At 33.8% G+C, this 1,153,433-nt stretch overlaps 80 protein-coding genes and 4 long non-coding RNA genes across 193 annotated transcripts in view; 42 read left to right on the top strand and 42 right to left on the bottom strand.

Annotated features, from left to right (window-relative positions):
* LOC140665960 (MOXD1 homolog 1-like) overlaps positions 1-382 on the top strand; it is an 18,101-nt gene extending 17,719 nt beyond the window's left edge. For both annotated transcript variants that reach the window (XM_072892596.1, XM_072892595.1), the window contains exon 11: positions 1-382. This exon is cut by the window's left edge and continues 206 nt beyond it. The gene's annotated coding sequence lies outside the window, so the exon portion shown is untranslated.
* A 740-nt stretch (positions 383-1,122) lies between these two features.
* On the top strand, positions 1,123-4,916 carry LOC140666070 (uncharacterized). 4 transcript variants are annotated; one of them, XM_072892837.1, is made up of 4 exons: positions 1,123-1,248; positions 1,584-1,748; positions 1,991-4,354; positions 4,612-4,916. In XM_072892837.1, the coding sequence occupies exons 2-4, from the start codon at positions 1,585-1,587 to the stop codon at positions 4,652-4,654; spliced, it is 2,571 nt and encodes an 856-aa protein (XP_072748938.1). In that variant the 5' UTR covers positions 1,123-1,248; position 1,584; the 3' UTR covers positions 4,655-4,916. The 4 variants fall into 4 exon arrangements, with proteins under 4 accessions (XP_072748938.1, XP_072748937.1, XP_072748935.1 ...); XM_072892836.1 differs by having other exon boundaries at positions 1,976-4,354; positions 4,615-4,916; XM_072892834.1 differs by having other exon boundaries at positions 1,976-4,354.
* A 525-nt stretch (positions 4,917-5,441) lies between these two features.
* Positions 5,442-11,974, bottom strand: LOC140665851 (uncharacterized). Of its 3 annotated transcripts, none has more exons than XM_072892430.1 (6): positions 11,720-11,974; positions 11,275-11,553; positions 11,061-11,160; positions 7,393-10,952; positions 7,031-7,192; positions 5,442-6,947 (listed from the first exon to the last, which is right to left on the bottom strand). In XM_072892430.1, the coding sequence occupies exons 1-6, from the start codon at positions 11,756-11,758 to the stop codon at positions 6,723-6,725; spliced, it is 4,365 nt and encodes a 1,454-aa protein (XP_072748531.1). In that variant the 5' UTR covers positions 11,759-11,974; the 3' UTR covers positions 5,442-6,722. The 3 variants fall into 3 exon arrangements, with proteins under 3 accessions (XP_072748531.1, XP_072748530.1, XP_072748532.1); XM_072892429.1 differs by having other exon boundaries at positions 7,381-10,952; positions 11,720-11,972; XM_072892431.1 differs by having other exon boundaries at positions 7,381-10,952; positions 11,643-11,971.
* Positions 11,975-13,211: 1,237 nt separating this feature from the next.
* Positions 13,212-18,453, bottom strand: LOC140665568 (uncharacterized). Of its 2 annotated transcripts, none has more exons than XM_072891825.1 (2): positions 18,008-18,453; positions 13,212-15,560 (listed from the first exon to the last, which is right to left on the bottom strand). In XM_072891825.1, the coding sequence occupies exon 2, from the start codon at positions 15,549-15,551 to the stop codon at positions 13,929-13,931; it is 1,623 nt and encodes a 540-aa protein (XP_072747926.1). In that variant the 5' UTR covers positions 15,552-15,560; positions 18,008-18,453; the 3' UTR covers positions 13,212-13,928. The 2 variants fall into 2 exon arrangements, with proteins under 2 accessions (XP_072747926.1, XP_072747925.1); XM_072891824.1 differs by having other exon boundaries at positions 17,808-18,452.
* A 173-nt stretch (positions 18,454-18,626) lies between these two features.
* On the top strand, positions 18,627-20,039 carry LOC140665574 (pre-mRNA-splicing factor Syf2). The gene is made up of 4 exons (XM_072891835.1): positions 18,627-18,860; positions 19,127-19,267; positions 19,342-19,637; positions 19,723-20,039. Exons 1-4 carry the CDS (start codon positions 18,765-18,767, stop codon positions 19,886-19,888), a joined length of 699 nt encoding a protein of 232 aa, XP_072747936.1. The 5' UTR covers positions 18,627-18,764; the 3' UTR covers positions 19,889-20,039.
* Positions 20,040-20,197: 158 nt separating this feature from the next.
* Tab2 (TAK1-associated binding protein 2) lies at positions 20,198-32,394 on the bottom strand. 5 transcript variants are annotated; one of them, XM_072891819.1, is made up of 11 exons: positions 32,156-32,394; positions 25,615-25,755; positions 23,993-24,509; positions 22,904-23,275; positions 22,427-22,651; positions 21,648-21,799; positions 21,484-21,577; positions 21,142-21,408; positions 20,587-20,653; positions 20,434-20,490; positions 20,198-20,331 (listed from the first exon to the last, which is right to left on the bottom strand). In XM_072891819.1, exons 2-11 carry the CDS (start codon positions 25,720-25,722, stop codon positions 20,301-20,303), a joined length of 1,890 nt encoding a protein of 629 aa, XP_072747920.1. In that variant the 5' UTR covers positions 25,723-25,755; positions 32,156-32,394; the 3' UTR covers positions 20,198-20,300. The 5 variants fall into 5 exon arrangements, with proteins under 5 accessions (XP_072747920.1, XP_072747923.1, XP_072747924.1 ...); XM_072891822.1 differs by lacking the exon at positions 20,587-20,653; XM_072891823.1 differs by lacking the exon at positions 25,615-25,755.
* Positions 32,395-33,410: 1,016 nt separating this feature from the next.
* Clic (chloride intracellular channel protein 5) lies at positions 33,411-44,214 on the bottom strand. Of its 2 annotated transcripts, none has more exons than XM_072891833.1 (4): positions 43,954-44,214; positions 35,518-35,823; positions 35,074-35,400; positions 33,411-34,883 (listed from the first exon to the last, which is right to left on the bottom strand). In XM_072891833.1, exons 1-4 carry the CDS (start codon positions 44,020-44,022, stop codon positions 34,803-34,805), a joined length of 783 nt encoding a protein of 260 aa, XP_072747934.1. In that variant the 5' UTR covers positions 44,023-44,214; the 3' UTR covers positions 33,411-34,802. The 2 variants fall into 2 exon arrangements, with proteins under 2 accessions (XP_072747934.1, XP_072747935.1); XM_072891834.1 differs by lacking the exon at positions 43,954-44,214 and adding an exon at positions 43,231-43,373.
* A 1,062-nt stretch (positions 44,215-45,276) lies between these two features.
* LOC140665571 (PTB domain-containing adapter protein ced-6) lies at positions 45,277-73,336 on the bottom strand. Of its 2 annotated transcripts, none has more exons than XM_072891830.1 (9): positions 73,181-73,336; positions 50,997-51,106; positions 50,822-50,889; positions 47,865-48,047; positions 47,436-47,762; positions 47,101-47,315; positions 46,818-47,029; positions 46,530-46,756; positions 45,277-46,441 (listed from the first exon to the last, which is right to left on the bottom strand). In XM_072891830.1, the coding sequence occupies exons 2-9, from the start codon at positions 51,067-51,069 to the stop codon at positions 46,367-46,369; spliced, it is 1,380 nt and encodes a 459-aa protein (XP_072747931.1). In that variant the 5' UTR covers positions 51,070-51,106; positions 73,181-73,336; the 3' UTR covers positions 45,277-46,366. The 2 variants fall into 2 exon arrangements, with proteins under 2 accessions (XP_072747931.1, XP_072747932.1); XM_072891831.1 differs by lacking the exon at positions 73,181-73,336 and adding an exon at positions 63,232-63,440.
* Positions 73,337-73,880: 544 nt separating this feature from the next.
* Positions 73,881-80,822, top strand: LOC140665566 (uncharacterized). 2 transcript variants are annotated; one of them, XM_072891816.1, is made up of 11 exons: positions 73,882-74,078; positions 74,658-74,720; positions 75,077-75,205; positions 75,321-75,455; positions 75,545-75,702; positions 76,030-76,095; positions 76,543-76,693; positions 76,778-76,978; positions 77,057-77,684; positions 77,810-78,086; positions 78,171-80,822. In XM_072891816.1, the coding sequence occupies exons 1-11, from the start codon at positions 74,004-74,006 to the stop codon at positions 78,304-78,306; spliced, it is 2,019 nt and encodes a 672-aa protein (XP_072747917.1). In that variant the 5' UTR covers positions 73,882-74,003; the 3' UTR covers positions 78,307-80,822. The 2 variants fall into 2 exon arrangements, with proteins under 2 accessions (XP_072747918.1, XP_072747917.1); XM_072891817.1 differs by lacking the exon at positions 76,030-76,095 and having other exon boundaries at positions 73,881-74,078.
* Positions 80,823-81,407: 585 nt separating this feature from the next.
* Positions 81,408-117,149, top strand: Chb (CLIP-associating protein). 10 transcript variants are annotated; one of them, XM_072891805.1, is made up of 27 exons: positions 81,408-82,192; positions 92,290-92,395; positions 92,948-93,119; positions 93,199-93,375; positions 94,183-94,259; positions 108,350-108,381; positions 108,477-108,561; positions 109,262-109,336; positions 109,896-110,053; positions 110,132-110,368; positions 110,578-110,831; positions 110,938-111,128; positions 111,299-111,421; positions 111,622-111,741; positions 111,827-111,919; positions 112,004-112,184; positions 112,265-112,493; positions 113,118-113,183; positions 113,404-113,735; positions 113,878-114,181; positions 114,263-114,444; positions 114,529-114,679; positions 114,757-114,886; positions 114,972-115,131; positions 115,210-115,423; positions 115,505-115,711; positions 115,787-117,149. In XM_072891805.1, the coding sequence occupies exons 1-27, from the start codon at positions 82,004-82,006 to the stop codon at positions 115,991-115,993; spliced, it is 4,452 nt and encodes a 1,483-aa protein (XP_072747906.1). In that variant the 5' UTR covers positions 81,408-82,003; the 3' UTR covers positions 115,994-117,149. The 10 variants fall into 10 exon arrangements, with proteins under 10 accessions (XP_072747906.1, XP_072747905.1, XP_072747904.1 ...); XM_072891804.1 differs by having other exon boundaries at positions 108,459-108,561; positions 114,541-114,679; XM_072891803.1 differs by having other exon boundaries at positions 108,459-108,561.
* Positions 117,150-121,551: 4,402 nt separating this feature from the next.
* On the bottom strand, positions 121,552-154,385 carry LOC140665569 (facilitated trehalose transporter Tret1). 2 transcript variants are annotated; one of them, XM_072891828.1, is made up of 9 exons: positions 154,219-154,385; positions 137,460-137,627; positions 127,600-127,729; positions 127,099-127,234; positions 125,848-126,304; positions 125,163-125,412; positions 124,268-124,474; positions 123,938-124,130; positions 121,552-123,557 (listed from the first exon to the last, which is right to left on the bottom strand). In XM_072891828.1, exons 2-9 carry the CDS (start codon positions 137,477-137,479, stop codon positions 123,313-123,315), a joined length of 1,638 nt encoding a protein of 545 aa, XP_072747929.1. In that variant the 5' UTR covers positions 137,480-137,627; positions 154,219-154,385; the 3' UTR covers positions 121,552-123,312. The 2 variants fall into 2 exon arrangements, with proteins under 2 accessions (XP_072747929.1, XP_072747927.1); XM_072891826.1 differs by lacking the exon at positions 154,219-154,385 and adding an exon at positions 141,450-141,771.
* On the top strand, positions 144,433-145,942 carry Nd-sgdh (NADH dehydrogenase (ubiquinone) SGDH subunit). Its single transcript, XM_072892340.1, has 3 exons — positions 144,433-144,578; positions 145,160-145,371; positions 145,464-145,942. The coding sequence occupies exons 1-3, from the start codon at positions 144,494-144,496 to the stop codon at positions 145,707-145,709; spliced, it is 543 nt and encodes a 180-aa protein (XP_072748441.1). The 5' UTR covers positions 144,433-144,493; the 3' UTR covers positions 145,710-145,942.
* Positions 154,386-154,834: 449 nt separating the features above from the next.
* On the top strand, positions 154,835-163,950 carry LOC140665570 (trehalose transporter 1-like protein). Its single transcript, XM_072891829.1, has 6 exons — positions 154,835-155,451; positions 159,064-159,139; positions 161,475-161,822; positions 162,098-162,255; positions 162,473-162,925; positions 163,090-163,950. Exons 1-6 carry the CDS (start codon positions 155,441-155,443, stop codon positions 163,676-163,678), a joined length of 1,635 nt encoding a protein of 544 aa, XP_072747930.1. The 5' UTR covers positions 154,835-155,440; the 3' UTR covers positions 163,679-163,950.
* A 1,530-nt stretch (positions 163,951-165,480) lies between these two features.
* On the bottom strand, positions 165,481-173,954 carry LOC140665565 (uncharacterized). The gene is made up of 17 exons (XM_072891815.1): positions 173,555-173,954; positions 172,818-172,942; positions 172,435-172,695; positions 172,098-172,290; positions 171,808-171,997; positions 171,479-171,725; positions 171,257-171,371; positions 171,077-171,166; positions 170,720-170,934; positions 170,411-170,651; positions 170,158-170,322; positions 169,728-170,086; positions 169,494-169,648; positions 169,133-169,405; positions 168,803-169,047; positions 168,587-168,716; positions 165,481-168,503 (listed from the first exon to the last, which is right to left on the bottom strand). The coding sequence occupies exons 1-17, from the start codon at positions 173,600-173,602 to the stop codon at positions 168,391-168,393; spliced, it is 3,165 nt and encodes a 1,054-aa protein (XP_072747916.1). The 5' UTR covers positions 173,603-173,954; the 3' UTR covers positions 165,481-168,390.
* A 448-nt stretch (positions 173,955-174,402) lies between these two features.
* On the top strand, positions 174,403-180,962 carry LOC140665563 (protein MMS22-like). Of its 2 annotated transcripts, XM_072891813.1 has the most exons (21): positions 174,403-174,560; positions 174,662-174,878; positions 174,981-175,203; positions 175,322-175,462; positions 175,537-175,690; positions 175,767-175,952; positions 176,035-176,157; positions 176,230-176,433; positions 176,512-176,759; positions 176,838-176,938; positions 177,005-177,177; positions 177,327-177,485; positions 177,572-177,818; positions 177,942-178,170; positions 178,263-178,359; positions 178,428-178,622; positions 178,707-178,880; positions 178,958-179,320; positions 179,390-179,592; positions 179,657-179,845; positions 179,933-180,962. In XM_072891813.1, exons 3-21 carry the CDS (start codon positions 174,989-174,991, stop codon positions 179,985-179,987), a joined length of 3,456 nt encoding a protein of 1,151 aa, XP_072747914.1. In that variant the 5' UTR covers positions 174,403-174,560; positions 174,662-174,878; positions 174,981-174,988; the 3' UTR covers positions 179,988-180,962. The 2 variants fall into 2 exon arrangements, with proteins under 2 accessions (XP_072747914.1, XP_072747915.1); XM_072891814.1 differs by having other exon boundaries at positions 174,403-174,878; positions 174,989-175,203.
* Hmg-2 (High mobility group protein 2) lies at positions 179,352-182,561 on the bottom strand. The gene is made up of 8 exons (XM_072891832.1): positions 182,164-182,561; positions 181,825-182,029; positions 181,566-181,737; positions 181,376-181,490; positions 181,143-181,304; positions 180,985-181,066; positions 180,676-180,891; positions 179,352-180,590 (listed from the first exon to the last, which is right to left on the bottom strand). Exons 2-8 carry the CDS (start codon positions 181,910-181,912, stop codon positions 180,454-180,456), a joined length of 972 nt encoding a protein of 323 aa, XP_072747933.1. The 5' UTR covers positions 181,913-182,029; positions 182,164-182,561; the 3' UTR covers positions 179,352-180,453.
* Positions 182,562-182,779: 218 nt separating this feature from the next.
* On the top strand, positions 182,780-183,813 carry LOC140665576 (oligosaccharyltransferase complex subunit ostc-B). Its single transcript, XM_072891838.1, has 4 exons — positions 182,780-183,068; positions 183,187-183,260; positions 183,333-183,550; positions 183,655-183,813. The coding sequence occupies exons 1-4, from the start codon at positions 182,930-182,932 to the stop codon at positions 183,671-183,673; spliced, it is 450 nt and encodes a 149-aa protein (XP_072747939.1). The 5' UTR covers positions 182,780-182,929; the 3' UTR covers positions 183,674-183,813.
* Positions 183,814-183,956: 143 nt separating this feature from the next.
* On the bottom strand, positions 183,957-185,852 carry LOC140665575 (calcium and integrin-binding protein 1). The gene is made up of 5 exons (XM_072891837.1): positions 185,412-185,852; positions 185,264-185,298; positions 184,870-185,117; positions 184,590-184,788; positions 183,957-184,518 (listed from the first exon to the last, which is right to left on the bottom strand). The coding sequence occupies exons 1-5, from the start codon at positions 185,460-185,462 to the stop codon at positions 184,497-184,499; spliced, it is 555 nt and encodes a 184-aa protein (XP_072747938.1). The 5' UTR covers positions 185,463-185,852; the 3' UTR covers positions 183,957-184,496.
* Positions 185,853-185,909: 57 nt separating this feature from the next.
* On the top strand, positions 185,910-187,050 carry LOC140666046 (uncharacterized). Its single transcript, XR_012046694.1, has 2 exons — positions 185,910-186,303; positions 186,775-187,050. It is a non-coding gene; the product is annotated as an uncharacterized lncRNA (long non-coding RNA).
* Positions 187,051-187,829: 779 nt separating this feature from the next.
* LOC140666397 (maestro heat-like repeat-containing protein family member 1) lies at positions 187,830-195,811 on the top strand. Of its 2 annotated transcripts, XM_072893549.1 has the most exons (23): positions 187,830-187,929; positions 188,021-188,244; positions 188,351-188,496; positions 188,570-188,778; positions 188,898-189,064; positions 189,182-189,473; positions 189,615-189,824; positions 189,916-190,006; positions 190,072-190,224; positions 190,307-190,450; positions 190,521-190,822; positions 190,902-191,418; positions 191,527-191,684; positions 192,248-192,332; positions 192,410-192,597; positions 192,675-192,930; positions 193,042-193,219; positions 193,324-193,517; positions 193,604-193,975; positions 194,052-194,369; positions 194,442-194,792; positions 194,884-195,053; positions 195,151-195,811. In XM_072893549.1, the coding sequence occupies exons 2-23, from the start codon at positions 188,187-188,189 to the stop codon at positions 195,338-195,340; spliced, it is 4,749 nt and encodes a 1,582-aa protein (XP_072749650.1). In that variant the 5' UTR covers positions 187,830-187,929; positions 188,021-188,186; the 3' UTR covers positions 195,341-195,811. The 2 variants fall into 2 exon arrangements, with proteins under 2 accessions (XP_072749650.1, XP_072749649.1); XM_072893548.1 differs by having other exon boundaries at positions 187,832-188,244.
* Positions 195,812-196,708: 897 nt separating this feature from the next.
* LOC140666401 (uncharacterized) lies at positions 196,709-199,235 on the bottom strand. Of its 2 annotated transcripts, none has more exons than XM_072893554.1 (4): positions 198,766-199,235; positions 198,428-198,641; positions 198,059-198,139; positions 196,709-197,992 (listed from the first exon to the last, which is right to left on the bottom strand). In XM_072893554.1, the coding sequence occupies exons 1-4, from the start codon at positions 198,919-198,921 to the stop codon at positions 197,793-197,795; spliced, it is 651 nt and encodes a 216-aa protein (XP_072749655.1). In that variant the 5' UTR covers positions 198,922-199,235; the 3' UTR covers positions 196,709-197,792. The 2 variants fall into 2 exon arrangements, with proteins under 2 accessions (XP_072749655.1, XP_072749654.1); XM_072893553.1 differs by having other exon boundaries at positions 198,059-198,175; positions 198,766-199,233.
* A 198-nt stretch (positions 199,236-199,433) lies between these two features.
* Atg12 (Autophagy-related 12) lies at positions 199,434-201,033 on the top strand. 2 transcript variants are annotated; one of them, XM_072893557.1, is made up of 4 exons: positions 199,434-199,798; positions 199,915-200,051; positions 200,140-200,253; positions 200,884-201,033. In XM_072893557.1, exons 1-3 carry the CDS (start codon positions 199,639-199,641, stop codon positions 200,242-200,244), a joined length of 402 nt encoding a protein of 133 aa, XP_072749658.1. In that variant the 5' UTR covers positions 199,434-199,638; the 3' UTR covers positions 200,245-200,253; positions 200,884-201,033. The 2 variants fall into 2 exon arrangements, with proteins under 2 accessions (XP_072749658.1, XP_072749657.1); XM_072893556.1 differs by having other exon boundaries at positions 199,439-199,798; positions 200,122-200,253.
* LOC140666399 (cilia- and flagella-associated protein 52) lies at positions 200,576-205,271 on the bottom strand. Its single transcript, XM_072893551.1, is given in 12 exon segments — positions 200,576-200,862; positions 200,864-200,931; positions 201,041-201,591; positions 201,879-202,030; positions 202,361-202,506; positions 202,807-202,955; positions 203,037-203,209; positions 203,301-203,577; positions 203,756-204,005; positions 204,368-204,545; positions 204,643-204,842; positions 205,224-205,271. Coding segments are annotated over 12 exon segments (2,388 nt in total). The 5' UTR covers positions 205,270-205,271; the 3' UTR covers positions 200,576-200,664.
* Positions 205,272-207,095: 1,824 nt separating this feature from the next.
* LOC140666400 (putative inorganic phosphate cotransporter) lies at positions 207,096-218,088 on the top strand. The gene is made up of 4 exons (XM_072893552.1): positions 207,096-207,389; positions 215,987-216,207; positions 216,345-217,236; positions 217,306-218,088. Exons 1-4 carry the CDS (start codon positions 207,365-207,367, stop codon positions 217,635-217,637), a joined length of 1,470 nt encoding a protein of 489 aa, XP_072749653.1. The 5' UTR covers positions 207,096-207,364; the 3' UTR covers positions 217,638-218,088.
* A 2,850-nt stretch (positions 218,089-220,938) lies between these two features.
* Positions 220,939-224,728, top strand: LOC140666398 (ankyrin repeat domain-containing protein 27-like). The gene is made up of 2 exons (XM_072893550.1): positions 220,939-221,637; positions 221,704-224,728. The coding sequence occupies exons 1-2, from the start codon at positions 221,285-221,287 to the stop codon at positions 224,018-224,020; spliced, it is 2,670 nt and encodes an 889-aa protein (XP_072749651.1). The 5' UTR covers positions 220,939-221,284; the 3' UTR covers positions 224,021-224,728.
* Positions 224,729-225,521: 793 nt separating this feature from the next.
* On the top strand, positions 225,522-229,526 carry LOC140665557 (presequence protease, mitochondrial). The gene is made up of 2 exons (XM_072891799.1): positions 225,522-225,726; positions 226,220-229,526. The coding sequence occupies exon 2, from the start codon at positions 226,240-226,242 to the stop codon at positions 229,348-229,350; it is 3,111 nt and encodes a 1,036-aa protein (XP_072747900.1). The 5' UTR covers positions 225,522-225,726; positions 226,220-226,239; the 3' UTR covers positions 229,351-229,526.
* Positions 229,527-229,760: 234 nt separating this feature from the next.
* LOC140665863 (uncharacterized) lies at positions 229,761-231,421 on the top strand. The gene is made up of 5 exons (XM_072892441.1): positions 229,761-229,901; positions 229,988-230,209; positions 230,630-230,858; positions 230,942-231,070; positions 231,201-231,421. The coding sequence occupies exons 1-5, from the start codon at positions 229,761-229,763 to the stop codon at positions 231,419-231,421; spliced, it is 942 nt and encodes a 313-aa protein (XP_072748542.1).
* Positions 230,227-233,752, bottom strand: Med8 (mediator complex subunit 8). Its single transcript, XM_072891802.1, has 6 exons — positions 233,699-233,752; positions 233,230-233,508; positions 232,850-233,095; positions 232,167-232,337; positions 231,912-232,029; positions 230,227-231,825 (listed from the first exon to the last, which is right to left on the bottom strand). The coding sequence occupies exons 2-6, from the start codon at positions 233,392-233,394 to the stop codon at positions 231,749-231,751; spliced, it is 777 nt and encodes a 258-aa protein (XP_072747903.1). The 5' UTR covers positions 233,395-233,508; positions 233,699-233,752; the 3' UTR covers positions 230,227-231,748.
* A 175-nt stretch (positions 233,753-233,927) lies between these two features.
* Positions 233,928-236,108, top strand: LOC140665559 (NAD-dependent protein deacylase sirtuin-5, mitochondrial). Its single transcript, XM_072891801.1, has 5 exons — positions 233,928-234,282; positions 234,467-234,681; positions 235,158-235,300; positions 235,433-235,583; positions 235,968-236,108. The coding sequence occupies exons 1-5, from the start codon at positions 234,040-234,042 to the stop codon at positions 236,020-236,022; spliced, it is 807 nt and encodes a 268-aa protein (XP_072747902.1). The 5' UTR covers positions 233,928-234,039; the 3' UTR covers positions 236,023-236,108.
* LOC140665558 (fanconi-associated nuclease 1) lies at positions 235,299-240,413 on the bottom strand. The gene is made up of 9 exons (XM_072891800.1): positions 239,821-240,413; positions 239,193-239,436; positions 237,909-239,104; positions 237,666-237,797; positions 237,122-237,571; positions 236,625-237,036; positions 236,436-236,558; positions 236,098-236,208; positions 235,299-235,863 (listed from the first exon to the last, which is right to left on the bottom strand). The coding sequence occupies exons 2-9, from the start codon at positions 239,304-239,306 to the stop codon at positions 235,810-235,812; spliced, it is 2,592 nt and encodes an 863-aa protein (XP_072747901.1). The 5' UTR covers positions 239,307-239,436; positions 239,821-240,413; the 3' UTR covers positions 235,299-235,809.
* Positions 240,414-245,223: 4,810 nt separating this feature from the next.
* On the bottom strand, positions 245,224-252,229 carry E(pc) (Enhancer of Polycomb). Its single transcript, XM_072893108.1, has 10 exons — positions 251,680-252,229; positions 250,628-250,766; positions 250,293-250,534; positions 249,813-250,069; positions 249,585-249,720; positions 249,194-249,493; positions 248,582-248,733; positions 248,367-248,501; positions 246,882-248,000; positions 245,224-246,674 (listed from the first exon to the last, which is right to left on the bottom strand). Exons 1-10 carry the CDS (start codon positions 251,830-251,832, stop codon positions 246,557-246,559), a joined length of 2,751 nt encoding a protein of 916 aa, XP_072749209.1. The 5' UTR covers positions 251,833-252,229; the 3' UTR covers positions 245,224-246,556.
* Positions 252,230-252,350: 121 nt separating this feature from the next.
* On the top strand, positions 252,351-255,508 carry LOC140666197 (glyoxylate/hydroxypyruvate reductase A). Its single transcript, XM_072893117.1, has 4 exons — positions 252,351-253,383; positions 254,333-254,707; positions 254,786-255,150; positions 255,226-255,508. Exons 1-4 carry the CDS (start codon positions 253,287-253,289, stop codon positions 255,355-255,357), a joined length of 969 nt encoding a protein of 322 aa, XP_072749218.1. The 5' UTR covers positions 252,351-253,286; the 3' UTR covers positions 255,358-255,508.
* Positions 255,185-257,658, bottom strand: Trsn (translin). 2 transcript variants are annotated; one of them, XM_072893118.1, is made up of 6 exons: positions 257,482-257,658; positions 256,921-257,026; positions 256,600-256,815; positions 256,430-256,509; positions 256,037-256,368; positions 255,185-255,321 (listed from the first exon to the last, which is right to left on the bottom strand). In XM_072893118.1, exons 1-5 carry the CDS (start codon positions 257,551-257,553, stop codon positions 256,129-256,131), a joined length of 714 nt encoding a protein of 237 aa, XP_072749219.1. In that variant the 5' UTR covers positions 257,554-257,658; the 3' UTR covers positions 255,185-255,321; positions 256,037-256,128. The 2 variants fall into 2 exon arrangements, with proteins under 2 accessions (XP_072749219.1, XP_072749220.1); XM_072893119.1 differs by having other exon boundaries at positions 257,450-257,566.
* Positions 257,659-271,138: 13,480 nt separating this feature from the next.
* On the bottom strand, positions 271,139-283,244 carry LOC140666192 (synaptic vesicle glycoprotein 2B). Of its 4 annotated transcripts, XM_072893109.1 has the most exons (12): positions 282,124-283,244; positions 279,273-279,558; positions 278,037-278,184; positions 277,792-277,972; positions 277,346-277,667; positions 277,085-277,243; positions 276,902-276,990; positions 276,651-276,815; positions 276,428-276,547; positions 276,116-276,336; positions 275,879-276,041; positions 271,139-275,790 (listed from the first exon to the last, which is right to left on the bottom strand). In XM_072893109.1, exons 1-12 carry the CDS (start codon positions 282,324-282,326, stop codon positions 275,610-275,612), a joined length of 2,238 nt encoding a protein of 745 aa, XP_072749210.1. In that variant the 5' UTR covers positions 282,327-283,244; the 3' UTR covers positions 271,139-275,609. The 4 variants fall into 4 exon arrangements, with proteins under 4 accessions (XP_072749210.1, XP_072749211.1, XP_072749212.1 ...); XM_072893110.1 differs by lacking the exon at positions 276,428-276,547; XM_072893111.1 differs by lacking the exon at positions 282,124-283,244 and having other exon boundaries at positions 279,273-279,542.
* Positions 278,942-283,369, top strand: LOC140666201 (uncharacterized). Of its 4 annotated transcripts, XR_012046729.1 has the most exons (6): positions 278,942-279,080; positions 279,247-279,663; positions 280,793-281,233; positions 281,330-281,495; positions 281,579-281,950; positions 283,243-283,366. It is a non-coding gene; the product is annotated as an uncharacterized lncRNA (long non-coding RNA). The 4 variants fall into 4 exon arrangements; XR_012046730.1 differs by lacking the exon at positions 281,579-281,950 and having other exon boundaries at positions 283,243-283,369; XR_012046728.1 differs by having other exon boundaries at positions 281,330-281,950.
* A 1,373-nt stretch (positions 283,370-284,742) lies between these two features.
* Positions 284,743-286,612, bottom strand: Mdlc (RING finger protein mdlc). Of its 2 annotated transcripts, XR_012046727.1 has the most exons (7): positions 286,479-286,612; positions 286,257-286,330; positions 285,895-286,092; positions 285,579-285,795; positions 285,302-285,494; positions 284,951-285,214; positions 284,743-284,884 (listed from the first exon to the last, which is right to left on the bottom strand). XR_012046727.1 is itself a non-coding variant. In XM_072893116.1 (6 exons), the coding sequence occupies exons 1-6, from the start codon at positions 286,588-286,590 to the stop codon at positions 285,034-285,036; spliced, it is 975 nt and encodes a 324-aa protein (XP_072749217.1). In that variant the 5' UTR covers positions 286,591-286,612; the 3' UTR covers positions 284,817-285,033. The 2 variants fall into 2 exon arrangements, 1 of the variants encoding a protein (XP_072749217.1); XM_072893116.1 differs by having other exon boundaries at positions 284,817-285,214.
* On the top strand, positions 286,484-289,589 carry Orc4 (origin recognition complex subunit 4). 2 transcript variants are annotated; one of them, XM_072893114.1, is made up of 7 exons: positions 286,484-286,595; positions 286,769-286,866; positions 287,090-287,346; positions 287,434-287,760; positions 287,839-288,336; positions 288,419-288,571; positions 288,658-289,589. In XM_072893114.1, the coding sequence occupies exons 3-7, from the start codon at positions 287,131-287,133 to the stop codon at positions 288,817-288,819; spliced, it is 1,356 nt and encodes a 451-aa protein (XP_072749215.1). In that variant the 5' UTR covers positions 286,484-286,595; positions 286,769-286,866; positions 287,090-287,130; the 3' UTR covers positions 288,820-289,589. The 2 variants fall into 2 exon arrangements, 1 of the variants encoding a protein (XP_072749215.1); XR_012046726.1 differs by lacking the exon at positions 286,484-286,595 and having other exon boundaries at positions 286,728-286,866; positions 288,658-288,898; positions 288,976-289,589.
* Positions 289,590-289,689: 100 nt separating this feature from the next.
* On the bottom strand, positions 289,690-292,574 carry Amt (Ammonium transporter). Its single transcript, XM_072893113.1, has 11 exons — positions 292,328-292,574; positions 291,893-292,178; positions 291,667-291,824; positions 291,488-291,599; positions 291,208-291,413; positions 290,999-291,130; positions 290,807-290,902; positions 290,644-290,732; positions 290,480-290,569; positions 290,290-290,377; positions 289,690-290,218 (listed from the first exon to the last, which is right to left on the bottom strand). Exons 1-11 carry the CDS (start codon positions 292,455-292,457, stop codon positions 289,959-289,961), a joined length of 1,647 nt encoding a protein of 548 aa, XP_072749214.1. The 5' UTR covers positions 292,458-292,574; the 3' UTR covers positions 289,690-289,958.
* A 134-nt stretch (positions 292,575-292,708) lies between these two features.
* Atg8a (GABA type A receptor-associated protein autophagy-related 8a) lies at positions 292,709-295,664 on the bottom strand. The gene is made up of 3 exons (XM_072893121.1): positions 295,380-295,664; positions 293,533-293,730; positions 292,709-293,438 (listed from the first exon to the last, which is right to left on the bottom strand). The coding sequence occupies exons 1-3, from the start codon at positions 295,467-295,469 to the stop codon at positions 293,373-293,375; spliced, it is 354 nt and encodes a 117-aa protein (XP_072749222.1). The 5' UTR covers positions 295,470-295,664; the 3' UTR covers positions 292,709-293,372.
* A 1,306-nt stretch (positions 295,665-296,970) lies between these two features.
* LOC140666199 (large ribosomal subunit protein eL22) lies at positions 296,971-298,154 on the bottom strand. Its single transcript, XM_072893120.1, has 4 exons — positions 298,091-298,154; positions 297,716-297,850; positions 297,344-297,465; positions 296,971-297,191 (listed from the first exon to the last, which is right to left on the bottom strand). The coding sequence occupies exons 1-4, from the start codon at positions 298,097-298,099 to the stop codon at positions 297,044-297,046; spliced, it is 414 nt and encodes a 137-aa protein (XP_072749221.1). The 5' UTR covers positions 298,100-298,154; the 3' UTR covers positions 296,971-297,043.
* A 463-nt stretch (positions 298,155-298,617) lies between these two features.
* Nsyb (neuronal Synaptobrevin) lies at positions 298,618-316,320 on the bottom strand. Of its 3 annotated transcripts, XM_072892044.1 has the most exons (6): positions 315,950-316,315; positions 310,845-311,062; positions 309,916-309,995; positions 309,771-309,822; positions 308,803-308,861; positions 304,241-305,848 (listed from the first exon to the last, which is right to left on the bottom strand). In XM_072892044.1, coding segments are annotated over exons 1-5 (366 nt in total). In that variant the 5' UTR covers positions 315,952-316,315; the 3' UTR covers positions 304,241-305,848; positions 308,803-308,847. The 3 variants fall into 3 exon arrangements, with proteins under 3 accessions (XP_072748143.1, XP_072748145.1, XP_072748144.1); XM_072892042.1 differs by lacking the exons at positions 304,241-305,848; positions 308,803-308,861 and adding an exon at positions 298,618-300,769 and having other exon boundaries at positions 315,950-316,307; XM_072892043.1 differs by lacking the exon at positions 308,803-308,861 and having other exon boundaries at positions 315,950-316,320.
* Positions 316,321-317,557: 1,237 nt separating this feature from the next.
* Syb (Vesicle-associated membrane protein synaptobrevin) lies at positions 317,558-319,932 on the top strand. Of its 3 annotated transcripts, none has more exons than XM_072892852.1 (3): positions 317,558-317,660; positions 319,081-319,400; positions 319,479-319,932. In XM_072892852.1, the coding sequence occupies exons 2-3, from the start codon at positions 319,085-319,087 to the stop codon at positions 319,529-319,531; spliced, it is 369 nt and encodes a 122-aa protein (XP_072748953.1). In that variant the 5' UTR covers positions 317,558-317,660; positions 319,081-319,084; the 3' UTR covers positions 319,532-319,932. The 3 variants fall into 3 exon arrangements, with proteins under 3 accessions (XP_072748953.1, XP_072748951.1, XP_072748950.1); XM_072892850.1 differs by lacking the exon at positions 317,558-317,660 and adding an exon at positions 318,315-318,472; XM_072892849.1 differs by lacking the exon at positions 317,558-317,660 and adding an exon at positions 318,501-318,658.
* Positions 319,933-323,356: 3,424 nt separating this feature from the next.
* Positions 323,357-373,005, top strand: Clc-a (chloride channel protein 2). Of its 12 annotated transcripts, XM_072891739.1 has the most exons (19): positions 336,854-337,785; positions 337,882-338,116; positions 339,668-339,922; positions 340,254-340,341; positions 346,499-346,784; positions 347,135-347,346; positions 347,538-348,058; positions 348,170-348,404; positions 348,521-348,683; positions 348,981-349,211; positions 349,489-349,712; positions 349,806-349,997; positions 350,160-350,302; positions 350,548-350,719; positions 350,786-351,013; positions 351,130-356,665; positions 357,732-361,411; positions 362,666-362,900; positions 372,625-373,005. In XM_072891739.1, exons 3-16 carry the CDS (start codon positions 339,774-339,776, stop codon positions 351,304-351,306), a joined length of 3,021 nt encoding a protein of 1,006 aa, XP_072747840.1. In that variant the 5' UTR covers positions 336,854-337,785; positions 337,882-338,116; positions 339,668-339,773; the 3' UTR covers positions 351,307-356,665; positions 357,732-361,411; positions 362,666-362,900; positions 372,625-373,005. The 12 variants fall into 12 exon arrangements, with proteins under 12 accessions (XP_072747846.1, XP_072747840.1, XP_072747848.1 ...); XM_072891740.1 differs by lacking the exons at positions 336,854-337,785; positions 337,882-338,116 and having other exon boundaries at positions 339,136-339,922; positions 357,732-357,885; positions 358,623-361,411; XM_072891747.1 differs by lacking the exons at positions 339,668-339,922; positions 340,254-340,341 and having other exon boundaries at positions 336,858-337,785; positions 337,882-338,237.
* On the top strand, positions 330,630-333,590 carry LOC140665545 (uncharacterized oxidoreductase YjmC). Its single transcript, XM_072891786.1, has 2 exons — positions 330,630-331,625; positions 332,703-333,590. The coding sequence occupies exons 1-2, from the start codon at positions 331,275-331,277 to the stop codon at positions 333,549-333,551; spliced, it is 1,200 nt and encodes a 399-aa protein (XP_072747887.1). The 5' UTR covers positions 330,630-331,274; the 3' UTR covers positions 333,552-333,590.
* Ninab (neither inactivation nor afterpotential B) lies at positions 353,129-359,057 on the bottom strand. The gene is made up of 10 exons (XM_072891765.1): positions 358,936-359,057; positions 358,564-358,829; positions 358,337-358,483; positions 358,029-358,173; positions 357,773-357,923; positions 357,298-357,527; positions 357,022-357,204; positions 356,513-356,941; positions 356,282-356,380; positions 353,129-356,210 (listed from the first exon to the last, which is right to left on the bottom strand). The coding sequence occupies exons 1-10, from the start codon at positions 359,050-359,052 to the stop codon at positions 356,040-356,042; spliced, it is 1,938 nt and encodes a 645-aa protein (XP_072747866.1). The 5' UTR covers positions 359,053-359,057; the 3' UTR covers positions 353,129-356,039.
* Positions 372,858-386,926, top strand: LOC140665542 (facilitated trehalose transporter Tret1). Of its 2 annotated transcripts, none has more exons than XM_072891768.1 (3): positions 372,858-373,005; positions 384,451-384,749; positions 384,901-386,926. In XM_072891768.1, exons 1-3 carry the CDS (start codon positions 372,932-372,934, stop codon positions 386,187-386,189), a joined length of 1,662 nt encoding a protein of 553 aa, XP_072747869.1. In that variant the 5' UTR covers positions 372,858-372,931; the 3' UTR covers positions 386,190-386,926. The 2 variants fall into 2 exon arrangements, with proteins under 2 accessions (XP_072747869.1, XP_072747871.1); XM_072891770.1 differs by lacking the exon at positions 372,858-373,005 and adding an exon at positions 377,056-377,592.
* A 329-nt stretch (positions 386,927-387,255) lies between these two features.
* LOC140665549 (uncharacterized) lies at positions 387,256-389,262 on the bottom strand. The gene is made up of 2 exons (XM_072891791.1): positions 389,092-389,262; positions 387,256-388,955 (listed from the first exon to the last, which is right to left on the bottom strand). Exons 1-2 carry the CDS (start codon positions 389,144-389,146, stop codon positions 388,303-388,305), a joined length of 708 nt encoding a protein of 235 aa, XP_072747892.1. The 5' UTR covers positions 389,147-389,262; the 3' UTR covers positions 387,256-388,302.
* Positions 389,263-389,521: 259 nt separating this feature from the next.
* Positions 389,522-390,753, bottom strand: Prosbeta3 (proteasome subunit beta type-3). Its single transcript, XM_072891792.1, has 3 exons — positions 390,609-390,753; positions 389,774-390,339; positions 389,522-389,661 (listed from the first exon to the last, which is right to left on the bottom strand). Exons 1-3 carry the CDS (start codon positions 390,609-390,611, stop codon positions 389,613-389,615), a joined length of 618 nt encoding a protein of 205 aa, XP_072747893.1. The 5' UTR covers positions 390,612-390,753; the 3' UTR covers positions 389,522-389,612.
* Positions 390,754-390,910: 157 nt separating this feature from the next.
* On the top strand, positions 390,911-395,267 carry Cul2 (cullin 2). 8 transcript variants are annotated; one of them, XM_072891761.1, is made up of 8 exons: positions 390,911-390,987; positions 392,072-392,272; positions 392,365-392,863; positions 392,964-393,143; positions 393,222-393,440; positions 393,543-393,713; positions 393,794-394,735; positions 394,826-395,267. In XM_072891761.1, the coding sequence occupies exons 2-8, from the start codon at positions 392,154-392,156 to the stop codon at positions 394,955-394,957; spliced, it is 2,262 nt and encodes a 753-aa protein (XP_072747862.1). In that variant the 5' UTR covers positions 390,911-390,987; positions 392,072-392,153; the 3' UTR covers positions 394,958-395,267. The 8 variants fall into 8 exon arrangements, with proteins under 8 accessions (XP_072747862.1, XP_072747865.1, XP_072747860.1 ...); XM_072891764.1 differs by having other exon boundaries at positions 390,952-390,970; XM_072891759.1 differs by lacking the exon at positions 390,911-390,987 and adding an exon at positions 391,025-391,472.
* A 513-nt stretch (positions 395,268-395,780) lies between these two features.
* LOC140665548 (uncharacterized) lies at positions 395,781-397,716 on the bottom strand. 2 transcript variants are annotated; one of them, XM_072891789.1, is made up of 3 exons: positions 396,902-397,716; positions 396,308-396,510; positions 395,781-396,164 (listed from the first exon to the last, which is right to left on the bottom strand). In XM_072891789.1, exons 1-3 carry the CDS (start codon positions 397,119-397,121, stop codon positions 395,841-395,843), a joined length of 747 nt encoding a protein of 248 aa, XP_072747890.1. In that variant the 5' UTR covers positions 397,122-397,716; the 3' UTR covers positions 395,781-395,840. The 2 variants fall into 2 exon arrangements, with proteins under 2 accessions (XP_072747890.1, XP_072747891.1); XM_072891790.1 differs by having other exon boundaries at positions 396,341-396,510.
* A 54-nt stretch (positions 397,717-397,770) lies between these two features.
* Prbp (Prenyl-binding protein) lies at positions 397,771-399,127 on the bottom strand. The gene is made up of 4 exons (XM_072891795.1): positions 398,933-399,127; positions 398,683-398,745; positions 398,352-398,609; positions 397,771-398,274 (listed from the first exon to the last, which is right to left on the bottom strand). The coding sequence occupies exons 1-4, from the start codon at positions 398,971-398,973 to the stop codon at positions 398,193-398,195; spliced, it is 444 nt and encodes a 147-aa protein (XP_072747896.1). The 5' UTR covers positions 398,974-399,127; the 3' UTR covers positions 397,771-398,192.
* A 2,687-nt stretch (positions 399,128-401,814) lies between these two features.
* LOC140665536 (RING finger protein 207) lies at positions 401,815-408,513 on the top strand. 8 transcript variants are annotated; one of them, XM_072891754.1, is made up of 8 exons: positions 401,821-402,028; positions 402,201-402,529; positions 402,979-403,127; positions 403,218-404,035; positions 404,457-404,804; positions 404,881-405,157; positions 405,276-405,665; positions 406,031-408,513. In XM_072891754.1, exons 2-8 carry the CDS (start codon positions 402,321-402,323, stop codon positions 406,633-406,635), a joined length of 2,796 nt encoding a protein of 931 aa, XP_072747855.1. In that variant the 5' UTR covers positions 401,821-402,028; positions 402,201-402,320; the 3' UTR covers positions 406,636-408,513. The 8 variants fall into 8 exon arrangements, 6 of the variants coding, with proteins under 6 accessions (XP_072747851.1, XP_072747855.1, XP_072747854.1 ...); XM_072891753.1 differs by having other exon boundaries at positions 401,821-402,051; XM_072891752.1 differs by having other exon boundaries at positions 401,823-402,529; positions 406,031-406,320; positions 406,411-408,513.
* Positions 408,384-411,701, bottom strand: Mtpap (mitochondrial poly(A) polymerase). Of its 2 annotated transcripts, none has more exons than XM_072891766.1 (7): positions 411,042-411,701; positions 410,383-410,813; positions 410,076-410,309; positions 409,788-410,002; positions 409,331-409,551; positions 408,743-409,260; positions 408,384-408,588 (listed from the first exon to the last, which is right to left on the bottom strand). In XM_072891766.1, exons 1-7 carry the CDS (start codon positions 411,184-411,186, stop codon positions 408,577-408,579), a joined length of 1,776 nt encoding a protein of 591 aa, XP_072747867.1. In that variant the 5' UTR covers positions 411,187-411,701; the 3' UTR covers positions 408,384-408,576. The 2 variants fall into 2 exon arrangements, with proteins under 2 accessions (XP_072747867.1, XP_072747868.1); XM_072891767.1 differs by having other exon boundaries at positions 410,100-410,309.
* Positions 411,702-411,889: 188 nt separating this feature from the next.
* Positions 411,890-414,260, top strand: LOC140665553 (uncharacterized). The gene is made up of 4 exons (XM_072891794.1): positions 411,890-412,099; positions 412,529-412,689; positions 412,782-412,980; positions 413,148-414,260. Exons 1-4 carry the CDS (start codon positions 412,022-412,024, stop codon positions 413,187-413,189), a joined length of 480 nt encoding a protein of 159 aa, XP_072747895.1. The 5' UTR covers positions 411,890-412,021; the 3' UTR covers positions 413,190-414,260.
* Positions 414,261-415,466: 1,206 nt separating this feature from the next.
* LOC140665556 (cuticular protein 4) lies at positions 415,467-416,635 on the top strand. Its single transcript, XM_072891798.1, has 2 exons — positions 415,467-415,815; positions 416,216-416,635. Exons 1-2 carry the CDS (start codon positions 415,804-415,806, stop codon positions 416,603-416,605), a joined length of 402 nt encoding a protein of 133 aa, XP_072747899.1. The 5' UTR covers positions 415,467-415,803; the 3' UTR covers positions 416,606-416,635.
* A 2,031-nt stretch (positions 416,636-418,666) lies between these two features.
* On the top strand, positions 418,667-420,394 carry LOC140665547 (cuticular protein 3). Its single transcript, XM_072891788.1, has 2 exons — positions 418,667-418,719; positions 419,166-420,394. Exons 1-2 carry the CDS (start codon positions 418,708-418,710, stop codon positions 420,000-420,002), a joined length of 849 nt encoding a protein of 282 aa, XP_072747889.1. The 5' UTR covers positions 418,667-418,707; the 3' UTR covers positions 420,003-420,394.
* Positions 420,395-426,310: 5,916 nt separating this feature from the next.
* LOC140665546 (uncharacterized) lies at positions 426,311-428,206 on the bottom strand. The gene is made up of 2 exons (XM_072891787.1): positions 428,074-428,206; positions 426,311-427,667 (listed from the first exon to the last, which is right to left on the bottom strand). The coding sequence occupies exons 1-2, from the start codon at positions 428,083-428,085 to the stop codon at positions 426,735-426,737; spliced, it is 945 nt and encodes a 314-aa protein (XP_072747888.1). The 5' UTR covers positions 428,086-428,206; the 3' UTR covers positions 426,311-426,734.
* Positions 428,207-433,419: 5,213 nt separating this feature from the next.
* Positions 433,420-434,915, top strand: LOC140665552 (cuticular protein 1). The gene is made up of 2 exons (XM_072891793.1): positions 433,420-433,494; positions 434,118-434,915. The coding sequence occupies exons 1-2, from the start codon at positions 433,483-433,485 to the stop codon at positions 434,688-434,690; spliced, it is 585 nt and encodes a 194-aa protein (XP_072747894.1). The 5' UTR covers positions 433,420-433,482; the 3' UTR covers positions 434,691-434,915.
* Positions 434,916-436,068: 1,153 nt separating this feature from the next.
* On the bottom strand, positions 436,069-441,337 carry Smc6 (Structural maintenance of chromosomes 6). Its single transcript, XM_072891756.1, has 12 exons — positions 441,221-441,337; positions 440,829-441,021; positions 440,319-440,471; positions 438,698-440,234; positions 438,362-438,581; positions 438,098-438,268; positions 437,833-438,020; positions 437,553-437,718; positions 437,354-437,467; positions 437,080-437,274; positions 436,867-437,000; positions 436,069-436,678 (listed from the first exon to the last, which is right to left on the bottom strand). The coding sequence occupies exons 1-12, from the start codon at positions 441,326-441,328 to the stop codon at positions 436,642-436,644; spliced, it is 3,216 nt and encodes a 1,071-aa protein (XP_072747857.1). The 5' UTR covers positions 441,329-441,337; the 3' UTR covers positions 436,069-436,641.
* A 1,187-nt stretch (positions 441,338-442,524) lies between these two features.
* On the top strand, positions 442,525-447,381 carry LOC140665533 (uncharacterized). Of its 2 annotated transcripts, none has more exons than XM_072891736.1 (5): positions 442,525-442,761; positions 442,857-443,222; positions 443,417-443,554; positions 443,623-444,578; positions 444,856-447,381. In XM_072891736.1, the coding sequence occupies exons 2-5, from the start codon at positions 442,880-442,882 to the stop codon at positions 446,548-446,550; spliced, it is 3,132 nt and encodes a 1,043-aa protein (XP_072747837.1). In that variant the 5' UTR covers positions 442,525-442,761; positions 442,857-442,879; the 3' UTR covers positions 446,551-447,381. The 2 variants fall into 2 exon arrangements, with proteins under 2 accessions (XP_072747837.1, XP_072747836.1); XM_072891735.1 differs by having other exon boundaries at positions 442,525-442,771.
* Positions 447,382-447,973: 592 nt separating this feature from the next.
* LOC140665543 (serine protease inhibitor 3/4) lies at positions 447,974-484,697 on the bottom strand. Of its 13 annotated transcripts, none has more exons than XM_072891772.1 (8): positions 477,329-477,539; positions 470,588-470,709; positions 470,047-470,235; positions 469,585-469,795; positions 468,862-469,076; positions 468,513-468,707; positions 468,270-468,405; positions 447,974-448,413 (listed from the first exon to the last, which is right to left on the bottom strand). In XM_072891772.1, exons 1-8 carry the CDS (start codon positions 477,408-477,410, stop codon positions 448,253-448,255), a joined length of 1,311 nt encoding a protein of 436 aa, XP_072747873.1. In that variant the 5' UTR covers positions 477,411-477,539; the 3' UTR covers positions 447,974-448,252. The 13 variants fall into 13 exon arrangements, with proteins under 13 accessions (XP_072747873.1, XP_072747874.1, XP_072747878.1 ...); XM_072891773.1 differs by lacking the exon at positions 447,974-448,413 and adding an exon at positions 449,376-449,738 and having other exon boundaries at positions 477,329-477,543; XM_072891777.1 differs by lacking the exon at positions 447,974-448,413 and adding an exon at positions 451,768-451,931 and having other exon boundaries at positions 477,329-477,545.
* Positions 479,942-483,904, bottom strand: LOC140665555 (uncharacterized). The gene is made up of 5 exons (XM_072891797.1): positions 483,649-483,904; positions 483,226-483,434; positions 482,600-482,740; positions 481,309-481,442; positions 479,942-480,314 (listed from the first exon to the last, which is right to left on the bottom strand). Exons 1-4 carry the CDS (start codon positions 483,698-483,700, stop codon positions 481,416-481,418), a joined length of 429 nt encoding a protein of 142 aa, XP_072747898.1. The 5' UTR covers positions 483,701-483,904; the 3' UTR covers positions 479,942-480,314; positions 481,309-481,415.
* A 650-nt stretch (positions 484,698-485,347) lies between the features above and the next one.
* LOC140666154 (EKC/KEOPS complex subunit TPRKB) lies at positions 485,348-486,154 on the top strand. Its single transcript, XM_072893038.1, has one exon. The coding sequence runs from the start codon at positions 485,568-485,570 to the stop codon at positions 486,102-486,104; it is 537 nt and encodes a 178-aa protein (XP_072749139.1). The 5' UTR covers positions 485,348-485,567; the 3' UTR covers positions 486,105-486,154.
* A 273-nt stretch (positions 486,155-486,427) lies between these two features.
* On the bottom strand, positions 486,428-501,709 carry Npl4 (nuclear protein localization 4). 2 transcript variants are annotated; one of them, XM_072893025.1, is made up of 13 exons: positions 501,569-501,709; positions 500,930-501,010; positions 500,638-500,839; positions 499,981-500,125; positions 499,774-499,911; positions 499,391-499,694; positions 499,161-499,298; positions 498,921-499,068; positions 498,527-498,687; positions 487,594-487,745; positions 487,371-487,509; positions 486,963-487,288; positions 486,428-486,554 (listed from the first exon to the last, which is right to left on the bottom strand). In XM_072893025.1, exons 1-13 carry the CDS (start codon positions 501,587-501,589, stop codon positions 486,506-486,508), a joined length of 2,004 nt encoding a protein of 667 aa, XP_072749126.1. In that variant the 5' UTR covers positions 501,590-501,709; the 3' UTR covers positions 486,428-486,505. The 2 variants fall into 2 exon arrangements, with proteins under 2 accessions (XP_072749126.1, XP_072749127.1); XM_072893026.1 differs by lacking the exon at positions 501,569-501,709 and adding an exon at positions 501,316-501,334.
* On the top strand, positions 488,720-498,302 carry LOC140666150 (uncharacterized). Of its 2 annotated transcripts, XM_072893029.1 has the most exons (5): positions 488,720-489,072; positions 492,312-492,372; positions 492,785-493,102; positions 493,973-494,122; positions 494,236-498,302. In XM_072893029.1, the coding sequence occupies exons 2-5, from the start codon at positions 492,358-492,360 to the stop codon at positions 495,601-495,603; spliced, it is 1,851 nt and encodes a 616-aa protein (XP_072749130.1). In that variant the 5' UTR covers positions 488,720-489,072; positions 492,312-492,357; the 3' UTR covers positions 495,604-498,302. The 2 variants fall into 2 exon arrangements, with proteins under 2 accessions (XP_072749130.1, XP_072749131.1); XM_072893030.1 differs by lacking the exon at positions 492,312-492,372 and having other exon boundaries at positions 488,721-489,072.
* Positions 501,710-502,010: 301 nt separating the features above from the next.
* LOC140666151 (uncharacterized) lies at positions 502,011-518,730 on the top strand. Of its 6 annotated transcripts, none has more exons than XM_072893032.1 (12): positions 502,011-502,150; positions 506,658-506,757; positions 509,536-509,627; positions 514,705-514,814; positions 515,197-515,319; positions 515,455-515,607; positions 515,682-515,863; positions 516,033-516,332; positions 516,550-516,740; positions 516,916-517,104; positions 517,734-517,790; positions 518,311-518,730. In XM_072893032.1, exons 2-12 carry the CDS (start codon positions 506,664-506,666, stop codon positions 518,542-518,544), a joined length of 1,725 nt encoding a protein of 574 aa, XP_072749133.1. In that variant the 5' UTR covers positions 502,011-502,150; positions 506,658-506,663; the 3' UTR covers positions 518,545-518,730. The 6 variants fall into 6 exon arrangements, with proteins under 6 accessions (XP_072749133.1, XP_072749134.1, XP_072749132.1 ...); XM_072893033.1 differs by lacking the exon at positions 502,011-502,150 and adding an exon at positions 504,027-504,256; XM_072893031.1 differs by lacking the exon at positions 502,011-502,150 and adding an exon at positions 506,044-506,082.
* A 297-nt stretch (positions 518,731-519,027) lies between these two features.
* LOC140666149 (sodium-independent sulfate anion transporter) lies at positions 519,028-523,415 on the top strand. Its single transcript, XM_072893027.1, has 11 exons — positions 519,028-519,768; positions 520,018-520,213; positions 520,320-520,540; positions 520,607-520,784; positions 521,081-521,245; positions 521,556-521,717; positions 521,813-521,953; positions 522,020-522,165; positions 522,301-522,471; positions 522,572-522,728; positions 522,948-523,415. Exons 1-11 carry the CDS (start codon positions 519,553-519,555, stop codon positions 523,118-523,120), a joined length of 1,926 nt encoding a protein of 641 aa, XP_072749128.1. The 5' UTR covers positions 519,028-519,552; the 3' UTR covers positions 523,121-523,415.
* A 10,089-nt stretch (positions 523,416-533,504) lies between these two features.
* On the top strand, positions 533,505-535,382 carry LOC140666152 (probable RNA-binding protein CG14230). Its single transcript, XM_072893037.1, has 6 exons — positions 533,505-533,883; positions 533,967-534,134; positions 534,212-534,408; positions 534,487-534,740; positions 534,821-535,048; positions 535,114-535,382. Exons 1-6 carry the CDS (start codon positions 533,782-533,784, stop codon positions 535,269-535,271), a joined length of 1,107 nt encoding a protein of 368 aa, XP_072749138.1. The 5' UTR covers positions 533,505-533,781; the 3' UTR covers positions 535,272-535,382.
* A 257-nt stretch (positions 535,383-535,639) lies between these two features.
* Positions 535,640-538,368, bottom strand: LOC140665862 (farnesyl pyrophosphate synthase-like). The gene is made up of 6 exons (XM_072892440.1): positions 538,145-538,368; positions 537,834-537,999; positions 537,397-537,537; positions 536,555-536,785; positions 536,018-536,236; positions 535,640-535,936 (listed from the first exon to the last, which is right to left on the bottom strand). Exons 1-6 carry the CDS (start codon positions 538,237-538,239, stop codon positions 535,736-535,738), a joined length of 1,053 nt encoding a protein of 350 aa, XP_072748541.1. The 5' UTR covers positions 538,240-538,368; the 3' UTR covers positions 535,640-535,735.
* A 393-nt stretch (positions 538,369-538,761) lies between these two features.
* Positions 538,762-554,318, bottom strand: Ndufv3 (NADH:ubiquinone oxidoreductase subunit V3). Its single transcript, XM_072892439.1, has 16 exons — positions 554,181-554,318; positions 553,956-554,070; positions 553,732-553,873; positions 547,164-547,326; positions 546,755-546,895; positions 546,125-546,328; positions 545,856-546,020; positions 545,551-545,763; positions 545,272-545,469; positions 541,406-541,512; positions 540,881-541,043; positions 540,421-540,561; positions 539,732-539,935; positions 539,463-539,627; positions 539,139-539,351; positions 538,762-539,057 (listed from the first exon to the last, which is right to left on the bottom strand). Exons 1-16 carry the CDS (start codon positions 554,211-554,213, stop codon positions 538,860-538,862), a joined length of 2,565 nt encoding a protein of 854 aa, XP_072748540.1. The 5' UTR covers positions 554,214-554,318; the 3' UTR covers positions 538,762-538,859.
* Positions 554,319-554,667: 349 nt separating this feature from the next.
* LOC140666259 (uncharacterized) lies at positions 554,668-556,011 on the top strand. The gene is made up of 3 exons (XM_072893251.1): positions 554,668-554,943; positions 555,246-555,545; positions 555,609-556,011. The coding sequence occupies exons 2-3, from the start codon at positions 555,254-555,256 to the stop codon at positions 555,827-555,829; spliced, it is 513 nt and encodes a 170-aa protein (XP_072749352.1). The 5' UTR covers positions 554,668-554,943; positions 555,246-555,253; the 3' UTR covers positions 555,830-556,011.
* Positions 555,934-556,773, bottom strand: Hspc300 (haematopoietic stem/progenitor cell protein 300). Its single transcript, XM_072893252.1, has 3 exons — positions 556,441-556,773; positions 556,161-556,243; positions 555,934-556,050 (listed from the first exon to the last, which is right to left on the bottom strand). The coding sequence occupies exons 1-3, from the start codon at positions 556,559-556,561 to the stop codon at positions 556,024-556,026; spliced, it is 231 nt and encodes a 76-aa protein (XP_072749353.1). The 5' UTR covers positions 556,562-556,773; the 3' UTR covers positions 555,934-556,023.
* A 78-nt stretch (positions 556,774-556,851) lies between these two features.
* On the top strand, positions 556,852-564,193 carry LOC140666257 (spermatogenesis-associated protein 20). 8 transcript variants are annotated; one of them, XM_072893245.1, is made up of 14 exons: positions 556,852-557,019; positions 557,941-558,034; positions 559,105-559,168; positions 560,144-560,486; positions 560,707-560,850; positions 560,986-561,075; positions 561,150-561,410; positions 561,480-561,659; positions 561,773-561,982; positions 562,058-562,250; positions 562,354-562,522; positions 562,593-562,798; positions 563,237-563,433; positions 563,545-564,193. In XM_072893245.1, exons 1-14 carry the CDS (start codon positions 556,867-556,869, stop codon positions 563,815-563,817), a joined length of 2,577 nt encoding a protein of 858 aa, XP_072749346.1. In that variant the 5' UTR covers positions 556,852-556,866; the 3' UTR covers positions 563,818-564,193. The 8 variants fall into 8 exon arrangements, with proteins under 8 accessions (XP_072749346.1, XP_072749345.1, XP_072749344.1 ...); XM_072893244.1 differs by having other exon boundaries at positions 559,105-559,282; XM_072893243.1 differs by having other exon boundaries at positions 559,105-559,282; positions 560,102-560,486.
* Positions 564,194-564,936: 743 nt separating this feature from the next.
* Positions 564,937-614,183, top strand: Ca-alpha1t (Ca[2+]-channel protein alpha[[1]] subunit T). Of its 6 annotated transcripts, none has more exons than XM_072893237.1 (35): positions 564,937-567,148; positions 578,023-578,134; positions 578,693-578,826; positions 579,253-579,350; positions 580,204-580,375; positions 582,585-582,623; positions 586,752-586,855; positions 587,182-587,357; positions 587,857-587,949; positions 588,220-588,398; positions 588,558-588,721; positions 588,869-589,227; positions 589,909-590,130; positions 590,219-590,342; positions 590,650-590,945; positions 591,206-591,357; positions 591,698-591,901; positions 600,727-600,883; positions 602,670-602,825; positions 603,100-603,228; positions 603,653-603,937; positions 604,176-604,324; positions 604,419-604,565; positions 604,831-604,999; positions 605,131-605,480; positions 605,745-605,937; positions 606,145-606,294; positions 606,501-606,881; positions 607,094-607,286; positions 607,412-607,673; positions 607,767-608,047; positions 608,386-608,678; positions 608,769-609,027; positions 609,146-609,411; positions 610,063-614,183. In XM_072893237.1, exons 1-35 carry the CDS (start codon positions 566,778-566,780, stop codon positions 611,014-611,016), a joined length of 7,773 nt encoding a protein of 2,590 aa, XP_072749338.1. In that variant the 5' UTR covers positions 564,937-566,777; the 3' UTR covers positions 611,017-614,183. The 6 variants fall into 6 exon arrangements, with proteins under 6 accessions (XP_072749338.1, XP_072749342.1, XP_072749337.1 ...); XM_072893241.1 differs by having other exon boundaries at positions 564,938-567,148; positions 590,023-590,130; positions 590,213-590,342; XM_072893236.1 differs by having other exon boundaries at positions 564,938-567,148; positions 590,213-590,342.
* Positions 614,184-614,497: 314 nt separating this feature from the next.
* LOC140665859 (tetratricopeptide repeat protein 39C) lies at positions 614,498-622,934 on the bottom strand. The gene is made up of 18 exons (XM_072892437.1): positions 621,678-622,934; positions 621,204-621,341; positions 620,764-620,965; positions 620,280-620,484; positions 619,761-619,961; positions 619,283-619,451; positions 618,853-619,051; positions 618,531-618,782; positions 618,156-618,364; positions 617,947-618,056; positions 616,732-616,943; positions 616,485-616,588; positions 616,230-616,359; positions 615,765-615,896; positions 615,259-615,374; positions 615,037-615,204; positions 614,816-614,908; positions 614,498-614,716 (listed from the first exon to the last, which is right to left on the bottom strand). The coding sequence occupies exons 1-18, from the start codon at positions 621,831-621,833 to the stop codon at positions 614,600-614,602; spliced, it is 2,913 nt and encodes a 970-aa protein (XP_072748538.1). The 5' UTR covers positions 621,834-622,934; the 3' UTR covers positions 614,498-614,599.
* Positions 622,935-623,141: 207 nt separating this feature from the next.
* Positions 623,142-625,085, bottom strand: LOC140666081 (soluble calcium-activated nucleotidase 1). Its single transcript, XM_072892853.1, has 4 exons — positions 624,327-625,085; positions 624,006-624,209; positions 623,785-623,942; positions 623,142-623,701 (listed from the first exon to the last, which is right to left on the bottom strand). The coding sequence occupies exons 1-4, from the start codon at positions 624,931-624,933 to the stop codon at positions 623,489-623,491; spliced, it is 1,182 nt and encodes a 393-aa protein (XP_072748954.1). The 5' UTR covers positions 624,934-625,085; the 3' UTR covers positions 623,142-623,488.
* Positions 625,086-626,764: 1,679 nt separating this feature from the next.
* On the top strand, positions 626,765-1,000,175 carry Stet (stem cell tumor). Of its 2 annotated transcripts, XM_072891883.1 has the most exons (10): positions 626,765-627,458; positions 630,812-631,056; positions 631,448-631,471; positions 631,547-631,711; positions 846,487-846,599; positions 886,393-886,510; positions 966,523-966,665; positions 975,374-975,486; positions 988,445-988,600; positions 992,182-1,000,175. In XM_072891883.1, exons 2-10 carry the CDS (start codon positions 630,874-630,876, stop codon positions 992,421-992,423), a joined length of 1,257 nt encoding a protein of 418 aa, XP_072747984.1. In that variant the 5' UTR covers positions 626,765-627,458; positions 630,812-630,873; the 3' UTR covers positions 992,424-1,000,175. The 2 variants fall into 2 exon arrangements, with proteins under 2 accessions (XP_072747984.1, XP_072747985.1); XM_072891884.1 differs by lacking the exons at positions 626,765-627,458; positions 630,812-631,056; positions 631,448-631,471; positions 631,547-631,711 and adding an exon at positions 769,809-769,835.
* LOC140665595 (uncharacterized) lies at positions 658,223-841,502 on the bottom strand. 3 transcript variants are annotated; one of them, XR_012046636.1, is made up of 5 exons: positions 841,286-841,502; positions 839,524-839,606; positions 830,820-831,287; positions 742,607-742,644; positions 658,223-660,311 (listed from the first exon to the last, which is right to left on the bottom strand). It is a non-coding gene; the product is annotated as an uncharacterized lncRNA (long non-coding RNA). The 3 variants fall into 3 exon arrangements; XR_012046635.1 differs by lacking the exon at positions 742,607-742,644; XR_012046637.1 differs by lacking the exons at positions 742,607-742,644; positions 841,286-841,502 and adding an exon at positions 840,604-840,844.
* On the top strand, positions 892,414-920,382 carry LOC140665596 (uncharacterized). Of its 2 annotated transcripts, XR_012046638.1 has the most exons (4): positions 892,414-892,868; positions 911,264-911,402; positions 915,404-915,485; positions 917,068-920,382. It is a non-coding gene; the product is annotated as an uncharacterized lncRNA (long non-coding RNA). The 2 variants fall into 2 exon arrangements; XR_012046639.1 differs by lacking the exon at positions 911,264-911,402.
* Positions 1,000,176-1,002,094: 1,919 nt separating the features above from the next.
* Slf (C-type lectin domain-containing protein slf) lies at positions 1,002,095-1,016,133 on the bottom strand. The gene is made up of 4 exons (XM_072892520.1): positions 1,016,061-1,016,133; positions 1,014,654-1,014,789; positions 1,005,202-1,005,381; positions 1,002,095-1,003,574 (listed from the first exon to the last, which is right to left on the bottom strand). Exons 2-4 carry the CDS (start codon positions 1,014,787-1,014,789, stop codon positions 1,003,192-1,003,194), a joined length of 699 nt encoding a protein of 232 aa, XP_072748621.1. The 5' UTR covers positions 1,016,061-1,016,133; the 3' UTR covers positions 1,002,095-1,003,191.
* Positions 1,016,134-1,031,369: 15,236 nt separating this feature from the next.
* On the bottom strand, positions 1,031,370-1,035,228 carry Stam (signal transducing adaptor molecule). Of its 2 annotated transcripts, none has more exons than XM_072892647.1 (10): positions 1,035,022-1,035,228; positions 1,034,282-1,034,442; positions 1,033,955-1,034,200; positions 1,033,574-1,033,649; positions 1,033,215-1,033,424; positions 1,033,012-1,033,131; positions 1,032,716-1,032,904; positions 1,032,392-1,032,618; positions 1,032,042-1,032,301; positions 1,031,370-1,031,823 (listed from the first exon to the last, which is right to left on the bottom strand). In XM_072892647.1, the coding sequence occupies exons 1-10, from the start codon at positions 1,035,062-1,035,064 to the stop codon at positions 1,031,706-1,031,708; spliced, it is 1,650 nt and encodes a 549-aa protein (XP_072748748.1). In that variant the 5' UTR covers positions 1,035,065-1,035,228; the 3' UTR covers positions 1,031,370-1,031,705. The 2 variants fall into 2 exon arrangements, with proteins under 2 accessions (XP_072748748.1, XP_072748749.1); XM_072892648.1 differs by having other exon boundaries at positions 1,031,371-1,031,820; positions 1,035,022-1,035,227.
* Positions 1,035,229-1,035,585: 357 nt separating this feature from the next.
* Positions 1,035,586-1,037,554, top strand: Zuc (Mitochondrial cardiolipin hydrolase zuc). Its single transcript, XM_072892436.1, has 4 exons — positions 1,035,586-1,035,748; positions 1,036,055-1,036,377; positions 1,036,479-1,036,663; positions 1,036,861-1,037,554. Exons 2-4 carry the CDS (start codon positions 1,036,118-1,036,120, stop codon positions 1,037,085-1,037,087), a joined length of 672 nt encoding a protein of 223 aa, XP_072748537.1. The 5' UTR covers positions 1,035,586-1,035,748; positions 1,036,055-1,036,117; the 3' UTR covers positions 1,037,088-1,037,554.
* A 10,925-nt stretch (positions 1,037,555-1,048,479) lies between these two features.
* On the bottom strand, positions 1,048,480-1,055,522 carry Meng (serine/threonine-protein kinase meng-po). The gene is made up of 2 exons (XM_072892744.1): positions 1,055,157-1,055,522; positions 1,048,480-1,051,932 (listed from the first exon to the last, which is right to left on the bottom strand). Exon 2 carries the CDS (start codon positions 1,051,930-1,051,932, stop codon positions 1,050,766-1,050,768), a length of 1,167 nt encoding a protein of 388 aa, XP_072748845.1. The 5' UTR covers positions 1,055,157-1,055,522; the 3' UTR covers positions 1,048,480-1,050,765.
* A 5,554-nt stretch (positions 1,055,523-1,061,076) lies between these two features.
* On the bottom strand, positions 1,061,077-1,065,150 carry LOC140666164 (uncharacterized). Of its 4 annotated transcripts, none has more exons than XM_072893048.1 (8): positions 1,064,885-1,065,150; positions 1,064,431-1,064,822; positions 1,063,619-1,064,164; positions 1,063,407-1,063,529; positions 1,062,958-1,063,071; positions 1,062,765-1,062,803; positions 1,062,409-1,062,582; positions 1,061,077-1,061,876 (listed from the first exon to the last, which is right to left on the bottom strand). In XM_072893048.1, exons 2-8 carry the CDS (start codon positions 1,064,642-1,064,644, stop codon positions 1,061,698-1,061,700), a joined length of 1,389 nt encoding a protein of 462 aa, XP_072749149.1. In that variant the 5' UTR covers positions 1,064,645-1,064,822; positions 1,064,885-1,065,150; the 3' UTR covers positions 1,061,077-1,061,697. The 4 variants fall into 4 exon arrangements, with proteins under 4 accessions (XP_072749149.1, XP_072749150.1, XP_072749148.1 ...); XM_072893049.1 differs by having other exon boundaries at positions 1,064,431-1,064,788; positions 1,064,944-1,065,150; XM_072893047.1 differs by having other exon boundaries at positions 1,064,431-1,064,788; positions 1,064,885-1,065,149.
* Positions 1,065,151-1,153,433: the final 88,283 nt, after the last annotated feature.

The raw sequence follows: 1,153,433 nt of genomic DNA, 5'->3' as shown, positions 1-1,153,433 counted from the left end.
ATGACTGCGATTCTCACTATCGATTACGCGAGTATGTAAACGGCTTTCTACGTCACGAACATTTCCTGTACATTCCCAAATTTAAACAAAGCCGATTAATTTATTAATTTAAGCGATCATACCTTGCACAACGAGCGATTTCCTCGCACGCTTTTCGAAACAGATCGACAAGTTCCTAAAATACTATGCCACTGGTCGATTCCTCTTCATAAGGGGACGACAAAATTTTTCGTCGATCTAGTGCACATGATAAACATATATATATATATATGTGTGTGTAGAAATATAATATAATATAATATAATATGTAAATATGATTTTATATATATATATATATATATATATTAATAATGAGTATTTATAAGACATACATAAGCTTCTCTTTTTATAATGCCAGTTTTGTATAAAAATAAATGTGTTTGTAAACATTGTATATTCCTCTTGATACCAGAGTGAGATACCCCTATTTTTTATGTTTATAAATTATGAAGGATTTTGATAGATTTTATTTATATTTATAAAATTTGTATTAAGCTCGTACTTTATCATTTTAAAGTTCAAAAGAGAAACTATAGATTAATTAAATAGTTTCAATATAGAATGATTTGACTGCTTAAAGTATTAAAGTATTAGAAGATATCAAGTATTAAAAATATTAAAAATACATATTAAATCGAGGTCGAAATTAAAAGAAAAATTTTGACTCGGGTATTTTTATTTAATTTCTCTTTAAAAGAATTATTCAAATTTATAACGCATTATGTATAAATTTATGATCTATATCTGTATTTAACATCTCTATTTAATTAAATTTATTATTTTGAAATGAATTCGATCAATCAATTCGAAAGCGATTTAAATCCTTTGGAATTAAGCTTCAATGAGTTTTAAAGAACACCCACGTGCGACCATCGTCCTGATTCGCAATTCTCCGGCTGGTTAACCCGAAAACGCATTGCAGTTTTCCAATCTTTTTGTTCGCAACATTGCCCGTTCGCACTTTGTTCATGGTGATCTTGTCGCGCTGACGTATGGGGCACCATGTGGTTGCTGCTGATAAGCGGTGAATTGCGTTTCAATCGAATTACGTCGTGGGTCCAGCTAGTATAAAACTCGCTCCCTCGGGAGATTCAACGTCAGCAGCTTCCCGGAGCACCGAGGAAGAGCACTTCTCGCGAAAACGTGAAGAGCCCTCTCTTCAAGCCCTTCGGAATACCTACTTGGCAACAACTCTCTTGAATTTCTCAGGTATGGCTTTTTACGTTGAGATTCTCTGAGATATTCTAAAGCCGCGAGAAACTTAATACGAAAGATTTTACTTTTAAATTTTATAGCCAATCTTTTTTTATTAAAAAAAATAAAAGAATAAAAATTTTTTCGCATTTAAAAAAACATTTTTTTAAATGCATTGTTTTCGTTTTCGAAACTAAAACATTTTTGCGTGTATTATTATTTTTTGTTCTGGCAATTTTTAAATGTGATTTGAGATTTAAAATGATATTTAAAACACAAGTACGTATATGTATATAGAATTGCATTCTACTCAATTATAGATTACGTGAATTTGGATAATATTTTGACAGGATGCGACGTACACGTCACGTAGTGTTGCCCGTACGATCTTGGCAATACATTGGACTCTTAATAGTATCGCTCGCATGTCTGACGCTGGGACTAGTGTCTAGGGATAGGGAAGGACATTCCGGTAGTCTCGCAGGACCTGAACTCACGCATCAAGCTCCCCATGAGTACGAACCAAATTAATATTTCTTATAAAAAAAAGTTTTTATATAATTCTAATTTTATATTAATATTTCCAAAGTCCTAAATCTATTTTGTATAATAAGATTTCTAAACGAAAAAGTATTTATATATCAATTTTTATATTTTTTATATTATTACTTTTTTAATTTAAAAAAAGATTATTCATACTCATATATCTCTTTTTTTTAATTATTTATAATAAAAATTACAGAAGCATAATTTCCAGGGTGGACGCCTGCCCAAACTTGAATCCTCTCGTCAAATTGCCTGCACATCTGATTACCAAGCCGGAAGAAGCTCCCAAGCCTATTAATGATCATGAAATAAAAGTATCCAAATCACCTATATCTCAAAGATTCGTGCTTTCTCGATCGTTGAGTCTCGATCGCTTGTCTACGATCGGTGCGCGAAAGATTGAAGAACGCTCGAAAAATTTAAGAATGATGGAGAGGCTCTCAAGATCCAGGACTCGCGTATCTGACGAATCCAACCGACTTCGAGAATCTCGATTTAGGACAATCAAGGAATCCCGCAACGCCAGGAACTCGTTCGATCCCGCTCGGCTCTCTCGGTCGCAGGATTTATCCAACCGAGCGACCGATCGCCGTTCTATCGCGCGAGATTTCGAACGTCGTGTGGCCGATCGTACGAATTCCCGATCGCGATCTACAGAAAGACGCGAGCTCAACGAAATCGCGCATCGGCAAAATCGCGTCGATCGATCAGCTGGCCGACGAAATTCTCTTGAGTCTCGTACGAACGATCGAAGATCACTCTCGATGGAACGACGAGGCCCGAGTGAAATCAATCGGCAAGAATATTCGCGTGATATTCTAGCTGGTCGTCGCGATTTCCGAGATCTGACGCGAACTCGCGTGGATCACCGATCTGAGATACGCGAGCGTAGGTTGCAATCTATCGAACGTCGAGACTCGGAACGATTGAATCGTCGCGAGAATCGCAGAATTCTCCTGAAGACTCGTTCGGAAAATGTCGCACGAGAAGACATCGATCGTAACAACAATCTGAATCGTCGTAATCGGGAACAATTCCTTGAAAACCGTCGCGCTCTTGTCGATCGCGTTGCTAATCAAGAACGTAGATCACGTGTTTCGATTGTCGCCAGGAATTCTCGTGGAGATCTTGTTAGATCCAACGATCGTCGATTGCAGTCGCGATCGATGGAACGTGTCAACGATTTTGACCGCGAGACACTTAGACGAGTCAGATCGATTGAATCAAATATTGAACGATCTAACGAACGCAGATTGTCCTCCGAACGTAGGTCTTTGGCTCGATCTGTGGAAATAAATCGCATCGAGCACCGAAGGGTTGAGAATCGTCTTACTGGTCCAAGATCTCTCGATCGTACGATGCCGCGAGTTTCCGAGGACGTACGTCGAGAAAGAATAAATCGTTCGCAGAGGATCGTAAGCCAACGTGATTCGCGCGGAAACGCTGCAAGAGAGAATTCCAGGACTATTCCAGCACGTTCACTTTACGGTTTCGGAGACATTTCCAGTCGGGAACGAAGAGAGAGACAAATTCGATCTTCCCGTTCGGTCGATCGTCGTGAACTTGCGAAAATCAAAGAGTCCAGAGATCGCAAATCGCACGATTCCTCAACAGTGCAACGAGATTTGACTCTGGAACGACGAGAAAGGACGAACCGCGTATATCGATCTCGCGAGGAACGAAGGATTGTCCCGCAACAATCTCGCGAACAAATTGAACAACGAGTGTCTAGGAGAGCTTCGGAAAGACGAGTCTTAGAGCGACGCGATTCACGAAGATCGACTGACAATGAGCGAAGAATCGACGAAAACGCGAGATCGCGCGAAGCGTCCAGGATGACAGATCGACGTCTAGAACGAAATTCGGAATTGCGAATGTCTCATGGAAGAATTCTAGAAAAACGATCTACTGTCAACTCACGAAAATCGTTCGAGCGAAGGATCGACGACAGCTCGATATCACTCGAAAGATACAGGACGCAAAATCGACGCGTGGAGCGTAACTCCGAACTGCGCAATACAATCCCCATGCGAGTGATGGATCGTAGAGTTAATAGAGCAGCAACTTACGAAAGGAGAGTCCTTCATTCGTTGGAAAAGAGATCAGATGCGCGACGAGGTCAACAGGCCAGAAGTCTGGAGGAGCGCCGACTAGCTCGATCAGTCGAGAATCGACTTGCCGAGTCTCCTGAAAAAGATTCTATTAGACAATTGCGTCAGAGATCATCGAATCTGAATGTCAAGGATTCATCTCGACTCGCTTCTCTTCGTCGAGACATCAGAGCTTCTCATAATGTTCCTCAACAAAATCGCGAACAGCGAACATTGTTTGCTGAGAGAACGATTTCTTCTATACGAAGGATCGCATCTAATAATCGATTGTCTACAAAATGGGAACGAAATTCGCAGGACGCAAGTATCGAGAAAATTGGAATTGCAAAAATCATTCCCAAGTCAATGGACTACGAATTTTTCAAGTATCCTACAACATATGACTTTATGAGACAAGCTTTCGTCGTGGCACTTTGTACTGTTTACGGACTTTCTCTCTATAACGGCAAAAAAACTTTTATTGGGTAAGACACATTATAATTATTATAAAATATTTTAGAGTATATTTTAGAGAATAAAATAAAATAATAAAATACTTGTTAATTTTTAGAAGTTTTAGAAAATACGACAGAATAAAATTATTAAAACTTTTAAATGTGGCTATCAACATAATAAAACGCATAATAGTAATAATAATATGAAAGATACAACAAAATGAAAATACAAAATATATATATTTAAGAATTCTTGATATATACTATAAAATATAATATTCTTTCAGTAGTAATATGGCACAGCAAATGCAACGTTTCATACTCTGGTGAAAGAAAGAGATATAGTTGGCTACCAAAACGGCACTGAAAAATGCTACTTCTTGGACCTGCTTCTGTCGATTTTATTATTTCATGAATTAAAATATTATGTTGCAATGTATGTATGTAATGTTCCCGAAAATACTTAGAAATATTAATGTATATTAATGTACAGCTCGTGTATGTATCCCACAAAAATGTCGTATATATATATACATATATATATATCTCTAAGAAGATATATTTTGTCCGAAAATAAAAAAATAGTTGCGTAGTTGAACTCGCTCTCATTATTTAAATATAATTCCCTTTCTCTTTTTTCTCAATATTAAAATTTTACAACCATGCGCTATTTCTTTTATCCATATTATTTAATAAACTGCAATTTAAAAAATCCTAAACTCAAAAAAAGAAATGTCTTCTTGAAATATGAACAAATTTAACGTATTATGATAATTTTAATTTACACAAATAGTTTTTTGAACTATTTCTTTAACTATAAATAACTCAAAATAAATTATATTTAATTAATAATTAAATTATATTTTCATGTAAACATTAGATTTTATATGCGATATTAACTAAATCATCAATTAATTTAAACTGCAAAAAGAGACAAATATTCAGCTTCTTTTATTACAAAATGTAAAATATTTTAAAGTAGTAACAAATTAATTGTTACACGGTACTTCAGCATATTAATTATTTTGGTTAACAAATTATTTAATATTATAAAAAAATATAAATCAAAACAGTTTTTCAACTTTTGCTATACAGCTATTATCAAAAAAGGTATCGATTAATCGACGAAAAGATTAAATTTATTAAAGTTATAATTTTGGATTTTGTACATTATGTGTGTATCTGTAACGAGCTTAAATCTATTTAGAAAAAGAGTGTGATTGTGTGATTTGACGTAACCGAGTTTCAGGAAGATGATTGCTTTGAAAACGCTTTAGAAAGCGTTACAGAAAAATAGGCATTCCACTTTATCGATTGTTCATTTATAAGCCTCGGTCACGTCGATTTGTGCGACGTGCTCGCGTTTATTATGTACGCGTACAGACATGACTATATTTCATGAGATCGTTAAACCACCAGCTAGACTTGGCAACAGTAATAATAATAAACTAGAGTACTTATAATATATACGATAATACACATGATATAGTCGAGCGCGCTGACTCGATTTCGTTGATCGCGAATAAACCGACGCAGAGTTTTATTCGAAATAAATACAGCGGTTTATCTTATAACGCTCTATGTACATAGCAAAGTTTTCAAAAATTATCCGTAAAAAACTAGAGATATATTGTTTACCTTTGGAAGAAAACTTGTAGAAGATACTTTTATTATTCGCCTACTTTCTTTTTTTTCTCCTCCCTCCCCAAGTAGTATGTCATAAAATTTATTATAAGAATAAATTGTAATAACATCAATAAAAAAAAATTTCTATAAACGGTGCAATTTTTTATTTAATACTCAATAAATAAATAAATAAGTAAAAAAGACCTAATTAAAAGAAAGTATGCACGAGTTATATTATACTAAAAATTAATTTGTAATTTAATAAAAATAGATTAATTAATAAAGCGGGCAGTACTTCGAGATATTGCATGCGCAGCAAGAAAATTGACGACGTACAGAATTCTGAAAAAATTAAATTACAGTTATACGTTCGTCGTTGGATTACGCTAGTTCGCGATAGCGTTCCTCTGTTTGGCAGTGATCCGAGCCTATCGAATAATTTGCAAATTCCATGCTGATAGGCACGAACTCGCAGAACGAACGATGTATCATGGACGCGAGAAAGAAGATTGTGCATTAATAACGATAATAATCCTCACAAATCCTGGAAGAATCGACGGAAAGATATCGACTAAATATTTTGGCTGAATATAACGCGAACAAATGCGTTTATCTATATACCTTCGATATCTATGTATCTAATGCCTCTCTCGGGAATTATTTAAGATTACATCGCAAGTCTTAATTCTGTAAAAATTATCACAATATTCGATGACGAACCGAGAACCATCCGATTGTACGATAACAGAAACGATTTCTCGATTCAGCGATATCAATGGACGTTAGCGATTTCTTGTAGCATCCCTAAAATATGATCGAGCTCTTGTCGAAAATAGCAAAGTTGTCGATTCTTGCCTTTCCCGTTTTTGCAGTCCTTGCACTGCGTTCGGTTTCTCAATAAGTCACGAATCAAGGTCTGCAAGGTCATTTCTCTACTTTCGTGTCGTTGCTGGAGAATCGTAATTTTATCCTGTAATAACTGCAATTGTTCTGTTCCCTGAAATGACAAAACATTATCTCGAAAGATTTTAAGAGAGGAGAGAGAGGCTATCTTAAAAGTTAAGAATATTTTTCACATACCGGCGTTGATAAGTACTTGACTTTCTCGGTCAGCGTTTTTACTTTATTCTCCAAATGCTCTCTTTCGGCCTTCAGCACGACTACCTGCTCCTTGTAGTCCCGAAACGTTTCGATTTGCTCTTTTAAGTGCGATATGATCGCTCCCTGAGTATTAATCTGGCCCTTAATAATAAAAATTATGAAATAATAGATTCTCTCAGTGCCATAATAGATGAATATATTATGAGCGAAGCAAAGATTTCTTCTACTCTACATAGGCAAAATAAAGATCTACTCTAAATTTTGTGCGATCAGATGATAAAAAGTAAATACAATACAAGGAAGCCAAGTGCTTGCTAAGCATTACAAACCTGTAACTTTACCACTTTAGAGTCTCCGAATTTGATGCTGTATTCTTTCACAAGAGTAGCCATTTCCCGTTCGTGTTCCTCCTGCAGGAGATTCAAATCATGCAGCCTCTTGCTCTTTAAAGTCATAAAGTCCTTGTTCATCTTGTTCAGCTCTTCTTTCAAAATGTCATTTTCGTTAGTTAACTTTTTGATAACTCCGTTCTTGCCGTTTTCCGTGTACTGCATCGGATCATACAACTTTGGTGTCGACGACGACAGTCTTTGCGAGTCGGAAACATGTCCGTTCTGATAAACATTTGAATTCTGATCGTTTCCTTCACCGTTTTTCATTCCTCGAAACACTCTGTCGAAATCCATGCTTCTAAAGCTCCTCCGATCATTCAATAATTTCTCTCGTTCTTTCTGCAATCTTCGGTTCGTCTTCTGTAACTCTTGATATTCCTTGGTTATTTTCGAGACTGCTTTATCTTTATTCGCGATTTCCAATTTTAAGCCTCTTATAGTAGCAATAAGATGTGCGTCTTCTTTTGGATTTTGAGATTTTGGTCCAACCTTTACCGCTTTTTGATCCTTCTTCTCTTCCATCGCTAAAGTTTTATCGTCTTTTTTGTTAGTCTCCATACTTTTGCTCTCAACATACCTGACTGTCGTCTGCGTGAACATGTCATTATACAACTTGTGCTCCTTTGCGGTAGCTTCCAACAGGTTCGCTTCCAACTCCGTTATCTGCATCACGTATTTTTCTTTCATGTCAGAGAACTTTCTCTGCAAGTCAACTAAATTTTGTTGCGCGATATCCTCCTTGTCTTTAATCTCGTTCTCGAGACTCGCTATTCTTTCCTCCAGGAGTTTTACTTTCTCAGAACCAATCTTTTCCTGTTCCGAATTGGCGGTCAATATGAGAGCCGAGACCGAATCCGGATTCTTCCTCTTGAGTATACGTTCTAATTCACGCACTTGTCTGTTTAGGTCTATGATTCTCTTATTGTCCAAAATAACTTGATCCTTGAGCTTCTGCGTCAGCTGCTTCTCGCGCTCGATGTGACTCTTGCTTACTTGCAATTTATCCTGAAGGTGCCCCTCCTTAATTCTGAGTTCCATCACTTCCTTTTCCAAAGGCAATAACTCTTGCTGAAACTTGTCCAACTCCTGCTTCGTTACTCGCAGTTGCTCCGACTTTGAACTCAATTTGATACTCATATCTTCTATCTGTTTTTTCAGTTCTAACTCTGCGGTGCTCATCACTTGCAACCGATCCGTGATAAAGTTGTTCTTCGCTCTCAGCTGATCCTTAAACATTTCTAATTCGTCCATGAGTAAACTGTTCTGTTGCGACAAATCATCATTTTTCAACAGACAATTGACGTTTTTCTCTTTCAATTCCGACACCTCGAGATTCAGCTTCAACGTCTCCTCCTGAAGATCTTTCACCCGATCAGTGAGCTGTTGCATTTCGTTCACTTCTGATACCGTGGTCTTCTGTTTAGACTGCAAATTCTTCAACTCTTCTTGCATGCGTTTCGTGTCTTGCATCAACTTTTTGTTTTCGGTCTCGTAAGCACGAATTAAGTTCTCTTGCTTTTCCAATTCTTGTTCTAGAAGAACAATCTTTGTATCGTTTTTAGCTGGAATTTCTACAAGCCTTTCGTTCAGAGAAAGTTCGTCGACTCGCGCTTTCAAAATTATATTCTGTTTCTTCAAGGCAAATAGTTCACTCTCGAAGGACGTACGCATTTCTTCGATTTGATTTTTGTACAACTTCGCCTCGGCTTCCAGTTGTTGTTTTAAAAGCGTGTTCTTATGTCTCTCCTCACAACATAACATCTCCCAATCACGTTTCATTGTAATCTGCTTCGAATCTCCGGCAGCCATCAAATTTTTCCTGTAACTGTCAGGTGATTTCAACTGAGATCCTTTACACGCAGCTGGTAAACTAGATGTAGATCCAGTTTTAACAGAATCCATTTTTGGTTTTGAAAATGCATTAGGTTTCGATATAGTTTTAGGAATTGATCTGGGTTGCACTTTTGGTTTTATCATTGGTGATTTTCTAGAGACCAGATTCGTAGATTTCTTGGGCACATCCGATGCTTTGTTAGTTCTGATATTTTCGAGCGAAGATCTTAGAGGAGGTTGGCATATTTGATCATAGCTCTTGGATTTGCAAAATCTTATTTCTTTTTTCAATTGCTTATTACTCGGTGCACTAACCACACGATCACTTTTACATACATCTATTGTTTTTTTCAGATCAGATCCTTCTTGATGATCCATCTTAGAAGTCTTGAATGCTTTGGCAACATGCAAATTTTCCATTTTTGTATCAATCTTTGCTTCTGCGCACACAGATTTGTTAGGCACCAAATCTATTTTTTCCGTATCCTCCTTCACATTTTCATTTAACTTTTCAGCCATGAGTTTGGGTATTGCATCTGCAAACAATTCTAATCTTGGAGTTAATCCCACTGTATAGAATTCACCTTCAGAATTAACTATTTTTTTATTGTCTTCTATTACATTTTTATTACTTTTCTTTTCTACATCTGTTGAAACAGATTTTTTAGATTCTTTGCTAGAATTTTTCAAGAATGTTGCCGCAATTGATGGAGAATTAGGTGCTCGTTTAGATTGTTTTTCACTAACACTGGAATCACTTTCATTAATTTCATGTTCAATATGTGCACTGTTCGTATCTGATAATTCCTTTTCTAATATTTCGGAAAATTCTTTTTCTGGAAACTCCGGGGTTTTGCCACTAATTAATTGATCCTCTACAGTCGATAGCTGGCCACTGGTAGATTTCAAGAAAAGATCATAAACTATATTAGGCTCTTTTGATTCTAGCTCCTTTTTGTCCACACTTTGCCCTTGAAGCAGCTTTAAGAAGTGTGAGAAATCTTCCTGCCCGAAACTAGAACTCCCAGACATTCCACCTTCCGCCTTTTCCTTAGATTTTCTCAAGAAATCTTCAAAAAAGTTTTTGTCTACATCGGTGATTTCTTTTTGCAGATTTTCCTTTTCTATTTCTATTTTCTTCGTGCTCTTTAATTCCTCGGACTTGGAATGCCTCTCAATTGGATCATCCAAATCAGAACTGCTTGATATCTCAACTTTCTGTTCTTCAAATTTTTTTCTTTGAAGTTCCAGTGTCTTTGGTGGTTTCAAACTATTTAGGCTTTCGTAAACACTCTCGAATCCGGGACTATTTTCTCGTCTTTTCTCATTTTTCGGACTTCTCTTTATTTTTTCTGTTTCTTTATGAACTTCCTCTTCTATTAATTGAAAAATATCAGCTTCTAATTGCCTTACTCTACTCAGGCTTTCATCCTGATTATTTTCTGGTACTAGAGTATCAGATTTGGATATACTTTTTGACAGAGTACTACTATTTTTCCTCACTAGTTTCTCGGCTTCCTCTAATAATTCCTCTACTGACTTCTCTTCTTGCGATTCGATGGGATTCTTACTGGAATCACCAGATTTGGTACGTTCAGGACCTGAATTAGGACTTAATGCACCAGCAATTTTGCTCATTTCTTCCAATATACTACCAATATCTTCATCAGTAGCATCTATATCAAACGTAAGCACATCAATATTGTTAATCAAATATTGTTTTGTATATATATTTTGTATATATGTAATAAGCTTTAATTTGACATATTATATAAAAAACTTACTTTCAAAATCTGATGGATATTTATCAAAAGCTGTAGATGCAAGTATATCGCATAAGGTATCATCTTTGTCTTTCAGTTCTCCTTCGCTTTTTGACACCACCTAAAAAAACATGTAATATTTTAGAAATAGTAAAGATAAAAGTATTCGCAACTATATTCTTAAATTAAATTATAAAAAAATTTTACTATATTATTACATGATTTAATCAATTACTTTGCACATTCTCTCCTTCTCGAGAAACTCTTTCATAGAAGAGCTGACATCCGTAGGAGTAGGAGACTGCTTCATTTTTGCGTCTGCATTCTTGGCACTTGAAACATCTAAACGTGTTTCAGGTCTTTTCAACCACCATTTATCTTGTATATCTTTCTTATCAATCGATAATTGTTCAGTTTCTTTGGTAGGTTTAGCCTTTTTCTTGATGCGAACCGAATTCTCCCCAATACTCAGACTTACGGAGGATCCCAAAGTATCATCTTCTGAGGAGATTAACTAAAAAAATAATTTTAACACACATATAAAACACTGTTATCAATTTATTTCGCCTAATGAAAAAGCTTTGGAAATATCGCTCGACGCACCTCCAGTGATATACATTTAAGGTTAAACGAGCGTCCATAGGGTTTGCGGGTATATAAAGCACTAAAATGAACCTTACATCTTCGATTCGCGGCGATTTTCCAGTATCCGAAGACATTTCACTGTTTGGTCTCAGGTGAAATTAACTCAAAACACTGTTTGTAATCGGTCATCTTCCTCGAACTTTTTGACACCTGCCATACTTTTTGTTTGTTTGTTACCTGTAATTCGTTTGGTTGCCGCTACGCTACGGGCTACGGGCTACGGGCTACGGTTCACGCAATGGTGGATACACACAATGCATACAAAATAAAATAACTCCCATGTAAAAAAAAAAAAAAAAAATATATCATTACCAAAATAAAATAAATGATTAGTAATGGCAATAGAGAGCAAGGGAATATAGTGTATAACAATCGATATAATTGTGGATATAATGAACTAATTATTTTTATTTATAATTTTATTTTATTTTTGAATCTGTATTATCTTTATCATATCAATTGTTATACACTATATTCCTTTGCTCTCAATTTTGCCATTACTAATCATTTATTTTATTATCTAAAAGAGAGCCTCGATTTTATTTACATATCATTGCCAAAATAGTTATAAAAAATTGTATTACTTGTGACAAAAATTTAATTTTCTCTAAATTGACCACAAATTATAAAATCGCATTTTATGCAAAACGTTTATATGACACACAAATGTTTTTTCAAAACAATTTTTGATTATCAATTATAATCATCATTGTAGTATAGATTAAATTTTTTTTTGTCGAAGCATTTTACCGCCACTTAATTTGTTATATATGTAATAAATAATATTGTTTTAATATTATCACATTTAATAGTGTTATATAAAAATATATGAATTAGAAATAGAATTTTGTTTTAATAAAAAGTTAAGAAATGGTATAAGATCAGGATACGGGATCAGGTTATTTTTTATAGACATTATAATAATTTATGCAGTTGTATAACATTTATTAATCAGTTTTCATTGATATGAGAAAGATATATTTTTAGGGAATAACAATATCTATCTATTTGTATATTAACAACGGACAGATGATTCAGAGAAGCACTTTGTAACAATAAGAGATTGCATCAAAATGTATGCAGTTAATATCAATATGATTATTGTGGATAAATTTTAATGATATAATAATATTATTTAATTTTTATATTTGATATAATGATGAAATTAAAGTATAATTAATTATTTAAAGAATCTATATTTTTATCATAATCGTAATGTTGATAAATTTCAATGTTTAATAATTCTAAAAAAAATTAATTTTTTAAATAAAATATAATTTTTTTAATAGAACAATATTATCAAAATATATCGATCGTATTAATATATAAAATTTCAAAGTAGCGTAAAAAGAGCAATTTTTCGATTATTATATACGTTAATCTTCGTAACATTGAGTTCTCCAAAAAATTGATCGTTATTTTCATATACATATATCACATATTCTCATGAAATATATATCGACATATATTTATATCTCTTTTCATAAAATAGATCTCTATCTATCTATTTATCTATCTATCTATCTATTCGTATATTTATTTTTTAATCTTTGAAGGCGACTTGTGAATTTCTTACATACAATCTTAAGCATATGCAACAATTGTTATTGTTTAATGTGTATACATACGTAAGTCGATGAACAAGGTGTAAGTATGCACATATATTCTCGTTTATAAAATAAATGGTATAGTAAAGATAATAACAGATAATATTATATCTAAACAAAGTACAATTATGTACACACTCTATTATTTCCCGTTTATTGTCCCTGCGTATGTATCGTAATCGATAATCTTAATATACATGCAACAAAAATTCCAATAAAAGAAAAATTAAAAAATCAATGATTATATAACTAATGTTGGTATTGCAAAAAATAAAAAAAAATTTTAAATTTAAATTTAAAATTTTTACAAGCAGGTACATTATATAAACAAGAATTTCGTTTTGTTATCGTTATATAGAATAGATTAAATTTAAATAAAGTGCGTGTCATTTCACCAGCGATATATCCGCAAATCAGAAAAAAAAATCAAAACAATTTGCAAATAGAAATTTATAGGTACAATTGCACTTTCATGTAATAAAAAAAATGAAGGATTTCTTAATTATTTTCTTTTACATATCTTCGAGATAAGAAGATATCCTAAAGACTCTTTCACACTCCTTCCTATTCTTTTAAATATCTTTTAGATAGCTCGTAAATTTTGTATTTCTCGGGAATTCGACCACGTGAGAAAAAATCAATCGTAGTAGCATCTATGTAATCTGAATAATTCCTTATTCTTGAAGCTAATATTGCACGTCTCGCAATAGTGTTTAATGGTCTCAGCTAGTTTCACTATCGCTGGCTTCGTCTTCTCATTTTTATTGACCATGTCCATCAGTTTTTTCGTTTGTAACTTCTTCATCGACCATTCCATATAATCGTTCTTTCTTGCCTTACCGTTTCTCAGGTAGGCATCCTGACTCCTCAGACATTTTGGCGAATAATTCGCCGCTGGTAATCGATAGATCTTCTTCGTCTTCGCTAGTCTGTTCTTCATGATGTTGGACAACGATTTTCGCTTGGCTAGTTGGAATTTATTTCGTAATTGTGGATGATTCGACTTGAAGTAATTTGACATGTCATCTCGTAAACTGACATCGTTATCACTCGTTACTTCGACCTTCGCAGGTAAATCGGCGTGCGAGTTATTCGGTAATCGAGGTATCGCGTTAGTCGTTTCACTGAGCACCATATCTTCCAGGTCATCTAAAACTTCTTGTTTTATCTTAAGCTTCAGAGTAAATTCACTCGAAGATGTATTTTCGTTTATCGAATGCAGCTTCGAATTCTGCTCCTCCACCTTGCGTCTCTTTATGCGATAATCCGATACCTTCCTCATTTTCGGTTCCTGATAATCAATGATGTTTTTTCTCGGTCTTAAACTGCGTCCTTCCAACTCGTCTATTTGTTCCACTTTAATCTGTCGAGTCAGCTTAAAGTTCGACATAAACGTCGTTTTTGGATTAGAAACATCCGAATTATTCGTTACAGACGGTCCCGGATCAACACCAATCGACAATCTCCTCTTATTCGACGCATAGTTTATCAGATTTGTCCTGGGTTTCAAATTTTGCACTATTGTTCTCTTATTCGACGCATAGTTCACCAGATTTTTCCTAGGTCTCAAATTCCGCACTATCGTACTTTTCGAAGCTGCTTGATTTTTAGGAATCGCTTCGAATCCATCGTAAGAACGGTTTCGCGTATCCAGGGAAGATACATCATCTTTGGTGTTCGTATCTGCGGTCAAACGATTTCGTGCATTCTCGATAGCGTCGACGCACGGCAAACGATTCTGCGGACAATCTGGAAACACCGCTTGCATAAAAGTGTTTTTCTTGATCGGTCTTAATCTGGCGGCAGCGTTCTCGAAAGTTCTCTTACGTGAGTCACCCGCGATCTCGCCGCACTTGGACATGGATTCTCTATAATTCTGACAGAATTCCGTAGTCCTTTTTGTTCTGCTTTGGTCCTTCTTATCACAGCAACATCGGTAACGCGAGAGCGTCGCAAATGTCAATCCATTGTGAATTCCGCCGGCAGGAAGTGCCATCGAATTCATCGAGTTGATGTACTCCATGTTCTCTATCAGCGGCTCCAACTCGTACGCGTCGTAATCGAGCGACTCTGCCTTGATCTTCACGTTCTCAATATGCACCATTGGCACGCCGATCTTCTCCTTGCCCCGGTCCTTTCGCATCCACGACAACTGGCTTTTGAGCGCCGCATCCGTTTTCAAGCAGTCCACGTAGAACTTATGGAACTCCTCTAGCTTGTAGCTACACCGATGGCACATCTGCTTTGGAAGTAGATCCATCTCGTGCACCTAAAGAATGCACAGTGGATACGAATCAAAAGAACGTGATCCCGCGAGTAGTAAATTTTTAAGGATCAATCAATGTGTTCGATACAATGTTCATTTAACTCGTTCTTTTCTTTTTTCCGACCACAAGAAATTAATTTTAAGCCCGAGAAAAAGTTAATATCTTTAGTTAAATTTTGATCAAAGATTAATTTTCGCAAACTTTATTTTCTCGACAGATATGTTTTCTATAAAAGAAAAGAAAGATTCTGCAAAAAAAAAAAAAAGAAATAAAGTTATTACGTTATATAAAATCTTTCGATTGTTGTGCAATTAATTATAATCTGTTGTTCTCAATTGTTGATTGGACAATTTTTATGAAATTCTCAGGAAAGCGACAGGATCAATTGTCGAATTGTAGGAAATAAATAAGGAATAATTGAATGCATACCACATTCGTGTTTGTAATGAATGTGCGTATGTAATAGATATACATATGTAAATGGCGTGGTATACAAACTTGGAAACTTCCGTTCATTAACATTATTGCGGTATTCTTACAACTTCGCTAATAACAAAATAGTCCAAACAGGCATAAGTAGACACAGATTTAATTGCTTATTTTTAATTGCTTATTTTTAATTAACTCATAATTAATTTAATGAATCTATATTTCTGTCTATGCTTTTATTCTATATATGTATATTCATTATATATTAATAAAATATCATTCTGTATTTTTGTGTCTATTTAAATCCGTTAATCATATCATCTACATTTTAGAATTTAAAAACAGAAAAATATATACTTGATATAATACATTAATATTTATAAAAACGGAATGATTAAGCAATTTAATTTGATATCTATTTTCATAAAGTGTGATATATTAATCTTTTTTATTTACAGATATATATTATATATGTATATATATATATATATATATATATAAGATGTACATAATGCAAATAATCTGGATGATTCGAAGATATCTCAAAATTGTTTTGATTATTTCGAGAATAATATTAGGGGAAAACATTAAATCATGAAAATAAATTGATTTATTAAGTCGAAAGAGAAAAAAAATAATTATTGGAAATTACAAAACGTACAAAGTTAATATAAAAACTTCTAAAACACCTTACACATTCGAAAGATAAATAAATTTGAATCTTATATTTATTATAAAATTTTTGTTTTTATAAACATAAATATAATAAATGCATTAAATTAAATCGGTATTTTAAACAATAGTTTTATAAAAAAAATATATATTTATATATTAATACATATATATATTTGAAGTCTTTAAAATATATTTAAAAAATATATAAATATAATAAATATTTATAAATTTTATATTTCAATCTCTAATATTAATAAAATTAAAAGAATAGATTGAACTTGTGTTAAAAGAAACTAAAAAAAATATGCGAAGAAAAACGTAAAAAAATAATATCAAGAACTCTTAGGAAACATAATTAAACGGAATAAATCCAAAAAATCGTAACGCCGATGCAAAAAATCTGCGCTTTGACGATGTAATAAAATCCCTCGAGTTTCGAATTACGCAATAGAAATCTACATTCCTGATATTTCGGAACGCGTTGGCGCGCAAAACTGATGATAACCTCACTTTTGCAAATCAATAATTTAATCAAAAACAGATAATTCCGTCCTCGAGAAGTTTTCATCATCTCGCGCAAAGTTCTTGCACGTAGGCAGTGACACGTGCCACGTTCGTACAAAAAGCCACGTGCGAGCTACCCCCCTGGAATTCATTAATGCTCTCTCTCCTCGTTCGTCGATTTCACGTGTCAATGACAAACACAAATTCTCTCATTATCTCGCTAATATATTACAATACCCTTTTCTCACATCGGAGCTACGTAAGCATTCAAGAGAAGGGAGGAGAAGGGAAGAGAAGGGGTAAAATGAAAAGGGAAAGAATTGAAAGAAACCACATAAAGCGCAGCGCTAATAATAACGGAGCTCGCCTTTCACAATGAGACGAGAATAGCAGGGTGAACATCGACATCACAGTCCTCGCTCGCGAGGGCGAAAACTGTACACACGCGAGCGAAAGCGCGTACCCTCCGCCCTCCGATTAGTAGGGAGCATCGCGAACGGAAAAAAAAACGGATGCGGAGAAGAGAGAGGGGGAGTTAGAGAGAGAGAGAAAGAGAGAGAGAGAGAGAGAGAGAGAGAGAGAGAGAGAGAGAGAGAGCGCGCAAGAACGCCCGAACGAGAGAAGAAACGTGAGCAACATACCATGATCGGCAGCACGGCGTTGATCTTCCTGACGTGGTTCTCACTCTCGTCGAAGATGTTGATGGAGATGCCCGACTGCTGGCCGCACAGGCGGCACACGCGACTCGACTCCAAAGTTTCCATGCCCGCGCTCTCTCTCTCTCTCTCTCTCTCTCTCTCTCTCTCTCGGCCCCTCGACACTCTCGGGTCGCACCTCGCACCTTGCACCACGCTCGGCCTTCGGCTCAGCCCTCGCGTACGCGCGCGCCTCCGCTTTAACTGTCTCGTGCTCCACTACTCCGTCACCTCTGTTCCTTCGCGCTCGTGCTTGTGCTCGTATGCGTTATGCGTTCCCGCTCGTCTGTCCGTTCCGTCCGCGCCCTACCCGCGGGAATCTCGAAAAGTCCGTAAAAAGTGGAGTCGGATAGAGCAAGGGAGAGGAGGGCATGGGAAGGAGCGAGAGGAAAGGATAAATAGCGCGAGAAAGAGAGAGAGAGAGAGAGAGAGAGAGAGAGAGAGAGAGAGAGAGAGAGAGAGAGAGAGAGAGAGAGCCGGAGGGGTAAAGGGATTTATGGTAAAGATCACTTAACCAGCGTCGATCGGTACGTGGATCAACTGGATGACAAACGAAGCTTGGAAAACCTTTTGAATATAGATCTATATCACGTTGCGCACTGTAAAGCACTGAGCTTTCGACGATAATGGCTCCTTTCGTGGAACTCGAGTTCAGTGAGATCTGACAACGAAGAGTGGTAATAGAGATATAAGGAGATCGATTATACCGACAGTTGATCGATCAGAAATTTACCACTCTCGGATATGATCACGTAGTTCTACGTCTGCATTTTGTCAGACATAGTTGGCGCGCCCTGCTTCTTTATGATCTTGAGAAATTGATGTTACTTTACTTGCGTTTTGACGTTCCACCAAGTTTGTGTGAAAATCGTCTTGAAAATCAATATTCAATTCAATTTGAAGATGGATGATGCCGCATCGAGTACATCGTCGACGCAATCCGCGACAGAAAAATATAAAGAAAGGATGAAACGACTCAGGGAACTTCATGGTAAAAGGGTGAGTTTGCAATCAATCAAAACTAGCCTGTGTGAAAGATGTTTTACAAGAGTTTTACAATTCAATCTTTTGAAATCGGAATAATCAATATCACTGTGTTACTTTGAAGCTAATTGTGAAAAGCTAAATATTTCTGAACATCCCTTTCTCTCTTTATATTTTTATTGGTTATTCTAGCTCCGCATTATCAAATGTGTGAATGTATATATTAGTTTATTAGAATATATTATTGTAGTTTGTCTACATTATCTTTATTGATTCAATAGAATGAAGCCAGAATGCAGAATCACAAAGAAGTTGTAGAGGAGGATAAGAGGAACAAGCTACCTGCTAATTGGGAATCTCGCAAGAGACAAGCTGAATGGATAATACAGGACGAAGCTGCTAGGAAAGAAGCAGAGTCTAAAGTAATATGGCATATATCAAAAATTTTACATTTTTAGATATAAACTTACTTACTTAACTTGTACTTTCTTTACAGGGTGAAGATTACGAACGGATGAAATTGTTGAACATCGAAGCTACAGAAGCAGAGAGAATAGCTAGGAAAAAGAAGAGCAAACAAAATCCAGACCCAGGTTTCTCAGATTACGAACAAGCAGCAATACGATCATATAACAGATTGGTGAAGAATATCAAACCAAACATGGAGGCATATGAAGATGCAAAGGAAAAACTAGGTCCTGCCTTTTATGGGGATCGAAATACGATATTGCATGGCTTACATGAAGATAAAAAAGAAGCGATAGACAAAATGGTCACCAATCTGGAAAAACAGTAAGTAAAATTAATGATTTTACAGTGAAATTGCATCATATTGCATCAACATATTTCTCATATTTTACACTTTTTTTTTTTACAGGATTGCAAAGAGAGAGAAGTATAGCAGGCGTAGAATGCATAATGATGACGCGGATATCGATTACATTAATGAACGTAATGCAAAGTTCAATCAGAAACTGGAAAGATTCTACGGCGAGTATACTCGAGAGACAAAGTTGAACTTGGAGAGGGGTACGGCTATATAATGACAATATTGTTATAATTATCATATACAAATATACTTTGTATTTTATATATGCAATAATTTTTATACAAGTAAGAATCTGAAGAGAATTTTGTAGTTAAATATATCTTGCGTTATTATACACCGGCTTAGTACACGTTGATACGTGAAAATCTAAATGTTCTAGAAATTTCTCCGAAAAGCGAGAAATATATGTCAGAAAATCCAATTAGTTACTTGTCAACTTGAAAACAGAGACTTTACAGCGAACTACTTAACTAATAACGCGTAATATATACACACTAATTGCAAATAAAAAATTATTACATTAGTCACATATTCTATTATAATCACTTAGAGCCCCTACAATTTTTATTTAATATAAATAATATAATTATATATATGTACAGTTCTTTAAAAATTTCTAATTCAGTTCACGTCATACCACCCAACTGTGCACTGTACCTGAAAATATAACATGTAAAAATAATTATTTTTACTAGTAGTGTAAATATTATAAATAGTATAAATATTATGTGTGCAAACAAAAATAGCGAGTATACTTACGTCTTGGCGAAAAATTGTGATGATGTGTTACTCGTATATGAATATCTTGCGTCTCCCCTGAAAGTTAGAGATTCATTTTATAGCATTGCTGTAAAATTTGATGAAATAATATCATGTAATTATCAAAATAACATAAAAAATGTCTTTCCTTACCTTAAATTAGAGTCATAATACTTTTTGCTTGAAAATATCAATGCTATTTCAACGTTCAATGTTAGTGCTTAAAAGAATCATATAAAAAATACATAATTTGTAAATAAAATATTAATTAATCATGCGCTATCGAAATCAACAAATACACACACATCTCTCACAAATAAAACTGCGCTTTGTTCTTTATTATAAAAACAGGATCAATTAATCATAATTAAGTACACAATTAATTTTTATAACACAGTTTAATAATAGCTCATTTGTTAAGTTTCCTAAAAATACAGTGATGATAAAATATATCACTTTTATATAAATGTTTCATCATGTCAACTTCAAAGTTCAATCGATTAGTGTTTAATCGGCCAAACGAAATAACTTTAGCAAGTTTCCGCGGAAATTATATCACAAATCAAACGACATGCTGTTAGGCAACGAACTATTCTATTCTGGGTGACTGGAGTGATATTGAAGGACGTTCACAACGAGTCGTTGCCGACGGGGACGACAAAAACAAGGTCGATAGTATCGGTCCTGGCGATTTGCCGTGCACTGTACCTGCACTACCGCTGGGGGTTAACAGTCTCGGCATATCGCACTCCTCGCACTTGTTCATTAGCGGATGATTGTCGAAAGTACACATGGTGCAGACCCACGATGGTTCATCCCGTTCATTGTCGCTTTCCATTATCGTCGGCTGTTCCGATCGCCACACTGGAGGTTGACTCGGTAAAGGTGGCGGTTGTAGATTCAGTGGTCTTGTCGGCAACGGCTGGCCAGTATAAATGCTCTGATAAAACTCCTCGTTGGTTTCGCCCAGTGGTACTAAAAACACAATTATTCGAGCTGTTTAAAAACTGCTTATAATCTTATGTGACAATATAATAGGAAGTAAGATACCTCGTCTGTCTGACCATTGATCCACCTGAACGGCCAACCTGTCACACTCGACCTGAAGCATATATATTTCGCTTTTCAGCCGTCTTTTCAGCTCCTGCAAGAATTTCACATTAAAATACACATAAAAAAAGAATCATATCGCGCATTTTTCGCTTTGTACATACTTGAGGGGATACCAAAGGATCTACTGGTTTAGCAAGAGCTTGTACTTCCTTCTTCATGGCTTCGAGTCGTCCTTTCTCGGCCCTTAATTCTCTGGCGAGTCTTTCTTTTCTAGCCAGTTGCTCCGCGATTAACTTCTTTTGGTGCTTCGTCACTAAAAAATTCCAATAACAATTTTAACTGACGAGCACACACAGATAAGACGAGTCGAACCGCCTCAACGCTTACTTTAACTTAATCCACGACGGCTTTCTAATTCTATCTCGCCGCGAGAGAGAACACTCTCGCAATTAATGACATAGCGGCCGCGATTCGTTAATTTTATCACATTATCCGTCATTTTATTACAATTTTACTGATCGCTATGATAATATAAATAAGATAACTTTTCATTAGCTTTCGTATCTGCGTAAATTAAAAAATGTACTTGATGCGTTGTAAACAACATTATAATATTATCGCATTTCTTCGTTGAAGTTTCGCGAAAAAAAAGAGCGAAGGCCACGGGTGCGTTTAACGTAGCGAGGTCCAGGAAACGCGCGGACTCTCGCGGTCAGAAAAACCGGATCAGGTGGTCCGTGTAGCTGTAACCGCGGCGTGCGGCTATGTATAGCCCGGAGCGTGGGGTCAGGAATGCGTAAATAACGTTCCCGGTGTTGCGTGCGTGGGTGTAGTACGTGCGACCGACTGACTTCCAGGTAAATATACACGTGCGCGCGCTTCTGCAACGCTATAGCTGCAGAAGTTGGAGTAGGAAATCTTGTCATCGTTCTGGCATTACTTTGATTCAACGACGATTGGTTCTGATCGGAAGTGGACTGTGTGTGTTCCCCAACACTGACACTGGAGGGAGGTGCGATGCTGATCGTCGTGGGTACGGAAGGCGTCGTCGGCAGACTGCAAATTGGGACGATATTCGTTGTCGGTGGTACGGAGGGTGTAGTCGGCGCGCTCATCGTCGTTGTCGTCGGTCTTGGCAGCTGGCTCGGCGGTCCTGGCGGAAGTCCTGGGAGTGTTGCAAAAAAGAAGAAAAATTCCGTGTTAATTTTAGTAATAGATTCTTTGACAAATCTAGACGAAATTTTTTTTATTAAAAATAACAATCAATTGTATTTTATATATTTTATGTTAATAAATTCTCTTTTTATATTTTCTCTTATTAAATTTCCTTCTGGATAAATATATATTTTTTTTCTAAAAAGCATTATAAACTGTTCAAAGCTACTATTTGCAAATTTGTTTGAAACTAAGAACGTACCAGGCGGCCGCTGTGGACTCGTCTGAGTCGACGATAATAGGCTGCTGGCCATCGGCGGTCTTATCCTCGCCGTCGCCACGCTGCCGACGTTTCCGGGACCGATGCTGATCTGGAGGCGACTTTGAAAGCCACGTGGATCCAGGGACGAGGTCGAATAAGTCAGGCTCGATCCTTCCGATCTGATATCGATCGGGGGTTGCGGCTCGGAAGAAGGCGGCCTGAGAGTCAAGCTGACCGAGGTATAACTTCGCGTATGATCGATCTGCGCCCCGGACTTCCCGACGGCTAACAGAGGTTCAGCGTAATGAGGTCGTGGCACGACGACGAGGTCGCTTCGTTTACAGGCACCGATTGTCGGTACCGTTCGAAAATCTGTCGGTGTAAAATTACAATTCAATTTAATTTGTCTTCAATTTTTTTTTCAATAATTTTTGCGACCAATTTTAGAGCCGATGGCGCAAATCAAAAGAAGTCGACGGTGTATGTCTGCATCGAAATTAACTTGCGAACTGGTCCGTCCGAATTGCTAAATGATGATTGTGAGAGCATATATGAAAGTGCGATTAATAAAAATAATATCTATCCGCAATACTAACGATAAGATAACAATTAGAATAAGAGTAATTATTCGATCTCTCGAGAAGAAAACGCTTAGCATGATACGATCCGCTTTATTCTTGATAAAGTCCATAGATATTCTATTTATCTTTATCATTATCTGGAGCGAGATAAAGCCTTCATTATACGTGCTGCGATCACTTTTGATTCGATACCATCGTATTTAATTTTCAAACCTTCGCTTAATCGTATCACATATTTAACGCTTGGTATTGATACTCAGCTACTCTGCAATATGTCGTTAAAATCTACTAAAAATATTTCGTCTGAGAAAAAATAATTTATATTGTTTCCAAAAATGTGTCCTGTTTATACATTTTTTATATCCAATATATATATATATATATATATATATATATATATATATATATATATTGTATATATAAATTCGACGGAAGTAAACACGCTGCAACTCCTTCCGCTCGACGTTAAATATTGCGAATACGATTTCAGCAACGACAGCATCCGTACCGCGATTGCCCGCGGGGCTGCAGGCGACGTTGACGTTGAGCTCGAAGCCGGACGGCGCGTTGCTGCCGTTGCTATTGACAATGTAACCGTCGTCGAAGAAGCCGCGCGACGTGCAGGCGGCCGGGGCGGACGAGGGGGTGACGACGATGGGATTCGACGCTGTGGAGGTCGTGACGGCGGGGGTGCGAATGCAACCTACGACGGCGGGGGGAATGCAACGACGTGTCATACCGATGTCCAACGACGCCGGTCGATGGGGACGCCTGACACCGACCGGGATGCCGCGTTGCTGCTGCTGCTGTTGCTGCTGCTGAACCTGATTCATCGCGCAGCAACGTTGCTGTTCTCGTTGTTGCGACGGAGATGGCAGCTGTTGTTGTTGTGGTGGTGGTTGTTGTTGTTGTTGTTGTTGTTGCACCCCGATGCAAGGAGCCGGTGGTGGAAACGCGCCCGGCGATGGACGGGACTCCTGGGTGGCCCGGAGGCTCCTCGCGCATATCTCCCGATCGTGACTGTTCTGCAACGCACACGTACCTACGGTCAGCGGGTTCATCTGGCGTTCATCTCCCCGACGAAACGTCGATTTTTTTTTTCCCAGATATGTTTTCGGAGATGTATGTATCATATATTGCGGAACGCACGTCTGAGCTTGCGTTCCTTGTCTTCGGATTCCTCGCCGAAATCACTGCGTTCCGAAATTGAACACGTCGCGAGATTGTTTACAATTATCCTCGGACATCACACGTACACGTATGTGTGATGCTGAGAAAGATTTACATACAATATTCTAGAAGCATCGGGTATCCTGTAATTTCCTCGGCCAATTTGGATGCAATCTTTCATCGGTGATGTTGAAGAAAACAGAAATAAAGTTTATTTCCAAGTTTTTATTATATTATTAACCCTTATTCCGTACTGATGGATCATTTTTGTCTGTGATTTTTCTAACAACACGTCAATTTCTCGAAAACAAATAATCATAAAATAATATATTTAAGTAAATTATTTTTCAAATTTATTATTTTAGTCTTTATTTAGAATATTCAAAGAAGGTATATACATTTTTTCACATTTTTTAAAACACTTTTACATATTAATAAACTTATCGAAAATACGCTGACCCACATCCACCTGTACAGTTAGAAGGTGCCAAAAATAACAATACGAAGTAAGGGTTAATTTTGACTAATTAAAATTCGATTAAACTTGAAATTAATTTTTTTATGCTTTTGTCGTCCATTTTCCTAAAATTTAATTTGCAAGAATTCGTTATTCTTGAGAAAAATTTATTTCCAAATCGACTAAAGAATCTAAATGTATAAGCAAGAAATATGTCCAGTAATTCTGTGGAGAACGGCTTATATACTTAAATAAGATACACACAGGTTCCACGCTCGTGCAAATGGATTAAACGATGCATGACAGGCGAGGAAAGGGAGACATGATTACCAATTAAATTGTAAATCGTGTTAAGCGCCGGCGGTTAGTCGTTATTGCGACAATTAGGGAGACGACGAGTTAGTTTTAGTAATTCTCTCTCGGGTGCTTCGGAGAGACGCGGGAGCCGAGGATGTTTTGTTTAATAGGGTCACACTCCTGACGGACAAAGGCCACCTGTATACCTGGGCGATGCACTGGGAGACGACGTGATCAGGGAGCGCGGGGAACTGCTGCTTCAGCTCGTGGAACAGCTGCATGATAGTGATGTTAGAGCAGTGGCACTCCCCCATCGTGGGCCCCCATCCTCCTGGCAGGGCCTCTACCTGCAGGTGCCACGTATTATCGTTACATTTGGACGTCTCGTCGTGTCGGACCGATATACAAAGCAATCGGTCTCAGGTTCCCGTAAATTTTACGCTATATTCATGGCCGACGCGAGCCAAGAGGATTCTCTCGTCTTTTGTAATGATCGTTGCGATAACGAAAGACGAGCCAAGAGTTCTCTCGTAATAACGCGATCCGGAAGCTTTCCCAGAAACTTGGATATTTTGTAATTTATTGTATAAGCGAGTTGGGCCGTATCCAGATCGAACGCTCTTGTAGACTTGTCGGGGCGATCTCGACGATCTGCTGCTCGAACGATGCGCTGATAAAAAGTTGAATGAGAGCGTGAAAAACGGTGACCGGTGTTGGACTTTCTATGACTCGATCACGTGCGATAATGACGGGAAAAAGATCAAAAGAAAAAGACCGTGGAACCTGGCAACCGCGTCAAAAGTGTACACGTGCGCGCACACTCTCTTTCTCTCTGTTTCTTTATTTTCGGGAGGAGATTCGGCAGGTGCGATGCGTTACTCTTGGAACTTCCCTTCAAGAGAGGCGGAAGTTTTCTCATCATTTTCATATCTTGTCGTATTTATAAACTCGGCTGGCTAACACTTTTTTCAGGAGTAACGCACAAGTCGAACAATGGTTTGTTTTCCTACAATTAATCAAATGAAAGTCCACATTATCCCCTGGAAAGAATTTCTTCTATACTTCTACGTCTACAAGCTTACATTGTTCTCTTACAAGATTATAAATTGAAATACAATAGATCAATATAATAGATCTATACTCAAGTAGCGAGATCGAATTCAGATCTGAATTACAAAAAAATCTTTTATTTATACTCTAGAATATTTATATGTATGTTATTACAATACTTTTATTATTATATATCTTTCTTAGAAGTAGTAGTAAATAATAGTATAGTAGTTAAAAAAATAGCAACTATATAAACTTATACGATTCAGAAGAAATCTAAATATGTATGCTTACGCACGAGATGAATCATCGCAGAATTTTTTTGTCAAAAACTGCCAAAATTCGCGCAGGCTAATTTGAAATTCTGATCTATTCCAACGCGACTGATCGCTCTACGACACCCGTTACATTGAGGAATTGACAGTTACGTAGGAAGACGATAGACACCTGTGCGGTAAGCCACGTAATAGAGTCGCGTAATTAGCCAGTACTAAAGACTGTGATGTAATTTTGCGGATAAATTTATTTGCAAAAAAAGACGTTTTATTTACGCGAGACTATAGACAGTCATAATAAAGTAAAAATTAAAAACAGCATTATATTAGTAATAAAAATAAATTAATATTATCTCATAAAGAGATAAAAATAATTATAAATAATTTTAAAAATATTACAAGAGACAAAAATGAGAGAAAAAAATGCAATAACAATGATAAAGCAAAAACATGCGCACGAGACCAGTGTGAATGATTTTTTAATGAAAAAAAAAAAGAGAAAAAATATATTTTCCTCTATAATTACCGTCGACTTCCTTTTTAAATTAACTGAAAAAATGCTTTCAGGCTGCAATAATTTGCATTTAACTGCTCTCCCAAGAGCTCAGTCTGGCGAACGTCGCGCGCGACGCCAATTCGATTGGAAAAGACTTCGGGGGAGACGAAAAAGCTTCGGTCGCATTCGGAATTCGCATTTGGCACATGGCCACGCGGTGAAATAAAGTGCTAGAGAGAATTAATAATCTCCGCCGCTTCCATTTCTTCCATCTCGCACCTGGCGAGATGGTAGGTCAGGTGAGTGAGACATCAATCAGAGAGAAAAGTGGCGCGTGGCCCGTATTATTTCGTATACAATTTTGCAATCGTACCCCTCTGTCATTTCTGTTCTTAAATTAATTATACAATTAATTTGATTAAATTGTCAACATAATTATATTTTATTATACATGCATCTATCGGGAAACTACATCTTTTTTATTGTACTTCTCTATAAGCATATATATAGCTTTTAATTATTAAAAGAATAGAGATAGTTAATAAGAAAATATTGATGAGAAATGAAATAGTGCTCCCCTTTTGCATGATAGAAATTTTTTATATGTATATGAGCTTTTATTTCTCTCTCTCTCTCTCTCTCTCTCTTACTCTCATTCACTCTCTCCAGACATTATTTTAAATTCATTTACTCTTTCGTTACTTTGACGATTTTTGGCAAGTAATTCACTCTTTTTCTCGAGATTTTCGAAATCAAGTCTATACGTAAATGAGCGAAATGCAAATAAATGCGAGTGGGCAGCACTCGAAGATGGCCGCGCAAATTCGTTCCGGTCCCTGTTCTCGAATCTCGTGCACAACCAGTCGAATAAATCAACCTGTTCGTGCCAAAGGTACTTTTTCAATGGCGTAGAATGTGATCGAATGCTACTGTCGTGTGTACTGCGATAGATTAAATAGAGTAATTATCGCAAGAAGCATGGATTGAAAATTAAACAAGTCACGACAGAGTAGACCAAACACGACGAATCTTTGTTAGCCGTAAAAATTACTTAAATAAAAGTTAGTTTAGACTCTTTAATAAAATTAATTTAATTTTATAGTTAAAATATATGAAATGTATGTGTATGTTATATATAATAAAAAATAAGCTTTTATTGCGATCACATTTCGGAAAAGAGCTCTTGAAGTAATTGAAAGAATTCAGCAATATAGGCAAATATGTTAACAGTTGAATTTCGCATTTTCGACACTTCCGATAAGAAGATAAAATTGCGACTGACAGAGAAGTTTCTCAGAGAAGCTTATTGACAGAAAAACAGGTACTCTATCGCGGAAAGTCGGAACGCTTGTCGACGACAGGGACGTTTTAAGAGGAGAAACGAAGCGTCGTTCGCGTCGGGACAAGCGAAAAAGGAAAAGCGGAATTCCAGGCTGCCGAGAAGATATTTGTGTCATGAAATACCGAGGAGACACGCGCAACGCGGCTGTTTTCGTCTGGCTCCGTGTAGAAACACGAGGAAAAGCGGTGGATTCCGCCCGGTATTTCCACACCGCATCTTTCCTTTTCTTTTATTCCGCGTGGAATTATTTTTAAGCGCCGCGGAAATCCGCCTCTTCGATGAAATCCGAAGCCGAGGGTCCCTACGATCGACCGAAAGCGCGACTATCGAGGATTATTTTGCGCAGGTGTCGCGAAAAGAGACAATTCCCGCGTCACGACCGCGGGAATAATAATAATTTTCTGTAGAGAGAAGAGCAAAAAGTCTGTCTCTCCGTGAATTCGGCAGAGCGGTAGCGATTACGGTTGCTTTTTATCGTGTCGCAAATTACATAATGAATTGCACGATGAGTCTTTAAAATTACAAAGTACACGACTGTCTGGCACCTGTTGCCTCGCAACAGTCCCGGCAGCTAATTGTAAACGTAATAACGTTTCATTAGCATAGTGACGTACGAACGTAATGAACCGTGAATAGCAACTTGAGTCGTGGCCGTGCTTCGTGAATCTATTCTAAGACTCTATGAAGTGTGTCTTCAAATATATTTTTTTTTTTTTTTTTTCAAATATATCGAATGTGCATTTTATAAATGTAATATATCTAATATTCATCGATTCCATTTTTCGAAATTGTGTCGCGATTGAAAGGGTATTGAAAGACTGAAGATTAGATGTACAATTTGACATTGCGACACTATTTCGACAACCGATAAATCCGACATGACAAAAGCTAATCCGGAGTTTAACGTATGTCGGGGGCGTCGAGTCGGTCGGCCACCAGACAAAAATAAGGAACCAGGAATAATAATTGACGGGTGAGACGCACCGTTAACGTTAACCAGAACCGTACGATAAGTCGCGTGGCAAAAATAAACGCCACCCATACTGAAAACAATATCACACTTTTTTCTCTCTCTCGTGAGAATCCGCAAACCCAACCATCATCTTACATTTGTAAATGTTGTCGGTTACAATTCTCTGGATATCTCTGTGATATATGTATGCAATTATTAAGTTATTTAAATATTATTGTATCTAATGTGATTCAGTTCCATTAATTTAATTAATTAAAAGTTTTAATTTTTAATCTGTCAAAATAAAAAAGAGATGATTTAATTATTTTAAAGTGAAAGTTGTACGAATTCCAATTACTTTCATAATTATAACTATAATTCGTCAATCATCCTAAAAATCGATATCGATTCTTTGAGCGACTCTTTCATTTAAATATAAACATTGCTGGCTTTTAAATCCAAATTCCATACACAACGTACAATCACGTCTCGATGAAAACTTTCATTGTCGCGAGTATTTGCCACGTATTTTAATTGAACCATTAAGCGAAATTATCCAATGAGCCTAATTCATTTGCAACTGCATAAGCATGGATCATTTGGCGGAAAAAATGATAAATATTTCTTTCTCGAGGCTATATCAAGAATAAGAGTTTCTGCAAAAAAAATTATACTTTGTTAAATTATTTTATTAAGTTTATATTAAACCTATGTAATTCAAAATCAAGCGTATTGAATTTATTAGGTTTTGAATTGTTGAAATTTTAATGGATTTTTTATCACAACGATGAAAATAAAAACAATAATATAAAATAAATTAAAATGTAGATGATATCGCTAGCGATGAAGTAATTCAAGAGATGCAATGGTTAGGCGACCAAACTGACATAATTAAGCTTTTATTCGTCTCAAGTCTATTTTCTGCCGTGTGTTTGTGATGTGTAACAGACAACCATGAAATAATTACTGCTCATCATTTGAATAGACTTGATAAGGACCTAAACCAAAGGTCGAAACGTTGTGGCTGTAATGATAAGCTCGTTTAACACCGAATAACTGAATAAAAGCTTAATTATGCCAGTTTGGTCGCCTAACCATTGCATCTCTTGAATAATATAAAAGACTGAGATGAATAATGGTACCGACAAAATGACAATGTTTTCGATATTTCATATTAATATCGATAATGTTAGAAGGTGTATTTATTTATTATTATTATGTATAAACGAGAAAAAAATATAAGATACCGATAAAAAGATGAAATCGTGACTGAGTGAAAAAAATTGAAACGATCCACTCTACAAGTAAATTCTTTTTTTTTTTTAGTATTGTTTAGAAATTTAGAAAATTCTAAGCTGTTTTTTTGGTCAAAGCTCTTTCATGATATATGTACGTATTAGATTTTTATACGATTGAGATTTAATTTTTCAATTAGATTCGTTCCAAGTTCAACACGCCACGACGCATCAATCGGCACCCCAGGACGTCTCAATCGCAGGAGACGAGCACCTGGCCTCGTTGGCCAATCGTCGCTAGTATGTACTCTGACTTTAAATAAACCGACGCAGCGAGAGATGTAACGCTTCACCGCGAGCTTGTTATGACAGGCACGCGATACATTTGTTTTATGGCAGAACATTAAATTGATGCAGTGATACAGGCCGACCGCGCTGTTGTACAACTAATACACTTCGTCTCCTCTTTTCCATTTCCTAGTCGAATAGAGAGCGCATCCATATTATTTCGTGCTTTACACTCCAAATTTATGTGACATCTCAAAGATAAAAAAATCCTACTTTTATTGAAAATCTTATCTGTCATTCTTGTCTAGGCATACGAAATGATAAAGTATATGTAATTTATTTGTCAATTCCATTTGTTTCAGTAAATATTCATTTCCAATGAAAAAAATAAGAAAACTTGCAATGCTCAGTCAAGAATCGTTAATCGATCGATTGGCGTATTAAATGAAGCCTGTGGGCTTTTTTAGGTCTCGCCATTGTTGTTTTCATAAGAACGCGCATACAATCTTTAATCATGCGCGGAAACTTGCAACGCAAGTATCGGCCTTCGAGTTCGTGATAGATTATCTCCATAAACTGTTTACGCAACGATTGAAACTAGTATGACTTCGATGAACATTTTTCCGCGTCTACAATGCAAGACATCGGCGTAGAAGCGTTAAAGATAGCCCTACCGGTTTCACGATAAACCTATTTCTGCGCTACGCTATGCTTTTTATAAATACATTCAGAATGTGAAATAAATATATATATATATATATATACATACATACACACACATATATTTCCAATACATCGGAGAGGAAAGGAAAACAGGAGAGACGCAACCGCGTAACCGAAACGAACGATGGTCGAATCTCTCGGACGCATGCACCGGGAGCGCATTGTTGTTACGGCGTGTATCCATCCGATGCATTCTATCGCAGGTGTATTTTCGTGCCGCGCGGGGTAACCGTAAAAGTCAGAGTGCGCTCCGCACCGCGCACCTCTTTCTCACGAGCGACGCCGTCGTCGTCCACGTCGTCGATGATGACGACGGCGACGAGCGCCCTAGAGCGCCGAATTTTCAGACCTCGAAATTCCGATGGACAAACTCGGCACACACTTACCGGACGGCAACCATCGGAAACGTCCGACGAGCGAGCTGCGATGTTTTTGTGCACCACCTCCTTTCCTCGTCACCGCGAACACCTACGCTTCGGTAGAAGTAACGGACCTGGATCGCCCGAGAGATCCGCGCGCGCTTTATCGGACCTCTATCCTTCCTCGTCTTCCGGAGGCTTTCACCTGTCACCGCTGTACACGACCGCGGCCGTTCCGCACCGGCCTCTCTTTTTTCTTTCGCACTTCTTCACGTTTTTCCTTCGCGTCGGACAGACTCGCGCACGAGCCGAACGGCTACCGTCCGTCGGAGCCACTGATCAGCTGTGCACTGCGTACCGACACCGACCACCGCGCTGCTCGCCGCGACTTCCGCTCGGAGTCGAGGCCGCGTGACGAGTGACGATTGGGCGCGCGATTTGACGTGACGCGCGGCGTTCCACGTGCGAATAATGTCTCGCTAATTTTTTTGCGAACGAAACGATCGCGGACAACGGCGACGGGATAAATCTGATGATGGAAACTCACGCGATCGCGTAGTCAAGATGGCTGTCGCGCCGATAAGCCGTCCCTATTTATGAATGGGAGACGCGTCATAATAGCTCGCCACATGAAGGGAAGGGAAAGGAAGGGACGGGACGGGACGGCGATACGTGCTATTTTAAAGCGTGTACGAGACGGTGGACACCGACGTCGCGACGGATACGGTTCCTCTTCCTTTTTTTGTCCTCGGTCATATTTCTCTCGTATCTCTAGCTCTGCTTGCAGAATGTTCTCTCGGCTTCAAGTCGGTCGAGTTCTCTTTCGTGGAAAAAATTATGTTGATAATCTCATCTGAATCAGTAAAATTAAGATTGTCGAAAAAATAGAATTTGTACAAAAAAAAAATAAAAGGTATTTTATACTAGTAAAATAATGCTTGATCTTTATATAATTTTACATAATTATGAAGATGGCACAATTTTGCAATTTTTAAAATTTACCTTACATTTGTTGCATAATGTTGATTTTAACTTTTTCTTCGTATCATCTTTTAGAACATGCGATACTTGCTTGTAAACAACGTACTAAAATAAAAAGATTCTGCATGATTAATTACTCTCTATCTACTCTGTATCGTCACAAAATATAAAATATTAATATCATACATATATATTTAACAGGAAAAAATATAATGCCCAGATATCATATAAAAACAACATATTATGGATGTAAGAACTTACATCGTATATTATTGCGTAATAAATGATGGGATATTAGGCGTTAAATGTAAACACTGGTATATTGATTTTTATGGATATATAAACCAAATTAATAATACAATAGTAATAATAGCAATAATAATAATAATAATAATAATAATAATAATAGAATCACTAATGCGGGAATAGACAGTTGCTTACGAGTATAAAACCGCAATTTTGTTTTCTGGAACAGTGGATTGTGTATTAGTGCGGAAATAAGCAGAGTCGATGCTTCTGGATGCCGTTATTTTAAATGCTTTCGACTCGAGAAACGTTGGAGTTACGCTTGGGTGATACTCGTTCTTTGTTTGTAAAAGTCAGTAAAAGTGCTAACAATGAAACAGGAATATAACAAGATACCTATACTGTGGAATCCAGAAGAAACGTACGCACTCTGGTTTACATATCTCGTGAGAGACATAGCGAGACACGTTTATTTCTTCTACGTATATTAATAATATGTGTTCATCGTGCAATTGCGTTTAAGAATATGAGGTCGCATTAAACAAATTTATGATTCTGAATTCGGTATAATTTTCATTAAATGCAAATGTTTCGATCATGTTTAAATATCATCTTATAATAACTCACGATATAATAGGAATAGCGATGATAATGAGAAATATTTAACATATTTATAAAAACAATAGTTACGCATAAACTCGAATATTGAAACGTTTTATCTCTCAAACATTTTCTATATCTTACTAACTTTACTTACGTTTTACCTTACGTAAGATTAATGCCTAAGAATAATGGTTGGAATAATTACTCAAAGGGATAACTTTTATTAAAATTGCAAAATTATAATGGCACCCAATTTAATTCCCTCTAACGCATACGTTTCTTTTGCATTCTTGGTATTAGTTTTCATGATTGTTGCTGTCACAATGGCAACATCATGACAGCTTCTCCTCATCAATTTAATCTTGAATCAATAATAGCAAATTAAAATCTTGCTAATACTACTCAGGTCAAAACTACGTATGCATATCATACATAGTAGGAAGAAAAGAAAGAAAAAAATGAAGAAAATCGATCGAAAATCTATCGATACTAAGACTCCAAAGTCTTAATGCACTTATGTATGTTGTCGCGTCGTTTGCGGTAAAAAAAGCTAATCTGTTTACACCTGACTTGATCCCAAAGAAGGGATTAGGCCCAGTAATAATTGCTTAGCAAAAATATGAATCGACCAATGATGCGGCGACGACACGAATTGGCAGCTGAAAAGACACGAGTTCCAATGGAAAAATTCCCGTTTGTTTTTGAGATACTAATAATGGATATTAAATTACAAAATGGCGCGTGCCATTGAAACTCTGTCAAGATGATTCGCCGTTTCGCTATAAAGTCTCGATCTCGATGTCTAATCAAAGTCACGCGATCGCAGACTCGAGGAAGGTCCAGCCTAATCATCATTGACCTCGATCGGGATACTCGTGGTGAAGGTCGGTGTCTCCAGCTCCTCGTGTTTCTTCATTTTCATACTCTGCAATGATTATCGGAAGTTTTAATTATATCGGTGGACGTGAGAAAATCACAGTTTACCGCGCACAGTGAATATAATTGCGTCATTGCGAGAAGTGTGGGTGCAAATTAAAGGCATTCGTCGAAGAGTACTAATTATTCAATTCAGTCTACAACTCGTATGCAATTAGAGGTCGACCCGTGCGCCTCACCTGTTGCAGTTTGTAGTGGTTAATAATATCCTGATCAGCCGGACAGCTCTGTAGAAAAGCGTCGAGCCTGTACATGTGATGCATATACCGCCACAAGTGCACCAGGGTCTCCGGTATCTCAAAGTCGGCGAAATACTTGCCAGCGACCCTGATGTGCTGCAGTCGCGGCATCAGCTCGCAATCGAAGCAGCACATAGTGTCGCCGGTGAGGAAGCGCGTGCCCTTGCGACCCAGATGCTCATCAATCTTACGTAGATGCGCCATCAGCGACGAGGACTTGGGATCCTTATCCTTGTCCTTTGCATTCAACAGCAGCAGCTTGAGTTTCTGCAATTAATGAAACCAATTGACATGTAATTTCTCGTCTCGCCAGAGAAAAAGAGATACAATTCAACAGTTTGTACAAATCGATTTCACTTTTGATTCTTATTAATTGACACTCACGCTAAACAAGTTTTCCACGAGAGTGGCTACTTCCTTATCCTGTACGAACAGATTGTGCCCGCCGGGGATATTCTTCATGATGTGTCGCTCGATCTTCTCATTCTCCAATATCGCGTCGCCATTGTCAATCAAGATGGGCGGTGGGGTGGCTTGGAAATTGGTGCGGAAATCGGGCGGCGGCTTTTGCATGTCTACCGTGGTCACCTTCAGAGAAATTGTCTTCAGCTCCGCCAGAAGGTACAAATCCATAAAATACTCCTGACAGAAGAGACAAGCACCCTTTCGACGGCCATCGATCGTCGATGCCTAAAAACAATATTTTACGTTAGACGAATACATTATATAGAATCAGGATAAAACTTAAAAAAAAATTTAAATATATAAATTTTAAATCAGAAAAATTATATTCCTCCTTTTTCTTTTTTTTTTCCCCTTATGTATGAAATACAATTTACATTATAAAAATATGTGTTTGACCAAAGATATGTTTTAAATTTAATATATATTTTTGTGATCTAAAATATTTTATTACTATATGTTTTCACGACTATTGACAAGCTAGCATGTAAATTCCACGGTATCTCATGGATTTGATTATCCTGTCTGTATCTCCAGGCGATAAGAGACTGACGTCATCGTGCAACTAGCGCGCATATCTAACAACGATGAAATGCTTGAATCTCTGTGTCTGTGTACGATGAGTAAACCCAGCCATTAGTGAAACTGGGAGAAGTTCTATCACATTTTCTCCCGCTCGATCAGCCAAATCGAGAGAGTACGTAGCAAAGTTACTAGACTGCTCTCGTTTCCTCGATGTCACGGTTTATTTACTCGCTCGCTGACGCGTCCTACTCTCAGTGCTCATGGCTATTCCAAAAAACTTTACGCAATCTGCCGATTTAAAATATCTTTTTATTTTCACTCCTTTTGTTTTTTTTTTTTCCAGACGTGTTATTTCGGAATTCTGATATTTTTAAAAATGCATGCTTTTAGACTATCAATCCTTGAATAATCTTTCACTTTAATCCAAAAAAAACTTTCTATATTTCAACAGACATCTTTGATTTAAGTTTAATAATTTAGTTTTATTTCTCCCTGGCGTTTAATCCAATTATGCATCCTTCAGGCATTCATAATTTTCAAATATTACGAGAATTGTTATATGAAATACTGTATCTAATACCGTATGTAATGGACAATTGTGTGAACGAATATTTTTCGCTATGACATTCCGTTCTGATCATTATCCCGGTACCATGATCCTTCACTCAAGCGGTGGTAGCTGAACAACCCACACATTGTGTAACGTAATCGCTCTCCTTCGTAAGGCTAGACCTACTGATTGCCCGCGGTATTGCCGTAATTTGAGCAAATCGAATCTCGGCAGTTCGCCAATTCTCTTTCTCTTTCTCTCGGACGCCGATTCTATTTTCATCCGGCGTTAACAACAATCAACCGCTCTTCCAGGATCTAATGAGCCGTGTATATAGTTAAGAGAATAAAGAGATCGCGATATCATAGCCTTTGTATCGCCGCTGTTACAATCGTTTACTACTACCAATGTTATCCTTGTTTTACTTTCCAGTCTCATATGCGTCACGCAGCTGGTCCTCGCAGACGCGCGCGCACGCATCTCTGTATTCTTTCTCAGCGATGACGCACGGTCTGTTTTCGGACGTTACACAACGTGAGAAAGTCAAGGCTTTATTTAACACACATGATCCTCGGAGAAAAAATCCTGTCAACGAGCGACTCTGTACATCCCGCACAAATCAAAGCGTTATCGAATTTTTATAGATGAATTTTTGCATCTCAAATAATACGCGTCGAAAAAAATGCCTTGTATTCAGAAGCAAGTCTTTTTTAGGCTTGACGGCAAATTGTCAAGTAGAAGTCAGAATTTAAAAAGAAAATTACTCTAAAATCATATCTAAACAATTACAATTTGTCCTTTAATTTATGCTTCTAAATTTTAATCTTTTGTTTTACATAAAGAGATTCAGATATTTATCGTAAAATGTGATGTATACAAGTATATACATCATTTTATGATAAGAATCTGAATCTCATTTATCATATATAAGGCAAAAGGCTAGAATTTAGAAGCATAAATTAAATAACAGATATATATATATATATATATATGTATATATAAATGTATCATGATGATTCTTTAGACATTCATAGACATCTGTTACACGTCTTTCAGAATCGATGTAATATTGAAACTAATATTCTTTGTTATATCCAAAGTATCATTACGCAATGTCGACGAAACGCTATTATTTCCAGAATGTACGAGAATGTAAAATAGGATAATAATTCGGGATGAGTACGAGTGAAGCCCCTATTTGACCATCAAGCTCGACTTTGCGCGCGGCAGTTATGTTAATCGAGAATTCCAAGGAGTATATCCCAAGAGTTATATCCTTCCCCATCGTACACGATTGTGCAAGATTACTTTATGATGACTCATTTATTCCGAATAAAACGCAATATAAGCATCAGGTAACGGAAAGGAAAATAATTCGCACTTTAAATAACACATCTTTATCAATTTTAATTTTAATTTTAGCTGATACTGTATTGTATTGTACTTACTGTATTGTATTACTTTAATTATCTCTAACATAAATTTTTTAACAATTTTAATTTCAGTTAGAATTTTTCTGAATTGCTATTTTGTTACTTTGATTATTTTTAACATTAATTTATCTTTTCGTTTATTTTGAAAACTACAACTGAAAGGAGAGCATGAGCGAAGAACAACAGTAATCCACGATTAAAGCTCGACATTACCAAAACTGAAAGACAAAGTGGATAGCACAAACGAATATAGTAACAGTTTATAGTTAAATAATATTTCGAAACTATGCGGAAATCCAATGTATTTGGTATTCATGTCGAAGGTGCGAGTCACGTGTGGAGAACGCTCATGGTGGATCAAATGTCAAGAAGACACTAAACATCTTTCATCTCTTCGAACGTTGCAATCTCTTTTACCTCGCCTCCTTTCTCTATTACGAAAGCTTGAAAATTCGTACATCAGGTGTGCCTATTATCGATATGCATCGATATATCCATTCAATTCGGAATAAGAACCGATTATGTCAGAATTTTATTACACCTGACGTAATACAGGATGTGCAGCTCCTCAAAGTCTCGCGCTGTTTTTCTCTTCTCTCTCTCTCTCTTTCTCTCTCTAAAATACAACATATTTATCCAGGCCATTTCAATTTGAACATCACGGTTTAATTTCCCGTGAAACAGATACGACACGCGCATACGCACGCAGGCGAAATTCCATTCCTCGAAAAGTCGCGTAAGCATCAGGAGATATGACGTTTAATCGAATTCAGCATATTTATGGGTGCGATATATACGACTTAAGGGGAAACAGGAACCTTCACCGAGGAATCCCGGATTATGTGCGTGTGTGCGTGTGTGCGTGCGAAGCAGAAGAGTTATAATGTCTTTTACGCGAGCGCATGCGATTTGCGTTACTACGACCTCGCGACGTTATTAAACGCGGTTCTATATGTTGAAGCTATGGAGTACTAGCGGAAAAAAAGACTGGAGAAAGAAATCGAGCGGAAAAAGAAAGACCGGCTAAGAACGATGTATGCATCGGTGATATCGTTAATGATAATATATCGTCAACAATCTTGTTCCACATGCCCGGAAGAAATTAATAGCGTACCCACGGCATTTGTCGAAGAAATTCTTTCTAGAGCGATACAAATGTTAATATTTAAAAGTAAACTATCTCTCGAACAATTTGACAAGATTGCCGATGATGCAGTGACTTAAAAAATAATATAATTGCCATCTCAAACCACGCAAGAAATATTTTTAAATAATTAAGTCTAACAAATATATTGCACTGATAAAATGTGATGTATATTAATCAGCTGGGTGTATCTTTTTAATCTGACTTTTTAAAACTTAATCTGCTTACTAAATAATTAATTCATGTAATAATATAATAATGCTCCTCCTATTTCCCTTTTTACAATATTTATCATCGCACATATGTACAAGATTCTTACCATTCTGTTGTATAGTACACCGTTACGAATAGAAATAGGTAGTGCATGCACGTGTATATGCACGTGTGCGAATACGACTTCTGGGAATATATGCGGCGAGAGCCATAGTTTCACAACACATTCGCCGCGTGCTCGCCATCTTTTCTGAATGAAATTAACGATGAGCGAGTAAAAAAATATCAGGACGTTGTTCGCGAAGAAATATTACACGCTTGTAAGCGGCTATTATTAGAGGAACGACGTTTTTCCAGACTGGATTTCCCGCTGGACATCAATATCTTTCAATCTCGTGTCACGCGACGTTTTCTTTTTATACGTCTCCTTTATACCTCCTTTTCGCACACGCATTTTTCTCCATGCTTCGTTGAAGCGACGATGTTACGTGTTTATAAAACGACTGTGCGAACCATCAGAGTGTCTTCCATATACAGGCACGCTTGTAATGACCTTAGAGAAGATTAAAGTCTGATCGATCGCTGCAGGTGTGGTTATGTGATACTCTTTTATTTTAATGCGAGTAACTGCGGTCGGAAAAATAGTTCTAGCGAGACGAAACATCGTAAAAGGAGGCGATAGTCAAAACATAATAATTAAATCATAATAGGATAAACGGTTTAAAAGGAATATGAAATTAATGTACGTATAAAGAAGAAGTTAAAAAAAAGAACGATCTTTTCCCCGTTTTTCTGCATATATCTAGCAATTTTTTTATTTTTCAATCTTTTTTGACTTAAAAAATGTTTCTCTTCCCTTGCGACAGCAAGCTTATTATACAGGGTGTATACTCAAATTCTTGTAAAAAAATTCCCTGAGAATTCCAGAATCTTCCAGGTATTTTTGTTCAAAATTCCAGGTAAAATTAAAATATTTTTAGATGCAATTTTAAAATAAGTTTATTTATTTTAGCGTATCATTTTCTAACATAAACAAAAAATATATATTTTGAGCAGATTTTAAACTTAAAATATTTTAAATTTTTATAAAAAAATTTTGAAATAAGTAGGTACTTTTTTGACATTTTTTTTAAGTCCCTGAATCCTAACGAAATTCCATAATTTTTCAAGATATAATAAAATTTCCTGAAAATACCAGGTTTTCCAGATTTTTCCCGGGAGTATACACCCTGTTATAGGAATTTTTCCTTCTACCCTAATTCGCACTCTTTTATTTTCAATAAACAAGTTTTCATAGATATAATAGAAAAGATCCGAGGAATGAAGTCATATCGAAGTCGGCGGGGAAAGCCAGAAGAGCGAGGAAAGCGGAAGGTAAAGGAGTCCATCGTTTAACGGTAGAATCTCGGAGGAGGACCTCGTGGTAGCCGCTCGTCGTTTCGTCCCGTTTGACACACTTATTTGAAAGACCTCGCATGATCGCTTCCCGAGAGTGCAAGGTCGGTCGGCTTAGCATTAAGTCTTCTCGCGCGCGCAATTTTGACGATCGGATACAAAATTACATCTATATTGTATACCTGCCATTCAATCGTCTTTTTGATTTACAACAACGGTATAGCCGGCTCGGCACGCCGACTGTACGGTCTGACCTCCTTAATTGAATAAATTAAACGGTCACCGTTTAATAATCGTCTCCTTATAGTATTCCGTTACGAAAAAAATATAGATGATGCGCGATTTTAACTAATTTGAATATTCACGCTTATTTATTAATATATTTACGATTCCGAAATATATGTATGTTATTTTGAAGACAGTGAAATATCAGGTTGACATACTTTGAGGAAGTTGTTGACGATATTCTTATGATATTCTCAAATTCTATAATGGTATAAATACGTTGTAATAAATTAAATTATTACAATTGTATACCTATAATTATCACTATAATTATTTAATTAATTATAAAATATGTGTAATTATGGAACGTTAATTGTAAAACGTAATAAAAAATATACCGATACACAGAATTTCCACAAGATCGAAATTTTCATATAAATTACAATGCATTAATTTTATCGTAATTTTGTATCTCGCGTTAAAGGAGGCTGATAATTTATTATCAATTTCTGTGTTTTATCATGTTTACTTATAACATGCGCTGAAGAGCGCATTTTTAACAAATATCTGGTTTGCATGAACTACTTGAATATTTAAGTATCTAATACTGCAATCGAGATGATAAGTCAGTTATCTGAAAGGCCTTTGCGTAAACTTTTCATTGACACACTTGAGGACAGGTTGCACCGATATGGCAATCGCCTTCACAATAGGATCGACAAACGATGAGTAAAGTGCAAACGCTTTCGACAAAATTCAATATTTAATCGTATCGTTGTAATGCAATTGTTCTCATTTCTTTTTGTACTGTAAATTATACATATATTTGTGTTACGAAAATATTCTGTAGCAAAAATTTCAAAAATTTGTTCCGCAATTTATTATAGAATTAGAAACACTACGGTTCTTTTACGAGAAAGTCATACAATTCAATGAAGCATGTTGAAATCGTAGTCTACCACCGCGTAAGGATGATAATTTTCCTCGAAAGAAATCCGATCAATTCGCGCGTTCCGGCGAAAGTTTAATCAGGAGCTCTTTAATGGTCACTTGTCAAAGGTAGCCTGTTTCCGCTTATAAGGAGTCATTCCCCCTCGGAAACTCGGTGAAAAGAAAGTTTCAAGAACTCACGCCGAGTTCACGCCCTCGATCGAATCGATAATACGAACAATAGCGATCGCAAATAATCCAATGTTGTTAATCTAATCGAAATCAAAATGTAGTATAGCGATATCGCGAAATTACGATATCATGTAAGATCAACGAATTGTGTCTGCGATATATCATATTTTTCTTTAGAATACATCTTAACGCATATAATCTTGCCACTGACTCATCCTATTTTTTTTATTTCGAGGCCAAAAAATAATATATAAAATAATATATTCTTTAATATTAGAATGAGATATTAATTAATAATATATTTAATATTGATATTAATATATAATAGATATAATATTGAGATATTCTAATTTATATAATTATAAAATGACATTTTTAATTGTCTAGTAGTCTAATGATGTAGAAGAACGATGTAATTTTTCAATAACATCTTACTCGATTAAAAGAAATGACAAGGAATTTTTTTAGAAATGCGTTGGTCGCGATAGATGGAATTTGTACCGCGCGTATAGATCGATCACTCCGAATCGACATCGCGATCTCCGTCCGGATTCTAAGGCAGGCCCCGGGAAAAGCTAGTTGAGTCGTGGGGGGACCTTTCATTTTCCCGTCGCGATCACTTTCCGGGTCGCGCGTCGCGCGCGGGGCAACTTCTTGTCCTCGGTCGCTTTTCCCGTCGCGAGAGGGACGCGAGGGCGGGCGTCTTTTCGTCGTGTTCCATCTGCCGTGTATAATGCCCGCTGAATACACAAACGATCGACAGAAGGAGAGTGTGTAGTAGTAGAAAACGGCACGGCGCCCTCGATGACTCCATGCGTAAAGAAATGTGTAACGTATGACGCACTATACCGAGACACTCGCGTGATTCTGCTTATGGTGTCGAATCTAAATATTCTGCTTTTTAGTATGTGGTATAAATATATAATAGCGCGTAAAAGGTTCGTATTTCATTCTAGAGATGTAGCGGCTTCTATTTATTCAAGATCAACGTAAAGGTCGGTATAACCTCGACGAATTATTATACATACCGTAGACACGCGAAAATGATGTCTACTCTTACTCGCGGCAACGGTTAGCGGCGTCAGAAATTGAATTGAGCCACGGTAAACCGGTCTTGACCCCTGATGTAACGTTAGATACGAGGCTCGTGACACATGTGTGTGCGGCCGCTAAAGTAAACCTTACTCGTCGCGTATTTCGGCCAAGATTCGATATTACGAAAAGGCGAGCAACAGCGACATACGCACGTACTGTCCGCGTGCACCGCGTCCGTTCGCTCCTTCATTCGTCAATAGATTCCGATTCCGATTCCAACGATAAAAGAATGAAAATTCTCCCCCACACGGGAACAGAGAGCATCGATCACGGCCGAACGTGACGTGAAGTAGAAAACAATAAGTACTCGAGCCGCGCGAGCGTCAGAAACGTCCGGTCGGGGAAAAAAACGGTCATCGCGCCGATTATTTCCGCGCCGGCCGTTTTCCGTCAAGCGGTCGATTTTCACGGTCGCGGCATCTTTAATAAAGAGAAAAGAAAGAGGCGAGACTCCCGACTCCCTATCTGTCTTTAGATTTCCTGCAGGAACGACACAAACAGGGAATCGGTGTAGCTCCACGCCCATAGCGCACGGGACGATTGCCTCCTTTTTTTCTGCGTCTTCCCCTGCCCTTCCCCTGCTCCCCCTCCCCCCCTCGCTCCTAACCATCTATCTCACTCGTGCCGCGATCCACAACCGCGCATGGCACACTCACCTTGATGATCAGCTCGATCTCGGGCACGTCGCCGTTACTGGTGCCGTTCTCGTGGTTGTCGTCCGCCATCCTGAGAGGGTCTTCGTTTCGCGACGAAGAAGGAAGAAGGCACTTTTGTCTCTGTGGCGTTTCTCGCGTCTAGAAGCGACGACGACGGCAGCGGCGGCGGCGATTCCCTCCCACTCTGGTGACTCTCGAAATGGAGACCGGCCGAAGCAGAAACGAACAAAACACGACGGAAGCTCGCGGAATACTGACGCAGCGCGCGTCGCGCCACGTTCACGCCGCTGGCGCCGCCTACAGCGCATCACGTGACATTTCGTCGCCGGCGACGAAAAACACGCGCCAAGTTCAAAAGCACTCTGAAATCATACTTGGTTTTAAGCGATGTACAAATTGTAACGCGAGACATTTAAACGGTACATATATATAAAAGGTGACATTTTTTTCAGATATCCGCAAGACCTTTTTTAAATCTTTGTATTTATCTATAAATTAGATTAGATTTTGCAATTTCAGGATCAATTACTCGATACGATAAATAATTAACAACGTATAAAAATATAAATCTATCAAACACGTTTGTCATGTCTCATGTAATTAAATAATTGGATATATCCAAATATTATATTATAATTGATTATATTAATTGAATTATTATATAAATTTTTCTCAAAGCTGTTTTTTTCTTCATTAGGTGCACAAGTAGACGAAAATATTTTCTTTAATAATTCGCTATTTTGGGGTTCTGTATAAATTTTCATGTCACTTGTTTATGCCAATTTTTAAAGTATCTTTTAAGAACAATTCTATTGACATTTTCTGTATAACAAATAGTAATATATATATTTCAAGTTATTTAATATTTTTTAAATTTGCATCTGTAATTCTTCCGAAAAATTTATATCTTCTTCAGCAAGCAACTATATATATTTTTGAAATCATATATATATATTTGCTTCCATAAATATATTTCTATATATTTGATTGATATTTTATATTTAATTCACATTGTGTATTTTCTTACCATGCAATTATCTGCATCTCAATATATGATATTGTTGATCAAAATAACGGAGAAAAGGAAGACTGGTCTTAGAAATGCCATTTATAATTTTACAAGAGGTAATATATAGTGGAATTTCATGAACACTGAGAATCTAAATTAATCAAAATTAAATGTGATAATTGTTTATGAATGACATTTTAGTTGTATAAACAAAAAGATAGTGTCATGATCACAATTACTTTTTTCAGAGATTGCTCTGAAATTTAATATATTGATTATAAGGGTAACATCAAATAATCAATATTCATCAAATATCAGTTGTAATCATATGCTATATTCTTAACTATGATTCTTAAACAATATAGCAACAATAATAAGAGATATAGAATTCCATATGTACATAATTACTAATCCTCTTTGTATAACATAAACTCATTTAACACTCCATGTTACATTGGTCGGTTCAGTTATTATCATGATACATAGAGATTACTGTAAATTTACAACTAGAATCTCTCACATTATTAGAGTTAAGCCTCCCTTTCCGATTATGTTGTCCTTAAAAGAAAGGTGTAGAGAATAAAAGTACGGCAGACCAAAGAAAGAGGATATGCGGAGTGTACAAATTCAATCGATGGACTATGAAAGATATACATTCATATTTAGTGTGATCTCTAACGCTATGGATAGTTAGTGTTCCATTTTTGTCGCTACTAGCTCATTTTTCAACAGATGATTGAATGACATGAAGATATTAATTTATAAACTAAGAGCCGAGTATAAATATATTGTAAATTTTTTTAATTGATCTCTTAGAATTTAAGAGATTACTCGGTCTTTACCATTATCCGACTTGGACTACAGAATTACAATATTTATTAGTTTTTTTTAATACCTCATTAAAAAATATAAAAGGTGCAAGCATACCATCGTCGATATGAGATTCGCGATAAGATTTGTTTCAGTGTATGTATGTATGTATATGTGTATGCGCATGCCGCGCGTGTAAAACAAATTCTTGTCTAAAATTACGTGACCTCGATTAGAATAATATCTTACTTCACTCTAGCGGTCAACTTGAGATCTAGTCTCACTGACTCATTATTAATAACGATAACGCGTTTCTAGTGCGTCATTCAAATTGGACCCCAATTCTAAAGTGAACAAAATAGTACAGATTATATCAGCGAGCATAGAAGAATGCACACCTTATAAAATTATTTCATGTACCATAAATATCGAGCATGATCATAAATATACGAGCAGGGTAATAGTAATAATTGACTAATTTTGGTTTTACACGGACATAATTCCTAATTACTTTATCCTTTCGTACTCTGCTATTCAAGAGTACTAATGAAGTTCTTGTTCGAGCGCTCCTAGCTTCCGGTTTGCTCGACGAATTTAATTTCGCAGCGGATCCAAGCTCTCCAAAGAAAAGTCGTCAGTTCCAATACACAGCCCTCTACTAAAACCATCCTAAGGATTTTACATAACACGTTTTACAATTTGTTTGGAGTAAAAACTAAAAAAAAACTCAAGAACTGAAAGAAATTGTGTGTTTCACCTTCATCTCCAATAGCCTCTTGTCTAGTAAACCAATAGCATTTTCCAATTCCTGTTGGCTAGGATTTGACGTCATAGTTGAAGCTCCGAATTCTCCCATTTCGAATGGATCCTTAAATTCATTCTTCATATTTAAGGTCGGCGTGGGATTAAAAGGAATACTACCAAACAAATCTTCTTTGACTCCGTTTTGACGTCTCGAATCTTTCGTCTTTGGTGGTGGCGCCACTGAAGATAAAATATGTTTTTAGCGATAACATAATAAAAGATTTATAAATTAAATACTTACACAAAGGCGGAGGACTGGTTGTGCCATTAGATTGCGAGAAGAAGTTTGATCCGGAAGATTGACCATTAAGAAGCGGATTGTTATTTAACTGATGATTAGCAAGTCCATTAGCTGCGGTTTCATAAGCCCTTGGATTGAAATCTTCCTCAAATTCGTCCATCAGCAACCCTTCCAATTTCGTACCAACTGACGGTGTTGGCACCGGCTCATTTCTATAAAATAAAAAAATGTAAAATCAAAGAAAAAAAAAATTAATAAAATTTGCAACGTTGAATATACATACACCATGAAATCATCGTCGAAACTTTTCTCGAAACTTCTCGGCGGAACTGGTGGCGGTTGCTGAGGTCCATTTGATGTATTTCCGTTACTATCGCTGCTCGTATTTACCAATGTTTTGCTAATTGTGCCATTAACTTGGGACGAATCCGTCGAAGCTCCTGGTACATGAAGAATGTCGGGCAGATTATGCTGTGATAGATACGCCGACACATCCGCCTAAAATAGAATTAGCAACAATCCTATATTGCATATACATAATTTTAATTAACATTAAATCCATTTATACATTATAAAAATATTTTACCAAACATTCTTTATTTATATTTGCACACTAACCGAGCCTTTAATAGCTGCGATATCTTGCAGCCGTTGCCGATAAACATTATTTTCGTGTTCAAGTCGTTTTATTTTTTGTTGTAGCACCATGCAACGTCGTTGCGCCTCTAGATCTTTACCAGATGTTTCTAGAAACCGCCTGTAAGCCAAATCGAAGGCTTGACCGATAGTGAGTGTGATTTCTTCGGCTAACTTGTCGCTCACAAAAACGAAGCACGTATGCCTCTCTGCATCCTCTTCCTTTGCGATGAAACTGAAAAATTTCTTCTCTCCTTTGTCGTCGGCACAATATGAAATTCTATGTAACGGGTATTGATGCATAATTCGCTGTAAAAATAATCTTCGATCAAATCACAGTAAAGTAATTGAACCATGAAAAGTAAATAAGAAAAGAATTCTAGGAAAAAAATTATTTTTATGCGGACAAACCTTGGGCGTCGTTTTTGTTTTTGGTTCCTGTATCGCTACGCCATCGATGCTTATAGTAAGCTCAACCTTCGGTGTTTTCGTGCCTTCGCTCTTCTTGAGTTGCTGATTAAATTTCAGCTTGCAAATCGCCTCCTTGACTACATCGATGCCTTTAGGTTGATCTACCTCTGTGCTGCCCAAATACTAAAATATATTAAATCATTTTTAAATCATAAAAAGATTTAGAAAAGAAAAGAAGAAAAAATGAAAGATGGAATTCCTTCGTATACATATACAATATGCAAAAAAATAAACAGTAAATACGTTTTCAAGAAAAATATATGCTTAGAATGTGACACGAATATACTTCTTTATTAAACATGTTTTTCTTTTTTAGCGCATTCTTTCACGACGTACATATTTTTGCATTATAATCGTCAGAAATCTTTTGCATATATATGTTTAGTAGTGCGCAACATCTTTCATCAAGGCAATATTTCTGACAGAAAAGTTGTTAAACTGCTTACAGATATAAGTCAAAATATACAAGACCTAAATTGAGTATTCGGAAATCATATCTAAATTTTATTTATCAAACAAAAAAATGAATCGTAAGCATTATAGAAAATACTGAAAAAAAAAAGAAAATATTGAAATGTGGTCATATATCAATATATATCATTTTCTTTTTTATCAATAGAATCAAGTAAAATATAAATATTAATAAAAAACAAGAGAAATTAGACGTACAGCAACAGAAAGTTAGCCTTCAAGTACACACATTCAAGATGCACGCTAATCAATAATTAATAGAACTACTCGCGGTCATCGGAAACTGGAACAAATGAAAAGAAGCGGAAATATTTCGCAATAACATTTGAGAATACGGTGCACATCTAACGGCATTTCTCGTGCTCGATAAAATATTTCTGTACTTTAATCCAATGCATGAACGATGCGATAAACGCAACACATATAAATTGCGTATTATCACTCTACAATGACGTTTTACTGCGTAGTTTAATGATCTTTGGATATTTTTATATTTTCAAATATAAGACATTTCTTTGGATGACGAAATCGTATCTCGTTTGCTTACGCAAATCTGATCAGATTTAATGCGTAATTATGGTACACAAATTGTTTTCGACAATTTAATTAATACATATCCCGTATGATATTGCATTTCATTTCTAATTTTCATACAAGGCAAAGATTTTGCTTAAATTACAAGAAAATATTGCAGAAAAATATAAAAGTACATTTGGATTATTTACAGAATCGCAAAAGAATGTAAAAGTTCATAGAGTACTTTCCAAAATTATTATTAAAGATTTAAAAAAGATATAAAAAAAATATTTATAATTTTTTGATAATTTTAATGTAATAAGCAATTATAAATTGACGTTGCGGTCAATCAAAGTATGAAATATGTATGAATATTTTTTTATGTCACGCGGAGAAACTCTTTCTCTTCGGCGAAATATCTCCTAAAAAGAAACGCATAGATTTGAAACGGGGAAATCAAATCCAACGAAAAAAGGCAAATCGGAATAAAATTCCGCTATTTCGCGTTCAGTGCTGACGACATACATAGTTTCGTTCGTGAGATAGTGAAATCTGGCCGCTCGCAAAGTTTCGAAGTTCAATGAACTCGCGCGACACGTCGACTCGGTCCCAGCGTCTCGAACAATTCATCCGCGATAAGCTTGGTATTCACATTCATGGTGAAACTTACGTACGTGCCGGTAACAATTCGAAACGAAAGGCAGACGGGTGCACGGTTACGAATTGCGCAACTTTTCCGGGTGACATGAAATGAATGAACGCGCCTCGAGTGTAGAATAGTTCAATCATGAAGAGTGTTTTTTTTTTCCTATCTCTGTGCAAGTCATTCTCCACAAATAATGAAATTCGTAATCTAACCGGCTAGAAAGTGTAAATCGTTCAGATCACTTTCGTCTTACATCAGTTTCGTTTTTTTGACCGGATATTGAACTCCTCCCATCATTAAATCCAATTTAAGCAATTCCGTCTGATATGTCAATTCCTTTTTTTGCCAATGTTGCTCAGTTTTTTGCTGAATTAATTTATCACAAATTATATTTTATAAAGTTGTTTTTTGATAAAGCTACATTTTTTGTAAAAAAAAAAAAAAAAATAAAATAATTTACAAGTAAAATATATTACAAGTGCTGAATATAAATATAATTTAAAAAAATATGAATAATAATTTTATTCTTAAACATGCTTTTTATTTTTATCCTTCCGCTTATTATTACTTAATAGTTGCTAGCAATTTCTCTGGTCTTTCTCACAGTGCGCACAAATTCACGCGATCCGCCCGACAAAGTAGTCGCCTTAGCTTAATTACGTTCGTTAGCAGTGTTAGATAATTAGACGTACGCGCATCGACAAATTCCACGAACGCATAATGGAGATATCTCGCACTCGGCAAATTTCGACTCAATTATAACTACCGGAGATGAAATAAAGGCGGGAATAGTGGCCGCAAAGATCGACGACATGCGTCGCGATGACCTCGACCTTTCATTCGTGTTAGTTTCGAGATATCGGGAAACGGTGCCAGGCTGGTACTTGTCACTTTGTCGTTGTTTATCCCACGGTTTCACAATCGCGTGCTACAACCTTGCCCAACGTGCACACGCTAACATTATATATCATTAATCAAGAATTCTTTTGCATTCCATTGAAAAATGTAATCCTGGGAAAAATATATAAATAAAAATAGGAATTTTATTCGATGCTTTATATACATATAATTATCACTGTGTTATTTGCAATTTGTTTTTTTTTTTTTTTTTTTTTTTTTTTTAATTATTATATCTAAGATATAATTAGATATCATTTTAAAATTGCAGTAATAAAAATATTTGGATGCGTTAAAAATTCCAAATATAAATTACACCTCCCTGCCTCAACATGAAAAAATTTTTATGATATTATAGGAACAGTACCTTGACTAGGTAGGCGATGTGTCCTTTTTGAAGCGCGTCCGGTGGGTGTATCCAGTTCCTGTTCGTTCCTACAAAACAAGCAAGTCATGGTTTTCAATCTTTACCATAACAGCGGCGAGCTGAGATTTGCTAATACTAGTCGCACTAGTACTTTAACACATCCGTTCTTACTCACCTCCATTTTTATTCGGCTGATTTTTATTGTTTGCCGAATTCTGCGCCCATTTCAGTAACGTCGAGTTCCTCATGTTGTCGGCTTTTGGCTACTACCGACTTTTTAAACTCCTGCAACAAATGTGACCTCTCGATTAGCATATAAAAAAACTAATTTTCCAATGTGGCGGAATATTTATTTATTTATTTATTAAACGAGAATACAAATTTTGGTATATACGAGAAAAATAAAGACAACAGGACATAAAAGAGAGATAGCTAATTGATTAACATACAATATTCCGTAAATTAGGTGTAAAAATGTTAAGACATGGGCAAACAAATTTAATACAAGTTTTAACTTTAAATTTACGATTAATATTAGATAGAACAAATTTCCTAAAAGCTTATTATACATTGGTCAGAAAAACATAAGTGCACCGCTGATAAAAAGCGACCAGTCTCTATGGTTTTTCCTTTCCCTCGACATTTGACGAGGTTTAGAACACGAGTTTTGGATACTATCCAGGTTGCCGTTCTCTCTTCCTATTTCCATAATCTCGCGTAAGTCACCTCCCTCGCTTTTATATCTCTATGCCCCGATAATCACTTTCTAGCCACCGCAATCCGCGTATTAAAACTTCTTGCGCGATGCAACGTGCGATGCAACAGCTATGCATGTTATCGCGGTCAACGAGAGCTCGCGACTAGAAGACGTTCTCGTTATGTTTTAGAAAAGGATAGCACTACGTCGAGTTATAATCCAATTTGTAAATATCTATATAAATTCTATAATATATATCTTATAATTTCAATACAAATACAAATCATTAATTTCTAACTGAATTTTATTTAAATTCATTCAAGACTTTGTTGAAATTAAAGTGTTTTAAGCGTACAAAGCTATAATTATTTTAACTCTCCTCTATTATACTGGACAATCAATTGCTATCAATGCTATGAATTGCAGCTCTGTATTGACGCGGCCCTGGAGGAGAATGCAACGAGGGCGTGCATTCTGTCCTCTCCTTCATTGGAAACGATTGCAGTCGCGAAATCTTTGTTCGACGTCTCTCACAATCAGTCGCTCCTTCCTCCTCCTAGATCCAGTTCTCTTTATCATTCCTATTCAAGAAATGCGACTGAGCTTTTCGACGCAATAAAGTCTATGTATATTTACCGAGAGAAGCAGGTCAATTACATATACATTAACACTTATGCGTACTATGCATCAAGTTTTCTTTACGTTCGCAGTGTTCAATTGACATTTTCAAATGTCTTATTTAAATTATTCGTTTTTTTTACTTTCTTTAAAAATAATATTAATATAATAATTTTAAATTAAATGAAAGATCTCGTTGAGAGTTTATTGTTTCTCGAAGAAGCTTCGAATCATGTGTAAATCGACTTAAACCGCGGACGATTATTCACAGTGTATTAGCGGTCAGCCTTGAAGGACGAAGGCTAAATCCTTTCGCGTTTCATCATCTCGCGCATGGCACTACTTCATACTTTGATACATTGAGCTTCCAATTGGATCACACATGTGCAGATAGAAACGTCAGATGGAGCGTGATCGACGTATTGCGTAGCACGTCTCGTCACGCATATTCTAACTTTAAAGCGATCCCATATCTACACATATCTATTCCGCAACTCCCACATAACAGAACGATGACGTAAAGTATCTATATTCTGATCATTGTTCGCAACAATCTGACTTGTACGACGCGCATCAATCATATTGTGAATTGTCCCGTTAGAGTAAAAAAAATCTTCTTTATGAATTAACTTTACTTTAAGAATTGAAAATTTCTCTAAAAATAATAACTTAGAGTTAAGATTTGAAGAAAAAGACACGCTATAGTAGGTTGGTAGGGATTGTAATTTTGAAAGTGACAGTGAATTGCTAACTGACGTTTGTTTAATTAAGCTAATTATATCTAGCAATGAGGAGGAATTTTAAATTTACCTTGGGGGGCGACACCAAAAATACCAGTTGCCGAAATATTTGAATATCTTTTCGCGTGCAATTGCAAATTTGATTATGCAACACATGGCGAAGAATATTTTCGCAAGATTAACTACGTGTTCTTCTCGCGTTAAAAAAAAAAAAAAAAAAAAAAAAAAAAAAAAAAACGAAACAAAAAAGAAGAGAAATGCAACTTCCACCGGAATTTTGATGTCATCTACCGTTGCTCTCAGTCGAGCATGAAGAACCTCAGAATTTTTCCACTCGTGCGAACGGGAACGTCTGACGTTCGTAGTTAATTCGGCAATGAGCGCAATCACGAGTGAGCGGCCGAGACTGGAATCTTTCCGCTCGATACGCGCGAGCGAGAAAGTCTAAGACTTTGTTGAGGGGTTCTCAGATACGTCCGTTAAGTTGGTAGCATACAGCTATTTTAGAATGAATAAAATTTAGGTCGGATGAAATACAAACAGGAAATTAATTAATTAATCTTATTCTCTATAGTCTAATTGTGTTATATAATATTTATGCCGTTTCGTTAACACCAGCCGTGTTGCGTCAACTCGAGCTTATAACTAGCATAGTTATGCAAAAAATTTAACTGACTATAAAAGTTCAAACATAAAAAAAATGAAATTCCTAATTTAATGCGACGAAAAATACAATAATTTTTGCATTGTCAATTAATATTCATATGATGCAATATATCTTAATAAATAAATAAGGAGTGCCTTATCAAGATGTAGGATATTTTATTGCGAAAGCTGAATGTCAGCGGATGATGGAACAGGTCATGCAGGATTGACGTCGTACGTACATTTATATACATATATATATATATATATATATATATATATATATATATATATATATATATGGCGTGCCAACGTATGATATTCAAGGATAAGCAATTTATAGATCAACGCTGGATATGAAACATCTTGGAAGAGAAACCTGTGTAGCTTTTGAGATCGAGGGGGATTAATTCGGAAATGGGCACAATTACTTTTTTCTATATATATATGTGGCCGTGCCGTTTGAGAGGCGTTAAGCACTGAAAGGTGGAGAGGTTCGGATTTAATGCACGACTTCCTCTATTCCTCCCACGTAAGCGCAAAGAGGTCGAGAGCGGCGAAGCCGCGTGTTGTGTCGGCCGTCGCCACAACACGCCGTGCAAGATCTGTGCCGCTCTCTTTCTCCGTCGTGCGATACATCAAACTGTCCGCCCTCGTTCCTACTCTCCTTGCGTGTTTGCCGAGCGCGTCGTGATTACGATTCGTGGCGGACAATAGTGATTACACGAAGCAATTAAACTGATATTTCGCCAATCCTGCCGATAATCACACGAGTCTTTGACAATTAAAAGCGCATCCATACGACACAGACAGATTGTATTGCAATTATAAAATATATTGATCGATACGACACGAAAAAAGAATCTGAGCAAATTTTATAAAAATTGGTACATTTGTCAAATAATTGATAGACAGACTTTTAATTCACTATTTGCATATTTAAATTGGCGTGCTCGCTAAAAATAAATTTAAAAAAATGAAAAATAGTTTTTTAATTTAATTGCATAATATGGTAATAAATTTTTGAGCATTCGCCTATTTAGAACGGAAAAGAGTCAAAGATATGCTACATGTATATTCGCATAATTATAGAAACATAGGCTTGCATATATAATTTTCATTATAAACACACATATACACACGCGTGTGTTTGCGTTACACATGTCTGCCTCTCTAATAATACGATAGATAATAGACGGTTGTGTTCTTTTCTCTATTTCTATTTTATCTGGATCCCACATAGATAATTATCTTCTTGCATCTATATTTCTTTTAACATTACATGATTACAGATCACGGATTATCCCTCTAATTGACACGGTTGTTAATTTTTTTTTCTGCGTTACGATTGATTGAGGTTCCCTTATGGGAATCGTGAAAGTTGCTTGCAAAGTTTTCATAACGAAGAGGGAGAGATGCACCGTTAAGATTTAGCTCGCAGTAGTAAAAGTTGCCGTACAATTTATTACGCGAAAGCGAGAACTCGGCTACGTTTATTATTAAATACATAAGTCCACAGGCAGAATGTATGACGCGTGTGTTATCCGCGTGCGTCGCTTACGTACGCTGTGTCCGCAAGGCAGGACCGATTCTAGAGAGGCCATCGAAGAAAGTAGAACCTTCGTCAGGTCATGCACGACCGCGCATAGGCGCGATAGACACTTTGCGAAGGCAAGATCGCATGCGAGAAACGCCTGCATCCGCCGAGTAGATTATCTGTGATCCATTTCGCGATAAGAAGGATGGAAAGTATCGGTATTTTTCTATTAAACGTTTCAAGGTATCACAGGATTTTCCTCAATTAAGCAATACTCGACATTAACGTGTTTTCCCGATACGTTAGCTATTAATAGCTAATAATCGCGTTATAAATTACAGTTAGCTATTAATAATAATGATCGCGTTATAAGTGAATTCTGTTTTTCTGATCGCCGATTAAACGTCAATAAACTCTTTATTAGCAAAAAATATTCCATTTTCCATCGCGATATAACGCTCATTTATACCCGGAAGAGCTCGAAATTTAACGTTTATTTGCCACGAGAAATTATTCGCCAACGATATTACGACCTGCACGTGTCACGCATGCATGACACGTGCAACCGAGGAAAATAGATAGAGGGCCTGTCTTTCACATATGTAACGGGATGACATTTACGATGGCCGAATCAAGAGTCGAAATTCCACGTGTCAGAAACGTGAACACGAAGCGATCGTGTCTTGACGTACAAATGAAAGGATCCTCTATTCGACGCCACTCTCCGGAAACACAAAGAAAAATCGTGGCTGCATGAGGGACCCTACGTTTGCGGCCAGCGTTTTCACATAAACGTCACTGTTGGGTAACCAACATTACAACAACGCGATCGTAACTATTGTTCAACCACGTATACGTCGAGATTATTTTTTTAATCTGATATTCGTGACGATATAAAAACTTTATATTTTACAGACAGAATTAAATATGCAAAAATATACATTTTATGAGAAAAAAAGAGAATAATTTACAAGTATTAATAAAGAGACACGAAAAATATTCGTAGGTATGTCATTCAATATATATGTTGAACCTTATAAAATGATAATAACTGAATCGTATGCGGTTCTTTACTGGATTGTTTATCTTTCATCAGGATTAATTAAGCATCATTGGTTTACAAGTTAAGACGTAGTTACTCTATACACACATTTTATTGCTTAATTACTTTAATATTTATTGATGAAAGACGCACGACGGTTTTACAAACGGAATTTCCAAACAAACGATTATTAAAATAGAATCGTATTTACATACACATACATGTTGTGTACGAGTGTGTGTGTGTGTCTGTGTGTGTGTGTGTGTGTGTGTGTGTGTGTGTGTGTGTCACATTATAAATAATAATAATCACTTGAGACAATCTATTCAGCGTTCGATCAAAGATGCAAAAACGTATGCTAATAACTACTCGTTGTTAGCACGAAACATATGCGTGCACAGCTGCACGTGGCATTAAAAGACGCACTGCATTCAAGGATAGCGATATATGCGTTAATGACGCTTCGGCTATTATTTGAGACATGAAAAATAGCCAAATGATGAACGATGATAGCGTGAAAATTGATTATCGCGCATGAGAGCATAATTAAAAATCACAGATGTATAAAAAGATTCACACGCAGCTATCTTAATTTATGACATTAAACTTGAATTTCCTCTTCTAATGAATATAATCAATCGTGAGATATACAACATATGATTGTATGTGAAAAATTTATATATAAAAAATATCATTTCTCAAGTATATATACGTATATATATACAATATATAACGAGTAAACACGAGTGAGAAAAAAAAGAGAAGAAAAAAAAGTTGAAAACCTTCTGTTATGATTTAAACGTCGAAGCTGTTATTAAGTTTCATTTTATTAACCGGATTGTTATCCTCGATTCGTCAGACAAACTTAAGGTTACACGTGCTGCCGAGAGTATAACAATATTAAATTACCAAGAGCAATTCCAGGTCATTGGTACTCGATATAGATACTAATTAAGGAAATGCGATCTGCTAGGTTTAGAAAGCAATTCAATCAACATACAACGTTCAATCTTGTAACATAAATTATATTAAAAAGTTAATTCAGGCAATTTCAAAGATTACTAAAAAAGATTTGCATTCGAGTAATTAGGAAGTACAACACGTAAAAGGCTTGTAAGTGTGCCGTCTTTGTGGCGTCTCGTCGATGCGACTTTGACATTACTTAAATCGCCGGCCCATTTGCAAATCATTAAAATGTATAGTTACCGTGAACAATCGCGTCATGAATAATGAATAATCATACGTTATTTCTCCTGGCCGCTCAGTCACAAATATACACGCTCCCGCCGCGTCAAATGTCAACAACTTTCGCCGCCAATTTTGTCATTCAATGAAAGCTTTCGACGTGAGAAGCTTGCCTACATTATCGTATTCATCATCCTAATATTATATTTTTCCTACTATCCTATATTATTAAAAAAAAAATAAAAAAAAAAAAAAAAATTCAAGTTATATAAAGGATAAAAGGCTAGCGATTACAGCGAAAATTATTATTTGTGTAATTAACTGGACCATTTCGGTCCCAGCCAACTTTTCCCTCGTAAAATGACAAATGCAATTGTCTTTCATCTAATCGCTTCATCGAGAGACACCGTTACGTCGTGGAAAAACAGCGGATGCTCGCGTCACGAGAAAACGCTTTCATGGAATTTGTGTAATTGCTCGACGACACTGGCACCATTAGACGACCGTTAAACACACAGGTCAACCATAAGTCTAACGCGTCTCTAACCCCGGCTGTGCATACAGCTGTGCGTTGAAGCGACGAGTTGCGTAACGTTCAAGGTGAAACTCCCCCACCGTCAACGAGACAATCGCTGCCGCTGCAAGCTGCAGCTGCAGCTGCTGGTCACCATTGGCGGTGCTGGTGGCCAATTAGTATCGCTGTTAATTCAATCTTTGCCTCGCCTAGATGCCTCGTAGATCCGGTCGGTGAATTGATGAAGCACCCGACGTCCTATACTGTGCGTATCAAAAGTCGCGCTCAACTCTATGGCATCCTCCTTTCGTCTATCGACGAAAATCGAGTGAAGCCGATTTTAGCGAAGATTTAGCTGCTCTCTCTTTCATAATTTGTTAGTTTTTTTAAAATTATACGTTAAAATCACCGTGAAAGTCCGCTTGAAGTGAAGATTCTACGTAATAACCATTAAATGTAACATACTATCGCATATTTCTTTTTAATTACGGGAATATAATAATTGGAAAGATTTGCGATTCCTAGGATTTGAGTACGTTTTTGGATACGTCTTAGAATGAAACCGAGAGGTTAGTCACTGAGGTAATTTTTGTACAAGGGCTAGGTAGTTCAGCGGCAATCCCAGCAAAATTTTGGGTAATCCAAGGTTATTTTTGGTAAATCTAAATAATCTTTAGCGTTAAAATAATTTAAAGTAAAATAAATTTCTTTTTCAAAATTTATTTTTAATACTATTAGGTAATCTTAAGTAATCCGAGGTATAATTTAAAGGTAATCTGTATCAAAGGGTAATTTTTGTACATTATAACTGTGTAGTGACCAACCCCTCGAATGAAACGTATTCAGCTTCGCGTAAAGAATCAATTTCTTAAAGCGATAGACGCGAAAATATATCGGGAGAGAGTCGCGTGAGATTATTATTAGAAACATTCTTTCATAGTAGAGACTTTCATTCGAAAAATAAAAGGAAATCTTGAGCGTGATCCGCGGCGAGCGGAACGCAAAAAGGTAACGTGTTCGTGAACGTGAGTGAACATTCGATTTACATAGAAAGGATGACGTGGAAAAGCGCATTAAGATCGCGCAAATTTCTTTAAAAATCATTAGCCGAGAATCTATGGACCATATTAATCGCCAATGAATGACTATAAGTTTGATGAGGTAAACTATTTTTCCGGCGGATGCGGTCAATTAGAAATGCCCCCGGTCGCACTTTCTCTCCAGTTCCTGTGACGCCTTCTCGGTGCAATGCTATTTAAAAGAAAAAAAAAAAATCTTGTGGGTCGTGACCCACATGATCAGCCATCTCAACATCTTTAATTTTCCGTCGTAAAGAATTTTCGCTTGAAATAGAAAAAAAAATCAAATGCGCATTTTTTCTCATGTTATCTTTTTATCTATCATCTAGTTTTCTTTCAACTTTAACAGCAAGAAGACTAATAACATTATTGTCTCGTAAAAAATGTATATTTCCTAACGTTTAGCTATTTTTGCGGATAAAAATGCGTTTGATCTATTTCAGACTCATTAATATTATTCGATATTTGTATTCATTAAAATTCTCAGTTAATTTTGACACGCAACAACGCTCTCTTGTTTTTTTCGCTCTATATCTGCCTTTAAATATAAGCGCGTTATCCGACAGCACTTATACCAACGATATGTTGTGTATGAGTACAATGCCCAGATAACAAGCGAAAAGAAACTAGCGTCTAATATTCCCACACCAAACATAAAATGTGCTATTGTATACATTACGTGTGCAGGATGTACCGACGGAAAATTTTCCGCTTCCGGACAATTACATATCGCGTCAAGCATGATAAAAGAAATACGTATAAATCGTACAAATCGATTGTAGTATTGTTAATAGCGGAGAAACAAGATTTGTGTGAAAATATTTTCTTCTTCTAGGAAACTTTGATATACAACCTTGTATACGCTTATGTCTGTTTGCGTGTCGTTTTAATGCAAATCCTGGTTTTCATCACATGATAATGCACCATGTAGCTATACATGTGTTAATTGATAAATGTGATTTCCTCATAGGATCTTACGTTTTGATTTAGATCTAGCATAAATTTAATCCTAAAATTTATAATTGTCATATAATCGAAACATATGCTATTGCATAAGAATTACATAACAAATATTCCTTGCATACAACCACCTACATATATGTATATACGGCTATATTTCATTAAAATATTTCGTTTTAAAAGAGATAAACAGTAGTATCTTTTGAAGATAAACGCGACACATTACTGCCTTTTGATAATTCACGTATTTTAGATAAAACGGTGCGTGGAAAAATGTGCCTCAACAACTTAAAGAACTTTTCCAAAGTTGAACATTGTTTATTTTGTACTATGAGTGTGTTGTACAGACAACATATATTTACAGTAAAACATAGACAAATCCTAATAGTTTCGACTTTGACAAAAGCACATTAAGATAAGTTTTAAGATTTCAAGAAAATGTTAAAATGCGCATTTTTCACTCATTTGACACGTACTCGATATATATTCTTTTTTTTTGTCCTCTCAGAGCAACGAGACACGATAAGGCACGAATTTATGAAAAAAAAAAAGTCACGGCGCCCGTCGCTCTTTATCAGTTTCGACGTGATTTTTGACAAACGCTTAATGTTTGTATTGATTGATGACCTTTGACATGAATTTTTCAGCGGTCTTTCAGCTACCGATAACCCCCGTTGACTTCACGAGGCACTAATGGTGCCTGGTGGCGCTTAATAATATTTTTTAGTCTACTTATCGCGAAACTTATCTTACGACGGCAAATCGATAGCCTTTGCTCAAAACAGCATCTTCATTGCGGCAAAAATTACACTCTCGACACTGTTTTAAAAAACCAAACAATGTTTTGACAAGATTATACGTTGTTCTCGATTCGGTTTTATCGAGTTGCGTTTCTCAATAATTCCACGAATAAAAAAAAAAAAAAAAAAGTGCTCGTGCTCGCGAGTTATATCGTTATTTTTGTGCAAACATATGCTGAATCGCGTCGCGATTTATTGAAATGCAATGCAGAAATGCATACGCCGCAAACAACGAATTTAAAACAGATTTAAAACGATGAGATGGAATTTATTTGGAACATAGAAGTTTAAAAGGTCATCACTTAAGCATTCAGTCATCATTATTATTATTATTATTATTATTATTATTATTATTATTATTGTTGTTTTAATAAGATTTCTTTAGACATATCATTGTGCGTATCGTATTTCTATTCCTAGTTTATTTCAAAATGAAACGAATCCGTGATTGACTACCTTTGGGACACGCTATAGGGAACGGCGTAGCCTTTGGTGCCCCTAGAGGGCAACCGGCAAACGAGACGGCCTTGTAAAAACTAATACTGTTACTTCCTGAGATGTTCGCGAGACTCTCCCAGTAGCTGCTGTTTAATTGCACTTGCGAGGAAACAGGATGAGACCCGCGTCATTATCTTTTATCCAGAGAGGCGCGCTGTTTAACGTCGCGACTGGCTAATTGTCGCGAGATTTATTGTCACCATTATCAACCGTTGGGCGGTTACGAGCACATAATTAAGCGGTGATAAATTTATCCCCGTTCAAATCGGTCCACTTAGAGCGAATGGAATTAATGGCGTGGATAGCGCGCGCGGGTGGAACGCATAAAGCAGAGAAAGAGAGAGGGTCAAAGTCACTTTTATAGCATAATATGTATTAGAATTGTCAATATATTCGTCTATCGTTATATAACAAAGTCTTTTTAATAAATACATGATTTAAAGAGATGCCTAAGAATATTTACAAGTGTATACTTAACCCTTACTCCGTACTGACGAGTCATTTTTGTCTGTGATTTTTTTCTAACAACGTCAATTTCTGGAAAACAAATAATCATAAAATAATATATTTAAGTAAATTATTTTTCAAATTTATTATTTTAGTCCTGATTTAGAATGTTCAAAGAAGGTATATACAGTTTTTTCAGATTTTTTAAAACACTTTTACATATTAATCAACTTATCGAAAATACGCTGACCCACCTGTACAGTTAGAAAGTGCCAAAAATAACAATACGGAGTAAGGGTTAAAAAAAAGTGTATGCAATAAAATTCAAAATTTTAATAGTAAAATTTCAGAGTTAAATAGATTACAATTATCCGTCGACTGAATGTTTATACTTTACACACTTAATCAAAATTGTCAGTGATACTTTATAGCTAATACAAATAGATAAATAATGAAAACAATCATATAAATATAATAATATGTAATTTACTATCACATAATATATATGCTTCTAAAAAGAGAGCCTTAAGTTTGCCATCTCTTAGATTATCATTGCTAATAGAGACTCGACTTATTTTCCGAGTAAAGCGATAGTTTCTATAGGCATATTATATCGCGTTTAATATTTACGTCTCTTAGAGAAGAAGAACTCTAAGAAACAAGCAAGGGGAATAGAAGCTTTAATGGCACGGCGAAAAAACTCGCAACCAGTTGCTGTCGAGAATCGAAGATCGATCCCGGTTGAGAGGCGGAGGCCTTCTTATTATCCGAAGTAAGAAAGTAATCGACGAAACGGCGACGCTTAAGGAAAAGTGGAGCGTCCGCCCGTAATTTACGGATTTCACTGAAAAGCCTACACTAACACGTGAAGTCACTCGTTATGATTTCATCTTTTTCTTCGCTCGTCGCTCGCGCGATCAGATTCGCGATCTCGACGTAAGAAAGTGATTCTATTCGCGTCTGAGCGATTCTACTGCGCGCGGTTTCACTCGCGCGAAGAGAGAACGGAATGACCCATTTTATTATTCGCGCATCCCTAAAATCAACGGCGGTTTCCCGATGCAAATTCCGTAAAAACCGACAAACAATCAGCCGCTAATTACATAAAGCTTTTATCGTGAGATTAAGCCTGCCATTAAGTTACAACGTTACGGATGAAGGGATCATCTTCGCGTGTTCCGCACGCTCGCTTCCGTGCGATGACTTTCGAATCGCGCGATGGGAACGCTGTTGCGTTGGTAATTAAACCTAATCAAGGAGATTTCGCACGTGCGAATGACGTCTATCTGACTATCTCGCGTTGTAGTGCGAACGTTGGCCGGATGTCGATAACTCCGGAGTCGACATAATGACAGCGGTAAAACAATGATCTTTTAATAACAGGGTTTTGCACACAATATATTTATATATTATATAAAATAACAATCTTATGTAAAAACAAAGAGAAAAAAAAATAATATAAATTGACATCTGCATTCTTATCATCTTCATATAGGTCCAATTAAAAACACAAAATTATAATAATTGTAAACAATATAAATTCCTATAATTTTTATCCATGAAATTTTCAATATATATTGAATCTCTATTAAATAATAAATAAGTATATTAGCTACCGAGTCGCGGCTCTCGAGTAAAAATCACTCACCTACTGTCCTTGCTCGTACAAACGACTCACTGACATTCAACGAGGTCGCGCGGGAGGCATTCCCAAACTTCGCTCGTAGGGAATGGAATAAATAAATATATCTCTCGATAAGCGTATAAAATTCGAAGACGTGACAACGATAGATTCCACCCGACTGATGGCTCGCGGCGGACTGGAGTCAGTGCGCGCACCGCGCACGTTGCCCGTCGTCGAACGTCCAACGGACACGGCGCGGAGCAAGAGCGGAGAGCGACGAGAAGAACCGGACGCGGACGAGCACGACCGATTCTGAGCGACCGGTCGTGGGAGTCGAATCGCTCGCCGCCTAGGTAGATTATTCGGTGAAACGGCGGCTGATACAAGTGGTGGTACCACCAGCCACGGTCGAGTCTCGACCCGTCCTCATCATCTATCTATTCCGCGACCGTTCGTTATCTGCCTTTGTTATTAATGAGGAAAACGAACTGGATACAAACATTAAATTAACCGGTTATTTGTGGGAAACGTTCCGCGCGCTCCTCCCATGCCGCTAATGGAATTTTCGACTTTGATGAGATGAAAGAAAGAAAGGTGTGTTCGAGGAGAGAGAAAAAAAAAAAAAAAAAAGGCGGAGAGAGCAGAGCGCGCAATAAGTTGCAGAAATTCGTATCTCCGGGATACGTACTTGGAAGTGAGAACAAAAAAAAAAAGAGATAGAGAGAGGGACTGGTCGGTCGAGAGTTGTCGCGCCGGCTCTTCGGAGAATAGAGTAGCGAGCGCGATCGTTGATGGTAGATGATCCGATAGAATGAGAAGGGATACGAGAGGATGGCGGTACCAGCCACGGCCGAGACCGCCGAGCCTGTCCGTCCTCCATCGCGGGTCGTTACAGAGAGGAGGCGAAGACGAGGGAGGCAAAGAAAAAGAGAGAGAGAGAGAGAGAGAGAGAGAAATAAAGAAAGAGACCAAGTCGTATATTCTTACGATCAAGAGATCCATCTCTGTCCCTTCGTGTTAAATAGATAAGAGGATAACCGGCGCCGCAACCGAGATCGTCTCGGAACAATCGACCGATGATGGTTACATGGTCCATTTTCTATTCATAGCTCGTCGGCGAATGTTAACGTGCGACGAGGCCGTGCGCGGACTGGAACCTTTAAACCCGCGTAATCACCCGACGAATTCAATTCACTCGACCCGCTATAGATATAACGGGAGAATGAACCGTGTGCCAATTGTCACGAATAAACATAGCTGTCATTTTCGCGCGACATGCAACACCGAAGTGTCTAGACTCGCCCGAAATTACGTTGTTTGCGTTCATTCGCCGCGAATGAGACTGCGATTTCGCAGCCGGAGAGATTTTCACCGTCGTGTGGGCATCGCAGCAATTATAAAATCCTTTCGCCCGTTGAAATATCTCTCTCTCTCTTTATAAAATCGAAGCTACGCAAAAATTCACAAATTTCCTCCCTAAGAATTTTATAAAGGCATTCACACATACACACACATACACACACAAAAGTGAAATTCAGGGCGAGGCTTCGCGACAGGATGCACGTGCACTTCTACGCATTTGCCGCGGTATAAATGTGAAACATTCGCAGCAAGTGACCCCGTGTACACACGTACACATACGCACACTATCGTCTCTCTTTTATGAGTACTCACCATCAGCGAGAACGTGCATTCAACTACCGTTTGTGAGAAAATAATGCCGAATTGCGAAATCACGAGGGCCGTTCCGCAAGCGCGACATAAGAGGTGCGTGACTACGAGAGATCGTAAATCGTATTTTTCCACGTTTTTCTATCTCTTTTTTTTTCCTTTGCTATCGGAAAAACCACTATCACAAATCATCAAGTCATTACGCTTAGAGAAATTAACCATATTTGTTCGTGAATAGTTTATTTGCTATTAAATCTCTTTTTTAATTATTTTTTTGTTCGATAATATAAAATTAACGATAAAAAATTTTTAATATTTGAATTATATAAATTTTAAAACGGGAAGGGAAAATCATTCACGATTCTTGGAATGTTCTCATTTTTGTAATAAAATAATCTTTTGTAGATATAAACTATTAAATGTGCCACACATGTCGGTGTCAGCAATAAAATACGACCGTAAAATTCTGAATCGAAGCAATTCCCTCTTCGGCGATCGATTAAAAATTTTACTTCGTCAAAATCGTACCGCTATAAAAACAGAAAGTGATTTTATCTCCGAGCCGAAACCGGCTTTGGCGAAAAGAAGTTTGGGATTTCCGTGTGTCAGTCGCGCGGTGCAACGAAATGCAGTATATATTTCCAAACAAAACACCCTATTAAATGTTATGGCGCGTTCGCGTCAGGGCGAGTGCGTCGAATCGACGTGAATGTTAAATGCAGAAAAAGATTTAGGTGTGATTCAGCGTTCAGGCAGAAAAACCGGTTTTTTTTTTCTCTCGCGCCGCCACTCTCGTCGCCCCATTCATTATACAATCAAAATGCCGAAAGGTTAACTCCGGTTGCACAATTTTTGTTTTGGTTCCTCCTTCCCGTCGTGATTTCCATGAATAGACTTTCGCCCAGGCTAAATCACGATCCCAGACCGTGTCTACAAATTTTCACGTGCCTCGTCTATATTTTTAGAACTTTCTCAAATTCCGGTTTCACTTGCGCCGATGGTCAAATCCGGACAATATTCGATCGCTACTAGAAGTCGTCTCCGGACAGTGGCCGTACGCGAAAGTAGGGAAAGTATCTCTCGGTTCGCTCGCGTGTTCAACATACATATCGCTGGTGAAACAAAATGAACTCGAATATCATCGCGATCGATCGTAATTATCCACGAGTATCGCTAATAAAATTTAATTTGCGAATTGCTTCTACGACGCGAGAAGAGTATTTTATACAATACAATCGTAACATTGCACTTAATTGTCACATCGTACGTAAATTGATCTTTGCGAAGAAATACGATCAGGCAAAAATTCCCCGCGTAACTTTCCGCGAAATCGCTTCTTTTGCAGGTATTGTGAGCGTGGTAACGGGACAAGAATTTATCTGTGTACACCTTGCGCCTTCACTTTACATAATAACGGCCGACCTGGTGCTTATTATAAAAATGAACGCGCGTCGGTGTGACTCGTCGACTCCTGTTTTCTATTACGTGAGAAATAATTACTGCGGTGCGTAATTCGACTGGAATTCGCGATTGATGGAAACGATCTCGCGATACGCGTGCGATATACGTCTTTGAAAATGTAAAAAGCATGTAAAAAGCTTCGCTGGAAAACGCATTTGCGTATATACGCACATATTGTACGCCCACTTGATAAACGTCGAGAGAGTAAGATTAACCTAAATCCTGATCTATTTCCTGAAATTCCCGGTAATAAAAAACACGCCGCAAATATCGTGAGTATCGTGATGCATTGCATTTATTTATTGGTAATGTTACTTTTCTACCCGACTTCTCGTTTCTTCTTCTCTCTCTTTCTGTTTCTCGCGCGCGCTCTTCGATTTACACTTTCATTTTTCGTAATGACGTTCGCGCAAAACGCACGGATCACGCGCACGGGCGTGAAATCGCAATCTCTAGCCGCGTAATCATCACGAGCGCGTCAAGCATGGAACGGGATCGTAAGCACTCAAGTAATTATATCACATAAAATTTTCATGAATCACAAAATTGGTATAAATATAGTAGCAAAATTTCTCTTAGAATAATTCAGAGTATTAGAAAAATATTTAATCTTGATTTTTTATAACATTAAATGTCAAAATTCGCGCGCGTCGATTCCAGAGGACACGTTTGATCTAATTAATTTTTTTTTCTAACATTCGAAATTTTACTTCATCAACAACAAAAAATTTAAATTTCTAAAGTATTCAGTATTGTAGTATAAATATTGAGAAAGCTCGAGAGATTGTTTGCAATGCATTAACACCATGATAATGCACTGTTGTGATATAAACAACATAGGTATTATGTAACGTAGGATTGTAAGTAGATAATATAGCACGACGCGATCGACGAAACACGTGGCAGACAATTTTTTAATTCGTGTATAAAATAATATGGCTTCAGCGGAAATAATAAGAGAAACTACAGCGGTATCTTTAAGCATTTCCATTCGTTGAACTTGAATGTTTCTCGGAAAATTCTTTAGTCAATTAAACAGGAATTTAATAACTCGAAATTAATAGTGCGATACGCGAAGCGCGGACTATTATATCATCGAATTGACGTCGATGATGATGGAAACGGCGGGTATTAGGAAGAAGTCTTGAGTAGAATAGAATTGATGGATTCAGGACGTATAATTTCCGCGTTGACAATGCGCGAACGAAGGTTATTGGGAAGAAATAACCGCTTCCGCGATGACGGTTTTTCAACTTTAATCGCGTTTTTAATAGCCAACATACGGCCTTGAAATTGGATGAACGTAAAAGACTTATTTAGAAATGTTCCGTACGAAAAATTCATGTATAAAATCAAGAATCAAAAACATAGTTACAAAGACACATATATTTTTGAGTTTTTTTTAACATATTTTATTATCTTCAATTTTGTTTCTCTTTTTTTTTTTTAGCTACTGTCAACGAAAGATTTCTATTTTACAGAAGTGTAAAGCGTTTTATTTCTCTCAGTCAAATTAAAAGTTTGATCGCCAAGTATCGAAGCAAACTCAGATGACAAGAGTAGGTATATAAAAATTATCGTGGAATGCAGTTTACGTGCGTGCGAACGAACGCTTCACGAACAAGCATGTGCGTACACGTATCCTCCATATATAGGATGTACATATATACGTAGATACGGATTCGTTTCGTTTCAAGAATACAAGTAAAGAAGTCGATAGTCACGTTGTAACTGTCGACTTCCTACTTGGCCTTCCTCTTACATCTCATTCTTTAAATCCTTTTCTCGTAATGCAATGGACATAAAGAGGCATCGAACAGCGTCTATTCCCTTTATCAGTTATCTCACCAATGCAGCTCTTATCAGAATCAATTTGTTATATTCAATTAGTTGACAAGAGTGCACCTCTTTATACTTGCAAATCTCGCTCGCTTTTACACTATATAACGAGTCTATTAAAATTCCACATATTTGTATGAACACTGCATGTGTAAAATGTGTATAATAAACGTAAATACGTATGTACACATTTTGAAAGATTGATAAGCAATACTTTTTATGTCATATTATGTTTTTTTTCATAATACGTTCGATGAACGAGCGTACATGCAATTTCGCAAATGAAAAATGCAAGTCGAGCATTAATCACCGGAATAAACGTGATTCACGAGCGACGTCGATTGCCGATCTCCGCATTACGTAGCGTTTTACGGACATTTTTACGATTACTAGGTACAAAAGCGTCTACCTCTCGATCACGCGGCACACCCGTGCCGTATTTCCATAGATTTGTAAACAATATAAAAAACGATGATAAAACCACATTGTTTGGTTTGACATTCAAACTTGTTCCCGATTAATTTGATTCATAAATAATTCATACGACAGACCAATAATTTATCGATCAAAATCTGTTTCACGTGAAATGGTATACTGCAATAAATCGTGCACTTTGCTTAGATTAATTAAAAATGGCAAATTAAAAAAATTATATAAACATTAAAATTAATAACAAGAATTGAAGAATAATTATACTTATTATAATAATATTTTTATGTTTAAAATTTTGAAAAACCTAACTATTTAAAATATAATAAAAAACTATTTATTCTTCTTGCAGAGATGGCACAGTATTTTTTGTAATCTCGCGAAGCCCCTAAGAGTGCATTTGTTAATTTATGTGACCGACGCTTATTATGACCATAGAATATTCTCGTATTTAAATCACAAAACCATTCTAAGAAACCAGCTGGTCCTTTCGACCATGCTCTTGACCGCCATGGATCTTTCCGCCCGCATTTTCGTGCGCCAACATTGTGTCGTTGCACGATAGAAGGTCGACGTTTCTCTCTCTCTCTCTCTCTCTCTCTCTCTCTCTCTCTCTCTCTCTCTCTTTCTCTTTATGTACCGGGTGACCCATCGGGGCCGTCTGCACCGTTACGTGCACGCACAGCGACAACGTTCGAGATAGAATTATCTGAAAGTTAAGTTGCGATACCGTTTTCTACATGTATTATATATCGAGACTAATTATACGCATTATTTTTATGTACGTCACAGAAGAAAAGACTAAAGAACTAAAGAAAAATAGAATACGGCTCTAATGTTGACTGGTAAAATAGCTCTGTTTCTAAAAAATGAATTCTTAAGATAAGCATCTTGGAAAAAATTTAAATGTTCCAGTTGGAATGCAAAAAAATGTCATGTTAAGACAACATAAATTTCACATTTATAAACACAGAGTATTACCTGCTAATACAATTAACATACAAATGTAAATTTTGTTGAAGTTACTGTATGTAAAACTATTTGCAAGGATGAGTAAAGATACGAATAATATTATACAAACTGAATTATATATTGAGAATTATCAGCGTGAAACATTTTACGTTAAATCTGAAAAATGTAAGTTTACGCCAACATCTGTCTCGCAGGTGCGAGATTCTAACAGGTGTGAGTCGTTTCCAAGAGCAAAGGAAAGTAAAACCGAAATTTCATTGTATAATAATAAATCGAGCAATTTCAACTTTATTACAACGATAGAAAACATATTAAATATTCCCCTCTCGTATTAAATATTTAAATTTAAATAACTCAGCTTTTAAATCTCTTTTCGCATAGATAAGGAGACTATTATTAACCATTTGATATCGCGTTTAAAAATCTGTGAGTTAATATTGGGGTCTGTTACGCTTCGTGTCACTCGTGTCCAGGTCTAATGACATTTCACAGTGGCTCGCGTATGTAGGCAGCACCGGAATATGGAGACAAAGCGAAACGAAAACAACAGTCGACCGTTCCTTTGCGGTATTACAGCTTTCCTGCTGTTCTCTCGCAGTGTCGTAACTAGGCGAACCTTCCTTCAGCGTTGGATGCGTGCCGTCAAAAAGCGTATCCCGACGCGCCGCCGTCTCCGGCGGTTATCGTGCACCACGATAATGCTTAAAATGCAAATTATTTCGCCATCTAGAAAGCAAATTGCCTCCGTCTGACGACCGACGTTTCCGCGGTTCCTTTTTTTACCGATAAATTGCTACCTTCGTCTATACCGGGTGACCAAGTGCACGCATATCCGATCACAAGATGCACGCATTCGCGGTTTCTTTACGTAAATTCGATTAGTTTTGAAATCCATATCGTTTTAATATATCGTAAAATAAATTGAATAATCAAATATAATTTAGTTCTGAAAAGCAAAAGTTTGTGTAATAGATCAATCTTAATTCTAATTACAAGATTAAAAATATGAAAATTAGCAATAATTTATGTAAAATTTAATAAAATAATTTTTTATCTCCAAACATCTCTTTACAGCTCTATATTAAACTCAGATTTTTCCGAAGAGCGAAACAAACAAAATTTAATTTCAATTATAAATCGATCATAGATAAAATTATTTCCGATGAAAAAAGCTTATATATCGCCTTAAAATATCAAAAAATTTTGTCGTTGGTTTTTTCAAGAAGATTTTTGTGTCTTTCACTTTTATCCGAACTCGGTCGTTTAACATCATGTTTGCCCGAACCGGAACGCTCACGCGCGCGCGCGCGCGCGTTTGACAGATTATTTGAGAAAAGCGATAAGATACGCAAAAGGACGTCACGGTATGAGAGAACGGCCTGCGGAGCAACTCGTGCAGACATAGTTTGCCGTGACGTGACGCCATCAAGTCCTGTCGGAAGGTTCGAATGCCTGGCTGGTTTGCCTGCGAGCAACGCGCACACGCACCGGCTGTTCCTCTCAATGTGTCTTCCGCCGTGCGGTTTGTGCACCGGGTGACTCTTTAAAAAGCCGATTCGCTTAGCTCTATCTTGTCTAGCCATTAAACCGGTCGCTTTTGTCAGCCTACGTCGGTCGGCAACATCGGATCTGCAACCAGCTGCACGCACGCACACACAAGCAATCGTCAAGCTATATGAGATCGAGTGTTGCTCATTTCCACACACTGGGTGACGGTTTAATCCTCGTTCTAATTGAAAGCTGTTTCGATTAATCAATCATTTTGACGACTCACGCGGCGATGATTAGCGGGCGATTAAAGTGCGAGAAACATCAATACTGTACTTCCAAGAACTCCGTTATTGTCCTAGAATGTGTTTATTTGTGTAAAGAGAAAAAATTATGACGTCATATTACAATAATCTTACATTTTTTTCACTCGTAGACAATGATGGTTTACGAGATCGACGAAAAGAAATTCCCAATAAGCCCGAATTTATATATATTTTTATATTTTATACCTGTATATAGTGTATTCGATATTATATTTAATACATATATGAATAAATTCTCTTCTTTTGCCTTTTTAAATCACTGTATTATGTCTTTAGATTTAATTATTTAATTTAGTGCTTAATTTTTATAATAGCTTGAATACAATTCTCACAAACAGTTGATTGCAAATGAATCACGTAATAAATAATTGCAAAAAATATATTCCATGTGTAGTATATATATATGTTACATTTTCGACAACTTTACATTTAAGGATAGGAACGCGTGATACAGGACGAAAAGTGGGCGTTCATATGATACGAACAGTTATCTGTACAGCTGGCGACATTAATATTTTCCACTCAAGAAGAGAAATGTGCGCGATATACTACGCACGATAATAATAATATATAACAAATAATAAAATGATATCAGAAAATACATAGAGAAATAAAGAGATAATTTGACAAAGAATATTTTTTGAAATTGTCAAATGTTTACATGCGTCAATCGCCTGGCGAGATTTGTAAAGTTTTGTCACTTCGATTGACTGAAAGGAGATAAGTCACGCGTGGAAACAGTTATTATTCGTATGGTAAAAGTGCTTTTGACATTTGACGGCACTTGTGCGCGTGCGAAGATTTTCACGGCGTCCTTGAGTCGATTCACCATGCGCAACGTCAGAAATTTAACCTGCTCGTGCGAGATTATTTACATTATTATTTACAATTAAGCCGCATTTAAGTCTTCTGTTGGATCAATCGGAGATAACATGTTTTCAATTCTCTCTCGTTCTCCCTTTCTCGGAATCATTTTCAGACTTTCCGAATTTCTTATTCGCGTACAAATCAAAACACGAATGAAAATACACACACAACACGCGCACGCGCGCGATGTAAATAATGGTACAAACGAAGATTCAAACCAACATAATTTTGGAAAGATAAAATTTCGATAATACGGAAAATAATCTATTCACTTTTATATTCGCGGGCAAAAAAATTTTACGTCTCTACATAATCAACAATAGATGATTGAAGTCGTAAAAATTGTAACACTTTATAGATTCTTCAGGGGAAAAAAAAAAAAAAAAAAAAAAAAAAAAAAACGCAAAGAAACTCGTCTGCTTTGATCGCGCGAAAAAACAAGCATGAAAATTAAACTTGATGAGAGATTCAATTTTTTGGATAAACTGGTAAATAAATAAAGCTGGAAGGCGAGCTGCTTTCAAGACATCGCGCACAAGGAGTGACCGGATCGCAAGGACACACGCGAACGCAGGATGCGACCCCGATCGCGTTATTATACTTTTTTTCGAGAATTGAAACGAAGAAGACGTAGAATAGTCAACTCGCCGCGATTTGTGACCTTTGCGACGCGTTTCTCTCCTTCCAAACGTAACGTTCTTTCATCGCACGCTCGATCGTTCGTAATAAAAATGCCGAAATAGAAAGTCTAAGTTGTGCGCGCACGATACGCTTTGAAAGATACTTTCCTTGTATTTGTTGGGCGCGCGCTCGTTCCAAGAAAATTTCAAGACAGAGTGTATTTGTGTGACACACTCACCTTTTTTTTTTTCGGAAAACTCGAAAGCGTGCAGCGCAATGTGTGTAAAGTTTTCACTTACCGGCCGATTATTATGCTGTCCGGTGATTGTGACGTTCCTCGCACGGGCCGTCGCTTTCCCCGAGAATGTAATCCACCTGTTCCGTCAGGCACACGATTCACCAATGCGAGTGGGGAAAGATACGAAGCAAAGTTCAGGCGGACTCGGCGCGCGCGACGCCATCTAACGACGTGCTCCGTGCTCCTCCGCCATCTTGAACTGTCATCGCGACGTCACGTTGGCGGGCAAATCGAACGGTGATCAAGACCTCTAGAAAATTTTAATTCAAGATAATTATTAACAGAGTCAATAATTGTCAATAATGTTCTGTTAAATAAGTATTAAAATAACTGTCTTGTTTGGTTTAAGCTTTAAAACTTTTGAGAGATCTTGAAAGAAAAAAAAATAAGAATATATTATAATAAAATGGAAGATTATTTATAAAAAATATATTTGCAGAGAAATATGTCCGTTTAATATAAATATGTACAATATCAAAGTCTTGTTGAGGAAATCTTTAACGTCACTTTATGCTACAACTACGCAAATTCAGCGACACAATTTTAACAAACCCGATAGATCTGCCTTTTAGTTTCGTTATCACACGACCTCTGAGAGATAACATTTCCAACTCTGCAAAAACTCTTGGGGATAGCAAAAAAAAAAAAAAAAAAAAAAAAAAGACGTATCAAATCTTATGTCCCCGGCAGCGTGACGACGGCCCTGCTATGACCAGCTTTTATATACGCTTTGACAACCAACATGGCCACCTGATATGTAGCAGACGATACGCGCACAGGTGGCATGAAGAGCTGTAAATAAAATCCACCCTCTAGATTTAATTATGAGTGGACGTGTGCAGAAAGAGTGTGCCGATGATCCAGACCGCATCGACGATGCAGTGGACCCGCGAGTGCAGGTGAGATTTATTTCCCGACGCGCATCCCAATGACATCCTCGCGACGACTCCCGTGATATTGATATTTCGCCGTCGGGGGAAAAAAAACGACTACGATTAATTGCACGTGAACGGAGTAGGAGGAATTTTACAAACGACGGATCTCACATGGAACAGCAGTCCCATTCTCTTTTAAACATTCGTCTATTATTTTTTTTCTCTTTTCTCCACCCTATATATACATACTTGTCAGTCGAGTTGTAAAACGTCCCCGATTCTTATTTCCCCCTCTCTATCGCCCGGCCCGGACTCTACGTCTATTATATATCACGACAGCGCGTGTTAAATTACCCTCGTTGCCCGGTAACTTCGTTTCGATGCCAGAAATTGGAGCATAATACACATTACAGACTTCTGTAATTTATACGTTAATGTTGATAGAATGAATATATAAATTATTATATATTTTCGATTAAAAATTTTGTACGTATGTTGAAAAATACTTCTATGTTATAAAAAATTACTTTATTTTAGTATTATTTTAAAAAATTATATGCAGCTTATATATGTACTTTTATCAAATGCATGACATTATTTCAGATTGAACTTGAAAGATTAAACACAGCTACGGATGACATTAATAAACTAGAAGTTGATTTAGATGTAAGTATTCTTTTTTAAAACAGGATTTTACATTTGCAAAGTCTCTTGTCTATATGATTTCACATTGCGATACCTAATGATGATTCTTGAAGAACAAAATTGCTGACAAGTTTTGAAACTGGTTACGATTAGATTTTATTGAGATGATTGCGGTGTAAGATATATGCAAATGGATAACGACTTGAAAAGCCAATCTTAACAACAATCAGTCGCAGCAGTTTCAACTAAAGAAATAACTTATAATTTCAGATTAAAGTTTTTTATTTAAAAAATCATAACACTTGTGTTCTATCTCTTACATATATTTACTTTAATATAATTAATCTTTTTATATCATGTATTTTATAATTTTTTAGGAAGCAAGAGCAACCTTTAGAGAATTATTGTGCGAATCAACAATCAAGATTGACACTTTAGCTAAGAAACTTGGAGCTTGCATTGAAAAATCCAGACCATATTATGATGCTAGATTTAAAGCAAAAGAGGTAAGAATCTTTTTCTCTGTATAACTAGATAACTAAAATTATATTCTTAATTAAATATAGAAATAATTTAGAAAACATTACTTATATATATAAATTTATATATGTGTGTGTACAGGCATTACAAGAAACACATAAGGCTGCAATTAGATTTGAAAGGGCTAATAGTCAACATTCAGCGGCTAAAGAAATGGTTTACTTAGCAGAAGAAGGATTACGAACTGAAGGAAGATGCTTTGATCATGCTTGGCAGGTAAAGTTTAAAGTTACAATAAAAAATATATAATGTGCAATGTAGTAAACTGTAAGAGAAACAAATATTTACAACATATAATAAAATAGGAAATGTTGAATCATGCAACGTCGCGAGTTAACGAATCGGAGCACGAGAGAGCTCTCTCTGAAGCAGAACATAGGCATACAACAGCACTATATCACAAAGCGGAACACGAAGTTCAAAGATTGCAACGCGATTTAAAACGTACTATTGCCAAATCTAGGTATGTTAGAAATTTGCAACCTTCTCGTTAATGAAGTTTGAGAATATCCCTATTCTCTCAATAATTTTGTTAATGCATGAAGTTATTTATTGTATTGCATATAATTGTCATTTAATACGAACCACTTTGAAAAATCCTTGTATACAACCAAGTTAATGTATCAGAGTTATTTACATATAAAACCTCTTATTTTTTTCTCATTGCTATCAACATATTTTACCCCCATTCAAATAATCATCGAGCTATTTTTGAATGATTATGTTATATTATTTTTTTATAGACCTCTTATGGTATTTATGTGTTTTGGTTGTATGTTCATGTTGGCAGTATGGGTGCACGTCGCAGCTTGCTTCTGATAAACAGTATCGCCTACAGGCACAACTTGCTCATGTTGTAAGTAGGATAGATATTCTTTTTATTTATTTTTTAATACACGATATTTATTTTGTATGTATGCTATCAACAGTCCAACTCTTTTTATTCATTTATTTTTCAAACCATTATTCTGATTGTGTGTGCATGAACTATATTTTTATATATAAGAATATTTCAAATCAATAACCTGCTACTCTTTTTGATTGAGCTTTTCACAATAAGTACACTGCACACAAGATTTGTCAAGTTGCTCTTTTCCTCCCCTAATCAGAATACAATATAATAAATAAAAGTAAATTGTTGTGCATATATATATATATATATATATATATATATATATATATATATATATATATATATAAAATGCTGCGATAAAAAAAATATATATTCAAAATATCAATAAAATTATGATTATAAATTTTTCTGTATAATATAGTCCTGACTTAATAAAATAATTACATACAGGCCTTACTACGAGATGAAAGCGCACTTTAATCAAATGTTGGAGGAACAAAAGATGAAAGTCAGTGTGCTGGAAAGATCAGTTAGTGAAGCAAAAGCTTCATATGCAGAAGCATTACGAAATCTAGAAAAGATTAGTGACGAGATTCACAGGGTATAAATATATATCAGTATCAGTTATGTGCGAGTAGCAATAATTCGAACTATGTATAAAACTTTTATTATATTTTGCCAATAGACAAGAAGATACGACGGTACAGATGACTACGATAAACATGCACGAGACGCGCCCGATCGCTCCAGCGCGCAAACCAACACGGCGACTCCAACAGATTCTAGTGTAACTGGATCTCCGGACAGTACGGATTACATTAGCGACGAATATTTACGCCTTCCCGACAAGATGAGTCCGAATGTGCAATGTCCTATGCCTACAAGAGTAAATATAGATATATCTTTTCGGCAAATCATATATACTTTTCAGTTATTAAATAATAATGCTGTTCTCTTTTCCCAGGTTGAAAGAGATTCCTCGTCGGAATACCTGGGCCTAAATAATCTGAATCTTTCGTCTACCGAACCTCGTAAATACATAAAACGAGATCGCCCTCGAAGCATCGCGACCACCGATTCGAAACATATCGTACCGACTCTAAATCACATGAGTTCTTCTGCACCAGGCTTGGCGAATTTGTCGGGCATTACATCTCCTATTGAGAAGAGAGTGAAAATTCAGACACCTGTGAATGATAACAAGAATAATGCTGCTACTCACAATGGAGATGAATGGACGGAAATTAGCTTAAACAATTCGCCGGATGAAATATATTACAACAATGACGTGTATTCCGATGAGGAAGATCAAATTCCCTACAAACCACTACCGATGGATCTAAGTCCAGAAACTGCTCAGCAAATTAATGCAATTGCCGAGCCACTAAAAGAGCAAACCAATCGAAAAAGATTAGTAACACAAAAGTCTTTACCTACAATGTCGAAAGTAAACGAAATTACTTTAAGTGAAGAGAAAAAAGCCGAAGTTACGAGAAGCCCTTCGATAAAAAATAAGGGCAAACTCGATAGCAGCTTAGCCAATTGGATAACTAGGAGTTCAGCCGGTGGCGAGGCTAGTGGTGGTAGTTCCGGTAAGTGAATAAATGTATTTCTTTGAGAATTTTTATACTTTATTACTTAAAATTACACACACACATATATATATATATATATATATATATATATATATATATATATACACATATTATCATTTCAGCAAACTCAAGCAGAAGACAATCTCTCGATATGTTGTGGAGTGGCGGTACTGGGGAGCGTGTCAAGGAATTACTCAATCACGGTATGATGATGCTAAACATATCTAGTTTAACGGAACGACGTTCTAGTGAACCAAAGACAGCGGAGAGAGATAAGGATAAGTCTGAAAAGTCTGAAAAATTGGAAGTTAAAGGAAAAAAAGTCCCTAGTCCACTAGAGAAGACAATGAGTTATCTTAATGCAGATGAAGAGACGTCGGACAGCGAAAGTTTAGCTAGGTAAGTTCTTGCTGATTTATTCTTCTCAATTAAATATGATGTATTAGTTTTTTTTTTTTTTTTTATTAATAAACTTTCCATTAGTGTGGAGATGTTAACGGAGGATCAGATCTCTTCACTCATGATGGAGCCAGACATGAACCAAGTATGCCAAGAAATTCTGGGAACTCCCTTGGTCGAAGTATGTCCATTATTACAACAACTACAGCAACAGCAATAGCCTTATCAAGGAAGGATTTGTGCAATCGAATGACAAAGATTCAACAATAGAAAGTGTTCAAGATCATTATAAATGGTAATATAATTAAGGCACAGCCTTTTTTCTGTTTAGATTACTGAGCATATATTATGTTTCTTTCCTTATTGTTACAATTTTATAATTTTTTATCATGTGATATAGGTATAGTAAAAATTTTCCAAGGTAATCTTTAGATTGGTTGTATAAAAATATTGTTTACGGGTTTAGCTGACATTGTGTGAGAAATTAGTCTCTCTCTGTATTGATTTGTAAAAATAATATTTAGTAAGGATATATAATATTGATTGAGGCTTTTTTAGTCAATTCAAAATTTGCATTAAAAGTGTCTTGTTAGCTCTTTGGACACTAAAAAGTCTAACAATGTCTTTTATGAATACGCTTACACGATGTTTTAGATTGTCACTTGCTGACATTTTCAAACCTATTCTATAAAATCTTTCTAACGTTTAGCATTTGGTAAATTCTATGAAACATTATTCGCTAAGAAAGCAATACGTAGTTAATTTTTTAGGAAATTGCGTAGTTTAATCTAGATACTCGTACACAAATTTATTCCGAGTCGCATTGACTATTTTTTGCTTACATGCGACTGCTATCATGTTAAGCTCTCGGAGTATCTAACAGATGTATTAGAATATCGTGGTATTCCACAGCGAGATATCAAACAATCTAGAGATTTTAGGTGAATTATGACAAGATTGCGTTCACTATACACTATGTTTAAAGGTACCCGATTATGATAAGCACTTCCTGTCTTTTTCATCGTAATGCGATTATTCGGTCCATTAAGTTATCCGTGAAGCGTGAAGCGTACAGTAAAAAAAAAGAATCCTATAGAAAGTTACAAGATGCCAATTATGACTTTGACAGTCAGATTCTTTCTAAAACGCGGAACGCGTGCGTGCGAATTATACATTAAGCGTAGCATAATACAATTCTAAACGTATATAAGTCAAAATGTACAAATTGTACTGTTAACATCAGACATATTCTCCAACTCCGAGTCATTTTAATTTATTAATTATTCGTTAATTCGTTATGTGAACGCGAAAACGAATTGTTCGTACGATCGATAATGTGTTTTGGATACGGATCGAGAATCTCGCTTGTCTTCGGCAAGCATGCTGTTTCATATACAAAGCTTTATGACATAAGTAAGTAAAATAGACCAGGTTCAGCAAGATATTTTTCAATATTTTTCGCTCAGACGCGGTACAGGATGATATATATTTACAGGATGATATATATATATATATATATATATTTATCAATTAAGCATCTCACAGGGCTGTCGATTGTATGCGATAAGAGTGAGGAGTGTGATTCGCAAATATACAAATTATCGTAAGCAGAATAGTCTGGACGTAATGATCGTGATAATAATAGATCAGAAACGCGTACTCGAATGGATTCACTCAAAGACAAGTAAGAGTTAACTATTAGCTCCATCATTTTTATTGCCACATATTGTGATATAGCTCTTAGCCATTTTAGAACTTTAGTTGGATTGTTCAATCGTCAAACGAAAATATTAGTGCAAAAGAGAGAGAGAGAGAGAGAGAGAGAGAGAGATGTATGCAATACGCTATTTATAAAGAGTAATATATATACATATATATACATAATATATAAATTGTATAAGTTATATATAGTAATATATACAGATCTTATTTATTTTGAACATAATTTTCTGTAATCGACGTTAATTGATATTTTTCATACAGCGTTTGTCAATTTTATAAGGATGGTGGCAATTATATCTTTTAACGTAAATTGTATTTTACAATTTTGCATCGCGTGAAATAAATATTGAACCTATTCAGAAGATATCACGTATCCTAAAAATATATTACATGTAAATCTATTATATTGCCATCTTTTTATAATAGCAATTCATTCTAAGATCATTAATGCATTTAATGCTAAATGCAAGACTTATCAACTGAATCTGAATATATTTACATGTACAAAACATGTACGCAACAAAGCATGTAATTCGCTAATTTGAATCATTATTTAAGTATTGTTGCTCAAGAATGCTGTATAAAAAAAGGATAGATCAGGATTGTTAAATGTTATTACATAATGTAATCGACGGACTCTACTGATTTTAACAAATTGTTTTCGTGAGAAAAATTTCGTTGCCATCCTTATATATTGCAATATATTAATCCATTTGAAAGTATACATTTTTGACGCTGCGATTCTTTCATTCGCGATTATTACGGAAGCCATGGGACTTTAGAGCTTGAGAATTGTTCGTCGAAATTCCACATAATCATAACTTTATCGCGACTCGCGATTGCATTCAAGATATATATATTTTCGAGGATGGATTTCAAAAGAAAGAAATAATAAAAAATTTAAGCGATAACAAATTATATTGTACATACCTAATATTGTATATGTGAATGTAACTATGTATATATTATATATATCATTATCTTCATTAAAATCTCATTATGATAAATACAAAATGCGCGTATATTCACCCGTTATTCATACGAGTTCAAATTTTGCGATGATATATATTGAACTCGCGAATAACTTTGGAAAATTTGATAAATAATAAACGTTAGATTTTCGCGGTAAATTTGCAACTATTATAATCAACATCGTATCAAAAATACGTTTTTCCACTCACCTCTTCCATTCAAATTTAAATAATTGACTCTGGACATTGGCCGCGATAATTTAACATGAAACGATTAATATGTAAAAGACAAGTAATTTCGCATAATTCAAATCGCCAAGTCACCAAACGCGTTTATGGAAGAACAAAATAAATAACGCGAAACTATTACTTATTCAACAACGGCGAGCACAATTCAAATATATCTTTGATCGGACGTGCGGTGGTAACGGATGGAGAGACTTGCGTTCGTAAATCTAGTCGGACAGTGCCGTTTCACTTTGACCAATCGCGACAAAGAGGTTTGTGCTGCTTGATTGGTCGAGCGCACATCACGGTACTCGCACTAGTGTGTTTTCCAACGTTCGCTTGGGAGATAGTTGCCTCGGCGGCCGCGAGTGGCGCTGCGGTCGGCGGCGTGGCGCGACACGAACGGCGAAGTTGCTGATCGTGAAACGAAAATGGCGTCGCGTACACGGTGCGGATGATTTCGTTTATCCGCGTCTCTCCATCCAGATAACTGCGGTTTACGGCGTGTGCGACGGAACGACGAGCGGACGTCCGCTGGCGATCGTGCGTAACACCTACAACTGGGGTATCGCTCGTATACCCGGAATACGAGCTTGTTTATAACGGTCGCGCCGCACGTTACGGACGTTGGGAGCGAGCGGCGGCGACGGCGACGGCGGTTACAGTGACTACGGTGACGGAGGTTGTAAGTCGGTGCCGGACGATATATATCGCATTGACAGTCTCCTCGTATTACAAAGTTCCGTGTGTTTCTTTCTGTGTGTTTGCGCGAAGACAGTTGTTCGTCTGCCTGGCATGATGAAGGACACGAGATATCTCTTCCCCGCGTAAGTATCGTGAGCACCGTCGCGACGGCGGCTTTAATGTGTGTTGACGTGCGCGAGTGAGCCATTCTCCTCCACGTATCGTCCTTGTTCCGACGGACTCGCGGAGGAGGCAGTGATCGACGTGGTGCACGGTGACGGGGAACGCGCGACGTCTAGCATCTCGCTGACGATGGCGGTTAATCCGCGTGATATGGACGGCTTTATGCCGCTCCTGTCAACGACGGATATCAAGAAGAAGCTGAATGTCGGCAGCGGACTGTTAAATTATCTCGGCGACCCGACAAACAGCATTGAATGCCAGGACATTGGCATGTTTATCGATAATGTTATACCATGGCTTGGCAACGGCAATCCCAAGGTAAGCATGCCCGACGATCGTCCCTTAGCATCGCAATGTTGTTCGTACTTAACCTTTACTCGTGTTTTTCTAGTTAGTCTGTTTGCAAGATCCTATTGTTTACGAATATTTTTTGTGTTTACTTGTTTCTTATTAAGAAATACCGGAATAAGAAAAACCGGAGACTTTCTTCATTTTAAAATAAGACTTTCGATTTTGTTTTCTCGACCTATACACAGTGACGTATAAAACCAGTAGCGCCGCTTTTAGTACCAATGTCAATAAGGGACATTACAATGACATATAAAAAAAGAAAGATTATTCTATTATTTTATTATTATTAAACAATGTTATTCTTCCTACTTTAAAAGTCGCGCGTATTAAGAATGTCCATTATACTAGCAAATATAATATTTATTTTTTTATATTATTATGCTATTTTTTTAACAAGATAATGTTTGTTGTTACTAGACTCTTATGAACACCAACTATCTTTTCTCGCGTAATTCTATATTACAAGATGGATTGTTATTGAAGCAGGGACATAGGGTGTAGGGTTAATCGAGGGTTAATCTAGATACAGTTTGCCCTTAACGCTTTACTGACATCGAGCACGTCGTCGGTTTGCGACTTAATCTCCTCATCAAGCGCATATGACGCGCGCGGTCCATAAATGGAGAAAGGAGACGATTGATCAGTCACCGCGCGCTCCGTAAAACGTCGCTTTTCGCACTCGCACGTGAGAACGTGACCGCCCTTATACTTGCCTCTGCCTAGAAACGACAACTATCACAAAGTGAAGTAATACTGGATAGCAACGCGAAAGAATAACCCGCTTTTTTCATGTCTAAGAGTTTTCTAGTGTATGTGTGAAATTATTGCCAGTTACATACGTGTTTATAGTTTAACTTGAAATAGAATTACATTCAGCTTCAAATATGTATAATGTTAAATAATAAAACCGGTTATATTGATAAAATAAGTATCAATAATATAATGTGCTTATGCGAGCAAAGACCGGTTGTTTTATTTTAGAGAATAAAACATTTTTTTAGATAATTATCAAAAATATTTTTAATAATTATATAAATTTTTTATCTAAAATAAAACAATCTGTTTTTACTCGCTATTATATTATTTATATGTATTTTTTCACTGTTTTTTTTTATGACTCATTGTCAGACAAGAGCCAAATGTTTTTTTGCCAGCTTCTTTTCGCGATATTGGCCGCTCTCGCTGCGAGATATTTAATACTACATATACAGTGTATGTGTTTATTCGAAACACACGATCATTAAGAAACGATCATAAAGGCACGGTGTTATTTAAAGATTTAAAGATACACCGCGATCTGATACACTATTCATTCAGGGCTGGATGCAGCTCTGTTTCTTCGAGAGAATTATAATAGTTGTCTGCTTATTCAATGTGTACAAGAGATCAATGTCGTGTCGTCACGTTTGGAGTTAAGTACACGACGCGAATTAACGTGTAAACAATTCGAGAGTCGCGAACATATCGCTGATTTGTGATTATGGCAGCTCACAGTTTCATCATAACAATTAATATTGCGCAATGCATAATTAGAAGGACAATAAAATTTAATGCATTGTAGATGATAACGAAAGTATTATTCCGAAATGTGAGTAATCTATATTAATTAACGCGCCATTTTTTTATATATTGCGCAATAGAAGCGCGTAGTTTCGCAAAAATACTGATGGAGAAACGAAACAGAATATTTAGCACATGGCGAGTCTTTGTTTACCTTGATTCCATGCGTATAAATATATCGATTTTAATTGAACTTATTTTACCTGTAATATATTAATAAATACAGGAGAACTGACAAATAAATTCGAATAGTATCTACAAGAATAAAATATAAAATAAATAAGTAGATGGTTTTACATTTTATATCATTTATTTAAAAGGCACGTTTAATTTTAATTAAAGAAATAAATGTAAAGAATATATCAACACCAATAACTTTCTAGTTATATACGATATATAGATATAATATGTGTTTTATGACTCTTTTATCTTTGTTATGTATATATTTTTTCGTAGATCTTTATTTCATCTCTTCCTCTTCTAAATATATATACATATATATATATATATATATATATATATATATATATATATATATACACTGTAACAAATTGTTACATTACATCTTATTTCTCAATCCTAATTTTGTACGTGAGGTGGATTGTCGGGGCGTGTCGAGTTTGTCAATCTGTTACCTTGTGTGCGTGCGTGCAGCAGAGGTTCTCATGCCATTTATTTGAATGTGTTTATACGCATCATATCTAACTTTTAATACTCGAAGGATCGTGATAAGATCTCCCCGATTATTTTAGATATCGCACTTCAAAATGATGGTATGCTTTACATTACTTTAAATTTAATTTATTTTAGTCATAAAAATAATCCTCATTGTTATTGTTAGACTTTCTCTCTCTCTCTCCCTCTCGTCTATATATAACTGTGTTGAATTTTTTATAACCTTGCTTTCTCTCTCTCTCTCTCTCTCTCTCTCTCTCTCTCTCTCTCTTTTTCTCTCAAGTACGTTGTACTTTGTAGAATCGTGATATATTAAGAGAAGATATTTCAAGATCCAAAGATATACAGTTCGGAGTTCGCTGGTGCAACCTTTAAATTGCTCAATCTGCATCAAGAGCAATCGAGTTTATGACATGTTATTGTTGCTGATTGAGATATACTCTTACATCCTCGATATTTTTGTCGAATTAAGTAATACGTCATATCATTTATTTCTTCCGTTTTCTTGCCAAATTTTCAAAGGCAAAATTTACGATTGTAAGATACAATCCAGTTAAGAATACAATATACATATGTTTACACATTTTATAGTTTTTGTTTATATATTTTGCAATCAGTTTGCAAAATTTTCTCCATGTTTCTCTCGTTTCTTAATCCTATTGTTAACAATCAAATGAATGACAATATTGTAACGATATTCCTGAACAAAAATCGGAAATTCGACATTTTCTCTGCATCTTTCGCGATGCTTTTCGCTCGACGAAGAATCACGGAGTTCAACTTGCGAATAAGGGAAAAAACTTTCACGCCATGTACGTAACGCGTCTTTTGCTAGCAAGATCGATGCAGGGATGTCGTTTTAGTCAGAACCATTAAGTCGCTAAATGTCCTCCGGTAATGGCCGAGCCAGTACGGCCGACGCGAGTTTTTGAGCCCTTCCAGAGAAATGCATAACAGCTCGAGTGACAGTTTAATGGAGTATCGAGAGCGATTCGAAACTTTGATGCGGGATTTAAACCATCAGGTAAAGCCAACAGATTTGATCTTGTTTCATATATACAATTCTATTTGATCGCATCAAAATTTCCACATATTTTTATTTGAAGAATAAAATAAAATAAAATTTTATGTTAAAATTGAAATGCAATTAGTATCAAAATATTCCAAAATTATCCGCAATATTATAAAACAGCTTAATGGTTGATTGGATAATGCTAGAGTCGCGATTGCCGCGTTCAACGAGATATAGTTACATGGACGCGTTGATTTGTTTACGAGCTACACAGTTGGAAAATTTGTGTTAAATTTAACACAAATCGCATGTCCCAAACGGTCTACAGAAATTTTTCTGTTAATTTAACGTATTAGGCATATGTTAAATAGTAAGATTAATATTATGTTATATTTTAACATAAAAATAAATGTAAATTTTATAGTTTGACATAATTTTTGTGTGAAAATTTAATGAGAAAATAATGTTAAAGTAACATGTAATATATGTTACATTAAGATTATAATTATGTTAATATAACACGTTATATATGTTACATTAACATTGCAAAAATCTGTTTTGTTTTAAAAAGTATGTATATTATTATTAATTATTGCTATATTTTAACGAAGTACTGAACATGTTTACGCGTACACAAAATTAAAAAAAGAAACTATTATATACATACGCAGAATAAAATTGTAATTTATATGTAGAACATTGCTATAAAACTTAATTTTTATATTTGATTTGTAGTGTTATATAGTATCTAATATTTGATTTTATGGCTAAAATTAAATATTATATAGATATTATATAATACTACAAATCAAATATAAAAATTAAGTTTTATAGCAATGTTCTACATATAAATTACAATTTTATTCTGCGTATGTATATAATAGTTTAATTCTTTTTTTAATTTTGTGTACGTGTAAATATGTTCAGTACTTCGTTAAAATATAACAATAATTAATAATAATATACATACTTTTTAAAACAAAGCAGATTTTTGCAATAATTTTCGATACACTAGCATTATGCGAAGTACACGTCCAGACACGTCGAGATCACGTTGAAAAGTGACAGTCACTCTTATATTATAGAATAAACTCAACATTTTTTTCTGTAAATTTTAACAAATAAATTCTGTTACTAATAATTCGAAACATATTTATAATGTAAAATTGCACATTACGTTATTTTTGCTCTTTTTTAGTTATTTTAATACAATAATTTAACAATTGACTTGAATTAACAGAACAGCTTTAAATTAATAAATAAATGTGTTAAATTTTAACATAAAAATGTTTAACGAGAAAACACATTTTTTCCAACTGTGTATTATTGTCTGAAAGGTGTATTAATGTTGAAAGGTCTACTATATCGTGCGGTAAAATCTGTTTGAAGAAGGGTAGAAATAAGAAATTATTCTCGTCATTTGAGCGGTAACGAATGATTCATCGCTCAATGTTACACTTGTAGATCTAAGTGCCGAGTTGTCTTGATAAAGTGTTCTTTGTAAAGTAGATTAATCAAAAACAAATCGATATCTAATAAAAAATACTCGATAATGTACTGCATTGTTTGATTATTTTATTGGAATTCTCGTAATAATATATTTTCCTGTTTCTGATAATCATTATACTTTCTGTTTCAAGATTGCACAATACGTATTCAGGAATTTTACTCGTGTTTCATTCGATTATCAAATTACCACGGCTCTGTATAATCGATATTCACATTTAATTTTTCTTAAATAACTGTCACTAGCCGAAGCACGTCGGATAGATCATCTTACGTCACTCTCTCTCTTTCCGGTTATGTTGATTATAGGAATGTATACGAAAGTACTTCTGTGACATAATAAATAATTAACCGAATTGAGAGTTTCAGAGAGCCAAAAAATTTAGAGACTTTTACATGATATCTAATATTTGTTATTTTATATACGTACATATACACGCGCGAACGAAATCACACACACAGATTTGTACATACATATTGATACACTCGACATTCATTGCTATTTTTAGCGTGACTTTTCATTATCGTACGAGTCATCTCTTTATTTCCTTTCTGTATATATCTACAATTATTTTCTACATTTTTGGAATAACTCAGCAACTATTTACATTTGGAGGTCAAAAATCTCTCGTTAATCAATTCTAATGTATAAAAATCTACAATTCTTAGATGTTGCCACACTTGCTTCCTTTGAAGATTGATTTTTTTTCAATTTTTTTTAGTTTATGCTAATTTAAACATTTTGACAAATATTGCAAATTTTTTACACATTTTTTTTATATGTAAAAATATGTAAAATATTTTTACAATCATAAAACTCACATGTGTGTGCAGTTTCCACTCAATTCGCGAATGGCTTTCGTTCGTCACTCTTAACAATGCGTCATTCAGTCCACACTGAACACACGTGGCGAACGTCAATAAAACGAATGCAATATGGACAGCGGAAGCGCGTGTCACTTAATTGCAACGCTTGAAATTCGTACGAAAATCATCCCGAATACATAATTATTCGAAACCACTTGTTGAAGCCGATATTGAACCGCAAGTATCACGCGTTTTCACCTTCTGGGCAGAATAACACCAAGAAATGAGAACGAAGATTCATAATGGTATACCCGCGAATGCGTTAAAAGCGGCCTTTCAGCTGTCTGCTACTTACGATCCATTGTATTAGTTAAAAGAATAGGAAATGTTTTGCTAAAAAGAGCGTCTTTTCGGTCTTTCTCGGTCCGTCGTTTCTTGATGAATATACGCTGTTTGTCAAAATACAGGATGTCCTTAATCTTCGACGAACGCTCTGATTTGTGTTTTTGGCAAGCGATCCAAGAAAGGAAACATTTCGTTCCCTTTACTCGAATTATTCTCGAATCAATTAACACGAGATTTTTTTCTATTTCGATTTTTTAAAGCGATATGAAAAAAAATTGATTACGTAACTTTATTACCAAACTTTTATTGTGTTTTTATAATGTCAAAACACAATTCTATATCTTTTATTATCACATTTCGTATAAAATGCTTGATAAAATATTTTTCTTCCTGTCATAAAAATATTCAACGTAGTTTCATTTTTAAGAAATATCCTATTTCTCGTTCATTTCGTTTGATGAACGAACAACAAATGAGATCAGATCGCGTTGCTTTTATGTCGCGACACTTTACGTAGAAGCGTAAAAATATGGATAAATAGAGGTATGACACACACGCGGAGTACTCTTTGTCATTGAATTACAGTCGCCAAGCTGTGAATCGTCGCGTGTAATTAGACTTAACAATATTTCTTCTTACGGTACGATAGCTGTACCATTTTTGCAAGGCACGAATGCACCGTATCGATGTCAAGGACATGGGACAAAACGCGAATCGAATCTCCACGATCTTCGTCGTCGCGTTCCATTCGCTTTTTTTTCCACGCCATAGATGTTTCCTTTTCAGGATTTAAAGTATGACATCACTCTCACCTCGAAGCTTTTTACATTCGTATCATACGGTGCGCTCGAGCACATTTCATATCTCTTATATAACATTACTCTTACACTTACGTATGTAAAATATACTTCTTCGATGCTGCATGCGACAATTAGAAAAAAAAATGCTAATATCGAGCATTTTCATACATGCGTGACTGATTGACAAATGGAAAATCGCGATATGTTCACGAAGTATATGTATATGTCACGGTCGAGATTTTATCGTAAGTGGTTCTCAATCGATTCGTTAATTTTCAAGAGTCGAGATCTACATGATTACGAGATAACTTTCCGCTTATCTCAATCGTTTTCATATCACATACTGTATAATTCAATTCGCCTCGCGAATTCAAAAATTGGTATACTAATATTTCTTAGAATTTTCTAAATATTGTTTACGTTCGGGGATTAGAAACATATACTTATCTTTCAGGATAACTTTTGTGAAATTACTTAGTACTTACTGAATGCTCTTTGTCTCATAAAAATTGTTGCAACAAAACAAGAACGAATATGCTCCGAGACTATCGAGTCACGTTTTATCTCACGCATTAAGGCTTGTTTGTCTCACAAGGGGGGAAGAGATAACTGAGGAATATGGAGGCTGCCAAATATAGTCCGTCGCAAATCGACGACGACCGACTCTCGACGCGGTGAAATTGTGCATTTCTCCCTTTCTCGCCTTGTAAGAAACTTTTAAAAAAATCAGATGAAACGGGAGGAGTACGATTTTATAAAGCAAAGAACAATTTCCTAACTGACACAGACGTGATCACAATCAACCGCATGATTCTTCTAATCGTAGCGACTACGAAAGTAATTTAATTAATAACCTTCGTCTGGAAATAGATTCTCTTATGTTTTTTTTTTTTTTTTTTTGTTTTAAAAATATTATTTTAACAAACGTTAACTAGATTTTACGAAGCTTGTGTAACTCGAGTCGCTTTCATAATCGTCGGCAAATTTGTCGTCTCGCTTCCTGCCGCGTCTCTGTTAAATTGCCAAGAAGTTCAGCGACATATTTGATACCCGATATATCTGACGTACCCGAAAATACATGTATCCCAAATTTTCAACGGCCCGTTTAATAACGTTCCTTAGACTCATTTCCGCCGATTACGTATAGTGCCTCGCGGATGTGAATCTGCACGCGATGCACTTCTGCGTATAGAAGAGACCTGCAACCTCCCACGTAGCTCTAACAACAGTTTTAACGGACTGTGCACCCAAGTTTGACAAGTAAAGTCAGAGCTCTCTCGCCCACGCGTGCGTGCGTGTCGTGTCGTGCACGTTACGCTTGACCCTTTCTTGCGCGTTACTTCTGTGTAATCTTTTTGCCACTATTGTGGCTTTCATTGTATCTTTACGATACAAAGCGAAGCGCGCGATAAGAAATAATAAATTTACAAAAATTTTGATGATATAATTAGGCAAAAAAATTGAATTGTTTTTTAGAGATAGCTTTTTCGAATATATATTTTTTCTATATAAAACGTAAAAACATCTACGTGAGAATTTTAAAAGCAATAAATTCTCTTATGTAGACGTTTTTACGTTTTACATAGAAAAAAAAATATATATGTATAATTATATTAGTACGCAGTTCACATTAAGACAAATATAGTGAGATTAAAACATTCAATGTTAATTAAGGCCATAGATAGTGGAAAGGCGGTTACAATGTCAAGTTCTTTCTATATCTTGACATAGAAAAAAGAAAATATGTTTAAGAAGTATATCTTAATAAAATACAATTTTACCAACCATCTTTAAAATCAATATCTTTTAAAACTTGTCACTTATTTTTTAATCTTGTCTAAGAATTACAAAAAAATCATAATGCCTTGATGAAAATTTTCTCTGTATCTACATTTAAAGCTGTAGAGAAAATTTGGAAACCAGATTTTTTTTTTTTCTTCGAATTTTCATTATCCAATTTATATAATGCATTTTTTCTTCACAATATTTTTATCACAGTACAAATTTTTTTAAGTCTTACATAATTATGTTCTTACTTTACTAAATGAATAATACAATTGTGATGCAGTTGCGTCCAAAAATAAATTTTGTCGAGATATTCACGTTTTGCGATGCAATGTAGAAATACGACTTATTTATATAATATCTTGATACGATTGTGGCTAACTTTTAGAAGCGTATATATTTCTGAGAGAGAGAAGATAATGACATAAAGGACAGCTAAAGAGGAAGGCAAAAACTCTCGGTACTGAGCAATGATGTCACAACTAGACGATAGCCCTGAGAGAACGTTTACCCCGCGGCTCGAAAATAGGTTTTATACATCTATGTATAGCACTTCGTTAACTGTATTTAACGTTGCACTATATTGAGACGCTTTTGCAGCTCGCGGCGATAACATATATATCGCCAAATTGAATATTAAAATTGTCAATATTAAATAGTCTTTCTAAACACAAATTAACGTATTTTAATACGTTAAATATTATAGCATATCTTAATTAATTGCTGTTATCGCTAATCTTAATAGTTTGTGCATTATTTAATTACAACTTCCACAACATAATTACTATGCAATTCCATGCGCGCGTTTAGCAGTCGCTAAAATGTGAACTGAAGCAAATGTAATTAGAGATTTGTTGGTTAGTTAATTGCACATTTCCTTAATTAAAAAAAAACATTCTATTCGTCTATATCGTAATTATGAGGATTTTACATCTGACATCTTGTAGGGCTCACAGGTGCGTAATAACGAATAAGAAGCAACGAAGCATGTAAGAGTGCGCAATTTTTTGACTTCAAAAAAAGCTCCGGATCGATATGCATCAACCTAGTTTGAGATGTCAACATCGCGCGACATTTTTGCAATCCCTTGCTCTTACTCCCTATTTTTCATTTTTTCGATTATATAATTAAAATTATTTTACGAAAAATAATATTTAATATGTACGAAATAAAATGTTTAAATAGAATAGATATAATATGGAATAAATAAAATTATAATAACATAAAAATATATTGAAAATAATTTTAATTATATAATCGACATGCGAAGAATGTACTGCGAGATATCGGTGGCAGAAGTTAATTGCATCAAGGCGCTTCTATTATTAGCCAACCTTTTTCACCGTAGTTGGAAGTGTTAATTAATATAGCTCGTAATGGAGCCCCCTCATATGAACACCTTCTCTGTATTCGCTAAATTATCCGGTAGACCTCGATCGCCTTGATGCACATTAGCGAAAGCGCGATGCGATTGCCGAAGGAGGACAATCATTGCCACCGCTATAATCGTCGCCGATATGCCATAAATTCAAACACATTTATTTATGCACATGTGTGTTTCTCTCTTTTTACAGGTTGTTCAAAACGGCTTAGAGATCCTGACGTATCTCGCGGATCGGATGGGTCAAGACTTTAAGCCTTACATCTCTACCATCATACAACCAACAATAGATAGGCTAGGTGAGTCCAGAATATTATTATAGCAATATTTGTTCCACTCATTTGTCTTGTAAATTATCTTCGGGAAAGAATCGATATCAGCGCTGAGAAAATTTCTATTATTATTTATGACAACCGATAATTTATCAGCTTATGATAATTGACGGAAGCTTATATTTTTCCTTATGAGTGTTTTTAAAGTACTTGTGATACGAAAACATAGATGATTTAACGTCATTTAAGTTTTTAATTAGAAAACTATACTATTTGTAGACTTTTTTTATCTGAGAAGCGAGTTTCTCGCTGCGTATATTGAATGAATCATCAGTTAATCGCTAAATGAGTTTCAAATAGAACGGAGTGAAGTTTAAATGTCTTTAATGAGGTTGAAGTCTATGACAGATGTACACCATATTTGTCGAGAACCGGTCCGCCGATCGCTTTCAGCTCTCCCGCGAAGAGAATAAGTTGACACATCCGTGCGATTCGACAATGTATCTCCTTTCCCGACTTTCATATCTCAAATTATCCTCATGCATAGAGAACTAATGATTAAATTTACATTTATTGCAGGTGACAGTAAAGATATTACCAGAGAAAAGGCGCAGTTGGTACTCTTAAAGATCATGGAGAAGGGGTGTATGTCGCCTCAAAATCTTCTCGATAGACTTCGTCCGGCTTTCAGTCACAAAAATGCGAAATTACGAGAGGAGGCTCTCATTTTGTTAACAACAACCTTGAATGAGTAAGTCGCAAGTTTGCATTTATTTAAAATGAAATAATTATATATAGAATAATAAAATATATGAAACGTTTTTTTCCAGACACGGAGCAGACGAGATGGCCCTATCGGGCGTGATCCCGAGCATTGTCAAATTGTTGTCGGATCCATCGGAAAAGGTCCGAGAGACCTCGTTGAATACACTGGCGGATATCTATCGGCATGTAGGGGAGAGATTACGCGTCGATTTGCAGCGAAAGCACAATGTGCCGCAAGCCAAGTAAGTGAAATAGCCAGCAGTGAAAGCGGATTCTCTTTTCGGCTTTCAGTCTGCGAGATTGGCATATTTTCTAATCGTGATTCAATCGTTTGTGAAAGGCTTCTTCTCGCTATATATTAAGTAGTCTAACGTATTATAATAAATTCAGCTTATATGACGATAAATCGGAGGTCACGGATGCAAAAGTGTGTCTCGTGAACTCGCTTATCTTTCCGGGCCCTAAAAGTTAGGAACTTGCCGAGACCGAAGAGAGAGCGAGCAAGATAAGTTATTAGTCGCTAGAGTACCGAAATTTTTTATTTCGGACTTATATAGTAGTTTACAAATATAAATCATGATAAAAATTTAAATTAATATTTTTATTTTTTGGAAAATAACGTTTTTAAGATTTATATAGATTAATTAATTAATTTTTGCAGTTGAAGTAACTTCAAAAACGCAATATTATTTGAGAATAATTTTTAGTTAAATGTATAACAATATATGTATTTTTGTATTATGTATCTAATTAAAAATAATCTGACAATGAATAATATGATATATAATATTATTTTAACAGCAAAAATTTTATTAATTTAATTAAGGAAAAAAATTACTTTTACAAAAAGATAAAAAAAATTTTAATTTGCATAAGATTGGCTATCAGATAAGTATAACAATAGACAATCGACATCGAGGTTTGTACGCTTACTCGAGAGACAGGGTGATCATAGGGGGACTTTTTTTTTGTCAAAAATAAGCGGAATTTATTGTAATAAAATCAATCAATTGTAACATGTCAATAATTCGCTCTTCTTTTGCTTACAGAATGCTCCTGTTAACAGAGAAGTTTGATCAATTGAAGGCTGCCGGGGATCTACTACCTTTAGCAATGTCATCTGACGGTGAGTAAACCGATTAAATTTTTTGACGCCACGGGATATCGCTTAATGTAAAAACTCGGTAATGATGAAAAACTGCGTGAGTGTGCCACTCGCGTGTCATTCCCGGGTCTATATCGTTATTCAATGCACGCGAGAGCAGCTTGTATCGTGCTGCCATCGCGCAGCCATGGAGTCTATCATGTAGCGCGATTTTTACTTTGCATGCCAGGAAGATTCCTCTTACCCCTCTCGCTCTACCTCGCCTCATCTCCCTCGCAACTTAAACGTTACATGTATACATCATGAATATTTACCAAGGATCGTATGTTCTACGATGAGACAAGAATACTCGTCAGTATTTCACATCGGTATACCACGTGGAACACCGTTGACTTGGATTTAACGATACGTCAATATCTCCGTTCAGATCAGAATTTTTTATCTCCTCGTTTCCGGCAAAAAGAAATCAAATTAACAATATTAAAAATAAGGTTTAAGATGTATATTAATATACATCTTAAACCTTATTTTTAATATTATTAATTTGATTTCTTTTTGCCGGAAACGAGGAGGTTAAAAATATATTAATATACATCTTAAACATTATTTTTAATATTATTAATATACATATACATCTTTGAGGTAAAAAATTCCGATCTGAACGGAGATATTGACGTATCGTTAAATCAAAGTTAACGGTGTTCCACGTAGTATACCAATGTGAAATGACGAGTATTGTTGTCTTATCGTATTTTATTTTTAATATTGTTAATTTTATTTCTTTTATATAGGTTCTTGGAAAACATAGGTATCCTTGGTAAATATTCATGATGTAAAAAGCTTTATTTCCTTGAACGGACGATACAATGAGGTCGCTAATTTGCGCTATCTGCACTGTCGTGGACATTACATAATATTGCATACGGAATAGAATCGCGTCGCCGTGATAGGCACCACGTGCAATACATATCGACGGTATATTGTTTCAGACGCCGCGCCTGTAATTCATACCGAAGCTAGGACCGTCCTGCTTGAAAATGGACGGCCTTGTAACTGCCCGGTTCGCCGGTTGTTCAAATTTTGGTCGCAAATATTACATGTCGCGTCGGCAATCGTATACTTGACTTCCTTCGCTTCTCGATTGATAGAAAAGTCCGTATCGACCAAAAGCAAAAGTTCATCCATACCGTAGCGTATTCTGTTTACGTAATCGATCGGAGCATAAAATGTTAAGACCGCAAAAAAAAAAAAAAAAAAAAAAAAAATAGCACTCCGCAATTCATCTTCGTGTCTGTTTTATCTTTTCGGAGGTCTATCTGAGGTCTGCGATTTATTTGAGCATGGCGATGCGATTATTGGTTGCAGTAATTAATTACTATGTTACGTGCGATACCTTCTCGAAAGGCCAGATAGTTCTCATCGTTGGACAAGAGTACCCTCTCTATTGTTTATTATTAGTTATTCTTATAAATTTTGATTTATAATCTTTGGATTACTGTTGTGACATAAATGTCACAGGAGGTAAAGAAGCTCGTTAAATATTTACAGTCAACTAACGTGAAGCAATAAGCCATCTCTGGCGAAAGTAGCGGTTAGAAGTTAATAGAATTTTAAATAGATTTATAGTAGGAAAGTTTTTTTTCGCTCTATACTCTCTCTTTTTTTTTCCCCCTTATTGTCAGATCTGGAATCGAAGATGCGCGCAACTTTGAGTCCATTTCCTTTGCTACACCCTGTGAATACACAACGATCACGATTAGATCATACATGGGCTTGGCAGAAGAAGCCACGGCGCTTCGCTTGATTTCAGAGATATTAATAGAACTCAAAATAGCCGTGAAGCGCTAATAGCAATCTTCCGCGAAGCGTCGTGCATCCCCTTCATGGACATTCAAACTTCCGGTCATAGCAAAGTCCGGGGGATCAATCTCAGGCGTTATTAGAGCGGTTCCGCATGTTTTACATGCTAATTATACACCCATGAATATTCTAAAGCTTATTCTCTCGCAAGTAACACTCTATATATCTTTAAAATTATATAAAATCCCAAAATATTAATTGAAATTGGAGTCTAATATTCATCTTGCATATTAATTAAAAACTCAATTAAAATTACTCGATACAAGTAAAGTTCAAGAATTACTCTCGTAATGAGAAAATAATACACCGATTGCGAGAAATTAATCTACAATCAACACGTGTTTTACATCGATATATATCTTCATTCATGCATAACATATATTCATTCATGCATAAACGTTTACTTAACATTTTGCATAAATTCAATTTTCTATTTTTTAAAAATATAATTTACACATACTTTGCAATCGTGACGTAATTATGCCTGACGACCATTCGCCATGTTTCGACGATGAAAATCGCATTCTACGAATGCGAATGAGAATCGCGGAATGAATATTTTTTCATAGCCCACCTTATAGTGGAATTGTGACATGAATAACGACGATTAAAACTTGCCGATCAAAATACGCCGACTAAAATCGTCATCGTGACGATGGTATCCTCGCACGACGAAGTTATGCGACACGGAAAGGTTACGCTGACGAGCGAGCAAAAATTTGCATAAGTCTCGTTTTCGCTCTCTCTTTCCCCGTGACCCCGCATGCAGCGGGGATTGTATTAGAGGTTCACAGGCACATACTACGCGATTTCTCCGGAACGCGCCAGCGTTGCTTTGATTTGAATCTTGCAATTAGAAAAGTAAAAAGCTCTCCATTCTTGTGAATAAAATTGACGCACGACGATTAATAAATGTCGCCTCACCTCACCAAATATACGACATATTTCACAATATAAATTGCTAACTATTTGGCAATCTTCCATATATATATATATAATATATATTTAAATTCTATACATATTTATGATCCGGATATGAATATATAAATCGCGAAACTTTATCTTTTTTAAATTTAAATTATTATATTATCTCTTAGACTATTTGTATGTAATAAAAGACTTTAATTGGCATCTTGTCTCTCAATTGTCACGTGCGGGGATGATTCGCGTCGCGTACTTGTAGGAACTACCCTCTCTACCGTGAATTCACGCTATCGTCCACCCGCGCTCGCTCTTAAACTCACGCCTTATTACGCGACCTTACCCCGAGGGCAGCAAGATGCATACTCACGTGCTCAAGTGAAAGGTAGGGTGGCAACATGCAGATTTATCTCCGCGGCGCGGCGCACGATTCCAGGCTGCGCGCACCGATCAGATATGGAAAACACAGAATAACGCCCGGCTGCTGCCCTTTCGTCGCACCGCGTTCTTTGACCGCTGCCCCGTTAACCTTTCCTAGCCACAGGTCAATAAAATGAACTGTTCTAGAGATGTATTTTTCTTCATTAGAAATAATTATAGATCGCTTCACATACAATTACACGCGATTAAGGCTCCAATATTCAAATGTCTTTATTCTGTGCGTATCATAAAAAAATTACGATTAGATAGATTTTGTACTGTAATATTAAGATAAATATTTAGAAGATTATTACTTCTAACAATTTGCGTTAATACATAAATTTATAATTTATTTGATCATTCTTCGTAGAGTCGATAATGCAATAAATCAAGCATATTAAATAACCAGGCGATCAAAAATTGAGGGCGTTCGGAAAATCCTTATTCTATCTCTCTCTTTCTCTCTCTCTCTCTCTCTTTCTCTCTCTCTCTCTCTCTCTCTCTCGAACGAACGAACGAACGAAAAGTCACAAATTACTCTATGATGACATAATAATTGTTTGCTTAATCTGACACATGGCGCGTCGCGCTCGATAAACGTGTGTACGCTATTATGTAACGGCGAGGCCTGTTATCGCCTGCCTTCTCGATGCCGACCAAGCAAAAGCCATGTGTAGGCGATTCTTCTTAGCGTTGTCTCTCTAACGGCAAGAGATATCGACGTTCATATTTTTCGATGTCGATGATGTCATGGCATGTGACGCCACACAGAAAATCTATCGTCGATCGCCAGTTTCTCCCTCGTGTTTGTTTTTCATTTATTTTTCTGAAGCAAACTGCGTCTTGTTTTTCTCAAAGTTCTTATTTATCTGTATCTTAATAAAGCATCTGCTCTATATATACAATATGTATAAAATTTTTATCTTACTTAAAAATATCTTTATAAAATTAACTGTGTAAATTATTCTTTACGCAAAATTTTAAAAATATCTTCTTCAGTGATCGCATATTTCAAGATATTTATTTTAAGCTGATATATATAAAAGATAGGGAGTTTAATTCGCGAACGAGTTACGAACTTTCACCAAGATTATAACCATCGTAAATCGATGACAGGTTTAATTTGAGCATAATTTGCTTTTATGAATAAAAATCGGGAAAAAGAAGCAAAGCGAAGATCCATACACTCGACGATGGAATAAGACGTTAAATTTATCTCTTTTTGCGAAATGAATTAATCAACGAAGGTCTACCGCGAATTTCTGACTAAATTCATTTTTATTTATTAACTGACAATAATTTTTCAACCTACCGCCCCACTTTGATGTACGATGAATGCTGCAAATTTTCTTCGTATTTTCGAGCATCATTATTTCTTTGCTCGACAAGAAGGCTGGGAGATTACCTAGTTTAGCGACCAATTATATGTCTCGTTCTTTTTGCAATGCGAAGCAAAAAGTGGAATTCAAGCGCCGGCTTATTTTCGCCGATAATGGTGTCCGTAATGATCCTGTTTTGCGAGTAGCCGGTAACGTTTGATTGCTCGTCTTAAATTGACCTTCGAGCATGATGTTTCAAAAGTCAATCCCAAGAATCGCTCTGAATCCCGTTCAGAGGACATTATAATTTCAATTGTGTGTCAGATTTGCTCTTTCACGAGAAATTTATATAAATTCTTCAAAAACAAAATCTCTCGAAAAATCATTATTTAAATATTTTTGAAGAAATGGAACGTTAATTTTTTTTTTTTCCCAAAGAAAATAGCTTAAAAATCTATTGTATCATGTTTTCTAAAGAGATTGGAGATTTTTTACTTCCGGCGTAATGTTCCACAGTTAATTCTTATATCGTAAACTTTATCTCTCTCGCGTCTCGAAATTGCGAATTCGCGGGCGCGCGTTAGCGTTAATTAACAACGAATTAAATTACTAACTCGCTTTCACTAGGACACCGACCGTTGATTCTTGATGCTCGGGAAATACGAGAACTGCCCGCTATATGGAAACCTCTCGCTGTATTTTCCAACTCCTTCCCCGTTCTTCCGTAATACTCCATTCCGTAACACACGTCCGTTGAATTTCTAAAGGAGGTGAGCATTTTATCGGCAGCGAGCCTTGCAAAAGAAAAGAAGACATAAGACACATCCTTCAGCCCACGCTACCGCACGTTAATTATACCGTCGGGTGTAATTATCGATACCGCTTCCATCGCGTATGTGAATGCAAGCATAATTGCAGAGACAGAAATAGAAAGGGAGAAAAAAGATGATACCTGCGGTCGCTGGGAAACTGCGTACGATTCTGTTGACCTGGTTTTTACCTACTTTGTCCGCCGACATTCAGAATAATTTATCGCGAAATATCGCGAAGCATAAAATATTGCATCGTGGAAATCTACATAGTCACGGCGAATCGAGGCCGATCATATGCACTTCCGGTATTTTAGATCGCACCAAGTGGCCGGACTGTTCAGCGTCGCCTGACCCTAAAACTATACAACCGGGATCCGGCAGATTTCCTTTTCCGAAACAGTTATATTGCATTACGGTATTTCATACGCACTTGAGCTATTATTTTATATATTTTAAAAATCGAAAATATAATAAAACTTTTATTCGAGTTAAATTTTAATTTAAATACAAACTCGTAAATTGACTTTTATTTCTTTAAAGTGAATAATTAAACATGCACGTAATATATTTTTGAAATGCGATGAGATACAGATGTATAAGTTATATTTCTCGTAAAATTTTATCGAACGTTAGAATCGAACATTATAATCACGTATCAATCCGTTCAATCCGGTCGTCACAAACGATATCATACGATTAATTATGCCTTAATGCATCGCGTCGCGCGTTAATTAAGAGTTGCGCGATACCTCCCCGATAATTTATTACTCGCTTCCCGCGGAAACACGTTTAGATTGCAACTTAACTCGGATCGATCCTTTCGAGCTACTGGAATTGATCATGGCTCGAATCAAAATTAATTCGCTAAACTCTTAGTCTTACCTATTAATCTTTGATCTTTAGATATTTCTGTTACTTTGTATAATAAAAATTCTTGCAAAAATAAGTTGATTGCGAATTCACCCGAGGATCCGTCCCCGAAATTTTGTATAAATCTACGAAATATAGTCACGTGTTTTTGGTCTAAAACACGAAAATGAACTTAACGACAAATTTTCGAAGACAGTATTATTTCAACACGCACTCCCGGTCTTTTTTTCTTTATTACGAGCGACATAACCGATCCTTTTATTTCGCGGTGCACATTAATCTTTCCTCCTTCTCTTTCTCTTCTGTTCTTTCTCGATCGCTTCTGCCGCGACTGTATCGCCAGTCTTAAAACTGGCGCAAATTGAATCGGACCGCATCAATCACCTACCTGTTTTCATCGCGGCCGACAATTTGTCGTCCTTTCGCAATCGGTCGGTCTTGTGCGGCGGTGTTCCTTTATACGTAGGATCGGTTAAAGAAATTCGCACGTTAGACAGGTTCTAAAAATAAAATTTAAAATTTGGGAAGCTGAATTAATTAGTAAAAAAGCACATGTATACAAATATATTAGATATATTATATATTTATTTTTACTTTTTATTTATTATGTCATCATATTATTATCATATTAATTTTTAATATAATTGAATAAATTATAATTTTTGCAAAAGTAAACAAAAGACGTAAAGGAAAGATTTTTTTCACGACATCTGTCACTGTATTTGCGTGTAATTCATCTGGAATCACTCCTATGGTCACATGGAAATCAGTAAATGACATTTTCGGGTCTTCGGGACGACTGAATAAAATCGATTAGTCAATGCCCGATCTCGATTGCACGACGTCTTTTATGTTCTCGACGGTGAAACTCGGCCGATCTCATCTCGGGCGTTAATACACGATGGAAAGCACCGACATTCTGCAGATGCAGCTCTCACACCTTCGCACGCATGAATGCAAAGCGACGAAGACAGAAAGCTTAACTTATCTCGCGTATGCATTTCTCGAGCGATTGCGACATCGCCGACTTTCAGCCTTTCTTGTCGGGAAGGTGTTAATTATTCCGGTGCACCAATTAACTCGTAATTATTAACGGGACAATTCGGCTGTTCGATCTCTTTTGTTGATTAAACTTGAGTTCCTTTTAAGCGATATAAAAAACGTAACAATGTTTTACTTTGTGTAAAACGTAACGAGATAGCCATCTTACATTAACATTCGAGATGTAATCAAAGTTTCCTGCAGCGGGAAAAAATTAAAAATGTACATAATTGACAATCTTTAATTATGATTTGAATGCGACCAATAGATTTAAGATAAAGTGCATTTTTTCCGTTATACACACGGAAATAGGGATATCGAATAAAAAGAAAAAAAAAAAAAAAAACAAATTAGAAAAAAACCAATAACAAAATAAAAATAATTAAAAAAATAATAAAATATACAATGAGAGATGTACAAATTAAAATACGTAGTAAAAAATAGAAAAATTAATTGTGAAAAATATTTATAAATTAGATATAACTTGAAATGTAAAATTACGCAAAAATTTACAATGTGACATACGATGCGACTTTCGTGTGTATCATATTCGTCGATGGAAGAATAACTAAAATCATACAAACTGACCTCGCTAAGAGTGCATTTTCACGACTGTACCATTGTCCTCGATGACACACTTGACAATAGCACCACTGGCATTGATTTTCCGGAATCGGTGGCGGTAAGGCAGGCCCCGCGCCTCCTCGCTCGTCCCTACGGCCTTTGGCCCCTTCCAACAGCGGGGCACCAACGATAGGGGAGGGTCCGTTGTGGGACCCCCTCCTTCGGCTCGGTTGCTTTACTCGCGTTCCGCGCATAAGCGCTTACTCTCGGGAGCCCGACTGAGAATAAACGAGTCGGCGTTTAGCAACGTGAGAGACGCGTTGTATTATCGGTAGTCCCACAGCGAGTGTTGTCGCGATCATCGATCGTGTGCTTTTCTCCCGCGTTTTTTTTTTTCCTTTGCTTCGTGTCACGTGCGAGGATCGATTTCCCTCGTCTGTAATCTCGGTGAGATCGGTGGTTTCGATATGCTGTTAGAAACACGCGACAGCCTGTGTCGCTCTTCGTGACGACGAAAACGCGGTGATCTTCGTAAAGTGTTGCCCTCCTGTGATGGTGAAATCCAAAATTATCAAAGAGATATATCGCTTCATTTTTTTCTTTCTCTCGCCAGGATTGTCATTATTTACCATCCGACTTCCTTATTCGATCATCTCACGAAGCGAAGTCGCAATGTGTTTACCTCGCGACGTTACGCAGGACTTTTAACGATAAGTGCATGCGAGAGATGCATTAACGTTACCGTGTCGTGTATTCACGCAATCGATGCCTCTTGACACGCGATACTTCCTGACAGTGCGACGATTTTGATCGTCATCGGGGTGGTCCCGGTTCGCCTGAGGAATTCTCGCAGTGCGCGACAAAGGCGATGTGAGATAAACGACGAACGCTCGGCGTCGTAATCGTATAGCTGCATAGACTAGTATGTATGCAAGTCCGATTGTTCCGCGCCCGCGGCTACGTACGGCGAGAAATAGTGTTGTTAGACAAGGATGTAAGCGGAGAGTCGTGTTATTTCGAAAAGAATCGCCGTCGCAATATCCAGTTTCGAAGTGAACGCCGGGATAACTCGTGTTTCTTTTACAACGCAATAATGTAGTGGAATCGTACAAATAAATTTCTGTTTTCTAGACAGAGCAAAATTGTCAGGACTAAAGTTTAAAACCTCTATCTTTCTCTCTCTCTCTCTCTCTTTAGAAATTTAAAATTTTTTCGAAACATCGAGATACTGAATTTTTTTTAGAGACATTTAGAATCAACGTTCTTGTCCACTCGAATACGATTTTACGCATCGTCTGTGTCACGAATCTCTTCATTTGTGTCACGTTTCGGGCCGTCTTTGTGAGAGATAAGGAGTTTACCGCACACACGCGTGTGTCGAGGGACTCGACAAAAGTGCGTTGCGTCGACGACATGCAAAAAGGCCGAGCAGCCCGTTGGTCGGAATTATTAATGCACTTTCTCGGTCGTGATGAACTAGATGATTCGCTGTCAAGTATTTTCGCTAACAAAGTAATGTAAATGCAAAATTCATGTCTCTCTTTGTTATATGATTATAATAGAGAATTGCTTTAATTATGCAACACAATGCGCGAACGTTATTTTCTCGTTCCATAGAAAATATGACTTCACTTTAAATTCCTCGAAGGTAATACCGCGATTTGAATTAATAGATAGCCAAGCGTGCCTGTCGGTATATTCCATTAATTATTCCGCTTACCTCAGTCATAAAAGCGAGATGTGATTGTGAACAAGGCAAACAATCTTAAATACTGTTAACTTCTTTTTTATATTATAACGTTTTTACGTAATGAGTGAAGAACAGGATTTCGCGCTTTCGAAAGGAAAAAATATATAATAATCGCGATCAGCTGATCGAACAGTGCCGGTTTCGACGTCGCAAGAAAATTTCACAGAATGCCCTTATATTGTTTCGTAAATTACTTTATAACGAGGCGTGAAACGAAGATCGAGATAAATCACTTGTTATGCCTTATTCGGGATAATAAGGCCCATTTTAATCAAGATTTTCGAGCGATCGCATAATTAACATCAGAACCGCGCACGTTAATCAATCGCAGTCGACGCGGTTTCAATGTACGGGGAATTTGTTCGGTTTTTGCGCGATTTAATACACGGCTCGATGTCCCTTTTTATATGCGAATGACGGCGGTCTAACCGCTAGACGATGTTAATCTACACGTCGACGATAAATGCCCGCGCACGTGTGCGGTAATAGGCTGTGCGTAATAGAGGCTGATCGGCGCGTTTGTGACGCAACCGATTCCGGGAAGTAGGATAAATTTTTTTCTTTTTCTTAAAACTACGCGATCCGTCCGCATCGCGATGGTTTAAGGCCCAAATTAATGTAAATCAAACGCTTGTTCTTTATGTTTCCCGACGAAAAATTATTTATATAATGTGTTTACCTTTTCGAGAAATAAATTGAATAGTGTGGCTGTATTTAGCCAAGATAAAACGTCTTGCGTAACGTACGTAAAAATTCCTTTGGTTGATACAATTTTATATATAATTATTTTTAAAAATACAATATGATTCAAATACATTAAAATGAATAATTTTGTGCGCGTATAGAATCGTTTTCAACCAAAAAAAAACTCTGTGACATTGTACATTTTTTCTTTAGTTTCGAAACTACATTACTTGAATATACAATATATCTGTGCGTCAAAGAACTTCGTCATCGCACATGAACGGCGCGTGGAAATCTGAATGAACGCTAGAACGTTCGAGGAGAAGGTGCGCGAGACGATACTATCTGTAACATGAGAAAATGAGGTTTCTCATTAAACGTTCTCGTTACGAGTTACACGTGTGTGTGCGTGTGTGTCTGTATTCATTGTTGAAAGAACACTGGAGAGAACACCGAACACCGGTATCGAAGGATATTAATAAATGGGTCGCGATCGCCGACCGAGAAATAGCTAAGAAAATCGCGCCTATCGCATTCTTAATTCGGAACGGTATTATTATTATTAGTGATAGTATCTTTAATAATGGTTTGTTTTATTATTGGATTATTGATTGGTGCATACATAGCAAGTATGTCAAGTAACATTCATAACATCGGAGAACATTGAACTGGTATTCGTCGAGAAAATCAATGGTTCATATAGTCGCGTAATGAATCGTTATCGTCTCTGTTTTTCTGCAATTATTTACACATCACGTGTCATTTCTTTGTTTCAAAGAAACATAATGCCCAAATTCTAAATAATTATACAGCAATATATTATACATGGCATGTTTTACAATATTTTATATAATATTTGTATTTCATTAGAATATATTAAACTGTCGTGAATGTGCATAATAATTACGTTATTGATTTTTATCTATAGTGAGGAAGCGATTAAAGCTCATTAACGATTTAGATCTGTATAAAGCTCGAGTGACATGACAAATATCGATAGCTTCGGAGAAAAAGAAAGAGTCTTTAGTGTACCGCTATAAACAGCCTTACGCAGCTGGATATTACAGAACCTCTTAATGCGAAAGAGAGCGCGTGCATGCGCTCAATACGACCGCAAAGAATGCTCGGAAGGTAGATAATAAGGTGCTTGCGAGAGAGGCAAGAGTAAACATTAGGAACTGTTACGCTGGCAATCTTGAAATCCAACAGAAAGAAAGAGAGAGAGAGAGAGAGAGAGAGAGAGAGAGAGAGAGAGAGAGAGAAGTATATATATAACTGTCGTTTACTGTCATTTGCTACAAATTACCAGTTTACGTCATGATTCCAGATAATTTTCCCTTAATGATTTATTAAGCGGTTCCATTCGCTGCTGATTGTGACTTTTGCAAATTTCATCGATTGAGTTTGTTTCTTGAAAAATATCGAGAAGATTACAAAGGATTGAAAACAGGAGAAGTTGCAATATCTCTTTAAATAATAATTTTTACCTATTCGGATAATGAACTTGTTAAGAAAATAAATAATCGCTTTTTATAAACTGTTGTAGTAGTAACTAAAATGTTCTCTGATTTAATACATGCTGTACGAATGTATATAGGTTTATTCGAAGCGAAATCCGGTAGCCAATTAATTTTACTTGTTAAGTCCGGCGAGATTAACCGATCTAATGAATCGCTTACAGCAACAAATTAATAAAGCACGTTCGTGAGAAGCCAATTAGGATTTAGAAATTAATTCTACGACGAAACAGTTCGCGGGAAAAGACGAATGAAGATTACTTTCACTGTGTGTGCACCGCTCGCATTTACGAGTTTCGCCGCGACGTTTCGAGATTTTACACTTTCGTGAGCTCACATAATATACATTAGCGAGAATCTCTCAAGGAATCCGGCAAGAATTATAAACTTAAACGCTAAATTGTTGAAACGTAACTGTTGACATATAGCAGTTTAGATAACTGTACTCCTTTGCATGCGATAAACGGTCTCTTTATCGCATCCCGAGAACGGTATTGTCGTAACTCTTAAGAATTCAATTTGTCGCGAGTATAACTATTTATTTTCTACTTTTGTCGATTAAAAGATTTTATCGAATCTTCTCTAAAAGAAGATATGTAATGATAAAAAGATAATTCTTATAAAATCTCAAATTTCTAAATGTGTTTAGCATATTTTTTTTTTTTTTTTTTTTCAATCGATAATTCGGCAACATATCATTTTCATTGTCAGATTGCTTATAATATCTGCTGAAAAATATTTACAACAGGAATCGAAAAAGATTCACTCGCAACTGGTTTATTAAGATGTTAATGACGTTGGCGAAATGTCAATGTCGTTATAATTCTGTTGCGACCTGCGAAGAAGTTTATCCTTGCTTGCGCTAAAGTATATACATTCGCGATGAGTGACACTGCTGGCATGTTAATACCAAACGGACACTGTTGCTTGCATCGGGGATTAAAGAAATATCCCAGTATCGATAAGAAATTGTGGGATGCGAGCAGTAGGTGGATATTGCAATGGGATAATATAGTCAAACATCCTGGTGCAAGAGCGCGGGGATGTCACTGTGACATCCACAAGCCTCCTTGGCTGTATCCAGACTTAGGTATATGAATTAATTTTGCCGTACAAAAAGAAACAGCGATATTTTGCGACAAATATATAAAATAATTATACAGGGTGTATACTTCCAGGAAAAACCTGGAAAACCTGGTATTCTCAGGGAATTTTATTACACCTTGAAAAATCATGGAATTCTCATGGAATTTCGTTAAGATTCAGGGAATTTAAAAAAATGTTAAAGAAATACTTATTTTAAAATTTTTTTATAAAAGTTTAAAATCTGCTTAAAATATATATATATATATATTTTGTTTATGTCTATATAAAATTGTTTAAAATATATGTTTTTCGTTTATGTCAAAAAATGATACGCTAAAATAAATAAGCTTATTTTAAAATTGCATCTAAAAATATTTTAATTTTACCTGAAGTTTTGAACAAACATACCTGGAAGAGCCTGGAATTCTCAGGGAATTTTTTTACAGAATTTGAGTATACACCCTGTTATAATATTAATATATAAATTAAAATAATTATGAGATATATATTCTTATTTAAATGATATATCTTTTACTACGATGCACATTTTACGTATATAATAATATATTAATCTAATTTATCTAACATATTAATATTAATTAAAAGTGAATGATATATCGCCAGCGATGAAATAATTCAGAAGGTTTATTAGTTAGGCGACTAAACTGGCAGAATTAAGCTTTATTTATTTATTAGATGTTAAACAAGACAACGTTTCAACCTTTGGTTTAGGTTCTTATCAAGTCTAAAAAGTAAAAATTGACAATTTGCGTAAGAATTTAACGTCAAACAGTATTACAAACTTATGTACTTATCGAGTTATTTGTTGTCAATTATTTTAATCCAAACGAAAGATCGCAAATGCACATACCTTTCAAGAAGATGGGCATTAATTATTGCATAGTTGTCTATTAAACGATACAAGCACACGTCAAAAAGCAGACTGAAATCACATTCAAAAATAGTGACAAACAAAACAAGCAGAGGTCAAAGATCGTTATGTCATGAGAAGCTTGTTTAACATCTGGAATATTAATATTAAATCAATATCGAGAGATTATAACTAAAACTTGAAGAGTATAATAAAGTGTTATATATATATATATGTATGTATTTTTTTCTTAATTATCATACTTTTAAATATTTGAACTTTTTATTAATTTTTTATTATTTTTTGAGACATCTGCAATTTTTAAATCTTTTAACTGGCAAAGAGGATGCAAAGTCCTGATCTCACACTGACAATAATTTTTCTCTTTTGTTTCAGTTGGCAAAGACAGCGACGAAACCGACAGAGCGGTAAGTGTAGAGTTCAAAGGTGTGCATTAAGAGCACCTGATTTGCAAGTTTATAAATAGATATGACGTTTTGTGAAGAAAAAGTTTGTGTTGCAGATCAAATCGGCTCCTGTGAAGAGGCTGAATATGCCTCCGAAACGAGGTCAATTTGGACCTGCTAGGACACCGTCCTCTGCCTTAGGTATGTCCGAATATTGTCAAATTATCTCATACACTTTATAATCTTAATTATTATTGTGATTTATATTGTCAATTTAATATTATTATTGACTTTTTTTTAATTGAGAGCATGATATATTGCAAGAGTAGGAACAATGAAGCAAGTTTCTTTAAAATCTGTTTAATTAGTAGCTTATTATTAATTAATATAAAAATTGCAAGAGTCAACGTTAAACATATATAATAGTGTGGATTTAATTATTTTTTTTAATTTATAAAATTAGTGGTTATATATTAAATGTACTTTATGTTCTATTTGGCTAGAATATCAATATTGAATATCAATATTTTAATTATATCAGAACGATAACAGCAGTGTTAGTTTGTGTCGTATAAATCAACGAGCTTTTGTGTATAAGCAGTTGTTTCTGTATATTTTATTTGAAATGTTTCTCTTCATGTTTCACCTAAAAAATGTATGTGAGTATCGTGACTCAGTGTTGACTAATGTCACAAACGCACCCAACTCTCATTGGCAAACGAAGCGCACATATGGAAAATACGCCATAATACTTTATTTGTGCTTGTATGTTTTAACCGCAATGCGGCTTTAGTTTGGTATTGTTAACAATACGTAGAGAAACTCGTCAACGAAATGTCAACGTAGTTTTATGTTGACGTTTCGATGACGAGAATACGCTAACTCTTCACTTGCATGACAGCTGCTCCTGGTTCATCCTTCACGGTCCCAAGGTCAACGACTGTCAAAAGAACTCTGTCAGTAAGATCAGCATCAGGTATATAATTTCTAAATTTTACTATTAGCAATTGCTATTCTAACGTGTATAATTCGTTCTTTTGGAAAATCACATCACGACTTTCGATTGCAAGAAAATAATTGCTCTATCAAGATATTTAGAGAGCTTTCATGATTAAAAAAAATTCTATAATATAACAAAATTGATTACGTTAATTAATTATGATAAATTGTATCAACACTCCTAATTAGGACAATGTAGTATACTATGTGAATGAATGTCTATGTGTTGCTCTGTTATCAACTCTACAGCTTCTCATTGTAACGTGATATAATAATGCTTATTATCATTTGCAATCATCATTTATATTAATTTGTACATTTTGTATCATTTTGTATGACAACCGCTTACATAGCAATTTATAGCAAGTCATAAAACTTTTTGTATCGTAATCATTGATAATTTTTTCTGAAAATGTAAAGCATGAAGAATATTGTTCTCGGAAATAATTATATTATTTAACACACACATACAATGTACAATATTTTCACATTGAAGCAAATATAAATAAAAAATTATCACTCTTTATGATCTCCAGCGCAAGCCGGAGCCGTCGACGAAGAATATTTCATCACTTCGTTTGAAGCCGTACCTCCTGTTACTGTATTTTCGGCGAAAGACCTCGAAGAACAGATGAAGATTATCAAAGATACAGTGGGCGATGACAAGAAAGATTGGAAACTGAGAACGGATAGCGTATGTGTCGAAAAATGCAAATCTTCTCCTCCCTTAGGAGACTACGATTATTTTTTATTTACCTTTTTGTTTTTGCAGATGAAAAAATTAAGGGCCATTGTACTCGCAGGTGGCACTATGTACGAAAATTTTCACGAATGCCTAAAGAACGTACAGCGACCATTCGAACAAGCCTGCACAGACCTTAGATCCCAAGTAGCGCGAGAGGCGTGTGTAACTCTAGCCTTTCTGAGTCAGAGCCTGAAGACCAAATTTGCCAGTTTTGGCGAGGCGGTTTTGCTCACGTTAATGAACCTCATACAGAACAGTGCCAAGGTAAATCTCGCGAAATAATACTAGATTTCTGTCATTAAAATCCAATTATTATTCAATTCGTCATATTTATTTTAATTATCTATTCTTGTTATAAATGTTTATATTTCGTAGAATTTTACGATGATCGTGTATATCCGTTAATTTTCATCTTCATTTTAGTTTCGTAAAAGGTAAGAGTTTTAATTACTTGTCATTTTCACACTAACTAGGTCGTGGCGACAGCCGGTGCAGTAGCAGTTCGGTTTATCCTTCAAAATACTCACTGTAGTCGATATGTGCCTATCATTATATCGTGCGTGAGTAACAAGAGCAAAGACATTCGCAAAGCATCCTGGGAATATCTGGCTCTAATTCTGCAGACGTGGCCTACGCAGATATTGCAAAAGCACATAACAGTATTGCCAGATGCACTTAAAAAGGGCATCGCGGATTCTGATGCGGAAGCGCGAGTTTTCGCCAGAAAGTGAGTGTCTTTTGGACAACGATTATTTATTATGCTAACAATATTATATATACCTTTGTTTACGAGGAAATTGATTTAATAACTATATTTTTATCGCTTTTTACAGATCATTCTGGGCATTTAAAAATCACTTTCCGGAACAAGCGGAAATATTACTGAATAACCTGGACGCGTCATACAAACGTTCTTTGATGTCACTCAGCAATAGCGGTAGCAGTAACAGCTTAAATGTTGTGGCTAATGCGAGATCGTCAAGCGTTAGTCCCCGAACAGCCAGACCTGCGATGAGCGCGGCAGGTAAAGATTTTCTGCTTATTTATATCTATCATAAAAACGCTCCATTACAGATTACGTTGCACTGAAATATATTGATGTGTACTCTAGTGTTTGCGATTTTAATATAAAGAATTTGTCATTCTCTTTTCATGCTGCTATCTTTGTGACTTCTTTACATTAAACGTATGAAGGTAGTACGGAAAATTTGCATCAGACCATTGGTCAACCGCACGGTCTCAGACGTACTCCGTCTTTGCCTCGATCTTATCGTCAGTCTGGTATCCCGATACTACAAAGACCAACAGACAGTCATTGTAATTTTTTTATTATTACTTCAGAAATAGAGGTCACATTTACATACATTATGTTATATCACACTGCAATTATAAAAGATGGTGCACAAATGGAGCCGTTGTCTTATGTTATTTTTTTAAATTTTTTATTTTGCACATAGTTGTAAAGTACAAATTCATGAAACTAATCTTGTAAATTAATCTATTCTATATTTTTACAGACCGAGGTACACCGGGAAGTGTTAGATCTACTAGCGCGATCGATTTACAAGCTGCTCAAAGGGCAAAAGCCAGAACAATGTATGCAAATATAAGTAGACAAAAAGCGGCAGCAGCACTTCGTAAGTAATATATATTGATATATCAAGATATTAAGATAAGTTAATTATTAATCAATGTAATTGTACTTATTTTATGTTGCGTCAGCTCGCCCTAGTAAATCTCCAGATCCTAATGTTGCTAGTCCAGAAAGAATTGCAAGAACGAGAACAAGAATGTCGGGAGTTTCGCAATCTCAACGTATGTTTTATAATTTTTTGCGAAAGAAGATATGTAACGATGGAAAAAGATCTTAACGAAATTGTTTTATCTTTTCTCTAACAGCTAGCAGCAGATCAGGTTCCCCATCGTCTAGATTGAACTACGCGACGTACAATCGCGAAGGCGAATCACTGATAGGCAGACCAAGACGATTATCTGGACATGGTGTCAATAGCACAAGCAACAGTCGCGAACCTAGTCCACAGAGGTTTGGAATGGATAGGAGTTTTGCGAGCAAAATACGGTACATATAATTTTTCATTATCGCAAGTGCTATAAAAATAAGTTGAAGCAATTTTTGACGTGAATTCTTTGAATTGATAGAGGGAGAAATCTACATATGTCACCGACGGACAGCACCAGGCCACCAGTCATGGCGCAGAAAATGCTGTTGAAATCGCGCGAAGCGGAGTCCGCTTTGGCGGACGCTCTAACTCTCGACAGTATCGAAAATTACGGCAGAATACCTGGCAAAGGAGATCATAGTGATGACAGTGAAAATAGTAGTATATGTTCGGAACGAAGCATAGATGGTTACAGACGAGCTAGTGATGTAAGTAAAAATTTTATCGATTAAAATAAAAATTAGAAATAACAGTGCATTTATCGGCTGTGATATCTATTTTTGTTACTTTGATCAAAAAATGGATATATGTCGCATTTGATACAGAATCAAAGTTAATATATTTTTGTCTCGTTATATAAATTTATATTCATAAACTAACACACTAGCGTTCACAAAAAATTAAATTGAATTACATCTTTATGCATATTATCTTCATACATCATGCTGCATTATTATAAAGAATTTACGCACGTTTTCATATGATAATTAATAGATTGGCCGCTTTTTATGATTAATTAATTAATGCTTATAAAATATTTTTTATTTCAGTAGCATGCAAATATACAGAATACGAAAATATTGTTTTACAATATAATTTTTGTTTAAGAATTTAATATTAATTTTTATATGATTCAATTTTTATTTTATTAAATAAAAAGAATAAAAACACCAAAATACACCAAAAATTCCAAAAAGCTAGTTTTCAGCACTGTATGAAGATGTAGCTAATGCATGTGTTTTTTACTTTTGGTTTTGTTGCGGCGTATTTGTTGACTAACGCAACACGCCGTTCTGTTCTCCATATCTCTCCATCGTCCATCTACCCATTAGTCGTACTCATGGAGTGGCTCTCAACCGAGACTATACCGTGATCTATGGGATCAGTCTATCCCAAAGGTTTGTTAAATTCTTTTTATTTCTGCACACATTGAAATGAAAACATACTGTAACTCAGATATTTTTAAATCAATCAGTGCAGCAATTGTATTTTAATGTTAAAAAATTATTATTTTGTACATAAACACTTTTACACATTACATCAAAGCTCTCTGAAAATTATGTATATCGAAACTAAAAGTTTGAAAGAAACATACAACAGTCCGTTCTTATTTTACAGGATATCAAAGAAATTATTGAAAACTGTGGTCATAAACATTGGGGAGATCGGAAAGAAGGCTTGGTGGGCTTGCAGCATTATTTGAACAGTGGGAACACATTGACAACATCAGATTTGCGTAGAGTAACAGACATTTTTACGAAAATGTTCATGGATTCCCATACCAAAGTCTTCAGTTTGTTTCTGGACACATTGAATGAACTAGTGATAACTCACAGCGAAGGTCTTGGTGATTGGCTTTATGTTTTGTGTGCAAGACTGCTCAATAAATTGGGCACTGATCTATTGGGATCTATACAAACAAAAATTCAGAGAACACTTGATATTGTAAGGTGAGGCTTTGTATCAACTTTGCACACGATACTTTATATTAGATTGATATTATTAAATATATAAATTTATTAACGTAATATATATATATATATATATATATATTACGTTAATAAATTTATATATATTTTTTTTGTGATCCAGAGACTATTTTCCGGGACAACAGCTTCTACCAGCTGTAATGAGATATCTAACAGATCCAACACAAACACCAAATTCTCGCGTAAAAGTAGCAGCGTTGAAATTTATCACACAGATCGCTGAGACGGCAGAACCGTCCGCGTTAACTAGTTCTGCAGGGACAGCACTTGCGCGACTGCTCGACTGGTCAAATGATGGCAAAAGCCAAGACGTTAAGAGGCACGCACAGAACGCTGTGATATCGCTTTATAATCTCAATCCACCTCAAGTTACTATGATACTATCCGAGTTACCGAAATACTATCAAGTACGTTAAGTTAGCTATTCGTCAGCGTTATTTCTTTACCGTTGATTTTCCGTTGTTACTTCTCATTTTTTTTTTCTGTAGGAAACAGCCTGGCCTCTAGTACAAAATCATCTAAGGAAATCTGCTTCGAGTAATCCGGCTTCACCCGGCACACCACCGCCTAGAGCGCAAAGCTCGCCAGCTCGAACGAAAGCGAAGAACGACGTTAAAGATTCGAGAACCGAAATCGATGGAGGAGATGAGAACATGGAAGAAGTATACAAGTACGTGAACGATCGTTTTGTCGCATCGATCGTATATAGTATGTTATAAACATATTATAATTTTGAGACATTTTAATTTTAAAGTTCTTCTCATAGATCACTACGACGCACAACCGCTGAAATCCAAAATTACGGTTTCGAGCGTCTGGAGAGAGCTACTACCAGCAAAGACAGTGGAATCAGCAACATGGCCGATGTAGAAGAAAGAATGGAAGGTCTCACTTTATCCAATTCGGTAAGCTAAGAAATGCACGTAATAAATAAGAACGAATCACAAAAATATATAATAATCTTGATTGTTAATGTTTTTAGGGTCGATCTTCGTCGGTTTCTTCACCAACACAACGAGGACGATCTGTTAGTAATATAACGGTAAATGGATCCGATACGATTGCTGGTGATTTGATTTTACCTCAAGAGAATAATGGTTACAAAACGCACGGTATTTTATCTTTTTTTTTTTTTTCAATGAAAACATGATTCTTTATAAGAATATTGAAGTATTTCATCGTATCTTTTATACACAGGATCATCGCCTGATCTAATGAATAGACCAGAAATCGTGGATAATATGGTTAAAACCCTACAATCTAAAGTGGCACAAACTACGGAGAAAGTATCAGTGTTACAAGAATTTCAATTATATGTTCGCGAAGGGGATGCGTTGTATGTCAAACGAAATTTTAAGTAGGTCTTGATTTGTAATTTTGTGTATTTTATTCGAAAGTTTAATTCAAACAATTTAATAAATTTTTGGTATTTCAGAAAAGTGCTCAAAGTTTTATTAGATAGTTTATCCAATGATGGTAAAGTGATACAGGTAGAGGTGCTTCAAACGCTAATTGATATGCTTAAATGTCAAGAATTGATAGAGAGTTTTTCCTCTTATAATGAATTGCTGGTATTGAAAGTTATTTATGCCTACAAATCCGATGATCAGAAGGTCGATGCTTCTAGCGGTAGCGGCGGTAGATCACCAGTGAGTATCGATTTGGCTATTTTAAGTGACAAGAATCAACACAACATGATTTATATTCATAACGCCGTATCTTTGTAATAGGTACATTGGAACGCGGAGAAGTGTGCAGCGACGATGGCTATGGTTTTAAAACCTGAACAGATTATACATTTAGTTTCTACCATAATCGCTACAGAATCGTATCCATTAAATATGGGCGCAATAAAGATGTTACACAAGGTCGTGGAGCATTGGGGACGCGATGCTATCGAACCTCATCTTGCCAAAGTTATGCCAGGCCTTATCAAGGTAGAGCATTTAAGAAAATTTTTTTAAATATCGATTTATATATAATACTGAATTACTTATTTCTACGTTGCGTAGGCTTACGATGATGCTGAAAGCGCAGTTCGCAAGAGTGCAGTCTTTTGTATGGTTGCGATTCATGTCGCGGTCGGTGAGGAGGCGCTGAAACCGCATCTGAGCAGTCTATATTCCAGCAAACTGAAATTGTTAAATATTTATATACAACGTGCGCAGCAACAAGCGAACAGTACACCCGCCAGTCCGCGTAGCAACAATAAGAATTAACTAACATCCAATACCACGACTCTCAGGGTCGCGATACTTAAGAGATTCGCACGTTTCGGCGCGCGGCATGAGCGAATGCTTATGAGCTTCCTCAGTAAGTCCAGTCCGTGATGGTCGACGATGATTTTACTAATATGACTCGGAAGTTTTGATACAATAGAGACTGATGATGTGTGTATGTGTGTATGCGTCACTTCGCGATATGCGTGCTTGTGTGAATCGGTGCTCGAGACGACAGTGATGTTGCATATGGAATCAGATGATCATCCTGGTGTTACGTTCGTCGCGTTTATATTTGATTATAGAAAAATAAGCGATTATTAATATTGATTAATTATAGATGAATGAGAAGCTTTTTTTAGCGTTACATAGTAACTTTGATTGGCAGAAATTATTTTCTGATACAATCTCGCTTATTCTCTGTAAAAAGATTGTAGAATTATTTGTGTAATATTACATGTTTATTTGCGAAGTAAACAACTTACATTTACTTCTTTGATTCATTTAATTCTTTTAATCGGTGTTTCTTTTTTATTTTTCTTACTATGATACATGTATTTTATACCTATGAAAATTTATATATGCTAGCTACACGGTTTTATGATGAATAGTCATAATATTCAGGAAGTTCAGTATTTTTGTTGGTCAAGCTTTCATTCGGATTTTTGCAAGCCACATAGAAGCGTCGGAATATTTTTTTCATAGTGCTTTAATTCTTCTATTATTCAGTAAATCACGTAACTAAGAAAAGTAAGGCAATATCACTGTCTACGAATTCGATATCTCTCAGTGCGCAGCCGAATATTAATCATGCGAGCTATCAATGAGCGTTACGTTAAATGTACTATATGCTTGTTACCGAGTGCTGAGCGTAATCACGTGTTCGGCAATACGTCGTAGTGCATCTCATAGCAACGACACGTGATAAAGAAAATGTGTGTATAATTTATTCGTTTGAAATCTATGTGCTAGTCAGATACCCAAGGACGCACAATGACGTAAAAGACACAAACGGAATAGTCTTTCTTGACAAATCACGCATGGACACATAAATAATACATATATATATACAAGAGAAAATATGTGTGTGAGAGAGATAGAGAAAAAAAAAGAGAGCGACTTTAATGAGAGAATGAGAGAATATGTGGCTGAGGGATTAGCGCATGTTTAAAAAATAAGCATAAATATAGTAACAGTGATTAGCAGATCGATCCGCTCGAGACTAACGTTAATACTTAAACTATTCATCACGTTGCCAATAATTGAATGAACGCTAAATCAAACGCTAACATAACGAGTTTAGTAACACTTTGTGCCATTGTCGTTTCTGTTTACTGTAAGAAAAAAATTATATATATATATATATATATATATATATATATATATATATATATATATATATATATATATATATATTAAATGTAGATCTTTTTTGTCCTTTTCTTACTATAATATATTTAGTCGAGAGATACGATATATATATATATAAGGATAATAAAATTTTATTATAAATTCTGCAAGATGAATTATTGAAGAATATTACGAGATATTAGAAATTTGTTTTAGAAACGTTTGGGTTGTCTGACGTAAGTATTACAAATATACCGAGTATAGAATCGTACGTCACTTGGTATCAAACGCCTTCTAATACAAATCTCTAATAGTACCTCGATAATTCACTTTAGCGTGATGACGTAGTAATTCAAACATTTCGAACACACAATACGGCCAAATAGTGCCAAAAAAAAGATATTGAATATAGAATAAGAAGCAATTCGAATAAACGTGAGAAAGAAAAAAAAAGAAAAATATGACAGACTGTATTACTTTTACTTGGTGCCTTCGGCGTCGAAGCGACGGGATTTGATTGTCTTTCATCATCACTTATAGGAGCAATTTCGCAGATAGTACAGACAAGATTAAAGAAAAGAGAAGATACAAAGTCTAACTCTCTGTTGCCGACGTCGTATAAAGTGGAATACTTGAAGAATAAAAACATATTGATTAATCTCGTATAGCAGTTAGCGTATTACGATGCGGACTCGATATTTTTCCCATTCTGCGCTCCGGATAGAATCTCGAAAGTTTCGCGAATAAATATTTATTCTACGCGCCTCTGCACGCGTGTGTTGCTTGTGTGACACTTTATTCGAAAGCTGAATTATTGTCAAGGCAAATACGATTTAGTAGCCTTTGGAGAAAGAGAAAGAGAGAGAGAGAGAGAGAGAAAAAGAAAGAATGAAAAAGAAGCGAGAAAAGAAGCTTCGTTGTGAGAGCATTTAATAAACGATATTACACGTGGCATTTTCACGGAGTAATCGCACCTTTAAATCCGCTGAAAGTCCATAATGCGTTAATTAAGGAGCAGGCCATCCGAAAAATTGTCGCGTATAGAATTGGAGAATTCAATGCAAGAATCACATTGCATCCCGATATGTCGGATCCATTTTAAATACGATATATTTGAAATATAAATCTTGCAGAACGGGGGAGAGATTCGTCACTCTTTCTAGCATTGAACTCTCCAATTTTCGATATTTAGAGTTGATCGGCATAAATTTGATTTCACGCCGACTCAGAGCCTGATGTGTATTACGCGCGATTATGTATATACATATACATATTATACAATATATATATATATATATAATATGTAGAACCTAATATATAATAATGGATATACAGATTATATTAGGTAGCTCATCGTCACTGCCTGCAGCGTTGTGGTCGTGCTGAGGATACGAGAGGCTCTCTGACACAGCCAGACTCTGCGTGGTGATCGTGTTTATCGATTCGCTTGTTCTGTTAAGTTTTACGAGCGTTATTATTATTATTATATACCGATATATTCGAAACTTGTGTTATAACTGTCAATTGCGTGTGTGATATACGTAAGGATTTACTTATGTAACGAGTGTTACGGACGATCCTCGGCGATCCCCTTTTTCTCTTTTTTCATGCGAACGCAAACCGAGATCGTTCAATCGATGAAGAAGCTAGAACGTAAGCTTTATGCATTATCATTTTAATGTTTGTTGATACGTGTTAACTTTCTCTCACGCGCATAATGAATTTCATCCTTGAGCGTTTCATCAACTCACCCTATGCACCGCTACGGTTTTTTTTTTTTTTTTTTTTTTTTTTTTTTTTTCGTCCGACACATGTACATGTCGCAATTTTTTACTCAAAGCCCGCTTTGTGCATAGCACGAATTATCCTAGTATATTTATTATCCCGAGATACGAAGAGAATTTAATTATTATTGATAAAAAATTCACGTGTATACATGATAATTGATTGGCAGCGTGACTCGTACGATCTGCTATGCCATATACGCTTCTGAAATTTGAAAAATCATTACATAATGCAGGGGAGACCTGAATATTTTTTTGATAGTTTATAGGAGAGCTCGACTACATGATATCGGCGAATTAATTTTTTTTCTATTTATATCATTTTTATGAAAAGCAATTTTTTTTTTAGTGAATGCCTTTTTGTCTTGACAATCGCTTCTGGGTTACGTTCTAAAATTTACTCCTTGGAGTAAAGTCGCGTTTGATGGACCAATCAGAAACAAAACAAAAATTTGCCCTGATTGGTCCATCAAACGCTACTTTATTCCAATGAGTAAATTTTAGAACGCTACCATGAAATATGACGTTGCCGCTGATGTAAACGTCATCATTTGAAATTCGAAGTCAGTTCTCGCGCGTTCATTTACCTTGCAACAGCTCCGAGCTTTTGAAATTTCATGCTTTCGTTAACGCGATTTTTAATGGGCGCAAGAGTTTCTCTTCCTAGTCACGGCGACGCAGATGTGAGTAATATTGCTATTCACCCAATTAATTACATTAACGCGCCTGTGCGCGAGTAATTTTCCGATAAATATATTCCGATTAAAATATAACTCAACACGCCCCGATAGATCGAGAGACCTAATTAAGGTTAATGTGTCTCCGCGAAAGTCTCCCGTGAATTAATCAACTAAATTGTTGGAAAAGAGATGGCGACTTTCTATTAATTATTCTATATTATGATTCACATTTATTAAACTGCGTGGCACAGTTTATCCCGATTGTCTTCGTCAACGAGCGCGATTATGACTTCGCCATCTCCTTACGGCGGACCCTTGAGATCGCGCTTTCCTTATCATCGTGTTTGTATCATACAAGGCGTCCTGAAAGCACCTATTAAAGAGATATCCGATGATTATGAAACATTTTATAATTAGCGATTTCGCTCACCAAGTATTTGTTGCACTTTCCCGTCTTCGCTCCCCTCGCAAAAAATAAGATATACACGGTGTCTTATCTTCACCGCGTTCAATCCTTCCCTCTGATTCCTGAAAAAAATAACGCGCGTAGCGAGTTTGAGACGAGACAGAGAGGAAAATATAATAATAAAAAAAGAAAAAAAAATAAAAGAACTCTATTGAGATTTTTTCACGCCGATAAATCGTAAACTATTGCGAGAGATGATATATTACTGTATTGTTATTGTAATTGCCAACTTGTGACATATAATAAAGTATTGCTACAAAATAGCAGCCATTTCTACTTCCCGTATTTTCGTTGGCTAATGTGAATTGCATTTTTTGTTTTAGATATAAATAACAATTTTGTACGAAATTGTCACAACAAAGCTTGGCAATTACAATAGCGATTTCTATCTTTGTTCGCTCACTAATTCAAAGTCAAAACTTATCAGGAATATTGCGAGAATCTTCCAAGGAAATAAACGTTTAGTCCCAATTCGGTCTTTTTTAATTAACCCTGCATTTTTATTGAAAAATAATTTAAAATACGCATGTAATCGTAATATTTAAGCGACTAATTTTTGTTTTATTAATAGTTGATGCACATTAATAATTTTTAAGCAACTCTTATGATATTATTCATCTGGTTATAATGAAACAAATTAAGAAAATATTTAATATTGTAATAACTTTATTTAATTTAACTTTACAATGGCATCGTACACTGTAGTAAAGACTTATATAACAATAATATCGATATAAATATTATTTTGATTGAAGAAAAGCGACAAAAAACGTGTAAAATTTGCACTTTTTTATAACAATAGCACCCATTGACCTTTCATAAACTTCTGTAATCGATCCATGCTCTTATATTGATAAGAATAATTTATTCGCCATTTGTAAAGAATTTTTTCTATTCGCAAAAATACAATATTCTTCAAGTCGTTCTTCTCACGCGCTAACAATTATACAAGAAAATGTTTTACTACATTCTTAGCTTTAGATAAATTAAAAATTTTAAAATTGTCAACTTTCGTGAAAAACAAAGAAATAAGAAAAAACAGTATCACATATGATAAAAGTATATTTGTTGATGACCAACTGCATTGAACTATTGTTAACTGATTTTTTTTATCAATTAAATGATTAATTGAATATAATCAAAGATTTGATCACAACTTTGACGAAACTGGTCATTAATAGAGGATAAAATGGCGTGTCTTGCACAAAATCGCGACAAACCACGTCGAATTATCAACCCAAGCCGAGAATCGGAAGGTTTATTTATTATAATAATCTATTAATTACAAAATATATTTTGATATAAAAAATATAAAGTTCGCCCGATCTTTGTACGATTGATGAGTAAGCGTTTGTCACAAATTTGCGTAATCCGATGATGCATTCTCAAATCTATTTAGCCGAAACAAGCAAAATTATGTATAAAAGACTAAATACAGTAATAGAGTTTTAATTATTATCTAGTTGATGTCCACATAATATTTTTTAAATTATTTATTGATTGACAATTTATAATCGATAATTTTTAATTAGATATCTAATTTCAATCTAAATAAAAGATTATATACATTCTTTTTCATTCAAATATCTCTGCACAATATTATAATGAATAAAACATGAACATTTTGTTTCCATAATGTCTTTATGATGAGTTCTGTTATGATGTGTTTTTTTTTCAAATACACAATCTGTCTGAAACAAATAGTTTCTAATAACGCTAAATTAAGTATCCCCATACATAACTCAAATATCTGCTCTAATAAACAATGTCACGTGTGGACTCGATCGAAGTCGAACGAATCAATTAGCTAATTGATTAATTTATTATCATTCACGTAATTTTCCATTGGATTTTGCAGACACAGCAAATATGTGAAACTCAATTTCGCAAAAAAATAACTTGATTCGCGTGAAAAATTTATTACAAGTTCGTCACTATGCATTCTTGATTTTTTGCGGTACAAGAGTTCAGCGGTAAAATCGCAATTATTGCGAGTCTTCGACATTTGTATGCACTTATGTATTTAATACACATATTATCTATATTATCTAGTTTGTTTTTCGAGCGCAGAGTTATGCTACTGGCTACTGGTAGAAAAATGGTATGCGACCGTAGCGATAATATCATTTAAAAAAAATAGAGAATCCTTATCGCGCGATCTATAATCATTTTATGACAATAATCTACCTATCCATTTATGCGACATCAGATCAATACTATAATACTGTAACAATGATTTTCTCGCGCAAAATCTTTATAGAAAAAAAATGGAAGTACTCTGCATGGACATTCTTTCTGTAGAACATATATATTTTCGTAAATTGCAAGATTCTCTCTCTCTCTCTCTCTCTCTCTCTCTCTCTCTCTCTCTCTCTCTCTCTCTCTCCCTTTTTTTATTATATAATAACATTTATGTATTTCGACGTGTGTTATCAGCTTCTGTCTGGCGAGAAACGGTCATCGGAGAAATATTCGCTTTTGTTTTTTTTTTGTCATTACGATAATGACAATGCATGTTGACAGTTCGGATAAAATATGAAATATAATATTAATAATTTATAATTTAAATTTATAAATTTATAATTTAAATTTAAATAATTAAACATTAAATTCAGATCAACTATCTAAAATGTTTAATGAAATATTAAATGAACAATACGATGCGAGAAAAAAATATAAAATTAATGTTTATTACTTTGCATTTCACGTTGTATTTATTTTTTCTTCCAGGAAATTGTACAATTTTCCGAATATTCTCGTCAGATATTTTTCGCTAAATGCAGTTCACATCGAATATTAAATTCTATTATTATTAGTATAGGAAATTATTATTGACCAGCATTTTATGCGGATAAATATATTTTGTCGCTCGCAATTCAATGCACGGTAACGTAATTAAAATGAAAATTGGTCGTGTAAGAATCAGCTAATTGCGTGGTCCAGATATCTTTTATAATACTTTGGTCACTTTCTCTGAGACTGCTCGAACTCTGTATTCATACAAAATTCGTAAATTGTGATAAAAAAAAAAAAAAGATCTTAAACATTTTGCACAGTTTTCGGGTTGAGCGGCTCAGTCGCCGATGATTTCGTCTTTTGCTCAGTTCTTCTCTTAGCTCGCCGTTTTTTATTGTTCGCCTCCGCTCCCAAGGCCAGGAAATTATTGTGAAAGTATTCCTCGATCTCTGACAGTTTCTTCCCGTGCGTCTCCGGCAACATTAACCACACAAAGAGAGCTGCGCCCACGGAAACCCCGGCGAAAAACCATTGTACCGCGTATGATCCTTAACAAAATACAATTTCTTTAATCGCAGCTTACTTTATCGCTTTAAGATATGAAAGAGATTTTTTAGCTAATTTTTATCATTGATAATTAAAAGTATTTAGACTGTAAATATAAATAAAGGATAAAGTATAAAGATATTATACTAAAATAAAAATATTTGAATAAAAACTCAAAAGACGCATAATTATCTAATCGGGATATGGGAGTTGTCACAGATAAGATTTAATATAATCATAAAGGATAAAGTATAAAGATATTATACTAAAATATAAATATTTGAATAAAAACTCAAAAGACGCATAATTATCTAATCGGGATATGGGAGTCGTCACAGATAAGATTTAATATAATCATAAGAGTATATTGAGTATCGCATACCTCCTAAGAAAGTTTGCAAACTTCGATAGCTCTGCAACGCGGCGAACATGAGCACATTCGCCATGGAATAACTGATGGAGTGAGCGATCCCGCGAATTTCGGTCGGAAATAATTCCGCCGTCATGGTCCAAGGAATAGTCAACATCCCGACCATCGAGGTGCATACGTAAAGTAACAAACAGAACACCGGCACCTGCAAACATTAAAAAAAACATTGACTCTTTTTCGTGTCGTGTTTAAAAATTGTATGTAAAATAAAAGCGCCCACACACATACACAGCCACAAACATACTAACAATAAGTGTGCAATATTTTCATTCTGAAACTTACCCAATAGCCGCTGTGATCGCCATTTTTTATGTTCAGTGAGAAATAACCGGAGATGGTCATACACGTGGCCATCCCAAAAGATGAAATTATACATAACGCTCTTCTCTTATATCGTCTCAGTAGCCAAGTGTTTACCATGGAACATAGAAATCGTGTCAAACCCACTAAAATCGAGGCCAAATATTCGTCCACGCCCGCGCCCGTTTCCTATAAATCACAGACTTAATAGTATTTCTCCTACTATCAATTGTGATACTATTATCAGTCATCGATAATAATTAAATATTTCTACGTATAAAAATTACTATGATTAAATTGAATGCATCTTTAGAAAATATGGAAGAGAGAAAGCAATCACGTGTCTACATTTATTATATGTGTACATAAAAGATTACTATACAGGGTGTCCTGGTGGGCAATCTCTCGTGGGCATGTAGAGCAGGTAAAAATAACCCCATAAGTTTTTATAAAATTTTTTCTATAATGCATTTCTACCGAGATATTTGTCTCTAAAGTTGAAATCACTTTTTTTAAATTACTTTTATATTACTTTGTAGATCTTAATTATGTATAAGAACTTTTTCATTATTAAGTGAAGATCTTTAAAATAGTGTGATAGATTTTTTTATGTCATCTCGGAGAGCCAGTCGGCGGGCTTTTTTATTTTTAAATTATGTTTTTAGACTCTTCACATTTTTCTCTGAGAAAAAGATATTCTTGTTTCATTTCGTTTTCATTAAAAATTGTATAGAAACTTATGGGATTATTTTTACCTGCTCTCTCTCTCTCTCTCTCTCTCTCTCTCTCTCTCTCTCTCTCTCTTTCTCTCTCTCTCTCTACATGGCCACGAGAGATTGCCCACCTTTACCAGAACATCTGTATATTATTTGATTACCTGAAACCAAGTTACTGCGTAAAATAACGTAATGTAAATTCCGGAGAACTGCTGAAACGAAAAGAAGAAGAAGAGTATCGTCATGGGTTTCCATCCGGTCGGTTTTAAGAATCCTCGCCATTTGTTGAACGCATTGCCGTGTTTGCTCCGTCGTTGCTCATTCAATTTAATTTCGTTTTCTTTCATAATGGTAGTAAATTGCGCCTCGATCACTGGCGTTTTGCCTTGCGATTTCTCGTTTTTGTAAAGCCTGGACCAACAGACTAGAGTTGCTAATCATTCATACGCACGGGCGCGTAAAACAGGAAAATTACACAAAGCTCTTAAAATCTTGGAAAATCTTGAAAATTTATCACAGAGAATATTTTTTTATGCGAATATTAACACGTTGCCAAGACTTTTACATATAAAATTTGTCATTATGTCGAATTGCAATAATTAATTACAAGGTTTCATTGATACTAATTTGTCTTTTATTAATTAATAATTAATTACTTTAAATTATACTATAATTAATTATATAATATATATAGTAATTAATTATCACAATTAATATAATATTTAATATGTAATTAATTATTATCAAGGGAGAAGCTAAAACATCTTGTTAATAATTAGCCTTATTATTTAAAATCTGTAAAAAGAAATTCCATTAATTTGTTTAATAAATAAATTTGAAATTTACCATTCTAGGGACTTCTTGGCATCGTCGATACGACCTTTCGAGACAAGCCAAATGGGCGATTCCGGCACCCAAAACTGCACCATAATAACGGGCACAATGGAATAGATGATGTTGATCCAGGCGACTAATCGCCAATCCAGGTAAGCGCCCTTTAAATAAGATAATAACATTCCGAACGACGCCAGCGTCGGTCCAAACGAGATCAATGAGCCACGCAGTTCCGGTCTGGCCACTTCGGTGATATAGACAATCGCCGGTGAGGTCGCCAGGGCGGTCGACAGTCCGGATAACAAACGGCCGACCAGCAACATCGGTATATTGCTTGAACAGGCAATAAGCACCCAGCCAATCACGCTGGGAATCGCGCCGATTTGTAAAGTTCTCAATCGACCCATCGTTTCCATCAGGAAGCCTCCCAAAAGAGATCCAAACGGCGCGCATATGACGACCAGGCTGGCTAAAAATCGAATATATTTTATTTACCTTTCGCTTCTCCTTATGCGATTTTTCATGCGTTTATTTCTTATTTTACACTTTATTTTATTTTATAAATTTTCTAAGACGTACGCACACATTTCTATTATTTCAAAAATATTTTTCCCTGCAATTTTAATCGTAGCTTTTAAATTTACAATTTTTATGCGTGTTATAACACCTGGTTTTAAAATAAACTTTTACACACCTATTATCGATAATGTAAAAATTCAATTAGAATTGTCAACATTCGATTGTTGACATTCTAGATTAAAAGTATGCTAACATGAAGACAGTAAACGTCCATTGTTGAAGATTGCAATGGGGATGGACGCAAATTAAATTGCGTAACGCGAATTTAATCAGAGTACAAAATTTGATTAAGCATTGTCGTTCGAACAGCAGATACGCACGTGATGATTCTCTTCTGATAATTACAATCGCTTTTACGTAATACGTCAGTCCTCGTGATAATACTTTATCGATGAAAAAGACGACTACTTGTCAATTTTATCAATAATGACTACGTAAAATCTGACTGTATTTACACAACATTTTTTGATAAACATTTCCGTTATCGTAATTATTGCCTCATATTATTTGAAAAGAACGATTATTCACGGAACTAATTAAAAGTATTTATTGCAATTAATTAATACAATATTATAAATATCTCTAATTAATGATAATGATTAATGATAATGAAAAGACTAATAAAATATAGAATAATGCATATCCTTATTGCTACTCGTACGCTACGTATTCCCGCAATCTCACCTATCCAGGAAGTCTCCTCTTTCGTGGCATGTAACTCCGCGTCTTTCTTCTCGAGATGAGGAATGAGAGTTGCTGAGTATGCCATAGTGAGGCCTACTGCTATGTGGAAAGACGCCGCGACGATGCACGCGACAATCTACAAAGGTACAAAGCCAACACGTATAGCTTCCGCATGATAGAGATCTCATCTCGCGAGTCTCGCTATTTTCTTACGAGACTCCCGATCACCGCTTTTTTTATCTGCACATTTTTTTCTCTCCCACATATAATGATTTATCTTACATATATTGATAAATTGCTTATATATTTTGTTTTAAATTGTTAATTAAAACGTAAAAGAATCTTATTTTTAAATTTAATTCGTTAACAGAGAGAGAAAAAGAGAGAGTAAATGTCATTCGGTGAAAGGATAGTCTTAGAAAGATTTTATGTTTGCGTAAAAAAACGGATTATCGTTATAAAATAAAAACGAGCAGTTATCTCTCGCTGAATAATTGATACCTCTCGAATGGCATTTCTGAGGTTCGTCGGCTCGACAAAACCTTTGTTGAGACTTCTGCTGGAGACGATCGCATCTTTGAAACACTCTCGCTCATTTTCCTCGATGTTCTTCGAAGCTTCTCGTTCCACGCTGAAACACAATCAACGTCATCAATTAAGTGTCAAATAAATCGAACGATAAATAACATCGTCGTTAATATCGTCTTGTATCGGTGCAAAATTTACTGTTATTTTTTTACGATCTGCGACTTCTTTTCGAACTCGTTGCAATTTACAGCGATTGTTTGTAACGTGCGTCTGTATAACATGTCTGCATACCATTAAAGTGACTATGCGATGAACATATCACTTCGTCTGTTATCACGCGTTGTTTTTTACATTTACATAATGGTTTATAAATATTTATCGCGTCAGTCGTAAACTTTAATTTCAAAAGTGTTTCAAAATGTGAGCCAGTATCAATAACGATGCATAAACTTTCAAGTTGAATTTCAATTCGGGCATATTATTATGCGTACCCGTCATAGCAATTAAAATATTTATGATAAATAACATTTGAACATAAACTTTTTTTCTTGTCGTCATAAGATAACGTGCAACATTATATGATATTAATGATTTATTGCAAAAAAATATTATATATATGTACGCAAGACAATTTTATTCTGTTTGAAATAAGATTTGGGTAAATGTCTAATTAGCGAAAAACTCGTCGACAATCTTGACCTTGAGATATGTTGCAGAAGATATATATCTAACAATAAGTAATATACGCTTTGAATTTTGCGAATCTCTTTTGGTTCCTGGCGATTTTAAAACGTTGTAAAAATAATAGATAAAAGTTGATTAAAACTTACGCAACAGATCTTTTTTTTACATATATTGTAGAAAGTACATTCACGTATCTCAGGAACCAAAAAAAAACCGTTGCAAAATTCAAAACGTGTATTACTTAGAAATGTATCTCCTATAAAATATGTCAAGATCAAGATCATCGTAAATGTATCTCCTATAAAATATGTCAAGATCAAGATCATCATGAGATGTCCGCTGTAAATGTAAACATATACCCGAAATTCTTATATCGAGTTTCGATCGATAAATATTTTCTTAATCAATAGATTAAAAATGTAGGAGTCGACATAAAATTGTCCAATATAATTTGAACGTTATATTTTTATTGTCAATTTTATTACAGTTTGATAAAAGCCACATAACTTCTAAAAGAGGTATATTACATACAACTATATTAATAACATACATATTTATCGAATCCCTGATTATTTCATATAAATTTTCAAATCTCTTCGAACACTTTAATATTATACGAGTTACGAAAATTGGCTTCTCCGGAATATGAGTTTAATAATTTAAATACAATTACGAATACAAATATCATCGATGTCAATTTGTTTGCATTTTTTTCTATTTATTATGGTAATGATCTTGTCAAACATCTTGTCAAATATGTACTTTTTTATATATTTAAAAAAAATATTAAAAGAATTATTATAATGTAAAATACACGTGACACACATGTATTATGAAATAAATAAGTCGCTATCGATTATAATTTGATTTTATTTATAAAAAACGAGTATTTAGAATTTTTAATCTATTATATAATATTGTTTAAATGTTGCGTATTAGTTTAAAGAAGATAATCAGTAATCAAATAATTATCGTGCAAAAAACGCAAGTAGTTGGTCGCGCTGTCTGCTAAACGCGAGCAATATCAAAATATGATAATGTCCAGACGATATTGTCTTGCATAACAATGACATCACGCGGATCGATTATGGAACGTGTGCACTGTACTTCATTTAGCGTCTGAAGTCTGATTTATTGCAATAAATCAATATTGTTTATATTAACAATTTTAAAAGAAAATATAAAAATTTTAAAAATATTATTTTTTGTTCTCAATATATCACTGGACATTTCTTGTAAAAAATTCAGTCTTTTAAAAATAATTCTGTTATTTTATTATAAATAATTAAATATTTCGCACATACAATTTACATAATTCACAAGATTTTTTATGATAAATTTTGTAATATATATAATTTGTAAAAATAAATATCGGTAAATATGAGTTTTCCGATTGTGATAACTCTCTTCATACAGATTCTTGACTAACGACTAATTAACGTGATATAACAAAGCGTTTAAAATGTTTTTGTTGAACAGATGATTGCTTTTATTCGTCGTTAAAAATAAACCGACGATCTTGGTTAGATATACTGTATTGTGCTATTTATATGATTGCGTGCTTAATGAATTAACACGCGTAGTAGACATGTAATACATGTAATTAAACACGAACCATTGAAAGCAATTTCTTATAATAACTCTAATAGAACAGACAAATTATAGTTTAACAAATTTATGTGCAATATGATACTATTATCTCCTTTTCAGATATACTTCTTGGATACACTTCTTTTCATTAAATTCAACTAATCATTATTACTATTATTATTATTACTAATTATTATATTAACTAATATTGTATTATATTTGACAATTCACAATCGATTTTATAATATTACTGTGCTTTTTATATAGTTTAATATTATTGTGCTTTTTATAGTTTAAGCTTATAACAACCATGCATCAGATTAAATCATGTACTTTGTACTTTCTGCATTGTGCATAATTCATGATATCTCAAAATAGTCTAGTCCACGCGAACTTATTTTTTTAAATTGTGTTGTTAACGTCATAAACACACGTGAACAAATTATGCAATCATTACCATTACAAGATGTTTGCTACAGCTAATTGAAATATAAAAAGGATTATAATAACATCTTGGATTTTTTTGAATTTATTCATAGTGCATTTTTATGATCGTTTCTTTCACTTATCTGAGGAAAATATAATTATTATATTCTTATGAAATCCGATGCGCGATTATATATTGATTATATTATGAAATTCGAACAGATTCAATGATGATTGACTCTTCAATCATTATTTGCAATCGCTATGCGGTTATATCAGAGAATGCGATAATTTTCGAAATGAATTTAGTTTTCATGTACTTTTTCGAAACGAATACAAGGTTATTACTTAATCCTTTGCCAAAAATCTATTTTTGCTGAGGTCACACGTTTATAATTTCTTTGAACATTATACAAAAAGCACTATAAGAATATTAAGTAAAAGCATTCTAAAATTCAATATTTAACTTTCTCTCATTTATATAAAGATATTTATATAAATTATTTAATAAAAATACATAAATAAATATCTGATAAATCTAATATATTTTATTTAAAATTTCAATTAAAAATTCAAAATATTATGTTATTATGTACTATTCGAAATGAGAAAAGCTTTAGTCGAATCTAATCCGCAAAATAAATTCCTTGCACAGATTTATATTCCTTGAATCATGAGTTTTTTCACAAACAATATATTAGAAATTCATGCTATTACACTAGTCCTTCATTTTCCCAGTTTTATTTGCATAACCAGAATCAAGGAAAGGAGGAGACATACAAGATTTTATTATTTACGGTCGTATGCATATTTTTTTATTATTCCGTCTACATATCCCGATTTGTTATACTAAATTAAGACGAACAATACGAGATCTTAGCGAGACATACAAGTCACACGTGGCATAGATAGATAAATTATTTAAATCACCGTCTCTTGGAATAACGATTCTGTCTAATAGTTTGCTATAAGGGGTGTATTCTTTGTTCTTTTATGTCAGTCTTTACTTATCGGGCATACATACTTAAATTTTTTATCCCATTTTTTTAACAGCTACATTTGAACGATTACGCGCGGTGGTTTAGCATTTCGCATAAATGATAGGCAAAGAGTAGTTGTTTCACTTTTCGACACGTCGTCAGGGAGTTAATTACTGTAGCGGACTACACGTACTTTGCGCGTTGTTGAGACTACATCCACTCGAGACTAATTAGAATGTTCCGTACTCTTATCTGTTCAAATCTTCAACGATAACCGACATATTGACTCTATTTTTTCTTTTATTATTACTATTATTATTAGCGGGTAGATAAGACGCGATTACTATTCCGTGCAGGTTTCGAATCGCAAATCACAACTACTACCGAAGGATTCTTCGTGAGCTCGTCCTAAGGCTATGTTGCTAAAAGTAGACACGTCAAACTCGTAACCACTGATGACGTTAACCTTGGCCCTGATTCAACAAAGCACAATACTAGAGTGACACAATAGTGGGCAATAAATCTACCGATGTGAACCTGGCGCCCGACTTTATGAAAAAAAAAAATTAATAATATAGTTCGTTTGTACGTCGTTTGTACCTGTTTGTACCACACTTTTTTTCGTTTGTACCTCAACCGGTTCGGAAATAAAAAATAATCAAAAAATGGCCAGCGCTCGACTTTAAGATATTTTAATTTCATTAATGCCATTCGATAGAGAATCGTTTGTACCTGTTTGTACCTTTTTTCAAATCGTTTGTACCTCAACCGGTTCGGAAATACGACCATTTTTAGTTTTAGAGTAACGCTATACCGATATTTCCGCTATTTTTTTAGATATCGCAAAACGGCCAACGGGGTTCGATAGAGAATCGTTTGTACCTGTTTGTACCTTTTTTCAAATCGTTTGTACCTCAACCGGTTCGGAAATACGGCCATTTTTAGTTTTAGAGTAACGCTATACTGGTATTTCCGCTATTTTTTTAGATATCGCGAAACGGCCAACGGGGTTCGAAAGAGAATCGTTTGTACCTGTTTGTACCTCTTTTCAAATCGTTTGTACCTCAACCGGTTCGGAAATACAGCGATTTTCGAGTTTTGAAATTAACGCTAAACTCGTATTTCCGCTATTTTTTTAGATATCGCGAAACGGCCAACGGGGTTCGAAAGAGAATCGTTTGTACCTGTTTGTACCTTTTTTCAAATCGTTTGTACCTCAACCGGTTCGGAAATACGACCATTTTTAGTTTTAGAGTAACGCTATACCGATATTTCCGCTATTTTTTTAGATATCGCAAAACGGCCAACGGGGTTCGATAGAGAATCGTTTGTACCTGTTTGTACCTTTTTTCAAATCGTTTGTACCTCAACCGGTTCGGAAATACGGCCATTTTTAGTTTTAGAGTAACGCTATACCGGTATTTCCGCTATTTTTTTAGATATCGCGAAACGGCCAACGGGGTTCGATAGAGAATCGTTTGTACCTGTTTGTACCTCTTTTCATTTTGTTTGTACCTCAACCGGTTTGGAAATACAGCGATTTTCGAGTTTTGAAATTAACGCTAAACTCGTATTTCCGCTATTTTTTTAGATATCGCGAAATGGCCAACGGGGTTTGATAGAGAATCGTTTGTACCTGTTTGTACCTTTTTTCAAATCGTTTGTACCTCAACCGGTTCGGAAATACGGCCATTTTTAGTTTTAGAGTAACGCTATACCGGTATTTCCGCTATTTTTTTAGATATCGCGAAACGGCCAACGGGGTTCGATAGAGAATCGTTTGTACCTGTTTGTACCTCTTTTCATTTCGTTTGTACCTCAACCGGTTCGGAAATACAGCGATTTTCGAGTTTTGAAATTAACGCTAAACTCGTATTTCCGCTATTTTTTTAGATATCGCGAAACGGCCAACGGGGTTCGAAAGAGAATCGTTTGTACCTGTTTGTACCTTTTTTCAAATCGTTTGTACCTCAACCGGTTCGGAAATACGACCATTTTTAGTTTTAGAGTAACGCTATACCGATATTTCCGCTATTTTTTTAGATATCGCAAAACGGCCAACGGGGTTCGATAGAGAATCGTTTGTACCTGTTTGTACCTTTTTTCAAATCGTTTGTACCTCAACCGGTTCGGAAATACGACCATTTTTAGTTTTAGAGTAACGCTATACCGATATTTCCGCTATTTTTTTAGATATCGCAAAACGGCCAACGGGGTTTGATAGAGAATCGTTTGTACCTGTTTGTACCTTTTTTCAAATCGTTTGTACCTCAACCGGTTCGGAAATACGGCCATTTTTAGTTTTAGAGTAACGCTATACCGGTATTTCCGCTATTTTTTTAGATATCGCGAAACGGCCAACGGGATTCATTTTTTTATAATAAAGATATATAATTTATAATGAATTATAAATGTAATTATATATATATATATATATAAAATAACGTTAACTCTAAAACTAAAAATAGTGGTATTTCCGAACCGGTTGAGGTACAAACGAAATGAAAAGAGGTACAAACAGGTACAAACGATTCTCTATCGAACCCCGTTGGCCGTTTCGCGATATCTAAAAAAATAGCGGAAATACCGGTATAGCGTTACTCTAAAACTAAAAATGGTCGTATTTCCGAACCGGTTGAGGTACAAACGATTTGAAAAAAGGTACAAACAGGTACAAACGATTCTCTATCAAACCCCGTTGGCCGTTTCGCGATATCTAAAAAAATAGCGGAAATACGAGTTTAGCGTTAATTTCAAAACTCGAAAATCGCTGTATTTCCAAACCGGTTGAGGTACAAACGAAATGAAAAGAGGTACAAACAGGTACAAACGATTCTCTATCGAACCCCGTTGGCCGTTTCGCGATATCTAAAAAAATAGCGAAAATACCGGTATAGCGTTACTCTAAAACTAAAAATGGTCGTATTTCCGAACCGGTTGAGGTACAAACGATTTGAAAAGAGGTACAAACAGGTACAAACGATTCTCTTTCGAACCCCGTTGGCCGTTTCGCGATATCTAAAAAAATAGCGGAAATACCGGTATAGCGTTACTCTAAAACTAAAAATGGCCGTATTTCCGAACCGGTTGAGGTACAAACGATTTGAAAAAAGGTACAAACAGGTACAAACGATTCTCTATCGAACCCCGTTGGCCGTTTTGCGATATCTAAAAAAATAGCGGAAATATCGGTATAGCGTTACTCTAAAACTAAAAATGGTCGTATTTCCGAACCGGTTGAGGTACAAACGATTTGAAAAAAGGTACAAACAGGTACAAACGATTCTCTTTCGAACCCCGTTGGCCGTTTCGCGATATCTAAAAAAATAGCGGAAATACGAGTTTAGCGTTAATTTCAAAACTCGAAAATCGCTGTATTTCCGAACCGGTTGAGGTACAAACGATTTGAAAAGAGGTACAAACAGGTACAAACGATTCTCTTTCGAACCCCGTTGGCCGTTTCGCGATATCTAAAAAAATAGCGGAAATACCGGTATAGCGTTACTCTAAAACTAAAAATGGCCGTATTTCCGAACCGGTTGAGGTACAAACGATTTGAAAAAAGGTACAAACAGGTACAAACGATTCTCTATCGAACCCCGTTGGCCGTTTTGCGATATCTAAAAAAATAGCGGAAATATCGGTATAGCGTTACTCTAAAACTAAAAATGGTCGTATTTCCGAACCGGTTGAGGTACAAACGATTTGAAAAAAGGTACAAACAGGTACAAACGATTCTCTATCGAATGGCATTAATGAAATTAAAATATCTTAAAGTCGAGCGCTGGCCATTTTTTGATTATTTTTTATTTCCGAACCGGTTGAGGTACAAACGAAAAAAAGTGTGGTACAAACAGGTACAAACGACGTACAAACGAACTATATTATTAATTTTTTTTTTTCATAAAGTCGGGCGCCAGGTTCACATCGGTAATAAATCTCCGATATATTCGCGAAACAATTTTTTTCACCAATAAATTTTACTCGTTGTTAATATTGTAAAAATCAAAGTACCATGGTAAAAGGATGTATATAAACGAATAACAAAGTATACTTACGAATGATGAAAGATTCTATAAATATCTGATAATATTAATAATATTAAGCATCGAAATTTTAAAATCGTTTCAAATGAATCCAATTTGATAAAATACTATAAGATACTAAAGATATTTTAATATATATGGAGTAATAAAATTGTTTGTCAAGCATTTTCTTGATAAGATTCAAGTTATTTTTTTCCTTTTTTCCTTATCATATTATTTTACTCTATTATATTTATTTCCTGTTGATAAACTTTGCATATAATTCGATGCATACACAATTTAAAAAAAAAATAAATTGTCAAATCCGTTCTTTGCGATGAAAAATGTTCATGTAAAAATAGACTTTATAATGCAACTTCTTTTCATTTCGATTCAGGGTAATCATTTTCCGTGAGACGATCACGTGCAACTTACATCATCGCAAGCGATTTCGTGTCGCGTGTACATTTTCCTTATGCGAAGCACGGCGATCTTAAAATTACTCGTAGCAATCTTCTTTTTCCACGACAAATATGTAAATAATTAAAATAAATGTTAGAAATCATTATTGATTTACTTAAAAATGATTATTTCTCTTCGTCGATTGTACTTTACTGGAGATAAGTCAAACAAATACGTGTGAGTATGTACATACTACAGCACGTAGGTGTGCTGACATGAAAGAAATATCTGCAAACTCTTACGCCTGTCGAGTCCCACAAACATCCTTACGACATTCGAGAGACAATTTGTCACGAGCTTCATTAACGTCACATACATAACTCGGGGTCAAAGGTTAATTGGAGAGCGATCAAATGTTCGTTCGTGAGCCCTCCTTTCGAGTCTGACCTCAAAAACCTGTTGCCGATATAATTGAAAACGTTATCATAGATATCATATATATCAATGTTGATATATGTCGAAATTTAATCGTTCAATTTTTATTTATTAAATTATCTCGACCGGATTATAGAAAGGTAATATTTTGATATTCGTGAGTTGGAAGATTGTTTCTAATTTTAAAATATAAGATAAAATAGCGTCCAATAATCTAAATTGCCATAATTATTAATAATAACTTATCGTTAGCAATCGAATTTGAACATGCTCTTATCGATACTTTTATATGTTTACATTAGCAAAATAATTAGCAAAATTTTACTAAGAAACTCACTTTTACTTGTGAAAATTTTTTATATCGTACAATGTTATCATGGAGACTTTAATAATTTTAAATTAACATTATAAATGTATGATGTATATACTGCCAAATCAAAGGTAGTTCAACTTTATGTTTGCGAAACTGGTTCCTCGAGTAAGTCTTCCTGTTAAAATTGCCGCGGGCATAAAGTCCCTCGTCTGCATTTTTAAAACGTCTATTATCTTTTATCTTGATTCAGAATCATATTTTGACAATTATATAATTTCAGAGATTGTTTAGCGATATCGAAGTTCTCTTATACATATATTTGAAATATAAAAGTTTTACATTGGCAAGAAAAGAAAATAAATCGTCGAATTTCAAAAAAGAAAATAAATAGACGATGATATTCTTTAGTTAAACCTTTGCTATGTGTACTATATGTATTATTCATATTTTCTATGTGTATCAGTCATAGCAGGAAGGGATCGCCTCAACAAAGAGTAGGAAAAAAACTCTGCATGAAAGCTATTCGAAGATTTGATGGATCATCTTTTGTAGAAACGGCCTTATGTTTACCTTTGTTCAATAAATACATGCGTATCTTAGACATTTCGAGAAGAAAATCTTTCCTATTTATTTAGCTATACATTGTGTCGAAATCTGCAGGATTACTTCTCGAGTATAATTGAATTTAAACAAATCTAGTTATCAAAATAGAAAATTTATTCGATTCATTAGTTCGATTTTATTTTGCATGAATTTTTCTTTCAAATATTTATATTAAAATTATATAAATCGACAAAAATAATTTAAAATAATTTGAAATAACTTGTTTTATACAGAGTTTTCCGTATCGTTTTCTTTCATTTTAACTCTTTATCAAACACGAAAAGCAACATTATATCGTCACTCGTTAATCGCAAATTTTCGTATAGAGTTTACGATTTCTTTGACGTAATTAATAAGTTTATCGGTAATATTTACCTTAATGAGTAAGGATCCATTGTGTTTCTCGCTTCACGCTCGAATCGCTATTGATCAACAAGCAATGTTTCTTCTCCTTCTTCTTGTAGTCAAGTAGGTGTCTCTCTTTAGAAAGAGGCCTTCATCAACTTTGTTCGATATTGCTCTGACTAGCCAACATTTTATAGCCTGAAATTAATTTCATTTGAATTATTATCAATATGTTAATAACATTTTAATAACATTTAAATAAAATTTTTATTGCCTCTAAAATTCTCTATTATATAGTATAACATAAAATTTATTATTTTTCGGCCTAAGGTCTCTCTCTCCGTCGAATATTAATTATTTAAATGGATCAAATTAATAACAACTTTGTCCACGAATTAACCACGGTTGCCTTATATTCATCCTGTATATGCACAGTATTTTCAATGAAACTATCTAATATTTTATTGCAGTAATTTTGCGGTTAGTGTATTGCGTGCATAACTTTCTCTGTCGGACACATAACCGATTTTTCTCCTTGAGCTTCACGATCAAAACATCATGATACGTGTTTTTTGTCAAATTTTTTTAAAAATAAAACTTTCCTTTTTCTTGCACGCGCTTTACCGCTTCCATTATACCTTCAATTTTAAATAGAGATAGAGATAAAATAAAGTAATACAGAAAATTTATATAAAATTTTTTATGATTAACATTAGCCGTCAATTTTCTCCGTTTTACGAATCTTTATAAAATATATACTTATATCCGCGAGAAAACTTGTATTGATGCAACACGTGTCAAGTAAACTACGTGATCGCGTGAGCGTGGATTGCTATAAAATGTTTCTCCTGCTCCGATAGTAGCTAACAATCACCAGAGGTTCTAGAAGACTCGAGCTCATCGTCGTCGTAGCCGGCGATTTCATCTAAATTACTCGCATGCGCGCACGCTTTGCCCGACTTTCATCCCGCATGACTTTTCCCCCAATGACCCGTGAGCATCAAGAAACCGAGAAATCATTGAATCAATGAAGTTTATAACAGAATCCGACAGCGTGAGAAATAAAGTTGCCCACGAATATAAAACAAAGAAAAAAGCAAAAGAGAAATGATTTCATAAATTTTTTCAATTAATGAAATTTATTATTCACTAAAATTAATGATAATTTTTAATTAAATTAGAATTTTTGAATTATATTAAATTGGATGTTGATATACATAGATTTCGTCTGTTGATAAACAAAAATGAATTTTATTTGCGATAAGATATAGTATGAGTTTAAGTAAAAAATTATCGATAATTTTTGTGTCGTAATTTTTTTGTTCTTATCGATATACGTCATGAAAAGGAGAAAAAACTTAGTCAGCATTCATAGGTATGTAAATGTTATACACGATACTACGTTGCGATACAAAACTGCTTACAATTTACAACAGGTACCACAATTGTCACAAAGAACGATCTTCGTTTTGTTACAATGTATAGACGCTGAAAACATGAGAAAATTATGCAAAGTCTTAGGGCAAATATCGGTGTATACGTTAATATACAATTTTCTTCCGCGATTTAAAAAGCCTTCTAAAACGTGGTTACTTAGCTTGTGAAAGTGACACTTTTAAAGCGTCTTTCACCGGAAGCGAAACACATGAATAACTCAAGAATTTATAGAAAAATTAACAGTAATATTATTAAAAAATTCAGATTAATTTTATTTAATCAATAATCTCTCTTCGGTATATAAATATTCTATATATAATAGTCTATACATATATATATTTTAATCTATATATACATTTTATTTTAAAATATTATCTTAATTTTATAACATATTTTTTCACATTTATGTTCTGATTATTTTTTATATAATCTCTAGTATAAGTATATGTATGATAGCTTGTTAAGTATATATTTAAAATGTTTTTATTTATAGATTTAAATATTTTAAGCTATATAGCTTAAATTAAAAATTATATAGCTATTAACAATTGCACAATTTAATTACAGATTAAACATTAGCTGCTAATTAATCATATGGATGTGACTCACAAATTAATTAAAATTACTTCGTTATTTTAAATTAAAAGTTTACTTGTAATATACAGATAAACAAAGAAAGCTTAGTTAGCGCTAAGCTTCATCTTGTTTTTATACAGAATTAATTAAGAAAGCGAGAGTCAAGCAATGTGAATAATACCTTTGCTATAATAAAACGTAATAGAGAAATTAAGAATCTAGTAAGCCTGTGTTTGCCTCTCCAGCGACTTTGTACACACCTGGTATAAGCAGCGATGGTGCAATCGATTTTAAAGTTATTTTACAAGTGATATCGTCGCATCGTGAAGAGACACGTTGCTTTACAAGGTAAAGGTTGTAAAAATCGTCTATTGCAACGCGAAAGTAATTGCACAACATCAATAATACGTATGAAGTTCGTGATGTGTGTACAGCTTAATTTCAATAATTTACAACAAGGGTTGAAACCAATGTATTTACAATGGATTTTATATTACTATCTTATTGTTAGATATAGCATATAAATATAGAAAAATGATTACGAGATGATCATTTTTATCGTCGCAAGAAACTCCTCTTGTTATCGGAATTCATTAAAAAAATTATATAAACATTATTTAAACATCTGCTTGACATGTAGATCTTACAGAACTATCAATATGTCTCGATGAATCAGTATTACATTGAATTACATATATTATATATATTACACGTAATTAATTGGTCTAGTCTTTTACTCTATAATGCATTACATAAGTTTATATCCAAATAGAACAGAAAGTCACAGTAATGTCAAAATGATTAATAAAGTGATCGAAAAATAAGTTTTTGTAATCATATTCTCGTCATTTTAACGTCATTTGATATCACTTTGACACTATCGTGACTTTCTTTTCTACTTGATAAAGATATACAAATGCTTTGTAACGCTGTATATCTTTATCAAGTAGAAAAGAAAGTCACGATAGTGTCAAAGTGATATCAAATGACGTTAAAATGACGAGAATATGATTACAAAAACTTATTTTTTCGATCATTTTATTAATCATTTTGACATTACTGTGACTTTCTGTTCTATTTGGATATAAACTTATGTAATGCATTATAGAGTAAAAGAAAAAGAATAAGACGCACAAAAAACAAGAGTTAAAAGTTGTAGAAAAAAAATTTTTTATAGAATACAGAGCTAAATTTTTTTCTGTAATCTCCCGATAAGTTGCACTGGCTTGATAACATTCTTTGTTTTCTACTTCCGGTGATTACAAAACATGTCCATCGATCTCATTTCACTCTTACAGTATTTGTGAAAGGGTCTTTTTATTTTTTTTATTTTTTTTTTCTTTACTAAATCAGAATTCTGATAATGATCTTTATAAGAAATTTTTAAATTATGATAAAAATACTTGGTTTTTGCAAGCCTTTATTGTAACAATTTGACGAAAGTTTCTTTCCAAACTTGATTTTTTCAAACATAACAAAGAATTGCATCAACAACGAATTAACTTTCAAATACAAAGCTCGGAATTTTAGTAGATTCTCGAAAAATTGATCTAATCGATCTAATCGATATTTTGATGATTCGGCTTGTTTTTTTCTATTTTATCAATGTTTACAAGACTTCGGAAGGATCGATCGATTCGAAACGGATCAACGCCCTGACACAGCATTGTGAACGACTGGCAGTAAATAAACCAACAGGTATACGCGCTGACAAGTTTTCTTCTCTTTAAACGCACTTGTTATCATTTAATAAAATAAAAATAAAAATGCAAATACTAAGTAAGTAAAAAAAATAAAAATAAAATAAATTTGAAACATAAAATAAAAAATTTAAATATATTAACATAAATAAATTTAAAATATTTAAATTAGAAATAACACACATTTTTTTATACACGTCCTAAAATTGAAACTCGCGAGATTTTGAAGTTCTGTTATGTTTCTATGGTTTTTTTTTTCGCGTATTACACATAAATCTCCACGATTTCTATCTAGTAGAGCACTCACCTCTCCAAGCTGCCTCCTGCTCCGAGAATCGATCTTCCGCCGGGCGTCGTGAACGTTAGCGAAGGGCAAAATACGCGAATAAGAGTAGCTTGACTGGAACACCCGGAAGGATTCCTTTTTCTCACTTCCGGCTATTCTCGGAGTTGAAAGAGGAGTTGATGTGACGCAACACTACGACTCGACGACGCGATTCGAGAATCGATCAGCCAACAAACCCGCTTCTCTGTTCGACGCCGCGGTCGGTAGGCGACTGAACCTCTAACAACCTCGTCGCCTCGTTCCCCTACATACGGCCCCGATCCTCTCAGCCTGCGTTCACGCACCGTTACCACATTTTACCAATAGGATCGTTCTATAAGGGTTGCTAAGCTCTTTTTATCACGCTGCAGACCAATCTCGAGCTTGTCCTGCTTCTTGATGCGTCCTATGCATTGGTCTTGACAGTGTGATATTTATTTGGGAAGACAAAGAACTTTTGGTAACCAGATAATATCAAGATATTCGGTTACCAAAACATGTTATGTTAAACATCTTAGTCTACTATTAATAAGTTATTTATGATTATATTATTGTAAAATTCGAGATTCTTCGAAAAAGAAAGAATATAAATATTTTATATTACAAAGGCTGTATATAGAAAAGCCAGATGGTTTTCTGATTTTGATGTGTATTTAATATAAAATTGTGAAATTTAGGAAGATTAAAGACTATGATTTATATTTTTTTACTCTCATGCTTTCGTTATTTTCTCAATTTTTGTATAATAAATGGATTTAGTTTTTGTTAACGTACAAAAGAATAGAAAAAGAAACTCAACGGCAACTCGTAATCTATACTTTTGCTTAAAATCGACTCGACGGTTGGAAAAAATTGTTTTGTAAGAAATTATTGATATTGAAAACGTATTGGAAAATTTGCGCGTAACAAATTACAATTTTTGTTTTAGTCACAAATTTTTTTGAGGCAAAAGCTGAAAGGTGCTAATATTTAGCTTTTTCAATTTTTTAAATATTTTTAAAGATTTTTGTAATTAAAATTTAAAATTAAAATTCTTAAGAAGTTAGATTAAAATTTACTTTAATTTTTAGACAGATTTTGTTATTTGTTTGTAGAATTTTATTTACGATTACATTTATTATCATAATTTAGTAAATAAAAATAATTTGAAAGTTAAAAAATAAAAGGAATAGAATAAAAAGTTTTTTAAAAATTTAAATTAATAAGATTAATTAATTTTTCACAATCATCGGTTTTCAAAGTTTTATAAATGAAATGATAAAAATACATTTACCTGAAAAAAAAACATAAATGGTAATCTATCAAGATATTAGACAAGGTTATGCATTTCTCCGTTATCATACCGATTATATCGATCTGTATAAAATTAGTGACTCATACTTCAACCTGCTATCCTTCTATGCCGTTATCTTTAATCTATCACTTTGCACAATTAACGAAAGAGTTAGGAAATGTTTGTACGACAATGCAACTTGTCAGAGACGCACACTTGAAATTCTTGTGATTGTGAATCAGCTGTACTCGAGTAAATAGATATGATGTTGGATTCTCTGTTTCGTAATTCATAAATATGGGGAAGAACTTTGTGACCCTGAATAGCGTTTCTTATTATATAAGAATGCAAAATTTCTATTCACAAAGAAATACTCTACGCTATGCAAATTTACCATTTTTTTTTACATCGAGTTTGATTAAAGATCTTATTTTAGCTTCAATAATGCAAATACATTGGTGTTTGACGTCACAAAATTCGAGTAGACACAACGACATTGAAAATTTATAATGTATCCAATATATCACGTGATATAATATCAATATCACAGAAATATTGCAATATTGTGAGAATATTATGTATTCTCACTATATTGCAATATTTCTGTGATAATGATATTATATTACGTGCTATGTGAGATACTTTGGGGACAATAGATCTTTCTCGAAATGTTCCAAGGCATTTATCACTTACCGTATCGCGTGATCATTATATATGTAATTATACGCTTTATTATTATGCTTTGGACTTTGTCGCAAATAGAAACAAAAATACTTATTGTTAGAGGAAAAAGAAACACCCGTGATGAAAAACGATATCATTTAATATCCAGAATTTTCTTGAATTCTGCCAGGAAGATTACCGAGTGTTCATAATTTACAATCGCTTCTCAAGTTCAATTGTTCACTTAACCCGACTTAATTGACGGTATCGCTGTCTGCTATTGCAGATCGCGTTGATATGAACGTATTAAAACATATTTATAACAAAACAACGATTTAATAGACGCTTTTATTGTTCCTTTATCTAAAGCATGAATCTGAACGAGAAAGCCATAGGTACTTTATTGTTAATGTTAATGGTGGCAATCTTTTCTATAATATAATAATATAATAAATTATTAGAATTAAAATTAAAGAAAAATTTTGATTGCAAAAAAAAATTATTACCCGATTATTAAAATAATTTTGTTTATATTAATATCTTTTTTAAGTATTTTTTTATTTTTACATAATTTAAATTAACTTCTCTATATAAAGTTTATCATTTTTATTAATTAAGTATTTTTTATTTAATATAAAATTATTTATTTACCTATAATAATGTTAAATATCAATTATATTAATTAGATAGTATATTAACATTTTATCATTTGATAAAAATAAAAATTCTAATATATTATTAATATATATTAATTATAGCAAGAATTAAATGAAATGGTAACATTGTAATAATTTAATGTACATTATAATAATTTAATAATAATAGCACATTTAATATACAAGTAACTAATTAAAAAGTATATTGTTATAATTAATAGTTATAATATTAATAGTATTGAATTTATCTGTACATTGAATTAAATTTAATCTAATTGTAATAATAAAATGTTAATAGTGCCATCTAGTCCAGTTTATCGATAAAAACTAGTCTACTTTGCGACTCTTCTTTCTCTGTAGTCGGCAAGTAAGCGCACTCTATTTCGATTTAATCTCGAATCTCGTCATATGTATTTCGTTCATATCGGAGAAAAATGGCGGCGTGGAGTAACATTTTGCGTACTGCGAGTCAAAAATTGCTGCAAAACGGTGGATTTAGAACGGCATTGTTGAAGAACGGTGATTATTTATGTGCGATTGTTTACAATTATATCGTTAAATGAATGTTTCTTTACCTTATCGATGCATTTTTGCAAAAACCGGTGTTTCGTTACGCAACGACCATGCACAGTGTTTTGCAATACATATGATTTCGTGGATATTCTTCGTGTCGTAAAATAGAAGAATAAATAAGTTCGAATATAAAGATATAGCTATAGGAAATAATAAGACACTGAATACTTTTTATTTTTAATTTTGATTATTAATTTTTATTTATTAATTATTTCTAAAGTTTCTGACACACTTTTTTATATTTTACACATTAATAATATAACGACTATCATGATCAAGAGTCTTTATCATATGTTATTTATTAGTGTGGTTTTATTTTATTGTTTCTTATAACAGATTTTCTCTGTCTTTCTATATTTTATAATTACATAAATTATACAAGTTTGTTCATAAAAATTATAATTGATTATATGGCTATTGATTGAGTTTTAGGATGTTATTGACATGATTTCTCTTAATCTCTGAGACTATTAATCTATTCGTTTTAGTAAACTTTAAATATTTCTGAGCTTCCTTTATGTTTTTAGAACAAGTAAGATGTATGTCCGAACATCGTACATTTGCCATACAGCCAAGCCGCTTTCAATGGCACAAAACAAAAGATTTTATTCACTTTTACTTTTTACTCGGTGCTATTCCTGTTGGGATTGCAATCACTTTAGTTAACGTCTTTGTTGGTCCTGCTACGCTTGAGGAGATCCCCGAGGGTTACGTCCCAAAAGAATGGGAGTATCTTCAGGTAAGATATACATGCAATGATATTTTTTGCAAGATATTTAAGTTTTTCGATGCACTAGATATATCAACTAATATTTTCCATATTTGTTTCAGCATCCCATTAAAAGATTCTTCCAACGCTACTTGTTTCCATCGCAGCAACAAGAATATGAAAAGTTTCTGCATTACCTATATCATCAGGAGCAAGTCAGAAGAGTTAGGCGTCTTGAACAACAGGTGCATAATGCGATGGGTGAGAACCGTGATTACAGGAGTTCTTACTTTAAAGAATTTTATGGTTCTAAATATCTGTACTCATACAGAGAATCTTTAGACAAAACACTCAATGTGCGTGATTAAAATTTATTTTGCTTGTATCAATTATTTCTGATTGGAAAGTATTGAGGGAGCTAAAAACATTACTCTATCAGGTATATATATATATATAAATATGTAGCATATATTCTAGGATTTAATCAATTGATGATGCAGAGTGAATGTTTGCAATGTCAAATCTCTGCCAATAAATATATCCCATTGTACAAATATAGTTAATAAAATAAAGGGTTAATTAAAAATTTCTCTGGAGAAAAGTATAATGCGATACATTTTCCTGTAATATCATCATCAGTACATAAGTACAATTTTTTATTATTAATAGTATTATTTATAGTATTGATTGATGTTTCTGATTATTATTTTATTAATTTATTCTCGATTTTCTGATAATTATTTCGAGATTAAATTGCTTAATGTATATTAATTGATTACATATTGACTATTTATTTGTAATACTTATCAAATGCTAAATGATAATATGTTATAAACAGTTTAGTTAGTTATTTAATGTTTTGTGTTTACAAGTAAAATCATGCAATTTTTTGGAATAAACATGTAAATTTATCTATTCAGATTAATATGATAACTATAAATCAAATATTGTTTAATTAAATATCAAATAGATTAGTGGAAATAGTTTAAATGCACATTTTATGCAGTCTTATTATGTTGATTTATTATCTTAACATTTCTAACTTTATATATAGTTCATGTATGTTACATTTTTTGTCATATACTGATACATTTTGAGAAACGACTCTAATTTGTGGTAAGTACTGATCTTGTTTTATAGATGTATATATATTTTTTTGCTCAATGCTTTATTTCTTGAATGGCAGTATTTATGCTTCACTTGTTTTCAGAAAAGACACTCGGATATACAAACATTATTTTAAAAGAATTTTACGCGCGATATGTTATTTATTATTTTATCAAAATAATTTTTTTCCTCTTTCGAAAGAAACGTATCAATTTAAGAAAAGAAACATTTTGATTTTGAAAGTTGAAAGAAATTGAATCATTTTCAGTTCTTGTTTTAATTCTCATGCATTTTGTCTGAAATATAGTAAATCTTTGGGGACGCTAAGAAAAGTAGGACTAGTCACGCACGTCATTGAATTAAAGTGTACTATAAGAAATAAATGTCTCGATAATTATCTCAACAATCATTTCATCTGATTACTTTCAAGTTCGTTGAGTAATTAAGAATCTTATCTATATAAATCAAGAAGGTAAACGACTTTTTTTTTTAATACAACTTCAATTTTTTTTTTTTTCTGTCTGTTAGAAAACTAATTGCTGTCGCGAATATTAAGGATGTTTCTACTTTTTCCTGTTTTCTTTAATTACATTTTTACAATATATTGTCCGCCGCATCGTAAAATGTTTTTGATCTCAATCGACGATTTTAACGTCGATTCATGTAATAATATATTACATCATTATATACATGATGTTCTTGTAACGAGATGTAAATTGTAAGCATTACGTATTATTCTTTCGCATATTGGAATTTTACTGTTGCATTAGAGGAACTTTGCGTCAATATAATGAAAAATAAGCTTAAAATTCATTGATTTGGAGTCGATATTTTTTTCACAAAAGTGCTTATTTCCCCAAATTATCTTTGGAAATAATAGAATCATGTACCTCTCTCCCAACTAATTTCACATATGAGAATGTTATTTACATAAAAAATTTTAATACTTTAATCCTTAAAATTTTAAAACTTTAATATTTAAATACATAAAAATTTGTTAACAACTATTAAAAAAAAAAAATAAGAAAGACTAGTGTTAAATTATAAAAATTGTTGAGAAAACATCGACTTTATAGTTAGTTGAAAGATTGAAAAAGCATGAAAAATATGCATGAACTTACGCGATTTGCAATTATATTACCATAAACACATTGCATAAAAATGGTAAAAAGAAAAAAAAATGTTCTTATGCGAGAGATACGCATATACTTTTATTGCTTCTTACAGTGTCCGATTATCTTGTCAACATTATTTAAAACATACACAGTGATAGCAGATGGTATGTCGGTTACCAACGTTACCCGTACAGCGGCAGTGGTCATTGTCAAGGCCGCTTTGCGTATCTTGCATAATGTGTGTCCCGTACTTTGCATACAAATACAAATCGCCTCGTCGAGCACGCAAACAGCATGACAATCATCAGGCAAAATTCGCTTACAATACAATTTATCATTTGATTTTCATCTGCGTTTTAATTCACATAATACGCATGTAATCTATAAATCTTCATAATTTATCATATAATAATACAACACAACAATCTTCGCGTAATTTGACATGTACATAATTCATCAACTGTGACGTTGACTATTCACACGTTTTCTCATTGCAATGTAACATAGTAATACAATTCAAAGAATAAAGGAAATGATAAATAATAATATCTCACGAATAATATACGTTATTTGTCATTTCCTTTACTCTTTCTTGTTTTATTTAAAGTTTGTTTTTAATTATATTTAAAATTATTTATTTATGTCAAACAACAGCAAAAGACCGCTGTTGTATACTATTATGGTTTTAATTGAGAATTTATGTTTGAATTGTTATTTAAAAGTATTTGTCTACATCAGACAATGGCGAAAAACGTATGGCCAACGTCACAGTCAGCAGTCACAGCTGAATTACACGGATGTCAAATTATATATTTTGAATATTATGACACATGTGCAACATTTCTTTTTTATATTAAAATATTAAAATATATAATCGCACAATAAAACCGCTCACGTAAGATTGGCATTATAATATAATAATTGAAGTTTTACGTAGTCATATAAGTATTCTTGCTAAACAAATTGAAGCGACACCGCAATTACAGGAGGAGCGATTACAAACGACGCCGTTTGCGTCATTACGTCGTGAATGCCATTATTGCGTGAGAGATTGTTGTTTTTCTCATTTTAACGCTTTAATTCATTTGACTTTGACGATTCTGTTAAATAGAAAATGATATAAACGCAAATAATTAAAAAAATTGCAATCTTAAAGACATAATATCATCGAAATACGTAAAGAGTTCATGATATAATGTCGATAGTATTTTCTTCGCGAACTTTCCTGATATTCTTGTCTCTATTATAAATCAATGTTTTTATTTAATGATTTTACTAGATGCTTAACTGATTTTTAGCGAAAGTTTGCAGAAATTTGGAGAACTTAACAATTCTCTCAATTTGTCGCATCTGCACTAAATTTTGCAAATCTTATTTAAAAGTTAATTGACGTTTAGCGCGAAAAAAGATATTTGTAAATTTATTGCCAAATATATATTTAATATAAGTATCTCAATAATAGCAAAAGATAATAATTGTATTATATTATATTATTATATTTAATTTTTACATATTGCTATATAAAAATTGCTACCGCCAACAATTGTAATTATATTATTTGTATAATTGAGAATCGATTTTTTAAAATAATTCTCAATGTTAATGAAAAATTATTTGTCATTTATATTACAAGTCAAATCATTATAGGTTTTTTTTTCTTTTAATCGTATATGTACGCGAATTCGAAATTGAGTACAATAAACCTATTACCTGTTACAACACACGTGTGAATAGCGATTTAACAATCACACTCAATAATTATAATGTCGTTATACGTAATTGCGCGGTCATAAACACCGTGTTTCGAGAAATTTCTAAAACCCTTCATTAAGCGAGATTACATCTATAAAATAATAGTTTTCACGTTTTGGTGTCTTCTTATAATTAAAGCTCATCTTAAATAAATTGCTCGCGGGAATTTGCAATTGTTGCGCGGAACGTTCAGGAGCAATTATGCACAACGTTACGTATTTTATTATCCGACTATGTAGGCATTTGCCCTGTTATTATATCATAGTTACACAACGATACAACGTACAAACATGATTCATGAATCATGATCGAGTCGTTTTATCTTCGATCGACCATGCAATGTTCCCGTCTTCTTTTGCACGAATATTTTCTTTGATGGACGGAAACATTTTCATAAGACTCGACATCGTTGGGAGCTTTCCAGCAAGACACAGTGTAACATAGTGTCTTGCTGGTAAACTCCCATTATGATCGAATATATACGTGTGTGTGTATGCGAGATAAAATTTTTCTATATACCGATTGTTCCTTATACAATCGCGACAGTTTGAAGGCAAATGACTTAATTTCGTGCAAATTTTTTTTCCGTCATATTTACCCTTTTGTTATCCATTCATTTATTTTCTCGCGAGTTGCACGCACGCAATCAATTGATGACAAAAATGGTAGTATTCAAAATTATTATAATAATAAATTATATTATAATATTACAATAATCGTGCCGATTTATACATCACGCGAATTGATATACGTAATTTTATAAATTACGTATATCAATTCGATTATTACAATTATTAAATAAATCGTACGTATATCTCGTTATTATTTGTTACATGTCATCCAATTTGTTCGCTCGTGATCTCTTAATCTTCACTTTAATAAAAGAAGTATACTACTACTAAGTATCTGATTTATATAAATCTTTTTACCGGGATAAAATAAGATGAAGATTTATTGTTTTCCAAGAGATGTAGAAGATGCATTCGATAATGAGAGTTGACATGCATGTTAGTAATAAAGTCTGTAATGAACTTATGTCGGGTCGTTGTGTTTACATCCGTAACGATACGATATAGCGATTTTCCGTATGCAGTTTCAAATATGTGATGTGTCATTATCAGGAAGTCAAAATTGTAGATCACGTCGATTGTCGTCGTCGTAATACTTAATTTAACAAGAATTATGCGACATAAGATGCATCTCGAATAAATTGCCGAGCTTTTTTATATCAGTTATTATCGTTCTATTTAATTATGATCTAACACGTTTGTATAATTAGTCGTTATTCTCACGCATTCCGTATACATAAAGATTGTAAAAAGTATCACAAGAAATGTAGGTATTACAACATCGAAAGCGCGAATGCGCTGCAAATTATAGAGGAATTATTGAAGTCCTGTCAATGGTCACAACAATCTAATATATCACAATTGATAACGGGAGTGATGCTTTGTCATAATGAATGTGTTTATTTCAAGAGACACGTGCTATATTAGAAAACAATACGAATGTAAAATATATATTAAGTATAAATAAACAGATCATCTCAAAGTAAAAGATGAGAAAAATAATAACTGTAAATGATAGAATATTAATCGAAGATTTTAATTAAGATAATATTTATATAGCAAAATAACAATTGGAAAATCCTTTAATTAGTATATTTGCATCGATGTTTTTGAAACATGTACGCAGAATTTAACGTACGTGAACTTTTTCTCAATCTGGAAATATTTGAAATTATCGTCGACGACGAGAAGGAAACGTAATCGGAAATGGAAGTAGTCGTGAGGGTTGCGGCTCCTTCTGTAATTTGCATAAGTCATTTGTCACGAAAATAGTTACTTCCCGGCCTAAACTGATCCTTGGGCGTGTTTCCTGCTCAAAACTTTCGTTCGTTTATATCATCGCTGAAATACGAGCTGAGACCTTCGAGTGAAACATTGGTTCGCGGAAGCTTTTCTAACAATCTTTCACAATCGCAATATGCAATAATTTTATTTGAGATTTATTTGTGAAGTATAATGGAATTTGAAAATTAAAAAATCGTAAGAAAAATAATTTAAAATTAGTGACAGAATTTCTTATCATCATACTTTTGTATGCATCGTCTTTTAATCACATGTTTTATCGAACACGATATACATATAACGATACGATTATGTTATCTAGTACTTTCGTAAAACACTCACTAATGTTGCTGTACAATGACACGATGCTATTTAATGTCTACGACAAACTAACGTAAGCAAATTAAAACATGTTAATCATGCTCTGCAAACAGGAGGTGAATAAAAATTAATCTGGCAGCTCGATCTACGAATACGAATCTACGGATATTATGGTAATCAAATTCTAGTTGCTTTTGAAGCGAGAATTAGAATAACCCACCCACGAATTATTCTCAATCATATGCGCCTTATGCAATATTACAAATCGTGATTGTGATCGATACATAATTTTTGAAACAATAACTGTTAAAAAATAATCATTAATTACCCTAAATTAATTGTTAATAGACTGCTTTTCTTTTTTTTTAATTATAAGTACGCCAAAACACGGATTGAATAAAAAATGTTTTTTTTTTATAGTAATGAATATTAATTTGATCTCTCGTGAAGCACTGATGATGACAAGGTTTATGGGCTCAATCTACGTATCATAGTAAATGCATTTGTATATATTTTGTGTAAATTTGACAAATAAGACAATTTAATGCAATACCGTTGACAATGAGATTGTAATAGATATACACAACGAATACGCGGATGTATTTATAATTTCCGTCTCGTCTATTTCCATGTTGTAAGCTTCTGAAGAGACATGCGTAAGAGGGATTTTCAGGTCAGTCAAGAGAGAGATCTCCTTGGATCGGAAATTGATTTCGAAGGCCTCGGCGATCGTATAATTCCCGCCGGTGATCTCGAAAGAAATTTAAACCGTAAAGGCACATCAAGGAAATCCGTGCAAAAAGAATGTGGACGCCAATTAAGCAAGTAAGTTCTCGTGATCCACGGATTGTTAAAGATGGATACTGGCACGTTGAATTAAATTAAGATACGCGATCAAATCGACCGCGCAAGTTGTTCGCGATTCTACAAGCAAACATAAAATACTTACTTTCTCCTCAACAATAATAATCTAGACAAATAAGTGTAAATTATGCATTTTAATATAATTAATTGCATTAATTAATTGAAATAAGTTTTTAGCAGATTTTTGTTTAAAAAATTTCTTTCTTCAGATCCTTTCAGAATCACTCAACTACAATTTATAAACGAAAGTATTATTTCTCCTTTTTTACAGCCGAAATTTTAGCTCTGATATTAATTCGAAAAGAAGCGATTTTAGTGACACGATAAAGTATGTATTATATATCGAACTTTTGCAAGAAGAGCTGAAAGGAGGCGATCACATGGAATTCAAATACAAATATGACGTTTTCGCAGTCATTGTCGCGGGTCAGGGACACACGCCGATATCGCAATTGCCCCTATTGTCGTATATAACATTGACTTTTTATTGCCAGCGTAGGACTTTGCAATCGTTAAGGAGGACATGCCTCCCGCCGCGAATGGATGTAGATCGTTACCGTGTTTAAACTTGCATCGATATGTGTATACGGTGAGTCGATCATAATCGCGCCTACTACTTGTGGTGATCGTGAGATATATCGAATAGGAGTAACAAGCTCTTGAAAAAAAGAGAGCTCGAAGTCACATTGACCGCCAACGACGCCGTTTACTAAAATGCAACTCTAGGTTTCCTTGCAAAACGCTGATAAGAACGATATGTTATAACGAATTTAAAAGTTATTTTCTTTCTTTGCATTTTTATTTATATTTATATTTCTAATTTTTTTATATTATATTTTAAGGTAATTTTTATTTTTTACTTATACAGTTGAAATTGGAAAGAGTTTGCTTTTTAATTTATGAATTAAAATTAACAAGTCTTGCCGAGGTACTAGCCTTATTTCCTCGTAATTTCTTCATTTTATTTTTACATGTTACACATTTTCGTCAACAATAACTCACGATGATATCATCCTTCTAAAACGTCTGCTGTGTTATTATTATAAATATCTTTATCATTTCAGAGACGGAACTACAATGAAGTAATTAAACATCTGTCGTGATGCATAAAGAAAACATTGGAGATCGTTATACGGGTGCGAGGATACGATGCAACATATAATTTATCTTCCGACAACAATGACGCTATCTCTTTTTATTAGCCCATTTTTTTTAAGAAAAAATGGGCCATTGTCAAAGCTAAACTCTCGCGTCATTTAGAATTTTTTTTATGTTCTCTCGTGTTTCTCGCATTGCATAGGTCATGGATGCATAAGATCGAGATATTGATTTGCAAATATACACGTACGTTATTTGTTCGCTTTATTAGTAACCATATAATCGTCGTACATTTTTTACCGTGAAAACGCATGAACTTACAATCACTCTGAAGGCCATACCTTCCATCATGAATGATAATGAAATATAATAACACACCTTTTAACGATAAAGAACGCGTCCGCAAATTAACGCTACAGGAAATGTCGTTATCATTTATGAAAACCTACTTTCGATTCGATGTCTCATGGTAATATATGTGACTCATATTTTTCGAAAAAAAAATTCAGTATGCTGTTTACATTATTCATTTATAAGTTAGAGATTAAAGTCGCTAGTATTTAATTGTAAACAACGGGTTAATTAAAACGACCTGGCTAGCCAAAATCATTCAATTTATTCACACCACGTTTCGACCATATGGTTGTGGTCCTTTTCAAGTGTAACTATAAAGAAAATATATAACGGATCAAAAATTATATGGATACAATTTATACCGAATTAAACGCAAACAATACAATATAATGTCGGTAAAAAACTAGTTTACTCACATGTAAATTAAGAAAGAGAAGAAAGAATCCAATGGGACATGTTTAAAAGTAGAACTTAATTATGGAACAATTAAATATGTCACTTAGTTAAAATCAACGGTTATTAAATTTGAGATAAACACAAACAACGAGACACGTCATGTCAACATGAGTTTTTAAACGAAACTGTCGTATTTAGAAAGAAAAACAGTTCAAACGACCTTTATAATTTTGTCATAAATATTATTGATATACATGACATATGGTCGAAACGTGGTGTGAATAAATTGAATGATTTTGGCTAGTCAGGTCGTTTTAATTAATCCGTTGTTCATTATTCATTTACATGAAAATTAATTCAAACTTCCACTCTATCCAGAATATCCATTATTTTCGTTTGTTTCCCGCGATAGCTTCCGCAATTTTATCCTTTCTCTTTCCTTAAATCGATATATAAATTAATTATAATATATATATAAAATCTATATATAAAATATATATATATAAAAAATAATATTAATTATAATATATATATAAAATCAAATAAATTTAGAATTTAATTGAATAATATTCATTGAATAGTCTCTGCTCGTTGATTGCGAAGATACCCCCCGGAGAGACCCCTCGGAAGAGACGGCGCTTGGAAGGGCACTTCGCAAACTGAGCGACAAACGCGTTTCAACAGCGCCGACTGCCTTTGCCGCTATAAATGCGAAGACGCGGACGAAAATGATCTCAGTGTCAAGCGCGAAAAAAGCCGCGACGGTGCGTCAGTAGTTGCGCCTTCCCGATCCATCACGGTGCACGCAACATGATTCTTCTATGGAACGAACACGTGCTCGGTACACACACATATTCCTCGGTAGCGTGAAGAGCACCACGACGAGGGACGTCGCGAAAATTCGTGATCCGGAAACAGCTCTGAATAACGGACTTACTAATAACCGATGCTACATTCCGTCACAAGATTTAGATTTACTTCCGGTATTTTTTTCCTTTCTCTTGTCGACTTGACCTGTGATTGTTGTCAGACAGACTCGACTGTTTTTCGACCCTTTAATTCATGATTCGCATCTAAAGCGTTCACGATTATCGCGAATAACGGAGTTTACGTTGGTGACAGATCTTCTAATTCGAAGAGAGATGTGGATTTAATTTTTGCACGCGCATCGATAAGAGAGACCGCACGAAGATTGTATAAGATATTAGAGAGGAATATTCATTATTGATCTAGTCGCAGTTGATGATTACGAGGTATTTATATTCTGCATATATTTATCTTCTGATTGTAATATATTTAAACTAATTAGATAGATATTAAAAAAAAACAAAATTAATTTTCTATTAAATTAAATATAAATTTAATTATATATGTATATATAAAATGATTTAAATGTCTAATATTTAGTTTAGTTTAATATTTTAATGCTAATAAGTTTAATAAAAAAATAAGGATTTTGAAAGAATATTGTATATGTACATATATAGTAAAGATTAATTAATATATATATTATATATATACATATATGCATGATGTCAATTGTGATAACATTGTATATTTTTTCTCATATCTAATTATATAAATTATATATTGTTGATATATCTTTCGATGTATTGAAACGACATAATATTATATATAAATTGCGGACTCGAAAAATAACTTTGACAAAAAATCTATCGAGACGCGTCAAAACGAGGTTTGCCAAAGTTCCGAGTCTCGCCTGGTTGGCAAAAATAGCAATTGGAGCTTGTAAACAAATATCGTATTAATACATTATGACGTACAACATGCGTTGTATTATCAATGCAATTGGAAAGTTGCAATTTGACATAAGGAAAACATACATTTGACTCGCATATCAAAACGAATTTTTCTTGATTTCTGCAATGATTATCATGAAAATAATATGAATGATTTTTTAATCTCTGTCCTAATCGATTTAAAAAGAGCTCTCTTTTGATATGCAATTTTGATGCGCAGCGTAATGCTCGTGTTAAATTTTTCGGTACGATAATACCACTATATTTTGTTTTCTCTTTCGTTCTTTCTCTCTCTCTCTCTCTCTCTCTCTTTCTATCGAGCAATAAACAGAACTATAACTTATATCTTTCCATTTTTCTCTCTAAAATAATAAACGCTTGCATATAGATTAATTGTCAATGTCAAAATCGGTGTACATAATACGTTTTATTATGTAAAGTCTTATAGTTCAAAGTGGACAATAAGGAAGATTACTTTGTTGGCTGTTTTCTATACAATATGTAAGCAATTCTCTACAAAAAAATATCAAATAAAAGTAAATTGAGACACTCGGTAATAAATGAACTTCTACACAAATTCAAATAAGTGAGGCATCCCTTTGCTCACTATTTTTCGAGATAGACGGTCCTTCGCTAGCTCGCACGTTATATTTTTTTGTAATATCGTGTGTTAAATATATATATATCTGTTTTGTGTTCAACGAACATCTCATTTATATTTAAAAACCAGCCTCATAGAGAATTGCTTACATATTGTATAGAAAACAGCCAACAAAGTAATCTTCCCTATTGTCCACTTCGAACTATAAGACTTTGTATAATAAAACGTATTATGTACACTCTTAGACGGTCCTTTGCCAACTGCCTCGTCTTCTCTCAATTTTTGAATCTCGAGGTTTTGGTTATCGGCGTTGACAGATGTGGGATCTATCGCGATTATATCGATACAATTTTTGTTGCGCTTACAAATATTTTTACAAACCAAATAACTTCATTTTCTATATGCTAATTTTATAATACTTTTAGAGTTCAAATGTCAAGAATCAAGGGCTCTGTGTTAAAGATATGTTTCTGTTTCAATGTCCAATTGAGTCCTTCAAACGCTTCTTCAAATTCTGTGCTAACATAAACTGTAGAATAATTTCTTACAATTATACGTACTGCACAAACATCGGCTTAATTTAAACGTAGATTCTACGCGCATTTGATTGTTATGACCAGCTAATATCGCTACTGACCGCTTTAAAAGATTGGATTTATTTCTGATCTATCTTTCATTTCTCTCATTTTTAAACCTCTTATTTTTTATGCCTACTGTCTTTATTGTTATTGCAAATTCTTATATTTTTGCACACTGAAAGATATGTTTAAAAGTATTATTTAATAAGCAATTCTCGCTCTCTTTTATTTATTTATTTATTGAAATAAAAATAGAGAAATTATGAATTGTATTTGCTCGCAAATAATTCGTGTTTGCGTTCATTAACGAATTAACGCAGATCTACATAATAGATATAGAGTTTGTCTAATATTCTTCGTCCAATGGTCTCAAGTTTTAATTGTGTTATTTCATGTCACGTGATTCTGCTATATCGAACAAATGTAATAGTACATACATTCCGTTACAACGCAAACTGGATATCGAAGTGAATCTAGCGTGCAATGTAATTTCAATCCATAATTTTGTGACAATTTCGTTTAGTTACATCTTATTTGTTACGCAATAATTTTTGGACGTAGAAATTTCTCTAGAATTGTAGATTGAGAACCTCTTATACTAATATAAACATACTATACTTAACTCTTATCTATAACTCTTATAATATAAATTTTTCTAGATGAATTACAAAAATTGAATTTGTGACATGAAAATAATGATTGCTCTAATTTGAATATATCACTCACGCGATTAGCCTTAAACGTTTGACAGATAGGAAGAAAGAACGGGTATCTTGCGCAAGGCCCTTAAATCCACTTATGATCACATTAATAAAACGATTTCCCGTTGAGACACATCTTTCATCGCATGGGAATCTATACACTGACATTTGCAAACACATTTATGATTACCATCGTTAATCGACATCGATTTAATCGAATAAATACAAGCGAAATAAGCGATGATAAAATTGCATAAAGTACTTATGATGAATGGGCACGCGAGATAGAACAGAAATGATAAGGTTGATCCTTCTCACATCGTGTTAAATCGCGTTAAGCATATGAAAACCGATTGAAAATTTAGCAGCAGTAATAAATTGGTCTCATGAGTCATAAAGTAAAATATTATTGTCCCTAAATATTTCGATTGTCAAACTGCGACGAACAAACGTATAATCGCGCGACTGTTATTCAATTCATGCGTCGCGCTGCACAAACTTGCAAGCGATAAACAGAATTCAATAAAGCCTTCTAGATCACTGTTTTGAAATTTTATATACATTTCTGTACAAAATATTTCTATACTAAATATTTCGATACAAATTTAAATTATAGATTTAATTGAAAGCAGAAGTTTAACTGAAAATGATTATTAATAATATATTAACAAATTTTATGCATATAGATATGTGATAGAATGTGACGAATGAATTGCAAAGATCAATGAATCATAATTGAATGGATGACATCAATTAATTCGAGAGATGAATTTATCAAATATCTCTTTACTTTTTTATTGCGGGAAATTCTCTTTGTGATAATTATATAACGTAGTCGACACTCGAGGTAGATTAATGTTTTTCATCACACATCAATTATACGGTTATTGCAAGATTATTATCAAACGTGGGAATTCGCGTAGAATGTTCTCGAACAAGCCTGATCATTTATTTACGTGGCCACGTAATTACTGTTACTCATGTTAATAAGAGACGAGTTTTGCACTGAAAGCGCGAGTTCACCGAACAGCTCGTCGAACTCACGAGAGCTACTGCAATTTTTTTTATCGATAAAGAGATATAAATATAATAATGTAAACAGGGTCAATTCTTGACAATCGATATATTGTTGAAAATAGTCTGTAATTACATTAGTAATTATAGACGTTTCTTTTTTCGATATGACATAATATGACACATGATAAAATTAATCATCATTTTACAGTTGCCGTATTCTAACGTGTACGATGATGACAAAAACGAGACTATGGTCGATCCTTCACTCTGACAACAAAAAAGACGTAAGTCACTGAATTCCGTATTACGATTATTCCGGCGATTAGCGATACTCTAATTAAGCACGTCCGTGATAATACCGCATTCTTTGTGGCTGGAATTGCGCATTATGAAGTTTTGGTATTTTGTTGCAAAAGTAGCAAATGTCAAATAGCATATAAATAAGAAAAAAATTGACATGTTTAATAATAGATATTTATTTAATCGAACAAACGGAACAAAGCAATACACACATACAACTTTTTCGCTAAAATTTTTCTTCTTGAAGAAAATGTCAATGAAATGTAAGGTATTGCTGGCACGAAATAATTACTTTGTCAGATGAAGATGGTATGTCGAGCTTTTTACACTGATTATTATACAATTATGAACGCGATATAAATAATTACTTTGTCAGATGAAGATGGTATGTCGAGCTTTTTACACTGATTATTATACAATTATGAACGCGATATAAATAATATTATTTTTTTTATATATATATTTGTCGTCTCTCGGCTCTAAGCATTGCAATCGGTGCAATTAATTATTGCGAGAACGTACATGATGAATAATAGACTTATATTGAACGAGACCAATGAAGAGGAGAGGATTTACAAATAAATGAATGGATATAAACTTACAGCGAAGGCGATCGATAAACCGGCCTTCTCGATCCTCGTCCTTCACTCGCGCACGATATCACAGAATTTTTTAAGCTAACGTGCGACTGAACAACATATTTTATTTCCTTTCGTTTTGCGACTTTAACAATCCTCCTTGATAACGCAGGATAATTAACGAGTAATATGAACATATTGATATAATTTTTTAAATCTATCAACAGATTTATATATAATATATAATTATTTTGTTTATTATTTTTTTCTCTATATATTTATTTTAATAAGAAGAAACTTGAGTTCTTATAATTATATCACAATCCTAAACGCGTAACATTTATGTAGACATCTATAAAATCAAATGTCAAAATCGAATATAAAATTTCTTTTGGAGTGAGAGGAGATATCATTCATATTCCATTATTCTGTTCGAAAATGAATTTCTATGTAAAATCGTACGACAATACATAAGTATCATAGTTTGAGTGCACGTGAATCTTGATCCAACCTTCGGGAAGTATATGTGCCTCTTTCTGATGAGTGATAATGACTAACAGCGGAGACACATCATTATATAAATGATTTATTCGTTTGCCGGCAATTGTCGTATGAATTTTGTGTCTGGACAAATTCTGTATCTTATGTATTCATCTTTTGCTTAAAAGCACCGGATGAGAAATGATAATGCACGTCATCCGCGTCATCGCATCGCTATTGATTGTTATTCTTGTGTCAAACTTGTGGAAGATACTTGCGGATTATTCAACACATACCGATTTATATCGAAACAATGAAAAATTCATTGTCTCTCTTTTAATAAAAATGAAAATTTGTTTTTGTTAAAAGTAAAGAATAATTTTTTGGTTTACTTTACATAGATGTTGTAATATTTTATATTATAAAAATACATGTAGAATTTGCGGAGTGTAAATGTAAGCGAAATTATTTTAAAAAGTTGAACTGACTATATATCTTATTTGTATATGATAAAAATCAGTTAACGCTAATCATCACTGCTTCGCGATATGATCTGCATTAATATACATATAATTTGTTTTAACTTTAATTGCACTTTTATAATTTCAAGTTAATTGTTTGAATTATATAACAATGACGTTCATGTAACGTAACGATAGTAACGTAAGTATTTATATATTACATAATGTTTATGCATTGCGTAAGAAGAAATATATTGATAAGAATAATCTACATAGGTTCTAACATGTGCTTGTTAGCTTCGAAATTTAATGTCTCATCGATTAGTATCAATTAGTATTATAATACAATACGTTCGCGGAAATTTTATTAACATTTCAAACATGTAATATTCTGAAAGAAAAATGTACATCATTAATCGCTTTATTGCCGAGATCAAATTGTAAGAAGAATATATATATATATCTTCAAATTTTACGTATTATCGTGTATATGTGTATGTCTACAAAAACATTAATAATTATAATCTTTAATTTATCCTTCTGACAATTTGAAATTTTTAATTGAATATTTTAAATATTTCAATTATAACAAATATAGCAAAATAAATTTTGATTTATTAAAATTTATTATTACTGAATTAATTTATTCTCTTTACATGCATTAAAGTATGATAATGGCGATTAATATAATTAATTAAATCTATTATATTACCGTATTAGTTAATCATAACGTTATCATTAACAAAAATATCTACGCATACAGTAAATATTTTATTAGATAATCTAACATTATTTTCCAGATCCTCGCAGGCCTGGCCGCACATTGTGGCCAGATTTCTGTGGGGTTGGCGCAGGGATACAGCGCGATCCTGATCCCGAGGCTCTTCGAGTCAAATTTCGCGAACCAGTCACAGGCATCGTGGATTGCCTCCCTCAGTGTTGTTTCGAATCCCCTTGGTGCCCTCGTTGCTGGATTCTTTGCCGAACTCTTCGGCCGCAGATCCGCGATCGCCCTGGCTTCGCTACCGCACGTAGCTGGCTGGCTACTGATTGCGTTATCGACGAGCGTGCCGATGTTGTATGTCGGTAGATTTATTAGCGGTATCGGCTGCGGCATGGCCAACGGTCTTTATCTCTATGTCAGCGAGGTATGTAATATATAATATACTAATATATAATATACTACCAAATGCATCCTTATAATTTAAGCATTTTTAATAATTTAATAATATTAATCATTTTAATAATTTATTTGTTTATAATGGGATATGAGATTTTTGAATATAAATTTGAGTGATAATTTTATTAATCTTTAATTAGCCGTGGTAATTAATTATGCGTAACAGTCAATGCATTTCTTTTTTGCATTTATTTTATTTCTGCAAAGATTAAATATATCAAGAACAAATATATTTTATTGCAGACAGCAGCACCAGATCAAAGAGCCTGGCTTTCGAGTTGCGGACCAGTTCTCGTCTCCCTGGGCGTTTTGATAGTGTATACCTTGGGTACTATCACAACGTGGCAAAAGACGGCAGCTATCAGCATCGGACCAGCGATTCTATCGCTCGCATTAACACGGTAATTATTCTTATCTATATCTTTACAATGTATATCAAGTTTTTCTTTAAAAATTACAAAATAAAAAATCATATACGTTTACATATAGATAAAAATTCACACGTGCATACATATATAAAGTCAAAATATTTTAAATTGTTATTTCCATCAAGAATTAACAATTAATAACACTTTTTTATTTGCAAGCGATAGTTAATTATGACATTTATTTCTTCAGAATGCTACCGGAAACTCCCGCCTGGTTAGCTTCGAGGGGTCGAACGGACGAGGCTAAAGAGGCCCTTCTGTGGTTACGTGGACCCGGGTTCAACATCGATAAAGAATACCAGGAGCTTTGTGATGCGAACGCGAAACGGAAGGAAAAACAGGAGAGTCTACTACGGGCGTTGCATATGCCCAACGTGTGGAAACCATTCCTGATTTTGCTCATCTTCTTCACGCTTCAACAGCTGTCCGGCATTTATGTGATTCTGTTTTACGCCGTGAACGTACTCTTGGACATCGGCGTAAACGTAAACGAATATGTGACCAGCGTCGGCATCGGTGTCATCAGGCTTTTTGCATCGATCCTCGGCGCCGGACTGGCCAACATCTTCGGCAGGAAGAGCTTGAGCTTCATTAGCGGTATCGGAATGGCTATCACGGCTATAGGAATCGCTCTTTCCTTCAGGTTCGTATTTTTTATCTTTTTTAACAATCAACTTTCACTTTTTTTGTCTCTTATGCTTTTTTGTAATTTTACTTTTAATATTTTTCGTTTTATTTAATCATTATTTTCGCTCTTCGAAAGTTCTAGTTATCCTTGGAAATAATATTTTCCTTGTGATTTTCCAGGTTCAATCTTCCATCGTGGATACCATTATTCTGTATCGGGACCCATGTGGCCGCATCTATGATCGGCTTCCTCACGTTACCGTGGGTCATGACTTCGGAGTTGTACCCGTTAAGATTCAGGGGTAGTTTGGGCGGTCTTACGACTAGTATCGTGCAAGTATTGATGTTCGCTACGATAAAAATGTATCCGGATCTGAATGCCATTGTCGGTCTGGAAATTACGATGTGGATATTCAGCGCAGCTAGTTTGTTAGGTGCGATTTTTGCCTTAACGATATTGCCGGAGACTCAAGGATGCAGTCTCGATGATATCGAAATGAAGTTTTCTTGCAAGTCAAACGACAGCTCAACAAACAGCAAGATTTTCTCCGATATATGGTCGCAGCCAAAGAACATTACCCTTAAGCGATTCGTGTCGATCTCGAAGGAGAAGCAGTCGAATATCGTGACAAACGCATATACTTACGACAATTTCTGTTTGGAATTGTCGCCGAAAAACCTGGAAAAAAATAATAAAATCTCCGAGAAAGAACTAACTCGGGATCAACAAGTTCTAACCAGTATCGCAATCGAACACGCGTATATTTAATAAGAAACTTTTTTACTCAGAGAAATAATTTGTATGTGAATTTAAAAAAACGCGACATATTAAGTTATACCTTCGAAGGGAGTGTATATATTTACAATATTTATTTTATACTAGTGCCTTATAAGCCGAGAATTACGTTGGCTTATGTGATTTAATTAGTATAAAATTTATTATTGTTTTGTATTTCTTGTCGATGCAAATGTTCCTTTAGTACTATTATAAACATTCCTAAAAGTGCGGTAATCAAAGAGAAATTACATAAGTTTTTATAATACTAATATTATAATTATATAAACACAAAATACACACGTGTTTTCTGTAAATTTATGTAAATGTGTGTATGTTTTAGAAAGACATATCTTTCGTATAATTTTCTTAATTTGCCATTATTTTATTTCTGTAATAATGCATTTTTTGTACAAATGTTTGTATATATATATATATATATATATATATTTATATAAATTTCGTTTTAAATGATAATTGTAAATATTGATTAGATAATTTTATCGTGTATTTTAATGAATAATACACGCTATTTGTATTATATTTCTCACATAATAGAGTAATAAGAGACTTTATTAGAAAATCATCATTGTATTCTCTCGCTATCGATTCTTCAAGCGCAATCTTATAGCCAAACATGTTTGCCTAATACCAATGCACGTTGCCGACGCCCGATCTTTAAAAATTAACTAATTTATACATGAGATATTCATCAGCTCCCGCCACGCCTCGCACCTCCCTGTCGCGCTGTCACCGCAGCGTTCACCTCCTGCAAAATCATAGTATTCTATTACCGGGACACGAATTTCCGTGCCTTTTCATTCTCCGTTGCATACTGCGGCGAATACAATCGTCAATTGTATCAGCTGATCGTCTACTCACTCGCGTGCTCTCCGGATACCCGTTCGTCGAACCTCGTGAATTTCCGTCGTTACGACCGAGCGGCCGCGTCACCAACTCGCTCGTGTGCTCTCCCTGATACTCGATCGTCGAAACTTGTAAATTTCCGTCGTTTCGGGACCGGCCGGCCCGCCATCCCTCTACTCGTGCGTGTGCTGCCTTGATACCCGTTCGTTAACTCTCGGGAATTTCCGTCGTTTCCACCGACGAGTAGTCGCGTGACCCTACGTCGGTTTCTGCTATCCTGGCCACGAAATACAAATAATTTCTTCATTCCCGTGGCGCGCGCCATGACAATCACCTCGCTGCGCGCGTGCTGTCCTGGTAGCCGGTCGTCATTTCTCGTGAATTTCCGTCGTTTCGAGACCGAATCGAGACCCGAGACCGACGCTCGCCGACGCGGCTCCTTGCCGTTTCTGCTCCTTTAATCGCAAAACACGAAATTCGACCCTTTCCGTTACCGGTCCAAAGTTAGAGGAATTCCGTTCCACGACTCCCACCGGTCGAGACTCTTCGACCCTTTCGCGCGACCGATCATCAAGAGGGGAGGGGGTCATCGCAACGGGCGAAGGCCTCCCGCTCGATATCCTCGCCTAATAACAAGCCGTCAATTTCGACTCTTTTCGATCGCGATGGCGTAGACGTTCACTTTTCTCTTTCGCGCTCCGATAGAATGTCGGAGTGAATAATTGTCCGACTCTCTTGTCTCGATATTTTTTTCTCAAATTTAATTTAAAAATCAATTTATGATCTCTGAATAAATTAAAAACCTACGATATATGTATATATTCTTGAAATAAATGTTTACTCAATTCACACAATATATTCGATTGAAATTAGGCTTCGAAAGGGATAATTCAGAGGCGTAAGTCGGGTAAATCACTGTGAGCCACGTGTGAAAATAAAACGCAATGACGTATATTGATTATTACAAATGTTCGCGATACAGATGCATGATATCCGCGGCGTGGAATCTCTTAAATTCCTATGATATAATTTTCATGTAATATACGATATTACACATTTCGCAAAACGTATGTATGCGAAAAAGAAGGGCATATAGAAAAAATAATTTTTTCGGTATATATAATATGTATATATGCACATGACAGCGATTAAGCATGTCTCTGAGAGAGTGATAACGCGCGATGTATTCAGCTCTTTTCTCGCTTTCCTGTTTTATACAACAGTCACAAGTACAAAATCATCATGTACAAATCGGAGATCGTCATTTCCCAGTATCAACAATTTTATCAATTACATAATTATTACGTTTAAGCAATATATACATAGAGAAAATCGTACAATTCATTGCGCGAAAACGATACAATTTCATTGCACTATATATAATTAATTGATATTAATATGTACAATGAAACTGCTTAATATCTTCGTTCGATAAATTTTACAATTTTCTTTGATATTAATCACATTAGCCTTTTTAAAAATTGTCAATACCCTCTCATCTAAGGATCACGCTTATAATCTATTAAATGCAAAAATTATGGGAAAATTTATAAGTACAAGAATAATAAAAAAAATTGTCACGTTGAACTTTCATCATAACATTTTGATCACATATATCACATCATCACACATAAATGGATGACGTTTACTTCCGTAGAAATTGATATTCAGGCGATTTTATTTTTCATTTATTCATATTTCACGTATTAATGTAAAAAATTAAATATAAGAGCCTTTTCAGCATATAATTGAATACTAATCTGATGATTTTCAACAAAATGCAGACAAGTATGATTTGTGTGATTTGTGATATTGCTATGGTAATCAAAGTGTTAATGGAAAAACACGGCGAATACAAAACACACTTAAAAATTAAGCACGGTTCCCACATATTCATCCAATTCAATTTCATTACATACTTCTTTTACAAGGTCTACTTTCTCTTTCGACGTACAATTACAATCAGGCAGTTTAGGCTTTACTACAAATGTCTAAGAAAATAGCTTAGATATTCGTTCCTCTTCCTCTCGCGTCGCACCTGCTTTATTTGTATACAGAGTCCTCCCAGAGAGAGGAGAGATAAATTCGCGGTTCGATTCGATATATTTACAATGGGACGTTATTAAATATTCATACTTTCGCATTTTCTTTACTAGAATTCGTAATCCTACGCACTTTTCTATAGAGCAAACCAAATCACAAAATCTTTGTGAATACACTTAATCTCTAAATATTATTTTAATGTGTAAGTATACCTAAAAATGGGCGAAAAAGTAAATCTGAAATCATTCGACAAAAGATCGTGAAAACGCAAATTACATTAAATACAATTAATGTCCTAGTACACATCATGCACCGATTTTCAACTGTGAAAATACTGCTCTGAAAATGGAAGACGTCTGTTTAAATAATTAAAATCAATCTATAGATTAGTAAATGCAATTGATTGAGCATTATCTATATATCTGTCGATATTTGCATTGACATCTAATTGCCGTAAAGGGCAAATTGCGCTTTTTTTGATTTGTTACATTACATCTATTTGACCGCAAAATTAACAATACGCAGCTATTCTATCGCTCTTGAATCTACAAATGCATTCGTAGATCTAACTTAACATTATTATTATTATTTATTACTTATGTCCGTTAGTAATATTATTATTTATCATTTATGCTTGTTAGCGATTATTATCATTATCATTATTATTATTATTATTATTATTATTATTATTATTATTATTATTATTATTATTATTATTATTATTATTATTCTCTGTGGTCCAATCGCGATTAATCGATCGTGAGAGAATTCTATTATGTATACGCGTTATATTACTGATAAAAATTACTTAGAAAATTATGCGGAAACATATCGCTCGAAATATATAGAGAAAGTCTATTACATGTATTAATTATACTAATTTAGAAGTTATAGGCTACGAGATGGAAACTGCACAAGGTGCATATACGCGGCAAAATTATAATATCTCACGTTTTCAACTATATATAAGATACATATACGCATATAAAAGAGGGAAAAATAGATCTCACACGTATTTCTTCGCTTTTGCTAGAGTCAAAAATAAATAAATCTCAATGTATGTGAATATCGTATGATAATGACCAAGAGGAATACAGCTGAGCACTAATTGCAAAATTTTGTATTCATCCTAATTAAAGATCCTTTTCGCAATAGTGTTAGCTTTCAAGGCTATTTTTAGAAAACATAAATAGCATGCGATTAAAACTAAAGTGTCAACTATTCTATTATATACGGATAATCGTTACACGATTCCAAATGACAATTAAACATCTTCTAAACGTTAGTCTCTAGTTTTACACGATAGATTTTTAAAAACAAAATTATAATATTTATATTATATGTATGTAGTCTTTACATAAAATATCGTTTCGCGTGATGTAAAACAATTTTATCTCAGTACAATTTTTGTGCGTATTACGAACAGAAAGCTGGAATTTTGAATATTGTACATCTCGTGTACAACAAATCTATTAATTATTATTAAGTTATTCTAGTTACAGACTTATTAACGCATCCGTACCCCTCTTGGCAGTCGATTAGTAACTCTATTGAGTTACATACATAGGTATTGTCACGATTGCTACTTACAGTGGCTAGTCATCAAGAGAGATTTGTTGATTTTTCAACGATTTCTCACACGGCTCGTCTGAGTTAGAGGTTTTAATTATACTAAAATGGAAAAAAGCCAACAGCTCGTCCAAATTAATTTAGCGGTCACGATATTGCCGTGCAATCGATTCCATGTTCAGATTCGCTTGAAACGCAAGACGATCCGAGCACGTTGATGCTCGCTGTCAGTAAAATTCCGAATCGGAACTGTGTTGCGAGTCTACGCCATTTCGGTTTAGATATATCTCCGACGTTTGCTGAATAGATGATGAATACTGCGTGTTTTCTCCATTTTGATCTGTGTGACCAAAATGAGATTTCATATCATTTGAATGTTTACAAAAACAATATAAGAAACACAAAATAAAATATTACACGTACCGTGAGCGGCGAGAATAGTAGCTAAGCACTCGGCCACTGCAGGATTCGGGGCGCATGCTAATGCGGGTGTTAGTCCTACAGCATCAACGGCCACGACACTCGCGCCTAATTGTAATAATCGACGAGTAATCTGTACAAAATAATATATTTTTCACAAGATATCTGTATGTCACATTTATTATATTTGAGTAATATTTAAATACGAATTTAGCTTACTGCTACGAGGCCATTTCTCGCTGCCAGATGTAGCGGCGTTCTTTGTTGTTTGTTGGTCATATTGATAATAGCCACTCGTTGCTGTTGCAATACGTTTTTGTCGACGTCGGGGCCACCAAGCGATTCGACCCAGTTTAGAAGCAGCGACGCCGCAGCGGAATGTCGTCTCTGACATGCTAAGTGTAACGCCGTATTCTTACTGGAATCGACAGCACGTACATTGGCCTTCCACTCGAGTAGCAATTCTATTGAATCAGGATGCAACTCTTATTAATATGAAAGCGAAAGTGCATGTAAACTTTATTGAAAAAAAGTGCGATTAGTAATTACCAATGGCGTTGCATTGTCCATTGACGGCCGCGCACAGAAGCGGCGTCCGTCCGAAGTAATCGGTCATTTCGAGCCCTGCTAGTTCCGCTCCGACAGAGTTTAAAATTAATCGCGCACACTCAACGGATCCGGCGCTGGCCGCGACGTGCAACAGGCCGCACGATGATTCTGTTGTAGCGACGACCGCTTGTCCGCCAAATTTGCTGATCAGTAAATCTAAACAATGCGCGGATCCTTGATACACGGCGCAATGTACCGCGGAGAATAAATTTTCTGTAATCAAAAAATGCGATATCCATTATTAGATAGTTATTATATTAAATAATTTTCTTTATAATTTAGCTACGGAGAAACCGCTAACCTTTCAAGGAATCGTACACGTTATGATTCAAAAGATACTCGACGCAGTTGGAATTGCCGTTGTAACAGGCCCAGTGAAGTACCGTGCATCCCTGATCGTCCTTCAAAGCAGCCGCAGTCGGGTCGGCTTGAACAAGCGCTGCTAAAGCGTATAGTCTGGAAATAAATATTTGCAACATAAGACAATTCTGTAAAATATGACGAAAATATTTCGTACAAACGTAATTTCTCCAACCTGCCACAAGCAGCTGCCAAATGTAACGGCGTTTTACCGTTTGCGTCTTGCACAGCCACTCGCGCGCCGTGTTTTAATAGCAATTTCACCAGCTGATTATCCCGCTCGTTAATCACTGCCCGAAACAGCGGCGTGTGCTTGTTGATATCTGGCAAATTGCAGTCGGCCTTGTACTTCAGCAACAACATCGCGCATTCCGCATGATTATTCGCTACAGCCAGAGTCAGAGCCGTCCGTAACTTGGAATCATAACGATTTACCACGTTAGGATCATCAGCGTTTTGCAGAAGAAGAGAAAGACAATCGGCGTGACCTGCCGCGGCGGCACAATGTACAGGCGTACGTTTCATAACGGAATCCTAGAAACACAATGCATATTAATAGAAGTATAACGTACGATCGTTTAGCGAGTAAAAAATTCAAACCTTACCTGCACTGACACCAAAGCACCGAACCGTAACAAGAGTTCGACGCATTGTTTGTGTCCTTTGTAAGCGGCCAAATCTAATGGTGTTTTCCCGCTATCTTCCTTGATATTCACATCGGGGAACAGAGGCAGAAGCAATTGTAAGATTTCGTCGTGTCCGTGATACGCCTGATAACACACATTTTACAAATTAAGGAAGGCTTCGTATTTTGTTAATGTCAAATGTTGTCAATTCCAATTTTCTGTGTATCTATACCGCGAGATGAATCGGAGTGAGAGCAGGCAGAGACGGCGGTTCCTGTTGTCCAGTTGTAGAACCTGAGCTTGAGTTGAACGAAGAAGCAGCCACATTTGCCGGTGATGGCGCGTTTAAAAGTGCCTCCAGTGCCGCTTGATTGCCGCCCGCCACTGCATAGTGGATCGCGGTGAAACCTCGTTTGTCGCGTAAATGCGGATTCGCTCGATGCTGCAGCAAGTACTGTACGCACTTGTAGGATCTACGAAATTACGATAAATCGTATACTTAGTTAATGTGAGAGATAAAGCGAAAAGAACAATTACTAACTGGGCATTCGAATTCGACGCCGCTGCGGCAAGATGCAACGGCGTGGCGCCATTCACATCTTGAGCGTTCGAGTCGCTCCCGAAGCCGACCAGAGTGAAGACGCAAGGATAGTGTCCTTGGCTCGCGGCATGATGAAGAGCCAGTCGATTGTCGTTATCGACGAGGCGGAAGTTGGCACCGCTAGATAACAGCAAATCCAAGCAATCTACGGAACCCTATTCGGAACGTTCGCAATTTGTATTCTCCCATGTGTGGTATGGTAATGGTAAATAATGCTTTTAAATAAAAAGAAGATATTAAATATATTATCATTATTAAAAAGAAATAGATGTAACAGCGCGTGCACGCGCTTGTTACCTTAAATGCTGCCAAATGTAAAGCTGTCCTACCACCGATGTCTCGCGCATCGATTCGCCTACTATCGAGCTGCAATAGTTTTCTACAGACCTATCGGATAAAAACAATTCAGATATTGAATCGAAAAAAAAAACATAACGTAGACTACATTAGAATACTACATAGAAATTTATGGCTCACTTCTATATGTCCGCCTAGACAACTCAGATGCAAAGGCGTCCGTTGTTGCGCGTTACGCGTAGCCGGAGATGCAGCGCTTTCCATTAAAGATGTTGTCAGACACTCGAAACCGAACCTGTAATTTGTCCTTTATATTCTTACGCGCGCATCTTACTTGGCAGTAATGATATGTGACATCTAAGAAAAGTATTAATATATGTATTTTTTTCACAAACGATTTACCAGGCAGCGATATGTAAAGCGGTATTTCCATTCTTGTCTCTCGCATCTGGAAAAGCTCCTGCATCAAGCAGCATTTTTGATCGTGTAAATCTTCCATGGATCGCGGTCATGTGCAACGGTGTGCGGCCGTCTTCTGATTGAACGTTTACCTTCAATCCCTCGCGTATAAGCATCTTGAAACATTGAACACCATGTACGCTGGTGGCAGCGATGTGCATCGCGGTTTGTCCGCGATAATTCACGGCCTCTGTGCGTATAAAAAAAAAAACAGTTATTTACGGTCAGGATGACTCAGGGTATCCTAAAAAATCTCGACGTAAATGACTTACCTAAATTCACGTGATTAGCCATGAGCGCCTTGATCACGAGGGGACATCCATTCAAACACGCAATATGCAGTGGGGTGTTTCCATATACATTCTTGGCTTCGATATCCGCACCAGCGGTGATTAAAATATGCACGCATTCTACGTTACCAGAAGCAGCTGCTGCATGTAACGGGGTATATAAATCTCGATCCTTAACATACAAATACAACATATATACAACATAATAATAACGTACACCACCCCCTCCCCCTCTACAAAAATGTTCTATCGAAAATTTCGTATGTGCGTACTTTAACATCCACGTCGGCGCCTTTGTCTATTAGCGCTTTTAGAATCTCGTTGTGACCCTGGTACGCCGCGAAATGTAAAGCCCTCCGGTCTTTCTTGTCAGAAGCATTTATCACGCAGTCAAATTGCATCAGGTATTCGACCATTTCGAGATGTCCATTATATGCCGCGTGATGAAGACACGTTCTTCCGCCCCTGTAGATTAATAATATAGTAACTATATTTATCACGAATATAAAATATTAGTTACAAAATATAAATATAAATATAAATAATATTAATATAAAATATTCATTATACAAAATTATATGCGATAAATAATACAAAATAAATACAAACCTATCAGTGATATTAATATTTATTAAGTGTGGTATTAAAAGTTCTACGCATTGCACAGCGTTATTTGCCGCCGCTACGTGAAGAGGCGTCTGCCAACTACGATCTCGAGCATTCACATCTGCTTTATATCTCAGTAAAATGTCTACCACATTGTAATTGCCCAAACAACAAGCTCTGTGCAAAGGGGTTAACCATTTCTTATCTTTACTATTAGCTGCTGCGCCATTTAATAAAAGAAGTTCTACAATAGCGGTATCTCCCCTGTAATACATAAATATAACAAACAGTTTATATAGTATAAATAATATATATATAATATATAATAATAAAACAATCAAAAGGTTTCATAATTATTTTACTATTTTAGTAATTAAGATAGTAACCTATATGCTGCTGCATGTAAGAGAGAACGTTGCTCCTTGTCTTGCCAATTGACATCCTCGTTTTGCGATAGCAACATACGAACTGTTTCCACATGCCCGCGGAATATGGCTCGTAATAAAGGAGACTGAAAAAATATACAATTAAAAAATTTTTTGTAGATTTATATATATAATTAATGTTTATAATATATATTTAATTTTTTAATATAAATTTTATATATATGTATAAAGAAAGAAAGAGAAATTGTATATTTTTATTAAAGATGTTAAGTAATTCTAATCAAAGTACTTTATTAAAGACATTGTTGTCTCAATTAAAAAAAATATACATATATATACATAATAAAATATAGATTATAAAATTTATTATAGTTTACAAATATATATTATATATAAACATAAAAGATATTTAATTAAATATATATATATTAAATTTAAAAAAATATATAATATATATAGAACAAGAGCAAGCAGATATAAACCTATTCATTCTAACTGTATTTTTATGCAAATTTCCTTTTTCTTTTTTTTTTTTTAAATAAATTCTTATTTATATTAAACTAAATTTACGGTAAAATTTAGACAGAAAAATAGAAGATAGCAAATGACAAAAAGTGTGCCCGACTGATACATACAAAGCCTACAAATTTGACATAAAACAGTCTAACCTAAGCGAACCTCTCTCGCGTGAGATCTTGAAGGAGTCGTTTTGATTTAGTAAAAGGAACGCGACGTACCTCGCCGTGAAAATCTTTAAGGACAGATTCATGTTGGTCAAGATTCATGTTGGCGTGTACCCTCGAGTTTTTCTTCGTGTTATAATGGTTTTCTTTTCTACAGCATCGTCACCTGATTACAACAAACAAACGACACCGATGGCTGAGTGAGTCATCGGATCTTCGTTCTCCGGAATGACTCTCGCGGTTTTCGGCGAACGTTATTAGGTGTACCGGGATCGAGCACGAGAGAGTCGCACAACTCGATCTCGCTCCTGGACGAGTTCAACGGCGAGCGACGCGCCGGGAATGCATTTTATCGTTATGTTATTTATTACGCGCACGTGGTTGGGCTATCTCTTTGATGCGCTCCTCGCTTCCGCCGCCATCTTCGATTCCCGAATCCCGAACAAGCTTGTAAACAACGGCGACGAACGCGAAATTCGCGTAATCTCGAGAGCTTGGAAGGAGAAACGAAAAAAATATGAAAAATTTATAAAGCTACCAACAAAACTATAAGAGAAAATTGTATTATTATAATTTTTTCAGCATTTAATCTTAAATTTACTTATTTAAAAATTGAGATGAATCTTTTGTATTTTAAAATTATTATTTGATTTTTTAAACAAGACGGCAATAATAATATATATATATATATATATATATATATATATATATATATATATATATATATATAACATTTCAGTAAAAATATAATTCAGTATAAAATATAATTATTACAAAGTATAAAATACTGATAAATATAATAAAAGAATATATTTTAATAATATAACATGATTTCAAATTATATATTAATTTTATAAATTTCAAACAATCTTATTAAATATTACGTTATTTTTAAGTGTGTCATGTATTTGCGATTATCTATAATATCAAAAAAAGTTTCTTATTGTTAGAAAAAAAATTTTGTCACTTATTATTTATAAAAGCGTTTTCATTATCGACATTTATTTCAAACATATTATCTCCCATAATATCAAACGCGACCTTGTTTCACTATAATTCTGTAAGTAACACAATTGAATTTTATAAAGATAATTATATTTTGTAAAAAACAATGAGATATATCAATATTGTGAATATTTTACCGCTAATCTCTTTTGTCAGTCACATGTGGTTCTGCCGCCATAATCGAGGTCACGTGAATCAGCGCCAACTAGAAATGCCGCCAAAACGCATAAAAGTTCGATGCAGGTCGATGAAAGTCGTCTTCTGAAAGAGGTTGCACATGTTTCTATAAAACGTTGCAGCAGCCCAAAATTTCAGGTCGCCTAAATGCAATTAACATCATAAGAACGATTAAGACGTGAACGTTTTATTGCAAGTATGTAAAAAGTTTTTATTATTTATCATGAGATACATTTCTACAATAACATTGTATTATATAAACTTAATAAATATATAGATAAATAATCTGACATAACAGTTTTACAGATGGATTTTGATGTTATCTTCGACTGCAGTGGTAAAGTGAATGTCAATGATTGGCAGTTAAACAAGGGTGGTCTGTTACGTCACAATGAAGTAGACAATGTGCTTTTTCCACAAACCGATTACCCCTTTGCCCATACAGAAATAAAACTCTTTGACTGTGTCACGCCTGGAGCTGTGGCTGTGATGAATCTTGGACATTTTACTGATTGCATGGAGTAAGTAGATATTTTTCAATGAAACATTGTTGCTATTTCTTTATCGTGTTTATCCAAAGCTATTAAATGAAATTATAATAATTCTATATCAGATATATATAAGCTTTTTATATTGCAGGATGCAATTAAAAATATTGAATAGGATTGAAAGACCAGCTACAATATCTAGATTACAAAATAATGATAATGATAAAAATTACCTTTCTATTAGGAGAATGATTTGTGAATTTATTTTGTATATTCGTACATATATGAACAGGTAAATGGAAAATCTTTACTTTTGTAATATTTAAGATTGTAATAAATGGCTCATGTATATTTGTAATATTGCAGCATAAAATGGGATCTCAGCACGTTAGAAACAGTAATACCTGAAATAAACAAAGATGTAGACACTTTGTTTGTCTCCATAAAACGCTTTCTTAATACATTACATGATATGCCAGATTCAATTCTGCACTGTGCTGCTTCTAATATAGGCAATAAGGTAATTAATATATGTATTATTATTTTAAGTAAGCAAAAGCAATAATTTGTACAAAATTAACAACTTTACATTTCAGTGTAATCAAATAGAATTTCACTTATATCATATGCATATAGAGTTAAGATGGTTTTTTGTGACATTGGTACATTCAAGAACTACATGGTATCAATATCAAACACATACATTACTGGAAGAATTTGAGAATACTACTGAAATGGTCATCAATGATCTTGTGCACTTTGCCTTAAAAGTATTTGAAAGGGTAATAAAAATAATATGTGAATTTGACTCATTTTTGTAATAATATTGATATATTGTATCTAATGTTTATTTATTTTGTTTAGTTACCCTTAAACTGTACTATGAATCTTACACAAAAAACGCCATACTGTTGCACATGTACACGAGAATTGTGGCTAATGCTTCAAATATTCATTGATAGTTTAAAAGAAAGGATGAAAACCAAGGTGAGCTACTTTAATACACAATCTTGTACATATACATGTTCCTCTATCATAATTGTAATGAAATATTTTTAGACATTTTGGGATTATGTAAATAGTTGTATCAATAGAGTATTAACTAAAGATCGAACCCAAACAATATTTTGGCATGCAGGCACGGACTCCTTCCTGCCAGATTGTAAGAATCCCGAACTGTTTTGTATTTGGATAATACATCATTTGTCTTTGTTATATGGATACAGTACAGATGGTGTATATTTGCAATATAATTCATCGAGGGTAATATATAACATGCACTAATAAAGATTTAATTTTATAAAAAAGAAATTTATAAGTAATATATGTCATCATTTACAGATTAGATCCAACTGTGAACAAGTTGAAAAGATTCTAAAAACATACGTATATAAAGGTGGGAAGGATGGTGAAAGGGATGAGTTTGATACTGAACTCAAAATTATAATATTACTGCTGTACGATCTTATTATTAATTGGTGGCAACCACGAGTGTCAATAATATCTTTTCTTTGGGACTGTTTCCATAAAAGATTGAACCAATCATTCTTATTACAGACTTCTGGTCCTTGGGCCTTCTCTCTTGAAAAGTATATATATAATTGACTTGTGTAAATTTATAATTGCAACTGTATAATTAGATATATAAATGCAGAATTGTTTTGTAGAAAGACCACTGCGGATATTCTCAAGCAAATTAACGATAGAATTTACAGCAAATTTGAATATTCTAGAGAATCTAGTTACAGCATATTCTTACATTTAGTAGGTGAGTTTAGTCGGAATTTTGTCTGTGTATTGATTGTACAGTTGAAAATTGATCAATCTTTCATAGGCACGTTTTTAAAGAAATATGGCAAAACAGATCCGAAATATTGGAATCAATTTAAGGGGCGTGTGTACACAAAATTTTCAAAAAACAAAATTGCAGAATTGTCTGAGAATGGCCTCTACAATTTTATATCCTTATTCATCACTTTAGCAATTACTGCAGATGTTACAAATGTTGTAAGTTTAAATGCAAAGGCTATTTGAAAAGCTGATGAGATTGATTTCCAAATAGTCTTTGTTTATACACATATATTTGCTATCACACAGATTGCTATCAATTAGATATACATTAGCAATATCTGTATTAATACTTGTTTTTTTTTCAGTGTACAACAATGCTAGATCTTTTGCCCTCTACAGATGAATTAAACAATGAATACAATAAAAAGTGTAATTTAATCTGGAAAGGAAAACTTGTGTGTCTCCTATTGTTTAGCGAAAGAAGATTATCTCTTGCCTCTATAGCCGACCACTTTACAGAAACCGTGTGTGCTCCAGTTCCTATAACATATTTATACACATGTAGATTATATAAATTTAGTAAAAGAGAAATATCTTTCTTGGATTTTAGATCAACTTGATAAGTTGTCGAAAAGATGAAACATCTCGTTCTATGATGACCAGTTTTGTTGATGTTTTAAATACAATTTTATCCAACAATGACAAAATGGATTTAGGAGAGCACAATTTTATTGGTGGTTGGATCGATCGTTATCTCTTGGAGTGTCCAAAAAATAGGATTGGATTTTTACTGGAAATGCTAGCCACTGTTTTTGACAAATGTATCATTTTGCAAGTTTCTTGTAACAATTCGGTTGGTATGTCTATATTATTTTTATTTTAAATAAAATATTGTAATTTCTTTTTTTTCAAATATATTTTATAATTAGAGAGAGAAATAGAGAAGGTATGAAAATATGAACACTAAAATTTGCTTATAGATGGTGTCAGGAAAATGTTAGATGCCCTATGGTGTTTTGTTGCTTGTAGAATTCGCCAACTTGTCTTTGATCCCGTCCTTATCGGTGACAATTATAAGATTATTTCCAAACTAGCTGTTATATTTACATTAGAAGCAGTTAGAGAGCCAGCTACTGCTAAAAAATATAAGCACTCAGCTATATCTTTATTTCAACATTTTGCAGCATCAATATTTTTGAAAGATATAAGGTAAAAATGTATTTGAAAATTAATATCTCTAAATAAATATATATATATATATGTATATTTACATAGAAAATATAATAATATTATCTTTTCAGAATTACCAAATATTATTTAATATCTATTCTTCAGAATGAACAAGCTGTACAAAACTTAAAGAAAGAAATTCCAAATTTTGATATTATTCTTATCCAAGTTCGTATATATGTTTATTATATATGCATTTTAAAACAATCAATGTGTAAAATATATATGTATTGTAGGCTTGGATAAAATGTTCGATCATTGGTTATAGCACAGACGAGGAGGAAATAAAGATTTTGCGTAATTATATTGCCGAACTTAATGACATCAAAGAAATATTCCTGTCGGATTATGATCTGCACGAATTTAAAAACAGCAATGAACCTATTTTGATATTTATAATATCATTCATGAAGAAGCAGGATGCTTTAAAAGTATTATTTTTATGGATAATATTTTATATCGGTATATTTTATTTCTTTAATCAGAAGCAAATTAATAATTGAAGAATTCTGTAGTCTGTACAGGAAAAATTTCAATGTAGTACAAAATGTAAGACATACTTCAAAAATATAGAGAAATGGGCCTTGCTACCTATAACAGAGGAAACGAAAGATTCGGAACTTGCACTTTGGATTTACAGATGCCTCGGAACATTGATTCTCTGCATTTCTCCAATGTTGTATACTAAAGTATGTAATAATTACTAAAGTATCTAATAATTACTAAGAGAGAGATTCATATCTTTTAAAACATCTTATTTTTACAGAATCAACCAAACGATATGTTAAGAATGCTTATCAACAAAATTATCTTAGTACCCGAAAACTCTATGCAATCTTACATAAAGCAATTAGGAAAAAAAATATTCTCGATGATAATACTCGGTTTGGAAAAATTAAATGTCAAGGGTGACATATTACTGCAAGCAATGATCAGAGATATCTTTGATCAATATTTGCCAATTTTGATAACTGAGATTAATAGTGGTTGCAGTTTTAAAGTTTCTGATACATTATTAAAATGCTTTAAAGAAGCAAAACCTGAATTTCTGCGTTCGATTTTCGAAACACTAATGTCGAATTGTTATAACATATCATCTGACAGTGTCATGCACAAATATTCTAACTTGGTAGGCAGAGATAATTAATTTTATATCAGTATGTGGTTGCAAATATATTTATTATACATTCACACATAGATAACGTGGCTTATAAAAACATTGCTTAAAGAAGGAAGAAGATATCCTAAATATATCGCAGAACACATTATCCAAGTTTGTTCTCCAAACATCTTTGGGTGTTACATGAAGATTCAAGATCATCATCCACATAAACTGTATACAATTGACTTTATTAATGATGTAATTAAAAATCCTTACTATGAGGAAGATAAATTTATCAGGTGAGCAAATCTCGAAGTATATTAAATTTTGAATCATGTTTATAATTATTCTTTATATTTTCAGAGAAAAATTTCAGGTTGTCATTTCTGCTGCAGTACAAAAGTATTTGATACTAAATACACAATTTACGTTTGAGTTTATGCGATCTGTCCTGTCGATAAAAAAAAATATTATAATCAGTTTGTTCCCGCAAATTGAAGCTATTATTTTCAATGCTGAACAGTTTAATCGGCCTAATGCAGCATCCTTGAGGTTAGAATAATAAGTTTCTAAACTAAATATTAATAATTCTTAAGTCTTTATAGCATGATAGAGATAAAAAAATTATTATAATTTTAGATTCAAATGGAATCAACTGAAAAAACACACATTGAATATGGACGATAATTCGTGATAAGATTACAAAAATTTATTAATAAGCGCTAAATCGCTAAGTAATGATGATTTAGATCCTCTAGATTTCCATATCAATTAACTGCGATATCTAAACTTAATAGGTCCAGCTATTCCAGTGTACATAAAAACGCATTAGTCATTCGAATTGCATAACTTTATCGAAATATGAAACAGAAAATTTAAATTATATTACTATATCATATTTAAAATAAAACTTACATCAAAGTATAAATATAATAAAATAAAATGTAAATTATTGTCACGCATATTATAGAAATACCACAAATAATAATCAACTGCAATACACATGTAATCATTTACTTAAATAACTGGTAATATTGATTCTACCACAAAGTAGAAAAAGGTAAAATTTACAAATCGCGGAGAACAAAATTTTTTCGCTATTTTCGATGTGAATGCCTCGAACGATGATGTTTCAATGATGTACTGCCCGGAGGCGATTGTCATCCAATTAATTCTAGGCGAGACACAGCATTACGTACAGCATTACGTAAACTTTGTTCGACATTACCACTCAATAACGACTCCAGTCTTTCGAAGTAACCGTCGATATTTTGTAATGTAGCACCGTCATGCGTACCTGTGTACGAAAACAAAATTATACAAATAAAACAGTGAATTTTTAAATAAAATCACTGCTTGAATTTTACCCTGAAGAAACTCGCCTGGAAGCGGTATGGTAGCAAAGCAACCTGCCAATTGAGAACGAAGAGAATCCAAACTACGCTGTAGAATTTGATTGCCCGTCCGTTGTTGATTAGTTTCGGTTTCCAAGCGATTCACAGCCGCTTGTAAACTGTCAACGTGTCGCTGGAGAACTGCATTCTGAGATTCATAGTCGGATGTAGCTTTTCGCAATTGCCTCAATTCAGCTTCACAAGCTATATATTTTTGTATAAGAGATATTTTTTAATTCATTAATTTTATTATTAAATCTATTTTATTTATCATACATTATGTCAGCAACATTTTACCTTTATTATGATCCAGAAATTCTTCTGTAAAAATAGGGATATCAAAACCTGTGAAATCATTGTCCTTATCTTGCTGGATGTCCTAAATAAAGTTTCCATTAGTATTCTTTTTTTGTACTAGAAATTATCTTAAGTATAATGTAACAATATTATCGTACATTTTGCTCAACGTTTACGTCAGTGCCATTTCTTTCCTTTTTATTTTCATTTTGTCTCTCTGATTGTTTTTCATTAAACAACCGGTATGCTTCTGTTTGCTTATAGTTGCTAAATTCGCGATTGTAACGCTCCTTATCTTGTTCAGCTGCATCCAAATATTGCTGCAAATATTATTATTTTATTAGTATATTATAGAGACACAATAAAATAGATATAACAAAGAAATACAAACCTGTTTCTGATCACTCGGCAATTTACTCCACTCTGAAGCCAGAAGCTTTGTAATGTCTGTGAACGTTAAATTCGGATTTTCGCTTCGGACTTTTTCTCTCCGATCGTTTAGAAACCTAAGTATTATATATTCCATTAAAAACAAAATAATTTAACATATAATATAGATATTTTTCGAGCTTAGTCATTACAGGAAATAACCACTCAGAGGTTGTTTCGGTGCAGTGGCATCTCGTGGAGTCTTCTTGCGTTTTTTTGTTCTATTTGGTGCATTACTGTTACCAGTGGCAATGGCATTTCTTTTTATACCATTATCACATACAGAATCTGCTGCCTTCTCTTCTGTACTTACTGGAGACTTAGCTAATAGAAGAGTGCACAAAAATTATTTAATTGCACATATTGACATTTTATTATCATTAAACACAAGTTACAGCAAACTGTTCTTACCAGCATGTTCTTCTGCCTCCCCATTGTAAGTAGACTGCTCCATTGCACCGTTGCTCTCAGGTATATCATTTGTTGGAATCTCACTCATTTTCTATGATATAATACTTTTTGTACGTGTAATGTTGGTTTAATAATAAAAATTGTTTTATTGATCTTAGACAATGTCCATTATAAATGTAAAGTACAAATGAAATTTGTATACGTCCTGCAATGTATAAAAAAATTATTTGTGCAAAATTATATAATAAATATTAGAAATCTTAAAGATATAACATGCATATCACTCATTGGAAAATTGTTGAAAAATAATACATTAAATGGCAAACTGTGTATATTAACCTTTAGCAGATGTATTACGAGATTAAGCTGTAGAACTAATTAATTAGTATTTTATTAACAATAAGGACAACGTTGTACTGGATATAAGGTTCGTTATCAATTGTAATCACGCCAAATCACACTTTTCTTGAAAATGACGACTGCTAAATAGGTTAGGGTTAGGTTAGGTATTCATTAATGAATATTCGTTTTTCAGAGATAGTGCGCTTTTTTTACAATTCTCACTACAGTATTTCTTTATATTGTTTGTATTAACAGGTTTATTTTTATCACTGTGGAATAATTACAGTTGAATATATTTGCACTAATGACAGATGAATTATAAGCCTCGAAAAATATACGAAAAACAGAGATATACAGCATGCAGTTCGTAAAAATACTAAAGCCAGTTTCTATGTCAATACGTCAGCCGACCAATTAAATTGCGCTCTAAACGAGGCTTTAAATTGACACAAATTAAGGCTAAATTGATTGATTTATATTAAAGAAAAAGATGTAAATTGAGATTAAATATAGAATTCCGAGTTATTTACATTCCTATAAAATACGTCAATTTTTTTACAATGAATATGTATTGAAAGGTCGATGCCAACCAATGAAAGACGAAGCTTGCCGGTCAGTTGCCGGTGTGTACAGTTCGGAGCAAAATGTCATTTTGTACACGTGTGTGATCAGTTGAAAGTTGAAAGGAGTTGTCAGTGGATGTGTTTACAGAGAAAATCCTTTATTTTTCCATCGTATAGTTTTTAGATTTTATTCCAACAGAATGGAGTACATTTACCGAATACCGTTCACAGTCCTGGAAGTGCCTAATTTAAAGTTAAAAAAACCGTCCTGGTTCGTGAAACCTAGTGCTATGATAGTCTTCTCCTTTATTCTTCTATCATATTTCTTAGTGACAGGAGGTTAGTTACTTAAACATCTTAATTTTTTTTTAATCACATTGTTTTTCCACAGCTCATTCTTTATTATTTAAATTCTATAATTTTCAAGTTTTTAAATTGTTGAACATATGTTTCGAAGGAATCATATACGATGTAATTGTTGAGCCACCAAGTGTTGGATCTACAACAGATGAACATGGTCACACAAGACCCGTAAGTTGAAAGAATTTTTATTTTCTAATAATTACGTTTTTTAATATTATATGACCAATGTGATCTTTGCAGGTAGCATTTATGCCATATCGTGTAAATGGACAATATATCATGGAAGGCTTAGCTTCCAGTTTTCTATTTACAGTGGGAGGATTAGGCTTTATTATATTGGATCAGACTCATGGTCCATCAACGCCAAAACTTAATAGAGTTCTTCTGATATGTGTTGGATTTCTCAGTATACTTGTGTCATTTGTTGCATGCTGGATATTTATGAAAATGAAACTTCCGTAAGATATCATATTTATATTTTAAGACATCTATATAAATAATCTTTATATCTATATTATATGAATTGTTGTACAATTAATAATTTTTCTTTATATATTTTTAGCGGGTATTTGCAATCCTAAATAAATCATGTGTGAATTCCATGAATATTACAAACATCATTTTTATATCATATTATATGGATATCATTACAAGATATTGTAACAATTATTGATTGGTGATTTTTGTAATAAAGTGTAATAAGTATATAAAACAAAAGATAATTTTAATATCATTAATTATTAATATATATAAGATAAGAGATAATACAACTCTTTTAAATATACATATAGATAACATTATCAATATAACATTGTGGAATTAAATTTGTGAATATCATTAAATACAGATATATATGTGTATTTTCTAAATATATATTAAATATATATATAAATATCTTCAGAAATTTATATATGCTAATATAAAAAATGAATTTTTCTAATCTGGATATCCCTAAGTTGACATAATAATTTCATAATGTTAATCTAATTACATATTCATTTATGTTTGTTGTATAAGATATTAAAAACAAATTTTATGCAGAAAATTGTTTACTGATCAAGAAGAGATGATTTGATTTCTCTTCATTCATTAGAGCATCATATGTCTATAAGATCATTATATAGTGTATGGCAGTTTTAATTAGACCATTATATTTGTATAGTTTTGTTCCTGTTATTATATAATCTTAAATAAACTCAATAAAAAATAAAAAAGATTATTATTAGTACTATTTGGTTTAGGTCTAATTGTAGAGCCTTGGCACATTCTGCAAATGTTACGATCATGTTTTTCTTTTTCCTAAAGTATGTTTCAGGCCTATGTCTACATTGTTACAATTAATAATCAATATATTCAGTCTTTTACTGATTAAGTTAACCTTGTTAACAGTATTTATTCATATTTTTATAAACGAATACGAAAGCTCCTGTAAAAAAAATTTGATATTATTGTTAAATTGTGAGAATGAAATTATACAACTTAGTAATAAAGTCTTACTTGGAAAAATCGCTACTCTTTTCTATAATATGTTCAAATTCTGCAAAGCTTAGAGCACCGTCATCATCTAAGTCAGCTTCATCAAGAATATATTGAAGAAGTTGCTGCATATCATTGTCGTTCAATCTTTGAGGCGCAGTTAATCTATCTATCACTTGCCTCAGATCTCCTACACCAAGCATGTCATCGCCATCAAAATCTACATAAATGAAACATTTTTAGTAAAATATACAATTTTACTTGCATTGCAAATAAAACCATTTGAAAGTATCAGACTTACCAAATATTCTAAATGCATGTTCAGCTTTCACAGCTTTTGGAGCAGCATCACTAAATACAGACATCATGTCCAGGAAATCTTCAAAGGTACAGTCACCATCTTGACTAGAACTGAAAACCTTACAGATTCTATCTCCAAAAGGATTTACTCTCAATTCTGGATATTGCAAAATTTTAGACATTGGAAGTTTTGCATTTCTATTATGTCCAACTTTTTCTGGTGCAAGTGCTTTAAATTTATGATGTGCGCTATAACAAGGAAAGAAAATATAAATTTTATATATGTGATATTTTAATTAAATATAAAATAGTGAATAATATAAGAAATATGTTTATAATAAACATGAATGTTTAAACAAACATTTAAATCAAAGCTTCATTGATAATATACTCACTATAAGACTTCCTTTTTTGTAAAGTATGTTAAATCCTGTTAATATAAACAGAAAGTAGAGTTATTATTTAATTATATACATTTAAGAAAAAATAAAGAACTGTTAATAAAAGAAAAGATGACCAATATAAATAATAGGAAAGAAGTACTTGATAATCCTGCAATTCCTCTTCAGTAAATTGACTCTTTCCTGCACCCATTCTCACACACTGAATTTTACACAATTTCAACCGTAAACGCTTCAATTATCTTTATTATGAAATTCGATCATCATCAATTAGCATTACACGCTGTTGGCGACTAATATGTGAAATATGTTTCGTTTGACACCTGTCACAATAAGCAGGTGACATAAAAAAGATTTTGTCAAAAAATTTAATGAAAATTTATTGTTTTCTCTAAATTGACATAATGTTTAATTTCCTGTCAATTGATTAATTTCACGCTCGTCAAGCGAATTAAAAGTCGCTTCTGCAATTACAATAGAGTTGTATGACACATGTACTTTTAAAGTATGCTATTATTGATCAACGCGACGTCGATCAAATTTTATACCAGAGAGAAGCCTCTGGTATCTGGTACATATCTGGTATACAATATGAATAAAGGTCACTACACAAGCTATTCCATAACGCGTTATGCCCGAATCATACCAATGCGTGATGCGTTTCTTTGTTCTGATTGGCCAATCAAACGCTACTTTACTCCAAAAGGAGTAAATTTGGAAACACAACCCTGTATGGAATATGTATTTAGATATTGGACGAAGAAAGAAGGGCAGAAAGGAGAGAGAAAGAGATTAAAGTGCGAAAAACTACGCACGTGGGTGCATATTATATATATATATATATATATATATATATGTAAAGTGATAAGAGCAGAAACTGGTAGTTTTTGCTGGAAATCGAAGGATTTTGAACAATTTTAAACGATTCCGAACGGATTTTGCGACAAAAGACAAACAATGGTAACAGGAAAATTCAGTAAGCCTTTCAACATTCGAAAGATGATCAAAGACGTGTACCACGATGAGTTTAAATGGTAGGTTAACATAGAGAATACTTGTCGTTTGTTGATAGATGTTGAAATAAATCATGAGTTGCCAATGAGATATAACTTTTATAATGGATTCAGAACCGAATTTATTGTACTTCTATAATTTCTGAAATATGAAGTATATGAAAATAAGAAATATAAGAATTTAATTATTATTACTACTGTATTATTATATTATACTATATATTATTAGTACTAAAATAAAAAATATAACAATTTAATTATTACTCTAAAATGAAATCAATGTCAGATTTTTTAAATTGAAATCAACATACAATACATATAATACAATTTAAATTATGACTACCTAGATTGTAATTGTTTTGTCAATTATTTCTTTTTATATTTGTATTGTTTAAATGTATCTATTTTTATTACATATAATTTATTAAATTATGCAGTTTTTATAACATATATAAATAATGTTTTATACTAATGTAAATTTTATGTTAACAGGTCAATAGTGAAAAATGTCGTCTTTTTTGCAATTGGTGTCAAGATTGCTATTGAATGCAATGGGATAATTCTTATGCCACCAGTCTCTGTTTAAGTAGTCTATCTTATGTAGGATCCGAAAAAAATTCTTTACAATATCATGTTTCTACACCTCATAGATCCATCACAGTTTCATTGCAACATGATTTAACTTTATTTGCATATAAAAATGTAATTTAGAATATGAAGTATTTTTGTTAAAGAATTTTTTAATAAATACTATTTTATTATTATCAATTTATTGACTTTCAGTTATAATATACATTATTTTCTTACACATTTAACTTCTTTAGTAGTAATTAAAAATGTCAGCAATCTGATTGTTAGCAGAAGGAATTTTATTTGTACTTATATAATTTATTCAAGATTTTCTATATTAAAAACTAAATAAAAAATAAATTAATTTAAGAGACACAAGAAAACCTTATTGTTGAAAATATTACATATATTAATTTCTTCTAATATGATTACATTTATTTTTTATTTGCACTTAATAACCCTTTTCCCGGAGAGAGAGAGGAAAGATATAATTAATATTATCTCTTTACAAAATTTTTAATACATTTTCTCCAATTTAATCTTGATAAGCTTCATTTCCCATGTGAAAAAAATTAGCTGTACTGTTTTTTTAATATCAATAATCAATTCATGTACTATGTGATATATGTGACAATTATGAACACAAATGCTCTCTCGCGCAAGTTTATCAAAAGAAGTTGAATTATATACGAATACAGACATATTGAAATTCATTTTTCTCTAGTCCTAAAATTTATTAGATTTTATTAATTATTCTATTTTCTTGCTGAAATTTCCTTTTGACATTATGTAATTCATGATCAATCAATCTCGTTGCGTTTTAACCAATCAGCATGATTGTCTCTTCTACAGCTAAGTTTATTCTAAAATTTACTCGTAACTTTCGATTGTCAAATCAACATGAAGAAGTCTTTTGCTCCTGATTGGATAACCAAAAGCTATTCTTTTCCAACGAGCAGATTTTTGAACACAATCCTATATGATAAGGCAAAGTCCTTGAAATATCTTGTAGTATATAAACACTTCTAAAAACTAAATTGTAAATTCATATATATAAGTAGATATAATAATGCATAGGTAACACACTGTGGATAACATTTGTTTAGTTATTACAAGTTAATTAAAACATAATAATATTAGTACAACGCATGTTTCTCAATTTATTCAGTCAGTGACTGCAGAAGATTGTACCATAGGATGATAGTAACTTTAATAAATAAATAATCTATTGTGCGTGGGTGACAAGTTGTTTTTCACAAATTAGAAGTCGATAATGATATAAGGTCTTACATACATAAATATAACATTCCTCGTTTAAACGTACACATGGTGACATGAAGGACGTCAACATGAAGGAAGAATTTGAAAGCAATGATAACTCCGAATTGCCAGGTAAACATACATTATTATAAGCAACAATTATTAATAGTTAAAACTATTTTGCTTTTAAAAATAACATTTTTAAAGATATTTGCAATGTGAGAATTTTTATTTTTAGCTGTAATCGGAGCATTGTTGGACTCTTTGGATGATAAAAATCAAGATGTTAAGCAATCTGTAATTGAATCGATTGAGAGATTAAGCATGAAGAATCCAGAGACTGTCATTCATGCTACTATATACTTTTGGGAAATGCATAAAAAGGTTAATATTTATAATAATTACACATTGTTATTGCACAATTCAATTATTGTATAATTCTTACTGTTTCAAAAAGATATCCACGGAACATACGGCATCTCTGTTGAATATAATGTCCAATATCTGCAAACATTCAGCTACAAGTTTAAACACAAATATAGCAACATCGCTTGCTGAAATAGCGGCGAATGAATTAATAGGAGAGATTGAGAATGAGGCAGCTGAGTTGTTAACTGAACTTTGTAAAAAGTATTGCATGCAAGCCATGGGTGAACTTTTGTCTAAGTATGTACTTTAACATCATCTCTCATAGCTATAATAAAATCTATTTGAGAGAGGAAGAAAACAATAAGTTATAAAAATTATGCAGTATTATGTAATCTCAGAACATGATATATTTATAGATTAAAACCTGGGATAATTCCTAATGCTGCAATAGTTTTCACAATAGGAAAGCTTGCAGCAACTAATCCATATGGAATGTTATCCTTTATTAAAGTAATATTGACTATTATATTACCAATGTTAAATCAAATACGTGAAGAAGTTCTTAAACAAGCAGTTTGTCTCAGTAAGTAATCACATATATATATATATATATATATATATATATATATATATATATATATATTATAATACTTTTGCTAGTATTAATAAAGCTGTATGCAATTAAGTTCTTTATTTTCAGTGATCAGTAAGTTTTGTGAGGCTATAAATGATTATATGATGAATGAAGAACTCTTAGTTCCTGAAATTAACAAACACTCATTTGAAGAAGAAATTTGCTCTGCCTGCGACTTTTTAATGCACAACTGGTTGAAAACATCTCGCGATTTCAAATCAACGGAAGCTATTTTAAATGCATTAGCTTCTATAATATCTCTATTATCCGAACAACAAAATAACGAAAGAATTATAAAATTGATACCTATATGTTTAAACCTTTCTAAGAAATCCAATATACGCTTAGCTTCAGTAAAGTAAGTTTCATATTCTGTGATAAATTTATTATTGATTGACTAGATAGTTCTTTCTTTCTTTTCTTACTTTAAATAGCTTCTCTGTATTCTACATTAAGTTTAAAACAATTTTTTCCTTATTCAAGTATTATTATTTAATAGAGTTTTAGCTGTACTTTTAAATTGCATCAAGACTGAAAGTGACAAAGAGGCAATTCGTCCGTCTATAGAGTACATACATCAAACTTTATTCGAATATGTCAGTATTAGCCCTTTTGACGAGACCACTCGAAACACGCTTCTTACGCATTTCGAGGTATTGCAATGTTCCAAATCATTGGTCACTTTATATCCTGAAGAAGGTCTTGACAGGTAATGAATGCAAGATTCTCGTATTTAATTAATAAGTACAAAAATACCAGATTATGAAAATTATAATCACTCATTGCACGTCTTTTTGCAGAACCTTGCAACAGTTGAAATCACCATCTGCCAATCAACGCGCTCGTGCTTTGGTAGTCCTGAAATATCTCATAAATACTCTTCCATCAGAGGTACAGAAGTATATAGTTTTGTTATCAAATGCAACCGTTTTCTGATATATATATTGTTATTTTAGGACGATGGAACATTGCAAAGAATTGCACTGAGCCTGCAGGAGTCTCTTGGAGAGGATAATTCACTGCAAATGGTTAGTGCTATAGCAGCACTCGCAGCACGACCAACATTTCCTCTTCTACCGTCACAGAGAGCTAAATTTATTCGTTATATGGTAAATAATGTTCAAAAAAGAAAATATAAAGTTATAGAAAAAAATAATAAAGAAATTAATTTTGTCTTGTTATGATAAATAGGTGTTGCACTGTGAAACGAAAAACGACAACATGAAGGAATGTTCCACAGCTTTACATTTGCTCGCGACGACAGTCGACGGTGTCGAGTCTTGGTTGTGGCCGTGTTTGATAGAGGCATTGCTGGATCCATCTTGCGTAGCATCTGTAAATAACGTAATTCAAGATATTCATCATGTGTTAATTTCCAAATCTAATTGCTCTTTTCCATACATAGGTTACATCCGTGTTACGTTCACTGACTCCGTTAGCGATAAAAATAATAAATAATGAAAATTCTTCAATAGACGAGAGGGATTTTCCAGGCACAAAAGTTTTAGGCAGATGTCTAGAATTATTAAGCGATCCAGCTAATCGATTCGCAGTAATGACCTTTTTGAGAACAGTAGCACCTTTAGTAGGACATCGAATAAAGCCTTACTGGGACAAAAAGTTGTTCGAACTTTCGCAGATATGTTTGCAAAACGAACAAACAAATTCTCAAAAAAATTCCAAAGAAGAAAAAGATTCTATGCTACGGTAACAATGTTACAGATTAATTTTTTAATTGTATATATTATTAAGAGAGTTTTCTTTAATCCTTTTTTTTATCATTCAGAGATTTAATTTGGGAAAAGAAGGTAGTAGAATGGTTGGAAGAGAGCATAAAACTGGAAGGAGAATCGTGGGGCAGCAAGATTGCTGAGGAACTCGTTTCGAAAGCAAACGTACCGAATGTAGCGTTGCTTTTAGCATGTACGTGCAACAACAATGCTCACATTACTCTTCTCGTCGAACTCGCGCGTTCTCACGGTACCACCAAAGAATTCGCGCGAGCAGTCGGCATCTGCGCCAAACGACACTTGAATATTGTGTTGAAATTAATGGAGGAGTTTTGCGCCGCCGAGGACGCCAGAAAAGTCCGCGTGAGGTTATTAGGTTTAATGAAAGCTGCCACTACTGCTGAAACTGCAAAAGCGGGTTTATTACAATCCTATGCCGAAATCGCTCAGAGGGGAGATCCACAGAAACTCTTCCCAGCGTTTGAAAAGCACGTATTACCGTGGAACATTAAACAGTTGAACGAATGCAAGGAATTATCTATAAAAGAAGCAGGACTGTCAGTTTTGGAACAAGTAATTTATAATTTTAATAAATTATTAATAATTTAATTTTGTGAATATGAAATCCATATTTAAGTGTAAAATATATACTCATATATTGACAGGATTGTTGATTTGTAGGTGGGCAATGCTGTTCATCCCACCAAATTTCCCGAATTTAAAGGCTTACATATAAAAACTACTGCTTTAGCGTCTTTATTGGGAATTTTGCAATCATCAACTGGTTATAGACCGTTGCAACTTTACCCGGCAGTACTGAAAGCAATAAATTCTTTAATGTAACACATTTAATAACATTTATTTTTTAAAAAATATAATAAATTAAAGATATAAATTCTTATAAATACAATCATAAGTTAAATATAAAATGGCAAATGATTAAAGCAAAGGGTATAACAAAATAATTAAATCATAATATTATCAAAAAGAATAGCTTACAAAAAATATAAATTAAATAAAAATTGCTAGATAAAATGATTACATTGCCAAATAAGAAGTGATTATATAATTGTCAAATAGAAGAATATATTGTCAGATAAACAGATGCAATTGAAAAAGTTCTGTATTTATAATATTTAATGGTCAAATAAACCTGTGAATCTATAAGACAATTTATTTTAAATATATTTAAAGTGGCTCAAAAAGGGACTGAAACGTTGTTTTATATCTATTAAATTGTTCTGTAATAAAGTATGCATTCCATTTATTACATTAGCTCTTGTTTGCCGTTTTTTATTTAACTTTTAATAATATTTAATATTATGTATCTCATACATATAAAAGGAAAAATATATAATATATTTAAATATATAATAATATATTTTTAAATATTTCCATATAGACGTATACCGCCAATGCTAAATAATGAAGAAAGAGAAATTTTTCTCAGTGCAATATTGGATAAGACGATTTGTGCCAGTTCAGAGGTATCAAAATTAAGATTACGATACTCGTATAATTGCAATTGCCATCGATGAGCTTGATCAATATTTCTGTTTGTTAGATTGATCGTCATTTAAATTCAGAAATAATGCAACAAGTCATGGATGAATTGGGAGCCATATCCAGTGAAATTGTATCTGATTCAGCAAATGCGTTAGCTGAGCTGGTCGATATATTGTTACCATGGGTACAGTCCAAGTCAAATATAGAAAGAAAAATGACTCTATTGGTGTTACATACAGTACTTCAGTAAATATTACAATATATCTTTTTGTCTTACGTCTATATATAAACTAGAATTGCAAATAGTTGTTTCTTTCATACAGGTCTTATTATAACTCTTTAAAGTATACATATCCAGGCGGCAAGTTGGACGCCGGACAACTAATAGGGAGAATTTTCTGCTGGTGCGCGGATGATGATTGCGAGTTGAGACCATTGGTGATCGATTGTTTACTTCTTTCTCTGGATATTGCAGCCCGTCATCGTCATAAATTACCTGAGAGCGCCTCGATCGAAAATATACAAAAAATAAAGAAAGAAATGACTGAAGATCTTGCATTAACTTATGGAACCATAAAAGTTAGTTTGTGTAATTGAATTAATTGATAACTAATCGCTTTTATTATATATCTAAAATATTGTTAACGAAAACTCGAGACTGTAAGATACAATTTTTTTTATTGCAAACAGAATTTGGCTGATGCAGTATCAAATAAAATTCCTAGTGGTGAGATAGTTGGCTTTGCAGAAGGATTGATAGAAGGTTTACTTTTTTATGGAGACACAAGCCTGGCAGCAGGAGTAGGTCTTACACGACATTTTGAAATGAGAGGATCGGAGATATCTAGAACAGATGTTTGTTTAGTCGGTATGTAAAGCACAAATTACCTGTTATTAATTGCTATTATTTCATCAAAAAAGTCGCTTTGTTCAATTTATATTACTGACGAAAATATTTTCTCTATGTTCTAGACAGTATTATTGTGCAAATGAGACAAATTGAAAATAGATCCTGCAGGTTCGTTGCAATAACAGCTATTGTATCGCTGATGAAATACCATCCAGAAGAAGTGAACGAGCATCTTTTATCACAACCATTACCGTTGGATCCAGGTACCAGATTGTGTTGGAAAGAAATCGGAAATGACGAACAGCTGGGAAACCGAGTAGGTGTCGAATATTCCAATATATATACGTATACAGTTTAATATTATATGTAACAAAGATATAGATCAATACAATTTTTTTCCAGGCTTTAGAATTGTTACTGGTAAAACTCGAATTCGGTAATCTATTCAGTGAAGTTACGACACATTCTGGAAAAAATAATACTGTGTCTCTCCCGTCCTTGGCGGCTATTATGGGGTTGAAATATCTTCTCGAATCGCCGAATATGGAACATTTCGTTGAACTACACTTATCAGAATTGTTATCGGTTCTTCTTAAGTACCTTTCAGGCTGGTTGTACGTTGAAGCTCCCATGTCGCTGATAAACACGAAATACGGATATGTACCGAATCGAGCCGCACAAAAGATAAATCCATACGCGGAAGTGTATTCCGTAATAACTAACATATTGATGATTATCCAGCCAAATGTCGCGCAAAGTTTGGTGGCAGAAGCCGTACGTATTAGAAAATACCATTTAGATAGTTTATATGTGATTATCTTGATTTTACTGTGTGAATGCGAAATTTTAGGCTACCTGTTGTGAGACACAAACCGAGGAGAACGTGATATCAATCGTAGAAACTTTAGTTAAATGCATATCAAAAAAAAATGAGAACATGTTAACCATGGCACAAAAGCTGAGTAAACTGGTGACCAGTACCATAGCCATACAACGGGCGGTTGTCGCGACGTTTTACACGGAACTGATCGACACAGTGAATTGCGGAGTTATATGGCTTGAAACCATGATTAATACCCTATACGAATGCAAGACCGATTCGTCGTCCTTGGTGCGAAAACACGCCATCATCGGGCTTGCTAGAATATGTCATTTGGATCAGAAACTGGTAAAATATCAATATTTTTCAATCTTTATCCTTACATACGTACATCTTTTATGGACGACCGTCGTCTTTCAGTTTGACGAATATTTTGATAATTGTATGGATGCCTTTCTCGATGGACTGGAAGAGACCGCTGGCGGGGAAGGCGGCACTGAAGTGGTGGTCGAATCGTTGCGGAGTCTCTCGATGCTGTTGCAGTTTCAATACAAGAAACCTGTAAGTCCGCGAGTGGTGTTAGCTTTGAAACCGTTCATTGAGAAAGAATATTGGGAAATGAAACTCTACGCTATAGAGGCTCTAGGCGCGGTAGTTGCAAATTGGCACAGATCAATCGCATTGCCGACCGATGATTTGATCGATCATCTTTTGGGCTGTTTGCCGTCTCTAATAATAAGATTGGAAGACACGAATAGAACGATAGTTATGGTAAGATTTATATCGTATTGTACTGTAAAATTAATAAATATTATATACCTTCAGATATTTGATATATTTATTTGTGTCGTTTATGTGACAGGCATCACAGATCACATTATGTAATATTACGGATTTTCTAAGAAATGAGAAATTAGCGCATGTGATGTTTAGCCACTTGGGACCAGAGGTCAAGTTTGATTTTGAGACTTCTGCAAAGGTTTTGATAAATTGTTTAAAAGAGGAATTTCCACAGAGAGCAGAAGAACTCAGGTAAATAGTAAATATAACGCGTATGTAAAATATTTTCGTAAAATATACATTTCATAAAATACATATATATTCTGTAAATCTTACCATTTTGTTGCAGAAACGCTGTTGTTCGAGGCTATTCTAAATCAGAGAATGATAATATTAGAGCTACATCTGCACTGCTCTTAGGATTATTTAGCTCTCCGAGGCCCGAGGATATACAAAGACTGTTGCAACTCTTGCGTGATAGAAAAAGTGTTGTAAGAATACGCGCTTCGCAAGCTCTTTCGTTCTGTTATACGTCTTAACGTGAATAATGTTTTGATAATTTGTCGCACTAGTTAAGAATTGCATATTACTTTTAAATTGCAAGATTTTTGTGGGGGTATATTTTTATTCTTTTGTGATATTGTTTAGTGTAAAAAAATATATATGTTTATATAAAAGTAAATTTATTTTTACAATGCATATATGTAGTGTACATGTGTGTCTGTGTGTGTATATATACACACATATACATAATATATGCATATATATATATATATATATATATCATTATAATATATTTGCTGAACCACGTGTTCCTCAATTATAATTATGTAATTATAATTTAGAATCATGTAAAGAGACTCGCAAATTAATTGAAGAAAATTATTAATTGGTTGATCAATAAGTTTTTTTTTCTAAAGGCACTCGAGTCTTTACAAGAGTAAGGTAAGATTTACAAGAGTAAGATGTAAGATTATGTCCTGTATACGATAAAGCAATTTGTCATAAGATATTTAATTTATTTTTATCGATTAATTTCCTTATAACATACTGTTTTTTCTGATATTTCTTTGTCTGTTCCTGGTTGATTATAAAAAAATATTTTTATTTAACCACATAAAATCCTCTTTCTTTCTTGAAAAGACAATATTGAATATTATAGATACATTTCATTTATGTATTTGACTTTTTATTTAGTCTTCTTATCATAGCAAATATCGCTCATAAAAGGAGAACGACTCTGCATGCTATCCCATTTTCTAGCAGCTCTTCGAAATCTTGTCGGTAAATGGGCTATTATTACTCGTTTATCAGTTAACTATAAATTATATCGAGACCTATTAATTGTTATATAATACTTATGTGAAAATTTTACAATGATTACTGTGATAAAATAATACAGGTTTTTCTCGCTCTTCTATGTGTGGTAAACAGTTTCGGACTTTAAAATCATTCCAAACTTCTTCTGCCACTTGATTTGTTGTTGTTTTATATATAAAGTCAATCAGTAATTTTCTTTTATCCTTATCTCGCACATCATCTAAACTTACACTTGGCGTCATACATATCCTTGGTCTTTCTCTAATTCATCGATTGATACGAATTCCAGATAAGATCAGACTCCCGTAATTTATATATGAATATGAATATACACAGAATCAGATATATATGCGTAACAATTATCAGATTAATTTTAATTTCAAATTATTACTTGATTATGCTTTCCAGATATTCGTCTCCAAGAATGCGTCTTTTCTCTGTTGCCTTTACATCGATACTAACTATATCCTTTGGTTCCCACAGTGCATCAAATGCAGGCCATTTCGTATAACTCACTCGTTGCAAAGTATCGTGAATCGTAATCACACGTTGTGGTGAAACTGCTGATTCCATCCTTTTTGCAAAACTTCTGCAGTAATCCTCTTAAATATTTAGTATCTCGTAGAAAGAACAGAAAAATTAGAAAGCTTGATTAATCTAAAACTAAATGTTTTAGATATAAATCTTGTAAACACACTTATATAGTTAATATTTTTATATAAATTATGAGAATATCTGATTCGCATAGTCGGTAAATGATAAGAATTCAATATTTAAAACATTGTGGTTGTAGAACATAATATCATATAGTTGTGAGAGAGAGAAAATAGCAATTGTTTTAATTTTTATTATTAAAACTAGGATTGTACTACGAATACTTCAAAGCATTATTCTATCTTTGTTCTATATTCTATCTATGAGAATAAAGATAGAATAATGTTTTAAAGCATTTGTAGCCTAAAAAATAGTCTTTACAAATACTCTGAATGTTGATACATATGTAGATATTTTATACATAGTAATAAGTATAGGCGAGTTTTTTAATTCATCAATTGATCAATCGCATGATGCGCAAATGCAGCACGTGTTGTATTTACGTATCATGCGATTCATCAATCGATGAATTAAAAAACTCGCCCTTTATGTATATATTTTCGGCATATACATTCAGCAACAGAAATGCCTATTCATGTGAGAGCATATAAACATTTTTCATATATGTATATGCCTTGACATGTGTTTAACTTCTTCTGTTGCAGAGTGTAATTATAGTAATTATATAATTATATACAATGACATGCAATTAGTATATATATATATATTATAGAAATACAACTGAAAAATGTTCACAAATATATAATATTATGAAACTATTTACACTTTTCTCTCTGTATTATATCACTATTTTTTCTATCTTTTTTTCACAAATATATACATGATACATTTGTACAAAACTTATACTCTCTCTTTTTCTAAAGATTACGATTTCTCTAAAGTGTATCGATATAAAATATTTTATATATGTACATATATATATATATATATATATATTTAAATTATTATTACCCAACAATGTATTTTTCATAAAAATTGTATTCAACAGTATAAGTCTATGTATCTCAAATATAAGAATTTTTATAACAACAGTATATTGTATTGTGATGATGATAATTATTTACTGTGTAACTTTTCTATACAAATACTCAATTGTTGTAGACGATGAAGCAAATGTCGCATATTCGCGCTCGATTGACGAAGGCCCGACTGTTCTCCACCCACTTCTTGTCGTTGGCCAAGCTCAAAATGTAGCCTGGCTAAACGTTCTTGTTGTTCTCGTATTTCTGTCATCTGCTCCATACTACAATCTTTTCCTAAAAAGCATTTAATGATCCTATTAATTATTTTGCTGTTTGCTAGATAAGATTAGATATACCAACCAAATGCTCGTAAATTCCCACTGTGAAAGTCTTCCAGTAATTGTAGCAAAGCTTGTTCCATATGGCGAACATCAGGAACCTCTGACAAAAAGCAATGGTGTTTGCATGGCACCATAGCTTTATATAAAACGCCAAAACAGAATCGAAAAGAAGTGCACTTAATATAAAACTTAAAGAACTCAAATATACATGAATGTTTGTGCAACAAAAATGTAAAGTTTTAACTAAAATTTAAAATATATATGTAAATATATTTATAAAATATGAAGAGTATACAAAAAATAAAAAAACAAACAAGAAATTAAGACAATTAAACAAATATATATAAAATATATAAAAAATATTTTGTTAATCTGGAACAATAATTACCTTTGTGCTGCCTCACAATTCTTGGAGGATCTGGTCGAGTAGGTCTTTGTTTCTCCTTTTCATTGAAATATGTTAATCGAGATTGATTACCAGTATAACTCGAAGTATTAGCAAGTCGACCAGAAACCATAGAACCTTGACTTGTTCCTTGACCAGAGCTTCCTTTGCTAATAATAGGTGATGTTTGTGTGTTATTTTCCCATAATATTTGTTGCTGCAAAAATGTCATTTAAAAAAATAATTTTATATATATATATATTTTAATACACCATTGCTATATCAGTTTATAAATTATGTTGGATAATTATACAACTGTGTGTTAACATGAGATACTGTACCGATACATTGGAGTTGTGCGCTTCAGTTTTGCTTGGACGTTGAGATCTTGCTGGTGTTGACGGAGGGGTAGCTTCTCCTCCATGACTGAGCGGTTCCTCGCATTCCTCTTCTTGGACCAATTGTTGCAATTCACCGCATCCAGCTTCTTCCACCATAGTGGAAGATAAGGTGCAATATTCTTAATTAAAAAATATCTTTTGAATTATTTATCTTTTTGTTGAGAATGATTACATATAAATACACAATAGATCTCTTATTTATCTTGGAATATTATCATATTTTTATTTCATACAACTTTTTTTTTCCTTTTTCAGACTATATATGTTGTACGTAACTAAATCAAGAGTAAAATAATTTATTCAATAATGAGAATATGTATATATAAATTAATAAGAAATATTATTTGATTATTTTATAAAATTTTTGTCAATATTTATCTCTCGATCACAATGCGTTATATGTCAACCTGTCACTAACCTGTAATTGTAAGTTGTAAGACCGGATCTACAATAGGTATATTAAGTCTTAAGGCATCTTTACAATTTCGCCTTTTGGTCAATCAAACAGTCTCTCATCTGTCATTTATAAATGTTTGTAACGTCAGTTAACCATCTAGATATTCATGATTCGGAACAAAGTTGGATGAAGTTGGACATCTATTTAAATATATGCATTCGAAGACAATCAGCTGATTATTGTGCAGCTGTAATTGTGCGGTGTAGAATTGTATAAAACATAAAATAGTATTTTCTTAATTTTTCTTATCGGTCTTTTAAATATCGTTTATTTTATCTTACAAATGCATTGAAAATGCAATGTAATAAGATAATTTTATAATATTCTCTGAATATATAATGTAAATTTATTTTATTATGGCTGCTAAAGAAGAGGTAAACAATTCAACATCTGAGACAAAGGTTGAAGAAACACCGGATTCAACGACCGAAGATGCACCGACTAGCTTAGAAACCATCCCTGAAGGAACTGCAGTACGAAATGGCCTTCAGACAGCACAGAAGGATAAAACAAAGAGTATATAAAGCATTACATCTCTGATTTCATTTGATTATACATATTTACAAATGCATGTAATTTATGCATGCAATGTTATATTTAAACTGACATATCATAGTTGATACATTTCACAGTTGATATACTCCTGAAGGCTACTGCCAATGCTCCGATTATGAAACAGAAAAAATGGTCTGTCTGCCAAGATAATCCCATTGGACGAATTTCTGAATTTATCAAGAAGTACCTTAAGTTGGATCCCAATGAAAGATTGGTAGGTGGCAAAAGATTCTTTCTTTTTTTCACAATATGATAAGATATTAAAAATAATAATGTATTTACAGTTTCTTTATGTTAATCAGACGTTTGCACCTGCTCCTGATCAGACAGTTAAGAATTTGTACGATTGCTATGGTGCAGATGGAAAACTAGTCATCCATTATTGTAAAAGTCAAGCCTGGGGTTGAATTGTCAAGGTTAATTTTAAAAGGATAATATAAGTATACATACAGGATCTCCAGTAATTCATAAAAAAAACCTCTTGTGTTTTTTTTGTATATTTACTGCATATATATATACTGTATATATATATATATATATATATATATATATATATATATATATATATATATAAAACATAGAACGATCAAATTGATATAGAATTTTTTTGCTTAGTTTTTTTATCCATTCTACCTATATACAAGATTTTTTTATGAATTATTCTGTATATGTAGAATTTAACACAACTTATTGTGATATAATTTTTTTTCTGTATTTGTGATATAATTGTATTGTACCAAGATATTAATTTTTATGTCAATAGATTAATTTTTTAAATAGATTAAAATCTCTGATAAATTAATCAGTTTAATGGATTGTTTATTGTTTTATGCATTATCTGATGTAGTGGATTTTCTGCTCCACACATCTGAAGATTCTTTCAATTGTTCCATTTCCTTTATTTTGCTAGAGCTAGATGATTCATCCTTTTTTGTGTCTTTACATCGACATTTGTTCGGTGTGCCTGTACTTGATTTAGAGTTTGCTGATCTTAATGATGTACATTTACAAATGGGGGACTTTTCTGTCATGAGTTTCCTTTTTAGATCCTTTACTTTGATTGGAACCAACTGATAGCTGCTTTCGATCACCACCTGACGAACATGATTATTAAATAAACATATATAAATTACATAATACTGTAAAATCTGTATCATTATCAATTTATTTTAAATATATTCGATAATATAATATAATTTTTACTTGTACATGATGAAGTAGATTTTTTGGAAGATCGTACAGTTTGATCCGCTGCGATGTCCTTATCACACACATCTGTTTTTTGCAGAGATAATTTCTCATCATTTCGCAAGCTATGTATGGAGCTAACTGTTCTTGTTTCTCCTATAGACTTTGAATCTTCCAAGGTTTCAGATGGATATTTCCAAATTATAATCGCTCCCTCGGCGCTAATTGTCACTATATACTTGCCGTCTGCGCTGATTTTACACCCAGTGATTATTGCCGCGTGGGAATCACCGACGTGAAGGAGATCCGCGCTATCGTATTTCCAGATTTTCACAGTACAGTCGTTGGATCCGGTGACAAAACACCGACCGTCGGGACTGATGTCCAAGCAGTTTAACGTTCCGACGTTGGAACCTTCAATTTCTCGCACTAACGAGCCATCCAGAGTTTCCCAGTAAGCGATCTTTCGATCCGTGCCGCATGTCAAAATTTGGATACCGTCAGGTGTGAATTGCGCCATCATGAACATCGTGTTTCCCATGAGGGTATGTTTCCTAGTGCGACGTCTATATTGCGAGAAAATCATTTTTATTCCTTTCTAAAAACTTAATATTTACCTGATAAAATAAATTTTAAATTTATACTTGATGTTAAATTTTTATATTTCATAATCAATTAGATTAATGTGAGTATAAGAAAGAGAGAGAGAGAGGGAGAGACACGTTTATTTTCTGTGTTAAATAAAATTGTTGAATACATGTAAGAAACTTTTCTACATGAAAAATATTTATCAACAGATTAATGGTAGCTTTCATATTCTGATTTTTATTAATATTTTAGAGAAAACACTTACGTTACATCCCAGACGACGCATGTGCCGTCTGTGCTTGAACTAATTAAGTTTTCATTGTTGCTAGAGATGTTCAAAGACGTTATCGGTCCCCGATGTTCTTTCAGTATGCTAATCAATCGCTGCACGTCGGCTTTAACCTCCCATATTCGTACCTGAAAATTGAATAAATTTTATATATTATATACTAATTACATATGAATAAAGTCGAACAAATAATACTTTTGAAAAATGCGATTAATTTTGTTATGATTTTAAAATGCAAATGAATAATTTAATTTATAGGAATGCACAATAGATATAATATAATATATTAATTAATATAATATATAATAATATATTAATTTTCTCATAAAGGAATAATAGATCACAATTATAAACACAAATATATATAGAAAATGTCTCATATAAATTATCAAAGGTTGGATCAATCGGCTAACTAAAATAAAAAAGGCATTTTCCAGAGAAAGTATAATAATAATCACCTGACCGTCGCAACCACCACTAATGAGTGTCATACCGTCGCTCGTGACCGCGATCGTAGATACGGCTTTTGTATGAGCATTGTGAATGGCGAAATGAAGCTGTCCGTTGTGCGACACAAATGCTCTTATTGTGCCGTCATTCCAAGCTAAAAAACAAAATGTAAAAATTCTTTTACCGTATAGTATAGTATAGATACACGGCGACACGCATGCTATATGCTGCATTATTGTACGTAAATTATAAACTATTTTTTTTAGATATATGCAGAGAATATACTTTTGATGAATGAAAAAGATTATGTACATTATAATATTATAATTTAAGCTGCTTGATGATTAATATGAGCAATTAATATAAACAAATATAAGTAATTCTTCAACAATTATATATCATCTTCGAAATTATATTCAAAACTTATATACATGTATGTACAAGTTATGCATACCAGAAAACAAGATTTGATCGTCGCATGCAAACTGTAGACTGGAACAAATGAAATTTGCCACAGTGATACGAAGTGTCTCTTTTTGCTTTTCCAGCTGCCATAGTCTGATGTCGTTTTTCCCGCCTGTCGCGAATATCTCCGAACGGATGCTGCGACATCAAATAAGTATCATTAATTGATCACTTTTTGTCAGCTGATAACATATATATGTGTGGTTGCAAAATTCTTACCGCGGAAAAGCGATGCTATATATGCAACTAGTATGAGAAGTGACAAGTAGACGCATGTGAAAATTTGACAGCTGAATCTGATAGATTTCGCACCAGGCTGTCCCGACCAGCACAAATTCGTTTAGATATAAAACCATGGACGTCACGGCACTGCATACGTTTTCCGCTTGATGCTGATAAAAAAAGAATAATCTCATGCGCGCGCGCGTTTTATTTCTTTTTTGTAATATATTTCTCTTCTGTAAAAATTTATAAAAAATTTACAGTGAGTATCTGCGGCGTATTTGGGAACTTTGACGGCTTATGCGTTCGGCTTTCCTTCCTGCTTATTATTTGGATCAATTCGATGGTACCGTCACCAGTACCAACTAGCAGTTTTCCATCTTTTAGAAGCAACATACTTCTCACCCCGCCTGCGTACAAATCACCCTCACCCGTCTTCATTTTTCTTAGATCGCGCGTTATCTTTGAATAGCAGCCGATTATCACCGGCGCACGCGCTAGTGATTCTCCGCATTCCAGATCATTACGTAAGTTCAATCTGCAAAAAAAGGAAAAATTAAGAATGACAAAACAATAAATAGCAAAGATAAATAGCAAAAGATAATGCTGAAAAAAAGACAAAATATATATAAAAAAGCAATTAAGAGATAATAAAGTATTATGAATGGAATGATAAGCACAAATTTTTGTTCTCGAATAGTATTTCTCTATATGACCTTGCATTAATGATATCACCGGAAGAAGTGCCGCAGTAAACGATCTCATCCCTCTCGTCCACGACGATGCAGTTGATGAGACGCTTCAATCTGCCTACTTCCACGTCGATTCCATGCACCCTTCGCTTCTCTGCCTCGATGCGCCAAATCTTCAGAGTCCTGTCACCCGCGGTGACAAAGCATTCACCGTGAAGATGCATCCTTGCGATATTATATGCATCGCCACTTGTATCGTTACTGGCGAATGATCCTGCAAAAATCATACGTCAAACTTGTACATACAGGGTGTAATAGAGCGCCTGTATCAGGCGTTTTTTTTAAACGATTTCCCAGCTTTTCCGGGAAACGCCGAATGTCACCATTCGAGTCATCACTGGGGCTTTTGTCATAAAAATTTTTTCCTCAACTTGTTACGACAAATCGTTAAAAAAAACGCCTAATACGGGCGCTCTTACACCCTGTATAATTGAGATTTTACAGATTGCGAAAGATTGGAAAATTTACAAGAATCAATCTGTCTTTTTAAATCGAATATATCTTCGACTTTGCATAAATGGAGATCTGTGTTAATTTCATAAAGAAAAGAAATCTCAATCACTGCAGAGAGGATACCACATATAAGAGAATTCTTCTGGACGTCCCAGACGATTACGTTGCCGTCATCCCTGCCGCCGAGGCTTACGAGAAAGTCGCTATTACACGTGAAACACAGATCTTCGACGCCGACTTTGTGCGTCTCGTAGCTGCCTATCATCATGCCTTCTTCGTAATTCCACACGATCACCATAGCCTGCGACAAACGTAAAGTACTGGTAAGATTGCGTAAAATGCAATTGAATATGCTCATATAAGAAATAAGAATGCTGATAAGAACCTTGTATACATACCTTGAAACCGAGATGATTATTTTGGCCGGAAGCGACGTATTTTCCGCACGGAGAAATGCACAATGCAGAGACATTGTTCGTGTGACCGCTGAGGAATCGTTGCTTGCTGGTTTTGATGTTCCTTATGACCACCTTATGGCCCATCGGATATAGAAGATGCGTCTCATCCGGATGTAATCGCAGAGCATTTTTCGTTATACCTTAAAGTAAAAAAGTGTAATTATATAACAATATATTTAAATGCATAATAAATTATAAATGCATATAAAATTGAAAAAAAAACAATAAAACGATAATATAGTACGATATATTAAAAAATAAGTATGTATATGTAAAACGTATGCTGTATAAAATTTGTTAGAATATTATTTCTAGATTAAATTTTATAATAAATCACATTCCCAAAGATTCAGATTTCTCAGTTCTAAATTCCATTTATCTCGTTCGATTAATTTCAAATTCGCGATAACAAATCTCTAGTAGCTGATTTATAAAATTGTTTGTGGAGCTTGGAGTTTCGTTTCGTAATTTATAAAAATCTAGAGTGATAAAATTTAAGTGCTGATGCTTTTTGCACAAACCATCGAACGCGATTATTCCGATCGTTTCGAGAACCCGAGGCTCCATTGTTGATGAGTTACGTGAACCAACTTTGTGGTAACATAAAGTGTATTATTCTGCGAGATACACACGTAGAGAGGTTGTGTAATTATGGAAACGATATAAACCGGCGTTACCGTGGCGATACGAGTAAATTGATTGTACGGTATCTATGCACCCTCCTTATTCGCCCTCATCGACTTTCCGCAGTAATGTATTTTGTGTACGATTACTTTTAAATTACACTTGTAAATATATAACAAAAAAATAACGAATATTTCTTATCGATGATATTGTATGTATTTTTGAAAAAAAATAAAAATAGTTTATTTTATTATTTAATATATCGTAATATATTTTTGTGTATCTTGTATCAAAGTATTAAAAAAAAAATATATATAAAAATATATATTAAATCTTTAAATATATTGTTATATAATTTGTCTAATCATTCTGAATCACATTGGTAAAAAATATCGTTAAAGTTTTATTTTAACTAAAATATAATATTTGTCGAAAGAGTACAGTATTAATAATTGTTTTCAAATTACGTAACTATCAGTAATATATATATTAACATTGTCTTTAATTCCTTTAGCTTTAATTAAGTAATAAAATATTGATGAAAAAATAAACTATCTTATCAATTTTACTATTAAATCTTCACAGTAACGTTTTTCATAGAATATTTATTAATTTGTTATAACTTAAATTAATTTTAAAAAATAAGTTAATAATATTACGTTCTTATTTTAATGTAATTTTAGCAGATTAATAAAAAAATAAACTTTCGTTATATCTATATAGAATTTTATAGAAATCATATATAAAAATATGTTGCATCGGACGCTTGCAAAACTTTACGGAAACATATACACAAAACATATGTTATCTTAAAATCACTTTTTACAAAAAAAAACAACGCGAGAGCATGTTGGATTTAGCAGCCTTGCGTTGTGCTTGAAAGATAATTAACATCAATATCGCATATCGATATCGAACACTTGACTAACACGTATACAAGATTGCGTGAATCAGAATTCATACACGCGCATGCAAAGATCTAACAAAAAATCGGCGTTCGCCATGAAAGTATACGTGAAAAGAATTCATCAAATAAAATAATTATAGAGGACACAAACGGATGAATAACTTTTATCCTGAAGGTAAACCGATTAAAGGTGAATGTCTCGTTTCAAGTGCACGAAGTGAAGAAGCTGATGATGACACTACATTATATATCGCAATAAATATTTAGTTTCGCGCGCGAAAAATAAAAATTGCTAAAGTTTACTACGAAATTACTTTAGATATCGAATTTATATTTCTTAATTTTGTTTTTAATCATAATACGCATTACGTGATACATACATATAATTCTCTTACGTAACCTTCATTATTATCGCAGAATAAAACAGATTTTTAAAATTTCTTTCGAAAGTTATTTCTCCAGCTATCTAAGATCCAGCGATAACAAATACGATTGACGTGCTTGGAAATTTTCTAGCCGCGCAAAAATCGGAAGCGGAAAGAACGCTGCTGTATTCAAAATTTGTTTCGAAACACGTTGGAAAAAATGGTTTTTCATAAGAGAAGATTTAATTCGACGACAATTCGGTTTTCCCATGGATGATTGTCGCAGACGACGTCATCTTCGCATAAGACCGGAAGGTCCAGCTAGAAAAAAACCGGGAAGATGATCGCGCATCCCAATATTTCTCTTGAAAACATCGATATGCACACGCGCTGATTCCACGATCCGAGCTTATCGCTCTTTTCCACTCTTACCTGCGTTCCCCACCCTTGAATAATACGCTACGAGCAGTACATAAAGCAGATATAAAGAGCACTTATCGAGGGTGCCGGATTCAGTCGCTCGCGACACGTGTGTGCGGCTTGTCGAAGGATTTGACAGAAAGAGGAGAAAGTCTGGAGCGGGTCAGATTTGTGCGGTGACTTGTATCCGAAAATTATCGTAAAAAACAAAAGGGGCAACCTCGATAAGGAAAAACGAAGTGCGAATACTATCACTTCGGTTTCAACAAAATAATAAAAAAAATTAATTAAAAAAACAGAGACATATATCATCGACATATCTCGCGTGCCTAGTTAATCTTCAAGGATGATCTCTACATGGAAAACGTGTTGTAAGTACGATCTCGATCTTGCATTTGAATCATTCATGTATCCCCGCTCTTCTTAATATATCGCGTTTTGTTGGATAAATGCCCTTTTCTTATCGATTTGCGATTTATCGTTGCAAATTTCAAACAAATCGAGTGGGATTTGCTGATTAATAATTTCATCGATCACGGCGGATCTTTGTTGCGATATGATTGATTAATCGATATCAGAATCTATGGATGTCGAATACCATGAAACTGGATTGTAATAAAAAAAGTGCTTATGCGATTTTTTTGCACTGGCTGAAAAGCATAATTGATATCTAGGACGCAAAAAAAAACCAGCTGATTGGTGTTAAACATTGCGAATGTTCCGCAGTCTTTGAGAATGACTGATACAATTAATAATTATAAAACACTGATAATGATAGACTAAGTTTCATTGATGTGATTTCAATGATTAAAAAAAACTAATTAATATGAGAAAGTACTTGAAATCATTTTTATTTTTCCTCACAATAAATAAAGATATATGTAAAATAATGTAATTTTTAAATTATCAAGTATTTCATAGTCACAAGTATAAAAATATCATTTACAACATGACATAAAAATCAAAATCAAATGTCAGAAAGATTATTTACAATTTTACAACATGACAAAAAATTTTATTATAACATAATAAAAAAACCAGTTTCTATGGCAATAAATGTTTTGTGTATATGATACAGATAACTTTTAATATAATATGCAATTTAAGTACATGGTAAATTTTTAAAATGTTAAAAAAAAAAAAACTTTCACGAATATAAAGTTAAAAGTGGTAGAGAGTGTGATAATCGTGCAATCAGTTCGTATCAAATTGTCTTTATCATTTGCGTATTTACTCATTTCAAAACGTGGCTGCCATTGCTTAACAAAATGGTCGAAGGATCGAGGATCATTGATTGATTAGAAATCTTGATTTGTTAAAATTGCAGCTTTAAATCTATCATAACTTTCGCGTTCGTGTAGGCGGGAATACCTTGACATTAATTGCAACTCGTTCGTTTACACAGCACTTCCTGACATTCACGTAATCGCGCGAGGTAGCCGCATAGAGTATATGCATAGACCGTCAAAATTCATATCTCTTTTTTCGTACTTGGAACGGATTGAATCATGACAGAATCGATCAGGGTCACCTCTCGACCAGAAGCGTGAAAAGTTAATAATAACGCTGGGAGAAGGAGATCCGTGATAAAGTGTCCAACACACTATTTATCGATTATAGTCAGACATCTGATTTTTCTGTCATATTTTTTCCTTTTTCTTACTTTCTTTCTCTTTCTCGCAAACCTTGGATGGATACAATCCAACCGCGACAATTGGTTACCGGAAATCAGTACACATATCACGTCTCTCGGTCAAGGCTGCTTTTTCTTTCAGATTTTTCGCATAAATAAGTACGTAAAGCCCGAACGTTTGCTTTGTTTATGTATAAAGAAACCGCGTATACGTTCGCGGATCATGTGCTCGTTACAAATTTTTTTGGCAATCGAAGCACGATTGCAAGTATCTTGCTGTATATATTAAAGAAGAATAGTCTGCCATGAAGAGCGCATGGAATTTAGCATGGAAAATGGATTTCACGGAAGAAGTCTTTGGAATTCTTAAGAAAGTCATTGTATCTCTTAAAATCCAACTGAATAACGATTGAATCCATTAAAAAAACTTTACACGTATGATGAATCATACATGCATATTAGATTGTATATTTTCGCTTATATATCTTCAAAGATAATTCAAAAGATATTTTGAGGATTAAAATTATCAGATTTATTTTAATTATTTTCAAAGCATAGACTTTTTATCTACATACTCAATTTGATATTTTACTGCAGCTCAATACGAATGCGCGAGTTTAAAAATTTAAGTTTAAAAATTTACATTTACAAAGTTAATTTTTAGATTATTCACTTTCGCGCTTCTGACATGAATAGTTCTGATATAGTCGCTATTTTTGTGCAACAATGGACACAACTTTCCGCAAATTTTTCTCTGATTCTACACGAATTATCCAAAAATTTTTATTCAAAAAATCGTAATAAATAAATTAAATATTATTATGTAAATCAAAGCAATGTAGTTTCAGTTATTTCACAAAAGATCTTTCTACTCTTCAGTTTTTATCTCTCAGAGGAAAATTACATCTAGTCGATGGTATCTTTCCTTAGTCATATATACGTATAAATCAATTAACAGTCGTATATCACAATTTCGGCACAATACATGTAAAAGAACATTTTGTGCCTTTCGATATTTTCCTTGCTCCCGAGAGAAGATTATGTCATCCATCATCTTTAATGTCGACGATCTCGCGATTAGCGAAATACGTCGCGTCGCTTCATCTTAATGAGATACGGCGTAAATTTAATTTAATTTCGCGTTACGTTCCATTCGTGTGTCGTGTTTGTTCGATCGCTTGCTCGTTTATTTGCAAATATAATCACTGTCGTTTACCGAAAATAGCAGAGATCGTGGGATTGATTACACAGAAATTAAATCGTGAGCGCGTATTGACCTGCTTCAACACGGAAAGAGACATTCTTATTACCATCTTTCTTGACGGATCAACATCCAAACAGATATAGAAAACGACGATGAAAAAAAAAAGATAATTATTGTTGATAAAATTATTGTTAGTGTTAAAGCTTTTTGAAGTATGTACTTCCCTCATATCGCGAGATAAGATAACGCTCCCGCTTACTGTATAGTAAGCGACAGTATAACTTTAAAAAGTAATTGTTATGCAATACTATGCGTATATCAATTGCGGTGCGTTGTTTAAAGTTTATCGTGTCTAGTTTTGTAAGATGTTGAAAAATGTGTTAGTTAATGGCAATTTAAGATATATAAAATAGATATACATATACAAGGTATCCTGTAATTAGTGAAAAACCTGTGACTGGCAGATTCTTGAGATCATTTGGAGTCGATTTTTCCTCAACGAAAATATCGAGGGACGTCATCATTTTTTTGCAAGTTTCCAATTTTTGTCATTATATATCTTTGTAATTAAGCCTTATATTAAAATTCGATTACAGTAAACTCTATCTGAAATTAACTAAAAAATGTAATTTTCGTAATTTTTTAATTCCAAAAAGTTTAAGTTTTTGTGAAAAGCCCCTTTTTTCAATCGCTTATAACTCGAAAATTATTGGTGCCTCATTTTCGTTGAAGAAAACTCGTCTTCAAATAATCTCAAGAATCTACTATTAGCAAGTTTTTTACCAATTACAAAACCTCATATATAATATAATCGCATTGTAAAACCATTCATATACTTCAAATCGGAGGTTTCGATTTCAAAACAATCATTTATTAAGAAAAAAATAATTTTTTAATTGATTACCTTATATTATATATGTTTTGACTTCTACGTATCAATTAGTCATTAGTATTATTGATAAACGTTTTGAAAGACTTGATAAAGACTTTTACAGAAAATACTGGAGATTCAACTTGATTGTTGATTAAAAATGACCGTATCAATTATCTGAGCAATAAACTTAGCACTCGATCAATCGTAAAATCGCATCCTTTTTTCAAAAGCCATTTCTCGTCGGAGACTTCTGTATTTGTCCGAACTGCGAGACTAATTGTAAGCAAAATTGTCTCGACGTCTCCTCAAGTAGCGGTACTCAATGATATCGCAGACTATTGCTATTGTTATTTTCAAACAATATATCTTCAAGAAACTTTCGGAAAATAAATGGATCTCGCATCCGATGGACACGAGACCCATTCTTTATTCGTTGAACGTATCTACTGCGATATCAATCATTCGAATCAACTGATGCAGATGTATGTTCTGCTTATTTAGATGTGTATGATTACACTTTATATCTTCGACGCGTGCATTATTCTTTCTTAATTTGTAAAAACATCGAAAAGAGGACGAATTTTGCAGCACACGCTTATATATTGTATTAATTTTTGTGCATACATCCACATAAATATATATATACATGTACGTATATATACGTCAATGCTTATGCAAATATACGTGTAATGCGTACGCGCATGCATAACACATATTACACGTATATTTGCATAAGCATTGACGTATATATACGTACATGTGTATATATATATATATATATATATATATATATATATATATATTTATGTGGATGTATGCACAAAAATTAATACAATATATAAGCGTGTGCTGCAAAATTCGTCCTCTTTTCGATGTTTTTACAAATTAAGAAAGAATAATGCACGCGTCGAAGATATAAAGTATTGTATTATTTTTAAAGATATTCCCCTCTTCATTCTTTATACGACTTAATTATATATCGACTACTTCCGGAAATATCAACGCTATACAAAGTTCGAATAGTTGCATATTATGCACAAAAGATACAAAACGATAAAATCAAGTTTCGAATTCAAATCAAAAAATCAATTTCTATAATTTGACCTTATTTCTCGTCTGCCTGTCCGACTTTTAACTATAAAAATAATTATTTGCAAAATGAATATACCTATCAGTGATTTAGGCATCTCATATAAATTGTATATAAAAGAAGTTGTCGCGTTATATTTTTAATACAAACACACTCTTATATAAATCAAATTTCGTGTGCTTATTTTTTACGTTATTGAAATGTCAATGTTTACGCGACATATCTTATAACAATGAATCAAATAATCGGCACAATTAAACTGTAAGCTCGTTTGCTTGTGACACGTTCATGTTATATCTTTGTGGAACACGTGTTTTATCGTGAAATTTTATATCGATATTTATTAATACGTAAACAGAAGATAAGCACAGACAAATGAAGTAATTTGCAATACATAAGAAATAATTTTAATATGTCGATTCATAATCGAAAAAAGCTAGATTGCACGATTATCGAGAATTTTATTAACGCATTTTCGACACGCGACGGTGACATGAATTTCACCTAATTAATGATAAAAAAATGTTTCCGCATCTACGGATTAATAATGATAATTTACGTTATCATCGAGCAGACTCTTTTGACAATCTTATCTGCAATATTATAAATGAGTAATAATAATAATATAACATTAATAATATATATTTATAATAATATAAATATATACATATTACACACACACACACACACACATATATATATTATATATATATATTATGTATTTATATTATATTTATTATTATATTTATAAATATCTTATAAAAAAATTTTTTTTCTCATGCACGATAGGAAAGTTCTAATGTTGAAATTAATTTAAAATTCCGTGTAATTTGCGGCATAAAAATGAGATGTATAATCGCAATTGATTTATATTCGTTATTAAAGCGTCATTAAATCTTCCGTCAAGATGTTAAATATAATTTCGCAAATGTCTGACAGCTTTTTCAGTATCTATTTCGTGATTGCATTCTATATATAACATGTTGGTTATAGTATGACAGAATATCTCGTGGATTTGTGCTTCTTACGTAGCAATTCCTAAAGCCCTTGCGATTACGCACCGTAATAAATCATATTTGTTGTGCGCGTCGCAAATTATTTTCTGCTAATTCATACTCGAAGTAACTCGACACAAGCGACAAGAGATAATACACACCGAGATATGTCAGAGATTCGACGATAGTAATAATCCATTTTAATTACTCCGTTCATTTCGAACGATAGAAAAAAATAGAACAAAAATTCACATTAATACCCGGAAAATCCAACCGATGATCTACTGCACAAAAACAATTATTATCATTTATCTACTAAGTACATTCAGCGATCTTCATTAGTTCGAATACTCGAAGTGCACAACAACATACTAAATCCACAACCGTGGTAAAGTCCGATTGATGACGTTGTCTTTATTGAATTATCTAAATTATCACTTGTTGACACACATTAGAGTACCAACAAATGTAGGTCTGATGTACCTTTCGATTTTATCGAGATTTTATGATAACAGGTTTTAAAAAAAATAACTTTCTATCTGTCGAATATTTTTTTGTTTCCCTCGTTTTCCGTCATCTATACATGGGACTTGCGATGTAACGCAGATCAAATATTAAAAAAGTAACAATGGGTTATATGTATCAATAAAACAAGAAATATTATACAAAGTTCGTATACAATGTTTGTGTACAATGTGTGTGAAAACGTAATAATTATCCCTATATTTCTGTCACTAAAAAAGTTGTGTTCTAGAAATGTATACTTTATAAATGTTCTTAATAGAATTTTAATAATAAATAAGAATATTTTCTTTTTTATATGTTGAGTGATATTTTTTGAATATCTTAGATATTTAGAAATTAAATAAAAACTATATTTAATTTGTTAAAGTTTTAAAATAGTCTATTTTTATAAAATTGTTTTTTATTATTATTAGAATTAGTAATTTCAAATATTAAGTCATATAATGGTGAAAAAAATATCTCATTTAATATATATTCTTATATATTAAGAATATCTGAGACGAATATCTTAAAATAGGAGGATCTTTTTGGCGTTTATTTTAGAGAAAGATATAAAGTAAAATATTTTCAAGACTTTAATTATTTTTGATGATGAATTAATTTCAACATAATTGTTGAAATTAATTCATCATCAAAAATATAATTGCAACATAAAACGCGTATGAAGTTAATTACATAATAAATTTAATTATTTGAAATCAGCAAATTTATCAAATATTTAACAAATTTGTAATGTGAAGCAAACAAAATCGCTATCTCGCAACACAATAATCGCTACGATAATCAACCTAACCATAAGATGCGTCTGATTACAGAAATCAATAACTGCATGTTTCTTTTTTTAAGTGAATACCAAGTTTCTTGGAAAAAGTTTCTTGTTCTTAAAACCTTTCTCTCTCTCCTTTTTCTCGATTCCTATTATTGGGTTACTTCGCACAAAAAAAGCCTGTAATTATCAATCAGGTCTCATACGTCAATGGTTTTTGCAAGAGTATTTACGCACGTAAGAGTTTGCGCTATGTGTACAACAAAATTTTCGCAAGACGCGTGAAAAGTATAATATTTCCATGACCGCTTTTTGCAAGGAAAGAAAAAGATATTCGCGGTTTTTCCCTGATTTGCGGCTTTCTACGAGGAAAATTGTTGAATTTTACGAAACTCGTCACGAGATTGATGACGGAATGGCTCAATCATGAATATTTAGAATTCTTGCTTATTTAATAACGAAACGAACAAGAAATAAGAAAATCATCTTGAGCGGTCCTTCTGTTGAAATGTTTAATTTCACGAAGACAAGACTTGTCTTTCCTCAAGTTACGTATGACTTGCGTATGCATATATATATGTATAAACTAAATCTTTTGATCTTACTTTTACTTCTACCACACGTTCTCACGCACTCACGCATATCAAGCGTTCTCCACGTTCAAATAGCGACTAACGGTATACGGAAATGAATTTTCACGCTGGTGTCGTTGCACAACGCATGTACCCTCCGTGACTTTAAATTGTCGAAGAAAGTTCGAGGTCGTGCACGAGGAAGGAATAACGATCGACTTGGTTGTTGACTCAGCGAATGAATAGACTTGACAGATAATGACAGGTCGTCGAATTATTTTTATATACATAAAGATCAAGCAAAGATATTCGTTCTAGCGTGATTAGATAGACTCTTAGGGGAGGACTCTAATTGAAAAATCCTCGAAAAGATTTCCTTTCCTCTCGTCACGCGATCAATTGTACGGGTGCCGTTTCGCACCGAAAATACGGGGGCACTCTTCGTGATGAGATACATATTATGTATGTCGAAGCACGTGCGTACGTACGTGATTGCATGTGGGCGCACCAACCGCGGAATAGAAAATGTGCGATCGAAGGTTCATTCACCAAAACGGGAAGGGAAACTGCTACTGCGTGTAAGACTGAACGGAATGTCCTTCACTTACAGAAATCTTTGTCACACAATGAGAATTGAAAGTTGTAGACATTTCTCTTGTAATATATGTAACATATTGTTCTTATAATGTTAGAAAACGTGATTCTTGTGAGATCTCGTACATATATGTATAGTATCGTATTACATATTTAATATCTCGCATGTCCCGTTATATCTAATATTTAATATCCTGTAATATCTAACATCTAGCATGTCCCGTTATAAATAAAGAAAGTCTTGTTTCGTGAGTCACAAAATGTCATTGCACATGCAAAGTGATCAGTAGTAAAACGCAGTGAAAGTAAAATCGTGTAAAAATTTTCTTGAGCGATTTATGGACAAAAGAATCGTAAAGAAACGCGATAATGGTGAAACAGACAAGTAACGGGGGTAACAAAGTCTACATAGACGAGATAAGTAGGCTGTAATGCGATCCAAGTCCAACAAAAAATGAATCTCCGCGGAAAGTGCACAAACAATTTCTGTGTAAATAAGTGGATTAATTCGTTATAATCTGTCTGAGGTGTTTTCGTTGTAGATTGCATTCTATCCCTTTTAATCATATTTAAAAAAATATAATATAAATATAATTTTTTTTTAAATAAACTGTTTAGATATATTTTTATGTGTATAATAAATTCGCGCTTTTTGCGTTCGTAATTAATTATGGACTGATAACATAAATTTTACAAAAATTGTTGGCAATTACAGGTAGTCGATTACCGCAACGATGGGTGTTTGCTATTATGGGATTTCTGGCAATTCTGAACGCATATACCATGAGAGTCTGTCTTTCGATTACTATTACAGAAATGGCACATCCAATACATAACGAGTACAAGGACGATAGCTGTCCGTATAATCAATCGAATGTTGAAAACGAAAATAATGTTAAAGATAGCAATCGCTACGACTGGAATGAATATACGCAGGTAACTGAAAAACACTTTGCTCAAGAATCATACTTTCGTTGATACTATCAAATGTGTATGATTTTATTTTTCATAGAGCTACTTTTATATCTCACTGTTATATTTTTCTATATCTTACCTTCATCTCCTCGTTTTAGGGCCTCATTCTCTCGTCCTTCTACTGGGGCTACGTTATCACCCATCTGCCAGGTGGGATGCTGGCCGAGAAGTTCGGTGGTAAATACTCCCTCAGTCTCGGTATTCTCTCAACAGCAATCTTCACCCTGCTGACACCAGTGGTAGTCGAGTGGGGCGAATCGGTCGGCCTGATAGTGTTGCGGATCTTGATGGGCCTGGGCGAAGGCACGACCTTCCCGGCGTTGAACGCCATGTTGGCGCAATGGACACCACCGGAGGAGAGATCGATGATCGGCTCGTTGGTATTTGCCGGTGCTCAGATAGGCACGGTACTGGCCAATCTGTTATCCGGCCTGATCCTACATTCTTACAGCTGGCCCGCGGTTTTCTACGTGTTCGGCGGAATCGGCATGTTGTGGTTCCTCGTGTTCGTGCTGATCTGCTACAACAATCCGTATGAACATCCGTTTATCTCTGAGCGCGAGCTCAAGTACTTACACGAACGTATGAACGAGCACACCCATACAAAACCGCCGCCCGTACCCTGGCGTCACATGTTGCTCTCCACGCCGCTCTGGGCGCTGATCGCCGCACAGATCGGCCACGACTGGGGTTTCTTCACCTTGGTCACCGATCTCCCCAAGTACATGAGTAGTGTGCTTCACTATTCCATCAAGAGCAACGGCTTGGTCTCATCATTACCCTACCTCATCATGTGGTTCTGCAGTGTAGGGTCGTCCTGGCTGGCTGACCGGATAATCACCAAGGGCATCATGTCGCGCACCAATGTGCGAAAACTTGGTACTACTATCGCTTCCCTGGGACCAGGCGTTTTCATCATCGCCGCCTCCTACGCTTCATGTGACAGAACATTGGTGGTAACTCTCTTTACCATCGGAATGGCTATGATGGGTACGTAATTCTGTTCGGTATATTACGACTTAGATGCGAATCCTTTTTGATTCTCTTTTTCTCTCACAGGTACCTTCTATCCTGGGATGAAAGTCAATGGATTGGATCTTAGCCCCAATTACTCTGGTACTTTGATGGCGATAGTGAATGGGATGGGTGCCTTCACCGGTATAATCACGCCGTATATCGTCGGCGTGTTGGCGCCCGAACAAACACTCACTCAATGGCGAATCGTCTTCTGGATCGTCCTGGGTTTCTTCATCGTGACGAATCTGATCTTCCTCATGTATGCAAGCGGCGAGGTTCAATACTGGAACGACCCCGAATTCGTTAGACAAGATCGAGAAGAAAGGCGGGTGGATAAGGAGGTGGGCAGGCAGACACCTCCGAAGAAATCATGAAAGCGTTGTTCTCGGCGCGGTGCTCCACAAAGTTAAACACTTAACAAAATAGTCCAGCTCTTCTTCCGGAAAAAAAAGATCTCGTGTAGATATCTTAGATATCGTTTTTTTTTTATTCGACAAGCGCAAGTTCCATCTGTCGATTCTCCACATTCTTCGAGAATTTCACATTGCATCCGCATGACGATGAGATGATAAATGAAAAAGACGTGCGTTGTATTCACTCTCGCACATAATCCTTGAATAATAATTCAAGCGTTAAGTTCGCACGGCTCTGGACGCCGCGAATTGCGAATGTGCGTTAATCAGCATCGCAATGCGACTTTTACGCAAGTAAGCAGTTTTTGTCCTGAAAGGAGGAATTGTAAATTAGAGACGATGGGCAAATAATGAATTGTACATATATGTATTTTACATAAGATAAATAGAGATTATAAGTAAATTTAGTAAAGTTTAATTTTTTTTTGTAAGTATAAAATGGTATGTGAATTATATACATAAATCGCTAATATATCACAATTTCGTCATTATCGCAAAGAAAAATGGAAATATAGTCCAACTCATCCTTAGAAATCTCTGGAGATTCATAAGCAAATCTTATTACGAAAAAACGATTAATAATAGAAATTAAAACATTGACGAATTTAATCATATCAAACACGGCTATTCTAATGGTCTCATATCCAACTCAGAGGGAAAGTCTCAGAAATAAACACATATTAATTAACTTATTAATTTTCCAACAGTTCTATGTTTTATAAATTTTATTTGATATATATAATGTACATAATAAACCGATTTTATTTTACCGCGATCATGTAAAATACATTGTAAAATATTGTTCCATTATCGATTAAACAATGAAAGCTGTGGCAAGGTTTACCGCAGACTCGTTGAAAATCGCAAACTTTACGTAATACGCGTTTTTTTCTTCCTTCGTAATCACGTCGTTAGATGTAATTATAGATGCTCGAATTCCTTTTGTCGCATCATTATAATTCAAAATTGCTAACTCCGTGCAAAAATGCTTTATAAAAACTCGCGATAATTCGCGTGTTTCTTTTTATTCCAAGTTTAAGTTTATCATAAATTAAAGGAAAATGCATGCAAACTATCCACGCTAATTGTTAAGAATAGATAAATAAGGTTTATAGTTCTGAGACTAATTCTGAGAAGTTTTTCTCACTGTTTAATTATTCACAGATTGCGTTCGCAGAAGGGATATCTCGAAATATATAGATAAGGTCTATATCTCATTGCAAGCCTCGCAAAGTTATAATAACAAGCATACATCTTTTAAAAAATATGCAACAAGATTTATTAATTCACCGGTGATCAGCGCATTTTAAGAACCCGTTCTATGAAATCCATATCGATCCAGTTACACTCTCTACTATCTCCCTTTCACTCTTCTACATTAACATAGCATTTTAACAAGATTTAGGAAATGTGTCGAAGATTTTTTTAAATAAAAAATAATTAAAAAACAAAGAATGTATATATAAAAATATAAATCCAAATAAAAATTTTACTTTGATAAAATTATGACAAATTTATATGTACGAAATTGTTAAAATTTTTTACTTTAAGAGACAAAATGTGTTTGACATTTCACGTAACTGAGAAACGAGATTGTAAAGGGAAAAAGACAATAAAGACAACGTGTCGGTATTGAAGAAGAACAGCCAAGATATCTCCATGTAAATATAAATCGGAAACCAATTAATTATATAGATGTTTAATTTTCATATAACTCAATGAGCAGAAGAAATCATTCTACTTGATTAGTATCCAGTGATTAATCTCGAATACGATTAATCTCATCATCAAGTATTTGAATCCAAATTAAACACATATTAAAACTTAATTAGACATGATAATTATAATACTACGAATATAATATAAACAAAAAGGTGTGTCTTTATAATCTGTTTCATTAAATTTGCATATAAAATGGTATCAAATTTTGTGAAAAATTAAATAATTTTGTTTTTTTTTCTTGTGTGTCGCATTCAAGTTTCTATATCATTCTCAATATTCGATTTCGTGATACTTGCATGATATAATTGAAACTTACAGAACGTATCGCGTGCATTGTTACGTTAATGATGACCAGATAGTACAACAGTCATTCGCTATAATTACGCGCTGCCCGATTTTTAACAAGCTTTATGCAGATGGCATTTTACAAAATAAGCGTCAATTAATCGACGTATCTATGGAGCAATATTTTCCTACGAGAAATACGACGTGTTGATATTCGAAGTGCGTTTTCCTGCAATTGTAAAAATCGTGCAATGCGTGAACTTTATGGATAATTAAATACATAATGCTCTTGAAAGTCATACATTTTACGTTAGCTAAACGTAATTTTTACGCAGATTGCGTATATGCGCAAGAAATGCAATCAGAAACAATTATTGCGTAACTGCATAAAATTAATACATACAAATATATATATATATATATATATATATATATATATATATATCTTTGCATGCTGCAGTTGTCCTTTCCTCTGCCTTCCTCTCTCTCCCCCCCTCCTTTCTCTCTCTTTCCACAATCTGAAAAATATAAATATTCATATAGAGGAAAAAAAGGAAAAAAGAGAAGGAAAGCTATATTTATTTAAATTATTTTTTAATTAAAAAATTTGATTTTTCTTTATCTCTCTTTCCTTTCTCTCTTCTTCAAATAAAAAAAGTCTCTAAATTAATACAAAAATGAAGCTTCAGAAATATTTCTGTAATATTTTTGTATAAAAATCATTCAATAATATTTCTTCTCGTTCGCTTGAGTAACATAATGGTCTATAAATATGCAAATAACTACAAGAAAAATATTGTATTTTAATTCGCATGCCATTTTGCAAGGTTTATGTATATAAGTATTTGATCACTCCATGAAGAATTTAAGCGATATAAAAACATGAATATCTTAAAAGAGATATATATAGTTTAAAAATGTAGAAATTAATTTCGAAATTATTAAAATTAAACTTACAATCTATGTATTACGCCTCAATTATGTCTCCTAACAATTACTTTTTACGGGAACTCTACACACAAACGTAAAAAAAAGCGGTTCTTTATTTAATAACTACTTGTATATAGCTACTGACGAAGTCAAGCATCCTCAATTTTTCTCTAACCCAACCTGACATAGAGTGCGTTCGGAAATCCTACTCGTAGGGTAGAGTATCTTTTGGTTGACCAATCAAGATGTAGGAATCTTTGCTCCTTTTGTCCTTGATTTTTGGACGCATTCTTAATATAACTGAACCTCAAAAAAAACATTAATTAGCACTTAGTACTATGAACTGTCATATGTTGTCATATTAAGATTTTAAAGTTGAAAAATTGAAAAAGAGGAATAGAAAAATAGTCTGTGATAAGATACCTCAAGTAATTTGAATAATCTTAAAACATCTAATTTAATATATATAGAAAAAAAAACAATTATAAATATCGTGCACACGATGCCAATTCCCAAGAAGACAGCCGGAATTCCGCATCATTATTACAGTTTCGCCCCAGCAATTTTTACTTGACATTCAATTCTATCGCACACATCCGATTTCGACAACACTCCAGGAAATAATAAATTTAAATAGTATCGAGACAAGATCAATTGATGACTATTTAATCATGAACACGGAATACGATGAGGATTTGTCGGAGAATCAATTCCTACAGCAACTAAGGAATGAATATGAAACTATATTTCAACGGGTTATCCAGGAAGGCTGGATTATCTGCGTTCCACGGACTGGAAGCTTTTCGACTCGCGAATTGCGAGAGGACGAAATTAACGCTCATATCCTGATTCCCAAGCAGGACTTCTCTGCCGGTCGATTTGACAGTCTGAACGGCAGGGAAGTGTTGCTCGTGGACAGAGTCCTGATTGTCAAGTATGATTATATGTACGGCGAACGATATTCTACTCGCTTGCTTTTCGAGGAAATTTTTTACAATCAGAAATTGCATAAATATTGTGTATGGTAAGTATACATTTAAATTACAGTGCCAAAGTGTTAATTTGATTAACACAATATTGTGTTCTGTAGGTGCATAGAACAACCTTTGGATGCTAATATGTGTGTCTCGGACAACTGTGTGAATGTAATCACAAGTCTCCAGGAAGCTGTAAACTTTCTCCAAGTGGAACTGCTTGATGGACAACTCCACGATAACTTGGAAACCAAAATCAAAGACTTCTTATGTGTTAATAAAAGCTTAGAGCGCAAACCAATGCAAATGCAAACAGATTTAGTGCATGAATTGTATGCAGATTGTCTCAAAATGCTACTGGAAAATGCAGCATTGAAAAAAAAGTTCTCAGGTAGTAAGCAATATTGTTGGAATATTAGAGTATCGCTAGAAACATATATTCTTTACGCTTTAAAAGAGGTACTGCTAAGATCATTATCCACTTGTACCGCTGTAGAAGATGCGTGCTTGAACAAAATTATTAGGAATCTAGATGGGATTCTATTGAGCGACCTTCGAGTACGATCAGACTTGGAATCTTGCGTCCATGGAGGAAAAATGGAACTCTCACGGTTAGATTGCTATGTGACTGTGTTAGGTAAAATCGAATGTCTCAGGAGAACTGTGAATTACGTTTCGCGTGGAAAGTTTACCGTCTCATCCGATGATCTTCTACCGATACTTATGTTTCTCGTTGTTAATGTCGGTTTATCGAACTGGATGGCGCAATTATTCTTTATGAGACAATTCCGTCTTTCCACAAGTTCCGCTTACGAAGCGGACGAAACCTGTTTTCTGATAACATCGCTGGAGGCTGCAATTGAGTGCATCAAGTCCGGAGTAATCTGTGAGGGAAACAAGTGCGCAATTAATCCAGATAGATATAGTCAATTGATAGACAAATCGGATCGCTCATCTGTCAATTATTTATTTGCATGTGTCAAGAACGGCAATCTATCCGAAGTAGAGAGGATATTGACTTATGAAAGATCCAACCAGGATGATGAGATTCCGTTTTGTCATCCTTTATGTACCTGTGTGTCCTGCGAGCGAAATTGGATGAAACACCGAGAGCTAAATTCATGTCCCAAGGACGACAAAGGTCTAACTTTGTTGCACATCGCAGTTATGTACGATCAAATAGTGATCGTGGATTTTCTTCTCGACCGTGATACAGATATAAATGCCACCGATTCGGATGGTCTAACGCCTCTTCATTACGCTTGCATCAAGGGCCACCAGAATATTTTGTTGCTGATGTTGCACGCCAACGCGGATCCCACGATGATGGACTTGCAAGGAAATACACCGCTGCATCTCGCCGTGGACCGCGGTCACGAGAGCTGCGTGAAGGCGTTACTATACCTATCAGAACATATGAAGATATCAGTTAATGTAAATGCTACCAATGATAACGGTGATACACCGTTGCATTTCGCGGCGAGATGGGGTTACTGCGCGATTGTTGGCATCCTCTTAGAGTACGGTGCAAACGGCAGATTGACCAATAAGAAGGGTCAAACATCACTAAATATTACGTACAGTGAGAGCATCGCCGAGTTGCTCAGGCGCTACTCAACATCTGCGAACGACATCCTCAAGAACGTTGCTTTGTCCCAGAAGAACCGCAAAACTCTCGTGCAATCCCATCAGTCGATGCCGTTTCAGCAGCATTGGGCTACATTAGACAACCTGGAGAGCCTGCCAAAACAACCAAAGAATTATATTAACGCGCAGCATCGTCTAATGGACAAATTGCTTGCCGCCATAGTCGACGGTGATGTATGCTTAGCGTGCTATTATCTGGGATTAGAGGTTTATCGGAATGAGCGACTGCCAGGCTCTCGCGCGAATCTGTGCCATCATCCACTGTGCGACTGCGAGCGTTGTTCGGCGCTTGGTGAGCGAAAATGCGAGCGTAAATTTGAGCGTGAGCGGAGGCAACGGGTGCTCGCGATCAACGCTTGCAATGATCTCGGCGAGACGGCGTTGCATGTGGCGAGTGCGATCGGTCGTGTCGAGATGGTGCAGCTACTCCTGGATGCTGGTGCGAACGTGAATGCGATGACCAAGTCGGAGGGTCGAACTCCGCTACACCTGGCGTGTCGCAACAATCGCATCGATGCGGCGAAGCTACTGCTCAACTGCGGAACTTGCGACATAGATGCCAAGGACCACAACAATGACACGTCGTTGCACCTAGCGACCGCAGCCGGCAACGTGAAGCTTGTGGGTCTGTTGGTGAGATACGGTGCAAACATCAATGTTTACAATGCCCAAAACAAGTCGCCGCTACGGCAAGCGGAGGAGCTAAAGCTATCTGTTGCCTTCACAATTGCTGGTATGAAGATTTTGAAAATTCTGAAACAAAACACTCAATCAGCTGGCGATTAGTATAAGTCATCATATTTTTCTCTTGTCTCTCTATATTTTATTTACCTTACAAATAATTTAATGAATAGTATAATTTGTAATATATTTAACTAAAAGTATAATATAAACTATAGTATAATATAAACTAAGTACTTTATGTGATACTCGATTGCGACAAAGAAAGAAATGTTCATTCTCTCTACTAGATTACTTTAAAAAGTTCTGAAGCAAAATTACGATTTTTATACTATGAGTGATTGTATTTTTATCTATTTTTTTACTTTTTTTCACTGCTTTTCTCTTTTCTGTTTTTTCTTTCTTTTTAAGGATAGTTTATTTAACAGTCAGAAAAATATCTTTGTTGATATATTTTTAATATAATTTCATCCAAATGTGATTTAATTCTAATTGAATATAATTCTAATTATAATTTTGAAATTAAATCTCAGAAAGAGAGAGAGAGAGAGAGAGGGAGGGAGGGAGAAAAATGTCTCATATATGTATTAGTGTGTATATGTATATGAGCTTTGTGAATTTTTTTTTAATATTGTACAAATTAGATATACAGCACAAACTGTTATATTATATAATGAGAGTCATACTGTGCAATATATATATATATTTATATTTATATAAATATAATATATAATATATTTATATAAAATGATTTAATAAATAAGAATATATTTATAAGATAAATTTATATATAGCAATATTAATAAATTAATGAGTGCAATTTTGTATTAAACATATATATATATATGTTTAATACAATATATATATATATATATATATATATATATATATATATATATATATATATACCCACAAAGTTTTTATAAATACATAGTTTTATAATATTTTATATTATAATTTAAAAATGTAAAAAAAATTGTAAAATATATATAACTCTATATATTTATATAAATTGTAAAATATAAATACCTATATACATTTTACAATAAGAAAAATTTATAAATATCTGTTTTGTATGAAATAAAATGTATACGCATATATGAATTCATATATATATTTATTTTAATTATGTAATCTAGATTTCTCAAAAAACGAAAAAAATATTGATTAGCATTTGTATTTTGTATTGCTAGTGAATACCATGATGTAAAAAAATATTTAAAAAAATATCAAAAGTTAAAAAATATAAATATTTATTACATTATAGTGGATATTATTGGATAAATAGAAAATAAAACCAAAATAGAACTATATCATAGTTCTCTAGAAAATAAATGTGGTATAATCAATGTATTATTGACAAAAAAGTATGTTTGTTTTTATAAATTATTATTATTAAGGTGCCTTTTCATGCTGACGCTCAACGCTCATTTTTGGCGTCAAAACAGATCACGTGATCAAAATTGACGAATTGGTATTTTTATTTTTGGTCACGTGATGTCTTTTGACGCTGAAAATGAGCGTCGAGCGTCAGCATGAAAAGGCACCTTTATTCATTGATTGTTACATGCTTGTGATAAGAAATTTCTCTCCTGCCAGTAAACGATTGATTATAAGTAAAGGTTAGGTAACAATATATGTTACCTAACCCTTTAAACACGTTCAAGACTATCAAATAAGAATCTGAATGCAATTCAATTTTTTGTTGCGAGAAATGTACAAAAGATATTTGACAAGTTTCGCAACAAATTGATAAAAAAATATTTCAATCGTTATTGTTGTAGTATCAATAAACTTTGGCAAAACGACAGGTAAGATTATTTATATTCGCTTTTGACATGGTTATGTCTCTTTGTTATTCCGGCAACATCGATATTTGATTACGAATTATTGCGAGTATTGCATCACTAAAGACTATCTCATAATCATCCTGCTTCACTAACTGACATTTCTAATTTGTCAAAGTATTCTTAATATTCTTACAATTTTTAATTTTTTAATTAATATCTTTATTTATAATATGACTCCTTTTTTGTTTTAAAAAATATGTTAATATTAGTATCCAATTAAAAAGATTTATTACAAAATTAAAAAATTAAAGTAGAATGTAAGTGAAATTGTGTTTAGTTGTAATCAAAAGCTTTACATATAATTTAAATCAACTTGGAATTATTCAAGAGAAATTAGTAAGTATCGTTATACTTAATATATCATTTATAAAATATATAATAATTTTTATATTAACGTATAAGATCTCTATAATCTTGTATAGCACTCTGACATATCACTGTATTTTATTTTCAGATACAATTCTTATTCCAAAAATGTTGAGGTTATTAAATTTATCAAGAAACTCCTCTTTAAGAAGTACAGCTTTACAACAACACTTTACTTATCGTGCCCTTCATTCATCAACAAATGTTAAATCAAGTGCTCTGCATTCGAAAAGAGAGCTGGCACAAGATAAACTGGATAAATTTAAAAAGGGCGAAGTTATTCACGGATTTATTGTAGACGAGGTATCAAAAATAAACGAGCTATTTCTCACTGCAGTGAGATTGACGCACCTTAGCACAGGTGCGCAATATCTGCATTTGGACAGGGACGATACCAATAATGTATTCTCCATTGGATTTCGTACAACTCCCATGAATTCCACTGGTTTACCTCACATATTGGAACATACTACTCTGTGTGGTAGTGAGAGGTATCCCTGCAGAGATCCGTTCTTCAAAATGCTGAGGAGATCTCTGGCTACGTTCATGAACGCCATGACTGGACCAGACTATACCATATATCCATTCTCGACGCAAAACCTGAAGGATTATCGCAATCTACAATCAGTTTATTTGGATTCAGTCTTCAAGCCAAATCTGCGAGAGTTAGATTTCCGACAAGAGGGCTGGAGGCTAGAACACACGGATGTCAATAACAAAAATTCTCCTATTATATTCAAAGGCGTAGTGTTTAACGAAATGAAAGGTGTTTTCAACGACAATCAAGCTATCCTAGCGGAACGTCTATTGAATTCTATTCTACCGAGTCATACATATTCGGTAATTTCCGGCGGCGATCCTCTCGTCATACCTAATCTGCAATACGTCGATCTCTTAAATTTCCATATGAAGTATTATCATCCTTCCAATTCACGCTTCTATTCGTACGGAAATTTCCCATTAGAAGATCATTTGAAATTTGTCAACGACCGATATCTCTTCCTATCTGACCGGATAAACGCTTCTATGTCGGAAGTGCCATCGGAGAAGCGGTGGAACAAAGCTAAAAAGGAACATGTTACGTGCAGACCTGATCCACTACTTGCAGATCCTAGCAGACACGGCTCTATCGCGATATCGCATTTGTGTAACGATATAACCGACATACAGACGACCTTCGAGATGTATGTGCTGTCGCAACTGTTGCTTAGAGGTCCGAATTCGGCGTTTTACAAATCTTTAGTCGAATCAGACATAAGCACCGGTTTCGGTCCGGTCACGGGTTTCGATTCGCAATGTAAAGACACGATGTTCGTTGTAAGTCTGCAAGGTGTAAAGCCCGAAAATTTCAAGAGGGTCGAGAGTATTTTCAACAACACCGTGGAAAAAGTTATTGACGAAGGATTTGAAAAGGATCACATTGAAGCTGTTCTGCATGGCATTGAACTTCAAGTGAAGCATCAAACGTCGAATTTCGGGCTAAATCTACTCTTTAATCTGACGTCCTTGTGGAATCACAACGGCGACTTGATACAGTTATTGAGAATCAATGACGCGGTCAAGAAACTCACGTCGCGAATGAAAGAAGATCCCAAGTATCTGCAAAGTTTAATCAAAACTTATCTCAGGGACAATAATCACAGATTAACGTTGACTATGTCGCCTGACGAGAATTATGAACAGAAAAAAGCGCTTGCTGAGCAAGAATTGCTAAAAGAGAAGCTGGAGGAGCTTTCCACGGAGGAGAAGGAACTAATATACGTCAACGGAAAAATCTTGCTTGCAGAGCAACAGAAGAAAGAGAACGTTGAAGTCTTACCGACATTGAAGATAGAAGACTTGAAGGCTGATGTGGAGAGGTACAATACGTCTAATCTAGATATATCCGGAGTGCCTCTTCAACTATCCGTACAACCAACAAACGGTATCTCCTATTATCGAGGAATACTCAACACGCAGGAACTACCGACTGAATTGAAGCAACTGATACCGCTTTTCAATTACGTTATCTCCAAGATGGGCACACAGAACTACGATTATAGAAGCTTCGATCAAATGATGCAGCTGAAGACCGGTGGCTTGAATTTCGCGAATCACATTGCTGAGAATAAAAACAGCGAATTGAAGTACGAGGAAGGGATTCTCGTAGAATCGTATTGCTTGGATCGCAATTTGAGCTACATGTGGGAATTATGGACGGAATTGTTCAACAATGTTAAACTGACCGATCTTCAACGATTCGAAACGCTCGTAAAGATGAATGCGGCTGAATTGATCAACAGCATCTCGCACTCCGGACATATGTATGCGATGAGTAGCGCCGCTAGTCTGGTCTCTCCGATAGCTCGGGCCAAAGAAAGCCTTTCGGGATTGCAGTACGTGGCGAGAATGAAGAGAATAGCTCAGATACGCGATCTGTCCTTCCTGATACAAAACATGCAAGATATAGCCGAACGCGTCTTGAACAAGGAACACTTGCGGTCGGCCATTAATTTGTCCGAAGAACACAAGGACAATGCTCTCGATGGTATTCGCACGTTCTATGAGTCGCTGAAGGGTCTTCCGAAGAATTCATATGCCATCACCAACGATCAGAGCACTGAAATGATCGAGAGCGGTAATCATCATGTACTCCCATACACAGTGAATTATTGCTCCAAGGCCATTCTGACAGTTCCTTATACGAATCCGGACTATGCTCCGTTACGTGTGCTTTCCAAGTTGATCACCTCGATATATCTACATCCGGAGATTCGAGAAAAGGGCGGCGCTTACGGTGGAGGCGCGAAATTGACGTCGGAAGGAATCTTCTCCTTTTACTCTTACAGAGACCCGAATTCTACTCGTACCTTCGACCTATTTGACGAGACGTACGATTTTCTAGCCGGGTACTCGTTACCCCAGAGCGACGTGGACGAGGCGAAGCTAGGAGTTTTTCAGCAAATCGACGTTCCTATTCCTCCCAGTAATCGTGGCATGACTAAATTCACCCACGGTATTACAGATGATGATCTTCAAAGGCAGAGGGAACAGTTGAAAGCTGTGACGAAGGAGCAGCTTTTGCATGTAGCTGAAAAGTACCTGAAACCCGGTCAAAACGGTATCAAAGTCGGTCGTTCACTTATCGGACCTACGAATACTGATATTTCGGATAGGCGCGCGCAAAATTGGATGGTATTAAATCAGGAAGAAGCAGATCAAGCACGAGTCACTGAATAAAAATTAAGATGTTATCTTATATTTTATTTACTTTATGGTATTTTTATAATAAAACGTGTTTTGTTTTATGTTAAACTGTCAACACAACTTAGCTGTTTCTTGATATGCATTTGATGTTAAATATTAGAATCTGAAAAGACTAGCACACACTTTAATAGTACATAACATTCGTTAAATAATTGTAATTTATGCTATATTTTGTATATTAAAAATATATCTTATTGTAAAAAAATGAAAAAAAAATTAATTTTTACTCATTTAATTTCTAATTTTCACAATCCTTGTGCTCATCAAAATAATGTATTTATCATAAAGTATAATTTTCCTTTTTTATTGTCCTCAGACGCGTACTTATGGATACCAATGCTGCAAGAAAATATTTTTTCGAAGCGCTATCTTTATTTTATGAAATGCAATGGCTTCATAATACAGTAGTAACCGAGATCTTGACTAAAGCTTCTTTAGATGCAATCCCTAAAGAATGGATTGAACATTTACGAATTTTGAAAAATGATGAATTCAATGATCTCATAGCGAGAAGAGAAATGAAGGTTAATCAAAAGAAATCAAGAATATTATATAATAGATTCTTAAAATTTTTTAAATGGATTATTTTAACATATTTTTGTTGTTCCAGTCCGTATGGCCCGATTCGTTAAAAACATATGTTAAGAAATGTCAAAATATCAACAGACTGCCACCCATACAGATATTACCCTCTAAAATAGAATTGCCACAGAAATTTAAAATTGGTCTCAGTCAAAAGAAACAACATGAAATCATACATTTAGCTTTTTTAGTGCACACGCAATGCAAGGTGCATGATATACAAACAATCATCGATTTGGGTGCAGGTTTGGTAAGAAAATAACAATATAAAAGAGATATAAATTTTAAAATTTTGTGCGTTACAACAATAATTTTTCAGGGATATGTATGCCAAATGTTACATTATTTATATGGCTATCGAGTCCTGGGTTTGGAAAGAGATAAAGAAAACGTGAATAGAGCGTGTATTAGACAAAAAAAGTTGTATCCTGAGTCTTTAACTAAAGTTAAATACATTCATTGTGATGTAACTCATGATTCTGCTGATATGATAGAATCCATTTTACAGCAAGAATTTCCTAGCTTTACAAATGCATGTCTAATCGGTTTACATGCCTGTGGAGATCTGAGTGCGAGCGCATCAAGAATTTTCTGCAAAATAAAATCCATTAAGCTCTTTATTCTAATCTCTTGCTGTTATCACAAACTTTCCATTTCTAAAAATATACAGACTTTGTTGCAAGAGAAACAATACTTTCACAATTTTCCTACATCGAATTGTCTACGAGAAACGATCGCGATGCACAATTTTGACATAGGCCAGTTCTTAAGAATACCTTTTCTGCGATTAGCGTGTCAAGAATCGACGGATAAATGGCATGGCATGTCTAAAGAAAAACACGACGAACATTCCTTTCACGTTCTCGCTCGAGCTGTACTAGAATTATACTCGCAACAAAGTAAGCATCTGTGATCTATATTATATGATATATGTATATGTATACATTTCGTAGATCAATTGCTTATGAAGGATGTATTCTAGATAATCTCGTCCTCAAGAAAAAAGTACGGAAAGGTACGAGGAAATCTCAATGTTCGAATTTCCAAACTTATATTAAGGACTCGTTATTAAGATATGATCTAGTACCGAATACGAACGTAAAGTTAACAGGTAACATTGATAATATATTATTTGATAATATAATAATATTTATTTAAGATTAATAATTTTTAAATCTAATATATAATATTTATACTTTCACATATCTATAAAGATAATGTACTCGTACATGATGAATTAGAAAAAGAAATAACACAATTATGGGAGGAACAGAGTAAACGATTAGAAATTGTAGAAATCTACTCTGGTCTGCAAATGATGTTACAACTCCCGGCAGAATCATTAATTCTACAGGATCGATTATCTTGGTTACACGAACAAGACCTACAAGCTGTAATTATACCTGTGATGAACAAGTGTATATCTCCTCGTTCATATGCAATAGTGTCTTATAAAAATTGAAAAAAATTATTTATCATGCTTTGATAAATAATGTAATAAAAGCTAAAATTTATTTATACAGATGATTAAACAATACAATTGAATAGCTCAATTACGTTAATAAAAAATTACTGAAGATATTTAAAATATTATTTTAATAAAAATATATCGTGGAATATATATCTCTTTTTCTTTTATTACACCCTATATTAAAACCATGGATTATATATAATTAAATTATATCGAAATTACTTTATATAAAAATTAGAAAGTTATAAGAAGATAGCTTAAAGTTCAAAATGTATTTTCAATCACTGTATAATATATTTTACATATATAGTTATATTCTTATCTATAAGGATGAATTTGTGATGCTGCTTTGATATTTGTCTTAATCGCACTCGGCGCCTTATTCATTTGTCCCACTGTAAAATATTAAAAATTAAAAGGTAATTAAAATTATAAACAACGTAATTGCACGAGAAAAACGGAAATCTTCAGAGACACTTACTTTGTGGATTACCCATTGGCCCTTGTCCTGGTGTCTGTTGCTGATTGCCAGGCCTGCCCACCATCATGTTGTTATTTACTGGATTTACGCCAGATTGAACCATTTGTATGGAATCAGACTGTGAAATGAAGTGCAAATAACATATTAATTCTTTGAGATATATAAAATAACAATATTATAAAAAGATAATTTTTTTCTTTACAAATTCAGGATTTTTATACTGTCAGAAAGTTTGAAAATAAGATTATAATGTACCTTTAAACCTTTACCCATTCCCACAGCAGCCAGAAGAGCATGAGTGTCCGCAGCACTGCTGGTCTGCGCTTGTGTCGCTCTCGCTCCAGCTTCGCTCTCCCATTCCTCGCGTGCTTTATTTGCTATATCCCACACGTGACTAATCACCTTTGTATATTGCGCCAGTTGTTTCTGAAACCCAACGAAGCACACGGAAGTTTGATAAGTGACGGAATTTCTGTGTTCCACTCGCTAAATGGACCATACAAAAATTTCTGATTGCACATAGCGAATGTAATTTCTAACATTAAACATCTATAACTATTTATGTAGCTACAAATAGGCTTGCCACATAACATCAATCTCAGCCCAAAGCGAATGGAACAAAGCTGAAGCTATTGATTAATAGCTTACATTGTAGTCCTAGTTGTGGTTTAGTTAGCACGTTAACAGAAAAATAAAACACATTTTCAGTTAGCTTCGATGTATTGATCTTAACAAATACTATATATACATACTTGTATGAGAGATGAAAGTGAACAGATACAATTTTAAAAAATATTAGTTTAGTTATATCATGTTTAGTTGTATATATACTTTAATATTGAAATATATTTAATAAAATAATTTTTTACTGTCTTAAAAAAAAATATAAGGATATATTAAATGAGAAAAAAATAAATACATAAAGAATTATGTCTTACATGTGATGTATCGATGTTAACACTCGCGGCTTTAGCTTCCAATTGCATCATTTTCTGTTCAGCTTGAGGTTCCAACTTTGTTCTCAAATAGTCAGGAACCAAATCATGTGCAAATGTGGGGATTCTACCTTCAGTCAGTCGTAGTAACTCTTCATCTTTCTCAGGGCTCAAGCGTAGCGGTAGAACTGTTAAGTTTCTGAGATTGGGTGCTTTATCGTGCGCAAGAATCTTTGAAAGGCTAGTCAGCTGTATAAATGTGATATAAATATAATAAATGTTATAAATATAATTTAAGAAAGAGGCAAAGCAATGTATCTATCACATATATATATTTATGCTATCTTATCATTTCTCCTCGATAAATAAAATAAAATACTTACATGGCCTGAAATAAGGGCGAAATTATCAAGAAAATTTGGCCAATTCAAGGTCTCGTATTCATGCTCTATTTTAAATATCATTGCAGCAATTGCGGTTTTTAAATCGTTTACTCGCATTATGATGGCTTCTAAGGCCGAATCCAATTGTTTCTCTTCCCTTTGCATTGTGTTTAGAGTTTAGATTCAGTTTTAGGTTAGTTTTATGTTAACACGGCTGTGTTAGCAGTAATTATCAACAACACACCGATTATATGTAGAATATTCACTATATTTTGGACCCTACGTTGAAAATATTATTTTTTAAGTAAATTTTTTCATTAAAATGTTTAGAATTAGATTACAATAAGAAGAGTTGAAGTAGGAGTGAGGAAATAAAAATATTTTATTCGCTCACGTCCTTACTCCAGCGACATTAAACTAGAAATATATTTTAGATATTGTAGATAGACTTATTTCATATTAATTATACCCATAAATAATCGTCGAATTTTATCAGAACTGCACTGATATATATATATATATATATATATATATATATATATATATATATATATATATATATATATATATATATACACACACACAAAATAATACAAAATAATCAGAGATGATTGATCAAAGCGTCTTCCTTCGACCTTCGATTTGCGACAGCTATCGTGATGACATCTCGTGGCTATACGTCAGCTGTTGACATCAGCTGATCGTCTTAGACACGTGATTACTTGCAAGAATTATTATGTATGTTCATGATTACTTGCAAGAATTGTTGATTATTTTACAGCGAGAAAACACACGAACGAACACGCATACATGCATAACGTTATGAAATCCTTTCGCGAGATCCTCTCGAATGCGAGCAACATTCTGATCTTAACCGGCAGCGGTATCTCCGCGGAATCCGGGGTGCCAACTTTCAGGGGTGCCGGCGGATTTTGGCGTAAATATCAAGCGCAAAGTCTCGCGACACCAGAGGCCTTTGCGGCGAACCCTTCTTTAGTCTGGGAATTTTACGAATATCGCAGACAATTAGTGAGCAAAGTCAAGCCGAATAAGGTAATTCAATGCTTGAAAAGCTTAATATTTTTAAACAATATTTCTTAACAATGTGTCATAAAGTTTTCTACATCACACATGCATATTTCCAAATCTCTTTCTTAGACAGTTTTAAAACAATTCCTATAAAATATTTAAAATTAATAATAAAGTACAATTTAGTCTGACTTGTCTTTTTTTTCAGGCGCACGAAGCTGTTGCTGAATTTCAAAAACGCAAAAGAGCAGAGGGGAAAAATGTGACAATTGTCACACAGAATATAGACGGCCTACATCAAAAAGCAGGAGCGCAGAATGTAGTGGAGTTACATGGTTCACTTTATAAAACACGCTGTACCAAATGTCATAATATTGCCATTAATGAGAATATTCCCATCTGCCCAGCATTGGCAGGAAAAGGGTATGCTATTAAAAATTCTACAAGCATAATTTAGACAGTGGAATGTGAGATATTAGTAGCTTTTCATTTACAACCAACTCAAGTTCTTGTAACATCATAACTCAGTTGAATGTGTGTTCCTTTTCATTCTGATAAGTGAAATTCAACTGAGTTTTTACCTATAATTTGCACAAACTCGAAACCATGTGCTTTACTGATTCTTGTAAACTCGCTTAAAAGTGAGATTATAGATCTATGTTGTTATGCGATAATTTTGTCACCTAAATAAGCAAATAATGACATCAAGACTTAATAAAGCATACAGTCTCGAGCTTGTGCAGATTGTAAGTAAAAATTCAATTGAATCTCATTACCGAGTATAAAATACATAATTTTAGACTCAATACCACTTGTATTAAAATGGAAAGCAACTATTAATATCTAGTATATATGACTAGTGTATTTTTCATCAATCTAATGATAATGAATCTAAACAGATCTCCTGACCCGAGCATTATGTCCTCTGATATTCCAAGAGAAGAATTACCACGTTGTGAAATCAAAGATTGTGGAGCTTTGCTGCGACCCAATATCATATGGTTTGGTGAACAATTAGACGAGAATGTACTGCAAAAGGCTTGTACGTATGAAATTTTCTTTAATAAGTATAAATTTTATCTTGCTTATATATAAAACATGATAATCTAAAATATGAAATAACAGTTTTAACATTTAATTAACTAACTTAAAACACTTAATTAAACTGTTGCAGTTGACATTGTTGAAAGTTGCGACGCTTGCTTAGTCATTGGAACCTCAGCAATCGTATATCCAGCCGCAATGTTTGCTCCGCAGGTAGCGCGACGTAATGTACCGGTAGCAGAGTTCAATATAGAAGAAACGCCAGCCACGAGTCAAATGAAGTAAGTACATATTATTAACTCTTCTATTTTTAATTTATAGATTATAAGATACTCTCTCTCGCTAAAGTTGCACTAAAGTTATTAAGTTTTTACATTCTTCAGAATTATGGTACAAAAAAAATTTATAAATATATAGAATAAAAATATAGAATATCACGCAATAACATAAAATTTGTTTTTTTTTATACATGCATAGTTATAAACACTTTGTGGAAACTTTATGACGTTATGTCATAATTTCTTCATGCTTTCGCTTACGTCCGCCACTACTCGTGTTTGACTGTAACAAAAAAAAAAAAAAAAGATATATAATACACTATATTTAAAATTTGCATGTTGATTAAATAATTTGCAGGATTTTTAAAGACAAATTATTTTTCATAGATATCACTTTCAAGGCCCCTGTACTATCACTGTGACAGAAGCGTTGGCGCCTTAAAAGAGTTGAAATAAATAATACACATAACATAATTTAATAATTGATCTGTTTTTCATAGCATAAAAAATTGATTACCTTACAATAGCATACTTCTGTATTCAATCCAAGATGATTCAAATAGTCCAACCATAATTGTTGTTTGGTTGACAATGAATCTTTCGGACCTTTTACTTCTACAATTTTGTACTGCAAAATAAGATATATTGAATTGTATTTTAATGCAATTTACATTTTGTTTTAAAATATAAGACTTCGTCAAATATATGCATATATGATATATATATATATATATATATATATATATATATATATATATATATATATATATATATATATATATATATATATATATATATATAAGCTCTTATAAAAATTATGTATCTAAAATTATGTACATAGAAAAATAAACTTACTTGTTTTGTATGTGCGTTCCATACAATTAAATCTGGAAAGCCAGCTCTCCAGAGTCGGTAGTTATGAATGAGTCGTTCACAAATACCAACAATACCTTCCACTCCTAAACAAAACGCTATCTCCTGAAAGCAAACGTATACATAATGTAAACATAATTGCTCTTTTTAAAAATTTTATTGCTTGTTTACCTGAAAGTTGTTACTGTCATCAAAAAGAGTGCCGTGATAGAGAGATGTATATTCGCGGTGCAAATCAAATTTGGTTTTCAAATGTCTGCTCAATGTTTCCGAATCCAATTTTCGAATAATTTGAAGCTTCATGTCTATCTGCTCTTTCCTATTTTCGTAAAATTCCGATGAATATAAATCTAACGGTGCGTCTTGATATAATGAGACGTAAGTGCCGGGAATGTTCATATTGTAAATCTCGTCCCAAAATAATGTGACAAATAGAGTGACCGGAAAGGCACCCTCGCAATGCACTCCCTTGGGATATCCGTCGCACTTGTAGCGATACAGTGCAAAGCTTTCGACCGAACCATACATTTGTTGATCTATGTTGTTGCTGATACACCAAGTGCTTTTCCTTTGCGAAGTATTTCTGGAAACACATATTTATCTCTTTTCTAAATTCTCTTAAACTCGCTAAATATTTTATTTAAAAAAATTTATTTCATATGAATTACCCGCATAACATTCCTTCCATTATGATAGAACACGTCTGGGATGTTGGTCGCGCTTTGTCGAGCCCGTTTTTTAATATATGTCTAACAATAACTTTTGTACATTTGCTGATGGTAGTTTTTCTGTTTACGAGTCTCTCTGCTTTGTCCAACAAGTCTAATCTATCGACTTCTGTCAGGCTCTCATGCGACACTGCATCCGATAATAGCGCGACACTAGCATCGAGATTCTTCATATGAAACATCTCTATCTTGATCAATTCATTGAACCATGATCCTTTTCTACTCTTCATATGACAATCCTGATCTATTAATATTCGCAAAAATTCCATCGCTTGTGGCATTGTTTCTTTAGTCTTTTTAAATGCATCAACGCTTTTAGACAAAACCTTGAGCCATAAGTAACCTGGCATAAAGCGTCTGATGTGACGAGGTAGTGTGGAGTCTTGAAGACTGTAAAAAAACAACGTAACATAAAACATAAATTTACATCAGCATGATTTTATTTATCAAATAATTAAGCATGACTAAGTTAGATTTTCATTACCTTTGTGTTTCTACTTCCAAGAAGAGCGGCAAACGTTGTGCGGCCAAAGATCCAAGATTTCGTACAGCATCCCATTGTTTTTTCTCAATTGCAATCAATATATCAGATAATGTATTTTTAGCTTCGATATAACTAAAAAAAGATAAAATAAGATTCAAATTAAAAAAAAAAATAAAATTCTTTCTTAATGTAAAATAGAAAAATATATAATAAATCATATAAGACAAATAATATGTTACTTACTCTAACAGGTGTCCTTTGCTAGAAAAGATAGGAAATTCACTTATTGTTACTTTTGGAAACTTTATCTGATTTGTTTCAACTCTTAATATCATTAGGAATACATCCACCAAAGTCTCAGTGGGATCTCGATTCGGTATCAGCAGTGTAACTATTCTGTCAACCATTTGTATCGTTCTTGTGTTTAATAATACACAAGGTCCTAAGCGTTTGTTGACGGACGAGCGTAGTTTAGTGGCGGGACTCGGCATTCCAGAAAATAATGATCTTGTCTCGTTGCAAAACTTTAGGATTGATTGTACATAATCTTCTTTTTTTTTACTACAATTCATTTTCAATTCTTGACAGATCTTGCGGATTTCATCAACTTGTAACAAGTTCAGCAAAACAGATATATTTTCTTCTTTTGTATTACTTTTGAAGATAGATCGTGATACAAGTTCGTCGAAAATTGGCTTTAAATCGTTGGATATCTCGTCGTATTTAATGTTACTTATCCTGTGCCAGGAATGCTTTCTTTTTAACATACGTATCAGTAATGCTTGCGCGTGGCTTGAAAGAGTAAGTAATGAAAATATAAAATCTAATTCTTCTTCATCAAAGTATCCGCAATTAACTGGATTGGAAAATACGGTAACAATGATTAAAAAGAAATGTAGCGAATAAGTGTCTGTAGGTACGATTACGTCGTTAATTTCGTATCTCGTTGAAGCTGAAGTATTTATAGGATTGTACTTGTAGCTGAATTTTCTGCTTGAGTAAACTTTTTCCAGATTAATATCATTATTAGTAATGGCTCCTTCTTTAGCTAAATTCAAATTATCTATTGTTGCAGAAAGTAACTCCTCAGTTCTATCTTTGAACAATTTTCTTCGTACTAGATTTGTACTCCTTTGTGACCCCTCTAATGCATTTTTGATCGGAGATGATGTCTTTGGGCTAAATTTTGAATTGGTGTTTGATACAGGAATATGTTTTCGATTGATGATAGGAGAGGCGTATTTAGTTGGTGATATTGATTTCATTGCCATGATTTTAGTTGGGCTATTTTTCACATCAGTCTTTGATGAACAATTCATTTCATTATTTAATGAAATATTATTTTGCACTCCTTGTTTCCTATTCAATTTGCATGGGCTTTGCTTGGTGTTTTCATGTACAGGAAAGGATTTTGATTTGCTTAACAAATTTCTCCCTTTCTTTAACAGAAAAAATGAATATTTATAATTAATATTTATAACATTATTAATATGATTAAATTGTTGTTATATTCATTAAACAACTTACTTTCTTCTCAATTATTGGACTTCTGTGATTAGTTAATTTCTTGATATTTTCTATACTTGCTTTCTTATTGCTACTTGTAACTTTATAGAACTGATCTATTTTAGTTTGTACCATCTTAAATCGTTTTTACTTCATCATAGATTCACAATACTTTTATAATGGCATGCATATAGCTAAATTAAATACATAACTGCAAAGATACGCAAAGCAGATTCAATGGTAAACGCATTCCTTTCCTTGGTATCTGGAGGAATAAACGGATCATATATTCTACATTATGTTGTGCTCTCAATCTTTGTTTATTTTGTTCGTACATTAGCCTATTCTTAAGTAAAACTTAATTTAGACTATAGCGAATCGACGAAAGAAATTACAATATTTACATAGTTCATACAAATTACCGACGAATACAAATGTTCTTTTATCTAAACGACATAGAGTCAAAATATAAATCTCGTACCACACAATAGAACGGTAAGTATCAACGGCATAATACTTTATTTTTTTATTTTTTAATCTTTTCCGTAATTTTAAAACTATACACGAATGATGTGAAGATAATATTTAGGAGATGAAGCCTTAGAGTGAAACAAAATCTTGTCAATTATGTCATATATTTGCGCTTTACCTCTAAAAATCCGGAAGTCGCATCTAAACGCATAGAGGAAAGAGAAATAAAAAGTAAGAAATTACTTAAATCAACATCGTCGGAAATCACTGTATAAAATAAACTCGACGATCTAATGCGTTATAGGTATCCTGATCTCTGATAATTCACACACATCCACCATATTATCAAATAAGGTTGGATAAGGTTAAGATCAACTTTCTGCGCAGAAGCGTAGAATATCATATGGCGGGAAATTTGTATAATCATCACACACAATAAACTTAATAAGAAAAATCTTTTTGTGATCACGCGCGAATAAGGATTGACCACTTAATTCAATTCAATGTTTTTACCGGTATAATAATTTATGTCGCACCCGATGCTACATAAAAGTGATATCTCGTCTACGAATAAAATATTGATCTATAAGGACATAAGTTTTGGAAAAATTTCCTCTTATAATTATTATATAAAACAAAAATTCAATCCTTGTAAAAAAAAAAAAAATAATAATTACGTTTAAATTAGAAACAAAATGTTGAAAGTATAAATCGTAACAAAATTTTTCGTAAAATTATTTCCGATTTATATAGTAGGCTTAAAAAAAAAAAAAAAAAAAAAAACTAATCAGAATTTACTTTTTATAAGTCCACTTTTATCAAATTTTATCGTTTGATATCCCAGTGTAATTTTTTGCGTTATATTAATATAATATATATTAATATAATTGAAAAATAGAGCAGCAAGAGCTCTTTTCGTTCCAAAAAAAAAAAAAAAAAAAAAAAACAAGAGAGAGAGCTTTGCTCTCTGCCTGAGAAACGAAGAATATTTCTGATATATTTAAAATATGTATAATGTATGATTGCACGAGAGCAGCATACATAAAATATATAATTATATAAACAAACGATAGTATAACAAATGAATTTTGAAATTGTTTTAAAGACTTGACATGCTCGGAGATATTGTATACAGTGAGTTCGTGACCTAAAACGCGCCGCACACACTCTCTCTCTCTCTCTCTCTCTTCCTCTCTCATTTTATATTTTTATATTTGTATTTATATATGTATATATATATGTATGTCGTTTGCATGTACAGGCTCACGAGCTGTGTTACGTGTATACGTACATATGTATATGAATATGTACAATAAGTCGTTCAGAGTTTAGAGTTTGCCGATTTTTTGTCCCTCTCCTCATCCTCGGAGTTACATAGTAATTAGAATATATTTAATAGCCAAAATGCAACCCGTAAATTGACTTACTTATATACACTCAATTAGTTACATCGTCTGCTATCAGTGTGTTGTTAATCGCAATAATCACGAATATTAATACTTAGGTCTCTATACATAAGTCGTAGGAAATGTTGACTCATCTACCTGGTAACACCTCTATTCACTACATTTCAGTAAAATACAAAGATCAATGAAATATCTCGCTTGAATGGAAAAAAACGTTTCCTTAAAAGAGATTGAAGGAATCGTCGCATATTCCATAATTAACTCTGCTGTAACTCTTGACGCAAAGTAAGAAAGTTTAAGGAAACGTATTATATATTATACAGCGTATAATAGTTAATTCAGGAATGTAAATCATTTGTCGGATGGTACTTGTTTCAATAAATAAGACATGTATTTCAGTATTTTTGACAATTACATCTGACAAATCCGCCGGATTTTCGGACAGTTGGACGAGCCATAATGCACGTTTTTCAAGTAAAAGGTGTTATCAGGTGACAAAAGATTAAATAATCGTATCGTATCGAAGAACAAGTCGAAGGGTTGTGCCTCTCTAGAGAGAGCGAATATTCTATATATGTAATTATATAGAACTCTCTACGTCACTTTCCCTCCTCCGCGAGTTCTCCGACTCTCAATTACAAGTTATTCTTTCGAGAAAAATTCTTTATTACTCGCGTCCAAAGTTTCGTTCAAATCGGAGCTTTGGTTGAGAAACGTTTTATTTCGTCTCTTCTCTTTGTTTTTTTTTTTTTTTTCCGATTACATCTTCCTGTCGCACAGCGACGCAGAAGCCCTACTGTATTCACAGAATAAAATACATGTATAAGTAGATACACATCGTGTGTCTCGACGCGTCAGTCGATATTATCAGTAAATCTGTTTTTAACACGCAGAAAAATGTCGTGGAGCTTTTTTTTTCGTCTAGATACCTATTAACCGTAAGCTCATTCTTCTTCTCGATAATCTCTTTGTTTTTTTTTTCTTCGCGCATTAGTAGTTTCTTTCTTCCTTTCTCATCGTCTCGATCATTCTCAGAGAATATTTGCATTGATCTGTCTTACTTCTACTTACATGATATACTATTGTTTCTCGCGAATGCAACGAATTGGGTAAACACGAAATCTCACCATCTGATACGACCGATCATTATTTTACTTTCTTGATCATAGTTCTCGGAAACGAGATATCTCCAATTATTATTAATAATAATTACAACTCGCACGGGAGTTTAATTGAAAAAAAAAAAAAAAAAAAAAAAAAAAAAAAAATTCCGCGAAACGAGCGGTCTTAACTGCAGTGAAATTTCGTATTTGCCAAATCAGAAATGTAAAGCGAACTCAGTCTTTGGTTGGAGCGATCAAATCTTGATGATTTTCGACGTTTTATTTAATTTTAAAATGGCTATTTTGGGTCATTATATTTTTAACATTAATAAATTTTATATAAAAATTCATATACACCACTATACTTCGTTTTTTTTTTAAGCGTCCCAACTAAAATAAACAAATTACTTTTCTTCTTTACAAATACATATTCTCGAATTCCTTTTTTTTCATTCACATAAAATCGCTCGTTCTTCTCAAAATCATTTGGCGGAAGAGTTATCGCTTCTTTCTTTTTAAGGCGTCGCTAAAAATCTCGATAGCAGCATATATACGCCATATATACTGTATGTGTATGTGTGTGTTTATATATGTCTGTGTGTGCGCGTGCGTGTATGTGTATACGTATGCGTTTTTTACGAGCAAATAACATTTATAAAAGCCAAACGCTATACAAATACGAGCGAATAAAGTGGAGAGAATGGAGGATACGGCTTCGCGCGCAACAGTGAATCTGAGAAAAACGAGAGAAATAATGAAATATCTAAAGAGTATATACAAATATGTGTCAGAAAACGGATTTCACAAAAAATGTTAGATAATATACAGGCGAAAGTGTGTGAAGATCTTAACAAAATAATAAGTCCTATCCAGGATAAAATTTCTTTATTACTCCTCCCTTCTAAAATCGTCTTGAATTCATAAATTTTCGTACACGGTTCGCTGTGCGCCTACCACAACAACATTTTTTTTATTACAATTATTTAGTTAATTACCTAAAAATAAGAGATACAATAAGCGTAATTATTTTTATATGTACAATATATCCTTTTTTTTTGTTTTATTTTATTACGATTTCGAGAAGTCTGCCTTCTTTTTTTTTTTTTTTTATACAATTTGTAACACATCGCACCATAATCTTATATCCCCCGTTCTCGCGTTACGGCTGGCGACAAATAGGTTTCATTGCTCACTAATGTAAGAGGTTCTTTGAGATAGGCATTCACGAATAAATCAGGAATTCATTTTATACTGGCGATTACTCAATGATCAGTGCCTGCGTTTCTTTTTAACTTTTAACAAATAACAATCACACACAAGAGCTCTCTTTCTCTCTCTCTGCGCAATCTTGAAACTCATATTTAACTCTTGCACACGGTTATTCTGGTTGCAGTAACAAGAAAAATACAACTATCCATATGTTAAAGAAAAATATGAATTAAATGTGATTGTAGAAGGTACAAAAGAGATCTGTTCCCCGCAAAATATTTCGACAAAATAAAAAACAGTTTTCTCCAATCTTTCGATATATCCTGAAAAAATATCGTTAATTCAGAAAGATTGCCTCGTTTAGGGCATAGCGTATATTCAGAAATAAAATGTACAGTCGATATATTGTCAATTTAATCGTAAAGATATTCTCTCGTTTCTTCTACATGTTTTTTTCTTTTTACATATTTTCTTACAACTTATGCATTCCGATGAAGTGGCAGAAAGGGAGATAGTATGGTATATAGAAAGACTAAGGGAGGAAGAGAGCGTCACGCATATATTACATGCGTGGAAATCCAAGAGATACTATAACATATTGGTTATTGGTCTTTTTCAGCTAATGAATCAAGATTTGTCTTCCCGAAAACATTTTATATACTCTGTTTATCTAAAAGGACAGTGTGTATCGATTAAATGTGAAACGACAAGATGTTTTGATCGAATTAATTGTAAATATTTGATTTTAGATATATCCAAGATAATTTGTTCAGTTGTATCAATAAACTCTAAATCGCTTTGCAGTCAATTATATATGCCAGTGAAAGAACAAATGTCACTCGTATATAATTTGACGTTGCCTTCTCGGCAAAATAACCGTTGAAATATCTGTTCAAACAGAGATTTAATAATGACACGCCTGAATTTTATCATGCTCAAATTTTTCAAGTCTGTAAAGCACGACAAGACTTACGGTCTTGAATTTCGATATATTCACACATCCAAGCTATAAAGATTCTATTCTATAAATAAGAATGAATATCGAACAGCTTTCGAGCAGTTTACATTTATCTACGGTAAAATGTTATCAAGTTTATGAGAGGGCAAGTAAAAATGTGGTAAAATGAAGTGCAGCAAATACTATCGTATGATAGAGCTTTTGCTTCGATCTGATTTCATTTAAATTCACACACATTTGAGAAATAAAAAGAAAAAATTATATGAAATAAATTAACTCGCGCGAGATATATAAAGAACAGATTTATGAAGTTCTTAAGAAATCTGTCTTTTTAAAGACAATGAAATTTAATCATTCATATATTTAATTTGCCAAAGACCTTTACTTGAAGTATTTCAATATTTCAGTATCTCTAATATCGATAGTGGTAGAGTTTCAGTCACTAGTGTGAAAGACATAAGTGTTTTATACATTGCTCCTGTGTGAGCTTTGTAGATTCTAACACAGTATTATATAATGACCTCTCCGCAAATCCTGTGATACAAGCTTTTCCAAACGCAACATTATAAAATTACCCTAATAATCACATATCAGTCGCATATAATACGTAGGCGACGGATATGCACGTATCAAAATGTACGTTTTGGCGATTATTGGAGAAAGAGAAAAAAAGAAAGTCCTTTTACGATTATAATGACTTAATGCTATCAAAGATTCATTGATAACAATAGCTTCGATATTTCACAGCCTGGAAGCCTTTAACATAGTATTATATATGTATTTATATATATAATATATGTGTATATATATATAATATATATGTATATATATATATATAATATATATATAATATATATATATATATATATATATATATATATATATATATATATATATGTATGTATGTATGTATGTATAAGGAAATAGCATTACTCTATATAAAGTCATATAATATTCGAACCAAATCTATGTATGTACAGTATTGAGAAAAATCGTACACTTTCTTAAGAAATTAATTAATCTATTTTTCGTTTTCTGTATAGTGTCATTTATCTGGAAAGCGATGAAAAGTAATTCGAGCAATAATTCAATATACTATTATACTTACAAGAGCTGATTACTATAAAATCCCCGTCATTGTTAAATATAGCATTTTGAATTTTCTTTACACGGTGTTATAAAGAAATTTATAGCGTAAATCATTTCTAAATCATTCTCCGAAATATTTCGATTACCTGATTTTTTTGGGAAATTAAAATAATTATCGATCGATTATCATAATAAAACAAAATAATATTAAAATCATTATCGATCAATATCCATAATAAAACGCAAAACCTTTATATTCTTAAGCACATATTTTAAATGACGGATGTTATACGAGATGTACAAAGTTAAAAAGGGTTTTATTGTAGAATTTCGATAATCCATTAATTAATGCTGTGTCTGAGAAAGCTTGCTGTACGCGTCTAGAATTATTTTGTGTCATTGAAGCTGATAAATAAGGGATTTTGATAATCTAAACATGTAATAACTTGCATTTTAGATTTCTGATTACAGTTTTCCTTGCATTGAACGAATGAGACTATTGCAGACTAAAAACAACAAAACAGTATTGCACACTATATTTTGAAGAGAAACTTAATTATATACATAATTTTAAAACTTTTTCTACAATTAATATGTATCCTTCGTGAACCAGGATGCAATTAATTCTCTGACTACATGTATATTGCCCTCTATTTTTATACGATATAAAGAAAACGAGCACTATTATTAAAAATATTAAGTGCTAATTTTGGGCAATTGGATACATTAACTTCGGAATCTTGTATCTATACAGGAACAATGGCAACATTTTTTTTACATGGCTAGCATGGTCATATTTAGCAATAGTAAATGGCTATAGTCGTTCAATGAGCAAGGAAAAAGAAAATTTAAAGAACACGGATCGATTACAATCCCCCTTCAATGAAGATAGGAGAAAAAGAAATTTGATACTTGCATCAGAATCCACGCTATCGCTGATTTGCATCGTCGTACAATAAAGCAACTGATCGAAGGAGCAGTTTTGCAATTGTACCTAGCCGTATCGCTCTTTCACGTCAACATGTAGCGCAGTATATCATCAGTACGCATCTGATCTCCCGCCCGAGGCAGACATCATAGGCAAGGTAAGAGAATTTAACGAAGCCCCCAGTGACGTATTGGCGGCAACAGGGGTGCCGATAGCAGGCATCATGTCACTTCCATCGCCAGTGAGTTTGTTTTGTTCGCCCGAACGAGCTGCTGCTGCTGCGGCTTGCTGTCGCATGGCGAATTGTCCACTCCATCCACCTCCACATCCAAACTTTCACTAAAAACAAACAAACGATTAATCAAGATATCATTAAAGTCGAAATATACTGCATATACGATAGTATAATCGTGTTTCCGTTGTCAAACACTTTGCTGTTTCTGTCAATTCTTTTGTATTTCTAAAGAAAAGTTTATTGTTTTCATTTGAAATTTCTAATTAGAAGTTATCGGAAAGAAATATTAAATTATAGAAATATTGAATTACCTATTACTATTAAGCGTAATTTCCCCGGACGTTGGGACTTGTTGCGCCTGATTCTGCGTCTGTTGCTGCTGCTGCCTCGCGAGACTCGCCAATTTATTTTGCGCTATCAGGCCAGGTAGCAAATTGGACGGCGGATGCTTCTGTGGCAGAACTAACGTACACTGTTGGTTGTTCACGACGTGGGTGCTATTTGTCAGATTGTTAGAGTTGTTTATATGTGGCAGCGGACCGTTCTGATGGCTGTTGCCAAAGTTTGTAATATTACCAGCACTATTACCACCACTGCCGCCGCCGCCACTGCACGCAGTGTTCCCACTGAACACTCTAATGTTTGCACTACCACTGCTACTACCACTACTACCACCACCACCACCACCACCATTACCACTACCACTGCCAACGCCACAATTGCTGCCATTCCTATTATTTGTCGGACTAGTCAAGGATTTCGAGAGAATGGAGGCAGCATTACTGTTATTGGGCAATTGTCTGTGTTGCTGCTTGTTAGGTTGATGATGATTCGACTGCGTATCAATCGTGGAACCCATGCCGATATTGGTGCACTGAGTGGACACTGTACTTGATGCTACGGTGGCTTGATTAGTCGTACACGTGACAACGGAGGATAATGAAGGAATCGACGAAGAACTCGTAGAAGTATGTACAACACTAGAACCACCACTAAAACTGCCACCACTGCACTGAGGAGGCCGGGTTTGCTGCGTCGTTGCGGGCGGTGCAAACAGATTATTCAAGAGCGGTGTCACCACAAAGTGCGAGCTGCCCAGCTCGTCGTCTGTCCGCGATTCTTTCATGCCACTATTGTCCGACAGACCGCTGGTGCTACCCGTACTATTGAGGCTCGCTACCGCAAATTCAAAGTCCGACACGGTATCCGTCGGGAAGTAATCTGCGATATTAAACTCCGACGTAAACGGTGACTCGTCACCCGCGCGTTCTGGTTCCACCTCGATGCATATGGACGTTGCCTCGGGCGGGAACGGGTATGGAAGCTTGGATCGAGATATCGTTGGCTCTACATCCAAATCCGTGTCATCGCTACTTTCCTCGCTTGGACTATGTACCGACACAGGCGGAGTCTTTGGTCGAAAATGTAACCTGCCAAACACATGAATATAAATGTAATACATGATACACTATACAAAGTTTCTTTCTCGTCAATTAAATCAATAAAATTAAAAATATATTTTCAAGTTAAATTAAATTAAACATATATTTAATATTTATATATATTTAAATTAAATTAAAAGCATGTAATTATAAACAGATCATTTATTATTATAAATGATAATAAAATATACGTAAAGATATATACCAACAGATGGAATTAGTTTTAAGATGTAAAGAAGATATGGTGTGGAAGAATAAGTGTGTTTTTTGTAAACAAAGTCCCTTCTTGGCTGTATTATAAAAGCAAAAGTAAATAAATACTACTATTACTACTACTATTACGTAAAGATATACCATTCTTTTTTAACGGTAGTCGTCGCTGTGGCAGTTGCGTTTGAATCCACTGGACGTTTCGTGGAATCGTGTATCGTGAAGTCTAATGAAGACCACATATCGTCTATATCGGCCGTACAGCGATCTAATATGACTCTGAAAATCATTAACAGTAATAAATAAACAATCGAGCAAACACAGTTAAACGTTCTCTCATGTAACATTCGCACATGTACCTGCCACCTCGACCAATCCTCCGTCGTGCAAGGCCGATACACCTTGGCACTGGTTTGCTAATACTAGTTAGCGCAAACCTATATTTCTTATCAGCCAAACCGCCCTCGCTTTTATCACACCAAGGCCAATTTCCCAAACCACCTGATACAGGCTATAAAAAGAAAAAATCTATACCTACAATTCTAAAAAAAAAACTTTATTTTTTTCACAGTATTTTAAGAATCTGATTAATTATAGTAATACACCCGGAAAGAAAGCGGGACGTCTAAAATGCATCATCAATGAGTTGATTAATTTTAAAAAAGATCAACCAATTTAATAATTTAATATCTCAAAATATTTCCAATATAAATATTGTATGTATATACATGATAAAACAAACAGTGCATTAATTAAATATTTAACTGATTAAATACTCTGAACTTGGTTAAAGAATAAACCAGGATAAAATATTAAAATATATATAATTCAAACTCATACGTTTTAACATTTTGTATCAATATTCTTTCTGCGATTTAAATAATTAATAAAATAAATTATGCCAATATTAAAATAAATTTATATTTTGATAAATTAATATTTTAAGAAAAAAGGCAAATAAAGTGACTTACCGGTAAATAAGAACTATTCCTATTTCGACGAAACGCAAATTGACCTTCATCTACCGTGTCTTCATCGTCGCGGTCGGAGGATAACGAGGGTTGGGAGTGTGAATGAGATGGAAGCGGGCTATCTTCATCCGAGCTGATGAGCGGGTCCAGCCCGCCTCCGAGAACTGGACGATTTCCTCGACCGCTACTGCTACCCGTACCGCTACGGACACTAGTGTCCTCTAAATTTCCTGTCCTGCTGTCTGTTTTATGTTTCCGTTTTTTGTACTGTCTCTTTTCTTTCCTGGGCACTACCTCGTCCTAGATTAAATATAAAGCAGCGTTAAACCATATAGCAGATTATATAACAGATAGTACATAAAGATAATGATTCTTTAATGTTGATACATACTTTACTACAAACTTTGTTTGTCCAATTTTGATGGACACCAAACTGATTAGTAAAGAGCGGAGCAAACGCTGGTCTCGGTGCCTTTAACGCCGACACCTCTGCCAATATTTGTCCATTGAAATCTTGCGCTTGATACCTGTCAAATTAGAGATGTTTTCATTTAGCAAAAACAAAATACATATAGCAACATCTATTACAATATGTGTATTATTATAATTTTATATTGACCGTTTCTCATAAATCTCAATTGTGAGATGCAGGTGTTCTCGTTTCGTCTTTTCTCTGCGTTTCACCATTTCCAAAAGCGTGACTGCTCTGCTAAGATCCCTACGAAGCTTTAGCATTTTCTCATAACTCGTCTCATCGTTCTTACGATTTTTACGAGTTTGCATCTTTTCTGTGCGTCGTCTAAACGCAAGATATGGGTTGTTGGCAGCCAAGCCAAATCGATTTTCCGTTTTAACCGTTAATAACAGTGGATGTTGCTGTAGAAAAAATAGATAAGTATAATTAACATATTCGAGACAATATTCGAGAAATTAAGTTACAAACACTACAAGTTTAATTAATTTTGCAGAGAAAACTAAGGAACAAACTAATAGAACACAATTTGTACACATTTCTACATTTCTGATAGATAATGTAAGCATATACATACAAGACAAAACAACATAACCTCAAAATCACATTGGACAACATGAAACTTACAGTTTTAAGACGTTTGTTGAGCCAATAGTCAAAAACCGCGATAATTAAATCATCATCCTCTTTCAAAAGTGCCTTGGCTTCACTGAGGGTAACTACAGTTTGTCCTGAACTCTTCTCCAGACGATCCATCATCTCTTCAAATTGGAGAGGAGTCAAGTCCATTTTGCGACTTTGTACTGCAACCCATTTTTCGTCTTCGGAATCCATATCATAATCAGGTATATCTTGTTCCATAGCAAAGGCTGTTAACAAAGAAGAAGTTCATCCATTAATTATTTATCACAAATAATCAGTTGTAAAATACATTATAAAATGACATCTTAATAGCTCCTTACGTTGCATGTGTATTAATTGGCGAGGCAGCTTATAATTAGCAGGATATATCTTGTCATAAGCTTCCACATCTGCCAGATCGGTTACTTCAGGAGTAGGAATAATTAGACCTGTGCATATTGCTCTTTGAAGGTGATGTTCCTGCATAACAAATAGATTTACTTTATTAAACTAGTAGTAAAGCATTTGTGAATAACAATTATATATAAATATGTGTAAATAATATTTTCAAAATGTATTTATAAAAATCTGTTTTAAACATTTAATAATAAACTTCAATTTCTTAGTACATTATAATGTATTATTTTGAAAAACTTAATATTTTAACTACTATTAATCTAATAAATTTTATTTATATGTCAAAGTTGTATACATATTACTAACATGGAAGACAATAATCATATTTGATATACTTTCTGATAATGAATATTTCAAGTAGTCATTTTTTTTCACAAAAATTATCATCATCATACATTGATATATATTGTTATTGAAACATAAAGATTTAAAAGATCATGAATATCTATATTGTTTTGATATTATGAATGCAAATGTATCTATGACTCGCTGCAAATAGTGTAACAAATATATATATATAGTAAAGTGAAGAAAATCAGGATAAGGATGCATCCATTTTAGAGTTTCTTAATAAAAATAGATTCCAGAGTATTGTTGAGTACAAGTTAAAAACTTATGTATATAAAAGACATTGCAAGAGCATTGTCAAAACGTCAAGTAGAAAAACATTTGACATTTTGACGTAGGAAACCAGTACAATAATGTAACGCAGGGTAATAGTTTAAGATTGCTGGTAAATCAAATATTGACAACTGTCGTGGCAAGTCATATCAGGAACGGAAGTGGATATGGAAGAGGATCGCGAATCGCGAACGGATTGGCAATTACGTTAAAAACAGGAAAATTGAAGAATTTTCCAGGGTGCACGATGACGGGGGATTCGCCATCTGCCGGTTGTTTACGAAATCGCACGCCGTGGGTAAGATGGCGGATGGGGAAAACATGCTGGAACGAGAGGCTGGACGTTCCGACTTACGCATTCCTCCTCCTTTTCCATGCCGCTGGGCATTTGGGGCACCGCGCGGTTAATGGCCGAATAATCTGGCAGATCCGGCAACTCCTCGGCCATGTAGATCGGCATGGGCTTGGAGGTGTCCAGGGCGCGCGCCCTGAACGACAGCTTGCTCATCCTGAGGGCGGCTGGCTCGCGCGTGTTGACAACCAACAAGGATGGCTGGCCGCAAACCGTGAGGCCAGTCGGGTCGGCTGGGGGGGCTCGCGGAACGCCGTGGACCTGCTTTTGAGGCCTGGCTGGGGGCCCTGGGGCCGAATTACCCGGCACAGAGAGCGCTCAGGGCCTCATCGTTCCCCGGCCATCGCGCTGGAACACGGTCACTCAGTCACCAAACGAGATATATCACTTCGAAAACATGTTTGCGTGACACGGTCCCTGCTCAAAGCCATCATGGCCGACGCACAGCCATTTAACACGTTCGGCCGCCGCCGTGCAGTTCCGTGAGCCGACGTGCGCCGCGCGGGAATCGGCGCGTCGCCGTCAGTCGCCGTCGCCCGTCGCCGCCACTGGCGCGAGCGTGAGCGCGAGCGCGAACTCTGAGCCACTCCGAAAGCGCCCAATAGGCGTCGCCTATTGGTCGCCGACCGCCGACCGCCGATGTCGCTGCTCGCTGGTCGCTGGTCGCTGTGTTGGCCCGTTGGCTTGCGCGTTGCGCTTGCGATGACTGTAGCTCTCGTTCGTTGCCCGCTTGTCGTTTCCTCGCTCACCCGTCGTCTTCGACGTGACTCGCCGAGAGTCCGAGTACACACACCGCGGTCAACTTCAAGCCGATCCCAAAGGTCCAATTTAGACGCGCAACAAACATTTGTCTTGGACAAATTACACGATTACCGGAAGTTTCTTCGTTTCGTTTCGTTTTACACAAGTCGTACTCCACTTGTAAAATCACGTTGATGAAAAGTACACGTCTGCATACATATGTCAAAAGTTGGATTTTAAATCTTCTCTCACGCTCTCTTTCTCTCTGTCTTTCGTTCGTACACTTACTTAAAAGTGTAAATCGTGTGCGTAGAGTCCTCGACATCTAATCCTGAAACGTACAAAACAGCTTACATAAAGTTACAAATATAGCGCGTAATCTCTCTTTGTCCAATGTACATAAATTCTTTCGTGCTGCGCACATTACTGCAGTATCATTTCCCTTGATATTATATTCTGATTATTGCGATATTAATATCGAGGAATGAGAATTGACATTTTTATTATTACATACAGAGTAATTGGATGAAAAAGTTGACGTTCGCCAGTGTGTTAAACGAGAAATATCGTTATATAAATAGAAAGTTCATTCGCTCTAGCTGCACTTTCTGCATCTAAACTAAAATAGGTAGATACTTTAAACGTTGGAGGAAGAGAGATGCGAGAAACAGGTGTAGAGAGTGCGCGTTTGAAATCACCCACGTGTAGTATCCGTTGTCGAAGCGTGGTAAAAATGTGAGGCCACGTTATCAGTTTCATTGATAGTGGAAGAAAAAAAGCGGAGATATTTAAGATACACATGAGCAAGTCACGCACTTGACTCACGTAGCTCTAATCGCATACATGGTGGATTAAAACAGGCGTGTAACATGACGCAGATTGTCGCAGTTCTGTCCACGATTCCTAGGTTATCTCACCATCTGCGACTGCGGTTGCCGAATTTGTCTGTTTCCGACGTTTCGTCAGGTATTTCATATTTCGTTTCGTATCATACGCACAACGCGACACATCGGTATGCGTCTTTAAATTTCCTAAACTCACTTAATTCTCCCCTCGTACCCCCTCGCGTCGAGCACGTGTCAATTCCCGCTGCCATTACGGCCCCTCCCACCACTTTCGCGTGGGCGCGTGCACGTAGAAAAAAAATGCGCCAAGGCGGGAATTTTGACACATTCGAATTTTGGCGCGTATTTTTCCGAGCGGTGACTATGACGATGGAATCTAATAATCGAAAGAGAAACTGATTGGAAATAATATCGCAGAAAAATCTTTTTGTTGCTTTTATCACTTTCAGAATTTCATGTATGTAACGGTAATTTTTAAATATAATAATTGGAATAATTTAATTATAATAATTAAAAATATAGTGGAGTTGCGTCAATATCTGAAATAGTGTAATAAAATAATATAGAAAGTTAAAAATTAAAAAAATATATATGTATGTTAAATTTATTTTAATTTAAAATTATATATTTAAGTTTTTTAAATTTACCCATTCAGTCAATCTGTTCAAAACAGATTTTACTAAGTATCTACTGTTGTCAGTAAAAAGGCTACAAATTCTTTAATACAAATTCTATTGATTTTGATTATATAGACTGATATAGATTATATAGATTATTAACAGAATTATAACAGAGATTGCTTAATATAATCTGACAGTAGATTGGTGATAGAAATTGAACAGAATCTGCAGTTTTATTTACAACTGTTGTTTCATTTTTATCAATCTACTTTCAGATTTTGTGAGCAGACTCTGCTAGCAGATCATAAGCTAAATGTGGATGCAGTTGCTGTCAGCCTGCTGACATATTGCTAACATTTTGCTTATGGGATAATTTATTCTATAAATCATATTTAACATATACATCATGGTTTGCAAGATATACTTACATGTATATACTTTCTAATACAGGGCAAGCAGATACTTTGTCTAAACTTAATGCAGCAGAAATATTAGTGGCTGATTGTGATTTATTAATACCTTACATAAACAAATTAACATCAGTCAAATGGATACAATCAACATGGGCTGGCTTGGACAAATTGGCTCCACATATACAAAGTACGCAAAAAAATTATGTACTCACTCGTTTCTCTGGTGAATTCTTTGGGCTGGCCATGTCTGAATACGTGATAGCGCAAATTGTCAACTTTGAACGAGATCAAAGACAACAGTATGAGAATCAAAAGCTTTCTGTGTGGAAAGAAGAAGGCAAAGTGAAATACCATAGGCATATATGTGATTTGACTATTGGAATCTTAGGACTAGGAACAATAGGAAAGAGTGGTAAATTATAAATATCAAAATTTAAACATACTTAGGTTGAGCAGTTTGTAAAAATTTATTTCTTATTGTTTTCCACAGTGGCAGAAAAATTAAAGTTATTTGGTGCGACTATCTGGGGAATGACACGCAGTACTCCCAAGGAAAGATTATCATATGTTGATGAATATAGAACTGTAGATGACTTGCAAGATCTTTTACAGAATTGCGATTATATTATTAATATATTGCCGTCGACTCAAAACACAGATGGGCTTTTAAACGGGACTGTCTTGCAGCATTGTAAAGCCAAGAATACCATTTTTATTAACATAGGACGTGGCTCTATTATTAGAGAAGGAGACCTAATAAATGCTCTTGAACAAAAATGGATTTCAGCTGCTATCTTAGATGTGTTTGAAAAAGAACCATTGCCAAAGGAGAGCAAGCTATGGAATTTTTCACAAGTAATTATAATTTTTGTTTTTGCTAATAAAAGGGCTTTAATTTAAATTTTATTAATGATATTAATTTGTGTTTAGGTAACTATCTCGCCACACAATTCTGGTGTGACAGCTTTGCATGAACTTGTAGAAGAATTTGCTACAAACTATGCTAAGTATGTAAAAGGAGAAAATCTGAAAAATATATTTGATTTTAATAAAGGCTATTAATTTTGTATTAAATCTGTATAATAAAATAGTTATATATAACATAATTATATATAAAATAATAAACATCGTAAAATAAATAGTTTATTAAAATTTAAAATATGTACAAAGTAAAATAAAAACAAAAGTTAAGGCATTTCAAATTTCAAACTATACATGAATTTTGAAATATTAGAGTTTTAGTTACACATAATTTAATTTTATATCATATATATTCTCAAAAGAATTATAAAAAAATATTACAATATCTATTATATTTGCATTACATTTTTAAAATTAAATTTTTATTTAAGTTTTTAAAATTAAATTAAAATTTTGTATCAAATATAATATTACATATGGTAAATATTTTATAAAACAAAAAAACTTCACAAAAATATAAATTACGTAGATTACGTATATTACGTGTATTACATATGTTATATTGTTATATTATGTTATGTTGTTATATATATAAATATATAAATTTATCTATGTACGTGTGAGCAATAAAAAAATATTAAACTTTAAGTAATAGTTTTACTTATTATTAAATATAAAAAGAAAAACTATATTTTTGTACTTTTTATCAATATTTTAAATAATTCGATAGCAATAATTTGTCAAATATTGAGAATCTAAAGTGGAAAAATTTACTAAACAAAGAATACATTGTTCTTTACTGTATTATACATAAACTCACCATATCTTGCACGACTCGCACACATTATGCTTATTGTACTTTTTAAGCATGTAGAGGTTTATTAATGTGAAAGATTGCTAATAGAAAAAGATTTATACAGTAGGGGTTTCTTCAGTAGGCCGAGGAGAGGGTTTTAAACCTCGAATACACAAGTCGTATACCACTTCTTCAATCTTTTTTACGTCATATTTAAGGGCGTCAAAACGTTTTCTCAACATGTCGTTTTTTAAGTTTAATAGTCGAAAACCAGCATTTAATTCATTGACGAATCTTGCAATTTCTATTGGCCGATCATAATCACCATTGGTGACACTGTTTACAGCAAATCGACTCTAAAAGTATGAGGCATTATAAAGTTTATTATCATATAAGAAAAATATAGAAAATACATACCAATTCGGAAGATAATTGAAGTAGGCCCAACAAGAAATCTTCTAGATCTAGATGAAAACCTTCTTCTCTGTTATCCTTTACTGCAAATACAATGAGAATGATTCTTGAGTATCTTAATTATATGTAATATGTAAAAATAAATATTATTTTATTTATATATTATACTATACCTCCTAATATTTCTGCGACAGTGTCTTTGGTGACCAAAACTTTAACTTCTAAATATATAACTAGAGCAACTAGAAAACATAGCCTTTGGGTGACAAAACGCCATTGATCGTGATAACGATAATACTGATTACTTGGTACGACTTCAGCCAGATTTGCATATTGTATCCTTACTTCGCCAAATATTTCTCTCGCTTTTGTACAATATTCTGCTACAACTGCAAATTTAAATAAATATTATTTAATATATGTAATGATTGTTATATGTAAGAGAAAAAAAAAAGTTTCCTTATATTAAAAGAATATATCAATAGAAAACATACTTATATTCTCATCTACTGCATCATTTACTGTATTGTGAATATTTTGTAATATCATCAAAATGTCTCTGGCGCTCTTCTCGATATTCTTGACAATAACGCGGATTTGCTGCAACGAGAAACAATTTATAAATCTTTGTCTGTACTTTTCTGTGCTTCAAAGTTCAGTTTGGTTTGAAACAAATCAATAATAAAGACAGTAATAAATTTCGTATTTTTTCCCTGGTGAGGAGATTTTCAAATCTTTGCAAATCTGCAAGAATCTACTCTGAAGAGAATTTGACTCTGAGCATTGTCGAAAAGGTCAATGACATTTTTCATATGTAAACACAGACTAATCCGCATACTCACGTAAGAATAATCTGTGAGATTCTCAATGCAAAGAACGCTACGTAATGTTCCATATTCATAATTTTATTCGCATTTGTATGACATTTTTACGACTTTTTTAGATTCTGTTAGAAATTAAAACGGCGAGTCGCAAAAAGTTCAACGACACGAGTGAATTTTAACATAACCTATCAAAACTCACGGTCGCTTTGGAGAAAAATCGTTAATACGCACCTCGCGTATTTCTTGTTCGTTGTTCAGATAATCTTGAAAGGAATTAAAGATTTCCGTTATTCTTGTAGACATTGTGTCTCTTTCGTTTCGTTCCCGGTGAATAATTATTACTACGTGATGCTGGATTGCGTGCAAATCACGCACTGATCAATTCTACCGGTAAAGTCAATGCCGTTTTTACAGCTCGAGTACGTAGTCGCATAGTAGTTCGCTAAATGTATCATAGATGGCAGTGCTGTATAGTTGAGAGCCGTGTGTTGACAGATAATCTTCCTTTCACCTCTTCCTTAAAAAAAAAAAAAAAAAAAAAAAAAAAAAAAACGAGTGATAAATATCTCCAAAGGCATCCGGGAGAAAAATATTTTTTATATAACTGCACATAAATACATCATATTTACTTGCTATATTTAAAAAAAATTACGCATAAATTTATTATAATAAGATTAAAATAAATTTAAATCATAATTTACATAATTAGGTGCGAAATTATAAGGATACCAAATTCAACAATTAACGTGTCTTACATTTCAGCGAATTATTATTCAAGTATGAAATATGGAATAAATAAATATTGTAGCGATTTTTATATGCGCTCTCCATATCATATCAGAAATCTTTAAATCACATTTTTAATTATACAGATTAATATTCCGTGCAACGTATAATCTGCTCTGACAGCTTATTGCGTGCGCGCATATTATTTGTTCGTAATATTTGAAAATGATAACTCCTTTTTTTATACACATTTATTTTACTCTTAATATATATATGTCATTTATATTTATTAAAATAATTTGATAAAAAGTATAAGCGCAATATAATATACGAATAAAAAAGCTATACAATATATATTATACCTTTTTTATTCGTATATTATATTATGTTTATACTTTCCTTGAATTTTTTAAATATCTTTTTTTTAATTTTATAGTATCGCGAGCGCATCTTTTGATACTTTATTACAAGATGCGACATATAATATATAGTAAATTTGAATTCTTGAAAAATTTATATTATAGCTTTTTTATTCATACATTATGCTACCTACTTTTTATCTCGTTATTTTAATATGTATAAATGATTAAATTTTAAATCTCTTTTATCCAGCTTTGTGGCATCTCTCGATACTTATTAGAAAATGCGACATAATATATAGCAAATTTGAGTTTGCGTGAGAGGCGCGTTCGCTCGCAAGGTCTCGCGACGCGCTCAAGGTGTATATAAATAGAAACCAGTAGGTCCTGCTGCGTGCGCGCGCGAAGTCGAAGGAAGGCGGCGACGACACAGCGGCGGCTTGGAATTCTGCATACACACGCCACCCGGCGCAGCTTCACGCACAGGTCGCGGAGGATACATCCTCCCTAAAGGGGGAGAGAATCTGCGGGCGTGTCATTGATCCCGATACACCGCGCTCGAGCAACATCCGAGGGCGAGGGGGACTCGTTTTATGGAAAAATCTCCGCGCCCACGTTCAACCAACGTGCGTTTGTACCCGAGTAGGATATCGTAAGGAATTCACCGATTGATCGATAACGATGTAGGAAGTATGAGAAACCCGACGTCTCTATCCATGAGAAGAGAGAAAGAGATAGAATTTTTATCAGAAAATTTTTATCAATAAACGAGCCGAGATTTCCACACGAAGATATTTTTTTGAATAAGTATATTCTCGATAGAATCGAAAATCATCAGGCTCGATGAAATTACATTGGAATTTAATGAACACTGTTAACCTTCTCTTTGCTGAATTAACTAATAATATAGTTATAATTTCGGAGTTTAATGAGAATATTCTTGCGAAATTATACCGTGTAACGATGCTTTCATTACGCACTCCGGGGATTTCGCTTTATAACTACCCGACGACGATAGAAACGACGAAGAGACACTCGGCCTTGCGACGACCTTGTACGGAGGATCTTTTTATGCCATACTTCATTTTCGATAACTTCAATGCGCGAATCTTCGCACATTTTACACCGCATATATATATATACACATAGTCCTGTTAATAAAAATGGCATCATTCGTCCAGCAGTGAAAAAAATTTACGTAGCGCGATATAATGATGCCGATAACATTCGTGAAAGCTTGCGGTATCTTTTCTCGTTATGTAAAGCGGTCAACAGCCCGCATACATATATATATACATATATATATATATGTATGTATGTATGTATGTATGTATGTATGTATGTATGTACGCAAACGAAGCTCGTCATGATGCAGGAGGAGGAGGAAGAGAAGGAGAAGAAGGCGATAGGGCCACAGCGGGGCCCCGTTAAACTTCGCATTCCTTTTCCTTGGAAGACGTCAATCTCAATAAAATCCTGCTAGGACAGGTTATCATAAATTTTTGGTAACCTCGGGAATGGATCTTACTCGCTGGTATCGTCGATGGTGTGCGTGCGCTATTTTTAGCGGCGCCGATCTTATCTCGACGAGAAAATAACGCGGCCGTACATACGCGAATCCCACCGACGACGTAAAGGGACCTCTCGTCCTCTGTGGCCCCTGAGGCGTTCCCGCAGTTAACAACGACTCGCGCGATTCGCATGAGGAACATCTCGCGTGTAACAATTGCGAAATTGCAATTCCCTGGAAAAGAGAAAATCTCATTTGAAAAAAAAAAAAAGTAACATTTCCAGGGAACGAATTCGGTTGATTGCATCGAGAAAGAATGATGTTTGTCTGTTAATTTCACGTTGTAATCACTGTAATATTATATAACAATATATAATTACAATATAAAGATTTGCTTGTTCTCTGTATTGTATATTTTTTTTATTTTACCACGAAAACATACGGAATTGAATAATAATTAAATAAAAATTAAGAATGTATTATTAAATAATTAAAATGATTTTATTTATAATTTTATGATTACAGGAATTATATTGAAAAAATATAAGAAAATATATTGAAAAATAAGAAAATTATAGAAATGATAAAAACATTTTAGATAACCAGCAGGATTGAAATTCTCGCGTGCCAAACAATCTATAAATAAATTCGATATTTTGTAATCACTTTCGCCGCATTGCTTTCGAATCACGGACAAACAAGCGAAATGCGTACATCGAGATAGTAGCAATGGCAACGCAATAGCGGAAGTGTTTTACAATTCAATGTTTGCGCTTTAAACAAGTTTGCACAAATTAACATAAGCTCAACGCGTGTAAAGCAATACATCATATATACTCGTATAAATATGGAAACGAATATATTCAAGCTGATAAGCTGGAAAATAAGAGGCTCGGTTCTTTTTGAGAACCCAGTTGAGTAATACGCATACAAAATTTCATTGTTATCATTCAAGCATATGGTCATTATCATTTAGTTTTTAGTTATTAATTTTATCTGATTTAAGATAGAAATAATTATATTTTATTTTCTCTACATAATTATAAAAATTTACACGTTTTTTTTGCGTCTTAATTTTACGTGTCTTAATTATATTCTGAGAAAATATTATAAATTGAGAAAATGGGGAGGGAAGTTTATACGTATCTCGATAATCTAGCAAAATCTCGAAATGCGTCTACGTGCATCGACTCTTAAGGTGATTCACATCCGTGTGATCCGTGATGTGAACGGTGCTTAACGTGAACGAGTATATGCGTAACACATGCAAAATGCAGCGACGTAAATGTCAGGGTCATCAGCATACGTAGTAGACTCGAGTAAATACCAATTAAATGCCAATGGCTCTGTCGGATTTATACTTACAGAAACAAATATTTTCTCACTAACAATCTCTCTCTCTCTCTCTCTCTCTCTCTCTCTCTCTCTCTCTCTCTTTCTTTCTCAATAAAAAGCCGTGGAATGTGACGAGATTAAATATTGGATTGGATAATTGTTACTTATTATAATATGTTTACATCAGATATTACATCAGACACAGAATAAGTTCTTCCACGAATGCATTTTCGATCATTTATATCGACATCCCAATGTATCTATTTTATTCTATTTTTTTTTTACATTTTTCTTTATAGCCTTTTCTACCGTTTTTCGAGATGTGATGTGAAAAATATATAATTTGTTTTTTTTTTTTTTATGGAAATGTAGAAATAGAATCATATAACGAAACTTCCACGTGGAAAAATATCTCGATATTAATCGCGCGTATTTTAATCGCTTGGTACATGCTTGTTTCGATTTTATTTGAATACCACGCGTTTTCAAGTCGAAGGAAGGGCTTAAGAACGAGACTCACGGGATGCTTGTCTATCGTGAAAAAGTAAACGGGTAACACAGATAAACGAGGCTCGCTACGTCGTTAACGCGTCGCGCGCGCGTCTATTAATTTCCATCATCGGAAAACATATACCGTGAAAACGCCGATAGATCTTGTCCGGTAGCTCGCAGACAGCTCAAAGCTGGTTACATGGCAAGCTGATGCCAGGCGTTTGTTCAACGGTGCGTTTTAGATTGCTGCGATTACTCACAAGTACGGTTTAACTAACGGGGTATCCATTATATTCGCGCAAATTTGCTCGCCAATTTGCCCTCGCCTAGATCCGCGTCACTTTAATCAAGATTTAATCGCTCGACTCGCTTCTAAAAGAAACAATGTAAATCGAGACAAAATGGTAATTGTGCTCGCGCACCGGAGGCTTTGGAAGTTCACTAGCGAGAAGTTCTCTCTCTCCTAGAGAAGAGAACCGTGCTTGTAATTAAAATTGTAGACAGCCGAGAATGAAGGTATGCTCATCCTAAGACTGAATCCACACCGGAAACCACAAGCGTTACTCATTTAAATGCAAAAATACATTTAAAAAACTGTATGATCTCATTCACGTGAAACTGTAACAACTTCAAACTCAACTCAATTTGCTTGTTGAATAGATTAAGTCGCATATTTTTTTATATTATATATTATTATTTTATATTCTGTAAATATTATATTTTTACAATGTAAGAGCATAACATAAAACGTTACTATATATTGATATTAAATATATTAAATATATACAGGTCATTGTGCTTCATATAAATTATATATCATAGAAATTTAATTTCCAGACTCGATGTACAAGGTTCGTTCGCTCCTCTTGCCGATGTGAACTCGATGTAAGAGATTGAAATAGGAGGAAGAGAGAGGATGGGACGCGTTCGTTCCGCAACTAAACTCGCAGTCCTGTATTGGTGGCGCCGTGTTGAAGAAACGCCCTCGGGCGCTATGTCTTTTTTTACGTCATGACTCGAGAATTTCCTACCCGCCGATTGCGAATCGTTGCCGGCATGATATCGGACCGTTAAGGGCCGCGAGCGCGATTTGCGGAGGAATTCGCGATGGTATCCGAATAAATCGACTCCAAAATCACGCTCATTATTGCTCAATATGTTCTTCTTATATATATATATATATATATATATATATATATATATATAAAATTACACCCAATATACTTGTATTCTACAGGAAATAGATACCAAATTGTTAATTAAAATAAACAGTTAATCGATTAAATCAAAGATTCAGATTTCCTAACTTTACGACGTACGTATTTTTGTCAAAAAATGAGTAACATGTTTTTTCTTTTTTTTTAATTCGTTCCTCCTTTTTTTTTTTTTTTTTAAAGAGATGTAATTATGGATCAAAATGTTTTTGCATTGTACCACGCGACGCACGTGGGTCTCGACTGATTGTTAAAGTCCACATCAGGCGCACATAGTTATATAAAAGCTTAAGTATAGTGTATAAATGTCCAGGCTACGTAATTATGAATTTTATGCATTCCATTACACGAGATTATGCTCGATGTACCGCTTGTCAACGAAATATATATGTTTGTCAAGTAACGCGTGGCCGCAATTTTCTCGCCGCGCATCCTTCTCCTGCACCAGCTGAATTCGTCGCGTATGCAAAACGCACTACGAGATACGAATCTCAGAGAATGAATGATAAAAACTTGTTGATGCATTATGGATATTGTACGCTAGATTGCCTTGCGCGGAAACCTTGTTGGCTGTTGTTTAATGATATACGTATATATATTAAGTAGTAGAAGAGAGTAAATTCTTTTGAAAAATAATTCTCTCTCAAAATGAACAACAGCCACTTGTGACGCGCGTGTATTATTTTTTTCTTCCTCTTTTCGAATCACATTTTAATGAGATAAATGAGTTAATTTTTATGTGCTGAGTGGCATGCTTTTCGTAGACGAAAAGATCGGCATGCATATTCATAACTTTTCAAGCTATTCGCAAGAGATCGCCGCTTCGAGAAGTACGAACGGCAGAGGAACGCTGAACTTTGCTCTTTACCGTACGGACCGTATATACGCTGTCGTTGGCGAGACGTTATTACGATCATTACTACTTGTCGTTTCCCCTCTGGCAACGCGCACGAAGTCGCGTTGAATTCGAATTCCGGTGAGAGACCTCCGTGGTTCTCGTGTAAGGCCTCGTCGCATTTGCATATGTAAAACGTCTCGTGCGAGATGAGCGAATGATATCGGTTATCAACCTCGATTAGGTAAATTAAGTCGCTCACGAATGTTTGCCGGGCAAAATACACCGGGAAAAAGACGGACGACGTTTTTTTTGCTCCAGACGCTTTCGCATTTCGTTGCGATTTCGTCTGGCGCGAAACCAGCCGACGCGACGTGTCGACTCTACCAACAGGTCCGAGGAACCGACTCGCCGGACTAGTTAATAAATTATATCGTAGTATCCGCCATCTTCGTCCGCGTTCGGACTCGCGTCGACGGCAAAATAAAAACCCGCGGAAAGTATAAGAGAAAAAAAAAGAAGGAGAGATAAATATATCTGGCTTCGGGATGTTTTTCTCTCTGACTTACGTTTTAACGAATCCCGAACGTAGGGAGTCGCGTCGTTGTGGATTGGTCTGCCCGTTAATGGAGTCGTTGCGTATTGCCGTAGCCGGACTCTGTCGTATTCTAAGCCGTAATGGCCGACGATAAAATCTGTCTATATATTCCTGCGAGCTCGACCGACGTTAATTAACGCCGCCGGTTCTCGCGTCTGGTCGATCCACGAACGTTTCGCGCGGACAAAATCGTCCGATTCTCGGAAGAACATACGCCTACATTCGACAAGACAGGAGAAAGAAAAAAAAAAATAAATTTGAGTGGCCTTGGTGGCCTCCAACCTTGGTGCTTCAACTCATTTCCGATCAGATCGGAAATGTAGACCTTAATAAATGGAACAGATGCGCGGCGCGTCTGACAAGTGTTTTTATTAAAACGATGTTCATTGATGTTGCGTCGCAAGTTTAAGAAGATAATTAACTAGAAACCTTTATCAAATTTTCTCGCTTGAAATGCCCTGTTGTATGAATAATACCTACATTTTCTGAGAAAATGTCACGACTTTATTTTACGCACTCGCGCTGTCAAGTAAATAATAAAAAAATAATTTATAATAATTAAATAATAATTGAGTACAAAAAAAAGAGAGACTAATACCCGTGTTCATAGTCCTTCCTTGAGAAATAAGGATTTCTTGTTCCTCATTTCACGTTTCATAAACCTTTCTTGACCAAACAAGAAACCTTATTGGCTCCCTTATTTCAAGGAAGGTTACGAGCTTTCTTAAAGAAGAGATTCAACTTTCTTTAGCAGATGATGCGCAAAATATAACTAAATATATAACTTTAAAAGTTAGCTGTCATTTGTAGCTGTCACATTCAATTGTGTTTTATTAAAATTAAAAATTTTCAATCCTTCTATTCATATGATGGACAACGAATTAATGTAGATTAATATTAAATTATTAAATTAAATTAATTATTAATTAATTAATTAATATTCATAAATTATTATAAATTATTATTATTAACATTATTATATCTATACTATATTATATAACATATTATTATAAATATTATTAATTATTATTTAATTAATCATTAAATTCAAGAAAGTTTGCATATATTTGAAATTAGTTACGGGTACCATAAAACGGTGCTGTTAAAAATCATTAATAAAAATCCCTAAAATATTCCTTCTTTTTAGAAGGAAGGCTCGAGGTTTATCTATAAAATAAGGAGGCCTTGGATATTCAAGGAATCCTTCAGGAATCCCTAAAGGTTTCCCTAAAGGGCCCTTAAGATAAGGAAAGATACGAATACGAGTATAAGATCTCTCCTAAATATCACAACTTTCAAGAAAATGCAATTATGATTTATATACAACGTGACTGTCAAAGTATGAAATTATTATGGTTACTTATTCGTTTAATAAATAATGAGAATTCCACGATATCGGATAGTCGTACCGACAGATTGATCTGATCGCAGAATTAATTTAAGAAGAGCTGTTTGTAAAAATAAAGATATAAAAAGTATACATACATATTGCACAGTAGTTTCTCAGTTATAAACCAGGTATAAAAACGTGAGTGTACACCGATTCGCAAAAAAGGCGACGAACGGAATTCGAGCCGGCGCCGAAAACGCATACCGTACCTGCGTACATACTTCCTCCTGCGAGGAAGGTCGCGCTTATTTGCTCGGGACTGCCTTAACCATAAATGGGCCGCAGCCTCCGGGCAGTAGCTTTTTACGATCGCTGCCGTTGAATATTATCGATATCTGTAAACAATACATAGTGAATAATTTTAACAATCAGTTGATACTTTTAAAAAATTCACGACGTCAGTATTTGTTCAAATAACACACTGTTTATTTCATTTAAAGCCACCGACTAATGCGCTTATTAGCGAAACAATGCTCGCGAGAAGCGAGTCCCATAAATCCCGAGCTCCGTAAAATTCGTTCGTTTAAATGAGCATTTAAAGCCGTACCTGTGTGTATAAATTATCTGGCGCTATATTTTCAAATTACGATGTGCCCATAATTTACAGGGTCCCGGCGGTCTTTAATCGCGCACGTACGGTCTCGTCTAAGGTTAAACCTCACAAATTACGGACTTGGCGCGCTCTCGTGAATTCTGAAAGCACGCGTGCACCGTGAATGGCATAAGCGTATGCATTTAACTATACCCCGGTTTCGGGCAGGAGAGCTGTTTTTTCGCGTTAGTTCGTGCGACCTTCATCGGACCTCGTCGATGAGAGATATGCCACGCGAGTGAGAACGCGGCGTGGCTCTACAGGGTGGCGAATAAAAAAAGTCGACCACATTAATTATCTCGGAAGTAAAACCAAAGTAGACGAGGAATAAGCGATGATCGAGAAAAGGAAATCTCAATTGTCATCGCGGAGGAAATCGCAATGAAATGGAGTAATCCTTTTTTTACTATCTTACCTCTCGCTACAAAGAGAAAATAAAGACTTTATTTTTTAGAGTAAAAAAAGAGATAAAAACAAGACCCGTATAAAAAGATTATGTACTGCTTGTACGGACAAAATTTATCAAATGTAAATTATTATTATTAATAGATTAGATTGAATAAGTGCAAAATAGATATGACTATCAAATTTTTTTTTATATCTACGAAGCTAATCGAATAGAATTTTGGTCCATTATCCATATCTATTTATTAATAAATAGTATTAATAATAGTGTCAAAATTATTCGCGCTGATATCGCTCCAGCTTATGTCTATATTTTGAAAAGAAAAAAAAAGAGAGCTTTTCAAAAGCGATCGCCTGATATATTAAAGTCGTTCGATATACTCGCGTTTCTTGCCTTGGCTTCTTGTCTTCTCTCATGACACGTTACAACGGCTCGAACAATTTGTAAAGGAAAAAGAGTTGCGGTTACGCGTCGAGTTATTCCGCTTCGTGCCATCTTTCTCGCTATAACGTGCATGTACATGTACGTTTGTGTGCGTTTCGATTAATTCCGCGAGAGAAGTCGGCCAAAAGAGCGACCGAAAGCCACGAAGAGGGTCCGATCTCTCCACGAATCCGTGACGAGACTTGAGGGACGAGATGTGTGCGTGTATGTGTGTTTATGTGTGTATGTATGCGTGTGCATAACGAAAGAAAGAGAAGGAGAGAGAAAGAGAAAGAAAGAGACCGGCTCTCTCTTATGGGCGAAGTATACGACTTCCCCTCTCTCGCTCGTTCCCTCTCTTCATTCTCTCGACGAACGACCGTCGAAAGATGCTGCCCGCCGTTCTCTCACGTGGCTTACGCACATAGATACATACATTATCATCGTGAGCGAGCGAGCGAGCCGCACACCTTAGTCACCCGCGGTTAGTTCACCGGTTAGCGGTTAGTGGGTGCCAGGCTCGCCGATGGGCCACGCATACCGTGCGTATCATCGTCGTCGTCTCATCGTCGAGGCATTCCGCTTAGTCGTCCGTATATGCATGCCACGTACTACGATAGGGAAAACCTCGCGCGCGGTACACGTGACAATTCGAAAGTTTTGCGCGTGCGGTGTCCGTCACGTTAACGCCCGACAAAGTGCAATTAAATTGGAGTGCGCAGAATTAATCGCGCGCGGTGGCCATCGGGAAGGCGCCGTCAATTATAATCGATGCTGTAGAAAAAAAAAAAAAAAAAAAGTAACGCGAGCGAAGTCGCCGCTTCGAAGAGGCGGATCATCACGACGAATTTTACAAGGACGTCTGCGAGACCACATTTGCGGTGGGGGATCGATCGCGAGCGATCGGCTGGTAATCGCGCGTCGTCGTCACCGTCGTCGTCCGATAATTTTTCCGAATCATCATCGCGCTGTGAGTGTTAATCAAGACAGGAAGTATCCTCTCCGTCGTAACGGTTCCTTTCTCTCTCTTGTAATTCGTCTCTCCTCGCCGTTGTTCAGTTTTTCACGCGTTTCTCAATCAGTCCAGAGAGTGCTTCCGTTTACGTAATCATACCCGTCACCGCCAATACCGGAGGCGGATAGAGAGATATCGCACGTGCGGGCATCGAAATCTCTCGGAGTCGAGTCTCCGAGAAGGCTCGAGCATGCGTTCGCGCAATTCTCATCTTTAACATCTTTCACACTGCGTTTTCTACAAAGAAAGAGAGGGAGAGAGAGAGAGAGAGAGAGAGAAAGTGTGTATATATGTATGTGTGTGTTTACAAGAAATTACCACACAAGTGCAGCACGGGACAGACTTTCGTCATCAACGAATGCACCGGTGATCATAAACCGCAGTGTCCTGATAACGAAATGGTGAAATCACGCTTGAGGAACTGAATGGTCTGTCTGTAACGGCTCGCGACGATCTTAAGAGTGATATTGTTATCGTCGCGTGTGTTTGCGCGGATTTCGCTCTTCGATTTGTATTGCTTCCGATTTATACAGATTATATTTGGTAATGGAATGTAAAGAGTTAAACAGAATGAGAAGCTTCGGTGTGCGTATAACACGATTTCTTTTTTTTTCTACTTTCAAGTTATAAATTAGCGTTTCGATATACATACATCATACATCGCACACATACCGATTCACAATCACGCAGTCATCGTATAGCAGAGAAGAGACCTTGCACGTACTTATAACCGAGGATACATCGAACGTTTATATAACGACAGCTTTCGAAAGTGTGCAAGAGAATCTGAAAGATTTTTTTCAAGAACCTGACATGAATGAAGAAGGATTACAAGAGAAAAAAAAAGACTGAAGAAAGAATAAAAGGGAGATTAATAAAAAATAAAATAGTTTTGCGTCTATTAGTGGACATATTTTGTTTTCGATTGTCAAAAAATTAAATCAGTTCCTTGCGTCTTATTTGTATATATATATATATATATATATATATTTTATTGCATCCAGGAAGATATCAAGAGAGACGACGAGAGAAAGAGAGGGAAAGAGAAGAAGAGAGACGGGCGCGCGCCTGCTCGGCGATTTGAATACCAAATCACCGCCTCTTGTACAATTCCCTCTTGCCTTGTTTCTCTCTTTTTTTCTTTTCGTATTCCGTCCCAGTACCTACGACCTTTTCACGTCTACCTGCGTGCTCTGCGTATTTTTAGGCATGACACGCTTTCATTGTATCGGTCGGCTGGACCACCTCCGCAAAAATAACTCCTCGCAAAAAATACCTCACGCGATAAAACTGTTAAAGTGTGACGCTTTATCTATCTCTCTCTTTCTCCCTCATTTAGAATTTATTTTACCGTTTCTCAAATTCCTCAATTCTTTTTATTTAATAACATAAGTTATACACACACTATCTATAATCATAAAGTAATATGCAAAAGATAAAATAGAAAACATCACACGCATACATATATAATAATTTAAGCATTCTAGCAATTATCATATTTTTAAATAAAGATTTTTTCAACTTTACTTTTATGCTTGTTAAGAATTAAATGTAACTATATCTCTCACCTTATTTGTTATCAAGGTTACTGTTAATATATGTACATAATTTTAATAATCTGAATATTGAAAAAATAATATGTATGTGCGTGAAAGAGAGAAAAAAATTACATAATAAATTTTTAGGACAGGTTCTTCCCGCAGACTTTCTCCAAAATTCTAATATATTTTAGTATTTAAAATAAAAAACTTCAAATTTCGATCTATCACGTGACTCAAAGTCAGATTTTTAATATCGAAATTAATCATAATGTTAAATAGTCGTATAATAATATCATATAGATTGAGATATAAAACTACATAAGAAAGCCCCGCATTTACGTTAAAAACTTGCGCAATTAGCTCTCAATTAAGATTATCGTTATACTCGAGCAACATTTTAATGAATCCAGATACCACATCACGGCGATATCGTGAAGGCGAGTGGGAATTGCCGTGGGAAGAAGGCAGTAAAAAGGACGGACCAGACAAAGACGACAAAAAAAAGATCAGAAGGAGAATCGAGTAACTTGATTTAGCCTCTCCTAGGCTTTGTCTGTATGAGAGGACAGAGACATAGCCTAGAATAGGTTAGGTCAGGACTCGTCCGGCATGGATCATCTCTGGGTACATGATCCACGGCGCCAGCCGCAAAGAGGGGAAAGAACAGGACACGCCCAAGGTCAAGCTCAAGGTTAACAATCTGTGAGAACAATCTAAAGGACGTTGGGCGCGCCGGGATACATAATATATTCGCCAGGAATTTTGATTGACGTTCTTTTTTTTTTTTTATATGTTCGAGAAATTCACGCATATATGACATAACGAATAATATCACATGATTATCGAAAATCTGTATGTATTTATATTTCTAAAAACTAAGAGTCATAAATATATGTGCGTATCAATAGGTGAACAACTGTGTCAAATAATTGTTGTAGAAATATTCTCTAGAACAAGGTAAAATATTATTGTAGAATCAACATGAATCCTCTAAACTAATATATAAGTAGTTCATCTCTTTGAATGAATGGTCGAAAAGAAAGATCGCTTTTTTATCGATAATTGATAAGTTAACCTTCTATATTAACTACCGCAGAACAAAATAATCCGATTTTGTTATTATATATTCATAATAAATAAGCAAATATATAGAAAACTTTAATCAGCGAATTTCCTTACTAATAAAAATACTGATAAGCTGTTTGAATTTTTCACAATGTTTCTAATGATTTTACAATTTCCGTCATTTTTACAAACGAATGCAATCTTCAGTTTTCCATTCATCATTAAGATTCATTAATTATTATTCATTCTAGTTCCTTAATTAAAAAATTATTGATTATTATAACAAGTTTTTCATTAACAGAGCCTATTAAAATAAAATATATATTTTAAGTTTGGATATGAAGGATTACTCGTGGAACATTGCATGGAGTAGAATAAAGACGTCTATAGACTCAATAAAATTCTCATTAATTCAATACGTACATTTCGCAGCTTAATTTTACTTAAATACCGTCACAACTCGCGACTCTTATCGTAAGAAAATTATACGTCGAGATCAGAATGTAAACGGACTCCCGAAACTGTTCGCGGTTCTCAAATTGCCGCTGTTTTAATGTTCGGGAAAATCAAAATTTACTCGCAAATACACATTATACAAATTTCTTGAAACGCTTCTCTATCCTTATCCCTCGTCTCGCATATTCTTTTCTCTACTAAACAATTTTTAAAGAATGTATAAAATGATCGCTATGGCGCATTTATGAACTTGATTCTAACAGCATAGAAACGTATACAGCTTAAAGATACAATGTAAGCATATAAAATATATCGTTCTCGCCTACATATATAATTGCACTCTCGTCCGATCCACTTGTAAATCGTATCACGTTCGAAATAAAAATGAAATTATTTCTTTTTTTTTTTTTCAGAAATATATCTTATAAAAAATCATGAAGAAGGACACTGACCTCGCTTGCGAAATTACAATATTACTTAAGGAATTACGTTCTGTAATCTTATTTTTGTTCAATTTTCTAGGTACAATGAGCAAAACAATAACACATGTCGATACGCGACTTCTTTTCCGGTCGACAGCGGAGATATTGGCTACATATTATTTCGATCGGCACGAAATTACGCTATCACTATAAAGACTATATACAAATATGAGTTAATCGAAAGATAAATAGAACAATATTATAAACTTTATCTAGTCGATCTGTGATGTAAATAAATTAATTGTTGCTTTCTCTACCACGTATAGTGTAACGATGCTATGCGCAGTTCTTTCGAAATATGTATTCTAAAGATGATATAGCCTCTCTTAGATTAAGTATTTTCTGATAATGGAATAGCTTGTCGCTTTGTAAAATTTAATAACGAATCTCTCATTATAACAAAAAGTTTTTCAAAATTAAAAATCCTAATAAGATCTTTTGAGACAATAATTTTTTTTCAACAGGCAAAAACTAATCTCAATTAAATAAATAAAATTTATGTCTCCTAAATTGCTAATGGCTTTGACAAATGTTTATTTCATGATTGCATGATGTTTATTTCATGATTGAAAAGATGCAATTTTCGTGAAATTAAATTTTATCAAGCTATACATAATTGTGCAAAACTATTTAAATAAAAAAATTCGAGAGGAAAAGTGCAAAATTGATTTTCCTATCTTAACACTATCGATATATGATAAAGTAATATTAATATTAAAATGTCTTTTCTTAACATTGTTAAAATTCGTCGAACATAATATAATTGCATTTGACTCTGATAGTATTGTAATATATATAGTATTGCTGTATAATTTCATATTTGTAAAAAATAATTATATAAGTCTTTTTATATAATTAATTTCGAGATAGATATAAAAATTTTGCAATAACAATTTTCAAATACATTATCTTTTATGTACCCTCACGTTTTTTATTCCTACAATCTCACGTAAAAATCTCGCTTTGAAATATCATTTTTATCCTTGTATGACAAAGATTAAAAATTGTTATCAGTCAAATGTGTTTGTGACCAAATGTTTTTAAAACTTTAGAAAAAAATTAAATATTTTAAAACTTACATTTCTGTAATCATTTCATATAATCGCGTCAACTATGTAAAAGATCTTAACTTAAAAATAATTAAATATTTTTTAACAATTAAGAACCAGTCTCTTCTATAACACAATGATTATCCCCTGATCCAGAAAATTTCAATTTTTCTAAATAGTACAATTTTTGTATATATGTATAATATTCTCGATTCACGAAAATAAATAATTATATTTCATATTACTTATAATATTTGCGAAATGCGCGCGTTTGATCAAATTATACGGATGCTGTATCTCAATAAGACGCTTCTGATCAGTTGATAATCTCCTCCCTCTCTCTCTCTCTCTCTTTCTTTCATTGTGTAAAACAAAAAAAATATACGTACACTATATATTTATCGGTTAAACTTAACTCTCGTTAAAGAAACATAAGTTCGGGAAATAGTACCTCGGCAGATTTTCTATTCTCTATTCTTGCGGTCAGTCTACTTTTTTGAAAGTCATCTCGCACGCGGTTGCCTTTTATGTATTCCTCTCTGTACGTGTATTTCTAGTCAATAATTTGACTAAGGCCTACGAATCTAGAGTGCTTGCTCATAAATATGATATGTGTAATCGAGTAAAATGTAATATGTATATGTATATATATGTGTATATTCTACGCGATGATAAACTTGAATATTGTAGCAGGATTAATTACGTGGAGCTGCGTTATTTGCCGGCATCGGTGTTGTCTCTATATCATTACACATTTTAATTCTAATTTCCGATATGAAAAAAAAAGCTGATAAAAGCTGGTCGTCACATGGTCCCGACAATGAACATGCTTAATTTTATCGTAACTTCATATTTCCATTGGAATACGTTGCTCGCAAATGTATACTTGTATTCCAATATGTTTGATATAAATGGATATAATCGCAATAGCGATACCGACACAGCTCGCGCTCCACGACCAAGTTTACGAAGAATTGTGATTTTCCTTAAGCAGAAACGAACGATTTCCGTTACAATTACATATCATCGGAAATAAACGAAATTACTTCTAGAATAATCATTGGAATGTGCTAATGGCGCTCGCGTGTCGGTCAATTCAATGGTCTCTTTCGTTTCTACTTCTATCCTTATTCGGATTGAACATTCGTAAACTTCGGTCTGGATATTAATCTTTCTGTATATTGTGATCAACAGTATGAAAAAATTCACTAACCGTGATGGGACGTAAACATTTATCCTATTAAGTCTGCCAACAGTAGCTCTTCTCTGATAAACTTTTCGAAGATTTCGACAAAGTTGCATTTTCCGACTTCTGGTACGAGATATCGACACAATTGTCCGTCAATTTTTTTTCATTCTTATTGCCTAGAAATAGGTTGTCTTGCAAGGAACTCTCTTTAAGTTCTTTCAATTTGCCAGTGTCACTCATTGTCTGTTATTAACGACGATAAAACTTTAGCAAATAGTCTTTTCAAGTAGATTACAGATATCATATCTCATACATATACGTTAAGACTGGGGTGTAATTCTGGTTCTTGTAGAAAATAAGATTCTACATGTGTTTTAATATACGTGTCACTAGAAAGTCAGATGCACGTTAATAATTGATCGTACTATAAGCTTAAAGACGATTAACGTTGACTAGAGGCGATAATCTCCTGGATTTTCACGCTATAAAGCTGAATCTTCTCTATTTTTCCGTTTAAAAATCTTCATATAGGAATTGAGGTTTCATACGGCAGCGTTTACATGATGTGAATAATGCCTCTCTCTTTCTCATTTATCGAATTAGCAATATTCTAGCGTATAGTTAATAAATCTAATGCATGCTAATAAATCGGTAAAAAGCGGAAGTATACTGAATTATTGTTATTTTCTCTCATAGAGAAATGTTTTCCACATGTGTAAAGTGAGTTTTTTTCATTTTCATTTTCGCAAAAACATATAAAATCTGATCTGTGTTGTACGCATCATTGTAGTTTGTCTATATATGCGGTTTAAATATTCATGTAGAGTCCTACGTGATCACATCTGAGTGAATCTAGGTACTTTCTGCAAACTATATCAGAGTATATCGAAAAGTTCCATGTCGTGCATCAATATTATTATCAATCGAAAGTAAGAATAGCTATGTATTCTATGAGCATTGAGTCTCTGGAATAATAATTGAGATATCAAACAACACTGCCGATTTCTAATTAATATTTGCCGTAATCTAATATTTCTTAATATTTATATATATATATATATATATATATATATATATATATTATATTATATGGATGGCTGTGCATCCTCTATTAAAATTGACACGTTTCGTGGCATATGCCTTATTAAAATAGTTGCACATATGCACGTATCCATTGCTCATTTGCAGAACGGTTTATACATGTCGTGTCAGTTAATCTTCAAATTTCTCGTCTTGTTTTTGCGAAACATTATCATCATTCTCGTATATTATTCGTTCACGTTTCATAAGCAATAGGATACAAGAATACTTTGATCCAACTCTGAACTGTTCTGTGTCAAGCAAAATCATTATGAATGTTCTGTGTGCGTTTCAAATATGCAAGTGTCTCCAAAGACAACAGTGCTTATCGTCATTATTACTTAGGATATGTCACTTTGTACAAAGTCTTGTCTTCTAAAAAATTTTTTCCTTTTGATCAACAAATTATTGATATGTCTTAAACATCATTTTTCGTGAACAAATTTTAAGACTAAATAAAGAGTATTCTCTGTCTCCAAAGTATCAAAGTTATTTTTTGAGAGTCTAATTCTTCAGTTCGCAAAGCGTCATTTAAGTTCACTTCATATGTAACAAATTTTCAATTTTGAATATGCATTATTGACATTTTACTGATAGAAAGCTTATAAGAAGACAGTATGAGTATGAGGCAATTTAAAAGTTGCAGCACTGGCAATCAATAATGCCAATGCTGTCAATAGTGCAGGTGCGATTAATGATGCACCCACTAATGTCTGATATGTTGTAGTTCCTATCAGACCACATATTCTTATAGCTGCTGCTATTAGTCCAAAACCAGTGCACCTAAAGAAGAAGAAAAAGAAAAAATGCGTAAATGTGGTATTTCGTAAAATATGCGAATTAAATCCTTGTAAGATTTTTACTTCCTTACCGCAAATGTGTGGGGAAGCTCTCGACTGTCACCAAAGTTAACGATGTCCATGCAACAGCAAACAAGGCTGTAAAGCCACCTTCAAAGCCCAGAACTGCAGAACTGTTTCTATGAATTAACATCAGACACAACGCAACAACGGAAGAGAAAAAAAGTGAAAGACCTAAAAAAACATGTTTATTGGTTAAAGTTATGCTCAAAGTCTATTCGCTATCTTCAACCAGACTATCAACTAACCAATTAATTTTGGTCGCTGAAGAACAGTAAGCGCTAAACCTGCGAGCGCGGCAGCAGGCACAAAAGCCAATTGAGCAACGAGGTGAGCATGCAATGCCTCTTCAATATAAATATTATAATCCAAATCGAGAGTCGGACAAGGTCCGCTTAAACTTAATTTTGTGTTATTCTCCAATTTACATCTAGTGAAAACTTGTGCAGATAAATCTGTGTCAACAAATCTGTAACAAAGTATGTATATAAATATTATGTCCAATTATACATTGAGATAAATAAAAAGAATTTTGATATTATATAAATTATTATACTTGCTTTGAAAATATAATAACACTGTCTCTAAAATGAGTTTTGCTAGACTTAATGCTACTGAACTCCACTGATTGGAACGTACAATTGTCAAAATCAACATGACTAAATACCATTTTATTGAATCTGCAAATATACATAAATTATATATATATATATATATAAATTATATAATTTAGAGATACTGTCTACTATATAGTAATATAGTTTCGAAACAATGTTTTTGTACCTGCAATTCGTAAATGTAGAATCTTTGTACTGACGATTTTCCCAAGAACCAGTAAACGATGTACCATTATGTTCCTCTTTTTGAAAGTGTTCGGTATGAGCTTCGTATTCCATTGCACGCAAAAGTTTCAGATATTCAGGACACCATATCATAAGACCATAAAGACTAAATATAATGCATAAACAGAATAAATTTATATAATTTTTAACTAATGATAATTACCTAATAATAATGTGTGCAGAAAAATTTACCTGAATGATGCAGCAGACCAGATAATCAACAGGATTAAAGTCACGCGTAAATGTGGTGCGGTAAATAATTCCAAGAAAGAGTTCCAGAACTACATGTGTGCAAAGAATAAATTAAATCTTATATTCAATGTATCTGTATATAATTATAGGATTATTAAAAAAATCTTTCTTTGAGATATTTACCATTTCGATCGAATATATTATGTCAGCTAAAACGCTAGTATGATTACTTGGAGATGGCGGTGCCAAACCGCGAGGTCGTTTAGTCGGAAGTTCCAATTCGGAGAGTTGATACTGAGTACCTGTTGCATTTTTCCGGGCGTTATTTTTTTTATATATCCTCTGAGACAGAAGAAATAAAAAATTGTATTACAAGAGATACAGATTTTATATAAAAAAAAGATCTTAATTTTATAATGTTGTTTATATTATGTACATATATACCTGATAAACCATCATTGCTTCTACATCTCGACCAGCCTCTACAAGATATCTCGGACTTTCCGGTAGAAAGATAAGACCAAATGTGGAGCACAACGCCGGCAAACAACATAATAACAAGAAACGATGCCAAGCGCTAAAGTGTTCCTTGTTTTCCAGAACGACCATTTCTCCCGTCGTGGGTACCACCGCCCAAGCCAGAAGTGCGGCATAAACACCTCCGAGCGCACACGCCGCCACGAGTATTCCCGTCCAACGACCTCTGCTTAATCGTGGACAACATTCCGCAACGTATGCAAATGCTAGCGGTACAGCTCCTCCTACTCTGTAACAGAATAAATTGAAATGTTAAATAATAATAATAATAATCACTAATTGTATAATCACTTTGAGGTTTAATTTAATTTGGACAATACTAAAGCATATAAGATGCCAAAAAAATGGCTTACCCAAGAGCTGAACAGAACCTAGCTGTCATAAAAGTGCCATAAGTTGGCATAAATGTTGCGACACCGCTGAACAGAGCATGTACAGACATGGCTGATAGAAGAGATCTGCGTCTTCCCAATCTGTCCCCGAGGCCACCCCAGAATAAACCACCCAATGCAAGACCAATAAGAGTAATGTTGCCTGAAAAATTATGATATTTAGCAACACAAGTTTACTTATTGTTGAAGATACAGCGACAACTTACCGAGCCATCCTTTCTCATTATCTTCGATGCATAACTCAACTTCTGCACTTGGCAGTATGTAAGGAACAACAAAAAATTCAACAGTGTCTGCTGCAAGACTCAAGCCTGTACAGAAAGCGGCAAATATTTGGAAGTAACCGACACCAGCCTGCAACATTACATTACATTATTACACATTTTATATATAACATTATGTATTTTATTTATATTTATCAGATATTTTTAATATATAAGAAAAATAAATTATTAAATTGCTGTAACAATGTGATATTAAATCATAGGACAGTTTTGTCAAACGTCAATATCTGTCACAATTAAAAAGTACAGAAAAAGTGCACATATAACTTCTCAAAATTATAACTTAACAAAAGGTATTTTAATTTTGTCGACTAAAAAGTTGACGTGCATTATCATATAAGCAATTTTAACAATATTTATACAGTTATATATATTTCTTTGTTTAAATAAAAATTGACGCAGCTGAAACGAAAAGTTTTCAATGTAACCTCCAATGTCAATAAAAAGAATATTTACTGGAAAATCCTTCAAATAACCCGGTACTTCGCGGGGTACGTATTTTGCCTTGACGATCGACTCGTCCAGGACTTCATCCATTTTCCTAGGCTAACAAAAAAGGATTCGAGCTCACGAGTAGAGAAGAATAAAATCATTCACTTTGAGCATTCACAACTCAGTGCAGAAAAAAAAACGACGCCGTTTTACCTAGGTTATGTTTTTATTGCATCCCGCATATTTTTATACAACACCGCACGACTGCACTCGATGCATCGATAAGCCAATAAAGCGCCGGCTTTCGAATCCAAGTTCTCTATCATTGGTACATATGATCGATTAGCGTAATCGATAATGCATCTCGATAATCGATTAATAATGGTAATCGATCAGATTTAAAATGACTCATCTTATATATTGCTATCGCGCAAATAAACAATAAATTTCGGAGCGTGTGCATTGTGCATGGGAGGAAAAGTAAATAATATACTGCAGTTGCAATAAGTGAGAGACATTACGAGATATTATTAGGTAATTTGCAGTCGACAATTTTATACTTTACCAATTTAAATTTAATTATATATCATTGACATTTGACATTAAAAGTAAAAGCTTTGTCCTTTGTCACACACAGATAAGGTTATAATAATTTCAAGGAGTCGAAGATGCCTCTGTTTAATCCCAATAATTTTTCAAGCTCTTCGAACAACCTCTGAAAATCACCTGTTTAATGGCGTCTTCGTGAAACTGTGCCAGAAGGGTCGCATCCGCCGTGGAGTCGATGAGGTCGTGCTCCGCGGAATCAGCCGAGGCCGAATTGACACCGGCCGTGGTGACGCTCGTCGGTTGGGTCGTCATTTCCTCGGTGTAAAGACTGGTCCTAGTGTTCAGGCCGCGTTCGCCCGCGCTCGCTTTCGTCGCGCTGCCGCCGGAGGGTGCGAGGCCGCCCCCGCTGCCAACGAGCCACTGGCTTTCCTCCTCCGATGAGGGCATCACTGCCAGAAACCATCTGGCGAGGCGAATAATAAGATAATGTATATGCAATATATATATAAGCGAATACATCTCATCAATTATATCCTCTGACGTATCTCCTCTTCGCCAGTATCGTTCGGTAATTATATATTTTTTAATAGATAACAAGTATATTATAATATGGTTTATAATTTAACCCTATAAATATTTGTGAAATTGAAAACGTGAAGTCGCAATGTCCGTAATGGCAGATAGGTCGTTCCTCGTGCTACAGATTAAAGCAGATAAGATAAAATGAATTCGAGCCGAGAGATAAAGGCGGGAATCGGTTACGAAAATATTGACACTTGAGAGACAAACGCAAAACCGGAAGCCGAATAGAAGGAAGAATCGGGAGCGAGGGAGGCGAAAATAAACTAAGCCTTTTTTCGATAAAAGTACTTGTTCTATGTAGAGGACGTCGTTCATGTGCGATCTATTTTACGATTTTATTTGCCTTCACGAGAGACGCGCTTCGTTTCACTGACGCTATCGATGAAATATTAAACGGTAGATTGCTCCGCGCGACAGCGGAGCGTAAAGAATCCGCGCAATCTTCGAAAAAAATGTGTCTTCTAATTTTATTATATTATAAAATTTTAAAATATTTTCATTGTATTTTATTGTATATTCAATTATATTTTATTGTTATTTAATTATCTATTATTTTATTATATTATAAAATCTGTCTTTCTCGCGGATCAAGGATCGTTAATAAAATTCGTCGTATATTAAACGTAATATTAAACGATGATTCTCTCTCTTTCTCTCTTGTGCTATGACGCAGCACGTAGAAAAACAACGTAGACTATGCACGAGTGTGTGTTAACAATACACGGAATGGCTTTTGTACTTCGCAATTGTAAAATTTATCACGCGGTGCACGTGGAAAGGCATGCGTCACGTCTATAAGCGCGGTTCACTGACCACGTTTCTCAATGTGTAAGATATTCGTCACGGTGACAAGTGAATTATTCAACATTTATCGCGAAGGCCTTAAATTTAGCGATAAAGATGAAGCATTTGCTAACTAATAATAAAGACGGAACGTTATTGAATTCGTGCTGCGTTTACATTTATCGCAATCGATATACTTGCATGAGTCAATGTACAAGGAAAATTATACCATTTTATCAAAGTTTATCAAAGTCTTTGGCTAACACAATTTTAATAATAATATCTTTTTTTATATTTATATAATATAATACAAATATTGTAATTTTTTGCAGCTTTCGATTTCGTGCATCTTATGATGGATATTCTTTGGTCTTGCTTATCGTTGACCTTACTCAAAGTAACCGGAGCCGCTTTCGCGTGCACTTATATTTCACAGCGGTAATTCAACGTTTATGAACCCGCATTGAACGCGGAGGTCACGCGTTCTACCAAGGCTGATTAACTCCCAGAATTAATGCAAGACCTGCTAGAGTAACGCGCGTATACATATAAGCTCTTTCGCGTGTTCATACATACTAATTCATCGATCTACATATGTAGTAACACAAAACTTTCCGTACAGCGTATGTATATATATATATATATATAGGAAAATTCTGCGATTATTTATAAAAGGTTTGAGGAAGAGTTGCAGAAAAAGTAGACATAAAATTCGCAAAATTTGTATAAGAATTAATAGCAGAGAGTTCTTAACACGTAACAGGACATAAAATGTACGTAAAATGTCAAAAATATTACATCATAGAAATATTTTATCTGAATTTTAAGTTTTCAATTTTATTAACGCTCTGTCATGTTGTTGTTTACAGCTGTCCCTGTCAACATCTCATTGCACGAAAAGGTGCAATTTTACGTCAGCAGTTCTCGACTCTTAAAAAACAAACTACGTCATCAAGTTACAAAAAAGAAAGAAGCGTTAAAATTATACTCTTCTGATTCTGCGGCGATAGAGAATTAATCTTCCCGGATAGACAGGTGTGCACAGGCATCAACATTGCGTGCAATTCGATTTCCGTGATTTTTATGTCATATATTTCACAATTAATTGCATTTTTCAGACGCTGAACGTCGGCATTTTGTTATCGCGAGCGCGACCATATACGTATGCGATTTATCGATCCGAAACCGATTACGCGGCTCCGTAGCTTCCGTATATATACATTTTCCGAACACCAAAGTATATATATGTAAACTTGAGTTGAGAGTGTGTAAATACCGTGTGTATATATACACGTGCGCGTGTCAACCTCGTATCCGCTAATGTCGCCGACAATCACGTTCGCGTCGCGGCTCGCGTTTTCGCAGTACTCTATTTTCTCGTCGTTAGTTATTTTTGAAACACGACCGAACATCTACAGTAGCGACCGTCGACGACAGACATTAGCGTTTTGTTTCATACTTGTGTCTTTACACGTGCACGAAACCGTCTTGTAAGACAAATATATACATTCGAATTATTAAATTGAAAAACACTTGTAAAGCGTATTTTTTTGCGTCGAGTCAATTTTCCTTTAGAAAAATTCTATACAAAACTTTGTATCTGTATTGATCTCGAAGTGAGAAAGAGAGAAACAGAGAGATTACGTTTTAGACTTACACTTACTTGCCAAAGAGATTGCAAATTAGTCGCGACAAATGACGGATGACATTCCGGGACGTTTCGTTAAGAAAATATTGACTCCGAATCGTGCCAGAAATTTGTCTCCGGGATGCTTGATTACAACAATTAAATGAATATGTACATATGCATATACAAAAATGTTTGCTTCGAGGATAAACACAACAGTAGCTTTTAGAAAATGTCATGGTAAAAAACAATGTGTCAATTTACATACGCGACAAAATGGATTTATCTCAATGTCAATGAGACAAAAAAATTATTTGACGATTAATTATTGTTTGAACTTGCGTATCTGCCAACGCAATCATCTTCGTAATTACATGCTCATTATCACCGTATTTGGCTGCCGTGCTGTCAACACGTCACACGTATGCACCGCACGTGGGGCCAACACGATATCCATAGATAAGCGTGACCAACGAACATGAGCCAAACGACGAAGCGTCGTGTAACACATAGGAACCGCGCGCGCGCGCGCGCGATTTATAGAGATTATTCTCGGACGCATGAGTTTGATTGTTAGACGCAAAACTGGTCGTCAAGGCAATACTTGTCTGTATACATTTGCGTAAATTAACAATAATTCAATCTTGTAAAGTATAATTAAAAACAACGTAAACGAGAAACAAAGTTCTGTTGAAAAAGAAAATATGTTTTCTGATTATAACTGCAGCTTAAGAAAATTGCATAAGATTGATACATGCAAATATTAAAATCAACGTTGAGTTTTGATGAAAAAACAATCTTTGAGAACATTATTTAATATATAATAATGTGTTAAAAATATTTTGTTAATATAATGTGTTAAAAATAATTTGTTAAATATTTCGTTATATTCTCTTTCTATTAATCATATTCATATTGCTAGCCTATCTATTAGCAAGCTATTTGGATATCAAAAATAGAAAGAGAAAAAATGTAGGCAAGCATAATTGAGAGGAACAGACGTGTTCACAAGATTGCATGAGAATTGATATCATTAGAGCCGCTTATCACATCGGTGTCCTTATCACGCCATGTATAAATCACTTACCTGGTTGATAGGAAGTCGCCGTGAAATACCGCACCTTCCCAATGATACTGCCGTTTTTCTATTTACAGATTTCTCGCACCGGAATGATAAAAATCGGTTGGATGCGTCGATTAATTTTCGCGGATCGTCGAGCTATCGATGGAAAATCAATCACTGCGACGACGAAGATTTCCAACACTTTGAGCACTTTGATTCTAGGATGAAACTATTCTCAAGAAACTGTTGTTTTATTCATCATTGTACGATGCGGCGCACTTCTTCGCCAACAGCTGCAGTCGATCATTCGTCACAAAGTCACCCTCGCGTCCTTACACGCGGCACACGTCAGCGACAAGAGTGCGAATATAATCGAACGCGCGAATAAATTTACGTAACAATACCGACGATCAACAATGCCGACAACTAGCAATTTCGTGGTTTAATGTCAAGGTTTAATTTGAATATTTTCATAACGGATAATATACAGATAGAAGAGAGTATACATTAATAAACATGAGAATATCTTAATCACATTATAATTTTTTGTAAAGTTGATCTTAGATATGTTTCATTAGAATCTTCCCATCTCTCTTTCTCTCTCCCTTAATTCGTCACGACGCCAAGACCTACCTCAACGCGGAACAATCACTGCGTTAAATCTTTCGCGAAGCGAATCAACGTCACGCTCGAGTGTGCAAATCTTCTCGTTATAAATGTGGATGCAACAAACTTTCGGCGGATAACAACGTTTCTCGCTTTGTCGGAAGATGCGACGCAGTCCAGGACCACACCAGAGTTCGTAGAGAGTTCGCGTCCTTTTACGCGCCGTGTCCTTTCGTCGAGGATCGATTCTCGGCGGAACAGGAGGTGATCTCGCCGCGGAACACGGTGATCGGTTGCAACACGTCTTTGCGAATGAGATCGCTGCCGTCAAATTTGTCTCCACGCGATTCCTATATCGTGATCGCGCGCTGCGAGCAAGGCGGGGACACCGGGACTCGGTCCCGGCCCGTGAAAAGCGATCGTGACATTTTCACGGTACGAGGGAAACAACACTACCGCTCTGCATACACACTGCCGTCGACACGCCGCCTGCGCCGTGTATCGATTTGCGACGCGATGCCCCAACACGTAGCGCCTTCGCCCCAAATAGAGTTCTCCCTGCGAATTATTAGCCCGATAATTATTAGCGGTTTTTAAGCTCGAAGAGACTATAATTCCAGGCATATACATATATATATCATATTTTAAATGCAATAAAAATATCAAGAAGCATATTTTTAAAATTTTATATTTTACTATGTAATAAAGTAATATCTTAAATTATATATATATATATATATATATATATATATATATATATATTATATATATTTTTTAAATATTTTTTTGAGAAAATATGAATGGTATTTTATGAATTTTATACTTCTGTTGATATATGTAAATCATATGTGTATATATCAGAGTACTCATTTAAAATTATAGATATATATATGTACTATATATAGTCCTATATGTGTGAATGCATAATGCATTCTGTGATTGAATAATATACGTAATTTCTTCTTGTTATGTATATGACATTATTATAAAGTATATTATGTACATATCTTTATTAGTTCAAAATATTCGTAACAGATTTGATACATTTTCGAAAGTTATATTTATTGTTTAAAGAATAAGCCCCAAGAAAAAAAATTGATAACTTATCCAAAGGATTGTTTAAATGACCTACAAAATATAATACATTATATATATTTATGCTGTTGATATATACTAAAACATTCTAACACTTACAATTCTTAAAAATTATCACTCCATCTATCCATTCATCTCCTACATTAGTCATTACAAAATTATACATTTGGAAATACGAGATTTTATTTTTTTAAATTTTCATCAGAGTCTTCGCTTGCTACAGTTCTTTCCTTTTCCTCTATTCGTGCAATGAGTTCTTTTGCAGGATTAAAAAGACCATTAGTTTGAGTGTTACAGACATAGCATCGTGTACTTTTCTTATACTGTTCCAAAGCACATTTCTCACAAAAATAATGTTTGCATCTAAAACAAAACAAATAGATTAGCCCTTTTTAAGTATTCAAGTATTTATATAACAATGATATTGATTTATAATTATTGAATATATACTTTGTAACAACTGGATCTGTAAAACTGTTTCTGCAAATAAAGCATTTAAATGGCAAGTTATCCTCGTCGCTATCAATCTCGTACTTTTTATCATCTTCATCTCCACTATTATCATTTTCTCCTGTAGCAGCCCCTCTTTCTAATTGCCATCCTAATTTATAATCTGACCGATCGTGAAGAAACTTACAACTATCTAAAGTAAAATTTAAAAGAAACAAATTTTTACTATAACATTTGTTTAAAAAAACCTACTAAAATAAATTATAATCATATATACCTCCAAAACCACAGAAACCAGTTTCTTTATAATCTTTGCATATATCAGGTTGATAGTCCCATCTCACTGTTGCTCTAAGATTAGATGGCGCTCTAATTGGTCCTTTACGTACCATTCCACTGGATGCATTTCCAGCTGCGGTATCTTTCTTTTTATAATATTGTACATAATTGTTCAAGCCCCTATAAATTTTATCATCCTCTTTGCCTTCTAATTCCTAATAATTGAAATAAAAGCAACATTATTCATTTTATTTCTTCAGATAAGTCAATTTAAATTTAATTAATATATCTAATGGATAATTTATTCAAAATACCTCATTGATTTTTTGAGCTTTTTCAAATAATGCCTGCGCATCTTTGTCTTTTTCTGTTTCTGTCTCAAGAATAGCTGTCGCTCCTTGATCACTTGGGCCAGCTAGCAAAGTGCTTCTACTACTTTTATACGAGATAGTTATATCATCGTCGTCACTATCATGATTGTAATTGGTTTTTTTTTGCTTCTTTACATTTGTCTAAAATAACAAAGATTATGATCAAGCTGTACGAGACTTATAAAACGTCGCATATCCTAGATTAACTTAAAATTCAACTACATTTATTGTAATGGTATAATTTAAAGAAGAAAGAGGAATAAAAGATTTTGAATTACAATTTTATCACATTGCAAAATACTTACACTTTGTATCAGAGGATTATGATCGTCTTGCTTCTTCTCCTTTTTAACAACCGTTGTCTCATCCTCACTGCTGTCTATGTACAAAGTAATGCAAACATTTATTTACGATATGTTTATTTCGACATAACCTAAAATTCTTTCCTTTAACCAAACTTATCCAATAGATATGCGATATCTATAATTAGTCTACATTGAAATCGATTATTTATTGTAACGACTCACCGTCACCGCCATCCGCTTCTCTTCGCCTTCTCGCGGCGTTGTTACGAATTTTACGTTTTTTAAATAAAAAGGTACAATTTTTCTTCTCCGGTTGTTGCACTGCATCATCCATGTTTGGTTAGTAAATATTATTTCCTTTCAGCGTCCAACCGGATTATTTTTTTGCTATTCGTACAGCGTTATTTGTTGCATTAAAAATACCGTGACATATCACGACGTGATATAATCAACCGAAAAAAATTTAGTTCATAAAACTGGCGTAAGTTTATACAAAAAAAATACGTTTCTAGAGTCGTTGAACTTGGTTCGTAAAGGATTGGGTTATGTCTTCTGACGCGCATCCCTAATACGTGTTATATTTATAAACATTGCATCCTAAGGTGTAAAGGTAAAGTACAATTGTAATAATTTCATTTATATATATATATATCAATATAATTGTAATATATCAATATAATTGTAATATATCTATAACGATAAAATATATAATGACTGATGTTGGATTATTGATTATTTTTGAAAAAATAAATTTATTGAAATTTCTAGAGATTCATCAGTTTGCATCCAAAGAATGATATTTTAAAAACCTTAATAAACTTTATTAATTACAGGTCTTCCATTTCTATTAAATAGCTTGAGTTTGAAAATAACAATGAGTAAGAAGAAAAATATGGCAATTGACTTTCAAGACAATATGATATTGCTTACACGAAAATACTTGAAACGTAGGATAATGTGTCCTGAAACCAAGTTCAGACATCATGTTAAAGAGCGACTACATGTATTGGATTTAGTGAAACGTACTGTTGAAATGGGTGAAAGCAATTCTGCTTTGTTAATTGGACCCAGAGGCAGTGGAAAAACAACGGTATAGTTATCTTTCACAATTATGTGTAAAAAAAAATATATATATATATTAGAATTAATGTATAATTGTAAACAACTTGTATTTCAGCTTATTAATAGCGTTTTAAAGGAATTGTCAGCTTTAAAAAGCTTTAAAGATAATGTATTGATAGTGAATCTTCATGGACTAGTTCATACTGATGATCGTTTAGCACTAAAAGATTTAACTCGTCAGATGCAATTGGAAAATGTAGTTGGTGATAAGGTTTTTGGGACATTTGCAGAAAATCTAAGTTTCCTTTTAGATTGCCTAAAATCTGGTGATAAAAAACGTTCGAAACCAGTCATCTTTATACTTGATGAATTTGATTTGTTCTGTGGACATCACAATCAGACATTATTGTATAATCTATTTGATATTGCTCAATCTGCACAGGTAAGTATTCAAATATATTAAAGTATCGATTAAAAAGGATTTTATGTAAAAATTTGATATGAATGAAAAATTTTGCAGGTGCCAATATGTGTATTAGGAATAACTTGTAGATTAGATGTTGTGGAGTTATTGGAAAAGAGAGTTAAATCGAGATTTTCACATCGTCAAATATTCTTGTTTCCTGGCGATACATCATCCTCAGAACAGCCTATGTCCGCGTTTGATGATCGTCTGGAACTCTTTCAAAATCTTCTCAGTTTACCTGATGATGAGAACGTAAATAAAGTTGAACAACAATATGATGATTGTACAATAGATCCACAATTTGGTTCTATGTGGAATGACTACATTAAAAGTTTAACTAGCAATGTTACAATGGTAAACTTACTTAAGAGAATGTATCATATCGATGTAAGCGAGAAGAGCTTCAGAAATTTTCTCGCAGTCGCCGTTTCAACGTTATCCGAGAAGCATCAGAAATTGGAAGTGAATGATTTTGTGGAAGCGAGTAAAATCTTTTCAGAGGATGATAAATTGTTGATGCTTGAAGGATTATCCATTTTGGAAATGTGTTTAGTATGTTTCTTACAATTATTTTCTGTGAAATTAATTAATTTGTAATATAATCAATATTTTAGAGTCGCAATGTTTATTATAGGTCATAGCAATGAAACACGAGACAGAGATTTACGATGGTGAGCCATTGAATTTTGAGGCGGTCTACAATCGCTATATTAAATTTGTAAATCAGAATTCCTCTATACAGTCGGTCATGAAACCAGTTGTCATGAAAGCTTTCGAGCATATCAAGGTAAGGTTTTGCTATTAAAACTATTTTTTCTTATTAAGAATTAAAAGAGAAGTTAATAGATAAATATAGATATTAAAATTTTGTAGAACTTAGAAATTTTGGTACCAGTTGGAAACACAAATACAAAATTTGAAAAGGAATATCAGTATTACAAATTTACATTAACATCGCAACAAGTTATGGATGCTGTGAAAAATTATTCAGGCCTCCCTACAGAAGTATCTCAGTGGGCGTTAACCAGTATATAATAATGATAAAGTTGCAACGATCATATACACACATCCAACCTATTGTGTTCCATAACATTACACATATTACATGTAATTGGTAAGTCTCCTACTTTAGTAAAATCTTTGTAGAACAAATTTAGATATTACAATATTTTATATCGCACTCTTATATAGACAGTATACCACACATACTACATATACATGGAGTAGTATAGAAAACAACAGTTAATTTTTTAGACACACATATTTTATATATTGAACTTAATTAATTAACTACTTTTAAATAATAATTGCCATAAAAACGACATCATACGAAAAAATCATAGGAAAATACGTGGAATTTTATTTATACATTATATAAATCTGAAAAAGGTGTGATATTCTAGTCTAACACTTTCAAAATATTTACAAAACCTTCCAAGTATACACATATATATCCATTATTAAACTTTTAAAAATCAATTTAGAAAATTTTAAAGTATTACTTGGAATAGAAAATCAAGAGGAATATTGTGAAAGCATAATAAAATTGTAAATATTAACATACATCAGTACAATATTTGAAAAAGAAAAAGGAATAGTGTTTTACGAATATGCTGAATATGGTTTTCAGTAACAATTCCTGCCAATATATAAACGAAGTAGAATAATCTGATGTGTAATCGTCTTCGATATATATGAAACTATGAAGACAAATATTTATGGAAATATTTTATTTCCTATAATAATGATTAATATAATAATATAAATATCGAGAATAATAACGATTATAAATATTATCTTATCAAGATGATCTTAATATCATGGATAATTTGTTAAAGTTATTAAACTGAAAAGATATCCGTGCCATAGGCTACATGTTAAAATTCGGTTTGCCTGTGATTTGTTTGTCATATCCATTTATCTTTGTACCGCGTATGCGTGCGTGTGTATGCACGATCAATATTTATTATATTTGCGTGTGAATGTGTAAGAACTTAAAAATATTTATTAAGGAATATGTGTCTTCCGCACACACATATTTTTCGGACATTAGGGAATGTGCGAGGAAATTAGAAATTAGTGCACGTGTATATGTTTATACATTTGTAATAAATTTACATCCGATGAAGTATCGATATAAGTCTCGTGTTGTACGAGTTCTTTCTTTTTATCTCTTAATCTATCCAAGCAAAGTGCGACTTTGTTTCCTTAGATATCGCGGAGTCCGTGATCGTTCTGATTTGAGAATTTTTCGTCGCCAATTTTTTTGGCCGCTGTTGCTTTTCAGCCTTTGAAAAAGTTTCCAATTTTTTTGGCGGCAGTTGTTTTTCAGCATTTGAAAAATTTTCTAATTTTTTTGGCGGCTGTTGCTTTTCAGCATTCGAAAAATTTTCCAATTTTTTATTCTTATGCTGAACGAGAAACGAATCATGACCTGCATCAAAGACATGAGTAATGTTACTATATTGCATTTCAATGTAGATTATACAAATAATTTTGTCTTACCAGGATTAATGCCCACAGGAGGTACACATTTTAATTCCTTTTCCATAGTAAATGGTCGAAGCGCCGACATAGCACGACTCACACCTATCTGTACAAACACATCTCGCGTAAGTTAAGTGGCTTATATAAAAATATAAATTAAGAGATTAAATATAGACAACAGAAATTAAAGTCGTAATGAAATTTGTACCTTTGAATGACGTATTCTGTGCTCCACAAGATCTGCTCCGAGTACTTCTTCGTAAACCGACATTCTAATCGGTATTATCTTGTCTATCGCCTGCAAAAAAAAATAAATGTCTATTACATCTTATATCTAATATTTTTTAAGAAATGAAATCTCATGTGATATACCCAGAGCAGTATAACAGAGCTAACGAAACTCCAAACCATTAAGCAAAGGGCGGATAAACTTTGTACTCCTAATAGATACCAGCCGCCTCCTACAAAAGTTTACATACTATAAGATGATAATTTGGAACAAAAAATACGTGTAAAATCATCATTGTATGCAAACCTTTGAATAAACCTTTCCTTCCACTCGTGGTATCTAAGGGATACGGATTATCAGCAAATAAACCGATAGCGATAACTCCCCAGATACCACTTGCACCTATGTATTAAATAGACATGAATGTTTTTATACTGTCATAATAAATATAAAAATTATTATGAGATTATAAAAATTTAAGTTATAGGATTAACACACCATGAGTGGCGGCAGCTCCAACAGGATCGTCTATGTGAATTTTATCTAACGCTGGCATTGCGATACACGTGATAAAAGCACCTATCATCCCGACTATTATCGATTCCCATGCTTTATACAAGAAACATCCACCTGGCATAATAATTATGATGAAAAATCGGTTCGAGTTGATCTTTTTTATTATATTTCTACATCACTCAAGCATGTACCGGTAATCGCCACAAGTGCACCGAGAATACCATTTATTTGACTAAGGATATCTATTCCATTCGGATTAGTCAAGCTGAATCCCAAACCGATTAAACCACCACCCATACTGCCCATCATCGTAGAAACGGCTGCTCGAGCGGCATATTGCCATCGGTCACCGGTTACCCCGTATGTACTACCACTGTTAAATGCTAACCAGCCCCACCTACGTAATATGCAATCATTTTATGTATTTATTATGCGTTTTCTCGATACGGTAATCTGCTGTCATTGTTTTACCATAATACGAATAATCCCATTATCGCATTAACGGGGCATCCAAGCGGCAGAGGATCGATGCCGTTGTCGTATCTGCCTACCCTGGGACCGAGCATGATGGCGCAAGCAAGTGCTGTACGAATATTTATCTTCTATTAAAATTTATCACTAAATACACGTGCTTGTCATTGTGATTATACCTGAAACACCGCCAACAAGATGTACTGGCCCTGAACCAGCAATATCAACAACTCCCATGTTCTTCAAAAAGCCATGATCGCCCCATACCCATCCAGCCGGCATGCAGTACACGATAGTGTTTAGAAAGGAAAAGAGACAGTATGCTTTAAAATTACATCTAAAAATATAAAATGTAAAATTTATATACTGCAATTATTGTCTTCGAGATTTATGAAATATAAATACCGTTCAGCCATAGCACCACTAACGATGGTCGTGGAGGTGGTGGCGAAGCTTAATTGAAATAAAAACGCGGCACAGATGGAACCCATGTATTCATCATCAATGGGAGGATCTATGAGTAAACCTCCCATACCGATAAAAGGGTTGTTAGGCTCGTGCAAACCAAAACTGATTCCAAATCCGAAAATCCAATAAGTTAGTCCACCAAGGACTATATCGACTACATTCTTCATCATAATATTGACCTCATTTTTTAAAGAGACGCAACCAGACTCTAACATTCCAAATCCTATAAAGTTTGCATGTAAAATTGTTAATATCTGCATACATAATCACACAATATGTGATAAAGATGATTATAAGAAACAATTTATTATATATTTTAATCAATTAGAAAGAAAATAGATTTTTTTTAGAACTTGCTATTTTTCACAATACCTGTTTGCATTGTAAAAATCATAAAAGAACTTGTGACGATCCAATTGCTGTCTTCTTGACTAAGATTATATAATTGGCTAACATATCTATTAAAGGTAACGTTTGTATCGTTTTTTTCATAACTTGCCATTTCTATGATATTCAAACTGTTTCTTCGTTGCTAGAAGGAAGTTGACTGATGTCTTCGTTCTTCAAGTATACATTGAGCGCAAAGTGTGTTCGAGGGACAAACAAATTAAAAATTTAGAATGTTCGGGCAAAACAAGTCTGGTATTGGTATATTGAAAGGAATGTCACTTCTGTCAGCAACTGATCAAGCTACTAAAAGAAGGAGATTGGTATATTAGACTTAAAAAAAAATCTAATAAAATAGAAAAAATGGATGTTTCCGTCGCGTTTTAATTTTTTTATTGGCCGTACATCTTTCAGCCGTTACAGAAAATTTTTATTCTCACGTCTAACAATTTCTCTTTATCCTTTCCATGATCATAACGTTAAAATCATGTACAATACAATAACACTAATCTAGGTTGATGAAAATAATATCACGTATAGAATCCTATACCATACTTTAAATTTATAATGGTAATGATATCTATTATTTTAAAGAATAATATGGTCGTAATGTGCAATAAAACGTAATATGTGACAGTAAGTAGTAATAATCGACAATATAAAGACTTTTTTTTGTTTCTTTTTCTTTTTCGTTTTTTTTATGGCTAGGCTACACGTTGTACATAATCACATAATTCTGCACAAATTAATTGTTCTTAAATTATACAATGAACTAAGCCCTTTTAGATGGTAGAATGGAACCGACAAGAAGCATCTTTATCATTACAAGACAGTTATGTAGTTCTTTGGAGGAAGCAAACGTGCAGTGTCAAGACATAAAATTTCATGTAAAGTATTGACATATAATTTCACATAAACGTAATTTTGTATGCTCAGTTTTTGAAAGCGTCTATGAAGACTACATTGATAGATGGTAGATTTTGGTTGTTGAATCCTTTGTCGGTTTGGCAATTTGCTCATCCCAGGAAGTTTAATGACCATACACATTCTCATCGCTGTATGCTATGTATAGGAAGAAATCCTCTTCATGATGTTCCTGATTTAAAAAATTTAAATAAGATTAGTACAAAAATTAAAGTCAAGATATCTTATCTAGTATTCATTGTATAAACAAGGCTCATTCTAGTTACCGCATAAAGAGAACCCATGGTAGCACTTGTTGGAGGAATGATGTTGTTGACAAAGAAGAATAGAGCATCTTCAGGACGTAAATGAATTCTCTTACGAATTAAAAAGTAAAATTGGCCGACAGTTAAATCAGAAGGTACTAAATACTTCTGCTTGTCCAAGTCACTAATCTTTGCCTTAGGTGCCTTCTCAACTATTACCTTCAACAACATTAACATTGTTTACTTTATTATTTGTTTCTCAAATATTTTTTAAATATAGAAAGATATAAATTATATAGTTGATAATATTTTAGAAGAATATATTAATTAGCTCTCTATCGTTACAAAAACCTTATCAATTTTTATATATTTAATACCGTTAAAGTTGTTATTTTGTTCGATAAATTGAACTTTAACCTTAGCTAATAAAATTTTTAGATAGACTTAATTTCTGGCTTTATGCCTCAATCAAAGACAAGTTTCAAATATGCATTTAACATCATATGTTTGAACCTTATCCAACTATTGAATAACAAGATTCAGGTTTAACACCTGTAATATTGACCTTGATGGATGTATGTATTTTGTAGAATAAGAATTTTGCCACAATAATAATGATACCCCTATGAAATTGCTGTGATGATTCATATTCACATGAGTGATAAACTCAAATAATCTTTTTTTTTTAACATATAATTACGCTGTCATGTGACAGAGAAAGAGAGAAAAAGAAAGAGCAAGAGGTTAGATTTGTAGAGTTGGCTGAAGAAATACTTTGTCATGATTCAATTAATATGCTAACAATTTTATAGCGATAGTTAAAGTACTATAAATAGTTACGAAAAAAAAAAAAAATTAACAAATCAGACTCTTGTTTCATGAAACATGTGTCGAACAATAAAAATATGCGATTCGATTTATGAATATTAAAACATATTTGATTTTTGGATTTTTTTCTTAATTTATTTACTAAACTAAAGATTGAAATTTACTATAAAAAGGGATATTAAATTATGTATATGCAATTTAAATTTCGAAATAAAAATCTAGACAACTCGTACTGTGTAAAAAAAAATCAGTAATATACTTTGTCATGTTATGTTGCGCGATCTTAGCAAATAATCGTAAAACTAATGGAAAAATGATGCTTAATAAAGATAGACGTTCTACGTGCCTATAAATCTAAGAGGAAACTTTAGCCCAATCTAACAATAAGCAGCAAGGTGTGGGAACTATCTTTTTGTCAAGGAGAAACAAAGGTCTACAATGTTTCTCTCTCCCCTTCTTTTTCAAAGTCTACTATAAAATCTATTCTAAAATGGAGTTAAAAGTATGTCTTCGTTCAGACGAGCATGGAACACGTGTAGACCGAGAAAACGAATGATTTTATTCGGTTGAAGAGTCGAAATAAATAGAAAAAAAAAAAAAAAAATAAATAATCTCGATGCTCAGGTAACAGCGCATATTTGGAGAGGCCTGAAAGAACCTCGTCGATTACATACATACGTAAAACAGATCAATACGCGTGGGGGGGAGGATGCACGAAAAAGGAAGGCGAAAATAGCGTGAATCACGTAATTTCGCGGCACGAATAAAGAAAAAGGAAAGAATTCTCGGACCCCGAGATGACGTTTCGTCAACGAAACACGGGCAGCTGATATGACGCAGAATAAAAACGCGACCTTGGGCTCCCTTCGGATCAGGAAACGCACATTGCGAAAACACGATTGGCTCGTCCGAGAGATCGTTTTACTGACGTGTCGCTTCGTTCTCGAACTTTCGAAATAACAGCAATTAAGATGCACGTGGTAGACTTTTGTCACCGCCAGCGCGAGGTCGAGACGCAAAAGCGAGTTTCTCGTACTCACAGGCACTCGGTCCGGGTATTTCCGTCGGATCTTCTCGCCCTCGGCCTTCCTCTTCTCGAACGGATGCTCCTCCTTGTATTGGAACTTCATTGTCCCCGTTTACGCGTGGGGATCGCGACACAAACGGCGCTCGCGAGCCTCGGTCTTGTTTTTCCCACGTTCTCTTCCCGCTCTACCCGACAATTGCGCTGACTCGACGAAAGCAGCGACGACGACGCTCGAGGGACTCTCTCTCTCTCGGGAACGCAAATTCTGCACACTTCTGTCACAACAATAGCCGTGTGTCACCTCGATCGCGCTACGTAAGCGCCCTCCGCCGTGAGAAAATAGATCCACCGTTCGTTCCAATGCAACGAGATAATATCAGGAGACAGCTGGTCAGCTGATCTCGTTAAAGTCTACGTAACTTGAGAAATTCGCCCTGCGTCATTTGCTTTATCATCCGAATATCGGGTAAGAAGCAGTTAACGAAAGCTGCGAATATATAACGCGAAGAACAACTGCACGGAAAGGTGAGAATGTCACCGCGCATATATTTCGAGAATCGACATTTTAGGAATGAACTACTTCGATAGTATCGACAGCGATATTGCGATTTTCGAACGAAGAATAATAAGTGACGAGAAAGGCGTCGCGATCGCATTCGAATCTCGTTCCGTGTGTGTGTGTGTGTGTGTGTGTGTGAATAGTTTTCGCGAGTGCGATGTCTAAAAATGAATTTTGCGCGCGGGAGATTATCGTGAGTGTAAAGTGTGTACGTCATAATGTAAATTGAACGCAAAATTGTGTCTAATCGACATAAACCGATATTCGTAATTTCGGTGTATCGACGAACCCTGCTTGCTCGACGATATCGATTTGCCTATCATCTTCGCATATTTCACAAGATTTTTCTCTAGCAAAAGTGCATAATTATCACCAGGTATGCATATTTTGTAATTGATCATAGTGATTATACTTTTTTTTTTTTTTTTCTATTATTGGAGTGTAGATGAATATAAACGGATTCCCGCCAAATTTACTAGACCAAAAAAATATTTACTGTACATTAACGCCATCTTAGCGGCTAGAATAGAAAACTGCTAGTCAATAACCTGTGATAACAGAAAATATACTTATTATAGTTTTACCACGTTTTACCAGTTTCGTTCCTTTGCGAATAAATTTTGATTGTGCGTGAAAAGTACCGGAAAATAACGTCGTATATGATATGAATCTATATCTAAATCAAATAAATTGTTGTAGCAATTTATGGCAGGTTAAAATATTTTTTAAAACCTCTTACATGTATTTTACTAAAATATTTATGCATGTTTGCCACCTAATTCTATAAATTCAGTGCAGTATCATTTTTTTCACTTGGCTGTATAATACACAATCAATAGATTATGCAATAATCAATATTAATTTAACTAGAACGCTAGCTCGAAAATTAAAGATATAAAAGTTAAGAAAATTATCGCAATGTTTTTTTACATAATATATAAAAATATATAATCTGAATTCCACAATGTGTAATAATAATTCATTATCAGAAATAAAATTATAAATATTTTCTATTAATAACTGTTTGATATTTAAATAAGAATGATGGATTTTATCATTTATTAAAAGAAATATATACAGATACATTTCTGTAATTGAATACGGAAAGAATTAAAAATTTACTCGGCATCTTCTTCATCATCATCTTCCTGGCTATTGATCTGGAAGTACCGTAATTCATATGTCTCTTTATCTTTCGAGACCACTCGCAACCAATCACGTAACTTGTTTTTCTTCAAGTATTTCTTTGTCAAATACTTGAGATACCTATAGAAACAAAGTTTTCTACATCAGTGCAAATATCGCTCTTCCTGTAGCTTATAATAACTAAGGGGTTACGCCTAATATTATTTAATATTTATAAAGATCTGCTGATTTTTTTATTTCAATCAATCATAAAGAAATATGACGTTACTCACCGCTTAGAGAAATCAACATCACTGTTAATGGTGAGTTTCATCTTATTACGCTCCAAAACGACATTATTGCTAAAGTTGTTGGTCTTACCACCAACCTTAATCTTCTCTTGTAAATACTTTTCCTGAAAATTATTATAACGCTTTTAATTTAAATGGTACTATATAATGCTAAAACTTAAGCAGACATTGCGATTTAATACAGAGATTCACTTGAAAAGTTCTCGATATAGAGGTTAGCAATTAAACAAAATATAGGTTATGAATAGTTAGTAGATTAAATAAATATCCCGATATAGAAATTCTATTATCGGAAAAAGAAACTATTACGACAGTTATATACGATATATGCTACGATAATTTCATTTAACTTACAAAATTGCCAACATCCATGATGTTATCTTCCACGGGATGAGTGCAATCAATCGTGAACCTCAGGGACACTTTTTTCTTTTGTCCTTTGCCCCGAAGGACCTGCTTCTTGGCCGGGCCTTTAGTTTTCTTCGCCGTCTGAAAATTCGTAGATAAAATTTCTTTTTGACTATCATCGCTGCACAAAACACGTGTAAGATTATCCAACGTGGACGGTACACAAATCCGACTCGATTGAATCAATCCCGGAATAAAACGAAAACCCGATATAAAGCACTTGACAAGTCAAACGCGCTCTTCCTGTCTGTGATATTATTTCGAGGGAATTCGGCCGTAATTACGAATTATCGCCGTATCTTGACGGGAGCAAGAACTTACCGGAGCCATGTCGTCTAAGGTTAAAGAACGAAAGAACCAAAAGTGACAGAACTGGCCGCTAAATGATATAGCGCCACCATCGCTTGTACTAACACTGTGTGCGTGTATATTAAATTCCGAAATTGACACGTAAGAGAATACAAATTGTTTCGAATATTTGTTACACATGAAAACAATTGCTTTATATTCAATTTAATAAAAATAACTTAATATATATAGTGGCAATAAAAATGATAAAAGAAAAACTTACAACATTCATAATTATTATTTTATGAGAGAAAATAATTATATATATAATAATATATAATATATAATAATATATAATAACATATACACATACATACATATATGTTATTATATGAAATGTGCATATACATAATTTTTTATAAGATAAAAGAGCACATGAGATTATTTTTCACAACTTTATTTAAGCCTAATATGCAATAATAATTCTATATTGTATAATATTTCTATTATATAATAATAATCTGTTGTCCTTTTCAGTGAGATATATAGTACAAGAAATATTGCAATTAATAATTTATTTGTTATTCGTACACAATAATATCAACAGACTAATTGTAAGTGTTAAAGCATTTTCCTACAATAGCTATACTTACAAATCTGTCGTGTAGTTCTTTATCATTATTTTAATATAGACAGCTTATATCGAATCTATTATGATTATTGAGTGAAAATAGCAACATAGTATTCAATTTGATAGAGGAAACGATTAATACATTAAATTCTTTTTAAATGACAGGCAATTAATTTTTTATATTTTTGTTAGAGCACATTATCGGCTGAAAATTTTACTTATTATTACAGGCAAAAGCAGTACGACAATGATGTGCATATGAACATTGTAATAAAAAATAACTATATGCCAATATTTATTAGTTAATGCAGAAAAAGGTCTCTCTCTCTTCTTTTTCATTTGAATAACATTGCTAAATTACACGTAAATATTTTCAGAGACTTCGTTACGTTAATGCTTGAAAATACGTGGGAGTCAATAATTATTTTTTTCTATAATTCGATTACTTATTTGATACTATAATACATTTATAAGCTAATATTTTTGTCAGTTTAAAGGAGCAAATTTTCCTACAAATCTATATGAATAGTTTTTAGATAATACTTACATTTTTCAAAAATAACAATTATATTTTTTAAATGGAAAGAAAAATATATATCTCAAATACATATAATATATAAAGTAGTATTAATAATAATTAAATTGTGTAAAGAAGTGTTTAGGGAATTACTCGTTTTCATCGATATTGCATCGAGTCTAATTTTTGCAATTACGATTGATATAAAAATCATATAATTACATCAATCGCGAATAGAGACTAGTAAAATTTGGAAAACTTGACGTAAAAAGAAGTGAAATAAGTCCGTGTTCCATACATGTCTCAAAATTATATTATTTGAAACATTAAATGCATAGCTAAGCATAAAAAAATCACTTGTAACTTGGAACATTCTGTACATGACGTGTACACTCGAATATTTTCACATCTTTTTGGGTCAAGATTGAACTCGAATGATACTTCTATTAGTTTCTTCACAATTTTTAATTTATGATTTTCTCTGTTATATTATCTCCATTTTAAAATTTGATATTTGATATATGAATAATTTATATATTTATATTTATACGCGTACATATAGATTTAATTTTACATTGACCATTCGTAATAATGTATGTATATATACATGTCTATATACGTCGATACACGTACTTGTGTATTTTCTCGTCAACGATCTCTTCAACTTTGTTCGTTGCCTATTTTTCATAGCGATCAGCTGATTGTGAGCAGAAAGAGATTCAAAAGGCCTTCCGTGCGTTCTTATCGAATAAAATTTCGGCGGATTTCCTAACAACTCAGACTCTAGAATCTACAACGTTTCTGTCTTCTTAAAAAGATCGATATAAAAAGGTCGCTTTTATTTAAACGACCATTTAACTAAAAATCACGAAATCAATAAAATGCAATACAATCAAATAAATATACGTGGAAACCACTTGCACCTAATAAATGCTACATATATTCGAAGAAAGTTGCGCTCTATACAATATAACTGCATATAAAATAATGAAATTAATAATTATGACATCGTCGATAAGAAGAATAATAATTCAATAATAAAATAATCATGGCCGATGATTGAAGGGTTTCAAAGGAAAAAGAAAAAATACCTACAAGTCTATGACTTTTAAGACCAATTTCAAACAACATCTGATAAATCTGAAATAAAAAAAAAAAAAAAAAAAGATTTGAATAAATGATGAAGTTACTTCTTCCGCCGAACCCTTCATATCATGTGCCGATGATAATCCGAATAAATTGATCTTCGAAGCAAATATGTCGACCAGTTTCCACGGATTAAGACGTTACTTCAAAGTCGGTTTTTTTTTCACTCTTTTTTCCCTCCATTTTTTAATCACTTCTCTTTTTCTCCGTTCAAGTGCATCATCGTTATGTCGTATCGTTTACACGACACTGCGTATACCGGCGTCCAGATTGCTGACGGCCTGTGAGCCGCTGCCCAACGGCTTTGCGCTACCAGGTGCAGTATCTGGTACAGGCTGTGCATTAGGCGGCGGCGCTATTAAACCTGGCGGATAGTTAAAAGCAGGCGGAGTCGGCGGCGTTTCCGGCATGAATTTCACTGAAACGTTTAAGTGTTAATATTAGTTTCTAATATTGATAAAGTGATATCAGGTTGAGAGGTAACATAAAATGACAACGGAAAAAAAGAAGGGAAGACGGAAACTTTCATGGTGTTATTATTTCTAAAATAGTCTTTTCCCTGCTGAAAAAAAATGATTTATATTTTTTATCAGTCCGCGGATAAATATGTTAATTTCTGTAGTTGCTATCTATCATCATTAATAAAGTTAGTCATTGATTATTCGCGCTACTATCGTATTATTCGCAGAAAAGGATTAAATTCCAGGGAAAAATATTATTAAATGTATTAATAAAAGCGTATATACTTTAGAATAAAAAAGTTCTTTCACGCTGGTAAGAAAAAAAGTTCTCACCATAAATTTCAACGAAAGTACACATAAAGCATGAGAGAATTATAATTGACACAGGAATAGGGAAAGTTATAATTGAATTGATGAAAAAATAATTTCGGTTTCTCGGCCAGAAGCATTCGTATCTGTGAATCACACAGGATCTATCTTTTATCTACGGCATAAAAATAATGTCGTACTTGGTATCTTTTATTCCCACACTTTTATAACGTTTAACACACAGAAACACATAATTTGGACAAATGAAAAATGTACAGGATATACAACGCTAGGACGCACAAGTTGTATTGATATCTTCATTTCTTTCTTTTTAACAGCTGTGTTTTATATTACAGAGTATTCTTTCTTCTTTCTTAATCTTTCTCTCTCTCTCTCTCTCTCTCTCTCTCTCTCTCTCTCTCTCTCTCTCTCTCTCTTCCTCTCTCGGTTTCTTCCTCTCCTCTCTTTCTCTCTCTTTCTCTCGAAATAATTTCATTCCGTTAGATAATAGTGTGTAGGTATTGTCGCGTTTTACTTTAAATCTTGACACACCCGGCACCATTTATACACTAACGATAAATTGGAACAGTTATACGAATGGACAGCGAATCAAATAATCTCGAAGCGACGATAATTGGACACACACGCACAGACACACATACACACATACATCACTGATGTGTCTTCTATTTTCGACACAATCACAGGGAATCTAAACTTATACGTACAATATAATGTATCTTGCTAACTCAATGATATTTAATCGCAGTGTAATGATTTGATGGCGGTATGGATTAATGAAAATTATAAATTGAATGAGATGGATTATATTGATAAAAGCACATATTTTACATCAATTGTCACATACAAGAGAAGAGAAATTATGAGAGAACATAAATAACATTCTGAAAGATAAAAGTTATGAAAAATTCAAACGTAAGAAAAATCTAAAAATATGATCTTTATCTTTTCAGTACGATTCTTTTAAACTATCGATCATAAATTGTGAGATTGTTGTATTATTAATTCATAATAGATTTAAAAATTTAGAAGATAGAGGTATTTTAATTATGAAGAAAGGTCGACATTATATTTAAATTAAATCATATATTTAATTAAAACTAAAAAAAATTAATAGTTAAAAAAATAAAGGAAACATACATATATAATCTAGAAATTAATTTTTTATCAAATATATACACGCATATATACTTGGTTTAAATTTAATATATTACGATTTCGTGTAAAATATATTATAAAATCATCAAATTGTTAGATTTAAAAAATTATAGAAGAAATATTGAAAATTATAGAAGAAGAAAATTAATTTAAAAAAACACTTAAATAAAACTTTTATGGAAAACCACAGGTAAATGAGCATATCGGCATGTAATAGCAAGTTTATTATTCTTACCTCCTGTTTGGATTTAACAGACACTAGGCTCTTTAATGATCTTCTTCCTGGAAGGCGCGATGTAATAATATTCGACCGTTAATTAATTTTTTAAAATTGTAATCGCGTTTTTTACCGGTCGAATAAAAACTCTGGTCTTGAAAAAATAATGTCGTTTTCTTTAAATTTACATGCAGCATTAATATGATACGTAATAAAAAAAAGAAACTGAAACATTCAACTTATTCATTGTCGAGTAGTAATTTGTAAAAATTGCTAATGTGTGCTTATATAGATACAGAATGAGAATTTCACGATCGAAGTGATTTGATTCAAAAGCGGCAAAAAAAAGAATATTATTAATTCTCTTCTCCGTTACCCTTTGATAACTTCAATTCAACTACGCAGTGTATTTTTTATTCGATACTGTACAATGTTCAAAGCGCAGCATCATGATCGCATATTCGCCATTATTAATTAGGGATACGTCGACGGTTAAGATATGACGTACAGCTATGTGTTTATAAGTTCGTGAACATAGAATGATCATTTTAAACATTATATAACTCGGGTCGTCCGTGTGCGGCCACTTAGCCCGACAATTTCGAAGAATTTCTCATTCGTCGATCGGTCCTTCACTTTCTAATATTTCTGCGATACTCGTATGCTCAGCAAAGCAAAGTAACACTCTAGCGACTCGTGGTCCCCAATTTTTTTCCCGTCATCGATTATCTTCAACGATATCATAATTTATGCTTAATTTATATGCATCAAGATAAATAACAAATGTCCGTTAATTAAAATAATATAATTTAGAAAGAAATAAGAAGCAGAGATATAACTCTCATTTTTTATATATATTTTTTCTACCAATTAACGCTAATAATATTTAACGATAATTAGATCATTCAATAATCGCAGAAAGTTGATATTTTGAGATTAAGGATAATTTTGTTTTTTTCCAAAATAAACGTCGACGCAAACGAAAACACAATCGATGTCTTGCCGATCGACATAATGAAAAACTCTTCTTTTTCTTTCGGTGAACTTTATCGCGTTTCGAAAGTCACAGTGGAATCTGCGAGAAACTCGCAGACATCGTAGACGTCGGGACGGGATCGGAGGGAGGAATAATTGCGGAGAATTACGATCGGAAAGATGATCGTTTCATCTCTCGAAATTATTGCTGAATTAATAGCAACAGCAGCAGCACGAAACTAGGAAAGATCGAATGGAAGAAAAAAAGTAATCGGAGAAAATCGACAGAAATCGACGACGATCTCGGACTCGTCGACGAACGATCGATGTGTCGCGTATGATATTATGAACGTACGTCTTATCATGAACGTACATTTTATCTCGCGGATGAACAATAAAAAGATAATCGAAGATGGAGCCTGCTGAGCTCCAAGTATCCTCGAATCGGAGGACAATCCGCTTTTTTTCGGCACTATTGCATCCGCGAAGCTTGAAAATCGCCTCCTCATTGTCACCAAGATGATCGTTAGTGTTTATTATTATTATTATTATTAATGTTATCGTTATTATTATCATCGTAATCATCATTATTATTAACATGTATACATAACATCTTGTAGATAATTCTTCTTTAAGCCTTAAAACATTACCTATAACTGCTGTACTCCTCTATATCGAGGCGATTCTCTCTTTCACTCTCTCTCTCTTTCTCTCTCTCTCTCTCTCTCTCTCTCTCTCTTCTCTTCTGTTTTCTTTCTCCATTTCTCCTTCTCACTATTTTTCTCCTTTCTTTATTATTTCCTAAATTCTCTGTACACAGATTGTGTGCTCTAAAACATTCATCGCCGTCTTCGACGAAGGCAGGTAACTATCGCAATTTTTTCTCTCCCTCCTTCCCGTCGCTCCTGTTCATCAGTTTGTTCTTCGTGTAATTCGCGAAAAGCGCAAGATGCAAGATAAAGGAACAAAGGGCGCGTGTGACTTTCGTCGATATAGTCAGAGCGGGATTGATCAATCCGATACACAATTCGATAAATGGCGTGAGGGACAAATGACATATTATTTACAGCTTACATGATTTACATATATGTGTCTATATAAAGTAAATGTCTCGATATACATCGTGAACGCTTTGTTCGTGTGTACGCGAACATGCACTACAGCAACTGCCTTCGCCGGAGAGGTTTATGTAGTGATTTTCACGGACACCCTATCTGTCTTTTTCGTTCTATACATATATATATATATATATATATATATATATATATATATATATATACATATACATATACATATACATATATGTATATATATATATGTATATATATATATATATCTTCTATATATTTATATATTATATATCGCTGCTGCAACGAACCTTTTTCTCTTCTTCGTAAACATTTCGCGCTTTTTTTTTTACACAATAACCATATCGTCTTTTTCTCCTTTCTAAATATTTTTCATCTCTTTTTATTTTTCTCGGAGAATCCTGATTAACAAAGATGGATGAAGGAAAGCGCGATGAACGTATTTGGTCTTATCAACTGCGTTTAGTCGCGAATTAGTTCCGTTGCGATAATATCTCTCGTCGAGTAATATTTCCGTAATTAATTGCTTAAAAAGGATGCATAATTCAATTTCGAATTTACCGAAACTCAAGAGATAAATAGATTAATGCATAACGCATTATCTATTACAAAACAACCGTAGTAATAACGCAATTGCTATTTACGAAATAGTGGAATATGGCAATAATGGAAATCCTGGCAGAATTTCGTAAATGTAAATGTAAATTATTGTGCGCACCCTTCGTCTATAATGTGAAATACGGAGACGGAGTCGATTAAATATAGATTTCACCTGCTCGATCCGAAAAAAAATATAAGGGGTAACAAGAAAGTTTCATCGCGACGGCTATCTTCGTCGTTCCCGCTAGGATTAACGTCCTCCGCTTTTGATCATCCGCCGTCATCCTCCCTCCTTTACCACGATGAATTCCAAGGCCGACGATCGATCGATCGATTTTGCGCATAATCGATTCGACGTTACGTTACGAAGAACTTCGGCAGAGCTCATCAACGGCTCATCACAATTTCCGTCTCACGAGATCATTATTCACCCTATCTATATCCTTTCGTCTCAAAAAACTATCTCTTCTTCGTGAATCACCCTCTTCAATCGCCGCCGCTTCTTCTTCTTCTTCTTCTTCTTCTTCTTCTTCTTCTTCTTCTTCTTTTGTTTCCTCTCCTCCTTTCACTTTTCTTTTTGTTGCTGTTGTGGTTGTTGTTGCGTTTTTTTTATTTTAGCTCTTACTCTCGCGCTCAATTTTGCGTATTGCTGCCGCCGGTGACGCTCGCTGAAAACAATAACAAGATTTGTTTCTCCTCCATTGGATCAGAAACGGCATTAGGTCAGAAATGGTTCAGCCATGCCGTGTTGCTCTGAATCTCCTTCTCCTCGGATTTTAATCTGTGTCTTTCCACTCTTTTTTTTTTTTTTTATTTCTTCCCCTTCGTCTTTATTTCGAACTTTTTTGCATGCAGAAACTCGCGATGAATCGCGCTCGTCGTAGACAAATGTTTTTAAATTTAATTAAGAGATTTAGTATTGATGTTTTGATAATTTAAAAATTATCTTCCTAATAAAACTTATAAACTAGTGTATACTATATTAGTGTGTATATAATTATGAATTATATATATATATATATATATATACATAAAATTCTTGTAACATAAAGAAAAATATTATAATTATAAAGAAAAATTTATATGTATAAATATAAAATTACATATTTAAATATTTTGCATACAATTGTCTACGACGAAGCATTTTATAAACTAGAATCATTCGCAGCTTGAAGCTACATGACGAACCGTTAGCCATAAATATAATAATCAATTTGCATGCAAGTAGGTACAAAAGCACAGATGATTACATAATATAGGCCGCATGACACCATACATCGGTATACGAATTTATTTTTGCAAAAATAATTTGCATCAGCTAATTAATTGTTCTTGCCAGAAGTTCCGTTTGCAAAATTTTTTTAACATGATATCTAAGCCCATGGAAAATGTCGTAATTTATAGGAAATTCTGGCTAAATTTTTGGCTGAAGTTTTTTACATTAGAAGCTTTCAGCATACACGTTTCACATAATGTATAAGCCATGCAACACTAATGTCGAAATATTGATTTTCAATCGAGGGAGAAATAATCAAATCGATGGTACATGCTCCATAGTAAGAAGTTAAGCACGAAGCGCGAAGATCGTCCCAGAAACATATAGTTGATTATATAGTCGATTCGTATCTATATTAAAATGCATTATTAGAAATATTTATTTCCTGAGGATACGGTGTATGAGAGAGTTTCACGCTGTACTATAAGTTGAAAAATGTTGAAAGTAAATAAAAGGAGAAATGTAAAGAGAAAATCATGCAGAATGAAATATGCATAAATGTATTGTTAATATTAATATATTGTTAATAATATTTATATATAGTCATTACATAATGTTATTAATATATACTTTAATATATATTAATGCAAAAAAAAAAAATAAATTATATAATATTAATATGTTATATCTAAAAGCAAAATATATAAAATTAAATGTATTATTAAGTAGAATTACATTATATGTAATTCCATATTGTAATTATGAAAAAAAACGCAAAAAAATCTTTTCTATATATAATACATATTATAAATTTAAGCAAAATCACATACAAATTTTGTATGTAAAGATGTGAATAAAAAAAAAGAAAGTAAATAAGAGAAAGTGCTTAAAGAAGATTTAAGTTATATTTTTGGCGGAATAATAGAGAGAAAAAGATAGATAAGTCATATCGGGTGCAACAATAAAATCATTGCTTACCGTACCGAAGAGTAGAATAGGATTAAACAAAAACTTTGAGAGAGACCTTTTTTGTTGTAGTTGTTGTAGTTGTAGTTGTTTGATAATTCTTACTGTTGTTGATATTGTGGTTGTTGTTGATGTTGTCGTTTATCGTTGTGGTGTTTTCATTTCTTGGTGGTATCATTTCTTTATTTCTGTCGTAGCCGCGAATCACAATTTTTGAAGCTTCACGTTCATTAGGTTGTTTCACGTATTTACACACTTTTTTGTGTTTTCTTTTTCTTTTTGTTAATTGACCACCAGAAAATTGAAAATCACTGCCTGGGACCAACTTCAGAAAGAGGATACCACCGAAAGTACAGACAGACACATAACAACGATTACAGTTGTAACATAGCACACACACACACACACACATACACATACACACACACACACACACACACACACACACACACACGCAGGGTGAGGTATGATTGTGTCTCGGAAAAGTGTGTCTTCTTCATTAAAAGCGAATCTTTCATCGATATTCCTTAATGAAATCGATGACTTATTTCAATATATAATTACATATATATAGTATATATACATATTTAAATTAATTCAAAAGTCGTGACAAATATTTCATGTTGAAAAATTATAGATATCTTATAGCGAGTTTCTCATTCTTGTATAGGTTTTAGAGACGCTGAAAATGTGGGATAAAATATTGAGAAGATATTTCCTAGCAGAAAAATATATACGATGACTTTTACAAATTGCTTAACTTGATGTTGATTTGTACGTTGTGTTGTGATAGGAAAAGATTGAGAAGTAAAGGAAGATGTCGTCGAAAATTTATGAAGATGTATATTGCCACGATATTTTTAATTGGAGAGCACTTTCCAATTAAATTCAGTAGTTTGTAAATATGCAACGACTCAGAATAGTGAAGGAGGGTGGGAAAAACAACGGTTCTTATATAGAAAATACACGTAGCAACAGATAAATCAGCAAGTACCTATCACACAGGCAAACACAACGTAACATCGACTAGAGAACTGCCAGTTTTATAAATGCGGGAGTGCGTTTCTTACAACAAAAAAAAAAACGTATAATAACATTAATAATACAATATAATTATAATTACTGTAACATTGTGTTATATCACATTTTGATTAATACAATAATTTCGGTAAATTAAAATATGATTATCTTTTAAACGAAAAGTTCGTTTAATTCCTTATAAAACTGGCGATACTTGATACGACATCATCAAAATTAAGGAATATTCTGAAAGCTCTGGGTGAATGGAGTTTCAGTGTCGGATGATAAACAACGAGAACGAAATCAGAAAGTTATACAGATTCAGGGGTGTACATTTTCTACGACAAGTAAAAAAGAGTTACGAGAAACGGGGTGAGAAACAACAATGATACGCAATGTCGCAATTGTTTTGCTTTCTACCTTCAGACTCACTCACACACAAATCTCTTCCACCAATCAGCGCGCCTACATGAAGTTCGCTAGACGGAAAAAGAGAAATACATACATTTCACACATGTTAGATGATGAATGGGCAAAAGGAAGACAGAATGACATCATTTTTTTTTTTTTTTTTTAGACGGATCGCACCGTGTAGCGGTGTCTTCCTCGCTCATTTCATATCCCCCGCATGATAAAAAACGCATTCTTGTAAAAAAAAGTAATATTTTCATTTCGTTTACAAAACGTACCAGAATGATATTGTTGCGAAATAGGACTTTAATAGAGAGATTTGAAAATTATTCGGAAATCGAAAAAAAAACGCGAATATGATGTTTTTGAAAAAATTTCGTGAAAATGGATCGAGGTCACGTAAGTCACATAATTCAAGCAAAGCACGATAGACAATTTGTTTCGGCACATTTCTTCGAGAAATCTCGAAAGATCCCTTCAAGAGGATTTCTCAAAGGTTATGCAAACTCGCGGACAACACTTCGCTCGTCACATCGCGTCGTTTTTTGCATCGTGCAAACACAACCGTTTGTAGATGTCTCTTTAGCACAAAAGGTATAGATCGACAGAGAGACATTAATCAAGAACGACTGATTCAGATGCGAAATACGATGAATATCGTAAAATTTTTGAAACAGAAGTTAGTCTAGTGTGGTAGAAGGTTCATATTTGTTTGTATCGATAAATTTGAAAATATAATTATTAATTTCTATAACTACATCTATCTAAATAAATATTCATATTCTGATTAAATCGCGACGAATAGTCGACACTTCCACCATATCTCAGAGCAAAGAGCGCTAAAGAGAGTAACTGAATTAGTCGCTTGAAATCGGGACGAGATATATATCGGGACGAGAGATGGCACAAAACATTTAAACAGTTACAGTGGCAGTGTTGACAGCTGTTAAACGTCAGAACGTTAATGAGGCACTTACCGACAATAATGGCCAATACGATAAGTCCGATGACACCCATGATGATCATCATCTATTAGGAAAAGAACAGAACAATTATTATTAAATCAAAAAAATTTCAAGCATTATGATAGATATTTTATAATTTGTAAAACTTAATTCTCACCTTTAGATTCTGTAGCCAAAACTTTCTCTTCAATTTTCCTGCTTGCTGTTCAAATTGTGACGCTCCTTGTTGGAGTGCATCTGCAAAAATCAATTACGTGAGCGTGTTATATTGCGAATTATATTTCGAAAATTTTTAAGTATAATTTGAAAAAGAAACAAATCATTTTAAAAAGAAATTAATTTTATAATATTTATTCAAAATAAATATGAATAATGTGAAATACGTTTGCGCAATAAATGAGCGGATTGCGTGAGAAAAGATCGACCAGCCACATAACGTGGCATCGATTTGGACATGTTAGTAATCGATATCAACGTATAGTCAGCCGCGCAGGGTCGAACTACTTTACCATGAATGGAAGATGTAGCCTTCACGTGGATATATACTTTCTATTTAGTCGTAAAAAACATAATTGACGTGAATTATATAACGGCATATCTTGTATGACGTATGTGTAAAATAAATTAAAATAAATTGCGTAAATTTATTATATCTTCCATAGTTGTACATTATAAGTTAACAGTGATACGTTTTTCAGTTTTTATATAGTTGTATTTTCCTTTACACAAAGATAGAACAATGTATATGTATTGCATTCTCTTATAAAATATTAATTAATCTCTCAGCGTGCAATAAATGATATCTATAATGATGGCATGAATGAATGCTTGTAGATATAGAAGCAGAACAATGGAATGATGTGTATAATAATTAATGAGTATGTATCGATGATAATGAACAGTATATAACGGAGCACAGAATGTACGTAATCACAAATAAAATACAGCAATAATTCGGTGAAATAGCTTTCAATAAAGGATTAACGGTCAATGAAACTTGCACTGAAACTTTAGTAATCAAGAATGATGATCGCTCTATTAATTCTCTTTTTTTCCGCAAAGTTTTTATCGTTATAAATATCTCACCTGCTCGATCGTCAAGCTCGGAGAGCTTTTGATCGCGCTCGAGGACCTTCTCGACATTCGTCTTCATGATGTCGACGACCTCATCGACTTGCGCTTGCGTCGCCTGCAGTCGCTTCTGCGAGGCGATCTGCTGGGGCGTCCTGGGGCCGCCGACGATGCCGTCGGTGCCCGCGCCTGCACCTGCAGCTGCATCCGGTGCTAAACCGCCCTCCGTAGCCCTAGAGAAAAAGAGCGCAGTTTGTCAAAAATAATGATTGTCATATTATTACAATATGCGATATGAATATTATTTTAATATGTATATTATATATAATATAAAATATATTATTATGTTAAAATATAAATAATAATTTTATATATAATATATAATATTAATAGTTTAATATTAATATTAATATATAATATAAAATATCGTACAACGTGCGACCTTTATAAATGTATCAATTGCCGTTTGAGAGAGAGAATACTGGTAATATAAAGGTGTTAGTATATAATTGTTTTAATAAAATCGAAAAAAAGTAGTAATAAAATAAAATAAAATAATAACAGTATTCTTGAATGCGAACATTGTTTCAGATGTATAGATAAATACGGGTTAAAAGATAAATACTCGTCAAAAAGTGTAAAATAAATACGCGTTAAAAAGTACAGCTATCGTATAAAATATGCTATTGAAATCATATATATTTATTAAATACACAATATTTATTACTAATACATTTCACGATTTGTTCATCAAGCTGTGTGATTTATTTGCATTTTTTTTTTCGGGGCATAAAGTACATAAAGTACGTGTTTTCTTCTGACGATTCTAAAAAGATTAAATAAACACGCAAATAACGTGTCTCGGAACATTCAAACCAGGAATTATAGCATCATCATGGTGCTGGATGCTGCGTGAGATTTTCCCCATATCGAGCCGCGGGTGGAAACGCAAAAGGGCAAAGTTCATGACACGATTTTGCCATTCACGCTGCTTAATGGCAAAAACTAGATGCGTATTACCTACGCATTTTCCACCCACTGGTTTCTAAGAAGGATAATGATAAATGATGGCAATGCGAACATTGGTTGAAAGCGCATCGAGCGCATCATTAAAGGAAGGTGAGTCTTACTCTCCCGAGATAAGCGGGATACGGAGTGAAAGGTCATTGATAAGGTCGGCTACTTGTATATGGCCTCAGGAGATTGTAATTCATAGCGCACGTGCATACGAATGCCCAAAGTAAAATAATTGCAATTATCTGTTGTGAATCAGTTTGCGAGGTCTCAGCTGTAATCAGGGCTAAATCTATATAAAAAAATTATTGTTGCATATTTTCGATCAGTTATTTAAAAATTATTCATGAAATAAGAAAGTATATTTTCACACTGCATATTTTTTCAAATAATTTTATATAATTTTTGTATAAGAATAAAGCACTTTAATGTAGTATTTTTCTGTAAAATTGTCTCAAAAAATGAGTTTGCAAATATCATTTTCTACCCATTATATATGGAAATATCCTGCACGGGGATTTATTTAATTTAAATATATATATATATATATATATATATATATATATATATATATATATATAATAGTATAGAGACATGCGTATGTGTATTAGTTATGTGATTATCTTATTTTTATGGAATTTGCAAATCGTTTGACCTTTTGCACAGAGCAAGACTTTTCTCGGAACTGCTGCGAGCACAATGTCAATTTAATTATCAAACAACTTATACGCGTACTAGGATAATTCAGTTTTCCATTCTTTCGCGATACATAGCATATCCTTCATCAATCTCCGCGCGTTTATTAAATATATGTATATTAATGTAAATATAGTAAGCTCTTTATTGATTAGTTAATTGATTAGAAAAAGTTATACTAATTATACTAAAGAAATCGAGCCATATATTATAGGAAATTAGCTCTTGTTATAAAAAAAAGTTTCATGATTAATATTGTGTAGTTAGCGATATCTACGATTCGAGAAACGCTGGTTAGGGCGAATGAAAAAGCGGTCGACGATGGATTACGGGTTTTATTTTTGGCCAGATACGATCGAAGGACCGAGTGGCAACAGCCGATCGATCGACTATTCGAATAACGCCGGCGGAATAGTTAAACATAGAGAAATGTCGTATGTACCTATTCTTTGTTTTCATTAAGATGTCGGACACGCAACATCGACGGAATATATACACATATATATATAAAATTAATTTTTTTATTTTTTAGTTAATTAAAATATGCCATTATTAATTACTTCAATATGACGATTGTTGATTGATCTTATCAATATATATATATATAATCTAAATATTTATGATCTCATTGATATTACTTAAGACATCGATATTTAGTATGATATTAGATATTTGAAGTATATGTAACAATAATTTTCTTTTTTCTATGTAATTTAAAAATTTCTGCTATTATTATTCGTTCTTTCAATATAATTATTTAATATTAGATTTGGAAAAATATGAATAAATTTCTGATTTATTAAAATTATTTTTGGAAAATATTCTGCTGTTTTTTACTTTTCATTTTTCATTGTAATATATTCTATAAATATTTGAGAGATATATTTGTCGGATTATTTTTTGACTGCTGTAGGTGTGTACATCGTGCGTAAAGACCAAGAATTATTCATCCTACGTAAAATGGGATATATAATAGAATTAATACGTCGATCAAGGATATTGCGTCTTCCTTGTTATTAGATTAGTAGAACTGGCGCTGAACGGTCAATAATTATGATTCACATCATTTGCGTGAAATTATTGCATTTAAAATCTTTATTTCTCATTTAGCGATCAACTTAAGAATCCGTTTTAAATACTATTGTATTTGACATAAAGTTGTTACACTTGTAAATAAATTACAGGAAATAATAATATATAGTGCGATATAATCAAATTTTAATAAATATATAACGAATTATATCAAATTATTCTAAAAATAATCAGTTTAATTTTGTACAATTAATAACTTGTATATTTCTTGTACGTAACTTGTTAATAATTTTTAGAATTATTCGTTCAAAGGGGAATAGTAATTTCATAATATTACCCCCATAGATTTTCAAGTAGTAAAGCAACTTATTATATATCGCGGTAGTTAGACTGCTGCACCTTGAAGACTCCGTCTTTGATCGACGCACAAACAATCCGGTAAATGGTTCATTGTTCGCCATACGCGTCACAACGTTACGTACGAACCTTTCTGTCTAGCAAAGCCGTAGAACATTGCCGTAAATGTGCTCATCATTGATTATCTAAATATAGAAACTGCGAGCTGACATGTAGTAGCAGTGCGGCGCGTTTCGCGCGATTGATCCCTACTATATACATATATACGTTCAAGTATATATGTATTAGATTCCCCAATCGTACCAAACGCGCAAACTGCGTAAAAAATGCACATTAAATACGCTAATCGGTACTCGTGAACAAAAAAGTGGGGAATTTTTTCTGCGGATAGATAACAAGGCATGATAATGCTTCCTAATCTCTGTTATAAATCGTCGCGAATGTGAAACAATCCGAAATTATCATGTGTGTGCCCTTCAAAAAGATTACCCTCTCCCTTCTGTCTCTTTCCTTTTGTCGGTGTGTGAGTGCTGTAACGATACAGACAATGCTTGAATCATCCTGTATCTCTATCGAAATTGTCCAAGATCGCGAAACATATTCGTGCACGTAACAACGTATTGTTTACAAATATGTTATCTCGATTGGTCGGCCAAATATAATATCTATAATCGATTTAGAGTGGATGAGATAAAGATGAGAAAAGAAGAAAAATTGAGGAAAGTCAGAGCGAGAAGTAGAAAGTTATACATTAATTTTCGAAATTATACATAATTAACCTATACTTGTACTATCATAATAAATAATATTAACATATATTAATTAGTAGATAACATTATATAAATATTATAAAAGTATTATAAAAATATTTCAAATGCGAGAGAAGTTTAATTCATATTTCAATTGCACAATTTGATAGTTCATCAATAAACGTCTTCGACGACCGACTTTTGTCGCTTGAATAAATATGCTGAATAAAAAGGAATTCGCATAGATCGAATGAGATGGGTGCATTATCGGGTTTTAAAGATTCACGGCGCGGTGCGAGTCGTCTATATCTCTCACCGACGAAATCGAGTCCGCGTATATAACGAGGTTTCGAGAAGCTCCGTTGCACTCTATCGGAAATTCTGTCGTGTGTGGCGGATGGACGGGTCGTGCGAGGAGAATCGATTGGCGGCGACAAGGGCCTCGGCAATTGCGTCTTAAAACGCATCTTACAACGTCGTGGTCGTCGCGATATTCTCGCCCTCCTCGCCAAGTCTTGCGCGATTCTTACGCGGTTTTGCGCATTCATACATCCGCGAAAAGTCGATCGGCGCTCCCCGTTAAACTTTTCGCGTGTAAATCGCGATGAGCGATTTAGAGCACGAGGTATATAGTCCCCGTTCCGTAATCTCGCTCATTGATCTAGTTATACGTTGACGTGTTACAGTTGGCGGAAAGGAGATACGGCCATTTACGCAACTGCTTTCCGATTGATTGACCACAGAAAATGGTCACGAAATTCACTATCGATGCAGCTCGGCGAAACAATCGCCATTTGTATTATCGTTTAAACCCGAAGCAGAAACTGGAAGCACATCATCTTTCAAATTCCCGAACTTACGACGCGGAACTGATGTGCTCGATGCTCATGACTTCGTGTTTTTCGACCAAAGTCTAGAATGGTCTCGCAGAAAGTCTATCAGGAAGTCTACCGCGACGCGAATCATCTCGTTGGGAACGTTAATACGCGTCACTTGGACCATCCTGATTAATATTATACTCCACATCTGCATGTGTCTCGATTATCGACATCCTTAGATAGCGTTTCACAATGACTCATTGGTCTGAAACCAATTAGAAGACTCGTTCGCGATTCACCGTTCAACAATTCCACGATCGATGTCACGAGACCCGGATAATCGCGTATATTTAATCACGCGACATTCTTCGCGGACCCTCGGACCTCGTTTGCTCGGACACTCCGGTTTCAGAACGATGGAGAGAGAGACGCGCGTATTATCACGTGTACTCACATGCTCGTAGTAGTCGATCGCCTCGGGCTCTTTCTGTTCCGGCAATCCTCGTCGGTTAATCGGTCGGTTCGGCGTCAACCCCCGGTCGCGTAACTTTTCGCGAACGACTGCCACAGCGAGACTAGATGGCCGCCGCGGGTATTGATAAAATTTCCAGCGACACGCCGCCGCGCCGCGATATCGCCGGCGCGCACGCTTCGACGATATATCTCGATCGTCCACCCTCGAACTTTGACTGTCGCCTTCGTCGATTCGTCGGCGAATTACTCCCGCGGTCTCCGCGTCCGGGGAATGCGACGAGGATCGAGCCGATCGCGCGATCGGCTGACACTTGGCGAGGGACGCGCGGCAGACGATGGACAGGATCGCGAGGAACGTGCGTTTGAAAGCACGGCGCGTACAGGTGACCGAGGATCGATCTCTCGAGAAGCGACAGGGTCGACGGACGGTCCTCCAACCCCCCCCTGCGACCGCGCAAGCGCGGCCGATTTTAGTCAATACGACGGTCATGCCGTTTCGCAACCCCCATGCGCGAACACACCCTACACCGCCGCCAGGAACGTATCCGCATGTATGGATCACCACGTGCCACGTTCTCTTGCCTTCGTTTCACATCGATGCGTATTCAAGAGAAATTATTTCTATATTAAATATAAATAAAATAGAAAATTGCCATTTGCCAGTCAGCGCAGAACTGCGGCGCGTATCTTTATTTTAACTGATTTATATTATTAATATAATATAAACAATATTATTAATAGAATATAAAGAATATTATTATAATGTTATATAAATAAATTCCGACATTATCGTAATGTCTTAAATGATTATAATTGTGAAACTAATTCTAAGAAATAAATAATAAATTAAAGGTCAACGGATAAAATTACATAATAAATTAAAGTTAACGAGTAAACCTTTTTTACTCGCTAACTTTAATTTATTATGTAATTTTATTTGTTGACCTTTAATTTACTATACATTTCTTAGTCTCACGATTGTAAATTATCTAAGACATCTTTGTTTTTATACGGTAACGTCGAAATTTATTTATATTACATTAATTGTGCTGAAGATGGCCTTCAAGAAGGGATCGAAACGTTCTCCATAATATTTATATTATAAGTTAAAACGAAGATTTTTCACCCAATGTTCTGATGTAGACACATCTTTGTGAGATATAATAAAACAGTCATTATGATAATTCTCTCGAAACAAATTGACATATTAGAAATTATTAGCTACAACGTGCAATATTTGTTAGATGAATGTGTATAAAATTTCTGCACATCAAGTCTCGGAGTGTCTACCATATAATATAATAGCTCATACGAATTGACAATTAAAATATGATTTTCACCAATAGCATATACTTTTGATATACATAGAAATTTATAGAATCAAATCTTGTTGCAATTATTTGCACGGTTAAATTTCAATCGTATTATTTATTATTGTATCAAAGTCGATAAATAAATAAATGTCGAGTGGAAAAAATAAGAATATCATAGTTTGAACGTACTTGGCGTACGTTCCTGGCGACGCGGTGCAAATACGCGCACGTGCGCAAATCCGCAAGATGTTTTATTTATGCCATCGTCCCCCTCGCGATTTTCTTCGTGAGTCACATCGGTGTCACGGTGAACGACGGCGCGCGTCCAAAATGCTTCTGCGATATTGTTCGTACGCTCGATTATGGCAACTCGTAGCGGTAAGTGTGATCGTAACTTTTTGCGGCAATAACGTTTTATGTATACGTATTTATATTGTCCGCGTCGTTATCATGGACAATCATTTCGAGCCCGTTTAACTTTATTTTCCGGTCAACGAAGATGGCCGTTTGAGAAACGTCATTGCAGTTGTCATTCGCGATTAAGTGAAATTTCGAGGCAAAATTTAATCGCATTTCGATCTAATTACTAACAATTTATTACAAAATGCTATTCGGTAGTTTTTATTTTTTACTTTTTATTTAAATCTCTTTTTTATATGGGAATACATTTTTTGTATTATCGAAAAAATATTTAAACTTGATAACATCTAATTGAAATATAATGATATAGGAAATAAAGGCTCGAAATATTTATATGTGAATATTATATGAAATATTCAAATTATAATTCTTTAATAACGATAGATTGCTTAAATATATATAATTGACTTAATAATAATTAATTGTGTCGCGTATATTGAATAATTTAATTATTTTATTTACGTAAATGTATTTTAATGTTAATCATTGTACTATTACATTGTTGCAATGAAAATCTTTATAATGCGATTAGCATATCAAGCAGACTAGTAGACTAGTAGACTATCGTTTTTACCGACGTGAAAATTTTGAACACCGCTAGATGGCGCGAAGCGACAGTATTTTGACGGACCTTTATTAATTGTGACAGCACGAGACTCGTGTCGCATTTCGTTAACTAATAAGTTATATTATAAGCCATATATATTGCGTGATCGAAAAGAAACGATCCTCGATCGATTCAACCGTACATTTTAGTTATCCCATTCTTGGTGAGCAAATTTTTATAATATCCATGACTCACAATTATCGCCATAATTATCGCCATCTTCGGTCTCTGTCATTTCACTGTTGTTGCTGTAAATTGTAGTCGTCATCGCAATTATTTAGGAAATATTTATCGTGTCTGTAGATTTTATTGATTATTCTTGATTTGTTCCTGCATTTGACAACTTTAAGTGAGTGAGAGACGAACGTTGTATTGTATAGTATTGAAATCATTATTTTATCATCGTTCTGCATACCGTACTGATGATTAAACGATGATTTCATGTTCTGTAATTATATTTCTTCGTTTTTTAAATTTATATGTATATACAAGAATTATTTTGTATAAAAATGTATCGATGAAAGAGAGCGATAAATATTTCGTAATCTAACAGGTGTACAAATAAAGCTCGTTTAGAGAAAACATATGCATGACTTTTAAGGTTATGGGCGTGTACTCGTTATTTCTCGAAAACAAAATTTCTTTAAAAATTATTGGATAAAATGGAGAAGTGTCTTTTATATTATTTATCTTAAATTTAGAATATAATCTTATACAAATATTTATGGAGGAATTGTAAGAGAGGTTAATTGTAAAACATTTTTGTTTCAGGATTATGGAAGGTGGCGGTGCAGGAGAAGGAGAAATGGGTGGTCCACGCAACACTCAACAAGCAGGTGCAAGCAAAAAGTTGCAACAAACGCAAGCGACAGTGGACGAAGTTGTAGGGATAATGAAGGTTAATGTGGAGAAGGTGTTGGAGCGAGATCAGAAGCTTTCAGAGCTTGAGAACCGCGCTGATGCTCTGCAGCAAGGTGCGACGCAGTTTGAGCAACACGCTGGAAAGTTGAAACGAAAATACTGGTGGAAGAATCTCAAAATGATGATTATTATCGGCATCATCTGCGTCATCATTTTAATCATCATTATTGGTAAGTACACACAACACAGGAATGTGGTATCTTTTACTTAATATATACATTATTCTTCTTTTTCAATTTTTATGATAGCTTCGGTTGTACCAAGTTCGTCTTCGGACAGCTCTGATAATTCTCCAAAATGATAGCGTTGTACCAAAGGGCGGATACTGTGTTGTTCCAATCAACCGTCCTCTCTCTCTTAGGATAAGATGCATTCGGTGAATTATGTACAGGGGGACTGTAAAGCGCTAGATGAAACGTGATTGTGAATTATATATTTATATAACGATTGTGTAATATTATCACACACATGTAAAATCAGTGGATCAAAGAGCATATTTTTGAGACTCAATTATATCGAAACGCACGCACAACTATTAGACTAACAACCAGTATTAATAAGAGTGGCCTTTTTTTTCTTTTTTTAAATAAAACAAAAAACTATCTGGTGTTTTTACGATATTAATCTTGTTACAACGATGCTTATAAATTTATTAATGATATGTAATATATATATGTAATGTTTGTACTCTTTTCCGATCAAGTTTGTTAATATTGATTCTCTTCCAGCCTTCTCCGTTTGTTCCATCCTCTGTATGTAGTAATTGAAATCAGACCCAAGTAGAATAATTTTTTATAAAATGATTGTGCTTCACATAATGCAGAATTGACGTAGTTTTCTTCTAGAAATAATATCACGTTTAACGCTATTGGAGTCATTAGAAATGTACATGAGTCATTTCTCATTTCTTAGCGTCGTAAAAACAAGTGTTGCACTAAATAACAGTACTATTATAAACGCGTATTTTTATAACGCGTCCGGATTCGTGCTCTTTCAGATTTTGCCTCAAATATATGACGTACAAAATGTCAGCTGTTTTATAAATATTTATATTCTGACATTCTTCCGCCCGACAGTCCGAAGTAATATCAGTTTCTATTCAATTTGGCAAAAATAGTTAGGAAAATAATCTATATAATCGGATTTTCATGCTGTTGAAATCGGAAATTCAAAAGTCGATCTCGCAAAGAAGACTCATTTAATTAACATTGATGCAATGCCGTTAATTGCATCATAAAGAAAGATTTATACGATGCAGGTGTGATAAGCAGTATGTATAGATAAACGGGAAAAACCTTTAAGGATGTCTCGTAAGTAACACAGTTCGAATTGAATATCAGGAAATACGTGATCATTTTTAATAGTACAGTATAAAATATGCAAAACGCGTACGCTATATGATCTATACATTTGTGTGTATATATACATATATGTGTAAAATACAAGAAATGATAATATATATAGGTACTATTATATTAAAATAGAAAAAGAACATAATATTTTTTAAAAGATATCATTAATGAGAAATTTCTGTTAGTATGTAGATAATAGATTATTTAAGATATTATTGAGTTATAATTCTTATATATACATATAGATTTATAAATCATATATATATATTTGTTGATAGTATTATAGTTGATATATACAAGAATCATAAAGTATAAAACTGATCAGCTTATCAATTATAGGCTATTGACTCGTTTTTTCATCTTTTGATCATTCGGGTGCGTGCTTGGAATCATTATGCGATCGAAAAGAAAGACGATGAAATCAGATGTTTCTTTAATGGACAATTACGAACGATACTAATTGGAAAAATTGGAGAGCGATTCGGTTCTCGATCGGCAAATTTGCGATAGTCAAGGTCGATCGTCTTTATTCGCATGTTATAAAACTTGTATCACGTGCGAGCGAAATGACGATAGCTAATGGAAAAGGTCGTCGCCCACAGTCTGACTCATTAAACAGATTCGTCGAAAATTATCGCGTTTGTACAGTTATTCGAATTATTTGTCTTTCACCGGTTGCATCGGTTATGAGGAAAATATTCATGAGAAAAATGTTAATTCTAACGCATTTTTTTTCAAGTTATCGCGTAGATGACAGAGCCTTATCGGTCGATATCAATCATTGTGTCGACTCAGAAAACATCATCAGACAATATTAGACTGTATAAATACAATTTATGATTTTATGAAGTGCCTACGGTTTTAACAATCTATTCTCGAGACGTTCGTCATAAAATTTATTTTTCCTCGAAATTACTTTTAAGAAAATATATATTATAATATAGTATATATATATATATATATATATATATATATATATATATATATATATATATATATATATATATATATATATATGTTACATGTATTATTTTGTAATTAAGATTTATCAACGACGAGAGGGTCCCTAGAATAAAAATCGCAAACCATTCGGAATCCACGTGCACGTGTTCTGTCGAAATCTCGTCGCGGCGAAATTTCTTTCCGAAAGCGCGAAGATCTGTCACATGCTTCGACATCTCGTCACGCAAGATGTCGAAGAATCAATCGCGAGGAGGAGCGGCACTGTCGCTCGTGCCGTCGCTGACGTATAGGATTTTGAATTTTCTGCAAACTCAGTGACTGAAATCTCGGCCGCTTCATTCATACACCTATCAGTCGGCTCACGACCGTCCAGCCGGGCAGTCAGAGGCGCTCGCGCGCTCTCGTCGCGTCTCGACGTCACCGATGATTTCGCACCGGATTGATCTCTCGAATCGACGATAATCTCTGACAGAAAAGTCCCGGTTTATGTGTAAACCTCGGCATGCACATACACGGTAAACCGGTATCACTGCCGTTTTTCCGTGTAACGTAAACGCAAAGTAAGTTGCCGGCGGCATCTTGGAGATTAATCCCCGCGCGCATCTCTTCGACTTTGATTGATCGAGAATTTTGGAGACACGAGACTTCGTCTCAAGTAAGATATTTTTTTCAAACGTTTATGTAAAGGTGTTTGGATTTCTTTCATGGAGAATTTCGCGAAACACGAATGTAAAATTGGCAATATTACGCCATGCGTATTGAATCGATTTCGTCGGTAAAACGTACTTTTAGAATGACAGAATCATAATAGAGCGATAATCGAACATCGTGACGAGCGTATATTTGGTTTGCAAAACATCCTCAATGTCAATATTTGCTAGCTCGAAAGTTTGCTTTTCGCGACGTGAAAAACAGTTTCGCACCGATCGAGAAGTGCAGTCTTCGATCACGTTGGACCGGCGCGATTTTTGTACGTCGGGTCGCGAGTTTGTCCCGCCTGCTGATCGTTGTACAGGTCGATGTTTGCACAGTGACTGGACGATATTCTCTCAGTCTTATTTTATCTCGCGACTGTTTCCACGCTACAAATACCTATCTTGCGCGGTTTTGACATGACGCGTTTCGCGCATCTTCTTCGAAAGCGCGCCGGTCCTAGCAATTTAAATTGCGAGTCTACGAGGTTTGATGCTCTTTATCGCGTTACGGTAACAACTGCTGCGATCTAATGCTTATGTATAATATTTTACAACATAAATACGTAAATCAAACACAAGGTCACATTTCTTAAGTGCGGTTTTATCGGTGCGATAAATTTGTAAGTCGCAGAGTTAACGGAATCGATAGCTATCGAAGCAAAGATACAAGCACTGTTTCTGTAATTGATTTGCAGAGTGTTCTGCTGTCCGTGGATACGAGTTATAATTCATACAATAATCGAGATTATTTTCGTATTTCGTACGGAACTTATAGCCGCCTTTTCGTTTGTCAGAGATTTATTTTCGATAAAGAGAATTTTTTTCAACACATGTTGAATTTAATTTCAATTATTCCCGCGTAATCGACTTTTAAACTTCATGCCGTGTCGCTCGCAAAAGACTTTATTACTTGTAAAATTCAGGATTCCGAAAATCTTGAGGGTGCCGGTCTTTTAGGTCAAATATATCATCGATGAATTGCCATTACTGTGAGGGAAGAAAACGAGGAAGAAGAAAATCGAGTGTTTTCGAAGATCAATTGTGGGCGGAACGTTAAATTTCAGTCTGGATTAATCTCTGATTCTTCTGCTCTTTCCATCTTCTTCTTCCTGTCATTCCTCTCTTCCGCTGACGCTTGGAGACGACTTTTCACGGCGAATAAAAAAAAGTTTACCGCTCTCGTCCAACGGGATACGAAGTCAAAATGATGTCGCAAAGAGAAAACGAGGAATACGGACTGGGGTATCAGAACACTCTGGTGAGTACGTTGCTTGAATTTTATGAGATTACTGTGGATCGATATCGATGCGAATTATTGCGAATTAATTAATATGAGACGATTGTGATCGCAGATAATTTTTATTTTGTAATTCTCAGATTCGATGATTTTATAAATAGTAAGAAACTTAATACTAATTAAAAATAGTGAAAGAAATTTAGAAAAATAAATTTCTATAAAAGGAATAAACAATTTGTTAACATATCAAATTACTTGATTGCTCTTTGTGTTGATTCTAAAATTTTCTTCAGTTTGCGATAAATTATTAGATATGATCTCCGTGCTACTTGATAAAAGTGTCGGAAATTTGTTCTGAATATTTTACACGCGGCTTTAAAATAAGAAAATTAAATAATCGATAATTTCTAATACATATAGCAACAACATTTCGTACCTTCTTCTTTTTAAGACTTATTTCTTTTTTCTTCAAACTTTCTTTCTTCTAATATACTAACGAGACACGTAATAAAGATATATAACTCTTTAACACCTTCTTCTGGCTTGTCTCGAAAATGATGAGCGTGACGCTCTGACTTTTTATTATGGCCATTAAAATTCATTCACCGATTTTTATGATCGTTACAACGTACTTAAATCACCATTAGGAAAAAAAATATTGATAAGAAATATCGGTAATCGAACCGAAGAAATGAACGACTTGATCTTTCATTGGAATACGTTTCTGGCAGACACTTTTGTCTGCGAATACAAACCTTGACTCTTGGCAAAGCTGTCTCTTTATTGTTTTTGAATTGACTCAATACATATGTATATATATATCATTGCAATATTTGCATTGCTAAAAGAGGACAGAGGAAAGAAAAAACCGTGACTCTCGCCAAAAATGACGCGCATAAAGATTGAAAACTTATCTTTGTTTATTCTTGGCTGAAATGTTGTTAGTTAGTCATAAATATTATATTATAGATTCTATATGATGGCTCAAAACTATTCTCAAACATTTTTTTTTTTGTTTATTAGGGGCATGATTTTTTTATCCTAAAAGTACAAATAATGTTCTAAGAAAGTAATATATTTATGTATGTGTGTGTTTCAAATTTATGGTAATAATATTAATTGTCAGTATTCTCTAAAACGGAATACTGTGACGATGAAATATAACAGTAGAAAATATCTTTATAATTAAATCGATTAGATATAATTTAATTTTCCGAATAAAACTGCAAAGTTTGTCCAGTTGTGCATAGCAGAATTTGTGACTTTTCAATTCGCTGTCTCTCTTCGTCTCTATCTGCTCGCTTTTCTATTTTGCAATGAGTCGCTAGAGAATCCGCGAGATTATATGCTTGCCAAGTTTGCCCGGGATTTTCAGATTTTCTGCATGCTTCCGAATGAGTACAATGCATCGTGACCTCGATTAAACTAACGTATTGTTATATGAAGCACCCTGTGCAGTCGCGTAATTCTAATCCATCTTTCATCATATGACATATGTGTTGTATATATCACGTGCGAAATTTTTTGCACGCGTATGCTCTTCACTAATCTGTTATCTCAGTCGGATGTACGTATGCACCTGTAGATGCTCGCGTTGTCTTTTTCCATCGATTTCTTCATATTCCGACAACTTTTAGAAATTACAAAGTAAAAAAAGTTTTACTGATAAAAAATAATTATGATAAAGAGAATATTGTAAGAATATAATTTTTCAAAAAGTTATAAAATTATGGAAAAAACGTAGAAAATTGAAAATTTTAATGTATCCCAAGTATATTTGTGAATATAAAGACATAAGATTAAATTGAGAAAAATTGAGTTATATGGATTATAATTTAATTATGTGGAATTATGTATGTTATGTATATATGTTATACTGCGAGCATACTTGTCGTATCGCAAAAAGTAATTTATTGTTTTACATTTATTAGGAAACAAATTTTTCATAATAGGCTCGTTTTTTGTAATAGGTACATAACATTTAAGAAAAATTTAATTCCCGCGAGATCTTCCTATTTCGTTTAATACAATATAATGCGTCGTCTAGATTCTTTCTAGAAAAGAACGGCAAAGTATTATTTAAAAAAAAATGTTTTCTTTTTAATTTTTTATTAACAGAATTTAAAAAAAATGTTTTTTTGTAATTTTTCATTAACAGAAAATAAAATTTTGCAAAATACTAAATTCTTTTGTAAAGCTTGCTATTGTTGCTTTTTTAATATTTTTCTGATTCTTCTTTCAATATGTACGATTTACTGCGATGTTTCTTAACTATTCTTTGAATCACGTGATTCTGCCGTGTTATTATACACGTGATCACCACTTGAGCAATTAAAAGTTGTTATTTAATTAAAAATCGACATCTATAATTTATGGCTCATGTGATTCTCGCGATAATCGTAACGTGTGTTTATAATTAAACGTTTGTTGGGAGATATCGGTGATTAAAGTACAGTATAAATCCTTACATTCTTAGCTACACAGTAAAAAATTGCGCGTCCATATGTTAAAATTTTCTTATGTTACCACGTTTTGATTATTTTTTTAATATAATATTAATATATAGCTGATATATTATTATTTTGATAACATTTTCATGTGCTTTTAACACATTATTTCAAACAATCAACGTGTTTCAAAAATCAGTTTAACATTCCAAGAAAAGAAAAATTAAAATAAATTTTTGAGTAATCATGAACTTTAAAATGTTCTATGAACATTTTTTTACAAGTTATTGTAACTACTCTTTTATGTAGTTTTTAATTAATTTGTATGTTATTTTTATATTACACTTTTAAAGTCACATTACAAAAATAAAATCTTGTGTCAATTATTTAACATTTCTGGTTTATCAATAAGTAACACACAATAAATGAGTAATTTTAACTTAAAATTTAGAGTAGACTTTCTGGAACATGCAAAAAATGTTAAAATTAGCATTTTATTTTTTACTGTGTACTTTTTACATCAAAATATTTATTCCCACTTCCATAATTTATTTATCTGCCAAATGATGTTACAAATATTATGACTCGTGCAATACTTTCGATAACGTTACTATAATTTTTACGATTATTTTATAATTAGTATTATATCAATTTCAATTAATTAAAAATAACGAACTATTATTTTTATCTAATTTCTTTATTTAATTTAGTTATTTATTTTATTTGTTATTTTTTGCAATTTTATCTATATAAATTATTTAAGTTTTACAATGAAAAGTGAATATTAGATTATATTTTGTGAGATTTTTTACAATAATTTTTTTTGAAACATTGTTGAAGTGAGTAATTGTAGAATTTTTCCTTCAATTTTCTTTTGATTGTTGTTGTTGAGTAACTCGTAACTATATTTATAAAATTGAATATTTATGATGTAATCTTGCAAATGTGCCGTAATACATGGAAAACATCGATTTGATTTTAATGTGAGATATGCATATGTTCTGTGGTTAACAATTTCAAGTATTCTCACGGAAAATGTGAACTGCAATCGAGATTTTTATAGGATATTCCAGGATTTTTTGGTAAAATAGTAATACTAGTATATTATTATATAAAAAGAGAAATAAAAAAAGATATTATATAAACATACATATACAGTCTACCAATGCCTTATTAAATAATGTTATAGCAGAAATATAAAATAAGTGAGATAATATTTTTATTTTTATAATTACAATCTTATTGTATTATTGTTACATATAAATTGAATGTAAGAATAAATCGAGATGAATATTTATCTAATCTGTTTATGCGAATTGTATAAATAAATTTTTTAACAACGTTAACTTAGTAAGAATTTACACGACCAATATTTTTAAATGGAACAGTAAGAGTAAATGATTAACAAACATTATTTGAAATCATTTTTAATGATTTCAAATAATAAGTATTCGCATAAACGTATTAAATATATTATCGATCAATTTTTACACTATATTTAAGAATAAATCTATTTTCTTCATATTGCAGATTTTTGTTATATAGTTATATATAAATTTTGTAATAAAGTATTTATAAGTCTAAATTTCTAAAATATTTATATCACATTTTTTAAATATTTCTTCATCTAGAATATACAATTTGGCCAAAAAATTCTGAAATATTTTATATAAAAAGTACTTGTATAATTAAGTTATATAACAATGTCTCAATTTCATTAATTTATTAATTAATTAATTTATGATATATTACATTTTTTGATATGTGACTCAATTACATAATATCAATGCGCAATCATTCAAATTCTCACTATCACACGTTAATTGTTCTAATCGTCTCATCGATTAGATCTCTAATTAAAGTCACAGAATTGCAAACTTCTCCCTACTCCAATTTGTTACTATTATATAATATTCAGTTTTTATTAGCTACATTGATCAGTGATTGCGCATTGATATGCTCGCATAACGTTTCGAGAACGAGGTAAATACCAAGTTTAAATGAAATATAATAGTAAGTTAATTATCTCAGTGATTAGAGTTCCGCGATAACGCGTCCTTGCCCACGTCCGTATAATGCCGATCGTTTACGAAAACAACGAAAATCGTTTCTCGCGACGATAATGAGTTCGTTGAAAAAAGAGATCGCCGCTTCTTATCGCGCAGAAAGTCTTACAACGATAATAAAATGAAAATTTACGAGAATTGGTGTCATTGTCACGTGTCATTATGTCGGAATTAACCCTGGGATTATGCTTTTTATCTCAAATATTCTACGGCCAGAGAAGCATAACTGTCGCACTAATTTCGCGATTGTGCGTTGCAGTTTGGAGCATCCTAGATCGCATATTTTTCATAATGAGTTTGTATGTCTCGACAATAAAAGAATCAGATTTTTATATAGTAACAAAACTATTAAAAAAATTTAATGTTCTTAATTATCTTTAGCCTTTCGACGGAGAGGTGTTTTTTCCACCACTTTTTATTATCATTTTTAAGAAAAGAATAGATTTTAAAAATCGTCTCTTCTTATATTTTCCATAATTATTTTGCTTGTTTGTATCTACGAAAAAGGAAAGATTTTGTAAAAGATTATAGTTTACAATTTTCTCTTTTTCTTTTTCAAACATTAAAATTGCGATATATCTCAATTAAAATCCGAAAATCTGTGTAAATTGATATACTATAATAAAACAGCGATTTTGTGTAATAAAAAGCGAGAAAGAGAAAAATAGGATAAATATTAATCAGGTATTTGAGCGACGAGGGGGAAAGAAGACAAAAAGATTAGAGCGAAAGAAATACATTCCTACTTTATTTATTACTTTCGATAAAAAAAATTTTTAATTACTGCACAAAAGTAACATGGATTTTACGCGCAAAGTTATCGTCTAGTATAAGCCTAATTTTGGAAACTAGAACATTATTGTGCTTTAATTCGTTCTAAAAACGGTGTAGAAGGAAAGATAAAGACATATTCGCACATCAACATCGAATAATTATCAAACACTGCAATTTTCGTGCAAACTAACTACTTTCATCTATTTTCTCAGAAACAAAATGTCGCTATTAACATTAAATGGATTAAATATTAACAGTCGTATTAAAAACACAAGCTTAACTAAAGGGAAAGAAATACGGGTAATGATACTAACGATCAAGATATCCTGCATTAAGAAACTCCGGAAACCTCTTGTCAGAGGCATAATCGTCTCTTTTATCGCGTACAGAATTAAAATTTTTTTTACTCACCGAACTGACGCGTTGCTTCATCCGTCTACAACTAAATCCTGTTATAAACTGAAATTCCAATGATCTATCCTTTGACTCGTCCTTCGACTTTGCCCCACTCCCGCTTGTTTTCTTTTTTCCAAAATATCACGTCGGTCGGATATATAAATAAACTTATCTTTCATAGCTCCACTCTCTGTTTTCTTTCTTTACATACTCAGTAGTCGTTTCATTTGCCTTATATATACTTTGTTTTTATTCCAAGGAAAGGGACTGGGAAACGAAAATATCTCAGTTATTTTTCATTTGCAAGATCGAAAGGCATTCAACGACACAAACGATCGATCTAAAAGAATTTCAGTCGACCATTTGATACGAAGAATATAAGGATTACCGCCGACATTATTTAATATGACATGCAATACGCAGTGTCTCAAGGTTTTTCCTCATTTTAAGAAGTATGTATGTGTAGGTATGCGTATGTATGCATGCATGCGGAAATTTGTGCGTTTGCAAATGAATAATTGAAAAATAAAATTGACAATATGAATCGATTGTCGCTTCGCGTGACTTGCTATTGAACTTATTTCTTTTTTATGTCAGATATCATTGCGATTGTATAAATCGACGATCTATGCATAATCAGATTATATGCACGATCGTAGGTGGATCGTATCAATTTCATGTGCATCTCACGAATAATACGTATGTCCCTTTACGTAACCAAACGTGCTGCGCTACTTTTTTCTCTTATTCTCTGAATGTGTAATTTATATTTTATTCACAGTGATTTTTAATTGATTTACATCCGTTGCAATTTAATTTTTTTCTATTTAAAGTCAGGAATATATGTATATACAATTGTGCGCAACAAATATCGAAAATTCGATCGCAATGTTTTAGCTGTAAGTTCACAACGTTCAAATGTCAAAATATAACATATGTATTTGTCATATAAATTTAACACGTAATTCTAATCATTATTATACAGTAACGATAATTAATTATTGTTATCACAATTTTGTATTAACAAAAGAAGCAGCATGAAATATGTCGCTCTTTCTTCTTACGTATTACAAGCACCGCGTTGTGAAATATTTATAGACAATTCGTGCAACGTAATAATACATTATAGTCATTTAATCATTAACAATTAATAATAAATGCTTCCTTGATTTTTATCAATCTCAAGATTATCCATTTTAAATTCTTTGAAATACGTAAAAAATAAAGGTAAAAAAGTTTCTACAGGAACAACATAAAAATCATAATTGTATTGAGGACATTTTTTTTAATTAATTAAATTTGTACTTAATTAATTACATTCTCTTAATTAATTTTCTTAAAGACACTGTCGATAACTTTGATTTTGACAATGGTAACAGTGTTCATAGCTCCCGCCAGAAAATTGCATTATAGTTTCTTCAATATTTCGCGATGTCAGTTCGGTCGAGTATGTGATGAACGCAACACGTGAGGTATTCTTACAAATCTCTCATCTATAAAATCAAGTATACATCACAAGTTTCTATGAGAGAAAACGTTGGAAATATTTGAAATACAAAATTAAATTTGTGCTTGAAGGTGAATTAGCATAGCTGAAGATCAGATCATCATCGATTCGCTCGACACTTGAGTCTGTAATCACTGATACATGATATCTGCGCCAACTACAGCGCCAACCACGTGATTTTGCTGATACAAGTAGGCGCTTAGTTCAAAAGAGATAGAGGAACTTATACTGAACCGTACTGATGTGGGAAAAGGAAGAGATATTTCTCTCACTGTATAAACGCAACGTGGAAAAAGTAAAGCTCGTTTTCCTCTTCACTCCTGCTTTGAAATTTGGAAGACAAATGTAACGTGAGATTTTATATCTCGAAGAGAAATTTCAAAACGTGTTTCGAAACGCGCTAATCACCAATCTGACCTCGAGTCGCATCGTGGATGATAAGCAATCTAAAACAACTAGACGACAACGCCAATAAATATTAAAAACGTTTCGTTCCATGTAGTACAGTTAGTTGTGTCTGATAATAAAGTACCAAGCGATAAAGCAAGACAAGTTGATTGGCGGATCGTGATCATCGAGCGACAAAAATTAGTAATTAGAAGATAATATGTCGATCTTCGTTCATAAAACGACGCTTAGTTGCTTTTACAAATTTTTAACGACGAACGTGTCGTCGCACGCGTGCATCACCGCCGTTAACAGAATCATGTCCACTGGATACCAGGATCATGACGAGAAGGTCGTTCCTAAGGACGAAGTCATTAGATTTATCCAGGATTGCATGTGCAAGGCCGGTACCACGCCAGAAGACGCGTACACCGTCAGTCATCATTTGATGATAGCAGACTATAGAGGCCACTTTAGTCACGGGATGAATCGGATGCAAATGTACGTGAAGGACATCGAGAATAGGATCACCGATCCTGCCGCCCGGCCGCAGATTGTCACCGATTTCCAGGTTCGAATGGATCTCTCGAGTTAATGATGGTGGAACTTGAGTATCGTGAAAAAAAATGTTTGACTCTTTTAAATTTAAATTCTTAAGTTCTTGCACATGTTTGTTTCGTCACGAGACATTTCGGAATTATTTAATTAGTCGGATCATACTTTGTACTTCTACTCGTCATGTGTATAAAGATATTGTTCAATTGCGGAGCGAATGAATTTACGTAAATTTTTTTCGAGCACTAGAGCATAATTAAGAAAAATTTATATACGTGGTACCATAAAAATATTGTGTTTATATACCACAATAATTATGGCTCGTTATATGGCTGGCCTTCGTATTTTAACAACCGATGACCTGATAAGATAACGTCTCTCTGATTAATAGGATTTGCTTTCTCCGTATTTGTTGCTGACTGGTAAACCTTACATATGTTTTTCTTATCGCATTTTCGATCGGTTATAAATATTAAGCGGTTGCAATTGCATACAATATCAATATGTACTTTATTTTCGTATTTTCTATGCAATAATTCAATAGCATTCATTATGTTAGTTGAAACGTTATATTAACGGACTTACAATTCGACAATAAATTCGAAGAATAAATTCGACAACAAAAAATATGAATTCTAATTTTATTTTAGTGCATTGCTGTAATTATTTTTAAAAATAATATTTATTGTTGCGAAAATTACTGATATTTTTTTTTCTTGGAAATATGTGCGTGACAATTTGTCGAATAGATACGCTGATAATTTGACGATCAGCAATAAAACTTCCAACGCTAATTAGCGCGACTTTAATTACATTCGCGAAAATTACAGCGGTTGTCGAAAATACATGCGCTTGCGTGTACGATAATTACTTTATTCGTATGCGTGTTATTCGGTAGTGTTTAACTCAATAATTGTATTTCGTTTCTTTCGAAGGGAGATAAGCTTACATGAGAATTTTATTTCCAACGAAGAAATTTTGTTTTAAAGGATAAGGATAGGAGAAAGAAATTAAATTGCGATGTCAAGTTCCACCAGAATCTAGGACCTACAGACTTTATATCTGGAAAATTTCTACGCATCGCAACTTTCAGGCAATAGCTCTCGTAGACGGAAAAAACGCGCTGGGTCAAGTGGTCGGCAAATATTGCATGGACCTCGCTATAGAAAAGGCTAAGAAGTTCGGCATCGGTATGGTAACGGCACGTGGTTCCAATCACTTCGGCATCTGCGGCTACTACACCATGATGGCGATGGAACAAGATCTGATCGGTTTTAATTGCACCAACACGAGTCCTCTGATGGCACCGACACGCAGCATGAAGGCCGGTCTAGGAACGAATCCATTGTCCTTGGGTATGGCTGCGAACGACGGCGACGAATTTCTTCTCGACATGGCGACCACTGCTGTCGCCCTGGGTAAGATCGAGCTAGCCATTCGCAAAGGCGAAGACATACCCGAAGGCTGGGCGCTGGGATCTGACGGAAAAGTGACCCATGACGCCGAGGAGGCTTTCAAAGCTTCCCTGCTGATGCCTCTCGGTGGCTCAGAACGCAATTCCGGATACAAGGGTTACGGTCTAGCCCTGATGATCGAAATACTCTGTGGTATTCTTAGCGGAAGTCAATTCGGACCAAACATTCGCACTTGGAAGACCGGCGATAGGATCGCTGATCTCGGACATTGTTTTATAGCTATTAATCCGGAGGCGTTTGCGAGCGGATCAAAGGAGAGATTGTCGACCTTGCTTAAGCAGCTGAGAGACTTGCCTATTATCGGCGAGGAACCCGTTTTGATCGCCGGCGATCCCGAGAGGCAACATATGCAAAAGGTCGATAAAGAGGGTGGGATCACGTATCATCCGAATCAGCTGAAAGCTTCGGAAAAATTCGCTAAGCATATGGGTGTGCGGCCGATGAAACTCCTTTCTAAATCCGTTTGACTTTCTGCTTATCAATAAAAAGATTGATGATTTAATCTATTTCATTTTATTTTTTATGTCTCGCAGTTTGTTCGATTTTTCTAACATAAAATATGAAAGATAATTAGAAGTTAATAAATGCCAATTGTATATAAATAATCATTAATCGTTAATACAAAAAAATTTTTATTACGATGTATATATATATATATATATTTATACTGATTTATTATATATGTAATACACTACGTAATATTTGATTTCTGATATTGTGTTCGTTAGAAATATTTCTATTTATAGAATAATGGCTTCTTTAAATCTAAAAGCGTAAGAAAAATCATTGATGCAAGATTTATGTAAAGACGACGTTTATTTCAATCATTGAATTGTACAAATAATGTTTATTGCAAGGCAAATCAGTTTGCGTGTGCAATTTGATCATTTGATGGAGGATACAATGTTCACTATGATGACATAATCAACGTTGCGGTTTGATCGCCGGTCGATGATGATGACGACCTTGGACTTGCTCGCTTGTTCTCGATTACAGTTGTTACGTCTTTGCGAGTGGGTGTCACCGATAATATAAGACTCGGTAGATTATTGGAAGTAAATAAGAGTCGCAAAACATTAAAGATCATTATTTTATAAGTGTTACAAATTGATAAGTTTTTACAATCGTGTACAATATTTTTAAAAAATTACATTTTCCAAGCACACATATTAAAAAAATAATATATACCTAAAATATAAACTAATATAAAATATAAACAGTTTTAATAAAATAACTTTGTAAATTGTAGCTTTATATACCTAAATATATATTTTGATACATGTATTATGTATGTGTTATATATGTGTATATACATTTATATATATATATAAATATATATATATATATATATATATATATATATGTGTGTATATATATATATATATGTGTATATATACACAATATTTTATAATAATACATTAAACAGGATAATATATAATTATTACGCTGTATTTTTTTTATTAATATATATGTAACCGGTATTTACTTTACATATATAAATGTGTCTAATTAATTTAAAAACTTATTAAGAATTTGTAGGTAAATCAAATTTTCTCGTATTTTGCTCATTCTTACAGAGATAATAATATAGAGTTATCCAATAAAACAGTCGCGCAGACGCTGCGTCTGACTCGAGTTTGCGTTATCAATCTTTGTCAAGAACAAATGCAATAGATTAAAAATACTGATGTTTCTAATTAATTTCTGAGAGTCGAAAACACGTTAATATATATATATGGAACGAGCATACATATTGTGCGAGGCTCACCTTGTATAGAAGTTTATTTTATAATAATTTTCTAACGCAAAAATTTTGATAAGATCTTATCTAATATGAAACATTTGGCGCTATAAAAGGAGATTTTTCTTTAAGAGTTCATTGATAAACTCGGTTATAATTATTTATATTTTATCTGTCAAATGATTGAACAGATTATTATCTTGTGTGAAAGTGCAGAACATATGAATAGTAATTATTACAGTCTCTTAGTCATTGTGCCGATAAATTTAGAAATTTATTAGGTTATCCTTTGCAGTTTTTTTACAATGTATTAAATGAATCAATTTTTTGATTATAATTCTACTTTCTTCAAGAAATAATGTTTCATAAAATTCACAAGTAATAACATATTATTTGTTAAATATGTAAAAATCTCTTCGTTAATATTAAATGCATCGCAACAGTTGCATTATAATTACATATAGGTATTTTAACTAGTATTAAATAAATGTAACAACTCCCTTATAATAGTGTTGTCAACTATGGTGTATGTACGTGCGATACAATTAGAGCTCCTCGTGACGAAGGTCGGTTACAATTATCACCATTGACTTTTTTTCCAAAAGAAGAATCTACGTAAGCGACTGTGAAGAAAAGAATCGTTTTCTTAGAAAGACAATTTTACAGAGGATCAGTCTTGGAAGTATAACTTACGCGCTAATCGATTGTCGTCACGTGTGATTCTGCTGCTTTTTACTAATTTTACAGGCCAATTTATTTAACATATTATTATTGATTATATTATGCGAAGAAATTTTTTCTCAAAAAAATGTTTGCATTAATTTTCAAAATAAGTACATACATAATGATTTGCATATATTTTTTTATTTAAACGTAGTTTCGTTGCTTGCGAACCTAACTATTACTACCAATTTGACTTTGCATACTTTTCTGTCCGATGAAGTCAACAGATATATAGGGAGTTCAAAAGTTATCGGCATACACACGCTTTGTTTGTCGCCACATTATCGAGTAGGCAGAAATGACATGATGTTTCCATTACACTTTCATACGCGATAACGTGACTCGTCACATGATCGAAGGGCTGAGAGCAATAAAAATTTAAATGAAAAATATGTTGTTGCATGAAATCGTTATCGCAATTAACGAAGGAGTCAAAGATCAAATATATTGCAGTGCGAGATTGATTCCAAATTTGCATAACTTATCCTGTGGTTGAACCCTCAGACGATGAACGTATTAAATTGTCTACTAATAGAGAATGATGTATGACTCATAAAAGCATCACAGCCGACGTTAATTAGACTTATCTCTTTAGTCAAATCTCCGCCTGAACGCTTGATAATCGAGCTATAATATCACACATTTTACACTTAATTTTTCCAGGCATAATTTTATAAATCTTGTTTTGCAAAAACTAAGATTGCAATAATATAAATTTTCCATGTGTATATAAAATTATATAAAATGAATGTATAAGAGTAAAAAATGTCAATCTATATTCTTCAACATTATTAATCTGATTTAAATCAATTATTGAAGAGAGAGATAATTTTATCTATATTATATTTGTCAAATTAAATTTTTCGAATAATCGAGTATTTTTGAGAATACAATTATTTATATAAATCACATGTAAAAAATACACATATATAAGACACTCTGTCAAAGATAGAATATAATAAGGGTCGTAGGAATCAGTGCTGAAGACTTTAATTTTTCATGGTGGCTAAACAGGAAGGAAGAGATCCATGATTGGACGAACGATCCTGTCCAAAATGCAATCGTCTGCAGTGTTGACGCATTGTGAGCACGATAATTCATTGCCGCGCTCCATGTGACTCGCATTAACTAATTCACTACGATCTAACACCCAGGGGGTCATGGAACCCATGGGACATCCGTGGCCTTCTGGGACTTGTTTTCTCATGACGATGTAACGTACATGCATATATATATATATATTACAATTTATATTTAAGAAAGCTTACACATGGTACAGTTTCTATCTGCTTCTAAATATCTTTCATTTTTTATTTTTTTATTTTTTTACTAAAAATGTATTTTTTAACAAATCTAGATTGAAGATGTGAGATTGAAAATATATATTTATGGAAATATTATTGAAATCCGCTGAAATATTTTATTTATGAATTATAGTATTTGGTGCACTCGGGGTCTGCATATATTTTGCAGCTGCAACTATATAAAAATGTTATTAAATATACTATGCACAATTATATACTACATACATAGAAAAGATTGTGAGAAATTTACGCAAAATAAAAAAAAAATACATTTATTACGAGAATTTCAAAAAATAATGACGTAAGAAAATGTATCGTTTATTATGCACTGATACTCGTCTGCGAGAATACAAAACGTACGTTGTTCATTCGGAGATTATGGAGAGGTCAACTCGTTCTCGGAAGGAATTGATCTCAGTTGCAGGTTCACACTGACAATGAGTCAACTTTTGACGGATCTTTATCGCGATTAATTGTGGCGATTGCCGTGCTTCGTCGCTCGATATTCATTGTTATATGCATTGATAGCAATCGGGCTTTTTCGCTCGATCTTCTTCGCAAATCGTCTCACAACGATGTCCGGCTCTGTTGCAGTTAGTGCAGTTTCGCGAAATTTTTACGAATCATGTACAAACAAGTGTATTAACGTGACCGGATCATGCCGGCTGTGTGCAAAACGAGACAGAATAGGAATTTTTGCGTAATCAGAGAAGATTAACTAAACTGGCGTCTTGTGACGTCTTCTAACTTAATGACGTACAAAAGCGCCTAATTGCTAGATAAACCGTTTGTCGCTAAAAATGTGCATATATATATATATTATATGAGTCTATTTTGTACTTCGCCGAGTCTTTGTGGTTCTCACTTTCGGGATACTTGTCGCTCCTCGAACAAAAACTTTTAAATGGATAATAGTTCTTTTAAAGAGGGCAGGTAATATTTAATAATATTAATTAATCATCGAATAACACCGTTTCTCTTTTTTCCTATTTCACGATTTCGTGCACAATAATTCCTTCGCATTTTCAGCACCCATATCTGTGTTTGAACGTTCAATAAGTGCGATATAATATTTTGTGAGTGTTATTAAGCCATGACGAAAGAGCCGTATCGGAAGTTAAATCATCGCGCAGCGTTTAATTTGCTGGCACAAATTTACGCGCTCGGCGGAGCTTTTGAGCGCAGCATAATAGATACGCACGGCGGTTATCTCTTTGCATCGCAATGTTCGATGTGGAAACAGATCAAACAAACGATTTGCACGGTATGGTCGGTCAACAATTAGAGACCTTTCTGCTTACATGCATGCCGCTGAATCTACTCCTGTTTAATTATCCGCATGCGGTCTTCGAAAATTACTCGACACTTAGCCACCGTGCAAGGAGGTACGTAACAAGATCTCGTATTTAATATCGCGAGTACGTTATTTTAGATACAGTAGAAGATCAATTTACTATTAATTATGAAACAATTAATTTTTTACGTTTGCTTTTCAAAAATTGACTGTAAGTTGTATTAATTTTTTTTAGTGATTTTTTATTAAGGTGCTATAAAATGTGAACGTGAAAACTGACAAAATGTGTAAATACATATATGTAACGTCTAATATAAACGCGTCAGGAATTAAAAATTTATTGTTTAAAAGTAATACCTCGGGATCGGAAACGTCATCGATCGGAGTTGACGGCCGGGACTGGTTAAGACGACCATCCATCAAATTACGTGGTAATTTTGGTCAATGATAACTCATGACTTTGAAGGCAGCTTCCTACGAACCCTTGCCGAGGGAAGTAGCCAATTGCCGTGCACGGCTTTCGTACAGTCGCTACTAGAAATGCCGTCAATAAGATTTTCTCTCACTGCGGTGATACTTTGATAAAATTAATCAGGTCACACTATGCGCTTTTTGCAGCAATGTATGTGCGTGACAATAATTTTTTTCATCTCAAATTTTTATTATTTGCTAAAGGTTAAGCCTAACTTTTCCATTCTTCTAATTAAATATATAATTCGCGCGAATTATATATTTAATTAATAATAATAACTGATTATAACTAATTATAATTAATTATAAAACACTGATAATTAATCGGTAACATTCCTTAATATTAAAAACAAAATTTTTTAAATAATTTTGAAAACGTATTAAATGTGCAATAGAAGCGAATATAAAATAAAATGCAAACACATTCTCTTGTGAATGAAATAATAATTAATATATTTGAATTCAATTAAAATGTCGAGTTTGATAAGAGGTGGCGAATTCTTTCATTGCGACGTACGCGAGATGTCCGTTGACAATGGGTAATTTGGCTGGATGGGGGGAAAGGGGGGAAATCGCGCGTGTGCATGTGCGACGTCGAGGCTGTCAGTGAGACCTAATGAGTCCATAAATTGGACCAGGCTATAGGGCCTTCTATCTGAGAATTGCATGGTTAGCTCTCTTGTCTCGTTGTCAGTGTGACTCACTTGCTTCGTGCGCGAGTTTTCTCTCGTTAGTTCTCGAATTTTTAACATTCCTTTGTTCTTAATTTTTCACGGTTTCCACATATCCGACGATATTTGGCGTGTTCTTCAACACATAGTTCCTTTGTCTCCCTAATCTGGAAGGATTAGGGAAAGATGAGCAGATGCTTTTAACTGAATTTGTGCTGCGATTTCATGAAGAAAAAGAAACACAACGGAGTTTATTACGTCATGAGGAGATCGAATGGTCGCATCAAAAAATGAGATTAAACATGACGAAGCAAGACAATCGCTGTCAATCATTTTTTTTCTTTTCTCGGAAAATACGGGACGTATTTAATATGCGAAGAAGTGGAAGATCATAAAGCGTATACATTGCGAGGAAATATCGACTGACTGCACGGACGCGACCGCATAATTTGTGAAATCGACGCGATCAAGCGAAGAGCGCAAAAATGGCGAATCAAATGGTGAAGAAAGAACTTCTGGAGGAGACTTTACATCACCATCCGGAAGGTAGCGAGGAGGAAGTGGACAAAGAATGGGAAGAATTTACGAGACTAATGGCGAAATTGAAGGAAAATCGCCGAAATCGGCCCCACAGGTATATTCGCGGATCATTTCTTCTTAATTCAAAATTCAGGAAAAGATATCTGTAAATTTAAAGATAAATTAAATATATCATCTGCACGTATTTAAAAAAAAATATTATTCTACTTTTTATGGAAAATTGTTCAATATTATAACGAAAGTATGGAAGAAAAATTAATAAAAAATTAATGAGATTTAGAAAGAAATAAGTAATTCCATAAGGAAATTTTTTAATATCATATTAGAGTTATTTAAAAAAAAAGAAAGCTAAAGTTAAATCATATGATATGATATATATGATATAAACAAAAACAGATTCGTCGAAAATCTGAAATATTTTTTAGAAAATCACAAGCGTTCTACCCATGTCCTCCGCCAAATGCGGACGAGGAACAGCAGGAGTTCGATCCTTTCGACTATATTAACACGATTGTAAGAAATTCTTTTTGACAAAATTTGATTTCTCGCCCATCTGTCTTTAAAATCAATTACAAACTGCCTTTGCTCGAAGCATTCTGCATTCTGCTTGTATGAGCATGCGACTTGGATATTTCTTACTATTATTAGCACTCTCAATGCTTTATTGTTCGTCTTTACAGTGTTATGAAGTCACGTATTTTATCTCAGTGATAAAAGTTATGCTACTATTTTCCAAATTTATAACAAAATTTTGACAATGTTTTTAATTATATATTATACAATTATGAGTTATTGCAACTTGTAATAATGTTAAGGATTACAGAAACGGTTTATAATTAAACTGTAGCTGTTTTTGTTAGACGAATCCTAGACAAAAGGCTGCATGCCAAGAGTCAATGTATGGGTATGTATGTACAGTCTTTAAATATTTATTATAATATAGCTTATGTAAAATATTCTATAAATGCTGTACACATACATATGTCATTATTATATATACGACGATCACATCAAAATTTATGTCGATAGGACATATGCTGAAATATTGCTTGCTTTTATGATGTATTTTATAATCATATATTTCGAAGTTATAATATTTCGTAATCAAACTATGCTTTGATGTAAACGTTATGACTTTAACCAACGATTTGTTCGAGACTTTTCATGGTCCATAAAGCATCCTGTAACATGGGACCTAACGACGCGACCTTTGAACAATTGCCAAGTAGGCGAGACTAACATTTTAAATAAACGTTTCGTGAGATGTGATCGTTGTAGGACAATTGTAATTAAAAGAAACGCGTATATTTTCTTTCATTTTATATCTTATCAAGATATGCATTTTTATGCATTGACGTGTGCAATTTGGAGATTCAATCTTATTTAACGATATTTCGTGTCGTGATCTTTTTTGTCGATATAGAAAAATGTTCGATGTTCGTCATATAACTATCGCAGTTACAGAAAAAACACGATTTATTCGTGATAGTTGACAGAATGTGCATATACGATAGACCTTGACTCGTCGCGTGTCACACGAGATCATATCGGCCTTGCTGCGACGACCGCGTGTCGAAATCTTTTAACAAATTTAGAAACGCCGGCCGGCGCGGATCGTAACATTCGCGCAAAACCGTACGGAGAGAAAAATTTCAACTCGAATTTTTCGATTGATATGAAAATATGAGAGATCTATAAAAGATATGTCACGTCGCAATCGACTAAAAATATCTGCGAAATCAAAAGACATATACAGGTACATATCGCAAAAGTATAATTCCCGGTCAACTTTTGTTCTGTATGAATTTTTCTGTGTAAAATACGTAAATCATTTAAACAAAGTGCGTTATGTTGACAGTCTCTAATAAATATTCCTCGCGTAAATCGCGGTACTTTTTCGCGTTGCGCGATTTACTTCGAGCAGGTGTAAAATAGATGGGACGTTGGTGATTTATTGGCAATTCGCCACAGTACGGCAATATTAAGAGCGTGCTGTAATCCGTCAAGTATTATTACGACCGACAGACGCGTCTTTTCGTTGTCTCGTTGCAAATTGAAAATTGCGATGCTTCAGCTGACTGCTATACTTCGCTAAAACAATGCGTTTTACAACTGTAAAGTTTTGCGACTGCGAAAGCCCGACTAGTGCACTTTAACTACTTACGGTAACGATTGACATTAGTCACCGTAATTAACTAGTTGATCGGCTGCCAACTGATTGCGAACGATTTTCACGCTCATTGCAATTCGTGTGAATTTTAGTGCTTCTTGAGATATGCGTTTTCTCTAAACTTTGTAACGTAAAATTTTTCTTCTTTTGATTGAACGTATAATAAACGTAAACTCGAGAAAAATCAAAGTACCAATTGTTATATACGAATTAAATTTAATTGATATTATTTTAACAGTTTAATCGTTTTATAAAATATTAATGAAATTTTTTTATTGAAAATTTATAATATTTTATCGTGACAAGTATTTATAAATTTCCTTTCGACTTTTGTAATATACATAAATACGTATAAAATTTCGGCTTATTTCTTTTAAGCAAAATAAGACAAATTTCAGGAAATACATTCAAAATATGTATAATTGTGTATACCCGCGTATTAATTCGCTTGATAATATAAAGTACGCACCATCTTTGTAGCAACGTTTCTCTAAGCAACGTTTTCATACGCGAGAATGAGTTCTTAAGGACTTGTTATCGGACACGCGTGACCAGCATGAAAAGATCCCCATGTTACCGCGATACTCATATATAGACATTTATATATGTGTTTTATATATATATATATATATATATATATATATATATAATTAGGAAGATGTGTGCATCTCCGGAAACTGCACATATCAAGAGAATGTAGTTTCCGGACGCGTACACCGAGAGATATATCTTTTTTTCCTATTGAATTAATACTTTCGTCTAATGTGTATTAAAATGAATAAAATGATTGTAATTTATGAGCTAAATTGATGCCGATAATTTAATGAAATACCGTCCGCACGATATTTATTTTCGCGCCTATTCATCATACGTATCGCCAATCGGTCAGGCCTAATTACTAAAATTGGATTAGGGGCCGATTGCCCAGTGGAACGTGGTCGCCATTGACGTCACGATTGTATGCATAGTCGCCACTCAGGTGACGTCTTATTCAATTTAGTGAATCGAACTTATCTAATATACATAACTGTTATTTCTCACGTGTTTATTTCCGCATTTGAATTAATCGTTTCATGATTAAAAAGAGTGTTTATTGCATATCTCATCGACATTATGTTTTTTATCTGCATGATTTAATGTCTGCGAGAATTAAAATGCATGCGATTGTCGGACAAAAAATGATTTTTATACATCTATGATTAAATGAAATTAATGATGATATTCTGAAATACGCTCGAAACTTTACGATTTATTATATAGCTATTGTCGCAGCATGATAACGCGATGCATACGCTTTTATATCAAGAAGTCTCATATCGGTGCCAAAATCGTATCAAGGTATCACACATCAGTCAGACTCGAGATCATTGACGCCGCAGCCAAAATCGAGGCTTCATTATCCATATTGTTTTACGAGCTAATTTTTAAAATAACATCTCGCGCACTTAATTTCTCTCGCGAAAAAGAAGACAATTTGTAAAATTGTTGCGATAAAACAATCACTTGCATATATCTATCGATACTTTCACTCGCCGTAATATTTTTGTCAGCTTTATTCGATTACATACACGATCGGTTGTTGATTAGTCAATTTGTGAACAACATAAACTTGCAACAAGTAAACAAATAAACTAAGATGACGCGTGCCAAGTTTATGAATGTAAGTATGATTTGATAGTATTAAAGTTATCAAAAAAGTGAAAACGATACATAAGTAGTAGCAACTAAATAAATAAGACATCAATATATCTCGTATCAGATATATTTTTAAGAGACCCTGTGTGTAGGCTAAATAAATCTGTCATTGTTATATATATACGCATGTGATAAAAGTCTAGTTTCGAAAAAGATATAATTTTATAAATATTTTCTAACTATGTGTAGACGATTGGAGAGTCTTAAAAATCTGAGCGCGACATACATTTTCACAATATTAGGTAAAATATTGTGGCTTATTCGGCAATAAACAATAGGATTTCGCCCTGTCGACGCAGGTTGGGCGACTCTAAAAATAAGGATTTTGACTGTTGCCAAATTTCAACAAATATTCCTGCTGAGATTTGAAGCAGACATTTATGAGACGTCGCCGTTCAGTTTGCATTCGTATGTACACACGCATAGATGCATTTGAATTGTTTGTCAGAAATAAGAAAAATTTCTCGAAATATAAATGCACGTAAAATCGTAAGAACTCGCACATACATTGCCGTAAATTTATCACGTATCGCTAAAATTGCGAATGTAAATAAATATGTGTTGAAAAATATAAACAAAATTCGTGTAATGGCAAAGGATTTAAAAATTTATTGGTGGCGAATAAAATTATTGAAAAGTGAAAAAACTTTTCTAAGTGATTAAACATTGAACGATGTAAGCAAAACTCTAATGGTGAATTTTTTATATTAAAATTATTATTAAACAAAGAATTTTTTTATATATGTGACGTATTAAAAAAATATTTATATTATATATTATAAAAAAATAAATATAAACAAACTTCGCGCGAAATAGACGATTAAAAGATTTATTGACATTAAAAAATTATTAAAGTGGAGAAAGTAGATTATGCGGAGAGAGAATATTTTTTCACGTTCTTTGACTATTACATATCTACTCGTTTTTCTTTATTATTCCTTTTAATTAATTTAGTCTCAAAGTGACTACAAAAATGAGTAAAAAACAAAGAAATAAGGATACTATATATTCCTCATCGTTGAAATCCCGACTTTCGGGATTTTTGAATGATGACTTATAAACTTGATGATACTGAGAAAATTTTATAAATATATTAAATTTTAAAAATTAGTTTTAACTATCTACTTTAGAATTTGATAAAGATAAGACGATAACCACCGAGTACTTCTACCTTTCAGTCGGTTGGAACTTGTATCAATCTCGCGTTTGCGCGAGACAGCAACAGTAGAATTTTACATTCGGACTTCCGAATGAAAGCAAAGAACATATGAGCATGCGGTGATGACTTAAGAAATGTTTGATAATTCAAGGAGATCCTTAAATGACTTAAACAATCCGATTTCCCGCGAATCAAATAATTCGAATATCGAATCCTCGACGCGATCTGCAGGATTTTTCACTCACAATCAGTTTTCTCCGACTGTGGTTTTGAACAAGGCGTACTTCGTCTGTAACGACAGCTATCTCGTAAGTGCACAATCGCATATAAATTTATTCCATATCTCGCGAAGGGAGGTAAATTATTTATTAAAACATTATCATCATTAAGAGAGAGGAAATTATTTTCTCTCGCGAAGAGAGATAAATTATTTATTAAGACATTATCATCATTGAGAGAGAGAGAGAGAGGGAGGACACACTGTCTTCTCCTAACTTTATAAATAATTATAATAATATAATAATAATTTTGTCAAATTATTTCTTATAATCTACTAATAACAAAACGCGTTATCAGTCGATACTCGTGGAGTGAATGAATCAACACTCAGATAATCATGACGCTCCATTATTAAGCTTGACATGTTTTCTGGCATGCTAGATTACTACTAGTTTTTCTACGCAAGTTTATTTAAGATTTATAACTAAATGAATAAGATTGCATTTAAAGAAAATAGCACGAACTGCGATCAATCGCGTGTCGTTCTCTTCATATGATTAATCATTTACAAATTTTTATCCGAGAAATTCATTATCATCCGTAAATATCGAATATATTAATCGATCTACGTCTGCGGATACAACTAATTTTGTGGATAAAATAAAAGCGCGCTCGTTTTGATAAATAGTCTCCATGTGAGAAATAATCATTTTTTAGTTTTAAATCAACCATCTAAATTGCATATTACTAGGTATCATTTTTCTCTTTGACAATTACCGGAGTAAAAAAATCTTGAGTCGAATGAAACTTTCGAATAAACAATAAAAAAATTATCTTTAAAGATAAATCTATTTGAAACATCGTTAAATTATTGACTAATAATAGACACATATAAAAAACGCGAATTATACTTAAAGTGTTTATATATTTGAGGTGTTTAAAGAATCTACAAATGATACGAAATTATTCTTTTTTTATATTTCGGAAGAGTTCTCTATCTCTCTTAAATGGCACGCGTGTCGAATATATCGGATCATGTATGTCTTCTGAAGACATTGTATTTTTACTTAATTTTATCTTGTGTTCTTTTCTCTATGAAAAAAATTTAATTTCCTAAATGTTAGAAATACGCGTCATTCTTATAAATAAATAACAATGAAAAACCGTGTTAGCTTCTTATATTATAAAATTCGAATCACATTTTTGAATTAACAAAAATAGGCAGGAAACGTTAGAGGTTTGCAATGAAAATTTGTATTTTCCGGTGTCGTGGTTATAAGCAGTATTTCATGTAAAATTATGTGGACCGTTTATTAAATGGATTTAAAGTAGCAACTCGGACGAGTGAGCGTATCGTCTTGCGTGATCGATTAATTAGCGGTCGGATAAATAAAGGAAATAACACGAAATCGGCTGTACTTGTCCAGATGTATGGTCGCTATACGAAGGATCTGGGTGAATACGCGAAGGAAGAGGCGCGCAGACTCAAATATCATGATAAAGCGAGACGGAAGTATGACAAAACGAGAGCCGAGGATCTGCGAAAGTCCCGACGGGGTCCTGTGTGTCGGAAATTATTAGCTCTGCTGGCCTTCGCCTGGAAACACACCGGCGCACGACTTGGCGAGGATTGGGTCTTTCTTGCCCTTCTCGGAATCATTATGGCACTCATCAGCTACGCCATGGATCGTGGGATCTCCATGTGCAATAACGGTCAGTCCACTTTGCGTTTAGGCGAATCATTATCTTTTAAGGGAAAAATCTTACATATTTCTCATGAAATATATACGGAGAAATTGTGATTATAAAATATACTTATTATGTATATATATATATATATATAAAATGTTAGAAACGTTAGTTTATTTTTTCTATAAAATTACTTATAAAGTAACATATGACTTTACATAGAAAATCAAAAAGCAATTATAATATCTGAAAATTAGCAGATAAATTTGAATAGAAAAATATTTTTACAAAAATATGATGAGATAAAAAATATTAGGAGATGTCTTTGATATTGATTGTCCCGCGGTGCACTGACGATGATCTCGTTTCACCAGCCAGGATATGGCTCTATCAGGATCTTACGACGCATCCAGCTCTCAAGTACTTGGCCTGGGTGTCGATGCCCGTGTGCCTCATTCTCTTTAGTGCTGGTTTCGTGCACATCGTCGCACCGCAAAGTATTGGCTCCGGGATCCCGGAAATGAAAACCATTCTTCGCGGGGTGGCGTTGAAAGAATATTTGACCTTTCGTACCTTGGTCGCCAAGGTTGGTTAAGCACGTTTGTTACATAACATTCATCTCTACAATCCATCTATCAAAAACTCGAGAAATTTAATTTTAAAATAAATTTCGGGCGCTTGAATCAAAGTTGTGTATTATAACTTTCTTTTAAAGAACGCGTCGCAGAATCCGCTCGAAATGAAAGCAGGAACGATAAAGATCATGATATTCCAAAGGTTATCGGCTTAACGGCAACCTTGGGATCGGGGCTGCCGCTCGGCAAGGAGGGTCCGTTTGTGCACATCGCCAGCATCGTCGCGACGCTCCTCTCAAAATTGGTCACGAGCTTCCAGGGTATCTACGAGAATGAAAGCAGGAACTGCGAGATGCTGGCCGCAGCCTGCGCTGTGGGAGTCGCCTCCTGTTTTGCGGCGCCGATCGGTGGTGTACTCTTCAGCATCGAAGTTACCACGGTGTACTTTGCAGTGAGAAATTATTGGCGCGGCTTCTTCGCCGCGGTCTGCGGCGCCACGATGTTTCGTCTGTTAGCGATTTGGTTCCAGCGCGAGGAGACCATCACGGCCATGTTCGCCACCAGCTTCACCATGGACTTTCCTTTCGATCCGCAGGAGCTTTTCGTTTTCGCTCTGATCGGTGTCGGCAGCGGACTGCTGGGCGCCTTCTACGTCTGGCTGCACAGGCAATATGTCATCTTCATGCGGAAGAACAAGAGCATGAACAGCTTTCTACAGAAAAAGTATGTGTATTTGAAAAATCGCATATTTCTATTTTTAATAATAATCATATGGTGAATTCTTTCATTCACTTTCTGGAAGATCTGCTATTGAGAAAAAAAATTCACTTTTAGCCGCTTTTTGTATCCTGGCATTGTATCCCTCCTGGTCTCATCCGTATCATTCCCGCTGGGACTCGGCCAATTCATGGCTGGTGATCAGAACACACACGATCAGGTTCACGGGCTCTTTACTAATTTCACTTGGACGCAGGCGAATCTCGGCGTCGAGGAGATGAATATCGTCAAGCATTGGTCTACGCCGTACACTGACGTTTTTAGCGGACTCCTTAGTTTCGTTTTAGTTACCGTAAGATCATTTTCTTTCACGTAATTACTCGAAATAACAGTGTAGTTAATTATTTTTTAAATATAATTATGATAAAATAACAGAGGTATATGATAAGAAATTGATTCTGGTTTCAGTTCATCTTTTCTATCATAAGCTCAACGGTGCCGGTACCATCTGGAATCTTTATCCCTGTATTCAAGATCGGTGCCGCACTAGGTAGAGCAGTAGGAGAAGCCATGGCACTCTGGTTTCCTACTGGTGTACGCTATGGTGGAATAATTACACCTATTATACCAGGTAATTTAATTAAACATATAATTATTTATTATATATTTAGATTTATTTTCTCTTTTGCATTAAAAAGAGAAAAATAGATCGCATACATGTATGTATTTAAAATATAATATATGAAATAAAAATTATCGTATTACTGAAATATATCGAACATAATGAAAATAGCAATTAAAAATTGTTAAAAAACTACAGGCTTAATAAATTTTTATATTGAGCAAATTTAATTGAGCAGATTTAAAAGAAGAGGCAAAATTAAGATAAACATTACTTTTTAATGTGTCGTAAACTTGAATTATATAGGTGGTTATGCCACGGTGGGTGCCGCTGCATTTTCTGGCGCGGTGACGCATACGATATCCGTCAGCGTCATAATTTTCGAGATGACCGGTCAGATCACTCACATTGTGCCTATAATGATAGCGGTGCTAATCAGTAACGCTATCGCTGCGCTCTTACAGCCTAGTATATATGACAGCATTATTCTTATCAAGAAGTTGCCTTACTTGCCCGATTTGTTACCATCCAGTTCAGGTACTTCTTCCTCTCTCTCTCTCTCTCTCTCTTCTCTTTTTCACTTTCAATTAATTCAATTTATTTCAAATTTCTTCCAACTAATAAATAATAAAACTTTTTTCAATTAATAATCTAATAAATAATAATAAATTAATATTATACGCTTAATTAATATTATATTAATTCCATTATTTCGCAAAGCATTTAGTTCGGAATGATTGATAAGGTAATTCTACAATTGTTACGAATTTATTATAAAAGTCACGAGCCTTAAAAAAATCATCTTTAATTGTAGGAATGTATAATGTCTATGTGGAAGATTTTATGATTCGAGACGTAAAATACATATGGCACGGTATTAGCTATCAGAAACTGAAGGAGATACTGAAGGAGAATCGCAAACTTCGCGGATTTCCGTTAGTGGATAATCCGGACTCCATGATACTGCTTGGATCGATTCAGAGATTACAATTAATCAAGCTAATCGAGAAGCATATCGGTCGCGAACGAAGGTTACAGGTAATGTAATTTTCAACATCAAGAATTACGTGAATTTTTATTTTACACTCTTCGTTTTATGTTATATTTATTTTTATTGTTAACGTGATTTAGGTCGCGCAAAAATGGCATAAGGAGGCAGAGGAAAGGGCGCGCGAAGAAATGGAACGGCAATTGCGGGAGCAGGAGAGAACGAGAAGGCCTTCGAGATTCGAGGTCATCCCGGCACCAGACATTCTCAAGATGCAGCGACAAAGTGTTAATGATCTAACGATGTCATCAAACAACGGTGGCGGTCCTGATCATGTGAGTCACACGTTCCTTCAGTTGACTTTGACGTCAATTGATAAATGATTGAGACCGCGTATTGTCGTCTTTAGCGTTCTTTTGCGGTTGTTCCTCTTTATTATCGCGCACGTTAACCTCCCCTCGAAATTAACATAGGTTTCTATTTTCATTTTTTTTCAGCATACGTACCATTCACCAATATTCGGCTCGCAACCGAAAAAATCGATCCTGAAGAAGACGAATTCTTTCACTCTAAAAGGATTCAGCCCGTTAGTTAGTCCGGCTGTGACACCCTATACGACTGTTACAGGCGCGGAAAGCAGGCAAGCATAGCTCTCTTTTTATATTATTTTATTTATATTAATTTATATATTTAATATCCTCCTCTCTTTTAATATGCGTTTTATAAAAAAAAAAAACTTTGATTTTGACATGTGTCTCTTCTTATAAAATTTTATTTTTTTAAATATATTAGCAAAATTAATTTTTTAAATTATATGTAGATGTAAAATATTAATCCAGTCAACAATAGTCAATTATTATTAATGATTATTCGTATTTATTCCAGAATACGCTTGGCGTTCGAGGCGATCTTTCGTAAATCCGCCACGTTGCAGGATGTGGATCCCGACCCGGAGCTAGGTAGTACCAGACGCAGTGATAGCCAGGAAGTTATCAATGTGCCGCCACATACGCCCATGTTGGCTCCAAGCCCGGCAACATCGAAGAAAGTACAATTGGTGAGCAAATATTTCTGACTATTTTTCCTGCAGATAAGATTTGCACGTCTTTCATGTGTTAACTAGCCTCGAGAAAGAGTGATAGACATGTCGCCCGAGGACCAAAAACGATGGGAGGAGACCGAGATGGCACTAGAGGTGGATTTCTCAAGATGTCACATTGATCCAGCTCCCTTTCAACTAGTTGAGAGAACGTCCCTTTTAAAAGTTCACAGTCTTTTCAGCATGGTCGGCGTGAATCACGCTTACGTAACGGCTATTGGCAGATTGGTCGGCGTTGTCGCCTTAAAGGAGGTATGTATATAGAGATTTATTTAAGTATAAATAATATTTATAAAATGCTCGATTGTAGAATGTCGACGAATAGATTTGATAAAATTTATAAAATTAATGAAAACTTTATTTTCCAGCTGAGGAAGTCTATCGAAGACGCGAACGCCGGGATTTTGCCGATGCATCCCGAGTCGCATATTGCCGAGTCGATTTCCAGCTTGGCAAAGAGCGAGACGGATACAGAGAGTAACAAAAACATTAGCGCGATGAACTCCATAGGCTCAGTAGACTGCGAGAAAGTGGATAAAGTTTAAAAAAGCCGAACTGAGATAAGTGAAAATTTTGTGATAGCCACCACGTGGCCTGAATAACGCGAGTTTTACTGTTTTACTAATCCTTATTCTCTTCCTTTCGTGATTATTCGCGCGATGGATTCGAAGTTACACGCAATCGTATAACAATATCAATTCTTAAACATTTCTCTCTCGTACTTAAACGTAAAATGAATAAAATATCGAAGAAGTCCCAAGAAAAGATGCGAATGTGCGAGATATTAGAGAGAGTATTAAAATTTTTAAATTTTATTTTAATGCAATATCGAATGATATTAACTAATAATAAGTGACATGATTGCAGGACATGTTGTTCGCGTTCGCGATTATAATAGATTATTATTTTTATCAAATAAATTTAAGATTCGATTTTTCGATGAACGATTGACATAGGAAAGCGTATCGTGGAGAGAGAATTTATTTTTCCATTATATTTAGATAATTAGGATAATTTGTACGCGCTTACATACATGATGTGAGAACGCGCACAAAATCGGTCACTTTATCAATATGCGATAAGTGCTCGAAATATTTGCTAAATTATAATCAACATAAATGAATCGCGCATTTTGTCAAACGTCAATTGCAACGAGTCATATTCGGACTCGCTAAATTTCCTATCTTAGTTGAAGACTCGAACTAAGAATATAAGTTTACGAATATGCTGTGAATTACAAATCTATTGTTATGTAAGGTAAGTTTCTTTTCTTTTTCCAAACACAAAAGTCTCGGCAGAGTGAAAGTGACTCGAAGTGCCAAACATAGTGCGACACTGCACTTTCCTCCGGGACACGAAATGCATAATTTATATTACGAATCGACGTTGATTTTATATGTAAGATTATTCAGGAATTTTATGTCAATGCTCCCTTATTGTTAGAAATTATCTGACCATGGTTGTGCCAGACTATTATTTATTAATGTATTTGTTAATTAATATTATTTAAGATGAAATTACTGTGTTATAGAAATCAAACTTGGCAAGAAAATACCAACACAATTCTCTTTCACTCTCTACGTGATACTTACATAATGTAAAAGCAATCAAGATGAGTGTTTTTCAATTGTCTTGGATTTTAAGAGTAATTCTCTAACTTGCATTTATTCTTGTTGAATATAACTATTCAACTTGCGGAAATTAAGCGCAATGAGTTTTACTTCTTATTAATAATCCAATTAGCATGTGAAAATTTGTAAGATTATATCTTTCAAATTTTCACAGGGAATTTGCAAAGATTGTATCCTTATAAACTCAAGTTTTAATATTTCATGTATATCAAAATGAATATTTTCGTAACTCGCTGTTAGACAGACACAAATAGGAAATTAGATAAACTATTATGTATGTCGCAGAGTTACCATTCTAGTAATTTTACTCAGTAGAGACAATGTGTCATCTTATTGATATCTGTTACTTTTTACAATACTGTTATATTTTAGCTAGATTTAATTTTGGCGATATTTAATGCATGTCTTACATTCCACTGAACAAAATTCTCACCTCATTAGATAGTACATACATTACATCGCATCGTCACATTATACACTGTGTCACAATGACATTGTTTGCCATTGTAAATACACTACGCGCATCGTGAAAAGACATTAAATAATTTATTATATCTATATGTTCGACAATATTGTACATATATCAGATTCCATTTTTTTTAATATTAAAAAATTAATAACAAAAGAAGAAATGTTCTTGCAAAGTGTATATGATAGTATTACATGTGGGCGAGTTTCGCCTAGGTATAGAATAATATAAGTATAGAATAATATCAGAATAACATTCGATTATAAATTTGATATTATAATTCGTTTTATTTCAATTTACGACACAATTTTTTTTACATACATAAATATTATATTTGACACCAAATTATATATATACATTAACATTACATTTGACATCAATTTTATATATACATATTTCAAAAAGATAATTATATTTACAAATGAAAATAATTTGCTACATCGCGACTTTAAATACTTTAATAATGATAATAAAGGATATAGTGGAATAAGTATGGCAAAATTGTCCTCCAAGATGATCGACATAGTAGCTGGAAGTAACTTATAAGGAACAAATGCGTTATGCAATATTTCAGTTTTCCAAATCTCCTCGTTACGGAGGTGAGTTTGGAAAATTAAAATTTTTTATATCTTACGATCGATTACAGATAAATGCATGAAAAAATATGCATAAAGGGAAACGTCAAAGAAATATTATATATATATATAACAAACTATTTGAGTGACTCTCTTGAAAAAAATTGAGAATAAATCTTGTTTTATTTTATTTATGTAAAAAAATGATCAACTGGTTCGATTTGGTAGAACAGATTAAAAAAATGAAAATAACAACTTACATGTTTTGTTATTCTTTAATCAAATAAATTATTTGATTAATTATTATTTTTACATAAAAAATATAACATTTTATACTATAACAAAAACTACATATTAAAATTACATTTACACGGAGAAAATTTTATATTAAAAATTACTATGGTACATATTACGTCAAATGGTACCATATTACGTCAATTACGTCAATTTTTACAGTTTTATATAGCATTTTAACTTAGAATGATCTTAATGGTCCACAGTTACTACATACCATAGTAACTTTTAATATAAAATTTTCTCCGAGTAGTATTATAATTACAGGAATATTTACATAGGTATTTATATATAAAAAATAACAAAAGTATTAATTTCTATTTTGCAATGTTTTTTTGCTATTATCATTTATAACAGCATTAATATTTTTGCTACAAAACATTTTAGATAATATTTTTGTTGATTTCAAAATTCGAAAAAAAACGATCATCTAATAAATAATACATAATTACAACAATATGAGAACAATTAAGGTTGTAATTCATAATCGCATGTATATTGTTTAATTCCTTTGTAAGTTATTGCAATTTGGAATATATTCAATATAATAACGAACAGCGATAATTTTTTCTATTAATATGACGTGATCGAATTTTTATTTTTATAATGTGGTTAGTGTTTTTTTCAAATAGGTATTTCATATTCGAAATATTATCTTTCCAATAGTATTGCAATTTGGAATATATTCAATATAGCAGCGATAACTTTTTCTATTAATATGACGTGATCAAACTTTTATTTTGATGATGGTGTTTTTTTCAAATATTTTATATTCGGAATATCATCTTTCTGTTATTATTTTTGCTAAATATGATACTGCGTGAGAAAGTTGGTATAAATCAATAAATAAAATTTTGAGATCTTTTCTAGACAATTCCGCAAAAGTTATAAAATCAGATACATTTATAGATTCAGTTACAGATTTCATTTCATAAAAATCGCTTGAGAAAGTTGTTATAAACCATTAAATAAAAATTTATCAAAAGATCTATTAACCCGGATACAGATTTTAAAAATTTTTCGGAATGATCTGAAAAAGATCTCAAATTTTTATTTACTGGTCTAAACCAACTTTCTCAAGCGATTTTTTGTAAATAAAATCTGTAACTAAATCTATAACTGTATCCGATTTCATAGATTTTACGAAATTACCTAAAAAATATTTCAAAATTTTATTTACTGATTTATATGAATTTTCTCAGTACATATTTAACAGAAATGATAACAGAAGGATGATATTTCGAGTATATATAAAATATTTGAAAAAAACACTAATTACATATCATCAAAATGGAAGTTTGATGATGTCATATATAATATATTAATAGAAAAAGTTGTCGCTGCTATATTGAATTCCAAATTGCAATACTTATAGAGGAATTAAATAGTACACTTACGATTGTGCAAATGGCAACCTTAGGTTGTTCTCATATCACTGCAATTATATATTGTATATTATTATATATTGTATATTATATATCATATTTATTTATAGACGGTTTTTTGTCCATAATTTTGAAACCAGTAGAAATATTATCTAAAATGTTTTGTGGTGAAAATATTACTAGTGTTATAAATTATGATAATAAAAAAAACATTGAAAAATAGAAATTAAAACTTATTTTGATTATTTTTTATATAAATATATTTTAATTATTTTTTATGTAAATATATTTTATATGTAAACACTCATGTTATAATAATAAATGTAATTTTAATAGGTAGTTTTTGTTATAGTACAAAATGTTATATTTTTCATGTAAAAATAATAATTAATTAAATAACTTGTTTGATTTAAAAATAACAAAACATAGGCCAAATTGCTATTTTTATTTTTTTTAACTTTCTATTAGATCGAGTTAATTGGCCAGTTTTTCATATAAGTAGAATAAAACAAAGATTATTCTCAATCTTTTTCAAGAGGGTCACTCAAAAAAAATTCTCTATATATTAAAAAATCTTTAAAAAAATCTTTATTTTCTTATGCACTAGCTTACTATATAGATATCTGATAAAATATATAATGTTCCTTTGATGTCTCTCTCTTTATGCATATTTTTTGTATTCAATTATTTATAACCGATCTTGAGATATAAAATATTTTAATTTTCCAAACTCACCTTCGTAACAAGAAGATCTGGGAAGGTGAAACATTGCACGACACATTCGTTCATTATAAAGGCACTATGTTAGATCTTATTTTCGGAGGCAATTTTGCCATACTTATACCGCTCTTTGATCATTTACCGAAAGAGTATTTTGATTAAACAACATTGTATATGTTTAACCGACAGTCTTTTTACACTCGATTACTTGTCCAGATTGAACCAACCGTGCAAGCATTTAGGAACTGGTCCAGGCGTATCAAAAGTAGCTCTCGCAATTTCCCTAAATGTCACAGCATCCAAAATTAACAGACCAACCCGAGTCTCCTTTTCCGCCCACACGATAGAGCTTACAACCACACCGTCATCCTCGTCCTAGACAGAGAAAGTAAAGATAAAATAATCGAACTACTTTTATTTTTTTTCGTTCAAATAAAACTTATTACCTTTCCGTTCGGATTCGGTACGAAAATTGGTTCGCTAGGATAAACACCCTTTTCCTTCCACATTATCTTGGTTTTTCGGAAAGTATCGACCTTGATCAGCTATAAATCAAATTACTGTTATTTATACTGAATAAAAATATATGTTTCGCACATCTCTGTATCGCGCTCAATTGTATAAAAAAGTACATTCAACGCAGTATAATTAAAAAATTTGATTTTTTATATACTAACCGTTCCGGGATTGTCCAGATGCATGTCGCAGGAGATGGCGTAAAAATATCGATACTCTTTACCGAGGTGAGAATCCGTGTTTATTCGTGGAGTCTCGCAACCGACATCGCAGAGAAGCTCCGGCTTTACGAAGATCTTGCCATCAAGAAGCAGGTGAGCAGCCGGCTTCTTCTGCAGAGCACTTCTGTGCTCATCTTGCCAGTATCTGGATTTTTCATTATACTTGACATTGTTCGTATCATCTATGACCTCGAGGTCCGTATTGTAATCGATATTGATTGTATCGAACTGTAAGTTCTGATGCACCGTTTTAATCGTAATGAGATTATATTCCGATGGTGTATCAGGATGCAGTTCCTTCATCGGAAGAACGAAACGCAATGGCCTGGCGCGAAACAGTCTTGCAAAGTCGGCGTCTTTGTGCATATTCTAATTAATTAATAGCAGAGGGTTATTTAAAAATCATCAGCTTTATGTAAATCGCTCGCGGAAAATTTGCAAACCCTTACCTTCATTGCATCAATATACATGTACTCCAACATCTTCGGATCCCGATAACAGCATATGTCGAGCACAACGTACTCCCTATCGAGGGTCTCGAACTGATTAATGACGTGAAGGTAAAAAAATGTCTCCGCGACGAAAGTTCTCATTAGTTGACCCGTTGCCCTCGAGATAACATGAATGAGCGTCTGATAACCGAAATTAAATATAGTTTAATTTTTTTTACTGATAATTACGTAATTTAATTAACGATTTTTTTATTAATATATGTGAAAACGTACGCTTTCATTTTCGTGCCACTTGAAGCAATTTATCATCGGGTCTTTTCTTAGATGAGTAATCGTCATTGCGACGAAGGAGATCGCCAACGGTTGTTCTACGATAATAAAGTAATTGTCGGTGATACCAAAAGTGTGCATGTACGATGGATTCAGCAGCCATCTACTCGGCACACTGGCCACGATCGTTGCTTGATCGAACATGGACTGTTCTCTCTTCTCTCCAGAATCATCTAAAGAGTCATAAAAATTGAATTCAAATTACATAATTTGAACATTCAATTTAGCAATAATGTCTCCCTTCAATCTATTTCTTTTTCTAATAAATAAGAAAAGAAATCGAAACATATACAATTTTCTCAAATATAAAATTAATTTTTCTACTTTTAATTAATGATTTTGGTTGCAATTAACTTTATAAATCTTTTTTTTTTCAGAAATTGCTGATCTCCACTTACTTATATAAAAAATATCTTACCAATAGTCACGCGATTAGGATGGAAACATACGACATTGTATTGAGGTCCAAATGGCGTTATACTCATTCCTACATTATAAATCGTACCGTCGGCCATAACATGAGGATGTGAGGTATGATTTACGATGTTAACATATTTCGACACGTTTATCTGCAAGCAGAAGAAAATAGCTTAAAAAAAAATTATTTTATTTTATTAGCACAATATTAGAAGTAATTTGTAAAATTAATATAAAAAACATTTGAATATTTATACCCTGCCCGTTGTTTCTAAAGTCTTAGGATCAATTCTGTGCATCACTGGTGCTTCCGCGAATGTGTAATATTCATCACCGAAGGGATACACCGAGATCATGGAATTGTCCGATACTTCATCATTTGATTTGAACACGGCGGCTACCCTATAAAATTAAAAGAAAAGTTTTATAATAACAAAAAAAAGAAAAAACATAATTTATGTAAAGCACCGCGCGAGAGATTAATATATAATTGTCTCTTCGAACTAAGCGTGATATTTATGTTTTAATCACAATTATCTTGTCTCACTTTCTCTCTCTTTTTCACCTGCGAAAAATACTGTGACAAGGATCTGGCGTCGCGCAAGTACCGAACTCGGTGAATACTATCCTCTGAGCAGTCATGTTTCGTTTATATACTTCGGTTTGAACGAACCGTCGTTGATAGGTGATGTTTCCGTTTGCGATACGAAATCTGTGGAATTGATTCGTATATTAATAAAAATTATCGTTTATCCGCGAAGTTACTGTGTGATATTTTTATATAAAGCGCACTTATGCAACAGGGCAGAACTGTCGAATAGATGCTGGTAACAGTATTCGCCCACTTTCAGATTACCCGGACCATTCCGCAACAGGGTGCCTGTCAACCACTTGGGGATGCTACCAGTGATTTCGCTCGATCGGAGTGGTTCGATCACTTCCTCTTCGCAGCTCCTCATCCACACCGAAGGGTTACAATTGGCATAGTAACATTTCTCATGATCGCCTGTCGCGTCATCATCATCCGGTATTCCATTTTCCTGTATCTCATTATCATGCTGCAAATAAAATAATATTAACGCATGTAAGTTAACTTTATATAATTTTTTTTACTTAGTTATCTGTGACATTTTTTCATATAACTAGAGGTTATCGGAGTCTTACATGAAATTTAGTTTGCAGTAATTTTCCACACTTTGTATCCTCAAAATTATCCAACACATTCGACGTATGGGATAATGATCCATTGAGTGATGTTATAAAATAATTAACATACTCCATTTTTGGAATTTCTTCTTTTGTATGATAGAATAAATTTGATTATATTTAATTAGAGCGACTATCAAATTGTATTAATTATATTATTCGAAATTTAATTTAATATTTATTTTTATTTAAACATTAAACTTTTACTTTTAGAGCCAGATCCATTAATGTTTAGATACTTTCGAATTTTTATTCAACGATCTCATATATTTTTAATATCTATTTTCAGTCACTCGAACAGAAAGATACTCCAATATTTATTATTACGTATTTAAAATCGGATTTATTATAATTTATAATTGCGTTGCGAAAGATACACATAATTTTTAATTTTTATGTAAAAAAATATTTTGATCACACTCCTTCCTCCTCCTCATCCACGACGACGTTGTGATTAATCGCCGATTCCGATACGAGCGGCCTCAAAATCGAGAAGAGTATTTGATACAGTCTTAGTTGTGTAAAATCCATCATTCGCGACGTACGTTTCGACAGCGAATGGCATTGCCATGCACGGATCTGACTTTAAAAGCGACGCTATCCCTTTGACATTGTTTTAATCAGATTTAACGAGCAATACTAGTTGATCGAAGCCCCTAATCGGCTCACTCACGTGTAGCATTTGCCCGACTTATCGTATTCACGTGGAGAACTGCGAACACGTGAATGCAAGTCAAATGCACGACATATTTTTTTCTCTATATCGGATTAACTCTAAGAGAAATGTAAAAATTCGAGAGAAATTGTTAAAAACTAAGCAATCAATAAAGAATAAAAATCGATAAAGATTATACAATAGTTTATTATATATACATATATATATATATTTATTGCTTATACGGGGTATTATTTTGTAATAATATCAATTTTTTCAGAGATCAGAAATTTATTCTTGGAAAACAGAAACAATTGTATATTTTATTTCAACAAAGAAAAAGTATTACGCTCGTATTATTTTCTGATAAACCTTAAGAAAAGGAGATCCAACTCCTACGACCTTGACCTTGGCATATGTTGTCAAGGCCATGACCCTAAGTAACATCCAAAAGGTTTTAGGCGTCGGTGGTTGTTTACAAAAAAAGTTATTATTAAAAAAAGTTTCATAAATAAGATATAATTTTCTCACATCATGTATTCATTTAATGAAGCGTATTTTTAATAGATGATCTATTTATTTAAATGTAATACATTGAATTTGCTAATCATACTTATTTTTATAATAGATTTATTTACTTACTGCCCCGTAATACAATACGTACTACACATACGTATATACTTCAAAAGTCTAAGGTAGACTGCGGAACGAATGTATAGAATGTAGAGAATATTTTATTAAGACGTACAACACAACAGGAAACTCACAATAACTAAAGCGATCATTTCAAGAGAAAATTTATATTATTATGACTGATGTTGACTGTTGATATTATCATAAGTAAACGTGATTATGTAAATGAATTGAATAAATAAAATAAATAGATACGTTAAGAATACGCTTTCTGAATTGTATATGGTACCAAAAATTATATATAATTTGCAAAAATTTTTTTGTTTATAACTTTTTAATAAGCAACGACCGACGGTTAAAACCTTTTGGATGTTATTTAGAGTCAAGACCTTGACACCATATGTAAGGTCAAGGTCATAGAAGGTGGGTCCCTTTTTTTTAAGGTTTATCCTTTGTAGGAAACTTTACCGGTAACTATCGGGAACTCAGGTGAAGGATTCTTTCAATAAGGTCACTCGTATTTGCTCACTAATTCCACAGTTTAATTTTCTGAAGACTTGTACAACTACAAGTGACCCGAAGACTTCTCTCACCAGAGTCTCCGCTCCTTTCTTTTATGCTTTTATTCTAATCGGTGCCACGTAATCGAGATATCGGGCGCTCGCCAATGACCGATCAACACGTCATTGATAATCCTTATCGCGCAAGCTCCTGCCTAAGCGATCTATCTCCTGGCCTATCGGTTGCCTTATTTAAAGCGATCGCAATCTTCGATACCTATACGTCATCGATTCGAGCTTTACGCGCGAAACTCTCGGAGTACCCGCTCCGTGGGTCTCATTCGGCGGATTCGTTAGCGGCGCTCAACGCAAAATTAATTAACTAGCTATTTGTCTTAATCTTACGCCTTTATATTGAATTATTTTTTTTTTCTATTAATTATTTATTTTACCGACTGTTTACGCTAAACAGTACAGTAAACAATTTACAGAGGGCATCATAATTCACTATTTGGCTCGTGCGCCACTATCTTTATATTTCTTATTCTCCTTTGGAAGTGAATACAACGCACAAAGTTTAATAAGCGTTCTCTACGAATAATACTGCTAATTAAATATCTACTTAAGATTATTCACACCATTACATGTAAGAATATATACTTATTTTCTTTCATAGTAGTTATGATAATAAGCAGAATTACAATGAATAAATAAAATTTCAAGAAAATACGATTAACATTTCTCTTGTAATGCAATAATTATTTTTAAATAACTATAAGCCGCAAATATGACTAGATGGCTTTGAGATTTTATTTGTTTTGACTGTATCTGTCATAGAATATTTCCTTCGTTCATTATTTAGCGACATTTAGCTATATGTTAAACCAAGTTGTTGTCGAACAGAATAAATTAGAGTAACACGACATAGTTTATATCGTAACGCGACACGTAATAAATCACGCACATTTCATTAAGTCTCTTCACTTCAGTGATATTTTACTGGGACAGTTATTTGTTTGAGACGCGTCCATTATTTATCGATTAAACATTTTTTATCACAAGCATATGACTGATTATTTGTATCATGTGTGCTTTTTGACTTTTCTCTGTACTTGACACGTGCAGAGAAATGCGTGCGATATAAATAGACTAGAACTGTAATCGATTATAATCATTTAGTTTTAGTCGTCCATTAGTTGCATATCTTTATTTTCTCAACATTTGCACATGATTGCATAAGAAATGGGATCTCAAATTTTATATGCCACAACGCGTAAAACGTCACGCAAATTCTTAACTGATTGTATAAATATAATCTTGGAAAAAAATTTATGACAGCAGCAGACTCGCATCTCATCCAAGTCACATTTGTTTTCGTAAATTTTCAAATAATATTACAAAGAAATAAAAAATACCTCATAATTTTTTAAAATAATATAAAAGTATAAAGAAATTTAACAAGATATAATAAAATTAAACAAGATATAGAGGCAATACAAACGGAAATTTTAAATATATACAAGTCGATTTTAAAAATCACAAACGCAAAAAGTTTAATTGAAAAAATGATGAAATTTACATATAATAATAAATCATGGAAAAATATAAAGTTCAATAAATTATAATACCTATTAGAGTTATAAATATAGTAAGTCCGCGCAATAGAAAATTAGTCTTAAATATAAAATATAGTGACTAATTGTATATGTATTATTATAATTTATTCTCTTTATTATTTTTTTTATATTCCTGCTTCTCTAGCTCCTCATTATATTTTATTTCATAATTTTTCCTAATATGCACTGAATATAAAAGCTCTTTTTTTAATTGATTATGTATTTTTTTTCTTGGAAACATATACGGTTATTATGCACGAGTTTATCACCTCTTTTTGTTGTAGAAAAACAGGTCCTTGATGTTGCACTGCGAAGACGGCCGCTGCTCGATTGCAGCAAATCCTTGAACATTCCGGCAGAATGACACAAAGATGGTGACATCGGTAACGTTGTCGCAGAGACAAATACTGACGATGATTTTTTCCCTGAGCACGATCGGATTCGCAGACATTAGCATAATCACAAAAGGAGTACGATGACGATCCAGTCTGCTCAACATACTGACCAAAATTATTTGTGGTACGTTGTTATTATTATTATTATACAATCTAGAATTGTAGCTTTTTTGTTACACATTTTTTTTCTTTTCCTTGGATTACCAAGAAAAAGGAAACTGCTAAAATGCAAAAAATAAAGAAGGTGTAAATGAAGAAAACTTTTAATGACAATTCTTTGATCAACTTGCAATCAAAATTTTTTTTAATTTATGTTTATTTATTTAGATCATGTTTATCGAAAGATCTAACAATAACTAATTAAAATTTAAAATTTAAAGATTCCGAAATATAGATACAAAGTATTTATTTAATTATTTGTATACTGAAATAATTGGTATATGTATGTGTATGACATTTACACGCTCATTGAGAAGTATCATGTGGACGTATGTGATATTTAGATATTTTATTATTGAGACTGGATTTAGGACATCTACCATAAGAATTATTATTGTACCATGACCAGATAGAGCCTTTTTCACATATTGCATAAACATTCTTATTACACTTGCGATAAGAACAATGTTACTAAATATAAGCATATGTGGATTATATACGTAGACGATTCGCAAAATCAAGATAAGAGCGAAAAGACACTTGCGACACTCTTAACATTTTAATTACAAAAAAAATACAAAAATCTAAAATTTTTTAAAATTTAATTATTTTTTAAAATTAAATATTCTTAATCATTATAGTTCTTAATTATTAGATGAATCTTTAGAAGTTATGAAGAATTAGAAATATTAATATTAACAACACAATAAAAATTTATAATTTTAGTTTTAGAAATAAGAAAAATAAATAATCGCATTAAAAGCTATTTCCATTTGAAAGACTTTTTAGACTTTTGACAGCAAAAGCTTCTAAAAATTTAATACGATCAAAAAATCAAACATCAAATAAGGAATATTAATGTATAATGTCTCGATTAATTGAGATCAAGATCTCAAAAAGATAATTGATATGTGGGAAGGAAAAAAGCTATCACAAGCTTCTTTCACTGTCTTCACTCCAATGCATTCTAACAAAATTCACACTGTGATCTTACGCGAGAGAGATTTACGAGTCTAAATGTACAATGCGAAAAATATGGGGTATATTGGGATGGCGAACTGCCTTTATTACATATGTCAGATATGTTAGAGATGTGTATTCAGTTTCTCACGCATGCGAGTCACACCACGTGCAATGCGTCTCCGTTTGTCAATGTTTTGCGTGGGGCACGAAATGTATTGTTTACGTGTGCGCGAGCACATCGCACATGCTCTCACCACGTGGCAGTCACGTGCTGGCGAGGCGAGATACATGTCACGTAGGCGCGAGCGCGCGCGGCTCGCGCCAATGAAGTCGAATTAATGCCACTAAATATACCCGGTGGCTGGAAAACAATGTAACTTTTTTCTTGCACGGATAACTTTTACATTACTTTTTCCCGAGTTTCACGGTATTTTAGATTTACGTAACAACTGAATTAAATAAATTACTTTAAACGAAATAATATAACTATTATAATAATCATTGATTTGCTTAAGTTCGAGAAAACGTCAGTAAGAAAACAATGTATTTAAAGTAGATAATTCGGATAATATCTATAAAAATAAGCATGATTATCTTTTTTTATAATACAGATACTCTCTATAAATCTAAATAATTCATAAATAATCCATGATAATCAATTCTTTTTTACAATGCATATACACACGGTAGCTTTCTTGGAAATAAATAGGTACATTGCATGCACTGATATATTTATTACTGCTAATTTTACTCTTGTTTTATTTTACACGTCTGTTCCAATTGTAAGATTCAACTTTTTCTGCTTTTGTTTATATACTGTTCTTCTTAGAAAGTTGAATACAATCATCATTGAAAATACAAAAATACAAGAAAGATACTTGGATCTTAATTTTTTTATCGATTATCGCGTATAATAACAAAGTTGTATGTTCACACAATCTTAAAAATATATTGATAAGATACATTTAATTTTTTAGTACAATAAGATTAAGCCAATAGCGGAAGATTCTCGTTTCAGTAAAGAATCATGACATCTATCGTCTCTTGACGTCAAATAATAGACATTTTTTCTTAAACCTCAAAATCATTATTTTTAGAATCCTACCCATATAAACAATACATAATATAATTATGTAATATAATTACGTAGTTATTACTACAATCGCTAACAGGTATCAATATATTTAACACATCTTTTGTGTATTTCAGAATGGTGTTAATAAAATTAATATTGTAACTAAATTATCATTCCATAATTCGTGTAGTTAATTCATTTGAATGATTTCTCAAATACTGCAATCGGTGCATGTTTTCTGTTTGCGAATAACGAAGATTATATGGGATTGAAACGATATTAACTCTGATCGCATAAATATCAATTTCCAAAAGAAATCTCTCGTTCCATTCGAATTACCCAGTATATATAGAGATATCCTATATTCGAAAGGACATGCACTCTCTTTCATGTATAGTAGTATTTGTCGCGTGACGATGAGTGGCTTCCTTATAACGAGGTTTCAAGTCACGTGCACATGGGTCAATTTCTATACTTTTATCGAATTGTTTACTCACTGTATTTAAGAAGATTGCTCGGTGTGATTAATTAATGGTGGTTATTCGCGTGAACTTGTACCAATTAACGATCAGAGAAAGAGAGAGAGAGAAAGAGAGAGGGAGAACAAACGATGCAATATCGAATCTGGCTTCATTTCGAGCTTCTCTATTGCGTAAACGATAATTAAAATTGTATATAGAAAAAGACACTATGCATATAAGCGTGTCAAAGATAGGAAACCGAAGATAAATGAGTAAACTTTTTTTATTAATTTTTCACAATTATGTTGCAAGTAGATTGTAATTGTTTATAGACTGATAAAGATATTTCTTACATTCGCGCACATTACCTTTTATATGTTTTTTTAACGAGAACAACTTGGAAACTCTTTTTTTCTTTCGATAAATATCAATTATTGCTAATTAAATTCGCTTCTCTGAATGAGGTAATATTTATGCCCTACTTGAATAATCAATTAAAATTCGAATTGCATATGTAAAGTTGGCGTTTTTTTTCATTTCTGATAATTTGTATAATTAAAAATACTAGTATTTAGAAAAATATAATTTTGCAATGCAAGTATTTTATTTGAATTCAAATTGTCAAGTTAATTAAAAAAGAAATATCTTGTTATTTCAATGATGAATTATGTGATATTTTTTATCCGATTATCATTGCTTAACAAACCAATAAATTATCAATTTTCTGTGTGTATATTTTTCTGTCCAATAATTTTATTTAGCTACACACTATTGTATTAATAAATTTAATCTACTATTATATATTATATTAATATATTTATAATCAGGCGCACGTGTTTCTTTTTATTTTTATGTTTTTTAATTATTTCATATTATCATTCATAAATGCAATTGAAAATGTATCAATATATTATTCAATTTCAATGATTATGCAAAAGTATGCAGTTACTGACGAGAAATCAAAGATAATATGTTAATTGATAATGTTCAATGAATTTATCGTCCAATTTAATACTTCATTTAATTCTCCTTTATAGGTCGATATTATTTGTTTAATATTACGATTACCATTTCTAAACTTTATATATATTACCGCACAACTTAACACTAGCATTTTAATCGTTCAATTATACATTAAATAATAAAAAACATAATTTAAAATCGTTGTTACTCATTGTGCGATTATTCAAATAAATAATTATTTGTATTAGAGTGCAAAGAAATGATAATAAGATAATAAGTCTATTCTTTTGAGCTGAAATGATACTAGTTCAGAGTTTATCTTTTTTGCTCCGCATTGGAAGGATAAAACTAATGCAGCCAATTCAGTTAAAAAGAACAGACTTATGTCTCTTTAATAATGTATAATATAAGTTGTATTGTAATTACTGTTTATGAGCTTTATATTACTGCGCCATTTAACTCAGTACTTTGATCATCTATTTATGCACTATAATAATTGAGCTAATTTAAAATTATTGCTACTCATAATGCGAATATTCAAATAAATAGTTATTTTTATCATAGCAAAAAAAATATAAGATAATCTCTCTTCAATAATATTTGATAAATTCTTCAAAGGTATTAATTTATAAAAACCTTATAAATTTCATTTTTGTTTTGATCATTTTTATAAAAAAAATTTATAATTTTAAATATATATATATATATATATATATATATAATTTGTTTATAAAACCGATTTGTAAAAACGATTGATAATAAAATGAAAATCTACTTATTAACTTAATTAAGACCTTTTAGGAATTTATTAAATATTATACGAAAGATTAAGTTTATATAATTTAAAGAAATATAATTATATGTATATATATATTAATTACACAAAATATTCTACATTTATCGTTTATTTTCACGTTATATAATATTTGATTTTAATAATGTAATTTTTTTTGTTTGAAAATCACAACTTGTCAGTTTACTCATGCAAAGATTATTATAATCATTTTTAAATATCTAGATAGAGTAAGTTATAGAAATATATTGGTATTTGTTAGCAAATCACAATTTGCTCTTGGCTTAATATAAATTTTAATTGTGTTTTTATTGGTTCTTGATCTTCAATTTCTAATTGTCTTTAATTTGCAACCGCATGATTAATCTATCGACATCTTTATCACTCAAGTTCAGGGATGTATCATCGATATTTGATAAATAATTCCATTATATTTATCCGAGACGAGGAAATAATTTCTTTAGACTTGTTTTTATGTGTTAACACAATTCTAAAAAAAGCTACCAATTATGAGAAAAATGATGGACCGCCTACCATATGTCATTCCGCGTCGAGGATAAACGATCCACTGTTTCTATTTTTATTCGATTGACGAACTATACGGGGTGTCAAGTTGAAAGAGTCGTAAGTCCAAAAAGGACTTGAAAATAATCCAAGAATATGATTTTGTTATCTAGTCTTTATTTACCAGAAGTTCGCTCTAATTCTGTTTGAGCATTAATTATTCAAAGATTAAAGGTGAAAAGTTCGATTTCAAGTCGGTCAAAGAATCCGTAGCGCAAAGAATATCCAGTAATAATTGTTCGTGATACACCGTATATGCATATGTAGATTCGCAGCTGCGTGTCAATCTAATTCAGTACCATCGGTACAAATCTTTATGGCAATAGCTTCGCGTCGTTCTGTGGACCCGCCGAGTTCCAAAGGCCCGTCGACACGCTCAATTACTCCGTGTCCGCAAATAACTAGTCGATATTGACGCACTACAAATTGCACACGCGCATCGGTGAATTTCCATTCGACTGCTGTCGCTGTCGGCTGATGTCGGCAGGTGATTACGATAATGAAAAATATTTGCCAAATTCAGCTGCGCCGATACCAGAATGGAGACTTGACAAGTAAATTGGCCTTGTTCATCTTTATTATCTCTTTTTTCGAGCTTACATAAAAAAGATTTCTTAGAATTGTTAACATCATTTTCGTGGAAATAATTATAGAAGCATTATACTCACACACATTTTCGCTGGCATAAAATATAAAATGATGTAAAAATGTTATAGAGATGAAATTATGCAAAGTACTTTACGCAAAGTTGAAAAAAATGAAAAATATTTTAGAAATAAATATAAATTCTTTTTTGTTTAATGTTTGGTCGTTAATATTACTGTAAAATCGACATTTTTCAAGTAAGTATAATATAGGAAAAGAATAGACAAATATATAATACTGTAAAATGTAATTTAAACTACAGCTGAAGAAAGATAAAGTATATTATCTCGCAATATGATATTGATACTCTCTTAAAGAGTCTACAAATCTGTTTTTACTTAACCTTTATTTAGTTATCTTATCAAATCAAACTGACCTAAAATTTCATAACATAAATTCCAAAGCATGAATCGTATTGTATCTGTTTTAATAATATGTAAATAGGTAAATCATTGTTTATCGACAGAATAAAACTATTGGTATTTATCTGCAAAATATAATGTCTTAAAATTTTAAACTTTAATATTGAAAAAAGTTATATAAATTTACATTTGTAAATTAGATATGTTTTTTCTTTCAGTAGCAAGACATATACAATGATCAAAGTTCGAAACGATCAGGTCCTATCCGTTCTGATTAAATTACATATATTTCTGCGACCAACAATGGAAGATTTTTTTTCTTCGTGAATAAATACATCATCTGTTGCGTCGTTTCCTCGAAATTTGAAGAAGTCTGTTAAGTTGATTAGTGTTTCAGACCACTCTGTTTACAAAGAAGTTAAATTCGAAAACTTTAAAAATCAATGTGTATCGTTTGCCCGAGGAATATTTGTCTAGAAACTAACAAAATCTAAAAAGCGCTTATTTTGACGGAATGAGGATTTCCTTCATTAAATCCTATTTGCATCTTATCTATTTTTATCATAGCGCACGTGACGTAACTTTGAATGGTCACGAGCGGATCTTTAATACTCTTATCGGTAATATCAGCAGTAATCTGCACTAAATCCAACAGTAATTGTCAGTATCTCGTTTTTTCGCGATGTGGAAATTGCGAGTAAATATTCGATTTATTATCCCTATCGAGAGATACGTTCATCAAGTTTAAAGGAGTATATACTGAAAATAATATGTACAAAAGCAATCGTATAAACATACAGTAATTAAAGCTGTTCGTTGTTTGTTTCTATATGCTGATTCACGATGAATCAAAATCAGTTGAATTGTATTTAAATAGGGTAGCATAGATAAAACGTCAAGAATAACTAAGAATATTAATTTAGGAATATACATCATTTAATTATATTTAATTATGGAATATTTAACAAGAATAGTTGCTTATATTAAAATGCATTTTCTCGTAGATTTCCTTTATATTTTTGCACCGTGTTTATGCATGATTCATTATTCGAAGACGAGGAAAGATAAAGCATGCGCGGCCACTCCTGATTCGGAGCGTTACTTATTGTTAGCACGAGTCAGCGTGGCGTCATTTGATTATTCCATTTGACTGGAGATGATGATGACGGGCGATTAGATCATGATCGACTTGCTACTTCTTGCAATCGATCCGGTTGCTTTTGCAATGTGTTTATCGTCACGCATCCGATACGTGATTCCGTCGCTGGCTGTTCCTGTAAAGTGTAGAATAAATAGCGAAGAGCCATTGACCCGCGTGGTTGGTCGCCTCGATTCTTCTCTACAATGTAGCCGAGAGATAAAAGTCTATCTAAAAATAGATACAAAAGAAAAAACGATATACTTACAACATACACTCTTCTAAATAGTTTCATTCAAACGCATTCATTAATTGTCGTATATTGTTGGTACTTTGTGTTTAGATGTTATGGATCTAATAATGAAAATGTTTGTCTTATAATTGCGTCTTTATTTTAGATTTAAATTTAAAGTTTTAATTTTGAATCTTTGTTAAAAAGTTAATGGAAAAATAATCGTAAATATGTCATAAAATAATAAAATCAAAAGATGACAAATCTCGTAAGATAAAAGAATTGTAAAATTATTAGATTATTTATTATTTATTATAATGATTCATTATTTATTATTTAGAAAATTTATTATTTATTATAATGATTCATTATTTATTAGTTAGATAATTTATTATTTATTATAATGATTAATTATTGTAATTATTTATTGTAAGGCTAAAAGAAAGGGTAGCGTAAAATATTATATTAAGCTACAGCATAACAAAGAACGAATTTATATTTGCATACATATATCAACACCAGACGAACTTTCTTTGTCAAGTTCGTCCTAATTGGAGAACGCAAAGTCCACGTTGGCAGTCACGACTGCACTTTGTTCGATTGAACATGTGAATCACGTGTATCATTGCAATATTTTTTGTTCATATGCCAAATGATCACGACTTCTATGAAATATCGTTTTAGAATGAGCGGATTATGATCAAGAATCACGCGTGGTTCGATTATGCAAAGTAATCATCAGTGCTTTTCCACTCAGCGGAAAACCTGTCGAACAAACATTCTCATTCATACGTGATTAACGAGCCAGTGGTATTCAGACATGACCGACGAGACTTTTACTTTTGCGATCGCGCTATTTTTGTATCTCATTTAATGCAGTGTAAAAAACACTCTTTACATGCATACTTCCATAATGTATGATAAAAAATAGAAAAAATATAATTATTCCTTTTTATATAGAAAATACAATACACACGTTTTATTCGTGTAAGTTCTTATATAAATAAAAAATCTTTAAATATTTTTTCAATAAAAAAGTATATTTCCAATAATGATAATATACATATAATATATATATTAAGCATATTTTTCTAAGAGAGAGAGGGGGAGAGAGAGAGGAAACAGAATAAGTGTGAACAAATAATGATTGATATTCCGATACATATACCGCGTGTATCGAGATATACATATATACAGATACTAATTTAACTCATTGCAGCACGCGACAACCATAACAAGCTTCTCAATTGATTAATTACTGTCGACTCGCGATAGCAATCGACATTGCTATAAAGGGGTTCCTCCTCTTTGCTCTTTGGAAAATCGATTCTTCTCGAAGCAATCAAGTTACTCAGATCTGTTTTTAGAATCATCTTTTCATGTGCGAAATACATTTTTACATCCGGGAATTTGCATTTTATTTTCAAATATCGTATAGTTTTGTCATTAATAAAATATAATTATAATTAAACTTTGTATAAGTCATTTATAGAAGAGTGACACAAGTATGGAATATTTACAGTTAAATTTGCAAAATAGCCGTGTCTTTTCTTGTAGACGATCTTGCGAAGCTGACGCATTACTTACTAACAATAAGAATCGTTCATCCGGATTTATTAGTTAATAAGATATGTCATATTTTAAAATTTAAAATATGGTTAAAATTTTGACCGTTTTCTTCTAATTCTTTTTCTCTTTTTATTTTTTCCTGCTTTTAAACATACATTTTATCATATGTTTAAATGTTAATTACTATTCTGAAAATTCTCAAAAGCTTCAGTCTTAAAATTTTTCTTCAATTGTTTGACAATGAAAATAAATGACCTGAAAAACCCTGAAAAATTTAATTGTATGTACGGTAATAATTATAGAAGACAAAATCTTGAAAAAAATCGAAGAGCTTAATATATTTTGTTTTTGCGAAGGTGAGACTTTTTCGAAGATTAAATTAAAAACTTTACAGACACTAAATGATGCTTTAAACGCGTTTGCTAAGTGAATCACATGCGACTTGCATAATATATCTTAATCTATCGCCGACGGTCACATGCAGTCTGTAATCATTCGTGTTGGCGATAAGACTGCCGATATTGCAATAAATGCCAATGGACGCTGGTGCAAATAAATAACAATAAACCATTTCTCTCTCTTCCTCTCTTTCTTCCTCTCTCTCTCTTTCTCTCTCTCTCTCTCTCTTTCCGCTAATTACGAAATATTTATTTAATATACAAAATACTTTATATCCATATACATATAATGTTAATTGTAAAGAAAAAAAATACTTAAGAGGTAAATTTGCATTTAGAAATATCAAGCTGTCCTGTTTTTATTTTTACATATATTTTAAATCTTAATTTTTAATCTATTATAAAAATCATTTTTTTATATTCTGTTGCATAGCGAATAGATTTATTTTAACAAAATTATTTTTAAATTTTGCAAAAGACTTAAAGAATAGTCACAATAAATATATTTATGTATTTACACTTACAGGTAGAAATTTTCCTAATTCTCATGAGGTGATGGGAAAAGGATCGTAAAGGATCACACAGAACGAAACGATCTTAATTCGCCTCTTCTTTGCGCGAATGCGACATGCGGTCTGCTTTCTGCCTTAACAGAGTGCAACGAACGTGAACCTCAGCGTGAAAATAAGCGGAATTAAAGAAAACAAGATGGAGAAGCACATGACTGGTTGGATTGATAATGACAAGCTCGTGACCACGGCTTGTCCGATAAACCACCGAGAGCAATTTAATCGACTTCAACTGGCCACATACGTGTTCAGTCCTTCGCCAACATGTTCAAGAACAGGAATTACGAGACGTTCAGCAGCAACGAGCCAGACGTATCGTCGCCACCACCGTCTCTTGAGTGAGTACTCTAATGTGAGTAACTTAATGTACTCACTGCTTTTTATCCGTTTTTCTTCTTATCATTATCCTGATATCGTTGTCGATTTGAAATGGAAATAACACGTGATGTACTGACGCTTTACAATTCGGATAAGATAACGATGGTTTATGATATATGTGATCGTTTTGTAAAATCTTATAATCTGCAAGTCCGCGTTGAAGTAACAATTAGATTTTATGACTTGCATTCGCACTAGTTAGTTTAACACTAATAAATACACGATGGTTCCAGATTTTTACAAATTTTGATATAAAAATATTATTCTTTGTTAACGATTCTTTGAATTTGAAAACTTTCTTTACAGTCTTCTTCAGTTGTTTCTTACTTGAGACTTTTGAATTGTGTAAATCTTTATATATGTCTACACAGTAAAAAACAAAATGTTAATTGTAACATTTTTTGCATATCCCAGAAGGTCCACTCTAAATTTAAAATAAACTCATTTATCGTTGTCGTGTTACTTATTCAAATGTTAAAAACAAACTAGAAATGTTAAGTAATTGACACAAAAAAATTAACTTTACATTTATTTTTTGTTATTGCGACTTTAAGGGTTGTAAAAGTAACATATAAATTAATTAAAAACTATATAAAAGAGTAGTTACAATAACTCATCAGAAATGTTGATAGAACATCCCAAAAGTTCATGATTATTCGAAGATTTATTTTAACTTTTCTTAGAATTAATTAAACTGACTTTGAAAGATGTTGATTGTTTGAAATGTTTGTTAATGATCTGTTAAAAGCACTTAAAGTAATATTCCATTTCTGAGAGACATACTAAAATGTTAAGTCATGAAGTAATGAATATAATATTCCATTTCTGAGAGACATACTAAAATGTTAAGTCATGAAGTCATGAATAATATTCCATTTCTGAAGACATATCAAAATGTTGAGTCATAAAGTTGATAAATGTAACACATGAAAATCTTATAAAAATAATACATGAACTAAGTATGTTAAATTTACATTGAAGTAGTAATCAAAATGTAGTAACACAAGAAAATTTTAACAAAATTTTAATAAGTGGACGCACAATTTTTTACTGTGTATACAACAATTTACTCCAATTACATTATTTATTATAGCCTTGTTCTCAAGATCATAAATGCTCATAAATTCGAAATCATTTTTTTCGACACAAGATATTTTAATCTTTCTATAGTCTTATAAATTTTTTTTACGTCTTATCAGAAACAAAACTTGATTACTATCAATGTTAGTTTTTGCTTTCAGATAGAAAGCTAATCTATTAAAACAAAAGCAATAATTATATAACTCTTTATATAATGTTCATATAGCTATGTAGAAATGAAAATGTGACATTTTTTGGCGCAGGACTGAATAATGATTTTTCATGTTTCTTCTTTAATTATATAAAAGAAATCAAATTATCGTTCGTCACGTTTGCTTGAGAATTTAGAGGATACTTAACTTGTTGCTTGTAACCCGATTAAAAATTAAACATAAAAATCACGGTGTTTGTAATATAAACTCATTAAGTTATAAAGTGCATAAACCCAACGGATAATATATAATAAAATGTTTCTACAAGTCTGTAATTTTATTAAACGAATGTGACGTTCGTCTAATCGTGATATACGTCACATACATGCAACGATTACGATGTTTGTGTAAATCCTCGTGACCAAGGCGTATTCGTAAGCCGAGGTTATCTTGCCTGTGTCCGTCAGATTACATTTACCGTGAGCGTACGATTTGTCATGCTTGAATTTACAATGTCCGTTGGATGCATCAATATTGACTGATAGACATATCAGGTAAACATAATTGGAAAAGGAAAGCAGCCTATTTTTAAATATTTGCTTAATCTCTACTCGACTCTTCGATGGTATAGCAAAGGGCTCATGTTAAAAATAATCATATTTCTCGGGAAAATCTATACATGAAAAATTCAATTTATTTATATACCACATCTATACTTAATCAAAATAATTTTGTCAATCTTTTCATATACAATTAATCTTTTGTTTCATTTATTTTCTAATCTTTGAAATAATGAAACCTTGTTACTAGCTATTACAGATGATACCGTATAAAAATAGAAAAAGATTGAGTGCTGCATAAATGTTAAATAATTTTGATATTCCGTCGCGAGATCGGCTGCTATAATTATCATTCATTCGACCTTATCGCACATATTTATAAGTGCTTACATCGTCATTGCTTTTTATCGTTCAGATTTATATTTTTATATAGAGAAACTTGGTTGTAAAATATAATTTTCTATCTGCGTATTTTCTTTAGCAGAACGCAGTCTCTTTTCTTCATGCATATTCTCAATATCTGTCTTTAATCCTTTCTTCTTCTTATTTTTTACATATTTTTTTGTTTGCCTTATGAATATTCTGTAAGATTCTTAACTGATAACGCGCATAGCGGTGCATAATAGCTATCGTAAATGTCGTGATTTAGTAAATATGCATGATCTCGCGCGCGCGGAGGATATCTTCTCTTTTTCTCCTTTTCTACTTCTGCTCAGGAACGAAGAGGAATGATTCGTGAGTTTCTTTTCAAAAGGCTGAGTTTATCTTATTTTACGTAAATATGAAGCGATATTCACGAAAACAATCGTGACAATTTCGCGCTCAACCGCCGCCACGGCACTATTTTTCTCAGATAACGAGATGACCAAGTGTTTGTAGTCCGAGGTTCTTATCGATACTCGAGAACTACTTATCACAATAGATTATAACCCAATCCATTAGTCAGATGAATGTTTAAATATTAAAGAGGAAAATGGGACGACCTTTATGACGGTGCTAATGGACATAACATTATTATGGTAGTTTGATAAACTATCTCTCATGATTATGTCACTATTACCATTATATTACAATGTATTCTATCGAAAAAACTTTAGTTTGAATTATCATTTGTAGAACATTGTAGATCATCTTTAAAAGAAGAAAAGAATCTGTTATATATTTATGACGTTTCTATTATTACACATATTTTTTTTCTTTTAAATTAAAAACGTTATGTAAACTTTTCTCAATGCATTTCTAATTTTATCTTTTATTTTTTATAACTCATATTAGGGGGATAGAACGGCACCGCGGGGTACAATGGTGCAGAGTCGATATCTTTTTACATAGATGCTACCATTTCATGAAATATATTGCAATTATTGCTATTAGGTGTCTCTTTTTGCGTGCTGTTATCAGTGGTCGCAATATTTTTAGTTGAAAGTTGTTATAAATTATTTAATGCACTTGCTGTGCTCTCCGTGACTAAATTGTAATTCTTCGATATACTTACATAAAGTAAACAATGATAAAATTCTATTTTTAATTACCGTAAATACATTTATGTTTTAAAATGATCTTTTCTTATTAATTTCATACTGTGTCTATGTAAATATTGATTAATTATAATTTTTTATATGATCAAAAGTAAATAAATACGTTTTGAGGCTTAATGAAATATTAGCCCACGAAATGTACTTTTTATTTTTATATTAGAGAAAGAAAGAGAGTATACATAGATGCTGTCTTTTTTGATATTCCAAAGAATATTTTTAGTAAAAAAAAGATTGATTTATTTTTTTTAAATATGTTGAAAACTTGCTTAATGCTTACGTTGACCGTTCTACCCGACGTTCCTCTACTTCTATTATCGTATTTTATTTATTTATTTTCGCAAAGATATCGGCATCATTAATAACAGTGAAAAAAAAAAGATAAAATTTTTATGATAATGAATAACAAAGAGGGAAGTTCAGCGAGAAGCGTGAAGGCCAATCGATTGGTTCTTAATGAATTTTCGTCCATTTTTTAGTTTAGTCGATTAATTTAGTGCTTGGCGTGTCCGTTTTTTTTTTCTACGTGTCACGTTCTTAACCTTCTTTCGTTGAACGAAATTCGTGTGTTCTTCTTATCCGTCCGCATGCGCTTTGCTGTCAAAGCTTTTCTCTCTCTCTCTTCTTCTTCTCTCTCCCACGAGGCGAACTGTACACCGCATCGCATATAAAGCTTTCGCGTAACCTGTAGCCGTCAGTTGCCTCGAGCAAGCCGTGATGTAAATAACAGATGTTCGTCTCAGCCGTTCGACCTTCTTAGGACACGCGACAATATTCACCGTAAACACGACAAGGGAAAAGAAGAGAGAGTTTGTCGAATACGAGAGCAACGGAAAAAAACAGCAGGATCCGCGCAGATGTATCGTCCGTGGAGAAAGACCTTCGTAGGCTTTTACGAGATCGGACGCACGATCGGACACCTCTTGGCCAGACTCTGAGAGTAAAGTATTCGAGGATTTTAGAAGATCCTCGAATAAAGAAAATTGTAGTCGCGATTACGAGTCGTCGGTCAAATCTGGAGAATAAAATTTGCGAGAGTACGAAGAAAGGGGCGAGGAGAGAAACCCGACGATGAGTCGACGGTCTTACGGTGATACAACATTGTGATCAACGAATTGTGATATAAAATACTTGTACGTTATATATACACGATAAGCCGGTATATCGTGTACCTTGTTGAAAAGGAGACTAATGGACATAACGACATTCGCCATGGCAGAGTGAGTAGACGTAAACACATTATGTTTCTGTCACTTTTCGTGCTTTCCGCATCTTTTTTTCCATTTTCCTATATTATTTTTGTATATTATTTATGTCTCTTATTTACATATTTCATTTGAAATATAGAAAAGATATACATGTGACACAACTAAAAGAACAGAACTGTTTATTTATTTTGTTCACTCTCTATTTCTTTCTCTGGTATAATCGCAAGTTTCATGACAGCACGTGGCGTTCGATAAATATGAAAACCGTGCCAATGTCCAGAGTAGAAATTGAAACAACACTGCACATTTTTGCAATATTGTTTGAATATGTGATAAAAATTCCACATAAATTTGATTATTACGTCATTATTGCGTTTTCCGCTATATTACAGTTGTTGAATTAAAAATTCATATTTTTACATATTGTCGAATTTTTACTTTAATTTTAAAAGCAATAATAATATAAATATTATAAATAATATAATGTAAATATAAATAAATATTGTACAATATATATATATATATATATGTTTTTGTTTAATATATTCAACGCATACAGTATTTGAATAGAATTGTTGCAACATCCCTCACGCGATTAGTCAAACGTAAAGTTAAACTTTGAACAGAGGTGAGAATACAGGGCAAAGTCGAGGGTTGTCAATGCCACGAATATATACACGCGAATCAACAAGTGATTCTATATCGAGCACTCTTATTTACAACAGTCAGATCTCGGAATATTATACGTGAGAGCAATGATTTTTTATAATTCTCACCTTGCTCCAAATTTGTGTCTCCGTTTTCCTCGAAAACAGTAAAAATGCGTGATTCACGAAAAATTTTTCGGAAGCCGCGAAATTTCACAAGCAATTTTAGAGCTGCTCGAATATCGTGAACAAATCGAAATAGATTTATATGTAGTTGCTGAAGATTCATTAATTAATATTAAGCGTGATTGCAAGAATTAAATTAATAAGAACAGTTTTTAAGGAACGCGAAATAAATTTCTTCGATTTAAAAATGAGCTAAATTTTTTTAACGAAATATTCTTTTAATTTGACTCTAAATACAAATATCAATTATACACTTACTATTTAATATGGAAATCGTGTTCAATGTTATCGTAATTTTGTTTTACGCTCTTCGAAGACGAATATGGCACCTGCGGACTATGATCGAATATAAAAAAAGTTGTGTCATCTTGTCGTTGCCCTTGTCACGTCGTCGCGCATATTTTTATGATGTCTGCAAGGAAGTTCCGCCGAGACAGATTACATATATTTAGTCATTTTATCAGCGAAACTCCGAACAGAGAGAAAGAATTTTCTTTTCCCTTCTTTTTGACATTTGATAAATTAGTCAGTTGTAAAGTGCAGCAGATAAAATTGTTAATAGCTGATAAAACATTAATGTCGTGTGCTTTGATGCAATTTGTCTATTGATGTTATATCAATATTGTATGACAAGTGTAGTTTGAGCTCTTTGTTGTAATGTATTGCCAATACCGTAATTACGGTACTGTCGTCATCGAGCTATTAGTAATACGTTAATTGACTTTTAATAATACGAATCCGCCTACTCTTCTTTGTAAGCTGTATATTATTGCGAATTGAAAATTATAAAAAATTTTAATTCAGTATCACTATTTCAGGAATGTTTATTTATTTGATAATTCCTTTCTATGTATTTTATTATGAATGTCAGATAACTCCAGAGAAAATAGATGTCAAATCTATTTTCTCTATTTTCTCTATCTAAATCTATTTTCTCAAAAAAATGACACAATTAATATTACATTTTCGGATAATATCTCATAATTGGATTTATTTTTCTCGAATTGATAATTGATTTATTTATAATATTTTAACTTTATTGATTGTATATTATTTAAAAATCATGAAATTATTTTTTTATTTTTGCACGAATATAATTGCAGTAAATTGATGCGCGATCACAATGTGTCGGAGATGAGCGATATGAGATATTTTTAAATCTAGGAAGAGAAGGTAATCACGTAAAAGTTGCATAGTCTGTTCGATGTCAGCCTTGTGAGAAAAATCGTTAATCGACGGCGGAATCGAGAGATAAGGGAAGTAGAAAAACGTAGATTCTGACAAATGATGATGACGAACAATAACACTTTCCACTCCGCATCACATTTAAACGACAATAATGCTTGTGAAGAACGACACTCCTCCTTCGTGACCGTGAATTAATAATAATATGATATGTAGACGACAATAATAAATTTCATTTCATGTTCTCTGGTACACGCAGATGCGTTTGCGTGACTCTGTGTTTCGTGTAAGAATATGAAGAGACACATTGTTATTAATATCGCACGAATTAATGAAGCTTTCTGAGAGACAAAGAGAGAATATACATATTACTGGGGCGACATGAAAGATTCCACCACTTTCCCAAACGTTAAATGGCCCGAGAACTTTTTGCTGCAAAAATTATCTTCAAACGATGACGCAATCCCTGTACTACAGAGCAACATTGAACTTCGAGCTAACCAATACAGAGTGACGACGATCCGGATGATTTTAGAACATCGTTGTCGCATGTGCAAATCGTGAATCATTCGCACTCGCGAAAATTGCGCGTGTAATTATTCACGTGTGATTATACAGACGTGATTATACAGAGTTCTCGATGTATGTATGCTAAACGATCGGAACGATCGTTGCTGCATTTTGATGCAACATGCGAATACATACCGTATTTCGCAACGCATTTTAATGTTACTGTTGCCTTTCGAGACGATTTACAGCCGCTATCGTTGTCTACTCTCTCGTATTCACTTTCATTAAAGCGACGTGATGTAATTAGACTATTAATATCAGGGACGTGTTCGTTGTTTGTTCGATCAGGCATGATATCTACGAGAAATGGAATTGTGTGCGTATGTGCGTATGTGTAATTCCATTCCACTTGAATCTTCTTGTCACGAAAATATTGCGCGCAATTCCGTGGTAACGTTGCCAAAATTCGGGAATCTGCTGGCATCATCTCGTAAATTATTAGGTTCTATTAAGTGACGTTAAAATTCTAGACATCTGAGAACGGAACTAGAATCAGCTGATCGAATCTTATTTTCATCTATATCGTACCTGATTCAATTTTTCTCTCTATTCTTTTCAATCTCTTAATTATTATTTAATAGTCAATTTTTAAATCAGTTTTCTTTCTTCTTAAAAGTAAGGATATTGAGAAAAAAATTTACATTGCTTTCTTATTTTATTTTAAGAATAATTCTCTCGCGTGGTAAAATTTAGCGTGAATATTTTTAACAGGAACTTTGAACTCCTATTGTTAATTTTACTTCATGTTTTAATGCAAGCCGCTTGGTAAGAGAATTAAAAAAATTGCTCTCGAACCTACGCATTCACATGAATGACCGATATCTGTACATTGCAATGATAAAGAGTAATCGCGTTTCCTCGATACTCTGAAACAGAACCACAAAGCCATGATTCAATCTTACGCGTAGCATTAATCTGAAATGTTTTGTATATTTTTAATATTTTATTTTATTTTAAAATTATTAAATATTTTTTAATGACAGATTTTTTTAAGCAATTTAAAGTCAATATTTTTAAGAAAAAGAAAATCGAGAAAATGTTTCTTTTATTGCAACTATTTAATTTTTCGCACCATGTATGTTTATAATTAAACATCAAATGAAAATTCTGTTAAACTAACTTTTATCTGAAATTAAATATAAAATATAGCTTTATCATCTATTCGATTCCCTAAAGTTTAATTTGCAAAAAGTGTCTTTTTTTTCAAAAGTTTATAACTTGAAAATTATAAATATATATGCGCCTCAACATATATTCGCTAAACAAGAATCGACTTTAAATTAGAATCGACTTTAGAGAATCTGTCGTAATCAATCTCAGCGACCATTCAACTGAAATTGAATTTTATTCCTTATTCTCAGTTTCTAATGGATATACGGGTGAAGGCTATCTCCGGGTGTCGCTTTGTTCGCGTCTGCGAGTAAAATAAATGCGTTTAAGATTTTGTTGCGGAAAATTCCGCTGACGCAGACCAAGGTTCAATGGAAAGTCCTTCTTGTGAAATCACGCGTTCTAATTTTGTACCCGAACGGACGAGCCCCTTAAAGTGCCTTCCGACTGCGTTCATATGGCCTTGCGATATGTACAAAGTCAAGGTATAAAGAAAAATATAGCGAGCGTTTCTCAACAGTCAGCACACGACGTGAATACGCTCTCGGAACCGCTTTGTCTGTCAAGAACAGTGGCGATATCTCTTTGTTGACAGGCGTCGCTTCGTCGTGGTATTTATATAGGAAATAGTCTTCTCCTTCCGTTAAATTTGGCAAACTCACTTGGAAGGATCATAAAACTTAATGGTCACAATAATAGTTGCCAGTAATTTTATGAAAAGATTATCGTCGTTAACTTTTATGATACGGATTATAATGCAGAGAAGAATTTACTTTAAACGAATTTTTGTAAGAATATCTATCTTTTATTATACGTATATATATATATAGAGCCAAACATTAAAAACTGTACGCGATTTTAATAATATTAATTTATTATATAAATTAATTTGCGTACAATTGTGAGATTTTGGAGCGCTGGAAATAAACATCGTAAACATACGGTTATGATTCAGTGATTGGAGGCCGTAGGTCTACGAAAACACTCATGCATATGTAAATTTCACTATTAGTTGGACTCACGATTGCGAAACACGCGCTGAATCTAATGTGCAAATTCTGATCATGAGTCAATACATAGCTTTTTATTTAGAATAATTCGGTCGATCTTGTATTATAATCGTTAAATTTAGTTGATTGATTAATTCGCGCATTTGATATAATAATGAACAAGAATGATTAATACATACACTTGCAAATATATAAATGTCATTAGTTAATTCGCTACGTTTATATTTACAAATGACATTAATGTGCTGTCAGTCAATCTTCGAAGCTAGTAATTGTCGATGCAGGTGCGAGTAAAAGTACCGAGAGAAGAGTCTGAAGGTCGATTGTGCAATATAACGAATGGTTCGCTGACCGCTTAATGTTTTCTATAATTGCGGTAAACGTTAATTGGCGGTACGCGTAAATCACTTCCCCGATGTATAACAAACTGCGCACGTGAACAAAATTATTCTCGCGGTTTCATCGTTTTTCATCATTCCCGATGAAAAGGTAAACGAAAACGTATCAATGTGCGTGAGAGAGAAGCGAACATATCTTTATTATCGCACATTTACATAAGACCTTCATACCCTCGTGTCAATTGACGTAAACGATTACAGTTTTTTATGTAATAAATATATTTTTTTTTTATTTTTCTTACCATATCTCTTCCGAGAGTTGTGATCGCATATAGCGTATTCTACGAAAAACAACAGGCGTCTTTGTTTTGTCGCAGGTTAATAAATTTAAAAGTGTATACGCACGAATTATTTCTTTATGTAACGAGTTTTCTCTCTATTTCTAAAGATCATGATACTCGACGATTACGTCTACATATTCCGTATACATAACTTCGCAACCTTTAGAAAACCTATTGATCGTTCCTTCGCTCGTGAAGTTTCGTTTTTCGATTTTGTAATTCTTGTAAAGCAAATGATATCTTTCTAAAGTAAAGCTGTACACACATACACACACACATATTACACGATGTTCAAAGTATTTTAAAAAAAAAATATATATATATATATATATATATATATATATGTATATGATATTTATTATCTTGCATATTAGATTAGTCCATGATAAAAATTTTGTTTTGCTGACACAAAGTATCGTGTTCGTCATTAATTAATTCATGTTTTTATCTCTCTTTCTCTCTTTTATTAGTAATTTTGTTTATTTCTTTCGAATGTTTTTCCTTCTTTTCTAGATACCCGTGTGATCCTCCTTATACCGAATGTGATAATCTGACAAGTTGTCGAACATTTATACGTATATATAGGTCGGTTTTAATTTTAGTAACGTTAAATCTGATTGTGAGCCAAGTTCGTGATCGGTGAGATGTGCTCGACTGTTACGAACTTTACTATGCGCAAGCATTTAAGCTCGTTTCAATTGTCATTACTGATCGCCAAATTAATCTGACGATGTTTAATGTGGAAAGTTTTCCTTGTTATGTTTTACAGCAGACATTTGCCGCGTTATCTATGATGAACAAAAATAATTGTTATCTTCACATGATAAATAGCGACAAATCCGTGTTTACATCTTTCACTCTCGTCAGCATTGTATATCTCGAGTGAAAAAAAAAATTAATTGCAAACTTGTATTATTCTTAGTATGATCTTAATAAAAGAAATGAGTAGAAGAATCATAATGAAAACGATAAAAATTTCAGATTAATGAAATAATAATCGATTTGTACATAAATAATTCACGTATTAATTTAGTAGTACTATTAAATGACAAATGAAGTGTCAAATGATAATAATGCGATGACGTTTTAAGCACGTGACTGTGTGAGTTATATGTATATTTAATAATATACAATATATAACTCACACAGTCACGTGCTTAAAACGTCATCACATTATTATCATTTGACATTTAATAGTACTACTATAAGTCTCGCTCTTACATAATTTAATAATAATCAAATGTTTTTTTCATTACATTATTATTAACACAAGCACTAATCTTTACGCCTTGGAATTCTGGTTTGTCTAGAAATGCGAAGCGTGCGCGATAGTATTTAACAAAATAAGCTGTGAATACAAAAATCTTGCTCGTTAACTTTCCGTGCGCATCTTCCACGTGTTCAATTGTCGCAAATAAATACTGCAGAGTTACAATTATGTCAAACATTACCTCGCACTCGCTAATTATAATTTTGATTGCAGAAAGAATTGCAACGCGCAAGACCCGGAGAAGACCTCGTTGGTAGACTCGACGCTACTGCCAAAGATCCAGCCATCTACACTGCTCGATAACGAAAGGGCGGAACTGAATAATGATCCTGAAGACGTTCGAACACTCAGAGGTAGCGCCGTCAGGCAAGTCCTGGCCGCGCTGGTGGCTCAGCTCGGTACCATCAACACGGGAATGGCGTTTGGCTTCTCCGCCATTGCTCTACCACAACTCCAGGAGCCGGACAGTATCATTCCCATCAAGGAAGGATCGACGGAAGAATCGTGGATCGGTACGTACAAGAAGTTTTAAAACTGTTGTTAATTTCATGTATTATTTTCTATCAAAAAAATTGTAATTTTTATATATTGAATGGTAATTTATATAATTGAAGATATGAAGAGATTTCTCTCGCTTATATTAATTTTTTTCTTTCTTTACAGCTAGCATGTCATCCATCGGCACACCGATCGGTTGCTTAGTATCCGGTTACATGATGGATATGTTCGGCCGGAAACGATCACTCATCATCACGGAGATCCCAGCTCTGCTCGGATGGCTGCTGATCGCATTCGCGACCGACATACGCATGATATATGCCGGTCGCTTCTTCGTCGGTCTGGGATCGGGCATGGTAGGCGCGCCCGCGCGCGTCTACACCAGCGAGGTGACACAGCCGCATCTTCGTGGAATGTTGACCGCGCTCGCGAGCGTCGGGGTCAGCACCGGTGTGCTGATAGAATATGCTCTAGGAAGTATAGTCACGTGGAACGTCTGTGCGGCCATCAGCGGTATTTTACCACTTACTGCATTGCTGCTGATGTTCTTCTTCCCAGAGACCCCGTCTTATCTCATATCGCGCAGCAAACCGGACCAAGCGGAAAAGGCGTTGCAAAGGTTTCGCGGCAGTACTTACAACGTGAATCGAGAGATGGAATCGCTAGTGGAGTTCTCCAATAAGAATAACATTAAACGACTCACCGGCTTCCGAGAGATTGTGTGTGCCTTGTTAAAAGCAAGTGCGCTGAAGCCATTCACCTTATTGTTTCTATACTTTTTGATATATCAGTGGTCAGGTACCAATGTTATAACTTTCTATGCCGTCGAGATATTTAAAGATTCAGGGGCCAGCTTAAATAAATATTTAGCCGCGGTTATATTGGGTATAGTCAGACTCACATCCACGATCGTAGCTTGCGTCTTATGTAGAAGATGCGGCAGAAGACCGCTTACAATGGTATCTTCTATTGGCTGTGGCCTGTCCATGTTAGGATTAGGCGGATACATGTGGTATAAAAACTATTGTGTCGAAAATGATCTTACACTCGTTGCCACATGGATCCCGGTTGTTTGTATATTCTCGTACACTATCACTTGTACTCTGGGCTTCCTAGTAATTCCGTGGGTGATGATCGGCGAGGTTTATCCGGTCCAAGTACGTGGTATTATTGGCGGGTTGACCACTATGTGCGCGCATACGTTTGTCTTTATGGTGGTCAAAACTTATCCGTTTCTCGCCAACTCGCTCACTCGTCATGGCACATTCATTCTCTACGGTTGTATATCTTTGTTCGGCACGATATACTTCTATATATGTCTTCCGGAAACTAAAGGTAGAACATTACAAGAAATCGAAGATTATTTCTCTGGTAGAGGTGATACTTTGACAACCGGCAAATTAAGTAACAAACCAAAGGTTTTAGAAATTAAGAAAGGACAGATATTACCGTAAAAAGAACCATTTTAATCGTATAATTTTTAGCGTCTGTCTACTTAAACGAATTTATTTTAATTAGAGGGAAAGAAACGTATTTGCTTACATCGATTAAGTTTAATTAAACTTGATTTGCTAAAGAAAATGAGGCGGAAGCTTAAAAAAATATTTTTTATCAAGAATAATATATGAAATGAGCAAAGTACTCAACAAAATTCTGACGTTTGCTTTGTGACACAAATATATATTTTAAAAAGTAAGATTAAATATTTTAGACAATTGATACGATACAAATGTGAGATGGATTTTATTCTACAATATTATCTAAACGAGTTAAAGAAAAGAAAATATATTTTTATAGAGCATACATATTTGTTCACAAAGCAAGAAAATGATTAACTATATATGTAACTAATAATAATGAATTCTTCCAACATCAATTAAACGAAGTAGAACCTTCCCATACAGCACAGAAAGATTGTATACACATTGCAACAATCTTTCACCGTATTGTTGCAATATTGCAAATTCACTGCGATATGTTGCTGCATCATTGCTGTGGGATTGCAACAACGTTAAAAGGTCCGCCTTTAGGAAGATTGAAACGAAATATTATAGCAATATTGCAATGTTATGAATTTGCAATAATGCATTGTTACTGCAATCGTCGACTAATGTTGCATATAAGAATTTTTGTTTCTGATAGATAAATATCAGAAGCATATATGGACATAAAATAGCACAAAGCACATAAAATACAACAAAGTTAAACTTAAGTTTGTAATAATTTTTTTATCTAAAAAATATATTATAAATACATAAAATTATATATATAATTTATATGTATAACATTACAAAAACATTGCAAAGATATAAAGCCACAAAATATCAGCACAGTTATTGCAACATAACATGAATATTTCGGAAAAATTTCAAAATCAAAATTTTATAATTATATTTTTTAGGGTAAAACGTACAGGAAATACATAAAATATGTAAAAGTTGAACTTAAAATAAATGTTTGTAATAATATTTATCTAAGAAATATTATATTATAAATTTACATATAATAAATTTTATTTACATATATAAATTTATAATATAATATTTCTTAGATAAATATTATTACAAACATTTATTTTAAGTTCAACTTTTACATATTTTATGTATATCCTATACGTTTTACCCTAAAAAATATAAATATAAAATTTGATTTTGAAATTTTTCCGAAATATTCATGTTACGTTGCAACAACTATGCTGATATTTTGTGGATTTATATCTTTACAATGTTTTTGTAATGTTTCATTGCAATTTACAATATTGTAACGTTGCTGCAATGTAATTGCAATGATCTGTGCTGTATGGGTTAAAAGATGTTATCTATTTTATAAATATAATAAAATCTTATTACAAATTAGCAAAAATATATAAAGTCAACTATTATCTTCAGAATTTTTCCCACTTATGAGATATAAAAAAAACAAACTCAATATATGCCTTAATAAAAATAATATGCACAAAGAAAAAAAATGGTGCTGTTTATTACATTATAATATTAAACTGTGTATGATATAAAATATAAACCGCTGTCATTACATGCTGTATGTATATACATAAGTAGGATGTAATGATAGTTACTTATATACAAAGAATTTACAAACACAAAATTATAGAAAACAAGCCAATCTTAGATTCATGATCATGTCATATATATATGTCAATGACAGCCATTATTTTATGGAATCATATCGAAAATTATTTCAAGTATATATTTATTGTAAAACACAACTAGCCAAGTATGTCATTCAATCATCATTGCGTATAATTTAGAATCGATATTAATATTAATCAATGAATAAAAATATAAATATCATGTATTATATATATATATATATATACTCATAAAATGCAATTGTTAGGCTCTAAATTAATGAATGACTGTAAAAGTGACTTATCTTTTATAAAAAAAAAAAATAAAAAGTGAATTCATTATTCATTTAATTATTTTCGTGTTTTTTCTTAACTATTCATCTTCAAATTCTGATTTGTGTGTATTTTATGTGTAATATGTAAATATACAAAGAAAATTAATTAACATACAATTTATTCTTACATTATTTATACATAAATTATAAAGTTAAACGAGGTTTGTTGCGTTTTGCTTCTTTTCTTGCTTTCTTTTCATCTATAAATTGTTTAATCATCTCAGCAGGTAAAATCTCACCTCTGAAGGTCCTTGGTATTCTTTCCTTGTTCAAAATATGAAGTCTCTCTTTAACATACGCCCTAGCGTCAAATGCTTGTGCTTCTTTAATTTTAGCAATTAGCTCTGCCTGAAACGCTTTCTCTCTCTTTGTGTTTCGCTTATGTCTCAGTTTTGCCCATACAAAACGCATCTTCTTACGTAGCTTCCTTCGCTTATGTTTCTTCATTTTTTTACGCCTAATCACAATTAAACGTACCGCTTGTTTCTCAAAGACTTCTCCAATTGTGGGTAAGTCTATAGATTTTTCCGATATAGGTAAATCATACTGAATAGGTAAGCGCTTTATAGGCTCTTGCAATGGAGGAATCTTTGTAACAGGCATTTCAATAATATTTCTTATTAAGTTTCCATTTGTACGTATTCCAAAGTCTATGTTAAGTGTTCCTGGTATAAATTTAATACTATCAGACTTAGTATTATTTAGTATGCCAACACTATTGGATGTTAAATGGGAAATTACATTCACATCATAATTTGATTGCTGTGTTGAATAACATCTTGCAGTAGCAATAGTGCCTGAAATACAATTATATAAACACTATAAATAATACATATATAATTGTGCTCATATTTAGTAAAATCATATATAAAACAACGTTAGGTTATGGTTGATTATTTAATTATGTACATTTTAGTTGTCAAGTATACGTACTTATTCTGCTCACTGCAATTTTGCGAAATGCAGCGCATAATGTATTGATCGACATTGTCAATAAGTTTATCAGTGATAATATTAATTTGTTATCACCATTGTTGAAAATACTTTACAAAATACACCTTCGCACATGATCCATTTTCGTTTAGTTCTTCATCATTAGCATTAGATGGCGACACACACATATATTCCTTATACGAAATAAAATTATTAAATTTTCTTTTATATATTATCAAATTAATAACAGATAAGAAAAGTTAAAAAATAAAAGTATTATATCAGAAAGAGCTAATAGAAAATTTTATGAAAAACTAATGTAACATATATGTACAGAACAATATAGGTAGAGATATAAATAATTTTATCTTACAATCAATTTCACTAGATATTAAAAAAAAGGGGATATTAGGGATTTAATTAAAAAACCTTATAAGTTTTGTTTACATTTCTTAGACTTAATTACAATAGTAATTGTGAAATATTTGCCACGCATACTGGTACAAAAAAAAAGATTGTATTTAATCCATTCGCGTTTTGATAGTCCTCTTTGTGACCTTATCTTTCTCTCTGAAACAGAAGCGTATATATTTAATTTGTATATAAGAGAAATACTAGTATAAATACTGTCAAATGTTCTGTTATAAATTTATTCTACATATGTATATATTATTACACTTACATAATATAAACGACAGCACCCCATCCGGATATCGCATCTCGATCAAAGGCATTGACTAAAGCTTGGCTCACAGTCTCAAACAGTTCATTGGGCTCTAAATTCGGTTCATAAAGCGATTCACACATACCGTACAATTGCTCTGTACATGTTCCACCTACTACAAAATCTTCAGCTATGTTTCTGGATCCTATTAAATCCATATTGCAAATGAATGGTTCAAACGTTGCAGGGTCCAACCCAGCAATTATGGGTTCTACAAAGTATGGCCCAAATCTCTTTTCATACAAGAGGTTCGAGACCATCGCGGTAAACGTTTTAGGGTGGATCTTTCTATTCTCTTTCAGCTCATAAAGATTCAAGCGAAAGCGTAGCCTCTCCATGACAGTCTGAGTGTCAGTGGCAAGTCCGGGCAGACTGATGTACAAATGCGGCTCCATTTCGTAAATCTTTTGGAAATCGCACATTATCGTTTGCGCTTGTATGCCAAATCTGCGATCAGCCGCTATGGCAACGCAATTCTTGCCCTTCATGGCAATCACGGCACCGCCATTGTACGCGAGAATACTCTGCAAGAAAAAAGGGTGATACAAATTAAAATTAACGTTATAAAATACAACAAAGAAACATATAATAAATTGCAATTACTTCAAGTTTCCTCTCGTATTTATCGCGAAATATGCAATGTCATCTGTACAATTGACAGTAATATAACCTCTAATAAACTATCCGCGGTTTGTTTTCCGATCGTTTACATGATATTTAAAAGACAAATTCTTCCCCGGAATAATTAAACATAAAAAGCACAAAATACATAATTTAATAGATAATTGCTCACCATTTTTTCTCTGATGTAAATATAACAATTCTATAATGTAAATATTAATAATTCACAGAGAGAAAATCTGTCAACCAGGTCAGACAGACATTGGACGCACCGAAATGCGAGTCACGACCATGAATCACATAAAAGTATAGTTGTTCTTCTCTCTGATGACGTGATTTTTTATTAGCACTCCAATCGCATCGTAGTCTTCAGAGTAGCGTTTGATTGGCCAATTTCGTGTCTGCACTGCGTTGCTATTGGATAATTATGGATATTAAACACACTTGGCGCTTGGCCATTCTTACATTCATTACGTTTTCTTTACACTACATGTGTTTGACAGATTTGGAACTTGCAGCATATATGACGTCGAAGTACATACATATATATAGTGAGAGTTGTGCACATTTACATTCTTATTAAAAAAAAAAAAAAAAAAAAAAAAGAAAAAAAAAAGGGAGCATGGATGTGCAATGTTCCTGAGAATCTGGCAAGCAGAGACACGGAGAGTGCTACCCCGCGTTGTTCGAGCGGAGAACGTTTCGTGGCTTGGTCATAGAAGAGAAATAAATTGTCGCGTCTCTCGAAGGTTCAAGAGGAAAGCTTTCTGGAACGTTCGCGATTTGACGCGCGCGAACCGTGACGGTGAAAACGACCCGTTTCGGTTCCCCCCCTCGCCCCCTCGAAAATGCGTCCGAGTCGTCGCGGATGTCATGCATCTCGCCGCAGCAGGGTATGATTCGCGCCCCCGCCCCAAAAATAAACGGCCCGGTAGTACGGCTCGTCGTGTTTGCGGAGCACGATCGCGCGATCGTTGTTGCAGACGAGGATTAGCACCGGAACCTGGAGCACACCTCTTCTTTGTACAATTTCTTGGTTAGTGATGGTACGCAACACGCGCGTGGGCCGTCTCTCGAGCCAGTCAGCTGTGTCGGCTGTGTCAGCTTGATGGCGAATGCACGCGTCTAGCCTGTCGTAATTCCGTCGTTCGAATATCCCGAGAATATCTCTCTTTGTTCGCAATCGATATTTCGCAATAAAAACTATGCGCCAGAGTTGGACGATTTTAAACGGACGAATGTTTACGTCCGAGTGTTTGTTTATTGCACGTTTATTAAGGTTCAAACTCTCGCGGGAGTGTTTGCCTGCTATATAAATTGACAGCGCAGACGAGGCAGGGGAGAGAATTAGAGCGGCCATGAGATGTGAATGTGTGCAGTGTATATATTTTACTTTTATGTTATTTTTAAATCGATGATGTGCAAAACATTCGAACAAAGCCTCGTAAACTCAGTTTTTATGCACACTCTAAAGATTATTTTTAGAATGTACTCTTGGTGCATAGCTTTTGTCAAATTGTAGAAAATCTTAAAAATAATTCTCAAATAAATCAAGTCTTTTTTTAAATACTTAAATGTGTATTTTTATCAAGATTGCAAAAGAAGTACAAATTTTCTAATACTATTGTATTGCAGGTTTATAGCGTCAGTGAGTTTAGCTTGCAGAATTAGTGAGCTATTAACTTTAAGACCAAGTAATCAGTGATTTCTGGAAAGAATGTCACTAAAACCTAAAAGAGTGGATTTTAATCAAACCTGGCATGAATTACAAGAGACTGTCAAAGGAGTAATAACATTAGCAAATATCCCACGTGCTATATGGAATGATAGATTTAGGTATTTAAAAATGAAATCTGAAAATTATATTTAATTGTTGAAAAAAAATAAAATATATTACATGTATAATATATTATTGTATATAATTGCAGTGATGTTTATTCTTTGTGTGTTGCGTATCCTGAACCGTTGGCAGATCGTTTATACGACGAGACAAAGAGATTTTTAGTTAACCATGTAGACCATTTATTGGTAAAAGTCGAAACGTACAGTGACAATTCGGATCTGCTTTCGGCGTATCACCGGGCCTGGACAGAGTATTCGCAGGGCATTTATTACTTACATAGCTTGTACTTATACCTCAATCAACAACACATTAAGAAACAGAAGCTTTCGGAAGCGGAACTCATCTATGGGGCGAGTTCCAACAGGGACGAAGAGTGCCAAGAGCAGATGGAGATTGGTGAGCTAGGTTTGGACATTTGGAAGAAAAAAATGATAATACCGCTTAGAGAAAAGCTCGTTTCACTTCTACTTATATGTATCGACGCCGATAGAGATTCGAAATTGCTTGCCCCAACCGACGTTATTTGTGGTGTTATACAGAGCTTCGTTCGGGTAGAAGAGTACAAGATGAAGGGACAATTAAATGTAATATATTATTACTTTAATTAAAGTTTTTTTATGAGATGAAAAGTTCTTTCTTTTCCAAGAGGAATAATTATTACATTAAATTTTATCTTTTGGCTAGTTGTACCAAGAAGCCTTCGAGGAACCTTTCTTAGAAGCTAGCAGAGAATTTTATACGACGGAATCAATGTCGTTGCTGCAACAATTGGACGTTACACGTTATATGGAGAAAGTAACATGGAGACTCAATCAAGAGGAAGCACGTGCACATAAGTTCCTTCACAAGAGTTCTGTACCAAAAGTATGCTTTTATTCTTTGTATGAACTTTGAAAATCGATGAATTTAAGGCAATAGATGATACAGCATGTTTTGCTGTAGGTGAGAGCGTGTTGTGAGGAAAAAATGGTAGATGCGCAAGCCGATTGGCTTCATACGGAAGCAGAAAATATGATTAAAAATGAGAGTAAACGAGATCTGGCTCTTCTTTATCCACTGCTGAGGCCTTTACCAGGAGGTTTAGATCCACTTGTACAAAAACTCACTCGACACATCACGCAACAAGGATTACAAGCAATCGGACCTTTACAAGGAGAAAATGTAAATATATAATACTTTAATACTTAAAATATTTAAACGTTCTAATTAATATTACATGGATTTATGCTTAACTGCTTAAAAAAAAATATGTTTTAATGTCAGGTATACACGCAATTTGTGGAGAGCATGTTGAATGTACATGCTAAATACTCGGAACTGATTAGAGATGTATTCAAAGGAGATCAGAGTTTTGTAGGTGCTCTTGACAAAGCTTGTTCTGCCATCGTGAACTACAGGCCCGCTCCAAAGCAACCGGTCCGAGCACCAGAATTGGTAAATTTCTTACAGATGCGATATTAAAATATAATTTCTATTAATATATAAAATATGACAAAATATATGTTTTTTTTTAGCTGGCGAAATATTGTGACTCTCTGTTAAAAAAGTCACCCAAGGCAGCGTCCGAGAATGAAATCGAGGACAAATTGAGACGCTCCATAATTGTGTTCAAGTATGTCGACGACAAGGATGTATTTCAAAAATTCTATTCGCGTATGTTGGCAAAGCGATTAATACATCAACAATCGCAATCGATGGACGCCGAGGAGATGATGATCGACGATCTGAAACGAGCGTGTGGTTACGAGTTCACGAACAAGCTTCATCGCATGTTTACAGACATGTCCGTGTCGGCGGATCTCAACGCGAAATTTACGGCGACCTTACGGGAAGGCGACGGAGAGAATCAATTGGGCACCGGTTTCGGGGTTAAAGTATTGCAAGCAGGTGCTTGGCCACTCGCCCTGCCGCCATCCCCTGGGCCGTTTCATGTTCCACAACAGCTGGAAAAGTCCATACAAGCTTTCGAAACGTTTTATCACATGCAGTTTAGCGGCCGAAAGCTCACGTGGTTGCACCATTTGAGTCAGGGCGAGCTCAAGTTTAATTACTTGAAGAAATCGTATCTGGTCACCGTGCAGACATATCAAATGGCGTTACTATTGCTTTTCGAGCACTGCGACGCGATACCGTGCAAAGATGCGGCAGCATCGTTACGTCTGTCGCACGACCAACTGGTCAAGCATGCCGCTAGTCTCGTAGATTGCAAGATCCTTAACAAATCTACGGAAGAATCCAGTGAATTGGAGGAGGACACCATCCTTACGCTCAATTTCGATTACTCCAACAAGAGAACCAAGTTTCGCGTGACTGGTGTGTTGCAACGAGATGCGCCACAAGACGCGGAGGCTACGCATCGCAGCGTTGACGAGGACAGAAAAATGTTCTTGCAAGCAGCTATTGTTCGCATCATGAAGAGCCGTAAACTATTGAGACACAATCAGCTTATACAAGAGGTGAGTTTAACGATTTCGTGATTTTGATATGAACTGCACTCGGCTATCTGGCAAACCAATGTTTAATTTAACATAACTATGTTATTTTAGGTGCTGAGTCAATCGAAAGTTACTTTTGCACCTTCCATTGGGATGATTAAAAAGTGCATTGAAACTCTCATAGATAAACAATATATCGAACGTACTGCAAATAGCGCGGATGAGTACTCGTATATCGCGTAACCCTTTAACGTTTGTCACTAATTTATTTTACACGAAATGCATCTCAAATATTTTGCTGACAGTCTCTGATCGGTAAAACTAAGTACTGAATTAGGTTCAATAATCATGGGAAAATGATCATTTTCGATAATTTCAAAAGCAAAAACGCTTTGTCAACGACAATTTAAAGGGAATGACTTTTGTTGATATTTGAAATGTTGGGAAGAGTATTGTAGACAGCTTATTTGCAACTAGGCTCGATTAATGAGTACCTTAATTAATTTACTGACTTGTAATATATGCACACAATAAAGATGATGTTACTATTTTATATGGGAGTAACACGTCTCGCGAAAAGAATAATTTTGTATATAATAGAAATTTTTTTATTATTCTTCATAGATTCTATATTTATTAGAATATTCTTGAAATAGAGTAATTTAGCATACTGTTAAAGAATTTTTTTAAATCTATATATATATATATATATATATATAATTATTCTTGATCTGAAAGAAATTATAATATAATTATAATACAATTATAATTTTATAATATAATTTTATAATATAATTTTTTTAATCGACAAATATAACAAACTTCACACGGCTATTTTTAAATTAAATAATATCATATACATCTTTATGAAATATTAAATGTTAATATTAAAATCTTGATTTCTTATCTTCAAAATTCATTTCATTCATAGTTTGAAATAAATCATAGTAACGTCTATAAACTTTCATATCATATACAATTCTATAGTAAATATTTTCTTTGCTTAAAATTATATTACAAGTTCTTTATTTTATATTATATCTAATATATCACTTAACTCTCTCTCTTTTCAGAAAATGGATTATCTATGCGAATAATATGTGTTTTATATAATCTCTTGATATTATTAGGAACGTGGAGGTTTTAGGTGTAATAATTCTGGATCGAGCAATGAATTATTATCAGTTTCTGCATCTGGTGGCTTATTTACAATAAGAGATGACGCGCTATCTGTGTTGTTGTAAGGAGAGAAACCTGCCCATTCCATGCCAAGGTATATAGGAGGCGGACTGCATGGTGATTCCAATAACAGATGATCAGACTGTTGCTGTGATTGATGTTGCTGTACATCTTGACAATCGGACGGTGGTAAATGTGACGTCATGTGTGTCGCAATTTTACACTGCTTCTCCTGCTTACGCCATTTCGCTCTCCTATTTTGGAACCACACCTATTTGTATATCGTAGAAAAAGTATAGTTACAACACAGACATACACATGTATAAATACCTGGATATTCCGGAAACTTCTGACAATGAGTTCACATATATACAACAAGTAAGATAGATATTATATAGAAATATATAGAATTACTTGTACTCTAGCTTCTGTCAATTGGATACGAACTGCGAGCTCTTCTCGAAAGAATACATCCGGATAATGTGTCTTCTGGAAAGCACGTTCCAATTCTTCTAGTTGAAAATTGGAAAATGTGGTGCGATATCTACGCTGCTTTCTCTTGCCGATGACACAGGACGGCCTCTCTTCGCTTTCAGAACTAGTCGAGAAATCATACGCTACAAGAAGATATCATTCATTTTTTACTTGACTCAACAAAACTGTTGCAATATAAAACAAGGATATTGGAATAAAATTCACGAACATTAGTGATACAATATTAATATTATTTTAGGGTAGTGTGCAAGAATTTCGTAATTTCGCAATGTCGTCATCGGATTTTACTCTTCCCGTCCAATTGTTTCATCGCACAGAAAGATGTCCATCGCTTCATAACTGTTAAACTGATTACCGCTAACTCTATTTAAGGAAAAGAGTGTGGATGATCCACTTAATGCATTTAGCAATAACTTGATTGAGCAACACTACTCCAACTTCGGGGGGCCGGCGTCGGTTAATTAAATCAGGTCCGGGGATTGACACAACACACGCGACAGCGTATACACTTACTGAATTTCGTAGGAAAGCAAACCGAGGTGGATTGCACGCCGATCAGACTGGCCAAGGCACTCGACTGCAGATCGTCACCCTGGTTGATATCGTCCGGGACACTCGCCGCTGACGCTACGATCGCACCAGCTGATACTAGAGGATCACGCGGCACATCCGCAACCAGAAATAGCTGTCTGCCACTTTCGTTTACGTTCTCATCCTCCTCGTTTAGATCCATTCTGCGAGAATTGATTCTTTGTCGAGAGAAAGGTCGACAAGTCGGAGTAAATTAATTGAATTAATCTCGCCCGTGTTACGACGCTCAAGTTGATGAGAAGTTTGTTCGAATTCTAAAAGCTAGCTGCAGCAACTCCGACGTTTCCTCGTCCTTTGTTCTCTTCCTTCTTTCTCGTATTTTCTTTCCTTACACCTGTATACGACGTATAGACAAAGTAGGGGATAGAATGTACTAAACTCATGAACTCCCTCAAGGGATGTGGTGAAGCCTAAAAAATGTGTTGCTTGTGCATCACTAATCAATAGTAGAACCGTTATAATACGGTCGTGTGATGAAAGAAGTTGTGTATTTTTCACTCTGCTTGCAATATGACGAATCAACTTTTACAACATTTACAATTGCATTTATATTATAGTTTTATAATTTGCATTTTACAGCACCAGATGCTCTTTAAAAAAGTGAAAATGTAAATGCTTCTTACACATGATAATAAGGTATACAATTGCTGCAAACTTTGTCAATTTATACTAATAATTTTTTCACAAAAGATTCATAAGTATTATTATTAAATTAATACAGATATTATAGTTTAGCAGTACTTCGATAGATTATAAAAATAAAATGCACACAAAATTTTAAACATTTTTTAGACCTTTATTGCTGTTTTTGGTGGTGTATTACAATATGTACAAAACTTAATATATTTATTCACATATATTTGATAAATAATATATAGTTTATCTTAACACAGTGCATGATCTCTCTTGTACAAGAATGAAAGACGCAATGTAGATACATTAATACATTAGGCCTTGTGAACATAAATATTGTCGTTTGACGAAACTTGTGTTTGAATTCTCTAACAGTGCTATAAAATTATGATATTGGACAAAATCATTTTTTTAATACACACATAAAAAGTATAAGATGTAAGAGATCAGAAAAATGAAAACTGATCCGTGTTTGTAAGAACTTATCTGTGCGTGTTCTTCTTCCATTTTTATGTAAAACCTGTTTATACTGATTGGTCCCATTGTTAAATATGATTATAAGGACCATTCGAAAATTGCCTTAGACATAGAAGAGACGGACTCGACTGGTAGACACTAAGAGATCATCGTCGAAAAACTTTGTTTCTATTACAACATTGCCGCTATACACAAAAGAAAACATATGTATATGTAATTAATCTACAAATCTCCAAACGATTAACAATATATCTCCACTTACTTCAGTATATTCGCTGGCATCATTTGACTCTCTGGTGCAGCTTGAATCAAGCTCTGCCACGTATTGGTACTGTTAGGAATAACAAATCCAAATTCGAAGAACCATTCCTCCAAGCAACGGCCTTTGAATAATACTTTTTGTTCCAAACGAAACCTTTCCATTGGCTCTGCAGAACTGAAATTAATTTCTCTCGATACTGCACGACATCGTAGAATCTTTTTTGGTACACGTGCTTCATGTTCTACGTCAGGTACAGATCTACAATCATATAAAAATAATTTAGGATTTAATTACTTATTAAAATATAAGTTAACATTACAACATTACTTACAAGTCTTCGTTACCCTGCCATAAAATTTTCCCATTATCGGCATCGCGCAAATTCATCCAATTACTAAATAAATAAAATAGAATTAAGGAAACGTATTTTTCTTCATTTTAAATTGGATTATTCTGGAAATTATTCTGGATATGCATAATCGTTTGAAATTCTAATGTCTGATTCTAACCTATCAGACCTGTCAAATGTGCTCTACTCTTTCGTTTTTAAATTGCGCTAAAGTTTTTTATTCAAAGGATACACTTGAAAACCTTTGAGGATATCTTCTCCACGGGACGGCATATCTAGGCACAAAGAATTGACAGAATTAACTAGAATTAATACTCGCGAGACGCGAACGCAAATTATTGATCCGTCATATCTTTGAATCACTTTGAATTGTAAACACTGGCAGACTTCCACCTTGCACTTCCGTTCTAGTGGGGGCGCAATTTCATAGTCGACATTTTTCGATTATGATTGGCCACCGACAAGGTACTAGTTAAAAATGGCTAATTATTAACCATGGGTAAATTTTTGTCGCAATCAGTGGACTCAATGGGCCCAAAAAAACGATCGATTAGCCTATTTATTTATACCTTATACTATTCAAATTCTACTCTGCTTACGTTTTTTATATTCTATAGTCTTGATTGTCTCCCGGTAAATGTCAAAAGTTACTTACACACATATGTCATCTTCCCAAGACAGGCAAGTTTTTTGCATTTTGTTATAGTAAAATAAATGCTTACACTTTCTTCACAAACTAAAGATTTATCGAAGGTTAAATTTATATTGAGATAATTAGATATTGAAAGAGAAAATAAAATTTTTTTCCTACGAAAGTCTTCTTAATATATAGAGTTTTTTTTTATGTGAAAAACTTTCAAAAACTACAAGAAATTTATTTACTGCGTGTGTTGAAATTTTTTTAAAAATCTGAAATTTTTAATAACGATTGATTCCTCTGTATTGTCGTATTTTTTAGCACTATCAAAATAAATTGATCATATTTATTCGGGTGTCGAAAATTAGCAAAAGCTAAAAAGCATTCGAAAAATGTTGCAGAAAATAAAATAAACTGAACATTAGATGAATAATTATTTCAACTAATTTTATTTTAGCAACGATTAAAATTTTTAAAAGAGAACGTGCGAAATTATTGAAATTGTGTTTTTTAAATTATATTTTTATATCCAATAGCTAAGAAGAAATTTACAATTTCTTTTTTGATAATAACACAAATTTATTGAATTTATAGAATAGCTTATATTTTCGATATTAACATCGCATGTACATATATATATGTCTATTAGTGTGCAGCGCAAGAGACAGAGAATAAAGGAGCCGCAGATGCATCCGGTTAAACCGCGATTCGCTGACAATGGAAGCGCTTGCCATATAAATCGACCGTCGTAAGGCGATGAATAAGGGAACTTTCTGATGCAGAAATTACAAAGAGTCATGGTCCATTCTTACAATAAAAATTCAGAAGGAATTATAATTTATAATATCCATCGAGAGGCCGTAACCCCCTCAGTATACAATTTCGCGATAAAAGGAGAAAACTCGAAGATCTAAAATAACTTTCTTACTATCAACTATATACTTACTATTTATAAATTATTATTATAAATTATTATTAATATTATAAATTATTTTCCATTATCGCGAATTACATTTTTTCTTTATTAACTACGATTCGAGCGAAAATTCTTCGTTGTGATTCTTAATTGCTGAATTTGTTATGCGATTATTTAACACAGACAATTTTTTTCAACACGAGGGAATAACAGGACGACGAATAATGGATAGAGTGCAATTGTACCAAATATCTTTATTTAATAATAATTGGAAGAGAAAATTCAAAATTCAAATGTTGAAGAAAACTCGAACCGAGGTACATAGATTAGAAGGATAATTGGTAATTAGATAATTGAGATTTAAATGGGAAACGAAAAACTGCTTACGGTAAAAAATACGACACGATGTGGCGAGAAAGTTTGATCACAATCTCTCAATATATTCTGCGACAATGCGTTTGTGGAACGGCAATCGAATTTATGGCTATTTATTTATCAACTTTTTTTATTATTATTATTATGCATCAACGAGTCAAGTTGAAAACTATATTTGTCCTCTCGAGTTGAAGAGAATAGGAGGGATCACATAGAATCGACTCCCAGCGACCGTTTGAGGATGAGGTACATACTTGTAGATACAATGGAACGAGTTGGAACAACTATATATAATTACATGTGTGTAGGTAATTAGAGTGACACTCAGTTATGATAATAATCAAAATGAACTAATCAATTAGTTTTCGCAATAATTCTGAAATTATTCGAAGAGAAAAAGAATGAGAAAGATAATTTCGCGATTATTTCAATTTAAATTAAATTTTGCAATTGCTATTTTGACATATAAAAATAAAATACATAAATAATAGCAAGATAAATAAATAAATATATATATATATATAATAATATAAATCTCGCTTTTGTTAATTTATTTTTTATATTTCAGTATCTTATTTCCGTTAAGGAGCGCATTTCTCATGGATAAAATGAAAGTAGAACGACGGTAGAAACATCTTTGCCTGTGTGTATGTGAAATACAAGTATCGTGTGTTGAAAGGCGCAAACTCTCGCCCCAAATACGTGAAGTATTCTCCGCAGATTCTACTAGTTTATTTCGAAGAATCCTTTTGGAAGAAGGAGAGTTGAATTATCTGTACTGTGAAAAAACCAAACTCACTTATATATACGCCTGAAAACAGCGAATAGATTGTAATATAAGTAGAGAAACATCGTCAATCGTTTAAAGAAAAGAAGAATTGCACGATTAATGTTTTTTTTTTCTTAGATATTCGTCTCCGCCCCGGACGTTTGCCTGCACCTTCTTGCACCAATATCGTCACCCTATATACATTTGTATGTCTGTGTACGCGCGCATGTATAGTCGTAAATATATATATATATATATATACACATACGCAACGTGGGTGGTGCAGGCTACGAAACGGGGTAGAAGCGAGAAACGAGAGAGCGAGCAAGCCGGGTTGACCCGCTGTACGAATTTCTCTGTAGATACACACACACACACACACACACACACACGTAAGTATACACGTATTATATATATATATATATACACGCGTTGTGTATAATGTGTGTGTGTTATATGGGGGTGAGAAAAGGGTGGTAGGCGCTTCACGATGGTGACGTCAGTGCTCAGTAATCGTCAGTTGCGCAGAGACGCAAAGGCTGGTCGCTGTAAGCGCGCGCGCTACGTCAGAATGACAGGTCGAGCGAGCAGCAACTGATAAATCACCCTCTCTGGTCGGGGCTCTCTGCGGGTGAGCCAACGCGCCGTCTAGGGGTAAACATTATTCTAGATTCCATGTCCCGTTGTCCGCGATATTCACATCCATCGTCCCATCGTCGCGTGGACGGTGCTTGTCCATGTTGCCTCGCGGTAAGTTACGCGCGCGCAGCATCCCGATAAACCGCATCCGTTCTCTGCTGCAGAGGGGTACGCGAGCATGGGACAGGGAGCGGTGTCGTGAAGGAGGGCGGAAGGCGCGTGTCGTGGTCCGCGCGCGCCCGCGATTAACAGGCGCTCAGGGTGGCCGAGTGACGCCGACAACGATGGCTAGCTCGGGCTCGGCGGTCGGTGACGGGGTCGGCGACGACGGCACGACGGGCGTGCCGGGCGGCGGGCCCAGGAATCCCCTCACCTGCGGTATCTGCCACAACTACTACAACGAGCCCTGTCTGCTCTCCTGCTATCACACCTTCTGCGCACGTTGCATACACGGCCCGCACCTCGACGGAATGATCAAGTGTCCCATCTGCGGGTAGATAATGATTCGACGATTTGTGATTGAGATTGAGATTCACACGCGCGCACATATACACACGCACATACATATTGTTATTGGCTCAAATTGAAATTTCTCATTTATTTATAGTTGATTTATCATAAAAGTAAAAATATATTCATATCTTTTAATATTTTCTGAAGCAATGATACTTGGAAAATTCTTGTCAGTAACAAAAATGTTTCTACAATATACTTTTATGATTTATAATTATTAATTAATTTACATGTCAACGATAAAAAAGATTCATGTTTGCTCAAGATAATTCTCACGTTGTGCGATAAATTGAGTATCTTGTTTACGATTTATTAAATTTTTCCAACGAATATTCTTTTTATGTTATTACTATAATTGCATTCATGTATAATTAAAATATATAATAATTATTGCACGCAATTTTCTAATAATAATAATAATATACGCAGGCAACAAACGCAGTTAAAGGATGGAGCGCAGTTACCACCGCCCGATCAGCTGATACATCAATTGGTGGAATTGGCGAATTCTGAGAATCCACCGTGTGCCAATTGCGACAAGCGTGACAAGTCCACGATGTTCTTTTGCACAACGTGCGGTACGTTCTACAGAGTTATATATATTTTTTGTTAATATCGAATCGCACTAGATACGTAAAGAAAAAAAAAGATATTTCACGCGTTTACAGGACAGGCGCTTTGCACCCACTGCAGAGAGCACACCCATCGCGCCAAGATGTTCTCCACTCACGAGGTGGTACACATGAGCAAGTGCGCCAAGGATACTCAACGTCGTTGTCCGAGCCACGGAGAGCAGTATATAATGTACAGTCAGAGCGTCAAGTGCATGCTGTGCGCCACGTGTTTTCGCGACACGCCCGCGGACGCGCGGGTGCACTGCGTGGACATAGAGAGTGCCTGGCAGCAGGCTTCGAAGAAGATGGAACGCGCGGTGAATTCCATCTGCGAACTCCAGGCTGGCATCAGGGACGGCGTGCTGGCACTCAAGTCTCAGTTAGACGAGCTACGCCACAGCCTCGAGTCCGAGAAGCGCTCCTTGGGCGCGTTCTGTCAAGGTATGCAAGAGGCGATCACCAAGACGCACGCGTACGTGCTCGCGGAGCTGCAACGTCAGTTTGAAACCAAAGAGCGTATGGTGCGCGCGCAACTACTGTCATTGGGTAGTGCATTACCGGTGCTGCAGATGCACCTAATGCTGTGCACCGCGTTCACCAGCGGTGCGACCAAGTATCAGTTCCTTGAACTGGCTCATCCGATGCTAGAGCGACTGAGCCGCGTCGCCCAGCTTGGCCATCCATCGCGACCACCCCTGCTCGCCGCCCACATCAGGACGAATTACCGCGTCGACTTTGCCCGCGCCCTGCAGCCCTACATAGGGCAAACGCAGATCGCGAAAGCCGCTGCCACTACCGACTCCTTGTACGATCAAACACCAATTAGCGGTCACACGTTGGGCACACAGTCGATGGACTCGCAGATACTTCAGGTATGTACGAAAATATTTCGATTGCTGATGATTATGATGATTCTCATCGTGATCGCCTTTACTTTTGTATTACGAGTTTCCTTTTCGCTGCCATTCTCTCGCACATTCTTCTGTGTAAGTATTTTTTTTCGTTCACAGGACTTTAGTCGAGATGTACGATGTGTGGCTTATACTGATTGTGTATATGATGATAGCTGTGATAGTCAGAGAAAAAGAGAGTAGAGGAGTACTCCTTGTAGTATATCGATTGATATATCTTCAGCGAAATCGAGTTTCCCTTGCGGGATATGTTTATTGTTAGATTCTTAGATAGTTTATCATAGTCGATGACGAAAGTTACAGATCGCGAATGTAAGATCGCTATAACGTGTTATGCATATTAGCGTTATTTTCACATGTCAAGAATACATTTTCTCAACAGAGCAGCAAGACTGCTCAGAGGCTACCGTCGAAGGGTGGACCCATTGATGGCGGCCCATTCTCCAATCATTGTCGGACTTTCGATACCCAGTTGAAGGAATTGAGTCAACAACTGATGACAGTAAAGGAACGATTGGGTGAGCTACAGCGGGACGTCTCCGTCTTGAAGAGAGCAAATACTCCGCCGTTGGGTAACCGTTATGACCATGTGGCGAGAGATTGCCGTCTGTTAGAACAACAGTTAGAGCATCATCAGATAGAACTGGAGCGACTTAGAAATGTTTTTGACGCACTCTGGGAGGAGCAAGTGTGTAGGATTCACATAGAAAAGGAGATCTTTCACTCGCAGGTGCGTTCTTATTCTCATTAAGTTCTTCTTGCATCTCTTTCTTTTTATCTTTGTAACTTCTATATATTTTGTATAGATGAACGATATATTATCGTTGAGGAGCGAAGTGAAGAAATTGCAAGCACTTGCTCAGCATTTGGAGCCCTTCGTAAAATCGTTTTCCACGGGCATTGGTGCTGGAGAAGTGAGTCTGGCTGCAGCGGACGCCGCTGACAATCAGCATCTACAGGCTTTGCTAGATCATCTGGCACGCCTACAGATGCAGGAGCCGCCGCAACCTCAGGCACCGACGAAGGAACATCGTCATCCTCGTAGCACTGCCACGAGTGCCGACAACGCGCTATACATGAAGGGTGAGAGAAAGTATATCTCTTGTTTGATGTTTCTCAGATTGATAAAATAACAAAACCATCAAGCTAGATGTGTTACAAAATTTTAACATAAATCAGTCGCTAAATTTTTGTTTCGCAGAAGCAAAGGAAATCCCGACGCGATGCCGTACACCGTCCGGCGGCGTGGGCGCCGTATTGGACTCGAGCGGCAACATAGTCGTGTACGGGACGGCCAAGTCGACCGATCCAAAGAGGGGTGTGCTCAGTCAATTGATCGAGAAGGCCAGAACGCAGAAGGAAGATCGTAAGAAATCACCTGGCAGGGAAGACGGTCGCGATCGCAGTCAAAGTCGGCGCTCGCGTAAATCGCCCGACAGCACAAAACCTAAGACACCACCCGGACATTCGTCCGGTAGTAAGATGCGGTCGTTATATCGCTCTTTAAAAGGCAGTACGGGCGACACATCCGCCGAGGGGCTCGATCAGGCGGAGAGGTGTATCGATTCGCAGCAGCCGCAGTCTCACATCGGTAAGGACGAGAAAATCGCATTGAATTGTTTTGCAAACAAATACTGATACATTATGACACACAGGTCTTCCTTTGTAGTCCACTGGGAAATGGGAGGGGGGCGGGGGCGAAATATCGGGTTTTAGACTTAGAGGCGATATACGTCCGACAACCAAATACATAAAGTCGCTCGCCGTTCGCAGCACACAATATATATGTAAATATACATTAAGAGATAAGAGATATAAAACACCTGTCGCGCATTTTTCACAGAAATTATTAAGTGTCTCATCTCCGCCATCGAAGCGAAGTTTCATTGAATTATGTCAATGCCTCGGTCAAACAATTATCGAGATGGTCTTTTAAGAAAAAACACGTGCTTCCAGCAGGAGATGAAGGCGAGTATCAACGAATTTCGGAAGCCTCGAGCATGGGTGAGGCCAAAAAGCGCGTGCAGGCGCAGGTGCATGCGGTGCCGGCGGACGAGCAGATACCGCCAATTCCTGTCAGTGGCAAAGCCGGCAAGATCTATCCGGCTAGCGATTCCGAGGAGTTGTTCTACGCCGAAGGTGCGAAGGCGGCCAGTGAAGCGAGGAGACGTCGACGCGCCAGCTGCGACAGCCTAAGCACGACTGGTTCCGGGAACAGCAGGCGATCGAGTATCGCCGATGGGACGGTAGGTCAACAATCCATCGCGCAGGACCCCCGGAAAACCCTGGTCGTTTTGATCGGACCGACGTCACGGACGTCGTCGTCTCTCGTGCAGAAGCAGCGTTCCTGGGAGACCTTTCCGCGGCCAAAGAGCAAGCGCAGTGGCGAGGGTGCGGGAGCGGGGGCGTCGTCCCTAGGCCAGTTGAAGAAAGCGGACAGCTTCGAGGGTCACGAGGAGGCGGTGCGCACTTTGGTAGCGGCCGTGCAGGAGACGCGCTCCCAGCTACGACATCATCATCTGCATCATCACCGTTATCATCGTAAGAGCAAGACGAATTAATAAGACACTTTCCATCGTTTTCGATCCTTTTGTAGCTCCTTCTCCTCTTCGCGCGCAACAAAGTAATGTGAAGAGTTATTTGTCCGAGGATATCTCGAATAGATATCCGCGCGAGCCTAGATAAAGAAAAAATTATCGAAAGACTAAACACGCCGTGCCCCCACGTGGCTTAAGTATACTTGTTATTTATTAGCAACGGAACGCGTTTGTTGTGAGAGCCGATGATTGTCGGTTTTTCGAAAATTTTGGACATTCTACCGATATAATAATAATAATAATAATCATATAAAAATATATGAAAATACAATAATGAAAAAAAAATCTATTGCGCGATATATAAATGTCATAAGAAAAGAATAGCTGTTGAGAAGCACCTTCGAGACAAGTGCACTTTCGTCTTTATATTACTTTTCGAGAGACTGTCAAATTTCTTTCAGATCCCGACCAAATGCGTGAAGTATTTGTATTATTCCGAATTTTCGAGATTTATATTATGTGTGTGTCTCGCGTGTCAGAGTTGTACCGTGTGCGACGGCATATAGCTCTTGCGGACACCTTTTATAGAGATTTTAATTGCACTTGATGAAAAAGCGCCGAAGGTCAGTATCGCTGCCTATCTTGTAAATCAGATGTTAACGGAAAAAAAAACGAGAATACCATGTGTTATCCGCTACTCGTACTGTTGATCTGCGACTTGCCTGGGGCGGTTGATACGTAGAGCCTTGATTAGGGATAGCGAGGAAGAAAAAAAAGTTTTCGAATAAAAATGCGCGTATATAATGTACAATAATTGCAGAACCGCGGTTGACGTTGCAATTTAAATTATTTCTAATAAATAATATAATATTTATCATCTTTTTATCTTGACAGATATATTATTTCGGTTTATACGAAAAAATCCTGTATATCTTCATTTTTCCGTTAAAATTATGTATATCTATTTAATCATCTTACACGAGATTTTTTTTTATCTTAACGTCAACGGGTCGGATGCATAGTCCAGAAAAGTACGTCGCGCAATTCGATCGGTCGAATAAACGGTAATACTTATAGTTAGTATAAACAACACTGCCAATCTCACGATACGTTACGAATTTAATCGACGGTATTTGTTCGTGAAGAATAGCCTAATTCGAGCGCGTTTACTCGTAATCGCCAATCGCATTTTAAATTCAGATCGCCCTTCGATGGATACGTTGTCACGCGATCGCTTCACGATCATACGTTATCGATTGTCACATAACGATAATATTCACGATTACCTAAAGCGAAAGATATACGCAAAGTATAATCGGTGTTACGAGGAATCGGCTCTTCCTTGTGAAAGTCAATACGATCGTTAATCGTTGTTTCGAATTTAATCGAGAGCGAAAATTTATAATCTTCAGCGAGGATTATAATGAACGTTCTAATTATAGCGAATGTACACTATAAGCATGTATGAGAAATGTCGAGTTGCTGGTATAGTAAAATATATACAAGTTAATAAATATATCCTTGATTTATATACTGCATCTCTCTACGTATTATGTATGAAAGGGATGCATCATCTTTGTTTTAATTTTATAAATGCTCACGGTTATGATAGAGATATGATGCTCGATATGCTGAACTTTATCAGTTGTTGCATATAAAACTAAAACTTTGACAGATGAAACGCAGAAAAACATTTAGCCATAATATTTGAAAGTGTTCAAAATAACAGTTTTCTTAATAAATTAATCTGGTTAATTAATTGATAGTATATGTTACAGCTGACATGTATTCATTTACGATTCATGTATACTTGTATACAATTAATGTCAATATTTTATGTACATTTTTCTCCTATTTTCACAATGCACATAGTACAGTACATACAACCAGCTGCAACAAAAAGTCTTCTCTATTCTCTTCTTTTTTCTTCTCCCATAAAATGTCTCTGTTTTTCAGGCATTGTCACTAGATAATATCCTAAATCATTGATATAAAAAATTGTTGCAAAAAACATCTCATGTAGGTATATACATGTATGAGATGAAATGTGTATATATATATATATATATATATATATATATATATATATATATATATATATAAAACACTGCTATTTGTCTAAACATCATACCGTTTTTTTCTTCTTTGGCTGATTGATATCAACTTCGTTAACTTCAGAAATTTCATGGGAATAATCTTCCGAATAATCTGAGATGCTCTGTTCTTTTCTTTTGTTTCCGTCCACCATATCCATTATATCGTTTTCTTTCATGTTTAATAAAGCCATAAGGCCCCAATTGCTATTTCTGGATTTGTCAGTAGTCTCTAACATGTATACTGCATCGTGTGCCTTCTCCGTGATACGATTTAACTCGTAAATGTTTACGTTCTTGCATACGTTCAATGTCGTTTCCAGGGGATTGGTGATATGAAGCGCCGAACGTGATGGTTTTCGCACCGGCACTCCTTCACGAATACACATCCCTTGTGTATGAAAGTCGAACGTCGAAATATATTCAAAGAAACCATACAGCAGTGACTCTAGATTGTCCTGATTTGATTTATACTTGAACTCGGCCGGCAATTTTTCAAGATCCCGTAGGAAGGTGCAATCAATGCCAGTCTCTGTACAACGCATGTCATCGTGTGCTATAAAAAGAAATAGTTTGTCAACTGTATACACATACTGTACATACTATATATTGTGATTTTGTCTTACTTGCATATGTTTTCAATAGCTTTAAGGATGGCAATATGTCTTTCTGTTGTAAGTAGAAGAGCACCAATAATGAAAGAGAGAAATTTGTTATCCACTGTCCTGGTACATCAGACGTTATCTCCTGACTCTTTGCCCATTTTCGTATTACTGTAACAAGCGGTCTTACCCGCCAATCTATTTCTCCATATAAATATAACAATTCGGACATGTATACGGCAGTCCTAAGAGAGAGATGGCATTGATAATATTTATAGCAGTTTTACATATATATACATAATTTATATAAAAAATATACTTTATATATATATATATATATATATATATATATATATATATATATATAAAATAAATATCCTAGAAATATATATAAAAAATATCTATATATATAAAATAAAAATATATATATATATATATATATATATCTCTGTAGATCAGATTTAAATATAATTTAGCTTACATGTTTGTTGTAGTTAAATCACATTCAATATTCGTGTATTCGTAATGAAATTTAATAATAGGGACTCTAGCTTCTAGGATCTTTCGTACATTATGAACTCCAGAGATGAAATGTTGCATAACACTAGCAAGTATTCGCATAAACTCTTTTGTTTCATGCCTTTCGCTAAGTTTCATAGGTTTTGTATGAAATACCAATCTACTCGCAGATTTGTTCTATGTAAACGTTACATCTCATTATTATTATTTAATATTAAAATTATAAAAATATAAATGAATTAAATATTACTTTTATATATGTATATATATTTACTTCCTCAATATTATCGGAAACGAGAACTAAATCAAGATCACATCTTTTTCTCCCAAACCCATTCAAAGAGGAACCAAATGGTAAAACTTTTGTATTTTGAAATAATCTAGAAAAATATTGCTCCAAGTGATGAGCAGTGTGAAATCTCAGTCTTGTTTCTAAATCGCTCAGTTTTAATATCTCATACAGCTTTATTATTTGCCCTGATACCTATAAATTAAAAATATCAGTTTTATATAATGCTAAAATATAACATGACATAGATATGATATTACTGTCTTACCGATTTTGCATTCTGTAAAAATTTTAAAATATCCTTTTCAGTAGGGTATGTACAACCATTTTCTGTAGACAAGATTATCTTTTTCTGATTATTTTTCTTATGACGTAATTGTCCTTTGCGAAACCAAAACACTGACGACTTTACAGGAGTGATTAAATCTCCATCCATAAAGGAAGCAGATGAGATAATTTCATTTACTGATACTATATTTTTAAATTCAACCAAAATATGATTATGTTGCTTGTCTTTTTTATAATGGTGCATACTTAAAATATTTCCAAATTGAGCACAATAATTCTGGAGATCATCTTGTGAATTCAATGAGTATACCTGTACCAAAATACTTCGACATGCCTGATCTCTTCTGTTGGCAATTGCAGTTTCAAACGTATTGCTTTTAACATTTGATGACTCTGTTTTCTTTTCTGAGCCTGCAAAATCACCGAATCAACAATACAGATTATATCATCATGTGAATAGATGTAAGTAGTTACGATATGAAAGAAAACACTTTATTAACATCGGAAGATTAAGTCACGCATTATATTCGAGAAATAATTATGATAAGATTAACATCAATTTTTACAAAAAAAGAGATTACAGTTTAAATTATTTCATCTTATAGGTTATATGCTAAAATTGTGTCATTTTTTACTTACTTTTTCTAATCTTTTCCTGCATCATAGTTGACGATAGTAAAGTGCGTTCGCGGGTTTTTAATCTCACCGTAACCGTCGCGAATTTATAATAATAGTGACTTAATAAAAAAAGAGAATTTAAATTAGCACGATTGAAGAGCGCCATTTTTAAATAAGCGCCTGTAAGCAGCACGTGTCACAGGTTTATCGTGTGCACACAAGATGACCATATATTCTTTTTGAAAATATGCACGTTTCTTTCGTCTTTCATGTTATATGTCAATTCTACTTAATTCTTATTTTTTTATTGGGTTTACTTTTTCTAATTATGTAATTTTATTTGCATTTAAAATTTGCGACTACATATATGATTCGCGGTATTTTATGTTAAATTGTATCAAGCCGGCCATCAGAGAGCACGAGACACAAAAGAGCAGTTTAGTTTACCCTCTTCAAAATTATGTATATTTTCGCAAAGCGCGCGATATTTGAAATGGAATTTTAATTACGTATATAAAGAGGCGAATGTAAAAGTGGTCGATTGACAATCTGCAGGTTCCGTGATCCATTTATTTAATCATGAATTATATAAAATAATTTGGATATTAATTAGTTTGCAGCTTTTTACACGCAATTTTTTGAACTTGATTTTTTTAGCGAATTGCAGAATTTAATAAGGCTTGAAGCATATAATGAGCGTATTTATATGATTATGTAACACATATATATTAAAAATAAAAGACCATATGTAAAAAAATATTTATTAAAAATCTCTCTGAATATTCAACTTATAAAAATTGTTAGTCGAAAGATCGTAGCACAAAATGCCTGTCAATAAATTTCTTGCGACGCACTGACACTGACAATGAACTGACGCATACATTCGATCGGCGGCGATAAGGGGACGGCCCGATAAGGACGGCCGACACTGAATGGCACGTCTTGTGTGAGATGTTCGCGACTTCTTCTTCTTCTGGCACGACGAGGAAGCGTTCGCGAGCATGTCGAAATTGGGGACGTACGAGCTCACGCATCCGGAGTCGTTGTCAGAGCATCAACTCCGCGAGATCTTGAAGAACGTAAGTAATCGCGTAGGTTAAATGTGTTTACAAACTCTTTTCTCGACCGTCTTTATAATACTTGTCTATTTTTCATTTGATATCCATTGATCTGCTTTTATTAAAGTTAGTAAGAATAGATGTAGTAGTACTTCTCACACAAGTTATTCAATAAATATTTTTGGTAAATAATGAATATAGGTTAAACCAGGAAGGTTATAAATACACTTTATATATTAATTATAGAAATAAAATAAATAATTTTTTTTAAGAATAAAAAATATTTTAATAATAAAAAAAGGATTGTGATCAAATTTGCATTAGGCGTATTCCCAATTAATTCTCCTTCATTATTTACATTGCGATAACTATTTTTATAGAAAAGAACTATTGTTATTATTGATTATTTGAATTTTAGGTGTATCTTAATTACATCTTCTTTTTTCATAGAGTTGCATTGAGATCCTTAATTTTGAGAAACTATATAAAAGCGAATTATTAGAGATATATAAACGAGTTGCTATGCCTTTACCTCAGCGACAATGTGGAAATGCTAAGAAATTGGATGCAGAGGTAAATGTGGTACCGGAAAAATCTGCTACAGCAATAAGGTAGATTCTTTTTAAAGAACAAAATATCTGTTAACAAAGTATATATTTAATTACTAAGTACTATGTTAATTTTTAATTTGTATTTTTTTCAGTAATAATGACATGCATAGTTTAAGTGCAGACTTAAACAATGGAAATAAAAGGACATGTCAATTATCTCAAACGGACAAATTAAAGCATCCTGTTAATGATTCAAAATCAATGCATAAGAAAATTCGATTATGTTCTACATCAAAAGTAGAGACTATCTGCAATGGAATTAGCAAACGTAGATATGATGAACAAAACGAGGTATATGATTTTCTGTAACTCTTACAATAATTCTAAATGTATGATTCTAAATATGATTTTAATTTCAATTTTAATTTTACTTTGAAAAATCATAATTTATTCAATAAGATTTTGGTAGATAATAATTTTTTAAATATATAAATAACAATGGTACTGAAATCTTTCAGGAATTATTAATGAAAAAACGTCAGAAGATTACATGGCCATAGATGACTATAGAAAATATAATTCGTTTTCTTTTATTTGTTACTAGAAATTAAATTTTAAATAGCTGTATGTAGAATTCTATGAGGAATGCATGAGGAAAAGTGTATGTATGATGGTAAATCTAGCTAGCTATGTTTAAATATTCACTAGTACTCCAGTACTGGAAATCTATATTATACTGGTTATAAACTATATTTTCAATATTGGCAGTGAATGTTGGAACGCAGCCGTTGTTTATAAAATATTCTTGTAAAGAATTTTTTATTATATTGAATCATGATAATTCGAATGATAGAGATATTAATCTTATTGATAATTTATCGCATTTTTTAATTACTTAATATTTTAATAACTTTAAATGTTATTGTGATTTTGCAAAGAGTGACATTATGCGTATGTGTATAATGTGCACATACATTCAGACAGATATACATGAACAAATAGCTAATAGGATTGATTTTCCTGTGTTTTACATTTATGAAACTTATAACAGATATTCTACATTTATACAATTTTTATGAAGGAAATTGAATCATTTTTTATGACATATTATAGTATTATATATAGATTTGGCAGCTGACAATAGATGCCAATATTAACATACATGTTTGATAATTATATATTTGCACCATTATACTGATTGTGATTCTTTACAATTCGAGCAATTAGACAAATTGTGTACGTACGTTATACAAATTTTGAATTAAACATTGAATCAACAGTATTTCGAGATAAACAAAGTGACAGAGATTTTTGTATTAGTTAAGGTGATTTTATTTTCTTGCAATATAGATAAATAGTGTATATATTAAATAATGATAAGCTTACTGATAAAAAGTATTTGTAATATATAAGATTGATTGCTTATATACATCATATATATTTACACTATGGTGGACACATCGTCATTTGTAAATTTGCAAAATTTATTATTAAATTGACTGATGTTTGTGCTACGTAAATCTGTACATCTGATATTTCTATGTGAATGCGCGAATATGTGACCCGTTTGTTTGTATCAGTAAACAATACATTAATTGCTTCACATTAAATAAATGATTTATAGAAATGACGCTCTGTATTATATGTTTGATGTATCTTTTTATTCAGCTATTATGTATTATGTACATCACGTCGTCGGTTATTATGTAAATCTGTGCCTATATTCTTTTCCGCAAGATGCAACAGGAAGGATGAGAGAAGAAGCACTACGCAACGTTATAGCGTTACGTAAGCAAGCGAGTTTGCGGACTTGTTTCACGGTCACGATCGGCGCTCGTCTCCCGTTAATTATACATACCGAATGACTCATCTCTGTTTATGAAGGAAGAAGAGACAGAGATGATTCACGATCTTAATGAATCCGCATTTATCTGTCATCAAGAATCGATATATTTTTATGATGCAGGGAAAGAATTTGAAAGAGGAAGAGAAATTCCAGAATTTACAGAAATCTTGAAATAATGAATTTTTTATAAATTTTGTAAATATCTATTTTTCTTTTTAAATCTTTGTATATGATTCGTACAGGGAGCGATAAATTAATAAAAAAGAAAGAATGGATCTTTTATATTCGAACTTTAGCATAAATTTTGTCGAGCTACATATCACAGAATAATTACGAGTTGCATGAAGGAGAGATTTTCAATTCTATCAATGACAAGTAAAAACGATGATAATAATTGTATCACTTTTGTGTAAAAGTATATGATATAATATTATCGTGATCATTTTTACTTACCGTTAATAGAACTAGACATTTTTTTTCGTGCAATTCGAAATTATTCTGTGACATGCAAGTTTAAAAACGAAATACGCGACATACCGTTTCAAAAAAAGAATGAATCATTCTCACACATTTGATATTCTCAGTTCGTCACATTCCTACGACGGAAGCATTATATTTATGACTGGTATCAAAACCGCTGGAATTACGCAAAGGTGAAAGCACCGGCACTTCATAGCAGAATTATTCGTCTCTTTACGCCTTATATTACAGATATTTTCGTAATCTTAAAAGAACATTCAATGCTGCTAAATCATACGTGTCTTTTTTTTATTTTTGAAATTAATTCTTGAAAGCCTCGCTGAAGTTGATCTCGCCGCATCAACTTGTAATCATATCGCATTAAAATTTACAATGTTATAAAACTGGTTTCTTACGTACGATTTTTAAGGTATGCCCGTATTTCTATATCATTATAAGTTTCGAAAGGCAATTTTACGGGACGAATAAGATTTATTTATCTGCTAATAGAGCGTTTATGCTATCAGATTCCGTAGCAATGATTACGTGATAATTTCACGATCTTGTAAATGCGAGAATCATGATTAAACGATCACGTGAGAAATAAACCAATAAATATATGTATATATTTCAGCGTTTGCAACTTTCTTCGTCGTCGATGCGCATAATCGGAGAATCGTAAAATCGAGAGCGAAAGACTTTCTGTCATCATATCACGTACTAAACTACTTTGTAGGCTGTTTGCGATACAACGAGAGATGCCGACGACCACCCCGATGATCCTATAAATACGTTTGTCATCGCCCAACTAAAAGTCAGTCTTGTTCGCGACACGTTTATTGATCTATAAAATCAGGACGAACGAAAAAATGACTTGCAAGGTATGCTAAATTACAATGATATAAATTTATACTTGATCGATTTAAAAGTTTTTAGAATATTTTCCAAGCAACTTTTAAGAAACGCGTTATAACTGTAAAATAAAAATTATGTAATCTGTTGATTTCACTTTGACATAATGCATGCAATCAACAATAAAATATACAAGTGTGATAATTAAGAAAAAATTTATAATAAAATAATATAAAAATTTATTCTAAATTATTTTTGGAAATAATGATAAATTCTTTTCTTCAATTATAAAATATTTTATAATATAAAAAATGATGGCAGATATCAAAGAAAGGAATAGAGATCTATCACTATCTCCAAAGATAATTTAGTGTAAATTTATATTACACTTTGTTAAATATTAACATATTATGTATTACTGTATTATAGTCAGTAATTATCCTAAGTGCGGTGCTAGCGGTATGTAGAAGCGCAGCTGTCCCAGCACCAGCTCTTCCAGTCGTTCCAGCTGCCCCAGCTGCAGCTCTTCCAATCGCCAAGCTTGAAATCGACAACGCAAGTTTCGATCCTTATCCTCAGTACTCTTATGCCTACGACGTCCAAGATACGCTAACTGGTGATGCAAAAAGCCAGCATGAAAGCAGGAACGGTGACGTTGTCAGTGGCAGCTACTCCCTCCTGGAAGCCGATGGTACAAGACGAATCGTCGAGTATACCGCCGACCCGGTGAACGGATTCAACGCCATAGTTCGTCGAGAACCTGTAGCGGTGGTGAAACCCGTTAATGTTGTACCTCAGCCACTCGTTTATCACCCTTGATGGACATCTCTACAATATTATAATGTCATACGAACACTAGTCACATTATGTAAAAAAATAAAAAAATTGTTAATGTTTTAAAAATTGTTAACTGATTTTTATTAAAGATATTTTACAAACTGTATACGAGCGTGAATTAGTTTTGTTCTCTGAATAACTGAATCTCATCTTACATTTTTATTTTCTCACACTATTTGCGCGTAAAATTTGCCTTTTTTTAATAACAAACATTTTTTTCGTTCAGTGTGAATAAGTGTTATAAATTCATAAATTATTACGCGAATATGATAAATTATGTAACGACACATAAGTGTGAATTAAATTTCGGGCCACAAAATAATTTGCATAAATATAAAAGGTTTAGTAATTATATGTAGGTATATTAATTTAATATTATTAAAATTATATATAAAATTTGAAAAAATTTAATAAAAAGTTTATATATGATACATTATAATACTTTGTCCTTTTTTATACTTCACAAAAATTTTAAAAATATAGCATCTTTTTAAAGATGTTATATTTTTCAAAAATTCCTACATCCTTATTGAGAATTGATAACACATTATGCTTTTCTCAACTTGAATAATTTTGTATCATACATATCGTCGATAGATGATATTAAAATATGAAAAAATAGATTCTTATGTGAAAAAAATACAAACAATTTCTAATATGTTACATATAACTTTTTCACTAACATTATTTTAAATCGATTAATTGAATAGAATATATACATATATATGTATATTGCTTTCAAAGTTAAATATTTCAATATAGCAAATATACTAACAATAAGCCAAATATAATATAAATCAAATATAATACAAATATAATATAATACAAGCAAATATAAGATTGATGAAATTTTTTGTCCAACGTTGCATTTTCCAAATAACACCGAAGTTAAAAAATTTGGAACTTATATATAGGAACTTGAAAAATCTTCACATCCATAAATTTTAAATTAAAATGTTTATAAGGTTTTTAACATAAGCTACATACGTATACATGTATTGCTGTGGAAAATAGCAGAGCAATAACGGTTAACGATTACGTCTGATCATTAACGCAATAGTACGCATTTAATTGATGTTGGCAGACTCATCGTCATTCCCGCTATGAATGTATAATAGAATTCGATCGATTGTGCAGAATACGCGTCTTCGTGCTTTCGTTGGACGACCTTGATTGACCGCTCGTATTCGACATGTATTGGCACACGACACGCGTGCATGCGTGCGTAGCGTACGATTACATGAGTATTTCGGTTATCAATTGTCCCCTTGGGTTCAGATTAACATTAAGCAACGCATTCTTCTTTAAATGCAGAGTGGCTACCAATTTTAATGAATATTTTAAATTAATAAATATTTTAATGTAAATATTAATATTTTTTTAAATATATACTATATGTTTTTAAAATATTAATATTTACATTATATATACAAATGTTAATATTTTTTTAAATATATTAATTATTAATATTTTTATGCATTATATATAGAAAAGAAACTTATTTACATATTAATTTAATATTATAGGAATCCTTTGTTGTATTTTTAAATTGCAGTGATATTTCTCCGTCGAAATGTCACACTTGACATTTCATGTACTTTCATTTCGAGTTATAATATTTCTTTATTATTTCTCTTATAGATATGTCTTCGTGAATTTCGTACATCTCATTGTCAGTTAGGATGAAGCAGGACGAAAGCATTCGATGTGCTGGGACACGCGATTTCGTCGAACGACCTCGCGACTTCGGGCTATTGGCATCCAAGTCGCGTGTATGCATGGGTGACGACAATGTGAAGAAACATATAAGTTTCGTACATACAATAGCAGATCAAACATTGGTACAACATAGCGGACTCCTTATACATCGCAATGATTGTCACGGAGGTCACCGCACGGTCCCCGAGAAGAAGACATAGAAAAAAAGAAAGAAACGGAGACAGAGAATGATTAGGTGGGGCACGAGTGACATCGGCTACAAGGAGCATCATCGTCGTCGCGGATGACACGAACGACAGCGTATAAAAGTACGAACGATCTTATCCCAGAGTATCAGTCTTCTGACGATCCTCCCGCGAACAAACATGGCTGGCACGGTAAGGGAAGTTGGAGAACTTATCTAAAATTCTTATCTTTATATCAATTCTATCCAGATACGTTCAATTATTCCATTGAAATATTACAATATCGTATAATGTGTGAAAAAACACTTAGTTCATTAGAACGACTTTCTGCAGACAAAGTAACATTTTGTTTTATAAATACTTAAAAATAATATGAAAAATCTAATATAATTCGATAAATAAAATGTAGCTCACAAACTCCAGAAGTTTATAAAATTAATAGAGAATTTTGAATTTATATAAATCATTGCTTTTTCAATTGTATAATTAAGTGGGTTCATCCTCTGCAGAAAGACATCCATTACATCTTATATCACATTAACAGTACAACCCCCTCCGTTCTCAAAATTATTAATGGAGAACTTTATAAGTTCGACGAAGCAATCAAAATGTCATTGATGACCGTCGGTGAATTACAGCTCTTCTTATTCCTGGGACTGACGGCGCTCGCTCGAGGGGCGGTGGTACCCGCCGTGCTACCAGCTGCAGCACCCTTAGCGAAGCTAGAGGAGTTCGACGCGGCGCCCCAGTACAGTTTCGCGTATGACGTGCAGGACGCGGTGACCGGCGACTCCAAGGCTCAATACGAGACCCGTAACGGTGATATCGTGCGGGGCAGTTACAGCCTGATCGAGGCTGATGGTACGCGTCGCATCGTCGAGTACATCGCGGATCCGATTAACGGTTTCAACGCGATCGTCAGCAGAGAGCCGGTGATCGCCGCTATCGCGGCGCCTGTCAGACCGGCCACGTTGACACCAATCGCCCCGGCATTCGGACCAGCCGCCCTGACACCGATCGCCCCGGCGCCGATTGCCCCGGCGCCGTCGATTCCCGCCAGCGGACCCGACTCCGACGTCGAGGTGGTCGAGGCTCGATCGTCGGGTTTTGAATCGTCGAGAACGACGACGCGCGAGCAGGAGACTCAGCGTCAGTTGCAGTTCCAGCGACTGCAGGAGCAACAACGTCAACAGCAGGAGCAGCAGCTGCAGGAGCAACAAAGGCGGTCCTCGAGATTGCAGATCCAGCAGCAGGAACAACGGCAGCAGGACCGCCGACAACAGACCACCGCACCTAAACAGATCATTGCTGGTCAGGAACAGCCTACAGCGAGCGCCAGATTCATCGGCCTTCCGGCCAGGGCGATAGCCTCTTATCCGACTTACCCCTATAGCGTCGCGTACACCTCGCAGTATGCAGCCTACCCTGCACCCCTCACTGGTCTCGCTTACAAACCCGCTGCCGCATTAGCTTAAATTCTATTCGCGTGCGTCTCGTTATTTTTACCCCAGTTATAGACGATAAAACTGCAATAAAAATGTTTATCATGAGTTATTTAAAAATGTATTGATTTCTTTTTTCCTCGGTACATTAGAAATTGATTATGTTTATTTTTATTGTCGAGAGTGCGCGAAATGATGGTGATAAAAAAAGTTATACTCCGTTCGATTACGTCATTGCTCGTGTCAATCGCGTGGGTGCGCGCAACAAGTAAAAGCTGACGAGCTCTGGACGTGCGTCGATCAATGTCACCGGTGTCGCGGATCAATCGATCGCGAGCTGGTTGTCACGTCGACGTTCGCAGGTTCGATCCATCGCGCGTATAGTTACGTAAGTAACGGGCCCCAGGCCCCGGGTCCGTTGTTACGCGCGCCGGGTCCTGGATTTCTGTCGTGTTTACGCAAGAAACGTAGACACACGTAACACGACCTTCGATTACGCGCAACGCATTTAATTTCTAGCAGTATGAAAAAAAGCTGATTGTTATAATCGTTAACCATTAATAGTCATCATAATTGATGACACTTATTGACGTCTTTATTGGACGTCTTTATTGTATGTCTCTTGATGAGTAGCTTGTAACATAAAATCTCTGACTTTTTTTTTATAATGCACTATTGTATGCCATCGCGTGTCAAATTTTTTTTGGAATATTCTTATACGCAATCATGATATATCATTAAAATTATATTAATTATTGAACGAAAATGTTTAAAGTGAGTTGGATCGAAAGTAAAATTAAATTTCGGGAAATATTTACAGATTTTGAAATAAAATACAAATTCTTTTGGTATTGTAAAAGACATCTTTTGTATTGTATGTTTTATGTTGAAACACAAACATACCGATAAATAGAATTCTTTAAGTAACTTGAAAAAATGTATATCTTTCGAATAATCCATATTTCTTCACAAAGGAAGTAGTAAAGCTCAACGCGAGTCAGACGCGCAAGTAGTTGCAATCATTGTGCGTTCAAACGTCTGATCAGTGAATGGCATGTACTACTATAATAGTTTTTCTAATAAAACTTTGATATGATAAGTAAAAAATGTACTTTATACAATTAATTAATTGTAATATTTAATTATACATTGTATCCAATATTTTCTTATTATTTAATCCACAATTAATTAATCTATACTTTATTTACAATAAAAACAGAAAAATTATGGAACAGAGAATTTATTATATATAATAATTAATTTTATATGTATTATATAATAATTATTTTTTATACTAATTATTAAATGATAATTAGTATAATAAATAAGTAGAAAATTCATTGTTAGTCGCTCATGAGAGAAGAGGACAATAAGTTGTCAATTATAAATTGCATCAGAATATTTTTTATACGAAAAAACTCTTTTTAAGTAGTAGTAGAGTATTTTACTTTGCACTCTTCTTTACATATTTATTTTTATCTGTTTCAAAATTTACATTCACATACGTAGACAAAAAAAAAAGATTAATAATTTAAAACAAGATTCAGCTGATGCTAAATTAATTAAATTCGAATGTTTATCGCGAGAGATTATGTAAGCTATTATTCGCGTGCGAAGACAAACTCTCTCTTGTAGGAAAGAGCGACACATATACATAATTCGGATTATACCTGCGAGAAAAGCGCGACGTTGTTCTCGCGACATGTTGAAGCGGAATGCAGCTAACGAAAAGATCGCTGTCGGTGAAACGAAGAAAGGAGACGAGAACGAGAGTGGTTTGCGTGCGCGAATCGACTTTCACCGAACAGAAAACGCGACTGCAGCCGCGGCCGTCAAAGAACCGCGCCCAATGTCACTATGCGGCACCTCGTAATCGCGCCCGTATTACGTGCGCACGAAAGACCGGTTCACTTTTGGCAAAGAAAAAGAGAGAGAGAGAGAGAGAGAGAGACCGGTTCGGAATCTGAGCGAGCAAAATTACCGCAGGTTAAACGCACAATTTTTTTGTCGATTTGATTGTAATATTTGACCTCTGGCCGCTTTCCTGTCGGACATTTTTGCAGAAAACTGGCTGGTAAAATGTTCGGATTTTTTTAAATTATATTATTATAATACTTTATTTTTGTTTGTGTTTTTTTTCTAATAATAATAATTTAAGTGGAAAATCAGATTAATGTGAAAAAAAAGAAAAAGCCATATTAGCAAATCTTATCTTTTTCTCGGTTGTCTAAATTTATTGTAAGACGTAATTGTGTGTATGATTGTGCAAAATCGTGAAATTGCGTCGTTATTAGTGGCTGTTATTCAATTTGCAAAGGATGCACGTAGCATTTGCGCTAACTGCAGCAACATCGTGACCGGAGTACATTTAATTTGAATTGAATTAAATCAGCAGAATATGTTGCATGTTCATTCAGTGTCTATCTCAGTCTATCTTTGTATTAATTAAGAATTTAATTAAAAATTTAACATATAAAAGACCACGTATGTTAATAATTACTAACAAATTGTTTTATTAAATTCACAATCATCTTACATCTAATTAAATTAATAATTAAATGCAGAAAATATTATTTTCTTATAATGCCTTTACCTGAAAATATGCAATTTTATATTATAATGCTCATTACAGTTAATTAAAAATTTACGTCTGAAGTGATTTATCCGCAATGAGTCACAAGTCGAATCGAAGCGGATACAATGTACTGTCTGCTTTAAGCGGATGTCTTCGACGAATGAAAGATGTATATATATGTAAGCGTCCCTCGGCGGTATACACTCGCCGATTAAGGTTATGCATTTTTTTATCATTTAGCCACGCTTGTGCAAATCAAGGCTACTGACGAAAGTAAAAAAAAAAGGGGTCGAGTGCATATTGCACGCATTTAATGCATATCGAATGTTCCCCAAATGCATTGTAAAGTTATCGTTGTCAGTCGATCTTCTTACTTCCCATAAATCATTGTCGAGATGCCGACTTGGGTGCGAGCTCTCCGCAAGTAACACATTTAATGTAAAAAATCTCTCTTTGATTTTATCATTTTTCATCGATGCACTGCGCAAAGTTAAAAGTATAAACGTGTATAAACGAAACAAATGCAAATGAACCAAATGCCCGTCAAGGTAGTCTGCCAATCGTTAATGTACCCTGTCGGACAAAAATGATATAAAAATGAAAGAACAGAGAGAATTAAAGAAAGTATGTCATGTACTTATAAAAAAAAAGTACAAAGGGAAATATATCATTGTTGATAAATTATTACTAGCTATAATTTTATCAATGTGATCATTTACAAAGTTAATATATACAATATTTTATTCATAAAAAATCGCATTACGTTATTATGTTGTTTAATTTTCATATAATATTTTATCATTATCGCATATTTATTTTAAAAATTGCCACGCGTAGTGCGTATGTTGCACTCTTTCCGCACGTGTGAATAATTTGGATCGACTTATAATGAGCTTATCCTCGTATATGGGATAAAAAACTACTGTGCTAACGAGGAGTCGTGAAGATCATATGAGATATGAGGTGAGAGCAAGATCGGCTTAATAAATATTAATTGAAAACCATAATATATCGTCATGAAGGAAAGTTTATACGCGATATATATGACACGATCGCGCCCTCGAATTTGCATTTCTAATTGCCGGTTTTGACAGTAACATTTACCTTTGGTTACAGTTTAATTTATTTATGTATCTCTGATTACAATAGCAAAGAAAATAATTAATAAATCTCTTTTGTAAATTAGAACATTATGTGTATAATATATATTGTTTTCTTTTTCTCTCTCTCTTTCTTTATAATATAATTTATTTAGAATTCATTTATTTAGAATTATGAACATCCACTATAATAAATCGGAGATTAGAAAATAAAAAAGCATACAAATACGGATAGAAACGAGAGAGCTCGGTTCTCCAAATTTCAGCCTTGAAAAATTAATGGGCCCTGCAGTGTCTAACAGATAAAACGGTTCCGATATTATTAATAAATACTAGCAGGGCATCGTGATATAGTAATAATGTAATGGAAAGTGTGAAGAATGAGATAACCTTGGGACCAAGGCCGTTATTGTCAAGGATGGATATTGTTTCGCCGTATCGATCATTTTTACGGAATCGCCGCGCCGGTCGAGTACAACACGTGCTCGTGCTTCCCGAAAAGCGCGAGCAATCCGCCCTGTTATGCAACGAAACGCAATTTAAATCGAGGCCTGGAATTTGGACGCCTTTCTCCCATGGCAAATGGGCCGCGTGCAAACGAGCGAGCTCGAATTCGGTGGCACGCACATGTAATTCTTCTTCCTCTATACGTTTTTTTCTCACGTGCCGTGTCTTGCGCGCGAGTCTTGCGAGATGCTGTTCCGGCGCGATTAGGGAATCGTGATTCAGCAACACATAATAGATATTATCTAATTGTAAGCCTCAACTTTAAGATTTTATCTAACAGGACTTTAATTAGCATATAATTTTAAGAATCAATAATCGATTTTTTAAAAATTTAATTAAGAGAAAAAATAATATATCTCTCAATGACAAGAAAAAAGAAATAAAACACAAAATTAATGAAACAAAATAAATATTTTTGTAATATACATAAAATAAGTATTTTATATTTTGTAATATATATATATATATATATATATATATATATTGTATTATATTACTTTAATAATGAATATTTTAATTATTATATATAAGTATATTATATATATGAAAAGAAAAGAATTTTTAATATTAATTAGATCGAATAAAATCATGTTTCCGGATATTTATGATAAGTATCCAAAATACTAATTATGAGAATTAATAGAGCGAGTGAAAAATTATTCGGCAGAATGTTTGCTCCAATTACATCAGAATGAGTCGAATTAACTCGATTCCACGCACTGCGCGCAAGTCATTATCGGTCTGCAGAAACACATCGATGTTATTTCATTGTCGTGCCCGTGATTCTTAAACGATGCAATGGTGCAATCGGTCAATCGAGACTGGCGAACAAAAGTGGAGCTTGGTCGCGATCCTTGCGCGGCCGCGGGGAGGTGTTCGAGAAAGGACGAGCGAAAAGCGGAGAAAGTGGGTCAATTCTGGCAAACGCCAGAAATAACATTACGCGAAAACGCCGCAGTATTACGCACGAAAGTTTACCCCATACATGAAGGACGTACGTGCGGGACCGTCCAGGACCAAGAAATTTACTTGGCATATTATACAACACTTAGAAATCGTAAAAATTGTTTTACGAAAATCTGGTAAACAATACAATAAAGTAAAATACTTAAGAATACTTGGAAAATAATTGACAAAGATGTAATTTTGCATTCAGATTAAATAACGTTATGTCATTGAAAATTAGAACAGATGATGATTAGATGAAATGTTAATAAATTGCGTTTAAACGCAAAAAACGCGACGTATGATCCCGATTTTCAGGTAGTAACTTGCGAAAATTGTGCGAATATGACACACGTGTAGAAACAATGAAATAGATTCGGCACAAATAGTGAGCAGTTTCAACATCGCGCGACGTGAATTTATATTAGCATGACGACACAGAACAATAGTTGCAATCGCGAACTAGAATGTCGCATATACCTATGACGCACTATGATGATTAACACATCATGTGTGGTAATCGCTCGATATCTAGTTTTTTTTACTATAATCATTCCTTTTATGTGTTCGTCTTTCTTTTCTCAGAAATCTGAAATACGTTTATAGAAACGAAAGATGTTTAACAATAAGTTAAATTTCTTTGATTGATATGCTACCATTTTCTCGAATCAAATGAATCAAATACAGAACGTTTCATGTAAAAAACACAAAGCTATCCGGTTTTTTAATTTTATAATTTCTAAAATATTATATTTAATCACTATATGTGATAATTTATAATGTATTGAGATAAATGACATAAATTTTTTAAAATCAGCATTATTGGAGAGATTTATTTATAATAATCAGATAAATGCAATAAAAATTTAATTAATAAAGTAAAATTAATTAAGTCTTTCGAAAATGTCAAAATCATATGAATATCAGATTAAAAGGTGCTCAACATTTCTCATCAATTATATAATCTTGTTACTGTATCTTTAAAAAAATGTATTTACTTTATTTTCAATTAAACAATATTATTTATTTTTACATATTCATTATAATTTTAAATCTCGCACAAACTTTATTGAAATTTAATGTCACTTTTTTAGATATTGAAAATCAGTTTTTTTTAATGCAAATAATATAATATTTTTCTTTCTATTGTTTATTTTTTCTCTTTATTTTGATTTTTCTTTTTTTTTTAATTGCTGATTATAATAATATATTTGTTATTACAAAAAGTACAATTTGCCGCCTTATGTTAAGAATGAATCCATAGATTATGTTTCTTTCCATATTCTGTTAATTCTTTACAAAAATTCGCAATGCCAGTATTACACACACAATCTGGTATACATATATATTATATCCGTGAGTGAACATCACATATTCTATATAAAAATGTCAAGTATTCGGCACATATGTTCTTCCACATATATTATATGTGTATTATATACACATGTAATATATACATATTATAGCATATTATAGTATTAGGAGAGCGGGTTGATGAGATCTAGCGTAAGTGAGTATAGTCCTCCAATACATATATATAATTCCTTTTAATCAGTCACACAGAAAAAAGACATACATGGTATAAAAATAAATAAGTTCGGCCTAAGTCGACAACGTGAGCTGGCGCGATCAACGCGATTAGTGGATGTAGGACGCGGGGGCGGCATAAGAGATGGCAGCTGGTGCGGCAATCTTAGCGTAGGGAGCTGCGAGGGGTGCGGCGTGTGCGGCGTACGCGAGGGGTGCGGCGTGTGCGGCGTACGCGAGGGGTGCGGACTGTGCGGCGTACGCGAGGGGTGCGGAGTGCGCGGCGTACGCGATGGGTGCGGAGTGCGCGGCGTACGCGAGGGGTGTGGAGTGCGCGGCGTAGGCGAGGGGGGCAGCGTGCGCGATAGCGGGGGCAGCAATCTTAGCTACGGGGGCAGCGTAAGAGATGGGGGCGGCCAATTTGGCTACTGGAGCGGAGTAAGCGAGAGAAGGAGCGGAGTAAGCGAGAGAAGGAGCGGAGTAAGCGAGAGAAGGAGCGGAGTAAGCGAGAGGGGCTGCCAGTTTGGCAACTGGGGCGGCATAGGCGAGGGGAGCGGCATGAGCCAGAGGGGCAGCAATTTTGGCGACGGGGGCGGCATAGGCGAGGGGAGCGTGTGCCACGGGGGCGGCGATTTTAGCTACAGGGGCGGCGTAGGCGAGGGGTGCGGCGGCAACCGGGGCGACAGCTTTGACGGCGACTGTGGCAGGTTCCTTGCGGACTACGGCGTTGAAACCGTTGACTGGGTCAGCGGTGTAGTCGACGGTGCGCCTGGTGCCGTCGGCCTCCAGAAGAGAGTAGCTGCCCTGGACGAGGTCGCCGTCACGGGTCTCGTGCTGGCTCTTGGCGTCACCGGTCAGAGTGTCGTGCACGTCGTACGCGTAGCTGTACTGGGGATGCGGGTCATAGTCCGCTTCGATGGTCTTAGCCACTACGGCCTTGGCGACGGGAGCTACGGCAACCGGGGCTGCGGCGTAAGCGACTTGGGCAGCGGGAGCGAGGATACCGGCATTGGCAGCGGCCACAAGAGCGGCAAAAGCGATAAACTGCAAAAGATTATGAGGTAAGATTATTTTTTCAGTTTTTTTTTTTTTTACGTAATTCGCATTCCTTTTAATTGAGCTGCTGAAAAATTGTTTTATCCGTATATTTTTCATATTAAATGACAAATGCGTTGTATTCTCGAAACACATAAATATAGCTCTACAAAATAGCGAAAGAAACCTAATTAATTTTTTAAATCATTAGATACCGATTCCGGTTTAGAAAAAAACTTCGAAATATAGATTTGCGCGAGATTTAATTGATCGAATTTTTCACTCATGAGTTTTACTTTTTTTGAAAACCAATTTCAATGGTGAATTTCTTTGAAACACTTTACGCGAAGTCCGAGTCCAAGACTTCAAATACAAAACTGACAGACTCGTGAGATCCTCGTGATCCTTTACCTACCTTGAACGCCATTGTTCGTAGATTTGGATTTGGTTGGTTTGGATCGACCAAAGCGAGACTGATGATGTGCAGTGTTGATCACAGCCGCTTTATATACCCGATGGCCTGAACCACCACCGTATGGACCCCCACCGACGATCCCCGTGCCAGACTTTGAAAGTTCGTCGACGGTCGACCGCACTTGAACTTGGCCAGCACTTACGACGGCGCACCCTCGCTCCCGATCCATATATATCACAAACACTTGGAGCAATCTATCGAGCAATCTATCGAACAATTTTTTCAGCGGAAACAGTGAGAGTAATTTGACTTTAATATAGCAATAACTACAGTAAGTATGTGTGGTGCCAGCTTTTTTTATTTCAAGAAATAAGACATCTCTTGAATAAAAAACTGATAAAGTGCAATATTTTTAAAAAATATATCAATTCTATAAAACATACTAAAATGCATAGATTTCAATTTTACACAATAAACAATATAATGAACAATGTTAATAAATATTTTTTAATATTTAGATTCTTCTCCTTCTCTTTAAAAATTTAAATATTATTATTATATTATTAGAGTAATAAAATCTTGTTCTCAAATAGTAAAAAATAATAAAAAGATAAGTGTTATGCCTTTGTAATTTTTACATTTTTGATTGGTTTTTTATTTATCTTTTTTATTTTAAATGTGACTCAAGGAAGAACTTGAAAAATTACAATAATGAGACCAATTATCAGTGTACGAATATTGATATAATAATTAATAATTCATTAGTATTATGTCGTAATCTAATTCATCCGTTTTTTCCGTCTATTGGCGTTTGTATCATGTCATTGCGCAATACACATTTAGCTGTATATTAACTGACCATGCCAAACGTCACTTCTCGTATACAGTCCTTGAATGGTTCGACGATTTCTTATGAGGCATTAATAGAGACTAAATTAGAAAATTATATAGTATAGGCTTTTATCATGATTACCTAAGAGAAGTTTGTACGATTGGACTCGGCTAAAGATATAATAGAGTGCAAGAATTTCCAAAGCACTCATGACAGGAGTTGATCTTTATACAAATAATCTGAATATGTGATAAACTGTTATATATTTATTTTTAGAATCCAATGGTTCTCTAAAATAATTCTGAAATACACTAATAGAGATGTTTTTACGTAAAAAGATATTTTAAGAAATTAATATTTATTAAAAAATATTTAAGAAATTGTAATATTTATTTAATTTTACATATTAATAATATCCAAATTTGTTCCTAAAATTATAATTGTGATGTTTCTTAAATACTCTATGTACGTATAAATAGATTTTAATAATAAATATATGATAAATGATTTATCTTGCAAAAGTATTCTTTAAAAAGGATTAACATATATATTGGATTCTGTCATTTAAGGTTGAAAAGAGTTCTTGATAAGTTTTCGAATAACTTGTATACGCAGACAGAATTACTTATAAAAACACATGACATATATTATGACCTTTTTCGATCGAATGTTCAGAAATACTCACGGACATGTGTGTCTGTCCATGGAGATACTTGGTATCCTCTCACATGCGATAAGTGATCTCTATCAAAAGCACCCACATAGTCGAGGAAACGTAAGTAACACCACCTCCTCCTCATCGTCATCGTTGTCGCAAAACTTTCCAGACATTCCATACGTGTCTTTGCCGAATGTATCGCGACAGACGGGTTACGCATTGTTGCGTCATATCATCTAACATCATCGGGGCCCGTGCCGACGATCAGAGAAGGAAAGAAAGGGAAAGAGAGACAGAAAGAGAGAGAGAGAGAGAGAGAGAAGTAGAGCACTTTCGTAAAGAAGAAATAGGTAGGTCGCCAATATAGTATCGCGCGACGGGTCCGCCCCGATCGATTGCGGGCCCGCGGGGCATTATCGAGCAACCTCGTGTTGATCGAGGCTCGAGATTTCGCTCGTCACCGTCGCGTTCGATTTTTCTCGTCCGCTCTATCTCCTGGATCACACTCTTGCCCATGAGACCTGCGTGAAAATATTATTTCGATCGATCGATCAGATTATTTTAATATAACGCGACAAATTGCCGATACATCAAAACGATGAAAGCCGAATGCTTGCTTGGACTTTACATGCGATTACGCAATGGAGGAAATGATTTTTGGAAACTTTAGATATATTCCGCACGCGCGACACCCGCAAGACGGATCGCTTTTCGTACCTTTCCATTTGCGCAAAACGCATAGAATACATATTTCTAGACAGATTTTAATTTGCGTCGATTGCGCGCATAAATATTAATTATAATTACATTATTCGAATAATACATATATTAGAATTATATTTCAATAATTTAAATAATCACTTTAATTATTCAATTTTTTATCACACTTTAGTTTAGTTTAGTTTATTGCTCGCGGAAAGAGACGTTTATACTAAAGAACTTAATTAATACCGATATAATTGGATCTTTCTTCGTCGTCATAATTTTGCATAATTTATCATCATGCATTCAATAACTCAAGTGTATTATAATGATATCACTCTCTTGTACTTTTTTTAACGTCAAGAGAAAAGGCGCTTATTCGACGTTTTCCATATAGGGGGACAGTTTATGAAGTACAAACAAGTGGAGATTTCTTTGCCACCTTTCTTCTCGCGTTCGGCACAAAAAAGAGACCCGTTGACTTTGATTCGGTCAATTATGAGAAGGTTTGAAGGTCGCGGCAGGAAGTCAATACGTACGGCAATAATTGGCAGCAAATTATATCCCGGACATCGAAACTGCTCACCTTCTTGGTCGAGGAAAACACTTTTAATCCGGATCCCTGCAGCGCGTGTCAATTATCGAGACAAGTCTTGTTGTAACTCTCTTTTGAAATCGTCGTGTGAGTCGCGTATATTACTATAACGGGATACATCTGCACGTCTTATTTATATATGAAAATTAACGACCTTCACTTCTCTTAATATACGTAAGAATATGACATATCTTTACATATTTTTTTATTTGCACTAATGTTAAAAAACAGAATAAATATTGTTAAAAGTATACAATTTCAATATAATACATGACGTTACACACTCGTAAAGTTAATTAAAATAAATATATTGTATAATTTAATCTCTTTCTTTTCTCTCTTTTTGTTTTTATTTGATATGTAAATACCTGTTCTATGTTTTATATATTGCCAATTGCATATAAATATTTTACATAAACCAAAAATTAAAGCTTGTAGACTCTTATACATTACAAATAATGCGAGGTTTTAAATTTAAAAAAAATTGTAAATACATACAAAGATATGAGAAGAATAATATACATATTTATTAGCTTCTGCGAATTTTTCTTTATGTTTTATAATGAAATTTTTAATTGTTATCAATTTTGAGTGAAGTTTGTTTGCCTGTTACGTACGCGCGTCAGGTGATGTGTTTCGAGAGTATCCAGAAGATACATCCGTCAGGCTTCAAAATTACACAGGACAAGTTTCGAAACGTTCATATAATTATCTGGGTTTGGGATACTCAGACACAAGCAACCTATATATCCGTTAAGTTCTGTTTGAATGTCGATCGACACTGTTGTCGCTCGCGCAAGTTGATGCAAGTATAGCAATGCGTAATTCTTTATTGCACAGTACTGTGTAATGTGTCAAATTGATTAAATTGCATTTCGTGTTACAATAATAATGACTGGTAATTAAGATCAAAATTAAAAAGCGATAAAAAATTGGAGTAGATATAGTAATTGATTAACAAAAATAACGCGATATAAATATCGATAAAATAAATCTGTAAATATAATTTAAATTAGTATCATTAGTTAAATAAATTAGAGAAATATATTAGAGAATTATAAATTATAGATATTCACATTCTCTATACCTACAATTAAAATATTATAATTATTAATAGAAATTTACTCTGTTATATATATATAATGTAAAGATATATATATATATATATATATATATATATATATATATATAACTTTTATCATACATAATGCTAAAAATGTTCAATGTTATAGAGATTTTTTTTATATTTTTAATAAAAAAAGTCAATTTAGTTAATGAGAAATTGCTTATGTTGTAAGATTTTCAATGCGCCATCTCGAAGACATCGGTTGTCGAAATCACTAATTACGGACTCTAGTCATAAGTTAAAAAAAAGTTATCTCGCAAGAACATTGTAATATCCACTAACATCTAATTTTTAAGCAATCGTGACAACCATGAAAAATAGCCCTATGATAAAGGTCCTTTCGATATATTAATTGTAGATCAGAATGCCCGGACCGAATAGTACATAATTAACAAACGTGCGGGCATTAAAATCATCGATCAAGGAGAAAGAGAATAGAATGACGGATGAGCTCTATGAATTTATAAACGAATATATAATTTGATGATAGCTAAGAGAGTCTCCATAAAGATAAGAAAAAAGAAAGTCATGGTATTTATTATGAGCCAAGAGATTTGCAAGCATAAGCTTAATATAAAGAACATGTATGAGTATAGTGAGAAAAGCATTTGATCATACTCAGTAATTATGTAATTGCATAAAAGAAAGACACATATGTCAAACTTAAAATATTAAATATTAAGAAGTTAAAATTCATATTAAATCCAAAATGATTTCTGTATAATTTTTGAAAGAGAATATTGTCTTATGTAGAAATATACAATCTTTCCAGAAAAAAAAAATTTTTTTAATTATAGCAGATAGATAACCTTCTTATATAAAAAGTCTCGAAAATTACGGTAAGAAATATAAATATTACAAGTTCTCAGCGACCATGAACTGAAATCATTAAATATTATTAATTCACATTTTATATTTAAATTTTTATAAACTGCAGATTATACAGATTTTCACGATATATTAAAGTTTAAGTCCACAAAATGGACTAAAGTGTAGGATTGTTACATATGAGAAAAAGAAAGAAATAAATACAAAATTCGGCAGAGTGAGAGAAAGAACAAAGTAACTTTGTAATAATTCTCGATGCGGACGAACGAAGCGGAGGAGGATTAGCTAACTCCTCGGCAAGGACGTGGCCTAGACGATGAAGACAACGACCGGTGCACTCTTCGGATCTTTCGGATTACGAGAGTAAAAGCCCGATCTGATCCCGATGTTCATTTTTGTTGGGCGTGGTTCGATTTCTTGCGCAATTTCGTTCCTCGTTGGCCGCGAATCGGGTAACCGTCGAAGGAACCGTCACCCAGTTACATCAGTGAATATGCTCTGTTTTTTATGTGTACATGTTTGTGTTACGTGGAGTAACGTGGAGTATAGTGGGCCTCTCTCGCGGTTCCCGAACAGAGAGGTATAAAAGCCGAAAACCATCCATCGTTTGGTATCATTCGTATTACAAACTCGCAAGATCAAGCAAAGTACCGATCAACTGAGCAACAATGGCCTTCAAGGTATTGCGTCCATTTTCAAGTCCGCTCGACGTAAGCCGACACATGTGCGAGAAAGTAGATCCGATCGATTCTTAATAATTCTGGTGAATTTTTCGTTGTATGACAGTTTACCGGTTGGATTCCCCGTAATTACGAATTATGATAATTCCAAAAATTATAGGGCGGTGCATCCCTGTTTTCTTACGAATATCGTCGTTTCCTGTGTTATTTCATTAATCGATTAAGAAACCGTGTGTAAATTAATTTTACGGGAAAAATTCATAAGTAGAACGTTTAATGCATTCTTGATAAATTGTTGGATATTGTATTATTATTACCATTTTACTTGCGAATCGTTTCGCGTATTACGTGTACGAATTGAACAGAATTGCTATAATATATATTTTAAATTAAAATTGTATTAAAAAAATTAACAAAATATCTTAATGCAAAATTTAAATGATCCTAATGATATTATATTTTTGTTAATCCAATATACATATTGTTTTTCATTTCTTTTACAATTATATAATACGATTTTATTCTGTAATCATATTATTTGCTTTTACTCTATGTTTATATCACATTAATTTGTCTTATATATTTCTATGAATTTTTTATTCATATTTCTTTGTTTTTTTCAGTTCATCGCTTTCGTCACCCTGATCGCCGCCGCTAATGCCGGCGTGATTGCGCCCGCCCCTCTGGCTTACGCCGCGGGCCCCGCTGTAGTCGCTGCCCCCGTGGCTAAGACCATCGAGGCCGACTACGACCCGCATCCTCAGTACAGCTACGCGTACGACGTGCACGACAGTCTGACCGGCGATGCCAAGAGCCAGCAGGAGACCCGTGACGGCGATCTCGTCCAGGGTAGCTACTCCCTTTTGGAGGCTGACGGCACCAGGCGCATAGTCGACTACACCGCTGACCCAGTCAACGGTTTCAACGCCGTAGTTCGCAAGGAACCTGCCGCAGTCGCCGTCAAGGCTGTCGCCCCGGTTGCCGCCCCCCTCGCCTACGCCGCAGCCCCGGTCGCCAAAATCGCCGCCCCCCTGGCCCACGCTCCCCTCGCCTATGCCGCCCCCGTCGCTAAAATCGCCGCTCCAGCCCTGGCTTACAGCGCACCCCTCGCTAAGATCGCAGCACCTGCCGCGATCTCCTACGCTGCAGCGCCCGCCGCTTTTTCCTACGCCGCCCCCGCTGCCTACCTCCACTGAACTGTGACCTGATTGCCATTTAGAAAGGATATACTTGTCGAATAAATTTCAATTTTTTTCAGCAAGTATATACTATAATATACTATAAGAGAGTTATAGATTATCTTCGCCCATTTTCAATATGCTTTGTTCAGTAATTAAATTGAACTCTGAAAAGTGATCTGATTTAGATTAGATAGAATTATTTTAGCTGCGTTTCTTTTAAGAAAAAAAAATTATTAATTTTTTTTTTTTATAAAAGTGTAGCGTAAGTCTTTCAAGAATTTGAAATAACTGCGTCTTAAATTATAGATTAATTATAATTTTGCGCGAAATATTGTATTCGTACTTTTGCCTAATCTCTTGTCTTAATTACTGATCGACGCGAGTTAAGATTTCAATTGGGCAAAATTGTTGAAGATGTGGAATGTGCAAAATTTCTATATCTTCTCTTTTTGTCAAAATAGATCATCCATCAAACTGAATAAAAACTGCATTGTTTGACAAATAATTCGATATTATTTTCACGACTGACATATCATAATATTACATAATTTTAACATATCTAATTCTTTAAATGTTTACACACCGTAATCGTTATCGTTGGATAACGTAATACGTTATCCAACTTTTAATAAGAAAAGGGTACAAAATTGCACGAAAGTTATCGAGGAATCGTGAAAATTTCAGTGGGTCCAATTACTGAAATTAGGTCAGTCAGGCACTACCTGCCGTGGGCCCGCTGTTGTTTGTTATCCTGCCTTTCCGAGACATTACCGATTCACGAGCGCTCGCCGAGCACTTTCTCCGGGACGGTGGCCAGCGTGCTCACGCGCGGATTACGTAATGTCGTTACCACGCCCCGTCCAGCCGATACACACGCACGGATCGTGCGCGCATCGCATGTAACACGCGCGTAATGCGTAAAGGCGTGTTGCGTTATAAGCCCGGGAACCCCGGCCGGACCAGATCCGCGCAATGCCGCGCGAACCTTGATCCACTTACTGGTATGTACGTCCCTCCACCGCCCACCTCTCAGCATTCTGGATCTTGTGCCTGTTGGCAATGAATCAAATTCGAAGAAAATTCTCGCGAATCTGTTAACTATTCTATAAAAACTGGTTTTATAACTTGTAATAAAAATTAGATGTACTATGATGTATTGAATGAATGTTAAAATTTATCCAAATATAAAATGAAATTACCTTAATCTATTCAATTGATTTTAGATAAAAATATAACTCTTTCCAATGGATAAGAATATTTTAATAAAGTTTTTATAGTATAGTTATATAACTATACAAGTTATACCTATATAAAATACAGTGTATTAGTTTAGTGTTTTTCAATCTTTTATTATCAAAAGAGAATCTATGATAAATTATACAATCAGTACAATTAAAGGCACTTTTAACATTATTGCTGTAACGTTTTCATTCTTTTATGTATATTGTAACTCGGTTAAAAAAATCTGTTGCGAATATTGAATCTAGATCAAATAATTTTTTAAATAGGATTTTTCGGAAATGTATTATATAAAAGTAAATTTTGCATCTGTATTACTTTCATAAAATTGACACTTTTATGAAAGTAAGAGAGAAAGAACCTATCAAAGAACATATCAAATCTAAATATGTAAGTTTTTTTTTTGACAATGTAAAAACATATTAACATGAATGCGAAATATTATCTAACGATAAGTAAAAATAACATATTATTATGAAAATATGTTACTTTTGTATCATTCATATCAGTTGAGCAAAAAATAAATACATTCGCTTATTTCATACAATCAATGAAAAATACTGAATCAGAAAAAAATATTGAAAGAAAAACATATTGGGCACGTTCGGAGAGATACTATTAGCGCTAACAGCGTCGTTCTACCTTTGTTCAACTTTTAATGAATAACAAAGATAGAATGACACCGTTAGCGCTAATAGCGTCTCCCCGAACGCGCCCATTGAAACATTTACTGACTTAGACCTCTCCTCTCTGGTGGTTGTAACCTAAAATAAAAAGAGCATGTTTATTCTGCTGTAATGTTCTTAGAGAATTGTTAACTTTACCTCACAATATCTCTAATAAAGAATTTTTACTTAAAAAAAAATATTTAAAAGAATCTCAATTGCACATTTAAAAATAGAAAATATCTCATTATTTTTCTTAATAGCAAGTTGCAAAATCGTGTACTTACTGATGAATTGTTACATAATCGTCGGAAAGAATGTGCGATGTATCTAGAGGTGTAAGGAAAACAAATTGACTTTCTGGGTGAGATCTAGTGTGATCTAAAAGAATGTCCATTATCACCCGTCGATTTACCTTATCCTGTAAATAAATATATAACAGATGATTACTTTATGCGGATAATAAGTATCTTAGGATGTATGTGAAAAGAGTTGTTTACCATGAATACATCGAATTCGTCGAGAAAATAGAATGGTAGCTGAATGCAATCCCATAAGGCTAAAATAAACGCGACGGTCGAGTAAGATCGTTCGCCTCCCGAAAGTGATCTGGTGTCGCTACTGGTTTTTTTATCATTTCGCGCACTCACTTTCAAGTCAAGCACTTTTGTTTCATGATCAATTACTATAGTGCCCTAATAAAATACAACAAAATAATATTTTAAATAGCAAAAATTAACATCGTATAATTAAAAAATATTTTTTTATAACTACCTTATATTGTCTTAGAGAAAGCATGTCAGTGAAAGATTTTTGCACAAGAGTACTGTACAATTTCTTCAATTTCAAAAATGTATTCTGTCGACGTTTTACTCGATCCATGTGTTTCTACAACGTACGAATATATTATTATAAATATTTTCCTTGATAAAATATCGATTGAATAATCGATAAATATTAAAGATTTACTCACTTCCCAACTTTGTTTTAATTGAGACGCAAATTCAATATTTAATCCATACTTTTGTTCATTTTCTTTCAATTGTTGACGCAAATCATCCACACAGCCAAATTGATGCTCTACTTCGCGAATTTTGTCTCGTAAATCATTCGATAAAGTTTTAATTTCGTTTATCGATCTGTATGAGACAAAATCGGTAGCAATATACATCAATATAAATACATAAAAAATAATTTAAATTTTTGAAATAAATATATGTCATAATGTTACATCGTCACTTTATAATACTAACCTTGTTGTATTTATTCGGGGACATTTTACAGTGGCATTGGCAATTGCTTTCTTTGTAGCTCTTTCTTGTATTTCAAATTCTCCAGTTGTACATTGTACAGCTTGACGAATTTCTGGTAATTTTCGAGTAGCGCGCTGACACTCAAGCCGATGTCCTTCCTTCTTCTGCTTGAGCTCTTTTATTTTATCCTGCATAGATATAAACATATATATAGATATAAATATATATATATTATTAATAAATAATGGAAAGAGAAAAGACATACATTTAGAGGATCAATCACTGTGTGTAAATTGTGTCTTAAATCTCTAAAATGCTTGACTTCTTTATTGAGAGATTCTACATTTTTCTTAAGTTGCTGCACATTTTCAGCTAAGAGTTTTTCTGAAGCAATTTCCAATGTTAACTTTTTCTCCAATTCAACAGCTTCGTTTCGCTATAAATAGTAAAACAATTTATATAGTTACACTGTTTTGAACAATAAAAAAGGTAGTATCTTATATGATTCTGTTTGTGTTGTATTACTCACAAAAACGTCAGCAGATGTAGCTTCACTTGAGTCGATTTTATCTTTCAATTCATTGATTAAATCAGTACATTCACTTTGCGCGGATTTTAACTTGCGAACTGTTGTATTTACATTATTTAATTCGATATTAGTGCGCATTACTCTTTCATGTACAGCATTTGATGTTGCATTGGCTTCTCGCTTTTTGTTTTCCATTACCTGAAGTTCTTCTTTCAGTGTTCTTAAAAAAAAAAAAATTAAATATAAGTAATAATTACATTTTACAATTTTCACATGTTACTTAAACAGAATAAAATTATTTCAGAATACAAAACTGAATAAAGTCTTTACACTTACTGTATTGCTTCCATAGTAGAAACTTGCAGATACTTAGCACGTGTGCCACACTTTCCACCATAAGTCCTGTAATTTGGATCAGGATAGAATAAGTCACCTCGTTTGGTAAAAGCTCTTTTGCAATTCTTTGGCACTTTTGTAACATCTGACATTATCTCGCAAGCCTCGTTACTAGTTGGTATGAGAAGTACACATTCAATCTGACATTGATCAATCAAACAGTTAGCCACAATAGAATCTTCTATAACCATCGCTTCGAAGAGATTAGAATACTGTGATGACCGTGTACAGTGTTGTCTAACATCATGCACTTGGTTAAAAAACTTGCTACATATAATTTGAGGAGTATTTTGATTGTGAAAAATTTCCTTCATAATGCTATTCAATAATTTAGCATCTTGATTATTATCCACACAAAACGAACTAAGCATACGAGAATTTAAATAATTTTCTACTGCTGGTGTCCAAGATGCATCCTTCACTTTTATATAAGCTCCGATAGGGCCACGTGGCTTCTCCTTGAATCGTTTTCTCCTATACTCTTCCTCAATTCTTCTTAACAAACGCGGTATGTTTGGCCCAAACACACTCAGTGCATTATCCGATTGTTGTTCAAATGCATTTAAATCTCTTTTAATCTTCTCTATGTGTCTATTGAAATTTTCTACTTCGATTTTGGCAGACTGTACTTCTTGTAAAAGTCGCATCTTATCGGCTTCTAAGTGTAACAATTCAGTTTGCTTTGTACGTAACGAGACATCTAATTCATTCAGTTTCTCTTCATGTTTTGATAAACGCTCTATCATTTCTTTTCTCTTATTATGTTCTTCATTATTGCAACTTTCTAACTTTTGAACTTCCTTCTTCAATAAATTAATATCATCTTCTAACCGTTTTCTTTTGCTTGATACAGAATATAATTCGCGCTGTTTATTAGAATGAGCTTCACGTGCGGTGGAATATTTTTCCTTTGCACTATTGTAGGCTTCACTGCTGTCTACAACTTCTTGTTCTGCTTTCTGGATTTCTTGTTTCAATTCTTTGATTTTTGCATCAATTTCTGCATCTTTTGCTTCCACAGATAATTCCACATTCTGAAGTTCCATCATATTATTTTCATACATTTTTAAAGTGTCGTGTATCTTATTAAGTTTAGATTCTTCCACAATAGCCTTAGCCCATTGAAGTTCCATTTCAAGATTATTCAGTTCCTCTCGTGATACGTCTATTTCCTCTAATCTACGTATATGATCCTTCAATTTTTCTATCTCTTTTTTAACTTGTAATAAGGCTTGAGAATGTTGCTGTAATTTGTCATATTCGCCTTCACAAATTTCTAAAGCTTCATTGTAATTATTTTTGATGGCGTCCAAAAGAGTAGCTTTCATAAATAGATTGTATTTTTCATCAGCCTTAGAAGTAACTAAAAATGTTCTTGAAACATCCTGATTTAGAACAGAGATTGGATTATCAATTTGTATATTCATCGTTTCTATAATATTATCTAATTCATCTCGTTTTGTAGAGATGATCTCTCCTGTAAATAATATATTTGTTTTTATGAATATATATAAAAATATACTATTTAAATTATTGAAAACAAAAATTATACTTTAAGTACCTCTCCAGTTTTTAATCTTATATGACGAGGTATTTCCAATGGTACGTACAACTGTTATTGTATCACCATAAATATCAGGTTTAAATGCACTATCTCCTTTATTAATTAATGTTATTTCAATAGTAGCTGAATTCTTGCCTTTTTTTATAAATTCTGTAATGTCATAATAATTCATATGTTATGAAATTGTCTTATTAATAAAAAATATTAAAAAAAATAATGCAATATTTATAGAATAGTACTTATTTTTGTAAATAAAAGAATGTATAAAACATCAGCAAAAATGTATAATTATGTAAAATAATTTCACATTTGCATAAATAAAAATAAGCAAATCACATGTTTTATATAAAAACCAAAAATTGCTTTTAATTCTATCAAAGTTGATTTTTCAATATATTCAGTAAGCTAAATTTTTGCTACTACACCTAATAAGTACTATCTATCTTTTAACTCCTAAATCCATTTTATCAATACACTATGTATAGAAAAGTTAAAACATAAAAATACCTTTGACAGAAGTCCCTCTACTCGTGACATTTGCTCTCGCGCCAAGTCCAATAGTCAATGCTGTTAGTATGGCACTTTTGCCACTGCCATTACGTCCCACAATAAAGTTAACGTTCTCATTCAGCACTATCTCCAAGGCTTCATGACACATGAAGTTACGGACACGAATGCTTTTTACCTTTCCAGTTGTATACTATACAAATAATGAAATAATTACACAATGAGAATGTCACATATTATTTATATACAATTTTCAAAAATTACAATAATCTGAGAAGCTTAAAGCTAAAATTAATTATTTAATGTTTTATAAATTTTATATTTAATCAAAATCAAATAGTTTTTATCAATATAATCGATGTAATTTTAATGAAATATATTGTCTAAGATACCTCTGCAGTATTGTTATTCTCTTTGTCAATATGCTTGGAACGTTTAGCCTGCTCAGAATCAAGCTTCTCCGTGGCTTTCTTTTTCCGACCGTTCACAGTTTTTTCCATTTTTCGAGCTGCCACAACAATAATTATTTGACGTATTTAAACAATAAGCGAGAAACGCGACCAACGTTTAAATTTTATCATTGCAACATCGATGTGGATTTGTTCACATTGGTCTTGAGATTCTATCCTAATTTCTCCAACAGCGTTGAATGTCGTTAAAAATTCGAAATGGAAAAACGTTTATCAAGCTGTATCAAATACACAAATGTGAGTTTCTTCATCAAACATAGAAATTCACAGTCTTCAACATGTCCTGTCCTGCACACGCCTGCACGTTCCCGTTCCCGCCAGGCGACAATTGGTGATAGCGATAGCTTTCTTTCTTTTTCTTGGGAGCCTACGCTGTACTCAACGCACACACGACGATCCCAAACACACTGATCTCTGCGCTGATTGGTCGGCGTCTTTGCTTTTGAATCCGAGATCGAATTATAGGGTCGAATGTAAAGTAATATTTATGTCTATGAAATAAGAAAATAAGTATTATAATACGCTATAAACACAATATATATATATATAATAATATGGTGTATATAAATAGATATGAATATGTGACAATATATGAATGACAAAATAACCTGGGAGGTTATTCTGTAACTCAAAACGCATGCGTTATATATCGTTGCGCAGATTTTTTATATCATGTAATAGCTGCGTAACAATAAAGAATGCGTTATATATCGTTGCGCAGCTATTACACGATATAAAAAATCTGCGCAACGATATATATGTAACGCATGCGGTATGAGTTACAGAATAACCCCCTCGGTTATCGCGGTGAGTCATTTGATAGCGCGACAAAGGAGACTCAAATTACTTTTAGTTTTTAAAAATTTCAGATTACCATATGATATATTAAATAATCCAACAGAGATCAAAAGAAAAATTGTACAAAAAAATTGACTCGCCATCTCACCTTTTTCTCAAGAAAAAAAAAAAAAAAAAAAAAAAAGATTTTTTGCGTCCAAATCTCTCCTACGTAAATCCGCTCTTGCTGCCGTGCATCCATAGATATACAAAATACATAGATGGGTATCTCCTCATTGTCAGTGGTTCGGTCACATGCTTGTGATTGGTGGATAGTGTTCGGAGCAGTTCATCTGCACCGAACCGCGCGACGCATCCCAAGTTATTAATAGCCTCCCTTATATTTTATACGTTTGTGGATGCATCTCCTCCCACCATGTTATCCCGGCGTACTGGTCCCTTTAAAATTTGAATTGCCGTCGGTTACAAAGTCCGTCGCAAACCGTGCGCAACGAGAGGTACGTGATTGTGGTTTGGTGCGCGCGCGTGGCGCGAGTGCGCATCTGTGTGTTGGGCAATTTCACATAAATTACTCTGGATCGCGACAAGTAGCGACTGGTAGCGACTTGTTGACACTTGTTGATCGTCGCGCTGAATCCAGGAGGGGAGGTGGACGAGGATCGAAGGTTAGTTGAAGTAAGTTGGAGTAATAATATAGAGAATAGATATACGTGGAGAAAGAGTCTGACAAATCTTCTTGACTCGGCTAATTTTATTATAGCGCGACTACATATCGATGTAACGATGTCGGAGACGAGCGGGGACAACGCCAAGTACAAGTGGACACCCGAGAGCACCGCGCTCCTCGTCTCGGTGTGGTCCGACCGACAGGTGCAGAAGCAGCTCGTGTATGCTCCCCGGCCGCAGATAATCTGGGAGAGCGTAGCGCGTTACATGAGGAAGAAGGGTTACGAGGTTGGGGGCAAGCAGTGTCGATCGCGCATGAAGCAGGTACTCGTGTGCTATCGCGAGGCAAAGCGAGCGGGAACTCGTGCTGGTGTGGAACAGTACTACGAGACCATTGATCGGGTGCTGAAGAACAAGCGATTGGAGCAGACCAATGTTAATGTCGGTGTGGATACAGTAGGTGAGTATGGAGGAGACTGTTGATCGTAAGACATATCAGCTTGATACACAAGAGTCCAAAGAAAATCCAAGAAATGTTTAAAGAATACGTTCTTTCAACATTTGTGTTGTTTCTTAAATCTATAGGGATTAGTATGTATTACATTGGAGTATGTTGATATTATATACTTATATATGTCTGTAATATGTTGTTAGATGCAACTGTCAATTATGTGAAATCGCCTCCAAAGGATATGAAGACTAACAAGAATCTGCAAATGAGACTAAAAGTTCAGGAGCCTGTGCAATCTCTTTTTCGAACGGAGGCTCTGTCCCCTACATGGACAACGGGATGTAAGGCATTTTCTTTTCTCATAAAGATTCTTGTTTTGGTGTCAGATTTCATGTTGCTCTCTTTGCAGGTGAAAATGAGTATCCAGATTCACCCGAATCGAATGAGACCATAATAGCCAAACCATATAGAATGTTCTCCCCTACAAGAGATGTTGCTATAAATACTGGCGAGCATTTAGTTCAAATTGGTAATCGTGCCGTACAGACAAATCCGATAGAGAAACCAATACGAGAAGATTATCGGCCAAATTTACTGGCTCCTTATCCATATGGAGAGATTCCTTATCAGAATACGGTGCAAAATGTACAAAATCAGATTATTCAAGAAAACATGCAGCAGTATCAAAATACTCAGCAGCAAAATTGTGGGTGGAATCAGTTGCCGCAACGGAATGTGCCGGCGAACAATCAGTTCGGATACCAGCACAATGTGAACCAGCAATCCTTACCGAATGGAGTAATGCAGAGTAACATTATGCAGAATTTTAATGCGGAAAATATTGCGCGCCAACAAAATCAGTTGCAGCAAGGAGCACTGTATGCGGATAACCGGGCAATGCCGCAGGAACCATGTAAAGTCATTTACAGAGAAAACTTGGGAACAGCGTATAGACAGTATCAAGACACTCGCATGGCTTGCGCGGCGAATGTTAACAAGCAAAACGGATCACTATCGCCGGATTATTCGCCAGAGACGTCGCAGAATTTGAATGATGCTTTCTGTATGTCAAAGAGCGAAAAAACGCATAATTTGAACGAAACATATAGTCGACCTGTTAATCTGGACAATCCCAATCTAGTGGATGCGACTGTCGTGACAAATAATGCAACTTGTAATGACGATAGTATGTTGTTGGAATTTTTGTTGAACTCGCCCGTTCCATCGGAAAATGGTGGAAAGTCCCGGGATAACGCCGTGAATACCGATGAATTGCCGAGTCCACCGTTCAGAAAGAAGAAGGCGCAAAAAATAGAACAGCTCGTACTTAATGCGATTAATTCTCAAAATGAAGTCGTCAATAAAGTAAATTTTATTATACTTTATATATTTTATAACTTTATAATTTCTTTTTATCGAATTCTATTATCTTTTTTTACGTTATAGAAATATTTATTATAAAATTTTAATATCTTATTTTCTTTTTATTTCTCTCTCTCTCTCTCTCTCTCATATATATATATATATATATATATATATATATATATATATATATATATACATATTTATACTTTTATTTATATTTTTTGCATTTATATAAAATAGATATAGAATAGATTTTTATATTATTTCAATTTTTTAGATCCTAGCTGTGCAAAACGACATGGTGACACGATTTCTCGACGTGGACAGAGATAGACAGAACAGGCTCGAGAACAGATTGGATCATTTATTGAACGTCGTTCACGCTACGGTACTTAATAAGAATGAAACGTCATCGCCACCGCCGCCGCCGCTACCGGAAACTATGATCACCTCTCTGCTTCCGCCACCAAAACCCGGAATGGTTCCACCCAAGTTGGACTTAGTTCCGCCAAAACCTTGTCGTGTTCCTTGCACGATACCAAGTTCGAATATCGAATTAATTAATCAGAATCCTATTCCGACTAGACCTGGTGTAGTATCGCCAATCGCTGTTAGTCCGGCAGGCAGAAAACTCGGAACGATATGGTCAAAATTAGGTCCAGTATCCACGTCGCCGTTTGTGAAAGCTCAACAACGACTCGGTCTTCAGCTTATGTATAATAATGAAGCTCGTACACAATCATCAGCGGAAAGGCGCATTGCTAGAGAGACGGACAGATTGCAAATGAATACACGAACTTTAATATATGAGACTACTAAGATGCTGGAGATGGAACGCGAACTCGAAGCGAAAATAGAGAACGCACGGTTGGAAATGAATATGGATCAAATCTTAACTGCACGTAGGAAGCTTTTCACGCAGCGAAACCCCACTCCCATTATGATACTCACTGCGGCTTTCTTAGACGCAGAATGTCGCGCCTGCGAACAAGATCCGCCTTATTGCGGTACCTGGGAATCGCGGAAAAAGATGTTCAAATACACACAGAGAGATAACCTTCTGACTGGGCAGGGTGAAGGCTACGAGTGTATGCGTCAGTTAAACATGGCAACTCAACACAATTATCCGGAACCATGCGACACATCGACTCCGGCGAAATTACCGTTCAATAATATCGCCAATAATGAACCCGCAGTTCCAAATAAAACTATCCAACAATTGACACGACTCGTGATGAATAGCGCCAGATGGCGAGATTCCGCTCAGCAGAGCCAACAGCACAACACAGTCCATCCGCCGGCTGCAGCTCGACCGCTAAGCCAAAACACTGCCGATATCGAATACAACGCGACTTACACTGCTCCGAAGGCGAATGCACCTCCACTAGTTTCTGAGGAACGAGGATTCATTAAGAGTTACGATGTGGCACAACAACAAGGCAGTCATAATGAAGTATCTGATGGTAGGCTACTGAAAAATGATTTATGTAGTCAATCCAAGTTTCCAATGGGTTTTACCACCACTATGTTAACCGTTAATGATCAAAAAGGCACCACTTTACCGAGACAAACAAACCGCAGAGCAGTTAAATCGTTAGGATTCGGTGAGAATCCATTGAACGATCGCAAAAACAACGTTCGCTTTCTGGACGAGGCGCTGGCCGAATTACAACGAATGTGTATTGAACGTCAGGCTGCTCAAAAACCCGAAATACTGTTGCCCGTAATAGTAGGCGATAGTAATGACGCGATGAGCGTACAGAATCTCAATATGATAGAACGTTATGTAAGCGAGTTGAAGAAATCGATCAAAGACAAGGACACAGATTCGGACAACGATGATGAGTTTCTCGACACCACCACTACCATGCATCCGACACGTAAAGGCTCACTGACATCGAATGGCACAGCATCCACGGAGACTGCTAACTCGTTGAAATTCGGCAAACCGGCCAACTGCAGAATAAGTTAAGCAGAGAATATATATATATATATATATATATATATTTTATATTTTTATTTTTAACTTGTGCAACTCATGTCTTCCTAATAATTGCTCAACTGTATGCGCCAGTTCCTCATCACTTGTTATTTCATGACACATTATTTTTCTATCAATGTTATAGATCATCATACAACAAGCAATCGCTTTATAGAATTCTATAAAGATTAAATTTTAAGTTAACGATCTAATGTTTGAACTGGGCTAATACATTATTTTTCTATCAAGGTTATTAGATCATCATCGAACAAGCAATTGCTTTATAGCATTCTATAAAGATTAAAGTTTGAGTTAGCAACATAATCTAAGCCAGTCTAATCACATTCTTATTAATCAAATATCCGCTTATAGAAAGTTTTACAAATAATTGTTAGCAATATTGATTATCTCTTTTTCCTAAGGAAGTTTAACATTTTTAAAATTGAAAAATGTAATAGTACAAGCAAAAACATATTAACTTCTTCCAAATTTTTTTTTGTTATAAAAAAGAGAAATCATTTGGGTGAAATTGCAAATATTTAAAAATTAATGTAGATCTTATTAATATGGCATCTTTATATTATTAATTGCTATATTAATGCAACTTAGTAGTTATATCGTTACTGCCTTCGTAGAATAATACATTCCATAGAAGTATATCACACATAATAATTTGAATCAAGCATACAGTGCAATGATATCTTTATCAATTATTTTCATTGTTAAAATCTAATTATATACCTTTCTCACTTATATGCTATATATATAAATAGTTTATGCATCTATTTTCATATAGTATGCATTATTATGTGCAAATTTTTTTAAACGATTCTATAATTAAGTATTATACAAGATTTGAGAGAGAAAATTTATTTAATTTATTCTCTCATATTCTTAGATAAGAGTACACTTTTATGAGAGCAATCTTGTATTTTTACACTATGACCAATGAATTTATATACACAATTTTCTTATTTTGCGATACATATGTTTGTTATAAAATTATATGTAACAGAAAAAAAAATGTTCATCGCTTTTGTTCCGAATTAGCGATGTGCAAATTTAATTTGTAAACAAGTGCCTTATTACTAATAAAGAGAATTGAATTAAAAATCTTATTCATATTAATTGACTCTTGTGAAATTTCTATATGACTTATGTAAATATCGAGTAACTAACGTCAAGAAATCTGTATAAAATATTTTTAGTACAATTTGGCGAAATAATTACATATTTTATGCAGAAAAGTTTTTTTTATATTTTTTAAATATACGATTTTAAGATGCCGAAAATTGCAATTTCTTATCAAAGATGATAGCGATATTAACATTTAAAAGTTAATACTTTCTTACAAAATCAGAGGGAAGGTAAGTTGCAATAAAAAGATTGAGCTTTTTATTAATGATTACGATGATTACTCATTCAAATAATCCATGTGTTTAAATTTCAAATTTTATACATTGAATTGTCATTTTTTTTCTATTTTGCTTACATGCAATAAATATTTGTGAATAATATATTTGTGACAAATATATATGTATATAATTATGTATGTGTGTAAAACATCTATCAAATTACGTTGTATAAAATTAATATGATATATATATATATATATGTATAATTTTTTTTCATATTTTCCGTCTCACTTCATTGAGGTAGTTGCAATTTCGTAGTAGTATTTCTCAGAGAAGACTCAATATTCAGGATTAATAACGTGTCCATTGAAAAGCGGTATGACTTCACGAACGCCTGTTTCTTCGTTTCTTGAGGATGCTTTTACTATAGAGTATACGAATGGACGGTTTATTTCGAATTGCTCTTCAACCCATGCAGCGACTGCTAACACCACAATACCTGTAACATAATCATTATAAGGTACCAAGAATTTCATTAAATATCACGTTGCCAGACTGCTCATCTGGGGAGGAGATATATTTCTTTCATTTCAATATTTAATATTATATATTAGATATTATCTTGCACAATCAAATATACACAACATATAGATAATATCTAATATAGATGAATATATCTTTTAATAATTAATATAATTTTAAATATGTAATAATATATGTATAATGTGTAAGAATATATATTAACGTGATATTTTAATATTTCACACATAATAACAAGCATGATAGATAAGAAGTATAGTACATTAATTAGAATTCAATATAGTGAAACATAATATATATAATTATTGTTTACAATAAAAGCGAAATAATCTTTCTACTAGCGCGAAAAGTGCATATTGTACGCATATCGCATGCATATCGAAAATTGTATTGTCACTTGTTAGATTAATCATCAATCGATGATTTTATACTTAAAAAATGTATTTTGTCTCTTTTTCTCTCAGAGTATGAAATTTTCATCTATATATCAGGATCATAATTCCTCTAAAACCTACATCAAACCTTATTGTTAGTAAAAGTCGATAACGATACAAATTATTGTATAAAATCCATCGTGTACAATCTTTCTCTAAGATAATCGTATCCTTGGCTTCTGCTATTTTGCAAATATATTCCAGATATTTAAAGGAATACATAAAGCGATAGAAAAAATTAATATAATAATAAAATCAAATATAATGAGTGATTTTAATTTGAAGAAAGTTGTAGGAAAATTTATCAGAAATATTATATCGGAATGTTATAAATTTATAATAATTATTTATGATCCTTGATTAACATTTTAAATTCTCTAGATACACTAACACATAAAGAAAAAAGACGTTATGTAAATATATTTTATATGAAATCCTATATGGTTATTGTATATGCACAGATGTGATATATATAGTAGAAACTACAATTTTTTAAAATATCCCTTTATTGAATTTAATAAAACATCAAAATAAATTTTTAAAACCCAATTATTATAAAAGTGAATGATTGTACGAGATTATTATATAAACGATTCAACGAAATTGTTTCGCAGCTGAATACAACAGTGTGTTGGTATATCACCAGCTGCCACAATCATTCACAAATTCATTTATCGATATTTTTTTCTTTCTTATCAGATGTCACTTGTGACAACAAGTCCAGCCAACAACGGTATATAGGCTTCTTCTTGTGGTTTTGACAATATGAGGCCATAGAAGAATGGATGATCGATATTAAATTCCGGAATCGCTTGATGGAGTGTAGTCGAATAATTCACCATTTCGACTCCTGAAACATATCGATCCCTAAACTGTTAAACTTTTATTTTTATTATATTTTATTTTTCCGACATCCTGCGTGTTGTTCGGATATCCCCTTAATTCCCATCACATGCGTCGTAACCGACGATATAAGAATTTGTCCAGGATGTAGGTAGATAAATGTATATTATAGGCTGTGCAAGTTTGTCTGAAATATCATCTCTATTTCATGCACATGCTGCATATTATGTTGTATAGTTAAAGAGAGAACGGACTCGATCGCGCAAAAGAAAAGGGGATTATATAAAATTATGCTGAAATATTTGGCAATAAATCCAATAATAGATAGAGAATTGTATTTTGTTAAATAAATTTAACAATAACAAAACAAGTTCTCTCATTTGAAAGAAATTAAGATTCTTTCGTTTAATTATTGCGTTGCTCCTATTCCTCTTTAAACTATGCAACGATTAGTGTCATCGCTCAATTCGCATGCCTTTTTGTAAGAAAATTATTATTAATAAATATTCAGCAACTCTGTTAATACAAATTCCGTCCGAAGAACATCTGTATAAAATATATCATATATGTGCATAACGCAATAAAATAATCGCAGTAAAAGCAATAGTGCAGACTGTCCCATTAACCAGCACTTATCTGCTACATACTTATTATCATTTCATCATCCAAATACACAACCGAGTATGTGCATTTTTTAGTTTTCTATTTGTACTTTTATTTTTTTTAAATATATGTTAATCAAATACCATTATACTAATAAATTTTATAAATTATAACTTCGTCACAGGAGATCATTGCATAATCGATGAGATGTCCAACAAATAGATATTGATATTATTATTATAACATATTATGATATTTCCGACCTTATGGTTAAAAATTTACTTCACCATTATAATAAAAAATGAACGATTTATATTAAATTCCAAGCGTCCTGTGGACAGCATTATTTACTTGCACAGTCAAATTAATAAAGTTACTTTTACAGAAGAGGATTATTGAACATCTCGAGTACGCGAAGACAGACAAATTTATTGCTATTTTTTTCTTCGAATATGAAATTCACGTGAAATTATATATTGAAGTAAAGTATAGACGTACACACACATACATACACACATATTGGGTTTTCATCGTACGTATCACGTATATATTTGTAATAAAATGATACAATATATCTACATCAATTAATGAAGTATATAAAGAATTGCTATGTATTTACTACTTTGCTCTAGGACAAACGATTCAAAGTCATTTTCTTTTCATCGATCTCTCTTGCTTTTTTAAAATTTCAGATTGTACGTATTTTCCAGAGAAAATTAAAATTTTATTAAAGAAATTCGTTCTTGTGTTCATGATATATTTAATGATATTATAGGCGAATGAATCATCTACAGAAAACTTATCTGTGCGACAGATCCGTGCAGATCGCGCATTGGAAATAACTGAAATAATAGTTAAATAACACAATGTAATACTTGCTGACGATCGTTCATCATCTCACTTATAACACAACTTGACATTTTCACTTTCCTGTACATGCACAACATTAGTAAATTTTAAGTTTAAGATTTGTCCAAGCAATGTTTTTTTTTCAGATATCCTTCTTCGACTCACATCAGTGTGCTATAAATTTTATTACTATTGAATTTTGTTAGCATTAAATTTCTTTAATAATTAAAAATGCATAGTTGTTTAATTATAATAATATTTAAGATAATCGAATTACAAAAATGTGTTATTTATACAACTGCAGTCATAAAAATTGCTCCATTATATGTAATATACACTTTTTTCTTCAAATTTAATTAAAGTATTTAAAAAATTGAGAAGTTTGATACACTTAGAATATGCAATCAGATTCGAAGATTTTGGAAAAAATTAATTTTTATTATTTTTTAATTATATTATTAAGACAGTAAGATTATTTTTAAAAAACAGAAGACACGATATGTGAACATTGACAGCACTTAATAATAATGTAGCACTATCTAACAATAAATATTAATAAAAGTATTCTGAAAAGATATAGACATCATTATTATTATTTATTATTTAGGATTGATGATATATCCTTTACATAGTGACAAGAAAGTAGGAATTGTTTTATATTCGACTGATTTGATGATACTATAGAAAAATGGACGATCAATTATGAATTTTCCATCTTCCTGGATAGTTTTGAAGACCAAGTTCATTTCTGGAACACATTAGGATTCACATAGTAACCATATACGACAAAAATCAATTCTCATTGATTTTTGTTTATTATACTAATATATAAGAGAGTAAAATATAATAAATGATAAAATTATTTTGCATATTTGCAAAATAACTAACAATGAATCAGACATAAAGATACATATTCTCTCCAAAAAGAAATATAAATAAATAAACGTAAAAAGAAAAGAAAATTTTTGGAAAAAATGTAAAAATTTGTATGCAAAAGAAATTTTAAAAATTATAATAAAAACTTAAATATAAAGAAAAAAGTAACTATCACATAGCATAACACAGTATAACATCACAAAGTATAACACAGACTACTAAATATAAATAAATAAACGTAAAAAGAAAAGAAAATTTTTGGAAAAAATGTAAAAATTTGTATGCAAAAGAAATTTTAAAAATTATAATAAAAACTTAAATATAAAGAAAAAAGTAACTATCACATAGCATAACACAGTATAACATCACAAAGTATAACACAGACTACTTGATGAATTCATTTGCGATTAATTCTTGTGAAATGCAGCAAAGTAAATACTCTATAAAATATTTTATTGTTTGCCTTTATCCATAAAAACATTAATGTTCATATTGTTTTATAATCATATATAATCAGCGTACAAATTTTTTAGACTATTTTAGAACATTTTCTGTTAGGTTTTACAAAATGTATTATGTCAAAGTGTTTTTTAGGAATTCAATATTAAAAATTTACAAACGATTTACAAAATATCGTTAATTTCTCTTTAAAAAGTTATTAGTCATAGTGTAAAGTTAGTCATAAAAGCGTTGTATATTTTTATACACAAAATTAAAATGATAATAATAATATATAGAATATATGCACAATGTTAAATATATATAAAAGACATAAAATAATTACATATAATAACGTGCATGACTGACCGGATGTATCAATGATTGCTATAATTTTAATGCAAAACTCATCGATATAATATTTTAGGAGTATTCAGGCTTAGCAACTATTCCGGAAAATAGCGGCACTTGACTTCCAGACTCTTGGTTTTGATTGACTTTTACGATCGTATAATAAAATGGACGATCGATTTTGATTTCTACGGTCATTTCCAAAGACAAGGCTATCGCGATAATTCCTGAAAAAAAGTATCGTTGATGGAGACGAGAATTGGGCTAATTTCTTTCTTCGTTGTTAAATATTATTGTTCAAATTGTCGTCTATTTTAAAGAGAAATCTGGATAGATCAGTTATATCAAAAGCTAATAAATCTAATACATTTCGAGATTGATAAATTTGACATTACAGAAAACACTTGTAGCCTTTTCAAATATAAAATTACTATTAATTTATGAGTTAAAGTAAAGACTTGACCTGTATGTATAAATAAAATTTTTGTTGAATTTTTATGTAGTCGCTATAAAATTCCCCCCTCTCCATATATGATACAATCATTATAAAAAAATTAGTTCGCTATAAGACAATATTTATGATTTTGAGATTAAATTATATTTTACAAGGAAAACCTTTATTTTAACTTTATTTTAACAAATTAATTATTAGTTTTATATTAGGCTAAAACTGCTTAGTGTAATGTCAAATTCATGAATCTCGAAATATATTAAATTTATTAACTTTTGACGTAGCTGATCCATTCAGTCCCTTCTTAATATGACTGACAATTTAAATAAATAATAAATACAAAAAGATTTATAATATATATAATCAAAAGAGATATAATATTATCTCTTTTGAGAGAAAATAAACAAAGATGATATAATAAAAATACATTTCAGCTTTTATAGCTATTTTGTGTTTTACTATAAAAACACATGTTGCTAGAAGATTCAATTCGTTAAAGCGGCTAAAGAAATACAAGAAAAGAAAAAAGTACAGTTGTAAACTACACAACACATACACATACACATTTACTCAAAATTTATATATACGGATATATACATTATCATGCAAAACATTGATAGCATGTAATACCTACAAATGCAATCATAATGACTACATATTATAATCTGTAGATCTAAATGTATCACAATTACAAGATTTATCTATTGCAGGATATTTTATGATTTTAGCCATAGTTATCCTGCGATGACACTTCAATTCTAATGCGATTAACGGTAGAGCAAACATCTGTTGTTTTTTGTAAAATGTGGAAAGCAAAAGTATTAAGATAATCAATCGATTATATCAAATTATCATTAATATTGCAACATTATTTTGATAACGATATGACGGTTCTAAAATAGTTAGAAGCATCGATAAATATATCAATGTGCTTGAACATTAAAAAAGACGGACAAATTAAAACGAAGAGGTCTATATGATATTATTTTATATCAAATTTAATTGTGGCATTAATGTTTATACATGTATGTGTAGACTTATTGTGTGTGCGTGTGTGTGTTAATTGATAATCGGTTCGATCACATATCCAGAGAATAGTGTTATGATATCATGTGGTTTTGTTTGTACATGTGTATTAACAGACTTGACGATGGCATAATAAAATGGTCGATCGATCGAAACGACAGTGTCCATCTGGATAAATGCAGATTCAGCAAGGAACAGAACTGAAACATATTAAGTCTAATAATAGCATGTGATTCCTCATACAGTGACGAGTATCGAAAAGGTAACGTTGAGAAGTTTAATTCCTTATATGTTAAAAATTAATTCACTTTATAATTCTATTAAAATACATCGTGATTTTGTCTTTGTACGTCGATTTGTAACAATAATCATTGGCTGTGCATGAAATCGATAAATGCGGATATTGTGATGTCTAAGACATTCACTTAGTGATGAGGAAACTCAATAATTAATAGTTAATTCTACTAATCACCATAATAAATTCCAATTCTTGCTGTGGCGAGATAAATAAAAGAAGAAAAAGTGTTATGTGTATTATTGTATAATTCAGTATGTATTCCAGTATGTATTTTCAGATGTTGATTTAATGGCTTACATTAAATGCAAACAAAAACATTTAACAACAATATCTAAACTTATGCAGAACAAAATGACAAATAATGGTAGTCAATAATTAATGAATTTAAGGATTATGAATGAGTCCGTATAACGTAATGATGTTGAGATTTCTGGCGTTTCTGTCTATCTCGACGATAAGATACACAAATGGATGATCGATTGAAAATATCTCCCAGGTGGCGAAATCGATATTAGCGATAATTTTTTCCACATGATCGCTGAAATACATGATTGAATATAGAAATTGAATATGAACGAGACTCTGTTCATTCGTCAACTCATACCATTAAAACGATGTATATGAAATGCAAATGTGATGGATAGGTGCGGAAAAAGATATTATTTTATTATTACCAGAAGAAAACACGAAGTAAAATTCGAATGTAGCGTAGCAAGGTAGGAAGATCAATAGAAGAAATAAATAAAATAGAAATGTGTTACGATACGTAGAAATGTTAAAATGCAGAGACAATAGATAGGAAATAATAAAAGTCTAACATATTCTCAATTTTTTTATTGTAATATATCGATGATCAGATTAATCATTCTTCAAAAGAACTTTGAAGATAATTTCATCTTTTTAAAATAAAATAACATTGAACTGTACTACTGCATGGCTTGTTAAAAAAGTCAATTCCTAAGAAAATTTGCAAATAAGAATACGATAAAAGTTAGATATAAATATCAAAAATTGAAAAACTCAAATTCTGATTTTATTATAGCCGCTATTAGTCTTGGTGTTTGTTTTGATCACATTGCATTATAATGTGATAAAAGAATGGATAGTCGATTCGTATTTCTCATGACAAAGGAGGTTTAATTATTATGTTTAAAACAAATCTTTTCTTTTTATAGATTCTATGATGTGCGGTAATAACCGAAGGCTTATTAGCTGAAATTAAATTTAATAGACATTATTGGTGTAATAAATAATATTTATCTTGGCAAACAATACCGATGCGATAAAAATACGACAAAAACAGAGAATTGTTTATTTAAAGATTGAAACATTTTTATTTATAATTTCTAACAATCAAGAATATATTGCAAATAGATCGTTAGTTATATATTATTTTCATATATTATAATATTTTTACATATAATCATGACAAATTATCTTAATGTTATATATATAATATAAAATGTTGCGATATGTGTAGACTAGATTTTGACTAAATTGTTGGTAAACATAATGATAGAGATAAAATATTCTTCTCTTTATTTCTTTGGTTTCTATATATACAGAGAAAAAAATTGATTGTACAGACTAACAATAAGCTTGCCAACAATTCTTTAATTCTATTAAATTCAACAATTATTTAATTGCACTAAATAATTATTGGCAAATTTAGTTCGTCAACTAATTTTTTTCTCTTATTATATGTGTATATTATGCACACATATATATATATATATATAATACTACAACATATGTACGATTAAAAAAGATTTTTTTGAAGACTAATTTCATAAAAATATATCATTGCAAAGTATTTTTGTCATACATTGCTTCTATTTGTACTATAAATGCTATTTGTTATAGCATAAAACACTCGCAATATTTTTCTTTAGTATGCAAAATAGTTTTAAAGAGTTGCCGTAAAAATATTTTTCTATTTTAAACTATTTTGTGTTCTGTAAGTTTGGCGATTCAAATATCTACCTGAAAAATTGTTAATGTTTTCTTATCAACAAAAAAGTAATATAAGTATCATCCAAATTTGTCATATGACAAATTTTAATTAGAACCATAAAAAAAACAATAAATCACACACGTATGATTGTCTTACAGATTGGTGTTTTTCAAAAATCGTTAAAGTCTCTATTTCAAATTTAAATACAAGCACACACAGATCAACTCTGATCAGACTATAGTTAATTACTTTCAGTGAGAATTTTCAAAATTATTAATTGCTATTTTCAAATACAAGCAATCTCTCAAAAATCTCAAAAATCAAATGTATATTTGGTCATCAATAAGTCGATAACTTATAGTACGGTAACTGTCCCGATGAATAGCGGCAGAAAATTGCTGTTTCCAGTCTCCTGATGAACTTTGATAATACTATAAAGGAAGGGACGATCGATTTTCACGATGGTCGTTATCACCAAACAGCGTGGTTCGATCTGCACTCCTGGAAACAGATTATCGGATTGATCGCGCGCTAATCCCGACGAGGCAAGGACCACTATGATTATATTCCTTATTTGCCTCTGTGATGTAGAAGGACGACACAATAAAAATATCAGCATGCATCCTACTAAACTACGATATAGACGACACGTGATATCTAGCTTACACCTAATGTGCACTAGCGATAATACCAGATTCGAGATTATCATCGACACTTTTGTGATATCCTTCTCTTCAATTAAGAAAGATAATTACATTGTGTCTATATTCTGTGTAAAAAATTAATACAGGATGCCCTCAGAGCCACTATATTCCCTTTCAGACAGATAATCGTCGTTCATCAGAAGACATATATATTTTATATATATATATATATATATATATATATATATATATATATATATATATATATATATAAACGACAATTGTTTCAATGATTGATTAGCTACTGAAAAGTGTCCAGTGGTTCTAGTTCATCCACTGTATTACACAGGCCTAATTTGGACTTTCCTACAGAGAAACTAATGCAATATAAAGATGGATAAAAAAAATAACGAAAGCACATCGTAACACACACTTGCTAAAAAAAAAGCAAAGATTTAAACACATGATATAAGAAACATTTAAAATGTGATTAAATAAAAAATTATGAGAGATGCGAGCTCTCACGAACTTAATATTTTATTAAAGATATCAGTAAATGGATGATCCAATGATATTTGTGTAATGAAGACATATACACATTGAGAAAAGGTCAAAATAAATTAAAGAGTAAAGCATATATTAAGTAAAATTTGATGGAAAAAAATTATTATCTATTTCCATTATTTCAACGTAATTACTTATTTATTACACAAAACTGACATCGTTAATTTCGACATCGTAAATATTTTATTTTATTCTTTTCAGAAATACTGTTCATTTGTTTGAATTAAATTGATTCAATACGAAGCTACATCGAATAATATTGTATTGAATTCTCCTGTAACTTTGTATCAATTAACAAACTGGAAGAATATCAAGGACGCGCTGAAGGTTGAACGACGAATCCAAGAAAAAGCGACACTACGTTGTGTTTAATGGCATAGTAGAAAGGTCTGTCCGCGTTAAAAACGAGCGGCATACGTGGAGGAGCTGGTAATGCCGGTAAGATCATTACACCTAGAAAAAAAAAATGAAGACCAAAAATATTACGAACTACTGCGTCGGTTTACAGACGGTTGTTATGTGTCATCATTGCGATGAAAGCGATTTTGTTGAACACAAGAACATAAATGATGCCAAAAGTTCATCGTAGGATTTTTGCGAATTTTGCAAACAATAAGAAATTAGAAGATTGAGCTAGGAAGACTATATATACTGCCTATTTATCATATTAAGCTAAAGATATCAATTTAGAATTTGGATGTCAATGCAGAAATAGAAATTTTATCGGTTCTATTAGCTTGCCGAAATAGAAACCTTATTGAAAGCGTAGAAAATAGAAATCTGGCGAAAACAATGATTTTTCTGTAAGTCTTTTAATAAGGACATCTCCTGTACGAGATTATTTTTCCAAATTTCTATCTGCTGAGAAAAGTGTATTTTTAATAAAACAATAAAATATCATACTTATTTAATTGTATTTAATGAAAAAAAGATAATTAAATAATATTTGTTTAGTATACGTACATACTCAATACTTAATTAATAAAATAGTTCTTGATTCAAGTATATAAAAAATATCATATATGTATACGTATTAATGATAATTCGCTATTATAAATGATAATGCTAAACTCGCTATTATTGCTAAGATGGTGCACAAAGAGAAAACTACTTTTTTTAATCGGTGATTAAATTCGCAATATGTCCATTGAAGAGTGGAACACTACTGTGTTTAATGGCATAGTAGAAAGGTCTGTTGACATCGAAAATAAATCGTAATGGCCTGGACGACTTCTTTATAACTTCGATTTCTAGAAAAAAGTAGTTGGATATTAATTATATGTTTGAATTAATAAAATTAATATACATTCTATGAAAGAGATCACACTTAATGTTATCATATGTAATTTTGAAAGATGTATGTCAAGTCGAAATTATAGAAAATAAATCATTTATTATTGTGCGAACCATTTTGCCATTAGTATGATTAAATGATTTTTTCCTTCTCGTTGAAGGCATATTATGTTGATGTATAATCTTATATGTTATTTCTATGTATGTGTATATACATATATGTAAATGTTAAAGCAAAATCAAGTTTAGCAATTAGTTCTAGCATTTTAAATAAGACATAAATTATAATATACTTTTTGTTCAACATCTAAACTTTCGGCTCGATTACGTGACCGTCAAATAAAGGCATATTTTGCGAATTGTATTTAATATAATAATAGAATGACCGATTTGCGTCAAAATCTTGGTCTCTTAGTATAGTACTAAGATGGAGTATCAGAACCCCTGGTACTGCAAATATAATATAATACTATCGTTAGCTTTGATATTCTCGTTTGAGAAATTTTCTCATCCAGTGTTTTTCATTTGTGCGAAATGTAAATGTATTATGCTTTGTTAATACCCTTTCCATTCTTCATAATAATCTCTTGTTACTAACAATAACTTTGTTGAGTTCAATAGAGTGCATAGTATATATAAAATTAGAATTAATTAATGATGCAATTGCATTAATTATATGCAATAGAATTATAGAAAATAAATGTACATCAAAAGGTGAAGCGGCAGCCTCAAATTTATTGTACTTCTCTAAGACCTATCCGAATAAAAAAACTTTTAAAATTAAAATAGCAATAATATAATCATTTATAATAGATATTATAAAAGTAAATTGCTTATTGTTAATAAAAAAATTAAATGTTTAATTTTATTGATTAAATAATCGTATTAATAAATAACCACAATTCATTTTCACGGCAGAGCCTATATAAAACGCAATTTAAACGCTATTTAAAAATCAACGTAGTAATCTTGTCCCACTTTTATATCAATAACACTTAATATATTTCGGGCGTATTCACGTGGCCTTCGAACAACGATACATTCGATGGCTGATGTCGGATTTGATAAAAGAACGGTCGATTCACGTCGAATACTAATGATTGGATTAAAACGCTGGCAAACACACCTCCTACAGCTGTAAAAAGATAAAGAAAAGAATCGCTCATCATATGTATACGCGTTCATAAAAAACGAATATTGATCGAACTTGGCACAGTTTAATATCATAATTATTTTCATTATCACATATTCTGCTATGTGATTATTTAATTTTTAATTGCTATTGTATTTAATGACTATTGTAATTATTTAAAACATAAAGGACATAAATACATGCATATTATTCGACATTAATCAATACAATATATTCGACAAATTAATAAAAAATGTTACAGACAAATATCATGATTATGTATAGATATTAATTTAGATTAGCAAATCACATTGTCGTAATAATAAGATTGAACAATAATCAGAATATCCAGCTAAAAGAAAAATCATAGCAAGGAGAAACAGTTTGTCAATATTGAAAATTTTACATATTTGCTTATAAATAGCATAATATTGCCTGAAGTTTCAGATTAATAATTTCTTGTAAAGTAAAATCTACTTCACTTCTGGTACATAACCCTCCAACAGAAATAACGATGTTCTCGTATTATGACGAATGTAATAATAGAATGGTCGATTTATGTCGAATGTTGATTGTATAAACCCAACGACTAACTGTAAATCAACCACTGTAAACAGAATGTTTAAAAAAATTTGTTCGTTATGATTCACTTAATCATTTCTTTACACTTACATACTATATATTATAAATTTTCACATTGTTATGAGTTCTATATATGTTTTATGAAACTTTCAATTTAAAAGACTGTAATCTGTAATGCCGTGAAAGTTAGTATAGAAAATAATATATAAATATGCATACATAATTTACAAATATTATTATTATTACATATTATTTGATGAATATATAAATGTTAATTATAATTATAGATATCATGATGTTTATGACTTTTTCCAATTCACGTAATTTCGCGAAAATTTAAAATTTTTAAATTACATTATTTATAATTAATAGATCGAACTAAAACACGTATATTTAAATCAAAACACACAATAGAAGTGAATAGAATCTACTTCCATCAATATCGAAGTGAGATTATTTGAGAGTTTGCTAATAAATACACTATAATTTATATTTATTGTTAAATTTTTAGATAAATTTTTTTAAATAATAGCTACTATATTTTTTTACCCGATCATTGAACAGAGATTTAAGCGATATCCCCTTTTTATATCGAATGTACTAATAGAATGATAGATTTATATTAAATATTAAAGATTTGTTTATTAAAATATATAGAGCTTCCAATTACAAAGATTGCTGAGAACAAAATATAAGAAATCACTTGTTATACGTATATTTGTCTAATCATTTATTTAGAAATTTAAAATTATATTAATTATAATTAAATCAAAGACGTTTACTTAAATTAAGATATATAATAAAAGCAAGTATGCTGCATTTGCTAGCCAATATTAAAAAAAGATTTTCTGAGTTTGTTAATATATATTATAATGCACATAAAATTTCAATTTTCAGATAAAACATTTTTTTTTAGAATAATATGCTGTTATATTTCTGACATGTTTACATGACCGTCGAACAAAGATACAAACGACTTCGTCGTCATGACGAATAAAATATTAGAACAATTTAAATACCAATGACTGGTTTGTTAAAAGAGTAGTCACAGCTTCCGTAACTGTGAAATCAACTCGTTACATCAATCAATCGTTATAAGTATATTCATTTAATTATTTAAGACTTCTCACTTCTTACGCACGTTCCATATAATATATGATACGTTAAATGAAATATAGACTAGCAATGAGACTTTATAGACGATGACCTTAATTTATATTTCAGTTGAATATGTCTTATATATGTGTGTGTGCGTGTGTTTTCTATTATAAATATATAATAATAAAAAATATATTGTAATAATTCTAATAAAAATGTAATTTTAAAATTCTAAATTGTTGAATAATTATGAAATATATCTATAACAAGTGATTTCTTATATTTCGTTCGCAGCAATCTTTATAATTGGAGCTCGATTTTAATAAATATGTTTTCTAAATATATAAATGTGTTCTGGTTCAATTTAATTATGATAACACAATTTTACATTTTTGTTATTGACATCTATACATTTATATATAAACAATTGGTAGTAAACTGCGAAAAAAATGTCATCAGAACACATTTAAGAGATATAGTATTATATTATAATAAAAATGAATAAAATGTACTTATCAGCTAATATAAAAAATTCATAAGTTTGCTAATAAACATTACCATGCATATTAAATGCTGAATTTTTAGATAAAAAATACTTCTTTAGAAATAATAGCTACTATACATGCGATCTTTGAATAAAAAGAACCGAACAATATCCTTGCAACAAATATAATAGAACCGTCTGTATCAAACACTAAGAATTCATTGATTTCTTTAAAGCCACAACATTTATAAAATCTGTGAATTGTAAACAAAATATAAAAGATTACTTCTTATATAATCGTTTGATTCATTAAGACTTTTATTATCGACGTTATAAATACATATTTTGTTACCATAAACTCGAACTAAATGTTTTAACTTCTTATTGATTATTCTATCACAAATGTTCGTCAAACTGAATAATTACACAAAAGATAGTTTGACATAAAAATATATAAGTATGCATGTATATAAACATTCATCGACAAATATCATTTAACAAACAAATAAAAAATCCTACATATATATCATAATTACAAAAATATTAAAATGTCTGTAATTTTCTGAAGTTTATGTGAATTTAGAAAATTTGAAACTTTAAAATCATATTACCATAATTCAATGAACTAAATCACTAACAATAAGAATGTTTAGCTAACATAAGAATCGTAACAAAGGTTAAATATTATATAAAATATATAACACAACCTAAATTTTTTAAATAAGATTATTTTAAATAATATTTATTACACTTTATATTTACTTTGTTACACGATATTTATTATACTTATGGCACGTTTAGATGACTAAAGTTATAGATGAATAAAGATGTAGATTCTCTCGTTATATATATATATATATATGATGAATGTATAATAATAAAAGAACAGCCAATCTACCTTAAATGTCAATGGTTCTCTGATTTTATGCAAAGACTTTCGACATTAATTGTAACTTACAAAATTGAAATATAAAATATCGCTTATTATATATTCGCTTGATCAGTCAAGGTTTCTTTCACCAACATCAGAAATGTTTTATCGCCATCTCGAACTTGAGCTCGATTTTTAATCTCTTATTTTCGTACCACGTTTCTACAACTCTTGAATAAAGATAAAATACAAAATGTCCCCTCGTTATAACGAATATAATAATAAAATGCTCGATTTATGTAAAATACCAATGGTTGTATGATTTCTATCCAAGAGCTTTCACAAGCAATTTCGATAATTGTAAACAAAGCGTAGGTGCTAATTTATATATTCATCTGATCATTTTTAAGAGTTTCTTCGTTTCATGAAAGTATGTCGCTTTGAGTTTAATATACATTTCGGTTTTTTTCTTATCGCTTACTTTTACCAAACACCTTGTCTCAATTTAAAACATAGGCATGTTATACAATAAACGAATCACGTTATTCAAAAATAAAAAAATAAGAAAATTACGTACACGGATAAAAAATTTAAGATTTCAAGATTGCATTGTTTTATAACGAGCTCAAATGTTTAGCTAGAAGACAATAATTATTAATTTGCCAATATCGAGAACACATGTTCAAGTAGCAAATATATGTCAGTTGCCATCAAAATGACATCGTTCAAATAATCTGCATTTACTGGTTGTTTTCTATGCATCTACTAATAAATATTATGATAAAAACATCAAAACGTTAGATTAAAAATTCTTCTCTTTTAACGTAATATTTATTACACTTCTGGCACATTCACATGACCCTCGAACAAAGATATAAAAGATGGCTCCTTGTTATAACGAATATAATAATAAAACGGTCGATCTACATTGAACTGTAGCTCTGGAGCTGTCCAGCTTATACTAAGTGGCACAATTAAAATAGCTGCAAACAAAATATCAATAATCAGATGTCGCATCAACGACTTAATAATATTTAACGACATCAATTCTTTCTCATCAATAACAGGTGCACGAATGTATTTGCTTTGCATTTTGTTCTACTGCGAATTTGATTATTTGCGAAAGTATTTTTCTTCCTGTTTATTACCAATTGTTGCTATTAATAGCGTTTATGTCGAATTTTTATAAATTTTTATACGAAAATTCTGTCATTTGGTAAATAAGTCTGCCAAAAACAAACTGATAACCATGTCACCAAGAGTTTGTGAGATAATCGATTACTTGTAAATGTAGGAGAGTTACACTGACAATGAATAGAGCAGTCGCTAATGAAAAAATAATGGAACGAAAAGTGAAAGAAAGAAAAAAAAATAAGCAGATTAATAGGCAAGTCTTTTAGCTTACACCATATTTTAATGATGTTTGTATATTTCGTTAATTTCTCGAATCATGCACGTTGCCTCGGAGTAGCTCGAGATTGTTTGACGCTCGTACTACAAACGAGAAAGGCCTGTTCGCTTCGAAGGTTACGAAATCAGGTAGAAATCTTCGACCGTTGATGCCTATCAGAGAAACGTCAAATCTCACCATGTAATCTTTTAGGATAAAATTCGAAGAAGCAACCAGGAAGCGTATCCAAGTACTTTTAAATAGGTTCAAAACAAAAAAAAAGTGTGCTTGAATTTTTCATTTATTATATTCTCAAAAAAATCTTATAATCTTAATATAGTTATATCTTTATGTACCATAATATTTAATATATTCTACGTATTGTATATGAATAATTACGACTGTTATAACATAACAGAATTACGTTATTAAAACTATTATGATATTAATATTAAAATGATGTGCTTGATATTAATAATTTAGAACAATAACTACAAAGATATAAGTAATTTGATTATACTATTTATTATCTTCTATTATATTTCTAAAATGGAAAATGTCATGGAAAAGAATCTAAAATTATGAAAAATTGTTAAAGAATTGTGTCTTTTGAACCAATTTAAATGCACTTTAAATCTTGGAAACATTGTATATAAAATTTGGCAAATAGAACTAAAAAACTAATCAACAAATGTAAAGAAAATTGATTACAAAAAAAATTTTTTAATTTATTAAAGCTAAAAAAATATCTGCAAAGCGAAAGTAAATGTCTAAATAAACGATAAAAAATATGCATATTATGTTCTTCTTTTTTGTAATATTATCAAAAAGATGTTAATATTTCATATTGTTTTATATTACCGAATAAAATTTTTTGACAATATTTTAATATTAATTGTACTTACAGATTGTTAAAATTGCATATTTTCGAATTAACGTATAGTTAATCTTGGAGAGAGTTTGATTAAAAGTGAATAAGTGATTTAAAGAACTTAAAAAAAAATTTTAATTTATATATAAATAAAATCAATCTTTATAGTTTGTTTACATATCGCATATATTATATTATACGAAATATATGTATATTTTATTGATCGTAAATTATATCTCTATCATTTATATTCTAATCAAAATATTTCTCCGAATAGAGAGAGTTTAATGGTAGAATTTTATAGAGATACTTGATATAGTTAACAAAATATATGCATATATTGAAAAAAAATCTTCCAACATTCGTCTTCGTCACGTTTAAATAGCAATGATATTATACGTATCAAAAGGATTACTATTTTTATCAATGTATGTAAAGATACAAATGTGCATCATCTACTGAATCACCACACAATCTTCGTTATAAATAACGTAAGGCCGTTGTATTTAACGATCGCCAGGAAAGGATGTTTGACTTCAAGTGTAATGGGCTCCAACGGTTTCCACATACTGGAAAGTGGTCTGACAGAGGCACCTGTCAGAAGATTATTCCTTGTATCAATTATTCGTTTTTAATCAACGGACTCGATGTATGCATCTCTACGTGGCCAGAGTATAGATGTGTAGATGTGAAACGCTCAAATGAAATACACTACTCATGCGAGGAGGTTTAATGCTGGAGCGCAGAAATTAATTAAATCCGAGAGTGCAGGAAAAAGAAAGAAGAGCTTGACATATCCTGATAGTATCACAGATACCGTTGAGTCAATAAATCTTGAGTCCAGTAGTAAGATCACTCACTTTCTTTATAGTTTATATTTATACTTTCTATATTTTCGGAATACTACTTATTTTTCCAATGAGATTGATATTATTTATCGTATAAATTCCTCAGTTCTGTGTCTCTTCATGCCAATTTTTTCTTTGTGTACAATCGAATTAAAAATACAATAATATTTTGTACAAAAATCATCTACATCCGAATCTGTGATAAAATAAAGCGAAAGCGTGATTCTCTTTGCCTCAGTAAAATTTCGTAGTAAAGAGTATCATTGATACGATAGCATCATTGACACGAATTCTTAGACACAGTTACTTCTCGCAATAAAGTAATTATGACTGGCTCGAAAAATTTTCCTTCGGAATTTTGTTACTCCTTCCTCTCTCTTTTTCCTCAGTAGAGTTCATTAATCCGAATTACTACTGCAGTTAGACTTTATTAGCGTAATTAAATGATTGAACACTATTCACTGCAACGAGATTTTGTATTCACGCAATATTATGAGTACAGCTGTTATCATACGATATCGTTATCGTCATGATTGTGAGCCGCATAATTTCGTGATAATATGTTGATATGAATGGTTTAATTTTGACAAAGATGATTCACATTTTGAGAATACCAAATCTGCAAGATCCACGTGATTTCACGTCTAAAAATTCTGAGTTGTTTCAGCGTCCAACCCCTCGCGGAATTTTCTTCAGAAATCGGAAAAGTTTGTACAGTCCGATTTAAATGCGGTATATCGTGTTTAAAAATCTTTAAATTTTAAATTTCGATTTTTAAACCTCAAATTTTAAAATTCGATTTTCAATCGTTCGTATAATTCTTGTAAAAGAAAACTATTCGCAATACAAACGCAAACATATACTCACCGTTATGTTTTCATGTTAATAGCATGAAAAATTTAAATTAAATGCGAAAGTTTATCAAGTCGCTATTCGCGACTCTGAAACGTTATGCAATTATCGTAAACTTTCAATTACAAAATTTTTCATTATAAATTCAAAAACAACAAATAACACAATCATACTATCAATACGTTTATAGTGCTATATAATTGTCATTATTTGATATAAGTAATAACATGATTAATAGATGTGCATGTGAGTAAAAGATGCAAGATCAAGCAAAATGCAATGCGTGATGGTAAGGTGCTTATTAACAGTGCAATAGTATAATCGTCAAAGGCAATTAAGAAAGCACAAAAAAAAAAAAAAAAAAAAAAAAAAAGTCAGCGACAAATAGTGCAGATTGACAAATATGTCGATAAAAGCACAACTATAAGCACAAAGTATAAAAAATAAATATATTGATATAAGAGCAATATTTAACTATCAGTTTAAAATCACGGCAGTACAAAGTCACATACATCCGTGCTGTAGAAACTCCAAGAACAAAAAATTTCGAATTTTGTAATATTAATACAATGTTAACACATGCACGGACATATAACAAATCGTCTTTAAAACAATTTCTCAGAGGTTCTCGGAAGCGAAAAAGAATCTCGATGTATCCCAAAAATAGAAATTGGCGAAATATTATCTTGCTTTTCATATATATATAAGATTATTATTTTTTATTGTATTTACTATTATTTTTCTCTTTATTATGTTTTCATTATAAATCTCATTATTGATGTATATGTTTTATAGTTTTGTTAATATTATAAGTAATAATATTTTGTGACAGTAATAATATTTTATGAAATTATAAAATAATAAATTGATAAAAGAAATAAAAATAAAAAAGAAGAAATAAAATTCGATAAGAAATTGTGGAAATAATTGTTTAAAGAAACTTATTTCAATTGTGCATTAAATTGTTTCCATAATTAATATTTACCTAGTTCAAGAGATGATATTTCGCTCAATTTTAATTACCAACAAGAATGTAAAAAAAAATGAAATAAGGTGTACTTACCAGTAACGGCGGCTGCCTCACTGCCCTCCTCGTTAACTTCAATGAAAGCTTTTTGTATGACTTTGTCGATCTTCACAGGTACGTCCGAAATGCCATTGAAATTGGCGCTATTGCTGAACGGCTCAGGAAGACCCAACTGTAACAAGTAAATGATAATTGCGTATTAGATATTTTATAGGAAACAGATTAATGGATTATCCGTGAAACAGATTAATGGATTATCCGTGAAACGTTGCGATGTACCTTTTTAGATAATGTATCTCCAAGATTCAGTGTAGATTCAGTCTTGAATTTGGGCAGATACAACTTGACTTCGCGCTCGTACGATCGGGCAAGGCGGACGTTACATTCAGTGGAAACTTGCTCGAGATTATTGATCAGAGCACCCAGACCATCGACTTCGTCGGGCAGGACAATCACCATGCTGATCTCTGAATTCTGTAACAATAAGAATACACTCGTAAAACTTCATAAAGCCGTGAAATGATTTTTGGAGAAATGCAACAAAATTTAAAATATATCAAACATTTGAAAAAAAATATCTTATTTTTCGAGATTTTGAAAATTTCGAAATTTAGGGAAACAACATTACCGCGTATGGCAGCTCGATGCATTTAGCTTTATGTTCCGGCAGCTCGACGTATTTATAGTTGCCCTTCCTGTACATAGTAGGAACCTGTTTTACGGTATTGGCATTAACGTGGAACGGACGATCGGTGGTAGCCTTAGGATCGAACTGGTTAGCCCAATTGCCTTTGAAGTACACAGCATTTGCGAGTACCAATGCAAGAGAGGGAGACAAATCACCTATAATCAAAATTATGAACGCAGTGTTATGTTCACTAAATCAGATAATTTTAAAAAACTTGATTTTTTATATTCCATGTCCATTTCAATTTATTTTTTATATCATTTCTATTTTCTATATTTATTTAGATTTAGAATATAACAATATATACAATATATAAATGTGATCTCTCTCTCTCTCTCTCTCTCTCTCTCTCTCTGCTATACATACATACGTACATACGTACATACATACATACATACATACATATATACATACATACATACATACATACATACATACATACATACATACATACATACATACATATATATATATATGTGTGTGTATATGTATATAAATAGTTAAAGCATACTACTAGTACACTTTTAGAATTACTAAATTGTTCCTAATTTTTTATGTTATTTTTATATTTTGAATTAATCATGACAAAAATAGAAAATAGAAAAAAACGCATTTTTTTAAATCCCTATATAACAAATAAATATAAAACAAATTGTTCTTTACCAGGTTCAACAATGCTCTCGATACGGTTGTTGGTCTTTTCTTTACACCACGTATTGATGATATTCGCAGCATTCACGTTTTGACTAAAATCTACTGATGCAATGTCAGAATAGTAGTACGTCTGGAGATCTTGTTTGTATTGCGATTTCACTGGGAAGCCTTCGCCGATAAACAGCTTGTTTGCGAGTTTCAAAGTAACATTCTCAACATTCTGCAAAGAGAATAATTGTGCATCGTTTCGATTATTCGAAAATTAAATCTTAAAGTATATATTGAAAAATGATTTTAAAACTAGTTCAGTGGATAATACGTTCTATAATGTAATTTAATTACGTTTATGTTTTACAATTATTATATTTTCTGTAATGTTTTGATCATTTAATTCTTAGAAGATTTTTTTTTAAGTATCAAGTTTTATAAAAATTTTCTTATATACATAATACTAAAATGTTTGATAATTACGTTCAGGATACCGATGAGATTCTGAAAGCCGATCAGGGACTGTGACTTCGATGGAAGATTAAGAACTTCCCTAAATTGTGCCTCGGTAGTTCCGGCAGCGCCTTCACTAGCCATGCTTAAGGCGATATGGGCACTCAAGGGAGAAGATATCAGATTGTTTTCTTGCTCTTTTTGCTCGGCTCCAACAGTCTAACAGCAAAAACAAGTTATAAAATTTAAACATTATCTCATTACGATTTCATATTAACAATCTAAAATATAAAATATATAAAACCATTTGACAATACGTTTGTATCGATTATTTCATTACCGAATTATTTAGCATCAATTGTGCTGTATTAAAATTAACATTTTTGTATATTGTAGATATGATGTGAAATATATTTTACAGTTATTTTATTTATATTTTATTGTATTATATTGATAAATAGCATTCAACAAAAAATTGTATTATACTATAATAGAATCTAATAAAACTTACTTTTTTTCTAAAAAAAAAAAGAAAAAAAATTAAATTCAATTCTTTATATAAATTCTGTACCTTAATGAAATTGACGGAGAACAACTGAGCACCCTGAGCGACAGCCTGAAGAGCCACGTCTGTTTCAATTGGCGATGCCATGGCCGATGCAAACAGGCAAAATGCCAAAAGAGTTTTTTGTACTACAAAAAGAAAAAGATTCAATTATAAAAATGTATATCCTGAAATTAAAGTATTGTATTATTTAACTACAATATTAATTCAAATGCCAAAATACATCAATTTTATATTAACAATATAAAAAAAATATATAATATATATATTTAAATATCTCGTTTATATAAAATTATTCTCTGAAAAAATAACGCATTATCTTTCTCACGTCAATTCAATACTTTTTAATATATCTGTTATTCAAATTTAACGAGATGGTAGCTTTTAGTATTACAGAAAATCGCTGCCGAAAATTCGATACTTGCATGTGAAAGTCGTGTACAAATCGAAATAAAGTTTTGTAAAAGTCGTTCAAGATAAACACGAAACTGCTATCATAAATCTTTCGTGTATACATTTATATTAATATTATGTATCAATACATGAATCTTTTAAAAATTACTGCGTGGAGATGAGAACAATTCAAAAGATAATAATAGTATTATTAGTTGTAAATTTCTAATAAGGCAACGTTTTTAAATATGTTCTAAAATAATAAACATTTAATTTCTGCTCAACTTAATTAAAATATATTCAATAAAGCTAATTATTAAAGTATAGATTTTTTTGTAGGAAATTCGTTACTTAACGCTAGTCCAAGTCTTAAAGTATTAAACAGTATACCTTTTTATATATAATTTTCATTTATAAATATATATTATAAATGAATTTTCTCTTGGTTATTTCTCTTGATAATTTTCTCATAGTTTCTTTGCATTGATAATTTTGCTATTTTTTGATTCTAATTAAATAATTCCAATAAATCATGTATTCATTCAAATCGGAAATAATGATTCATATTTATGATTATTATATAATGTGGATATTCAAGAATAACAGTGTAACAATATAATCAGAATAATTCTTTTCTCACGTCATTATTCTTTCACGGAATTATTAAAAATTCTGAGATAAATGTAAGAGCTTTGAGTTGTCGTGTTTCCAGAAAATCATCAATCATCATGCATTTGCAACAAATGCAGAATAATTTATAAATTCAGAATCAATTAAATAGTTGACTTAATGTTAGCGCACGTCAAAAAAATATTATCAAACAATTATGCGATTTGTGTTATTGTCAATTTAATTTATAATAAATATTAATTACTTTTCCATTTCCACTTTAAAGTCTTTTAAATAATTTAAATCAAAATTAAAATATATTTAACAAAGATATGTTTTAAATTTGTAATATTATGATAAATTTCCACTAAATATAATGTTACTAATTGCAAGTTAATATAATGACTAATTATACATATAAATAACGATTACTAAGTCTGCAAGCGTATGTAAATTCAAAGCGAATGATTCAAACCAAACATCGTTATTTATTGTTATTTAATTAAACGATATAAATTTGTTTTCGACAGATCACATGTTATGTTTACGTTTAATAATATAACTGTTAAATACGTTAAAAATATAATAATAATTTAAGACATTGTTATTTCAATTGTCTATGTTTTATCTTGATTTTAATGTGATATACATAATTGTATAACATTATTACTTCTGTCAACGTTTTATTCCGATTTTCATACAATATAATCACCGCTGACAAATCATTAAAATCTAAAATTAATTAACGAAGTTAGTCAGAAAGTCAGGTCAAAGTGTGTCAAAAAAAGTGCGATAAACAAAAATAAGGGCAATGATACTGAAGTGATAATGAGATATCAATTTCAGTAATATACGCAACCATTTTATCAAATTAATAAAATAAAAATTAATGATAAAAACCAAAAGTTTGGCAACTATGTAATGCAATTATTAGTCACGATAAAGACAGTATCAAAACGTGATGTCAACATGCAAATTAGTAACCCACAGAATAGATAATACTGGAGTTATTGGAAAGTTACTGGATATTTTTTTTTCTAATTATTTATCCTAATCTTTTTAATTTAAAGAATTATTTTTTCGAAAGCTTGAATTAAGTTTTCAATAAATTAAAAATCTATTTTAAAATACAGATAAAAAGCGATATAATTTTCATAAATAATTAGTTCAATTTTTTTTATGATAAGTATATATGGATATACATATTTTTATGCCAAACATAGTGCATTATTAGATTATCACGACTAAATATATTATCATTTTTATGTGTTTTAGAATTTTAAACTATATTTCAAGTTAACTAAATTAATAATACAGTATTTCGTAATTTATTCATTTCTATTTCACCGCAAGTCATTAATCTTCTCAGTCGTATTCAATTCAATAATGAGATAATCTGCTAATCAAAAGACTACTTATTATTTACAATTTGGCCTTCAGTATTTTCTATTGAAAGGAAGAGTAAACTTGGGAACATTCCGTTTCAATTATATCATTGCGTAATAATTTCACAAAAAGGATAAAAAAAAAGTACATATATATCTTGTCGCTATGTTAACGCACGCGCAAAGAAATGATATATCGATATTACGTGATGCTTAATAACATTTATCCATATCTTCAATTATTAAGAAAAAAAACCTCGCTTGTGTGATAACGAGCAGCAAGTTAAATATGAAGTTGCAAAAAGTTATCACTGTTTATCATAAATATGACGTAAGAAGACTATATTAGCATAAAAAATAAAAGTTTCGAGACAGCCGTTGTCCTAAAAGTATTTCATTATTTGAAAATAACATTTTTTATTTACTACAATTGCAAAATCGAAAACGTTTATCATATATGCTGATAACACAAAACAATTGCCTAATTCTCAAATTGTTTAAAGTAAGAATCGACTGATAAATACACAGACGAGATTCCTTTATATTTAAAGATGAGATGTAAATAACAAATATCTCTCTTTCTTTTTTATAAAGATAACTATGCTATTAAACTGACATTTTCTTATCGGGGAAAACCCATCAACGCACTAATGTAACAATCTTGTTATGTATATGACTAATGTAATAATACGAGTCTCATATATACGTATAAGAGATGAATAAATGAATCAGATAATTTGATAATCTGACTGAATCGAAAGACTACTTTATTATTTACAATTTGGCCTCCAGTATTTTCTATTAAAAGAATGAATAAACTTGGGAAGATTCCGTTTCAATTATATCGTTACGTAATAATTTCATAAAAAGAATAAAAAAAAGTACATATATATCTTGCCGCTATGTTAACGTACGCGTAAAGAAATGATATATCGGTATTACGTGAAGCTTAATAATATTTATTTATTTATCATATCATATTTATCCATATCTTCAAATATTAAGAAAAATCTTATAAAGACATATCACAAATATATCTCATTAATACATCTCATAAATACACAACTTATATCGTAAGTTTATTGGGGTAAACTTATGACAATAATTTTTGTGTGCGATAGCTTTCTTGGTAACAGCTGATAATTTCCGCGTATTACAAAGAAAAAATAAGAAAATTGCTTTTACTAAGACTAACAATAAAAATATTTGTGTGAAAACATCGACGGAATAATCAAGATTATAATTGGTCAATCAATACGTTATAAAAACCCACAATGATAGTATATATAGAAGATAGATAGTATATATATAGAATATGTAATTATATGTAACTATATTTTACTTAACACAAATTCTCAAGATTATAAGTTTTTTTCATTAAAATCTTTTTTATTTTCTTGATGTTAATGGTACGTTAATAATGGTTAGTTTTTTATAATGATAGTTACGTATAAGGAATTTTACAAGAGATTATTTCGTGCTTTTAACGTAAAGTAAAACTAAACATTATAAATCATTCATATATTATAAATTTGAAGATATAAATCGACAATCACGCATGATTATTTAAAAATATTTCGTAAAATAAAAGATTTTTAATGTAGCAATAAAATAGATTTAATAGATTCCTTATTTCTTTTTTCGTTACCTAGATTCATTACCTCTTGTGCATACAAAAATGTTGAGTATAAATCGTGAACATTAACCTTGTGATATTAGAAAATAATTCACGTGAATGAGATCAAGTATTAAAAGAAATCAATAATTATCTAACTTTTTAAATATTTTTTATCTTACTTATTTATATAATGTTAAAAAAAATAGACAAAAAATAAATTAGATTATCGATTTAATTAATGGAAATTAACAGAGAGTAAGAGAGAGAGAGAGAGAGAAAGAAGCAGAAAAACTAGTCTACAATTATTTACATATATACGTAAAGAGAACCCAAACATCTATATTCTCTTTTTCACTACATATATATAAATTATATATTTATATCGCAACGATAAATTTTTAAATAACAAAGACCAACATTTTCTATCTAAAATTTATAAGACTTTTATTTTTTTCCTTTTTCGTTTTTTGCTAAAATTTATACATGCAATACAAGATAACACGCCGCATGCAAACTGTATAATCGTATCGAGATGCAGCATAAATTAATACATAACTGATGATACAACTAGATTGTGTGTATATTGTAATTGCAATATATCGATTTAGACTTGGCGATACTAATCAACTGATAATGAAAAAAAGTTCATACTACGCAACTCGGAGTGAATCATAACGAACAAGAGCGGTATCTAGAGTTCGTCAGTGCAGATCACCTTGGAGCTAATATCACGAGGGAATAATATCACGACTCGCCGAGTCGCATTATCACCGATTCGGCAATTTAGTATGTATCGATAAGACGTCGTCGTTAAAGAGAAAATTTGGTGAAACATCGATAACAACACATTTTTACGCAAAGATCATGTTTGGAGTTATCATATCTGATAGGTTACTTGATCCTGTTAGTGTAAAAAAAAAAGAAATAAATAAAAAGCTAATTAAACTAATCGAGTTCTACAATTGAATTTCAAGTTTTACTTTCATTATTCATGTTCGCTTGTTGTCTCGAATATTATTCATGGCTTGTCTCCCATGACCTTTCTTCCTCTGTTATGTTTTCAATTTTTTACTTTTAGTATTTTTCTATATTCTTTTTAAATTCAAGAAAAAGAATAAATAATTTTTTTTAATTAAATATAGATATAGTAAATAAATCAAATACATGAAAAAATGTGAGAAAGTATTTGTAAAATTATTTGAAATTATTTAAATCAGACATCTTTAGTAAATTTGTTTCTTTATTAATTCTTTATGTTGCAAAAATTATTTCTTAAACTTAAACAAAAATTTAAACAAAATAAACTATATGAATTTTAGGAAAATAAGTTAAAATAAAACAAATATATATAAATTTGTATGTTGTCGAAGTATGTATAATATCAAGAAATTGATTTTCATATTTTAACTTAAAAAATATAATGCTTTAAGAATACGAATATAAGAATTTAAACACGAAAAAAGTGGTATATGTTTTTAAAGTCATTGGTTACTATCTAGCGTTTTAGATATTGGAAATATCTAGCGTTTATTGGGATATAACATAATAATTATTTTCAAGCAAATCATCCAATCATTTTGATTAACTACCTAACTCAGCAAACACAAAGCAATAGTAATAATAACATAATTTCTCACTCAATAATATAACTGTTATGTACAAGGCCTGTTATATTGGTGTATTGTTATATTACCTATTGTTGAGTAAGAAATTATAACATTGATATTATGTTACTGTTGCTTTGTTAGGTAGTTTGCAGAGTTAGGTAGTTAATCAAAATGATTGGATGATTTGCTTGAAAATAATTATTATGTTATATCCCAATAAACGCTAGATATTTCTAAAATATTTATAAAATGTCCCTAAAATATCCAAAATTAACAGCCCAAAAATATTCCAAAACATTTCGGAATATTTAAAAAATGTACAGAGATTATTCAAATGAGCACAAAATGTTCTGATTTTTTTATCATTTTGTATTCTATTTTTTATTTTATTTTTTATGTTTTCTATGTGTCCATATATATATCTAAATTTACACTGAATGTTTCTTATTATAGATACAGGTAATGTTTATAGCATATTTTGAATATTTCACAATTATTTGGACGATCTATGAACATTTCTCAACTATTCCAGGATATACAGAACTTGAGGAATACAAATGGAATATTTCAGAAATATCTAGCCTTTACTGGGATATGTTACGCTGAATTTAATAAATTCAGTGATTTTATACAATATACTAGACTCTAATTGTAAGAATCGTTATTGTACTTTATTTATAAAATAATAAAACTAATAATTTTCAAGTTTAAAGATACACGCCTAAGATCTAAAATGCGATATTATTATATATGATATAAACAAAAATTTATAATCTATACGACACGTTTACGAAAAATCTTTATCCATCTAAAATAATTTTTTTAAATAATTTAAATATGCACAATTTTGATATAATATTATTCAGTTCAATTTTCGATGAAGTAATCGAGAATTAACAAATTATCTTGAATAAACATGAAAAAGTTGTATCTGTAACCTTAAAATGAAGACAAAGTCGAAATTATACCGGTTTCCGATCTCTATGTTTTCTTACACATTTTTCGCAGATTTATAAAAGAACAATCAAATTGGTTTGCGTCCGATATTGATCGAGAAAATAAATCGAGAAAGAAATAACCCATGAGATGAGAGCCAATCGTTGGATTAGCCCACGTTTTTGTTACATCTACTTACGTGCACACATCTTGTCCATCGAGAATTCGTTTCCTTCAAGCGTCAAACATGTACTGTGAAGGACAAGCCGACGAACGAACATGAAATAGCGATCGTTGGTATCCCCGTCAGGAAAATCCCAGCCCTCGCCGAGAGGAGGGAGTTCGTGAGCCGACGCAGATGATCGTGATGGTGCGACCAATCGTAAGGAAGTACGTATTCGAGCGGTTCAAATTGCCGTGATACTCAATTGATCTTCGATCGTGACCCTGGAGGAACTTACACGCGTCACACGCTGACCCGAAATAAACGCGCGAATATTACAGAAATCCGAAAACGTCATTGCATTCGACAATTTTGCTCTGTTTCCCTTTCTCTCTTGTCTTCAAAAGAAACTGACTGTCGATCTATCGCACTGATCGATTTGGATCGCGTCACGAATGGAAAATGTAAGAACACGTGTAATGAGAGATTAAAACCGATACAATTCTATGAAATTCGAAACAAGAAAATAAAACTCGATGCAGGGATTCTTTTAGTTACAACATCGAAAATTGAACTTACTAAATTTATAATAATAATAATTTTGTCTTTTTATCTACTTTGTAAAGTCATATTATTGTTGTTTTTCTTATCATTTTAAACTATTCTTTTTTTCGTTTTTTTTTTCTTTGTCAAATATTGCCTAAAAGTATTTGTTACGATAAAAATCCAATTTTAAAACTTATATATTTTTAACAGAAGCTTATACAGAGTCATCACTTATTAATAGAAAGATTGCAATATGTAAAGAACTTACTCTCTTAGCGAATTAAAAAACCTAGTTACCTAGTGGAAGATTAAATTCATAAATGTAGTAATAAATATTTTTCGTTTTTAGTATAATTTCGATAAATAATTGTAGAAGTAACTATCAAATATTTTTTATGTTGTTATTTTGATACACATTATAGCATGCAAGTTATAATTGTAATATTTAATACTTTGTAATACGTCAAGTTTATACATAGCCATACAAAAATGTATATATTTTTTACTCAGCCAACAGGAAAAAGTCACGAAGATATATTACGTGGCAAAACCGGTTATTCTACGGGATTCTGAATAGTCGAGAACATAACAACCTGTTAATATCGTAGTCCCGCGATAAAGATATACTATATATAAACGGATAAAGCGAAATTGAACATTTCAAAAGAATTCGTGTGATTAAAAATAATATTAGCAGTTTTTAATTTTTTTTTAAATAATTGAGAACATAATAACCTGTTAATATCGTAGTCCTGCGATAGGGGTATACTACATAAGAGCGAATGAAATAAAATTGAGCGTTTTGAAAGAATACGTACGATCAAAAATAATAATAAGCAGTTTTCAATTTTCTTAAGACGATTAAAGGGTTTTTAATTCATTCAATAAAGTAACACACGATATTAAACATACTGATTATTTCGAAAAACAGGGCATTTGTTTTCAAAAATGAAAAATTCAGTTTTTATTATATGAGTGTTACTTCCTTAAAGTAAATGGAAATATTCTGCAAAATTTATTTAAAGATTTATCTCACACGTGTATCGCATTCACGTATCACGTGTATTTTTCATATATAATATATTCTTTATATACATATCAATATTATTTACTTATATCCAGCATTAATTCCGTCTGTACAAACATAATAGGCCTTTCATAAACTTTTATGTCTGTAAAGTCGACCTTAGTAGATCTTATATGTTACACAAGGTTGTTGAAGGCAAATTGTTCATGTAAATATCTTTTGTTAGACGAAAACATAGATTATTGCAAATTATAAAAAAGTTTCTACCAATTCACTCACTATTTTTGAAAATAATATTAAATAAATAAACAAATTGTTGAATATTATATTTGGGTAAAACTCCCGTTTAGGAAAGGATGCTTCAATGACCATGACCATGACCTTGACATGATCATTGAAGCATGTTGTATACCCTGAGTAATTTTTAAAAGGTTTTAGCTGTCGCTCGTTATTTGTTAAGAAGTTTTAAACAAAAAAAGTTTTATTTCAAAAGATTTTAGTTTTTCGACACCGTGTACATTTGACACATGTCAAGGTCATTGGAATATCCTCCCCTAAACAGGAGTTTTACCTTTAAAGTTTTCATAAGTCTCTATTAAATAAAAAAGGATAGAAAACATGCAATTTATTATTATATTATATTAGATTATTCAATTATATGTAGTAATATGTAATATATATATTCTCAAATTATATAACAAAAAATTTTTTATTCTCCGCTTTAGTGTCATAAATTGATGTAAAGAAGAATTAAATTCTCTCTTTCAATAAAAACTATTTTAGCAATTATATATTATAGATATATGAATTATTTATTAAATGACTAAAACATTTAATAATAATTAAATAATTATACTTAAACAGTTTAAAACAAGATTATTTTCTTCTAGTGGTTTTAGTGGTCCCTAAGCATTGGAATTTCCAGTTACACAGCTACGCACAGCTATATGTCTGACAAATATTGACGTCAAACAGGTCTTCTCGTAATGGATATGACTCACCGCGAGATGAGCCAGTACACATTTTCATACTATACAATAATTTTTGTCAAATTATATAAATTTGTATCAATTTACCTGATTGACGAAATCTGAACTTTTAGTAGTTGACAGTTATCTACGTTAACGTACGCGGCTTATCTACGTCTGACTAATCGAGAAGGATACACGTGAATAAATAGGTGTTCTTCCAAAATACTTAAATTCTCACGCTCTCCACACTCCACACCACACTCATTAAGACCACTCCCACCGAGTCTTGCTCGATTCATTCGTGATTCGATTAATCGTTCGTTATAAGTCGAAATATCGTTATAGTCAAGAATCGATAGTGAAACTAAATGAACAAAAATGCGCATGCTTGAATGTATCAAGGTGTTGAGTTGGCAAACAACTTGACGTTTATCAGTCATGAGTTCATCCTTTGCATCAGAATCATATCTACGATATTCTGCGATAAAATTGATTAATTATGAGCAACCTATATCGGAAGTAATCAGAATTAATCAAAAAAATCGAAAAAGATGATTAATTTGAAAAAAATAGTCCGTTTATAAATGACAAAATATTTTAAAAAATAGAACAATTACAAAAAATAAAATAATAGACGGTTCCCTTTATCAATCCAATGAAAACAATATTGATATAAAAAATCATTATAAATTAATATTCATTTATTATCTAAAGTTTTAGTTCGTAAGCTTTTCTATTTTAATAATTCAGAAGAAATTATACTTTATTAAAAAAATATAACTTCAAACTTCCTAAAGAACGTTTTAGTCATTATTTAAATTAAGATTACGAGAGTTGTGTAAGACGTTTATCTATCTATATGTTATGTTATGTAATCAATAAATGAATTTAACTTTGACTTTACCTCAGGATGAATGATATAAAAAATGCTAAGTATCGATGAATTATTATAAGTTTTGAAAATGTACATTGCTCTAATTTTGATATTGATTAATTAATGATATAATTATCAAACTGAAAAGCACAATCTTGTCGACATATGTCGAAAAGCGGTTTGATGATAAAAAATGATAAAAACAATCGTTCTTTTCATACCCAAGTCAAAGGTTAAATGAATTTCACTATCATAATACATAATCGAATTATATTGCTGTTACTATCGAAAGAAATATATACGTTTTGATACTCTAATGATATCCGAAAATAATTATATATTATATATAAAATTAATATTTAAACAATAAATATAATAATAATATTTAATTACAGCTAAAAATATACAATCTATTATATTTTATATTGATTTATCACACAATATATTAAAGTATTGCTGAACTATTTTACAGTAAATCCATTGAATGTGTCATATTTATCATATATCATTCAATTGCAGAAAAAACGTAAAATGAAAAGCATAAAAATGCATATATACATAATAAAGAAACCATTTTTTAAACATTTTGTAGACTTACGTTAAAGGCAATAGGATTTTTGGTAGTCCACTACGGTTTAAACGGGCGTGTCCTGCAGATAACTGACTTGATCGTATTATGAATAAGTTCGACTCCAGAACATAGCTTTACTCATTGATAAGATTACTTGTTAGCTGATGAGTATATCGAGTATAATTATTCCGAATTATAAAGCGAACGAAAGAATCTTTTAATACCGCGAATAAAGCGTCATTTTTTGTTATAATTTCGAAAATTACGTTATCGCGAATAAAAATACGTATAAGATATATTTGTTTTTAAATTATCCATTAGATCTATCTTTTATTATAATTATTTTATTATAATAATTTCTTTAAATCAATTAATATAAAATTTTATTTATTTATAGTCACATCAAAATTTAAATCATAAATACTTTATACTTTATAAAATAATTATGATTATGACTATTAATTATTCAATAATTATTAAAATAATTTTCATCTTGATATTACCGTGACGTTTGCAATTGTAGATAAAACGAAATTTGATAAAATTATTTGTACATTCCTGAAATATGAGGATAGTATTAGTTTAGATAGAAAATAAAATATGTTCAAAACAACATTAAAATATCTTAAAAGGGTTCACAGAAAAGCGTGCACACTGATTACATTATCAATAGAACTTTGTATGCCCTTGAGGCTATAAAGCCTTTATATAAAAATTATCTAATCGCTTGGTTTGAAAAATAAATTATTTGAACAAAATACTGATTCATTAGGAAATAAAAATAATAGTAAAAAATACGAAGATTATCAACAGAATATACATATACAATTCAAATATAACATATAGACCTAATTAAATATGATTGATATCTTTCTTATATAAAAATTAATTAAAAGATTATTTTGAACATTTTGAAAATTTGTTGATCTTAAAAAATTATTCATCTAGTAAATTCAGAAATCGTACAAGATAAAAAATAACTCAAATCAGTGTCACTTTTGAAAAAAGAAAAATCGAAAAAGAGATTTGCTGATTGTGAAGATAAAAGGAAGAAAACTTAGGAAAAAATTGATGTAGAGCTACCTTGTACTGATTATGAAAAATGGTCTATAATGTAATATGTAATCTATAACGTAATTTGTGATTGATAGCTATTCTTTTCTTTGTGCGTATATGTGTGCGTATATTCTTTTGTTTTAATATTTTAAATTTATAACATTTATATTTCCTTTATACAATCTGTTTAAACATGCTAAATCTTCTATGAAATTTTTAATTATGCTTTCTTTAGAATTACTAGCTATCCATGAGAAGTTACAGTCGAACTGCAGCATTTGCTCTCAATATTCCTTTCGCAAAGATCGCAGCCACAGATCGGTTTTTGTGGCCGACGATAGCATTTGGGAGGACACGGAGGTAGTTGTGGCTTTGTCTCGCAACAGCAGGGAGCATAGGGATCCTATAAATTGTAAATAAAATGAAGAATTCAATACAAAAATGTGAAGAAATGTATACAGAAATTTTATTCACAAAAATAGAGAAAATAAAAAAATTGTTATGAAAAATCTTATTCATAACTTTGAATCAAGTAAAAAATAATGTATAATATATATTTTAATGATAAATTTGATTACTTAATAATTAGAATATAATAATTTTTATCTGATGAATTTTTATCTCTTTCTTATTTTATTTTCTATACACTTGAACTAAACGATTCTTCTAATTTGCCTGAATATTCCTTAATTAATTATTTATATTTAATTTTTTATTTATAATTTTAATAAAAAATATATTTATCATAAATATAAAAAATATTTTTTATATAAATTTGGATTTATTCTGTCTAATTTATAGAATGCTGATTGATTGTAGTAACAGATTTTCCTGACAATGAATTAAGTATGGACACAACAATATTTGTATTTTTATTTCGTTTTATACCTGCATTTTTATATAACAACAAGAGACTGTTTTCGGGCAAATTTGACTAGGAAGTACGTATGACCGTCTTTCGATACAAGGCGGACCTATATCGATCTCTTCTTCATCTTTCTTCAATTTAGAGTCAGTACATTTTTTTCTCGATTTTTCTTTTTTGAAAGGACACGCTGATTTAAATTGTTCTGTACCTTGTTTAATTGCTGAGTGTACTATAGAAATAATTACACATAATTTCCAAAATGTTTGAAGTAATCTTTACACAACAAAAATATAAAATATTTAATTTTTACACAATAAAAATATTAAAATTATTTTTATTATATCTATATATACACGTTAGAAAATATAAAATATGATATATATTGACAAAATTCTACGAGATCATTTTGTGCACCAGCTGTTTATTAAAAGACACAAATTTACCACAATCAAATAACTGATCCAGAATACTTCCGCGCGGTGTATCATCCATCATAATAAACTGGTAAAAATCGGATCTTTTATTTGAATTTCATTATTATATGAAATCGAAAATATGACGAAAATATGGTAATAATTATTTTTAATTTTCTTTGATATGCAACGAAAATTTAGTATGTAACAATTATCAATCTCGTTTGACAAATGAAACATACATATTATAGACAAAAAAATAGCAAATTTCAAGAGACTAATATAAGTTACAAATACATTAAAACACCACATGTTATAAAAAAAACAATGTTTCTAAATATTCATCGTAACGACATATCTAAGAAGTATATCTTATAAATCTTTGTATATTTCAGACAATAAATATTTATATGATGTTTTATATCAGTTATAATAAATTACTCAATTATTATTAATTACTACTAATACCGATACACTGCATAAAGCATAAATATAAATTTCACAAAATTTTGACACCCTAACCTCAAAAAGAGATCCCTGATAAAATCAGTTTACCAAAAAAATATTTATTTTTATTTAAACATTTTTCAAAAATTTATTACGTAATATGATAAATAATCATCTTTTATTATTTAGAATCCATCTGGTTCCATCGTATTATTATCTTTTACCAACATACCAACATACCAACATACACACATACACACACGTAGGAGCACGTGAAAAGATAACGTATGACATTACCTACTTATCAACAAATTTAACAAGTTAGTGAAAATTACCGATAGTTGGCGTCACTTTCCAAGAATGTAAAATTTCTGATTTTTGTTAATTTACATATTTTGTTTTTCATCAGATTTGAATATTTTGTATGCAATATATATATATACTGAAATATGACTTTAAAAACAAAGAGAGGTCCATTTTTAAATATTGAATAATGTACCACTTTATTTAATACATTGCACAATTCTACCTGAGCTACGATTGCACAGAGTTCATTTAATAAAACTTTTGTAAAATCGTAACTCGAATATGTAAGTGATTAATAATATCATACCTTATTGTAATTGCAGCAGTCACAGGGTAATTGCAGCAAATCGCGACACTTTTGTCGGCATTAATTGCACAAAGTTTACTTGCTAAAATTATCACAAGTTTACACTACCGATACAATATATTATATATACGTAAAATAAAACGATCGTCCGTTATTTTTTTCCCTACTATACACTTCTTGTAGACTATTATTATTCACAATTAATTTAAAATTGTAACTCACAATTAGATACGATAATGCGGAGTATGGAATTTCGTGTACTACGCAAATGAAATATGGCTGTCACTCATTCGTGCCAACTGTGACATATGAATTATTGGGCGCATTCAGCGAACTCGACCGCTTGACAGCAATCGAATGTGATTGGTTCCTACTTTTAGAACCAACACATCAATGTCGAGTATTAGCGGAAAGTCTAGTAATGTTGCCCAATTGTTGAGTCCGCTGAATGAACCCATTCGAGCCGCAAAAGAGATGTCACATTTAATTGACGTGATATAAATTCGAAATCTCAGAATGTAAATAATATATTATATCAATTTATGTATGTACTATAATATTTGCACTTTTATTATATTTCTTCTATTATCATATGATTCGTATTTATCAGGAGACTTTAACTTCATATTTCTCGTTTTAGCCGCTGTGCTGTGAGGGCGTTAACACACGATTTTTCACGTATGCATAAAAAAAAAAAAATCATAGACATTGACATTTGACATGTGTTCACGTGTGTTTACATTATATTCAAAATTACACGTATCTTCTTTCACGTAATTATTAATATAGTATTATTAAGTGTGACGCGCACGAACAAGTATTGCCTAAGCATTTTCTAATAGAAGACGAAATTGAAGTAATTATAACTGTCAACACTGTAAGGGTTAAGATGGATAATTACAGAGTTGAGTTGGATCAAGAAACTGGACTCTACTGCACACTGCATTTATTTACTAACGTCACAAATATCTCTGAAATTCGTGAGAAAGTCATCGGTGGAGAGCTTCGTTGTTGTGTGGTGAAAGCTTCACTTATAATCGATGCTTTTCAAGCAATAGTGGCTGCCAATAAAGTTGCCCTCAATGCTAAGCAGAATCGATTAATCACCAAGAATATATACACAGAGGTTTTATTTTATCTGTCGACAACTAAAAAAATATCACGTGCCTTGACTGAATTTGGTATCAATGACAATGACAAAAATATTTTGATAATACTGATACATGAGCTTGGCGAGGAACAGTCCTTGTTGGAAGAAGTCTTAGGAAGTATCAAGGGAGAGAGAGTACCCATTTCAAGAATACAGGAATATACAGATATGAATCTTATAAAGAAGATTTACAAAATTGATGAAGACGAATTACGTGTTTCTAGTCTTGTTAATGCTATTGTATCAAGAATTAGCTGTAAAGACTTTATGTTATAATAAAATTTGAAGAAAGTAGAGGTCTGTATATGTCAATTATTATTAATGATAAGAGAAATTATATTTGAAATGTAATTTGAATAAATAAATATATAGAATGTATGTTTCAAATAGTCTATATATACTTAATTTCTTTTTTCAATTAATATATAATTGCATCTATGATAATTGTTTCTTTGCAAACTATTCTACATATTATAATACACATATATTCTATATTCTATATTCAACTCAAGAATAATAATATTTGTGAAAAAAATATCTATATATAATGTATACATAAAATCTATGCAATTATAAATTATCTAATGGTAAATAATTGACATAAATTTCATAATTATAACAGCATTGATTTAACTTATCATGTGTATTTAAGTTATCATAGTTTTAGAGTTTTATTATTAAAATAATTCTCTCATCATTTCTTCATCATATTCTTCGACATATTCTCTGCAAACATATAAAAATTCATAATAAATATTTCCGACTTATTAGATTCAATTCATATATTAAAACTTTATACAAAAAAATCTTGTTAGGATTAATATTTAGAACATATCTCATCATACTGTTAGAAACTAGCTGTAAAAAAAAGAGATGTTAGAGAGACAGAATGGGGGGAAGAAAAAACCAGATGGGGCAAAGGAAATATGTCAGTGGAAAAATGCTTTTGCTTTTGTCTTTTTTTATTCACTCATAAATAAGGCCAAAGATGCGTAGAAAACAATCGTTATATCCGCAAGGACACGGTGCGCGTCAAATTCTGCGGAAGCGAAGTAGTAGATTCAAAGACAATATCCCCCCCCATAAACACATGTGGAATTCATCGTTAATGCTTTGACAGTTTATTACGAGTACCTTGGCAGATTGCACATCTCGCAAACTGCTAAGTCCGCAGCATTGAGAAAAGTGCAATGAGAACATGTCCAGAGAGCTTGATCCGGAGGTGGATTCGCGATTGGCTCTGTACCGACGCCTATTCCTCCACTGCCTTCCACAGTCACGGAAGGCAATGTCCTTGAGCTACTACCAAAGGACGTAGCTTGCGATGGACGCGACGATGTAGAGGATGATGTAGCAGATATGAGTTGCTCCACTGTCGCCCAATGCTCCGATTGAGCCCATTCTAATGCCTTCTCCTTATCTTTATTGCGAATAGCTTCGAGCAATGGTAACATGTGATCCTGTAAAATTAAATATTTATTAATATTAATAATTACACATTCATTAAACAAAGAAAAATATTAGTCAATTGATTGATGATACCTTCATTGGATACATGTCCATAGTGGCAATGAAGAGAAGTAAATGGAAATCGGAAGTTGCCTCCAAAAATTTATCCGCATTGAATTGTTGCATATAAGTGCATAATGCATTAAACTCTTGAACTTGTCCATCAACTTGTCTGAATTAAGGATATTAATGCGATTATGTTAATTTGGTATTTGGTATTTGTTTTTACACATTTATTTAACTATATAGATAATACCTGTTTTCAACTGGAAATGGAGTAATGTTGTCATCCGTGAAGAAAGTGAATTGGGGAGTAAGCGGTGTAGATGCAGGTATATCCACTAATAAATATTCTACTGGCAAAGGTCTCCCTAATCTTGTTACTTCATTTCCATATGTATCTTTTTCCTAAACAAAAAAAAAATATATATATATATATATATTTATATACTCACACACACACACACACACACACACACACTCGCAGGCACACATACATAAGAATTACATACTTCATTTGCCTAATTTCAAAATAATTTTATAATTATTTTTACTATCTTTTTAAATAAATATGGATTTTATGATTTTTTTCTCATTTTTATTATTCTTTTTTATTTAGATAATAAAATATAATAGACAAATTATAAGCACATTTTTAAAAAAAGTTTTTTATTGAAGAATAAAAAGAAGGATCATCATGTATCATAACTTTACCACTTGTTGCTAAAAAAAAAAAAAAATATATAAATAACTTTTTAAACGACTCGTTTCTCCAGGCCTAAAACAGTTCTTATTCCCGCCATAAAGGCAGATTTACAAGCTGCCATGACGCGAGGTAAAGTGCGCGTACATGCGATTGGCGGCGAGTCGAAAGGATTGAAACGACAATGGCGACGTTAGCGGGAAAGATATATACTGATGGATCTATTCGACGAAGAGATATGAGATATATATATATATATATATATATGTATAGAAGGGATAAGAGGGGATAAACAGAGACGGAGCTGAGCTGAAAGGAGAGGAGAGAAAAGCCAGGGAGGGGAGCTACGAAGCGCGTAAGCGACTAGCGCGCGCCGCGGTGTGTGTCTGTCGGTCGGTCGGTCGTCGCCGCCATGCTAGTGGTTAGTTTAGTGAACCAAACATCATGATGTGGCAAAACGTTCGCACGAGCTAAGGCCCGTAGTAGCCACGCCGCGTTAACCGGCACCACCGTCGTTATGTTATCCACAGTAACACTCACGACGTTCGATAAACACGATTACGCGAAAAGTACAAAAAATATATACACACATAAGACACACAATATATATAGAGAGGGAAAGAGAGGGTACGTATTGTAGTAAAGAAAAAAAAATAAAACGAAGAAAGAGAGAGAGAGAGAGAGAAAGAAAAAACGTACGATTCAGCGAAAAGCATCGCGACGAATACAACGACGGAAGCGGCGGCGACGAGGACGGCAACGACACGACGCAACGATAACGACAGTGACGACAACGACAACGGTGTTAGTGGTGGTAGTGCTCGTGGTGGTGGTGGTGGTGGTTGTTGTTCGGTGCGAACGAAATCGCGCGCGGCACGACGTCAGGCCCGATGTAAATCAAAGCCGCCGCCGAATCGCACGGTCGAACGTACGTCGCGCAGTGAACATCGTCGCGGCACGCGTCGCAAGTGCCGAGTGCCAACGGTCAGCCTCCATAGCGTGGCGAGGAGACGATCGCGAAACGTATACACGGTACGAAAGCATTTACAGAATTTTATCCGAGAAAGAGAGAGAGAGAGAGAGAGAGAGAGAGAGAGAATGAATGAGACAAAAAGAGGGAGAATTAAATCGGAACAAACGTATACATGTGTACGATGTGTTGGATGCTTGATCGGAGAGCGCCCGTATGCGTATGCGTGTGTGTAAAAAGGAGAACGACGCGTGAAAGAGAGAGAACGCATGTCGTGGTATACGTGAAAAAGAGACGTCGCAATGCGCGCGCGCGCGCCCGCTCAGAACGGGGGAGGGGGAGAAGAGCGAGACGGAGCGCGCACAACATTCCCGCGGAATCTGACACGCAGTAGTCCGCGAGCGGTTTTCGACCCGAATGTCGGTTCGTCGCGAATCACGATCGGCGTAGCTATCGGCGCAGGCAGGTAACCCCGAGCGATAAGCCAAAGTCGAGTCCAAAGCGTCGCGAACGAGAGCTTTTTCAGTACGCTGCTAGTGTATGTGTGTGCGTGTGCGTGCGTATGTATTGTATGCATACTGTGCGCGGCACACGACGTCGCGAAGAAGTGCCGCGGACACTCGATATACGTCCTTCCTCCACCCCTCCCCTCTTTGGCGCCTCGGTCCGAGGGATTCGTCCCCTCCTCCCTCCTCCCTTGCGTCTGCCGCGCGCGCGAGAGAAGCAACGTTGCGCTTGAAGAATGGCGAATCCTCCAAGCACCCATCCTCCCGATCTACTCGCCGACAGTTTTGGCGGGATTTCCGGCGCATGCGCGCGAACAACGTAAAGTGTGTCTCTCTTCCCTCTCCCCCCCCCCCGCTTTTCTCTCTTTCTCTTTCGTTCGTCCGCGAGTTCGCAAACGGCACTTCTCGAGGCTCCTCTCGTTGCATAATGACTTATCTATCGGGCCGATATCGCGCTGAATATTGAGCCTACATAACCTCCTTTTTACGAAGTTTCGTTTGCTCGTCCGCGTGCTCGCGTTATCGGATGATCCGCGGAATATGGCGAGCGCGTGAATCGAGGCTTGAGAAAAATACACGTGTAACACAACTCCGAGAGTATTTCATTTTCAATAGTATTCGTAGTCGATAAATGAGGGTTTTTTTTTTATTTATACGCGTGTATGTAAATAAGGAATCCTTATACTTCGGAAAACGTGGAGATTTTATATGCAGAATTTATCGTAATTGCTGCTTGAAAGGAATATAAGAATTTCTTATTTATATCCTTGCGTATATACTTGCATATTCTTAGGAAACAACAACTGTCGCTCTTATCGCTCCCTTGAACGAATTATGTTGCTTCAAAATTTAAAAGAAAGACTACAGTACAATTATCCCTTAGTTGAGTGAAATTTTTTTTAATAAATGATTTCGTATTTTTCTAAATATATTTAGCCGAAACAGAGAGAGAAAAAACTGATTAGTTATAATTATATATTTGACAAACAATTGATTAAAAAAATATCGATACCAAATGTGCCTCGAGTGACTGTGTCTAAAATGTTAATATTTGCTTAACGTGTTTAATTAGAAAGATAAAAAAAAAAGAAAAGTTATAAACTAGTACAGTAAGTAGTAAACTAATAATTATGATTAGAGAATGCAAAGTTTCCGACAAGAATCGTGTTGTTATTTTCAGTGTATTTAAGTTAACTAAAACATGTTATTAAGCTTTAAAGATTGTTGAAAATACATTTTATTTTTATCACGCAATTCTTTTCGAATCAAATATAAAAAAAACCGCGAATAATCTTTTAACTTTAGTTTTAAATACAAACAACCAAGTCACGATATATTATCATTATACTATCATATTGCTATGTGCATTGTTCTCAGAATAATTGTGTGATATTTCTTTAGATTTTGTTTCATGACACAATTAAATAAAGCGAGTCACGATATTTTATCATTATAGTATAATATTGCTATATGCACTGTTTTCAAAATAATTGTATAATATCCTTTTAAATTTTGTCTTGCACAAAAAGTACTAAAACAATAAGCTTAAATGATTATGAAAATAAAATATCTCATTTATATGTATATATAAATGTTTACTGAAAATCAAGATTAGATATCGAGAAAAGTTTGTAGAACGTCAATTATTTTCTAGAATATAATGATATTTTAATTCAGTCCTCTAATAATATTTCGTATAGTCATCACACGAATATTATTACATTACATATCACGATGTATTTATCATAATTGACAATATGATAATTTATGAAAATTCTTATAAAATTTGTAAAGTCGAGGCCCAGAGAATTAAGGACAAAAGGTGTCGCGGGCGAGTTCAAGTCGGTCGCGCTTTCCCGCCTTTTAGCGGTCACCGTGGTTTCTCGTACCGTGAATCAAACGAGTGTGTTTACCACGTCGTCACGTGTACGCCGCGTCGTATCGATTCACCCGCTTCCCGCTTCCCGAATCGTGGTATTTAGGCTTCTGGCAGAAGCGGACGAACGTACCTGTCAGTCAGTCATTACGTTAACGTGGTCACATAAACAATGTTGCGACGTGAGACAATCGGTTTGTGCGCGAGAAACGTTTATTAACTAGGGGAACCTCATCGATGATTCGATGACGCACGAATGCAATATGGGTCAAGGAATATGGGCCGACGTGGCGGCGGCGGCGACGACGGTTTCGCGCCGCACGTACTTGAAATCGGGAAAGTCCATGGCGACGGGATGGCAGACGAGTCTACGACGCATACTAATAATCGTAGTGGTATTAAATAATCTCCCATGCGAAGAGAGAGAGAGAGAGAAAGAGAGAGAAAGTGGCGAAATGTGGAATAAAGGGAGAGAGAGAAAGAGAAAGAGACGGATGAAGCGAAAAAGAGAGATAGATGATCGTGTACCGAGTTTGTTTACATACATACGCGGACGACGACTTGACCTTTTGGGGTTTTCCGTCGTAAATGACATACGTTCTAAAACGGACATTCTTGTGCACACACGACAAACTTTGATTCTGTTCGTCAAAAACAGTTTCATTGTGTGTGTGTTTGTGTTTGTGCGCGTGTGTGTGTGTGTGAGAGAGAGAGAGAGAGAGATATCCTCTTTATTTTATTATATTTATTTAAGTATAGATCTCGCTTAATTCATTTCGCACGCAATTCTTCACGGTTCTGTTGAGAATCATTCAAGAAATAAATAGTTTTGCGTATTTTTTGCCAAACATTCCGCGTGAATGTTTGGAAGTTAAGCCTCGCATCAGCAGCGCGAATTAAATGCCAATTGCAATTTCAGGAGCACGAGAGATTGACGCTACGTTCGTAATTTTTACCGTGGCGTGATGTTACTTAAACAGGTAATTCCCGCGTAAAATGAATGAGACGAATGGAGTAATGAATTGTCTACTGAAATAAATAACAGTTGAATAAAATTTATTATTGCGATTCGTACGATAACATCAAATTTGTGTCGTACTCTGATAGACTTTGATGTGGCAAAATCGATTCGAGTCGTGGCATAAACTTTGTTATCTCGCGATGTATCTAAATTTAATATATCGATCGATGTGATCAGAATAGCGATCTAATTCCATTATAGCAGAAATTTTATTCCGTTAAACTACTCATTATTTCAACACTTCTCACTTTATATTACACGATATATGCAGGAACTTATGTTTGTTTGTGTGTGTATTGCATGCGTGTACGCATACGACGAAGTCGCGAGATATACACGCACGCATGTGTACATGTATATTACGCTTCCAGATGTTGGATCCGAGTGTGCTAACGGACCTGGAGGAGCTGACGCTTTGCGGTTGCTGCAAGCAGAAGTACAATGACGCGGAGCAATGTCCCAAGTATCTCAGCTGTAAGCACTACTTTTGTCTGCGTTGCATCGAAAGCAATCTACTAAAGGGGCGAGATCTGTTCTGCGCCCACTGTTGGAAGAAGACAGATTTGGGCGATCAAGGTCCGGACGCTCTACCAACTCATTCTCCTCTGCTTGCCCTGGCCAATAATCTGTCGCGTCTCAAGATCACGACGAACAACACGTCCGGCAAACCCGGTGACAAGGAAAGAAAGGTAACACCAATTCGACATTTTAAATGAGCGAGATATTTTTGTGGCATTTGAAATTTCATTTTGATACTTTCTTACTCGTTCAACAATAAAAACACCGTGAAATGCCCCCCCTTTTTTTTTTTTTTTTTTTTTTCAAATATAACAATTTATGTAACCATGATTCTTGTAGTTCAATTTTTTTACAATCTTTCATCTTCTATTTATGTTTAAAAATAACGTATATTGAAAAATTATATTGAATTATATTGAAAATATATTAATATTTTATATTACAATTATAATTAACAGTTTTAATATTTAATGAGTTTAATAATTTTGAGAAAATAAAGTAAAGAAATTGCATCATGAACGTTAAATTACACGATTATTGATTCATCTAAATTTACCGTAAAATATCTCTGCTGGGTAAAATTAAGTTGTATAAAATTTAAATGATGAAAAATTATTCAAGAACGTAACGCGATTGCTGTAACATCGCATACGGTAAACGATGAACCTTTGTCGGCACTGAAAGAGATGGAATATATCTCCGTTCAAATGCAAAATATACCTATATATAACATGTGCGTGACGAAGGAAATACCACGGGAAGTGCGAAACTATATCAAAAGAGAGAAAACGATTCCGGTGATAATAAAATGATGATATAAGCGTCTCTCGACGATTATTTTCAAATTTGTATAATTTCGTGATTGCTTCGGGCACGTTTCTTTTCTTGAAAAATATTTATCTGAACAAAATAGCGCCCGAATATTTCCCTGTGATAAAAACGAAAGATTCGTTATTAATTTAGTCTTGAAAGGTCATAGAACTTTGTAAACACATGATGCTGAATTCTGAGTAGATCGATAACGTTTAATATTTTCGTAGAGCGAGAACTGTCACACACATGGAATGCCGCTAGCATTATGGTGTGCAACATGTTGCACGGCGCTTTGTAGAGCGTGTGCGACTCCGCAAGAACACCCGGGTCATCAGATTAAATCGCAAACCGATGCCAAAGAACAGCTCATTTCCGACGTAAGTTGTTCCTACTTGTTTGTACCATCTTCCATTGAAATTTTGAGAAGCAGGCTCGAGAAACCGTATATTGAAGAACTGAAGCTGTGAAAAACGCATGCATTTGTCCACAGGTTCAATTGGAGTTAGTCGCCGTAGGCAAACTCTCGACCGAGATTCAAAGACTGGCTATGCAGCAACGCGAGTTTCTGATAAAGGTACTGGAAGCATGTGTGACGCTGAAGACGCACGTGGAGACAGATTTACAGAACGGTTGGAGTCATTTTCCCGAGATAACAGACGCGCGCGAAACCTTAGGCAAGACGAAGGCCGGCTTGCAGATGAGTGAAACTCCGGGTGATGTGTATAGTTTGCATTCACAGCTCGTTCTAGAGAAACAGCGGTTGCAATCCAAGTATCAGGAAATGATGCTACAGTGCCAGCTTGACGATCTCATCGGTAATTCCGGCGTGATTTTCGACTTTACCTTGCTGAAGCAAGCATTAGCGGGCATTCATACGGGGGATCCGATCGTTCCCCAAGGAGTGGGCAACGGTGGTCGCTTGCCGAATCACTTGGCGGCCTCTCAGAATCCGATACTATTCCTTGCAAATTACTGCATGTCGCAGTTGTACACGCGCCATGTCGTTAGTAAGCAACAACATATGCAGAACGGTTCGATGGAATACCATCATTCGAATATGATGCCACCGCCGCAGCAGGCACCGCCAGGATCCGTTCATGTTCATCAGGGTCCACCACCGCCGCCACCGGGACCGAATCAGACTCCGCAGCAGCTTCTCATTCCACCCGGCTCACCGTCCATCAAACCCGTACCGCCCGCACCACCCAACGCCATGCTGCACCCGCAGCAGCAGTCAACGTTCATGCCCGATACGGTCGGTACTGGCGGCGCAGGTGCTGGTAGTTTAGTGACCGTCCACTCGTCCGGCCAACCGCCGTCCAATGCAATAACGGCGACATTGACGCGAGGCCCAGCGAATCCGTATCCCTTGTATTACTTCAACATCGAGGTAAACGGCTCGCCGCATGGACGCATCGTAATTGAGGTGCGACCGGACGCGGCACCGAAAATGGCGAAAAACTTCAGTGTGCTGTCGACGGGGGAAGCCGGAGTCGGTTACAAAGGCTGCACGATATTCCAGTGTTGGGAGGGCGAGTCCGTGATCACGGGTGATTTTGAGCTTAACAACGGCCGCGGCGGACGCAGCATATACGAAGATGGATATTTCATGCCGGACGACACCAAGTTTCCAGCGGTCAGGGGTGCAGTGGGAATGAGACGGACGCAGAAGCGACACGACAACCTCGGCATGGTCGGATCACAGTTTCGCATAATACTACAGGAGATGCGTGGCTTCACCGGCATTTTCGGCCACGTAATCGAAGGATTGGACCTGGTGGAGAAGATATCTACGTTCGGCGACCAGACCGGCAAGCCTACCAAGAATATTCTAATCACGAAGTGCGGTAAATTGTAACATTTACGCTGTCGCTGTCGCGCGGTTTGTTGTAGCGTGGGGTAGACTCTCCGAGACAGGAGTATATCCCGTATATACATATATATATTATATAACGCCGTATACACGTTTTCCCGCTATAGATAACTGAAGGAAGGTCGCGACGGTTTTCCCGACACGCGCGTTCGGCCGAGAGAGAAACCTATACGTAAGAAGAAATACAAAAAGAAACGCGTTACACGTAATTGCCCAACGATGGGAGACGATTATTATTATAATTATATTCACCGCGTATATTCACTCGGGGACACCGTCGCGACACGTTTATCCGCGAATCCTCGAACGCTCCGTACGAGTCACGCAACTTAATTAACTATTAACAATAGCATCTAAAGATGTCGAGTCTATTTTTAAATCGTGGGCGCGTGCGAGAAGAAAAAGAAATAAAAAAATCCATATTTTGCTATTGACCGAGAATCGATATGAGATTCTGCTAACAATAATGATGATGATCGAGATACACACATACACATACGTACCTCAGAGATCGACCGTGATATCGATACGACTTCTCTAGCTGATACGACGTATTTGTTTTTAGGAAGAGAGAGGTCCAAAAACGTTTATTTTGGCTATTATCGGCGTTAACTCTGCTAAACTACGTTATAGTTCTTAGAGCGCGTATCGCGTGTCGGGCGTGATTTAGTGGAGAAGAGACCGTGCGATTCACGGTAGACATTTCTCCGCCCGAATTCGCATGCGCAGCTAATGTTTTAGGTCGTAGATAGATGAAAAAAAAGGAAAACAAACGTGTAGACCGGGGAATTTAAGTATAGCAAACTATATCGGGAACTAACCGAACCACGGATCGCGTTTATGCGATATATATTTGTGAAAGAGAGACGATGATGAGCCTGCGCGCGAACGGATATTTGAGTCTTTTTTTGTTTTTTTTTTTTGTGGGCGAGCAATCGTAAGCTGGCATCTTCGCGACTTTATGCTAAAAGTCGCAACTCGTGCGATTCTATGTAAAATGCAAGGTTTGTCGTTTAGAATCTTAGATTCCGAAATGAAGAAGAAAAAATATCGGTATAGTTAATCTCGTAGGAGGGCAATTTGTGGTTCGTCAAACATGATGTCGCGTATCGTTCCGTTCCAGGGGCGTGAGGAAAAGAGCTAAAAGGGAAGAGAAAAAAAAAAAGAGAGATATTCATCGCGCGCGCGCGTTTTTGCGAAGAAATCTTGTGATTCCGCTGCACGAATACTGGTGGCGAACTTGTTCCCTTTTCGTTCTTTGTAAACTAGCGAACCGTCGTGAATTATATCTGTATTTAAGATTAGATCTCAATACGTCGCAAATGTATGCAAGGCCTAACTACTACTATGTAGATCGTAAGCCTCGTGTCGTCTAATCGGGAAACGAACGAAGGAAAAATAATGTGCGAATATATATATATATATATATATATATATATATATATATATGTATATGTATATATGTATATATGTATATGTATATATGTATATATGTATATGTATATATGTATATGTATACACGAAACAAATCATTCCTATATATCGTACTACGATAATGTAATTGCGTTATAACTACTCGTCTGAATTCTCGTAATGAAGTCCCATTATGTATCGTTATATATACACTGTCACACGCGCGCGCGTGCGAGAGCGAATGCGTCTTTCCCTCTCTCTCGCGCGGACACGTGCGCGCGTATCTCCACGCGCGTACAAGGCAAGGCACACTCACGCGTTACCGTAATAGCAAAAATTGCACGCCCTCGCGTCGTCGCGGATATGCCTTCTCGAAGAAAAGCCTCATTCGATGTTGAACTTGAAAGTTTTAACACTTGTTGATTAGCTAATAAAAAGAAACGCGTCTTTCGCGATCGACATTGCGATGATTGACGCAACGCGAAACGCGTCGCGTTGTGTATCGTCTTTAGGAATAAATATAACTCGCTCCTGTACATGTACAATATTATTATATACACGACGACCGTAAGCGGGGGTGGCTGTGTGTGTTTGAACGGATGGATGAATGAACGAATTCGCTTCCGAGCGAAGAAGACTCCGACAAATTGTAACTCTTAGTACGTAAACGTAGAGACGCAATCGTGAGAAGAAAAAAAAGGACATATTGTACCGAAGCAAGTGACGATACAGGCCCAGCTGTATACATACATACATAGACACACACACAACACAACAAACACACACACACACACACATACACACACACGTACACAGATACCTCTATGCGCGCGCGTATATATATACAAATATATAAACTACATATATTTTTATGAACGTGATGAGGTAACAACGCATAGCTTGTAATATCGATTCTAACGACCGACCGATTTATCTTGTCCCTCGCGTGCGATTTAAACGATTGAGCGGCTGTAAACACTTGGACAAGTTCTTTCCTGTTGTCTTTCTACCTCGCTATTTTGTTTTCTCCCTTATCTCTCCTTTTTCTTACTTCTGACCCTCTCTCTTACCCTCCTCTCGAGACATATATCATTGATAATGCAAAGATCGTGACTATTTTTTTTTCAGGTTCGCGATAATTATATCGTAGAGAGCCGTCGTTTAAACGAATTTTATTATTTCATTATACATGTACGAAATGAACGTTAATCGCCCCAACTTAAATGTACTTTTAATCAATCGATTTTGAGTTATAAACTGTTCTCATTTCACGAGAGTATTATGATTTGTACGTACTGTACGTATTACCCTTATACCTATAGATATATATCTTAAGTTGTGCGACAAAATTGCATAACTTTCAATAAATATTAGGTTACGATAGACATAAAAAATTTAAAGGCACTCGTTCGATATACATATACAAAGATATAAATCGAAGTGATTCAAAGAAACGTAATCGAAGAGAGAATAAAATTGATATATTCGAACTTACCTTATAGAAGACATCCGGAACATATTGCTTATCAGTCGACTCGATTACGTAGCCCAATTCCGGTGCATCTTTTGTAGGAACCAAACAGCCATCTCGTACCAACGCCATGCATTGATTGGATACTTCGTAACCCTCCATGTGTACTTGATTTTTATCGTCACCTGTTATAGAGAAAACGTTTCTAACAACCGTAATTTTACATGGCGTTTGTAATGGATATTTCGTAACAAATAGGAAAAAGAAGTGTAATTATATATTATTAAGTTGATCAAAAAAACTTGTTCGCCTTTTCCTATGTGGCTCTTACCTCAGAAAAAGACAAACTTTTACTTAATATTTTTGACGAAAAAAAAAAAATAAAAAGATAAATAGTTATGAATTAAGATTGACTCACCTGTGACGCAAACAGTTACAAATTTTGAGCCGAAATAACCATTAGGCGAAAAGCGGCAGGGGTTTGGATACTGGTTTTGAAAGTATCCAGCCATAATGCATTCTTGAGCAGATAGGAAATGGCTTTCTATATTGCGAACGTGTTTGACCTAATCGAATAAAACTGACAGTGTTAATCGCCGTACATATGCGGATTCGGTATACGAACATTACATAACGAAAGAAAAATATATCAAATTACCGTTCCCTTCTTGACATCGTCGGCTATGAGGTCGGTGAAAATCCATCCGATTCTCCTCAGATTAAGTGTTCGGCCTAATTCCTCGACTAACGCTTCCCTCTCGTCCGGCAGAAGTCTTATCGTATCTTTTGTACTTTCCTGACCAATCACAATGCGAATATATTATATTCATTCATCAAAAATGTGTATGTTTATAGATTTGTCGAAAATTGTGCACGAGCTCTACGTACCTGCGGTGGCTCGTATATAGCCGCAACGACTGCTCTAATTCCTAGCGGGACATCCGAGTGTATTTCGTATCTTCCGTATAGATAACCGATACGCTGATGCCCAGTGCTACGCCAGTAATTAAGAAAACGTTCTACTAAACTAGCATTTTCGAACATGACGTTATCCACGTGTCGATAAGTCTGGCGGTTCAAAGTGATCGAGTTCGGTTGGCACTTGCTGCAGATCCCTCGCGGCCATGGCGGATGATCCTTGCAGCCAGTCTTTATACGGCAGCTTATGTCGTCTAATTGTATAAACTTGCCCCTGCAACAAATATATACAAGATACAGTCGAATACTCTGTAATAATGTTTACAATCATTTCGTATTGCATATTTATGTACCTATCAACTCCGGCAGTGAGCTTCCTGAGATATGAGTGAAAGGACAGATGCTTGATATTTTGTTCTTTCAGATAAATCTCGTCGAAAGGTTCCAGAGGCGAGCAGTGCACGCAGCATCCTTTCGCTCCATGTCGACAACTGTAAAAATATACATATATTTCTTTGTTCTATTTCAATATTAGCTTTAAATGTTTTTTTATTTCTTACAGTTTTTCGTCGCGTTTACGCTGGATTTTTCCATCCAGCTTCCATAACTGCTCGTCAACATCATCCTCAACTACATTTGTGAGAGATCGTGAAAGATTAGATGTGCGATTTGTAATTCCATTTGTGGAATCAATTGGCCCTGGTTCTATGTTTAAATATACAAAACGTAAATATTAATATACAAAATGTTAATAAAAATATTGATCTTTGATAAATAAAAGAAATTTTATACAAATTCATACATATATATACACATATATATGTATGAATTTGTCACAAACACAACAATATGTATGTAAAACATATATATGTATATAAAAGAATTTTTTGAATAAATATGTATATATACATATGTATACACGCACATATATACACACATACATATATACATACAATATAAATATATAAAAAAAAATTGTATATATAAAAGAATTTTTTAGTTCCACCTAATTATGAATATTATATTATAAATATTATAATTTATTTTTCTTAGTTGTTATATCTGTATGTTTTAGCCTTTAATATTATTAATAATGCTATCATCTTAAATATATTATATATTATGTTTTAGTACGTAACAACTTTGCTTTTTTTCTATCATTTCAAGTAATTTTTATGTATTGCAGATTAATCAATTGTATAAACAATTATTCACACCTATAGGATTATTGGAGGCACTGCTGGTTGACGGAGCACTCCATAATTGGGTGCCATTAGCTGGCACAAGATAAAGCATATCTCCATGAGAAAGGCCTGTCCCTAAGATTGTTCTACTCCGAGTAGATGTAAGTGGCTCTTTCTGATTTCGTTGCTTACAGAGTTTAAATCCAAAACTATTTAAATCAAAGGCTTCATACACCTGTACAAAAGAATATTAGAGTAAATTTTAAACATTGTATATCCTAAACATGATATATAGAAAGGTTAGAATATCTTCCATAATTTATACCTTTTCATAAAGTCGAGAAAGTGTATCAGAAGCTAGCACTTCTATACGCCTTGTTCCCTCTGATGACTGGACACGTAGAATCTGGAAGTGAATAAGAATATAAATATATAACAATTAGATTTATTTAAAAAAAATAAATTAATTTTTGTAAATACATTATATTACAGAATAGAATTATCCATAACAAAAATAAGCAATAACTTTATATTATTTATATTATTCATTTTTCTTTTGTATAAATCTATATAAAGATAGAAAATAACAATGGAATATATTCTAATCATTTTTACATAAAAATTTTTTCAAATGAATCAAATAGATTTATATATTAAGCAAAGAGCAAATTTTTTAATTTCTCTACAAAAGATATAAAGATTATTATCTACTCAAGAAAGTATCGTGTCACAAAAATGGATATTATAAAGAACGACGTATATTTGACTAAAAAATAATTATCAAAAAAGCATGCAGAGGTCAAGCAACATCACGAGAGAGCCAAGCTCGATTGTGTCGGTTACGTCCGAGAGTTTATTGCAAATAAATTATGATGCAATCGCGTGAAAAGTATAGTTAAATAGAAGGAAAACGATTCAACGGAATTGCGCTCGTAATCCATTTCGCGTTGTCACGATGACTTACAAATTGCCCGGGTTTTGACATTTCGCCGGTGTCGGTGTGGTGGAATCAGCTGTTTAAGCTCGCTGTATCGCACGGCCGCACGAGTGCGCGGTGGCGCCAAAGTCCCTAGCTCAAGTCGCGGCGACGCTTCGCGCTCCGTGAGAAAAACTGTCGAGTCAACGTCGGGAAGTCGGTGGGGTTGACCTAACCTCTTCGCACCACGGGTAGCGAGCGATTTCTCGCGGGCGATGCTACGGCTACCGAATACCGATGTCGCCGCGCGGCTGCTCTCGCGACGTTGGCCACGCGCACACGCACTACCCTGTTAGTCTCGCACTGGTGTCCGTTCGCGTTGCGTTTCCGTCTCCCGTCACTCTATACGAGAAGATAAGAGTCAGCTGAGCGCGAGCGAAGCACGAATCGTCGCCGTCACGCTCGACGCGGTACGCACGAACACGCACGAGGGATCTCGACCACTAACAACGACTAAGCAACAACCATTCCGATCCCGCCCCACTGGTGGTCGAGCATCGAGCGTATACCGAGCCGAGTCGCTGTGTGTACACGTCCCTCTGGGATCTGGGAGGCTTTTGTCGACGCTGGGTAAGTTTTGCTTGGCGCGCTCTTCCACCGCACCACTTGGCTCTCTCTCTTTTTTTTTTTTTTTTTTTCCCCTCTCCGTCACTCGTCACTGTCCGTCGATCGAATTGCGTGATCGCGCGCGCGCGCACGCGACGTAAGGACGACGAAGACAATGCGAGCTCCCCTTGCACCGAGAGCGACGAGCGCTTTCTCTCGCCAGCGATTCCCGACGCGTTGCTCCGCGCACTATGCAACCTGCGCTACGGCGGGATGAAAGCGGACGCCGACCCCTGGCGCTCTTTCGAAAGTACGCCGTCGATATATCTATGTATACGATGAATCGGTATGCGCGTCGCACGTTGCGACGCTGCGCGCCACATTCGGCTTTGCTCGCGTGCGTTTACGGTTTACAGTTTACATTTTGCAATGACTCTCGCTCTCGCGCAACACTTGTATGTACGCGCGATAAGAAGTTTTATCACTCGAGAACCATAACGATATAATGACATTGTAAATTTGAAAAGTGACTTTTTTTATACCTATATCATTTGCTCGTCATTCCTGTTTTTTTTTTTTTTTTTTTTTTTTTTTTTTTTTTTTTTTTATTAAGTATTTTTCGCGTGGTTTTCAGAGGAATTTTTTTATTTCTGGATTTTTTTTTAATTAAGTATTTCTCATAATTTTCAAAAGGAATTTTATTCCTGGATACAAAAGGTCTCATTTATGATTATATATAAACATCTCTATCTATATAATTATGTTTATTTGCTTTATTAATTTTGCTCAATTCAAAAAGTTCAATAGGATTATCTCATTGCGGAACTGACGCTTCGAATTAATCGCGAATTGTTATCTGGTCATGGCCACGATGCTGGCGACTGCCGGCACTGTACCAGGTGATCGTACTCGAATATAAATAAATCAGACGTTGGCATATCTTTTGTCAGTGGGCGATGAATTTTATACTGTAATTACGCGAAGCACGTTTTCATCAATGCTTACTTGCATGAATATTTTATCAGTAGAAACGTGTTTTTTTTTTATTTACTTTTATATTCGTAAAATTATTAAAAAAATTATTAATACTTTCGCTAAGTAATTTTAATTTTACAGTTTTCGCAAAGTACTATGAATTAATAAATATATAACTCTTTTAGGAATTTAACTTTAATTTTGCAAAAATAGATTTTGTGGGATAAATGATTTCTAGGAAGGATATTAATATTTATTTTTCAATTATATTTGTTAACCGTAATATAAATAACTAAATTTTTAACAACATATTCTCTTTTTCTGTTTGGAAAATTCTCTCGATTCTGTCTTTCCGAAACGAAGAATCATATTGTACGTAATGTATTTTTGTATACGATGCGCGCGAATGCACACTCCAAAATGTACCTGCCAACATCTCTAGCCAACATCCATTATGTTTCGGAATAACTATGAAATCATAAGGATAAAGCGCATCGAAAAAAAGAAACACACCTACGAGAAGTAGCGTATTGCGTATGAAAGTTGACGAAATGTCTGCGTCATTTAGCAGAAATGATTCAGCAGTAACACGTATGTATGTACATACATACACCGCTCATCTTTTAATCCTGCTGACGCGTGGACTTTGTTTTGCCGGTGTCGATGGCGCGGCGCGCATCTACAGGAAAATTGCGATAAATCGTTGCATTAATGATGCCAGATCGTCATGTAAATAGTAATGGAATGCATTAGTATACTCGTAGAACGAATGCCGAGCAGGCGCTGCCTCCGCACGCGCGTTATGACCCTCTTACCTCTTTACCATTTCTTCCTGCCAAGAACGACTACCGCGCCGTGAGGGAGACCCCACGGGCCGCGGAGGCCGCGTACTCCGGTGAGGATTTCGGCGCGATCAGTTGCATTTGCTAGCCGGTAGCCATCTAGCGCACCCCTAGTCGAGAGATAGCTCGATTTACACACGCGCGTCACAAGTTCTCTCCTCGTCGTGATCCAGCATCGACCGCATCGGATTCTCGTCGTCATCGTCGACGTGATCGCCGTTCGCCAGGAGACCCGCCGCCTCTGCCCTTCCCCATTCCCACCGAGGACGTCCGATAATCAATCCACCTGTTAGCGGTCAATGAAAGCAGGAAGGTAGGCTTTTCCGCGCGCCTTGTCCATGGTTGTTTTCGTTTCTTTTCAACTGCTTTTTATTATATTTATAAATTACATTCTTCTTCTCATTTTTCTCTTGATTCGTTTAATTGATTTTTAATATTAATTTAAACCCGAATGATATCCGGATGATATTTCTTATAAATTATAAAAATTTGACACATGCTTGATCAACAATATTTTTTTCATAAATAGAATATAATATTTTTTTATAAAATTAATTTTAATAAAAAAATCAATCGTACATAACAAGTAGAATTGAAAAATCTTGATATTCACCGATCATATAAATTGTGATATTAATTATTAATATAGTTAGTTTTGTTGATGATTATGATATTTTGAAATTGGTTAATCGACATATTGAATGTATTGATTTGTATTGTTCTACTTATAATTTGTGACATTTTAAAGGTATTAAAATTTCTGTTAATACTTTATGAGTTTAAATTCTTTAATATTATAAAATTTTGATTCTATTAATATAACAATGCTATATATATTAGATTTTTTTCCAATGCTTCGTGGAATTTTACGGAGATATTTAAAAAGTCTAATAATCTAATGAATTATTGATCTAATATTTGTTGCCAACTGAATATATTTCCCGCGAGATTATCATTCGCATCATTTACATCGCAATATCATTCAAATTATGCACACCATTATGCATAGCGTCGATTCAATTTTTAATGCTTGTTACTAACAATAAGTACATATTTACAATCATGTAAAAGATGTAGATGTAAAGATATCCTCATTATTTTATATGTCATGGATCAATGTTTATCAATTATTATATGTTTTTCGATTATAATTCTCTTCAATATTGCGTTTTTATAACGGTGCCTTAATTTTTAAGATTTTAGTAACTTTTTTTTATTATTAAAATATTTTTTAACGTTCTAGTTTTTTAAATATATACAGAAATACATATATGTTTCTATTAATTGTAAAATTTTTATACATATATATATATATATATATATAAACAGAAGGATAATTTTAATAAAACCTATTTAATAATTATTAAACGTTTATAGCTCCAAAACTATTTGAATTTTTCTAGATTTGTCGATGTTTTTTGAATTACATAAGTAGACCAAATCAAGCAATTTATATATTAAAGGAATCAAAGGAATGATAGTTACGTGACACTTCGTACATAGATGCGTCTGAATCGCTGATTCATCGCGGCTTTATCACACGTGAAACTTATAATGTGGCTCTCGTTATATTTTATTATGGATGATTTCCTGTAACGAATTTTAAACCATCGCATTTAGTTTCATAAATACGCGGTGAAAATATCGAAGACATTTTTGTTGTAATAAAAGATGAGATAGAAAAAGTTGTAAATACTATATTTTCCAAATTATTTCCTCTTGAAAAAGATTTCGGAACTATTCCATAAACAATGTAGCTCTTTGGATATCATTTGTCAGATTATTTATGGTGACCGAAAAGAATATTACTACGTGAGAGGGCGGAGATTCTCTTTCTAAAATTATTCGGGACAGAAATTATCTTAGAGGAGTTTGACCTGTGTAAGATCTTTATTTTTGGCACTTATAACCTTCTTTATATGCTATGGTCGATTAGACACACAAGATATACTTGAAGCTTCAAAATGCAGAACGTTTCGCTTTAGTGTCAGCGTCGAAAACACAGAGAAAAAAACATTTTTGAGAAAATATTTATGTCCTTGAGTTACGTATGAACAGAGTCGAACATTTAAGGTATTTTGAAGCAATGTAGTCTAAAATGATCTTTCAATCTTTATGTTTACCTTTCGATTTTCAGTAGTGAGTGTCTCGACCGTTTAGGGAATAGCAATTTTGATACGACCGATTTTTTCAATTATTTTATCCAACGCCATTTTATTATACGTTAAATAAACTTTATATTGATGCAATGTTATTCGTAAAAAATATCTGGAAAACGGAAAATGTCTCAATTATTTTAACTCTATTTTCACAGATTATACGTTAGTTATACATTTATTCTTGATAGAGATTTTTCAGTTTATTCTAATTTTGATTTTTTTTAGAACGTATTTTATTGTTTTTATTAACTGAATATTTTGAGAAACAAGTCTTGGTATATAAATTTGATATAAAAAAAGTTATATGAGATGGAATTTGAAGAGGTTGACGGATAAGTGGGTGGAAAGAAAATATGTGGAGGTTTTGATGTCATTAGACATAAAAGTTAAGAATAAAAGAGCAAAAGAATTTGATGGGATATCTGGCGAGAATAATGTGTTAAATTTAGACCGCTAAATCTGACCGATAAATTTTTAGAGCAATTATATTATTTATATATAGATATCTATATACGACGATATATATTTTTTCATAAGTAATATTATCTTTTTCAGAACAAGATGGAGGACACAGAAGATGTAAGGACGACAGTGGAGCTGTACATTTACGATCTTACCAAAGGAATGGCGAGAGTAATGTCGTCGATGCTCATAGGTAAATATGAGGAAATAATGATATGATAAATAAAATATCATTAGAGTATTAACAGTATTCATACAAAATGTTGATTTATATTTATCTTCTCTTCAATTTGATTTTTGGAAATATTTGATCAGAAGAATTTTGTTTGTGTTTCATAATATTTACATATTAAATTAATAATTAACCGAAATACACTTTATATATTTTTATTGGAGATTATTACAATAGTTTTTGTTGTACTTTTTAAGATTGGGCTAAATTTAGGCATAATAAAAAAATAATAAACTCTTTTTGGATTAAGTTTCTCCGATCATATTGATCTAAGAAATCGAATTTTAAATCAATTAACACATGTTCCACGTGGCTAACAATGTTTAGAAGAAGAATATGTTATGCATCGCTGTTTTCACCGGACGCAATTTTAAGCTGTTTTACCTTGAGCTGGTGGAATGTTATTTAAAGATATAACGTGACGGAAAACATCTTTCTTTGTATGCGCCGCAAAAATGGCAGAGGATCAGAATTTTGTACTTTCGAATTAAACGGCGAACAAAGAAACACAAAAGAAAGAAACTAATAAACTAGTATGAACCTTATTTGACATATAAGTAAAGTAATTTTTACAAGTATTTTTATTTTGGCTGTTTGTTGTCTTTAGTTACAATTTATAACATAACAATAACATGATAGATAGGAAGCTAACTTGGTCATTTTTACTTTAAATATGTATAATTTTAAAGAATTATATCGCGATATATAATTTCGTAAAAAAAGGAAACTACATGATCGATCAATTCTTGTCTCATTCAATTTTGCCAGTCATGCGTAGCCATAACTCTTGTATGTCATTATCGTTGCGTGTATCCGCAATTGCGTTGTCGCAACGTGACGCTTTCTCATCTCTGTTCTCGACGAGAGAAATCGAATGTCGCTTAAACATGGTGATCTGCGTAAATTCTTGCCAAATTATACGACAATTTTGGATCAAAGACGATTTAAATATAAACAACCGCTCCGAAGAATCGGTGACACTTCAGGCAACGATGATTCATAATCAGAGGCAACGTTGTCGTCGTATCGTTCATCCTCGTGACGGATCTAATTGTTGATGCACTGTACTGAATGTGCGTCGGATGTAATGAGAAATGTGTCGAAAAATTAAAATAGTTACATCATTATGGAATGTAAAAATAATATAAAATATAAAAAGCGCGTGAAATATATATAAGAAATTAACGCAGACTAAATATATAATATAATAAATAATATATTATAAATATATATACGTCAGTATACAATAACATATATAATATTTAATATATTACGTATATTATACATTGACGTATATTATTTATTTATTACATATATTTATTGATATTATGTTATATGCAACAAATAAATAATATATATTAATCTAGATATTAGAAGCGAATATTTAATCCTTTTAATTCTTAGAAACTTGAAAATGACGAAAAAATGACAACCAATGAATATTTGTTTCTTCATAACGGAAGCAGTAAATACGATATGCTCGGGATAATTTGATAAATTGCGTATACAAGACGCGGAAGATACCGGAAGGGATGCCAGAATGGGGTGCTCCGTAATACATAGGAAATTCCATGCGAATGGCGTGAAGCACATACGCGGACCAATTCGCGCCACGTGTCCACGTTCTCTCGCGCACTCTCGAGCATCCCGCGCGTCTATTTTCGAGTGCATCCAGTGCACAGTTTGCATGTATGCGTGATTGGTATCCCGCAGTTTGTTCCAACAGAGAGAGAAAAGCCTCATTTGATCTAAATAAATTGGCAGTTCTTCTGGATCACGAACGAATGTCAAGTGAAACTCGTGAATATCAATATGATTATCTGTCTGAACAAATAAATTACGAATAATTCATTCGGAGAAAATATAAACGCGAAATTATAAGATTTCTAAAAAAACATCCTTTTATCGTTGAACCGGAGAAATTACATTGCATTAAATTCTTTTATAAATATTCTGTTGTGTATTTGCAACACATGAAAGTCATGAGATCTTTACAGTCACGGATTCGTCACAAATGTCGACAGCGTTGCTCTCACATCGCTCTGGAAGTAATTATAACGGCCAAGTTATTTCTTGCGAGGTCGACACCACTCGGAGGCCCGAGCGCAATAAGAAAGCCACGAAATGACGTGTGTACGCGGATGTACTTAGCTATTTCCGCGGTGCAGAACTGGGTCGAAGAAGGCACATATACGAGCAAGATTGAGCTTCATCCAGGCCCGCGAGTTTCGCGTTTTATGTCTAGATCTAACGGCTGCATTTACACGGACAACTCGCGATGATTATTACCGTCTCTCTGTCGGTCCTTGAGTAAGAGTATCGTCGTGCTTGAGCTTAATCCTGTCTCGAGGTTGCTTTGTTGGATCACACCCGGAATAAAAATAGAATAAATTTTCATAATCTTGAATAATTTCCTGAATTTGAAAATTCAAATCCGGTGATGCGCTCCGAATTTTCAGTTGTTTATTTTTCTTTTCCTTCCTTTTTTGCGTCGATATAACTTACTTGTTGTATGATTATCATTATTATTGCTACAACTGTTAATTATTCGTCAACTAATTATTTTATTATTTAGTCTAACAACGGATCTTATTTATTATTAATAAATACAAAAGTGTATGCATTAAGAAAACAATATAAATATATAACGATATAAAAAATTCTATGCAAATACATTTTCTTCCGATTCTGTTCGTCACAGAACAAACATTAATCCTCTGTTTCTTTGTTTGTTCACAGGTCGTCAGTTGGATGGAATATGGCACACGGCAATAGTCGCATACGGAAGGGAATATTTCTTCGGACCTACCGGCATCAATAGTGTCCGACCTGTAAGTATCCTCCTCCACTGACAGTCGCATGGTCCGATTATTTCGATCGGGATACGACCGATCGTTCGGTAGCATTATTTGCGTTACGATGACGCTGAAGAAATATAAAATTTTTCGTTTAGTCACGCAGATGGTCCTCGTCGCGTCGTATTCGATACTCCACCCGAGTGTTTTCTTTTCTCTTCGTGAGTATTTTTTCGCGCGGTAGAAACATAGAGTAGAGAAACATCAAATACCGCCAGTATCAACAACAATTAGTTAAGCATCATATCCTGCCATTGAGTTTACTGCGAGAAGTGATTTCTGTTTGATAAATAAATACTAGTTTTCTCTCTCTATCTCCACACTCTCACAGTCACAGTACTTTACTTGCAGTAAACAGCAACGTTTTATTTACACATTGCTGCACAATTGAGTGTAATATTAACAACACGATGAGGCTCCAGACAGACAGGTAGACGGAAAGAAATACGAAGAAATATTGCATGCTATGTTGCATTCCTTGGCATTCGAAATAACGATAAGGACTAAAAAAAGATCGCTGTATAAACATATTTTAATATTCTTCGAAAAGCAAGACTTTTCTATATTGGAGATATTTTTCTCTCGTCATTTGGATCGGATGACTTCCAATGAAAAGTCCCGAATCATTTTTCTCGACGAACGGTGACCCGGGTGTCGAGGGGTAAACTCACGCGCTTCGTCGTCATCGCGTGCGACATCGCACAGAGGCAGGGAGAGGGGAATGGAGTGCAATATAAATAACCGGTGCGCGCTATCAACGAACGAGAGAATTAATGGTCCCGCTGCTTCCCGTCGCTGCTTGGTGCGCAGACCCATCGGGGAACGCCGATGCATTCTCGCGACCCGGAGTCGTGACCGATTGGAAGGCCTAGTCGTAAAGCGGTAGAGTCCCTCGGCGGGCCATACGATACGCTAGACACAAGCGGGAACTAAATTTGGTGCGGTTCGATCCAAAAATAATCCCCGCTGCACGTATACGCATATACACATGACATACGCGTGCACACGTATACAGACACGGACGTATACAATTGCTCTTTCTCTCTCCGTCTCTCTTTCTCACGATTCTCTTCCCGTCTTTACGCATCCAGATTCGACGTAAGGCGAAGGCTGCCGGTCAGGTAAGTCCATTCCCGTGCTTATATCCCGCATGTGACAAAATGTTCTCCAGTCGCCAATGTGGCTAATTGCTCCAGCTGTATAGCATTAACTGCGTTAACTTTCGCTGAGCTAGATAGTGAAATTAAAACAGTTCTTCCGAAAACAATTTCTCCGTGTTTTACTTGAGCTCGGACAAATCAGTTTTGTAGTCTTCGGAGGTCAGACTGGCAATGAGATATAAAGCAGCGACGAAAATTACTCGAGATTAAAATACAGCGAGAGAAAAAAATAGTGCTTTCGAGGAACTTGATTATCTCTTCTTGACGAGTTAAAAGGGTTCTGGAAATTTTGAGATACGATACATTGATATTTTGTTATAACATGAATGTATTCGTGGGAATACTAAAAGTAAAATTCTAAATTGTCAGTGTGATATTAAATAATTATAATTTTTGTACAAAAAAAAATAAAATAAAATTTAATAATTTAACGTTGATGTAAGTTTTTCAAGTGGTGCTTAAAAAAACTTGGTGTTTTGCGCGCGTGTCTGCTTGAAGTTATAATATAAAGCTACATTAAATATATTTTGAGCAGTCGCTTAATCATCGCGACACCGACGCGCATCTAAAAGCAACGCAATGAAATCATTACGGTTGTATTACTTTATTCGCGTCGCCTAACGTGCTTTAAATACGCGCGAGTACGCGTGACTAATGCGTGCATAATTGTAACACGCATTACTTTACGACATCGTGAACCTGATGTAACTGTCATATTCATTTTCGCCTACGAAATTCGCTGTGGAACTGGATGACCGACTGCATATTTCAAACGTTCTAGCACTAAGATATATTTTTCCAAGATAAAAACGTTTATATTATGTCATATATTTTTTTATAATTGATAATTTATTGTCGATTAATAAAATAAGTGGTGATTAATTGTTCGCGAATTAATTACGAATATGTATGCTAAATTGTCTAGTTACAGACGCGATTATTTTTGCTTGGAACATATTGCAATCTTCGTTTGGTTTTTTATATATTTTTTTCTGGCAAGAGATGTGTACGAAACGCGTTACAATTTATGTAATCGTTACCACTTTTTTTTTTTGACAAAAAAGCGTCATATTTATAATTTATACGACACAAAACATTTGCAATCAACTGTGCGTAGTATAGGCTCACTTTTTCAGGATTCATCCCTCTCTATAATTGATATCCAAAATATCTATTCTTTGGAAAAACATATTCCATGAAAAACCGGAAATATTCAAGGATTTCTTTTAATTTGGGAAAATCAGGGAAGTGTCATGGAATTTTAATGGGATTCAGAGAATTTTTTCGAAAATTCTTTTTTTGATAATTTTGCTTTTCATCTTGTAAACAGTGTGAAACTGGCGTCTCATTTTATAGAAACTCATTAATTGTTGAGTTTTAGTTTCATTTTTGAGAATTCTAGAGTGCTTGATAAGATTAAACAAATAATTCTGACTATTAAAAACAAGGCTCGAGACAAGCTGAGAGATGTCAAGTTCACTGCATCTTATTTTGTTTGTTGACGATTTTTTTAGCATTTCTTATCAGATTTTAAGTGCTTGAAATTTCTATGATAGTTTTACAAAGTTCTATGTTTAAAAATTATTAGAATATTAATTAAATAATTAAATTGCTCGAGATACCGGACATATAAGTATTATTGAGACGTTCGTATCTTCGCTCGTCTATAATAAATTAACCATCCAATTAATTGAGTTGAGAGTTTTGACTTTATTTTTAATAATTCTATAATTCTTGATAGATTAAATAAATAGTGCTGGTCATTAAAAGAATGGGCCGAAAAAATCAGGACAAACTGAGACGCCAGGTTCACGCTGCGTCTCACTTTGTCCTTTGACAATTTTTTTAAGCATTTTGTCAGATTTTAAGCACTGGAAAATGCCGCAATAGTTCTACAAAAAGTTTTATGCGCAAAAATTACTAAAATATATTAGATAATTATATAAATTAGATCACTCGAGACACTAGACGTAAATGGAATTCATGTTACACCGGTGTTTAATTTGTTTAATAAATATTCTAATAATTTTTACGCATATCTAAAACTTTGTCAGAAGGTAATAAGTGATTGCAGAACGACACAAAAAATAACACGAAATCTCACTTAAAGTCGATAGAACATTAGAAATATGATCAGCGTCTCATCTCACAATCAGTACTTGTATATTTAGTGTCTCTTAATCTAAATTGTTTAATAAATATATTGTAATAATTTTTACGCATAGAATTCTAATAATTTTTTTCCTTTGTATAAATGGAAAACATTAGAAAATGTATGTAATAAAAAAATTTATTTTAGAGAAAGTTGTATTAAAAAATTTTGAAAATATTCTTTTTATTTGAAATTTTGAACAAAAATACTTGGAAAATCAGGAAATTTTTTTACGGAAGATTTGAGTAGACACCCTAATGTCATGTTTATCATCTAGCATCTCGTTATGAAAAACCTTATTCAAAAACAAAATACCATATACTTAATTAATATTTTCTTTTTTATTACAAAAAGCATTTTTACAGCACGTCTAGAAACTGCGGATTTCATAAATCAATTCTTTCCAAAAGATGCGACATTTCTTTCCGAAATTATCGTTATCACTTTTATTACTCATCTAATCATCTAGTCTAATGTTCTTTTTTCCGACGGCATTTTCGGAATGCCACGAATATGAATCGCGAAGTCGAAACTGCGCGCGCCGCCGCATGCGAGCTCCGATCATCCTTCGTCGTCGGCGCGTCTCGTTCGCCGGCTCCGCCGCAGCATCTCCGGGCACCCGTGGCCGGCAGTCCGCGTGCGAGCTGTTTCCCGTTCTCGGAAGCGCTCTTGAAGGAAACAGTCTCGCGAAAGTTTTTTTTTTTTTTCACATCTCATCTCCAATCGGTGATCCTGCGAGTTCTTCCGATACGTAAGTGTGTGCATCAACATCGTTTTGTCGCGAGTGACTAAATTATCGAGTGATTTAGAGCGACGGACGCTTAGAAGGGAATGGAGTGCAATTTTAAAAAGATTGACGAAGATTAATCGAGGAGTAGATTAAAGACTAATTACTTTCTAAGTTACTTTCATCGTTATGTCCAAGATTATAATAATTCTCGGCAATTATAATTTGTGAAATAATACAGTTATAGTTTTCCGATTTTTCTTTTCTTAAATTCAAGAGAGGTTTGCCACAAAGTTTAGCGATCGACTAACTTAGTGTGTTAATGCGTTCATTAAATAATATTCATCCATCAATTAATACTTGTCAATTCCTATTACATATCTTGACTTTTGAGCAAAGTTTTCCGCGATTTATCTTCATTTATTGAAGATTGATGTATCAGCATTATTAAATTAACTCAATTTTTTTATTTGTCCTATTTTCACGATTATTAAATAATTGTATTTTGGTTCTTATTGAATTTCTTACATTTCTTAACCCATAACAGTTTACTATATCTTTTGATATAAAAAATTTATATAGCATATATTATTGACACATCTCTGTCTTTACATGCGATTCAAGTCTCAGAACGTATAATAAACACTTTGTTCCCGCTTCTTCTTTTCACTCTTTACTTCCGTCACGCATCTTTCTTTTGCGTTTAGAAGAGATCGAGATCGCACCTCTAACGCGTGCGGCGGGCGTCTATTTTCGGCGGTTTCTCGTAGGGAAGTGCGGATTTGTCGTAGTTCTAAATTTACGTGGCCACTAATGTCAGGAGGGGGTGGTTTATTCTCTACCTTTCTCATTCTATCTCTCTTTCCCTCTCTCTTTCTCTTCCTCTTCCTTCTGCTCTTCTGGCGAACGAAACTCGCCGCCGGATCGGTGCAGCTGTCGCGAAATTGACATTGTCGACGTGATTTTCCTGGACGTAATTTTAACGCTATCGAACACCGGCATTTCGTGTTTCAGGGCGGCACAGAATTAAGGGAGCCGGAGAGAATCGAAAAGCTCGGCGAGACTTATCTGCCTTATACGGTTTTCCTGGAGTATATAAACGGTCTGGGAACTTCCACGTTCGCGTGAGTAATCAGTCGAAAGTTGTTTTGTTCGGCGTATATCGCGCATATTTTGTGTCATTCCTCGAAAGTTGGAAATATTTGTCAATTAGCAAATGTTAATAAATGTTTATAGTCGTCTTTTAAACATATGTCTTTTTAAAGTTTATTATTTTTTAAATAATTCAAATCCTTTTTTCTCTCCCTTTATATTATCATTATTAAAGATGTCTTTATTATATAAATAATCTTCTTGTTTGAAGAATCTTTCGATTTTATCGCGTGAGAATAGTTTGATTAATTATTATTTTATAAATTGACTTTATTTTTGACATTTATTTAATTTTGTTATTCTAGAGAATTATTTGATTTTATATTAGTATGACTAACGATTTCTCGCTTTTAGACCGGGTACGTACAATCTATTCAAGTACAACTGTAATACCTTCACGGAAGAGCTTAGCAATTTCTTGGTGGGCAAGGGCATTCCCAAATATATCCTCGATTTACCGGAAGCAATATTGCAAACGTATGTCTCATTATTTCTAGTTATTATTACTTGATATCTAATATTAATATTTATATTTTTATTTTAACTTATTTTTAAGTAAGAAATATTTCAACATGATTATTTTGATATGATATATTTTATATCTATTTTTAGACCTATCGGGCAGGCTTTAGGTCCATTAATAGAAACATTAAGTAGTAGCACGAGTGCTGGAGTCACAGTTGGTCAAAGGTTTGTTGAGGCGAGAATTCAGAGAGAAGTTTCGCCGGAATATCAACTCCTGAACACAGCTATTGAAGAAGCAAGGTCTGATTGATTTGTATATCAGTGGATTATTATTTAAATTTTACGAATACAATAATTTCATAATTTAAACACAGGTTGAATTCGATCGCGTTAGAAGAACGGAGGAACGTCATTAACGAGAAATTAGCAAAGAAAGATCGAAAAAAGAAAAAGAAGAAGAAGGAAAAGAAGGAAAAGGGTAGCAAGGAGAGCACTGGCAGCGACAGCAACAGTACCGGACCAAGCAATTGCTGTGCAGATATGGCGGAACACGAAAGTATGTAAAGTGTTCGAGAATTGAGCTTTATCTAAATTTTCGCGATATGCCAATATTTAGTGAAAAAAAATATAAAAACTGTATAAAATCATTATAAATTTATTACATAAACTCGTAAGCAATTTTAAGTCTCGAAAATAATTTTTATATTTATATCGTTGTTTATCAGACGCGATCGGTGGAACGCAGCAGACAGCTAATGGAGAAAGTGCGGAGATGTTACCGTCAGAGCGAGTAATGCAGATGGAGGAAGATGAGAAGCGTGAACAAGAAGAGAAGAAACGTCATCGAGATCCACCGATAGTATTCAAAGACTTGGTGAACATACAGGCGGAATATGAAGGTTTGATAAGCGCCATGGAGGGAAAGTTAAACGATGAAGAGCAAACGTGCATGGACGAGTTGCGACAGTACGTTTTGGAGAATGAGGGTTCCTGGGCTCTAGGTGATAACTTCCTGAACTTCGTAGGTGAGTCACTAAAGTAATACAAATACACATGGCAAGTTTCTCAAAATCTTATAAAACTTGATTATTTGAATTTTAAAATTTAAATAAATTTGAAAGAAGTTTATAAATTTAAATTTATGCGTATTATTAGAATGAATTCCAAAAAAGATTTTAGATTTTCATTTCTATTTTTGAAAACAATGTAAAAATATATTAATTAACTTAATTAATTAATCAGGTCGAATTCTGTATGATAAGTCATTGGACAGTAACGCACGAGTAAAACTGTTGAACGTGCTGTCAGTCGCCGCCCTGAAGGATGATGTGATTCTGTTATTGCATCAAGATAGGCGAGAACACATCATTATGAATTATGCTTTCGACATCGATCGGCATCCGCAGGAGGAGCAACTTCCACTCGCGCAGTTCGTAAGTAAAAACAAATTTGTTATGTTAAAAATAAAAAATGTTTTAATAAATCTTTTTTTTCGCTATAAACAATAGTTTGCGTACTTTATAGAATAAAAAAATCTTATTTGTAATAATTGCAAATATAGCACTGTCGAGATGAGTCACGTTATAAGCTTGATTTTAACTATTTCAGTTAGCGAACATGTTTGAGAACCTCAGCAGCTCGGAATGGTTACTCTATATATCTGAATGGCAGCACCACAATCAAAGTATTAGTAACATAAGGGTGACGACCAAAGTTGCGGTGCACTCGTTACTATCGAACTCAGAAGACCTGCAGATTCGCGGCGCCGCCATCATTCACAATCTTGCCTGCAAGGAGGTAAAAACTGTGGTCTGTATCCTTGCCATCCGATTAACATTCTTACTCATCTCTCGTCGATTTGCTTTCATTTTTATAACCCGTTCGCCAAAAGTGTCTCGCGCATCAAAGGTATATGACGAAAATTTTAATTTTATAAATTTTTAATTTCAAATTAAATTTACGAGTCCGACAAAACTATCATATTGAAGAAGGAATATGAACTAGAACTATTTAAATTGATTTATTTCCTTTGATGCGTTATTTCATTTATTATCATGCCGCTTTCGCGGAATGCGTGCTTGCCGGTTGCCAGTATCAGAAGAAGAACAAGCGACGCTCGTACTATGCCCTAAGATAGAAGTGCTGCCTTTATTAAAAAAAAAAAAAGAATTATCTCGATAAGTTTCTGCCGATGCGGCCGTCAATATGGATGTTTCGCCTGCTGATAATCTTTCACGGACGAACAACGAAAATAAAAAAGAATGAGAATTCTATACTTATCATTAATAAAAAAAGAATAGTTCGAAGAATATCATGTCTCTCACTCAATGCTCGTTTGCATGCGCACTTGAAGCTCTCTAATCGAGGCAGCGAGTACCGCTGCGTGTAACGGATATCTTTCCAGAAATCGGATACTGTTTTTTCAGAAAATGAACAAAAGCAAAAATCTGCGGCGACTTTTACCAAAAGGCAGCATTTCTAAGGTACCTATCCAAATCCATGTTAGATCAAATCGTGCGCTGCGGTAAGTCGTCAATTATTATCGGTGTCTTGCGCTGTGATCGCGCAATCGATTTCTTAACACGCGAATGTTCGTGATAATAATCTGAATATTAAATATATGCTAACGATTACTAAACCTACAGAGAGGGCTTAAAGTGACAGCAAACTAAAAAACTATTAAGGATTGCGTTAAATCGGAATTTTAAATTTGATATAACATTATGCGGTCCCGTGAAAACAGAAAAATGAATTGAGGAAATAATGAATGAGCGTATAATTGTTTGATCACTAAGAAAAATAAAGATTAATTTTTAAATTAACTTTGAAACGTAAAGCTTTTCGCAAACATTAATTTAAATTGCAATTCGATGATCATTAGCTTGTGTCAACGTCGCGTCGTAACAAATATTTTTACATATTTTTGCATTTTTTTCACATAAATATGACAATTTGTGTGACATTATTATTATATATTTTCACGTAATGTGTAAACTGTTTTAGGTATTTGACGATGTTGCCGTGGAACTGACGATGGCGTTGCTACAATACTTCAACGGCAGTCCCGCAGAGGAACAGTTGTATGCGTGCATGAAATCGCTCGCGCGTTTCACGCAGATCAGTGGTCAGGAGGTGCCGCAGCTCATACAGATGATTGGACCCGAACCAAACAAATTCAGAGGAACTTCCCAGAGGATTGACGAGCAGATCGATCAAGTCAACCAAAAACTGCGCTAAATGTTTTGTTGATCTGTTGGCTGTTCGTTATTGTATTCCAGGCACGAGATAAAAATAGGACGCGCTTGTACTACGTTCAAAATGGATTTTTACTTAAAAATTCTAGATGAGGCAGATATATTATTGTATTATTATTATTAATTATTGTTGTCATTTTATTATTATATATATATGTTACTATCATTACATTATGCGACACACTGTGGCGCTTTTTCAATCTCCTTTTCACTTTTTTATTCAACTATGCATGTTTTTTTTATAGAAAATTTAAGATTAGCAGCACTTTGCTGTTCTGGATACAAAATACATAAAATAAAATTGTCGTATATGACGCTGTATGTACAAGATATCGAGAGATATATTTTTTTTCCAAATGATAGCGCGAAACGCAACAAAATCTTTAAACCAGCTGTATCAAGTAATATGTGGAATAATAGTGCGCGTGTATCATTAAAACGTTATAGGCGTCATATTCCATCAATTATATCTTCAATTTTTGCGGAACGATTTTTCGTCGAAAAGACACAATAAAACTTTGTCAATTAAAATGACTTTTCCTGTTTAGATTCTAAGAAACACGTGTAGAAAAAGTTTCAGGTCATGCAGCGAAACTAAGCTGTTGCCTGATATCGCAAGAGAATTAAAAAGATAGGACGTAGAATTAACTAACTACTCGTCAGCTGTTGTTAATTTCGCATCAAGGTCTTTGTTGTTCGTAGCGCGCGGTCTTTATCAAACTGTCAACACTGCATAATATGAAACCGGTGAGAATTAATTACGCACATAATAGAATTTCTATATGCCGTTTATATTGAGATTTGGGGTAGGTGCGTCGCGACTATAAGACTCCAAGCGGCTGACGTGAAAGCGCCACCAGTATTAACACGATAAGCAAGGCGCGAACATCCGTGTGATTTATCAAATTCAAGGTTGAAGTTCGCTTTCGATCGTAAAATAACGAAATAGTTGACTGATTCATTATTAGTATATCTCATTTCGTCGAACGCGATGTCTACGAAGATTTCCGATGAGGAATGTTCCCTGGCGATGCCGAAACGAAAATCGCCTTTTAGTACGATAACTAAGTACGTGCCGATGGTCGGCTGGCTACCGCGATACACCCGAACGGATGCTGTGTCGGATCTTATAGCGGGTGTCACTCTAGGTCTGACCATGATCCCTCAAAGTATGGCCTACGCGACACTAGCCGGTCTGACAGCACAGGTATTTTCATTTTCTTTGTTTTTCCTACTAGCTCTTTTTATTAACGTTTACATGATTTATGAATTGTATATATATATAGATAAACAAATAAGATATATATTTATATTTTCTATAGATTTATTTAAAATGTTTTTATTTAATGTTTTAAATTTATTTAATATTTTAAGACATTTTTGTTATGATGCGATACTATCATGGTATCTGTGATATACAAATATGACATTGCATATTTACAAGGAATATTTTCAGTATGGCTTATATTCTTGTTTTGTGGGTGGTTTTTTATACATCTTCTTCGGGACCATCAAAGAGGTCTCAATTGGGCCATCATCCTTGATGGCTCTTGTAACATTGCAATATACGCGGGATATGCCGACGGATTTTGTAATACTCCTCTGTTTTTTGACCGGATGCATGGAATTTTTGATGGGCGTGTTAAATTTAGGCTGGTATCATGAAATATTATCTAATTAAACTAATCTACTACGATCTATATATATATATATAATAATTATGTAATAATAGTTGATGTAATTTTTATTGTATGATAGGATGTATGGTAGATTTCATATCAGTTCCGGTTACATCTGGTTTTATTTCGGCAACATCGGTCATTATAATTATTGCTCAGCTGCAGGGGCTTCTTGGATTAAAATATAAATCAGCGAATATTGTAGACAATTTGTATAAAATGTTAAAAAATATTAATAAGGTTCAGTTGGCTGATGTCACACTTGGAATTTGCAGCATTATATTTCTGCTGATTTTCAGAGTGAGCTTCGAAATAAATAAATTATAACAATTGTAGAAAAATTAGATTCATAAAATTTATTTTTAGAAACTGAAAGACATCGATTGTCCTTGTGCGAGAGACAAGAAAAACCCTGTCAAAAATGCAGCGATAAAAAAGACACTTTGGTATTTTTCTATCGGTCGAAATGCTCTCATCGTGTTTATAACATCCGTAATAGCTTATCGATTCGAAGCAACAGGATCCGCTCCATTTAGACTTTCAGGTTTCGATTTTATTTATAATCTCATTTTATTACAGATAATTTATTTATTGAATAAATGTAACATTATATATATTTTAACTTTTTTTAACGATAAAATTGATATCTACCGTAAAGTTGGAATTTTCTATTTATTAGCGTATTTAATAATTATTTCAAAATAATTAAAATTCATTAATTGACATCATTAGTCTCCAATTTATTCGATGTATTAATTATACTACTTGCCGGCTCTTTTCATTCTTTTTATTCATCTCTTAATTAAAGTTTTGCCGTATCTTAATACTTTTATCTTATAGGACAAATAAAATCTGGCCTTCCCACAGTATCGTTACCGCCTTTCTCAGTACAAGTAGGAAATGAAACTTACACATTTTTGGATATGTGCGCTCATTATGGATCAGGAATAGTGATACTTCCTCTCATCTCAGTCCTAGCGAATGTGGCGATAGCCAAAGCATTTGGTATCGATTATTTCTCAATTTCAAATTAAGCAGATTACTTATATTTGCGTTTTAATTGCATAAAATCAAGATTTACGAAAAATTTGCGATACCTGTTGTAAAATACTTTCGGAAATTTACCTTGTGCAAAATGAAAATATAATGAGAGGGAAAAAGAGAAAAATTGTTGGACCCAATATTAGATACATCTAAAAAATCTTTTCGTTATAAAATTTTTTATAGAAATAAATTCTTAACAATAATTGAATATATTAGATTTGATTTGATTGATATGTGATTGATTTTATAAATATTGAAAATATAAATACAGCGATCGGCGCCGCCGTTAATGCGACACAGGAGATGCTAACACTTGGGCTCTGTAATATATTCGGTAGCTTCGTATCGTCGATGCCTACCACTGGTGCATTCACACGAAGTGCAGTCGGTAGCGCCAGTGGCATACAAACTCCTATGGCTGGTTTATATTCCGGTAACACAATACAATTAATCTAATATGTTGAAAAACAGAAGATAATAAAAATGTAAGAATATATAATAACATATTGATATTTCTGTTCTTTGCAGGAAGCATGGCATTGCTGGCGTTGAGCTTCTTAACGCCATACTTTAGTTACATTCCACGTGCGACGTTATCAGCGGTATTAATCACTGCTGTAATGTTCATGATTGACATAAAGATTTTTAAATTACTTTGGAAGGGACACAGTCAGTATTACAACAATAAACAAATTGACTAATGAAGAGGAGATATATACATATATTTTTTTTCAGAAACGGATGCCGTCGCAGCGGTAGGCACCTTCTTGATCTCGGTTCTTATCAGTGTCGAGATTGGGCTGCTTCTGGGGGTCTTTTTCAGTCTAATCTTTTTCATACGACCGAACGTAAGACCGACATTTCAAATTGCCAAGTGTAAGGTAAAACATTACAAAATTAATTTATAATGTCCCGTGCATGCAATGTGTATGATATGTCAATGTAAAATACAATATACATATATACAACAATATATTCTATAAAATAACTGAATTAATATTTATCTCTTTTCATAGAGTCATTTAGGAAATAGTTACATAATGTTAAAGCCCGATATATGTCTTTATTATCCCGCAGTAACTTTTTTCTGCGATAAAGTAATGAGTGTAGCCAGAAATGAACAAGATGATGTCCCATTGATTATAAATTGTGAAAAATTTACAAATCTTGATTACACTTCAATTAAGGTACCGGATATCATTTATACGGAAAATCGATAAATAATTTCTTGATTAAATCAGGAATGAAATCGTCTCTCGCCCAAAATACATATAATATTCATGACAGGGTATTGAAACACTATCGAAAAAATTAAATCAAGAGAGAAATCGATTTTGGTTGTTGCTTCTTAATTCCGATGTCGTGGAGAGTTTTGACATTTTCGCCGATAATAAATACATCCGTCTAATAAAAAATGAAGAAAACATCGCAGATATTCTTCATGGTATGTATGAGTAGTTTACATAGTACCGTATCGAGAATATTATCCGATGTGATAATAATATTTATATTATACATTTATTTTATTATTTATATTATATTATAATTATTCATATTATATGTATGCAAATAAGATATTAACATTTAAAGTGTAATAATAATAGTCTATATAAGTAAAAATAAATAAACCGCAATCTCAAATCTGTTACATTCATTTTTTTAGACGACACATTATTTTATCAAGAATCTGAAGATCCAAATAATATTGTTATAAAAAAAGCAACAGAAATGAAAAAATTGGATTGTGAAGATTCTTTATATTCATCAACTTTGCGACACAAGGATTCCGAAACCAATGCTGAGGAATTGGGTTTAATGTCTTCACCTGAATCATAAATACAACAATAACTGCTACTTTATCTTAATTTTTAATTCTAATATACTTGTGTAAATATTATGTATATGATTACATCTAGACAATCAAAACAATATAAAAATTAAATTCGCAAAATGATTGCCAGAATCTAACTAAATTTCCTATCTAAAAATCTAATAGCTAATATTTGACAAAATCTATTGAGAATAGATTATATGCCAAGAGAGTATCAATATTTACATAAGTTTAAACTTGGTGCATTTCCTCCAGAGAGAAACCTGAGAGATGTCATGAGCCCGTTTTTCTTGAGACGCTTTTTCCTCCGGGACAGTGGCGTTCTCTCTCTCAGGTTTCTCTCTATCCAACTCATTCGTCACATGATCTACAATCAGAAAGAAGCCACGGCTCGGTTTTACGTGATCCCTAAAAGCGATACGCCTGTGGACATAAAAACATGGACATTGAACTACATAGCCAATGTCCACGAATGTTCTCAATGGATAACACATAATGCGCACAGTTTTGCGATTCGTACTATGTTCACAAAATTTATTAACACATTCTGCTTATTCACTTTCACCTAAAAATAATTTGTTATTTCTCCACACTAGCAATAATTTACTTTTAATATCAAATAACCATGTAAATATTGTCAATATTCTAATTTTGCCAATATTATCTTGAATTCTTTTCCTTTTATTAAACGCTATTTTTACATTCTACATTTTACAAATTAAAACTTATTTTATATGAAAAAAAATTTTCTTTCAACAATTTAATAATTTAGAGTATTATATTGTTCTACAAATACAATAATAAACTATTAAATATCGATAGATTCAATTAAATGAGATAAAAATCAGATATATTATATGTATACGTATATATACAAAATTTTTTTAATTAGAGAAAAAAGTTAATTTTTTACTTATTTAAGTAAAAATTGTTCAAATTATATCGTGTTTGCTGTCATAATCGTAAAAATTTCATTAATTTTCATTACATATTATTTTAAAAAAGATAAAATAAAAAATAAAAGTTTTAATTTTTACTTAACAAGCATTTTAATTTATATAACTAAAGCATTAGAGCTAAAAGAAGGTCCCTGCTAAATATTTAATTGTATAAATTCTTGAATTATTAATAAAAAAGTTGATGCGAGACACTTTCTGTAACAACTAATCGTGATTTGAAAAAAAAGGAAATTTACTTATCAAAATTAATTACCCAGATCATTGTTGCAAGAGACTTATGTAACTATATATATATATGATATATATACATGTTTATAATATAATTTTATTTTATTTAATTACTGTAATTCTATTCATCAGTTGACTCATTTAATTCATCTACTTGTCGCTTTGAATTTACAATTTTAAGAGCAGGATATATTAATTTCGGGAAAAGAAACTTTATTAATTACTGTTAATTAATGCCGATTATCCAATTGGCATACTTATACGCGATTAGTAATATTTAATTCTAAACTTTGTAATATTTTACTTTAAAATATACTCATATTTTTGTGCGATCGATATCAATATCAATCGGCGAATGTCGCGGGGTTGTGCGCACTTCGGTGGGCAGAAGGCCCCGACCGATCGATCTATGCCGGCGCATATCGATGCGGGTATAGATCCGCGGTTGGATCGTGATTGGAGGTTTCTCGCGGTTTCGTCGGCTCGTTCGGATGGCCGACAAGATGGCCGGAAACGGAAAGGACCGCTTTGCTCGAGGCTCGTAGAGCGCTTGAATATGATTAAAAAATGGGCGCTCTGCGCCTCTGCCCATTGTTCGGCGGGTGTTGGCCGGGTAACGAGGCTAGTATTTGACCACGTACTTTTCTAGCCAGTTGGACCTACCTTTGTTGCTCCTGGCAATATTCATTCTGACTCGATTTTTAGCCAGAGAAAGAAGAAAAATAATTCCTTCCTATATTGCCGGTTAATTATTATCGCCGGCAAACAAGACGACCTATATTTGTTTAGGATCGTACGATATTATAATCGTTTTCTAGACGCGTTGTACGTCATTCAGTCTTTTAAAGTAGCAAAAGATAATATAATCATGTATATACCGAAAAAATTATATTCTCAAAATATATACTTTTATAAACTCTCCTATAGATATATTCTTAATAAACGAAAATATTTTCTTCTTTACATAATACTTTTTTGACATATCTTATATATATATATATATATATATATATATTTAACTTGTCAAAGTTTTAATAAATAGTCAATGTCAACAATTTATAAAATTGTTTTTTGTAATTATTGAAATTAATGATCTCAAATATTAAATAATATAATGGTAAAGAAATATCCATTTTAGTATACATTCTTACATGTTAAAAATATCTAAAATTACTCTACTCTGTAGAAGATTTCTCCCTTAAACTTAATATCAAGAAGATTCTTTTGATATCTATTTTAAAAGAAGATATTAGGTAAAGTACTCTTAAGATGAGAATATAATTTTTTCGATGCATATAAAATATATAGCATGTATGTTAGATACTCCTCTGTCGGCAGGTCATTAACATCTGTATCTTTAAAATTGTTTTATAAAACTCATATTACAAATATATAATTGAAATAAATATTTTATGTATATTTCATTCATTATATTCATCATTACATTTTTATAATACGTGTCTTGCATAAAATTGGAATAAATATTACATATTCTTATTCCTAAAATATTTTTCCTTTTCTTTCAATTTATATGTATAACTTTTCTATTTTAACAAAATTTTTTATTAAAAAAAAAATGAATAAAAAATATAAAATTTTATCTTACATATAATAAAGATACAAAAGAAATTTTTCTATGATTTAAAATTGACTCAGAACTCATTAGAATACGTTATCCTGCCGTCCGAGGGTTAAAGCAACCAATTTATCTACAATCTACATCTCTATCTACCAGAATCTCTACATAAATTCGTTGCTTTAAAATATAATAAAAGCTTTTTGTCACTCACCGACACTGATGCGCAACAGCGGAGTTGTCGCTATTGAAGCTATGTTATCTGTAACATACAAAATAAAATCCAAATTATAGCAGCGACTTTAAATAATAAATATTAAAGAATTTATTATTATACTTAATAAATTTATATTCGACGCGTACAATAATAAGCAGATATACATAAATATGAAATAACTTTGTAAATTAAAAAAACTTTTCTTTTTAAATAAAAACTTTTATAAGATTTATACAAAAATCTATATCTCTGAATTTCTTTTGATTAAATAATTCAACTAAAAGAATCGAATTATTTCGTATAAGGCATTTATTAATTAATATATAAATAATATTTACCCTGGGGTTGCTCCGCCGATGCAGGATGCCTCTCCTAGGCCTCCTCCTCCTCTCAGATTGTAAGGGACGTCAGGAACTATTGTTTTATACGCGCGATATACTTTTTTTAATTCGTTGAAACCGCACAAAAATAAAATATTTTAAACCGTACAAAAGTAAAAACGCGCGATAGTTTGACGGTACTCCCGCACTTTTACGCGCGATACTTTGACGGCACTCCCGAATTTCGCAACGATCGAAAATCCCATTTTATCACGCGCGAGAATCATACTTGAAGTCGACAAGTCGGGCGCGATCAAACTGCGAGTAAGAGTTAAGTCCGAATCGGAAGAGGACGGAAGATCGAGGGAATCGATCGCGAATGGGGTACGCTCGATTCTCGTTCGTGCAGTTCCGCATCTCAGACCGACTCAAACTCATTAGGCACAATTTCGGATGAGCATATGTGTCTATCATACAGACAGTCCACATGATACGTCATAGGGCTGGTAGATGGATCAAGAGGAACCCATTTCATGAATGTTCAACAATCTGAACATTTATCAACTGGATCGGACCTCTTTACTGAGCGTAAATCATGACCTAAATCCTCCAGTCGACGTCCTCAATGCGATATGTCGTATTGCCGGTACAAGAAAAAAGGCCCATCAACGATTTATTTCAACAATCGACCGACCTCTGATCGACTAAGACCGAAACCCGTTGCCGAAGCACAGACCGTGCTCTCAACAACCGATTATCGAGCGTTAGCTGAATATTAACCGCGCGTTCATGTATCTTTCTATACTGAATCTACGTTTACCTACGCGGCCGGCATTCACCTCAGCCGCGATACTGAGGCGTGTAAACGTTGTTGCCCAGTAAGAAATGACGATTGAAAAAATGCAAATTAAACGCCAATAATCGACATCCATTTGGCAACATCTTCCTCAATCAATCATTTTTCACTGGAAAGCAACGCTGAGAGAATCCCAGTTAGTCGGCATCAAATACGAACCCCGACAACATAATTTCGTAATCGAAATTAGGAAATATGAACGAAAACACGACCGCGATCGCGATGAAGCCGAGAACCGAGAGCCGAGACGAATGTCAAAAAAAATAGCGCGCTATATGTCACCAAGGTCGAATGTTATTATTTTATTTCGGAGTCATTTTAGACGTACTTTAACACGTTAAGATTTATCGTAATATTATCACGTATATTATCGTCGCAAGAAACGTGTACGGCGCGCTCGACCTCGAGGTGACCGAACGCGAGGCGCACGTGCCGGCACCGGCGCCGACATCGGAGTAAAAACACGTGCGCACACTACGCCCGCCGGAGTAAGAATGAATGACTCATGGCTGTCACTAGTCACGTACGCCGTACGCGCCGGGCTCCCCTCTCTTACTATGGAATGCGTGACGTCAAAGACAAGGTCGAGTATGCTCATTCTCTCTCTCTCTTTCTTTTCGCGCCAGACAATAACAAATTCGCACTATACTACGTGATATAATGTAACGCGTTGAAATATGTACAATCAAATGATTCTAAAATACACATAAAATTTCTTAACTAAAATAATATTATTATTCGATTTAATGCGATATATTTAAAATACATGAAACGCGATTACGAAATTTGTAAAATACTTCAACGAAAGCAGCCTTATGACTTACTATATGACTATTATAATTGCACGATTTATTTATTACATTCGTAAAAAAGTATATCAATGATGTATGTGTGTGTGTGTGTGTGTGAACAATTATTTGTAAAAGCGATAGAAATTTATATCATAGATACATACATACATATTTATAGACGTATAATAATTAATTATAAATTAATAATAAAAAGTATGCAAATTTACTGCCTGTATTTATTACATTTAATTAATCATTCATATAAATTACTTATCAAAATTAATTAACCGAGATCATTTTTGCAAGAGACTCATATATAAGTATACTTATAATGTAATTTTATTTTATTTAATTACTGTAATTTTATACATCTATTGACTCGCTTAATTCATCTATTTGTCACTTTGAATTTACAATTTTAATAGCAGGACGTAATTGTTAATGTAAAATATATGGGAAATATATCTCTACATTTGTTTAAATATGAACCATATAATCCAACATATTATATCATCTTTCATGTACTATTGAATTATAAATACAGAGAGTTATACATATTTAGTAAATGTAATAAGTACAGGCAGTAAATTTGTGCGTATTTTTTATTATTAATTTATATTTAATTATTATACGTCTATAAATATATGTGTGTATCTATAATATAAATTTCTATCGCTTTTACAAATAATTGTTCACACACACACACACACACATACATCATTGATATAATTTTTTACGAATGTAATAAATAAATCGTGCAATTATAATAGTCATATAGTAAGTCATAAGGCTGCTTTCGTTGAAGTATTTTACAAATTTCGTAATCGCGTTTCATGTATTTTAAATATATCGCATTAAATCGAATAATAATATTATTTTAGTTAAGAAATTTTATGTGTATTTTAGAATCATTTGATTGTACATATTTCAACGCGTTACATTATATCACGTAGTATAGTGCGAATTTGTTATTGTCTGGCGCGAAAAGAAAGAGAGAGAGAGAATGAGCATACTCGACCTTGTCTTTGACGTCACGCATTCCATAGTAAGAGAGGGGAGCCCGGCGCGTACGGCGTACGTGACTAGTGACAGCCATGAGTCATTCATTCTTACTCCGGCGGGCGTAGTGTGCGCACGTGTTTTTACTCCGATGTCGGCGCCGGTGCCGGCACGTGCGCCTCGCGTTCGGTCACCTCGAGGTCGAGCGCGCCGTACACGTTTCTCGCGACGATAATATACGTGATAATATTACGATAAATCTTAACGTGTTAAAGTACGTCTAAAATGACTCCGAAATAAAATAATAACATTCGACCTTGGTGACATATAGCGCGCTATTTTTTTTGACATTCGTCTCGGCTCTCGGTTCTCGGCTTCATCGCGATCGCGGTCGTGTTTTCGTTCATATTTCCTAATTTCGATTACGAAATTATGTTGTCGGGGTTCGTATTTGATGCCGACTAACTGGGATTCTCTCAGCGTTGCTTTCCAGTGAAAAATGATTGATTGAGGAAGATGTTGCCAAATGGATGTCGATTATTGGCGTTTAATTTGCATTTTTTCAATCGTCATTTCTTACTGGGCAACAACGTTTACACGCCTCAGTATCGCGGCTGAGGTGAATGCCGGCCGCGTAGGTAAACGTAGATTCAGTATAGAAAGATACATGAACGCGCGGTTAATATTCAGCTAACGCTCGATAATCGGTTGTTGAGAGCACGGTCTGTGCTTCGGCAACGGGTTTCGGTCTTAGTCGATCAGAGGTCGGTCGATTGTTGAAATAAATCGTTGATGGGCCTTTTTTCTTGTACCGGCAATACGACATATCGCATTGAGGACGTCGACTGGAGGATTTAGGTCATGATTTACGCTCAGTAAAGAGGTCCGATCCAGTTGATAAATGTTCAGATTGTTGAACATTCATGAAATGGGTTCCTCTTGATCCATCTACCAGCCCTATGACGTATCATGTGGACTGTCTGTATGATAGACACATATGCTCATCCGAAATTGTGCCTAATGAGTTTGAGTCGGTCTGAGATGCGGAACTGCACGAACGAGAATCGAGCGTACCCCATTCGCGATCGATTCCCTCGATCTTCCGTCCTCTTCCGATTCGGACTTAACTCTTACTCGCAGTTTGATCGCGCCCGACTTGTCGACTTCAAGTATGATTCTCGCGCGTGATAAAATGGGATTTTCGATCGTTGCGAAATTCGGGAGTGCCGTCAAAGTATCGCGCGTAAAAGTGCGGGAGTGCCGTCAAACTATCGCGCGTTTTTACTTTTGTACGGTTTAAAATATTTTATTTTTGTGCGGTTTCAACGAATTAAAAAAAGTATATCGCGCGTATAAAACAATAGTTCCTGACGTCCCTTACAATCTGAGAGGAGGAGGAGGCCTAGGAGAGGCATCCTGCATCGGCGGAGCAACCCCAGGGTAAATATTATTTATATATTAATTAATAAATGCCTTATACGAAATAATTCGATTCTTTTAGTTGAATTATTTAATCAAAAGAAATTCAGAGATATAGATTTTTGTATAAATCTTATAAAAGTTTTTATTTAAAAAGAAAAGTTTTTTTAATTTACAAAGTTATTTCATATTTATGTATATCTGCTTATTATTGTACGCGTCGAATATAAATTTATTAAGTATAATAATAAATTCTTTAATATTTATTATTTAAAGTCGCTGCTATAATTTGGATTTTATTTTGTATGTTACAGATAACATAGCTTCAATAGCGACAACTCCGCTGTTGCGCATCAGTGTCGGTGAGTGACAAAAAGCTTTTATTATGTTTTAAAGCAACGAATTTATGTAGAGATTCTGGTAGATAGAGATGTAGATTGTAGATAAATTCGTTGCTTTAACCCTCGGACGGCAGGATAACGGATTCTAATGAGTTCTGAGTCAATTTTAAATCATAAAAAAATTTCTTTTGTATCTTTATTATATGTAAGATAAAATTTTATATTTTTTGTTCATTTTTTTTTTAATAAAAAATTTTGTTAAAATAGAAAAGTTATACATATAAATTGAAAGAAAAGGAAAAATATTTTAGGAATAAGAATATGTAATATTTATTCCAATTTTATGCAAGACACGTATTATAAAAATGTAATGATGAATATAATGAATGAAATATACATAAAATATTTATTTCAATTATATATTTGTAATATGAGTTTTATAAAACAATTTTAAAGATACAGATGTTAATGACCTGCCGACAGAGGAGTATCTAACATACATGCTAATATATTTTATATGCATCGAAAAAATTATATTCTCATCTTAAGAGTACTTTACCTAATATCTTCTTTTAAAATAGATATCAAAAGAATCTTCTTGATATTAAATTTAAGGGAGAAATCTTCTACAGAGTAGAGTAATTTTAGATATTCTTAACATGTAAGAATGTATACTAAAATGGATATTTCTTTACCATTATATTATTTAATATTTAAGATCATTAATTTCAATAATTACAAAAAACAATTTTATAAATTGTTGACATTGGCTATTTATTAAAACTTTGACAAGTTAAATATATATATATATATATATATATATATATATATATACACACATAGTTTTACTTAATTTATATATATATATATATATAAGATATGTCAAAAAAGTATTATGTAAAGAAGAAAATATTTTCGTTTATTAAGAATATATCTATAGGAGAGTTTATAAAAGTATATATTTTGAGAATATAATTTTTTCGGTATATACATGATTATATTATCTTTTGCTACTTTAAAAGACTGAATGACGTACAACGCGTCTAGAAAACGATTATAATATCGTACGATCCTAAACAAATATAGGTCGTCTTGTTTGCCGGCGATAATAATTAACCGGCAATATAGGAAGGAATTATTTTTCTTCTTTCTCTGGCTAAAAATCGAGTCAGAATGAATATTTCCAGGAGCAACAAAGGTAGGTCCAACTGGCTAGAAAAGTACGTGGTCAAATACTAGCCTCGTTACCCGGCCAACACCCGCCGAACAATGGGCAGAGGCGCAGAGCGCCCATTTTTTAATCATATTCAAGCGCTCTACGAGCCTCGAGCAAAGCGGTCCTTTCCGTTTCCGGCCATCTTGTCGGCCATCCGAACGAGCCGACGAAACCGCGCCCCGCGAGAAACCTCCAATCACGATCCAACCGCGGATCTATACCCGCATCGATACGCGCCGGCATAGATCGATCGGTCGGGGCCTTCTGCCCACCGAAGTGCGCACAACCCCGCGACATTCGCCGATTGATATTGATATCGATCGCACAAAAATATGAGTATATTTTAAAGTAAAATATTACAAAGTTTAGAATTAAATATTACTAATCGCGTACAAGTATGCCAATTGGATAATCGGCATTAATTAACAGTAATTAATAAAGTTTCTTTTCCCGAAATTAATATATCCTGCTCTTAAAATTGTAAATTCAAAGCGACAAGTAGATGAATTAAATGAGTCAACTGATGAATAGAATTACAGTAATTAAATAAAATAAAATTATATTATAAACATGTATTTATATATCATATATATATATATAGTTACATAAGTCTCTTGCAACAATGATCTGGGTTAATTAATTTTGATAAGTAAATTTTTTTTTTTTCAAATCACGATTAGTTGTTACAGAAAGTATCTCGCATCAACTTTTTTATTAATAATTCAAGAATTTATACAATTAAATATTTAGCAGGGACCTTCTTTTAGCTCTAATGCTTTAGTTATATAAATTAAAATGCTTGTTAAGTAAAAGTTAAAACTTTTATTTTTTATTTTATCTTTTTTAAAATAATATGTAATGAAAATTAATGAAATTTTTACGATTATGACAGCAAACACGATATAATTTGAACAATTTTTACTTAAATAAGTAAAAAATTAACTTTTTTCTCTAATTAAAAAAATTTTGTATATATAACGTATACATATAATATATTTGATTTTTATTTCATTTAATTGAATCTATCGATATCTAATAATTTATTATTGTATTTGTAGAACAATATAATACTCTAAATTATTAAATTATTGAAAGAAAATTTTTTTTCATATAAAATAAGTTTTAATTTGTAAAATGTAGAATGTAAAAATAGCGTTTAATAAAAGAAAAAGAATTACCAAAAATCAAGATATTATTAGCAAAATTAGAATATTGACAATATTTACATGGTTATTTGATATTAAAAGTAAATTTTTGCTAGTGTGGAGAAATAACAAATTATTTTTAGGTGAAAGTGAATAAGCAAAATGTGTTAATAAATTTTGTGAACATAGTACGAATTGCAACCAAAACTGTGCGCATTATGTGTTATCCATTGAGAACATTCGTGGACATTGGCTATGTAGTTCAATGTCCACGTTTTTATGTTCACAGAGGGCGTACCCCTTTCAGGCAAAGAGTAAAAGTTTCTTTTTACTCTTTGCTTCCAGGGATCATGTAAAACCGGCCCGTGGCGTTTCTCAGGCTTCTCTCTGTTGAAATATATTCTTTACAAACGCTTAATTATTATTTTCACATAATTATACAAAAATACGTACTAGTAATATACTTTATCTAAATGAACTAGTAAATCTATATTCTGCATAGCCATCAATTTTTGATGATACATAATTAAGGTTATTGGAAATTTTTGTGGTTATTTCTTAGATTCACATTAATATTTTTTTAAGCCTTAAAAATCAATATGATTTCTGAATCTGAGAAAAAACGTTTGCAATCGTTGAAGGAAAAGAAACAGACATTCAAAGCAAAAGGCCAATTTATTCAACAAGCATTAAGAAACGTAGTAAGTATGTCTATTGTAATTCTATTATATCATTTTCAGAAATCTTTTATTCTTAATTATACTTATAATTTTTATTTTTTCAGGATAATACTACAAAATGTAAGAAAATTATATTTGATGATATTGATGAACAGCAATGTCCTAAGTCGAAAAGAAAAAAGAAAGATTTGTTTGATAATGATAGTAATAATGAAGAAGATTCTCTGTGGAATGAAGATGAATTTATTATCAAGGAAAATAAACATAAAAAGGTTTGAATTTGATATCTTTGCACATATATTTTTTGCTTTTAAATTAAAAACACTAATACAATTTGAATTTATTACAGATCATTCTTGGCAATGATACACGATTTACTTTAGATGATCGTTTTGTAAAAAATGATGATCAGACTGGAAAAACTAAACTTGTTGAAAGCATCAATGAATGTGATTTGCAGAAAGAGAAGGAGCAACAATTAGATATTTTACAGAGTATTTTAGGAGCACCTGTTATAGAAAAAAATCAGGAAACAAAAACAGCTAAGTAAGAATGTTTAAATGACCGTAATCTAATTGTTTACACAATTATCTAAATGAATATTTAACAATAACATGTTTATAGAAAGAAATTGATGATACGATATGATCCAACTGAAAATGGACATTATGAATATGAAGTGAAATCTGAGCCAAAAGTTAAAGACCCCAAAAAGAAGAAACGTGACAAATCTATATTAGAAATAAAAGCTACATCTCCAGAACCGGAAGTATCAAAGGATATATATTATACTGTGTCTGACACTTTGACAGAAAATTTGAAACAGAAAGAAGAATTTAGTTTATTAAAAACACATAGGAAGAAAGAAGATGATGCGAGTACATATCCAAAAATAGTCTTACATCTACTATTCAACAATATTTTTAATGGTTTCTTAATTCAATGCATACATTTTCAGAAAATGCAGATTATAGTGCTTCTATTGCAGAAAATGATAAAGCTCTAAAATTTAAGTTCAATGCAGCTAATCCATTTAAATATGATTCATCTGATGATGAAGATGTACATAAAGAACTAAATACAAATAAACAAATGGCTGAGGAAGTTGAAGAAAATACTCATAAAAATAACTTATTTGAATACAAAGATACTTTATTTCTAGATAATGAAGATGTACGATTTAATGGTATGTATATGAAAAATCATCTAATTAAAGAAATTTTCTACAGATATAAAGATGCATTTTTTCAGAGGCTGTAAAATTCTTCAATACAGAAGCTACTTCAAATGATGAATTTAAAAATTTGAGACGCGAACTAAAAATAATTGTACGTACAAAAATTCGTACAAACGAAAGGAAACATCAGCCATGGAATAAGAAAAAAAAGATTAAAAGATTTAAAAAATAAAGATTTTTCTTCTGACTCTATTGATACTGATATAAAAACATGTAATAAATTCTGGACAGATTATAAGATTTTAAAATACTTTATAAAAAAGTGATATATATATTGTAAAAATGTATTTGTAAAATTAATATTTTTTTCTAGAAAAATTTCTTTTAAAAAGTTTATTTAACATGAAGGTTTTTATGCACATTAAAAGAAAACTATTAAGAAATATAATAAATGTTTTAAAAAATTTTTTATTCATTAATCGAAGTGAAACATTTTCTGCATTATATATAAATTTTTTATTAAAAAATCTAATGTTTCTCACATAAGAATAATATTTAACGAAATATTTAATAAAATAGAGATAAAATAGATATTCTCAAAGATGGGCAAAATAATTTTGTTCACTAATTTTAATTCTATAATTCTTATAATCTGAATATATATTAGTCTCTTTCTTTAATGTACAAGTGACGTTTTCATGACTTTCTATGATAAATCTTATTCAATAACTTCAGGAATAGGTCGTGTGGTAAACTATGTGATATTTGTTGTATGTAGGTTTTTAATAGATTATATGTCTCTTCTTCATATATGGAATAAGTGTTTGGCAAACCCAGCTCATTGTAAAGTTGTTTCACACATTCTACTTTCTCTGGATCTGATACTCCATAACATTCCTTTATAATAAAAAAGAGAAAAACGAAGTAATTAATGTAACAACATTTGATAAAACAATTCGTTTAGGAAATAATACTGACTTCTAAAATTTTAGGTTGCTCTAGTATAGCACGTTTAAGTGCATTAACAATCAGCCATGTACATTTTCCTTCTTGTATATCAGTATTATCTTTACCAAAGACTTCAGACTTCTCATAGCAACCCAGATAATCATCTTCAACTTGAAAAAAGTTTCCAATTTCGAGCAAAATCGTTTCCATTTCTTTCAACATTTTAGGATCCTTTATCTTATTGTTAGTCTACACAATGTGTCTCATAGTACATTATTATCATTAATAAAACACAAAGAGAGGTTTTTCATTTATAGAAAAACTCAAGTACACTCACAAAATTCATTGCTGCAGTTATGGGCAAGATAAACATATAATACGAACATTTGTACTTGCAAATGGAATTATATCGATCGATTGTAAATAAATCAAGATTCAGTTTATTTCCGAAGTTAGTAGAAACAATAAAGTGTCGAATGATGCAAATATATAGTTTTATAAATATATAATTGTGCGATTAAAAAGAAAACAGATAAATTAGCATTTTTATGTTAATATATGATGAAAAAAGACATTTTTTTCCTTTTCACTTACATTTTGGAACGTTTCTAATATATCAACATAGCATTCTTTCCCTTTAAAGTATTTTTGAATTAAAACATACATAGCACCCTTTAGCAATAGGCTATCAGTAATAGTCGTTAAACGTTTATCATTATAACAATACCAAGATGGTTGGTTTCGGCGAAGTAATGATTGATCTTGGATATCATCGAGCACAATAAAATGAGCATGCATCTGTCGTAAATTATATATTTCCTACATCAGCACACATGTTCAAAAGATGTTTATAGGAGATCCATAGAATGTTAAAAACATATTTTAATATCCTGTGAATCTCTAATGGACGTCTTTTGAACATGTGTGCTGATAGGGTTTATATTATACATTAAATAATTATATTTAATTACAATTTAATGTGATACATAATTTACGTTTTTAATTTTAGATTCTTTAGTAATACTTCTCAGATTAACGATTAAAATAGATTACGATTTAAATATTTACTATAAATAAAAAATAACTGAATAATTTAAATGTTGTTAATTATAGGCTAAATGAATAACAAATTTGTAAACGTTACATTCTTAAAAATATTTTTGCATTGCTAAAGTTTGCATTATATCATAATCACCACTTGCGAAGCTTAAAACAAATATGTGAACACCAGATTATATATAATAATCTTTAACGGACATTATTTAAAATAAATAAATTGTTATGACATTTTCTCCGCTATCCACATTTATAAGCGTTTTCATATTTCACTTTAATTTTTAAATTAATTTAAATTATTTTACACGAGATGTATATCAAGTGTCCATATAAACAAGAATGAAATCACGTACTATTTCCACACACCATGCTAGAATTCGTGCTAAGCGAATGTTATCTTCTGTAAATTGATCGCTAGGCGCCATTAATTTATAAGTATAAACTAATGTTAAACCGCGATTTTTTTTTCCTCCTGGAACATTATATTGCAATACCTGAACAATAACAGAAATGTATTAATCTGCATCTTCGTTCAAATTTATGACTGTTGGTTTGTATCTGGTCTTAACATTATAGTTTCTTAGATATTAATAAAAACAGAGTTATTTTAAAAAATTTTTTTACTCAATTTTACTGATTTTGTCTATTACATACGTTTCTCTTTATATAATTTTTAAATTTCTATAATAATTTGTTTTGCTTATATACTATCCGTTATTAGAATAAAATCTTTTATTAAAAATATTTATTTTTGCCATATTATTATACATTATATATTACACACACTTACTTTTTCCATCCATTTAGAAGTTTCTCTAAGGATTTCTAAGATCTTGGAATCCATAATATCACGAACAATGTCTGGCCATATGGCCATCATTTCGCGAGTTTCCTCATTGTCTGTTAACATAGATTTTGTCACGTAATGAGCCAAGTATACTTTGGAATCCATTATTCTAAAAAAGTCATTAAATTTGTAATTACAACAAATAGTAGGCAACGAAGATGATATTATCGCATTTATCATGCAAGTAAATTAAATATTATGAGAAATTATATGCGAAAAAATGAATTTAATTTAAAAAATCACGAAAAGGAAACCTCTTAAAGAATTTATGTTTGGTAACTTTTGTGTTTTGTACTTTATTACACTTAGGTTCTGTAATATCATATTCAAAGCGTACTGCGCAGCACATGTATGTACGCGTCGCGCTTGTCTGAATATGCGACAAAACACAGAATACAACATCACTGTTATTGCGTTGAGCTTCTTAACGCTATACTTTACATTCTACGACGTTATCAACGGTGACATTATCAACGTTATTAATGACTGCCATAAAGATTTTTAAATTACTTTGGAAGGGATACAATCAGTATTATATAATATAAGGATACAGTAAGATATATATATATATATATATATATATATATATATATATATATATATATATATATATGATAACTACTACACAATTCATACATACAATAAAGAATATGTGCGATAACCGGATAACATTGTTTTTATGCAAATTAAAAGGAAATTATTAAGAAATACGATAATGCTAAATGCGTTAAAATTTTTTATCCTTTTTTAAATGAAAAGTGAAATATTTCCATGTAGAGTTTTTATTAAAAAATCTCTAATGTTTCTCAATTAAGGATAATATTTAATTAAATATTTAATAAAATAGAGGTAAAACAGATACTCTCAAAAATTGGTAGAATACATTTTATTCACTGATTTTAATTCTATAATTCTTATAATCTGAATATACATTAGTCTCTTTCTTCAATGTATGTACAAGTGACGTTTTCATGACTTTCTATGATAAATGTTATCCAATAACTTCAGGAAAAGGTCGTGTGGCAGACTATGTAATTGTTGTATATGAGTTTTTAATAGATTGTATGTCTCTTCTTCATATTTGGAATAAATATTTGGCAAACCCAGATCATTGTAAAGTTGTCTCACACATTCTATTTTCTCTGGATCCGATACTCCGTAACATTTCTTTGTAATAAAAACGAGAAAAAGGCAATGATTAATGTAATAACATTTGATAAAACAATTCGTTTAGAAAATAATATTCACTTCTAAAATTTTACGTTGCTCTGATGTAGCACGTTCAAGTGCATTAACAATCAGCCATGTACATTTTCCTTCTTGTATATCAGTATCAACTTTTCCAATGACTTCAGATTTTCCGTAGCAACCCAGATAATCGTCTTGGATTTGGAACAAGGGACCCATTTCGAACAAAATCGTTTCCGTTTGTCTAAACATTTCTGGATCTTTTATTTCAGCCTACATAATGTTTCACATAATACATTATTAATTATGTTAATGACACATTATTATCATTAAGCAGAACAAAGTAGGGTTTTTTCGTGTATAGAGAAATTCAAGTACACTTACAAAATTCATTGCTGCAGTTATTGGCAGGATGAACGTATAATACGAAGTTTTGTATTTGACAATGGAATTATATCGATCCATTGTAAATAGATCCAGATTTGGCTTTTTTCCGAAATTAGTAGAGAGCAAATCTAGAGACTGGCCTATTGTAGTCATGAATACATTCTGTTGAATAACACATTTTCATAAATATAATTGTACGATTAACAAGAGAAAAAAATTAGCATTTTTATGTTTGTATATGATAAAAAAGATATCTTTTCACTTACATGTTGAAATGTTTCTATTAAATCAAGATAGCATTCTTTTCCTTTGAAGTGTTTGCGAATTAGAAAATACATAACACACTCTAACATAATACCATCATTTATTGCTGCCAAACCTATATTATTATGACGATACCAACATGGTTGATTTCGACGATATAATGATCGATCCTCGATATCATCAATTAAGAGCATAAAGGCTTGAAACTGTCGTGAATATTTAATATTACAATATATCACGATACATATATCTTAATTTTTCTAATTTTAGATCATTACTATTATATAGTACTATTCCAGATTAACGATTAAAATAGATTACAATTTAAATATACGTTATAAATAATAGATGAATAATTTAAACGTTATCAATTATAGGTTTTATAAAAAAAAAAGATTTGTAAACGTTTAACTTCTTAAAAATATAACATTTTTGCACTGCTAAAGACCGCATTCTTTCATAATCATCACTTATAAAGCTGAACTGATGAAACTGATAAAATGTTGAAATTATATATTTTTAATGTGGCATTTTTTAAGTAAATAAGTTATTATTACAATTCCTATTTTCCACGTTTGCAAGTGTTTTCATATCTCATCTTAATTTTTAAATTAATTTAAAGTATTTTACGTGAGATGTATATCATGTATGTATATCATGTATGTTCATAAATCATAATAAAGTTACGCACCAGTTCCACACACCATGCTAGAATTCGTGCTAAGCGGATGTTGTCTTCTGTAAGTTGATCGCTAGGCGCTATTAATTTATAAGCATAAACTAATGTTAAACCACGATTTTTTTTTCCTCCTGGAACATTATATTGCAATACCTGAACAATAACAGAAATGTATTAATCTGCATATTCATTCAGATTTATGACTTGTTATTTTATAGCTGATTTTAACATTACAGTTTCTAAGATGTTAATAAAAAAATAGTTAAGTTTTGAATTTTTTTGCCGAATTTTACTAATTTTGCTTATTACATTTCTTCTTTATATATTCTTAAATTCCATAATAACAATTTTAATAAACTTATATTATCTGATCAACTTATATGTTAATATATGTTATTAGAATGAAATATCTTATTAAAAATTTTTATTTTTGTAATTTTATTACGTCATACACATTATTACACACACTTACTTTTGCAACCCAACTAGAAACATCTGGGATTTCCAAGATCTTGGAATCCGTAATATCACGAACAATGTCTGGCCATATGGTCATCATTTCGTGAATTTCGTCCTCGTTTGTTAATATTGGTTTTGTCGCGTTATGAGCCATTTGTACTTTGGAATCTATTGTTCTAAAAAAGTTAATAAATCTTTGTAAATAACAAGCAACGGTGATGTTATCCTCACATCTACATGCGAGTGAATAAGATGTTATGATCATAGACTTTTATATATTATTTTTTATATATTATTTAGAAGTTTATATTATAGAAGTCTGTAGTTATGATAAATTATATGCAAGAAAAAGAATTTAATAAAAAAAAATCATAAAAAGAAAACTTCTTAAAGAATTTATATTTGTTATCTTTTGTTAACTTTTGCGTTTTGTACTTTATTAAATTTAGACTTTATCGAAACTTAAAAAGACTCGGAACTGAAGATAACGCTTCTCTTAGTTGTGATTCGTTATATATATATATATATATATATGCACAGAGTATCCGGTAATTCGTAAAAAATCTCTCGTGCACAAATAGAGCGGATCAAACTGAGCAAAAAAGTTCTGAACCTTTTTGCGATTTTCGGAATAATAGTTAGGAAATTAATTTAAAAATATCGACTAATTCTATTCACTATTAGATCCGGTCACTATGCGTGCGTGACAATAACTGCTTCGCGGTTATTAAGTCCGCGCCTAAAGAAATTTTTTACCGGACACCTTATATATATATATATATATATATATATATATATATGTCTATATACTCGTACATTAGAATAACAAAATATACAATGCATGTATGTATGTATGTATGTACTTTGTATGATGGACGAATTGCAAATTGCGAGCCTGCTCATTGAATTCGAGCGATTGTCATGTTAATGTCATGATTTTTAATTTAACCTCTCATTACAACTTATTTTATATATTCTGAATATATAAAATATTGTAGAAAATAGTGCAAGTACATTTACGCAAATGTTAAAGAGGTATATATACATATACTATATCGTATAATTTGAATATATCAAAATAGACATTACGTAATATGTCTTCAAGGTTTAATATATTAGTGTGTCACAATGGATACGATAAAAAATTACGCTAAAAATAATTATATTTATTATTATTACTTATAAAATGCGTTTTTTTTAAATTTTAATATTTCTGCGATTATTCAAATTAACGTTGATTAACCTCGGTATGATATATAGAAAAAAGAATTTGTTTTAGAAATGCAAGCTATGCGTTACGAAATTCATGGCCAGTACTGGAAATGTATGATATGCGTAATGTAAACTATAGTTTTTCAGTGCTTGCAATGAATTTCGGAACACAGTCTAGTGTAAGATTAATTCAAGTTATGTGTTTTGAACGAAATAATACATATAAATGAATACAATTAAATTTATCGTATTAATTTCTCACAAAAGTTTGACTTACAAATATTAATTTTACAGTTTATTTGTATTCTATGTATATTTGTTATTTACATTAGAAAATAGCAATTTGTTTAGTTTTGAACATGTAATGTAGTAACTTGAGCGAGTCCCTCAAGCAAGGCGAAGATGAACAACTGGAGCAGGAAATAAGTGCCCAAGAAACTATAAACGATATTACGATCAGCCGCGGCACACAAACGCGGATACGTTGCGCTCCTGATTTAAGTAAGCAGGAGTTTATTAATATTATGATCAGAGCGATAAATATAAATAAAAATTCAACATCGGATATGCAAGAGATTGATTGAAATCTTGTTGGAGACACACTATGGCAATCTTCGAAATAATATAAATTTCTGAAATATCTCTTCTCATTTTTATTTCTAAAAATCTGATTCAGTAAGTTTGATTATTTTCACGGAAAAATTCGATAAATCACGATATGTTACATTTATTTAAAAAAAGCTGTTATTTATATTATAATTTTCTAACAATAATACTTAAAATTTTGTAGGAAATAAAATTCAGTAACCTTGTTTTAAACGTAAGACTATGTTGCGATCCACCTGATAAGCACAATAATTACTTGCGCGTTCGCATGCGCATGCGAACGCGCAAGTAATTATTGAATTTATTTGCATTAACAATTTGTCTGATATACGTTTTATTTACGATTTTGATGCAAAATAGAATAAGCATCGTATATATTATCGAATGCATCCAAAAATGTAATTTTTTTTTAAATGTGGCTTAACATTTTTCATAATCTAAAATATTTTGATAATTATACCACGTAATTATATCAAGATTTTATAGGTAAGTAAAATCTTAATTGAATTTATAGGAATAATAATTTTTTTTAATTCTAAAAAATTAATCCCCAAATCATATACTTGAATTCATATCCACATCAATATCTATTTATGCTAATATTAGTTTTATTTTTTGAGCAATGCAAATTGCAAGCATCAAATTTATTTCTGAAGATCTACAGGTGCAATTTGAAGATTGTTGTTTCTTTATTACAGGTATAACGAATTTTACAATGTCAGATGCAAGATATTGTGAATTTTTTTTTCGCGTTATACATCAAAATCATTCATTTTTTTCGAATGTCATCACATGTGCGATAATATATACTGATGAAATATAAATTTATAGAATGTTTCTTTTTGTTATTCTGTGCATTAGTAATTGGCTGTAATTCAATCTGTTTGTATTCCGCATTTTTAATGAAAATACGGATACAAGATTTATGACTATTTATTAAATCCACCGAAATTTTCGGTATATGTATTTTTCCAATCTATTTGATTGAACACAGTTAATAATATATGAAAAAATTAATTTAGTTCAATATTATAGTATATTAAATAAAATTTTGTTGATGATTAATATGTTATAATATAATATACTTAAGTCTTAAATATTATATATGTAATGTAATGATATAAAAAAGTTAATTTCAATTTCAATAGTATAAAAAAGTGATTTATATTAAAATTATACTGTATTAACTTTAATTGTCAATAAAGTGCACTATATACTTAAATATCAAACTTGAGGATCTCTAGCATTAGTATTATATATCTTTATGATACGTATAAATTGACTACGTTTACACAGCCAGATTTACGCCAAAAATTAAAGAGAAAAATATCAAAGAGGAAATGTGACTATATTAGAAATGGAATCTGCACTTCACAAGAACCAGAAAAATATCAAAAGACATATATTATATTATATCTGACATTTTGATAAAGTTTAAAACAGAAAGAAGTCAGTTTTTAAAAGCACATGTATATTAAAAATATGACGATGTACTCAACAAATACACTTATGCCTAATGTATTATTTCATACTATCTTTCTCTCTCTCTCTCTCTCTCTCTCTCTCTCTCTCCATAGTTTCTTGAGTCAATATATATATATATATATTTTTTTTTTCGGGAGATGTTAAGGATTATAGTGCATTTATTGCAGAAAATAAAGCTTGAAAATTAAATTTTAATTTTAATGCATTTAAATCTGATTCATCTGACGATGATAAAGCTGTCTAATAATAAGTATATGCAATATGTACTAGATACAGACAAATAAATGGCTAACGAAGTTGAAGAAAATACTTGTATAAATAGTTTTGAATGTACGCTACTTCTTGAATTAAAATATTATTTATTTTATAGATTATAATGCATTTTTTCTGACGCTATAAAATTCTTCAATACAGAAGTTATTTAACTAATGAATTTAGGAATTTGAGATGCGAGTTGAAAATAATTGTAGAAAATTCGTACAAACGAAAGAAAATCATGGAATAAAAAAAAAATTAAAAGATTTAAAAAAAGATTAAGATTTTCTTCCGACTCTATTGATACTTATATAAAAATATGTAGTAATAAATTCTGGATAGATTGAAAATTTTAAGATATGTTATATATTGATTATTTTATAAATAGCAAGTATCTTATTTTCTAATCTTATTTTCTATTATATTAAAAAAATAATATATATGTATGCATGTGTATATATATATATATATATATATTGTAAGTCTTAAATAATATTAATTTTAGAAAGATTTATTTTAAAAATGTTATTAAACGTGAAAGTTTTTATGCATATCAGAAGGAAATCATTAAGAAATACGATAATGGTAAATACCTTAAAATTTTTTTATTGTCCTCTTAATAAAAAGTGAAATATTTTCTTGTATATAAAGTTTTTATTAAAAAATCTTTAATGTTTTTCATTTAAGAATATTTAACTAGATATTTAATAAAATAGAGGTAATAAAATGGATATTCTTAAACATTGGTAAAACACATTTTTTGTTCGTTGATTTTAATTCTGTACTTAATTCTTATAATCTAAATATACATTAGTTTATTTCTTCAATGTATAATTGCCGTTTTCATGACATCCTACGATAAATTTTATCTAATAATTTTAGGAAAAGCTCGTGTGGCAAACCACGTGATATTTGCTGTATATGAGTGTTTAATAGATTGTACATCTCTTCTTCGTATTTGGAATAAATATTTGGCAAACCCAGATCATTGTAAAGTTGTTTCACACATTCTACTTTCTCTGGATCTGATACTCCATAACATTCCTTTATAATAAAAAAGAGAAAAACGAAGTAATTAATGTAACAACATTTGATAAAACAATTCGTTTAGAAAATAATATTCACTTCTAAAATTTTACGTTGCTCTGATGTAGCACGTTGAAGTGCCATAACAATCAGCCATGTACATTTCCCTTCTTGTATGTCAGTACTATCTTTACCACAGACTTCGGATTTTCCGTAGCAACCCAGATAATCATCTTGAACTTGAAAGCAGTGACCCATTTCGAACAAAATCGTTTTCGTTTGTCTCAACATTTCCGGATCCTTTATTCCAGCCTACATAATGTGTCACATAGTACATTACTATCATTAAACAGAACAAAGAATTTTTTTTATTTTAGAGTATAAAGAAACTCAAGTACACTTACAAAAAGCATTGCTGCAGTTATTGGCAGGATGAACGTATAATACGAAGTTTTGTACTTGACAATGGAGCTATATCGATCCATTGTAAATAGATCCAGATTTGGCTTTCTTCCGAAATTAGTGGAGAGCAAATCTAAAGACTGACCCATTGCAGTCGCCAATATAATCTGTCAAGTAACACATTTTCATAAATATAATTGTACGATTAACAAGAGAAAAAAATTAGCATTTTTATGTTTGTATATGATAAAAAAGATATCTTTTCACTTACATGTTGAAATGTTTCTATTAAATCAAGATAGCATTCTTTTCCTTTGAAGTGTTTGCGAATTAGGAAATACATAGCACTCTCTAACATTATGCCATCGTTTATTGCTGTTAAACCTATATCATTATGTCGATACCAACATGGTTGATTTCGGCGAAATAACGATCCATCCTCGATATCATCAAGTAAGAGAAGAAAGGCTTGTAGCTGCCATAAATATTTAATATTATAATATGGCAATACAATTGTGGAATTTACGTTTTTAATTTTAAATTATCTAATACTTTTTTAGATTAACAATTAAAATAGATTACAGTTTAAGTATGTATTATAGACAAAAGATAATTCAATAATTTATTATTTGTCAATTATAGACTTTATGAAAAAAAGGTTTGTAAATATTTATATTTCTAAAAATATAATTGCACTGCTAAAGACCGCATTCTATCATAGTCGTCACTCATGAAGCTTAACTTATAAAACAAATATGGACACTATATATAGTTTAATGGATATTTTTTTCCTATTTTTCATGTTTAAAAGCATTTTGATATCTTATCTTAATTTTCAAATTAATTTAAATTATTTTACGCAAGATATATGATGTCCATAAATCAGAATAAAATTACGCACCAGTTCCACACACCATGCTAGAATTCGTGCTAGGCGGATGTTTTCTTCTGTAAGTTGATCGCTAGGTGCTATTAATTTATAGGCATAAACTAATGCTAAACCGCGATTTTTTTTTCCTCCTGGAACATTATACTGTAATACCTAAACAATAACAGAAATGTATTAATCTGCATATTTATATAAATTTATGTTACTTGTTATTTTGTATCTGGTCTTAACAATAGTTTCTCAATTATTAGTAAAAAAATAGTTTTTTAATTTTTTTCTACTGCCTTCGACTTATGTTTCTCCTTTAAATTTCCCTAATAATTCGTTAAAATTTTTCTATCGTTATTAGAATAAAGACTTATTTAAAATTTTTATTTTTGTAATTTTATTATGTTGTACATTATATATTATGCACACTTACTTTTGCCATCCATTTAGATATATCAGGAATTTCTGAGATCTTGGAATCCGTAATATCACGAACAATGTCTGGCCATACGGCCATCATTTCGCGAGTTTCGTCCTTATTTGATAATATCGATTTTGTCGCGTAATGAGCCATTCGTACTTTGGAATCCATTGTTCTAAAAAAGTTAATAAATCTTCGTAATTATAATAAATAGACAATAATTATTTTATCGCATTTACATGCGAGTAAATAAGATATTATGATCACACTTTTATATATTATATAATAGAAGTTTATGTATATATAGAAGTCTGTGGTTATGTTAAGTTTATGTGAGAGAGAAAAAAAGAATTTAATACAAAAATCATAATAGAAAATTTCTTAAAGAATTTACATCTGTTACCTTTTATTAACTTTTGCGTTTTGTACTTTATTCAACTCAGGTTTTATCGAAACTCAGAAAGACTCGAAACTAACAGATAACATTCCTCTTACTTGTGCTTCGATATATATATATATATATACTGTACATTAAAATAACAAAATATACACGTATTTTTTTGTGTCATCAAGAAATTGTCAGCCTGTGCATTCGTGCGATTATTATGTAAATGTCATGTTTTTTTAATCCTGCATTACAATTATTTTATATATTTTAAACGTATGAAACATCATAGAGAATAGTACAAACATTTACGCAAATGTTAAAGAGGTACATATCTTACATCGTATAATTTGAATATATGAAAATTGGCATTGCGTAATGTCTTCAAGATTCAATATATTAGTATTATAATAGATTACGATAAAGGATTGTTATATTTATTATTTAAAATGCGTTTTTAATTTATATTTCTGCGATTATTCAAATTAATGTTGATTAATTTCGGTATGATAATAAATATATAAAAAAGAGAAAAATTTGTTTTAGAAATGCAAACTGCGTTACGAAATTCATTACCACACATTGTTACGCATATTATTTTCAGTACTGCACGTAAAAATTGACGTAATTCTTACAGTTTTACATAGCATTTTAACTTGGAATAATCCTAATGGTCCACAGTTACTACATGTGATAGTAATTTTTAATATAAAATTTTCTCCGTGCAGTACTGAAAATCTATAATATGCGTAACACAAGCTATAGTTTTTTTGTATTTGCAGTGAATTTGGGAACACAGCCTTCGTACGATTAATTCAAATTGTGTGTTTTGAACGAAATAGTACATATAAATAAATACAATTAGATTTATCGTATTTATTTATCACAAAAGTTTGACATACAAATATTAATTTTACGGTTTATTTGTATTCTACGTATATTTATTATTTACATTAGATAGCGATTTGTTTAGCTTTGAACATGTGATGCAGTAACTTGAGCCAGTTCTTCAAGCAAGAAGATGAACAACTGGAACAGGAAATAAGTGCCCAAGAAACCATAAAGAATGCGATCAGTCATGGCACACAAACGCGAATGCATTGCATTCTTGATTTAAATAAATAGGAGTTTATTAATATCATGATCGAAGCAATAAAAGTAGATGAAAGTTTAACATCGAGTATACGAGAAATTGATTGAAATCTTGTTGAAGACACTATGGAATCTTTCTTCGCGAGATAATATAAATTTCTGAAATGTCTCTTCTCTCAAATACTTGAATTACATATTTGAATTCATATCCACATCAATATGTATTTATACTAATATTAGTCTTATTTTTTGTTCAATGCAGCAAATCTATTTCTAAAGATCTATATATGTGCAATTTGAAGTTTGTTGTTTCTTTATTACAGCTATATTTGATTTTACAACGTTAGATGCAAGATATTGCGAGTTTTTTTCGCTCCTTACATAATCAATTCGTTTTTCAAATGTCATAAATCACATATGTGTGATAATATATACTGATAAAATGTAAATTTATAACAGGATGTTTTGTTGTTTATTATTCTGGGTTAATAATAGTCTCCATCATTCAATCTGCTTGTGGTTTCACATTTCCAGCGAAAATGAGAATTCAAGATTTATAGTTAGTTATTTAATAATTCTCCGGAAAATCTTCAATATATATTTTTCTAATCTATTTTATTGAACGCGATTAATGGTATGTGTAAAAAATTCATTTATTTCAATATTAAAGCAAATAAAATTTTGTTAATGATTTATCGTTTCTAATATATTATATTAATATGACTATAATAAAGAAAGTAAAAGTTTTAAATATCTTAATAATAGTCTTAAATTATATATATATTATGTATCTATATTTTAATTAGAAAGTAATTTTAATGATATAAAAAAGTTTATATTAAAATTATATTAACTATATATAATTAAGTTGAATTCACCATAAAATGCATTATATCAAGCACTTAATCAAAATATATTTCTAATAATATCTTTATCAATAAGGAAAGAATTTATTCATTATTTAACTATTTTAAATATTCCGATACTTTTGACTTTAAACTCTAGTAGTGTAAGAATTTTTGTTTGCTTGCTGTATAACAAAAGAATGCTAATGAAATATTACACGGAATGATATACTGAAAGTTTCTTATCGATAGTTAAAATATTCCGTCTAATATCATAATTGCATAGTATAAAAAATTATTCATGTCACGTTTAAATAAAACGAGCGGAGAATACGTCGGAAAGTACACAGCCTTATCAACCAATCTAACAAAGCATATTTCAATGCCGACTATTGCTTGCGAGTTTGGCGAGTCTCGTACGTTTTGCAAGAGATAATCATAAAAATATGTCAGGTATTTTAAAAAAGATGTACCTATTATCATTATCGTTGTCACGAGTAATGACGTTTTACAGCTTTATCGTAAATTTTTACGGGCGTCCATGAAAAAATGAATATATCTATATAAGTTTGAATATACATATATATAAAACAACGCAAACACGAATAAAGGTTTATTATCTTTGATATAGACTAAGATTTATTAACAACTCCGCACTTTCCTTATTTAGCATATTACTGGATACACACTACTCACAAGACTTAAAGTAATCAAGCAAAATTGTAAAAAAAATTAAATTAGTCGATACAAGGGTTCAAAAATTGTAACTCCGGGAAAAGTCACCGCATTTTAATTTCCAAAAATACAGAAGCTTGAAACTTCTTCTGTAGATTTTAATTTTCTTTTTTTTTCTTTTTTTTTAATGGCACAATGTTAAAGCTAGATCCGTCAAAATAAAAATTTTTAATGCGACTTTATTGCGTTACGACTGGCGTAGAAAAAATCATGGAGAATTTCTGTTACTTTTGCATCTTGTAGCAAAATCTCTCTCTTTTCTCTTTAATTCGAATAATCGTAAATTGCTGTGCAATTTTCTTTAAACGAGTTATCAAGATTTCAAGAAAAAATGATTAGTTTTCATTTTGATTACTTGTGAAAAAAATCAACGTACAGCTCTCCGCAAAAATTGTAAAGTTAAAAATTAGGTCTACTTTTTTAAATGCTGTTATTGTTTATTTCGTTGCCTTACTTTTTCTAACAAGAAATATATTTTCCTTGTTTCTTTAATTTGATATATTGTCGTGACAGAAAGTCGAATAAAAATCACTAAAACAAAACTTTACAGTTCAATTATATCTCAATAATAAACAATATCATTTATCAGTAAACTTTTCTTCCATATGTTCATCGTACTTAAAAATGCCAAAATTGCTGAAAACTAAAGAAATCGATCTGTTCTAACACAGTAAACGAGAGAAAAATCTCTAAAAAACAATTTTAGAACAGATCGATTCCCTTAGTTTTCAGTAACTTCAAATACGACGAACATATGAAAGAAAAGTTTTAGCTCAATTAAAATAGAGGAATTATTATTATTTATTGTTGAGATATCGGACTGTAAAACTTCATTTTAGCGATTTTTATTAAACCTTCCTTCGTGACAATATACCGAATCAGAGAAAAAAGGGAAATATGCGATTTCTTATGTATTTTTAAAATCTTTAATTCATGTTTTTAATTGAGTTGTTAGGAAAAGTAGGACTAAAAAAGAATAACAGCATTTAATAAAGTAGAGCTAACTTTTAGCTTTTCAATACTTTTTTTTGTATAACGTTGTATATGTTAATTTTTCGCGAATAATAAGCAAAATCAAAGTTAAAATTATTATTTTTTCTTCAACCTAATCTTGATAACTTAGTAAAAAAAAATTATATAGCAATCACTCAAATTAAAAAGAAAAAACCTTACTGTAAGATACAAAAGTAACAGATATTCTCTATGATTTTTCCACACCAAGCGTAATACAGCAAAGTCGCATTGAAAATTTTGACGGATCTAGTTTTATCATTGTGCTGTTTTGCAAAAAAAAAGATGATTAAAATTCACAAAAAGCATTTAAAAGAAGCTTTAAAATGTGTTTTTTTTTTAATTAAAATGCGATTATTTTTCGCGGAATTACGATGTTTTAAAAATTGCCTTTTTTTATATCTTAATTTTTGTGAATAATATATTTTTGATCAAGCATATTGTGTTTAAATAAATTGTGCAACATTATTCAGAGCTCTGACAGACTGGCATCTCTTCCGAATTATTTAATCAACAGTCAATAATGTACAAATATTTGAATATAATGCACTTAACTAAAAATATCTATTTTAATTTATAATTATTTTAGATTACTAAGATACTGTTAAAAATATAATTCTAATGATATAAAAAAGCTGTTTATTAAAATTATGAATGTAATTAAATTGGATTTTCAATATTGTATCTAGGTATGTATAGAATAAACATCTATGTATCTAGGTTTCCTTATCAAGTTCTTAAAATTTATTTAGACCACTTAGCAATATGTTTATGTTAAATTAATTAATATTAAATTATTTATGTTATATTAAATTATATTAAATTTTTAAAATAAAATATTGTTTTTAAACATATATTTTCGAATTCTAATAGAATTTCTTATGGAATAAATCACTTTCTCGATTGGCCTTCACGATTCGCTTACAAAAGTTTCCCGTTAATCTTCGTTCATCTATTGACGACTAGGTATGCATAATATATATTACCGTTCAAGATATACATGTCATGAAAAATCAACAAAAAATCAACAATCAACAACACAGCTGTTCATTAAACACTCTCAGCGATTTTCAAAAGTTCATTAAATTATATTGCTTTTCCCCCCAAAAGTGTATTTTTGAGATGTACATTAATAGCAAGAAAAAAAAGAAAAAAAAGATGTTTACAAGACGTTTTTTATACCTTAATGATATCACAAGCTTGATAAAATTGTATATTTAGAAAATGTTGGCTATAAGAGACACTGTTTACGAGTCATTATTTATTAATCTCTAGAATTTTTGTACAAATTGTATTATTACTATAAAAATTTTTACTTTTTATTATAAATCATAGTATCATATAAATTAGTATAATTTTTTTATTAAAAAAGAAATTTTCAATCTTCTTTTCTCACACAACAGCGCTTGATTGCACAGATGTTACGCGCGTGAATTACATATATATAGAATCTTACCTGCGATACATCGCATTCCTATGAATAAAGGAACACGCGCGCCGCGCGACAGGCGCGTGTTCGGCGGTAACGAGACGTTGCGCGATTCCTAGCGCCGAGAAGAAGTGGTTTCGCGCGACGGACGACATGTTCGGATATGATGAAGCACACTCGCACTGTAATCCTCGAGCGAGATCTAAGAGTCGAATCGAACACGCCCGAGATGCCGATCCGCGAAAGGCAGAGGAATACGCGGACACAAACGAGCACGTACGAGCTGCACCGACCACTTACTACGCTGTGTTTGTTAATGGCGTTATGTCGGAGAGAAAATGAAAAAAAAAAAAATTGAGACGGAAGAGGTAGATCAACAATCAGCGCCAGTGATCGAAAGATTACAGTCGACCTTCGACCCCCGGATGGCGTCGCGTCAATAACGTCACGTCGCTCTCGCGCGACGACAACCGCGAAGATCTGGCGACTACGTCGCTACGTGACGCCGGTATCGGTATGTGCATTGCTGATTATACCATGGACCAAAGAATCACATATGGATGGCACGTACCTACGTGAAACAGTCAGCTGAGTGAGATTAACGATAGGGTGGACCTACAAACACTTCGGTCGAGTCCGATTGCGCTTCGGACGAGTTCGTAATCTTACGTAAATAAACTAGCGATTCTCATCAGACTGTGATTCACGAAAATGTTAGTAAATTAAAAATTCACAAATTCGTATTAAAAATTCTGCACAGTATCCCGTTTTCGCTTTTCCTTCTGCATATCTTATTAATGTAATTAGTATGAATTAACCTATACATGCTTTTAGTAATATATGTTTAAACAAAATATATAATTCTTTTCCTAAGAAACAGAAATGTAACAGGAATAAGAAAATCATATAAATGAATAATATATTAAATCTCTATTATTTTTTTCTTTTGACAGTACATAGTAATTTTGAATAAACAGCTCTTGTCATTACCATCTCATTTAATATTTTATTTTTTTAATTTCGTTATTTTATATAATTGTTTTTATTTCGCTACATGTAAGACTTTGTTCTTGATTTATCTACCTATGAAACGGTCTTTTATTAGATGGTACTGGTAATCTATATTTTACTAATTCTACTTCAGCTTCTCCGAATGACTCCACATGGTAACAGAAATATTCAGGATTTTTGTATTCCTTATTTTTGGAAGCACCAGGTCCTACAGCTATATAAATTTAAGTTTGAGGAGTAGAAATTTTTCATATTGTAGCAAACACTTTGTAGGAGAAAACAATATTTGATCTTACGTGTGTTTGGTACTTTGACGACATTTTCACTGAGACCTGGGACATTAATATTCACAGGTTGATTAATACTTGAAACCTCTGCACTGAACAATCGTAAAGGAACAATTGTTATTCTCTGAAAGTAATAATTGCTTATTGAAGCAAGAGGTTACAGTCTTCTGAATAAACAAACAGCTTTAATGAAATGCAACTCTTGTTTTTAATATAATTGTTTCTAATACACACCTGTAAAGGTACTCGCCTCGCTATTGCGTACATTTTGCGATAATTGTAAATTGCAACGATTTAGCAATTGTAACATACAAAGCCTGACGAAGACCTTTTAACACTGACCTACTCTCCTCCTTCCTCTCCCTCTCCCGATCACTCATGAATATGAAAGGTCTAAAGTTTCACAGTTGGCAACATGCAAAAGATAAAGGCAGTTTAGATCAAGAAGATATAATTATATAATAGAGATAGAGAGCAACATAAAACTTCAAATATTACAAAATTCTAACTTTTTTTTTTATTTTCTTTTCTATATTTATTTTACAAATATATAATATAAAAGTTATTTAAAAAGAAAAAGAGATAGAAGGGCCAGCAAATGTGGCTGTGTTCGAAAATCTATTTGTCGAATAAAATAGCATTTGATGGACCAATTAGAACAGAGAAATCTTTGCTTCCTATTGGTCAATCAAATGCTGTTGCATTTCGACGAGTAAATTTTCGAATGCTATCCGGGATCCAGGAGGACATTAAATTGGTCGATTTCTTTGAGGAGAAATCTTGAATGGATAGTCGACATTACGTAATAGTGTGAACAATTTATAATAATCTTTCGTACGTAAATCTTGTAAGAGAAGCGTTCATATATTGCCCACTGGATTGCATTGGTTGTGTTTTTCACTTTCGGGTTGACATAACCTCAGACTAACCTATCCTATTGCTACCTGCTTATGGCGAATTGAATATTGGATTGGCGAAATCTGACGTACGATTCGCGGTGCGTATGGATACGTAGTCATTGATACCAAAATAATGTCATATTTTTGCCTTCAAATGTTGTGTATCGTTTTTTTAACTTTGCATAGAATTAGAATTTGTCAGTTAATAGATTGTCAGAGATACATATATATATATGTATATAGCTCACACAAGCTAAGGAACCATAATTATTATTTAATAATTTGGTGAATGCCAAAATATATACAAATAAATACAATAATACATAGAGGGGACATGAATATGTGCAGAAACCTTTTATTATTGTTGTACGATATTCATTTATAATATTACTGTTTTTAGTCTCAACCATGTTACTACCGTACCTAATAAACAACTGGAAATACACCAGAACGCCTGAAGGCAAAGAACCATTTGAAAAAGTGATCGGTCTGAGTAAATATGGATTTGGTAGTAGTTTTTTCATTGGTGCATATGATTGTATATTGGTATCTCAGACACAAACCTTTTGGCAAACATTAAATACCATGTCTTATTGGGTGGTACCTATCACTGCCATGTGTGCCACTTTTGCTTCTGTGGCATATACAGTGACAAAGTTTAGAGGGGGAGAAGACGGCTATGCCAATTATGTTTTAGCTTGTATGTATAATTAGATGCAAATGTTTTTAAAGAGCAGTTATTAAATTTTATTATTTGTTACAGCATTAGCGACAGGTGGAGTTTTCTATCATTGGCAGAAAAAAGGTTTGATGACTTATAGTTTCCTCGTCGCATTAATTGCGTGTGCTATTGTTAAGAAGCACGGTGATTTGATTGGCCAGAAACCTTTACCGTTAGATGCTAAAATTTATACTCAACATACTACTTTCCCCATTGATTTTACTATTGTCAAGGATCCAAGAGGTCGCAGGCCTTGGGAGTAATAATCTTTTATATACAAAAGAATTAGTGCTTCTTATGCATAAAATTAAATGAAGATATGTTAAACTATATAAATGATGATATAAGGAGGTACAAAAGATGTATCTTTCATTTTCATCCTGTATTTATTCGGGTTCTAGTACAGTAAATAAAAAGGATTGTAAAAAGATATATCCGAACATTATACATAGAGAAATCATGTCAATGTTTCACCTTTTGTGACCTGTTAAATAAATATACAACTATTAACATAGTAACATAAAAAATACTTTGCATTTAAAAGTAAAACAGATTATTCTTTATGTTCAAGTTAAATACGAAAAAATCACATACGCATGCCTCTAGATATTCAATTCTTCGTTCAAGAGTCGTCAGCTTTTCGTTGAGGACTGCTATTCTGGATCTACAAGACATATCTTAAAAAAAAAAGAAAAAGAAAGAAAGATTAAATATGTAATATAAGAGTATTAAAAATAATATACCTCTAAATATTACACACACACACACACACACACACATATATATATGTACATATATATATATATATATGTGTGTGTGTGTGTGTGTGTGTGTATGTTGCTAATGAGAATAGAAATAAAATATAATAAATTACCGAAAGAATTGAGAAAATCCGTAATTTTTTTTATGCTGCCAGTGATAACCTCTATATATTCGCGATTAGCCCAGTCCTGTTGAATTTGTTTTTGTATCGCCTCCCGGTGTATGGCTGCCATTCTCACCGCGTATCGTTACTATGATACGCGCTTTTTCTTTTAATAAATTGTTGCTCTAACCACGTAAAGAGAAGAATATATTTTCACAATTTTATCGCATTGTTTAGAATGTGTCAAAACCTATTGATTGACAGATGACATATGCATACATGTGTATTAATCTCGAACACTGAATTGACTTTAGTGATCTTGTTCGGCAAAAGCGAAAGTCCCGAATTCAGGATTACCACTATCGAAAAATAATTTCCTATGTAACTTGATAAAAACTGTCAGTATATTGGCAGTAATGAAAGGGGAGAAATATTATGCACACACGTATATTTTTATTCATACATAAAAAAGAAATCGTATTGTACACAAATTTCTCATATCTTTCGAGAAGAAGTGGTTTTCTCATTTTTACACCAATTTGCATATCCATCTATGAGAGAGGCGCGAAAGAGTGTCTTTCGGAACGCGTGAGTCTTCCCGTAGTATTTGTTTATATGTATATCTATTATGTATTGATTCACAGTCACTTGACATTGCGACGCACATATGCAAGCGCTCGGTATTTTGGATTCTTTGGAAATGTAAATAGTGCATGACAACTATGCGGACGCACGTGGCTAGTCCTTTAGATTCTTGGTGCTTATTGATCCGTTGACCGCGAGACGTAGCTTTCATTCTAAGATGTGGATATTCCGACTATAAGACGCTATTCTACCAGGTTAGATGATCTCTTTTCCCGCTCTCTTTAACTTTCATTCGTTTTCGCTTTGATTTCTTCTTTCGACGTTTGAAAATGATATAAATGCAGAAATAATATTTTAAATTTAGCATTCGGTATGTACGGTAACATAATTTTCGAGCGAAGAATAAGTTGTTCTTGTAAACACCGATTATTGAGATCCAAGGATCCGAATATATCATGGCCTTAGCAGCACATTTACTTCGCTTCAACATCGATCTCATGTTAGGAATCTTTATTCAATGTTTAGATATATTTGAATATCGAAAAAATTTGGCTTATAGGCTATCTAGTATGAAATAGATTTAAATACAATATTTGTGATTTATTTTACGTTTTATATATACATATATAGTAAATAGCTATAGATAAGTTGACTGATGTTTTTTTGTATATACATATAACAACACCAACTGACATAATATAACAAATTTTTCGATCAACATATGACTTTTTCATTTTCACTATGTTAGATTTATTATTATTATCTAATAATATAGGAAAAAGAGATGTCTCACACTTATATTAATTTAAATATATGTATATGATAAGTATATCTATCATTAATGACAATTCGCAGTGTGTTCTTCAATTTTCTACATGAATTCACGTGCATTGTAAAAGCTCTTTAATGTATTTATCATAAAAGCGCGCCAGAATTAATTTACGCGCCATCTGGCAGTGTAATTCAGTAAAAAATTCGAGGAAGGAGGATCTCTACCAGATCGGATGCTGCGATCTCTGTATGTACGCACAATATGTCATTTTTTATTGGCAGATATTAAATTTTATCTAATCTCGCACGACTGAGTAGTTGAACGCTTTTTAGATTTGATTCGACGATTCTCGCGATAGTCGATCATGCCTGAGAATGTCGCCGATTCATGGCGCAATAATCGTTGCGTAGAATGTAGATCTGCCATGTTTTTTTTTTTTTTTTTTTTTTTTACTTGGATGTACCGGGTGTTTTATAATTCTCAATCTGAATTTTGATGCCAGATTTCAAGTATTAAAACGCGCTTTGATTTTCAATGTTTGTAATGTATAATCTATTTTAATATTTCTAAGATACTTGTTTTTCGCAGGCGATGGACTCTCCTTTTTTTTATTTTAATTCTCTTATACATAATCGAATATAATTTTTGTTTATTTTAATATTTTTATTTATATAATTGAATATAATTAATTTATGAAATAAATGAATGTATGCTTCTCTCTGCTTATAATATAATTTATTTAATTTGCAGTATTTTTATGAAATATTAAAAGAATGATTTTGTGATTTGAAAAGAAAAAGGATGTTAAATTTATTTAAAGCTTGATCAATTTAAGCTTAAGTAAAGTATTTGTGCATATTTCCTTCATTTATAAATAACTATTTTATTTGAGTTAAAAAGTATTGATTAATTTATAAAAAAAGTTTGAGTATTTATATTTGTAACATGGAATCACGATTGTTATTGTAAATATGTTTTTCGAAAGAAGCTCTTCTAGAATTAAGATTTTCTTTATATCCTTTTTATTTGGTTAAAAAATTGCTTCTATATTTTATCATATCAGCTGATAAACATCCACGCAATTAATTCTATAAATAAAACAAATTTAAACTTTTTTATATTTGGACGTTTATTGACATGAGTTAATCTAGAATTGACATCTGTTTTTATAAATTTTTTATCAAAAGAAGCATTATTTGTTGTTACACATACAAAATAATGCTAGGCTCTTTTAACAGTTCGTTTGATTTAACTAGTTTAATTATATTAATTAATAATTATTTAGCGATATAAACGTATACAATTGATCTTTGCAGTGCATACTCTTCATGCCAATCGTGTTATGACTTCTGGAAGATGCAGTCTCTTATCAACAGTCCGGTACGTGTCCGAGATATCTAAGAAACGGTGCAGTACAGTACAATACGGTTGCCGTACGGGTTTTCATCTGATTGAAAGTACCCTTCTTCCTATCGTCGGACAACATATTAACAGGTCGAAATCACACGATCATATATTCGATTATTATAATTATTGTATATATAATTGTATATTATAATTATTATACATGTATATTTAATATAGAAAGAAATCTCTCTCAAAGATTAAATATAAATGAATTTTAATATTAATAATTTAAAAGGATATCTCACGAGATTTACATTAAATTTAATTTAATTTAAAAAAAAATATACGCTTGATAAATTTGAGCAAAGAATAACAATTAGTAACATTTAATAAACATTAAGAAACAAAGAATAACATTTAATAAATATTAAGAAACAATTAAGAGGCGAATGAAAATGCGTAAATAACCAAATAATAAACTAATTTTAAATTAAATGAAATTATATTAAAAGTTTTATTGTTTGGCTCATCTTTAATAGTTATAAATTGTAGAATGTAGAATGCAAACATCGTGTGTTCTGTCCGGTTAGGTTACCTATTTCTTTAATGTTTATATTTTTTATCTCAGACTCTTTCATTTTTAATTTTATTGTTTGAGTAAAGAATCTTCCTCAATATGGATTTAAATATACGCGATTTAATTTAATTTTCCGCAACTGTTAAATATTGTTTAATACTTTAAAGCTTTTAATACTTTAATTAGATTAAGATTTATTAAATAATTTTATTAAATGAATTATTTCGAGTTAGATAAAAAATAAAGCTATTTTTTAAGACTCAATTTGTTTAGAGCTTGTAATTTTAATATTGTCTTTAATGAAAAGATCGAGTTGAGATGTATTATTTATTTATTTTTTTTATTATTCTAAAGTCTAAAGTTTATGTTAACAAATACGTTTGAAACAGATCAAATCGCAATTCATCGCTTTTCCTGTTATCATCCGTCAGAATGGCATCAACATCCAAGAGCAGCGCTAAAAGCACCAGCCATTCTAGCGCAAAGAAGCTGAATCGTTTGAGCTTGGAAAAATCGCCGTATCTACTACAACACGCGACTAATCCCGTGGAATGGTATCCTTGGGGCGATGAAGCTCTAGAAAAAGCAAAAAGGGAGGATAAGATGATTTTCCTATCAGTCGGTTATTCTACGTGTCACTGGTGCCATGTGATGGAAAAGGAATCATTTGAAAATGAAGATATCGCGCGAATCATGAACCAGAATTTTATTAATATTAAAGTGGATAGAGAAGAAAGGCCTGATATCGACAGAATATATATGACGTTTATTCAGGCACGTATTATCGGAATAATTGTTGATTTTTGCCTTTTGTTTGCAAAATCAGAAAATAGCAACATTTATTTATCTTATTTATATAACTGGTATATAGTGTTGATAAAAAAATTTGACATTTATTGAGCATAAAAATATTGAATTTATTAAGTATATTACATATAATTATGTGTGAAATGTACTAAATATACTGATAGAAATGTGTATCTGTACATGATAGGCGAAGTCAGGCCATGGTGGTTGGCCAATGAGTGTTTTTCTTTCGCCGAATTTAACGCCGGTAACGGGCGGAACGTATTTCCCGCCAGATGATAAATATGGCCTTATAGGATTTAAATCGCTCTTACTAGGAGTTGCAAAGGAGGTACGCAAAGTATACTTATATATCAAATATTATGTTAGCATATGCCGAAAGAATTCACATTTATAATTTGCCATGTATAAATTAAATCTTATTCTTGTCTCGAAATTAGGCTTGTAAATGATTCCTTTATTATAGTGGACGCAGCAAAAGAGCAACATGATCAAATCCGCTGCTAACATAGTAGAACGCCTAAAGGATATTGTCGAGTGCAGGCAAGGCTTAAAGGTGAGCGAGATTTAAGAATTTCTACGTTCTACTTTTATTCGATTCTGATTTATTCAATTTTTGTGATTTTGCAGAAGGACGATGGATTTCCCTCGGCCGATTGCGCTTTGCTGTGCGTTCATCTTTTGGCGGATGGATACGAGCCGAAATTCGGCGGGTTTGGCAATAGATCCAGGCTAAACGCGCCGAAATTTCCCGAACCTGTCAATTTTAATTTTCTTTTCAGTACATATGCGCTAAGTACCTCGTCCGAGTTGCGTAAGCAGTGTTTAGAAATGTCTCTGCATACTCTGACAAAGATGGCTTACGGTGGAATTCACGATCACGTAGGACAAGTAAGACGGTTTTTCTCTTCTCTATTATTACGCGCAAATGAAGTTATTTCAATTATTTGTCGTATTCAGGGATTCTCTAGATATTCTGTGGACGGTGAATGGCACGTTCCTCACTTCGAGAAAATGCTCTACGATCAAGCCCAAATAATACAAGCCTACGCTGACGCTTACGTCGTCACGAAAGATCCATTCTATTCCGACATTGTAGACGATATTGCGACATATGTCTCACGTGATCTGCGACACAAGGTATTACTCATATTGCTTTTTCGTCTAATTTTCAGAGATGTGATAGCAACAAAGATTTACGAGAATATAAATATATCGTATTATATATCATTTATATCGTATATTCTTTTCAGGAAGGTGGTTTCTACAGTGCAGAGGACGCTGATTCATTTCCAAAGCCACAGGCCTCAGCCAAACGGGAAGGCGCATTTTATGTTTGGACCTACAAGGAAATTAAGGATCTCTTAAATAAAAAAGTACCTGGTAACGATAACATTCGATTTTCCGATCTTGTCTGTTATCATTTCAATGTAAAGGAGGACGGGAATGTGCGAAAGGCTCAAGTACGTTAGACTCGAAGACGTAAAATAAGAGATATTTATAAAATAAAGTTTGCAAATATTTGTTTGACGGTGTAGGATCCTCATGGTGAACTCACCGGCAAAAATGTATTTATTATGTATGATGGCATAGAACAAACCGCGGAACATTTTGGCATTGGTGTAGAGAATACTAAAAACTATATTAAAGAGGCTTGTCAGATCTTGTTTGAAGAAAGATCGAAGAGACCGCGACCTCATTTGGACGACAAGATTGTCACGGCATGGAATGGTAATGAATCGTGATCCATCATTGTCGATGCTAAATGACATTCGTCACATCTGTGTATTTCGCGACGTATATTTTCGAACAAAGTCTAACAGTCTATTTGCAGGTCTTATGATAAGTGGCTTTGCGCGTGCTGGAACAGCTGTTAGAAATGACAAATACGTGGAATTAGCGACGGACGCTGCCAAATTCGTGGAGCAATATTTGTTTGATAAAAATAAAGGCGTGCTACTTCGCAGTTGTTATCGCGGGGAGGATGACAGAATTATGCAAACGTGAGTGCAGACGTCTTATTTCAGTGTCAATGTCACACATTGCGAGATCTATGATGTATATGATTTATAGGAGCGTTCCGATACACGGTTTCCACGACGATTATGCATTTGTCGTGAAGGGATTACTCGATTTGTATGAGGCCAATTTCGACGCGCATTGGCTCGAGTTTGCGGAAGAACTGCAAGATATTCAGGACCGATTGTTTTGGGATTCGCGGGACGGTGGTTACTTTTCCACAGTAGAAAATTCTCAGATGATTCTACGGATGAAAGACGGTATGTTTTTGTGGTAATTTTAGTTTGGCCATTAAACAGGAAGGTATTCTTTAATGCGCAGTTATGTCGAGTAAACGAAATCGAGCGTAAAGCCGCATTCCGCTATAAAGCTCATCCTATTCAAATATTTATAACGTTTGCTGAATCTCAGTACAATTTTGTCTTCAACATTGTCTTCACTTTATATCGCGTCTTCAACATGTTCTTAATTTTATATATTTGATGAGGAAAATTAAAGTCAAAATACGAAAGATATAAAAATTAGATTCATAATCTCAAAGTGAGAAATAATATAGATCGAGATTTTATACATTTCCAAATTAGTGAAAAATGAATACGACGTTATTGCAAAAAGCTAATTCTTTTTAGTCAAGAATGGGCTGTCAAAATACTAAAAAGCTATTGAAAATATTTAACGTTTAATGAATTTGATTACAGATCACGATGGCGCAGAACCATCTAGTAATTCTATTGCATGCTCTAATTTATTGCGGTTGGCGGCTTACCTGGATCGTAGCGAACTCAGAGATAAAGCTAGGGAGCTTCTATGCGCATTTGGTAAAGGACTCACAGAGATGCCGATTATGTTTCCGCAACTGACGTTGGCGTTGCTCGATTATCACAACGGAACGCAGGTACGTGTCTTTCACTTCTTATTCTGTTGTTGACGATGTGGCTCGAATTAACATTTGCAAGAAAAAAATCTTCTCGCCACGCTTTTTTACAGAGTATGGATTTTTTTCCAGATTTATATTGCGGGGAAACCGAATGCCGAAGATACAATCGAGATGCTGATCATTATCCGCGAGCGTCTGATACCAGGTAGGGTGCTCCTGTTTGCCGATCCCGAACAACAGGACAACGTACTCTTACGTAAAAACGCGGTCGTTAGTAAGTTGAAACCACAGAAGGGTCGGGCAACAGTTTTAGTCTGTCGACGTCATACGTGTTCTGTACCCATTACGAATCCTAGCGAGCTCGCGTCTCACCTGGACGATACTGAATTTTCCAACTTGTGAGCAGTGAAATCGTTCGTTATGGTTTAAATGGTGCGGTATGTCAACGAGGGTGGAAGAGGGAAAGATTTCGCCAAAATATTCGCCGATATATATATTCTGATGCGCAAATGGCGCGCTCGTCTCTCGTAAAAAAGATTTACTGTGTTAAATAATAATGCAACATTAGCCCGCAGAGAGTTTGGTGTAGCGAGAGTTGCCATAGTAGCATTCGTAAGCGCGAGCGGATCGATAATGTCGCAGCCAAATAAAGAGATGTATCCAGTAGGGATATATACGATGTGATATACAACAACGACTCTGCGCGATAATCCGGCGTTCGTATTGTACGTCGCATCGTAACCGTTTATCTTTATTCTGAATAAACTTGCAAAAAGAATGCCAAGCGTCTCTTTTCCTCTCTCTCTCTCTTTCTATCAGTTATCAAAATCTCCGAGGAGCGTGTTTCGCAAAACATCAAATTCCGCAGATTATGTCAGCCACTTGAAACGACAGAACACGCGCGGTTGATTTCTATTTTCGTCTGCGCGCGTGGAATCGATTAAGGTTGACGACGGTGCGTTTGTAATCTCCAAACTTGATCGTTTCCGGGCATAACACTGACTTTAATCGCGTATTCAATATCGATTGATTATTGTCCCGGGGCTAACTTGTCGTTTTCACGTTCGAATATTCACGCAATATCGCGATATACACGCGGTTTGCGCCTTCTCCGTTTCCTCCGATTTCCAAACAAAAATAGACGAAGCGTATAGTAAGTCAATCTCGGTGAACGTTATGATATTTCAGTTTTGATTCCGTCATATCATCAAAAGTTTCGTTAAAAAATAGCAGAAGATCAAAGATTACTATTTTTTTTGTTGCGCGATATATCATTTCAATAACTAGAACACAATTATAAAATTGATATAAAAGTCTTATTTTCTTTCAAAACTCGTAGAAGAAATATATATATATATATATATATATATATACGTCTTCTTGAAAAATCTTGAAATAGTAACTGTAAAAATTCATATAAAAAGATTACGTGTGAAAAGTATGTCTTCTCTCAATAAGTTTTTTAAGGAAAAAATTACTGCCACATTAATTGATGATTATAATATCAATTATTAAGAATAATTTTCGAATATATAACAATATTATCGTAACATAAACATACTTAATTTGGTATAATTAATCGTCATTATTTCTATTTTTAAGAAGCAGTTCTTTTTGTATGATGCATTATTTTTAACAAAGTTTCTTTCAGCGCATCAAGCACGAATCGAGAGATGTTTTCTGAAGATTATCTTTATCTCGAAATATTAAATTTTTGACGCTGTAAAAATGAAATCGTTACGATTTTTTATCGTCTTTATCGAACAAAACTTTCCTTCGACTATACGTCGTCGAACAATCATCTATCAACTACACCCTCAAGTATTATCGATGTTTCCCCTTCCTTTCCCTCTTTTCCATTATTTGGCGCAACCCGAAGGAACAAACTTCTCTTTCGCTGAACTTGCTTTCCGCTCGATCGCTTTTCGCACCCCTGTGTCCCTGGAGAAATTGCCGTGGTCCGATCACACGATGTGTGTTGTGTAACTCTCATCAATTAGCTCGAGAAGTTTCGATAAGTGAGATAACACCCCCTCGGCGAAGGGACGCGGAAAAAAAGCACAAGTGTCACTTAGTCGACACCGAAAGTGAAAGCGAGGATCTCAAGGACTTTGCCAGATCCTCTTCAGTCTCACCGTTCCATCCCCCTCTCTCTCTCTCTCTCTCTCTTTCTCTATCTATCTATCTCTCTTTCTCTTTTTTTTCTCTCTCCGTCTTGTTCGTCCCGAGTACTAGTCGTGAAGGAGCTCGACCGACAGGGAGGAGCAAGAGGAAGCGAAGGAGAAGAAGATGGTGCGCGTGGCCGGGAAGCGAGGGAGAGGTGGGAAAGAGTAGATCTCCGGATTTTCTCCGGGGGAGAGCATGTTGGAGGTCGCGAGACGCGCGGATGAGGCGAGGGACACGCACACACCGGGGTCGCGCATGCGTCCGCCACCGTCGGCGTCGAGGATGTTCGACGTTTTTTTCAGTCACCGGTCGACGCTGCGTCGGGCACCGTCGTCGTCGTTGAATACGACCGCGATCGCGCGGCGTTCAGCTGCTACCACCACCGTGCCGTGCAACGTCCGCGATCATCGCTCACTCGCGGACGACAGTCCGCGTTCAGTGTCCGCGTGTCCACGCGACCGACGTCGCGGTTGATAGAATCCGCACCTGGGGAGAAAAAAATTACGGACTCAGCTGGAAACAAAAGAGGTGGTGGTGGCGGTGGTGGTGGTGGTGGTGCAGTGGGTCAGTTCTCGGCCACGCGCTTCACGCGTGTCCTCTCCTGGATTTGATCGCGCTACCGACCTGTCCCTCTCTCGAAAAGAAGAACCTCTCGTAAACAGCGTCGCGTATGACCTCGTGGTGAAATTTGCGCGCGTCCATCCTCCAGGGACACATCGTGATACGGGGGCAAGGTTACTGCGCGCTCGCTACGTCCCCAGGTGAGAAGCGCAGGTGAGAGAAATAGCGGACAGGCGCGTCGAGAGATTGCACATCCGCACACCCGCACTTAGGTCTTCCCGATGTAAGATGCATTCGGCGGGCAATCGCTCGCTGTCTCGATCGCGACAGTGTGGTCCAACGTGTGGAGATTGTCAGAGTTAAGAAGACAGCAACTCGGAGGAGAGAATCGCGTGCAGAGGAGCAGCGAGAAGGAATGACGCTGTCAAAATCGACTGATTATTCGCGCCACTAGTCGAGAACGTGCAGAAATTATCGGACACGAAACAAGATCGGGCGATGAGAATCTCTCCCTGCGAAGAGTCTCCGAATCGTCGCCTCACGCAGCTCCAGGCGCCGAGGAGGCCGCAACGTCGTTGAAGACTTCCGGAGTCGCTGGAGAAACGTCGCGCTCGAGAGACACAGGGATTCCGAGGATGTCGCTGCACTATCCTCAGGGATACCGGTACCGATCCGCGTCAAAGACAGGCGGCGGGATCGGGACCGGAGGGGAACAGGGCTCCGATAGCGACGTGGCGGAGCTCAGCGACCTCGAGGACGACGAGGACGAGGATGAGGCTGAGGCTCGCGAATCCGCTGAAAGACGAGTAGTCGAGCAAGATGAGGATGACGAAAACGATGATGACGAGAACGACGATGACGACGACGACGACGACGAGGATAACGAGGACGAAGAGGAGGAGGAGGGCGAGGATCTACCCTATCCAGGTTTCGTTCCAATTGTTCTCAGATATCTCGACCAGACCACACGACCGCGCAACTGGTGTCTCGCGCTTATCACTAATCCATATCCTTTGATACTCTTCGATTAGATATGGTAGATGTTTTTATAGGATTTGACCTGCATGCATGATTTTGTACATACACACATACATATATATATATATATGTAAAGATAGAAACAATACATATATATATATATGTATGTATTGTTTCAATCAACATATAAAAATACATCTAACAAATATTTCAGGAAACTTGCAAGATTTTTGACGTTTTTTACTAGATTTTAAAAACATTTAAAAAAAGTTCAAATTAGACCATGTCTCGAATTTCTATAGGATATTTGAAAAATTAGAATGTGTTTTCACGAGATTAAAAATAATGCCTGTGAGAATAGGCGAGGGAATATGATTAAACATCTTCACGTTTTTTAACAATTAAAAAATTTTTTAGTTAACAGTTTTTTAAATACATTTATATACATTTTGTTCTATAGTATTTCATAGACTGAAGAAATATTTTCCTCTAAAACAGAATTAGAATCGATTACATTAGATATCGAGTTCCTAGCTTTTGTGGAAAATATCGATTATATCTTTGTGTATATTTTACAAGCACAGGTTCGCACTTTTCATGGTCGTGGTAAGCTGGTGCGAACTGTTCCAGTCGATCTTCATTAGGAATTTATTTCATCTCTCTGGCTACACAAGGTTGCGCGTGCGTCAGCATTCGCCGTAGTAGCTATCGAGTTTTGTTGATTTTCCTAAGTTGCTATGTAATGTGCAGTAGATTATCAGATAAGATTAGATAAAGTACGATATCGATACATGCGTTTAACCAGATTGTCAATAGCATTGGAGCTTGCTCTAGGATATATTCGCACAGAATATAGTTACAACGAATTTAATTCGATACCAATGAATCAATCATGTTATAACGCGTGCTAATGGGTTGACAGTTATCATCAATACCGTATATACTAATATTTTACGTTATCGATTTTTATATTGAAGACAAGGGGGGGACCTATCTTTACATATATATAGATAAAAAAATCATATATAAAATTATGAAAATATGAAAAATAGAGTAGACGTGTTTCTTTTTTGAAGTTTGATAAAAACATCTACTAGATTTGATGTATTATAATGATCGATTGATCCTAAAATTTAAATAGAAAGGGTTTCATTCTGAAAATGTGAGAAAGTAACGTGCAAGTAAGAAAATACATTTACGTAAAAATCAAAGTAGAAAAGTTCTTTTTTTTGAAAGAAATTTTGACGACAGAATCACGATTTACACTTCAAACTATCTAATAATCGACTCGAAAGATTCGACTAGCGATCGATATTTTTCGAAGCGCGAATAATCGCCCTTTTTTTTACCACCCTCCGACATATGTAAGCTCTTGGAGAGTATATTTAATCGCTCTGTTTTCCTTCCTTGCGACGTCTCGTTTAAAAGAATTTACGGGAGCAATTGGCGCTCTGCGAACGCGTTGCGCTTCCGCCCCATTTGTTCAACGCAACATCACTCTATCTCGCAGCGTATTTATCACCGCGAATAACCTCGATAGCGAGCCCGGTGGAGGGAGAGACCGGTCTGAAGACTCCTTAAATAGGTCATTGATTGACCTATCCCCAGGCGAATCCTACACGGCGCGCATAGCCGCTTTTCACAGTGGCACAGTTCTCTCTCTCTCTCTCTCTCTCTCTCTCTTCTCTCTCTTTCTCTCCTCTCTCAACGCGGCTGCGGCGACGGTCCTCCTTTTTCTCCTCCGCACCACGGTGTGGTGGCTCTTCCCATTCCCCTACTCATTTTCCTCACCCTCTCTCGCCCTTCCCCTACGGTTCCCGGCGCGCCTACACCCGTTTGTGCAAGAAATTACTGGGGGTGTGCGGCGGGACGCGCACCGCACGTGGTGCGGTGACGATCGGGCAAAGTTTAGCCAGCCGCACCGTCGGAGCAACAAGCGCGCCGCGCGTTGTGTGGTAGAAAGATTTCTATTGTGCGGCCCGGACAATGGGCGGATTTTAGCATTGCGAATGTTACCGGGGCTCGAAGCCTGTTTCGCCGCTTTTCCTTTTACCCGATTACGCTCCGCTGCTGAATAGTTGCTGAAATTGTGTTTCGAAAGATGGCGAACCCTTTGGTGCCGAAACGTCCTCCGATCGAGAGGATTGTACTGCGTATAAAAAATCTAATTTATATATATATATATTGCTTTATGTTGCTGAAATCTTTTTTATTACGTACGAAATCACAAGAATTCATTATTTTAAAGCAACGATACGTGTTTAATAACGAAAACGCATATAAATAATCAATGACAATAAACAAATCGAATAGTAAACTGTTATTAGTCGATTGATACCGCTCGCAAGAGTGGAGATGCTGGATGTTTTTAATTTATCAAGTTTTGAGATATATTTCACAAAAACAGGTATCGAAGCACGTACGTGTTTGCCCTTGACCCATCGATATTTAATCCTAGCGGATCCAAGGGCGGACCAGGAACATCAAACTACACTTTTTTTTTCAATTACTTGTTCTAAAATTGTAGTTTAAAATATTTATAAAATTCAGCTTCTTTTTCTTTTTCTAGACCTAATAAATAAATTCTTAATACATGCTTCTTGGTTTAACAATTAATTGCGTATGAAAAATTTCAGCATAGCTGCCATATAGCATAGAACATCATAATAACATCGCAGCAATATTGTTCTGCGCTGTATGTATGAAACTATATTTTTAATGCAGGTGAATAATAATTGATTTACTTTCTTATGACCCATTTTGTTGTAGTTTAGAACTTTACCCTGTTTAGTTTATAAGTTTAGAGTTAAACTACTACCTAAGGCAACTTAAGTAGTGGATCAATAAATAGTTCATATTTCTAAATAGTTCACATAGTCATATTTTTTTTAATTCGACAGAATCAATAAGCCGTAGAAATACGTATTCCGTTAAGTACGAGATTACATGACACAGGTTGCGTGAAATGATTTTCATTACTAGGATAAATGACCACCTCTCTATTTCATTTTGATAGTTTATTTCATTATCTTAAGTGCTACTAAATGACCAAGCAGTCGTTTAATCTGATTATCATTCTTCTATGTTTAATTAACTCATATAATGCTAATGTTTATTTACTTATGCCTACATGTTGTTTCGCTTCAGGTTTCAAAGTTAATTAGTTCAATGTATAAGTAAGTTAGAGAAAAGAATGGTACATGTACAATATAGAGAATAATACAGAGCGAAAACAGAAGGAATTGAGTGATATTTTGGTTTCGAGAAAAGATGTAAGATCAAATTATTTTCTTCTTAAAATTCTTATTATTTTAACGCTCGTTTCCGTTCGCAGGCTGACATATTTCACTAAACGATTTTTAACTACTTGTCACTTTTTAGTCTGGCGCATGATTGCATTATACTACTGCACCGGTTGACCAATTACACTCGAACTACTGATTCTTGCAAACGATTGACTGTTTGTTTCTACTGCATTCGTATATTACTTTTGTTTTCATTTCATTTTCATGAAACGACCAGACGATGCAATCATTTGCCAAATATTCGACGAATATCACATTTATGTGAATTTTACTGCATTGCCATATACATATAATTAGAACATTATCATATATACGCATGTTACTACTTTATTCATTCGTCTCGGCTTGCAAATCTTTATCGGTTAAATGCGACTTAAGATCTTAAAATAAGATCCATGAATAAATATTAAAATTGAAAAAGAGGATTTTTTTCAAATGTGGAAGAGTTTCTCTCCTCTCAAAAAGTAGAAGAAACTGAAACGTAAAAGATAACGTAAATATAGCTCGAACTTCTCGCTCGTGACGTTATAGATGTTAGTTTGACGTGACACGAAATCGCAATTTTGTAGCTGCAATCCAGAAACGAACGGTCTGATCTCGAGAGAATGGTTCTCTCTCGTATCTTCGCGTATACTTCCGTTATCGTACATTGAATTATCTCGATGATTTGATGACTCATTGATCGATTACGAATACGGGCACGGGGTCAGGGCGATTGTACAGAACCGGGGAAAAATAATTAAGTGACACTAAAGCGAAGCAAACGAGGCAATCATTCGCGACCTCGAACGACGCCGGAAGCAGCAGTCGATCGAAACAATTTGCTCGGCTGCCTCGGCTGCTTGATTGTCTATTAAGCACCGTGTAAATGAGCGCCGATGAGAAACAGGTTGACGGGCCATCACCGACCGATCGACACGTAATGTGTGCACGTAAAAATCGATCGCTTAAAGTATCGTTCACACGAAGCTAGTGTAATTGATCTCGAGTTTATTAAGAAATCAGTATTTCATAATTAAATTAAAATTAATTAATGCAAAAAATTAATTAATTAAAAGTTTTTTACTAATGGTGTCTCGTTGATGAACGTTTATCAGGTTGACATGTTCGAAAATTGATTTGATAAATGAAGAGATTGATTTCGTAGAATTTTTAATTAATTGAAAGTACCGTTTTTTAAACGTTCAAATTTTTAACGCGGATAAAAAGAATAAATTAATAAATTGTTTTATTTTTTAATTTACATTTTTTATATTGAATATAAAATATAATATGATACTAGACAGTACCTTAATAAATGCATTATATTAATCAATATATATAAAGATAGATCTTTTTAGTGATATTATTTTGTTCTTTTTACAAGAGGATTTTCTTTTCAAAATATATACTTTATATATGCAAATAGCCAAGAAGAACCATTATTTTATATGAAGATTTTCTTTTTTTATTCGGAAAATTGACAAACTATTTGATCAGTTTGTTTCCACAATGCAGTTACATTTTTAGAATTTGTAGACCTCGCGTGCTTTCGTACCGCAATACAACATCATTAATACGTGCTAGATTTATGTAAACGGTTGCACATTGCTGCACCGAGCCAAGATATTCTGCGGCAACGGCATATACTGCAACGGCATTAATTCTTATGTGAACGGTACTTAACGCGGTCGCAGGCACACGCTTGCTGGAGGGTAACACGAGCAGATTGCACCGTGCGATAAACGGTTATCTAGGGCTCCGGGGTCTTGTAACACATACCTACGTTGCCTGCGGCTCTCGAGTGGAGTAATCGAATTGATTATTTTCCGCCGCCGTCGTCACTTATCTCCGCGCGATGCGCGCGTTAAAACGGGCTTGGGATTTATTTTTAGCAGCGCGCGCACGTGGACCCGCGAGATAAAAGGCATTTGTCCCTTCGCGAGAATAACGGTCACGTTATTCTCGTAACGATTTAATTACTCATTCCGGAAATGAGGGATGCCTGTTTCGTTTCTGTTCTTGGAAAATCCAAGCGTGAAAATAGTTCCGTCACGGTCGAACTTAACGCAGTATAAAATATGATTTTCTATTCGAGAGAAAATATTCTCTTGTTTTTTGACTAATTTAAAAGCCATTTATAAAACAAGCTACTTTGTTTACTTTAAGTATAGACTCTCTCTTGTACGAAGTATAAAAGAATTTCTTCCCCTTCTTGGAAAAAAATTCAATTATTTAGGAAATTTAATCGTTAAAAAATATTATTTTCTTCATCTTCTTTCTCTTTCTTTAAATTAATGATTTTAAAATTAATTAAAGTTAGTTTTAACAGATACATTGTTTTTATGTAGTTATTAACCTTTTGCGTGCATGTTCTTTGTGAGATTAGTGAGCGAAAATGAGCCGAGTCACTATAACACGATCGATACATATCTCGTTTGATATAGCAATTCGAGCGGACGCTTTTTTTGTTCGACTTTCCGCGGACGAGACCGCGACGCGCGCTTTGTCTGAAAGTCTCGTTATGATTTCTGTCCGGCTGCAATAATACGCGGGGTAAAAGAGGAAAATCCGACAAATTACATGCATATTCCATATTCTAGTTTTTTTTCTAGTCGTTCATAAATCGATCGTGACAAATTGCAACGAACCTTCTTTAGTAATAGTCGTCGAGTTGGCTCGAGAGTCGGGACGAGAACATGACGAAATAGTAAAAGACACGTTCCTTGACGAAGAGATGGAGGATTTTCAAGATGATTTAGGTCTCTTCAAGCAGCGTCGACTTCGTTGGATCGATCGTGCTGTGAACGACGGAATTTGAAAAGGAATTCGGTCGACATTTCTGACACTCTCATAGCTTTTCCATGCTTCCTTCATATCAAACATCCTGTTGACTCAGTACCGATTGCGTGTCCCGAGTACCACCGGATGCCTTTTCAACCGTATGTGTTAAAGAATGTTTTGTGAAAAAGGATGGTTGCTTTAATGGCGAGATATTGACGGTTATAGTATTACAGCACCAGAATTTCAGTTTCGCAGAATTAAATAACGTCGGCGATATAAATAGCACAGTATAGAGATTTTGTTTCTTATTTAATTTTAATTAAATTTTATTCGGGAAAAATTTGATTGAAAATTTAAACATCTCATTAAAATATTTAAATAAAAAATTAAAATTCTGCGACACATTAATTTAGAAAATTTCTTTCGTTATAAAAAAAAAACTCTAAATTTCTTATAGATTATTTTTTTTTAATCCTCCGCAAAAAATGTTGTGGAAAGACAGGTATTTCAAAAGCATCGTTTCTAGAACATGCTATTAATATATATATATAATATAATGGAGGATAAAGTTAATGTAATTCTGTTTTTTTCCATCATTATTTCCATTTCTTGTCATTTGCAGTAATTTTTTATAATTTGCATTTACATTTTATAAGATACCTTTTCATTTTTCAACGCGGATAAGCATTATTTTTTTATTGCATTATTTTCTGCAAGTGAAAAGCAATCGAGCTAATGGGTCAATAATAAAAGAACATTTGATATACGTATATGTATATTGATGTTAAGAATAATAATGACTTTCTTGTATTACCTTATTTTTCCAATATAATGTTCCGATATTTAATATTTCATAGGCAATTAGTATTATGAGTTGAGAGTATCATATATTAGAATTAAAAGCTGAATGTTACTGAAAGGTTTATAGGATATAGGTTTACAAAGGTGTGAAACATCCCACACATATTCTCTTACGTACGAGATGAATAAAACGCATAACGAAGATTAACTCTTATCCTCTGATTTACTCACCTACGTTAAAGATTAATAATATATTTATGAAGAAAAAGGTAAATATCTAAAAAATCCGGTTTAATTGAAGTGAAGAAAAAAGGAATAAAAATGTTTAATGATTAAGACAACGTAATTTTCAATGGTAAAATTAACGATTATTGTATAATATGCTGCTACATTTAACTCTATTAAAAATGCTCAGTGCCATTTAATATCTGGATGGATATCCGGTTGTTAGTGCTTCCTTCGTGCAGCAGTTGTAAATGATTAACCTTCCAGGAATGGCGTGATTGGCGGTGCGTGCACTGTAAGGGGATAAAAGTTAACAACAACAACACGATCCATTAGGTTCAACGCGCAAAGTCTCACGTACATTCAGCCGTTTTCTACTTGAACGGATACACCTGTCTGATGTATGCACACCGATGCGAAATGCATTGTGCGTGAACTGGAGCATTTATTACAAGAGTAAAAAAAAAAAAAAAAAAAAACAATTATTTCGACGTGCATAGATGTTATCTATTGTCTTTATCAATTATACCACTTTAATAATTACCCAGATATATTATGTCTACATTAATTATACGACTTTAACATGTTGAGTGTCACGAGGTCGTGTTATTATCAGTGTTCATTACATAATACTGATATGTCACATTAATATACATAAAGTGCAATTGCAAACAATCAAGTATTTACGAAACTATAACTTTACGGCATTCAATATAGCGCGCTGATTAAAAGAAGATTGATCGAATTCTGACAATTAATAATTATATGTTATATTTTATATAATTATTTAAAGCTGCTAAAATTTAAAAAGACGATTCAAATAATGGATAATAAAAATGTTCGCACAATATTTATTTTAATTTCTCTGCTGTATTAAATTTGAGGCTAAAGATAAACGAGAAAAAAAATAGTATAAACTTGATCTCATTCTCAGATAAATGCTTTTTTTTTTATTCCAAATATCTAAAGACGGACCCGCTTTTAATCATTTTATTTCAACGGTTTAGATTTGGTTCTGATAAAGGGAATGATCGTCATCTCGAAGAATGCACGAATGTTTATTATCAATCACTTCCTTTGCATTAGCGAGCGAGTGACGTTTGCCAAGATGCGAGGGGTTGCATGCTGAAAAGAGCTCAGTAGTAGTCGTTTATTGATCGAACACACTCCGAGCACGTTTGTGGGTAGCAGATAACGCAGACGGTTTCTCGCGATCCGCCTGTCAAAACCGTCGATGTGCTGGTTTTTAATGCGAACATTCCTTTCCTTCGCCCGTTCTTCCAGCTCTAAAGAGATGAGACGTTACAGGTGCTCGCTGCCGTTTGTATAAGCACATGGAGAGGATAAGAGGCTGCTCGCAGACTTTGCTCCTCGATATCGGCGCTGGCACGCAAAATTGTGTCGGCGTGATAGATCGTTATTATGATACACTATTGCGGTTTACAGATCGTACAACGATCTATCATGCGTCCAACGTGTGTGAATTGCGTAGATCGTACAATTCTATTCTGTTTAATTCGAAAAGCGATCGCTTTTAAAATACTTTGATTTTCCGCAGCAACAGTAAAAGTTATAAAAATGTCTAATTGACGTTCGAAAAATAAAGACTTATCTTTTATGTTGTAAACAATTTTTAAATGTTTTAATAAGCTTTTAGATATTTGATAAGTTATCTGAACGAGCATTTTATTTAACACTAAAATTTTATACCTTCTTTGGTAACTCGATAATATCGCAGTGTTATCTTCTTATTGGATGTACATAAAAGTACGGGAACGGGATTATTATGATTGAAGTTTAAATGAAAGTTTTGTTCTCAAGAACTCATTTTAAATCAGTTAGATGAGGATTTGCGCTGTCAAAGTTTAATTCGTCGAGAATCTTCCGATTTTGTGTGATACCAAAGTACTTTGAAATTATGAACTATTATACATTCATCATGACATTTCTCCTAAGATTAAATGAAAATGTTTTAAGAGTTTAATGGCAGATTGATTCGCAGGTAGATGAAGTGGGGTGTGTCGATTTTGTCGCTTTCATTAGGCTGATTACTTCCCGATTTCTTCCCAGAATATATCCTGAAAAACCGTTCATCCAATATCAAGATGTACGAAACGTACGTACATTTGCGTGATAAACCACGATCGATTTATTTTTAGTCTACCAATTTCCCGGCGCACGGTCGAACCATTTATCGCCTGGATACTTTAAAAAGCAACGAAGGCCGTGTATGAAGATAGACTGGTTCAAGTTCAGATGTCATACTATTCTCCACCTATTTTCGGATGAGATTTTCGCGATTTTATTTTTCTGAACTGTTAAATACACCTCTCTGTAATTCAGACATGGTTCATCTTCGGGGCCTATATAATTAAATGGATGCAACAAGTAGCGCCGCAAAAAATTGCACAGGCAGACACGGCGATTGTTGCAATTTCTATTCTAATGTGACGCGCGCCTTACTTTTAACCTTTTGAAAAGGGCGTCAGCCTCGCGTGCATAAACTCGATGTCAGTAGCCTGCCGTGTTAACGCATAAATAGTCGTTGGCACGCGATGTTGATGGATATCGCGACATCATCATAGCGCCGGCCTATAAATTAAAGGTGGAGCATGAATCGCGATTCTCTAAGCAGGAAGATCAATGGATATCGCTGCTTCTTATTCTCATATGTCACGCATTTGATTTATTCTTGTTTCGAAATAGTATTATACTTATTATAAGAGTATAATATATTTATATATACATATATAATATTACTTCTCGAAATCTCGCCTCATAAAATTATTCGATAAATCGGATAACTATTTTTTTTTAATAATAAAAAATACAAATATTTATAAAAATTAAAATATTATTAAAAATGTGAGGATTAAAAATTGATAAAAATATATATGTATGTATGTGTATATAAAAATTATATTGTATATATTTATATTGCAATATATGACATAAATTTTTTTGAAAAGAATATGTACGTATATATGTATATTTTTTATTTAGTACTTAGAGTAAAATAATATTTAAATATATAATTAATAATTATATATCACAATTCCATTAAAAGCTGTAACTGTTGAAAATTAATAATTGGTAATTTTGTGATTGGAAACTCATTACATTGTGTCATTTGCACATATTTCAATTATCGATTTTGGCTTGACCCTGTACTAAATTATAATACGTGTTTAGCGTTTACATATCACAAAACACATTGAAGAAAAATTGTATTAGAAAAAAATTGCAGATATAATAATGATCAAATCATAATATTTTATTTATGTGTTACTCTTATCTATGATGGTTTTTATTCACATAGAGATTCGAGACACGCGATTAGATGTAATCAACTCTTGTCCATTTGTTAAATATACATGTTAAGAAGACTGTTTAGGTGACGGTCACTTGGCAACGATAATAAGTATGTTTATTACACGAGTTGCCTTTTATCGATCAAAAGAAACAACAAAATAAACAATTGCAATGAGATTATGTATCCTGTTAACGATTTTATGTTTTTAACAATTAAGATGTATGTACGTCTGTTTCGTAGATACGAAGATTACAGTGATTTTTCTCGCATTTTAATATCTAGTAGATAATTTTCACGAGTAATGAATATTTATATTTTTATTTATTTTTCATATGTAATATTTCTTATATATTTAAATATAATATTTTCTGTTATATTTGTTTAACAAAAAACGTTATTTACATGAAATCTCTTGCTTGCGTTATAATATTCTTGATTTAAAGAGGATATGAGAAATATTTAAAAAGCGCTATCTTTTCCTTAATAAAAATTCACGTGGTTCGAAAGGGTGAGCATGATGGTGATCCTTCTGAACTGCATCACACTCGGGATGTACCAGCCGTGCGTGGACGACCAGTGCGTAACAAATCGATGTAAGATACTACAGGTATGTATTTATTTCGCGGAAAAAATTATGACAGCAGGCTAGCGGAAGAAACGATTAATCCGTGTTATCGCGTCGTGATTGAAAAAGATTGAAAAAGTAGAGTGTAGCGTATCGAGCTTATTTGAACGGCAGTCATTTCCATAAGAACGGCTCGCGATCCTGTCTCGCGTTTGCATGCTTGAACGAAAAGTGCCGATATCGGAATCGGGATATTTACAATTCAATTAATCCAACTTACGGGGGAAGGAGGGGTGGTGGGGTGGAGAGGAGGAAAACAGCGTAACAGCAATGATTACACACAGCGCACCAATAAGCGAATTAATCGATCGCGCATCTTGACACGGTTTCCGGTCGACTCGCAATTAGTCTAGCAAAGGAAGAGGAAGAGGAGAAGGAGGAGGAGGAAGAGAAGGATGGGATGGGAAAGAGATGAGAAAATTACTGATACGGCATGGTCGTTAATCGAATCCTCTAGTTGAGTGCCTGTAATCAATCACGGCGAATTACGTCGATCGTATTCTCCTAATTAAGCCGCGTTCTCCTACCTACTTCTTCCAGATGTTCGATGATATCATTTTTGCCTTCTTCTCCCTGGAGATGACTATAAAGATGGTGGCGATGGGAGTTTACGGTAGAGGAACTTATCTCGCGGATTCCTGGAATAGATTAGATTTCTTTATAGTGGGAGCTGGGTGAGTACTTGTTTTCCTTTGTTTATATACTTTATTATATTTTTTAATTTTGATTGTCATTCTTTTGAAATCTGTTTGTAAAATCTATAAGAAGTATATGTGCAATGTATAATAATTTCAAATAAAGATTGACATTTTTTTAAAGATAATAACTTCATCTTTCATAATAATTAACTAAGATTGGATTTTATTTATAATGCTTTATAGATATATATTTTTTGTTTAGATAATCATAAAATATATTACTATAATTCAATTTCTCACTTTAAATTCAAAAGCATATTAAATATATTTTGCACCACACACATCACATGAAATATTTAAAATTATTAAGAACAAGATTTCTGTGAATAAAAAATGTCAAAAGAGTTTAAAAAGAGTGGATAGCAAATACTAAAGAAGAGATCTGTTTGGACTTGTTTGTAGCGCTTTGGAATATTGCTTAAATGTGGAAAATATGAATCTGTCAGCCATACGAACGATAAGGGTTTTAAGACCGTTAAGAGCGATCAATCGTATACCAAGTAAGTATGAGACCTTTTCAATACGTCAAAAATCTCGACGGTTGACAGTTAACTCCGATTTGCTCTCGTCGTCGATTTCATGCATTGCTAGGCGCATAACTGCCGTATTATAGATCCTAGCGCATTCACGGCTGATTTCATCTTGAAATTGAAACCAAGTAAAGGCAAGGAAGTGAATGTCGATCAAGTAAAGTTGCAGCAAGATATATTATTAAGTTAAAAGATAAAATTCAAAGTTGAATCGCAAAAACGTGAAATATACAATATGCATTCTTTAAGAACTCGCAACTTTAATTTTAATAATAGATTTTTGAATCAATATTCTGTAGCTATCTCGTAGTGTCATCGTAGTGACTTTCAAATTGCAAATCAATAAAAGGGTTCTTGTGTGAATCATGTTTTTAAAAAGAAGTTGAATAAATAAATCTTATTGTGATTTACAAAATTTGAATTAGCGATTGTAATATTTAACGTTTAAACATTAAAAAATTGTTACAAATAATGGTTTTATTAAAATTTCTTTTTAGAATAATTAGATTGAGAATTTGTCAATGCATTTTTATTGATGATTAATGTATACTATAATCGAATAATTTAAATTACCATATGATTTTCATATTGGCACGAATATTTATAGAGTAATAAAAGAATCATCACAGCTATTTTAGTGAATTTTCGAAAAAAACCCTGCAAACAAAATTGGTATTATTTCGATTCGATAAATTTTATAAATTATTTGTATAAATTTATAAGTTATATTTTAATGAATATTTAATAAATTTAACGATTAGCAATTATATATACTTATTTATCAATCATTTATGAAACATTATTTCTACAAAATCCTCGACAGGTATGCGGATATTAGTGATGCTACTACTCGACACTCTTCCCATGCTGGGCAACGTCTTGTTACTATGTTTCTTCGTCTTCTTCATATTCGGCATCGTCGGTGTGCAACTGTGGGAGGGCATACTACGCCAACGTTGCTTCCTCAAGGCTCTACCCAACGTCAAGTATCCCGAGTAAGTCGGCGAGAGTCTTAAACCAATTCGTTCGATTATTCGATCCAATCGATTATTAATTTTTTTTTTTTTATGAATGTTTGACTTCGATTTTTCACGTTATTTACGTCTCACAATGCATCGCATCTCGTTTATTTTTTTTTTTTCGCTGCCTATCTTTTGATCGCTGTGCAGTTTTCAAGAGCAGTATAACACGTGCCTTCGTTCAAATGCCGAGCACGCATTTTTTCGGCAAAATATGCGAAAAGTCAACGACATTCACATTCGACAATTGTCGTTATTAAAAGTGCTTTTCGCAATACCGTACTTCGAATACAATGGACGGTAAAATTTTGTGTCCAGCGCGAAACAATACTCGACCATGACAATTTTTATATTTCAAGTTTGCATTATCATAAAAATTACGAATCGAGATGTTTGCCTATATCCGAAACACGTTTTTGCAATGTTTGCGATGTTTCTCTTTCGGAATATTTTGCAATAATATACTTCGAATACGTAATAAACGCTAAGGTCCCTTTCGGCGATATAGAATAATAATTCTTGGAAATTCTCATTTATGTTATCACATTATGGATATTAGCGTTTATCGTATTCAAAAAGCACACTATTGCATAACATTTCTATTGTTCTACAATTTTTTATATTTTTAAATTTCACGTAGATTTTTGCTTAAATAGTATTTTGATTTTCTTTACATGCTTGCAATTTATTTTTATCGCTTAAAATAATTGTTATATATCATGCGTACTTTTTCGGGATTTTAATTAAATGAAATTTGTGGGAGTATACGATATAGTTGAAAATTCGCGTGCGCGAAAACCGATCACAGATATTCGTGATTCGGTATCGATTTGATATATCGGGCGATTTGCTCACATAAAACCCAACCAATCTAATAAATACCAGATTGCATGACGAGTAGCTCGAGTTGTCGCAAAGCATCGCTTGCCGAGTTTCTCTCGCTGTAAATTTAACGCTCCGCTTTTTTTCGCTCTTCGTTCTTTGTCTTTCGCAAGTACTATTTTGCGCTCGATCTTGCTTTTATCAGACATCAATATCTATTCAGAATACAGCAAACTTTCATAATTCGTGTTCACTCTGCTCGGCTTATCACGAAACTATCCGCAAATACCAAGTAGTTGATCATGAAAATGGATAATTAAACAGTTTATGTCTATAATATTACGTTATCGCGAATAGCGGAAAATTTATCAAGGATACAGATTATTACAGATTATCGCAAATTATCACTGAACGTAATATGTAAAACATGGTATTTATAAACATATCTTTTTTCTTACGTTTTGTAAATTCTTTTCCTATTTTTGTGAAAATATTTATAACTTTTAGTATGTTCTGATGTATACGACATCTCTAAACATGAAAAAAAAGACAATTATTTAAAAAAATTTTTAAAGGTCATATATGTGGGTCATTTTAACCTTATTGATATTTTAACAATAGAATATCCCGAAGGCCTTAATCAATAAAAAAGAATGTTTAAAATTTATTTTTTAACTTTTGATGATTATTTTCTACTATTTTTCTCTTAAATGTCAAAGATTATACATAAATTTTTGTAAATTTTTTAAACATTCTGAGACAGCTAAAACTGCAACAAGACATTGTAAACCATATGTGATCTCAGGAACAGAGGGTTAATGGTATTTTGTCATTATTAACATCTCATTTATAAATTCACGTGTATAAACTGAAGATTTTACATAAAAAAGGTTGCAAGTTGTTAAAAATTAAATTTTAAAGGACAAGTTATTTTTCTGAATAAAATTCTTCTGTTTTGAAAAAAAGGCGCAAATATTAAAATAACTTTAACAACTTTAACATTAATACTGTCTTACAGCAAACTTTCTGTCAAATCTTCAAGTATCGATTGGGGAACTGTATTGACGCGTTCTAGATAAAGAAGATATTATCGATATGGCGAGAGGAACCAGGAAAAGTTCGTGAAAAGCCCTGTGAATGGATCTGTACATTCTACTTCCTGAACTTTTGCTTTACAGGAACATCATGTTAGGCGTTTTAAAAATGTTCTATCTCACTCTCTCTTCCCTCTTTTTCTTTCTTTTTCTCTCCCTCTCTTTTTCTTTCTCTCCTTCTTCTCCTCTGTGACTATAAAAAAGAAAATTAGACATGTAAGTACATGACCCCAGGGAGGCAGTGACAGGCTATTGTTTCGCTGTTGCAGGTTACTCTCGGACGAGTACTCGGTTCGATCACGCATTTAGTAAGCTCTAGTAGAGAACAATGTGCTGTACATACATATATATATATATATATATATATCTCTCTCTCTCTTTCTATCTCAATAATACATACCTCTATGAATCACAGAATATACATACACGTGGCATCCATATGTACATATATGTATATACATGCAACCATACGTGATGTGCATATGTATATATTATCTCTCTTTCTCTCACTTCTCTCTTCCAACTTGCCCTTTTCTCTCTTTCTCGCTCTCTGTCTGTCTCTCTTCTCTCTTAATCACTGTACCAGTGTGCGGACTGTACCGTAGTGTGTACTCACATAGAGCATGTCGACTCGACCGTTGACGAATAAAATACTGTTTTGAATATTGTGGCTGTAAATTGAGGAGATGATGGTTTCAAGGATTCTGAGAGCGAGAAGTGAAATCAATCCTCCTAAACTTCGAAATAGTATTTTAGTGTCCGAATTACTTCACGGTCTCTACACTTAGTGTCTGGCACTAAAGTTTTCTTCGACATATTTCCGCTGTATAATAAATACTATAAATCATGCTTCGAAAAGATCGAAGATACACGACGATGAAGGAATGGAGAATCCATATAATTTGTGTTGGCGATCCGAAACTTTCACGAGATTACGGTATCTCGAGATCTCTTCGGTTACTTCGATGCACGAGTCGATGTTCTCTCCCTTCTTTGCTCTAGACATACTCCTGATATGATCTTTCGTGGCTCGTATCTCACTCACACTCTCTCTTCTTCTTTTTCTCTCTCCACCTCTCTATTTTATCCACCCTCAGCGTGTCTAGTCAGTAACGATGCTTTTTGCATATGTGAACTATCGTTTAAATTCTGTGTGCGTGCGTGAATGCGTGCGTGCGTGCGTGAATGCGTGCCTGTGTGTGTGTATGATATTGGTGGTTCTGTGATTTCACTACATCGCACCGCTTTCACGATAATATATCGTTTTGTTACACAGGATGTCCGGGATTTAATATCTTGTATATACTGAATAGCTTTTAGGGATTTTTCTACGCGAATAGAAAGTTATTTTTAACAGTTTTACTCACTTTTACAGTTTAAAAATAATCGACACTTGACATTCTTGTTAAAGAAAAATCGACTTTACTATCGAATCATTTTAATTCCAAACTCACGTAGCGATGAAGATAGAGTAGCGAGAGAAGAGTAGGCTCCATAAAGTTCTAAGCCCAAGCCCAGAGAGAGAGAGCTAATTAAACACGCGGTGCTCGCGTGGTCTATTCCGGTATACGTAGCAGCTATTTTCAAACGTTTATCGACTTCTGCACCGACTACCGTTTCTGTGCCCTGGTAGCGCAGCACTGGAGCCTCGCGGATATCGATGGCTCTGGAAGCGATATCAATTCGTAATTTTTCTGTAACCAACCAAATATACACCTATTCTTTTGAAAAGGTGTTAACGTCCATCTTGAAATTATTGGAGACGCTAATGATTTTCGCCGTATCGAGTATCATAGCAACAATATCAGTATCCTTGTAACAATAATATATTTGACATGTACTCAGATTTTTTTAACAAACCAAAAACATGAATATACTTATTTACTTAACAACCGAGGATTTTTAAAATAATTATTACATATATATTACATATATTCGTCACATTTCATCTCTTGTGTGAGAACATTGAGATGTTATTGCTAATCGCGAAGAATTCATTGCAAGGTACATACACATGACAACCGGGCGATCGGATTGAGATCTTTGTCTTAAGAAACGCTTTAGATATTTTGTTATTGTGAAAAAGACAATCTATACGAATCGCAGCGTTCTATATTTCTATAGATATATATATATATAAAAATAAACATTTTTAAATTATTTTTACAATCATTTTATATCTGCCAATTTTCTGAATAAATCTTAAAAATTTCTTTATAATCATAATTCGCCGATAGTCTTAAATCAGATTAATTTGGCATCAAGAAAGAGCAAGTATGAGCACAAGTACAAAAGTTTATCAAAAGTTGGAACAAAGCGAGACATTATGGGGATTGAATGGTCAAACGGGACATATTGTTTAAAAGTAGGACATCTCTGGTCATCTTATATACAAGAGGATCTAGAACGACTAGCACGATCAGCATAGCGAGCACGAACGAGTGAAGCACACACCTTATGCAAGACGCGGGCACGCAAATTAAAGGGAGCATAGAGGCGATCACGTGCACACTGCTGATTAAGCATATATAGCGTGTGTGTTTGGATAGCATAGGAGTGTGTCGCATAATCTTGTTAGAAAGTATAGCTATTCCTTGTATCGATATTCCTCTATCGCCCAATTTTTTCTGTTCAGTCAATGAATTGCATTATGATATTCGTTTTCAGATCGTATTTAAAAAATGATATTTTTTTACAAACAGAATTGCTGTTATAAAAATTAAAAATGTCAAGCGCGAAATAGAGCGACGTCAGTCATTTTATTTTTGCTATACAAAGACGTGAGATTATCAATCACACGGATATTTAAGAATTCAGAAAAAATGGTGTCAAGATATTATGATAGAGGAATATAATGAAGTTTGGAGAAAGATAGCACAGCGCTTTTCAATCTCTCAAGGGGCGTAACATAAAAGTGAGAATTATTAATTATAGTTAAAGACATCACATATTTATCCTTATTTCGTGCACAACATATGTATTTATTCAAGATTATTCACATATACAGTCTTTTATCACCATCAGTATTTTAATTTCTATTTCTCCTTATATATATATATTTATAATTTTAATATCTAATATCTCTCAAATAATTCCCTCTCTCTTAATATCTAAAACTAACGATATCAAATAATTATATCCTTTACTTATCTTTTACTATATTCGATTCGATATCATCCAAGGCTCAATATCTTTCCAATTTCTCTAGGATCTCACTCATGTGGATTCAACATTATTGCAACTTATAATTTTCATATTTACAGTGTTTTTTTCATTCTTAATATTTATGATATATGATTCGATATCGCAATCTGTGCGAGGAACGTTAATTGAGTGTTTATATTTTCACACCTGCCGATATATTTTGGCGTGATACAATACACGCGTGCACGCAAACTCGTGTCGGTTTACATCTGCATTTATGCCTATATTTCTCTCAATCGTTGCGCACGTTGTACATCAGCATCTATACGTATATATACTATATGAGGAGTCCGAGAATCATCGAACGAGCTGTCGACCAGTGATATAAACAGGGTCGAAAATGTAAGCGTGACACAGAAAGCTGACAAGGGAACGCGCCCGATTTTCCGAACAATGCGTGCTTTATTCTCGTAGCGATTTCAAAGCGAATATCTTGTTAAGTATGTTGTATCGATTTGACAAATCAATGCTGCCACGGCAGCATCACGCCGACAATAATTTGTGTGGCGTAGGTCGTTTATTCGATTTCATTCGAATGCATATACAACCTTCGGAATCTATAGCTACTCGGAAGCTACTTCGATCGATTGCATTTACATATTTTCGGTTTCAGTATCCATTTACGCAAGAAGCCTCACTGGGAGCTCCTCCGGTAATTCCGCGACCCTCTGTATATTATATATACCATGAATATATGAATATTATATGTATATAGGATGATTCCCGAGAAAACTGCTATCTAAAATAACTGCTTATTCATCGACTCGATTTCATTTTTTTTTTTCTTTAAAGACGTAATCCGTCTTATGTGTGTATGTGTGTATGTTAAGTCATTTAAAATAATTAATTATTGAATTTATTTTTTATCATTAACAAAAGATCTTTTATATTTTTCAAAAATGTAAAGTATATAAACTTGTCTGTTCGACGCATTATTTCGTGTATACTTTAGTTTTCATTTTTCTTTAAATTGATAAATAAAAAGTGATTTTAGATAGCAGTTTGTAAAGATTTATCCTGTATATATATATATATATATATACTATATATACTATATATTACATATATTAAACACGCTGCATATCTACATATACAATGTACGCATAAGCGAAGCATGCGAAAAGTGCATCCGTGCATAATAAGGCATATGTAAGCAAGTCTTTAAACTTAAGGATCTATACAAAGGTTGGTGTACGTAGATTGATTTAATCGTCGCTTCGTTGATTTTCCAGTGATCTGGAGAAGTATTTCGAGTATCAGGGTCAGGATTACATTTGCTCGCGTCCCGACGACAGCGGGATGCACTCCTGCAGTAATCTACCGCCGCTTAAATTCGGTGAGTACATCCTTTGTCTTACACAGAGCTTTAAATGTAAGAATGTGTGCAATCATTTATATGATACGTTTCAATTTTAATTTTCTAACATTTAATAATTGTTTAAAATTATAAAAAATTATAAATATTTTATGCAAATTACTTTTAAAATAAAAAGATATATTTTATTCGGTGCATCTTAAAAATGCATTTTTATGTGACAGACGGTTTACAAAATTTAATATCAAGTTTCTTTCGTTTTGAATTCTAAAAATATCACTGCATATTTTCGGATAAAAGTTGTCAACTATTTCTTAATCGAACGGATCGGCGTTTCTGGCATTCAGGAAACTTGGTGTGCAACAATACGGCCGTGCCAAATAGTAATGTAACGTTCATCAACAATGACACCTGCGTTAATTGGAACTACTACTACACCGAATGCAAGGGCCAGGGCAACAATCCATTCCAAGGAACAATTTCATTCGATAACATCGGTCTTGCGTGGGTCGCCATATTTCTTGTGAGCGCTCTCGTTACTCGTCCTACATTCGTTTGGATACAAATAATTCACACACATGCATGTGTACATGTACATACTCGTTGTACGTATGTACCTGTGTACGTGTGTAGAATGGAATTTTTCTTCCATTTAAGTAATGTACTTTTATGGCGCTTGAAAGTCGATAGATGCAAATCGTCCATGATAAAGAAAAATTATTCCATCGGCGATATTAATGACAAATCGCTTTTCATTCGATATGATGTTATCACGATTGAATAATGTGCTAAATAGTAAATTTCATTAATCTCTAGATGATATTAATGAACGAAACCTTATTGATGTATTCTTTTAACGCGTTTGTAGTATAATTCTCCATACGAGCTTTTTAATTTTTCACAAAACTTCGTAAATGCTGCGTTTTTATATATACATTTTTGGCATGAATATTCTTAATTTATTGATCAAGTCATTAATATTTCGTCGTAATCTCGAGTAGTGCAATCGTGTCGATTTGCAGGTAATTAGTCTGGAAGGATGGACGGACATAATGTATTACGTGCAGGACGCCCACTCCTTCTGGGACTGGATATACTTCGTTCTCTTGATAGTCGTAAGTGCTTCATTTCCTATTCTGGCGCTTGCAATATGTAAAATATAATGAATAAAACTTGATATGTACGCGCTACTTATTTTATGGATCTAAAATAAAACCCACAATGCAAACAATAATTATAATCATTGTAATTATACATGCTAGTGTGAAACAAGATTGCAATATAATTTTGAGAGCAGCGATAATATTATTATAATATAAAAAAAAAAAAATGCGCGGAAGGCCAATGTAAAGGCCAATGAATCAAGGGAGATCCTTAATTTGCAGATCGGCTCGTTTTTCATGATCAATCTCTGCTTGGTCGTGATTGCGACACAATTCTCGGAAACGAAGAAACGAGAGATGGAGAGGATGAAGCTGGAACGCGCGCGCTACCATTCGACCTCGACGCTCGCGTCGTCTACGAATACCTCGGAGCCTACTACTTGTTACGCCGAAATCGTCAAGTGGGTACTCGTCGACGTTGCATTCTGAGGACGTTATTCGCGCGAGCCTCTCGTCGATGTTTGCTCGTCCGCGAAATGTTTTTTTCTCACCTCTCAACGCTCGTATTTTTTTTTTTTTTTTTTTACACCAATGTGACAACTCGACGTCTCTTTTCGCAGATACATCGCCCACCTCTGGCGACGAGGTAAACGAAGACTGATGAAGCGATATCGCCTGTGGCTGTACAAGAGACAGCAGAAACGCGAGCAGAATTTGCTCAAAGAACAGCAGACCCAACCGATTCGCTCGAACGCTGCTAGCGGACTAAATCGAATACCGGGTGGTAAGTGTCTTCCATCTTACGATATAGAGCTGAGATTTGACAGGAAAAATAATATGATAAAATGTATTAAACTTGAATAAAAGTTCTTAAAATTCTTACGCTAAGATATCGAAATTTGAACCCTTTCGAAATTGTTGCAATGCGCAGATAGAAGACAGCATCATGGAAGGTGTCCGCGACTCCTCGCCGCGTTGGACTATGCCGAGCAGCAGCAGCAGCAACAACAGCAATTATTACAGGTGGCTGTCGGTGGTAACGCCGGATCCGTCGCTGATTTCACCGCCGTTACATCCCCTCTGCAATCGACGGTAGCCACCGCCACGACCGCTGGCAATAATAGTGGTAACAATGGTAGTGGAAACTTGGGCGTCGCGCCCCGAGCGAGCCCAGAGATTTCCGAGGCCGAAGTCTCCACGAACATGTGTCATAGGTTGAATGTGCATCGCACCTCTTCCGTTTCTTGCAACGGAAGCGATAACGCCGCCGTGGGAAATGTGCAGGTCGAGGCAAGTATAGTATATACCGCATGTCAGAAATGCATGCGAAAACGCGTCACGAGACGCTTGTTTATGCATCCAAAACGAGTGGCGTAATTGAAATTAAGGGGTAATTAAACAATGAAACAATTTTCCAACAATATATAATTATTTGATTTATTCGGTAATTATATCACTATGACGAAAAATGAGAAATATTGATTTTATTATATCGAAAATTTATAACGTACGTTTTTCTGGTCTCAATTACGTCATTTTTACGTTACGTCGTGAGTTTTTCTAGAAATGTTACATTCGACTTTAACTCTCGTAGACAACTCTGTAGACATGCAATAATCAATTCGTTTAGCGCTTTTTGCATTAAGCTTTTCTTTTCGCTGATATGAATTTTTTGCTTTATATAACGACAGTAGCCGTATCTCATAATGATTATACATGCTTCGTATGTACAATAAAATAATAGCGTTCACGCTTCATCATATTAGATTACCGGGTCATCGATTCTTAGTGGTCGGCAATAAAGAACACGTAGTTTGCGTTGCAAAGAGAACGATGATCTCTTTAGGTATGACGTAAAGTTTCTCCCCTTAATGCTACAAGTTTGGGCCGAGAACGGTTACGAGAAAGAGAGACAGCGCCGGTCGTAGTGTATGACACGCATAATGTATGCTTGATTGATTCGCCTTCTAGACGAACAGCACGTTGTTGAGTCCGCCATGTACGCATTATCGGAGAAGAAGCAGCGTAATGTTTAGCGACGTGGTACTGCTCCATGGCAGCAATAATGTCGGGAATGCGTTGCAGCCGGGGACGACGGTGATGCCGGGCGAACGTAACGTCTGCTCGAGCGAGAAGATGACTCAGACGGGCGATGGTAACGTTTGGTCCAGTCCACTGCCGGACCACACGCAGGTAATTTCTACTGCTCGCGTTATATGCAGGCTAGAGATCTCGGATAGCCTCTCTTCCTCACTCAAGCTGCATTGCATCGTAGATGCAGGCCGAGCTGGGTGGCAACGAGGCTATGACGTGTCAGGAATTGTTGGCTCTCAGCGGTGCTCTCAGCGCTGCCCTGCCCACTGGTCAACTGGCGCTCGATTCTTTTCTAAATTCTCTCACGAAAGGCAAGTTTATACAAATTTTATGCTGTTTTAAACAGTCAAGATATTATATGTATATATTTTTTAAAAATATAATTTTGAAAGTGTGTAATAATGTATAATGTGTAATAAAGTAATTTATATGAAATTTTTAAAATATATAAAATATTACCGATTCCAAGTGTTAAAGCTTTCAAACATTTATCGCTTTGATACTTAAACAAAATTTCTCTTGAAAATATTTATAATTATTACTTAAAATTTTTTTTTTACGTACGAGCGGTCTAATTAAAGACAAAAAAGATGGGAACTAATTATGTGTATTTGATAGGTATAACAGATCGTCACATCACGTTGGAGGATCGCACGCAGTGGTTGACGTCCGACGTTGACAATTGTTCCTGCTGCTGCGAGTTGCAGGATCAGTGGCCGGATGACGCTGAAAAGTGGCAAAAGTCCTCGCGGGTCAGACGATTCTTGAGACGCGCCGGGAGCTGCTGTTATGGCAGCTTAAGCTCCGTACAACGATGCATCAAAAAACTTGTCGAGCACAAATATTTTCAACAGGGTATTCTTCTGGCGATACTCATTAATACTTTGAGCATGGGAATCGAGTATCACAATCAGGTGATTTTTTTTATTCGATCTTAAGTATCGCGTATCTCAAATCTTTCCAAATAAATACGTATAATTTTCATTATATATATGTACATACATTTTTTAAATTAAATTATAAATTCTATAATACTATTTACTTTGATTGTAAAGTATAACTAAAACTATTGCGCAATATGTAATTTCTATAATTATCTTTCGCGAAGTTAAATTCTCTTTCTCTGAAGATTGTTTCGTAAAGAATGTAATTATGATTATTTTGTTGTGTACAGCCGGAACAATTAACGGTAGCTGTTGAAATAAGTAACATCGTTTTCTCGGCGATCTTCGCGGTGGAGATGCTGCTTAAGGTAATAGCGGAAGGCCCATTCGGTTACATCAGCAACGGCTTCAACGTCTTCGACGGCATAGTCGTTGTCTTAAGGTAAGGCAATTTCCTTTGAAGATTGTTTTATCTTTTTGTCAATCTCACTTATTTTTTAAATAAGCAAAACCTATAATATTAAACTGACATATATTAAATATAATGACATTTGAGTGAACAACAGTGTTAAATAAATGTTATATACGTAGAAAATATCGAAGCACTTGTGATATATGCTGCACACTGTGTCAGCCCGATCGTTCAGTTTCACGATCAGTCTCTCAGTTTTAGAAAAAAGCCGTAATAGCTTTAATTATAGCTGTCACGTATAATCCTTCGTGAACAGACCGATATAACGGACTGATAATACGGTTGCACTTGTGCACCGCGTCGTTTGCAGCGTCGTCGAGCTCTGCCAGGCATTCGTGGAGGAGCGCGGCGGCAGTTCCGGCCTGAGCGTCCTCCGTACCTTTCGGCTGCTCAGGATCTTAAAGCTGGTGCGATTCTTGCCCAATCTACGACGACAACTCTTCGTGATGCTGCGCACCATGGATAACGTTGCCGTATTCTTTTCTCTTTTAGTACTTTTCATCTTTATATTCAGGTAAGTTCGCCGTCCTATCCTCTTCGTCCGCGTCAGTGACGCTGCTCGGAATTCCGCGCGTCGCTGGGTCTTCTCTCCGTTTCCTATTTTCTTTTCTATTTTTTTATTGTATATGTGGTCCTCGCCTACTTCGCGAACCGGTATCATCGTCGTGATTTATTATCGTGAATAAGTTTGTACGACGACCCCGCGAGGAATCTCGACCAAATCTTTCTTTCTCTCTCTCTCTCTCTCTCTCTGCGCGTCGCGTCTTACACGGATTACGGGGCGCTGTCGCGTCTTCCTGTTCTAATTATCATCTCATCAGCCTAGTAACGTTTGCATGTCTGGCAAGGCGGATCGAAGTTACGATATTGCCGATAGGTATTGTCAAACATGTTGAGGCAAGCGCTTTGAAATATGAAGCGTCGATGAGAGGCGATGACAGCTTGTAACAATACTTCGAATATTTTGCTTACGGAAGGGCTCGATGGTCTTTTTTGGATACTTCATAATAATAGCGAATTTATCTTTCGGCATAAATAGTAATGAAAGCTATGTTTGATAATCAAATTTAATCCATACTTTTTGTGAGCTTCATAAAACCTATAAAGGAAAAATATGACATAGCCTTTCTTGTAATATCGTATCAACAATTTTTCTCAGTTTGAAAAAGTCTTTTCTTTAAATCTTGAACGAACAAAAATAATCTATAAACTGTTTTATAATTAAATTAATTTTGCTGAAAAAATATCACATATATGTGTGTATATGAAGTGTAATAATAATAATAATAATAATAATAATAATAATAATAATATTATAATTTCTTTTAGTTAAACAATGTATTCTTATTTACTGTTTTTTCTTTCTTCCTATTAATAATTTATTGATCATCGTGCTAAATTTTATAATCTTACGTACGAAGGTGACGCTGATAAAATTCTCGCTGACGCTCAATATTTCGAAAGCAGCTTCGTGCTCGCTTTCACGAGCTTTCGAGCTTCAGGAACAAATCGCGCGCGGCTGCTCTTCGAGCCGAGGCCTACATTTTAGGTGACTGTCTTTCGCGTTCATACCTTTCTCTTCTACTTTATTCGCTTTTACATTATTTCCGCGCGGCGTATGAGCCGCCATCCAGTTAATGCATATCACATATATATTATATATAGAGATTCTCAAGTTTTTATCACAGCAGTTATCCCGTGTTCTCGCGTCTCCTAGCATTTCTTTGAGCGGCATATACTTTCTGACGTTGTTAATGGTAATGACGATGGTATTTGTTGGCACGATCTATTACAGGGGGGGGGGGAGAAGAGGGAGCGCCTGCTGCCCTCCTTTTATGGCTTGAGGCATCGAACGTATTCTTTCGACGTTTATATACTTAGAAGATATATCTATATATAAATATATATATACGTATATGAATATATATTTACATGTGTGTGCATGATGCTTTTATGCTGGACGTCTTAGTGACGAGTGTGAAGGGCTATATGTATATATATATATCTACTATTATTACATTTCTTTTGGTTTATATTCGTGTATACACGTGAATCTCTCCCGCTGTCGCTCTCTATCTCCCTCTTTCTTTCTTTACTTGCTACTCTGAGCGCCTATATTTAAGTGCGTGCGCCTCGGTGTGGCCCTCGATATTAGAACACAGCTTGCGAATGTCGACATATATTTCTCTGCAGGATTACATATACATATATAGATTTCGTCATACTGCGTAGGACTTTCCGCAATATACATTCGCGCGTTTTACGACGCGTTTTACAATCGTTCGATGGCCAATTTGCCGCAGCCGCCGCTCTCGATATTGCAACTGATTGCTGGTATCTGCCGCAGAAACGCAGCCGCGAAAATGTTGAAAATATAGACGCATTATTTGGATATGTTTAAGAATTTATTAATTATTATAAAAGATTGGATTTTATAATTATCGAGAGAGTGATTTGTCAAAAATGACCCCACTGAGACCCAACTGCCTAATAACTAGTCCGAGCGATTGCTTTCTTAACAATTACATTACACGTATTTTCTATTTATTATATATTTAATATATTCTTTTTTTACCAAAATATCGCCAAAACTAATAACTTTGTTACGTGTGAAGTACATAGTTTTCACGTGTAGTTGTCGAGGAATCGCGAAGAAAAGACGAAGAAGAATAAATTGGTAACACCGTTGATGTAAATCCGGGCGATCCTTTTCTGCCTGGAATTTTCTTCGTGTAAACTTTCGAAATAGAATACAAAGTTTTTGAAACTATGCAAATGCTCGCGGGTGCTTCTCTGCGTACCGGTCCTTAGGATCAAATAGACATTTTTCTCGAGATCCTCGGCCATGGTGTGTGCATTTTGGTCACAAAACGTGCGTGTGTGCGCGAATGGAGTTTCAAACGATCCGCTTTAGGGACCTTTCCTGATCGGCCGGTTTGCATTAAATAATGGATATATACTTGCATCGGGATTGCAAGCAGGAGCTCGTTTACTCGGCCAAGTTTTCAGATTACGAGAGACGACGAAAGTTCACGTCAGCATCGATCCGAAAACATCTGGTTTTCTTCTCGAACGCTTCTAGACATCAGTATCAACACCACATATTCTTTTTTACGAGATACGACGTGTGCACGGATGTGCATTATATATCATTACAACGTAACAATCGTAAAAGAAATGTCAATCGGTCGATTCTGCTTTTTCATCGTGTGCTTTTTGATTAGACATACAAAATGTCAGAACCGGATGTTTATTTGATCATAGATGCTAAAGTATCGATAATTACGAAGTTAATTAATTATAAGTTCTTTTTAAAAGAGCAAAATATATAGTTAATTAATCCTAACTAGATTTTTATGCTTAAATAGATATCTTTCTTTTTAAGATATTTTATGTTTATAAATTAAAAGCTTAACAGCGTAACAAATTTTTTTGAAAAGTTTTCGTTAAAAAAACTTTATTTCTATTATTTGAATCTATGGTAATTTGAAATTTAATGGTTCTAAAACATCTGTATATACATGTTGAATTGATCGGTTATACTTGGCCGAATCACGCTTTATTAGTTGCGATTCAATTTTCATCGAGCTTTATCCTCTCTTTCTCTTTCTTTCTCTTTCTTTCTTTCTTTCTCTTTCTTTCTCTTTCTCTTTCTCTTCCTCTTTTTCTCATTCTTTCTCATTTTGTTCCGGTTTACGTATATATATACATATATATATATGGATAAGAAAGTACATTGCACGTTTCGTTGTGTTGTAGTATTCTCGGGATGAACCTGTTTGGTTGCAAATTCTGTGAAACGATGAAAGGCAGCTCTGACGTCGAGTGTGATAGGAAAAACTTTGACTCGTTACTCTGGGCTATTGTGACGGTGTTTCAGGTACCTACTAAAAAAAAGATACTTTTCCACGTATCTTCTCGAGGACATTTTGATTTCTCTATATACTGTATATTACCTACATATATATATTCTCGTGCGGATATATACGTTAATATATATTTATATATTAACGTTTACCACACGGCACATCTACATATATATATATATACGCTAAGTACGCTAAGTATACATTACGTACTGTCACGTTTGGTTTTTCGACGAGCTAAAACCGTGCGATCTCAACACTTTATATGATTTCTGAGATCTCAGGTAATGTATACTGGGAGATATAAATGCTTTCCAGCATGTCGTCGTTTCTCCGATGAAGGGCAAGGGCAGAAGGAAGCTACTGGTACCGGCTTTACGAGAGACTTAATTAATATATATTATAATATACTTAATATAAAATTTATCTAATTTTTTATTATTTAATAATAAATATTGGAAGCCATTGTTTAAATATATCTTCTATTGTGTGCGAGATACATTATTTTAAGAAATAAGGGGTAAAAAAAGAAGAGAAATCTAATTATAGCTGGTGCTGGCAGTCTATATAGATGGAAGGGAGGGGGGACACGCGAATTATTTAGTGCGGATTTTTATTGAAATTGCTTACGATTGCCGGCGATAATGCCGGTGCTTCTCCATTTCTGTCCGTTTGCAATCCATTCGTCGCTTTACAAGTGCAACGCGCGATATTAATGCGCTGTCTCCTGCCGTATTGTGTGCGAGCGTGTCGAGCTGGCTCCCTTCTGGCATGTTTTCGCAAGCAGCTGTTGTCTCTGTGTGTCGGCAACGGTGAGCGAAATCCCCTGCATCTTGCGAGAATGTTTTTTTTTTTTTTTTTTTTTTTTTTATTTTGTAGAATAAAAGCAATACAATTATTATTAGAGCTAATGACACTCGTATAGTCGAATTCGAAATGAATGAATGATATCCGGTAGCACATTATATTCAGTATACATGTTCTAACCCAACTAATATATTGACATCTATATTTGTTTAATACAGCAAAATTAATAATTACTATATAATAATTGAATGCACAATCATTGCATAATTATGTTGATTTTCAATGAGAAATAAATTAAACATACGCTATATATGTAAAGCTAAATTATGTACAACTTTTCATTATACTCGTTGATTATGTAAAACGTTACATAAAACTATATATTGTATATAATTCAGGATACCTGAATATTACTTGTACATTTCGAATAGCTGGGCTAAAGGTACTTGTGTATGTCAATACTTGATCGAGATCATCAACTCTAATAATTATCGATATTAGCACAATTTTCGAATGCATAGATGAAAAGAGGAATAATTTAATTTTTAATCATATAATACTCTACTAAATAATATATTTAGTAAATGTAGATTTAAAAAAATGATATCAGAGAAAAAAAGATTGATAATAATTATCATTAAAAATATTTTTCAATTATCTGATATGTCAAATTTATTAACGGATCAATTTTATATACACATTATACACACAATTTTTAATATCAAATTCAATTTTGATTCAGATATATCAAATACCATTTTTGAAAGAAGCAGGCATTTTCGCTCAAGTATCGAGAAAATTTTGCTGTGTAGACGCTTCGCATATTCATTCGCTTATTCCTGTTGTCAGCGATATTGACATTGCTTTATTATTATATTGATATTATTATATTGATGTTATCAAAGTAGATGGTTTAGTTTTATTGCTTGTTGTGTTCCATTTTCCATTGCGATCTTTGACGACCGTAGGAAACATTGAAATTGAATTATAGGAATTTCGCAATAATCTCGATTTCAAACGTCAAAATCAAGTTTAATCTAATACAGACATTTCAGCCGATTGTTTTCATACGTTCGTCGCATGTCAATGGACGATAAGTATTCAGTTTTATACCCAAACGAGAAGTAACAGCGCAAACAATACAAAGTGTCTAAAAAGGTCTATCCGTGAGCCTCTCAGGATCATAAAAATGTTCAAAAGACATGATAAAGTCGTTTAAAAGACACGTCAATGTTGCTTTGACAACCTTCTTGAGACATTTGTGTTGTTTGTTTGGCAGCTATCCTAGGATCGCCCGGAAGCGTCGCATCCTGCCTAAATGACACTTCCTGGTAAATGGCCCTTCTAAGATTACCGGGCGATCCGTGGGATCGATTCCCTATCCTGACTTGGCGTAATATATCGAAGGAAATAACTCTTGCCTGGTTAATATCGTGCAACTCGCACTTTCTGCATGCAATGTGTGTTCTTATATACAGTTGGTCGCCACTTATTGTCGTTGTTGCCGTCATCCTATATCGCGTTATATACGACACTTTGCTGCATATCACGTTTCCTCGTCACGCGAGGATTCGACATTCATATACCTCACTACCGATCAGACTTGTGTCAGTTGCCATACTGCAAAAAGAAACGCCACGATCGACGGCGACCGATCTTTTCGTGACATCGTGGCGACACGAATAATAAATGGAACCGGTTGTTCTCTGCTTCGCGAAGAGAATTAGAAGTGATGATGTGCCGTATAAGCAGCTTATGTCGACGCCCGTGTGTTCTTTTCACACACTTTACTTATTAGAATTACTACGCACATTCGTGAAAGACGCCTCGATATCACGTCACACATTTTTAACAGTGTTAGCACACTAAACTCTGTTATCTGTTACACGCTTACTCTCTTCTCTGTCTCCTTTGACTTCATTATACTTCACCACTTACGACATTTACACTTCTCTTTGTACTTTCCTTTCCCTCTCTTTCTCTCTCTCTCTCTCTCTCTCTCTCTCTCTCTCTCTCTTTCTATCTTTCTTTCTTTTTTCCGTTCTATCAATAACTTTTCTGTCACTTTCTCTCTTAAACGCCCACGACGACTCGAGCGTAAAAAAAAAAAAACTTCGTTCCGAATTATACAATACGTGCGCGAAATATCGACTCGACCCGACAGGAGCATCGCCGCGTCACAAGTCTTTAAAAATTCTACACTCGAGGACCCGAGACGAGACCACGTGTCCATCGCACACGAATGACACGAACGTGTTATAAAAAAAATTATATAATATACCAAATACATGCCAAAAATGGCGCAACACGTAGATCTCAAAAGAAAAGATCGAATAACTAAATAGTTTTTATTTTCGTTTTATCATTATGTTATCGCACGTATATTTGCATCTTTTTGAAATAAATATTTCTTTAAAATATATAATCGCCATACAATATTTTATCATATTAAAGATATATATATACTTATTCCATGAAAAAGAGAATGCTTTTATTTAGAAGTTGAATAAAATTTGATCCAATTTTTTTGGTAGCCTAAGTTATCAAGATATCATTATGGTAGCTCGAGAGGATTAATTAGTATTTTTTAGTATAGTAGAGAAACACCTTTTTTACTTTATTCTAGAGATACAAAACCAGGTAGATCGCGCAAGGCACGTAATATCGTACTGACATTGCAGTCTCGGTAGATTTGTGCGTATCTATTGCAAATACTCGCTCTGCAAGAGAGAGTTCGCCGTAATACATATTATACGCATACCGTATCTCAGCGTATTAGACGATTATACATATAATTATATATGCTTGACAATTATGTCCTTTTTTTTCCACCTCTCGCAAACGTTCGCCGTGACATTCTGCAACGGCAGGTGTCTTGTCTCTGTCCAGTCTTCTTTTCTCACTACGGTCGCGTTTTTCGGAGCCTTTTTCGCGCCGTTTATTTTTATACGGCACCTCTAAAGTGTGTGTGCGGATATCTGTCGACCCGGGCGAGAGATGATTTAAAGCTTGTCATATTTGTAGAGCGCGTTCGGCATCGATTTCGCTTTCAACGTCAACAAAATGAAATTCGCAAGAAAAATCAGTCGACGCGACGGAATAGATAATTGACGGGCTTGACAGATGATTCTTTTGCAGATGCGTGTACGAATAACTGTTTATTATGACATACGCGGACTAGATGTTACGCCGAGTTTAAGTCAATTATTGTTCCAACGTGTGTTCTAAAATTAACATTATTGATTATTTACGTAAAACATTAAATAATTAATAATGCACTTATGACATAATATATCGAAAATTAATATTATGAAAACATATTAAATGTGTAATTTATACTTTTAATTGACGTTTCTTCGGCCAATTTTACGAAGGGGTAAATATAACTGAAGTAAAGAATTTTTAAATTATTCTTTACCGAAAAAGGAATGTAAATTTTTTAAACTTTGATTTTTATTCCTTATTCCGTCCCGTCGTATAAAGTCCGTTACAACCGCACACAGCTAATATGATTCGTTCACAATCCATATAAATGTATACCTATTATATATACTTTACACGCATTCACCTATATTGTGCAAGTACAAGATACATATATTTATATATATATATATATATATACAGACACGCCGAACTTGCAGAATGTGACTGTACGAGCTTCGAGTGACAGTCGTTGTTTTGTCCAACACAATTGCTTAATCTCTTATCGATACGCAGGGTCTCCGTTTTCGAAGATAAACGTATTAAAATAAATTTTGAGCATTTTCATAAAAGTAAAAGAGATGGTTTGAGAACTTTAATTCGAAATTTTAAAATATTTCGAAACACGCAAATTGTATAAAAGTTAAAATATGTTTTATGATTAAAAAGAGGAACTTTTCGATTTTGTATTAATAGATTTAATCCTTCAGATATTAATTTGATATGTAACTAAATTTGTTTACATGCATCTGAATGTTTTAATGGCAATGTGATTTAATATAAGATAAAAATACTAAAGTTAGATATAGAAAAAAAAAACAAAAAATCTTGAGTTATACATACACGTACGTATTTAGTAAAAGCTAAAGATATACATTTTTCTTTGTAGAAGTATTTTTAAAAGTGAGTTTTATATCTAGATCAGATTTAATGTTAATTTAGAGCATTTAAGCACGAAAATAACGAATTACAAATTAATGAATAAAAGTGATTCACGTAATATTTTTATCATATAATTTAATGCGCCATGCAAAATTTAACTAAAAATCAAGTTATTATAGAATTACATATATTTAAAATTTCGAAATGGTCTCTATAATTACTTAAATATAAATTATTTTTTTATTTAAATAATATTTTGCATACCAACTTCAAGCTATTAGATGCCAATTGACGATTGATGTTAATAATGTCATTCGGATAATTTTCGTTTATATGATTATCACTGACGTAACATTTGCGACAATAGCTTTTTACATTGCCATTACGATCGAGCGAAAAGTTAATCAATTATACATATAATTATTCATTCGAATGAGAGAAAATATACTGTATGACGAGAATGGAGACGCTGCTCGACGAATTGTATGAAAATCCTGTCCTGTCACAAACTCCAGTTCGATCCTACCTCTCCCCGTCCTTGATCTCGGGGCTACTTTAGGCCAGCGGATTGTCTCGGTTGCAGCATCCTAGGGATGTACCTGTTCGGGGGTAAGTTTTGCATGTGGGCGGACCGGAGTCGGCCCTGCACCTGTGCCGAGGTGGTCTCGCGGCACCCATTGTGTCGCTGTGATCGCAAACATTTCAACGACATCGTCTGGGCACTAGTCACTGTCTTTCAGGTACCACTGTTCCCCCCTCTCTTATACGCTATATACATATAATGTTTTTTTTTTACGTGTTAAATGCGACATACATATACATACATACGTAGTCACATTTTTACCACGTGCCACGTGTTTTGCGTGCACGGTCTTTTTCTCCTACATAAATATATTCGTGCCCACACGTTCTCTTTCTTTCTCTCTCTCTCTCTCTCTCTTTCTCTGTACAGATCCCCGTCATATTTATATATATATATATATATATATATATATATATATATATATTTCTTTGTGTTGAGCAAAAACGAATCCTCTTCCTCTTCGACGTGTGATCCCGTTCCCGAAGCCCACTTACGCTTCGTCAATTCTTGTCTCTTTGTTATCCGTGCCGAGTGTGCGGAGCCTTTAATGGTTGCTTTGTATTTACATGCGTGCAAACGGTTTTATACGTATACATGTCGACGTTCACGTTTACTATTTTGTTTGTTCGCGCAGATCAAACTGCGCGACGACGATTCCACCCACGAGTGTGTTGTATAATCTCGATTCAGCTCACACATCATCCATATAAAGCAACTAATGTATACTATGTTGCGGAAAGTCGCTCGAACGAGTTTCTGCCTTTCTATCACGTGTTTCCGTTCCGTTTACATCTGTACTCGATGCAGTCTGATGACGTCGTCGATTACTCCTAAATTTATCGTTGTACAGTTAATAATTGTTATGTATTATAATGTAAAAACGAGTATATTGATAGTCAATAACAAAAGTGTCAACAGTTGTATTTTAATTGTTTGTATTGTTCTTATCTCGTTTTGTATATCATTGTATAACAAGCGCAAAAATCGAATTGATGGGACATTATTATTAATAATTACTACAATATATTGCGCATGTATTTAACGATCCTATCAATATTAAATACTAACTGTTTGGAGTATATTGAATTAATTTTTTTTAAGTATCAGTAATTCTTAATTTTTATGCAGCGTGGAACGTTATCAGGCTAGAAGGAGAAGTAGATTAACAATAGATTACAAAGTTTATAATAATAGACAGGCAAATTACATGTGTAGATATGAAAGGTTCGCAAAAAAAAAAAGAGAAATTCGTGATAGAAAACTCGACGCATGCATATTTACGAAGTATTACAACACTGGTTGGCAAAACGTTTTTTTGTGCGTCTCTATCGAGTATGCAAATTTGGATGCAGTGCAAATACAACGCCGACTTGCTTTGTATGTCGATTCTTCATAATTGCATGTATGTCCAAATATAATTGAAAAAAATAAAAATATTTTACAAAACATCTATATGTAATAAAAAATGAATTCTCTGTTTAATTGTGGTTTATGTACACACAAACTCTATCGAATTGTTTTTCTCTTTCGTATTTTTCAATATCTCATTAAAATATAATGCATCTATGTAACAAAATGCATAATTCAATATGTAAAATAAAATAATTGAAACTTTTGATAACCACGTAATGATATATCAATGTTTAAATTAATGATATTTTACGATTATAAAATAATAAATATCATAAAAGCTTGTTGTAAAAATTATTTAATTATTAGTTATATTATAAGTGTTGTGTAAATTAATGAAAATTCACTTTCGTAAACTTCATTAAATATAAAAAAGATATTTATATGCGAGCGCATGTTTTTCACAGTATATTCTTTAACAAATTGAAAAAAAAAACGTCTTGCCGATCATGTGCCTTATTCTAAATAAATATAGATATTTATACTATCATATATATAATGGAGATCTCTTCCCTTTTTTTCTTTTTATATAGATCCTTACGCAGGAGGATTGGAACGTCGTCCTTTTTAACGGTATGCAAAAGACATCTCACTGGGCTGCGCTTTATTTCGTAGCCTTGATGACCTTTGGCAATTACGTTCTGTTCAATCTTCTCGTCGCCATTCTTGTCGAAGGTTTCTCATCGGAGGTAGGAATTAAAAAATAATATGTCATTCTGCTTATTCAATATTAAATTTCTTACGTGAGTATACACATTGTAGAAGATATATGAGAATGCTTGCATATAAATTTATAACATTTATTTTCTCGACTTGTATCAGGTCTTGACATATTGATTGCGTTTTACGTTGCGAGTCATCAATATATTTATATACATTTACTTTTACGAAGGATGATTTATAATTGTATACGAACACGTGTGTGTCAAAAATGAAAGATTGATAATTGATTGTATTTCGCAGAGAAACGAGAGGAGAGAACGAGAGCAAAGAGAAATGGCGAAAAGGATCGCTGCTGGATTAGGCAGCGAAGATGGGTCGTCGAGAATATCTGGATCACATTCAATCTCTGATAGCGATACTTATACCCAGGTATAATTGCTCGCGCAATCTCTCTTCTAATAAATAAATCCTTCCTTTTTTTTCGATTTTTTACCCTTGTTTACTTTCCATTCTTTGTCAAGCAAAGAAAATCGAAAGAAGGATGAGACAAAAGTTGTTTCCATTTTGGATTATTTCCTCTTCACGCCTTCGGAGCACTTTACAGGGAAAGTTTAATGTCATAACCCTTTCTGAAGAGTCGTAAATGTACACATGAGTTAAAATATATAAATATTTAATTTATAATTTTCTATTTACATTGTAAATTTATTCACATATCGACTGTTTGAAAAAATGCGTAGATATATATATATTATTTTATCTCGACATGATTTATATAATAAATAGATTTTCGCCGATCGCAAAATTTCTCTCGGCTTTACGCTTCATCAGTTTTCATTCGCGCGATTTGCAGGATCAAAAGAATTCGTGGCAAAGCGCGGAGGAATTGAGAAAGTACAAGGACAATAGGGAAAAGCAGAATAGCGTGTGGAAACAACGGATCGATGAGCCTAAGTGTAACATTCAGAAAGAGAGTAAAATGATGGGTGTGGCAGGTCAACCACCGATAATCACTCATACAGCGGCAACTCCTCAAGATTCCCCTAATACCACGTTGGATGTTGGCTACAGAGACCTCAATTGCCGAGCAGTTTATCCCGCTGCTGCCCTTTCGATCGAATCCATCGATCGGTCTGGTGTATGTTTTCATTTCAATAATAGACTGGTTGCGTAGGGCAAGTTTTTGTTGCGATTAAATATCTAACAATATATCCATTTTAGATATCAATCAGATAATTAATAATTCAATGAAGGTCTCGTACAATTTTGAATTTACAAAGTTTCTGTCGCATATTCCTCATTAGAATATTAGATTAAAGAATAATGTAATGAGAGAAAATGTAATAATGTGACGACAATGCTTTGTGTATTTGCAGAGTCAGTGTAGTATACCCTCGGGATTGTTAAAGCTGCCCGATGTATCTAACAAAATACCGACAAATAACTTAATAGCTGGCCAATTCCCGAGACGCATAAGCCTTGTTACAGCCGTTGTTAATCCTTCGACGAGGGACTCGAGTTCTAGGTATTTATGTAATTGTTTCTCAATTAAGTTCTCTAAATGTCGCGCATTTATTTTTCTGATACCACGCTTTTTTTCCGCTTTTTTTCCGCTTTAGTCCGCCGAGGATACAAAGGGGCTATTCGTGGCGCTTGTCACGGCCATCCTTGCGGAGGAAACGATGGTCGCAAAGTGACGACGAGCACACCGGTCATACCACTGTGCTCAATAATGGGCGCAGTACTATTGTAGGATCCAATCCAACGTAAGTCAATTGAAACATTATTTATCGCGAATTATTTAAAAGAAAAGAATAATTCATTAACACCCTTTAGTTCTAATTTAGCAGGCGAGTTTAGAAAGCTACTACCTTAAAGTTTACAAACGTAACAAGGCACCTTTTTTATTCACATGTTTTATATTAGAAATAATAATAATAATATAAATATATATTGTAATTTAAAAAATGTCGAGATATATATAATAATATTAATAATAAAAATATGTAATACATAATCCATTTTTCACAGTTTTAATGGCGGTTATTTGCATGGTTCGATAAGAAACGATACGCAACGCGACGCGCCCAATAATCGAACCACCGTCCTAACAAGCAATAATCGTAGTTTGAGTCCTAATAATTCGCTTGAAAGTTACGGCCCATGGTCGATTCGTCGTTACACAATCACGCCTAATCAGGTAAGCGATGACATAACGTCTTTGATAACTATTAATTGCGACTTTATCATCTCATCGTATTATATAATATCAATTTTTTTACATTTATACACGCTCTGCATTGTTGTTGCATTAATATCTTAAATTTCCAGATGCGATGGATCGGCGAGCTTTCGCGCAGGAATTCGTTGCGCGGATATGAAAACGTTCAGACGTCCACGAGGAAAACGTTGCCGTTGGATGAGATGCTCGCGCCGTCCTCGACCCCACGCACGATCAACAATCTTTCAATGGAGACTGGTCCACTGCCGAGAATCAAACGACTTCCTGAACAAGAAGAAGAGTGTCCGAGAACGGGCGGCGAACAGACGCCGCCGTCGAATGGCCACGGAAGCGCGAGCAGCGTCGAGAAAATCAAAAAGATATTCATGTTCTTCGAACCTAAGGGCTGCCTACAGGAACGTGACAATTATTCCCTGTATTTATTCCCACCCAATAATAGGTAATATTATAAAAAAATTTAGCTATACATTTCTATCTAATTAATAGAGGTTTTTTGGCTAAGGATAGACGAAAGATAATATTAATGAAAAAGTAATAAAGAATAGTGAAATGTTTATATGATCAATGTATTATATATTTATATGATAATTAATTAAGAGCGAGATAAAATAATATAGATTTAAATTGAAGTTGAACGAAAAATTAGTAAATCTTTTGCCGATTTAGAAAATATAAGAGACTTATAAATTTCTCAATATTGCAGGTTTCGTATCTTCTGTCAATGGTTCGTTAATCAAAAGTGGTTTGACAATGTGGTATTGCTATTTATTGGATTGAACTGCATTACTCTGGCGATGGAGCGACCGAATATACCACCTGACAGCCGTGAAAGAGTTTTTCTAGCATCTGCAAATTACCTTTTTACCGCCGTTTTTGCCATCGAGATGTTTGTTAAGGTAAACGTAGGGATTTTATTTTGCAGATATGTATTAGATATTTTTCTAATAATTTATGATAAAGCTGATGCCCTGAATGTATATAATAAAATTGATGTTCTGAATAAAATTTTGTTCTACAATTATAATTATGAGAAAGAGTAGAAATTATTAAAATTGTGAATTATTATAATTCGCGTTTACATTTATGTTATTATTTTGTCATAGGTTGTCGCGACGAGTATGCTTTATGGTCCAGATGCATATTTTACTTCAGGCTGGAATATTATGGACGGATCTCTCGTTATCATTTCCATAATCGATTTATCGATGTCGTTGCTTTCATCGAGTAGTCCCAGAATATTTGGGATTCTAAGAGTAAGCTATTCTCACATTTTAAAAATTTATTATGTGGAGGTATATTATTATATTAATTTATTACTAGGTATCATTTATACTATTTTTATTTTTATTTATCCGACGCGTTACTGAGAATAAATGTATCAAAACATTCATTAACGATTAAACTTTTGTTGATTTTATGCATTCTTCTCTAATTACAATTATTTTTTTTAATACCGTAGGTATTTAGATTACTGAGATCATTAAGACCCCTGCGAGTCATTAATCGCGCACCTGGTTTAAAACTGGTGGTTCAGACATTGCTGTCTTCATTGCGGCCCATCGGAAACATCGTTTTGATCTGCTGCACGTTTTTCGTGATCTTTGGTATCCTTGGAGTACAACTGTTCAAAGGCGCGTTCTACTATTGCGAAGGTCCCGATATCAAAAACGTGCGCAATAAAACAGACTGTCTGGCCGATAAGCGAAACATGTGGCTAAATAGAAAATACAATTTCGACGATCTCGGCAAAGCTCTCATGTCGTTGTTCGTCTTATCGTCGCGAGACGGATGGGTAAACATCATGTACACCGGTCTAGACGCTGTTGGCGTCGACCAACAGGTGAGAGAAATTCACGCAGTAGAAATAAATACTTTTCCTTCGACTTTGTGAGAATTTGGATAAGTACATATTTTAACAACTTATATTACAAATATTTTAAAAACTTTTTAAATATATTTTAAAGTATCTTTAAAAAGCAGTATCATATTATGATTTATTATTCACGTCTATAAAAATAATAGAAATGTTGCTTACGTAACTTTTGATTATAGCCTATCGAAAATTATTCCGAATGGCGATTGTTGTATTTCATCGCGTTCATATTACTGGTGGGTTTCTTCGTGCTGAATATGTTCGTCGGGGTGGTGGTGGAGAATTTCCACAGGTGCCGCGAAGAGCAGGAGAAAGAAGAGCGCGTACGTAGGGCGGCCAAACGTGCATTGCAGATGGAGAAAAAGAGACGAAGTGAGTGGCCGCAGGCCCAGCTAGGTCAATGCCACTTTTATATCACAGCAGCTGATTACTTGTCGAGAGATGCCGGTGTGTGTGTGTGTGTGTGTGTGTGCAATGTTGATTGTAATTGTTTTCAGAGATGCACGAGCCACCGTATTACACCACCTACTCCAAGTCACGGCTGTTCGTTCATAATGTCGTGACGTCCAAGTATTTTGATCTGGCGATCGCCGCAGTCATCGGGCTTAATGTCGTCACGATGGCGATGGAATTTTACATGATGCCGAAAGCGCTCACCTACGCGTTAAAGATCTTTAATTATTTCTTCACCGCCGTCTTCATTCTAGAATCCTTCATGAAGCTTGTCGCTCTCGGTGTGCAACTGTATCTAAAGGATAAGTAAGCACATGTCTTTCTTTTACATATTTTGAACTTTTATCAACAGCATGGAGAAGATGATTCTACAGTTCTAACGACGCTTCTTTATTATAGATGGAACCAACTAGATGTGGGAATAGTGATATTATCAGTCGTTGGCATCGTGCTAGAAGAGGTTGAATCTAAGATTATTCCTATTAATCCCACAATAATTCGCGTAATGCGAGTGTTACGGATAGCTCGTGTGTTGAAGCTCTTGAAAATGGCGAAGGGTATACGTGCCCTTTTGGATACGGTGATGCAAGCGTTACCACAAGTTGGAAATCTAGGACTGTTGTTTTTCTTGCTTTTCTTTATATTTGCCGCGCTAGGAGTGGAACTTTTCGGTCGATTAGGTATTTATCCATTCAATATGATTGATGAACTTAATTAGCTATTACGTGAAAATGACCATTTAAATAAATTTAGAAAAATTTTTTGCTTTCTTTCATGATAAAATAACTTTTAAAGTTTAATATTTTGATTAATAATGAATCTGTCTTATACATAATTTATATAGCCAACAAAAATTTATGCAAGTTTTATGAATTATTTATTACTGGCTTTCGTGATAAATTAAATATATTTTTTGTTTGTTTGTCACAAGAAATTAAACACGGATACAATCTTCTATCAAAAGCTTTATAAAGTGACAGATTGATTTAAATCGAATGACACTAATTTTCCATCACAGAATGCAACGATGATATACCTTGCCAAGGTCTTGGTGAACATGCGCATTTTAGTAATTTTGGCATGGCCTTCTTAACGCTTTTCCGGGTCGCCACCGGTGATAACTGGAATGGTATCATGAAGGACACGCTGAGGGATGATTGCGACGATGCGGCAGACTGCGTCAAGAATTGTTGCGTGAGCACTATTATCGCGCCAATATTTTTCGTAATTTTTGTTTTAATGGCACAATTTGTACTGGTGAATGTCGTCGTTGCTGTGCTAATGAAACATCTGGAAGAAAGTCACAAACAGGTAACGTTTTCGGATAATATTTTATAATAGATTTGTTTTTTATCTTGACCATAAAAGTTTGAAATGCAATAAATGTTATTATAATTCCAGATGGAAGACGAGCTTGATATGGAAGTACAATTGGAGAGAGAATTAGCCGCCGAGCAGGAAGAGCTTCTTGAAGTAGAGGAAGAAGATGAAGATGACATAGCGATGAACGGTAGAATAGATGACGATGAAGACGATGAAGACAAAGAGCGCGTATCTATGGTGGGGAACCTAAAATTACCCGCGAGGCCAGGATTGGCCAAAGTTCGGTCCTTGCCTGCAAATTTTATTTACAATCCACCGAGGGAGAGACACATCGATGGTAAGAATATTACCGATTATTCTAACTGATATGTTGATTATTGGCGTATCGATTATTGCAATATTTCTTTCTTCTATCATCATGTCTTTCGTCATAAAATTAATCCATTGTTTTCCAGACGCCTCGATTTCTGTGTCCTTGGACGAGAAACGTCGAAGTTCGTATTATCATTCGAGTTCAAGACCGTCCAAGTTTAAATCGAAACGCAGGCAAACCTTCCATTCGAGCCATCACCAACGAAGGTCACTATTGCCAATGCATTTCGAGGTCGCCGAAGTCTTCGAGAAACCAGTGAGCAACCTGAGTGTGCCTCGAATTATTCCACATCACAGCTATGGCGTCGCTAGTCAAGATACCAGTCACGTACAACGTCAAAAGTTGCAGGTGAAAAGTCATATATTTCGATCATGTAAATTTATACATATTGTTACGTCCTGCTTGGCGTTCCCGTGCCTCGATGTCATATCTCTCGTGGCGGCAAAACAGACATTTGTTGCTTGACAGCGCGAATATCAATTTGTCAATAGCGGACATTCGAGATCTTAGTGAACTGTCATGCTGTGTGAACGCGTTTTGACAGCTTCGCGATATTTAATTATTAATCGTATATAATATATGTATTTGTGCGTTCTGTTATTGTTGTGTTCGTTATTAAAGTTCTCGTATCATTATAAAAGTGTTCCTTTTATTCCGTGGAGTCCGCGAGGATCGGTTACGTCGCGCGTACTTCGATAAATATCGAAACTCACCCCTGCGGACGTAACAATATGTTTTGTAAACAAAAGACTAGATGTGCTATCTCAAAGAAATTATATTTCTCATCCTAATTGATTGAATTTCTCGAAATTATAAATCAAAGTTATCATTAAAAAAATTATACAATATAGTATACATATATATATATATTGAAATTCTCTCGGTAAAAGATTTGGTATAGTATTAATTAAAATTCTTAATAGAAAAATGTTGTGTTGAAAAACTAACATTTAAAATCAAAGGTAACACATTGATTCTACCTGCACATCGATTTTACAGGTGACTACCAGCGAAACGCGTGAGAACAAGTCTCTGTTGAGTGTAAGTAAACCGCCGACGAGCTCCTCGCTGGTCACTTCAACCGGCTCGAGTAGCACCCTGAGCGTTCCGCCGAAATTGACCAGTGATCGTTATCTCATGCCAACCGCTGACATCTACCCGTCCAAGGCGACGATGAGCCGGCGGACATCCAGCGACACACAATCAGCGTCGCCGTCGCCAGACAGTACAAGTGCAGGAGCTGGCAGTAGTAGCACACGGACCCTCAGCATCGCGAACGGTTATGCTGGCGGCAAGATTCGACCGGAAGAGCCGAAATCGAAGGCGACGGCGGCTACCCAGGACGACCTCGACGTGCAGTCCGTCATCAACGAGAGGAGGCCGTCCAAGTTGAAGACGACACACGATGTCACTGCCGCGTCCGCCACCGCCAGCATCGCCAGTGATCAATACAGCGCGATGATCCGCGGCGAGGGTTACAGCCACATTTACGTCACCACCGAGGAAAGATCCGACGAAGTCCCGTCGCCCTGTGGCAACGTGAGCGAGAGCACCGGCACCGGCAGTCTCAGTGCAGTCGCCAGCATCAGCGTTGCCGGTAGTATCAGCAGTGGTAGCGGCAACGGTAGCCGAAACGGTGGTAGTGGCAATGGTAGCAAGAACGGCGGTGGCGGAAGCGGCGGAGTGCATATCGGTGAGGGCGGCGCTATTGGATCCGACGTGAGAATTTACGTGGACGACACAGACTCGGCAAGCAGTAGCAACGGACGGCGGCGCGGCGGCAGATTGACCCGCGACGATGAGACCCAGGACGCCTCGACCACCGTCTCTTCCGCTACGACAATGAGAGACGGTGGTGGTGGAGGCAACGGTGGTGCTGACAATGGCACGGACGAAAACAAGGAGACATCCGAGAGACCGTCCTCCGCCGATGGACCGTTGGATCCCTCTTAATGCAGAGCGAACGAGTCCAAGTAGTCTCTACTAGATGTATGTACTGTGGCGGCAGGAGATTTTGCAGGCAATACACCATAGGGCGGAAAATACCATGGTATCGAAAGGTCGCATGGGAGGGATTTGTAAAAGGGCTCTAAGAAAGACTGTAGTGCATGACAATATAGTCGTTATATTCTAGTCACTTCGCCGCCGCGAACTTGCCAAAAAAAATAAATGAACCAGTCGAATATTTAGAAAGATTGTTGTCCGAGAACAGCTAGAGAGAGTATGAAAGAAACATACCCCGCGAATCGTGTAAACGAGATACGATTGCGCAAACGAGAAATGACGTAATCAGGGGAATTTATCGATGAGTAGCGAAAAAAAAAAAAAAAAAAAAGAAACGGCTACGCTAAAACGTACGCATGTAACGCGCATGTAACGCGCAACCTTGAAAACCTATGACAATCTCTTATTGCCAACGGAACTGATCTCGTGTTCCGTTTTCAAAGTGTCGTGGAAGTCGATCCGTAGGAATTGGTAGGAAGAAGAACGACGTAGATCGCGTCGATAAAAATTAGAGAGAGAATTTCAGTAGTTTATAGCTAGAAGAGATCTTTTTGTCGGGTCTACGCGACAAAACTGCAATTAATTGGACCACACTATCTCGCCTTTCCTTATTCTCTAACTCTTCTCGAGTTCTCACGCGGATAGACCGACTGAAAATCAAACATGTCTACAATCGATCGATATAAATTATATTTTTGTCATTTGACTGATTAATTAATTAAATTATGATGTAAACTTTACGTGAGCATCATAATTAGATATTTTAACTAGGATAATTGAATTTGTATGTAAATCTAAATTTACTTCAATTTATATGTAAATCTAAATTTAAAATTCTCTTCATATATAATCCAAGAAAGATATAATAATTATTCTTAATCCTATACGCTTGAATGTTGAAATAATATATCTATAGAGCGTTAGATCTTTATAGTGTAATTTCTTTTGGCTAGAATTTTAGAAATTTGATCGATCAATTGTGGGAATTATTGATAATCGGCGTCCGAAACTCGTGATTTATCTTCGTTTCGTTGAATTTACTCTTTTCAACTAGAGCGTTCTTCTCGTTGACATCTGTGATATACTTTAATCGTAGTGTATTTCCTAACGGTAACGGCAAATATCAATATAAAACCGTAACATCAGCAGCAGTAACAGCAGCAGTAACAACAACAACAACAACAGTGACAGCAACAATTTAGGAAACGTAGCTGACTTTTTAATAAAAACGAAAACCAATGCTGAGGTGGCTTTCGCGGGGAATTAAAATATAGAGAGACAAAGCAGAGATAAATAGAAACTCTATACTGTACATACATATACACCTACGAATATTCTATACTCTACACTTGGTGTGGTTTATTTTGATACTACCGCGTGCGGTAATATATTTAACGATTATCGAAGTAAAAATCTAACAAGAAAAAAAAAGTAAAAGTAAACAACTCTATGCCTTTTACGAACGTTGACGAACCTTCGTGCGGTGGTGGTGCCCGCGTTTTCTTAATTGCGAAATGATGACCGACGAGTCCTACACCCTTCGTCGGGTCGAAGGTATAGTCGTTAAAATCATACGTTAACGCCCGCCCGGCGCGTCGCGTTGCTTTGAAGAAAAAAAATCTAGTAGTAATCGTTGACCGATCGATCGCTCGCTCGATCGACATATTGTGTTTCGTTTAAAAAGTCTAACAAAATTTCGAGTCGAGCAAAGTTCCTGCGACGTGTCACGTTTGACAGCAATTCCTTCAAACGTTGAAAAAAATGTTACACAAACGCGTGATGATTCATGAAGTTGAGCTTAACACGAGAACGACTGAGAATTTTTATAATTACAAGAAGAATGATTTCTTGCATGTGCATAATATGGAGAAAAATTACACTATGTAACAAATTAATTTTAATATCTCGATTTTTTATTTTCTATTGCGAATAATTATACTTCTACAGTCAATTAGTTCTAAAGATGGCTTTTTAAAATATATCAATATATTTAAATATTTTTACTTAATTAAAATATGTAATTCGTAATTTATAGAACTTTGACATATGAAACTTATGAAAAATATTATTATATTATTATATGAAAGAAGATAAAAATTGAAAATTTTACAAGAATTGAGAAAATAAAATTATAAAAACTTTATATTCTTTTATTTAAAAAATTATTTAAAGATTAAGATTTAAATGATTGACTTGGTCATTTTAGTGATAAACCTCGACTGGAGACGATGCAAAAAGTAATAGCAAGTTTACAGAAAAGCCAGGAGCCGCTCGAAATCGTTATCAACGGATCATGTTAGACGTTTTAAGGGAAGTACATAGAGAGATAATTACGTATCCATGTGTTTACGTACATGTATGCGCGTCTCTTCGGCACCACGACCGGCTCTCGATAGCTCGATAGCGTTAGACGACTGACCTCCGAATTATAGTTATTCTAGACACGCGCCGATCGCGATTGTGCGCGAATTCGCCGATTACAGCTGCACACGTATCGATAGTCCGACAATTACCTATGTGCTACAAAACAAAAGAGAATAACATAGAAACACATCGGTTAAAAAAAAAAAAAAAAAAAAAAAAAAAGAGGCCAGAGGAAAGTAAAAAATCATTAGTCATACGATCCTAAATACGTGTGCACGCGTTAATTGAGAGAAATATCGTATATCGAAACTCGCAGCGTGTGTGCCTCTCGAGTCTGTTCTTCGCCTGTAGAGAAGGCAGTGCGCGTAATCGTCGAATTAGAAGGGAAGAGAAACTAAGCTGTAATTAAACAAAACAAAGAAGCAAAAACCGGGCCGGGTTGCCGGCTCCAGATGTATAACATACTATTTTAATTACGATAATGATAAACGTAATAACGGTCGGTGTCCACATAACACCGCCGGGGGAGCGTCCTTCGTGTTTGCCTGATGTTCTGCGTGTATGCGCCCGATATGGTTGGTGAAATGTGAAATTTTCACGTTTTACTTCATCACACGAAGCCGGGGAGGTATGACAGAATGTAGGGTACGTGTGTGTGACGGAGAACGCGTGAGGAAAGGTTCGAAATAACAGAGTCAGAGGAGAACTAAATATGTACAAATGTAATAAATCGAGCGACGATTACGTTGAAATGATCCGTTCTTTTTATTAAACAATTAAAAGTCCACAATCCTTATTTTACATCCAGCTTGATTAATATTACATTATCGCGATAACGGATTCTTTGATATCAAGCGGCAACGTTTAGTTAATATCTATATTCATTTCACAAAAATCTTCTATAAACTAGTATGAAAAAAAATCCATTCTAAGTTATATTTCGTTTAAGAAGAAGGTTTAAGGATGGAACAGTTGATTAAATATTAATTTGATATTTTAAAACCTTTGCACAAATTAAATTCATGAATTTCGATATATTATATTTATTAACTTTTGACGTAGTTAATTCGTCTACACACAGTTTCTTTTTAAATTATATTTTATGCGTTTACATAACTTAAAAAAAATTATAATTTTCAAATATCTGTGTTGTGTTTCGAATTCATACTCATATTCGATTAAGCGTACCATGCACTCGTATTCTGTAAGTACACGTGTACTCTGGATTACCACTGTTAGAGTGGATTTTCAACTCGATTATCTCGTACGCTTCTTCCGCTCGAGCCTACAGTTTTAATTTTTTATTTCATATAATTGAAAGTAAAAAATTGACAATATATTAAATTTTTTAACAAATATTAATTAAAAGTAACCAATGTTTTACCTGGATTTCAAAGTACTGCAACGGAGGACCAGTATTATCGTACGTGAATGTGCCAAATGAGAAAGGCTTCTCATCTTCAAGATCTGTCAAACCCTAAAAGCACATGTACGCATACAGCTGTTTACAGGAATAAATATACACATTAAAAACAGGATATACATTGCAATATATGACATGTCACAAACTATTTGCTATTCATATATGTTATAAAGTCGGCTTACCCAAATGGAAAAATCTCTAGGAGCTGTGGCGGTTTCCCCAGTGGGGGATATCATCGGGGAAATATGTTCCAGACTGATCCCGGATACGTGCACTTGACCAAGTAGTCGGATCACTACGCTGCCGCGGCTACCCTTGAAGGCCCAGCATTCGCCCGGCAAAACGCCGGTCTGGTGAATACTTTCGGGTCAGAACAATAATGAAATTAGATATATTTAAGTAACCTGTATCACGGCTCGGGGTGTATTTTGCTGCTGACAAAGCGGTATGCCAAACAGATTGAGTACAGGTGCGCCGATCGAATAGGGTTCGGTGTCTCGTGTCGAAAGGATCATACCACCTACGTATAAAAATATGAATGATAATGTTTCGAAAAGATGCGTGATTATATGTGTCAGTTTTTTATTAATAAAATATTAGTTAAAAAAAAAGTAGCAATTTTATAATTATATATGCTGCAGAGAAGTTTATTACATATCATTTTTCGTAATATACATACAATATTTGAGATTAAAATGATATATAATTTTAGGAAAAATTATATATTTAAAAAGAGAATGAATTGTTATTATAAAAGTGTGTTATATTTTTCTATCGTGAAGAGCTGAAAAAAAGGAAGTTTAAAGGCCACTTTTTACGCATGAGATTATTAACAGGTCATAAGACCGCCTTTTTAATTAATGCATTAGGTATAGAAAAAGTTAAATAAAAATAGACTGTTTAATAAAACCTGAACTTTCAAGAGCATAATCCGTTCTTCCAGTTTTATCGGCGTCATACGTCTGTAATTCATTTTTCATCATATCCTTGACGGTTTCCAATGATAGAGCCTTCAGCAAGTTCTTTGTATGCAGATTCATTTCTATTGCAATATATTAGCGATAAATATTAATAACTGGCAAAAGATAGCTGGTAATATGATTTTGTTGAAGATAAAAATAAAAATATAACCCAAATAGTCATATGCACGTAAATAATAGAAAGAGAAAGAGAGGGGGGGAGAGAGAGAGAGAGAGAGAGAGAGAGAGAGAGAGAAAGAGAGAGAGAAAGGCTTTTATTTTGTCACAAACGAGAATCTGTCGATATGGAAATAAGCTGTGCAACATGTCGCTCTATTTATTTAATCAATATCTTTGACGTCAAAGAAATGCCACTGCACCGGGCGCAATATCCGGTCAACATTTACACATCGCACCTTTCTTACCCTCGGATACTTCGTTCCTCAGATTGAGAATAGCTTCTGACATTTTCGGAATCACATTGCCCACTTCCTTCAATTTGCTTTTCAATTCATCGCGCATCTCCATTACGTTTTTCACTTCCAGCTAATGAAATTTTTACAAAATCAACAGAGAGTTTAATTACTTTGTATATATAATAATTAAAGTAAAAGAAAATTATAACAAATTATTGTTGACACATAAAATCATTTTTATTAGCGAATAATTACCGAGAGAGTTCCTAAATGAGCTCTCAGATTTCCCAAGTCTGCCTTGATCATCTTGAATGACCCACTAACGGAATATTTATCGCAAATATGGGATATGGACATTGCTATAAATGGAAGCTCTTACAAAATTAACTTTTTGAATTGAAATTTAATAACATTCATTATGTATGGAAGACTATGTAAATAAATAAAAGTTACTAAAACTTTTAGCAAGAGAGGAGATTTGAGTAATCAAATTCTAACATACCGAGCATTGATGTGATGACGCAGAAAACGAAAGGTTTGACTAATTTCGTGTACCATGCGGATCGTTGATTGCAGCTGATTGAAGGATAATTTCCTGCGTTAAAGCAACAAAAGGTATTTCGCGCACTCATTAGCGCCTTTTCATTATGCACTAGTATTTGAAGCGTTTTCAAAATATGAAGAAGAGCAAATGTCAAGGAGAGTTGATAAAAATTAATTCATTCAGATTTTGGTAATGCTTCTTATGGTGTAATCGCACGTGTTTCGCTAAAGGTATATGTCAAAGTTTGAATCAACACGTCAACTACTACAAACTATACGTAATCGATATTATAAAAAAATGAAAAGCAATTTTCAAAATAATTGCTGTATATACTTATACAATGTAGAAAAAAAAATAAAGAAAAGAAAATACACATATAAAGAGCGAAAAAAGCAGTATAAAATGCAAAATAAAGTGCAAGTGACATAATAATAATTTTAGATGGAAAGAAAAATTCCATTCCATTTTGATGAAACGTTCAAATATATTGTCATACACTATTTTTTGTTACCTATGGATATACAGGATATATATACAAGGTGAGTATACAGATATTATTAAATGTATATAATACATGTAATATATACATGATTATGCGAGTAAATAATTTATATAAACAATCGTGCAACAAGAGATGCGATCCAGTTCGTTTGCCTATTTTTTTCCTTTGACATATTTTTCTAGAGGAAGGAAATATTCATTTTATATGAATTAATAACTGTCTATTGGAAAGTTTATTGTTAGCATATATATTTTTATAAATAAAATCCGTCTTATAAATAACAAATTTCAAGACGTAATCATGTTCATTTGTGTGTGTGTGTGCTTTCTTTTATCTTTGACATTTTAATGTAGAATTCTTATATTAATATTCTTTTATACGCGTACATATACGTACGTAATACATGTATATATACATGTATATAGCATAATATTAATAAAATAAAAATAAAAATAAACAACCATAAAATTATATTCTTAGCTACGGATATAGACTGTCTGCATTATTAATCTTCTCTTTGTATCGATCTTTATTGCTAATTGAAAGATATATTTTTAAATAAAATGCACATAAAATGTTACTAACGAAATCATGGAACGTAAATGTGTTTCTTGTTGTTAAGGCTATTTTACATTATAATGTAATATTGGACGATTATAAATTGAGGTCACTGTATATTTTTCAGGGCGGAATGTATACGCACATTGAGTCGACTTTCAAAGTCGTAATCTCTATATTGAGTTTGTGCTTTTAATAAGAAACTTTTGCCTTCGTTGGGATCCTGAAATGAAAAATCATAGAAATAATCAAAGTAGACAAATTTATAATTATGTAAAAAAATTCGACGCAGATAGTGAATGTATACATTCGGCATACTTACGTTATTGTTGCAAAGATTATTTCCCAGTTCGTAAAGAGCAAATGCACTAACGTGTTGATCGTACTCGTCGTTGGACGGATACCTGTGTTTCAAACAATTTCGATAACTTTTAATAGCTGCTTCAGTATCTCCCAAATAGAAAGACGCTGCACCTTCCAAGAGAGCAGCCAGACCCACCATCGGTTCTTCTGAATGATTTTTCTTACACTCTGATAATAGAGAGTTAGATATAAAAAAAATTTTGTGATACAAATAATTAAAAGGAATCGAATTAAAAATAAAGTCTCGATTATTTAGTCGTTTCTTTAATTTTTATATTACTTGAGATTTTATTGATTATCGAGAAGCAATGATCAAAAATCAATTGATTATTACCCCATAATATTCCACGCAGCGATTCGGTGGTACAGGACGGCATGGCATTCCATAAATACAATAATTCGTATACGAGCAGTCTATAATACAGAATTGTATAAGGACGCCCGGTGTCCTTGTCGATGAGTTTCGGCACTCTACGCAGAATGAAAGCGCCGAGTTGCGTCTCCTTGTTCATCTCATGGAACCAGTGAAGTATTTTATCGTAAGTCGTTAGGAGATCGTCAAATTTACCATTTGCTCCGCAACAGACTGTAATGATAATACTATAATAAAGAAATCTGAGTTTGCTTTTATTCAGGCATCAAAATGGGGAAATTACCCATGGCTAGATACGCGTAGAAGCTCTTGGACCACCTAGACTGATGTTGCAATTGCAGTAAGGATCGATACGCTTCCTCGTAGCTCAAACGTATGAGATGACACCAAGCCACTTCGTGCAAACATAGTAATTTGATTTCACGTTGAGTTGAAATCTCCACAGCTTTGCCGTACGCTTCGAGAGCTCCATTGACATTTGACTACAAGACAACATTGTTGAATCATATAACAATAAAAAAATAAAATATATATGTATAAAATGTTAATAATATAGTCATAAAATCAAAATATAATACTATAATAAAATAAAAAAGGATGTATAAAAAGGAACATTTTATATCAAATAAATAAGAAATCTTATTTATTTGGTATAAAATAAATAAGATAATGCATCTGTCTGTTTAATAATTAATTGGTTAATTTATTAGTACCTCTAGACGTTCCACTCTACCGGTGAAGAAAAGAAAGAGTGCAGAGTTATGAAATTCGGTATGACATTCAGCTATCAGCTGTTTTGCTACTGCGACGCCCGCTTTTACATTGGAACCGTCGAGTGCGAAAAACGGACGCACGATTGTGTGATACCAAAGGAGAGACAGTCTAAAATAAAATTGCAATATATTTTCGACCGATCGACTAGTCGCATATTGTATGTGTGTACATAAAATATATTTTAAAATATATAATACATAAATACAAAAATAGATACATTTATTAACGTGTAATGTATTATACAATCAATTAATCAATTATAATAAATAAAAAAAATTAAGATTTGAAGAAAACAGCAGCGATAAATATCATGTTCTTAAAAAAATATCTTATACAAATATCTAATAAGTCTGCACAATGTTTTGTAAAAAAATTATATTTAGAGGAATATATTTTTTATATTTATGATAAACTTACGTGGCAAGTGGTGCGCGCATATCTTCGCTGAGTCGTGCATACATGAGGGCGGTAAGACCAGCCTGTCTATCACCCTCGAAGCCCAAAAAGTGGATCACCTTTAGCAGGGACGGTGGCAAAAGGCTCACACATAACTGGTATATCCCGTAACCGAAACTTGCGGCCGACATTAAACGTGTCACCTCCGTAGGCTCCACGAAGCTGCGAAATGTATTTCGTTTCAATTACATTTTCAATGCTAAGATCTGCACAAATTTAAACGTGTGAACTAAGGAACGAAGCAAGGTGACCCAAGCTAGCTGCACAATTTTTCGCGAAGCAAGTGCGCGAAGCAAGTGCGCGAAGCAAGTGTGTGAGTTTATCAGCGCGAGTTTACGGATCGTTGATATCGAGTAAACAGATTACACGCGGAATATAAGTTGCCGATAGGCAATCGACAGCGGACTCTTTCTCTCGGAAAGGACAGTGGACAAAGGGCGAAAAGAAACGAGAAGTTTTGTAAGAAGAAACAACAATTACGGTGTCTGTTGTTCGGACGTGATGCCAGTGAGCGAGAAGAACATTGATAGAGAGCTTCGCAGACCTGATGGCGACGACACGGGTGTCATGTTGTTCACGTAACCGTTGCAGGAGGGTATCGACCATTCCGAAGACTCTGGACTTTGCGGACTCTGCAGAGAGGATCCGTTGCTCGTGGGAGTACCGCAGTACGGGCTGACGAGTCCTAGGAAAAGTAGCGAAATTATTAAAAGTGCCTGACAAATTTGTGTTTTCTTATATAATATAATTATAATATTAAATAATTATTAAACTTTAAATTATGATTAATTTATCAATTCGTTATGCTACTGCGCTTAGCAATTAATAATAAATTAAAATTTTATTATATAGGCTTAATTGCAAAAAAATACCTCTGCTACGATAAAAATAAGCTACTACGATTAAAATTCTAATTTTCGAAATCTTTCCACGAGTAACGAATTATATAAATGTAATGACACACCCGTCGGATTTGTACCAAAGGTTCGACGATATAGCTGTGAGATCTGACTATACGCATGCTGATAAACTCGCCAAGCTTTCCGAAGCATCCAACCACCACGTACATATCCAGTTAGCTCTTGTTGGAGAAGCGTTAATATGGCCGAGCAAACTTGCGAATCTGCTAGAACGATCTGACGCTCCAACTTATTCACATAGTCCTTCTAAAATTAGTTTTCTAATTATTTCTCTATTTAATCGACTTAAATCCAGTAATCTTGCTCTTCAATAGTCTTGATATACGTACAAAAATGTTCGCAAAATTTTGTTTTTATATTGATTTTAATTTTTATCGTCATAATTAGTTATAACGATTCTTTCCTCTGTGCCTCTATGTACATCATGAAAATTCAAACTAATTGCAAATGAATTATATTAATAACCCACGAAGAAAACACTTACGTCGGTCTCTTCTACTCGAAACACTTTACTTTTCATGGATTTTAGCCACCCAATATCACTCGCACATTCCCGCTCCATATCTTTAAGCAATAACATGGCTTGCTGAAGCTTATCATCTTCGAAAGTCATCAGGGCATTCTGTAATATTCATTAAATTACATTAGAAATTACCAAACATTAAAACATTCATATACATATCTTATTATCCATAGCTTATTTTGTATATCTTATAAATCGAATCATATTTATTTCTTCACGTTGTTTCATGAAATACGGTATGGATTTAAAATAGTTCTTCATCTAATCTGCCTATACTAAAGATTAGTATTGATTTTTTATTTTCCGATGATTATGTTTTATTTATTAATAAAACCGATTAGGTAACAACATTCTTTCGCGGCCTTGAGATGTTAAAGTATACTTCGTCGGAGCGTATTGTGGAATCGATATGCGCCTCATCACGCGATTACATACCATGAAGAGGACAAAGCAGCGGCCGGCTTTGACATGAAAGCTATGAGGATGCTCGGTAAACAGAGTCTCAGCCTCCTCGATTTTGTTGTTCAACAACAGGGAGATACCGGTTCTAGCGACGTTCCACTCCTTCGTCGAGCCTTCCCCTGTCGCCATTATGTTCGAAAATGATTTTAGGATGATATTTAGATGATAAAAATCTTTTGCGAATCTATTGGCCACATGTTCGTCAAGTGGACAGCATTTTTCCAGCACGCGAGACTCGTCAGTCGAGATTCGTATCAAGGTCACTTATTTTTGCGAGCATGCTAAATAATTGTTGACTTATATGTTCCGAGAAATAAATTCGACAATTACGGAAAAATATAGTTCACGAAATATAATCATTTACGTCACGAGAGTAATAATTGCTTTGCGATCGTGCTATCATCAGTATTAGAAGTGATACAAAACATCTTCATAGACCCTGCATTTTTTCCTTGTAGAGATTGTAGAGAAGAAAAAACTGCTTTTAACGTGTCCTTCATATTTAAGGATTGCGACATTCCTCTTAGTAACATTAAGTATTAATGTTGTATAAAATAATAATGGTTTTCTTTTTTTGCTTGGTTCGAAGCATTATATTGAGCGAATAAGACGAACTTATATTCTTTTTATATAACAAAATTATCACACAAATAAATGCTCTTGATGCGATTAAAGAATTCAAGCCACTTGTGCATTTGTTATGTAACTTCTGTCATCGTAATCCTTTGCAATTTCTATTAATACATTTTTATTTCTTCTATTTTAATCTTTTCTTTTCATAACACTTAAATACGAGATGTAATAAATCGCCAGAATTCTTCATTGAGGACTCCTATTTCTTGAAATTTCCGGAACCAAAATACATTTTCACTCTCATCTAAATGCAAGAGTATAAATATAGATTGCAGAAAGAACCACCCTCTTTAAATGGGATGTAAAATTTTAACGCCGTTTCTCATGACAGTTCGATAGTTATCGGGTATTGTGTAATATGTATTTTTCGAAAAAGATTGCAAGTGTTGTACAACTGTGCGCAAACCGTAGTGCACACAACACGCTGAAACCACGAACTGTATCCCCGCAGTGCATCGGGTTGACTAAACTCTGTCGAAGAAACGCAGTGCTGCTGCCACCACCTTCTCTCCAGATATATACATGTATTATTGATTTTCGCCGAGAAATGTGAGATTGTGACCCTGAACACGCACAGAACGAGAAAACACAAAAAAGCCAGGATATTTGGCATACAATTTTATATAAAAATTCAAAAAACATGAAAACAAATATATGAAAAATGTCTAGAAAAAGCATATTTTAACAAAATCCTTCTATAGTTTCAAACATTTGCAAACACGTTTGCTTGAATTATTCAATTTTATAATAAATATTGGTTTACGCAATAATTTAGGATAATATGATAATATGATATACACACAATGAAATATATATATCGTATATTCTCGTATTTTTTAACATAATCGCAACTGACGTATGAAACACAATAGAAGTACTGATTCAAAAGTACATTAATTAGTATATACATGTATATTTACAATTATAACTCAGTGTATATATTCTTATGAGATTGTTATTTTTGGTCTATATTAAGGACAATAAAATTTGTACCCTGGTGTTTTGAATGTAGCAGTGTTGATCATTTAAAAAAACGATCTTAGCTTATTTATATTGCTGCAATTCTAGTTGTAGAAATTTAAAATTACACATTCTCTGTACATCTATTTACAATTTTATTAAACGATTAAAGACTATTCCTAAATAGAATGTCATATAAATTCTAGTCCTTCAAATTTTTTATCCATCACTTTGCTCTCTGGCATTATTACTGTTCCTTCTAGTGTGAAGGCCATGATGTATGTAGCAGTGCGCCCTTGATACTCCTCAGTCTTCAATGCTACTATGATAGAGTCCTGTGAACCAGGAAGGAACTTGAAACTAGAAAAACCTCTGATTGGAATTAGATCTCCAACACGAGTAACCTGCAATAAATTTCAAAACTGTTACTACACAATCTAATAAGATATTAAAATATATTTGATGAAAGCAAATATTAAAAACACACTTTAATATCAATAAAGTTTTCATCTGCAGTCAGCATGATGTTACAACTCATGGTCTCATCTCTTGACTCGTTATAACGTTCATGGGAACATCTTCTGGGCAAAAAGAACCAACTCTTATGTATATCGCTCCAAGCGCCTGATTCATGTATCATATAACCTATGCAAAGTATACATATAATGAATTAATTCACGCAGTCACAAACTATAAGTATTTTCATACCTGGATATTCGATGTTAATCGCTTGCCTTAATCGTTTGTAGTAGGAAATCCAATTCAGGGAATGTGTCTCACCACGTGGTGATACTACTTTTATCCATAATGGATTGTTATGCTCAAATTCACCGGATGGCGTAGTCCATTCTTTTCCCATACTGCCAACATATAATTGCTCATCTTTGATAGTTGCCCATTCAGACTTAAACCCTAAAAATAGATTTAAAAAAATGTCTTGCATGCTACATAAACAATATAATTATATATATAATTATTATTAATTATATATATATATAATTATTATTATTTACTATACAACTTATATACCTTTGTGATTTTTTCCATTGCCATCCATTAAGATAACCCAAGGGTAAACTTGATCACCTTCAATAAAGTATATCATTCCTGTACGATCATCAAAGGATAATAGCCGACCATCAAATGTCACCAATTCCGATAATTCCATTCCGCGTCCTTTCATAGATAGGGACGAGGATAATATGACAGTTCTATCATCCCAGATGACAGATAGAAAATTAGTAGTAGGATTCCAGTAAAAACTGCCAGTCTTCATAAGACTATGCCACGTGTCTTTCTTATCTACGAGCTTGGAATCGTGATCTAGGTCGCTAACTATCGCTATCCTATAAGTCATACCCTTGGAAGTTCTGATGGGTGTCGAAGTAGGATACGTTTTGTTATACTTGTAATAGCGACACTGAGTCAGAGTCTGGTTTGGCGGCGAACATACGACGTTACGCAGCAGCGGATATGCCAAAAAGAAGACTGGTACGCTCAGGATGAGGAGAATTAGCGCCAGGAATTGACTTTGAATGCGGAAGGTGCTATTCGCCACTCGATAGACATGTGGTGCGCGTAACGCCTGTCGCCAATCGCGTAGATAAGACATGGTCTCCTTGTTACCGTTCCTCATCCGTCTCCGTATGTTGGAAGCGATCAGATTCCCGCGAGAATTCCACGTTAAATTCGAGGCATGGCAGTTACTTGACAGTTCCGTCCTAACCTAATATTCTCGCGAGGCGACAGCGCCTCGCGATACGCAATCAACCGTACACAATCATATGACTGGTTGTCATGAATAGGGGGGGAAACTGACAATGAGATCGGTAATCGTGGAACGTTAGCAGTCCTGTTCAGTACTGTCACCTACGGCCATTTTAGGAACTATCATACATAAAAATCACCCTTTGATATACGAGTATATCTACTGTACTACTTACTATCTACTATTACCTTGTCGGTGATTATATATTTCATTATTGTGGATTTATTACATAAAAATTATCGCAAATTAAGAAATTGTATTCTATATTTTTATTCGTTTTTTACAAGAAGTTACATCATCATCGCTTATGTCACGATTAGTAGACACTTCAAATAATATTGAAGTAAGTACCCTCTAAAACAATCAAGATTTTCTTACATATTTCTTAATTTGAAAGACGTGTATTTAAAAAATATCGAGAGAATGATGAATTTAATAAAAAAACAAATCTCATGATATTGCCGATCATTGAGGTCTGGAAGATTCATTTTTCAATATATACACAACTTATTGCAAATTTAATTCGCATGCTTTATGTAAATCCGTCTACATATACTCTATCGCGCGACCGACTTTTTGTAATCTTTGATCTCTCGCTACAACCGACTACAATGTATTTATGGTTATGGAAATGCTCAGAGTAACGTTAACTGGTCGATAACCTGAAATTTATAATACTTTTGAAACACAGTATGAATATACCGTATGATGAGAATAAACGAAACTATTTTTGTGCAAGCAAGAGATTATTTTTTAATTTCTGTATAAGGTAAATTGAATAATATTTGATTTTCTCCGATATTTTAAAATAGTTTAACAACTACTTTATACAATATATTTATATATTTGCCAAGTTGAGTCATTTTAATTATCGCATACATAAAAAAGAATGTTTTCATAATTATACAGCTTAATTTTAGATTAACTATGATTGAATTTTAAAAGATTGAAATTAGATTACACTGTATAGTTAATAAATCTCTTATTATCTCCCTTGTATCACATATATATGTTATATAATTTAGAAGGCTTGTAAAACATGGCGATATTTCGAAAATGAATCGTTCTACGGATCAATTTTTACTCAATGTGCTGGATCTCCGTAATTACGGAGAAAGCGCATTGCAGGGGTCCATTAATTAGCGCCTCGTCGACGACTACAAAGCAACGTCGAGCACGCGTACACATTCGAATCGGTTGGGGTCGAAGGATCGTTGGACTCCGCGCGCGTTGGCGAAATGAATCGAAGGGGTCGTTGGTAGATAGCGGGGGAGACGTCGGGGATGAATCAGCGAGGGCGGCAAGACCTGCCGTCAGTCGCATGACGCGTTTTCCGCCGCCAGCGTCGTCGACATCGTATTCGCGAGTGAAACGTCAGCGATCTCGTCGTTTTTTGACACAAGCTCGAGCCGCTTCCGCTTTCATCTCGGACTAAATCAGCTGGCTCGTCGCGTACGCTTCGACGTGTAATCAAGTAACTCGTCACGTGCGATCTATCGCACGCGTTCGAACGTGATCAGGTGACCTGTCACGTGCGATCGCGCCGCGCGACCATCGCCGCTGCCGCCGCCACCACCGCCACCGCCACCGCCACCGCCACCGCCACCGCCGCCGCCGCCGCCGTCGCTACCTCTTTTCCCCTCCCTCGCCCCTCCAGCCCCATCAACACCACCATCGCCACGCGACAACCTGTATTATCGATCGCGCGCGTGCCGCAGTTCCGCATGGCGCGTTCGGCCAATCGCGAGTGTAATGATACAGTGTAAACACGGCTGCCGATTTCGGTCACGAACACGATCAACGAGTATCGAAGTATGATTTGGGAACGCCGCTATAAATAGGTTTGATGTTTTTTTTAATATAAATCATGTACATCTATATATCAACGTATTTACGTGGCCGCACGTATTCACTTGAACACAGTTTTTGCGGGACGATATTTGAACTACAATCATCTTTTTGACTGAGGATCATTTCAGTTCAATGGCCCATTATGGATGTCAATTAATCGGCGAAGCGCCAATAATATGCTTTTTCGCGACGAGATATTTTTGATTGCTGCATCGATTCTCACGTGGACGAGAGCGGTACACGCCGGCCGGCCGGTGATCTCGCGGTTACGTCCGTTTCTTTGTGATTCGGTGTAATTTCACGCGTGTGTTGTATGACGTAATCCGGTTTCGCGAGTGCTCGGAGAGTCGGAGATCGAGTTTCGTGTCGCGTGTGAACGCTAGGTTTTGTTGATACTTTATACTTGATCACGGCTGCGTACAATTTTGAAATGTGCCATCAACGAATTACATGATTCTGACATCGCGATCGAGAATGTACTCCTTTGCGCCTGTTCGCTCCTGGATCACCTCCTCAACGGCGGACTGCGTTCTCTGCAAAAGGTAAAACTTGATTACTTTTTCGGTAATACTATGAATACTACATATATTAATTTCGATAATGCTATGAATATTACATATATTATATGCAACGTTGAAAAGCTGTACCTTAATTTAACCTAGTCTTGATATATTGATATGTTTATAGACATATGGACAGTATATGGATAAATGGAATATTTCTTTAGGATAAAGATGAGGTAAAAAGGAGAGAAAATGTATTTAGTAATATCTAATAATATTTTCCTTCTTGTATTTATGCTTGTATTTATGCATATGTGTGCATTTTGCATGTGTTGTACGTTCGCGTTTAACAAGCATCTGGTTAAATATCTTCCATCTTTTTTCACCTACTTTTTAAACTACGTCATCAATGCTCGGTTTATTTATACTATATCTACGAGTATGCTCGCACACGGATACTGTTATTTGTCATAATCTCAGCCGAAGTAATCAAACTGCAGTTTACAAAAGAATGTAAATATTCTGACTGCACATTTTAAGATTAAATATTTATAGTATTAAAATTCGGCATTTCTCTTCTGTCCTTTAACTAAAGTAAAACAAAATAATATTAAAAATAAAGAAATAATAATACAACAAAATCTTAATGATGAAAGAAAAAACTGATAGAAATATTTTCATGTTGCATATTCGATAAAACTAGGTGAATAAATAATTAAATTAAAAAATTAAATTATTATAATTATATTAGTATAAAAATAATCATGAATAAGTACAAAAAATATATCAACTTGTGTACTTTTTTTGATAATTTTAATTGATAAAGGAACATACATTGTATTCCAGTTTTTTATCTGCACCCATACTTTTGCTGGTAATTGTAAAATATATGATAAGCAGTTTCTACCATGGAATACAGGTGTACACTTATATGGATTCCATTATATTGACCCGTATGTATGGATTACAAAATGCATAGTATGTTCAATAACATGCAATGATTACTTGCGCGTCGCATCTTATTTATGAGGCTGACTTATGACGCGCTATACAAATCTTACAAGCGCGTCACGGATCAGTGTCGAAAGTAATCCAACTCCGTGGTAGGGTGGAGTGTAAAGGGATATGTCTGCATCAGGAACGAATCGGGATGTCTCTGCCCCCCGTATAGAATAATTTTGACGGTTTTTTTTATCACATTAAAAATTATGATTTATTGTTGATGTAAAATTTTATATTTATAAAAAATTGAAATCCTATTAATGATATGATTAATAGCGCAATTACAATAATTAAGGCTTTTAAAAGGTAAATGAAATATATTAAAAATATTTTATTAGATCTTTAAACTTTATCGCAAAAGCATAATTTTTATTATGTAATTACTTAATATTGCGAGAATTAATTACATTAAATAATTATATCAAATTTATTAATAGAAGAAATATTTTAAAAAATCTGAACATAAAAATTTTTAAATCGATGTTCAAGAGATTTCTCTTCCAAGTTATTTCATTCTATATCTATTGAAATTGCAGAGTATCGGGGAAATAATGAGATTCTGAATTCCTTTTTCTTTTTCACGTAACCCCTTATATACTGTGTAGACCTAAGGTCGATGACCTTACAGTCGTCTCAGTTTAACAGCCCCTGAGTTTTGCACGATACGTCTACGAGACATCGTCGCGGTACACGAGGAAAGCTAGATAAGGGTAGGAAAGAACGCGAGTTGGGGATGCGAGTGGTTTTGCGGAAGCCGAGGGGTTGCCCGGGTGTTGACGCTACCGAAAACGAAGGGTAGTTCGCGCGAGTATCGAAAGAAGGATGCGACAGGGAAAGATGGAGAGATAGAAAGAGAGGGGGATCCGATTTATATTTGGTCGGGATTATTTGGGATGCACTATAGTTATGGTTTCATGTTGATCGAACTATGCGATGGTTTGTAGATTAGTAGATTATACAGAATGTATCAAAAAGTTATTTTTAAATAAGAGAATAGGAATAAAAATATATTTAAAGAATAATATATAATTGAATTGCAAAGAGTAGGAAAAGAAAATGTGGATAATTTTAATAATTCAAACAAAGAACTTTTATGGTATTTTTTTCATTGTATATTTTTTTTACCGATAATATAATTTATAATATTTATAATATTGTATATTTTTCTATGTGATTTTTATTTTATATGTTTATTATCTGAAAAAATGCAATGTACTACGATTTATAAAACATATTATGAATTTATATTCTGTATCAAAGTTAATCATCAAAAAATGATATACACTTTTATAATATAATACAAGATAATTATATTAACAGAAAAAATAAAAATTTTTTTTAATGTCTGGAATTTTTTAAAAAGCTTTGAAGGAACTAACTTTTTAAGTGTTCTATCGGAAAGTTTTATTATAACTCAAATCGATTGCGCTTGAAATAAAAAGTTGTTATCAATTTTCATATAATGAAAAAACTTAGCGTATCTTCGGATCCTTATTTTTTTTATATTTCATCGGCAGAAAGCTTTCTGAAACATATCAGGAACTTTAGAATTATTCGCAGAAGAAAACTCCATTAATTATATTAAAATTCCAAAGTAGAGATATCATAACTTTACAAAGAGCAGGAGCATACTTTGATTTTTTCAGGAATATCGTTGTTTATTTTTCGTACAATTATTATATACGTGTTAATATCACGAGATGCACCCCGTGTGCACAGTGTGTGCGCCATGGTGGATGGTTGGCACGATCCCATCATCGATGCATTGCCATGGAAACGGCACCGCCACGCGAACATGCTGTGCCACATTGCGCCGCTTTAGGATGGTAGGCTAGTTTCAAGGGCACTATTCTAATGCGCCTTAAGGAGTGCAAGGACGATCAATATCCCTTGTACCCTTATTTTCATCGTTTTTATAAGCCTGGCGAATATTTTCTTGCATCAACAATCACGTAATCAATTACTGTACTATTTGCAAATCATCGTACAGAAGTAGTCTGTAATGGTTCTTCAGTTGTTACAAAAAAAATCTAGCATATCCATTTGTATTTTTATAGCGAGTTACATAAAATTGTTTTCGTTGCTTTTAAATATCAAGCAATTATTTAATTTATACGAAACAGCAGTAAATTAATTTAATAAAGGCTCAAGACAGAAATGTTAAAATAATGCATTGCGTTTATCAAATATGCTTCAGATACTTGATAAAGAGTCATCGAGGTTTATGCAAAAATCATGACCGGAAAGCCATCGTGCCGTAAATATCGTTTGTCGGATAATTCGAAGAAGTCGATATCGTTCACATTTAGAAAGCGACAAAATCGATCGCTTCAAAAATGGCACGTAGCCCTTGCATGTAGCCCTTAGCATGTAGCCCTTTTGTATTTCAGGAAATACGCGAAAGAGGGAGGAATGAGGAGATTCACCCGGTGACCTCGTGCCGCGCGCGGTAATGCTACTGGCAAACGGTGCCTCTATACCGACCATCGCCGGTGCTGTCGAGGAGGAGGAAGAGTATGCACGTAGCGAGGCGAACAGCGCGCATGGATACGATGGATACGTTACCGATCACACCGATCTGGCCTCGGAGATCGATATTGACGAATCGGAATATAGGCGGGAATTACTTAATGATGTGAGTCATCGTTTCGGAATCATGTGATGGACCACCAACTCGTGCTGCCTAATTAATTATTAAAACAAACTGCTTTTCTTCATCGTTGGAATATCACAATTTATCATTAATTATATTAATAATATAGTAATTATATTTATACATTAATTATCTAAATAATGTATTAATTATATTAATCAAAACTTGATTAGTAATAGAGGGTTTATATGATACTATTATATTGTTCTCTTTTTTTCAAGATATAAACTGTAGAACATTTTGCGAGTTATAAAATGTATGATATAATAGCCAGATTTTTAATTAAGATGTAGGAAGATAGTTTCGTTTATAAGATATCTTTTTTATGTTAAGTGTATATGACTAAAATAAATTTAATATTTTTATGTTACAGAAATGGCGAATGCTCTTTGACAAGGTGCGTATCATTTACGACATTTATTTATCTATTTTCTGTGGACTAGATCTAACAATAAATTTCATTCATCTACAGTTTGATCCGGAGGGTTTTGGAGAGATACCGCTGGAGGACTTTTTGACAGCCTTGAGCAGCCCTGAATGGAAGGCGGAGATACCGACTAACAAACGTGATATTCTTCTGACTAGAGCAAAAGAGTCGCGTGTTCAGGCAGTGACTTTCCAGGATTTCGTCAATGTGGTGAGTTTATCATTGCATGTCTTTTATGTTATAGAAAAAATTAGATAATTTCATGCTATATACTATTTCACGTCCTATATACACGTGATAATGCACAAAAATAATGCAGTCTTAAAAGATTGCGTAATTTGAAAAATTTGAAAATTATGCTATTAATTAAAACAGTAACTTAAAGTATAAAGATCAGATTTATATATTTTTTAATAAAGATTAATTTATATATTAAAATATTCTTAGAACGGTGTTTTTTAAATAGTATACATATTTTATGATGATATAATAATATAAAATATATTTTTAAACTATATTTTTAATGTAAAAAATATTAGACCCGTAATATATTAAATTATATCTCAGTATCAATTTCTATTTTGTTTTATCATAACATCTGTTATTTTGATATCGTTGGATGTCTGATTTGCGCACGGATGGCAAATTTCTCAGCACCAACATTCGATGGGCAAATATGTTCTGTAAAAGCAGATGGTTTTGCAGCGTGCTGTCTGTTCGACAGTGAAACGCTCGCTCGATAGAGAAGATATAAAATCATTCGTTAAATAGTTTTTTAAAGATTTGTTTTTCCGTTTTATTTTAGCATACATTTTTACTGAAAGCAGAAAATATAAATTAAGTTAACATTATTATTGAACGTTGCAATGCAATCGTATCTAATATAATAATAATATAATAATGATTTTGTTCTTTTTTATCTTCTGTTACCTTAACAGAGATCTATTTTGCATTGTCTAGATGAATAAAAACATAATTTCTTAATTATATTTTTAATAAATGAGATGTACATATATGTAATTATAATTTTTATGTAAATTAATTCTTTTGAAGTTTTTGTGCGTATATAAATTTTAATACATTTCATATGCAGAATGATATGAAAATTGCTTCGAAAATGTAGCAAATTGTGTTCTATTCATGGTTTTTTCTTCAAAAAGGGAAAGTAATTTTTTTCAAATCTGGTAAATGAGTTTATGTCAAACAAAGCTACATATGCGTATGAAATATTAAAAATAATTTTAATTTATAACATTTTTTTAAATAATTTTGATTATTATCTTTAAAAATATTTGAAGTGAATAGAGAGTCATTACTTTCTATATCTATATTTTTATAAAATTTATAGATATCTAAATAGAAATTTTTGTAGATAGAAAGTAGATAATCATCGTGTGATGCGCGCGTGAGATATATATATATATTCCTTTATACAATTTTCTGCTGCGCTTTGAACGTGCTATTTATTCCTCACATGTTCCATTCGAGAATCTCGATGAGAAATTCGCAATATAATCTGCTTAAAAGGCAGCGTCGGAATTTACATTGGAGTACGATCGATTTTCATCGGTTTTCGCAAAAGCCGGATCGCGACGGTCGACGAAAAAGGTTTACGGTAGTTAAATAGTGTTATTCTACCCGCGTCGGAATGTCTCATTGTCCGTCTATTTGTCAACCTGAAAAATGTGGGATACGGTTCGGAATTTACTGATCCTACCACACGACAATGACAATGATCGGGCAAGGAACCGCGGCTAGAAACTGACAGATAAATATCGGCACAATGATAATCTCAACGTTTAGAGGCAGGACGCGCCCGACGGGTGGGCCTTTGTTCGCGCTTAAACTCGCTGACAAGTTTTTGGTGGTTTTCTCCATGCTCCCTTTCGCTCGTGATCCCGAAGAGGTAAACGGGTCTGACGTTGAGAGGCGGAAAATTGTTCGTGCACAAATCGAAGCGATCCAAAGCACGGGCTAAACGACGCGTAAGGAGAGTCTTGACGAGACTCGAGAAAATCAACCGTGAGATTTTGCCGTTGACTACGCATCGAGGATTGTAATAATGTCACTGTCCCCTTGCGAGGGTAAGAATCATATCTGAGTTGTGATCTCTGTATAATTTTGATAAGATTGCTAAACGTCCAAAGAGACACGGCTCTCGGTCCATCTCGTCGTTTTAACGAATAAATGTGGCGTAAGCCATTTCTCGGAAATTGGCTTGAAGCTGGTCTTTTGTGAGAATTTGAAAGCAGTATTTTCTATAGAATTTTCAATAGGACGGACGAAACGTTTCGTTTGAAATTGCTATTTTTTTTAGAAGAAGATTAGAAAAAATATAGTTTTACTCTCCACGAATTTGAGCAAGCGATCAATAGTGAAGGCTGACATCTCATTTATTGTTATAATAAATATGAGTCTAGTCGAGAGTAAAAATATTAAAAAAAAAATAAATAATTTAACAGTACAATATCTATTCGATATCGTTATCGGCCATTTTCGTACTCCATCATTTCGGGACAGAAGTATAACTGTCATTTGTGACTAAGAGGTGTTTGATTTATGAGATCTGAACAGGCGATCTCTAGTATTGTTTTTTATTTTTATCGCTTTTTTTCATTTATTTTGTTGCATATAAATGTAACAAATTAAGGACTGTTTGTTTAATTAAAACGAAATAAAAGTTAATCATTCTTATATGTGTATAAAGATTTTATGGATTAATATCAAAACGATTGAAAGTTTTCTCTCACAAGGGGAAAATATTTACGAGATCGGCAAATTGCAGTGTGAAGTTCTTTTATTACGCATTCTCGCGCTCGCTGTTTCTATTATATGTACTACAGAAACCAGGTCCTCTTCGTCAAAGGCTAATCCGTTTATCTGGGCTTTTCATGGTTTACCTGCTTTATATTGACAAAATTCATTCTAGGATTATCGACTGATCCTCGCTTTGTAGATACTTTGATCCAAAAAAGAGACTACTAAAACTTTTTTCACTGCGATTTAACCCGCGAAAATATTCATAGCTAACATTATATTATATAATATGCGCGCTCTATTTTGATTCAAATAAACATATTTTTAAATGTGTTTGTAATTGTGTATCCAATAACTGTACGCAATTAATCAACAATAAAAAGATCTTGTATCACATTAAATTAAAGATGCAATAACAATATTATTGCAATATTATTATTTGCCTAATTTTGTGATAGTTAAATTCTGATTATACTTTATTTTCAAAAGTTACTTTATATTTCGTTTAAATATCTCAACTTATTTTCTAAATTCTCTCAACTTTTAATGTTTTTAGTTTTCGAAATTTAAGTCTACATTTCAGACACGTGTGGCCAGACATTGTTTACTTTGTTTTTGTGGGATGTAATATACTATAATAAAATTATACTTATGCAAATAAGTGAAGGTAGTAATTATTCACAAGCGAGGAATCGCAAATATTCTCGGTACACTATGTGTACTATAATTTACGGTTGACGTTGTTGAATGGCGGTAACTGGGATTTCCTCGCATGCACCGCATATTGCATTATATAACTCACGTATACTTATTTTAAACGATCACGTGATAATCTCATCTGTCTTTTGACACAGTGAAACTTTATTTTAAAATATCTAAAGGTAGTCATGCATATGCTAATGACAAGCAATGTCAATATGCAATATGTACAAATGCAAATTCATTGAAATTGAAATTTGAATCTTTAAATGTAATAAAATTAAATATTGATATATATAAGGATCCAAAGTCATTTTATAGAAGAGCAAACTTGGCACATTATATCTGTAAAAAATAAATTCTAGAGGAGACAAATTCGAGAATGAATAATTCACTAGTAATGAAGAATATAATATTCATATTTTCTATCCTGTAAGATGTTGCATTTCATTTTTCGATGAAATCCCTTTCTAGAATTATTTTTACAGCATATCTCTCTTTCTCTCTCCGGATGGTTTGATACTCTCTCAATTTTTAACGCTTCGTACGATCGATTTCGGTGTACATCTCCTTCAATATGTGATAAGATTATTCGAATAAATTATCTCATGGTACATCCACTTTCCCATTTCATCCACTTAAATATTCGAACATTTGAACTTGAGTTTGTACTTCGGGGATGCATACATAAGGGCGAAATTCCCGAGGAGCGAAAGAGAAACACGGCCGATAGGAGGAAGGATTCGTGCTGAAACTGCGATTAGCAATTAATCCTGATGGAGGTGGTCACTCCGTGTTTGCACAGTGCAAAACCGTCAATTAGCGAGAGAGACAGAGAGAAAGGAAAGGTTAGCGAAGAAACAAACTACAGAACTAGGAGCGATGGAGACAGAGAATGCTCTGTTGATGCTTATAGATGGCCTTTGCCAGAGTTTCGGCAAGTCGGTGATTCCCGTACGATCGCGGTGGTCCTTTCTTTTTTTTTTTTTTTTTTTTTTTTCCGTATCTTCTCCACCATCCCCTACTCTCTGAGGTAATTTCTTCCTCGCTCGCCGCACGGCACCGCCACCGGTCCGCCGTCCTTTTGCTCTTCCCGGATATCAATTATGTCCCCGTGGGCCGCACGTTGCGACGATGGACCCACAGGTGTGTGTCTCTCACCTCCACGAAGGGGGACCCCGGTGCTCGCCTCGTTATCCCTCGCCGTGGGCGTTGAAATCCCTGTGTAAGGTCTCTCAGGAGCTACAAAGTGCAATTTAAGAAAATCCTCTCCTCTTTCGTCTCTACCCATCCTCGCTTGGCCTTGTTACACCCTCTCATCTCGTTTTTCCCTTTCATTTTTTCGTTCTATCAATAAATCGCGTAACAGTCGGTATCCTTTAATGCCGCTTGACTGGCTTTTATTTTTTTGTCTCACTTAAACTAACGTGATTGAATCATTCGCGTATCATCATTAAGCAGAATGCGAGGTTACATTTACGTTCTTTGCTTACCAAATTATGTATGATATTTGCCGGATTTATATATTAATATTTATTCGTTGTTTTGGATATATTTTAATCCGAAATGAAAATATTTCGATATTTTTCGATACTGGCGTGAGATGTCTTTTCAGACTCATGTCTTTGTTCTTTCGTTTCTTCGTTATCGTGCAGAAGAACGACGAGGAATTCCGCGCGAGGCGGACCGACCTATGACCCCATTATACACGGACCCCAGACAGGACGCGTGATTCATAATATTAGATTTGAGTCGGGACCGAATAATGTAAATGCCACGTAGAAGGGCCTTATATACATGAGTGTCCTGTTGGAATAAGCACGGGGCGTCACGTTGGCGGCGAATTGTTACAACGACGTTGTAGACGACGCCAACAACGACGATACCAACGACGACGATGACGACGCCATCGGGAACCCTGTAGCCACCCACACCCACGTCGGCCCCTTAAATCTCCATTCTCAGGCGCGCCTCTCGATCCCTTTGAGCCTCCTCTATGCTCTCTGACAACGATCCCAGGATCCTTCGTCCTGTGCACGCATGTAAATACGCTCTATCCAGAGGTAATTTAAGCGACGACTATCTTCCGCTGCTCTTGTATCTGTATGCACTGTAAACGTATACGAAGACGCCGTATTATTAAATCTTTGAAATGTACATCTTTTATTAAATATTTAATCGCGCGCTTGGAACTTTATTTTTATTCGTCTGTGCGTACAACTTACAGATTACAGAAGTTTTACGTCGCACAATATATGTTTTTCATATTTTTCACTCATCCTTTCTTTTACTTTGGAAATATGAAAAATAACTATTATCTATTATATAATCATCGTATCTTTGATACAAGTTTTTTAAAAAAATATGTTTTTTTTTTCGAATTTATACCTTTATATAACTTTTATTATATTCTCACGTCTCATGTGAATTTGATAATATATAATTAGACAACATACGCTTATTAACTTTGTCGTTAGTAACTTCCCGAAGCTATGCGTCATTGTGTCTGGAACGATGCCTTATGAGTTTTACGACTGTAGAAGTAGATTTGTCATTCGAGGCTAATTGTCCGGTAGATCCCTATAGTTATTCGCTCGCCGTGTATCCAAAGCAGTAACGACAAGGTTCCCCTATTAGAGGCAATTGGCTCGCATCGACCCGTTAAAAGCATTCTTAAATATGCGAGCTTATCTATGCGGATCGAAGGCGCATGGTCGACAACTCGGCTCACATACTTTCCTCCTCTGGCGTACGGGAACGGTCGACGTGGTGTCGTTACAGACTTCCAGGCGATGACCTCTCTCGACGGTTTCTCGAGAACATTCGTTTTGTACATAGCCGCGGCGTAACATCGTCAAGGATCGTGGAATTAAGAGGAGAGACATATCCTCCGCCGTCGTTACGTCTCCTCGTTGGCGCGCTATCGGATCGTCTGATCTCGCGCGACCACACTTCATTCCGGTCGACCTAAAAGTCTAAACGGCTTCTAATTAGGGGGACAGAGTCGAAACAAAACATGCCCAATCTCGGCAACACTTGAGATAAGTTACACGGGTCCGACGAGTCGCATACCACCTCGGGTACGATGAAACGAGCTCGAGAGCCAGATATATCCCGCTTCTTCTTTTGCGGTCCGGCCGATATCGATTTTGTCGACGCCACATTGTTGTTTGATATCCCATATCGCCTTTTTTATTTGAGTGAAGATATTGCTTTGTCTTGTATCTCTTCCTGCACGTCCTTTCGTCTCATAATTTATACATCGCCGAGTTTGTTTATTGCGTTCAGAGAATAGGAATATTTTCGCTTTAATTATGCGTTTGATGGATCGAAACAAAGTTTACTCGTCGAAAATTATTCTTCTTCGTGTATCCGATTTTGTCGATTTTTTGTGCATTGTGCGCAAGTATATTTAATTAATACTTCTCGCTTTCATGGAGGAGTATTTTACGACTGACAAGTTAAACGTATGCCGCTGACACTTTTTTTATCTGTCTCTTGATCCCGTAACACGATACTTCGAAAAATAATTTGCAAGGCGGACAAGCCGTTTGCTTAATTATTATCGCATGTATCGGCCACTTGCCTTGTGCGCTGCCAACCAAGATAGATCGAGGGTGCTTGTTGCTTTGAGATCTTTTTACTCTCTTTAGGAGACATGTCGTTTATACGATAGCAAGAATGTAGATAAAGGAACTTGTTTGTATCTCATCTCTTTTAGAGTAGTACACAAAGTATTGAAACAATGAAAAACGTGGTATTTAGAATTTGAGATGTATTCTTAAAAAAATGTTAATAAAATAATTGAAGCTAGTATTTTTATCGCTAAATATTTTTCCATTGGTTGTAAAATCTACATAATTGTAAAAATTTGATTAAGATAAATAATGGAGATTCTAAAATATAATCAATTAATTTTTGGTTTGTAAATCAGTTTCTATTTTCTTTTATATTTATACTTATATTAGTTTCCTCTGTAAATAATAACACCATTTTTTCTGGTTGTTAATAAATGACGTTAATATTAAAGTATAAAGTTGGTTGTAGTAAGATGCATATGATGATAATTGAATTTATATTTAGGGGTATCAGAAATTTTTTTTCATCTCGAAAAATGTATGTGTAGTATAGTGCTGCCACCTGTTGGGTGGTTAGATTGCCGAGGGTGGTAGATTGTCGAGGGCTGCACGGTGTCGCCAACTAACGAAAGACAGGGAAGATCATTCGAGATGTTGGCTTCCTTTTTTTCACAGCTTTTCCGCGATCTTATGACCTCATCTCACCTCGTATAGAATGCCACAGGTGCTTAACTGCTAAATCAGTAAACTTTTTCGTTCTTCCCTGTACACTTTCACCGCATGATTACTCACGGTACAAGTACATTTCGCTTTTTAATGCTTATATAACTGAAAAAAATAAATAAAGTTAATTATTTGTTCGCATTTGCTTCATATTTAAAGAGAAGTGTATCTCATAAGCTATTATCATAGTAATCATGTAATTATGCTTAAACGAATAACAATTTACATAAGGGTCGTTTTTACTAATTCGGGTAATTTGTTTTCCTTTTCCTTCTTATGGATTTCCGTCCTTAGGAGGAAGAGGAAAAGAAATTGAAATGCAAGTATGATTTCATTTTTAAAATTGTAATCAGTTGTACAATATTTATTTGTGTTATACCTGTTGCGTTTTATCGAACATTGACTCTCAATTTAACCGTTCGTTACGATGAAACAAGGCAACATAAAAGTCATTCGTTTAAAAGCAATTATTCGTAAATTAAATTGAAGTTTGAATACGAATTTTATATTTCAATATGAGATTATATTGTATTTCGCCGTATTATTCATTAATTATTATCCTCTTTTCAAGACAATCTCCGCCGACGTCACGATATTCCGCGATTAATGGATGTCGAACCCTAGGTCCGCGGTAGATTTTCGGTAGATGACTTAACAATGCGTATGCTGGGATATTTCATCGTCCCTCGCGTTCACGCTTCGGCGTCCTCTTCGAAAACTTCGGTTTTGGGCGATCAATTATTTTGGTCGGTCGGCCGATAATAGCAGGTCGTAATATGGTCCATCGGCAGGACTGAACGTAGCCATCTGTTGTCGGCACGGTCTGCGACAAAACAAACAGCTTGCCAATTATCGGACCGGGCTGATTTCGGTGCCGCTCGACATAATTTGGACCGCCGCGGAGGACAAAGGCGGCCCGCTTCCACCACGCCCATCATCGTTAAGCCCCACGACGAGTAGCTACGACCGACTAGCACCACCACTGCCTACCGTCGTCGCACCTTCGGTGCACCCTTCTCTCGCTTGGTGTCTCTATTTAAGTTGCATACAGACCGTAGCTTCTCCCGTCGCTCGTTTATACGAGAACCGAAACAATGCCCCAGTATAGTTTTGTTGGCGGGAACCAGGCGTGATGTCTTCTTTCACAGTCAAGCTCTAGTTATCTTAATATACGGAGACTGCGAGAGAATCCGCTCTCGTATTTTTTAATTCAAATCTAAAAATTGGACATTTTATGTAGAGAGAAAATAATGTACTGTAAAATGCATATATTGTTGCTATCATTGCTGTTGGCTCGTTTTGACACATAATTGACGTGTTATTGATGATAGCGGATAATTTATTAATAATTACAGCGAAATAAACTTATTATTGTTAAATTGTTGAAATTTCTGTAATTTTCTTTCGATAATTGTTTTCAGTTTTGATATATCAACATTAGTTTTCAAACATTAACATCATCATTTCAACATTCATTCACTCTTAATTATGGTAAATAAACAGATACCCATGAGTACGTGAAATATGCGCATTATATGTATATACGTGTGCGTGAAACAAAAAAAGACAAAATATCGCCATAAACCATAAATATATATATATATATATATAAAGCGACTCTTCTTTTTCACGTTTTTCTATAAATCTCGTCATCGTCATGCTTGCTCACGTAGTTTGTATACGACCCAAGTTGCATTCTTGTCGTCACGTTTCCAAAATTCTTTTTCTTTTCGTGAAAATCTTTTTTTCTCAAGTCGGTCACGTTAACATGTTAAACTGATTTATATCTTGCTACAAATAATCGTGGTAGCAAGGATAAATGTTACAACTGTACTGTTATAAATAATTGTTTTTTTGGTCTCTTTCAATTCTCCAATTTTATTATAAATAATATATTTAACATAATTTTTTTCTTATACTAATATAACGTTTTTCAAATAATAACATCTGCGCCTTATTTTCACTGCTTGGGAAAACTTTGTTTCGCAGTTCTAGAAAAACTTAAACATTTGACGTGACAGAGCATGCCTAATCTTATCCGCATCTGCGAGAAGTGCGAGTTTTCGGTAAATGCGTTCCTTGTTTGTAGAACGATTATACCTGAAACAAGCAAGATTTAGAGCTTATGAAACAGGAATAATAACCATCCGTTCTTTGTATACCAACTGTCATTGTCGTGTTGTTAAAATAGCCATATAATGCGCTCGTAAACACAAATCAGTTTAACTTATGCCGAATCACGAATCTCTATTGTTACAGTCTACAGGAAAATCCAACTAACGACGGTACAATCCTCGTTTTGCGGGGGTTAGTTTGTCAAATTTATATTTTTAACAACACATGGCTGAATGGCCATCACCAACGGTGGAATTGTAGGTATTTATAAGGCGTATACGTGTTCGGGTAAGATGTCGAGAGTCCTTTCGCTGATTCGTCTCGACATCGTTTGCAGGTCCCTACGAGTCTGCGGATAATGCGACAAGCGTGTACAAGCAAGGGAAATCGGTGATACACCTGAGCGATAGATGGGGAGAAATCCGTTGGGTGACCAGGACGGTTTGTATATAAGCGGGTGGATGATTCTCCGGGTCGATCCGACGACGAGGTCGACGAGGAAATCGTGAGAATTGCCAGAATGCCGTGCGTGCTCGCCGCACACTCCTGAGGATTACTCGGGATACAAGCGCCGCGGGGAATCCGCAACCCATATAACCGCGCTCTGTATCGATGGTATATCCAGAAGCGCGACGATGTACCTGCTGATGCTCATCAGGAGTGTTGCGTGCCCCTCGCTCGTTTATATTCCATTCCGAGACGCTGCACCGGTTTCGACCGGATTCTTTACGGCCTGCATCGCAATCGCTTTCTCTCGCGTCACGGTTAATTTATACCCCGACAGGCAACAGTTTATCAATTATTGATTGCAATTGCATGCAAGATGCATGCGATAAGAGAATTTTCCCAAATATTATGTTTTTTTCTATTTTGTTTAACATTTTTTATGACTTGAAGTTATAAATTTAACATTCAACAAATGATACAACAATGTATACGTATATATATTAAATTAAATTTATATATATTTATATATACATATATAGTTATAATAATTGTCATAATGATTTTAATATAATCATAGTTTTTTTAATTCGCGATAAAAATTGTATATTCTTTGATATTTGATTTGCTGCTCACAATCTATTTCTTTTGAGTTGAACGCTTTTTGCTTGCTAAAAGCACGAAAGAAATAGAAGGAAGTCGATTCCGGCCAATCTGCCGTCCCTCCAGCCGCGCTCCAATTATCCGCAACTGCAGTTTCGTGCCGACGCATATAGCTTCTCGGTTTTACACACACGTCATTTTTACTCGCGCGAGCGTTACAGTCGGAACGACCGAGGCAGATTTTCGCATTTGTAGCGGACTCACCGCGAGTTGTTCCGCGGCACGAATCGATCAGCGACCAATTATCGTTTGGACGAGTGGGCACTTACTGCCGCCTCGTTAACCTGTAATCATCGGCAAGGCGGTAAAAGTTTTCATTCCCATTAAAATCGTCTCTTCTTCTTTGACTTCCGCCAATTTGATCGTTCTTTCTCATCTTATTTTACAATTAATTATTTTATTATTCCTTCTTTCATTTCGTTCTAAAAATTTTTTAATCCAGTAACAACTATTTTAATTAATTGAATAATTTACATAATTGTTAAATTTTGTCAACTTGATTATATTTTATTACAATTTTATATACGTTATAGATATAAATATTAATTTTATTCTATTAACTATTCTATTATTATTTATTTGAAATAAAAACTTATTATAATTTATTGTAATGAAAACTTTAACAGTTGATGTTGATATTTAATAAATATAAATTAATAAATAATAATGTAATAAATATAATAATATAATAAATATAAATTATTTTAGAGTGATCACATTTTCATCATAATTGAATCAATCGTTTATTAGTTTATTTCAAATCAATCTTAAAGTGATTCAAACATAGTTTCAACGAGCATTCTTCTTTTTCTTAAAAAAATCCTTTTGTATTCGACAAAAATATACTAGAGTCACCAATACAATGTATTTACGTATCCCTCGCACGAGGTGCTAAGAAGTGTTGGATATCTGTGTATTCACCAGGCAAATGCGGTCTCTTCCTGTTTGGCGAACCTTTGGCAGCCACAAAGCCATTTGTGTCCTCGCGGATAAAGTCGCGCGTGCACACCAAGTGGCCGGAAAATAGTGCAAGCGGGTTACAAGCCCCTCTCCTCTCTCGCTCACTCCCCTGCCTCTCACCTTTCTTTCCGCCCCCGTTCGTTTCTGAGGAAATTGGCAGCTAGCTCGAAACCCTTTTGTCGATGTCGCGCTGCATGCACGAAGTAAACAGCTGCGAATGCCATTTCAATAACAGCTAAGCATCTAGATAGGATTTTGGTCCTAGCCTGCATTCGAGTGCTTGGTCTTTTGATCAGACGATCGGTCCCCGAAAACGCAGCCTGGGTAAATTCTGCGACGGCTCTTTGCACTCTTTTCACGCCACTCCATTTGCTATAAACATTTCTATCTATTTAATTTCGCGAGAATTGTATTATTAAATTTATTAGATTAAAGAAAAAATTAAATAATACATATATATTGTAGCTAATAATCTGCAATCTTTTTACATCCTGTATTTAAGAAGCAATGGCTTTTAAAATTTCTTTGGCATGTTCAATTAAAATTTTAAATTTGATGTAATTCATAATTAATATGATTCTAATTGGCACGGTACATACATTCATGCTGACTTACGTATGTATTACGAATTAAAAAGACAAAACGTCAAGTGCAAGGCATTAATGCGAGCACTTTCCTGAATTTAACGAACCTACTGGCCGCGCTAGTGCGGATCTTTTTTGTGCGGCTGTCGTTTGTTGCGAGCGGCTTTTATATCGGCCGCTTTCATCCGCCTAAACGCGATGCCGCGCGCTCGTATCACGCGGATCGGGAAAAACCGACGAAAAACGATGAAAGGCTATGAAAGCGAGCATTGTGGGTGGTTTCATGAGGGGTTTGGGACGGGTGAGAGCATGCGGGCGACGTAGCGAGGGGGCGGGAATCCCATCTGTCGGCATTTTTGCGTCGACATTGTGCGCCTGTTTATATCGGCGCCGTAGATGGAAAGAGGTGGTGATAGAGGGTTGCATGAGAACGAGGGAAAGAGAAAGAAGCAGAAAGAGAGCCCGCTTTATTGCCGTATTGGCATATTGCCGCGGATCCGCCGACGTGTTCTTTTTCGGCCCTTTTTTTTTCTTTTTTTTTTTTTTTTTTTTTTATCTTTGCTGCACGCCACGCGAGGACGCGAGGTACAACTCCATAGTGTATTGGGCGTACACCGTCGGCGGTTGGCAACGTCTCCTCTCTGCACGCCGCGAATTTCGCTCGTTTCCACGCGACGGTCAGTCACGACACTGTCGTCGTAAATTTCCAACTGACGGACGATAGCCGGAGTGTATCGGAATATCGATGCGAATTTACTCCTTTTTCTCATAGTCCCGCCGCGTACGTTTCGTTGGCTGGATGTCGTCGAGAATCATACTGCATATCGCTTTTTGTCGCCTTTTTATGCCTTCGTTTACGGAAAATGCGAAATTTAACGACAAGCTTTTTTGCTAATAAAGTTAACCGTTAATTTTGTACATTCAACAGTAGTGGATATAACTAAAAATAAAAAAAGAGAAATTAATGGATTTTAATGTTGTTAGTGCGAATAAGAGGGAAGCTAGATGTGTTATAAAATCAGGAATAAAAATAAAGAGTTTAGAGATTTTTGTGGAGATGCGTAAATAAATATATATTATATGGCTAAAAATTTAATTTAATATAAGATTATAATTAATAATAAAAGAAAGTAGTAAACGTTTTGATCTATTTTAAACTCTTCAATGGTATTTGAAATATCAAAATAATGGCAATACCAGAACATAACTTTTTAAGAGAGAGACGGAAAAAATCAATACAAGTAAATTATTACAGCTCGAAGACGACAAAATGAGACTATATTGTGTATCCTGTCGACTGAAATAAAATAGAAACTCAGACAAGAATGTCTTTCATATTTTTATATTTTTGCCAATATGTGTACCGATCGAATATCCGATTTATTTGCTTGTTATCTTTGCTTGTGAATTTGGTAGTGGATAGACAGCAAAATGGACACATTCGATAAAACTGTTTATGTGGAAGTGAGTCTTCTCCTTCTTCCATCACATATAATAAAATAATAAATTGAAAATTTATTTTCAATTTATTATTTATTTAAAAATTTTTATTTTATCGTACATCACTAGAGTTTCATGTAATTGCATATCAGCCTAAATTTAAAAAAGTAACTGAAAAGATAGTGTAAAATATTAATAAAATATTTATACCAGAATTCCATTATTTCACGCCAACAAATATAATTATTATATATTTAAACCAGTTGAAGCGCTTTTAATATATCTTTAAAATATATCTCTCTTAATCTCTTTTAATCTCTTAATATATCTATTATATTTTTTCGATGTTATTCTAATGAGAACAAACTTTTTACATATCAAAATGATTTGTGTTTGAAAGCCATTGTTGTTTTTTTTTAGCTCGCTTAAATCTCCTTCGATCAGACATTGTGACTGTTACGAGCAACACTGGTTTTTATACAAGTTTTTGCCTATGGGTATATGAAACGAGTGGCTGCTGCTCGTAACCCTTACGAGTCCAGGTGGGCTTGTGCTTGTCGGTAACAAGATACGGGGGTGGTTGGAAGTACGCGGAGGAAAATGGCGATAGGGGAGCACGGGGAGGAGGTTAGACAGGCGGGAGAAAAACGCGGTGGTTAGAGGGAAAGAGTAGAAGTACTGTGGTTCAGCTATACGCAACCTGCTTTCTGTTTGGCACTGACGCCAGCTGTTCTTCTCGTTTTAGTTCTGAGCAAAGGATAGCGAAGTCTGCACTTAGCATTTACGAGCGGAAACTAGAAAAACCTTCTGTGCAAGGACGTCTGTCCTGGTAGATCGCGAGCAGAAGGAGAATACGCCCTTCTCTTCATGGTCCGGCATAATGCGCAAAGACGCGTGTTGCTGCGAATTTTGCCGTGCAAATTGTGCGAATCCAACGCTAGAAAAAGCGAATAAAAATATTATATAAAAAGTATCGAATAAAAAAAATATAATAAAAGTATCAAATATTAAAAATATTAAAAGGATCAAAAATAAAATGGAAATTTACGGTATATTATATATTTAATTGACACTTTTGAGATCGGAATATATTTTCCATAATATAATATTTAACATATGTTTAGCGTATATTTGCGAGAATATCTCAATATTGTAAGCAAATTTGGTTTCGTTAATTTTGAACTAGATCAATCTGAAAAATACAAATCGTGGAAATATAATGTACATCTACAAATATAATATAATATTTATTCTGTTTTTTTCATATAACGATAATATTATTAAATGTCAGTACACAGAAGGGGAATGCATGTTGCGTATATATAAAACATTGCTTGCGTCTTTTATCGTTCTAAAAGTGTAATAATCTAAAGACTTATCGAATAACCTTTCTCGATTCGTGACGAGGTAATCGAGCAAATGCGAGAATGGAAGGGAAAGAGTGTGCGAAAAAGTACATGTGCCTTCGTTTCTCGCTGAGGTGAGAAACGAGGTCGGTAGTATCGCGTCTTGTCAAGTTAGCAGATTGCGCGCTCGTTTCGCCCGAGTCACCCCATAGACGAGTGAAACTTGGGGAGTCCAGCTCCATCGAATAAAGCGCCCGAACAAATAATGCGGCTTCCCGTTCCCCCCTGCTCCCCCCCCCCCTCTCTCAGATGCTTCCGGTCTCTTATTTCATCGGATAGCCATCCGAACACGTGCTCCCGCTTCCTCTTTCCTCCTCTTTCCTTTTCTTCTTCCGCAAGAGCGAGAGATGGAAGAGGGAGAAGGGGGCTTGAGGATCAGTGGTGGTGAGAGCTCACCACTCTTCTCGCTCTTACTACTTCATTGCATTCAATAATTTGATCGCAAATCAACTGTAAGCGAGGGTCGATACGTGGTGTTTCTGCCGGAAGATTTTTCCATTTGGCTGATTAGACACCCGTTAAATTCAATATCGTGAGTTTTTGCAACGCGCCTTATTTCGTTGATTGATATCCGTATTATTTTTCCCTCACTTTGAGAGATGCAACATGAGTGTAATACCGAACGATTTTATCTCAAATAGCGGGTAAAATATTTTGTTTATATAAAATTGCAAAAACAATTTTATCCGAGCACATAACCAACCTTAGGTGACGAAAAAATTGTTTCGTATTATATTTATAAATATAAAAAGAATATATGCAAGTTGCAGATAATTTAGAACGGTCAAAATTTAGTTTATCATAATTATCCATATGTTATATATAATGCAATTTTGGATAATAATTGCATATTATTATGTTTTATACGATCGTGAATACACGAATATTAATAAAATATCCAACACGTACAATGCATACTGTTATATAAATCAAACTTTCTCACTGTATCGACTGTATAAAGCTGTATTTACACATACGTTTGTGCGCACATCCTGCGTGTACATACGTCGTATATCCACGACGTGGCGTCTGCGACGGCCCCACCTGGAAGGATGTCGTCGCGTGCCATTAAGGGTCCCGTTGGCAAACGTTTAACGACGATATGCTCGGAGCACGTGTCAGGATGTCCTCCCGGTAATAAAAGCCCTCTTAGACTTGAGTTTCTCTCTCTCTCTCTTCTCTCGAGCCACTCGATCCTTTCCTCTCCTCATACGATTGTCGGCAAAGCAACGGCGCAGCCTGCGAGCCGCGAGTAGAGAGATTCTTTTTCTCCCTCCATTTGTCTCCCTCTCTTTCTCTCTTGGCTTGCAGAAGCGGCTTGTGTTTCCTGCGTGGCACGCGACTTCGAAGTCCAGCTGCTTCCTGTCTGCTACTTCTCTCTCTTCCTACCATCTTTCCGTTCCGCCGACCCACGCATTATCGTACTTCGCCGACTGACTGTCCCCCGTGATCCCGTTCGTCCGTAGCTCCGCGTTTCTAGCGAATCATTATGTTCGAGGGAGATCGCCTTTCATCGTTCCGTCATGATATCTCGAATTTGCATGATCGATAGAAGGGTAAATCCGCGAAAGGAAATTAAATATATGAGAATTATTTTTATAAAAATTAAGTCGTTATTTTTATAAAGTGAACATTAACCAATATTGATTAATTTTTATCGGTAATATTATATGTCTTATGTTACTTACTGTTAATGAAGCATGTTAAAATATTTCAAAATAGAATTATTTAATATGTAAGTAAAAATGGCGAAGATAAACATTGCTATAAAATAGAATTGTGAGAACATATTTTTCCATTGGAACTAGTGTTATGCGAATCAACAATAATATATAATTTTTTTTTAGCTCAGATTATTGTTGATGTGTTAGGAACTAAGTCCGTAACAATGGGCGCATTTATTCGCCGACAGGTGGAAACACAGATATCTTTGATATGTGTTTGTTGAATCTGATTCTGCGATTATTCGAGATATTTTAGGAACGAAGAAAATATCTTGAAATTCAACAATAAAATTTTTATAAATTTGCTTATTTTTTTTTATTTTAGGAACATGCGATATAATTTTATCTTTAAATGAAGTAGGATTAAAATCTTCTTAGAAGAATGTAAAAATATAAATTATAAAATATTTGTTATTTATAAATAAAACAATATAATTTCAATATATTTATGAAACTCACAAATCTGTCTTGTATTCTTTCGTGAAATTTGAGATTTGAATCGGTGATTTAAAACGGCTTGAGTTATCGCCAGGGAATGTGTTGGACAAGAAACTCAAGTAATTATTTCATTTGTATCGCGCTAATTAAACGTGAGCGACGATAGTCGTTTAAACAGCATCCGTGTTTGCCCGTTCGAATGAGATTAATTAAATGAATGCGGTTAAATTGACTTCGTTTGCGATTCGATCGGATTTTCCGACGGCGTAGAATCGCACGTTGGAAATGCATTCCACTCGCGTTCTTCTGTCCTTCTGTCCACCGTCTGTCTTCCTCTCACCTGAACCTCGCGCATACAAGCCCGCGTACATACGATACCGATTGTCGTAATTAACCGACCGCAACAGGCACATGGCATGACGTTGTGCGAATGCGTGCACGCGTGCATACTCGCTCGCTCATTGCATGCATTCATCGATGCGGCTTGATGCGATGAAATCGCGTCTCACGTACCCCGACGCATGCGGGACCATTTCAGTATTATTGCACATGAACCTATTAAGAGAGAGAAATGTATTATCGAACTTTTTATGTATTATCGGTATAATATAATTTTATTGTATGTGAAAAAAATATATGATGAAAAAAGATTGATATACAATATCTTTAAACATTCTTGTTGCTTTTACTTAGAGATATTTAGTTAGATTATTAAGGGAGGAATTTGGTCTAGAGGCCTGATTTTTAGGCTTTTTTTTTGCAAATTTTTTATAAAGGACGGATAAGATCAATTAAAATAAAAGTTTTTTCTATTTGTTAAGCAACTTTTTAAGTATCTTTTAAAATTTTTTTATTGAAAAGTTCCAAGAATTAAGCTGCATATAGCAGTTCTTCTAAAAAAAAAAGTAATTGCATGGTGCACACCATTGGGGCCGTTTAGGATTTTAAAAAAATCAAAAGTAGGATTTTTAAAAAATATGCAAAAATAACAAAACGGCGTCACTTTGAAAATAAGTCTTAATTTTTCGGCTATTTTTTTCGTCTTTAAAGGGCTGTAGAATTTCAAAAAATTCCTCAACAAATAGGAAAAACTTTTATTTTAATTGATCTTATTCGTTCCTTATAAAAAATTTGCAAAAATAGCATAAAAATCAAGCCTCTAGACCGAATTCTCCCCTTAAATAGCCTCGAAAATTCTCTTTTCACTGTGAAATTTTCGCGATAGCTCGCTGTGCATTACAAAGCAGATATATCGGTAGACACGAAACACCGGTGGTCTACCACGAAATTAATTTTCGCGCAGATAATTTGGCGTAGAATTTTTTGGTATTATCGGCATCTCGTGCGTCTCCGGCTTTCATCGTTCTTTATGTCCTTATCGGATTTCGATCAGGCGAGAAGCGCAGACCCGGTTAGGGCAGGAGAGAAAACAATTTGTTCGCCACGTGGTAGAAAATCACCCTCTTAGGATTAGTCGATGGTCGTTTGACTCCTGTGCTTTGACTCGTGTAAACCAATCACACATGCGCGCGTGTGTTTTCATATGTCTGTTGTATGGTTCGCGGCCGGCTTTTTTTTTTTCTTCTTTTTTCCACTCACCCACGTGGTTCAAGCCGCGGAAAGTGAAGCGCGTGCCAGCAGGGCGCGGGAAAACGATTAGTTTTTAATTTGATCCGGGCCGATTCGATCGCGTGAAATTGCGGCCAGGAGGCTCGTTCGATCGTTCGCTCACTCGTTCGTTCGTTCTCGCATTGAATTTTTCGGCAGCTCGGAAAGCGTCGTCTCTTTTGGTCTTCTCCTCTTCTCTCTTTTTTTTTTTTTTTTTTTTTTTTTTGCAAGGGCGTTTCGCTTCACATTCAACGTCTGCCTGCACCGCTGGGAGCCGATCGATCAGAATTGAAATTGCCTTCGACCGCAACTCGATCAAGAAATGCTCGACTCCACCCTTTCGTCCTAAATTTCCTATTTTCGGAATCATTTTTCTCTGAACGTATGGCCGCACGTCGTACAATTGCTTCACGAGCTCTGTATTCTCAAATAAATTTGTATTCCGCGAAATATCGCGCTTCGATCGATGACAACCGATTGAACTGAGACTGTTTATGACGCCGCAGATTTGCGGCTTTTTCGATTTGATTATAAATCGTTTCCTCGCGCAGCTGTTTTACTCATGCGAGAATGTCGCGTTAGTATAATATGTGTACCAATTTGATTTACATACGTGACACATTTTGTTAACTGCGTCTCTCTCGACTGTGCGTTTAGTTATTTTCCAATATATTTTATTGGTATAGATTTGATACTCTTGGTAATCAAATCTGTTTTGTAAAAAAGTTTTATGAAAACTTTATTCAGAGATAAAGATACATATGTTAAGAAGAATGTACATTTACAAAAAAAGAAAGCAATTTAACGTCCTCTTTACGAATATGTTTCATATATCAACACTAGTAGATGTTAGATTAAATCTGATTTATAGTAAATTTAATATATAGAAAGAAAATAATTAATTCGTATTTTTATTACAATATACAATTTAAGGAAGTTGTTTTTAAAGAAATTTCACATATCGCCCCATTTTAAATAACAATATTGACACAACTCAGAAAGCGTCATCGTGAAAAAATTCGAGAAGCATTTGAGTCGCGTGTGTCTCGTTTTCCGAATACGATTGCTACTCTTTCTCGGAAAGTCTCGTGAGATGTGCGTCTTTTAGGGAAGGTCGATACACACACATACACATACGTACTCTTTCTCGTTCCCTCTATCTCTCTGAAGTTGAAGAACGTCTACGAGCCGCCGGTTCTCCCTCCGCATCTCTCGTCCGTCTCTCGAGGTCGGGCTTCACCGCGTGCAACATGTCGCGTGCAGGCACGTGCTCGGTAATGTATAATCTGACCTGTGGCCGGAGGCGTTCTACAGCGCCGATATAAATTCGAAACGGCAGAGAGAGAGAGAGAGAGAGAGAGAGAGAGAGAGAGAGAGAGAGAGAGAGAGAGAGAGAGAGAGAGAGATGAGAGGAAAGGAAGAACGCGAGGAGAGGAAGAAGAAGACGAGGTGGAGAGCAACCAGGAGAGGTTCCGGTGGAAGGGCCGTGGAGATCGACGAGTATTCGTCCGGGAGATACGATCTACTCCCTCGCTAGCTGTAATATGCGAGCTTAGTTTGCTTGTGGAAAGCCGATTTTCGGTGCTTCCGGAGAAGAGACGAGTCAGTCCGGACGTACATGTATGTATATATCTCGGCGCGACGCGCCGAGATACATAAAAGAATATGGGCAGCTAGGGGTGCAACGGCGATGGAGAAAGGAGATTTCTAATACGGCGATATCAAAGAAGGTAAGGTCGTTCGGTGCCGCGTATCGCGTTCCCAGATCGGATTCACGGATATAAATTTGAAATCTTCATGGCGCCACTAAAACCTTGCTCTGGATCGCGTCGCGGATGAAAGTCATTTCCTGATGTCTGTGAACGATACTAAGCGTGGTTTTTATTTTTTGAATTAGTTTCACATCGCTTACGGCTATCGGATTGCAATCAAATCATAATAGTAAACACTCCGACGTCTATTAAAAATAAATTTCTATCCCAACATTGCGCGGCTTGTTTCCTTTTAAACGAAGTTCGCAGAAATCTTTTTCATTCCGGAGAGATGTAAATTCTCATGTATACGATACATAAATGTTTTACAAAATATAGCACATTTTTTTTATAAGGAGAAATTCAACTTAAAACGATCGAGGAATCTCGCTAATAATCGCGAATTTAAAAGTTTAAGTATATATTTTCGAGACGGTGCGATTTAGTGCGATGAAAAAAATGATGGTTCGCGCGAAACGCGACGCGATCTCTCTTCTAACTCGGCGGTTGCGCGGAGAGGCGTTAAACCACGTGCGAATGCTTACGCGAACGGAGTGCTGCGGGATCTGAAACTGTTAACGCCGCAATTTTCTCGAGCAGGCTTCGCTGCGAGGCAAATGAGGGCCGCGGGTACGACTTCGGGCCCGTTTAAAACCGCTGATCCTTCGGGATCAAGATACTCGTCGTCCCCGCCCGCTCATTTGTAGTCTATCCGGTACTACAATACCGCAAAGTCGGATCCGGCGCCCGGTTACGTGCCTCCCGCGCGAACTCAGCGGTTTTCAGTTCGACATGCTCCAAGTATCTTTCTCCGTATTTCTCTCTCTCTCTCTCTCTCTCTCTCTTACTCTATCTTTATAACCGTGTTACAGAAACAAGCGGGAATTTACGTAAACACGCATAGATACGCGGCATAGAAGGCCACAGAAAGTGGAACGAGCGGGAAGATATCAGAGGCGATTCGTGAGAGGAGGGTACGAAGGGGGCGAGGAAGGTGGCGCGGATCTCTCTTGCCTCCACTCTCTCGTCTTTATAAAAATGCAAACGGCCGATCATTTGAATACGTATGGCCGGTAATTCAGAGGAGGCGAGCATTCGCCCGCCCGCGTTCGGCATCACGCGTGCACATTCGTGTTCGCGTTGTATGCGTGTTGTGTGGACGGTTCTTAAAGAAAAGAAAGAAAAAAAAAAAAATATGCACAGGAGAAGCCGACCCGAAAGAGAATTGATGCGGAGAAGGTGTGTCGCGTACAAAAATGTAAACCGTCTTACCCTCTTCTCCGGTGCGAGCTCGTCCTTGCTTCACCTCTTTGCCCTTCTTCGTCTCCTTTTTTGTCCTATCGTTCTTATTTTATATTTTTATTCGTTCTGTTTCATTTTTTCGATGGTTAGTGTTCGAATGAATTATTTTAAAAATGCAAATTACTATTCTTATCTGTTAACTTTTGTATCATTGTTTCAATGCATATTTTTCATGATTAATCATATTCATAAATTAATTGACAAAGTATTTTATCTAGTCATGATTAATTATCGTATCGATATATGATATCATGAATGTACATTAATATACCAAATATTACAAATTATATCATCATTCATCAAATTCCATAACTAATAGTTTTTCTTAATATAGTATATTTCCTCTTTAATAGTATTATTAAATAATACATATATTAATATTTATACCGTTTTACAGATATAATTTTTATATTACGTTTTCTTTTTTTATAAATGATTACTTTCTCTATTAATATATGGAATACTATTTATTTATATGTATATTTATTACAAATACAAAAATAATTTTATTATGAATAATTAAGCATATTAATTTCAATCAAAAAATATCTTGTTTTTCCATCTAAACGCGTCCGAACGTTCCAAGATGTTGGCGGAGCAGCATAACAATTTCGGATGCAAAACGTATGTGGGGTAAAAAAAGTCGTTTTCAGAATGCGATCGTAATTCATCTAACAGCTGATAACACGGCGATACCGTTGTATAACTATCGATTCGAGGCCCGAGATAGGCTCGGTAGATCCGAGGGGACAGAAACAGAGACGTCTACCGAATGTGCTGTCTTCCTGGAAGAGGAGCGCTTATGAATATTACTCGCCTGAGGAGGATACTGTTGACGGCTTCTCGGCCGGGTGTGTGCGTGGATATAATGTGCGAAGCAGCACGTGACGACGTGACGGGTCTTTTGTTTTATTTGAAATTCCACGCAAACCTTGACGCGAGGCTGCGTGACCGCAGTTCGAGGCAGCCATCTCGGCTTGGTTGATGTGACCCATAAAGCGAGGCATATTAACACCGATCCGTATCTCGACGACGGTGGCTGACAAAGTAGACGACGACGGGGACATCGTCGTCGGCTTCGAATCCCCCATCCCTGGAATCCCGTTTCGTCTCGTTGCACCAAGAGAGAGTCTGGCATTTCTTTCATGAATAATATCTCCCGCGCATTTACATGCCGCCATGGACTACCAACCATCGCGTGGATTCGCCTTTTTCCCCCCTTCCACCCGCTTCGACGAATCCCTCTATCCGGATCGCGAAACGCTTTCCCGCTTTTACGTGTATTCATGGTATATCCTCGTGAAAGAGGAGAGATCCTCTCCCAGCGATAAGAGAGAAGCCGGGCTCTTTTCCTTTCCGACTCTTCTCCCTTTTTTCCCCCCCATCTGGTGATCGTGTCTCGTTCTCTTCTACTGCGTCACTGTCTCTTTCGTTTCTCCCTCGGATGTCCCGGAGGACCTTACGAATCGTTTAATTCGATCTTCCTCCTAGACTGCTCTCCCGTGCAACCCACCACGCGGTGCGCCGTCCTTCGAGATCCATTTATTCGGCCCGTCCCGGACCCGATCCCATTTTCCCCCGCTACGAGATTATCCCGAATACGTACAATTTGGACGATGGCACTGGCGTATCTTCTATCTGCTATTTATCTCAAGAAGCCGAGATAGGTCCATGTGCGCAACAAACGGCGATTTGTGTTTCATAAACGTTTGTGGAACACAAAGATCTCGTCTCGCCGTGATACCGACTTTAAATTGCGTTACTCGAGGCATAGTTATTATGCAGCAAGAATAAGCAAGGAGAGCTGGGGCTATCAAAATGCATTTACAAAGAATATTTCCAGTTTTCTCTTATTATGAGAAATAAAATATTTTTTTACAGAAGAATTTTTTAAATTAAATTTTTTAAACTTGTGCCATGGCTAAAAAAATTATTTCCTATGAAAAGAATAATTTTTTATATTATCTAATCGCAGAAAAAGATTTCAAATAATATTCTATTACAGCTCTAATACCGTGCAATTTTATTCCTCACGGCATGCTGATTTAATTAAAACCGTGGCACAAAATACAAGACAGTGATATCGCACAATAGCAGACATCGTTCGTGATGAGAGTTCAAAGACAAAGAAAATGTCGAGTGACGAAGAGGGAGGGTGAGGGGTCGGGGTGGTACGTAAGATCCGCGAAACCGCTGGAAATTCCGGAAGAAATAGCTCGACGATATCCACCTGTTTCTCGGCGACCTCCCGCGAGTCGAGCGCGATGACATTCCGGCGTGCGCTGAAAGGGTAGCTTCGTTGTTTCGCTTACCCTCTGCTTCGAAAGACGTCTCGGGGAGCGTTCTTAGCCGTGCTCGGAGAAACGACGATTCCGACATGGATGACGTTGTTACGAGACAAGACATTCGCCTGTGGAAACTCGCAGCGGCACAAGACTTGAAATCTCTGGTGAATTCAGGGCCATTTAAACGTCTCCAAGTCTCGTCACATTTTATGTATGTGTGTGTGTGTGTGTGTGTGTGTGTGTGTGTGTGAGCGCGTGTTTCGGCATGCCAGTTCTCTAACTATCCTTAGCCCGGGATGGACAAGCTACGTGCGGAATATAGACATTTCGATTTCGCTTCGTTGTTCTGTTCTCGCTGTACATGTATTTCGCTGAAGTTTTGATGAGCTATCAATTGCCATTATTGAATGCACGCGATCAAAGTTTTATCTGTTACTTTTAAGTTTGAAATATAATATGAACTTTACGTTCGTGCAGAAAATCTTTCATCAGCAAAACTGTCAAAGCTTTGACAGTTTTGAAACTATATAAAATTACGTTTTTTTAAATAATAAATATTTCAAGTAAATTGTGATTTAATAAAATTAGAATTTAAAATTTCTCCCTAATTGACAGAGTTGATAATTGTTTTCGGTACTTTTGTTGTGAAATTCCGGACTCGCTAAAGAATCGGTTATTAAAGTTTAACATTATTAGAGGTGATTTTCGAGCCATATTTTTGAGATAATGACGAATGTTTGAGTTGCAAGATAACCCTGTTATAACACATTCCGACGGCCGTTGAACGATTGACCGTTTTTTTTGGAAAAACAGCAGCATGCGATAGGCGGGTTGATTGAACGCGAAAGCATGCGCAATGCGTCTGTTTACGAGACGGCGGAGAGAAGTATCGTGCGGATAATGGTGGACCTACCATATGGACGCATGGTTGGAACTGTAATTTGCATGTGCGCCCAGCTGATGTCTGGGCCCGGGCCCGGGCCTTCTTCTCTAGTTTAGGTGGGTTTCCAGGAGGTATACGATAGCGCGACCGCGCCTTCTTGCGAAAGAGAAGAATAAGCGGGAATGAGGGGGACGAGAGAGAATTAGGGAGAGAAAGAGAGCGAAGAATCGACCGGTTGGTAGTCCGGAATCAGCAGCTCGTTGCAACACACGTGCAACACGAGCGCACGCGAGCACCTCGATTCTCGAATTACTGACATTAATGCCGCTTCGCCCCCTGGGCAGGATTCGCGAGCAGGCTTCTCGCAACGACTCGCTCGAATCGTTTGATTTGAAGGCCGCGTGCGACATGACGCGATATGAGCTGTATATTCCTTACCGGCACATACTTATTCTTATTGTCAGTATAGCATAATCGTTTGCGTTTGTGGAAAATTAGCAACACTCTTTAAAAATCTGAAAAAATGTATATATCTTCTTTGAACATTTTAAATCAAGACTAAAATAATAAATTTGAAAAATAATTTACTTAAATATTATATTTTATGATTATTTGTTTTCGAGAAATTGACGTTGTTAGAAAAATCACAGACAAAAAATGACCCATCAGTACGGAGTAAGGGTTAAAATAATGACATTTAGCTTAAGACTTGACGTAACATTGAAACCGATCATTATTTTTGTAGCTTTCGACATCATGTTTTCAGTTTTCCTTACTTTGTAGGAGGAATATAAATGCGCACATTCTGAGGCTAAACAGCTGGGTATAGAACAGTCCGAAAAACAGCCTTTGCAATTTTTTACTGACAGTAATTTTCGTGCGCAGGATATATATTATCAGCTGCTTTTGCGTCGCTTGAAGAACGTCGCGTGATCCTCCCTAATGTCAGGTTCCTGAAACATTATACGGTACCAAACATATGTCTTGAACACTTTTGTGCGTTCCGAGTAGACTATCATATAATTGCCATGGAATTTAATATTGTCAAAAATTTCGCGCGCAGATCTGTTGAATACTAATATCAATCACTAAAACACACAACGAATTATTTTGATATTGTATATTTTTATGTAAAATATTAAAAACACTTTCAAACATATCATATTTGATATCTTAATATATTCTACATATATATGTATGTATTGCATGTTATTATATCTTTTAAATTTTTTAATTCTATATGTGATTAATGTGCTTCATTAAATAAGTTATTAATTATTTTTAAATATAAAAGTTTATATTAAGAGAAAAGAGACAATAACATCTAAAGAAATATTTAAATACATTACAATACGTCTTATTTATAACAAGTTAATTATTTTATCTTATTAACATAAAAATTCTGAAAAAATTTGGATCGCATTAAACTTGTGTGAAGCTTAAATCTTCTAATCGTTAGCAAACAGGACAATAATTAAGATAATAATTAAGCATGTACGAGTATTATCACTACAGAAATATCGGATACGAAAAACGAGATCGGTGATTGAGAGAGTAGCAAGACGCTCGGAGCGAAGATCGGCTGATTTAGACGTGAGTCACGCGACGGTCAGGTGCTCGAAATGCGTCGATCTCTCGAGGCGCGATATTTCTGGGTGTCCACGTGAGAGACGATAGTTATCTCTCTGTGTGGGTCTGCTCGTTCTGGATCAACTGGCGGTGGCGCGCCCCGCGGCGCACCAGGATCAACCGATTGTCGAACGCGCGTCCAGGACATCGCCTCCGTGCGCCTCGTTTCGAAAATCGTTATGGTCGGCATTAGGCGGAATTCCGCGTGGGCGTGAACGCGCATCTTTATTTGGCTCATTGTCAGACCCGTGTGGCTTCCTCTCCCATGTATACATATGCTTTATTTTCGGCGTGTCCCTGGATTAGAACACGCTCGTGACCACCAGGCACGAATCTGGTCCCTCGTTTTCGTTATCCTTGTGTGAAAAGGAGATCCGAGACACCTTCGGCGATATCATGATTGCATACGATCAAAATGGAGATTGATGAAATCCGTACGTTGGAATTTAGCTATTACCATGCTAATCTCTTGATTAAAAGCTGCAGGTGTCGGGGAATTGTATATATCTGACGATGTTGTTTACGTGTTGTAAGCATCATTACCATAAGATGAATTAATCAATCAATTGTAGTTACCCGTAATATGTATATACTCCTTGCTATTATTTTTAATCTACAAACGATGCAATTTTAGTTTATATGCAATAATTTTGCGCTTAAATAATTTACATATTCATTTTACTATACGATGTTATTATAATATTTTCTCCTACGAGTTTATAATTTTTTTTTTATACAATTTTTAATACTATGTATAATAGCATTGAGGAGAAATACAATAACTCAATAATCATATTTATTGTCGGAATTCTAAGCCAGATGATAGTCCATAAAGATGCAACGCCTATCACACGATATCTAAATTGAAAGGCAGGTAGCAAGTCGATTATCCGAGTCGCGGTATTAGCGGATGCTATTGAATTATTCTGCGAGCTATGCGACGAGCGAGAACCGGTCGACCCGTCACAATGAGCGAAGTAGACACGAAACTGAGGAACCGGCGAAATAAAAAGCCAAGAGAGATCGAGAGGGACTAGCCACCTCTAGCTGCGTCGTTCACGCACGGCTGCACGAGATGCGAGTCGGACTACCGCGCTGACGCGAATATAATGAGCCGCGGTAGCAATTTGGAGGTTGGCGAAGAGGCATAGCTTCAGTAGATGGACCACCAGGTTGACGATTATCTCTATAAAAGAGCCACCTGTATCCACTGACAGAAGCGTGAGGTATATATATTATAGGCGGCTACCATTAGAACTTTATTTGTAGTCGCTTTGGAACGAGACGTGTGACCAATTGCCATTTTTATTCCGCGATCTTTTATTCCACGCCTGAACGATTAAAGTACCATTCAAATCAATGTATGTATTTAGATTCGCGTTCAAAGTATCGATTACGATAATATCAATCTGGAATCTCAAAAGAAAGTATTGCACTTTAAAGAGAAATTTTGTCGATGCTTTTTATTTCTTTAAAATTCTTATCCATTAAAACTGTCGCAGTGGATTCGATAAATCTAATTAATATAATATGGTAAATAAATTAAATGACAGCCGTTATTTGCTAATAATAAGTTTTCTAAAGCTTTTTAATCAGGATTTTCTTAGCGCAGCATTTTATTTATTCGTATCTTGCTCCTCGCTGAGAGGCATTTCGTTCGCGAAGTAGATTCCGATCTTCATCGCGATGGTGGTCTCATCTTCGACTTTTGGTGGCATAGGTGTGGCTGTGATGTCCTGCTCGCCCTTCTGTCCTCTTCGTCCTTCTGGGCAACCCCCTCTGGCAGCCGCCTCCCCTCGAGAGCTCATTTATAACGCTCACCTGGGAAACACAAAAGACTTCTTTCATTCTCGCGCTTTAATGTTTTCTCTCCTCGAGTTGCGCCGCGCTGTCCTTTTTACACGTTATTTCGTCGCCGCCATCCTTCCCCCTTCCTTATCCTTTTTTCTTTCCCCTTTTTTCGTCCCCCGTGCCCTCCCCCCCCTTTTTTTCACACCGGCGATATCTCGCGATATGCTCTTGCACCTTCTATTCGCTCTTTGTCGTTTTTTTTTTTTTTTTTTTTTTTTACCGCGTCGTCTCGTTTTCGCGCAGCCACTAAAGTAATAATGGAAAATTTATATTATGCGATTCTCTCTTGATTAATAATATGTTATGTTCGTGAATATAAAGGTTTTATTTACAATTAAATGTATCGTAAAGAGAGAATGATTAACTTCCTATACTCTCTTATCGAAGCATTGTGCTTGATTTTTGACTGCCATGATTTTAGTTACGAATATTTCCAACAAAAATTTAAAAAAATTGCGTAACTTTAATAATATGGTTATATTATGACATCATTAATCTTTTTAATTGGATTTTAAATAATGAATACAATTCTTTTAAGTTTATAAGGTTTGAAAATATCTTCAATATACATAATTCTATAATATTGAAATTATCACTTTTCTAATAAATGTCATAATAAATCTTTTATAATGAATGAAGATAAACTTTTATACTGGAGCAAAAAATTGTGTTATTAAATGATGTATTACATCAAAAAACCTGCGTATTTTAAAAATGTCTCGTTATAATCATCTTTGTCATAATCGCGTTCGTTGACTCGAGGCATAATCAAAGGTGAAATGTTGCAACGGCTCCTTTTTTTCGTCTTTGAAACTGGACTGCCGCTCCTAGTCGAGGTGGTAAATTAAGAAAGAGGAGGTGGATTAAGATTTATTTTGTCGTCCATCTTCTATGTGGCTTGTATGAAATTTAAAAAATGTATATATATATATAAGAATAATTTTGTCTAATATATATATATATTAGACAAAATTATTCTTGAAACAAACGCGACGTTATTAAGTTAAATTTTTATCTTTTCAGAAACAGTTTTTTGATTTATACAGGACAAATTTATTCTTATCTTTTATTGTACTATAAAAAAGAGATGCTAATTTTATTACATTACAAAAGATGCAAATATGTACACATGTTATTGTTCCTTGAAAAGTGATATTTTCTACTTTATCATGCATGTAATAAATGTGATTCATATTTCAATTTGAAAAATATAATAAGGATATACGCGGCGCATATATCAATTTTTTAAAAAAGTTATGTGAACAAGAAGACATTGATATATCATCGTATAAAGATATATTGTTTAATCTAGAGAGTAGGATGTAACCTCCTCTCTTCCCAAAGGTGAATTATAACTTTTATGTACATAATTACTATAGAGAAAAAAATTAGTTAGATTAATTCTATCAAGAATGACAATGTTACTGATTCAAACAAATTATCTTTAATATAAAAATGTAGTAAATTTTTCATTAGGTAAGTTTATATTTTTTACCTTTGTTATGAAGCTATTCCATCTCGACATTTTTCATAGTGAATCATTTAACGACGAACGGATGTGAGAATCTTTTTGTGTCACATTTAATGTACACGTTGAATTATCATATACTGTTAAAGTTAATTATGTGATGCTGTAATTAGCTCCGTTGGCTATTACGCAGACAGGAAAAGGGCGTGAAAAATGCAATTCGCGACACGAAAAGTGCCGTCTCTGAATGCAGCCTGCGCAACGCACATGAACGACCTATACCACCGGATTTCGATTAAGATGGATCCCTCGTTCTCGTATGCAAAGAGACGCCATAACTTCTCCGGAGGGTCCTTCGCTATCCTCCATAGAAATTACGTAAATCGGTTCCCTCGAACCTTCCTCGATCTTCGATCTTTCTCGGATAGAGCGGGTGCCCCTGTCCGGCTTTGAATTGCCAAGATCCTCGAGAGATCGTATCCGAATTTGGAAACCGTTTGTGAAGACAGTACGAATGACGACGTCCCTTCATCTCTTTACCATACCTTCATATATACTTAATTTTTGTAAGATATATATAACTATCAAGAATATTCGATCAACTTTAAAATTACGGAATAGGATGATGGAACCACAGATGGTGAATATGTTACGCTCTAAAGAACAGAAAAATTTTCAATTTTGATAGAAACTTATTTCGTGAAAAATGATAATTTCCTACACTTTCTACGTCAAGACAGCAACGCTTTTACAGTTTTATTGAACTTTTTATTTTTATCTACTCACACTTTAATTTCTCTTCACAATGTTAAAAATTTTGCTTAGAATTAAATTATGTTTGAATTGAGAATATATAATCGATATGTTTATCGTTAATTAAATTCATTTTTATGCAAAACTTTTTGCTTTATGAAAGAGCGATGCGTGCAGTTCAGGATAGACTTATTGACACCCTGATTGTAACTGTAACAGAATAATAATGAAACGGATACATATACGGATTATACCATGTCGGTCAATGCGTTAAGCCATTTATTCTGGATTATTGCAATGCATATGCGTTTCAAAATTTGCTAATGCCGACTGTGTTGCAAATTCATCCGGTGCATGAGTAACACCCGTAAAATGTTTCATCGCGATCAAAGTAAACGCGTACCGTGCGACCTGTTTTCCACATAATCATAGACTGTCTCCGCCGCGGTTATTAATCGTCGTTTCATTATCACCACCACCGCAGAGGAGTGTGAGAGACGGAGAGGGGAGGAGGGAATGTTACGCGTCGCGGAGATCCGTACGCATTACGGTCGATTACACCGATAAAATCGCGATGCATTAGTCGTGCGCTTAAGCGTTTGCCTGTATACACAGGGTGTTCCGGAATGCGTGTGTGATATTTCAAAAAAAGATCTCTCATAGTTTTTTAAATCACTGTTTTCTCACCTTTAAAGCTTAGTTCGACAAGTTTTTCACATTTCTAATGATTGATATTTAATAATATTTATATAGTATCATGCAACATTATATATAACATTACATATACATTTAATATATATATATATATATATATACATATTATAATATATATTATAATATTATATATAATTCTCTGTATAATAATTTTAATAATTATTAATTATTAATATTACATGTTTATCAAGAATTAATCACAATTCTATCAAATAATTCATTAATCAATTGCATGTCATTCTGTTTAAGTCATTCTGTTACACCTTGTATATATATGCGGGAGAGCGGACTTTCCCGGAAACACGCGCCGCTCAATCCGACGCGCTCGCGCATTAACGCTACGATTTCCAGCCTTGCGGAAAATATGTGCGTAGAGCGTGGTACGCGCATTAATTATCGCCGCCGGTGATATTACTGAATTCCGTTGGTCGAATATATCACGAATGGATCCACGAGTGCGCGATTATACGGAGCGGACAGATAAATCGCGCTTAACTGCGTAGTTTTCCGATGCGCGATACAGGCTAACTGTGTTTTGATTGGCTTTGATATATACATATACAAATTTGCACAAGATCGCGAGGAATGCGAGGCAAATTTATTTATTTCATTTGTCATCGCGAACATATTGTAATATACATTTAGCAAATTTTACGTTCTTTAATGAGAGAAAACTTATTACGTTATTCAATATATATTTAGCCAAAATCTTTTGACAGAAAAAGTTTATTTTTCCCCCTTTTTTTTTTTTTTTTATAATATTATCAAGTGTGATAATGTTATGAAGTGCATGTGAATATATTTACACGATTAAGATGTTTCCACGCGCCGACAGACAAATGTTATGCAGCGCAACAGATTGGTAGTTTCTCTCTTAATTAGAGGTCCAAATTCATAATTCTCCAAGGAGATAATCTAAACACTTCTCGACCGTGCAACTAGAGATTAGAGTGATAAATGCACTTAATTAAGATAGTCCGTGCGAGAACTAGTTATGGTACCTGTTATGCTTTCAAGAACCATCGACGGTGCATTCAAAGAGCGTTAACGTTTTTTTTTTTTTTTTTTTTTTTCTTTTCTTGAGGTAGTTTCCCAGATAATACGTACGGAATACGTTCGCGTTGAAAAGTAGTAAGAGATAACGAGAACAGAGATAACAAGAGCGTTTCAAGAGCGCCATCAAAGATCACAGGCGGTTCGTCCATGCAAACAGGTCTATGACATCGACCATAGGAAGTTCTCGTTCTATAGTTCGTCTAGTTTATAAAGACGATAGAGCCCCTATGCTTCTCTTTCATGTGTGCTTCGTTATCGGTCGATATTTTAAGGTCTCGTGTGTTCCCAGGAGCACTTTGTGATTTCATATATAAAACTATTTAAACTCCTATATATATATATGCAAGATAAAATCTACAATTAACTTTTAAATAATTTTTTATATTAAAATAAAATTATATAACAAACAACAGAAACTCGGTATATAATGAGAAAAAAAAGAATTATTAAAGAAGAAAATAAATTAAAAATATTAAAGACATTGAGATATTCATTTTTTATAAGAAATAAAAATGAAAATTACCACTATAATTTGCAACTTTAATATCATCATCAAAAATATTATAATATCCTACTATATATGTGCGATACTCTCATATGATATTCTATTTTATTTATTCCATAACGTTAATGTTTTCGCCGTACATCGATCAAAATGTCACTGCCTCTATGCTGCTGTAGCGTAGTTGCTCATATATAGGTATATATATATATATATACTTTATGAATTTTGGTATATATTTGATTGCGTAACATGTTTGGTACGTTATCGATGAGCGGTAGTTTTATAGTCGATTGAAGTGTCGATATGCAACAAGTAACGCAAACGGCGAGAAACGTTTTCCTAGAAGAGATCACGGCTCATTGACGAACCGTGTGGACCGGATGAGAAAAGGAGGAAGAGTCGGTGCAGCAGAAGCGATTATCTTATATAGAATAATTTGTCCGCTTCATTGGATAATACCGTCGTGGCGCCAGTCTCTGACCTGCTTATACGCCTCGTCGCTTCTACGTTAATGTGTATCTACAACTTTACACACGTCGACTTATTAAAGACTCGTGTTGTTATGTAACTAGGATGAAACTTTGTATTTATCGACATGAATATATATATACGCGTCACGTTTCGGTTCACAACGAGCACGATTTCTTTCTTTTTTTTTTTCGTTCTCACGAGCATAAAGCGGCTCAGTTTCATGTATGAATCGTAAATATTACACTCAATCAAAATTTTACTTACAGTCGTTACATGAACTTGTTGAACAATTTTAATATTTATATAATTTTCAAAATAAGAAAATATAATTACACATAATAATATATAATATAAATATATAATTTGTGAATAATATAAATATACAATAACTGTACAGAATATTATTTATAATAATTGTAAATAATGTTCTTTACAGTTATTGTAAATTAGGGAGAAATTATCTCGTGAATGTTGTATATTTGTCATATCTACAATATTTTTTATCGAAAATATTATTCAGAACGAGTTTGATTTAGAAGAGACTTTTCTGAGACTTTTTACAACACTTTACTTAACTCTTCATTTGCACGGTACAATTCATAAATGTGTTTATCCGATTGCATAACATCACGTAGAATCATGTTTTTCATTCAATATTACATGATGTTCGGTTAAAAGCACAGTAACCACGCCCCTCTCGTGATTATGCAAAGTTTCTAAAGTTCGGCAGCTACAAAGTACGAAGTGTACGAGCCGAAGTCGCAACTTCACGCTTGACGAAACCGCCTGACTATCCACGCGTTAAACTTCGTCTTCTCGTCAGGGTCGTTGGATGCAAGCATGATGATCTTAGCCAATCTTCTGCGGATCGCTTCGATTACGGCGATAACCTCCTTCGTCCATCATTTCTCATCCTACTTCTTAGCTGACTCATCCGCTTCAGAGAAAATAGAATTATGATAATCAGACTTCTCAACGATATCGTTATGGCTGACCGACTTGGAACAAATATAGTCTCGTCCCGCGATGTAAAACAATAAGTAGTCATAATAGGAGCAACTAAAATTTATATTTCTTTCCTTTTATAATATTAGTCAATTTTTAATGTTTATATACGCATATATACATATAAATTTAACATTATTTTACTATACGTGTCAAATTTGTGAAGAAGAGAAGAAGAGAATATAGATTTTCACATATAATAATATTTTCATATCGATATTATATTAATATCATTTGTGTAAAAAAAGACATTAGAAAACCACATCATTCTATAAAAATTGATACGAATTGTTCGTTGACCGATACTAGACTGATTAATATTATAGTCTTTTTATATTTCTGCATATTCATTTATGTAGTATAAATATTAATAATCAATAAAAGTAAAAAATTCATTCACGTAATACTAAGTTCCATCATGCTCGATCATGTGAAACAATAAGGTGTAAACGCACGCTCGTTGGCCACGTGCAGCGCTTCGCCACGTATGTTCCTGTTAAAGGCGGCTAAGTGAACGCAGCCGGTGCATCAACTGCACTTCTGCAGCTACGAGGCGGGCCGTCCAGGTGGTGGCACGTGCTTCGGCATCGACAGGTGGCGAACGGTCCAAATTCCTCGTCGTCTCGCAGAAGGACGGGCCACTCTCTCGAGTTGTAGAGGCAGATCTAATTTATTCTCGGATCCTTCGATCCGAGCGTATCTTTGTAGAAGGAATAACAGTAAATCAGCACGATTTCTGGTTTCGGGAGATTGAAGGGATTAATTGCTGCGTCAGCGTGACAGCAACGAGAAAACGATTTGTCATTATATTCCGGTGAATTTAAGTATATTCTTAATATTAATCATATCACGTCAAAAATAATCTATTTAATTATCGGGTATATTATTATTTGTACGAGCGGTGTTTCGTATCTATCAGCATATCCAATTTAATACCTTAGAGCGGGAATTGGTTTTTGTTCTGCTCGATATTATCCTTCTTTGCATGTAAACGAATAGGCACGCGAAAGGCCAACAGTCGGGTACGGCGTATTATGATACTCATTATTTTCGATCTGCTCTCCCGCAATTCACGGTATTGCATGCCGCGTAACTTCCTTTCTCGCGATATAACACATCAGCTTTCATCCACGCGAATGTGAAGGATAACGATTTCTCTACAAGAAACGCAAAAAGTTGAGTTATGCTTGCGGAACGGAATACAAAAAGCGTTGACGATTTCCGATCGATTATCGAAAGAAAAGTGACTTTGAATTTATCTCATTACCATATTTTCGCGGTTATTTGATCGCGATTTATTCAAACGATGTAGCGTGATAATTGTTTCAATTTTAAAAATGCAACGTATACGTTCTACTTATAAGAATTTACATTAAATGATAATGTGAAATAAAATTACACGTTAGATATTTACGCATAAATGCGTAATGTCTATACAATTTAATTTATAATACTTACGTTAATTTAAATTAACGTAAGTATTATATAATTTTATAGAATTTATCTTATAAAGGAATTTATATATGTAACTTGCAAATAATCACGCGAAGGCCGTTTTACTTACTATTATGCGCGAGCATTAAATTGTTGACAATTACCTGTTAAAACAGTCGGAATTAATATCTTAACAATGCCAGTAATTTAATATTACACGCATTGTTGAAACTTATTCTTCTGTATTTATTGCCTGTTTTATTCCGTCCACAACTCCTTTGTTCCGGCTAAGTTTCTCAAGCGGTTCAATGAGATCGAAAATCCAAGGCAATGTCTCTCGGCAGGTGGTATAAAAGTTGCGCCACCAGTGTGGTTAAACAGCAGCCGCTTGTAGAAGTTCAAGGGCCAGTGGATAAAGGAGAATATAGAGCGTGGAACTCTCGTCAAAAACATCTGCTGCTACTGTGGACCAAATGCGAGAGAGATGGAGACAGCATGAGAGCGTGATCTCTCAAATTGCGCCCCAAATAGGATTGCTTTGTCTCTCAATGAGCGGACGTTTTCCCGTTGAAATATTTTTGACTAATAAAACGTTCGATATTGCTTGTAATTGTTGAGCCATTCCAAATTTAATTATATTTTATAGCTGTTATATATTTTCATTCTCTCGCGCGAGCGCGTTATATGCGGCTGTTTTGGAAAATTTTACTTTTGCAAATTCAATTATTCGCTCTTTGAGTTGTGTTTTAAGTTTATTATTTTTATGAGTGTACAAAATGAATACAAGAGTTATTAAAAACCAAATAACGGATAATAGTAGAAAGCTGTTTCGATACGATAAGTGTTCCTTTATAAAATTGATACAATTGCCAAATGTTCTCCTTCGGATGGCCAATCAGAATATCCGACAAATTTCTTGCATAATACGAATCCTGTGCGAAAAACATGAATGCTTTTTACATAAATCGAAATTGCTCTCTCCGCCCATATTCGAATCCGCAGAAGAAACGATCCGATTAACATTTCGACCCGATTGCTGTCGCGGATAATGAATAGCGCGCGATTATGCATACGAGAAATGCGGGGGTTCGGGCGATTTCATATCGGAGGTCGTCGGAGGTATATATCATCGCCCGGGAGACACTCTTCGCGGTAGACACGAGCTCGTGAGGTAATGCAAGCTTCTTGCGCTCGAGTGAATCGCAGGAATTTGACATTGTTATTCTCCTTTCATGGGTCGCGGAATCCCTCTTCCCTTGGAGGGATGCAAGAATTAATGTGACGCGATGCTGCCGGCGCCGTCTTACATCGGTCTTTTACCCTGTTGCAGGTACACAATCTCTAGTATTTTACGCGTCTAAAAAAACCCTATTCTTTCGTATCCGTGATATACCTTTATCTTATCCCGACGTTACTCGACAATTTTTCCGATTCGCATCACAAGGGGTATCGAAAGCACCTTGATTCTTCAATCTCGTTCGTAGCTTTTTATTACAATTTTATTTTGCAATGTAATGGGGTTTTTTTTTCTATTGAAAAATATCTTTACGTTTTGTAGAATATTACCATCAGAGAGAAAGAATCACACGTGGAAGTTTAAAATTTAACATAAGATTAATCTGGAACGATCTAATGATGATTCTGGAACGCGTTCTGTATATATTTTTTTTTATACACGTACATAAGATTCAGTTAATGAGTGTTTCGCGTTATTGATTAATGGGCAAATAAAGTCCACGAGATTATGTCGATTTGTTAGTCTGATAACACGTGTTTTTCAGATGCGTCGATCGGACGAGTCTCTTGTTATTTCCAACCTGCTCGTTAATATCACCACGTTACATCGAGGCCAGATAATACTTTGTTTGCGTCATTCTTGTTTGTCGATGACCAATCTTAGCTCCCACAATCGATTAACATCTAGCATATGATTACATATGATTCATGCTACTTTATAATCTCGTTGGCGAGTTTCTCTGTTCGCTCAGTAAAAGTTTTCTGTTTTTCCTCGCTAATTTTTTATAAGACGCAATTACGTTTTCTCTTTTACCATTTAAAGCGTTTAGCATTTTTTTTTACAAATTGAAAAGCGTAATAATATAAATATTCCATCAATTGTATATGTTAACTTTCTATCTTTGTGTATTCTAATTCGATAAACTTAATACTTGTTGTCAATTTCTTACATGCATTTTACTAGGATTTATTGGCGTAGAATTTCGATTTATTTCTAATGAGATAAAAGATATAGAATAGAATATATCTCTACTGATTTTTATGCGTGAAAGAAGTTTACTTTTCCGATTGTATCTTGTGAAGGAAATTCAAGGAAATCAAACGGTGGAAAGCGAAACTTCCGGATATATCGCGCTTTCTCGTTGCCAGTGGGAAGTCTCACACGAAAAAGGCAATGGCGTGTAATCCAACGCGCTGGTTAATGAACACCTTTGACCCCGTGGCTATCTCGTGGCAAAAATAAATCCGCGGTTCTCGGTTACACTACATATTTGCTGTTTGGACGTCAAATCTTATCGGAGGTAGAGTCTCACGCCACTGACCTGCACGATATCGTGTTTCGAGATCGAGAACGATGGAAGTCGACGAGCCTTAATTTGCTTCTCTAACGGTTCGTCTTATCATCTTTATCTACGATGATATTCCGTCTTGACGCCGCGAAAATGTAGTTGACATCGGCGATTATCGCTAAACTAATTGTAAGATTAGGCATTCGGAGAATCTGCTCGTCTAACTTTGCTTGGGCTAGTCGCTTCTTATTTTGAAACAGTGGTATGAAAAGGCATTAAAAAGAATTTTAAATTGTATCGATTTAAAAAAAAAAAAAAAAAAAAAACGCCAGGACACGTGATAATAAAATAATTATAAAAGAATAATCTAATATAGCGCACTGTATTTTTAGTAAAAGTTAACTCATCATCTCTTTAAAAGAGAACGACTCATACAATGAACCTCGTGGGAGTAACTCCCGGCAAACGACCTCGGCGTTTTCCCAATGTCGTTCAACGACGATGAGGTAGATCGAATTTTACGGCGAAGTATTTACCACTTTTTTCTTTCTCTCTCTCTCTCTCTCTCTCTTTCTTTCTCGTTTCTTATATTGTCATCTATCAGACGGATTGGAAAGCAAAAAAGTGTCTCGAACGGAATCTGTCGGTTTGACACTGAGGTGTAGAAATAATTCATATGGCTCATCCAGAGAGAGATATATTCTTCATATAGACGGCGATCATCAGCGTAAAAGGAATCCTGTCGATTCTTACTCGTCCTGACAGGTCTACGTATCTTTCTTTATCCTCTCTATTTGCGTCGTCGAGCATTGTGCTTGATCGATTTTTACTATTGCGTGGTAAATGATCTGCTAAAACGCTCAAATGACATAATCATCGATTCGCTCACTTTTGACCGTGAAAATGGCCTTTTGTTTTTTCGCCGTGGGGAAGTTTAATTCTTCGCTGCGTGTTCACGTAGAAAATTATTTCGGGTATCCCACGATAATGACATTACGTCATACTTCTACTTTTGTAACACTAGTCAGACAATTTTTGTTTGATCTCATAATAGCGCATTCACACAATGAATAAAAAATCGTTTAAAAAATCATAATATATAGTTTTCACTTATAATGCAATTAAGAGTGTAAATTAGAATATTACAATATTTATATTTTATATGACACGTTGATGAAAAAAAAACTAGAGACAGAATCATTATACATCACCACTTATTTATAACAAATTTTCTTTTTAATTTTTATCAGACTGACAGTTGTAATTTCTTAATTCTATAAAACCTCAGGCGCTTTGTCACTTCTATGTACTTGCTCATTCTTCCGTCAGCAGGTACCGCGTTTTTGCGCACCGCGTAGCAGTAAATTGTCCGAGAATCGTTCTGCCACAAAAATTAGAGTCCCCTCTCGAAAAATCGGCAGACAGTTTCGGGTTTATGGGAGCGCGGTTGGCAGACAGCACGTTCGCGGTTATATGGCTGTAGTGAACGTGCGTACGTGACGTCGTCGCGTCGCTCCAAAAACGCCACTGATTTTTGTCTCTTTCCTCTTCCGGCAATCTCACGCCCTCGATTTTCAATACCGGTCGCTACCGTGAATAGCCTGGAATTAATTTTAGGTCGTCGATTGCGCCCGTGTTATAGTGAGAACGTTCTCGCGCCAAAATAAAATTTGTTCGCCGAAACGTCACACAAAATGTACTTTATCACTTTATATAAATGGATCAAGTTTTTAATCATTACCGATTTTTTTTTTTTTGCAATTCTGAAAGATCCACGTAATTCATTTCTTTTATCATACGAAATATTTTATGCATTTTTTTTTTAGTTAATATCATTTAAAAGTGCTGAGATACCAATATTAATACTCATATTTATCATAGAAATTTAAAGGTGATTTGATGTAATCACAGATAATATTGATATTAAATAGAATTGTCAAAAAGATGGATAACAAAAGTACATTTCACCAAAAGGTTTCGTTAATTTCTACGCTCTGCTCACAAATGGGCTGACAAACATGTTCTACTTTAGGAGAATTTTGCGGCGTCATTCTCAAGCCATTTTCCTGTCGAAACCGGTGATGTGTTTTCTCAGCACCCTCGAAAGCTACGGTAGCGGCTCGTAAAATCATCTTTTTCGTGGAGGGTCTTGTAAAGAACCGGGTGGTTGCCACACGCCCCGAAATCCCAATAGAACATAGACAGCCTCTAGTTGTCCGCGTTTGGCCAGCGTTAATTGCCAATTTGTAGGCGCAACCGCAACACGCCCGACTCAACTTTGTTGTCACCACCTGCGCCTGTGCAGTGACCGTATAATAAAGTCTCGACGCGAGCAAACGAGGAAAAAAAAAGATTCGAAATCAATGTGTAAATAACGTAACAGACATCCAATAAATGTATAAATATTATTCGTATTTTATGTACAAAAGTATATCTCTGAATACATTCTCTCTTCTTACTACATCTGATTTTATTAAATTCTTAACAGTGAGATCGAACAATTGCGCTTGTAAAAAATTTTAATCTTTTATTGTACTCTACAATGTGAGAAGGATCTGGATTAATAATGATTTATATAAAAGTCTTGATTTTTTTAGAGAGTTACTAGATTTAAATATTAAATTACATCGGGAAGAATTATTGGATTTAAATATCTTCTCACACTTTTAATGAAATTTACAGTTGCATTATTTATAAATAGAATAAGTAAGTATAAGTAATGTTGATGCATCACGTACAATGCAAGAAAGCAACATTATGTTTGTATTCTTCAAGTTGGTAGAATATTCTATCGAATAATGGTGAGAGGTATACGTCGCATAGGGATGTAGAAAGCGTGAAACGAAAGGTAATCGCGCAATTTCATTTCGAGAATGGCAGGAATGGTCGAGCAGAGGCGCGATCTTTCGCGGTGAGAGTAGCTCCTCCCAACCAGGAGAGGATTCGTGACCGGAATTTTTCTGTACTCGGTAGATACTGACGAAGAGTTGATGACGACAAGGTGACCTAAGGGCTGCCTGTTTCGAATGTTTCGCTATATGTGAACGCATAGGCGGCGAACGCCGAAAAAATTTCTCCTTTTAGTTTTCATCCCTTCAATAAAAATATGAATCTTATAACTAATTTTTATACTTTATATTTTAATATTTTAATAATTTAAATAGCATATATTAATAGTTTAAATAGTATTCTTTCTCTCTCTCTCTCTCTTTTTCATTCATATTTATGATATGGCAAAATTTCAGAGAAGATTTTTCGATTTTTCAAATAAAATGCTGCTCAAATGTTTTATATAAGAAAATTTTTTAATAGACGCTAGATAATTTTATTTTGTAAGAAAAAATATATTCTGATTTTAAAAATATCATTTGCGTGCAACTTTCTCTCTATTTTTACAGTAAGATTCTAATTTTGCTACAAATTTTATTTTTTTAATAAGATATTTTATATTTACAGGATTAAGAAATCCAAAAAGGGATTTGTAATTTTATAAGAGCGTCATATTTGCATATAGTTACTCGCGAAAGATTTTTCGATTTTTCAAATAAAATGCTGCTCAAATGTTTTATATCATATATAAGAAAATTTTTTTAATAGACGCTAGATAATTTTATTTTGTAAGAAAAAATATATTCTGATTTTAAAAATATCATTTGCGTGCAACTTTCTCTCTATTCTTACAGTAAGATTCTAATTTTGCTGCAAATTTTATTGTTTTAATAAGATATTTTATATTTACAGGATTAAGAAATCCAAAAAGGGATTTGTAATTTTATAAGAGCGTCATATTTGCATATAGTTACTCGCGAACGTCAGATGTACGTATAGAGCTATCAAATGCTGCTAGATGCTGGCTCACGTGTGGCATTCGATGAGATCAGTTACGAGGGGCAATCACGTCGGCATTATCATGCGTAACACCGGCCATTATCGGTCGGCAGGTCCCCGTGAGAAAGTTCGCGATTACCGCCAATGTCGGATACGTGTGTCTTTCGCGTTCTGGAGGTGTAGGGTGCTACAGGCAGACCACGTAGACACGAGCCAGTCGCGATCCTTCGCATACATATGCACGTGTATACTCACGTGTATACTCACGTTCCATTACCTCCACCTACCTAGTATACCTATCTATCTATCTACCTACCAGTCGGACAATAATAGCCATTGTACGGCGGCTTGTTAACGCGATATGTAAGAGGGACGATGGCCCCTTCGCAATTGACGCGTAGACCACTGATCGACATGGCGATTTCATCGCGGATTCGAAGATTTGCAACCGGAAATCAGCCGAACAGCCGCTAATTCCGGACCTGTTGGAACAAAGCAACGTAGATGTCATGCTTTATACGATACTGATAGAGAGCCTGGATTAAATGCACACAAAAGTCACGTTTTTCAATTATCATCTTAAAAATATTGACTATAAATATTGTTAAAATAAAAATTATTTAAGGCATTAGAAAGAGAGAGCTGTAATGCTTGTGTAAAGCTGGCGTAAAATATTCTTTCATAGAAATTTCTGAATAATTATTAAGAATTTTGACTTTATTTCCAATAGGCTTATAATTATTAATAATTTCAACAAATAGTTCTAGCTATTCAACCAAAGAAAATGTCTGAGAAGAAAAGCCTAAGATGCCAAGTTTATGCACCGTTTTGTCCTGTAAGATTTTCTTCAATATTTTTATCAGATTTTAAGAGATTTGTTAGTTCTACGAGTTCTATATATAAAAAGAGTTTTAAAAGCGAAAAATTTATTAAAACATTTATTAAAATATAGCAATTATTTTATTTTAATCGATATTTGTTTTTTTTTAACAGAATTTTATATAACTCATCATGAAGAATTATAAATTTCTTAAAATTTGATGAAAAAATAATATAAATAATGAGATGTTGCATGAATGCCCAAATTTTATTCTGAAACATTATGTTTGATTTATTTATAGTCAGAACTATTTATTTAAATTATCAAAACTTAAAAATTAAAATTGTATGTGTGAAAATAAAGTCAATTTTCAACTATTTATAAGTTTTTACAAAGTAATACCAGTTTATTCTTACGCATGTACAGCTAATACCAAAGTACAATTGTAAAAAGCACAATAAGTATATTTAATTACAGCAATTATACATTTTTAATATCGCAATAAATCTTGTCGATTGCATAAGATAATATATGAGATACGATAGTAGTTTAAGAATGATACGATTAATTTTAAATTAACAAAAATCTGACAATAACCAGTTATGAACAATCTCACTGAATTTTGCGGGTAGCCAGAGTAGGTATGGCACGTTTCATCAACTGGCCATTAATTTCTGTTATGTCGGGAATTTCGCGAGATTGTCGAAGAACGTGCGCCAGTGCTGGCGCTGAGCAGGCGTAAGGTTGGATGATTCATTCCACGAACGGAGGAAATGCTCGACGAAAGTGAGAGACGCGTAGGTGAAGGCGAAAGAATGAATGAACGCAAAGCGGAAACGTGCGGACGCGCATTTGTCGCGCGACGGCATGCCTCGTATACAGGGTGGTTCAAGATTCTTATTCATTTGCATTCTTATTCATTTTTGAATATAAAATGTAGAAATACGGATGATTTTTTTCTCTCTTATTTCTTTCTTGTGTTCACGCTTTTTCAAAAAAGTATTTTCGTTAATTGCTCGCGACATTTTATTATTAATATTTTTTACTCAATTGTATGTTTATACAAAATGTAGAAAGATACCATTCTGTGCACAAAGTGTAATTAGTATAACTCAACGAATTTCTCAGAGTTTCTCCAGAGTCATCTCCCTTTTCTCGTAACTAGTTGCACATTTTAAATTGCAGTTTGCCTAGCTGCTTACATGTGTAGCCAGAAATGTATTTACTTTGTCAAAATGAACAAGTTAGAGAAATAAAACGATGTAAATATATACGTAAGTTATTTTATTTACAGAATGGAGATTTTTTTTTAGAATAAAATATATTGGTGCAAATTTATTGCTTGAATATATGAGAGTTGCTCTTTTGATTGACGTTTGTGATTGACATTCTTTCATTTTTTTACAATCAAACACCCTGTATATACTTGCGCCCATACCTGCGTGCATGATCACGCTGGGCTAACCTTTCCCGATCGGCGAGACGCGTTTTCCTGTGCCGACACCGGACGTCCGGTGCGGCGACGGAATAGTAATACGCAATACGGACGGGCATGGATAGCTATTCCTACGTATTCGGAGGTTCCATTTATATGAATTAATATGATCGTGTCTAACATAACAGAACTATAAAGACGATGACTGACATAGTCGCACAGAAAAATAAAGTTAACATTATTTACATGTATTTTAAATAACAATATTCTTTTGATAATCAATGTTATTAAAACTAATCTATAACATTTTTGTAATAGAACATTTATTAAAAATATTATATTAACGAAAATATGTAAATTCTCTCCATCTCGTTAAATAGACTATTCTAGAAGGAACGATCTACTTTTAAACAATCCAGTATTTAATCCTTACTTGCGTGTTATATAGTAGACCCTTATACGTTTTCGAAAATTACTCTCAACTAATTAAAGGTTTAATTGATCGAGAAGTGATAGGACGTAGATAGGACTTTGAGAAAGTTGGAAAATCGGAAGTTACTCGTGGCAATTTGTTTTACCAAGGGCTTTTGACGAAATAGTGAGTCACGCATTCCGATAGATACGACGAAATTGTTTAATAACGGATGAAACTTCCGGGCATCGTTTATAGCGGACCGGATGATCCGCTGTCGCGTTTCCGCACCAATGCGACGGAACGAACGAATGCAGGCGATCCGCTCAGCCGGCGACATTGTGCAAAATATCATTGTTTGATATCGTGTGTTCCGTTGGACGGAGGGAAAAAGGGTTACCGGTGACCTATTCGTTTCCGGCGGCGCGGTGGAATGTCGATAATTGAGCCGGTGAAAGAGGAACGATGAAAGTCAGAAAATAAAACACCCGCGAGTGTTTCACTGCGCAATGTTTGACAGAAATTCTATATTGGCAAAAGAAAATGAATAACAATTTTAATATGAATATATTTACCTAGCGATTACGAGAATTGTATTTCTTTGCAGCATTTAATCTGACAATTGGTCTGGTATTTTGAAATTAATTATTCTAAAAATTTAATTTTTTAGTATACTTTAGTATTCTTTTTACAGGCGAATAAGCTGAAAAGCGAATTTTCTAATTGTATCATCGATATTGAATATTCGACGAGAGAAGACTTTTAGAAATCATATTTTTTTTTTAATCAAAAGCAATCGGTTAATCGATTAACTAAATATTCCGTATGGCCGGGGCAATCATTGCCAAATGTTCAAAACCCATAGCATGAAATGCAGGCGACGGGTAATTAATCGCACTTTGATTTTCGGTATTCTTATTTTAATTGCTACTAAATAATAGTAGCAATTAAGATTTGCCGATTTTTCGTAATTTATCACAGTCTAACAATTATTTCTTGAACTTAGGATACTCGACATATTTTCGCGTTACTTTGCATTTCACGCATACGACACACCCTATAATTTATGTAGCGCGTGATTATTTTTTACTGACGGACTGGGCGCACTTAATTTACTATTCATTTTTTTTATAGCCGCTTTTTATATTGTTCACCTGGTTTAAGCATTGCTACGACAGCCGGCTCCGTAATCACAAAGCTTAATCAATTTCCGCGTTCAAGAAGTGCGTGCAGAGTTTTCTGCAAAACTAATTATCATTAAACATATAAGAGTGCGAGTCACGTTGCCTCGTAAATTTGTTTTACATATTTTTTGATAAAAACCTCACTTGCATTTTTATACGAACTTAAACATTTATTGTAGTCAATAATAATAATATTGATATGCAAATAACACATGTTAATCTAACAATAAGTTTATTTAAAAATATATTTGTAAATTTTGATTTATATAGCTCTCTTCATATATATAGTAATTACCAAGAATATAAAATTGGGAACAAAATAAAAATCAATTTGCTTGATTTTGTCATTATTACAAAAATTTCTATTAATTATTAATTACTATTTATTATTATCTATTAATTATTTGTGTTAAGTTGTACAATAAATCGTTTATTGTTAATCGTAAATGTTTTGTTACTGCACGTGAAGCTCGTAAAAAAGTTGGTGAAAGCGATCGGTAATTTCTCTAGTGCTAAAATTTTAAGAAACGATCTCTTACAGTAATCAAGATATATCTTCAGTCGCCTCCGGGGACGGTTAAACGCCGCTGACGTAAAGTACCACGGCGAACGTTCTAATTATTGTCTTCTTTCGGGAAGCTTCGCGAGATTTCCCAAGAGTGATCAGAGCCCCTTTGGCGTCTCGTACGGCAAACTTGCGCCGATAACTTCAAAACTGGTGCGGACCAAGCGAGCGAGACTGTCGAAGAGAAATGGCGAGAAAAGATGCGACGATTCTCTCGTAAGGATGGATAGCTTTAAGTAAAGAAACTCTCGAGGAGTGAGTACGGACCGCATTGCGTATTTATGAGATTCCGATTGTCGCTTTAGTGGTGGCTTGCCGTCGGCAAAGTAATTGCGACAGCTGGAACGCGAATAATGAATCGCCAATCGGAATAATTGTCGGGATTTAAGCGTAGCGAGATTAAGAGACGAGCGGGATAGAAAATATGTTCGATCTCTTTAATCTTCGACATTTACAATTTTCTATATGTACATATATTTGATATTCTTATTTTATTTGTTTTAATTACAAGGTAATTTTTGATATTTCGTTTGATCTCTTTAATACCGCTATACGGTGTTAATTCTGTTAAAATTAATAATGCATCCTGTAATAAGGGCATTATTCGCCCCTCCCTTCCAAATAATGCAATAATAATTTATTTTATAGCAATTATGTATGATTTGTCTACAATTCTAGTTTTAGTGGGAACTGCTTTATGTATATTGAATGAAAATTCGTTGACATGCTGCATATATCTGGTTTAATAATAACATAATATTAATAGGATGACTATTATCAATTGAGAGATAGAGATAGATAAATAAATAGATAGATAAAGGGTGAAGGGGGAGATACGGTCAGTTAAATATTAATTGAATTTATGATTGAAAGCAACATTCCGTTCTCAAGAGTAATGTGTAACTAGATTGGTTATAAATAGTTTATATATAGAGCGATATAAATCAGTTTGATAGTGAATACAGGAGCAATTTCACTAGGTAAACATTATTATCGCTCAGTCAGCAACCTGTTTTGAACCGAGAGTTCTGACCTAAACTAGGAGTTCTACAACAAGCAAATAGATTTTCTGCTAATTTTAACGAACCGATATTGTGGTTAGATAATGCTTCATAGAATTCGATACGAATGCTGCCAATGTACAATATATAGCTGAAACTTTGTTATTGAAAGCTAAAATCCGTAACATGCAACATATAACCAAGAGCAATAATAAACTACTAATGTAATAAAAATTATACGTGATTAAAATATAAACGTAATACAAATAAAGAAGAAAACGACATCAAAATCTTAAAAAAAAAAAAAAATTATATATCTTCGGTATTAAAAATATATTTTATAGTAGTTATTGCCGATAATAATTGTTAGTTACGCAAATTGAATTGTTTTACCATTTTCATTTCCGAACATTTCTTTTAAACAACATCTTAATTATTGATCTGTTTGTCGTCGAATATTATGCCGATTATCCGCGAAAAATTGCGTTGCCGAAGCCTGAAGTTGAAAAATTGAGTGCTTTATTCAACTATTAATATATTAGACAGTTTTGCATTACGCAGGACGGGCGATTATATTTTACGCGAAAAGACGTTATGAAGAACGAGGGTCGATGCGATTACCGCGGACAGGAGGCAACTTTTTATCGAGATATTATAAGTGCCCTATTTCGAAGTCGTGTCGTAAAGTAAATGTGCTATATTCATTTCCCGATAGATATCCGTCGAGGATTGCGAATGCAGCTATATTTAAATTTTTCGCTTTTTTAGTAGCGTACTATATATTACAGCTATGTAAATATTTCAATTCGCTGAATTTTACCATGAAAATATTAACTCTATACCGAAATTACGATAAATTCCAAGTCATCTTATTGCCCTACGCTGTGTTATATCATCGTTTTTATTATCTTATCGTTCAGCAATCAAAAGTGCTTATACATCGATATATCGTGATCTTGTTACGAATGAATGAATGAACGAACGAAATTGCGCTGGGGAAAGAATCTGCGAATTGTAATCGGCACAGAGGGAAAGGCCGGTTGCTAATTAACATGCTCAGTCGCGGTAATTAGAATTCTGGGATCTGGATACGTCGAATGCTCACGGGATGTTTCTCTGTGTGCACGTGGGGAACGTCGATAGGTGCGGTCTCTGTTGTTGCGCGCAGTTTTGTTGGGTTGTCGGGAATTGGATTTGAAATGAAACTCTCGAATCTCTACAATGCAATCTACTTTCGAACGATCCGTCCATTTGCGAGGCGTTTTTTCTGTCGCTAATGCGATAAAAGTTTGCAATTTATACTTTAGGGTGATCCATCGAACATATAGCGGGATTTCAATTCCTACTTATTCTTACTGCTGTCTGTTTTTTTTTATTTAAGCAAGAGTATGCGATAAAATTTATCTACAACAAAATTATATAATGTGTGTTGTTACATTTGTTCATTTTATCAATCTCCATTGGACATTTCCCTTTATGTGTATAGTTTTTATCTACATAAGAAGGAAGCTTCAAAATTATCCAATTTAATATGGTTGAAATATTTGATATAATACATATATAAACACACTACATTCGTATTATCAGATTATTTTTATTAATCGAGTATCTTTCGATTACAACCGTCAAGCATAATATCCAGTAGTTCCGGACATTGACCAATTCCTCGTCGGCCATGCTCTCTAGTATTCCAGTGCGACTTGCATCGAAATCAACTGTTAATTTGGCTGCCAGCCAGTCTGATCTCTCGACGATGCAACTTTATTCTACGTTCCTTTTTCGCGCCGTTCGCTCTCGCTCTCGTAAAGTTCAAGTCTCGCAGGCTCTTTTCATTCTGCATTGCGACTCTGGCATGTTGTAATTAGCGAATCGCCCGCATAAAGCGAACTGAGCGCTTGCCAAATCGTAAAGTAAAATAAATCGATAAAGTATCAACTCTTTGTAATGGTAGTCGAGATAGTAGGATCGCAAATTTAGTAGAAGTAGGGCGACAAGATTGTATTATCAATTTATTGCATTTTGAAAAATTAGAGACAAAATTAGAGTAAAATACAGACTTTCTTTTTTTGTAAGTATAAAATTCAATCGATATAACAATCCCTTTTGGCAGATATTGTACATTTTAAGAACCATAAATATTATACCAATTGAAATAATTCAATGAAATTGAAATCTGTAAGTTCGATGTACCTTGAATTTTTTCTCGCTATCAGTTATGGATTATTATGTGAAAATATAACATACAATTAAGAAAAAGAAAAAGTGCAATATTTTTATCATTTTTAACAAATTTCTTTTATTGCTAAATTCAATCACTATCGATTTTTACTGGGTTTTTAAATAATCTACATATTTCTTTAGATAATCTGTATAATCTTAAATATCTCATTAATTTTTTCTGCTTTTATTTTTCTTCCTCGCGCGCTCGCCCGAATTTTCTCACATTTCCGAAAAGTACAGGAGCGGAGGGTGGGATAAAAGGGGCACGATAAGGGAACGAAGGTAAATGGAGTATTCCGCGAGTTCTCGATCCCATTTATTGTCTCTATCCGCCCTTTTGTGGCCGTTACATCGCGCGGAAAAAAAAGCTGGCGCTGATCCTAGGACGGAGAGACAGAAAGAGAGAAAGAGAAGGGGGAGGAGGCCGTCGGCTAATTTTTCAAAAGCTCGCGTTACGGCAATCGCGATAATCCCGAATGAAAAAGTGACATTCGCCGCAGCCCCCGTATAACAGCCGTGCAAGCCGATCGATGCTGTCCTTTATATTTTACGTCGGGCTCGAGACGTAACTTGTTCTCGCGATATCGCAAACGCATGCCCCGTCAGCATTATCTGCGTGACACGTAATTTAAATCGCGCCTAGGAGAATCACGACGAATGCTGGTTGTCGCGAGCCTCCTATATCTGGGTTTTGCTCCGCGTGCTGGTATTTGCATCGCGGATGAATATATTATACGTAGAAACTCTAATGAAACTAATGAAACTTAAGCTTTAGCCTTACTAAGCACTAAATAACCTGGCAGAATTTTATTTAATAACATTAGTTTGTATAAAGCTATGGAACGTAGAATTAAATAATAAGCAGAACTAAATAATAATATAGTCAAGAAGAAGAGATAAAATGTAGAATATATAGAATATAAACTATATAATTAATAAAATGTTTTGTATATTTGCTTTCACATACGACTAATATCAAAAAACTCCTTCCGACAAAAATTACTCGAAAAATCTTAATCTTCTTTCCGCATTTTTCAAGTATCTTATTCTCTTCAGAAGAATAGCGCGTGTATCAGACAATGCAGGAAGAAAAGAGATGGAATAAAAAGACGAAAAGAGGGAAGGGCAACGGCCCGCGTGAGCGGAAAATTCATAAATTCGTGAGATTAAGCTTTTAAAGTATGAAAAATAGCGGTATAAGGGCGGGGAATGTGCGTGTAGCCGAATGTGGCTGCAGAAATTCTATTTTATATATTGATTCGCAAAAAAAAGCGCTATAAAGATGTCTGCATATAAATATAAATGTCGATCTTTATTTTTTTTAAATTGAACTACTAGTTTGATTGACAAACTGATGACAATTGAATTGATAGGACAATTTTCTTCCATAATGTTTTTTTTTTCAAATTATTGTTATTCCGCGCATAGCAATTTCGCGTATGAATGATTTTCTGATTGTGCAGTTATTTTTTTTTTTTTTTTTTTTAAAACATTACATATAGAACAATGAAATGATAGAATATTGCAGCGGTTTTGAAATTTTCAAAGAAGCATAATTTAATATGCATATCTCGAGATTTGAAGGCGTATAATCTTTAATTTTTCATCCACATATTTTGAACATTTATGTTATGTTTGATACTGCGGTACACTCGGAGAAACAGGAAATTTTAGTTAACTTTGGAAAGCCGTAGGGATTACGCAGACTTTTCCCGGCTGGCTTTCGGAAAACACTTGTACCGAGACGCGTACCATCCCGTGACGTGCTTTAAAACTTCGTCCATCTGGAAAATCACTGTAGTCCCTTCGAGGATTTGCTCGTTTTAGCTGGAGCGGCCGTTTCGTGACTTCGTAGTGACTGCTTTGCAGTATATTCCGAGTTTAAAAACTCAAAGTTATAGATTCGAGAAGTTTGCACGGACTGGCAATATCAATAAAACTATATTAGATACTTTGGCATAATAAATTTTTTTGCGAAAATTATTTATTTTCAAATTACAATAAAGCCATGAGAATTTAATATTAATAAAACTATTGTAGTGGAAAGTTAATATCGGAATTGTGAATGACTTTTTGATTAACAAAAATAGTAATGTATCAAATAAATCAAATCTCCAAGCGTCAATTTTTTCTTATGATTAGAATAATGTTTAAAAATGTTTTATAAATTTTTAAAAATATTTTATGATTTTCAAAATGTTTTATAATAATAAGATATTTTCTAATTTTTCTTAAGAAAACAGATTTCAAATGCAAAAATGTTAGAATAAATTAAAAGTTGATTAAAAATTAAGTACAATGCTATTCATACATTTGTAAAATATAATTTTTTCTGCATATAATATAAAATTTTGTTTAATGTTAGAATTATAAACTGTCAACTAATAATTAATCTAGGATATTCAGGAAAATACAAAAATCGATTCACGATTGGATCCAGGAATCCGACATAAAAACCACTTTGTCGCATTGATTGCCAGAGGGCTAGAGGATTCTTTTCCGGAGAAAAAGTTTCGTGGCAATTTTGCACATTGTAAATTGAAACCTGACGTAAGCCCGCTGTGAAAGGCCATTAAACTCGAAAACGCGAAAAAGCTACTAGCACTCGTTCAGACAGTCCAGATTTTCGAAAACACCTGTCGAACTGTCTTTTATCCTCTCTGCTTCGCAATTTTACACTTTAAAATCCCGTTTGTTTGAAAAGAGTATACCTTTATTATTCAATCTCTGAGAAACATTTCTTTCTTCTGTTATACAATGAAACGTATTAATTTTATCGTTACTTTCTGATTAATTTGACTGACATCCAAAAAAGAAACTGTTAAACGTAGCTCCAAAACAAAAGTAATATTTAAAGTGTTCATTTTCGATTTCAAATTTTTTTCTGAAAAAAAAATTTGATATCTTTTATGTAATATTTCTGAAGAATATATATGATCTTATTATTCGCTTCAAGTGTATTTTATTTGAATAAATTTTTATTTTATAATTCAATTTTTGAGATAAAATTAATGTTGAACAGCAATATGTGTCTAAGAAAATTTTATCTCATCTAGAATTCAACGAGTGTTCTTATGTATTCGTTTTGGCGGCTCACGCGATAGAGCTTTATGGGTTTCACGAGAATTATTCTCGCTATATCTCAGGCTTCCCGACGCAAGAAAGCGCGCTTCAGAAAGAACTTCTTTCCGCAAACTGGATGATGCATACATCGGGATGATAACGCCGGATGAAGTGCTTCTCAAAACGAGAAGCCTGTCAAAAAGATATTTGATTTTTCTCCAGGCTACCATGATATTTTCTAGTATCGCGAGGTGCCTTTAATGCATACAAAGATGATAAAGTATTGTGAAGATGGTAAGCTGAGTTGTTTTCAACGTTCAGGTTTTTAGATAAGAACTTTGCTGTGAAATTGATCGTCTTAACTTCTTGGAGAGACTGATCGTTTTAGCTGAATGAGAGTGAACGAAAGAGCTCTAAATTCTCCGTCAAATAGATATTCATGATGACAGGAATTTGGATGTTAAGTAGTTTAAGCTCTAGACGCTCTAATGACCATTCGAGGAAGATGATGATAGTTGATAAGTACTTTAATCGCTCATTGTTCGATGTTCTTTGAACCTACCTTAATTACGTATTGACGAATTCTTGTCGCGTTTGTTAATGGCTTTAGACTAGTAGACTAAAGACAAGTTAAAGCGTGTGATTATATCTTGCTGTTTGTACTTTTACAGAAAGTTAAATCTGTTCTCTCTGTTAATTCTCTAATTCTGTTCTATTCTAACGCGATGACATTTAACATGTACAGAAATTCTAGCAATTCAAAGAGTTGTAAATAATTATCTACAATTATACAGGAATTAATCTATTTCAGTTGTTTGTAATATTTTTATTTTCGATTAACTTTACTTACATGTAATAATACTTTTTATACAATTTTGCTTTTTTTATATTTAAATAATAATAGTAATTTATTTAATTTCATTTATTTAAAGACAATTATAAGTATTTATTTGACAATTGACAGTTCAGAAAAGTATCTAATTATTGGTATACTGATTATTTTAATAGAAATAAAATAAGTGACTGTAATGTAAAGTTAAAATAATAATAGAAACCAATTAAAGAAGAGAAAATTCTCGTCCTTATTGCCACGTTTCAATCCTAGTAATTTGTCGCACGACATTTTCGTCCTTGCTCCAGAGGGATGTACATAAAAGATATTTTACAGGCCGATACATCCCAGCTGGTGCATTACCCCGGTCGTATCGGGTCCATGTGTGTATCTGTAAGCCCCATGATCAGTATCCGCATTCCGGTGATATATGTCCAATACCCGTCTTTCGAGAGAGATCATCCTTACTACCGTGTATATATAAGTCAGAATGTGCAGCCGGCCGCCATGAAATCGCGCTCGTAATATTTCTTCGGTGCAGCGCTTTTACGGTTCTTGCGGGACACCAAAAGGAATGGAGGTTACGAGAGGGGACAGGGGAGAGGGATAAAGCAAGGGTATAATAAAGCGGCGGGGCCGCCGCCCCGGTGGCCCTCCCTTTCTCGTGTCTCCCGCCCTTTCTTGCTTTCTTTCCCGTGTGCCTGTATAGCGCTCCTTTCGACCCCGAGAGGAAAGATAGAGGGAGACAACGACGGTAACGTACCGTTATAGCGACCGCAATGAGACCAAGATAGAAATTGATGACACTCATAATTTACGAGGAATCGCGATTTTTTTTTTTGAAGAACCTGGCAGTATCCGCGCAGTTTCGCGTCGTCGTCTTTACTTTGTCCTTTCTTCTTGTCTTGCTCGCCGCGCTGTCTCCTTCGCGAAAGCGCGGGAAAAATGAGAAAAGGAGAAGAGAGGATGAAGAGAACGAAAGAAGGAGAGGGAGGTGAATAAAATTCCGATAAATTTGCATTACACCATAAATCCGATGCGCGGCCGCCAACACAGTCCGTTTTGGATATTCTCATCGCTATTCCCGCAGGATCGTTCGTGCGAACGTGCACCGATCCGGAGGACGGTTAAAGTGCCATCCTCCTCCGATGTGAGGGCACCTGCGGAGATCTCTTTACGCTTCCGAATATCGCCGCTCGAGAGAGGCGATCACGAGGCGATCGATCGCTTTTCCATGTCGTCCGCCGGATATACGCGAGCAGCGTATATATTCTCCTGGTATACGAGCTGGGAAATATTCAACGACAGTTGCCGTTTATGCACTGTTCAGGATACCTTTGCTCGTTACGTTCTAGTAACATTTTTTTTTTTTTTCAATCGCCGAGAAAGCGATAAAAATCGATAATACATCAAACTGTAATTTGTTGATTATAAATAACCTTTCTATATACACATATATATCAGTTTTATTTTACTAATAAAATTAATCACAATTTTTCTTATTTCTTTCAATATTTATCATTAAAAAGATAGATATTTCATAGGCACTCTGCAAAGTTGCAAATTAAAAATTGTTTACATTGACGACATCCATACAATTGCAAAATTGTGTGTGCAAAACATTTTAGAATAATTATTTGTAACTTTTTCTTTCCGAACATTTCTTTTTATAATGAGAAAATTAAATAAATACAAGTACAAAATTATATGAATTAGAGTGGCTATACTCCTTTTAGATATACTATTAATTAAATACTGTTAGAGAATGATTGTAACTGAAAATACTCAAGAATTCACTCATATATAATATTGTTTATAATGCTATGAGGTAGAAGGATATTAATCCTCTGAACTCTAGATTTCATCATTCTTTCCGCATCGTACATGTCACGTCGCATGTTGGAGTAAAAAAATTAGAGATATCGGATTAGAACAGTCGTACAGCGTAATTGCAACGTGGTGCAGTTGCATCATTAAATATCTGCGTGGTGACGGTCGACTTTTGCGAAGGAAAATAGGTAGCCTTTCTTGCAGTCGAAGCACGCATAAAGTCGTCGTCGACAATTTAAATGAGCGGAGATCACTGACGGAAGAGAGAGAGAGAGAGAGAGAGAGAGAGAGAGAGAGAGAGAGAAAGCGATAAAAGATACACATATCGCATCGCAGCCACCACCACCATCCTCGTCATCTTCCACGTCTCGTAATCGTTGTCACCGTTAATTGTCGTTAATTAAAGAAGTCTTCGTCGGAGATTGCGCTTTGCTGCCGTTTAATTACGAAAAGGATTCATTAGTGAAGAAACAGTCACCTAACGAGGACAAAACAGCGGCGACGGAATCTGACGAGGCAGTCTGGCACTTTCTGGTTACAACTCTCGCGACAGAATGCACGAATGTGCTGTGAAAGATAAGAGAGGATAAACTGTACATCTTTCTTCCTCAGAAGAACTGTAAACAAGAAAGCTACGCTAGTGCTTTTCTTCCCTCTTCCTTTTCTTCCTTTTCTTTTTCGGCATTTCAATCGTGCGTCTGTCTCAAGATAGCAAACCGTCAAATAGCGCGGAAAGATTTATTATACTCTGTTACTACATGTGGCAATGACAAAATAATGTTTGAAAATCAAGCACAGATGATGTGTAAATATAATAAATTTAAATCCGTATATATATTAACCATGCATTATTTCAATATTATACAATACCGGCCAAAAATATATCACCTTTTAGTATTTTTGAGTATAATTTTATTCAAAGTGCATGGATATTTATAATATCATAATATATGTTTTGATAGTAAATACAACTTAGCGAATAAAATATTTTTCATAAAATAATATAAAAAATTAATTTTATAAGTAAGTAAATTAAATTAAATTTATGCTCAATAATCCTAAAGGTGATATATTTTTGGCCGGTACTATATATACATATAAAAATACTTATATATATTTTTATATTGGATAATGACGTTCAGATTTTCGTGAATGTGTACTTGTGAATATTTGTGTTAAAATTAAACGTTTGAAAAAAAAAAACGTTCTATTATACTGTTTAATCGAGCCCTATATTGAGAGTCAAATGCATTTAGTACTATTCAACGGACGACGTGTACAAACTGTGAAAACACGTTTTCCGATTCGATCGGAATCGGATCCACCCTAAATATGTCTGCACACGCGCTCGCGAAAACTCTCGCTCCTCGATAGTCAATCCCGATTGTGTTTGTCGGCTTTTCGACCTGGCCCCATGAACTCCCGTCACTCAATGTTCACTCTATTTCCATCTCTGCCTCTTTCATCTTTTTTCTTGTATCTCTCTCTCTCTCTCTTTCTCTTTCTCTCGCACATATATGTTCGTACACGCATGGCTTTCTGGCAGCGTGTACCCGCTCGGTTGGTCGAAGGTTTATTGCCCATGCGGGCTAAAATCTCCGTGCGAAAATTCCGCTCGGTCGCCGCTTCCGAATCCGCCGCGAAATTGGACATAAATTTACCGCGTTATCCCGACACCATCCTACATTCTCTGGCCTCCTTCCCCCCCCCCCCTTCATCTTTCTGGCTATGTGAGAATTGTCCACTTTCGACGAAGAAGAAGTGACTAAAGTTTGTCATGGATGGTGATCAAACCAATAAAATAAATTATCTTGCGATATGTCCGACAACCACTAACGATTTTGAAGCGAAAGTTTGCGATTAAATGTTATACATCTTAACGAAAAGATTTATTATACTTGCTAGTAAAATATAAAACGCAAAATATAAAAAAAATTGAGGTAAAGTTTTCTGTAAAAAGTCAATGATGATTTTTCCGATGTCGCGGTGGGTTTTTGCAAAATTCTGAAAGTTCAGAATATTGCAAAAATATTCTTGCTATTCTTCTACCGCATCTAACGTGACACGACCTCTCCTGCATATGTGCGCGCACATGCTTGCTCGCTTAATCGCGTATTTCACGCATGTACGCATGCGTATAGGACGGTGAGGCAGCGGCGCGTTATCGCGCCTTCACGCTCTATCGGATTGTTCGCGGTTCTTCGTCTTCGTCAGCGGTTTTTCGCGAGAAAGGGCCGCGGTCGAGATACCACCCCATCGTGGGCCGTGTCACGCGCACACACGCGAAGCATGCCGTGGAGCGGCGGAGTGAAAAACGGCGCGCTCGGCGAACCGAACCGTGGCGTGGCGATTCCGGCGTTCGAGTTGAATCGCGGGAAAATCAGCCCCGGGAAATTAACGACGCCCGCACACGCTTCGGCATCGCGTTTCACCGGCAAACGACAGCCGCGTAATTAATAGAAGCCAAGCCGGCGGCGAGCTTCAGCGCGCAAAATTTCCGGATCTCTCCCTCCTGCCTTCGATACTGGATACCCTGTAATAACGAGGCGATCCCGTTTGATTTTCATCGACCTTTCGCGTATGACGTTGCAACAGAGATCACTTTAACCAGACTAATTGTCTAAGTAATTTTCTCGCCGCGATCCCACGACTTCTTCGTTTTACCGCTTTCATTTCCCATGTGATTTCTCGGCTTATAATTATAATTTATAATAACGAGTGTAAGCTTATAAAAGGAATTGTCACACGTTCCTCGGACAATCGTTGTCAAATTATTCAATAAAACGTCCCTCGCGCCCTTTGCCATCTCGAATTCTCTTCCGGTCGATCGAGATCCAGATCCTGCACGCACGCGTTCCTAAGGGTGAGATAGAAAGTTCACGTTCCAAGGGGAACGCCTGCGACTTCCGTGCTGCGCCAACATTACATGGCCCAAAGTCCTGTTCTCGTGTTACGAGCTGTACAGAGCTCGAGGGGGCGTATAGGGGGCCCTTATAACAGGGTACGTGTGTCCCGTCAGAGAGTCCGTTGCATTGTGTGTCCCCCTTGTAACTACCTTAGCCTCATGACGAAAGCAGGACGATTTCTCAAGATCTCGTGAGCATAGAGTTGACAACGGTCTCTAGACATATGGTCGCACCGAATTACAATAAGTCAGTATTCTGAATAATAGCTTGGGAAACATTTTTTCGCTGCATTTTTAAAATACTAACTAGAACTTTACTTAATTTACTGTGTAAAATAAACGTGAACTGTACATATATAAATAGTAAGATCAATGTAGGAAGTTTGAGATAATAATGTAAAATTGGAAACAGAATGCACACACAGAAGTTGTAAGTGAATAGCAGTATTTATGGAATAAATTATACGACGCTTCTATTTCGTTATCGCTAGAATAGTTCAAGAGTGAACTGAGAGACACTTTTGGTAAAGTTGACAGTTACTGTTAATTAGAAGGAATATTTCAAGTGACGGACGTATTAATAAAGAACTGACAGTTATGTTAAGTAAAATTTTGTTTAGTTAATTTTTCATGCGTGATATGATTTTAAAGATTAAGAATGACAGACGTGTATCGATTCGTTGAAATAATATTATGTTATTAATCAAAATCTGATATGAACGTGAAAAAAAATTTAGATAGAAAATGAACTTTACTTTGTTTACAAAATTACTTTATATCAGTGAAATATTATATTATTATACTTTATCTGAGGGAATTTAACAGTTATTGTACATATATTTGTTATCTCTATTAATAAATATAATAAGTTTTGTTAAAATTAGATATCAGAAACAAGAATAGAAGAATATTTCATATAATTATAAATCCTAAAAAATACTCGTCGTTTTTATTTAAATACGAAATATCCTTGCTAAAAACAGAGTGTTTCTATTCACGCCTGGTTTGGAATATGCCAAGAAATAATATCCATGACTGTCAATGTAACATTTTGTTTTATTCATATTTGTTACATAGAATCAATCTGCATCCTTGATCGCGTCATAAAATAAGGATAGAGGATTTCGGCAGCCGCACGCGAGATGAAATGTATCGCAAACACCGGCCGAAAGTTTATTGCGGACTCGAGAGAAGTACTACGGGTTCGTGTTTCATAAAACCTCGCGTATATTGAAATTTATTTCATCCTCTGGTCGAGGAAGAAGAAGGTTTTTGAATATCACGATGAGAGATCCTCGAAAAATCTGCATGGGAACGAATATAAATGTTACATCGTGCATGAAACATATCTTCTGCCGAGCCTCAATTTCATGATTGTGGAGAAAAAAAAAATATGCTCGTATTATCAAAAGTCGACCTTGAGATTATGGAAGGTTTCGTTTTATGGAAGGTTTAGAGAATTAAGAATGTTCTAGACCGCGTTCGGAAACTTTACTCGGATGCACACGAGTGTCGTTCTATTTTTGTTTAACTTTAGATAGTAAACAAAGATAAAACGACACTTGTGTGCACTCGAGTGAAGTTTCCGAACACTTCCCTACTATAAAGAATACGAGTTCAAATAGAATCCAATGAGACGTCGATACAATATATAATTTAACAATAAGATTAATATTCACAGTGACAAAATATTGGAGCCGTAATCTGTCACGTGGAATGATGTAGGGGAACGAGAAATGTGCGTGTACTACTCGTTTTGTTTCCTGGCGGAGTGTCTATATCGGAGTTAACGTCTTGATTCCCACCAGTCACGTAGGTTGCGATTAAATGACGCTTACGCGCACGAGACCGAGGCGTAATTGGATGGTACGTACCGTCTCCGTTCTACACGAAAGACCGTCAGCGTGAAAATTAACCCGTTTGCTGTTTCGACTTATGGACAAATGACCCAGCAATTTTTCCATAGGCCGACTTTATCATAAAAAGATTCGTATAGTGAGAAAGAAGCATTCATGCTTAACAAACATTTTGATCGATGTACCATTTTTATGATAACGTCCAACGTACTAGAGAATTGCCACCGGATTGACGAGACAAATATTTGCTCAATTTTCAAAGAAAGTAGTACATTTATTGAAGTTTCTTTACTGAAACCGACTGAAACGCCATCATCAGAGTCTGCATAATATTAAACACGTTCGACGTGGGTATCTAAAATTAGAAACGCGTGTCAACACCGTAAACGGATCAGTAACGACGCAACACACGGCGCTTTGGTAGACTGATAAAACGCTCGTACGTGTCGCGAGTTCGTGGAAAGAAAAAATAACCGTGAGAATTCGTCCAAGCAAACCGCGGCTGTAATCGAGACTCAGACTGGAGGGATGCGTCGAGACGAGCGCGAGACCGGCTGTTTCAGGGACATGTACGCGTGGGTCGGACCGGAACTGGCATGATTCACGTCGAGGCTGAGCCGTGAGACCCGCGGAATACGACTCGCCGCCTCGCCTCTCCTCTCGTCTCGTCTCCTCTCCTCTCGTCTCCTCTCGTCTCGTCTCGTCTCTCGCGATCCCGCCGTTCACAATCCGTATACACATAAGTATATTGGGGCCGTAGGTGCGACGTATTCTAGCATTGACACTCTTCGCGTTCCGAAACCCTCCTTCAACGATTCCCGCGTGATCTCATCAAGAAGCAGCGAGAACCGTCGCGTCGTCATCGCGGGTCTTTTCTCACAGTCAGCCTGTAAATAGAACTGTATATTTTCGTTTGCTGTGAAAGTTGGAGATGTCAACAAGTATTTACGGAGGAATGAGATGTGCAATTTATTATATTGTATTATTTAAATAGAGAAAAATGTATAATCATATATGTATGTATGATTCACTTATTAGACGAGTCTAATTTAGGTGATTATTTGAGATGCACGTCAACGCGGCTACGTTTGACAATAAACTTACACATGTCGCTCAAAATTAGTGGCTTTCTTATGATTAAAGCGAAACTATCAATATTACATTCTCTCTTTACACATACATATAATTGATTATTTCATACGCAACATATTGCTCGTCTACTATTGGGGAGAGAAAACTTTTCGATTAAGAATAAAAAGACACATGTCGAAAAATCTCGAAAGATGAGGTGATAATTATTATATCTTAACAGGGGTAGATTAAAAATTAGAGCGTTTGTCGCGAAATATATGTTACTTGCAGATCAATTGAAAATTTAGATCAGGGCAATGTTGCGCAGAAAAACTCGTGTTATCTCTTATACAAGAATCCCCGTTGTTCTTTGTACCTAAGGGATTTATGATCCACGATCAAGGTTACTATACAAGAGGTCAGTCTCGCTACTACGAGTGTTTTGCTGCATCTGCGAACATTCGTTTACAGTACCCGATCAAGCGGGCTCTCTCTCTCTCTTCAGCCGATTTATCATCGACGCGCGCTTTATTTTCTCACGTCCTTCTCCTCTTTTCCCGCGCCGGTGGGAGTCTCCCGACGTTAGATCTTGATATACCCTTCGCGATCGTCGTCCTACGTGTATCCGCGTATATCTGCCTATAATTTCCAGGCGGATTCTTTCTCCCGATGAAATGTATCCGCCGATACGTACGTACGGCCGGTTTTCTCTCTCGTCTCCTTTTCTTCATCTAACGCCGACCCGACCCTCTCTCTCTCTCTCTCTCTCTCTCTCTCTTTTTCCGTCCCTCGTCCTTACGTCACGCGCCGTCTGTCTCCGAAAGGGAAGACAATGGACGCGTGGGTCGGGCCGCAATGTGTCGAGGCGTAGCCGTGTGTCCGTGTGGAGTACGTAGGTAGTCGTTCTTTCTCTCTCTCTCTCTTTCTCTCTCTTTCTCTCGCTCGCTCGCTCGAGCGAGCTTGATCGCCGACTGACGTAACGCCGGGCCCGCAGTACTTAACGATCGTTGCCATTGCGCGTTAAAACGATTACTTCCGCTCGGCCTTACTCGCGCGAGGTGGAAGAGATACATCGCGCGTGTTCGCCCAGTTTTACGTGTGCCCGTGTCTATGGGCGTCCTATGCCCGCCTTCCTATACATTGCGGGACCGATAAGTCCCGGCGGCATAATGCGGCCGTTAATGCGAGACAAAAGCGCGCGTGGTTCTCTCGCGATCTAATCGTGTCGTGCGAATATTTTACGTCACTCGGCTTGAGAAACACCGCGCCGGAATGACGATATATAACGGTCCCCCCCCCCCCTCACCCCCCCTCCCCCATCCCACCCCACCCCGGTAATCGGGTATCGATTTTTATGGAAGGAGAGTTTAGAAATCTTTATATGAATTTTAAAAACGCCAGGTTAAACTCTATAATCAAGCTTTTGTTCAACGATTTTATTTAACGTGCACGTCAATACGGTTCTGACTTGTTGCAATTATATACATATTTTACATAATCATATGTTTTTGAAATATAAACTTGAATTCAACATATTCCCTTTAAAACGTTTTTCTCTTTACTGCACTTTTACAATTATTATGAAATATTGCAACCATTCACAACCGTGTATTATCTGTCTCACTTTACCATATAGATTAATCTATCGTTATCTGTTCCGCATCGACTAAAGGACTATCCGTTGTATCTCTTATGTCGGTTATGAGCGTATTTCGTATTCTCTACCGGTATTACCATGGAGCGCGCTTTTGCGGTCGATCTAATCGCCTTGCGAATAATTCACGTGGCCCTCTTCGACCATATTGTTCGAATCAAACATTTAAAATCCAGCATTCGCGTTCGTGAAAGTAGATTGGATATTTAATCCACTTTTTAATTCATTATTTTATTAAAACACTTTCCTGTTGGATTACATAATAATTAACATATATATATATATATATATATATAATTATATAATAAATAACAAATACATTCAGCTTAATAAATTAAATACATTTAACTGAAACGTGAATTAAGGTTGTTGTCTCATAAAAGTTTCAATCTATGCTTCATTTAAAGATACGCGATATTTTCAGTAGGAAAAAAATAAATGTTTACATGTACAAGAGAAAAATAATATTAATATGTAATAATATTTTAACTATCCCATTTGATCAAATTACACTTGTCTTGCGAATATATTTGATATCCTAATATTCTATCATCCTAATAGTCTGATAATAGGAGATGCGTTTCTCGTATGCACTGTCTAATTATTACAGCTGTAATACACGTGAAACCGGAGAAACAAGGATCGACCTCTGCGAGCAATCAGCATACAATACGATGCATCGTGTTGACGGAGAAGTGCATAATTCGCGACCGTGCGAAATAATTTCTCATTCAGCACATATCGTCGGATGCGCTTCTCGCGCGGTACTATAAATTTGCAAACGCTCTCGGAAGCACCCACACACACACGCACACACACACACACACACACACACACACACACACACACACACACACACACACACACACACACACACACACACACACACTGGTCGACCTCTCGCAAGCTTGAAGAGCGAGACTACCCTATCCGAGATTACTCTCCATCCAGGATCCAGGGACGTGTGGCCATTGGTCGCATATGAAACTTTCTAGATGCGAAAATGCGTTTAGCGGTTTTATAATATATAATTAAAATAAGTTTTTCAACTCAAAAGCATTTTACTGCATTACTGGTATATAAAGCGTGTTTGATGAATTTAAATTTGTTTTATTTTTTTTTTTTTTTTTTTGTTTACTCATCTCGCGTGTTTCTAAAAAATAACCTTTTAAAACTGTATTAAAAGCTACGTAAAAGCGCGTTACTATCAGTTTATAAAAGAGTTGTACGAGAAAAAAATCTTTACGATTTGATTAATTTTTATCAGCGGAATAAAAGAGTTCCAAGTATCCTGATGTCGTTTATCGATCCAGCACTGCTTTATCCAGTAGCTAAAACCATTTAACTACCCGCCCACTTTAATGGCGTTTCAACTGCCAGAGTGGCACTTCGCTTGAATCTGTATTTCTGGTTGGAAACCGTATCGAAATCGGATGGATCTATCGATGTTGAAATCACAAAATGTTTAGACACGAAGCGCATAATTCGGGGTGAGTGGTACGAACGAAGGTAGCGGTCGGGGGTTGCGGCGATGTGTGTATGTTGTTATGGTGTACACGTGTAGCCATTACCGAAGGATCGATGAGTGGTGGCATTCCAGCCACATTTCGTAGCCTCTCTCGTCGAATCGTGATCTCCTTTGCTATTTTCTCTCTCACGCGTGTCTATTCGCTAATAAAGCGTATTTTTTCAAACCACGACGAAATATAGCTAAATGAAAGTTGAGCAGAAATACACGTGACATTTTTCACATTTTGATAAGTAAGTTTGTATAAAATTATATCTTGATACAAAATCTAATTAATTAAAAAAATTGTTGTGTATAAAAACAATACTTTTTATGTATATAGGTACTTTTATAAAGAGAAAAAGATTTATATATATATATATATATATATATATATATTTGATATTTAATGTGGAAAAGCAATATCTTCAATCTTAAAAACTTTTTCGATAAATTACAATTAATTTCGACGCATCCCATAATTTTCGTGTCGTATGTGATAATCGCATGTTCCTCTATTCAAGGCTCTATATTACTAGACTCTTACCTAACGCATTATTCAGTCGAGCGTTGCCTTTGTTCCTTTCTCTTTTTATCACTCTTTGATTTCTCGAGCCAGTGTGAATTGCGAACTCGGAATCTTTATTAAAATGCGCAGTGGCTTGAATACTGATAGCTCGGCTCTCTTTGTGACTTTTTTCAAGTCATTCCGAATTTCGCTTTCGTGCCACACTGCCACATGGTGGCTTTCCGCAGTCAAAATTGCATGGCGTTTGCAATGCTACAACGCAAGAATAGTTACGAAAATATTTATACACATGTCTCGACAGAATATTTTAAAATATTAAATACGTTAAAATGAAACATTGACAGACACAATGAGACTTTTATAGAATAACGAATTTAGTTCACGTTTCGAGTGAATATAATAGATAATTTAAAAGAAAATTTGAATGCGATATGAAATCTTGAAATATGAGTTGTGCTTTTTAAAAAAAATATTAATCAATTTTGATAAATATTGGAGATTCTGCGAGTTTCCACTGTATTCGCAAAGTTCCGCAATTACGGTGGAACAGTTTTCTTCCATTTCTTAAAACATGATTGCTTCCACAATTTTAATTTGATTGCAGTCAATTTTATTGCGGCTTTCTGCCTAATTGATTATCATGGATTCCAAGTTTACAGGAAATTGAGAGATCTCGGAGAAGCGATCGACGAGAAAGCATGAAAATTGATATTTCACGAAGCTACAGCTTCGTTCGATCGTATCGAACATTGACGCCAATGAACACAGGCACTTGATCCGAGACCAATAAGCAAGAGTACTTTTCTTTTTTTAATTACGTTGCGTTTCGTGACTCTTAGTAGTGACGTTTCAATTTTTGCGATATTCTCGCGCTACTATTTACGTTTCAATTTTCCTCAATATCTCCGCGTGATCCACAACCCTTGTATCGTCTCATTACCGGTAATTACGTGTCAGATGCAGCCTCCTTCACGTCGGCTTACGGCGATCCGTGGGAATTCATCACAGTATGACGTTGCACGTATCTCCATCGATTTGTATTGCTTTTTCCTCGCGCGCATTCGCCGCGAAATCATCGCACGTAAAATCGAACGAAGAACAGCCGATAATTGCGTTCACGCAAAAATCTCGTCGATTGATTCGTCGCGTGCTCGGTCCTACCTACGTGTCGGTCCGCTCAAGAGCTTTTGCGAGAAACACCGCTTGATCTTTCGACAATTCCGTTACGGAGATTGTACCGCGGACAATGTGAAAGCGAGAAATGGGGAAATAAAGGGATCGTCAACTTTATAATGCGATTTGATATCCAGGAAATCTCAGCTCCAAATCACTACGTGACGCGGGTTCGTTAAAAGGCGGATGGTCGTTTCCACCTTTTGGAACGATGTGGGAACCTTCGGAAACTCTCGTGCGAGATCCCGTGTGAGATACAAACGTTTCGGGAATCGAAAGATAGATACCGAAGATAGATCTCTTGATTTTGTCATTTGTATTGGAATAGATCGAGAAACAGTGAACGTGTCTTCCATCGTTCGCGCGTATCTTTAAAAAAAATTCGAATATCAATATTGCACACATTTCCATTTACAAATTTAAGAATTTCCTCCTGAGATATATATAATATATATTTGTTTCAAAAATGGCTTATCTTAAATTTCTGAAAATAGTGATTTGAAATGAAATGAATAATTGATACGACAGTTTTGATACAATTTTCCAGATACGTTTTATAATTCTGGAGAAAGAAATATAATTACTGTGTCTTATTTTTATTTTGTTATGCATTATGTATTTGAAGTTATGTAGATAATTTATATCATCTTTTTTTTATTTAATACGATTGCGTTTGCAACGCGACGCATTCTCATAGCACTATTTTCGTTAGAAATATTTTTGATGCAGGAATTTCAAAGATAAACTACGCGCTGCACGTCGATCAGCGCCTACCACGTTCCTCTTGGTTCGGCCTCGCCTCTCCCATTTTTCTTCCTTTTACGAAACCAACGGGAAGATAAAAAAAGCAAAGAGAATCTGCTTCGGTAAGCAAAGGCGGCGCCTCGATGGACAAGATAGCAGAGGCAAACTCTGAGATTGCGGCCAACGACGTGTTCTCCGATGGGTTTGCACACGTGTGAAATCGTACCCGTAAAATCATAACTTTCCATCGTGATTAGAACTGTTTTTCATCATATTTAAAAGCGAACCTTTTCTGTTTAGTTTTCTACCTCTGATAATATAATCGTAATTAAATGTTCATTATTCCATTGGGGAGTAATATATATGATTTCTGTCTATAGCAATTTTTTTTCTTTCTCTTTATCTTTATATAACTATATGCATTTTATACAATTAAAAATTTAGACTACGCGTATTCAACAGGTGTCCATTGAGTGTAGACGATTTTTAACGTTCAACATTGGTGAGAGTCAGAAATTTTCTCGTGCACAGAAAGCGCATAATGTATAATAATTAGTTGAGAACTCTAGTTATATATCTTTGTCGTTTTTCTCTATAAATTACTTTCCTGTCACTCAATTACCGCTCTTATTTTTGCAGTTTACATCCAGCAAATAGTAATATAGAAGTAAATATTTATTTGTATATACGCGCGGGAAAAACTTTTCATGGTGTATAAAATCATGAACTTTTTTAACTGCAAATTCAACTTTTTTTGTTTGAAACAGTGTTTGAAAATGAAGTAATAAAGTAATAATTATTATGATGAATGTGCGTATCGTTCAGATTACGAGACGGAACGTGGTATTGTCGAGCAACCTTTCAGCTTAAACACAAATTATATTAGAATTGGAACTATTACCGCAAAGACGGTAAACTGATTCCGTATGCAAATTGAATACGTGGCCGAGTGTGCACGAAAAGTGCACGACCGCAAAAGTATCTGGAAATACGTCCAATGGCGCGGCTCCTCCGGGAAATTGACGCGTATCGAGGAAAGTACACCCTAAGGGTATACCGAGAAGCTGACGCACTTTCAGGTGGAACGAACCGAGTTTAGTCTCGAGGGTAGTCGATATGTAAGTACTTTACGTCCGAGCCGAGTGCTCGTAGTTCGGATGGAATCGAGGACAACGTCGATGAATTGTGAATGAAATGGTTCGCAAGAATGTAAATCTACAAAGAAGTGTTATGTGATTTAATGAATATATATACATTTATAAATTTTAAACGATGATCTCGGAATGTATCTATAAGTGTTTTATGGAAATAGTATCTATAAGTACCAAAATTGATAAATGTCGGTTATTTGTAAAAATGGCGATAAAATTTTTCAGATACTTTTCATACGTCGATTTTTGACATTGTGAACAACTTGTCAAGGACATTTCGAGCATATTTTAACTAGAAATAATAAATATATATAGATCTTTTTATACTATCTTTTCAAAAATTCAAGTTCTAAGTTTTAAATATTTTCCATATACTAATTAAAATAATTTTACTATAAAATACACATATATTGCACTAATAACCTGCAAGATATGTGTCTATCTGGATTGTTTATTGTGGAGAAAAATGTTCAGCTGTCCAATCACAAATCCGATGAGAACTCTTGTTTCACGCTGCATTTCGACAAGTGGTTAAAGACGGTGTCATTCCAGTGGATGTTTTCACCAGCAGAGTAGCGCTCTATCGTTATCAAGGTGGATTTGAAAGCGCGGCAGCCGTACGATTCCCATGCGGACAATCGTATTTTTATCAAGAATATCCTTCCTTTCTTCCTTCATTCGCCTTATCTTTGGATATCTTCTGTCGATGATACTTTCTCCCGAGTCAAGAGTTTCCATAAGGATGGTCCTCAACTGTCAAGGCTCACAGAGTATTACTGCTCAGAAGTATCTCTGTCAATTTTTTGATATCAAGATTAGTTGAGATAATACGATAAATATATATATATATAATTTACAGTGTTGACGTTGATAATTTTTACAAAATCAAGAAAATATTTTTTAAATAATAAATATAAAATTGAATACAGATAATTATATTGATTTTATTTTTGAAAAATTTGTTTTCACGATAGGATCTCATCGATCTTTATAAATTAATATATAACAAACATTTTCTCTTAATACTTTTTTTAATTTGATTTTTCTCTCTGGCAAAAACTTTCAAGAGTAATCAGTTTCAGGCTTTACTTAGCTTTTGCTCTTTCTTCATTTTCTTTCTGCTTGCCAATTATATGTGCGATCGGCTGCGAAAGAATAATCAGCCATAAATGATGATCGTTTACCACGCTTATCAAAACATCGATAATGAGAAATGCAGTATGTTTGCGCGTGAAAAATTAAACATTTGCCATCGTTCTATCGAATTCGTTTTACAAAAGCGCCATTACTTTTGCAACGCTAAACTCAAATCGTTAATTTCGTGCGCATGTATTTCTTTAATCTCCAACTATAATCAATTAGTCCATCTCGTTCTATTTGGTGGCGCGATAACTACCTTGTGATTAACTTAACTCAATGCATAGCATATTACATACAAATCTTTATTAAAGAAAACATAATATGTCTATTAACGATAGAAGATACTTAGAAAACACTCGTAGTTAAAGAGTTGAAAGATAAAGACTGAATGTAGAGAATATTTTTTTTTTTTTAAAACGTATATGAAATTTTATATATTTAACATCTAAAAAAAAAGATTGCACAAAATTTGAACGATAGATTCTTTTTCTGATAATCTGATTTTCCGATTATTGTAATAATATAGATGACTTTCTGACTCCATCTCGATTATCTCTATTCTCTCTCTCTCTCTCCCGCTTATTCACATCAAACGTTTCGTCAGTGACGTTCGATACATGGTGTTCGCGTTTCTCACGGACGCTCAAATATTTGTCCATCCGTATTGTGCCTCTCTTCTCTCCCCGTCATCCTCAATGACGAGTGTGTCTACCGTGAATTGCTCGAACACGGATACAGGTATACACGAGATACGTCGCGCGCGAAACTATTTGGCGGCTCGACTTCCTTCTGTGGGCTCCATGGTGTACGACCGAGGGATCTAGTTTTCATCCGCGTGGCACGTAAGCGGTTTACACAGCAAGCGCGATTCAAGCCACCGTGAAAACGACACCCGGCGTCGCGACGCTCGTCGGCGCACCGGACAAAGCGCTTCCGAGTTTACCGTCGTGTTTATCCGTTTCTCACTGTCGTTTGTTGCTGTGCAGGCGTTGCCATTTCACGTAGCCTTTCTGTGAGCGCGCCCGTCGATTGCTCTCGCTCGCGTAATTCCGCGTCTCTTTCGCGTCTCTCCCGTACGACGGGTTTGCCTCTCGAATCTGCGCGAATGTTCCCGCAGGCTAGTTTGACTGCTCTCGCACGATAAACTTCTCTTCTGGATGTGTGGATTTGGCTTTGCCATGCCACGTCAGCAGCTTGGTGTAACATGTTGTCGATAATGTGACGACGAGACGGCAAAGCACACAGACAGAAAGAAAGAGGAGAGTTAAGCAAAATAGATGTATCTATACGATATAGTGAAAGTTTATATTTACGTATCATGTAGTGATTGTTTATCGGATATCAAATCAAATTTACCGCAGCTATTAAATTTTTCAGTATTTAAAAAATTTTTTCTACATTTATATTTTATTCTTAATATTGTTAAATATTCAACGGAAATAAAATTGCAATATGTATCAGAAAACGGTTTTCATGTTGAATCGAATTTAGTATAGAGATTATTTATTTATTGAGATATTTATGAAATTTTAAATTTTTAGACAATTTCAAATGACAAATTTAAGCATCAAATCAAATCGTCTTTGTATATGCGTACTTTTAGCAAGTGAGAAATATTTAATATTTAAAAGAGAAAAAATATTTAATATTTAAAATATCAGATATCTATAGTATATCTTACATATCGATAAGATTTTGCCAGACATACGTTGCGTCGACATCACGAGAAATTATTATTATCCGCGATAAGATAAATACTAAGATTTTTTTCTAATAATTAGGTAACACTTGACGTCTGCAACATAATATACAAATAATAATCGCGATAAGTTTGCCAAAGATCTATTAAGATACCATTTCCTTCTTCGGTAAGTCGATTGGTTGGCCCTTCTTAAAAAAAGCGAACAGGAAATGAAGAGTTGTATGACACGATCATTACTCTTGCGAGGTGTAACAATCTTCTTTGTTCCTTAGAGGTGTTCGATACACAATCACAACAGCGATGGGAGCAATCGAGCGTACATATCGGGACTTAGGAAGCTTAGTATAGTTCAATCATTAGCTGTATGTGTCATTTGTATTTCACGGAAATGGCAAATCGGCCTGTCATACGTTCTTTTTCTCCTATGACGTGGCCTCTTTTACTCCCCACCGGGGGTTCGGAAAACGCCGATCGAAGCTGTTTATCGAGCCATTCGACGAGTAACATATGAAAATCGTCGGTATTTATTGCGCTCGCGATATTACTGTATATGCGACACGAGAGACAAAAGATGCGTAAAAGGAAGAAAAGAACGCATATCGTATACGAAGAGTGCGACAGGATAAAGGAAATGTAGGGGAAACAACAGAAGGGACGCGCCATTCTCGCGCGCGTGGAGAACGATCGTTCGATTTTAATTCCAACGCGGAGAACCGTTTCCCAGGCGGATTCTTCTTCTCATCCGTCCTTCTTCAAGCTTTACTTCCTCGTTTCTTACCTCTACTCCCTTTACCCGTACGCGTCGACGATTTCCTTGGAGATGCGCGCGCGATAATCGTAGCGTAGAACAAGATTCCACTCGACTTTATTCCTTCTCTCTCTTTTTTTTTTTTTTTTTTTTTTTTCTTTCTCTTTTCCCCATCCTCTCTCACCCCCTTTTATATCTATTGGTTCGTATACGCCGAGAAATATTTACCGTTTTCCGATAATACTCCACGTCTCTTTCATCCCCCTCCAAGTCTGGCGCGCGCGCGCGGGTCCTAACACGCGGAGTAATACTCCACTCAAAATTCATTTGGTTGTCCGTTCCGCCTCCGCCACCTCCCCCAAACTTCGAGACCATTTTTCGTCATCCTTTTTCTTCTCCCGCTGGCGATGCGACGGCGGAGGCCCGTTCCGAGTTTGCTCGATAAATATTTTTATTCTCTTTTAAAGCCGGCTAACGCTTGCCCTCTCTCTTTCTCTCTCACCCCCTCGTCGCGTCGCGCGGATGTTCACGCCGGTATTTATCTAATGCCCGTTCTCATCGACGGTACGTACCGGCGAGATAATGGCAGGAAAAACGGGTGCGCTTTTATGGCCCATGGAAAACACGACAAAACGCGAGCCGCGTGATATTTATGCGTTGGAATATTACCACGATGCGAGCTTTTAAATGAATGCCATGTATGCTAGCTGGAATCCATGTCTAGAGTAACAGTGAGTCACAATGGGATTGGAGAATTGCATATTAAAAATTCTCTCGTCTGTTCCTGCATCCTTTTTTTTCGAATTTTCCTAGTAATTCTCTGATAAAGCAATTAAAAGTGCGCTCATTATATTTTCTCTTATAGATATATATTAGTCTCAATCTGTGTCTATAGGTGAATGAATAGAATTGAAAGGTAGAATCAAATTATGAATAAAAAATTTGCTCGTCAGTCGTAATCTTTTTTTAAAAATCTTTTTATCCTGTCTTGGAATTTTCTCATTTATTTCTAGAAAACGAATAATTTTAAATTCATAAAGGAAATAAAAGATATACAAGAGCAATCTTAGAAAACTTTTTTGAGTACAAAATAAAATATATTTATATAATGAGGGGAATCTAAATTAATTTAATTTTATTCTTTTTGTATATTATTATCAATGCTTTAGATTCTTAATTATATGAATATATTTTGTTTCATACTCAAATAAATTTTTTAAGATTGTTCTTATATGCTTTATATTTCCTTTACTATTTTATTAAAGGGCCATTCTATTTATTTATTAATTTTAAATTCTTTTATTTTATATATTTTCTGTTAACTATAAATTTTTAATTTTGACTCGATTTAAATTGATCCAAATTGATTGAATTGAACATTTCCTTAACTTCTCATTTAACTATTGCTTTTACTGATTGCATAATCTTGCAATTTGCAAACATTTTCTAGTTTTTTTGCCACTCACTGTGTGTTTAATCGAGAAACGTTTGTACATATTTGTATAGAACACAATTCTGATGCAAATAAATAAACGGTTGGACAACGATCGCGCGAGGATATGAAGCATTTTCTGATAGGTGGTAAATATATCCTTTAATGAGTTCAATAAACGAGAAAATCCATTGTTCTATACTTTATATAGCATCCGAATTATATAATTAATAATCTTTTTTCTACACAATTTTAATTAGAAAAACTAAGACGGAGTGTATATATTTTTTAATATCATAATTGTACTAAATAAACGAATATTTAATATTTCAACTTTCAATCATTTTATATCAATTATTTTATAATGTTCTTTATGTTAATAATAAGTATTAATAAAAAAATATTAATTTAGTATATAAAATAAAAGCAAATATTGATTTGTCAAATATATCATAAAGCATAAATATAATATATTTGAAATTTATTTGAATTTTAAAAGTTAAAATTAGAAGTATCAATTGAATTTAGTAAAAAAATATGTTTCTACATGAAAATAATAATAATATGATGAATATATTCATGTAACGAGCGACGTATTGATAATATATAATTCTTGATATTGGCAGGATATAAAATTTATATACAAAGTGAATTTCAACAAAAATATCGCATGTCAAATTTGAACTCATACTATGTAGATAGACATGCGACGGAAATCGAAAAAAGAGATATTTTTATTTGGTCAGAACCAGTTTTATGTGACTTAGCTTAAACTGAGGCTTTGAAAACGCTGGACTGATTGGCAGATGCAAAGAAAATACGATTTTTCCGCACTCGAGTACACTAGACAGTCGTTGCGATCTGAAATATCTTCTCACAGGTGCGGCCGACATCGCTCTACCGTTCGACTATTTCACTCGCAAATGATCGGAAAATCCGTCGTGTGAATTTCAAAAAGAGTTTCCCTCCGGAACAAGTTTCTTTCTCTCTCTTTTTCTCTGTCTCACATAAAAGCGCCAATTTTTAGAATTTTTCTTCAACAACTCGCGTGTTCTGCAGCGTGGCATGTTATAGAGAAATATTTAAGATATGTAGTTGTGTGAGAGATTGTATGTGTTTAATGTTTTTATAAACTAAAAAATGCAGGTATTCTAGAAATTAAAATATTTTTTAGTCAAATTATTATACATCTATTTTTTTCTATAATTTTAGATTTAATCAAATTGCATTAAATTTTCGCGACAACATGTTTTATTCATAACTGAATAATTTTGTCGCAGTTACATCGTATAATTATACTGTATGACTAATCATAATATATATCATGTTACACATATCACAATTAGTATAGGTGACATGTAATTTTAATACAATGTTAGGTAGATACTACGGAAACAGCGTAATTGTTCCGCAGACGCTTTAAGTGAATTATTTCAGCGACATTTTTATCATTCACGTTACTTTATCCGGCGTCCCGACGTCGCGTCGCAATCCGGCTTCCGTAACACGTCCAAATATTTATTCCTGGTGTGCAGAGAGCTATTTTCCCTTCTCTCGCGCACTCGATAATCAGACGGCGCGTCCGTACTATCGATTATCCGAACGGACGTTAACGAGCTCGATCGCTCTTTCGTTAGCGTACACGCTCGCATTCGTGGATCTTCTTTTAGTCGTCTCTTCCCCGCTCTCTCCCGCTTTTCTCATTCCCTGCCTCACTCTTTCTTTCTTCCTCTCTTGTCGGCGTTGCGTAAATCTTATGGTCCCTGCCCCAAGGACCCGGGAGTAACACCTCTTGCTCGTAGGTCGAAGCGCCGGCCATAAATTTTTGAGAGTTCGAAGCGATCCTGCCCACCCGGGACGCGATCGCGCCTCTCTCTGGACTAGACTCTCTTCTTTCTCTCCAATATCTCTCTTATCCTCTTCTTCGTTTGCCTCGCACTCTGTCTCTCTCTCTCTCTCTCTCTCTCTCTCTCTCTCTCTCTCTCTCTCTCTCTCTCTCTTTCTCTCCTGTTTCTGTTCTCTTGTTCCTGCAATTTCTGCGTCGGAGGAACGCGTAGAGACACGCGCCCAGTCTGGACCCACGCCCACGCTCTCGCATACCGAGAGCCCTTTAACTCTCCCCATCTCTTTTCCTCTCGCGTCCTTCTTCTTCTTTCTTCCCACATTCCGCTTCTCTTCCATTTCACCCCGCCGGTCCTTCCCCTTTCTCTCCCACTCATCACCCTCGCGTCTCTCTTCCATTATTTCTTGGTTTTGTTACGATACGTTCACCGTTCAATGTACTGGTCTGAATATTTCTAGTGCGACGCATGAATATCTATCATATATTATTTTTTTCGTATAATTACAATCGATGTGTTATTCTTAATATCACTGACATCTTTAAAAAATTGATATTTTTCGTACTTTGAGCAGTGTTACCTACACATAGGTCTGTAATTGGAAATGTAATTGGAGTTGTGTGTCTTTATTATCAAAATTATTGTCAGTGAATAGAATTATTCAGCGATAATCATTATTAAATTTTGTACCGCTTATCTAAAACCGTTAAAAGCTGACTAGAAAATAAAGATACTTTTGATTTAAGATATTGTGTGTCAGCAGTAAAGAAAATTAATAAATATATATTTTTCTGCCGTATAGCGTTACATCGAGATGTTTACGATTAAAACTATAATGATGGCGAGTATTATATTTATTCGCTTTTCCTTTGTTTTCGCCTCTTTAATTCGTCCCTTCTTGTTTTTTTCTGTCTGTGTTTCTCATCTCTCTGCTGCTCGTTTTATCTTTAACCAAGGGAGAAACACGGCATCGGAAAGCATCGTCGGGAGGAGACGTGTTTCGTGCGCGCTGGACACGTAACACCTTCATCTGTCCAGACTGAGTCTCCGACGACCAGTCCGAATATTTTACCTGGCAATGCGGGATCGAGGCGCCAGATCAGTAGGGGGGAACGATCGCGCGCGAGCCTGGGAAAAACGCCCACCCAGAACTCTGGGTCCTACATACGATTATCGGTTTGAGAATGTGACGTCAATTTTATAGGCACATAACTACACAATTTTCATATGACTCGTATTTGTTTATAATGTTTGTGTTACTCAAAAACTAACAAAAGATTATTTAGTTTATTAATTAAATTAAAAAATAAACTGGAGATTAAAACTGAATTGTATTAGATTAAATTGTATAGATGTATATAAAAATTATTTAATTAAAGAAATAATAAGTAATCTTTTAATAAATATTAGAGGAAAAATGAGAGATTCTGAAAATTTTGATTAAAATAAGTATGTTATGTTAGAAAACATGTATATAATAATATTTTACATAGATAAAGAAAGACTTATGTTAGAAACTCAATACATTTCACATAATTTAAAGTAATGCTTTATCGCGTTTTATGACACGTACTGTCGTCAGTCATAATAATCAAGTCATGGAATGAGATGCAAATCTGTTCGCGACGCCTTTCATCAATGCGAAAAGTTTCGTAGAAATTTACTTTCTCCGTTTTGTGACTTTACCCATCTGGATATTGAAAGTTTCTATGACGATCGATAGAGCGATATGTTCTCGTTCCCGAAGGATTTATGCTTTATTAAGCACGAATGAGCTGCAAAAAAAAATTCCATAACGTTCTGAACTTTTAATAAAGAGACCTGATTAGAGTTTCACGTTGAAACTTTGCTCGAAACTCTTCTCGCAGAATGCCACTGGAAAATGATAAGAACATGCAAGGAAATTTTATCGTCTAGACTTATAAAAATTAACACACTTTAAAAAGACTCAAATCTTCTCAAATAAAAAATACTGATAATTAATTTTCCTAAAAATGATTTGATTTATTGTAATTTAAACTAGAAACAAATCAATTTTCATGCTAATACGTGCGCGTATGTGTGCGTGATTTATTTGTCGGGGTTAAATTTTTATTAAAAAAATGAAAAATCACTCGAAAACGAAAATATTTGAAGTATAAATATTACCACATTAATTAAACATAACATTATTCTGCATTATTATATAATAAATACTACTTAATATCTGGATATTACAGAATTATTATATTATATCATTAATTATGGTCGAGTATTACAGAATTGTAATTATTAATTACAAACTAAAACGTTCGTGAAATTCGCGAATTATCAATCTGACGGAAAACACGCATCGCGCGACGGAATTTACGTGCGTGACATACGCAACAGAGGCGAGCGAGATAACTACTATTGTCAGAGCGATATCGGATATTTTGATGCAAAGCTGAAGATTTTACGTGTCGTCGCGTCGGAATACTATCTACCGCGAATTTGACACATATACGAACGTTGGCGGGAGATCGTTTGTACAATCCTCGAAGTCAAAAGCAATCGGCGAACGAAACTTCGCTGATGTTCCTACAGGGAACTTTCCTCGTGTCGTCGTAATCTCACCGGCAAAGTCCCATGGGAAGGGAACGGAAGCCTCCTCTCTCTATGCTTCTTTTCCTGCCTGTCGGAACGACTAAATTTAATTTAGGAGTTCATTTGCATCACACGGACGGTAACCTTCGTCGCCATTCCGGACGACGGCCTTCCTACCTGTTCCTCTCCCTCTAGTCTTTTCGACATACTTTATCACTGAATCAACGTTGGAATATATAGATGATTTTTATGCAGAGTGTTTAAAAATCACTGAATGTTTCTTTTTACTATAATATAGTAATTGAAACAATTTCAGATACAATATTAAATATTTAAAAAAATTGAAGAGCTCTCTCTCTCTCTCTCTCTCTCTCTCTATCTCTCGAACGAATATTTATCTATTTAACGCTCTTACTGTTTATCTCACTTCTAATTTAATTCTTCTTTGAAGATAATTACATTTTATCTCGTCAGAATTTTTATTTAAAATATATTTACTGCTAAAAATGGATACGACAACGAATGTTGTCATCTCTAAAGTGGTCGCACTTTTAGTCTATATATTCTAGCTCTCTAGGGTGGCAAAAGTTTTCGGCTTTTCTCAGAATAACTGTCTTCTTCGTGAGTCTCGCGCGGTCCATCAGACGCGAGGCGCTCGCTGGGATCGATTTCTCGTTTCGGACGACAGAACAAATGCACTTGTCCATGACACTTCTATTACTTTGCGCGTCGCGTATCCGCTGTCTGTTCAACCGCTTCGCTTTGCGACACCTGCCTGCCTCGTATCTCCGCGTTCTTGTTTCATTAACGTCACGATGCGACGTGACGCGTCGGTCAGCAACGGAAAAGCGACAACCAGGGAACCTCGATTCAAATTGGAAATTGTGTCGCGACATAATTCCGTTCATAATTGAAATCGCGTTTACCGTCCACTTTATTCTACGAAACGTTGGACGTTTTATATATGTATATAGATCGCTGTGGTTTAATGACGATTATAAATTGATACTTTTTGTTTTCATTAATTTGAACGAAATCCAACCTAATTTATTTTTACCCGAGCACTCGGTTCTCCGCGAACATTGCCAGTTAATTTAACGACGGGATAATAAATAATAAGAATCGCGAGATGTGTATTATGCGAAAAAGCAGATACTCGTTAAACGGTTTCTTTTAACTTAAAGATTATGTTGCAAAAATTTCATAATGGTCATAAAACGTGATTTATTGTATATCGAAATTCAGAAACCATAATTGAATCAATTATTTGAGAAAGCAGATAACTTAGTCAAGATAAGCTTTTGGATGAAAAGAATCGACTTTTTCTTCCTCTCAGAGTTTAATCGATTATAATCGATTAAATATTGAGTAATGCATTATAGATATTTTAGAATATGAAATATAAAAATGAAAAATTAATTGTTTATTTAATTAATTATAGCTGTTATAATATTAAACAGATACATGTAGCAATTACTCAGGTCATAATTATCGGATATTTAAGTACATAACATGCGAATTGTGGTGAAAGATATAAAAACGGGGCCGGGAATGTTTCAGTTTGAAAAATAAAAAAAAGAAATACTTTGACGACTCTCTTCATAATGGAAATAAGTATAGACTGGACATGTACGTATATTATACACGCTCACTATTGTATATATATATATATATATATATATATATATATATATATATATATATATGCGTGTGTGTATGTGCGCAAGTGTGCGCATAGACACTCTTCGGACTTCAAGAAAAGTTTTTCACTTTATACGGGCAGTCAGCCTTGAAATCGCGTTCGATGGAACGGTCCGCGGGGACGGACCTTCCGCGGCCAGATACGTTTCCTTTTTCTAGACTTACGTTTCCACTCACACCAAGTTGCACACAGTCGCGACGAACGATAATAAAGAAAATAGAGGGTGAAGGTAGTCTCCTTATACGTCCGGCTAACTGCGGTACCTCGCCTTCCAACTCGAGCGCGATATTGGATCCCATCATTTTTGAGGAAAAGCCGCGTCGCACCCGTTCTTTCTCTCTCTCTCTCTCTCTCTCTCTCTCTCTCTCTCTCTCTCTCTCTCTCTTTCTTTCTGTCCAATTTCAGAATCCCTTTTCCCTGTTTTTTTTTCCCGCGATTCACTGCCATTACAATTTCTATCCGCTCAATGGAACATGGACATATGTGTCCGTTGTAAGTACGGATAGCTGACGAGCGAAGGGTCACCGAAAGTTCCCACTCGCCACAAAAGTGAAATACTTTCACTACAATAGCCTTTCGTTTTTCCTTTGTCACGTGGAATCCGCGAAATGAATTTTGGCGATATCGAAAATGTCACGGCATCCGTTTCTCGCGGAAGACCGAGGTCAGTTACACACACGTGTGTGTCCGAGAATGTCTCTTCTTCAGTTTATAAAAATGTAGCGGAAAAGTTTTCTGATGTACGGAAAATATTTTTCAAAGCGATACAGTGATACTTTTTATAGAAAAAGAAGAAAAAATATGTAGATACGCGAAACTACATGAATTTGGGCCTCGTAAACTTTTGATTTGCTGAATATTGGATTTGGATTTTCTTGTATCTTGATAGCCTTTTTTGTTTCGGTGAATTTTTCAAACTTCGATAAAAATTCGTAAAATATGCTTATTTTATAGGCAATAAAATATGTAATATCATTATCTGAATATTCTTTAAAACTTTATAATAGAAAAGAAAAAAAATAAGAAATAAATTACAGCTTAATAGATTGCATCTTGCACAAATTATATAAAAAAAAAAAAACATTCTTTTTACTGAAATCAATTTTTTAGCTTATCCGATTTTATAAACAACTGGTTTAAGAAAAGTTTATAATCCTGCCTTGCATATCAAAAAATGTTTATATAATTTATAAAATAAATTTTAATTCAGGTTCGCTCGATACATGTGTTCCTCAATATATGCATTTCCATTGTGCTGACTACGCGCGTGATAAATCATCGCGAGATCAGAAAAATCATTCCGAGGATCGATCCGCGCTTCGCCTCGAGTACGCATCTCTTCTACGGTTAACCTGATGGCCGGGGTCCGAGAGCTGCGAGTGTAACGAAAGGCGCACGGAGATCGTGAGAGGAAAAGAGAGAAGACCGGGAAGAGGGCGAGACGGAGGAGGGCGAAGGAAAAGGTGGAGGGAGAGATGGCGCACGGCAGGCGCGTGGCTCCCACGGGTCGCCTTGAGCCTCTCGGGGATCCGAGAGGGAGAGACCGAGAACCCGAGGAGAGAAAGAGGCAAGTACGCTCGAATCCCGACCTCTCTCCTGCGAAACGAACAATTCCTATTTGTCTGCGATCTCAAAGGAACTCTTTGTAATAAAATTCGTATCGGTCATTTGCCGGATTGACTATGAAAAGCTAATTTTGAGGAGAAAAAGAGAGATTTTTGCTACTAAAGAGAGAACATTTTTCATAGCTCTGCGTAATTTCTAGTATATTTCGAGGTATATAATATATATTCTTATTCAATATAACACACACATATACATATACAATGTTCGTGTCGCTATGTTAAAATATGTTAAAATATGTTAAAGTATGTTCGGTGATACGAGATCTTACGAGTGGCGTATACTAAACGATTTACTGTTACGATTCCCGCACGCAAAGTGCGATCGAGAGGTTTCGAGGGGGTCGATACTACGGCGAAGCTAATTGCCAAATTGGTAGAGAAAGCACTGAAAGAATTACGCCAGCGGCAGGCCGAACAAGGCCGGCTGCTGAGGTCGAAGGCTAATTACTTTATCCCGACGTGCAGGCTGCTCTCTATACGAGAGGTTAATGATCAGCGATATCGAATCGAATTGAATGGACCTCCTTCAAAAGGCCGTTTAACTGATTCGTTCTTGGATTCGTGAGCTACCTTATTGAGTATTGCCTAGCGTTATCGAACGTTTCTCGTTTCATCTTGAAGAAGAATATGTGCGATCAAAAAAACAAGCGAGAGATATCGAATTGATCTATTTATCCAGCATATATCAACATTATGGCAATGTTAATGAAGTATGTACAATATCAAAATTTAGCTATTTATCATCTTAATATTAATAATATTCTTAATATGTGTAGAATGCTTGCAAAATAAAATGTATACGTAAAAGAAACAAACGTAATTAAATTCTAAATATTAAAAAAAATTTCCTGAGAAACTTTATACAAATTTACAAAATTATGTAATTATAGTTATATAATTTATAAAGTTATAAATTAGAACATCTGCAATTTTATAAAATAGATATGATATGAAAACTACTATTTGTACTAATTTTTTAAAATGTTTATTTGATCACAATCATTAAAATCCACGAATTTCTACTATGCACCATCGAATTCGAATTCGGTTATTGCACTGTCAAAAAGAATGAGAACTTTGACGATCCATTTATCCGTCACTATGAAATGAAAGAGGAGAAATGGAAGAAAGAGAAAAGAGAGAGAGAGAGAGAGAGAGAGAGAGAGAGAGAGAGAGAGAGAGAGAGAGAGAGAGAAAGAAATCCCGCAAAGGGATTAAACGACGTCATTTCGGGACTTGGTGAGCTTCTTTTCTCTGAGCCTTTCTACCTTCATTTCATTTGACTCTCTTTGCCTGTCGCTAGTGTTATTTGAACACGATTGACAGTTTCCGCTTAGACTATCAATAGATAAAACTTGAGCAATCTGAACAAAATGTCAATCGAAGAGTTCTTTTTAATAAAATTTCGTATCATCGAGCTTACAATGAAAATTCAAGATTTTATGAGTTTCAATGACAAAAAGTAAACGGGACATACGCGATTTCATGTGTATTTAATTGATTCCTACTAGGAAAGCTATGGCATGCCAGGTCGTCCAATAACGTGTCTGTGGCGGAAGGAAGTGGGATCCTTATGGAATTCCGAAGAAGTTACGACTCTGCAAATGAAATCCGAAATGGTTGGCTCTGCCGTACCAACGATCTAAAATTGTTCGGTAGCCTGAAATACGAGTAATTCACTGTCCATGTGTTAACCTTCTCCACTTTTATTGTGTCAGATTTTTTCTCATCAATATCTCTAGCAATCCATCAATTGATTTAATAACGCGATGGTTTTTCGTGCAAATTAAATTTTACAGTGCAATATCTTGAATTTACAGCAGACACGCGATAGATTACTTGAAAATATCTTGAAATGAGATTTAATTTCTCTTTGAAAACATCGACATGTATACCTGCATTCTTCGTGTGTTTGTGTGTGTGTGTGTGTGTGTGTAAGATTTAATTAAGTGGTCTTTCAGTTCATCATAAATTATTTGAGGCTAACAATAAGACTCGACGATAATAACAAGTATCCCGTTTCGTAATAATATAGTAGATTCCTTAAATTCATTCGATATCGGATGCAAATCGATGATGTTTGTATTCTGACGACTCTGATGAATCTCTAGCTCAAGCCTAGATAGAAACGAAGGCAGGGGATTCGCAGTATCGTGAGGAGCTTTATACCGCGTGGGTGGTCAATGGATGATTCGCGGGGCTCTTCGTAGATCCTTATGGTTTACGGTCATATCTGCCTTCGCATATGGTAGTGGGTACGACCATAGCGGTCTATGTTCGTATAACTCGACAACAGAGAGAAAGAAAGAGAAGGGGAGAGGAGAGGGAAAAAAAGAAAAAAAAAAAGAAAGGTGCGTCGAGGTGGGCAGAGATCTCGCGTGGCTCTGTCTGTGTATATCGCGCCATATTCGCAATCACCTTTGACCCTGCCCGGTGTCTTTCTCTCTTTCTCTCATTCTCCACCTTTCCTCTGTTCTCGCGATGTTCCCTTCCGTCGTTCATCCTGGCTTGCTTCGGGACGATGTGCCTTCGTTGCGCCAACGATCGCGCTGCCGATATCGGTAATTACAGCCTACGAAACTCGCGTGCGTCTCCTTCTCCTCCTTTATCGTTTCCTTTTTCTCTTTCTCTTTGTGCTTTCGTCTCCTATTGTCCTAGCTTGTCCTTCCCACCTCCTTCTTCTTTTCCTCGACGCTTTATCTTTTATCCTCACTCGAACTGACACAACGAAGAGCATTCGTCGTTGATTAAAGATTATGAGACGGCTACTTTAATTTATAAATATATTTTTGCTGCATAATGATATTCATAATGAGATTATAAATATAGACTGTATAAATAACTATTATTTCGACCGAGATGAAATATAGCAATGTCAATAATATATATGCTTGCTGTTTTGAAAAATAATTTCAATATATATTTTTCGTCTTTTGCACACGCAGAATTTATCTTTAACAATCTCATTATCAGAAAAATTGACCAATTAAAGTATGCTAGAATATTAATCTCGACGCTATTGGCCATGAAAATTTATCCTCACTGACAGAGAATTAATCATCTTTCAGACAGCTTCCTCTGATAGGCATATATTCCGCACACATACACACACGTGTATATATATATATATATATATATATATATATATATATATATATATATACATATATAATCGTATTCTAATGGAACCAACTTGTACCGGGATATCACGCGCGTACGACACTCAATTGTTGGGGACGATTCCTGGCAGATGTTGCAAGAACCCCTTTAATGAAACAGCCGCGACACTGCAAATCCTTCTCTTGGCAGCGACATAACGTCAGCTCGTGACAGGCGTAATTACAACGGTCAAGGCACGTCGCGTCTTATTCCCTAATCGCGCATCCGCGATCGGCCAACGAGTGGCTCGTCCCGCGGCGCTGCCTCGGTTAATTGCGTCTCGTTTGTCGTTCCTAAAGGATACCTTTCTTCCTTCTTTATTTTCGCCCTGTTAATTACGACCGATGTAATTGACGTGTCCTTGATTTTATCATAAATATAAGTTTTCTTATAGATTAATTAAGAATATATATTGAGCGGATTTTGAATTTTTTTAGAAAAGTGTTGATAAACAAAAAAAATGTGGTGGTTTGATTTTATATACTATATAATAATAATAATTAGTGACAAGGACAGTGATTGGTTAATTTGCTTTCCTTTAGACAGTTATATTTTTTACAAACTCATGCAACGAATTTTTTTTATTGCACGATTTCATCGCTATATAAATGCAAATATCTCTTCAAGTTGCTGAGAAGGCATCGAGAATGATCGCAATAATTACTCATGGAATGATTTATTCCTGTATGAGACTGCAGTACGCGCAATGACGCCAAAATAATTTGTCCTTTTCTGTGCAAAATGCACGTTGCGTGATAATAACTTGGGTGCTCACGACTAATTACTTTCCACGTCGTTTGCCTTTCCCACTTTATTTCCTTCTTCGTCGTTAATTTAGCCCGCCGACAGCCGCGGATGTCTAGTAACAATCGCAATTTTTGCCGCGCAACTTCGCATGTCATTCTACACTGCACCACTAATAAATCCTTCCTTTATCATGTTATTTTCGACAGCAAATTCTTCAATAAATTTTAGAGAACAATGATTATAAAAAATGAACAGATTGTGATATTTACTAAAAAAAAATTCTGTTTTCTTTTCTCTAAAAATTTTACTGATTTTTTAATTTTGATATACAATTCTTACCAAGATTTCACTCGAAGATTGATGAATTAATTGCGAGTAGATAAATGAGAAGTGATATTTCTCAGAAAGGAGAAATCTGATATTTAATTTTTGCAGGTTTTGATTTATGATACCAATTATAACACGAATTGTGTTCATTGTAATATTTGATTGAATTAATTTTGAAACTTGTTGAACTCAATGACGGACTTGTGGCAGCTGACTGAATACTTGCCGAGTAAAAAACGTCTATTCTTCTTATCGTTTTCAAGTCTGGTGTTCACATTTTGACATTTACATACTGGATATGTGTCGCATATTGCGCAACAGAATTAATATGTCGGTACCACCCAATATATTCCAATGAAGTTGTCGTTCGCACGTCCATCGGGAAAGAAGTTTCGGTCAATCTGCTCCTATCCCATCCGAGACGAACAGCTGGATGAGCAATCCCTAGTGTGGCCACGGACGTCCGCCTAATGTGTCGCGACATCCGACACTGGGTTTGAATGGGAGGCATTGTCCCGCGACGTTGTAACGACCCGATCGAACCAGTATCGTAACGGTCGAACGACTCTCGTAGCAACGGCGGTGACTACCGCGAGAGAGATTGTTTGGTAAAGTAGTTCGCACAGGTGGTGCCAGGATGATTCCCGATGGTCTTGCTTCGAGACGTTTCTACTCTCGAAAGCCCTCTCTGCTCACCTCCCGCTTCCTCGTTCCTCTTTCTGTGTTCCTCAGAGTCCCGCAATCAGCGTAGTTCTCACCATTGTTTAGGACGATGGTTCTCAAACGCCTCGACTTTCTTCCTCGACGGTGATTGCGAGGATACAAGAGTGATTCAGGACGCAAGAATCGCAGCTCCTGCTCACTCACGCGGTCCTTGATCTCTCTTCGCGGTTTCCGGGCTTGTCGTCGCAAGCGAGAATTGCGAGAGCTTGTATTTTTTGACGGAGGTTGTGTCGTGTGGGTTTGTGTGTGTGTTCGAAAATTCTTTTCATCGCCGACGTTAAATGACGGACGGTATAAGCGAGGAACATGACAGACGCTTTTCCAAACGCTTGTAAAAGCCTGTGAAAGCCTTTGCTACCTCTTTCCCGTACTTGGAAAATATAATAAAACATGAATGAAATTTTTAAATTTTATTTTATTTAAATCCTTTTATTTCGGTTTTGTGCAGGTGCAAAAGATTTTTATACGTCGTACCATTAAATGTGATTCTCTACTTCTTTCTTCTCCAAGATTAATGTTTACAACGATGTTTACAACGATGTCAGTGCAATTTAAAATACATGTAGTTGAAACAACAAAATTGGCAGGTTTAGTAGATTTTATTATGTAAAAATGTAAATAACAAATAATTTGCCAACGGATGTAAATATTATCCTGATAATTTTCTCTGGCGTGCGAAAAAAAAAGGAAAAAAAAGTAAAATATTATATTTGTCGCAATGAATCCACGTTCAATCCTGCATATTTTATCGTTGAACCGAATCCAATATTTAAATGCCGCTATTCCGGCTGAAATCAAATTTTATTTGCGTTTATACTCTTTCCACGGGATTCGAGCGCAAAAGGCCACATTCATATTCGGTAAAAATGTAATTTTCTCATCTTGCGGGCTCACCACAGTGCTTCGCGGTATTCACATTTAACGATGTCATACACACCACAGAACCGAGACAATAAAATCTGCACGTATACACGTCGCGCTGAATGGCTAATAATTGAATTCTCTTTTGCGTCCAGATGTGAAAAATTTTTTCTATTTACCTCAGCTTTCATGTTGCAATTTTTCGTCGCATGTAACTTTAAATATATATATATATATATATATATATATATATATATATATATATATATATATATAAATGAATATATTCCAAGTAATAATTTTCAATTAATGTACAAGTTTAATGCTGGAAAACTAATTATTGGTTATATGAATAAATTTTTTTTATATATACGTATCTAAATGTACATGTCTAAAATTTTTTTATTTATTTATATTATATTATATTTATATCGATTTTTTAAATTTCAGATTTTTTACATAAATGACAGAATTTGGCAAATAAATCTAACAATTATATTTAATTTTTTTTTTTAAATCTATACAGGTATCCAAAAATTTTCGATTATTATTTTTATATTGTGTACATTACTCATACGTCGTTTTAATTTTGACATTTAATTACTTATCGGACAAAGATTGCCGCTTAGTTCCTTGGAACCTAACATTTCCGAATAGGTACAGCGATTGTCGACGTGGGAGTTTTTCGTTTCCTTGTCACATCTACCTTATTAGGCGTAATAATCAACGATGGTTTACGGTTCTATAATGCACGGTTGGTGGTTTCGTGTCTACAGTTCGTTTAGGGAACGAGGTACGACTGGGTGGTCAGATCCTGCTTTTCTCTTCCCTTTGTTCCTAATTTCTTCTATTTCTCCTCTCCCTTTCTTACCCATTCCTGTTTCAGTTTGCCGCTCTCCGCACGATTGCTTTTATTATAAGAATTTGTATTATTTCGTTGTTTTATACCGCCGCGTGAACGATGAAATTTCTCGGCTCGGGAAGTTTACGAGCGATTCGAGAGCGAGTCGTTGCCTCATGTTTCTTACGTCGATTTTCGTCGTGTTTTAAACTGCTTGATCAACCATACGTTGCGAGAACTGTAATAACTTCATCCACGGTTGCTCATCCTCAACCGTGTAATTCGCGATGATTCAACATTTTCCGAGGAAAATCAATTTTTCGATATTGCGTGGTTAGTCTTTACCAAAGGCTTTCCTGCAAAATTTATTTAACTAAACTAAATCTTTTGTTGTTTAATTATTACGTATATATGTCAAATTTAAAAAAGTAATTAACTGCAATATGTTATTATCAACGTTTAGGAATGTTAACGTATTTATTGATAAAAATATATATTGAAAAGAATTAAAGGTAATTTTCAAATTAATATGTTAGCGAGAATTTATATTCAATGTGTATTAATTGACATTTTCATTAAATTATTGTAGATCAAATTAAATAATTATTATTATATCACACATGCACAAGTATTAATGAAATAATTTACACGTTTGTGATAATCATCGTGTTAATAATATAGGTATCCAAGCTCGATTAAAACTTTTCCCTCTTTTTGGAATGATCACCTCCTCTGGGCCGCTAATAAGCTAAATGCGGGTTTCTATCTCGTTCTCTTCAACGTGGCTCAATGTAACTTGGTGGTGCAACATAGCGGCGCGGTTGCTACGTGGTCGCCACGTGGTCTGGGAGGTAGCTGCGCGCACGTTGCGGTGTATGTGCAGCCGAAACTTGGCTGGCAAACGACTTTGTGGCTTGGCTAGAGATATCTCCGATCTATCCGCAGTAGACTTCCTCTCTCTTTCTCTCTCTCTATCTCTCTATCTCTGTATATATATATATATATCTTTTTCTCACTCGCTCTCTCTTTGCTCGTCCTTTCGTTACATGTATTCGATCGTTACGTTTACTGTTCGACGAGGAAACTTTGGTAACGACCGCACGTGAGTATCTTCGACTATTCAGCATCGTAGATGGTTCAAGAGACGTTACGTGCGTCTGCATAGTACATAGTGATTAGTTCCCACGGGCGTTCTCTCCATTTTCCGTGGCCAACTTCGAATTCGCTCGACAAGCTCATATGCATTTACTGGAAAATACTTGAGTGGCCCGTAAGGAAATTTTAGGCGATTATCATATGTAAGTTTGATTGTTCGGGAGTTCCGCCGCGCGCGAAGAAAAGTTCTTGTCACTAGGTTCCAGTAGCCCGGTTTCTCAAGTCGCTTCCATCTTTATTTTAAATAATTAGAGAGTTATATAATAGAAGATCGCTTTTCTAAAGAACCTTTCTTAAGATGTCTTTAATTTTAAGAAAAGATGAAATGTAAAAATAATACAACATTTCGATTAATGCATTGATTTTCTTCGTGTGTTAATTTTCGTGTGTTAATAAAATTTCAGCCGGATATTACGTGAAACTGAACCTAATATTATGTAAAACATGACAGCAACAAGTTAGCCCGGTTCTTTTTATTATAAATGCGGAATGAATAATATACTGCGGATGTACAACTGCTGCTATTTTTCGAAGTTTACTTTATGTGGTATCGTGACCGTTCTATCGCAGTAAGTCGTTAAACACACGGTAGCCCATTTTTATGGTTGTTCCGGTATATGAGCCGGTATATTTTTTTTTATATATTTCAATCTCATGCTTTATACTTCCTGCGATCGTGAGTTCCCAAGGCCGCGTTTCTTTTATCAGGAGTAATCTTGCCGCAACGTATAGTGATCTAATTACTCATTGTCAATCGAATTGTTGTCACTTATGTTTTCCATAGACATTCATTCTTAAAAATATTAAGTTGAGACAGACATGATGTATATGTGAGAAACATTTTATGTTATATTTAAAAATATATATAAATTATATTTACATTATATTCTTATAAGTATTTAATATTATATTTATTTCTATTTCTCTAACATTTTTCTATTGTTTTTCTAATGCATTCTAACAGATTATAGCAGATTCATAAAAATAATTCTTAAAAATATTTGATGGACAAATTTTTTTAACAAAATTGATATAGCTTTTTTCTTAACTGTAAATGTTCGAGCAGATAAAAATTGGCTTAAAAATAAAATATTTCATATATTTTAATAAAACAGTAAAATAATAAAATCTTAATTTTTAAGTAAAAATTGACTAAAGCGAACGTGAGAACGAAAAAATTCACAGTTGCTGCAACGTGCATTTTGATTACGCGGTTTTACTTCTTCTCGTCTGACGTGTGACCGCATTCGGTCGAGGAAGAAGAGAGCTGCACCTCGCCGACGGTGCTTTTAGCGCTTAAACGACCAGTATTTAAGGTAGCTTGAAAGGGGGAAGAGCGCATGTACGAAATATATACAACGCGGCCTCACCTCGAGATCCTTATCATGGAAGGGTTATGCCCCCGCGCGCAGTCAAAGAAGAAAAACGCGATACGATCTCGTTCCGGCCGGCGGGTCGCCCCACGGAGCCCGTTCCTCTCTCGTAATTACGAAATTGCCTCTTTGAAGGATCCGCACCGCGCGTCCGCGCGCTCGATTCTTTCTATTTTCTTTTCCTCCATCGACGTCGTTACCCATCGTCGTCCTCGTCTCTCGAGAGAAGATCGTCCTACCTGTCCCGTCTCCCGCTCTCCTTTTTCCTTCGGCGTCATCGCGAAATCGGCAACGCATTATCCCATCCTCCCTCCCGGCGATCAGTCTTCCTTCTCTGTCCCTCTCTTCCCCCCCTCCTCTCTCTCTCTCTCTCTCTCTCTCTCACACCTTCTCCCTTTCATCGCACCGAACGTCTCTCTTCCTACTCTCCTCGCGTTTTTATCCCAGGTCGCTTCTCGTTCTCCTCTCGGCCGCCACACCGCGAGATCGACCCCGTCTCGCTCAGGTTACCGCGATAGGTAATTTTAACGCCCGGCCGGTCTTGCCGAACGACTTCATCCAGCGGAACGGCTGTCGCGGTGCGGAGTGGCGTCCACGATCGATGCCCAAACTCGGGATTGAACACTCCACACTCGTTTACCTTCGTCGGCCCTCCTCTTGTCGCCTACGTGTCTGTCGATACTCTCTTGTCCGCCCAGACTTATCCTTTTCACTACTGGGATTATATTCTTAGCGCTACATCGTATTTAGATCCGATTCTTTCTTAAAATTTCATTAAACTTTCAAATCCTTTTATTATTTGATTGATAGTATTAAGTAATACTGTATGATACTAAGTAGTACTAAATTATAAGTATATTTTTTTTTTTTTTTTTTTTTTTTTTAGATTGAAGAGAGATTTGATTATGACTTTGCTTCGCTAAAGTTGTATTTTTTTAAAGCATGCATTTTTAAGATATTAAAGTAGATAAAAAATTTAACTTTTAATAAAAAAAAAAAAAAAAAAAAATCTCTTGATTCTTTTTCAAAAAAATATTGCAGAAACTATATTTTTAAATTTACACATTTCAAACAGTAAAGATGTAATTTTGACAATATTTTTTAAAATCCAAATAAATTATGGAATGTTCAAATCATTCATAATGAGTAAATTGATCGTTACTTTTGTAGATAGCATTGTAAGAAATGTTATTATTATAGATATATCTTAATTTAAAGCTTTCAGATGCTATTACATTCTCATTGCTCGTTATAAAATCGAGCGACCTCCCGGCGCTGCATCAGTGTGCATAATCGAGGGAACGAACTGGGTACACAATCGGCGTCTTTTGTGATCATAAAGGTGAATCATTAACGTCGGTGTGCATGCTCGCGAGAACTCCCCCTGCCGAACAGAGTCTACACCTGTTTGGAAGGTGCTTCTTCCTTCCCGCTGGGGAAAGGATACGCGGGTCACGCTCCTTGCACTCCTCACTCCTCTTCTGCATCACTCTCCCCTTCTTCCACCGCACAGCATGTTCGTCCCCCTCTCGTTCTTGCTCCCGCTCGACTGTTCTCTCTTTTCCGCGCTCTTTTTTTCGTGAGCCATCGCCGTCGTCTCCGTCTACCTCCGAGGAGAGTTCGAGGCCGTCCCACGTCCGCGGTAATCCGGCTAATTTCGTCGAGTTCCCAAGGAACGAGTTGAAAGAAACAGGTGCCGGGGGCAGGGAAAGATGAACGAGATTCGAGAGAATCGTGACATATGAAGCGAGAGACGACGGCGACGGCGACGGCGACGACGACGACGACGACGACGACGACGACGACGACGACGACACCTACTGCGTGGATTTAATCGCGCGAGAAAGAGCGAAAATTCATTCGGCTTCGAGGACTTTGCAAACTTTGGACGTTTTAACGGCGCCGCCAATTTTTCGGGATAATATTTGAGCTTCTGATATTTATGCGATTCGGTGAAGCGCTGGTCGACCAGATAACGATCGAAGTACTGCGTATTTTAAAATTTTTATTAACTAGAATTTAAATACTGTAATCGCATTTATATTGCATTTTTTTAAATCGTTTAACACGACAATAGTTCCATGCATGTTTATACATAATCTATGAAATTGTTTGACTAATTTTAAATTGATTTTTTACAGTAAAAAGATTAATATTTGGATTTTATTTTTACAAAATACTATTATTCCAAATACATACAATAAACTACTACGCGCAAAATATTTAATAGCAAAAATTTTTAAATTTAAAAATACATTTTAATTTACACGCACAAGCGGACATTATCCGTTATTATAATGAAGTGAACATTTTTTTTATTGCAGTAACTATAATTAATTACAATATTAGATAACTATTCTGTTGAACACGGCTTCTTGCATTGTTGTTTTCACTTTTCGCTGTAATACAATACCGGAAGGAAATTGCCATGTGAGCAGCTCGCATAACACGAACACGATACTCTGATCGATGCATCGATCGGTTAGCGAATACTAAGAATGGCGAAGGCTGGACCTATGATACTAAGAAGAGCCGGTGACATGGCTTCTAGTGTCAAATATCTGAAAAAGGTCGATGTTATTTTCCTCGGTAAAAGTTTTGACCGAACAAACTTTACATTGTGATTTATCTTTTAAGAAATTTACCTACATATTTAAAAATTGATATAACTTTATATAAAACAATATAAATGTCACATTCTTTTATTTTATGTACATAATCGATCTTTTAGTTAAGTTAGTATAATATAACATATATCGAATGTCTTCATAAATTATAGAGTGGAAAGTGGAATAAAATGTTAAAAGAGCGAGAGATATTTCTATATAACTTTATTTAAAATATTTATATAAAATATAGCGCATGCAATATTTATCGTAGCATAGACCAACAACAAGACACTTTTAAAAATGATGTCAAACAAAGTTGTCGCGACTATATTTTCTGCGGATGCGCGTGCAAAATATAGAACATCGTAGCTACTTAAGGAGTGCGATGTACTTTATTGTTGGCGTAAGAGAAATATGAAAAGCGCGAACGTCGAAAAATATGCAAGAACTTTGAAGCGAAGAGATATTTTTCCATAAATTGATTGCCGAAAGGCACCGCGTATTTGACTTTAATAATAAATTAACTTGAGGAAAGTAGTTTCCGCGTAATTAAGTCTGATGCAAGTCCGACCGACTAATAAGAATGTATGAGAGCTAATATTTAATTTTGCATAAAGAAAATTGCGTTACATTTCCTGTTTTACTCGTCAATGTTTTTTATGTCACTAAGAAATTTATTATTTATCAGTCTAATACTTTTAAAATTTATATAACTACAAAGTTAAATAAATGAAATAAAATATTATGCCATTTTTTATTTCACTTTATTATTATCGTTGCATTACTTCTCAACTTACTGCTCTTTAATTCTTTCCGTTTAATATTTTCAAGTTTGTTATAAAAATATTTTAAAAAACATTCGAATTTAATTAATTTAATTTAATTTAATGAAAGTGATGTAAAAAAAAATCCGACAGGTAATTGTATGTGTTTAACATAAAATTCCAAACACACATACCTATCGAGAGTACAGCTACCGCTGTAGTAGCGCGTAACGCACATTCTTCATCAAACCTCTCGCATCACCGAAGGGGTTAATTTAATCCGACCTAATGATCCCGTGAGCGTTTTTCGTGGCTCGCTCGAGGCCGGCCGGCACGACTCGCGCGCTCCGATGCAAATAACCGGCGCGGCGTCGCCGCGCCGATGCGGTGTCTCGAGGCGTTTCCGCAGCTTCCAGGTGATTAATCGGTCCCGCGTGCAAGTGGACTACCTATACCACCACCTCGGGCCTGGCGAGGCCGAGAAAGGTTTGTATACAGCGAAGGAAACAGGACCGTCCGGACGGAACGGACGGACGGACGGGTGATTATTTCGCGAGGATCGCTCCGTCATCGCAGAAGGCGGCGTCTCTGATCTGCCTCCGGTCCGGGGACCGGGGGCTTCCCATAATCACCTACGATGCTCTCCTCGCGGCGGGAGCGATCTCACCGGCAGCAGCGAACCACCACGAAGAAGCCGGCGATGGGAGAGAAGTCGCGGCGGCCTAGTCCGCGCAGCGGCAAGGTCGCAAATTCTTTTGCTCCTCTTCGTCTTTCTCGCCTTCTCTACTTCTCTCTCTCTCTCTCTCTCTCTCTCTCTCTCTCTCTCTCTCTCTCTCTTTTTCTTTTTTTCTCGCTCTTTCTTTCTGCATCTTCCGTTTCTTTTGCTCGCATTCCTTTGCCCTTCCTTCGTAACACGTTGCGAGTATCGCATCGAAGATTGTATGATTTCTCCGCTAATTTTGAAGCTATTTCTTCCGAAAAGTGGTATCGGCCAACAAAATTACAGCATCAAAATTAATTTAAAATTGAAGAGATTTAAGTCTTTATTAAATTAAAATAAAATAGAATCATCACTGATTTGTGAGTTATTTAATATTAAAAAATCCTATCACAAGCTCCGTATTTAGCAAATATTTCATAAATTTTATTTTTTCTTTGTAAATATTCTCTTAATTATTAGATATTAGCCGGCTCAATGCAACATTGTGAAATGACAAATGATAAATTCCGATGACGCATTGTGCGAATGTCATAGATTAGTTAAAAAGTAATCATGAAAATCGCAGTGAATTACTTGAATATTGACAAAAGGATTATTAATACAGAATAAATGCTCTGTTGCATTAATTTTTATAGAATTGCTGATTGAAATTTCATTTTATATACATTTCATCTTTATATAATTTTTATTTTGAATTATATTAATATAATTATAATTTAAAAAATTAAGATTTTTAAATTTAATATTACAAAGTTGTAAGAAAAGATAATATACAACAACACTTTTGATAAGGAAAAAGTCAATTTCAAATCTTTAATAAGGAAAAAGTCAATTTTAAATTGATAGAAACTACTTATTAGATAATTAATGTGTCTCAGAATTATTTTATATACGCAAAAATATTATATATTTTTTTAAAGTTTATTATATATATTTATATATATTTTTTACAAAAATATGTAATATATATATAATAAAAATAAAAATTTACAAGATTTGTTCTTAACAGCATGTTTATCGATTGGCCAACATTTCCTTTTCTGACGATCACGTTATCATTCACGACTCGTACTTAGTCATTCTTATTCTTAGTACTCTCATTATTACGGTTAATTACATTTATGCTCATTATTATGTCGCATCATACCCCTCATTAAGCAAGCGTCTTCTCCGTTCTCTTTCTTTTTTTCTTTCAAATGCATTGGCCTTGTCACATCAGGCAGTAATCACTCCTCGTCTTCAGCGGCACTTGATCTTGTCTCTCTCTTTCTTTTTTCTTTTTCACTTTCTTTTTATGCTACCGACTTCATATTATTCCTCCTCCAAATCTTACTCGCGATCGTCGGCGACCGCCCTTTTTCATCTTCGATATTCGTTGGCTCTTAGTTCTCTTTAGCTGAAAACCAATGCTATTACCCTTTCGGATAGGAGTGAGCAAGAAGGGGAAGTGGAGAGAGAAGAGAGCACTTTTTTCTTCACGTTTCTTTTATACTCAGACAGTACGGTTCGGCCATTAGGGGCAAATCGTTGGCACGCAGGAGAAGTAGAAATGTTACCGACTTAACCTCTCGTTAAATGCCTTTTTGTCTTCTTTAATCATCCTGTCCCGTCTCCCGTCCAGTCGCGACCGCTCTAAGAGAAAACGGTGTATAAAGAGTGCCAGTGACCACGCGCCGCGTCTTTTTGGCATTTCTACTCGTCGTAAGATCATCAATATGATGTCACTGTTTACTAATAGATATTTATTGATTTCTTAATGGCAATTATGATTCAACAACGTGTCTTTTCAATAAATTATTATATGATTTGCCATATGTAATGTTTCGCTACAAGTTTTAATACATGCATTTTCAACTGTATTAGTACTCCTCAAGTTTACTTTCATATCTGACTTATTTAAAGAAACGATTAATTTTAAATATATTTTATTGAAAAACACAATTTATTTTAAAGTCTAATTATGTTAACATATATTTAAAATAAAATGTAAAAAATGTACCCGGACAAGAGTTGCGAATTAATTTTTCGTTAAAGAAAAGTCAGGTTTAAATTGGTTTCATCATGCGAAGCACGTGCGCGTATTTATGGCTGTCCCGTATACACGGGGAAAAGATCGATAATTTCGATTACACGTGTTGTAATCCCGTGTTATACGCACGTGCGGTGCAGCAGCTACTGCGAGTCTAAGTATAAAGCGAGGCGCGATTTTCTGCTCGACGAGCTTCGTTCTGCGAAAAGGGGAAGGAGATGGACGTGCCGCGAGAGAGAGAGAGAGAGAGGTAGACCAAGGAAATAGAATTGCCTGCGAGAAAAGGTACTAGGGAAAAGAGCGGGCAGAAAGCGTAAAGAAGTAAAGTGCAGAAAAGGCGAGAGAGCGAAAGAGTATACGCGGGAAACGGTTAACGAGGCAGTCTCGTGGAAAGAGGACCGAGTGAGTGCATTTCTCGATGGTGCGCGATTCTCGGCCACCCTCGCGCGGCAATACCAACTTTGATTGCCAATCATTTCTCACCGCGGCCAAGAAGGTTATTACCCATCCACTTTGGTGGCGACGGAGCTCCTTCATCGGACTGCTCCAGCGGCGGCAGTCTCCTTCTCTCCTTCTCCGTTTATATCCGCGTAGCGGGGAAAATATGAAGGCGGCTTGTCGAGAAGTTGGCGAAAATATTAGTTTGGCACACCTACTCTTATCCCTACCTATCTACCTACCTACCTACCTACCCCATTTCAACACCTGCTCTTCGTGGCAAAAGGGCTTTAAAGCCCCTTGACGCGTCCCGTAAAACGTTGAATCGTTCATCCTGCTCTCTCTCTCTCTCTCTCTCTCTCTCTCTCTCTCTCTCTCTCTCTCTCTCTCTCTCTCTCTCTTTTGTGCCATAGCACACAACTAGATCGATCGTAGATCCATTTTCTTGCAATCGAGATACGTGGCGGATTGGAACTCTTGATAACGTAAGCGTTGGTTCTATTACAACGATGTCGGGCATCACGATTATCTCAGATGAGTGATTACCTTTTCTCCAGGCAACATTTTTTTTTTTTTTTTTCAAGAGAACGAGCAGTTTTCCCTCGAATATCAATTTTCCGTTAACGAACAGTAATCTAGTAAATTTAATTAAAGTAAGTTTTAAAATATTATATATAGAAAAGAAATGGAAGCATATACATATGTATAAAATGTAAATTGTAGAATTATGAAAAATACTTTTTTGTAAGCAAAGATTGCTTATTGCTTGTATTATCATTATATATTATTATATTTTCCGACACGCAATTTATATATGCGTACGTGTGTGTGTATGTATGTATAAATATATTTTATAATGCACATATAATACATATATAAGATAATATATTCTATCTATATATATTATATATGTACACCGTCTGTATTAAACATATTTACATAATTAACGAGATATGATCTCAAACAAAAAGGGATCAATTCCAACTTTAACTCCATCTATTTTCATTATTGATAATGCGGTCGAATATCTTCAACTTGCTATAAATACAAATAAAGGGGAATCTTTTACTCTTCCCTTGCCTTCGACGTGGATCTATTAAAAACTGAATAGTCCTTCTCGAGATAACGACCTTAATTAAAAAGTTTGTCGTTTGCATTCTTGGAATTTGCAGAATGAAGTATCTGCTGGCATTATCGCGCCCAGAGTTGTGCGTCACTAAATATCGTTTTCCGAAGTAAAGAGACAGCTTTGTGGGAAAAAATATTTTTTTTACCCGTCTCTCTTTCTTAATAAAACCGTTCATAAAATTTTGCGACATAATAAAGATAAATGATTTCACGCGAATGTTTGAAACTCAAAATTTGACGAAATTAATGAAAGGTATATAGCGAAATCAAATGTAATTACTTTATTTTACACGTCTCAATGTGCGATCATGCGCGATCTTATAGTGAGAGACCAAGTCAGCGCGACATTCGAGAGTAAACTCGTTTGCGGTGTGGAACATATCGCACGGTCCACGAGTATCTTACGTAGTAAGAGTTTGAAGGAGAATGAGGAGAAAGACGAAGGTGAAGAAAGAGAGACAGAGAGAGAGAGAGAGAGAGAGAGAAATGGAGATGCCAGCAGCTTCTGCCGCGGCGTTCTCAGGCGAACCATTAAACCGTGTCGTCTTCGCAGAGGAGTCATGGGATCACCCAAAGTAAACCTCACGGCTTACGATCTTCTCTATCTGCCCTTCATTGTTCCCTCCCTCTCCTCCTGCAACTGCTCCTTGTTCTCCACGCTTCAACGCCCTTCTGCTTTCCCCCTATTCGCTCCTTCAAGAGGACCTTTAACTCACTATCTTCTTCCTTCTATCGTGGAGCAAACCGTCGGCTGTTGGTAGCTGTCGATACGATTAAACCTTCGTTAATCTGCCATCGACTATTACAGTTGATATTGTACGATCATGCTCAATTAACTCTTTCATTCAAATATTATGTCGGATATAATATATCGATCGTTCGAACTTCTCTTCGATAGGAATATTTATGATACGTGATTTACGTTTAAGAAATTGCAATATTGCATTTGCAAAATCTATGTTAAAAAAGAAGTTTCTCTTTGTGAAAAAAAGTTTAACAATCGCTAACCATTTTTTATTGGCAGATAATTCATTTTATTACATCGTAGCATAAAAGTGCACATAAATCTTGCGTATACAAGTATATCTTGTAGACGTATTACTAGTTTGCATATTTAGTATATGTATTCAATATTTTTATCTTGTCATAAAAAAATGGAATTAATCTTAAAAGTATTATACAATTTAACCAAATTTCCACTTTTACCATTCATCGTTTTTATTGCAATCAATATTGAAATAAATTTTATTGATATTTTGTGTTTTCAACTATACATGTAAAATTGCTATATTTTTAGCGGGAAATAAAAAGATGAGTGCACTTGTATGCTCTTCTAAAAGATTGACATATCAAACGCAACGAAGAGGAAGAGCCATGCTCGGAAATATTCTCCGGGAAGATACATTCCGATGCATGTATGAATTGTGTAATGCTTATACGTTATTTTTGTAGCATCATAAAACATCAACTATAAAATCTCGCATTGAGCTGAGAAAAAAGAAGAATGGGGAATTGGAACGTTCTCCTATTAATAAATCAATATTTTTTTTTATTTCTCACGTAAATATTAATTAATAATTGATTATTATTAGAATATTTTACCGGCTGTCAAGTCTTACTCTTGTGATATTTTTAATAGAGACTGTGCGAATTCTTAAAGTTTTTACGAAGATTTTGGCGAATACGAAATTTCCTTTCACGTTTCTTGGCTTATATAATATTATCCGACGCGACTGACGATGTGTTTTTTCATTTCGGTACAATGGATGAGAGAGGAAATGCTCCGCGATGAAATGAAAAACAAGCGAATGACGTCCTGATCGAAAGGACAAGGAGTGAGCGAGACTTCTGGCTACTCGTGGAGAACCCGATTTTGCCTTTGGTGAACACACCGACGACGACCTAACCGAGAGAAACCCGTGATAAAGTCGGCAAGCCCGACGAAGGAGAAGAGTGCCACCCGCGCGTCGATCGTGAAAGAAAAAAAAGGGGAACTATTAAGTCAGGGGGCCCTGAGAGAACGATCCCGGGACGGGAATCCTGGCGAAGGTTCTTTTCCTGGTGGGAGGTCCCTATCCTCCTCGTCCTTGTCACTCAAATTCGTGGATTGTCTTTCTTGGATTTCGGCAGCGAAATGATAATAAATACATATCGCGATACCAGCATACTTGCATCGTGGTCGAATGAATGAATGAATGAATGAATGACGAGCAATCTCATTTGGCAAATTTAACAAAACAATTTTCACGGAAACGAGAAATGGTTTTATCGTTTGTTTTACGTTGGTTATTGTTCCTATTACATTGGTTATTATTCCTGAAACAGTTTGTTGCTTCATTCATAAAGTAGTTTTTTTTTCATTACGATGAAACTGCAATTGGCTATTTATTTCAATGCATACAAAACAAAAAAGTCGGTGTTTTATTTATTATATGTGATGTCGGAATAATAATCCATACCAATAATGTAATGTTTTTGTTACATTTTTTTCGTACATTTTATTAAAGATAAAGCTTAAGATTATTACAAGTTAGAATTAAAATTTTTAAATGTTGTTGATTTGAGTTTATTTGCGTGAAGTAAAATTTTAAGTTCATATAAAATTTGAAAGCATAAAACTTCTATCGTGAGATTAGAAGTTCGAAATAGTACAGAGCCCGTTATAGAAAAGCAAGATCGAAGCATATCCTTCCTGTTTGCTCGTGGGAGGATCCGGTCCGGCACTCCTCGTTGTGTCATGAAGAGAACGGGAAAAGAGATGCCGATGCGAAAGCCTACGAGGAGAGACCGACCTATCGCGGAGGTAGGTCGAGGTAATCGGTACGTATCGGCGCTCTTTTATGCGGCTTGTTATTTTATCTCGAGCGTCGCGGTCGTTAATTTGCGGTCGCAGCCGCAAACCAGCCCGGGTCGACGAAGAGGCAGGTTTTACCACAATTTTATTCGGTGACCCTCGTCGTTGGTGTTTACTCTTTGCCCGTTCGCCCTTCGTCTCTTTCTCTCCCTATATTCCTTTCTCTATCCACCCACTGTGACATTCTCTCCCTTTCGACGAAGAAAATTAACTCACCCTCGGATGAGGGTTCGGATTAAAAGGCCCGACCGTGGCGGTCACGCCTTAGTTATGTAATGTTTGGTACAGGTATATCGCGAGATGTCTAATACGACAAATAACAACATAAAACAAGTGTAATATAGCGTGATAAAATAAAGTTACGATTTAATCACGGAAAATGTAAAGAAGACATTTATCGTTGTTTAATTGACGTTATATTCAATCAAAGTAACAGACACTGAAGGAAAATATTAAATAGTCAAAAGTATTGTAAAAAGATATAAAAATTTTACAGAAACTTTTCTAAATATAAGATTTAATTATTTATTTTGATTTATTATCAGTCTTGCTCCGAAAGAATCTTTTCTAACGAGAAAATAATTTTTTGGGAATATAACGTCACTTCCATTTATTCACATTCGATATTTGCAAGAATTATTAGCTATAATCTTTTCCTCTTTTTTTCTATTACTAATAAACTTATACTGCTTGCGTTATGAGGCTGAGAAAGCGTGCAAGTATGGCGAGATGGGCGATGCACTTAAAGGCTGAGTGCATGGGACGCGCGTTCACTCAGTTACGCCGGAATGGCGTATAAAACGCACGACTTTCGCATTTAATTAATAATCGACCTTATATGCCAATGTGTTCTCGCACTCGATAATTCCATAGTCATAAAGTTATTCTCTCAGTTTCATTAGGCGACAACTACGAGTTGATAGCGGTCGGACTGGATTTGATGTCGCGCTATTTACGCGTCTTGGTCGTTCATGAGTAACTCAGATATGAGTTTTGATGCTTACGTGTATCGCTCTATTGGTGCCTGTTACGACTGCGAAATACGAGGTAAAATTGTCAGAAGGCACGAATGGCGCCAGTAGAATGCATCTGGCAGGATCCCCTGGTCATTCAACGAGGGGAAGAGCTGATAGGATGACATTTGATAGTCTCTCTCTTTCTTTCGTAGTAGTATATACATATCGTACAATCTACTCGTACCCGCGTGATACGTGTAACGGTCTTACAGTTACGACCGCGTAAAAGCCCGCACGAATGGCTTCATGTCGTCCTGTCGATGGTCGAAGAAAGAGCGAGAATGGAAAAAAAAAGAAAGAGCGAACCAATGCATAACGCCGTGCAATGACACTACACGCTCTTATTCTCGCCGTTCTTCTTGCTGAACTCGCTCTGGCGACGCGCGCGAAATCGATGCGGCGGCGACGCGAACGTTAACACGCATGTGGTGACCGTTCGTTTACACCGAGACTGAGTTTCTAATCACGGTAACGGATCGCTAACATCATCTCCGACGCATCCGCTTGTCCGTTTATGCGCGGGAGTTTAACGGCACTCGCGAAGAGTTCATCGATTCCTGGTCCGTGAGAGCTGACTTTAGCAGTAAATTAGGATCACGAGAGGCACAAGATGTTGATTTACTTGAATGTGAATATAATGTAAGAAATAAATAATATAGAAAACTTTCATTTTATACATATAAATATATGTATATATTTTTTATTATTATATTAGATTCCGTTCGTCAAATATGTATAAACATATGTAAAATATGAATATATAAAAATATCAATTCTATTTTGCAAGCAAGTTATTACTAAATTATAACTTTGGCCAGATAATTCATTCTATTCTCATATAACTGATAATTGAGTTATCTTCTTTGAAAATAGCGTAAGATTTTCAGACCCACTTAATTAAATTAGATCAGAGTACATATTTGTCTTCTTAGTTTTACAAGACAAGAAATATTCCATTCATGCCGTTTTCGAAATAAATGTAATTGGTTAAATCCGACTACTCGAGAGATCTCGCAAAGATATGTTAATAGTTGATTAAAAAAAGATGTACTTTCATGGTATTCTCGCGGAAGCTCGCCTGACCCGGAAGCGCGATCGGCGAACTGCGGGCACGATCCGTTTCGGTCTGCTTTCGAGATTAATTGAAAAAAAATAAAACGAGAAGCAGAGAAAGGAGAGAGAGAGAGAGAGAGAGAGAGTAGAACGCTACGAAGGATACAGCTTAGCATGAGACTGGCAGACGGAATGGAGCGGCGGAAGACAGGAAAGACTAATTACGTTATTTATAAGCAGCGTAGGCGCAACTATGCGTGACTACGTTCGGAACTGCCGACACTGGTACATGCATCGTTTCATGTATAAAACTAGTTGGCATTAGCATGCGAGAAATCTGTTTGTCAGGTGAAATAAAAAAATCCCAAACAATAATACGGATTTCTTGGCAAAGATAAACTTGAGTCGCAAGTCACAGATACGTAATGTCTTCCGACTTAATTATTTCGTACTTCTAACTTTGTTTGCTCGTTACTTGAGAAAAAATCGATAGAGTTAGAGAGAATTTAAAGATATAGTATTATAATTTAATAGCGTATTAATTGTATATCACTATGATATATGCATATCATTATATTTATAATATCTTTTATGCGTTATCGAATTAATGTATAAATCTTTCATCGACTCGGCGAAATGAAAATATTCCGTCTAATTTCAACAATGTTTTACATTACAAGTGTTTAACTAAAACAAGTTGATTGAATTCCACAGATTACATTAGAATATTATAACATTATCTGCGTAATTAAACGTAATTACCCCACTTAAACCAAAATCATTTTAGTAGAAAGTATCAAGAGAAGACATAATGAAGAGAGAGGAGAAGGGAGATTCGCGCTTATATATAATCATTAATATCTAAATTTTTTTATGCTCATCGCTGAGCAGCATAGTCGGCGCAGAACCGCTCAAAGTAGTAGCGCAATTGTTTAGTAGCTATAATCAAACTTAAGTAGGCAGATAGCGGCAAAAGGCGGCCGCCGCCGTGTAGTGCGCGTTGAATATGCCACTTAATGGAGGGCTCGTGGATTATTCTTAAGACACCGCCGCCGAGAGGTACACGTCCTATCGGCCACCTCCAGCCGTTTCCGCCGACTCTTACCATCGCTTCTCTTCCTCTTGTAGAACGCGCGCGGCAGACTCCGCCGTACGTACGCGCGCATCTAAATGACGGTGGGTCGGGTAATTGCGTTTATTAAAATGTTACGCGTTCTAGTTCTCGCGTGCGCGCCCCTATAGAAACTGTGACCACTCTACCGTACGACGTCGCGTTAGGTCGCTCTTAAGACTTCCTCTGCGTCATATATATTCCGTGCTTTATCATGTGACAAAGTCAAATTGAATAAAACAAAGCGTGATATGACAAGATACTACTTAGAGAAATAAAAATTTAAACAAGGAAAATTATATATATGTATATATTGAGGGCTGCTTTTTTAATCGAGATAAAATCGTACAGCAATATGCGGCAATTGAATTTATGTGACTTGGTATAACTTTATGAAGAGTCTTATCTTTATTATCCTGCGAATAACTTTATAACTAAAGCATTGACAAAGATAAAATGTATTATAAAGTCACAATTACGATTAAAGTCAGTGTTTTTCTTATTCCCGAATTCCCTGAGAAATATACTTGAAAGTTTTTAAGCTCTCGTTCTCGATGCGATTATTAAATATTGGATAATTATATATATATATATATATACCTATACGAACTATATTCATTTCGATGAGTGATCACATCAGACCTTTCGCAGCTGCAGGCTCTCTTAATTAAATCACGAGTCCCCGTCTCGATTTAATTAACATTAACTCGCGCGCGTGTCTCGAAGTCCAAGCTCCTCCTTCTATGGATACTGTCCTTCCCTCTGCCATCTCCCCTACGAAAATCCGCCGTTAATTAACAACGTGCAAATTGAAATTTGCAAAATCTTTCGATATGCCCCGTCATCAACGTCGGCTGACGCCGTGAACGCCATCGTGTTCGGGGAATCTAATTTTCTCACGCCCCTCCGTTAGGCAAATTTATGGTCCTTAAGTCTCCGATGAGGATTATACAGGACGTTTCAACTTAACTTGCGGCGGTCGCACATTTTAAAGTATACTAAATGCTGAGAAAGAATTTTCTACTTTTCATCCTATACATATTTAATTCTTTTTTTTTTTTTAATATTCTTTATAAATCCCTTTTAATTCATTTATATTTTAATATAAATAACCTTCTGAACATTAAGGTGAGAAAAAAAAAGTTCTATCAGCGACCGTATTATAGCGCTCTCGCCCACGCCGGCTAAGCGTGTCGCAACTTTTTACATCACGTGCCTGCGCTCGTGTTATGCCGCTATGCTTCGTTGTTCTGCGTGCAGATGCATGCATACGTGCCCGCGAAGAAAGGTAGATCTTTATGAAACTCGGGATTCTCTGCGACGACTGTATCTGAATCTACTAAACCTACGTGAGCCTACATAAAATAGCGCAGTTGGTCCGCTCGCGAGCTTTGTTAAACTGTGCGCATATTTATTAACACACATAAGTTAACGTTCTTTTTTTCACCGAAACCTCCACGAATTTCTCTTGACACTAACAAGACCGAGAATTGGCGACTATTCAGAATAGGATATTATAAAAAAAAAAAAAAAAGAAAACAAGAATTAAATACAATATATATCAGATTGTGGGTGTGTATTTCTCTGTGTTTTGATTAAGTAACGAAAACCACACAGAGTGCAGCTCGGCGTTGTAATAGTCATACATAATTCTGCGAGGACTTGACAAAAATGTATAGTAGCTGAACGCAGAGAACTGTTAAGGGATAGCAGGCGACATGAAAAAGGAGCAACACGAATTATAGGGGAATATCTACCCATAGAGCACCGGACGGAGAAGAAAAAAAGATGTAGAGGATGGGATAAGAGAGAGTTTTACAAGAGAGCGAAAAAGATGGGCGACGCGAGAGAGATTGGGTTGGGCTACGTGTCCTGGCGAAATCCTCGGCCATTATTTCGGCCTGGTACCCCCTGTGTACGTCCGCCAGAAATGAATATGCAAGAACCTAGCGGCGAATATTTACGGCGAGCACCTATACGTGTACGCCGGATTTCAAAAGATGAAGCCGACCAGAACCGGCGCGGCTCTTCCGCTCGCCAAGTTACATAGATCGAATACGTGTGTCGGGGATCGATCTTTATTGATAGCAGTGAGTTATATACTGCAAAGTTATACAATTTTTACAACGCCAACTAATCCTCTCAAGAAAACAACGAGTAAAAAAAATTTACTTTATTTCGTTAATCTTAATTGTATTCTGTATTAAGTTTTTATCGTAAATCTATCAAAATATTTAATTAGGTGGAAATATTCTTTATTAAGATTTGTATATCTCTCAGCATTATTTTTTGTCTCTCCAATTTAAAGACATATAATAAAAAATTCGAAATGGGAATTTATCTATGTACCGCTTGTCTAATTAGCAATTTTGATTCACATCACGCTCATTTGCAATATTCTCCATTCAATGTCTCGAAACTTACTTCGGTTCATAGAAAGCAGCTCTGCTGGACGATCAAGTCATACTAACTTGAGTTTGACGTGAATCAATTAGCGAAGAAGTGAAGAAGCAACCGAGCGTTGCACCGCGTAATTCCACACGAACGATTTAATTTTGGCATGCGGCGGTGAGATCAAGATTATGGGCTAATTAAATTATGTAGAAACTATCGCGATCGCGGAACCGCATGACGAGATATCGCGCAAGTCAAAGAGAAGATATATATATATATGTATATATATTTCTGACCGAATTTCTCTAACAACGCGGATATAGCAGATATCAAATGTACTGCAAAATAATTAATTAGTATATGGATCGTTAAAGCATCAACAGAAAAAAGACAGAGAGAGAGAGAGAGAGAGAGAGAGAGAGAGAGAGAGAGAGCGCATAAGAGAAAGAGAGTAAGATATCTGCTCACTATCCTTATTTCGACAAGCGGAAGAGCCACTGCCGGCTACTTCGCTAATGAGGAAGCGTATATTTACTTCTCGCTATCGCTCAGGTATAGAGCCGGTCGTCTCGACCAGGCCGAAGAGTGCAATGCACGCGTTGCATCGGCCGAGAGATCCCAGAGATGATGCAACGCATATCTTTTCTCATCGTTTTCGTCGTTGTATTTGATTGAGAATTAAAAAAGTAAAACATTACTTAAATAATTTATACGCCAATTCGATAAATCGCGAATAATAATAATTTTTCCTATTAACAATATAATTTATGATAATTTTTAATTATTTTGATAATCCATAAAGTTTGCGTTATTAATAAAAGAGGAAAACGTGCAAAAATGAATAATAATGTCATAACTGATTTCTCCTTTATTGGATTAATGATTTTAACTATGCGTTATTAATTACTGTTGTCACAGCACTTATTTATGAACCACTCGTATTCTCGTTAGCCGTAATTTCCAAGAATGTAGTCAGCCAGGCTGATGAAAATGTATTTGATGTTGGATGTTATTTAAACTCTTTATCAATGATGAGAAAACCTACGGTTACGTCTTAACGGGCTCGGCTGCTGTGCCCGCTCGTTTTCATAAGCTTCCCCCGCGTTCCCCCGGAACCGGATCCGACTATAATCGTTCTGGAACTCCTAATACCGCTTTCCTCGCAAATCCCCATTGCCGCCACCCAACCTCGTGCCTCTTTTGCTACGTCGTGAAAATATACGTCCTAGATAAACGCCGGAGCAAATGTGTTTTTGGCTCCCCGTTTATTTCCCGGAGGAAATTGTTAAAAAAAGCCTGCGGCCAGCAGATTGTAATTAACGATTATTAACGTTTCAGCAAATTGCATTCACGTCGCTGCTCGATGCTGATAACATTCACGAGACGTAATAACAAACACGATGATAAACGATGAAGTGATAACAGTTTATATATAATACATACAGTTGTTGAAAATAGTTAAAACTAAACTAAATAATTTTATTGAATTGTAAAATATTTTGTTTTATTATTCAGTTTGTTATTTTATTTTTAGTACAATAAATTTTAATATATATACATAACATAAAATATATATATATATCTGCTCACATATATGTACGCAATTTTGTAATTTAATTCTATCTAGATTTTATTATAAAAATTGATGTCTGTAACACTTGTATGTAAGGTATGAAATATAGGAGGATTTTGATTGAAGTTTAATACGAATTTAAAGTAATTTAGGTTATTTTTGCATATATATTAAAACCATAATGTTAATGAGCTTTTAAATCAAATTATAGTTCTGTCAGATTCATAAAAGTTGTACAGTTAAAAGAAGAAAAAGCTACAAAGCAAAAGAGAAAGTTCGGTCGAGCGACCGGAAGCACACTTATTTTTATTCTTTACGAAAGCTTGTCGTGACGAAAGGGGAAAAGGTCGAAGTCTTTGACGCTTTTGCTCCAGCCATTTCTCGATCGAAAGACGGGCGCGGGCCTTCTAAACATAGTTCTTTGCTACGACCTCCTCAAGAAGAGACCATTTCCCTGAGCTTTGAGACAAAGGCATAAAATAAAGTCAAAGGAGTGTCGGCGGCACTCGATCATTTATTAGTTTTGCTTTCGCGAAATAATTTGCTTTGTCGCGTAACGCTGTGGATGTTGGAAAGTTTGTTTGCTGTAATGTTTCAAAGTCCTCTGAAATTGTCATGCAAGCGTTAATTAAAAGTCATAAAATATATAACTTTAAAAATTGATATATATTTAAATTAATTTAGAAAAAAAATTGTATGTGTGTGTGAAATAGAAATTCTATAAATTTTTATCAAACAATTCTTTTTTCTCGAATAACGAAATTATAAAAATTCTCAAAATTATAAACGATTGAAATAAAACAAATTTAGAATCGATTCAGTAACGTTTTCCTGCTGTGGCTATAAGAGTGTCATTTATCGTTCATTTTTTTACCAAGGACACGTAAAATGCTATTTATAACAGAATATAAAAATATGTTTGAATTGCATGTCGAGATAATGAGTGAAATCATCTTTACGAGTGTATGTATGGAATAAGTAGAGTGTAGCATAAATAGAGATTACGGGGAGATAGCTTGTTGGCAACTATCAGACTCTCAGTAAAAGAAAAGAAGATTCGATGACAGGTGTGCGCGCGATTTGCTGCAACATGCGCTCCACTAAAGCAATTTATGCGTTATCACGTGGTTGAAATTTCCGCGAGATGCAGTGAACGAGCATGAATCCGACAAGAATATAATTAGCGAAGTGAGTTGTGAATGTCTCTATTTATACGACTGCTGCAATTTATTCCGGTGCAGAGAGATCGTCCCAGTGGTTTTCAACCGCTTTGACATACTAGCGAAATTAACACGATTCTGTGAAATCTTTTATCGAGAATACAACGGAAGAACATACAGAATGAGCTATTATTATTGCGCTCTTAATTATCATATATTTAGGATTTGATTATATTGTAAACGATTTTTTTCTTAATAATACAAAAGTCACAGATATAGTTTTATAACATTTAAAAACGAAATTTTTCACAGTTTGAATTCCTGGCGATTAAATGTCGAAACATTTTATTCATTATTCAATTTTAACGATATATATTAATTAAAGATTTGACTTTATAAAGTTAATCTTAAATCTATTAAAAAGTTATGAAGACAAAACAGAAATAAGTTAATTTCATAAGCATTTTATAAATACATTATATTTTTACCGAATATTTACGACTGAAAAATATAAAATTACTTACTGTTAATAAAAAAGTCTACTACTCTTAGATAAATTTAGTTTCTGCTTATACACTATTCCAGTTATCGTTTGCACGCACGAGCGCGTTTTTAAAATATATATTTACAACATCGTACATATGCGTCGTATAAACGACTAAAAATACGTCGCTATCTGAAATAGTTGCAATCCCGTCTAGAATTTTTTTTTCTTTTTTTTTTTTTTTTATCAACTGCATCGTTACTTTTATCGAATGTATTGGCCATATTTCTGATTATGTATCACGTGCACGTTGACAAAGTAAAAAATTTTTATTTAAATATTTACCTTAAATATCTTTTGCTACGCCGATCAGTATTCACCTAATAATTACATTTTATATAACTTATGGGATTCTTCGGACCAGTATTAGATCTATCTTTAATTCCGACTATATTGATATATGTCACTTTAATCTCTATTGAAAATCGAGAAACGAAAGAACCTTTTTCTGTCTTTACTAGTTAATTATTGTTGTTGGTTAAATCATCGCCGGTAGATGTGTATAAACATTTTATGCTTATTTATGATTGTGCTTATGCTTGTCTATTTATTTTATATAACTTCAATATAACTAATATAAAGTCAAATTATCAGTCAAAATTGACTCGTTAAAATTTTTATAATAGAATTTATAATATTAATATGTATAATTTATAATAAAAGTAAAATTTTTAATAAAATAAAATTAATTAACTGTATTTATATTGTTCATTACTACGTTACATGTAATTTCATTAATTAATAATTTAGCTCATATTAATTAAAGTAAAGTTTAAGCATAATTTCTATTATAAGTTTCAGAATATAGACAAATGAGCTATACAAAATTAGAATAAAATTAATGCATGTTAGAAAAGTAATTATTACCATTATGTACAAACAATAAAACTAGTGTTTTTGATCGAATAAATTAGATAAAATTTATCGACCAAAAAAAGTAATTTTTATCCTTTTTTAGAATTTGTACTTTAGAATTTACTCTTACAATTACATGTATATTGAAAAGATATATAAGAGAAAGGGATATTTATTAAAGTTATTCGATTTAATATGTTAAATCTATTAAAGTTTATTCAATCTAATTTGTGCTAGTCCACTTTACCGGATTTATCTATAATCTACAATCTACATCTACATCTACATCTACAATCTCTATCTACTACATCTACCATCTCTACAAATTATTTCTTTCAAAATAAAATAAAAATTTGTCACTCACTGACTGATGTAATAGCATAGTTGAAAAGCTACGTTAATCTGTAACATACAAATAAAAAATTCAAATTGTTACACAACTTGAATAATTAATATTTTCCAAAATTATTATTATACGCGTCAAATTGATACATACAATAATAAGCAGATGTTTTATAAAATAATTTTATGAATTCTGAAAAGATTTTTTTTTAGATAAAAATCTTACAGAATTTTTATAAAAGTATTTCTTTCCAATACTTTTTTGTTTAAATCGTTTAAATAAATAAACCGAATTATTGCACAAATGCGAATTATATATTAATTAATCCATAAATAATAAATACTTATCCTATAATTGCTCCGCCGGCGTTTGATGGTTTTTCTAGGCTTTGTCCTTCTCTCAGGTTGTCAGAAACGTCAGAATCGTCAAGGTCTACACGTCATTGATCTCCACGTTATATTTGCGAAATTTTTACAGTTCGAACATTTCACTCATGCAAAATTTAGTACGTGCAATACTTTGCATAGCACCCTCGTACTTGAATGCTTGACATTTTGCACGACATTTTGTGATCGCGAAGCAATATGTCATTCGAGTTATCGAATCGAGTTGTCGTTTGAGTTATCGAGTCGACGAGATGATTTCAAGCAATCGTCAAGGGTTAAGCGGAAGACAGAATCGATCGATGGGATTGGGATTTGCTTTGACTCTTGTTTCAGAGTATATTCGATTATCAAATGACTCGATCTCGCTTAGATATGATCATTATGATATCAAAACGGTTATTACATTATATGATCTCGTAAAAATCCTGCTATGGTATTCTAGTTAGCTCATCAAGGCAAAACATATATGTTTTCAAGATGTAGGAAAAGAGGAGACTATAGCATTTGGTTACATATATGAAGATATGATAAGGCGATATCAGGGTTTAATGTAAGTCACAAGAGACGGAACGTAATCAAATGACGACAATCTCATCTCTTAATCGACCGATCTCTAATCGATTCAGACTGAACCTCTTGTAAGAGTAAAACTTTTAAATATTATCTAATAAGATTCAATGAGATTTAATTTTATTTTATTAGTATCGAAAGTACAACTTTAAATAATAATATACAAGACCAAGACGCAAAGATGATACAATGAAAATCGACGCGTTAATATGCGTTTAACACGATTCACAAATGGCTCATCATCATTGTCTGAACCACTTGCAACTCATGACAATGCTGTATTTTGGGTACTTAGCTTCCAGGTACTAAGCCCTCCCAGCAACGTCAAGGTGTACCCGTTGAGAGGGTTATATAATATTATATAATTTTGTATAGTATAATATGTAATTAGTAATTTATTTTATAATCATTATTATATATGTATATATATCTGACAGTTTAATATGAATCAATAAATATATCAGTTAAAATAAAAAATAAATATATACGGATTATTCAAGAATAAAATTAGATTTATTAATTGCTTACACGACAGATTTTAATTTAATAAATCCTCATAAATAACAATACATTGTACACCGTAAGGAAATAAACGCTAAAGGTAGAAATTAATTTATTCTGTAAAATATTATAACGAAATATAGAATAAATTCATGCGCAATATTCTGTTTCTTGAATTAATTATTAATTAAACCCTTGATATATATATATATATATATATATATATATATATTGCTTTCATTATTTTAATGAGTTTAAATTAATTATTTTAATTGATCCTGAAATTTTTCTTATACAATCTCATTTCGAATGACAAATTATATTTAGATGGACAAAAAATTTAAAACATGAAATATCTATATGATATATTGATTTAAGCATTATTAGAAAAATATTTATTGTTAAGGATCACAAGAGTCGTAACAAAATAATTTTATAATTTTATTTTGCAAACTATATAATTTATATAAATAGAATTTATAATTTATAACTTTTATCTCTTGCTTCAATTTTTATTTGAAATAACTATTAACAAATTAATTGATATTAACTGATATTGATGTTGTTATTGATATCAGTTATTTTTTTAATGTAGGTATTTACATTTTAGCAATCTCCATTTGTAGGACACATAAAGCAAAAATAAAGACACTTTCCCGATATAATTAAAAAATGCAATTTATCGATTAGTCTATTAAAAATTCGATTATTGTTACTAAAATCTGATAATCTAATTGTAAGATATGGACGGCTCGCACATAAGTACATAGCCTTGTTATTCCTGCACGTGACTTGACACGAGACACTATCGTGTCTTTTGATTCTGATGCAAAGAATTTGCAACTTGTGATTGCAGTTTGATGCATATTCAATAAATAAGTACATATTTAGTTGAGAAACACTTTTCCATTTTTCCAAATAATGTCGAATTATAATTTCAATGGTTCATCTTTACCATTAAAGAACTCTCACGACGAAGACGAATAGAACCTATAGTTGAGTACCTCACTAATCGTGAACTCTATTATACAGGCGTTGCGACTAAAGAGCTGCTGTCGTTCTTGCGAATATCTTAAATATTTCGCTCTGCTCTTAAATATCATTCTTTACGACTTGTAGCTCGATATCATCATGACGCAAATAGGTGTTTTTATCTCATCAGTAAAGCGAACACGCTTGGTTTGCCGTTTATGTAACGGAAACTTGCGAATGCTTAAAATGACACCAAAGCTCATAATAATAAATCTGCATAACGTGATATCAGAATATAGCTACATACTTCTCTTTTTACTATAATTATTTCTTGGTTTAACATGGACTATTTTTTAACATAAAAGTTGATTGCGCACCCTTTCATAATTTTTTAAAATTGATATATTATTATTTTGAATTTTAAAAAGTCTACTTGAAGTTTATTAAAAGTTAAGATTGTTATATATTTGCACTCAATTATTTACAATTTAAAAATAATTAATAGTTCAACAAATTAAATAATTAATTATTCTTTCTTTTGATTCTATAATACTTGATACATTGATACATTTAAAAGACTGAATGAGTGAGAATAAAAATTATAATTATAATAATTAAAATTAGAAAATAATGTATATCATGTAACATATCAAAAGAAGGAATTTAATGTATGCAGGCACCGAAAATATTCATGGCATTTCATGGCATTTTTATTCTTTCGAATCGCGCGCGATGATTTGAATATCATTTAAATGCAAAATTATCATCAGCGTGAAAGCGAAATGAAATGAAATAAGTTTAATCGGAGTATCCAAAATATGATAGTAGAATATTCTACTATCACGCGGCGTATCTTTTCTTTTTCGCGACTTTTAACCGACGTTTTGCTCTCGGTTATTCGCGCGTGTCGAACTTTTGAAATATCGGAGGTTTTATCGTCCCCTTCCACGCAGTCTCCCGCGGGATATTCGATGAAGCCCGAGTGATGAAGCTTCATGTGAAATTTGCCTTTTGCACGATCCTTTTTGTGCATGGAGAATAACCGGGTACGAATATCCACACGGGGAATACGCAAAACCGATGCGAAGAAAATTACCGCAGAGTCTTTCATCCGTTCCTTCATGTTTCCTCAGAGACATATACTCGAAGCTCATTTCCGCGCCTAAACCGACTGGGTTCGATTCTCCATACTCTATTGAACAAGACTCCTTTATTGTACCTACCTTATTTGCGTGAACGTCATTTAGATACAGTAGATAATATTTAAAAATGCTGCACATTCTATGATATCACAAATATCATAATATTTATTATCTCCCTGAGGAAGCTATTAAAGTATAATTTATTTTATCACCCTTTTGAAAGCTATTATTATTATATATTGTATAGAGATTGTAGAGAGAGAAAGAGAGAGAGAGACAGAGAGAAAGACGTAAGAAATTAGATGTATAACATTTTTTCAAATGGTTTTATATGATAAATAAATTTCTTTTGGATCGTAAATTTGATTTTTTCTTACAATAAATGTAACTCGTTTATGGTGTGAAAGAAATTAACGTACTTAAAAAAAGTTATGTTTCTGTAAACATATGTAAATGCTATTTTTGAGTAGTTTTACCTGTAACTTTAAAAAAATCGTAATACCACATATAAAGTTTCACGGTCTTTTTAAAATATGAGAAAGCAGAAATTACGAAGAGGGAAAATACATATTTGTGTCGTACTTACATATATGTAGTTATTATACGATATAGTTTTCCGCGTATATAACATCTTTTTTTACTATGACGATTGCTATAGCTATTATCAATATATGTTAGCAATTTATTCCACTTGTGCTTTGTGATGCAAAAAAAACTGTCAGTTTATCAATTTTTTTTCAACTTTATAGGTATAAACAATATTATTGAATTAACAAGAAATAGCCAACAACCAAACTTCTCTTTCAAAGCATTCAAATTCTCATTTAATATTGTACAAAAATATTTTCTTAAAATTTTTGTACGTACAAAATAAATATTTATTTATTATCGAAAACATTATTAGTCATCAGCATCAAGTTTAACATATATGAATGACTAAAATTCTGTTTTTATTATGCTTACGTGATTGCAATATTTCCATTTAAATAGTTTTAACTTTTACTTGCTTTAAGTTTGTTATTATCAACAGAATCATTCACCCCCATAGCGTTCTGTATGTCATCATTAAAGGCGATAGGTGTACAGGTGCTATGCATGGATAAACGAGCATTACGTATACCCGCATGCACGACCTGGTTTCCATGCAAACAGTTCGTGAATGCACAAAGGCTATGCGTAAACGCACAGTATGTGCGGAGAAACAAAGAAGCTGCAGCTCATATGTGCGTACCTTCATAATGTATATTGCGACTGATTAATTGTACGAATGCTAGCTGATATTTTAACTTGCGAAATAATAAGAATAATAATTGAAATTAATTTGAAACGAGTATTACAGAAATGTCTGTAAAAGATTATAATTTACATGTTATAATACATGCACATTTCCGGGGGTGTTTTTGTCAAATGTTAAAATCTTTATATTTATCACAACTTAGAGAGTATGTGTTTGTATAAGTTTTTATTTTTTGTATACGCTGCATGCATACGTATTTCATTCGTCCTGTTGCAATCTATAGTATTTTTTATATAGATCTGAAAAAACTTTTTTATAACATATCGATACATTACGATGTTATATACAAGATAATTTAATCTTTTAACTGTGAAATTAAATTGTTATTTGAATGGAAAATTTAGTGAATATCCGCGATGCTGATATTTACTTTGAAAGCTCCGATACTACATTTTACTGGCTCATCCGTGTAAAGCGATTACTGGAAGACGCGCGCATATGTGAATTTCAAGTTTTGCTAAGTAACATGGTATTTTCTAGCAGTAAAATTTTTGTAACAAAGCATTGAATTTTATCTCTCGGTTTCTCCTGTGGGAATCTACCGACGATATTATCCACAAGCAGCTTATGCTGGTTGTAGCACGTTAACAATTTATACACGGGTGATCATAAATCTCCTTGTCGCACCTTGAACTAGTTATAGCCGCTTTACACGCCCCACGGTGTCCTGTGCTGGAAATTAATATACGGTAACGCCGTGGCGTTACAATAATAATACCGAAGTTTATCGGCTAGAAGATAAACTCATGCCGCTTTGAATATTCACAACAATTTCGTGAATATCTTTCAATATATTCGTGAAAGATTGCTGTTAATACGCAATTAAATGAAACAAACATAATTAGAAACTATTATGGCATATATATTTAGAAATGTTTATGCGTGTATACTCTCTTTTTCATACGATAAGATATTCTTTTTTTTTCGTACGGTATTAAATTTCATATGTCATCAATTTATGATCAAATTGTGATAATACATTCGCCGTAATATTAAACATTAAATCACATATAAAATGGAAAATCTCGTTTCTCGATATTCCAAGTTCTTTGCAATTATTAACACAGAAAGAGCGTAATGTGTATATGTTGTTTATGCCGAGATATCGCCTGCAGCAACACGTTGGCCATTTATGTATACCGGCGATCATTAATTTTCCTCGTTGTTCCTTGAATCAGTTATAGTCCCTTTTGCACATCTTACGATCTCTCGTGACGAGAATTAATATGCGGCTGTGTCGCAGCGTACTATGGTAATAACGAAGTTTCTGCTGAAGAAGATAAACCATGGCTGCCTTAATGTCTCGTGGAAGATCTATCGTAATCGCACAAGCGGCAAGCAAAGCATAGAACTGGCGTACACAAATCATATTATAATAAAATTAACCCATCTATCGTAAAATGCGAAATCTATAAATATCTCGCTTCTTTTCGTATAGGTACATTGTAATTAATAATATAAAAAATAATGTGCGATCAATACAATAACATAATCGCACGAAAGAGATGAGACGAATGCAAGATAGTTTTTACCAAGTTTTGCTTTACAAAACAAATGCAGATTAAAACGAGAACATTCATGCTTTGAAAGTACCGTTCAAAATTATTACACTTACTTGTTAGTCGTACATGTGGAGCAGGCAACGGATATCTTGTTTTCGAGAAACTCAGGTAAAGGGAGACGCGTATTACAAGGAGGCGAGTCAGAGGAGCCACATCGTGAAAGCTTCTTTTGCAGTCCTTACCGCTACGTACGCCGTGTTAGGGAGACCTCCCAAGTCTCTCGCAGAAGGCACGTCATATTTACGCATCGTGTTTGCCTCCGCTGATTACTGTTTGACGTGCTCGGTTGCCCTCTCGTGCTCCAAGTCTGCCCTGTGCTCCTCGTGTTCCGTCGCGGGTCTTTTGCCTTTCGCGCCATGTACATACGTGTACACACACACACACACACACACACACACACACAGATATATATACATGTGTGATACGTCCCTTTAAACGTGAACGTCTTTTCAGAACTCATTCGTGGATTTATTATCGATTCTGGCAGATATCCACGGTCGAAATCAAGCTAATGATAGACCATCGTAAGAGAATTTGCTAAAGTTTAAACTGTGTAATGTTCTGGAAACGTTTCTCAGTCTATGACCATCAACTACTCATACATCGCAACCTGTTCCAAACATTACAAACAATTACTCGATTCAATGAAGATCTTACTTGAGTCCAGCCATGGAGCTGATTACGCGATCAATTCAAACGTGGGAGTGAAACTTGCCCCGTGGCCAGATGATTGATTCTGTTCGCGCAAAGATGGAAACTTGATATAGATCAATGTTAAAGAGTATGTAGAATATATCGATTGTTTAACTATTCTATATTTCATATATATTTTCGGTCAATTAGAGACCATCTATACGAATAATTTTTAGATAATTATTTAATTTTATCCACAGTCCGACTACTGTTTTTTTTTTAATACACTTAACACTTACTGTTATTTTTACACTTTTTAACCGTATTTTTTTCTATAACTTTATTAATATGTAAAAGTGTTTTAAAAAATCTGAAAAAATTTATACATTTTCTTGGATTCTTCTAAATAAAGACTAGAATAATAATAAATTTAACAAATAATATGCTTAAATATATTGTATTATTATTATTCGTTTTCGAAAAATTAACGCTACTGGAAAAATCACGGACAAAAATAATCCACCATACGGAATAAGGATTAAGAATTATTTGACAATCGAAAATATGATAATAATAATGAGTGTAGAAATAAATAATGTCATATAGCCAGAATTATTATAAAATTTGAGATTATTATATTCACAAAATTTATGAGAATTTTGATATTAACTAAAATGAATATAAATAATTTCTCATGTTTTCTTTTAAAATAAACAGTTATTAAATTTTAATTAAAAAAAAAAATAATAATTCTACTTACAGTTTTGTATAATATTTTGTTTTTTTATGTCAATTTCTTTACCATGATCCATGTATATGTTGTGCACGTCGTCCTCGTTTCAAGCTTCGCCGATCTCTTTCGATGACCATCACTTCGTCGTAGGAAATAAACTCTTAGCGAGGAAAAACGGGACACGGGGATAGAATAAAGACGGCATGCGGAAAGCACCTGGAAGGCACGAGAACTCGTTGCAGATAGATCCGAATACGATATGCAGACATGTTGAAAAGGTCTTGTGAAGAGAGGACTTGTGAAAGGAATTCGCGAACGCGCTTGTGTCCGAGAGAAGGAAGCGCGAGACGGCAAAGAAAAAGCTCTGTGAGCTTTACTAGGATTGCGCGCAAGACTCGAGTTTGTGCGTTGGACTAAAAAACACAACAATAAGACGACCACTTTGATTGTTTTTATGTCCTTCATGTCCTTTTTAATGAAGACGATGTCAGAAATAACAATTAACATACCGCGCAAGAGTCTTCCGCCAACATCTTCTAATTTGTAATAATTTCAATTTAGAGAAATATTGAATACACATGAAAAGTTTTTGTCTTCTCACAAAATTATATCGAATTTGCATAGGTGCAGTTAAAAATGTAAAATATGTAAATATAAAGTATAAAATATTTTTAAGAAAATCAGATTCCCAGCAACATAATTTTTTTAAATTACCTTTATAAATTTAATTAAAATAATTCTTTTCTTAATATAATATGTCGAAACATTGGACTTATTAAAATTTTTTTTTGTTTCAGGTGAGTGCATTACGGACCTTTTATACATTAATCGGTCAATATTTCTAGTAAGTATTCTATAATGAAAATACATTAAATGCTAAAATATGTTATTTAAAAAATTGGACATTAAAAATTACCGAATTTTTCTCATGAAAACCTTAAAACTGTAATAACAATGAGACGACACGATTTTGGGATAAAATAGAATCAAGATTCGGGACGTCGAATGTGGAGAACGGGATTTTCATGACAATGAAAATCACGGGAAAAATCCGGGGAAAGACGCGTAAAGCCGCCGGGAGAGATTCGAATTCTGTTCGGTGTCGACGCAACGACAGGAAGTCGATCGATCGAATTTTCGCGTGGTGTCGCGTGTCGCGCGTTGAATTTTCAATTTATTTATTCCATTTTGTTCGTCACACACGGATATTTTGAAATTCGCGATACGTGTTCTATAAGCATCATAAGAAAAAAAAAAAAACAATATTAGAAGAATGTATAAGTGGCTGAATCGCATATGAAAAATTGTTTATTAGAATTGCTTATTAGGATTCTAGAATTAAAACCTTTCTTTTTTCCTTCTCTCTCTTTCTCTTCTATTATTACTTCTTTTATGAGAAAATATTTCCCCCCTTATTTTTTTTCGAGCGTGTATGTTTATCAAATATTATTTGAATGAAAAAAATCAATGCGACACGTTGTTAGGAAAGCAATATCTACCTGTATACGTGTCGTTCCGTGACGTTGTCTGCGTTTAATATGCATTACTATGCCAATGCCAACCCCTTGACACGCACACTCGCCGCCCACGCCGCCCTCGCTCTTCCCACAACTACCTCATTCGAGAGCCTCAATTCGTTCTCGTAAATATTTACGCGTCAGGCGTTCGATCGCATTTGCATGCGGCTTTTGCCGCGACTTCTGAGCGTAAGTAGGTGAGTAAGCACGAATACATATGATTGCCTTTGCGGAGGCCGCGTGGTGACGTTACCGCGATAAGTTTGCTTGCAAGAATTGCGGAAGAAGATTTACGTGATTTTGATCTACTAAAAGAAGGAACAAAAATTTATTTATAAAAATTGATTAAACTTAAGCTTTAATTTTATGCTTATGTTTAGGAATCGTGCGCGTAAAAAATAAAAAATTTTTTTTTAAACAGATTTTTTTTATATCAAGCTTTTGAAAGCATGTATTTATAAAAGAAATATTTTCCTTTTTAAAAAAATATTTTTATTTATAAAAAAAATATTTCTCCCTTTACAATTTTGTTTGATTTTGTTCTTTCTTATTAAGAGTAAAGAATTATTAGCTTCAGACACGTAAAAAAAGATCAACTGAATACTATTAGATATTTATTCTCGAATTATTTAAATTATATTGAGTGTGGATATATATTATTAATTTTCAAATTTATTATTTAATATTTCATAAAATATTTTTCAATAATCGGTACAAATATTATTTATTGAAATTATTCACGTACATATATTTTATTGTTTATTATTTCCAATAGGAAAATACGAATAATTAAAAATAGAACATCGATTTTTATTTCTGCAAGCATACTGCTTCAATTGATATCGAATTAAATTTAAACGTTTTTCGAAATCCGGTGCGCAATCGTTAATTGCAACTCGTAAATATTTACGGGCGTGATGATCGCATTTGCATATCTGGCTCCAAATAGGACTTTGCAATGCGAGAGTGACAATTGTGCGACCGTGGTATTCATCAGTTATGCCACCCCATGAAGTCATTGGAAATTATATACTGCTGAAATACACTAAAAGTGTCGCGTATTCCGGAGCTCATCGTTTCCATTAATACGATTAACTCATTTGCTTCAAATCGTATAATTGGGATTAAATACGATTTTATTGAAATTCAAAGTAATAGCCGAACCTTGTGATTGTCGTAAACTTTATGTACAATAAAGCGGTTATAGCTGGGATATAATAGCAATTAATTATCTTAAATCCCTTACAAAGATCCACGATTAGATATTGAATTTCGCAAGACCAATAGTATCTTGGGTCAAGTTATAATTTACAGCAATAATAGAATTTGCATACGCTCAAACTTGATGAAAAGTACATTGAGTTAAATCTCATTGTTAGATTAAAAAGGCTAAAAGATAAGTAATAAAATAATAAAAATATTTAATAATTAATCTTTATATATATGATACATTATTGTATTCTTTCATAATTTCATGAGCGAGTGAATTATATAATTGCGTATAATTGCTCCGACTATCTATTGTTGGAAACACTTAAATGCGTAACTTTTGATGCGAACATTGGAGACAGCTATAATAAGTATTACGTTATGCGCCAGCATAATCAGAATAGGATTTTCAAGGTATGACGTATCGCACGCGATTATTCTCATGCGAGAATTTTATAAATAACGTGTGCCAGTTGCACAATAATTTTCAATGGAAATTATCAAGCATTTTTATACGACGCGTCTTGAAATTCCTTCTCTCTCTTCTGTTTTAATTGAACTCGATTGTCCGACAAAATCAACAGTCTGCCGAAGCGGAAGCGATGCTCGTCCAATGGGCCACGTTACCCGGGTGACCAACGAAATCGCAGGATCGTCGAAACGTCCTCATTGGATTGGATGCTCTTAATTAATATGCACGCGCTTTCAACCTAGTGGAACTACGCGAAAATTGATTTGTCGAAGCGAATGTTACCCGAACGATCGGCTCTCTGATTTACATTTCCATGAGATGTACGCGGTTGTCTGTCCGCATTTCGTGTTGTTACGCAAATTCACTTGATTTTTCTCGTTTTTTTCTAATATCGTTCGATATTTGATAATCAAATTCCGATTTCTCAGCAAATATGAGTTCTTTTTTTCATCATATTTAAAATTATATTGTTATTACACTGTTTATCCTCTATTTAACTTATGCACTTTCTTTATCCTTGTCTAAAATAAAAAAATTAAGAAAGTTTATATATAATATATTAGATCATTATAAATAATTTTAAATTATATTATATATTGAGGTAAATAAAAGTATAATTTTAAATAATAGATAAATGAAATTGTATCTAATTAATATAATATATTTTTTTATTTATGCATATATTTGTTTAAAAAGATATAATGCTATATTTGACTCGAATAAAATTTTTATCCTGCACAAACATATTTTATATATTTCACAATAATTTTTAAAGTATTAATTTTTTAATCTCACATTTCTCATACTCAAACTCGCTTTAATCGATTAAGTTTTATCCTTCGTATAAGCTTCTATATTATTCTTTTTGTAATAAACGTTTTATAATACGTTTTATATTACATTTTTTTAATTTTGAGAGCCGGGTATAATCAACTAGGAACATAGTGTATATATATAAATGATCCAAGATAAATTATTACGAAATAATACGCTAGAGAAGAAATTAAAAGTTGGGAGATAAAAAATAAAAAACGCTTTTTTTCCTTAGACGTCGCGAATGCAACACATTTATAGCACGTGTCTGCTTGTTCATTCTCTTGCCCTATACAAATATAAGAGAGAAAGAGAAGAGAAGATGGTAGATGATGGTCGGCGGTCGGCGTTTGAGGTTCCGACGAAGGGCAACGCGTAAAGCAACTCGAGGTAGTAGCAAAGCTAGTTCACGAGTGCCTCCTCTCTGGCAGTGTAGAAACGGGTATCCGAGTACCGTGTACCGTCGCCTCGAGTACGATCTATTGCTACTATACTACTACCACTACTACTACCGTAGTTGCTACCACTACTGCCTCCTGCCTCCTGCCTCCTGCCTGCGCACAAAACAGATTCGCCTTCTTGCGGGTAGCCAGCAGCAACCTCTTTCTCTACCACGCGGTCGTATTTCACAGGCGTCGCGCCCTCTTAAAATTCAGATTTTCACGACTACGACCCACGCTACCTCCGCTTCCTTTATAATCCGCTTCAAAAGCATCGCGCGTGTTCTCTCTTTCTTTCTCTTGCTTCTTTGGACCCCGTACGTAATTGTATATAAGGCGTCTTTTTTAATTCTGATTTACATTTCCCGTTTTATAAAAAAGGGGACAAAATACTGAGGAAAAATAATATATACTGACATCGTAAGTTAAATTTTAAAATCTTGATTATTAATTTTAATTTTAATTAAGGAACCACCGATAAAAGAATGAAATATTTCTTTCAAAGAGATTTTATAACTTCCGAAAAAGATAGCAAAAGAAACACAAATCACAAAAATATCTCGTGACTGTCTTCTAATTCTAAAATACGCAAAGCTGGAAGATGATACATTATAAACACCATTAAAATTAATATTAATTCATTCTTTCTCTCTTTCTCTCCGCACATATATACTGGAACAACAGTTGGATCAGTAAAAAGAACCAGTGTACATAGGAAAAGTACAAAGCTCACGTATAGAGACGTGATTCCATCACCTGCGCGCTCGAGTGGCTGCGCCATGTAAATCGCACTCGCTCTCGGCGGGGAAACCGGCGAAAGAAAGGCCGCTGGACGGCGGCCCTTATCAATGGGCGCTCAATGGGCGCCGGACATTACTTTCCCGAGCGCGAAACGAGAGGAAGAACGAGAGAGAAAGAGAGCCGACTGTGCGACTTGGCGCGCGCCAACCTACGTTCGGCGCGCGCCCGTCGCGAGCGGGATAAAGGTGCAACCGTACACGCGTGATTCCCGTGGAAGGTAGGTAGGTAGGTAGGTAGGTAGGTAGGTAGAGGTAGATAGATAGGCAGGTATGCGCGGGCGTACGTATGTACGACGTATGCATGTGTATACGTATGGACAGGAGAAGCCGGGTCTTACCTGCCTGCCTGCTGGAGTCGGGAGGAGGTGGAGGTGACTCATCGCCGAGAAACGCGTATAATATCGTATGATCTAGCTCGGGGCCTGTGCCGCCCTTCTGCCGATTAACATACAGCATGTCCGCGAAAAAGGCGAGTGAAAAAATATTTCTGTAAATTTATGTTATTATTACGCATCACACATTTATAATCTTTGATTTTCGCTTTTCAATCCAGACATTTAATTCTATTCATTATGTTTTGAATTTTTTATATCTCCATTTCAAGTGACATAATTGTAAACTATATATATGCAATTAGAGATTTATATAAATATAAACTTATAAAAATTTATATTCTTTTTTATTAAATTCTTATGATTATTTGTATTATAATATCAAATATATCGGGAACTTTGACATAGCTTTGTAGGAATATGTTAGTCCACCCACGTGTTTGTAAAGTGACTATCACAATTACTATCGACAAAAATTCAATACGATTACAGATCGATAATGCTATTATGCAATAGAGTATCCGTAAAGCCTACGTATTCGATTACAAAATACAACTCTTGTCTTTGATATGATCGATGAATAGTTAGATTGGTTTGCTGTTTCGTTTCAATGATTGTTTTATATTTAGTGGTATTAAACAGAACTGCTTTGTTATATATCTATATCATTTAATCATATATTTAATAAATAAATCTATTTAAGAGATCTTTTACATAAAAAAAATATATATATAATAATAAACTCGTTTATTGATATTATAACCAGTACTATAACAAGTCACATTTTCGCGTGATAGCTATAGCATATTATGGGAAAACATAAACGTTCGAACACTTCGAGAAAACGATACAAGATACATAAAATTAAAGGCTCCCGCATTCTAGACAGTGATGTCATAAAGTGACATATACAGCCGATATAAAACTCGACGGAGACACAACGGAGCGATTCGTAGCGTCGCGTCAGGATCGTCGTGTTCGATGCTGCAATTTGCGTGACAACACGTCCGATTCGACGGCGAACACATAAGTATGCACGTTACGGCGGTGCTTCGTTTCCGGAGAAACGAGACTTCGCCTTCCGCGGGAAGTCGCGTGGGTACGAAGCGAAATAAGAAACGTACATCGGTCTCGACACCGACGCCTCCTCCTTTTCCTTCGCGTTCTTCCCTTTGCCGACCACTAACACAAATTATGACTTCATGCTCGGATGCACTCACGATTTATGAAACTCGAGATCGAGGAGAGTCGAGGTGCTAGGATATATGCACGGGTTTATGTACCTATGTAACAACGTATTGACGACATACACAGCGGTCATGGACTGCTTAGCGAGGCTATTTTCCGAGATATATGTATATATCAATGTAAAATTTAAAAACATGACCTAAAACTTAAAATTAATTTATGATATGAGATTTCAGATTTCTTTTCTTTATATTTGAAGTATGAATATAACATTAAAAGTTGTGTATATAATATAATATACATGAAAGAGTCTGACATTTTTAAAATAATATTCTAAAGTATAATCTTATAAAATAGTTTATCATATTTTATTAATGATCTTAAATAGTATTAAATTATTAATGAAGTATATACTAATGAAGTATTTCTCGCTAATGATTTTTAAATATTATATATGTCTATCGAGATTACACATACCCTCATTAGTGAAGCTTAACAAATTAATTAGCAAATGTGAAGCAATTTATCGTGTTACATATCATATATGCATTAATTCTCCGTGTAATAAATTTTACTGCGATATACACAAAGTCAGAAATCAGCGCATTTTGCACTTTGACCTTTCTCTTTCTTTTCGCAAAAATTGTGAAAAGCATAAATGGTGATTCTCGATTCGCTTCCTGGTCGCGAAGATCGATAAGCAAATAGAGCAAGATGTAGCGGTATATATATATATATATATATGTGTGTGTGTGTGTATGTGCACGGTGCAGTAATAAATAACGATTAGTGTGGCGCTAGATGGTCGAAGACCTGCAAAATTGGTCTTTCCACAGCAAACGGAAAACGAAACCCGATGTATCTTCGTTTGCCACCAGATTGGTAAAGGGTCGGTAAGGATCCAAGTTGTTTGTCTTCCATCTTCCGAGCAACACGATTACCACGCTTGTTGCGAGCGGAAAACAAAGCAAATGGCATTCGCGAATGGACCGTCACGTTTAACAATGTCGGCCAATCAAAAAGAAAATGTGTAATCTCTTCTCGTGAATTGGCTACTCCGTGATAATTAATTAACGCCATGGCTTCTTATTTTCATATTGATTAATTAAGTTTTTTAAAGTGCTTTTAACAATGTAGATTTTCAATAAAATAAAATTAAAAAAAAATAAATATATATTTATATATATATATATATATATATATATATATATATATATATATATATATATATAATATAAGAAAAACATAAGAATCTTTATTAAATCATATGATAAAAGGAAATCTATCATCAAATATAGAGTACAAAAATTTGACGGATTGATAATTAATCGATAGTCGAAGAATTAAAGTACAAACGAACACTCGATGCACTGATTGCCCAAAATTGTCTAAATGCGACAATAAGCTTGTCCTGGCGAGCAACATTGTCATTGTTACCCTCAGGCATTACTCCGGAATATTATTCTAAATTATCCTTCCGCTTTACGGCTTAATAATAAGACAGAGAAACAGGAAGGCGCGGGCTGGAGGCGGAAGAGAAACATGGTGGACGAAGAGAGCGAGAAAGCGAGAGACGGAGAATGAGAGGGAACATGCCTTAGCTCGTGCTTTAATTAAACGGGAGACGATGTAACCGCTGTGAACCGCCACGGTATGTACGCTTATTAAGATAAAACAAGCAATTACCGGGGCGCAGAGGTCAATCTCTTTTCCTCTCCATCTCTCTCTCTCTCTCTCTCTCTCTCTCTCTCTCTCTCTCTCTCTCTCTCTCTCTCTCTCTCTCTCTCTCTCTCTCTCTCTCTCGCTTTCCTCCTCTCTCGCATCTCTTGTACGGTTTTCAGGATACCTACTTTTGTCACGTGTCATGGATAAAAATAAAATCCTTCACTGGTTGTCTTATTTAACTTTATTCCGTGCACTATTGTTATTAGACTATTAATTGAAAAAAATGCTATAAATGTATTACTGTCCTACATTTTGTATAATCATCTTATAACTTATAGTCGTTTCCCTATAGATAGATATGTTTATACGTAATAAAAGCGTCACGCAAAGACGATAGATCACCGAATAATATATTTATATAATCTAAAATGAATGATGCATAAAATAAAAGTCGTTATTAGATAGAGTAAACTAGGGTATGATGACTATACGAAAATATTTTCTAATAATCGTTACATAGCTTTTTTAGCCGTTATCAAAGATAATCAATATTGTAAATATTGATTAATAACTAAAAAAGCGTATTATGTAGCGATTATTAGCAAAATTACAGCCTATGGCCATCTTTTCCGTATGGCCATCATACCCTAGTTTATCCTATTGAATTATATATATATATATAATTACGATTATAGGGTTATAATATTTTGAATATGAAGAGATTGGTATTCTTTGATGCAATTATATTAACGGATGTAATACCAGGAAATTGTTAATAAAAGCAACAAATTCATTTGATACATCATATATTTGCCAGTTGTTGAGACCGAGTCATTCAATTACATCCACCGGATAATGACTTTAACGTCAACAGCGGTCGGAAGTGCGTAGGTGCGACGCGTTTCTAAGAACGACAAAGTTATTGCGCTTCTCAGATTGGCGGCATCATACTACGTGCTGACTAAGGATAATTTTAGAGGAACAACCCATTTAAGTAAGAATATTTGAGGAATTGTCTTTGTTTGAGCTAATTATTAATTATATTGCTGGGAGATTATCTAGCTTTCATGTATTGTGCGATACTTCTAACAGAGAATCGAGAACTGAATGTAAAAGAATTAGACAGAATGAAGATTATTCATAATCTTTTAGTAACTAAAAGTATTGTAAATAAAAATGAATTATATATATATAATATAAATAGAAAGAAAAAGTAAACTAGCGACGGCAATATTCTGAAAGTGAATACAAATCAATTTTGCAATTTTATAAATATTTGAAAAAGTAGATGTTATTAAGTAAAGAAGAATTGTAATTACAAGTATATTGCTCGCTTTAATGTCTCGCGAGAGATAATATCCTCGTGCTCGGAACAATATTGTTTTAATTACACATCGTCGTCCATGAATATAAAACGAGAGAGTGCGCGGACACACGAGACAGGATAACTTATAACTCGCATTTGGTTACAACACACCTAGGCGTGCGCGGCCGCTAATCCGTATCCACATTAACAACCCAATTTGCAACTTGCTCACGTCATACACGCGCGAGAGGAAGAGATACACAATAGGGAAGCTCGTCGCAGGATATCTCGGACGCGAATCGGCAAATTTCGAGCGAAACTCCCTTCGTGCGTGCATTATTAATACGTGCATGGCGTAGAATCGCGGTACGTGTATCCTGCAAACGACGAAAGTTTACGTATTATCTAAAAGACGAATCCCGTGGAGGTATAACTTACTCTTGGTCCCGTGATCCCTCTTTCCTTTACGTTACATCTTGCCGTCATTACTTCCGATACCGGACCCGCAAGGAAATTGATTACAGTCACGTGTTTCACATTTCCGTGTCCGGAAATATCAGGCGGAAGGTTTTCAAGGCAATGCTCACATTCGCCGCTATTTACGTGTGTTTCTCTCTTTTTTTAGATACCATCGCGTTCGTTCATGTCTATTTACACACTCGGTAGTAGTACACTTTAATAATGTTCGATAATACATTCTTAAAACAACGTGACTCCTGGACGCGCGTTTCTTTGCTATGTAAATTATTCATATGTGTACAACGTGGTAGAAACAAAACCTGACTTGATTAAAGGGTGGATAAGCTAGGCGGGGCTCTTTAATAGAAATGACGCAAAACGAATATTGTCGGCGGTTATTTCCCGAGCTTTATGCAAGTTGGATACAAACGGATTTTATCAAATGTGTTTTCATTAAATCTATTGCTATTTGTACAAACATTTTGACATTCATATCTATAAGATTAGAAAAAAACATTGTTTTAAATAAACATAATATAATATATATTTAATAACACAAAATAAGTAAATTTCTAATGATGAAGTAAATAAAATTAATAATTCAATATTTACATTTTACATAATTATGATTATCAAATGAATAAATCCATCATTCTTCAGTTGTTTTTGTAATAACTATTAGTTTTATCATTGACATAAATCGTTGTTCCTCTTAGTATACACATCGCTACTCGTTTCTATTAATGAAGAACGCGCCATCGTTAAATGAGCAAGCGTTACACTATATAACATGACATGCTGAATAGAGTACACACTATATTACGTTTAATATTACAGCATGTTTGTCGTGTAGAAACGCATTATGCGTTTTAGATGCGTACGCGCGGTTTCCGTCATAGCAGCCAGCTATTCCGTTCCACAGGTCTGCATTCGGTACACTCTCCTCTCCTCTCCTCTCCTCTCCTCTCCTCTCCTCTCCTCTCCTCTCCTCTCCTCTCCTCTCCCTTCGCCTTCAATGTCTTCTCGTTTCCTCCTCCAGGTTTCATTCATCATGCACGAGCTTCAACATCGATGTATGACGTTTGCACAGACAACGCCGTGGCGAGTCACGGCGCGCCACACCATGAAGCTCATTCATGGCGTGGCCACGTGCACAATTGCACAGAGAGCTCGTATGCACGCGTGCGAGGCGACCGACCGCGAAAGGGAGGAGCGCGAGAGGAGGGAGAGCCGTCTCGAAGCCGGTTAGAAATAGCGAGAGAGAACAAAGAGAGGTGCGCCGGGGCTGTCTTCTCTCTCTTTAGCGCGTCTCCGTCTCGTCGTTTTCAGCTGTTGCGTCGAGACGGCCCTTCTGGCGCGCCGAAACTTCTTTTCTCGCTCAAAGACGAGCCGGAGAAACACACCGTCGCGATCTAATTCCTTTTCGGAACGCGCGAAGAGACGCGTAAAAATAAATTACAAATGTTTCCTCGCGGCAATATTTATGCGTCGATCAATTTCGGATGTTTTCGCGATGAAAATCGCGACCGTATGTGTTGTGCGTGGAGAATATCACGGAGATCGCAAAGCTGTGCACGAATATAGGATCCGGCGAGATTCTGTTGCCTACTTTATTTAATTTATCTACGCGGAATGTAAAATAAGCAATTTTGATTTGAGAGATTATTTACAATCAAATATACGATCTTTGATTAATTTTTCAAATAAGTTCCAAATCTCTGCTATAAAAAACCGCAGTTATTTTAATATTCTATATATGTGATATTAATCATTATCAATCTTTATTAAGTATAATAAAGATTTGAGTTGACGAAAGCAAATTAAATACACAGACAAGCGTTAGCTGTATTTATCCGTATATTATTATATTTGGCGTACAATCTCGAATAAAAATCCATTGGCTTGTATTTGTCTGACATGTTCCAAACATTCGGACATTTACCCCATTTTCAGCATAGCAAGAGAAGACCGCACACCCCGAAGCGATGCGGTACATAAACGAGATAGCTGGGACGCATAGAGCAGCTTGGGTTACGATTCGAAATGCTGAGACAGACATTCTTCGAAATTAATTGGAAGTGCTGGTATAATCGCGAATTATTAATATATCCTAACGTGAGAGCCATTTTAAATTAATCCTTGCAGGTCACACATTTTTTTTGCTTTGTTTTTTGTCACAATATCTTATCGCAGTTTTAACTGTCTCAAAATGCTTGAAAAAATCTACAAAAATACATTCCATGATCTGTAGAAAATGATGTACAGCAAAAGTTAAAAAATAAATTTATTTTACATTTTTTTAATTGATTAAGACCTTCGGACAACTTTATTGTTAAAATATCGATAGAGTCAAAATGATCCATGTGTCAAAATAATTTTTAAGGATTAAGTTATATAGCTCAATAATAAATCAATCAAAATAATAAAAATTTCACTCCATCACGCATTTCTCCATCACCGTAAAAATTTTTTTAGATATCTCACATCGCTCCTCGTAATCAATTAAGCTGTCACTTGCATTACTTTTTCCTCACTTGTATTTCCAGAAGAGAAATGTGACTTTGTGATCCATAAAGGATAGGAGTGGCGTGTGTAGAACTATGATGAGAGATAAGGATAAAGTAAAAATGGATGCGAATGATCCGTTTATATTATTTTTTTAAATTCTCTGTAAAACAAAATTGAATTAAGCATAAAAATTGTAAGATCATTTTACATTAGAAAAAAAATCATTTATAAAATAAACCTTACAAATTATCAACTTAATCCTCTTGTAGCAAAACCGTTTTTAATCCATAATTATATCGTTCCAGTCGACGAAAGTATGTATTTTATTTTACTTTAAATGTTATTTTTATATCTTGTAAATAACAATAACATGTATAATTGATCGCGACATCATATCAACAATTTAAAATAAAAATGTCACACGATCAAAACGATAAATACATCTCGGATATAAACGTGAATTTGGTCTCGCATATTTCCCAAAGTTCGCGCGACGCCGCTTATAAATAAGCATCGTACGTCGGTTTGTCGCTTGTGAAGTGCCGCGAAGTAAAAATACTAGAAGGGTACGCGTGCGATGCCCGTCGGTCGCCGCAGTTGCGGTGGTAGACGCGATACTCAATGGCACGATAGTGCTATATATGAATATGCATTTTTTTATCCCTTTTTACCGCGCTCTACTCGAGCAAAGTTACGGCCGTCCGAAAATAAATCGCGGAAGGTTTGATTAACTCGTTCGACTTTCCGTCAAACTTTCCCCACTTCTCTTTGAGAAAATGACTAACATATATGTATATAGAGAAAAGAATCGATCGCGTGTTGCTGTAACATAATTTTGTAGCATAATTCCGGAAAATATTTTAACACATTTTTATTTGCTTTTTCTCAATTGCGTAAGTATCGAGAGTTTTTCAAATATCGAGAAAAATCACAGGCAAAATAATGTAAACTCTCTGGAAATAATAATGTCAATTTTATACTATACATGTTTTATTTTATATATTTAATAGTGTTCAGACATAGAGAAAGTCTTGCGATTTAGCTATTGTATTGTCTCGCAAGATAAGACGATTTTACTTTGGAAACGAAGCCGGATATTAGATATTCGATAGCATTGGTTTGGCAAAAAATTGTTCGCCGATTGCAATATTCAAGAATATATTTTCTGTGGATATGATATTTTATCTGCAAATATCATCTCGCTGGAAAACAATATGTCTATAATGCATTTTTGAGACTTTTGACGAGAAGCGAGCCGCAATATGAAATATTGAGTTTGGACAAGTCAATTGAAAAGTTCCATTCGTGAAACAGGAGTGATTCTGTTCTCTTTTCTTGAGTAATTCTCAAAATCTAAAGTTTTCGACCTTTAGATATACTTGTTTGAGAAATCACGGTCTTTGCTCTTTTGAAAATGTCCTTGAAAAATAAATATTTTGAAATAAATGAAAGCGTCTCAATATGTAATCATAATATTACATCAAATATGTAAGTTCAATCTTTCCAAAAAATTATTAGAAATTCAAAATTATTATTTATTAAAAAAAGTTATCTATTTGTATGATATTTTTTAATGTTTTGCTATACGAAATAAACATTGCTCTATTTCATTAAATGCATTTGTTTATATAAATGCATCTGCAGCTTTTATTTCAAAACAAAAACAGGTTTAATACAGTTAATGTGAAACAAATGTAGTAATACGAGAATGTATACGGTAGTTACGAAAAATTTATGTATATGAAACAATCATTTTGATAAATATAAACGGAGTAAAGAATATTTAACAAAGTGATCGAAAATGTATGTAATATGAGAAACACTTTATTTGTGTAACGTCAGTGAAGTACACAGAATAATCACAGCGAGTTGATGCATGTTTCGTAAAACAAATAGAAAAATAACCAATCGCAAAATTGATATTGCTTAATAATATTATTCTTCTCTTTTATCTTACAAACGATCTTTTAAATCGGTGCTAACGGCGGAGATAAAAAACTGCGTTAGAGGCGAAATGAAGGAAACATACACAGTGTTCGTGCGAAAATAATACAAAATGCCATTTCGTAAAGTGTAAATCAAATGAAAACCGTGAAAAATACATGAAAAAGTACTATATTTTTTAAGACATTACAGAATGAATTACCCATGTGACAATATCCCGACGACTGCGCGTCGTTTACGCAGCATTTCGTTTTACGGTTTTCTCCGCGCGATCCGTTATTACACAACCCGTTATAGTATAACGATATCGCGGTTCGTTTCTTTCTTTTTCTTGTACCGTAAAAAATATTATTAAGCACCAAGCGACGAGTCGCGAGGTACTAACCGAGCAAATATTACAAGAAACTTTGGCGTATCAATTCCGAATATCGCTTCAACTATAAATAATATCATATGGGTTTCTTTTTGTTTGCATTTTGCATCGGTAAATCGATTTCTCTATATTCTTAGTTTGCTGACGTAATCGTTAATAAACTACACTAATTAAACATCTTTATACAGTATTCTATATGAGGTAAAAGAATTCAAATATATTTCCAATATTAAAGACAATATTAAGACTTTTATGCTTTAAAAACTTAATATGTAATATTTTTAGCATAATTTATACAATTTATACAAAAATATTATATTATAATACTGCATCATATACATATATAATATTAATATTATATAAATTAAAAAAAGTCCAAATATTATAAACTATAAAATATTCTATAAAAAGTTGAATAATACATTTCAGAAAATCTCATATATAAATGTGCACGCGCGCGAAATTATTCTTTCATATTCTGTTAGGTACGCCGTTAAAATATCGGAGTAATTCTGAGATATGTCATCTATTTATCACGTCGCGAAAATTCTATGCACACTCGGAGATTTTTTAAGCCTTCGCTCGCCCCCTGCGAGAAGAATTGACATATTTTATTCTCAGGCAAAATGCCCTCGCAGTGGATACACACTTACTTGTCAAATATATTCATCAGACTACGCGTAAAAAAGCGAGGACCTTCCAACACATTTTCGCAGTGTCCAGAAAATCCGTTTGGGGCAACATGAGAAATGGCACCAGCGTTTCCTTTCCGTCGCGCTATGAATGTCCGTTTCCGATGAGTGAATCAAAAGGATCGTATCACGCCTCCTCCTGCGCCGATTTTTCATCGATCGTTCCCCCGATCCGGATTATTAGCTGGACGAAAAATGCGTCGATGGCGTAGCCCGTTGCTTGAAAAACGAGCCTTTCTACGATGATCCGGTATATTGATCGTTACAAATAGCGCTCGCAAAGGATCGCGCGCAGAGGATTATCCCTTTTATATCACACCATTAATATTACTCTTCATGAATCTTGCGAACCTTCGCGAAAGAGGTGGACCCTTTTGTTTCTGGACAAAGGGCGTAGCGATAAATATGTTGGATTGTGTACAACGAATTATACTCTCTATCCCTCTTCTGCTCTCCGGAGATTTTATATATTTTATTACATTGCATTATAACTTATAAAACATCGATTACGAAAGATGCACGAAATGTTAGAGTCTAGGAGAGAAAATATTGTACTATTAGCAACAAGTGTCTGAAAATTTATCATTTTTTTAATATTTAATTAACAGAGTTTTAGCAATTTAATTAATTCGTATAAATACTTAGTAAAATTCTCGAACCAAAAAATTTTTTATTGCATATTTTCTATTATTTTTATTATCTCTAGATTTAATACAAATTTTATTCTCGGAGAAATCTTTTTTCTCTTTTTTGATAATCGAGCTAATTCAACATTGTTTTCACAATAAATATTGTTGTTCATTTATAAAATTTATCGCTGAATACGGAAAGAGGGTATTTCAACTTTCGCATTAAGCGAGGGACGCGTGGATTAACCCTTTCACGCTTCAGCTATTAATATTACTTTCTGCAAATCTCAACCCGGACCTCCCTCGTTTCTTGCTGATAGCCAGGGTCGAAGGAGGATCTTTGCGTGGACCGAGGATGTCGCAACGCTTAATCATCTACTACGGGTTCCCCCCCCCCCTCTCTCTCTCTCTCTCTCTCTCTTTCTCTTTGTTCTAAGCTTCTCTCTACTCTCGAATTCACTTTACTACTTATTCAATAAGCTTCTTCTTATCGATTGGTAGTCAATATCACCGCTCACCACAAAACGCATGTCACGCTTAGTAAAACCGATTTTAAGCCGGATTATGGATGTTAGACTTATTGTTAGATTATGAATGTTTGGATTTCTGATCTTTTTTACAATGTCGTTGTTTTTATATATCTATACTCTTATTGTTTTAAAATACACCATATTTACAATTAAGAAAAATTATACGTATGTAATTTGAACGATTCTGGATATTTAACTAACAACTATATATTATAGCTGAATTTGGATAACGTTTTTTTTTTTTTTCGGAAAAATCAGTTTTTGTGTACCTCAAGAAATAAATTATATCATAATATATGTTTGTGAAGAAATTGAGTCTTACATATTTCTCTACATGAGTAATTGGTGGCGATGTGCCGAAAATCCACTGTCATCTTTCGCTGCCATTGCGATACTTCGTGTATCATCCCGAGGGATTTCTGCGAGTTTACCAAATGTCACGTGGTCGCGAGTCCCCTGCTCGTCCCCTCCTCCGTTTCTCTTTATAATTCCATTAAAAGGAAACTTGGAAATTTCCCTGGGGACTCGTCACTCTCGGTAACTTTCTGTTTCGCGCGCTCTCACACGAGAAACAGTACGTACGTCCGTGGGGGAGACACACGACTTCGGGTGAAAGCTTCTCGACGTCTGTGTGTGGGACGTTGGTTGCACCGAACAAATATCGAGCGTAACGTGCACCGGCCCTAACTTTCTCGCGACGAAATGTGCGAGCCATTTAGAGATTCGTTCTGGGACCGATCGCAAACTGTACGCATATAAATAGGCATCGTTGTTAAATTCATCACCTCCGAGTGCCGAGATGCCTCTGCGGCGAATACACTGTCTATATTTTTTACTCACGCATGTATACGTGTTGGTACAAAAAATAGCACTTTACTCACTTTACGTTACTATAGGTACCATAAAAAGATGTCAAAATATAATATTGGACTACTAAACTAATTAAATTTACTGGTACAAAAAAATAGCAATTTACTCACTTTACGTTTAGTATAAGATTTCAAAATATAATATATTAGAGCAGACTACTAAACTTGTTATAATTAAATTTCATTGAGACGAAAATATAGATATCCGTTTCAGAGACAATTAGAACCTATATATCTTAAATTATCATCTAACCTAGACATCGTAAAATTCTTATGAAATTGAATGTCCGCCTCGAGGTACTCGTTACAAGATAAATCTACAGATTTATCTATCGTCTTCCGATAACTCACCTCACGATCGCAATTAAATCGATATACGGCGAGGCGAGCGATTATTCGTGGAGATCGAGAATTTCCTCGGAAACGGTAATTGCAGATTAGAGCGAGGCGCGTGCCATGCTCAGCAACGCATAAAACGCAGAGTGGATTTAACGCCTGGACAACTTTGCACTATAAATGCTAATGGGCCGGGACCGTAGTTAGTTAACCACCCTAAGCTCGTAGTTCGACGCGTCTTTACACAGGATAAGGATGGTGCAAGGGAAAAGCGGCGGGTAGGTAGAATCTTCTCGAGAACTGTGGGCTCGGGGGTTAAGTAAACTCCGGAATTCGAAGTGTCTGCGTGAATGCCGCGAAAGGATTTGCACGTGTTCTCGCGTGTCGTTGATGTAATCGTCCGACCCCGTTGTGAAACGAACGGGGTGCGCGAATGCGATCAAGGGTGTCAGTCGTGCGTGCGTTTCTTCATGATGGGGTAAATTGCGCGGCGACATTACGGTAAAACTCCGGCGCGAGAAAATGCCCGTTGCATTTTTGCGGAATTTCTTCTGGTTCTTGCAAATGGACATGAATATAAATACACTGAGGTAATATCATCCCTCCATGTTAAAGTCATCGATTTAAGAATAACGAATTAAAATTATATAATAAATGTCGAGGAATGCGTAGCTTTTACAAAACTGTTACACAAGCTGATCCGAGAGGAAATATAAATTATGAGGCAGGAAGTTCTGAATCGCGCGGATAATATTTTTTATAGCAACAGATTCTCTCTTTATCGATCTAATAATCTTATTGTTAGATGAACTCTAATTAATAGGCTGCAGGTAAGCTTCACGGACGAATACGTGTATACCGGCGTATTACGTAAGCTTACCTTGCTCGCGAGAGCAAGGGGAAGGGGATAAGGCGGTCGAGTGCGTGCGTAATCCTCCGCAGGTGCGCAACGGAGAACAATGGAGCATTAACCCAATGTCGGAGTATGCGTGTGTATGTGTGTGTGTGTGTGTGTGTGTGTGTGTGTGTGTGCGTGCATGCGTCAAGACGCCTCCAATGGCAGAGCGTATCCACTCATGCTCATTGTCAAGTCGAAGTGCCGTTACCATTGTGTCGGCTTGTGTCGCGCGCTCACGCTCTGTCGCGTTTCACATGTCTACGCGCGCGTGTAGCGTGCGTCTCACTGTCCGCCGTGTGGCATCACGTGACAATTTCGGCGTGTGTATCGCGGCTATTATACGCGAGTAGGAGCTTGTTCCCTCTGTCGGTTTCGGTTCCGCAGCGGTATCCTCTTGTCGACGTCTACAGAGTGTTCCCGTTCGTGTACGTTCTGGTAGACGACGTTAACATTTGTTCCTCATTCATCACGAATGTGGGTTAGTCCCTTTATATCTTTATATATATATATATATATATATATATATATATATATATAAAAAAAAAAAAACGATATATTCGAAATAATGAAAAGCATTAAGTAAAAATCATTAGATTTCTTATGTTTTATGGAAGAAAATGTCGAACAGATATATCGAACAAGTATTTATATACGTCAGTTGCGATGCTCTAGAATAAGCTGTTCATTATATTTGAGAAACGCGTAAAGTTGGCGAAAGGTGCCAACATTAGTCGCGAAACTGTTGTCTTCAATAGCAAAAGACTTAAAGTGTCATACTTAGCGAACTTGCTGAACAAATACGTCGTTGGTTGCGCACATCGTGGCGACAAATTTGCCGTTTGTTTATTTGCGAACTGGAAGTCAAGCGAATGAATTTCGTCTAACTTTCGCTAACAAGAGAAATTCCGCAGATTCCTCTTTCTATCTCTCTTTTATATTTCTGTCAACGGAGACTTTCTTATGGAAGTCTAACGATGCAGATTTGAATTGAGTCGTGTGCAAAAAGTCCAAGGACCCTGAGTTCCTTCGGTCGCTTTTCTTAATGACATAGTCTCTAAAAACGTCTAATAATAAGAGACGCCATCGTATTATGTTTCTTCTTACTTGAGATCTCTCTGTCCGTTGCAGAGCTAAGAAATAAAATGTTTCTGGCATCGCCCAGAAAGATATACTTTTTAGAATAATAATCCAGCATGCGCTATTCTTGCATACTCAATTTTAATTTTTTGAATGTGAGACGCGTATAATACTTGACATTATTTTTTTGTTAGAATCATATTTAGTTTTTTTCTAAATATAAGTGTAGAATATTTTAAATTAAAAAAACGACCCGATTTGCAAATAATATATTAATGTACGTTGTACGATCATCGTTACACATTTAAAAATAATTGTCTGGTTAACATCTTTTCTCGAAGATGTATTTTTTCAAATTTATTTTTCGAAATTGTCTAGAACATTCTGAAAAATCGCATGTACACGTTTTATACGATCCAATTATACACGTAACAAGTTCCATTCTTTTCCTATAACTAATTTAGTAATTGCCTTAGAGAAAGAAAAACGCAGAGTTCGAAAAGGTAAACCGCGGGAAAGTTCGTTAACAATGTATATAATGTGGTCCACGTAAAGATAAAGTGTTGCAAGCTGGTTTCTCGAAAGTTATTGGAGAGAAAACGTCGACAAATTTTTTTCTTGATCCATTATAAGATTTATTTGGCAGCCTTTTATGAAGTAAACGAAATATATTTTCTGAGACAACGATAGAATAATCCGCCTCATATATAATTTCCTCTTTAAATATACAAATATATTAATACATGAAAAAATTTTTTTCATTTTAGAAATGTATTTTTTAAATATATTATTCTTTATCTAAAATCTCATTTATGTATATAATAAAATACGCTATACTTTTCTAATTATAATCGAACAATTATAAAAATAATTATCTTTTTCGATCCATATGTTTTCGATTCATACGTGTTCTTTCTCGTTCCCTCTTATTTCTACTAATTTAGGCTGACCTTGCCGTTCGAAGAAAAATACAAGACAACGTCGCAATGCGGCTCGAATAAGGTCTCGGATGACTCGGCCTCGCGGTCAGATCAGGTAGGACCTCTCGCGGCTACCTGTCAGAAGGTTAGCTAATGAAAGAGCAGCGACGTCTCGTTAATGGCTGGGACTTATCCCCGAGATAATCTCCCGCCGCATACAACGTGGCGTAGTATGAAGAGACACGCGATTGTTCCTCACGACGCCCACATGATACTATTTCGTATCCGTTGATTTATGCGACTCGAATTCTTTTTGCAGATTCACCAAAATTGTAGATTTTACTTTAGATATGATGGATGCGCAAGAAAAAATATAAAATATATAAATTATACAATTCCATTCCCTTTATTTTTTAAAAATTTGTTTAAAAAAATTTTTTTTTCCTGAGATTTTTTTTTCTATTTTTCAAATCTTTTTTAATGTAAATATTATCCTTCTAATTACGAAAAGTGTTCTTTTCAAATTTTTTCCAATTTCTGAATAAGTGTTTATGAGATTATAAAAGTGTAACACTAGATCGCAAAATAAAATATTGAAATTATTATTTTAAATGATTACATCTCTCTCTTAAGTTGTAAAAGTATTTTTATCAGAAGATTAACAATATTGTGGCCTGGACTAAGCGTCTATGCTAATATTTACTTCATATCCAGTTAATGGATCGATCGCAGGAGTGTCACGTGGTCGATGTCGTAATTATCAGTTTCTATCCTCAAACTGTATTAATTCGACTTCGATTAGAACTTTGAGCAAAGTTAGAGAAAGTTTGTGATCGACCGGGTCGATTATACGTGCGATCAATGGGAAGCTTGAGATCCAATGTACACTGTCTGTTAAATTGGCTTATAACAAATATATGTGCAGCTTCATAACGGTTAATGTCCATTGGTCCTTCGTGCACGCCATCGAGCCATTCTACATCAACCAAGTTTCGAACAGGTGCAATATTAGCGCTTTGCTAAAACGACTTAAATGCAGTAAAGATACGTTAATCAATAAGTATTATTTTCTAACAGTATAGAAAATTCTCAAATAGATTTATATATAATAAATTTTAAAAAAAGATTTACATTTTTTTACTAGATTGCAAAATATAATTGAAATAAATTGACAAACATATTTTAAAATACATATTTGAAATATTTATTATTAATATATACATATATCTAAAATAGTACAAATTTATATACTGAAATATAATGCCGAAATATAGATCTTGAATAACATTTGTCTCATACCGATTGACAGTTATGACTTTGAGCACGTTAATTAATCCGTTATTTGGCATCCGTAAAAAGTATGCGGATACAAAATATCATTGGTGAGACAAATCTTTGGTAAATCTCTGCTTACCTATTTCTCTCTACTAACTTCTCTCTCTTTCCCTCTCCGGTTAACGGCAACTATAATTCAACTGTATATTTTAACCATCCAATTCGCGAGACAGCTACCGCCACGCAACTACCGCTATATAGCGGTCGCAATATAATACACGCGCCATCGCAGTAGTTTTCTCCATTAAATGCCTGACATTCATAATACTGAAGATCTGCATAGTCGGCGTGGTAAATGTCACTGCCTCATACCCGCCCTTGTTTCTCATCCTCTTTCCCGTCAACGGTTTGTTTACTCGCTGTCGCTTTCTGTTTCGTTTTAGCGATTTCTCACGCGCTAGATAAACGGATGGCAATCGACTAGCAGAACTGCACCGAGAAACGTGAGGATTTCAGTGGTGAAAAATAGATTGCCAAGAAATTGTAGAGGAAACAAGTGTCCCATAATTAACGAGACTTTCCATCTGTCTCATTTCGAGTGAATTCTTGAATTTGTTATTCATGTAAAATCTATATATATATATCAATAATTTAATATAAATGAAGATAACAGAGAAAGGTAGCGGATATGAAATTTAAATAATAGTGACTCAAATTGTTTCACGTGTATCAGAATATTTATTTTTATGATTGCTGTTTTGTGTGTTTTCTACGGATATAAACTGCTTGTAAAAAATTCAAGAAGCATCCCATGCTTCCTCTCGCTGCGTGTTGCCTGTGATTAAAATGCATACACCATCTCCGGACTCTCATTCACAACTCATCATCAGAGGTTGGCCGCCTCTCTGCATGCGACAGAGAATTCACTAGGCATCCGCGTGTCATATCGCGTCGTACTTTCTCATAATTATCGCATTCCGACTTTTGCCGTAGCGCTACGCATCGTTGATAGAAATATGATCGGTTATCGGTTTTCGATTCTTTCGTTTTCATCCGCTAGCGCGCGTTTCACTCATTCACGGCTCCAATGCGTTTCACGCATCGACGCATTCCGCGTTTTCCTCTAAAAAAATAATATTCCATCGGTGTTGTAGACTCCGATCGTATATCGATATCTTTTGCCGACCGTTCGCGCCCGTTCAACCACCGTTCTATTTCATTTTTCGTCATGCGGAGAATACATTTTAAAACGGTATTATTTGTTTGAAAGAGCGGACGGGAGGACGCTCTCGAGAAGAAACATTTCACGAAGAGTCGAGTAGTCGCGTTAATGAACGAGATAATGGATAGTAATGCTGATGAGGTTTAACACAAACCGCTCTTTTTCTCTCTCTCTCTCTCTATCTCTCTTTCTCTCTTCTTCTTCTTTCTTCCTCTTTCTTCTTCTCTTTCTCGTTTTCTGGGCATTGTAATTTATCTGGCCGCTGTTTTCTACGGCGCGAGCGAACGACGGCACGGCAAATGATTGATGAAACTTTATTCGGTGGCTTTGCAAGCGCAGAGTTAAAGCAGATATTTATAATGGAGTTAGCGAAACGCGCGCAGCTTCACCGCCACCATCGCTGCGGTTTTGATATTAATGTAACGCGGTGGTCGTTTTAAATTTATGAACCACTCCCGCTTTTATAAAGCGCAATTAGGAGCGCCCGAAGCGACTTTTCTTCAGACACATTCAGCTGAAAGAAGATACAAACGCAAAATTGTTTTCACTCCTGTGGCGAAACACGGCATATGAACACATCCTTGTGTTCGATATATTGGAAAGCGATTAAGTGGCTCATTTTGTTGGGCGAGCGCGTTAAACTTGATGGATTTTATTTTTGTTTGTGTCGATAAATAAAAGCTTATGCTTATATGCTATCACAATATTTACTCGGCATGTTTGTTTATAAAAAAAAATTTCATAAATTTCTATATAAACAGACTTAGATATAGATTTTTCTAATTCAAAGAAAAGATAAAAAAGTGACATTGTATATTTTGAACACGCATCATCACGAACGCACGAGTACTCTTTATTCCTCACGCTCGACTGGCATCTTAAGGTTCTTGCGCTCTTTCATCCTCTATAGCTTATTTCTTTCAACTTTGACATATTTCTCCGTTAGCTATGGCGAGCGTACATTTCCACACGCTTGCTCGACTGATTTCGTAGAGTGTGGAAGTAACCATGGAAGCCTCTTCGGCGTGTGCTCGTCGGGCCCTTCGCCAGAATGCTCTTCCCTCTCTGGCCGTACGTGCCGTGGGATCCAAATATTTGGACACCGCGTGGGATCATCGGCATTCATCGCGGGCATCTTAAAGCGCTTCTTGCAGGAAGGAAAGATGGAAAGACGGAAGGAAGGAAGGAAGGAAGGAAGGAAGGAAGGAAGGAAGGAAGAAAGGAAGAAAGGAAGGAAGGAAGGAAGGAAGGAAGGAAGGAACGGAGTAAGTTCGTTCGTACGAACGACTTCTATCACTATCGACTCATAATACGGCAGTCTACCGGAAAGAACTTGGGTTTGAATAATCGAATGGATCCTTCTGCATTTATTTCAATGTCGGAATAATAGCCGCCCCGCGGCTGGAATAAAGAAGTAATGGTTTTGCCGATATGCCACCACCCATTGCTGTCGAATTGGAGCATCTTGTTCGTCCATTACCGCTATTTCGTCGTAAATAATCGTGCAAAGCTTCGCGGCGAAATTCTCATTCCCCGATGAAAAGCGTATCGCGGAATTTACCTTCTTTTTCCTTTAATGCTGTTGTCTGATAAATACCACGGTGAAAATTTAATGACTCATTCATGTGATAAAAACGAATTCGTACTAAAGTAAGAATGAAACTGTAGGAAGCAAAGCAGCCTCCGTTAAGAATGCACACATCTTTCAATGGATTTTCCATTTTTAATCCGGCACTCAGGTCGAGGGAAAGAGAAAGAGAGAGAGAGAGAGAGTGAGAGAGAGAGAGGGGGGGGGGGAAGGAGAAAGAGAGAGAAAGAGCCGCGCCTCTCTGAACTATGCATGCGCAAACACGCAGCTCGAAAAATGTTGCGAGTATTCAATATTTAAATACCACACTCGACGAACGTATGAGCAGGACTGGCAGATACGAGAAGCGAAAGTTTAAGCTGGAAATTAAGGGGTATCTTTAGAAAAAACACGATATTTTGAAACAGAGAAATCAAAAATATACAATCTCCTTAATTTTTATTATCATCTTATGTTTTCAAATACTTAATGATTATTTTATTTTTTAAGTATTTTTGTTATATTGATATTTTATTGTATAATGTTATTTAATTTGATTGAAAAACAAGATATATATTTTATAAAATATTTCCTTTTCTTTTTTTTCTTGTTTTTATCATATCTGTTTTTCATCACATAACATGATTTTCATCTGAATAATATATTATTAAATTAGAAAATGTAATATAGTAATACTTTTTATGCTGTATGTTATGTCAAGTACTCTCTGGAAAATTTGAAACCAATATTGAGAAGTCGAGCCATGCTATATAAACAGGTACGTCAAAGAATCAGAAAACCAAAAGGATGGAAAGGCAAGAAACAGTGCACTTTTGCACTGCGACTTCGCGTGCCAGATCCAGACGTAATAAATAAATAAATAAATGTCCAACTCTTCTTTTGCCTCACATGAAAAGTGTATACATTCACCGGGCATCGTGGCGCACTGATTTATATCCCAAGGCCTATTCATCGTTTCCTTCGTATCTTTATAGCGATGCGGCGAGTTGTTTCACGCGATACAGAGGAAAAGAAACGACGAGACTTTCTGTAAATATCTGCATTTTATTGTTAGCATGATGCGCGCGTATATCGTACGTCATTCTGTACGTTCGTTTACACTTGTCTTGCAATACCTACAAGTCAAACAAATCTCAACCTACAAAGCATATATTTCGCTACACTAAAATGACTATAAAAACACTATCGAATTAGAAGATACTATTTTATCGTCAATAATTATGCGAAGATATTACACGTTTATATATTGCTGCAAGTATTATTTAGACCAAATTATAACGATATCGAAACTAAACGTATTTATAACAATATATATATATATATATATATATATATATATATATATATATATATATATATATATAAACTAAATGATGAGTAAATTATGGAAGCATAAAGATTAGAGAAAATTGCAAAAAAGTTATATAAAAGTACGTGAAAAATATTTTTTAAATCATGATCGAGCATAAATTTTAATATTTTAATATTTTCGTCACATATATATCGCGAAAGACGAAAGCAATTTATCTTTACAACAATTTATTTATTTATTAAGCGGTTTATTTGCTATTCGAGCGATAAACGTTGAAACGTATAGATACAGTGAGATGTGTTTCATCCCTTCGCGTGCAACGATTTCAAAGTTAATTAAAAATATTTGTGTTTGGAAAAATACAAATATACATCTTCATTCGTATGCGTAACATCGGTATCAGTGTCTATACGATTCGACTTTGTGGTCCGCCGAAACTTTGCGAAGCAAAAATCAAGCTCGTACCGCGTTTACACTCGTGCACTATCGTTTTTATACTTGATGCGCGCTCGTTGACATCTGTCGCACGCGCGTCTCCCCACGTGAGATATATCGTCCGCAATTTACAAAATGCACCGTCCGACATATCGATCGCAATCCAACGTCGCGGTCAGTCGTGCACGACTGTTACTATTAATAGTTGCAGAAAATTAATTCAAGATAATTATCGCGACGATGAAATGTTAAAGCATATTAATTGACCGACGAGTATGCCGTGATCGCCTGCATTTATCGCATTGTTTAATACTGCAACGTCTCGTACATACACGCGCGAATCACTGACTGATGTTTCAAGCGATTTTCATAAATGCTGTAAATATTTTGCTTTAACAATCATCATATTATCGTATATGTTTGCTTTTAATCTCCCTAATTGATTGAAAAACGCGAGAATTATTGTACATAATTAATAAAAATTATCAAATAAATCAATAATTGTTCTATCATTCTTGTTAGTTTGTTTATTTTTATTATTTCGATTGATTCTATCAATTTTATTTTTTTTCTTTAAAATTATTAATTTTGTAATTTTAGTTAATTAGTATACTAATCTTCGTGTATGTGTCTATGTAAGTTATTAATTGTTTGTTTGATAAATCGACGATATTAATTTCCCTATTTCAATTTATATATCGTAATTATTATAACGGCTCAAACATATATGCACAAATCCGACTTTATCAATTTTCATTAAAACAAATTAACGGATTACGTTTTCAAGACATACAGTACGAACGCACAGTGCGACGAAGACGAATCGGAGGGCTTGAAACGTGATGACGGACTGACAGCGACTTGAACTTATGCGTCGAGTTTATGCGTGATCTTGTGGGACTTCGTCGGCGATGGATTATATACTGGTTGGTCTGCCGTTATCCTGATTCATTTACGAGTGTCATCACTTTTGATCGTACGATGGTTAAAATTAATGTATCGTCAAAACGACGAAGATTGATGAGGAAACCTTGCAAATACATACATAGTCAATATATGCGAATTAAACATTAGCATTTTTTTTTTTTTTTATTAAAATCATTTCTACTGTCAGAGTTGAGTCTTAATATATATATTTGCGAACATGTGATGTATTTGTAAGAAGTATTTTTCCGAAACGAAATTATGAAAAAGAAATTATAAGTATGTTAATTTTATCATTTGTTTTGTTTATGATTTTTCATGTCAAAATATTTATGGATATTGAAGAGATTTTTAGAGAAACGCGATGATGCATCGGATATTCAGAAATCTCGTGAAGTAATATTAGTCTCGGTTGTTCATCTGTTTTTAATGACACGCTTACATTGTTAAATAGATGAGTTTTCGTCACACTGATAAAGCCGTGGTTATCATGCGTTCCTCTTTGTGCCTTTCCACTTTTTTCCCCTCTTTTTCATAGCCGTATATCATACCCGTGTGACGCGGGACGTGCATCTTTTATTAACCGCGTTACATTATAAAGCATTTCCATATCCCCGGCGTGTCCATTAATTATTTTTTAATCCCATTTTTACGCGCGTCCGACATGCATGACCATCTCGCACGAAAAATGAAGTAAAGGAAGCAACGTTTTACCCACGTAACACTCTTTATTATCGTGTCCGCCCATGGACGGATTGACACTCCTCTTGTCTTCTTTGACGAACCGGGAAATGTACGATAATGTATTTTCACGTAATACATTGACAACGAAGCCACAACGCGTGATACTATGATGGAAATGAGCGTTAACGTTATACAGAAAGATATGGAGAGCAGAACCGTTCCTTTGAACTGGCACATTATGCAGCGTTATAACGTTATCTCGGTATATTGTTATTATATGCGTGCGACTTGTTGGAGATTTGAATAAAATATAATTGAATAATTGCGCAATTAATTACCAAGCGTCGAGTTACCTGACTTGCATTGTTATCGGTGTAATTATTGTTATTCGATAACAAGAAAATTACATCTTGGCTCGAGAACTATAACTGATATATGAAGATTAATCACAAAATTGGATACATGACGTTTAAGCATCAAGATTGCAACATATTTCTTGAAGCATTTTGTATTGTGTTATGTAATTTGATATATATCGTTATTTTCATGAAAATACTTTATGATGTAAATAGATAAACATGCGATAAAATGTGTGAAAAATATAAATATATAAAACTGTATAAATATGTAATAATACAATGCATGTACAATATACATAAAATAGTATAGAATTAAATATTACATGCATTTCACGGGACATATATTTCAAACTTTCCTTTTGCGTGTATTATAATTATTTAAAAATGTCTTTATCCCCAGCGAGAGAAAAAGAGATAATAGAAAGAAAGAAAGAGAGATATAAACTTTTATAATATCGACATTAACATTCCTTAGCGTTTATAAGATATACGTGATAATGACATCAGCGACACGTGAAGCAATCACGCTCATGTACCTTGGATTATTCCAGGGATATTTTTATCTCGAAAATTGATGAAGCATCAATGTAATAATGCAAACAAAAAAAATTTGAAAAAAAGAAATCGTTTTGTATTGTCGTGATGAATTTCTGTTTCCTTTCGCGACCCTCACCTGCCTTCATTAGCCGTATGAACGATGATGCGATTTGCGACATCAAGGAGAATATTCGATAGAAGGGTGATAATCACATGTGTGCACCTGTACAAGTCCGCGAAAGTCGCTGAAAATTATGCCGGTGCACGTGTTGTCATTCGAGTATAGTAAATGCTATGTACTAATGAAACAACATAAATTTCTGTCTATCTTTTTATTATTGCGTTCATTATACTAACGAGATAATTATTTTGTAAAGTATACGTACAAAGCGCGTTCTACATTTTAATAGTACTTTATATATATATATATATATATATATATATATATATATATATGTATTTATTTATTTATTATGTTACGTTGCGTTGCAGTTTCAGTATGGGATAACCGGTAATTTTCTGACACGATGAAGTGATATTAATGTCAACGTTGCATGAGATCTCGCAGTTTAAAAAATTTTATACAAACATTGCGATATTTTTCTCGCATTGAATCGTATTCGCATTAATTACGGGCGATTTTTAAGAGCCGGGCTATTATCGGAAAGCTGCTTTCCGTCTGGTAACAGTTATTTTTACCTTCCAACGAATATCAATATGTTCCTATGAGAGCACGGCATAATAACCGCATAGAGATAACAGACGCGACGTAAACTATGTTCGTGCGAATGTTTTCCTCTGACGCATTGCACACATGACTGTTTAATCCATTATCTATTTATTTCTTTGTCGTGTAAAGATTGAACGATATCGCACATATTGTACGTATAGTACAGAAAGAAAAAATATTTCGATATTGTTCATCGTTTTTTACATAAATAATGCGGTCTATGGGGAAATCATGTTAGGAACAACACACGAAAATTTGATTGAAATACTTTTTTCTTCCGTCGTACACCATTTGTCGAATATAACGTTCCAATTGTTAGATAGATAAAATGTGTCAAATCAATTTTGTTGAGAAATTTTATACATTGTATGTACATGTGTTATACGCTTATATTATAGAATGATAAATGAATCGTACTTATTTTGTTAAAATAAAAAAAAAAATATCCAAATTAAAACAAAACAAATATATGTAGCAAAAATATAAATATAAATCGCGCAGCTTGCGTAAAGAAAAATATTAATTAAATAATTAATTTAAAATTAAATAATTGCGTAATAAAAAAATAATTAAGATTGAAAATTAAAAGAAATGAATATTCTATATTTAAAATGTAGAAATGCTTTTCACATATAATATCTATATATTCAAAAATTATCCTCAGTGATGTTATAATCGTAGCAATTACAACCAAGTTACAATTACAATCGGCAATTCCATTTCGTCTTTCTCGCGGAAGTGGCTGTATCAATGAGATTTTATACAGTGGTAAGCGTATTATGTGCCGACTGCTAGAAAGAGGGATGTGCTCGCAGAACTGAACGATGAAGCAAGGAGAGGCAGGAAGAGTAGGAGGGTGGGAGAGACATTCATACTATGCAGCTTTAAGAAAGGATTGCCGCGGGAGACTGCCGTTTATCAGAGGCAAGCACGGTGCGGCTGACAAGCTATTACTGCACGTGAGATCGCCTTTGCATCGAGATTGAATAGATCGAGGCTCCCGGAAAATAGGTAAACGGAAAATGGGATGAGAGGAAAAAGGAGGAAAGACGCGAGAGGGCAGGGGAGAACCGAAAGAAGAACGACTGCCGAGCCGAGATGATGTTAAACTCGTACTATGTGGATTACCTACAAGCGCGCGAGTTGTCGCGCTCAGTACACCCGATATTTTTCGACTCTTTACGAAGATCGATAGTATCTGTCGCGTGGCAAGCAACGCGTCGCACACAATCGCGACGTGTAATCTGCCAGGTGTAACATTTTCGAATATCCTTTTTTGACGCAAGATACATTGAGAGGAAAGATTTTTATGCAAAACTCTCCTTTATGCTTTGTTGATAGGAGGGGAAAAAAGAGATACCGTAAAATATTACTCTTACTCGCAAGTAGCTAATCATTAATAAATCAACGAATATCAATCTCGTCATTTTTATATTATTGTGTAGAATAATGAATATTGTATTAATTATTATTATATAATGTGAAAAAGAGAGATATATTTAGCGTATAAAATTTTGATTATAAGAAATATGTATACATATCTAAATACATGCTCATATTATATTATATTATTTATTATTTTAGTTACTAATTTTTTTAACATTGAACGATGCATATTGTATCGAGAGTTTCAAGATAGTTAACTGATTTTGGGTTTTCTTAGGTTTTAATTAACTACCATATTTCATTAACGAAGTTAAACATATCGATAAAACCAGCTCTAAATTAATTTAATAGGGAGGGAATGGAAATTTTTAACGAATGTGAATAGCGCTTTAAAATATTTCGGTCCTTCGGGGAGTGGGGAGAGTTGCATTCCTCTTGAATTACATTTTCTTATCTTAGCATGTCGTTTTCTGTAATGTCCCCTACTTTGCCCACGGCTCGTCATCCTGTCAGTTAGATTCGTCCCGAAAGAAAACGCTACGCCAAGAAACCCAACACGTGCCAATGGTTTACGAGGCGAGAATCGTACGTTGTTTCGTGGTTTTATGGCCGTTAGTTACTCACGCTTCGTTACTCACCTACTCGGCTACCTTCTGCAAACGTGCCTTCGTTTCGTCCTACATCCTAACCCGAAATGCTTTAAAATTTAGCGCGTTATCTTATCGTCTTATAATATGTCATTTCAAGTGCGAAGGTTTTTTGCGTAACTCATACACGAAAAGAGAAGAAAAAAACAATTTTATACAAACTGATTAACAATTACCTGTCTCTGTTTTAATAATAATAATAATTGTGTTAAAATAAAAAATACTGAATTATAACAAACTACTTAAATCTAGAAAGATTTTTTTAGAATTTTCATTAATTTTATTTAATATTTTTCTTTTGTTAGAAACTATTAAAATGGATATTATAACTCTGAATTTTGAAACGTTTCGATTTTCTCTCGACATGAAAATTCTTTCACGAGATAAAATTATTTCGGAAGTGTGTAAGCGTCCCATTCGCGAAGATTGGCAGTGTTTTTGCTCGTATGTGGCGTCTGTACGCGAAAAGCGCACGACGGTATCTCGTACCCGATGACGCGTTTCCTCTCGTTGTACGTTCCGCACGGTTGAACATTCGTTTCTCTCGTGTCGATAGTTTCGCATTTTTCAGTCAGCTTCTCTCACAGGTCCCATTCGAAATCTCTTGCAATCCCCTGGGCATATTACGTATCCATCTGTTTCCCCATCCTGTTTCATTCGGATGTTTCATTCAGAAGAATATATAAATTCGCCGTTTATAACTTCTTCCTCTTGATTTTACATGTTTAATTTTAATGAAGTCGACTTTAATAATTATCTCAATTAAGGTATACAATAAAATAATACATGTTCGAAAAATATAACAAGAGAATATAAAAAATAATAACGCCTCTGAAATAAGTCTAAACTCACGACATATTACGGATCGCAGTTTTTTTTCTCTCTCTCTCTCTCTCTCTCTCGCTCTCTTTTTAATTTAACTTCAACAAGTGGTATGTTATCGAGTATCTATGTCGATGCGACGATTGGCGTCGAAACACTATACTATGATAACTGCGTTATTATAACTGCTGTATCGTTAAATCGAGGCGGTTTGAAAATCATGGTATATTTCGACATGTTGTGTATAGATCTATATGCAAATTATTTTCGTTTCTTGTTCCTAACTTCCCTTTGACCGATGATTTTACTACTTCGTTGAAATAATGATATGTGACTTTTTCTTTTCTCGTAAATATTTGCCATACTTGGAAAATAAATGATTTATGCAACTGTTTCTAAAAAAAATTTTCATATAGTCACTTTTGTTAAATAAAGTCGATGAGAGTCTTTTAATAAATTCTAAATTCATATAGTAGGATGCATAATCATTTTATGGCTAAGAGTCTTATATTTTAATAACAATTTTTTAAAGTTTAATGAGAATAATTCTTCTAATCGAAATAATGGAATAGAATAATAATTTTAATTAAAGTTTTTTGTCGGTAATCTGTTGTCTAAATCACGAAAAATATGGCAATCGTATTTCTATAAATCTGAGAAACACATATTCTAAAATTGCCTTGAAATACGGAACAACGAGCATCGAAAGCTCGACTTGCGGCCGAACCGTATAACCGAATCTAAATTGCGGTTGTACGAATTTCTGGCACATTGTCGTCGTGGGAACAAGCGAATCAAGACGCAAACCGATGTAATTTCTGAAGTCAAACGTAAAATTTAGCACGTTGTGCTAAGGCTCGACATTGTCGGAAACATAAGCGCATTATGTATGTTGTCGCCGCCGCCGCCGCCGCCGCCGCCACCGCTAAGACCATTCCGATGTATGTCGCCGTATAATTTCGTACACCGGTGCTTTGACCATGGTGTTATCAGCAGGCAACAATTGAATCGAGTAATTAAATTCTCTACGTTTGTATTCGTAAGCCTTTCTCTGTGCCAGTACATAAACTCTCGCGCTTATGTAGTTAATGCCTGCGATATGTATAAACGTTGAATTAAGTATTAATTACGTTGTATCTTTGTACGACCTGTACATGTTGGTTTCTGACAAATCTACGGGATTTGCTCGCATATGGCTCTATTCTGGTTACAAAAGACATATATGTACGTATTTTAATGTTTACATTAATGTGTAAATTAATCAATATAATAATTATATTTTTCGAGAAAAATGAACTTTTCATTGTACACATGTGATATTTTTCTTTATATGTGTAGATACGCACGTGTTCTTACGTTTCTTTCTCTCCTTTTGAGATAAAGCTTTTTATATGGTTTCTTGAAAATGATTATGAAATTATTCAATTATGTTACTTAATTATATTACATTAGTCTTGAGATATTTTGCATGCACACGTAAAGTTTCCTTTCACTCGAAGCAAGCTTCGATAAAATTATTGTCATCTTATAGTACCTCTTTTTAGTATAATGTATATTTATAATTAATTTTTCAAGCGTAAAAGAGAAAGGGAAAAATAATATAACTTGACGGATAAACTTGACGCTGCCTTAAACGAAATAAATAATACGATTTCTAAACTAATAGCCGCGTCGGATGCATATTGCAACGAATCATGCGGCTGTAGATGACACGTTCTCTTGTACGTGCACTTGTGCGCAGGTGCACAGTTGGCGCATAGTGACAGCGTCTATTTACTAACGCGTTTCTATGCATTTGCGCGAAGATGAAAGGCTAAGATAAAGAAGACGACGCAACTTGGTTGAACAGCTGAACCGCCTTAAGTCATTCGCTTAACTTGATTTACTCATGTGCGCTCTATATCAGGTTGCTCAATTAGCCAAATACTTGGCGGCGTATGGCAACCGGTATATCAATTCGACACTCACAATGTCAAATAAACCTTTTTCTCTGTATATTTATGTGTGGGAATAAAATAATTATTTTAAAAACTACAAATTTCTTTTATAACATGTACAACTACAATTTAAAAACTGTAATCTAAGATAGGAGAAAGTCAACAATTTAAATATTATATCAAATAATATGTAAAATTAAATGATCTCAAGTTATAACTATAATAAATCATATTTATCAAAGATGTAAATTAAAAGAAGAGAGATATATATTTGATAACAAATATTAGTTTAAATGAATATTGTTGAAAATATGCGATTATCGATGCAGTTACATATATGTAATTCGCCTAAAGCTTGTTCACGATTCTCAGTAGAATATGGCGCAGTATCAACCGGGCTCTTACCCCTAGTGTCTATTGGAACGACCCGTGCTCGAAGCTGCTGGTGTTCCTAACGGCGAACAGCCAAAATACTTTATGCTAAACTTAGTTTATGCCGCAGGCGTTATTGAAACTCCGAGTAGGATTACGCGGCCCGAGGTGGGAGATACGAGGCGCACCCCTTAAGGTCAGAAGCGAAACACAATATCTGCAGGCTTATTTATCACTCAGCACACCTTACACCCCTCCCTACTTGCCTGCCCTCCTCCGTTCTCACCCTCTGTGTATCCGCACCTCCTGTCTCCATTACCACCACGGAGTGCTTTTCATTTTCGGAACTTAAGGTTTCGCATCATTCAAGCGATTCTGGCAGCTCTCGCGAAATTTCCTTCGTATTTAATCCGAGGCATAGACATATTAGACTGTGCAATAAGAAACTACTACGTTTTTACGCCAGCATTTTTTCTCATTTCGCTTTCTCGACTTTTTTTTATGTATTTTTGTGGTTATTATTTTTGATTGATGGCCGATAGTATGGAATTTAATATCTTAGGTATGAATTTTGACGTTACATTATTATACTTCAGATTTATATTCCATTCCTTATTTTATAAACTACTAAAAAATATTAGAAAAATAATTAAATATATAAGTTTAGATTTATTTATATTAAATCAATCATTATAAATGAATTAAATATTTAATATCTTAACAAGTTAGTCTTTTTATCAAGCAGAATATGATTCAAAAGAATTTTATAGCCAGTTCTTGTTTTAGCGAGAATTTTTAGTTTGTGATTTTCATTTATTACAATTTTTTTATATAATTCAATATTAACTATCTCAGTAATTATAATAAATCTCAAAATAAAAGTTTTCAAGAAACTTTAATTATTAAAAATGCACAAAAATCTATACATATTTTGATTTATTAATATGTATATTATTAAAGTTATACATATATAGTATTTTAATTTTTTTTTAAACTTTAATATAATAGCAGCTCGCTAATTAAACCACTTATATTAAATTAGTGATGAAGAAACGTTTAAATACACATTAAACTAGGAATAAATTCTTGACACGCATGCATAAAATATTTCTCCATTTACCATTTTAAGACGATTTAATGTTGTATATCGATTAAAATAAACCCACATATATATATATACAGAAGAAAAATGATACTATGTTAACAGCCGGTCACAAATGTCACGAGATATCGAGCCTCGAGCGAAACACAGAGAAGGTATTGAGAAACAAAATAAAGCGATGAAAAGAAAAGAGTTTGAATTGATTTGGTATGGAAAATGTCCGCGAATGCTAAAAAGACGATGCAAAACGAACTTTTATGGGACAAGATAAAAAGCCGCTTCTACTTCCGGTCGCCGGCTATTAAAACCATACCATTACAGAATATATGTATATATTGTATTGTGTGTATAGATATAGTATACATATATATTTAGTATTATGTTCCCTGGTCGGGTCTTTTATTTCATTACATCGTTTGCGCGGCTAACAAAATTACCGCAATTTCGCTACTTGCCTGACTGTTGCTTTAGAGTCGTAGCATTTCTTTATATTCACGTGAAAATCTTAAAAAAAAATAAAATCATATGGATCATAAAATCATATGGTTCATAAAGTTATATAGCTCACCGCAAATTATTTACTGACAATGAGATTTTTTTCAGCGTTTTTTATCGTGATATTAAAAATTTATTAATTGTTAGTGACATTTTATCAACATGAATTTCTACAGTTTCTTTTAATCATGGGAGATCTTTACAGGAAGGATAACAATTATTTTCAGAAATAATATACATGTGTGTTTTTTATGTTTTTTATATACAAATATATATAGTTATACGATTCATATGCGTGAAAGATTTTAATCAACATGTTTCATGTAACTCGCTTTTTTCACAGAATTACTTCGCTTCTTCTTTAGCTAAATTCAAGCATGTTAATTCGCGATATCGTAGTATAAAAAATTGCTACTTATTCAGATTCTCGACTGGGAGTGTCGAGTGTCGTCAGACACTCACGTTATCTTTCATATAAAAGCATTCCGCGCTTCCGCAACCGTGCCGGGCGGCGCGATGTGCACCAGGTCGATTCACGCGACCGTAACTCGTAAGGGTGGCTCGAATATGAAAGAATATAAATTATAGGGACACTGGAAGCCGGCGCGGCTCGGAACGAATCGCCGAAAAGGTTTTGCTGACTCGTGTTCGGGCGCGCGCAAAAGCCCTACGGGCTTTTAATACGGCGTCGTACAGCTACGGGGTCGGCGGGAAATTAGTTTTTCCCCGTCGCGGACCGACCGACCGACCGACCGACGAACCGTCCCCCTTTCCCCGCCTTGATGTATTACCCTTCGACCTTTTGTCGCACGACCTCCTTTCTTTTTCCAGGCTCACAATGTCGAAATACCGCCGCTGATATCGCTCTTTCTACCCACGTCCGATCTATTACACTTGGGGTAGCCCAATAAAACTTGCGATCCACGCAGACGAATGTGAAAAATGCTAGCCGGTTCTGTCAAATTCTCTTTCTTCCAAATAATATGCCATACGTATCATCTTTCTATGTTAATTTTCGGAATTCTGTTCCTGTAATATTTATGACATTTTAAAATTTATAATAAAAGATAACAAGAGAGCAAGATAGTAATGTTACATTTCTGTATTATTAATTGGTTCTTTATTAATTAAAACAAGTAGATAAAAATATGTTTTTATCAGTTTTGGAGAACGATGATTATTCTTATATTTCGAAAAAAAATTTCATGCTTTTTATTTTTGTCTATAATTGCTAAAAGGATATTAATTCTGTATAATTTATGAAAAATACAGACTTTAACTGTATATTGCAAGATTGCAAGTTCGATAAACCCGCTTATTGCGTATGAAAACTAGTATATAGTGTAGATCGTTCGAGATGGGCGTCGACAGAAATCGCCGTTACCCATGGACGATGGGCTATCAGCGTCGTTATCCTCTTCTTGTCGTCCTGTCAGCTCTACTATCATCGTTGTTGTCGCCGCTGTCGTAGCCATTGTCGTCATCACCATCCTTACAACCCTACATTACGTCCCCCCGTTGTCGTCATCGTGATTATCATTGTATCGTGCTCGTAATCCTCTCGCGATATCGTCGGGCTTGCAATGGACGAGGGAAAAGATGTTACGACGCTTAAGTCTCTAATTACTGCCGTCCCGATAATTGCAGATCTTACGGGAAAATTCGATAAACGAGAAAAAAATTTAAAAAAAAAAAAAAGTATGACAGTGGAACGAACTTAACTTCATATTTTATGTATGAATTTATTAGGTGGCAACAGCTAATTGCGACAAACATGAAATCTTTGCCTCTTTTTTGACACCATTTTTTTATAGGAGATTGTTTCGCCGAGATCAAAATAAATTCTTTAGAATGCATATTACTTATAAAAACTGCATCATTTGAAAAAGATGTCATAGCGATGTTGCGGTTAAAATAAAATATTGTTTTCATGTACTCTCATAAATTACTCTAAAAAAGTACTGACTTTTGAATAAGAAACTTAAATTAAACTAAAAACATACTGTTGAAAATTCTTTTCTTGAATTATTATTATCAATATTTTTCGCAACATTTTTTAAGAAACGGTTTTAACAGAACAAAAAAATGCACATTTTAATTATTCCTAAAGAGAGATAATTAGTTATAATAGTAGAAATATAATGCAAATAAAATAATATATTTTATCAGATAACTTTACCAGAAGCTAATTTAGGTACTCCTTTAATAATGAAAAAATAGCCTTTGTAACAGGAAAAGAGTGAGAGAGAAGAATGCTATCAACGTAGAATCAAATAATCGAGTAATGTTGGAAAAACAGCACAATGGCGAAATACACGGAAAGGTTCGACCTCAATGAAGGGACATAAATCGTCGGGCAGCCAGGATTAGGCGCGGCTCGCTAGATTACTTGGAATTGCATCAACTAGATTGAGACGGGAACTACCTCTGAAGGGGGACTTGGAAAAAGATATCGGCTCGTCGTGGCACTCCACTTACGAATAAAAACTGTTGAAACTTTGGGCCAAATCGACTCGCGAGTAATTTCACAAAGTGCACCTCTAGTCGTGCCGATAAGAGGAAAAGACGCGGAGACGCGCATACGCGATATAACTGACGAATCATAAATCATTTGACAGAGCGACTTTGCTCCCTTTCTGCCATGCCGACGCAAAATAATACGTCCGAGTCTACGGGATGTCGTGAAAGTGGCACAACATGTCATATTTATTTTATCGCGAGCGAAACTTAGCTATGAAAGAATTCACGAGAAAAGTAGAATATATTCAAAGATACATATCTGTCGTATAAATTATTTCAAGTGCAGTTTATCATAATTTAGCAATATATTTCCTTTCATCTTTTCTCAGCGATACTTTTTATATATAATTGCGAATAAAAATTGTGATTCTTAATTATTTCTTAAATTTATAATAAATTCGATCTTTAACATACGATATAAAAAAATGTTTGCAAACAACACTTTCAGTTTCATTTTGTTACGATACGCGTGCATGCGGAAAAATACATTCTTTTCTCAATTAAAGTACGGACATGTGGTTCGTGTTTGATGAAATTAAGGTATTGTTAGTCGATGAAATTCTCTCTCTTTCTCTCTCAGAAGAGTGATAGCTATTAGCACAGTTTTCATTCAAAACAGTCACTAATTGAACTTGGAAAAACAGCACACGTTGAAAGTAAAACAGACTTCCTGACGAACATTGTCGCTTGTTTATTCTTGAAAGTTTATTCTCGAGAGATTATCGTAGTGGCAACATTTCGATAATTACGGAGACACAATGTTTCATTATCCACGATGGGGATTATCGAGGGTAATGTACGAATGAACGTGTACATATATGTAACAGTACACAAAAATGAAAGAAGCGTAATATCTCCGAAATCAATTTATTCGCTCAAAAACTCCATCAATCTGTGCATTTGCGATATTGCAAATATTGTGTATTCGAAACTTTCCCGAGAAAAGAGAGAGAGAGAGAGAGAGAGAGAGAGAGCGAGAGAGAGAAGAAAAAAATATTGAAATTAATTCAATATAGTTTGACTTGAAATAGTAAAAATAAAAACTTTTATCGATTCATTAATTTCCTGTTTGTATAGTTTTATTTTAAATGTATAGAAATATATAGGACATATAGAGAAATCCATGGAAAACATTTTATAATTTTAATTTTAATCTTTATCCTATCAATATCGTGATGTCGACTTAACGTCTAATAAGAGATATGTGCTAACAATATTTTTTCAACAACATTAGTGTAGAAAAAAAACATATTAAAGGCAGGATATTCTTTTCCTAACCTTTTCGCGATTAATGCAAATCGCAAATCGGTTAATGCGCCTGGTTTCCTCACATGAAATTAGAAAGTGTCAATCATATAATAGCGCATCCGTCTAATATGACATGTAATTTTTTCTACCATAATAAAGATGCAGTATTAACGTCGTGGAAAATTACAACGAGGGGCAATATCTTTAACGTACATTCGAGTCGATATTCGTAAAGAAATATTTCAGAGGCCTGTAAACTTCTTAAGATTTCAATTTTGTTTTTCTAGCAAGTTTTTCTCTGTGTAAATAACTTTATTTTTATTATTTTTACACGTGTAAATATCTCAGTTTTTTGAGAAACTCAAAGAAAATTGTAGATTCAAAGGAAAGCAAATTTCACTAAAAATTTAACACACAATCAATTTTCCTCGAAATCAAGTAGAAAGTCAACTGATAAAGAATAATTCTTTCATGTGCGTTGAAAAATGCATTATAACACGCGATTACTATTCGAATAACATAAAAGAATAAAGCACAGCTAAAGAATTCAAATTCGATAATAAAGAAAGTCACCGAGGGTTCGTTTGAGAGAACAATTTACAGCGGAGTTTATATTGAGAGAATTATATGTGTACGGATTACGCTTAAAATATTATTATCGAATAGGGTACAAATAGGGGGCACAATAACGGGGATGGATGCAAATAGCCGAAATACATAGCAACGATCCGTTTGGCGATTCTATAGTCATCTAATTCGATCAATAGGCTCTGGTTTCGAGAGACTGTTGGCGAAATTGCAATCTTTTGAGCGATGTCAAATCACACGAAGGAGGATTGCATATGCTATGGCCGTGAGTATATCAATCGATGAAAGCCCAGTGATCCCAATTTCGATTCACTCAGCTCTCAGGACCGCTTGAACGCCACATTATCCCTGGGATCTCGAGGGCTCCTTGTATTCGTTGGCCCTCTATCGATGACTGTCACGACGACGTTGTCGTCGTAGTGTAATAATCGTTTTAGTTGTCGTATTCGCTCCTAATAACAAAGACGAATGACCGGACACGGCGCGAAGTGTACCAATGACGCAAGATGATTAAGACAAGAGGATATTAATAGTCTAGGGATGATCAAATATTAACTCATCTCAGTGCAATATAATGGAAACTGGACTTCGCGTTTATTCCTCGAATAAAGTCGGTTCAGTTCTTTTTTCAAAATCGAATTTTTTATCTGAATGTTTTTCATAAATGGTTTTTACAAGAATTATACGGCTATTTTCGGAAAGATTTTAAATAAATTTTCTATAAGATTATAATTTTTCTTTATATTTTTTCTCGATAATCAACCAAATAATTAGAAATGATTTTTATGAATCACTTTAACTTTTCCATAATTATTTTAAGTTTTTATTTTATTTTATCGATATATTTTACTATTTGTAACCTATAATTTGCGATGAGTTTACGTGAAGATTATTCACAAAAGTACGAAAGTATTATTGCTAAAAAAATCACAATTTATAGATAGATTACCGGATAAATCTGTATTTATATTTTTAAAAAATACTAGATATGATTTAATGGCTGACAAAAACTGATGGAAAAGAGCAGAAATTTCAGCAAAGATATGGACTTATCCTGACGGAATAGTGTCTCCGAAAAAATCTTCGTGATTTATTACAGTCATTTATTAGAGAGTTTTATAAAGGTCCGTCTATTATCAGTTGAGATATGATATAGAACGGAATACCAATATTTACACTAAATCGAAATCAAAACGATGTTGCGACAGATGTCGCGAAAAACTTAATCTTGTCGTTAAACTTAATCAATTATTTCTGCAATAACGGTGAATAAAATTCACATTTTTCCAATAACGGATGGAGCTGTCGCATCTGATTAGATATGTCGTTTGCGAGTTCTACTGAGATGCTAGCTAAAACGTCTATTTTATAAATTTACCAATTCGAATATATATGTGCATGAAATTTGATAAGACGTATATGAAAAAAAATTGACCTTCTTATAATTAAAACTTTTGTATCCAAAGTAAAGAAAGTAAATGGTGAATAAGAATTATCATTTTGTGAAAATAATAAAAAGTAATCTTTTAAAGCTAACAATAAGTAATGTTAAAAAGTATAGAGGAACATTATTTCATGATTTTTATGAAAACAATCAAGAAGCATCAAAGTCCTGCAGGAAATTTTTATGTTACTGGTATTAACGCGAATGCCACGGCTGGCGTGAAGAAAAGCGAAACAAAATCGTGTTTATTCGATTTTCCGTTCAACGATATCGGGCGACTTTGTAGATTGGAAATAAATCTAAGGCGCTCGGCGGCAACATCCGGGAACAGCCGTGGAACTCCATCCGCGGAGGTAATCTGGCAGTGACGGCACGCTGAGCTGGAGAGAACTCGTGAAAATAAAAAAAAAAAAATGAGCGATCATCGAAAGTCCGTTAATCTTTCCGGGAGTGAAAACGTAACGCTATTCTCTTTCTCTCTCTCTCTCTCTCTCTCTCTCTCTCTCTATCTATCTATCTATCTTTACATCTCGCTCTTTATCGCGGAGAAAGAAAGAGAAAAAGAGAGAGGCGCCTCGTCATTAATCACTCGGCGCTGCTTCTTATCGGGCGCGCGGCGCCGTAACGGATTCAATAAGCGGCGAGCGTAATTTCGCGGGGTTATTAGGGACACCCCCTTAGAAATCGTTAATCGAACCCCCGTTGATGGGGATGTGGACGAGGGGTCGACGTTGATCCGTCGTTCCGACCATAACGAAGCGCCAGAGTTTTCTTCTCTTCGCGCCGATCGAGCTGAAAATTGCTGACAGCCACATATAACACTCTCGATCACGTAGATCGTTCTTATGACGGCGAAGATTAAAAGGTGGCGTAGCGCCTTTTTTCCAGTTTAAGGGCACTAAACGAATAAATGGTGCGCACAGTATGATGCTTGTTGCAAGCTCTTAAATATAGTTAATGTAAATTAATTTATAAATGCTGAATCATTAAAATATATCCTCTCTTTAATTTCACCTAGAAAGACAAATTTAATTTGATATATGTTTATGTATTGCGATGATAAAACTGTTATTATTTCTTAATATATTAATTAATGACTCTTTGACTTATATACAATAGATATTATAACTTAAACATTTTCTATTCGCTTTTAAGATAATACATATATTATATATATACAATTAATAAAATATTATTAATTATAATTAAAAATAAAATACTATTAATTACAATTGTTATTAAAATTGCGCAAAAAATAAAGTCATTCGATTTTGTTAAACAGAAAAGATTAAATTTTATTAGATTCTTCATATCCAGCGGACAATTGGTGACCGCGTTTTTTCGGAAGCTTTAAACTTCTCGCCGCGGTCGACGAAGAACACTATGATTCTTTCCCAAGGGAGGAAATCGGTGTGCGGAGAGTCAATTTGTACTTCGAACGTCTTTCCCTTTTCCTCCCCTCTACCTTTTTCCACCTCCGGACATTCTTATTCGCCTTTTTACCATCGGCGTCTCTTACTCCGTTTTTCTCGTAAAAACCAATCGAGTCTGAAAGCCGGTTCCCGATGATCCCCGGAGATCGTCGGTGGAGTGCAACTCGTGGTGGATGAAAACTATTTGCGGGTCGATCGTGGAACTCGGAACTTGGAAAATGAAAATCTGCTTAAACTTCGGCAAAACTGTCGACGGACGATGGCGACCGCGCCTTTTTCCATTCCCTTCGATAAGTAGTAATATTGCTGTGTAATCGTTATAGTACGACACTGAAGTTACTGTGATGTTATAAAATTTGAAATCGCATCAGCGAATGTATAGTAAAATCCGAAAGTTTCAACTAACAATAAAACGCATGTTACAGCTTGTGTTTTCCCGCGGGAATCTAATGACTTTTTATTGATTGCATGCAGTAAAATTTGGATAAAAACTAAAGTATTTTTTTGCAATATATTGTTTTCATTTAATGTTGTATTTGTGAATGAAATGTCACCGCTCAAAGATTTAAATATCTTTAGCAAAATATTGTTTCCATTGTATATACTATCTGTATACTATTTGTATTTATCAAAAAAATTTGCGAAAGAACTTATCATTATCAACCTAAATGAACTTGAGATATTATATATAAAACCGTTATAAGTACTAGTCGGAAGTGGGACACGTCACAAAGTTGCAATAAGAAGAATGGAATTCGCGACGGAACGGGAAACGGGAAGTAGTGGTCACGTTTCTCCCTCTCTTTTCCTGTCGGCTGGATCATCGTCATCGCGGTCGGCAAGCTGTTTCGAGATGGTTTCCATGCGGTTGAAGGAGGCGGCCCCGCGAGAAATGCGGTCGACGATCGCACGCGTGTTCTATTCCCGTGGAAAATGCGACAGGAAATAGCCGAGACACGAAAGTAGCCTCTCTCTTTTCTTCTCTCTTCCTCTCTTTCTCTCTATTTCACTCAATTTTAACTATGCAAATCGACGAAAACGCGCGAGGAAAGAAGCCACAGATGCGCGTCCAGACGGAACGTACTGACTAAACCAGACGACCAGGGCCAATGCCAAGTACTCCGAGACGGTTGACAACCTCGAGAAACGGTAAAGTAAGAGAGGAAGAACACGCGAGAAGTTATTTATCGTCATCGTTGCGAGATTACGTTCAACTTAAGGACGGCTACGTACTTCTATCGGTTGCAAATCGGTAAACAAATGGAACAAAATGTAATAAATTATTTATAAGCATTTATATTATAAATGTATATTATTAGAACGTCTCCAAAAAGATTTATAATAAATATACACTGTTATAGAAAACTATTGAATATTTTTCTTTTTATTAGATTCTGGAATAAATGTATTTAAAAAATCTTTCTCCCGAAATGTGGTAGAAAAAAACAAAGGGAAAAGAGGAAAAGTTTTATTTATTACAGCTACATAGAGGCATGTGCTACTAAGACCCAGGATTATACGGGGATGCTAATGTATGATGGCGTTATAAATAAATGGCCATCTCCCTACTTTAAAATAATAAAAACAATAAAAAATTGAAAAAGATTTATAATCCTAACAATAAATATAAAATTGATTTAAACGATATTAATAATTATTTGAATGCTTCAATATATCGATCTATAAATAAATCCTGTATATTGTATATACATATATATTATATATAATATATATGATATTTCTACGATATACATTATGTATCATAATATTTTTGTTGGTACATCAAATACATTTACATAAAAATTGCGTGATCATTGGGACAAAGTAACGCTATCGTACAAATTTATTGAAAACATAAGCGGATTACAAATCAAAGATATTTGCTTCGTTTTCTGTCCGCTACTCTCGAAATATCTGTTTCTCGCGAAAAATAAATAAATTTGCGGTCGTCGGGAACAAAGTACATAAAATCTTCCGATGTTATGACGAGTCGGACGCCGAAGAACAAGTCTGAGAGAGACTACACGTTATTACGAGGACATTCTTCTCATGATAACGAGACAGAATGCGAAGGAAGGCTAGACGACAAGGGCCGCCAATGCCAAATTCCCTCGATACGGTTGACAACCCCGCTCGAAAGGAAAGACGGGGAGAAAGACGAACGGCAAGCGAACGGATGTACGGAGAAAGTTTTAAGCCCCGTTCACATTGTGACAGTTTGCGCCGACGAACGAGATGGCAAAAGAAAAGAGAGGAATAAAACATCGGAGGATGGAACATTGTGCGACGATGTGGAGAACTTTTCTCGAACGTTTTCAGACGCGGCGGCCATTCTGCTAGGCGAGAGAAACCGGCAAAAGAAACGAGCGCGCGAAGCAAACGCGTCGTCGCGGACGAAGCTTCGACCATCTGGGAAATGAAATGCCGGGGAATTGGAAAAGTTTAAATGCGCCCGTTTGTGAAGATGCTTACGGAAATCGCCGCTCCTCTTCGCTCCTTGCAAGGCCGCTTCCGTTACCTTACCCCTTTCCCTTCGCCACGGGAAAACTAATTTTTCGTCTGCGTTATTATGATATAAATCGCTCCTCAATCGGGACACTTATGACTGCAAAATCAACAATCTCGAATTTGTTATAATCTCGAGACATTGAATACTTAATACAATACGTAAAAAATGAATATTTTATATAAAAAATGAATACTTAAATTGAATTTAATATGTAAAAAAGAGCTAATAAGAGTCAAGCATAAGGTCAAACATATAAATTAAAATAAAGATGATCTTAAATATGTGAAAAAAATTTTTTATTAAATATTTATTTTTACATATATATATATATATATTTAAAATTATCTTTATTTTAATTTAGGTGCGTGTACGACTTTGTTTTTATTAACCCTTTTTTTATGTATTATATTTGTAATAAACAGAGTCTTATTGATTGTTTTTGAATGTTTAATGTCGCAAATATATATAAAAAATGTAACTTATTGTCAATTATAATGTTTTCATTAAAAAATTTTTTTATGATTTATAATAAAAAATAAAAAATAAATTCAATGAAGTCATACATCTATTTTCGTCATTATCAGTTTTATTGTATATTCAATCAATATTGATTCAATATTTGTCATTGTTTAAAAATTAAATTTTAGGTATAATAATATCTGTCATTAACATTAATAATGTATTATTGTCGGAACTCTCTCTCTCTCTCTCTCTCTCTCTCTCTCTCTCTCTCTCTCTCTCTCTCTCTCTCTCTCTCTCTCTCTCTCTCTCTCTCTCTCTCTCTCTCTCTCTCTCTCTCTCACTTTCATATTTAGTAATTTGTATAATTTGGGAGAAACTACCAATAAACACAGAGATCATTTTCATTTGTTCACAATCTCGCAACCGAAATTGAAATCATGAATTTATTGAAATTATGATTCTCCCTCTTTTGGCCCTTAAGTTAAATTGCAACAAACAAAACAAATTATTTTATTCGTACTATTTATGGCATAATAATCGCGCATATGGCAACTGTTAATTTTGGTCGCAGGTTATAAATGCAACGGATCGTAATCATGATGTTTATTCGAGGGAAATTGTGTCGCAATGACATCGCCGAGTATCATAATAATAATAATAATAATAATAATAATAATAATAAAGTTGGATTATTAATATTATTGGCTATTTAGCGTTTGCTACACTAGCTGACATCGAAATAAACGCAAAATGCAGCTGTTGAATGTTGGTCATTACACAAGTAGAGTTAGCGATCCCACGTTTACGAGCTGGCGAAATCACGCTTTTTACATCTTTCAAATCTAACTTTTCTTATTCACCATATATGACTATCATATTTCACAATGTACTTTTTAAATCTCCTTAAAGAAGATGTAAATTATATATTTACCTAACATATATATATATGTTTATATTATGACAGAATTATATTGAAACAACAATAATTTTATATATAGTATCTTATTGTACACATGATAGTTTCTTAGTACACAACACAGTCCCATTGTAAATTAAATTTGCTATTTTGATATTACCGGATTTTGAAGAGATATTAAATAGTGAAATCTTTCAAATCTTTTGAACGCAGCTTAAGCTTCGCGAGCGGGGTGAACGAAAGCGTCGAACGCAGAAGAAGAAAGAAACTCGCTAAGGAGAGCTACCGACGGGTTGGCGCGAGCGCGAGTTCCAAGACGGAATCCTCGCGCCTGACTCAGAATCCGCCACTAAGTCGCCGACTATATAAGCGCGGGTTTCTATTCCTGGCGAACCCGACAGTCGCGGACCCCCACGGACTCTCACTTCGCGCGCTCTCGTTATGCGCTGTGCGTTGATCCAGACCTAGAGATTCTTTCGCTGCAGCGATCGCCAAGTTTGTGAAACAGTGCTTCTCAAACTACTTCCGTAGAATCTTTCCCACTTCTTTCTTATTCTGATGAATTTTAGCATATAAATACTTTTAGTTGGACAAATAATTCAGTAAAATGATAAAATTGACGATTTAAATTAATTAACATTTTTACTAACAAAACATTTTCTTTTAATTTGAAGTTTTAAGGAATATATATATATTATATAGAAAATGTTTTATTAGTAAAAATGTTAATTAATTTAAATCGTCAATTTTATCATTTTACTGAATTATTTGTCTGAATTATATGTTTAATTAAATCCATTTAGATCAAATTAAACAAACTTTGTTGTTCTTTCTTTTCGTGTGCTTACACACGAATGATGCTAATCTATACATCTCTCAAGTTTTTCATGTATAGAAATTTCAAGAAACTATTGTTCCCTTTTATTTATTTCTTTACAGATCTAATGAAATTTAGTGTTTAAAACTGACAATTGTGTATTTAGATGAATATTGTAAAAACTTAAAACTATATAATTCAGAATTTCATTTCTAATCTTCCTATAAAAACTAAAAAAATCGATAGAATCGACACAGAAAAAGACAAATATTTTCTTACTATTATAATATAAACATATATAAATCTGTTGATTAGTTATTATATTACAGTTTGTTAATTTTACATAATATTTTATCGAGTTTCTAAATAACTAATATAACTAACTGTAAAGTTTATTATTCCAAAATTTATTCTAAAACTATCTTTAGACAATAATGGCATGTATGCGACGACGGGCGATAATGTCGAAATGTTTTCTGTCGTAAAAGAAGATAAATGTCGTTTAGCCACCAATAGAGTTACGCACTCGAGAAGGTTCGACTCGATTGGCAGCTACTTGACCAAGTTTGATCGATGGCGCCCACTTCAATGAGAGTTATGTTGACGGATTCTGCGAATTCCATCGATAGAGCGCGAAAGTAACTGGTATAATTTGTTCGAAAAAAATCTCATCAAGAATATTTTTTATTATAAAGTAAACTTGGCCATTTATACAGATTTTGATATACATATATAAACACAATCTATAAATCACGATTTTTTCTCTTCTATAGACTTTGTATTTTATTTGTAGCCACGAAGTTAATGGGATGTGCTATTATGCGATTTTTCCAACATTATAGACATTTAAATAATAAATAGAAATATCAAAATAATATATTAAGCATTATACATAATTATAATAAAAATATTTTTGACTAAATTTTTTTTTGCATTAGAAATGAAACTTTTAATATCCTTTATATCGTTTCGTTTTGCTTTCACAATCGATACAATGGAGATATATTTTCTACATATATATATATGTATATTCTATTTTGTAACAGCAGCTAATGTCGAATAAAAGATGAATTATTATTTTAAAATCAACCTCGATTTCCAATCGCGATTGTACACTACGATTTCTGCTTCTGCTTTTCTTACTTTATTCATTAAGTTTCGACGCTCTATGGCGTCGTTCTACAGCGGACGTGAAGCTTAGGTGAAGAGCTTCCTCTTGCTTCTTGCGTTTATTTTTAACGGAGAGATTCTTTTCCCGCAGATCAAAAGAGGCTTTCCGTGCTTTCACGGATACGCGTGGCAATACAAGATTTCCTGATGTTTACACTGATATCAGAAAACGAACGTTCTTCTTCGCATCGAGAACACATTTCTTTGAAATAAAAGATGTTCAGAAGACAATTCTGAAGAGATTTATTTTTAAAAATAATATTCATATCCATTTATATCCATAATTATAGATTATTATTACTCCGTTCATTATTGAAAGCAATTTTCCTCATGAATCATAAATATATACTATACTTTTTTAAAGACACGTTGCGACAAGCAGAGCTATTTTATATTTAATTTAATATTTCTTTTTTAATTCTAAAGATATGTATTTTTAAAAGATAGGATTATATTCACGACAATTATAAATTATTACTCCTTATTAGCTTAAATTAAGCAATTTTCCTTATAAATCATAAATATATGTCATACTTGTTAAAAGACATGACAAGCAGAGCTATTTTATATTTAATGCAATATTTCCTTTGGTTAAATTCTATTTTAATGTATTATTTAATATATATTATTTAATATATAATTAAATATAATAAATTTACATTCAGATTTGTGTTATAATTACTTTATTATTATACAAAATATGTAAGTGAAATATTAATTTTAGTCAGTGGATATAAATTGATATTTGCTTACATATTAATTGAAACATTTAAATCATATAAAATTGTTTTACTGTCGAAGCAATCAAGAATATAGAACGTAATAATAATTAAAACGAAAATCAAATAAAAAAAACTTTCTTTATTGTTAAACTATGACATATATTTAGATCTTTCAATTTTTATAAACTATTTCACGAATAATGTATGTATAGCATTTTCGTAAATATCTATTCCGCTGAAACCTATAAGGATGTACATAATACAGAAACATGTTCTCGGCTGAGAAACTGTTTGAGTAACCCAGTTTCGAATTAAAAATAGCTCTATCCCTCTCACAAGTTATATGTACATCAGAGTAATGGTTTTTCGATTTTTTTCAAATTTATTTTTTAGTTAACAAATATATTATTTTCTAATTATTCGATATACATATACATATATATATATATTAAATGTGGTATTTAAAGTTGAAAAATAATATTTGGAATTTCCACTATCTTAGTTATTCCGCTCTGGCATTGTCTTTTTTACTTTATGAAATAACTTTTATATAGTTTGTCAACTATTATACCAACAGAAAAAACTTTGTGATCTCACGTTTTCAATTATACACGCTGCAGAAATGCAGAAATAGATATTAGTGTCTTTTATATGCAAATAAAAACATTGCAAATTTCGCGAAAACCCGCATGACTACATTTTGCAATAAGCAGCTGAGGAAGATTTAATTTTCATAATTTTTGATTAATTTTTATGTGTTTCACAGTTCACGTCACGCATTATCACATCTCGCTGATCGAATTTGTTGCACAGTGTGCAACAGTGTATGGTCGTATACATTTTCCGAACCTTCGTTTTTCGATGTCGCGCGTGGTTTCCCGATGAGATATAGACACCTTCACCGAAGTGAATTACAGAGTGAAACGTCACCTAACCGGGATATTCTCCCCTTTCGATTTCCTCCTCGATATATTTTCCGCTCTCGGTCGTTGTTTCGTTTCCGCTCGAACTAATGTATCCGCTTTGATGCTCCAATTTCAGGCGTCTCGATTTTCTGTCGCCTGATTCGCTCCACAAATGTGCACATAAGTGCAATCGCAAAAATAGCGGTATAGCTCTTTATCAAACTTAATTGCAATTAGTTTAAACGAATTAAATATATGGATACAATTTGAAAGATATCAACGTCTGCTCTGGAACATTATCACAAATTTTGTGAAAATTCGATAGAGTACTTAATATTACGTAAATATTGATATTAGTATGCCAATTTATAGACCACAATTATCTCTGATAAGATAAATATTGTGAAAGAAATTGTAAGGTAAGAATTTTGTAAAAGTAATATATGTTATATATATATACTTATTTTTACGTAAATATACCTCTTTCTTAAAATTTTGTAAACAAAAATTTTCGCGCTTGGTATCAGGTATTCGTTATCTCTCGCGTGAAAATATCATTGCCATCACCAATTGGAACCTCCTTCTCTCGTGCGATCGTCATCGCAGCTCTCGAACATCGAGGAAATAGAAGATCGGGAGAGGAAAACCGGCATGGTCGAATTGTGTTTAAACCGCCATAGGCTATTCGGACGATTACTCATCAAATCCTCTCGTTGAATTGGCCATCGCTCCGTTTACCAGCAAAATTGATCCATTCTCTTTCTCTCTCTCTTTTTATCTATCGAAGAGAAATCCGTCGAACATGAAATGCGATCGAGAAATAGGCTTATTTTCATCGAGACGCATCAGCATATGACGTTTAAACGCATCGCGATAGGCGAGAATAATGACTCTATACTTTCGCATTTTTTAAAACGCCGGAAAAACTCATATCGACATCAAAGCGTGTGATAATCCGTTTGACTGTGACTTTGCGATGTTGTCCCAAAAATTACGTTCTCTTGTATATGCATTACTTTTAAATTAAAATCAGTATAAGATATATTAGGTTATTTACTGTGGAATTAAAGAATCTTGAAAATTTTCAATAACAAAAACATATTTTAGGCAAATTTTTTCTTACAGAAAATATATGTAAAATTAAATAATTTTTTTTAGCTACATGTATGCATAAAGATGAATATTAATGTTAATTAAATTCAAGAGACATTTTATTCATATTGCATTCGTGTTTATCATGCAGTCAACGCCATAATCAGTTTGGTTATAAATTTATGACTGAAATTTATAACGATAGGATAACTAGCCATCGGCGAGTACTTATCTACAAATTATTCGCGCCAGTGCTTAGTTACAATCATTGTTGAGAGACCAGAGAAGCGAATTGTAATGTGTTCGCATACAAAATGTGCGTGAGTGCGCACTTATATATGGATGAGGACTCGTGGGACTTGTACACAGTACAAATAAACACTTGAGTGTATACTACGTTTAATCATCTCATAATGGATAGCCTACCAATGGACAATACCTATCTGTGCCATTTCGGTAGACACGATTGTGATTGATATTGGAAAATTTTAAATTGTTGCATACAAAAGAGTACACATTAGTACATGATATTATTATTATTATTATTATTATTAAGATAGAATATAGAGAGATCATGAAAATCTAGAAATTTAATTTTTATTTATTAATAAATATTAAATTTTAGTGGAAAGATAGGTAGATATATCGATATATAAATCGATGAGAGACACATATAGTTGTAGAATTTTAATTCTATATAATTTTTTATTCAATATAATTGTAATTTTGTGAGATATTAAATATCTCTCTCTAATCTCTCTAATCTTTCTAGCGATTTTCTAATCATTGCTTTTCGCATCGAAGAGTATATTTTAATGTTATCCTGATTTACTTTACTTGCGAATACGACCTGAATAAAGATAGGTCGGCATACTTCTACAGACAATTTGATTTACGACTTTGCTCGTACGCACGTATTCTTTGCCTTCTCACGCACCGTTGAGGTCGACGTACTTGTATCGGAAGGTAAGGACATTTTTCTTCGGGGCGCCCTCGTTTCTTACGCGTTTCGGCGCCGAGGGTTCGAAGGGGTGGTGATGATTGGCGCCCATTCCACGAATACAAAGTGGCGAGTCATCGTTTTAGTCGACTGAAAAGATATGGAAAAGGGACGATAGTAGCCGCTCGCTGCGAATAGCGAGCTAGCAACGTGTAATGTCCATTGTGTGCTAATGCATCTACGGGGAAGAGGATCGTTGCTCTACAGAGAAATCTCTGTAATACAGACGAGCCATCATACCAAAACGGATATAGAGGCGTCAAATCGTCACGCGACTATCTTTGTTTCGCGAGAAATTATGAAATAGCTACACGAGCAGTCCCAACATTACCGAATGTCGCTTCAAAGTACTGAGGACAAACTAAGAACATTTTATCATTATTGTCTTAATATTAATGAGGCGTACATTGATGATTATAGATAAATAAGCATTTTTAATACAATAATTGGTAAAATAATATCTTTTGATACAATAAATATTTTTGATACTTAAAATGTACTAAAATAATACATGTTAAAGTTTTTTCAGCAACTTGAAATTTTGCAGCAATTTTATAAATTATTAAACATATCATTTGGGATATCAAACACATAATTTGGCAACCTATTTGTTAACGGAAAATAACATTGAAATAGGAAACATGGTATGAAAATAAATTAAATTTGGACAATGGAAGGAACGATAACACGGAACCCTTCGCGTGTGCTACTTTGACCCCTCTTTAACTACTTCACCTATCAGCGTGTCCAAACATATTAAGGCAAAAATAATTTATTTATACGGACTATATTTGGCTGCTCGCTAGAGCTCTTAACCGCGAAAACTAATGCTTGTCATTATTGTTCCTGCGATGACATCTTCCTTCGACCCTAATTCGGTCAAATATCTTGAATTGTCTCTCGCCATTGTTTGCTTGAATATCGCCTGGCTCAATACAGCCTATAATTATACAGCCCCCTCTTGGCTGTATATTCTTTAATGTTTATAGGTGTCATTATGCGTGCGCTATCAAACTCATTGGCTAATAAATAATTAAGCGAACGGCAGTGTAAACGTTACTACGATATTTGCGGAATTTAATTGAAACGCATTAATATTCGACGGTAATATCATAAAATATATATTATGCGGGTAAAGAGAGTACATATTATTTTACATAAATACTCAAATATATATATTCTAAGTAATTCTTTTTATACTTATTATAGTTATGATAATAACTTCGCACTATATATACGTATTTATAATTATTTTATTTTTATATGAAAACTTTACTTACATATATATTCTCCTTCCTTCTCTCTCTCTCTCTCTCTCTCTCTCTCTCTCTCTCTTTCTCTCTCTTTCTTTTTTCTTATTTTAATTAATTATAATCAAAATATAAAATAAAAACTAATTAATTTTTTAAATAATCGTAAAAAATAAAGTTTCTTCAATTTTTATTGAAATCTATAAATTTAAAAACAACAATTATAAGAAACAACAGCGAAACAAAATGTTTTTTCAGGTTTCAAGAAATATCGAATTGATGTCAAGAGCTTGCTGCTTGAAATATCTCAAGTTCTACTCCGTACAAGGGCAAACTTGACTCATTGCAAACAATCTCGCAAAGCATATCACACACCTACATACAGTTGGAATACGTTCCGACCGAGTTCACTACTATTTCGCCAGTTAGATAAAGTAGACACAACGTAATTTGTAACACGGAATATTTTACGATAACGCGCGGCCGCAGCGAGCCTTCATGAATTTTCATTAGCCCTTTTACCACGTTTCGACCTTTTCGCCCACTTGAGGACGAGACCCAGATATTTGCCTCCTTCGCGCCTCCGTAAAATCACGAGTTTTTGCGTTCTCGAAAATGCGAGCGCCAACGCATGCATTACAAACGGAAAAATACATTAAACGGCCTTGAGAAGCAGCAGGACGAGACACAGCGAGAGCCATTGCCACCGCATGTTTGACAAACAAGCTCCGTCTTTTTATCCCTCCTGGCTCGAATTTATCTCAGGAACGTAATTTAATTTCTGTAACATTTCTCCCGCCTTTCCTCTCCCTCAATTCTTCTCTTCTTCTTCCTCTTTTCTCGCACGAATTCCTTCTGCCGTCTCTGAAGAACGCGAATTTCCGATAGGCGAACTACGGCTGTAAAGGTCGTGAAGTCGGTCGGAGGAAAATTTCACGCTGATCTTTAATAACGACGGAAGTACGTGGGTAAACGTCAGATCCGGGGGTTGGGGTATAGTTTAATCCAAATAAATCACGTTGGAGTATCCATCGAAAGATGAGATTACGGTGGAGAAGCTCGACGTCAGATCCTTCAAAAGGTAGGGGCGCGCCTCAAATTTCACGGAGAATGACTCGCCTCAGAGTGGCTCTCGAGGGGATAATTCTCGCCACCTTCGAATCGGATTGAGAGATTGCCGTTTTCGCACGATCCTATCAATCTTCAAAGCCGTCGGCAAATATTTAATCGGATCAATGATATGTAGCGCGGATTTGTTTGCTTGCCTGTTATGTAGCTCTTAGAGCGTGACATGTGTTTCCCCGACAGATTATTTACTTGATCGCAACTTTCTACGATATCACGTAAAAAAAAAAAAAAAAAAAAAAATCTATTCTTATCGCCTTGAAAAGAAATTAAACATTGCTCAGAAGAGAAACTTTTTCCAAGAATTTTAATTTTTACACTCAATTGCGCGAAAACGTTTCTCTTTGCCAAACCTTATCGGCCATGATAATTAAAATCGCAACCTGTCGAATATCCCCGTCGATGTAATTATCGCGTGCATCGAACCGGAAGATTTGCCCATCTCGAGCCTGCTCTTTCGGGATACCAAGAATCCTATGACTATAGGACCACTTAAGAAGCGTTCTCATTAACGTTCGCTTATCTAAGCACGACATCGCGTCATCTTATGCTACGAAGGTTCCGACTTACGTTACGAAGGACCCATCCATTAGGGCTTGGTACGCTCGGTCATTATCGATTTACTTTCACCAACTTTGTCCTGACACTACGTCACAACACGATAAAATGGAAAATGTCAAATGCCAGACTTCATTAATTAAACATCTCATCGATATGACATTTGATGATGCTGTACTACGCGGTTATTATATTTCTCGCTTTTACTTGCCTCTACGTTGATGAGATAATATATATTTTAATGAAAATGGATTTCAGACAAATAACACACAATGGAATAACACACGTAACATACATGTACATGAATACACAAAAGAAGCTATTTAATTAATGAGAAGAACGCTGGCATACGACAGATTAAGTCCAACTAATTGTTATTTACAGGATTAAAATTCACAAAATATCCTTGTTTTTGTTATATAACTATATTTTATTTGTGCTTAAAATATATTAACATTCTAACTAATGAAATATTCAGCGAATTTATTACGCAATGATAGCAATACAAACATATTAGTCATTGTTTTGTGAACAAACGCATGCCAAACATTATTTGTTATACAGTTTGAACCGTTTTAATTTGATTTTAATACGAAGGTATAATTATCTATAATTATTTTAATCTGTAATTTAAGTATCGAAAGATCCATAGTTAAAAATTAACTAGTTGTAAAAAATATAAAATTTTGAAGTTGAAAAATGTCAAATATTAAACTTATTTAAAACATACTTTCGCAAATTTTCTTTCATTAATCCAATTTAATATCGCAAATATATTTGCACATAACAAACGAAAGGGGAAAGTGATATCTATTATATTGAATACTTTGTGTCAACGGATTATGCAATATTCATTAAGTTAATCGTCCATGTTTTAAAAGGTGGATTGCATTTGCCGATAATCTCACGGGCGAGATTAATGGTCCGCGGTGACCGAGAGAACCGTAGAGTCTCCGGATGATGTTAAAAGAAAGTGGGCGATAAAAGTGAAATGGACGGCGAATCGCCACCAAACGGTAGCACATCACGTCGGCAACGTTTGCTTTTAATCACGAGCGGATCGCGCTAACTGATTTCGCAATCTTTATTAAGGCTCGTAATTGAGCCGCAGAAAGGCGTGAGTGCGCACGTTCGTAGGTAGATATAAGTGAGCAAACACGAGTGTATACGTACGCACATCTGCACGCGCGTAAAAGAGGAAGAGAAAGAGAGAAAGAGAGAGAGAGAGAGAGAGAGAGAGAGAGAGAGAGAGAGAGAGAGAGAGATATGCGCGCGATTACAGCGAGCGGGAAGTAACGCCGCTACTTCCGAGTGTTTGGCGAAGGTTCGTTTGAGCTGGCTGTTAATTAATTCCTCTAACGCTGCCGGCGGTTACCGACGAGATGCATTAACGTCACCCGGAGAGTCGACAGACTTTGGAAGAGCGTACAACGGTTGTACTTGTTAGCGCTAATGGAATTGAATGAAATGCCGCGCGACCACAATATTGCGCCGCTGTGAGTAATTACATTGACGCGGCAGGTGATTTAACCTAATTACGGAATTAATACGCTCGGCTAGTTGGTCGCGACTATGCGTTTTTGCCGGCGCGGTTCGCTAACCGCGAAAGAGAGGGGTTATCCGACACTGTAAATGGATACGCAGCACTTAAATCACGGGGCGTAATAGCTCCGAGAGCTTAATGCTTCGTAATATTTACGATGTATAACCGAGATCATAGGATCAACAAAACTAATATCGCGTGCGCGACTAACGCATGAACGTGCGTTTCACTATATTTATGAAACCAGCATGGATTTATACCAAATGTGCCATTTATTTGAAATCAATCGTAGGATTAAATAGGATAATTATAATCTTTGAATAAATGGAGCAACGCGCGAGAGATGAATTCTCACAAATGAAATTAATACGATATTTAATTAATAATTACTTTAATTTTATAATAGTGATTTGCTACAGCGAAGTCTGTAAATAGATATTTTATATGTTGCTGATAATGTGCTTGATTTATTATCATTCACAATCATCATTAATAGCGAAAGAAGAATCCACAAAAATAGAATAGGAGCCGCAAGAAATACACGAATACACGAAAATAAATTTGTGGCAGAAAATGAAGTCTTAGCGTGCGCGTGTTACCGCATAATAAAATAATATTGTCGCGATTAATCTTACGCTACTAATAATCCCGAAAGCGAGCGCCCAAACGTTCGATGTCAAGCCGAGTCGAGTTGTCAACGTTTCGCGACATGGCACGGGACGTGGAAAATCGGGAAGCGAAAAGGTTCTCCGCGTATAAGACGAACTGTCACGAACAAGAAAAGGGGGTTGGCCCCCGCGCGCCCTTTATCGTGCGACGACAGGCCGGGGGTTGGACGACCCCGGGCAAACAGGCATTCACCCGACCTTTTCACCCACACCCCCGAGTACCCCGCATCGGAGTCTTCCCCCTCGATTTGACACCGTGCTCAAAGTCGTACTCCCGCCGTCGTCCTACTTGCCCGTCGTCGTTCCATCACTGCCAACCACCTCCGTTACCATCGAGGAAGATTCTCTTCCTCCTTCCCCAAAGAGCTGCCCTGATACCGCCAATGAGGATAACAGAGCTAATACGTCGTACGCGCTACATTATCGTGTCTGTCTTTCGCAGCGCTGAATGAAGCTCGAGATTATATAAGTTTCTGACGCGTACCACGAGGTGATCAGTTAAAGCCGGTGAAGCTATTACAGGAATAGAAATAATAGCTGCCGCCACTATGATGAAGATATTACATTATAAGTTATTACATTGTCTTTTGAAAAATAAATAGAGATAACGTTTGAGCGTAAATTATTGTGCTGCTATTATGCTTGTCATAGTTGGCAGTGATGTAAAGATCGAATGTAAAGATAAATCTAACGAATATAATACAGATCAACTATTATCTGACAATTAAATTAGAATATGACGGTATAAGAGATGTAACGACCTTAAATTTTATGCAAGCTATGTGTGTTCGCCGAGCAGAGTAATTCATATTTAAAAAGATTTTTAAAACGTCTGCATGTCTATTTATTTTAAAAATAATGTATGTTAGATTATATAAAGTGTAATGAATTTAAATAAAGTACAAAAAAACGAGGCAATATATTAACTAATTTTAATTAATTTTAATAATTAAAATCTAACCAACGTCAATTTCAAATAGAACGATTTGCATTACGCTAAAGTAAGAAAAAAAAAAATCAAATTTTGCGAAATACGTCTCGCTAACTTGCGCTTCATGATACTACTGTGTCGTTCCAATTGTGCCACGAATACCTTGTACATGCATCGATCTATGCTACTTTATATCGCCCGAGAGGCAAGGAATCGAAGTCGCGATGATATTCCTGCACCACGAATTCCCAGAGTGCCCCTACAGCTGAAAGCATTTACAACCGATACCCAGCCTATTCCGACTTTTCTCGATGTTGTGTCGCTGAGAGGCATCGTTCTCGTATGCATAATTCGTCCTCGTCGTCGACACACCATGTTCTTCTATCGAGTGTGTAATCAAATCTCGCGTGCAGCATCCGTTACGTGAAATCACAGAAAGGTGATTGTGAAAACTTCGATAGTCGTGATATATCGATAAAGAAAAGGAGACACGTGTAAAGACGAGTTCTTTTACTCTATTGAAATTCCTGGTACATATATATGTCGTCAAAGAAACACAGTTTCTTATTATCACAATAAAAAAAGAAAAGTTTAAAATCTAAACAAAGTCAGACTGTGTTGAACTGAAGGGATGTTCTTTACTTTATATGTCGCGGGGAATAACGTAAGCACGGATATTCTCGTCCCAGGTCTCTTATCGAGTCGGTAGGCGCTCGTGACAATATTTCTTGGTCACGACTCCCGTGGGAACGACGGGAAGCCTGGAGTCATATAAGGAGTACATTTATCACACATACCAGGTAGTAGATCCTGTCCGCCCATATCCCACTATAGTTGTCTTCGGCTGCGCTTCTCGCGAACTCAGCAGGTATCGCGTGTGCACGTGCTACGTCCCGTCCATTCTTAATGTATTCACCTAACCCGTCCATCCGTCTGATTCGCGAATAAATATTTCGTCGTGCGAATCCCACACCGCAACGAGGCTCTTAACGCGCCGACAGTAAGACAAACGATCGAACGGATATCCGATAAAATGCTAGCCGCGAGTCATCGATGCGTTGGATAGTTCTCGATAAGGTCAGGTGATTATTTTTTCCAAGTTGAGTAATCTTTGAGGTCGGTTAGGTCGGTGACGGTAAATTAAAAAATCTGAACAGTATATATTTATATATATATATATATATAAATATATATATATATATATATATGAATTTAAAAAACCTAAAATAACTCTCCTATTTATTTTAGCTATTATTTCGTAATTTAATACTACCTATATTTTGTCGGTGAAAGAAGTAGAAACTTTTACAGAAAAATAAGTAGATTGAATACGCTCAAGTTATACTTTGTATGTTCTGGCGTGAACTTGTGAAAGATTGATCTACATACGCTGTCAAGAGCCGCCCTTACCGTGTTCGATATCTTATGAGAGAATCGATAATATCACTAGTTGATGCTCGATTGCGTATATGTTTGCGCTTTTTAAGAGTTTCCCCAACAAAGATTCCGCTGGCTTTTGTTGTATATTATTAATTTTTCAGATTGTCAAGATCGCAATTATCAAAGTGTCGAGAAATTGTCTGTGTGTTGACAGACGAAATTGAAAATGGGGGCGATCTTATCGATGAAAATTTGATGAAACAAAACTTTGGAATTGTTAACTTCAAAAAGTTGGCGAAAAGTCATAGAAAATTGATGTGACTTATCATCGTTGGCTTGACTCACGTCACCCGTGATAAAATCTCGCTATTTTTGTTAATATTAGGGATATAAATTTTTATGAATTTTTTTATTTAGTCAATTTAAGCGTGTCATATGATCAATCTTTGATCTCTCATTCAAACGCACTTCGCTAACAATAAGTATAAAGGAACGGTTATCGTGCAACGCGTTTCTCCGGATTATCTCGATTAAGTCCGTGACGAGCGTCGAGACGCCTCTGCAGACGAGGAACTCATGCGTCGTACATTTCACGACATAGCAGACACATAGTCAGACGGTTCGTTCTATTTATAGTGGAGAGACTTTGGTGAAACCGCGGCAGATGCGACAAGAAAGCGAAATAATAAAGCGAGAGAGAGAGAGAGAGAGAGAGAGAGAGAGAGAGAGAGAGAGAAAGAGAGAGAGATCTATTCCTCGGTATTAAAGTTGATTCATCCTATTCGTCTGTGATTGTAAGATACTTTTTTTACCTATGATAAAAATAATTTTTTCTTATCAAATTTTACTAATTGTAAGCAACAATTCTTCGAACATAATTATAAAGCAAATTTGCAATGGCAATTTGTTTCTTTATAACTTATACTTTTAGAAATTATTATTTTGTAAGCAATTAAAAATAAAAAGGTTTTTGCGATTAAACTTTGCGAGATGCAGATAAATAACAAAATATATATATTTTCTGATTAATTTCCAATAGATTTTGTTTCAATAATATATAAATTTACAGAATTTAATTATAAATCTGAGAGAAAATATCTAAGAAAGTATCTGAAAGAAAATATATGCCGGAAATAGAAATATTGAAAAAAATAATCTCCTTCACAAAATTTTCTCCAAGGAAAAAATAATATTTGTCAACCAATCAGTCATTAAAATTAAGATCAAACGTTTTGCGACATCGCGTTTAATGTTCATGTAGTTTCTTCCTCACGTACGCGTCCTATGTCTATTTCATATTTCTCGCATGCGAACACAGGCAATCAGTTCTAGAGTCGTCCAAAAGTAATAGTTGTGCGATCCCTCGCCATCAGCAATGTGAATCGACTTTTATAGCACGGTCATACTGTAGCAATTGCGGCGCCAAGTGACGGACCCCCGACGTCGTTCAACGTCGGTGCCGATGTTACTGGCGCTAACCCAAATCGTATACCTCCAACTCTCTTTCCTTCTACCTGTCTCTGTTTCTCTACGTTTCTGTTCTTCTTCCGTTCCGTATCCTACTATTCGATTCTTTCTCCCCGGTGTATCTTCGTCCGGACGAATTATAGACCGCTCGCTGGAGATACATCGAGTCGCCGCCAGTCGAACTTATTTCGCGCCACCGCGTCGATCGTTCGATCAAGTTGATTTTTGATGAGACGAAATAGACGAACCTCGACCTGCTGCGCTCAGCCGCGTTAGTGAGGCAAGCACTTTCTGCTTGAAATAGTACGATAGAAAAAAAAAAAATTGAAGGTAAATAGTGAAAGCTAATTTGAAAATTTTTTACTTCATAGGATGTCACATCAAGCAGCTGTATTGTGTATTGATACGTGAAATCGAGCAATTTTATAACGTAAAATTATTTTTATAACTTCTATTGCAAATAGAGATTGCGAGATGCTTACGTTCTCGTGTTTAGAATATAAAATATTTTCTGACATCTTACAATAATCATATAATCTATATATTGATCTTTTTTGCGATAAAAATGATAAAAATTATTTCAGATGACTTATTTCATATAATCTTTTTGATCGTTGTCGATATTGTTTCTCAAATGTAATTCGGAAAAATAAATTCTACTCTTGTATGCTACCGTCGCGAAACTAAACATTTGTAATCAGACTTTAGTCGTATGTTATATGTTCCACACTTGTATAGCCATGTGGTAAATCTGTAGAGGCGGAGGTCAACCGGTAATTAAATCCGCCGCCGACCTATTTACTGTCGTACGATTTATAGGGCGCGAGAAAATTTCAGGCGAAAATTTCGCGCGATGATCGAGCAGCCGAATTCCGGGCTGGGGCGAAATTCCGCGAATACGCGATAAATAAAACCGGGCGAGGCTACCGCTCGTTTTTGGGATATGGATTGAATGAGAGTGTGGCACGGCAGAAAGCGCGTACCTCATGATTTTTCGCTCCCCGCTACCGTCGTTTACCAAACAATTCCCAATTGCCTTGTCAAAAAGTTCCGGCCAGAAATGGCCGCTGATTTATAGGCCGCGGATTTATCGTCCCGCCTAGCGAAAATGGGAAAAACAAAAGGGAACCAGGAAGGGATAGGCGGAGAGTTATCGAGGTGGAGAGGAAAATGCGCGCGTATGGGAAATGTGTACGTGTACGTGACTGACAAGTGTCATAGTTGTCATGCAATTAAAAGTTGTCTAATATTGGAGTAAGAAAACGGAAAATGCATTTTATAATTGCTTGTAGTTTTTGGAGATTTGCATTGGAGATAATAATTAAATGAGAAATTATCTACAAAGAACCTTATAAATTAATTAAGATTTTTGAAAAAGTAAAGAAGATAAAAAATTGTGTGCGTCAAAGCGTAGGATCATTTTTTGTTTCACATTTAAAAAAAAATCACTGCTTTATCTAACGCAACATTCCCTTGACATAGAAGCCACTCCATTTTTATATGAGTCTATTGGGCCGACGATACGTCACTGGAAGGAAAAACGTGTCCCCCGCTTGAAACGCTGCTGCGAGCATCGGATCGTTTCGTTTTCGAGAGTATTTTAAACCCTAGCTGGTCATTAATACACATCCGCTTGGTGTATACGACCAGTTGGGGTGAGGTCGATTGTTATATAGTATGCGAGTGTGCATCCACGAATGAATTATCGGCAACGAGCTCGATGCAACTGGCACAGAATCGCCGCGAAACTCACTCGTCTAGCCCACTTGCGCGCACTTGCGTGCATCACTTTCCACCGTGTCTATGAATATGTAATAAGTATGGATGTGCGATAAAATTCCCACTGTTCGCTCAGTGGAAAGACTTCGATCGACACGGCGCAGAAGAATAGAGCGGTTTCAATGAAATTCCACTCGTAATTGCAAATCACTTTCGTTATTTATACATCGCTGATTTCGTTGACTATTCTTTTTTCTTTGTTAGAAAAGCGTTTTAGAATTCTCTGTGTATAAAAATTAATATTTGAAATAATATTGTTGTAAATACAACAACAAACAAAAGCGTGATCTCTCTTATTTCCCTAGATATTGTTATAATAACGAATTATTTCGCTGCTGAGAAATATGTGCACAATTTGACTGTTTATTAAGCAAATTACCGTATATAAGTTTTCTGTAATAGTTATATTCAATTCAAAATTGCAAACAGTCTGCGGAGCGTCTAGTACTGTAAATAATTATGGAATAATTTAGTTGGGGTTCTATTAACTCTCGGATCATTGCAATGCAACGTCGACAACATTATTTCCCGTATGTGCACGCATCTACGTCCTGGAAACTGGGAAACGAAGCACTGAAACTGTTGCCGTTAGTTAATTTTCGTGAATCGCGACGAGATCCAAAGTCAAACTTTCTCGATTGCCCGCAGCGGTTGACGTTAATTCCATTCGTCCCCACCGGGAACGAAATTTGCACGTCGGGTATACCGGATAATTTCACCCAGAACAGCTCAACATGTTTGCTAACAGATAGTAATCCTTTTATTAAGAGAAATCGCAGATGAAGCGTAATGAGAGAAAAATAGCGATTATATATTAATTATAAGAACTGAAACAAAAGAGTATTTTCTAATTAACTATCACAAGATGCTGTTACAAAAGAACGTGACAGCTATTCACTTCTAATTAAATTACTAAATATATCAGTAGAAAATTATACGTAACAAAATTAGCGGACTATATACACATAATGTACAAAGAGCGAATTAATAGTTGAAACAACAAGTTGAATTAATGAAGGTATATTACATTTGAATTATTTTAGAATTTCTGATTTTCAAGTTAATTAATATCGTATATGATTACTTATTCAGTATTAATATTAATATTTGATATACGTGTATATCACTCTCATATATTATTTTAATGTGTTTCATATGATATAAATATACGTAAAATCATTTGACACAAACTTAAATTTTTTTTATAAAAATATAATATATGTATTTTGGGATCTTCTCTCTCTACACTATTGCAGTTTCACTCATTAAGGCGATAATTATGCAAATCTGACGGCAAATTTCGTAATTTTGCGACACTCGTATAATCTGACATTATTATCGTCCGGTCTACGACAAGAAAGTGAAGACGTCGCGAAGAGGACGATGAGTGTCGGAAACGGTCGTGAAAACGGCAGTTACGATGAAAAAAAGAGAGAGAGAGAGAGAGAGAGAGAGAGAGGACGAGGCGAGAGATAGTAACAAAAACGATGCGGCGGACATCTCGAGTAACTCGGAACGGACAATCTCGAGAGGGTGCGAATAATTTATGCGCGCAATTAGGTGGCGGCGAGGGCGTGTAAATTAATTGGGAAAATGGTAGTAAAAGTTAATTTGGTAGGTAGCCAGGGTCTCTGGCAGTAATTTGGCTCAGGTGGCGCGCAGAATGTTTCGCCGATTCAAGAGCAAAATTCGTGGGAAGTAAGACCCTAAACTTGGAGAGAAACACCGAGAAATAGAGCTAAGTTGGGCCTTACACATTACGTGTCACATACATGTGAATGTGTGTATTTTTTAAATGTGCAGGTGACTCTTCTTGAAATGATATTATTTGCGAGAAGATGAATTGACACCTCTTATGACGTATTTCGCATGGAATATAATCTCTTTTATATAAAAAATACTTTTATTATTTTATATTTTGTGAAGACCACGTTGTGCTTTTACTTCAGATAAATCTAAGGTAATGATTCTCTCCCTCTAAAATTCTGCATGCATATATATATATATATCAGTATGGAAAAGGAAATCGAGATAAAGCACGCGCGACATGCTAACGCAAAGTGGCAGAGAGTGTTAGTAATAAGAAGAATACGATGATGCTGTGAGAATGACATACTGAGAGAATGAGAGGGGACTAACTATGATACTATTGAACGTTTTATCGCTAATTAAATCTCTCTAAGCGTTCAAACAAAAAAAAAAGCACTAAAAATATAAATTGTGTTATCGCATTTACATTCTCTACCTTGCAATAGCAATTATTTATTTGTCACATTTGGCAAAATTTATGTCATATTTGCAATTACATTAATAATGCTAAATTTGTATTATGATGTAGATAATAATTCATGTCGAAACCGCACGGATTCGTTTCACGAATATCAATAAATTGTCAACACTTTTTGATTTGTGAAAAGCTTAATTATTCTCTAAAGTAAATCGATTCTATTTTCCGTTTTCACATTCGCGCGTGCTGGAGTAGACAATTTTTAAAAAACCGCTAATTTATCTGACGTCAACCAAATAAATATTCTATGAGTTTTCATGGGGAACTCTCGATCTCTGAGCTTTCATCACTCATGATGTACTACATCCATCTTTCTTCAAGTCATTTTCCGAGATTTGCGAGTTAGTAGACAGAGAGATAGTGAGCGGTTGGTCGATAGCGGATACAACGTTGATCCCCAGCGATGATATATCGACCATACTCGGCTCATCTTTCGCACGGTTGAATCCTTTCTAAGGGAATAGAGTACGGCACAGACAAGATGCTCTCGATCTCTCTCCATTTTCTCGTCATCGAATAGATCAGGAATCCATCTTGATCACGAATACTTTTCTCATGCTCATACAGACATGATGAACAATGAAAACCAAGTGTCTTGGTCAAATAAAATCGCGGACTTTCTGATCTCACTCATTTTGTTAGATTATAGATATCTATTATCTTTTGAATATAATAAATGGCACACAGTAATAAAAGATATAAATGTACTAAAGATTAAATTGGAAAAAAGTCGTAATAAAATGAATGCTATTATACGCGTTCAAAAGGAATTTGCAGCGATGCACCGGTTGACTTAATTACTTTAATTTCCGGAATAGAGGGAAGAGAGGGAATATTTTCCGGTGGAAGTCCTTTGTAATTCAAACTCTTAACTAGAATAGAAATTAATGCGACGAAAGATGATAAAGGCGCTCGAATACTACTTTAAGATCTCGAGAGTTTTGCGGAAGATTGGCATAAAATACAAAGAAAAGGTGGAAAAATTAAATTAGGATCATCCAGCGAGACTTCTTACGGATACATTCCGACAATCGGAAAAGAATAGATTACAGAGTGAGATACAAAGAATATTAAGTAGACGCGACATTCTCAGACAGGAAAAATGAACTCTCTTCTTTTAACGTATAAAAGAAAATCACAGAATATGCCACAAAGAATTATCATACGAAAAAAATAATAAATTAAAATTGTTTCAGTGAGAAAAATTTTTCTTAATTTTAAAAAACAATAACCTTTCGTTTTAAATGCTAAATAAAGGAATGCACACATTTGGAGCGAGCTTCAAATTAACTTTTAAATCACAAAGTTATCGCCACTATTATATATAATTATATCCTATAGTTATCCGTTATATCGTACGATCTTGCTATTATAAATTGCCATTAATGTCGAGTTTCGGGAACCGCGAGTGACATATCGAAAGAAAAAGATGAGCGCTGAAAGTACGCTTTGAGGGTACTGAAACGCACCACTTCCTTTCGCGGCGCCGTGAACCGAGAACGAATGTAGAAACTTCGGAGAGCTGGAAGCCAAGAATTCCTCGGGAGAAAAGAGGCGAGCAGCACTGACGGAGAAGTGAGGAAAAATTTACGAGAGCTGGAGCGTTTCCATTGAAATCCCGGGTCTGGAAAAACCGCGAAATCGTTGAAATAACGGTACCGGTCGCGGTATCGGCGAAAATCTCGCGAAGATTCGATATCTGTCGTTCATAAAGAAGAAGCGCCAAACGTAACCGAAAATTACTGTCGGGAGAATCGCACACACTCGTTCATTCTTGTTCCAATATCCACTTATAAATCCTGTTACAAACTCGCACAAAAGTTTAACTATTTCAAGTGCGTTATCATTTTTATAGCTATTTGCCGTTTCTCGATTTATTGTTGATAATATTTTCTGATTATTACTTTCGGAAAGTTATTTTACTCAATGAAAGAAAGAAAAAGAAAACAACCATGCATATGCAATATAATTAAAATAAACATACAATTTTAAATAATTTACTTTTACATAATATAAATATATTCTCTAGTGCTAATTAAATTCTATCATTTTATCTATATTAAATTATTATTTATTAAATTATGAAAGTAAAATGTAGATACAGCGTTTGTACATACATATATATGTATAAAATATTGTGTTCTTTTATATTATATTATTGTATTTTAATTAAAATAATAGTACTATATATGCACATATTATATTATACCCATATATATATATATATATATATATATATATATATATATATATATGTATACTGCTAACGAAAATATGATGTATCCTTTCAAATATTAATACGCGGTATTATTTTCATGTTACATCTACTTGTTATAATTTTTTATTACAATTTTTCAACATATGCATTTGTGATATTTTCATCGTTTCGCGCGTCCTTTCCGTTCCTTTCGTCAGTTTTTCTCTTCGACGGAGATGTCGATCTTCGCGAGAGAGGAGGCTAGAATTCGAACTTTCTCCGCTTCCAGTTCGCAGTTCAGCCCAAGAGGAAGTGGTGCGTTTCGGTAGCTTCGAAAGCGCGTCAGTCTTCCGCATGAGAGAAGAACCGTGCGATTTCCGCGCGTAACATCTTGCGGGGCGTGAAATGGTTCCGCGACCAAGCTGCGGAGACAATGCCCGCACATTCTGCGCGCTACGCTAGACGCGTTCCACGTCTCGTCTTCGTACGAAAACGTAAAGTTTCCGCGAGGATAATTTTATGGAATATTTACAACATCGTCGTCGCCAAAACACCGTCGTCTAACCGCTCGCGGGTCTGTGATGTGTAATGTATAACGCCATCTCTTGCGTAAAAGTTATTTCCGCTTTGGTTTCGCAAACCCGACCACGAGCGAATTAAACGCTTGTTAGAACGCGATGCAAAACCGCAGAGAAGTTTTAGCTTTAAATTTGTTCCCTGTATTATTCCATCATAACTATATACGCTAACTATATGGCAATTGAGTTCAGATTCATGTTTAGCGCAGGTTTGGACAAAATTGATTTCCAATGTTAAAATACGCGTATGCCACATGTATACGCGGAAGAGACGCACTATATACTCTTTTCAGCTCGAGCTATTAAAATTGCAACATGCTGTAATTGCTCGCGCTACAATTGCGAACAAATGTGGTAATGATACTCCCGCTTAAAAACTTAGTTGTTCTTTCTTTACAAGACATTTCCTTAATTTCTCTTGCGAAAACAGCTTGTGTTTTTCTCATTCCTCCTTTCCATTACGGCGAGCGAACGAACGAACGAACGGCACTCCCCAAGGACGAAATTAGTACGGAGGATAATTGTGTTCCACGCTCGCGCAAATGTCCAGTTTGTTGTTTCAGTAGCCACCGTGTTGCTGAATGCGCGAAAGAGCTATAGCGGTCGTTTATTCTCCGAGGAAGCGTGGGGAAGTGCGACGCGTATACGCGTTGCACTTGTGTGTTGTATTATACTATACGGTTACGTACATCGCGCTGTTGGTATCACATCGTTCTGGTGCCGTGACGCGCATCTGCATCTGAAATTTACGCGTCTCCACGTATACGCCTACCTAGATATCAGGCTCACGTTCAAACTTGTCCAACTTCCGTCGGGCGGACGTCCCGTGGTCCTAAACTTCCGCGGCGCGCGCTGAATCGTCGTTGCTGAAGTTCAGTCCCACTTTGACCGTGTGGCTTCGCGCGCATTTGGCGCCGACCCTATCGCCCCCGAAACATACTCCGGGACGTGGCTGAACGCACATAAACTTGACGATACAGAACAGCAAGATTGCAACACCGGCTGTCATGCTACCTAACTGTGTCTTTCCGCGTGGTAACTTAGCGAAATAACAATGGCCTATATTCTCCCCGTTATTAATCCAGTATCGCATCAATCTTTCTTTGATAAAATATATTTTACGTGTACGGAAATGTTTAGTATTTAATTATTTGAAAATAAAATAATTTTGAAAAAATTTGAGAGAGAGAGAGAGAAATAGTTAAATTATTTTGATTCATATTTTAAAATTTTTATTTGTAATATAATTTTATCAGTTTATTAGAAGTTGTTTGAAATTGCATGTTATTATAATATGCATATTATTATAAATAGCATGTTATTACTAATTTCTTTTGTTGAGATTTTAAGCAAATTTCTCTACATCTCTTTATTTGGCATTTATTAACTTGTTAAGTAACACCTTCGTCGAGTTACGCTTAATATGACAGTATATTAACAATATGTTATTTAGTATAACAACTATAATAATAAACTCCGGGATCCGCGTGTTTAGTTTTCATTTATTTCTTTACTTTCTATCTTTTTCGCGTCTTTTTTATTTTCTTTTTAACATCGATCCAATTAGATTTCAACGCCCTTTATCGTCGTTTATTCCATATTATAATAGGTCAGTCTAATGTAACGTAATTTTATTACCGCTGTACACATATATACCGACTATCATCCATTATTTTCGTCCCCACTCTCCCAATTAGGGCAGCCGCCAATTTGATCTCTTGGACAAAGCTCCGCCGTCCGATCCTTCTTATCGAAAATTACTAATATCCGGCTACGTACAAGATAGGGATTACCCCGGTCGACCAATCAATTTGCCATGGCCCAACCCTCTTTTTATTCAGATTGGGATGGATACGTGCAACATTCGTTCGTGTCGGAGATTCCAACCAGCGTGCCGCGTTTATAAGAAGCAATCCACCCTGGAAATGCGACGCGGTGGCCCACTTTTTCTGCGTTCCTGCCTTCTTTGTGCCAGTGCCGGCTACGTTCTCTTCGTCACCGTGCGAACTGCGTAAATATAGTTCAGCCACCGCAAAATTCCGCAAACAGACAAGATTGCATCATCAAGGACGCGGAAGAGAAACGAGTTTTGACTCGCGACGCGTTTCACGATTTACAAATTTGCACTATTTTTCGAATGATAATTTCTGATCTTTGCAATGTAAGAATTTTTTTCAGAATTTACGTATAATTTTTCAGAACAGTCAATTTTAATTTTACGGATTTTAATTTTTTACTATAATTTAGGCAAATTGTAAAAGTATATACATGCAATAAATGCGATTTGAATAAATGACAATATGCAAATAATTTATAATTTATTCTCTAGATTTACTCATTTATTTTCATAATTTATTTAAATAATTTATTTGTTTATGATTCTTTACGTAAACGGTGCGTTGCACCTTCAATTGGGCCGTCGTTGTGCGCACTTTTTTCCTTCATAGGGGATAGGGAAGAAGGGTCCTTGTTGCCCGCGAGGAGTTTCTTGTGAAGGTGAATTAAGTCGTAATGAAGTACGTAGTGAGAGAGCTTGGTTCCTCTCTCCTGAGGTAATACCTCTCCTTCCCGGAGGACAAGCTTTTGCGCGAGGGAAGACGATCTGAACTTCTCTCAGCACAGCGATCGTGCGGTGCAAAGAAAGCATAAAAATTGAGAGCGAAGAAGAAGAAGAAGAAGAAGAAGGGAAAGTTTGCGCGCAGGTGGAAGCATTTTTTAAAAGACGTTTTACGCGCGATTGATCCGCACGACCGTCTGCGTTCTCGCGGTAATTTTCCCTCCTTGAATTTTATTCTTCTCTCTACGTTATCTCTCTTAGAGATTCCACTGATTGTAGGCAAATCGGAATGCATGCATTTCCGATAAAATAAGAAAGATAAAAACAGTATAATATTGTCATTTGTGAAGTTTGCGTTTCAATAATTCAAATTACTTGATTAATGGTTCAAATTGTCAGAATAAAAATAATATTTTTATTATGACAACGTCATAATAAATTGACTAATTATAATAACTTAGGAATTTATTGGCAGCTAAATATTAAATTTAATGGTAGTTAAATTGAATTGTAATATATTTTACACCTTGATTAAATATAAATTCAAAAATGTATCTTGCTTTTTTTTCAAAGAAATTTAATATTACCATTGAAAGCGTGTATATTAATTCACATAAATTTGCCAGATAAAATGTCAGATGAAATTACAATCGGTATACAAAGCACGTGCATCCTTTTGGTAAACTAAGTTTACCAAAAGGATGCACGTGAGCGTAGATCGGTTGTCGCGTATCTACTCGGCTGAAATAGCATGGCGCTTTCAGGGGAGCCTACGTTATAACTCTGTTTAAGTATCCCGGCATTATTAGCGATAATTATTGTTGCGGCCGACCGCAGTGGAAAACGAGAGCTACGAGTTTAACTGGCGGCAGTGAGGGAGCAGGTGTTCCGGCCTTAAAGCAACCTATATACTTGCCGTGCATCGTTGAACCTTGACGCTATTAGCCGCCGTTATGCGGCGATGAATGCAATTTTCATTAACCCGGCCACACGAAACATTATCAATTCTTTTTACTTTCTAATCAGTATTTTTTACGCCGCGTTGGATCTCCGAGGGAAATCCTCGGAGAAGATGGAATTTCTCGTATCCCACTAACTTTATGGCGGCTTGCTATCCACCTGCACCATCCGGACACTTTATTCCCCGGAATAAATCGGTATTATGGAACGCGTATTGGCATGCAAAGCTATTTCATGTTCGCTATACTTCGTAAATCATAATGCAAAAAAATGTAAGATTATGACTTGTTTCTATACGTGCATCTGCTGTTTGTATTTGTTTTTTTTTTTATGGTGACTCAATATGATTGGCGAACGCGTAAAAATGCTTGTTGGATTTTTGCTCCATTTATTAACATCGATCATATTGTTAAAATCTAATAATATACTTAAGCCATATTGAGGAGAGGAAGGAGGGAATAGTAGTATATGTCGGACGAAATAAAAATAGACAAATAAAAAGAAAAATATATAGTAACATAAAATTTTAAATCTTTCTCTTTATAGAATCGTAAAAAGTAACACTCACAATAATATAGTACAATAAAATACTTTTTTATATTACTAAATAAAAATTTTTTTCTCTCAAAAAAGAAATAATCTATTTTATCTAATGACTTTTTTTATTTCACAACGTTTCTCTTCTTCTCTCTTTTTTTTCGTCATTTTTATGCAAAAATGGTTTCTAATATCAATAAAACAACTAAACAGCTAAACTATATTTAATCGGACTAATTTCAAACATAATTTGAATGTACATCTTTTGTGACGTTATAAACAGTATCTTGAGCTCTTCAATGTCTTCGCAATTAATAACAGGATTACTACACGTTTCTGCTCTGTGACTAGCATAGTGCGATACTCACGACTCGTAATTCACTATGACTTATAGCGTAGCTAGGTAAACATTCAAATAGTAATTGCTAAATTTCTGGACATAGTTTAATGCTGGTTGTGCATCTGTTTGAAATGTGTGGAAAATGCATTTCGATTACTGTTAGAGAAGCTCTCGTTCGGAAAATCCTATCACTGAACCAACTTTTTACACAGTCCTAAGTAAATAGCAAACTTCCATCGAGAAGCCAATATTTCCCCTTCAAATGATCTCATTTAAAACTCCAGGTAAATGTTATAATAATTTCTCAAGTCTGTATATTGGAATAAAAGTTTAATCAATATTGAAATTTAACCGTTCTATACATTATCTGAGATATCGGATAATCTCCTATTATTACATAATTAAATCGATTCTTTAATTAAATTGAAAAATCAGGTAAATGGACCAAAAAAATAAAAATTTTTTAATTAAAAAAAATAAATTACACTATATTTATCTACATTTTAATTACCTATATTTTTAATTTTATATTTTTTTAGATATAAAATATAAATTATATATATTTAAGAGCCACATTTGTATAAATATTGTAATATAAAATTTTCTGTAATTTTTTGTAATCTATATAATCTCGAAAAAAATTTAAATTACTCAAATTTTTGAGGGTATTATTTTTAAATTTTACATCTCTATTCTTTCGACACACTAAGAAGAAAATATATTCCAATCTCTTTGCATTTCAACTTTGATTTTGATATTACGATTTCGGTCAGTGTGCTCTACGATGTAATCTTCCAACAATTACTGAGTCATGCGGCTTAAGTTGTTAGTCCGGCCGCAATTAATAACACGCGCAATGTAACGAGAGAGCGTTTGCGGAGATGCCGGAAGCGCAGCGCGGTGCAATAATCACGGGCGCTCGTAACTCACTATGACTTACGGATGGTAACGGCCAAAATCGCAATTACTAAATTTCTCACAAAATTTCGTAGCGCGGACATCGCGGCTGACCGGTACGAAAATACACGGACAGAGATAGAGTCAATCATGTGGACGTTCGGCAAATTTTATTTTCGTCCTTTCCGCTCGTGCGAGTTTTCAGGCGATAAGCGGGCGAACGACCGGTAATTTCGTCATCGCCCTGTAATATTACCGCGTTCTCGTTACTGTAATCTCGTAAATCCTGGCCGTCAGTGTGTTTGCCGACGGTGAAAGAAAGAGAGAGAGAGAGAGAGAGAGAGAGAGAGAGAGAGAGAGAGAGTGTGCTGTAATGCCGTCATAGTGCCCCGACGGCCTCCTCCAGGATCGGCGAAATTAAATTTTCATCCAACCGCTTTGGCCTTCTTTCCTTTTTCGATCCCACTTGCCCTGTCGCTTCCACCGTTGCTTTCTATCCTCTTTCATTTTCCAGTTCTTCCATCTTTTGCAACCTTTCTCTTCCGCGGATGCAGCGGCAAATACTACTTTTTTCTTTCTCTCTTTCTTCGGTATTTCTCTCATAACTACGTCTCGTTACGAATTTCTTTACCTCTCGATCGCGCAGGATCTTATTTAACTTATTTTTAAATTGTGGCTGGATTATTCGTCCCCCTCCCCCGTGCTATAAATATATATTTTGTCTGCGTATATAAGAGATCATAATTCTGGAACATAAACGTTGTTTGAAACTATATTATTGTACTTTATTTAAAGTTTCTACTGCGCAAAAACAGTTTCAAAGATTCAAATTGAAGTATATAATAACGAAGACTTTTTGCATCTGACAAACTTCATTGCTGAAGAATTTAATGTGTTCAGAAATGCGCATTGAGACTCTATCATTACGTTTCTCCTAATTTCTCTCCCTTCGCACGATTCTTGCGAAGCAGTTTGCTCCTCATGCTCTTTATCAACGTTCTCACGAACTAATGTCGCGTTCTGAATTCTATCGCTATCTATCGTGCGATCTTATTTCTGAAATTATGGCTGAATTATTCGCGCGATTTATCATCTGTGATAATTCAAGTACGGAATAGAGAAAACGATTAATGCCCGTTGCCGGCAATAGCTTTCGTACGTATAAAGACAGTTAAAATGCAGTGCGTGCACAATAATGAAGACTTTACGCGCCTCACAAGAATTTATTATACTCGGAATTGAGAGTCTATCATTATTAACGTTTCTTCTAACTTTCCATTCCCCTTCGCTCGCGTCTCGTAGGCCATTCTCCTTACCATTTATACTCTTTCTCACGAATCAAAGTTTTCTATTTCTTTCCTATTAATATAAAAATTATTAATAAAAAATTTTGCAGAGAAAAGTAAAGAGAATTATAGAATACGGTGTATGATATCCAAAAGAAAACGAAATTGGAATAAGCACGTAGGAACGTTTATTCAACGTGAAGTTTTGCGAAAGCAACAACCATAAATCGTACCGTGATTCTCGACAGAGAGTATACTGGTACAATATATACAACGCTAAGAGAGAGTCTGTAGAAATTAAATAAGATTAAATTAGGCGGACTAACTCTTGGCGCACCGTAAGATACTGTAAATAATTGTCGCGATGCGCGTCGACAACATTCCAGTCCCTCTCTCTATCTTTCTCTCTCTTTCTTTACATGACTATCATAGGACTGTATAATTTATTTGTTTGCCAATTTTGCAGATTTGTCTAGTAGTGGCAAAAGCGGGTCGCGAGCGAATTTAGCCGGTTAATGTATATTTGTCGTTATTTGCCTGTAAGTACTTAGTAAAATTCCGCAAAGCTTTTGAGAAAGCAAAGCAATATATCTCTGAATAATAATATTAAAGTGAAGAGATGTAAGTAAAATATGCAAATATATTAAATTAAATTGCATTCTATTCCCGTAGAAATATAACATGCCGAATCGAAAAGACAATCGGACGCTCCTTTTTTTCCTTTTGCATTTCCGTTTTCGACACAGTCAAACAATAAGCGCGCGCACTTGGACGCGACTAGAACGGAACCGTCACCGATTGCGAAGGAAGTGCTTTGCGCGCTTCACCTCCGTTTTTTTTCCTTCTAATTACATCGGCAATTATGAAAGTACCTTATTATTATCAGCTCGCTTTCTGGCTCGTCGGCTCGGATAACGAGCACATGGACGAACGAACGGACGTTATTCTACGAATGTTTTCTTTTTCTCGGCGACGCGCGCAGAGAGAGGCCAGTGGGTTTCGCGATCGATCTACTTCGAAAAATAACATTGACCTAACTCGCAAAATGGCTTTTGCGATAATAGAAATACAGAAAGATAATTGATAATTGATCAGTAATCGAGCATATTACATCGCGTAAAAACAGGACGTTATTTGTGTTGTCCATTAAATGTTTTTTCATTTGATAAATTACAATTCTATTAAATAAAATAATAAACAGAAATCTTTCTTTCTTTAAAATTATATTAAAAAATTAAATTTATTGAGACATAATGACGCTTCATTAAATAAATAATTGCTATTATTAACGATGTTTTTTTTATTGCATTACTGTTTATGATTGCGTTTTTTATCTTTCTCGAACCAATATTCTTTTTATCTCTTTTCACGATAATGTCAGTTTCAATTGTGAGATTTTGATATAAATTAATAGCGCATTTTTGGCAATGTCATAAATAATTTGCAACATTCGTCTGTCTGTCAGAACGTTTTCTTGCAATATATTATTATACCTTTACACGTCTTACACGAGAACCGAATTCCGAGTTTTATCATAGAGTTTGAAGAAATTATTTTCATCTTATTTTATAAATATTTCTAATATCCTGTGAGTTTATTCTATGCAGATAATATTATATATTTGACAATTTTTTAATAATATTGTAATAATGATTGAAATTATATAAAGATTGAATATATATTACATTATATTATGTTATAATAAAACCAAAGAAAATTGAAAATAGTTACTGTGTGTACTGTATAGTTAATTTATAATCAATTTATTTCGAGATATTAGAAGAGGTACAGTTTTAAATTCTAGATATATATATTGTATTCTTTCCCTGCTATATTAAAATCATATTATGGGATATTTCTAGCTAATAATGATTCAATGTTTAATAAATTGTGACTCTAGAATATTGTGTCAATTAGACGTGCTTTATCCAGAATAGTTTGTACAGCGTTGTGACGTGCTGCCAGATCGAAACGCTTTAAACAGACATCTGGACGCAACAGCGCTGTAATCCGTAGTAACGAGGGATTAGTACGGAATGTATTATTCGAACGTTCGATACAGCATTTTATGTAGGTGATTTCTGATATTGCTTTGGATATAATAATCTTTCTCTTGATAAATTTTTTTAGTAATTTTTGGTATTATTTTTATTTTAGTAAATATAATATAATGTCAGGAGGTACGACATGTTTTTTTATATAATAGTGTATAAAAAAATATAATGAGAAAGATAATACAATATAAATATGTAACATAATCTTTTCATTTTTTATAATTCTTAAATAATACTCTCTGCCTAACTAGTAAAATCGCACACAATCTTTTCAGAATTGAATGATCTAGACTTTCATAATACGCTTACAATATTTATACCGACGATCAAAAGGTCGAAGAGAAAACTACAGCAAACGTTGGATAAAGAACACAGAAAACAATCTGCGCTCCTGATGTATTAGAAACGTTATTTTATTTAAAAAAAAACTTTTAATTTGGATAGTATTATTAAATAAAAAGTCTCGATGGATGTCGGCTGACATCGCGGAAAGAAAGAAGGTCTCTCGACGCGACGTCCCACAGCACTTATAACTCGGAAGCTTATTTTTGCGGCGATACGTGTTCTCCACGAGTGGGTGAGCACTCGCAGAAATGGTTTCTAACGGTGCCATCCTGACCCCGGTCACGCATCGCGAGGGCGAGGGAGCATTGTTAGAAGATGGGATCTCGGGGAAGTCGCCGTGCTGCGCTCGTGAAGCGCAAACGAACCTTTACATAGGCGCTCCTTTCCCATCTTCTGTCTCTCTTTCTTCCGTTTCGTCGCGCCGGCACGACTCTGCCGCCTAATTATTGTGTGCGTGTTCTTCGCAGATGAAATTAAATGAAAGCGACTTGCGAAATTTTATACGAACGCCACGCGTCGATATGCGAAAATTAAATTGTGCCCTAATACTTCGTTTGGAATTCTGATCCTGACTCTTTGACTCATTTCTAGTCACGTGCGATGTAAACACATACATGGTAATAAAGTTAAGATTAAAATATACTATACGCGATAACGAAGTTAATAATAAATATGTTAGTTTATTAAATTATCGGTTATGTTAATCGAAAAAAAGAATAATTTATTATAAATTTGTTATAAATTTACAAAAATAAATAAAAAAATTTCGAAGAGTATATGTTGTTAATGGCAGCATTAGTTTTAGACACTCTATATGAAAATTAAAAAAGAAAACAGTATTTTTTATTCAGAACTTTTAATTTTAATTTTAATTAGTTGTTTGAATTTTGCATGTTTAGATATAATATACTTACAATTAGTTAATACCTTCTGTTTCTTATGACAAAAATTGCTATTAAAAGGGAACATTAGTTAACCAATGTGATAACTGTCAGTATTTTCTTTTACATTATTGTTACAATCTAAATATTGTTATAGCAGGGATGTTACGAAATCTGAGTAACAGAATAGATGCTCGCTAGAAGGCATATCCTCATTGCGCTCTACACCGAATCTCGAAACGTTATTTTGCACAAGATCCGTTGTAAAGTAACCTCCGTTATGCAGATCGGAGCGCGCTACGTACGGCGGCGCATACGGAAATCATTTCCTGTGACGTACGCGTGTAAATTCCATGGCATTTCTTATCATTGTTGCGATCTAAATTGTATTTTTCCCTGTTCTTCGAATTGATTTCTTCAATGTTTTCGTTTTGTTTACTGACTTGTTTTACGATCACAAACTCATAAATTTTTGCGTTCACGAAGGAGAAGCATTCGCGAATGACTTCTATTGTTTGTGCAAACTTCCATTATCTTGGACCGATATGTTCATAATATTTATTCTTTTTATTTTATTGTTTGCAATGTCATTCTTAGGTTGACCGCACGCACTAATGATAAATAGCTTTTCGTTTATAAAGACTATATGAATCAAAATAATAGAAAATCTGATTCAGAAATTAGAAAAATAGTTTTATATCTCGAAACTAGATAACTTAAATTCGATATATAAAGCAATATTTATTTTTACTAGTCACATGTTGTCATATTCATGCACTTGAAATTCACAATATTTTTCTGTACTGGGAATAGGATATGCATTCTGCATGAAGTAATATTGACATTTTCGTGTCACGAATTTTGTTGACCGCTATGATTTGTTTAGCCATTGGAATAATCATTATGGATATATCATTTTAAGCATTATATTCCATTATAATTTTTAGTTTATATTATTTTAGATATTTAATTAATGTTATTTTTTTGTACGACTGTCACATCCCAATCTGAAGATCAAGGCAACAAATCTATATCATATATATCATCATTTCTTTATAATATCTTTATATTATTGATATATGCATTCAGACATACAAATATAACTTAAGTTTTCATATATATATATATATAGATTCGTTACCTCAAAATACAATAAAATACAAAATAAAATAAAAGTTTGTCACTCACTGGTCGATGCACACAACGGATGCTTCCTTGACCTCTTCCTCCTCCTCCTCCTCCTCTCAGGTTGTCAAGATTTATTACACTCATTCTCGGAAATATTCATTAGCCATTAGTTTTTATTACGTGCCACGCAATATTTTGCACGGCATTTCTGTCCTCGGACGCGTAATACTTTATATGGCACTCCCGCACTAATTAAAATATGACAAAAACAACGCACGATAAAAACAAACGCGCAATACTTGGTCCGGCACTCCCGAATTTCGCGATCACCAATCAATATCTCGTGCGAGGATCGCACCTCTAGTCAACAAAATGTATATCTCATTTCGTCGGTATCAGAAATACAATCCTTGATGACAGTAAGTGCAAACCGAGATATGGATAAAACGAATTTTAAAAATCTAACATTAACGCAATACTTTCCACGACACTCCTGAATTAACAACGCGACAAACGATTTGTAGCATGCTGAAAACAAAAAATATTAATGATTTCATACCGAATTTTTATTCTTTGCATAATTAATTTGTAATAGAACAGCTTTGACACATTACAGCTCTCCATTATTTAAATTATTTAATTTATACGTTATTTCATTTTATATATCTCTCAATTGTTTTTTGTTACTTAAATTATTCTCTGTTCAATTTGTATGTTATTCAATCTCTTTCAATTGAGAAACAATGATAATAATAACAAATTACATATCGACGAAAAAAGTGATGGGAGACATATACGAGCCAACAAGCTACGTTAAAGAAATACTTGTTGCCCATATACATCACGACACAATAAACTAAAATTCTCATTTTTTGTCGCTGTAATTTCTATTTCAAATGACTAAATCGTGCGATACATTTTCTTGATAAATAGCCGTCGCTATGATATGTTTACAAATCGTATATATATATATATATATATATATATATATATATATATATATATATATATATATACTTAAGTAATCTCGGATTGATAATTTAAAATTATTCATAAAAATTAATCACTTTTTTTTCTTGAAATTTATGATTGTGTTTCGAAAAATATTAACAAAATACACACAAACATAGAGCAACTATATATCTGCTCAAATCCCTCGCCGTAAGATTTAAAAATTATTTCTTTCTCTCTAAATATTAATTATTTTAATATTTACAATATATACAATAACTCTCACGCAATCAGTTGACATCTGGAGAATAATTTATATACTCCAAGAAAAATTCTTCTATTTTACAATAAAAATTTATTAAATATCGTAATATAAGAATTCTAAAAGTATATACTTTTAGAAAATTTTATAAATATATAATCGGTTTGTCTCTACTTCTAACTATAATTTGTTCTATTGTCTCAAGAACGTCAATGGATGGTTGACTTGAAATATTCTAAATAGTCTAACATAATGATCGAATTTTCTATTACCAAATTTACATATTATAAAATTTTAAATTTGTTTATGTAAAATCGTTAACGTATTATTGTGCTGCTAACGCAATATCTAATTTATTCAACGGCGATAAGTTTTCTATTTAATCATTTCATATTCTTCTTACAAATTAACTAATTATAAAGCGATTAGCAAATGGTTAACCGTTTACAATTTCACGTTCGATTTTGGCGGTGAATTGCAATTGACGACGAAAGTGCCAAAAGAGAAATTTTAAAGGAAAGAGAAAGGTAGATAGAGTGGTCTTAGGAGAAATTCACAGAACGCTGTGATAGTTATCTGATTCCGGTAGATTCACATACGCCGACACACGGATACCCATACATGCATACGATGCATACGATGTTAAAGCGCCGGTATGTGCATTGACTACTGGTAACCGCCCTTTACAGAAGCTAAGCACGACAATGGGCAATATGACTATAACCATCTTGGGCGGAATAGTAAACGGGCGAAGCGTGTATTTCTGATTTCGGTCGGATGACGGCAGAAATTCCATTCTATACGTTACTATTACCTCCCCTGCGCAAATAATAGTTAATTCGGCCAAATTGTTATTGGCTGCTTTCATAGAAATACAAAATGTGAACATAGATGGAATAATGTATTTGTCCTAACCGATGCCATTATCACGGTATTGTTATAGGGCATTATATGAATATGTTATACACAAGTAGAACTATTCGATAGCGATAGATGTATTGAAACAAACGAAATCGAGTTCCGCAAATACAGGCAAAAGAGTACGTGTATATATACATATATATTGTACATACATATATAAACACTTAAAGTTAATAACGATATAAAAATTAGAAAAGCATATTTTTGAAGAAAATATTTAATGTTTAGATTCTAAAATTTATTTAAAATTGTTAAAAATATCTTATATGCATTTTGTTAAGATTTGGCAAAAATTATTCTTTAAAAAAGTAGACATCAATTGTATATCTAAATTAATGAAAATTTTCCATTTTCCTATAGGATAAGTGTAATCTTACATGTTTGTTTTCTTTTATGGTATTTTATGTAATTTTAAACCTCGGCAATTATCCCTACAAATTACGTGCGTTGCATTTGGAGGAGAAACGTAACTCAGAATTATCCGATGGCTGTCGAGTTTCAGAAGTAGGAAGTATTTTACGGGGGGTTTCTCGCGAAACTTACGGTGACTGTTGTTTGTCTTGTTATTTGCATGAATGCCGCGTACATTCGCGCAGTACGTACGTACATCATGTCGCTGCCCACGTTGACTACCGTTGACATCCCGTCGCGGCGCCTTACTGCGAACGATATGGCTTACAAACTAGAGCTAAGCTGGAGAACTCTCGTTCTGTCAGATGACGGTCATTTTGTATCATAGCTCTGCCATTGTGTTATATTCGCAACTGAAGCTTTCAAAACTGCCCACCACTCATTTCGCACTTTGAAATGTAAAAGTCAACAAATACCTCCCATAAATTTACAACTCGCGCGAGACTAACAATATGAGAAAAAAATATAAAAATTCAAAGATCTATATTATAATATTTTGTATAATCTCAAAATAATCATTTCTTATCTCTATCGTTTTTATGTATTTAAAATTATAATAAAATTTTAATATATATTGATTTTAACACATAAATAATTTTATTACAATTTAATTAATAATAATAATTTCATTACTATTTTTAAGATATACATATATATATATATATATATATATATATATATATATATATGTATATGTATATATTGTAATTTTGGTCAGATACTTTTAGACATTCGCGAAATAAATTTTTCAGTACACTTATCCGCTCTTCTAGAATATTCACGTTGTTAAAACAGTACGTCGTTAATGTGCACACTGATTGATATTAATTCGTAATTGTTAATTAAACGGTAGACGATCACTTGCTGGTAAGCTCGTAACCGCAATTCTCTCTCTAGCGCGAACGTTCCGTACATCGTCGACGGATTCGATAGCTTTAAAATTACAATTAGTGCATGTAAACGGATCCGCTTTGCCTGCGGGCTTTATACAAACTCGTACTTTGACTGACTCGACGAGGGGTATCCTGCGGTAGTTCTCAGATTTTGGATCTATCCGGTATTTGGATCTAGTCGATGTCGTAGACATTCTCGACTCTTACTGTCATGTTATCAGAATTTCAACCGGCACGAAAGAAATTACATTATCCCGTATTCTGTTCTGCAATACTTGTTGTAATGTAATGCTTATTTATTTCAACAACTTTGTTACACATGTGAAAAGAATTACGCATTATTTGCAAATAATTTGTGCGATATTTTTGATCGATTCTTTTTATATATTTGTAATAAAGGCACGTGCATAAAAATCTAATAAATATATTATTCAATCCAATATTAAATGTTTTAATCTTTTACATTCTTTTGTGATACAATGGATCGTGGAATTTTAGGATTCGTGTATTATTATCGTTAATACTTGAACAATATATTATGATTATTACGAAGTAAAATGATGAAACTAATGTATTATACTAATCTACACGTTATCCAATTTTATAATCGCATTATTAGCTTGGATTCAATGAATTTTTAGTAAATCGATTACAATGATGTACGATTGCTGTAAGCACATTGGCAAATATAAATGGATTGCTATTTATTAACTCGGAATAATATCGAAAATTCATTACCGAAACGATATGACATTTTGAAAGCATTAAGTGTGAGTGAGAAAAACAATGTGCTAATTCGGATCAGAGAGAATCATTTATAATATCTACGCCACGTACGAAATATTAATTTCCTGATGAATAATACGATATATGTATATATAAAATGTATTAAATTTTATAAAATCCGAATACATAAATTATACGTCTCACTTTTATTATCAGATTACACGTAAAATAAACTTTAAATACATATATTTTACATTTTATTAAATAAATAATAAAAATATGGATTATATTTTATTTATTTATTAGGTATAACTGATTGAAACTATATATTGTTAATATTTTATTTAAACATTTTATTTCTCATACAGTTTCCAAATTAAATTTTAAATTGTTTCCTTTTCTACGAAAAATACGATGTACGATAAAAGAAAAACATTCCTCGTTTGGCGAAAAACAAAAACAATAGTACGGTCCGATTGCGTCGAGTAAACTTTCGTCCACAATCTGTATATTGACGCTGCAAGGAAGTTAAAATTTAATCGACTTCCGCATTTTAAGTCGGATTGGGAAAATATCCACGGTAAACCAACGCAATTATCGTGAAAGTCCAAGGTACATTATTGATTGCTTTTACACGGAACATATTCAAAGATGGTAATATTTAAAGTTTGTAATTTATCGAAACACAATACGTGAACATTATTCCAAATGTATGTAAATGAATTCCGGATTTATTATTCGAATTTAAATGGATAATCCGTATAACGGAAGATGTATGTTTGAAACATTGTTAAGAAATCAATAATTTTTTGAAGAAAATAGATAAAAGGACCTAGTTTATATATAAATGTTTGCATAATACAAAATGAGTTTAAATTTATGAATGAACAATGACGTAATTTTTTAAAAAATAAATAAATTGCAACAAACAGTATATTGATATAAACTATATACTTATTAATATAATAAAAGTTTTCAATTTTATTATTAATTTATTATTATATTAATCAGTATATATTATTATTATTATTATTATTATTATATAAAGTGTAATAACACACTGAAAACTTTTATATGCTTTATTTATTTTATTAAAATATGTTTAAAAAATTTTTTGTGTTTATTTTTATCATTTTGCAAAAAGAAAGAAGAAATAATAATTTTAAAATTATAACTTCATTGAGCAATACATTCAGACAACAGAATCAGTTATATGTTGAAATATCCCTCGCCATATTGTGTCTCAGTCATTCTCTCGTAATAAACAACTCTGAAGACTTATGGCGCGATGCCGTATATACATCAGGATCTTGTGAGTTCCCCACGTTTTCCATTCGGTGATAACAACCGGGATCGATGAGGAACGCGGAGCTCGCACGTATCACTACTACGGCCATTCCGCCGGTGGATGGTATTGGCACCACCACTACGTGCGCGTCCATTATCGCGCGAACGTAGCAAATCCAAACCGACGAGTCAGCCCATCGTAAACACGGGCACAACCGGCGAGTTTAATTCGATTAGGACGCGATCATCAGATTGCTCGATCGTCCGGCATCGAATTCCCCTTGCGCGCTCGTGTAGTCCCTATCCTCTTTACCTCTCTTTCCCCTTTCCGGCCTCTTGCATGCAACCCTCAACATTCGCCTCTTACCCTCCCTTAGTCCCTTTACGCTCTATGCGCGCGGGCACACACGTTCGTAGATAGAAACGCACGGTTTGCCCCTCTCCCGCTCGTCTCTATCTACCTGTCCGATTTTACTCTACCAGCCTTACGAAAACCAAAATATATACACCGTGTGCAGAAAGTATTGTCTTCAAACTGAATCTCAGATATTTTTAAAAAAACTTTCAAAACAAAAAAATTGTATAGCTAGCATAAAGACTTTAACTTATTTTATTTTAAATATCCTGACATTTTTACGAAACGTCAAATTTCGCAAATTGGTATATTTTTGTTTCATTATGCAAATTATTAGATACTCTACAAACATTTAAATAAATAAACATATTTGACTGCTTAATTAAACATTGAATGGTATAACTTTTATGACATATGTGTATTCAGAATTTCAATGACATTAGGTCGATAACTAACGGCGTTGTTTCGTAGACACCGTCTAGATGTATGCACGCAGGACTGGAGAGAGTTTTGCGGAGCATTGTCGAGGATCTCGATTCTATTCGATTCGATTCGAGTACGTGCACGCCGAACGAGCCGGAAACCGACGTTTGCGCGAACACGAATTTACCCTACTGTCCGGCCTAATGGCACGGATTTCATTATGCTAGGGTTTGCACGAACGTAAACCCCGTGAGGGGTGGACGAGAAGGATAGAAAGGGGAGGAAGATGGACAGTAGGGAGGGATGAAGCGAATGTTATACACGACATATACAGAGACACGATCGATTTGGAATGCAAAACTGTTGTCCTAGCAAATTTGCGATGTCGCTATTGCCAGAAATATTATCGTCATATCCATATTATATCCTATTGTAATGTCGAGATAATGCTGATATAATACGGCTAAGTCGACTTTCGATGCGCGATATGTAGTTTACGCGACTCGTGAGCCAAATGACCGTATCTGTTTCGCGAGCGTTTATTTAACTGGATAACAATCACATTCGATAATATTGCGAGCAATAATTGCTAGTATTCTGACGTTTCTGTATGCTCAGTAACATGGATGAGGTGAGTAGTACTAATTTCTCGCCGTTATTCTCTAAATAACATCCATTTGTCCTAATCTAACAGACCCTCTGAAAGCTCGTGGAAGTGCTTAATTAATGACATGTTTTAGCATTATCACTATATATATATATATATATATATATATATAATATCCATACATCAACGTTAAGATAATATTTGAATATACGGATTTGAAATTATTTTTGTTAAACAAAAATTTTCTAGATATATCCTCTTTTTCTGAATATTCCGTAATATAATAGATCAAAATATTATATCAAAATTTTTAAATTTCTTCTGAGAACTCATTATTTCTTATAATTTTAATCTGATCAAAATCTTTGACGCCCGCGCAATTTAATAGTAATTAATTAATATCTCATTACAAAATTATCTTGTGTAAAGGGGATAAAGAAACAATCTCGTGTTTATGTATATATATATATATATATATATATATATAATGAAAAAAAATCTTATCTAAAATTAAGGTGCAAGTGATAAAGGATACCTCGAAGATTTGTACATATACATTTATACATATATATACACATAGATCGGTAACCTTCCTGCTTAAATGTACTCAGTATTTCGCGACGGACGATAAACTTAGAACAAACGATCGAGATTAATAGAACGAGGCTTGGGGTCCCGTCTGCGATACTATCGATCCATGCCACGGCGCAGCGAACGAGATACACAGGGTGACTCCCTGCGGGATCGTAAATCCACGTTGAAGATTTACTTACTTAGCGGAGTCGGCACCACCGACACTACCGCGACGACGACGAATCTGACTCTTTTTACAGGAACAGAACAAACTTATGCGAATTCACAATTTTTATATTCATCTGGTATATAAAAATCTCAACACATCGATCTCGATAATTTAATTCCAACTTTTATGCTCCGATTTTTATGCTCTTTTAAATATATGCAAATTCTGCAAGGAATGTTATGCGTTCACTACACCAATGTTATATAGATATACACGTCACAATAAGATTATGAATTCATATATTCATATTAAGTATATTACAAGAGCAAGAGAAAAAGTATCTTCTGCTTGTTTGCAGAATTTCATCGCACAAATGATAGTAAGTGACCACGTATATATATAATAACAAACTAACACCATAAGAGGTGCCGTATTCCAGTCAGTTCGTCGCCACGAAATGTTTAATATACTATAAGATTAATATATACTTGGCGAAAAAATATGTAAATATATATAAATAGGTTATGAGAAATTAAAATTAGTGATGAATTTAATTAACATCTTCTGTTGAATAAATTAGTTTGAACGTACTAGAAAATTATCATTTTATTTATTTTTTATTTTATTTGTAGGGTTATTTTACTTCTTTTTTTTGCTTTTATTTTTTATTAATTTATCTAGAAAATAAACTCAAAATTTAATCAAGTATAATATATTTATATATATATATATATATATACTTTATTATATATTTATATGTTCTATATACATATTTTATACAAAAATTGCTAAACTGTTATTAATATATCTTTGGTATTTTCAATTCCATTCTTTTGAGTCTTGCAATTAACATTATTATACAGTAAGATAATAAAATAAACAGATATGCATATACCCAAGGTTAAATAGTTTTACTAGTTATTTTATTGTATCCCATCTATTTAAAGATAATGAATCTATGAGATGTATATTTTTATATTATTATCACATATCTCATTTCTTTTTACTTTTATTACTTTTAACTTAAACTATTAATTTTTTAAATTAATTAATTATAAAAAATAAAGAATGTCAAGTAATCATAAAAATAAACATTTATGAGAATGAATAATAGAGAATATTTTGCTTTAATGTAATATTCATCTCAATCATCTCATTGTAAGATAAAAAATAATTTAATACTAACCTGAAATGAGATGAAGGGTAGTATGCAATCATCTATAGAACACGCTGTAGCAAATGTTGTAGCACACGATGTAGCATCATCGTCTGTAAAATACAAATATATCCAAATTAAAGCAATATTCAAAATAATTAATATTTCATAAAGTAATTAATAAACGCGCATACATGCACGCACGTGTGCAAGCATACAATTACATTAAGTTTTATCTGTCTTTTAAACAAATCTGTAATAATACATATATATATTTTATAAATAATCTAAAAAATGATAAGTCTTTTAATGTTAATTTTTTAATTAAAAATATTTTGAATTTACAGAAAAGATGCGTATTAATTATTATAATTATTTTATCAAATCTCAAATCTTTACTTTAAAATAAAATTGCGAACTGTACATCACATTAGTACAACGGAAAAATAATGAATTGATGATTGAAGGGTAAAAAGTTTATAAAAATTTCGTTTATTTATTGTTTGTTAAAAATTATTTATTGTCGTTTAAAATTAATTACTCATTAATTTCCGCAATAGTAATTGACATTATAATCCTACATCAATGATGTAGGATTGCAGAAATAAACGAGTAATTAATTTTAAATAAGTAACAAACAATAAATAAACAAAATTTTTATAAACTTTTTATCCTTCATCAATTGGTTAGTTTGTTGTCGCCTGATTTCTCTTCTCTTTTTTCTCTCGTGTTCACTCTTTGTTATTCTTTTTCATATACAAAACTCATCCGAAAACATGCATCATCTGTCATGGCAATTTCCATCTTTGCTGTTAATAAATAATATACACATATTAAAGCAAAATTTTATCATATCGTATCATAACATAAATAAATATACAATTTAAAATTAAAAATAAATATCCGCGGTCTACAATATTCGAAAATATGGTTAGATTTGTCGACAATTTCATTTGCACGACAGATTTTGATGGAATAAATCTTGCGAGACACGTATTCCGACAAATTATAACGATGTAAAAATGTCGAATTTATATGCGGTTAAATAAATATTAAAATCCTATATTATTTTGTTTTCTATTTCAAAAGTGGATATATTGCGCGAAATACCTGTTTCGATGAATAGATAGTCGTTGCCGTTATATTTTTACAAGTAATTTATTGCGAGAATTAATTAACCAAACAGACTGATAATTGTTAATTGTAGCAGTTGTATATAGAGAATAATCGCTTTTATATGACGTTAATTATGTAATGTTAATTACGACGTTGTCTGGTGCTCTTCTTGTAATCGCGTTTCAAAAGATATTACGATGATGCCTGGAGCGATTCGCATTGTTACCTTCCCGCACAAACCTCGCCGCGCAAATGACGACAAGGTGGCAGCGCGTAAACAGTAGCATATTTCACGCCGCAAAAAACGAGCGCCGAGCGCCGACCCCATGCGATAGTTCGTTGCCGTTACGAAATGTTTGACGCATTACGAAACACATTTATACACGATTTATACTGTTCCTTATAATTTCAAATCAATTTTTAATGAACAGTTGATACATTTACTTTTCGTTATTTAAATTATTCGTGTATTATTACATGCTCTCTTGATTGCAAAATAATAGGCAAATTGTGATGATGAACAATTCGAATCGTAATACAAGATATTTCCAAAGTCTCGTTATAGAAATGATTACTTGTATCATAATGAAACAACATGATTTAAAATTATTTATGATTAGCGTTCGAAAAATTCTTATTCGATTTTTCAATTAAATAAATAAGTCATGCAAAATACCTATTGTCGGTGAACAGTCGTCGTCGTCGTGAGACTAGAATAGATATTCTTACGAGTTGTTAATCATATATATATATATATATATATATGTCAATCAGTTACGCAGGCTAATAATTGCTGAATATTTGTAAGATACAAGCGTGCTTTCTCGCAAATGCTTCAATGAGTACGATGGAACGACACACGGAGCGTCTCACGACGCGTCCTTTCCATACGAACTTCGCCGCGCAAATGACAACACGACGTGACGACCGTGCGACGTACGCGTACGACTCAGCGCGCTTCACATCGCAAAAAAACGAGCGCCGAATACCATGATAGCTTGTTGTTGTCACGAAATATATAACGCGTTACATACATTTATACGATTTATAATATATTCTTTGTAATTTTATATTTATTATTAATGAACAGTTGATAATATTTTACGGCTTTTTATTATTTTAATCACTAGTGTATTATTGCGCATTCTCTTAATTCCAAAAGGGTAAATTTAATGAAAAATCGAAAGCTGAGTGCATGATATGTATTTCTAAAATTAAATATTGCTATAGAAATGATTACTTATAAATAATGAAATAACGATACTTGATTAGCGTAAAAAAATATAAAAAAATATGATGAATCAAGATTAAAACATAGATAATGATTAATAAAATAGTGAGGTAAATGTAATTAAGTTAACAAGAATTTATTAAAAACAATATATTTAGTGTGCATTTATTTTATATACGTTAAATATTTTGTGATGATTAATACGAAATTATAGTTGATACGGCATTTGTTCTCTGACATACAGTGCGTTATATCCTTGAGCAAAGTCACTTTGTTGTCATTCTCGTGGCGAGACTCAAGCGAGAAGGACGTGACGTGAGATGCTCCGTGTGTCGTTCGATTATTTATTGAAATATTATATAACAGCGACGAATACGGAAGAACGCAATCATTTCTTATGAACATTTAGCAATTAACTATTAGCTTGTGTGATTAATTGACGTCTACGATTAACAACTCGTAAATATATCTATTCGCGACTGTAACAACTATTTATTGAAAATAGATATTTAGCATGACTTATTTATTTGAAGGAAAAAAAAAATCAAAACGATAAAGATTTCGTGAAATTTTTTTTAACTTAATTACGTTTATCTCACTATTTTATTTAATCATTATCTACGTTTTAATCTTGATTCATCATTTTTTTTAATATTTTTTAAAATTCTTGAATCAATCAGTGATGAAAATTTATCATTTATAAAATCGTATATATATTTGAGAAATAATGTAAGCGAAACTGCGGGCATAATACGTAAAGTAAAAAAGAACAGCCATGAAATATTCGCTAGAGTAATGAAACACATTCATGAAGTCTAGTATAAGTACTGTTAACTGAAAAAATATATATGTGTATAAAAAAGAAAGGAGAAAGCGCGAGATTGTTTACTTATATCACTGTTTTACGTGCTTTTTTTATTGGTACGAACAATGAAAACTTAAAGAATATTTTATGCTGTCAGATACAATAGTACAAAGATTTTTCATGTTATTCCATATTCGCACGTGCAAGGTTTTTCACGTTATATACGATCTTATATAGAGAGAATTTTACATTTCCAGTGATAAAAAATGATAAAGAGATCTCTTATCGTATCACATAAATGTACATTTAAATTAAGTGAAAAAATAGGTATGAATATACAGAGAAATGAGATATATGTACATGGTACTTCAGACATATGTAAAAGAGTCATTATACATTCGTCAGAAACTTAATGAAATATTTAAAGAATGAGTATAATTCGAGATACGTTTTATAATTAAGTCTGATTTAAAAAGATAAAGAAAGATTATTTTTATATGCAGACTATATTTATAAAAAAATATCAAACAAAGCTGAAAGAGCATATTTAAAGAAGAAATAAATAAACTCGATGCAATAGAATAAAATTCGCAAAGGCAAAGTAACACAAAGGCGAGTTAATGATTAATTTTTTTCTTTTTCATTAATAATATAATTTAATATTTGTTACCTTTGAAAATAACTCTTTATGCAACTTTTGTATAAAAAATGAGAATGTAATGTAGCGAAAAAAAGAAAGAGAAAAAGGAGAACGAACTCTTTTCCGAGCACGAAAATGGAACTTAATTTTTTACGAGAGAAGAAAACTTACCATTCGATTAAAATCAAGCAGTGTTACGTATATCGAGATATCGGAAGCGGTGTAGAATTTTTAATAAGACCTCCCGCAATGTTTTTTACGACTTATTACAAATTCTTTTCGATGATGAAGAGAACACTTCGACATATAACAATGCTGTCTGTGTTCGAATTGCATTTTTCGTTAAGAGCATTTTGTCGACGGAAATCCAGCGATCAGGAGCACGTCATACCGTTAATGAAAACGAGCGCTGAGAGAAGAAGACCACAAAGTGGACGTCGATAAAGTCGCCGTGAAGTGGATGCTCGACAATCCCGACGACGAAGAACGTCGAGCGCGGAACAAATTAAATTTTCTTCGTTGACTAGTCCGAATTTCCCCGTTGAGCCCTTCATTCTCGGCGCATTCTTCCTTCCTTCCTTGCTTCCAGCTCGTTCGTTTCTCGATGGTTTCCTTTTTGGTAATCAAACGGACAGGAATCAAACCTGTACCATCATCGTATTCCTGAAAGCAAAACGACTAAAATTCCTGTCCTTTCCTCATTATCGCTTCATTTTTTTACGATGACATAAAATCAGTAGCTGTTTTAACAAATTGAAGAGTTGCTCTGACATAAAATTGTAAACATAATTTTTTTGACAATACTCATTTTATTTCATTGCTATAAATACTCTTGATGGAAGATATATTTTTATTTTTTTATATCTTTTTATCTTTTTGTATGTATTCTTTATATTTTATTTTTATTTTTATCTTTTTAATTATATGCGTATGAAGATATTCAATAAAAAAAATTACAGAAAATTTTTTAAGACTGAGTTGTAAAAAATAAACTGTGAAAGATAGATATATATATACGTTAAGGTGTTTGGCTTCAAGTGACAAAAGCCAAGTGTTAAAGAATGTCACATCTTAAAAGCCTCGATGGATAGACATCAATCATTTTCTGCACATGAAAGAATTTGCCTCAATATATTTTCTGCCATAAAATGACCGTTGTCATAGATTTGTTTAAAAAACTAGAAAAAAGAAATAGAAGATAAAATAGAGAAGTAGTTAAGATATTCAAGGTAGTGAAGTTGAAGGTTTAAATGTAAATAAAATCACTCCTAAAATAACACATGTTTATAGGAGATCCATAGAATGTTAAAACATATTTTAATATTCTGTGAATCTCTTATGGACATTTTTGAACATATGTGCTGTTAGGGATAAAATAAAAAAAAGTAGGTAACATAAAATGAAAGATATTCAAGCTAGGAAGTACAATAAGCAGAATATATGAAAACTAGTGTTAAATAATTTTTAAATACCTCTATCTCTGTGTGATCGACGCTGTATCTATGCCTAGCTGGTACACAATTTTTTTATTTTGATTTTTGAGACCAAGATGTACAGTTTTTAAAAATGTCAACGTTTATAAAATTTTTTTAACAAAAAAAATATTTTGTAATAATATTTTTAAAGTAATACTTATAACAAGATATTAAAAGAACTAAAATGTTTTATTAGAAAAAAAATCGATGTAATCATTCTTGAATGATGTCTAGCGTAAATCACAGATAAAATGTAAGAAAGCAGAAAGAAAGATAAAAAAGCGAACTGCATGCAAAATCTCTAAGATGCCGTCGGGCCAAAGATATGAGGACGCCCAGCGGCTTATCCAGTTTGCATGAAAGTGTTCTTTGTGAATAAAGAAAAAGTGTGAAAGTCAAGGAAACCCGTGTTATATATATATCGCGCATATTTCTCAGAAAGAGCAAATGCATTTGGAATGCTACGTTGCATAAGAAAATAAATCATAATGCAAGAGAATTAAACTCTATTGACCTGCATTATGCAAGGGTATAGTTCGTGTATATAATTACAAATTTAATCATATTAAATTGATGTAATTATTATGATATATATTTGTTAGCAATCTTTACAATTAAAATAATAGTGATTTATATTTTTTAACACGTGATAATTTATTTATTATACATAACATTTTGATAAATTTGTGTTAAAATAGATTCAAACAGATTGAGGCATGTTCATTAAAAAAGTTATAAATCTAAACATTTCACCTGATTATAATGATTTCTAAAACAGATTCTGTCCATATACTGTTATTTTACTTGTTCACTTATTTACATGTTTACGAAAACGTTATTCTCCACAACAACGTAAGGAATATTTGATTCTACGTTGATAGTTGATTAATTTTAATCAGCGCCATTATAGTCCTTTGGCTATGTCATTGCGTTCGTGCTTATATCTGCACAAACGGACTATAAACTATAGGTGTAATGATTATCCAGAGTTGTATATGTGTGTATATGTATATATATGTGTGTGTATGCTTGTACGAATACAACGGGCACGCGGTAGCTTAGCATAACACTCGTCTACGTATACACAACTTACCTCGAGGAGTTTCCCGGGGTTCTTGCTTGCATTTGCCTAACCGCGTTAACGGATCCCCCGATCCAAATATCAGCTTCGAGGAAGCCTCTGCGGCTCGCACTTTCCACACACCCGCGCGCGGTCGGTGCCAAGACCGGCAACCAAAACCTTTGTTCCTACAAACTGCCGCAAAACAAATTTCGAGTTCCGCGATTTACCACCTAAATGGAAACTTCTGTCTAGCTAATCTTCCCCTATTACGACAAAATGAAAAAAATATGGTAGAATTAGGAGCAATTTAAGAGCTTCCACTTTGCAAATTAAGCTTTAATTTATTAAAAAATGTTCAGCTTGTCCTTCAAAGCAGAATTTTAATTAAGATAATAATCCGTTTAGTGGACATCTACTTAAAAATAAGAATATCGATTTGATTGCAAAATTAAAAGCTAGTTCAGTGTTCTTGAATTTATATAATTTAGATATTTATTTTACAATACAATTTTCCTTAACAGGGAAAGTATCCCACGCGTTTTTGATACAAGAGAGAACTATATTTAAAATGCGTTAAATATATTATAACTAAAATTATTTAAAATTGACTAGAATTAATATCTATTTAATATCTAATTGTATTTTTTATATTTTTGATTATAGATGAGCGGCAAACGGACCAGAAGTTTCAAGTGCGCTGTGCACTATCGGGACCGTGAGATCTGTTCCGAAAACGATTTCCACCTGCTTGTGCATGAACCACCTCTGTTTCGCAGGTAGGAATAAATCATGTCCAATGTGGAAAACATTATTTCACAGTCTACCGAAATATCATAGTAGTGCTTTGAAACGTATATATTTTTTCATTCTCCATTAGATTTTCATGAGACATTTTCTTCTAGATTTTAAAACTTCTCGTATAACAAATTTTGTAAACTGAACTAATGATTCCGATGATTAATCAACTCTGATTAATTTGGAATCTCGATTTTTTGAGATTTTAAAGTGACATCTTAATTTATATTATTGATACATAAATTATAGTCGAGAAATCAATTACCAAAACATGTATATCTTCAGGAAGGCCATATATATCTTTGTGAATTAAGATAGCATGACAGATCGAAATGGAAATAAACCGATTTCCTCATCTTGCGATACGAGAAAAGCAAGACAGACACTTGAAAATGTAGCGAATGTGGATAAAACGAAGACACGAGGCGCGAAGAAAGTCCTGTATTTTATTATTCCGACAGAATATCCGACGTGCACACAACGACGACGACGACGACGACGACGACGACGGTAGTGACGGCAACGCGGTCGAGGACGACCGTTCTTGCAGTATTTCTGCTGTGCATTTTATGCTGCGCATCGTTACCCATGCGAGAGAACCCCGAGGAGGTACCAACATATCTCGTACATTGTACGACCTGCGAAACATCAACATCTTCCTGCTTCCTACGATCCCACACGCTTCCTTCTTTGTGCCCTCCTCACTTGCGTATTTTACGCTTCGCAAAATTATAAGCGCAGGGATATCGATATTTATATTTATTTTTAAATCATATCTTTTTCTTTTTCGCAAAATGAAGTAGATCCAGTATTGATGTATTATAAGTTTCCGCGAAAGGAAAATATAAATCAAATATAAATTGTTATCGAATGAGAGAGAGAAAGAGAGAGGCAGAGAAAAAACACTATTGCAAGCGGATTAGCGTTATAATCGATATGGTAAATATCGTTTGTCGTTAATCACGCATTTAACGAGTACAACGAGAGAGTTCGTCAATATAACTTACAGAATAATCGCTATTACGCGACGGGCTTAATAATACAATTTATTGACGTTCTCGATGCGATGCAGTTTCAAATGTAATTTATAAACGTACGTGATGAAGTATTTGGGACGCAATTTAAATAAAAGCATCTCACCTTTCTACCGCCATCTATCGCGTCATTTATAATATCGTTGCGCATCGATGTCGTCTCGTGATCTCGAAAGCAAAGTTCGTTTCGCCGATGCAACTCCGATGTTAATTCCTTTTTTTCGCGAACCAACTCGATAAGATGAATAGGTTTGGATATGTATCGGGCATCGCAAGAAAGCGTCGAGTCTCTCGAGCGTGGTCGATTCGACTTGTTCCTGGATGCTATTCATAAATAATTCATCGTATCGTCCCGCGCGAAAGAAGAGATGGAGAAGGTGGTGCGTGATGTTGTGAAAGAGAGAAAGAAGAGGGAAAGAAAGAGAAAAAAAAAGAAAATAAAAAAATGCAGAAGATAGCAACGAAAGAGATAGACCATGCGAAGTAGACTTTGAGATAGACATGGGGAGGCGGCTCTAATAAAGCTGATGAAATTTAATTCCATCAGTTCCAAACCTTCAATTGTCAAGGGGCGTCATAATAGTTTTGCTGAAAACAATATTTGTCAATTATTACTATAATATTGTACATATCAGCCACGATTTAATATCTTCTTGTTATTATTGTATTCTTAAAAATTATTAACTTTAGTTTTCAAAAAATCACCATCCATTTTCCTGGATAAAAAGTTAAACGAAAAAGGACTAAGGTTAAAAAAATGAGTAGAAAGATAAATGAAAAGTAGAGACATGTGAGAGAAGTGAGAAAGAGAGAGAGAGAGAGAGAGAGAGAGAGAGAAAGAGAGAGAGAGACGAGGGAAGTTGAGCACTGTGAAATCTGGGTGTCGCGCAGCACTGTGTCGAGGCGAGAAATTCCTGTGCACACAAGATAAGAAGAAGCGGCAACCTGCAGGCAGGGCTCTTTGCAAATAAAATATCGTCTCGTGTCAAGCGGTCGGCGGGGATAGGGCCGATAGGGGGATTGTTCGAGGGCGGGGATCCGACGCGTTACGACGGAAATATGACGAGACGATATTCCGAGCAGGTACTGGGCGCATGCTTGGAATTCGGTGCGAGTACAACCCTTAAGTCTTGGGTGCGCCACCCTCGCACCATCTCCCCGTCTTACCCCTTTTGTCATGCCTGGACGCTTCCACGATCTCGCATATTCGCGTATCTCTTCGTCTCTTTCTTTCTCTTTTTTGTCCGCATTCCGTTACGTTAACGCGACGAGGAGTATGTAAATTTCACCGCTGACTCGCGAAAAGGTGCGAGACTATTTTGTTCGTACTCTCTCTTCTTCGTCTCCCTTGAGACTACCTCGTACACTCGACATACCTGGAAAACTGAGCGCGTACATAACGACGGCGGTTTATGGCGAGCGATACATCTTGGAGAACCGTATTGGATACGAGATGGTGATGGCGATGGTCGACGAGAGGGATGTCGAGATCTTTAAGATATTCCGACACGAATTGACGAAGTAACAGTTATTCAAACAGAGTGCATTGTATTAATATTTCATTTATAAACCGTGAAGCTGAACTGTATGCGCATGATTATCTTAACGAATGCTTTTGACAGACTTTAGCATTTTTAAGAAAAAGCAGGTTTAAAGTCGTACACGGTGTGAAAAACAATACGAACGGGTTCACTCTCGTGATTTCGCCGGAATTACATCGATTCCTGCTCTGGCAATATTTCCGTTCACCATTGTTGCGAAAAGAAGAGACGGAATGCGAAGCGTCGCTTCTCCTTCTTTCTCCCTTTCTCGGTATTCGTTCTCGCTTAACAAACTCGAAGCGGACATTTTGCAAGGTAGACCGGGACAGTTACACAAAAAGACCCAGTTACATACATGCGGAAATTCGCCGCGCCCGAGTTTCCCACTTAGTCTCGGCCCTTTGTCGACCCCCGCACGCTTCCATTTTTCGCTTCCGCGAGAGCGTCATCCAGCCGTTATGCGCTCGTTCACGCTTCTCGCCGACGTGACGATGAGCTTCTGCTCTCGCGGAAAACCACTTCACTTCCTCTCCCGTTGCATACATACGTTACCGCTATAACGAACCGCCAGCAGAGCGCAATTATTTCGCGCTTTTAACGCGTTCTTCATGGCTCTTCTAGAAAGAGCGCGAGCATTCCTGTCGAAGCCGCGGAACCGTAACTTCGACGTCGACGCGAAACTCGCGGCCGCGTTTTGTGATTAAAAACTTGAACCGCAAATTACTTGCAGCTTGCGAGAACATTACTGCTGAGTAATTAAGGAGAGTCCATGTAGATCTCGTGGTATATTCCAGATTTTCAAGAGTTCAAAAAATCATTTATTTTATATAGATAATTTTGTCAATTGTGGATAAATTAAACAATAAGTTTTTTTTTTGCAAGAAAATAGTGCACTGAAAATAGTGCTAAATAATTGAAAATCAGAATAGGATATATCCGTTATAATTTATATTTAATTATAATTAAATCTTTGAATGGAATAGATTTTTGTACATTTTATTTTTTTCACATTTTAAGAAATAAATTTGAAAAAGAATTTCATAGAAAATCTAAATTTATTGTATAAAGTGTTAAATAATTAGGCATGTAGTTGTATATACATATATTTCCAAACATTTTTTTTTATTTGTTTCGTGTCTGTCTGACCGCATAACGACTCTATTTTGCGAAACGGAGCTTAGCCGTGAAAAAATTCGGTAAGCCGATTTTCACAACGATTTCATACGTCAGTCAATTTTCCGCCTTCGAAATAGGACAATCCATTTTCAACAAAGGCGAGAATAATACCTTTCGGCAAAAATTACGATATTTATCGTTTTTGAAATATACCGACACGTCATTCAATAAAGACCGCCCGCGTTCCAAGAGTGAGCTCCTAGAATATTTTCGTGCTTAACTATCTACCTACCGCACGTTTCAAAGACTCTTGGCAACAACGAATGCACGTACTCATTGTCGTCGTCGACGGAGTCGACTTTGTCGTTGCACATTGTGAAAGACCGTCGCTCATTGTTGACCATCAAAAGGGCCGCGTCTCGCGTCGAAAATCACTTCGGAACGAGGAAAGAGAAACCTAACCGACAAATTGGAGGCTGGACCACTGACGTGCTGCAATGTGGCCTCCTGTGTGCAACGCCATTATATTTTTAATATTCGCTTAGTTGGTTATTCCAGTATGTAATGAGATAATACTTGATAAAATACTGCATAAAAGATTTAATTATCTGGAGGATTTATTATATTCTTTTATATATATTTGAGAACATGAATAAAAAGTGCGAGGAAGGGAAAGATCAATATGTAATCTGCAATTAGAATATAATTTTTTTAAAGTAGTACATATTTACGTTTAAGTTGAATTATTTCCTAATATCATGGAGTCGAACATATGAAATATATTTTATTTGTTTTTTAGAATGTTTTTATAAAATAAATATATTTTCAGAGATGTAAGTTTTCTCTTTTTTTCATATAACACACATACATATTATCAAGTACTGTTTTTATCTCTTTGCAAAATTATAATAATAATTGCAAACGCATAGATTAGTAGACCTACGTTAATTTTTATTTCAAAGCAAGTTTTGTGCAAATTTTAAAATTTTCTATTTGCATTGCATAAGATTGGAATAATAATTAGCACAGTTATTTGTTTAATTCAGCAAATTTTGAATTTTATTCAAGGATAATGAAAAATAATAATATACAAACATATAGGTATATTTATAAAATGTCGTTATAATTATATAAATAATTATTTATATAATTCTGTGTTAAGAAATGAGAAAACATATATCTAAGCTTAAGTTGATGTAATATTTTAACAGTATTTTTATATATAAAAGATAATATTAATTAGTAATGAACTTTCTCCAACAAGAAGATTATTTCTAAATATATGCAAAGAAATCATTGTTTAAAATCACGGTTCTAAAACGCTTTATGTATCGTTTCCCAATCCCTCGTTTAATCACCGTGTAATATTTTTACACGTGATCACTCGTCCGTCAAACAATCTCGTTAAATCCAATTTCGCTGTCGTCGGCAGGCCTGTCCATGTACGATAAGATCTGGCGAGACGCAGGGCAGACCTATATTATAAAGAGTCGAAGTTAATAGGTGATATAAAGGGGGACTGTGTGTGGTAAAGGGCGATCTACTGAGTCGTGAAAGACGCATTTAGGGGGGCAATGGAGGTCGCGAGGCAGGAAGAGGTCTGGAAATCCGCACCTGGTCAGCTCGGCTTGCGTGCGCCGTTGAAAATGGAACGTTTAAGAGAAAAAGAGAAGAAAAAAGAATCGTTTTTTTCTAGCAAATATACACAGGCTACTATCCAGATGTGTCGGCGAATCCTCAGGAAACCTGTAAGAACTTGCATTTGACATTTCAAAGTATTGATTACAAACCTTGGGTCTGTAATTTATTTCTGTTCGTGCAGAGTTACGTTGCGTATGATTTACATTCCCGAATTATTTTTTTCAAACGCTCGGTTCGGATGAACGATCACAAAATAGCTCTATAAGAAGAATAACATCGAGTTCTGGAGGTAAGCAGCAGTCTTTATTGTATTCGAGTTCTGGAAAATTGCAGGGACAAGCACGTAATTTGTCTGCTTATTGTATTCATGTAACTCTCTTTCATATTATCGGTATTATTATGTAATTCTCAGAATTTTCATGTAGTTCTAGGTAACATTTTCATTTGTGGTAATACTTGTCAGTAGGATATATTTTCATAAAGTGTGTAATTTCTTTTAATTATTATTATAAAAAAAAATTAAAGTCTAACGAATATTACGAGAAAGTAATTAAAAATATATATATGTATTTAGAGAAATTATTTTACATATAGGTTTTTTTATCACTTAACAGAATAGGTAAGATTGTTTATTTTCAATCGCACATAATTAACACAAGTTATATTTATAGTTAATAGGCTTTTTCGTAACGTTTTTCATGTCTCATATAGTTTTGATATAAACCTAAAACCAACTGTCATCATTGATGTAGAAACGCACGAATAATCGTGAGGGGAAACTCACGTAATATGCGAATACGTCTCTGTTATCGATATATATCTTTTTCCCATTTACATTTCAATCGGCGTTCACAAAGCGATGCGCTCGATGATGCGTCGCGCGCAGAGATGTATAGAAATCGCGGAATTAATATCCTCCGAGATATTTTCGCATATAGGAATCACGAATATAAATTGCATGTATGGAAATGCACCTCGAGCTATAAATCAGAACGACCATAAGGCGACTGCTCTACGCGAATATTGATGCTATTTGTTTTTGTATATTTAGTAGAAATTTCGAAACGAAACGTCTAAAATTCATCCAAGAACTCCAAATCGGCCAAATGTCAATTTTTTTACAAGCGTGTTAACTGTTCACTATATCGTGTCTTGTTAAAACACGAAATACTCTTTTAGCAATAAACATCCTTCTTAAGAAAAATAAAGCCAAAAACTCTGAATTTATGATTTAAAAAAATGTGTATTAAATGCAAAAGTTTGTTTAAAGAAAAAATCTATAAAATTATTTCTATTTCTTTTTTTTATTTAAATTTCCATGCATTTCGGTGCTGTAAATTTTTAAACTTGACAAGTTTAAGAAGTACTTGTTTGATTTTAACGAAATGGATATGTATTTAAATTATGCGAGAATGTATATCAACGATGAAACAATAAAAAGTTTTACGAAACGAGACTCATAAAATAGTGATTGTAACTATGGCAAAACGTATCATCGTAGCCGTACAAGCAATGTTTGAATCGAAAACAGGTTAAATTCGACGTGAAGAGTACTTTTAACGTGGATGACACGTGCATCTGTCAGTCAGCGCGACATCGATCATTTTCACGTGTTGAAGAAAGGATAACGTTTGGTATCCAATCGCAATAAATATCGATACAATATGACAAACAAAAATTCACAGAAGAGAACTTTTTTGATCAATCCTCGAATGGCATAATATTTATAAAATTGCAAATTGCAAGTATTATTGATGAAAGTACCAATAAAATCTAAATACGGAAATGCGTACTTTTGCGGTAAAATGCAACAATATATCGAAGAACTGTGTTAAAGTATATGACAGTATCGATGAAAGATAAAAATTGAAAATCAGTAAAATTTATTGAAAAGTACGCGACTAAAACACGCGACGTGTAGAAACAAATTTTACAAAAATATATTGATACAATTTTATCTATACGGATTTAAATCACTTGCACTATATCAAGCAAAAGCGAATAATCGAAAAAATAACTGCGAGAAATAATCAATCACACATATGAAGCGACACTGACACTATCGATTCTTTAAGCATACGAAGAATTACGAGATGTAACGTAATATGCGAAATGTAATTCGACCGCTCAGAATCGAAATTACTCGTGTGGCGATATTCCCAGAAGAACACATTAGCTCCATGTTCTCTAACCTGACTCTCTTGCTTCTCGTTATCGATTAGTATTACACACGCGAACGCCAAGAAAAGAAACCGAGAGAATCAAGAAAAAAAGAAATGCTTTTTTCTAATGAAAAACATTCGATTTTCTTTCTATTTCATATTCTCCAACAAGACACTAATCACCTAATCGCACGATACGCGAAGTTTGTATCCTTCGATAGAGTGAGTGAGAGAGGAAGAAATAAACCTTTGAAATAGTCCCACAGGAGCGATACACAACACGAAACGTACGGCGCGACGGCTCGCGACCAAGTGTCGGCCGTGACTCGCAAAGAGTCGCTCCGGCAGCCGCGGCGCCCTATTGGCCCGCGATGCCCTACCATGCGGACTTGCCCCTGGATCGAGCCAATCGGTGCGCCGTTAACCCCGGCGTACGCCGGAGACCGCGTGTGCACCCACGCAGGACGGCTCGCGGCAGTCACTCAGTCAATCAGTCACTCAGTAGGCCCGCGGCGCGCCACGAGGTGGGATCTGCGGTCGTGTACACGGCGTATATTACACGAGAAGTATATTATTTACACGCGCGCGCCCCCGGATTATCATACACGTAGGCGAAAGGCTCGTCGTCGCGGCTCGTGCGCACACCTTTTCTTCCCGATTCTCTACTTTTTGACATCAGCCGCGATCTATTCTCCGCGTTGATGCTCACTATCGGTACGGACGGATCTGCGAATCCGAGCGGGCGAACGCAGTCTCGTGTACCGTCGCGTCGCGTATGGCGTCGCGTTAAGGTCACGTCGTCCTCGTCGTCACTGTCGGCGTCATTAGTCCGGATGTCTTGGCCGAGCTGAGAGATCGCGTACTCTCCCTCGCGCGGAGTGTCGAGCTTACCGGCTCGTAGTGTGTGTGATACCGACGAGGTGATATCAATAGCCACGCGTGGAACAATGTGCGTGACAGCCACGCCGTTGAGCGCGACCAAGATACTGAAGGATAGCGCGAGCCGGCAGCCAGCAAGGACTACTATCGCCACTAGTGCACAGGTGCAAGGATTAAGCGGCAGCAATAACCACAACAGCAACAACCACCATCACCGCAATGCTGGCGAGGCTGATAGACCGCAACAGCATACGTCGATTATGTAAATATCAGTGTGTAATTCTTTCTCATTCTCTTTCCCGACAATACGTTCGAATGTTTTGACGATCGGCCCCGAGGCGCCAAGAAAGGACGACGAACTCTCGCGCTATCGATCGACACGTTGTATAATCCTTTGAGTGTCAAGGCCGCGGCGGCACTGAAAAGTGTCGCGAGCGTCATTCTAACCTCAACCTTAATTATTATAATAGAAATAATTCTTGATCCCCCACCGATTTATATAAGGTAGTAAAATATATAACGACCAGTGTTCCGACGGATGAAAAGAATACTTTAAAGACAAGTTTTGACGAATTATCCTTAAATAATCTCTAAATAAAGATTATTTAACAATGAAATGATATAAACTTTCTTTTCGAAAAATATGGATAAGTACAATTATGTTATTATTCGTAATATTTTAGACACAGAAATTGTAATGTCGTGTTTTCGCGGATTTGACACTCAAAAGATTATTTATGTTACATATATCCCTCTAATAACATGTATTGATCGATAATCAAACAAATATTGCTCGATTGTAATGTCAACAAGAATATCGAACGGTACGCGTCGCTTTGGATTATCTAGACGCAGGAAGAAAACAACATCATATATGCATCGATTTTCGAGGCGACAAAAATTGATCAATATTTTAGCAGTTTCGTTCTTTTCTGTTAGTCTCGAACGGAAATTGAAAATCTCAGTTGAAAACTAGAAAAACAAATGTATGTTTGTTTCCGTTATTCTTTAGTTTGACAAAAAAATGAAATGACTTATCTTATTTTTAACGTATTGTCATATGTTAATAATTCAAAACATTCTTTCGCTTCTGTCGTTCTTTCGTAGGCTTACTACTGAATTTTCTCGCGACACATATCGATTAACGATATATATCACGAAACGTACATTCACTGTCTATACATCCCTTTCAATAATTCACGTCGTATATAAGCTTATTACTCGACCGATTCACAGGATTCGTAAATCTCTTCGATAGTTCGATGGTACCGTTCCGAGCGCGTGCCACTCGATACTCTTCCCTGCTTACGAGTTTGCCTTGCAGTTTTATACGAATCACGTGGAGTGCCTTCGAGAATATTTTATCTCAATATAGTGCGCGCGTGTACGCAAGACGATCGCTTTGCCACATCTGAGGACAGATCTGAAATATTATCTATTCGTGGAAACTAGTGAAACGTGTCCGGGTTTTTGACGAAACGCATGGTCGTTCGAAATTGTGTATGCGTCACAGATATTAAATCTTTGTAATCAATATTGCAGTGTGTTATTTAATTTAACGTTACTGATGATAATTGCGTAATTCGTTAGTTATAAACGTAGTCAGTACATTTTACTTGCGGCCCATTAATATATTTATTTCGTTACTATAGACGGGATGAAATTGATCACGTTTGTTTAATGACATGTAAATTAATACTCATTCCTCGATAAATAATCCTCGAATAGTCGTGTTGTAGCGCGTATAGTACGCCAACCGCCTAATCTCGTTTTAATCTATCTCTGCTTTAATGACTCAATGTCGAAGATAAAATTTTTGGAATATACGAGGAATATATTGATAAAATATATTTCTATCATAAAATAATTTATTTTAGTATCTAAAATAAATAGATAGTAACCGGTGAACATTTTTATGTGATAATAATACGATTTGATACGTAGCGCTAGTGTCTCCCCGAACGCGCCCTAAATAAGATTGCTTAAATGAAATAATTGCGCACTATTACGATATTTGGCTCTTATTTGCTTATTTTTTATTAATGTTTTGTTTAAATTCTAAGAGCCTTCTTTTATTTTTTTTCTTTATTAGATGACGGAAAACGCGCATAATGAACAAAAAAATAATTCGCTCACCATTTGCCGATACGGTTCTTTATAGATTATGTATGAACACGTGTACGATTATACGTCACACATATCATCCTACGTGCGTATGTAACACAAAGTTTGAATTCACGATAAAATAGTTATAGTTCGCGGGCGTTAGTCGAGTCACAATTTTGTATTGTCGCAAAAGAAGAGTTGGCAGCGTCGTGTTTTTTTTTTTTGTGACGGTAACTTTCGTGATTTGTAAAATACAAGATCTCAAAGTTCTTTTTTTTTTTTTTTTTTTTTTTTTAACATCTGTCTTATCGATTTGGAGAAGTAAAATAATGATGAAAATACTCAATACATATGTCAGAACGATACGTGTCCGCAATTCTATATTTCATGTCAATTTAATACATGGATGTGACATTATGTGAATTGTTTACGAGAGATCAAAGTTAAATAATAAGTATCTATAAATATTTTATATACTCTCTCTCGAGCTCTCTCTCTTTCTCATTTATTTATATTTATTATTAACTTCATTTATATTTATATGATCTACCCTATTTATTTTTTACATATTTAGAAAATATAATTTGTAAATTATAAATCACACTTTGAAATCATAATTTCAATTAGTGTAATATTGCATATAGATACATACCTAATAATCAAGTTTATTTCAATAAGTTAAACGGAGAAATCTTCCAAACATTTCAATCACATATTTTTTTATTAAGGTTTTTTGTTTTTAAAATGAACAATTTATATTCATCTAAATTTATATTGCGATTTCTACAAACGGAAGTAAAAACGTGAATATTAACGAATCGGTAGCGATATAATTTAATCAGTCGGGATTTGAAAATGATCGATCGCAGTAATCGCGTTGTTGAAATTAATTGAAAAAAAAAAAAGAAACACACGCAGGAGAATCGTCAATCATGCAGGGTACGCATTTTCACGCAGCTGCAACCAACGCAAAATTGACAAATCGCCGTATTTAACGCAATGTTTCGTAGGCATGCGGTCGACGGATGCCACGATAGAGTCGCTGACAGTCATTTGTCACTAATGATCAATTACGCTTTACGCACCTCGATTTGCTAGTATTACGCGGATCCATTTTACGCCCAGGACGATACGTTATTCGTCAGGGCGCGCGACGCGCGAAACACGTCAGAAATTATTGCGGCAACCCACATTCCGGCTGACAAACTGTCGATGTTTCGGTCAGTTTGCAATTGACCGCGTACGTTACAGTTTATCGTCAACAATTAATTACACTCTCGTGTCGATAATGCAATAGGCCGTTCGTGCGAACCTTTTCTTCTTTTCGATGTTGTGCAATCGCGAATATATTTACTCGTTTAAATTTTTGTTAAATTTCAAGAAATTTCTAAAATGATAAGATTTTGAAGGAGTTTTGTAAATTGGAAGGAATCACGGACTTACAGTTATATAAATCTGAATAAAATGAAAATTTATATAACTTACAGTGAAAAAAAAAATTTACAGTGAAAAGAAAATTACAATTTAATAATTCGCTCATCAGTATAACTTTTTCCCATTGTTGTAACAATAATAATGATAATACAATTCCATTTGTAACTTACGCGAATGAAATTACGTGTCATTTATCGAGTTTCTCGATGTTTATCCTCGTGAATCTTTTAGCAGACAATAATATCTATTGTACGTAAAAGTTTCCGTGCGCTGTTTGTGGATTCACAAATTCAATGTAACCCATTCGCATATTTACTTAGTGTCTGTCGAGTATTTTACTTGGATGCGAGACACTGTTATGGGTCGGTTAGGTAACGCTCGAGAGAAGAGGGCAGGAACATACGAGGAAAATACGAAACTTTTATTCCAAGTTGTTGCTCGTCGGGATTGAGGCTGTCCCTCGAAAACACATAAAATACATGTATGTAATAGTGCAAGTGTATGTTCGTACGCGCGTATGTGCTTGCTTCGAATTTGCATTTACACAAAGATTTTTCTTCACGGCAGACTTCTTTTCCGCTTTATAGAAAATTTACGGACGACGTACATACAGTTACGGAAGTTCAAATATGCGAGACGCACATATGTATGTATAGTGAATAATATGGATATCACGCATTATTTAGTATTCATTTAAAATGTATTATTAAGAATAACAGGAAGCTGCTAAATTTTGCTTAATTTTTAAATATTTATGATATGTTGATATTTCTTGAAACTAATATGTAATCTTAATGTATACACTTGTAGATTTCCTGTTGTATATATTAATAATAAAAAAATCTTGAATAGTTATTAAAATTTTTAAATTTTATTATGATTTTCACAGTGATTTTACATGATATATTCCTCACGTAATATTAATTGTTTCCCACATGACGTTTGTTACATTTGTCCGCAATCGAGGTTTAGATATGCACTAGATTTGTGTGAAGCAGTTTCCTTTACCAAGGAGAGAATATACAGCTGTGTCGAATCGATTTTATATGGTTCCAGTATGCGGAAGTTACAAATATTTCCGAAGACATTAAGTGCTTCATATTTCACAAAGTTCATCGATGATAAATTTAGAGCTGTACAAATGTTTTCGTGGTCGATTTTGACAATTTTCTTTGAATTTCTTATTTAGTAATTTTGCTGTTATAGCCTTTTAGAAATATCTTGTACAGCAGTTTTACAAATTGCTTATTTATTTTTTCTTATACCGAAGTTTATACTTTTTCTCGTTTTTAATCCAGAAAACTGCTCAAATTAAACGGAGGGAAGAAAACGTCAGTTTTTTGGGTCATTTCGAGTCACAGAAAACTAATGGATATTGTCTTACGTCATTAGTGTGGCTCTCGCTCGAGTCGGTTTTCAACATATGAATCTAGCGATAATTTATAGTGAAACGATGATGGTGAAACATATTGAATTCGTAATTACGTCCTGGATGCGCCAACGAGAGCGCGGCATGCGCGATCCTAAATATCGAATTACAAAAACGTACTCCACCGCAGCATTGCGTTAATTATTATGCGTGCGGTCATCGCGTGCCACGCACAAATAATCTCGAATTACGGATCGAGAGAGAGAGAGAGAGAGAGAGAGAGAGAGAGAGAAAGAGAGATAGATAGAGAATTGGAAACATACGCTTCTTCATATACGTGCGTTAGCTATCGCGAAAGTCAGACAAATTTAGTTGACAAATTTCATGCAACACTTGTCTAGGATGCAAATTTGATTAAATTCAACATCGAGAAATATTGCATAATATTTGATTAAAAAAAAAATCTGAACTTTTATTTACTGATAAAATTATATTTATATCGGAAGAATTTTAGTTGACGAAGTTTCTTGTAATTGCAGGAACGTAATTAAGAGAATAATGGGAATAAAGTTAGCAAATTTAGATCAATGTATAATATATAACGTAACATGTTCCTAGTTTGGTTATTGTATGACATCAGTGAGATAAATCGCTCGGTTATTTGCGAGCATCGTTGCACTTTGTTTGCGCTTTCAATCATCGCTTCGTTGCTCGCGCTAATCACACCAATAATTCGTCTCATTACGAGCGAACCCCTGAAACGCTCATTTCTATTAAGCCTCCTAATATTATCCATCCTGACACATGCGAAGAGTATAGGTATATGTATCGATGATAAAAGAACTAATAATATTCTATATAATTATATATTTTAATATAAATGTGATATCTTTTGTTATTTTTCGTGATTCTATGCAGAATTCTATTCAATGTGGTCCATACCACATCATTATTATGTCCGCTCACACGATCCTGATAAATGAATATTTAAAATTTTTAAATAATAAAAGACATAACAAAGGTAAACAATCTATGAATATTATATTTATGATGATTACATAATTTTTTCACGAGGATATAATTTTTAATTATGAACGAAATAATTAATCTGCTCACACACATTTCGTAATGTTAGTTCAAGCTTTATCTAATATTAATCGTTGTAATTATAAATATTAATTGTTGTAATGTCAGATAAAATGATTTGATCTGTCTACTTTTGTGTACGCCACATTATTCCGTCATTAATGATCATAGTATGCATACATTATCGTGATTACGACGATTGTTAGTGCCTCTTCGATGTCTGTTCCTGCTTTCGCGTCATTGGATGTATTTTCCCGCTGGCGAATGATTTTCCAGGGCATGTGTTGGCAATACACGGTACGGCGAACGTGTCGGTGAAATCATGCGCGAATCACGCCGGCCAAATACGAGGAACGTTTTACGGGCGCGTGTTCGCGCGCATAAGTACTCCGAGCGACAATGGCGCGATTTCGCGTTTAAACACGTTGCCCTCGTATGTAGCAGGGATTGCGAGGGGGTTGGCGCGGGAACGGCAGAGAGGAAACAACAGCTAACAAAATACGATTCGTGCGTTCGTGATAGCCTTCGTCCTTGTACGCGCAAATGATGGTGCATAAAACCTTGTGCTTTTAATAACGTGTTAATCTAATTTATAACTAACAACGCCTATTATTCAAGTCTTATAATTTGTCATTTTTCCTGTGAGTTGCTATTTTTTAAATTTTCTTTTTCATGTTTTTCTATCTATGTGTTTAATATTTTTTTTTTATTTTTAAACTTTTACATTACACTTGTGTTTTTGTCATTTTATTGTATTGTTAAATTCTTTTCCCAAGTTTGCTTGATATTATTTTGCCTGGTTTTGTTTGGATTTGCTCGCAAAAAAACTAATAAACTAATTTTTTCTTTCCTTTCGTTTTATTTTCAATTGTTTAAAAAAATCGTAAGTTAATAATTACATCTATATTTATTCGTATTTGTATTAATGGTTTAATCAGCATAGATGGCTGTGCGGTACAGTTGTTTCACTGTTTTTTTTCATGAAAAGAAAACACTCCACGAGTTTTCTTCGAGACTTATTTTTGCGTGACGCTGAAATAGATCTATTAAATTAATTTGCCGATACATTTGCTTGACGTTCCATATTCTACGATATTTTGTATCACATTATTATATTTAATTCAATGTTCTCGGATTTCTCATAGGAAAATTCATATATATATTTGCGACAATATTCTTTGTTCTTGAAAATTGTGGCAAAAACTCGCGTGTAAATTTTCTACTATTTTATTCTATTGAATAGATAATAGCTATATACTTATAATCGCATTATAATATGCATTATAATTTGTATTATAATATATTAGCATTAACATTAATTTAAAATTTAGCATATTTATTTGTCATGTAAACATTTTTTTGCAAACAATTTTTATTTATCTCGTTCCTCGGATATCACAGTCAGGAAATAATAATTATCATTTACACGATTGCGCATATAACAAAATGGTGTGTAACATTATTTTTTAGTCGGTATGCTGTTTCCAAGCAATATAAACAGGAAGTTACGGCGAATATATCGATACTAAAACTGCGCTTGATGTTTATCGAAAGACATGGTTATGCATAAACCCGTGAAACATTTATCACTAATTTTTCATGTTGGAATAAACCAACTCTTCTGGTAATGTACGCATTTATTTCGAATAAATTTCTATATTTTAAGTAAGAAACGTTGTTTAAGTAAGGATATGTTTTCTTTGAATTGAAGAATTATATTTTGAAAATATCAATATAGACTAAAGAAACATAATGATACAAGTAATCAAATTCCATTTTCCGTTGCTGAACTCATTAGATTTTACGTTTTTTATTTTAGACTCTGTCGATTTCGATTATTTGTCCTTTATCTCAGTTATTTAGCCTTTGTTCTTTATCTCGTAATCAGTGATTAATAATAACAGTATTTGTGTAGCTTTTTTTATGAAAACTACATATATATGTAGAACGGCTATAGTACCTATATATTCGATATTTTTTCAGTCTGCAAAATTTTTTCTTTTTTTTTCCTTTTTTTGTATCATGTATGTTACTGTAAATATTATTTTAAGTATATTATAGCATATATATATATATATATATAGAGAGAGAGAGAGAGAGAGAGAGAGAAGGAGAGAGAGAGAAAGAGAGGGAGGGAGAGAGCATTATCTCTAAAATTATCTCTAAAGTTTTACGTGTCATATTTATTTTGTGATATGTCATGAAATATCTCATTTTAAATTATAATAGATTATTAAACACAAATTTCTTTCTCTTTTTTTGTTTGTCTTTTTCTTTCTTCCTTTTTGTTTTCGGTCTGATATGAAAAATTATATCACTGACATAGCATAATGTAAAAAATAATAAAAAGTCCAGAGCCTAATTCTACTTTGCAGAGATTATGCAATGCTACTTTGTTGAGTGGACGAGAACTCTTTTAAAAAATACCGTTTTCGCTTGTCATATAGATCATTACTTTGCAGACTGGCGGGAGCTTTAGGAAATCGCGTTCTACATTCTGTCAGAAATTCATTCCGAAAGACTCTTTGCGATGAAAAATTATGGAATTATGCGATTTTTCCGGGACTAAAACTTTCTTTTTTTTATAAATTTAGATGAATGATTTATTTTAAATATTACTTTGTATACTAGTAATACGATGAAAAATTATGATTTAAAAAATTATATGTCGGTTTGCTGAACTTTTTAATTTGACTTTTAATACTTTCAAACAATTACAACTATTATAAAGTAATCGAATATTTTATTTATTAATACACGATATTTTTAATTTTAAGATGATGTTTAGAGAGAGAGAGAGAGAGAGAGAGAGAGAGAGAGAGAGAGAGAGAGAGAGAGAGAGAGAGAGAGAGAGAGAGTATGTGTGTTTACATATAAGAAGTTTTTCTACGTATTATGATCCCTCTATGTTATAGTAGCACATTTCTTAATAATTTGGTGAGATTAAGCCACTGTATATTCTATCACGTCGCAGGAATGATGCGAGTTCCAAGCATTATTGTCGATTTTGTCGAGTAAGTTCGATCATGGTAATATTCTATCGATATCCTACACTTCCACCACGCATTTTCAGTGCATCTCTGATATAAATGAGTTAACAAATCAAATACTTCGCCGAAGCGTTAATCAATCGATATACTCTCGAACGAGCAAAAATCACCGCGAGCAGTATTCACTTTTCTCGATCGCGTAATTTTTTGCGCGGTTATTGTAACAAGCAGGATGTGTATGTGTGGAGTATGTTGGGATGGGGAAGAAAGAAGGGAAAATGTTGTAGCGACGACAGTGCGGGGATAAATAGAAGAATTCGTTGGCCTCGAACTAGTCTCGAGCTTTCGACAGTGAAGTGCTTTCGAAAAAGCTCTCGTCCGTGTCGAGGCTTTCCAAGAGCTTCGGAAGAGAAGAAAGGACAGATCGCATAAGTTGGAAGTGAGAGAGAGAAAGAGAGAGTGTATGTGTGTGTGTGTGTGTGAGTGAGAGAGAGAGAGTGAGTGAGTGAGTGAGTGAGTGAGTGAGTGAGTGAGTGAGTGAGTGAGTGAGTGAGTGAGTGAGTGAGTGAGTGAGTGAGTGAGTGAGTGAGTGAGTGAGTGAGTGAGTGAGTGAGTGAGTGAGTGAGTGAGTGAGTGAGAGAGAGAGAGAGAGAGAGAGAGAGAGAGAGAGAGGGCAATAGAAGAGGGACGAAGGACGTAGCACCTAACAAGTGACAATTACCGGTGCTAACGAGCTCCGGGATGCCCGTAGTGTATAACCAGTCTCATAGCGGACTCTGTAGGTCCGCTTTCGAAGTCCCGAACCTCTGCCCTTTCTCTCCCTTTGCCCTTTCCCTCTCTCAGCCTCATTTCCCGCCCCAGCAACCCTTCTCGAACGTCCGTTCTCCATTGAGAAACATTCACTGCCGTATGCTGTCAGGTCACTATCGAAGGTCCGGACGAACATCGAGTGCTCGGACGTACTCTCGATTGGCACTCTATCCCTTTCTCTCTCTTTGATTCCCTCCTTTGTCCCGCTTTCGGCACCGGGTGACATTCCGGTTTCGCTGATGCACGACGAAATCTGACACGCTCGCCATCTACACTCTGTGTGTCACTTCTCGAGTTCGTCACTGTATTGCTTTTCTGTAGCCTTCTCTCGCAATTTGTGGATTGATAAAGACCTGGATAAAAAGCAGATCTTTTTGATTGCAACTATAGAAAAAAAGATTCTGCTCATGTGAAATGTTATCGGATGTGATATTCTAATGGAAAAATTATACGATTAAGTATTTCAGTATTTTCTAATTTTAATATTTGTTATATTTAAAAATTTTTAATTATTACATTACTTATAAATTTTATATATACATGATTTTGTATATTTTCTTGCTTTATAATTCAGTTTCCATCATGTAAAATCTTTTTATGAAAGTTGTGAACGCGCTGAAAATAATTTTGATTTAATTTGAAAAAAAAAATAAATTTAAAATAACATTTAAAAAAGACGTTTTCTTGCAGAAGTGTTAATAAATTAATCTATTATTAGATTGTTATTTTTCTATTATTATTTGAAATAATTCGTCGTCGATTGGCTGACTATGTATAGCTTTTACTACTGATATGCATCAGCGAGGAGACGATTGTCTGTGACTGAGTTATTCACATCGTTTTTCCAATACGTCAGTGAAATAATACAATACTATAGGCAAGGACAGTGTTCTCTTTCATTAATTTTGCAAATACATTCAGTGTACAGTCTTTATTAAGGGAACACAATTTGCATTACTATTTGCATCGCTATTGATTAACCTTACATTAGATCGTCTTTAATGTTGCCATTTGTTTTACATTATTTTGCTTTACATAATTATTTTACATCATTCATAATAATACATTATTAATTGCATATCCCAATACAAAAATATTAGAAAATATTAGAAAACTAATAGAAATTGATAAATTAAATATAATTGGTAGTAATTCTATATAAATAAGTAATAAAGAAAGAGATGTGTAAATAGTCATCTTAGAAGCAATATACATTTCGTTTTTCTTCAATATATTGTTAAACTCGACTTATTGCGCTAGTTTGTCTTCCATAGAAAATCAATTTTTAAAAATAATGAACTTATGTTAGTTCTATATAAATAAAATATAATTTAACAAAAAAATAATAGCATATATTACTCTCTTTCTTTCTTTTCTTCTCTCTCTCTCTCTCCCTCTCCATATATAGTGTATATATATATATTTTCATTTATGATATATATTCATAATTAGTGTACAATTCACCGCAATCAGTTTCAGCTTCAAAGTTTATACATAACGTAATATTAATCAAAGGACGGCTGTAACGCGTGATGATGAATCTCACATCACATCTAATATCTGTACGTTGGACATACGTACATCTTCGTACGAATAAACTATTTGGCCGAATAGAATATTTCGTAAAGTAATAATGAAACCGGATTATAACTTGGTGTGCGGCTGAGTAATTCACGATTTGATTCCGGGCAACATCGAACAAAGCCAGTGGTGATTACGGTTCTCTAAAATTCCCTCCTTACATTCTCTCAAACGAGTCCTTTTCGGCTTCTCGTTATCGCAATTCATGCAAATTTTTACGTGCCGTGAATGAGTCTGGAATTTGAATAAATATCACAAGTATTTTGTTTTCTCGCTAGACAATTCTCGTAAAAAAAAAAAAAAAAATACTCGCTCTCATTATTCATATTTTACGTTTACTATATTATGAGATGCATCTGCATCAAGTAGCAAAATTAGTTTATTTTTAAGAGAAAGAAAGAGATTTCCGAGATCGCATATTTTTAAAGTCTTAAAAATAAAGAAAAAATTATCATAGAGAGAAAAAGTTTTATGAAATCAAAATACTTTTATACATTAATTCTTGTTCTCATGAATTTGAAAGGAAATTATGCATCAATGTATATATTTATATATATAATTATTATATTTAATATGCTTTAAATTTAACAATAAGTCTAAAGATAGGCATTTGTCTAGTTATGTATCCATTCTCATTGTTAGCGATATCCAGTTAATATCTGTACAGCTTTCGTCATTGTTAAGGTAGTGATGTCGTTCACCACAAAGTGGTGTTACATCGCGCGATCAAGTTTAACTTAGAGATGACTGACAGTTACTACTGATATAACTGACAGTGATCGTTTATAATTACCGTGTGTATAGGTATGTAACTAACTACGTATATTATTGCGATATTTGTATTGCGATTATGCTTTGAGTATAATACTGAACATTTAATGTTTATTCATACGCTAGAAATAATTTTCGTTTTATAATTCTTTGGATTAAATGATCTTATTAGCATTATTATATAACATAAAAATTCATGTAATATATGTACTCATGAATTGATGCATTGGCTACTTCAATATTATATTCTCGTATATCGCAAATGAAGAAGCATATGCATTATCGAAATTGCCGCAGGCGAAGGTTAAACACGCATATGTTAAACGCGCATGACGCAATTAGACCCGACGCACGAACGCGTCCAGATTTGCTGGATTAATTAGCCATCGCGTACGCAATTCTGCACTCGCACTCCGACAGCCACTTACACGCACAATTCCCCTCTTCCCTCCTTCTCTTTCACATCAGGATCTCGTGGGAGAGGTACGATGGCCGCTGAGAGTTGCAGGATCTGCCGTAGGCAAGCTGGCCGGGTAGGAACCATACGGCGCGGCAGTTCTACGCTACCGTGTACCAAGGGTATTGGACGATACGTCATACATTGCATAGCTACGCGACCCCAAACGAGCTATTGTTCCTCGACGACGAAGTGCTCTCTCGGTCCCCGCCGTGCCTACTCGCGCCATGTATCTTGCGACGTGTTATGTCGATAATTTTGGAAATTTTGACACGTTAGATTAATCGTTGTACTGCATATCATGCGTTTTAATTATCTAAACACGATGTCGTTTCATTATTATAAATATTATTATTTTGCAAATGTACGCAATAAAAGAGAAATGGAGATGTGCAATCTCTACATGAATTTATTATTTACAAAACAAATGTTACTTTAAGGTCTTAATCTTTTTTTATTAGTAATTATAAATATTTTAATAAGTTATAGTATATATATATATATATATATATATATATATATATATATATATATATATATATACAATTAAACGATTTTATTTTAAATCACTTTAATGACTTTATGCACATTGTATTAGATTATACATATATGAGTATCGGATTCATCGAGTAAAATTAAAATTTGAAATAGTCTGCTATTATCTACCTACTTACGTTTAATAAGGTAGAATTATGACGTACGCGGGTAAGAGAGTTTTCTGATAAAAGCAGTAAATGTTTACTGATTCATATGCTATAGCGAATAAAGTTGTACAATTGGAAATAAATATTCTCTTCATTAGAGCTCTTTAGTTTATGAGACTGACAATTTTAAAATTTATTATACGTGTACATATAGACAATTTTTAAACTGCTAGGCATCTTTGACATGATATATATATTGAATTTTAACAACTTATATTTTTGAAAAGATAATTAATTTTTATTGGAAATTTTTATTGGACGATACATATAAATATATAAAAATTTTCTCTTTCACTACTAAAATCAAAAAATATAATAATTTAATAACAGATTTTTTGGTGAATAAAATTTTTCCATAAAGAAAAAAAAATTGAGAGTTACAGACATTATTGATTTTAATTTTTCTACGTAAAATATTTCTATATTTCAAATTAGATTATAAAAGTAAAGTCCGAGTTCAATAATATTGAAAGCATGCAGAAGATCCTTGTAAAGAAATCATTTTGTGCTGAACGAGATAATTGCGAATCATAAACTTATCTTTGGAAATGTTTAAATATTAGGAATATGCTTCTCGCGTAATGAGGCGAGCAATTTTAAACTCGGTGACATATTTTTGCTTGGTTTAATGAAGTGTACTTTATATGACGTAAAATTTACGAGCACTGCGCATCAAATGTTATTAAATTTTACGGGGTTGAACCTCTCGCCGCGGATTATTAAGATTCTTATCCTGAAGAGTGATGAGAGGGAAGATGTGAGAGGAGGCGATTCTTAAATACGGAAAATTGTCGGTTATTAACGTCGCGTATATATTTTCTAGATTCTCATAAGCTGATCATCAAATTATCGCATTATTGTATTTGATTAACATATATTAGCTAAGAATCTAATTTTCTAAGGATTATAGATTGTTCGGCGTATTTTACTTATGTATATTGAATATAAGGGAAATATAATGTATAATTATCTTCAAGTTTATTTTATCGATTATATTAAGTTATTCACATCTAAATGTAACAAATAAATACTGCTTACAACCATAAATTATAAGTCGATTAAAATTTAATTATAAAATGTCTATTCATTTATTATATTTAATAATTGACCTAGAAATTTCTAACAAAATTATAGCAAAAATTGATATTTGCTTTTCAGATTAAAAACAAATTTTGGATATTATTATTAATTTGAATAGAAATCTATTAATCTGCCTTTTAAAAATATTCTATAATTTTAATTCTTTATGTAATTCTTAATGTAGGTGTTTTTTTCTCTTAATTATAGAGTGAAAAAGAGGATTGATTTCGAATTTGAAATTACTAAATGATGAGACCGAAAAAAAAACTTGACAAAGAACGAAAATCGCCGAATAATAGTCGTGACATGCATGCAAATGTGCGCGAATAATTAGGTCGCACATGTCGACGTCGCGGTGGTTGACGGCGCGAGATTTTGGAAGGCACGAGGTTTTGAAAGGTGAGCAGGGGAGAGGATAGCAGGTACACTTAATGCGCGCGTGGTTTACCATAGAGTCGTACATCATCGGTTGGATTTGTGCCGGTCTAACCGCGCCCCGGTCGCGCCAGTTATCCAAGTCTGATGATCCCAAGCGCCACGACGACCGCACAATCGGATTCTGCCTTCCGTGGCGGATAGCCGTCCCCCTTGATGTGGCGGAATGTAATATCAGGAACGTTCCTTAAGAAGTAATCTCATCCGGAAGAGCGACGGTGCTATTGTATAACAGCAAAATGATACGATGATCCTTCTAGACATGTTTCCAATGTCTGACAAATATATATTGTATTGAGTTATCTGATATTTTTGGAAAACTCGCGGTAATTTTCGCACGAGCCAACATTGTCAAAATATCGATACAACAGATTATGCCTTCAGAATTCAATAATTTTGTTACTTGCAATTTCGTGTTTGAGTAACATGCATTAGGTATTATAATGTGAGGAAATTAAAAAAGAGAGTTTATTTTAGTTATGATTTTTAATATCACCTTTGTTTAACTTTTCTCCCTCTAATTCTGCAAAAAAAGCTACATTGGAAATATAGTCTTTGTAAGATTGAAAATATTCTCGTGGGAAATTCTTTCGCGCGTACAGACGAGCGCATAATCGAGCGCGAATTTTTCCAACGCAATTCGTTCATCTGTGATCTCCAGACGATAATCTTTCTTTTTTTTATTTTTTTCTTTCTTTCTTTTTATCTCTTCAGTGCATGATAAATTTTTATATGTAGTAGCGAAAGATTGGATGAGCGAACCTATTGCTCAAAGGCATCCTTTGAGATTTTGTTCTCCTTGTAAGAGGCGACTTCCTACACTCGATTGCGTCCCATGTCCAGGCAGTATTTGAATATTGCCATATTTGGACGGGATGGCGAGGAAATGAGATGGGAAGGCAGGAGATAAGAATGATAAGAGGATATCGAAGATCGAACGGGAAGGACGAAAGATTGGTGAAAAAGCGGAGAAACAGAGAAGATCAACGGTGTATAGGCGCTCTTTGATCCGCTATTTACTGAGCAAAGCCGGACCATCTCTAAAGCAGCGAAAAATACGGAGAATTTCAGCAATCTCTTCTCTCTGTTCTCTCGGTCTCTGTTTCGGCTTATTTTCTACAAGAGCAGACGAGTTCCTCTCTCGACGTATGACTACTCAAATTGTATTTGCATCTTTCGATGCAGCTATTTGCTCTGAAGTATGCGTTAGTTCTTTGATTTCACATATCAAAGAACTAAGAGATTCAGTAGGTACTGAAAAAATTTGTACGTTTATTAGATTGATAGAAGATAATAAATTAAAAGGCAAGATAAAAAAATGGTTAATAAATTATTGATTGAATTAATAGAATATACATCATCTTTAGAATCTAAAAGTGGAAATAAAATATCGTGCAATTTTATTTAATAATTCTCAATTAGGCGAAATTAAAGAAGATTAAATTTTTATTATATCTATTAATAAATGTCTCGATAATTCGATCACGTGGCTATCAAATTCGATTGTTGCGAATGCACATTGTGTTATAAAATACAGTATTAATTAATGATAATTAATGATATTTTAATTCTCGAGGTCTTGCACATTTTTATCATAAGTTTACAAGCGCAACTGTGATGCAACCCAGTTGTTATGGGCGCGGTGCATCGCGGAAACGGTCTCCATCGATACGCGCGCGCACTACTGATCCTCGAATTCCTCGGACGCATGGTTCTTTGATCTTCGTAGCGGCAAGATAGTTTCGAAAAGTTGCCAGGCAGTTGTTTGGCTCGCCAAGCTTTGCGAGTTTAGCGTTACGAGTGAAGTATCTGGTCGGCAAGCGCTAATTAATTCCCGTTTAACGCTCGGCACCCGCTTTAGTTGTTCGGCGCGATAAATACTTGTTCACCGACCAACCAACAAATGCCGGATATCTATTTATTTACCTTCAATTTGCTTTCCTGGATCGATCTCGCGATAAATTGCCCGGCAGAAAAACCGATGCCTTAACCGCGTAAAAATTGGATATACGTCTGTTTCCTGTGAATAGTATCGAGATTACTCGCGCTCTTGTCGTCAATATTCGTTGTCGATACAAAACGCAAAAAGAAGAAAAAAGTCGGCCGAATAGTGCGAGCGAATGCCTTTCGTTTGCTTCGTTTTACCTGCGGATCACGTATCGAAGATTCAATCGACTACGAAGGGATATTCTCCGGAATAAAGCAAGCCGCGTTTACATAAGACACGAACATGACAACGTCAACGGAGAAGAAACGAGGTCGGAGCTCAACTCTGATAACTTTTTTTTCATTCGATTGCTGCCGATCGATGCGATGATATTATCCGCATATAACAACCTACTACGTGGACAGCGCAACATTATTTCTGCTGTGAAATTCGGTCGCCGTCATTTTCAATTCGCGATAATTGACATTGATTTGGAATGAAACTCACGTAAAACAAATCAAATATTGTAGAATAGTAGAATAATGTAACATTTCTTTGTATTTTTATCACACACATTTTCCTACTATTTAGAGCTTGCAGGTTTTCTATGCGTTTCGTTCGATTTTATAATTTGTCGCGTTTTTCTCGCTCGTATAAATATGTCGATGAAAACTCGAGCACATTCAAACTCATAAAAACACGTTATTTTCCTCGATATGTACTTTTTTTCCCTTGTCTCGTCAATTGGCACACAAAGTCGATATATAACAAGCTATATCTCTCTCTCGTCATTTCGCAATTCTTTTCAGCCGCTTGTCGCTGGTTTTCTGCATGAACATTCGTCGATTATCTCTTGACGTCTCTGTGTTTATTTTTGATTTTTCAAAGTTTTCCGTTAATTAAATTGCACAGAATTTTAGAGATATTACTCCTTCATTTAATTTCTAATAGAATTACGATGCGATAACTGAGATTCAGATTGAGTATTGATGAACAAAATGCTTATTGAACTTTCGAGACCAATTCTTTGATCTACGTAAAGTTAGCCTTCCAACATTCGAGAAAATTAAATTTCTCTACGTCATTTGATTGTACATTGCTTGCGTTTTTCAATTTTTATTTACACATCTCTTGAAAAATAGTTATTAAAATAAAAAAATTTGCAGAAACTAACTTTGCACTAGTGTCCAATTTTTTAAAATTTAAATAACTTAATCGAAAGAGATTTGTTTTAATTAATTTAATCGATAGATTAAACTCCAATTTGAATTTTCCTTTAGTATATCTTAAATAAAAAAATTATTAATAAAAATTTTTAGAAGAAGTAATTTTACGTTCTGTATATTCTATCCCCCGAAAAATACGGAAAACCTAGAATTCTTAGAAATTTCTTTTGTATCTGGAAAAATCGCGGAATTTGTATAGAATTTTATTGGAAATTTTTAAAAAATGTTGTTTCTTTCATAATTTTGCTTTTATACTGGCCGACTTTCCCAAATTTTTTTTCGAATAATTATTTTCCTAGTTAGTATGTACTATATGTGTAATAAAAATTCAAAAACAACAATTATGTGCAAACAATGTGTAAGTAAATAACGTATTAAAACTTAATTTCTTTCAAATGTTGGGGGACTAACTTTACGTTTAATGTAGATAGATTCTTGTTAAAAAGCGTGTTTGAGATCGGATTTTAATCGTAAACCTTGTAAATAATTATTTAGTTAAAGAGTTAAAGTTATCAGTTTTTAATAATTATATATGTATCATTTATTATATTACACAGCATTTTTTTATAGTTGCAGTTATAATGGAAAATATTTTCTTATAAATTAATTCTGTTATTATAAATAAGAAGAAGATATGGATATAGCAACAACTTTTAAATAGTAGTTCAGGTCGCTAAGTAGGTGTATATGTGACTGTTTGGATAAAGAGTGAAAATAATCTCGTTTTCGAAAATATGATCGTGTGTTTATTGTATTACAATAATATAAAAATATTAGTAACGTTATTTTACAATTAATATCAAGATATTAATATCAATATGTAGATTATTACTTTACAAATGATATCAACAGACGAGTAACAATTGTTTCTTCTATTTTTTCTCGAGCGAATACAAATTATTTCATCTGACGTTACACACACACACACACTTCACGATAAAATATTTTTTTTATTTCAGAAATCTTCATTACATTTAATTCTACAATAACACACATAAAGACACTTATGCTTTTAAAAGCTAATTTTATTGTGTCGTATTTTCATATAATATGATTAGTATTAATATTTCTATTATTACAATGCAACGATCATATTTTCGAAAACGAGATTAATTTCATTCTTTATCTAAACAGTCACATATACACCTACGTAGCGATCTGAATTCTATTACTTTAAAGTTGTCGCTATATCTATATCTTTTTTTTTTACTATTCTATATTATCTATTTATCTATATCTTTATCTCTCTCTCTCTCTCTCTCTCTCTCTCTCTCCTCCCTCCCTTTTCTTTTCTCTTTCTCTCTGCGTAACTGCTTTCTTGTACATGGGAACAATTTCTGTTCAGGATAAGAAAGGATTTTCGATGAGATTAGGCAGATAAATATTAGCAGGATTTAGTCGGGAGTGTTCGCAGTTGTAAGAAGGAAAAGAGAAGGAGATAAACTCGATGTGAAAACGTGACGGGGCAAGAAGAGTAAGGGGGAAAAGAGCGGCACCGTATGTAGCGAGCTTTTTTACGAGCAGCTCCGAGAAGCGAAGTACGTTTACGAGCTTATGGCACAACGTGCACCAAGCGACGTCAACGACAAGAACACCGACGACAGCGTCCGTAGTCCGAGCACGTGTCTTTACCTGCCAGAAGTCAATTTCCTCTTTCGTGGAGGAGATCCTTTCCCCGTCGGTTTCGCCGTCCTCACCCCGCTGGGAGAAGCTTGTCTTCGTCCTCGTTGTCCTTGTCCAAAACTGCCGCTCTTTCCCTCGTAACGCTCCTTCTCGGTGACTTGGCAACTTTTTCTCGTTGAGAGCTTCCATCGTCTGTCGGTTTAATAAATTCGGCAGCGATGTGGTTCAGTTATAGACGAAAATTGGAGCTTTATTCGGCTTTTTCGCTTTTTATAACAGCAATTCGGATTTGGGTGATAATATAATGTGTGATAGTAGTAGTGTAAGTTTAAAAATAACTCTCATGATGTACTATGATACATTGAACTTTCGACTACGCTGATAATTGTAAGTTCGCAACAATCTTACAATCTTGCATTTAGCTTAATGATAAAAGAATATTGTTAGTAATGCAGAGAGGTATATTTTCATATAAGTACAAATTTCGTAAATTTTTGCACATCTCGTAATTTAGAACAGTTATTCAAAATAGAATATTAATTTAATATACAGAGTAATGTATTAATGATTCTCTTCTTTTAGTGATTTTTTTTAATCATCTTATTTTATAATAATTACTTCGTAATAATTATTCTTTTATTCAAAGAAAAATTTTTTGCTCTTATCGTCGGATTTTGAAGCTATTCTCTTTGTATTTTTTCGAAAATATATTTCCAATAATATTCATAATTAGACATAAAAGTTTCTCGAATCTGTTTCCTGATTAAGAACGCGGTTGCGTCGCCGAACGATTTTACGGTCGCTCAGGCGAAAATTCTCCGTTGTCCCAACGGACCCGTAGCCGTCGTGACTCCGCCGCGTTTGATTTATCGCGAAATTTGCCCCGTGATCCCACGAGGAATACCCGCCAGGGACAACGTCGGCGGATACTCGCGCGTGGATTCCTAATAATCTAATATGCCGCGACCTGAGCGCAATTTCATGCCTCCTCGGCCACGTGTGGCGTAGTATTCCCATTCCCTATCCATGTGATCACAGACCGTCGTATTCATCCTATGTATTCCTCCCTCGTTCTCTCTCTCTCTCTCTCTCTTTCACACACACATACATTCACTCTCCGATCCTTACCGCATCGTCTTGCCCGTTCGCCACTGGTGTGCCGACCACCTGGATGATCATAGTGACCGCTGGTGACTGGAGACCTGGAAATCCGATAACGGATTAAATTCTCCCGGCGGTAACGTAATTCGTATCTGTATGTATAGGAGAACGTTATGATTTATTGAAAATTCAGTCGAAATTGAAGAATATCATTTTTCCGTCTATTTGATAATATAATTATGTAATCGCTAATCTTACTTTATTCCCCGATAAATTTATTTAATTAATTTTTCCATTATTTCATCTCTCGTGCTTTTTTTATTAATAATTATAAAATTCAAAATTTGCTACATAGAAATTGTTGAATCGCTTTTTCTAGATTTTCCCGTGAATTCGAACAAAAAAAAGAGATTTTCGTTCCGAGTCTATCAATTGAATATATGAGCCAGAGAATAAAGTCTACTCGGTAAGCCACATTTTCCTCGCAATCATGCGGGCTCGTTTTTTTTTTTTTTTTTTTTTTTTTTTTTTGATTCGACGCGCGTCGCGAAGCATTAAACGAACATATGTAACGCGACGGATACGAGCTCGTACCGCTTCACTCTAATCGGCTTTTATGCACTTTACATGCACGGCGCGATGGATATCCGCGTGCGCGCGATAGGCGCCTTCCATATTCTATTCCATTCTGTCAGTACGATACCCAATCTGCACGCGAGAACGTGCACGATCGATCGAGAACTCGATTCCGCTTCTCCCTTTTGAACCCGTCGTTCATCGTCTCGTTACACTGGCATCGAGAAAGATTCTTCTCGGTAGAAATGAATGATTATTATCGGGATTTTTGACTATTTAAAAAAAAGCAATTAACAATTCATTATATTGCGAATAATGTTTATTAGTATCTCAGGATCCAGATCTCTTAATTAATCTTACTGTTTTGTTTCAATTTAATTTTTAATTATTTACATAAGAGAAAGTTGCTTTACAATTTTTATTTTGTATTCATTGTTACCAAGTTTATACATTTTATTATAAAAATATATTATTGAAAAAAAAATTTTCAATTTAATAGTTTTTCGCCATTTATCGAAAATTTGTACAGTTTTCTGCAAGCTCTCTATAGAGCTCTCATAGATTCTTATCTTCGAGAAATCTCTCGCGCCGGGACAATGTGGAATAAGCGGAGTATGAGGGTTGTACGCGTGTCCCGAAAGGATACGCTTGAGCGATTTTTACAAAGGAACGAGCTTAGCCGAAGCCACTTGATCCAATCTTTCCGGATATCAAGTTGTTCGAAGAAATACCTTCTCATTTTACACCGGATAATAACGTGGAATATATCCCGCAATATTATATAACATTGTACTACGCCAAAAAAGCATGAGATGTACCAAAAAGAGGAAAGATCGCGTATATATAGTATAGGGAATAATTTATTTGCATTTTGCATTCGTGTTTGTAATTTTGTTTGTATCGCTGCGCGCATGCGATAAATAGCATTTTAATCTTGCCACAGCAATATGTGCGACGTAGCAACTTGATATCGCGCTGGAATTATTTACTCACATTTTACGCGCTTGCTAGGATTTATTTGTTTTCGCAACATAAATACTTTATATGCAGCACACACGATTTTAATAATTCTTTTACGACATATTATTTCTAATAGAGATAAAAATATTTAAAAATCTTGTGTCAAAGAAAAATCATTCTTTTATTCTAGATTATTGGAAATTATGATTTAATGACTTTCACGAATTCACACCATTATAATGTGTTTCAAGTATGTACAAATAATAATAATTGTATAAATAATTTTGCATATTTTTAGTAGTTTTTTAAATTAAAAGTTGTGATGATATTTCATATTTCTTGTATACGATATCAACACTATGGTTTTGTTGTTTTGCAACCACGTGTTTCCTAACTAATACGTGAACAGGGAAATTTAAAATCTGAAATTTGAAAAAAATTTGATAAGCGCACGCGAAGTTTCACAGAAATTCGTGCCGACTCATCGCGTATTCTTTACTTTCCGAGTTGTAATAACTTATGAAATGAACTTCTAAAGAATTCATTTGATTCGACTTCGTGACTTTGCGTGATATTACCCTCACGGTAAGATTAAAGCGGCATTAACACGGTAGCGACGCAACAAGAAGCACGCGATGTCCAGCAACGGCGATGGATCGCCCTTTTGCCAGGCTGCACCTCTCTCTAACTTCCTGTCGAGTTTTATATCATTTTGTCAGACATATTCGCGGAATTCACATAGCCTCGTATAAATACTTTAAATTGGTCTTTCTCAAAATGGAGCACATGTATCTCAAGGAATATCCTTTGGCTTATGTGAAAAACATACGAAATTAATTAAAAATTCAGTATGACACTCGCAATAAAAAAAATTTGATATTCTCCAACAATTTTTTTAAGTAATTTATTTCAATTAAAATTAATATTTTTTTACAAACAAAATCATATATTAAAGTTACTCACGATGCATAGCGAAAATTCACGCGCAAAGAAGGCGAAAGTTTTGCGATCACTTTAAAAAGTAGCAGGACGCACCCGCTTCTTGTCCGTCTAGTAATTAGAAGTGATAGCTCGACAAGATAGTTAAAGTCGTTACCAACTCTTACTTTAGCCTCTCCGGTTAGGTGTGGGTCGATTTCTTACTTCTCCACCTTAGACCTGACTTTGCGGAAATGCCTCACGGAAAACTCGCGGAATCAATTTGATAATATCGTTGCTCGCGCGCAGCTATGCTTCCGTGGCATCGGGCTGTAGAAATAATAAAAACACATACATATATGTATACACATACACATATCCACACACATAAATATGTGCATGTAGACGCCGAGCGGCCAGCTACTCTCGCAAAGCTCTTGGGACATCCTCGCCATCGTTGTCGTAACCGTTTTCCGCCTTTCGTCTTCGAAGCTGCCAGCAGACAGAGATGCTGCGCTGACGCTGAAAAATGGGAAAAGTCACTTTTCCACGTGCTCTATGCTAGAGTCGCTCAACCGCCATGTCACGTGCGATCTGAATAAGAATATTATTGTATCTTTCAGATAAATCTGTAATTTTTTTAGATAGATAATATATAATAAATAAAAAATGCAATGATATAATTAAATGTGAAGATTGTTTACTTGTTCGATAAAAAATTTTGCAACATATATTTGAAAATAATATTAAAATGGCCTGATGTATTTACTAATATTTTCGGTATCGAGTTGACAATCTAAGAAGATGCAATTGAATTTTCTCTGGCAGCATTTATTGTAGAGTAAACGTATTCGAGAAATGTTACATTACAAAAGTGACATGGCGGGAAAACTCTTTAAAAGGAGTGACAAATGGATGCGCGCGCGTGTTGCGATCTATGAATATTCATCATATCAGTATGCAAATAACGCGATGGCGGAACAATGTTTCATTCTTTAAAAGTATATCGCGTCAACGATGAAATGAGAAATGTTGTGTTAAAAATATTTTGTTGGATTTGATTCGCACAATTTAGACTCAGTCAATATAGAAATTGCTGATCTGATTTTACTTCTTGAAAACGATCGGAATAAAATATTTTGTCTAAATTATTGCAACGATATAAAACAGAGATTTAAAAAATTCTACATTTCTTTTATGATTTCAAGAATACTTGAGTCTGAATTATTTACAATTGTCTGAAATTGTTAATAAATATATATTTTACGAAAAATCGAAATTCTTGCACATTTTTATACGTATAAAATGGAATTTTTATTGCATATTATTTTAATTGCTTTTATTTTAATAGGTAGAAAAGATTTTTGCTCTTATTTTTTTATAAATAAAAATAAGAGAAAAGAAAAGCATCTCTTATAGAATTCTAAAGGTGTTAGTTATGAAGCTTACGGAGCGTTCGGTTGTATAATTTCGAGCTTGGAAAATTAAAGTACACCATGTCTCCTCTTTGCAACGCTGCTTTACTAACTTTATAATAATTTCATAATTAATTTTGTTTCTACTTGTTCTTATATAGTAATTATTGGATCGAGCGGGTAGTAGCTCGTCTCTAGATCTTTAGGATGCCTTAATCACATTTATTAGACCCTGAAAATTCAAGGAGCGTATAAAATTCATACTGGAACTTGGGGCGGGAATAACTCGGCGGAACTTTCTGATAAAGATAGCGCGCCGTTTCTCCTTGTTGCAATTTCCATAACTGGCAATTTTTAACGGGCTCGAGAGAATATCGAGACTTATTCTTAACCGCGCGCACTAATTATCGCGAATAGTAGGTGGTCTCGGATCAAGTCGACGCGAGTGAATTATTCACCTGATTCCGCGTATCGTTCTTCCGGTTTTTGTCGCGATCCCTTGTAATTAAGGTGCTGAAATTGAACGTTGGTCCGGATATAAACACATAATAGGTCCTTATTACACGCGGTCGCCAAACTTTTTCCCCGAAATACTTGGTTCACCTCGACACACTTCGGTGCATTCAATCAATTCGGCGCAACTCGTTTGCAATTCTACAGTCCAAACAGTGGAGCCTCGATACACCCCGCTAGTATAATTAATCAATCAGTATCCTTGAAACAGTTTTCCCTCTTTCTCTCCAATGTTTCACTTTTTCCCTCTCATTTCCTCTTTCTTATTTTTCGTCCTCCTTCACTGGACTTGCTTTCCTTTCTCTCTCTTTTCTCTACCTTTCAACCTACAAGCTACAGATGTTGAGCGTGCGCTTAACCACCTGTACTTCGTGTCGATGCTTCATACGCGCGGACGACCCCTTTCTCGACCCGTTTCCTTGAACCCTGGTATATCAGTCACATCGCTAATTGAAAATCGCTCGTGCGATCTACAATGTGTCTCGCGCGGCGCACCGGCAATTAAGTGTGCGTTTACCGCGAACAGCCGTGTTAGTAGATCTTTACATCAGGAGGAAAGTTTCCGGTCTCCTTCTCTTTTTCTCATTTTTTTCTTTATATTGACGGAAGATGCACGGAAGAGACTCGTTGCTTTATTGCAATATAGGGTACGTTTTTTCGTTATCTCTCAAGTGTGTAATCTAGTATGTACAGAAATCGATCTTAATTTTAATAATAACTTTTCTTTAGTTTAAAAAAATGTATATAGTAAGCAAAATAAACATAAATATAATAAAAGATTAATATTGTTTTTTATGATTGCTGCGGGCATTGTGACATTGAAAAAAATTATAAAAGATTTGTTGTATGTTTCTCAAACGTAATTTTTAGCTATTAATTATATGTTTATAGTACGATAACAGATTTCCATTAACATGAGATAAGGTAATTAAAGGGATTAATGTGCCTGCACCGATGAGATATAAAGGTATCTAATACTTATATATATATATATATATACATATTCTCCTCTCATGTATGTTATATGTACCCGATGATACGCACATCGTGCAAAATAGGTTTCTGCACTGATGCTTTTTAATTGACGCGGATATTGTCGCGATTACATACATCGCTATGATATGAAAATAACATACTCATTACAAACACAGATATTCATTAGTTGGAAAACTGTTTAATGAATGTTTAATAAAGCTTGAATAATATGGCAACATAAATATATCCAATGTATTTTACGGTTATTTTTTCATAACGCTGATATTTTACATTCGTGGAATTTTATAAATATCGTGCAATAAACTACAAATTTATCAATGTCGCAATGAAATAAGCAAGCGCAAATTTGTAAAATGAAAACGATGTAAACAAGAAACTCTTTTTTATTCAAAATTGCAATATTACTTTGCGCATTGTAATAAAGTTTTATATAAAAATTAAATGTAAATATATAATATCGAGTTCTTTAGATACAAATATATATATCTTTTTAATAAATTTAATTATATTATCTAAAATTGATATATAATTTGCTGAAAAAAAAAACACTAATAACTAATAATTTTCCCTCTGCTGATAGAAGCAAATTGAAAGTTATAAAGCCTCGATTTAGTTACTTATTTTACATTTACAGCAGAATTTAACTTTGCAAACCGTTTATTTTAACGTGCAAAATGTCACGAACACTCGTGCCTCGACTAATTGCCGATCTATTCGATCACGATGTTCGTGCATGCCGCTCGTCACGTAAGTGCAAGTGGCTGTTGGTACTCTGTGTGAACAGATATTTACACTCATACCTTTCGCTAACGGAGAATCGAAACCTGGAAGCGAACCGAAGCGATACGCGGTCGCGCACGCGCCACCAAATAGAACGAAACGGGGGATGGTTTATCTCCCCGGCGCCATAAACGTTGCAGATATTATGGATAGTGGACTGAGTTACGGGCTAATATTTCTTCGTAATTATTCTATGCAAGAAGAGAGAGAGAGAGAGAGAGAGAGAGAGAAGGAGAGATAACACCTGGAAAAGAACCGGGTATATTGTGTATAAGGGCGCCTATGCGGAGGATATGGGACGCACCATCTTCCTGCGTGGTCTTTCACCCTCCCTCCACGATTTCCGTGTCGGAATTTAGATCCTGCTTTTTTATTACTCATACGTAATACCCTTGTACGTAATATTAGATTTTTTTATGACCCACGATCAGCACAGTCGATTTATCGACGCCGTTTATACGCTTAACCAGTGGTCTCATCTCTCATGTATTGTTTTGTTATCATTGTCATTATTGCTGTCACGATTAAAACGAAGAAAAGTAAGAAAAATAAGCAGCGCGTAAAAAGATGCTTTCACGAAACAGGTTATAATTTTACATTTAGATTTTTTTTAACATAACTTGCAGCGATGATAACCAGCGTGACTATTTGAAGTTTTCTCTCTCGTTATATTGCCATTTTTAAATGAAACTATGAAAAGGTAGCTGGGGATTTAATTTCAGTTACTTTTTCAAAACCACTATCTTTTTCTGTAGCTCGAAATGAGCAAAATATAGCTTCAAATGAAACTTATCTTGTTAAAATAGAGATTGCGTTTACATTTAATTTATTTTTTACTCAACGTATGCAAAGTTATTTTTCGAAGGACCGTCTTTTTCGCGTTTCTCTATAGAGAGCACCGTCGACTTACTTTTGGGATCGACATTTTATCTCGAATAGATCACAGTGGTCTTTCCTCGAGATTATCGTGTAAATAAATTAGATGGCCAATAAAATAAGGATGAAAGAGTCAGTAGAAAGATCAGTGAACACGTGAGAGAATGGAACAACAGGCATGCGAAAGTTATTTCATTGAAAAGCAGAGGGAAACTCGACAAGAGATCGTGCAAGATCGTGCGTATCATTCATCAATGTAGATCAGTCTATTATTTGTTTCAAAGGACATTTAGTTGTCACCAAAGTAAATATCTCGAGTGAATAACAAGCGAGAGTTGTAGGAAAGAGATAAAGATAGAAACGAATAATGACGCTAAAATAAAAATAATTTTTATTTTAACTACAACTGAAACTATGCGATGTGAAGATATTTATTATTTGTGTACATTTATATATATACATATATATATATATATATATATATTTCTTTTTTGTTATATCACAGTTACAATCATATTACAGCAAAGGCTTATATAGCTTCGTGCGTAAGAAAAGTATTGTATATTATTAAACGTTAAATTCAAAGTGACTTGATAGCGCTATGAGTATTGAAAATTGAAACGTGCCAAAGAATAACTAACATTTGTATGCAGAAAAGAAAGCGTCTTTCATTGTTATTCGCTGTTCTCAGAAAGAATTTTCCGCCGATGTTTTCGCCCGGCATGTTCATTCGTAACGAAAGTCGTAAATGAGAAGAAAAGAATACTCCAAGATAATGAAGGCTATGGATAGCATAGAGTTTGCACGTAATTGTTCGCGAGAATGTTTTTCTTTTCTTTGGGGATCGACCGGCAAAAAGATTCGCCGAAGTTAATTCCTCATTATTTTGCTACCCCTGGCGACGATTAACGAAAACGTACCGTGGCATTAAAATTACTACAAGGGTCGGCAATTAATTCGAGAATATTGTCTAGAGAATTCACGAATTAATTTCCTAAGTCTTACAAGCTTCTACATAAAATTTTTGCTCAATTACATAAATAAAATTTTATTTGGAATTTGATCATCGTTATCATTCATTACAAAGAAAAATAAGGAAGGGAGAGAAAAAAATTGAGCTTTTCCTAAATAAAATTTTTTAAAAAATTATCATAAAACCTTACTTGTTGCGAATAATTTTTTATTTTCAATTTATTTACATGATTTAAAAAATATTAATTTTTATAGAAAATTAGCTTTTTTTTTTTAAATAAATGTTACTTTTTCTTATAACATTTATTATTATTTACATTACTTTTAGTTTGCAAATTTCTTTTATATATAACAAGAAATACAATTACATGCTTTTTTCTTTATAGTGTTTGTCTGTTTCTGTACTCATTAAGTTTTTGTGTTTATATATTTGCGTGTCTGTTCTAGAAGCAGCTTCGTAAATTTAAAACTCCATCCAATTATATTCTCATTAATTAAACTCAATTATGTTACCAATTTCAGTTCACTGCGAATGCCGTATCCAACGAATGTTTTAAAAGTCGGACCAATTTTTTTGTTTTTAATTACTTGAATGTAGCTCGTTATTGCGGCTGAGCGTTTACCGATTACGTGCACGTCTAACTGCAAGTACTCGTTCATTGGTAGATGCGTTGCAGAATCGTAGCAATAATAGTGTTACGAGCCAGTCGGCGTTGTTATCAACGAAAAGATGCTTTTCAAACTGATAACGTGACTTTATTGTTTATTTTGTACCATTATATCGAGTTATTCCCAATCGATAGAAGATTCAAATTAATGAAAGCATTGTACAATAGATACGTATAATTATTTTTCTGCCATTGCTGTCTTGAATATATTCGTCGAGTATTTCTTTTAAATCATCACGTTATTAATAGACAATCGAACGGTTAAATCTTTTTCAAATCACTCGTATTTTACACGGTGCAGCTAAATACATTGCGGCTCTCGTTCGATTAAAAAACTATTTTCGAAAGTGCAAAAATTATTTGGGCAAAGGACGATCGCGCGCTTCAGGCAAATGCGTAGATTACTTTGCGAGAATGACTACGTTTGCATCCAATTTATGGATTTTTTTTTGTATTTTTTAATGCCTGACGCACATGTAAACGAAGTCATTTCGCGAAATTTGGCTCAAAAGGTTGGATTGCATGCGTTGCGGGCTATTTTCCGTGTCGAGTACTTCTATTTTGAAGTGAAGTACTATGGCGAAGTTTAATTGGAAATATCCGATCGCGTTTATTGGCGTACCGCCACCAGGAATAGCGTAAATAAAATACTATTATGAATTTCATTTTGAAAAACATATTCAATCTCATCGAACTTGTTTGTTATCCGACAAACATCGATTATTGTTAATTTATAATGATGTTTGTGCCAGAGCATATTCTTATACTCCGTATCAATTATTAACGAAAAATTGTGTATTGTATTTAATAAATGTTTCTCGTTTTAATTTCAATTTACATATCCACAAAAATAACTGCTATTCTATTATATACGGATTATTATATTTTCAATAAAAATACAAGATTTATCGAAATTATGAATATAATTCAAATTAAAAAATACTTCATATTTTATCAAGATTTTTTTACACCTTGAAAAAAATATACAGAGTGATTTTAAATAAGTGTGAAAAATTTTAAGAGATAATTGTTTGTCAAACATTAAAGAGAGTTATTTATATGAACATATACTTTCCCTTATATCCCACCCTGTTAAACACCTACCTGCAAAGAGGGATGTAAATTAGATTTTTATTTTGTTTTCGTAAATTTTGAACAAATTAAAAAAAAACAAAGTTTGATTTTCTTATTAATAAAAAAAATATTTATTAATTTTTTAAATCTTACCATATTGTTATAAAAGGATGAAACTAGCATCCTTTCTTTAATTTTTTATTACTTTTTAATGGACCAAAATGTGATCTAAAAATATGCGTTAGAAAAATTTCTTTAGAAACTTTTTTATTTCTCTTATTTTTTGTGAAATTAATAATTTTCAAATAAAAAAATAAAATATATTATGATGTACCACACAGTGCTAAATGATATCGATTACGATATGGAAGGATTGAAAAAATATTGTATTATTAAATATCCCTTTTACTAATGGAAAATGTCTATTAAATTTCATTTTTTACATGTCCATGAAAAAATAAAATAAAATTATCTCTTAAAATTTTTCGTACTTATTTAAAATCATTTTTTTATATAAACATGTAAGAACTTTGTTAATTTTTGCGCTGAAGATGACCTGAATTATTGGGTCGAAACGTCCGCCACTATTATTATTTCTATTTATATTTGTGTTTATTCATTTATATCAACGTGACAGTGTTACTTATTTAAACTATATTATTGCGACAATTAATTTCGTTTCGATTTAATTATATTTATGTTTTTAATAAAAACTTATCTTTAATTAAGATTCCTTTATTTTCAAGCTCTTATTATGCCTTTTGTATAATGTTATCTAAAATCATTTTGTATATAAATTAAATGAAATGTATATATGTTATTTGTATAGATATCTTTTTTATTTATTAAACTACTCATTACACGCTTTATGTGACATTTCGCTTAATACGCAGATTATAAATATTTATATATTTACATATTTTTCATTCATTGTAATATGTTTGTGCTTTCAGGATGGTCCGCATGATCGGCGATGAATTCCTCACGGAGGAGCGGGACCGAAAATATTACGCCGATCACTACACATGCTGTCCACCGCCTCTCTTCATCATTCTCATCACCCTCGTAGAGGTAAGTAGATAGAATTAGCCTATCTCGTAACGAACATACGACACGAGTCAGATAAATGTATAGTATTTATTATAATATTTGCTTTTTTATTTTTGCGTTTTCGGCCGTGATTAATAAGATAATTTTTTACGGGATTATTTACACGTGCAAACGATGCAAACAATGACTATGACGATGTGCTATTAACTCATATTATCGTTTTTTTTATTTTATTATGTATATTATTTTTTTCTTTAGTTCTCCGAATCTCTTGAAAAATACTCAACAGATTAGCATCTGTTAAAGACGTAATACTATTGTAAATTAAATGTGTCTGATATCACAATCTATAATTGTTTAAATAGATTTTTAATTAGATTAAATAATATCAGGATGTATAATTTTTTAATGAGTTTAGTAATAATCTCTTTTTAACTTGTGAATTTCTTTTATATAATTTCTACCTAAAAGCAGAAGATTTTTTTATTCAGAATTAAAAGATTTGCAATATTTATCATCACGTTATTTTCACAATTTTTCAACAAAATTATGTTTTATAACTAGACTATATTAGATTTAATATAATCATAATTAATATAAATTATAATATAAGTTATATTACAATTATAAATCTTATATTATTTTTGCCATTATGAAAATTTACCTTTCTTATGTACATGCTTTTTTCTAATCTCTTGGGGTATACATTAATTGTTACGATCTTTATTTTTTTCCATGTTATATAGATACGCATACGTTCGTAATGTGTATTACGTCATCCAAGACTACAATTTGTCCAAAGAGAGGAGCAGGAAACAATCTAATACCTTTGTAATCAAAGAGTTAATCGTATCTATGAAAAAGCCACGCGTCTTATCGCTGCCTCCTTCACGCTTTATTATTTTTTATATGTATTTTTTACTTTTTTCAAGATGAATAGATGAAATAATCGTCTCTCTTATAATAAACGCACCAGAGATTACGCGTGTGCATATTAGCTCATCTTCCTTTGATCTTTGTGTACATCCTACATTCTCGCCTTGACTAATATCTGCTTTGAGCCCTTTATCTGTATTTTTTTTATCGCCGCTCGTTCTAATGATCATTCTTTCACTTTTTTCCTTTTTATTCCCTTGTCGCACGCGCGGCGTGAAGATCTTTGAGATAGATTTATTCTGCTGGCCGACCTCGTTAGGCGACGATTTTAATCTTCCGCAAAGTAATTCGATATTCGTAAGTCGTGCCCTTGTTAAAAATATACTCTGCGATACGGATAGGCAGCTTGTGCACTAATATTAATTAAAATTATGTCTGATTATTATGTCACGTCTTTATCGCGCTCGGTGGCGCTATTATAAATATTAAAAATTGATTTAATATATTATAAAATTGTATACTTATATTTTTTACTTAAATTATATTTATTTTATATTTAAATTATAATATAAAATAAAATATAATATGGTAGTTTTTTAAACAGAACAGATAGATCCAAATGTATAACGTCTGTACAAATCTCTTTAAAAAATTTACTTTTATATATATTAGAATGAATATATACACATAATTATTATTCTCTCATATGATCTACATACGATAAAATTTTGATGGAGGTATAGTGTAAAAACGTTTGAACATATCGATTGTTCATGTGTAAAATGAGACGATTATTTTTTAAAATCGGCTTTAGAATTTATTTCGTGATTTTATTGCAAAGTATTACGCCGCCGAATCTTTAAAACACTTTTATTTTAAATTACCGATGTGCGTAAAAAACAGAAAACGCAGGAAATTATACAAGTCGCGAATACGATAGTTATTTCATAATATACGTTATATCACATTGTTGGTTTTCTTTTTATTTCTTTTATTTTATCATTTGTCTCGGGCGAGATAAACAATAAAATAGAAGGACGGAAAGACGATGTAATTATCTTTTATATTAGCGGCTAGTATGCTGTGGGAAGTTGCATATTTCTTTAAGCATCGAGAACGCGCTATACAGGCGTGTTTAATACATTTTTAACGACCACAGTTTGTGCATAACTAACGCGCGGCAGCAACACAATGTTGACAGTGAAAACTGGAAATTCAGATCTCAAGTTCAGAATACCATTATTAATTTCTCTGCGCCCGGAATTACGCGCTCTTACTCGCACATGTTTGCTAACAACATTCGTCGTTATAATAATAAAATTAACTCGACTGTAGCTAATGCCGAGTTGGACGAATGAAAAGGGGAAAAGATTTTACTGAAAATTTTTTCATATTGCCTTGTACACAATTTTTACACGGCATGATTTAGACTAAAATTGTGACATGTGAACCACACATGTAACATTAATGGATGGATGTTTTTTTTTTTTTTTTTTTTTTTTTTTTAGAACTGTTGGTTTTGACTTTTTTTGTCATTATATTAAAGATAAATACAAAAATAAAATTATTTTTGAACACAGAGAAACAAGAAAGATTAAATATTTTTATAATTAAGAGAAGAAATATATATATATATCTTATACATTTATATACATATATATATAGTTGCATATGTATATATAATTGCAACATACGTATATATATGTATGTTACAATTTTAATGGCCAATAGTGTGTGTGCACTCTTAGTTGCATAATTAAAAAATTTATTCATTATGAAGATACTTAATATAGGTATGGGAAATTAAAAGTTCTTACAAATAATAAATTACGCCCGCGATCTAATTAAATGGCATTTTAATCGACGCGCGATCTATTCCTTTCTCAACTTATTCTTTCATACATAAATCGTGCGTGATCCTAGTATGAATCTGATTTAATGTGTGGCACGTGGTTATTAGTGATCGAAGTATGCTTGTTAATTAAATCTCTAAGTATCTCCACGTGGTGTGCAAACTGTAATTCTGGAAGTGACATGTGCGGTCACTGGGATAAGGTGCATCCTGGAGTACAAGATAAGTGCTCACGATGTATGACATGGAAAGGTAAATTGGTATTGCTAGGTTCGCTAAAAGCGTACTTAATTGCCATTGCTTGGTCGTCATATTTCACGATTTAATTAAATCGCAAGTATTGCGTTTCTTTTTAGTTCTGTTAAAAGGTAGCGCGTTCATAATTTCATCGGATGGAAGCTAAAATTGGATTTTAGCTCGCAGTAAGCGAAATGCAAATGAATGAACAAAGAAGAAAAAAGGGAAATGTCGCAATATTACCAATAAGTAAATTGGACTTGTTTACATATGAAGATACCTATATAATTTTTAAATACAGTACTCTTTTTACAGATGTTATTAATTTCTTTGAAGCCGCGAACTACTCTCATCGTGTGTGTGAAGTTAGAAAAGAAAAATTATTCCCTTTTCTGTTAAGTTTGCTATGAACATTTTAATACGCCGGTCAAAGCATTTTTCGTTAATTAAATTCCCTGGTATTTTGTGTAATAAGCATTTTGATGTTGATGATATTATACTCAGATTATATGTGCGCTACAAGTCGTGCGCTTTACTTTTACAAGGGGAAGAATTAGTAACTTTTAGGTAGCTTATAAGATAATTTATTCTTCGCAATTATAAAGTAATATTGATGTCTGATCACAATAAAAAAGGTGAAAAGAACAAAAGAAAGAGAGATAAATAAAATACTTAATAAACATCAATTAATTGTAAAAAATAAATAAATCTTGATATAAAAATTCAAACTTATAATATGAACAATTATAAAAACTATATTAATGTTACTTAAAATTATATATTTAATATTCATGATGTGTCAATGAATGAATAATTATTCATTACTATTAATGAGAAAAAATCAAAAACGTAAAAACCTTATATTTTATTCAATACCGTGTTTGACGACTGAAAAAAATATTTTAGAAACTTTTTTGGAATTTATCCTTGTGTTCCGTTTTTGGAACTAGTTCGATACGCAATATAAACTCTCCTTACTCGAAGGTAAAGTGTTGGAAAAGAAATAAAAAAACTCGTCGTAAATAATTCCTGGAATTAAGAGGAGGAAATGCGAGAGCTCTTGCTGTATAAACACAATCGTATTTGTTATACTATATCAGTTTGTCAAATACCCGCTAATGATGAGATGAATATTACGTTTGCTTGTATAGAAAATGAACTGTCTATGCGTATAATTAATCAAAATACATGATATTAACTAACAATCACTTTCCGATCGAAAGAGGATTTTGTTCTAAAATCGTAATCGATGAATATATCCTTGCGTTGTCATTGAATATTGATAAGAAACTTAGCAAGCAGTTGGCGTACTTGAGCGATTTATTTCTTTGCAAACTTCTTCAGACTTTTTCGCGTCTTTCTTGCGTCTTCTTCACGTTCTTTTATCGCACAATATTAATCGCCGCGAATATGCGAGAATATAAAGTAAAATTTTTGCTAAAATAGAATATTGGACACTACGTCGATTTCATCATAATTGTAGCAATTTTAGATTTAATAGCATTAATGTTTGATTTAATGTCCTAAATTGAGTGATAAAGGCAATTGGCACTTCTTTTTGCATCGTATCCCCACTAGCTCGACGAACGGCAATCGTCGCAAATAGTCGAATTTTAAATTGAGCGTCAAGCGATTATGTGCCATAAAATCCCTTGCAAATAAATCAATTTCTAATAAAAGTATATAAATCGCAGGTAATAACATCGAGTTTTTATCTTCGACGAACATAAGAATATTATTTATTCTTTTTTCTAAATTATTTGTAGATATGAAAATACGCAATATAAAGTATAAATATATTTAATCGTGGGTAACGTCGAGTTTCATCATTCGACGAACATAGAAATATTATTTGTTCATAAAAACGTTTATTTTTAAATTATCTGTAGACGCGAAAATACGCAGCGTAAAATATAAATGTATTTTTCTCTAAAAACATCGCGAGAAGCGTAATCGAAAAAAGCAGATAAACGCTTAAACTCGCCGGACAATTTCCTGAATTGGTGATGGGGGATGCGAGGTCGCTTACATACATCAATCTCATGTATCGTGCTAGATCAGTTTATCGAACGTGCGCTTCGGAGATATTCTACTTACTTCTCGAAAACTAACTTCGTGTAGACAATCAAATCGAGATATACGATATTTTAGCAATTACTTTTCGATCGACGGACGATTTTGATATTATTCTCGCGATTATACAATTCGCTGAGTAATCATCATTAGTACATGAAATTACGATAAGAAAATTTATTTTCGGTAGTACAAATTAGTACAAATGCTGTATTAATCAGATCAATTTTTATTTTTCATTTTTTAATGGTTTTTATTACGATATTAAGTTAGCAGGATCACAATTTTTTTTAATTGGCACGGGGTACAAATTTGTTTTTGGTGGTACAAAATTATTTTCGGTGATACAAATTTGTACAAATTCAGTACTAATCAGATCAGTTTTTATTTTTCATTTTTAATGGTTTTTATTACGATAGTTGAATATTAAGCAGGACCACAATTTTTTTTAATTGGCACGAGATACAAATTTATTTTCGGTGGTACAAAATTATTTTCGGTGATACAAATTTGTACAAATTCAGTACTAATTATATCTGTTTTGTTTTATTTATTTTAAAAATTTTTTCTTTTGGTCCTGCTAGCTTAATATTAAGTTAGCAGCGCCACGATTTTTTCTGAATTGGCATGGGGTACAAAATTATTTTTGGTGATACAAAATAGTACAAAATAAGTATTAAATAATCCATTAGGTCCCATTTGATTTTGCTGATTTGGTCCTGTCAGCTTAAGAGAGCTGATATTCTTACATGTAGTTTATCATAAGAGTTAATCAATTATGTTAACAATTGCTAATTATAAAGATTATAATTAGCTAATCGTATTTTAAAGAATAATGCGGTATATACGAAGTACGTATACCTATTCCTTCGAATGTCGCCGTACATATGACAAGAGCAACAGCGCGCTACGTCTGTAAAGGTCGAGCGCCGAACACTGTGTGACGATGTACGATAACAAATTCCTTATGCCTATATAAAATAATACGACATATGTATGTCGAATACGTACTTGTTAACTCTCGAGCGTTGGCTGAACAATAATAATTTTTTCGTCTCTCTGCTTTCTGCGCGACGCGGCGCGCGGCGCGGTAGTCCTTTCCCCCACTTGCCTTCCCCCACTATGTCCTATGCCGTGTCTTCCTACGTCACGCATACCAAGGATACAAACAAGGACGCGTCACTATTTTTTACAAAGGATATTCGGCATACCTACGTATATTATTTTATAGGCATAAGGAATTTGTTATCTTACATCGTCACACAGTATTCGGCGCTCGACCTTTACAGACGTAACGCGCTGTTGCTCTTGTCATATGTACGGCGACATTCGAAGGAATAGGTATGCTTTGTATATAGCGTATTATTCTTTAAAATACGATTAGCTAATTATAATCTTTATAATTAGCAATTGTTAACATAATTGATTAACTCTTATGATAAACTACACGTAAGAATATCAGCTCTCTTAAGCTGGCAGGACCATAATTTTTTTTAATTGGCACGGGGTACAAAATTATTTTCGGTGGTACAAATTAGTACAAATTCAGTATTAATCAGATCAGTTTTTATTTTTCATTTTTAATGGTTTTTATTACGATAGTTGAATATTAAGTTAGCAGGACCACAATTTTTTTTTAATTGGCACGGGGTACAAATTTATTTTTGGTGGTACAAATTGGTACAAATTCAGTACTAATTGTATCTGTTTTGTTTTATTTATTTTTTTAATTTTTTCTTCTGGTCCTGCCAGCTTAATATTAAGTTAGCAGCGCCACGATTTTTTCTGAATTGGCATGGGTTACAAAATTATTTTTGGTGGTACAAAATAGTACAAAATAAGTACTAAATAATCCATTAGGTCCCGTTTGATTTTGCTGATTTGGTTCTGCCAGTTTAAGAGAGCTAGTGAATAGTGTGATATAGAACGAATGGAATAATGTAACGAATGTGACACAATACAGATGAATCGCCACGTAAATGTGTCGTCGGGAGTAAAGCCGAATCAAGGTATTACTGATTACGTGAATGCAACTAGTGCGAATATATACCCGTAATCAATATCCGCTCAAAAGTATATATCAAAGTGCAAAAATGTTGAGAGAAAGTATAAGTATCACGAGTTGTGTTTTTTAATAGTGAGTAATATGTAAATAAAGAAAGAAATGCATCTCGGGAAATGGTGAAAAAAGTATCAATCGTTGAATTTTAAACATTGCAGTTAATACCTAACTTAACCGTGTATAATAGTAACATCTAGTCGAGATTATGCTTCAGTCACTGGTGCGATAATAAATTATCGATCATTAATATTCAAAGTTTTTGTTAGAAAGAAGAATGAAACAGCAGTATAACGATTGTTGCACTACATAAATATGAAATAATAATTATGATTATTATTATTTCATATTTATCTACATGCGAGTTGATACGATTGTATAATATATATTGTGTAATATAATAAATTCTATTTTTATATATACATACATATACACTACATTAAAATACCTACACTGAAAAATATTTTTGAATAATATATATATATATATATATATATATATAAATATATAAAAAAATTATTGTAGAAATATATACGTCAAAGTGAGACATATTTTTCATTTATCTATTTTTTCACAATTTTCACATTATGTTATATTACATGATACTAATTAATATTAGAATAATTAATCGACATATTGACATCAAATTATTGTAAAAAAGGTATGTTTATATTTATGATGTTATTGCAATATTTTTACAATATTTTTTATAAAATACACAGGGTGTCTAGTCCCTGGAAAAACATGGAAAATCGGGAATAATCAGGGATTTCTTTTATATCTGTAAAATTCAGGGAAATCAGTCTCATGGAATTTTATTGGAATTCAGGGAATTTTTTCGAAAATTCTTTTTTTTTTTTTTTTTTTGAAAATTTTGTTTTTTATCTTGTAAACAGTCAGCCATGTATGTGAAACTGGCGTCTCATTTTGTAGAAACTCATTAATTTAGATGAGAGTTTTGATTTTATTTTTAATAATTTTAGAATTCTTAATATATAGATTAAACAAATAGTACTGGTTATTACAAAAATAGGTCGGGAAAAAATCGAGATAATCTGAGACGCCAGGTTCACGCTGCATTCCCTTTGTCCTTCGACAATTTTTTTAGCATTTTTTAACCAGATTTTAAGCACTTGAGAATGTTGCAATTGTTCTACAAAAGTTTTATGCGTAAAAATTTTTAGAATATTATATTAGATAATTATATAAATTAGATCGCCCGAGACACTAAACGTAAATGAAATTTATGTTATATCAATGTTTCTCGATATTTAATTTGTTTAATAAATATTTTAATAATTTTTACCTATATCTAAAACTTTGTAGAAAGTATAAGTGATTGCAGAACGACACAAAAAACAACATGAAATCTCATTTAAAAGTCGATAAAACATTCGAAATATGACTAGCGTCTCATTTTACAATCAATACTTTTATGTTTGGTGTCTCTAATCTAATTTGTTTAATAAATATATTGTAATAATTTTTACTTATAGAATTCTCTCTGGAAATTAAAAGTGATTATAGATTGACATAAAATCTCATTAAAGTAGAATTGTTGAAATAAGACCAATGTCTCATCTCGATATTTATACGTTTGACATTTCGGGCAATCTATTTTGTAATTTGTTTAATAAATATTCTAATAATTTTTATGTATAAAATTCTCTTTCTCTTAAAATTATTAAAAGTAATTGCAGAATAACGAAGAATAACACATCTCATCAATTGATAAAATTATCGAAATATGATCAGCATTTAATTTTTCAATTTAATTTGTTTAATTAATATTCTAATTATTTTTACGCATAGAACTTTTTATATAAGCATTGTGAATCTCCTAAGCGCTTAAAGTTTGATAAGTAATGCTTAAAAAATCGTCGGCAGGTAAATTGAGATAACGTGAATTTGGCATTTCAGTTTGTTTTGTATAAATATATATATATATATATATATTATATATATATATATATATATATTATATATATAATATATATATATATAAATATATATATTTTTTTCAAGATTGTTTATTTTAAAACAATTTGTGTATAATTTTGAGCAGTTTTCAGAGTTTTAATTATTAGTAATATTAAATAATTTTTTTCAATACTTTACCCGAGAAATACTCATGTGCATAAGCACACTGTTACGTACCTATATGAGATATTACTCAACTTTCGAAAATTCTATTTATTCTAAAACCGTTGTCATATAGTATTGAGTATAACTCGTTCATATAATCTTGCATTTTCTAAACTGTTTTGATTACTAACAGTATAAATAATTTTTCTATTAGTTTATTTTACTCTAGAAAAACGTACCGTCATGTATATGTATATTATGAAATGCTAATCGAATTTCGAAAATTCTGTTTATTCTAAAACAACTTTCGTATATGATTGCACATATAATGTACATGCATTTTTAAAGTGTTCTGGTAATTAGCAGTATGAAAATAATGTTTAAATAATTTATTTTGCTCATGAGAGACATACCGCCACGCATTTATATGAGATGTTAATCAATTTTCGAGAATTCTGTTTAATCTAAAACAGTTTTTACATAGTTCTGTTTGTGAACATATTTATATATTTTTTAAAGTGTTAAGTGTAAGTATTTTTAAATATCTTTTAAATATTTTTTACTTTGAACTTTGATTTTTACGGGCAGCACTGCTTGTTTAATTGATTAAAAACTATGGAATTATTGAAACTAAAGTTAGTATTCTTAATTATTTATGAGTTTTAAAATAATACGTTTTATACACATTGATTGTTTAGTCGCTTTCTCGTTAGAATTGTTAGAGGGACGAGCTATAATTTTAAACAGCTCATGGTTAATACCTATTAGCGACGACTGGGTTTATATGTACATGAATCATGTGCGAGAGTGTCACATTCAGCTTGATTCTAATTTATCGCTTGTACGCTTAATTTCCCTGTCTGATTTTTGTCTCACCCGTATCTGCAAAAGTTTTTGCATTACTTGCAATGAGCGTATATATAGATATCGGTCAATAACATGAACGATTGACTATTTAATCATCTGAAATTATTTTATTTCTATTTTATAATATTAATGTTAGGTTTCCAAATTTTTCCTATTAATTTTTATGATTTCTATATATTTTTTTGTTGAATATTTATTCGAAAATTTTTAGTAAAATAAAATGGTTTCTATCGGGATCCGGGATTATTTTTATTTTTATCTAGAACTAAGTTTGAAAATAATTGGTCTTATAATGCGTGAATAAATCTATGTGGACTATATGAAACTAATGTTTTATTTCTATTTTCTTTAAAAGTTCAATAATTTTCTGTTTTCTTTGCTGCAACCACGTAATGTAAACTAATCTGAAGAGCATACATAGTATATATGTACATACTTATGTATATGCGCTTATACTCAGGTGCTTATAATACATTCCGGATCGCGCGGATTACATGGGGCAATTTAAACGATCATTACTCTGCATTATAAATGAGTCGAACTTTTACTTTTATGCATATTCCGCGATTGCACCGCTTTCACACCGCAATGTCATAAAAATAAGATTGTTTATTAATTTTCCGCTTAATCAATTGCCAAATAATAACTTGCAAAATATTCCGGAGATACAAAGTAATAGCTGAAAGAATGAGGATTAAAGGAAACATTGATATTTGTTGATATCGAAAAAAGTCTCAAAAAAAAAATTCGAACTTTTTCATGATCCACAAAAAAATTAACAATTAGCTCTTTACTTGATGTATGGATATCAAAACATTGAGGTTGGATAAAAAAAGGAAATAATAAAAAGACTAATAAATAAGAAGCGTAGCTTTTAAAAATTCACATTTAATGCATACAATTTTAGTACAAATCTTTCTTTTGAAGATCAAGTTATTAAATTTTGACGTAAATTTTGACAGATAGTGACAATGTTAAATTAAAAATTCTTGTTATTTTATATAAATTCAGTTGAAATTACGTTTTCAAATACAGCTGCGAAGTACAGTTGCCTTTCTCTGTTTGATTGAAAAATAGAAAAGACAACTTCACAATTGACTCCTCGTTTCAATGAAATTTTATCACAATAGTTAATTATGTTCACTATAATTGATCAGAATTTGTCTTTGAAAAAGTTCCGTTATGTAAAGCAAAGCATGGAGAATTGCAATCACAATTGCATCGTATGACATTGATACGCGAATTATTTTCTTTCATGTCGTTTTTTTTATTATAGCGAGCGAAACAATTTCTTTCGCTAATTGGTATCTTACTTTCAAGATAATTTAAAAAGCATGAATCGATTTGACATTTCACTAATTAATATAATCCGATTCTCTTCTCTCTATTATTACAATAGATATTAGACAGATTCTTTCTCTTATTCGTTTCTTCCTATTATTTACTATGCAGCCTTTTTGCAAAATTAATTAGTGATTTGTTACTTTCTTTTGTTGCATCAATGTTTCTATTGTTCTAATCAAGGGTAGTTTCATTGTCTGTTTTACACAACAGAAAATCCTCGATGCGATGTATTTTTAATCTACTTTAGTAAAAAAATATATTTTTATAGAATATAAATTGTAATTGATTTTATGCGATTTTATACAATTTGTTGTATTGCAAAAAAGAATTAGATCTTATTAACATCCATTCCACTTTTATTATGCGCTGCGGTTCAATTACACAATATAAATGTGCAGTAAAAAATATTGTTTATGATTACCGCACTATGTCCATTTCTATACTTTATATGCTTACTACCATATTTCGCGGCAATGAACGTTAGCGCAAACTTTTATCTCAACGTCGGTGATGTATTATCCTGACGTCGCGACGTCTCGCGCAGGTCCAAGGTGGTCCATAGCTTTAGACAGTTGCTCTTTTTTCACTCGTATCATCTTGTGAGTGTTTCTTTTCTCTAAAAGCATCTTTATTTGACCCTCTGTTTAAGACTATCTTGACGATATTTGCTGATGTAATTTCTTGAACAAGTTGAGGGAATTTTGTTCAAAGATGCAACCGCAGAAATTAATCTTGGACAATATAAATATGAAAGTATTAAACAGGGTAAAATAAAATAAAATATAATACATTATTTATATATAATAATATTATTAAATGAATGTATTAAACGAAATTGATATTTTAATTTTGTTTTTTAATATCATATTATTGAATAATACAAAAGTATAGTGAATATAATATATGTATTTAATAATATTATTATATATAAATAATATTTTATTATATTTTATTTTTATATTTATTTTTTAAAATGTATCTTTCTAAATTACTTTCTATATCTCATGTAATCTTTATAATACCTATTTAATATTTGTACGAGGAATTTGCGTTTGCAAATATTCCCCTTTCAACACTTTGTTTTGCAATACCTTGAGCAACCTTGTACATCTCGACAGTCGTGTACTTCTAAACGCATATCTCACGTCGGTATCCTGACTATGGGAAAGCTCACTGTTGTATTGGATGTTTATGTATTTAGGGTGTGCGGGAACACACATTGTAAGGGAGAAGATCGAGGAGAAGAACTTCCGTTCCGTCTTATCTTCTTCTACCTTCTCTTAGCGAGGGATGGACGTTGTCGTTTCGCTTCGCCCCTATCCGCCCGACACTCGAGACTTTCCGCGAATAAATGTGTATCTGTTTTGTAGCGTGGTGTGTAACCTGTGTAGTGAAGGAAAGTTGTTCTTCAGGTTTCGCGCGAATTTTCGTCCGAATTTTCTTTTTCACTCTTCCTCCCTTGCGTCTGCTTTTTCGATTGCCCGATTGTTACATATGTATGTATATAGGACGTCTTCTGTGTGAAATATACTTTAGAAATGGATTTAGAACTTGGAAAACAAGGAAAAAGTTTGTGTAAGGGTACGCCCGACTTCGCGTTTTGTTCGAGTTAGTCTATTTCTGTGCTCTAGTAATAAAAGAGAGATTTGACATAAAAAAGAAAAAACTGTTAATCTAATTATTCCCTGATCTTCGACAGAAATGCTCTGAATGACTATTCTATTCTTGATTATACGAACGCGTCTAATCATAGATTATTATCCAACGCGCTCCTAAATCTCAGACATTCCTTGGATTCGTTGGCAATCTTCTTGCATTGGCGCATACTCACAAATTCACGCGCAGAAATGCTTTGTTATTTCGATATCGCCGATTTTTTATCTCCAGAATTTCTTCTCACACATTTTTAATATATATTTATTTTTAAATAATATGGGAAAAAAATTAAAAGTATTCATATATAACAGAAATATATAAATGCAAAATAACGAATTATTTCTATATTATTTTTGACTATCACATTTATCAGAATTTCAAAATAAATCTTACTTCACATATCTTTCGTACGAACGCGTATGCGTTCTTTCGTGAAAGTGAGAAATTACAACGCGCATACCTTGGAGGAGTACAGAAAAAGAAAAAGCGAGAAAGGAAGAATGAAAAGGTCGAAACGGAAAGGACTCTGCCATTTCTTCTCCTTCGCAGCAGCTCAGAACAGCAGAGGAACCAGTAATCTTTCGTGCGGAACCGGCCTTTATTTCTAGCTGTCGCATATTTTCGCCCGCGACGCGTTCGAGCGAGGGGGCGTCGACGAGTCTCGCTATTTTCTCTACTTCGAAAATCGATAATCTCGATCCTCTGTTCGTTCTATGCTATGGTATCTTCTCTTCTCTATCTCTCTCTCTCTCTCTCTCTCTCTCTCTCTCTCTCTCTCTCTCTCTCTCTTTCTCTCTCTCTCTCTCTCTTTCTCTCTCTTTTTCTTCCTCTTCCGCTTATCCCAGCTTTGCACTCCCGTGATGTCACGCGGATACACGGTTATCTAAATAACCGTGAGGCTTATCGATCGATATATTTTTTTACTCTTTGTTATCCTTCCTCTTTCTTTTGCGATTGTGAGTTGTACTTTATATCAACGTGAAATGCCTCTTATATTTCCGCGTGTAATGTCGTCAGAATCTCACAGTTTGTAGTTTGTACTGATAAAACTCGAGTCACATTAAACTGCGTCGATTTTTAGGAGCATTATGACCCGCATTAGCTTGTCCCGATTTCATGACACCTAAATTTACGGCATTAAGTAGGACTTATACACTTGGGTAACAGCATATCTGGTTGATGTGAAGGCAAAACTAAATTTTGTAATAACTAGTATGATACTAGTGATAAAACTTGCTTGACGTTAAATGCGCTTGACTCTGACAATTAGTTTAATCTCTTTAATATAAGATTTATTTTCTCTCTTTCTTTTTTTTTGTATAATATAACAATTAATACAACATCAATTATTATATGCAGCGCTTTCGTAAACGTTAAAAATTAAGTAAAATGATAACGTGATTACTATGATGATTATGATCGAAATCAATTTTCTTTTTTTTTTTTTTCTACACAAAAGTAAAAATAAGTAGAAAATTAATTGAATTTTTCTTTAATTTAATTTAATAGCCTCGTATCCAGCCTTATATCCTATTAATAACTTCTATAGATTATATTTAGATAGAACACCAAGCTTTCTTGTCATGATCTTTTAATGGTCGTGTCTCACCGCACGTTAACTGACGTAAAACTATAAAGTTTATAGAGTCGATAGGATATCATGTCGCCGACGCTTGATAGAAAAATACCAAGCGACCTGGAAAACCGACAGGTACAGAGCGCAATAACCGGAAGCTGGGTGACCTTGAGATAAGGATGCCGGATATTACAAAGACGTCGAAGCGAAGCTGGTGTTGAGTCTTCCTCCCGTTTAACGGGAAGCGAACATCCTCGCTCGCCATTGCACTTTGCTGCCGTTGCCTATCTCTGCCTTAACAGCAAACACCTACTATCCTGTACTTCCGCTCATCCTTTCCCGTACCTAACTATTTGCCCTGGCTAAACTAACGTAGTTACGCTGAAACGATATTACGAGAAAGAGCAGCAACGCTTCACGATCGGCCCCCGCAAATTGCGGACGTACAAATATTACGCGATTATTTGGAACACTAGGAAAATATCATCGATGCATCGATGACGTTTGCGGGAATCTCGTTTGACGCAATGTTCGATGGGAATATTTGTGAAATGTTATGCAATGCGCGAAATAGTACGGTAAATCAGTGAAGTACGTAAGTGATTTATGTCACAATTTGATCGAAAATTTCACGAGCCATCAATGATTAGGATATCGACATTGCAACAATGAAAGAATGTTATAAAGGATTTTAATACGGAGGGAAATATGCATTTAATCGGCAAATTGTTAATTAATAATTTGTTCCAAAACAGTTAATTACGCCTCTCTCTCTCTAACAGAGAGAACGTAATTAAGGCGTAAATAACAAAATTAATATAAAATACTTAAATTGTAGCACAAATGCGTATCATTATTAATCGAATAATCATTAATTTTTTAATAATAATTAATACACAATAATCATATTTGCAATATATATATCTTAGATTTTGATACTATATAATAATATTATTTAATTATTCAGTTTTTGATTTTGATTTTTTGACAAATTTCGGCACGTGTTATACTCGAGAGACGAAGAAAACCTAAGCTCGAGGATTTTAGACGTTATTTGAAACAGCTAAACGATACATGGATAGTGAGAAGTGAGAAGAGACGAAATTTGAGACTATCTGCAGCGAAGCTGAATCTCCTGGATGTCGGAAATCCTGCACAATCCCTCGTGAACACGTATATTCCATTGGTCCTTCCAGGGCCGATTCGATTGGTTCTCGGTTGAGCTCATTTATACATTAACCATTACTGGCATATAGTGTGAACGGAAATTGATTAATACGATTCTATCCCCCTAATTGTCTTTGTCGTATTTGATAAATCCCGTGTTACGATATTATAAATTTTATAAACGTGTTAAAATAGAACATTTCTTTCCAAAAATCTATCTTTAACTTCAAAACCATTAAATCAGAAATTTGTCTGTTTAAGGAGGACCTGCATGGATCATTAATAATCTAATATTATATACATTTCGAGATTCATAAATTTGACATTGCGCAAAGCGCTTTTAACCTTTTAAAATATAAAATTAATAAATAATTTGTGATGCGTTGTAAAATTAAAAGTTTTATCTTTATGAATTTTTGTATACACTCATTATATTACTTTTTTATTATTTATTTGTATTATTTAATTATTTTTGTAGTTAATATAAAAAAGTTAGTTTGATATAAGATAATAGTTACGATTTTGAGATGAAAATTAAATTAAATTAAACAAAGATTAAATTAAATTAAATTAAGATTAAATTAAATTAAGATTAAATTCTAAATCTCTTAAATTCTACAAGGTAAATCTTAACTTTAACTCGCAAATTAATTATTAATTTTAAAAGTTCTTTGTAATGTCAAATTCATGAATCTCGAAGTATATTAGATTCATTAATTTTTGATATAGCTGAGTGCAGTTTCTATTTAATAATACATAATTATAGCTTTTACATAGCTTTTATTTCAGTTAATAAAATTGTGTCTCCTCGTAGATCACACACATATACACGCAATTTTCTTATCTGTCACTTACAATTATTACTCTGTTTAATTTAGTGAGATCATATCGCAGTTTATATATCCATACAAAGTGGTAGAAATATAATTTGCTTCACATCTGTTGGAGATATTGATCTTAAATGTATAATTTTAATATGAATTTTAATATATCTCAGTCTATCGTACATACTTATATAGACGAAGAATATACAAGAATAATGTACAACATAGAGATTGCTTCGCACCAATAACAAAATAAAACTTATACAGAGGTAATTTTATTTGATAATAAAACAATGAATATATCGTATCAAATAAATGATAAAAAACATAAACTATTTAAAATTTGGAAACCTTGAAAAGTATTTGAAAAATAATGTAATGAAACAAATATGTAATGATTATGTCTGCATTTTTAAACGCATATTTACAAATTTATATAGAAGTATGTAGATATGTATACATATGTATATATTTGACATATAATACTATTAAATATTTTTTCCCTAGTGTGAAATACGCATCAAGCATACATTGCGAGAAGTCGCCTATATACGCTCATATGTACGTGCGCGCACGGTGTATTCATGCATATATATAGCATATAGGATCCTTCAAAATTCAATTCCGCGACTTCGCCTACTCTGTTCGGTCCCGCGATACTCGACCATCCTCTCCAGGGAATTAAATTTCCATCCGCTTCGATCGCGTTGCCAGAGGTCAGGCCGAATATCTCGCGCACAACCGATCGCGGATTATTATTTGGTGGTTGACCGCTCAACGAACGAATCTCCCTTCCCTTTCAGCTTCCCGAGCGCAATATTGAGATGTAACTAAATCACCTTTTTCATCTCGTCGCGCGTTCCATTTGCCTGTTTGTCAGTGTGAGAAATATGTAATTTTGCATGAATTGAAAGGATGCATGATTTCTCTTGTCATTTCTCGATGGTATATCAAAATATTCTATGTATAATTATATTGCCGTCAATAGCATTTGCGTAATCTGCTTTACGCGATATGATTGCTTTTAACTTTTAATGTTAAAAAGTCAGCTGTCGTGTACAGTTGTCTCAATCACTTGTCCTTACAAAACAATAGAAAATGCAGATATTATTATCGCTCTTTCGTAAGATTACAATGCCGGGTAATAATGTATAGGCATCTCTGGATTCGTGTTTAACAATGAAAATGACAAAGCGGTAGAGCAATCTCTCCGAATCGGCAGACGTTCAGAAATTATATAAACCCTGCGACACACAGTGCGAATAATGTCTCGAAATTGCGGAAATGAAACTGCGACGCACGTATATGGCGGGTGATCAATTTTTACGTTTCGCATATGCTCGCACATATATCGTCAACGATTTCATCGCTCATTCGCAATCGAAAACAAAACGCTCGTATCTACCGTCACGCGATTTATGCGGGTGCACTTTTTTTCTTCTTTTAATTGTTATTCGCTGCGTCATCGCGATATAATGTCTTCTCCACAGAGTGCGTGTGATGCGATATCTTGCGTATTGCATTATTTTTTTCTCTCTCTTTTTTTCCCGAATTATTACAATCAGAGAGCGCGAGCAATGACGGGTTTTTTACGCCATCAGCCGCGACCCGTTTGAACGACTCTTTCGCAATTCAACATCCGGGTCCGCATAAGTGATAGAGCCGGCTATTTATTCGGCCATGTACAAGAGAGAAAGAGAAAGAGAGAGAGAGAGAGAGAAAATGTGTGTGTGTGTGAGAGTGAACGAGTGAGTGCACTTTCATAACGCGGCATTTTCTTCGACAGTGCGTATATCAATTATTCTATAGCGCATTATTATTGCCGTTGCTCGGCCTAATTATCCACTCGCCGGAATTCGCGATTCTCTCTGCATTCCTCCGAGCACGGAGAAATAAATCGATCATCGCGCTGTATGTTGTTTTCTCATTATACGAAGAGCATACTGATAGCACCGCGATGCATGTACATATATAAAAATTTATCTACAGTTATATTATAGCTGACAAGATTAACTCTTGCGAATTCATATTAGTTGTAATATAAATATTTCAATGATCTAATCGTGCATACTTATGGTGCGACAGCGTATTAATTCATAAAAATAAATAAGCTAAACACACACACACACACACACACACGCACACACACACACATACACTTTTGCATCACTACGTACTTAATATAATTCCTAAGAATACTTAAATTAAAATTTGATATTACATTTGGAATAAGTTGAAAAGTTTTCTTCGTAAGAAAAAAAAAATCGCCGCATAATTACAGAAGCGGATGCATTTTTTTTTCTTGTCTTTTCTCTCAGAGAGCTTGAACTCGGGTTGCATAATCACACGTTCGTGATTTTTCAGGAAGATATTCTCTAGTTCGAAAGACCCTTGACACACACCACGCACTCGTGATTCATAATATTATATTTAATGGCGACATACGAGTCGTCTATATAAATTTCCACTGATTACCGCGCGCTCTAATAATTTCGCTTGCTAAGCGGAATTCGTAGCTGCGCGAATTTCGCGAAATTCTACTAGACAGTACGACAGAATGTCTCTCGGTTGAAAATGAAGTTGAGTTAAATTCTCATTGCGCTACTGACGATTTTCGCTTTATCACATTGTCTGATTTTGAATTTTTGAGGATCCAAATTTCTATTCCATGAGATTTTTGTTCCATATTTTACGAGAATTTGCGAGATAAAAGTGTTCACATTTTATTACAAAATAATTTATAATGAAAATTAGTGTAGGATTTTTTTTTTATGAACTCGATTATATGAATTTTATTTCTTGCAAAATTGTAAAATATTCACAATGAAACATTAGAGTGAATATAATTTTACGTAAAATAATATAGTTTTATTATTTTATTTCTGATTTTTAACTTTATGTAGTAACTATATTTAATTTAAAAAATTTTTTATTAAAAAAATTTAATATGTTAATTAAGTAGGATTCTCTCTGTAAAATTAAATAATTAAAAATAAATTTTAATATCTTTAGTACAAAGAGATTAATTATATCTGATATTTCATAATTATCTACACTCATTTCATCTATTTCTTTCTCATTTTCATCTAATATAGAATTGGCAAATTTGTTCTAATCGCACATTATATCGCAATAGTACTATCTTATATGAAGTGTCCCTATGCGCATAATGCTTATCGACAAGCTTACAGAGCTTGCGCAACTACAATACGCAATAACTGCCGCGGCTGATGCACAACATGTAACAACAGTGATAGAATATTATGTATACTTGTAATACACTATGTAAGTGCATCATGTATCTATTATTATTCTACGTAAGTCATTACCCTATCATATCTCTATATGTAAGTCTTTCTCTCTTGGTCTATAATAATACTTTCACTAACTTAAGTATTCTTAGATATATATATTTCATAAATCGCAGATATATAATGTTACGTATATCGTGAAGTATTCTTCGCTTGTATAAGCGCTTTTACATGACGCATATATAAAAGATCTAATTTAATCTATAGTCGGTAATAATGTGAAAATTTGCATATCTTAATCCACTTACTGATCAGAATTCAGTGAAAAGGACATGGCTGTTTTTAGTAAAATGTATGGACACGATCGTGTATAATAAAAAAATAACCAATTTTTTTTTTTTTTTTTTTTTTTTTTTTTTTGTTGAATGAATACCAAACTATCGAATCGACGAATTGATCTCGAAAGCAATAAAGCGGCGCGATAACGCGAATCGTGGAAAATACGCGGAAAACGAACAAAACGGCCCGTGCTCAATATAACCATACAACTTTCGCGTACATATATTTGCCGTGCGATAACAGCGATGATACTCCACTAATGGAGCCCTCGTACGAGGCGATAACAAAACAATGTAGTTAGAAAATAATGCACCGCGGAGAAAGGGGGTATTTACGTGGCCGCAGACTACTCCGGCTGCTACCGCACGGTGCACAGGTGCGGACGCAAGCGGCTTCGCCGAATGCGCATGTAAGGGATGACACAATATCCAGCGTTATCAAATTGATGTTTATTCAAGTGGGCACAACGCGCTGGCGACGGTATGGGGGAGAGTTACTGCTATTGCTGCGGATCTTCCCCGATCCGGCACGCGTGTGTCACTCTGCTGCAGTGAGAGAGATAGATGGAGAGAAAGAGGATGACGGGGAGAGCGAGTTTGTGTCCCTTCTGCAAATACAGTCCGTCTATCCCTTACCATATGTGCAATGTGCCATTGCCCGTTTAGCTGAATTATGACATACAACCGTGATGGAGATATATATATATATATATATGTGTGTGTGTGTGTGTGTATAGGCGTGTAACGTACCCACATCAACCACGTCGTCGCCGCTGGGCGACCCCTTATAATACGTCCAGACGTCAATTTCGCGCGCGGCGACATGAAACGGGTCTTTGGGGAAATAGGCGTATTGTCCGTAAACTTTATGTCCCCCGGGGGGTTGGCATCAGCCCGCGGCACGACCGAGTAAAGGCGCGCACGAACGCCAAATGACCAGCGACGTCACATTAACCTTTTGCGATACGTATCTATTGTGCGAATTTATCATACCGGCTGATAAAATGAATGCGATGATGTCTAGCCTTTTGACGCGGATCGATCGAGTTATTTATTACTATTAAGGTTATTGAGGTTATTACTATGTAAAAAACTGGAATTTTGTCATATTTTAAGAATATAAACAGGTGAGATATAATTGTTGATAACGAATTTGCATAAATCAACGTGCAATAACGTTTTTAGAGTTTTTTTGAGCCTCTTATATTTTGAATATTTGTTTCGTAATCATCACAGAAAATTATTAAAACATGATAATTATTAATTTGAGAAATTATTATATTCAGTCGATGATTATTTAACGCTATTCGATTTGATTCGAAAAGTTAGTAGATGGATGGATAGGTGGGTGGATAGGTTAGTGCATATTAATTCTGAAACATTCTGCGAGAATGAGAGGATTAAACAGAATACAAGCAGTTAATCGCAGGATTTACTTGTATTTTACGGTTGCATCAACGAAACCGAGTTGAAAAAAAAACACCAGGTTTGGATCAAACAAATATTTCGCTGCGTACGTGCTGATCCGCTGAAAGCGTAAATAAACATTACAACATGAGGGATAAATTCGACAGTTTGTAAATGTAACGCAATATTTATACATTCACCGACCAGAACTTTCGACAGCGTCTATTGCAAAAATCGAACGTAAAAGAATAAAATATTGCGACTATCCTTTTGGCGTCTTTCTAATTTTGATAATCTGATTGTGCAATTATTATTTGGCTTCATTATTAAACATTCGCTAAATTTTAGGAAATTGCATCTTTCATTGTTTCACTTAAAAGCGGAGATTAAAAATCAAATAATTACTAACTATTTTCAAAATAGATAGAGACAATTTGCATTATTCATTAGTAGACGTAAAATTAATTATGGGTCAACATATTGCGCAATAAACATTTTAAATTGAGTGCAGTTTAAACATAGAGATTAGCCGCGAGAATGAGCCACTGCATCTCTGTTGCAAGACGAGATAAATTGAAGACGCCAGAAACATACACATTGTCTCGTCTGTTTGCTTTATTCTTCGAATACGGTTTCCTAAGGGCGAAATGAGTGGAATGGTGAGAGGTTGTTCTTCACCGTCTCTTCTTTCTGTAGCTCGTGAAGCGGGGAGTAACGCGATTTTGGCACGACGCGCAGAGGATGAGGGTGTAAAACGAAGGTTTTCATGAGGACGTAAGCCTGCTAACGAGCGACAAGCAGCGTCGAGCTACTCGCTGGAAAATGAAAATCTTTTTTAGATGAGGACTCTCTAAAACGTCGATGCGACAAAGACAGAAAGAGAGAAAGAGAGAAAGAGAGAGAGATAAAGAGAAACTGTAGATTTTAGAGACGCGTGCGTTATATCACTTTTCCGATAAAAGCTAAAGACGATAAATACAAACGATATTGAGAAAAGGGATTAAAAAGGATTTTAGATTGTTAAGATGTTTAGATTGTTAATCGTTGTGAGCAAAAGTTTGCTTTCTGAATTACTTTAGAATAATCTAGAAGCGGAGACAAAATTAATTGAATTTGTCTAAAGTGTAAAAGAGAAGTTTACATGTTATGTAAACCAAGTGTAATTATGTTTGATTGCTGAGCAGTAATTTACTTAAGTGTAAGAGGAAATTTGTATTCAGATACGATTCAACAGATAAAAACACTTTGCGATAAATAAGTCTTTATATTTTGAGAAATAAATATGACAACAATTGTGAAGAGTACAAAAGAAATCTTCTCATTTGTTTAATATCGATCCTTTATAATCAGTCTTCAAATAGCGAATAAACAATTGGAAATTACGTGCAAAATATCCGCATAATAAACAGAAAGATGAGAGAAAGATTTACATTTAGTTTATATGCAATCATGATCGGAATGCAAGCGAGAAATATGCATTACACGCTCGTTGAAACATTGAATGATATAAAATATAAAGTGATTTTCTGATGCGTCGGGCTGGGAGGGAGACGCGAATTAACAACGCGAATTTTATTATATTATAGAAAGTAATATGAAGCATGTGCTTGCATTATATAACAAAGAACAGCAGTGCAATGCATTCAGTTTCAGTCATTGTTCTACAAAGTAACGCATTGGATATCCCGAATGCGAACGAGATCGCGCATATTTACACGTTACTTAATATTTTATTTATTTTAATCCATACGAAGAGAGTCTGCATCATAAAATAAAATTTATGGATATTTTGTTTATTCCTTCGGTCAATTATAACAATTGGAACGATTGTTTTTTTTATAAATATCAAATGCAAATTCGTGTAGAGAAGCTTGATTTCATAAAATAAATAAATGAAATTTATAGACAATGTAATTTATTTGAGATCCATCTTGAATAACTTTTCACCTTACATAAAATCTCGCACGCGAAAATGGAAAATAAACGAACGTAATGCGGAAAGGCACTTTCTAACGTCTCATTCATTTAAAGTATTGATACTGGTAATAGAAGCGAAGAAGAATGAAAATAAAACGAAAATTAATGCTGAATTTTTATTTAGCATTATTTTTTGTTTAATTTTTGTGTTATTTATTTATTTGAATGTTTAATTTTATATATATTTATATTCTTACGTTTTCAGTGATGTTTACTCTCATTACAAAAATCTACAGTGTAAATATGTCCAAAAAAGAAAATCCGTTATTTCTGTTTATTATGATTACCGTACCGTAATTACATATCGTAAATTACATTGGTCAATATTATGAGTACAATGATAATTGATAACAGTGCAATTTTTAAATTATTGAAAATTATTATTTTACATAAATATATATATATATATATATATATATATATATCTTAAAGTTTTTGTGATTGACGCATGTTGTAATAATTATAATACATAATGCTTTTAATTCTATAGAATTGACGTGATAACAGTACTTTGACACATAATCATACACACATAATATCTAGGAAGATATCTCCTGACGTAAGAAAAAAAAATCTTACATCATGCATTATAAACTTCGTCTATAATGCATGATGTAAATAATTACGGCGTTCGTCAACATACGAAATGCAGAGACAAGGATTTTGCATCCAGCTAGACGATACGATACTCTGCGAAGAAACGCACTCGAGATTTCTCCTCGACGTCGGCTGTTGAAAAATTCACGAGTATTTCGTATTCGGTACTTTGTTGGTCGTTTTACAGCCGCTCGCCATTCATTCGTAAAAGCAAAGTACCGAAGCACGGAATCATATTTATGGTCTTTTCGCGTCACGAACTTAGTATGATGCGAAGGTTTTTGCTACTTCGTGCATTTTATGAGCATCACTTAAATTATGTTTACTTGTTAAATGATAGTTCTTCAATCTAATGCTCCTTACGAATATTTCCTACGATTCAAGAATATAAATTATGAATGTCAAATAAGTTGTGAAAATGTAAAATACGTCCGTTCTTTATTTCTTATATTGTTTTGCGCGTTATTAATATTATCTTTACTAAAATACTTGTTAATAATTTTGTACAAATTTGATCGTGTTGTTAATATCACAGTTAGTTATTATACACGTTTAATTTTATTATAATATATGTTTTTTTTTGAAAAGTTCTCCAGATACGTGCGACAGTTTCAATGAAGTCTCTTTAAGAATGTACGTGACACTATGGATGAAGCCTTTTTAACGTACTCTGGCGCCTAATTCTTTTTTGGACATTTATCACCCGACTTTTCATCTGGTTCGGCAAGTGCGTCTGGTTTTTCTTTCGGTGACAATGCACTTCTAATGTGTTTACACTCGCGTCGACACATTATGTGAGCATTTATAACATCGCTTTCAAATCGTGTTAAATTTTATTCTCATACAACATAATAATGCAAGTTTATCACTAATATTAATCGTGCGTTTCTATTAATAAATATGTTCTAATATCTTAATATTTTTTAATTTGTGAAAGTATGATACACTAAATTTTCATCTAGGTACAAGATAATCAAAAGTAGCAAATCAATAACTGCAAACAGAAACTATGGTTTATAAAATTATCTTGTTTTTAGAAAAAAAATTATATTTTATTTGTTTGTATGATCCAAGAACTTAATTTAATTATGGATATTAAATTAATCAATATTTATACAGTTTCTGTACAAATAGGTAAAAAAACAGGCAGATTGAATTCTCGTTACACATAGTTAAAACATTACGTCTTGTGCTGTCGTGCGTTAAACGGATCAAAATGGCATGTAATTATTTCCGGGCGACAAACTCGCCGGCGATGTAATCAAACCCGGATTAAAAGCAGTGCCCGTCTTCGTTAGCAGCGGCGAAAGAATTCAAAAAATACGAACTACGTTTTAAAACTTTCGACGATAATTTTTCATTGTCATAAAAGCCAATTTAAGCCTCCGAGACTTTTGTACACTCGATCCGAGTAATTTCGAAGTTGCAAACAAGACTCCATCTAAGCCCGTCCGATCAAAGTGTCGGATTGTACTGTCAATTATCAGGCACTGTGTTCTAGGCATTCGCTTCAGCGAAGAAGCGGCATGGTGAAAATTACTATAATTTTCTCCTCGCCACACTCGTCGCGGATGTAATTAAGTCTCAATTACACGTGCCCGTCTTAATCAACAAGAGGATAAGAATTCGACAAATACGGAATTAGCCGCGAAATGTGCACGTGCATGCTTTGCATCGGGAATTAATACCACGGAGAATAGATTTGAATTAATTCTACAATCTTTAATCTTCAATCAAAGTATTATTCTTTGAGTTTTCACAATGATAATTTATATTAGTCTATTAATTGTGCGATAAATACATGATTATTAATTTTATAAACTAAAAATTAACATATTTATAATACCTTAATTATACAAAATATTAATATTAATATATAAAGTAAAGATTTTCAAGAATGATATATATGATTAATTAACTAGAAACGGTTATTATACAATATAAAAAAAATATGATTTAACTATTAAATATAAAGTTATTAATTTATAATTTACGGTAGTTATAAGTAATAATTTTTGTTAAATCAAAAACAGATATTATATAATAAACTACTATAGTAGTATATATGTAGTTAATTCCATAGTAAACTAGTATATATGTAGTTAATTCCATAGTAAACTACTTTGATGCTTACGTATCTTTTGCAATTTATTTGCACCGTGAAATACGCATCAAACAAAATTTCGTTCGTGACATAAATTCCGCTTGACTGAAGAAAGCTTTTTCGCTCGCGCTTGTGTATAATCGTGATTAAAATTAGAGAGGTTGAAATTGCGAGCTCGTATAATCAGATAGTTAAAAACTAATTTTTTCCCTAGCACGTGACTAGCGACAGCAAGTATTAAATTTGTGATACAAAGGCGTAAATTCTGTAAACAAATATATATTAGAATATTACATATATCTGTTTGGATGAAAAATTCTTTCATCACTATTTTACGCAGGCTAATTATCGTATACAGATTAATTATGTAATATATATGTGTTTATATCTATTTGAGAATATTTCAAAGGATGGACCGCGCCCATCGATGTCGTCGTTTCCTCCCACGGGAAATGAAGTTCATATGACAGGACGATGATTACATCCCGCGCAATCGAATATTAGTGACAGACTAAATTTTATAAAAAGACGGAATATTTGTTAAATAATTTAAATCTACATGTAATTTATAATTACACAATATTTGTATAATATATATATATTTTTTTTCAATTTTAAAGCAATATAATAAAAGAAAGTTTTGATTTAAAAGATTAATTTATACCTTATATATAAATAAATAAATAAATATATATATATATATATATATATATATATTATACATGTGTGTGTAACTAATTGTAAGTATAATTTTTTAAATAATCTAAATTTTTGTTTATATTATTTTATAAGATTCTTAAAAAGAAAAAAAAGAAAGAAGGATGTTTGAACTTATATATAGGTTCTTTATTAGATATATTTATTAGATATAATATGTACTTAATAACACGTGTATATTATTGTGCATTTAAATAATATCAATTTTTTCGGATTTTTTTATGATTCGAGTGTGAAAATAATTCTGAAACAGTTTCACAAGATTTCCAGTTCTTATTGTCAGTGTCACTTTTCGAAACACTTTGAATTTGTCCCCTCTTGCATCTACTTTTAGTAACACTGCTTGTGAGGGATAGCAGATGGTCATCTTTAGTTTCCCCAATTAACGACGAAATCTTACGCTCATTTAATGCTGCACGCATTTAATGTTTATTGTTTAGTTTCTTTTGCCTAAAATTAGATCAGTGTCGCTCCTAATTTATTTTATTAACTGAAATTTTATTTTAATTTTTTTTAAATTTTGAGCTATGCATGTATATGTGTGTGTGTGTGTGTGTGTAATACAAGCTGATACATGAATTTGTAACTTTGATTGAATCTTGATTTCTTAAATCAGTTTTACATTTTAATAACCTTTAGCACAAGTTAAAAAAGTGTTTCAACTTTATTTTTTTTTTAAATTTATTCTTTGTGATTAAGTTGATATTATTTTGTATGATTATTTATAATAGAGAGCAAAAATATAACAAGAAAAGAAATGCGTCGTAACAAGGCGCCTCCCGTGTCCTATATAAATTACGTCCAGCCCAGTTTTCTTTTCTTCTTCTTCGAGTTTCAAAGATTCACAATGCGTGCGCGTATGCGTGAATACACAAGGAGGGGCTTCGCAATGTGAACCCATCGACGGACGATAGAGCGATATATTTGCGTCGTATGACAGAAGCAAGAGGCGCATGGACGAATGTATCAAGCTGGTTCGTCTGTGCACACATGTGTACGCGTCTACCTTCTCTCTTTTCTACCTTTTCTCTACATATTTTTTCTTTTTCTTTTAATATCCTCGATCTATTGCTTTCTTTCTATCTCTTTTTATCGTATTTGACACATACTGTTTTTCGCTTTAATTTAAAAAAATATCCTGCGCTTGCATATTTATATCGACAAAACATGAAAATTTAATTGTATACACGTTTATCGATTAGCAGTGGCAAGATCAAAAAAGAAAAAAACAATTTTTTTTATTTTGTATGTTCTATATACATATAATATTATATATATATATATATATATATATATATATATATATATATATATATATATATTATTATATATATTTTTATAAATTGTGTATATATGATTTATACTATATGTATTTGAATATTAAATTTAAAACTATTACTATGAAATAGTTAAATCGATCGAGTAAAGAGAAAAATATGTCTCTTCTATGTAAGCAAATTGAATTCTCTCATTTGTATTCGTATGTTCGTCCGACGATCATGTATTGTACCTGCAACAATCGTGTGTGTCGTAACTTGTGCCACGTTCCTGTATTTGTTCGGCACAAAGCAAACCCGCACATTTATTAGGAGCATTGGAAAGCAATCGATTATCCGCGCGCACACTTGCGTTTATCTTTTGTGAAGGTACAATATGTATCATGGATCAATAATAAAATTATGGTTTCCATAATTTTCGAGTTAACAATCGAAAAATTAATCGATTTTATTTGTTCTTCTCTTGCACAAAGAGAGAGACAGACAGAAAGGAAATAAAATAAAATTTTAATTATAACTTGATAAATTAAAATGCTGTAAAAATTAATTTACTCTGCAATGAATAAATTAACTTACTCTAGAATGCATAAATATTTGTTAATTATTTACTAATTTAATTTTTTTTTACAGGTAAGCACAGATTTTGATTTTCATCGAGAGAATCTCTTCCTGATATATTCATTACGATGAAGAAAGAGTCTGAAAATGATACGTAAGATTATTCTTTTAATTTTTACCTAATAGTTTCAATTTTTATCTAATAGTTTTTAAATATTCCACACGCTTTCTTTCTTTCAGAGTTTTTTATCTTATATTGTGAATTTCATGTCAAGTGCAAAGGCAATGTGTTTTTCCATAAATCTTTATGTTATATTCAACATCTTTAAAATATTTTAAAACTGTAAATATAAGATAATAATTTATAACATAAAAATTCAAATCATACTTTACTTTAGACTTTAAAATTTAGTTTATATTTAGAGAATAAGAAATCGGAGAATAAGTTCCTTTCTTGAACATTCACCAAATTCCCTAATAAGATCACATTCGGCTGAAATGTTTCTCCCGTCAGTCTATGCTAGCTCGCGCGCATATGTATACTAGACTACTGTCTGCTACAGCTGTGCCAGACTATGTTCCCGATTTCGTGTTCCACGTTATGAATGTATTCGGCTTGTTCAAGCGAACGAACGAACGACGCGAGCGTCTCGGCTGCTGACGTCTCTCTTTCTCTCTTTCGTCATTTATTCGGCGATTAATCAATTTCGAAAACGTAGCACGACCCATCGCCAAAATAGAACGGCCATCCTGCGTACGCTAATACCAGAGCGATACGCAATTAATCATTCTACAGTCAGAAGACTATGCGTAATTTTATCTAATTATTTGACATCGTTGCGGGACATTGTGTGCGATTTTGTATCAATCAATTATCGACAGATGTCTATCATATCACGTGCCACAGAATTAAAACTGATATTACGCGATCGAAGAATAGATATTGATGCGCTGAGAACTTCTATTTAGATTGATATTATACTTTTTTTAATTTTGAACATTTCACACAAATATAATTTTGATTATCTTATTTGTTTTCAATATTCAATAGCAATTATACTAAATTTTATTACGATTCAGTTATTTATTGTCGTTTTGCGAAAGGAGCAATTTCGCATGATGTTGAATTTATTTGATACGACATTCAATATCGACAACTGCGTAAAGTTTCGCGATATCGATTCGCGTCTTCGAGTGTAGAATTTCGAGACCGTCTGCCGCGTGAAGCCGATATAAACTATAGATAAGTGAACCAGCGCGTCGCCAGCATAAAAGATTCAACATCCTGGAACATGCGAGGCGGCAACGCGAGACCTACGACGGCGCCTCCCCGTCGTGTGTACCTTCTTTTTTCCCTTCACAGAAAACGGTACTGTCGTGCGTGAGGCGTCTGATATGCGAGAATGAGAAGAAGAAAGAAAGAAAGAGAAAGAAAGAAAGAAAGAAAGAAAAACGAGGACTCTCGTCGCTTATAAGAGGGTGGAATCGATGCTGCTTTTATCGAGCGACTACTTCGCATTTTCTTAACTCTTTTGTCTCTTCGATTGTCTCCCTCTTCCCTTCTATCTCTCTCTCTCCCTCTTTCTTTCTCTTCATCTAATTAAAGTCGATATCCAATGTTGACCTTTTCTGTTTCTATTTTCTAAAATTAGTTTTATTAGATTAGTCTCATCCAAGTCCTATCTAAGATTAGTTTTATCTTCGTAACTTATCTGTTTTCTTCTCGTTATGTACAGATGACAATACGACGGTTCTGACGGTAGTGAGGGATAAGAGATGAAGATGAACGGAAGAAACTTTAATAGTATCGTTAGAAACACGGTTGATCGGAGCACTTGAGGAAATTACGTTCCTTTCATGTTTTCCTTTTTCTACATTGCTCTACAAATGAAATTTTATGTACAAGAGGTAGGGAAATTTTACAAATTGATTGATAAAAAAGAAATTGCGATATTATAAACTCTGAGGGAACTATTTATTGTCAAGATTATGAACCCCGTCTTGTTTTAACTTACAATTAGTTAACAGAATGTTTCATTAAAATATCAGTTACCATTTTGACCATTTTACGACGATCAAATGCAATTGTTCTTGGTTTTATCAGTTTCTCGATATATAATGACACTGGTCATTATTTGATACAACATAAACAAAATTATTAACGCAATTATATTGTGTTCATATCGAATTTAAGTACGCGAATTTTAATCCTGATATCGTGCTTATACAAAATAACGGATAGTAGATAAAACAAGGACAAACGTATACGATATATTGCTATCTCATGCATCTTTTATGAAACGCACACACACATGAGGATACTCGGAATTTATTGTAACCTGAAACGCGCGTTTCCCCTAAATAGTTACCGAACAAATTAGGAAATTGTTACTTTAGGAACAAACAGAAGATACGCAAAGTAAATTCGATCGCTGAGCAATTATTCAGACTGATTAAAATATCTTTTAATTTTGATGACGAATATAATTGAAGTATTTACCTTCTATTTTCATTCCATTTGTTCTGTTGGTAAAGTAATGGAATTAAATTTGTTAGTAAAATAAAGACAGCGCGATTAATTATCCATTAAATCAATCCATTTAACAGAAAAAAATTGCGAAAAGCAATATCGAATATATTTATTTCATTAATTTAGAAGATATTCTGTAAAGGATAATTTAATGACGTTTGTCGCACATTTGTCGGGGAGGCACACATACATATCTGCATTTAGACGAATACATATATGTATACACACACGTGTTATTCGTTCTCCATCTTGCGCTCCGCACGGTGCTTAATTATACATGACTTCATCATGTTAATTTCAGTGGCTTAGCGCATTTCCAACAGCATCGCATTACTCTTGCCTATCCCAAGGTTTAAACCGCGCGTCGTTGATCGAGAACGGTATGTTCGAAAGGAAGAATTCACTAGGGAATGCTTGCGACATGCATTCGTGCGTCGAGTAAAGTTTTCCCGACGAAAAATTCCTTTGTGCTATCGAGAGGAGGATAACGGAGAGGACAGACATTTTCTTTGTACAAGACTTTTGTGTGTTACACGTGATACCTTACAAATACCAGAGTGCCCTTTTAAATATGATTATTATTAGACAACAAGCTAAGAAATATGGCAATTTTTTTTCAATGAGATTTCAATGAGATCTAAAAATAATTGCATTCTGTACTTATGTGCGCTTTTCTTCTTTTATCTTTATTTTTGAGTTTTATTTCCGCGCGCTAAAATTGTCTCGTACTGGTTGACATTTATATTGTGTTTTTGTAATTACGTTATAAAAATCAGATGTCGATTTTATCGTAAATTTGAAACGAATGAATAGCTAGTTCAACACTTTTTTTACTTCGCCTGTCCTTTCAAAAGTTTGATGTTTTGGAACATTATTATAATTCACTAACCGAATTCAGAATTGAAATAGGAAGCGTTCGCCTTTATTTCCATGATTCAAATGAAACCTCTATACCACATATAACTTTGCTAATAGTTTCAAAATACTAATAGTTTCAAGTTTAATTAGTATTATTTAAATAACAGTTAATATTGTAAATTTAATTAAGTCATTTATATTAGAAGTACTTATAGAACTTAGAAGTACTTATAGAACTTAGTTTTCAAATAGCACGAACTTTTGCAGTTTTAAAATAAATATAATTTAGAAGATAAGAGACCTTTATGTATTAATTACGAAAATATTATTAAAAACAGAATATATTTTTTTCTTTTAAATTATAAATTCAGTAGACATTTTATTTGATATACGTGTTATCCAAGAAACTTATCTAATCAGTCTCGAATCGAATCGAGTTTCGAAATATCTCTAACGGAACGTGATCTTTTCCTGGTTCTCTTTCTCGAGGAAATAGTGCGATCTTCGTAACGTAAAATAAACTTTATAGAGAGAATGTTAGATATATGCTTTAAATTCTAATATATTTACAACTTCCCTTTTTTGTAGAAATTGTGATTTTTCTCTCACAATTAATATATGTGTATACAAATATTTTTTTTTCCTAATTTATAATTAATTTAATAAGATATTTTTTATAAATGTGACAAAACTGGACGAATATGACATTAAATTTAAAAAGTTGAACTTTTACTACCAAGGTTATTATTCTAACAATCTGTCAAAGGAAAGCAAGATTTAGGTAGATTTACTCTTTGTCGTTCGATTATCGAACATTCCAGCGAGTTTTATCCAACGGCTTTCCAAAAATTTCCCGCGAACATCGATATATCGGTCGCAGATATCGGATCGTAGAGTTTCAAAATCCCCACACGAGACGCAATTTTATAGGGTCCTCCGCTCAAGGACGACCGAGACGATCTTGAAAGACGAAGCGCGCAGACGTTGGGCTAAAGCTAAGCGAAAGGGTCGATCGAGTTTCTCTGTTGGAGGGCGAGAGCTTCATAGAGCTAACCAAACGTGGAAATAGCGTGCCTCGTATTAACGAGGATTCACTGCGAGCTTCCATTTCGAGATCGGTACATCGGGTCGCCTTCGTTTGACCTCTCTCTATCGCCGGCACCCTTCTCATCGCCTTTATCATGTCCCCCTTCATCCTCTACGACGGTTTTGTGAATTTACTGCTGCGCACTTTCGCCAAATCGGGAAATACCCGTGGACCCTGTCTAAGCTCGAGGACGCGCCGAGGATCTTCTAAGATCTTCCTGCTGGATCTTGAACCTTGGGATATACAAGGAAGTCTCGATTATATCTGTCTGATAAAACAAGGAGAGATGGAAATAATTCTTGGCCAATTCATGTATATGTGCCAACAAATAAAAGCTTATTAGATTTCGGTTTTCCTTATTAAACTTTTTTATCGAGACAAGGAGAATTATGTGATTCTCGTTTTTTCAAGTTTCTTAAGGGAAGAAACTAATATTTTAGAAAAAGAATGAAAGTTTAACACACTATTATAAGCCAAACTTTTGGTATAAATAATTTTCCGCGAATGCAGGAATATTCTTCGGAATCCTAAATTAAGTGAATCTTTCTTTTACATTTGAAATTACTTTCTTATTGCGGTTGCACTTTTTCAGTTTATAATAATTTTTGCGTTCTAATTGAAAAATTATATTAGAATTTATTAAAAATATTGTTTTTAATTGAAAGATTATTATTAAAATCTTTCCATAATTGATTGGAGAGAAAGAGTTTTTTTTACAAATTTTAATTAATATCACTTAGAGAGTATAACAAATTATAGCGCGTATTGATTTTCTGATACAACTGCTTAAACTATCAATGTTTTTATTTATATAAATTATATTAGAACAAAAAAGAAAGATTTATATTTGCGCGAGATATTAGATACTTTAACTTTTTCAAGCTTTCTAAGAAAGAATATAATGCAACTCTTTTTTCATACATAAGCTAATAAAATGAAAATAAAATTAATTTATCAATATTCGTTTAGTTATTTCTGCGTACATTTTGATTTCTTTCTGATAAGAGATTGAGTCTAAAACGATACGCAAAACTATCTAACAACTCAATCGATTTGGGAGGAGACATTTTCGTTTTTGTTTTTTTTACGTTCTTTTTTCTTTTATCTAGCACAAGGGAGAGACGCCGTGGACTTTCTGTCTTCCTGATTTTCTTACGACTTTACCAGAATCGCCTTATCCTTTAATCCGATCTTTTTCTTGGTCACACTTTCTACTTTCCGTTACTTTTATCAGTTCTTCGAGGAGTTACGTCGTGGCACGCCGCCGGTGCGGTTTCAGTGTCGTGTATATAGAATAAGTTTCAGGATAAGTACAGGATGACTGTAAAGGGGATATCGCAGGTTCATTTTCACATTTTTTTTATCATTAAACAGATGTTGTAACGAAGACATTGAACAAACTACTCTGATATATGAAAAATCAAAATTATCTTAAACACAAAAATAAATGTTTATAAAAAAGAACTTAAAGACAAAGGCTATAGCCGGATAAAATAGTGAAAATGCCCCTCGCTTCAAATGGTGGAAAAGTATAAAAATTATGATAATCTCTCTGAAAAAACATTTTTGATAAAATTTTTACCCTCTCTGCCCCCATCCTTCTATCTGCAGAGTAAAAAATCTGTTTTTTTGAATTTTATTTTATTTCTCAGCAAGTTGTTATCGCACTTAAATGTAGCTTTGGGAAATTTTAGAGACAAATAAGGTTATTTGACACAATTTTTGTTTTAATTTATTGACGCCAAATTTAAGCTGAAAAAAATTGTTTAATATTTCAAAAAAATTTTTTTCAGCTTGAATTTGGCGTCAATAAATTAAAACAAAAATTGTGTCAAATAACCTTATTTGTCTCTAAAATTTCCCAAAGCTACATTTAAGTGCGATAACAACTCGCTGAGAAATAAAATAAAATTCAAAAAAACAGATTTTTTATTCTGCAGATGGAAGGATGGGAGCAGGGAGGGTAAAAATCTTGTCAAAAATGTTTTTTCAGAGAGATTATCATAATTTTTATACTTCTTCATTATTTGAAGCGAGGGGCATTTTCACCATCTTATCCGGCTATAGCCTTTAGCCCTATGAGCGATTTGTTATTTAAGCCATTTTAAATATTATACCTTATAATTTTTATTTTAATATAATGCTACTGTCAATATAATACTACTATTAATAAACTATATAATATACTCTATTCGATATCATTAAATTACATCTTAACCTCGAGGTCCAAGTTACTGCATCATGTTGTTTATAACTTAGTATCGCAAGAACGTAACAACAAACCGGAGGGAACAAAGCAGCATTAATATCTCATTAGTCCGAGACCTGGATGGCGATTTGTGCCATTTAATCGAATTTAGCATCGTCATCGATGCGGCCGCGGAAAAACCGTAAACGCAAGCGAGGGTTGCTCGTTCAACCTGAACTATCGATAAGCGTCTTGATGTTTCATTAATGAACCGAACGGTCGACTTAATGGCCTTGCTTAATTGGCAAAACTTTCGCGGGTCTCCTATCGGCGCGGCAAGTAACCGAAACCGCCAGCCCGTAGTACAGTAAGAGCCACCGGCACCTTAAGCGGGGTGGCAAAACGTGCCCGCGGTGTTATCCGATATTCTCTCTGCGGTTAGTCCGTGATCTCGAAACCGGCGGTATCGCGGGATCAAACGAGAGAGCTGCGCGTAGCCTAGCTACCGTCTTCCCGGAAGCTTATTGGGCCCATGTGGTTTACACTACGGGATATACAAAGAGAAAGCGAGAGAGATAGACCTTGCGATGCAGCCAAGGGATGCTGCACGCGAGAGTTGCAGTATCGCAACCGCGTACAGATGCAGTCGCGATAGCAAATTCAGTCTCAAGTCGCTATCCCGCATCCCGTCTGGGGATGCTTACAGAGTATCGATGTATGTATATATATGGCTTGGCCCATATTCTCGATACATGTTCAACGCTGAGAGAATACGATCGTGCCTTTTATTAATTTATTATATGTATAACCGTAGAACAGAAATTTCTAAGAAAAACACGCGATAAATTGACTTGAATATATATTGACATTACTTTTTATTTTTATATAATTACGTTTAATTACGTTAAATTAATAATTAAATAAGTTCAATAAAACTTATAAGTTAGAAATACGAAGCTTAAAATAGAAAAGTGTTGTATTGATTCAATTTAGCGAGACGCTGCGACGAATTAATACGGTACTTTTGGGCATAAAATGTTTTTCTGTTACGTGCTATCAATATTTTATCGGGACACACGTACACGTGCAAACGAGGGGATCTATTTACTCGCCTTTCCATTTTCGCTTCGCCTCAAATTACGAAATGAAATAGAAGTGTACACACGCGGATACGTTACCACTCTTCTTTATTAACCGTGTCCGCGAACGAGATACGAAGAACGAGGTAATATCTGTCCTTTTAATTCCCAGCACATTCGCTAAATGATATTAAATGTCAAAGTTGAAAACTATCGAGTCAGTGGATAAACAAAAAAGTAATCGAAGTGTCGTTAACTTAATTAGTTTGTAATTTAATTGCGATGATGAGCGTACTACGAGTATTTCTACATTTTTAACTTGTCTAATATTTTTGACATAGTTTGCTTGGCTAAAGAGAATAATATGAAAAAGATACACAAGTATCCAATTTTTTTTTAAAACATTGAAACATATATATCTATTATATAGTATATATATCTCGGCTACAATTTCAAGAAAATGTAAATGTTTATAATTTCACATTTTGCAAAAGTGTCAAACCAACTTGTTACATACACGAAATGTTTTTGCTAAAATAATTTTATACAACAATGAAAGAGTATGAGTTTGTGTTATTTTCTCTTTTATATATATATATATATATATTTATTTATTTATTTATAAATATTAATATATTTTAGAAAATAATAATTATTTTCTTTTCTTATGTTATTTCGTTCTCTTGGGAGATTATAGTGGTTGCAACAACAGTTGCAATAAAAAGTCGAGTTTGTTAGCGCGAGGTTGTCTATTTTTACGGCGCTATATCGTCTCTCTCGTTTAATAGAGCACCGAATAACATCGCTAACAGAGTGCACGCGATAAGTGCGCGTCGTTGTGTCGCAACACGATGAAGCGGCCGTTCGTTCCGTGTCCAAGCCGTCGTTACCGGAATCCCGGCAAAGTCATAACCGCGTTATCGATTAACCCTTTAAACACCGGACAATCATGCTGTTGGATTTTCAGCGGCGCGCCCATTGACGTTTTTGTGCTTTAACGAGGAGAACGGAGAAGCACGGATTGGCGTAAATTTTCATCGTGCTGTCGCTACAAATTTTGCCTCTCCCTCCTGCTAGTCACATATAATGGATGGTCACGCCGAGGATTTTCGCTTGCCTCGATTTAACTGCGGATCTATGAAAAAAGTGATATCGTTTGGCTCGACCATGTAATTGGTCCAAATAGAAACGAAACATTGCCATTATGTGAAAGTTGGAATGATGACACAATAGATGTCACATAACAGAAAGTGTGTCGCGAAACTTTTAGTTTATATAGGCCATTCAATATATCTACATGTCCCATTAATAAAATTATACATCTAATGTAAGTTTGATGATAATTGATTGAATTTTGTTAAAAAATTTATTTTTTAGATATTAAATGACATATTGAAATTACATTATAAAATTATAAAATTACATTAAGAAACTATTGATTTCATTGATTAATGTTATGATGTTATGTTAGGGTGTCTACTCTGGGAAAAAAAGGAAAACCTGAAATTCTCAGGGGTGTCTTTTGTATCTGGAAAAATCAGGGAAGTCTCGTGAAATTTTGTATTGGGATTTTATATCGAGAAATTTTTTCTAAAATTCTCTTTTTGATCATTTTGCTCTCATATTAAACAGTCAACCAAAGTGTGTATAAAATGGTGTTTTACTTTTGCGTCTCACTTTGTTCTTTGACGATTTTTTGAGCATTCTTGTCAAATTTTAAGCGCTTCCAAACACACAGCCAAACAAACATATTATGCGTTAAATTATATACATACACACACATACACACATTATATATATATATATATATATATATATATATATATATATATATATATAAAATATATATATTATTAAATATTCAATGTCTTAACATAATATTGAACTTAAAGTACATATTTTTTGTAATTTTCAATGATAAAGAAATGAAAATTTTATACAAGTGAAAAATGTTTATTTTATAAAAATGTTCAATTTTTTTTTACTACATTTACAAACATCTAACACTTGAAACTTAAGAGACTCTGTGTTTTTCCTTTGTATGAATAAAAATTATTAGAAAATACATGTAATGAAAAAAATTTGTTTTAAAGAAATGATAAAAAATCTGTAAAATATTCTCTTTACTTGGAATTTTAAACAAAAATACTTGGAAAATCAGGGAATTTTCAAGGAATCTTTTTACAAGATTTGAGCAGACACCCTGTTGTTATACGAAATATCTATGTTTCTGCAGAAATTCTTCAAATGCTTTATTTTATCGCGAATACTCATAAACAATGCGTAATGTGAATCTGTATTCACATGTGAAATTAATACGGCACATACAAACACAATGTATAAATCGAAATTGCTTGGACACAATGTTTTTCATCTAAATCGCCGGTTACAATGGCCACGATATTCATTATTTCGAATTGGTGCATCGCGAAATATTATGAAATAATAATCGTGTTTTCTTGAACGAGGCATCCGTGCGCCGGATCAAAGCGGCACGAGTGTGTACTTCCGGAGTCCCGCCGTTGGTTAGATTTGTTCGCGGTATTTCGATTGTATATTCGATTGTAACGGTAATGAACCGCACACCGCAAAGTTGATTTTCATTACTTTCCCTCGCGTGTGCGCACGCGCATGTGTGTGTGTATATGTGCGTGTATGTATATATGAACGAAATACGCGACGATGGCACCGGGGCTTCGGAGAACGTGCGATTATTAATAACAAACTAGTACGCGCATTGCTAGAATTAAATTCTGTTTGCCGGCATGAGCGCGCGCGCTGCATTTTTAGAGAGGAGCCGCATTTTTCTACAGGAATTACAGTTTTATTTTCTGGGAATTTTATTGTCAACCGTTTCGAATGAAATACGCGTTTCCATGAGCGCCCTCCACGGAACCGGGATAAAAATCGCCGGATAATACGGGGGATTATTAACACGGGCACTGCCGTATATTCTTCTCCGTTGTGTAACCCGCGCGGGTGTATGACACATACACGCGACATATGCGATGCACGCGTATATAACCGCATCAACGTGTCTCTATTCCACACGGATTTGAAAATCCGTGATGTGCGTCGAAGCACATTCGATTATTAAAATATTTTTATAGACTCTTTTGGTCGCGTGACTGGTTGCGTGGCTTATCGTATCGGAAGTGAAAATGTCAAAAGAGAGGATGAAAAGTAGAAACTGTTACGGCGATGTAGAGGGCGTGGAACGTTTACATTTTAATATTTAGTTCATTATTTTATCTTAGACATCGTTTCATGAAACTATAATGATTACGACATCAAATTGACAAAAACAGCAAAACGTAAAATAATTTCAAGACTTTAATATAATATTTTAAAGTAATTTTTTGGTAAATTTTTAATTTTTCTATAAAATTTTAATATTTTTAATGTATTTTTTATATTTTGAATTTTTTAATATATTTTTTATTATAATTCTTGTTTCATCAAATCGCACTTTAAAAATTCAACAGTGTATATGCTACCCAAAATCTCTTCAACTAATTAATGGTCAAAGTTTGTGATTAATATATTTATATAAGATATAGAATTTACATTACAATATAATTATATCGTTATATTATATATTGTATATATAATACAATATAAAATTTAATATTATATATGATATTATAATATTAATATAACATAAAACATAATATTATAAAATTATATAACTTTACAAAACAAAATTCTGAAATATTTTTATCTACTTAAAGAACTAAAATTAACATTTCTTGTTTTTTTTGGCTTTTCACATACACCGAGTCACATCTTCTATATATTATACGTTATTTATTTTTTGGAGATACATCGCACAAGTCTAATTTGTCAAAGCGTGTCGCCCTCTTGTCTTAGAGTTTTTCTTGCGTTTTTTACTTGAGGAACACGTGTCAGGAGTGAATATGTTAAAAAAACAGGGAAGAAGCACCCTCGAAAAAGAGCTGAAAAGAATTAAATTGCGTAGAAAAAAAATATTACCAGAATAAAAGGAAAGTGACGAAGTTGGTATGATATCGAATTAAAAAAAAAGTAATAATATTTGTTTTCATCAATAGAACAATGATTAAAATACTAAATTAAATTTTGTATAAAATATTTTTGTATATATTTTATGCAATTATACATATATATATTAAATATAGTAGATTATGTATATGTTAGAATATTTTATAACATATAATATTTTATAATATTTCGTAATAATTGCACGCTTTATACTTGAGAGAGAATACTGCTAAAATTAAATTCCCGTAATATAATTCAAAGACAGAAGTACGCGTATTACACGAGATCATAAATTTATTTTAATCTGCGCTCGTTAATATTTTATAAAATTTTATTTTTATATATAAATTATTTTTATTAAATAACCGATAGAATTTTGTAAAATGAAAATTCATAAATTGTTGCCATCTACAAATTATATCTAACAATAAGTATTTTTGATAGTATTAATCGTGTGTATTTATTTTTTTTCTAAATATAGAGAGTTGTCATATGTTTATTTTTTTTCTATAATACATATATTCAAGGTTTAGGAACATACATACGACTTCAGATCTCGAAACACGCTACATGTATGTACATACACTGGAATAAAAGCAGCAGCCATGCCGGTGCGAGGTCGTGTCGCGTGCGTCGTTCGGACACGAGACATGGAAATCGTCGTCGCGACGACCGAGGGGAGAATGGCACGAAATTACCCTCGGCCATATGGTGTTTTCCGATGTCCGTGGAAACCCGTGGCGAACGCGGGCACGTGGCGATTTCGAAAACGCGGTATGTTTCCCCGATGTGTAGGAGGAAACCCCGGCTTATACCTTCGCTTCCATTCCATGTCTCATCTCTCTTCCTCTCCCTCCTCCCTCCTTTTCCTTCCCCTCTTGCTTTCCGACCACCCGTCGACTTCTAATTCGGGATATAAACTCGGCACGCGTGACCAAAAATCGTGGAGGGGAAGCCGCGTCAAGATTTACGATGTCTTGGTTTCCCTCACGTGGGATTTCACGTCGTTGCCTATTTTCCGTCGCGTTGCATGAAATTTCTCCGCGCTTCCCCGATTTAGAAGCATCTTGTTTGAGGTGCGCGAACACTCTCATGTTATTCTATATAAGAGTTTTTATCTCTTGACGTAAGAGTCAATCTCTTTCCTTTACGTCAACGCAAGTAAGATGCAATCATTTGTGATCGTGCACATTTTTTATTAATCGCATTGTTAATTTTAAAAGAGAACGCGTCAGCGATAAGAAGACAAAAAGTGGAAAAAAAACAAAAAGGAAGTATTATATCTAATATTTAGCAAGTACGACATATCGATTCTACAATTTGCGAAGGCTTTCTTTATGCCTCTTCGATTATATGAGAGAGATGTCTGTATTATAATTTTTTTATTTCTATCGATTTTTTCTTATATTATTGTCTCACAAGACACTGTAATATTACATTTTGTTCTTTGAATATTCTTCGTATATATTTTTTCAAGATTTATTCAAGATTCTCGAATAACCTTATCTAAAGTATTATTTTCAACGCTTTTTAATGTCGAAGAAGGTTGTATTATGTGTAAGATTACGGAAATTTGACTTTGTTTCTCCACGTTGTTTGCATGTGAAGTACGTTACAAGATATAGAATTCTCGTGTAATAAACTCCGCGTCTTTACTCATCGGAAGCGGTTAGCTTATGTTAACGTCTAACGCCGTAATGGACGATAGCGTGCTGTGTCAATGTGTTGTTTCTTCATTTGTCGTTGTGGTTGCTTATGTTATATACTTCCCTTTCGCGTTGGCATAAATAAACGCATGAGCGAGCGTTATGATTTATAATATGCACACATGTATGAGATTATGCATATGACAGCTGCTTTAATTATGCAATGTCATTAATACTTTAATGCTAATAAATCGCCAAAGATTGCCGTCCATTATATCTAGATGATAATGCATGCGAACCTGCATTTTCATTTATTATATAATATTTTTAAACGCTATACAAAGAAATATTATGCGTTTAGAACATTGTATTAATTTCTGTGACAAACAAAATTATCTGGCCTCAAACATTCATATTTTATTTTTGATTAAGGAATTAATAAATATTACTTAATCAGAATACGATTAATTAACTTGCATCTAATTAATATTTATCTTTGTCAGCTTCTTTTGACATAAACTCGCGTAATCAATAAATGACAAAAATACATAAATTATTACGCCACGCAAACGTCAAATTATTATGTCAAGAAATGTTGTACCAGATAGAAAAGTTTTCCAACTCTCCAGACAACTCGGAGATAGACGGCATAAGAAATACGCCATCGCGATGCAATATTCTTAAAGTATTAATTAACGCGCGAGGCAATTATCGTGGCACTCGGATATAATTCTCGGTCCAAGTTTTGATAGAATACGCGCGACGACACAAACAGCCGGGTAACCGGCTATGGCGGTCGCTTTCCCGCATTTTCCGCGGTGAGATTTAGCTTTGATATATCGTCCGCGTGGCCATTTGTCGAGTGGCCGCGGTGAGAACGAGGCGGGAATAAATATAAATCTGATCTCGCGTTTAGATTGTACCGTTGCCATCCTTTCGGGCAAAACGTGGCGGAACGTCGCGATAAAAAAGAAAAACGCGGGAATCCAACTGGACCCCTCCTTTTTTCTTCTCTTTCTCCGTCCCTCTTTAGTTTCTTCGATTTTTTTCTGACAACGTTTTTGGAATGACTCGCTTAATTGGGAAAGAGGATGACGATCGAGCCGAGGACATCGTTTCTGTGGCAAGGACTTTTCGGAAGGTTCTGTAGGACATGCCGCTCGTTAATTAGGAGAAGTGGATTATTGGCGGTCCGGTAGAAAGCGAGTGTAAAAATAAAAATGAATAAAAATCGTGGCAATGCGCGGCTCCGAATGAAAACGGGCTTCTGCGAGTTTTCAAGCTTGGGCACTCTTGTCTGAAAGAAAAATTGCGGCAGAAGGCATGGAAAAATGACATCGACCTCTCACTGAACTCGTTGGATTGTTGAAATTGGAAAAAAGTCGCGCATATACTTGCAATGGAAGCGTACCTATTTTCGTAAAGATCACTTGTCAAACAGTGAAACATATGAGAAATTTAGTCGTATGTACCACGAGAAGTGCATTCCAGTGTTTTTCCGCACGGTTTGTCCGCAGAAAATCAAAACGGTATATAAAATCAAAGTCGAGCGACTGAAAAGGTCGGGCCAACCTTTCAGTGATTTCCATTACGAATTTTTCTGAAAGTAGAAGGAGAGTTCAAATATTTTTCAGTATGTATTCTCTCTTTGAATAAATATTTTTAAACTCTTTCGCCTCTTTGATGTACAATGTCCATTTTTATGTACTTAGGATATATGTAAGATCAAAGGATCAAAAGTAAAAAGAGATGATAAATACGACAAGAAAGATCTCAATTTTTAACATAAAAGAATCTATGCTTTGCAAAACAAGAGCATAATTATAATCGAAAATTTTTCCATTCAATTTTTATGATTTTCCAAAATTCAATAATTAAAAGAAAACTTTCCATGATTACGTACTATATTAGTATGTGTGTGTGTACATGTATATACACATATAAGAGATAACGTATACAATTTTTAACGGTTCAATTTTCAATGATCTAATTACCATTTTTTATTGTGTATTACGAAATTATATAATTTTAAGTTGAATTATATAATTATCATATAATTCTTTTTTTCGTATGTTATACGACTCATAATTATTTAAAAAAAAGTATTATACATCATATATATATATATATATATATATATATATATATATATATATATATATATATATGCTATCACTAACAATACATCAGCAGCATTAGCTGATGAATATTGAAGCGCTTTGGTTTTGCTTGATGATCAAAGGATCAAAGAAACCATTGCGGAGAATCCTTGAGGGCGGTCGTTAATTTCTGAAGAATGCCGGTTTACACAAGGAAACAGCAAAACTTACGCGGTGTAGTTAAAGTAAAGAGGTACAGAAAGATAGGAAAACGTGGTAGAAAATTTTCCGGTTTGCCCCTTTAATTGGGGACGGCAAGAGGGTGAGTTTCTGGTTAGAGGTTTGCAAGAGAGAGAAAGATGGATAACTTGCGGTAAATAGGTGCTTTGCAAACGTTCGTGAAACGAGAAAAACAGGGTAACATGGAAAACAAAAAGAAAAGTAAAGAATGTGGCGTGGTGCAAGAAGATAGGAGGAACGAAATCGACAATGCGACTCAATGTCGATCGACTATCTGATAGATAGAATAGCTAGCTAGAGTAGATCTCATGAGTGAAACCTGGAAAAAAGGTGCGATAGAAGAAAACAAAAAAAAAAAAAAACAGAAAAGGCGGGAAGAAAGCGGCAAAAGTTTCCACGCGAGAACTCGGGAGCTTAATTCTCTTCTTTACGGCAATCCGCAATTTTCCAGCGAGACAGGCAAGAGAAATTCTAAGGATGCCAATCGTCTAAAATCTCGATCGATCTCATCGGGCCCGATCCACAAACGAACCGGGTGTCCGGACTTCATTTTCTCGACGAATTAAAAGTACGACAGTTCCGTATCACATCTACCATTCTCTAATCCTTTTTCACATCCCTTGTCTACTTTACCCTTTAACGTCGAAGGTAACTCGGTACAGAATCAACGAACTTTGTCACGTAATGCACTAATGCAACTACGATGGAATGGACGTGCGCAATCATGGCTCTGGAAATTTTGAGTCGGATAATATCAAATGTGATGTGAATGATGTTCAAGTACAAGACTGTTTGACGCGGTTGCTTTTGATGGAATATCTTTTATGTCGAGTTTTCTCGATGGAATTATCCTTGTGCATCGTCGAAATTTTACGTTAACGATAATGTACAATAAACATATTTATTTCATCACCATTTAATTCGCGATATTAATCTATGAGATCGCCCTTTCCCTTTCATATTTTTTCTTGTCGCATTTTCTTTTTTTCGCGTTAACTTAATCTTGCTCACTACAATGCGGGTCAATTGTCAAGCTGGCGCATAACATAATAATATTCCCCTTTTTGCAGCGGATCTATTTTTTTTTTTTCATCTCCACTCGTCTGATGAAAATGCTGGTTCTCACGGATGAGTTAGATTTCATATCTGCGAGTCGTCACGAGACGGCCGATATCCGCGAGATGAACGAAAGTTAGAATAGGGTGGATGAGAGATAAGGTCGGCAATAAAAGGAGAAGAGCGGTAACTGCGCGCGGTCGATGCCTTCTGAATTATGCAAAGTCAACGAGTCAGACCCGTGTCAGCGAGACGAGTGTTCCGAACTGCGACGTTTCCACTTCTCGTTGAATCGAAGGATTCGTATGCGCGATAACATTCTTTCAATTTAACTATATAATATTTGATTTTGGTGTCGAATAATAATAATAATAATAATAGTAATAATAAAAATTTTATTGTTGTTAAACAATGCACAGTAATATAATATATTATTTAACATTTAATATACAATTTATTATACATACGAGATACAACGTGTGAATATATATATATATATATATATATATATATATATATATATATATATATAGATGTATATTTATACATATACATAATTGTTAAAGCTATTAAATCATTATTATTATTAGTCTCGAAAAAGTAAAAGAAACTGGCTACTTGAAATAAATTATTATGCGTTTAATCATTTCGTCTCATGTATAATTTTTAAATTCGCGGATTTTTAAAGTTTGCAGATTCTAAAAGCGCGATTTCCTAAATTTACACAAAACTCAGATTCCATTTAAAGTGCATTTATAACACAATCTTCAAGCATCACAAATAGCAACATCTTTTTACGGTAACTTGTTCGCGGAATATTTTATTTCATTGCAAGAGAGAATATTTTATTTTATTGTCTGAAATCGACGAGAATAATTGCAATATATTCATAATCTTTGAGAGCAACATTTTCGTGCGCTTTAATTAAAATTTTGATTATATAAATAATTATCATTATTTTTGTTTTCATTCTTCCTCGTAAAAGTAGTTCAAATTTGCATCGATATTATACGAATATTTTATCTTTAGGCGGAAAATGAGTTTCACAGTAAATACCATTATATGTACAGAGAACTGGCTTTCAGTTATAGTGTCATAAATAATTTTCAAGAAAAAATTTACATTTTTCTTAATCTCACAGTTACGTTTTCTAAGACTTTTTTTGAGCATTATCCTTCCCGTTCACAATGCGATCTTGCGCCATTGCTCGAAAGAAAATGAGTTAAAAAGGAAACTCGCAGAAATAAGTGCATAAAGAAGAACGAAGGTATAAGCTAAGCAAAGCATCCTCGTTATACATGACAGATGCGTGCTTGAAGATCGTTGAAATTGCATAAAAGAAATTCTATTTTCCGTATATATTCTCCGAACCGTGAAACGAGAGTCTTATCTCCAAATATTATTTTCGTATATTATAAAGGAAGATCAACTATTGTAGCTAACATAAACTCGCGATTTCCAAATATCAGGTCAGTCATATATTTCTGTTTACGTTTCGTGGTTCGTCGACCGAATAAAAAAAATCCACGTTTGCGTATATAAAATTGATATTATACCGTCTAAGTTTCCTAAAGTAAATGTATACTTTTGCTATAAATATCAGATCCTTAGATCCATCAAGTTTATGCAAAGAAAATGCTATACACTGCTCATACATACACATGAGTATCTTATTAAAAAACAACAAAATTTTATATAGACTTTATTCAGTTGTGCATTATACGTGACAGATAATAGTTATATTTATATAAATGCCGTATAAGTAATGTATTATAAATTGCATTGTGCTGCTCAATGTTCTTCGCTGTTGCTTCGAAATTGAAGGCTGCGTTACTGACAAAATTTTCGCGGCAGAATTTACGTCATAAGTTTCTGTGATGCAATTTTGTAATTCCGGAATAAGAGCACATTCCGGCAAACCTAATCTCTTTTAAGTACGCGAATATCCGTGATGATTTCGGTACCTTTTTTTGCATCAGATAATATAGGTACAGTTATTGTCCTACAATTTTATTTCTTTCTCTTTCTCTCTTTCTCTCTTTCTCCCTCTCTTTCTTTCTCCCTCCCCCTTTTCTCTCTGTTCTATCCTCGTGTAAACGTTCAAAATAGCTGTTTGTCATATGGCACACATTTTTTCTTATTGTTAGGTAAAAAGTATCCCTTTTTTATCCTAGTCATCCTTCTTCTTTCTTCCCCGTTGCGTGACTCTCTCGTAACTAAGAGAGGTCTCGCTTGGACTTGCTGCTTTTAAACTCGGATAAAAGTCCGGAGGACCGAGAGAGTACCTATCTTTTGCGAGATACGATTTCGTAAATTCAAGTAAAACTAAGATCCGTGTAAACCTAATCTTCTTAAACGAAGTCTAGATCGTAAAGTCTCGGGCATCCGCCGCCGGCTGGTGCACCGCCATGGAATAAAAAGTACGACGGGGGTGGTAGATAGTGGCGAGGGGCGGACTTGGCTATATCCCGAGGTGGGTACTAAAACGCGGCTATATCGCGGCATTTGGGCTTAAGGATGAGGACGAGAGTCCCGTTCTCGAACTGCGCGCACCAACGAGAACGACAATAATTTCGTATTAAAACGGTTCTTGCGGATTACACGTTTCCCGCCTCCGACGTTTCCGTCCGTCCGTCCATTCGTTCCCTCTTCCATCCCCCTTTTTGTCTACGTCATTTGCAGATAATGCGGATACGATCTCCGCTTTCCTTCTTTTTCCTTCGTTCGCCTATTCTCTTTTCTTCTCGGCGAAAATGAAGAGATGCTTTCTTTGAGGAAGCGACACTTTTCATCGGTTTTCTCTAATTCCTTTTACTCGTTACCGATTATTTTCATTATTTTGTCTTAGCCGTTGAAAATCCTCTGTTTTTTATTTTATTTTTTTTTTATTTTAAATTCACGAAGAACGAATATATAGAAGAAAATGAGATAGTTAAGCGACTATGTACTATAACAATACTTTTTTGTTATATTTACATAAAACCACTATATATTTCGAAACATTACGCGGATATATTCCGCGCTCTTTGCGAATGATATAATTGCGATCTTTTTCCTCGGAACCAACTGACATTTTGTCAGATTTCGAACACGAACTAAAGAACACCTATCTTTTCTTCTCACTGAAATTTTCGAGTCGCTCTTGGTTTACGGCGGTAAATACAGCGAGTAAAAATTGCCGTCTCGCGTTACATAATGTCATTCCAATTTTATATCAAAAAAGAATCGCGGTTCGTCGCGAAAATATGATTCTCTCCCTCTTTTGCACACTTATCTAGACTCGTCTTTTTGCATCGTATTGCTCCTATCGTAGATGATACAAATACGATTTTCTTCTGCGCGACGCGTTGCTTTTCCACCATTTCCGCGATGTGTCGCCGCCTTTCTTTGCTTTACGACAGACTTCCTTCCAGCCGGAAACTTTTTCTTACGGCTTTCTTTTTCCCCTCTCTATCCTTTTCTTTTCTTTCTCTTTCCTCTTCAATGTATATGTGCGCGGTATGTCGCGTTTCATTATTCTTATTTTGCGCTTCTCTCTCGTTTTCCAGGGAACTTTTCGCGCGAGTTAATAAAGATATGAGTTTCCGCTCTTATCTCGTTCTACATATGCATATGGCAGTGCAAATAGCTGGAAACTAGAAGACTTTAGGAAGAATGGCAACTACGTTGTGAGAATATTAAAGGCTGATTGCGGCGAGATTATTGCCTGATCACGTGGATATTACTAAATCCTGAATATTCATAGAAAAGTTAATTTGATATGCATTCTCTTGGCAGCATAATTTTGTTTTTATGCTTCAAATGAATGGAAACTTAATATCAATTACATTTTATCAGTTTAATTATGACGTTATTCGTACGCGGTCATTGACCTGATTGGAATTTATGATAATGGTAATTGAATAAGGTTTTAATTGTTATTAATTATTATAATATTATATATGTATATATATGTACATATATATATATATATATGATTGATGTGCAATTGAGTTATGTTAAATGACGTTGGAAGTACTATTGTGAAAATTACTAAAGTGACAATGCATCTTTCTTTTTCTTATATATTATACCTGGTTTTAATTTTGATTTAAAACAAAATTTTATTATTGCTCACTACATGTATATATATATATATATATATATATATATATATATATATATATACACATACACACACACACATACATACTTATCAGATAAATGTCAATGTTATCCGGATATTAGCGTCTCGCTACATTTTTAAAATGAAAACTGGGTTGAAATCAGAACATGTACGCAATTAAGCGTGTTTCTCCGATGCTTCCAATAAAGAAAGAAAATAAAGACGGCCCTTCATCAAGACGAGAAGCGTCGCAGTTTCGTGCTATAAAATCGACATGTTTACGAGGCGCGCGTGCGTACATTTTGCCTCCAATTCTGTCAACTCTCCTCTTCTTAAAGAGCGTTTAATATAAACGGAAGACGCGTTTCTTTTAGGGAGCAATTTCATCCAACAATTTCGTGAACTCGTACATATTAGACTATCACACTATTATTAGCACGAGAGAGAAAGAAACGGAGGGACATGCCGCTTTTCCTTTATTCGCCACGTTTCCAGATAATGCAGAAACGATCTTCGTTCACTTCCCCGTCCTTCCTAGTTCGCCCCCTTTTTCTCCATGCCGATATCTCCCTCTCCTCCGTACCAACCTCCTTTACGAGGGACTTCTTTGCCAAGATAGCGCGGACCTTTCCTCCCGCGGTTCCTTTATTCCTTTGATACCCACTGGCTCCTATCGATGGTCTTATTTCTCTCGCTATCACATTCCTTTGGACTTTCTCTTCCCCCCTGTTTCTTCCCTGTTCTCGCTTTTTCTTACTTCTATCTTCGTAAGTATTAATACGGATCCCCTTCGTGCCCTTCTTATCTCTTTTTTCTCAATCCCATCGTTTCACCAGAAACTTTCCGCGCCGCTCGCCTTCTCATCCCTTAAATTCCAGCCATGTTTTCGCGAGCATCGAATATAACGGACACTGCTGTTCGCTTTGAATCTGCCGAGAGAACGGTACGAATGTTCGATTTGAATTATATATCATGGAAATTATAGTATTTGATGGAGCATAAGAGAGAGAAAATATTTCTGGAAAATTTTTCAATGCGGAATAATAGTGACAGTCTAATTATGACATTTTCGAAAGTATCATAAAAATCAAAGAGAAAAATTATGAAAACAATTTCAAGCTGAATAAAGCTCAATTCTATTGAGAAATTGAAAGAAAATTCTCTTTTTTAATTCAATTCTTTTATAAATTTTAAAGATTCTTTTAAAGATATTAATGTCTGTGATAATATTTATTGATTATTGATGCATTACTTCGAAAATTTCTAGTTTATTAAATCATTACGTAAATATTATACTTTCTATCGAAAATATATATATATATATATATATATATATATATATATATATATGATTATAAAATATATATATATGATTTAAATTGAATTGGACATATTATTGATTATGAATAACGTAAAACGCGTGCGAACGCTAATCTTCTTAAAGTGAACAACAGCCACGACCATTTTGGTTCTCTTTTCCCTTGTTCTCTTTTCGGTAATTACGAGAATTCGCCCTTTCCTGCTCGTTGCTTTATCCTCTTGTAAAACACCGCCGCGAAATAAACAGTCCGCTTTCCGCTCGGCGTCGCATCGTTCCGGAAGTTAAAACCGAGCCGGTCGGTTCCGCCGAGTTTCCGCCGTAAATATGCTCCAAGGTTCAACCGAAATTTAGGACGTGACTAAGTACGACAGAAATTTAAAAGTTTCTTTCCTGGATAGGCTCTTTTGCACGCGTTTTGCGAGTTTGGTTTCAAGTGATTATATTCGCAAAAGACAATATGAGCAAATCTTTTGTATATATGGTTCCATAAATTTCTCTTTTATTCTCCTTTTACTTGTAATATTTAATGTGATCAAATTAAATATTTATAACTGTTAATTGTAGAGTAAATAAAGAATAATTAAAAGCTATAAAATAATTAACACAAGATATATTTTAAATAAAAAAATTAATAATTCATTAATTTGTAAATAATTTTTTAAACGATACATATTAAAGGAATTAACATCATTTTTTTCAATGATTTTGTTATTATTTCAGTATAATTTTTATAAATAAATATATAATTGTTAATTATGGTTGTGCCATTATTTTGGTCTTATTCTTTATATTATCTTTTTTTGATCGATTTTCTCTTCCTCTTTTTTTCTATATTTTACATATATATATTTTTATATCTTTTAGCTACTTTGTCTTTGTTTTTGTGTTAATTCGCGTTTTTAATATTTTACTCTCCGCAGTTTTTTTATGCTGTTTACTTGGCCCCCTGCTTCCGAGAGAAACCTTCCTGATTTCTATTCTCTCGCGTAGTATGTATTTCTCTTCTGGTATCGTATCGCTATCACTCGCCTTCGAAAGACCACTAGAAAACCAATGCCGCGGGATAACCATTCACTTTCGCTGTCGTCCTCGGGTCGTCCTTCTCTCGGTGTGCACGTCGACTAATTTGGCCTCTGACCTACGAATCGTACACTCGATTGCTTGCCTTTTACCACGTGGATTCTATCGGTATCAAGATCTCGATATCCGAATTACCAGCGCATCTAGGGGTCTCTTGCTTTTACCTTTTCTACTTGGTCCATAGAACGATAGACGACACCTCGTAACCATAAGATTAGAGGCTTTTTTTATGTCGTTAGCCTGACGTTTTTATTTCTCGCATCGGGCAGCAAGTCGAGAGAAAGAGAATAGCTGGCTCATTTAAGCGTATATGTGTACACGTGTGTGCGTGTCTAAAGTTTAATGGCAGACAATAAGCGCAGCGAGTTAGACGCAATGATATGAGCATTGTTTTCGACAATGGCGCAGAGAGACTCGAATAAGCTTTCAGGAAAATGCACATTTGCGACTGCGCTACCGCAAAGTTTTTATCGGAAAGTTCAAACTTTTTAATGAATTAATGTTTCGGAACTGACAAAAAACTAGTAGGTTAAAAAACTTAAGTAATTTAAGAATTAAAAAATTGTATCTTATGTATATCTTTATATTTAGTTTTTGATTATTTTATTTTGGTTTTTATTTCTAAACGACGATTGAATTGTCACTTATTCAGATTTGTGCTGCTTGCCAAAAATATGTTGACAAAATATCTAGGAAATATTATTTATTTGAGAATATTCACGATATGGTCTTTTTACGACGCCATACTCCGTGCATTTAGTTCGGCGCATTAAAATAATTCTTGCAGCCGCTCCCTTTCCTTCCAATGTCTTTAGTGCAGCGCGTTTGTGTGACGAGACGAGATAAGATCTTGAGGATATTTTCCTTTGCGTAATGTACGGTACTCACGGCGAAAAATCATTCTTCCACGAGAACTGCCATGGTTATCGTTGGAAATAGCGGCGCGCGCGGTCGAAGCACGCTCGAACGAATGCGAATGCGAGAAGGAGAAAGAGAAATTCTCTTTCGACCGAGTGGTCACGATTAAACGCCACCATTACGTACAGAGGCAGCGAAAAGAATCGAGAGAGTAAGGTCGAGATTGCGAATTGACATGCGAAACTTGATTCACATCTTGATTCACCATTACTATAACGCGATATAACGGATATTTGCAAAATTACATTTTTAGATGGAGATACATGTGAAAAAGTAATGCTTTCATTAAAAATAATGAAGCCTGTATATTAAATAAAATAATTTTATCCTGCTATGACATGTAAATGAACGATTGTGGAAGTTAACAGTTTTGAATATGCAGTTTAATGAAAAATGTATGTACAATTTTAATTAAATGAGAGGAAATTAATTATTATTTAATAAGTTTTCTGAATTAACGGATCACAATGCTTTTTACGCATTTGTTGCGTTTCTTTTTTTAAACTGTTGAAAATATTTTGTCGAATTTAAATTAAGCTAATTTATGCTAATCATATTTTTATTTCTATAATATAAAGGATTTTAAAAATGTATGAATCTATAAATGCATACTTATATATGAATATTGCATTTTCAATCAATTTAAATACTGTTTTTACAATGATTGTCTTAATATGAATATATTGCAGCAATATATAAGGCTATCTCAAATTTTTCAATTTTATATTTTTTATAGAAACGTCAATATTTTATTGAAGTTATACATTTAGTAATATCGTTAGATAGGCAAAAGTATTAAAAATTAAAAAAAATCATACTTTCACAAAACTTTTTTAAAAATGTATGAATCTATAAATGCATACTTATATATGAATATTGTATTTTCAATAAATTTAAATACTGTTTTACAATGATTGTCTTAGAATGAATATATTGCAGCAATATATAAGGCTATCTCAAATTTTTTAATTTCATATTTTTTTCTAGAAACGTCAATATTTTATTGAAGTTATATACATTTAATAATATCGTTAGATAGGCAAAAGTATTAAAAATTAAAAAAATTATACTTTCATAAAACCTTTTAACTGTGCTATCCGACAATCGTGGTATTCATTTCGCACACGTCGTAAGTCATCATAGCGACATGGAATTTTCTGTGGCCGCGTTTCGCGATGTCTCACGCGTATGAAAAGAGGACGCGTACAGTAATGGAAAAGTACACCACAGGGAACTCGGCCGTTACGCCGTTGGTCGGATTGTAAAGAGGAAGAAAATCCTTACAGTGCATAACGTGTACGGATTCGTTTACAGATGCGACATTTCGTTCACCAACTACCAGAAAGAAAATCGCGTTGCTTTCTCGCGAAGCGCGAATCAGAACAACTCTACACGATCTCTACGCGCCATCCTTTTTGTCTCTATCACCGTTGCTGCCTTTTCACCATTTTTTCGTCAATCTTTTATAACATCGAGCAGGATTCGTCTTTCGATATAGCGTGAAAACGTATCGCGTATAGAAGAGGCGCTTTTTCGTCTACTGTCATCGACACCGTCATCTCTCTTTTCAGACGTACGTGATCTACAACGCGCATTTTTCACCCGTCAGTGAATAACATTTTATCCGATATAGCGAATTCTTAACGCGTTTGTATTTTATAGACATTTTTTTAAAAATATTTTACGCGATTTTTGAACACAAGCTAGCAGCCACAATTTTAACTATATACTTTATTCGCTTTCTCCTTCCCGATGTAAGATATTTTTATCATTATGCAAAACAGAGATATAAATAAAATTTAATGTAATAAAAGAATTTTTTAAATATGTTTAATTCTAGTTTGGCGCTAGAGTCGTATACTTTTTATACTGGGATTTTGTCCGTGTGCTTATAGAATGTATTTATTTTAATTTATCTGCGATGACGGACTCGCCGGCCTGTTTCTTCCAGCTTATTAAATGACGATTTTACTGAAATTTGATTTGTGATGATGAACCTTTAACGTTTATTGTTTAAAAAAGTCGCGTGGTTTATACTCGCGATAAAATTTCTATTTTTTTTTTTTTTTTTTACTTTAATGCATTTTATTTTATTTTATTGTTGACGTAAGGATTTAATGGAATAGAATAACGAGATAAATAATTGTCTTGTGCATAAAAATTCTCTAATATATTATCTCATCGTTTTGCAATTCGAATATTGAGAAGTTACATTTTTTTCTCTTTTCACCTTTCATAGATTTTTCAACTTATGAATATTTCGGGCAGAACGTGAGTTGCAACGCAATATGGGAAATTCTGTTTGGGGAACGTCTGTTTGATATCTCAAAACCGCTGTGTTTGCTTAACGGTATTGTATCTGCGGTGAATTGATATCATACGCACAACCAAGCTCTTTGGGAAAGCGAGGGACTTCTATGTAGCATGCCGTTATTTAATTGAGTGCGTTTTCAATCTGTACATTATCTTTATTTTTTGTTGTCGGTGGACAGTCCAAGGCGATGAAAAAGCTGATCTCATCGTTTCGCTCGTGTGTGTTTTACCGTGGGTAATTTTGACGGTCGGCCGTCCAAATATAGTCTGTTCCGTTTTTCATTCGTATGTCGACTTTTGTTAGACCGTGAAGAGAGAATACTGTATTTTTTCTTCCGCGCGCGTCCGTTTTCGTTCCGCGTATATGTACGTACGAAATGCGATTCCAACGGAGAATTTCCAACAAACGAGCGAACCACCGTGAGATATATGCCAACCTCTTCGCGTTTTTTTCCCGCTTCGCCATGGAATATTTTCGCTCGACTCGGAAAGTTTAGCCTCGCTTTGACGGCACGTTTTTTTCGTCATGCGATTATACGAAGTTTTTTTTTCATCTCACAGTTTTAACCCCTTCCCCCTAACGCAACGTGTGATTTTTCTATCATCCTCTTTCTTAAATTCTTATCCTTCTCGTTCCAGCCAACTGTGTACGAACACTGGTTCAGTGGATCTTGCGGCTTTATCGTTGCCCTTTTTCTCTTCGTGCGATGCAACTACTCCCTTTTTTTCGCTTTCATTGCTCTCCGAAGTGACATCCTTTCTATGCTCAGCTTGCGCGTTATGTTGTGTTATGGATTTTTCGCGGTTTTATCAAAGGGAGATTCATGACGATTCGACAGGAAAATGATCGCGGTAAAACGCACCACGTACGCACGCGGCGACGCATTCGCCGATGAGAGGAGTTTCCAATTTCAAAAAAGCAACAGAATATTTACATCGTTTTCTTTCTCCACGGTTATTTTCCATAGATTTATTTGATATTACAATGCTACATAAATCAGAAAGAATGTAAATGTTTGTTTTGTTCGATATATTTTTCCTAAAATCACAACTTAGAGAGTTAGCTTTAATTAAGGATATTCAAATAACATTCTACATAATATTTTACTAGCATTAAATTTTTTATATATATGATATATAAAAACAATATTATTTTCTTTTTATTTATACACTCATAAAGTTAAAAATGAACTTTTTTTTTCTTTCTGCGTCATTGACTTTCTTACTCTATTTTTCCTTGCTTGCTATTTTTTTAGTTAAATATAAAATCTAATAAAACTGCTTGGTTTTATTACATTTACATATTACATTTTTTTAGCTATATACGTTTTTCTCAATTATTAGAAAGAGTTTGCTACAAGATGATATAAATCCTTTTCTCTTTTTCTTTTTGTTTTCACCTGTCTAACCTTTTTTTTTCTCCCTTCTATTTCTCTTTCCTTTTTTACGTTCAGTCAAGTTAATAAATGCAGATTCAAGCTCAAACTCCGCACTTTTTTCTTCAAGCTTTTTCTTTTGTTTACCCGAGTTACCCCTTGCGTTTCTTCCTTCGCATTTTCCTTTCCTTGTTCGTCTGTTTATGCAAACGATGAGCTTTGCGGTATCCCATCTTTCTTGAACTTTCATTTCTGGGCCAACGTAAACATTTGCGAAAATATTGTCACGGTAATGAGCGAATCGTAACATAATCGAAAACATAAATAATCGAATATTCTCTCCTGATTTCTGTTTTATAATTTGTCTTATAATTAATTGATATTATTTCTATGAAATAAACTGAAAATAATATATATTCGCTAAATAAATAAATTTGAAAAATTGAAAAAATATATTTGCCTGTCTTTCCGACAATACATAGTTAACCCTTACGATATCCACTACATTTAGGTGTATCTACCTTATCCATACACACATGAGTATTTCAAGTCGGACCGTTTTTTTCATTTATTTAAATTGATTAAAAAAATCTGTAAAAATTCGTGAAAATATTTTCAAGTTTCTGGAACAAATATCCATAATTCATTTTGGAAAAAAAAGGCCGAGATAAGAAGCGGGCCGCGCTTTAGAAGTTTTAAGAAATTTCAATGGATAGAAATCGATCGTGGGCACGAATGACCCATGTATGTATCGTAAGGGTTAAATATATAGTTAAATTTGCGAATTGAGAGCAAGTATTCACATTGACCGAAAATTAGCCTCACCAGCGGCAGTGTAATCCATTAATGCTATTGTCGATCGAAGCACGAATTATCAAATTACGTCGGTATTTGGCGCAATAATGTTTATTATTCTCCGCATGTATACGGGTGGCCTCGTCATTGTGGCGCATATGCCGGGCCTCGTCGTGTGTGAATCAGATCGAAATCATCATCGGCCGCCGATTAAACGATCGCTTTGTTGTGCCATTATATATGCATTAATAATAATGACGCAATAGTTCGCCGCCGGAACCCATACGTGAACGCGGTGGATTCCATATTGCATGCGTTTCGACATATAATATCGCACCACCCTTCTGCCTATTGTACTCGTGCGAGTGTTCGGTCAAGTGAATATTGATAACATATGATGGTGGGCATCGCGATTACTTTTTCCTGCTCCGTTTATTTGGTATAATTTTGGAAAGTAATTTGTATCATGGGCATATTGTATTCACAAAAATACAGTTACGTTGCGAACAATTGTAATGAATGTAATAATATATTAACTGTTTTTCGCGCTGAAAATATATAAAATATAAATAACGAGACAAATTATATAAGCGATATATCCGAAAAAAGATTATTGATTAATATAAAAATTGTATGTAAATTTAATATAAATTATATAAAATTTTAGTAATCGATATTTTGATTTGTAAGCTCATATTTAGGGAAATATTTATTAAAAATTATACAAGAGATTAAGTTCTATTGTCCATTTACATTCATACAACGTAATTTATCACAGATCCTTTAATGGTTCGATGTTAAACAACCATTATCGTCGAGCTACCTATCAATGGATCAAATGAGTCAGTTAAACATTTCGAATGTCAACACGATATATATGCGATGTGATAATTGCCAGACAATACATTCGACATAGATGCAGTATCTATGAATTCAAATTTCAATGATACAGTCACGCAAAAATAATCTCTGTGTTTATTCGTGACAGTGATAAAAAGTACTTGCCTAAATTTTTGTATATTTTTTGCACACGAATCTTTTTAGCAAAATTAATTTTATTACAAAATTGTAGCGTTTTTTTCCATCGTTGATTCAAAGAGACAACGTCAAAAGCGCAAGCGGCCGTAACACGAAGTACAAAGAGGATATTGCGGCGGGAGGAGATATAGGTAGGGATTCGTATGGCAGAGAGTAGGGCCTCAGGTGCATCGTACGTCGTCTGGTCGAACATCTAAATGGCTTTCCCTCCTTGCCTGAGGGGCGCACGAGAGAGTACCGAAGCTCTCGTACCTCTGAAAAGCCACCGTTGTAGTTTGGTACGCCGGTGAATCTCGAGCGAGAACAGGATGGAAAGAGAGAGGGGTGGCTGGCGGCAACGGGTTGGGTGGTTGGGACACGTAGGTGACGCACGGCGACATAGCATCGTAAAATTAGCATGGGCCAACGCCGTCGGGGCTTTCCCTACGAAATTTAAAGTTTTGGCCGTGTCCGTCCTAGTCGCTCGCTGGCCGTTGGTGATATCAGACCTTCTCTTTCTACCACAGCTACAGAAGAGCTTGCATGTGCATGAAAATCGTATATTTGTAGCGAGCGAGAGAGAGAGAGAGAGAGAGAGAGAGAGAGAGAGAGAGAGAAGAAAATAGAGAAAGAGAAAAAAGCGCACTATAAGGCGGATCGAGTGATTTTTTGCGCGTTCCTCCAAAGTGCGGTAAGATTTTTGTAAATTTTATTGCGCCGTCAAAAACTCATATGTAGTATTTGAAGCCCTGGGCGCGAGTTTGCATACGATAATAGGAACGGAAGAGGTCTACTCGAATACTTAAGAATAGGCAAGGGTTTTGCAAGACTTATGGATTCTAAAAATAGGTTATTTTGATGATATTTCACTGACTCGATCGATATTAGCATAATTTCAAAATATTGGCAGATTTTTCATGTTAGTATGTACATATATGAATACGGTAGTTTATATATATACAAATATAAATTATATATATATACAATTATATATATATACAAATATAAATTATATATATACAAATATATATATAACTGACACATTCTTCATACATATATATATATATATTACTCAATGATGAGGAATGAACATCCTCAATATTGAATTCAAGTAATAAATGGATATTATTGGATTCGAATATTCAGGCCCGATTATGTGCATAGGAGAGATAATTAGCAACTTAGACGATGACAGGAAATTAATTGTTAAATGTGCGAATGATCTATACTGAAATAACTTTATAAATTCTCTTGCATCTTTAATCATCGATAAATAGCTCACCTACTTTTAAAAGTAAAACTTGCGAGTAATGAATTTATTAGTGGATAGAGGACGGATAGTCTTTTAGAATTTCCAAGTGAAATATGAATATCCAGACTTTTTTATAGTCTTTTATTATTAATATTTTTCAACTAATTTTCTTATATCTTTTATCTACTATATTTTTTGTCGAGTTCATTAAATTATTATTTCCATAATAGAATAACAGCTTAATATTTTTTTAATAACGAGGAAGGAAGAGAAAGAAAGAGAAAGATTTATACATTTACAGGTGTGTTCTGTGGTCTGTGATACATTTTTACGATATTTACACATAAGTTTAAACAAAGCAATTGAAAACTTCCCGAGAAGCATGCACATATAATTCAGCATGCATTCGTAAATCCGTATATCTGCAAATGCGTCGAACATAAAGACCTATATACGCACAAATTACATTTACACGTGTATATGGGTACGCTTGTCGCACAAATGGTAATCTGTGTAAGAACATATGTGTGCAACATATATGCAGGCTGTTCCGAAACTCGCGGGTTTCCTCTCGAACGCATTCATAACATATTGTAGATAAGCTATGAAGCTGAGAATGATAATTGTTTTCGCGTTTAAATGTTCTGGCAATCATATGTAGAATTAATTAGTATTCGAAAATTTAAAAATACATAGACATTTCAGCGAATCAAAGAGCTTAGATCTCGCGAAATGAATAATGGAAATAGACTTTACACTACAATGTAATCTAATTTACAATTTAATAAGCAAGGAGCTTAATGTTGAAAATTACGTATTTATAGCCGATTCAGACAAGAGCAAGTACGCGGCTTTTTGGACACCGCGTGTACACATTCATGTGTATATGCTGTGATAAAGACATACATGCACTGCTGCATGTGTGTTGATACGCTTTCGGCGATGTTGACCTAGAGTGGAGAAGGGCGGACAGGGGAGAGACGATGGCGGTGGATTGAAGCGGGGCGGCGGACGACGACGGACGACGGCGGGTCGAGACGAAGGGGCGACTAGGTCGAGAAGAGGAGAGGGGTGGCTGGAACTAACGCTCAACCCGGGTACCATATAAACTTGGCCGCATACAAATTTGCACAGGATCGCGTTAAACCGTTGCAAGCTGCAGGACGTGGACGGTGCAAGAGAAGGGGACAAGACGAGGGAGAGAAGAGAGGGCGTAAGCCACCCTTGGACTCTCCTCCGTGCCGTCTACTACCCTCTCGGCTGCGTGACGGAGTTTTGCGGTCGTCTGCGAATTGCCGCAGCGCATAGCTTGGTGGTTGAGAAATCATGAAATCGAGGAATCGTTTCGTATAGTCGGCTCGCGACCAGTCGGTCGGGTGGGCGGAAATTTAATTAATGCTATGGGAATAGTTCCGTGCGTTTGCACGGGCCGAGGGTAGATAGGGCTTTGCCATCGCATAGTGTACGGAAGATGGGTTTCCGGCGGATTCACGCGCATCCTAGACGAATATGTGGAATTATGTATGTAATTGAAGTACTCATTAACTCGGATTAATTTGAAAATGATAGTTTGATAATTATTTTGTGCGATTTTATAATAATCAGCTGATCAAATGGATCGAGGGTAATTTGGTTAGTCATCATGTGAAACTATTAACTGTATAGCTTGCGAACCGAATATATGTGATACACTGAAAAATGAAGAAAAGAATAATCATTTATAGTAAATTTTTATTATGAGGGTAAAACAAAAAATATGAATATATGAAAAATACATATTGCTTATTATTATCGTCGGTGATAATATCTGATTAGTCTTAAATTGTTTTGAGAAGTCTTAAATTTGATAGATCTTTGTGAGTATTTTAAATATTTAACAATACATAAATTAATTGAAATGCAAGTGATATTAGCTTTTTTTTACGAACATTAATAAATTAGCACAGAGTTTGTATTAAAATTAGAGATTAATATTCTGAGCTTAAAATAACGTACGCGCTTTTATATACGGGCATGTTTAAAGTATCGCAGGTATTAAATCAGGACGCTCGAAATAATCGTAAATTAAAGGGGTCAGAAGGAAATAACGTCGACTGTATGCCTGGTAATGAATTCTGTTATCCACCGGTACAGTGGAACTTGTTCGAACGGCCGAGCGTGTCTGATTATTGCGTCGACTCTTACTACTGCCGCCTTATAAATGAACAGCGGAGTTCGTCCGTTGAATACATTAAATCGGAATGCGATATAAAAAGGTACTCTCAATACGATTTAAAGGGATTGCGCGACAATCCAACGTAATTCTCCCACTTTAATTAACTTTCATTACGGCGGTTTCATTAAATTCGAATTATTTATCGCACTGGAACTGTACTTAAAATGCATGAAGTCGAGACAAATGAGATTTATACGCGGATAAATTTTTATTTAGCTTTAAAAGGATTCGCGATAAACGAACAAAGAACAAACAAATTTGATAACCTAATAAGCGAATTAATCAAAATAAGAGATAAATTGTGGAGATAATAGGATGCGCGTGTTTTATTTGACGAAATCAGATCGTTAAGAATCTTATCAGACATACAGTTTGTATATCGAGGTTGTTACGATTAAATTACTATTTATTCCAATGACTGCTGTGCGTTTTGCTCCGCGTATAAGCGTATGGTTGATCTGGTTACATTGATATTAAGCCATACGCTCCCGACGATACGTCTGACTAGTGGCCGTAACGACTACTGGTACAGCCAATGTCACTCATCCGCGCTTCGCGGCTGATCACACGGTGGTATTAGCTACTTCGTGCGAAGAGTGCGACGTTCCGCCAATAAATGCCAGTTTTACGTACTCGTTAACCAGCTATAGTGCACTAACTACTGTTTTCTAACTATTCAACCCGGCGAACTAACTACTACCGTCGCCATTATTCGATCGTGCTGCGCCTTATCAAATAACTACCTTGACGCCACTCTTATCGCCACTCGTGGCGATAAAATAGCCGCGATATCTCAAACTTTGCACTCCGTGAACGACCATATTACGTAATTACATACGCTTTATACAATTATATGGAATTACAAAATATATATAATGTAACATATAATATTATAGAAACAAGTACAACGGAAAAAATTGAAATTAAATTTTAATTTTTTCACTATTTCAAAAATTTTATCAACTGCGTATATATTCTCTCTTTTTTTCTCTCTCTCTCTCTCTCTCTCTCTCTTTCTCTTTTTCTCTCTCTTTCTCTCTGTAGTTCGATTAGCTCGTAATATCTGTTATGTCGTTATAAAAGTTAATTTTTTACATTATGCATGGTACTCTTTTCTATTTTCACGTGATTTTTATAAAAAGTAGTTTGCAATTGTATATTACATTTAATGAATTTGAAAAAACTGTGCAAAATGGGTTTCAGAAATGAATTCTATTATTTGTTTTAACGTTTCATAATGTTTATTGAAAAGTAAACACATTATTCTGCAAACCATGAAATTACATAAAAATACATACTACAGATTTTTTTTCTAGTTTTAATTGAAAAATTATGTAAATATAGACTTAAATGTAAATCTAAATGAGTAAAATTGTTTCCATATAGATATCATTCTTTCAAGTCGAGCACTGCAATTTTGAAAATAATAATTGATTTAAGATACATTTCTACATGAATATACATAAAAGATTTTAATAGTATATATAAATAGGTATCATATAATATTTTTAATATTTTATATGAAATAGTATTTTCTTTACAACTTTAGTCTTTCTTATAAATATATAATATAAAAGGAATATAAAAAAATATTTAGCGGGGGATATGACAGACTCCTAAAGAGATTTTTACTAAGAGTGATTTTTATGACTTCGTTGCGGACTTTACCGGGGGTGTGATATATCCCTGGCGCGAACTTTACCGAGGTGTGGCAAACCCCCAATGCGATTTTTACTGAGAGTGTAACACTCCCGGCAAGGACTTTACCGGTGGCGTTACAGTCCGATGCAGACTTTACCGAAGATATGACAGATCCTCGGTGTGGACTTTGCCAGAGGTGTAAACACTTCCAGTGTGGATTTTGTCGGAAGTGTGACAGATTGCCAATGCAATAAATGACCTGTAATATTATTATACTTAATTGTAATGAAATTTTTTTAGAAATTAAGTATCTAAATTATTTTATATATACTACACACACACATATATATATAATACTTTAGAATATTCTTTTTTTTACAATTTTAATTTCTAAAAAATAATTTGAGGATAAATTAAAGATTATTATTTTATAATAATTGTTTTTATACGCATCTATTTCTTTAATTATTAAATCACTATTTTAAATATTTATAGATGATAATGATACGCTAATTTTAATATAGCCTCTTTTATATCTGTTTGTCGTTATATTGGACATAACAGAGGAAATTTAACGTCGCTTGGTGAATGTTCTGGCCGGACAATATAAGGATGCAAACACGGTTATATTGATTTTCAATAAACAACCGTATGCCGGAATCGTAACTTTACGCGGGGCGACTCGACAAAAATTACTGCATGGAGGACGATAATCAATCCATGACGCTGGGGGGACATTAATGGTGCACACGAGCACATGACGTATACATATATCCGTCGGACGGTTTGACGCGTAATATATCATGCGTAATATCTTCCACCGCGACCAAAAAGCTGCAGTTACAGTAAATTGTCGTACTTTCGAAGTATTTTACGGGATAGTGGAAAAAGAGAGAGGGTGGAGTGGTTTTTCGACAGTCCTAGATGGGTGGACATTCTCTGCAATGTAAATCTCGTGAACGACTATATACGATCAACGGGAGTTGAAATCGGATTTCCTTAACAAGTTGAATTGTTTAAAAAAAACTATTAAATTGACCTCTATTGTTTAATTACGACGGACGTAGAATAATATTAAAATAATATCGATTATCAAATGTCACAATGAATTTCTTTTAGTTAAATTTCTTTAAATTTGTAAATTAAAGATAGATTTTTTTCGATAGATAACAGAATTGTTTTCCGTTTCGCTAAGAGATAACACCGTTACAATAAAATTTGCATGTTAATAGCTTCGACAAACGTTGCAGTCGGATTACGTTCGACAATGACATTATATCACAGATACTTAATGACTCTTCGCTTCTTACATTTACGATTTTACGTAATTGGCAATCATTTCACGTAAGCTTTCTCAACGATCCTACATCTACGAACACATGTACAGAAATTTAAAAATTACCTTCGAATTAAATCACCAAGTCAAACAATTATTTATTTATAGCATTGTATAAATATATGTGTATTATGAAGATAATACATGTATATGCATAACGTTAATCAAAATATTTGCCAGATTTTATAGAGAAATTACATTTTTGTGTTTTACACGGTCTGTTGCATTATATAATATTGCAGGGATAATTACGGGTATAAACTTCGAAGTACTTCTTGTGGGATGAAAAGTAATTTTCTCTCTTGCTTAAGCAGCGGGTAAGCAAAGAGATGTAGAGGGTAGAAATTAAAATCAAATTTTTGAAAAAATATTTTCTTTTATTTTTTTAAGTGAGATTATATTATCTCAACTTCAAAATATAAACGAAATTACATTCTATATGTTGCCATTAGTACTGTAACTATTTTCTAAAGTATATTTACAGATCAAAATATTGTGACTTTACAAAAATCATGCAAATCAATTAGTACTTATAAAATATTAATAAAATATATAGTTTATATTTAAATAAATGTGAATAACGTTTAATTATTATTTTTGTGTATTAATAATTTTTTTATTATAACTTATATAAAAATTACTGATATATTCCGATAACATAAGGTGTGCATTTTTACTTTACATAACTGTGCTATATTATACTTGGATAAATGTGAAATGCGAAAGCATCACGTTTTACATTTATCCAAGATTAATTATTCAAACTCATGCTGATTTCGTCTCCATCTTCACCGTGTCGAAACTTCGCTCTTTTTCGCTCTCTGTCGCGTCATCCCCTCTTTTTTAAGCACGCTAGAAGTTCCGGAAGTTCATCAGAGCCTTTGAATGGTTTAATTTACATACCTAACAATATTATACCGCCAACTCGAAGATAGCTCTTTCCACTTCCTTCTACATTCTACGAAAGCAACGAGCATTGGCGACGCGAGCTGTTGAGAAAAGATAAAGAAAGAAGATGAAATATGGCGGATGAGTGCACGTACATGAGTGATGAAAGAGGTAAAAGGAAAATCGCAGTATTTTCTCCTTGTTTTTTTTTTTTTTTTTTTTTTTTACGAACCACAGTTTTTTTATGAGCTCTAGTTTATGTCAATTTTATTATCGCGAAATAAATTATATATTTTAATTTTTCATTTAATACAGATAAGAAAAGCCAAAAAAAAAACAAAATGTAAATATTATTTATTCGAGAATAAAAGTATCGCTGTTAATGATAATCGATAAATTTGTTTATTAAAATTTTTAGAATTTTTTAGCTTAAGCACCGGAACCAATATTTTCTAATTAAAATCGTTATCGTTGTTTTTAGCAATCTACATGCTTATTAAATTGTTTGTGCAAGAAACCTTCATCTTCTTTTCTTTTTTCTCAAGCTACAAGTTACTTCGTGAGATATCCGATCGCATCGATATTCACTTCGGGAAATGTGCTCACGTTGAACAATAATAATATTTCTTTGAGCTCGCTCGCACGGTTGGATCCGGCATACTCCGTCGACTCTTCTACGAATATTCCCTTATTTTTACAGACAAGTATTGCATGAAATATTCATAGGAATCCCCCTTCCCCTTTCTAACAACCGCCGGATTTCGCTTACGATCTTGTCTGTCGATAACAAATTTTTTCGGAAAATTAATATTACATGAAACGCGCCAGGATGCGATTTTATCGGCTAAGAATTATCCTTTGTTTCTTAGACAAATATTACATGAAATATTCATGGTGCGCGTATACTCGATCGATTTTGGTCAGCGTTTTGGCAATGGTGCACTCTTCGCCATCCTGCCATCTCTCTGCTTTTCACCCATATATAAGTTCTTCCCTTCTATCGGCTTATCCACGTCTGGTACTAGGGGAGATGGTCCTCGCATTATCAGAGTCCATCCGTTTTCTCACCGGAGTCGGTTGGCAAAAAGCGTCTAAACCGAGAAAGATGGCGAGTGCTCGTACAGCGTGAAAGAGGTTTTTTGTCGCCAACAACTGGTGCCATCGCCAACCATCAAGAGCGAAACGATGGATTTTAAGCATTTGATTCGCACATACGCTGCTAAATCGAAAATGTTTAGGAAAAAAATAACGATAAAGTTTTTTACACAATTTATCTTAATGCCTTACATTATTTATTATATATTATTTATGAAAGATTTTCTACGGTTATGTTGTATTATTTAAGAAATTACACACATATAAATTATATATATATATATATATATATATATATATTTTTTTTTTAAGTGACTGAAGGTATATTTGATAATATATCAAGAAAGACACAAAAGTTGGTGATTATACGCTAATTTTTCTTTCTCGGTCGCGTAATTCGACATATCGTGCAATTAATGCGAGAATCACTCTCTTGTCTATCGCGCTTTTATTACTCCGCCGGATGGATGGCGCGTCGCGCATCCATCGATCAACGAAAAGAAGAAGCTCCTCCATTAGCGGCGTGAGCTCCCTGACGTTCAACAACGAGAAGAGGAATGGACGCTGTATATTATTTCCATCATTCCTTCCTGCATTAATCAAGCCGGAGATCCCGTACGCGCGTACAGCGACCACGGTACGCTGACGTGACCGGTCATAAATCGCGGATTCGAGTGCAAACGCGATTACACACCGGCGACGATTATCGAGGGGAGATCCTCCTCCTCTCCTCATCTCTTCCTCCTATCTTCCTGACACACGGCGGCATTCTCGGATGCGGTCCAGCCCGTATAAATACATAAATCCTCTAGGATGCTGACGCAGGTGGAGAAGAAGGGGATCGTACAAGCGGATTCGGAGCGGAAAGCAATACGCGGAAATCCCAGAAAACTCCACGGAAATCCTGGGTTGCGTCACGCGCGCCACCGGGTTGTCGCTTTTGTCGTCGTCGTCGTCGTCGTCGTCGTCGTCGTCGTCGTCGTCGTCGTCGTCGTTGCCTCTGTTACCGCGTCGGCATTCTTTCTTTTTTGTTTTTTTTTCCTCTTTTTTTTTCGCGCCGTTTAATCTGCTTGCGGTCCAGCATAGAGCCCATCCTATGTCGGATATGAATATTCCCGCCTGTTAATTAAACGACGAGAGACGCCACCGGACAACATAAAACACTTATGGAGTAAGATGATGTAATTAAGTGATATGACACTGCCGAACGCAATTGGTCTTGTTTGCTCCACAGAAAAATAAAAAAAAAGTTCGCGCTGTTTAATTATACATATGTACTGATGTACCAATACTTTTTTTGTAAATGTAATTATGTATTTGAAGTAAAAGCTCTATATCATTAAAGAGGAAACTAATAGCATAAAGAATACCAAATATACGGTTTCGTATTACATCGTTTATGTTTGCATCTCTTTGAAATTTAATTATCAAAAAAATGAAAATTGCATTCGAAAGACGCAAATTATCAGCTTAGGGTATATGAAATATCATTATATCAATATTAAATGATACAAGAGTACATCTATTTTCTGGTTTATATCCAGAATGTGATCATGTTTTTCGCTCTACTCTGTTAAAGGTTGCGTTTTTTCTCTCTTTCTATCTTTTCCCTCTCTTTTCATCGTTTTCTTTTTCCCAGCACTTCTGTTTCGCGAAGTTACATCATTCTAAATTGCTTTTGTTTCAATTTCGAACGCACATTCAACCTTATTTCGTGTCTAATTGAACTCGCAGAGTTGAACATTTTCCAGCTGTGCGGTAATTAATTAATTCTCTTTTTAATTCTGCCACTCTTTTCGACTATTATCTTGATTCTGCTGTTTTTATTCCCGGTTAGATAATGTCGTATGTAGTTCAGTTCCGTTTTGCCTCTTGAAGTGAAAATAAATTTTATTTGTCAAGAAATATATTAATATGTTATTAAAATTTGATGTAGAAGTAAGTAAGTAACTGTATACTAACTTTAAATATGATTTTTACAAAAGAAAAGTCTTTCAATTTGTTTCCGGCTTGTGCAAAAAGAGATTGCGACAAAGAATCATATAACTCTACTTCATATTATACTCTCTAGTATATTATCATATAAATTATATTTCTTTCATGAGAAATAAAAAAGTTTTGCTAAAATACTTAATGTAATATGCAACTGCTTTGGAGATACCTTTTTGTAAGAACTTTTAAGAGAACAAATATTTAATGTCGGTAAAAAGAATTATGCATAATTATTACTATATATTCAAATTATCTTTTTGTGCTAACTTGGATTTATTGTAACAAATAATGCACCCGAATAATATATATATATATATATATAACTTATATAATTTGATCTGTATTAAAAATATTTTGCGCTGTATAAGAGAGATTATCGCTTAGGATATTAATTTTCATTGTTGAAAAATCTGTATTTGACGGAGATATATTATTAGAAAAAGAGATAGGTAGGTACGCATGTTTTTTGTTGAAAATTTCTACTTTTCCTGCGATCATCGTATTATATGATAAGAGTTCCGCCTTGTTCACTTATCCGAGGAACGAATTCGACCAGCCAGGTTACGAACGTAATTAATTAATCCTCCCTTTAATTCCATCCATCCGACATTATTACGCCGCTTTTTTCCATCTGATGATACTGTCTTTACAGGCCCTCGTTGTGTCGTTTTGTTTCATCTGGCCCCCTTCCGGAGGGCTGTAATAAATTAGTTCCGTCTTTGCCTTTATCATTCTCCATTTTCCTCTCTTTTCTCCCTCATTTTCTTCTCTTTTTTTCCCTCATTTCTCGTTCTCTTTCCGTTACAATGCGTCACTCGTGCACAGTTCGTCTATTGTACAATCCTTTTCAGAAGGAATATTTAACCGACACTTCAGAAGGCGGATAAAAAGTGGCGAGTACGCTTAATTCCTAGCTACGAGCACGCGAGCCTCGTTAAAACGCAGATGGATTTATGCGACGAGTTCCTTGTATTTTTTTTTTAAACCTGAATAATCGATAGTTGAACTGCATGCGAGCATTGGATCGAACATAGGATAGATGTAAAACATGTAAGACAATATAATTATAATTTTCTGATAAAATTTTATTTATTCTTCTGTTGTAGAAATAAACACATTTTTACAATATTGCGATAAACTATATTACATATTTAGATTCATATAATATTTTTAATGAAGAAAATGATAAGAAGAAAGAAAATAACCAGGTGATAATTACGTTCATTAGAGAGAAATCTGAAAGAATATCACGGGAAACGCGAAGAAATAGAATTATATATATTTAGAAAAAAACCATGTCGATTTAGAGAATTAATCGTTCTCACTTAGATACATACGTCATTCTTCATCTGTGAAATGTGTAGTATTCCACGTGGACGAGAAAACGTGCAAGGAATTCGCGTCCAGGCGCTGTTAATAACTCTCATTTATGACGGCTAAAAATTGAAGGGAGAGACTTGTGTCGACGCAAATAAAACACAAGAAACCGAGCGTCATCAAGTTGTCACGGAGAAAAAGAATTGTCGTTTTCTGTTGCAGCTTTTAACGTCATCGCATTTGCGACTGATTAAAATTGAGCGCGAATAGCGAACGAAGGAACCACGTGATTAAAAAAAAATTTAAGAGACGTACTACATGGCGATATTAAATTAAAATTATTCCCTCGTCGGAGAAACAAATACATTGGATGGAAAAGATGGGGGACGACGTCACTTGGCGAAGAACACGCCTAATGACGCGTTTCCGAACACATAACGTTATGATGAGAAAACAATAGAGACAATGGCGACGACTCGGCAGGGAAAGATATATCGTTAGAGTAAGAGGATATTAATTAAAATACGGATACATCTGCGCGCGCGCGCGCGCATTGCGACTCTACATTACGACTTGCGAGAGCTCGAGTACCCTTATTAAGCTTCATTAGCCGATACTCGGGTTAATTGCTTCATTTTTCCTCTTTATCCTCGAAACAACCTGCCACCACCGTCGTCGCGACACCTCGATTTCGTATCCTTCCTATTCCCGTGCTACGACGCCGCACGATCTTACAGCATAATACAGTCTTGAGTGCATTATGTAATCACAAATTATTCTCTATTAGTGAAGATATATGAAGTGCTGAGAATGATGTCGCGCATTGCGTGTGTGTGTGTGTGTGTGTGTGTGTGTTTTTCAAATTTTCTTTATGAAAATATTAAATAAATATAAAAGTACATGTATAAGAGAATTGTAATAACTTATAATTAGTTTTAATATTTTTCTGTTTTAAAAGTGCAATTAAAATATCTTTTTCGTCATCGATATGTATTACAATTATACGTCTTTTCGATTTATTAATTTGATATATTAAGTGTATTCAAAGCTTTTCTCATATATTTACTCATGTTGTCCCATTGTGTATACAATATTGTTTATATGATTTTGTAGGATTTACTGGCCTTAGGCCAGTAAATGTATTTGCTATTATTACTATTGCTTTCTGTTATTAACATTATCGATTTATTGAGTTATCGTAACATACCTATACATCATGATGCATTTCTGACGTTAATTAACCTATACTTGAATCTGTCGACGCGTTCAAGCGTGTCAGCTTTGTTTTCGTTTAATAAGCGCGCTTATCGAACGTGTAATAAAGTAATACAGGCGCATCTCATAAGCTCGGGCAAAGTAATGATCGTTATGAGAACGGCAATAGCAATATCGCGGATTAAATCTGGCTGTAATTTTGAACGTGCTTTGCAAGATGAAATTTTTTTTTTAGTGTAAACGAGGGGATGTTTAAGTTTACACAAAATTATTATCCTCTATTGCTGTTTACAATAGCCAGGGAATTAAAACTAAAGCGAATATGGGATGAATTAATAGAAAGTAATAGAATAAGATACATTCAATATATTTGACAGATGTAAGATATTTCTTTTGTATTTTTCTTTTATAAAGATAAAGTATTAATTAGTAAAATAGTTTCGTAAAATATTTGTTGACATTTGAAGTCTGTTTTATCTTATATATTATTAACATTTGAAGTCTGTTTTATCATATTAATTTTCTAGTTGTAATAAAAGTTTAACTTTCGAAATATCAATCGATTTTATATCTTCAGAGTAGAATGATTTAAGTTTGTAAAATTCAGTCTACATATTTTTGACATTGGTCCATGTGCATGTATGCGTGCGTATGCATATTATTTATATTAGTGACATAGCCGAGTTTGAAGTTAGAAGATCACTTGAAATTTCGCGTTTTATCTCGAAAAAGGCGACGTTCGTTATTTCCGCTTAATCGCCGATTCAGGATTAGATGTTATGTTAATTGCGACACAGGGTATTCGTAAAAGTTGCCGTTAAGCGGCCATACGTTACGTAGCGGAGAGGGAAGAGGCTCGCGGTAATGGAACAATTACCGTACTGTCTGCATAACTCGCGGTGGAATTCGCCGGAATGCACAGAGAAGAGAGAAGACCGGCGCGACGCTGAGCGGCGAAAGTCATGGCGTCGCGACGCTGTGACGAAGAGGTTAACGTTGTTCACCGGGGATTAGATATCGTCCACTGAAATTGGAAAACTTTATACTTTATATTAGAAGATTCTGTTAAATACCTTTATTTTCTTTCAAAGATTAATCTGTAATATCTGTCCAATAATATATAGATGTCTTGGGAAGTTTGAAGAATCAAATAAAGTCTCTAAAATCATAGGATTTTTTATCTAACTTGATATCAGAAAATGATAATAGACATTTTAACTAACAAAAAATATTAATAATTTTAATTCGCTAATTTAGGTAATTAATTCGCTAATTATAGGAATTTTGTGTTATTTTATAATTTTTTTACCTTTTATTTTTGTACCAAAAAATCTAATACTAATAGGAACCTGAATTATATAATTATAATTCCTAATTATAATTAGGAAATTATATAGAATTTCGAAATAATACAAGAATATAGATAATTATGTACATATATACAATATATAGATTGGCAAATCCTATGTTTTTTTATCAATATATGAAAAAAATAATATTTTTTTATAAAAACACAATAAGGATATTTTTTGCGAGCGATAACAATTGCAGGGAAAATTTATTTCGTGCTGTCACGTTTTCGTTCTCGACAAGTGAAAATACGAATGATAGAGCGTTGCTATCAGCAGCAAGCTGAGATATTCAACCGTGAAACTCCCTGTAAGCCGCGGGAAAGCCGACAACGTTTCTCGGTTTTTCCATTGGTCGCCGCCCATGAATGTGCATTCGAGGAAAGTGCATCCACACGCCGATCCGCGTTACGAAGAATTACGGATATAGGTGGCTTTTTAGAAAATAAAGCGACCGCGTGAACGCACACGTTTGCTCGCTTGCATTGCATCGTTTTATGCTCGATTAAAATGCAGATCATGGAAATTTTTATAAAAATCTCCAAGGTTTTAATTAAAATAAAATTAGTGCTTATTACGTGCCTATATATTATATTAAATTTACAGAGCTAGTACAGCATATTTTTCGTACCATGTTCTTGTTAAAAATTTCAGTTTTAATATAATTGAATCTGACGTGTTTGCTTTTATTATTCACATATTGTCATATTTTTTTGCTGCGACATACATAAATGTAACAAAAAAGATTTTAGAATTTTACTCTACAAATTAAATTTTGTTTAATTTTTAGCTCCCTTGATCAATGGATACTTCATTATTTTAATATTTTATCAATTTGTGCTTGATTTATTGTACATATTGATTCTTATTTGTAAACGCTGCGCTCGATCTTTTCGCGTGTCTCATTAATTGGATCGATGAGCGTTATAAAATATGGAAAAAGAAGTCGATACGAAATTATCACGCAAGCCTTACTATCGCGGTCAACATCTCCGTAGCGATGAAGCCTCGAGATAAAATTCTCGATGCGACGGAATGCAGGCTGCGCCGCTGCTGCTGCATCTACCGCGCTGCATTGCGTGTTGATGTACTCGCGATGCATCGATGCACGGCCATTTCTTTGCGAGACTCGAGCGATTGACGACGAACCTTATTTCTCTCCCCTGATCTGTCATTGTTTCTTTTCCGGGAGGGAAAAGAGGAGAGGAATAGAGAGCAGTAGAGTCTTGCCTTTCACGCAATACTCTACCGCGCGCGCGGAGCAAATATTTCTTCCTTTGCATATCGAGGCGCGACCATTTGCATTCCTCTGTGCCTGTTCTTTTCTTTCTTGCTTCCCGCACTTGCGTTACCGTTTTCCCCTCGAGATAAAGAGGACTCCTGAGCCGACCTTCCATCCCGTACCTTTCCATCTACTCTTTCCACTCTCTCTAGTCTTCTCTCTTCTGGTCTTTTTATTTTTTTTCCTGAGCTTCCAACGTCAACCGACCGGAGACGTTTTCAACTTTAGAGACGTCCTTCACGTTCCTAGAGATTTCCGCAGGAGCGTAGTTACTGTGTAATGAGAGTATGGGACAGTCTCTTCTCTTATCTCATCTCTTCTTGTTCTAATATAGGAAAGAGAAATATTTAAAACTCAAAATATAATTAAAAGAAAAATTTTCGAATGACAATGTTGCTTTATTATTAATGTTTAAACTGTTTCTTTAAACTGTTAAATATATATTAGTTTACTTTGATTAACATTAATTATAATTAATAAGTAACGAGTGATAATTGATGAATTGACAATATATGATGAACGCGGAATAAAGGGTCTCATTGTTTCATATGACGACGTGCATAAGAAAAATTGTAGTTATATCACTAGAAAAGCTTCTCTATTTTTTTCTATTAGCACGACGGAGATAAATATATATAGCTTACTACAAAATTAAGCAGTGTGGAACACAGAAAAGCTACTGTTGTTATCGATGCCAAGCGTTTCTTATATAACTTACTGCAAAATTAAACAGTATGGAACATAGAAAAGATACTGTTGTTATCGATGCTAAGCATTTCTTATAATTTAGGATAATGGAAAGTTGAATACTTTAAGAATCTATTTACGATTTATTTTTTATGATTGAAGGTATGTATTTCATGCCTTTGATGATTAAAAGCTATGGAGATTAGAAACTTAAAAATTCACAGAAATAGTTTAAAATTACTATTACTAAAAAAGTTAAGAGAAAAATTATTTTCAAATGTGTATATACATATGTAAAAACTGATCTTCTCTAATTTTGTATTTTATTGGTGTATTTTTGGAAGATTTTACAATAAGAAACATGATAAATTTTGTCTATAACAATCTCTTTGAAAGTTCTGTTTGATGTTAAACTTTAGCATTCTGCGAACAAGCAAGCAATTGAAACTTTACCTATAATGATCTTGAATTTAACTATGTTGAATAATACATTATAATAATACATTATAATAGTATCAGTAAGACAATATAACTGCTTTTGAAGTAATTTTAGAATTACACTCTTGGAAAGTATACAAAAAATTGAAAACGCACGCACGGTATCGGAAAATAATTTTTAACTTTAGTTGCATGTTTTAATCAATTTTATATGATTGTTTTCCCTTCATTTTCACGACTTTGTATGTAATTGTTAATTCCACATCAATTTTGTTTATTTTCTGGTAATAATGGTTTGGTTGCTTTGATTTAATCCTTATAATCGTTATATACAATAAGCCATTAATAAGCCATCATTAAAATATATTTACCACATAAGTTGTACAATTGAAAGAGTAATTATTTGCCTGCATTATTCGTTAAAAATCTACAAAGTGCTCTAATTAAAACGAAATTGTAGCAGAGATAATTACTTTTTACTGTAGCAGCGCATTTCGATAATTTTCGACATGCTGTTTATATCCTTTTAAAATCGACATTGATATATAATCGCGAGTAAATATCGTTGGTCGCACGTTTTTATCAGTTACAGAACGAATTAGTCTCGAACAATGACGGAATTTTATCTTAATTACATTGTATTTACATTGAATTTTGAAATAATAATTTTGGCAACAAAATTCCTGATGCAACATATAACATGAAACTGAAATACGAGAATAAAATATAATATTTATTCTTTTTTCGCTCTATGATGTGTAAAATATATACCAGAATGGATATATTAAGAAATATTATAGTATTTATATTTCTTATGGAAGTATATATATGATAATAAATTTTTATAAATTTTCATCATATATATATGTAATGTTTTTTTTGAAAAAAAAAATAAATAAATAACGATATAAAGGCCTAAAACGCAGGCGAAAAGACGCGTGAACAAATTCTCGCGCCGGCTAATTAATGTCTCGACCACAATGGCGGAAAGCGCCCAAGCTCCTCGGCCTTAAAACCAATTTGTTGCCCGCTCTCCGGCTCCTTGTTTCCCCGTCGAAACGGTGCGGCGCGGGTTTGCATTATACTTAGGGTTCCGCCATTATGTTTCCCCGGTTTTGCCGAAACAATACAGCGTGTAAGCGGCCGTCGTACCGCGTCTCAACGTAATATTACGTTGGTTGATTTATATCGTCCATTCTTGCGACCTGCACTCGCAACATTACATTCACTCACTAGGCAATCGGGATCATTATGACGTAATAAACGTCCGGGGCAGACACCCTCGATGACGAGAAAGAGTTCCGCATGCAACATACGCGAGAAAAGAAAGTCACGCACCAAGCTGACATGTAAATCGTGATGTAAAAGTGTTTGAAAATTAAATTTAGGAGAGTCAAAATAAATGTCACAGATTAGAGCATTTAAACTACGATAATAGCATATTTTTATTTTTATTTTGATCGTAAGTAATTATTTTGCAAATTTTGAATACACATATGTATATATATATATTTCGCAGAACTGTCACGCAATTGTGAAAGCACATATAATCGCGCACGCATTAGGAGAATATGAAATTTTTATAGAACAAAGGACAAATCATTTGAGCTGTGTTCTTATTAAACAAAACAAGTGTTTATCGTATTGCAAAATGCTTTCACTTACGCTCTCGTGTTATATTTTCGCGCAATATTGCCGCCATCATTTACAAAATGCCAGATAGTTTGTATAATGCAACGGCGAAGAGCGCCATATCTCTCTCTTTATATTTGTGCAATATGCTTTTACAGTGAAAAGTTTTTTTTTTTTTTTTTTTTAGAAGCGACGTACAACATGTGACGAAAGGCGTTGGCGTTGTGCTGAAAATCAGATTCGGTCGATGCTGAGCAATTAATATACATAATTAATATACAATGTAGAGAGATTAATATTTATTAAATTTATAAAGAATAATTAATTGACAAATTAATTAAAATTGCATGAATTTATGATTTACAATTCTTTGTATATGTATTACATTCCAATATGTTGATAGAACATTGCGACAATAGGATTAACTAGATGTCTGATGTTTCAATTATGTTTCAGTGATATTTGTGATAATTTAATGTAATATAATTTTATCAAATTGTTTTGAATATTTCAATGCAACAGGACGTTGAATGCCTTCACAATTTATATAAAAAACAATTTTTTTTGATAAAATAGAAAAAAGTAAAATATTTTCCTCTCAAAAGTGAAAACTTAAAGCGAGAGAAATGTCGATGCACAAATCCGCATTGTTCGCTCGAACCGAAGTAATGTTTGACGAGATGAAACGGACGACTGACGCGATGATGAACGCGAGTTGCGTGAAGGCACACCGTAAATTTTTTTTCCTTTCATTTAAACGTGTCGCCCGCATTTTTGAAAGCAAATCTCAGATAGATTCGTCAACGGCAACATACGACACGGGCGGTCTCGCTGCTGCGCCGACCTCGCAAAGTTGCATGAGTCTGAAACGTGAAATTAAATCCGGGCGTATAAACGGGCGCCATGTATACCCTGTCAACGGTTACAAACGCGAGTCACGAATCCGTAGCGCACGGAGCGCGTCTTTCGCTTTTATTTACGGTTCGCCTGCTCGCACCGCGAACGCGTTGATTTAATTCCGAAAGTTGCCAGCGCTGGGAAAGAGAGCCGCCCTCGTACGATGCGACACATGTCTGTAATGTCCGCGTAACACGTGAGACTTCTTGCATTTCGGTTGCATCAATACCCTTTCGGTATTCCTTTACGGGTTAAGTGACGAAGAAAATAGTGGCTCTTGAGTTCGACAGCGCATGGCATTCAGTGCTTAAAGTCACGATACATAATCGATTTTTACGAAATTCTTTGACCTACATCTGCAATCAGTATCTTTTTAACAAAAATATTGAAATATTAATTAATTTTTAAATAATATATGATCAAAAAGTAGCGGCTCTTCGTCAAATTGATTTATTTACGATTTAATTTTGAATGGATTTTCAGTTCGAGACGATAACAATATTTGATTAGATTTTTTCAAAAGAAGAATGAAGTCCTCAAATTGATAAAATAATCTCTACGCAAAGTTCATAGAAACTTTCTACAGTTCTTTATTTGCGAGGGAAATGTCATGTTGCATAAACTATAAACGCAGCGAATGTCAGAGCGAGGGTATTAATACTCTGCACGCAACTTTGTGTATTCGTGCGTACTACGTGCGTGCGCGACCGCTCGCTCGCGATTTTTTCCCATTTATTTTCATATGCCTTTTCGCTGGGTATTTTCACTGTCGCGCGTAGACCGACATCTTTATCGCTGCCGTTATACGGGTTCAACATACCTTTTGGTTTGCCGCACTGATTAACCCTTTCAATGTCGATGGCAATGTACGGAGAGTTGTACAATTTATGCGCATATATTTCACTTGCGCACCGAATTCCGCCATTTTCTTAGTCATCCCTTATTCTATTCGAGGTCACCCAGGGACAGACAAATGTATACAGTTCGCTTAGCGTGATTAAAGTAGATGAGTTTTGATCGTGTCATAATTTTTGTTGCGTGACTTTTGAATGGACGCCATAGTATGTATATTAATATAATGTTCATTATTGTATTACTATTTTATTTGATGTTTGTGAAAAATGTTGAAAGCATTCAAATAGCTTGATTGATAAAATTATTACGAAATATCATGTCTAAAATTTATCATTTCTTTTCTAGGGATTTCGAGAATTATTTTTTTATTATCTACATATTTAGAATTCCTATATTTTACTCGTATTAAATATTTTTATGGTCTATTTTTCTGTCACTTAAAAAATTAATATTTTCTTATGAATATGTTAATGATAGTTCAAACATTATTATCAAGATAAGTTAATAAATTCACAGAATATCTAATCTCGTGAGGGAAATGATTTATTTTTTATTAACACAGAGCAATGTAGAGAAGCGTATTTCCATACGAAACACATATACTCATTGTTCACTTTTATGCATTGCGTGACTAATTCATCACACGTAACATTTCGCCGCGTAGTTCGAGTAATCTTACTTGTTTTAACACACAAGTGCATCTCTTCCTTTCCTCTTTGTTATTTTCTCGTATTTTTGCTACAGTTGCCCGACTATTTACGATCTTTTTCTCCTACGTGTAAAAGATTTCTCGAAGGGCTGCTCGGAAAAATGTCTTGCAACATACCATATTTTAGGTGCGATGGTTTGTTGGTAAAATGTTACGCTTCAAAAATAATAGTAATGTACACAAGTAAAAATAGTAATAAATAATAATCAGAGAATAAAATATATACATATAATAAATAAGTTGTAAAACTTTAACAGTACGTAAGTATTGATTCGAACAAATAAACAAGGCTTATATATGCTTACATGTTTCTAAAATTTAACTTTCTTGTATATCCTGTGTGATTTGAAAACTTTATGTATATATAAAACATAATTTTATATTTAAAAAAACAATACATTAATATAAAATATACATGTGCAATTTTTTCATTACTTAGTTCGGTTTTTCCCGTTTTTAACTGTTACTTATATTGTACAATAATATTCAGAGCCTTATTGATTACTTTTGTTAATTTTTCAAGTTCTAAAAATTCTCCTTTTAAATTATTAGCATTAAATGCAATAAATACGACTTTTGTAAAGTTTTTCGTGGAATTTCTTTATTTATTACGCATATCCGTCTCGAATATTATTGACAATATTCCTGTCCGCCTTGTTCCAGTTGGGTTTCTTCACATACTATACAGTGGCGATGGGCGAGGTGAATCCCTCGGGGCCGGTGCCGATTGACAGTGTCTTCATTTACAGGCCGGACAAGCGACTCGAACTCTGGAGGTTCGCCTTCTACATGTTCTTGCACGCTGGGTAAGTCTCTTAATTTTTTCTTTTTCTTTTAACGGCAATACTCTAGATCTGCATTTATACTTTAAACATGTTTCGCGTGCATTATCATGCTATTTTCTTTAGTATTTTAGGAATATTTGCGACATTATTTTCACAAATAACATGGATCTCTTGATTGAAATTCTATTGGATTCTACGTTATCTCTTTTGTTTTATTATTCGAGAAAGAGTGCATCGATAACTCAATTCTTTTTTGCTTTTCGTGGTACGCAAGTGCGTCGTTAATTTTCCCGGCCATCGCAGAAGGAAATGCCGATGTAATACAAGCACAGCACATTTTCTTTTAAATCACGTATCGCTACGATTTTATGTAACATCCCAGACCACGTTTTTTCGCGCTAATGGATGCGAAAGTAAATCTGCGTCAATGCACATTCAAATTATCGAAGGCATCATCGGCGAATTCGCGGCTAGAAAAATATGAAAGAGCCGATAAAATCTTCGTGGAATATTTGAGCAATGTCGATCATGAAGAACGCATTTTCACCTAAAAATTGAATTTTCCAATCTTTTTTGCTTCTGATTATTTCGAATATAAGTAATCTTTTATTATTTATAAATATTGATTTTCTTATTGATTTTTTTAAACATGTTTAGAAAAATGTTATTACTGTTAGTTTTTGCGATGAATATCGGAAACTATATTTAAACATCGCTATCGTTTGAATATTATTTCTTACTGAGAACATGAAATAACATCGCGATATTGTGTATCACTGCAATAGCGATATTGCGAGTGATATTGAGGAAAAAAAAGAAGCCGAAATTCTCTGAAATCGAGGACGTTGCAGCACCGCACGAATTATTACGATTACGGCAGCGCGAAAAAAGGGATCGAGATAAACCACGTTTCCGGCGCACCTTTCGCCCCTATTTTTTTGTCGGACTTGCAGAATCAACGTACCGCATATATGTTTCGTGCGTGCGTTGCATTTACTTTCGGTCTAATTTAATTCATTTACTATTCAAGAGAGATGTAATATACTACGCTTTTTATGTTCTATCAATAATGGATCAATAAAGCAATTTATGTCGAGCTAGTGGATATTTGGAAAAGAGAATATATAAGCTTTTAGAAAAATACGCAATAAAAAATATAATAAATAAAAAAAAATATAGAATAATAATAAATAATAAGTAAAGAAAATATAATAAAGAAGAAAGAGGAAGAAATAAGAAAAGTATAAAATCAAAAATTTTTATGTATTTCATTACTTATTTTATAAACAAGGTTTACTAGGTGTAAAAATTTTTCTTTTTATTTCTAACGTCAAAGTAATAATTGGAAATTTCACAATAAAGACTTTTAAAGAGTTTAAAAGTTTTAAAGAAAATATGTAAATACTTAAAATTTAAATAACAATCCTCTTGTGTCAAGAGAAAACTTGACACAAGGATATTATTTAATTAAATTTACTTAGAGATTTTAATGAATTAGAAATGATTTAGAATTTAAATGAATTTATAGTTACGACTTATTACAGAATATATAAGATACTTGCATACGCGAGGAGACAAATGTTGGGATTAAACGGATGCGACTCTACGCATCTAACCACCTGCGTCCGTCATGAATGTTAGGCATTAAGTTACTGACTAATTAAAGCTAATTCCTTTTCTTATTGCCGCGTATTGCATTTAGCGTTCTCACAATCAGTCGGCATTGCGTCGATTAAATTCAGGCGGCGTTGCAAGAGAAACAAAATTATTTAACTATTCTGGCGTGTTTCTACAGGAAAGAAAAGGTGGCAGCTTTCCCTGCTCTTGGTATTTTTCTATTGTATTATGCTCATTTTTTTCTTTCTCTTCTCTTCTACATCGATGGTTTTTACCTTCTTTTCCTTTTTCTCCACCTTCTGCCTTCTCTATCTCGACATTTCTCTGAACGCACCAACGTTTCCACCTCTTTCCTTTCCAGCCCCAAAATCACGAAGAGAAAAGAGAGACGAGATTCTGCAGCCGATTCTCTCTGTGCTTGGTCTCCCTCTTTCGCCGACGGGATAGAAGTTTTCAGCGCGCGAAGCTCTGTAAATTATTCATGGAACGCCAGATAAGGCGTCGTTTTTCCTACGTGCGTATGGAAACGGCGATAAGAGTGACCCCGTCGCTGTTTTTTCTTCCATAGAAAACGGTGCGTTCGTTTAATTTTTGTTTCCCTCTTATGTTCTTTTCCTCTTTTTATTGTACTCTTTATTGTGCTATTCTCCTTCTTGTTTCCAATTTCTGATAATATTTCGATATTACGATCTCCTTTCTATTTATCGTATCATTTTTTTACTTTTATTTTGTCTTGAAATGTTCTACGTATTGTTTCTAATCTCTTTTTATTTTATTTCTCTCTTTTTTTTTTTTAAATCTGCGAAATTTGATATTCTTTCGTTTATAATATTTATTTTATTAATATTCATATTTTTCTATTCTCCCTCATTTTTTGAAGTTGTACTATATTAATATAAATTAAAAATGTATGCATTTCTTATTAATTACTTATACGAAATTTATTCATATTTCATATTCTTTCAATGTTTTATAATACCGTTAGCTGCATCGTTTTATTCCCATTATATTGTTCAAACGGGACCTTGGAGCGTAATAAACTTCATCGCGTTTTCTTTCTTCCTCTTTTCCGTAAACTCTTTCTCAAGCCAGAGTTCACTGTGCATTTGTCTTCCTTTTTACCGATTACTTCTTTTGTCGATCCACGCTTCCGCGCGAAATGTTATCGCGGATGTTGGGTTATTATTAATGCGAACAACGCCCCGCGTGCGTCCAAAAGTCATTTTCTCGAGCATTACATGATCCTGAAAGAGCTCAAGAACGGCGAGATATGTGCGGTAAGTCGAAGAGAAATTTCATAGAAGCTGAGGAATTCGGTGGAGAGGGTCGAATCTCCAGGAAAGATACGCATGTGAATGAATACGCGTTTAAATTGAGTCTTGGATAAAATATACAGGTAATAAAGCAGTCGCAATTTTCCCTCTTTTTATTTGCATTTCCGTAGTCAATGTACATTAATAATCTTCCGATCGATTACATGCGCGAGCATTTTACGTGTCCGTTACGCTAATTGGCATAAATCGGAGTTATGATAAGCGTATAATGCATCGACGATGACACACGAGCTGCCAGGAAAGGCCAGAAGCGCGATCTATAATCGACGAATAAAAAGCTTGACGCTTCAGTCGGGTGACAGGCGATTAATTATAAAAACAAGACGGCGAGCGCCTTTTTCCGTCTCCGCGTAACGCCCGTTACCTCCGCCAGACGTTATCGAGCTTCCTCCGTTATTAATGTGAAAACTGTCTCTGCTGCTATCGCGCTCTCAAGTCGTGTCTCTGTCCTCCTTTTCTCTCTCTCTCTCTCTCTCTCTCTCTCTCTCTCTTTCTTTCTTTTATGCTGTGCACGATGCCGTGAGAAAGCCGGAAGCGCGGAAAAATCGAGACAATCGCCGTAATTGCGGGAAGTCAACGCGCGGCAGCGTCGTCGGAGCGGACACAATGGTATCGCCGAGTCCGCGAAATACAAGCCGAAAGGATTCGCGCCGCTCGAGACGGGACACGCTTCCGTATCTCGTCGTCCGTGGTACGTATATCGACTCGTGCGAATCAGGCTTGAATTCAGAAGAACGCTTTGTTGCGCTTCAATTGTTGTCGGACACGCGGCACATCCTAAAAAAAAGTAGGGAAAAAAAAGGACATATACTGCTCGCAGAAAATTTTTGACAAAGAATTTTTATTCGGCGAAGCAGATGAAATGATCAAAATTGTCAACTTTCATAAAAAAAACAATACTTATATATATAGAAACGCAAACGAATTGCAAGCTTCGTAAATCATTCTTAACCGTGAAGAGGAAAGAAGGGAAATATACTTTCAAATCTTCCGACTCGTAACTCAATTTAAATAACGATGTCCACCGCCCCATCATCTTTATAAGCCCTCGTCACTTGTTCACTACCGATGCGATATTATGCATGCGCGACGAGCACGGCGGCACACCATTATGCCACGAGTCTTTTTAATGTTGCATAAATGCGCCGGGAAGGCTTGCGACTTTTAATATCATCGAGGCGGGCTTCTCTCGTCTCGTGTGCACGCGATGCGCGCCACGTGAACCGAAACTTTCAACCTGCGCTCACCCAACCTCCGCGAATGAAAATTCTTGTTGAAAGTGAACAAATTGTATGTACGCGCGATTACATTCAGTTTTTACTCCCCTCAAAATAGCAGGGAATGAATTTCATTACGACATTCTCTGCTGTATGTACAATTAACTCGAAATTAGTTACAAAAAATTAGTCGGTAAAATTATATTTTACGTTTCTTTGTTCTTTAATATCTCGATAATTTGAACGCTTTTCGATTTGAGAAATTTGATTTAAAACTGATTTTTACATGAAATAGTTTACATCTCGAGAATTATCAGCGTCACGATATTTTAGTTGAAGAAAAATCGTTCTTCAATTGGTCAAAGAATCTGTCATTAGAATTCAGATCGGGGTTTCCTTGAGACAGCCAACTGCTGAGACATCATTCTCGACAGGCTCGTCCACGCTTTCGTCTTTCGTAAGTAAGAAGTTTTCGGCGTGTAATTAACTACTAGCAAGTAGTTAGAGACGCTGACGAAACCACTTGCGCCTGTGGAACATTAGAGTCAACTTGCTTGGGAACTTTATCCCTTCGTTCTCGCAAAGTTACCAGCACCCACTGTGTGCTCGATAATACTTTTGATCCGCTCACGCGACCCTGATTTCTCGAGAATTATCGCGAATTGTCGAATAGGATCGAATTAAATGACTGTTAGAACCATCGGGACATTGAAAACATAATAGTTTTCCTTATTATTTTCTTTATTGATCAAATAGTTTGTCATTCTTCCATTAAATTTTAATTTCGTTCGAAATTATTTAATTTTTTTTATTACGACAAATACACAATTATTTATTATATAAAAATGACAAATACTAAATTATTTGTAGATATTTCTTATATAAAATATTTTGTTATTTTTCGCGTTAATTTAATTATGAAATTATTTAATTTTTTTATTACGACGAATATAAAATTGTTTACAAGTATTTAAATTGGTCATAGAAATCTGTATAATATCTGTAAATATATATTATTGAGTATTCAAGATAACCAATCTATGAATAAGTATCAATCGCATTGTGATTTGTTATAAGTAGGCAATCGTCGAAATTGAATATCCCACGCAAGAAAGTCCGCCGGTCCTTTTTCCTATAGTCAGACGACACGGCGAAAACAATAAGACGAATAGAGATATCCGTTATAGGAGGCCGGTTACCGTCATTCGTATTCGTCGAATGGAAATTCAGCTCTCGAACAACGACATTGCTTTCTGCTGTCGTGGACCAAAACAGATGGCGAAGGAAAAAGATAGATAGATAGGGGATCATCCTCACGCGAAAACCGAGAAATCCGTTGTAATTCGTCCACCGACACAATGCCCGAGATTCGTCTAATTGGTATCCAATTAACCGAAATTGGCGCGGTCGGAGAACCTCGTTATCGTGACTCGAATATCTTGGAAGCAGATTTTGCTGATTGTGAGAGAGGCTCGAATGTGCATAGATCGCCATCGATAAGCGTCGTTGTATATACATATATTTACATTATATTTTATCGAGCATGTCACCCAACTATGGATATTGATTCTATTGTATTAAGGTATTAATTTATGCGACTGATACCATTTGTTTTCTTACCAATATGTAACTATGACGCTTAACAATGTACATTGTTCGAGTTAAATAATCTTTGATGAATGAATTAAAGCATATGTTATAATGGAGATGTTTAATGTTTAATTTCGGTGATTTTCGAAACTTTCAATTGTGTTTATTCATTTATGTATTCATAAATTTATCAAAATATCAGTAAATAATTTATAAACTTTGTCTATCTTGAAGAGACAATAAATTGTTAAAAGTTTGTATATTATATATCACGTGAGTAAAGTTAAAATATATAATATTAAAAGAGATAGCAATAAATTTGAATGTAAATAATTAAAATCCTATGAATTTTTATTACAATATTTAAAACAAATAAATGGTAATAGCTTCGATAGAAGATTGAAAAATACTATCGTGCAAAAGTCCAGTGGGAGTTCTATCGACGGATGATATCAAGACAGCAGGAGACCAAGGAAAATTTATGAACCTCCTACAGTCGCGCCCGACACGACGCCTCCTTACGCGCGTTCCATTCCAACGATTGCATTCTGAAAACGTATCGACATCTATACATCACGTCTGTCCCAACGCGAAGGCGACCTCCGGTTTTCCGCCCTCGCGACCCAGAAGGATGGAAGCATCGTCATTTGCATTCGCCCGGCAACGAGACGGCAAAAAACCCGTTGGAATTCCGAGTATCGATTTAATTCTGACCTAATCACGGTTACCTCTCTCCTTCCCTCTCTCCTCTAGATGGACTTCGTTCCTTGGTAATGCGACGGCCGCGGGAATCCGAGGCCGTGGCATCCATTTCTGTCGATGAGACTAACCGACGAGTGACGCCCAAGCGTTCCAACCATCGCATTCTTTCCATTTGACCGCATTGCGACAGGGCGCACAGCGACGATAAAACTCGTACCTCATGCAAATTGGTCGCTTCCTAGGCGCACGTCGCGGCTACGAAGTTACGGTACACGCAGACTAATTGTGGCCTACCGCATGTCATGATGCAAAGAGACTTCTGTGAAAAAGTTGTCCTTTCCTCTCTTTGAATCAAACCTCGTTTCATGAGGAAAAATGTAGTGAATGCTAAAATTTCGCGTCGTCGGTCAAATAAACACGCTTTTAAAAAAGTATCTTGCTTAGAATTCAAGGAATCATATTGAAGGAATAATCTATGCTTCGTTAATATCCCATTTTCTTTCTAGTAAGAACTTGTCTTTTTCTTTTTGTCAATTTTCAATTTGTAAGTTATGTAATAATCGGATGATTGGTATATAATTCAAGATAAAATATCAGAAAATTATCTAATTATGTATATAAAATAAAATAATAATTATTTATTAAAAATAAAATAATTTCCATAGAAAAACAAAAAAATAAACAGTTTAATTTATTCCTTCAGATTAGAATTTAAATTATAATAATAAAGATTTATATTACATTATATAATGTGCCACTTTTTTTGTAGTACAAGTAAAAGGATAAGTTTTTGCCTCGATTGACTATCTAGATCTCGCGACTGTGTCAACGAGAATCGCTCTCCAAGATTTTCCATGCACTCGAGTGTATGACGCGATAGATAAGAGGAGCGATCGTTTTCCCATGCTTAGAAAGTTTCTTCTTACGAAGATAATATTCATAATTGTTCTACGGTTTATTTTCTTACAAATTTCTTTTGCCGACAATTACGGCTGAGATTGTCCAAATTATCAAACGACCAGCAATTTCATCAGCCTTCGCGACTCTTATCATTCGCACGCGTTTTATCTTACGTTGCTTTTGTTCCAGTCAAATCACGGCCAAATTCGCCCGAAATTCCTCCGGCTTCAATTCTAATCTCAGCCGATGACTCTGAGATACGCTATGGCGTAAACGTTTATTTCCTCCCTATTTTATTCGCGCTTCGCATTACTTTATGAAACTGCGAGAAATTACGTCGTTTCTCGCGAGATTTATCGTCTGACGTTGTCGGCGCTGGCGCGCGCGAGAATCCTCGGCGCGAGATGTAATAATTAGTCGACCAAAGTTTCACGATAACGGCTGGGTATCGGATTTTCGTGCTTCTGTGGCCCAGAAGTCGCTGATAAAACTTTCCTCCAACCGCGGTCGGTATCTCGCAATTATTTCACTTCGCGACGTTCTTTGGCAATCTTCTCGGTACTCTCGGCGAGACGATGCTTCGAGCGAATAAGAATATTGTTTGGCTACGATCCACTCTCTTCTCTCATCGTTCAGGAGAGAAACGGAGAAGTATAATTATTGTAATTCTGTTGGCCGCACCGATATTCGTGAACCGACGACGTGGAATTCATCACGAATCGGAATCATCGATTATTTTCAACTTTTCTTCCGGCGCGGCGGCTTGGCTACTTCCGTCTAGCTTCCTTATCGCGGCGAGGATATCGGTAACGAGATGTTCCTAATTAAAACTATAGTCGACCACCCGCAGTCTTATAATTCACGACTAACGACAATCTCTTCTTTCTCGGATCTACACGAACTTTCGAAATCTTTGGCGACCAAAATTGCAACGATATGTTAACTTTCCTACGGTTAACTTTGTGATAGTTTTAGGCAAAAAGATTTAGTTAGTTCTTTTTGTACTTATTAATTAATTATTTTACAAAATTGTAATTACTATATCGCAATATTTGTTGATATAACAAGTGATAATGACTTTTTAATTTTATAGTAATTGCTAACAGTAAGTGTGTAATTTTATAATGATCATATTGCATTATATATACTTGATTTGAAAAACTACTCTAGTATTTATTGCCGTGTCATTACTACCATGTTTCATAAACATAGGGTACGCGCTATTAGGCGTATAATTCAGACATTAAACTCATGCATATCGCGTGCTATTGTAATTAAGTTGAAAAATTTCTGGAGCACATTCTGGAGTTCTGAAACAAAACAATTGACATGACTTCGTAATTTACCGCGTGGTTATATTTTTTTTCAGGTGGCTTCACCTGCTGTTTAACCTGGGGGTTCAGGTGGTCGTGGGACTTCCCTTGGAAATGGTTCACGGAAGCCTGAGGATCGCCGCGGTTTACATGGCCGGGGTTCTTGCCGGTGAGTAATGTCGTCTGCAATGTGAATTATGTTATAGTGCATCTACAATTTATGCTCCGGGCGTAAATGCTCGTTTAACCTTCGCGTCTTGCCGTTGCGAAAGTTAAGCCAAACACAAAATCTTGGCTTGGAATAATTGTTAAGAATAAAAATCGGATATCATCGAATTAAAAAGGTATAAAAGCTTGACAGTTATCCAATAATAATCGTAACCTTTGTTAACGAAATACGTTGTAGTTATTTTATAATGCATTAAATATGTGCAAGCTATATTTATAATTAAATCGCAATCCACTTATCTCAATTATCATTCGGTTGACTTCTGTCACGTGCAATAACAATCTCAGCCAGCGGTACAATTCATTGTCTCTTTTTTCCTCTTCTCTCTTTCTCTTTTGTATTTTTTTCTATGAAATATGTTTTTCTGCACAATCGTTAAAATTAGTCTGGTATATATGTAAATACAAGCGAGATATATCGCGAAATGTGAACATTATAACCGAAATGTCCAAGATATGTAGGGTGCTAATTATTCGAACATCTATGCTATCTGCTATAACGAGGCGTTTTAATTAAAATTCGTTGATGTTAATATAAGTACCTTGACAACTGGATAATGAAACGCTTTTCATTCGCAATTTTGCACATTTTCTATATAATCTCATATCATCTTTCTCGACTAATTTGTCGGTAACAAAATTTCTTAAAATTTATCGTGTTAAATAATACAATTTTTTTATACATCTAATATTATTTCCTTTTTAGCAGAATATAACATAAAAATTAAAAACGATAATGTTATTCCTATGTTTACCATATCGTTTCCTATGCTTAGCAATTTCTGTCCAAAACATTTTTGCATATTTATCGAGACAACAAAGGCGACCGAGTAATTCCAGCAAATTGTTCCATTTCATGTATATATGTATATAGTGTAGATACATGCAGGCAAAAACGTATCTATATACATCTAATTGTCATTTGCATAAATTCGATTAGACGCGGATCCCGAGTTATTAGCGGTCATGAAAGTAAAACGTGGCAAAATGGGGCGCATGAATAATCAACTCTAGCCGAACGGGGGACAAAGAGGATGCAGGAATTAGATAGGAGGAATGGCGGTATATATAGGAATTTCAAAACAGACGCGATAATGTTACTTTGGTAAATTAGCAAGAATAAACGCGGTGCACTCTTCCATTTATACATTAACTGAATTTTAATTTGAGGATTAATTGTTTGAATTGTAAATTAAAAGCGTAAAACGATGCAAATCTTATAGATAGTTTTAAAAATAGAATTCGAAAAGAGAACTTTACACGTGATAACAGATATATATTGTCAGTTATAAATACAAAAGTTAGTAATAAAAAAATTATTAATCAAATTTTGAAAGCGAATGTAATAAATGGTTTACATATTACAAAGAATTATGCAAAGATAAAGGAATGTTTATTCACTCTTTTATGCTACCATAATTTGTGACAAAAGCATCAAACTTCTCTCAATATTATTGACACACTGTCATTTCTCTCTTTTCGTCGTTCTCGTAAAATTTCCCGATTGCGCATTTCCGACTCTCCTTCTCTAACCATTTTATCTCGGTCTTCAGCTTTGCTCTTGAGCGTTCGAGCAGTGCATATCTCCATCTCTGTTCGTCTAAAGTCGCTCACAAGGATGCGCTATGGCGACAGCTTGTCTGGGCCCACCGCGACGAGATTACTTCGTATGCATCGCGGTCGCGACGATGTAATGCGATTGCAACGACGCAAGTGCAACGGCAGCTATATCCCCTCTTTTACTCTGGCTGCACTCGGCGTCTTTATGTACCTCGCATCGTTCGCTCTTCTTCCTCTAGCCAACTCTTCATTTAATGTTGATCAAATTATTACGGCGACTATACTCGATTAATCACAGAGAAGCTATAAAACATTTCTTTCTCATAAAATTGTAAAAAAATGTAATTACTATACGTTTACATCCCGTAATAATATGACTTGTAATATTAGTTATTATTCTTTATTTAAATTAATTACATAAATGACGATTTCGAAGGATACATTAAAAACTATATTATTTATTAATTTATATAAATGTAAAATATAGAAATTATTATTACTTCTTTTGAATATATAATATTTCCGTATCTGGTGCATTGTTATAAAATTCAATATAATTACATTTATTTTCCTTCAAAGAGTGATGCAATCATTATTTGTTGTATATTTTTATAATTACGAGTATAACTATATTTTATTAGTATAAAACGCGTGTCGCATGGACTAATTAGTTTTGCGCGATATAAGAAAAAAAATGTTGAAATGTAATCATCAAATTAATGAAGGACGTAAATCAACGTTTTAAATTATGCGGTTGCTGCATCACGTGAGTGTAAATTATCCTTAGTGCAGTGTGAAACCGGGTAGCTTATAAATGCACTTCTCCGGAGTGGTGCACGGATTAATGTCGTTTACGACATCGTCGCGCTTATTACTGGTTGTACTCCCTGTCCTCCCTATTGCTCGACCGTTTCTACTTGGAAATTTTGGATAATGAAGCGAGATAGAGATTTGTCATCGTACGCAATTCACGACATAAACGTACAAATTCACATACATACAGAAACTAAATGTCATATTGATTAAAAAGGATGAATTATAATATATAAGTATATTTTTTATTTTGCAAAAATTTATTTTTAACAAGAAAAAAGATAGCCTGAATCATAAATTAATTATTTTTGTATTAATATATCTTACTTGTATGTAAAAAATATTTTCTATTTTTACTTTTTAAATTGATATAATATGTGAGATGATTGTCAAGTAAATTTATATTCATCATGTTAAAATCTGTTTCACAAATATTAAAAAAGCTATATTTGGAAAAATAGTAATCAATATTCAACTATGATTAAGAATATTCACATTACTGACAACATTTATTCAAAGACCGCGGTAATATTATCAGTTATTTAAAGCAAATTGTATATATTCTTAGTAGTTCGGTTTCGTTTTATCTCGTGCGGCGCACTCAATTTACCAACTTTCTTCTCTATCAACGTTAACGAATGTTTCCCGGTATCCAATTTTTTTGTTGAAGAACGGCTTCGTGTCGTAGCGTCGTCGTCGTCGTCGTCGTTGTCGTCGTTGTCGTCGTCGTCGTCGTCGCGGCGGCGGCGGCGCTGTCGAGTCGATTGCGTGACACCAGCAATTATACGACGATATTTGCATGTCGTACGACGCGCTTCGTCGTTCGTATGCACGACTGCGTGTGGCCAGTTGCCGGTGCATTAACTCGACTCGAAGATAACTGGCGACGACGTCGACGACGACTATGATGATAGTACTCGGACCGACTCTGAAAATCGATACTTCGTTCTTTTCTTTTTTTTCGCGCGTCTTTAACTTTACTTTTAGCACGAGATCGCGTTGTCTCAGCTCGTTAGAGTTAGTCGCTAGAGTCTTTTTCCATTTATTTCTTTCGATCATTTTGGAAACAACAGAACCATCTTGATGACAATCGAGAAAACTTTAAATTGGGTGACGCTACATGAACGTCAAATCTATGAAAAAAAAAAACGTCATCATGTTATTGTCGTTATTAGTAATAAAAATATACATATAATAAAAACTTTTCTTCACAATATATGTGTAAGCAATTTGACTTAGTCGATTTTTATCACTGACAATCCAAGTGCAATTTAATCTTTTTTTCAAAATTTGAAAACGATACACGTGGCTTTCCACTGTTTTGCGTTACGTTAATTCGCAAAAAACTGCAACGGAAATAAGAGAATAAGTAAAGCATACAGAATGGAGGCAGTAAAAGTCGTTTACTACGTTTTACTACATTTTAATCATGAAGGATTCGAACGCGCTTTGTGCAGCTTGATTGATTGATGTATGGTTTCGCTTTTCTCGCTGGCCATCTTTTTTTATACGCGTATGCAAACATATCTATATGTTTGCGAGTGCGCGCATTTTCTGTTTATTTTTCTCCTTTCCCTCTCCGCCGGTTTTAATATTTTCAATGCAAAAACCCTGGCAGACACAGCCTATCGTTGGGTCAAAGGGATATTAAAACAACGGAACGAAATGCGGGATGTACAAAATGTTGATATTGCGCACGCTCCTCGCTTTCAATCGAGAATTTTGCGTGTCGATGATCGTGCTCAGGATGCCGAAAGTTTCGCAAAAAGCATGCGTACATGCGAGAGGGAGAACGGGAAAGGCAGAGTGGAAAAAAGTCGGCGGGTGTGAATAGCGGGCGCGCTTGAAATTTCCGTATTTTTGAATCATCGTTAGATTGAATATTTGCAAATTTTAATTTTTTGAAAACTAATATATCTGTCATGTGATGGATGTAACTTTGCAGACGTTAATCACGTGTCGAATGATTCTTTATGAGCAGTATCATCTATTACTACGTTAGAGTTGGAAAAATTATAATTGGAACTATAATTTAATAAGAGTAAAATTCTCTTTAATATAAAAAAAAATGTTATATATAAATGTCGCATTTTTAAATTTATTTTTCCGTTGAGGAAGGTTTATGCCAAGCCCAATAACGGTTTAAAGGACTGCAATATAATGTAATACAACTTGCGTTCAATATTATAAAATGTTATTACATTTATGTTACGCGTATTTCCCAACGGTCTTACAATAAATATCAAACTTAATTTGATGATATTCCATTACCGAATACGAGATCTCGTGCCATACATATGTATGTATATAGCTATATTATATATATTCTATAAAATATTTGAGAGAAGGTATATATTTCATGCGAACAAATGATTTATACTTTTTATTTGAAATTCAAATTGTATTTACACATATAGACATAATTATTTACATGTAATTAATTTTAATTATGTACATTTAACTTTTATTTATTGTTCTTTCTTCCTCTTTCTCTCTCTCTCTCTCTCTCTCTCTCTCTATATATATATATATATATATATATATATATATATATATATATATATTTAGTGCATAATAAATATCCACTTTAGATTAACGTGTTTTATTACTGATATGGATGATACATAGTTATTATATGTCATTATACTTTCCTTATTATTGAAAGACACGAATAATTACGCGAGAACCATCCTCGATCTTCTCGTTATATCGAGAATGGAAAGAGCCTCTTCGACGAGAGCGAATCACTATAAAAAGAGGAGAAAAAGAGTTTCTCGTCAACATCGATCCCTTTCATATGCCGTATCGTTGCACATATGTGCCGGTCCCGCTGCCATAAATATTGCGACCATAACCATAAAATTCCGGCGGTGTTCCGTCTTTTTTCCCCGAGGTGGAACGTATGTACTTCACACATTATATTTTATGCATCGGATTACATAGAAACGACAACACTCGTGTGCGCTACGTCGCGACGGTGCTGGTGTGTATTACAAGTAGACATACACAAGGAATAGATATTGCCGTTCCGAATGGACGCATGGTATTCACAGTGCATCACTCCACGATGCGTTGGTAATTGCATTGGTAGCGGCGCCTCCGCGGTAGCGATGGCATCGACACCCTTTCGTGAGTTAACGATGTTTACAGGAGAGATGGATGGAGATAGATAGATAGATTGATTTTATGTAACTTTGAGGGTAAAATCTTTATACACATGTATAATAGTTATAATAATTATACAGAAAATACAAGATAATTACAAAATTACACCAAGCGAAATGAATTTTTTAGAGAATCTACAGAGAATTTGTAAAGAAAGAGAAAATATAAAAATGCAAAAAACATGAATTAATCGAAAAAGACTATTAGTATGTACGATAATAAAACAGATCATAAGATGAATTATAAAGGATAAATCAAAGGAACTTGATGGTTTTCAAAATGAAATAAAAAATGAAATATAATTTAAAAGTTTATTTCTTGTCGAAGAAGACAACGAAATATAGAATATAGGATATAGAATATAGATAGGATATAGAATGCTATTTGAATATATTACTTGATCTTATTCATTTTTTAAAATTAAAGAAAAGTTTTTCACATTTATCAAATGTCATCTGCATATTTATTCTATATTGTTCTATTTTATCCTGCAGGTTTGCATAGCTATTTTTACTATATTGTCTGGTATAACTGTAATTTTTTTCCTATTTTAACAAATATATATATAGAAAAAAATTGTAGTTATACCAGACAACATGATGCAAACAGAGATGCGAATCTACATGATAGAGTAATGTAGAATAAATACAGAGGATATAAATGTAAAATTAATTTGTAAATATTAAATATAAAATTAATAAATGTAAAAGTTATATCCTATTGTTGTCTGACAAGAAATAAATGTTTAAATTATATTTCATTTTGAAAATCGTCAGGTTTCTTTAACTCACCCTACATTAATATTATAGATAGTTATTACTATGTATCAAATTTTAATGCGATAGAAAATTTAATGTGATAGAAAATCAATATCTTGAACTCGAGCGGCAGTATACGCTAGAAGATTGCGAATGGATTCTGTGATTCGAGGTCGATCGTTACCGATTCCCCTAACCGTTCGGTTCTTGGATGTCTGTTGTGTCTCGTTTGCACAGAAAGGACGTGATTTCGAATTTCACGTTGTATCGACGTAATAGCGGATGTATAAAAAAGAAAGCAAAGAATAGGAAAGAAAAGGGAAGAGAGAGAGGCCTCATTTTCCGTTTTCTATCTCCCTTCTCCGCCGAATTCTACATCCGCAGTCTCTCGCTCACGTCTCTTTAGGAATGCAACGGCGCGCCTGCACTCGGCTAACTGTACACTCGATTTTCCACCTTCCTCTTTCTATCGTTGCAACCGCTCGCACAATAATCGCCTTTGTTCCCGAAGGTTGTTCGCGAATCTTCTTTCTCTTTGTTAACAATTGCGAATTAAATTGGTGAATGTCTAATTGGTGCTTGATTGACGTCGCTGGTACGTTTCATATCGCGGTTTATAGCAATGACAAAATGCGCTATTGTTTCATTTGTAAACGGTGACAAGCAGCAGCGATTCCAAAAGAGGTTGTTCGGCTTCTCTACGCATAACGAACGTATGATTTTGACCACAAATCCGATAAATGTGGTGAAGATAATTGTGTATACGCGACAGTAGAATGCTGTGTGAATTTCATTTATTGTCTGTCCAAAATTGATAATACTAATGATAATGTTACGATAATTAACGAAATTAATACATAATTAATTTTATCATTTTATTTTCGTGCGCAGAAAACATTTTTATATTCTAGTCTTGAGGCTTTCGCGGCCATTTTTATATTTTTTACAGTGTCTAAAATTAATATTCTTACGAAACAGTTTTAATTTCAGTAATTATTTAATTTATCGTTGATTAATAATTTACGTGCAAAATTGTAAAAATTTAAATTGTATCTGTTTATGAATGGGATGAAATAAACACACATTCCAGAAAAAAAGAGAAAGGGTGTAAAATAAATATAAAAGCTTGTATATAAAAGCAGAACGTGCAGAAATGCATTGATACAGTACATGCCCGTATCCATGGCTCGTCGGTGTTTCGCTTAAGTGGTTAACTACTAATTTTTTAACGCTACGAGAGCGTATCGAGCACTTTTCTTCATGCCGCGAGAGAGAACGTCCGATGCACGTTGTTTCCCAGCTATTTCGTTTGGTGCTCTCATCCGTTTTCGTTTCCGGGGGTGGAGGAAGGGAAAGGGGATGGGGGCTCTTTACGAATGCATCGATGTGCCTAGCACGCCCGCCTCTAAAATGTGCGTTCTATTTCTCCACCTCCTACTTCCGAGCGATACAGAGCATTTTATTTCGCGTTCGAGCCCCCCCTCGAGTGCGCATTCTCGCGATTTCTTTTCTGTTTCGTTTCTCCTTCGCTTCCGCGTTCGAATAATAAAAATGCGATGGCTTGCATTAAGATACGGCGTGAGTAAGACGCAATGTCGTCTGTATTGATCGTGAGTTTCCTTATATTCACGTGTGTTATCAATATATATCAGATTTTATTGTATAGTTGATAACTGGACATACATTTACATTAATGCATGTAATTACGATTCTTTTCTAAGTTATTTTAAAGTATAAAACTTAAAAAAAATTTTTTTAAATCAAGGTAAAATTATAAAAAAATTAGAGAGTAAAAGTATTCTTTGCTTTTTACATTACATACTATTAATGTAAAATTTAACAGTTTTTACAGTTTACATTAAACAATTATCATAAAAGTTTAAGTCATTAGTGTTTCCATGAAATAATTAAAAAGCTTTTTCCTTGTCTCGAGCTTTTCAATTCGATCAATTATTTATCGTCTCTCTCACACATCTGTTTCTTATATATATATATACATGTATAAAATTTTCTTAGATTTGGAAAACGATAAAATCACATAAGTATCTGCGTATCTTTGACTTTTCATGTCTTTTTTTTGCTATTGAACGTTTTCTTCGTGGTAGTTTCGTTGCACCTGTTGCATATCGAGCCGTTTGGTTTCAACAGACTCCGTTATTGGTGCCAACGAGTCGTTAATCGATAATATTCTATGCAGTGAAAAATACATGCAACATATTATCATGCACTAAATCTAAAGATTAGTCGATAGAATGTTCTTTTTTCAGCTTAATTATTAAAACTTTCAAACACTCCGATTTTGACGACGCTGAAAAGTTATCGTAGTTGTAAAGAAATCGGCATATATTTATTTACAATTACGTAAAGTAAAATTCTCGTATATTATTTACATCTCAGGCACATCTAGAATGAAAGAGAGTAAAATTCTTCGAGATACTTACGAATATATCGTAAATAAAATTATGTAGATACCGCATTGTTGGACAAATTGTTTGCAACGAAGTAGCAGATGTACGAATAGACTCGCATGTTATAATTATAGGAGTAGGTCGCGAAGACATTAATTCGCATCGATGCATCTCGTTGGCAAACTGCGTCGACCCACTTCTCTTTCTTTCATGCTTTCTTCCTTAAAGTAAAGTCGAAGGCATTAACGAAGGGCTCGGATGAATTTCATAACCCAAGAGAAGTCCATGATGACTCTTACGCTTCACGATTCTCTTTCCTTTTCTTTTATCTCTTCTTTTTTTGCTTCTTTTTACTCGTCCTTGTGCCACAGGTTACTAATTTTAGTGAGATGCTATGCTGCAATTTTTTTTCTCCTTCGCTCTCTGTCTCTCTTTTATCTATATGCAGTACATGTATGTACATATTTCTCTCTTTATTGCTGGAAAGAGTACAGAACTTTCTTTTGAACTATTTACGCGTTTACTTTTATTTGCACTGACGTTTTGATGATTAAGACAACCTAATTAATTTTGCGAAAGTTTCTTGGAGATTACAGGAGACTTACAGTTTAATCACGAATATAACGATGCAACAGTTGTGAAACTAAAATAGTACAATTGAATCGTCTTTTAATGATGCAATTTGTTAATTATTTATTTATACATATCAGTACTTAACACTTGAAAATTATAGCTGAATAAAATTATATATAAATAAAAATATTGAAATAAAATAGAAAAATTTCAAGTAATGTAAAATTCATCAAAATATAAATACAATGAATCTTAATGTTTATTGAAAACGTAGTTACTAAGAAAATAATTTTAATTAATATTACTAATTAAATACTTCAGTTAAGATGATAATTTTTGCACTATAATAATAATAAATGTGCAAAGGAAGAAAAAATCGACAAAGATCGATTTGTAAATTCGGTAACGCGTGGAATGGGTTATTGTGTCGCTATGATTTGTCTCTTATAGTCTCGGTTAGGTAAACGACGGTAAACCGTAAATGCTTGCAACATCGTCTAAGTTGGACCAAGGAGAGCGGATGAGGGGAATCAGCGGCTCTCTTGAGCCAGTATCCGTTAACTCGAGTCAATTACTACACAGAGGAGCATGGTTCGTCGTGCACGGGGGTAAAGTGGTCTCTCGGCGTGCTTCAACTTCCAATTAACTATGGCACGATGACAAACAGACTGACGATGACAGCTGAGATCCTATATTCTCTATTTTATCTATGTTATAGTATTATTACAGCCACGTATAATATTGCGTTACGTTACAAATATTGACAATAAATTTTATACGCTTTTTCTTAATATAATTTCTGCATTTTTACACGTCTCTATGTCTATTTATGTCATATCGTTATTATTATCATATTGATAAATGTTGATTGCTGTTAGAAACATCAGTAATTTATCATTGTGTATATAATTACAATTCTAGGTAAAATTTCTTAGGAGTACACCAAAAATTTATCGGAGCTTCGAATAGTATTTATATTTATTAAGTATTTTTATTTTGCGATAGATGCAATTGTATCTTCAAGATATTGTTTAAAGTTAATGTCATTCAGTATGCGCGACGATTTCGGTGTTTCTCTGCTGCAAGCTACCTAATTCCACGCGTTTCGAATAATTGCTCTCTTGTTCCGATTGGATGTGACTCGATCATTTATTAAACGGACGCTAATAATTCATTGCAGGTAATTCGGAGCGTTCGCGAACTCGCACGAATTGATGTTTGCATCCTTAATGCATTTCCACGTCGCTCCGGTGCGCACCGGCTTAGACGCGATTTGCGCTCTGCGGAAACTTCGTGTAGGTAGTTTACGAAACACGAGCATTTCTCGTGGTTTTCCCACGACGCTGCTGTGGCTACAATCCCGATGTAGGTCGCGCATTAATGACCAGTGCGTAGCGACGAATCCAATTGAATCAGCGGTTTTACAAGAAGAGGATGTCACGGATGCAGAGTCCTGCATACGCGTAATGCAATTCGACGTGTTATTCCCAAATTTTATCAACAGATTCAACAAATTCTTGAACAGCGAAATCCAGAATAAGTATTATCTCGCGCCGCGCTACAGCTTAATTAAAATCTCATCTCCTTCGAAGCTCTTTAAACGTTTAGAATTCAAAAAGTCCGTTGTCTCGATTTTTTAAATACCGGAGGATCGTATTCCAGATTACGAATTGAAATCCGAATACAAAGCTAAAAGAAACACGGAAAACAGTCCCGGTATCAACCCCGTATATCAACAGCGAATTACGAGCGACAGCCTTAATAAATCGGAGCAACCTCGTCAGGGTAGACGCGTATCGGCCGGACGGCATTCGTAATTTAGGACGGATCAAAGGTGGTGGTGGTGGTGGTGGTGGTAGTGGTCGGGCGGTTAGGTTTGCGAGGGGCGATCGGTCAGCAGGTCCCCAGGTGTCAGGTGGCATTCGCCTCTCTCCGCCAGACGCGCCGAATCACCGACCAACCCGCCGTACCCCGGTCGCTTCCACATTTCCACATAGGAAGCGACTAATGTCCTCGCTCATTTCCCACGATATATAGGCAAACGGGTGGCCGCTGCCGCCGCATCGATTCGCGAAGCACCATCCGCCTGTCCAGCGCGATATTAATGTTTAACTAGCGCGATCGTGTGTCTGATACATTACCATTGCTCTCGGGGTTGCGCGCGACACGGTACACGCTCGTTGCACGGTTACCAGTTGCGCAAATGAAACATTGCGAATTGCGGAGTTTGTCGAACGCGCGTTGCTATTATTGTGATACTATCGTACGCTGAATTGCCTTCTATCGTCGGTTGGGTGACATTTGGCATGTAATTGGAATGCAACGTTATTTTCGGAGATACCTGCGATATCTGTGTAAAAATAATTTTGTCACACGAGTTCTACATTGTAGATAGAGATTTTGTTTTTTAAATAGAGGTATATATTTTTTACATTTTTTTATGTGTAACAAATAAACAATACGATTATATATACTTATGTATGAGAAATATATCTTTTATCTGTAATAATATCGATCGGATTATTTATATAATAATTTCTTACCTATTTCTCGTTATTAAGACACTTTTTAATGCGCTGCATCCATGCTCTTACACATTCGTATGCCGTTCGTAGAGCAGTTTGTCAAATTACAGGGCAAATAGTCGGAAACGGGTCCCTAATCCTGTTTCTAATAACCAGAGCCAGCTAATGCCCGGAAGCGCTTTATACCGCTGACATTCCTGAATCGATGAAATGGCGAGAGCATTATAGACGATCCATTCATAAACATAAGTACCATATAAGGACAGAATAGAATAGAATGTGTCAAATCAAAAGGTTTGAAGTTCATTAGGTAGAAGAAGTTCTATTTGACACTCATGTTAAAAAAAATTTGTATATATATATATATATATATATGTACAATGCATTTCAGTTTGCAGTTTATTTGTAAAAAAGTAAAATAATTATATTAATTAAAAGAAATCATATATATTATTCTAATTATTTGGCATGCATACTCGTCGTTTTCCTACGGGCGTTCTGCACATTACGCGCGGAGCAACAGATGTTTCCGAATGAATTGGAGAAAGAGCGAGGGCAAGAGGGAGAAAGAGCGAGAGAGAGAGAGAGAGGGAAAGGGAGGTGAGGGTTGGCGCCGTTAAACTGGAGCGCGGAGCCGTGCGAACTTTCGAGTTGTTGAGCGAGTATTATTCTTATTTTATTCGCCGAGGGCGGTGAGAGCGGAAAATTTTGTCCACACTTCGCGGCTGTCCGAGAATGAGCGTTTGCTAGTTCGGCAGACAATGGCGGAAACTCCTGAAACGGAGAACTCGCAGTTTCGTTGAGACCGGTTTTCTCTTCTCGAAAAAATTTCGTTGATTATGCAATTAGTGAATTGACTGCATAAAATAGTGGTATGAAAGAGCAAAATATACTTCTTTCGCAAATTTTTAAATTCATACCCGAGATAAAAAGAGTGATTTATAATTACACTGACAAATAAAAAGCTTCAATTTGTGGGACGTTTATTTCAAGATTAGAAATTAAATTAACGATACATTAATTGTCAAATTCTAATATTAATTTTCATTGCCAAAAGTAGTAATATATTAAAAGAAATATATTTATTTTATTTTCAGGTTCGCTCGGCACATCAGTGTTCGATACAGATGTGTATCTTGTCGGAGCGAGTGGGGGCGTTTATGCCCTTCTGGCAGCGCATCTAGCCAATGTTCTCCTCAACTATAACAATATGGAGTTCGGGATAGTTCGGCTCATTGGCATTTTCGTCATCGGTAAGTGGACCCTACTTCCTCGATCGTCGGCCCGCACACACAATCACCGGCGGCCAATCCTATCTATCTTCGACCATCCTGCTCGATATCCGATCGATCTGCTTTCGAGAACGGTCATGATTGAGCATTGGCGCCAAGTATGCTAGTACATATTAATTGCGCTTCTTTACTGAAGATTAATATAGCGCAGTATAGTATTAACATCAGAGGTTAAATAAATATATCACGAATTATGATGACAAGCCGTAGTTCTAAATATAATAGTAAAAAAAAAGATCTGAGAGATTATTATAAACATAGATAAAATGAGATTAATTTTTATCATGGAAAATTTAGTAAAAGTTAAATATCTGGAATATTTTTTTAATATTTTTCGCGTCTTCCCATTGACTCTTCAGTAAAACGTTACGATACGTTCTTAAAAATTGAAACGAGAGTTGCACGATATATATATATATATATATAAAACTTCGAATGTCGGAGTAGAATACAATCTCAGAATTCCACGCCTATGGCGACGTAATAATAGTAGCGTGATATTGGCAAAGACGTAGAACTCTAGTATCGAGGGTCCGTATAGCACGTAATCTGACCGCCACTATACGTGCGCATTATCTAGTTCTAGTGGCCCTAGAGTCGCCTCAAATTCACCCTGACGGAGCCTCTTGAGTCTTCAATAACCTTGTTTAAGGGGTTGATTACCGTCAGCGCAGATTCGGATATTCACCATCTTTTCTTCTCTCTCTCTCTCTCCCTCTCTCTCCCCCGCCTCTCTCTCTTTCCCTTTCTCTTCTTTCTTCTCTCTCTTCTTTCTTCTCTTTCTATTTCTCTACTCTGTTTCTACGCGCCGCTTCAAATATATATTCATATAGTTTCTGTCCGCGGATGGTAACAGCTCAGGCCCGTTCCAATCTACGCGTTTCGACTTGGATTACATCGTAATCCGCACGAGAGAGCTTGACGAGCAGAGTAGAGCTTGATCGATAAACGTGCTCTCTCACAACGTGGAAACGGGTCATCCGTGCAGGCGCGAATGCAAATGACGCTCTCGTAGGATATGGCAAAGTGTCTCTTGCCTCGCCGATAACGCTTTAAGACGCGAAGAAAATACGCTATTGTCAATTGCAATCAGAACTTTGCGATGAAAGTTGATTTAAATTTCATATTCTAGAAATATATTTAAATGCCGACAATTTTTTTTAATTAATGAATTTAGCGAGATTAAAAAGTATGTAGAATAAAGTACCTAAAATATAACCATTGAATCTTTTTGTTGCACTTGCAATATATTATGACGAGAGGTGAAAAATAAAATTTACTTAATTTAAAAAGAGAAATATAATAATGGTCATTATATGCGTTTTCAAGATTGTAAATTTTATTAAATGAAATTTCATATTTTTTAAATAAAGAATATTATCTATTTTTTAATTATTTAAATGGTTTAGACGTGTTATCTTCCATTTATTGAATTTAATAAAATTATTTAAAAATATTAGATTTGTTAATTAAGGATGTTTTACTGAAAACACAGTAACGTACTACATCGATATTTCTTTGTTGTTGTCTTTATTTGTTAGCATTTAATCGTTTGATTTTTTTCTTCTTGCACTTTGTTTCGATACTCTTTTTGAAATTTCAATTTTCTCGTTTTTTTTTCTCCCGGTAAAAGCGGAAAGCGACGAAAACTGCTGTTAGTCTAAAGTTTTAATTAAAAGATAGATGTGCTTTCTCGCGCGTCGTGATTGCCGCGAAGAATTTTCACCAACGTTGGGATTGTTTGCCATGAAAAGAACAGGTGCTAGTTTCGTCAAATTTTCAAACGAGCACGGTCGTCGCTTGTGTTTATCGAGTCATCAGGACTCATCACACCTAAGTAAGCTCGATTGAAATTAAAAAAAGAGATGCGATACTTTAAGATTGGTACAGAAGTGACTCAGAGTCTGTCACAACGAAAAAAGGAGAAGATGGGAATTATAAAAATATTAAGCGAATTTTCACGAAACGAAAAAATTTTAATTTTAATTATATGTAAATTTAATACAGAGATGATTATAATTATTAAACGAGGCTTACAAAATAACCATTGCAAATATTAATAATTAATAACAAATTTTAACGATAAATTGAATAAGCTCTTTACAAATCAGTGAAAGTGCTTCAAGTAATAGTCATAGTAATGGAATTTGATATGCTTTTCTCTTATAATTCCATTAAAATCAAATTACATATGTATTGAAACAAAAGACAGATATAGAGCAGACATAAAGAGAAAAGAACGTTGGTTATAACAAAAAAAGATATGGTACTAATTAATAATAATACTCATGGGCATATTGATTATAGTCGAGTAAATAATGTTAGAAGAAAGAATAGAAAACTCCAGCTTTTGTTGCTTCAAGAATTGTATAACTCAGCTATACAAGTTAAGCAGCGAGAAATAACGAGAAGATATCACGTTTAAGAACATAAAGAAAATAATATACAGAATGTCTATCAGAATTTCCTCAGAGTTATAAATGTTTCAATAAGCTTCGAGTTATCTCGTTAACGAAAACCTAATTACAGAGTTGCTTAATGTCAAAAATTAAGTAAGTTTCTATAAACGGATAATTAAATTTTGTTTTTTGATCGGTTATTTTAATTTTTATTGAAATTTTAATTTGAAGAAAAATCAATTATTAATTACTCATTAATTAATTCTTTATTTGAAATATACCTATATAAATATACCTATATAAATTAAATTATAATATAACTTTATACGTATATATACACTCAAGTAGAGATCTGATAAAAATTAGATTATTTGAATTGGTCATAACTTTCTATATAATAATTTCCGTTTATATATTAATAAAATCAAAAATCTTTGTAAAAAATGTTAAAAGAGTAGCTTTTGAAGCTAAAGTTGATCCGCTTGCGCAAAGCTCATTTCTATATTAACTAACGAAGAAGCAAATTTCTTACGAGAACATAACGAACTTACACAGTCATCCACAGTAGTCTCAGATGTAGGAAAAAGCTGCTGAGGAAGCTGCAGGAAAAGCTCTTCTCTCGACGACACTTCGAGAGCTTTTCAGCAAAGCTCGCCGTCGGCTCGGCTCCTCGTGATGTCCTTACTTTTTCGCACTCTTTCACTTTTTTCTTCTTCTTCTTATTCCTCTTTTTGCTCTTCTTTATGCTTTCCTTATCGCTTTGCTATGCATCATTTTTTCATCAGTACTTTACAGAAATCTTTAAAAAAGAATTCTTAAAAGGGGGAGGAGCATGATAAAAATATTATTTTTTTTCTATTCCATTACATGCGTTATTTTAACTTCATCTATTAATCTGTCGATGATAGCTAATTGTGAATTATATTAATGAAATGTAAGTGTGTTAATTAATTTTAATTCAGAACCTAATAAAATAATTAAAAAGTATCTTTTAGAATAACGATGAATTATAAATGGTATTACGATGATTAATTTAAACATTTGTCGATAAATAAATTGAAACATATAAAAAATCTTGCATATTTAAAAAAAAATCAAACAAATGGTAAATTTTGATCGAAATTCTTATTTCTCTGATTGCAGCTAGCGCTGACGTAGGCTTCGCAATCTACGACAGATACGCGGCGGAGCAGATGGGTCCGCCAGTGTCGTACGTCGCCCATTTGACGGGTGCCCTGGCTGGTTTGACGATCGGCCTTTTAGTGTTGAAGAACTTCGAGCAGCGGCTACACGAGCAATTACTCTGGTGGGTGGCCCTAGGCGTTTACGCTGCTTGTACGATCTTCGCGGTCATGTACAATCTGATGCATCCGGATTATCCATGACGCGAGGTCAGCTTCGCGTACGGCCAGCCGAGGCACACGTAACGCGAAGCTGATCGCTCATGGAAAAAGAAGAAGAAGAGACGAAGGAAAAGACGGGAGAGACTTTGCTAAACGATCTCGAGAGATTGTCAGGTATTGCGGATCTTTCATAATGCGTTAGAACGAAAGCTAGATGGTTCCTGAAGCGCCGAAAGCAAGGGACACGTGTAAAAACGAAAGATACGCGATGAAATAATCGACAGTCATTCTCCTCGTCAGAGAGAACGTGACTTTTGATCGCCCTCCGCGCGAAAAGGATCGTAATTTCGTAGTATATATATTTTCTTCCAAACCGGCCTGTTTCGCGCACGAGACATGCAAGAAAAGCGACAGAGCGCCCGTCGGGAAAAATGGGAAAATTGCGAAAAATGTGCGAGGAAATATAATTTATTATTAATCGAAAATTTTAAAAGATGAGAACATTTTGTACGATGCGATAGTGGAAACGATAAGTGGCCGATAAAAGCGATGTACTTGCGTCGTCAGGAAGACGAAAAAGACACGAAAGAAGACGAACATCGAACAAATGTTTGCGCACTTTTTACGTTTCTTCTTCCGTTTTGTTTTCGTGAAAAGAACGGTAATCCGCATCCGTTCCATAATCCAGCGGAAGCGCAATATCCAGTCTACTTTATCATTGCGGAATGCGGATGATTTTGAAAGAGCCGCGTGGTTAGAAAGAAACAACAGCTATCGAGCTATCGTTCGTGTTCTCCTGTCATCAACGGGACAAGACAACGTCATTCTTGCGAGATGGACATCCTGAGCAGTTTGCTACGATAAAAATGTCTTCGCGTGTCGTTCTAGAGAACGACAGAGCAGCACACAAGAAGAAACATATAGATATAATATACTTCTTCGATCTCTGGGAAAAGAAAGTCGCGTGATCGCGTACCTAGTTATCCGATTCCGCCGCTTCCATATTTCTGAAAAAAACCAAAGAACCAAGTTGGATGACGATGAGACCGAAAAAGAATTTTCCGGCGAGGAAATACTTTTATCCAAACGGGGACAAGAGCATATCCAAAAGAGGAATTCTCTTTCACGACTTTCGTCGTTCGTTTATTTTTGCGTAATGCTGGTCGCTGTCGTCCTCGGAAAAACCAAAGAATCATACTCGACTGTGTAGGCAACGCTCGCTGTCCATTGTCGTGTTGCTGAAGAAGTTTCTTGCTCAGTGACGAGAGGAATGAAGGAACAAAGAAAGAGAAAGAGAGAGATTTGACAACAGTAAAGTAAAGCAGCAGAAGAGACCAGAAGGAACCAGGAAGAGGTGCCGAGGACCTAATGGATCTTTCGTGGTCGATGAAACTTGTACAAATGACCACGGCGAAGAGGTCGGAGAAGAGGTACGGAAACGACGATGAAATAAAAACCACGGGACAGTCAAGAGAATTGGTAACCATCGACAAGACCCTTCTTCGAGACTTTCTTGAAACATTTGATTCGCGAGACAATTGATGGATGTGAACAGAACGTAAGAGTGTAGATTGCATAAAACTTGAAGAGCTTGTGCTGATGGGAGATTTTTTATAACGTGGGATGAAAATAATCAGCTGTGAAAAAAATTCTAGGGGCAAAAAAATTGCCAATTGATTACTAATTTGATGGTTAGATTAATATGAGAAATATGCGAATAATTATATAGCTCTGATCAAAATAATATATTATTTTTCTAAAACTTATATAATGATTAATTTTTTTTTAATTTGTATTGTTATATATCTATTAATATCGGCTCATTGTAAAAACGCAACAAAGCAAATTTATTTTGAACTACAAAAATGTTTATTGCATATTTCTCAATTTTTCATAATCATCTTTCTTAGACGATTTTCTAATGCGATTCACAAATGCGTATTTTCGATGTTACCACATACAATATATAGCTTAATCACTACAAAAGTACAAATTTATTGAATCATAAGATTTGTTTAAACAGCTATTACATTTTTCATTGTTATACTTCTTCGAAAAATCGAAACGAGACGAGGCAAAAAAAGAATCTTCCATTTTCGCGCTCGCGAAAATCAAAACTGCCGCGACATACATTGCCGTCGAAACTCGAACTGTATTATATACTCGTTGTAAAAAAAAAAAAAATTCTATTTAATATTACAGAAAGATAATATTTCTGGATAAACATTGGAAACTATCAATTATGTATATAAATCAAACGGCTTTGAATGTTCGGCGCGCATTGCTATTTGCGTGGTCGTGATTTTCGCGAGAGCTCGCGAGCTTTTCACCTGATAGCATGTAATGACGCGTAATGTAACGGCGATCAAACCTACGACAAAACAACAACCAGCCGATCTGTCGGTCTGATTTCGATCGCAAGCTGCGCTTTCGACAGTGGCCGCTCGTTAACGTTCTCGCAAAATTATCCCCATCCCCGACGGCGCATCTGTCCGCGCGCGCGATCAGTAATGCGCATTAATTGTATACCATTGTACATATCTGTATATAGCATAGAACACTCGCTGTGTATGTATTTTGCGTGCGTGTACGTGTACGTGTGTGTGTGTGTGTGTGTGTGTATGCGTGTCGAAGTGTTTTGGGCGAGTTAGAAGGAGATGGAGAAGGCGCGAGACAGAACAAAAAGGATGAAGAACAAGAAGAGAAGAAGAGTTAGTTCGAGTCACAGTCTAGTCGTTTCGCGTCATTGTCTGGTAAGTGTATATACATATATATACACATACAAATATATACATATTGTATTTAAACGGAAGAGAGGAACCGCGCATGCGCGCGCGGCACACATTCTCGGGAGAGCACGCTTAGTGTACATAGTCACACGCGACATATGTTCCTCACTTTTAATTTATCATTGTGTCTTCGGAATCGGATCGAGTGATTGCCGCCCGCGTGACATGCGACCTAAACGATAACTGTACCGTCGACAGCTCGTGTCCTCAGTCGCCACGTTTAGCTTCCATTAAGTCATCCGATGAGCCGTTTGAATCGGATGTATTTTCATCACGTGCATATTTAGCCATGAAGAGTTTAATTTCCATTAAGAGACTTTTATTTCATTATAATATAACTTCTGTGTTATATTACGTATTACGAATTAAATCAATCGGTTACGAATTCATTTCAGGATCATACTATTTATATAAGATTTAAGCTGTTTTGAGAGAATCATATAAATTGGCAAAAAACACCGTATTTTATATATTCTTGTAAGAAAGATTAATTTATTTATGTTACAATTAATTGAAGTTTAAAGAAATTTTTATTTACTTTATAGAATATGGAAAGATTAACTTTGTCCAACAGCTCATTTAGCGCAAAAAAAAATACGTGATGATTGATAAAGTTCAAAATCGGAAGCTTAAACGTGGCACTGAACAAAGTTGCGAGTACGAGCCAAAGTTTGTACAGCAGTTTGGATAGTTGCGGTACGTGTCTCTCTAATATTTAGTTGAATAGATTGTTCGATTGTCGAGATAACCCGACACGCACTGCCTATTTTGTAATACGACTTAGCGCGAAAGATGCGCCTTTTATTTCCTCAGAGTCCGCCGTTAGCCCAATTCGTACGACATGAATTCCGTAATTAAACGTAAATGCCCCGTTTTTCTTGACTACGTCTCTCGCGAAATGGTAGTAGGGAAAACGCGTTTAACTTCGCGTGTGTGTTCTTGTATAACAATTAATTAGCAATTATACTATCGTATTCCTAGCGATGGCGCGCGAACGTATATATATTCCGCGAAATTCTATATTTATTTTTCGTAAGAAGAGAGCCAGCTGTCGTCGACGAATGTCCCGTATGTACGAAAACAGTTCTTTCCGATACTTTTTTGGATTTTCTCTACGACTCTGGGAAAAGCCACGCGAGTGCCACGGGATGAAACGCGCAAAAACTGTCAATGGGTCGACGACCGAAAATTATTTTCCCACGTACGCAATTTAGGGTAGCGCATTTAACATTTAAAGAAGAGAAGGCCGAAATTCTGCCCGGTGGGTTGATTCTTCCTTGTTTCGACGGGGATCAAACTAATGTATTATTATTTATACCGCACCGATACGCGTAATGTAACAACGCTGATACACGATATACCAAATAATATGATAAGATTTAGTACGAAACAGTAATATATTACTATTATTTTTATTATCATTACTGTTAATATATACCATTGCTATCGCATTTTGAGGAAGAAATAATTTTCAATGCTAGCGTATGTGTGTATGTGTGTATGTGTGATACGGCCTGAATATGGTATAGTAAAAAGATAGATTTTGGAGAAAGGGAAGTAAGAAGAGCGCCGAGAGGACGCGAATCGAGCGCAAGCGAGAGATCAAACGAGAGTAATTAACGATGCTAGTCAATTAGTACCCGCGAAGGCAGCTAACGCCAGATCCTAGCTTAAAGTACGGCTATCTAACTCGCTTTAAGGCGAAAGAAGGTCGAGACCCCCGGTGACGTTGAAGAAGAAGGGTAATGTAAAAGAAAACGAGAGAGAGAGAGAGAGAGAGAGAGAGAGAGAGAGGGGAGGGGGAAGGAGAAAGTGGTGGTTGAGAAGTCTTAAGACGTTTAAGGGCACGTGAATATCGAGAGACCTAGAGAACGTTGAAGAGCGCCCAAAGGTAGTCCCTCAAAGAGTCGAAAAGAACTTTGATACCTGGCTGACTGAATGAGTCGACTAAGTACTTGGTATAAACGGAGTGCAAGAGGGAAGCAAAAGTGACACTTCTGTTATAATTTCATCATAAATCATGCGTGCATCTTTAAACGTAGTAATTAGAAAAAAAAAAGTTACGGGTGATTTATCAGGACCGCGAGTGTTTTCAGTTGTAATTTCAGACAGCGAGAAATTATACTTCTTTTGATTAAATCTCGAGATTTCTGGTTTTGTAATTCTCACAAGACCAACGCGACATATTAATGAATAATAAAAAAAGATCAGTTTGAAGATACGTTATATACATGTTCTTAACATGCGTGAATACGCAGGGAAATAATTCGCTTGATTAACTTGTCGAATTAATAATCGTGCGAAGTAAATTAAGGTTTTCGTTTTCTATGCACATATTTATCGTTGAATCAATAAAGTCATTGTTTCTCTCGGTTGTTACACGAATAAATATAAATTATCAAACGCTGTTGTGTAATTGCACATTATTAAGTTTGCATCGATAAATGGAACGTGATTTTCGTTACGTACGCCGAGCCTTGTTAAATATTTAATTCGATTTGTTTCGTAAATGTGACAATGATTTGAGTTCTTTTGAAGTGGTCCGAACCTTTCATAACGTTCGATCAATTTGAGCTTCCATTAATTACCATCGTTGTTGACGATAATTTATGCATCGATGAAATCCAGAGCCAAAAGAGCCAAGCTTTCCACAGGAAAATCGAACAGGTGTCGATCCGTTGGCTATTAACATATCGACAATGAAATGCATAATTTAGGAACTTTATACAACATTTATGACGTATGATTTCCATTTTATTAATCTACTGTCGGGTTAAATAATGACGCCAAAGAGCACGCGCGACGCATAATTATTTACATACCCTCGTAACTGTTGGATATGCGAATAAATTATACGTCGTCTGAATTCCCTCGCATAAACGGCCCGCAAAATATACCTAAAATACCGAGATGATACTTCGCCGATTATACACCTGACAGTGTGGATAAAATCACGCAGAGGCATGCGCGCGCCAGTGTATGTGTGTGAATGATCTTGTTACATACGGATTACCCGTTACACTACTAGGTCGTCGTGTTTTTGGCGAGAAAAAAAATTCGTCTCGAATTTTTTTCCAGTGCCCAAGCATATTGAACCCTCTGCTTTTCCCGCTCTCGTCGTGAACGTGATCAACGGTACATGTCAAAGTAGTTTTGGAATCGAATTTTCTTATCTCTCACCCTCTTCCGAAAGTGTCATCGGATTTCCAGTCCGGGTATCCAATGAGCGAAAGAAAAAAAAAGAGAAACAACACACATTGGAAAACGCGTGCGCGCGGCGTCTCGCTCGAATTTATCCGGACTTTAATTTACGCTCACGCATTCGATCCGCGCCCGAAAACTCGAGCTTAGAATATTTTTTTTTTTTTTTTTTTGTTTAGTTAAAACAGCGACGTGCCCGTCGAGCTTACGTAAGGAAGGAGTATGTATATGCATGTGTGTATGGATATACATAATGTTCAAATCAAATGGATATGCGCGAATATATATTTGCTGCAACGATCGAGCGATCGAGGATCGTGAAGTCTGCGAGGAGCACAGAGATTAACTCATTGGTTTGATTTTCTAATGAATTAATGATTTTCTAATTTATTTAATTATTTTGTGTATTTAAATGAATGTACTGTCAAATGCGTACATTGCTTTTTTTCCATATGATATTCACCTCTTTCGAAATTATTCTAAGACGAGAATTTTATAGAATACATTTTTGTATATATTTCTTGGAATCTTTTGATATGAAATTATTTTGCAGATAAAATTTCTTTTCGTGTGCCAGCAAAAGTATAATTTCATTAAAAATAAACTAATGGGTCATATGTGCGTTGATCTTGTCACGATCCGAGCATTTAAAGTGAGGATGCACATGAATCTGTTATGTATCGATATCTACGAATCGAAAACGATTGCGATCCCAAATAATTCATTTAAACAAACTATTAATTTATTATTAATTTTTTATTATATGTGGTATGTAATATATGTATTATTATTTAATTAGCATAAGAAAGAACATGCGAGTTACGTAAAAGTAGATCGAGAGTGCGCTAAGGATCGGAATTAATATTATTTAAAATCGAATTTTAATATTATTTAACGATCGAAGACAATGATCGATACATAATAGGTCTAGCGCGTTTTATCCCGTATTATTTTTAACTTTCTGACTGCGCGATCTTCGATCGAGTGATAAAGCGATCGACTGAGAGAAACGCGATTCGTTAATTTTTATATTGTGCGTATTACTATCTTGAAGTATTATTTATTCGTAAACGTGGAGAGGGAGGAATACACGTGCGCGTATACACGTGTACGAAAAAGGCTCCCGGTTGTCTGTCCGTTCATCATTTTGTCTCGTTTTTAATTAGTCCGCTTAATATAGCAAAGGCGTGCCGCCGCATCACAGACGCACCTGCGACTCCGGCAACACCTGTGACGGTCGACAATTCCGATGGGACCGGCATTCGCTCGAAATATTTTCTGAAAAATTTCGCCATTAGCCCGCAACCATATTATTAGTACTAAACTTACATTAACTTGTAAGCAATACACAAAATATTTAATTGTTGGTAAAAAAAATACATACTTATATGTGTATTATATATTTAAATAATTTTTTACTCAAATCTAGTATTAATGAAAAAATATTTAATGTGTGAATAACTTTTGATATTTTTCTTTTTGTTTTTTCCTACAGATTAAATTTTACGTAAATGTTTATCATTTATTGACTATTATTTTCAAATTGTGATATTAATTTGCATCTCGGTGAAATTTTGAAAGACCTTAAGAAAAAAAATAATGTGTTAAAATTGTGAGTAAGTTGAAGTGAAATTTGGTTACTAATAACTTAAGCGTATAGATGAAATATAATTGTTAAATACGCGTTGCGAGAGTCGAATGTGCGTTTGTGAAAGCTTAGAAAAACAGTCTCGCGTATGTATAAAGGAAGCGCTTATTTATTTTGTATCTGGATATTCTTTAATATTATATATATTTAACGAAACTTTCTAATTCTTCCTGTGTAACGTACATAAAATACGAACCGAAAATTAATCGTTCGCAGAAACAATTGTATTAACGAGTAAGTTTAACTAATTCGTGCTACTTTAATGATTGAAAAATATAATAACTGAGAAACCTAAAATTATCTGAGTCAAGAAGATGTATGTAAAGTTAAATTAGTAAATTATACGTTTAATTAATCGTTAAAAGTTTGCACTTAAACACGATTAAATGTAAAATTCTGCTACTAATTTTATGTAAATGTGTTCGCGCAAATAGTGTCTGCGCAATTTCTGTTCTGTAATGAGACTTTAAGATGTCCGATAACAACAAAGTCCAAAGACTTATAAGAGTAACGTAAATACACAAATTATTTTAGTAATAAATAGTAACAATTAATTTATATACAAACAGTCACAAGTAAAAAATGTACACAAGCCAAAGAGGTGGAACTAGTAAAAAAAAAAAAACAAAGAGACAGACAGAAAAAGAATGTATGTATGCGTGCAAGAGAGAAAGATTATACAACCGTTTAATATTAATTATCGTCATTGATCGTCATTTGTCATCGTTCAGCCAAGCATTATTATTATCATTCTTCACCAATCATCTTGTCGATAAATTAATTATTCTTCTACTTATTATTATTATCATCATAATTATATCATTATACATATTGTACAAAACGTGATAACTATGAATCCTCGCTTAGATAATTCGCATAGTAATTTTCTGTACACATTCGCCGCGGCAGAAGAGAAATACAGTGGTATTTAAAAAACTCGAGATACCTTTTTTAAACCTCTATCCAAATAAAGAAAATCACATTCTGTGAAAATTACATTTACATACGCTTGCTGCTAGAAAATTAAAAAAAAAACTCGTTAATTTATTTAAACATTTATATCTCAGTGACAAATATAAAAAAGTACATATCAATTTGTTACTGTGGAAATCAAAATTTTTTAATGTTAAGTGACTTTATAATTTCTAAGTTTTCTTTATTTTCTTTGACACTCTTAAGCATATGGATAAAAAACTAAACGTAAAAAGAAATATTAAAAATCTCACATTTTTTATAAATTATTTATTATATCTACATATTATACTATGTATATACATATAGTAGAAATTAAAAAAAAAATAGAAAATTTGATGTGGTTAGCGAAGCTTCGAATCTTATTTAATGACGATTCAAATCCGTTCAAGTAAAGACTCGAACCTTTTTAGCGGAGATTCGAACTTTATTTAACCGAGACTCAAACCTTCTTATGTTAGTGGAGATTCAAACCTCGTTTAGGAGAGATTCAAATGCACTTATCAGAGATGCAAACCTTAGTGGAGATTCAAACCTCATTTAATGGAGACTCAAATTCATTTAGCGGAGAGTCGAACCTTATCGAAGACTTAAATTCTTTTAGCGGAGATTCGAAGCCTGCAATTAGTACAGACTTAAGTCACTTATTGTTAGTCGAGCTTCGAACCTTACATACTATTTATAAATTATTTAAATTATTTAATAATATGGAAGAGAAACAAGATACGTTATTATTTAGTAAACTTTTTTAAACAAACGACAGATATGCATAATGTAGATATTTATTTTTCCTTTTTTTACAAATGTGAAATTAAGTTTATTAAAAATATTGTTAATTTTTTATAAAATATTGCAAAATATCAAAATCATTATAACTCAATCAAAATTGCAAAGCACATAAATAGGAGAAAATGTAAATATGTGCATTATTATGCGTTAGCCCAAAAATAAATTTATTATAAAACAAACTTTTTCACAAAAATAGTTAATTTTGATCAATATCATTTAAAAGGTAATTTATGTTATTATATATATATATATATATATATTTATATGTTTGTAGGAAAAAAAGTAAATTGGATATAAAACATAAGATACATAAATTATATAAGATTAAATTTATTTCATAAAGTCATAAACGTACAGGGATTGCCAGCCAAATATCTATCAATAAATACATGTACACAATTAATTACTCTCTTCAGCGGATACTGTGATTACAAATCAAACAAAGTACAAAATATTGCTGAGTTTTTTCGATACGATGATTGCAGAAAGAGCGCAGCGACGAGACACGTTATACCTCGATGGAAATCGAGTTAAAATCTTATTTTTATATTAAACTTTTGTATACAATACAATTGCAGTAGATAAATTTAATTTTACTAAATGTAATTCATTTCACACTAATGTTGCAACACCGAATAATATTGTACAATGACGTATAACTTGTCATAAATTATTCACACAATGTATGTACGTGTTCTAGAAAAATATACTCTTTCGTCTTTTTCATTCGAGAAACTTTAACATTGCGTATCCAAAAATCTATATTCTTATTTTGATTACTAGAATCAGATATAAAATAAATTATTAATTTCTCATCTAAAAGCGCATGTGATACACACAAATTACTCTTCTTTCTTAGTTTTATTTTTCACAAACTATTATGAAATTTTCCGATGATGACATCATTCAAAAAATTAGTTATCATATGAAAAAATTTTGTACAGGAAGAAGAGACTATATAGATACAAGTTAATAATCATGCAAATTCGCACAAAAAAATCGACAGCAATAAATAATAAAAAGTTATATAAAGATCCAAAAGAGAGAATAAATTACAAAATTACAAATCTAGCAAGCTCGATTAATTGAATGATACTTCGAACGTATCATAAAAATTATATACAGAAATATATTTATACTGTAAAATATAATCATATAAAAGTTGTAGAGAATTCGCGTATTGTAAATTCTAATTCCATTATAATTATGAAGGAATTATACAAATCTTGCTTATAAAGTATCCTCTGCGATTATTCAAGAATCAAAAATCGCCACGTAGAAATTTTGTGTCCCTATTTGGCACGTGTCTCGTCGCTCCCTCCTTGCTACGGGAAGTAGAGAAAGGAGAGTGAGTACGTGACGCTGATGGACGATCATGATCACCGTAGGTGTCAGACTGACCGCATTCGCTTTAGAGGCGGATACCGCGGTTGGTGCTGGCCACGTAGTTGAGAAGCTCCTCGGAATCCTCGCAGACGAACGGCTTTTCATGGTAACACGCGACGTCGTGCCAGGCGATGCCGTCATTATACACGTTGTTCAGGACGGCCAGGCAGGACTCGGTGGTGCCGTTGATGTCATACTCAGCATTGTCCGGTTGCCTGACCTTCTTGTGGCCGGTCTGCGACCATGGGTTGAAAGTCCAGCCTATCGGTGTCTGGTTGGTGGGTGACATTTTCTCGCGATTCGCCGACCAGAACCAACCGTACAAGGACTTGGGCTCGAGGTCACGTCGATTCTCGCAGCCTTTGAAGTCACAGAGACGTCCGGATGTCCAAATGTATGGAACATCGTCTGAAAATAAAATAGAATTCGTATGAAAAATTGAGAAGAGATTGATATTTGTTTCGGTCGTAGATCTAACAGGTATTAAAGTAAAAGTTTCATTTTTTTTAGGAGATTACCCGAAAAAGTTTACAAAGTCAAAATTAATTTTAAGTGATACCGAGCGCAATTACTATTAAATTTAAGAAATGGCTATCTTTTGCTATTAAGTATAAAATTGAAATTGAAATTTTATTTTCTTTTGTTAATAGGTAAGAGCCAAGACTGATGAATATTTTATTCCGAGAAAGGAGAGAAGTATTTTAGCATTATTAGAGACGTTGACTTATTGCAAATTCTGATTAAGTGAAAGCGCAATGATTTTATATTGGAATTATCGTCTAGATTATAATTCACTGCACAGATAATGACTGCCGATATAAAAGATTTTCAAAACATGTCATTAATTCAGAAGGCGGGTCTTGTGGCAAGTTTTCGAGTGAAATTAATTTATCGTCAGTATCATTTTACTTTTGCCGGACTGCAAAAGGATTCATGCACCGCGTGATTCTGTTATATAAAAGATGAGGCTCTCTAGCCTCAACCCACTTCAAGAGACCCCGCATTACCTTGAAAACTGTCGTATTATACTCATCGACTCGCCTCCATCGTGATAAATATCGCTCGTGACGAACAGGTATCATCGCGCGATTGTATGATAATTGTGATTAAAGCGGCAGCTTAATCCAACAGACACATTCTCACAATTTGTATTAATTCATGGTTGATCAATTTCCGTATAGTCGTGATTGACGATGCAATTTTATTTTTCTAGAGCCTTGATTAATTTATTCTTCGATTGAATATCTCGATTTTAAATGTCAAATTTAAAATAGCGGATTCGAATGTTTGTTATGAAATTATTTTTTTTAATCAAATTCAGATTATAACAAAAATAAATATTAGTAGATAATAGAAAACAAGAAGAAAACTGCGCACGAATAAGAAATGAGTAAAATTAGGTAAATTCTAGACCCTTCAGTTAATTGCAGTTTTACTCCTCGAGTGCACTTAAGCGCATCGCGGTGCAGCCGAAAGGTCGTAATGAAGAGGAAGAAAAGATAAAGGAGAAGAAAGAGGTCTTGCGGGGAGCGCATCGTCGTTAATCATTCGAATCCACAACGAAGTGATGTTCCACGTCGGGCCGCTCGTTTCGAAATATTGCCGAATGATTATCTCTCTTTGGATGAAAGTTGCTGCGGTAAACCGCTAGTGTCGATATCTACAACCTGCTACCGTCGTCGTCATTACGGCTATATACCGTCTGGAAACTTTCTATTGCAAATGTATATAAAAGGCCATTGTGTCACAAAAATAAATCAATTCGTCTGCTTATAGTTCTTCTCGATCTATTCTAAAATAAACTCGATAATTCGTGACTTTGCGATTTGCGATAGTCATGTTGATACATCGCACGTGTGTGTGTTGTGCATACTTCTTTACTTATTCAAAACAAAAATAAAGTGTCTCCTTCGCATTGATCTCTTCGCATTGAATTTACAATTGGAACAATAAGAATGATTCATAGTAGACTGACATGTATGTATTAGGCATATTTCATCAGAGAGTTAAAGTATCGTGTAATAAAGTTACTTACTCTGTTGAATAAGTTTGAAGATCATGTTGTTCTCTTCTTGGGTTTCTATCGAGACGAGATCCATACAATACTCCCTGCAAATATTCCTACCGTCTAACCAGTCTCCTCTTTGATTTGCGTGGGCTGGCACGTGTCCGCTGAAGAAATAATTGTGCCCTCGGAAATTGAATTGCTTCGGTCCTGTAAAACATTTTACAATGATTTCCTATTCTACGAGAAAAATAGCAAAAATATTTTTAAACATACGTTACACCTTTTGACAGAAATTCGAAAGTTTGACAAGAAAATAATTGAAAAGGTGCTGTATTTTTATGTATGTACATTGCACCGCGTGTTTATAAATATGATATTAGTTTGTTTATTATTATCGCATCATTTACAGAAATGTTACTGGTTGTTTGCAGAAAAAATGGACGATTATATATCAAGCATCGCAGTTGCATTTTTTTTCTATTAACAGATACTCGATTTGCGACTTGTGGTTAATAGTTCAGAGGTCAAACCGCTGTTGTGCGATGAAGTAATCTGTACATCTAGCTTCTCGCGAATAATAATAGTATCTGGCTAAAGTTGACTATTTCCACTCGGGAGCGAGTCACAGCAAAAGTTATTTCTATCTATTTAAAATTCTTCAATAAGGTTCTTATAAAAAAAAAAAAAAAACAATGTATTTTTGTTAATGCTTTGTCAATTGTCAAAACTATATCGTACTTAAATAGTCTTTTATCAAATATTATCGGACGTAAACATACGTCGTCTTGATCAAACTTGCTAAAGCTAAAACACGCTCGTATATGTTGTGGCAGTTTGTGAACAGTGAATCTGTAATCAGCGGCAACACGGTGGCAGCGCGTCATTATCGTTTGCTTTAAATGTCAACGATCTCTTATGCTTTTTCCCAGTATTTATACAAGTATGTCTCTTCCCATCCACGATTTACACCGTGTGTCTCATCATGAGCGCCTAACGGCGCATTACGAAACTTGCACATATTATCGCATTATAAGAAAGATATATATGTATATATAAAAGGCTGTATATATAGATATATTTAATTTTGTCTTTCTATCTCTCTTGCTTTCTTGCTATGACATAACGTTTTATATGTTCCGTCGCGTGCGCGATCTCTTCGCCATGATTTTTCATCTCTTTCGTTTTCTTTTTCTCAGTCTTTCCTCAAGTCGACTTGTCGAGTCGTTTCTATGTTCGTCGTGACATTCGTAACCCACATTTCGCTGTTATTACTGCACCGACATCGCGCGATTTTACGTGGTTTTAAATATGCTAGAAATCATTTTCTGTATATCTATTCAAATATAATCTCTAACAGTCTTTTCATATATATATATTAAAAATAGTAGAGATTTAAATGGAATTTTTAAAAATTTAAAGAGATACTGTCAATGTTAACCTACAGCTTGCATTGTAAAAAGAACGCTACAATGAGAAAGAATAACAGGTTACAATTATTTATTTTCTATTAAGATCTTTCAATTTTATATATTGACAACGCAAAAATTACGACTTTATTCTATTTTTTAAGAAACTTATTATTAATAAAAATAACTCTAGAATTGGCTGATATATGGATAGAATATTTTTAACAAATATTATGTTTATTTGATTGATATAAATAGTTGAGCTAGCTATTTGTGAAATCAGATAAATCGATCTTATTACGAAATTCAAAGTTTACAAAATATTTTAAAACATATTATATATGGATATACGATAATACGCAATAATATTTTTTTCTATATAGTTCGAAGAATCAAAAACTATATGCTAAGTATGTAAATATAAATATTAATGTTAACTAAAATGATCAGATTTATGCGATATTTTTGGTAACTTGTTGGCAATGACTCTATGTTGATGAAAATTTATTACATGACGTTTTATGTACGTTACGTAAGAAATAGCCATCAAATTTAAATAAAACAAGAAATAGTCAAGTCGATCTTCGGGTGTCTACGCCCTTTATGTTTTAGTGTTTACACGTCCTTGCTCACGTACGTTCTTAGTCAATTAATGATTTCGTCTGATATTCACCAAGGATTGAACACGATAATGTCAAAGGTCGAAAACGCCAATGGCAATTTTACAAACGGTATTTTTCATACATTTCTTACAACGTTGTAATTTAACAAATGATCATCTCTGCATTCGCAGCCTCGCTTAAATCCGTAAACGGAATAATAACTCGGCAGAAAAAAAAGACACGAGCTATGCTCGTCTCGTTTGGTATATCACGAGAAACAGTTAATTTCATATATGCATGAGCTGTACTGATTATAGAGGAACTTTAAACAATCTTTTGCGACTGATATTTATTTGTCAACTTTAAATTACTTATTGTAACTCTTGGCCGAATATTAAGTGGAGAGAGGATTTAAATAAAAAAAAAAAAAAAAAAAAAAAAAAATGTTTTGCCGAAAAGAGCAGCAGTGTGAATTTTAATTGAAATACCTTTGAAAAAGATTTCTTTGCAGATGAGTCGCGTCAGCCATCCATCTGTGTGGTTAATTCGAGGTTCGTGTTTAATTCGAGATTCCGCTGTAGAAAGGCAAAGTGCGATTGTGTTGCGCTTGTCGAGGAAGAAGAACGACTGTCTGTCAGGGTTTACGACATAGGACAAAGTCGTGATTCCCGCGTTGTCAGAATAAATTTAACGAATAACTTATAATAGAAAATCAAGAATTCTATCCCGGTTGTTTATCACGCATTCTGCTGTTTGTGGCGTTCGATACGTATGACTTAAATGGCGTTTCGTAATATAAATGCTCTTATTATTGATTCTCTTATATTGTTTTAAAGCTGTCTAGAATTTACGTATGAATATTGCATAAATATATTATTTTAAAGCTGTCCAGAGTTTGTGTGTGAATATTGCATAAATATATAATAGTCACATTTCTGTGAATGTAAAAATTTAATGTATATAAAATAACATGTATTAACAGAATGAAGAATTATTAATTCTTTTCTTTAATATATATGTACACATCCAGTAGCACATTCTACTGTAATACACGGTTAAATATAAATGACCATCGACGTCAATAATAATTTTTTAAGAAAATTGACGACGAGAAAGTGATCTTAGCTAGTTCGCGAATATTAAAAGCTCTATTAAATAGCCATTAAATATAACGAGAAGCCGCGTCACGTTTGATTAATGGATAGATTGTAAAGACTCTCGCAGGAATAATATCCGGCGTCGAAGTAATATATTTATAAATAACACAAAAAAAGTACAGCGTATAAATAAATTTATCACTGTGTTGCACAGCCGTCGTACTTTGTTAGAAAATAATTTATGCTTTCATTGATCCAAGTCACGGAAAGTGATTTCAATAGAGTTATATGTAGTATGTATCAAATGTAGAGATGAGTTAACCGTAGTTACATGAAACTGACACCGTGATTGCATCGAACGGGAATCTATATGTAAATATTGTAAATGTAAAACATTATACAGTGGCACTACAGCTGTCATCGCATGGCTATTCTCGTCTAGATCGATCAATATTGAGATTTGTGTTATATAACAATGCGATGTATTATATGATTGCATAGCTGTCCAGTGTCATCGATGTGATAAAATATAGATCAATGTGCTAGAAAGCGACGTAAATATTTTACTATATAAAGAAATAATTAAAGAAGAAGAAATATAATAATTGTAAAATATATTTTTGCAAAAAAAAAATAGTTTTATATATTATAAAAAATAAAATCAGAACGAAATAAATGCAAGTAAAATAATATATTAATCTATTAGCAATTATAAATATATAATATGTAAACACGTAAATTAAATGAGAATAAGAAATACTTCGCAATAAATTTTCTTTTTGCATACAATCATAGAAATTATAGATTAAGATTCGCACAACTGTTAACGTGCTGCGTATTGTGCAAATGCAAACAATATTACACATCTATTATTGAAATAACGGTACGCAGAATGTGATTCCATTCATGATTATATCATCATTATATGCAGCGGATTTGTTTTTACACTCGCACGCAATGACGGCGACGCATCCGCGTGCATAGAACAAAAAAAAAACATTTGCCTTCTGTCGGATAATCGTAATTTATGGTCGTTATATCACCGTTCATTAAACATTTATGCCCTTCGCGCGTCTCACGCGTTTGTGTCAAGGAACTTGCGACGATAATCACTTGAAACATGTACAAGCGGTACTGTTGTTCACTGAGAATCATAAAGCATAATGTGAATAAAATGATCAGAGTCTCGAATATTACATATATCTATAAATTTGTAATAATAGATAATCGAAAAATAAATATTAATAATATATTCTCTTTGAAAGAGTTTTGTTATTAAAATTTCAGTCAGAGTTTTAGTGTCTCGACAAATCATTTTCTACGACGGAATGTACAATATTGTTCTTGGATGCACACTTTATCTACTTGAGACGGAGAGAAAGTGGATTTCGTTAGTAATGCGACAGTGCGCCATCGATGTGTTTCGACAGCACGATTCACTTCCGGCGTCATCATTGTGGAACTAATCTTGAGGGACAAATCGACTACTTCGAGGAAAATATCGAGGTCTAACTTACGACGTTATTTTTCAATGATGGAAAATCTTTAGATGAGCATGTCACATAATTACTGATATAACGAGTGTGCATATTAAAGAGTAAGATTCTCTTGTAATACGGATGTTGCTGTAATCGCAACTGATCTCTACTAATTGTCACGCAAGCGGATGTCAATCGTAATCATACGTTATTCCGTGTGTGAATTCGAATCGCGAGATTCGCATACTCTCAAAAATGATGTATCATCTTTGGCGAGATGCAATGAAAAGCAAGAAAAATATTTGAAAGCAATTTCTTCGAAGGAAATAAAATTATTGCATTTTTCAGTATAATATTTTCAAACAATAAATTTTAATGTAATATTAAAATGTAAAATATATATATATATATATATATATATATATATATATATATATAGTATAATATAAAGATTGATTTTTTTAAAGTCTTTTATAAAGTACTATCGTAAAAAATTATTCGTCAATTATGCATTAAGGCATAAAGCTACAATTACTGATTTATCAAAATCATAATAATAATTAATTTATCTGTATTATTGAATTAAGAATGCAATTAAAATCTATGACTAAACAAAAATATCCCTCGCATCCACAATTCATGTTGCGTTATTGTTGATTCAATCAATATCGTTTAATATTAATCCTAATTAATCATGATTGCCTATTATATTGTAATTTAGCAAAAAAAGTAAACAATTAGTTAAGCTATTTATCAATTTAATCAACGTTAATGGAATCGTTCCAGAATTGAGTATATTCCACGTGAATTCGTCGGGAATCAATTTCTCGTTCTCGAACGGGATCAGTGGGTCGACGGTAAGTCGTGAATAAACAACGTTCGAGCATGGAGGCGAAGGAAAAGGAAACTCTCGTGGCTCTCCGCACGAGCTGCCAGGCGAAGGTGAAATTTTTTCTCTTTGCGATGGGTCAATGGGCCTCTCATATGGGAATAACGGTTTTCCTTATTATCTTCCTTTCTTTTTTTGAAGGCGACTAAACATTTATTTTAGGCGAATTTTGTGATTTTTATGAAAAAATTATCCTGATGATTATTATCTAATAATAGACTATTTTGATGCACATATGTATTTTGCATTTGTCACCAAAAATGTGCTTAATTCAAATTTGACTCTTTTGAAGCCGGAATATGATTTACAATATTTTAAAATATATTTCAAAATTAAAATCAACAAATATCAATTTATTGCAATTTAAAAAAAATTTATACAATATATTTATATGAATCGTTACATTTGTTCAAAAGTATGCAGGCTAAACGATCGTTAGAAACAAAATTGTTTCGAAATTCCCTATAAAAATCCGATCTGGCGTAAAAATTGCGCGTACTCGAAACATACTTTAAAAATATTTTTTAACATAGATGTAATACGTACGCGAGTACTTTCATATGACATTATGAAAATAAGTTTTTGCAGACGAATCGTGCGGATTGTTCGTTAAACGACAACACGCCGGGCGGATAATCTCCAAAGAGCGCCATTGTCTAATTTCGCAAGCAGTTCCTGACATTTTCGTGGCGATGTAGCGCCGGCCTTCTGTAGAGTTGTCAGTCAGTCAACCTCACGCCGAGTAAGATTGCAACAGCTGATCGGTCAGCCACACTGTCATAAGGCGATTTAATGGCGATTTGTTAGCGACGGTCTTTTATTCGGCGTCAGTCGTATTACGCAATTGTGATTAACAGCGGTATAATACGTCGATTAAACTTATATGCGATTGTCCATCTTGATTTTTTTTTTCACTACGAACTTGCGAAATTATGTCGGACGTCCTTATCGCGCTTTCGATTCAATCGTGAGATCTCCTAAAGTCACTGATATAAACAAACAGTAGCGTCTTGCGCAAAGTATACAAGAGTGTTCATTTAATTAATTATCTGCCATTATATCTTAATTACATATTAATGCCTCGAGGGTTACATTTAATATATAAAACAAGAAAGACATTATATAAGCATATTGCGGTTGTTTATCATTCATCAAAGATTAATGTCATTCTTACTAACGAAAGATTAATACAGATGCCAAGCCTAATCGCCTTTCGTTGTACACTTTATAATAATTACGTCACAATATTAAATTTGATATAAGATAAATTTTTATTTCGCGCTGAACTCGACAGGAAAATTCGAAAATTGATTACCGCATCTTCGTATGTAATTACAATGTGTACGCGCGAGAGTAATATGGTAAAGCATGCGGACACTTAATCGCGTATCTTCACTGTAATAGCACCGTCTGACAACGGTTTAATAGGCCGGTGGGTATTATATAATATCCATAGGCCAATACTTGTACACATGTTACTCAACAAGCGTGTCATTATCGCTCGTCTTAAGTATAAGATATGCACGCACATTACGTATTCCATTGTATTATTAACGACTTCACGATAATTCCCGTAAGTAAGTTTACAAAAATTAATCACACACAATGTTAATCTTTCATCTTGATTGGACGAAGAGGCTTAGAAGTTTTGACACTGCAAGATTTAGACTGATATCACTGAATATATGATATGTGATACGTGCGGCAGATCAATGACGTAAGTCGTACACATATGTAACAATGAATAAAAATAAAATTATTTTTTTATAGCATTGCTTTTCGCGCGTAATTATTTTAGACGCAACGTGAAATTTTAGACATTATACTTATCATTTCTTCAGAGATATCTTTATAAATTGTGTATATATGTATCATAGTTCGCGCATAATTATATAGTTAAACGTTTTGCATTTTTTCACTGTATAGGTAACTGACATTTGTACCAGCTTTTCTACTTGCATTCCTTTACGCGTGCGTATCTGCAATGACACGCTTATTACATACTTTTTTCTCGACGCGGACACGAGGAAATCACGCTACAGCTGATTATTATTGACTTAGTCGCTAAAGCTCCATCCTGCTATCCTGCCAGCGCGATCGGGCATTCCAGGAGAGCGAGCATGCAATCATTAGGTTGTTAGGTGATTGTGGTCGTATCCGAACATCATTACATTGCACCATTGCGGCAAAGCCGATTCACTCCCACGACCTACTCGCGCCTCTCACGTTATTAAATACCGTGGAAATGCGACCATTTGGAAATTCCGTATTTTTTTCCCTCTGTCTCTCCGTTGCACTTTGACACGCGAATACGTTGCTCTACATTCTTGCGCGATTTCATTTTTCTACAAGGAATCCTTTAATCGCGAATCTATCTACTTCTGCCGTTAAAACACGTTCGTGTTATATCCTCACGTCATGTGGTGTTATACGAAGTAAACTCTCTCTACGTTATCATATATATACGAAAAGACAACAAATTGGTGAAAGTTAATCAAATCATCATGGCAATAATTTATCAGCGTCTTTTTTACTTAAAGCTAATATTATTAGATGAGGATAATTGAACTAAAATTACTATTATATTAATCTTTTTTAGAATTAATATATTTTGATGAGCTGAGATTTAAGAATTATAAATTGATGATACGACATAAATAACTCAAGATATCTCGCGAATATATTATCATTTGAATAATTTGAATCGATGTCCTTGCTATGTAGTTAATGAAGATCTTACTGAATTAATCTACCGCGTTGCAACAATGTTAAGACATCCTTTGCGAAAATTATTAGATCGTTGTCTGATTGAAAGTAATGCTAATCCAATACTTAACATCAGCTTTGCGTTACAAGTGGTCATTTCATGAACATTGACCTCAGATTTAAATCAAAGTATCATCACATTTAAGAAGATTGCCATTTAACCAAGTAGAAAGCAAGAAGATGATTCTCAGAATAATTTAGTTACAGAAATGCAGTAAATATTTGTTGCAAAAACTGAAGTGACACACTAGTCCTTTTGCAAAGAAATAATACAACTGTTATTGATATTATTTAATTATTTTATACATTATTTTATCATTTTTTTCTAAAAAATCAAAGTGTATTCTTTTATATATTTTGCAAAATATGAATATAGATATATTGTATCATAAATTAATGAAACTTCCATTTTAACAAGATTTTCGAAATCGAATTTACTCCACTTTAGTAATAAGTGCTTCGTATCGTCACTGAAGCGCGACTGACTTCTTGATCGAGTGGCGCCGAGAAAGTGTGTATCAGACAAGATAAAGAATCGGCAAGAAAGTTCGTCACGCAATGATATCGGGAATCTGTTGGCAATAACGAGTGGACGAAAACTGGTATACCCATGGCGATCAAAAGTGAATACCCGGGGCGCGTGCTTGCATAAGAGTTGAGAGAGGCTCGTCTGCTTTTAAAAGTAAGTACACTCGTACCTCGTGAAATTACGCGAAAGGGGGAGAAGCTTCTTAGTATGTATCACCATTGTAACCTCGATTCCTTTGAGATGGCACGGCAATACCGTGCCGAGACGCACAATCGCCTCTTCTGTGAGAGAATGACGATGAAAGTCCGTGCCGCTGCATTTTGTATTTTTTTTTTTTTTTTTACGAACATCTTACGCGCTGATTTAATCGAATACAGGCTCAGGTAGTCTCTAGTGAGTGAAAATCTCTCTACCGTGAAAATTCAGCGATCGACAACATTTACATACGTAAGAAAATCGTTTAAGAGTCTACGTTTGCACAGTTACAACGGTAAGATTATTATAAGATTGTTGAATAATCTTGATCACAGACTAATAACGCGATAAATTATCAAATCCTGTCAAATAATTTTTGTAAATTCATTAATTGCTCAAACATAAGTTAGAGATCTTTTGTATAAATGTAAATTATTAATACTATGTTAAGAGAGTGAAAAGGAGGCATAATACGAGTAACGTTTGATAGGACACACATATACCAAAAGGTACTTACGATTTGCGCATTTTTGCGGTATCGGAAGAGATAAGAATCTTCCAGGTCGATTATTGCGTGGTCCAGATTCATTAATCGCCGGCTCGGCGTTGACGAACACCGCGAGAAGCACCACAGCCAGCGGCACCAACATCATCTATATTATAAAATATTAAATATTAGTATTACACAATATTCAATAATATATAGAATGAGATCAGCTAATTTTGTGATATAGGATAATTTTTGTAATTTTTACAACTATAGAAATGTTAAAAATTTATTATCTGGCTTCGATTATTTAATGCATATTTCGAATAATGAAATAATGTGTTTAATAATGTAACCGTCAACTACTTTGCAAAATAAAAATTATAAAAAGAAATAGTATAATAAATAAGTAGTACAGTGAAATGAAAATATAGTAAATATGTATTATAGGTAACACGAAATCCTTACAAATGGTCAGGAAAGCATACACGGTAAATTATTTAAATATTGATTTACATATTCACAGATATTACAATTTCATTGAGTTTTATTACGATCAGTCAGTGAGAGTTTTCTACGTAATGGCGTTGACATGTACAGATACACAAGTGAGACTCATTCCGCCGACACAAACAGTTCCTTTCCATCAGGCAAAAGTTTCTCTTAGGGAGTGTCTCGTCTAATAAAGTCGCAAGACATATTTTTTGTGCATGAATACCGATATTATCCATATGTTACGTGAGCTATCAAATCGTGTTCACGTTCCTTCACGACCATTAGAAAATAACATCAAAAAGTATATTATCGATATATCATCGATTGCCTAAATTAGACTAATAAAAGCAAAATAAAAAAAAACTTCAAAAAATAGTAGTTGGTTTTTTCAAACCTAAATAAATTGTACGCTATATTATTCTTGCATGAGCTGTTGCAAATTATTAAAAACAAAAATTTAATTAACGTTATTTATAATGTAGTAATTATGTAGTTTTATGATGTAGTCTGTATATTATGATGTAATTAATTTTTTTTATTGCTTTCTCCAAATTTAAAAATGTTTTTATTATCTTATTGATATAATAGAAATGTTATATCGCGACTATCTAGTGTACAAATAAGATTTCAATTTCTGCAATTTCTCAATAAATTTTATGAGAAATCTGATAAATGCTTAGACGCATCAATTTTTAACAAGTGTGATCAAAAGTTTGAAACTAGAAAAATTAAATTTCGCTTAGTTCGATTTTCGATGCTGTGGATAGAAGAGAAAGTATACTTTACCTTTTAATTATGTATATGTGTATGTAGCAATTCTGTTGTCACAAACAATTATAAGTAAAAATTTTTTTCTATTCGCAGCATCGAAATTTGAACTCACCAAATTTATACGATAGGTTTCAATCCTTGGACTACATCATTCAAACAATCGACACTCACCTTGTATCACTTATCTCTTTAAAGTACGGATAGACGTCAAAGACGACGGTTAAAGAAACGTGGTCACTGATAGGGGATATGAAGAGACGGGCACCTTCACCGTCGATTATATAGAAATGGTCCCCACCAGACAGTAGACTCATCCCACCCTTCGCTACAAGCGAAGGACCCAGCAGAGGACGTTCTGATGAATCGAGACCTTAGTCGGATAATTAAGGGTTAGAGATCTCGCGAATCGATTTTCTCGTGATCCTGAAAAGTGTGTATTTCCACAATTAGCGCAATTGTTCGGGTTTTTTCTTTTCTCGTTGTATTATTCTCGCCGAATTCAGTTTTTAAAAGTTATTTAAAAGGACAGAAAAAAGTTAAAGATATTTTGTATTTTTATATAAATTTTATAGATATGTATTTTTCGATTGGGATTATCGTTCAACAGTTACGTCGATTGAATTCAAACCAATCGAAGCAATCGATCAATGCTCACCTATGTTTTTTATCGCGTGGTTAATGATAGGATAAGACATTGAAATTAACAGTTAATAACAGCTAATAAGTCAGAGTAAACTCTTTATTCCTATAACTATATGTATCGACGATTGTCGATACATATCGATTACGCGATCGGCAATTTATAACTAATTTCTTCGAAGCTATATATCGATAATATTTCAATTTATGAGTTTAAATTTCTTAGCAAAAATCCTTTAACGTGAAATGTCATTAAAATTAATCATATAAATTGTTTCTTAAACATTTCTATTAAACATTCCTATACTAAAAGATATAATTTCACGAAAATTTTTTTATTATCATAAGAAATTCCAATACTAGACGTTATTATGAATTTTAAGTCTATTTCTAAAATATTTTTTGTTGACTTAGGTTGGTATAGATACTTCTCGAATAATTAGTCGGATATTCTGTTGGTTTATTTCAAGGTGCTTCATCTGTTTATTAGAAGTCTGGCGTTAATCGATGTTCGGCCTAGAAAGAGTATTTTGTTCAGACATTTGTCGGAGTTTATAGTTGCTGTGAATTCAAGACGAAGTAGACGTCGCGTCGATAGCGACAGCATTCGATAGATGAAAAGACTTTCCTTTTCTTTGAGTCTTAACTCCAGTGCTATGAATAATCGGCTGCACGTATTTCTCGTTTCATATGTTAATATAAAGTCTTCTAGACATGATGAAACAAAATTCTTTTTCTTTGACGAAATAACAGCACGATAATTATTGAATTCGTTTATTGTTGATGGCATTTACAATTATGTAATGATAAATATGTAATAAACATATAAGTGCCAATAGATTAAATGCAAACTTTAGAAATTAATATATGTATAATGTTTTTAATAATATTTAGATGATATTTCTACATATTTTATGTATTTATATATTACATATATGTGTAAAAAATACTTTTATATTTCGTATAACATTTTTTTGTATCAATAAAATATAAAAAATATGTATATCTTTTTCATACTGGATACTTTAGAAGTATTAAATGGCACAAGAATCTGTTAAAAGTTTAATGCTTTACGAAGAAAAGTTAAATATCTTACAATAAATATATATAATATATTTTTTATTATTAATACGTGAAATCCAGTTATAAAATAAAATAAGAAATAATTTATTCCTTTATATCTTTATCTGAAATCTTTATTTGCTAGAATCGTGACATTACCGAATGTGAATGTCCAATCAAAGGATGTATTTTATCTAAATGTAAGAAATATAAATATTACCTTCTAAAATATTTCTTTTTTAGTAAACTACTCATTAAATAACGATATCCGCATTATGAATCACATACAATAGCCATCAACTGTGCTAAATATCTTATTAAATTATTGTTAACATTGTTTCCCGTGCGAACTCAAAAACCTGTTACTCGCTCGTGTCAAGTAATTGAAATGCACAATGGAGCAATTAACGTTCCCGGCAATTAAGACGCTGCCTCTGTTCGTTTCGCACGTCACTCAGAATATTATCTATGCGTTTTACCGCGTTTACAATCGTTTCAGGAAGAAAAAGTCACACTACCAATTTTGGTAATTCGTTGTTGTCTCACGGTAAGACAAGAATTTCAGGAGACCAAATTTCAGAAAACGTCATTTGTGAGTAAAAACGGTCGCTCCGACGACCTTGAAGATGCGCATCGTCAACTTTCACCAAGTGGTAACTGTAGACAAGTAATAGGATAGTCAATGTCATCTGTGCTGCAACTCGCGGTTAGGATCCAGCGAGCGGTTTTATTCTCGGAATTTCCACGGTCCTCGGTTGAAAAGTGGAGAAGGTTCCGGTTGTGTCAGACTGGCGAAACCTAAGTCTCTTTACGGAGGAAATTGACATAGACATGTCGCAGTAGTGATAATAATGAGTAATGATAATATTTGCGGTATCGATATTAACGATGTTAATTGTCATGCAAATAAAGTGACAAAAAAATAGTGTCATCTTTTTCATATTGATGAATTTTATACGAATTACAATTATAAGTGACTTATACATAAAACGTGAATAAATTCGTCTATTTAAGTCTAACTTCTCTCTCATTGCGATATAATTGAAAATTCTTGTAAAGACAATATTGTTGCAACAATAATAATAATGGTATATGGTGTTGCAGACTATAACAAGAACGTTGCATGATATCGCGATTAAGATTATATGAGATGAATTTATTATATAATCCAACATTTTTTTAATTCTCAGCTGAGATAAGTCTTCTTTTAACTGAAAAAGAGAGAGAGAGAGAGAGAGAGAAAAAAGAAAAAAAATAGAAAGGTAAATTTTATTGTGTAATAATATCATACATAATTAATTTTTTAATTTATTATTACACTTGAATGCATTTTCTGTGCCACAATAGGAGTGCAAATTTAATGTTAATGTTTTGATAATCATTATAATTTCTTAATATTTTTATATTTTCAAAAATTGACGTTTAGACATAATTACGTCAATAAAGAGCCAAAGATGATAACTACAAATATAATAAATATAGCAAGAAAATAATGATGATATTAATTTGTTTAAATATTGCGATTCTCTCTCTCTCTCTCTCTCTTTCTCTCTCTCTTTTTCTCTTAATTAAATATCTAAAGAATATCCAAGGATATTCGTATCATTGAATATTTATCGTCTTCTTTTTTCTTCCTCTGTAATGGTTTTTAGCATATCTATTATTTTGTTATGCAACAGTTTTATAAAATTATTTGTTGAAATAGAACCACAAAAAATTGTAAAACAATAAATTGGATAACATGATATTTTTTGGAATGCAATATATTCACAGTCAATAATTGTTTTGATTGTGATTCGCGCTTTGATAAATCCTTGTTAAAAGTATTCTGCATATGCTATTACATGTATGACGATCGCATCGCCTTTTCGCTGATGTAACACTTTTGCCGGCTCCGGTAACTTCTCGAACACCTGTTACGCACACTTATAATAGTCGCAACGTCGATCAGCGATGCGTGCCAATAATGGAATGCTCAGGATTTTCTTCGATTGTAAAATTATGTCACTCGATGCAATTCTTCCGCTTAAATGTAAAAAGAATTAAAACACAACAATAAATAATAAAATTAGAATAAAAAATAACGTTATTTCTTTTTATAAAAATTGCGAATTAAATTTTAATTATAAAGAAAGAAAGAAAATTTTATACAAGATAAATTTTTATAATAATTAAATAAAATAATAAACATGGTAACAAATATATTATAAATAATAATAATGTATTATATATATATATATATATATATAATAAATTATATCTTTTTACGATTTTGTGAGCTGCACTATTGCGTAACAATCATGATGGTGAACCACTATATGTCGCCATGGTTCATCGACATCTTGAATGAATTAAAAATATTAATGAGGATCAATTCTTGGAGAGCACCAAGAAATAGGAATAAAAAATTTACTTTCTTGAATACTAGAAAATTATATAAGACGTGATTAATATAATACGATGGACTGTCTATTAACGATAGGAATAATGACAACCTTGGTGCCATCGATGATCTCGGAGTCCAATTCAATTCATTTCGTTTTTGACACCAGGACATTTAATTAATTAATACTTTTGATATCATCGATTTTTTAAAATTGTAAATAAGATGAGACATATTGTTTTGAATATAAAAGTAAAATTTCGGAAAATAAAGCATGGTATGCTTTATGAAAGACAATGCTTTATGAAATATGCTTTATCATAACAAGACTGTATAATTGATTTCAAATACAATTAATACAGAAATAAATGAGGAAAAAATTAATTTAACAATAAGTGGTTTTCAAATCAATACTATTTCAAAAAGCTAAATTGTCATAGGAAAAATATCAGATATTTTACTTCGCTTAAATTTTTCTCGCAATGTATTTCAAGGACTACTTTAATCAGACTCGTAAAAAAAGAGATTATTTATTTTTGCGTTCTCAAAAAATGACAAATGCAATTAAATTACTTTTACGATTTTATTCAGATATTTTGAAACGAATTACTTATTTCAACGGAGAATGCGACAACTTAAAAAGATATATTTCGCGTATGCACATAATTTGAGAAAACATTTATTTTCATCTTTCGTATTAAATGTCGCCTGTACTTCATTTAGATTAACTACAACCGGTCTGCGCAAACCTCCGTTCGACGATTCTCTGTACACGGCCTTGTTCCACGAAATTTATACCTTTTAATATGCAAGCGTGCGCGCATAAACAGTATTAAAGCTAATGGCCAACTTTGCGCGTGTGATAAATTTAATACGCTTTATTTGCATCTGACACGCGGAGGCCGATGCTTCTTATATGCGTAGTCAATTGTAATAATTAATACACGTATGGCATGGTACGTGCCATTTACGTGAATGGTACTTCGTCGATGCAATAAAAATGTCAAACGATGCCGTTGCTGATATCCTGACCGACGCTTTTCCCGGTTTGAAACAGCATGTGACAACTTTGCACAACACTTTGCAACCGGCCGAACAATGGCAATGTGCAATCGTTGCGAAAGATCGTGCGAAATGCAGACGTGAAAGACGAAAAATGCTTGCAGAAACCGGGGCCAAGTTCCGTTTGAGATTTATCGCGCTTTTACTAGAAATTTCATCGGTCAGACATCTGTTTGACTTTGACTCTCCGTCAAAATAAAAAAGCAGTGTCAGAATAAGATAATAAATCATATAAAATTTATTCCTCATCTTATAACGAATTCCATCCAATATACATAGTTGAATTTAAATCACAAAGATTTAAATGTCAACGTTTCTTGAAGAGCTCTTGGATTCTTAAATATGTAGAATTAGAAACTGATATGTGCAAATTGAGAATTCAGAATTGATTAGACGAAATTGACGCACTGATAAGATAAAAAATTTTTAATATTTCAATGGAAAATATTTACTTTAATTTTACTTATAAATTATTTATTACATTAAATAGAGATAGTAGAAGTAGTTATGAGCATTGTGCTTTAATGAAAAATTATTGTAAATATAATTAATTTAAAAAATCCGACAGTAATTAGTCGCTTTATAAAGCAACACTTAGATAGCAATCTTAGAAAATCGAAAGAAAACTTATTAAATAAAAAGCAAAAGGAAATAATAGCAAAATATGAATCAATCAAAATATAATATAAACACCAAAGTCTAGAATTTATAATAAGAACATTTTGATTTTAATTATCCGAGAAAAGACTGGTCTAATTGATAATAGTTATTTGTTACATATTTTCTCTTTAAAGATTTTTTTTATTTCGCAAAATTTATGATTAATTCACATATACATATAACGCAAAGAGTTTGTCGCTAAGCTGAATTAATAACGCATATATGATACATATATGAATATATTTTCATATGAAGATTCATACATACGTAAGCATTGCTTTCAGATCCGATCAAAGTCAAATGTGCGCATATCGAAGAAAATAAATGACGCCATTAGAATAATATAATGTTCTGCTTGAGTGTTATATCGTTTCTTCTCTTCTACTGTTTCTTTAATTTCATTGATAATTTCTATGTATTTGGCATTTTTGCAAACATTGCAGATGTCACACTGCTATTCTTGTTGATTGACCATTAATATTAATTTTTTTATACAAGCTATCGTAAAAGTTTTATATAATTCTGCTTTATGTGAAAGAAAGGGAGAAAATATTGTTTCCGTATTTTAATATCTCATCACTTGTTCGCTAATAAAAGTATAATTGTTCCTATAAGAGTTGCCATCATAAAATTAATGGCGTCGTTATTTGGACCGTTAATATTATGCGCCTAACTCGTAAAGTCGTAAATCCAGACAATAAACATTGTCCCAAGACAATGGTGTGAATTATCATGTATCTCGATATAACATAGTTCTGTTAGTGCATTATTACGAAAGCCTGCGCTAGGATTCACCGTTTCCTTCTTACAAAATTTCTCGAGAATTGCCAAAGCTGTTATTTTTCATTAACATAACATGCAATTATCGCACAAATATGCGAGGTGACAAATATGAGACGTATATTCTACCTAATAATCAATTTCATAAATAAAATCAAGCAGTTAATTTATCGATGAATAAAAAACTTTTGTGCTAGAATCTGCTTTAGATTGATAGAATTTTATATTCATCGTTTTCATCGCTTATTGTTACACAATTGTCATTACAAATAACAAAAATTATCATATCTATATATTATTTAGTTTTTTATATAACACATTTTTATTATCTTATTTAGCTTAAAAATTAAATATGCTTATATCAGCTTTTTTTACAACAATATAAAAATTAATTAAAATTCCTGCAGAAAAATTTTAGCGTGTATTTTACACATATTTTACCTACAGCCACATAAAAGTTTATGATACCTTCCTGTATCCTTGTGTAAAATACATTTAAAATACATTTGTGATTTGCGTATAATTGGAGAAAATTATAATTTTTATATAGGTATTTGTAAAAATAAAAGACGGACCAGCTTCAGATCGGCAAAACTGACAAATTACGTATATTTTTTCTATATCGAGATTGAGAATGTTTTTCATAGGCAATGAGGACAGTAGAAACAGAAACAATTATTACGAAAACCACATCTGGACTGTCGCTTGATGATCTCTCGTGAAGTAATCTAAACTGGCGCAAGATTCGTCAAGGTTGTAAAGATGGATATAGTATACTTTGTGTATATGAGAAGTGAACTATTTTGATAAAGAAGAAAGTTCCCTTCAGACAAACAGACATTTTACCTACACACCCGCACGTGTACACATAGGCACGTTCATATATCACTATAAAAATATGAAAATTGATTTTATATTAAAGAATATCTAAAATCACAGTTTAGAGAGAGATCATCGTAGTAGTTGTAAATTTAATTTCTTTTTTCACCGCAAGTATTATAATAGCAAAAAGATGAAACATAATTAATTAATTTTTTTATCTAAAATTTTTCATCTATTTTTTTTATAAAAAAAGATAAATAATATAATGTTCATTTTTATGATATTATGTTTATCATATATTTACGTAATCATCATCATCGATCGTTTTGTAGGTGTAGCAATCTTTTAAAAATATATGCAATTAAAAAAAATAATTTGTGTGTACAAAAAAAAAAAAAAAAATAAAGAACCGAGATGGCCTATGCTTAAAATGGGCAACGATAATAAAATTAAAAATTACAATTACACGAGAGACTATCAGAGATTAAAAATTCGCACATCAAATTTGCGCGGTCGCTGAGGTCAACCTCTGCTAAATATCAAATATACCTTTAATGCACGTTCTTTTCCGCGCTATGTTTTCACTATATGTTACTTTCACTACCGCTTAATTTGCAACCGACCAAAGATTTGATCTTTCGAAATTGGAATTTATCTTCAAATCAAAAAGTCCGAATTCGAGGGTAACGAAATAGACGATTTTTAGGCTCACTCTTTATTATCAAAATTTGAAAACTTACACTTAAATCCGCATAATTATTATTAGCTAGTAACGCTAAAGTCAGAACGAAATTATTGAATGACTATGAAGATAAAGGTTATTGTGCAAAACAAAATATATTGTTTAATAAAAAATAAACTGAGAAAATTTTACTCTCTTTCTTTTTTCTTTTCATACATGTGTACATACAATAGATTTTTTTTATATAGTGTGATACACTGCTGTAATATTTAGTTTTTTAATATAATCTCAACTTCTGTAATAAATCAATTTATACCGAAGACTATGCAGAGAAACTATCACGAAATTATTCACAGAAAGGTAACATCATAATTCAAGCATGCATATAATGACCCGACAGATTGATGAGGTTTACGGCTAATGTTACATTCGAAATAATAACGCGACTTTTGATCAATGATGGCAAATTATACGAAAGAAGTGAAATAATAACACAATAATAAATATGCAAGTGTCATGTGACATAATCGGAATGTTTCCAGATTTATTGATTTTAAAATTGTCGAGCAGTCGAATAACACAATGTCACGTTTTATTTCAAGAAAATTTTCTTTTATTTGACACATTTTCGAAAATTTCTTCCTTCACATTCCACAAATTATGACCGATTAAAATACTGCCGCGACATGCTATCTATCAATTGAAAAAATAAATTTCGCCATCGGTTAACTAATCGTAGTTTCTCTATAGCCTCCTACGCCGTTAACTCCCGCATTCTCTGCCATGCCGTATATATCCATATGATCTATGTGAATATATACATTCCATCAGTTATCCTGTGAATAGTTTTAAGTTTGCTTGAGGTAGACAATAATTCTATATAAAATCACTTAACACGTTCGGCTATTAATTTGATTTTAATTCAACCACTTTATAATTCAACGAAATAATTTTTTTTTTATTTTATGATCGACAATATTTGTTATATAAAAGAGAATTTTGTTCGCATAGTTTTGTTAAAATACAAGAGTTATTATATGAGATAAATTTATAGAGAATAAGATTTAATTCTCCTCAACAGTATGTCAATAATATTATTATTATTAATAGTTTTGTTGCAACGTCTATGTATTGTACAATTTATTTTAGACACATCTTGATTTTATTAGTCTTTTTAATTTATTATTTACATTCAAATAAGATAATCAAATCTTTTAACAGGTACTTAAGCAGTTGCTCCCGCCAACCATAGATATAAATTTTCATAACATTTAAATTGACTGTTTAAAAGGTTAATCCTTGCATACCTGAATTGTAATTTATGCACTGTAAATATTCCGCAAATAGATATTTTAATATTTAAGAGGCTAAGAATATTGTGTAAAGATTGATCAAATGTCTATTAATTGCGATATCTATCAACTTCTCATTATATTATATTTAATCTTCTATATATTTACGTACCTATTTCTTTTTAGAAATACTATACTAATAGTAAAATCGTTTAGACATTCGTAAAAAGATCGCGATTCTAATCTATGCTCATCACCTCGATTATCGAGATACATTCGGAGGAATCCGACTTAAGATGAGCTTATCCTAGACCTAGAAAAATAATTATATTAGCCTTGAGCTACATATGAGAACAGTAAAACAAGAACAAGATGCTGTCTTGATAGAAAAATTCCAATTCGAGGATAACAATATAATTAGAACATTTTGCCAAGCAAAGAGACAAAGGAATTCTATCACAGCAAATATTAAAAATTGAAACTTAGAATTTATTTATTTTTTTAGTACATATAAACAAATTATTACATATAAAAGTATTATTTATTATTATAGCTTTTCTGTGATAATAAATAATTATAATATCATATATATTCATAAGCCTGAAATTAAAACTTTATTAATTTTCATATTTTTATCTTTTACGAAAATATTAGACATTTTTTCTTGTTTCATTGTTTAATTAATAATGATTAACAAATGTGTTACATATAAAACTACATATATTTTCTTCTGCAAGCAAAAAGTTCTTAAAGAAAAGTATTTATTCTGAATTACGCAGACGCTTATAAGAAATAGCATTAAGAGTAAAAGCTAGAATTTCTTTTTTTGTCTTACTGCATGACTGTTTTTTTTTTCTTTATCGCATAACTCTGTTTATTTTACGGCAACTTAGTTATCATGATTGATAATCATGAAGTCTTGTCTACAGCATGGAAACAAAACCGAAGGATCTAGAATGTTAATGCCAAGGTTGTTTGGTCTATTGTCGATCCAAGAAATGCCATTGCCAAGGGAATCTAGTCATTATTCTAACGATCTTATCAATAGAACAGTTATAAGGAAGCTGTGATTGATCGGTTATTGATACAATATCTGATATATGATGTAACAATAATAAATGAGCAATAAAAAAATGACGCATACAGCGAAAATAGTAATCAAGAGCGAAAAAAACCAGCAAACGTTTAATACACATAATTGTTAATTATAATAAAAAAACAAAATTATATAAAAAAATATATTATTAATGAATAGTTCAATAAATGTAACATCCAAATACGTAGATTTAGTTATAGAAAAATGAATTATATACTGATTATAATTATAATTACATATATAGGTGTGCACATTTTTTAAAGAGAGTATCATTAATTAAAAAAATGTATAATAATAATAATAATTCAAAAATATACCTTTCAACTGCATTATGTATGAATAATTATCAATAATTTTAGAATGTTTAAATATTTATACTACACTATTGGCGGTTGCATATAAATTTTCTTATATTTCAAGGAATAATTCATTAGATAAGTGTGTGCTATTATTCATTTATCAGATGCGTTAAGTGATGCTTATATTACTCAGACATAAAGCACGGATATTTGTAAAATTACTTATTGTTAGAAAATTCTTACACTTATAATTGTTCATAAATCATTGGTAAAAGTTAAGTCATATTACCAGTTTATTAATAAATATATTAGTCAATTTGAATATATAAAAAATTATGAAATCAAAAAATGATAATTATTAATAACACGCTATTTAGTATTTGATACGCATTAACATTAGTAATGTAATTGTAATATAAAATGAAATAAGAATACGCGCGCAATAATTAAAGTAATTAAGAATTTAAAAAATTTAATACAATAAATCTTGTAGTTGCAACGGAAAATTAATATTGTAATAAAGAAAGATTATTATTAATATCCCGATATTATATTAAAAATCTAAATACAATAAAATATGTGAAAATTATTATAGCAACACAAAGTTTCTCTCTCTCTCTCTCTCTCTCTCTCTCTCTCTCTTTTTTGTTCTTGTAATAATTAAAATTGTTATTAAACAATGTAAGATAATATTATATAGTTTATCACTAAAATTATATATATATATATATATATATATATACATATATACCTGTATTATAAAATTAGAAACAACTGTATATTAATAAGTTTATTATTGTTTATTACTAACAGATTGTTACTACTTAAATTTTTAATAACAAATTTTTAAAAGTGACAGAGATATGTTATTTAATCATTAGTTTTTAATAAAAATTTAAATGAATGAATTAATTAATTAACCATTTAAAAGGGTTTTAATGATTTTAAGATTTAAATTTATAAAAAAAACATTTCTTGATTTTATATCTGCACAATAAAAATTAATGTGACTTATTATTATTTTGCTTTTTTAAATTATTATGTATCGAGAAAATTTTGTATGATTTTAATAATAAAACAAAAACTGTACGAAATATATATATATATATATATATATATATATATTTCTTGATATCTACAAAATAATCATGTACTGTAAAAATGAAAATATACATTTCAAACATTTTTTTATTAAGGCCTTCGGAATATTCTATTGTTAAAATACTGATAAGATCAAAATGACCTATATGTGATCTTTAATGGTTCAACTTTATTCTTCATTAATTCAAGAAATTTATTAATTCAAAAAAATTTTTTTCCCTTACATAATTCTTTAATATTAAATAAATTGATTCTTTTCATAAATTGAAAGAATAGAAGAACATATAAAATAATAATACCAAGTAAATTTACAAATAATTTTTTAATCAGAATAAAATAAATTTTGTTTTTTCAATATATACGAGTATTAGATTTATTTGCAATTTAGCTATTTATCCATATTAATTTGAGATACAAGATACAGAATGTTCAATATTAATTTATATTATAAAATATATAAAATGTAGAAAATGTATGTAATGAATTAAATATTTCATTGTCAGAGCACGGCAGCAAATTATCTGTAACACATAATATATTTGACCTTTATAGTATACATATAGTGTGTTATTGTGTTATCAAAGGCGCTCAGCATGTTGTCATTTGCGCGACGATACTCGAGAAGTAAGGTAATGATGCGAAATGCTCCGTATATATAGTCAAATTGCTTTTCGAAACATGATAAATATTGACAGGAAATAATTTGCTATAATCACTACAATTGACAATTAATTAACTTTCAATAAACAACTGTAACTACATCGCGACAATGGCTTTTTGTCAAAATTGTGCAATTTTCCCAAATTATTCATTTATAATTTCAACTAGGAATCGAAGCAATAGAAATAAAAATTATAAATTATAACAGTAATTATTTTTTTAATGCAATACTTAAAGTCATATATATTTCAATACTTTAAATTTTTCGTTATCGTCATTTAGTTTGAGATCATGTAATAAAACAAACATTTGAAAAATTGATTAAAATAATTAAAATAAAAAGATTAAAGTATTAAAAAGCAGTTATATATCAATGTATCGATTAATTAATAATTAATTTGAAACTTAAGATACAAAATATTCCGCATGAATTTATTTTATATTGCATTAAGTAGATCGTGGCAGCGAATATAATTAATTAATTTATTTTACACGAAGTTTAACATTCATTCTCTTACGATGTACAACGTGTTGTTAGAACACTATAATTATGATATATAATTATGATATAAATTATATAAATAACTTTTTAAATTAAAATTAAAATTTTACAATAGTTTTTTTATTACATTAATATTATTTTGCATAACAGATTTTGTCCATTATAAAATACCACTTTTATTGATAATTATATATATTATTTTTTATTCTTGGCAATTTCATTGTATATATGATATCATTACTTTCAAAAAAATTGAAATAACTATTTCGTAGAACAGTTTTTGCAACAATATAAATTTCTTATAATTTTTATTGCAATTAAAATATTGTTTTACAGAACAATTTCCTTATAACAGACGGATGCACTTGACGCCTTTTTTACTTTTTTATATTTATATATTTGATTTTTATGAAGAATTTAAAATTTATTTCGTATCAATTCAAATAAAGAAAAATGAAGAAAAAATTCTTAAGCAAATAAAAATAAATTGAAATTCATGTATGTATACGGATGCGAGGAGATGCATGTCATATGTTACATAAGGAAAACAAACGATTAATAACGGAACATATTCGCGAGATTTTTCAATCATTAATTCATTGTTTCATCGATCGTAAATCTTTCATTACGGGGAACTATATTATTCCTTACGTATGCTTACATACTTATTATAAAATTTTAAATAATTCTCAAGTGTATTGTAAGAAGCAATTGTTACTGTAAAAGTTTCAAAGAAGGCCAAGAAGGTAATAAGGCGCGGCGAAAAGAAGTGAGAAATTAATAAGCACTTTTTACGTAAACATCAAAGGATTTAGAAATCAATAAGGAAAATACATTCTTCATTAATGATAGTCTATAATTGGCAAATAGTATGCCTCATTAAATTGTTTAATTAAGAATGACAAATGATGTATTGCACATAATATATCTATAAATATAACATATACTAAAAATTATAGGAAATCTGAAATAATGTTTGGTAAAATTATGTAATTTTATATATAATTGTAAAAATTCTAAAAAAAATATTAAATATAGAGAAGTTAAAAATTAAAGATAATTTTAGGAGTTCTAACATTTTTTATTACAATAGCTGGATTCTGAAATTTTCACGTTTTTTAGATGATAGTTAATATTCATTATTTGATATCTTGTTACAAGAATAATAAATACTTTCTCAGATTTTTTTCAATATTTTCTTCCTTAAAGTTTTCTCCATATGATTTTAAAATAAGAGAAATATGATATATTAGTAAAAAAGCAATTAACACTTCGAAAAATGTATTTTTAAGCTGTTTTGTACATAATATACATGTTTTATTTTGTATTTTCACAAGATTTTTTTCGCCAAACAAATCTGTATATGAGAAATAAGGAATATAATGAAATGATAATAGATTATATAAATAAAGCCAGTTTAATGGTAACATAACATACATAGCATAAATTGCGCTATTCTTCATAAAATCTATTCATTTTTTTTTTTTTTTGCTTTTAATTTCTATCTCGTTTGCGTCTTTATTCGTTGAGATATAGTAGCAGTATACTGTTATAAAATATGGCTATATTTTATCCCATAAATTATGCCTTAAATTATACTTTCATCTAAGTTTGAGGGATAAGTTTTGCACGCATTTTGCCATTATTTCATTTATGTTTTTTTTCTACTCCTTTACTATATCGTTCTCATTAGAAGCCAAAAGTTTTGACCAATTATGTCAATATGCCCAGTATCTATTCTTGAAAAATGATAAATATGACATTATAACTTTAATGTGTTCGAAATATCAGCCAGAAAAATATTGGCTGTTTTTCATTACGTTCGACAGAAGCAGGACATTTCTTCATATACAAATATTATGCATATCTATTAGGTATTAACAATTCATAAAAAGTTTCTCGCAGTTTCGCTGTTAATTTAACAATTAATAAGAATTAGTCTTACTGTACGGATAGACTAGACCACATTGAGACATTTTTTGCAAAAGTTATTTCGAAAATCATTTCCACCATTGTTCGACAATTATAAGCGTTTTAACATTTTTTACGATTGTAACATCTCTTAAATATCACTTCGTTTTTTTAGTAATCACACTGCAGTCTCCGTTTGGCAATTACTTCATTGAGGTTTAATAGCAGAGTAGAAAACTACAAAATATTCGAACTTTCCATTCATATACAATTTCCGAAACCCGTCATATATTCTATGACTTTGCAAAGACTTATTATTTAAAAAGAAATTTACAATTTATGACACATATATGACAAAGTTTGTAACATGGAACAACGTATGCAGAATTAATTTTCTTTATATATATATATATATATGTATGTGTATATATATATATATATATATATATATATATATATATATATATATATACATATAATTATAATATAATAATACAAGTATATTTAAAATAGATATAAAATGCACATTAAAATATTTACTGAATTAAATATGTAAAATAATAACGGAAACCAAACGGGCCAAAGGAATGTATAAACTAAAATTGAACAGTCTAAACAATAAATATCTAATGATCATAACTAATATAATTGTAATGTAGACAATGTAAGTCACTTTCTGCTTTTGCTTTTTCTAGTCGCATTTAAACAATAGTGCCTATATAGATTTAAAAATAAAATTTTTATTAAAAACCCATTATCTTTGGCTACTTTGGGTATGTTTATTTAAATAATTATAATATAGTAATATATATTGTACAGAGCTTGAGTTAGAGTACAAGATGAATGTGTAACGCATAGTTTTGCTTTACATCATGTGTTGTCCATTTGGAGGAGCATATTGCGATTGCTGGTTTACAGAGGGTCCTGTAGGCCCATGTGGACCATATGGCCCTGGTGCTGGGCCACTCTGAGATGGATATCTGCTATGTAACATTAAATTTTCATTTCTTGTATAAAAAATTAAAAGAAAATATTTTTAAATATTTTTTTAATAACATTTAATGTTATTATTAAAATCTGATTTGTATATCTATGTGCAAAAAATGCAAAACTAACTTGACAATATACTATACTTATGGTATTTTTACAGTGAATTTTGTGCAACCAACATTACGATAAAAGAAAAATAAATTAAGCGTACCCTTGTGGTTGATAAGGAAGGCTAGTTTGATCGGGCGGTGGCAGAGATGGCCCCTGTGGATGTCCCTGTGGATGCCCTTGTGGATGTCCCTGTGGAGGCGGATGTTGATGAGGTCCCGATTGAACTTGAAAATGTTGTGGTAAAGTCATGCTCGGTATACTGGTAGGACCCATATATTCATTGTTCGGTAAGCTCGCGTTATACGACCCTACCGGGCCTGAGCCGGCGGGGAATGGAGAAGGCGGCATGCCGTTAAACATCTATTAAAAGATATACGTTGTATATGTTACTGTCAAGATATACATCATATCATTGTAAAGATTTTATTTAAAGTTTATTTATTGACTTACATGTGGTGGTGGTGGTCCCGGATTGTGGAATGGATAAGGACTTAAATGTGGTTGCATTTTGGGCAAAGTATAACCAGACGGCGTTGGAGGCGCGGGTTCTCTCATCAAAGTATGATATAAATTAAGAGCGTCGACCAAATCGGAACTTAATTGAGTAAGCTGCGCGTGTCGCCTATCTACTTTCTCCAAAGCCGCGTCAATCAGAGGCCCCATTGCAGTAACTTGTTCTGTAAAATCCAACCGACAGATATATAATGAAAATACTCGTATGTAAAATTCTTTAATTTGATGTTTTTATTAAGACACATATAAGACACAAATTACCTTCTAAATCAAGCATTTCCTGAGGATCGGACGTATCACATTGTGGATCAGCTTCGTGAAACAGATGTAATAATCTATCCATTTTCTTTTCATCTATTTCAACTTCTACCACTTCTGGCTCACGTTTCATCATTTTTACTTCTACTTCTTCCGCAAATTGCACTAACTTCTTATTACTATGTTCTAATTCTGTACATAAATACATTCATAGATTGTTTCAATCATAGACAATAAATAAATTAAAAATTTAATCTTCATAATACATTAGAAAAAATTAATTAAGTTGTATATCTTACTAGTAAATTCTTCTGGTTCAACAGATAAATCAGCAGTAACAAAATTGGAGGGAAAGAGCCCTTCACCCCTTTGATTGCTACCCTTCCACCAATTTGGATCAGAATCGTCCAAAATATTAACTAAAAAGTTAAATTCACAATTAGCAGAAATTTCGTACTTTCACATGTGTTGTATGTCATGCATTGTAATTTTTATTACATACTTATTTCTCCTGCTAAAAATGTCAGTTCGTTATCCTCTGCAGCCTCAAAATCATACAAAGCACGTACTTTTCTGCCTTCCGAAGTACTTGTAGATGCAAGCACAGAATTCACACTTGGATATAAACTAGTACTTTTTTTAGAAGCTGGCGAGCTATGTGATGAAGTGCTTTGAGTATGTGTTTTATTTTCTTGTAACGAAAGTTGTATGGCTAAAAAAAAAATATCAATTATATAATAAATGTGTGGATGTATGTATATATATATATATATATATATATATATATATATATATATAAAATCTTGATAGATATAAGCTTGAAACATTATTAGGTGTAAAAATATAATATTAAATTATTACCTCTCGCAATATCTGCTTCTTCTTGTGAATTTGTTACTACATTAGGATCTCTGCTCAGGGTACTAGAACGCTTTGGCTAAAAAAGATATTTTACATAAATAGGATAAAGTTTAAAAATATCAAAAAAATTATAAATCATGTTTCTCAAATCAAAATTTATTTAAAATAGAAAATAAGTTGTATAAAGTAGCTACAAGATGTTTACACAAAAGTTCAGAAGAAAAACAGGCAGTATCAATAACTGATAGTCTTATCTGACATTTAATAATACAGTTCTGTCTAAACTTGCAATTCAATACTTGACTTTGTACTAAATGTAAATAATTTACATCTCTAATGAAATAAATGCAATAACACTAGTGTAGCAGAATTAAGACTCACTGTATCTGAGACAGAAGAAAAGTCATGGCCTTCACTTTTAAGTTTGTTATACAAACTTGGTATCAGGTTCAATTGTGGATCTGTTTTGAAGTCACCTTCTACCCATTTTTTTAAAAGCACTTTGATTTTCTCCACTATTTTTGGTTGTGGATTATTAATTAGTTTTCTTAAATCATTTTCAAAATCTCTGGACGCAATTTCCAAGTGGAAAATCTTTCCACAATTACTGGCACAAGCATCTAATAACTAAAAAAAAATAAGTAATCAAAAATATGGCAGAATATTAAAAAAATTAAGTTTTTTTTATATAAAAGGCAATATACTAACTGTTATAGCTTGCATAACAACATGTGGATCTTGACAGTATAATCTCTTAACAATGGACCGTAAACAGTCCTTAGCATTCTGACTGGAGGTGCCTACTTTGTCACAGATATCCAATATCTTCCCCCATTCCTCCGTTACATTGTTTTCATTAGTTGCTTTTTCTGATATCATAGAAACAATAGTAATACATAAAAAATAATATGTCAGATATTCAATGATATATGTATAATTAAGAACAGCAGCTAGTCTTTCTTAACAAAACTATATTGATAACACTCATACAAAGATTAAATAATTGAAACAGACATCAAAACAAAATAATTAAAGCAAACATCGTACATAATGCGACAAAAGAATAATTAATTTCTGCAATCACACTATGACCTCTAATCAAAACGTCAAGTAACAAACTATTATTAAACATTGATGAAATCATCATTATCTTATTTTGTACATGAAATCGTTCGCGTAAAGAACGCGAAGATCAAGTACAAAGTGCTGAAGAGCAGGGAGCTAGCGTTAAAAATCAAACGACATAACTGGAGGTCAAATGTCAACAACCGCTTAATGCGCTTAAATGCAGACGCGAGAGAGCTTGTTCTCTTCGTAGATTAGGGAGATACGGGCTCGATAATTTCAGATTCGCGATGTTTACACGAGAGCGGCGAGAATGGCCCATTGTTGCGACATTCGTCGTGATTCATTCTCGACGAAAAACGAGCAATCACAGTATTACTCACCGACGTCAGTGTCGAAAGGCGAGGAAGTCGGGAAGAGACCCATCCTTACGGCTCTCTTCGATCCAACGACGGGATTATTCTACGCTCTTCGTACGTCAGCACACCGTCACAGAACCGCGTTGCGCATTCAACTGCTATTTACTCACAAACACGGTCAACCGACCGACTAATAATATTCTGCTGTATCTCACCGGCGGACATGTTTGCTCTCGGATCTGCCAAAAACCTCGATACCTATCGAAACTCGAACGTTAAGCGCGATGATAATTGGATTCTCTGATACGGGCTTTGTTTTACTTGAAAATATTTGCCATTGATAAAACTGCAATATTTCTCATATTTAGGAAGGCATGGTTTTTTTGTATTTGAAAATGTCTGTGTATGTATGTGAATACGTAAATTATTTGGTGCCTGACATGGAAACAAAAACTTATGAATCGATATATCGAATGACGTAGCAACACAATATAGCAATGTGATTCGATATGTCAGAACGTGGGACCCAATATGGAACAGCCAATCAGATTCGTTCTCTTTCCCTTTACATACTTGTGAGAGGGCGCGCAGTGAGATCTTCCATGATTCCAGCGTGATTCCAGCTGATTATGATATTTTACAAGAATCTTGTTTCGTTCAATATTATATTTCAATTATATGTTCGCGAATCTTATCTGTAATTATCTCTGATACTGATATAAAAAGCAACTATCTAAAACTGATATACAAGGTATCTCATAACTTATGATCTAAATGTTGATAATAAATACTTTGACGATTCCAAACTTAACTAAGTCGCTAAGTCAAAGAGAAAACAATTATGTATAATATAATATAATAATAAAATATAATAAATAATAAAATAATATAAGAATAAAGGAATTATTTTTTTTTTATATTAGAATTATATTGAGAATAATTTAAAAGAAATTTTTTATATTTGCTCAACTAGGATTAATGTTTGCGATATGTTATGTTAATTCAGAAAGCTAAGAAAAGCTGAATTTTAAATATATAAATGCATTATTTGTTACAGCAAACTTCTTATTAAAACAAGAAATTCTGGATTTTGAAGTTCTGCACAGTAGAAATCCTAACAATGAAAACAAAAGTTATTATAGCAACTACTGGTATTTTTTTGACGGAAGTAATTTGGCAATTGTATAAAGCATATAAGCGTTCTCAAAGGAAAACTGTTAAGGTTTCTGATGGATGCACAAAATATTCATGCAGAGATACAGAGGACAGAGCAAAAATCTTTGAAGTCATGTTTTTCTCAAAGGACTCTGCTCTATGTCGACCACACCTGAACTCCCAAGAATTTTGTACAAAGACAAATTGTGCAGTAAAATACTTCAGGTAACTTTTCTGTGCAATATAAAAGTAAAATTATTTATTTATAGTTTAATGCAATCTGATGAAATATACTTGATTAACATATACTTAAATAACATTTGTAGGAGAATTATACATTATTTGGATTCTGCAACTGGTACTTTGGACATATGTATGTATTTTCTTACAAGTTCTATTTTAGCAAAGGCAATTATAAATGCTCACAAAAGAGGTGTCACTGTAAAAATAGTATTGGATGAGTCTATGACACAAAACGATTATAGTCAAACCACGATGTTTTATAAAGAAGGTTTGTCACAAATATTAATCATATATTTAGTTAAAAATATAAATCATATATTTAGTTAAGAATACGTAAACATAGAATAAAATAATTATAGTAAGAATAATAGGAATATATAATCATAGTATTTTATCATCTAAAATATAATTTATCAAATAGATAATGTGATAATTTTTTAGTTATTATTATTATTTTATTTGCAGGTATTAAGCTAAAATATAAACAACTATATAGCGCAATGCATCATAAATTTGTTATTATTGATAATAATATTGTAATAACTGGCAGTACAAATTGGACCATGACTGCATTTTTTGGAAATTTTGAGAATTTAATGGTGACAAATGAGTCAGAACTAGTTAAACCATTTATAAATGAATTTGAAAAAATATGGACGATGTTTGATGCCACAGAAAAGATTCTAAATTAAATATATATTATGAGATAAGATATATTTAATTAAAAAAATGTTTATTTAAATTATGTAGAAGGTATAGATATTTTTTTTATTAGGTTATAGAATAGCTTCTTATCACATGTATATATATATATGTGTGTGTGTGTGTGTGTGTGTGGGTATATATATATATATATATATATGTATGTATGTATGTATGTATGTATGAGAATGTGCACATATTACACACACACACAACACATATTTGCCTGTGATATCAACTTGCAATTTGAGAAGTTATATGATTCTTATTTAAGTTTATTTTAATTTATATAAGTATAACGAAATGTAGGTTTTGTACATGCAAAGTTCGTGGTTTGACATTCTGATCAACATATGCGTTATCATAACAGTTGATTTATTTATTTTAAAAAATGTTTAAGTTAAGTGGAAAGTATAGATATTTTTTTGATTATGTTAGAGAATAGCTTCTCATTGTACACACACACACATATATATATATATATATATATATATATATATATATATATATATATATATATATATAATATATTATATAGTATAAATATATAAATATAATATAATGTATAATATATATATATATATATATTATAATATATAATGTAAATATATAATATATAGGATAAATATATAAATATAATATAATGTATAATATATATATATATATATATATATATATATATATATATATATATGTATATATTATATATATATTATAATATATAATGTAAATATATAATATATAGGATAAATATATAAATATAATATAATGTATAATATATATATATTATATATATGTATGTATGAGAATGTGCATATATTATACACACACAATACATATTTGCCTGTGATATCAACTTGCATTTTGAGTAATTGTATGATTATTTAAGTTTATTTTAATTTTTATAAGTCTAACGAAATGTAGGTTTTGTACATGCAAAGTCCGTGGTTCTACATGATTATTCTGATAAATATAATATGAAATTTTTAAAGGACTGAAAATTTTTTTGACTGCTTGTATATGTATAAATGGTTGTATTAGATATATAAATTGTATAGAATAGATATTTTTTTAGATCTTTTCAATTTTGTGTACTCATTTCTTTCACATGTATATGCATACAAATTTCTACGAAAAAATTAATACAAATATCAAACATTAGTAAGAGCGTAATTCTCTAGGCCGATTAATTTTTGTATTTTGGTAAATTCAATTTAATGTGACCGCTCGACGTGGGTGCATTAAGGGAGTTGCCATGACGATTCTGACGTCATCATGATATAGTCTTGGTATCAGAGATAGCTTTTATTTTCTCACAAACGAAACTGCTCTTTAATGCATATTGATTTTGTTTAACCGAGAATAGTCGTGATCTCTTCAGACTTCAAAGTTCACGGCCACGGCCTAAACAATAGCTCGGAAGTGCTTACGAGTATTTGATTACGCATGCGAGATGATTAAATCTATAACATTATTATTTTATATTGATTCATGCTCATATATGTTACATTAGTTTAATGATGAATAAAAACAAGAGTGATATTTTGTAATAATTTTTAAAGAAAAAATATATAATTCTTCTATATTCTCTTAGTTATTATCAAATATAGATGAAGAAGAATGAATTATATACACATCTTGATTATAGTTTGCATATTTTTATTAATAACTAGAAATTATTTCATGGCTGTTTACATATAGACATTGGTTCCCTCTCGCCTCTTTTACTCATAAAAGAAAAATTTGTCTAACAATAAGACATTTTCCGTTTTCTTCTTCCGGCTCTTCTAACAGTTTAACCAGGCATTCATATGTCACTGGAGAATTCTTTCAAGTACCATTCATTCACCTACAATGTACACGATATTATAACTTCTACATGTAATTTTATATGCATATATTTTTTTCTTTTATATAGCACAAAAAAAACAAGTTATTTTTACACTCAGTTATATAAAAGTATATTGTATATTAAAATAATTGATTAAAAGAATTGATAAAAAAATGATTTTTGAGATACATTATATTATTATTGCGCTTTCTTGATTTTAATTAATTTTGATATTCATCTTCATATACTGTCACTCATTTAAAAACATTTGCGCAAAAATATTTTTTGAAACACTCTTTTAAAACGTAATTTTATGTTAATTTCAATATTAAACTAAAAATATAGAACACAAGAAACAATAAAATTAATAAAATAATTATAGTTATTTGAAAGAGTCCACAAAGTACTACAGTAATCACAAAACTTCACAAGATATTAGCTCTTTATATAAGTTTTCCTTATTAATAAATAATTTGACAACGTACTAAGAGATCTCTTGAAGATAGATACAATAAATATTAAGTTCGACTTGCTATTTCAATACGGAGATGAAACATAAAAAGGTGCGCAACTTTGTCCTCTCTTTTCTAGATTCTCGAGAATCAATAATGGAGGGATTTATTTTATTTATATGCTTCAATTGATTGTTGTGTATATAGAATTAATAAAAGAATTAATGGTTTTCGTTATTATAATATTGTTGTCACTTTCTGATTTTGATCTTGATTTTAATGAATCGATTTTAATATATATCTTCGCACTGTCATTTATTTACAAACATTTGCGCGGAATAATAACACTCTTTCCAAAAGTAGTAAATTAACTTTAATATTTTACTAACAAGACAGAATACAGAATACAGAACACAATAAACAAATTAATAAAATAATCCCAATTGTTTGAAAGATAAATCTTATGCAAATTTTAATAAGAAAAATAAGTCCTAATGCAAATTTGAATTTTTGCCCTTTTTATCGATTATCTTTTGTCTTGAATAATTTGATGCGGAGAATAAGTTGATATGTGTGCTGACTAAATAAAATAAAAAAAAGATAGAATTAAAAATTTACATCTCTTGTTAATGATAACGAGAGAAATTAGGACATGAAGAATCTCAAAGCTTGATAAGTGAATTCATTTAAAAGAAAACACATATTTTTTATAACGAACTAATAATAAAAAGAATATATTTAAGACAATTTATTCTTGGAAAATGATATATATAAAGTGAATCAGTTAATAGTAAAGTGCATGCATTTTTTTTTCTTTTTAGGCTATATAATATATAACCGATAAAATACTGTTGCACGCGATGACAGATCTCGATGGCTATAGTTAAATAAATTTGTATAGACGCACAATTCATATGCATAAAAATCAACCAATCACGCATCATATGAAAAACGCAACATCAATTGTACGTCTTTAAATGCCAACATTTGATCAATTTCTTAATAATACATATCCATGACAAGAGTTATGCAAGTTCTTTTGAACATGCCTTTATGGTGCAACGTCAATCCAGTAGGTAGTGGCCCTCTGTCAGTCGATCATAGATCAATGGCAAAGTGCGCGAAAAAGTAATAGTGTGACTTCTCAATTTCTAGTATAATAAAAGATATAAAATCAATGTATATAATTAAGAAACAGTGAAAATATAAGTGCGTGTGTAAATGTACAAATTGTGGGTCGTTGTGGTATGGTGTTATCGCGACAAAATCGATCGATGTCATCCTAATCGCGGACACGAGATGACGTGCGGTTACGGAAATTCCCGGTCAATTGGAAATGTCCGATCACGCCTGTACGCGCTGTATTTGCAACATCTTAAAAGTCTTCTTCAAAGACGATGGCGAGACTTTGGCGGAATCAGCAGACTTTCAACATGACGTCAAGGTAACAAATTAATTTTTTCTATTTAAGAAATGTATATGCTTTATGCAACGACATTAATGTATTCGATAAATATAAGTGGTTATTCTGTGTATACGTCTATTTTAAAATTATAAATTTATCTAAAAATGACTCTATCGCGTACGAAGCATTTACTGGTGTACATTTCAAAGTATAAATGAAGAGTGATTTTAGACCGATTTTGTAACGCGATCAAAACGAAACAAAGCACAAATCGTCGAGATAGACCGTTACATGCCGGATCGCAATGTGCTTCCGGAAATTTTCTCAAGTAGGAAAATCAAATTAGCGTAACTGTGGCGTGATCATTATGCTCGCACATTCGTTGATATCAATGCCTCATTTCAGAAGTCGTAGAATCTAATATTAGTTTTTGCGCTTTGAACAAAATTCGTGCGCATATTAAATCTCGAAATTGCCCTCGCGATTTATTCGGAGTCTCGTTTTTATTCACCTCCTTTGCTTCCCATGGACGATTTTAATATTTCAGTTGGCCCCGAAAGGTTTCGGCAAAGGTGTAAACGCGATTGTATCGAAGCGGCTGCCAGATGTCGTAAAAGCCGCGACTCATTGCTTCTGAAAAGCTATGATTTTCGTGTGAGCAACACTTATAACGATATTTATAGTATACATTATACACGACGATTTCGTTTGATGTATATCATTTACATATTTATAAAGTATATATGTGTTATAATATGCATCGTATAATTTGATTTATTTTAAATATTTTTACTATAGAGAAATTTTTATTGTTTGCCAAAAAGATACGAAAAAGTGGCTTTATAAATTATAAATTATTACCGTAAATTTTTTGCTTATTATATACAAATTTTTGACCTGTTACACATTATTACAAGTAAGCAATTAATATACAAAAATAACTTTGAAGTTAGTTTTAAATACAGAAAATTGACTTTTTATCTTTGTGTATCAGATCGTCTCGTACAATCTTCCTGTTAGATAATATCGTTAATGTGTTACGTGACACGCAAATGCTTGATATTACATGTATTTTTAAGCCAAATTTGAAACTTTACATATACATGTTCATGTGAAATTAATCCTTTGACACAAGAACTGATAATCTTAATATGCAATATTGATATTATATACAAATACACACGCATGTTCACGCGTGTGTACGAACTTAATTCTAACATGTAGTCGACCGTATTGATTGCCTATTTTTAGATACACTGGCAGCAAGCGTGCGGTCATCAAATATTAACCCCCAGTCAGAAATAGATCCGCGCCCCCGTCGACTATATTTATTATTCTAGAACGAACAAGAAGAGAGAGAAAAAAGAAAGAAAATTACTTATTTTTTTAGGAGGACAGATACTGAAAAAAAATTAATAAAAGTAACCAATTTAAGGGCAAGATGCGATTATTCTCATTCTCTGTCTTTCACGTTTATAATGGAATTTATAATAATATTCCTTTTTTTCTGTAATTTTTCACCTGTAATTAAATCAAGAAAGAAGATAATATTTTATAATAATATGATAGTTCTATTAGATTATATTGCATACATTTTTATAATTGATTTATGATGAAATAACGAAATTTTACTTCAGTTATTACAGCTGGAAATATTATGAAATATGTATATTCATTTTTGTGCCATATACATATGTTTAATTATCACTGAATCTCTTTTTAAAAAATTACAAATTTTTTAATTAATTTAAAATCTTTTTTTTATTAAAATATTATAAAAGATTATATTATTTCTCTTATCTTGTTACTTTTCTTTTTCTTTCTCTTTCTTTCTCTCTCTATGTTCCTAATTTTTTTAAATATTATATATGATTATAAGTAAATTTAAAATTAGAATTTTTGTTTGGAATTAAAAGATTATAACATTATTTATTTTTCTTCTGAAACTGAAATTTCAAAAACATTTTATTTTTAATTGTTATTTGCTTGAAAATTATAGGCCTTGAATTTTAAATTGTCAATTCGGCCACGAAATTTCCAATAAAAGACTAATTAAACGTTATTTGTTATTTATCTAATTTTAACATAGCCTAATCTCTAAATGTAAAATCACACTATATGCCTACAATCTAAATATCATATCATATATTGTTTTATAATTAGTGCTATACTATAACATAAATAATTACTGTTATTAAAATAAAATAAAGAGCTTGAAGTTTTATATAAATGAGAGAGCACAGATAGAAGCTCATCTAAAATGTTATCGATTTACTTTCTTATTCACACATAAATGCTTTTACGCTAAAGTTATCGACAAGCATGGAAATAGTGATTATATTCTTAATTATTGGAAATTGCATATATGTGTCTGTGTCGTCGATTTCGAAAATATCTTACGGAACGGGCATTCGTTTGTATTACTCCGACGCTTTCGGATTTAAGATCGTTTCGAGATTAAAATTCGCGATAAAGGTCGACACGCCGTGCGTTTTTATTAGCGCCGGTTAATTACGGCGCGAATTAAGAAAACCAGTTCTTCCCCTTCTTCTTTGCATTTGAGAAACACAGGAGGTTTATTTGCGACATCTAATAAGCGAGAGATGTATCCAGCGCGCAATCGCGCGCATCCTCATCCTCATCCTTATCATCGCCGCGTTTTTATAGATTGCATCCGCTCCAGGGAAGGCGCTTGAACCCAATGACGAGGCGAACGACCTTTAGTCCTGTCTTTCTCTTTCGCGAACTCCTTTCAGCTCTCTCGTATACCCGTGAAAGCGCCGGGGAGCGTTTTCTTTGACGTCAGAGGGCAATCATGCAACATCGTAAAGCGTACGCAGAACCCCACCGTCGAAATGCTCCGGGTGACTTCGTCGTAAATCCGTACGCCTACACGATCGGTAATTGTCTTGATCCCCTGAAAGATAAACGCATCGGAGGAGGTTGATGAAGTCTTGTAAAAACGAATAGAGATTAAAGCGAATTAGGGAAAATTTATCCTTTTATAAGTTCAGGATAATAACATCCTGAACATCTATAATTATTATAAATCATTATTTGTAAAATTTTTGGTTTGTAATATTTTACTTCTGATATATTATTATTATTTAGTAATGTAGCTAATTAAAAAAATTAAAAGTAAATTTTTTACTTTTAAATATAGGAATAAGAATAAATAGATAGAAAAATGGTAAAACATAGAAAAGAATTGAACGAAAAGCAATTCAAAGATTGGAGATTTGTCCAGGTTTAGAAAATTATGATAAAATAAGTTTGTATTTATGAAAATTTTCAAGAAAAAGATTTTTGAATCTTTTATCTAGCGACAATCCTGAAAATTCAGATATTTCTCTTGACAAGCAAATTTAGATTTAGTATTAGGATTAAGGCATTAAAATGTCGCTTGAGCCGATGCACTGACGTGTACAGATACAAGAGTGGAACGTTATCCGTATGATGATGTATAAATAGGTTAGACGGTATGAAAATAGACACCGGGGCGTTGGACCGGAGGATCGATGACGATACTCATCCTCCGGTGGCGGCTTGCCCGACTTTATTTTTCGACAAGTAACCGCATTACGCGACTTGGTCGAGACAGCGCGTCTGCACGAAGCGACTGATACACAACTTGCATTTTATATTTTTTAATATATAATATATCTCAGTTTTTTCCATCATAGTCCTTTTAACTCTAAATATTTAATTCCATAAACATATATCTTTTTTTTTCATTTTTGCAAATACGGAACTTTACAAATGCTCGGTATGCTTTAATTTATACATTAAATTTATTTTATTTTTGAACTTTATCTGCAATTTACTAAAGTCAATAGATAATATTTTAAGATAATACAATTTGATTATCCTATTTGAAATTTATCTGCCATTTACTAAAGTTAACTGATAATATTTTTATGATGATCCTATTTGATTATTGTACTTTTGATTAGCTATTTATATATCTACGGTTTAAAAGCTAATTGATTTATGTGTGATATTACATACACATATAATATCAACGAACAAATTATTGTAATTGGTTTTCTTTGATCATAAAATAAAATAAATTTTTATAGATTTTAGAAAAATTTTAAAAAAGAATTAAAAATGAAAAATATTCAACATAATAAAATATTATGTATATAATAGTATTTGATATTAACAGAATTTGAATTTGATATTAAGAGAAATTACAAATATATATACATATATGTATATATATATATATATATATATATATATATATATATATATATATATATATAAGAAATATATATATTAGATCTTTTTTTAATAAAATATTCAGTAGAATATTTTATAATAAAAAAGACAATGTCTTTATAAATACATTTTTCTTCAAAAATTTTTTCTAAGTAAAAAATTAATTTGTTTTTTACCTAGCTTTTATTGAAATAAATAAACTATAAATCGAGATAATATAATATAATATAACTATTAAATGATCATATTATATATTTTGTTTGCTCATCTTAATTTTGAGACAGATTTTTTTAACGGTAATTTTATGAATTTATTTTTACTGATCTATTCACTTTGTTGGATATGAAGCTTGATAAAAATTATATAAACAAGTGCCAAAGTTCAATTGTTACTGAAATGTCATTCTTCCAATTCCCTTTACACGTGCGCTTGCTGTTGAATTTTACGTTATAGAGCCGATCAATTCAATCTCTCGTCGTATGTTATGTTACGATGCGTTTAAACACCACAACTGTGTATGTACTTGATGTCCGCTTTGCCGAGATAACGTCCTGTCAAGTATCCAGTCGGTTTGACGCTTGTCAAAACAAGCCGCCGAGAATACTCACCATGTGGATGGAAATAGCGGTACGCTGGTCCAAAATACACGCGCATCGGAAGAAAGATGATGGAACGCGGGTGCATGTCGAGATGCATTCGTTTGATGCACGCACGCAGTGGCGTAACTAATGGCCTGAAACACCCGGAATTGCCTGCAAAATCAAAACTGAGAAAAAAAAGAGAAAAAAGGGGAAAGAGATAAAAAAATGAGAAATGCAGAATAAAACAAGAAAAGAAAGATAAAAACGGCAAAAGAGAGAAAGAAATAAAGAAAAATATTAAACTTTTCATCGACATTTTTTTTAAGAACAAAATGTTGTACAAGAAAATTAATTTTTTTATCTCATATTATTATCTTTGTCGATTACATCATTAATAACTATTTGAGTATTTTTTCTAAATTTATTCGACTAATAAAATCCTTTTTAATTAGAAAATTTAATTTTATTTAGCTTTTTTCAAAGTAAATATAAATGTTAAATGATCATATTCTGTTTACTCATTTTCATTTTAACATAGATTTTTCGATCGGTGATGTCATCAATTTATTTTTGGTAGTCTACTTTTGCATCTACTATTACATCTAGTTATATATTTATAGCAATTGAGTTTTACATATATTAATATATTCAATTAAAATATATATTAAAATAAAAAATATATATAATAAAGCAACTGGAAAATGGGTCGAGGATATGTCATAGCTTGTAGGTTACCTAATAAAGATTAAATATGTAAAGATCTTAAAATATTTTTTGGAGTGTCAACGAATATCAGAATGTTTCATGCCACGGACGATGAATTTATTTTGGCTCTCTCTCGAGACTGTGAGCAAATGACGTCTAGACGCACTCATCGACCATCATAAGAATGATAACGCGCAGATGTAGTTAACGATAGATTTGATGTAACATCGCAATTGAAGTGCAATTAACGCGATGTTCTTAATATTGGATACATAAAATATATCATTATTGAATAGGTATATGTATAAAGTCAAAAATTAATATTACATATAATATAGCAAAAGAAAATAAAAAAATATAAAAAAAATATTATCATTCTAAAATATAAAAAATATATGATTTTTTATTTAAAGATATAAACTAAGATTGCAATTTTTTTAAACACCAAAGTTATTTAATTAAGTTTTAATTCTGATGTTATTTTCACATTGTAGTTACAAATTAGTTGGTTTTGTTATCTTTTTGTTTTGTTTTTACTTAACAATTTTAGAGATTAAAATATGACGACATATTTTTATTTGTGTATGCTTACAGAAAAAAAGAGAAAGAGAGGGAATTAATATTTATCTTATTTAATGTATTTCTCTATACGTAGCAATGATTTTGTCTTAAAATATAAAAAGAAAAATAGTATATAGAGGAGATCAAAAAGGTTCACAATTAAATATTAAAGAGGAACTGGAAATGGATCAGCGACGTCAAAATTTAATAAATTTAATACAATTCGAAATTGATGAATTTTACATTGTAAAATACTTTTAGCCTTTTAAATATATAAAGTAGTAATTAATTTGTGAGCTAAAGTAAAGACTTGCCTTATAAAATATAATTAATCTCAAAATGGTAAATATTATCCTATATTAACTTTCTTATCGTGATTATATTACGAAAATTCTATTATGATTGTACATAAAAATTCATGAAAATAAAAATTTTAATTTTCTAAGATAAATTTTTTCTTTCACTCACAAATTAATAATTATTTTTGAAAGGCTCTAATTTAATTTAAAAATGCTTTGCACATTATCAAATTAATGAATCTCAAAATGTATTACATTTATTAACTTTTCACGTAACTAATCCTAGTTTAGTTTCTTCTTATTGTTAATCTAATAAAATAAATAAATATATACATGAAAATTTCACTATGTATAATAACTAGGATTTAATGCATCTAGAATAAAAGCTTAAAGATATCTTCTCTCGTATACACTAAAAAAAATTTTAAGTGTTTTCTGCGAAATGTTTTCAATCGCGTGCTGCTTCGATATCAAGGTTGAGCCAGTAAAGAGATTTTTATATAATTAAAGTTGACTAATGACCTCGCTAATGGCGCACGCACTTGCGTTTTTCGATGTAACGTGGACGCAGAGTGGTTGTAAATATCGGATGACGCGAATATTCGACTTGCGTAACACGTTGGGAATCGCTTGTGATCCAGAAATTTATATGTCCGTTGATCTTTCTGCCAATTACTATGACGAGGTCATAAGCCGCGATAGGAGCGTGACCTATGTAATAACCGCGCCTATTATATCGCGCATTTATTTGCTTTGGTGGGATGATTTTGGAAGAATGAGAGATAGGAAAGCGAGGGTTGTACGTTGCTTTCAGCTGGCCCGGGTATCCAGGGTTCGTCGCCATAGCGACACCCGAGCGATAGCTAACCACCCCATCTACAATATAGCTGGTTGTAAACCGCGTAGGTGTTACAGGTTGAAAGTTTCGAGAGTGACGCGCTCTAATTAATCCGCTGATGCGCAAATTCAATTTGTTAGAAGTTATATAAGTTGTAATTAAGACAATATATTGGCAGAATAAATGTATATGTATAGTTACTTACTAATAACTTAATAGTTATTTTTTATAATCAAATTGTGTTTTAATGAAAAATCTATCTGGCAGACAAATTTATATAATGATTAAAGTTAATGATATTGATAATAAATAATTAATAAATAATAAATAAATAAAAAATATTGATAATAAATAATGTATGAAAACTTGCTAGTATAAATTATTTTAATTCTGGAGTATAAATAGCTAGAATATAAAATCAAAGAATTATCTGAAATATAAGGAAGATTCGAATTATGGGAGAATATATAATTATATCTCACTGTATCAATTTTATACAATTCAAGGTTTATTTCAATATATACAAAACATTGCTTGGTATTAATGGAGAGCACGCACGTCGACTTTTTTCGCAAAAATTACTTCATTCGTTATCTTGTCATTTTGTCGACTTAATAATTTCGGATAAGAGAAAAAGTACTAAGATAATGATTGTCCGAATGTTGTAGATGAGCGATAATGCTCGTCGTGCGTGTTCTCACGTACAAATATATAGAAATACGCGTTTGCATAATTCCAATTCTATTATAACGCATCTTTTTTTACACCGATCCTTATGGTTATACATTTCGTCTGGATAACAATCAACTCGCTTTAAGGAATTCAGGGAAGATTGTGATGTTTTCTATATCTGATGATAAGTCCAATAGGTTGGGATATTTTTACTGATGTGATCTCATGTCAACAGGAAATTAAATACTTCGAAGATAGATAAAAATAAGCAAATATATGTTTTTTTTCGCATTAGGATTTTTGTAACGTTCAATCTTCACAGATTTTACAGATAAATATATGAAAATAATTTCTTTGTTTATTTATAACAAAAAATGCAAAAGACTGCACAAGATATATTTTCTTGCTAAAATTATATAAAAATTATTCTATAAAATTATCTAATATTACAATTCAGTTTTTTTAAAAATAAATCTCGGATTGCACATGAATTAATTCGCATGCATTCTAAAAATGTCGCCGGTCTACCGGTCGCTGAATGCATCAGGCGATGAATTTCAGGCACTTCATTACGAAATGCTCGTTTTATGTGTCGTTATCCATTTTAATGCAGGATCGTTTGCAAAAGATTATTACAACTTGGAATTGCAACGCGCATGCAATATTACTTTATGCCTGTATCACCGTTACGAAGTGGCGTAATTAATTGTACAAACAGAACTTCTACGCACTACACGATAAACTGCTACAAGAATATATGTGTACTATATTTTCCTAATATATATACGTATATATGTGTATGTATATATATATATATGTGTATATATATGTATATGTACATTTATCTAGTATAAATACAAATGTATATATCTATTTATGTATATAAATGTATTTACATCTGTATGATTTACATCTTGTTAATTTAATAATACTTCCGGTAACCATCCATCTCACATTATAATTTCTATATGCATTTTTCGGCTGTCATATTGATAAAATTTTTCGGTACTTTTTTTTTCTTTTTTTGGACAAAAAAATTATAAATTAAATATTGTAACAAAAATTTCGATCCAATTATTATATTTTTTGAAAGGTAGATATCTATATTTATTCGTGCATTATTATTTCATGCAATGAAAAGTTAATATTTTTCATTGCTTGCCGAATCTTATTGAATGGATTGTTTCCGAAAATGTGTTTGTAATCTATGCTATTGGAGTTACGCTCTCCAATTTGGGAATCCCTGGATTATACAGTCTTCTTGCTTTTTCTCTTGTCTAACGATTGAGATATACCGTTTTGTGAACTGAAACGAAGATTTTGAATTATATGCAAAATATTTTTAAGCTATCTCTAACCTCGCGTCTAAAAGTCACGCATAAGGCATCACTAAGATCATCATTTACCAGGACAACTGACTAACGCAAAAATTATATCCACCAATATTATTGTCTCTATAGTTAGTACACCAAGCTAATTTTCAGCTTGACACTGCTCTTCTTTCGATCAAGAGAAACAGATTCTTCCTATACTTAGATACATACATATCACATTTACACTTAACTGCTATCTTATGTCTCGAGAGACTCCTATCTTATTTTATTCTTAAAGTTCCAAAACAGCATAAAAATACAAAGGAGATCTAAAGGACGTCAGGAGAATGCTTGAGAGATTAGAATGTCTTTTAGACATCTTTATGCGATATTTTTTAAATTTTTACGTTGCTTTTTATTTGTAGGGGTAGTTGTCGTTTTCTTTTTTAATATGCCGACATTATTTTACTATTTACAAGTATCATTGTCTTTCGAATTTTCTCTGTAATCTCCTTTTTTATAATAATGAAAAAAGTCTATCGATAATTGGTCCGCTTATGTATAGTATTTCGATACCCTGGAACAGGCCGTCGCTGGAACAAGGCCGTGTTCCACTCTTTCGCGGAATATATTTCGAGCTTTTCGAAAAATGTCTCTTGTTTACATCAGCTTCAGCTAGTTATTTGGCACGTCTGTAAGTCGACACATGGAAGCTGCTCATTCGGAACTTACTCGGTTCCTCCTGGGTTATCCGAAGGCACGGCTCGCTACAAGTTCTTACCATCTCTCACATATCCTCCGTACTGAAGCTGCTAATCAGACCCTGTTCTATCTCCATATTGGAGTCACACTGCATCACCCATTCCCATATCCTTTTGGTAACGACTTTCTGGTCCACTGTGGTCTCCAGGCCGTAGCTATTCAACAATTTTCTCAGCTTGTTCTTGTTCTCGTCCACGTTGTGTCGGTCATCTAAAATAGTGTCCAGGTAGAGCAGACTGTCACCTCTTCTAGCGAGGCTCTCGCTCACGTCGACTGACGTTGACGTCGCGCTATGACTGATCTTGCTGATGCACCATGAATCTTTTAGATACTTGTTGATCTCAGTCACGTGCGGCCTCTTCTCAGGCTTGTGCTCGAATGTTCGTCTGAAATATCGGAGCAGCCTAGGAGTGAATCGCCGGAAAGTAGGCGGAATTTTGGTAGTGCGTCGCTTCAACCATCGCTGGAAAGCAGAGTAGTCCGGATCTCGGATTAGGTCGGCGCTTTGCCACGGAGGATTGCCGGTCAGACAAACAAAGAGAACGATGCCAAACTGCCAGCAGTCTGAGCTCCTTTTACAGGCGTATCTCTCGTTCTTGATAACCTCGTGGATCTCAGGCGGTTGAAACGGTATCCAGGTGCAACGAATTTTGTTCACCAGAGTGCCCTCGCGTCTCGTGCAACCGAAATCGCACAATTTCACCTTGCTCATATCCTGCGTGAATACCAGTACATTTTCCAGTTTTATGTCACGATGGGTCAGTTGTTTTGAATGAATAAAGTCGAGAGCCGAAGCAAGCTGTCCGGCGATTCTTTTACACGCGTCTTCGCTAAGTCCGCCGGCCTTTACATTGCCGGCGAGGTCGCCGTAAAGCGCATATTCCTGCGCGAAAACGAAACACTTCTCCGCCTTAAAAGCGACAGCGTATGAACAGAGTATATTTGGATGCGGGCTCAAGTGATACGAGTAATGAAACTCGCGGAAAAAGTCTTTCTCCGACGTGAGTTCTTGATGAACTGCCTTCAGAACTACTCTTGTCTGGGTAGCTCTATGTGTCGCCAATAGAACTTTCGCAAAACTACCCTCGCCCAGAGTTTTTTCTACATTGTATTCTTTCGAAAGATCTAGCTCTTCGAGAGGTACCTCCTGCACTCTGTGAATGCCTGACTCTTTCTTTTCGTGCAGCTTCATCTGAAATAAAAGAAAAATAATATATGGTTATTTTCGAAAGATTGACTTTTTGTATTTTTAGTTTAATTATAATGCAGCTGAATGTAGTAAATGATATGTTTCGCAAAGAACTTAATGCAAGAATATATTTTATGACCAATGATATTTTAAATCATATTTTTTTTTTAAATTCTAAATACAAAATTATATTTAACTCAGATATTTTGCTTCAAGTGTATTATTTTTTAAATGTATTTTAATGTATATATTATTATTTCATTTTTTTTATTTTAATATATTTCGCGCTAACTTTTTAAACTTTATTATTTTCATTTTATATAGACTGCCTCCTCTTTCTGTCAAATGCGGAAATTAAAATTTCATCTGACGGAAGTACATCTATATTGATATTATACTTGGATAACGCTTTGTCAAAGAAATATCGTCATTCTGTAGATACAATAAATCTCAGGCATATACAACGCCTACGATTGTCAATATGACGGACGTACGATCTCTTCTATATTCAAGAGTGTTCCCACGCTTCCTTCCGTAAAAAGATAATATTCACGCCTCTCTGATCGTATAACGCGTGTCCCAGTTCATAAATAGTCTAGATCAATCGCAGTTCTGGAATATGATATTGCGTACACGTGCGACTTGATATGGTGAATCACGCGATGTATAGAGACCAAAAAAGATTATCTTAATAGAAGATAATATTTCTCAAATCAAAATGCAACTTTTTTACCTTTTTTAAATATCTTTCTAAAAAGAAAGAAAAATTATAAAATATCAAATTAAGATTTTTGCAGATTAAGTTGTGTTATAAAATAAATAATTAAATCTTATTTTTTAATAATGTAATAAAGTGGAATTATTTTTTAACGAATATTTATTTTTAAAACGAATATAAATTTAATTTGATAGTTAATCACAAAAACGCTTAAAATAGAGTGTTAAAAAATTGTGAGAAAAATTGACGTATAATTCAAGTTCTGATGTAAAAAATATTTTAATTCTATTTATAGAAAATAAGATATGCTAGAAACCTTCTATTGTATGTACAATAGATATCGCGTATATTTTCCGTCAAAAGTTTATACATCGATACATCAAATTCATTAATTGCTATTACATAATGGCAACATTAATATTAATAGCAGACATTGATTTATTTAATGGTAATTCCTGTGCTTTTTGAGACGCCGCCGTTTCTCTTCCATCTGCGCTCATCGCCTGATCTCGCACGTGCGTCATTATACACATTACACGCCGCGCTGCATATGCTTTCTCGTATAAACTCACGATCGAGTGTTATGTTTGTGTTCGAATTTATGATCGTGCATCTCGCGAATCGATAATTTGGGCGGCTTTTCGCGGGTGGGATTTTTGGAACGACGCCATCAGGAACGGCGATTTTCGCCCTCTTCGTCCTCTTCGCTTTGTACGCGCGTGCATCAGGTTTCTCCACCGTTTTCATCGCAGAGAGTTTTCATGCACTCTCTCGATGCAGGGAAAAGTCAGGAGGGTAGTCGGGTGAACCCAGGACATTTAGACCCTCTCGCTAGATCAATAACAAGGACCGTTTATAGGTTTGTCCGACGGCGCTTGAGCTTGGTCGGCACCAAATCCCGAAACTTTCCATCGAGTCCTACATGACTTCGTTCGCGATTTACGCATTCGTTTAACTTCTTGCACAGGCTAAATGTACTGTATGATCGAGCGCGATTAGGATTACTAAACTGCTCACAATTTTTTACTTACGTAGGACAAAATAATTTTTATCTGTATTTCTATGTATTATCTACTATTTATTAATATTTATGTTAAAATTAAGTTAAAATAAAATACGCATATTCCTGATTTCTAAGTTTCTTGAAAGAAGACTCGAACTAATTTAAAAGCTGTTTTATTTAACTTGCACTTTTAATGATTCAAAGGAATCGTTTGTTACAGCACAAGTCATTAATAGGCATTTAAATTACGCGAAAACAAACATACGTTTGTTTGACGATAAAAATCTATGTATCCATTTCAGATCGTTCCATAAATTTCTGGAAATTCGAGACAGCGTAAATGTCATCATGTGCCGAAACGAATGTAATATGAAGCGAACGGACTTTGTGGATGACGTAAATATATATATATATATATATATTTTAATAACGTAATGCTCTACAACAGGAGCAAGGCAACGATACAAGTTTTCTTTTCTTTTAATTATTAACAAAGTGTACAAATTACGTGTTCTTGATTCGTACATACAATCTTTATATTTTTATTTTTGATCCTATGTCCCGCTTATTTTTATATTTCATGCGTAATGATTTTAATTTCGACATATTGCCGACATATATCTTTTTTTTTTTTACATTGTTTTGTGTCACGGTTATTTTTTTCGTATTACCACTGGTTCAGACTGGTTTATTCTGACAAGCTTCAGAGATGCAGGTATATTTAGCATTTATGTTTACTGGGTACTCTATTTTAATACACACGAGAAGTTAGTGGCGTTATACTTTAGCGTGCGTGCGTGCATGCATGTCGTGCGTTTAATGAGACAATTTAGCAGACACGCGTATCTAGAGAGAAACAATGAACGATTACACGCACTGCAAGTGCTATGAAAATTCAACGCGTTAACTCCTTAACATATTAGATAAAAATTATAGAAGTGTGCCGATTATGATATTAACGTTTTATATTATTTATTAGAAAATTATCAGCCTTATTTACTTATCATTATTATTCGATCGCTTTAATTTAATATTATAAAAACTTATAATCAGCAAGTACAATATAATATGAAAATAATTGAAATAGCTTTATTTTTATGATGTACGTGTCTTTAATCCTTAGCAAATCAATTGAAAATGGGTGAATTTTATTTCAGTTATCATGACCAAATACCATATAAAATGGTTTAGAATTTTGTAATATAAAAATTAATATAATTCATATAGTAAAATATAAAAAAAAACTTAAACACATAATAAATGTTTAATAGGTTTAAAAAAATTATTTTCTTTTAAATCTTAATATTAATCAATTTTTTAAATCAGATTATATATAAGACTCTAGAGTATCAAAAGTTTAATAAGATTTATTTAATTATCGGGGGTAGGAGGAATTGTAGTATTAAGTATTAAAAATTGTCACTAATAGAAAGTTCGTGTACAATTGTAAAAATAAAATGTATACAACAACAATTACACAGAAATGATAATACGACTGATACGTACCACGATACGATAGTAAAATCCGTCTGATGATAGAGAAAGGACGTCGCTTCACACTGCGATTAATGTCAATAAGTATGCGCGTATTAAATCACTTTCTTGCTTAATTAAATTTTAATTTACGCGTTCTTGTCTACATTTTTATGTCACAACATATCTTTGCAGCACACGCGTGTATCAGATAATTATAGATATCACAAACGCCAAGTAAAGTTAGCGTATGTCACAAGAATTTACGTCAATCGGGTTCACTGACAATTTCGCTTTCGTAGCAGGTGTCATTTGAGAGACAAGCACAGAAATAAAGACTTGATGACAAGAGATATCGACACGACGACGCTCGGTCACATTTTCCGTGGTGCGCGTATCTCAAACGTCTGGAGCGTCGTGACGCCCCGCGTCGCTTTTATAGACCCGACCGGGAAACGCGCAGACGTGGTTGGCAAAAGGGTGCGGGATACACACGACGACGTCAACTAACGTAGGGTAGAACAAGCGTAACATCGCGTAGCATAGTGGCTTTTTTTAACTGGCGTATTATATGCGAGTCGACGAGTCGCGTCAAGACGAACACCCTGATAAACAGAGAAAGAGTTTCCCGGAACAAGATTCACCACAGAATTCTTCCACGTGTCACCATTGACCGGTTTATGCACTACGATATATCCATGAATTGTCATGATCATGATAAAACTTAAATAAAATTCCAATTAGAATCGAATTACTGATTTTTATTGATAGTAAAAGATACAATAAAATAACAATGATAGAAGCAAATCGAATAAAAGAAATTAAACCTTTAATTCCTTTCTTTTTTATTTGTTATTTGTACTAATTCGCATATTCATTAATAATTTGCATTCGTATGTTACTCGTACGTATTCGATAATAGCGCATTCTCGAGATTTAGGAGCAAGGACTCGATAACTATTCGTGAGTAATAAGAATTCCCGTGCAAACGAAAATGATGCACGCTATAATTAAAAGAAGTCTTATAGAAATTGGATTTCATCTATGACTTTTTCTGCTTTTTTTTTTAGAGAAACAAAACAATATATTCGTCTTTTATTCTTTCATATCACTCTTTATTGCTTGTCTGCCTGTCTGTGAATTTTGTATAAAGCCATTTCGGTACCGCTCGAATCTGTAAAGTATATTTTTGTATCTGCACGAATGGATTATTGACACGGATCGACTTAAAGTGGATTTATTGACTTTCTGCCGCCAGTTTAATATTCCAGCTTCCACGAATATAGAGTTAAATAAAAAAGAAAAAAACGTCACATATGATTTTGTAATCCGGTTTTTTGCTGTTTTATAATTTATTATTATAATCATATCCTATCTAATCTATTATTATCTATCATTGAATGATCTAAATCTAAAATAGGAAATTGAAATATTTTAAATAACATAAATTCCTTATTCATCTTCTGTGGAAAGTTTTGTCCTATCTAGTATTATTTTTTTACATTCATGACAAACGTTGTTAAATAATGCAGATTACGCGGTCGTCACGAATCCGAATTTACACCTGAAAGTATTTTTAAAATGTATGTCAAGTATACAGAATCCATAGAGATGTTCGACTGTATACCACCGGATATTAAAGATATAAATAAGAGAATCGCGCAATGGAAGTAAAGTACAAGTGCGAATTATTGTGTAATAATTGCGAATCGGCTCGCACTCGTTAGTTCACGAATTACGCGAAAAGCCTTGACGTTGGCAAGTTTCAGAGAAACGGAAAGAACCTAGGATAGATGGGAAACATATTGGCGTCACCTTTGCGTGTATACGTATTTAGATGTCTTCTGGGACAGTAGGCACATTTCGTGACAATCGCATATGATAACTTTTGAGAGAAACGGAAACGTATAATAAATATGTCGAATTTTATAGTGAATTTGATATATATATTATTAGATTGTGTATCTCTATCTTCAACTACAACTACAATTAGAATCCGTAAACTCAGCTATTGTCTTACTCAGCTACTGTCTATTTTACTTGAGGCCGCTGACGTATTCACGTAGAACACGTCTAGTGCTTGCCAAACAGCTACTACACTTTGAGGGGATTTATCATTCGCAGAAGGCTTCTTTTACACAATCATTCTTCCGTGAATGCGAATATTTTGTCATCTAATGATACTCCGAGAGAAGCAGAGAGAAACTTACAAAAAAAGATATTAAATTAATTCATCCAACTTCATTATCTCATTATATTCAAATTATGCTTCTTGTAAAAGTATACTTCCTTGAAGAAACGAAAATATACGAAACATCAATATCAAAGTAGCTGTTTCTTGAAGAGCTCTTGAACAGAGTGTAGAGTGTCGACTAAAAAAGAAATCGTGATAAAGAAGAGGATAGAGAAAGAAAATATCGTGAGCAGAAGAATAGAGAAGGAGAGAAAAAATATAAGGGTAGTCTTGTCGAAGAGGATTTACCTTCGTCGACGCATGCATCTTCGTATTCCACCTACGCAAAGATAGTAGAAATACAAATACAATACGTACACACATCAGATCGCCCACGTGTAATGCGTGATAACTCGGTTGCACACGCACATATATGTATAACGCTCAATATAACACAGTGCGAATAAAAGGGAAAGAGAAGAAGCAAGAAGGGAAAAAAACTGTGGCTGAATCGAGAATACATAATTATCGAATCTACAGCTTTTGAACGCAGTTGATGAAACATTTACATTGGAGAATTCTAAGATCTTTATCGCAAACAATAGTACGTGAATGCTGAGTTCTTCTTCATTTCTTGACATCTATCACTTATTCGCGTGCTATTTTTTGTTAAATTTGAAACTGACTTTTCTTAGACAAAATTTTAATGAAATATTATTATTATTGTAATTAAAAGATTTTTTACATTAACTATTTGCAAGTATTCTAATTTTTAAAATAAGATTTGATATAAAAAATTTTTTTTATCAATATATCAATAAAAAATCAAATACAAAAGTGTGCAATGAATCTAAATGTTATAATGTAATTGTAAAACTTTAATTGATACTATAATATTTTATTTTTTAATTAATATATTTAATTGATATAATTGTAATTCTAGTTGATATTATACCATGTATATACATTAGTCTTTCTATTATACATACTCTAAATGCACAAAAATCCTAAAAATAGATTTCACATGTAAATAAATGAAAAATTAATGAACCAATGTTATATGTGAGTCTGAATAATCTGATATGACTCAAATAACAAAAAATAGAAAATAGCGATTATTACTTGGAATAATTGCTACTAGAATTTAATGACTTGTTAGTTTTTGGAAGACAAATAAGAAGCCAACGATGATTTCTGAAAACACTGAGGCCAACCGAGAATATCTAAATAACGAATTCTCATTATAGATATACATATCTTGAAATACACGTTGTACAAACAATAAAAACATTTCGTGATATGGAGTTGGACAAAAATGAATATATAGGATTTATAAATTATGAAATAAAAATTTATCAATATATATATATATATAATATATGTTATATAATAAGTAAAAAAAAGGAAAGAGAGAAATAGACATATAATAGATATATATAACATTATATAATATAATATATACATAAATATGTTATTTATATATTTAGATATATACGTATATATATATATATATATATATATATATATATATATATTTATTTATTTATTTATATACATATACTGTGAATTAATGATTTATAATTTATATCTTCCATTACCCCAAAATATCATCGCAAAACAATTTGCATTTAATTTTGGTGAACATAATTTAATTAGTAGTCAACTCTCTGTTTAAAAATAATTTGGCAAATGTATTATGTTGTTTGGCGATAAATTTTGATGATTTGAATTAGTTTCTTCGTATCGTTACTTTGCATTCTTGATTCTAAGAGATTTCGCAACTTTTTCGCGATTTTTGCCATCTCAGAAAGTTGGCTTAACTTTGACTTGGTTTAAATATGCTAGTTTAAGGACGTTTTTGTTTCCACCATGATTTCCTCGCCCACAGTTATAACAAACAAAAGTCCAAACATGATACATGGTCAACTAACAATACGAAATACGAAATTCTATGAAATTATCATACATTGATTTATTTTCTCTTTCTGATCACAGTGATTTTTCTTGCTACTTTCTTCAAACTATTTATCTTTTTCTTGATTTATCGACAAATGCAATTTTTAGTTACCCTGTGTTTCTTCTTGAGAGTATCCGATTGCTTATCGTTTAACTCTGATTGACGATTTCGGTTTATTTCGTTTTTATTTTATCTTTTATCATAAATTGTTAGAAAATACTATTACTTCTAATTTCAATCGTAAATTTTAATTCTGTCTATTAATTTAGTTTATTTATTATGTATTTGTTATTTTTAGAATTCCTAATTTCAGTAACTTAAAATTATTTTTACAAAAATTATTCTAATGTTTACTACTTTGAATTATCTAATATACAGAGTGTACTAAAACCGTATAATTCACCCTTCGATAATTATACAATGGTTTTATATAGGGCATCCTGTGTATTACAGTTGAGGATAAAGACAAAAAATATTAAATATTATTTTGTCACGGACAACATTGAAAATATGTAAGAACACATAAGACGAATAAATATTTTCATTTTACTGCGAAAGTTTATCTTACTTTTATCTTTGAGATTTTTTTTGCATACATATTCTGTGCTACGAAATTTGTAATAATCATATTTTTCTAATAACTCTTTATAATTAAAAATTTTCAATTTTTATTCTTTTTCTCTGAATTTTTCGTTCTTTAACAAAGAATTGTACAACTTTAATTGTAATAATTAAATTAATAAAGAATTATATTTTTAAAGTTTCAATTTAAATTAATGATATATACTTAGATACAATATAAGAAAAAAACCACAAGTTTCATATTACAATTAAGAGTTTTTTTTAAATAATGCTTACATGTGTCGTGAGATTCTTAATAATAAATCTTGAGCACAAAATCTCGCGTTCAGGAGAAAAAACCAATCTTTTTCCTAGTAGAAAAAGTCCAGGAGAAAAAGCCGGCTTTATCCTAGTAAAATTCATGAGAAATAGTCAAACTCATAGAATCAACGATAAACTATAACTACTTTTTTGTAAATTATTCCATTATATATTTCATATAATTTTTTGTAGCAAAACATAGATCATTAAGCATTGCGATAGAAAAAAAATAGGAAAAAATAAAATGTAAAATTTTCTTAATGTGCAAACTTTTTGCTACAAGGACTCAAGAAATAAGAACAATTTATTTATTTTTATATATAATTTATTTCTTCAATTTATTAATTGTGTGATTTATCTTGTTTTTACGGTTAGTGAATGTAAAGTTAGTGATTAATTTTTAAGTAATGTTCTTATAGGTATGATATAAAATAGCAGGTGGTCTTCTTGTGTTGTATGATGTTTAGATAAACTCGCGAGACTTGACAAAGCATTTGACACTTTTTATATTGTGCAATAGCTACTTCGTATTTGTGAGAATGACAAGCGGCGGTCGGCGTCAGATTATTGTCCCGAAGAAAAGAGTAAACATACGGTCCATGCTTACTTACCTTAACATCGGCAATGTGCGTCAAACTATCTATTTTTAGTCTTCTCTGTTTTCAGTTAGAACGTTAAAAAAAAATATGGCAGCGCATGGAGCAGGTGCCGAAATGCCACGAATAGTAACAAGGGGGGCAGAGAAACGATGAATTTAAGAGTCACAATGTACACATTATTTTAATACGCTCAATCGAATGCACCGTACGTGCATTTGTTGTTCCCATTCGAGAATCGTTTGAACTGTATTTATACAGGGAGAGAATTTTATCTTTTACATAAAAGAAACAAGGTATTAATCTAAAAAATAAAAACAATCAGAAATTATCACTCGGTACTTCTAGTGTTAAACATTTAATATATAAGACTATAAAAATAAGATTATAATTAGCAATTAGCTCTTTAAAAATTATAATTTTATATTTTGTACAAATATTATAAATAATAATTAATATAGAAATAATAAATCTAATAATTATGCGTAAATCTAAGAGGACATTCTGAATCCGATATGGAAATATACACTCGACAACAGGAATATTTTAACACAAATTTATGCACAACCGACACACTTATATATTTTGCATATTCATACATAGAAAATATATATGACTTCCGATATGTATAAAAATTCATGCATTAAGACATTCTGTTGCTGAATGTAAATACAAGTCGATTTTGCAAAATCTTTTATATCTTGCCAATTCAGTACAAAGGCCATTTAAATTTGCACTTTTTTTTCTCTCTCTTTCTTTTTCTCACTATGAACTATAAGTATTTATCAAACATAAATTATATAAATAAAATAAACATATGGATTATTATATATATCACTAATAAAATATTTTTTTAAATATTATATTAAAATAAAAATTTGAATTTTTGTCGCATGTGCAATTTTAATTTTATATATTATTTTCTTTGCAATTTTTGTTTCAATGTGAGCTTTGTTCTTATCTTTGCTATTCTGTATAAATCGAAGAATGAGACGAATCACATGTATACTCAGTGTAATCATTACTAGTGTAATAATCACAATCTCTGCAACTACAATCACTCGAATGCGAAAGTAAAGATAAAGGTGACGATGAACTCGATGACTCCTCAGAATATTTGCTAAAATCCAATGACTCGCTACTTTCTGTAAGAGAGAAAAAAAATGAAATGAGATATTAGTATTTGTATGTTCCGGAGATATCGTGAATTTGCAATAGTGTGACTTTGCGTATGCGTATCGAAAATTCCCAGTAGAATCTATTAAATCGTTGGATCGTATAAATTGTCGTGATAAAGATTAATTCTAATAGTATTTGATAGTGTAAAAAATAAAAATGTTTTCTGTTTTTATAAATTAATTTATGACGTACGTATTTAACAATAAGCAGATCGATAAAATTTGGATTTTATTTGCTTGATCTTTTCTATAAGATAGATGCACTTTAAATTCTATCACGGTGTTAAAAAGTGATTCAATATAAATATGTAAATAAATATAAGAATTAATTAATATAATTATATATTAATATATATGATATTAAATAAATAGTTAAAAAAACATAATAATATCATTTTCAATTATTATAATGACACAATTATAATAATATTTATAAATAAAGTATTCGCGCGCGCGCGGTTACAGAATTTGATCTATAAAATTGTAAGAGCCGATTTACCTAAATTAGTTTTGATGCATTCCATTTTCTTCTTGACAATTGATAGTTGACGACTAAGCTTAGCTATAGCGTTTGCTGCATTTTCACACTTTCTACGTTCTCTTCTTTCTTTTGATTGTTCTCTAGCTTTCAATAAATGTTGTACATATTCGCCATATTTTTCCGCGCACTCTTCTGAAAAGTGTAATTATTAATTATTAATCATAATTATTAATTAATATTAGATTGCTGGAAATAGCGTTTAACGATATGCTTGAAATGTAAAAATGTTCTGAATATTCTTTTAATTTTGTTATTCTCCACGTTATTTTTTAATGGCTTGGGAGATATAACGTTTTTAGGCTTTTTTTCCTTACCGTCTTTCTTATTCTTTAATTTATTAGGAATATTCATGTCTGGAAAATATATGTAATTATCATCAAAAATAGAGAAAAAATCGTACAAAGTTAAAATCTTGTTACAAAAGTATTGCTTATGCAAAATGATATTGATTATACAAAATGAAATAATTTGTTGAAGAATTAGATATAATGGAAGCACTTTTCTTACTTTTAATCTTGCATATCTTCTTATCTTTATGTAATTTTGTTTCGACATTTTCTTTTAATACATTTTTGGATTCTTCTATTTTTACATGATTATTTGTATCACTAACTTTTGTACCTAAAAAAAGAAATTATGATTATTACAAAAATAAATTATACAAAATTAATATGACATACAGTTTCAAAAATAATTTACACAAGATAAAAAAATATTATGCATATTTCATTTTTAACTTGATATTTTTTATTTCTTATATTGATTGTTTTTCAGCATTTTATTGTACTTTTTAGATTTGACGCTTTCTTCTACATTATTTTTCAATTTTTCTAACTTTATATTTTTCTGTATTTTACTACTTTACTATAAGAAATTTTTTGTATAAGAAAACATTATTCTCAAAATAATTATAGAAAAAAGTAGGACAAATATTTTAAATACTTTTTTATACTTACGTTCAATTTGTTTGTGCTTTACTTTACTTTTTAATGCATTGCGATTCTTTTTATTACATTCTAAATTGTCCTTAAGTTCTTCTATATCCATAACTTTTTCCTCTTTGACAGGCATATTTTTATCTGAAAAAAACATCATACTTATTAGCAAAAGAAATTAAACAAAATGTTTGCAGAAATTAATAAGAATAGATATAATCGATTTCATTTACCTTCACCTTGACAATTTCCAATTTCTTTTGCATTCTTCTTTAATGTTCTTTTCCTTTGCTTTTTTTCTTCACGTTTGACATATTCCTTCGACTTATTTTTAGAATCTGTCATTTTTTGTTTTTTTTCTTTTACGGCTGGTTTTTTGTCTTTCGCCGTTTCTCCTATTGTTTTAAACAATCTTTTTTTAGGTGTGCTTGTTAGCAGATTTATATCAGTTGTATTTGTTATGTCTTTCTTGTTGATTTTTTTGACTGATTCGTTAACGGTAATCTCTTTGACATTAGGGTTTGAAGTTTCTTGATCTTCTGCTTTCGCACCATCGACACTGTGTTGGGGTTCTCGCAGAGACGTTTCTTCTTCCGTCTTAGACTCTCGCTTTTTTGAAGTTTTCTTTTTTGTCTGAACTTGGGTTTTGGATGAGAGGATATTACTATGCATATTTGAAGAAGTTCCTTCAGAAATTGTTGTTTCCACATCCATAATCGCAGATTTTGCCGGGGATTTTTCCGTCGGTTGTTTCGATTTTTTTTTCGTAGCGCTATGACCTATAAAGAGATAAATATTTTATTAATAGATACATTACAAAGTTTTAAACAATTTCTTACTGCTACTAATTTAACTCAATAATATCTTTATATGTACTTTTAGTCATTATTATAATTTTATTCTTATAAGTTTAATCATACTTTGATAACATTATTATTCGAAGATTAGTTTCAAAATTCGGTCAAAAATTTTATAATAAAATCTATAATAAAAAACGTAAAACGGAATTTTGGTATGTTGTATAAAATCTTCCTGTAGTTCTCACCTGCTTTGGAAATCTTTTGTTGGGTAATCATATCATCAAATTCGTTCAACACATTCTGAATACGAGCGGCATCACTTTTTTCAATTTCCTCCACGTTTTTCCAAGGATTGGATTCTACAATATTATCAATGTAACGATCGATGGAATCATCCGCACCAGCAAATGACAATGCGGATCTTCTTTGCACATTTTTATTTTTTGTGTTATGACTCATATTTGGAAATTAGCACTTTTTATTTTTGTGAAGTATCTTGTGAGAATCAATAATATATCTTTCTTACAATATAGTCAGGAATTGACGTAGCATGTCCTTTATAATATGTCTTTGTGATTACAATTCCGATATGTCAACGGTTGTCTGGCGAGAGATTTCAAACAAAGTTATATACCTACTGTAATTTATATTTTTAGAATTTCAAGAAATCAGGAAATTATAATTTACTAGTATACTTACCTGCATCAAAAATAGATTTTCTTCTTGTTTTTTCGTAGATCGATTTCTTCGTGACTTACCTTATGAACGTATAATAAACGTATTACTTAAATTATTTTAATTTTTTCTATTAAAATATTGGCAATAAATAAAGTAAAATACATATTATATTCTCAAACGCGAAACAACAGCGGAAAAATTTAATTATCACGAGAATTGCGAACCGCACATATATATTAACGTTACATCGAGGATATTCGAGGAATAACTGAATTGTGTTGACATGAATTCAAATCTTCTCAGATTCTTCTCAAAAACAAAAAAAACTATTGTTTTCTTTTATGTCCTTACCTGAAAGTCTAAGGTCTAAATAAGAAAATATCATTATAGTATAAACACAAAAATAACATTATATATACAACTGTGACAATATATAAAATATAATTAAGAAGCTTACATAATTTTTTCGTTATAATATATTATCTAATATATTATATAAACAATATATAATATTAAATCTAATATATATATATATATATATATATATATATTGTATAATGTGTGTACACATACGATTTATTTATCGTTAATATTTTCAAATATTTTTTTATTACTTTAGATTCGTATAATATAAAGTTGAACTTTGACATATATCGTAAAATATTTTTAATGAAATATTTATTATAAATCTGTTGGATTCTTTTACTTTTTAAATTTACTTATTTCATTATAAATTGACATTCAAGAATTATTAAAAATACAAAAGAATAATCTTAAGACAGATTTATTGAAAAATATTTTAGAAACAGAGCCTGTTTTTAATTTGGAATCAATTTTTTTATGACATAAAAAGTTTTGTTTTATCATGAAATAACTTCCTAATAATATGTTTATTTATTTTTTTCCTAATAATATGTTAATTCTTTATAAGAAAACATTCAAATTTGTTGAAGAAGATACTCTTTTAAAGAAGATGTGATATCTCTTAGCTATGACATATATACATTATACGAGATGGTAATTATAAAGCATAGAGCCAACGAGCTGAATATTCGATATACATATTTGCATCACGATCCCAGGTTTGACGTAGCAATCTTTTTACGTTGTAATTTTCTTACGTTGCCGTTATAACTATATCAATATGATAGCACAGACACGCGTAGGTAGAAGAGAACGTCAGAAAAACCGGATTATCGAGCGTGCCCTCTCGATGAGGTAGAATAGAACTCAATGACGTCATCGTGCCAACACGAACGTTTTCTCCTACCCAGCTAGACAGTTTACGGTAGGCTGCGTAATACCTGGTCGATCGAGTGGAGGACTTTATGGCGTCACACAACCCTCGATGAGATCACTGATTGCAAATGATATCACCGTATACTCCCACCACGTCAGTTGTAACGTCATTTACTGTGCGTTCATTCGTTTTAAACATCGAGAAAAATGAAGTCGAGGAAGTCAATATGTTTTATAGGGCACAGATAATTTTTTCTACTATATATCAGTTTATTTTTGACGACGGATAAAACCTCTTGTTACGCTACAATGATAATTTGAGTTATTTTTAATGTATGTGCTAGAAAACGTACTGCATAATAGACATATTCTGAATTCGAATAGATTGTATTCTGAATTTGTGAAAAATAACCAGTTATCTTATTCTTCTACAAAATAAATGTGTAAACATTTAAAATCTAGAATGACATAAATTATTTAGTTAATCGTATAATCGAATACTGTAAATATGAGATATATGTCATTAGAAAAATAAATTTTATAATACGATATTTTAAAAAATATTCAATACACATTTTTTGCGCATTATTTGGGATATCTTACGTAATAAAAATTCTGAGATCAATATTATATTATGCCACTTCAAACAACTAGACATTTCTGGATCGGCAGATAATGATTCTGTGAATCATGATGTACATTGACAGTTGGATTAAATTTGTCAGCCAATTTTCAATAAATAGTCACCTTAGGATGTCGCGAAATTTACTCTCTCGTTTTTAAGATAATATTTACATACGTAAAACTACCAGCGCGACTTGGTATCAATCGGTGTAATTCTACAATTTTGCAAGATTTTCTTACGACTTATAAATAAAGTTATTTTATAATTTTTAAGAATGATTATTATTAATAAACAATTAGCGAACTTTACATGACACTATCGTTATAACTTTGGCAATTTTGCATCTCGGATGACAAAAGAAAAAAAAAGTTTGTTTTTTCACATTTTATTTTTGCACAAATCAATAATTATGAATATGTCAATCTAATGCAATCTTACTAATATCTGACAATTTCTGGAAATAGAATTCTGGGAATAATTTGAAGATGATATTAGATTTCAGTTTAGATCACATAAAGAGATATTTATTAAGGAAAAATACTAATATGCGCATATGTATAAATTTATATTTTATATATAATACTTTAATTTTTTATTTTATTTCATATTTCTGTAGCGTAGAAATCTGTATATAAATTCGTTGATATTATATCCGCTAAATCACAAACTAACTTGCTAATATAATGACTTATACTTAATTACGTTAACTATAATCAAATTGATTTATGCGCGTAGCAACCAAGAAGTAATTATATGTTAAATAGACATGAGATTATTATGGTATATAATTATTGCTATAGTAATATAATAATTTTCGAATTTTTGAATACGCATACATTTTATTGCTATCAAAACGAATTTTTCAAACTCGAAATTCAAATAAATTCTAAATAAACTGGAGATTTCAAATAAACACTTTTACGAAATGTTAATAATGTCGAGAACATTTTTGAAAATTCGAAATCTCGTTACTATGTCACGGCTATATTTGCTCCTGTAGAAACATAGAATTAGATAGATTTTATAAACAATTCACGTGAGAAAGATTACTCACAGTTCTGCAAGTAATAATATCAGTCGTAATCGCTTAATCCAACACACGATTATGAAACAACTGGTTTTTAGATCTTCAATTACGATAAACTTATCTATAATTGCATGTATTCTTTGAAATACAAAAAAGATTGCTTATTATAATTTTTAATATAGTACTTTATATAAACTATATAAAGAGATATCGCATTTCTCTTACTTTTCTATATATCATGAAAATTATATCATACATTTTTATATACATGCTGCATAAAACCAACAATCTGCATGTCGAAATATACGTAAGATTTAAAAAAAATTTTTGTAATTAAAATGTGTTAGTAATTCTTTACATAGTTATCTTTCTACATATCTCGATCAAAAAATTCTCTAAAAAAGACCGTAGTTACGCCATTGCGAATATAAACGGAGGTTATTAAGAGTATTACTTTAACAAAAAGGAAAAAGAAATCTTTCCGAAAGATATCTTGCCCTCAGGGGATCGTGATCGTTAGCTTACTGAAAAAATGTCGATTCAACACGCGGCAAGACCGGTACCCCTCTCACACAGATGTACGTACATCTATATAAAAGTATCGTCGTGCCATTCCCAAGGATAGTTGGATACTGCGCATCGAACGAACATGATAGAGGTAAGAGATGGAAATTCCGAGACAAGCAATATCACGCGTGTGTTTTTCGCGAGTGATGTCAAATTTGCGTGCCGATCGGTTGATTGCGTAATTTACATTCAGAAAAAGTGAAAATTTCCTTATGGTTTCGCTGAAATCGCGATCGCGTAACTTTCTTCAAAAGAAAAACAAAATAATGAGGTTTAATGAAATATGGGAATTACAATAGATTCAAAATTTAAAAAATAAAAACGTAAAAAAGAGTTTACACTGATTACAGAGTTTACACTGATAATTTTACGTGATGAAAGTGCCATCAACATTTATCGTCAACGTGCTAAATTGCCGTTAATCCTTTTGAGATTTAGTTCATTATACTATCAGTGGTACCGTTATATTTCAAAAGTGTTAATATCTTATTGTATACCAGATTAAGCATCTTTTTATTCATTATTCGTCTTTTTTTCAAATTCTTAACAAACAGAATATTTGGAGAAAATAGTTTCTAATATTAAATCGTAATAAGAAGAAAAGAGAGTCAATCAGAGTCGCATCTGCAAATGCAGATGTAGGTGGATAAATTGTCTTAGATTATTTGCGCACCTACACCCACGTTCGAATGATTAGCTTTTTTCTTCTTATTACAAATATTGTTAGAAAGTCAATGTCAAGCCAAGTTATTTAGATCTTTTGCTAATTTTACTTTATTATGGTAACAAAACTTATAATTATATTTCGTGACGTGAATTACGCGAATGATTAATGTAATTGTATGGACAGAGATTCGTTTAATTTTCAATATCGAATTAATTATAAATTTGTCGCTGAAGGCGAAGGCTTCTCATTACTTGTAAAAGGTTAACCATGTTCGAATAAATCGTCAGTAATTAATATCGTCACAAATTCTTGGAAAGACACTTAGAATTGGCCATATTTCAGATGATCAATTGAGAGATATTTGTATAAGATTTTTTAGACTTATATATATATATAAATTTATTATTAGATTAACAAATCAATTTTCTTTAGATATTATTGCAAACGATTTTCTGTAATAAAGCAGAATTAAGATCTCAAATTCGAATGATATTAAATAAATTACAAAAAAGCAGTTTTAAATGCCACTGGACGCAAGACGTAGTCATTTGATTGCGACAATCCGTTCTTGCGATTAGCAATTGGAAAAATTCTTTTATGTCTGCAGTAAAAATAGCTTTGTCCCGTTCGAAGAATTTCTAGTCAATTGCGGGAAAGTGGGTTATCTTTTAACCTGGTCGAGATTTGGGTCAAGCGAAGTGGAGCCTGAGAGTGTCTCTATATGAAATAGTGCAAGGGTGTGGAGAATCCTCACACGTACCTACCTACCCTATCTATGAACGCCGCGTCAAATTGTCGTCATTCGCTTTAAATTTTCATGTTCACGATTTCTCGACGAATTCAATCTTCAAGTGATTTCTCTCAGCAAAACACTACACCATACGATTCTATGTATTTGCGCGATGCAATAGACAGTCAGATATTTGCGACTGCGTCGATTGCTTGTATTTATCTTTGCGTTGATTGTTCACCAACTCTGAATTAATTTCGCGTAAATTCCGCGTTTATATATTAATATAAAATTAGAAAATAAATCTTGCACGAATGATCCTTTAGTGTGTTGAAATTTCCTTTTTTTTGTAGTATGGCCAGGTGAAAATAGTGCAATAATTTAAATTTAGTTGTCGCAATTACATATATTAAAGATTTTAAATAAAGAAGTATTTCAAAATATTTTAATTATAACATAATAAACGTTAACATAATAAATTTAATGTTAAATATCTCGTTAAAGCTCTCATAAACTGAAATTCATTTGATTTTAATTTAAGTGGACAAATATGATTTTATTCGTTAATTATTTTCTATAATTTAATTAACTAACAGTATTTTATTTTGATTATTTGAAAGCCATTGAAATCTTGATATTCAAATAAAGAAAAATTCGAATCGAAGTGTTCAACGAGTCTACTTTTAAGATTGACTGAAGTTTCTGAAATATCTGTCTCAATCAACTTGATTGGTTGGTTACAAATTGCGTGTTTATACTTATAATCGTCTTCTATGTACAAATCAAAATCTCACGTAACTCGATGCAATCACACTGCATTCAAGTACTTTTTATGCAGTTTCTGATACTATTCCTTGGCGTTTACGGAGCACTGGCGGCTCCTCATGCGCCCCACGTGAATCACGATCTTCATCTGGATAATAATGCGGAAGTGGTCGACGGACAGCTCCCCGGTACGGAGAACCTCAACGAGAAAGCGCTTCCGATATCTCGTTTATTCGTCACGGAATCGAATAATCTACCGGCGAGGAATAATCTGGCGGAAAGATCTCAGGTTCCTCGAAAACTTCCCGGGACGGGAAATCTGGCGGAAAAACGAATTCCCGATGTCGTTCTGAAAAGATGGCAGCTGTTTGATGTCGACTAAAGAAAAGAAAATCTTCTACTGAAAGTTGTAATAGCTTATTCGATAACGTTTAAATATATTTTACTGATATTTGAATAAGTCCTGGATAAATATTTTTATTAAATGCATTTGAAAAAGTATTTTTCTACATCTAAAATGTTTTTTTTTTTTTTTGTAGAAAGAAAGAAAGAATTTTTCTGAAAATTGATCATCATATGACGATTATAATGTGATGTTTATAATAATATATATAGATCATATTAATAACGTAGAAAGTACAAATGATCAAAAATTATACAAATCATCGAAATCATGAGTTAATAAATTGTATTAATTATATGACTTATTGTAACGTAAAATAATTTTTATATTATAAAATTGACATGAATTAATCAATTACGTTTGGGAAAGCATAATCTGTTAAAATAATTACGATATCATTTCCCTGTGAAAAATGTATGTATGTATTATATAATTACATTGATAAATTATTGTTATTAATCTATTTGTGTTATATATTTATTAGGATATTTATTAGAAAATAACTTCGGATTATTACATGATAATTTCTAGCGATTCGTAAGTGGATAAATTCTGAGGAAAAAATATGCAATTTGCATTTTTGCCTCTTGTATTGCATCCATTATTTATTCATGAAATTACTATTATTAATTACACTACAGTAGCAATTGTACAGTCAACGTCAGGTATACTTTAACGCATGAATTTATGCATATCGATATGCATATGCATTTTCCATATATGGATATGTAAAAATATACAAGTGTGTCAATATGTGCGAATTCGTGTGTTAAGGCATACCTGACACCGAGCGTACAGACAAAAAAATGGTTTTATGTTTAGTTTGAGAAAAACTAGAGAAATGCATTTTAAATAAAAAATAAATTAGTAACGTAAAGGCTGTATAAAATTATAAGTATAAAATATTTGGCATTGAGAGCAATGATATTTGAATATACAAAGGTAACTTATGATAAAATTGAGTTTTGTAGTAACATCGCATCTATTTATAAATTAAAATTATTGAATTTAAAGTTATAATATCGTGTTAATAATTCTGGCGAACGTTTCGATCAGATTTTTCTGATCCTATTCAGCGCATAAATGAAGTTAGTAAATGATAAACTATGTTAAAATAATTTACAATATTTATCGCATAGTGTTATATTGTAAAAATGTTTGACTTGCGTGTGGAAGAATCTATGGTGCGTTAGTGACTCCTTATGGCTTGTTGACAATAGTACGCACTTCTCTGGTTCATTGGCCAGTAGTTGTGCCCATGGTCAGTTATAATGTTAAAACGAATATAGTCGTAGTCGAATATGTAAAATATTTATAATATATTATAAAATTGTGTCGTCTACTGAGTCAAAATTTGAATCAGAAAAATCTGATCGAAACGTTCGCTAGAATTGTTAACACGATATTATAACTTTAAATTTAATAATTTTATGTAATTTATAAATAGATGCGATGTTACTACAAAACTCAATCTTGTCATAAGTTACCTTTGTATATTCAAATATCATTGCTCTAATGCCAAATATTTTATACTTATTATTAAATAAAAAATATGTATAATTATGCAATCTGTTGTTCCCTCTTTTGTATGTACTTTGTACTATTTTGCTAATATCATTAGAATCATCAGTCGAATTGTAAAGTAGAATTTATCTATTAGACCAACATCTAGATATTATACAATTTTAGATAAAATAAATAAGTTGTTTTTCTCATAAACGAAAAAGGCAACAAAAATAAATAACAGTATTAAATTTTGATTTTATTGGATCAATAATCTGCTTTCTATCTTGTTTTCGAAAAATCGTTGCCATATGCTATGCTCTTGACATCGCGTCGCATATGTAACATTTGTCGGTAAAGATGAAAATATTAAAAAAAACGTGTATTTATATCGTAATTAAATTGAAATTAAAAGTGCAGTAGTAACGCGATTGTGTTTAGTTTATATTTTTGTTATTTATATTATAAATCCAAGATATCAACAGTAAGTAACAATATAATAAATCCAAGATATCAACAGTCAATATCAGCAGTCAGTATACACGGTTTTGTATACTGACTTATTCTAATTATGGTGAAAATGCCGACAGGAGTTGTATTGATTTAAACTTGTTTTCTACTCTATTCGAAAGATAACGCCACGGATAAAATTTAGCGGATTAAATATATAATAACGTATTTCAAATAAAGATAGAGAGAAAGAGAGAGAGAGAGAGAGAGAGAGAGAGAGAGAGAGAAAGAGAGAAAGAGAGAGAGAGAGTAATCAAAAATAAAGTTTAAAGAGGATAAAAACGTATAATTACAAATTTATACAAAAAGAGAGAAATATCAAATTACAGTATATTTTCTTGTATTAATCTCAATGTGAAGAAAAGATAAAATATAGACAAGTATTAATTACAAATTATTTACTTTTATATATTTTTATACAGATATAAAAAAAACATACATATAAATATAAAGATTTCAAATTTGTGTTAAAATAAAAGATGGAAGCACATCAAATATTTTTCATAGAAAATAAATTATAATTATTTATTAACAAATTACAATTAATTGTTCATTACACTAATTGGATACTATTACACTTTGAGAGATTTTTTTATTTTGAGTATTTATCTAGATATAATTATTTTTTGTACACAATTAGACTGTTTCATTTGTCCAATTAGGGATTTCGTTTTCCTTTTATTAATTGTTTTGCGAAAAAAAGAGTATACTCCTTTATATATATATATATATATACGATTCAATATGCTACCTTATTGTAAGATTGACGTACCATCCTTCAGCTACTACTATTTCGTACTTGTTGGACATTATTCCGTCGGCGAATAGCACCAAGTCATGGCAGTCCCTCGTACGTGTTGGAACTTTAATCCGGTCGGCGTTTGGATTTAATACACGCAACCGATTAACAGCGAGATTACACAGGGCTCTACGTGCAGTCGTCGAGCTTATGGTAGCTTTAAACTAAAATTAGCTAAACTTTGCGTATCTTCGATATTGCGCCTTATTCTAGTAACGCCTCGTGTTGATCGTTAAGCATGAGCATAATAGGATTTTCATCTCTCTTAAAAAACTTGACTTAACCAAGTATATCTATCTGCAATCACTATAAATACAAATAAAAATCAAACTCTACTCTTCTTTAATAACAGAACTATATTATTGAAAAACTCAAGTATTTTTTTTATATCAGATATATTTTCAGCTTTTAATTTATTAAAAATTGTAAATTATTTATGATTTTTATTTAAAATAGTTCTTATAAAATTTTGATCTATATATTTTAATATTATTAACTTTTTCTCTCTTATTCGAACAAAGTATAAAATATAAGATATAAATGAGGATTATATAAATTATAAAAATTCTTAAAATATTTTTGACTTGGAACAGCTGAAACTGTGATATTATCTTTAAAGTACATAAAAATACTTTTATTCTAATTTCTCCTATTACTACAACTATTTCGGTTAAGCATGTGATTTCGTAGTAACATCGCATCGAAGATTGGTAAACCAGCTTCGTGACGCTTATTTCCTCTTCATGCATGCGCTATTACGTATCATTACGGCGCGACATCTTCACGAAGTGTGAAATCTAATATTCATGCCAAGTTGTTGCTTGGGGCGCGTGCTCATGTCATCTCTCTCGTTCGTGTCTGTATATGTATAGTACATCGATACGTCCCGACTTGATCATATACGCCACGCAGGCCAAAGAGAGGGAGAGAGAGAGAAAAGACTCGAGTAAGCGTTTGCTCCTATACGGCCGCTAATCTTAACGGAAGGGGATAGTGTTTGCGCGAGGTAGGTAGGTAGGTTAGGGGTTGCGCCGGCGAGTTACGGTTTCAGGGGTGAGTCAAAGACACCGACCGCGTCGGTGCAACGCTCTCTGGTCATGTGGGTTAACCGGCTTCTAACTTTGACCGATGTCGACCGACGTCGACCTGCGCTCGAAATCGGTCGATTAAAGCCAACGCATACACGCAAAATTTGGACGATGCAGTGATTCTACTCAAATACTAGTAACTCGAGCAGATATCGGCTACAGAGACTCAAAGAATATCAGCTAACAGTATTCGCCAGAAATCGAACGATTCCAACCCTCTTCTTATGTTACAGTTTTAGTGTATTATATTAAATAAAATGATAGAAAGTATAAAGTACACAATATAAAGAAAATATAAAATAGGAATAATAACACATACGAAGCAAAAATAGATTATATATTCATATTTAGATAACAATATCTAGAGTGGATTTTTACAAATTATATACGCATGGTTTGCTTTTGCTCTGCACATTTTAAGCAATAGATTTATTTCTCTTGTGAAGGAGTTAACGACGCGTCCATTTATCGGAGGAAACACCAAAAAAGCACTACGATTTACCATACTCCCTTTTAATATATTGGATTGCGATTCGGTAGAGTTTATAGTGCTACGATTTCGATGAACTTACTACCTATGTATCGTTGCACCAAAGCGAAGTTGACTTCTCGAACGGCAAAGCGAGCACAGAAAGTGCATTATAGTATTTTTTTATTATATGTTTTTTTTCCTTTTATACAATCTTTATCAATTAATGTCTTTTTGATGTAATTATACTATTAATTATTTTTTAGTTAACGTTTACGTAAAAATCGGTATACAAAGAATCAAATAGAAAAGAATCTCCAATGCAGAGCTCCCTAAAGCTGCATGTTTAAAATGGTGCATACGTTTTAGCGAAATAGTCTCCACAGTACAAAGTCATAACATTTTAAGTTGTACACGGGCACGTGAGGAGACTCATTAATGGAAAATGTTACGGAGTAACTAGGTAAACGCACGTGTTGTATATGTTTATGCGCAATATCGTTAGGAATAAATTCCGTGAGCGCATTTATGTAAACATGCGTCGCATATTTATAAGTGTATTTTATAAAAAAGTTGACATTAAGAAAATTTAATATTGTAGATTATCTGCTGATTCTTTGAAAACTGTTAGTGATTTGAAGATTTTTGTCGTCCTCTTGATTTTCATGCAAAAAACAGTTTGCATGATCTACTAAAAAGTATGACAAGATTTAAAATAACAAATATTAAATATTATACAACACATTTATTTAAAACATATTTATATTTAAAAGCTTATTAGAAAATTTACATATTTATTTAAAATTTTGAATTTTTTAATGTATGATTAAGTTTTAATGCGTGATAAGTGGTTAAATTTAATGTGTGATTAAATTTTCGACAAATTTCAAACTTTTTCTATGTTAGATAAATTAACCTTTAATCTACAATTTAACAAAATTGAGATATTTGCCTCGTGATATCGGTGCTCTTGTCATCTCCGTTTAGTTTTTACTTTCTCTCTTTTTTCTTTCTTCATTCTTTATAAAGTAATTTCATCTTCCCGCAGGGAAATGTAGTACGTTTACTTTGAAAAAATTATTAGTATAAATACTGGAAAAATGTATATAATAATATATCTACAAAATTAAAACAAAATTAATATATCTAAAATAAAAGATTTAATTTATTACGATTTTTAGATTTATTTAAACGTGACATTTATATATATATATATATATATAGAATTTAATTTGATTTTATTACAAAATGTTCACTGTATTCTTTGCGTTGGAACGATGTGTCTTAAATATAAAAGATCAGGCTATTCCTTTTAAGCATAATATTACGTCATGATAACATGTATGCGGTTAAAAAAAAAACGTTCCGAGAATATTCAATACTTATATCTTGCGATAAGTAAATAAATGATGATCAAGAGTTATATGTACATATATGGTTATTTATATATGCACATGCACGGGCAGAGTGAGAAAGCCACGATCGTGCTTAAACGATAGGATCCATCGCTTTGTTTACCGGCTAAATATTGACGTTTATCGAGCAAGAAGGGTGGATAAATTCCTGGTTGATTGCTTCTTTAAATATAAAAGTTTGAAAAAAAGTTACTGGACCGTAAAAAATACTATTTTCGAAATGATCTGAAATTGTTTCGACACGTTGTGTTGAAAAACTACGATTCTCGAATTCGTTTACATCAAAGCTTGTACAAGTCCATTTTTCGGTGCAGTTGTTAGTAATCTTCAAATCCGATATTTTTTCACAAGAGATTTACATGCATATATACAAATAAATATATATTATTAAACAAGCAAAAAATATTTCAAAGTTATTTTAATTTTTATTTTGTTTCAAAATAATTGATAACATCAAAATTATATTTTATTTTACAAAATCAATAACTAGAAAATTTTTGTCACTCGATACTTTAATCATTTTTTGTTATAAATAAAATCAACTTTAAAACATAATAAATTAAAATAATTTTTGCACTATAGAATTAAGATGTAAGAAATTATATGTTAACTTTTACTTAAGCTTTTATCTTGTCTAAAGTCATATAACAAATATCCTAATGCACTTTAAAAGCGAACTCCTCCTTTGAATTGTAAAAATGTATACTTATCGTCTTTAACTTTTACGATTCGGTTCTTTGAAGTGTTAGGAAGTTGAACAGTCAAGAACGGGAACTCGAAAGGGATTCTATTTTCCATCAGAACCGGAATTGTCGTTACTTGAGATGAACAAGGGACGTAAAGTGTCTTTGCATTTGATTCGTAGTTAGAATGGCGATTGCCTTCGTCAAAGCGCCACTGCAGTTGGCTATTGTTTCTCGAAACATGTTGCTTCGAAAAGGGCATTTCGACGAGGTGTAACTTCGCAAGATCCATTGGGGATAGTGTAATACTTGGACCAGATCATATCGGATATCCCGTTAGAGAGTTTGCGGTGATACACAATGTGTACCTTGATTGAATAGTCCTAAACAATTAAAGCCACTCAAAATCGAGAGAAAAGTAGAATATTTTTGGTAGACTGTGCATTTAGTTCTTAATATATCACGCTGCGATTTATGAAAAAGAGCTATATTTGCTGAAAATTACAATTATAATTTTAAACACATATAAATTATAAAAATTAAAACTAAAACACATAGAGTAATTGTTCATATTATTGTACCTGTACCAATCAGGTTGATTTTATATTTAAATAAGCCATAAAAAACCTAGCACAAATAGTGTAAAATATTTTCTTTTTTGTATTATATATGTACATTAATAGTTTAACTTAATTTAAAAAATATTTTTTCTATTTATTTGTGCTAGTTTTTTTATCACTTATTTAAATACAAAAATATACTAATAGGTAAAGGCAGAATAATAAGGAATATTACTCTAATATATCGAAATAAATATTAAAAGAAATAAAACAAATTAAATGTCACTTTTGACAGTTAAAATGTAAGGTTGTTATATCTTTGTATTGCATAAAGTTTGTTTATTAAATTCATCAACGTGTTAAATCTGCTTGTGTAATAAGTTAAAACTAGTAACCATTTTGACGATTAAATTTGTGATGTAATTTCATCTGTGAGCATTGTAAAATTGTAGATAACGAGCGTAACAAGGAATTAGAAAGTTTTTCAATCCTCACTTTTCAACACTAAGAGCTCAGCTTATGTTCTTTGACGACTTCGTTGATCTAGCTCATGTTTGTCATGAAATCGGAAGCGAGCGAATCTGACAGAAAGAAGAAACTTTGGCAAATTTCAGACGAATAGATCCTCGTACTGTAAGCGAAAGTTATCCGCGCGATGTTAATGTGTCTAACTAGCTCGCTTCTCTCGTCATCTACGCACTTGCGTCTTCTTCCTCTCTCGCTGCATAACAGCATCCTTTGCCATCTTTGAAACCGGGAAACTAGCTTTGCATATTATGCGAACGAATAACATACATGTTGCATAATTGGACCATATAACACGTTTTCATTTCAACCAATGCAGTATCATAAAAAATAAAAATAATGCTACATATGTATATGTAAATCATATCTCTATATACATAAATATAGTTTTGAAAATATAAAGTTAAAGATGCGCATTACAAATAAAGTTACTTTATTCAAAGAGAACTTTTGTAAAAATTTTATTTGAATATAGATGTCCGGATATCAGAGTACGCAGTTAAAGATTAAAAAAGAGCTTTTAGGATTTGTATCTTTTTGTTAATTTACATAGACACTGATAAGTTTCGTAATCACGAAAAAATAATCAGAGAATGATGAGCGTGGCGTATCTAGTCTCCTTTTTGTTCCTTTTTGCTCTTAGTAGGATATTATTTTCAAGTAACTTTTATACAAAATATTTCAATAAACTTGGATAATGATACTGAAATAAAGTTCTGACAAATTTCCAAATGCTTGATTAAAATGTAAAGAATTCCTAATTAATTATACTTACAAAAGTTATTTTATTACATTATTGAAAAAAATTAGTTTTCTCTTAAATTGTATTATAATGGATCCATCATTTTACATTTATTTTTTTTTTTAATAAAAACATTTATATTGCTTAATTAACTTCTTTTAAGTAAAAATTAATATTAGATAAAGAATATGTATAAAATTTATGTAAACTTAAAATTTATTATATTTTTTTAAATTTTCAATTACATGTATCTTGAAATGTAATAAAGTATTGTAAATTGTATAAGAGAACAATTATCTTAATTTTAAGATTATTGTGTAGTCGCGTTCGTTTCTTTCTAGTTAGCAACTCTTTTCTGCGTACATTTATCTTGTCTTTAAGGTTTTTCAAGATACTCAGATATGCAAAACATTCGAAATAAAGCAGCATGTATAAGGACTATCCAATTGGCAGTAGTATAATTTGTACAATGATAGGGGATTGGGATGAGGAAAAGGGGCTCGGTGTTCTGGACCGCGCAGAAAGAAGTACCTCGTAAAAATTGTAATAAAACGGTCGTTAACTGTGCAGAGCCCATAATGGACTGATATTTGCGTTACCCTGTAATGTTCGCCTGGCCGGTTTCCACACTTCACAGAAAAATATCATTATAACCGTAGTTGTCTCCTATCGTATCACAACCGTGTTAGAAGTTGTTATGATTGAGATGTACTTTAGGAACAATCTAAATTATAATTTAGAATTTAAAATTTTAATTATAAGTTTTAATTTACTTTAATTAACTATATTAAGTTTTTCGTTGACTTTCTCATTTATTTTTCTGGTGTACATGAAGTTGTCTTTCTCTCTTGTAAATATTTTCTTGTAGATATAATTCCAAATATTTTCCAATTCTGTTAAATATGTTCAATACACTTATATATTGCATATGTATTAATATCACGTGCGTAACATTATCCCGATGCAATGACCTGAAAATGGAAAGCACGCTGTGAAAATGCGCTTAACCCAATTATTTTAATCCTATATCCGATTACGTGGAATTAATTGTGCTATGTATGACGAAGACAGAATTTGGAGCAGAGTAATTTTATGTCGCAAATTTAGCGTTTTGTCCGTTTGTGATATTTCTTCGGTGTTTACTAGACGCAATATACGTTTCGAAGTATAAACGAAAAATACATTTCTATTGGATCCAAGCCGTCAAAAATAAGGCATCGTAAAAGCCACGATAAAACTGTCATCTCCGTTACGAGCTAGAGTGGTCAAAAAATAGTTCATATTTATTATCGTCTTGCCGGTTTTAAAATACATTTACCGTTTTCTGAAATTTGTGTAATGACATTTTCTCTACATTCAACCTTAATATTTAGTCCGAAAAAGTTATTTCTTGTTATATATATAATAGTTATTTCTTCCATTGCATTAACCTGTAACACGTAAAATATAGACAGCACTTTATCTCAATATAGTGAATTTGTAATTCAGTAATTCAATAATTTCAGAGTAACTTTATCCTCAAAATTAAATTATTAAAAAACATTGAAATATTTTGAGAAAAAAAAAGAAAGAGAGAGAAAGGAAAAGAGAAAGAGAGAGAGAAAGAAAGGAAGAGAGAGAGAGAGAGAAAGGAAAAGAGAGAGAGAGAGAGTAAAAATATTAGGAGATACATACATAGTCGATCTCTTCTTCCACGTTTTGCGTAGAAATAATTGACAGGACCTTGCATTTGTGGATTGAGTACGTCCATGTCGAAAGGGAGGCGTCGTAAAAACTGTAGTAAAATTGTCGTTACCGTGGCAGGACAGGATAAATGGCAAGTTCTATCATGAGAGCTAAGTCGCTATACTCGTCTTGCTAGATAGCCAAATGACAATTTTATATTTCGTGCAAAATACGTGTTTGGTTTTTCTGTGAAGTTGTCACCCCATTTTTTTTAAATTTTTATATTTAATTGATAGAAGTCTGGTTTTCTTTCCTATAAAAAAATTGTAAATATTATTAAAAGTATATATTATTAAATATATTATTTGTTATATATATATAGGTTATATTTAAATGTATGTTTTCCCATTACAGAGGATAAACGAATCTATCTCGGAATATTTTGATTTTTCTCGCGTTAACTGCCATATAAATGTCGGATTTTAAATTTTTAATGTCGAATATAGAAAGCTATCTGTATAATCTCTTTGTTGCCACTTTAAAATACAATGTTATACGTAACAGCTATTCTGAAATGAATTTGCTTACTTTATTTAAATTAGAAAAAATTAGAACATATGTATTTTTAAAGTGAATTTTTAAAAAATCACAGTAGTAAAAAATATATTTCTTTAAATAATTCAATAATATTTATTATCATTGAGATATTTATTAAACATCATGTTTTATTAAAATATATGAAAGCTTTTTATTCCACAAATGGAAATTTTTGCATGCGGTGGTTTTTGCGAGATAATTGCTTGGTACATTTTTGCTGCATTTTAGTGTAATCGTTTATTACGGTGTCAGCAATATATATCATTTTCGTGGGCGATAAAAAGCAATTGCAGTCTATTATAATCGTTCCTACATTGGCATACGTTTTATTGTGCAACAAAAGTGGCGGAAACAATTGGTTTTTGGTGTCACAAAATGCGTGCTATAATAATACTGCCACGATAGCCACGGTGTCGCATGTTCGTCGTAACATTGACGCAATGAATCCGATTATGCTATTACCGCTACATTAAACATGCTGTACTTGGTATTTTCATGAATCCCAATCTCCCGTATGTGAAACGAACACATACGTATACGATATTCGCACAACGGAAGGGAAAGAGAATCATATCCGTATCGCGAATTTCTACCAAATGCGACTACGTCAAGTTTTACGTTTTATTCATCTAATGCAGTGAATGCCGTCTAAATGCAGACACAAAATGAAAATCAAACGGTAACATTCAGCGTTAAATGTGCTGTGAGAACACAGCTTATTGTATTCGTATAAAAGGTAATATACTTTGGCAGGAAGCATATTATGCTGAAAAGACGTTTTTGGCACAGAGCGTGCAAGATAATAATACTAAACTGTAAAGATTAGCATTGAGAAATTTTTAACATTTTCTCATTTGTTTTATATACTAATATCTATTTAAAAACAAAGCAATTGCGCGTAACAAAAATACTGAACCATTAGTTATCTGAGATAAACAATCTGAAATAAAATTTCTCTTAAAAGCAAAATTCACTTAAAACTGCATATACATATAAGAAGAATATATTTATCTATAAAATCGGATATCAAAATAATAACTCTATTATGAATAAAGATTCCTATATATATTATTATTATTATATATATATACATTTAACGTATATTTCACTCAATTCTTATTTTTCCTCTTTTATTTCATTTTCGAATAAAATGGAAAACAATTAAAATATTTTTTTATTTTTCAACTTTGTCAAGAAGAAATTTATTTCAATAATTGACTTGGGGATCTAAAATGTGCGTTTTCGCTTTTGTAACGCGAGAAGAAGAACTTGCGAGAACGATGTCGTCCTTTCACTTCTGTTCCGCACTCACGATATCGTCGATAAGGTCTCTACCTAGATATACCTAACCGTACTTGTTTAAAAGCCTGTTAGTGTGGTAACGGCGAAACCTCGAGAATATGAGATCTCTCTCTCTCTCTCTCTCTTTCTCTCTCTCTCTCTCTCTCGCCGGTGGTTCTTCACCCGCATCTCTCCTCCTTCCTTCTCCGAGCAGATCGTGCAGTGATACAGGAATGTCTGGGATGCTACTAACGGTGTAGAGCTCTAGGTTCTGGCGTGGCCATTATAGTGATTACATTAGGTACCATCGTACCGGGCAAACCCGCGTGCGGCTCACTTGGTTTATCGAGTGGACAATTCGATGGAGAAAGCCAGATCGCCGATTCAGAATAATCCTCCGCTGTCTCTTGACGTTGCAGCCTTGTCTGACGTTTGTGCAATTGGGAAAATGGTAACGGGCGATTGCGAGAAAGGTGCCTTTCATTTTGACGAGAAAATTAGCGTGTTATTGTAAAACGCACACTCTGTCATTCCCTTGTCCTTTCAGTCGAGGTTATCGGATAACGGATCGCTACGTCTTACGAATCCTTTAATCGCTGACTAAATTGAAAACATAAGCATGCAAAATAGAAATTTTGTTGCAATTGTGTTACTTACAATTAGATTAATTACTTTAGAAATTGATACACTGTATAACGATTACAAATTAATACCGATAATCTATGTTAAAATCATTGTAGAATAAGTTAACAATTGCAGAATCTCTTTTATGAAATTTAATAAATTAAAATTAGAATATTTCTCTTTCTCTCTTTTTCTTCTTTCTTTCTCTTTTCAAGAATACCATAAAATATATCTTTTTAAAGTATTGCAGTTATAAATAAAGAGAATTAAGTTAATAAAAAAAATACACTATTTTGAGTTAAATAATTATTTCGGTATAATTTAGACAAAACTAATTTCAATAGCAACTTTATCATGAAACGAATGCACGATAATACATGAAATTAAAAACAATTAATATTGGCGCTGTGTTTTCAAAACAATGGCATATGCTTTCATCGCAGTTTCTTTCCTGCAAATACGTACCGCACGACGATATGCAAATTAATTATTTAATTACCATATTTGTTTGTTTTATTAAATATGCAGAATTAACTCGACGACCTCTTTAAAACGTATGTAACGCTCGTGATGTAACGTAACAAAGGATAAACAGTTTCGTCGTGTAACGGGTATTACGACATTAATTATTACTACTACACAATAGAGAGAACAATCTATCGAGAACAGAGACTACCTTTGACGTTTAATATTATTTAATACCGTCTTTGCACGATACATTTAATGCAAATAGGTTTCATTTAAAGATTAAACTGCATTACTACCTTTATCATAATTATACGATATCTTAGATCTCAATTTTAATCAATATATATCAACGAAACGTTTGCTTAATTCATACCATTTCTTCGATTGAAATTACTGTATTCAACTCTTCTTTATCCTTTATTCTTAAACTCAAATTTTTTCCGATTCGGAGAAATTCTTTAAATTTTCAATATATATAATAGGTCATTCTGATGCTGTTCAATCTATAAATATATATACAATATATAAATACACGCTGATGTGCTAATTTAGTCTTGTAAAACATTTAAAAAAATGTTAATTTTACAAACCTGAAATTTTTATTGATTTTCGATATAAATGGATTGGAAAATAAAATAATAAACAAGATTGAGTAAAGTTTAAACACGCGCCGGTTTGGCGAAACTGATAAATTCTGAACATTATACGCAGACGGTTTTGTGGTTTTTGGCAAGGGCAAGGCAAAGAACTTCGACTCTCTTTTGTAACGCGTATTTCAACCTCCTCGTGCGCACCGCGAAGTGCAGAAGTTCCTTCCTTCTAATAGGCTCGACGGCCTTTACGCTTCCTTTTTACGGACTTTACTCGAGCGAAACATTCCCTAGAGAGCAAGACGGAGACGGCGTTTTATATCTCTCTGGCTATCTTTCTTCTCCGGTGTGTGCCGTAGACTCGAGTTAGTCGGGTTAGACAGGCACACAGCATGCCCCCTTTTCTCTTGCGCTTCTCTCGCGCCCCATCCCCTCCTTCGTTTTCATTCTCTTTCTCTATTATGTAAATAGTAATACGTTACGTTGTCACAGAGCGTAACGCGTCGTATCCGACATATATGCGAGCCGTCGTGTTACATCCCTCTCGGATGTGCGGTACGTGCCGGAGTGATGTCATACCAAGCGTACTCCCCCACAGACTAAATCTACATCGGGAGACGATGGCCTGTATATTCAAGTTATCGCCCGGTTAAATCGTTTTAAAATGTTTCAAACGCAATTGCTTGTCATTCTGTCAAAAAGCGATTAAACCAACACGTTTTTGCTGTACTTTTTAAAATCCTTGGATATTGTTTTTTAACACGTTCTGTAAAAGCACTATCGAATTTTTTCAACTACTACCTATCTGGACAATATTGTTGTTGAAAATTTTCTGTACGAAAGATCGGTTTAATAAGCACAATTTGTTGAAGAGTTAAATTATCTTTTACTAACAGTTTATAAAGTCGTACAATTAAACTGAAAGAGTTATATAATTAATATTATAATATTAGTACTCTAGCTTGAATTTTTATCTTTATGCAAAGTTCGTTAATTAGATCAGTCGTTTTTTACTTTTATTCTCAGTTTGGAACAGTGTATGGCTGTTATAATAATATGTACTTTATGCAATTCTAAAGAAGTTTAATTTAAAACTTTCTACGTAGGGGGAAAACGCAATTGCCGTAGCTTATACTATTCAGGAAGACGAACTTCCTGACGTATTCACTTACTTTGACTAACATCAGCACAATGTTGCCGAAACGTAGCAATTGCGTTTAATTCTACGAGCGAATGCACGTTGTCGACGTGGAAAACAGCCGTGTTGTTTCCTTTTGCAGCTACAATGTTTCCGGCTAGCGGTGATGCGCCGTCGAGTCGGGAAACAACAAGGATGCAGCCGATGTAGTTGGCTCCTTTAGTCGACGTGTTTATTTCACTTTCTCTTGGCTCCTTTCTCGTTTTCTCAGTTATGTTTAGAACACTCTTATTGGTTGTCTCTTCCCTTCATCTGCTGGTTTTTGTACGAGTTTTCTCACCTCCTGCTAGACAAACCTTTCCACAATTTCCTTAAGTTTATTCTCCCGGCTGCATTGGTAAATAACATCTGATTCGAGAGACTTGTACAAGTTTAACGTATAGTTTTAATAAAGACGATAATTGATTACGGTGTGGTGAGTACGAGTTTGACTATTAATTAGTTAAATATAATTTCCAGTTCCAATTTAAATTTTAATTTATTATTTTTAAACTTAATTACATAGAAAGAGAGAGAAAAATTAAAATTAAATATATTAATATTAACAATCAAGTTAAATAAAGCAAATTAAATATATTAACTTCTAAGAGAATTTTTGCTATAGTCTGCTATTACATCAATATTAATACCTAGGTCAGTGCCTGGTAATTAGCATAATTTATACGTTCATAATATTACTATTATGATAGTTATTAAGATAGAAAACAATGAAGTTAAATGAAATGAATTTTACTAAATTATTCACACGCAGAGAATACATTGTGAGATCTTGAAATTATAATCTTTGAAATTAAAATCAGTTAAAAAAAGTTTAATTAAAATAAATGCGGTTAAAAATGTATATATGCATAATATGTACATACTATCTTCTACCATATATATGTGCCGTTTTATATTTCTCTACTTTGTATAATTTAGATATTTTTTTGCATAATGAAATCTAATAAATGAAATCAAACAAATATCGCGTGTACTCGTACAAAATATAAAAAGGAAATGCTCTTTTATTATCAGATAAACGACAAATGCGAAGGAGCAACGATTGTCAGCGATAAATTATAAAGTTTCGCATCGCGTAGTAAGCGATAACCGCCATAAATTAAGGCAGATAAATATTCGCGATTTCGATACGCTCGCGCGAGCGCCGCGAAATCAACGCTCAAAACTCCGCAATTATTTCCCAGGGGAACCTAATAATTAATTTCTCGGTGCGACTGCGTGGTTGGGCGCCGGTGCGCGACCCGTATGCATTATACGGACGATGAAGTTAACGGGGAGGCGAGAAACTTGCCGTCCCTCTAAAGCCCGTTTAGGACGAAGCTATTTCTAAAATACTAGGGCGTTCCTCGCCTTGACGAAATTTGATATCCTAATAATGTAAAGATTCTACCTACCGTATCCTTGTTATATAACCATTCAGAAATTAAATAAAGATTAAAGGTGCTTTTTTTAGTGAACAATAACTCATTGTCAGACGAATTTTTATTCTAGCATATACATAAAATTGAAACTTTTGTTGATTACGTAATACAGTATATTGTACAGCGCGATTTTATAATTTTATATAAATTACATCAAGGTAAATTATCACCGACCAGAAATCAGATTTTGTGAAAATTTAGTTACAACTTTCAAGGTTTCCAATTTAAATATGCAGCAATATATACAAAATAGATCCTGACGTATCACGGTCTTGATTCTTCCGCCAGTTACTGAACGTTTAATGTTGTTTCGCGAATCGTTTTCAAATCTTTTTATTGTGACGAGCGCGGTGCTCTGTTGTCGTAAATATTTTAATTTTCTCCTCCGAATCGCACGAGTTTTAATGCAGTCTGGAAAAATCCAGGAAATTATTTCGTCTGCCGCGCGAGACGAGGGTTCCGCGCTGCCAGGATTATCATAGTCCGTGTTTCTCGACGAATGTAATATTCGCGTACGTTGCGATTCTTGATAAGACTGTCAGTAATATACTCTCTTTTTTCTCCAGTTCTCTTTCCTTTTTTCCATTTTTTTGTCTTCGTTTAGTCTTCCACACATAGTGGATCCACGGCGTATGCGCACGTTCATAAGAGAGTCATACTTTTTTTGTGTATGATTATCATTAAGATTATTATCAGTGATGTTTTTCATTAAACTATTTGGAGCACCGCAGCATATAGGAGAGACAGAATATTTTTAAAGATTTCTTCCTGAAAAACATAAAATATACATTGCATATTTTATTTTATATATGCAATATCATCTCTTTAATCAATAAATATCTGAATCCGGAAATTTGCGCTAATTGTGCATAAGAATAGTAATGATTGACGCCTTCAACTATAAATAATTAGAAACATATATTTTTAAAGACAATTTTCTTGTATCCTTAAATAGACACTGAATTTGTAACAGTAATATCTTTTTCTTAACCCTATTTCCGTATCCTGTAATATATTTCTGTTCTTATAAAATCTTAACATAAAGTTTCTATCTCAAATTAACTAATATTCAATACTCATATTTTCTTATTTAAATGTCAAGATATGATTCTCATATGATTCAAATTTTCTCTCTACTATATCTCTCTCAACTTTTGCTGCAATATAATTATCTCGACTAATTCCGCAGAATTACAAAATTATTGTGTTTACTCATTATTTATCAGTATCGAAACTGAGAATTCGGTATCTCGATAGCGCGTCCAAGTATCGCAAACGTCTCCAATTGTATGGTTTCGGAGTACGTTCTCGTGCTGTGCGTAATTAGCGCGAGCGAGGGCTTAATTATTGCTTGACTCGCCCCGCGAGAAATTACCGAACCGTTTGCAAACGGATCCCGCGTGTACAACGCGTGCCGCGAGTAATAACGGTGAAATTCGCGGCGGGGAAAATTCGCGAAAAGCGCCGACTATCGTGCAAGGAGGCTGGTTGGATGCTCGCGAATATCGTTATGCTCGTAGTTTTCGCAGTAGCTGGTGATTATTCCTCACGCGCATGGCAGAGTATAAAATAAAAAGAAAAATTAATTCTCACTTGAGAATGGTTACGTTACAAGCGTCGCGTTTACGTAAAAAGTTTATTTCTTATCCTTTTTTTAATTATATAGTATTTAAAATATGTAAAAAAGTAATGTTTAAAAAGTAAAGTTTTAATGTAACAAATAAAAAAGGCTTCATGGACATTACTTTGGTAATTACTCATTGTATAAGACTATTTTCTAATGTTACTTTTGTTTTTATAGCAAATATTCAATTATCTCTCTTTCATTTATTTCAATATATATTTAAGCTTTCTTTATCTCTTTGAAGAAAATGTAGGTACATGTGCACAGATTTTATGAAACGTTTTTGAAATTACTTAAAGATAGTGTATGTATAGTATTATATAATATATTATTGAAAGAATCGAAGAATAACAGATTCAAAACTATTGTCATGAAATAAATCTTGAGAAAAATCTTTTCTGAGAACGTATACATAGAAAATTGTATAAAGAAACGTGCTCAAGTGTATATTGAAATGGACGGTGGATATATTCGAAAACTAGATATAAATAAAATTTTATTAGCAGTAATATCTCTTGTGACAAGATATGAATAATGTTCAATTGATATTTACTTAAATTTTTCATGTTTATTTTTTACATATTTACAGATTTCTGATAGGATAAAAGATCCAATTACTGGCACATTAAGATATTAGATGTTTGGTTATATTTAATTAAATATATACGACTAATAATACTGTAGTATTTTCCTTTTTTTTTTTTAATTTCTTCTTAGTATAAAATTTAAGAATAAAATAGAAAAAGTTAAGAAAAAATGTTTTTTTTATTTTTTAATCAATTTAATAATAATAGATGTAACCAGTGCACCTAATACTGGCAAATCCAAACTCGTGTCGATCCTAATACTGGCAACTAAATGATGACTGTTAACAGTATTAGGAACGGCATCAAAAAACTGAACTTATTATTGGCATTGATAATTAAAATTATAAAAATTAACAATTTATTTAACATTTTGTTTTTTCTTGTTTAATTTTAACTCTATATTAATAAATAAATGCGTTTATGTAAGATATATAGTTTAAATTTCATTTGTAATCACTCATTTTAGTAGATACCTTTTATCCACTTTCTTAGTAGAAATGGACGTAATCTGTAAAAAAAGCATGTTTCTTAAACTTTAAAATTTCTTCTTTTAATAAATATTGACTTTAATTTCTTTTTATTCTACATAACAATAATTTTATTTTTTTTTTAATTATATTAAAATTTGTTAAAACAATGTAATATATAGATTTCATATTATTTAAAAAATCGTTTAAATTTTAGTTGACAGTAATGGCAACACTGTCAGTAATATGGTATTTTACCCTATGTGTAATTAGCAACAATCTTTTTATATTTCGCGCATAAGTGTGTTTATATATTTATTTGGATATATGAACGTTCATTTTTAATTGCAATTTATAACAATGCCTGTCACTATTTTAATCATAAATTTTCTGCTTCTTATTTTATGTCCTAAATTAAGTGCTCCTCCTTTTCTCTTTCTTCTTAATCATGTAATCAAATATGCACAGCCGATCTCGCTAATTAATATCACGACAGCATGTCGGAAGAAACATCTCTGCACGCTACCCCGTTAGTTTTTTCAGCTCAAGGCTATCATTGTTTCCCGATCCAATAGTTACCAACGTTGCTGTCTACGATATAATTTACCACGAGTAGTCGAAACCTGCGCTAATTAGCAACGAGACGTGTATTTACGACGGCTTTACCCGTCTGTAAATCCTCACCGGCGGTCGCTCTCGTCCTCGACGAACTTTCGCCTCGCGCACACAAGTTTAGCAAACGCTTTTGGCCCGCGATCACGCTTTCGTCCTCTCTATTTACCAAGCGTGTGTCGAAGAGAAGGTAAATGGCGGACCACGATGAACTATCTGGCCCTTACTTTGTCGATCTGCGATACCATCCGTGATGTAAATCCTTAACACACTGCGATGAATGGATGAATGAATAGGATATTCATCGGGTATCAAGAAAGTTTCAAATTTCAAGACTTTAACTTTAAACATTGACTGTAACATGTAATAATTATAATAAAATGGACAATGGCAAAATGCAGCAAACAATAGCATATTCTATTAGATAGTATATTTTATCTCAACATCTCCTACAATTTTTTTCACGTAAAAAATATAACACTTTATTTAAAAAAAAGAGAAACTGAAATAACACATGTATGTAATGTCAAACTACCTAAGTACGTAAATGCTCTTTAAACTTTCAAAAATATCGATCCCTCGAGGTGCCTCGCGTGCCTCGGCAATACGCGCGCGCGGTGTCGTAATGATCGGATCCACTGCCGGTTTCCTCGGCCTTCGTGCCATGGCTTCCGTCCCAAGATCGATCGATTTCCGTCGTTCATGTAACGGCGTGATGGATCGGGGTTCTTTCCGCGCCGGTAACGACCTTCGTTCGTATCGTCCCGTATCGTCCTCGGTTAAACGCGCGACTCGAGACGGATCGAATGACCTCGGAACGCGAAGAGATCATGTACAATGCTCTTTTTAGAGATAGGTCAGATGGCCGTTTAGGATAGATATATATTTCAAACAAATGAAAAGAATGACATAGGTATATTGGCGCTCGTAGAAAGTTTAACGACGAAGAGGAAAATCTTTTTTGCGACTTCGATCTGATCGGCAGAAATGCGATATTGTGGAAACATTATATATTTTGAGGTGTGTTTTGCCAGCAGACCGTTATTTTAACATTACAATGAGTCGACTTCTCTGACTTAAATTTTCAACTTTGCAACTTCGTGCTTAACGCGAGATTCTCTTCTAACATATTCCGGCACGTTCTCAACGGACATGCGAATATACATATATTCGTGAATGTAAGGTTTGCTACGCGCTGTGTCTTTTTTATACAATTTACCTCAACAAGTAGGTGCACTGTGCAAGTTTACATTAGCGTAAACATGCTGCTACCGACAGAATGCACAAGATGAAGATGTTATGTGAACTTATATAAATGGAGAATTATGTAGAAATTTATCTCTATCTGATAACGACATTATGTTAACTTCTGTTAATATAATGTCATTACACAATTGGACTTCAAAATAAGATTTTAATATACCTATAGCACAATTTACCAATATTAAATTGAGACAAGTGGATAACAGAGGACTATCTCATTTCATAATTCACAAACATAATTTAATGACATTTTTTCATAAATCTAGAGTTGATTTATATTTAATAATAATTTGAGAGAAATCGTCATTTATCGCAAATTTCCAATTTTCAAACATTATAGGTAATCGTAACTAAAAGCTTTAAATTAAATTGGAGTTCTATTAAAATTTATGTTAAATTAACTGAAAAATATAACTTTATTATTTATTCATTTCCTTTTCCTACTGATGTTCGATTTGTTCTCTTTTAATCGCTTGACAAACGTGACAGATATTAATAAATAAAAATAATCATATTTCTTTTAATTACGTTTGCTAGAAAATTGTATCAAAATTGTAGTTAGAAATCGTAAATATTCCGACTAAATTAGACAAGTTTATATAACAAAATATCTTTTTTTTCTTAAAAAAGCTATTTTGTTGGAAGCTGAAGAAGATATTGAATAATTTAATTATAACTTTCTAAAATCGCGTTTAATATACACGAGTATATGTAACGAAAATGTGCACATAGAAAATACAATTTTGGTTAGTCTGTGTTAGTTCGTTTTTAGACGCTACACCACAAAGATCGATAAAATGTAGCTCGAATTTGTATTTCCTGGAGCCGCTTGCGTTTACGCGAGAATTTCTTCTGCGCGTCAAGCGTTCTCTCCTTCGTTCGTTCGCTCGTTCGCGTGCTCTCGCGAGTTGAGCACGCGCTGGTACGCATGGTTCTGACGTACAGGATGTGGTAGGCCGACCTACTTTTCGCGTATGTCAAAATTGCTCGAAGCAGGATGATGTTAACCCACATTTTTGATGCCGGTGCTGATATAAACTCTCGCTGTCAGTCGGACGTCAAACGTAACTGCAGTGATTAGAAGAAGGTTGAATATAACAGAATATCAGGATCGAAAACAGGTATAAATAAGTATTGAAAATTTCATTTAGTGTTTGCCTTTCTCGGCTACTTTCTAATTAACCGAAATATTTTTTATTGTGGCTAAATAAACAAAAATAAGTATAAATAAAAATAAATTTAATTTAATACTTTTTGGTTCTTTTTCTACTGAGATCTATTTCTATTTCTATTAATACCTATTTTTCTTTCTATTTCTATTGATATATGTGTCAATAATTGTGAATAATTTAAAGATATAAAATTTTTTAGATAAAAAGAGATAGAAAGAAAAAGAGAGAGAGAGAGAGAGAGAGAGAGAGAGAGAGAGAGAGAGAGAGAGAGAGAGAGAGAGAAAGTCAAACTTCCAAATTGATTTCGCGGAAATATAAGTATTTTGACTATTTTTATATTTTTCTTTAGTGGATCAACATCGATTATCATTGGATAACACTTACAAAGGATTAGAAGAACATTGAAATAATAGCGCTCAATATTACGCAAAAATGCATTACCGAGAACCGAATGAATTTATGTAAATCCGCACATAGGCGTAAACATGACGCTGCTTATCGCCATTTTTCGCTTAGCGACAGACACATGAAAACGGTAGCGCAATCATCACTTTGAACACTTAGGCGAAGCTGGCTTCTAAGATCTCCTGAGATAGCTTTCCTTACGCTGCCGCCGAGTTGTTGCTAGGTATGGTGAGTGGGTGCAAAATTGTTTACCGCTCCCTCTTGTTGAGGCTATACTCCTTGCAATACCGAGCTTCTACTCTGCTCCCCTTCGGCTTCGTCGGCACGGAAACTACTCACTAACTTTCGGGCCAACCGGTCTTCGACGGGAAATGTGGCGCGTGCAGCTGCATCGAGATGCATTACCGGTCGAACTTAATGTAAGTACATGCCGGGGGCAGAGGGGAGTTCGAGAGGCCAGGGGGCGGCCGCTTTCTTGGTGCGGAACCGAAATAAGATTTAGTCGAGGCATTCGCGAATCTTAACGAGTCTGCCAGAAGGAATTGTGCTTTTCTCTCTTCGATCTGGCAGCTCTCTCAGTATTTGTTTTTCAATACAAAAAAAATACTCAAATAGTCTCTCAAATTTAATTTTAAATTAAGTGGATTAGGAATTATTTTAAAAACAAATATATGTCACAGTGCTATAAAATTTTGATCACAGTTTTTCTTTATAAATCTGAAAACAATCTGTCTCTTGCAAAAAAAAGATCAAAATTCTAATACGAAGATTTGATTACAAATACAAATATATGCTATATTTTTAAAAATATACACACAGTAAAGAACATAATAAATATTTTTTTCGATATTATTACAAAGAAGAGATCGTTTTCCCTGAGTTTTAGTCACAAATATTTAAAATATGAAAATCGTAATTATCAGGCTTTAAATATCGTGTGACCGCATTTAGTAAATATACGATCTGAATACTGATTATATTATATATGTAGTATGAGAGTAACACAACGTAAGTTCGTTTAGTGATGTCAAAAATACTGCTGAAAAAGAACAGTTCTTCATTCTACTTCTAGAAAATTAATCAATCACACTTGATTCTTTTCTTCTGTCAAATGATACGAATGTATACGTGTATATATATATATATATATATATATATATATATATATATATATATATATATATAAATATATATGCAAAACAAATACGATAACAATTATTATATATTACAATAAAAACAATTCATTGTTGATGTTTCGCAAGTTGTGGGATTTTACATCACGAGGAGGTACAAAACGCGCAAGCATTTCGCGATTTAGATTACTAGTGGAAATTGTAGAAAATTACAGATTGCGCGTATGTGCCGGGAATCTTTCCGAGTCGGGATATATTTTTCAAAGCGACGAGCTCTATCGATTATGCGATTAAAGCTGGTGATGGAATCTTACTGGGGTGCGATCACGCGATTATTACATTATATCCGAGCGCACGATTCGCGGACACCTTGCGGACGGACGAATTAAATTATTTAGGTGTAAGAATTCGATAACTACCGCGCGATAGTCGCAAATCGTCGAGCGCGCAGATAACGATTGTGAGGAACGTGCGATTTTTATTGTCTATCGTTAAAGCTATCGTCAACCCATCTCCCAAACGAGTGATGTGTCCGCTTGATTAAATGCTCGATCGCAGCTAGTAAATATTATATACGAGTCGTGAGTGTGTTGCCGTTTCGATTCGACAAATGATGAACAGAGATATGCAGCTAATTTTTATCATCTACATCGAAACACGTTCCATTGACCAGCAATTTGTCAATAAAAGAGAGTTCTTAAGTTTTCTCAAACATTGATGTTAATTTGAAGTAGACACTCTATTCTAGACTCATTTCACAAGCAAAAGATTATATCGGCGCGTGTGGATTGACGGGAGAGGCTCGTGTAGTCCTGGTGGCCCGTGGAGAGTGTCGTTAAAAGCTTCGAAGAACACGAAACCGGAAACTCGACGAGCAGCCCAAATGTCCCGCGACAATTGAATTGTCGGCCGAACGTGACCGGAAAATTGCGTACAACAGTGTGTTCGCCGGTCGTTCTCGTCGTTCGTGTTCGCTCTGCTTCCAGGCTCTCACTCGCGCCATACCTTTTATCCCCTTTCACTCCCAAGAGGGCCGCATCTCACACTCGGGATTAGTCCCGGGACTTCTCCTACTGGTGTTGCATACCGCAAGTGTCGAAAGCGATCTACAAAGAGTTCACCTGATGTAACGTCGCAAGAGTCGATAGGCAACGCGACTTATAAAAATGAAATTTATCCATTTCGTGCATTTTCTCAAGTATAATAATATAATAATGCAAATTTTATTTTACAACGCCGTCATTAATTTATTAATAGCGCACTTCTCGGTGAATGTAAATTTCTTATTATATAGGGAGGACATCGATCTTTTACGGGTTGATGAAAAAAAATGTGTGTGCTGGGGGAATGATTAAATAAATCCGTCTATTCGATTCGTTTCTTTCACGATTTTTGTTGCACGCGTGATGAGGCGGAACGGGAAAACGAGGAAATTTTATTTTTTCTTTCGCTTCGCTTTATTGTATTTTTTTATTAATGACAATAGAACGAGCGTGGCGAGAAGTGTAGTGTGGCTCTCGCGCTCCAGCGATCGTACCGTAACACGCTAAATGAAAAACACCGTACAGGGAGGAAGGGTTACTAAGGAAGGAAGAGTTTAATTGCATTTTAACGGCATCTCAGACCGGTTCGGGTGGTTGCGGCGAGGTACAACGGTGGCTTTGATTTACGCGATAGTTGTTCCTGGTGCCGGTTGCGGCGGTCTCGATCTAACGTTGCGCTCGTCAGGCTCTGGGGAGATGAAGAATAGCGCGGAGAGCGCTAACAAAGGTCGTACTCGAGGGTAAAACCGGAGATATGCTCCTCGTCGCGAAGAATTTCGCGGTAATAATGGAGGCGCCGTAAGATTAGTTCCCTCGACGAGAGGTTCGCTAGGTTTACCGGAGGGTACGCACAAAGATGAAAATAGAGAACGAAACTGTTAACGTTCAGCGCGAATAATCAAGTATTTATCTTCTTCATACATTAATGTTTAAAATTCTCGATACTACGGTATTTTTGTAACATGAAAAGAAGCGGATTTTAAAAGTAATAATTTTTGCTTTATTTATAAATGATATTTTAATCTGCGCATGCTTTCTCAACTGCATCACATTTAATTTTCACATATTATTCTGACTATTACACAAACATATGATATAACATACAAGAGTAACAAATTTTACGATTTTAGCCTTTATACAATATGCTGACATTGATAAAACGGTCTATATCAAACTAGACTGGATTCTTTCTTTTTTTTTCTTTGTGTCATTGACATATGTCAAGTTTCTGACTTCGTCTTTTTTATTGTATTCCATGTGTCGCGACGCAGCATCCCGATGGACGTGGACGAGCCATTGTTGCTTGCCCCGTATTTCAGAAAAAAGTTTGCTCGAAGTGCGGAAGGAAGGAAGGACGGAATTCACGTACGCGTGCGAGCGTATTTTGTGCGTACGACGCGTTGTGCGTTTCCTGAGGCTGTCCTTCGCACGCTCAAATTTTTAATCAGAGAAAGTTCGACGCTGTGAAATTCACGCTGTGTTCGTTGGCCGCTTCCTGTCTGTCCCGATGAAAATGGCCACAACTCGTCGGCTCGAAACCCTCGATGCGTCTACTGTCTATAGAAAAGCAGATACAGTCATCGGCTATTGAATTATACCGAATGTCCGTTACAATACGGAAAAAAAGTAGAAGATAACAGCCCTGTGGTTTGACGTGAATTTTTTTAAACCTAGCGAGAGATACACGTTTCGCGTTGCACTGGTATCGAACGGTCAGAGATGTCTGTTGAGTTTTACATGAAATATTGAGGGAGGTAATAAACCGACAATGTACACACAAATTCGGCAAAAATATAAATAACCACGCGAAATATAGACACACAAAGCCATTTTTATTTTACAGAATGTTTTATAAACCAAATTACTTTTTTTATGCTTCAATAATTTTAGTTTGCAAACTTCAAAGTTAATGATTTTAGAAATTGAAGCAAAATGTACTTTGCGTATTTTCAATAATCGCAAGGTTAAAGATCGCTATATTCCTACAAGTAATGTTTTCAAGCCTTTTAATCGCTAACGAAAAATCGCTAAACTCAATAAAGAAAGCATATTGACACATTTTTGCATTAAATATCCAATAAAGAAAGCAAGAATGACAAATTTTGTTGTTTTATTATTGAAATTATTAAATTACGATATTGCTATTAATTTTTATAAATTAAAAATACGATGAGAAATAAGAAACTAGCCACATAAAATTACAACGCTAATAGGAATTATATATCATCCATTATATCATATGTAAAAATGATTAAATGATAAAAATAATAATTAATGAGCACGAATGTCATTGATACAGGACTTCCGCTATCAGATTATTAACGAATTATTGCAGAGATTTGCACGGAATAGATGATCCGTGATTTGCAACGCAAACGAAAGAGAATCATATGATGGCGCGTGTACATCTACAAACGACGAGAACGACAACGACGACGACGGTGCCGGTATTGTTGCGCGTGTTACTACTTTGGCGGATGGAATATGTATTCGCTTCGACGGGCCGCGGTAATGACGTCGTGCGATGATAACGACGACGAGCCTTGGTTCGATGCCCATTGACGTCGCATCGTTGTCGTCGTCGTAATCGTCGTCGTCGTCGTCGTCGTCGTCGTCGTCGTCGTCGTCGTCGTCGTCATACTCAAGCGTCGGCATTACCGTGCTCGATTTCGCAGAGTCGACTCTTCGGTTTAGCCGCATGCATATTTACACAATGCACCGCTGCTTTATACATACATGTGTAAATGTTTAGTCTTCAACCGAACGACATATACTGTCATGTTTCGGTGCAGCGTATACAAATCGTGTGATTCGTAAAGGCGAATTTACCCGACTCGCTTATTGATGATGCACGCTCACATGCGTTACATGTAACTAGATAGAATCAGAGGTTTGCAGCATATATTGATGTAGTAAATTTGGTCTGCACAGCGTTCGTCTTAAAGGCGAAGCTCTAGAATGCAAAATTGAATGAATATACGTACAGCGATATATACATACGAAGTGTGTATATGCAACTGCATTGGTGACGAAAAAAATGAATCCTCTTGGAGAAATAAGTCAAAAGTACAGAATAGAAATCTGAAGTACGAGATTATGTATGAGGTCTAATTTTTGAGAGAAGTGATTTTAAAATTGTCGAAAAATCAATAATGTATTTTATTTATTTATTTTTTTTTTTTATGGAAAAACTAAAAGTTTTCATTCTTTTAAAAGACTGAATTTTTTCTGAAAATATTAAGAAAATATTACAAACTTCTCAAACTATATACTCTAACAAAGTTTCGTAGACTGCAACAAATTACAAAATCAAAAGATTTAAAGATCATATTTTTAACTTGATCAAAAATGGAAAAATGATCAATTTAACATGGAATGGTTCTTCTCGTATGCTGTGAATAACAAACATGAATAATACATAGTTTTCGCTGGTAAATATTTCCAGACTACTTATAGATTGAACGGTTGATTTTTTGGTATAAAAATTGTTCAACTATATCGCATTGCAATTATTTTCGCTCTTCTTTATGCATGGCATGAATTATTGTCGTTGCAACTTAATTCTAATGACGAAGAGATGATTTTTTTTTAATATTGCGACACAATGCGAATTCGCATGATTTTCATTTTGGTCCGAAGTAAGGGTCAAATCGGCGAGATCAGATTAGACGCAAATGGGCATTATCTCGTCAGGTTCCGGTGGAAATTGGTCAGAGCACAAGAACCTTAACGAGACGTCGAGACGTCGGCCCTCATGGGATGTGGTATTCAGAGATTTGGGCATCGATCGAGACGGATTTGGCCCTTGCATATTACGCTCTCTTAATCCCCTACAAATTTTATTATTAATGTTGTTATATATTATTATCTGACGCATATAAATAATAAACTGACAATATTTCTAGTATAGTATAATATAATAATAATAATGGAATTTATAATAGTTGTATTATAATTCACAATACATTATTATTTTACAAAATAATATTTGATAAAGAGATAATACTACGATTAATATTTCTACATACAATACAATAATATTTGACATAATAATATAAATATATATAAAAAATATCAATATTTTTTTTCTATATTACATTGAAGGATTTGCATTTATAGTATATTTCATAATAGTAACGTAGATATGAAAATAAAAATGCGACATAGCAATCTAGTTGTCAAATTGAACTGGTGCAGAGGTAAATCTCTTCTCTCGATCGGTTTTTCGTATTTCTCCGATACGTCGCTTTATTGCACGGCGTTCAATAAATTAGCGACAGCGAATCACAGCGTGTCGGGAGAGCCAAGCGTTAACCCAATACTTTTCTGTCGTTTGACAGGCCAGTGCCGAAGAAGAGAGACATTAAATGGCTTTGGAGCGAAGAGGAATAGTCGCGGCTTCCGATTCGCGCTCGATCGGTTAACGGCCATAACTTTCCTTATCGCGGTCGGGGTTTTATCGTGCGCGTGACGTACCCTCCGGGGACTTTTTGCCACTCTGTGTCAATCGTCGACGAAGAACGTGAGAGACCAGAAGGGTGTCACAAGACATTCACACGACGCAGCTCTCAAACCTGGTTGCTTAGTCCTTCGGGGTTAGGAAGATTTCATCTTCACGCAGAATCAGCTTTGAGTTCTTTCATGCGAATAAACGACCAGGTTTTTTTTTTTCCATTCAGCTTTAAGAGCCGTTACATATTTTTATCATATAATATCACTATGCATATTCTTTTGAAATAATATTTTAATTAAGTTTATCTTGTATATGTTTAATTTTGCAGCATACTAAACTTATTGAAAAATTTACTAAAAGTTATTGAAGAATTATTTTTGTATTTTTGATATCTAGAATTGACTCTATCTACGATTCATAGACTATGAATATACACTTCGGTAGACGGAAATGTCAACTTTCACCTTTCAATCGTGTTTTTACGAAGAACTTTATCCTTTTTTCAATTTTTATCTCGTGACTTCTCGACGATAACTTCCGGGTTCTACAATAGACATTTGACATTTGTCCGCGAACAGTCACAGAGTTCCTGATATAGTTACTTTAAAATTATCATATAACTAATGAGCTGTCGAGTCGTGTCTTAATTAATTATTTGCTGATCAATATTAACCTTTCAGTTTCAAAGGAGAGAAAGAACTTAAATAATTTATTCAATAAAGTTCCAAAAAGATATTAAGACTAATACATTTCTGATATTTATATGCATTTAGTTATAGAAAATTCAAATTAATAATAACTTACAATCAGTTGAGAAAAGTTATATAAATATGATTCTGTCAAAAATTTAAAATGCAATTTAGACATCTACTTTGGGTTAATTTTAAAATATTATATGTTTTTTAACAAACGATGAAAAGTCGGAGATAAATAGAATTCAATTATAATTTTTTTAATACTACTCAAGAAAAAACAGGTAAGATTAGATTTTGGTCATGTACAATTATATCCAAAATTTAGCGATTATATATGCGCATATATAATTCCGCTAAATTTTGGACATGTAATATAACATTCGGACCTCTTATCCTATATTTTCGGTCCGGAATTTTCCCCTTAAACCTCTGATCCTATGACAAAAATTTGAGAGTGGAGGTATAATTCCCCTTTCGCGGTCGTAGCATGAGAGGATTTTTTGTCGTAGGATAAGAGGTCCGACTGTAATTATAAATGACTAAATATGTGCAATCTTATATAATTTATCATTATTTAGTACTTTTTAAAAAAAAAGCTACAAAAAAACACAAACACAATGTTGTTTATTATAGAAATTTTATCTCAATTCTTACGTGTTCAAGTGTCAAAAAATAGCGATAAATATAATTAATAAGATTTTATCAGAAAACATTTTTATCGCCAATAATTGTATTTCAAGCAATTTTTTATCACAAATTGTTACTCAAATTGCAATTGAAACTTCTTTATTTTACGAATTTATTATCAAATAAAATGCTTTTTGCATTTAGTAGAATTATTATAATATTTATGATACATTTCACCAAAATATATTATGCATTCTACTGCGTAATATATATATATGTTGTGCCATCGTTGCGACGCATTTTACAAATATTTTATTTATAGAATATATTGCAACATTTGAATGTATTTCACGTACTTATATATCTTGTTTTAGATAAAATCTGTATATCTTTGTAATATTTTTGATCTTCGAATCAGAGCCATCTGAAATCGAAAGTCATACGTTAGAGATTCTAGCGAATGTCTATATACATTGGCTCTTTCAGTTCTTTGGAAAAGAGGAAAAAGTAAAGTGGACGATCGAACGGTATAAATACGCTTAATCGTTTCGAGCGTGAGGTCGAATCGACTAAACTGACTACGGTGGGCGCTTAACCGAAGGGCCGAAAACTCAGGGTCGAAACGAAAGGATAGATGGATGAGTTTCCTCGCGCGCGCATAAGTCGTGTGTATCTCTCGGCAGGCATTGTATAACGGTGACGAGCTTGCGGGTATAAGCAGAAAGCCGCGTGCGGTGCCGTGGCCGTGCCTTCGGTAAATGCATGCTCTGTAAATTGCCTGGCATTTAATTACCATGAGTAGGCAGGCCGCGCGCACGCTAAAGCCAAGAGCCCACTCCGCTCGGCTCCTTCACCCCACTCTGCTTCTCTTTCTCGTCGAGGTGAGATAGCGGAAGAGAAAGGTAGACGGAGATATTCGAAGCGGGAAAGAGAGAGAGATAGAGAGAGAGAGAGAGGGAAAGGGAGAGAGATAGACGGAAACGCTTTCCCGCTTCCTTCAATCCAGGACATATCACCTGACGCCCTCTCACTCGTCTGCTGCATCGTGACTCTTCGTTGCCTGCCTTTACGTTTACGTACAGCACGGCACGGACGTATGTGTTACGAAGTACCGCTAAATTAAACACCTGCTTGAGTCAAACAGTATCTACTTCGACTCACCACTCCGAGCCACGAATCAACCCGCTCGCGTTTCACTCCCCCCGTACTCATCCCTTCGTTCTCTGCGCATCTCTCTTTCCCACCATCTGCGTTTTGTTATTCTAATTGCACGCTGTTGTAAATCCTTTTTAGCATCTGAGTGACATATATTTCGCGAGGTTCGTCTGGGAATAGCATAGCTATTGTTTTAGATATTTTGAGACTACAAATGTCCACAGTTAATCTGAATCAGATGTACAGTTTCGTTTCGCAAAAAAAGACTATTCAAGAATCTCTTAGGAGGTATACAAGTATACAATAATAAAATGCCGATTATATCAGAATGTTAATTTCATTTATTAAGAAAAGATTATCTTTTAAAGATTAAAATCTATAAATATAAAATGTTTTGCTTCTTTATTATTTCTTATTTCCAATAATCGATTTTCTATTATGATACATAATTTATAAATATTATTCTTAATAAGAAATTTAAATTTCTCTCGTTTGTTGTAAATCTATAGAATATATTCTATTATGATCCACGTGATGTCATTAATCCCGTTATTATAAAATTTCATACATGTATTATTATCACATCTATCTTTCTACATTCTTTCCTGTTTCATTCACATTTAAAGTTTAAATGGAATTAATTTTTAGTTTGACATTTCTTAATTATTAATCGAGAACACAATAAGTGCTTTTAATTGTTAACGATTCTTTCCACTGGCAAAATGTCAAACACGTGGCCCTGATATCGACGTATCGTAATGATATCAGGCATCCTTGTAAATGAAATCGTCTCATTTCATCATAGCTTTTTCCTCTATTATTATCTTGCTTATTCATGACGCTGCATTTGCCATTGACAAGATCAAGATGCGTCTTTGACAAGTCTTTACAACCCTTTGCATCGTCGCTGACTTAATACGCCGATTAAGTGTCGAGACTGCTCATTGCGTGCACGTCGCGTGCAAGTGATCTCGCCGACGCGACGGTTCCGTTGACGTAATTGCGAGCATATTACTCGTGTGCGCATTTACAAAGTAAAATGTGTTATATTACAGTATATTACTTTCGTTTGACGTATGGTTGCATATTATAAATGAAAAAAAGATAAAAGCGCGTTCTGATTACATCAAATCGTTATAAAATTATTATAAAATTGAATCTTGTGATATTTTTTATATTGATATGAACAATTTTTCGATTTTATAAAAAATATATCTAGCGTAATAAATTAACATTTTAGATTAAAAATTAAATACGTTAAAATTGATTATCAAAGAGTAGAAATTAATGATAATACATAAATAAGGAAGAATAGTGACACGGCGGCCATATCGCTCAAATCAATTATTTAGAGATCATTAATGTGACAACAACAATATTTACATTGATGATTAATTATACATGTGGTTTACATACGAGAAGAGCATAACTAAACAATTAGCCATAATTATTTGTTACTATCGGGACCAATGATTGCGATTTAATCATCTTCTGCTCTGTACTTAACTTACGCGCATACATTTACAGTTCAATCATGGAGATCACATTTAATAATTTTATACATATTAAACAATTATTGTGCAAACTTTCAGAATACATTGTAATACACACTATATTATATGCAATGCTAACATATAAATTAATTATGATATTAAATTATTATAAATGATAATTATATATTATAAAATTACACAAAACATGATGCAATAATAAAAATGTAGATTATTTTAAAAACTTCTTATTTAAAAAAAAAAATACATTTTGAAATACTGACTTTATATTATCCGACAGTTAATAAACTGCTGCATCAGTAGCGATTATTATAATAATTAATTTGTTTTAAAGTTCGTGAAAATTTTATAAGAACCTCAAAAGCAGGAAGCATGGCTGCGCACTTGGTAACTCGCTGCAATCTAATAACAACCAAGAACGGCAGTGGATAATTAAGAGAGAAGTATTCTAAAATATTCCTTTCTGAAAAGTATTATATTTTACTGAAATGCGCAGGGAATGTTTAAAAAATAAAATGCATTATATTATTCTTGTTAATGTACGCGATTACAGTCTTTCTTATCACTGAGCTAATATAAATAGAATTTTAACATACATTACTTATTCAAAGCAATTAGCCATTTTTATTGTAACAGAAATGTAAACATAAATACAATTAGCGCAAACACATTATCGACAGTTGTATATTTTAAATTTAGCAGAAACATGTAACAACGGTTTCTAAATTAAATTTTTTAATTTTCACTTTTATGAGAACGATTTATGCGCTTGAAGAAACAATATCACGAATGTCCAAACAACATTCCGAATTAGCTGAGAGAATATGTATAAATCGCTCGTAATAATAAATAACTTAGAGGGAAGCTAACAATCGTTCGGTCGATCTCACTCATTGCGAATTTAATCAACGCCGAATCCTCGGTTCCATCAGCAGCTTCGTTATCCCGAAACGCTAACAATGCGAATCTAACTGGCACCCCGTGGCGCGATGCGTTTTAATTCGCTCGCTCTCGCGAGTGCCGCGAGTTCTGAGTAAACGTCGCGCTCGAGGAGTTCCTCAGGAGGGTGGCTCTTTGGGGGTGTTTTTGATTTGTTGGCTCCCGTGGCGCCTACCGGGCACAAAGGGGGAGGGGGAGAGACAGGTAGAGCCCACTGGAACGAACCCGAGTTGTGCGGAGGTGCAGGTCTCGGGCGAGGGTGGCAGTGGGTGGACTGGGTAACCGCACATTATGTGATTTCTACAGGGAGCGAGCTAACTTCGCGATTGAATTGTGTCGGCGACAATGGCAATCTGCCAGGGCACTCGACGGTTTCTCTGCATGGCATTTTCAACGCGGTTCTCGCCGCGCCGCGATTTACGTTTTACAACTGTCTAACTATAATATTCTCTTTGTTGCGATCGTGCTTAGTTATGTGCTAATCGCGATATGTATGCTATTTTTTGCAGTGTCATTTTTTGAGCAACGAATACGAATGCATTTTGACCGATGCTTTTCTCGCGAGTTTCTTAGAGCTTGATCATCAACACCCAAACGAAAAAAATTAATTGTATTTAAAGATTATTAATGATAACGCGACTCTTTCATGCATGTATGTATGCATGCGTGCAAAATGATATTCTTTGTATGATGCAGGAATGATTCGTACAATTTTTCCAATGCCATAGCTTTTATTTCTGAGATTAATTCAAAATAAATTAACGTAAAATTTGAAACTAATATTTTAATGAGACATTTATTTTAAAGAAAAGTTTTTCGCTATATCTGGTTGTGCAAACAAAAGAAAGGTTGATATTGAACGTATTACGATTTTAAGATTCGAGGAGGAGAATGTTTTCTCATCTGACATGAGACAAGAAGCTGCACAGAGTCGGCGCACGATAGAATGGACGATATTCAAATATTTACGCGGATTTTCCGTAAACCGAGCTGCGGATGTTTTTCTTAGGCGCCTTTCTCTAGAGACAATATCGATCGCCGCAATAGAATCTATAAATAAGGAAAGAGCGTTGTAAGAATATAACAGGGATTTTGCGTGAGAGACTTGAATATATAAATATAAAAATTATGAAACTACCGAGTTATTAAATTAAATTTGTATTTCGTCTTAAACTTTATAGAGAAGATATTTAAAATGTTTGTAATAATCTAGGGAGAAAAGAAAAGGGAGAGAGAGAGAGAGAGAGAGAGAGAGAGAGAGCTATTTGCTTACTTTTTAAAAATTTAGCTTATAATGTATAAAACATTATATATTACGTCGTGAAAGATTTCTCTCATCCAAAAAGAAGGAAAAAAGAAAAAATCAAGTTAGGTAAAATGTTATTATGTAAGTTATGCGATACCTACCTGGATTATGTGTAAGAAGATAGTTTAAACAATATATATATATATATATACACACACACACATAGAGTCATATATTATCATTGTTTGTTTCTAGCCTTGCTCCGGTTGTACTGCAAGCTAAAGATGCATACAGAGGTGATTATTAAATTAAAAAATAATCTTTTCTCTTATTTTTATTTAGCAAGATATGAATATAAAGATGAAGAACGCTAAATAAATCATTAAATTAATATATAACTGCGACACTAATTTTCATCGAGTTGTCTTATCTTATGTTGTAACCAAAAGTAACAATTTGTAACAAGAATTAAGTGCCGTTACGAAGCACATTAGATAGGGCAGTGAACGAGTCCCTTTAGTACTTACTCTTCGTAAACCTAATTTTTCAGTACGCGTCACTCGCTCGTCCTCTCAATAGGCGCGTGTCCTTTGTCGCGGGAGTTCGTCTATGACAGCACGGTGGATGGCGCGGTCCATCGTGTCAAAAGGATTTCCACTTTGGGGCGATCCCCACGAGAGGCACAAAGCCCGAATCCCCGGGTATTCGCACCCGGCAGACGAGATCGGTGCGCAGGGAGTTAAGAAGGAGCTTAAAAACGCGCGGCTCACATCGGCTTTTCTTCGCGATTTGCACACGAATGTCGCTCCTCTTCCACCACGGGAAATTTCTTTCCGGTCAATGACGTAATCGATGTTCAGGCACTCAAGGTGCTCTTCACCCTTTACTTACGCAACGTCGATCTCGATTATCCTGCTCTTAAACTTCTTCGCGTTCCTCTTAATAATAATGGGTAATATATTCATGCTTATAATAGAACATGAAATATATTACGCATATTTCTACATAATTACATAATTGATATAATTATATATATAATTAAGAAGTAAAATATAATTTGAAACTATAGTTTGTGATTGAAAATACAAAACGCACGTAAGCTTTCTTTTCTTTTTCTTCTTTCTTTTTTTTTTCCTTTTTATTTATTTTTTTTTCGTTTTTATGTTTTAATCTTAGAGATCTCTTGTCACATATGTGTATTTGTTTAACCACCGTTCAGATAAGTTTCTGTTTGTGTTAAGTACCTCGATTTTCGATTCTTCGCATTCTTCTGTTAGAAGATTTCTTTCGTTTTTCGTGCGCGCGGTCAATGGATAGTCAGCTATTTGTTTTTCGTTACGTGAAATTGCTGGTCGGTATTTCTCGAGGACTTGACAAACTGTACCATTGACCACCGATCGTAACCAGGACAGGTTCCTTAAGCAGTATTTGTTTCTTGCGAGGGAGGAGAAGAGAGAAAAAAAAATGTTGCAATATTTAAGTTTACTGTATATGAGTAGTAATAAAAATACAATCTCTCCATGTATGTACATATTGCATATTTTCGAAAGGTTAATTTTGGCATGCAAAATATTCAACATTTTAATATTACAATAAATTAAATTTTATTACATTCATTAAATTCATATACAGATAATTATGTCATTTATTTTAATATTTCTACGTTAATATTTCATAATAATTTCTGTTATATAGGAATCTCTCTCTCTCTCTCTCTTTCTCTCTCTCTCTCTCTCTCCGTTTGACTTTTTTGCATATTTCAAGATACTAAAATTATCTCATTTCCAGTGTTAAATGAAATATATAATAAAAATTTTAAACTTTCATAATATCTCATGATCTATATAAAATGAAAATGAAGATGTGAAAATAATCTCGATCTAAGTCTTGATTCATTATTAATTTAGTTGTAATTATTTAAATGTGTTTTCAATAGATGTGAGGAAATGATCTGGCAAAGACTTGACACCTTTTCTTACAGAATAATTTTAGACAGATTACATATCATCTCTTTTTAACGAGTGTATTAGAGTTTTGAAATCTGCTTCTTTACGTCTCTACTCCTCTTTTACGATGATATACTGAAGATAGTAGAGAAATCGGTCAGCCCGACGAGAGCTATCTCGTGCAGGCATCGTTCCGGAAATTCGTGTGCGTTCGCGGAAGCATAAGCTCCGTTCTCCGGTGTGTTCGAGGACGAAACAAATACAGAATAACGTTTCGATGGATATGACGCGGCGATCTTTTTATCTCTTGAATCTCCGACGAATCTCTCGGGATGGGTGCGGCAAGATGGCAAAGACGGAGAAAGAAGCAAGGAAGCGGAAAGAAAAAAGGGGAAGGGAAAACATGGAGAGGCGTCGACGTCGCCGACGATGGAGATACGATTCATCGTTTTCGGTCTACTGGCAGTATTCGCATCGTGCGGCCCTTAAGGCTTCGAAGATTTCGATTTACCTTTCCGAGACGAGGAAGAGAGGAACGGCCTCTCCTCTCCTTCCTCGTATCTTGAATGGTACACCGGATGTTGAATTACAACTAAACGCGAAATGCGTTTTCTATCACTTCGCACGACCATACCATTTGCGGAATGTTGCGGTTGGAACGTTAGCTGATGTCCTATCGGGACACCATGATTTCGTATCGATGACGACGCGAACGAGAATGGGGAGAAAAACATCGGAGACTGAGTGAGTTTGAAATTCCGACATTCCCGGGCAGAGAGAATGTCGGAATTTCAAAGCGGACTCGATTGGTAGCGTCGATAGAGTCGCGTATCTCGCGACATCGTCTCTTCTGTTGATGCGCCGAGAGCGAATGCATGTTTTTCACGGCGTTCGATAAAGGTGGGGCTCGTCGGATAGGTAGTGACTGGTGACTGTAGCCGTTTTTCTCCATTTTGCGATGACACCAGACAGCTCGAAGGTTTAATTTCACGACACAGACTAATTTCGTGAAATATAAATTTTAGATTTTGCGTTGAAAACATATTTTACTGAAATGATAATTTCTCAATTATACTATAGTTATATATACGTTTATGTACTATTATGCTGGGGTCAATTCGGCCCCATTAACGAAATGGCGTCATAATTTATAACAGGCTGAAAAGCAAAACAGCGGCTTTGATTTTTACTTGTTTTTATTATAAATAAATAAAAAACTCACCAATTTTTTTCTCCCTTTTCTCTCCCTCTCTCTCTCTCTCTCTCTCTCTAAATTAATTTTCCTATTGTTTCTTTCTTTATAATATAGATAAAAGTTAATTATACTATTTTGCTTGTGATTTTTCTTACAGCTGTACGATTAAATTACGTTGCATATTATGTCTTTGCTAAATTATGTGTTCTTTTTATATAACGAATAAAGTAAAAATCTTACAGAAAGAGAAAAGACTAAAATTTCTTTATCAAAATTATAAGAAAGTAATAAATAACTTTTTACATCGATATGTAATTCTGCCAAAATATGTTGTAAAAATCTGCTGGCGTCAATCGATCAATGTATCGGTTGAACTTCGTCATAGCTGTCGCAAAAGTAGACAAGAAAAGTCGCAGAAAACGTGGCTTGGAAAACGATTCTGCGGTATTGTGGTACCATACGCGTTGGTAATAAAAGATCGCAAAAAGAAAGCAAAACTTTAACGAGACACTCGTAGAATTTATTATTATTCTTTTTAGTTAAAAGTTCTAATAAAAAAATGGTATTAAATTTTTAAACATTACACTTATGTGCTTTATTAGTACACATTTAAAAGTTTAATATAAGCTTTTTATATCGAATTCAAAATAATGAAATTTATTCAATATTTAAAAACATCGTTTAGTTTGCATTTGACGTTATTAATGTACGCATTTGTATTGAAGAAAAATATTTTTATCTTTTATATATATACATATATGTATATATGTATATATAGATGAAACATATATACACATATACATTAGCCTCGCAATTTTATAAACGTATCGGTCAACATTGTATCAATTGATGGCATATTACATCCGCTGTTCATAAAAATTCTCGATTTGAATTTCACAGCAACAGACACATATTTTACATTTTTACGAGTGAATTAATATTCCATGGTAACCATTTTTTATTTATTCAATCGTCAATAGCTCAAGTGATTCAATTTCAATAATTTCACATTTTATTTGGTAGAAGTAATACAGGCTACATTATTTGACAATCGATAGCTATTATATTTTCTTTCAAACGGGAAGTAATTCTCTCACAAATATGTATTTCGAAAATCAATTATATATATATAGTATAATTAGTTAATGAAATATCTATAACGTGTCAAGAAGAATGACACTTTTTGTCACAGAGTCTATTATAAGCTGATAAATTATTTTAGCGTTAAATTTCCAACGTCAACTTTTTAAGAGTCTATTTTTGAGTACTAACTTTAAAAATAAGATTTTAATTAGAATAAGATTTTAATATAAAGACAGAAATATAGTTTAAAAGAAAGCAATATTTGTACTGTAATACTCACATACCAAATATTCAGATTATAAGATTTAGATTTTAAAACTTATATGTATACTAAAATTTAATATTTTAAAACAGAAAATTAGTCTATTAATTTATATATATTTTTTTATCTTTTAATTAATTGATTATTATTCAAGAATTGTAAGTGTAAATCAACTATCTTTGATAAACTGAATTAAAGATGAAAGTTTATAAACGAGAATTTATAAACAAATCTGTAAAAGAGAACGGCAATTATATCGGTTTTTTATATATAATTCGCTTTGTATAATCGAAATATGAATTATTATTATATCATCTACTTTTATACCTTTTATCGAGAAGTGACTTAATTTGCCTGAGAAAGAGGACACAGGAGATATCACGAGCGCATAGATGGCAGACAGGCAAAGCGAGTACCGTATTTCATCGTTTAGGCTCCCTTTAACGAGAAGCCGGTGTATCATTGTACTCCATTCGAGTATTAACGCCCTTCAGCGAGGGGAGAGAGACGACAAACTTTCCGTGTATACTTGGGGCACGTAGTTTGGTATCAATAAATTTCCATGCGCAGGAAACGGATTACGTTTTATTACCCTCGTGGTCTGGCAGTAGATTATGGCGTCGAAGTATAACTATTCCGGCAACAACTCCGGAGGCCGGCTTTTGCGCCAAAGAGAATGAGAGAGTTCGGGGGGATAATCAGCGACGTGGTCGCAAACAGTCGCGAAATGTTCGACGATATAAGCGACCGGGGAGGCATTATACCTACGATGCCGAACTCCTACAAAACGTCGTACTAATGGAAAATCGATTCTCGAAATAGCTTTCTTATATAGAAATCATTTTAGCTACATATCCGAACGGAACACCTCTTTTAGTTTCACATTGTATATGTATATTGTGTTATATAAAGGATATATGTAATGTAGATATTATATATACTTACACAAAACTGTATGTCAGAAACCATACATTTTATGTAAATGTATATATAAATATATATACATATTACGCAGATATTATATGTAAGTAACCAATCTGATCAATATAAACGATTATTCTGCACAATTCCAAGATATATTATAAATTATTTAATTATATAAGGAATGAAATAAGAGAGAGAAAGAGAGAGACAGAGAAAGAGAAGATTTAATTATAATTGAATGTTAAATGTAGAGTAAATAATATATTTTATCTATAATTTTCTGTATTTTTATATTTATTATCATTACAGAAAGTTAACTTGGTTAGACTGAAATGCCACGGTTGCATTACTTGTTGAAACTTGTTGAGGACTTTGAACAGCACCAGTTGTGTGTGTAAAAAAAAAACGTCGAATGTTGCCGTGGAAGTAACCCAAGAGAGCGTTGAGATCGATGGATGTTTCACTTTCCTCAAACACTAAAGTTTCCTCTTTAACCCAATCCTTTTCTTGACGCCCGATCAACCGCTTCACCATTTAAAATCACGAACCGGATCGGATTCTTTCGATCCTCGACAACCTCGAGTACATTTGTCTATGTCGATGAAATTGCAGCATATTTCCTTAATCGTTTAATCTTTTAACCCCTTACAACGCGATGGTAATCATGCATAATCACTTTTTCAATTTACGTTCAAGTTGACATATCAGTTTCATTTATCATTCTTTGATATAATCTTAATTTTTTAATTTTTTTGTCATACGTGAATAATAATTTAATATTTAATAGTTATATATTAAAATAAATTTATACAGTATCAAAAACATTTGTAGAGATTGAGAAAAATTTCCAATAAAATATAAATTAATGTACATTTTTGTATAACATTTTATTAAAACAGAACACGCACATACACACACACAAATTCGATATTTCTTTTTATCAAATAAATGAACCTCACTATTATATGCAAAGTTATTATTCTCAAAAATTACGTAACTAATTAAAAAGTATATTCTATATTTTTTTACAAGTACTCATCTCCTCGGTTTACTGCGATTAACTGGATATTCTATGTACTTTCTCGATAGCTTTTACATATAAATTTGACTTTCAGATTTTAATCTACTTATGCTAAATAATATTCAAACACTGAGGAGAACGTAGAATGTTTGTACAGAAAGAATCAAGTAGAATATTTTTTAGTCCTCTAGATTGAAAAAATTTCACACTGTGCGCCGGAACGTTGTCGGAACGAGCCGTCGCGAAACGTCACGTCGCGGCGTGAAAGGGGAGGCGGAAGAGGCGGGTGAACTCGAGAGCCCGGAAAATGCGACTATGCGGGGAGATAAGTGTTGCAACAGGGAATACGAAGTTCCTCTCTCGCTGGTCGCGTCCGCGTCGCCGCGCCGGGTCACGGTTTCCGCGAGGAAGTTCGCCTCGTGGTGATGCCATACGTGATCTATACGGGTTACCGCTATATACACCGGTCGGTCCCGCTTCTCAGACTCTCCCAACCCTCCCTCTCAAACCCTACACGGGATGTCCCGTAGCCCCCAGAGTTGGTACGCTATAAATTTCGCGGCTGAAAATCCCGCGTGATATATATACACGCGCAAGAGCGCGCGAACAGTACATGTACGCCGCGATATATATCGTGCTTCACATCGTTCTACATTCGCCCTCCTTTTTCCTCCCTCGCGCTCTTAGGTCGGAGGGTGAGATGGACCAAACGATGGCGAAAGGGTTGGCCGGCACGCGCGGGAGTATCTTGACTGCGCGCTTTAGGCTATGGTTACGTGGCTGAAGGGTGTAGCCGGTTGAGTTACACCCGGTTACACGTTGCAGTTCTTAGGTGTTCAGATGATTAATGAGCGCTGTTTCGCGTGTGCTCGCTCACTCGTGCGAACTATTGGTACGTTATCCGATATTATCCGCGCTTTTGTGGCGATAATACATAGTTGCTGGCATCGTTAAGTTTGCTGCCGTATTGATTTTCAAAATAAAATTTTAAAATGTGCAAATTTGTTTATAAAGTGCGAGTCCAATATATTGATAAATACGTCCCTCGAATATGTTTGAGATCAGTTAAAAAATATGGGCACAAAATAAATAATTACACAGAAAACGGTTTTTCGTAAAAAAAATTTTTATCCAGCTCTAGAAAATTGTTACTCAAAGATTTTTCAAATTAATATCTTCTTAATTTATGTTAGTTTTTTTATTCACGTAACATGTTTACATATATATATATATATTTTTTTTTTAATTTTTCTTTCGAATTTTGATCGTGAAGTTATTATAACAATCTAAAAAATGCGAGTGACCGTAATAGAATATAATGGCGCGCGGAAAGAAAGCAGAAGAAACGCTAAACAAACAGAAGAACAAAAAGGTAAAAAGAGACGAAAACTCGAGGGAGACAGAGAAGAGTAACAAGAATGAGACAGTGCAAACATAGAGCCGCACTTTGCTGTCGTCGAAAGTTGCGAACGCGGCGTTTTATATTATCCACGTGTCTCTCGGTCGCCAGTACCATTCTCCATCATGAACAAACTGGATAAATGGTCGAAAGGCCTGAACTCTGCTGGAATGTACTACAAATTTTGTTATTTGTTTGTATCATTATCTTGCTTCGTTATTGCAGCAGCCGGAAATAACTGTATTGTTTGCGATGAAAACTGTGTATATTTGATTAATTTGAGTAATTAATTCGTTCTGCTTTACAAGCGATTTACTTGTCTTTTTACATGAGGAATCTGAACGCCATATTAACAACACAGAATTGACAGTACTATCATCGCGAATTAAAATTTTTTATTCTAACTTTACTTCTCATCTCGTTTGTTCTTCATCTGTGTTCTACTTTTTCTCTCGTTTCTGAAAAGGAAAAGCATAACGAGGAAAAAAAAAGGTAAAACTGAGTCGCGCGCAAGCCCTTTCGGAAACAAGCTCTTTGAATAATCTCTGTGTTGCGGTCACGAAGACAACGCTGTTGCTCGCTTGTTTGGGACCGCGTGTCTTTCATCGGACAATGCCATGCGTATGCGAATACACATACGCACACACACTCCGGTCACTCCCATGAATTTTCGATAATCCAAATTGGATTCCCCTATTGGGTGCGCACCAGCGGTTCTCGACAGTTCTCGCTCTCTATCGGCCGTGGCTTTCCTGCAAAATTGTTTTCTCCCCCTCCTCCAAAAGTTACGAATTCGTTCCCCAATCCGTGGGAAATGCCCGACGCAACAAACCCCGTTCTTTCTCCCACGTTCGTCCGTTTTTCCCGCAATAGGACTTTCTCGCCATAGTATCGGCCGAGAACACGGAGAAATGCGAATCCGCCTCTAAAGATCTCGAAACTGCGAACTAAAAATAAAAGAGAAATGGCCAGTAGTGTGTTTCAATGTGTTGTTAGCTATTTCTGGCAGGTGATCCTACCTGCATCGAGGTCAATCCAATGCGGGCGGAGAAATGTTTAATGGCGAGAGAGGATTTTATTGTTGACCGGAAGACACATAGCGGGAATGTGATTAAAAATCAAAATTGAAACCTATATTATAACGTGGTTTTATTTCACGCTCTTGTTTAATTTATTTTTGTACTTTTGTTGTTTGTATTTTTGTTGTAGTCAATGATATTTCCCACATTTGTTTACGAAAAAGTGGTTTTTACAATTTAGTTTAATTTATTTATACAGTCAGTCATCGCTGGTTCACTTAATCATTCATTAATTACATTATATTGCATTCTGTTATGTATATGTATCTACATATACATTCTCTATCAATTTCTGACAAACAGCAAATATATAAAATAGTACAAGTTTATTTTTCCTCGCATACACCCACACACACAATCTCTAAATATATTAATAAATGATTCAGGTAGAATGTTTAAAATACTTACAAAAACTAGATAATTTCTTGTACTATATCACCTGATACAAATGAGTTTATCACGTTATGTTCTGTGTCAATTTATATTAACATTATTTATATTAACAATATTTTGGTATTTTTCTTTATAATTTACTGTGATAATGGTGAAAATTTACACAATGTTAATATCAAACGTAATTGACAATCAGGCCAATAAACAACGAAAACAGTGTTTGTTCCGCATGCTTAATTTATGTCAATTTTGCTGCATTTGCGAATACTCAAATACGTACCTTTGAATGTAATATAATGCCGATATTGAGAATAATTTTTCTCAAAAATTTCACAAAACCTTTTGAAGTAAATAACATTTTCAAAATATATACTGATAATATTGATAATATCAATATTATAAATATTTTATTATTATTATACTATGTAATATATGTATATCAATAATAATACTTCAATATTATTAATAGTATACTATATACATATATATTACACATACCATTTATGTATGTAAGCTACTTTTCATTCTTAAAAAGTTTACCACAATTGATCATCTGATTTATACTTGCAAACACAAAAAGTAATTATTAATTTTTAATAAACAAACCATTAAAAGTTAAAAATTCCAATTTTAATTAAAATAAATTTCCTATAAATGTTGCATATAACTTATATAGAAAAGTTCAGTTATATATGCATTGCCTCATATTATCATCTTTCATCAAAATTACTTTTACAGTGAATCGAATTCGACAATTCAGAGAGAAAGTAGCGTAAACCGGCAAATGCATGTACATGCCTAAGCCTAACCGAGATAGATAACTTGTCAAATTGGTGGCGCACGTGTATGGTTTGGTTCGTGTGATCGCAAGTTCGCGAATCCCTTTCGCGAGCGCGCGACTCTCTAATTAGTTTGACAAATCGATTGGCAAGCGCGGCTGGACGTGTGCGCAGGGCGATGCGGTGATCGGCTTTGCCTGACTCGGCGATTCCGCGTTGATCCAGATCGTTAAAACATAATGCAATCGTTAATCCCACCGAGCATCCACCTACGCGTGAAACTATTCGCGGGGATTATATCGATCGCGCGTATCTGTTATGTCGCGGAACATTAGAAAATGCGCGCCAAAATGCGTAGGTTGATAATGATTTTTGATATTTATTTCAATCAAATTTTGGATATTATTTATGATAAATAAATAAATAAATAAATGTGTGTATTAAAAAGAAGAAAATAGTTTAGAGTTAAAATTATTATCTTCTCAGCAAACATTTTTTGGTAAATTTTCTCATATTTATTTGATAGTTAAACATATAGGAAATTATTTCTTTTTATATCAGTAAAAGTAATAACGAGTATATTCACAACATGTTTGTTTTATTTCATTAAGTTATGTTTTGTGCGCTGATATGATACTACCTACACACATTAATAAAATTACATAGGATAACAGATAGTAAGCAAAATTGTATCAATGAATTGAAGTTAGCACGCAGTATATTCCGATTCTGCAAATGTGGGTGTATTTGAGGAATTCAATTACTATGAGATCCACGAAGTGCACAGCGATGTTAACTTAGAATGATCATAATTGACGAGACGGCAATAGTGATAGATTGCGAATTAGGTAGACGCTTCGTTAGTTCTCTGTTCTACTATTGCAAATTCGCTTATTAACATTCAGCAACAACAAGTTCTGTTTTAACGGTATTTTTATCACAACTCGACGAAAATATAGCTCTCATTTCTTGTAAACCAATCAATATTGATTATTAATCATATCGATTACTGTTTTTATAATCATTATTGAATAGATATAATGCATGAAATGGTGAAAATATTTATTAACAGTTAACTATAATTAGCACCAATAATATCGATATGTGTGTATGCTATCGATATAATCTACCTATAAAGGGATCGAGCGCAATAATTTAATTCACAGAGGAAATTCGATTCCTAATCTAATTATTTGCACATGTATATGTCGTTATTTTATCTCTTTACCTTATACCGAAAAAGCTCGATCGTACGAGTATATTATAAAGTAGGATAGCAATCTCATTTTCCGATATATATCGCGGTTATATCCATATTGAATTATACAGGCCGCCGAGCTATCTCGATTCAAAAACAGTCGAAAGGTCGTTGTGCAGTAAACTCAATTAGCAACGATAACGCTTACGTGTTTCCACCCGCAAAAATGATTTTCCGCGAGCCGACTGCCCGAAAATATTTGGGAGATTAAACTCATTTAGATTGGATTGTAATTTCGATTCTCTCTCATCCAGATGGAAAAGCAAAGAAACGGTGGCGAAATAATAAAAAACAGTGATAGTAATATGAAAAAAAAACAGAATAAACGTTTTAATTTAACATGTTTTTAATCTAAAGCGCGTCATTATTTATTATTGGAAAATTATAATAGCTTTACATTATCAAGAGACACGTGTCCGGTTGCACCAAATGCATATTTACTTATCGTGAAATGTATAGCAAATAGAGATCTTCAAATATTGTGTTAAAACCCAAATTGAAATCTGATTATTGAGTGTAGAAATCTTTAATACTTTTTGTTTGCTCCACATTCCAATTATTTTTATATTGGTATGCAAAGTAATAAATCTGGTTTTCATTATTTAACTATTTTTTGCAATAATTAATATACCTTCATGAACCAGATATATTTGTGACGTGCATACATTAAAATGGGAGCATTTCTTTTTATATATTTACCGAATCGTATCTTATAAAATTTGCAATTATAGAGGAGGACATATCTCTGTTTTAAATCTATATCTATACTATATATTATATATTTACTATATACTCTATTATTTACATTTTTAATCCTATTTTATTCAATATATTTTATTTATTTTTGAATTTAGTATATTTAATCTCATAAAATTTTATATAAAAAGTTATTAAATTAAATTATAATATAATAAGAAATAAATATGGAATAAATTTTGATTGTATAGCTCTAACAAAAAAAAAAATTTTAAATGGCACGTACATACACATATGTCTATTTGATATCATATTTTAATCTAAATATTTATATATTTTATGACTTGTCGATTTTGAATATGTATGTATGTGTCATATGATTTACCAGATATTTTGTATTCTGTCCCTGCGGATTGCATATGGTATCGTTGTAAACCGATCCCCGTTGCATAACATAACAAACGATAAATGTTCAGGGATTATGCACGTCTATTCCCAGTTAAGTTACTAATCGCGGCGGTCAAGCGACTACATCTACGGTATCGCGAGAAGCCGACCGATGCTACGAGCGATGTTTCCCTGCGCCATAATGGTTCATTATCGAGGATTAGTTCAATTTGCGCGCGTACGAGGTCACGTTGTATATCATATTCAATGCGCGCGACGTCCAATTATGACGGTGTTACACATTTTGCTTTATACAATATATAACACATTTAATATATAAGATGTGACATAAAGGAAAGAAATTATCGATAATAATTTTTTCGGTTTAATTAAGACAATTATGATCTTTTAATCATTTTCTGAGTTTATACTTAACTGCATAGGATACTACTATTATTCATAAGAATTTTACGTCAATTTTTATTCACAGCTTTCAAGCGACGAAAAATAAGTTTCTGAAAAGCATCGACTGGATATTCGGAAAAAAATAGAACTCGTAGAAAGTCGAGTATGGCGAATAACGTAGGTACTTAAGAAAAGTGATGTTTTTATTAGCTGAAAACCGCTTCACAGACAAATTATAGGTCAGTGCCATCCTGGTTCGACTGAAGATAAGAACACGGTTATATACTGGAATATACGTTCACTTTTGAACTGAATGAAACGATTGATGGTTTACGTGAGCATTGTTACGTGATATTTTAAAATATATCAAATCTGTTTATTTGTCTCTTTTGCTCATCGCTTCCAATTTATAAGGTCAGTCTCATTTTTTATCTTTTTTAATTTTTTATGCTCAACGTCTATCTCGTATATTCGTCTGTTTAATTGGCATGTTTAATCAAGCTTATAAGCTTAACCTCGATCACATCGATCGTTTTGCGATTATCGAGTTGAACTTTGATGTATTATCACAGTTTTTTGCAAGTGGTACAATACCGAGACACTTATTCTATAGTGATTCCAGTGATCATATTATCGCATTAAAAGGTCCTCAATTTATTATAAGCCATCTCCTATGATTAATGAGTTTTATTATTCTTTTCATGCTCACTCGCAGCAAATTGAAAGGACATTGAAATCTTTATGACCCTATCAATTTGGTAATGAAGATGACGGATTAATATCGTGACGGCTATCATGTCAGCATAATATGCGCGAATATGCATATAAGTTATCATAAGCCTTGAAGCACGTTCAGTCTGTAACTTCACTACGTGTTATATAATTCATACAAATATACAATAAAAGTATACAGTAGATGCCACGAATATTTTAACATTTATTTTAATTTGAAATTTAACGCGTTAAATGTTTAAATACTAATGTATAATAAATTTTAACAAGCATAATTAGCAATGTTCTAGTAACTGGCAGAGATTTAGTATGTGACGTATATTATATTTTATAAGTTTAAAAATCACATTTTAATAAAATTTAAAATTCTTATTCTTTTATAAAATTATAAATTGAGAAATTCTCACTTATTCTATAGCAAACCAAGTCCTACTTGGAGTCTATTTATTGTTAATTTACATAAGGAGGATATACATAAAATATTACAATATTTAAATATGAGAATAATAAATATTAAAATATTATAATATTATTACAACCTGCAAGTTGTAAGAAAAAATGTAAGGTGTGTATGTGTGTTATATTACTTGTAACAATATATATAACAATACGATACGTTACAAGTCTGGACGCATCTTTATATTCAGTACCGGGACTGGAGAGAAATAGGAAAAGAGGAATTGGCAACATTTGCGTTTTACATACGTATCGCGTGGCCACCGGAAGTTACCGTAGGAGAAGAATCGAAGTCTCTCGTGTTTCGAATATGTAGGTCGTTCGTCTAACCACAACCTGAAGTCCTCGTTTGTATACCAATCGAGTCGTGATTCTATCTCTCTCGCGGTGCACACTGCACAATATATCGTGCGATGGGTTTTTTCGAACCTGCAGAAGCCATTAATCGCAACCTTCGTGCTACAAAATAAATGTATTACAGAATCTTATCTCAATTGCAACTTATGCGTTGGTCGTACACAAATGTATGTTTAAAAATAAGTATATAGCAATAAAACTAACGCGAGCGGAAAAACTAAGAGAAAATAATATAATATCAAGTTACATATATATATTTTATTAATCCAGAGTAACTATTTAATCTAACAATAAGCCTACGATTTGTCGTTTTCTGGTAATTATGTTTGCATGCAAATATTCTTTTTTCGCACTTCTATTTCTTATTGTACTTCTGTTCGCTTTTCATTACATCGTATGATGCATTTGTTAATTAAATCATATCTGTTTTTCTTTTAATAAGAACTTTCTAAAACTTAATAAAAAACCTATATGTAACATTTTTATATAAATTTTTATTTATTTTTATTAATTTTAATACTTCAAAGAGGAATTGCTTAATTAAGGAAGCAATAAATAAAAATAAATTTCAGAAATATTATATACATACGTTTAAAGTACACAAACATTAAGTACGCAATGAGAGAAACAATTTAATTTCAGTGCTAATATAATCTAACGTAGCATGCTTACTGTGCATGTCGTATTTGCGTGCGTTCTCGATTGAATTTCTTACATGTTTAGAGCACGTTTGACGGTAGTTGAGTGAATGTTAAATAATTTTATTTGTCTTGTACTTTCCTCTTTCCCCCTTCTCTCTCTCTCTCTCTCTCTCTCTCTCTCTCTCTCTCTTGCCATTTATTCTCGTATAAATATGATCTCAAAAAGCAAAAACGATATTTCTGCCGGACTAGAAGACAATATTGATATAAGCAGTTGAGGCTTTGTCGAGCTTTATGTTTGGAAAGCTGCGGATGCGATTATTTTCCAAGTGTGCGCGTTCAGTTCAAAGTCGAACTTTAGACAATGGGCTTCTCGCTCATGGAATTTCTCAAATTGGAATTAACTATTGAATAAGATCCCGTACGCTCTCGCGGACTACATATTTTACTACCGAAAGGAAAGAACATACAACAGCACTTACGAAGCGCGACGGCGATAATTCGCCCGACATTTCGCTTCGCGAAAGACCAAGGATGGAAAGCTGGCCATTTTTGTTTGCACAATCGATCACGTCCTAGAAAATCAGCTGTAGAAAATAGGAAATTCTGTAACGACGCACGAGAGCACTGCCATGAGAAATTGAACCGCTGCACCGTGCGAAATTATAGTTGTAAATTAGAAGTGTGTACTCGGGGCAAACAAGGCTCGCACTCGCTCGCGAAATTCCTGAAATTTAATCTACATTAAATTGCGTTTCTACGTTCGGTTGGTCTTTAAACCTTATGCTTCCCTCTTCATCGACTAGTCAGTTATTATACATCACGTCGGTTATTTTTACAGTTATTATTCATGATCATATTAGCTATTCTTTTTTTTCGGACAGTTTGTTCTACCAACAAACTGGTAGCGTAATATTGAATATACCGATAATAATATTATAGTCGGTTATATTATTACGAAGCATTTCACGCGTCGAGACTACAGAGGTAAAAGAATATTATGCAGGAGTCTCGCCAAGGGAGAATCCTTATGCCTTATCTGACTGCTGACATCGACATTGACCACGCCTTTGAGAAACTTTTTTCAACTTCCTTGTTTAAAATAATAAAAGCGAAACAATAAAAAACATGTGAGATTGAGTTGGCACGCCACAATATTTACGACCAATCACCAGCTCGAGTTAGGCTTGATTCACACTATTCGAAAGTAGGAAATTGCTCAATATTGTCGAATTCTTCGTTCATTTATGCACTTTATCTAGTAGATCGATATAATGAATTGAATTGAACGAAATATTTTATATGGTTTCGCAATTACTGCTAAAAGAAAGAGGAATACAAAAGTGAAATGTAAAAATAAGTTTATAAATTTTTTGTCGCGTGGATAAAGTTGAATTTTTTACATTCTATAACATTTATCGAACAATGTAAGAAAATTTTATTAATATTTTCGACTTATCCTTAGAAAATATCAAATTACTTATTAATAAAAAAATTTGATTAAAAACACAGTATTGTAATAGTTAAATATTAATCATCTTACTTTTAAAAAGCATGAATATTTATTTGATTATGGTTAGCAGGCAAATGTTAAATTTAACTGTTTACACATCCAGAACTCTCTCGATGTCGATGGTCAAATGATCCTCTTCAACAATATCGATTCACACGGATATTGCATCTCCATATTAATTACATTGCGTATGTTTCGTTGATCCTCTAATCCATTTCTGCCTGATGGCTGAACGGATATAATGTGAATGAAGCTTTAACCTATTTGCCCAACAGTCGCGACCTACGACCCTCCAAGACTCGAACGAATTCAAAGGGAGGAAGGACGGGAGGACGAAACGGCGTGCAAACATCAGAATCATGGTGGTTCCTCTATGACTGCATGCATGAAACGTCCGGTGCGCATACACACCACATTGCGGAGGGTCCGGGGTGTTGCGTAAGTATGTGTGTGTGTGTGTACATACGCACGAAGGTGTTCACGCTCGAGGGAACTCCGCCACATTGCCCTGTTATACCTATGGTCAGGTCGAGCCGTTGGTCTTGCTTAATCTGATTACAAGCGAGGATCGATATTTTCGCGTGAGTTTTCCAAGCAATCGGCCGCGAGATAGCGCGGCTCGGCATATTTTATATGCGTACGCGAACCGACCCCATTTACCACCCTCTCTGTCCCGTTCGTCTGCCCGTTTGTCTGCTCGTGCCCAGTCATATCCCCCTTGCTTCGTGTTCCTTCGTTGTCATTCATTATACATAATACTACGATGAGTTGTGTACGAGCGGGCCTGCTGCCGCCTTTTCGACTCGTACTTAACGCAATGAAAGTTAAGATGTTCCTTGTTATCATGTGTCGTGATATTTAAGGAATTTTTAACAAATTATATGACCATTAAATTAGCTAAATAATTAATAATATTTTAGCGATTAAATCTAAAAATACGATCAATATCTAAATGTACTGACAATGAGTAATTTTTTATCAAAGCTTTTCAACCAATCTACAGTTAATTTTTGTGTACTAATTTATATAAATTATATTTGCAAAAATTTATGCTTGTAATATATTTTTTGCAGGAAATTATTAATTCACCGTATTATATGCTTTATTAAGCTATCTCGTAATAAATGAGGTCAGTCGTATTGGATTATTTGACATGATTAATGTGTAAAGCTTTTTACATCATATATCTCAATAGTATTCAGTTCGTTATATATAGAACTAATTCTGTTAATTAAGGAAAAAATTTTGTTCATAATGTTTCATAATTTTTGCTTTTTTCCTATATCTCGTATTAGTTATCACTAGTCACACGTGCATTTGATTTTCATAAATATTGTATAAAATTTTAATAAATGTATGGTTGAAAAATTGTATAATAAATCAGAAATGTCATATTTATGTTACTTTCTTTACTCTATAATTCAGTTATCGATCGACAACGGGTGTTATGAAGACAAATAAATCATATTCACGTGATAATGCATCGTCTTTGCGGTGGAATTATTCGATCTGGCGGGATAATGATTCCGGTAGTATCGATTCTCGATAAATATTTATGACACATTAGAGATCGCAATAACAATGCGAAACTGGATTTCGCGTTGGTAGCACGTATATTTGTCCGATAATATTATATATATCTGAATTATCCGACGTGATTAAAATACAGGATCAATTGGTCACCTACCGTGCAACATCATATTTTAAAATGAACGAAGACAAACGTCACATTTTTCGTAACGTGATGTTCATCAAGGCTGACCGGATCGCTGCGCGAAATATGAAGTTTTGAAAATTTATTTTTTGTTGAAAATATATATGTATAGTTCTCGTAAACTCAATCTGCTCTACAATCCATTTAACTCATATACAAATATATCACGAGAATACAAGAACTGCAAGTCTATTTTACCGATTTTGCAAGCTTTATAAACGCTTTAGCACTCGCTTAAGAATTGTTTAACAAATACTGGAGTGTTGGTACGAGCTGGCATGAAAACTGAATAAACAACTGTAACGGTTGAAAGCATGAAATAGGAAACAGCTGGATGAGCAATTTGTGTCAATCAAACGGAAAGCAGCCAAACAACTAGTAGAGAGTAGAAACGTGCCACTCTCTGCAATATTTACTTTGTTCGTGGCTACGTCTCACGAGATTACCACGAATTTTAAATTTTGATTGAACATATGACGTGCGCACGAGATATCTATTAACGGCAAATAATGGGTCGACGAGATACACGATTTGCTCGCGGAAATCCAAATTCGACGACGGGAGCAAGCGATATGTTGTTGTGAGATACGCATGGTAATTGATAATCGATGTTATCTAATCCTTCCGATGCAGCCGATCGTTTGCGCCAAATCATTCAAATCGCATCAATTATTTTGCATCTATTATTTCATTGTCGATCTATTCTTTTGAATTACCCGACTCGTCAGATTTGTACGAAAATACAAAATATCTCGTCAGATGACAAACAATCGCGTAACATTATCTTTGCGTTTATCAAAATTTTAATAAAAACGTTTAGCATTAAATATTGAAACCATTGCGGTGCTCAATAAAGTTTTCATTAGAAAAAAATCGACTTTAAAATCGAATTATCACATACAGAATTACCTGCTATTAGATGTGAGGAAGCGTGACTATGGCAAAGCGAGATACTTTGTATATCGCTCTGCATTCAATACCGCGGTTTTCATCCGCGTGAGGGAATTTTTCTCGTCACCGTATGACGCGCGTCGCTGATTTTCACCACGCTGATTCCACGTACGAAGATGAAAACGGCGCTATTTTTCATCCGACCGCAATTTTAGCCACGTTTATAGGCAGTGTTCCTATTTCGCTATGACGCGCAATAACTTTATACAATATATATTACAGCTGACTGTTTTGTGACAATATCGATATAAGATTTCTGCTAAAAAAAAATTGGTAGCAACTTGAACATTCTATCTCGTACAATTTTTTCGTATAAAGAAATCATTTGGGAATCAAGTTTAACGTACGTATAGTATAATGTTGTTATGTAATCTCAGCACTGAAACTTCTAATGGAGATTACGTAAAAGAATACGTGTAATTTTTCCAGAATCAGAAAATTGACAGAATTGTACTTTTATTCTTAGATATATATATATATATATATATATATATATATATATATATATATATATATATATATATATATATACATCAATGAAAAAAGAAATTATTTTACAAACGAATAAACATCAGCCACAATGTCATTCATCATCGAATTATCGCTTGCGTTCTGTCCACGAATATTTTATCATGCTATTTTTCAATTCGTACGCCCTGGTTTCAGTTTCGAAACTTATTTCGCGAGCGATGTTTCGATGAATATCGAATATACGTACCGTATGAACAATAAATGGAATCACTCCGCGAGTTTTCATGTTTGTATGAATAAGTTTTCTCAAATCCAACGTCACGATGAAGTACGTTCCAAAACATACCAAAATTACGGAAATAATCATTTAACAGTTGTATCCATATAAAATGATACAAGAAGAGCATCAGTATCACTGCCATCAGTTTGTCATCGTTTCAAGTTTCGCACTTCTCACGCAAAAAGAAACTTTTCTCGTCGCAAGTAACACGCATCGCTGATTTGATGCTCCTTTCTCCTCAAATCACAGACTGCCTGCGTATACTTGAAAGATTCTTGCGATATCATTCAAGCAAATCGCACAGTGACGGATCAAATTTCTTTCATAGTTTAATAAGAAGAAATTTAAATCTGTGAAAAAAATAATAAAATCATAAGATGAAAAGAATGTAAAAATAATAAAATAAATTTGAAAAAAGAATTATAAATAAATTTCTTATTATACATTAATATATTAAGAGATCTGCATTTAATTATCGCACTACTTCTTCATTCAATTAAGTGAGAGTATTGCGACTTCCCGAATTTGCGTCGTCGTTTAAGCTTCAGTGCACGCGCGCAAGAAACTCGAGCTTCGCACTGTACTTCTCCGGAAGTACACTTTCCGACTCTTAGAATTAGTTCTCTCGACTTTCCTCGGCTTGGTAATCGGCTGTTTAACAGTGAACAAAAGCTCCCGAAAGTCAAATTTCGAGAAAATAAGAATCTATGCTGTAACCAGCAGAGATTCTCTAAAAGTATTAAATATACTTGTGTGCGCTGTACAGAGGGCGAAATTTAAAAAAACAGATCGATAAATTTACGGAAATTTACATATGTCGCGTTCGTTGTATCGTTTCTCCTTTTACGCCTAAATAGAAGCGCACGAGGGCATACAGCTGTGCCATTTTTCCACGGCTGACTTTCCGCATTTTTCTATCGTATCGCGGGCGGTTTTATTGTCGAACATTTGTCCCGGCGGATTAACGATTTAGTCGGACGGTGCGTTTTTCGTAATATTCCGGCGGGTCCAACGCGCGCGCACAAGGCGCGTGCATGCGCGTCAGGATGATTTAAGCGCGCGATAAACGGAGGGCCGAGCGCAAAATTTACCGTAACGATATCGCGTACTAACAACCAGCTTTCTCGCGTTTCGGACGACTTTGTTCGCATTGTTTGCCGCACGTTCGTTCGAGCGATTCTATTTAACGCGGAGCGACCGCGCGCGCGAGCTTGACTTTATTTACGATCGGGTGCGGCTTGTTCCGGGGTGTCCGAGGGGTCCCTACGCCTTCGCATTGACGTACAGATACCACATCTGTTTGTACATACATTCGCATGTACAGTCACTATCCAATAGCGGCCAGAGTCTTAATCAGATTAGGTCGATCGATTCTTTTCCCCTCTTTTGCAGTAGGGTCTCGCTTTACGATCCACCGTCGCGCGAATAATTTTTTTTTTTTTTTTTTTTAGAAACACCGCTTTCGTGAGTCTCCTTACCCGATTATGTTTGTCGAAATAAAACGAAGATAAGAGAGAAACTAGAGAAAAAAAGAAAAGAAATAAAAAGGATGAAATGTGCATATAGGAACAGAGAGAACGGAAAGATGATAAAAAGAAGCAAAAGTGTAAGGAACGATTTATATGTATCGACCTCGACAAGATTTAAAGAAAACAAATAGACAAGGAAAATTTTTATTTTAGACGTATTACATTCAAAATTAAAAACTAGGCAAAATAGGAAAAATCAAAGAGAGAGAGAGAGAGAGAGAGAGAGAGAGAGAGAAAATTTTTAAAGTAACTTTTAAGTTTAAAAATTATATATCTTTTGTCATAATCTCTTTTAATTTATTTATTTCGTACAAAATCAAGATAAAAGAAATAATAAAAATACGAATAAAAAAAATTACAAACAAATGATAGGAAGAAGAGTCGAAAGTATAGGAATACAGAGAAAAAGAGATAAGAAACTCTCCTTCCCCTTCTTCTTAATTAAAGTCTTGTATTAGTTGCCTACGACAATTTACCCGAAGTCAGAAGACAATTACCGGATCGATGAAACTGCCCTCGAACTCTGTTAATTCGAGAATCGGTTGCGATTCTAATTGTACGAGCGACTTACTGACCTCGCTGATTTTCTCTTTGAATGAGCTACGGAATTTGTGCATCTAGCATTACTTTAATTATTACTTTGGAAAACTCGTCGAGAGGCGCGCGTGAGTTTGTCGTTCGATTCTTCGATACTGTTTGTGAGCTTAAGAGAAAATCGTCGCTTCGGCTTTATTCGATTCGCGACCGTTGGATGCGCTCCAGAATTCGTTCTATCGGTTTTAACGCCGCACAGTCTGCCGTTTTCGCGATCGCGTCCTATTTCACGCGCATGCCGAATCAGGAAAGTTGATGGAAAACAGGTTTCGAGTAGTATGGAAAATATAATACGGAAAGGATAAAGAGCTTTATATATTCCGTTCTTGAAATTATTTTGTAAAGAACAAAAATTTTAGTTGCCAAGTTAAAGAATAAGCTATACAAATTTTAAAATGTTATGTTCTTTCTCTCTCTTTTCTTTGTTCTATTTTTTTTCTTTTCTCTACCTTTATTTCTCTTTTCTTTCGTTACATTTTTTCAACACATATACATATACGTACATTTAAGAATTTCTACAAAATGCTATTTTCTAGTCTAACAGTTTATAATTATACAATTAAAAATTAAAATTTTGTTACAAATTAATTTTTAAGGTTCATAATGAAATCTTATTCTCTTTACTGAATTTAACAAAATTAAACTAAATTGAATTAACTAGATTTTAATTTCAGGATTAAATTAACTGGATTCTAAAACTATTGAAGTTTAAAATTACTTTCAGTACTCTGGAAATAAATAAAATACTCATAGATGAAAATGTTTCTAGATTATATTAGTTTTACATAATAAAATATGCAAAATGTCTACTAAAGAATATCAAATTATTCAATTAAAAAAGAATATGTAGGTATAACGAGTAAATTAATTTCAATAGATACAATTTTAATAGATAATGCATAAAATGTCAAATATTTTCTGAAACTTTTAATGAGATCTATATACTTAATTTTTAATTTCTTAAAGTAATAAATTTTCTTTATTCATAGCAAAATTCTAGCTTAGTAATATTTTTCATAACGATATAACAAAGTTTCAATATATTAATTTAAAAAATTTATAATAAATTCAATGAATTAACGTAAAAACTATATTAATTAAACGAAGAAAGTTTTATGTAAAGAATGTTACATGTAAAGAAAGTTTTATGGCATATTATATGGCATATACATATGATTACTAAAGAAATTTCTCTCGATGTTATTTCAGAGATATTCTACCATGAATCAAACAGAATGTAGCTACTACAAGACTTAACTAAAACTTATGTCCAATTAAAAATTTAAGAACTTTCTTATCAAAACTTTTATTTGAATATTAAATGTTTTCTAAATTTCTCGTTCTATGTGCAACTCTAGCGTAATGTCAAGCGATCTAGAACTAAATTAACATTTTTCAATATTGCTGCAGTGAAACTTAAACACTCTTTGTGCGTTAAAGGCAACCACCGTCATATTCACGTTCAGAATTTTGTTACTAACGTAGCATGAATTTTGAAAGTAGAACTTTCATAAAGTTGAAAGTTTTCTGTTTGCTACTGTGGCGTAAGCATGCGCACTGCAGAGATAAATCTACACTTTCTCACAGCAATATAACTATATATGTATAAAATTTACTTTAATCATTTATTCTATGCTATTATAGTAATTATCAATTTGAAAAAATAATATCAATAAAAAATACATTTTTATTGCTTTATTATTTGTTTTTTGTTTTCTCCATTTTTTTAAAGAAAAATCTATCGCTTCTGAAATACTGCAACTGTTGAATAACAGTTAATAATGAGTTTATATTTTATTCTGTGAGTAATTGTGAATTACATACTCGACAACGACACGTTAATAGTTTCATAACCACCGTAGTTTAGCATGTGAATTCGATTATCATGCTTTATCGATGAAATCCGAAATGAATATTGCGTCGACCACCATGCTTCCGGAGGATGAGACATGCAGGAAGAGAGAAAGAGAGATAGAGAGAGAGAGAGAGAATTAGTAGATTCAATTTTCTAATTCCATCACCGAAATAGATTCATAGATACATAGATTCGTAAATGCATAGATTATATCTTTATTGATCCGTAAATACGTGCATATAGAAACATACTAAAGAAACACGTAAATAAATACATTTTATTGCTCAAATATATATTTTTCTATCGTTTCAATATAATATCATATCGGATATTTATTTGAATTTTAAAGAGACCCTTACCAGAAAAATATTAACAAATTGCGAACTATACTTGCGAGCTGAACTTTGTAAAAGCATCCAATTTCCACATATTTTTAAAACATATAAAACTACGCACGGATTGATTAATTAAAATAAATTTGTCTGATAACAATGTCGCACGAGAATATTCGCAAAAAATATCGATTGACGTTTTCAATTTTTAATGCTTCAAAAATCAAAGACGTCGATTCATGTCTCCGGTGTGTGCAATATGTTAATAATATATTTCATAAATTATATCGCTTTATATTATTTAAAGACGTATATTCTCTTAAAGATTAAAATTAATTATACATATAGATAGTGTGTATTACTTACGAGACGAAAAATTAAAATATATTATATTTTATAAGAAAATTAAATATCTTATGCTTGCATATTTATAAAAAATCAATTCAAGTATCTTTATTCCTTTAAATCGAGTAAATTTCACACTCATCAGTCGTCGGCTATGATCGATTTGATTATCAGGGACTGATTTTCCGTCTTGCCCAGCGCAAATTGGTAGGCGATATCGACTTTAAGTCGTGCGGAAAATAGAGTAGCCAGCTCGCAGCCAATTTTTATGAATGGCGCGCCGTGAGAATGGGAGAAAAAACACAGCAACCTCGTTTCGTCCCATACGAAAGAAAGAGAGAAATGTGAGAGCGTGCGAAACACTGCAGCACCGAATTTTTCGTCTATTCGATCTTTCAGCTCGTATAAACCATACACTACGACTCACTGCACGCGTTATCGATGAACGAACGAAACGTCGTTGTTTACAACGTTATCTACGCCCTTTGCGATTTTTTTGTTAACATTTTATTTCTCCCGCGCGGTCGCGCTCGATTATCCGAACGTCGAGTTCCTCCAGCTGTATTTTAATCTCCCCGCGATTGCGGTGACAGTTCTGATAACGCACCAGGATCTCTTATCGATCGCCGCGTGACGTTGCGAACGGGTTGACTCGGCAATAGCGACGCGGTGAGAATTATATTTAACTTCCGGTTGCACTGCAGTGGAATATATCGATGCCGTTGAACCGAAATCTGACAGCTTTCAGATATTACATCTAACGATAACAGCCGACTAATAAATATGTTGGCAAATTTTAACTGAATTCTCCATTCTCTGCAATGTAATATATTTTATATACCGTTAATTGTAATTATCAGCAAATAATCGTTAAATTCTTATATTTACTTTTTCTTCAACATTTGACATTTACAATGTTTATATTGTATATATGTGTGCGTGTGTGTATTTTTTGTGTTTCTTACAGATTTAAATTTCTTCAAACTTCCTCGTGTGTATGTGTATGTGTATGTGTGCAATTTCTATGAATTAAACGAATAAATAATAACTTTTTGTATATAGAGAAAATAATTCAATTTCTCACTTTTCATTCGCGGACGCACATATTCGATATTTCTCGAATATAGATAGAGTATTTTCTTCTGTCGTTTTCTCTTTGTAGCGTTTTTCTTCCCGTTTCGGGAACGCTTTTTCAAGCACTCTCGAGACACTACCGCTAATAAAGAGTCCCGATTTTCTCTTTTTTCATCTCGTCCTGTTTTATCGGTTTTCTGATGCTCTACTCGACTTTGGTCTTTCGAACAGATGTGGGACACATATATGACACGACTCTTCAGCCACCGAGTACTCATCGTGCTTGGCTTGTTTCGCCGGAAATTGCCTATCAGACATGTTAATGGCGATGTCTGCATGTATTCCGACCCAATATTTAGCAGTTCTGGCCAATGGTCGAGAAACGCATTAATGCAGATTGTCGCTATCGCGCCGCGGCGCACCGGACTTCCCCGACGAAACTGTTACACGTTTCAACCCTCTCGCACTTTCTCTTTGCTTCTCTCTCCCTGTCTGTTCCACCTCTCCCGTTTTGCCTCCTCTCCCTTTTGAAACTCTCCCTCCTGTTCTATGTATTCTACGTCTCCCTCTCTCTTTCAAAATTGATTCGCCCCAGGGAGTCGAGCGGCAGGCGTAAATCATCAAGAAAATTTGATTGCACTCGTTTTGCGACACGCGCTCTTTTTTATATTCAGCGTTATGTGTCAATTGGAAAATCAAGAGGAACCGATGCGATGGTAACAAATAACGCGAAGATTGCATCTGACGCAGTTTTCTATGATATTGTTAATTGATTTGCTCTCAATAAAGATTGTTTAGTCATTGTCATCTGCAAATTATATATTCATTTTCTGCATTATCTGTATATTACATGAGTATCGATAACTTTTCAAAATTGGAGAGATGTTTCTCTCTCGTACAGCATAACATTATTCTCGATTATTAATAATAAAAGAAATTTGCAGAAAAATCATTAGCACGCATGCCATCTACGGATTTGTTCAACATGTACACTAAAAGCATCGTACTATGTATTCCTGATGAAATTGCAACACAATGTCAAGCGTTATGTGAGAAACACAAAAGCTTTTATACACATATACAGAGTATTCTAAAATTATTTTAATATACAGCACTTACAATTAGTGTTATCATCTAATATTAATGTCTACTTTAGAAATCATATTTCGTTCTAAAAAGTACAAATATTTATCTAATTTATTCTTAAAGTTAAAAGATTAATTCTCGTTTTTTCTTATAATTTTTTATTGATTAAAAGTGTTTAGAAACAGTCTATGGAGCTCATATTTGGTAGAGAAATTCGTTGGAAATCTCGTGCAGCGCTGAATAATTAGGCAAGCATAAAGTGTCGAGAGCGTCCCGCTCATCTTGTTTATAATTTCAGGACGATGTTGAACGTGCGGTACCACAGACGGAACTACCGGTGGACCGTCCGACAGAGGAAAGACCAGTAAAGGGATCTGACAGATATAAGAGACAGACGCGACGCCGGAGATACGCGTTAGATCGCTTGCTACGCGTCAAGCAAAATTATGCGAATCACGACGAACGATTGTCACTTTTGTTTAAGCGATCGCTGGCTTTCGCGCATCGCCTCGAGTCTCTCATCGCGGCCAACATCTCTCTTCGGATTGCCGACTATAGAACGCTAAATCTCCCTTCTGTATTCCGTCGGTGTATAGCCGGTGCACGCTACTAATTGAATGAAATTGAATATCTTTGTTGCGGTACCGTTGTATCCCGATGCTCGTCCTGCATAATTTGGTTCATAGCAACGTGGACTTCGATGAAGGTAGCATGATCGCGAACGCGAATGTAGCTTTGTCGACCGAATATCAGCTTCTGCGAATGCAAAATTTCTCTTAAAATTCTCTTATTCACCATGCAAAAGGATCGGCGTGTATTGAATGTGTGTATTTTGTACAACTGATTTATATTATTAGTTTACATTGTGTATTAATTTGTATTAGTGATCCATTTCAAGCTATACGTCAACAGACAAAAATTAATTAAATTTTATCACATTTTTTTCTCTTTCTTTTTTGTCTTTCGTGTTTGTCGATACGTCACACTCTATTGGAAACTTCCATTGAAGATGATTAAAATTTCCAGAAAGTAAACAATGATAAAAATAAAAATTGGATACGATAAATGACGTGAAAGGCGTGCCAGTCTCAAAACATAATCAAGAGCGTAATATATATGATAATATATTAGAGGTCTACAATGCTTTAATAAAAGTGTAAAACATTTATTACGCTGTTATTTTTAACTAATTATCTTTACACAAAATAGACAAAACACAATATAGACAAAGCTTCGTGTATTAATAAAATAATTACACGATACGTAACTTTTAATTACGCTTCGCTATGACATATTATGCTTAAAGCAATGATAACATTATAATAACATATTAGCATTATTATTTTCATTTTATATGAGACGCTTCTGTATCTACATCTATGATACGCAGCTTAATGTATGAACTCTAGAAAGAAAGATAGATTAGAAGGCAGAGTGAGAACAAATACATAGGACGAAAGGGTTTCGCCACCCATCTGCTTCACGTATATGCGTCCTCGCAACCTCGACTAATGGCTAGCTAATTGGCGGAACGTAAATAAATACCCTCCGGTACTGCCATGAGAGCCAGCCACCTCTTGGGACTAGGTCTATGAGGATATACTGCCTTTGGACATGCATTGCTACTTCAATGGCTCCGCGCGGTTTCACACTACCAGACAGATTTCATCTCGTGATGATGTCTCGGATGACATCGGATGAGCGGATTTTATGTAGCGAAAAGCATTCTTTGTACGTTCAAAAGAAAAAGAAAATGTTATTTTTTACACATTCTAAAAGTAGCGATGCTACTTTTAAGAAATATATTATGCAAACAAAATTACAAAAAAAAACATGCAATAATAATAGGTTAAATCGTTTTTGAAGCTACCTGCAATTAACTCCACACTTATCTCTGACTATTTGTAAAAAATGTTCTATTGTTACTGAGATAAAATTATTCGAAACTAAAGTGAAGTAGCTGAATTATTGCTATATTTCCACATTATTCATTGTCCGTGTCAGAATCTGACAAGTTGGTAATTATTATTATGAATTATTCACCATTTGATTTTTTCGTCGTATTTAAAACCTTTATAATATGGAAACTTCAAAATTTAAGTATTTTATATATCATATATAAATATATATATATATATATATATATATATATATATATATTTATACATATATATGTATATATATCCTTACTATATGCATTTTGTCTTCATTCCTCTAGTCAATATTCATCAGTCACAGTCTCTTCATTAAAGCTGAGTGATAAATGCGACTAGCGAGTGTCAAAAGTTTGTCGACCTTTAGGTTTACGTTTAATATTAACTTTTGTGCGTTGTTGCGATCAGGATGACATAATTTTAGATTTAACAAAGTTTTGCGTATAATCCCTCTGTCACGCAATATAAAATCTGAGACAATTTTACGCGATACGACGTGGCAATTAGGTTTAACTGTAATTTTGAAAGAATCATGATTTCTAAATTAAGCTTTTGAAACGTTAAATAATAAAATCTAAATTTACTCACTTAAATTTAAATAGATTTTATTCTTTGCAAAACTTTAGTACTGTGTATTTCGTAAAATAATGTATATCAAATATTGGATATAGCTTTAATAAAAGACTTCAGTATTTTCGAAATAGTGTATGCTAGTCTTATAGAGAAAAATAACAATAAAATAGTCGATTAATTTATTATTAATTAATTCTTAAAAACATGTATCAAGTTCTAAATTTAGACAATCTAACTTCGAACAATAATACAATCTCGAAGCAAAACAAACGCGTCTGGCGTGACTCTGCAGCAACACGTTTATGCTCGGCTAGCTTTCTCTCTCTCTCTCTCTCTCTCTCTCTTTTTATTTTGATCGAATGAGCCACGACGCCAGATGCAACAGCGATGGCAACTACTGCCGCTGGCTGCGGCAGTCGGTGGAACGTGACGTCAGCGAATGCAAATCTCACCTTTTATCGCGAGTCTCGCAGGTCGGTTGAAATTCTTCTCGAGTCCGCGCGAATACAGTTCTGGCGGTGGGCCGATCGTGCTCGATCGCTTGGGAACACATCGTAAAATAGAGAATCGATTTAGGACTATTGGGCAATTTTTCCACTTTGACAGGACACGTTTTTCGATCGCTTGCCCGAGGCTAGTCAAGATCGTGTACCCTCGAGCTATGTCATCGCGTTGTGGCGTTTGCATATTCCACGAATCGCGTGGTTAATAACGAAAAGATATGCTTTTACGAGATATTTTTTGTCATACAAATTTCAATCGCCCTAATTTGATCACGTGACGAGTGGATCTACATCAGTCGTTTCGATTTGAACTATATGTGTATGATATTCCGAATCTTTCTCTCTTCTTGCCCTTTTGCTTCATCTTTTTACTTTCTATTTTAATCTCAAGAGCTCACAGCTTTTCGATATACAATTTTTGATACACAATTTGATATAGAAACTTGATATAAAAATTTTATATATATAATCTGTGTAAAACTCTTCTACGTTTAAATCTTTTTTAAAAATGCATTTTCATTTTTCTCTTATTTTCATTCACGAGAATACGTTTGTGCAGTAATTCGTATAAGAAAAGAAGGCACCATTGTCTTCTTTAATATCTATATCTCAATGGAAATAAGATAATTTAACGTAATTAATTTTCAAAAAATAATTTATACGCGCACGAAAAATTGTAACAATATTGCTGGCTTTCAACTAATCTAATTGCTTACTACTTGACTACTGAAAGTAATAATTTTAGAATAAAATTTTACAATAACTTAAAATACTCGTGCATTAATCCCTAACTAATGCTCATGAATTTGTTAATTGTACCTCATGAATACCGAACATCTCATCACTTACACTTTTGAAGATATAATTTAATTTACACAAGGCTTTGTAACGTGCTTTAAAAATGCATATGCATTATAGGGAACAATACTCGCGCGTAATTAAACAAACAAAATGATGGCAATCATGGGGATTGAAGAATGTATATGATATAAATTGAAATTTGCAAATTATATCATCATTGGACCGAACTCAATATTCCCAGTGATAAATAATAAATTACATTGATAACGTTTAGCAAACAAGTGCGCATGCATTTTCAACGCGTTTGGAACAATTGGCGTCCAAAGCGGAATTACGTTTGTGACGCTTAATTTACACCTGTCTAGAGCTTTAAAATTTCGTGGTTATATTTAATCAGATATATCATCCGGATGTCCATGAAAAGGAAATATTTTATGTGCCTAGAATTATATTTCTCTCTCGGCTTATACATATTTGACACAAATGTTTACTCGGATACGCAAATAACCAGCTAACGCGTAACTGTAATTTTTATTTGACAAAAATTATTTTTGTTAAGTCATATTCTCCATATAGCATAGATTTTATTTTTCTTTCTTCTTTTTATGAATTTGTATTATTATTCTCATTTATTAAAAAAAAAAAAAATGTGCTTCTCACACAGAATAATTATCTTTCTCTTCTTTTACCCCTTTTTTCTCTCCATTCTTTATATTATCTATTTTTCTATTCTAGAGATTCTCCCTTTAATACATCGGACACCCTTCCACCAGTGCAGAGAATCCACAAGGCTGTCCGTTATGCCGCTGCATATGAGATTATCGTCACCGCTGAAAAGTTTCAAATTCCAAAGGCACAATAGCTCAATTCGGCCCGCTATCGGTTTTAATATCTTTCTAACCGCGAGCGCGCGTTCGTCAATTATTTTTCAGAGTAGACGTGTATCGATCGTGCGAGATATGAAAACTGTCGGCGCGCGTATCGGCACGACGACGTGCCGTATGTTGTGCTTTGTAACACGTCGCCTCCAATTTTTCGGCGCGCTCTCGATCCGCGCGAAACGAGATCAAAGGTGTCACTCGCCGTTACAATAATTCCAGCCATCGTCAACGGCATCGGCGCGCACTATCGACGGCGACTATCGACCGAAATAGATTCGATAGTTCTCCGCCTTCGTTTATAGCTGCACACATATATATATATATATATATATATATATATATATACTTCTTTGTTTGTTGTTTATTTCTATCAATAATTTTGTTACTACACCTGCGATTATTAATATTACAAATAAACAAGGATTTATATTACTTGATTCAGACACGCGGTATTTGCACACTTTTTCTATCCACACATACAAAATGTAAATGTATCAAATAGATTTAATGAACTTACGTATAAATAATTATATAGTATTTTTATTTGCAATTTTTAATATTTTTTTTTATAATAGTTTATAGTGAAAAAAAAAATCTATTTTCTGAGTTCATAGTTGCCTTTATGTAAAAGCCAATCATTTCATGTTTTAAATCCGCTATCGATCTTCGAATCTCTGTGCTCTGGAATAATCATCAGGAAATGCGCGAATAGAGTAAAACTTGGCGAACACCGACACACGGACGAAATTGAAGCGAAACAGCTTGATGCCCTCGATCGAGAACCCAAGTCTCTGTGTTCTCAATTACCTCTCTCGTCGCTAAAATTGCTGACATCGAGAAATGTCATAGAACGCGTTTCATGTACTCGTAATTCCGAAACCTTGCTATAAAAAAATCGTCTATTTTTTCTGATTTGTTATTTAGTAATTGCGATTTAAACAACGTCAAATTTTCTAATTCCATATATATATATATATATATATATATATATATACATCACTTTTTAGTGCAAATAGAATTACGATGTGTCAAAGACGACGTAAGTCGCGAACGAGAGATCGAGGACGCCGGCTGTCCTTTGTGCGTCGCGAAACTAGATTGCTCGACTGTCAATAGCAGAATAATTGAAAGACGCGAGCTTAATTAGTATCCCGGTTAAATCCTACCTTCTACCGAGATTATTTCAGGCCGTTGGGACGTAATGGTAAGATGAAACGCATACCGGACGCGAAGGAGAACCGAGATGGGAGAGAAGAAGCAGAAAAGCACAAGTCCGATAGGGGAGAACCGAAAAGAAATCGACTTTACGACTTTCAGCGCTCGGCGTTTCTTAGCGCGGATACCTTCGCGTAGGCGAAGACGTGTCAGGAATACTAGGAAACGAAGAACGACGAATGATGTAGGATTGAGACATATATAAGGTGTCGTGTAAATATGTAAGAACTATTCATGAAGAATGGTCTTAAAACATTAAAATTTCTCACTTTTTATTAATAATATCAACATTTTTTTTTCTGCAATTAAAATACAAGTATAATGAGAACTTAAAATGCCCTGTACAAGATGTAATGTATATGTAAATGGACGGGATGTAATGTAAAGAGAACGTATGTTGTGTCATGATTTCTCGATCCATCATCTTCAATTATATCGAGATTCACAGTTATCTTGCATCTCGAAGGTAATATTTTTTGTCTTGCAAATGCATCTTTTTATAATACAATTAAAGAAATCAATTTTCATATTTTCAAAATGATTCTTTTTTATTTTCTCTCTCTCTCTCTCTCTCTCTCTCTCTCTCCCTCTCTGTCTCTTTTGTCTCTCATTATTACAAGAGAGAATATTTTTATATTTTCTATATATTATACGACACATTGTATATCATGATGTTTCTCATACCAGTTTCAACTATAGTTCTCTTTATGGAGTCGAGTCACCTCTGTCGTTTAGTCTTTTTCGTCGTTCGAACTCGGTAAGTTCATTAATGAAATTTCGTCAGGCGAGTCTTGTTCGACGCGCGCTTTTCCTGCTTAAACGGATTGTACAATGGATTCTTTCTTTTGATATGATTGACGGCACGTATGTTCAGTCTATATTGTTTTTTCCGCAGTTTTTATAACACGAATATAATTCTTAGACTTTTTTGTCACAGATCTATTTAATATGGCAAAGATATTTAGATGCTAATCAAAAGTTTGTAAAATATATATAATGATTAATATCACTTATGCTATTAAAAATATGTCATCAAAATTTATATTGTATATAAAAATACATATAAATTGATATTAAATTTACAATATCGCAAATATTTAGACCAATTTACAAATATCATTTCGAATATCGAGAGAAATGTGACTATTAAAATAAATTATAAATTTATTATATTTATTATATTTGTTACATTTATTATTTATTATATTATTATTTATTATTGTAATAAATTATTATGTCTTTTACATAATTCATATATATATTTTATATATATGTGTGTGTATACAATAATTATATAATTTTTTATTTATAATTTATTAACGATTTTTTAAATGTTGTAAATCGTTAATTGATAAAGAATAGGGTTACAACTGTACTATATTGCTATAATCTCCACTTTTCCACGCTTGTACACGAAAACAATTGTACCTATTTCGAACATGTTGTCGGAGTTACCAGGATTGTCGCAGATTCGAGGACAGAAGGAGAATTCTCAACTCAACCTCACATTCGCTGCAGGTTCTCGCTACGTGATGAAGTTAAGAAATTCGGTGCATCGATCTATCGGATCGCCATTGGTAGTTTATAAATTCTGCGAGCTATGCGGAATCGGATTCAAGAAAGACTCGCTACATCGGATTCTAATGCGAGGTTTCACCGATATTCCCTGCAATTTTCTACAACATATTGCATAATATTTAACGTAATCGGTTTATCGTCTGCTAATTTGAGCAGCCTGTGTATACGAGGGTAAACAAGTATGAAACACTAAATCGCTGCAACTTTTCGAGCAGTCAATGTGAAAATCAGCTTACCATCGGGCCATTTCTAGTCTTGAGTTTGAATGAGACACGAAAACGGAACCTTTGAAAATTGTTAACTCCTTCTGAGCTATTTCGCAACATTTATCACACGGAGAAACTGGAATTCATTTCGAAGCGGTCGCGAACGACAAAAGTTAGTAGCTAGATGAATAGCTTTATTACGCGTCGGAGCCGTGCTTTGAACCTCGTTGATCCCCCACTGTTGGAAAATCAAAGACAGAATTTAAGCGAGAGACTATCTAATTCTAATGTATTTTGTTATAATATATAACTTATGCAAAAAATTGAAACAATTGTACTGATTGAAATATATCGACATAATAATATATAAAAAAATATGTTAATAAAACATTTATATACATACAAATTATAGGGTCTTTATTGCAAAACAATGCGGAAAACATAAGGTTGACTTCTGAAAGGCTAGCGATTTTTGATCGATTCGAATTATGTATCTATTTCGACGTTCGTCAAAGAAAAATTAACCTCGAGATTATCAAGAGGGGTTTGCAATGACATTTGTTTATTTATGACCTGCAAAAGTTACGCTATTGTACTCAATTATAAGTCAACGAAAAATGTTAAAAAAGAATATGAAAGATCGATCACACTCGTCGTGCAATCCGCAATCGAGCGTTTCTCTTCTATATCTTAGGAACCGACAAATCTGTCGAGACCCTCGAGAAAGAACTTATCGGCATGCGCCATTGATTCGCGCAATTCTTTCTCGATAGTCGGCGAAGAGACTTTACGATCCTATATATCGTACGAAAATTCTAGTCGAATGGACGAACGAACGTCGCGAATACATTCTACGATTCTTATCATGCGATTCCTCGTCCTTTCGGGAATGCGAAAATTGACTTTCCTGAGAATTATGTGCGAGAGCTGGCGCAAGTCTTACGAGACGTACACAGAGGTATACTTTCGCATATACGTACGCGAGGTCGAATTCGGACGAGATTCCGCACTAGGAATGCAGCACGTACAAAAGCTCGGCGAAGAATTTCAGAGCGGTAAGCAATGTAATATTTTCGGTGAATATAATAGAATTTCCGCTAATTTTCGAGTAATAAGGTAAACGCAGGTAAGATGGCCATAGTTTTTTAACCTGCAAAAAACATACTTTTATTTTTGTTATTTTTTAATAATGTTTGACATATTATCTTCACTGAAGTTTAAATTACGTAATATTATCAAAATTAAGAGGAAAATATTTAATAGAAATTTTATATTATCAAAATAATACAACATAAGCATTGGCCATCTTGTCCAACTTTTAAGGAAAAGATGACCATAGTGACGGAAAGAGGGCCGTAATATTTATAAAAAAATAGCGAAAACGAAAATAAAAATTATAGATCATATGACAGTTTACATATCTTTATAATATGTCTAAGGTCGATTACGATAGCTTAATTGTAATTTATTCGACGTTATAACAGTTTTTAGTGGACAAATGAAAAACTTTGCAGGTAGTAAAAAGTAAAAATATGATATAAGATTCACAATATCGTTATTTCAAATAATGTAAGCACATAAACTACTGTGAATATCGATTATCTTTGATAATGACTAAAAAAGCGCACTATGTAGCGATTATTGACAAAATTACAGTCTATGGTCATCTTTTCCGTATGGCCATCATACCCTAGTTCACCCTATATTTCATTATTCCTGTCATCACATCGGTGCTCGTCGAACTGATAATTATAAATCGGCAATAATATGCAGTTGTTCAGTAACGGATCCATTATACTTTCAGTGTCTTTGCAATAATAATTAAAAAAAAAAAAAAAAAAACTTTTAATAGCTGATAATACTCTCTTCTAATCTATGAATGAATAATGCAGATCACTCTTTGTTTTATGATATAATATACAGGCTGTCCGGTAATTACCGCCCCATCTCTCTAGGGCAGATAGAGCAGGACAAACTGAATATAAAAATCCTCTACCATTTTGCGATTTGCGCAATAATTATTAAACTATTAATTGAAAACGCTCAGCGTATGCTGAGTGCTATATACGACGCGCGCTCATACGCTGAGCGTTTTTAATTAATATTTTAATAATTATTGCGCAAATCGCAAAATGCTACAGAACTTTTATATTGAGTTTGATCTGCTCTATCTGCTCTAGAGAGGTGGGCGGTAATTACCGGACACTCTGTATAGTATTAGAAAAGGGAAACGTATAGACGTTGACGAACTATAGATTATCAAGATGCATCACAATTACATTTAATATTCGATATCGCGAAAAATTTGTACAATGCGATTAAAGTAACGCCGCGAATTTTCCAGAAAACAGCCGCGGGATCGACATTACAACGTTACACGAAGTTTCCGAAGACGCGCGTGTTTACCAAAGCGGCTTCTCTATTAACCGAGAATCCGATAGCGCCTCTCATAACGTTCCAAAGTTCCGTCCGCCCTTCTTGAAAGGGCCGTAAATATTCGTGCAGGGTACGCGGATGCATAAAATGTACCTATTCTTCGCGCTAATGATCACTCTATAGGAAGGAGAAGAGAGAAAGGAAGAAAGGAAGAGAAAGAGAGAGAGACAGAGAGAGAGAGAGAGAGAGAGAGGGGGTGGGTGGGTGGGGATAAAGGAAGAAAGCCGATCGACCGGAGCAACCAGGAATTGTTTATTCCTACGTATCAGGTATGCACGACGAACGCGCATAAATGCAACCCCCATTTACGACATGACATTAACAGCCTCTCGTTAAGTTTCGAGTACAATCGAACGGTTTCTCCCTTCGGAACTGGAAAAGCTGCACGCTAAACATAAGGTGAACGTGTTTCTCAGTCGAAAGTATTTCATCGGAAGAAGTTAGCGCTGTTTCACGCGCATTGGAATTTATGCACTTGACAGTTACTTTCGAAGAAAGTTCAAACACAAGTAAATAGTGATTGAAATGTTATCGTTTAGTGATAGTGTTTTATTTATTATTTTTTTAGAAAGTTTTACACGTACAATTATTTGATTTATTTTGAGGAATTATTAATTTAATATATACAAAACGGCAATTTCAAATATTTTTTTACACAAAAGCTATTAGAATAAATACATACACATGTGATGTGTCAAGCAATTCACTAGAAATTCAATATATTGATGTTTAATTGTACTATTTTATTGAATTTATCGTTTATTTGTACAAAGTTAACTTAAAACAAAAAATGTTTCAAAAAAATATCAGCAAAATATATGTGTGAAATAACAAATACGTACATTAATTGTAAGTTATGCTTTTATCTCATATCAAATCTATTGTTTATGTTTATATATAAAAAAGTTCATTGTATATATTTATAAATAAAAAATATTTTAATTCAATATTTTTTTTAAATAATAAAATTCAGCATTTATCAAAACAGATTTTGGTGAAAAAAATACGTTGTTGTTAAGTGTATACAGGATTTAGTCATTTATATATATGTATGTACATATATAAGTGGAATTTAAATTTAATGCGTTCTTTCTCTCTCTCTCTCTCTCTCTCTCTCTCTCTCTCTCTCTCAGCATTAGTTTGAATATGGTCGAGATGGATATCACATGGAAATTTTTATGAATTAAAAATATTTTTTCAAAATAAGGGAAAAATCCAAATTATTTGTGAACATTTATTAGTAACCGTAATAATTAATATTTCCAATCTTAATTCTTTTTATTTTTTGTTCAGTTTAAAGATGGCTAAAAATATAATCTATAAAAAAAGTCGCGTTCATTTTAAAAATTGGTTAACAATAAGATTTATGTAATTTAATCGTAGATAATGATTATATGCATGTTCCCCTTTAGAAACTAAATGACAGTGAAATGTTTTAAAGCTTGACAGCATTTCTCAAATACCGTAATAATAATGCAACTTTAACTAATTAATTTTTTTATTGGAAACTTGTCGGTATTGTTTTATCCCTCGCGGGTTTTGTCCGTCAAAGACACGGTTAAAATTCAGGCGAGTGAAAAAAGTCAGCTTACGGGGAACGCATCTAATAAAGGGCTAGCTATTGATTGTTCTCTTTATTTCGACGAGAGAGTTACGTCGTAGAATTCAAGCAAGACGATAATACGACGTCTTGAATAATTAAGAAGTTTATTATATTATAGCGAAAAACACACAAATAATTTTTGCGTGAATATTTCTGACGTACGTTCTTTGCCGATATAAAATACATTTCGCGAAATATCAGACAACTGATCGACGTTTATCTCGGGACGTGACGTTGCTTCGAAGTGTATGCGGAGATTATCCGTGACGTGCGGATAATGGGATGAATCGACGAAGGAGATAGACGGATAAATCGAGCAATTTATCACGACATCGTGGGATATACTTCGTTACGTAATTAAAGTGACTGATTAAAACACACAGACATGTAATCGTACGATCAACAAGACAGCTTCAGATCACTGTAGCATCCATATGCAAATAACGAATAATTAATTCTAACCACAGAGATTAATAAAGTATATTAGTATGCGGATGTAATATTATTGTATTTCGCGATCGGAACGATAGAAATGATAAATGAATACAGTTAAATTATTTTGAATTATTCAATGTTCCATTGTGTTCTTTGATACATTTAGACAATTCTAGAATAAATATGTAAGCGTATAAGTAAACGAAGTTTTATGGTAAACGCTATGAACTAAGTAAATAATTATAAGAGCGCAAGTCGTGAGATCGCGCTATGCGAATATCTGGAGAATATTTAATGCTAATGCATTCTGGTGTTGCATGGTAAAGTAAATGTACTATGTTTGGAAAGTGTGTTAGGAGATAAGTAACTGAGGTAAAACAGTACGATAGATCTTAGAGCGATTAATAACAAATGATTTTGTGCAAATAAAGTGATTCATTTATGCTTTTCTATGTTTCTGAAATTCTTCCTGTGCTTCCTACGCGACGCACAGAGGGATATATATATTTGATACATTTTATTCATAAACCATTAATTTTATTCGAATCTTTGAAGTGCCATTAGGATTAGGTAAACCTAAGGTCTATTGGCATCTTCTAAATTGTGCTGATCGAATGTTGAAAAATCGAGCAAATGACTCGTCTTATCCGATTCGGTGAACGAAAAGTGATTTTGGGTAGCTATCGGACTCGGGCCGCGATAAATTCGCGGTGCTAGAGACAGTTCATTGATTTTCCGTTGTTCTTAATTCCATCGTTTCTCGAATCGCCGATGGTTACGGCATCGATGGTGGTAGTAGCGACTGTGGCGATGTTGGTGGTAGTGATGTTAGACGTGTGGTGCAATGTGTGGTAAGGTACACGTAAGTGTCGATTGCGAATTGCGCAGTGGAGAAAACAGCTCGTAATGAAGGTTGGCGGCGCTACTCGGGTAATAATTCTCCTTCAAGTAGGTCATCCGATAATCGATGTTTTCGGCCCGACTGCGAGGTCGAGTAGTTTTCGACCTTTGATACGTTGATCGTTATTTGTGCGGGAATTCTCATAATCATGGATAAACGAAGCCGTATAATCCAGGGAGCTCTCCGAGTTGGTTTTGTTTGTTTTTGATTAATTCCTTCTCGATATCTAGCTTTTATTTGTATGAAAGAAAAGAAAATTAAAAATTTTCGTGAATTTTTTTCCCGCGATTAAAAAGTCTTTCAGAATTTTTGAGAAATTATCAGTTCGGTCAATTTGGAAATATATCAAGATTTTAATTAATATGCGAATAAATAAAGAAAGGATGTTTATTGTTTCTAGTTAAAAGATTTCTTAAGAAATAATATTTCGCAAATCTCTTAAAACGTACCTTGAGAGATGAACTCGTTTTTCAGTTATATATATATAACTGAAATCTAATATCAAGAAAGAAGAAATATCTCTTTTCATGGAATAGATCTCGAGAACTCGAAATTGACTGCTTCAATCTTATTTAAATTGCTCGTAATCGACAAGTTTCATCAATATTATATATGTAAAGTGCTATTAGATTTTTATTACGGCTTTAGAACTTTAAAGATATTGTAATTAAAAGCATGTGTTGACACAAGAATTTCAGATAAGTTACTTAGTAGCTTTGACTATGTGAATATAATCGTACCGCCAGTCACTTTTTATGTAAGTACTTGCTGTCGCGATCCTACCACGTCGATTGATTCTTTTTGCACACGCAGCTATTCCGCCGTCGTTACGACCTACGTATCCATCTCATTCCTGTGTGCTCTTTTCTCTCTCTCTCTCTCTCTCTCTCTCTGAATTCTATCGTTATTTACGTCTCCGTTTTCTCTTGTGCCGACGTAGCCTTCTCGGCTCGACGTTCCCGAAGTTCCCTAAAGGAATATCCTTCTTGTCTGTTTTTACGCGCGTCGAGCCGCGAGTCGGTGAACATCTACAGGGAAACCCTCCCCTCGCGTCTTGGAAGGAAGGTCCTCGGGGATAGCGGCGCCGAGAAGCGACCCGTTCTAGAAAAATATGGTCGAGTATCATAAAAAGAAGATAAAGGAAGTAAAATATGTGTGGTCACGCCACACACTCGATCGCCATTAACGTGTATTGCAATCGATAAACTCGATATTTCCGCACCCATTAATTACGCAATCGGAAAACTGATCTTCTTTTTATCAGATATGCTTTGCATAATTAGAGATTGGAATCTATTGTCGATCTTGAGCAAATATTTTCAGAGATAGCATTTAGAATGATATTATACGTTAAGAGAAGAGAGAAGAGAAAAGAGAAAAGAGAAAAGAGAAAAAAAGAAATCCTAATTCCTAGTTTATTATCAAAAGCAAATTTCATAACTAAATATGAGATGCAGGCTGATATATAAAATGTATAAACGAGAGGAAACGATATTCATAACTTATTTCATTATACTATTCTAAGCTATGAAACGTAAGTATTATTATTATTATTCGATGTAAACAATCCTGTCCTGAGATGTTCTTTTTATATCTTGATTACTACCTAAATTGAACAAATTGCTGCTTTCATAAAATTCACGTGTAAAACGACGCATTCTCTGTGCGTCGATTAAGCCGTGATAGTGTCCGTTATCATTTTCCCCTTTTAATTGGAAAGTTCATTAGAGGATGCCTGTGCGTATGTGTCAGTCGCTCTCTTCAGCCGCGTCAATGTGATGTTTTTAGTCGTGCCGCGATAATACATGGACATAGTTCGTAGACATGTGTGCGGACGCGTACACGCAAGAGACCACCTACACAGAATATACCACAGCTCACTACGCGATCATTCGATACGGTACGATCGATCACGGCTATCGCTGCTAGCTGCAGTATCCAACGCGTATTGTGAGCGTGGAATTGACGAATGGACCGCTGGCACAGTCTGGTTTTCAACGAGTAATTAACGACATTATTTCAGCGAGGCCGGTTCGCACATTTGTATTCAAATTTACTTAGAGATTCAACCCGCTCGACGAATACAACTCCGAACTGGAAAAAATGTTGATGTTAGTGACGAATATTCAGAAATTGCGGCCTCTCATGGCAGATTTTATATTTCAAAACTTTCGCGGAAAAAAAATGCACAGTTTACGAGTACATGTATATTTATGCCGATTATTTTGCAAAAAACTGTATAAATCCGGTTTTTCCCAACAATTTAAATTGTGCGCAAATGTAAATGTAACACGATATATTGATTTTAGCAAAATTATAGCTATTTGCCTAAGGCAACCCGTTCATCATCGACGTTATTTATTATCCGATTTATCCTTTTGAACCGAAATAGTTCTTTCCTCTTGTGTTACGTTTAATCGTTTTTATACATGTTTACTTTGCGTATTTTCAAAATTGCAAATATGTGTGCAAAACTATCAATACGCAAATACGATGCTAAACCTTATCGAATTTCTTCTTCATCGCATATTTTATAGAATTTATTATATGTCGATCTTGTGAAATTTTTCGAGAAAACGGGAAATAGGGATTTTTTTTGGAGCGAGATAAATTGGATCTCGCGCACGATGAAATCGTGCAGAGCTTCTGTTAGAATGCTCACAACACGGTGCGTCTACATCGGGAATCGGTTTCGATACGAGCTCGAAACGATTCGACTTTTTCCGAAGATCGACGCCATGGGACGCCAACGATTTCGAAGAGTCTCGATCGCACGGGAGCACATTCAGCGGCAAAGAATTTTACGGCCAAAGATTCTAACGGAATCGGACTCGTTAATTGCGGACTCGTTCTAAAGCCATCGGCAGCAATTAAGGGAGGGGAGGGGGGACGAATTAATTAATGCTTTCTCCTTCTTCTCTTTTTTTCGGCAATACCGACAAATGTGTACGTACCGCACTATGCGTACTATGCGTTCTTCTTTCTCTTCTCCTGTGTTCTCTCTTTCTTCCTTTTTTCTCTCTTCTCTCACTATTTTTTCTGGCTTCTTGCAAATTTTTTTATATTTGCAAAAGTTTGGACACTTGGTGGACCTGAAAAAAAAAGTACAGACGAGTTGGTTCATGCATTGATCAACACACTCAGCGGATAACTTGTACCCGCTATCGCTCAACAACAAAGTCTCGAGAATAAACACGAGAAAAAAAGATCCTGAGAAAACTGCATTACCAAATTGTCGATCGAGGGAAGAATCCAAAGCGAGCTAGATCCGTTATACAACATCAGGCCGATTCGTCCATCTTCTTCATTTTCTATTCTCTTCTCGTTCCTCGCTTTATCGCGAGTGTGCTCTTTGTCGTAGTCCACTTCCACTTCTCGTTTTCCGACGCAGAATGTCGTTTCAGAACGACACCATTCTCTCTATTCCGTAGACCTATGTCCTCTTCCCGGGAAAGCCAGTAAACGTACGATTCGAGAGAAGAATGCTTTGGAAATCAGTTTTGCCGGGCAATTCATCGGAAGAGAGAAAGCAATGCCAGGTTATCGACGAGAAGACGCAACGATTCGATATCATGAATAGGTTTTTTTGACTTGCCATAAATTATGTCGACATCAGTTTCTATAAAATATAACAGAATGTAAAATTTTAATATTAATCTTTTATATAAATATGCATATGTATATATATATTTTAGAATTTGTAACTTTTTATTTATACACTTTAGTTCTAGCTAAAACCATTTTAGACGTGAAGGGAAATAAAAAGTTTATCCTCACATAAAGTTATCCATATATCATGTGGTATTTTTACACGGCTGTTCCCTTACGATATAATAAAATATTTATTTGAATGAAATAGTTACGAGTACGCAAATAAATTTTACAATCTAAGAAAATATCGTTATAGTTATTGTACAAACGACTAAAGGTCATTTTGATTATTTCGATGATTTTCCGTACGGCTTATTTACGGGTTCCACATTTTTGAAACATCGATCCATTAACTTTTTCTAAAATAAGTTTACCTCTCTCGAACTTGCCTCTGTCTCCTAGTGACATCCGATAAATCGTCGAAGTTTGGCGCGTGACAGCTCGAACACTTCAAGCGGTTTGCGGAATCTAGATTTATAAATCGACTCCTCTGGAAGTGTTTCACTACAGCATTCAACTCTGGCAGAACATCACTCGTCTATGGTAGCTGCCTAAGTATTTAAATAGAATGCATTCTGAAACTTATATACTACTATTCGTTTAAGGAATACATGTCTGCGTTATGACATATGACATTGAATGTTTCAAAGAAAGTAGAATTGGATCATTTATTCAACAGCTATCTCGCGCACCCGCACACATGTACACACCAATAAGGCCGAATGGAGTAGTGAAAAAATGATAAGCAAATACAAATGCAAATTTATCCCACACACATTGCCCATAACTCATACATAAATCATTATATAAGTAGAATGCAATTTTATTGCTATAATATCATGCAAAATTCTTTAAAAATATCTTATTCAATTTATCTCTGCTACAAATGTCTTGAATTCTTACGACAGACTCAGAGAGTCACACACTGTCTCAGAGTTACTTATAGTGGAGATATTACAGTTATTACAAAAATCAAATAAGAATGCTACTTTTGTTACAATATATAAAAAGTAATATGTTATAGCTTCTAGTTACAATTTAAATTACCTATAATCGAGTTATAATTAAAAACAGTCTGACAAGACTTTTTATCTGTTGAGTAATATTTATATTGGTCGAGTTTAATTTTTTATTTATTGTACAATGCATAAAATTCATTCTTATATATGTTAATGATAAGGAGGATTATTGTGACGAGTTATTATGTTGAAGATTATTTGGATTATAATTATGCCTTAGGGTGCTATTATACCAACCATATGACAAGGTAGTTCGACAAATCAATTGGTTTATGCGACAGGGAGTATCTAGGGATATCCGGAAGTTGACTAATTCGACTATATGATTAACGTTTGATAATCTTGTCATACAAGCATAATAAATATTCTTAATAGCTCATTTATCTCTAAATTAATGAATTTAATGTAATTTAATGTAAACTCAATATAAACATCATATATGAAATCTTTGAATAGGTGAATAAAAATTAAACTTCTGCAATACAGAAATAATAATGTGGGTGCATTATATTGGTTTTTAATTCTTATGAATTATTTACTTCACATTGCTCTGAAATTGAAAGATAATCAATGTATTTGATTGCTCTGGTTATTGCGATAAAACAAGTAGGAGAGTATCACCGATCTGTGGATTTCTTTTCTTTATGATCGTTTATATATAGCAAACACTATATTATCTACGAGCGCGTTTCTTCAAGTTATTTTCTTCGTTTTTCAACCGAGCGTAGACTTCGTATGTTATTACTTGAAGAAACATTCGATTTCAAGTGACAAAACGAGAGTATACTTTTCGATAATAAAAGAAAGATTGAAATAAAAAATAAACGGAAAACAGATCTCTCTCTCATAACTGCAAAATGTTCTCTTTTAGTCTTCAAAACAAAAAAAACAACATTTGGCATGAATTATGATAAAAAAGTGTCAACTTTACATGACGATGGCAGCAGTAAACACGATGCTCTTGTGTTTGACAACGAATATGAACAGCGTTCGTTTTATGTGGATCATGGATCTATTTAAGTTCATGTCATGGAAAAAATTACACGCAGTTTATTGTAACAACACGTATTTATTTACGCTCGCGGATGACGCACGAGCGTACATGATGATCGCGATAACGAGTTTCGTTGATATCGGACCGAATATTTTAAATGTCGATGAGACCACTCGTCGTATTCGGGCCGTTCGTTTTGTCGTGGCACGCGTCGCTTTCAAGCTTTTACCTTGGAATCACGATGGCGGAAAAGCTTATGAAATTTAACGCAATTGCGTGAACGCGCTGCGCACGACGCGACGTCCGGATTCCGAAACGTTTTTCGGAGGTTTCATGAGAATGTTTGTAGAAATATCGATTCGACATAACGGTTTCCACGTCGATTCCTTCCGATTCGCCTCGTCACGTTACATTCGATTCGCTCTTTCGAAAAATCGCCTCACCGGAAGTAATCCAATGCGGAGAACCGATATTTCCCCTATCGGCCACTCTTTTTGCGCCAGTTCTTTCCGGGCGCCGGAGCGACCATCAAAGTCCACGAGGGGGTGAAATTTCGCGAGGCAAATCGGGGGGAAAGAGAGAGAGACGATGCACCCTATTCGTGTACAACTTCGATGAAGCGCACGCCCGATGTTTCTCGTTCCGGTAAAAGCTCTTCACGTCTCGATTCCTTCGCGAATCATCGCTTTCCAATACTCACGATCAAATTTTATCGTATCTCTCACACGTATTTATATACATATTTCAATAGCGTGCGATAACGACGTGATGACAACAATTCGAAGATAATTTTCATATATTTATATTTTTAAATCCAGAACAAAAATATCGATATTCCGTTTGATCAGAAAGACATTTGTCTTGCAACTTTAAATTTTTAAATGTGTTGTTTAATTCTTATTTTAAATTGTTGTTATTCCAAACTGAATTTCTTCGTGTAAATACAAGCTGTTATCGACATTTCAATCTTATACAAATGAAATCATCATACTCACGTCATATAAGTTGATAATTGATCATTGCTAATGATTTTGATTACCACATTATCTTATATATTTTAAACATTTTTGTTTATAGAACATAAAGTATAAAAAATACCAAAAAAATGAGATTAAATTAATTTGACATGTTATTAGTCTAAATGTTAAAACAGCTCATGACCGTGGCTTGCGATAGATCGATGCGCCGACGGTGCATCAAGATGGACCTTGAGAGATTGGGGGAGGTTTATTTTATGCCAAGGCTTTGCTGTGCGCGCGAGGCTCCCACGCAGCGACATTGCGCGAAGTCACGAATGGTATAATTGAAAATCAATATTTGCGCTTGGTTTTAGACCCAATGTATGCTTTCTCCCCCTCGTCTCCAGATTTCCTTTCCTCCAACCATTTCCTCCCTATCGTTCCACGATACTTGTTCTAAATCTTTCCATTGTGTATGCGATCATGTAGCTTTCGGTTGTAAAAGTGATTTAAATTCTCGATAATCGCGAGCGAATTAACGAAACATTCGTTTACAGTATTGCGGCGCGCGAATACGATCTTTATATATATATATATATATATTTCTTATATATCTTTATATACGTACTTTCGTGATCCGTCGCGTTAACTTGGCAGTACAATGCATCATGGGCGAGCCGCATATTTATCATTTCTTACGCTATTTCACTCAAATATATGAAGCGATAATATGATTTTCGCTTGCGTCATTTCGGTATTCATTTCGTGTTTTCTTCGACAGCAAATCACACTTACATTGTAATGCAAACCAAAGTTGACATTTTATCAAATTTGAATTAACATAGACGATATATATATATATATATATATATATATATATATATATATATATATATATGTTTATTTTTACTCGTTGGGGATTCAGTAATGTACCGATGTCAACCTGACTCATTATTTATCGCGTTGAAAAATTACTACATGAGCCTGACCGTAAAATTATTTTTACAATAGACGTCAAGTTTTTTAAACGG

The sequence above is a fragment of the Anoplolepis gracilipes genome, chromosome 5 (genome assembly GCF_047496725.1).
Source record: "Anoplolepis gracilipes chromosome 5, ASM4749672v1, whole genome shotgun sequence".
In the NCBI taxonomy this organism is placed as follows: Eukaryota; Metazoa; Arthropoda; class Insecta; order Hymenoptera; family Formicidae; genus Anoplolepis; species Anoplolepis gracilipes.
Note: the sequence above shows the minus strand (reverse complement) of the source record. Positions and strands in the feature narration are given on the sequence as shown.

Coding starts and splice junctions, on each gene's coding strand:
- LOC140666070 (XM_072892834.1), top strand. CDS start 1,585: ATGCGACGTACACGTCACGTAGTGTTGCCCGTACGATCTTGGCAATAC. Junction 1,749..1,975: donor ACGCATCAAGCTCCCCATGA/GTACGAACCAAA, acceptor TAAAAATTACAG/AAGCATAATTTCCAGGGTGG. Junction 4,355..4,611: donor GGCAAAAAAACTTTTATTGG/GTAAGACACATT, acceptor ATATTCTTTCAG/TAGTAATATGGCACAGCAAA.
- LOC140665851 (XM_072892429.1), bottom strand. CDS start 11,758: ATGTCTTCGGATACTGGAAAATCGCCGCGAATCGAAGAT. Junction 11,554..11,719: donor AATCGCCGCGAATCGAAGAT/GTAAGGTTCATT, acceptor TTATTTTTTTAG/TTAATCTCCTCAGAAGATGA. Junction 10,953..11,060: donor ATATCCATCAGATTTTGAAA/GTAAGTTTTTTA, acceptor CGTTTGATATAG/ATGCTACTGATGAAGATATT.
- LOC140665568 (XM_072891824.1), bottom strand. CDS start 17,930: ATGGAAACTTTGGAGTCGAGTCGCGTGTGCCGCCTGTGCGGCCAGCAG. Junction 15,561..17,807: donor ACGCCGTGCTGCCGATCATG/GTATGTTGCTCA, acceptor TGCATTCTTTAG/GTGCACGAGATGGATCTACT.
- LOC140665574 (XM_072891835.1), top strand. CDS start 18,765: ATGGATGATGCCGCATCGAGTACATCGTCGACGCAATCCGCGACAGAA. Junction 19,268..19,341: donor GGAAAGAAGCAGAGTCTAAA/GTAATATGGCAT, acceptor CTTTCTTTACAG/GGTGAAGATTACGAACGGAT. Junction 19,638..19,722: donor GTCACCAATCTGGAAAAACA/GTAAGTAAAATT, acceptor TTTTTTTTACAG/GATTGCAAAGAGAGAGAAGT.
- Tab2 (XM_072891819.1), bottom strand. CDS start 25,722: ATGGGGGAGTGCCACTGCTCTAACATCACTATCATGCAGCTGTTCCAC. Junction 21,800..22,426: donor CCAATCGTCGTTGAATCAAA/GTAATGCCAGAA, acceptor GGAATTTTTTAG/TGACGAAGCACCAAAAGAAG. Junction 20,491..20,586: donor TATTATGACTCTAATTTAAG/GTAAGGAAAGAC, acceptor TCTAACTTTCAG/GGGAGACGCAAGATATTCAT.
- Clic (XM_072891833.1), bottom strand. CDS start 44,022: ATGGCGGACGACAACCACGAGAACGGCACCAGTAACGGCGACGTGCCC. Junction 35,824..43,953: donor AGATCGAGCTGATCATCAAG/GTGAGTGTGCCA, acceptor TATTGTTTTTAG/GCATCGACGATCGATGGCCG. Junction 34,884..35,073: donor ACCACTACAAACTGCAACAG/GTGAGGCGCACG, acceptor TAATCATTGCAG/AGTATGAAAATGAAGAAACA.
- LOC140665571 (XM_072891830.1), bottom strand. CDS start 51,069: ATGAGGAACTCGACGTTACTGAAATGGGCGCAGAATTCGGCAAACAAT. Junction 47,763..47,864: donor AAACAAAAACGACGCCCAAG/GTTTGTCCGCAT, acceptor TTATTTTTACAG/CGAATTATGCATCAATACCC. Junction 46,757..46,817: donor AACCAGTCCTCCGCCTTTGT/GTAAGTATTTAA, acceptor TTTTATCTTCAG/TGGCGCCACCACCAAAGACG.
- LOC140665566 (XM_072891816.1), top strand. CDS start 74,004: ATGAGTGGACGTGTGCAGAAAGAGTGTGCCGATGATCCAGACCGCATC. Junction 75,703..76,029: donor CGTACTATTGCCAAATCTAG/GTATGTTAGAAA, acceptor TCATGTTGGCAG/TATGGGTGCACGTCGCAGCT. Junction 77,685..77,809: donor GGCTAGTGGTGGTAGTTCCG/GTAAGTGAATAA, acceptor TTATCATTTCAG/CAAACTCAAGCAGAAGACAA.
- Chb (XM_072891803.1), top strand. CDS start 82,004: ATGGCGGTTAATCCGCGTGATATGGACGGCTTTATGCCGCTCCTGTCA. Junction 93,120..93,198: donor TTAACAACAACCTTGAATGA/GTAAGTCGCAAG, acceptor GTTTTTTTCCAG/ACACGGAGCAGACGAGATGG. Junction 112,185..112,264: donor AGTTTTGCGAGCAAAATACG/GTACATATAATT, acceptor TTGAATTGATAG/AGGGAGAAATCTACATATGT.
- LOC140665569 (XM_072891828.1), bottom strand. CDS start 137,479: ATGGATCCTTACTCATTAAG. Junction 125,413..125,847: donor GCCAAGAAGTCCCTAGAATG/GTAAATTTCAAA, acceptor CTGTTGGTCCAG/GCTTTACAAAAACGAGAAAT. Junction 124,475..125,162: donor ACGCAGTAACTTGGTTTCAG/GTAATCAAATAA, acceptor TGTGATTTATAG/GAAACGGGCGCGGGCGTGGA.
- Nd-sgdh (XM_072892340.1), top strand. CDS start 144,494: ATGGCGGCGTGGAGTAACATTTTGCGTACTGCGAGTCAAAAATTGCTG. Junction 144,579..145,159: donor AACGGCATTGTTGAAGAACG/GTGATTATTTAT, acceptor TTATGTTTTTAG/AACAAGTAAGATGTATGTCC. Junction 145,372..145,463: donor AAGAATGGGAGTATCTTCAG/GTAAGATATACA, acceptor TATTTGTTTCAG/CATCCCATTAAAAGATTCTT.
- LOC140665570 (XM_072891829.1), top strand. Junction 159,140..161,474: donor ACTCTGACAACAAAAAAGAC/GTAAGTCACTGA, acceptor ATTATTTTCCAG/ATCCTCGCAGGCCTGGCCGC. Junction 162,926..163,089: donor GGAATCGCTCTTTCCTTCAG/GTTCGTATTTTT, acceptor GTGATTTTCCAG/GTTCAATCTTCCATCGTGGA.
- LOC140665565 (XM_072891815.1), bottom strand. CDS start 173,602: ATGAATCTTGACCAACATGAATCTGTCCTTAAAGATTTTCACGGCGAG. Junction 171,726..171,807: donor GGCTAATCACGTGAATTTAG/GTAAGTCATTTA, acceptor TTATACGCACAG/AGGCCGTGAATTATCGCGGA. Junction 170,652..170,719: donor GCGTCGAATTCGAATGCCCA/GTTAGTAATTGT, acceptor GTAATTTCGTAG/ATCCTACAAGTGCGTACAGT.
- LOC140665563 (XM_072891813.1), top strand. CDS start 174,989: ATGGATTTTGATGTTATCTTCGACTGCAGTGGTAAAGTGAATGTCAAT. Junction 175,953..176,034: donor CCTTAAAAGTATTTGAAAGG/GTAATAAAAATA, acceptor TATTTTGTTTAG/TTACCCTTAAACTGTACTAT. Junction 178,171..178,262: donor ATATTTTTGAAAGATATAAG/GTAAAAATGTAT, acceptor TTATCTTTTCAG/AATTACCAAATATTATTTAA.
- Hmg-2 (XM_072891832.1), bottom strand. CDS start 181,912: ATGAGTGAGATTCCAACAAATGATATACCTGAGAGCAACGGTGCAATG. Junction 181,067..181,142: donor ACGTAAACGTTGAGCAAAAT/GTACGATAATAT, acceptor AACTTTATTTAG/GACATCCAGCAAGATAAGGA. Junction 180,892..180,984: donor ATTTCTGGATCATAATAAAG/GTAAAATGTTGC, acceptor AAAAATATATAG/CTTGTGAAGCTGAATTGAGG.
- LOC140665576 (XM_072891838.1), top strand. CDS start 182,930: ATGGAGTACATTTACCGAATACCGTTCACAGTCCTGGAAGTGCCTAAT. Junction 183,069..183,186: donor ATATTTCTTAGTGACAGGAG/GTTAGTTACTTA, acceptor TATGTTTCGAAG/GAATCATATACGATGTAATT. Junction 183,261..183,332: donor AACATGGTCACACAAGACCC/GTAAGTTGAAAG, acceptor TGATCTTTGCAG/GTAGCATTTATGCCATATCG.
- LOC140665575 (XM_072891837.1), bottom strand. CDS start 185,462: ATGGGTGCAGGAAAGAGTCAATTTACTGAAGAGGAATTGCAGGATTAT. Junction 185,299..185,411: donor AGGAATTGCAGGATTATCAA/GTACTTCTTTCC, acceptor TTATATTAACAG/GATTTAACATACTTTACAAA. Junction 185,118..185,263: donor ACAAAAAAGGAAGTCTTATA/GTGAGTATATTA, acceptor TCCTTGTTATAG/CGCACATCATAAATTTAAAG.
- LOC140666397 (XM_072893549.1), top strand. CDS start 188,187: ATGAAGGACGTCAACATGAAGGAAGAATTTGAAAGCAATGATAACTCC. Junction 192,598..192,674: donor GTGTTACATACAGTACTTCA/GTAAATATTACA, acceptor TCTTTCATACAG/GTCTTATTATAACTCTTTAA. Junction 193,976..194,051: donor AAAGTTTGGTGGCAGAAGCC/GTACGTATTAGA, acceptor GCGAAATTTTAG/GCTACCTGTTGTGAGACACA.
- LOC140666401 (XM_072893553.1), bottom strand. CDS start 198,921: ATGGTGGAAGAAGCTGGATGCGGTGAATTGCAACAATTGGTCCAAGAA. Junction 198,642..198,765: donor CGCACAACTCCAATGTATCG/GTACAGTATCTC, acceptor ACATTTTTGCAG/CAACAAATATTATGGGAAAA. Junction 198,176..198,427: donor AATTGTGAGGCAGCACAAAG/GTAATTATTGTT, acceptor TTTTATATAAAG/CTATGGTGCCATGCAAACAC.
- Atg12 (XM_072893556.1), top strand. CDS start 199,639: ATGGCTGCTAAAGAAGAGGTAAACAATTCAACATCTGAGACAAAGGTT. Junction 199,799..199,914: donor ACAGAAGGATAAAACAAAGA/GTATATAAAGCA, acceptor TACATTTCACAG/TTGATATACTCCTGAAGGCT. Junction 200,052..200,121: donor TGGATCCCAATGAAAGATTG/GTAGGTGGCAAA, acceptor ATGTATTTACAG/TTTCTTTATGTTAATCAGAC.
- LOC140666400 (XM_072893552.1), top strand. CDS start 207,365: ATGATCTCTACATGGAAAACGTGTT. Junction 216,208..216,344: donor ACTGGAATGAATATACGCAG/GTAACTGAAAAA, acceptor TCCTCGTTTTAG/GGCCTCATTCTCTCGTCCTT. Junction 217,237..217,305: donor CATCGGAATGGCTATGATGG/GTACGTAATTCT, acceptor TTTCTCTCACAG/GTACCTTCTATCCTGGGATG.
- LOC140666398 (XM_072893550.1), top strand. CDS start 221,285: ATGAACACGGAATACGATGAGGATTTGTCGGAGAATCAATTCCTACAG. Junction 221,638..221,703: donor TTGCATAAATATTGTGTATG/GTAAGTATACAT, acceptor TGTGTTCTGTAG/GTGCATAGAACAACCTTTGG.
- LOC140665557 (XM_072891799.1), top strand. CDS start 226,240: ATGTTGAGGTTATTAAATTTATCAAGAAACTCCTCTTTAAGAAGTACA.
- LOC140665863 (XM_072892441.1), top strand. CDS start 229,761: ATGCAATGGCTTCATAATACAGTAGTAACCGAGATCTTGACTAAAGCT. Junction 230,210..230,629: donor TCGATTTGGGTGCAGGTTTG/GTAAGAAAATAA, acceptor AAAAATATACAG/ACTTTGTTGCAAGAGAAACA. Junction 230,859..230,941: donor AGAATTATACTCGCAACAAA/GTAAGCATCTGT, acceptor GATGTATTCTAG/ATAATCTCGTCCTCAAGAAA.
- Med8 (XM_072891802.1), bottom strand. CDS start 233,394: ATGCAAAGGGAAGAGAAACAATTGGATTCGGCCTTAGAAGCCATCATA. Junction 232,338..232,849: donor TTAACATCGATACATCACAT/GTAAGACATAAT, acceptor GTTGGGTTTCAG/AAACAACTGGCGCAATATAC. Junction 232,030..232,166: donor GAATGGGTAAAGGTTTAAAG/GTACATTATAAT, acceptor TTCATTTCACAG/TCTGATTCCATACAAATGGT.
- LOC140665559 (XM_072891801.1), top strand. CDS start 234,040: ATGCATAACGTTATGAAATCCTTTCGCGAGATCCTCTCGAATGCGAGC. Junction 234,283..234,466: donor GCAAAGTCAAGCCGAATAAG/GTAATTCAATGC, acceptor CTTTTTTTTCAG/GCGCACGAAGCTGTTGCTGA. Junction 234,682..235,157: donor CCAGCATTGGCAGGAAAAGG/GTATGCTATTAA, acceptor GAATCTAAACAG/ATCTCCTGACCCGAGCATTA.
- LOC140665558 (XM_072891800.1), bottom strand. CDS start 239,306: ATGGTACAAACTAAAATAGATCAGTTCTATAAAGTTACAAGTAGCAAT. Junction 237,572..237,665: donor TTGGAAGTAGAAACACAAAG/GTAATGAAAATC, acceptor GTTTTTTTACAG/TCTTCAAGACTCCACACTAC. Junction 236,209..236,435: donor GGAACGCACATACAAAACAA/GTAAGTTTATTT, acceptor CTTATTTTGCAG/TACAAAATTGTAGAAGTAAA.
- LOC140666197 (XM_072893117.1), top strand. CDS start 253,287: ATGACGCAGATTGTCGCAGTTCTGTCCACGATTCCTAGGTTATCTCAC. Junction 253,384..254,332: donor TGTTTCCGACGTTTCGTCAG/GTATTTCATATT, acceptor TTTCTAATACAG/GGCAAGCAGATACTTTGTCT. Junction 254,708..254,785: donor AGGAACAATAGGAAAGAGTG/GTAAATTATAAA, acceptor TGTTTTCCACAG/TGGCAGAAAAATTAAAGTTA.
- Trsn (XM_072893118.1), bottom strand. CDS start 257,553: ATGTCTACAAGAATAACGGAAATCTTTAATTCCTTTCAAGATTATCTG. Junction 257,027..257,481: donor ACGAACAAGAAATACGCGAG/GTGCGTATTAAC, acceptor TTCTCGTTGCAG/CAAATCCGCGTTATTGTCAA. Junction 256,510..256,599: donor TGTCGCAGAAATATTAGGAG/GTATAGTATAAT, acceptor TTGTATTTGCAG/TAAAGGATAACAGAGAAGAA.
- LOC140666192 (XM_072893109.1), bottom strand. CDS start 282,326: ATGACATTTTCTAAAAGCTACTGTTGTGTTTATCCTCGAAGCAAACAT. Junction 279,559..282,123: donor ATTTGCAATCTCTTTGGCAA/GTAAGTGTAAGT, acceptor TCGCCTCGCCAG/ATGGTTTCTGGCAGTGATGC. Junction 277,668..277,791: donor AGGTTCTGTTCAGCTCTTGG/GTAAGCCATTTT, acceptor ATTCTGTTACAG/AGTAGGAGGAGCTGTACCGC.
- Mdlc (XM_072893116.1), bottom strand. CDS start 286,590: ATGGATGATGCAGTGCAACAACCGGAGAAGAAAAATTGTACCTTTTTA. Junction 286,093..286,256: donor ATAATCCTCTGATACAAAGT/GTAAGTATTTTG, acceptor TTGTTATTTTAG/ACAAATGTAAAGAAGCAAAA. Junction 285,215..285,301: donor ACAGATCCAGTTGTTACAAA/GTATATATTCAA, acceptor GTTTTGTTTTAG/ATGCAAACATTATTTTTGTG.
- Orc4 (XM_072893114.1), top strand. CDS start 287,131: ATGAGTAAGAAGAAAAATATGGCAATTGACTTTCAAGACAATATGATA. Junction 287,761..287,838: donor ATATTGCTCAATCTGCACAG/GTAAGTATTCAA, acceptor AAAATTTTGCAG/GTGCCAATATGTGTATTAGG. Junction 288,337..288,418: donor CCATTTTGGAAATGTGTTTA/GTATGTTTCTTA, acceptor TGTTTATTATAG/GTCATAGCAATGAAACACGA.
- Amt (XM_072893113.1), bottom strand. CDS start 292,457: ATGGCAAGTTATGAAAAAAACGATACAAACGTTACCTTTAATAGATAT. Junction 292,179..292,327: donor GATTTTTACAATGCAAACAG/GTATTGTGAAAA, acceptor CAAACTTTATAG/GATTTGGAATGTTAGAGTCT. Junction 291,414..291,487: donor ATGGGATTATTCGTATTATG/GTAAAACAATGA, acceptor CATATTACGTAG/GTGGGGCTGGTTAGCATTTA.
- Atg8a (XM_072893121.1), bottom strand. CDS start 295,469: ATGAAGTTCCAATACAAGGAGGAGCATCCGTTCGAGAAGAGGAAGGCC. Junction 293,731..295,379: donor AATACCCGGACCGAGTGCCT/GTGAGTACGAGA, acceptor ATGTTGTTGAAG/GTAATAGTTGAGAAGGCACC. Junction 293,439..293,532: donor CCATGGGTTCTCTTTATGCG/GTAACTAGAATG, acceptor TTTTTAAATCAG/GAACATCATGAAGAGGATTT.
- LOC140666199 (XM_072893120.1), bottom strand. Junction 297,466..297,715: donor TCATGGATGTTGGCAATTTT/GTAAGTTAAATG, acceptor AATAATTTTCAG/GAAAAGTATTTACAAGAGAA. Junction 297,192..297,343: donor GATGTTGATTTCTCTAAGCG/GTGAGTAACGTC, acceptor TTGTTTCTATAG/GTATCTCAAGTATTTGACAA.
- Nsyb (XM_072892042.1), bottom strand. Junction 309,823..309,915: donor TTTGGCTACAGAATCTAAAG/GTGAGAATTAAG, acceptor TTTTCCTAATAG/ATGATGATCATCATGGGTGT. Junction 300,770..309,770: donor CGTATTGGCCATTATTGTCG/GTAAGTGCCTCA, acceptor TAAACGTTTCAG/TGAAATTCATGCCGGAAACG.
- Syb (XM_072892852.1), top strand. CDS start 319,085: ATGGAAGGTGGCGGTGCAGGAGAAGGAGAAATGGGTGGTCCACGCAAC. Junction 319,401..319,478: donor CATTTTAATCATCATTATTG/GTAAGTACACAC, acceptor TTTTTATGATAG/CTTCGGTTGTACCAAGTTCG.
- LOC140665545 (XM_072891786.1), top strand. CDS start 331,275: ATGTCGATCTTCGTTCATAAAACGACGCTTAGTTGCTTTTACAAATTT. Junction 331,626..332,702: donor AGATTGTCACCGATTTCCAG/GTTCGAATGGAT, acceptor CGCAACTTTCAG/GCAATAGCTCTCGTAGACGG.
- Clc-a (XM_072891739.1), top strand. CDS start 339,774: ATGGCGAATCAAATGGTGAAGAAAGAACTTCTGGAGGAGACTTTACAT. Junction 349,713..349,805: donor GTCGCGAACGAAGGTTACAG/GTAATGTAATTT, acceptor AACGTGATTTAG/GTCGCGCAAAAATGGCATAA. Junction 351,014..351,129: donor GCGTTGTCGCCTTAAAGGAG/GTATGTATATAG, acceptor TTTATTTTCCAG/CTGAGGAAGTCTATCGAAGA.
- Ninab (XM_072891765.1), bottom strand. CDS start 359,052: ATGGAGTATGTTAATTATTTTATAACATCACTCAATGGATCATTATCC. Junction 357,205..357,297: donor AGTGGCACGAAAATGAAAGC/GTACGTTTTCAC, acceptor TTCGGTTATCAG/ACGCTCATTCATGTTATCTC. Junction 356,381..356,512: donor ATCTGGACAATCCCGGAACG/GTTAGTATATAA, acceptor TTTGATTTATAG/CTGATCAAGGTCGATACTTT.
- LOC140665542 (XM_072891768.1), top strand. CDS start 372,932: ATGTTCAAGAACAGGAATTACGAGACGTTCAGCAGCAACGAGCCAGAC. Junction 373,006..384,450: donor TCGCCACCACCGTCTCTTGA/GTGAGTACTCTA, acceptor TTTTGATTGCAG/AAAGAATTGCAACGCGCAAG. Junction 384,750..384,900: donor GACGGAAGAATCGTGGATCG/GTACGTACAAGA, acceptor CTTTCTTTACAG/CTAGCATGTCATCCATCGGC.
- LOC140665549 (XM_072891791.1), bottom strand. CDS start 389,146: ATGTCGATCAATACATTATGCGCTGCATTTCGCAAAATTGCAGTGAGC. Junction 388,956..389,091: donor AATTGCAGTGAGCAGAATAA/GTACGTATACTT, acceptor ATTGTATTTCAG/GCACTATTGCTACTGCAAGA.
- Prosbeta3 (XM_072891792.1), bottom strand. Junction 389,662..389,773: donor GGTGCTGTCGTTTATATTAT/GTAAGTGTAATA, acceptor CTTCTGTTTCAG/AGAGAAAGATAAGGTCACAA.
- Cul2 (XM_072891761.1), top strand. CDS start 392,154: ATGTCACTAAAACCTAAAAGAGTGGATTTTAATCAAACCTGGCATGAA. Junction 392,273..392,364: donor ATATGGAATGATAGATTTAG/GTATTTAAAAAT, acceptor ATATAATTGCAG/TGATGTTTATTCTTTGTGTG. Junction 393,441..393,542: donor GACCTTTACAAGGAGAAAAT/GTAAATATATAA, acceptor TTTTAATGTCAG/GTATACACGCAATTTGTGGA.
- LOC140665548 (XM_072891789.1), bottom strand. CDS start 397,121: ATGGATCTAAACGAGGAGGATGAGAACGTAAACGAAAGTGGCAGACAG. Junction 396,511..396,901: donor TTGCTTTCCTACGAAATTCA/GTAAGTGTATAC, acceptor ATCTTCTTGTAG/CGTATGATTTCTCGACTAGT. Junction 396,165..396,307: donor TGACAGAAGCTAGAGTACAA/GTAATTCTATAT, acceptor ATATACAAATAG/GTGTGGTTCCAAAATAGGAG.
- Prbp (XM_072891795.1), bottom strand. CDS start 398,973: ATGCCGTCCCGTGGAGAAGATATCCTCAAAGGTTTTCAAGT. Junction 398,746..398,932: donor ATCCTCAAAGGTTTTCAAGT/GTATCCTTTGAA, acceptor TTATTTATTTAG/TAATTGGATGAATTTGCGCG. Junction 398,610..398,682: donor TGGCAGGGTAACGAAGACTT/GTAAGTAATGTT, acceptor ATATGATTGTAG/ATCTGTACCTGACGTAGAAC.
- LOC140665536 (XM_072891750.1), top strand. CDS start 402,135: ATGTTGCCTCGCGGTAAGTTACGCGCGCGCAGCATCCCGATAAACCGC. Junction 404,036..404,456: donor TGGACTCGCAGATACTTCAG/GTATGTACGAAA, acceptor TTTTCTCAACAG/AGCAGCAAGACTGCTCAGAG. Junction 405,666..406,030: donor GCAGCCGCAGTCTCACATCG/GTAAGGACGAGA, acceptor ACGTGCTTCCAG/CAGGAGATGAAGGCGAGTAT.
- Mtpap (XM_072891766.1), bottom strand. CDS start 411,186: ATGGCGCTCTTCAATCGTGCTAATTTAAATTCTCTTTTTTTATTAAGT. Junction 410,814..411,041: donor GCAGGAAAAGATTAGAAAAA/GTAAGTAAAAAA, acceptor GTGATTTTGCAG/GCTCAGAAAAGAAAACAGAG. Junction 409,552..409,787: donor GATTTAACTACAACAAACAT/GTAAGCTAAATT, acceptor TCTCTCTCTTAG/GACTGCCGTATACATGTCCG.
- LOC140665553 (XM_072891794.1), top strand. CDS start 412,022: ATGTCGAAATTGGGGACGTACGAGCTCACGCATCCGGAGTCGTTGTCA. Junction 412,100..412,528: donor TCCGCGAGATCTTGAAGAAC/GTAAGTAATCGC, acceptor CTTTTTTCATAG/AGTTGCATTGAGATCCTTAA. Junction 412,981..413,147: donor GATATGATGAACAAAACGAG/GTATATGATTTT, acceptor GAAATCTTTCAG/GAATTATTAATGAAAAAACG.
- Smc6 (XM_072891756.1), bottom strand. CDS start 441,328: ATGGAAAAAACTGTGAACGGTCGGAAAAAGAAAGCCACGGAGAAGCTT. Junction 438,269..438,361: donor CTACATCTGCTGACGTTTTT/GTGAGTAATACA, acceptor TACTATTTATAG/CGAAACGAAGCTGTTGAATT. Junction 437,001..437,079: donor ACGAATTCGATGTATTCATG/GTAAACAACTCT, acceptor ATTTATTTACAG/GATAAGGTAAATCGACGGGT.
- LOC140665533 (XM_072891736.1), top strand. CDS start 442,880: ATGTCGGAGACGAGCGGGGACAACGCCAAGTACAAGTGGACACCCGAG. Junction 443,223..443,416: donor TGTCGGTGTGGATACAGTAG/GTGAGTATGGAG, acceptor ATATGTTGTTAG/ATGCAACTGTCAATTATGTG. Junction 443,555..443,622: donor CCCTACATGGACAACGGGAT/GTAAGGCATTTT, acceptor CTCTCTTTGCAG/GTGAAAATGAGTATCCAGAT.
- LOC140665543 (XM_072891771.1), bottom strand. CDS start 477,410: ATGTTCGTTCGTCGGCTTGTCCTTCACAGTACATGTTTGACGCTTGAA. Junction 470,236..470,587: donor TCTCCGTCAATTTCATTAAG/GTACAGAATTTA, acceptor TTTTGCTGTTAG/ACTGTTGGAGCCGAGCAAAA. Junction 454,526..468,269: donor TGAGGCAGCCGCCGTTACTG/GTAAGTACACCT, acceptor AATATGTTTCAG/TTCTGTTCCTTGCTGAATCT.
- LOC140665555 (XM_072891797.1), bottom strand. CDS start 483,700: ATGATGGATGATACACCGCGCGGAAGTATTCTGGATCAGTTATTTGAT. Junction 482,741..483,225: donor GTTGTTATATAAAAATGCAG/GTATAAAACGAA, acceptor TACAATTTATAG/GATCCCTATGCTCCCTGCTG. Junction 481,443..482,599: donor GCAAATGCTGCAGTTCGACT/GTAACTTCTCAT, acceptor TATACTCATCAG/CTAACAAGTAATCTTATCAA.
- LOC140666154 (XM_072893038.1), top strand. CDS start 485,568: ATGGATAATTACAGAGTTGAGTTGGATCAAGAAACTGGACTCTACTGC.
- LOC140666150 (XM_072893029.1), top strand. Junction 493,103..493,972: donor CCGGTGACAAGGAAAGAAAG/GTAACACCAATT, acceptor ATATTTTCGTAG/AGCGAGAACTGTCACACACA. Junction 494,123..494,235: donor AAGAACAGCTCATTTCCGAC/GTAAGTTGTTCC, acceptor ATTTGTCCACAG/GTTCAATTGGAGTTAGTCGC.
- Npl4 (XM_072893025.1), bottom strand. CDS start 501,589: ATGTCAAAACCCGGGCAATTT. Junction 498,688..498,920: donor TGTAACTGTTTGCGTCACAG/GTGAGTCAATCT, acceptor TCTCTATAACAG/GTGACGATAAAAATCAAGTA. Junction 486,555..486,962: donor GAGATGTGCAATCTGCCAAG/GTACTCGTAATA, acceptor ATATGTTTGCAG/AGAATATGTCGAAGAATATG.
- LOC140666151 (XM_072893031.1), top strand. CDS start 506,059: ATGTTTACCTTTCGATTTTCAGTA. Junction 506,083..506,657: donor TTACCTTTCGATTTTCAGTA/GTGAGTGTCTCG, acceptor TATCTTTTTCAG/AACAAGATGGAGGACACAGA. Junction 515,608..515,681: donor ACAGCTATTGAAGAAGCAAG/GTCTGATTGATT, acceptor ATTTAAACACAG/GTTGAATTCGATCGCGTTAG.
- LOC140666149 (XM_072893027.1), top strand. CDS start 519,553: ATGTCTACGAAGATTTCCGATGAGGAATGTTCCCTGGCGATGCCGAAA. Junction 522,166..522,300: donor TTCAAATTGCCAAGTGTAAG/GTAAAACATTAC, acceptor CTCTTTTCATAG/AGTCATTTAGGAAATAGTTA. Junction 522,472..522,571: donor TTGATTACACTTCAATTAAG/GTACCGGATATC, acceptor TATTCATGACAG/GGTATTGAAACACTATCGAA.
- LOC140666152 (XM_072893037.1), top strand. CDS start 533,782: ATGATTTCTGAATCTGAGAAAAAACGTTTGCAATCGTTGAAGGAAAAG. Junction 533,884..533,966: donor AACAAGCATTAAGAAACGTA/GTAAGTATGTCT, acceptor TTATTTTTTCAG/GATAATACTACAAAATGTAA. Junction 534,409..534,486: donor CAGGAAACAAAAACAGCTAA/GTAAGAATGTTT, acceptor ACATGTTTATAG/AAAGAAATTGATGATACGAT.
- LOC140665862 (XM_072892440.1), bottom strand. CDS start 538,239: ATGTGCTGCGCAGTACGCTTTGAATATGATATTACAGAACCTAAGTGT. Junction 537,538..537,833: donor CTTCTAAATGGATGGAAAAA/GTAAGTGTGTGT, acceptor GTTATTGTTCAG/GTATTGCAATATAATGTTCC. Junction 536,237..536,554: donor AAAAGGAAAAAAATGTCTTT/TTTCATCATATA, acceptor CACATTGTGTAG/ACTAACAATAAGATAAAGGA.
- Ndufv3 (XM_072892439.1), bottom strand. CDS start 554,213: ATGTACGCAATAGCGAGGCGAGTACCTTTACAG. Junction 554,071..554,180: donor CGAGGCGAGTACCTTTACAG/GTGTGTATTAGA, acceptor TATTACTTTCAG/AGAATAACAATTGTTCCTTT. Junction 547,327..553,731: donor AATAAAAGACCGTTTCATAG/GTAGATAAATCA, acceptor TAACTTTTTTAG/AACAATGGATTCCAAAGTAC.
- LOC140666259 (XM_072893251.1), top strand. CDS start 555,254: ATGTTACTACCGTACCTAATAAACAACTGGAAATACACCAGAACGCCT. Junction 555,546..555,608: donor TGCCAATTATGTTTTAGCTT/GTATGTATAATT, acceptor TATTTGTTACAG/CATTAGCGACAGGTGGAGTT.
- Hspc300 (XM_072893252.1), bottom strand. CDS start 556,561: ATGGCAGCCATACACCGGGAGGCGATACAAAAACAAATTCAACAGGAC. Junction 556,244..556,440: donor GGATTTTCTCAATTCTTTCG/GTAATTTATTAT, acceptor TTTTTTTTTAAG/ATATGTCTTGTAGATCCAGA. Junction 556,051..556,160: donor TTGAATATCTAGAGGCATGC/GTATGTGATTTT, acceptor TTTATTTAACAG/GTCACAAAAGGTGAAACATT.
- LOC140666257 (XM_072893243.1), top strand. CDS start 556,867: ATGCACACACGTATATTTTTATTCATACATAAAAAAGAAATCGTATTG. Junction 557,020..557,940: donor AAGAGTGTCTTTCGGAACGC/GTGAGTCTTCCC, acceptor TTATCATAAAAG/CGCGCCAGAATTAATTTACG. Junction 562,799..563,236: donor GATTCTACGGATGAAAGACG/GTATGTTTTTGT, acceptor ATTTGATTACAG/ATCACGATGGCGCAGAACCA.
- Ca-alpha1t (XM_072893236.1), top strand. CDS start 566,778: ATGTCGCTGCACTATCCTCAGGGATACCGGTACCGATCCGCGTCAAAG. Junction 589,228..589,908: donor TGGGAAATGTGCAGGTCGAG/GCAAGTATAGTA, acceptor TTCGCCTTCTAG/ACGAACAGCACGTTGTTGAG. Junction 605,481..605,744: donor TTATTCCCACCCAATAATAG/GTAATATTATAA, acceptor TCAATATTGCAG/GTTTCGTATCTTCTGTCAAT.
- LOC140665859 (XM_072892437.1), bottom strand. CDS start 621,833: ATGGCGACAGGGGAAGGCTCGACGAAGGAGTGGAACGTCGCTAGAACC. Junction 615,375..615,764: donor TTATGCTCTTGAAAGTTCAG/GTTTTATTAAAC, acceptor TTTTATACGTAG/GTGGTATGATCCTTTCGACA. Junction 615,205..615,258: donor CACCCCGAGCCGTGATACAG/GTTACTTAAATA, acceptor AGTATTCACCAG/ACCGGCGTTTTGCCGGGCGA.
- LOC140666081 (XM_072892853.1), bottom strand. CDS start 624,933: ATGAGGAACGGTAACAAGGAGACCATGTCTTATCTACGCGATTGGCGA. Junction 624,210..624,326: donor CAATGGAAAAAATCACAAAG/GTATATAAGTTG, acceptor ATCTATTTTTAG/GGTTTAAGTCTGAATGGGCA. Junction 623,943..624,005: donor GATTAACATCGAATATCCAG/GTATGAAAATAC, acceptor TACTTTGCATAG/GTTATATGATACATGAATCA.
- Stet (XM_072891883.1), top strand. CDS start 630,874: ATGCTACTGGCAAACGGTGCCTCTATACCGACCATCGCCGGTGCTGTC. Junction 631,712..846,486: donor TCCAGGATTTCGTCAATGTG/GTGAGTTTATCA, acceptor TTTTGATTATAG/ATGAGCGGCAAACGGACCAG. Junction 846,600..886,392: donor GAACCACCTCTGTTTCGCAG/GTAGGAATAAAT, acceptor TTGTGCTTTCAG/GATGGTCCGCATGATCGGCG.
- Slf (XM_072892520.1), bottom strand. CDS start 1,014,789: ATGATGTTGGTGCCGCTGGCTGTGGTGCTTCTCGCGGTGTTCGTCAAC. Junction 1,005,382..1,014,653: donor ACCGCAAAAATGCGCAAATC/GTAAGTACCTTT, acceptor AATGTTTTACAG/GACCGAAGCAATTCAATTTC. Junction 1,003,575..1,005,201: donor CTTCAAACTTATTCAACAGA/GTAAGTAACTTT, acceptor TTTTATTTTCAG/ACGATGTTCCATACATTTGG.
- Stam (XM_072892647.1), bottom strand. CDS start 1,035,064: ATGGGTCTCTTCCCGACTTCCTCGCCTTTCGACACTGACGTCG. Junction 1,034,443..1,035,021: donor GCCTTTCGACACTGACGTCG/GTGAGTAATACT, acceptor CTATGATATCAG/AAAAAGCAACTAATGAAAAC. Junction 1,031,824..1,032,041: donor CTTCCTTATCAACCACAAGG/GTACGCTTAATT, acceptor AATGTTACATAG/CAGATATCCATCTCAGAGTG.
- Zuc (XM_072892436.1), top strand. CDS start 1,036,118: ATGAAAACAAAAGTTATTATAGCAACTACTGGTATTTTTTTGACGGAA. Junction 1,036,378..1,036,478: donor TGTGCAGTAAAATACTTCAG/GTAACTTTTCTG, acceptor TAACATTTGTAG/GAGAATTATACATTATTTGG. Junction 1,036,664..1,036,860: donor CACGATGTTTTATAAAGAAG/GTTTGTCACAAA, acceptor TTTTATTTGCAG/GTATTAAGCTAAAATATAAA.
- Meng (XM_072892744.1), bottom strand. CDS start 1,051,932: ATGAAGCTGCACGAAAAGAAAGAGTCAGGCATTCACAGAGTGCAGGAG.
- LOC140666164 (XM_072893048.1), bottom strand. CDS start 1,064,644: ATGAGTCATAACACAAAAAATAAAAATGTGCAAAGAAGATCCGCATTG. Junction 1,064,165..1,064,430: donor ACAAAAGATTTCCAAAGCAG/GTGAGAACTACA, acceptor ATCTCTTTATAG/GTCATAGCGCTACGAAAAAA. Junction 1,061,877..1,062,408: donor ATGCATCAAAACTAATTTAG/GTAAATCGGCTC, acceptor TCTCTCTTACAG/AAAGTAGCGAGTCATTGGAT.